Below are 1,153,433 nucleotides of genomic sequence, written 5' to 3'. Positions count from 1 at the left end.
CGGCAGAGCTTGAACCAGGGCCTGGATGTGCTTTAGGAGCTCAACTGCAGTCAAAGGGACCCAAATACAGAAAAATTCCTTTATGGCAGAATGTACATCCATAATATCAACAGAGGGGGATGTGCAAAACTCCCAAACGTTTTGCTTGCAGAGACTTCTGGTACTCATACCACATCTGCGGGTTGTTTGGGATCCACAGGGCTCGAACCTCTAAAAAGGAGGAAAGTCATGCCACGGTTGCCTTGATCAGAAGCATTGACTTGCCTGAGAAAGCACTGCTGTCCTCTTCCCTTTAAAACCAAAGACAAGAGCGATGTTGGGAGAGGCTCATTTTTAAACATCACCTGGAGGTTGGAGAGTTCCTGCAGGAGAGACAAAACCTGGGTTCTGTGCTCCTCTCAACATGCAGATTGGGTTAAACAAACAGCTCTTCCATCTACAAGCTAGGTGGGAACATATTTATCGCAGAACTGCAAGGAAGTGATTATGTAGGACAGGCTGGTTTTGTTGGCTTTTCAGCTTAGTTAGGTAAAGTAATTCAGCTAAAAACATTCTTCTGTCAGGTACATAACCTGTCTTGCTCTCTGGACAGAGGACATGGGCTCTCAGTCCTGGCTGGGCAATAGTTCCTGCACTGCTGGAAAGAGCTGAATTTAGATTCCTCTGGCTCTGGTTAAGATGGCAGTCCTAAATTTATAAATTTGGAGGCAGTCCCTCAGTGAGGATGGTGCATAAGGCCTCCAGAGGACGTTCTAACTGTTTTCTTTTGAAATATAGAAGTTTAAGATACCAAACGAAGACAACAAGGTTGTCCCACTTTTCTGGCAAGGCTCCAATTTGATAATTGCTATTTCACCTATCCATATTGCCTGTGCAATTTTAATTGCAAAAATTACACGTGTGTCCCCTTTGAATTCATGGGGTGCTGCTCAATCATGTTTTATATTTGCCACACTGCCTCCTAAAATACAGTGAATTTTGTCAAATCTGGCAGAGCAAAGGAATGTGTCCTGAGCTTCTTTACCTCTGCAATTCCATACTCAAAAGAAACACTGTGTCCCCACATGCCACTTTCAGAAAAGATCTCTGGTATAGACACCATTTGAGATGACAGAAAAGCCTCATCTACCCTAAACATCTGTGTCAGGATTATAGAATCATAGAATGGTTTGGATTGGAAGTGACCTTAAAGATCATCCAATTCCACACCCTGCCATGGGCAGGGACACCTCCCCCTGGCCCAGGCTGCTCCAAGCCCCATCCAACCTGGCCTGGAACACCTCCAGGGATGGGGCAGCCACCACCACTCTTGGCAGCCTGTTCCAGGGCCTCCCCACCATCACAGGAAAACATTTCTTCCTAAAATCTCATCTCAACCTCCCCTCTCTCAACTTACAACCATTCCACCTCGTCCTGCCACTACAGTCCCTTATAAAGCGCCCCTCTCCAGCTTTCCTGCAGCCCCTTTCAGCACTGGAAGCTGCTCTAAAGTCTCTCCAGAGCCTTCTCTTCCCCAGGCTGAACAACCCCAACTCTCTCACCCCTGTCCTCATAGCAGAGGTGTTCTCGCCCTCAGATCATCTTTGTGGCCTCCTCTGGACTTGCTCCAACAGATCCATGTCCTTCCCATGCTGAGGACTCCAGAACTGAACACGATACTCCAGGTGGGGTCTCACCAGAGGAGAGCAGATGGGCAGAACCCCCTCCCTCCCTGCCATTCCCATGGCCTTTGGTGCAGCCCAGGACACGGTTGGTTTCTGGGCTGTGAGTGCACGTTGCCGGCTCATGTTGAGCTTCTTATGAACAAATAGCCCCAAGTCCTTCTCTTCAGGGCTGCTCTAAATCCATCGATGCAGTAAAAGAGATGGAACTCCTTAAGTTTTCCAGTGTACGATTTTCAGTGCTGATAGTAGCTTTCTGCATGTTTTTCACTTTTCCAACAACCTTTTCTAATGTCTAGAGATCTGAACTCAATAAAGTATTGATCTTTTCAGTGATGTGCTTGGAGACAAAATCACTGCTATTCATTACTAACCATACATTATACACATAAGAACATTATTAATTCTTAACCCTCCTAAATTTTTTTGCTTGCAAATGATGAACCCAATCCTCAAACAAAGCCTTTATGTTTAGAAGTATTTCTTTGTAATTGCTCCTTTTAAACGTGTTGTCATTGAACAAGCATGTTAGAATAAATATTCCAGGTCATTATTTGTGACAACAGCCACATTTTTAACCTCTGAACAATTTACAATGTTCTTTATGATATATCTTTAATTTCTACCCAGGAACTTGCTGGACTCGTGTCTTTAGTTTGTTTACAGAATTGAGAACTTATTGACCTATTTTGTACTTCTGGACTCGCAGCAGGTAGTTAGTCAACTGTAACAGCTCCTAAATCCCAGCTGTGCCTACTAAGCACGTAGAAAGTAGAGAACATTGGATCTGCGGCAGACATTTATCCAAAAAAATCCCATCAGAAATCCCTGTGCTATGTTGTTTCTCTAAAAATTCTGTTGATAGCAGAAGAGTTTTATTCAGAGCCAACTAGTTTTCCTCCGCACTACAAGCTGCCCCTTGATATAAGCAGTTTCTCTCCATCTTTAGCGTTCCCATTTGAGGAATGGTATTGATACCATTATGAAAAATCAAGCGTGGAATCACCCAGACATTTCCGATTTCCTGGAGGGTTTCCAGCAACGCTCTGCTTGTCTGTATCACATTTGACTCCATGGTACCTGAACACCAAGCTGAGTCAGAGGGACTGGAGTCGCTGATGTTTTTTATCTCTGAGAAAATACACTGTAGATGATTTCAGAATTGCCTCAGGGTCTTATTCTTGAGGTTTTAGCGTGTATCGGTTACAAGGGGAAAACAGTATTAACTAGAAACCAAACAGAAAATAACTAAACTGGGTCATTCCACAGACAGTTATTATAAGGGCTTTCTAACCTCTCAAAGGTTTTCCTATTTCTGTCCAGACTCTGGCTTCACAAAGTGCCCCTTTGGACAGACAACTTGCACCTTCATGTTCCAGCCCTGTCTTTCACACTTGTATAAAAACCTTTGCAGTCATTAATCACCAGCTTGCAGCAAAATAAGCAGAACCTCTGAACCTGTCTCACACCAGAGTACCATTAAGAAAAATAATTTATCATTTAACTCAACGTTGTTTGCATGTGAAGTTTATCGCTCCTAATGAGATGTTGTTCTCCGTGGGTACTTTTTCCCTGTTTCATTATTACAGCTCCCTTTAGGCAGGTTTCCCTTGAGTTTTAATTATGAAAACAACACCTGTTTTCGGTGGCACTGTTGGAGTTTTCATCTGTTCCAGGGGAAGCATTTGCTTCTCTGTTATCTTGAATGTCTTCCACTCTCTGCATTGATTCCCCAGAAAATGCTGTATCGATTTTATCTTGACATTTCAGTGACTGCCTCCTCTTCCTCATTCTTCCTTCTTCTGCAGTTTAGAAAGCTGCTCTCACCCTTGTTCTTGCCACTCTTCCAATTAGGGAATACTTGTGATTCTCCTTTTCTGTTTTAAACCCCTGTGTGATCAGACTTTTTGCTGCTGTGCCCTGTGCTTTTTGAACCTGCTTTCTGGGCCACAGGGGAAATAAAAGGATTTTTTTATTGGTCTTTAGTCAAACCTTAAGACCCGCTACAATTTTCCTTCACAAAGATTTCTCTGCTTTTAAGCTCCACTTTAAGAGTTGTTTTCATCTGTCACGTTTGTGTTTGTTTGCATTGAAGAGCCTGGCGTTTTGTCATGTTAGGTACATCCATCATATCATCTAACACTAAATTATGCTTGTGCTGGCTTCAAGACTATGGGCAAAATGTTTCTGCTAAAGTATTCTGGCTATATTTGGAGTCTGTGTTATTGTTATGTTAGTGTTTTATTGCACCAGATATAATAAATAGTGGTGAATAATAAAGTAGTTCTTACCTTCAGTATCATCTGAGCCTTTATCTCATACACAATTTTTCATCACTGCTGTAGGGGAAACAGGGCATCAAACAGCCAAGAAGAATAATTTTCACTATATAATAATAAAGCAGCAGTTTAGCAACTTACATTGAAAGAACAAAGAATGGTAGGCTTAAAGCACTGGGGGTTTAATGGAACACATTTTCATAGAATCACAGAATGCCCTGAGCTGGAAGGGATCCACAAGGACCATCCAGTCCAGCTCCTGTCCCCGCACAGGACAACCCAACATTCACACCGTGTCTCTGACCGCGTTGGCCAAAGGCTTCTGGAATATTGTCAGGCTGTGACTGCTTCCCTGGGAGCTGCTCCAGGGCTCCACCACCCTCTGGGGAAGAGCCTTCTCCTAACATCCAGCCTAACCCTCCCCTGGCACATTTTTATCATCCCTTCTTTCATTTCTCATGTAATGATTGTGTTAACAATCAATTCCCTGTCCTCTCGTCCTCTGAAACTCAACTGTACTGAAACAAACAGCTGAAGCAAACCATGTATGCAGTGTTTACTTCCAGGGTGCTACTGGATGAGAACGTTAAACAATATGCCGTGACTGTTCATTTCTTTCTTCTCTAGTTGTGGTGAGTCAAATCAATTCAACTTTCTCTTTGGATTTTCTGGATCAGTGTTACCTCACTCTTAGATACCTTGAAATAAAATCCATTACCATTTCTCACATTGTTTGCAAATAAAGAAGTGATTGCAATGAATACACATTCTAAAATTTAAATAAATATATAAATAGTGGAAGACCATTAGAAGAAAAATTTACACTAACCTCCCTCCTTCCCTCTTTCTCACCTTCTCATCTTTCTTGTCTCTTGAAACTTGTATAATTTTCTGTGAGGATAGGTCTTTAATTCTGGACTTTATTTGCAGAACCCTCTCTTTGTATGTGTGTACCCATTTGCACATATTCTTATACATATCTCATGATGTGTGGGACAAGCTATAAACATATTTTGGTTTGATTAGATCTCCATGCCATGAAAATTTTCTTCCCCTAAAAATGATTATTTCATTATTTTTTATTTTGTTCTGAGTATTTTGAAGACCTAGAGCAATAAATATGCCCTTAAATAATAGGAATATTCATGAACAAAATAACAGCTACTAAACTATATTTTTTTTAATAAGTGAATGTGGGCATAAATCTAATGGGACAAAGTATATTTAAATGATCTGGAAGATGCGGGACTAGCAGACTTTTCAGTTTATTTGGCAATACTTTGTCCTAAGTTCTCCTTGGCCTCCCAGTGGCAGATGGTCATTTCAGTTTAGAAATGGTCATGAACTGCATTCATGTGTCTTTGCTGCTGCAATGTTCAATATGACAAGTTCCTGACAAAGATTATGAATAGAAATTTGCGCCCACTTTCTGATTTTTTCTCATGGAGGGTTCTCCCAATGTTTTAAATTTAGGTCAGCAAAAGTAAAGGGAGATTTTCCTCAGCCACAGAGCACTTCCTGAGCACCACAGCGCAATTCCTATGCTGATGCTTTTTCAGAATTGTACTAGTTTTCAAAGTCCCATCACAGATCAGCACGTTTCCCCTTCAAGGAGTTTAGCTGGCAGAATTTATTCAGTACCAGAGTTTTCATGAATTGTGTAGTATTTTGCCTTCAGTGTTTTCCAGCAATGATACTTTTGGGCTAAATCTATGGTTTACTAGGATTATCGCTATAAGGTGGAGGTGGCTGAGTATTCCTACTGAAAAAAAAAACCCCAGGCTTTTTAGGATAAAAGAGAAGTCTTAATTGCAGTACAAAATTTCAGATACAGGCGATGAAGATTCCTCAGGGGCATCTATTGCTGTAGATGTAATAGTAGATTATGTGGGGGAGGACTTTGTGGAGCCGGATGATAAAAAGGAGATGAAGGACCTTGCAGCAGACACTTGACTTTTGGGAAGATCTACAAGCTGTGGCATTAGAAGGCTGGTTTTTCCCCCAGGAGGCTCACCATATGTCCGGCAGCCCATGGTTCAGGTTTTCCTTAGACTATGAAAAATGAGGATGTAGAAGAATGAAGTGAAACAGAAGGCAAGACTGGAAGAAGATTTCTTAGCCTTCTAAAACTTTTACAAGCTCTGAGCAACTCACCATAGAATGGATTCACTTACTCTATTGAAATGAATAGTCTATTTTCTTCCAGTGGAACACTCACAGACTGCTATTTAGCATGAATTAGCATAATATGTTACAAATTTGCTTTATATTTTTGTCCTGTTTTTTAATCTGAAAAAAATCCAAACCACTAGCCGGCTTTAGACAAGGAGATTCCAGTGGGTTTGGTTTGCTTTTGTTACATTACATCAGGAAAATGGATGGGATAACTTTTTCAGTTCTCCATACTCCACACAATTCAGATGACTCACGTCCACAGAGTCATCATATTCTTTGAAGCACTGATTTACGGGAAACTTTGCTAAAACAACCACCCATTCATCAAGAGATAATTGCCAGCATTGGATGAACTTCCAGAGCCCAAAGAAAGTGAAGGGACTTTTTATGTTGGTGAAAACTATTACTCATCGGATGGCAGCTGCAGCTTTGGAACCACAGTCGCTGCTGTGCTTTGTTAAATTTGGATAGTCATAAAAAAAAACGTAAAAAAATCCACAAACAACACAAAAGTGAAACAAAAGCCTTGCTAATGTTTAAATTTTATAGTGAGATACAGCCACAAGGCACTAGCACAGAAGAGGATTTCTGATTGGCTACCAGCTGTTGGAGCTGAACAGATGAGCTGGAAAGTAGCAATTTACAAGCTATTTCATATTTAAAACTGTTAGGTCCTGAGCAAAACAATCTTTTCTCTCTGTGAAAAACAACAGGAAAAAGAAATTTAAAAAAAAAGATCCCCAGAAGAAAGGAAACATCGGCTGAGAAGAGGTTCTCTCAGCACAACGGGAAATTTCAGATTTCTCTTTCTTCTTTTAAATACTTTTTGTCTTTCAAACACTTTATGTCTTTTAAACAAATACACTACTCTTTCAAACAAAGCGGTATCATTTAATTATGTTAAAAATCAGATTTATTCCTTGGAAACATTAATTGCTACCCAGCCTCACCTCGGCCATGTTGTAATGTGTCACAGTTTAACCTACAGCTCATTTTTAAGTCATTGCTGCATTGATGGAACTATTTTAATACAAAATCTTCTGGAATTTCTAAGTGCAATTACATAATTGTTATTAATTAAGAAAGATCGGTGTGCTTAAACTAGATTGGAAATGATATATGTTTATTTCAGGAAAAGGTAAAAGATTTGTGCAAAACCATTGCATTCTATATATAGATCTTCATTTAACAGCTCGACAAACCTGCAAAAGTTGGTTCTTGTTGAAAACTGCCAGGCTACATACAATGAAATCTGGAGTAGTAATACCAGAGAGCTGTCAGTCAGCCATCCATCCATCTAATTGGCTTCTTACCATCTTTCCATCATGTTTTTTTTATAGCTGGTCGCCTCTGGCTAAAATGCAAATCATGAGGAAGAGCCGTCTAGAAAAAGCTGCTGCTTTCTTAATTATCTGTCAGAGTATGGACCAGTGGACCCTGGGCCACAGAGTAGAGTTATGCTAAGCAGCAAGGCATCATGGGAATTGGAGTGACAGCTCATTTTCCTCCTGTGTTTTTTCCGCATTCGAATGACAATGCAGAAATACGGGTTTTTCCCACACTTTCTCTGAACACCTGGGCCAATGCTCAGGGGAACACAAAGCCAAAACTGTCACATTTCCAGACACGGTCTTATTGCTGTCACTGTGACAGGATTGTTGACAAATGCCAGCAGTCATCTCGGCATCTTGGGAAATGTCTGCCGTGGTTGTGTCAACAGCCTGACAGAAATTGTTAATGTTTAAACTTCTTCCACTGACAGAATCCTGTCTTGCTGACAGTATTTGTCATATGAAACTCAATCTTTGTCAAACTTGCTTAAAAATTAACACTTCCTCCATTTCTTGTGCAGCTAACTGCCTGTGTGCTTTTTTTTTTTTTTTTTCTCCTTAAGTAATAAGATTTCCACAAGGTAACATTCCACAGTCCACAATGAGTCCGAGAGCACAAGCACATTATGAACTTATGGCCAGCTTGTCCTTTTGACCTCTGCTACAATGATAATTATGCTTTTATTTCTTGCCCAATTTTTTTGCCTTAGGAATCAAAGTTCTGAATTATTCAAGAGCCATAAAAATCCTATTTCTCAGTGTACAATGTGGAAAATCAATTAAACAGAGTTAGCTTAGCACTTATATAAAAATCAAGTTACAAGTTTGTAGACATACATTAACTGAGTCCTTCTCCAACTTTGGTTTTGAAGGTCAGTCCAACTGGACAGAGAAACAGGGTCAGTGACTGGAAATCTTATCCCAGCTCTAAATCTGAAAAATCCTAGGATAAGTGTTGGTTTGTGCAAACGAAAAGTCAAGATACATAATTAATGTCATATCTCTTCCAAAAAAATGGCATCAGGACATCATGGATCATTTACATTCATTTGAGTGAACATGATTGCATCCAAGAAGAGCTGAACCAATCATCAATATCTCATTGGGTGCTAAGAACAAAGTACTTGCGTGGAAGACTTCTGCGTGTTTTTATGCTTAAACAGGAAAACTTGAAGGACAGATGGGCAACCAGAGGTGTGGAGACCTTCAGAAAGGTGTAAGACACAGTCTTGGAGCTCCATTAGGAAGGCTTTTTGTTGTGAATACCTAGTGACCCCAAATCCATGTACCCTGGTGGCATTGTGTGATCAATAGTTATTAGGTTGTCTCTAAGAGAAAAAATCAAATATTGGCTGTTCATAGTGGTTGAACATCTAGCAAGAGCGATGTCCTGAATACATCTTAAAGCTAAATATTTATACCTTTTCCCACTTATTGCCTTCACAGAAAATATTATCTAAATATTCACTTTGAGAAAGTGAATTGATTCCATTAATAATCCTTGCATAGGCCTGATATTGTGTCCCAAATGCTTCATTCAGATCAAATATTATTCTTCATTTAATTTCCTAACCAGATTTCTGTGTATTGTTAAGTGTCTGTTGTTTTCTGGCCACTGAAAAGGACAGAAGCAACCCTTAGGTGGGCAAAGAATTATTCATCTGCAGCGCTGATATAAAGAAGCACTGCAATCCAAGACACCAAACATGGGTCAGAGAGCTAAATCTGCCCTTACCTTCACTTCAGTACTGACTCTGCTTTTCACTGTGATTTTTGTCCAATTGTATAGGACAAGCTATGAAAACTTGGGTCCTTAAAATTAGTTATGAAGCACCATACAGAAGCGATTAAATATGTGACCTGTCTCTAGAGGAGACCACCTGACTCTTCCATTGTAGACAGTAATGGATAAAGGTTCTCGCTATCTCTGTGAAATAGGTTGTTTCTTTAAACACTAGGATCTTCTGGCATTTGGTCTACGGGTTGATTTTGGACTTGGTACTGTCGTATCTCACTCCTGCTGCTGAGCAGGTACACTGAGCTTGGATTCCTATGAATGAGAACAGTGAGGAACCTGTAGAAGTTAACAGCCTGAGCACGGGACTGCCTACAAGATATGTATAAGAGAGGAAGAATGAATCTGTGGCCACAGTCCTTCATTATATGAATATTTATACACTTTGTGTAATCCAGACCTGTTTCAGCGTCCTGGTGGATTGAGTCTGACTGACAAGAGAGGTCAGGCACTGCATTTGCTCTGAAAGGATTTTAGCTGATGAACATTCCAGCATCATGATTTGAGAAATCTATGCTCAGTGAAAGACAAGGAGATGTTCCTGGAGAACAGCCAAGGTGCCAGGGAAATGTGGACTCCTATTAGGAAGTGGCTGAGAAAACATTCTCCATAGGTCATTTACAGATTTAGCAATTCCTACTTAAGCTTAAAAAATTATTTAAGAACAGGGCCTTCTCTTGCCTATATCTTCACTTTCCCACTTACCAAACTGAGATAATGTATTCAGCTACTCTGAAATATCTAAGAAATCGAGAACTAAGAAATAACAGAACGGCCCAGTACAGTTATTTCTTGTTTTGAAGTGATAATTATAAATTTACCACCAAAACATTGCAATCATGCAGATTTGCACTGTTTTTATATCCTAGACATTGAAATCGGTCTGATGTGTTTGAAATTTTGAAATTTTATAAAATTTCTAGCAGAAATTGGAGATGCTGAAGACATAGCCAGGATCTGCTTCCAGGAATGAAATTCAAACACTATTCAATTAGGACGCATGTAATACTGCCAGAGGAACCCAATCTTTCCTGAATTTTTCATTATTTAATCTCACAAAGGTTTGCTTATGCTGCTATATTTGAAGCTGATTATCAGGCAGAATCAATTATCCTTTTCCAGTGCATAGGAATGACGTTGAACATAACAGATGGTAAGATTTGATATTGTCAATGTGATCTGTAATTCTAAGAAAGTTTCAGTTGAGAGATTTAAAACACTTTTATAAAGCAATGTCACCTCTATTTTACAGGTGAAGAAACTCAACAGACAAGTCAGAGCTACAAAGGTCTGCACGTAGACCACTTGTACTGGTGCACAGCCAGATTGCCGGGACTTGGTCAGAGCCATCGGGGGGTTTGACTGCAGATCCAAGTTCAAAACCTCATGTGTCTGGGATCTTACCCTTTGCATAAAGGAAACAATACCAAGGTTTATGTGGAGACTACTTGGAAGCTGTCTAGATATTGAAAACTTAAACTGGCTCTTTGTGTTCCCCGGCCAGCCTCGCAGCCACCCATTCTCCCCCAAACCATGGCACGTCTGTGCACAGCTTCACCGAGCAAAGCTGAAAATCCTTCATTCTCCTTGACACAACTAAGATGATGTAAAGAGAACAGAGTGGAAAAGCCTATGAGAGCAGAGCACAGACTATGCAGCCTGAGTCCTGGGCTAAATAATTATCCCCGGGTATTGTATTATTTGCATAATTAAAAAGTTTGGCTGAATTTCCGACACGCCGTCTCCTACGTTGGGGAGGTGGTGGGGGCGACTTAATCAGCAGGAGGAAAGTGAAGGTTAATGAATTGTTATTCAGATGGTGCAGGCCCTGCGAGATTTGTGGATAATTGATACCATTTGGGAGCTAAAGCAGAGTGGAAGACAAGAGAGGAGCTGCCGCAGCAGCTAGACTGGAAAAGAGCAAGCAAATGATAACTTAGCAATTATCATTTTGATGGGTTTGTTTGTCTTTTTTTTTAACTTCTTTCTCTGTATCTCTCTCCTCTTTTTTTTTTCTCTTTTCTGTTCCCCCATGAGTTGAGTCAAATTAAGATGGATGCAAAAGAATCATTCAAAAAAATTAAATATCTGGCAAAGGCAACGGCCTTTGAAATCTCATCTGGGACACTGTCATATGGAGGGTGAAAAAGATAAATTAGTGTGAGCTGGAAGTGTGGCAGCAGCTTCAGGTTGCAGAGGCTCCTTTGACTTCAGCCTGCAGTTTTTTGAGCAGGTGAAATTCCCCTTCCGCAGAAGCACATCATTAACCTGCTATCGCTTATTATTCATGCTACGAAAATGTCTAGAGGACAAGAACTCAGGCCCCTCTGCGCTCAGCACTGTCCATAAAGCTCATATCCCAGGGACCCTGCCATTTTAATCAATAAATCAGCATGAGAAGAAACCCATGAGGTGATGTGCGATGCCTAAAGTTACAAACAGGTGAGTGGAAGAAACAGCCTCTCCTGATCGGGGACGTTTGTGACCCACGTCGCAGGCGTCCCGCGAGCTGCCTGCGTCTGACAGCCTGGGAAGCTGCGAGAAACACCTCTGGAAGGTTTTTGCCCAGGCACAGCTTTCAGATAGCTGTGACTAAAGATTGGCAAGGCAGAGGTTCCAACATTTATCATTCCATCCAGAGGAAACGATTTCTAATTAAAGCTATTTACATTAAAAATAAAAAGAAAAAACCCTTCTAATTTAATTCAGGTGATAGTCTATTACTGGAATTCTTTAGGGACCCCAAAGCAAACCTCAAGAATCTCCCGGACACTGGGTGCCTGCGAACATCAGTTTGAGACATTTCACAAACCTATTTCCAACGCTTCCTTTTGGCCCATAATCAAAACCAGATCAACAAACGTGTTGATTTTTTATCAGTCTAGAGACAGAACAAAAAAGTAGCTCAGCAGTAGTACTGTTCAAGGGGAAAACTGGAAATTTTTATGTATGGGACATTCCGATATCTGAAAAAATCATTCCTGTGATTACCTGAAGAGGAACCTGTCTGTTCTCTGCTGCTCCCTCAGCATAATCAAAAGGCTGGAGTGCAGTATTTGGCCTTCACTGAACAATCATTTTCGAAGAAAACTGAGGTCTGTGTTGCTGCCAAAAACTTGGAGAGGAAATGCTGCTCAAAGCAGGGTAGGGATAAATTGCTTTTAATTCTTGCCTCTTATTTAGATGGACCCTGAAGCTTAATGGTGAAAATTATTTGGTGAAATAATCTGAAAATTATATTTCTCTACCTCTAAGACACCTAAATGGCTGTCATGATAAAACCATGACAGCTGTAGATACAAAGAGTCCAGGGAGTTGTAATATGATGTCCAGGGTCATACGGAGGTCACATAATGGCACTTCGAAAAGATGATATTTATTCTGATTTCAGGAGAAGCTAATGTTGATGTAATGTATCAGTAAAGCCTGGCCTGTGCATCACCTAAGAGGATGAGACCGGTACAACCACATCTGACTGGGAGGGAAGTGCTGCTTTCATTATGGCATCATTAATTATTGCCTTCGTGGAAAATCTGCATTCGCTACCACTGCAATTCTGCTGCCCCCCTAAGAACCCCGGGGCTCACTGCAGGTTCTGCAGTCAGCTTTGGCCCAAATTCATAGGGTTGACATGATATTTATTTGGACTTTGTTGATATTTTCCATCCTTTCCACTGGTGTTAGTCTAGAACAACTCCTTTTCTCCATTTGCCTGTCATGTCCCACTGAAGTGATCTTTTCCTCTCTACCTTGCCTGGTTGCCTTTGAACTTCTTTTTTCCTTTTCTTTTTTTTTTTTTATTATTTTAGTCTTTTTTTTTTTTTTTTTATATTACAAGATCCTGCACCTTTGAGACCTTAGCAACTTCAGGAAAGTTTTATTTATTTATCGACTAAAAAATTCAGTGGGAAAAGAACATGCACTCACAAGTACCTGGAAAGGGAGGGGGTGCGGAATCTAGGGCACAGCTTGCCGTGATGAAAAAGATGACAGGTGCCCCCCACTGCAAGTGTGGGACTGAGAGACCGTGGATTGAATTTAAGGAGGATGCTGGTGACTTCAGGGAGTACTCCTCTACCTGCATATTTCCTTGTAGTTAAAATACACAGCACACTGCTGCAGCTAGTTATAGAGACAGGCAAGTGTGAAAATTAATTTAAGAGGCAGTTACACAGATTTTGGGTGAAGGTCTGAATAATGAAAATAGCTCTGCTAGGAACATATTTTTGGCTGATTCCAGTGCTGAAATACACCGTAATGTTGGCTGATCTCAGCCTAATACAATCTTGCAAGCAGGTGTCCTTGTTGGTGCTTCAAGACTTCTTGCAAATAACTCCTTATGTTGCCACATTTAAAATATGTGGGCAGCGTTGTTGGACACAACTCACAAAATAAATGGGGGGGGGGGGGGCAAAGAAGACATGGCATTTTGCATCGAGGACTGACGTTAATATAAATTAACTGGGTTATGCTTGAACAATAATAACAGAAAATACAGCTCTGCAAATTTGCAGAGCTGCAAAAAGAGTTAAATTAAAACTTCTTAGCTTGATAAATGTGCTCTGGGTCACATGGATGGCAGTAGCGGGCAGAGTGAAAGACTGGATGGAGACAGAGATATATCCTTGATATCTCCCTGCAGTCTCTCATACAAAAAATATTGCTGCTTTCGCTCTTTCTCTTGTGTTCCCATTTTTTCTGTCAATCTTCTGGTGCTACTGCCTTTGACTCAGGGACATCTTGTCAGCAATTTTGGACACAGTTTAGTTGTACAGAAGAAAGTCTATCGAAGCCCTGTGCTCAGAAACTGAAATCTGAAAAGCATTAATTTAAAAGCAAGGGAACTTTCTATAAGACAGAGATGTTTAAGCATCATTACCAAAAGTCTAGAAGAATCTTCATTGCTCCAGCTCAGTAAATCCGGTCAAACTTGAGTTCTCATACCCATATTTAACCTCCGAAAACTTGTGTGCTCCGTTTCAGCTAATCATCGATATTTCCTCACCTTTAAGAAAATGGGGCAGCTCCAGGGGAATATTCTACACTAGATATTGGGTATTATGGAATGAAGAATAACTCTTTCAATATGGCTTTTTTTCCTCATTGACTAAAGAAATGGCCTACGTATTCAGCTTAGCTTTTAGACCTCCAATGATAAGTGCTTTGAATTAGATAAAACATTCCTGTATATCTGATTTGTAGTCAACTAAAAATATATTATTAATCCTACCACTCTACCATCTTCAGTAACATGTATAATTTCTGCTTGGTTTTTTTTATTGCTTATGATAACAAATGTCTGGTTTTGAAAAGAAGCAGAATTTAATATGATCCTAAGCCTTGATTTCTCCCAGAAAGAATACACTGAGTTTTGCTACAGCAGATGCCATCGCTGACCACTGAGCTAGAAACGTTCTACTTCATGGGTCTAGCACAAAATTTAATCCAATCTGTTTGTTTAGCGAAAACCAAGCAGTTGCAAAGCATACTCATCTGTTCTTGGAGTTATTAAAATAGGATTTTAGCATCTTGGGGAGCTGAGCTTTCCAGAAGCCACCAGGGACATCTGTCCTTCTGACTACAGGAGGGTAGATAATCTTATACCATGGCAATATCTTCTGTCCTCATTGGTGGAAAAGCAGGAATGGAAGAGGTGGAAGTCTTCACAGACGTCTTTGCCCAGCCCAGTCCTTTACCCCAAAGAATATTTCTTCTGCATCGACAGCTGCACAGCAAAAGCCACTCCGTCTGTTAAAATATGCAAATGACCAGCACGCATCTTTTCTCCCTTTCCTACTGAGCAGGGAATTCTGAATCTAAATTTATGGTAGAAAAAAACCAGAGAATCAGACCGAAGCGTATCTCAGACTGAGAGATTGCAGTGCATTTGGTTGGATATTGAATTCAGGAAAGGGAGAAAAATAAACAAGGACATACATGCTGGTTCTGGCAAAGAAATGTTTCAGTTTAGATAGGCAGAATCACTGGGTGAGAGAGAAAGTCACTGAATTAGGGGAAAATTATCAACCAAATCATGACACTGAGGGTTCTCTGAAAGAAAATGTAATTTATGAACAAAAGTGCACTGAGAAAGAATGAAAGTAAACAGTTAAAATAGACAGAGCTGAACAAGAAAATTCAACTTGCCCTAGAAGATAAGTGGTTTGTTTATTTATTTATTAACTCAAAGAAGAAAGCAACGCCTTTTATTTGTCTGATGTCCAGTACTTTTGCCTTTTAGTCTCTTTGGTTATGCTTAATATAGGTAATGAGTTAGGTCATATGAGGGTTCCTGGCCAGAACAATTCAACTCAGCCAGTGCTGGCCTATATTTATGCCCAGTGAGGGCACAAAACAGGTCTCTTTTGAAAGTCTTAGCTATAAATGTTAATATTTTCTGAAAGAAATTAAGATTGAAGATCCGTCTTTGAGATGGATCCAGTACAGAAAAAGGGAAGATTTCTTAGGAAAATGTGTTGGGAAGCACATCAATGGCACGTGAGCACAAGATCACTGGAGTTGAACTGTGCATTTGGAGACTGGGGTACCTGACATGCCCAAATCTGACATGCCCGAATCTCACACTGCATTTTCTAGGTTGTTCTACCTCTTAAGTCAAATGTCTTTTTGTCTGAATGTTATGTTTCTCCCCTTGGAAAAATCCTAAGTTTATTCTGCCTGATTACAACTACGGGGAAGGTTTGGTCTCTCTCTAATTCAGATCGTGGGCATAAAGTAGCATTCCAAGTTCATATCTTTATTCAAAAAATAATAAACGAACAGGCAAGAACATGTTATTAATACATCTGGCCACTCAATGTAAAGTTATATCATATTTGGCTTCACAAGTAAAGTTCATTTTGTACTGTTCCACATTGGGCCTTTCAGAACTGCATCCTAAGTTATCCACTAAATGAATTTACTATTTATATCATCCTCTTTAGTTGCATCTCAGAATCAGCTTCCCACAGTCACCTTTCTCCTGCCAGTCTCTTTCTGCAAAGCTGACCAAGAAAATCCCAACTGTTTTTCTTGAAACCATGTTGCTCCCTCCTTAGTTTCTGTAATTGCCTTTTTCCAGTGTCCTCCAACCCCTTTAAACTTTCCTTCAGTTTAATTTTTATAAGATTTTAATCTTCACAACCTAGGTCTCAGCAAGTGAAGGAGGAAATGCCAAAAGATTCCATTTTTGTGTCCATGGTCATTTAGACATCTTCCCAAATTCGCATGAACAGAGAGAAAGAGAACACTACTACAGAAATATTTGATACTTTCCTAAAATAGTTATCTAAGGCACATATTGCTCCCTGGATATATCACTCCCCGAGAGTGCTTTGTCTCAGCTCCCTAGATGATGGAACAGAGCCTAGACCTGTCTCTGGGGCATTTTCTATCCATGTCTCAGTAGAGACCAGGATCAGAACAAGGGTTGCTGATCCCTATAGTAACATATAAATCAATGCTCGTAGTTTGTACTTTAGTGGATTTGTATAAATGAAAAAGGAATGAAGATAACCTGGCAAAGGCATATTAAAGTTCTTATTCTGAGATATAGGTAATTCTTTTTCTTTTTTATTTTTTCTTTTTTATTTTTGCTTCCTAATGAATTCCCTTTCAACCTCAGTCCAGTCATGAAGTGTTGGATTTGTGGGCCTCTTACAGATGGAACAGCAATGGCACATAAGCTGTACAGCTGTGCATGAAGGATCTGGCAGAGGTCTGGCTAGGTTTCTACTTGCCAGCAAGCCACATTTTTGGCTGGAAGGATCAGAGTTGTTCCAACACTATTGGCCTAGTCACACCAGTACTTCTACACTGTAGCGGCTGATGCCAAAGTCATCCATGCTCATTTCACTCTCTAGCAGTGATACATGATCTAATTTCATTGTCCTTTTAATTTATTGTGTGCATACTGAAAAAAATCTTTGGTGACATACGGCATTTTTCATCAGCAGATCTTGAGGAACTTTGCAAAGGAGGTCAGTATTTTTATGCCCGTTAGCACATGGTGACGCAGACGTAAGCAGGTGAAGTGAGTTTACGAAGGATTTATTTCTTTTTAAAATACAAAAAAAAAACCTAACAAAAGAACAAAACACCATTTCCCAGACTGCATCTGTACAAATAAACAAACCAGCTCCAAGGCATAGACTTGTTCCATCATCTTCCCAAGGTTCCTCAACACAGCTTTGGCTGGTGCCAGGTAGCACTTCATAATGTCATCTCCTTCCAGTGAAAGGTCCATGGCCTGTTTTGTTTGCCAGTATAGAATCAGAATCATAGAATGGTTTGATCTGGAAGGAATCTTAAAGACCATCTAACTCCAACCCCCTGCTATGGGCAGTGACACCTCCCACTGGACCAGGCTGCTCAAGGCCCCGTCCAAACCGTCTTGAACACTTCAACCCTTAACACAAATCCATGCCTCTCCTTATGAGGATGCCTTATTTCTCTCCATAATCAATGCAATCTCTAGCTTGCTGTGCAGTTCACAGGTTCTCTAATTGATAAATATGTTCAACTTTGATAAACATCACTGTGTTTGCCAATGCTGTTACATGTTTTTTCACCCAGATTTTAATCCAGAGTAATGACTCTGAACACAGAAACACTAAAAATAATGAAAATAAAATATAAACCATAAATCTTTTCCATTGTGGGAGGCGAGAATAAAGACATCAGATCTATAAGGCGAGATCCCATATGAATTGTTTCCTGTTTTGCTGAGGAAAAAGGACGCACAGGTGCATGTGTTTTCCATGTGGGAGGCTGGCAGCAGGCAAGTTTAGAAATTAAGATGGAATACCTCAAAACTGGCACTAAATTAACTCCTGAAAAAGCAAAGTGTCCTCTCATTGACTGTGGCAAACCCCAGACTAGGTACAAGCATCATGAAAGAAATCTCCTGGGATCCATACCTTTTCCCTTACCTTTCCTCACAGCTAAGTATTTTTAGTGATGCTCTTCAGGAATTTTACAGCTGAAGGGTTTTATTTTCTTCCTCTTAACAGAATATTAGAATATGCCAATTTTTCAGAAAAAAAAAAAATCTTTCAGCGTGTGAGAAAGCATCATTTTCAAGGATTTTTCTATCTCAAGAGCTTTGCAAACTGTAAGCTAATTTGCCACTTAAGAATGTGTAAAAAAAAAAAAAAACTCTGGATCTGAAACAAAATGTTCTAAAATTATGAAAACATTGATTTTGACCTGATCCAAAGTAGTATGTAATTGGTTCTATTTTGTCTAGTGAAAGTGTTTGCTGTTTCACTCTCTCATCTTGTACCAGAATTGAAAAAAAGTGTGAAAACTTAAAATTATTGTGGTTTAGAGGTTCTTTTCTGCCAGTTCAGATGTTTTTAGTTCATCCACCTCTGCCTCGCTGCCATCAGAGAGAGCATGAAGAAAGTATTTAATTCTCCTGAAGTATTAAATATTCAATAAATTTTATATGGACTTAGGATAACGCAGGCCAGTTCCACCTGCCAGGATGATTGCTCCACAAAGCGTCACATGAAAGAGTAGGGGCAAAGTCCACTGCTGAGGCTTCATTTGTGTCATCATCAAAACATATCCAGAACAAGTGAGACAAGTAATCAGGAAATGATTGGTCAAGTTGTTGGGGACTCTAAAAAGACCAAATGACTGCTTTGAATTTCTCCTTTATTTTTTTTTCTCCTACAGAACAGCGTGAGATGTAAAATTCCTTCTCCACATCTGAAGGGCGCCCTCCAAACTGTAATTCTTCTATGCCTTGGTTTTGTATACATAAAATAGACAGGCTGGTAGTTCCCTGGTCTTATCCAGTGTTTTCACCATTTTCTACGTTAATGAATGCTGATTTGCATAAATCAGTCAGAGATCCTTAAATTTTAAGGCTAGTACCCACTCCTGTTCTTCATCAGAAACATCACCAAATGTTTTATTTTACTGATGTGCAAAATGTGTGTCTAAAGTACAATCACATCATTTCCACTTTCAAAATCATATCAAGGTTCAGATTTTGGGGAATACAATACACTGTGAGGGTTTTTTTAATTACTATTGGGTTTTGTTTAATATAAATTCTTTACGATCGATAGGCACGTTGTCATTGCCTGCCCAGAGCATAGCACCAAACCCTCAACAAACAGCGGTACCTAGTATCCTTTCTGAGATTAACCCAAACCTCCCACTTCAATGGCCTATTAACCACAGGGAAAATAAACAAAAATACAAGTCCCTCCTACAGTTCAAAGAACTCATTAAATAGGGATGTGTGTACGGAATCCCTAAATGCATCATGAGATTAAAAGAAGACCTTGCCAGGGCAACTGCTTAACAGGTATTTCATCCAACTGTGACTCTGCGAACTTTGCTGTAGGTTTGCACACTCCATGGCTTTAAGTATCTCTGAAGTACTGTACGGCAATAATTAGCAGCCAGAGGCAAAATAATCATTGCTAGTTTCATTTAAGGTTAAAGCCAAAACTGGTATATTTTCTGTTGGTTGAAATGTCAGCCCTTATCTGCATTACTCTAAGAACAGATGGAAAAAGTGTGCTTTTAAACATGGTTCTGAATGAGACTCCATCGTTTGTAAAGACATTAATCTGAATGTAAGGTGTGCCTTCTAGTGGATAGAGAGATACATTCGACATAAGCAAGCTGAGCAGAACTGATTTATTAGGAAATGCTAATAAGTAAATCAGAATTAAAATCAACACATTGAAACAGTGTTGAATTAATTTAGGTAAAGATTAATATTTTAGCCCAGCAGTGTTTGAGGGAATTCTTTAGAGGAAAGAGATTGATAATGTTTCTAGGCGAAACCTTCAGAAGAACAAAAACAAATCAGAGAAGGGGTTTTCATAGGGCCCACACCATTATCATAGACTCACAGAAACACAGAATGGTTTGGGTTGGAAGAGGCATTAAAGGCCATCCAGTTCCAATCCCCCTGTGATGGTTAGGGACACCTCCCACCAGATCAGGCTGCCCAAGGCCCCATCCAACCTGTCACTTGAATTTCTGAAACTTAAGCCCTCCTTTTTGCCTCTAGAGAGCCTTAAAAAGTTGTTCTTAACTATTTTATGAACACTTGAAATCTCATCCGTGCACATCAGAGAAGCTACACAGAAGTGCAAATTCTCCCACAAGCGTTTTCAACAATGTGTATGATTTGTTCTCCTCCCCTTCACAACTCAGGAACCATTTGCCATCTTCTGCCTACCAAGAAAGGCCTCATCTAAGTTGCGGTAAATGGACAGTGAAGGATGTCCAACAGCTGACTTCTGCTTTGTTGGATCTGTTTTGTTTTGTTTTGCAGAGCTGGAACATTAGAAACGGCTGAACAAATCAGATTTGTTTTCTTTAAATTTTGAAATAAACCCCAGTTGTTCATCTTAGACCTTATGTGCCAAATTTCAACAAGGAGTGAATTTTTATGGTCAAATTACAAACCCCTGAAAATAGGAGTTTATAATGGAAAAGCTGATACAACCGTAACTATGATATTGCAATTGCATCACTATAAGAAAATTGGTTTAGATAATATACTCTCCTGGAATGACTGCACATCTAAATGATTCTGCATCTCCATAAATCTAAGCTAACTCAGTAATTCAAAATTACTAAGATTTAAGTTTAGTACCAATAAGCAATAAACTTATGGCTATTGCTATAATAACCGCTGGTCTGTGCTCCTTTATTTCACAGCAGGTGGTCTTTGGGCTGCTTTGCAGCCTGAATGAAAATACTTCCAACTCATTCAAAACTAATTCCTGAAGTTGAGCGGAGGCACATTTCCAAACTTTCTCACAATTCCCTTTCACTAACAAAGACCCTGGTTGCTTGGGTACTTTTTTTTTTTCCTTTCCCCTTTTCTCTTTAATCAGTGCCTAAGCATATTGTCCCTTTTTACACTGTTTTATACTAATATATTTTATGATGACAGCTGACTCACTGTATTTCTGCAAACTGTCAAGGGAAATTCACTGAGGAACACATAAGTTCTTCTAAACACACTGTGACTCTTTACATCATCTTACCTTCCCCCTAAAATCCCCTATACACCTAATATTCCAAAAGCTAAAACATTACACCTGATCTCCTGTCAGACTTATCAGCCCTGTGTGGGATTGACTTTACTGACTGATTGAGGCCAGCAGCAAGCAGGAAGAAAATGAGGTTAGTAAAGTCTTATACCACCATTTACCAGCGTCTGAAATCCTTTTCTTTGGGCTGGGACAGAAGCAGCCCCCAACCCGCCTTTTATATAGGGGTGAGGCATGCCCAGTTCTGCCATGGGCTTGATCCTTTTGACAAGATGTCTGGTGGTACCTTGCCCTTGTGTGGGGCAGGGAGCCCCAAGTTTGGCACGGAGTGTAAGCTAGAACCTGGACATGCTTCATGTTCCACAGGTGACTGTCAGAAGGCCACGGTCTGCTTCTCAGCCTGGATTAACACATTGGGAGCCATCTGTATTCTGCCTACATACATCTTTGGCAGTTCTGCTCTAAATTATTCGTCTTGGCCATATTATGCAGATCCGATTTATAGTGTTCTACTGTCCTTGGCTAACAGGATGGCCTTACTGCCACCAGTGTCTCCATCACCTTCCTCCATATCAATGACAAGAAGGCAAGAGCTCTTGCAGTCTTACCCATCCCTCCTTACTCTTTAGAATCCGAATAATAGAATGGTTTGGGATGGACGAAACCTTTAAAGCCCATCTAGTCCAACCCCATCTGCAGTAAGCGGGGACATGTTGAACCAGATCAGGTTGCTCAAAGCCCCATCCAGACTGACCTTGAAGGTTTCCAGGGATGGGGTAGCTACAGCCTCTCTTGACAGCCTGTTCCTTTGCAGATCTGTCAGATGTAAAATGAACAGGTGCTACCTGCAGACTGCGTTTTTCTCTTCTCCTTACTCATGCTGGAATCCAAAAAAAAACCAAAAAAAAACCCAAAAAAAAAAAAAAGGAAACAAGCTCATGGGGTAAGCCAGCATCTGAACTCCATCAGATTGTCTGTCTTGCAAGAGGATCTTTATCTAGAAGCACAAACAGGGGTTGGGGGTAATATTTTCAGCAGAGATGAAACAAACCTACCAACTACAAAGCAATTTTCTACTGCAAATATTCAGTTTTAATTTTAAAGTACTCATGACTCTATAAAATTAGCCATAGAGAGAGGGACAGATAGACAAACTTATAATGTCAAACTGATAGAAACACCTCTATCCTCATCTGCTTTGTTTGAGGTTATGTTTTTCACAAATAGCTGGTAATTAGAAGAGAAAGGAGTGAATGACCATCAGGTTCTCTCGCTCTGCAGGATCTTATTAAAAATCTGCATGTTAATGTTTTCCAAGCTACTATCCACTAATCCTGGGCACCCTTGCATGAGCTAGACATGGTCTGTATCTTTGTCAACAAATATGAGTGGCCGTGTAACCTGGAAAGGCAGAAAAGCTAAGGATCAACACAATTTCCATTTTACTAACACAAGGCCAGCTGCTGATCATCCTACTGTTCATACTAAATCATGAAGTAATGTCTCATTTTTGCTTTAGTGAATTGCAGTTGTTTTGATCTGCTGAGATATATAAAAAGTTGAACTCTCTTAAGTTTCAGTTCTGAGTTTCTCTGAGTACTTCTGCAAATGTTTATTTGATGAAATGGCATGTCATCCTATCACTTGTTTTACAGGAGAACTTGAAAAAAAACTACTGAATTTATGCCAGTCTAAAGGAGGGCTGGGAATGCTCCAGGTAGCAATTTCAAAAGAGAACTTTTAAAGATATACAGTTCACTTGTTATTTATTTGTTTGCTTATTATTGAATAAACTGTTGGGTAGGGGATCCAAATCCAAACATTGGACCACTTTCAGACACTGACACTGCTTTTCAAAGTCTCTGAAGGCTTAGTTCCTGCACCTTTTACCTAAGACTGCCTTTGAGTAGATCTTGTTAGACTCCACGGGAAGAGTTGAAATGGTAACTGTTGGGCATTGAATGGGCAACTCTTTTAAAAGATGGCTCATTCTCTACAACGGTGCTGCTTTCCCTGGTTTCTGAACTATACTAAGACTCTCCTTCTCTTAATGCCTTCTCTTCAGCATAGTGGGATGAAAAATTGTGGAGGGAGGGAGTTTAAACACGGAAAACACTACATAATTTAGAAGATCAATACAGAAAAACAAGTAGGAAATGTGTGTAGAAGCCTAAGTAAGAGAGTGCACAATAGCTGACGTTAATGGTAGAGAAACCCCTAGGCCACGATATGCTCCCATGCATCATCTTCCCATTCTCAATAATGAAGACATTTACAAAGACCAACTGTCAGTGCCCAACTTGTGAGCAAGAGAGTCTGAATTCATCAAAGAAAAAGACAAATTCTCTACTGATGGAAAACTACTCTGTTGACTTCAAGTCATACCGTGCCAACTTGTGAATTTATCCCAAACTGCTAGCTCGGTTCTCTTCGGTAACGACCTTGAATAGATTTAGATTGGTGTGAAATAGATGAAAAATGGTCTGTAGCCTGTTATCAGTGCATTTCCCTACTCCCAGCCTTTATTCCCATGAGAGTAACAGAAGTGAAAAGGTTTCAAACTTCTTATGAAAATATTTTTCCACCATGCCTGTTCCCTAGCCCTGTCTGTTCTCCTTTCTCTCTGCATAAGCAGTTTTAGACTTTATTTAAGTGTCGCATTTCCAAGTGTTCACGACTCTGTACAAAGCTCGTCACACATCACTCATGCCTTATTTCACGGGTTGAGCTGGTAATTAGCATATTTCACAATTAGCCAGTGTATTTGCTTTGCTAATTTCATTCCATGATGAAGGTGCTAACTTGGCGTGAAGCTGTAATGTACTGGTTGATTTATTAAGCTTCCTCTGATGGATGAAAATCACATGCTGTGCCTTTACTGTCGGGGAAAGTTAACAACATCCATTTGTAAGAGATGGTATTTGAAAAGTGATGGTGTGATTGAATGTGTGAATCTGTAATGAAGCCAAGTCAGATAGCTCCTTCCCAATAAAATAGTATTCAACTTCTGTGGTGGCTCCTTCTTGAAACCGGGCTTTTCTTGCCCGGATTCCTCCCCTAAAGCATGCAAGTATCAAATACTCATCAGGTATTTAGCACTCAGGTTTCTGCAGATGCAGCCCAATAGCTGGAGAAGAGTTAAGTGCCTAAACCCTTGGAAAGTCTCCATCTTACATTTTGTGTTGATAGCACAAAGCATTTGCTGTTCTTCTCTTAAGGAAGCTGCACATAAAATGCATAGTTGGCCAGTCAGTCAATTTGTTTGTCAGACCACAGGCCTTCAAGCGGTTCTTTTAAGGAAAGGCTCCCTGGTCCACGGCCACTGGTGGTGAAATCCAACACAGTTATGTCCACATACTCTTCATCTTTCCAAACAAAAAATGTGGTTATGATGTGGTTATGGCCATAACATTAGACTAAGCAGTGGCAGGGCCCATTCTTTGTCCGCAGAGCCCATGGGTTGTCTGCCATGTCCATATTATGACACTCTTTTATTCTCAGAAAATAAAAGGCAGCACGCAACCCATCTGTTGGAAATGGCCCTTGGACACTGGGAACCCAGAACTATACAAGGCCAGTTAATTTGCTAATAGAAATGTACAGCCCAGTTCAGAACAGTCAGTTATCCGAGACCACTGAACCCATGGAATTCCTTTGTAGTTGAAGGAAAGGTGTGGCATTTCTGCAGATCAGATCGAGATGCCCAAGGTATTACCTAAGGCAGCAAAACTTAAAGGCTTAAAACTTGTGGCTATGGTTTATAATTTTATTAAAATTAGCTATATAGGTTCCTAATGATCTTCACTGGGACAGACACAGCTCCAGATAAAATGGAAGGCATAGCACTGGGAAGATTTCTGTGTTTTCAATAACAGTTACATGATGCAGGAACACATGTAGTGCTGGCAGTGATGATGTGAGGCGCAGTTGAAGGCTCTTTTGCCTCTGCTCATTCTGCATTTGTTCATTTAGGATGCAAAGGACTTTTTTCTCCTCTGACCTGTCTGGTTAGCCAGTCTCTCTGTATAAAGTCTTTTTGTCCATTGTTTAAATATCCTTGATACTAGCATATCCCAGAGAGAATCCACGTGCTCCTGCAATGATGTTCCTTGCGGATGTATCCCTGCTCTCCTCACGCTGCAATGCGGCTCGTGATTGGGGTATTTTAAGTCTGTTCTCCTTTTTACCTTCCAATATTTCCCTTGATTTTAACTCCCCTAAAGATTATGTGTTCTCCAGAGGAATGCTTTTGAGACAGTACTTTGAAACTTCTAATGTTTGTACGTCCAGAAAGAACAGATTAAGTTCAATCTCTCTCTAAAGCCATTGCATTTTTATCTTTTGTCTGCATTTTCTCCAGTGCATCAAATATGAACTATTGACAAATCAGCATCAACTTGTCTTGTCAGCACAGTTTAGGATTTCAAAGGCATGAGAAATCAGATTGGTCTATATCAGAACTTGCATGTGTTTCACTAAAATGTGAAAGCAGAAGGGAAAAGGAAAGAAAAATAGATAAAGTGAAGATCCTTGGATCAGATCATCCACAGAAGAAGGATTAAACTCATTTTACTTTAAGTAAATAAAATAATCATACAGAAGAGGTGAGCATGAGCTGGTGGTCTTAATATTTTGTTCTGATTTTTCTGCCTCTGTTCTCTCTATGCTCAGCTCATCTTTGCTTTATGAAGATGTACACACATGTGATGCTACAAGAGTATTAATAAAAACAAAAATTGGAATTCAGGAAAAAAAAGGCCAAATTAAAGCCAAAATTGACTTAAATATGAATGCTTCTAAACTTGTATGTACCTTTCCAATTAAGCATGCGCTTAATTTCTATGAACTTCAGCAACTTAAAGATAAATATAGATTCAGAACAGGTTGTTTTCCTGAATAAAGTGCTTGCTTCTTGTATCTACCCTTGAATTATATCAGCATAATACAACTTGGCATCAAGGGCACTGCTTTCCTGCACAATTGAAAATGATTTAGCCCAGAAACAGCCGATCTTTCCCAAATGAAAAGCAAGGAAAATGTATCATACCAGGAACCATTACTGACCTTACTGACTTTGGACTGCCCTTCCACTCCTGTCACCAAAATGCTTTCTTGTGTCCCTTCCTTTCCTCCTCTATAATCACCCCAACCTTATGCCTTCAGCCTCCTTTTATTCCTTGGCTAAAGCTGATTTTGTAACTCAGCAGAAGGCAGGAGCTGCTGCTTCACACACATTTTGCCTCAGTGTGAGCCCCCAGTTCACACTTCCAGCCGAGCTTAGAGACCACGATCGTTAATCATTGTTACTCGTGTTGTTGTTTATGCTCCAAGAGCTGCTTTTTCACCCCAGAAGAGTAACAAGAAACTTAAGAGATGCCATTTGGCCAACCTTATATCACCAACGAGTACACATAACTCAGTATGTTAAAGGACACCTTGCCCGCTTTTTTTTGATGATTTTTAGACTGCAGCTTACATTTAGCCAGCTGAAACCTAGTTTGAACAGAACAAAACCTACCTACCAGGTATGGAGGATTACAGAAGAATGGAAGGCTTTCCTCTAGGTCAGGGCAAATGCAGCCTCTCAGAAATATATACACAGTAGCTGTTTAATTAACGTAGTCTGTCAAAATATTGTGCATGTATTGTTGTTATTATGTGAAAATGGTATAGGCAGAATTTTTTCTTTAGCAATATTTTTATATTTAGGATTACTCTTAACATTTCTTTTGTACCTGGCAGGCAAGCAAGATATCTTCCTCCTGTATTTCGTGTGGAAAATAAGGACTGTTCTCATCGTCAACATACGAAACTTATTACAATTGATTTCGTTATGACAATTTCAATTCCCATCACCATGCAGGCAGTGACCTGCTGTTGAGGCAGCCAACAAAGAAGAATCAGAGTTCATGGGTCAGCCTGGCAAAGGGGCCTCACTCTCCTTATTAATTCCTCAATAGTAGCTGGGCAGAAAAGAACCAATTTTTCCAGCAGAAGTTCCCTGAACTGGTGGGAGGAGTGATTTCCATGCGATTTTGCCACCTCCTTGCTGAATAAATTCAATGCATGCCACTGAAATGAGATTAACTCCAAACTGTTCCATTTTATCAGCTCAGGTGAGAAAGATTCTTGAGCCACTGCTGGGACAAAAAATGACTAGGACAAAACTGGAATTACCCTGTGGCCAATACCTACAAGAAGATGGACTTCACAATTGCTCTCAATGTAGGACACTGGATCGGAACAGAAGCCCTCTTATTTCTTGTATGCAACATAAGAGTACTTTGAGCTGCATAAGAGAGTAGAGGCTGAAAGAGCACTTAATGAGAATTTGCAAATTTCTTAATGATCCCAATTGCAAGTTCATTATTGATCCCAAAATCCAAAGCTGACCTTTAGTGTTTCAGCCAGCTGAAGCAAGGCTGATGGTTAAAAGTGATAAGGAAAATGCATGACACAATAACATCAGGAAATGGATAACAGCAGGGTGGCAGACGAGTGATGTGGATAGGGGTCCCTGCTTGGTGGGAAAGAGAAATCTTAATACACATGCCTTCAAGCATGACAAAGCAGTATGGAGAAACTTAGGTGTTTAAGGTCTGGGCTCTGGTTCCTGCCCTTCCTCTCCTTCCCCTTCACCAAATGCTCACAGAGCACTCTGCTCCTCTGCACGCCAATTAAGATTGGAAAAGACATCTAAGATCATCAAGTCCAATCATCAATATGACCCTTTTGAACAGATTAATTACCCGTAGCTGGTCCAGTCACCAATAGTGTGGTCTCACCAATCTTCATACATAAGTGAAGAGCCGTATTTGGACTTCCTTGGATTTCCACCAATGCATCAGCTCTCTTCTGCAGGCACTTGTTTAACCCTTAGATGTTAGGCATCCAATTCCTTAGTCTACTAATCAAGAGTTTGGTTCTCACATGCTTCATCTATCATTCCAGTGGTTAATCTCTCAGTGCTCTGGACTTGTACACTGCAGCTTAGAGAGACGGTGTATCTTACACGGCAGAACGGTGGGACACCTTGACAGGACAGATACATGTTTCTGGAAAGTGAGTCTCCAGTAAGACAGGTGAATCCATATTTCTGTCTGGGTAAACGTGAAGGTGTTTGGTCATCGAGGCTACCAGCTGGAGGAGTCAGCCCAGAGCTGGCTGCTGCCACCCGCGGACACAGCTTGGCGTCACCAATAACCTATCCTCTTCCGAAGGCAAATATGAAACGATTGAAGTCCTGAGGGTAAAAGGAACTGGGAAGAACACTTCCTTGGACTTCAAACCCCTCTTGTTGAATTCCCTGCAGCGTCCAAATCCTGCTCTGAAGGATTTGCCAGAAACTGCCGTCTTATTTGTGCACAGCGACGGAGTGGCCCCGGGAACGGGGAGAAGCTGAGCCTGTGACGGGACGGGGTTTGCTCTGGGCAGTCCTTCGCATGTCTGTTACGCGTCCCCCGACGGGATGTCCTGGAGAGGAGCACCAAAGGAAGGCCCTACACCTCCGCTGTCTGCGACTGTTCACGGACTGCAAACGAGCGGGGGCTGCTCTGCCCCTGCAGACCCACCCCGGAGCCACTAGATGGTGCTTTTAACCTCCGGTAGAAGCTGCAGAGCTCGCCCCTTTGATGGTTTCATCACACAGAAACTCTGGAAGTGTGGGGGAAAGGGATCGATTATTTATTTATTTATTTATTTATTTATTTATTTATTTATTTATTTATTTATTTATTTATTTCCATGAGGAAAAGCGACCAGAAACTCAGCTATAGCAGTACAAGAAGACGTTCCTCACCTCCTTCTTTGAGCAGCATCGCTACGCGCGTGATGGCGCAGCACCGCGGGCGCCCAGGCGGGCGGGCAGCTGCCGCCCAGAGGCACAATGTGGTCGGTGACAGCCGCGCCTTTGAGCGCGGCCCTGGCCGGGGCCCACGGGCGCTGCGCGGGCCGCGGAGCCGCCCTGGGAGCGCTGCGCGGATGCGGATTGCTCCCCACGGCCCCGCAGACCATCTGGCTCCCGGCGGCCGCTCCCCCCGCTGAGGCGAGCAACGCGTAAACCACACCGGAGCTTCTCCTCAGCTCTCCCTTTCTCACTTATCTTTTGTTCTGACCCTTCTTCTCTCATAGAATCACCAGGTTGGAGAGGACCCACTGGATCATGGAGTCCAACCACCTCCCCAGTCGCTCTGTGCTAAACAGGAGCTTAAATTGCCAAGTTCCAATCGGAAGGCGGGTGTTCCCTGCAGTGTGAGCCCATCATGTTTGGTTCTCCTCCGTATTTGAAGAAGATATAGCACCTCTTGAGAACCCTTGCTCCGTGGCCTTTGGCGGGAGTCTGGCCCGCGCCACGGCTTGGGAGCGTTTGATGGACCTCATGATGGTGCTGCTGCTTGTTGTAGAAGGACTGAAGCAGATCCTAAAGTTAGGATGACTGGAAATATTGTCTTAATCAGATTAGAGTTTCCTGAGAGATTAAGGAGTTTCTGGTGTAAAGTTATGGGACTGCATTGACTACAGTGGTGCAAGAACAGCTGCTAAAGACTTCATCATCCTCAGGTGACGCTGTGTGGTCTCAAATCACCTCTGTTAGGACCAGCTTGCTTAATACATGTTGCCTAATTTAGCTGTTATTTTGTGAAGATCATTTTAATTTCCAGCCTTAGGAGTAAATACCAAAAAAAAAAAAAGTGTTAACATTCAGAAAAGTACCTGAGTATCTGTTTTATTTCACATAGGGAAACACTTCCTTTCACTGAAGAAATTCAGTGTTGCGCTGATGTTTTGCTCTCTATTCCATGTCACTTTTCTCCTTTTACTAAATCTCCTACACCACCACCCACCCCCCACCAAATACAAAGGAAAATATTATTTGTACAAAAGTACAAAATGAACTGCTGTTTTGGGGGCTTGAGCAGCCTGATCTCGTGGGAGCTGTCGCTGCTCATGGCAGGGGGGCGGAATTAGATGATCCCTTACAAATTAGATGGTCCCTTACAAATCAAACCATTCTAAGATTTAAAGATTTCCTGAGCACAATCCTAGCAAATGAAGACCTTGGCTATTGACTTAATATTCCCTTGGTTTGTAAAGCCGGCTGAGATGTTTATAACTCTTAACAGCTTTTAGAATAAAATAAAGTAATAATGTCCTGTACAGATTAAACTGTATTGTTCTAAAAAACCCCTCAAGCTGCATGAGAACGGATCTTCCAGAAAGACATCCAGTTGTGACTTAGAGGCACCAAGATGAACTACCAGGGATATTCAGCCTTCTTTGTTAAATACATGTGCACCGCTCTCCTGTGTTTTGCATGGCTTCGTCTTACAACCATTACTCATTGTTATTCCTTCCTCATCTGAAAAGGAATTAAATTCCATAAAGAAACACGGTACAGTCATTTGCCAGACCTTGGTTATAGACCTCAGAACGTATTCAAGCCAAGTAGTTAGGACAGCAACAAAGGAAGCCTTAAGGATATATATCTTTTCTTATGTTGGACATTTCCATGATAAGAAGAAACATTTACATGGTAAAGACAAAGCCACCATTGTACATTCCAAATTCAAATAACATTAATAATATTTTCTGGCTCCAGATTTATGTTTCCATCTGGCTGAAGTGACTTGGCAACCGAAAGCATAAGCTTTGTTTCAATTCTTGGTATCAACAAGTACCCTTAAGGCATATTAGGGAGGTATGACAAAAATCTAGTGAATGCCAAAAGCAGTGAAGCTTAGTTATTGGCTTGCCAGCACGAGAGAAATATAATCTGCATTTTGTAAGTATGAATATAGAACAAGCCCTGGCATTGCAAGCTGCTGTCAGTCAGGAGGAACTTCCTACTTCTTTTCAGAGTGTATTTCGTTTTATGCCAATTTATTTTTACAGTATGGTTTAGTGAACAGAGGATTAAGCACAACGGGGTGGCATAAAACGTGTGTGTATACTTTGTATACTCATTTTCTTATTCCACACCATTGCACGTAGCCTAGCCCAGTAACTGAATAATGGATAACTAAGAAAGAGTTCACCTCAGAGCTTTCTTGGCCATTATTCTTAGTGTATAAAGAGTCACTCAAAAGAGTTTAAAAAAAACTTTTCAAGCCCTCCACCCAGGACGTCTGTGTATCAGAGGCCATAGCCTCTACATTTTTCATGAAGAGAGAATCATAGAATCACAGAATGGTTTGGGTTGGAAGGGACCTTAAAGTCAATCCAGTTCCACCCCTGCCCTGGGCAGGGACACCTCCCACTGGCCCAGGCTGCTCCAAGCCCCATCCAACCTGGCCTGGAACCCCTCCAGGGATGGGGCAGCCACAGTTTCCCTGGGCAGCCTGGGCCAGGGCCTCACCGCCCTTCTGCCTTTGGATTTGGGTGTTATTTAAGCTCTTAATTTCAGTTCTGCTCCCACACCTTCATTTTTTAACTTTGGATAGCTGTGTTCTGGTTTCCAGTAGCTGAGAAAGTGTGGCCAGGGTAGAAGGTAGACTGCGACTTGAAGACATCAGTAGATAAATGGAGTTTGAAACATGGGTGTTACAACAGAAATTTTGAGACCTTTTTGAGAGAAGCCCATCAGCTGTCTGGTTTGTCAGAACATTTTCCACATCTTATACTTCGAGGCACAGTAGGAAAAGTTTAACATAACCATCTTTCTCCTTTGTCCGAATGTTTATTGTTGGCAGGATTCACCTCAGAGGACAGTTTACAAGGTTGAGTTCATCTATTCTACCAGGTCAGACCAGGAGCCTGGAGCAATGTTTGTCATCAGTTCCAGGCTGTGACCTTGAACACTCTGAATCTTCATGGAGTAATTTTTTTGCTCTTATGCAATGGATCAAATCCCAGTGAATAACAGCCAAACCATAGTAGATTTTCAAGTTCATCAGGTCTGAGCAGGTTTTCAGCTTCCTGAACTGTTTGGAGGGAGGGATTATGGAGAAAAACAATGGAATTTGAACTCTGAGCCAAATGTCTCCTTCTCTCCTGCATTACAGCAGAGTGACTGCAGATGCGTTTCAATGGATCTTAACATCATTCTTGAGAAGTGGCTTTATAGCTGTCAAAGTAAGGATTTAGCTTGGAAACTGGTCTGCTGGAACAATAAAATAGTTGTATGAGCTTTTTGTGCTAGAGGTTACAAGGCTTGGTTGTTTGAACAAGCTGCATCTGAAATGCTAACCTCTGTCTCCTGGCTGCACAGCTCACACGGTCTTGCTGCTTTTGCCATAGAGATAAATCTGTTCCTGAGTGGTGGACGGAAGTGCGGAAGGGGCAATAGTCCCTCTCAGCACTGCCAGAGTCCCATACCTTCTCCTGCCTCAAGACCAGCTTCCCAGGGCTGTTCCAGGCTGTGCCTACAACCCCTCTCCTCCATTCCATTGCCCTAAGGCAGGACCAGTCATATCCCCTCCTACTTGGCACTGGAGTGATGGGAGCCCGAGTCCCAGGAAAACAGTCATGGCAAATCATCTCTCCTAGGATACATCAGAAGTGTGGCTGGCAGGTTGAGGGAGGCGATTCTTCCCTCTATTCAGCTCTCATGAGATACCACTCACAGTACTGCATCCAGCTCTGGGTCCCCATTATGGGAAAAGACATGGACCTGCTGGACCCGGTCCAGAGGTCCATTTATGTGGGACCTTTTATACAAAAGGAGGAGAGAACTTTTTTAGCAGAGCCTGTAGTGACAGAACAAGGAGCAATGACTTCAAACTGAAGGAAAGCAGAGTTAGATTAGATACAAAAAAAGACAATTTTTACAATGAGGGTGGTGAGACACTGAAGGAGGTTGCTCAGAGAAGTTGTGGATGCACCACTGTTGGAAGTGTTCAAGGCCAGGTTGGATGGGGCTTGGAGCAGCCTGGGCCAGTGGGAAGTGTCCCTGCCTGAGGCAGGGGGATTGGAACTGGGTGGGCTTTAAGATCCTTTCCAGCCTAAACTATTCTGTAATTCCACGATTCCATAAGGGAATAAGTAAAATAGAAGATTCTTTTTGGGAAGAAGGAGATTAGTAGTGGAAGAGCATGTTACAGTCCCACTGCAACCTCACAGTCTGATCAGCTGTCAAGGGCAGGTTAATGGAAGGTGAGAAAGGAGGGAAAGGTGATTTCCTCCCAGGAACAACTTCCCAACTTCCTGAAATAGTTCACTGCTCTTCAAATCTTCATCAAACTTTCTTGGTTTCATCCCTGCCCCCCCCCCCCAAAAACATCCCTGGAGCTTCCTTCAAATCCACATCTTCATCTTCCAGAACCCAACTGATACTTCTTGTCACTCATCATCACATCTATCTCCATAAAAACCTTCACACTTCCTCTGTCACAGTCACAAAATGTAATTTTGCCTAAGATATTTCAAATTAGCTTTGGTACAAGGCATAGGAAATGATTTAAGATGCCCCAACAGACTTTAGAGAAATCACTAACAGTTGCAAACACATATTCCAAGTGAATGCAAGTGCTCATGAACATCTGTATTTGTATGTGTGCATGCACAGTGGGGTGCATGATATAGCCTACGTGGTAGAGACCGATACTGCTGGAAGACTTCTCTTTCCTTTCTAATTATGTATCGAGCAGTAAAAGAATTAACTTAAAATACCTTCTACAGCTGTTTGACATTTCTCTTTATGGCAAAACCCAGATCACTGTGTGTGAACTTATATGTTCACTTTCTCGAAAAAGGGACTGATCTCAGTTTGGAAGATAACGTAGTTGGGCTAAGGATATGCACCAGTGAGGCTACAATGCTGCCTGGTCAGGGTTCAGGAGATCCGAGGTCTTCACTTTAGACAAGGGAAAATCACCATTTTCTCAGTCCCTTTTAGGAGGAACCTGTTGTTTTCAACTTTCTACAGATACACTCTACTGCTGGAAAGAGGAATACAGAGAAAAAAAAATCAGGTGCACCCAAGAAGAGTTCACTTTGTGATCATACTCAGCCAGTCTATAGTATCTCTTTTCTGAACATTGATTGACATAAAATGGAAAGCAAATTTAAGTTGCTGTAAGTAATAATTTGTGCATATGATTAGAGGCAAATGCAGGAAACTAGGAATTTTATCTTCACCCTTCTGCTATATTTCAAATATTGTCTATTTTTGAAGAGATTCAGTCAAGCACAGGCAAGGAACTTGAAATGTTAAAAACCTAAATACAAAACCACCCACCCTTATTCAACTTCTTAGTTATTCTAAAGTTTTTAAGTCCTCAGTGAGCACGGATTGGCCATTCCCTAATTTTTTGTTAGTCACTTAAATATCTGATAATTATGATAATTAGACTGTTCAGCAGCTGAGTATCATCTGCCAAGGCTCCCAGGTTCGCAGTAGGTTAGATTCACTCCAAAAAACATAACTTTGTAGTAGGAAGAGCAATCAGTGGCCCACAGAGTGTGTCATTATAAATACTTAGAATGAGACTGAATTTTTAATTTTTCTGTTGAGGATCTAAAGATACACAATGAAATTATAGATGTATTACCTTTCTGCTAGCTGTTGCTCTCCATTTCTTTCAGGGATAGGCAACATGAGTGCACTTGCCAGATATTGTTGGAAGTTCTTCCTTTCTTCATGGGCTGGATTTGCAGACCGTACTAGTGTCATTTAAACAGCGTTCCACCAGATTTAAAGAAACAATACTGTCCTAGGATATCCAAATATCTTCATCCACAGCCTCACACAGTGGATGCATATTCTTTTATCTATATATGTATTTTCTTTGTATAGTTCTCTGAGATGCAGAAATGGCAGGCATTCAAAGGCCGTGCTAACACCTCCTCAACATCAGGACCTTGCACTAAAGGGTTAAATGCATAAAGGATCTTGCCATTTTGCAGAACCTAATTTAAATTTCCTTCCTTAGAGAAGATTTTCCGGTTTTAAATGAGTTCCCCATGCCCAAATACAATGCAGTTGTCACTTAAGAGTGAGATTCACAGAGTCGTCGTCCATGTAATTCCATGGAAGTTCAATTTTATATTAGCACAATATTTTCACAATTAAACAAAATGTGTGCCCACACCCATTTACTTCATTTAAAACACAGATGGCACTTTGTTATCTGTGTTCCATGTGGACCAAGATGTTATAATGGACCAATCCATTAAACACCTCCTAACAGTAATCATACAATAGCCTGCAGCTGCAGAGGTTTATCCAAACAATTTTCTTAGGTGACTAAGCAAGGACAGACTCCATCTTTCTTACATTGACTTTACAGATACCAAGTTTAGACTTAAAAAGAGACATAATTTGTTTATGCTTCTCTTAGTTGTTGTCAGATCGAAGCTCAAAAGCATGTTCAGTGCTGAGTTCAGCTAAAAGCAATGACCAGAATAAGAAGAAAAGTTGTGAGACTTTTATTTGTTGATTGAAGATTTGAATAGTCTTATTCAGGTAGTAGAGGCCATTAATTTTAAACATTGCTGTTTTGCTTATTTAGTCTTTATTTTCACTATATTTAGATGACTACATAAAATGAAGACATTAAATATCTTTGAAGATCTCCAGCTATCAAGTATATTGATGAGATTTCTGTAAGTATAAAAATAGAAAAAGTGTAATAGAATTATCAACTAAATATTTTTTTTAGGCAGGAGTCATCCCTTATTAATGCCTTATAAAAACCTTAGTATAGTCAAGAACTCCAAGCATGGTTAGAGGTGGGTCAATGACTCATTTTTCTCCTTGAGAAAAATCCTGTTCAGCCCCACAACGAATGCAACGTTCAACTACAGGACTCCGGTCCTCCTTTGAGTCAATGCTTCCACAGTTCATTCATCCAAGCAAGCAAGACGTCAGCCAGGATATTTGATGTTCCTTTTCCACCTCAGTGATTTCATTGCTAATTTAGTCACTGTTTCTACTTTGGACATGTTCCTGTGTTTTAGGAGCAAGACTGACTGGGGTGTCTCCTATAAAATGTCCTTTTACTTGTTTTACATAAACAATTTCACTGGCAGTTATAGAGTACAAATCTCCCCTCCCTTGGTTTAAAACCGTTACTCCTTGTCCTGTCGTAGCAGACCTCGCTAAAGTTTGTCTCCATCTTTGCTGTAGGCCCCCTTTCATCACTGGAAGCTGCTCTAAGGTCTCCCTGAAGCCTTCTCCAGGCTGAACAACCCCAACTCTCTCAGTCTGTCCTCGTACAGCAGGTGCTCCAGCCTTCAGATCATCTCCTCCAGACCTGCTCAAACAGCTCCATGTCTTTCCTGTGCTGAGGGCCACAGAGCTGGACATGGGATTCCAGGTGAGGTCTCACCTGAGCAGAGTAGAGGGGCAGAATTACCTCCCTCAGCCTGCTGGCCATGCTTCTTTTAATGCAGTCCAGGATGCGGTTCTCCACATTAAGTCAATTAAGGATGATGGTCATCCTGGAAGGGAAGAAAGACCTTTTCAATAACACTCTTGAAAATCTGTTTTGGGTATTTTTGTCAACTTTTGTGGTTAAAGTTTGTGAGAAAATTAATCTTTGAAATAAAACATTTCAGCTTAAAAAGAAAAAAATCCACAGTGTCAATAAGGAGGTAAAAGTCAACTGTACACACCTGTACAGAAATATAGATGTATACACAGGTGTATTTCTGGATATATTTCATTTGTATTTATTCACAGACTGGTGTTCAAGGAAATTTCTACCACAGATAAAAAACAACTTGCTCTTTAATCTTTGGTCTTTTCCTAGGTGACAAAGATGTAAGCACAAGAGAACAATTGTTCTTTACTTGGATACTACTCTTCAAGCTATTTGCTTATAAAGAGGACCATTGAAGTAAGCCCTGAATATATAGTTCCTCCAGTTCTGTCAAACAGTGAGGTGAAGTGAAATGAAGTGAAGTGAAAATCCCCTTGGAATCCTACTTGTTACCCTGTTGTGGTCAAAAGAGGAAAGGGATGTTTCCAGATTTCAGTTCATCTCATCCTGCAGCAAATACTAAAGTCTCCAGTGTGTTTCATGTCGTTAAAATGCCACATTCTTTTCCTCATTCAGTTTGAAGAGAAATCAAGTAATTATTTCATACATAGACATCTATATTTACAGGAACGCTGCAATAATAGTTAAGGCATAAGTCCTATTGTCCTGCTCCACTCCAGGTAATTTTATTCCACTCCCTTTATCCATGGTGATGTCTAGGCTTTTGATAAAGACCACACTTCTTACACAGATAAACTGGAAGTAGCAGCCTGTTACCACTGTTGTTTCATCTAGATGTGTAAATTCAAAATCAAAATCAGAAACACATTTCACAGATACGACCACACACAAAAAAAAAAAAAAAAAATTATGAAGCTCAGATTTTATCTGTTTAAGTCATGAGAAAATTTTAAGGTGATCTAACATTATTTTGATGGTAATGCTGTAAAACAATGGGCTATTGCTTCCAGATCACATACCTGGGACTCCACAGAAAGCCTTGTTTATGTGATAAGTTGTGTCAATAGGAGCATCAGTGTCTGGAGACATCAATGATGAATTATGGCCCAGTCATCCTGGGCATGTGGTCAGGATGAAGCAACACCTTCTCCAAAGAGTTCATGAATGGTGTCTTTTGAGTCAATATGTTGGTACAATAAGCAGGAAAACCCAAAGGGGTAAGAAGCTCTGCGTATACATTAAGGATGAACCCTACAGTGCCACTGGTTTAGGTGGCTTAGGTCTTGCAGGATGTTTTATGGTTACTTGATATGATTTATAAAGATATTTATGAATCAAAATAAATCCCTTCAAACTTCACACATAATTTTGGAAACCAGCACCTTATGATGAAACTCATCACAGATGCATTGAGGTTTGTATCTCATGGATTGCCTTGCTTGCATTAAGGTAAGGACATAGCTAAAAAGGAAAAGCAAGCTAAGAACTTGAAATGTGTAGCTGAAAATATGACCTGTGTCCTAATAAAAGTGAGAGGGGTTTTTGACTCTGTGCAAAAAGGAATCAACATTCAAAATACATTTCACAATGGACTTGTTGATAATCTCGATTGGAAAAAAACAACCAAAACAGCAGAGTGAGACTGAACTAAGGCATTTACTTACCTCTGGAAAGGGCAATTCTGGATCTGAAGTGTGTCATAGGGGCCAGAGGTGCTTTAGGTATTGTTATAAGTATTATTTTAGTTAAATTGGTACTTTGAAGCTTCCTCTCTGAAAAAACGATTGACAAACAAGATTCTTCTGCTCCTTGATTTTTGTGAATCAGAACATTTTCTGCTTTAGTTACCATAATGACAAATAAATTTTCACTATCATTTGTATTTATTTTATCTAAATACACCCAATTTCACCTTTAATCATTGAGAGAGATGTTTTTTCTGCTGACTGAAACTGGAGTGCACAGCAGAATAAACCCATCGCAATAATTATTTAATTTAATAATTTAATAACCCAGCAGCCAGTTACAGCTACTGCTTCTCCTCTACACATGCATTGCCATGTTTAGAAGATAAGGAGAGTTTATTAGCTGTCTGACCAAAAGTCTGGTTCCAATCTTTAAACTTCATCAAAGCTTTTAAAAATTATTGGAAGCTTTCCATAAATCTGGTAGTTTTCTATCAGGTCATTTGATGCAAGTTGTGATTAACGGCTTTGTAAACAAACTCGTGAGGTTTGCTAGGACACATTGGGCTTTTTGCTTGCATGGAAAATGCTTAATATCCTAAATCCTGTCTCCAATATAATTTGCTATAATGGAGAGATAATGACTCTAGGGAATGCCAACAGTAGTGATGAATTAGAATCTGCAAATTCAGGGTATACTTATATGCTTCACTTCCTTTTAACTATGGTTAAATCAGTTTTAAATCATTTTCTCATTATCACTGGCTGGAATTAATTAGTATTCTCAAGAAAAGATTATTACAGCTGATGACCGACAGCACATATTGCTTTTTTGGTCCTGAAAATTTCTTATTTTTTAAAGACAAAGAAATTAGGAGGGAGATTTTGCTCAGCCACTAAGTATTGACTACCTTTCAAAAATATAAAAAAGCCTTTTGAATCCATATGCGTTTCTACAGTTTGCTCTATGATGCTTTATCAACTCATTGCTTGATGGTGGATGAACAAGACTGATTCTTTTCTGGGATGTGTTTAAATAATTTTTAAATTAGAAGCATAGAATGGTTTGTATTGGGAGGGACCTTTAAAGATCATGTAGGTCAGGCATCCCTGCCATGGACAGGGATATGTTTCATTAGATCTGGTGACTCAAAGCCTCATCCAGTCTGGCCTCGAAGTTCTTAGGCCCTGGCAGAGGCTGCCTGGGGAGGTGGTGGAGTCCCCATCCTTGGAGGGGTTTAAAAGACAGGTGAGGTGCTCAGGGATGTGGTTTGGTAGTGAACAGGTACGGTTGGACTCCATGATCTCAGCGGTCTTTTCCAACCAAATGATTCTATGATTCTATGAATTCGTCGAACCCATAGCTTGCACCCAGCAATTCTTTCATAGAAATTCAGAACTAAGTAAGAAAAAGTTTAGGGACAGGAATTGTTTGTTTCTGAGCCATAGGAAGGGAATATGAAAAAGTGCAGCAACTCAGAATCAAGTCCTGTTACACCATAACAAGGAGGTTTACCCTGCATGACTTGTGTTCTTCAAAAAGAGCACCGTCAGTTTAAGAGCCTGCTTCTGGGTCTGTTCTGTAAATAGGTCTGGTGCTTTGTTTCTTTATGATCAGTAGCCAAAGAAAAAGATCAAATCAAATCTCACCTAAAAGAGAGAATTCCTGGTTCATATTCAAAACCATGTTGCCTGAAAGATAGGGCTGCTGAATTCAATGAATGATCTGCAAAACAAAGCAAGGATGGTCTTACATACAGCATGGAATGACACGTAATAAAGAATCATCAGACCGGAGCCAACTCGAGGAAGCAGTTTGGTGCTTCCTGGCACACATATGCTAACTTGAGCATTTGTGAAATTTACTTTTAGCACTTTGGGTTCTGGGTTAATTCACACTACACCTGCTGGAGCATGGACATAAGCTGAGAGCATTTTAATCTCTCCCTAAAACAGTCGTGCTTTTCTTAAGTTGCAAATTCCATTACAGAATAAAATATTTCATTGTAAGTCCTCAGACCAAAGATCACTTCCTAAGGCTGTAAGAGCTTTAATGAAGGTTTCTGTTCAGAGCTCCACCTACACAATACACTGCTCCACCTCAGTGGGGGCATTATGTGTTGTACTGTACTCAAAGTGCATTTTGTGTGTAAAGTTAGTGAACGGCTATGGTGATTCCAACAGTGCCAGGGAATGTGGCTTTGCACTGGAATTTGATTTTTCTGTACACTGCTGAGGTGTTAGAAAGGTCCCAAGAGCTGTTGGGCTTGAATCCACATGCAATATCCCATGCAGATCGCAGGGAGGGTTCGAGAGCTTCACCAGATCTGGTCTGGGCACACAGTGAGATGCAGGCTCCTCTTTCAGAGCATGAATGTGGCAGATTGTGGTAGTTTGTCTCACAGCAGAAAAATGGAGCTGACATTTAGCTTCTCCAGGTAGTCTTCCAATAATGAGGGGTCTATGCGTTCAAGATCTGAGGATGCAACAAAATGCACTAGATACTTGCCATGACAAATGCAGGAATGCGATTGAGATGTCTCAGGTATGACCTTCCAGAAGAAGCCATAGTAACCCACTTTTGAATAAACATGTAATGGTATTTGTACCCCAAATGCTACTTATATGACCTCAGGCTAGTGTAATTGAGTCATGCTCACACCAGCTAGTGCACCATTAGCCTACTTAAATGCTATCATGATATCTGGTCACTTTTCATCTGTATGTCTATTTTTGCCAGCAGCTTTTTACCTTAACAACACTTGAACCCATTCGTTAACCTACTGTGTTGGACAGAAGAAAAGGTGGATTTCACTGGCTTTAACTAAACTTAACACTGCGCCTACAGGCACAACTGCACAGATAAGCCATGCCATACTATTACAGTTTTTTAACTTCCAAAACCAGGCAGTCACCTCCAAAGGGTCTATAGGTGATGGTCTTTGGTCCATATTAACTCTCAGACGATGCCCAGGAATTATTTGGCTGAGTGCACGTTGTTCCGGGCCAACAGCAGGCCAGGACCCAGGCAAACACAGCAACCAGGTGCTGCTGCTGGGGATTATTTCCTAGGTTGGCTTGGTGGCATCAAATTCGTTGCAGTTATTAAATTCCTGAAATTACATTAAAATTACCAACTAGATGGAGAACAGAAATGAAACTTTGTGTCCTTAGCAAGAGGAAGGTGACGATAATCCTGGGCTGCATCAAAAGCAGTGTGGCCAGCAGGGCGAGGGAGGGGATTCTGCCCCGCTGCTCCAGTCTTGTGAGACCTTACCTGGAGTCCTGTGTCCAGTTCTGGAATCCCCAACGTAAGAAGGAGTTGGAACTGCTGCAGCAGGTCCAGAGAAGGCCACAAAGATGATCTGAGGACAGGCTGAAATTTGGGGTTGTTCAGCCTGGAGAAGAGAAGGCTCCAAGGAGACCTTATAGAGACCTTCTAGTACCTGAAGGGGCCACAGAAAAGCCCAAAGGGACGTTTTACAAGGTGATAGGATGAGGCGGGGAGGCTTTAGATTGGAAGGGGAAAGATTTAGATGAGACATTAGGAAGAAATTCTTCCCACTGAGGGTGGGAAGGCCCTGGCCCAAGGTTGCCCAGGGAAGCTGTAGCTGCCCCATCCCTGGAGGGGTTCCAGGCCAGGTTGGATGGGGCTTGGAGCAGCCTGGGACAGTGGGAGGGGTCCCTGCCCATGGCAGGGGTGGAACTGGATGGGCTTTGAGGTCCCTTTCAACCCAAACCATTCTATGATTCTATAAGCCTGTGGTTCTATGATTCTATGATTCATTCTATAATCTTGGAGCTCTTCAGACACCTGGTCAACTCAACTGCTGTAGATTTCCCTCTGTTCACTGAGCTCTGTTGACGGCAACGCGATTTGAACACATAGTGCACGCCTACATACAGCCACTTAGATATAAATGTCTTAATCTGCCAGCTAAATGCCATCTGCTGCTTCAGTAGCTCCACTGCTCACCAAACTATTGTTTAGTAGCGAGAGTGCTGCAATATAAAGTTGTGTTAACACATCGGCCAGCCCAGTATCAAATCTCAGTTTTTAGAGATATTAGAAAGGTGAAAAAAACTCTCTTCAGTTGTCAGTAATTATAGTGTTTTCCTGTCCAACCATGCAAACTCCATGCCAAACAGAAACTAGAAAAATCTAGTTCAGCTGTTGCTTCATTCAGCAATAAAGCTGCAATTAATTGCTCTAATTTTTATGGTTAGGATGTAGTTGCAATAATAAGCATAGCAGGATGGGATTATAATTAAGCACATTCAGTTTGCAGGACTCGGGAGCTGTTGGTTAATGAAGCTCAGTGTGACACTGTCAGTACGAAATCTGATAATCGCTTACAGGGAAAAGGCAATTTCAGCAAATGCTTCTTCATTCAGGTGGTTGGGAGAAACCGCTCCCAGTCGATAGCTGCAATTACTTTGGATGAGCGAGACAGGATCCTTTAGCTCATTATAAGCACAAATCCACAATAAATAAGTAAATATTTTGACACAGTGTTGAAACTGATTTCTGTAAAAGCATGTACAATATTTATAAGCATGGAAAAGGTCACTGTATAATCATCATTCAGTGCATTCAGTGCCAGCCAAAGGAAACTCTTCATGAATCACTGGAGTAACATCTCAGTACTGTGAGCAGTCAGGAGTTTTCTGAAATACCCGTGTCTTGTGTTACATCTAAAAAAGGAGGTAGTTAAGCAACAGGAGAACATTGATTATGGGATGAAGTGCATACCAATACATACTGTAGTGGAAAAGCCATATCTATTAATTTTGGAGCGAGATTTTATATCCCTTGGCACCAGAGAGCAGGCTGAATAAAAGTAAGGAAAAATCAAATTGTTTGGTCTTTTAAAGCAACTAAAACTTTGGGGGAAAAAAGAAAAGGACACTCTAGGTACCCAGAAGGGTCATTTGCCATGGGTCAGGCTCAGAGTCTGTCACCCTTGCTTCATCTCTCTCTTCATCCTGAAGGAAATGCAAATACGAGATTACTGCCACCCACTTTCAGGAGAACTGGTTACAAACCAACACTGAGAGGTCACGGAAAGGACTTTTTGTAGGTGAACAAACTGCCACATAGCAACCTTGCAAGCAGAGTATGTGAAGTAATTACTACAGAGGTTAAGGTTATTTATGCAACATCCTAGTTTATTTAATTTCCATGAAAGATTTGTCCTCAAAGCAGGAAGTACAGCATGAAATCCCACAGCATACGTTGAGTAAGGAAACAGACCAGCAAACAACTTGTCTGAGTGTCCCTGTGAAAGGCTCTGTGAAAGGAGTCTTCTGTTAGGTAAACATTGATTTGCAACCTGTAGGTACAATGACTGTGTCTCAAGAAAAAAAACCAAATCAATTACCTACCAATGGATCTGATTATTATATCAGCATGTAAAGTCTCTGGCACTTTAGTCAGATTCCATTTTTAAATAATAATGATCCTATGGCAAAACTCTGCAGATATTTTTATAACTGCAAGTGAATGACTAAACAAGATTATTTTTACTTCTTTTTAGGTATCCATTTCTTGGCCAGAGAGGCTCTGGCTGCCCCATCCCTGGAGGTATTCCAGCCAGGCTGGATGATGCTTGGAGCAGCCTGGGCCAGTGGGAGGTGTCCCTGCCCATGGCAGGGGTGGAATTGGATGATATTGAAGATTGCCTGCAACGCAAACCATCCTATGATTCTAATTAAAGTAAATGTATTTTGAGAACACGGTGCAAAAAAGGTACCTCCACTTTTAAAATATAGAGTAGCCAACCGCTTGCTTTGAAATGGTGTTTCTTTATGCTCTATGTATTACCTCTTTCACTGACAGGCAGATCAATCCCATCCTTCAGCACTGATGCTATAAATGCATAAAGCCATGTGGAGAATTTCTATCTTTACAGTTACTCTGAATATTAAATATCAACACCTCTTCATGAATATAAATATTTACATTATTCCTTTCTTCTGTTAAATTGCAAGATTAAAACTACAAAGCATGCCATTAAAATGCAAAAGGTAAATGCTGAATGCTCATGATTGAATAAATGCAATATAATGACCTTCTGTTTAGACTCTGTGCGCACAATCTTGGACTTATGGTCTCTTTGTTTCTATACCATTTGCTATGAACTTATCACTTCCAAGGAAATACCTTGCATACATTCAAGAGAAAGGGTATATAAAAGATGCTGTTCCTTTGAACTGGAAAAGCAGAGAATATGTGAGCCATCTACAACCCTCCTTGTCTAAGCCTAGAAATTACTGATATTTGGCTAAGATACTGCTGCCTTACTCTAACGTGGCTCTCAGCTTGTGGTCCATGGTATCACAGGGTTTCTTGATTACTTCCACTGGTTCCAAAAATGTGATTAAACAGAGAATAAAAGACTGATTTTATCTATTGTTTTCATATCTAAAACTTTGCCATTTTCCTTCCTGCTTTCCAAGGACAACTTGGAAGAGATGTCTTCCTGGTTGTAGACTCTCAGTGCTTGTATGATGTAAATTGCAATGACTCAGAGATAAAGATAATATGGATTTTCTATGGTGAAAGTTAATTTCTGTTCAGCAGCAAGTTGACTGCAGTTACTGAGGAGTGGTATATTCTGTACTCTGTTTAACACACTTCCTTAGCAACCCAACAGCCACTGTAAATAGTTTGAAGTTCTTGGCCAAAGTTTGGAATCAACCTATTGTGACAAGAAATATAAACTGGATTTAAGAGGACATTTTACGAATTGAAATGAAACTATCCAATCCACTTACCTGAGTATCAGTGGGACGAGATGTAATGCTTCAGAAAATCCCTTCTAGTCCTGCATTATAGACTTCTTCTGACAAGGAGTTGTAAGAAGTGTAGCAAACGTCTGCGCTGTGTTGTGTTTTGAGGACATGAATCAATGTTTGGGTGAACTGCTGGAGAGAGTCCAGCACAGGGCCACAAAGATGATGAGGAGACTGGAGTATCTTTCTTATGAGGAAGGGATGAGTGAGCCCAGTCCGTTTAGTCTGGAGAAAAGAAGACTGAGAGGGAACCTTATCAATGCTTGTAAATGTCTAAGGGGCAGGTATCAAGAGTGTGGGGTCAGACTCTTCTCAGTGGTGCCCAGGACAAGGAGCAACAGGCGCAAACTGGTTCACAGGAAGTTCCAACTCAACACGAGGGAAAACTTTACTGTGAGGGTGACAGAACATTGGAACAGGCTGCTCTGGGAGGTCATGGAGACTCCTCTGGAAATCTTCAAAACCTGTCTGGACACGTTCCTGTGCCACCTGCTGTAGGTGACCCTGCTTTAGCAGAGGAGTTGGATTGGATGATCTCCAAAGGTCTCTTCCAAGCCTAACCATACTGTGACTCTGTGATTCTAAAATCTTTAAATGATCTAACTGATTATTTCCATCATGTAGGTATTTTGCCAGCCTGTTCTTCAGATTATGCCTGACCATGAGTGTTTAAACTCCTGCCAGCTGGCATTTGCAGAACTACATTAAATAGTCCTGAGGCCCAGTATACAACAAATTGCCTGAAACCCTTGTTGAGATTTAAACTCTGGAGAACGGAAGTGAATTCCTCAAAGCTAACTGGGAAAAGTTGTGTGTGAGGGAGTCCTCAGCTGGTAAGGAGTCAACATGGCCAAAACCTGCCCATCCCATAAGATACACATAGTATTGGGAAGAACACGATAGCTGCTGCGCTCCTGAGCTGGCAGAGTGGCTTTTAGTGCATTTTCTGCATTTCCACATGTACCAAAGCGATGCTAATCTGCCACGGTGTTGGGTGAAGCACCAGCACAGAAGGGACCCAGCATCAAGATCTGCATTGTCTCTTCATTCCTCAGTCCTCACATCAGTACTCTAAGGTGGAAGTCATATTTCAAGGACAATGTAAGGCTTCATTTATTTTTAATCCTATTAAAAATATTTTAATCTATTTTTGTTTGCCCATTAAAACAGACATTAAATCTCAGGATTATTTAACTATGACACTCCCTTAGGAGTTGCTGTGAGTCATTCTGTGTTAAGCCAGTTTGGACTGATTGTGAAATGATTGTAACAGTGTATTTGATTTTAAATGATAGATAATTCTTAAGTAAATGGCAGGGGCTAGCTGAAACTTGCAAGAGGTGTGATACAATTAAATAGCCAAAGAGCACCTGCTACAGAGAAAACATTCAGAATATATATATAAGACTCCACAGATCCTGAAACCTGTGGTACTGTGACTGTCTTACTAATTTACTGTAATATCAGCAGGAAAATTAACCCAGAGATAACTTTGTATTCTGACTGTATTGCTCACTTCGCACACTACTGGTGTCTACAATAACAGCCGAGTAAAACCACAAATATTGCCTATACAACTCAGAAACACACACAACAAAGAAACGGTTTCTCAGCTGGGGTGTGATCAGATATTGTTTAAGAAATAAAGTCAAAAAACATTAAAAGGATACAAGTATCTCAAATTACTTCGTATCTTGATACTGTTCATTTCCTTAGTCCTCCTAGTGGGCAGGAAGATGAATTCTCACTCTTTTCACTAAAAGTCCATTGATTTTAATTTTTAAAAGTGGTTGTCATAGAGAAAGGATTGTTTCCTTGCCAAAACAATGCAAGAGGTGCTCAGGGATCTGGTTTAGTAGTGGACAGGTACAGTTGGACTCCGTGATCTCAAAGGTCTTTTCCAACCAAACGCTTTTATAATTCTATGATTCAAGAAATGTTTTTCCTCAATCAGTTCCCAAACAGCCAGTGTGATGAACCTTCCCTCCGCTGCTGCAGTGTGTTTGGTGATAACTTAGTGTCATTAGATTACCTCTTTTATCAATCTATTGTGAATTGTCTGCTTTTCTTCCTGAGATCGTCTGTGCTTATGGATGGCAAAAAAAAAGAAAATAAAGGATTTGCAGGAACTGCAAGAAGTCAAAACCAGGGACTTGTGGGACTGCAACAGATCGATTTATAGTGCTTACAGATTGTGTGCCCAGATAATTTCAAAGCACATGGTATGAAGGGGTCAGATCAGCCTCATGCCAACATTTTTTGCAGCATCAGGCAAGACTGTCACTTAAGACCTAGCCAAAAGATTTACAATGTAAATGGTTAGTGCATATGGGCATGAAATTGCCTAAAGTCCCCAGCTGCCAGCGTAGACAAAGCCTTAATTAGCCAATAATGCTGGAAATTTGTGCTAGTATGGAAGTTTTCTTTATTCAGTAAGCAGTTCCTCAAATAGTACTGAATTGAAATCAGCAACCAGTTTGACAGGTAACTGAGGAACGTGGCTTTAGCTCAGTATTTATTAACTACAAATTCAAACAGTTACCTGAAGGTGAGAGTTTATCATTATATCTCACGGGGCATTTGGTATGCTAAGCAAATGAGAGCGAGTTTCTTTTAAAAGATTAGATATCTTTGTTTGGGGATCTAATTCCTGAGGGAGAAACCTGATTACGTGGCCAGTTTTTATGGATTCACAGAAACACGGTGTCCATGGGAGACGTAAGCAATTTTAAGCACTGTAGACAGCTGAACTACCCGGACACACTGGGCTGAGCGATTCAACAGGTCCGAGGAGTTTTGACTTTAGGTAAAGCCACCAAAGCAGGCAAGCCTCCTTCAGTAGTTTATTTTACCATTTAAATTAACTGTGTTCCTTGATCCATGTTTTCTTAATGTGTGAAATGAAGAAGCTGCGAAGAACATTAAACCTTAGGCAAACAAGTGCACTTCACCTTATAGCTCTAATTATGGAAGAAATGCAAAAGTAAGCCTGTTTCTGTGTTTGTTTGCTTGTTTTCCTCAAGGACTCCCCAGCTGGTCTAAGTTTCTTGGCATTGTTTTGTGTGTAGGGAAATGAGGAGTAGAACTGTAACAAAATTATTTCCAAAAGCACAAGAATTCCAAATTCCTTTTGATACTTAATGGATTTCTATAAGAAAGACAGGAACAGACTTTTTAGCAGGGCCTGTAGCAATAGGACAAGAAGCAATGTTTTTTTAGTTAGAATACAGTACATATGGACTAAGGAAGAAATGTTTTATGGTGAAGGTGGTGAGGCACTGCGGAGGTTGCCCAGAAAGCTGGTAGAAGCCCGATCCCTGGAAACATTCCAGGTCAGGAAGGACAGAGTGAACTGATCTGGTTACATTACTGGGGAGCTGTACTAGATGGCCTTTAAAGATCCCGTCCCATCCAAACTGTTCTGTGATTCTATGATTTGCCTGATGTGCTGGGATAAAGAATGTAAAGCAACAGACAGTTCATCAAGCTGCTCAAATCGACAGTGGGAACATGGAAGGCTATGGAAGTTATGAAGGCTAACAGTCTAATCAGCTGTCATCTAAGGCAGGAATGGGACACTAAGGCAAAGCAAGGGTCAGAAAGCAATTAAGAGAAAACCTTCCTTCAAAAATGAAGTCTGCCAGAGTGGAATCTGGGCATCAATAAAGAGGGTCAGGAAAGGGACAAGGTTTAAACTGTTTCATGCTACAAACTTTACAGGTGAATCAGCTTAAATTATGGTGTCAGATTCTCATATACACAAAAATCTTTGTATATATGAGCATGATTTTAGCGATGTAAGCAGGTGAGGGAGGTAGGATAGCAGCAGTACACTTGCTCACATTTGAAGTTGTCTTTATGTTGTGAAGCAAATCGAAGAAAATCAATGAAAATCAGGTCAGTGTTTCGTGTACATATAGGCATGCACGAATAATCAGCTTAATGTTGCTAAGGATATTTGAGAAGTGTCCAAAATCCTATTTTGAAGCATTTGCCCTGTCTTATTTACATGCCATTCTCTTTGATTATGGCGATGCCTGAATGGGTTCATAACTTTTCCTCAACAAAAGCAAGCAAGCTCACATACTGTGCATTGTCCACATTTTTCCTATGGTTACAATCCCTGTTACGCAAGTGCACACACCTCACAAACATCTTCAATCCAGGACTAGTTTGTTGAAACCTTAATATTCAACGGACCACCAACATCCAGGGCAATGAGGGAAATCATGCCGCGTTAGGAAAACCAACATTTTGCTGTGTATCTCTGCCTATCGCGATTACAATGGCAGCAACGTCTCCCAGAACTGTGCCAGGCTTTTACTTCTCTGCAGCATCTGGGTATTGCTCAGTGCTGCCGGTCACACAAACCCACAGTTACAGAACCCCCTGAATGACACTGCTGTTAAGTTCTCCCTAAATACAGAAGGCTGTGAACATGGGTGACACCAGCATGTCTCTGCCAGTCCTAGAACTTTAAGTTGGAATTCAGTTGTCTGAATATTAAATAAGTACTAAATATTTGTTTATTGCTTTGAGCAGTAGCAGCTGCAGAACCTGGGAGCAATGTTGCTTGTTTTCTTTGGAAGAGATATAAGGAAAAGATCTTGTTCCATTCTACATCATGTAAAAATTTCAGAGGAAATCTAATGAGCTCTGCTTACACTTTATCCCCCCAAAAAAACCCTTCCAAATCTGTCCTCACGTTTGCAACAATAGGCTAAGCACAGTAAGTGAATAAATGACAGTAACTGGTGTCAAGATCTGATGCTTTGGTGATGTTGAGTTGGTTAACGCGTTTCAAATTCAGTCAAGGGTACTTGACTTGCATGTTTGCTTTAAAAAGACATGTTTGTATTACCAAATGCATTCATATCCAGTACATAACGGACTATCTGCTGTGTCAACTGAGATGGGATTAACTGTTATAACCTTTTAAGTTCAAAACAAACATGAGTAAATCACTGTGAGTATTATCTATAACTACTTTATTGTGCATCAAAGATGTCGACAGAGCGTGATATCTGAGTCTCACGAACAGAAGGATAAAAAATCCTACCTCAGTTTTAGGCTGAAGAAGAACATTTGAGTCTAATAGTTACTTTCAGTACACATTAGCAGTGTCTTAGTCTCTTGAATTCAGGTACATTTCTAATTTAGATGCACTCTGTGTCACAAGGGTTATGAGGAGCAGCTGAGGAAAATGGGGTTGTTTAATCTAGAGAAAAAGAGGCTGAAGGGAGACCTTATCTCTTCCAGTGCTTGAAGGGGGCTTTTCTTGTGAAAGCTGCAGAGGGACTTTTTACAAGGACCTGGAGTGATAGGATGAGGGGGGAATGGCTTTATATTAGAAGGGGGAAAGATTTAGATGAGACATTAGGACGAAATTCTTCACACTGAGGGTGGGGAGGCCCTGGCCCAGGCTGCCCAGGGAAGCTGTGGCTGCCCCATCCCTGGAGGGGTTCCAGGCCAGGTTGGATGGGGCTTGGAGCAGCCTGGGCCAGTGGGAGGTGCCCCTGCCCATGGCAGGGGTGGGACTGGATGGGCTTTGAGGTCTGTTCTGACCCAAATCATTCTATGATTCTATGACTCTATTATACTCTGAAGTATGACTGTATTATAATATAGCTGTAGCAGATCTTCTGGATAGACTTTATTTTCTATTAAATCTTGCTAGCTGCTAACTGGGAATATTTCCCCTTTGAGTCTCCCTGCGTGTCAGCCAAATTCCCTACTGAAATAGCTGCACCTTCATAATTTTATTTTAACTCCATATTATTTGCCTTGGCACCACTTAAGAAAATTCCAGGAAGATACTGTTTTTAGTTGTTTCCAACTTCTCGTTACTATGCAATTCTCAGAGAATCTGCAATGTCTTTTTTTCCCCTTCTTTCTAAACCCCTAAAAAAAAAAATCAAGGTATTTTACCTAACTGCGGATTTCTAAAAATTAAGGATCTGATCTAATCTGGTCTGTTATCACAGGATCAAGGGGATCTCTTGTGGAGAATGCTTTCTCCTACTTTTCAGAGACACCTCTGCAAAGCTGTGATGAACAGCCCTATTGCAGCTGTCTGATCTCTCCATCTACGACACAGGAGCCTACGCAGCCTGTCGGATCCTTAGGGTGAGAAGATTAAGTCAGGTTAAATGAATTCTATTCTCTGTCAAACTACCATATAACTGCATTTTCAATGCCGTAATTATAAAAAGGATGGAAACCAGAACAAAGGAATGAGGTCCGATTTCTATTACATTTTCCTTTTTATGTAAGACCCCTTTTTTTAATTCAGGAAGTGCTAAATTGAGGGATTTTGCTGTCATATGGGCAAATGTTAGACAGGAGCACACTTCTAAATTTTGCTCAGGCAAAAATTGAAGGATTTGAAATACAGGGAAAAAAAAAAGCCTGGCATTTAAGCAAACTGACATCTGTTTCATTATCAGACAACCTGGAAAATGTGGGTTTGTGTGGAAGAGGTTTTTATTTGTGATAACTCTGAAAACTGAAGGAGCGGTTTAATCAGGTTCAGCAGAGCATAATCCCTTAACTTTGATATTGTTCCCTCACAGCACTTAGCAATGCAAATAATATTATGAATACCTGGAAACACCGCAGCAGATTGACAGTAGCAACCTGTCAGAGTCTGCTCCGCTGAAATGGTTTCTGAGGCAAAAGGAAATGGAAACTTGCAAAGAGAAAATGGCTTTCGTTTGGGAAATTCGTATTAATTGCCTACAGTCATAGTCAATGTCAACCGACTCAGGATGGAAACACTTAACATTAAGGTTTGAGTAGTCCCCAGAAAATCAACCTCTCTGTTTTAAATCAATCGCAGACTTTAACAACTGGCAGAATATGGTTTTCAGCAAGTCATTTGCTCCATTGGTCCGGAACTGACAAGATTTAGGACATTCATTTACACAGAACAGAGGTGGGGACAACTCGGAAAAGGCAGCAGTGTATGGAAATTTTCAATGTAAACTTGAGGTTTCCATCACAGACCATATGTACGCCAGCAACAGGCACTGCAAAATAGCTCATCTTTTATAACTAAAGCTATTTCAGACTGGCAGCCAGTTAGAAAAATGGAGAGGAGAGAGCGTTGAGGAGACACAGAGGAGTTACTCGAGCAGATATAGCTTCAGAAACAGCAACAAAAAAATCACAAAAGGAAAGCAGAATAAGCAGTAGCTGTCATCCTCCCTGAGCATCTCTAGAGTGCTGGACTGCAAGAGTCGCCCTGCCCCAAGACAGCTGGGGGACAGCGCGGGGAGGGAAAAAAGGCAGAAGAACTCAAATCATCCGTATTAATTCCTGGGATCTCTGTGATTGTCACGGTGGTCTCCTCAGGACACATGACCAATGTATTTCTGCCAGTACTGAACATTTGCCTTCTTATCAGTGTGGGTAACTGCTGTCTTCCTCAGCTCTAATGATGATGAGGCTCTTATTTCTCTTTCTAATAAGTTTCTCACAATATAAGAGTCATGAAATGGGACTTTCTCTTGTCTGCACCTCTTCATCCCACCTTGATTTAGAACCCATACCCATTCCCTTGTGTATTTTTTGCTGTGTATGTTTCAGAAGAAACTGTATCTGTCTTCTCTACAGCTCCTGATGAAGTATAAATTAGATATTCATCGCTGGCCTTCTCCCCCCCAGGCTAACAAACGGAGCTCCCTCAGCCTCTCCACTTACATAAGGGAGACACACACAACTCCAGCCCCCCGTCATTTTCACGGCCTTGTTCTGGACTTCCTGCAGTCTGCAAATATCTTGCTTAGAATGCGTACAGTGAGCCAATGTCACCCATACTAAGAAAATCCAATGGACCAACAGAAATTATTGAGTGGCCTGAATACTGTTTAAATTATAAACCATGAAGCTTTCCTTGTCCAGGTGAGGAACCTGCAGTGTGCAATCAACATGCAACCCCTAATCCATGCTGATTTATAGTAGATTAAGTGATGACTGTTATTCTGTGCTTACTGAAATGAACAGCGGGCTTCACTGGTGCAGGATTAGTAGCAGCAGAAGTGAGAAAGCAGTTATTTTAAATGTTCTGCATTATTTGGGGGCTTTGGGAGGATCTGCTTCTTTTGTTTTAGGAGTTTATTGTCCTGTAATATTGTTCTGTCATTCAAAAACATTCAAATGACACAACAAAGCTTCTATTTAGAAAAAAATAAGATACACAAGAAAAAAAGAGTAGTTTAGAAAACTCTTTACATATCTGTCTGAGCGAATCAGTGTTGTCCTGACTTCTCACTTTCAGAGTTGCCTTGAGAGAATGGATGTGGAATTCATCTTATCTGCCTTTATACAAAGGTGTCTGTGCTCATTAGGTCCTTAGGTGCCACCGCAGCCAGCAGAGATGGAGTCAACAGAGTCAAAATGAATAGCTCCACAGACTCCACTGATGCACTCAGCCCTGTAGCAGGCAGAAGAATATCTATCTAATGCTTCCCAGTTAATGTCCAAGCATGGTTCAAGATTCAGCGTGGGACGAAGACCCTCCCCTATAGACAATTTGAATACAGTCATTCAGTTTGGAGGCTGTGTCACCAACTTGTCTCAGAGCTAGAGAACAGTTAATATATTTACTACACTTACACATATATGTGTATAGAGGGTCTACGTAAGTGTGTGTGTTCATGTAAATATATAAGTGCCCATACAGTAGTTAAAGCCTCACAACATGGACTGATAAGACCTTAACTCCGGCACTTCCATTCAAAAAATTCTGTTTACCTTGTGTTTCATACAAGTAAATGTGTGACAACACAGTACAATTGGCAGCATTTAGGATCATATTTATGTTTCCTGTTTTTCTGTGCTGTGCCATTCTTCTGGGCTTATTGTGCAAATTCAAGATCTGAACATTCCTGTCTGTCTACCAGCTAAAGCATTGGTGTTTTCTACAGACTCTTCTTCCCAAGCTCCATTTGGGGTGTCAGCAAGATCCTTTGTGAGAAATCTGTACACCTGCAGGAACCGAGGGTGCTGGGGGAGTCGTTACAGAACCGATGGCAACTCCTGACAGTTCGCTGGATGTTTAAGAAGTCGCTCATCTGAAGAGGCACAACCCCAAATGATTCCCCTTGATATCCAAACCCATGGAGATTTGTCTTACTGAAAAAAATAAACTATTTCCAAGCAAAGCCATTGCTTCCTAAGATGAAGCACTGACTATTCCATTGCAGCTGAATGACAGCTACCAAAGCTTAGAAGAAAATGTCAAGAACCTCAGAAGAAAATAAAACATTTATCAGTCGTGGCAGTTCATGGGGATGGGTGAAGATAGTGATTAGCTAAATGGTGGAAGTGTAAAATGCCACCTGTAAATAACTATATGAACAGTTGGTGTGAATATTTAATATGGGTTGGGGGTGGGGACTTTTCCTTGTTTCTTTGTGCACAGATTCTTACGTAACCTTGTTAAAGTTTTATTTAAGTACTCAGAGAATTAAAAAAACCAAAAAGTAAAATTGCACCTGGCTTTCAAAAAAAAAAAATAGAAAGAAAAACAAAGATCTTCATTAAAGAGTTGAAATTTCAGAAGAAATGAAGCTCTTTTGCCTTTGTGATCGGTAAGACAGACATGTGTGTCAAAGATCTCTGTAATGAATAGAGCAGTGCAAGCATTTCCAGAAGGCAATGCATCTTGTCTTAAATTGTTCAAGTGGGTTAAAAAAATGCACCATCGATGCCTTTTTCAGTTTAATCACTAGAGGACATCTATTTGATTAGCTTAGACCAGACTTCAGACTTTAACATATGAAAACTTTGTTAAAAAATAATCTCACCATTCGTACCTAAATATGGTTGTGTTATTCTCTGATGTAAAAAAGAAAAATGCCATCTGTTTTGTATAACTCTGATCAATAATAGGCCCTTGTTCTTTTAGAAATGAAGTGAAAGCTAATCCGGAGGAACATTCGCAGTGCCACTGCAACTTATTTCAAGTCAGGTAATTTGGGGCTTCGTGTGCGGATCTAGTGACACAAAGGAGGGATTGAATGGTGAGACAATGGCAACTTCTCGAGATCACAAAAAAAATGATATGGAGAGAGCCCACCTTTGTCTATAATTTAATTCCCAGATGTACTGTCATGTAGTAGCATTAGGGCATAATGAATCTGCTCTGTTATTTGCTTTGCTGTGGGCTTTGAGCCAGGGAGTCATTCTGCCTGAGAGACAAAAGACGCTCTGTCTGCGCAGAGATCCCTGCATCTTCCCGACACGTTTCCTCATACATTTTGTGAACTGTCTTTCCCCTCCCCTCTCCCTCTGTTATGTGAGCTGTGAACTGCAGTGAAAATCTGTCTGTGACAGACACTTTCGGTACTTGGTCAGCTGTCAGACAAGCGTGAGGTGAAAGACTTCAAATATGGCATTGAGCTCACAAACACACATACACATCCACGAAGAGGGAAAAACAGCCATCGCTGGCTACTGCTCGGGTCCAGGCATGAAACCAAACCCAAAACACACACAAAAAAACCAAGGAAGAAAGTATTTCTATAGAAGTCTGAGATTTTGCGAACAAAGAAGTCATATTTTATGACTTCATTAAAATCAAAACACGTAAGATACAAACCCCAACTGCAGGGTTTGTAACTCCTTCTTTCTATACCCAGAACTGGGGGGGTAATTACTGAAGGAGGCGTCCACTTGGAAAGTTAATTTTCATTAATACCAATGCCAAGACAAACGTAAGAGGAAAAGACTTGATGAGAAACCTGTGAACGGATGATTGGGTCAGGTTGACTCTTGGAGTATGAACTAGAAATCATTTCATCACAATCCAGCTTCAAATGGGCACTGATGTTGGCATATATCCAGCATGGTTAGGGCCATGCTTTCAGGATACTTCACCCTTACCACATTAGTCTAAGGTGCATTGCAGTCAAGTCCCGGTGTTTATCCACAGTACTGGTGTTTGAAGTCAAAAATCTTCTTTAGATCTTGCCCCGTAACAAAAGGGTGTTGTCTTCTTCTGCAGCACCGGTAAAGACAGTGCAGTATTCAAGGAAATCAAAGGAAGCATCTCAGCTGGATCCAGCCTGAGATCAAGACTTAAAAAATTTGTTTGTCCAAGAATATTTGACCAAATAAAGCACCTGGATTGTAGTACACAAATGACACAAGAAAATTCTTAGTTTTCTTGTGACCCAGGAGACCTATTTTAGCTCCTCTGGGCTGCATGACTTTTTTAGTTTAAGCTGTAAACCTGAACAAACAGCAAAGCCTTATAAATGTCTCTAATGTTCCAAGGTTTTCGTAATGCCTCTGGATGACTGTAGACAACTGAATCTTACTGCCAGTGATTACAACGAGAGTCAGGACATGGAGGTCAAGTGTAGACACCTGTAATCACGAGTGTGAACTTGAGCCCTGCTGTGGGCTCACCCTTAATCACTGGAGAGATATGGGCACCTGTAGGGAGTGCTTCATCCTATTCTGAGATTGAGAAAAGACATATAAAAGATAAATTATTGGGAGTGCCTGAATTTTATCTTAATTGAGCATGGATTGAGTCCTAAGGTGGAATAAACGCCTAACATTTAGACAACTGAGCCTCCATTTCTTTCCCTGAGTTTGGCCATTCTCGGCTGTGTGAGATGCCCTGGCGTACCCGAGACTGACACCCAGGGCTGTCAAATATGACAGAACATCAACAGGAAGCTCAAACTCTCTGAACATAAAGTTAATGAAGTTGAAGGAACATAATTCAACATCTGAAAAAAATGGCTGCAGCAAACAGTGAACTATATTCACCAGCTCAAACTTTATTATTTAGTGTAATCTTAAAACCCATGCAGATACGACAACTTCTGGGACATCCCCAGGGTTTTGAAGCTTGGTTGAAGCCAGGCAGGATAACTCAGTGATGCCTAAAACAATAGGGATGTAATTCATTCTCCCATATATAGACATTTAGGGCTATTTTAAGTACTGCAGGAATTCCTACCTAACCTCCACCTGACACTCCAGCAGAACAGTCTCTCGCTGGTGCTGTGGAATACCTGTCTGCACCCTCCGTGTGCTTCAAATATGCTACAGCAAAATAAGTCGTGTTTCAGCAACAAAATCCCCTCTTCTATGTCTGCGCTGCAAACTTCCCTGAGCATGTGGAGACGCAGCCCTGCCAGTCACCACACACGTCTCAAGGCAGAGGGCAATACGGTCACCTCCTTGCAGATAACCAGGGCAGATAGCGCTCACCACCAGGCAGTGTTCATCTCTCCAGGAATGGAGACATTTGCTCCTTCTTGCGAATAATCCAAGCTTATTGACCTTTGTCTACACTTCCTACTGAGGACATCTCCTAAGAGGACTCTTAGAACATTTTGGTGGATGTACAGCATATGAGTAAGATCCGCATCATCCACATCTCTCTGAATGGTATTTTTCATAAAAGAAGAAGAGAAGAAGGTCTGGATTTGTGTACAGAAACTCAGTTCCATTCGTGACTGACCTACAAACTTCCCACGTTTGACAAGCAACTGTTTTCCTCTCGTTTCCTCCTATCACATCCTGCAATTAGTATTCTGCTTTTCTGAGACAGCTTGGGTGGCCACATTCATTGATGCTTATCAAGTATGTCCAGAAATATCTTTTCTACCAAAATATTTAGAATTCTCAGGGCTTTTTGCCAGAGAGATAACAATCACAGTTACCTCCTGACAGCAGTGAACTTTTTCACTTCTCTTCAACCCCTTTGGTCCATTCTTCTTTCTGATGAGCACCACAACACTCCCCTTTACCCTTCACAAATTCAGCCTTCTTCTAATGACAAACAGCTCGCTTTCTCTTCCACATTTTGGCATTTGGCATTCTTTTCCCCTTGCCCTGACTCTGACAGGATTCATAGAATCCAGTTGTGAAAAATGCCCACAGAAGCTCTTTTTGGCTCCTGAAGCCCTCTATTTATCCTACACATTCATGAGGACATAATAAAGGGTAAATAAAGTGCTTGCATTCACGTCTGAGTGGACACCCTTGCTTTGGCCATAAGAGGAGATGTGACACTTGAGGTCTCAGGTCTTTTCACGTGATAAGGTGCATAACCACCACAGTGAAACAACAACTGAATTTCCAACCAAGTTATCTTGAGTCACCTTAACAGACCAGAAATCTCTGATTTGCAATGTTTCTCGAACCACAGGTGCTGCAGCAAAATGTGTTTGCACTGTGAGCACAGTGAATTTTCTTTTCTATTCTCAGTCACAGAGAGATAAATAATCACATACATGGAAACAGAGAAACAGAAATATACAGTTTGGCAACAACATTTTTTTTTCTTTCTTTTCTCAGATTCATTGATAGAATTATTTTTTAATCTCAAGTCCCCTTTATTAATGGAATACATTACCAGTCCTAAACACAAGTCTTTGTTATTTCTGTAATACACACTTGCTTTAAACTACCTTGGAGCTTGATCAGGCTAAAGGGTAGACTGTACCTACAAAATTCCTTTGGGAAGAAGAGAAATGAGAGCTCCACTAGCCCAGTGCAGCACCTGGCAAAGATACTGAATTCTGGAACATGCCCATGGACATATTGTTTTCTTAAATTATCCACATTCAACAAAGGGTAAGAAATATATATATAATGTTTATAAAAATCCACATAATGCTCCTTTTCGATCATCTTTTCCAGTCCCCAAATTGTTATCATTGATGCTCCCTTCCACGAAGTTTATGGAATATGTTCTTCTTGATGTTTTTTAATCAGAATTGAAACCAGCAAGTATGCTGGGAGTTGACTGCACTGAAGATCATAGAATAACAGAATCATAGAATGGTTTGAGTTGGAAGGGATTTTATAGTCCATCCAGTTCCAATCCCTCTGCCATGGGCAGGGACACCTCCCCCTGGCCCAGGCTGCTCCAAGCCCCATCCAACCTGGCCTGGAACCCCTCCAGGGATGGAGCAGCCACAGCTTCCCTGGGCAGCCTGGGCCAGGGCCTCCCCACCCTCAGCGGGAAGAATTTCCTCCTTATGTCTAGTCTAAATCTTCCCCTCTCCAGTTTATACCCATTCTCCGTTGTCCCATCCCCACAGGCCTTTGTCAAAAGCCCCTCCCCAGCTTTCCTGCAGCCCCTTTCAGCACTGGAAGCTGCTCTAAGGTCTCCCTGGAGCCTTCTCCTCTCCAGGCTGAACATCCCCAACTCTCTCAGCCTGTCCTCAGAGCAGAGGGGCTCCAGCCCTCGCATCATCTTTGTAGACTCCTCTGAACACATCACAACATTTCCATGTCATCCTTAGAGCTAAAAGATCTAAATGAGGGAACCTTTAGAGAAAAGCTTGGTATGGTATGAGGCTATTGTTATACAGCCTCAACTGCACTGCTGAAATAGCGGCAGGCTACATCTCACCCTAAATATGGAAACAGATAAACAGATAAACTATGGAAATTCACTTTTATTTTTAGTTGATTTTTTCGATGTGACTGCCTAGTAGAGTAGACACTTGAAACACAATCCCTGTAAATCAATGCACTGTTGCTAAATGCATTTGCTATGGCGCATATCTGAGGTTACTAAATAAAGGAGTTGCTTAACCTTCTAAGTCATGCTTGCTTAGAGTTACTGGCTTTAGTGTTCTGGGAAAAGCCACAGAAGAGCCTGGGATTTACATTCTGTGTGCAGAAGTTAGGGATGGTGGAGAAGGAAGAAAGAGCCATTGACTCCTGGAAGAACCAGTATGGTCTCTAGGACAGAAGCGCTGTGCCTCAGCCATCGCCCTTGCATCCGGTGTAGTCCCAGAGATACTGAGTGGAGCCTTCAGGCTGCTGTTTTCTGAAGGTTATATTTGATGGCAAAATATTTCCATCAGTTTAATGGTAAAACCAAGGCCTTGGGAAACACAAAAGTGAGGCAGAAATGAAATCTAAGGCATCAAGTTTCTCTCAGGATTATTAATATAGTTTGGAATCTCAATAATGGACTCAATATATTTATCAAGCATGTGATCTGAGGTTACGCTATTCACGAAGGAATGACATCCCTGAGATAAGTGCAGATGGGACCTAGAAAAGAGCACACTTTTGTTCAGGGTAATAAAAAAATGATATGCTCAAATAATTGAGAACATTTTCATCATATGGTGTATGAGAAAAGAATGTGACCGATTGTGTCTAAAATACCAGCGGGAAAGGTGCCAGAAGGCCTCTTTGGACTTTAAGAGCAACGCATTTATTGACTGTTCCATTTGCATAACAGCCATGAAACCCCAGATGAGCATTTGAGCTTTCAGTTGGTGGTGGGCAGAAAATGAGACAGCTCCACCTCTTTACGATGCAGGACTGCTGAACAGAAGTGATTGTATGGTTGGAAAGATGAAATTTCTCTCTCAAATGTTTTGACATCTCTAATTCAGGTGTCTGTTTTAATCAGTGAACAGGTACAGCAGCCAAGGCTGGTCTCTAAGTCGGATGGACCTGGAGGTAACTCACACTTCAAAGACTAAAAATGAATTTTTAGATTGATAAACTTAGCTGAGATGAATACAAGTCTATGATAAAGATGAATTTTTCCTCTACCAGAAAGAATTTTTCCTCTGCTGGAAAAAAATCTAATGCTTTCTACATCTACTTGTCTCTACATCTAATTCTCATCCATTTCTTTCTACAGCCACAAAGTGGAACAAAACCAGGAACACCTAGAGATTTGGAGCCCCCAACTTACAGGAATGTTTTGGCAGAGTGGAGTTTGGGATGCTTTTGTGGCATCTAAACTAGGTCAGGCTCCTTTTGTAGCCAACAGGAACAATACTTTCAGAAACTAATTTACTTAAGACAAATGTCTAAGAAAAGAGAAAGTTGTTTCTTACTCTCTGATGACTATTGAGAGACCCTAGACATCTATTTTGTGCTCGATATGCATCATCTGGACATCTAAAGACAGATTAGGAAAATCTGAATTATGGTCCTTCATCAAGTTTATTAGTGCTCTTTGTTATTACTGCGATAGCCTCCAGGACCCTGTTCTGGGCTAAGAAACCATTTCAGAAGATGCTGTACAAATGGATGCTTTTCTTCCCAAAGGGTGTATATTTAGCTACCAGCAAGACAAAAGAGAGGTACAGATAAACAAAGAAAATAAATGGAGATAATAAGGAGAAAATAAAATGGCTTTGACCTATTTATAAGACAATATCCACAGACTGGAGCTACCTCGCTGCAGTGAAATATATTGTAGATATCAAAGCACAGAAGAGATTACATGGAAGTTTCAGAGATAGTTCTGCAAATGTTTGCTGACTGCTTTTCGATAACAAAACTAAAGGTGCGCAAAATCTGCTGACTCCAAGGTGGAAGCCAGCACCAGGGGCTGAGAAAGTGCGGGACAGAATCCGAAGGGTGGGTAAAAGATGACTGTCAGGAGACAGAGAGGGGCTCTACAGATCTGAGAAATGGAAACAAGTAGGTTATGGCTGAAGTGGTGGAGTCGGCATGAATATTTTAAGAAAGATAAGAAATTACGTTTATATGAGCAGTGCCGGGTATTCGGACCCATTATAGATGCCTGAGACTTAATGTGATTTACTGTAGAAGTGAGGTTTAGATAATCCTGTTGTCTGTGTGCATGACCACTTTGCTTCCTCAGTGGATGTGATTTATTTCATCAACCTTTAGACATCCTCAGTATAGCAGGCTACCGCTGAGTTAATTGCTCTAGGCTTTATTTAGAGAAAATGAAGTAAAAGAGACATTTGTAGGCTTTTGCGGATATAATCTATTTTAGATAAGTAATACAGGATGAAATTATTCACATCCTGGAAGTGTCCATTTTTCTCCATGTGCTATCGAGGGAGATGAGCCTGATGTGCTTCAATGGCATCAAAGAAGTTAATTTCCCAAATTTAATGAAAATGACCAGCGAAGCATAAGAAGAACATATTTTTTGGGGGGATGGGGAGAGGGAGGGTGGCACAGGGAGGAGGATAGTAGATCAACTTCACTGAATGTTCAAGAATTCACGTCTTTCTTAGATCTTCTTGTAACAGTAGGCTTGATACTGAATTCCCTGATTAGGGATAAGAAAGCATTTCAGTTCAGCATGATTCTAAGATCAATTGTAAGCAGAAAATGGTGTGGAGTAAACTGAGGAAAGGGCATCAAAAACTGCTGTATTCTGTAAAGGATCAGTATTGGGGCTAATAATATGAAATGTCTTTAAAGTACTTGGGTAATGGGGCATAACAAACACTCAGTAACTGAAACAGAGATACAAAACAGAGGAATGGCTCGTGCAGCAGGTGGGTGTGCTGCCATTCACAGTGGCTTCAGCGGGATGGAGAAAGGGACCAACAGCATCCTCATGAAGTTAAACAATGGGAAACATCAAGTTGTGCCCCGGAGGAAGAATAGTCCTGTACGTTAGTATATGCTAAACCTTAGGAACAATTTAGGAAGTCAATCGTGGCAGAATCTATCCACAGAAATGCTATTACAGGGTAGGATTTTGGTTATGAGTCAGTCGCCCAGGTTTATAGACATCCCTTGTGCTTGAACAGGGGGTTAATTCAAAAGGTCTCAGTGTATACTGGACAGAGAGATGAAAGACATAATAGGATACAGTCTTTACCTTAGGATCCATGGTTCACTGAACACCTGAATGCAACCTTTTTCATTAGTATTGCTTATAACAATTATGCTGGTAATGCTTTCTTGCATAACAATTAGTGCTTCCCACTGTAATTAATTAAATTGTCATATCTGTCAACAATTAAAATAAAGATACATCTCATTTGGTATCTTTCCAGTGTAAACAATATAAAAATCACACAGTCTCGGAGCAGATTTTTTTTGTACAGGACCTCTGAAGCTCATCTGGTCTAACACTGTGTTTGAAGCATTGCCCACTTTAAAGTCATATCAGGTTGCTCTGTACATTGTGCACTTCTCAGTATGTCCAAGTACGCCAAATCAGCCACTCCTTAGTCAACTTGCCTCAGTGCTCAGCAAGCCCCACTGTGAAAAAATGGGTTGTAACCCATGGTCCTTATCTCATGTCTGTAAGGGTCCATCTCTGCGTTTGCCCTTGCCAACACATGGGCCCTTTGCTAGGCTGCTCCACCTTGTTAACGTCTTTCTTGTACCGGGGGCTCCAGAACCGGACACAAAGGTCTAGATGCACTTCTAGAAATGCTGAAAAAAGTGGACATAGTCACTGTTCTGAGTACTCTCACTGCATAGTGGCGAATGCAGTACATGGTTAGCCCTCACTGTTGCGCTATTTACTCCTACACAACTTGCCATCCTTAAGCATTTTCTGTTAGAGCTGTTCCCTAGACAGTTGGTGTCTCCCAGTTGTTCACGTTCAGATCATTTCTGTCAGATCACTTCTTCAGTTTTTTTAAGATTCACCCTAACAGCAGCCTTATTATCCAAGATACTGACTCCTCCTTGCAATTTAGTGTCAAACCCAAGTGGCTGACAGCGCGTTCCTTTCCAGACAATTACAAACCAATGAATCACACCACCAACATTTTGTCTGGCAGAGCCCACACACCGATACAGGCTTCTCAGGTAAGGAAAAGCAAAAGTTTCTTCTAAAGGCACACTTCACAAAAAAGTAGGGTAGGAGTTGAGCAGTTATGAGAAAGGAAGACTGGAATTTAAATAGAGAAAGCAAAATTTGTATAAAGGCAGAAAGCAGCAGCTGTTTTGGTCAATAATAATTACTTGAGACTAAATGTGGACAGAAAGTGTCAATGTGCACACAAACGCCCTTCTGATGTGGCAGGGTTTCCACTCATTCTCATCTTACTCCACGTACCTGGAGATGTCACATCAAGATACTATGTGTGTTTTAATGCCAGTGCACATGATAATCCTCTAATCATTATCCCACACTGCGTGAAAGTGTCAATTACAGAAATATATTTGCCTCCGTCTTTGACTTTTAGTCTCTAGGACTGATGGAAAGCAGCCACAGCATGAACGGGAACTTGGCCCAAGAAGTTTTTTACCTCTATGGACAATATCAATAGGCAAGATTGCACCTTGGTTACCACAGTGTTAGTCTGGATGCACCTCAGTAGCCGGCTGAGTTTATTCGCATGGCTGGAGATGGAGATCAAGTCTCACTCGCACCGGATGCATCAATCATTAGCAGGGAGCCTTTGTACCCGGCGCTCACATTGACTGCAAAATATAAGAAGCAAAACCACAGAACTTATTTCAGAGTATTTCAGCTCTTCCAATGCAAGAAGTAAGAGGAAATAAAAATGGAATGTGAGCAACCAACCTCCCTTGTGGAAGAATAGGTGCTTGACAAATGCAGTGAACTATCTGGTCACTCTTTGAATTTTATTATACCTGTGACGCTGAGTCACCTTGGCCTATCAGGAAACAAAAAAGCTATAAAACCCCCTCCAGTGAGCCAGTCCGTCACTTCCACAACCACCTGCAGAAGGACAAAAGAAACTTCCTGTCTTCCTGGAAACAAAAGGTACGATTTAGATTGATTTATTTGTTTAAAGCATTGCAATTATTTTCATGTACTAAAATGCAACCTATTGTCAGAAGACGTCTTGGAAATTTAGGACAGCCACAGGAAGGCAATTTTATTCAGTGAAAAATAAGATTACATAGGAAATAGTGTAAAACAAACTGAAATAAAGGGGGAGAGAATACTCATGAACAATCAAAAACAGATGAAATGCTGTCTGCATGCCAGAAAGCAGGGACTTGGCAGGTTATGTATATGTACATAGAGGAAGAATGAACATATTGTACTGGAAATGTATATTCGGTTCGGTATATTCTATTGCTACATGTAGCTATCGCCACTTATTTTCAGAGTGGGGAAATTGCCACTTTGTGCAACTTACCATTCTTATGCAAAGGTGGTTGTTAACTTGGACTCTGAGCAACAATGCTGTACAAGTGAAACAACAGCTTGCATTATTCCACTTCAGGCCTTTTCAAGGATAATAAAAAACAATGGGGATGTTCTTTTTGTAATAGATAGTCAATTGTATGGATAAGTTAGGATACAGTTTGGGGGTTTTTTCCTAGGAAGAGGGATGGGAAAAACATATTCCCACAAGTTTGCTAAACTCATACAAACTAGGGATGCTAAAGAACCATCTTTCAGCGGCAGATCCCTGCACACAGATGGAGTTGCAGGAAAGTCAGTAAGACTTGGCACGTGTCCTGATTTATGTTTGGTTGAGGGGGAGCAGGGGAGGGGGACAGAGAGACTGATTTTAGGATCAGTGCCTAGAAATTAATGCAGAGCAATTAAATTTACATCTCATAAACCATAAGCATTTGGTTGAAATCAGTGGGATTGCCAAAAGAATGTTAATATCTTGGAGCAGGAAACCCGGTGGGTCTTAAAAAAACATTCCAATGGCTTTTTGAGGCTTGCATCATGTATTACATTACCGATTATATTTAATTGTAGCTAATTCATAGAAAATATTACAGTGAATGAACTTTGTCCATGTCTTTAAGTTAGCTTCTTCACTTCGCTTTGCAAAATAGAAAGCTTCATGATTTCATTGAAGAGTTATTTTTCTGTTAAGGCAGAAAAGTCATTTTCACATATTTCAGGTACAAAAGGGATTGTTTTCTATTTGTATATGATCACATTTTGCACTCAGAATACATATTTTTACTTTTGAGTACAGTTAAAGATAATGCCCACCTCTATTTACTTTCTAGTTGAAGTGAAAAGAATAATTTTTCATGTAATTGGGAATATAATATTTATTGCTAAACATCCAGGTCATACACACTGCAAAGTTTTGCAATGGCTCTGAGAAATAAACAGTAGAAAAGTTAGTAAGAAAAAACTTCTGTGATCCCAAAACCCTTCAAGGAGCCATAATTGATGTCAAAATTAAACATAAATGACATAAGGCAAAATCAAGAACAGGAAATCAGTGAGTTATACTGTTATTTACCAGTTTGTTTTCCCCTCAGATCAACTAGATCTTTCCTCAGCATTAAATGCTTGGAATTAGCCACCCTACTTTGAAGGCAGGGAGAGTTTAGTTGTACAGATGTGGTCAGCCTGGCCAGTTTTTTGGCCTCTGAGCTACAGCTGCCCACAGTCACAGTCCCCTTCAGTGGGTTTTGCTCTTTAGCCGACCTGAAGCGGCTGCTCTGCTTCCAGGCTGGGAACCGTGGTTGCCTCTAGCGTGGTGTAAGAAAGCTGTTGAGGAAAACAAGCCTTGCTGCACCATTTGTAAAAGGGTAGTTTTTCTTACTCACGTGTTCTGCACAAGCTGAAGCACCTTGTGTTTTATATGAACTACTTGCCTCCAGGTAAAAGTAGTATTTTCCTCTTTTGCCAAGTACGGAAAGATCAGCAGAACCTATTGGCCTTTCCCCAAGAACAAATTAAAATTAAAACCAGCAGACCCTCAAAACCAAATAAGAATTTCAGCTAATAATATCTCTGTGGCAACAAGCCCATAAATTCCCTTAGAGTGGGAAGCTGGGAAAAATGCCAAAATAAGTAAATTCCGCTCCAGTCACCTGCTTCCGTGCCCAAGGTGGCTAAGCTGAGTGCAACCCCTATGACTGATTGCAATCACACACCTGAACTTTGAAGTGACCTCTTACCTCCTGGGTCACCCTAGAGGGAAGGTAGGGTGCTTCGAGCTTCCTGAGCCAGGAGCTTATTGGCTCCAGGGTCTGGTGGTTGCTTCTTAAATTAGAGAAGGCTCTCATCTCTGTTGCCATTCCACACTATCTAAAATATAATCAAGAATTTATTTAAAAAAAAAAAAGAAATAAAAAGATATTTCTGAAATGAGTCTTTCCCAGGATGCCAGCACTGGTTTGTTTCTGGTCCAACCAGTTCTGCCCCAGTTCACGTGCAGGGCTTGTAGTGCTGATCCATAAGTAAGGGGTTTGGATCATGACTCGGACACGTAAGCACGGAGATCTGCACGTGGGCTGTGTCTAACGCCCCGCTCAATCAATGCAATCCAGTCGAAGCAGGCACGAGGGAGTAGGGGAAATTCAGACTAACATAGACACAGAAACAAGCTGAAAGCATTGCCCACCTGCTGTCCCACGCTGGGGCCATGAGCAGAAGGCTTCCGATAGGAAGAGAAGTACAAATGTCCTCCTGTACCGTGAATTAGGTGAAGGTGTTCGGCCAGGATTACAGAAAGAAGTATGAGATGTACAAAGCAGTGGATTCATAGAAATCTGGAAATGCAGAGGGTGAATGAATTTTATTTTTATACTACTAAAAATGGGAGCAGGAGGAAATAAAACATAACCTCACTAGTTGAGAAATGCCAGGAAATACCTGGCACCATGCATTCAGAGAAATAAAATCACACTCCATAAAGGAAAAAATAATTAAATCCTCATTCTTCCGTTTTCAGAGATGATTCTGTCAGTGGTGTTCCTGTGTCTCGCAGCTGTGCTGCCTCCATCCACTGGAAAGGTAGGATCCATGCTTTTTATCCAGAAAATGTGGATGGGACCCAAGGCATTCACAGTCTGACTGAGTGTGACTTTTTTCCTATATGCACCAACCAGCTGCAGAAGGAACCTGATTAGATATCTGGGATCTGGAAAGCATTTCTTCTCGCAGTCTGTTTCATTTCAGAGCAGCAGGCTGGTTCCACACTAAGCCATCTATAGTCACAATATTTCTTATGAATTGGGTCAGAGATAACTAGATTTCCCAGAAGCTCACACACGCAGATCCAGTAATCAGGATCTCCCAAAGACCCTGCCCTCTTCCTGTTAATTGCCCACGGTTTTACAGGCAGCCGTTACCTAACTCGTCCTGCAGGTCCTGCGCTATGTGCCTCTGCCTGTGCTCTCAGTCCCTTCTTCTCAACACGTATCACTGATTTCCCTCAAAAACCTAAATGAACAAACGTACTCAACACACACTTAAAATTGTCCCTCCCATCCCATACTTAGTCTGAAGTTTGAAGTTTGCTACTTCTGCTTCAGAAACACTAAAATGACTGAAGGCTTGACTGTATTTCCCCCTTAATTGTTCAATTTCCGCTCCCCATGCTGCAGTCCAGAACACTAGGGAGGAGGATGAGCTCTCCGTGTGGCTGTTTTTTAATGAGAAAACACATGAAAAGTTTGAGAAAAGTTATTGGGTATGGCAGGAATGGAAGAAAATCTGTAACATAAAAAAATTAGCACGCTTTTGTGTTCAGTGGGATGTCCTGATAAAGTACCACAAGAGGTCTAGGGCGACCCTACGACTAAACAGCAAGTTCCTTCAATAAAAAATGCATTGATAGCCATGTTTAATACTGAAGAAGGGGTACACATCATAAGCACAGTAGGTCTCGAGCTGACTTTTACAACCTATTTCCTCAAAACCTCATGAAAGAAATTATATCAATAGCAAAATAAGTCTGATTCAGTTGCTTAAATATAAGAATCTACAGGTTCATGAGGTGTCCCAGGATATGTCAGCCACCCACAGAGTGTTGGCAGATAGGATGTAGGGACCAGTGTTAGTACTGCTAAGCTCTGTGCTGTAGAACCACTGAAAGTGTTACTTCACATGTAAGCACCACTAGAGATACGTAGGAGACAAAGAACATCACAGTACCTCCTCCACAACAAAGAGCATCTCCTTGGCTGATATTAGTATTTGGGTATTTTAATATTTCCTAGATAGGATTCAGGATTTTGTTTCATTCACATAAAAAAAAAAAAGAAATATAATTTGTTCTTTCAATTTAGGAACCTGAAGTTATTGGTACTCTGTCAACTAGCAAAGCAGACCAACAAAATCTAATTGTTGACAAGCATAATGCCCTCAGGAGAGGAGTAAATCCGACTGCCAGCAACATGATGAAGATGGTGAGTTGTGTGTTGTGAACCTATTTTAAGGAAAAATGGATTCTATGAGAGATAGAGGACTGTATGCAAGATCACGTCACTTTATTTAGCCACAAATTCACTCTCCAGACCTTACTTAAGGATTATGCATGGCCATCACCAAGAGAAACATAAAGTCGGGCGTATGAACAGTAATGTCTCTTTCTTTTGGAGGAAAAAAGAGAGGGAAAAGGAGGAGCCCCACCACTGCTCATTTCTTTCTGTTGCATTCTTCATCAGCCCTCAGTTTTGACCCCCCTGGGTGCACAGTAACTTTATTCCTATTCCCTCTACCCCTAAAAAGGGGAAGGAAAGGATTTTGTACATGATTTTTTCTGCAGTGTAATTTCCAAATGTTTTTCCTTCATGAGGGGTTGTTAATTGGTATGTGTGTGAGTTACTAATATTTTCTTCTTTTATTAAGAAATGGTCTCCTCAAGCTGCAAAGAACGCCCAGATGTGGGTCAATAAATGTACTTTAAGTCACAGTCCTGCTAACATGAGGAAAACCAGTAAGTGAAGCATGAGTGTCACGTGTGTTGATGTGAACAGTCTGGGTTTTAATTGGGTTTTGTTTTTTTCTGAGGTGCCATTTATATGCAATGTGATTTTTTTGGTGCAAGGGGCAAAGGCAAAATTCCAGACATAAATCCCTCCAATAAGTGAGGAAAAAGTTCAGTACCATCCTCATCCCAATTCCATCAGTTTTACATAGAATCATAGAATGGTTTGGGTTGGAAGGGATTTTATAGTCCATCCAGTCCCACCCCCTGCCATGGGCAGGGACACCTCCCACTGGCCCAGGCTGCTCCAAGCCCCATCCAACCTGGCCTGGAACCCCTCCAGAGATGGGGCAGCCACCCCTGCTCTGGGCAACCTGGGCCAGGGCCTCCCCACCCTCAGAGTGAAGAATTTCCTCCTTATGTCTAGTATAAATCTTCCCCCCTCCAATATAAAGCCATCCCCCCTCATCATATCACTTTGTAAAAAGTCCCTCCCCAGCTTTTTCTTACACCCCCTTCAGGTACTAGGTTGCTATAAGGTCTCCTTGGAGCCTTCTCTTCTCCAAGCTGAGATAGGTATATCCTATTTTCTTCAGTATGTGGAAAAAAAATCATAGTGAGAAAGCTTATTCTCTAAAAATATCTGTCTGAAAGAAGGGAACCATGTGCAGAATCCGGCTCACGTGTGCTGGCTGAAACTGTCTGGGGAGGAAGGAGCAAAGGATGAAGGTTCAAAAGCTACTGATGGCACTAAGCATAGTTGCTAAGACTCAGTTTTTAATTCCCCTGGCAACTTTAATCATAGAATCATTAGGTTGCAAAAGACCTTTGAGATCATGAATTCCAACCCCACCTGCCCACTTCTAAATCATATCCCTGAGCACCTCATCTACCCGGCTTTTAAACCCTTCCAGGGATGGAGGCTCCACTACCTCTCTGGGCAGCCTATGCCAGGCCCTGAGAACCCTTTCAGTGAAGAAGCTTTTCCTAATGTCCAGTCTAAACTTCCCGTGACGCAGCTTGAGGCCATTCCCTCTTGTCCTACCACCTATCACTTGGGAGAACAGACCAACACCCACCTCTCTGCAACCTAACTGTCTTGGAGGTTCACATATATATAGAAGTCATTGGATACTGAAGTTACAGCTGTGCTGTGTTAAGGATAGGTATAATTAGTGCAGTGTTGCCTGACTTCTGTCTATGCTGCCTGTAAGATGTGGACTGAGCTTCAGTCCCCGTACTCTTTGCCTAAAAAACAAATCATCTTGTACTTACTAAGGCAAACACCTTATGAGAACTAGTGCCAACACAGTAGGGTTGGACCTAAATAGAAGCAGCAGATGAAGACAATGTAGACGGCTTCCTCCTCACCAGAAGTAACCTCTGAATTCTTGGGATTTTCCCAAGGTTACTGAGCTGTGACCTCAATAATGACCAGGTTGCTGACTTTCAAATAACACGATTCCAGTCATGCATCTGTGATGCACCCAGGCAGGTGAATCTACAGACTTGCAGAAGGTCTGTCAACAACACAACTACCAGCCAAACAGGCTGGCCATGCTGCAAACTGGTCAAGTGACAATTTAGTATTGACAAAGAGTGTCATCACTGAACTGGAAAACTAGAAAAACCCTGCTGTCCCTTCTGGATGAGAAGTTCCCTGGAAATCGTACCGCCTTTTGCTGTCTTTTTCTCATACATGGATCTTTTACGCTTTCTCTTCTCAGCTGTACAATGTGGTGAAAACCTCTTCATGTCATCCGCCCCTTTTTCCTGGCCAGACGTTGTTCAGGCCTGGTATGATGAGGAGAAAGATTTTGAATACGGAATTGGAGCAAAAACACCAGGTGCTGTGATTGGCCATTTCACTCAGGTAGATGTAACTTTTTTATACTTTCAGGCTTAGTAAATAAATACCTAAATATTAGCTGAGCAACTTTTACCCTCTCATTATCTCTGAAGAGCGTAAGCACAATGGAGACACGAGAGTTGTGCTGGCAAAACAAGATGGAAACTTTCAAAGTAACAGAATTAAAATGAAAATAATAGGCTTGGTGTCTTTACAGAGTATTTCTAAACATCAGGAGAACCAAAGGGAAGAAAACTCTTTGTTTGTTTAACATCTGAATATTGCACAAACACTGGAAGAACTGGGTTATTAAAGTATCGGGAAGAAAATATAAATAAGTGTATTATAGTCTGCAGAGCTCCATTAACTCAGAGTTTCCAGGGGGAAAATGGCTTGTGAGAACCTCCTTCATTCACCTGCATGAAACACAAGATACAAGATTTCAGATATTGTTTCCTACATCTCCTTTAACAGTTTTAATTGAATGAAAACATATATAAATGATTTATAGAGGTGCATGACAATTATCATTACATGCTAAAAGTTATGTGGTTCAGGGGTGAAAGCGGGGGGAAACAAAGTTTTTCTAGCAAGGCAGGAGTTATATTTTAATATAAAGGGTAAATAAAGTGATTTAACGTGGTTAAAAATGTTTCTTTGATGGATATTGTACTTAAATGATTTTCTAATGTATATTTCTTATCCTGTGCTGATTTTTATTCTTATACCTACAGGTGGTTTGGCACAGTTCTTATGAAGTTGGATGTGCTGTCGCTTTCTGTCCCAACAGCAGATACAAAGTCTTCTATGTTTGCCAGTACTGCCCCGCGTACGTACTCGTTCTGATTCTGGAACTTTTCATTACACTGAGAAAATTAGTTGGGAGATGGTGAAACTTGTAACAGGGCTCACAGGTGAGGAACAGGCTTGAAGAGTGCATTAAGAATATGAAAAGCCAGGAAAAAAAAACCCACTCATCAAAGGAATTAATTAAGACAAAGCATAAAACACATCAAAGTGGCACTGATTTTCAGATTAAATTTCATTTCTGTAAGAATCCTAATTTTCATAACAGTAAATCAAAATAAATATTTTCGACATTTCACTTGAAATCTTGGTTCAGAAGGGCATATTAGCATGGACAACACAGCTAAGACTACAATTAATACCAAAAAATTTAATGGAATTATAAGACAGAACGATGATATTAAAAACTGTCTAAAATTCATTTTCACATTCTCATTGCATTGTGGTGGGTTGACCTTCCCTGGCTTCCAGTGACCCACCAAGGTACTCTACCAATCCCCCTCCTCAACAGGACAGCGGGAGAGAAAGATGTGACAAAAACCTTGTGAGTCAAGGCTCAGCTTTGGGCAGTGGTGTCTCTGACTTGGAGCCAGCTGGAGGTGGTTCTGTCAGACATGGGGGTACCTTCTCACATCTTCTCACAGAAGCCACCCCTGCCAGTCCTCCTGCTGCCAAAACCTTTCCAGATAAACCCAACCCACATATAAAAATTGTTTGGCATACAGCTAAAGACTGAGTGTAAGTTAATGTATGTACACATCCGTGTGATTCAGTTTTATTCTCAGATATGGTATAGTGACTTTATGCTGGTAATTTTGATGTTTCAGGGGAAATATAGTAGGTTCAATTCCTACACCCTACAAAAAAGGAACCCCCTGCGGTGATTGCCCCAGTGCTTGTGACAATGGATTATGCAGTAAGTTCTAAACATTTTAATTGTGACTCGGGAAAAGTTGATGCTTTATAAAAATTCCAGTTAATTTGTGCAAATGGATTTTTTTTTAATGATTTTTTCAAATACCGACTCAAAAGCACCATTTCGGAACCACATTTCAACATGCTAGGTGCTTTACCTAGGTGGGACAACTTGTGGAGTGAAGGCGAAGAAGGAGTCTATGACAAGGGTGGACAGATGTTAGACAGTAGTTGGTGTACATTGGGACATGGGTATCCTCCACTTCACAGATCAAGATATTCATACGGCCTAGGACCTTTTATTAAAGATGGCAATGTCTTGGTCTCCATATGGAAAACCTCAGGAATACTTCCTAGGGGAGGAAGATGCATTGACTGCACTGAGGTCAAAGGTATGTTTATACCAATGGCAGCACAGAAATTTCCGCTCCAGATTTCCAGCTGCAGTTTAAATGCTTTTCCATACCTAGGAGAAGTAATTCTCCTTGAATCTAGGAACAACCAGGAAAGGAGAGGGCTTCTTTATCTATTTTTTCTTCTTCCTCCGTTGAACTATGTGATTGATCAAGTAGCAGCAGCAATACACTTGATAAGAACAAGAATTCTACCAGAAAATAAAAACATATGGACTGAGTCTTATAATGCAAGACTTAATTTCAAGTCTGTTACATAATCTACATGATATTCATCATGAACTTCAGTATAAAGGAAGAAAGCTTCAAAACACCTTGCAAGTTCAGTGAGAAACCTCCCTGAAAGAACTAAGAATTTTGTTTTGTGGTCAAAGGTTTTGGAGTTTACTGTGAAGTAAATGAGAGCAAAGAGGAAAAAATTACAGAGAAAAGAAATATTGAAGAAAAATTATTCTGTAAGGAGGTGCTACCAGTTCTCATTGCTCATTTATCATAGAATCATAGAATGCCAGGTTGGAAGAGACCTCTAGGATCATCTGGTCCAAACTTTTTATGTTATGTATAGTTTAAATGAGATTTATGATTAATTTTATGTTTTGATTCATTTTCAGCTAAGCTTTGAAAGCTTGAAGATGTTTATTCCAACTGCCTTGGCAAAGTCTCGTGAATGTACCCACACCTTCATCAAGTTTACTGCGCTGCTTCCAGCCAATGAAATAAAATAACAGGTTCACTGTTCTCTTCCTTGGACATCTGTCTCCTTAGTGACTTCTTTCACAAAAAAAACCAGTTTCCATCCTGCCTCTCCTAAATATGCAGAAGGACTCTCTTCAGTTCAGTGACTCACATGAGGGAAAAGCTCTAGGAGGATGTATTTACTCTGCTTGTATAATGGTCTAAAGTGGAGACCTTAACTGAGATTTGGCATCTAGGTACCAAATATGTTTAATGGTTAGCTTCTCACATCTTTATTTTCCCAAATTGTTATCTAGCATTGTTTAAAGCTTTACCATTCCATAGGTTCTTCGTATAGGTGGATAATCATTGGTCATGCAACTGATCATAGCTCGACAAACATTTTGAACTGTTCACAGGACCAGAAGACAAACAAGATTACCTGAACTATGTAGTTCCCTAAAAGAATTAAGAGAGCAGAGCGGTGTCCACTAGAACTATTCTGGTTTAGAATCTGTATAATGTATAATGCTCAGTGGTATTTAAACACAAAAAAATGTATTTCATTTAAATTAAGAATCCTGCTTGTAGTATAGTTGCACTTAGCATAAAGCACAGGAAAGCAAATCTTCCCTTTAATGGAAAAGAACTGTCTGAGAGAAGGTCTTGATTCACAGAAATATGTAGCCAAGGGGAAAGATTCTTGCATTTGGAAACTTTGCTTTTAATAACAAGTAAGAATGTCTTCCAAAGCTATTCTTTAATATCTGCTTTTGCTGTATCAATCATTAAATTACTCCTTCCTCACTGACCAATTCATTGTAATTTTCCTCTTTTTTATTACCACGAAATATAATGGCAAGAAGGATCCTTAACCACCTCATCACAGAGCTAACTTCCCCGAAGCCAATGCCTTCTTGGCGTTCGTTGGCGTGTGTCAGGACAGTGCTGCTGAACAGTGTGTTTGTCCATCCAATAACTTTGGAAAAGAAATAAATTTGGGGTCAATGGCAATGCACTCCAAAGGTTGATGAGATCTATTATAGGTTCCAAATTGTGTATCATGTAATCAACAGGAGGAGAAATGTGACTCCATGTTGTCACTTTTCAAGGCTATTTTTTATATGAATTAGGCCTTTTTACTTCATTTTACTTATACCTTTTTGTTCATTTCCAAGTAACATCCAAGCAGTAATCTCCTCATCATTTTAAAAGACAGAGCTAGCAACCGGACAGTCATGTGGGCTCAGTGTAAGAATATCATTGAGAGCAGGCATGACAAGCCAAAGGAATCTCATAAATGACTCTAATCTGTTGAAAAGTGACTTTTGATAATGTAATGTCTTCTGTGAATTTTTTCCCATACTTTCTTGAGATTTGAAGAGGAGCTGTGTTTTTTCTAACGTGCCCGACAGCTTTCAGCAGAGCATGGCCTGGCTTGCATTGCTAAGGCAAAAATGTACTTGCTGCAAGAGACAACAATATTAGACAATACAGTTCACAAATATTAATGCTTTACAATATGCTAATGAAATGTAACACCCTATACACTATTTTTAATCTATCAAGTATTTTTTCCCTTTTCACACTAAACATAAGTTATAAACATTCGAGGAAGCCAAGAAATCCAGGCTCTGCAATCACTATGAGCATCCTGCTGTGAAAGCATACATGAATGCATTGATCAAAATATGGTAAATTCCATAGTATTTAAAGGCATTATTGAAGAAAATATTAAACTTTGAATGGCACATGAGTGATAAAAGGAAGATTAGGGAAAATGTGGGACCTCTCCGGAAGGATAACTCAATATTCACTACCCTGGACTTCAGGAGAGCAGGTTTTGGCTGCTTCAGGGATCTGCATTGTACTGTACCATGGGATAAAGCCCAGAGGGGAGAGGGGCCCAATAAAGCTGTTAACAATCGAGGATCACCTCCTCCAAGCTCAGCAGTGATGGATGTCAACAAAGAAGAGCTCAGGCAAAAACACCAGGAAGTCTGCATGGATGAACGAAGAACTCCTGGATAAACTTATACACAAAAATGAAGCCTACAGAGGGTGGGAAAAAGGGGCAAGTAGCTTGGGAGGAATACAGAGAAATTGTCTGATCAGTCAGGGATCGGGTTAGGAAAGCTAAAGCCTGGATAGAATCAAACCTGGCCAAGGATGTCGATTGCACAAGAAAAGCTTCTTTAGGTATGTTGGCAATGAAAGGAAGACTAGAGAGAATGTGGGCCCCCTCCAGAAGGAAACGAGACCTGGTTAGCCAGGAGATGGAGAAGGCTGAGGTCCTCAATGACTTATTTGCCTCAGTCTTCACTGGCAAGGGCTCGAGTCGCATTTCTCATGACGTCTTATACCCTGGATAAAGGTATTTCTTGGTATAAATAAAGACCTCAGCAAATAAAGGTAGGGAAACCTGTTGCAACAGTGTTGCAGCATCAAGTATTCTGTAATAATTGCCCATTTACATGCTTTTATCCTGTAATAAATATGAGGTGACAAAATCCACAAAGAAAAAGGTATTTCCTTATTTTTTACTGTGCATGTGAAGAAGAGAAGACACTTAAGGAGTCAAAGTGGGTAGCTATTCATTGCCAGCTCTATCTTGTCCTGAAATAACTGGATTCAGATGCTTGTATGCTCAGGACCTAGACTTTTTTGTGGCTTGTTGGGGGTGGGGGCATAACTTAGTCCTTTTGACTTTTCGATAGCTGTGGCTTGTGAAGACCTTCTCATGTCAGCCATGATTCATTCTCACTGGTGACCATTCTTCCCATCGATGAGGCCTTCTACAACCTCTTTACAAGGTCAAAACTCATATATCTATAGGTTTACTTTAAAATGATGACTTTGAAAAGTGATAGCACTTTAAGAAAGCTGCGTCTTACTTGCTTCCACTTCACTAAAGCAATCTTCTTCCCATTTGAAATCAGCTAAGGTGAAGACATGCAGCAGAATGGACTTGTAGCGACTGGCAGCCTGTAATGTTAAATATGCTTTGGAATTCCATCTGTTAAAGGTTTTCTTTCTAATTTTTCACTCTATCTACTTCAGCAAATCCTTTAAAATGTGCAGACAAGTATAAAAATTGTCCTGATTCAAAGAGAGCTCATTACTGCAAGTCAGTTCAGCATCACTATCAGGCTTCCTGTGCACCACCGAAATAAAATAAACAGAGCCATATTCCACAAGGTGCTGTGCCAAAGAAAACACTATTTACATACTGGGGTCTTTAGTCATCCAGCCAGCTTTAGGAGTGGGAGATCAAGCACCAGGCAAGGCACAGGGAACACTATGCTTTTACCTGCAGTGACACCATGGCTCTTTCTGTTTTCCTTTTGCCTCCTGGTCTCTGCAGTTATCTCCACAGCACATCCATGCTTCTGTTATTTTAATGACTGAGGCCCATGCGTCTCTAAATGCTTTTCTTTTAATGTATTTTATCCTGGCCATAGCTCCGGTAATACCAGCAGCTTTCAGGGCTTCGTGGCGTGCAGCTGCCCTGCTACAGACCTGTGACTTCCATGGATTTTGTACCCCGTGCAGGAGCTCTGGGTTACCCTCAGGCGCAGCCCCACGGCGAAGGAGACACTGGGCAGTCACAGAGCCGACTCACACCAGCAGACTGGCCAGTACTAACAAGGAGCTGAATTTCCCTAACCCACCCCTTCTTCTCCTTCGTCATCAAATCCACAATTGGTTGCCCTAAGAATTAACCAAGGTACTTTTAGCTGTCTGATTTAGCTGATCCTGGTGCCTGATCAACCCTCGCTGAGACAAACCAGCACAGTAAGCCAGCAGAAACCTTTTTCTCTAGTTCATTTTCTCTTAGAGGGGATCACTCCTCTAATCACAGCATCAAAGCTGATACAAACAAGGACCTTAAGCAATTAATGTGTTTGGCTCACCTGCATCCTGTACCTGCCCTGTGCTGGCAGCGTTAAACACCCCCATTCACACAAAGACGGAGAACTTGCCAAAGCAGAAGGAACAGATAAACAAGAATTTGTTTCTAGTTAAAATGTGCCTTACGATCTGCGGCTGCAACAGTCTAACAAAACAGAAAACAGGTCAAAAGAAGCACTCGTTAGATGAAACCCCTCTGCTAAGATTTTAGTGCCGGGGGAATACATTGCGGAGCCTGTCATGTATTTATCTCTCAGCTTATCAGAGGATTGTGTCAAAGAAGATGATAAGTAAAAGATAAGTTAGTTCGAGACTGACAAGACCATGTTGTCGATGTTGCTTGAACAGCAACACCGCAACACGTTAACCAGCATCATTAGCAAAATTGTGAATAGGAATTGCATGCCTGATGGCACTTGTGAGGAGCAGCCACCATCTAATGAGTGCCACGGGTCTTTGGTTGGTGCCGTGTACTGCCAGCTACATCTGTGAAACAAGGTGAAGATAAAAGATAAGGAATAATAAGGTAGGATGTCATTAATCAGCTTCTACAAAAGTAGCGTATCAGTAGATAGCATTTAATAATACATCGCCCCAAGCAGCTCAGTGTCTGAGCCTGATCTCATCTTCTACAGAAAGCATTTCCCTTGAGCCCAAGCTGTCTTTGTTCACCTTATAAACTGCAGAATCGGACCTGCTTTGCCTTTAGTAGTTGATAGCAGGAGGCTCATCCTTCCAAGAGGTGATACGCAATGCACAGGTTACATTTTTGCTCCTTTTAAGAAACTAACAACAAATAACAAGGTTGTTCACATTAACCCATCACTTATTGAGGCATAGCACTGGCAGCCAGTCAACCCATTACTAATTAACAAAAAAGAAGGTTGCACAGGTTAGGCACTGAAGACATCTGTTAGCCAAGGGGTAACACACACCTCCTGGGTCAACCAAAGCATATGAGCTTACCCATTAAAGCATCAGGAATATCAGTCCAGGGGGCTGGATCCATCTTGCATTAATTTAGCCATCTATGGCCAGTTGAGTAGTACTGACAGCCTTTAATGGGGAGAAGAGAGACATTAGTGATTTTGTGGAACAAGTCCTGCAAAACTCGAAATTCCTTTTCAGAGACACTATGTGATACTGTGGATTGGCAAAGATCTACACGCAGGGCTGGTGGGTACTCAATAAGATCTACAGAAAAATGAGGGAATAGTTTAAGATTGCTAAAGGCAATTATTATGGGTCTTTGTCTGGCAATCAGTGAAGCTGTTTGTATTGGTTCTAGCTGGGATAGAATTCATTTTCTTCATGGTTGTTTATAAGGTACTATGTTTTGGATTGGTGACCCATGGTGCTTTAGCTGTTGCCAAGCAGTGCTCACACAGCCTCTCTGCTTCTCACGCTGCCCCACCAGCGAGGAGGCTGGGGTGCACGCAAAGCTGAAAAGGGAACACAGCCGGGACAGCGACTCCAATTGAACAAAGGCAAATCCCCCACCGTATGGTGTCATGCTCAGCAATAAAAGCTGTGGGAAAGAAGGAGTGAGGAAGGGACATGCAGAGTTATGGCATCTGTTTTCCTGAGTAACCATTACATGTGACGGAGCCCTGCTTTCATGGATATAGCTGAACATCTGTCAACAGAGGTGAAGTAGCAAATGAATTCCTTATTTTGCTATGTTTGTGTGTGCAGCTTTTTTGTTTTACCTATTAAACTGTCTTTATCTCAACCCATGAGTCTTTCCACTTATACCGTTCTGATTCCAGGGTTGGGGATTGAATGAATGGTTGTATGAGACTTAGAGACTTAGCTCCCTGCTGGGACTAAACCACAAGATTCATAAAAACTTTGCCATACATCATGATGTTCCTGCCCATGGTAAGAAGGTTGGAACTAGATTATCTTTAAAGGCCCCTTCCAACCCAAACCATTCTATGAGATTTATTGTTCTGCATGAAAAAGAGTTTCCAGCAAGTGCGTCATCTAAGTGCTTCGTGCAGGTGAATGAGTGTATGAGCTCAATCCTGTGGAAGCAGCAGGTGTATTTTTAAGACAAAATAGCACTTGTGCAGCATGTATGAACATTCAATGTATGTGGAATTACGAAATACATATGGTATGTGTAGTATTGCACACCCTTGGGAACAGGTGTCGTGTGACTGTGCAACTGGAAAGCCCATAAACACCAGCACTGCACTCTAAAAATAGCAAGATCTAGGGCAGGAATGTGTTGTGTGTGCGCCCACCAGAGCTATGAAGGCAGTTGTGGTTAGCTGAGCACCTGAAGAACTGGAGAAGTGCAATTTTGCATTGCTTCTCACAAAGAAAACACAGTGCATTTTAATCATTCCTACAGACCTTACAGAGACAGCATCAAGCAGACTCCAAAGGTAAAACACTGAAGAGAAGATGAATCAGTTTGGAGTAGGTTTTCCAATAAACATGAGCTAGCTCAGATAGGTCGTCCTTACACATGTCCATTGCAGTCCAACATGTTCCCTGTGTATTTTAGAGGATACTCACACACTGTTGGTCAATTACTCACACACTGTTGGTCAATTACTGCTGGCATTCTACAGTAGGAAGAGTAAATAGCCTCTACATGACATGACCCAAATCTATTCTTGGTATTAGACCTAGATTTTCTTCCAAACCCTTTCCACCCATGCTTTTTCCACAACTTTATCTATATTGATAGGCTAAAGGGAGCCAGAACACAGCCTTGAGCCTGTCCACTGACGTGGTTTTTCAGTGATGTGACCTTTATAAACCTAGTCCTTGACACTGGCTAACCTAGCTCGACATCCCTCTTGCACCAATGCTGAATCTGTCTCCTCCTGAAGCACCACTGCAGATTGTAGGAGATTTTGTATTAGAATCACAGAATGATTTGAGTTGAAAGGGACCTTAAAGATCATCCAGTGATTGGAACGCCTTCCACTACATCCGATTGCTCCCAGCGCCCTCCAGCCTGGCCTTGGACACCTGCAGGGATGGGGCAGCCACAGCTCCCCTGGGCCAGGGCCTCACCACCCTCACAGGAGAACATTTCTTCTTAAGATCTAATCTAAATCTCCCCTCTTTCAGCTTCAAACCGTTCCCCCTCGTCCTCTCCCTGCACCCCCTGACACGGAGCCCCCCAGCTTTCCTGTAGGCCTTGGTACCAACCCTGGAGGTACAGGGCGGCCTCTTTCCTTCTCAGGAGGAAAACACAGATCCCTTGGATCCTGGGTTAAACTGGGCCGTACTCCGGCCGTGTCAGACGCTGTGTATGAACTGATCAGCTGTTTATTTCACATGTGGCAGCCTGACCGAGCCGGCACGCGGAAGAGCTCCTGTGCATGAGCAGCTGGCAGCGGAGGGTGGCGAACGGCGCTCAGTGTTGAGAGATGTGCTCATGTGAGGTGAATCCATGTGTCCGCCTGCCAACTCCCAGCTAGGACACTGCCACACGCTCAAGCTACTCAGACCTGACAGTGCTGCTCAGAAATTTGCTTTCATTAAAAATATAGGAGTGCCCTCTGGTGGAAAACCGAACGTGTGAAGCTGAAGTTTCAATGTCACTAAAAATCACCTTTTTCCTCAACTGCAAGTACATACAATTTGTTACTGGGAAACCAACAGAACCAGACCAGTTTTTAAGTACATCACGGGATGGCTTCCCCTAGAAATAAGAAATTGTCTCTACTTATGCAACCTGTTCCTTTTTTTTTTTCCTTTAATTCTTAAAAAAAACCCCTTGGTTTAGATTCCATCTTCTTTCCAACTTTAATAAAATCCTTGTGACACGAGTCATCTTTGTGGGCTGGAGATTGTATTATCTCCTGAAACTTCAAAAGCCTGTCTATCTTCTCAATGGTTATTGGCCAACATCCCTGGGTCCCTTTCCTCTGGGAAGATTTCCAGCCACTTATCCGCAGGCCTGCAGAGTTGCATGGGGTTGTTGTGGCCCAAGTGCAGGAACCTACACAACCTTGTTGAACTTCATACCATCCAACCTCATTCAGCCTGTCCAGATGCCTCTGTAGAACCTTGCTTGCCACAAGCCGATCCATACTCCCACCCAAACAGTGTTGTCTGTGAACTTAATAAGGGTGCACTTGACCCCACCCCCAAATCATTGATAAAGATGTTAAACAGAAGTAGCCCCAACACTGAGCCCTGGGGACAGCACTTGTGTCCACCACCAACTGGATTGAACCCAACTCACCGCCACTCTGTCCATGTGTGTGATTTGATTTAACGCTGCTTTAAGTCCTGGGTGAACCTCAGCATTCTTGAATTTTTCACAAAGTCACTATTTTGATTGTAACAATTTCCGTTCAATGACTCCGTTAAATTGGCTGACATTAAGTGCTATTAAGAATTGCATAACCTCACTTTGTGATCTATCTCAAAAATATTAATAAATTCTAAATTGCTGCTAAACCAGAGCCACGCAAAATATCATATCTGTGACAATAGTACTGAGTTTAAAGTTTGATTCTATGTTATTTTATTATTTACTCTGAGAGACCAATCTCTTGGGAGGGGTTGGGGGTGCGATTGGCTCCCAGAGCCAATTCAGCAGACACTAAATTCAACAGAGACGAAGCAAATTTATGCAAAGAGCTGTCTGGAATGCTTCGCATCTGTTGCATTCTGCTTTTGGACTTTTCAAAGTTTCTTCCAACTGTATTGTTTATTGAAACAAGTACCCTCAAAGCGATACGTGAGTCACTTTTCATTGCTTACCATTTGTTTATAAGCTTTAAAGGAAAAATGAAGTGCCTCTTCTATAAGGAAAAAATATTAAGCGGGTTGCTTCAAATTAAAATGACAAATCTCCAGGGGCTCCTAGAGATACTGTCATCTCCCTATGAAAAAATAAGGCAGCACAAACAAGACTGTAATTTCACTTGCAGTGACATGAAACGGTTCCATAGTGATGCAGCTGTCCCTGTTGGGAGCGGCTCTGTATTAGTATGATAAATCTCTGTTGGTATAAAGCCATTCTGTCTGCATGTCACTGTGTACAGTGTATAGATTTGAAGCTGCAATCATAAAATGTCCTGAGCACATCTACTGAACTCATTGTCATCATTTTGAGCTCCAGCTGACAACAAAGAGCCACGCAGCCAGCAGCCCCAGCAGGCAATGAAGAGCCACACAGCCTCTCACTCATCCCTCCTCCTTCTGAGTCCTACTTGGCAGAAGAATAGATGAAAACAAAGGTAAAGCTCATGGGTTGAGATAAGGACAGGGGATCATTTATCGATTACCATCACAAGAAAAACAGACCTGACTTGTGGGAAAAAAAATCCATCTAATTTATTACCAATCTAATCAGAACAAGATGCTGAGATATTTCTGTCTCTCACACAACTGCACCAGTGAGGAGGCTTAGAGGGCACAAGAACTTGTGAGGGGGCACAGCTGGGACAGCTGACCCCAGCTGACCAAAGGGATATTTCATACCATAGGGTGTCTTGCTCAGCATGTAAAGATGGGGAAAGAAGGGGGTATGGGTGGACCACACATGTTTGGAGTAATGGTATTTGTCCTCCCAAGTAACTGTCAAGCATGATGGAGCCCTGCTCTTCAGAAGATGCTTGAGCACCTGCTTGCCAATGGGAAGTAGTGAATGAATTCCTTGTTTAGCTTCATTTATGTGTGTGGCTTTTTCTTTACCAATTATACTGTCTTTATCTCAACCCACGAGGTTTCTCAATTTTACTCTTCTAATTTTCTCCTCCATCCCACTGGGGGAAATGGGTGAGCGGTTTTTTTGTGCTTAGTTGCTGACCAGGGTTAAACCATGACAGAAAGCAAAAAGACACCATGCTCATTGGAGAATTACTGTCTGGAACTGTTTCTTAGTGGGAATGCTCAACAGTACATTTGGTAGCCTGCACTCTCTCCATGGTACAAGGCTGAACTTGAGTTTTACCCTGTGGGTTTGGTCATTCCTGTGGGCTGGAGGGAAAGCTGTGCGTACAAAGTGCTTCTCTGTGCCAGCACTGGGTGCCCAGAGGTCCCATCTATGCTATGACATATGGTCTGTGCAAAATCTCAGCTGAGTGGCAATGGTCTCCGTTCTAGGGGATCCACCACATTGAGCTGAGGCATCTATCACAGCTGGCTGTGCTTGGGCAGGGTCCTCCACAGGATGGGCCAGCGAACGATCTCTGATTTGCTGCCCTGTGGTGCCCTGCACAGAAGCCTCTTTCTCCAGATGGAGTTTGGGAAAACTTGACTTGCACAAGAGTAAGATAGAAAAGACACCTTAAACCAGTATTTGGACTGCATAGGTTTACCAGCCTCCTCCTCCATGTGGCTAGAAACTTCAGCTGGCTTAACACAGGTGTCCTTGTACACCTGACTTGATGCACGGCTTTGACAGCCAGCCGAGCATCCCGAACTTCAACCAACAAACCATTCCTGCTGCAAATGCGGATGGGACAGCAAGAACGAACCACTGTAGGAAGCTTCATTCACCTGTCAAAATAAACTCCACTGGCTATCACTGAGTCAAAACTGCTAAGGAGGCTTGTGATAAAATTACACAGACAAATATAGATGTAAAGAGTTTGAGAATTGACTTTTACACTTAGAATGAGTCTACTTGTCTCCCTGCAATCCTGGCTGCAAGCTCCCCCCAGATGCACACCAGGTTCAGCTGCATGTGTGCCCGATGTCCACAGCCCAAGCACATACCCTTGACTCCTACTGCTGGGAAAGAGCAAAGGAAAGGTTTGTAGAAAGACAGCAAAGTAAGAATGGAGAGAGAGAAATGACTGGAGCTCAATGATTCAAAAAAGAAAATATCACCATGTATGAAATCCGAAAAGACAAAGGGAAAAAAAACAGCAGGTCAGGAGCTACTTGGGCATCACCAGGCTTTTGGATGGGCCATCAGTGTCCACAAAGCTGGTGGACATCAGTATCTCAGCACCACTGAGGGTCTACTCTAACAGGCCAGTGAGGCCAACGAGCCCTCTTGGTGCCTGCCCCACCAGCAAAAACCTGTGGGGCCATTAGCCTGAGAGCCTCAAAGCCTGTCAGACCGCAGCCACCGCTGCAGATGGGAAAAATCACAAAGCATAAATGATTGCTTCATGCTTTGCATCTATTGCTTGAATCGATTTTGCCTGACCAAAGAGGCCAGAGCAAATGGACCCAAGAGAGAGGTCTTAATATGAGGGGTGACTGAAGGAAGAACTTAGAAATTGAAGGCATGCACTGAGTCTCCCTCTGATCTGCCTGTCCCTCGCCCTGGCCCACACCATTTGACCAATATTGTTGTCACTATGCATGGTTTTCCTTCTGTTTGCTCAGGCCTTTCACACAGGAGTGAGGGACAAAGAGAGAAAAGGAAGATTTAGAAAAGAAAATCCAGGAAAGCAGTTTTAATTTGCTCTCAAATTCAAGCTTTCAGATGATGTCATTCTTTTAACGTAAATATACATTAAGTTGTTTACTAGATAAGCTGAATAAAGATTGTGATTATTTGCTTGGCACTAGAAGTATTCTCGGAGCAGAAGAAAAATTGTCCTGGTTGTACAACATGGAAAAAAAAAAAAAAGAAAAATTACTTTGACAAACAGAAAGTTTCCTGGTAAACACTGTTCAGCTCTGTGGGAGTGGTACTTCACTGACTCAAAGTGTTTGCTTTCCACAGAGTGAAGGACAAGCAAGACAGAAGTCTGCGAGACCGTAATCTATAAATCTGTCATACGAGAAAGTAATGATATGAAAGCTTTTTTCTATTATATCTCTCCTAAAGCTGCATAGTTATGGGATGTCCCAGGCAGTGAAGTTTAAACACCTAGTGATACACAGGAGAAATGCAAAACATCTCATGTCTAATCTAAATCTGCTCCTCTCCAATTTAATGGCTATAAACCAGAGGGGCGGATTTGGAGTAGACATAAGGAGGAACTTCTTCACACTGAGGGTGGTGAGTCCCTGGCCCAGGCTGCCCAGGGAAGCTGTGGCTGCCCCATCCCTGGAGGGGTTCCAGGCCAGGTTGGATGGGGCTTGGAGCAGCCTGGGCCAGTGGGAGGGGTCCCTGCCCATGGCAGGGGTGGGACTGAATGGGCTTTGAGGTCCCTTCCAACCCAAACCATTCCACACTTCTATGATCTTCATGCAAATTGTCTCCACTATTACAGAAAGCAGGACAAATCCTTCTGCAAGGTTAAAGATAACAGTGAGATGGAAGAGGTGTATTCAAGTCTGATGAAATTCACCACCATATTTAAGTAACTAATAGAGCGAATCTTTGAACCATGAAGAACCAGCATCATGAAGGCAACCACCTAATGGAAGAAGCGATTTAGGGTTTTGGGAAGATGAATATGGAACTTCTGTCTAAAAGCGGATATAAAGGAGCACTTGAATGTTTGTATCTTAGGACCATATTGACCTGGCTTGATTTAAGGAAAAATTCTGGATCATATCATTGATAAATAAATCATTAAGGCTTTGTGGAGAATAAAACATCTAATATTTCAAATTTCCATCAACCAGGCCTGTGAGATGATGAGGCCTTGTGGTAGCTAAGTCCTTAAAAGGGAACATTTTTTATTTCCCTTTACATGCAGAAAAGTAAAAAAATAAAGTTACTTTGCTGCTCTTGTAGGCAAACTACTGGCCCATAAGATAAGAATCTGCTTGTGTTCCATCTGAGCTAGGCAGAAGAATCAAGGCTAAAGCAGAATAATTATGCCAAGTGGCTGCATATGGTAAAGTCAATACAATCATTATGAAATGGAAAATGATGTGTATTTTGAGTTCCAATGGCACTCACACCACAGCAGCAATACCAAACAAGGGCAAAATTGCCCAGGGAATGTTATCAGAAATATTGGGTGTTGGATTACTGGAAGCAAAACTAGGATCAGCTCGGGAAATGCAATTAGGGAAGGCGTGCTTGTTTGAGAGGAGGTTGAGCAGAGGAAATGGTGTGCCATGGCAGTGAAAAAATGGGATTGAACTCAGAAAAATGGTAATTTAAGGAATAAAATAAGAAAAACAATAGTCAGAGAATCCTCTGGCAGCAAGAGCATGGCCACCTACAGACATCAGTGCCGGGGATTAAAATAAGTAGCGTATAGAATGTTAGAATTAATGGCTTAGTCTTAAGCTAAATTGTAATTTGTTTATAGCTTAGCATGAGTGGAGAGCTTGACCTACGTGAACTTCGTTTATTAGCAAAAATGACAAAACAGAAGAGGTACAGAGCATCTTGCCTTGCAAAGACATGAAGGATAACTTGTGACTTAAGGGAGAAGGACTCCAAAGCCAGGAATAGTTTTACAAACCAACCTTGGTACAGACAAGACAAGAGGGTGAGTATTCACAGAAATACACAAGAAAGGGACCCAGCACCAAAGCTGAGCCAGAGGATAGGGATGTTATCCCTATAAACCCCAGAGATAGATAAGAAAAGAAACAGTGTACCTGGAAGCAAGAATGAAAACCAAAGAAGGGGGGGGGGGAGACCGCAGCCTCTGAAATATCGTTGAACCAGCTGCTACATGGGCAGAGTGCGAAGAGTGCAGGGGGTGATTGGATCTCAGGTTGTAAGACTATAATTGCCCTCAGATGCCATTGTTAGGGATGTGCTCCTTCAGAGGCATCCCCCCCTTGATCAAAAGTAAACCATCTCCGTGGCAGAACCTAGGGTCTGAACTCTTCATTACAGTCAGAGGCTAAGATTAGATCCAGCACATCTAGATTCCTCCCTGAGAAGAAGATAGTAAAGTAAGGGAGTCCAGTCTGAACCTTGTGGCTCAGTGAGAGGGTCTTTTGGGACTCTTCTATAACAATCAGCGATGTCAACCTGTGGATTTAAGTCCACCAGGGCACTTGAGGGCCTCCCTTTGGACAGCTCTTTGTATTTTGCATCAGGTCAACATCTGGTGTGGAAGAAATAGCATTCCATTGTAGTTCTTATGGAATGGTAATGCAACGGTTGATCTATGTGTCTAATTATATTTAAGAGCTTTAGTTAACAGTTGCATAGTTGCACATAAACACTTGCATACCTATATCACAGTCAATTAATATTAGTAGCTTTTTATTTTGTTAATTGGATTATGGATTGTTTGGGTTCCTTAGATTACTGATTGAGATTACTGGCTGCTCTGCTTATTACTTCAAAATGTGTTCACTGAGCAACAACTACCTTAATCTGTTTGTATAAGTTACATCTCAAGTGTCTGATCCAAGTGGGGAATATCAACCCTCAGCTGTAACAAATAGATGGATAATGGGCAAAATGAGTAAAGCAAAAGACAAGAAATACTTTGACTTTAATAAGACTTTTGATATCAACTTATATGTCATCATAAAGAAAAAACAAGTGCTGTGGGTCTCTCTGAATGGAGCACACACATAGTTAAAACTCAGAAAAGTTTCAGTTCAGGTCTTTGTTTGACATAGAGAATTGTTACTAGGTAAGGGCTCTAAGAGCTCCTGTGTTGCAAAAGCCAATCATAATTTCATTGTTTACTTGTGCAGCTGAACAGGGAGTTCAGTTCTACAAACAATTTTATAACTGAAACTAGTTGAGGTCCTGTATTGTGTTGGGGATGGGAGTAGAACTGAAGAAAGAGTCTAATAAATTAGAGTTGTTATCTGGGCTAGTAAAAGCTGGGACAACAGAATAATAAGATGTAAGAATGCAAACTGGAGGTGAGCGAGCTAAAACAGAGCATGGCAGAAATTGACCTAAAGGTTTAAAATGTATGAGATGTCAAAAAGGGTGGGCTTTGTTTCGGGGATGCATTAACCATCATCCATAAGCACCAGACCAGGCTGCTCAGGGAGGTGGTGGAGTCTCCTTCCCAGGCCGTGTTCAAAAAATGTCTTGACGTGGCACTTCGGGAGATGGTTTATTGGGCGTGTTGGTGTTGGGCTGACAGTTGGGCTGGATGATCTCAGAGGTCTTTTCCAACCTTAATGATTCCATGATTCTATGATCCTGTTAGCAAGACTTGGAACTGATATTGCAAAGAAATTTAATGTATCGTTATGTAAATATTAGCAGAGAGATTACTCAGTACATAGCTACTACACCACACCTTCTGGAAATTCTTAGCACACTTTCTTGGAAGAGTGAAGTTTGAGTCCAGCTTTATGTTGTTAAGTAATTTGCATGGTAGCTTAAAACATTACATGGCTGCAGTGAGCAAGAAAGTGGCTTCTTTCTTGCAGGTATTTGAAATACACAGAATTTATTTCCCACTACAAGTTTACAGCTTGGATAATCCAAATAGCATCATTTCTCCACCTAGAGCAACACTTTACCTCAGGAAACGGGAATTTTAGTGAGCATACATTTGGCTCACACAATAAATATATCAAGACCTTCCCCAGTTTCTCGAGGTGCTTGTCAGACTGGGAACTTCCAGGGGAAAAAGATAGCAGGAAGCAGTCTGAGCAAGCAGAACAAAGAAATCTATTTATTCTTCTTTTTCAAGGGAGAAAGATGAACCAGAGCCTTAAGTTTTAATCAAAATACTTTAAATGGCAGTGTTAAGTGTTATAATTTTAATTAAACTTGGGCCAAGAAGGCTGAAAAAATCATCGTTCTGAGACTCCCATAGCTGCTAAGTGCTCTTGTGAGACCTCACCTGGAGAACTGCATGCAGTTCTGGAGTCCTCAGCAGGGGAAGAACATGGATTTGTTGTTAGAGCGTGTCCAAAGAAGGCCACAAAGATGATCTGAAGGCCGTAGAACCTCTCATATGAGGACAGGCTGAGCAGTTGGGCTTGTCTAGCCTAGAGAAGAGAAGGCTCTTCAGAGAATTCAGAGCAGCTTCCAGTACTGAAAAGGAGCTTACAGGAAAACTGGGGAGGGGCTTTTTACAAGGGCATAGAGTGATAGGGCAAGTGGGAATGGCTTTAAATTGGAAGGGAATTTAAATTGGCGAGGAAGAAATTCTTCACTGTGAGGGCGGGGAGGCCCTGGCCCAGGTTGCCCAGGGAAGCTGTGGCTGCCCCATCCCTGGAGGGGTTCCAGGCCAGGTTGGATGGGGCTTGGAGCAGCCTGGGCCAGTGGGAGGTGTCCCTGCCCATGGCAGGGGGTGGAACTGGATAGGCTTTGAGGTCCCTTCCAACTGTTCTATGATTCTGTGAATACTTCCATAACGTAGCTGTGCTCCAAAGGATGGGTGCTAGCAGCAGGTTGGCAGCAATGGCCACAGTTAGTGCGTTGTTGCCTCCATTTGCTGAAGGCATTAACCATGTAAATGAGGTTAAGCCCATAAAACCATTTTTATCAATGAGTAAGAAATATCTCCACATCAAAATTATGTTTGAGATACCTGTGACAGTTTGGAGTCTATATTGCTTTGCGTCTTTCACTCTTAGTTAGAACAAAAGGGATGTATTTGCCAGGGCCTTTTTTGAAAACAGCTACAAAATCATTCAATAAATCACCTACAACAGAAGCCAATTTGAAGTGTCAGAAATGTTGTTATTCTTTGCTTGCTTTGTCTCCTGTTGGCAAGTTTTATTTCAAATAATGGATTTGTTCTACAACATCAGCTGAGCAGAACTGTGTTTTGTCTGGCTACATCAGAATTCCCTAGAGGAAGGACTAGCTGATAAAAATTGTTGTTCCATGTGAGGTTTCCATACGGAAGTCTTCTGTGTTCACTTTCTTTGTATCCTTCCATGTCACTGTTAACATTCACTTAAAACAGGAATTGGTTTATTTGTTTTATGGGAGAAATGCAATTGAAGGGATGTAGCTTATCTGTCTCACAGACCTCGTTCTGATAGTTTCTCCTGTTCTAATCTTATATTTTGAATGCATTAGATATATCGCTTCCTAAAGGTGACTTTAAAAGTGATTTTAGCTATTTGCAAGCAATGAAAATGAAAAAAAAAGTAGCTCAAATGCAAGTGCTTTCACTACTGAGTTGTCCCAGGAGTTGGAATAAATTAAACCACCAATTTCTTTTCTGGAGCCAGACCCTTGATGCCCCATAGTAGAGATTTAGAAAATATTTCTAGTTAATGACTAGACGTAGACTGCAGCTAGAGAGACAATATGTATATGGTTAAAAATGAGCAATTCTACAGTTTTACATTGCTCAGCTGAGACACCGAAAAGAGCATAAACACATGCACAGCTCTGTTACGCAATGTGTATGATTTCAGTAATTGAATAATTTCCTAAACCATTTTGGACTTTACACAGCTGACTTTGACTCCCAAAAAAGTTTCATTTTGCAATTTCATACATTAGACTTAAGTGTCTAATTAGACTAAGGAAGGAAGCAAGAAAGGTTGCGTTTATATAGAGCAGAGTTGAGCACTGAGGACCTGTCAAAACCAACTTTGTGACATTGCCCAATAAAAGAGTGGAAGCAAAGCTCCTGCAAAAAGGAAAGGTGAGCTGGGTGATGCTGCACTGGAGGACAAAGAGCAAACACGTGCCACACGGCTCTTCGAACTAAAGGGGGAAGACATGCATGCCTGTAGCCATCCTGCACACACGGGGTGAATTGTGTGCATAACATCTCCTGTCACATCCTCTGGCCTCAGTGAGCCGGTGCAATGTGGATGGTACTTAGCAAACAGAAGTTCAGGAACCATTTGGAAGCAAGTGTCAATCTGTTGCCCAGTGTGCAGGTCATTTCATGCATAGCTACGAAGTGAGGTACTGACTTGTGCCTCTGCCTTGCAATATTTAGTCCACTCTTCTGCCACAGCCAGAAAAGACAATGGCAAAGCAGCCACCCCTAAACTTGAGCTCTTATTTTGGGAACACAACATCACCACTTGGTGGTCAGACAACAGGTATTTTGGCAAAGGAAAAGTCAAAGTGCAGCAAAGGAATGGCCTTTTGCCTTCTTTCCTTCCTTGTCCTGGAAAGAAGGAAAAAAACCAGAACAATGCAATTGGATTGGTTTGGTTTCAGCCATCCGTTCCTTAAGCAAAGTCCTTTCTTCTAAAATGCTCAGCCCCGAAGCTGATGGTGTTTATCAGCAGCAAATATTGACAAGGAAAGAGAAGGGAGTGTGTATATATATACATAAACACACACAAATATATATAACCCTACAGGGAGAAGAATCTCACAATCCTGCCACCCTTCCTAAGATCCAGAAGGATTCCAGCTGGACGAAGGTAATGCATGCAGCATTTAATTTCAGTAGTAAGAGATTTTTATCCATAGAATCACTTGCTCTGCACTGATTGGGCACTGTGCTACAAAGGCTAATGTAGTTAATATCTGAGTTGTGCCAAATGTGATAATTAAATAAACTGCTTATAATATTCTCATTAAAGATAAATAATATCTGCTGCTTATGAAGTGTGAGAAATGGCTTCAGTGAAGTTTAATTTTAGATTTTACCTTTTTAGATTGAAAGGTAACACTTTGACTCACTTTATTCTTCAAATGTGAACATAAATTAATATATTTTGCAGAGAGTGGTTAATCATAGGAAAGGCTTTTCTAATGTAATTTAAATTATTTTTATATTTGATTTATTTCACTTGAGTATTGGGATATGCCAGCACAGCTGACCTCAGAAGTTTGACATCTAGGAATTTTAACAATCTGTCTAAGTTTTTACATGTATACACTATCAAAATGTATGTTATAACCTATAGTATGCATTTTCTTAATGCACTATAGATTGAATTTTCTTAACGAAGAGTGAGTTTCATTTTACAAAATGAAAGTTAAAGATGTAATCTCAGAAAAGGTAGAAAAACTTTTTGTCCAGGGTTGACCTTTAGCTGGAGATTTAGACCCAGACGAGTGTTATAAGTGGATTTGCTTATGCCCAGTCAGAGACCACAATGTGTGGAACTTGCTCCCCACTGCAGATGAAAATATCAGAGCAGCTGCATTATTTCCAGATGAAAGGGCTGCACCAAAGCATCTGAGAAAAAAACAAATACTCTTTCCAGACTACCATCATTATTGTTTTTATTGTTATTACTCTCCTTACAATGAGCAGCAATTTCTGACACCACCCTGTGGGTTCACTCACTCACGCAGGATGACATAGCAAGTAAATCCTCTGACTTCAGCAATGTAAGCCCTACATAAATAAAAAATGAGATCAAAAATCTAGAGGCAGTTTCAGGTGTTAAACAGTGAACAAGATATGAATAACACTATAAATGCCCTCTCTTCCAAGTCATCATTTTAGGAACAAGAAATACTCATTCCATTCAGTGAAAAAGGAATGAAATGCCAGTTGTTTCTCCAGGACCCTGATAACTTATTGTTAAGTTTTTGAGATGTGAATCCATCCTTCAGTGTCTGCCAGGAGGAAAAGCTCCTTGCAGCCTTTCTTAACTCATTCTTCTCACCTAACACCAGCGTGTTTATTTAATCACTTAGCAAAGATTATTTGTGGTTTGTTTATTTTTTTCATTGTACATTTAGAGTTTAGGAGGCATTACGCTAATGGTTTACCTATCAAACAGGAGTTCCTAGATCTCTACTACTCATGCTACCTCAGAAGCCAACCATAAGGTTTATTATATTTGATGGGTTTTATTATATCCCATGAATATGAGTGGGTTTCAGACTGTCTGCATGCTTACGGTGGCATTTGCAGCCAGAGGGCAAGAGGCAACATTATTTCCTGAAGGTTTTGTTCATATGTAGGTGTCAGAGGTAACTTGAAGGTGATCACCACCGTTTGCTTGAAACATTAGGATGCAGATTTAATTAGGAAACAGGGAGCAGGAAAGAAATGGAGGCAAACACTGATGTGTTCAGTAATCAACTCCAAAATACCAGTTTCTGATACGAATGATGCTTGCTTGAGCAAGACACCGACGTGACCCACTTGAGCAAGTTAATGGGTTTTTTTTTCATGCAAAGAGGCAAAGATGAAGGAAATGTTGCAAATTAAAGATATCTTAAATAAAGAAGTCAAGAGGGGATTGATTGATTGAGTCTTCTGTGTTGCAGGCTTGACTTTGCAGCGGTTTTTGTATCTTGCTCCTAAACCACACTCCACCATAAACTTTATGTAACAGAGATTAATGGATTTGGGGTTTTGTTTTTGTTTTTTCTCTGTAGAAATGGGGATAATACGAATCCTTCTCCTGGGTGCTTTGCTACACCAAACGGATGGACAGGTAGGAGCATTCATTTATGCAAAAGACCCATATCTGAGCACACTGTATAGATATCCATAGTCTGGTCTAGTGATCTCTAGAGCTTTACAGTTCAGGGCTGAAACTATTAACATGTTAACATAACACAATAAACGTGTACTTTCAATTTTTTTACTCAGAAGGTTGTATTAAGATATTTCTTCTGCCTATCAAAATATTCTTCTCTTCACAACATTAATTTTAAAAATACATTTTCCCCCCCAAAAAAAATATTAACTTAAGCCATTCTGAAATAGTTTTGCTATGTATTGAAAATCTAGTCTTTACCTCCCCAAAGGTCAAAGGCAGTCTTAAGATTTGGTTCCAGAGCCAAACTTTCTCCATGTCTGATGTAGAGGCATTTAAAGTTAGAATTCCTATCACGTCTCCTAATGAAAAGTGCAGTTCAAATCAATGATGGAAGGAAAAAATCAGCAATCATAAGAATAGAAGAACCAATAAGGGAAATTTAGGAATTTCCAAGAAGCTTTACGTCAACAAGAAGCTCATCATTTATCTTGCTTATTAAATTTCTGATTACTGGAACCTTCTGTGTTATTATTTTCCAGGGTTTATGGAATAACCAAAGGGAATTTTCCTCCTTATCTCAACTCAATGTTGAAAACCAAAGACAGATCCTTGAGCAATTCAATGAAATACGGAGATCTGTAGTTCCCCCAGCCAGGAACATGCTGCAGATGGTAAGATATGCGTTGCAACTACTCTGCTTTCAACATCCTTAGCAGAAGATTGTAGCCTCCTAAGCAACCCCCACTCAGTGAACAGATAGGGCAGGAAAGGTTCTCTGAGATGAAGAAATCAGTATTTTAACCCTTTGTTTCTGCAGGCTTCATGCCCAATTTGGCACACCTTGGTGCTATAAGCCCTTGTAAAATCACTGCAAAAGTCTCAGGATGGGCCACAGGTGCCATCTGAAACCTCTCTCCTAACCAACATGTCTTCATTTCTCCACTTAGAAAAACTTAAATAAGCAACACAGGAACTGCTCCGTGCGCAGCGTTATTTGTCTACATGAAGGATGAATAGAAGTTTACTCCAACCACCTCCTCCATTTATTGCTGTCAAATCTAGGTTAACATAGCCTGCACAGTGAATTACCAGCTTTGCGTTTGCACATTGCAACAGGCAGAAAGTGCGAGTCTTTTCAAGGAAAACATTTAAACTGGGGATAAAAATGTAGTGATGGCTCACAGATTATGGAGAACGCTCTTTGTAGCATAAGCAGTTCCCTCGGAAGAAGAGCAATGCATGCCCTGGATGAAGAAAGGTGCGTCTACAGCAAAGGTGGAGCAGGAGCACCACAAGCAGAATGCTTTGGAATCACAGGCTGCCAGGCAGGAAAAATAGACCTGATATTCCTTATTATCCCCAGCCACCGGGCAGATGATTTATGGTTAAGTCTGCCCTGTAATACCTGCAGACATTCCCCACGCTCAACATCCATCTGGTACGTACCACTACACCTGAGTTGCACATGGGCTGAAAATCAGGTTTACATCATTTAGCACCCTGCACCCTGCAGGTTAACCCACACAGGTGAAAGAAAGCAACAGTATGTTATAAAGGTCCTATTAGTTAAGACTGTCTGGAGATCAAGGCTGTGTGATATTGTGCAGAATAACCTGCCGTGCAACCCCCAATAGCTGAGGAAACGTGGTGACCCTGTCCCAGTAGTGTAAACCAGCACAACTCATCTGCTTTCTGTCAAAGAGCATGGAAGCACTCAGCGCACAAGTCCCAGGTCTCTCCCCATTGTTCATCTTCTCCCAAATATTCTGTGCTAACCTACCGGTGACCTGGATGCTTCTTCCTTTTTGTCTTTTAGGTGTGGAGTGAGAAAGCTGCCAGAAATGCTCAGAAATGGGCAAATATGTGTGAGATGAGAGTCAGTCCAAGAGATCAGAGAGTCCTTGACGGTACGTGGCAAAAATGGAGCCTAAGCTGATGGGTTAATGACAATTTGCTGATGACCCCTGTGCAGGTGAACCAGAAAGAAGGATAAATTTTAATATCTTGTAGAGTGTCTTTTGACGATTATTAAGCACAAAACTATCATCTGCATCGAAGAAATACCCTGAAAGACAAATTGTAGAATCTTGAGAGGAAGGTATGCTATGCATTGCCTATTTTTGCACCTTTCTAAATGTCTGGTTTTGTCTCCTGCTGGAGACAAGAGAGCACAACAGACAACCATGTTGGTACAACTAAGTACAGACATTTGAGTGTAACAGTTTGTAGTCAAGTAAATGTCTATGAGTTAAATCTCACCAAAATCAGAGTAACATTCCCTGCAGCTTTCATGGTCTCAGGTATAGTGTCCTTTCCTTAAAATTGCGGGGCAGGCAAGTTGGCATTTAGAGGGTTTTCTTAGGATGTAGTAACACCTTGAATAGTATGTTGAGTTTGGGGCCTCTCAGTGGAAGAAGGATATTGAGGAGCTGAAGTGTGTCCAGAGGAAAGCAACGAGGCTGGTGAAGGGGCTGGAGAACAAGGGTTATGAGGAGCGGCTGAGGGAACTCAGGCTGTTTAGTCTGGAGAAAAGGAGGCTGAGAGGTGACCATATTGCTCTCCACAACTACCTAAAAGGAGGTTGTAGCGAGGTGAGTGTTGGTCTCATCTCCCAAGTTATAAGCAATAAGATGAGAGGAAATGGCCTCAAGTTGCACCAGGGGATGTTTAGACCAGATATTAGAAAAAATTTCTTTACCAGGGGTGGTGAAACATTGGACCAGGTGGCCCAGGGCAGTGGTGGAGTCTGCATCCCTAGAGGTGCTCAAAAAAGTGTAGACATGGTGCTTTGGGACATGGTGTAGTAAGCATGGTGGTGTGGTGATGATGGTTGGACTTGATTTTAGAGGCCTTTTCCAACCTTAATGATCCTACAATTATACAATTCTATGAACCCCCCTGCCCTACCTCCCACCCTACATCTTGCTTCTGTCTTAAGTAATACATCAGACGTATTTCTACTTCAGGTGTCATCTGTGGTGAGAACATATTGCTGTCTTCTAACCCAAAAACATGGCCTGAAGCAATCCAAGTCTGGAACAGTCAGTCCTCAAACTTCAAGTATGGATATGGAGCAACCACAAAAAATGCCAACATCGAGAGTTATACTCAGGTATGGAGAACTGAAACCAAGTGCCATGATATGCTGGTGCTACAGGAGTGAGTGTAAGGGACCTGGGAGATATTTATCATCAGGAAAAAAATATCACTGTCATCAAACCATTATCTATCATTCACACTCTGATCCAAGATGAATGATAAATTAAAATGCTTTTTCATCTAACTCTGAGGCAATGGAACCAGCATTTTGGAAAACCAGTCCTGAAAAGAAATATTATTCTGTAGGGAAATAAAAAATCAACACATTTAATTCAGAAATAAAGATTTTCTACATAGGGATTGAAATACTTGATCAAGAAACATCAAAGCAAAATATCTGTAATGAAAATATTTGAATTTAAAGTTCCCTGCCAGAAACTGTACTCATAGACATTTGGAAACCAGAGGATGCAGTTAACTCATTTTTTCTATTTATTCTTTTTAACAGCTAAGCTGTAAACTTAAAAGATGACTAAACAAAATAAAAAATTATCTTCTGGTTCTGTTATTTTCTGAGCTCTGGTGAGAATTTGCTATAACATGAGTCTAAAATGTGTTTCTTTCCTTTCCACAGCTGATCTGGTACAACAGCTACGAGGTCGGGTGTGGAGTTGCCTACTGTCCTAAGGACCAGTTCAGCTACTTCTATGTTTGCCAGTACTGCCCTGCGTATGTACAGACTTTTTGCTCATTTAAGATGAGATAATTAGGGATTATAAGCCTCCTTTTGTCCTTTGATCAAGTGTACAATGAAATTATTACAGTTCGTTTTAACTACCGATGCAAAAGGTGAGGTTAAATTCAGGTGACAAGGTAATATTTATTTTATTTCACACTGACAATTCACTAGGGAAGTTTTAGAAGATGAACAAGGAAAGGTCTGTCCATCAGAACTGGGCAGCGGGCGCAAATTGTCCTGTAACTTTCGCTACAAACAAGAAGTCAGGGAAAGCCACCAGCAAATGAATATTCACCACGGTGAACAGCAGCTGAAACAGCTGCATGTCAGGAGTCTGCTGAGGTGGTTTCTTTATAAGCCACAGACACTTGGAAGCCATTGGGAAAGCAGAACTAGGAAACCCATATGGGTTTTCTTAACTGTTAATGCTATACAAACACAAAGAAGCAATTAATGTCCTTTCTTTAGGCCTTCTAGTCACTCTTACTTAGAATCAAAGATCTTGTATTCCTGAATATCTGAAACTACAACAGGGTTGTCTACAAAAATAATTTTATCCAAGTCCTTCTGAATGCTTTCATCACGATAAATTACAAATTCCTCTTAAAGGCTCAGAGCTGCACTTCAAACTTGTTTTATGTTGTGTTTCTTTCCAATTTCAGAGGAAATAATGCAATGCAAATAGCTACACCTTACAAAAGCGGACCGAAATGTGCTGACTGCCCTGGCCACTGTAACAAAGGGCTTTGCAGTAAGTAAATGTATTCTCCTCCTTACAACAAACATCAGATAACATTGTTCCTGGGTAGCATCTCACTTTTGCATAGTTACTTCCTGCTAATCTGGATGAAAAATCCTGGAACTGCCCCTTTCATTTCCACCGAGAAATAGCAGTGGTTAAGTATCCCATCAGAACAGGCACCATCTCAAGCAAGGAGATTGGACCAGATGACCTCCAGAGGTCCCCTCTAACCGTGACCATCCTGTAATAATGGATATATCGTGTTGCTGTTGAGGAATAGCTGCTTCTGATATCGTCAATCTGTTCCTGCCCTCTTCTGCAAAGCTCAAGACAAAGAGTCTTGATGTATGCTGACATCCAAGGGCATGGTCAGATTGTCATGCTTCACAAATCCATACATAGAGATCTGCACAGGCGCCCGGGTTCTGCAGGCTTCGATGCACAGCAAGTCAAAGCCTCCCGATAGATGGGAACTGTAAGACACTGCCTTTCTGCCTGCATTCTCTTTTCTATCATATACAAGCAATTTTAACAGCAGAACAAAAGTACAAAGGCCGTGCAGATGTGAAAATCTGGCAGTTTTGAAAATGCAGAAGTATCAGGCTGGGACTTTTCAATTTTTTATTTGATGTTTCATGGTTGTGTTTCTCTCTCTTGCGTTTTAGCCAATCCCTGCAGGTACATAAATGCCTTCGCAAACTGCAACAACCTGAAAGCCCTTTTTGGCTGTAGACATCCACTGGTGAAGGAAAAGTGTCCTGCAACCTGTAAATGCACCACTCAAATCATATAACATCCTGGTGGATGTCACCACAGCTGCTGCGAGACTCGCCTGTTAGGAAAGTGTAGAACTCACTGTGAAGTGTATTCACTCTCAGTGCAGCAGCTCAGACTGACCTATAAGTAACATTGTTTTTCTGAAATCTCACTATTACTTCAGTCCTAAATAAACCTAGTATCTGCAAATAACCTACAATGCTTTTAGACTTGGTAGAAATCATGCTTAACCCACTAATGTGTTACTCACTGGTTTTCCTTGCACTGGATCTTCAACCAATTCACTTCCTTTTAATAGGAAACACAATTATAAACCACTTTCATTTATTCACAAAATATATTAAATGCCACTTTCTTCTGTTATCTTTTCTTTGATTAAAATGGAATGTATTCCTGCTAAATAAATCCTTGATTTACCACTGTTCACAAGCAGAGTTTTTCATTGAAGTTTTTTATAACTCTTGTTTTTCAATTGGAAAATTCTTTGTGGATGCTTCAAGGCTCTTTGATATTTCATAAGTGGAGATCATAGAATCATAGAATTATAGAATAGCTTGTTTGAAAAAGACCTTTGTATCTCTATGGACTCAGAATTTCACTTAGATTTGTTACGTGAGTGGCATTGGTTACTTGGAGAAACTTTCTGACCCACTACGTGAGGGCCATTATCACAATCCCGTCTATTTAGATACTGACAATATTATTACATCAATAAAGCAATCATTCAAAATATAGAATCATAAAATGGTTTGGGTCAGAACAGACCTCAAAGCCCATCCAGTCCCACCCCCTGCCATGAGCAGGGACACCTCCCACTGGCCCAGGCTGCTCCAAGCCCCATCCAACCTGGCCTGGAACCCCTCCAGGGATGGGGCAGCCACAGCTTCCCTGGGCAGCCTGGGCCAGGGCCTCCCTGCCCTCGGCGTGAAGAATTTCTTCCTAATGTCTAATCTAAATCTTCCCCCTTCCAATTTAAAGCCATTCCCCCTTATCCTACCATTCCATGCCTTTGTTAAAAGTCATCCCCAGCTTTCCTGGAGCCCCTTTCAGCACTGGAAGCTGCTCTAAAGTCTCCTTGGAGCCTTCTCTTCTCCAGGCTGAACAACCCCAACTCTCTTAGCCTGCCCTCCTATGGGATATTCTCCAGCCCTCGGATCACCTCTGTGGCCTCCTCTGGACCCTTTCCAACAGCTCCATCTCCTTCTTATATTGGGAATTCCATAACTGCATACAGGACTCCAGATGAAGTCTCACCAGAGCAGAGCAGAGGGGCAGAACCCCCTCTCTCCCTGCTGGCCGCGCTGCCTTGGATGCAGCCCAGGACACGTTGGCTTCTGGGCTGCAAGAGCATGTTGCTGGCTCCTGTTGACCTTCTCATCAATCAGCTCCCCAACCTTCTCCACAGGGCTGCTCTCTATTTTTTATTTAAATTATACTTTTCACCTCATCTCTATATTTCTAACTTTAATAAACAGATAGGGAACACAGAAACTCTTCATGCTTCTAGTTTATAATCTTTGATAGGTGTTAAAAAATGAACAAATAGCTGGAACAGCATCTTCTCAGGGAAGAGAGAAACTCCTTTCAGCTGATCTCCCTCCTGACATTACTCCCAAGTGATCCCTCCTGGTGACATGCAGGATGCCCTGGGGTGTCCCACTGGACCACCAGCTGCTCCTCAAGAGAGCTCCTGGTCTCCCAGAGGTCCTGAGACATCTATACCAGCCCCAGCAGAACGGATTTCACTTGTCACCTTCCCTCCCTTTTTTAGATCACAAAAATCGTTTTCTCTATAGGACTGCAATTCTGGTTAAAAACACAAGAGGGTGACCCAGACCCAGACTTTCACCTGCATCGGTTTTTCGTTTTGCTGCCTGCTCCCCCTTTTATGAGGAATTAAAGTTCTGAGCCTGCTCTGGCTGGATTTTAACACTTGCCTGAACAGAATGTCTTCGTTAATACTGGAGGAGTAAACGCGCTGTTCCTTCCCTTGTTTCATCCTATCTATTGGCCAAATTGCTCCCGTGTTAAAGCGATTTATACCATGAAATTAAGGCAGTTTATGGTTATCAATGGCTAATTCTCGTAGTCTCCATTTCTGCCATGAAGCTCAGTTTCAACATCATAACTGTGCTGCTGTTCACAGCTATATTTGTAGACTGCGTAATTCAGGGCTGGGTGAAAATTTCCTGAGGAACCTATGTTTTCATCAGAAAATATTAACTTGGAAATCCCCCGATCCCTTGCAGGACGATACATAATTTTGTCAAAACTCTTGGGTGCTTTCTGGGATATTTTCCAAGGTTTAATCTCTGCTCACAGCCAAGGAGGTGGGTGTTAAACCTCCTTCCACGCACACACTTTCTTTTTCCTCCATCTCTCTCTGGGCCGGTGAACGTTTAAAGAGGAATGGGTTTCTTATCAGAGATTTCTGAGAGATGTCTCTTCCCAGACAGTCAGGGTTTGTGCTGTGGATACCCAGCTCTGGTGTCCTCGCAGGGCAGCAGCGGGAAGCTGGAAGAGCTCCTCTGTGTCACCAAGTGCCACCTTGGAGTGTCACGCACGCTGCTGGGCTGCTGTGGGGCAGGCATCAACCTCTGTGCTTTCAGAGCTCATCTCGAACAACTCTGCTTCCCTATCGATGTGGAATAGAAGGAATAGCGGGTACGATGAAATACTAGATGGATAGTCCTGTTTCTCACTACAAACTTCAAGGAGAGCTTGGGTCATTCCACTTCATCATTCACATTCCTGGAAAGGCTGAGTTGTTTCTGAATACATTTCCCTTATGCAATATGACAGTCCCTGAGACCCAGCCTGCCAAGTAACTTTCTTCTCCAATCTCTGACTGTATTTTCACAAACTTGTTTTTAATTCTAATGCCCCGAGAGTACTTTGCAGTACTAACATGTGCTTTTTGGTATGTGGTGAAGTTATGTCCACAGAACTGTGCTACTTTTGAGTAGTGCAGGCAAGGAGAGCAACACCAAGAGCTTCTTATAACTTCTATTCCGGTTCCAGGTACACTCGCAAGAAGCACATATGCTGAGAGTGATAAGAGCAACTACCATGGTACAAGTCTAACTCTTATCTGTGGAGAATGATGTAAGGGCTTTTCAGGAGTTAACTTACATGACAAGGACTTTAGGCACAAAGTTTTGAACCAAGGTTATAAAATAAGTTTAACAGTCTTGTAGCTTGTGAAGAAAGAACATTTTTTGTATTAAAAATGCACCAGCTGCAGTAGTTATGTCATCTAATTTGGCCCTCAATCAGCCTCTGGGCTGAGCAAAACAGAAGGTCTTTCACTTTCTGTATCAAGAAGTCTTGTGAACATCACGGGCCTAGCTCTTCCCTGCTTTTCTCCATCTACTGGAATGATGGAGAGAACACCTCTTCCATAAATATAGCCTCACTCGTGTCCTTAATCTATCACACCTGCAACAGCAACAGATCAGGCAGCTAAAGCCAAGACTTCATACCAAGTGGAAAGCAAGAAACCTTGACATACCCTTAGCAATCTGTGATGTCAGAACATCCAGTTAATGCCCAAGAAACAAAGCCATAGCAAGATGCTTGAGCAAGACCAAACAGCAAAGGGTCATCAGAACCAAGACAGGACATGGATGTTCCCCATCCCTTGGCTGCTCCAAGCTTTTCTAGGCCAGGCTGCCAAAACCTGGATTCCTCTAAATGTAAGAGCCATGGTAAAACACTGAAAAACAGGAGATGGACTTTCTCTTTAAGAAGCTACTTGACGGTTTCTGTCTCTGCTCTGGGCTGCAGGCGAGACATTTAGCCTCCGCTCTTTGGTCTCACTGACTGCAACACAGAGATAAACTGACACAGTCAGGGCAAGGGAGATTAATCAGTAAACGCTGAGAAAGAGCCTATGAAGCTCTAAGACCTGTTAATTACAATATCGCACTCGGCAGCCACACCTCCAGTATAATTATATCTCAGTTTAGCCACAAGTCAAGGGCACAGGGGGCACCAGGAGATACAAGTGAGGAAATGACCCTCCCTCCCATGCCAACCCGCTGGTGGTGTCTGAAGGTTCATGGACTGGTCCCTGGGCTCAGCTGTCTGGCCTTGGATCCATGCGGTGCAGCCAGAGGGCTGTTCCCCAGGGCTAACAAAAGTATGCTGACACCCACGTGAAAAATAAGCCTTGAAGAAAGGTAATTTTTAAGACAGGTTGAGGCAGCAGATTGGCATGAAAAGAACTTTGCATACATTAAAAAAAAATTGCCCAGGTTAACCATCCATTCTGTTAGTGATGAGCACCTCAGTGCACAGAACCTTATAGCAGCTAAAGATGTCCTTCATCAGATATTCTTTTTTAATATTGGGAACTTGTTATCGAAAGAGTTCCTTTACTATCAAAAGCCATGTATCCAGCTAGGAAGCGGCAGGCAGGATGCTCCATTGGTATTTGAATGCAGACTTCTCATTTACAGGTAGACTAATTCGAAGTCAAGTTTTGTTTGCACTGCCTTGATCCCTAAGGCAATGAAAGTCTAACGAGACAGGATTCAAGCCATAAATCCTAGAATCACAGAATCCTAGAATCATAGAACAGTTTGGGTTGGAAGGACCTTAAAGATCACCTAGTTCCAGCACCCCTGCGATAGGCAGGGACACCTCCTACGGGATCATGCTGCCCAGTCTGCCCAATACTTCCAGTAAGTAGAAGAGCCTACTAATTGGTTGTGACAACAGCATAGGTCGGAGCAAGTCAGTTGCTATTTGGCAAGATCCAGATGAAGATCTGGAAACACCTAGTCTGCACACCCTCTAACTCTGCTGCAAGAGTAAGGGCAGTGCTATTGCCGTTGGTTGAAGGCAACCCCTGGGTATCTGAGACAATGGCAGGAAACACCTCATGCCTGGAAAGTTCAGTAAATCTGCACACAGTTTACTCACAAGGCTTTCCAGATCAAAATCAGGTTTTGAAGCTCCTCCCTACTATTTTTTTCTAGAACAGGCACTATTGTTGTGACTCTGGGAGGTTTTCCTGGAATTTCACTATTTCATAACTGTCTGGAGACCTATTGTTGCAGGCTGAAAGGTTTTATTTACCACTTTAGGCAAGAAGAAAAGTAAGATCAACACTTCACCTTTTCTCCTTCCTCAGGCTCTTGTACTGAGTAGATGACTGCATGCAGAAGTGCTGTCGTCTCAGCCACTCCCGGTCCTAGGAGAAATTAAAGCAGTCTGTATTTAAGATATCTATTTATTTTCATTACGTATTTGTATTTAGCCATAAATAATGGGTATGGGATCGTGCGGTCATCTTCAGGATGTGCTACGAGTAGTCATGACTAAAAAGGTTTTTCCAAAGCCCATTAGAGTCAATGGAATGAGTGGGTCTGATTGACACTTTTCGGTGACACAAACGATGGAACATGTTTCATTTGCCAAAAGCATACACCCAACCTTCTCATTGCCATTCACAGCGAATTTTCTGATGTCTCCTTAAGAATGACGCTTGACATTGAGAACACAAATGCAACCTGACCAGATGTCCTGCAGTTCAAAAACAGACTTCTCAAAAGACAGATTGATGCTTTGATCTCTCTTCATATCACTCATACCACCCTCATCTCGGGCAGCTGAGGACAAGGTCTGCAGGTAAGACACTGGAGCTGGAGCATACCAGACAATGGTCCTGGTGCCATAATTCTTGAAAGCCCCTTGGAAAGAATCCTGGAATAAGTCAGCGCCTGACCCTCAGGCTGTGGAGGATTCTTTTCTTCAGTTCCTTATGCCTAAAACAGAAAGCATGTTTTCTCAAATTAATAATCTGCTATACAGCTAAAGTAGTTAAAGTCTGTGAGAATTTCAGGTGAGATTCATCTCACCTAACTTTAGAAACTTCTGGTCTTGGTCTGGGTATGATTTCTCTCTACAAACATCAGAAGTGTTAAAAAAAAAGTAAGAGCTGCTTGAGCTACCAGATATTTTTATCATAAGAACAAGACATATACAGTCTATGAATAAATTTAGTGAAGAAATCAGTTTCGAAGCATTAAAACAATAAGATCAGCAGCAAATGGAAATGGATCACGTCATAAGCTACGTACAATTCCAGGAAGATTCCTCAATAACCTAAAAATTCCCTGTGTTCCTAAACAGACAAATGCTGGGCGACTGAAGTGGTAGAAAATATCAGTGCTAAATAATGTGTTGGAAGCATCCATCGTGCATCTTCCACAGACTGTAGCGGCTGAGTGTTCATGAGGAAATCAGCTCATAAATGGGAAAGGAGAGAGGAGACAGTGCGAAAAAGCAAAATGTATAAAGAATTAGGAGGAAAAAAGTGAAATTAAAGGAAGTAGTATGCGAAGGCAGGAAAAGAAACTATGAGAAAAGGGAGAGGCCATCCAAAAATATAGAAATTTCTGGACAGGTAAAGATCATCAGAAGCATGACTGATCATCCAAGCCTAGTATTTATTACAATAACTGACATCAAGTATGTTTCAGGGCATTGAAGGCGCTCATAGGCTTTAATGACCTTGACAGCCTCCCTTGGAGCCTCTCCCATTGCCTACCCACAGCCCCAGGAGCCCGATTTTAGCTCAGACTCTTGTCACAATGTACCTGTGTCTCATCTTGTTTCTTGCCCTTGCCTCTTAGATGGGCCTTGGACCATCCTTTATGTGATCAATAAATAAAAACATGGGTGATTTTGAAACACAGCAATAATCCAGACTATTTTGACTTCATATTGACCATAATATGTCACAAACTAAGTTTAAATCTTTGAAATTTAGTTTATTCCAGTAGCTTCACACTAACAGTCATTGCAGGTCTAGCTAGACAGACCAGCTGAACAAATCAGTATGGAAGATTTTTATCCAGCTTTTTATGAGTTACTTAATCCTTGTAATCATATGTTTTAATATACCTGGAGAGTTTCTAAGAAGAATGTGGCATCTAACTAGATATCATTTAGAATAGATATTAGGAAGAACATTTTTACACGAAGGGTGGTGAAATTCTGGTCCAGGTTGCCCATAGAGGTGGTGGATGACTCAGTCCCTGGAAACATTCAGGGCCAGGTTGGATGGGGCTCTGAGCAACCTGATGTAGATGAAGATGTCCCTGCTTCTGCGGGAAGGTTGGACTGGATGACCTTCATGGTCCCTTCCAATCCAAATCACCCTATGTTTCTATATGACATGAAACCTTGCATCTTCCACAGGCTGGTATGAGCACTTCAGAGAATGGACTTTTCCACGGAAACTGTTTTCCCTCATGCCTGCATTTACTTGTTCTCAATTCATCGTAGAACCTCCAGTGCTGACTTGTCCCGGAAGGGGTGTTGTATTTTAGATAGTAAGTTGGGTTGCAGTTGTTCATTGAATTTGTGTTTGGCCCATTGCAAGGAAATAATAAATTCATCTTGTCAGTTCAATCGCACAGGAGCACTCCTGGGTGTGCAGTGGTTTAGTACCTACTTCCTGGTACCTAAAAAAAACGTCACGTAAATTAATGATGAAGGTCACAAATCATGTCTTACATTTGGCCACCGTTCAAGTTACAAAGAAGTCCTTACTTGCCTAATATCCAGAGAACTGAAGGAGTTGTGAGTTATATATAGGAAAAATAAACACTATAGGGATTTCTTGTAGGAACTTTTTCATGAACTGATTGTTCCACCCACTCTTGCAACTTGTGCCAAGGTCACACTGATTAGGGTTTGTGGATCAGTGTCAACATGTGAAAAATGCACTGTTTATGTTGGGTTTTTTAAAACTTGTAGCATGGCCGAGAGCTTGCGGTGCTCATTGAGCCACTGAAATCAGATAGTTACTATCTCTCTGTCTTCACAAATCTTTACGTGGGTTGGACCGATTATTTCCTGCATCGCCACTACACGGCACCTTGCTGCTCTGCCACCGAGAGCGTTACAGCTTGACTTCGCAGAGGCTGATGTTTATAGAAACGATGGAAGTGCCACACAGCAGGAGGTCTGGGTTCAGCTCCCCGGAGCCTGATTCCTACAGTCGGAGTCTGCAAGGGCCCTAAGCCACAAGCCAAAGCCAACCTCAGCCGGCACAAAGTGAGGCACAGCAAACTGACGTTCCCCAAAAAGACCAGAGAGCATAAGTAGCCCATGTCCACCCTCTGGATAGAACATCTTTCTCCTCCTGGCATGCAGCGTTGTCAGTCCTTTTTGCTTAAAGTTAGTAATATCTGAAGTTCAGTGTTGAGGCTGATGATGAGGTGACATGTTTTGTTTATTTATAAATACAAATATTGGAGCACATAAGTATTGGAATGTAATTTCTTCAGAGTCCCTCATCTCACCGCCATTTCTCTGTAGCTGCTGCAAATAAACTCACCTCACTGGGAAAATAGTTAAGTTGCTCTTTCTGGCAAAAATAAAAGAGAGGGGAACAAAAGGAGGAGGAACAAAAGAAAGGTGGACATTGGATACTAAGGTTTGCCTAAGGTAACTCTGAAGGACTGCGTATTCCCGTTGCACTGGTACATCAGCTTTCTGACACTGACGTGCTGCAGTACAGCTCGTGTTTGGAGTCTCAGGTAACAGATCCCCATCTCATTCACTGCACAGACCATGTGAATTACCGCAGAGAAAATAAGAGTATACGTGGCAAATCCTTGAAACCTTTGGGTGAAAAGCCTGGTCCGGAGTTTGGATGCTTAAATCTGAATTACTCACCAAAGGCTTGCGTTGTATTCAATGCAGGGAAATGGGAATCTCTAAAAATTTTAACATCTTTTCTTAAGAAAAGTTTTTTAAGAGAGTTGAGAGTAAGCATTTTCTTGAGGCGCACAGAATTTCCCGTTAACTACAAAGGCAGCATAACATGACTGACTTAGACAAGGTCAAACAGGCTTTCAGTACAGATTGCGTTCACAGGTTGTGTCTGTGTGTGTGTGTCTACGTACCTGCATGCAGTTTAAGATATAAAGCAATAACCTCAGAGAAAGTTCTGATTGAACGAGCTCAACTTGACCCATATTTGTAAAATATTTACAATAGTGTAAATATTTATTGAAATTCACTTTTCCCAATAAGATTTCCACAAACCTTTTCTGCACCCCTGAAAGGACTTGAATTAAGAATTGAGCCTATGTCAGGTCAGATATACACTTGGGAACACGGTATGAAATGAATAATACAGTATATTCGTGGCTGGGCTATGGGTAAAAAACAATGAACTGACTTGTGATTTAGTTCTTTTTTAGTCACTTCCTGTACAAAAGAAGGAGCCCACAGGTCCTTACAATCAAGCATTGCCGTCTGCCTTATCCTGTGGTACAGCAAGGATGAGCAATAGCTTTTTAACAAAGCTCTGCTTCCTCTCTTTGAGCTGTTCAAATGAAATATAGTTGCTACAAAGAAAAAAATATGTATATGCACATTTTAGCCTTACAACTTTTTGATTTGTTTGATTCCATAACAGACTGGTACGTTCTGCCTCCTAGAGAATTTGGTTTCCACTCCAAAGCCACAGACTCATCCTACAGGAGAAAAGCCTAAGATCATTTTAAATTGAGTTTGGATAGTGATCTAATTCTACCTTTACACTACAAAACTGAACAGCATCAGCGCTTTTATCCTTCCCCGAGTCACAGCAGCCATCTCAAGCGAGTGTCCTCCAGGAGTTACCGTGAACACAGCAGCATTCCTAGAAGGTGACACTCACCCTGTTTGCCAAGCGAAAGGATGGCAAAGCTGTAAAGTGGCCTCAGGACCAGAGCAAAGGCCATGGCACTGCTTGGTAAACAAGTACAGATGTACCCCAAAAAATGAGTTCTTTAAATTTTAGACTAGATATTAGGTGGAGATTCTTCCTGAGAGGGCGGGGAGGCCCTGGCCCAGGCTGCCCAGGGAAGCTGTGGCTGCGCCATCCCTGGAGGGGTTCCAGGCCAGGTTGGATGGGGCTTGGAGCACCCTGGGCCAGTGGGAGGTGGAATTGGATGGGCTTTGAGGTCCTTCCCAACCCAAACCATTCTATGATTCCATGATCTTATAGCGTGTGAGCTGCTTTCCAACAGTTGTCTCACCAGGGCAGCATCCCAAGGTCACATCACCTCCCAGTGATGCTGATTTTTATACCTCAATACTGACGGGGCCTTTTTATTGCTGTATCCCAACACTGTAACTTTATGAATTAGTCTACTACTGCAATATCATCCCTCTTCATCCCTCTTTTTTTTAACAGATATCACTTCTCATGAAATAGAGGCTCCTACCATACAATTTTGGCCTGTCTTCTGAATACTGGACTAACAGAGGCCAAGTTACTCAGTGTCACATCAATAACATATTTTATCTGCAAACCTTGTAAGAGTCAAGACAAATTTTGACTAGCAATTTGATTCTCAAACACAAATGATAATCAAACACTAATTTGCTTCTTTGTCCATGAGAAAGTTTACAAACTGGGCTGTTTAAAATCATCTAAGAAATCTGGTCTCTGACTTGTTTTCATTGTCTCGTCTAAAGAAAATTCAAAAAAACAATTCTTAAAACTGAAAAAATGATGGTTTTTTTTTCAAATTTTAATTAATAATTTTCATTGTTAATTAAATTATTTATTTATCAATTAGTATAAATTTTATTTTATAATTTATTATTATTTATATTTATTATCTTATTTATTTATATTTATATTTATATAATTTATTTATTTTATAATTTATTTATAAATTAATATAAATTATTTCTAAATTAATAATTTTCATATTTTTAAATATTCTACAGCTTTATTTTCTAGCAACTAAAAATATCCTGTTTTCTTATGAAGAAGTATAATTACTTTGTCTTTGAGTACAAGTTCATAGTGAGAACTTATGCACTATGAGTACTTCATTCTCTGTGAAAAAGGAATAAGTACCTTTTCGGCCTGATAAAAGATTTTTCTTTGGCCTATCGTATCCTATATGAAGAGAGAGATGATTATCCATAAGATGAAAAATTCTTTACCTTTTAAAACAAAGCCAGAACTTGAAGCAATTATTGACTACAGGAGACACAACTGACTGCCACTACGCCCTTTGCTATGCGCAGCAAACCAGGCTGTGTGAGATTTCCTTCTAGGTTGTTTCCTTTCTAAAATACATACAAGACAGTGGTTACATGAGCTGGTTTGTATTACAGACTGAAAAAAAACAGCTAAGCCAGCGTCTCACAAACAGAAATAGCCTGGGAAATAGAAATCACTATACTGGCCCATGCTGTTTCCCTCCCATAGTGGGTGTGACAGTGTGTCCGTCCGTCTCTCTGTTTCTTTTTTTTCGCTCTATCTCCCAGATCCACTGAATTAGGCAGCTTTGCTGAAGGCAAGCGTCCTTTATCAGGCTCGCACAGCCTTCTGCTCTCCTGCAATGCCTTCAGCCCCTGACACCAACATGAGGTTCAAGTTCTCCCTCCTGGCCCTTCTTCTGGAAGTGATCATCATTGTATTATTTGGGATATTTGTGGAATATGACATCACTAATGACTCCATAGACTCATACCCACGTAAGTGTTGCTGTCTAAGACTTATAGAAGTTAGAATGTCTTTAAACTAATCCTAAGCAAGATTTCTGAATGACTTATGAGACCTACCAATATAGGTAGAAGAGAAAAGCATGTTTTGGAGCAAATAAACTCCTTCTGACATGTGAAAGCAGCAGGCTTCAACGGCTAATTTAAGTTAATTAATGTTGAAATTAGTATTCTGGGAGGGAAGAGTCTCGAAAATAGTTCTAGAGTTTTACATAGCAGTCTAAAGCTTGGAGAACTATGAAGTGCTTTGAACAAACCTAGCATTTTCTGGAGGTGAATGGTAGTGCTTCTTGCCAGAACTTCTATCCTGATGATTATATCAAATAATGAAAACAAACAGAACATTTCGCTACTCTCATCCAGTTCTCAAAAGGCTGTCTTAGGAGAACATGACATTGGTCAGTACGTTGAACGCATGCTTGCAGAAAGTGGACTCCACGAAGGGCACAAGGTGGATAACAAGCTGAAAGCCTCCTGCCTTTCAAAACAGTGGCTCTGTTGCGGACAGTAATAGTTCAGCCTGCAAATATTTCTGTTGATTTGTTGTTCTGCAAATGCTCGATGAAATTTGAGGAGAAAACTTTTGTCCTGAGAAGTAGTTGCTGACTTCTCCCACTCCTCATGCAAAGATCAGAGTCTTGTAAATAAATAGAAACACAGGTCTGCAGAGGAGCATCCCGTGTCTTGCTGGCAGCAATGAGCGCTAATTGCTGTTCTGGGTTAATCTGTTGCTGGGGCTCTGATGTCTTAACGACTTGTAGCCCTGCTTGCAGACCTCCTAATGATAAGCACAACGGTACAGAACTCCTTGTCTGGGTGTAATATCCATGTAATTGTGAATGTAACCCTCTTTCTGTCTCATTCCACCTGGGCTGTCAGTGGCTGTCACAGGGGAATGCAGTCTCGGGGGCACTTCACTTCATGGTAGCCCTGTGCTGTGTATTCTCACACAGCAACGTCCAGTTGAGAGAACAGTGAATTTATGGTGTTAATCAGCTCCAGATGCCCATCAGCTGATGAACCTCAGGGGGTAATTACTCACATTTGTGTTAATTCCACTGAGATGCTGCAATGTTCCCAAGAGACAATAAATTAAGCTATGCCAGAGCCTGTTCTCTTTCTGAGACACAGCTTGGTCATGTCCTCAACATAACAAGAGTATGGAATTTCTGGAATGGGTCCAGAGAAGGCTACAAGGATGATTCGAGGGCTGGAGGACCTCCCCTATGAGGACAGGCTGAGAGAGTTGGGGTTATTCAGCCTGGAGAAGAGAAGGCTCCGGGGAGACCTTAAGAGTGACCTTCCAGTACCTGAAGAGGCTACAGGAAAGGTGAGGAGGGGCTGTTCACAAAGGCTTGGAGTGACAGGACAAGCAGAATGGCTTTGAACCGGAGAGGGGCAGATTTAGACTAGACATAAGGAGGAAATTCTTCACAATGAGGGTGGTGAGTCCCTGGCCCAGGCTGCCCAGGGAAGCTGTGGCTGCCCCATCCCTGGAGGGGTTCCAGACCAGGTTGGATGGGGCTTGGAGCAGCCTGGGCCAGGGGGAGGTGTCCCTGCCCATGGCAGGGGACTTGGAATTACATATTCTCTAAGTCCCTTCCAACTCAAACCTTTCTATGATTCTGTGATTCTGTCCTTGATCTTGAACTATCCCAGTTCCTAAATTAGGTGACCTTATCTAGATGGTATATTGGGAATGAACTTTGCTCCACCCTCACCCAGAAGGTGACAGTTGGCCTACACATAAACTATGTCAGAGACTACACTAATAATTTGAAAGCACGGGTAATCCTACTCTGGCATTGTTATTTTATTACCATAGGTATTGCCTAAAATGCATGTCCACCTGCCTCTTCTCTGCCTTTACTCCAAAACAACGTGTCAACAACAAATATAGCCACAAACCAGCAGTGTTTTGGGCATCTTTGTACAATTCAGTAAACCAGAAGGATGCTATCTAGGACATGGGTCCTTCAGATGCCAATTAACGTCTGTCTAACCCAAAAGAACAGAGGAAAATACCTTGTGCAGTCTGGATATCGTACTTACTGGCTCTGCTACTAAATTGACCTGCATTGTCTTGGAGTCCCCCTTTCCAAGGAAGATAAAGAACAATGCGTGGGATCCTTGTGCTCGTGCCAGCAGCTTAAAAGTGTTTAATGGTCCCTTACAGTGATGTTGCGCATTTCTCAGTAAACACTGAGACTTCTGGATGGAGATAGGCTGGGCCGCATGCAGCAATGCAGGTACTGGGCTCCCTGTTGAGCTCCTGGTATAGGCTGTTCTCACACTTCAAACCCTTTCTCAGCCCTTGTTTGGAGCCCTGTTTTGTTTTGGTTTGTTTTAATTTAATATCTCCATTTTAAAAAGGTGTCAGAGAAAGAGTAAGGGCATCATCAACATCACAGACGAAAAGATTCTTCTCCCCAGAAGCTTAGGCTACAATATAGGCTTTGAGGTATAATCTATCCAGTCAGGGGTCACCTATAGCTATTTCTTCCTTAATAGCAGCATCTAATACATGTGGGAGACCTTGCCTGTGGTCTCGCATGCCTTTCTGCATAGCAGTGCGTGACTGCGTGATACCTGCACACCCTCTTCCAGCTGTTGGCACTACTGAACCTCTACCAGGCTGCTGGCATGGTTTCGGCTCATGTAAACCCACATCTTGTCCTCTTCCTGGGTATGGCTTTTAGGCACTGTGTAGATAAGAGGCAACTAACAGCAGACATGCAGGTGGGAGCAGTGTTTTGGGAGAAAGGACCATACCCATGTGAATCAAGCTGTCCCTTTGCTCTTTGGCCAGGCTATTCTGTTTCCCAGGAGAAATAAACATAAGCAAACACTGCAGGTGTAACATTGGAAATTTAGATGCTGACTTAGGATTAGATTAATCTCATTCACAATAAACAAGTGGAATAAAAGCAGGATCTCCTAATACCTGTATTTTCCCTTTTATTGCTACTTCCTCTCAAAGTTCTTTGTCTACAAAATGCACACAAGAGCGCAGTTTGCCCGAAGACCTGGCAGAAAGCTCGTGTTACTGCTATACAGATGTATTAGGGCCTATCCTGGGCCAAGACTTCCCCTCAGTTCAAAAAATGATGAGCTCAAATTGCCTCCCATGATATCCTCAGGGATGTTAACCCATTTGTACCTCATAGGATTTGTTGTTTGATCCAGCAGCCAATTTATATTCTCAGAAGTGTGGTGCAGGACCTGCTTTTATATGCCTTAAATACCTCAGCGCTGTGAACCCAAGGTGTTTGGGGACTTTTGGATCAAAGACAGGTGAAAATAATAATTGACAATTACCAATGTTTTGCACTTAGATGAGGTATCCTAAGCTGAGATCATTCCCAAAGCATTGTATCTATTTAGGGTGGATCTGAATACAGGTACGGGGCATGGGATGGGCAACTTCAGGCCAGCCGTGCCACCAGAAAGGGAGGACAAGGGCTTGTGATGGTTTTGCAAAAGCTCCTAGAGGATTTTTATCCTATATATAATGTCCAGTGATTGATCTGTGGCTTGAAGCTTAGGTAAACCTACATGCCATGCTTGGTTTTCAGGGTTTTACAGTAGCCCAGGCTGCCCAGGGAAGCTGTGGCTGCCCCATCCCTGGAGGGTTCCAGGCCAGGTTGGATGGGGCTTGGAGCCCCTGATCCAGTGGGAGGGGTCCCTGCCCATGGCAGGGGGTGGAATTGGATGATCTTTGAGGTCCCTTCCAAGCCAAACTATTCTATGATTCTATGGTTTTCCTGTCTCACAGAACAGGAGTATGATGTGTTGTTAAAAAATATGTTTTGTTAACACAAATAGTGACTGAAAGAGTTCATTTCAAACTATGCTGTTTTCTCCATAATGTGAAATCGTTCCTGACCTACTCTTCTATAAAAGAATGCCTAAGCAGTAGTTTAAAGCACAAGGTCTAGGCTAGAACGGTTGAGCCCCACTCAGTTCAGGAAATTTGTCCTCAACATCCATGAGTTAACCTAGTTTTAACCAGGATTTTTAATCTTTTGTGCAAATAAATCCAGACAGCTTTAAAACATCAACCAGCTGCTTCTTTCTAATCTTCAGGGCTGGGGTAAAATTTCTCAAACCACCTTTCAAAGGAGAAACCTTATTGATGGTCACTGAGAATTAAACCCCTCAGTCATCAAAGCGCCTTTGAAACCTGTTCTTTGCTCACGGGTAGGGTCAGGTTACTTAAACAGTAAAACATCTTTTTTTTAATCCGGACATGATTTACTGAGATGTTGCACACATGAATGGGATTGTTTGGTGAGAACAATTGACTTGCTTTGTCCGCAATGATTTAACCAGAGGATTGCAAACAAGGTCAAGTACTAAGCTGAAACAAACTATAATCTCCTCTGGGAGACTGGAAAATCTTTCTTACCTGGAGCTGACTACCTTGAATGGACAAACAAAAACTTTATAGGAAAGCCCATGGCGTAGGGGGATTAAATAATAAAAAGAGCAGAAATAGAACTTTTTCAAATGCACCCTTCATATTGTGCATGAAACTGGAGTGTGATACGAACTGAAAACTATCCAAGTCATATATGACTCTGGCTTGTCATGCTAAGAGTTTATTTAATACATTGCTATTTTCTTCTGATGAAGTCCAACAGGAAGGCTATTTTGTAGGCATGTCTGTGCACTTTCTATGGATTTGCCCTCTAGTTCTGTATTTTTTTGGTAACAACAAGCTTTTAATAAAGTAGTTTTACAACAGTCAGACAAAGAACCGGGGCCACAACTCAAATGCGAAGGTGCCGATCCCACAGGTCACTGGGTGAATGGTCACCAGTAGAAAATTATTTCAAAAAGGGGAGGAAAAGCTTTGTTCAGCATTCAGTTTCCACTTCTCAAAAAAAAGTGGGAGAAAAATCTACAGTCAAGCCTTTTTGTTTGAGAACATCTTTCTCATGTGACCTCCAAACATATTTTTGTCCCACTTTAAAGTAAAAGTTGGTGGTATCTATACCTGAGGGCATCACGATGATGCTTAGAGGAAGGCTAGGAAACCTATCTGCTCTCAGTCCCACCAGCACTAACCACTAATACATGTTTTCCAAGACATTTGGAGAAGAGTTTCTCTAGGTGAGCTGTCAGCCACCACAGCCAACTCAGGCACGAAGCCACCGCTCTGCATTCCTGTTGCACAAGGTGCTGGGAGGGGGCACAGACATACGTACCTACTGGTCGTACTTTAATATCCTTTTCCTAAAGACCCTTACTGCTCCTTCTGACACAGAGATATGGGCAAATTAAGCTATATTTTGGGTTCTGGATCCAATAAGCCGCTAAAGGCTTTGCTGCTGGTAGGATCAGGAAGGTTGTGTGAGCGCGGCTTGCATTGTCCCCAGCTGTATCTTTTACATCTCTTGCCAGGTCCTCTGGGGCAAGGGAGTATGGTTAGCAGTTACCAAGGCAGTTATTTTCACACAGCATTGTGATACAAAATATGCAAGTAGATCTAGAATCATACAAGAGTTTAGGTTAGAAGGGACCTTAAAGATCATCTAGTTCCAATCTCCCTGCCGTGGGCAGGGACACCTCCCACTGGCTGCTCCAAGCCCCATCCAACCTGGCCTTGTACACCTGCAGGGATGGGGCAGCCACAGCTCCCCTGGGATGCCCTGGCCCAGTTTTCCAAGAGAAGTTGTGGGTCCCCATCCCTGGAAGTGTCCAAGGCCAGGTTGGATGGGGCTTGGAGCAGCCTGGGCCAGTGGGAGGTGTCCCTGCCCATGGCACGGGTGGCACTGGATGGGCTTTGAGGTCCCTTCCAACCCAAACCATTCCGTGATTCTACGCAGACTGCGGGGTACTCAAAAATCCCATCAATGGCTGTTATTGAAGTCAGGAAATATGTGTGAAAACGTCTGACCTTAAGAGGAAGCCCAAGGGTTGGGGATGGCTGCCAACACCCTGCATTTCTACACTATTTCTTAGATGCGTGTAGCCCACTGTAAAGGGTTTTAGCACAGGCAGGTGTGTCAGGGCTGGTCAGGGCTGGAATTTATTAGGAATCTCTGGGAACTTATTATACTTCTGGGCCCTCTTTTGGCAAAACTTGGTAACGCATACAGGAAACTGTGGGAATGCTGGAAGCACAGAACTGGGAACCGTGAATTCCATACAAATCTTATATTATCTAGGGCAAAGTATAAAGTTTTTTCCTGCGTATTTACACATAAGAGGCAATGAAATAGAAATGGCAAGAAATAGTCTCTCTAAATTGAGGTTCTTAAAAACAATAAAAGCAGAGAAACTTTTAATTACAGGACTCCAATCTTTTTGGTGTAGAGTTCATTAAACCACAGAAAACACTTCAGAGTAACAAAACATTTTGTGATAAACTTAGCTTGTATTAAAAGGCCTGAAAAGGGATCTTTTTTTTTAAGGAAAAAAAAAAAAAAGAATAAGAACTACTAACAAAATTAATACTTGAAAAAAAACCCCATATTTGAAGGAGGCTAAGTATCTTCTGCTTAGCAATATTATTTTGCTAGTTTAGACATTTCCTTAAATGGCTTTTTCTTTCACCCAGGTAAAGAAATCAATCTCTTGTATAGTAATTTTTAGGGATCTCAACCATGCCTTTGCACTGAGACAATCAGCACTCAACCAAACAAAGCCCATGTGTAATTTTTGAGTTAGGCAGAACACACTGGATCTATATTTGAAGGGGAAGAGAACTTCTCTGTAACGACATGAAGCTGTGATATTCCAGGAAGCTTCACAGTCAGGGGACACTCCCAGACACATTCAGTTTGCCACAGACATCTAGAGTTCTTTCCATTATGATATAGCAAGGAATACAATTAATAACCAGGTCTTGCATTTTCTAGACACTCAATCTTCAATTAGTAGCTCATGAAGAGGGGAAGGATGGATCACATCGATAACATGAGTTTGGAAATCTTTTCTATTAAACCCTCAGCTGGCCGTAGCCTTCTCCCCTTCGTAGTCATGTTTCATAGTTACGACACAGACACTGCTTCCCTTCAGTCTTTCAGGATGTCCATGTGATGATATTCATTGGAATCGGTTTCCTGATGACCTTTCTGAAGAAATATGGATTCAGCAGTGTTGGTATGAACATGCTCATTGCTGCCTTCGGTCTCCAGTGGGGAACCCTGATGCAAGGATTTTGGCACATGCAAGAAGGGAAAATTCGCATTCATATTGAAAGGTACATGTGAATTACAGACACTGATGTTTCTACCTATTAAGATATCAGCAGAAGCCATAAATGACAGCGTCTATGGGATGAGACATCTAAGTTCACTGAAATTTGATTGAGCCTTACTGTTCACCTCTAAACAATGATCTGCCCTTTGCCTCTAAAGGAGCAACACCTGGTGCGCTGGGCCAAGGGAACCAAAGGGGCTACTGGTCATGTGGAAGGACTATGTCGAATCTCTAGAGCTGTGGAAGCTGGAAGATGTAGAGTGGCCTTCCAGTACTGAAGGGGCTACAGGAAAGCTGAGGGTGGAGGCGGAATTTTCACAAGGGCATGGAGTGATAGGATGAAGGGGAATGGCTTTAAATTGGAAGGGGGGGAAGATTTAGATATCAGGAAGAAAATCTTCACAATGAGGGTGGTGAGGCACTGGCACAGGTTGCCCAGGGAAGTTGTGGATGTCCCATCCCTGGAGGTGTTCAAAGCCAGATTGGATGCACAGTAGTACAGCACCTCCTGCATCCAGCAGGCGTGAAACAGTTTGTCCTTCCATGACACGTGGGGACACAGAAGAAGGTCTGGAGCAGTGTGTATACCCACTCATGAGATCTTCTACTTAGAGTTATAGAATGATTTCAGTTGGAAGGGACCTCAAAGCCCATCCAGTTCCAATGCCCCCGCCATGGGCAGGGACACCTCCCACTGGATCAGGCTGCTCAAAGCCTCATCCAACCTGACCTTGAACACCTCCAAGGATGGAGCAGACACCACTTCTGTCTCTTCTCCCAAGTAACAGGTGATGGGACAAGAGGACATGGCCTGAGCTGCACCAGGGCAGGTTCAGATTGGACATCAGGAAACATTTAATCACCAAAAGGGTTCTCAGGCCCTGGCAGAGGCTGCCCAGGGAGGCGGTGGAGTCCCCATCCCTGGAGGGGTTTAAAAGCCGGGCAGGTGAGGCGCTCAGGGGTCTGGTTTAGTAGTGGGCAGGGACAGCTGGACTCTATCTCAAAGGTCGTTTCCAACCAAGTATTCTATGATTCTATGAAATTAGTTAAACCATCTGACCAAACCTAAGAGCTCCCTGTCATCTTTGGAGTTCAGGTGACAGAGCTGGAAACATCCCTGCACATCAGCAATATACATCCCATCTGACTTTTTACTATCAGTTGAAACAGCTGAGCACATAAATGGTATATGCAGGGGGGAACTTTCCTATGTGTTTTCTACTTTTTTTTACCTTTTGGGGCAAGATCCCCACAAAACGCAGGTGGAAAGGTTTGAATTAATTTTCATCCACAAAGATCCTGAAGTTAAAGCTCTATCATTTTAATGATATGACAGGTTTGACATTACACCCTTATTTGAGGTCTCTTTAAACTGATTTTCTTTTTTGTATGTGTTTTTGTTTTACCTTGCTTTGTTTTTTCTTTGTTTACAGCATGATAAATGCAGACTTCAGTACAGTAACTGCTTTAATTTCCTTTGGAGCAGTCCTGGGGAAAACAAGTCCTGTTCAGATGCTGATCTTGACAGTTCTGGAGATCACAATCTTTGCCTGCAACGAACATCTAGTTCTAGAAATATTTCAGGTACAATTATTTAGCAATAATTATTTTCTGTTTATAATAAACGTTTTCAGTCCTTAGAACTTCTAGTTTAAATATTCTGGGTTCTAGTTTCTATCACAGAAAATAAACCATTTCAGTCATACAGACTTGTCCTCCATCACACCCTCATCTTTATGCAGTATAAATTTCGTGGCATTATTTTGGGTCCTCATTACAGGCCACAGATCTTGGAGCCTCAATGACCATCCATGCGTTTGGAGCTTATTTTGGTTTGGCCGTAACGCTTGTCTTGTATCGTCCTGGTTTGAAAAACAAACATGAAAACGAAGAATCGACCTACCATTCAGACCTCTTTGCCATGGTTGGTAAGTGAAGCAACAGTGAGCTTAGATCAGGCGTTGGTCCTCACGTTTTTAATGACTGCCTATTCTTACACTACATCTGTTTTCTTAGATATACTCTCCTAGAGTATATTCCTTTTTGTCTGATGTGTGCACAATGTTTTCGCCTTAGTTTAAAAACGGAAAGATCAAATTAAAGAGATATTTTCACTGTGCATAAGTACCCCTTTTTTGGGGTAAATCACCCATTATAAGCAGCATTTCCATAGCATTTGGCCATAATTAAAAATACTGAGCTGTGCTGTGTCCCACTAATGAATGTTTTAGGAACTATACATAGACCTGTTCATAAGATCTACACATATATCAAATTACCAGCTAAAATTATAGTTACAACGATAGATGCTAAATGATTTGCATGTGAACTGCCTCAATAATGCAGCCCAATCTGGTGTGGTCTTTACAGTGGCGATGACCTCTGGCAACAAATGGGGTATAAGAAGGGGTTATAGTGTGTTGAAGCCTTCCAGTAATATTTGACGCGTTATGTATCAACATCTCAGCTGCCAGCGTCAAAAGATTCTGCATAATCTATTACTTCTTTCAGCATTTTGGCTATTTCATATTTCTTACCAATCACTTTACTCATTTCTTGTCGCTAGTCCTGTTGTATCGGATCTGTCACATTGAAACACCCTTTGTGACTGAATAGTCTTTGTTTCGTTTTGTCTTCTATTCAACCAGGTACCCTGATCCTTTGGGTCTTCTGGCCCAGTTTCAACTCTGCCATCGCACCTGCAGCACCTGAACAGATTAAAGCAGCTGCCAACACTTACTATTCCTTGGCTGCGTGTACTGTCGTAACGTTTGCCCTCTCCAGTTTGGTGGATCAAAGAGGCAAATTCAGTATGGTAAGAAGCACATCACAACCTCCGTTAAACTGAAGGACTCCTGTATAATAAGGATGGTTAGTCAGATTCCCGGTGTCTGTGAGCTATCTAGAGCCTTTTCTCACACTGCAGGTGAAATTAGAGGTATTATACTTTTAAAAGCTATAATATAGGATTGGGCCTGAAGGCAACCCACCCTCCTTTAGGCATGTGATGTGATTCCACAATAGGATTGTTGCATCTGGAGAATGAAAAGTTCTCAGCCATTATAATGATAGCCCTTCTCCCTCGTTCTCTCATGTCCGCAGAACCTGCTGGACCATAAAGACCTTAGTCCATCATTCAAGTGGACTTCTGGATCTTATTCCAAAGGTGATCCTACAGGAGTTACCGTACTCTGTAGCCAAAGCAGGTCTCTCAAGGAAATGACCTTTTCCCTGGTAATCTCCCAGTGCAGCTGCACAACAGCCAAAGCCAAGCAAAGCTGGGGCTGCCACGCTGCCAATGTTTCACCTCCATGCCTTAAAATTCTGCCCCGTGTTTTCACCCTCTTCTTTCCAGCAGTGTTTATCTGAGCCCAGCATGAGCAGGCAGAGCTCACCGAGCTGCTGTGGTAGGAAGCAGTTCTCAGTGGCTCAGCCTGGCTTCTCCCGAGGCCGGATGAGTTTTAGTGACTTTGTGAAAGCTGGGTTTCATTAAACTAGATTCAGCTACAATCCCTTAGAGCAGGTTAGAACCTGCACCCTGAACACGCAACAGGGAACCCTGTTTTAAATTTCTGTTCATTCTTCATCAGAAAAATTCTACCCAAAGAATCCCATTTTTGGATGCAAGCAAGCCTTAGAAGTTGTTCAGCCCTAGAACAAGGCCGTGTCCCACGTATATCCTCTCCACCGCTGTACGCTCTTTGCAGGTTCTCATTCAAAATGCCACCCTGGCAGGAGGAGTAGCAGTGGGCACCTGCGCTGGTATGCCGATCCAGCCTCTCACTGCCACGTGCATCGGGAGCATTGCTGGAGTCATCTCTGTCCTTGGGTACCACTTCCTGACTGTAAGTATTGAGGATCCACCTTTGCTCTCACTTTCCTTATTGCTTCATTTTCTTTACCAGAACTCCCTTGTTTTGCTAGAACAGGAGTTTAGGAACTGGCTGATAGACTACAGAGAAGCTCTAGATAACTGTTATTTGAAACCAGTGTGATTTAAATATAAGCTGATGAGAACTTCAGTCCAACATCTAGCTAAAAACAGAGGATCTCATAGATATTAGAGTTCATTAAAGTTCTGATTTCTGTCCAAGGAGCTGCCAGAATTTTGTTCCAAGCCCGTGTTTCAGGGAGATGGGTCTCATCACATTTCAGTCTTTCAAAATTTCTAACTAGATTTGTAAAAAAACTTCTGAAGTAGAAAATGGAACTGTTTCACGTCCAACAAGCAGGAACAAATTATTTGGCTAAAACCATCTAAACTGTCATTTCTTGATGAGAGAACATTCTGGAAGAAAGTACTTGGCTACCAGATTCAGAACAGGTGTTCATGTGTTAGTCACCTCTTTCAACCTTTGCTGCAGTGGGTGAAACAACTGGGAACTGTTCCAGGCCAGGTTGGATGGGGCTTGGAGCAGCCTGGTCCTCTGGGAGGTGTCCCTGCCCACGGCAGGGGGTGGAATTGGGTAGGCTTTGATGTCCCTTCCAACCTAAACCATTCCATGATTCTATGACTCTGTCACTGGAATGTCGTGTGTTTTGTACCATTGCATTTATGATGGTAGCTTGGACGTTTGTACCATCATACTACATACTTAGGTTTCTCTGGAAATAAACAAGTGAAGGAAAAGACAGCAGGTTTTATAGCTAAACTTTGCCTACATGAAATGGGTGAAATTGTTTCTTGCACTACTCTCTTTTGCATATCATTCCAGAGATAATGGAAGACTATAAACTCATTATAAACTTCATCATATGTCCCCTCATTTCAGCCTTTGTTGGCATCCAAGCTGAACATTCAAGACACTTGTGGAGTTCATAATTTACATGGTTTACCTGGAATACTGGGAGGTATTGCTGGCATCGTAGTAACTGCAGTAAATGAGGAAGCTCGGTGAGTTGTAGAGAGAAGAGAGAGTGGAGTCTGTTGATTTATGAAGGTCCGTGCTCATTTTTCCACCTTCCTTTGATCTAATTATGACTTTTGTTTCAGAAAAGCCATCTTTGATTTGATGTCAGTCACTGTGTTGATACCCTGTCTTTAACACAGGATTTATCTGCCAAACTTACTCCAAGCAATAAGACCAAGTAAAAATAAATAAATTAGAAATATCATAAAACCCACCAAACAGAACCACGTGAGTGCAGGAGAATCTTTGTTAGCACTCTACAATTACACTGCTGGCAACTCTAAGATTTACATGAAAACTGGCAACTGGGTGTCTTCCACTACTGTGAAAACCTCCAAGAAGGTGAAATGCTGGTCTCTTTTATAAAGGGGAGCATTTCCTAAAGGCTTACAGTACACTAATAAGGTTTTTGAAGAGCTTGTTTTCATCTCTAGTCTAAACTAAATCCAAAATATAATCAATCCCATATGATCTCTGTCTTGTACAGAGCACCAGGAGGATATTATCCTGTGAGCCGTCTTGTCCAGCAGACAGCAAGTACAGTGTCATAAAACCAATTATCAGTGTCACAAAACAATATTTTGATTTCCAACGGTTTCTTTTCCTCTCCTTTTCAGGCGAGGTGGCCAATACTCTCCTGGCAGGCAGGCTGCTGCCCTGGGCACTTCAGTTGGAATTGCACTGGCGGGGGGAGCACTGACAGGTCAGTGTGATGAACGTACAACCAAAATACCTGTGAATTTCAAGGTTTGTCCACAGAGGAGTTGAATATATCAACAATTCCATGTGAATAACACAAAATAGCAAAGTAGAAATAATGTGTGATGGTACGCTGGTAGGTGTCACATGTTCCCATGTGATTGTGGATACTTTCCAAACAAAAATTCAAGCTGAAATAGAAAAATCCAGTCTGAAATCTGGGGAAGGCTTGAGCAATTAAAGAACAAGCTATTACTCTTGTAATAATTACTCTACTTATTGCTTGTAAGAATTGTAATAATTACTCTAATTGCTCTTGTAACAATCATGAAGAAATTTACTTCACCTCTCAGAATGACTGACCTGATGTCCCAGGATGGTTGGGCCTTTCTGTAGACTAGGAAATGAGTCAGAAAAGTTAGATAGCTCCCCAGGGAACATCTCAGGAGCGTTTATTTGGGTATTTTGTCCATTTTTTAACTTCTGATTTTTTTTTTTCCTTTCTGCAGGTGCTATTCTAAAGTTGCCCTTCTTGGGACAGGCATCTGACCACAACTGTTTTGATGACTCTGTTTATTGGGAGGTAAGATACAACCTCCCTTTATTTTCATTATGTTGGAAGATGTACTGCACACTGCAGTTCTGCTCTCCTGGGGTTTGTGGTTTGCACTCAAAAATGCTGCTCTGCCTCAGGCTGTGAATTTCTCACGGCCACCTTCAAGATCTTTTTTGGATTTGCTAGCTAGTCATGCCATTGACATTGGACTAACCTTGAACAAAAAGCATAAATAGAGCCAACAAATTAAGACCTCAGTGTAACTCCTTATTTCTCTTTTAGGTGCTTAGTCTGTCAGGTCTTACCTCTTGTAATTTAGACACATGATGTTTGCACTGTGGCCTAATTGGTGCTGCTTTTCTAGCATTATCTAAAATTTCATACTGAATGAAACTTCAGTATTTGTAGGGACACTCTCCCCTGGACTGAGCAGAAGCTCTTCTGTTTCCTGGTTGTATAATCTGACCCCTGAGGTTATTGTTCAGAAGAAGATTGGCCTTCTGGCACTATTGTTTTATGCATGAAGACACAAACAACCGGGCTAAGAAACAAGGACATTTGAAATGGCTTTGCTGGGCTCCCCTTATGCTCAAGAAGAGATTGCTCTAGATTATTCATTTGAATAATTCCAGATCTGTGTTAAGGTTATATGAATGAAAACCTTGGAAATCTCTATATTCCCCACAAATAGTGAAAGACCTTTCGTGGCCTCCCTCAAATGCAGAGCTCTATACTCTAGAGATGTAGATTTGATCAGTTCAGTCCTACCTGCAGCTCTGAGTTGGATGCCTATAATGAAGTGCAGAGCAGAAACTCAGACATACCTTTCCTCTTGGCTAACGGTATTGTCTGCAGGCTTTCTGCAGCTCCCTTCTTTAGAGGCTGATAACAGATCCTTAATTTGGGCAGCCTGAATTTTATCCATTATGCCAAAATCATGAGACCAGAAGAAATACATTATATAAATTCCTTGTAAATAAAGTGTTGTAAACCCAAAAGGAGGTTTTATTAGTTTTTTTTTAATGAATTAAACTTCAGCACTAACCATGCAACTTGGCTTTGGGTCAGTTTGCAGCCTAAGGGGAAGTTCTGAGCAAAATGATGAGCTATCTCAAGGACAATCAGGTAAAAAAGCACCAGCTTTTAACAGCAGTTTGGCAAGTCATTCACTGTTTGACCTCAGAAAAGTCAAAGCATTCTTTTTCAGCGAGGCCTGAAACAGGTTGTCATATTTAAATGATATTAAAAAAAATAGAAAAAGGAATGTTTGTAAAGTAAAGTGTGGCTGAAGAATTCTCAGCCAGTGTTAACCACATAGCCCTGCTCAATTGAAGGTCCTGCAGTGTCAGTAGAACCCTTCAGAATAAGGTAAGTGAGCTTGGTCAGGAAATGAGAAGAGACCTTGATACTTGACATACAGTTTGCTCTAAATTTCATTGGAAGTGATCACCTTGGTTTTTTAGTGTTAAGGAATTCTTCTGTTAAGAAAACCCTGAATTCACACCTCGGAATTCAGGACTATTGGTTCATGTCAGGCGGGGTCACTGTTAATAAATAAATAGATAACATATACAAACAGAACAGCATTCTCCTGCACTTCAGTCTCTTTTTGTGGTAAAAGGAAGTCTATATCTCATCAACTGAACTCTTCTCTGATTGTCCTGACAGGTTCCAGAAGAGGAGAAACAGCCTGAAAGTCACTCCAACAACTACGATGAGCACAGCAGATTTGAAGCCACCATGTAGAAAAATAATTCATCACTAGCACCTGTCCTAATTATACTCTTTTCAGTTTCTAATGCTAAAAAACAACACCTGTATATTATCCTAACCACACCAGGGTTTCAAGAAGGGGCTGTAGATACCTATACCTTTGTAATATAAAAAAAAGCTTGATTTTAGAATACATAGTCATTTTGCCAAGCTCTGGTGAAACAATTAGATCCTTTCAGTACATTCGTTTATCTCAAATAAGAAGAGAGAAAAAGAGAAGCCACCACAAACTGCTCTATAAAGTTACTTGTATTTTAGCTTTTAGCGTCACTGAGTCAATACAGCCATGGAAACAACCTTTGTGTCTCAAGCCTGTCCAGGATATCACATTTAACCACAAGATTCCCAAGTTACAGTCACATCCTTCAACCGTGTAGGGGTAATCAAGAAGGTGGCAGTGAAGAAATGGATTGATATTTTTTTAATCTGGATACTAACAAGCTTTTCACCAGAACATCCCAGTTTAAGTTTTTAAGAAAATGTTTGGGAAGGAGGAGAAAACGTGCTGTGATTTGAAAGCTAGTTGTGATGGGCAACAAAGCGTTAAAATCATTTTCATCGCAAAGCACAGAATATAGTGATTGATGAGGTATAATAAGTGGCAATGGAGTATCAAAATTCTTTGTTAATATGCTTATTGAAAGAGAGAGGGAAGTAAAATGGTAAAAAATGTCATTATTGGTACAGATTATTTAGACTGTTTCAAGGACACAACAAGATAACTGAGGGGGAGCTATGAAAAACAGGTAACTACACAATACGTCTTACCAAGTCCACCAGTAATAAGTGGCTGGTAGCACCACTAATGTCGATAGATCTAAACCAAACCAAATGCTACCTCCAAGAAAAAGGGAGAGTTTTTAGGACTGGCTGGGAAGCAACTATGTTCAACCCACAGAAGACTCAATGGAGTCCCTCTCCATGTGGTGAGTCACCACCTTTGATGCCACCGCCTCCTAAAACCAAACAAAGCAGAAAGAAGAGAACTGAAGATAAACTGAGGTCAACGAACTCCACCTCAGAAGTGTTGGTAATGGCTGCTCAATTAAGAGAGACAAAAATTGAAGTATCTGAAGGAACTCTATGAGATGACAGCTGGGAGTAGTGTCACGCATCTGTGCTTACCTACATGGGATAATCCATGGAGAGCCAATGGATGGGAGAAAGAAATCTACCAGAAGGATTACAGTGCCTCTGGGCATTATTCGGACATAGAAAGCTGTCACTAACATCTCAGAAGGACAAGCTACGGTAGATGAACTTTCAGACTTCTTATACTGGCATCTTATTTCAAGCCTTATCAGATTTAAGGGAAAAACTCCTCTCAGGTAAAACACCACAGGTGTTTCTGTTTCTGCTGATGTATTTTCCCTTGGAAAACATTAGACGGGCACTAGACAGGGCTGTCCCATGCGGAATGTCAGCTGTGTGCTGCCAGGTAGCTCACATTTCTATCTACAAATGAAAATACATTTGTCAGAACATACATTATTACAGATATGCTTTTTTTTCAGCTGTGCAAGAAGTGACTCTTTTCTACCTTGCTGGCTAGAAGAAATCTTTTAGCCTTTCAAAGCTTTCATACATTCATATTTGTAAAAAAAAAAAAGAGAAAAAAGTCATTCCTGGGAGAAATCTTCGTAGTTTTTCATATTTTCCAAATTAGGAGCATTCTGGAGGTTAGGTCAGCCATCCCTTATCAGATATTTTCCGCATCCAGTCCTAATCAGAAAGCAGATCACTTTACCTGCAAGGATCAAACTGACAGAAGCCATCAGGACTGGTGATTTTCTAAGTGAAAACTTCAAAATGAATGCTTCTACTGCTGTGTCTCTTTTTTTATATTTCTTATTTTTTTGAAAGAGATTAAATAGTGAAAGATCAGATTTTAATTAAATGAAACAAAGGAGTGAACTTTTTATCTTACTATTATTTCCTTATATTAGCATTTATTTCCTAGTTAAACTAACCAAAGATCAAGCTTATTGGCACTTATTCCTTTTCCATAGCAGCAGAAAATGGTCATAACTTTGATTGTTTTACAGATATTCAGTCCTTTCTCTTTCAGAGAAATATCTTTGTATTTCATTACTGAAAGGTAAATTTATTTTAAAGCCATCTAATGAATATTTGTCTTCAATATTTCTTTTAACATTTATTTTTATATTTGTTGCTAATTAAATGCATGAGTTAAATGATCTGATGGTCCATTGTATTTGCTTGATATTTCTTGAGGGCATAAAGTCTTCTTCGCTCACTGGAACAACCCATTAACAAAGTATGTATAGAATTATAGAATCCTAGAATTGTTTGGTTGGAAAAGACCTTTGGGATCACCAAGTCCAACGGTCCCTGTCCACTACTAAACCACCTCTGAGTATTTCACCCGCCCATCTTTTAAACCCCTCCAGGGATGGGGACTCCACCACCTCCCTGGGCAGCCTCTGGCAGGGCCTGAGAACCCTTTCTGGTAAGAAATGTTTCCTGATGTCCAATCTGAACCTGTCCTGGTGCAACTTGAAGCCATTTCCTCTTGTCCCATCACCTGTCACTTGGGAGAAGAGACCAACACCCACCTCTATAACTTCATTTTGGGCAGCTTGAGAGGGCAATAAGGTCTCCCCTCAGTCTGCTTTTTATCAGGGTAAACAACCCCAGGTCATTCAGCCTCTCCTTGTAAGACTTGTTCTCCAGCCCCTTCACCAGTTTCGTTTCTCTTCTCTGGACACGCTCCAGGACCTCAATGTCTTTCTTATAGGATGGGCCCAAAATTGAACAAACCCGTCTTGAACCAGTTGAGTTGTTTCTAAAGTGTTTATCAAGTTTATGATAGTCAAATACTTTACTGCTGTACGATGTTTTGGAGGACAACTTGGCCAGGCTCTGTTTGGAACAGGAGGAAATCCTTGTGGTGATTGGTCATCTCGGTGAACAAGACTTGGTGGAGCTACAGCCCTTCTCGCCTGTCACTCCAGCCTGTGACTGTGTCACCTTGCCTGCCTCCCTTACTGCCTGCCGGCACTGCAGGAACTGGAGGGAATAAGCAGGACTGAGCAGACGGGGGCAATGGGGTGACAGGCGTTGCTTCCTCCTCCCACGGTATTTCAAGCAGTGCCCCCAGTTCCTTTCAATTGTCCTGGACAATCTGGTCCTACATTGAAGGTCCTACATTGTCCTTCCAATAACCTGGAGAATCTGGAACAGGCAGGTAAGTGTTGTGCTTGTTCTGAAACTGCGCAGACCCAACCCCGGGTCCATCTCCTCGGAGACAACTTGGAATCGCTGCTTCCTTTCATGTCTCGTCAGTATCTGATTCACTTTTGTTAACTGTCAGATATTAACTTCCCAGATATGTGTGGAAGGAATGACACTCTTGGTGACTTTTTACCTCCTTTAGGAAAGTGGAGTAAGAGGCAAACTGGCACACAGCTGACATAGACGCTGAACTTTTTCCAGGACACATTCCAGGTAGGTGAAGGGTCCTGATCTTTCCTCCAGAGACCAGAGGGGACAGCAGCAGACTCTGGGCAAGCTGGTACAGGAGTGAGCTTGTTCTAGCTCCTCTTCCAGGCTCCCAGACAGTGGCCCACGATCTTTTTGTCTCGGTCTCTGCATCCCCAGCCCCTGAGGAGCCGATTCCTCTCCTGGGCATTTGGTCACATCACTTGAAAGACTCCAAGACAAGGGGCTCAGCTTGGGCGCCTCACCTCACCTCACACAGCCTTCACGTTCTCACCTCAAGGGCATGCACAATTTAGTTCTCTACACTTCAGCTAGAAAGCTCTTCCAAACTGTTCTGAAGGATATGCTTATCTTCTCTGGTCAGCCTCAACGAAAGCCCTGGGTGGTTTCTTCTCCATGGCTTGTTCTTGTAACATCTCCATCTCTGCTGCTCACTCTCTTAGATTCTATGACACATGAGTCAGACTGTATCTCAGCCCTCTTTCATTAGAAGAGGCCATCTTTTCTCAGTTTTCCCCCTCCGTTTTGGCTCTCCATTCAGAGAACACCATACAAGCTTTTCTCTCCACCTCTCTTCCTGAAATGGTTACAGGTGGATACCAAAGGCAATTGCCACAGCTGAAGATACAGATCCTACTGTACAACTGCCTCTAGGCTGCCCTGGTTGAGCAGCAGCGTTGAACCAGACGACCTCCAGAGTTCCCTTCTAGCCTTAACCATTGCATGAAAATCAGGAAACATGTAAAGTATGGATAATCTGACCAGTTTCAGCTTCTGAGTGTGGAAGTGAAGGTGCCCCTTGTCCTCTATGTCCTCCAAAGGAAGCTGAGGCTATTGGATCATTACAGATCTCACCGTCTGGCCAAATCAGTCTGACTCTACATTTCACTCTGCTGGAACTCCTGCTAGAACAAAGATGTGTGTGCCGGGACAAATTATTCCGCTAGCTCAGAGGAGCTTGGTACCGAGTTCCTCCTCTCTTGAGCAGTCCTGTTCAATGCAGCTTTGCACCACAGGACCCACAGCACATCAAGGCCATAAACCCACATTCTGGTAACTCAAGAGGACACTTCACAACTGTCTCAGATTCTTAGTCAGCTGAACTTCTGCTCTTGTCAAGATGTGGCACCCCTGACATCTTCCATAAAGAGGTAAGAGAAAGCCTGAGCAATCAGTGGAACCTTTTCCTTCTTTTCGCAACTCCTCCCAGTCTCAAAGTTCAAGGAATTGTTTGAGTCACTGTTTCTAAATTGGACTGATGCCCACAGACATCTGTGCCAAAACACATGACTAGTTTAGACGTTACCCATTAAATAATAACCAGGACAGGGTAAAGCGAGTCCCCATGGTGGTGAGTGCCTAGTGGGGACTCTCCCAGGTTAAAAGCTCAGACATTTCTACTTTTTCTTAGAGGTGAATTTCACATCTCTCTGTGTGTGGAACTGCCATTAATGCTTGAAACTCTTAACTTCTGGCAGGAGATTGCACTCTTTGCCTGAATTTTCATCTTCTCAGCTGAAACTTCGCTAAACACAGTGGGTTGGGTCCATTTGTTCCTGTAGTGTTCTGTTTATACTCACTCTCCTGTTGATTCTGAAATATGTCTGGAAGAGCCGCTCAAGAGAAAACTTCCCCTCAGGACCCAGACCTTTACCCATCACTGCAAATTTGTACATCATGGATCTGAAGAGACCTTACCTGGCAATGCTAGATGCATCTTCTGTTGTTCCTTTTCTTGGAGCGCTCTATCTAAGGCAGTCACCCTCCAAAAGGGGCACAGATTTTTCTCTGACCAGGAAAATGCAAAGGCAGCAAAATTATTTATCTGCAGTAGCTGCACACACCTGGAGCACTATATCCAGTTCGGAGATGGCCAGGACAAAAGAGATACAGATGTACTGTAGAGAGTCCAGCAAAGGGCCACGAAGATGCTGAAGGCACTGGGAAATCTCTGGTATGAGGAAAGGCTGAGAGGGATGGGACTCTTTAGCCTAGAGGTGACAAGGTTCAGAGGGATCATATCATTGTGCACAAACACTTGGAGGAAGGGTGAAAGGTAGACAGAGCCAGGCTCTTTCCAGTGGTGGCCACTGACAGGACAAGGGGCAACAAGGACAAACTGAAACACAGCAGGTTTGCTCTGAATGCTGTGAAGCACCACGAGAGCAACCAAGCACTGGCACAGCTACCAGGCAAGTTGTGGAGTCTCCTACCTTGTAGATACTTAAGAGCCGTCTGGACATAGCCCTGTGAGATCAGCTCTAGGTGGCCCTGCTTGAGCAGGAGGGTGAGACCAGGTGCCCTCCAGAGGTCCTTTCCAACCTTAACTAATCCAGGATTTGAAATTCCTGACGGATTAAATGGAAGCAATGCTATACCAGTTCCTAAGCACTTTAAAAAAAATAAATCCTGGTGTGTTAATCACTCGGACGTTGGCATTCAGTTTTCAGTTCTCAAGGCATCAAGGCTATGCCTGCACTAATGACGAAAACATAGCTAATCAGTAACCTGAAGGGCATGTAGGATTTATGACTTTTAAAGCACGCTGATGATCTGTGTTTCTCCATGTTCTTGGACTTTCTTTCTTGGACAGTGAGCTACACGCTCCACTGGTCCCACACCGGGCTGGCAAACATTTACCTGTCCCCACACCAGGCTGAGGACCCATTAGCAAGCACAGGGGAAGAGAATAAAACCAGCCACCAGTTGCAAGAAGAACTTACTCTTCACTGGGCCAGAGGTTTGTGGACAAGCACAAGCGTCTCTCAAGGGAAATTTCTGCAGGAAGACAAAGCCCACATTTTCTCTTTTTCTCTTTTCTCTTTTATAGCAAATCTTTGGCTGAATAGAGATGGACTGGAGCTGCACTTCCCTTGGCTTAGTGTTCATCCTGTGTTTGCTATCCATTTTAAAGATGGGAGGTTTCTGGAATAACCACCGGAGAAAGAATTTTCCCCCAGGACCGAGAGCATTACCTATCATCGGAAATCTGCATTTGTTTGATTTGAAGAGACCCTACAGGACTTACCTACAGGTAGTCATTATCTTTTCTACTGGTCCCATAACTGCACATATCACCAAGCCCCACAGTCCAAGATGTCAGAGAGCTCCTTCTGTTGCACTCAAGGTGCTGCACCCCCCAATGATCCTTATCAAAGGACAGGAGACTGTTAATTGAACAGGAAACTTGGAATGCAGTGAGATTTGTTCTTCACTGTAATAATTTCCTCCTCCACTGCGACTTCGCACATCTAGGTTTCAGCCTGAAACAACTCTCAAACTAACCACAAGTGTTCACCTCATTTTTGTGGTAATTTTGTGAAACAGGTAGCCGATTAAAGAGGGGCTTTGACATGTGGTGTAGCTCCCTCCACCTTCCCCTGGCTGCTGTGGATGGACTCGCTTACCGGCTGCTCAACATTTTGCGTATTGATGCTAAATGGTTGCCTTCTGTTTCTCTGTGCAAATGCACTAGGAAACAAATGCAGGCAGGAAAATCCCCCTCCTACTGTCAGGGGGGCCAGAAACATTGAGTTATCTGAAGATAAATCTGCCTGTTCAAACTACAGAGGCACCAGCTTGGGCCAAACATCGTCTCTGAGACAGAGCCGTGGTGGGTGCGGTCATACATAAAGAGTGAGAGTTTACCATCCGCCAGATCCTGGCCCAGAAGCACACGGAGAGGGGTGGGGGTGTTTATACAAGAATGGTAACAAAGGTTTGAACCAATTTAGCCTGTAAACAAAAGAAACACAAGTACATAGAGGGCAATGTGAAAACACGAGTCAAAAATTTAATTTCCAGGTGTTCCTGAGGGAAGACAGAGCTGTCAACGCTGTCCTTGACTGACCTGGGGTTTCAGCTGTTAATATTTCTGCTCAGTTTACCACAATGTGGCTCTGCTCCTGACTGTGCCATTGGGTCTTTGGCCATCACATCTGCACATTCATGTTATTTAAATCAATTCTCTTTCTCAATACTTACGAAAATATTTAACATTTTAGTAATGTAAAGGCAGAACAGGAAAATAAGCAGCACTGAACGCATGGTGAATTTCTCTGTAAGCTGTAAAAGCTGTAAAATATTGTCTTCTGACAGCTGTCAAAAATATATGGTCCGGTCTTCAGTGTTCAAATGGGGCTAAGGAACATCGTAGTGATTTCCGGGTACGAGACAGTGAAGGAAGCGCTCGTGAACCAGGCAGAGGCATTTGCAGGGAGACCTAAAATCCCCATTTTTGAAGATTTGACTAAAGGAAACGGTGAGTTGCTTTTCTTTTTCTTCATCAGCTTGATTCAGTCAAAATGCTTGTTTCGTCCAGAAGAAGCAGAGCCTGGCACACCCCTGAGTGTGCCACCTGAGTCATTAGAGAGAAATTGCATCAAATTCAGTGGGTTTCTTCAAATTTGAAACTACTGACAGTGACAAGAGACACAGGGGATGGCAGGAAGATGCCAGGGGAGGATCGGGTTGGACATTAGGAGAAGGTTCTTCCCCCAGAGGGTGGTGGAGCCCTGGAACAGCTCCCAGGGAAGCAGTCATGGTGCCAAGGCTGACAATATTCCAGAAGCGTTTGGACATCACCCTCAGCCCCATGGGGTGAATGTTGGGGTGTCCAGTGCAGGGACAGGAGCCGGACTGGATGGTTCCTGTGGGTCCCTTCCAACTCAGGTCAGTCTGTGATTCCGTGAAAACAAAACAACCAGAACTATAACACAACAACAGATAATGGATTGCGTCACTTTAAGGATCTAGAACAGGGACATACGTGCCAGGGAATGCTCTCATGATACAGCTCCAGACTTCTGTTTTTTTTGGTATTATCATAGAACCTCCTTCTCCTGAAATTATACTGCTGAAATTCCTGACTATTTTACTGCTGCTTCTCATTCCAAGTGGTGAATAGTGCTTTTAAAACTCGGATGTGACTATAGAATGAACACAGACTGATTCGGGGATTTGTTTCAATAAGGGAGATGCTATATACTGAGCTGGGTTTCCAAATGAGAATTTCACACCCAAACTTCATTCTAATTTTGTCTGAGACTTTCATATTTACATCTCCAAAGACCTTTGGACAAATTCAGGAATAAATCCGCAAACATTTTAACAGTTGCTTCTAACATATTTTAGCACGTAAGCTTTCTTTACACCTTAATTTTTCCTTCAAAAGAAACATAACTAAGTAGTTGCTTACACAGTACAACAATTCTGGTGCAAAACTGGTCAAAGAAGTTTTAAGACCCTACCTAAATTTTGAAGATGTTTGTGCCTAGTCAGGTTTCTCCTGCAACCATCCGAGATGAGATCTCGGTTCAATTCCCCTTCCAACAATCAGCAGTTTGAACTAAACCTCCAGTGCTCTCTTTCTTTCAGTGACAAGCACAGAGTCAGAGTTGTAGAATGGTTTGTGTTGGAAGGACCTCAAAGCCCATCCAGTCCCACCCCTGCCATGGGCAGGGACACCTCCCACTGGCCCAGGCTGCTCCAAGCCCCATCCAACCTGGCCTGGAACCCCTCCAGGGATGGGGCAGCCACAGCTTCCCTGGGCAGCCTGGGCCAGGGCCTCACCGCCTTCAGTGTGAAGAATTTCCTCCTAATATCTAACCTAAATCTCCCCCTTTCCAGTTCAAAGCCATTTCCCCTCATCCTATCCCTACATCGCTCAGTGATGCATATTCTTCTTAAGATTTGATGGAATCCGTCTTAAATAGTATATCCTCCCATTTTCTGTGCAATAAACCTGTTGTCGAGGCCTGAAAATGCTTAGGGGAAAGTTGCTTTGTTCCTCACTCAGATGTAATTTATCTTGTTTTAAAAGTGACTGTCACAAAACAGCTACATTTTTTGTCTACAAAAGAGTTATTTAAAATCTTCTGTCACCTTGAAATGTTTTCTTTATGTCAGGGGTTGTTTTTGCTCATGGTGAAAACTGGAAGCTAATGCGAAGATTCACTCTCACAACCTTACGAGACCTTGGCATGGGAAAAAGGGCCATTGAGGACCGCATTGTGGAGGAGTATGGGTACCTGGCAGACACCATCGCATCCCAAGAAGGTGGGTAGGGGATTCATTTTTCCAGACTCGAAGGTTTAGTTCGCGTACCCAGAGGCTTTCCAATGACCTCAGGTTCAGACCTGCTTAGAAAATGCTGTACTTTAGGTTGAAGCAATGGGATACCTTTGGCTTCTCCCGCATTTTTGTGTCATAGAATCATGGAAAGGTTTGGGTTGGAAGGCACCTCAAAGCCCATCCAGTTCCACCCTCTGCCATGGGCAGGGACACCTCCCACTGGCCCAGGGGCTCCAAGCCCCATCCAACCTGGCCTGGAACCCCTCCAGGGATGGGGCAGCCACCACTGCTCTGGGCAACCTGGGCCAGGGCCTCCTCACCCTCACAGCAAAACATTTCTCCCTAAGATCTCACCTCAATCTCCCCTCTTTCAGCTCAAAACTGTTCCCCCTCATCCTGTCCCTGCACTCCCCGATAGAAGCACCCCCCCAGCTTTCCTGCAGGATTTTTAACTACTTGCACAATATTCTAAAATTGAATAATAATCAATATTACTAATCAATAACAACAAAATAAATAAATAGCTCTAATTAGTATTAAGTTTGCACAGTGTAATGTATTCTTCTGGGGTTTTTTTGTGCAGGGAAGCCCTTTGATGCTAGTAAAATAATTAACGCAGCAGTTGCTAACATAATTGTGTCGATATTACTCGGAAAACGGTTTGACTACAAAGACTCCAGATTTGTGAGGCTTCAACATCTGACCAACGAAAGCATGAGACTCGCTGGGAAACCTTTGGTTACGGTAATGATAAATGTTTCTACGCTGCTGTTCCACTAGATGCCCCAGGAACACAGTAGTAATGGCAGTTGATTGTTTCTATTAAACAGAAAAATCTGAGTCTTTGAGAGATACAAGGTTTATAAGCACTTTCTGGGACAAAACAAAGCTTGAGAGACAGTCTGGGAATCTTGAACCCAACAATCAAACCCCTAGTCTCTTAAAACCATAATTAAGCTACGGTTTGACAAGTGCTAAATCTGGATTGAAATAATGAGGCTCTACTTCCCTTCTACTTTGCTCTATTTTCTCCCTTGTGACTCACTTGTATTTGCAGGATTCTGAGGAGAACAGAATGTAGAAAATGATCCAAGTTTATATATATAATATAATATAATATAATATAATATAATATAATATAATATATACAATATAATATATACAATATAATATATACAATATAATATATAATATACAACTTATAATATAATATATAATATATAATATATAATATATAATATATAATATATAATATATAATATATAATACTCCTGCACAAGGAGCTCTGATGCAAAACAGATTTTCCCATGCTTCTGCTATGCTGAAATGTCTCAGTGAATAAGAAATGCTGTCTGACAGCCACATGTAATACTGCCACACATCAGAGTCACTTCTCTTCCCTTAGGCTTTGAAACAGAAAAAAAGTTAGCTGAAGAGCTGGCCAAAACAATAAAAGAAGGTTCTGGATAACATTTCCATCTCCCTGCTCGCAAGATGCAGAAGTTTGGGTCTGACATGATACTATTCCTGCAAAATAGTCTCTTCTCTCAGTAACTCAGGGCTTGCAGGTTTCCGTGGGTTCAGTGGTCTTCGATGGATTTTCTACTATGAATTTGTCCAGTTATGTTTTCATACTCTAAAGATCAAAATAGTAACGTTAAGTCTTCGTATCTGCAAAATGGGCACAATATAATTCCTTTGCTCCTAGAGTGTTTTCAGACCTTTGGCCAATATATTCGAATACCTTTCACTCTTGCAGATGTACAACATCTTCCCGTACCTCGGATTCCTCCTAAGGGCTAACAAGACTATTCTTCGAAACAGAGATGAATTCCATGACTACGTACGAGTTACTTTTGTAGAACATCTCAAAACTCTGGACCAGCATGACCAAAGGAGTCTTATTGACGCTTTCCTCGTTAAACAGCAGGAGGTAACTGATCTTTTCTCATTTATTTGAACTTTTGTGGTTATTTGAAGTTATTTGATGGTTGAGTTGGGTGATCTTAGAGGTCTTTTCCAACCTTAATGATTCTATGAGTTACCATTTCCTTTTTGTCCCTACAGTTATAGACATATTTCTTTATAGGGATCTATCTTTGACAAAACACATCTATGAAACCAGTAGAGCTGAACAGATATTTTATTCCGTTGTAGTTCCAATCTCTTAATTAGCAAAAGTTTATCTCTATTTCTGCTTTTTATTCCAGACTACAACAGTATATCTAGAGAGGTTCCATCTTATCTCTTCTCTCTGTTGTCCTAGCCCTTCTGACTCTTTCAAAAATATAATGACAGAATGAAATCACTACTGGGGCTCTACTAGGACGCTTATTTGGACGCTCTGATACGGCTGGGCTACCTTTTCCAACGATAAGCCCACTGCTGGCCCCATTAAGAGCAGAGATCAGGCAAAAAATAAAACGCTCTTCTCCGGACACAAGTCCCAAGCTCTTCTTTGTCTTTCATACTTCTTTTAAATATGGGATTTATTTCTTAATAAATGTGTAGCTATGTAAACTGCATTTTCATGTAGAAAGCTTTACGTTTTTATTCTTTTATGTCAACCGCTTCTTTCAGGAGAAATCCGCTACCAATGGGTATTTCCATAATGGCAACTTGTTAAGCTTGGTGAGCAATTTGTTTACTGCTGGTGTTGAGACAATTTCCACCACGCTAAACTGGGGCTTTCTGCTGATGCTAAAGTACCCAGAAATTCAGAGTAAGTGACCTTATGACAGCTGCTGTTACAGTCAGTGAATTAGCAACTGAACGGAAACCTTGAGGCTCAACACATCTGCTAATACTCTAAGTTAGAAAATCCCAGATTTCCAGTTAATCATTATCTAGGTACCACTGTGCCGTGGTTTTCAGACCCAGTGGGGCCACACTCATCACCCTACCAGTAGATCACTGAGGTTATACGAGCCAGGTCCTTTCCTCAGTCAAATCTTGGTATTTCAATAGAACAGAGCTGTCCTGTGCTGGGCAATGAAGTTGTTCCAGGTTTCCTTCAGAAATAGGCTGTTGATAAACCAAAGGCCTGTGCAGGTATTAAATTGACCGTACCGAGGACTTAAATACCTGAGAAGATTCACAGAATTGCTCTTTGGCTGACATCTGCGTTCCAGTTTATGGCCCAGGGTTCTAAGGAGTCAAGAAGAATTTCTGAGACGCCTCTTGGTCAGAGCAAGAAACTTCAGGCAGAAGAGAGGGCAGGAAAATACAAGTGTTTAGGTTTCTTATTGATAAAGAAATAATCAAACACTGCAGTTTTGCCCACTTCCTACTACTTCTGGAATGAAAAAAGGGGTTTTGGAGAACTTATGGTTTTCACTGAAGGTCGTCTATACTTTACAGCAGTAAAGCACAGTAGGTCTCGGGGATGAGTGAGTCCTTGTCTCTTTCTTTAACCGATTCTTCCTTCAGGAAAGGTCCAAGAAGAGATAGAGCAAGTGATAGGATCAGCCCCTCCACGGATCGAACATCGAACACAGATGCCATACACGGACGCTGTAATCCATGAAATCCAGAGGTTTGCTAATATCCTGCCACTGGATTTGCCTCATGAGACTGTGGCAGATGTCACTCTCAAAGGCTATTTCATTCCCAAGGTGAGATGCTTACGGGATTATTTCTTTACAGCATTACTTCTTTGTTAAATCTGGTTAATGTGACAAACATGAACCCTCAAATGAAGTCACGTAACAGCAGTCAGAAGAATCTCTTTCTCCAGGCTGACAGTCTTGAAGACTTACTGCCATTACTGCCACCACCGTATGTGTCCACGGATTAATCTCACTGCCTTACTTTGCAGGGAACCTACATCATTCCCTTACTGACCTCTGTCCTGCACGACAAATCACAGTGGGAGAAGCCAGATATGTTCTACCCTGAGCACTTTCTCGATGCCAAAGGAAAATTTGTGAAGAGAGATGCTTTCATGCCTTTTTCAGCAGGTGCCTTCTCGTTTTTATTTACTGCTTTGCAAGTACAGATCTTAGACAAGAACTGCTCATAGCAGGGGCTTTTTTGTCACTGAACCGGCCTCTGCACTGTCTTTTTCATGGGACCACTTCACAGCCCATATTTCACAGGTTTTTCAGGACACGCTTCTGAAAAGAGAGAGCGCTCACAAACATCTGCCAGTTCCTCCAGTTTCTAATGTTCCTTAGATCAGACATTAGGAAGAAATTCTTCCTGATGAGGGTGGTGAGGCTCTGCCCAGGCTGCCCAGAGACGGTGTGGCTGCCCCATGCCCGGCTGCCCCAAAGCCCTTGTTTCCAGCTGTTGAAGGAAGCAGCTCACTCAGACTCTCTTATGGGTGTTCTGCATTTCATTCCAGGACGGAGGATCTGTGCCGGTGAGACTCTTGCCAAAATGGAGCTCTTCCTCTTCTTCACCAGCCTCCTGCAGAGGTTCAGCTTCCACCCTCCCCCTGGAGTTTCCTCCTCAGACCTGGACCTCAGCCCTGCTATTTCATTTAATGTCATCCCCAAGCCCTACAAAATGTGTGCTGTGACACGTTCCTAGAGCTCTAATCAGCAGCAATTAGTTTAAAAAGTGGTTACATTAGTTTTTCATTTTACCTGCCTTCTTAATCCTTTGGCCAAAATAATTCACAGCTTTTCATCGAAATGAAACTTTACAGTACTTCTAAAACAAAGTGGTGTTCTTTTATTTTGCATTTACTGGGAAAGGGCAGAAGTGGACTAGAAGTGAGGACTCATGGATCAGCCTATTACACTAAAGCCATTCCCTCTCCTCCTGTCACTCCATCCCCTGTCAAGAGCCCCTCCCCAGCTTTCCTGGAACCGCTTTCCCTACTGGAAGCTTCTCTAAGGTCTCCTTGGAGCCTTCTCCTCTCCAGGCTGAACAACCCCAACTCTCTCAGCCTGTCCTCAGAGCAGAGGAGCTCCAGCTGATTATCTTCATGGCCTCCTCTGGACCTGTTCCAACTGTTCCCTCTCCTTCTTATGTTTGGGATTCCAGAACTGGACGCAGGGCTCCAGGTGGGGTCTCACAGAGTGGAGCAGAGGGGCAGGATCCCCTCCCTCCCTGCTGCCCACGCTGCTCTGGGTGCAGCCCAGGACACAGTTCGTTTCTGGGCTGCAAACACAGCCCATGAATGTCTGATCATGAATGTGTTGAGCACCACCTCCTCAAGACCTGTAGGAATCCAGCCCTGTATCGCTCTGGTGCTTCCGAAGGTCTATGTACATAAACTATTTACCTATCTCACTAAACTATTTACCTTTCTCATTCCCTGGGGCTGCTGTTAGTTCATCTGTTAGATCAATTGTTAGTGATGCCAAAGGATGCAAGGAAGAAAACTAGGAAGCCAGTCAGTTGGTGTCAGAGACTAATTCTGTGACAGGAATTATACGCACAGCTGGATACTATGTGAAGCTTTGAAACTCCATGAACCCAGAACTTGTGTTATCTGACTTTCTAGCAGCTTAACAGCTGCTGTCCATCGGCTCCCTGGCAGCTGTTTGGCCAGCAGCACGGCACGGCGGTGCTTCCACTGTCTGAATCAAAGGAGATCGAGTGACAGTGCTGCCATAAGCCCAGCCAGCAGCGCGGAGGACAGGCAAATCTTGAAGGAAGCAACAGTCTCTTGAGTATTAACCCATCTACTTTTTCACTTGAATCTCTGTCAAATGCACTTTTTCCTCTCCTGCTTTCTATGAAATGCCTCCTAGGCGTGTGCTCCCTGCATTAAACCTTCACAGTGATAGAGCCAATTACTCACCTTTCATACAGGACTAAGGAACCCCTCGCTGTCAGAACCAGACAAAACAGATAAAAAGCGTAGTGAACAGGCCCACATTTCCTCCGCAGTCCCTTCAGAGCCTTTCTGTAGGCTCGGTTCTCTAAGCTACCTTCCTGAAGCCTGGGGCTCGTTTTCTCAAGCAGACACACCAACTTAACCTTGTTTCTCCCACAGACCAGTCCCTCAACTCTTCTTTCCCTTCCTCCCATGGTTTGCCTTCCTTTCTCTCTTTTGCTTTGCTTCCCATATGAACTCAGGAAGGAATCTGCAGTTTTACAGAGTCCCCTTCCACCACCTGGACTCTGTTCTGCCTTTGTCTGTCCTCCACCTTACTGCTCTCCTTCCTTTGCCAGGCAGAACTGCTACAACTGGTCCTGACTCAGGAATCAGTTCGTCTTGTCAAAAGGAAATCAGACTCCCTTTATTCCAGACCTGACTCCTATGAGGTGTGGCAATCGTGGCCCCTTCCAGCTCCCTCCACAAACACAAGCTTCAGGCTAAACCTTAATAGTCCCCATGAAGTATTTAATGACTGACTCAGGTCAGGCCTGTAAGATCCTTGCTACCAGTGCTGGGTCCACGTTTGCACGTGGATATCCACAAACACCAAAGAAACAGAGCAAATCCACCAAGAAACAGCACCTGCAGCACACATCCCTTCACAGTCACCTCTCATTTCCAGTCACACCCATTCAAATCCAAAAGGTGAAACTGTGGTGCAGAATTGGAATGCCGATAGATTCCCAGGCTCAAAAGACCACAGGGACCGCAGGGGGTCAACGAGTCAGCTGTGAGGTCAGCCCAGACTGCTCAGGCCTTTATCCAGTCCGATTTTGAACCCAGATGAGCTTGGAATCCCTGAAAAACATCCCAATTCACTGAAATCCCACAGGAAAGGACAGGTCAGTGATGTGTTACGTTGAGAGACTCAGGAAAATTCCACCTTTACATTTTCTCCAGCGTCTGCAGCTATGTGCAAAACCGGGTGTGAATGCTTTGAGTTGTTTCTTTTCTTTTTTGATGAATATGAAAATGTAAAAAGCCCCATATATTTGATAATTTTCAATCTCCTGCCACGGAAGGTTTTTAGTATAAAAGGGTAAGAAATCTGAAAAGAGGATTTGCAACTGAGCATTAGATAAACCTGAAACACGTAGTAAATTTAATTTCCAAACAAAAGCCAGTTTGGTAAGAGATGCTGCCCTCATCGGTTTACAGGTTCAAGATAAAAGTCCAAATATAATGAACTAGGTTCTATAAAAGTGCAGAAGGCCAGGATCCATCCTTTCTCCTAAGACAGTCAATATCATCTTCAGAAGTCACCACAGGTTCCAAAAAACCCCAACTGCTTACTTAAATCATAACACAGCTGCAGGTTTACATACCAATATTCACAGAAAATGTTTTTACAAAAAGTCAGCAGTGACAACAGCAAAGGCGTTGGGAAGAAAACAGTTTCCATGGTCAGCATCCTGCTATGCTGCACTAACACAGAGAGCTGGCACAGGTTAACTTGCTTCAAAGCAGACTCCATATACTTTGGATACTCAAAGAAAGTCCACCTTCTCATAGATCTTTTCAATAAGGGTTAACATGTTCTTCAAGTCGGCTGACTGCTGAATAGTGTTCATATCCTTTAGGAGACCCTTCTGATTTTCAGTCTTCACAAGTTCTTCCTACAGAAGGAAAGACAGAACAACAGACAAGACATAAATAACAGCTTTTGTTGAGCTCAACATAAATTTTACTTTCATGCAGCCTGGCTGGACCTAAACACAGCGAAAATAAAAGAGATTCATAAACAAAATGAGATAAGTTTCTTTCCATCAGTTACAGAAAGCTGTTTTCCAGAGGAGGCCATGAAGATGATCCGAGGGCTGGAGCCCCTCTGCTCTGAGGACAGGCTGAGAGAGTTGGGGCTGTTCAGCCTGGAGAAGAGAAGGCTCTGAGGAGACCTTAGAGCATCTTCCAGTGCTGAAAGGGCCTCCAGGAAAGCTGGGGAGGGGCTTCTTACAAGGGCCTGGAGTAGTAGAATGACAGGGAATGACTTTAAATTGGAAGGGGGAAGATTTAGATGAGACATTAGGCAGAAATTCTTCCCGCTGAGGGTGGTGAGTCCCTGGCCCAGGCTGCCCAGGGAAGCTGTGGCTGCCCCATCCCTGGAGGGGTTCCAGGCCAGGTTGGATGGGGCTTGGAGCAGCCTGGGCCAGTGGGAGGGGTCCCTGCCCATGGCAGGGGTGGGACTGGGTGGGCTTTGAGGTCCCTTCCAACCCAAACTATTCTATGATCCAAAAATGATTACAGGTGCCTTAGCACCACAGGGTTCCTACGAAAAGGAACGTGATCCTTTAAACCCCAACTTTCTAGTGTTTTTTTCTATTTTTGAGACGTAAGCATAGCATTCTCAATCAAAAGAAGAAAAACTAGAGAAAAAAGAGAAAACTTTCAGATATTTTAGAATTTTCAAAACTGCCCCCTCTGACAGAGGTTAAGTGACACAAGGAAGTTCTTTTGCCTTTCTTCTCATAGCCAAGGTGTCTCTGAAAATATTTTCCATGCTCACCTGCAAAATGGGTGCCTGTAAACTGCGCTTGGGGAGTTCTGGAAGGTGGAGCGCCCCACTACCATTCTCCTGGTATACCTTGAAAAGGAGAAAAAATATCATCCAAAACCAAGCATCAGGCAAAAGAGTAGGAAAATAAACTGCCTGTCATCACCCAACTTATAAACTTCTTAATTGGCAACTGAAGTTGGCAAGATTGAAAAGAGGCATTCCTGAGGGGAAATAAAGCTTTCTTTTATGACACTCTGTGCAGAAACTGTTTGTACAGACAGCTCGGGAAGGAAGCCACTTGTCACGCTTAGAGGAATGCAGCACCATCTATTGGAAATACCTTTCTGGCCTTTTTTTCATCTTCCTCTAACTCATCCTTGAGCACCTGGATTTTGTACTGCAGCTGCTGTATGGTTTCTTCAGTGCGTTCTGCTGATCTCTCAGCTTCGGTTATTTCTTCCTATGACAAAACAGGCACAAACCAGAACAAAATTAACTCTAGTGATGGCGAGTCTTTCGTGTATAAGATACTGATACTCAGCTAAGGGGTTAGAGTTAGGGTTAAGCAAGATACACAGCTGAGTAGCAAAGGTGGGTGACAACGATGGGACAGTGGACAACTCCTCCACCACAGCACGTGCACAGCCAGCAGTTCATCTACTAAAACGCTGCAGCACATGGAGCAGCAGCAGACGGGGAAGTTATTTCCTACCCTTCCTTGCCCCCTTCATACCTGCAATTTTACCAAAGACTCTTCATTTGTCTCAAGCATTGTTTTCTCTGCCATGTGAAGGCTCAGGAGGTTCTTCAGGTTGCCCAGCTTCCCTGGAGGCACATTTAAAGTCTTGAAAACTCTCAGCACCCTTTATTAGAGAAAAAGGAAAGCAGGGCTTGTTTGGAGTTCTTTGCAAAATAAAAAGAAAACTGACTAATGACTCCTCTGGGGAAAAACTAAACTCAGTTTAACCCAGTGAAGTAAAAGGATTCAGACAGGAAGAAGAACTGCCTTGGACTGTTTTCCAAAATGATGTGTAAGAACAGAACCAGGAACAAGAAATCCCACGATCCAAACCTCTGCTGACCATGTGTGGTTTCTATCCCATTGGCATGTGCGCTCCCTGACTATAAATCGACATTAACTAACAAGTTTGCCAGTTCTGACCTTTCCGCTTTTCAAAGTAAAACTAAACTCTAGAAGCAGCATTTTTAATTTCTTCCAAACAAAGATCATTTTGGTAAAATCTGTGGATGCTTTTGTGAAACAGGACATACAGTTTTATGCTAGAGGAAGAGTTTTAGCTTGCTTTCCCAGGACCTTCCGATTCATAGAATCATAGAATCATTAGGTTGGAAAGACCTTAGACATCACTAACTCCAACCATACGTGTCCACCAATAAATCATGGCCCCAGGCATCACATCTCCCTGTCTTTTAAACCGCTCCAGGGATGGGGACTCCAGCACCGCTCTGGGCAGCTTCTGCCAGGGCCTGAGAACCCCTTCTGGGAAGAAATTTTACATGATGTCCAATCTAAACTTCCCCTGACACAGCTTGAGGCCATTCCCTCTTGTCCTATCACCTATCATCTGGGAGAAGGGACCAACACCCATCTCTCTGCAACCTCCTTTCATGTAGTTGTAGAGAGCAATAAGGTCTCCCCTCAGCCTCCTCTTCTCCAGACTAAACAACTCCAGCTCCCTCTTCTGAGGAAGACTTGAATTTGTCCACATTGTATGTGTCTGTCAGACATCAAACCACACCATGTCCACCACACCTCTCAGATGAGACTGCAGGAGTGTGACGACTCAGAAACTGAACATACCATAAATTAGACATTAAAAAGAAAACCATTTAGGAAAAACTAGCTCATGTTTCAGTCCTGAGATACTGTAAGAACAAAGAAAGCAATGTACAGGGGCTCAGGCTTTATGTTGATAAGAGTCTTGTAAACCAACACACGTGTACTCGAGAATTATCAGACACTCAAGCACACGTAATAGCTCCCACAATGAAACAAAAAGGATACAAGTTATGCCCTTACACAAGATTTCAGCTCTCTCTGAAGTAACTTAAACATTCAAAAAATGAATTAGAAAAAAAATTAGCTATAACTGCTCCAACGACTACCACAAAATGATAACAAAATAAATCATAGAATCCTGGAATGGTTTGGGTTGGAAGGGACCTTAAAGCCCATCCAGTCCCACCCCTGCCATGGGCAGGGACACCTCCCACTGGATCACAGGCTGCTCCAAACCCCATCCAACCTGGCCTGGAATGCCTCCAGGGATGGGGCAGCCACAGCTTCCCTGGGCAGCCTGGGCCAGGGCTTCCCAAAAATGTAAAACCTGTGTAAAGAGCACAAAGCTGATTCAAGGAGCTCTTAAGAACACCTCCTGGGTTCTGTTACTCATATAGAAGTCATTAAAATGGGTCTTTCAGCTCTCCCTTGTCTGCTTCAAACAATGTGCTATCAAGATATTTCACTCCTTGATTTTGCATCAGCTCTCCCTTCCAAGATTTCCTCAATGTGATTGCTCCCAGGACCAATTCTTAAAGCATTACACAAACAACTGGATAAACTAAATGCTCTCTCTCCCTCTTTCTCTTTTAAATTATTATTTCTTACCTCTCTTTCAGCAGATTGAGGTGCTTCTGAATAGCATCTTTTCTCTCATTTTGCTGGCCCAGAATAGATCTGGAAAGAAAAGAAAGGCAGGATTTTAATCATGAAGCCCGCAAGCCCAGCGACCACATCGAGTGAAGGGAACATAGAACTTCTCTAGCTAAAACTTTCCAACTTCAGACAGAAAGTGTTACATTGTATTGGACAAAATATACGCAGCCATCCATATTGCTCAAAAAGGCTTCAAAGCTTTTCCAGTTCAGGCAATGTCATGATTTTTACTTTATTCCTTGTGGAAACAAAGAAGAACCACCAGAATATTTGGCACTTACAGCATTACTGAATCCAATACAGTTTCCAGAAAGTGCCTGCTGCTCTCTGAGAGAGTCTGCCAAGATGCTGTTTTAGCACTGGTGAGCTTTATCTTTTTTGAAGAACCTTTTTGTCCTGTAAATACAAAGGAATAAAGGAAAAGATAGGATTTGTGAAACCTGGATAGACAGCTTTGTGATTCAATTCAGTCAGATCACAGTCAAAGGTGCACCACATAAGACTTTTCCATCTCACAAAGCTATCAAGTCACTTATTGTCTACTTATTATTTGTAGAGTAACAAATTGTTTAAAAAGCACAAAACTGGAAAGGTTGTTTCTTACAGCAGTTTCATTCTAAACAGATCCTTTCGAAAATCACTGTCAATACAAGTGAAAAAAAACGCAGAATGAAATAAAAATAAAAAGAAGAGTGGGAATATAAATAAGTGAGAGCCTCAATGCAGCAGGAGCCTTGTCTCATTTGTATATTCAATACAACACGTGTCAGTCTTCAGACAGAAGGTTAACAGAGAAGACAAAGAAGTGTGAAGAGAAAGTTAAAACCTTCTGGGCGTTTGTGGTGTAATTTTATCAGAGAATTTTACTGCAAACAAAAGCATACGATTAATACGCACATATAGAACACATATGGTCTGAATGCACACTGGCTGAGACTGCAACTACTCACTGTTACTTTCCAGAAAGAAAGCTCTGAAACTTATTTCAGTGACATCTCAGACATCTATGATTTCAAAAGAGCAATTCCTCCATCTGCTCGCAGCGTCTTTTCAAACCACGGAATTTGTGTGAGACAAGTATAAGGAAAGAATACAATCCTACCTGCAGGGGAATAGTCCTCGTGCTCCTTGGCTTTCCTTTTGACTGTCTGAGTGACCTGCTGAAAAGGAAAATTGACAGCAAATAAGACAATTTGGAAACATCCTCAGCTGTGCAACTGTTCATTCCCTACCAGCACCCCACCATAAAAAGGCTGTGAAAGCACTTCAGTGCTTGGCAGGTTCTGCTCCTCTTGACCACAAAAAAGGCTTTTGTGCAGTGAAAGAGTAATTAATCTCAAGCAGGTTAAGGAAAACAATTCACTTTTCCTAACTCCTCCCATTCAAAGAATGAGGTCACAAAATAAGAAATGCATAAGGTGTTTCATTACCCAGCTGCACCTTAAGATCATGCCATGTATAAAAGGCTATGCAGGTCCTCTCCAACAAAAAGCTGCCTCAGTCAGTCCTGAGATATGTTTTCCAGAACCGAATAAACATCACCTGAGCTGCATGAACTCCGATTTCATGTCTCTATTCAAACAGACTCTATGCAGACCTCAAAACTGCGTGGCCACCTTGCCTGTTTCTTAATGATCCAACAAGGATTCCTTCTGCCTGCACACAGCAGCAAGTGACCAGGAATTGGAGAAACCAGCGAGCAGCTGAGGTAGCAGGTCTGAAAAGAGCTCTTCACACTGGACATTTCCTTAAGAGGACTATGTTTCCTGAATGAAATATTTTCTATAAATTCCAATAGAAAACTGGGGGGAAAAAAGCCTTTTATTCCTTCGGTTACTTTGCTAACTTGTTGGATCCAAAATAATGATTACCTTTCTATTTTGATCTTGCTTTCTTCCTTCTTCATTTGTCCCCTTTTTTGTGCTGGAAGGCCCTCGCTGATTTTGTGATTTAAAGGCTTTTTTTGCAGACGCCCCACCAGCGGTCGCCCCCGTTTTACTGCAAGGTGGGCGGTGGCGTTTCATGATCTGTAAACTCAACGGGAGGAAACAAAAGCAAAATTATAATCCTCACAGTACAAACCACAGGGAGCAAATGAACCAACAGAAATGCCCTGTGCTGAATGAGCCCAAATGGCTGCAAATTTTCTTCCATATTTAAGTACACAAACACCAGAAAAGCATTCCCGTTTGCCTTTCAGATGAGTCTTTGCATGCTCAACATTTCTTTCTAAATTCAAATGCCAGTATGTCTGTGTGCCGAAGAGCAGCAATGGACTGGATGAGCTTAGAGGTCTTTTCCAACCTCAATGCCACGATTCCATGATGCCGCGGACTACAACTCCCGGCACGCACCGCGCGCGAGCAGCTGACTGCAACTCCCGGCACGCACCGCGGCCCGAGTGGCGCACTACAGCTCCCAGAATGCATAGCGGCCCGCCCAGTCAGCTGGCAGGGCCGCCGGGCGAAGTGCATGCCGGAAGTTGTAGTTTAATCCAGTCCTCGCCCCCAAACTCCTGCTCCCCGTTGTTGCCAGCAAATGCTGCCGCCTTATGCCTCCCTCCCGCAGACTCACCGCCGCGGAGACTCCTCAGCTCTCCCGCCGGTGCCGCGTTAGACCAAAGCAGTTAACCGAACGGCTTTCCCGCGCAGCCAGGCGCATGCGCAGTGCTCGTCCCCCGCCTTATGGGAGGAGGTGGGGCGAGCCGTGTGGGCGGGGCTATGAGGATTGCACGGGCGGGGCGTCTTTGCGCATGCGCTTTGCTGAGTCCCTACTCCTTTTTGGGAGTGGGAGGGTCGGCGGGCGGGGCTCTACGCGCTGCGCTGCGCGTGGCTGTTCCCCGCCTCCTGCGAGCAAGGCGGGGTTCGCACTGTGGGCGGGGCTCAGGGAGGGAGCTGTGCGCATGCGCAATGGTGGCTTCGGGGCTCGCGGTGTGGGCGGGGTTCTGCAGGCCGCGGGGGGGCGGGGCTCAACGTTCATGCGCAATGCTGGTCCCCCGCGGAAGGTGGGGCTGGCGGGGCGGGCGGGGCCCTGCGCGCGGTGGGCGGGGCTGTGTACGCATGCGCGGCGCGTGGCGAAGGCGTAACAAGAGGTGGCGAGGGGCGGGGGGGGTACCTGGTAGCGGTGGATGTGGGGGGGCGAGGGCGACGGCGACGGGATGGGATGTGGGGCTACCGGGGAGCGCGAGGCTGTGAGGGAAGGGCTCTTCCCCCGTAAGGCGGTGGGGCCTTGTGGGTCCCTTCCCGCTCGGGTCAGTCCCACAAGGCCAAGTGTCTCCTGAGCTGCGTCCGATGTTTTTTGGTTGTTTCCCGTTTTCTGCTGCCGGGATTTTAGTATCAAATTATAATTCCTTTCTTACACAGCTGCTTCCGTTGTTTATATATATAGTGGTCAGCACTATGGGAGGTCTCCTGTGATAAGGACTCTCACGTCTTTCCATGCTCCGAGATAAGTGCAAGGGTGGGTTTTTATCTGAAGTGCTTGTGACAACTCTGAGGAGACCAGGGCTGTCATCAGAAAGCCTCACAAGCTGCCTGCCCTGGATTGAGGCTGTGGGGCGGTGAGAACCTCACGAGGTTCAGCCAGGCCGAGGGCGAGGCCCTGCACCTGGGTTGCAGCAATCCCCGGGTTCAGTCCAGGCTGGGGATGATGTGATTGAGAGCAGCCCTGCGGAGAAGGGCTTGGGGTGCTGGTTGATGAGAAGCTCCACATGAGCCCACAACGTGTGCTCACAGCCCAGAAACCAACTATGTCCTTGGTTGGTGGCCAGCAGGGAGAGGGAGGGGATTCTGCCCCTCTGTTCCTTTCTTGTGAGACCTCATCTGGAGTACCTTGTCCACTTCTGGAATCCTGAGTGTAAGAAGGAGATGGAGATGTTGGAAGAGGTCCAGAGGAGGCTATAAGGATGGTCAGAGGGCTGGAGCACCTCTGCTCTGAGGACAGGCTGAGAGAGCTGTGATTCAACTTAGAGAAAAGAAGACTGAGGAGACTCTATTGCAGCCTTTCAATACTTATAGAGGGCTTATAAAAACTTTTGAGCAGGCCCTGTAGGAATAGCACAAGGAGTACTGGTTCTAAATTAAAAGAGGAGAGGTTTAGTCTGGATATTAGGAAGGAATTTTTTACACTGAGGGTGATGAAATGCTGGCACAGGTTGCCCAGAGAGGTGGTAGGTACCCCAGCCCTGGAAACATTCAAGGCCAGATTGGATGGGGCTCTGAGCAACCTCATCTGGTTGAAGATGTCCCTGCTCACTGCAGGGGAAGGGTGGACTGGATGACTTTCATTGTCCCATCCAACCCAAGCCCTCCCTGGGGGTGTGCAGGGGCAGGTTGGATGGGCCTTGAGTAGCCTGGGCAGTGGGAGGTGTCCCTGCCCATGGCAGGGGATGGAACTGGATGGGCTTTGAGGTCCCTTCCAGCCCAAACCATTCTATAATTCATTCTATGGTTCATTACCTGGTTGAAAGTCAAAGGTAGGGCCTATCTATAGAATCACTAAGGTTGGAAAAGGCACTGTGAAATGTGTAAGTGAATAAATACGCTCACTTTATTCCTGGCCTCTTCATGTTCACTTCTCCCATGGTGGATTTATGTGACAATGCAAAATACATGTTTTTATTTCCTTCAGCTGACCCCGTACTCGCCAGCCCGTGGGACAGACATGCTGAGAGCCAAGGATGCTCTCCTGCACCTGTGGCCTCACCGCTGCACATGCCTGGGACAACTTCCAGCTTGCCGGCTTGCCTGGCGTTCGCTGCACAGGCAGCCGCTGCACCCGGAGTGGGCTGCCCTTGCTGAAAAGCAGCTGAAAGGCAAGAACCCGAAGGATTTAATCTGGCGCACTCCAGAGGGGATTAATATCAAGCCTTTGTACTCCAAAAGGGACACAAAAGACATCCCCGAGGAGCTGCCAGGGGTAAAACCTTTCACTCGAGGACCCTACCCAACCATGTACACGTACAGGCCGTGGACTATCCGCCAGTATGCCGGCTTCAGTACGGTGGAGGAAAGCAACAAGTTCTACAAGGACAACATTAAAGGTAAGACAGCTGATTTGGGAATGGGTTCTAGAAGAAAATGATTCCCTGTGAGAGCAGTTAAACGTTGGTATCATCTCCTGAGGGAAGTGGTGGATTCCTCTGCACTGGAGGCTTTCAGGGCTCAACTTGACAGGGTGCTGGGCCATCTCAGTTAAACTATGTGTCACCTAAAATGTTGGACCAGATGATCCCTGAGGTCCCTTCCATCCTGGCATTCTGTGATTCTGCAAGATGTGGTTATTCCACCTTGAGAGTTTTGACTTCTGACATTTCTCATACTTGGTGCTGTATTTCTTTATTACTGTGAAACTGGATCATTTCTGAAAGTGCTTTCGCTTTGTTTTGCTAATGAGATGGAAAAAGAAATGTGTTAAATGCTGGTTTTAGTTATTCTGCCTTTCGCTGCGTCCCAAGGTCCAACCAACAGAGATCGTGGAGCACTTTCCACTTGTTTTGTGGCTGTGGAAGAAGGTTATAGTGAAAGAATCTGCTGGATGTTGTTACTTAGCTCTTGTGGTGTTGGTGCATTCCAGCATGTTGGGTTACCATCTTCTGTTGTAAATTGTAAATGAAGTCTGGCAAACATGTAGGAATAGTAGTATTCACGGTGTCCTGGTAAACGCAGCTTCCTGAAAGTATTGACACTTTCCTTATTTGAGAGCTGTTTTCCCCATATTTCTGCACAGTGTGATGCTTAGCAGCAGTTTGTTTAGCTACGAGCCAGCATCATAACGTATTACAGAGATAGGTGTTGTAAAACAACTACTAAAAAGCTTTTCTTGATAGGCTGAAGTGTTAGTTTTACACCAGCCATAAATCTTAGCAATTGGTAGGGGCTAATTATAACCTTATCAGTCAAGATAAGACTGCTGAAATTTGCCTTCTGAGTAATACATCTGTGGTGCTTTTCTTCGCCACTTTACAGGCCTGGAAAATAAAATCGATAATTTTAGATCCATTTGTAGTGCAAGTCTGTTCAATGCTTCTGAATCAATCTCCATTTTTCTGTTGGTTTTGTTTTTTCATTTAGCTGGCCAGCAGGGATTATCCGTTGCGTTTGATTTAGCCACCCATCGTGGTTATGATTCAGACAATCCACGAGTTCGAGGAGATGTTGGGATGGCTGGAGTTGCCATTGATACAGTGGAAGACACCAAAATCCTTTTTGATGGAATTCCTTTAGAGAAAATGTCCGTGTCTATGACAATGAACGGGGCAGTCATTCCCGTGCTGGCGACATTCATTGTAACTGGAGAAGAACAGGGAGTGCCTCAGGCCAAGCTGACGGGGACAATCCAAAATGACATCTTGAAGGAGTTCATGGTCCGAAATACATACATTTTCCCACCAGAACCATCCATGCGGGTTATTGCTGACATCTTCCAGTACACTGCAAAGGTATTTGTTGTTTAAACGTATTTGATTCTGTTATATTACCTACTTAACTATTTATGAGGCGCTTTGGGAAACAAAGCAGAAGACGGGAAGACCTGTCATAGTGAAGAATCATGAGGCTGAGTTAGGGGCTGGGAGGAAGAAGTTAAAATCCCAAATCACTTAGGGTATACATTTTAAGACTTTTAAGTCAATCCAAATGAAAATTAGAGTAAGATTAGCCTGAGCCTGAAAGGGCAGCACAAAGTTTGGAGATAAGGAACAGGCAGGCTGTTTGCATAGAAAGTAAGCAGCCACATACTTAAGCGCTACACGGCTGTCAGCAGAAGTAAAGAGGTAAGACTTCTTGAAGGACTTCTGCTGCGAAAATGAGCGTGAGAAGCAGATAAGGAAAGGAGCGAAGTCCCACACTGATGAGTTGAGTACAGTTTTCTTAGCTGTCCTCTCGTTGAAGAGGTGGAACACAGCTTCAAACTGAGAAATTACAAAGTGGGTGGTAGTTTAAGCACAAGGAATAGTGCAGAAAGGTAAAAGCAGGTAAAGCGTACATCTGCAAGCACCCATTAGTAGAGATGGGGTGTATTCATGATCTACAAAGAATGGATTGTTTGTGGATGTTATTGGAACAATTACCTGATCCTCCCTTGTTAGAATTATAGAATGGTTTAGGTTGGAAGGGACCTTAAAGATCATCTTTGGGTCCCTTCCAACCTGAACCATACTATGATTCCATGATCCAGTTCCACCCCCTGCCATGGGCAGGGACACCTCCCACTGGACCAGGCTGCTCAAGGCCCCATCCAGCCTGGCCTTGGACAAGGGATGGGGCAGACACAGCTTCCCTGGTCACCCTCAGCATGAAGAATTACTTCCTAATGTCTAATCTAAATCTTTCCCCTTCCAATGCAAAGCCATTCCCCCCCATTCTATCACTATAGGCCCTTGTGCCCTCCTCTGCTGTCGCAGAGTGGTTTGGGTGGAAAGGGACCATTAAAGGTCATTGAGCCCAAACCCCTTCCAATGTTGTACCCTGTTGTCTTTTATTTTTGCAGTACATGCCAAAATTTAATTCCATTTCAATCAGCGGGTACCACATGCAAGAGGCAGGAGCCGACGCCATTCTGGAATTGGCTTACACTATAGCGGATGGCTTGGAGTACTGCAGAACTGGACTTAAGGCTGGCCTTACCATCGATGAATTTGCACCAAGGTGAGCTAAGGAAGTTTGCAGGTGGCCTCCTCTGGACCCATTCCAGCAGTTCCATATCTTTCTTACGTTGGGAATTCCAGAACTGGACACAGGACTCCTGGTGGGGTCTCACAAGAGAGGAGTAGAGGGGCAGAATCCCCTCCCCTCCCTTTTGGCTGTGCTAGGAGTTAGTTGAATTAACCTGTTTTCGAGATCTGTGGCAAAATTGAAGTGGATTATGTAGAAAGAGATACAGCCTTATTTTTGGACTTTCTAGGAAAGGAGAATCCCTAAGAGCCTTTGGCAAACTGTTCCAGTAGCATATTCATTGTTACAAAAGTGCACCTTCAGTATGATGAGTTTTACTGGCATAGACAATGCATGGTTGCCTTTGGAAATCATTGAAGCTGTGAGTAGGAAAAAGTAGTTCAATAGGTCTGATCCCCAGTATGCTATCCAGTATTGATTTGGATTTTGATTAAAATCATCCAGAGGAGGCCACAAAGATGATCTGAGGGCTGCAGCACCTCTGCTGTAAGGGCAGGCTGAGAGAGTTGGGGTTGTTCAGCCTGGAGAAGGCTCCAGGGAGACCTTAGAGCAGCTTCTAGTATGGAAAGGGGCTGCAGGAAAGCTGGGGAGGAGTTTTTTTAAAAGGCCTGGAGTGATAGAATGAGGGGAAATGGCTTTAAATTGGAGAGGGGAAGATTTAGATTAGACATTCGGAAGAAATTCTTCACCATGAGGGTGGTTGCCCAGGGAAGTTGTGGCTGCCCCATCCCTGGAGGTGTTCCAGGCCAGGTTGGATGGGGCTCTGAGCCCCTGATCCAGTGGGAGGTGTCCCTGACCGTGGCAGGGGGTGGAACTGGATGGGCTTTGAGATCCCTTCCAACCCAAACCATTCTGCAATTCTATGAAAAGGATGAAAGCATGTTTATAACATGCAGTGTCTTCTCATTGTAAGTACTTCGTGAGCATAACCACACGAGTAGCTTGTGTCCAGTAGCGTTCCCATCATATCGAGTCTGGGTTATATCTGTAAAAGTAAATTAATCGGACACCTTGCTGTAGGACTCCTCCTTTAGACCACTGTAATAACTGTTTCAGTAATGCTTTATCCTGCTCATGTGCTCTTGTTACAGGCTCTCCTTTTTCTGGGGCATTGGCATGAACTTCTATATGGAAATAGCAAAGATGAGAGCTGGGAGGCGGCTGTGGGCTCACTTGATAGAGAAAATGTTTAAACCTGAGGATCCCAAATCTCTTCTGCTGAGAGCTCATTGTCAGACTTCAGGCTGGTCACTCACTGAGCAGGTTAGAAACAGTCATCAGCTTCATCATTTAAATATGTTCTCATGGTGTCTTAAAGGGGGGCTTCCGCTTTCCGAAGGAGACAGCCTCTCCTCTTCTGTGACAAACGCACATATGAGCATTGGGTGCATCTTTTTGCTTACATAACACAAAGAGTCTGGATGAGTGCCCAGGTAAAGGGCAGAGACTAGAGCTGGGTCTGTATTCTCAGAGGGATCATGATATGGTGATGGGCAGTCTTGGTGCCTGACTTTTCATCATCTGGCTTCATTTTCATAGAGTCATAGAATCGCTTGGTTGGAAAAGACCTTTGAAATCATCAAGTCCAACCACTGCTAACCCTGGTACGAGGGAGGTGTCCCTGCTCATGGTAGGTGGGTGGAACTGGATGCGCTTTCAGGTCCCTTCCAACCTAAACCATTCCATGATTCTATGATGACTGACTGCTTTGTTTTCCAGCTTTTGTTATGCTTACAGTGTTTCAATGGGGACTATTCATTCATTTCATTGCAGTAGTGTATGTGTGACTGATGTGCCTCAGCCTCGTTGCCGAACTGTTGAGCTTCAAAGCTCTCCTTTTCCTTTCAGGATCCCTTTAACAACGTTATCCGTACCACAATCGAAGCAATGGCTGCGGTGTTTGGAGGCACACAGTCTTTGCATACCAATTCCTTTGACGAAGCCTTGGGTTTGCCTACAGTGAAGAGTGCTCGCATTGCTCGGAACACGCAGATCATCATTCAGGAGGAGTCGGGTATTCCTAAAGTGGCGGACCCCTGGGGGGGGTCTTACCTCATGGAGTGTCTCACCGATGAAGTCTACGAAGCTGCTCTAAAGGTCAGTTTGCATAACCTTCTATATTTTGTGGGAAAATGTTAGGTGTGGAAGTTTTAAGAAATGTCCTTTAGGGACTATTTAAGAAGTTGGTAACTTCTAAAGAGGGAATTATTTTACGCTCATGCTTCAGTGATTTCTTTTGTAAATGAACTTTACAAAAACACAGTGTGTATTTAGAGAGAGATTTTGGCCTTCTAGTAGACTACATTCAAAAGAGAAGTGTATCTGACTGGTGGCAATCCTGCATGGAGATATGTGTTCACATGTCTAGCCTACAGCTAAACCCACTCATTCTCTTGAGCAAATTACTGTTCTTCTGCAAAGTCCTAGATTACTAAGCTAATACAGGCTCAAACACGAGCCTGTCACTGTGCAGACAACTATTAGCTCGCTGTCTGACACATGGTTTTTAGGTCCTTGTCTGGTCAGAGCCAGGCATGGTGTGATGGCCGTCTCAGTAGGCAGTTTGGATACAGTACCCTGCTTTGGAGCTGAGTGGGCTTACGGCATGTGTCAGCTGAACCAGGCCGGGCCACTTGTCCTCGGGATCAGAGAACTCACCCTGGCTTTTGTCAATTTTTTGTATTTGCATACACGGAGCTATAAGAGGAGCACCTCTGCTCTGAGAACAGGCTGAGAGGTGGGGTTGTTCAGCCTGGAGAAGAGACGGCTCCAGGGAGAATTAGAGCAGCTTCCAGTGCTGAAAGGGGCTACAACAAAAATGGGGAGGGGCTTCGTCCAAGGGCCTGGAGTGGTAAGACAAGGGGGAATGGCTTTAAATTGGCAGGGGAAAGACTTAGATTAGACATTAGGAAGAAATTCTTCACACTGAGGGTGGTGAGGCCCTGGCCCAGGTTGCCCAGGGAAGCTGTGGCTGCCCCATCCCTGGAGGGGTTCCAGGCCAGGTTGGATGGTGCCTGGAGCAGCCTGGGCCAGTGGGAGGTGTCCCTGCCCATGGCAGGGATGTAACCAGCTGGGCTTTGAGGCGCCTTCCAAGCCGTGATGAGTGTGATTCTATGATGAGGGCTGGCTGGCAGGCAGGAGACAGTGCAGAGTCAAGGCGTCACGTTTTATGTGATGACTGTTACTGCTTGAACAATATGCCATGGGCTATTATTGGATTCATGGAGTTTTGATAATAAAAATGCTCTTTTGCTTGAGATGCTTCTTAATTTGTACCAAAAGCTGTAGTCAAAGACATGGGGGCAGTAACACACTTCTAGAGCACAGGATTGTGTGTGTATAAATAGATATAATAACAATTTGGATGGTAGTACAAGTGCAAAGCTCATTTCATGAACCTCACTGCTACTCGTTTTCTCAATCTTTTTCGTTCCACAGCTTATTGAAGAGGTTGAAGAAATGGGTGGAATGGCCAAGGCTGTTGCTGAGGGGATTCCCAAACTTCGTATTGAAGAGTGTGCAGCCCGAAGACAAGCCAGGATTGACTCTGGTAGGGAAAACAGATGATAGAATACCTTCTTGTAACGGTTTCTTACACATATTTTGGTTGGTTTTCTGTTCTAAGTTTAATAGTAGGAGATTGTGAGTGATAAAATAGTAATATTTCAGTTGAATGTCAGTGAAGGCTTCTGGAAGGAGAATCACAGACTGACCCGAGTTGGAAGGGATCCACGAGGACCATTGAGTCCGGCTCCTGTCCCTGCACAGGACACCCCAACATTCACACTGTGGGGCTGAGGGTATTGTCCAAACGCTTCTGGAATATTGTCAGGCTTGGCACCATGACTGCTTGCCTGGGAACTGTTCCAGGGCTCCACCACCCTCTGGGGGAAGAACCTTCTCCTAATGTCCAAGTTACCCCTCCCCTGGCATCTTTCTGCCATCCCCTCGGGTCCTGTCCCTGGTCACCAGAGGCAGCAGTTGGTGTGAAATACAGCATCAATATGAAAACATTCTGTCTTGCTTGACATATTTAAGACTAGATTAGGCAAAGCACTAGAAACACTATTTTGAAGGAGTAGTTTGGGTCTTCCACAGTCCATCATTTAATTTCTGATGGGCTCGTTAAACTGCAACTCTTGATTTGAAAAGCCCGACTGTCAGCAGATGGCAATGTCGGTTGTGTCTGGCCAAATACCTGCTGTTGCTTGAGAATGGCTGGTTTATCCTGGGCCAGAAAAAATGCAGTCATCTCAGATTAGGGAGTGATGCAGCGGTTTGTGAGATTTATACATATATATATATATATATGTGTATAAATTGGTACACATCTAGTAAGTATAGGTGGAGATGTAAGACGTGCTTATAGCTCTGTTCATAGAATCACAGAATGGTTTGGATTGGAAGGAACCTCAAAGCCCATCCAGTTCCACCCCCTGCCATGGGCAGGGACACCTCCCACTGGCCCAGGCTGCTCCAAGCTCCATCCAACCTGGCCTTGGGCACCTCCAGGGATGGGGCAGCTACCACTACTCTGGACAATGTCTGCCAGGGCCTCCCTCCCCTTAGCATAAAGAACTTCTTCCTAACGTCCAATCTAAATCTTCCCCTCTCTGATTTAAAGCCATTCTACCTCGCTCTATCACACCAGGCCCCTGTAAAAGATCCCTCCCCAGCGTTCCTGTAGGCCTCCTTCAGGTACCGAAGCCTTCTCCTCTCCAGGCTGAACAACCCCAACTCTCTCAGACTGTCCTCAGAGCAGAGGTGCCCCAGCCGTTGGATCATCTCCGTGGCTTCCTCTGGACCCGTTCCAACTGTTCCATATCCTTCATATGTCTGAGATTCCAGAACAGGATACAGGACTGCAGGTACTATTCAGAGAACAGTGGTCAATGGCTCAAAGTCCAGATGGACATCTGTGACGAATGGTGTCCCACAGGGGTCCGTACGGGGACCGGTGATGTGCAATATCTTTATCAATGATACTGACAGCAAGATTGAGTACACCCTCAGCAAGTTTGCGGGTGACACCAAGCTGAGTGGTGTAGTTGCTACACTGGAAGGACAGGATGTCATCCAGAGGGACCTGGACAGGCTGGAGAAGTGGGGCTATGAGAACCTCATGAGGTTCAACAAGGCCAAGGGCAAGGTCCTGCACCTGGGTTGCAGCAATCCCCGTTTTCAGTACACGATGGGAGATGATGTGATTGAGAGCAGCCCTGCAGAGAAGGACTTGGGGGTGCTGGTCAATGAGAAGCTCGACATGAGCCGACAGTGTGTGCTCACAGCCCAGAAGGCCAACCGTGTCCTGGGCTGCATCAAAAACAGCGTGGCCAGCAGGGAGGGAGGGGATTCTGCCCCCCATTCCTCTCTTGTGAGACCTCATCTGCAATACTGTGTCCAGTTCTGGAATCCTCAACATAAGAAGACAATGGAGCTGTTGGAACAGATCCAGAGGAGGCCACAGGGATGATCCAAGGGCTGGAGCACCTTCCCTATGAGGACAGGCTGAGAGAGTTGGGGTTGTTCAGCCTGGAAAAGAAAAGGCTCAGAGGAGATCTTATAGCGACCTTCCAGTACCTGAAAGGGGCTACAAGAAAGCTGGAGAGGGGCTGCTCATAAAGGCTTATGGGGATAGGACGAGGGGGAATGGGTACAAACTGAAGAGGGGAAGATTTAGACTAGACATTAGCAAGAAATTCTTCACACTGAGGGTAGGGAGGCCCTGGCCCAGGCTGCCCAGGGAAGCTGTGGCTGCCCCATCCCTGGAGGGGTTCGAGGCCAGGATGGATGGGCCTTGGGATGTCCCTGCCCATGGCAGGAGGTGGAACTGGATGATCTTTCAGGTTCCTTACAACCGAAACTATTCTATGATTCTATAAAATACAGAAAATACAGACTTAAGTCCTTTCCTGTAAGAGCAAATTTGAAGTGTTTGAAGTGTCTATAGTTATAAAGCAGAGTACTGCATTGTAATGCTCAAAATTTTCTTGTTGTATCAATATTGCCGTAATTTGCAAATGTGTTCTGAGTTTCTGGTGTTTCCACTGGAAATAGGGGCCGAAGTAATTGTTGGAGTAAACAAGTATCAGCTAGAAAAGGAGGAGACAGTCGAAGTTCTGACCATTGATAACACTTCAGTCCGTAGCAAGCAGATCGAGAAGATTAATAAGGTGGGAACTACCTCCTTACACATGAAAGTTCTTGTAATTGTGATAAACTTAGTGGCTTGCCAGAAACTTGACCGCTGATTTCTGTTCAGCTTCAATGGAGGCTGATGGAAAACCCCAGGAAACACAGTTTTAGAATCCAAACAGAAATGAGCTTGTTAAGTTTCTTTGGTGTTTATCTTTATATTTCAGATAGTCTCGTGAATATATGTCTAACCTCTCAAAACGAAAAACTTCATGTTTTCTGAAAATAAGATAAATATTAGTTATGCAATGTTTTTCTCTGTAAGTGTGTAAGATCGCTTAATTATTCACCAGGTTCAGTGCAGCTTGTCAGTTGTTGTTAAGGGATGGGGCTATGGAATCAGCTGTCAGCATCACAGAATCATGGAATGGTTTGGGTTGGAAGGGACCTTGAAGTCCATCCAGTTCCACCCCTGCCATGGGCAGGGAAACCTCCCACTGGACCAGGGGCTCAGAGCCCCATCCAACCTGGCCTGGAACCCCTCCAGGAATGGGGCAGCCACAGCTTCCCTGGGCAGCCTGGGCCAGGCCCTCACTGTCCTCGGTGTGAAGAATTTCTTCCTAGTGTCTAGTCTAAGTCTTCCCCCCTTCCAATTTAAAGCCATTCCCCTTGTCCTGTCTCTTCATGCCTTTCTATAAAGCCCCTCTCCAGCTTTCCTGGAGCCCCTTTCCATACTGGAAGCTGCTCTAAGGTCTCCCTGGAGCCTCCTCTTCTCCAGGCTGAACAACCCCAACTCTCTCAGCCTGTCACATCCGCTTTCATAACTGGTAGAAATGTAGATAAAATGGGTTTAGAGTTACTTAATGGACTTGTACATGTGTTAGTCTGAAATACCCTTTTACTTCTAATCTTTTTGAAAGATTAGAATAGCATATGTTGACAATCAGCACTTCATGCCTCCAGAATTAATGTTTGAAATGAGAAAGTTTTACACGCTCGACTTCTCAGTTCACTTTGTAGTTGGTTTTAGCTTAGTGTTTTTCCTCCTCTGCTCCAGGTGAAGGCTAGTAGAGATGAAGCCGCAGCCCAGCAATGTCTCGCTGCTCTGACACAGTGTGCCGCTACCGGGGAAGGCAACTTACTGGCGCTTGCAGTGGAAGCAGCTCGAGCAAGGTATGAGGGATGGGGGTCAAGAGCCAACTGCTGTTTAAAAATCCATGGTTCATTTCCACCTTGTGTGGTGTCGGTGAGTCTGGTGTCTCAAACCTCAAACGGTTTTGAGGGGCTTGGATTCCAAGGTAGAAACAAAAGTTAGCTAAAGTTTGCCTATTGTCTTTTACAGTCTCTTAAGGCTGTGATTTAATTTCTTATAAAGAATAGTACAGATACAAAGAATCTCATATGAAATGATGTTGTTCACGCACATTGTGGTATTTACAACTCAAGACTCTTCCCAGTTTCAGGATCTCACTGGGTTTCTCTGCCACTCTGCTGTTTCATAGGTCAGGGAGCTTAAGAAGTGTTTGAGATGTGAAAATGGATATTCACAATCTCATCATGGTCTGTTGCTTCGTCCTGCCTTGCAGCACAGATTGGTGTGAAAACATTTCTTGATTGAAGGATCAACAGGTTACATCTTTTACAAAAATGTAAAAGGCTCTCTTGAACAGAGCAGTGAGAGATCCTTTAGAGTCCAGTGGAACATTAACTTTTTTCACCTAAGGTGCTTTTAAGACTGTTTTCGTTCCTGCTTCCAATTAAGCATCAGTCTCTATGATACATTCTAGCTAATTAAAATGCCCCAGAAGTAAGCAAACCAAATTCACTTTTTAATGGGGCACTGTGCTGTTTTCACTGGGACATCTCAAATTCCTGCATTCCCTTTCCTTGTACGCTTAACAGCCACATTTTGAATACAGTTTTCTCCCACAGGGCTTGTTGGGATGCTGTCAGCAGAATGTCTATCCTGGTGTTTGAACCATAAAGGTCACAGGGTGTCAGTGTTGGGGATTCGTATCTTCTGTACCAACACTGACCAGTTAACTGCTAGTTTCTCTCCTTGGTGACCTTGTTTTTATTATTTGTAGAAGTATTAATGCGCTGTAGATCCACTTTGTAAGCTGCAAACATAAAAATTGACCTCTGCCTTGAAACTCTCTATAGCACGCGACCACAGAAAGAAGTTGTCATGGCATCTGATAAAGAGTGTTTGAAAAAGGATTGTGAGCTCTGTGAGCTTTTTACAGGAGCCTTTCTCTTAGGAGCAACATGGGAAAAGATGTTTAGGTGAACGCGTTCATCCTTGACCAGTAGTAGCCCAGTAGGCCAGTACGACCAGTGAGAACCCTTTCAGTGAAGCCTTTTTTCCTGGTGTCTGATCTGAACCTGCCTTGGCACAACTTGAGGCCATTTCCTCTTGTCCCATCACCTGTCACTTGGGAGAAGAGACCAGCACCCACCTCGCTACAACCTCCTTCCAGGCAGATGTAGAGAGCGATAAGGTCTCCCCTCAGCCTTCTCTTCTTTCTTTCTTACCTTTGACAAATTTTGCAGCAAATTGGATTAGTTTCGTAGTATGCTCAAATCCCCTTGTCTTTTCCTATTCAAACATAAGCTAAAACATTTTCATCAAGATACTTTTGATGAAAGATTTCATCAAGGAGTCAGTAGCATCTCTTCAAAATCTTTACACAGCACTGAATCCCAGTAAATTTCATACCAGCAGTAAGAAGCTTGCTGTTATGGAGACATACTGAACTACTCTTTATCCACAGAGGAGTTTTGTCCCTTCTAAGTAGGTTCTCTTCATCAAGTATTTGGTTGTGTATTTACTCAGCTGTAATTGGAGCACAGCACTGGGTTTTTTATAAGTCTGCACTATAGATTTTACACAAAAAGGTGGAAGCCATTAAGCATGAGATTTTTAAGTGCTTTGGGACGGAGGCTGTTATTTATGGTGTTTATGCAAAAGGGCAGCACAGCCTGGTTTGCTTCCAGCACTTGTGCTGCAGCAGGAAAATGTGGATTATTTCCAACATCCAGTGTCTCCAGCAGCAAAGAAATCTTGTAACTTGCGTGGAAATGGATTTCCCATCTTCTGCGTCTCGGTGGATAGAGGAGCTACATCATGAGTAGAAAAGAAGAAATACTAAAAAGTAAACATCAAAGGAAAGACAAACAAAATTCCAGTGAAAAAATTAGACTTCAGTCCTTGTGATCTTCCTTTTTTTCATTCAAGGTTTTATTGGAACTGGATGATCTTTAAGGTCCCTTCTATCCCAAACCATTCCATTATTTCATGGAAACGAGTGTAAATGGAGTTGTCCTGCAGCAAGGCAGACAGTTGGGCCACTGCCGGTGGTCTTTGTGTTCTGTTTTCACGCAAGCCACCTGACAGCATTAACACTTTGTTTCTGTGTCCCAGATGCACTGTTGGAGAAATAACAGACGCGATGAAGAAGGTGTTTGGGGAGCACAAAGCCAGCGACCGGATGGTGAGCGGAGCTTATCGCCAGGAGTTTGGAGAGAGCGATGAAATCATTCATGCCATCAACAGGTGAGAATAGCTTCCCAGGAAGCCAAACACAGCTTCACATTTAATCCATTAGATACATGTGCTACTCACTGTGCCCTAAAAAAGCGTTCCCCAAACCTGAATGACACTCCTGGAACAAACCAAAGGCCTGCGCAGTCATTCTCATGCCTCTGTGCAAGTGAGCAGAATGAGAGGAAATAAGTGCAATAAGAGAAGGGTTGAAACTTAGTTCAACTTGCATTTGCTTGCAAGCAAAATCAAAGAATCACAGAATGGGTTGGGTTGGAAGGGACCTCAGAGCCCACCCAGTCCCACCCCTGCCATGGGCAGGGACACCTCCCATTGGCTCAGGCTGCTCCAAGCCCCATCCAACCTGGCCTGGAACCCCTCCAGGGATGGGGCAGCCACAGCTTCCCTGGGCAACCTGGGCCAGGGCCTCTCCACCCTCAGCAGGAAGAATTTCTTCCTAATGTCTAATCTAAATCTTCCCCCTTCCAATTCAAAGCCATTCCCCCTTATCACCTCAGGCCCTTTTTAAAGTTCCTCCTCAGCTTTTTTGTAGCCTCTTTAAGTCCAGAAAGGCTCCTGAGCTGATGTTATGATTTGAGGCCATTGTTCAAATAGCCTGGGCAGCCGTAACATTCAGAAGCTGAGAAACGTTGCCTGAAATCCCCATATGTTGAACTGCTTCTCTTGAAGACTGTCATAGTCTTCTCTCTAGATATGTCCAGCAATGTTTACTTGCATAACCCAGTTTGGGTGTGCCTGTAGGGTGTCCTTGCAGCTTCCCTCTTGCTGATACTGAAATTCTAAGGCTAAAATCTGTCTGGGTATGCACACAGCCTCCAGTCTATGGGTGTTACTTCCGTGTACCATGAGGGAGAAGACTTCAGGAGGTGGCAATATGTGTGAAAAGATTGGCCATTTGTGCCTTTTGTCAGCTTCTGCCTTTGCTGCTGTCCTCCTGGGTAAAGAGACTGAATTGGTGCAGCGGCTGCTGATGTAAAACGAATCGATGCTGCTAAGTCCCTAAGTTACAGGATCTCTTAGAAGGGAATCATTCAGTGGCTTCACAAAGCTGATGTTCAGCCTGACTCAAAATTAGTTGTGCCAGGGGCTGTCACCATCGCTTTTTATTTTAACTATTTGATTTCAATGTAAATATTTGTAATTATGCATTTACCATTGGAGTGGTTTTCTTTATTATTATTATGGATAGTAATTAAAATAAATCGGTAGCAATCATATAACATGAATATTAGCATAGTTTGCCGACTACATGGACAAACTGTGACTCAGAGGATCTTTTGATCCCATGTACAGAAATGATGCTGCAGTTGCTGCTCATGCATTTTTTATTTATGATGATTCTCGGTGACTTACAGTGATTTGTGTTTTCCACCAGAGTTAACAAGTTCATGGATCGCGAGGGGCGCAGGCCTCGTATACTCGTTGCAAAGATGGGTCAAGATGGCCATGACAGAGGCGCCAAAGTTATCGCTACAGGATTTGCAGATATTGGCTTTGATGTGGACATCGGTCCCCTCTTCCAGGTATGACTGAGCGGTGTCCAGTGTGTTCCCTGTGTAGCGATTTTTCCCTTCATGCTTGTTCAGCCACCGTGCTGGGGCTGTTGCTTGTCACCTCATCCTCTTTCCATGCAGACACCTCGAGAAGTGGCCCAGCAGGCGGTTGATGCAGACGTGCACTGTGTGGGTGTGAGCACGCTTGCAGCAGGTCATAAGACTCTTGTGCCTGAACTTATCAAAGAACTCAACGCCCTTGGCCGACCAGACATTCTTGTCATGTGTGGAGGTGTCATCCCACCTCAGGTACAAGTCAACATTGTTTCCATCAAGACTAGGAATCATAGAGTCATAGAATGGTTTGGGTTGCCCAGCGAAGCGGTGGCTGTCCCATCCCTGGAGGGGTTCCAGGCCAGGTTGGATGGGGCTTGGAGCAGCCTGGGCCAGTGGGAGGTGTCCCTGCCCATGGCAGGGGGTGGGACTGGATGGGCTTTGAGGTCCCTTCCAACCCAAACCATTCCATGTTTCTTCCATGTTTTTCCAAACAGGATTATGACTTCCTGTATGAAGCTGGTGTTACCAATGTGTTTGGTCCGGGGACTCGTATTCCAAAAGCAGCTGTCCAAGTGTTGGATGAAATTCAGAAGTGCCTGGAGAAGAGGCAGCAATCCCTGTAACCCGGAACCGTCACACAGCGCACCCAGCCTGGCACTAACCGCTATCCGAAGGGAATCATCAGCAAGGGCTGCCCAGCCCCACGCCTCCTTGTTTTGTGCTTTCTGAGAAAGTTGTAATTGTTTGTTGCACTCGAGGATTATTTATACATGTGCCTACAGGAAAACTGCATCTCTAGAACTATGACTTCAGGGAATGAAGGGAATTCAGGAGGTGGGGTTGGAGGTTTTTTCACCTATACTGATAAATAAAAATTCTGCTGCAGCTCTGGGGTTGATCTGTTACGTGCACGTAACTCATCTGCATTTTTTTGGCAGCCATTGTAGAGCTAGAAGTCTTCAAGCAAAATCACTCAGGTTCAGTGGAGATGTGATTGAATCCAGCAGCGCTTGGATGCTAATGTTAACCAAACTTAACTCTTTGGAAACATACAAGTAGATAAATCATCCTGTTTCATAGAATCATAAAATGGTTTGGGCTGGAAGGGACCTTAAAACCCACCCAGTCCCACCCCTGCCATGGGCAGGGACACCTCCCACTGGCCCAGGCTGCTCCAAGCCCCATCCAACCTGGCCTGGAACCCCTCCAGGGATGGGGCAGCCACAGCTTCCCTGGGCACCCTGGGCCAGTGTCTCACCACTCTCATGGTGAAGAAATTCTTCCTAATGTCCCCATGGCAGGGGTGGAACTGGATGATCTTTAAGGTCCCTTCCAACCCAAACCCAATTCTATGATGCTATGAATGGCTGAGGTGTAGCAGCAGGTTCCTGCGTGGCCAAGTCATTTCCCTTAGGAAGCTCCAGAATAGTAGGTAATGCTTCACATGTAAGACATTTCCTGATGTGTGAAGATGCAGGGAGTACATATCATAGAATAGTTTGCTTGGAGGTGTTCCAGGCCAGGTTGGATGGGGCTTGGAGCAGCCTGGTCCAGTGGGAGGTGTCCCTGCCCATGGCAGGGGTGGGACTGGATGTCTGTAAGACATTTTGGTAGCAGCCACCTTATGATCTTCTCCTGGCGTGACTTCTTGCTACCCATAGGGTTTTTTGTCAGTATTGCTGGAAAGCTGCACTCTCAGCTGTGTTTATTTTGTAACACAGAATGCTTTGGGTTGGAAGGGATCTCAAAGCCCATCCATTTCCCCCCCTGGCACCTCCCGCTGGACCAGGCGGCTCAAGGTCTTCAACCTATAGTTTTCTGATGGCTGTTGTACTGATAGAGCCAGGGGCTTGCAGAGACAATGCATGAAGAAGTCAGAAGTACAAGGAAAAAAAACCCACAAAAATAATAAATCCTCTTTTATTTAAAGCTTTTTCCCTGAAAATAAGTTTAGTTTACATGTTTTTGTTTAATACATCAACCTATTTCCTCCAAAGTGGAAACTCTTGAAAAAAAAATAGTGGGTTTTGTTGTTGTTGTGTAGCTTAGAGATAATATTTGAGAGTCACTTAAAAATATGTGCTTAAAATTCTGTACTTGACATAAGATACACAGTGACAACCCGAGGCGCTGCATTCCTACTCATCTGGACCCAAGTTTTGACCTCTGCCGGGTTTGTCAGCGAGCTGCAGCTCCCTGGTTCTCCACCTCAGCCGCTGCAGAGAGACGGACGTTGTCTCTCACACTCCACGTCACAGACACGGGGTTTTCAGCAGAGCTGTCGGCTCTAAAGAAATGAACTCGCCAACCACAGCAGCACTGCAGCTCTTTGATTTCCCGACGGAAGGTTCTGCTGAAGATGTAGTAGATGAAAGGGTTGTAGGCTGTCGAAGACTTGGCGAAGAGGCAGGGCAGCAGCGTAACGATGGGCTGTAGGGAGTCGCTGGAGTTAAACATGGACCAGAAGCTGGCTGCTGCATAGGGCGTCCATGAGCTCAGGAACCCCACCGAGATGAGCACGGCCATCTGAAAGGGAAACGGGGCTTCAGTTCTCAGCTTGCACTGCCTGAGGCTGAGACGTGGGCTGTGAAGGAAACGCCTGAGCCAGCTGGAATACCCACAACTCTGTGCTTGTTCTGTTCTGACACGAGCACAGGTGACACTGGACAGGGCAGACACGCTTTCATTCCCATCTAGAAGATCTACAACTGCGGGTGTCTTAAGAGGCAGTGGTTGCTTTCATCTCCTTCCCTGATTCTGGCTGCAATGTCACAGGGACAGAGCCCAACTGGAAAGTAGAGCCCATCAATAGAGTGGCCTCTGGAATCATAGAATGGTTTGAGTTGGAAGGGACCTTAAAAATCATCTAATTCCAACCCCCTGCCATGGGCAGGGACCCCTCCCACTGGCCCAGGCTGCTCCAAGCCCCATCCAACCTGGCCTGGAACCCCTCCAGGGATGGGGCAGCCACAGCTTCCCTGGGCAGCCTGGGCCAGGGCCTCACCACCCTCAGCGGGAAGAATTTCTTCCTAATGTCCAATCTAAATCTGCCCCCTTCCAATTTAAAGCCATTGGATCAGTGGTTATGGAAAGCTTGGGTCAATTCTGTTTTTCCAGAAGGAAGGAGCTACTGAAGGGCTTATTTAAAAAAAATTATTAGAGTAAAAAAAAACCTGCTTCCCTACAGAATTTCTGTGTAGCTCTCAGAGCAGCCACGCAGTCAGTGAAAAACACCCAGCGTGATCAGACAAGGGGGAATGGCTTTAAATTGGAAGGGGGAAGACACAGATTGGACATTAGGAAGACATTCTTCACAGTGAGGGTGGGGAGGCCCTGGCCCAGGCTGCCCCGGGAAGCTGTGGCTGCCCCATCCCTGGAGGGGTTCCAGGCTGGGTTGGATGGGGCTGTGAGCCCCTGATCCAGTGGGAGGTGTCCCTGCCTATGGCAGAGGTGGGACTGGGTGGGCTTTGAGGTCCTTTCAACTCAAACCATTCCATGATTCCATGACAGAACAAGACTCTTACCCCAGCTGCAGCATGAATGGATTCAACAGCTGTTCCAGCATGAAATTAAGTCTCTGTGTTCATGGAAACCATGTGGGCAACTGCCTAACAAAAGTTTAACAAGCTGTGTTGTACCTACGCTAAACCTGACCAAGCTACTGGAATGACAAGGTTTCCAGGAGGCCCCTCTCCTCAGAGGAGTGCAGAGTATGAGCGAGGCTGGAAACACATCTCCATCCTTGGTCAATACCAGACAAAAGCAATGAAGGGTCATCATGAGCAGAGCCGTTTCTGCACAAGCTCCTGATTGCTGCAGACTCTTCTCGTAGCTGGGATAACTCACCAATGTCAGCTTCTTCTCCAGTTTAGCTGCATGAGGGATCCTGTCGATATTCTGGATTTCTTGGTATGCTTTATGAACCTTCCAGGCAATTCCCAAGTAACAGGCAACAATGGTCAGTGCAGGCAGGACCGTGCACAGGAGGAACATGCTCAGGATGAAGGAAAAGCCGTTGGAGGAGTTGTGGAACTCGCTCCAGGCTATTGTACAAGAGATGCCAAATGGCTCAGGGCCATAGTAGCCCCAGCCTACCAGGGGCAAAATGGCCCAGAGCAAGGAGTAGAGCCAGATGGAAGTAATCAAGATGCAAACGACATTCTTTGTGATTCTGTTACCTGCAAGAAAGTGAAAGAGCAAACATACATGCATCTCAGCTCAGCCATGTCGGTTTTGCCATAACTTCTCCACCAAGAAGGATGGTGGCTGCAAATACACCCAGGCTGCTGCTGCAGTTCCCTAACCTTTGTTCTGCCTGAGAGACCTGACAGACTGTGTCTCGGGGTTGGGTGAGACCTCAATGCAGCCCTTCGTGCCAATCTAAACTTTGGTAAATCAGGGAGCTTTACAAGATCCAGTTCACCCAAAATGTACTGTGCTTCCATCCCAGGAGTGCCACAACACTCTTCCCTCTCAAGTTTCAGTGTCTGCTTGCACACACAGAGGAGCACGGGACAGTTGGGTCCTGCAAAACATCTGGGCTCTGCACCCTCAGGTGGAGAATCACAGAACCATCCAATCACTTGGCTGGAAAAGACCTTTGAGGTCATTGACCCGACTGTACCTGTCCACTACTAAATCATATCTCTAAGCACTTCATCTCCCTGGCTTTTACATGTGAACAGATCCTTCTGGGAACATCAAACAGAGGTCTGATATTGGACTAAAACGTGAGGCTCATTCCTACAGAACTGATACCCCATGCCACGTTCAGCGCAGCACATCCCTCACCATAACAGCCCCAAGGCCCCGCTAAGAAGTCACCAGAGGGGGAATCACTTACGGTTGGATTTGGATGAATCGGTAACGAGGAACCGAATCACTGCCATGGCACACAGGGTCATCATGCTGCAGACCCCGAAAAGGAAACCCATCAGGGCATAATACATACAGGACGCGTCTCCTCCCAGCCAAGCGTGGTTCCAGGCGGATGCGATGGCCAGTGGATACATGCTGATCGCCATTCCAATGTCTGCCACTGCCAAGTTGACTGTAAGCAGCTCTGGTGACTTCAGGAGGGAAGAGCGCTTCAGAGCCGTAGCAAGGACGGCTGCATTTCCAAGGACTGTGAGGATGCCTGAGAGAGGAGAATCAGCACAGACAATAATAGCAGAGTTAGCACATCAACATGGAAGGTGTGAGAAATGCCTGTTGTTAGCCTGGCAGACAGGATGGACTGGGAGACTGTCCAGAATTCATAGAATCGTTTGGTCGGAAAAGACATTTGATATCATCAAGTCCAACCATGCCTGTCCACTACTAAACCAGACACCTGAGCACCTCATCTTCTTCGTCCATTCATTCAGCACCTCCCAGGGCCTCTGTGATCTCAAAGGTCTTTTCCAGCCAAGCAATTCTGTCATTCTGTGATAGTCAACGTGCTGGCTGGGAGCTCGGAGTGCTCTCTGGTCAAGCACCACGATCTCTATGTGCCCAGTTCAGACACCCACACTGATCTGGAGGTCTCTGAGTGTAGTGAGACACACAACAGACATTGGTTTGCCGGAGGGGTGTGACAGCCCAGAGATTGCTTTGCCCAGGGATCTGTCGGACATACATTATTCTGATGTGCCATGGGGCTTCAAACGTTCCTGATAAGAAGGACTCGGAGCAAGCACCTCATTCTCCCTTTTCTCTCAAGGGAACATTGTCCTGGAACTACATTTTGATCAAAGGTTTCCCTGAGAAAGTGTCCTCTAAAGTCAGAATGGAAACAGGGAAAAAGAGTCTGTTGTGTTCCCTAGTCACCGTGCGAGCAGAAAGACTGTGTTTGCAACAGAGAAACTATGTAATGAAGTGCCCACAGAGGAATAAATAAAGGTACAGGCAGTAAAATGGAATAAATACATTGGCATAAATCCAGGAATGGGGAGAGATGCCAAGAAAAAGTCTTAAGTGGAGCAGAGATATAAATTGGAGACCCTGCATCCCTCGTTCATTCACTTTCTCACCACAGATGTTCTCTTGGCACCTCTGGATATCTCTGAGCTCTCAGGACCTGCATGTCCACACCCGGAGATGAGCACGGTGGCTTGGGACGAGACCACTTGCTGACAGAGAGCAACTTGTGGCTTGGTGGGAAGAGCGCTCTCTTGCCGAATGATGGCCACAGGCTGGGACATCCTCCAGCTTCAGGAGGAAAAAGAACCTTCTTCTATGCCCTAAGCACTGCACAAGAAGTGGGAATCATAGAATCATGGAATGGAAGAGCCTGAAAGCCCATCCAGTCCCACCCCTGCCATGGGCAGGGACACGTCCCACTGTCCCAGGCTGCTCCAAGCCCCATCCAACCTGGCCTGGAACGCCTCCAGGGATGGGGCAGCCACAGCTTCCCTGGGCAACCATTCTCATGGTGAAGAATTTCTTCCGAATGTCTAATCTAAATCTTCCCCTCTCCAATTTAAAGCCATTCCCCTTCATCCTATCATTCCAGACGCTTTTTAAAAGTTCACCCCCAGCTTTCCCAGAGCCCCTTTCAGCACTGGAAGCTGCTCTAAGGTCTCCCCACAGCCTTCTCTTCCCCAGGCTGAACAACCCCAGCTCTCTCAGCCTGTCCTCAGAGCAGAGGTGCTCCAGCCCTTGGATCATCTTTGTGTTCTCCTCCAGACTCGTTCCAACAGTTCCATCTCCTTCTTGTTTTGGGGAAGTAGGTCTTTGTCTTACCAACAGGCGTAGACATCCAGGCACTCCCTCTCTTTCACTCTGACAGACGCTGTTTCCCTCCGCCGCACCCCAGCTGGATGGCACGAGACAAAGCTGTCCAAGAGTGGGGGAGCACTCCAATGGCACAGAGGCGTGTGGCGAGTGCTGCAGCCCGTGCCCTGGCTGTGCTGTCTCCTCATGAAAACATCATTTCAGAGCAGAAACAGGCCCTGCTGCAGCCCCCAGAGAGGAGCCGAACTACAGATACAACACAGTTTCCAGTTCAGCTCACTGCTTCATGGATGGGGTGGAGCGAGCCTGGGGGCCACACGGAGCTCTTGTGTGATCCTGGAAGTTGTGCCTGAAGCTTAGGTGAAGGACTGGGAGCTCCAGCCTCCAGCCCTTTCATAGAATCGCTGGGCTGGAAAAGACCTTCGAGATCATCAAGTCCAACCATACCTGCCCACTACTGAACCAGATCCCTGAGCACCTCATCCACCCGGCTTTTAAACCCCTCCAGGGATGCGGACTCCACCACCTCCCTGGGCAGCCTCTGACAGGGCCCGAGAACCCTTTCCGGGAAGACATTTTTCCTGATGTCCAACCTGAAGCTGCCCTGGTGCAACTTGAGGCCATTCCCTCTCGTCCCATCACCTGTCACTTGGGAGGAGAGACCAACACCCACCTCACCACAACCTCCTTTCAGGCATTTGTAGACAGTGGTGAGGTCTCCCCTCAGCCTCCTTCTCTCCAGGCTAAGCAGCCTCATGTTCATCTGTCATCTCTCATAGCCCCTGTTCTCCAGCCCCTTCACCAGCTCTGTTCCTTTCTCTGGACGCGCTCCAGCCCCTCAAGGTCCTTCTTGGAGTGAGGGGCCCAAAACTGAACCCAGGATTCCAGGTGTGGCCAAGTCCAGAGGCACGATCCCCTCCCCATTCCTGCTGGCCACGCTGGTTCTGATCCAGGCCAAGATGCCACTGGCTTTCTTGGCCACCTGGGCCACTGCTGGCTGTCTTCAGCCGCTGTCAACCAACACCCCCAGGTCCTCCTTTTCTTTGCTGCTGCCGCGTCCCATCACCTTAACTGCATCTACACCATCACACGTCTATGAGAAAGGAGCTGGCATCCTGCCTTGGATTAAAAGAAAACCCTGCAGTTGTCTTGCAGGCAGTGATGTTTCTCAGCCCGTGAAGCACAACGGAGGGGACGGCACAGTGCAGGGAACAGCCTGCGGGACCAGGGCTGAGATGTGAAGTGCTGGAGCCCGGCATCGCTGCCCAAAGCTCCTCTATTAAAGCACATAAAAATACGTTTGGCTCAAACCCATCTCAAGCGGGGTTTTCAAATCTGCTGAAGGGGGGAAGGTACTTGCATTGTGGCAAAATTCAATTGGACTGGATGTCCGAGGCACTTGGGGACAGGCAATAAAGACACAAGGAGGAAATCACTCAGCTAAAGCCATGCTGAAGCTCAGCCCCACTTGTCTCTCGAGGTCAATCTGCCTCCAGCAGGGCAAACAGGCCCTTGTGAAAAACCAGAATTGCTATTTGGCAAGTCTTTGCTATTTCAGACCAGTTTCTCCTACCAAGCCGCAGCTGCTCTTCACGCCTCATGACCAGCACCCCCAGGGTCAGCCCAAACCACCCTCCCCTGAGCCGCCCCATCTCCCCTGCACGGCGTCGAGATGCCACGAGAAGAGGTGGACAACTTATTTTGCAGACTTGTAAAGCCGCAGAGGCAAAGTCGTGCTGGCAAGTCTTCAGCTTCGAAACAAAAGACTGCAAATCTGAGGGCAGGGATGAACCCTGGCATCCAGCTGACTCAAAGGCGCTAAAAACAGGGGAACCTGCATGGAAACAGATTTTTGTCTCCCTTCCCTCTCGCTGAGGGCAGCACGAAGGGGCAGCCCCGGTGCCTCTGCTCTAAGCTCGATGCAAACAGGCAGGCAGCGAAGGCAGAACTCACCTATGATCAGAAGAAAGACCCCAGCTCCGTAATCCACTATTGGGTGGAGTTTGGAAATGTACTGCTCCTCCATGGTCCCTCGTGGAAGCAGGTGAAGGTTTTAAATCAGAGGCGAAGCGACTGTAGGGGCAAAGAGACTCTTCCGCATGGCTTGTCTGCTGCCGATGTGCGCTGGGCACTTGGGTGCTGCGGGGTGAAGGGACCCTGCTGCTTTCTCCTCTCTCCCTCCCTCTTATTTGGCAGGGGAGAAGCCTGGAGTGAGAGAAAGGCTCCCTCCCAGGAGAGATGGAATGAAAGCTTGGCAGAGCCACTGCCAGAGCGATCCCGCCTGCCTGGCAGAGCATCTCCACCCACCCCCTCCTCTCACCCTGCTCTGCTCCTTGGCTTCCTTCACAGCGCAAATCCCTTCAGACTGCCATTGCCGAGCAAAAAATCATGGAGTCCCACCAGCAGCAGCCTTGGGAGATAAATCCAGGCTGAGGGATCAGGCAGGGAAGGAAGGCTGGAAGTTTAGTTTTCCAGCTTTAAGATAACCTATGGGAAACTGGAGGTTGGCTCTCTGTGGTGAAGCATTACAGGAAAGCCGTGTGCTGCAGGGCTTCAGAAGGGTCAAAGTCACCCCATGGAAGGCAGGACTTCCCCAGCGGCTCCAGGGCAGAACTGGAGGAGGCTCAGCCCAGTGTGCGTGGCTGCAGAGCCCACCAGCAGAGCCCAGCTCTGAGCTCGCTCCGGCGATGCCCTGGTGTTGTTACTTGGCAAGCACCGAGGTCAATGCCTCACAGCCAGGTTCTCCTTCTCCTTCTAATGTCTCAACTTCAAATCATTGTAACGTTCCTCCAGGAGCAGGGCAACGATTGTGACTCTGGACTCAGCACTGCTGAAACCATACCTTGAATCCAGGGTTCAGTTTTAGGCCCCTCACTCCAAGAAGGACCTTGAGGGGCTGGAGAACAAGGATTATGGGGAGCAGCTAAGGGAGATGGGGCTGTTTAGCCTGGAGAAAAGGAGGCTGAGGGGACACCTCATCACTGCCTGAAAGGAGGTAGTGAGGTGGGTGCTGGTCTCTTCTCCCAAGTGACAGGTGATGGGATAAGAGGGAATGGCCTCAAGTTGCACCAGGGCAGGTTCAGGTTGGACATCAGGAAAAATGCCTTCACAGAAAGGGTTCTGCGGCCCTGTCAGAGGCTGCTCGGGGAGCTGGAGGAGTCCTCATCCCTGGAGGGGTTTTAAAGCCAGGCAGATGAGGTGCTCAGGGATCTGGTTTAGTAGTGGACAAGTACGGTTGAAGTCAGTGGTCTCAAAGGTCTTTTCTAACCAAGCGATTCTATGATTCTGTGATTCCATGAAGAGCTGATCTATTCTAAATTATTTAATTCCAGTACCTGGATATGCTAAGCTGCATTAGCATCACTCTCTGCTTGGCCTATTTCACTCTGCTCAGACATGGAGAATTTTAAGGTCCCGAAGAGTACATAATGTGCAACCTAAGGGGAACTGAGGCACTTCAGTATAGCAGTGCCAGCCTGAATGCTGAAATCCTTAGGAATCTGAGAGACCTGGAAAGCTTTGGGTTTCACCATAATGCAGAAATGGCCCATGCCCAGCTGTGCTGCCACCGCTGCTTTGTGCTGCGTCTCTGTGCTTGTCCCTGCTGCAGGTGTCTGGGATTTCACGCGTCACCGATCCCTGCACTGAAGGCTTGGAGGAGTTTAACTCTGCAACCAAGCACGTGCGACTCAACTCGTGTAGCACAGGGCTCAGGGGCACTCGCAGCCTTCTTGGAGCACGTTTGTCCTAAAAGCATAGTCATCCCTCCTGGAGAAACACATTCTCTCCATTGGTTTCAGAGACACGGATACAGGTTTTTCCTGTAACAGTGTTTGATTCTGCACTTTATCGACACCTTGGGTTGAGGAAAATGCCGTAACAGAAAGATCACGGAATCACAGACTGACCGGAGTTGGAAGGGACCCAGCAAGAACCATCGAGTCCAGCTCCTGTCCCTGCACAGGACACCCCAACATTCACACTGTGGGGCTGAGGGTGATGTCCCAGCACTTCTGGAATATTGTCAGGCTGTGACGGCTTCCCTGGGGAGCCCAGAAATGCCCGCTCGGGGCAGCAAAAGCCACACTGAATCTTGTGAGGAAAAAGTAGAAGATTGCTGCATTTTGTCAATTAACTCAGTATCATGCACACAAAATTATAATCCTGGTAAATCAAACGACACCAGATCACCACAAAGATGCTGGAATTTGACTGTTCACCTCACTGAGTTCACTGAGCCGTCAGAGCATGGGCCGTGCTGGGCCAACCCCTGCTGTCCTGAGCCGCTCCCAGCGCAGGTCGGCGAGGATGGGCCCACGGCCATGCTGGCAGGCAGGAGCCAAGGTTTCAAAATCATTGGTTTCAAAGACAAAGCGATACTGTTTTCTTCCCCATACAGATGTTGCCCAGGGGTTTTGCCCTCGTTCTGCCCGTGCAAACATTTAGCTGAGAATAGATTCTCAAAATGCAGCCATTAGATAAAAAGTGATGGGTTTGCAGGATTTTAGAGCTTATAATTATCACAGAAACACAGAATGGTTTCAGTTAGAAGGGACCTTAAATCCCACCCAGTTCCACCCTCCTGCCATGGGCAGGGACATCTCCCACTGAATGAGATTGCTCCAAGCCCCATCCAACCTGGCCTGGAACCCCTCCAGGGATGGGGCAGCCACAGCTCCCCTGGGCAGCCTGGGCCAGGGCCTCACCACCCTCACAGTAAAAATTTTCTTCCTAATGTCTAATCCAAATCTACTCTATTTCAGTTTAAAGCCATTCCCCCTTGTTCTATCACTACAGATCCTACTAAAAAGTTGGTCCCCATCTCGCTTATATATCCCCTTTCAGCCCTGGAAGCTGCTCTAAGGTCTCCCCGCAGCCTTCTCTTCTCCAGGGTGAACAACTCCAACTCTCTCAGCCTGTCCCCATCCAGGAGGTGCTCCAGCCCTCACATCATCTTTGTGGCCTCCTCTGGACTCTCTCCAACAGGTCCATGTCCCTCCCACCTTGGGGGCCCCAGAGCTGGATGCAGGGCTCCAGGTGGAATCTCAGGAGAGCAGAGGGGCAGGATCCCCTCCCTCCCTGCTGGCCACGCTGCTTTGGATGCAGCCCAGGACATGCATGGGGTTCTGGGCTGCGAGCACACGTTGCCGGCTCAGGTCACCCTTCTCATCCACCAGCACCCCAAGTCCTTCTCTTCAGGGCTGGTCTCAGTCCATTCTCCGGCCCACCTGTAACTGTCGGTGGGATTGCCCTGACCCAGGTGCAGGACCCTGCACTTGGCTTTGTTGAAACTGCTGAGGTTTGCGCAGCCCCACACCTCAAGCCGGTCCAGGTCCCTCTGGATGGCATCCCTTCCCTCCAGCGTGTCAGACTTGGTGTCACTGGCAAACTTGCTGAGGGTGCCCTCTGTCCGGCTGTCCTCGTCTCTGACAAAGATGTTAAAGAGCACCAGCCCCAGTGCTGACCTCTGAGGAACACCCTCTCTTGGCAAAAACATGACTGAGGGCTCCACTCAGGGAGCCTTATGTCACCCGACCCAGGCCAGATCTCCTGCTTTCCCACTTGTTCCGTGGTCCAGCCTCTCACTACTGAAATAAGTTATTGAATTCCTCCAGGCAAGTAAAGAGAAACCAGAGGCAGGTTTAAAGCATTTTGCTGATGCTTTAATTGCTCTCTGGGGACCTCGTTGGCTACATCAGGAGCCCAGTCCTCTTCCAGCTTTTGTGGGCACCTTAGATTACATTGTGGTGATCTTTCATGCTGGTTTAGACGGCATTTCATTTATTGTGAAACCCTGAATTCTCATTCACATGGAGCGGGATTACATCAACCGTTCAGTTACGAAATTGAAGAAAAGGAAATAAATGATTAAAACCAGAAGAGTTGACTGATCCCAAACCCAGTGCATTATTCATGTGTCACTTAACAATAGCAAGTTCTACCCAGCGTCATCTTTCTGCACTTCAGAACAATCTGGATTATCTGTTTACAACCAGAGCACAGTCAAAGTTTATACGTCTTGACAGATCCAATTTGGGGGGATTATATTTTAGACTTGTTTTTCTGCAATTCCCCATCCATTTAAGAAAGCAGTCTTTCAATTAGATGGGTGGAAGAGTAAAGGTGCTGCCTGCTCAGTCCTGAAAGGTGAAGTGAAATGTGAAACAAAACATGAACCATATAGACATATTTGATGTAAATATTTACATCTCTATAGAACAAATTCCTATTGTTAATGTAAAACAGGGTATACGTTGACTAATTGCTTGATGGTACCAGGTTCGAACATCCTACAACCCTCTTCTTACTTCTCACAGGACAAAAAAGAGAATATTCTGAATCCGTAAGAGCAAGGGAATTGTCCTGTTCTGCCAGGACGTGGTAGTTCATTTTGCAGAGATAAAATGTCTCAAGGTTCGGAGCTGCTGGTGCCGAGGATATTGGATTTGGTTTGGTACCATTTACCAATATTGTTAATATTTCCTGATATCACAGAATCACAGACTGACCTGAGTTGGAACAGACCCACAGGGACCATTGAGTCCAACTCCTGTCCCTGCACAGGACACCCCAACATTCACCCCATGGGGCTGAGGGCATTGGCCCAATGCTTCTGGAATACTGTCAGGCTGTGACTGCTTCCCTGAGAGCTGTTCCAGGGCTCCAACAGCTTCTGGGGGAAGAACCTTCTCATAGTGTCCAAGCTAACCCTCCCCTGGCACCTTCCTGCCATCCCCTCAGGTTCTGTCCTTGGTCATCAGAGAGAAGAGCTCAGCACCTGCTCCTCCTCCTCCCCTTGTGAGGAAGCAGTGAACTGCAATGAGCTCTCCCCTCAGCCTCCTCTTTTCTAGGCTGAACAGACCCAGGGACTTCAGCTACTCCTCATACGTTTCCCCTATAGACCCTGCACCACCTTTGTGGTCTCCTATATCTGGCGAGGACTATGAATCTATGATCATATCTACACCGAATTCATGTCTATCAAAACCAACCATTTATCATTTAGAAGAGGCCCATGACTTTGTTATTCCTGTTTATCTCTGGCTGCTCTGTCCAGATCTTCCCTTCTGTGAAGATTCCAAGATTTCTAGCTGAGCAGAGTACCACAAACAGTCTATTTGGACTGTTTCTTTCGGGTGCCTTCTCCTTGCTTCAAAACAAGTCTGCCATGATGCACGCTGAAGCTTTTTCATTAACAAATCTCACCTTTTTCAAACACATTGCAGGAGACAACTTCATTGTATTCTCTGGGAATCCCTACAACTCCCTTCCACTTAACTGTTAGGCATTTCTGCAGTCTTTGTTTTGGAAGGTCATCTTTGAGCTGAGACCGGCATCTTAGCTTCTAGCTTTCACCTCCAATTCTGAAAATTACAATCAGCATTTAAGTTGAAGTTTCAGAGACTGTTCATGAAATTGTATGTTTTCAACAACCAAATCTTGTTTAAGCTGGTATTTGCAACCTCAAGCACAGTCATTTGTAAATTGTTTTCTTCTGGCTGTCTGCACTGACTCGCATGGTATTGCCTAAGGGGTCATTTACAAAGTCTAAATTTGGGCCCACAAGAAAGCTGGGCAGGGATTTTTCCCAAGGGTCTGGAGTGATAGGATGAGGGCAATGGCTTTAAATTGGAAAGGGGATGTTGGACATGCAGGATCATATACAATGGCAAAGACCAGAGGGCCTTTTCAACATAGGCATCAGGACAGCAAAACCCACCCAGTGCTGCCGCTGGGACAGTCCACTGGTCACTCTCTTGCTTGTGTTGGTGTTGCACGCTTCACTGGAGGAGGGAAAGAGGAATTTGCTTTGAGGGAAGCTTGTTAGATTCATTTAAAGGTAGTCAGAAGAAGGGTCACTGGAGTGGGAGATGAGATCAAGGTATTTTTACTGCCTTTGGGGCCAGAGCTGAAGCATACGCTGATACTCTCTACCCAAGTGGTGTAACCTAGTTGTGTTGACACCATGGAGTCTCTGGACGCTGTCCAGGTGTACAAACACTGTCTGCAGGGCTGAAGCTCCAAGATGCACCCATCTCATCCCTTCCAGCCTCTCCACAAAGGCAGGAACGCAGTAGACCAGAGGGGTGATACCAACACAAGCGTGGCCATTTCTCCAGTGCAGATGGACAGCGGGGTGCAGGGTCCAGGGGTGCAGTCACGAGGCACTCCAGATGATTTCTATGGTGCTGCTCTGGCCCTGCTATCGCCTACTGTGTGACACTCAGCAAGTTACCTCCTTCCTCTTTCTGCCTCTGATTTATCCACTGAGATTGCACATTTTTCAAGCCCTGGCTGATCTCCTACTCTTTTTGCTCCGGGTCTGGTAACAATGCCGTGCCGCTATTGGCTTGTGCCTCACAGCCCCATTGTGATACAACAACAATGGTTTTAAGAAGGAGGGTAATTTTCATTCATATTAGGATTTGGCTAATTTTACTCTTAATGTCTAAATGGACCCAGAGGGAATTCAGAAATGCCAGGATTACAACTTGTTATTTAGAGAGACACGGCAGAGAAAAATAGTGGAGAGACTGAATCCTGTAAAAATATAGTGGGGAATATATTGATGGAGGTGCCTCTCTTGGATGGCAATGAAGAGGTTTTCTTGGTCAGCCTGGAACAACGTTTAATGGAGAAAGAAGACATAAAGACTGGGAAAAACAAAGGCGTGACAGACACTTGGTAGTAACGAGTATCTTATTAGGTAGAACAGGGAAGACAAAACTCCTGTTCTGCAATAAGCTTTGGTGGCATCAACAGTACTTTTAAAATGACCCTGTCAAGGACAGCATTCACCACCGTTGCCTGCACAGCAACTACTAATCCAACCACACACTGCTAAGGTAATTTCCCTGGATTGTCCTGGGGAACAACGTGACTGAGGGATCAACATGATTGAGAGCTGCCCTGTGCAGAAGGACTTGGAGCGCTGGTTGATGAGAAGCTCAACATGTCCAGCAATGTGCACTCGCAGCCCAGATACCAACCATGTCCTGGGTGGCATCCAAAGCCATGGGACCTGCAGGGCAAGGGAGGAGGTTCTGCCCCTCTACTCCACTCTGGTGAGTGGACATTCCCTGTATTGGGACAGAGAAACTTTCGTGTTTCCTCCCTGTTCAGAGAGTGCTGAGGTCTGTTAACACTGAGTGACCCCTCTCCTTGCATTCCAAGGGCCACTTGACAGTGAAAATCCATTAAGAAGACAAAAGACCTCAGGAAAGCTACACATCCAGTACCTGAAAGGGCTACAACAAAGCTGGGGAGGGGCTGTTCACAAAGGCTCGTGGTGACAGGACGAGGGGCAATGGGAATAAACTGGACAGGGGAATATTTAGACTAGATGCAAGGAGGAATTTCTTCACGCTGAGGGTGGTGAGGCCCTGGCCCAGGCTGCCCAGGGAAGCTGTGGCTGCCCCATCCCTGGAGGGGTTCCAGGCCAGGTTGGATGGGGCTGGAGCCCCATATCCAGTGGGAGGTGTCCCTGCCCATGGCAGGGGGGTAAGTGGATGGGCTTTGAGGTCCCTTCCAGCCCAAACCATTCTATGATTCTATGATCACTGCAGCCTTCTGCATCTGCAGGTAGGTATGAGACAAATCCTCTGCTGCCCAATCATCTGCTGTGCACTGGAAAAAATATTGTCTCACTTTTAAGACTATTCTGTCACTGATCCTGCTTAAACCCAGCAAGAGCCACTGTGACTGCCTTCTGCACTCAATTACACTCAAAAAACAGAGTTAAACCCAGCCCCACAAACAAACCCAACCAACAGCCCAGTGGTGAGGGCCCTGGGGAACGCTGGGTTCAGCTCCTCGCCTTGCCACAGCCTTCACGTCTGCTTTTTGGCAAGTGATTAAAACTGCTGTGCCTTAATCCCCCCAAATTAAACTATGGATGGACATAAAGCTTTCTTCTTCTTCTTTATATTCTTTAAATCGCCGACACACTTTGTGGTGGAGTTTTGGTCTGGGTAAATCAGCTTTCTGTCAGGCGACATCTGGACACGAGTCAAAGGGCACCATTGTGCCTGGGATCATTCCTGGTGGGCAGCTCTGCGCATGTGCTGGGAGGGAATAAGATTCAGGTGTGTAGATCCCCACCGTGCTCCACCAGCTGCCCTGCTGCTCAGAGCACAGCTGGTGGCTTGGTTTACTCACTTAAGCACAGAGTTTGGGGGCAAAATGAGCTGGCAATGGCCCAGGTGGCCAAGAAGGCCAACGGCATCCTGACTTGTACCAGAAATGGTGTGGCCAGAAGGAGCAGGGAAGGATTCTGCCTCTGGACTCAGCACTGGTGAGACCGCACCTCAAATCTTGGGTTTAGTTTTGGGCCCCTCACTCCAAGAAGGACCTTGAGGGGCTGGAGAGTGTCCAGAGAAGGGAACGGAGCTGGGGAAGGGGCTGGAGAACAGGGGTTATGAGGAGTGGCTGAGGGACCTGGGGTTGTTCAGCCTGGAGAAAAGGAGACTGAGGGGAGACCTCATCACTGTCTACAACTGTCTGAGAGGAGGTTGTAGCGAGGTGGGTGCTGGTCCCTCCTCTCTACTTACAGGTGAAAGGATAAGAGGAAATGGCTTCAAGTTGCACCAGGGCAGGTTCAGACTGGACATCAGGAGAAATGTCTTCCCAGAAAGTGTTCTCCGTCCCTGGTAGAGGCTGCCCAGGGAGCTGGAGGAGTCCCCATCCCTGGAGAGGTTTAAAAGCCGGGCAGACGAGGTGCTCAGGGATCTGGTTTTGTAGTGGACAGAGATGGTTGGACTCGGTGATCTCAAAGGTCTTTTCCAGCCAAGTGATTCTATGGTTCTATAAAGGGGGCTTCTTGCTGGGGGCAAAGGCCCCTTTGGCACACTTTGGCTTATCTGGAAGCGGTGGTGCCTGTCACTTGGGGAATCCCTCCCCAAGAGCATTTTCTATTCAGTCTGTGTTGCCAATGTGGGTTTTTGTTTGTTTGCAAGCTCTGTTTCATCATTAGGAGAGACACTGTTTTCATTCAGAAGGATGAATTTTAAACCATCTTTATTTATTATGGTTATTTAGAAAAACTCTGACAGTATGAACACAAACAAAGCTCACGAGGTAAATAAAGAACCATAATTATAATGCTTTTTTCACTCATTGTTTCTGTGATACTGACTTGTGACCACTTTAATGCATGGAGTTGACAACATAATATTAATCTATTTTTTTCTGCAGCTGAATATATTAAAATATTTGTCTGTCACATGTATTCAAATGGATTGTATAACCCTAACATTAGAAAAAATACTTATTGGCTTGCAACTGAACAGATTAGAATCTGTTTGTGACATGTACTGAAATAGGATTTTATAAACTTAACTCCAGAACAAAATTTATTTCAGCTAAATAAAATCATATATAAGTTTCAGATGTATTTTAAACTGGTTATCCTGACTTCTAGAGCCAGTGGTGAGACAGACACTCTTGGTGCACCTTATCTGAATGAGATCAGTTGCCACTGGGAAGAGGGCACTACCCGGAGCCCAGAGCAGTGTCTTCCACAAGCCAGGTGGTTGGAGGGTGGTGCACTTGGTTGAGCTGAATCCTGCCCGAACAGACTTATTCTAGGCAACACAAGAAACCTAGAGGAAAAGATGACGTGGAACTTAAGAGAAGGACATAGGGGTGTTGGTTGACAGCAGCTGAACACGAGCCAGCAGTGGCCCAGGTGGCCACAAAGGCCAATAGCATCTTGGCCTGGATCAGAGCCAGCGTGGCCAGCAGTAAAGGGAGAGGATTGTGCCCCTGTACTAGCACTCTTTCCCAGAAACTGAAAAGGAACATTGGAGCAGTGGAGTGAGTAAAAGTATAAGTATTGCAAAAGCACCCACAATGCCACAAAAATAAGACAAACCCCTAAGCCCTCCTATTTTCCCTCCACAATCTTCACTCGTCCCAAAAGCTCCCATGTCCCTTTGTGTAGCTTACTGTTGGTGGACGAAGTTTCAAGCTTCGGTAACACAGCTCAGTGATGTATTCCCTCTCATCAGTCCTCCCTCGTGCGGGCAACATCTCTGCTTGTCTGGCAGAGGGGAAGAATATGTAGTTTTATCCCAAGAGTTTTGTCTACCTTGAATCTTATCAAAGGTACTTTCAGTGCACCAGAGGTAGTTTGTTTAACCTACCAGAGCTGCTGCTGAGATGTATCATAGTAACAGTATAGTTTGGGTTGGAAGGGACCTCAAAGATCATTCAGTTCCAACTCCCCTGCCATGGGCAGGGACATCCCGCTAATCAGGCTGCCCAAGGCCCATCCAACCTGGCCTTGAACCCCTCCAGGGATGGGGCAGCCACAGCTTCCCTGGGCAACCTGGGCCTGCGTCTCACCACCCTCAGTGTGAAATTCTTGCTAATGTCCAGTCTAAATCTGCCCCTCTCCAGTTTGTACCCATTCCCCCTGGTCCTATCCCCACAAGTCTTTATGAATAGCCCCTCTCCAGCTTTCCTGTAGCCCCTTTCAGGTACTGGAAGTTCGCTATAAGATCTCCTCCGGGCCTTCTCTTCTCCAGACTGAACAACTCCAACTCTCTCAGCCTGTCCAGCCCTCCAATCATCTTTGTAGCTTCCTCTGGACCCGTTCCAACAGCTCCATCTTCTTCTTATGTTGAGCATTCCAGAATTGGACACAGTATTGCAGATGATGTCCCACAGGAGAGGAACAGAGGGGCAGAATCCCCTCCCTCCCTGCTGGCCACACTGCTTTGGATGCAGCCCAGGACACGGTTGGCCTTCTGGGCTGTGAGCACAAATTGCCGGCTCATGTCGAGCTTCTCATCGACCAGCACCCCTAAGTCCTTCTCTGCAGGGCTGCTCTCAATCACGTTATCCCCCATCGTGTACTGAAAATGGGGATTGCCTCAGGTGCAGGACCTTGCCCTTGGAGTTGTTGAACCTCATGAGGTTCTCATAGCCCCACTTCTCCAGCCTGTCCAGGTCCCTCTGGATGACATCCTGTCCTTCCAGTGTGGCAACTATACCACTCAGCTTGGTGTCACCTGCAAACTTGCTGAGGGTGCACTCAATCTCGTCAGTATCATTGATAAAGATATTGCACATCACCGGTCCCAGTATGGACTCCTGAGGGACACCACTCGTCACAGATCTCCATCTGGACTTTGAGCCATTGACCACTACTCTCTGAATAGTACATCCAACCAGTTTCTTATCCACTTTACATCCACCTACCAAATCCATATCTCTCCAATTTAGAGAGAAGGATGTTTTGGGGAACAGTGTCAAAGGCTTTACAGAAGTCTACATAGATCACATCCATTGGTTTATCCATGTCCACTGCTGCGGTTACCCCATCATAGAAAGCCACTAAGCTGGTCATACAGGACTTGCCCCTGGCGGAGCCATGCTGGCTGCCCTGGTCACCATCTTGCTGTCCCATCACCCAGGAGGGGCGATGAGAGCAGTTATCAGTGAAGACTGAGGCAAAAATGTTGTTGAGTACCTCAGCTTTTTCCTCATCTGTTGATACATGATCCCCATTTCCAGCCATCAGTGGGGGGACGTTCTCTTTGATCTTCCTCTTTTGACTGACATCCCTGTAAAAGCCCTTCTTGTTGGTCTTTACTTCCCTTGCCAAGTTCATCTCCAGCTGTGCCTTGGCCCGTCCTGACCTCATCCCTACACGACCGGGCAGTGTCTCTGTACACGTCCCGGGTTCCCTGTCCCTGCTTGCACTGCCTGGGCAGTTCCTTCTTCTTTTTGAGTTTAACCAGCAGGTCTGGACTCAGCCATGCCAGTCTCTTCCCTTTCCTACCTGATTTTCTACATACAGGCACTGAGCGCTCTTGCACCCTGTGGAAAGCTTCCTTAAATATTTTCCAGCTCTGCTCCGCTCCCTTGTCTTGGAGGACCACGTCCCAGGGGTCCTACTGAGTAATTCCTTGAAGAGCTGGAAGTCTGCTTTCCTGAAATTTAGTGTCCTGACTCTACTCCTCACCTGTCCCATATCCCTCTGGACCTTGAAGTCCACCAGTGCATGATCACTGCAGCTCAGGCTGCCTCCGATCCTAACGTCACTGAGGAGTTCACATGTATTGGTGACCATGTAGCCGTCATGATGGTTAAATTGATACCAAAAATGTTGGTAAATAAGCTCTCTAAGACTTGCTTTGGAGGTTTAGAAAGCGAGCATCCTTTTTCAGGCTTGGGCCAGGAGAGGCAGTGATCTCTATTGATCGTGTGCAGCCAGAGAAGAGCTGAGGACCAAAGAGATTTCCCACTTACATACCTATGGATCATTTTCCCCAGAAATCTTATGCATATTCTATTACTTTCCAAGGACTCGTTTTGTTATGAACATCACAGCAGTCAAAACTCTTGCTAATTTGGAGGTGGCTCCAGCTCTGCCTGAGCTTACGTTTGAGACTGGGAGACTCCAAACAGAGGAGATTCCAGAAGACATATCTGTTCAGCACAGATCGCGCCGAATGCCTTATCATCTCCAAAGACTGAACAGTGTCTGGAAAAACACTGACTGAAAGAAACCATACTGTCAGAGGGACAGCCTGTCTAGCCTTCAAAAAATACAATTACTTAGAGGAAACAACTCTACTTTAGCTTAAATCAAAACTATTCCACTTGTTGTAACAGTAACTACTTCTTGTATCGAAATTATGAAAGGATAGAGACTGTATGTCAGGGAAACAGTTCTTGATGGATTCACGTTGTGGTTACAGTCCTGCAAACACCAGACACCCCTCAGAGCACAGGGACGGGCACTCTCCACGTGAAACATCACCCCACCTGCCCTCAGCTGAAGGGGACCCGTCCTCCACAGATCATTTAGGGAGTGTTAGGAATGGTTGGACTCGATGATCCAATGGGTCCTTTCCAACCTTGTGATTCTGTGATTCTGTGATAACGACAACGGATGTAGTCAGTCCAAACCATCCTCCCTAGCTCAGTCCTCAGCTCGGATGGGGCAGCTGTAAACCAGTCTTTGTAAACCACAGACCAGCAGTCTTGGATGGACAAAGGGATTAAGTATTCATTGCCGTGATAATGAAGATGATGGATAAGGGAACCCGAGGAGCCTCAGGCACAAAGAGAAGGGATTGTTGTGCTAATGCACAGTGCCAGGACAGCCTAACACAGCCTTTCCCACTGAGTGAGCCCCTGCCTTAGGCTGTGACCCCTCTGCTCTGCCAGCTCTGCTGCAGGAGTGTTTTGTGGAATCAAACCCTATGACCCAAAATGAGTGGACATTTGGCAAGGCATTAATAATAACAATAATAATAAAAAAAAAACAAAACAGAAGGAAGATGTTTTCTGAAGTAGCACTAAATTTATTAAACAGCTGCTAAATAGCTGCTAAATTCATATATGCTGAAACACCAGGGTTTGCAAAGCTCACTGAAGCCAGTGGAAAGATTCCCGTTGACCTCAGGGGGCTGCGAATCGTTCTCAAATTGAAATGGAGCTCCAGCTCCAGTGGCTCTTCTCATCTTGGGTGATAGAGCTATTTGCTGTTCATAAGGCAAAGCGTATTCTCACTGTACTCTGAAGAGAGGATGGGATGAGTTAATCTAATCTCATTAGACGACTACATCTAAGCTAAAATCAACCTCTGCTTCCCTGGTATTCAGTGGAGAAGTTAGAATTTCATCTGCAACTCATCACTCCAAAACGGACATCTAAAGTAGGTCAGATGACTCACACTCTAAATGCCGGGTTCTTCCCATTGACAACAAAGGGAGCCTGAGGTGATTTTCTTACATTCAGACACTGACATGTGGTCAGAAGTATTTCACTCCAAGCATCTTCATTAGACAACCTTCCAAAACGTTCTGTTTTTGTAACTGATCGCTAAACCAAACAGATAAATCAACATAAGATTCCAGTGGAGACAGGTTCAGGTAAACCCAGTCGGCTTCAAGTTGTCTCGCATGGAGTTTTGCTCCAGTAGCTTTGCTCCAGTAGGATTTGACATAAACAGCTTACAAATATACCAGTGACAAGATACCCTTTGATGTATGCTGCGCTGGTTACGTGTTCTGGATGATGGGTATATTCCAAAGATAATAATATTAAATGGACAAGAGGCTTCAAATTATTGCCATTACTTTGTTCTCAGAAAGCTCTCATCCCACTGGTGAACAGCATAGGGTGAAATTCATCACCAAATTCAAACCTAGATGTACATGTCCAAAAAAGCCCAGACTCCTGTTGTACTCACTGACTGGACCAGTTGATACTGACAAGAAATTGGAAAGCAATTCACCTGCCTAAAGGAAGGCATCTACTTCAGAGTGACTTGGACTCCTCTCTAGTCACTGCTGGCTGCAGGAAAACCTCAAAATTTGGCCACCAGGTCTGATGTAGTCACTATACAAAGAACACAAAGTAATAGTAGTTCAATTCCATCCACTGGAAACTGCCCACTAGGTTTCCCAGTAACAATATCTTACGTGGACCATATCCTAACAGGCTACAGCACGATGAGATGTGCCGTATCTTGGAGCACTAGAACTCTTAATGTGAGGAGATACTGCACTAAAACAAAGATAAAATGAACCCCAAATCAGCCCTACAGTAGCAATTTCATTTTGAAGTGAAGTTTCCTGTGTACATACACATATATAATTTTTTTTAAAGCAATACTGTTCTAAATAGAATCATGGAATCGTTTGGGTTGGAAGGGACCTCAAAGCCCATCCAGTTCCCCCCCTGCCATGGACAGGGACACCTCCCACTGGCCCAGGCTGCTCCAAGGCCCCATCCAACCTGGCACTGAACACCTCCAGGGATGGGGCAGCCCCAGATTCTCTTGGCAACCTGGGCCAGGGCCTCACCACCCTCAGCGTGAAGAATTTTTTCCTAATGTCCAATCTGAATCTTCCCCCCTCAAATTTAAAACCAATCCCACTCATCCTGTCACTCCATGCTCTTGCAAGAAGTCCCTCCCCAGCTTTCCTGGAGCCCCTTTCCATACTAGAAGCTGCTTTAAGGCCTCCTCACAGCCTTCTCTTCTCCAGGCTGAACAACCCCACCTCTCTCAGCCTGTCCCCATAACAGAGGTTCTCCAGCCCCTGGATCATCCCCACGGCCTCCTCTGGACCCATTCCAACTGTCCCATATCCATCTTCTGTTGGGGATTCCAGAACCGGACACAGGGCACCAGGGGGGCAGGAAAGTTTTTATACTTGTGGTTTTGTTCATATTGAGAATGAAAATCTACTGTGAGACTTTGACATTTGCCATGAAATGGAAATGGTGAGTTTCAGACAGCTCAGGTAAATTCTATAAAGCCCTACAAAGATGCAGTGTACAACATCTTTAGTGCAATGCCAACCACAAACTGGGTCCATAACGGAACATGTAAGAACAGCTGCCAGTCTTTGTTGTATCCATCTGATCCTGTTCCACCAGATCTTTCTCAGATGACAGTTCAAACACACACACATAAAGCTTCTCACAAAATTACCCCAAACATAATAGAGTCCTTGCGTTTTTGCAAAGCTCTATTCAGAATCACAGCTTCTAGCTTGGCACTTATCCTCAAAACATTCATGATTGTCAGCACCTAGTAAACAAGAATAACAAGGGCTGTTTCCATAATAGCTGTATTTTGAAATCTCAGTGCACTTTGTAAACCTAACAGACTTATCTGAGCCGTATAGACTCTCATCATGTAGTAGGGAATGCAGCTCCCTGTGGGGCAAGAACTGGACTGCTGTTCTGAAAAAAATAAAGAAAGAAATACAGATAAGACATCAGCACGAGTTACTGAAAAATGAGCCAAATTTGATTTTCTGGGTAAGCTCACTATGAGTTTTACCCGCAGAAAGCACCTAGAAACTCTACTTATCCTTTGAAAGGGTAGAATGATTTATTTTCTAATGAGCAGCAGTAAGAAGAATAATAGAATCATGGAATGGTTTGGGTTGGAAAGGACCTCAAAGCCCATCCAGTCCCAGCCCTTGCCATGGGCAGGGACACCTCCCCCTGGCCCAGGCTGCTCCAAGCCCCATCCAACCTGGCCTGGAACCCCTCCAGGGATGGGGCAGCCACCTGGGCCAGGGCGTCCCCACCCTCAGCGGGAAGAATTTCCTCCTTATATCCAGTCTAAATCTCCACCCTTCCAATTTAAAGCCATTCCTGCTCACCCTGTCACTCCAGGCCCTTGTAAATAAGGTACATTGAATTCTGACTGACCCAGTGTTATTTTACTTTGGAGCAATCACTTTTCCATATGGCCAGGAAGGCCAACAGCGTCCTGCCTTGTATCAGAGCCAGCGTGGCCAGCAGGAGCCGGGAGGGGATTGTGACCCTGGACTCAGAGCTGGTGATGCTGCACCTCAAATCCTGGGTTCAGTTTTGGGCCCCTCACTCCAAGAAGGACCTTGAGGGCCTGGAGCACGTCCAGAGAAGGGAACAGAGCTGGGGAAGGGGCTGGAGAACAGGGGTTATGAGGAGCGGTTGAGGGACCTGGGGCTGTTTAGCCTGGAGAAAAGGAGGCTGAGGGGAGACTCCATCACTGTCTGTGACTGCCTGAAAGGAGGTTGTTGTAAGGTGGGTGTTGTCTCTTCTCCCAGGTGATGAGAAGAAATGGCCTCAAGCTGCACCAGGTTAAATCAGGCATCAGAAAACCCATCTTCACTGACAGTAGAGGAGCTCCAGGAAGTGGTGGAGTCCCCATCCCTGGAGGCGTTTAAAAGATGAGTAGATGCGGTGCTTCCGGACATGTTCTCGTGGGCACGGCTGTGCGTTGTTCATGGCTGGGCTTGATCTTCGAGGTCTTTCCCAAGTTTTACGCCTCTGTGGTGGTGGAGCCCTGGAACAGTCCCCAGGGAAGCAGCCTGACAATACTCCACCAGCATTTGGCCGGTGACCTCAGAGCCAGCGTGTGCCGGTTGCGGTGCCCTGGGCAGGGACAGGACCTGCACCGTGGGCCCCACGGCCCCTTTGGGTGCCCCCAGCCGCTCCCCTGCGCTGGCTCCCACGGCGGCAGCGAGGCAGCCGAAGCCCGTGCTCTTCCTGTGCCTGGGAAACACTTGTCCCTCCCCAATAGCTGAAGCTGCTTTTAGGAAACTTGTAACTGATGAAAAACTTGAAAATAAGTGGAGGACAGACAGTGCAGCAGCATCTGCGTGTGAGACAGGATGTGCTCCTGACTGAGGACAAAATTGCACGAAGCAGTGTGGCATTACCATGAATCCCACTGCCAGGCAGGTCCCTAAAGAGGATTCCCACACCTTTGGTTACGCACTGCGTATGGGCGAGAGCAACCGGAGAGATTTGGAAAGGAAAAGCAGCCAAGTTAAACACTGCAAGACCAATATTTAACTACTTGGAAGCTGTGAACCACAGAAACAATTTATCATTGAAGATCCAGACTATGGGAATGAAAAGGACTCAGAAACTGTTAACAAGCAGCGTGTCAGGTGCTGTGGAGCATTTTGGAGAAGCCTCATTAATGGTTCACCACATTATTTGTAGAAGAAAATAATTTGCTTCTCTTGAAACATGTAAAGTGTAGTTGATTCGTGTATTTCAATTGTAAAAGTTTGTCTCCGTGGGTTCAAAGCTTTCTCAGTTTAATTTTATATTTCACATTTTATATATTTTTATATTTTTTTTCCATCGTCTAACTAAAAACCATAGAAAAGTTTTAATTGGATTAGGTGGTCAACCACGCTGTCACACATCAATGCAATAATGAAGTACATAACTCGGAATAACTCTATCTGTAAACGCCTCCAGCGCTTTATCACACGCACTGAACGCCGCGGCCCAAAGCCCGCGCGCCCCTCAGGCCACGCCCCCTGCGGAGGGAGTCCGAGCCCCCTTCCGCCTCAGGCCACGCCCCCTCTCCCCTCGCCGTCCAATGAGAGGGCGGAGCCCCCGCCCGGCGAGGTTTACGGCAAAACGCGCGCGCCGGGGGGTGCGGCACCGCCCCTGTGCGTCACGCGCGTGCGCCGCGGCCTGCGGAGGTCTTGGGGCCGTTCGGTGACAGCGGGAGCCCGGCCAGGAGATGCCGGAGGGTCAGGGCAGCGCGGAGCCGGCGGCAGAGAACGGTAGGTTGGCCTGGGAGGGACCCTAGCGCGGCTGCGAGCGGGCGGGGAGGGTGTGTTGGGGAGGGGGGGCGAGACCGTCGTGGAGCGAGCGGGGGACGGGGCCAGCGCGGCCATGTCTGCGGGCGCGGTCTGAGGGCGGGTGGGCGGGGCTTGTGCTGCGGCTGCGCGACCTATTTTGAGGTCAAGTTTCCTGTGTACATACACACACATATATCTATATATCTATATCTATATCTATATATATATATATAGATATAGATATGTTTAAAGCAACACTGTTCTAAATAGAATCATGGAATGGTTTGGGTTGGAAGGGGCCACAAAGCCCATCCAGTCCCACCCCCTGCCATGGGCAGGGACACCTCCCACTGGCCCAGGCTGCTCCAAGCCCCATCCAACCTGGCCTGGAACCCCTCCAGGGATGGGGCAGCCACAGCTTCCCTGGGCAGCCTGGGCCAGGGCCTCCCAACCATCAGTGTGAAGAAATTCTTTCTAATGTCCAATCTAAATCTTCCCCCTTCCAAATTAAAGCCATTCCCCCTTGTCCTGTCACTCCAGGCCCTTGGAAAAAGTTCCTCCCCAGCTTTTCTGGAGCCCCTTTCAGCACTGGAAGCTGCTCTAAGGTCCCCCAGAGCCTTCTCTTCTCCAGGCTGAACAACCCATACTGTCTAAACCTGTCCCCATAACAGAGGGGCTCCAGCCCTCAGATCATCTCCGTGGCCTCCTCTGGGCTCATTCCAACAGTTCCATCTCCTCCTTCTGTTGGGGATTCCAGAACTGGACACAGGGCTCTAGATGGGGTCTCGCCCGAGCGGGGCAGAGGGGCAGAATCCCCTCCCTCCTGGCCGTGCTGCTTCTGATATTGTCTTTCTGTGTCCTCAGAGTCAGACGTGTTCGAAATTGTTCTCCCCATCACTGTCATTGTGCTGAGCGATGATTACTTCATGCATGATGCTGAGGAGCAAGAGGCATCGGTTCCCACTTTGATAGAGGAGGAGAAGGAGGCTGGCTCCAACAGCAGCGGCTTCCCAAAAAATGATGTGACACTTGCGGATGGCAATAACAGTTCAAGTGTTTGGGACGAAAACAAGACTGCTTCAAATAAGGATAGTAGTAGGAAATGCTTTGAAGAAAAATGGGTTGCTGAGAGCGCGTGTGACAAATTGCAGTCACTGTTAAATGATGGGTGTGATGCAGGCACGGATAAATACAGTCAAAATGACGTGTTGCCTGCATTATCTTGCGAAACAGAACTTGCAGAGGTAAACAGAACCAGTGATGGAAAAGAATGTGATGGTGGGTTTCAGAAGATTCCTCCTCTCCTTTCCTCAGTTGGCAATGAGGGTAGAGGTGAGAACATCGAGCCAGGTGGGCAGTTGGCATCAGCAGCGGTATCCAGACTTGAAGAGGAATTTGTCAGTGTCGCAAGCGTTCTTCCTGATGGCAGTCCAGAGAAACAGCCAGAAATCCACATGGAGGTGGAGACAGTTGTTAAAATGGAAGGTAACTCGATAATAAGACTAATGCAAGATTTTAAGGAATCTGGTAAATCCCACGTTATTGAAACAAGTAGGAAAGTTTATAGGAAGAGAGACAAATCCGCTTATCTGAGAACAAAAACTGGGGTTAAAGGTTTTATTGTCAAAATTGGAGATATTAGGGAGAGAAAGCCAACAGGCAGTTACTTTCATCCATTTAAGCAGAGACTGGGAGAGACGTAATTTAGGTGTAAGCTCCACCATTCCTTATAGCAGATGGAAGTCCTTTTGGAAGAATGGCATAGAGAAGTGCTGAGAGTACTTTCCCTTTTAACAGACAAAAAAGAGCAGAAGGAGCATCATACTTGTGAGAATAGAGCCCTGGCAAAGTTTGGTGACAGTCCATTTGTAGGAATTCTAGTGTAAGTGTTTCACTAAAAACCGTAGGGGGTGCAGGGTTGTCCTGTGATATTCAGAGCTTTGAGTGAAAAGACCAGGTGGAAAGAAGGAGGCTCATAACTAGGTTTTCTTTTAAACATTATTTAAATGTTGGGAGGGGGCCAAGAATGGAGAATGACAGTAGGAAGAAGTGGAGATAGGGCAATATTAAGGAATCAAAGGAATAAGAGCAAGAAAGTCATTAGATAATGTGGGATTGTTATTACCAATTAATCATGAAATTTTGATAGCATGAAATGTCATGCATGTGACTTTTTATCTCCCTGTAGATCCCAGTTCTTCAAGCATTAGAGAAGATGAATGTAGTAACAGGAAAACGAAGAGAAGCAAGTTTGAAGATAAAACTCTCAATTCTTTTTTGGAACATGGCTTGAAAGAAGAACCGAAATCTACCTATAACTGTGTTACTCCCCTTCTTAATGGATGTTCTCCAGAAGAGAACTGTACTTCAGAAGGATTGCTAACAGATGTAGAGAAACTGGAGACGAACGCTTCAACTTCTGCTCAATCAAATGCCTCTGGAGAGCATATTTATGCGTTACTAACGCCATTTCCTAAAAGAAGATATCGGCAACGAAAAGATGTTTCCCCTCATGCAAGCCCAAAAGAATTGCCAAGGCAAGAAGAAGATTTAGCCTGGCTAAGTAACAGTATGACCATCAAACCTGTTTCTGAAGCATCTTTTTCTGCACATAAGGATGAAAGATTCAATCTGAAGTGCAGGTTTTGTAGTTCTGTATATAAATGCAGTGCACACTTAAAGAAACATGTTTATTCGGCTCATAAATGTAAGAAAATACATAAGTGCTGCTTTTGCAAAAGAACCTTTTTCTTTCCTGTCAACCTGAAGAATCACCTTAAATTTCATAAGAAAATGTATAGATTGCAAAAGGCAAGAAAAAATAGAATGAATGCGAGAAAAGTTAGGCAGACAAGAGCTGAAGAAAGAAAATCCCAGAAAAAAGAAAGTAAATATGAGGATTTTTTCATCAAAATTGAAAGGGACTTTACGCCTCTGGGGGTGCCGGTTAGTTTTTCTTGCAGAATTTGTTTCTTTGCTTCATCAAATCCTAGGATTTTTATTCGCCATGTGAAGAGACATAAAGAGAGGCCGCCTTACCTGTGTCCTCAGTGTGATTACCCCTGCGTTAGCTTAACCTATCTGTTAAAACACATGTACTGGCATGCTGGTTATAAGCTGTACCAGTGCAGGTTTTGCACCTTTTTATCGCTGTATTTTGCCAGCATGGTGAGGCACAGCTACATGCACACGGGCACCAGGCCGTATTCCTGCCAGTTCTGCCCGGCGGCATTCACAAGCACCACAGCGTTGGAGAGACACAGGAGGTTACACGCAGGCAAAGAAGGGAGCCAAGGGATGCAGCATGGCTTTGTATCTGGAAGAAAAAGAACTCAAAGACCTTTAAAGAATTACAAATGTGGTGAGTGTGATGTGGTGTTTTACTCTAGGGAGCATCTCAGCTTCCATAAGAAGCTTCATGCGCAGGTCGAGGCCACTGCAAACGGGTACACGGATCAGAGCGACAAGTGTCATAAAAACAGAATAGGCAGTGTTGACGGTGATCCTCAGGACCAGGTTTCTCTGTCTCTGTCTGGTAAAGAGAATGGTTGTCTCGGGGGGGCAGTGCTGGCTGCAGAAGTAGACTTAAAATGGGCAGGTGATGTGCGGGACGATAAGAAAACACACCCTGGAAAGAAATTCCCTGAAAATGGCCACGGAAGCAACAGCTTACCTGTTATTGGGAGTAGATCAGAAGTTGCTCTGGAGTCCTTCAAAATGGACAATATCATTTTCAAAGAGGAACCCATCTTCAACTCTGGTGCCTCTTGTTCACAAGCTCAAAGTAATCATGTGTATCATAAATTTGTGGAGAACTTAAAGGATGCATGGCCTTCCAGTTTGTCTACATTCAAAACGTACAAGTGCCAACACTGCAGTTACGCTACCACTGTTCAGAGCAACTTTAAGGTACACCTAAAAATCCATACGTATAAAAGACCATTTGCGTGTAAAGAATGCAATCAGAAGTTTATGACATCAAACGATTTGCAGAAGCACAGCCTTATTCACATAAAGAATGAACACGAGATTGGCCATTGCCTCTGTGTGGATGGCCACTTAGAGAATCTCGAGTTGCACCACGAGCGGTGTGTGGGCGAGTGTCCACAAGGAGATGTGCGTTCTTTGGAAGGTTCAAACAGCATCCATTCCTTACTTGGTTCCAAAGTCTGTGGAGTACAGACGTGTGTCCGGAGGGGCAAAGAAAACGGTGTGCTACCACAAAGCCAGCCGTGGTTCTATCAGTGTGTAGAGTGCGAGTACACTACCTGCCTTCTAAGCAACCTTGAACTCCATGTAAGAACTCACACGGGGGAGAAACCTTACAGCTGCAGCATCTGCCAGAAGAAGTTTCGTACTTCCAGTCACCTGAAAAGACACAGAATCACACACTTCAATATGGAGCATCTCAAGTGTGGGAACTGTGACTATTACACAGACAAATGGCTGTCCATGAAACGGCACCTGGCGTCCCACGTTGGGGAGGCAAGCTCGTTTGTTCGCTGTCTCCACACAGAGCAGCATCTGCCTGTCAAAACGTACACATGTGAAGAGTGTGGCTATTCCACAACCTACAATGGGAACTTGAAGGCACACATGCGAATTCACACAGGCGAGAAGCCTTTCAAGTGCGGTCAGTGCGCGGTCACGTTCCGCACCTCGAGCCACCTCAAGCGCCACTTGCAGACTCACCTGAGGCTGCGCTGCAGGAGGTGCAGGTTCTCCACAGTAGACAAACGTGCTTTCCAAAAGCATGTGAAAACACACAAAAAGAAGTACAAGTGTAGGAGGTGTAATGTGATGCTGCCTACCAAAAAACTGCTAGAAAAGCATAAGCGGCAACATCAGCTTGGAATATAAAGCTTGGGAACTGCAGGCTGGGAGGTTTGCACGCGCTGAATTTGCTTATCAGGTTTTCATTCCCCTTGCTGTCCCTAGAGGGTGGGTGGTGATCCAAGCATCCAGAGGGTGAGACTCGGGATACTGCTTTGCTCCACGTTCTTCTGAGAGCTTCGGTTCCAGCACAGGCTGTGCTGCAGAAGATCTGGAGGCGCGTTTTCCTCCCCAAGTAACTTTTTAATGCCATGAGGTCAGTTATGATTTGGCCCGTGTTTATCAGTTTTTCTGTGCCTCTCAAGTTCTTGTAAAAATTTAATTTAAAATAACTTTTATAACTGAAGGAATGTTAAAGGAAAGGGAGTGCATGTTATATCATGTAGTAATAGCTCCCCTTTTAAAAACTGATAGCGCGTTTGGAGGCTTAATGCTACTTCCCTCCTGCTGAAAGTTGCGTTCCCAGCCCCCAGGTGCTCTTACAAGACTTGCAAGAGGGAAAAAAAGTGTCTCACAAAATTAGAGAGAAAAGATTCATGTTGTCACTGGGTAGTTGGGATACAAAAATGTTTTCTCTAGGTGTGTATATAGGAAATGTTTATTTGGCTTGCCTGTGCTTTTGACAATTCTTTGAACAGTCGGGCAGAAGGGCCTTAAGCAGGTATTTTATGATGCTGAGAATCCTTAAATTAATTTTAGGTAAATGTCTAATGATAATCTGGTATGAAAGGGCTTGTCTTTTCTCAGGCTGACAGTTGCAGTGTTCTTTTTTTCATAAAAGACAATATCCCACTTTTCAAAGAACCCCTCTGTTCATTTAACCACTCGGTGCTTAGTTAAACTGAAGACCTTGAACTGTAACATGTTTTTTGCTAAAGAGCTTTACTGTGCATCTAAAATCCCACGTGTAAGGACCACGCATGACAAGCAGCAGTTGTTACCTGATATGGTGAAGACAGGTGGATGCTTCTTCCACTTTATAGTCAAATCTAGACAAATCTCTGCCTGTTTTGCAGAGCTATTTGGTGCTAGAAACTCTGTGGACGTCGCTGGCTGTAAAATGCGCAGTGGTGTTGGGAGCAGTGATGTTACCCTCTCGTGTGAGGAGACACGACGGGCAAAGAGCTGGGGCTGACTTTGCCCTGATGTTACATTTCAGTCCATGAAACAGCAGAGAAAAGCTGTAGCTTAATTTAGAGAATGTGAACAACAAACCACTGCTGCTTTTGTCCTTCTCTCAGATGTATGCTTTACGGATAATAGCTCACAGAAGCTTTAGAGGTAGTAGCCTCTCTTTGGAGATAACCCCTCCCGGATGTGGTCGTGGGCAGCCAGCTCTGGGTGGCTCTGCTCAAACGGGGGTTGTGACCATGTGGCCTCCAGAGGTCCCACAGCTCTTCTGTGATCCAGAATGTGGTTTTCCAAGAGTGGATTAAAATTTGGTAATAGAGGCATGCATTTAAGGCCAGACCAGCAAAAGTATTTAACATTTTTTTGTAGTTGCAGTAAAATCAGATGAGTAAACGGCTGTGACTGAATCCCAGTGAGTACAGATGATTTTATTCCAAGCTGGGAGGTCACTGTTTGGCAATGAGCAATTCAGATCTCAGGATGATTGAACTAACAGCCTGATACAGTTGTAGGAAAGGCTGGCACTATCCCGATATGAATAAAGAAAAGCATTTCTGGGAGATTAACACTGTGTGGAGCGACTTCTGCCTGTGGTGCCATACAGTTCCAGTCACTTCTGTGAAGAGAAATTCAAAAGAATTGGTACAAAGAGGAAACAAAAATGGTGAAGAGGTTTGTAAGTTTGCATGTATCAGCTGAGACACAGAAAGGTAAATCTGATAGAGGAATCTGATAAAGAATAATTGTTTCCAGGTCTGCTGTACAGTGATGGAGAAGGGACCCCAGTGAAAGGGTATGAATTCTTTGAAGGCAACTTTTGAGAATTTGTGAACACCGGCAAGTTTCTCTTAGTTGTGAGAGCAACAGAAGATACTTTCTAATGGGTTTTGATGAGTTTGTACAAATTATTTTTTCAGATGGTTACCTATAATAGAAATAAATAGTGTTTCATGACTGGTGAGGTGCCCCTCCATTCTTTGCGAAATGCAGTGCACTTTGGGGAGTTGGAGGTGATTCTCAGAGAAACCTAACTGAAGGCATTCTCCGTTTAAAGTAAGGATACAGGCTCTTCTTGATATTCCTTTTTTTGATAGTGTAAAGTGCAATGTTTTTTTTCTGCAGAGCTTTGACAAAAATCGAAGTCTTTCCTAAATTGTACTGGGAAGTTTTTTATTTTTACTAAAATAAATTGTTCGATTGTCTTTATGAACACATCTCAAATTGGCACAAAACGGTGAAATGTGACAGGAAACCACACTACTGAGAGCAACTTGAGCCAACAGGGGTTATTTTCATATAATCGTAGAAATAGAATAGTTTGGGCTGGAAGGGACCTCAAAGCCCATCCAGTCCCACCCCTGCCATGGGTAGGGACACATCCCACTGGATCGGGGGCTGCTCCAGGCTCCATCCAACCTGGCCTGGAACCCCTCCAGGGATGGGGCAGCCACAGCTTCCCTGGGCAACCTGGGCCAGGACCTCACCACCCTCAGTGGGAAGAATTTCTTCCTGATGTCCAGTTTAAATCTGCCCCTCTCCAGTTTATCTCCATTGCCCCTCGTCCTATCCCCACAAGCCTTTGTGAGCAGCCCCTCCGCAGTTTTCCCGGAGCCCCTTTCAGCACTGGAAGCTGCTCTAAGGTCTCCTCAGAGCCTTCTCCTCTCCAGGCTGAACAACCCCAACTCTCTCAGCCTGTCCTCAGAGCAGAGGTGCTCCAGCCCTTGCATCATCTCCGTGACCGCCCCTGGACCCATTCCAGCAGTTCCATCTCCTTCTTACATTGGGCATTCCAGAGCTGGGCGCAGGGCTGCAGCGGAGGTCTCGCAGAGGGGCAGGATCCCCTCTCCCTGCTGCCCGCGCTGCTCTGGGTGCAGCCCAGGACACGGGGGGGGTTCTGGGCTGTGAGCGCACGTTGTGGCTCCTGTCGAGCTCCTCCTCAGGGCTGCTCGCAGCCACACCATCCCCACCCCGTACCGAACGCGGGGGTTGCCCCCGCCCTGGCTGACCCCCAGGCGGCTCTCAGCCCCTCTCCGAGCCGAGGAGCAGCCGCCGCACGGAAGGAGGGCCCGCTCCCTCCCGCCTCCCTGCGCATGCGCACCGTGGGCCCGGGCAGAGGCACTGCATGCCAGGCGCCGCCGCGCAGCCTCCCGGGGGCAGGAGGCGCTGTGACCCCTCCGGCGGCGCCGCTCTGCGCCGCCTCTGCTCTGCGTATGCGCGGTGCGAGCTGCCTGGGCCTCGGGGGCGGTGCAGGGCCTACACTGGTATCGCTGCGGAGTCCCCGCTCTGACACCGCTTCTTTCTCTGCCGGGAACGAGCCCCCATCGCCGCCAAAATGCCGCGGATTATGATTAAAGGAGGGGTGTGGCGGAACACCGAGGTGCGGCTCGGGGCTGCGGCCGGGGGGGGTGTGTGATAACGGGGGGAGGGTGGCGGTGGTTGGGAAGGTGTTGAGGGGGGCTTGCGGGGTGTGTGTGTGTTGGCGGGTGTTAGAGGTGTTGGGTCGGTAATTGTGTGTGTGGAGGTGTTGGGGGGTGAGTTTAGGGGGGTAATTGTGTGTGTGAGAGTGTTGGAAGGTGGTCTTGGGTGTGTGTAGGCGTGGGGGCGTTGTGTTGGTGTTGGAGGGGTGGTTTTTGGGAGGTGTGTGCGGAAGATTCTCAGGCCCTGGCAGAGGCTGCCCGGGGAGGTGGTGGAGTCCCCATCCCTGGAGAGTTTGAAAGCCGGGCAGGTGAGGTGCTTGGGGATCTGCTTTAGCAGTGGGCAGGTACGATTGGACTCAGTCTTTTCCAACCAAGCCATTCTATGATTTTATGAGCCCCTAAAACCTGTGCATTAGAGAGCGTTGAAAATAATAGTTTTCTATAGTCTGTCAGGTCTGTGAAGTTGGCCAAAATAATTGTGTTTCTATTTCAGTTAAACTTTTGTAGAACCATAGAATGGTTTGGGTTGGAAGAGACCTCAAAGCCTGTTCCAGCTCCCCTGCCATGGGCAGGGACACCTCCCACTGGCCCAGGCTGCTCTAAGCCCCATCCAACCTGGCCTGGAGCACCCCCAGGGATGGGGCAGCCACAGCTTCCCTGGGCAACCTGGGCCAGGGCCTCCCCACTCACAGTGTGAAAAAATTCCTCGTTATATTCAGTCTAAATCTGCCCCTCTCCAGTTCATACCCATTGCCTTTCATCCTGTCACTACAAAGCTTTGTAAACAGCGCCTCCCCAGCTTTCTTGTACCTCTTCAGGTACTGGAAGGTCGCTTTAAGGTCTCCTTGGAGCCTTCTCTTCTCCAGGCTGAACAACCCCAACACTCTCAGTCTGTCCTCATATAGGAAGCGCTCAACTTTACTGATTGTCTTTTGAAGTACAAATCCTCATTCACCTTGAGAATAAAATGTGGAAAAGAAGCAGCAGTGCTGTACAGTTTCCACAGGGTCAGCGCTTTAGATGAAATCCACCATGTTCTCTGTTTGAGCTCAGATTTTTTCTTTTGCAAGTTCTTGTGATCCATAATAACCCTTTTTTTTTTTTTTTTTTTAAGGATGAAATTCTGAAAGCAGCTGTGATGAAATATGGCAAAAACCAATGGTCTCGTATTGCTTCTTTATTGCATAGGAAATCAGCAAAGCAATGCAAAGCCAGGTGGTAAGTGAGAAGTTCCATGTCTGGGAAGACAAGACTCATAATTAGTCACCATTCAGCAATTAGCACAGGTTAATTTCTGTACACAGAGGAGTGGTAGGTTTAGAACTGATTTCTGCTATTGCAGATCGTTTGAATTCCTGTTGCTTGAAAGTAATTGAACAAAAGTAGAAAACGTTCCCTTTGCCAGTGGCTGCAGTGTTAGCAAATGCTGGGTCACGTAACAAAATGATAAACGTGATTTTTTTTCCCCCCACATTTACACATTTTTAATCAGTGAATATTATTACCAAGGAAGTGAAATTCTATGACATTAATCTCTTCATTAGAGGTAATTTTTATCATCTTTCATAGTGATCTTGATAGTGCAGAATGGATCTATTTGAGAATCAGTTTCTTGAGTACTGAATGGCACATACTTATTGGAATGCTTCTGTACAAAGGTTCAGTACCAGCACAGTTAAAGATCAGAAAGAGAACTGTTGCAGGATCCAGACCGAACAAATCTACCATTTCTGGTACCTTTGGTTGTTGTGATTTTTACTTCTCCTTTTTTGAATTAGTGACTCCTTACTTTACCAGAATTGAGAGGGGGAAAGAAAAAAAGAGTCAAAATCTGTTTGAGAAATGGTGAATAAGTAATTAATTTTAAAGCTCAAATAAGTTTGTGATAAAAATACTCTGGAGTAATATCCTTTTGTACAGAAAAAGCTTGTATGAAATGTGCCTGACAAGATTTTGGTATCTCGTTGTAAGGCTTTGGATAAACACTGTTCTGAATTAATTCAAGACGCATTAATGGATGCTTGGATCTGTCATCCTTAATTTTTTCACCTTTTGCCAGGTACGAATGGCTGGACCCGAGCATCAAAAAGACAGAGTGGTCGCGGGAGGAGGAGGAAAAACTGTTGCACTTGGCCAAGCTAATGCCAACCCAGTGGAGAACCATCGCCCCGATTATTGGAAGAACCGCTGCACAGTGTTTGGAGCACTACGAGTTTCTGCTGTGAGTTACTGTTCTGCTAGAGGTTCATGACAGGAAAATCTGCAGAGTTTGTTGTAGCAGCGTGCCGTTCCCTTCTCCCGGGGCGCTGAAGTGTGGTGGTCTTGAGGGGACAGAATGTACACTTAGTAAGTTTGTGGATAACGCTAAGCTGGGAGGAAGGGTGGATCTGCTCGAGGGCAGGGAGGCTCTGCAGCGGGATCTGGCCAGGCTGGATCCATGGACTGACACCAACAGGCTGAGGTTCAACAAGGCCAAGTGCCGGCTCCTGCCCTTGGGACACAACAAGCCCGTGCAGCTCCAGGCTTGGGAAGAGCGGCTGGAAAGCTGCCTGGCAGAGAAGGACCTGGGGATGTTGGTTGACAGCAGCTGAACATGAGCCAGCAGTGGCCCAGGTGGCCAAGAAGGCCAATGGCATCTTGGCCTGGATCAGAGCCAGCGTGGCCAGCAGGAGCAGGAAAGGGATTGTGCCGCTGGACTTGGCATTGGTGAGGCTGCACCTCAATTCCTGGGTTCAGTTTTGGACCCCTCACTCCATGAAGGACCTTGAGGGGCTGGAGCGTGTCCAGAGAAGGGAATGGAGCTGGGGAAGGGGCTGGAGAACAGGGGTTATGGGGAGCAGCTGAGGGGTCTGAGGCTGTTTAGCCTGGAGAAAAGGAGGCTGAGGGGAGACCCCATTGCTGTCTACAACTGCCTGAGAGGAGGTTCTGGCAAGGTGGGTGTTGGTCTCTTCTCCCAAGTGACAGGCGACAGCGCAAGGAAATGGCCTCAGTTTGCACCAGGGGAGGTTCAGATTGGACATCAGGAAACATTTCTTCCCAGAAAGGGTTCTCGGGTCCTGGCAGAGGCTGTCCAGGGAGATGGTGGAGTCCCCATCCGTGGAGGGGTTTAAGAGATGGGCAGATGAGGTGCTCAGGGATCTGGTTTAGTAGTGGGCAGGTATGGTTGGACCCGATGATCTCAAAGGTCTTTTCAAACCAAGTGAATCTATGATTCTATGAAAAATCTTTTTGTGCACAAATCCTTAAGGATTGTTTCTCTTCAGTCGACATGTCAAGCTCAAAAGAAGTTTCTGGAACCTGGATATTGGGCCAGAATAGTGATAGGTGTATATTTTTCTGCTTCTTGTTTTGCCTGGAGAGTTTTGAGACGGATGCTTTTTATTTCAGGTTAATTTGTGTATTTTTTGAGTGGCTGATCTGTGTCAGCGAGTGTGTAAGAGGGAAGAAAAAAGAAAGACATAAAATACATGTTGTTGAAATAGCTGACTGTGTAGGTGTCATCTCTGTGTGCTGCAGAAGGTGTCTTTAGGCCGTGAGAAAAGAAGTGCTGGTTTCGCTTGTGAGCTTTCTTAACTCTGGTGTGATTGGTTGAGTATAAAAGCATAAATGATTGTTTTGTCACATGGCGTGAATTCTTGTCCCTACTGTTAGAGGTTACCCAAGGAGAGTGTTCTACTGTTTGCTTTGTCAATATTGTATTTTATATAATATTGTGACAATGTCATACTGTGTTGGGTTCTTGTCTGATTTAAGAGTATGTAACTGAATCTTTTCGGCAGTAATTGTGTAACCAGTGTAATGTCCGGTACCTACTGCAAGATTATTGCTCTGCATTAGCCTTTGGGGGTATTGAAGGGATGATTATGATGAGCCTGGGAAAAAAACAGAGCCAGTTGTGACCTAAATGCAATTTGCTTTTAGGGACAAAGCTGCTCAGAGAGACAACGAGGAAGAAACTGCTGATGATCCTCGGAAACTTAAACCTGGAGAAATTGATCCAAATCCAGAAACCAAACCAGCCAGGCCAGATCCTATTGACATGGATGAAGGTAGGATAGGAGTTGGTGTAGTTTTCTTGGCAGAAATCCGGTCTGTTTGGGTTTTCTTTTTACACAGCCTCTGTACTATGCGTTTCTTTTGTCTTTTTTTTCTCTGCTCCCTGGTAATTTTTTCTTACAGGTTTCATCTTCTATATCTGCCCAGTCTGTTGTACTTTCCCAGTTTTCTTTTCCTTTTCTTGGTGTGTGTTCTGCTTTTTGATCTTTGTCATCTCTTACCGTGACTGACTGATCTTTACTTTGACAACTGATCTGCTTGCTTGCATTCTTATTTCTGTATCTTCATCTTTTCTCATCAGCTCGTGCCTCCTAGATGACTCCATGCTGATGCGTAGGAGGATTACATAACTTTTTTTTCCTTGCATAAAGCAATGTTGTGAACTTAAAAAGCTAATATTCCATGAATGGGCCAGTGGTTTTTTTAAACAGTCATACATTCACAAATATCATGCTCTTGGATCTGTATGTAAATTAATGAGTTCTGTAATACAGTACTCTCAGATGAAGATGTAAATGAAATTATAATTTCGTTAGTGTGGACAGTTTACCTTTTTATGTAGATATTTTGATTTGCTGTAGTTATTGATTGAATTATTTTCAATATTATTCTTCATTTCATCTGGCCAATTACTTAGAAAATATATTGGAGCAGCTTGGAGATAACTAATGTAGAGATCATGCAGAATGCCTGTGAAAACATCGATTCATTCAGCTTTTAAAGATTGCTTTCTGATTTTAATGAATTTTTTTCCTTCTCTCCTGTCTCGAAGTGGAAATTCATAGCTGTGTTTATCTGTAGATGAACTTGAAATGCTGTCTGAAGCTAGAGCTCGTCTGGCTAATACGCAGGGAAAGAAGGCCAAAAGAAAAGCAAGAGAGAAGCAGCTGGAAGAAGCTAGGTAAGCGTGCTTAGTTTCGTGTACTGAGGCTGCTTTTGTTCACACGGGAGCATTTACAGTGCACAAAGTCAGGCACAGCTGTAAGTCATTGCAGAATCTGACTTTTCGATAGTCATTTGTGACAGGAGCTTCGTTCTTGTTTAAACATGTGCAACCCCATCTCAGCAGCAACTCGTTAAAGTAATACCAGATCTTAGGACACAGGAGCCACCTACAGGTTATGCACTCTGAATCATGTAGTGTTACTATTTCTTTAGGCGGCTTGCTGCTCTCCAGAAAAGACGAGAACTTCGGGCTGCTGGAATTGAGATCCAGAAGAAGAGAAAAAAGAAGAGAGGTGTGGATTATAATGCAGAAATTCCATTTGAAAAGAAACCTGCCCCGGGTTTTTATGATACATCAGAGGAAAACTACCAGTCCCTGGATGCAGATTTCAGGAGGCTACGTCAGCAAGACCTGGATGGAGAATTAAGATCGTGAGTGTGTGTTATACTTGGGAGGAAAGAGTATATTTGAATAAAATGCCATATATAAGGTGTTAAGTCCTGGAAATGTCTGAAACATAATGTGGTCAGGGGTTTTATTTTCTGTGGGATGGATACTTCTCCCATGCGACAAGTGTAGGACAAGAGGAAATGGTCTCAGGTTGTGCCAGAGGAGGTTTAGTTTGGATGTTAGGAAAAATTTCTTCACCAAAAGGGTTCTTGGGTAATGGAAAGGGCTACTCGTGGAGTTGGTGGAGTCCTCATCCCTGAAGGGGTTTAAAAGATGGGTAGATGAGGTGCTCAGGGATCTGGCTTAGTAGTGGACAGGGATGGTTGGACTCAGTGGTCTCAAAGGTCTTTTCCAACCAAATGATTCTATGATTTTATAGCGTGGGTTCATTCTTTCTTTCTTTCCAGTCTCCTGTGTTATTAATCTTTGTAAAAGCTGTAGTTGACCCTTTTCCTTGATAATGAAGTGCCTCCTGCACATTCTTGTTTTTTAAATGGTTATCTTAATTTTTTTGAGATTCATTTGCTTTTAGAAGTAGATTTTCTTCTGTATTTGCACTCCTCTCTCCAAGTCATAACATATTTAAGATTGCTTTCAAGAGTAGATTTTACTTGTTGTTAAGATTGCCTTCAAGAGTAGATTTTACTTGTTGTAATATTACTTTTGATGTCATTTTCGTCATTAGACTCTCCTGAAAAGCTTAATTTCTTCCTTTTCCCAAAAAAATCCTCAAATGTGCAGTTGAGAAGTTAAATGCCCATCTTTGTCAGCAGAGTGGTACTTATGTAATTGTGCAATTGCATGTCCCAGTGCTTCTGCCAGCTGTTTTTTTACTGAGAGAGCTGGTCCACTCTGCATACGATTTGTTTTATTAGCTTGGTGTTTGATTAATTCTTTCTGTATGGTCCTTAGTTCAGAATGTCTGACAGCAGCTTCAAACCATTGTGGATTACTAAGTTAGGGTTTCATGGCTGGCTCCATTCCTGCTTGAAGGAAATAGCATTTTGATTAAATGCTGAAGAAAACTTGATTCTCATATCCCACAGAAAAAGTTTGTCTTCCTTTAGCAGCTGCTGGAGGAAAAGGGACTGTTCACATCCTCTGGTGTTTGCTATCTAAATACTGGGCCTGACATTTTTGTCTTGCTCCAGGGACCCTGCAGACGTAGGTGAAGCAGCCACCTGTTGCCTGATTCCATAATATGGAAGCGTCACACTGCTTTGTTGTAGGTTCTGTGCAACATCTACAGGCCATATCTTATCATAGCAACATAGATTTGCTTGGTTGGAGAAGACTTGTGAGATCTTGGAGTCCAACCATACCTGCCCACTGCTAACCCAGATCCCAGAGCACCTCATCCGCCTGGCTTTTAAACCCCTCCAGGGGTGAGGATTCCACCACCTCCCTGGGCAGCCCTTGCCGGGGCCCGAGAACCCTAAACCTCTGCACCATGAGGTGGTTCACTCTTTCTGCAGTGCTTTTTATTTCAGCATATCCAGTTTTTGGTTAGGGATCAAGCTTTTGGCTCTGCACTCGTTTGTTTTACTGTGTAGCTGTTCTGTGCGTTCTAAAATAACTCTCTTACCTGTGATGACAGTGAAAGAGAGGGAAGAGAGCGCAAAAAAGACAAACAACATCTGAAACGTAAAAAGGAGTCAGACTTGCCTTCAGCCATTCTGCAGACCAGTGGAGTGTCAGAATTTACCAAGAAAAGAAGTAAACTCGTGCTTCCAGCTCCTCAGGTAAACGACTTACAGTGCCAATGCCAATCGATGATTTCTCTTTTATCTAGTGAATCTTGTGGCCGTATTTTATCTTGCTGTGCCTTGGAATTTTCTCTTTGCTAGAAGATGTAAGCTGATCCAAACCACTTGGTTTGGATGAAAGATATATCTTGGTGTGATTTTTAAAGTAGACTTGGCAGTAAAGGTCAAGAGAAGTATATTGTATTACTGTATGTTTGAGCCTTCTGCAGGAGGCAAATAGACTGTATATTATGACCATGATACTTTAGAAAATGGGGGTTTTAATTAGCTGTTTTGAGCACACTAAGCAGCATTAATGCAACGCTCCCCTGGGTTGAGAGTAATGGTATGAGGAGACTGTTATGAGGTGTTGTTAAAACAAATGGCAAGTACTTTCTGATAGACAAATAAGGATTTGGGGTTTCCATTTGATCATACGTTGTTTGGTATTGTTTTCCTTTTAAAGATCTCTGATATAGAACTTGAAGAAGTTGTAAAAGTAGGCCAGGCGAGTGAGATTGCACGCCAGACAGCTGAGGAATCTGGAATTACAAACTCGGCTTCCAGCACTCTTCTCTCTGAATATAGTGTGACCAACAACAGCATAGCACTAAGGACTCCCAAAACTCCGGCAGCGCAAGACAGGATTCTACAGGTATGGCACACACCTACAGAACGGGCTTTTAGTTCTAGTGCAGTGGTCAGCTGTGTAGAAAGGGTCAGTACCATAAAAACAGTTCTTAGATGATGTGTGATACTAGGGTTTGAACTTGCATGTGATCTCCAGGGCGCACTAAAAGAAGCGGATCCACTTCAGTCTGATCAATTATCACGATGCTTCAAAACACCGTGATACTTTATTTTGTATTACATATTGCATGCAACTTTTCATGTTAACCATTATCCTGGTTCTTATAGAACTTCCCCTTATCCTAGGTACCTCTCAAAGTTGTATATGGCATACACATCTACAAAACAGTGTCTTTTATGTTGTTTCCTACTTAGTTTTGCTGTTCAGCTTTTATTTCAATTAAGAAGAAGCAGTGAATTGCAACAGTGCAAGAATATTTCCCTAGCACTTCGTTTGTTTAAAAATACTTAAGGATTGTCAAAGCCAGCCCTACTTTGCATCCTGTGAATTATCTTTGTGTTACACTGACTGTGCGAGTGTCTAGGTTCTTTCAAAAGCTGGTAGCGCTGGGAAATGTTTTATGGAGCATGGGGAAATGGCTAAAGGAAATTAGTGTGGCGAGTGTGTAAACCAAACAAGAGTCCACCCCAAAAACCCCACCCCAAAAAACTCTTTATGTTGATAATGAGCTGAATTTCAGCAGTTCCATGGTAGGAGAAAAGAGAAAGTTCCTGGCTTTACAGATCACGATGTAAGTCTGTGCAGTGTTTGCAGCCGTGGTCACGTTCACCATCAGATGGAGTGCTCTGACCTCACATGTGTCGCAGAATTGAGTACAGACAGAATTCTGTACATGGTTTAGTAGCCTTCTTTGAAGGCAGTTGCCATATGCACTAGTTTCATTATCTTAGCTGATTTTCAGAGTGCCTTAATTCTTCATATGAAAAAGTGAACAGAAAATAAAAAGCTGGAGGGTATTTGTAAAAGCCCAGTTGAGTCATGGACCAGAGATATGAATAGTGACAGTCTCTTTTGGAACATTCTCTTTGAAGTTGATGTTGGATTTCAGAGTGCAAGAGAACTGTTCCCTCTGAAAATCGGGACCCTTAGGATGACTTCAGTTACTGATCATAGAACCATAGAATCATTTGGTTGGAAAAGATCATCGAGTCCCAACTGTACCTGCCCACTACTAAACCAGACTCCTGAGCACCTCATCTACCTGTCTTTTAAACCTCTCCAGGGCTGGGAACTCCGCCACCTCCCTGGACAGCCTCTGCCAGGGCCTTGGAACCCTCTTGAGTTTGCAGATCTCTGGAGCCTAGCGAACCGATGGAAGTTGAAGCATTAAGTAACCCACTCATCTTTCCAGTTCTGATTTATAATATATTTGACTGGAAATGAAGATTAAAGTTCCTTTCACTGGGACAGTAGAGTTTGTAAATACCAGTGTATGGGTGTTGAAGTTAAGAAGTCTTAAACATTTTCCACACACTGATATTCCAATAACTCTGCAGCTTTCTTACTGCTGCTGGATCTGTTAAACACCTGTAGTAGAGTGGGACTGTGTAGGAAGCTGGTAGAAGTGAGGAGGTGCCAATGGCTGCTCAAGGTCTTGCCTTCTTGGTGATGTTCTGCGTGTGTTGTCTCATATCCAGGAAGCACAGAATTTGATGGCTCTCACAAACGTGGACACCCCCTTGAAGGGAGGTCTTAACACTCCCTTGCATGAAAGTGACTTTTCGGGAGTGACGCCACAGAAGCAGGTTGTTCAGACTCCAAATACCGTGCTCTCCACACCCTTCAGGTAAGCAAAGTCTTTTCCTAATGAGTAGTTGGCGGGGTCTGTGTCTAGGGAAGGGGGCGGGTTGCACCATGGGAGGCAGGAGCTTGTGATCACTGCTTCAGACCAAATTTGAACTCAATTTTATTTCAAGCCCTTGCTGTACAACTTTCTCCTTCTCTGTATCTTCCATAAGCTCGGTTACATCATCTTCGTCTCTATTTGTACAGTGGAGTTTTGGTCCAAAAATGAGATCTCCTGTGGTCTGGAGCGATGTAAATGATACTGAGGTAAAACAAAGTATATCTAGTAAGGACAGAGTGTCATTCCTTGCATCTGTGGATCCAAGCCTTCCCAAAGTATTACCTCCAAGTTGAACGTGGCGGAGGTCTGGTAGCCAAACCCACATTGAATCTTTGAAAAGCTGGAGTCAATATTTATAAGCTGTATATATCCAAAATAAAATATTTCTTATATTGCCAATCTAAATAGTACGGAATTGCGGGTTTAACTCTTACAGTGGGTGCTGAATAAATACCTGTCCCACAAATGCCAAGTGCCAGACAGCTGAAAAATATCACGCTCAGTACACTTTGTCTGTCAATTTTTTTCAGCTTCAGTTCTAATTTTAGTTGTATCGTGCTAACGGGAAAAGTGGAGAATGAAATAAAAAGGACCTTTATGGCAGCTTTTCAAAAGCAGCTTTATTTTGTTGTTTAAAAGCTGTGTGCAGAAGCCCTGCTCTTTTAATTGGATCTACATAAATAAATCCTTTTCTGGAGATCTGTTGGCGTCAGAGTGGTACAGAATGAATGAATGCAGAGTCTGGCCTGGAGTGATCTGAGTGTTCATTTGGGTTATTTTATATCAAAAAAAATGTCAAGACGTTCTAATTTTCTTGTTTAGTTGGGTTTTTATTTGTTTGTGGTGCTTTTTTTTAGCTTCTGAAGTTCAGATTTGCCCACGCATGGTACCTCTGTATCGGCTTGGCTTGCTTGCAGAAATGCTCGCTCAATGTGAAAATCCAAGACCTTGAGCAGAGTGAAAAATACATCCATTAAGTGGTTAAAAATGAATAGATGGAAGCCATAATTTTTTAGGGAGGTAGAGTAGTGAAACAGAGCCATCATCTTATTATTTAGGGCAAAGGAGCAAATATTTAAGTATGCTATTGTTTCCTGTGATGGTATGACATTTCTAATATTTTAATTCAAGGTTTTTATTGAAGTTGTTGCCGGGCCCAAAGAGCAGTGTAAGTGGAGTTCAGTCCAGTTGGAGGCCAGAGACGAGCAGTGGCATCTTGGCTTGGATCAGAACCAACGTGGCCAGCAGAGAAGGGAAGGGATTGGGCAGGGGATTTGGAACTAGATGATCTTTAAGGTCCCTTCCAACCCTAACTATTATATGGTTCTGTGATTGTACCCCCGGACTCGTCATTGGTGAGGCCACATCTTTAATCCGGGGTTCAGTTTTGGGCCCCTCACTCCAAGAACTACCTTGAGGGGGCTGGAGCGCGTCCAGAGAAGGGAACAGAGCTGGGGAAGGGGCTGGAGAACAGGGGCTGTGAGGAGTAGCTGAGGGACCTGGGGTTGTTTAGCCTGGAGAAAAGGATGCTGAGGGGAGACCTCATCATGTCTGTGACTGCCTGAAAGGATGTTCCAGCCAAGTGATTCTATGATTCTCTTATCATTATCATCACTATGTGAAGCCTTGTGTATGCTGGCAACAGAAAGCTTGTGACCATATCCAGGACATGTCTGCACGCCTTCCGTGCAGTAGGCTATTGTGATAGGAAGCAGTATTTCTTGCCAGTCCATAGGAGAAGCAGCTGAGACCCACAAAATCTGAGACTTAATCCATTTTGCCTAACCTTAGGCGCTTAGAAGTAATTGTTGTAATGTAAATTATGCCTTCAGTAGTCAGTGAAATCAAAGAGGCATCTTCAGAGTGATTAATTCAGTTGTAAGGTGGGACAGCTGATGCTGGATTAATTCCAAGTGAATGACTTGCCCCAGGTAGTGAGAAATCCGAGCTTGCAATGAAATCCTCATTCCTATATCCCAGCATAGTGCCTGGTGACTGGGTAATTTCTTGAAAGTAGCAGTAGGACTTTGAGTTGATGTAGTTCCTGAAACTTTTCTTAATGTAATGAGGTGCCCAGATGCCAGCTGGACAGGTGCTTGGTCACACCTTGGCAGGCTTAAACAGTTTAGTTCTTGGATTCTTATAATTGCATCTTGTGGTTTCACTGCCTTCCAAGAAAAAAATCTAGATTGAATTTATTCATCGTATTTCCATAACTTTTTGCAGCCTTCGGATTTGTGCAAATAGAGATTTTTGGAGCACAAAATTAAATTACCGTATCTACTTTTCCTCTAGAACACCTTCTCATGGACAGGAGGGCTTAACTCCACGGGGAGGACTGACTCCTAAGGCTGTGGTTGGTACAACTCCGGGTAGAACTCCATTGCGTGATAAACTGAACATCAACCCGGAAGAGGGAATGGCAGATTACAGTGACCCATCTTATGCAAAACAAATGGTAAGAAGGACTTAAGGAGTCGAAATAGCTGCTTTATTAACTTTCAGAATTTTAAGTTCTTATCTCCTGAACAGATTTTTATTTTACAGCAAGTGTTATTTCTACCACTTGTCTACAGGCCTGTACTCATCACCTGATGAAATCAAATCTTTATTTGGAAGGACAAAACTCTTACCGCTTAGAACAGCCTTCATTGTGCTTAGGAAAAGCACTCTAAAGCCATTTGTCAAAGACATCGTTAAGTTTCAGTTCTACTTGTACCTTTGAAGCTGAGCAGGAAAAATATCTCGAGGAAAGGTTAATTTTTCTTGCAGCCCTCAAATTCCTTCTCATCTTGGCTTCTGAACTTACCTACAGGATCTTTTAATCAGTCTGTCTTGTTGACAGCATTGAGCTGAAGGAGTTTAATTTTTGCCATTAGAAGCACTTGGAGTTGAGATGTCCAGTAATCTGAGTCCCATCCAGACTCTTTCATCGCCTTTGGCAACAGATGTTTTCATTCGTGGACATTCAGCCAGATGTACCCTGCCAATTAGACATGGTGTAATGGGGCTTAGACCTAATAGGTAGGACCTTGGGAACTCCTTTTAGGTGGCCGATTCTGCAGCCTTAACTGCAGCTGTGGGTATCTCCAACCGGCAGTATGGACATTGGTCTGTTTGGGCTTGCTAAGGATATCCACTTCAATGACTCTTCAATTTCAGAATTTCAGGTTTCCTTTTAGCTTGCAGGACAAGGTTTATTTGTGTTCTTATACTTACTTTGCTTCTGTCTTAGCCTTTCAATAGTAAAAAGGCTTTTTGCTGCTAGAAGGAACCCGGGGCTTCAGTTTCCTGATGGACACTGCTAGTTTCTAGATTTGATGATGTTTGTCTCATTTTTGTATTGTGCCACAGTTGTGAGCAACTGCAAGGCAAAAAAGTTCCAGTTAGGCTTGCAAATAGTACTGTGTCCTGGCTCAGCATGGACACATTTTCACCTATTCTCAGTTCCTTGAAAGGAATTTTTTTGAATCTCTGCTGCTGTACTGAGGCAAAGGTGCTGTGCTGTTGTTTTCCTGGTTTATTTAAGCCCATTTGAAAGTTCCTTTAGGTATCTTTAGGAAAGCTGCGTGTTGGTTTTTAGCATCAGAGGTTTTCCGTGCCTAATAGCCCATAAACTCCAGGGGTGATGATCTGTAGGCCAGCCTAGGTTAGTGGTACTGAAAACGCTGGCAAATAAACTCTCCAAGACTCATTTTGGAGTTTTAGAAAGTGAGCATCCTTTATTGCAGTGCTGGACACGTGAAGGGAGGTTCTCCATCAGTCATGCATCACCAGACAATTGTTGGGGGCAGAAGAGAGTCTCCCATTTATGTGTATATGTATAAATTTTCCCGGGAATCTTATGCATATTGTATTCCTTCCCAAGTACTCATTTTAAGGTTGTTATGAACTTCACAACAACCAAATGTTTGCTCACTGGAGCTTTGGAGCCAGCTTTCTGTTTGACCTTGCATTTTCAGATAGAGAAAGACTGCAAACAGAGGTGATTGTAGGAGACACGTCTGTTCAGCAGAGCTCAGATTGAACACAAGGCGTTATCAGTTCTCAAAGAACAGTGTCTGGAAAAACGCTCGTTGAAAAAAAAACCTGCTATAAAAAAAAAAAATGCTGTCAGAGGGACTTAGCTCTACTTTAGCTTAAATCAAAATATTCTACTTTTTGCAGTAGTAATTACTTCTTGTATCATTAGTAACAGGCTTCTTTTGTCAGACTTCAAACCCTGTGTTTCCGTTGCCTTTATAGCAGATTGAGATTGCCAGATGATGGTAGTTGTGTATTGTTTGTGTCTGTTAATCTGGATGAGTGGGGTGCGATTGTACTGCACCTCGGTGTGTGGATTCAGAAGCATTACAGTTTGCTGGTCTTTCAACAGGAGAGAGAGTCTCGTGAAAACCTGCGCCTTGGACTCATGTCCCTTCCTGCTCCCAAGAACGACTTTGAGATTGTTTTACCTGAAAACGCAGAAAAAGAACTAGAGGAACATGAAGTAGATGAAGCCTTTGTAGAAGATGCTGCTGATATAGATGCCCGCAAGCAGGTAGGGGGTGCGGTGGGGATAGTGCCTCTTGTTTAAAATAAAATGTGTTCCTTGTATGGTTCCCATAGTTTCATGTGTTTAGTGGAAGCAGTACAGCTGCTACAGAATAACAGTCAAACTGTAGATTCATGGAATGATTTGGGCTGGAAGGGGCCTCAAAGCCCATCCAGTCCCACTCTGCCATGGGCAGGAACACCTCCCACTGGCCCAGGCTGCTCCAAGCTCCATCCAGCCTGGCCTGGAACCCCTCCAGGGATGGGGCAGCCACAGCTTCCCTGGGCAACCTGGGCCAGGGCATCCCCACCCTCAGCAGGACGAATTTCTTCTTAATGTCTAATCTAAATCTCTTCAATTTAAAGCCATTCCCCCTCATCCTATCACTCCAGGCCCTTGTCAAAAGTCTCTCCCCAGTGCTCTTGCAGGCCCCCTTCAGGTACTGGAGCCTCTTCTTCTCCAGGCTGAACAACCCCAACTTTTAGCCTGTCCTTATAGCAGAAATACAGGTAATTTATCTGTGAAGAATAGAGAAAAGAATTTAAGTTTTCATGTTACACAAGGCCCTTTCAAGAGAAGCCATGACATGGCTGGGAGTAGAACATGGACCTGAAGTTTTAGACAGCACTGCCTTTTCATGTTATTTGTTGCCTGAAAGTGGAATGTAAGGAGAAATCTCATGTTTTTATGCTTTCACAAGTATTGTTTTAGTGAAATAGTTACTTTATGTCATAGAAGAGGACAAACCCTGTCCTGGCTGCAAATGTAAGAGTGTTTCTTTTCCTGGTGGATTTCCTGTCTGAAGAATTAGAGCAGATGTCAGGCTCGATGTGGAGAAGTTTGTGAAGAACAAAGTCTGTTAGTGCTGAGGCTGAAGGAGAATTTGACAGCTGGAAATGACTTTTTAGGATGTCTCTCCTGTTGGTGTTGGTCTGCTGTGCTCTTCCTGTTTAGTTTAGAGGCAATAAATTATGGTGTCAGCATGTCAGAGTGGCACTGGCTTCATAATATCAAGTCTTTATAGTCTAAGGAATCTTTGCTGCAATAAGGGATTAGGTTTTGTATCAGATACATTTATAGGAGTGTCTGATCGTACCACAGTAGCTGGACTAACACTTGCCTTGTTTGTCTAGGCTCTCCGGGAGGCAGAGCGTGCAAAGGAGCTGAAGAGAATGCACAAAGCTGTTCAGAAGAACCTGCCACGGCCCTCAGACGTGAGTGGAACCAAAAGTCCCTTTTAAGGAAAATTACAATAAAGATGTTAACCGTCATAGGAAGAAATACAGTCTAGGTAGATCATAAGAGAATGAAATCTTTATTTGAGCGTGCTGACTCCGGCACTGCAGGAAACTTTCACAGCAAACTTGTCTTGAGGTATTTCATATGCACAACTGGAAGCACTGTAGGGTGCTTATATCTCTGTGTGTGTCCCACCATTAGGGATTTTGGCACCTGTTCTGCATGGTTTTGCTGATAAATAAAAATTCACACTCAGATGGAGATGTGTGAGTTTAATGGGGTCTTTGTTGTGTATGGTGCTCATAAACTTGTTTGTTTTTCCTGGGCAGGTTAATGAAACAATACTGAGACCCTTAAATGTGGAGCCACCTCTAACAGACTTGCAGAAGAGTGAAGAGCTAATAAAGAAAGAGATGATTACTATGCTTCATTTTGACCTTTTACACCACCCATTTGGCGAACAGCCTAGTGGTAAGAAGGGGAAAGGCCCAGGATTTGGAAGCAACAATGCAGAACATATGGCTTACTTGGAACAAAATCCTTATGAGAAGTTCTCCAAAGAGGATCTCAAGAAGGTGAGAGCTGTGTGGCCTCATTACCAGCGAGCTGGTGTCTTCTAATGTCGTGATCCTGTGACCTTAGGAAAAAAGGTAGTGTCCAGCCTGCATGGAGTTTAGTTTTGGGAGATCTCCAGAGGGTCATATGAAGAGCTGTGGGGATAACTGAAGTGCATATTCTCTTTTCTGTGAGCTAATGTTAATGTGGGCACTCATTTGAATGCTGAGGATGCTGTATTTGAGCCTAATTTCTTCCTAATGTCCAATCTAAATCTTCCCCCTTCCAATTTAAAGACATTCCTTCTCATCTGATCACTCCAGGCCCTTGTAAAAAGTCCCTCCTCAGCCCCGTAAGGTTCTGGAAGCTGCTCTAAGGTCTCTGTGGAGCCTTCTCTTCTCCAGGCTCAACAACCTCGCCTCTCTCAGATTGTCCTCAGAGCAGAGGTGCTCCAGCCCTTGCATCATCTTCATGGCCTCCTCTGGACCTATTCCAACAGTTCCATCTCCTTCTTATGTTGGGGATTCCAGAACTGGACACAGGACTGTGTGGGGGGTCTCATGGGAGAGGAGCAGAGGGGCAGAATTCCCTCCCTCGCCCTGCCGGCCACACTGCTTTGGATGCAGCCCAGGACACAGTTGGCCTTCTGGGCTGTGAGTGCACGTTGCTGGCTCATGTCAAGCTTCTTGTGTTCGTTAAAGTCAGAGTAGTTTTTCCAGCAATGGAGCTTATGCAGCTCACCCGTTAATGTTTAGGGTTGACTTTTGAGGTTGTGTGGAGAGGGGCAAGCGAAAGGAAATGAAAAGTGATTTTTGTTTCTTAGAACAGCTGCTTCTGTCTGTACAGTTTTCTCTCCCCTCAAGGTCTTTGCTTTTATCTGTTTTCTCCTGCAGCAAGATGAAGTATCTCGCTGTGCCACAGCTTTCATTAGCTAGAGCAGAGTGATGTCAGGTTTGGCCAAATTATACAAAATGAGGGATAGTTGCGCTGTGAGTAGCCTTCTAGCCTGGTTTCGTTTATAATCCACAGCATCTGTGTTCGATTTCATAGTTAGCTTAACCTGATGGTGAGATTTTAGTATGAAAAGAGAAACTGCCCTCGTGAATCTCACACTGAAGGACTGAGGAGTGAATTTTCTTGTATCCTGTGTATCGTAACTGCAATTTATTTCTCTTCCTTTCCAACAGGCCCAGGATCTGCTGGCACAAGAGATGGAGGTGGTGAAGCAGGGAATGGGGCACGGGGAGCTCTCGAGTGAAGCTTATAACCAGGTGTGGGAAGAGTGTTACAGCCAAGTCTTATACCTGCCTGGACAGAACCGCTACACAAGAGCTAACTTGGCCAGCAAAAAAGACAGGATAGAGTCGCTTGAGAAGCGGCTTGAGGTCAGTATCACTGTGTTTTGTTTCTATTTTTTTTCTGTGAAGAGTTACAGGTCACTTTGCCACCAAAAGACCTGAATGATGTGTATTCCTCTGAAAGAATTGTTGAGGAATTCTCCTAGGGAGTTCATAGATGTTCTTGAGATGTTTAAATCACCTTTTCTCCTCCTCCTCCTGTTCTCTAAATAGCCCCAGAGTATTCCACAGTTTCTCTCTGCACTATACGGTGTAACACTACTAATCTTACCCTCTTTATTCTCAACTGGAGGGAAGGACAGGTTCCACTCTCTCGTAATTCCATGTGGATTATTGGCTATTTTCTTGGTCTCTGCTGTTAGCGGGTCAGATACCTGATCTTTACAGTTTTGCACTTTGTCGCTGAGAATGGCTGCTTATGAGGTGCTTCAGAGAAAGATGCTTAAAACCAATGTCTCTGTCCCAGAACTCCTCTCAAGGTTTCTTTCCAACGTAAGATTTGGTTTCTGATGGACTGTTACATGAGGGAGGTCCAGATGGTCTTGAATTCTTGCCAGATTGGCATCCTCTGCCATTTCCAGTGATTCCCTCCAAGTAAGAGAACAGTGGATGTTTGTGATCCCCTTCCACCTTGTCAGGAGGCTTCCTTATAAGTGCATTTTAAACTCAAATTTTGAGTTTGCTGTTGCGTATTTGTGTAACTAATACTTACTGCAAGTACAAAACACCAGAGTTCAGGTAGAATCAGAGAATCATTAAGATTAGAAAAGACCTCTAAGCTCATCCAGTCCAACCATCAGCCCAACCCCACTGTTTCTACTAAAGCATGTCATGCAGTGCCATGTCTTCAGGGTTTTTTGAACACCTCCAGGGATGGAGACTCCACCACCTCCCTGGGCACCCTCCGCCAGGGCTTCACCTCTCTTGTCAGTAAAGACATTTTTCCTGATGTCCAGTCAGCTGGTGTATCCCCTGGTGCAGCTTGAGGCTGTTTTCTCTCATCCCATCACCTGTAACTTGGGAGAAGAGACCAACACCCACCTCACTACAACCTCCTTTCAGGCAGTGATGGGGTCTCCCCTCAGTGTCCTTTTCTGCAGGCCGAACAACTCCAGCTCACTCAGCCGCTCCTCATAACCCCTGTTCTCCAGCCCCTTTTCTAGCTCTGTTCCCTTTTCTGGACATGCGGCAGCTCCTCAAGGTCCTTCTTGGAGTGAGGGGCCCAAAACAACCTGGAATTCGAGGTGTGGCCTCAACAGTACTAAGTACAAGGGGAGAATCCCTTCCCTGCTCCTGCTGGCCACTCTGGTTCTGATCCAGGCCAAGATGCCATTGGCCTTCTGGACCACCTGGGCCACTGCTGGCTCATGTTCAGCCGGCAAATATGAGAAATGACAGGAGAGAGAGGGCAGAAAGGGTGAATTTTCACAGGATTCATGCACCTGAAATTCAGCCTGAAAGTGTGTCCTGTAAAGTCAGTCAATCTGTCAAGAATGTCATCCAGGTGTAGTCTCCGCAGTTGTTCCTCACCCACCCGGGCCAGGAGCAGGTCATAGAATCATAGAATCACTAGGTTGGAAAGGACTCACTGGATCATTGAGTCCAACCGGGTCACCTGCGCGTGGCCCCGCGGCCGAGTGGTTTGGCCGTGACGCTGGAGCTCCTGTCGTGCTGCTGCTGTCCCAGCAGAGAGCACCATCGCCCTGCCCAAGGCTCCCTGCTCCGAGCCCTGCTCTGCTCTTCACTGCAACCAGTGAGCGCAGCAGCAGGGGCCGTGCCGGCTCCGTGCCAACGGCTGCACCCAATTGGTGTACAGACAGTTTTTGAAATTTAAATATCTTGGGGCCCAAAACTACATTAGAAGTGCATTGTGAAAGCTGCGATGTCAAAGTCTGCCTGCCTTCATTTGCCTTTGTGTATGCATCCTGAGACAGCCTTTAATTTCATGATTACGGCCTAGTTTTCCACAGACTTTATTCACTGCCCAGGATGGATGGCAGCTGTTTAATGAGGAGCTATTGAATATTTTAAATTGGAAGGAAGGAGATTTAGATTGTACATTAGGAAGAAATTCTTCACACTGAGGGTGGGGAGGCCCTGGCCCAGGTTGCCCAGGGAAGCTGTGGCTGCCCCATCCCTGGAGGGGTTCCAGGCCAGGTTGGATGGGGCTTGGAGCAGCCTGAGCCAGTGGGAGGTGTCCCTGCCCATGGCAGGAGATTGGAATTAGGTGATCTTTAAGTTCCCTTCCAACTCAAACTGTTCTACAATCCTGTGATTCTATAATTTCATTTTCTTGTGGAGCGTGTGGCCCTCTGCCCTTGTGCTGTGCACTGCTTCCAAAATCTGCATTGGTTGCTGGGGTTTGAGGTTGCCTCAGCTTTCCTGCAGACAGATCATCCATTTGTCCAGCTTGTCTTCATTCCATAAGTGCTCAGTGCTCTGTAGTCACAAGGCAGACACCCAGGAAGCAAAATATGAATCGGAGGTCTTGCCAAGAAAAAAAATTGCTTCATTTGCTCCCAGCATTGCATGGGCACTCTGTGGAAGGCAGCCAATAGCATCCAGCTAGCGGTGTCTGTGGTCAGTCGCTGCCATCGTGGGATTCTGTGTCTCGCTAATGTAGTTCCACCTCTTCAGATCAACTGGATGCCTGGAGTGCTGCTGGGCAAAGCTCAGTGCTCGGAGCTCTTAGAGTACAGTCAGAGAGCAACCTTGTGTGTGTTCCAGGTACCACGTGCCCTGGAGGCGGCAGAGCGTGCTGTGCGTGTACCGTGCAGCCTGGCACAGCCCCGGCTGCAGAGTGCCTATGGGCTCTTGGCAAAGTGAAATTGGAGCTGAAAATCTCTCCCCAGTGTGTGCAAAATGCAGGTTAGTGCAGCTCTGTTGCCTGAACAGGGCTCAGTGCTGCGTCCAGTTCTGTTCAGCCTCTTTATGGATGATCTGGATGAGGGGACCAAGTGGTCCCTCAGTCAGTTTGTGGATGACGCTAAGCTGGGAGGAAGGGTGGAGCTGCTCGAGGGCAGGGAGGCTCTGCAGTGGGATTTGGCCAGGCTGGATCCATGGAATGACACCAACAGGCTGAGATTCAACAAGGCCAAGTGCCGGCTCCTGCCCTTGGGACACAACAACCCTGTGCAGCTCCAGGCTTGGGAAGAGCGGCTGGAAAGCTGCCTGGCAGAGAAGGACCTGGGGGTGTTGGTTGGCAGCAGCTGAACATCCCTGGAAGTGTTTAAAAGCTGGGTAGATGAGGTGATCAGGGATCTGGTTTAGTAGTGGACAGGGACAGTCAGACTCTGATCTCAAAGGTCTTTTCCAACAAAGCGCTTCTGTGATTCTATTTCCAAGTTGTTCTGGCTCTGGTTTCTCACTTCTAACACCTAGAGCTCTTTAGATTGTACACTGCTTACTTAGCTCTTGCTTTTCTACTCGGTTCCTTCTCTATCCTGGGTGATCACAGGCCTCGCTGCTGTTAAAAGAAAAAAAAGAAAAGAGGGAAATAAAAAAAACCTCCCAAATATCTAAACCCAGAAATAACAGCCTTTTCTTCCTTCCTCGCTTACACAGAAATGTGAACACTCACCACTTTTCCTCCTCCCTCCCAACTACAAGATTTTAGGACTTACTATGAAAAGGTCAAAAGGAGGTCTGGGCTTTTGTAACAAATAGTATTTATTAAAAATTGCTGACTGCTGCATTAATGCCAACAACTGCATATAATTTTAGTTCAAGCTTCGTAAAATTTTAAGGCTCAGATACCAAGCTAAAAATTCCAAGCAGTTATGAAGAGGTGTGTTTGAACAGGAGCCTGCAGTATTTGCTTAAAGCTAAGAAATAGATTTCAGTAAAATCTGACAACCATTTCCCCCCTGAACCTAACAGAAAATGTAAAGACATTTGAATGATTTCTCCACTTATTTATTTTGTACGGCTTCTTGGCCAGCTTTGATTCTGCTGACTTCTGTACCAGCTGTAGCAAACAAGAACAGCGTAGAACCATAGAATCACAGAATGATTTGCGTTGGAAGGGACCTCAAAGCCCATCCAGTTGCACCCCCTGCCGCTGAATCAGGCTGCTCCAGGGGATCAGCCACAGTGCCAGGAAAGCTGAGGAGTGGCTTTTTACAAAGGTCTGGAGTGATAGGATGAGGGGAATGGCTTTAAATTGGAAGGGGAGATTTAGATCAGACCTTAGGAAGGAATTCTTCACGCTGAGGCTGGTGAGGCCCTGGCCCAGGTTGGCCAGGGAAGCTGTGGCTGCCCCATCCCTGGAGGGGTTCCAGGCCAGGTTGGATGGGGCTTGGAGCAGCCTGGGCCAGGGGGAGGTGTCCCTGCCCATGGCAGGGGGGGAACTGGATGGGCTTTGAGGTCCTTCCCAACCCAAACCACTCTGTGATTCTATCCCTGGACAGGATCTCCGGCCAAACAGGTCTCCGCAACCCCCACTTTGCACCCCTAGCTTCACCAGTAATGGCACAAATCTGTTTGTGATATCAGTGTGAATTTCACAAAGGTAAATGTCATGTCAGCACATGCGAGGCTGCTGCCTCTAAATCACTGTGCAGTGTGAACAGGGCAATTAGTGATAGGCGACTGTTTGTCCGCACCATCGCCCCCAGCAGCACCCGAGCCACAAAGAGAGCACCAGGAAGAGCTTTTTTCGCACAGGCTCTGCAGAGCAATAGCAGTCCCGTACGAAAGCAGTGACTGCTGAAGGTGCAGCTGCCTCCAGCAAACAGCACTGCACTCTCGTGTCTCTTCCCAATGCTCTTGGTGCGATTTGAAGGGGAAGAAGCAGTCCCAAAGCTGACCCGCAGCAGGTTTAGTTGCTGGCAAACTCTGTCTCAGTTTCTGCTCTTCCCTCAAGGGAAGTTAAGAGCACAGGCAAGTATCTCGGGGTTCTGAAAGCCGAGCCGATATCCCTGCTTTTCATTAAGGTTGTCTGATGCTTCCCCATTAAAACATTGATTTCAACTGATATTGCTTTCAGACAATTTTCTGTGGAAAAACATTAAAAGGTAGGTTTCGCCTTTGCTGAGATGGCTTAGGAAAAGAAATGCAGTGCTTTTTTCACTGTATATATTTTTTATTTGTTAAACTGCTGTGGTTTTTATTTATTATTTAAAAAATTATTCAGCTCGCGACCTATGCTTGCAAACTGTACATGTGCATCTTGCTTTTACAGAGGGTGTTTTCATAGAATCATAGAATCTCTTGGTTGGAAAAGACCTTTGAGATCACTGACTCCAACTGTACCTGCCCGCTACTCAATCAGATCCCATCGCCTCACTGCAACCTACTTTCAGGAAGTTGTAGACAGGGATGAGGTCCCCCCTCGGCCTCCTTTTCTCCAGGCTGAACAACCCCGGGTCCGTCAGCTGTACCCCATAGCCCTTGTTCTCCAGCCCCTTCCCCAGCTCTGTTCCCTTCTCTGGATGCGCTCCAGCCCCTCAAGGTCCTTCTTGGAGTGAAGGGCCCAAAACTGAAGCCAGAAATCGAGGTGTGGCCTCGCAAGTGCTGAATCCAGGGACATAATCCCTGCCCTGCTTTTGCTGGCCACGCTGGTTTTTATCCAGGCCAAGATGCCATTGGCCGTCTTGGCCACCTGCGCCCCCAGGTGCTTCTCTGCCAGGCAGCTTTCCAGCCACTAGACCAGGCTCCTCAGGCACTCAGTGTTTTAATATTATATTAGAAAATGTGGTGGTTGACAGATCTTCCCTCACGACAGTGGGGCAGTGGAGCCTGTTCTAGAGGTCACTGCAGTCCTGGTGTGCCCCAAGGGTGTTTGGGGTTGCCTGTAACGCTGTGAGACAGCACGGGATGGCTGCTCTCTGTTGCACTGGACCTCTGTCACAAACAAAATCCTGTTTGCCTGTGCATCCGTCTCTCCATGAGCTCTAAATACTGGTGCTCTCAACACATGTTTTTGGTCCAAAAAACAGTGATTGGAAAAGAGTTCATTCGCCACCCAGCTGCATTTGTTGTTGCAGTAATGGTGTATTATTTACTGGTGGAGGCATGTAAAGCTTTCATACTTTTCCATCAGAGGGTATCCTCACAAATCCCTAACCTATTTATTTAATTTTCTCTCGATTTATATAAATATTGAAAAAGAGGCGCCTTTCTGTATGCTTAAAGCACCTTGGGTATAGCTTGAGTCTACATTGCAGGCAGAAGCTGAAAAGCAGAGCAGTCTCCACCCATCTCCCCAGCAGCAAAGTCGACAGCACAGTCGGATTCCTCTTTCACTCTCCCATTAACAGTTTTTGGTTGGTTGGTGAAACAGCATGACCAGCAGGAGCAGGGAAGGGATTTTGCCCCTCTGCTTGGCATTGATGAGGCCACACCTCGAATCCTGGCTTCAGTTTTGGGCCCCTCACTCCAAGGAGGACCTTGAGGGGCTGGAGTGCGTCAAGAGAAGGGGAAGGGGCTGGAGAACAGGGGTTATGAGGAGCAGCTGAGGGACCTGGGGTTATTTAGCCTGGAGAAAAGGAGGCTGAGGGGAGACCTCATCACTGTCTACAATTGCCTGAGAGGAAGTTGTGGTGAGTTGGGTGTTGGTCTCTTCTCCCAAGTGACAGGTGATGGGATAAGAGGGAATGGCCTCAAGTTGCACCAGGGCAGGTTCAGATTGGACATCAAGAAAAATGCCTTCCCAGAAAGGGTTCTAAGGCCCTGTCAGAGGCTGCCCAGGGAGACGGTGGAGTCCTCATCCCTGGAGGGGCTTAAAAGCTGGGTGGATGAGGTGCTCAGGGATCTGGTTTAGTAGTGGGCAGGTACGGTTGGACTACTTTTCTGACAGATCAGAAAGCACTGGAGTTCAGTTTCATTGGTAAAAGGTGGTGTCCTGGGTCTCTGTAGGCTTCAGAGCAGTGAGAAGCTTCTGCTTTCTGCTTGATCTGTGGCGATTCCTTTGTGTGTAGGGATGTTCACCAGCAAAACTTTGATTTTTAAAGAAATGAGGCATAATTGTCGATTCTCACGAATTCTTCACGCTGAAGGCGGGGAGGCCCTGGCCCAGGTCACCCAGGGAAGCTGTGGCTGCCCCATCCCTGGAGGGGTTCAGGGCCAGGCTGGATGGGGCTTGGAGCAGCCTGGGCCAGTGGGAGGTGTCCCTGCTGGACTTGAGTTTTCTTTCTTGACTTCTGCATCCTGGATAAATAAAAGAATTCTTTGGTTGCTTCTACAGATAAACAGAGGTCACATGACAACTGAGGCGAAGAGAGCTGCCAAGATGGAGAAAAAGCTCAAGATCTTGCTTGGTGGTTATCAGTCTCGAGCGATGGGCCTCATCAAACAACTGAATGATTTGTGGGACCAAATCGAACAGGCGCATCTGGAGCTGCGTACTTTTGAGGAACTGAAGAAACATGAGGATGCAGCAATCCCGCGGAGACTGGAGGTGAGATTCCCGACTGGAATATCTTAGGGCAAATACAGGCACTTTGTGGAAAAGATGTTTTTATGAAGCAGGGGCTCTGCGGTTCACAGCCTGACTTTGGATTGAGTTTTTAATGGTCTTTTTAAATGACACTTTTGGCTGTTGCTAACCTCCTCGGCTGCTTGCTTTAATATCAAAGATCCTGTGTTCTATATATTAGAAGCTGGGACCAATCTGCTAGTGTGTTCTTTAAGTTTGTTTTAATTTTATGTCCTTGTGTGGTTTATTTTATTAATCTTCCACAGCGTGTATCGGCAGAAGTTCCAGATCTCTCTTAATTTGGTTTGTTTTGTTTTTCATTACTGTTAGAACTTAGGGGAGATCTGAAATTTGTGTAAAGACTTTTACTCCCTTAAAAGCCAAAGGACCACGTGCCAGTATAACCTGCAGGAGATCCTCCTTTCTTTTCACACGGCGACTGTGTTACTACCTGGAGCTAATGTTGTTGTCAGACTTGGAGGTGGCTGGACTTGTAGAAAGCCAGTACTGAAAGGGGGTTATTGTACTGATTTACATATGGCTCTCAGTTTTAGAATCATAGAATGGTTTGGGTTGGAAGGGACCTTAAAGCCCATCCAGTCCCACCCCTGCCATGGGCAGGGACACCTCCCACTGGCCCAGGCTGCTCCAAGCCCCATCCAACCTGGCTTGGAACACCCACAGGGATGGGGCAGCCACAGCTTCCCTGGGCAACCTGAGCCAGGGCCTCACCATCTTTATTGTGAAGAATTTCCTCTTTATGTCTAGTGTAAATTTTCCCCCTTCCAATTTAAAGCCATTCCCCCTTGTCCTGTCACTTCATGCTTTTATATTTATAATAAGTAATTCATACAATGTCTTGTCTCAGGTTTGACTCCTTCCTCTGAAGGAAGTAGGAGTGGAGGTGGTGGAGTCCCCATCCCTGGAGGAGTTTAAAAGCCGGGCGGATGAGGTGCTCAGGGATCTGGTTTAGTAGTGGGCAGGGACAGTTGGACTCAGTGATCTCAAAGGTCTTTTCCAACCAAGCGATTCTGTGATAAGCTTTGCTAACGATCTTTATGGGTGCAACTCCTGGAAGAAGTGACTGATTGCTTGTCACAGTTTAGCCCAGGTCTGGCCAATTTCAGCAGCTAAACCTGAGCAGTTGGGCTTCCAATTCCTTCCTTCCCCACCCCCAGGGAAAGGGGAAAGGTAATGAGAAGAAAAAAACTTGTTGGAAACTAAAACCACAGTTGCAGCAGAGCAGACACGAGGGAAAGGGTCCGAGGTCAGGAGGGAGCTGGGCTCAGGAACTGGGTTCTGGAACACACGGATCCAGGGTCAGGGGCAAACGGGCAGACGAGGTTCTTGGCCATTGTGGAAGAGCGATGAGACCCTCGTGATCTCACTTTTATCCTGGATGTGATGTATATGGGATGGACTCCTCTGTTGGTCAGGTTGGGGTCACGTCACGTCTCCGCCCCTCCCTGCAGGTGTGGCCTTTTCCCACCAGCTCGAGGATGTCTTGGCGTCTGTAGGAATAAGAACAGGCATTTGCCTTTCTGCCTTCCAGTGCCCTGCGTGAGCACAGCTGGGGAGGAACTGCCTGACAAACAGGCAGGGCACTGCCAGAAAATGAAATTACTCAGACAAGACTGAGCTGAAGTTAGAAACTGATCCTACTTTAGCTCAAACCACAACATTGCTTAATTATGTTTAATTATGCTCTCCTTTCAGTGTCTGAAGGAAGATGTGCAGCGCCAGCAGGAGAGAGAAAAGGAGCTGCAGCAGAGATTTGCTGACTTCATGTTGGATAAAGAGACTTTTCAAGCAAAGTATTAAAGCACAATACTCACTGCTATAACATTTCCGAGTGCACGGATACTTCTCCAGCAGCTTTTGCCATCAGTTGCAGAAATTGAGTGTAGCCTGCTCTTTGCATCTTGTCAAGTTTTGTTCCTTTAATGGACTGTGCCGAGTGCTCTAGGTAGAAATGGCTTTGGCCAGTGTTAAAAATCAGATTGAGATGTCAAAAAACTGATTAAGAGCAGAACCAATCTGGTATGATTTTAGCCATGTCTTTGTCTGCTAGGATTCTTACCTTATTCCTAGTGTTTTATCAGTCTTGAGATCTGTATGATACCTGCCTGCAGAATGATGTCTTTTGAATAAACCTGGAATGTTCAAGAATACGTAAGAAACAAAATGCCTATCTTGGAACTCAAAAGGAATCCTCCCCAATCCCAGGTGTCTTTGGTGTTTCTGCTCAGTTGCCTTTCTTGCCTTCTCCTGTTGCTGCTTCTCTTTCCCAAGGCTGTACCTTGTATGAGGTGGGACCTGTACAGGCTGACGGTGATCCACGTAGTGCGGCGCTCCTGCTGCTTCTCTGTGTGTGTGACCGGACACTCATTTGTGTGAGTGTGCTCAGGTGGTCGTAGTGGCAGTGCCTGTAGCTTCGGTGGCACCTCGAGTGCTGAGTGCTGTTCTGGGCGCCGCAGCAGAGAAAGGATCTAAAGCTACTGGAGAGCGGCCAGAGGAGGGCACGAAGGTGGTGCAGGGTCTGGAGGAGAAGCTGTGTGAGGAGCGGCTGAAGTCCCTGGGTCTGTTCACCCTGGAGAAGAGGAGACTGAGGGGAGACCTCATTGCAGTTCACTGTTTCCTCCCAAGAGGAGGAGGAGGAGCAGGCGCTGAGCTCTTCTCTCTGGTGACTACAGACAGGACCCGAGGGGATGGCAGGACGATACCAGGGGAGGGTTAGCTTGGACATGAGGAAAAGGTTCTTCCCCCAGAGGGTGGTGGAGCCCTGGAACAGCTCCCCGGGAAGCAGTCACAGCCTGACAATATTCCAGAAGCATTTGGCCAATGCCCTCAGCCCCACAGTATGAATGTTGGGGTCTCCTGTGCAGGGACAGGAGTTGGACTGGATGGTCCCTGTGGGTACGTTCCAACTCAGGGTAAGTTTAAGTTTTATAAAGGCATCCAGCATAGCCTAATCATTCCCGTAGATTTCGGCAGAAAATGTACCCTCAGATTTTCCAAATATTAATGCTTTTAAAATGCTCCCTGCACAGTGCATTTTCCCTCTGTCTGGTTGATGAATCTTTTCCTGCTGGCATTTATACAGTGGGCTGAAGGTCTTTAGTAGCATCACAGTTCTACCTTGGCCTGGACCTCATGGAGGATGGTTGTGGAGGCTGTGCCCACATATCCCATGCATCACAAGCTGGAACTTGCTGCTTCTTTTCAGGTTTTAGATGGTCACATCCACCTGTCTTTTAAACCCCTCCAGGGATGGGGACTCCACAACCTCCCTGGGCAGCCTCTGACAGGGCCTGAGAACCCTTTCAGAGAAGAAATGTTTCCTGATGTCCAATCTGAACCTGCCCTGGTGCAACTTGAGGCCATTCCCTCTTGTCCCATAACCTGTCACTTGGGAGAAGAGACCAGCACCTGCCTCACTACAACCTCTTTTCAGGCAGTTGCAGACAGTGACGAGGTCTCCCCTCAGACTGTTCAACAGGCTAAACACACCCAGGTCCCTCCTCCTTGTACTCACCAGGACATCATTCTTCTGAAGTATTAATGCAATTAGAGACTACATACTTCTAGATATGTGTTAAATATTTAACTAAACCAGAGCACATCTGGAAAGAAGTATTAAGCATCAATCTTGGAGCATATGGGGTACTTTAGCTTGGATGGTTGTACCCAAAAGGAAAAATCATACGAAGGCCCATCATGACATTCTCGTGGTTGTGTGGTAGCTGGAGACATTAACAGAAAACCTGTGTAGGTTTACCAATACCACAACTACAATTATTTCCTTTCTTTTTAGCACTGCAGCAGAGCCTCTTTGTTTCCTGTGTTTTTAGAATGAATTACAGACTCATAGAATGGTTTGGGTTGGAAAGGACCTTAAAGCCCATCCAGTCCCACCCCTGCCATGGGCAGGGACACCTCCCACTGGCCCAGGCTGCTCCAAGCCCCATCCAACCTGGTCTGGAACCCCTCCAGGGATGGGGCAGCCACAGCTTCCCAGGGCAGCCTGGGCCAGGGCCTCACCGCCCTCAGTGTGAAGAATTTGACAGCTTCGGACCTCAACAGGTATTCAAACACTCAACCTTTAGCAAATATATTAAAGGCAAATTCATGACTGAGACATCACAAAAGACTCTTCTTTCCTGAGATGCACACAATTCCCCAATCGTTCTTGGTAGCAGAAGTAGCATCTAAGTATTGGTAGCATCAGATGCAGCAGACAGGAAGTGGTTATAGTGGAAAAGTACCCCCAGGAGCTTTATGTGCTGTTTTTTCGAGTTCAGTTTAGACAACGCTTAAGTAGGTTCACTGTTTACCCTGTCTCTTGTCAGATTTTTTCTACCTGTCTTGATAATGAAACAAACCTTAAGGAAACAGAGTTTCTTGCCCTATTTAAAGCTCACTCGTGCCCTGCTTTGGCTTTTTACCCCCCTGGGCTGCCAGGAAAATCCTACTGTGAGCCAGAGAGAGATGCTTTTCGTTCAGGTGTTCAAGGGCCTGCGCTGCTTCTTGAGCTCAGCTTGCTGGAGAAGGCTTGGTGGCAGACACTGCTGAGGGTCCGAGCTGAGCCCTGCTGGTGCCAGGACTCAAGCCGGTGGAGGACAGAAAGTACCAACGTTTTGTTAAGCTGTAGAGACTCCTTCTCCAACTTGACATTGTCCCAGGTAACTGCTACGAGAGCTTTGGGGCTTTACTCTGCAGACACTGAATATTGGCAGAGGCAGAACTGTGGCACCGCTCCTGCCTCCTTTTCCAGAAGTATCTTAAGGCTGTGGGACAGTAGCTTCTCAGTGGCAGATGCTGAAGACGCTGCCTGAGGCTGTCAGCCCAGGGTACCAGCCGAGGCCTCCGTGCCCGTTCTCACGTGGCTGTAGGCTTAGATCTGCTGAAATCGCCTCTAAAACTTCACTTTGGACACTCTCTGCACGTGTCTGTTGGATCCAGAGATGTGGATGGAGCAGCAGAGCCTGACTAGGACATCACTTGAACAAGGAATTACAGTGTGGTCGCTTAAACTGGAGTGCTTAGGAAATTTGTTCAACCGGATTTGTATACCAGTGCCAGTGCTTCTAACAGCAGCCAGTGATGGAGCTTGGGCTTTTTACATCCCTTTCTTGATCTCAGGCCCAGTTTATGTCCCCAACCACCTCTCCTGAATGTCTTTCTAAAAATGCTCTCTAACGGTGTGCCGGTGTTTGGTGGACAGAAGAGTGACCAGCACATCCTGTCCCCCATTTTTTTATTGTAAACTTCTGAATCCGGCCACTAATTTGCTCTTTGTTTCCAAGAACAATAGCAAGTAGAACCAGGAATGGTGCAAACTAGTTAACAGTTTACTGCAGAGGGTAAACCCTAACCTGACTGAGGGACTGAGGTGGGGCGGGGGTTGCGCTCTGTGTGTTAACAGTTGTTTTGAGAATTATTTAACATCCTCCCTGAGAAATCCTTTCGCTTCCATTCAGCATGCCAAAACATATCTGTGGGTCTTTAAAAGAATTTCAGCTGATGATTTTCCTTCCATCCTGGAATTGAACTTGGCGTTTACACATTGGATCAATCCCGTGGCTGGAGCCTGCTTCAAAGTCCGTGGGGTTGATAAGACTGTCATTTGCTTCAATTGAGTTGGATGCAGGTACCTTGGAAAGCTAATAGGACAGCAGCTTTAAATGATAACAGCTGGATGTCTCATCCATACCCGGTGGATAACAGAACCCAAGTGTGTCCTAGAGGGAAGGGGGGAGACTCTCTAAAGCACAGGAGGTTCCCTGTGAGAAATCCAACAGAGTTGGAGCCAGCTCTTCAAAACATGGCAGAGCTCCAGAGACACTCGCGCTGCTTTAACTTTGTAATTAGTCACTCCAGGCAGCCACGGCCAAGAGACATCCTAGTTCTCTGGCTCCTGTAGGCAAAGACTCACAGTGCCAGCAGAAGGAGCACCTTGTCTTCGCCCGGTGCTGCTTGTTCTGCTTTTGCACCCTTGTCTGCTAGTACAAGCACTGGCGCAGGCGCTGAGTTTGACATGTGTTAACCCAGCTTGGTTGTTCACTCCCCTGCGCGAAAGTGGTTTGAGTTTCACAACATGAGTTTGATTTTCAAGGTATTTTCAAGTGCCAGTGAAGATGGAAGGGAGCGGAAATGCCTTTGTCAGAGCCTTACAATGACTGTGAAGCACGATCTGCAGGGCAAGCAGCTGGCACGAGACAACCACGCACAGCTCAGCACTGTAGGTGACTTAGCTGGATCTTAGCCCTGATGGTGAGCTCTGGAGATGCATTGCTTTCTACAAACATGGCCTGAACATAGATCGCTAAACAAAAGGCATCAAAAAACACGTTTGAACTTTTTATTTTGGCTGCAAACTAGCTAGCGATATCTTCAACTGGTGTGTGAACTTTGGCTTGCCTTCGATATCCCAGGACGGTGATGCTGCTGGAGAAGATGACATTATTGTGGTCTGGATTTAATCTGCCTCACATTCATCTCAGGAATCCAGTTCTCAGTTATCTTCCATGCTGTGGGTTCAAAGCAACACCTGTCTTCCAAGCAGGATTTAAAAGTGAAGTATCAAATAACAATCCCCCCTTTCTCTTAGCTGAGTGAAATGCGTGTTGAAAAATAGCCAGATACTCTTCTAAAAGCAAAGTGTCCTCATAACTGGTTCCAGACTCGTCCTCTCCACCCATCGAGGACTCCAGCTTGTACCTGTGCTTGCTCACAACAGGAGACCTGGTTCTGCTGAGGACTGCCACTCGTGTTGGTTCACATGGGAGACAGATCAGACCCTGATTCAGAAGAGGACTTAAAGGATGTGCTCAACCTATGCGTAAGGCAACCCAGCCCTGTGTCTCTGCTGAAGGACGCAGCTGTCTCATCACTTTGAAAATTCAACATTGTCTTTAAGTGCTTTGTGTAACCTGGGCCTTAATGACTTTGAAGCAAAGGGGATTGGGGGTGGAGGGAAAAGAAGGAGTTTCACTTTTCGGTTGCCACTATGTCTCTCTTCTCCCCTCCAGTGAGACTGTGGCTTTTTCTTTTTTTACTGTATTTAAATCAGGTGGCTTTAACCCATTCCCGTTGCTTCGGGCATGACTGTGGTCCACTCAGTGGGTGAGAAGGTAAAGAAGTGGGTACACGCAGTGCCTTACAGCATCGCTTCTGCTGCCGGTACGATTCCTCACAGTGGGTTTGGTTGCTTGCCAGTTGCTGGGGGGCGTTTTCTGGGCTTCCTTTGCAATTTATTAAGAGATGTCTTACTATCAGGATTAGGCAAATCTGGCTTTCAAGTCAAAGTTAAAGGTTTTTCACATACCAGATTAGACAGAGCCTGCCTCATTAGATCACTTTCAGGTTTCCAAGTTACAGCCGTGGTTCTGATGTATCTGGATTCCTTAAAGATTCCTCAAGGGAAATGCAAGTACCGCTTTTAAGATCATTTATGTACATTGAGAGCATTTATGAATTGTGACACGAGGAAACACAGACTGTTTTATTACTTGTTCAGTTCATATATCAGATCTCTTGCCAAGTACATGCTACAGGTAAGTGCCTCCGAGGATCAGACAAACGTATGTGTTAGGTTCCCCTCTTCTCCTCCCACTCCCTCCCCTCTCCCAGAAAAAGAAATGTGGGGTCTATTTTGTATCATTATCGTGCCAGTAGCATTTTGAAGCATGGGATGCAGCGTAGGTGAGATCATGGCCCCAGTGAAACCAATGGGAGATTTGGCTTCGACTTCAATGAAGCTGAGATTTCCTTCCCTCTCCTCTCCTGTCTGTAGCTGAGGAGCCTTTCTGTCAGGAGAAGAAAGAGAGCCTCCTTTGAAAAATAGTCATAGATGCTTAATAATGCAGAACCAGCCAAGCAGGATTACATTTTTAGCTCCACAGCCAGCAAAATCTATTCCAGAACTAATTCTGATTAAAAGGGCTGAATCCACTGGTTGAACTTCAGACACGGAGGCACCCCAGAAGTAATTCAACTGTATGACTTTTTTTTCTTCAAGCTAATTATCGCACTGATCTTTCTAATATCTGGCCCTTGCGTAAAGCATTGTTTCCCAAGCTGTCTCTTATCTACTGATGCTCATGAATTATCTGAGAGCTTGAGCAGGGCCATGGCTGTAGCTGGATCTTAGCAGAATGAGTGAGTTTACTGGCCATGTTAATTACTCTGCATGGCAGACCATAAATAGCAGTTAAATTATTCTATAGATTGTGTTCCCTGCCTTTTCTTTTTTAATTCAAACTCCATCAAATCAACCTCTACTGCAGAACAGCTTTGCCTCTCCTTGGTTCCTGCTCCTACCCAAAGCACTTACAAGGGGTTGGGGAGATGTAGACTCTTTCCTTACATCAGGGGGAGAACACAGATATTGATGAAGTCCTGAACTCTGAAACTACAACCTCACCTCCCTCTTCCAGCCCATTTATTCAAAGACATTTTCCCTTCAAGCCACAGTTTCTTTTGTTTTCTGTTCTTAGTTCATCCTGGCTACATCACTGACCTCAAAGATTTTCATTCCTTTTTTGTCCTTTTTCGTTGAAGGTTCTCTTGCTTTAAGTTTAGAGAAAATAAAAACAAAACCTAGGAGCAATAAGTGCTTTGTCAGGAGAGGACAGAGTTCCTTAAATACTAATATCCTTTGACTCTCAGACATGGATGGTTCCCATCTGCTCAAACTGCTTATTTTTCATCAGTGGTGATGAGCTGAAAATGGCTTCAAATACTCTGAATGCTCCCATTGCCTCGGGGAGGCCCTGGCCCAGGCTGCCCAGGGAAGCTGTGGCTGCCCCATCCCTGGAGGGGTTCCAGGCCAGGTTGGATGGGGCTTGGAGCAGCCTGGGCCAGGGGGAGGTGTCCCTGCCCATGGCAGGGGTGGGACTGGATGGGCTTTGCAAACCATTCTATGGTTCTGTGACTTGGGAAATGGGAGAGGTGGGTTTGGCAGGTCTCAGCTCTGTGGGCTAAATCCCAAATGTTTTGCTTTGTGGTGCATCCTCACACCTCTAAACCCAGCCCCGGGCTTTCTGTGCTGTTACATGAACCTACCTCATTGCCATCTAACGACTCCATGGGTTCTCTTTTATTTTGGTCACCTCTGACTGGCATCAGAGCAGCATTCAGACCTGCACTGCTTGCGGCCTTGGTCAGGCTGAGTCCTGCAGGGACACCAACTTTTATGGCAGTTACTGGAGAAGGGGCCCAGGTTACTGGGAGGGAAGAGGGAAAGCTTCATCTGCAGGGACGGAGTAAAAATCTTGAAGATGCCCTTGGAGCAGAGCATAAACCCTGCGTTTCTGCAGGCCAAGACAGCCCCAACTCTGGTCCTCTTGGAGCTCTCTCCCTCAGCCCCATGGAGTGTTTTCACCCCACGTATTAAAAGTACCGTCTTTGCTTGAGAGGGCCCTGGCCCATTTCTGTCCCTGTGCCAGCAGATATTTAGCCGCACGAGTCTGTTATTTCTGCAGGAGAAAGTGCCTTTCTGGAGAAGATGCCAAACCTTCAGCCCTGTCAGGAACTGGAAGGTCTAGAGCTCTCTCGACACTTTTGCCACTCCCAGAGATCAGCCACCCAGCATCACTGGAAAAAAATCCGAATTCCAGTGCAGGCAGAACGTTTTGGCTCTCGCCTCCTGCTCGATCTCTAGACAGGAAGGTGAGAGTAGGTGGCCATCCTCCACCTCATAAAAGAATTGTAGAGAAAGGACAAGAGGCTCAAGAGCTGTATTTTTTGTATTTCAGAGAATCATAGAATGGTTTGGGTTGGAAGTGACCTCAAAGCCCATCCAGTCCCACCCCTGCCATGGGCAGGGACACCTCCCACTGGCCCAGGCTGCTCCAAGCCCCATCCAACCTGGCCTGGAACCCCTCCAGGGATGGGGCAGCCACAGCTTCCCTGGGCAACCTGGGCCAGGGCCTCCCCACCCTCAGCGGGAAGAATTTCATCCTGATGTCCAGTCTAAATCTTTGCCTTCCAATCTAAAGCCATCGCCCCTTGTCCTATCACTCTAGGCCCTTCTAAATGTCCCTCCTCTTGCTACAGCCCATCCTCTGGATTTGACTTTGTCATCCTTACTAACGGCAGTGTTACCAAAGCCCAGGCAATAGGCCGGTCCTTGAACCTACCCTCAACATCAAATAACCCACCTACTTCTAACTCCCATTAAACCGGGGGTGAACTTAACCATGAGGGTGAAGATTAAACTGGTGAATCCAATTTCCTAGCAGGTCCCAGAATGTATTGTTAGCAGCAAAACAACCCCTCCAGAACTGCATTTCACTTCCTTTTATTGCAAATGCCTTTTGGTTAACAGCAAGGCTCTGTTTTAATTTTACGGTTACCCAGTGACCGCAGGACGCAGATTGTGCGTCACCAGAGAATGCACAAACGTCTGCCTGCCTTCCCTTGTTCCAGTAGTAATGAGTGAGCACAGGAGCGCGGCCAAGCCAAGGCGGCCACCAAGGGGCGGTTGTGACAGTAATTGAAGAAACTGCTGAATCAGCCAGAAGAACGAGGGATCACAGCAAGAGCTTGAGCCAGGCAGACACGTGTCCTTGAAACACCAAGAAGAAGATAACCGCAAATCATGATGGATACTTGGTCAAGAGATGCCGGTCGGCTGAGAGGCATCTACCCACCTCTGGAGAAGGCCTTTTCAGCAGGACAGCAGTAGACAGCCCTTTGGCGATGTAAGAGACAGATTGTTCTAACGCACTTTGCCTTTAGATGCAGAGATACTGAGTGGTACCTGGGCTGTTTCTAGAATCATAGAATCACTGGCTTGGAAAACATGTTTAAGATCATCAAGCCCAACCATACCTGTCCACTACTATATCAGCTTCCTGATCACTTCATCTGCCCGTCTTTTAAACCCCTCCAGGGATGGGGACTCCACCACCTCCCCGGGCAGCCTCTGACAGGGCCTGAGAACCCTTTCAGTGAAGAAGTTTTTCTAACATCCAGTCTAAACCTTCCCTGGTGCAACTTGAGGCCATTTCCTCTTGTCCCATCACCTGTCACTTGGGAGAAGAGACCACCACCCACCTGGCTACAACCTCCTCTCAGGCAGTTATAAACAGTGATGGGGCCTCCCCTCAGCCTTCTTTTCTCCAGGCTGAACAGCCGCAGGTCCCTGGATGTCCGCTGCCAGGGCACAACACACAGAAGATCCTCTTTTGCCGCATTGACTGAGAGAAGGGAGATTCCCCAAGAAGCCCTTAGAGCCTTCTTGCGTCAATGATGTGGATGACAGTTGGACTGGATGATCTTAGAGGTCTTTGCCAACCCTAATGATTCTATGATACTGTGACCCCAGATTCCTCAGCCCCACCCTGCTGAAATCTTCCTTTAGCTCTCGTGGGACGCGTGGCTTCAGCTTGTCCGCAGAGTCCTTTGCCTGCTGCTGGCAGTGTCCAAAGGCAACTTCCAACTCCATGCTCAGGCAACAGCTTCTGAAGACAGTCAGCATCTCGTTGGTTCAGGGAGCCCGAGCACAGCTGCACGGTGCCTGAGAGCCTCTCCCAGCCCACAGGCGGAAGCAGTTTTCTTGCATCTTCCAAGGCCAGGGCGGGAGGAGAATACTGCAGGGAAGTGGAGTAAAGTAGAAGAAGGGAGGGAGATAAGAAGCTGTGATGAAACGCATGCATGCGTTTGTGTGAAGGATCGACCTGTCACACGAGACGTGTGCCTGCAGAATTAGGAAAAATGTGCTTCGTGATGCTTTTCTGCTCATGTCACCCGTGCGGGGCGGACCTCAAATGCCTCCTGGCTGGCATCGCCACACTCCCAGAGACGAAGTGCCTGGGGACATGGTTTAGGGAGTGTTAGGAATGGTTGGACTCAATGATCCAGTGGGTCCTTTCCAACCTGGTGATTCTGTGATTCTGTGATTTGATCTTTGGCCATCTCTGGCTCGAGCTCCTCAGCAGAGCTGTTGGCCTGGTAAAGAACAAGAGGAGAGACAGCCCCCGCTGGAAGACACTCAGCCCCGTAGCTCTCTGCTGGGGAGCAATGCCTGGGCCAGGAGCTGCTTGGTTTTGTGCTCTAGCAACGAGGCGCTGGGCTCCTCTTCCCCTCTCCCCGCAACAGGCAGGCGGGAGTGCTTCAAGGAAGAGGCCAGGAGACTCTCGTTGTGTTTGTTTGTTATACCCGGTCACTGTTAAATGAAAAACAGAGCATTCCTTGGGCCTAAGTGCAGAGTCCAGAACTGCTCCCTAGGAGGGTACAGGGTCCTCCTCACAGTGTGTTGTCACATCTGTGCCGGGAAACCAAACCGTGCCTACCCCTGTCCCTGAGGTGGGGTATCATCATGCCCTCATTCCATTCATTCTCCCAGATTGAGATCTGCGTTAAAAATGTGCCCTGGCTCTTGCTAACAGCTGAGGAAAGCTTGGGAATTGATAATGCAAGGGGAGCATCCAACCAGCTGCACAGCACAGACGCCTGGCTCAAGTTTAGACTGGACATCAGGAAAAAATTCTTCACGGAAAGGGTTCTCAGGCCCTGTCAGAGGCTGCCCAGGGAGGTGGGGACCATCCCTGCAGGGGTTTAGAAGCCGGGCAGATGAGATGCTCAGGGGTCTGGGTTAGTAGTGGACAGGGACGGTTGGGGTTGATGATCTCAAAGGTCTTTTCCAACCCAACGATTCTATGATTCTATGATCCTAGGACACCCTCCTCCCGAACCACGCCTGTGTGTCACGCAAGGCAGTGCTGGACACCAGCTGCCCTGGCTGTGTAAACACTGCAGAGGGACTAAAGATAGCACTGGATCATCTCTCAAAATCACATCTTTTCCTCTATGCTGAGGCTAGAAAATGGCAAACAGGGCGCAGGATTTGGCTCCACAATATTCACTGTTGTCATGACTCATGAGTTATTTTTATCTTTTTTGTAACAGAACAAATGGCCACAGTAATTAATCTCTGTCTGTTTTGACAATGGGCTGGCCAAAACACACTCTGCTCTTGCATGCGGTCAAAGTAAGGAGAGTGGCACAACAACATCATCATGTGTGTAAGTCAGTATTTTAAACCTTTTCTTTATGTTTGCTTTTTTACATGTCTTTAAAATACGCTCATGCTCTGTTAAAGTCAAAAGCAGGAACAAGCGCTATTGCACAGGTCATAGAATCACAGAATCATAGAATGCTTTGGGTTGGAAGGGACCCTAAAGCCCATCCAGTCCCACCCCTGCCATGGGCAGGGACACCTCCCACTGGATCAGGGGCTCCGAGCCCCATCCAACCTGGCCTGGAACCCCTCCAGGGATGGGGCAGCCACAGCTTCCCTGGGCAACCTGGGCCAGGGCCTCCCCACCCTCACAGCAAAACATTTCTTCCTAAGATCTCATCTCAATCTCCCCTCTTTCTTCTGAAAGCTGTTTCCCCTCATCCTGTGCTCCCTGCTCCAGAGCCCCTCCCCAGCTTTCCTGGAGCCCCTCTCAGCACTGGAAGCTGCTCTAAGGTCTCCCCGCAGCCTTCTGTTCTCCAGGCTGAACAACCCCAACCCTCTCAGCCTGTTCTCAGAGCAGGGGTTCTCCAGCCCATGGATAGTCTTCACAGCCTCCTCTGGATTCGCTCTAACAGCTCCACACCCTTCTTGTGCAGGGGACTGCAGACTGAATTGCTCAAAGGTTGCTGTGCAGTAGGGCATTAGTCTAACACCATCATTTTTAAGATCTTGGTAAACATCCTCCGAGTTTGTTGAAGCAGTAAGTGTGATGCTTCTGCTTCCTTCAGACTTTGCAAAAGTGAGGGGAACAGATATTTTTTTGCATTGTCCAGGCCTTCCATTTTTGTATATCAAAACAAAGAATATATTTTGGTGTTGCCTCTTTTCTCCACCTATGGGGAAAGTTTGCAGAGCACATGTTCCTAGTTCTTCCAGTGCTGGCATGTCTGTACTTCTCTTGAAGAAGAACAGTGACAAATTTCTCTTATTTCCAGTTTACAGAGAATTTAGACCGATGTATTTCCTGGAGTTTCATGGAAATGATGTGTTTGATAGAACTCAGAAGATATTTTTAACCGTGAAAGGAAAATATACAAGTATTTCCTGAATTTGTTTCTTTTCATCCCATAGTTTACATGAACTGTTCAGCAAAGGGAAGCAAAAGCTGAGTTTCAACCAAACCCAGACCAATACAGAGCTTCTGGTGGAAACCATGTTGGGATTAAATAATTTCCTTTGGTTTCCATCCAAAACCAAGCTGAACATGGACTTCTGGGTTGAGTTTCACTTTGAATTTTTGGTTTTATTCAGTTATGAAGAATTAAGTGAAACTTGGGAGGTTCGAACCTTCATTGAATGATCCTGAAAAACGATCTGCAAAACCCCTTGCTACGGAGTCCTGTTTCATACCTTTGATCTCTGTGGATGCTGGGAGCAGCGCTCGCATCTCTTCCAACCCATAAAAAAACAGGCCAGTGAAGCCACTACATTTTTATGTAAAGACCTCTATATCCAGAGACAACATCCAATCCCAGTCGCCACCCTGCAGCCAGCTGGAAAGCAGGAAATCCCAGAGGACACTCTTTTCCAAAACAGGGTCTGTCAAAGCCAGCAGGTACCACCCTGAGGACTCCGTGAGCCTACTGGGAAATACAGAGAGAGGCAGACCACAGACATCCTGCTAAATTCTTCTTCTAGGAAGACGGAAGTATTTACCTTCATCAGCTCCCAGCTTGTATTGAAATCACAGACAGTGCTTTTTGTCTTCCCACCATGGTCAGTGTGATCCATGACGTCTTGGTTACACAGTGTGGCTGTCACTCAGCAGCCCACACCAGCAGAAAGGAGGAACGGGGCCGTCGCTGAGCAGCCTGGCCATCCATTTGTGGGATGTTTCACTTTTGCTTATCTACACACCTACACCGTGGGCTGGAATCCCACACTGTGCCAGCTTTGACAGGAGAGAAGGTGCAAGAACTTCCTGCCCCATCATCTTGGAGCTTCATGGCTTGCTTTTGAACTGGAGTCATTGCCATTATCCAGCTTAAAGTCTGACCCACATGAAGTGCTATGATGGAATTGGGGAGGAGTTAAAGGCATCATAGGTTGAATAGGAATTTCTTCACGCTGAGGGTGGGGAGGCCCTGGCCCAGGTTGTCCAAAGAAGCTGTGGCTGCCCCATCCCTGGAGGGGTTCAAGGCCAGGTTGGATGGGGCTTGGAGCAGCCTGATCTAGTGGGACATGTCCCTCACCTTCGCAAGGGCATTGGAACAGGATGATCTTTAAGGTCTCTTCCAACCCAAACCTTTCTATGATTCTATAATAACTTTGGGTGGATGAAGAGCCTTTGAAACGTCTGCCCCTCCCAAAATACCCTCAGGTAGTCCTGTTGGGCTCTTCTTGTGGATGTGTGACACGTGCCTCAGTTAAGACATCTTTATGGAGCACATATTTCCTGCTCCCTTGTCTTTTTATTTTCTTCTCCCTCTTCAAATACTTCCTGCCTTTGGCTGTTTGTGATTGAATTCCCTGGAGACTTTAATAGTCTTGGAACTCTCCCATGTTTATTGTTTGATTTTACTATTTAAAAGAAAGTTTAATTTCTACCCCTCCCGCCCTCCAAAAAAGACAGAAGGAGGAAAAAAACTCCTATTCACCCACCACAAAGAAGCAAGATACAAAAAGACCAGATTATGCTCATTCAGCTGTTCAGAGCATCGGAGTGCATTTCATTTCAGCATCTGCACAGGCCTTTGTAGCAACCGTCTGATTGAACATTGCTTCTACTGCGTATTATATGCACTAATGAGAAAATGATTCTAAATTGCCCCTAGGGATGGTTATGATTAAACTATTTGCCTTCACTTCCTCTACTAAATTAAAGCGACCCAAAGAAAGAGGGAGAGGGGGGGGAAAAGAGACTCAAGTCTGGAAAGCAGTCAGAATAAGGGTTTGGTAAAGTTCCTGAATTCCTAGGAACAGTTTTCCTCCTAAACCTGGTGACTGGCTGTGTTTTTCGTGCTGCAACTTGAAGCTAAAGCTGTGACAAACATGTGATGCGGGGAAACATTTTGGAAAGCTGCATTGGGCATGAGTTTTTATATCGTCAACCAGTCCAAAGCCCTGATCGGCTTTAATTGCATACGACTGAAGCTGCTAAAGCCCCCTCTGCCACCGAGGAGCTCCTCCGAGGCGTCAGCCGTCTGTCTCTTAAAAAGAGCATTTCAGAGGCTCGCATACATGGAGCCTCATTCAGACTTTTTATTTAAACTCTTAAATCTTTTGAGCTTTGGATGAATAAACAAGTCCCTGAAATGCAATCCATTCTTGCCAGTCAGAGTTTGCAAGAGTTTCTTTTCACAGAGAAGAAACAAAATGTTATTTATGTCTCCTTTGGCCTTTTTAAAGGCAGCAGGATTGGGGAGCAGGGAGCAGCGTTGCATTCACTGGGCGAGCGCTCCTGTGGGCTCACGCACTGGGACTGTAGTGGGAGTTTTATACAGGATTGTCCATGGCTGTTAGATCATGTAATCAATTAATTAAATGTGTGCAAACTCCACGGGGTGAATTGCCAGGTCACACATCTTCTGAAGCACTGGTTAAAATTGTCTCCACTCCACGGTTCTCAGACTGGAGCCCATGTCTCTCTGGTGGTCCCCAAGTCTCTGCGAAGCAGCCCTCATCATCTTCACACTGTCCAGGCTGGATGTTGTCTCAGTTCCATCACCCAACCCAACACCCATGGGCCCAGTGGCAGGGAACCACCTTGAGATGACCTGTCTGCCAACACACCAAAGTGCGGCAGCGTTCCTGCTACAGCCTGAGGCGTGCACCTGCCCAGCACAGAAGCACGCTTTCCCCCGGGCTGTACGAGCTTTTGATTCACCAAGCCCTGCAAGTGCCTCGGTGGCTCCTCAAAAAATAACTGGGCATGGAGTTTAGAGACCCAACAGAACAACTAAAATTTTGAACCATGTGTCCCTTGTTTTCTTCTTTATGTATCTCAGGGTCATGATAATGACCAGAGATCACACGGAGCTCCAATAACTCAGGATGAGAGAAACCTGCTCTTTCTTTCCTTTGGCCCTGAGGGAGGGATAACAGAGTAATTCAGACCCAGCTGTCTGCACCAGAGACATCTGAAGTTGAGGGAGTTTTGTGGGTAACGCTCCATTTTTCTGGGTTAATGGAGGCAACTCAAAAAGTCTCTGAGATGCCAGGAAAGACCTTGTCCACATGCTTGCATTAACACAGATGGACACCAGGGCATATTCCCACTGCTTAATTTGGGGTGGACTCCATCGGGGAGTTGAGGTCTACATACCTGAGGTCCCAACCCATGCCAAGACTATAGGTGTCTAAAGAAGTGATTTCCTTAAAGGAAGACATTCTTCTCTGTGTACAGTCAGTGGTGAGAGAAAAAACATTTGAAGGCTTTGCATAGAGACCAAAACACAAGTATGCAACGTGCCTACCTGCCTGAGGTAGACAGGCTTCTTCTTTAGAGGAGGTTATTACCAGTAACTACCCAAAGAAATGTGGATCTCGGTGACAGAAACATCTACAATTTTACCATTGGCCGGGTGTCTGAATAAGACAGGATTTAGGCAGCCTATCAAGGGATGAAACCCAATGTCATGCTCTTGGTTAACGGAGACAAGGTTAAATTTCATGCCTTCAACTCACGTGTGGGTACGTATACCACCAGGTCCCCCCATGTGTGTTTCTGTGCTCACGTGTACCCAGGTGTGTAAGAAGAAGGAGAGCCTGGGAGGAGGCAGCCTCTTCTGGCCATAGGCTTTACATCTGAGACCCTGTCCCTTCCATCTCCTGGTCTCTTGTGCAGAAGGATGCTGGCTTTGGGGGTAGGAATGCATTTTCTGCTGACCCCATGCTCAAACCCAAAGGCAGAGTCTTCTTTGTTTCCTCCCCACACCACTCCCCCCACTTATAACTGGAAGGTTATGTGTTTCTTAGCTACTGGTCAGACCGGTGGTGCTTGCCAAGAAGCTTTCAGGGAATTTCCTCACTATGTAACAAATTTATGAGTCATATGAAAATCTGGGAAATGATTCAACCAGCTGTCTTTCGTTGACTCAAAGATTTTTACAACACCTCGGTGGCTCATCTTTGATTTGAGCCAGCAGAATGGTTTATTGTAACATCAAATGGCCTTGTGTTCACTTGAAGGATGCTTCCTACTACCAAAAAAAAAACCAAAAAAAGAGCTGTAAAACGTTTGAAAACAGCCTGCCGCTCGGTGAATGATGCACAGAGCTCCCGCATTAATTCACTGTGAGCTGATGAATGTGGTGGGGCTGCCGCTTCCCTCCAGGATGGCTGCAGAGGTGGCTGTCCCTGAGCTCAGCTGCTGCAGGTACAGCCTCTGCGCATGGCAGGGATCAGGCTTGCAGCAGCTTTTGTTCCGTTTCTGGGCACGTTTGGGTTTAACCAGCTGTTTCAAGGGATCTGAGTAAAACCTGATGGAGGAGCAACTCAGTTAAAGCTGGAGAATCATAGCATGGTTTGGGTTGGAAGGGACCTTAAAGATCATCTAATTCCAACTCTCCTGCCCTGGGCAGCGACACTCCCACTGGAGGTTACTCCGAGCCCCATCCAGCCTGGCCTTGGACACCTCCAGGGATGGGGCAGCCACAGCTTCCCTGGGCAACCTGGGCCAGGGCCTCACCACCCTCATAGTGAAGAATTTCCTCCTTATGTCTTGTCAGTCGGTCTTTTCATCCTGCAACATCAAGCACTGCCTTTGAAACCTCAGATTCGGCAACACCGACGGGGATCCCTGCCAAACAACCACTGAGCAGCCTTTGGAGTGAACTTCACTTACAGGTGTCCGGGCAGCAGCGGATCCTGCCCTCCCAACCATGCTCCTAAGATAGTCTCTGTCTCATACCCAAGGAGTGCAATTTGATGTACGCTATTTGCCCAGGGACCACGAGCCTTAGGGTGCCTCAGTCCCAGCTGAGAGTGCAAAACCCTCACTTTTACCTGTTTTCCTCCTGTTCCAAGTTATCCTGCAGTCCTGCCTTTAAAGAGGCGAAGACCTTTCTAAAAAAGTCTTATCCTGTAGCCTGTTCAGGTGGGAGAGAGAGGTTTCATCCTCTCAAACAGAAGCAGGAACTGGACCGGGGCATTCTGCCACCATGGAAAATGCTCACTGTGGGGGACAGTCACCAGGAACCCACCTAAAGAGCCAGAGCACAACGAGGGCATCATTAAATTCAGACTAAATTTAATTGCTTAGGATTCATAGATTTATATTTGTTAATTGGATATACTTAGAAATGTAGAGGAGTCACTGGTACCCTGCTAGGTGAATAAATCCATTTAATAGATGGCACAAGGTCTAACCAGAGTGGGTGAAGCAGAAGCAGAGCACAAATTATTCTTACAGCAAGAGTTAAATTGCTGCAAACACAACAGGAGAGAAACTGGAATTTATTATTACACAACTAAACCGCCTTTCTATATTAAATATCCAAATGAATTTAGTTATTAGAACCATGTTTCCAGCATGAATTTCTGTGTCTATGAAAGCAATCAGACACACCAAGGCTTGCCCGCAGTAGCCTCAAATCCTTTGTTTTAGCCACTCAATGCCAGAATGCTTGTAGCAAACAGCTCTCAGCACAGCTGAAATGAACGCATCTCTCGCAGCACTCACCCAGCACTTTGTGGGTGTGAATTGGCTTAAAATTCTTGACCTGCTTTGTGTCAACATCTGGGGAATCCACTGTACAACGGGGAAGAGGCAAAAACACTTTCAGCAGGACAAGTAAGGGTTCAGAAGAGAGCGCCGTTGTGTCGATTTATTGAGGGTCACAGCCTATATTCAGTGAACCGGATCACCCTTCTCTGTCCAGGGACTGGGAGCAACCGTGCTCTTAATACAACACAAGCAGTATAAATCCTTGTCAAAATTTTTATCTATACCATAAATACTCATATACTACCTGGCATGAAACCCTTTTTTCTATCCATTTCCAAAGGATATAAAGCTTGGAAATGTGGAAGACAAGATAATTAGAAACTCAGGGCAAAGAAAACAGCTCCTAAGAGGTGATACTTTCTCGTGACTGTATTTGGGTGAAAATTCTCCTCTCATCCTTCCCTTCCCACTGAGGGGCATTGTGGCTACCATTGTAAGAGGCAGAGAGCACAAAGGATCTGACTCAGGGGATTTGGCAAAGATTCTGGGCTTGAACCTAGCAGAAGGTACAGAGCACTTGTAACGTTCAAAACAAGCCCTCTCTTTCTTGACCTCTGTGATTTTTATTGCTTATCTGGCTACACATAATCATTTTAAGATGTCTCTCCTTACTTATCATAAAATAACCATGAGTTATTTTCTAATAGGTGGATAGTAAACTTCGAAATAACTCTTAAATGGGGGAATATGAGGTTACTGACATGAAGGGTAGCTTCTGGCAACTGATCTGAGAGAGCTCCTAATGATTTTAATTAGCTTTTGGAAGCACAATCCAACCGCGCTGAAGCCAGTGCCCTGCTGCCAGTGACGATGCTTTGGAAGACTGACAGCATAAAACGCTTTGCGTAATGAGACTTCGTATGACTCCGCACGTCACAGAAGGAGCGATTTGTCTCCCGCAGAACGGCAATAGGAAATCCCTGGTGCCAAGGCTTTCCAGCTGTGGACCTCCAGCCGGTAACGCACGCGCCGCCCCGGGCAGTCGGGGATTAATGACCAGGTGTTGAGACCCGGCGCCAGCAGGTGCAAATCTGAAAATCAGGTTTTCCTCCTGGCAAATCATTTTGCCTCTTTATTTATTTCACCTATTTAGCTTATAGGCTTTGCTGGCTTTTAAAGGGTGGCCAGAGCTGGGAGCAGTCCAGCTGCTGCTGGGCTCAGGGTTAGGGGGAAGAGACAGCTCTCCCTGCCTGTCCCGCTGTCCATCTGACTGCGGAGCCACCCCTCCGACCCGAGAGCTGAGAGGGGGTGAGAAAAGCCTGAGAGAATGACAGGCAGCTGCCCGGCCAAGCGGGACATAACAGCTTCCCAAAAACTGGTCTCCTGCTGAGGTGCCTGAAGCAGAGTGATGAAAAGCAGAGGGATTCAAAACCAATAATATGTTTGGAGGCTTTCAGCGTGTCCCAGCGGGACAGTTAGCAGAGCTTGATGGCCCACAGTACACATAACGGTATGGCTTTGCCATCCTACAGCACCTTCAGCATCTCCGTTACTGGTCACTGGAGAAGAGTCAACCCCCACAACAAACCAGGGGAAAGACACTTGTGAAGGACCTCAGAAACTGCCTGATGTTCCAACCTACTCCATAGCTCAGAGAACTTCAGAACAACCCAGCACAACACCCCTCCAGTTCCACAGCTGCCCTCTAATGCACACGTTTCAGGAGATAGGCTCAAAGCAATGGCTGAGACAGAACAGTTGGTCCTTCAGCATGGGTGGTTGTTTACAGCAGGGCAACACAGGAACAAAAATTTGCAAGGAATGTAGATTACTGGAGGGGAAAGAGACATTTAGAGTAGGAAACATTTAGAGTTAATTAGGTCAAATATTTGGGTTGAATTTTTGACCAGGTAGGATGCCATCGAACAAAGATAGAGATGTCCCTATGTTCAGAAGGCAGCAGCAGAACGGGGACTGGAAGAGCTCCAGAAGAGATGAGGAGGAACCAGCGCACGCAGAGGTGGAGCCACCACCATTTATGACTTTATGCTGGCTGGTGAAATCGAACATGCTTATATTTAAAACCAGTCAGATCAAAGACGAGAGGAATTGACCAGAATTTTCACTGAAAATGGAAATGAAAGCTGGGCTTAGTATTGTCTATGACCAAAAATAGCATAGGTTACTTTTAGACTGTCTATTATAAATCATTGGGCCCAGAGCACATGTTTAAGTAGTTTGCTGAATCAGGGTCATTATGAATAAGAGCCTGGCAATGCTCCCCTGCTAATGAGCTTCCAGGAAATGTACAATTGTTTTTAGAAGAAGTCTAATGAAGACAGATTTGTATAAGATCTCATTTGATGAAGCCAGAAAACCCAAACTCATCAACCGAACAAAAGCAAAGGAGTAATTTTTTTGCAGTGTCTGATTATCCTTCCAGGAGTGCCGGTGTGTAATGCTTTCAAACTCTCATTGAACTTTACTCTCTCACTCCAGGCAATTATTTTTCCTTGATGTCTGATGTTGAATGATATACGTGCACCTGTGTAATAATGCCTCGGTAGATATATCTTTACCGAGCTGGGAAAACCCAGAACGTCACCTCTACACTTAACGATTTTATTTCTTTTATGGCTCTGGTACGGATCCCGTCTCCAAAAGCTACCGGTGGAGCTTACATTTGTCAGAGGAAATGTGGCTATTTTATCATACCAGCTGTTTAAAGTCTCCTACGACTTTGCAAAATGCTTAAAGAGTCCTTACTTTTATCACTGCTCAGACTTCCAAGCAGTCACCAGAACAAAGGAATGAACAGCTGGGAAGTTTTAAAAGCAGCGAAGTTTGCTGTTTCACTCAGGTTTAAGAACAATAATTAATTAAGCTTCCCCTCCTCCTCCATCCCCTCTCAGTGCACAATCACTTTGGAACAAAAATTCTTGCCGGCCCCATCCGCTGGAATTCAGCTGTTACATCCCCCTGTTCCAAACCAGAAATGATTATTTTTGTCATTGTACATCCACATTGTGCTGGTGTCCCAGCGCCAACCTGCTGTGAGGCAGCACATTTGGATAATATTTCATTAAGCATAAATAAATCTTGTGGTATTTCATTTATTCGAAGAAGAAATCCTGAGGAGAAACAGGAATACAACACGTATGGCCATAGGAGGGAAGAGATATCTTGCTTCAGCCATCAAGAATCTAAGTTGGATGGGGCTTGGAGCAGCCTGGGCCAGTGGGAGGTGTCCCTGTCCATGGCAGGGGTGGAACTGCATCGGCTTTGAGGTCCCTTCCAACCCAAACCATTCCATGATTCTGTGATTGTGTCTCACAGAGGCAAATCACACGGGCTCCACCTCCAGCCAATGCAAAGAGAAAGGTCTCTGCAGGGTGATTTATCCCTGCTGCCTCGGACACCTCTCTAAGCACGGGATGAATCATCCCCTGACCCTCTCCGGCTTTCTCCACTGACTAAAGGAGGATATCTGGCGTTAGCCAAGCTTGCTGGCAGTTGCATTTCAGTCAGGCAAATCCCATCTGGGCACCACGGTGGTCTGTCCAGCCTGGCTTTCCATCAGGCTTTCCGTCAGCAGATGATGAAGGATGCTCCGCAAGGATGCGAAACACAGAGCAGCACTGAGATCTGTAACATACGGGCTGTGCAGTAATAAAGTGTGGAGAAAATTGCTTCCTTCCCCTCTATGGTGATTAGTGGATGTGCTGAAGTAGGAGTGCTGGATTGATTGCCGTTGTAATTTTATCCCAACTGAAGCTGCTGGAGTAGATTTGAGAGGTGGAGATAGTGCTGTGGATCCCTGGTAGATGATGCTGGATCTCCTGAAAGGACTCAGAGGCTTGAAATGGTGCTTGTAGGCAGACCAGATGCTGAGATTGTAGACAGAAACAGCAGTGAGCGTGTTTTCACACCATACACGCTTGGGGAAATATCAGCAGGTACAAGTCCGAGTATTTCCTAAAGGCACTCAGGGATCTTAACTCCCACTAAACACAAATGCAGACGTTGAATCATAGAATCATACAACTACCAGGTTGGAAAAGACCTCTTGGATCATTGAGTCCAACCATTCCTATCTGCCACTAAACCATGTCCCTGAGCACCTCGTCTGCCCATCTTTTAAATAAGACCAGGGATGGGAACACAACCACCTCCGTGGGCAGCCTCTGCCAGCGCCCCATGACCCTTTCTGTGAAAAATAAGTGTGAAATGACAGTTGAAATCACTATGTTTCTCTGACAATTAATGCCAGGACTGGTGGCTTTGGCCTTTTCGCTCTGCTCAGAGCACCCACACAGCTGCTGTTCTCCATCCCAGCGGGACAGGCTCCATCTCAGGAACCGGGTCCTGCCTCTGATGGGTGAGATGGGTCTGTTATTCAGATGCCAGCACAGCCCAGCTGTGGTTCCAGCAGGAGTCTTCCAGGGATCAGATGCCATCTCTCAGCAATGCCCTGGGGAGCTCCCCAAGATGCTCAGCTCCCCAGATGCCAGGCTAATGCTCCCCGTGATGACCTCCCACAGCTGCTGGAGGAGGGATGACTGAAGCCAGCCTGAGACCTTGGCTGTCGAGCAGAGCATGGCTTCGTGGTGGCAGCTGAGGCTGCAGAGCCTCACGGCATCACCAGGCGTTGTTGCAAGGAAAAACACTCGAAGCACGGCAAGTAACACAAGGTACCTGTGTTTCCCAGCCCAGACTTTTCCAAGATAGTGTCAGCAACACTTCCGACGGACGGCATTTACAAATCATTATTAGCAAAACAAAGCACTTTAGAAAGAGTCACCTCAGGGCACTCTGGCCTCTGTTAAAACAGACTTTTCAAAAACACTTATGGACTTAAATAAAACTCATTTCAGAACACCAGCAAAATTGCCTCCAGGTTTCACCCTGGCTTTGCTACCAGTCTAGTCCTTAAAATTACTCACCGGGAAAGGGAAAGGGTTTTTTTCCCAGCTCAAGGGTTCCCGTGTGTGCTGCTCGGCTGTGAAATTCCTTCCAGAATGCAGCCGACCAGATGCGGGTGGCTGAGATTTGATGCAGTGCACATACCACGTTGTCATTATCGTTATTACTATTATTATTATTATTGTTGTTGTTACTATTATGATGTGTGTTACAGCTTTGCCCTAAAGTCTGCACAGGCAAAGCACGGCAGTTAGAAAGGACCAAGACACAATGAGATCAAACGATTTGCCCTGGAACACACAGAGTGGCAGAGTTTGGAAATGAGGTCAGCTTCCCCAAGACCCAAACCGGTCTCTTCAAAGCAGGTCCAGCTCTGACATTTTCAAGGTGACCACCACACTGGCATCCAAGCTCCTGTCCCAAGAACCCACCCTGCAGGTAACCCCCCTTGCCCCGGAAGCTGTTCTTCATCTTTCTGCCAGTAAATGTAAAAACCTCATTAATAAGAGTGGGAGAAATGGTTGCAGAAATGCGTTTGCTGGTAACTTTCACTCTCTACCTCATATTGTTAACACACCCGGCTCCAAACGCTGGATGGCAGATGGAAATACTCACTGCCTTGATGGATTTATGGATGTCTGAGTCCTTGTGGCAGTACATACTGCCTTCAGAACAACATTTTCTTCACTGTGAGCCAAGTCCTGGTGCAGTTGAAGTTATTGGAAATTTTGCCACGAACTTTAATGGGATCAGGATTTGGATTTGTGTCTGCAGATGCAAAATATTTGCTATTGCAAATTTGGAAAGCAAGAGATGAATTAAATGGGGTGAGACTGAAGAAAAAGAGAGAGAGAAAAATCAAAGCTCTGGTAAGATTTAGAATCGAGTTTTGTCCCATCATGGTGACTCTTCTTCTGAAAGAGGCAGTGCCACGACCACGCAGATGGTGTAAGCAGATCAGCTTTTTCATCTCCATGCAAGCAGCTGTACCCAGCCTTCACCATTGGTGATCAGAAGCTGTTACTTGTGTAGCGTTTGCCGGGTGCACTCTGTGCAAGCAGGTGTTGCTCTGTGCCTAGTTTCCAACAGGTAATTGTCTACACCATGCAGAAAAAGTCTTAAATCCAAGTACCAGATGGACACATTGCTATGTATACCAGGGGACTGAACTGAGCAGGGGGCTCTGCCCTCAGAGCAGTCCAAATAATACCTTCCTTGAAAGAAACGTGTAGAAGAGGGACTGCACAAGAAAGCTATGGAGGGACTTTTTACAAAGACATGGAATGATAGGGTGAGGGGGAATGGCTTTAAATTAGAAGGGGGAAGATTTACACTACACATAAAGAGGAAATTCTTCACAATAAAGGTGGGGAGTCCCTGGCTCAGGTTGCCCAGGGAAGCTGTGGCTGCCCCATCTCTGGAGGGGTTCCAGGCCAGGTTGGATGGGGCTTGGAGGAGCCTGGGCCAGTGGGAAGGGTCCCTGCCCATGGCAGGGGGTTGGGATTAGATGATCTTTAAAGTCCCTTCCAAACCAAACAATTCTGATTCTATGATTCTAAGAGATAGATTCGGGGACAATCAACTAAAGAGTTTTAGGTAAGCCAAGCCCTGGCTTGAACAGTCATGTGCCACAGACCCCAAGACACCACAGCAGTCCTCTTTTTTTCTGCTGACTCCTCACCTGAAAGAATTGGCGTAGGAGGCATTGCTTTCTGCTGGCATTTCTGGCTGGGCAAATACCACGAAGCACAAGCTATTTCAGAAAATTAACTCTACTGGATAAAAAAGCATACTTAGAAAACTCACGATGACCTAAATTGGTACCCTGATGGCAGACAGAGTCAGAGGACACTGCTTTGGGTGGTGCTTATGCTGCAGTGAACTGCAGCACTAACACACAGCAAGGAGAAGCTGGAGAGGTCTAACAGGTCCCAGAAGTCTGTGCTCAGCTGTGGTAAGTGTCACTGTTTCCAGGATGAGAAGTGAAAGGAGGCAAGTGGTGAATTCGGCTTTTATGACACTCTGTTTGGGCAGTGAAGACACGCTTTGGCTGGTGATGGGTGTTTACATCACAATTTACTGCAGCATATGAAGGTGGTCTTCTTGGTCAGAACAAACCAACAGGAGCTAATAACATCTAGACTTAGCCCCTGACGTTGCCTTGATGATTTGAGGCTGCTTGAAAACACCAGGAAAGCTATAGATGTATAGTTGGAGCAGCAAAGGTGGTGTGTCACCCCTGGCAAATCACCTCCATACTCTCCCAGGTAAGACTAACACGTTACCTAGAAACTATTTCAGAAGGCAAAGCCAAACACCTTCCACCAGGTCTGCTGAGCATCTTCAATCTAGTTACAAAGGAAAAAACAGTCAAATGAAAGTCTTTTCACAGCTCTGCCTTGAAAGTGGAGACGAAATCCTTCCTCCTGAGCTGCTCCTCTCAGCCAGCTCCAGCTGTGAGCTTGCAGCCGCTCTCCTCCCCGAGCAGAGCGAGATAGCAATGCGGAAATAGCCGCCAGTGGCTGATTACATAAGGCAGGTGTGATGCCAAGAACATCGTCACCCTCTTCACTTGCCAAGTACCTGGATGCAGCATGAACAATTGCATCCTGCAGATAGCTCTGCGAGCCAACATTCCCCTTGGAGATAGGATGACTGAACATGCAAACTAATGTGCTCGTGAGCCTTTCATGTGCAGAGCTGTAGCAGATGTTTAAAGATCATCCTCTGGCACTGGGGAAGTGTCTAGGAGGCCCAGGACAGGACTTTTCTTGGCACACTTTTTCTTTCAGACGAGCTGAAGGAGATAAGTTCCTGTTACTGATTATTTTCTTTCTGTGAGCATAAGGCTTACGATGCGTGCCCCAGCTCATGTATCAGGGAATGCCAACCAAATAAATGCAGTTTTCTTTCCCCCATGTGTTCCTATCTCTCAATAAGCTTTACAAAGATCCATAAGACATTGGTTTTGGTGACACCAGCAGTTAAAATCCTGCAGCTGGAAGCACTTCACACTTTCCTGACAGTGCTCCACACAAAAGAGAATGACAGGTGATGTCTACAAGAATCCCAGCCAACGATAATAGGGATTTATGCAGAAATTATGCTGAATATGAGGAAAAAGTGCTGATGTGAATGTGTGCTTCAGGGCTGGTCCCAGACATTAGAGGAAGACACTTCAAACTGCAGTGTTATGGACTCCGTGGCATATAGTGTTCATTCTCTTCAATAAGACTTCTCCAACTAGGCGACTCCTTTCTTCTCCATAACTAAATTATAGCAAATCTGCCTCCGGATGCCTTTATGCAAAGCAAGTTGGCCCTTGTAACAACTAAGCCCTTACCAGCTCCACGCAAGTGTGAAGAATTGCATGGCCCTGTGATTCCTCTGCAGACAGAGCCGTGGGATTTGGGAAAAGGCAACTTAGCACAGCCACAGCCTTTAGGATGTGACTGGAGGATGCAACTCCTGTTTCACTGCTGCATTCAGTAGGATCTGTCCTCAGAGCTCATCAGGAGCTCTGATGTGATCCTGCCCTGACGTGTAAGTGAGGACAGAGCATGTGAGAGCCATCACCACCAGATAGCGGTGGCCAGAGATGGCAACAGCATGTCAGCCACACTCTTGAAAATAAGACTATTTATTTAGGTACCTAGAAAGTAGACCCTACTGATGCTGGGTGAGGAGATCATAGTGAACCTGGCCTGATCTCCCCCTGACTCTGTTCTCCACAAGCAGAAGGTGGGTGTTGGTAGCTCCTTTCTTGTGCATCTCCTTCCATCCTCCCCAGTGTAGGAGCTCTCCCCACCTGGGGTTATATTTGAATTGCAGGTTCCTGAGACTTTATAAGTTCCTAGCTGCCATTTCTACTGAGCAGTCCAAGGCCCAGCACACGCAATCAGGATGACATCTAACTGACGTCTGTATTCCTGCCATGAAACCCTATAGCAACAATCAAAGCCATCTTACTGGGACTGCCCATCCCACCACAAAATAATGCCCTGCAGGGCACCACCATATGCTGCAAAACCAAGGACGGTAAGTTCTGTTTAATCAGGGAGGGTTTTTCTTCGTAGGGCAGCTAAGCTGTCTTTGATTCACTTCATGGGTTTGGCTACCTTATTGCAGAGCTCCCTATGTGTAAACGAGAAGTATTTATCTTCGGGGTCTGATCCAGTGCCACTGCAAAGCACTAGGACCCTTTGGACTGATCACACAGAGCTGGGAATAGACCCCCACTGCCTGCTGCAAAAATACAGACCTTCGTTTTCATCCTGTTGTTGAGTAGAGACAGAGAGGACACAAGCATAGATAAATGGGGCATAGAAGACATTTTTGTAGTATAGATTGGAACACCATGGGGAAAAAACTCACCCAGTCCCCCTTCTTCATTTATCAGCGGTGTGTTTTGAACACCAGCTTTTGGTAAAGGGATATTTTACTGTTAAGATGGAAGTGGAAACCTAGCCTTGAATGGTCAGAGTTAAAGGGAGTTTTGCCCCAGATGTCAAAAGGACAAAGCCTCAAAATCAGCTGGTTACAAATACTGATGAAAACTGGAGGCAGTTGCTCTGAGCTCGTGCTGGGAAAACATTGATTTTTATCCCATTCTTCTGCATTTTTTTTTTTAGCAACGGCACTAGAACATTGTAACTTTGTTTGCAGCTGCTTTGAACCTGGAGTTTCATTCATTAATGTTTATAAATATCTTTAAGATCTGCAGCAGGGTAAGTGTGAAGTACTCTTATTGCTGTAATACAGATGAATTTGCTTATCTCTCATGTAGATCAGCTTAAACCATTACCCTGAACTTAACAGCTCTGGGGTTAACAATGGGCTCAGCACTTATCATACCACAGCATTGCCCTTATTAATTACACACCCTGCTGTGGGGATTGGACTGAAATCAGCCACCCTTCAGACACAGGCAGCCGGACAGTGCCAGGAGGAAAGCGGCTGTAGCTACATGACATGTGTTAATCATGAAATTAAACAGATGGCCCAGTCACTCATCAGTGAAAGTCCACCAGGGGCTGGAAGAAAGAAGGAGATTTCCTATGTAACCTAACAATTTGGACATCAGAAGGTTTTGAGTTACAAGATTTTTCTTTATCCTCCACCTGAAACTTTTAAGGGATAACGTCAGGGAATTCCATCCAGACTGTAAGTACTCATCCAGTCTGATGCTGTTTCGACCTGTCTGTTGAGAGCTGGCAGCCAGCTCCGCCGACTCCACGTAAGCGTACACCATGCAGCAGATGGACTGACCGTTTGCGGCCCCACAGGTAAGTCTGGAGCTTGCAAATCGCCCCTGTCTCCAGAAACCCTCACGCGTGATGAGCTTATAAAAGAAGGAGACCCAGCGCTCGCTGCGCTGTGCTCCGGCAGGGCAGGTTCGGGGGCTGAGACGCAGGGGAGTGGGAGCAGGCATGCACTTCTTACAGAATCATTAAGGTTCAAAAAGACCTCTAAGCTCTTCCAGTCCAACTGCCAGCTCAACACCACCGTGCCTACTAAATCATGTCCCAAAGCGCCACATCTACATGGTTTTTGAACACCTCCAGGAAGGAGACTCCACCAGCCTGTCCTAATGCTTTAAGAAAGATACGCAGGGACTTTCTCCAAAGGCATGAAGTAATAGGATAAGGGGAAATGGCTTTAAATTGAAGAGGGGAAGATTTAGACTTGACGTAAGGAGGAAATTCTTCACACTGAGGGTGGTGAGGTCCTGGCCCAGGCTGCCCAGGGAAGCTGTGGCTGCCCCATCCCTGGAGGGGTTCCAGGCCAGGTTGGATGGGGCTTGGAGCAGCCTGGGCCAGTGGGAGGTGTCCCTGCCCATGGCAGGAAGGTTGGAACTGGATGATCTTTAAGGTCCCTTCTAACTCAAACCATTCTATGATGATTCACCACTCTTTCGGTAAAAAACATTCTTCTAACATCCAGTCTAAACCTCCCCCGTGTAACACCAGGCCATTGTTGCTTCTCTGTGCGTCTCCACTGAAGCCACGAGTGTCAGACCTAACATTAAACCTGGTTTCAGGCTGTGTAACCACTAAACTCACAACAAACGCACTCTGCAAGTTAACTTACTCTGAGCAGTGAGCACCTGTAATACCTGGTGTAAAACCATAAAACCAGGATAATGGGCTCAGTTATGATTAAAGTCAATTTATGTCTGAATTCTGCATGCTTCTTCATTTATAGGCGTGAAAGGGATGATTATCGTAGAATCATTAGGTTGAAAAAGACCTTAGAGATCATTAGCTCCAACTGTATCAATATTTGTAAGTGCATTTCTGGCAAGGGTTAGCTGTTCTAACCAGAGTCAGGGCTCTGATGCACACATGAATGGGAAAGAGCTGTCACAGGAGCATAAGACAGACAATGACATGTTCCAAAAGCCAAATGATTGTCATCAAACATACAAAGGTTGAATCAAGCAAACGTATGTTTTGACAGAAATTGTTTTTACAAACACATCTATGAGTGTGACTTATTTACACGCTCAGGATGTTGGTTAGGAACTATTACTCCACAATGAAAGTCAATTCTAAGCTTAGAATGATGACTCCAAATGCACAATTCACTCATCCAATCAAAGGGAGGGCAGTCAGTCTCAGAAAGTTTCCTTGGATGGTGTCCGAATTCCAAGGGAAGAGTCCCCCATCCGCTGACCTGCTGCCTCAAGGAAGCCTGGCTCAAAGAGGGTCTCCTGGAGGGGTTTCATTTATACTCTAAATCAAACCTGATCTGTGGTCATACTCATTGGCTGAAGTTTCCTGCTTTTTGGGATGTACCTGACTGTCCCTTGATGTCCAAGTCAGTGATCATCATCCCCTTTTCAGCTGCACACATGATTTAAGTCACCATGTGGATGTCACCAAAGCCAACAATTACCACTCCCCTCTTTGGAACACTCCTTGCTAACATTGGGAGCCCTTATGGTTTCCTCAGCTTAGAGGAGGGGAGATGCATCTGCCGCAACAGCCTGCACACAGAATGATTTACAATCCAAGAGGACACCAAAAAAAAGACTACACGAAGGGGAGAAAGGATTGCTATCCTCCGAGCACCTAAAGCCAAGCTGTTGGTAGTATTCAAATGCCTACCAGTGTTTTCAAAACTTGATATCTAATTCCCTTCGAAAACCTGTTCCAGATTTACAGAAGTGGTCAGCTCGCCCAACTAGAGATACATTTTCAAAGCGTTCAGATCCTGATTAGACAACGGGCGGATTTTCAGAAGTGCCCAGTATGGGGCTTTGAGATGTTTTAGAAAAATGGGAAAAAGGATCAAAACGTGCACTGAGGGCATGAAAAAAACAGGTTTACACAGACTTTATCAGTTGCAGCTTGAGATTATACGTTTGGATTTGTTTGGACTTAATAAAAAGACATTCTATGAAGAATTTATTTATTTTCAGCTCAATTAAGCAAGTATCTACCATCTTATTCTGCAACACCGAAAATCATGGATAGCCTTCTCTTCACATCACATCAAGTTTCCTACACAGAACAGTTAGGGGAAATTTTTCTCTCTCTGTTTAATATTCAGAGAAAGGGGATTTTTATTTTATTGTATGTTATTTCTACGTCATCTATCTTTCAGTTTCCTTCTGAATACTGGACCTTTTCATTTACCTTTGTCCCTTTAAACAGCGACTGGGATTTAATGGAAGCCTTAGGGTTTCTCTTTCAAAAATATCAATGGGTGTTAAAAAATGATTATTTTACCTATATTTTCTATGGGCAATGAAATCATTTCACAATGAGCCCCTAAATGAGCTGGGAAATGCAGAAAAAAAGACATCCATGCAAACTTTTCTTACGCACTTAGTAAAGGCCCAATGCTGAATTGAATTTTTGCCATTTTTCTTAGAATTAGAACAAAAGAATTCTGTCTGCTATGGAAACATGAAACATAACCTAGCTATTCTTTCACCAAGAAAGGATGATGCAGTGGATTTGCCCAGTAATAACAGATCAAAAATCATCATTGCCAGAACAATGTTTACTTTTGTGCTCTCTGGGTCCTATGAAGGTGCCCCAGTAAGGGGCCCAAGTCTCCAGATTGGGGTCCTGTGGGCTCTGAAATCCCAGGGGAGAACATTTCACCTTCCTCGAGTGTTGATCTCTGCAGAGCCTTGAGCTTCACTGGGCAGCACTGAGGGCTCTGCTAGGTTACAGCAGAGAAATTAGGGGGTGGTGTGTTCACTGCCAGCCGTGTCTAATGTGGCTCCTGGCAAGTGCAAGGCACTCGGGCTACGTCACTGCTCAGTATCTGGCACCGAGAGCACTCAGGGTGGTGCTACTCCATACAGAGAAATGAAGGATGAAATGAAACGGTGAAACGGTCACGTGTGATACACCTTCTACTCAGCCTCATGTAGCTGGGGAAACATCCCAAAAGCCACATAGAGTTCTCCCTGACTGGGACAAAGCTGTATGTGTCCACAACCAAATATCTGCGAGCCCCACCACCTGCCCATTTGAGTAACAGGGTGTTTTAGGATGGATTGCACTTACCTTTCATCCCAGTTTTGAAAGTGAGATCAGGGATGTGTAGACACATATCAGTCTCTGGGTCCAGGTGAACCTCTCAGGGCAATGAGGTATCTCTGCTCTCTCACGAAGGCAGTGGGGCACAGAGCAGCATCATTATACAAAGCCCAACCCACTTGCCCAAGAAGAAAAGCCACAGTCCATCAAGCAGAGTTGCCTTGATGAGGTATTTCAGTGCTCTCATTGAGGGCCCACCACCTTTTGGCCATAATATGCCACAGATGGAGAGCAGAAAGACCTTCCTGATGTCTAAACAGAAGTGAGATGCTCAACACAAATTTTTCATTGAGATCTGTGCCATAAGAAATGTCCCCTCTTTGGCCACACCAATGCCTGACTGCCAGCAGAGAGGAAGGAATGCATTGAATGAATCACATTGCAGTTCTTGTCAAACACTTTCTTCTATTTTCTTCTCCTCCTCCCCCCCCCCCATTCATTCTCTTAGCTTGCAACATCAAAAAGTGTTGGAATAGAGGCTCCCGGATGTCATCACATTGCAGAGGGTCAAATCTCACTCCTTTATCCTCCAGGTCTGCGATGTGATTCAATTTCCTGGGGATTAATGAACAGGTGGGGTCAATGGTGCTGAGCTGCAAAGTAAGTCCTCAGCTCTTCCGAGCTGATCTGCGTTTATCCCTGCATGGCAGCTATGAGTGCTGCCCCCTGGGTTTAAGAGCCCCCAAAAGCTGTCACGTTTTCTATAGCCATCTATGCACACATCCTCGCCCAGAAAAGCGCCGGGAACAAAGCCCAGAAGCACTCGCCCAGCCCTGGGGGACGAGCACTCTTGCACATGGAGCCTTTAAGTTTTGCCCTGCTAAGCAAGCTGGAAAGCAAACGCTGAAATGCTCTAGTCATGGTCACCTTGCAAATAATTTCTTGTTGTTTAGAGAGGTCTTCAGATGCTGCTTGTTCCTGGGACACACTGTGACAGCAGGTACCGAGCGGCCCTTTGTCAGCACAGGGAACTCTACCTGCTTCTCGCAGTCTGTGGGAGGCAGAGCTTGGCTTTCTCTGCCTGCATGACAGCTGCCGTCACCTTGCCATCAGCACAGCCTGCTGCCAGGATGCTAATAGGGTTTTGAAACCCCTGTCCTGCAGGTCAGTTGCTGGATGGAGATTCAAAGGGTTGTTCTGGCAGAATTGGGATGGGGCACTTGGACAAAACACCCAGGAATCAGCAAGAATCTCACCACAGGGGAAGACGACACTCCTCAGCATAGAATCAATTGTAGAATCATAGAATGGTTTGGGTTGGAAGGGACATCAAAGCCTATCCAGTTCCACCCCTGCCATGGGCAGGGATACCTCCCACTGGATCAGAGGCTCCAAGCCCCATCCAACCTGGCCTGGAACCCCTCCAGGGATGGGGCAGCCACAGCTCCCCTGGGCAGCCTGGGCCAGGGCCTCCTCACCCTCAACGATAAAACATTTCTTCCTAAGAACTCATCTAAATCTGCCCTCTTTCAGTCCACCCAAGCAGAGCAAAGCAGATTTACCATGCCCATTGCCGCTCTTTGCCGGGTTCCCACGGCAGCGGAGTGCCCGCGGCGCCTTTGCCCAGCTCCAGCCCTGCCAAGTGCACCCACCGGTGCTGAAAGGCTTTCCAGCATTCCCCCCGTCCTGCTCCGGAGCTGCTCCCGGCAGGGTTCAGCAGCTGAGCTGGGAAGGGATATTCTTGCAGGAACAGCAGGGCAGGGAAACCAAAGCAAAGCCCCCGGAGAGCCACGGGTACAGTTTCTGGTCTTCATGAAATCAACACTTTGTCTCGGGAAAAGAGACTCTGAAAACTGCCCAGAGGACCTGTTGTGCAAACAACGTGGAGGGGGAGTTTCTTTTCCCTTGTGTACTTAATGAGGAAGATTATTGACCTGCAGTACCTCAGCAGGTTCAAATCTTGAGCTGTGGAGGTCTGGGCTGGTGCCCCATCACCCCGCGTCCAGACACGGGTGAAGGCGCTCCACGGCTCCTGCGAGGCAGGACAGCTGCGAATAAATGTGCAACTCATAAAGCTGAAGGGGTTCTGCAACCTATTAGGTAATTAAGCAAAGTGAGGGCTTGGAGCGCCCGGCTGCTGCTCCCAGCCCGTGGCTGTGCTCTCTTTAGAGTCTGATTGGATAAAGGATTTTTATTAACTTCATATTTTTGCTTCTAATTTTCCTCTCTTTGCCTTTCATATTGCAGACCCTGAGCTCCTCTGGTCTTGTGGTGATGTTTATTGGCACTGGCAGGTTGCAACACCCCTGCAGGCTTCCCACAGACAAACCCCAGAGTGCAGACCACGAACCGAAGCAACTTCATACGCTGCTGCCTTTGCTGTGAAATTGCTCAGGCACTTCCCTCCCAGTTTTCCTCTCACCCTCCCCACCTTCCCAGCTGGAGCCTCCCACCCCCTGCTGTGCCTCTCCTTTTCCAGCAGAAGAGGCAGCAGGCCCAGAAAAGCAGCTGGGTTGCAGGGAATTGCCAAATTCATCTTTTCGCTGCTCCTTGAGGCTGCGGTTTGAGGTAGAGAACAAGCCCCAGCGGGCTGCGGCAGCCACCGCTTCTGCCGAGCGCAGGACGGAATCCAGACAAGGGGAGGCATGGACGGAGAGTGGCTTTGAAGCTGCACCAAAAGGCCTGGGCATCTGCTTTTGTGTCCACCATGGACCTGCTTCCTTTTCAAGGTCATTTAAGTCAACTTTATCCAACCTAGGCACCTGAGAACTTGCACTTCGACCCCTTAACTACACTCCTATCATCTTCAAAGTGTGTGCATAAGAGTTTAAAAATGCAAGGGTACATTTTTGGGGGCCATAATGGCAGTGTTTGGGCACCTACTGTCCACTTCAGGGAGCTCCACAACCTCTCTTTGCAGCAAGGAGCAGAGGGAAGTCCCCAGCACCTTTCTGCACTTGCAGAAGTTGTGCCCTGGGGTTTATTTAACCTCCTGCAGTTGCTCGTTGTGCCCGATTGAACGACGGGCACCGGTTTGCCAGCAGGCTGGATCGCCTAAATCAGCTCGTTCTTTGCGACGCTCCCAGGCCCATCTGGTAGCAGCAACTGGCTGCGAGCCCAGCCTGCCTTTCTTTAATATCTCTTTGGGGTTTTACTGGTAGTGTCTCTGAACAGCAGGAGGCAAAGAAAGAAGCAGCAGCCCACCAGAGTGCCACCAGCGAATCCCAATGGAAGGCGAATGGGAAAGCGCCTGTTTGACCAGTGGCCGTGCCGGTGCTGGTGGCCCTCCAGCTGCTTGTCAGAATAGCAGGGGAGTGGCTGGGTCACTTGATGATTTATTTCAGCCCCTTGTCCTGGTTGGAAGAAAGCACAAAAGATGCTTTGTTTCCATGAACAGGAGACAGTTCCATCCTCCAAACCTCCCGCTTGCCAATGGAGCGGGATGCACTGCCCCATGTGGGATCCATTTGAGTCTGAAAACTTGACAAGAAATGTCATAGCAGCACCAGGATGTTCCCCCATCCAGGCCGACAGCGGCAGCGTGTTTGTTCAGTGCTCAGCTGCTGTGCACAATCAATGCAGCATGGAGCGTGCAAGAGGCTTTAAAGGCGTATGGGCAGCCTCTGGCTGCGCCGAAAAGACGCTCTGTCCACAGGGAGTGCTTTTTGAGCCGCACTCAGCATTGTTTAAGCGGCTCGGCATCTTGCCTGGCTCTTACAAGCCCTCGTCCCTCCAAAGCACTTGTAAAACTTTCGAGCTGAGCCATTTCCACCCTTCTGGGGCTGCTGCCATATTCAGAGTGAATGCCCCAACCCAGACTCAGCAGCCGTCTTAGGTTCCTACCTTCTTAACAAACTGGATCTAGAACCCAAAAAGTGATGTTGGATCTGAACCAACACATGTACGGCTGATTATTCTGATATTATTTTGTTTTAAGTCTCCTACTCTTCATGACTTCTGGAGAGCTCGCAGAGATGGAGCCAAGGCTTTGTGAGTTTGTGAGCAGCCTGGAGCTGTAGTTCAGAGGAGCAACCTTCACTGCCTTCTGCTGCTGCCCGCAGGGGAAGGAGACAGGTTCGTCATTGGAGGAGGGCTTATGCAGGACTCCTTGTAAGGTGTGCAGGGGCACTCACGCCGTGGCACTGGCCCTTCTCCGAGCAGTCATGTGGTGGGTAAACCTGCTTGGTTATCATGAACTCAGTTAGAAGGAGTTTGTCTGTGTGTAGGGCATCTGCCAGGAGAAATTCGGAGTGTTTAGGGGGCTGTTAGAGGACCTGCACCGGTTGCAGTTTCTTTTATTTTAAATTAACAAGTCTAAATTAATTAAATAACTTTAAAGGCAACAGCTTTAATGGAAAAAGAAGAGCGCTGTGTATCAGGATCTGTCTGACTTGGGTTCTACTTCCAGTGTCACTGCTACAGCCTGAAGAGACACTGGGTGTGGCAGGAGATGACTCTGCAAACGGAGATTACCCTAAGGAAGTAATACATCATGATTTAAAAACATTTCCACATGGTCCTTGGCGATCTCTGAACAGTGATCCCCTTCTCTCTGATCTGCAAATTACTTCATGGGGGCATTGTTTGCAGTGGTTGAGGCTGCCTGGCATTATTACCCGTGCTTTACACATGGAAAAACCTGGTCAAAAGGCCTGCCCGAGGCATGAGGATGAAGAGTTCAGAGTTGAAATTCAGTTTCTGGTCATAGATGGAAACCAGAAAATAAGTAAATATATATTGAAAGACTCAGTGATGTGCATATTTCCCCTGACCACTCACCCACTTGTCTCTCCTGTACAAAGAGTCATTGCAATGAGATCTTCCTCTTATCTGCTGGAAGCCACTTTTCTCCTGATAAAAGAGAAAAGGCCTTTTCATGTCACATGGCAGCCCCTAAGGTAATAGTCAAGGGCATAACTTGGCGAGTGAAAAGTTCTTCTCAGAAATGAGTCAGTCCATGCTGGTTAAGCAGGCACTGAGCTTCAGTGCCTTCACTTTGCTGTGCAAGGCCCGTCTGCCGTGGGCTCCCACCTACCAGCCTGGCCTGAGCCCCGAAACATCCAAATCCTCTCAGCAACCTCAGCACCAGACGCTGATGGGAACAACGACCCAAGAGGATCTCAGCCTTCAGGATCTTGCTTTCTAGTGGGAAAAAAGCAGCTGTATTTCCGTAGTTTCAGGATCATCAGCCGCCACAAGTGGCCCAGGCACCTCTGGTGTCTCAAAGGGGCACCACTCCTCAACGTGACTTCCTCAGCAGCCATTCATTTCTTCTCTGGTGACCTCTTTCTCTGTCAAACCTCTGCCATTGTCACTGAGGCTCTTTACCCAAGCAGCGCTTTTCCTTTCCCGGACTCTAGCTAAATCCTTGTTGGTTTTGGCACTCCGTGCAGCTGGAGAGGGCCAGTCCCAAGCTCCTGCTGACCTCACCATGCCCGTAGAGGTCAGCCTGCAGCTCCCTTCCCCATGGATGCTCCTACTTCTGGGAAGCCGCCTGCTACCACCAAACCAGCAGTGACTCAAGCGAGCTTTAATAACAAAGAAAAAAAACCCCCGACTTTTAAAATCTGTCTTTATTCTTGCCGTTTCCTTTAGTGTTTGTATGTTCTTAAACCAGCAGCTCTTGCAGGGCAAGGATGCTGTGTGGCTGCCTGGAAAGTGCTTTGCTCTCTGGAAGCCCTGCCATTAACAACTAATAAATGTCATGATAAACTCCATAATCACCGATTGTTACATCCAGACCTGAAAGCTCCCTGTATCGCTTTACCTTTAAGCAAAACCACTACCTTGCCAGATTGACACATTTTTTTAGGGCCAGAAGGCACTATTAGATTTTGTAACTCAACCTCAAGGGACTGATTGCAGGCAGAGAACATCTAATACCCACAACAGACTTGGTGGAAAGCAGCTGAGCGCGGGGCTCAAACGCGAGTACAACAGTCCCAATGTGTTACTGGGAGCTGCCCATGTTCAGTCATGAGCTGATCACCATCATAAAGTGACCTTGTAATCATGGTCACCTGCTGGTCCAATTAAATTATGGGACATCTGCAAAATATAAACCAAGAGACTCCCCGTGTCCTTGCGGCTCTGGAGTTGTGTTTTATAATGATTCCAAAACAGTTCTAAGTGAAAATAAGCCACCCTGCACAAGAGCTAACGCAGGCAGGGTGCAGAGCTGAAAAAGAACTGGAAAAAATTAACTTCTGGTATATATTTCCTATGGTTCCTTTCAGTTAACTCACTGCAGCGCTTAAAATACTTCCTTGCCATATGAATCTGCTGCGGTATATTTAACACATTACCGATATAAAATTATTCAAGTGTGAGCTTCTTTTATCAGCAAAGTCCAAACTACTTTCCTTCCTCTAAACCAGTGATGGAGCTAAACCAAAACCACAGATCTGATCACGCCCTGAACTTTTGGGCAAGTTTGGATCTTCAACCTAGCATCATGTACAGTCCTAATTCGTTAACAGGCCCCCACCTAAGTCCCTAATCCAAATGTTGTTGGATTTGGAGTTTGTTCCTTATAACAAAAGTCATCCAAAACTCCATTTCCAGGAGACTTAAGCTTTGGGGAAGTTTGTTGCTGACAAAAAGCAACCCCTCATGATCTTTCTCTAAACAGAACAGAAGGGAGAAACTGGAATTTTACTCTTCTTGTATTTGGACAGAAGATTTCATTTTTGTTCCAAAATTCTCCTGGCAAACACCATGGTTCAGGGCAAAACACTGAAAATTTACAGGGTGAGGAAATTATATATGTCTTTCAGGATTTGCCCTAAAGGGATTTGGGATTTGTTTTGGTTGAGGAAATTGTACCAGGTTTTTTTGTTTTATTTTTTTTTTTTTCTTTCTGACATGTAGAACCGTTTCTCATTTTGATATCAGGGTAGTGAGAAGCAATGGGCAGAACGAGCAGTCACAGGACAGTTTGCTCTTTGCCTCAGTCTCTTTAAGAACAACTGGTTCCTCGGACAGACCTCGCTGGTGGCATCTGCTGTCACTTTGCCAGAGTGGTCCTGGCCGGGCTGCCGGGTCTCTCCCAGGCTGCTTCCAGGGATGCTGCAGGAACAGACACGCCCTGGAACCACTTCCAATAGATGGCTGGACGCGGTCACTGTGTTTTAGAGGCTAACAGAGTTTAATAGTGAGAATGTAACCAGACAGTTAGTCTCCAAGGCAAAGAATGACTCCTGGCAATGTTTGTTTTATTACTACAGATGTAGCCATTGAGTTCAATGAGGCAAATGGGAGACGCAGACGCATTAAAGTACTCTGAGAGATGAAGGCTGAAAGAAGATAAGAGTATGGTCTGTACATCCTCTGCTGCTTCACTCGATGGGAATAACACAGGCAGCAGCACTTAGTGCTCTATCAGTAACCCAAAATCACAATTCTGAGCAAGACGTTGACCTCCCCCTCCGAGACCCTCCCAGACCCAGTCATCAGCTCTTTTTGCCAGTGCTGTCAGCAAGATTCATCTGATGCTGTTGAAATCCCCAAACTCTGAAGCAGACCAAATCAAACACGTGCCACAGAGTCTGCCCTGTCACAGTAGTCATCGGCAATAGTTTTAAGATGCTTCCCCTGTTTTGTTGTGCCCTGTCATGAACGCTTTCCCAGCGACAAGAGCAAAGAGGAAACCCTAAGAGCACACTGTCCTTTAAGTGCCATTCTGAGCACGATGTGATCTGAGTGACCCTGTGCCCCAAACGCCCTTGGTCTCCCAGCGTGTGTCACGCAGGGCGGTATCACAGACACAGCATCGCTGCACACTGAAATCACATTCCTGAGCCTCTTCGCAGCGTCCTGGGCTGCGCTTCTACCCCTCAGAGGAACGCCGTGCCAGACCACTCACCGCTCAGGGGACCACTATGGAAGTCAGATGGCTTCACCGTCAGAACATTGCCTGGAAAGCCCAGATATGTCCTTTGTGGGTTGTCTCCTTACTGCTTTTCAGCCCCCTTGCTCCAGCTGTCCCCACACAGCCAGGTGGATTTGTTTGGGAGAGTTTTGTTCAGGTGCTTTCAGACACTCTCACCCTCGTTGTCCCGTACCACAGCGAGGAAGGCAGGGCAAACCCCCTGGTTTGGTTGGGAGTATTCACTGAAATTGCTGAAGATGGTCGGTTTGCATTAACCCACCCCTGTCTGACCTGCCTGAGGAGGACAGGCAGCGGAGAGAGCAATGTTTTAAACCTTCTTGCATAACTCCCCAGAATGAGCTTGTAAGAATCCCAAGTCTTTGAGTTTAAGCTCAGAGGAACTGTTTCACATCAGAGGACCTTCTGCATGTGGCTGCTGGGCTGTGAACCACTGTGGGTTTCGAGCTATAAAGAGCAGCTTTTTTGTTTTCCCCCAGCAGTTTATTTTTCTGCATCCATTTAGCAGAAAGGACACACTCCTCCAAGCAGCCTAACTCGTATTTGGAAATGATGATTTTGTGGACCTTCTGGCTTCAGGTCTATGGGAGATATGTGCACCTACAGCCCACGGGGAGAGGCTTGGTGGTGGATCAGGATATTTCTGGATGCTCTGGGCAGACCTCCAGTGGGTACCCTGACCCACTTTCAGAGCACCTTCTCATCTGCTCAGTCTCAGACTGCAGGAGGAGAAGACACAAACAGGGAGGAGACTTCTAAAACAATCCTGTGCAAGACAGCACGTCTCTGCTTCAGGTTTCTCAGTGTGCTCCTTGGTGGCAAATTCCTCTATGTGTACAAAATGCCACCGGGCTCCCCAGGGCCCGTACAAACAGAGGCGTCTCAATACACGAAGGTCACCAAAGCTTTGCTGCCAATAATTTTGTTGGGTTATATTGTTGTTCTTTTTTTTTTTTTTACTCCAAGTTTTCCTCTGGTTTCAGACTGCTTTCATCTCCCTGTGTCTCTTAAGCACTGTCTCACTGTGCATCTGTTTTCCCTTTGCATGGTCTCCCTTCCCCCTCTGTTTACTTTTGTAAGCAGACTGTTGTTTTTATTCAATTCCCCTTGGTTTTCTCTGGGTTTTTCAGTTCTTCTAATCTTCTCTGCAGCTCTCCCATTCTCTCCCCTTACCTTCCATCCCAGAGTGCCTCTGGGACCCTGTTTCCAATTAAGTCTGTTTTGTCTTTTTTTACTGGACTTTTCCTCTCCCCGATCTTGCACAGCAAACACATTTTTTTTCTGTTTCTTTTTTTTCCTGTCTGATTCCCCTAGCTGGGCAGAAGCTCAGAAACTACTTCTTCACTGCTGTTGCTTATTTTTTTCATTGACATACTTTATTTCCCCAAGAAACAGAGTAGATGAATAAATATATGTAGATTTGATATCAGGAAAAGATATTTACCGAAAGAGTGGTGAAGCCCTGCAGAGGCTGCCCAGGGCCGCGGTGGAGTCCCCGTCCCTGTAGGGATTCGAATAATCTGTAGATGTGGCACTTCATGCCATGCTTTAGTAGGCGCGGTGGGGTTGGTCTCACATTTAGACTCAATTATGTGTTTTCCAACCTTAATGATTCTATGATTTTATGACTGTTTAAAAATGTTTACTCTCTAATAGTGGCCACTGCTGTGGAAATTACTTTCATACATATTAACCTGTAGCAAAGAACTCCATCTTAATATCCTTTCTTTTTCTTTTTTACCTCAAAGCACCCCATCAAAAGTGGACTCAGTACGACTTGCTACCAAATTTCCTTATGGAACGACCCGCAGACCCTTCTCACTGAGCACCCAGGGCCTCATCATGCTCTCTTAAAGACCACCACTGAGAAGAAGTCCGAAGCACCCTTCTGAGTCAGCAGAAGATAACAGGAAATTCCTGTGCAACCTCTTGTTCAGGTCTCCTGCAAGATTGGCCAACACCAAACCACCTCCAAGAAGCACTCAGATAGGAGCAAACCTGTCTTTCTTGGCAGGAAATCGATCTGAGGAGAGAATTTCTCATTGGATCTGGTTCACATTCTGTGTTACCTTGTCCTGGGCAGTACAGCAGGGAAAAGTTAACAACACAAGGGAAGGCAAATTTTATTAACAAGAAAAAAAGCTTAGAGAGCATGTGGGTTTCATCTGCTCATTTCCTTTTCTTAATCTTTTTTTTTTTTTAAGAAAAACAAAACAAAATAAAAATAAAAATTAGCTTCTATGCTTGGCAGTCGTGTGTCCCCTCAAAGCTTCCGGGCTCTTTTCAACCTCTAGGGGAAAAAGTGGGGATGACCAAGATGTGTATGGGTAGCGGAATCAGATTCTGCAGTAATAAAATTTGTGGGGATAATTATCCACCAGCTCTGAGAATTTCAGCAGTGCTCAAAGCCGTAAATGTTTGGCACCACAAGGCATTCAAGAAATCTGAAGTGGTGATACGAGGCTTGGTTCTTTGAAAGCTTTCCTTCTTACTCCTTTTTCTTATCTTTTTTTTTATCATACTTCATTCTTACGAGCAAAAGTGGTTAACCCAGGAGCTTATGAAACAAGAAACTTGGCTGCCATTCCTGGCTCTTCCATTCCCTTTCTGGCTGCTCTTGGAAAAGTCACTTCAAACTAGATCTCTGAGCAGACTCAGGTTGCTTCAGGTGTCAAAGCACTCAGGATCTCCGCGAGCAGATTAGGTGAGTGAACAGGATTGCCCAAAGCCTCTGATGTGACACAGGTGACGGTGTCAAGGCTGGTATAATTTCTTAGCTAAAGACATAAGGCCCATGAGGCTTTGCCAGCTGCAACGTGAGTGTACATAGCTCTGAGCAACAGTAGTTTGAAGGATCTCTTTAAAATAGCGAGTTGGAAGTAACACTTGAGTCTATTTGGAGCTTTAGCTCAGAAGCCCTATTCTGTGATCTGTCTGCACCCACGAGTGCTGCGCTTCTTTATGGAAGACGTGAATATTCCTACAACCCAGTTGTGTTGAGGAGGTGAGCTGGAGTCAGTCAGTTGTGTAGCACGAGTGTGTTGAAGTATTTCCTTAGTAGGATGTTTTGGAAAGCCAAAAAAGAACAGCACAATTTTAATAAATAATCCTATCAAATGTTTATGATGCCAAAGCTGTAATATAAATCAGTATGTTTAGATTTGAGTATGATAAATTTAACTGAAAACAAATGATTCCAAAATAATTTCCTTATTCCCTTACCTGCCAATTTTTCTGTACAAAGGCCTTTGTTTCTCCAGCTACTCCAGATAACATCACAGCCACCTCAAACAGCTCTTGGAGCAAACCTCAAAAGCAATCCAAAACTCATGAATCATGTCGACGCGTGTGCACAGTGAGAATGGGACCTTCAAAACGCACTGACTAGTAAAAATCATCATGGTTTATAACAAGTTAGGGAACGTGTGTTGTCCACGGTTGGGTGATGAGCACAAATCCTGGCACCAAGCAGTGCACGTTTGCTCTTCTTGATGCCCTACAAGGTGACGAGGATAGAAAGAATGGAAGAAGTAAGCGTTTTATAGGAATCGATAAAAGAAATACAGGTTACAGCAAAAATAAACTGGTGTTTTTCCTCAACAGAAAGGACTAGTTGTGGGGCCTGGCATTTGCTTTACTGCTTTCTTAATGCTTAACTTTTGTTTCTGGATACACGGTTACTTGGCATCCAAAGACAAATCTCCCCCCAGGGTCAACCCTGATTGCTCCTGCAGCTACCTGGGGTCCTCTGGGCAGCAGTGGGGAGCCAGGACAAGACACCAACTGCAGACATCTGTTTTGAGGGGAAATCTTCTGTAGTTGCATTTTTGGAGTCTATAACCCAATCCTGTCACAAAATGTCAATGATAGTTTCTGCCAATAATTCTGGTCATATGGTCTTTGGTTGCTTGGACCAGAGAGCTGTTCCTTCTTTCCTGAGGGCAGCCATCCCACCGCTGGACTAGAGCGACTCCTACTTTTCCAGGGTGAGAAGTGGATGAGGTTTGTGTCCTAAAGCTATGATGGCTTTTTTTTTGTTTTGTTTTAAAAACATCCAAAAAGCATTTATTTTTCTTACGGTATATTTTAGATACTGACAAATATTTCTCGCCGTGCTGGGCAGCTGATTATATCCTTCCCAATCTTCCACGCTGGATAAAAGAAGTCTTAGTAACAGTTGCTAGCAAAAACATTCTGGAATGGATTTATTCATAGAGGATGACAGCTGTGCTTTCAGAAGGAAAATTAAACTGAAGAGCAAGTATATTTAAGCATAATTGCTTTAAAAATAGAACACAAGCTATATTATAACCTGTAGTTCACTGGAAAATGGAATAATCCAGAAGGCTGAATTCAGTGCAGTGCACTAGAAGAGTTAATTTGCAATGAGTCCTGCTTGCAGCTTTCTGTCCAACTGTGTGTGAACGGCCTTAGAGCCACTGGGCAACATCTCAGCTTGGAGGCTGGTGGGACAGATGCAATTTTCAGGAAAGTTGTTTTGAAAATCAAGATAATGTTACCAAAATCTGTTCTTTAACCAGGATCCAAACCCCTCTGGTGGTGGGTGACCTCAGTGGGACAGAGCCACGGGGTCCATTTGTGCTCCAGACTCACTCTTTAATGGTCTTTTCTCTGGTGTGACATAACATCTTCCTGTTGGCCCTCATTAACCACGACACACTGTTATTGTGTTGTAATAAATGCTAATAGTTATCCTTCCCTGGTCAAGTTTGTAGTTTCTGTCTGATACGGGATTGTCTTTGAGTCACTACCTATTCTTTTAAATTCTGAAACCCAAAAGGAGGTGATATCAGTGCCCCATCTTCGTTTTGGAAAACTGGAGCTTCCGCGGTTTGTATATGAGATAGAGACAGACTCAGATAAGTCCATTTGTTCTGAAAACCTGAATCCTGAAGCTCTGAATGGTGGTTCAGATATCCATGAGCCTGGATATTATTTCAGAACTCCAGACAATCATTGATTGCATAGCTCAGAAATTATTTCTTTTGGCAAACAAATAAATAAGCCACGTCAAGCCACTCAGCAGTTTTTCACTTGCTTTTTTCACTTACTTTTTTACCCTTTTGCTTTGTATCTGCATCACATGCTTCTTGTGGAGAATGAGGCCACCTCGCAGGAATGGACATTACAGTAACTCTTCTAATCAGAGCTGATGAAGGTCAAAATAAATATTTCTTAACCAGTAAAACCAGATGTAAGGTACGACAGCAACAGCAAATCCCACTATAGACCAGAGTAAATGGACCTGTGTTGGTCAGACTCTGCCACACTGCAGTCCTACTGTGTTAGAAAGTAAGCTTTTTCAATGGAATGTCAAAAGACACCAAATCATGAGCAGCGCCAGCCGCCTTGTAGCTCTGAAGGAAGGAAACAATCCATCTCAAGATGTGTTGAGCCCATTCCTCTAGAATAATATATGTCAAGTTTCTTTGGAGCTTGTAAACCAAGCAAGAATAATAAACAAGTGGAAGCTGAAACGAGTTGAAAGGAACCTGGTGTATATAACAGGAATTCAGCTTTGCTGCCACCAGGATTTCAGCAGACCTTTCTATGACAACTTTACACTGGTCTCTTCTCAGTTCAGTGAGTTTTAGTCGATTTTCCCATATTCTTAAAGACCAGACTTTTGAAAGAAGGTTCAACACAACCTAACACCACACCACACTACCCCTCCCACCCCGATCCCACAAAACAAATCAGGATGCTCCATGAAACCAGTGCTCCAGTTCTCTCTTGAAGGTGAGTCTGCTTGCTGGAGAGTTTGGGGAGCACAAGCTCTGCTGAGGGACAGTGTTGATGAGTTGGCATTAGATGAGGTGACTGGGAACGGTGCTGAGCCATACTCTGGGGGTGGGTTTCCCTCACAGCTCTCCTCAGCGTAAGATGTAGATGTGAGCCATGTATTCATATTGGCCAAAACTCCACCAACGCCTTGGACACACTCAGAGGTGATTTATCCAAGAGCCTAAGATGGTCATTATGAGTACTAGTTTTGTTCTGATGGCCTGCTAAATGCTGTTCAAGGTAATAAGGAAATAAAGGAGCTGAAATGCTTTGACATGTACTGACACATTAGTTAAACCTTTGAAACTGAAACTGGGAAGCTGTATTAGCTGTATGCATTAGCATCACACTAGTGATGGGTAAACTGAGGCACAGGACAGCGACTTTGCTTCCTGGTGCCACTTAAGAGATTGAACCTGCACCCCAATCTGCTTTGTGGTTGCTGCCTGGCCCTACAAGCTGTAGAAGGGAAGATAGGTATTGCCAGCAGTAAATATCCCAAGAGTGATGAGCTTATTAACATCAGACATCTCTCATACTCCCTGTGTATGGAACCACTGTCCAGTGAGACGAAGGATTATTTTGATAAGCAGCTGGTCTCAGGCAATATTAGTTTGTGGGAAAGTTTCTTGGATGTAGCAAATCTTCTCTACAAGGCTCATTAAGTTGGATTTTGCTACATTTACTGCACGTGGGCTGTTTCCCTCACATGGACCCTTTATGCTCTTTTCTCAGCTCTGTTTATTGGTAGTTTCATAGCCGTAATCACAAATGCATAACAACCCTCACCAATATAGAGCATCCACCATATCTAATAACATATGGTCTGACCACTCAATAGTTTAGATGCCACGGTTCATTAATTCTCCACAGAAGTAATAAGCATTCAGTATTGTCTTATGTTTTAAGCCAATTTATTGTTCCAAAGGGATTGAAAAAAGGACCTGATATAATCTGAGTTTAAACAGTCCCTTGTTTAGCATTTCCAGAGCTGAGCTGCCGCGTGACAACAAAATCAAAGCCACAGGACTTTTGTCTTGGTTAAATAAATGTCACTCCCAATTGACTGAAATCTTTCAGAGGCAAAACTCTAGTTCAAATTCGTCTCTGAGGTCATTCTGATGTGCTTTCCCTCAGCCTGTTTTGGAGAACACCCATCCTTAGCATGAGGACACGAAAAAGAATGAATGGTAAATTTAACAACTGAAATTAGAATAAATTAGTAGCTGCATCACACCAAAAGCCTGGGAAATCCCTGCTGATGGAAATAGGAAACTCAGAAAGGAACCTGAACCTCATGAGCCTCATCAGACTCCCAGGAATATGGAAGGGAGTTTTCTAATGAAGAAAAGCAGACCATTGGTGGGAAACACTCATCTGACATTTTCCATTCTACCCTGAGAGTGAATAAAAATCAAAGCAAATAACTTGTGTAGGAAATCCTCTTTGAGGTAAAGGAATTTTCCCAAAGCGAGTTCCTTTTCAGCGCATCCTTTGTAGGAGCTCTGCTGGAGATAGAGCAGAGGAGGCAATTTTCAGTGCTTGAGAGTTGGATGCCTGTGAAATGGATTGGGTTTGGCCTCCATGAATTGAAGCACTCAGATCACCCTTGAAAGCCCTACTGACAGATGGCAGATAACAAGGCATGCCTCCAAGCTTTCTGCAGTTTTCAAATACAATATGAGTTTCCTGGTTAGTGATAACAATTGCCTGGTAATCTGTAACAGGTTGAGAAGGTATTCCACAGAGAAAGAGAGAGAAAAAAGGGAAAACTTATTACCTTGTAACAAAATACTAAAGGAAGTGAAAAAAGTTTGGTTTGAAGCTGTGAGAAAAGAGCTTAATGCTACGAATCCTTACGCACAGTGGTGGAACGGTATGATAGTATCATTGGACCAGTCCAGAACTCGTTGATTCCCAGAATGCATGTTTCCAGATATTAATGTGCTTTGATTTATGATTCTTTTTAATTGGTGCATAGTGAACCAGAGTGTGAAAATGGTTACTTTTCTACCCTAAACCCCCGATTTATGTCTCTCCTTTTCACATGGTGGACATATAGTTTGAATCCCTTTAATAGTTTACCCATCTTCTTGGCCAGTGAGAAAAAGTACATGAGTGTTGCTTGTTCACATAAACATTCAAGCCTTTAAAAATATCTCTCTGACCTTCTTCAACTCCGCCTCAATGATTTCCTGTGGCAGGGAATTCCTTAGGGTGATTATATGCTCTAAACAGAAGCATTTCCTTGCATCCATTTTAACTTTGTTGCCTGTGAAATCAACCCAGCAACCCCCTTTGTTCTTGTTTTACGGAGCTCGATACAGAGAAACTTCCGGATGGTTTTTCTATAAACCAGTCATTATTTTGTATTCTAGCATTATTTATCTATAAATATATATACAAAAAGGAAGCACACAACAACAGAAACTGGCTTGTGTAAACAGGAAAAACATCTAAAAGTTTTTCCTGAATCTTTAGTAATTTACATGCAAGAAAGAAAGAAAACTCAAGAAAATGACCTTGAAAAGTCAGCTGCACTCAGTATACACAGGAAACTGAAAAAAACCCAAAAAACAGGATGGGTTTTCCCTCTTTTTCTTCCCTTCAGACTGAAAAAATATTTGTCTGGGCACCCATCTGTGACACCAAGAGAAGTGGCCTCGTGTCTGTTGTGGGTATCTCCCAGGCAGACCCTGGTACCATCAGGAGTGAGGCTGCTGCTGGAGCAGCAAAGAGCCCCAGGGGTCAGCTCAGCGTGGGACCCTCCGTCCCCGCAGTGGGGACATATGCCAGGAGGAAGGGTGACTTACCCAGACCCATCCCTACTGAAGGGACATGGTTGGACTTGATGATCCAATGGGTCCTTTCCAACCTTGTGATTCTGTGATTCTGTGATTCTGTGACAATGGTTAACGCTGGAGAGCACCAAGACCTACAGCTTCTTGATGATTTTGGATAGCTTTTCCACCCCAGTAGTATTCCTGCTTCCATTTGCACCCAACCACTTACTAGTGGTAGAAAATGATAGATTGGTGGACTATAGACAGATAGAAGTGATAGACTACAGGCCCTGGTGTTTTCATGTCAAGATGTCCAAACAGGTTAATGCATTTGCTCAAGGTTATTGTGATCTCAGCAGCGGTGACACAGGCAGAGCTGAAGACCTCCGCCTCTTGGTCTACTCTTTAACCCTGGTTACTAATTGCCTGCATGATGAATTTTACTTGTACAGGTACTGTATAGGTCAGTAGATGGGTGAGAGAGAGTGGGATAGGTGGGAGATGAGTCAGCAGATGGGTGGGAGAGGACATGTGTGAAACAAGTCCTGCTTTAGCTTTACTAAAGCTTTCAGATTTAGTATAGATCATAGAGTCTCCTTAAAGGAAATAATGGAATCTGCTGAGGAAATAGAAATTATGAAGCAGGAACATCTGACTTCCTCATCAAGAAACATGAAATCACATTCCTCCATGGGACCACTCTGGATGATCCATGAAGTTATGCTGGAGAGGACTGGCCTGGTGCGCCAAACACCAACAGTAAACACCCATTCGTATAATTAGAATGAGCTTTTATGTTGCCTGCCTCTTTGTAAAGGACTTCTATCTCCCAGGTCATCTTTCTTGGAGAAAAACATCTGTCATCTGAAATCAGGGATCTCAAAAGTCTCAGCAACCGGGAAGTCTTTCTTTGCAGCCATTTCCAAGCTAGTCTCTAAGGTTTTGTGTTTGTAAAACAGAGCCTTTGCAGAAAAAAATAGTATTTTGAGTCTCATTTAGTAGCTCAGCCAAACAAGAATCCATCAGTCCTCTGAGGACCTTAGAGCTTCAGGAGCAGCCTTGGGACGTCAACCCTTGGGATGTGGAAGCTTCTCAAAGGCCACCATACCATACTTGCCATCAGTGTGTATGTGTTTAATCAGGCTCTTGACAGGTAAAGACTGTGAAAAGAGGACAGTTTGTTCTCCCAAGCTGTTCAGTCTCTAAGCCCCTGTTTATTTTGGAAGTGAATGAATAGCATTGTGCTGGGAAAGGAAATTAAAAAAGCAGGGTTGTAATTTACAGTAGAGAAAAGAACAGATTTGGGGGCTTTTTTTTTTCCCCCTCTCCTACTCCCTCCTCCTTTCCCTTCTTTTTGCTGCTCTGGTTCCAAACATCCAAACGTGCTACAGCTGAAAAAGAGGACCTCGAGCCTTCCTCACTGCTGGCAACAAGAAGTGAGTTACAATTGCCAGTCTCTGTGTTCTTGCCAAGAGAACAAACTGCTTCAAGGCAAAAGAAAAGAAAAAAAAAATAGGGGTTTATCAAAACCAAATGGCACTGGAAATCCTAACGCTGTGGAACCCAATTCAAGATGCACATTGAAACGTATCCCCAGACATTTAAGGAAAAAGAGAAAAAAAAGATTCTTTAATAGAATATTTAAAATATAACAATTGCTTTGGAGTGAGGAATTCTACTCTCTCTGGTTCTTATAAAAGCTCTATTTCTTTTTTTCTTCATCTCTAAGTAAACTCCCAGCAGTTTTCTTTGAAAGTGGATCCCAGGCAGGCACCTCTTTTCCAAAGCACTCTACATTGTTCTAATGAGATGTGATAGGTGGTTTGGAGTAGGAGCTGGTCCAAGCAATGGAGGTATCGCTTTATTGTGTGTTTGTTTTTCTTTTAAAATTCAGTGATCTGGCTACTCTTCATTTTCACTTTAATGCTTCTTATTACTTTGTTTCTAACCTGTCCCCTGGATCCAAATCAGATCCAGCCTCCTTCCATCTTCCAAACGTTCACAGAATGGAAAAGAGGGAATTCAAGGCTTTTATTTTTAGAGCAGTCACAGTTCTGAAGGCCAGAGGGAAAGAACAAGTTGGACCATCCATCTAGTTTGGTTGTTGGACACCACAGACCATAGAATTTTGGCCTGTGCTTTGTGCATTTTATGCAGGAGCTGGACAACATATTCTAGGAAACCACCCAAACATCACGTCCTGTGGGAGCCATCACGATGTTGGATATACACTTAATGGGTAAGTCTCACTCCTACAAGGTTTGCCAAGGTTTTGTCTTGGATGCTTGCAAGTCCCAGTTCAGGATATTCAAGCTTGCAATAACTTTAGAAGATACTTCATCATGTGCAGTCTTTGTCCTGAGATGTACCTGGGCCATGGGTATGGCTTTGGCTCCCAAGTTTCATATGAGAAAACACGCTGGCCTGGTAACTTAACCATCCACAGTCAAATGTCATCTGAGAGGCAAACAGCATTGACTCATGGTGACGTAGCAACCGTCAGCAAATGCTAGTTTTGAGCTGAGACCAGAGTCTGCAGCCAAACCAGATGACAGAAATATCTCAAAGTTGTGGGCGGATGGAGAAACTGCATGGTCAGGCTTTAGTTTCCTCTGAGAGATGGTGAAGTTCCTGGTCTCCACCTACACAAAAGCCTTTCCCACCTTCCTCCTGCCTGCAGGTGGGAGTGTGTAATCAAAATCAAGCCTCAGCCAAGAGACAGTGCCATTAACCACCGAACTAAAGCTCGGACCTGACCTTGCTCAGTACTGCAGCTGAGAAGAGTCAACTAAAAGAGGCAAAGCCGTCGAGATTAGCTTCCCAAGCAAGCTGTGAACTGGGAAACCATCACCCATGTCACATATCATTGCTCAGGGCAGCAGTGAACCCTGGCTGCTGAGCCGGTCTCGGAGGGGTTCCGTCTGCAGCTCCAGGCACAGAGGTTTGGCAGAGAACACTGCAAGCGATGGATGGAAAAGATCAGGGTGAGATCAGGCAAGCTCCACCATGCGGACTCAGTTTAAATCGCTCCCTAGTTGCCCCATGGATAAACTAAGCAGATTAATTATTAATCAGACATGTTTTCTAGGTCCCAAATCACTTCAGTTCTTTTCTGATCCTTTCCCATTTATCCCACACCTTCCTTGATGTTCATCAGACGTGCAGCAAAGATCTCACTAATGCAAATGCAGATGCCAGGCCATCTGCAGCACGTCATTTTCTTGCTTATTGTTAGCAAGTATCCCTGGTAGATGCAATGATACTCTTCTTCTGGGGCGGTGTTGTTGATTGCACCAGAGGAAGAATCACCATTTCACTGCTTCAAATGATGTCCACCACCCATGTGACCTCATCCATGTGTGACATACTTGCTCTTCTGTTATCTGGTTGAGGTTAATTGAATATGAAACCATCTCTTTCCAAACCTCTTTGACTGGTGCTTAAGTCTTATTTACACCAACCTTTCAGCAGACAAGTGGCCTCTCCAGAGACACTTCTGTTTGTCTCTCCAAACTGCAATACCACAAAGCCATTGCCAGGTTTTCCTCCAGCACTCATCCACGTGGCTGCGATGAAGAGAATGCAGGTTAGACCCAGAGAAGAGACAACAAGAGGAAATAAGAGATTTCGATGCAGTCTTGGGGCCTTGAAGGTTGATGTGAGTTCCAAGTTTTGTTTCCTCCAATAAATGCCTCTGTAATTGTTACCCTGATAGTTGTATTTTCACTTATTAAATCTGTGTCATGTAATAAAATATGCTGTAAATTAAAGGCAGAGTAGGAATTTTTTGCCTGTTCTCTGCTCGCTGCTCCGTGTCAGCCTCAGGATGTTGCATTATGGAGCCTTTCCTGGATCACCAAGCATCCTGCTCCATTCTGTCAAGAGAAACCGGTGAAATATTCCCTTGTTATTAACTGTTAATGTCTGAGGCTGTCAAACTTTATTTTTTTAATTTTATTTATTTTTTCTTTTTTGCACACAATGCTCTGGAACTGGAACCGGAGCTGCAGCACATTAGCAGCTGTTAACACATCCCTGTTAGCTTGTCCACCAGCCGTGGAGCTGGATCCCTTCTGCTCTGCTGCTGAGCTGCCAAGCTCAGCTTCAGATGAATGCACAGCTCAGCTTCAAAGCCCGCATCGAGAGCAAAGCCTCCTCGGCATCAAAGGTGTGGACAGGCCCTCACCGCCATGCACACCAGCCTCGACATCCACATCCCGGTGAGGCTTTCCAAGGAGCTAATCAGGATTTGCACGAAAGCAAGAAATCAAGCAAAAGGCTTCCCAGGGTTTCGATGCTGCATTTGAACTCTGTGTTATCTGGCAGCTAAGCACAGATTCCCACCTCCAGGTCCTGACTGGTTTTCCCCAGAGTTATGGAGATAAATGACCAGCACAAGCATCACCCGTGCCTGTGGTGCCCCTCTCTGTGTTCTTTGTTTGCACCTGAAGAGAGAGGCGCGGCTCTCGCGTGGGTGCGGTGGAGGGGTGGCTGGGTTGGGTGGCACTTTGCGTGGCACTGCTGGCTGTCTCCTCGGCATCACGCAGCTGCAGAGGCAGCGTGTGTTTTCAGCAGCTGGCACACGGAAGGGAATTGTCGCTATTGGAGTGTTCCCGTATCGCCGCTAAAATCTCTACAGTGTTTAAATAGGGCGGCAACAGCAGAATTGCCAGAAATTTCTCTAAGAGTCGAATAAAGTGTTCATCTACCTGTAGGGAATCATGGAAACAAATATTACAATATCTTTGGTGATATCCCAATGAAGATTTTTTTTATATGTTCATACCACACGCCTAGCCTGGATCCAAACTGGGATCCGAGCTCTAATCAGACTGTGAATGTCCTAAGTCCGTGCTGCAACAGCTCCCTACCCAGGCTGTGAACTCCTTGAGCCCTTGAGCCAGAGCTCAGCAGGGTAGGTTGGCTTGCTTCTTGTTTCTGGCTTAAAGAGGAGGTGTAATACAGCTGAAAGGGGCTTGGGAAGCTGTTGTTCGTAATTTCTTGGCTGCTGGCCCTCAGCTGGTATCAAGGTCCAGGAATGATGGGAGGGGACCTCCACTTTGACCTGTTCCCAGGGTCTGGCTTTAGGTGACAGTGACATCAAGACCTAGAAATACAGAAAAGGGTGATGAGGACTTCTCCCCTATTGATCCCCGTATCTCTGAGCTGTGTTCCAGCAGCGCAGCTGATCCCTGGAGCCACGATGTGGGGAGGTACCCACCCTAAGATATGGGTGTGAGCCGGGCAGCTGAGACCTGTGCCTCACTGCCGAGGAGAGATCCCGGTAGCTTAACAGCTTCATGGTGATGTTTAGTGTATGGAGAAGCTATGTCCATTCTGCGTCGTCCCTGAAGAGACACCAATCTATATCTGATAAGTGGAAGGTTTTTTCACCATTGTAACTGCTTAGCAAGTGACTGTCAGGATCAGTCCTCAGAATGACTACAGCAGTCTGGAGGACACTTCAGGAGTTCTCTTTTTTTCAGTTGTCACTAGGCAATTTATATAAGGGGCCCACGATCATCATCTCCTCATTTCATATTTCCAGAGCCCTAACAGGACAATCTAGTCTGCAAAGGTATGGAAAAAAATCCAAACTGTGAATCCAAGGGAGTAAACCGGATCTGTGAATTTAACCCAGCAACCAAGCACCTAAAATATGAGAAGATTTTCAATGCAAAACCAACAAAATCTTTTCATAAAGAGTTTCCTAAGCTCTACATGTGTCATCTTTCATTTTTACTTTGACAATAATAACAACTATATCACAGAGAGGGCAAAACCACTTCACCTGAGATGTCTTGTTACCATCATAAGGTAAAACTGAGATATATTACATTAAACAAGGACATAGTGAGGAATGCAGAAAAAAGCATCCATATTGGCAGGTCCTATGCATACCCTAGGTCTGGGTACCTGTTAATCCTTCTTGCTGCCCTGCTATCGTGTGGTGCAGAGGTGAGACACAGCACTAAAACACGGCAAAGGAGTCTCTAAGGTAGATGGAACATAGCAGTGATTGGTCTTAGAGGAAATTTTCTTCAGCACTATCACTTTATGAGCCCTAACAGGGACACAAACCTTGCTGACAGTTCTGGTCATCTTTGGGAAAGAAAGTTTTTTTTCTGTGGCAGAGCCAATAAACACAGGAAAGCAAGGTTCAAACAAAGAATAGTTCCAGTGAAGGAATTTAATTCAGCAGGTGCCTGTGATAAGACTATAGCATTACGAACTGTTGATGGTAGAAGTGATACATGGGTAAAAAAACGCTGTTTCAGTGATGCCACCAACAATGGGACATTTGGTTCTGATCTGAAAGGCCACATAGCAGCAATGAGATCATGGGACCACGCGTTCATCCAGTTGCAACCTCCTAGCAAGTCTATGCATGCTATGCAGGATGACTTTTCCTTTTCCACCCCTGCAAATGTAGCATTAAATCTGAGATGCAAGGGGTTGTCTCCTTTCCTGTAGCATCAATTTCAACGAAGATCCTAAGGAATAAATTATACCCTAAGTTTCTGTGTAGTTCACAGCCACTGAATGAGGTAGTCAGGATTTGGGGAGGGACTTTTTACAAGGGCTTGGAGTGATAGGACGAGGGGCAATGGGTATAAACTGGAGAGGGGCAGATTTAGATTAGACATAAGGAGGAATTTCTTCCCCATGAGGGTGGGGAGGCCCTGGCACAGGTTGCCCTGAGGAGCTGTGGCTGCCCCATCCCTGGAGGGGTTCCAGGCCAGGTTGGATGGGGCTTGGAGCAGCCTGGGCCAGTGGGAGGTGTGGAAGTGGGTGGAACTGGATGATTTTTAAGGTCTCTTTCATCCCAAACCATTCTGATTCTACGATTCTATGATTCTATGATTCTATGATTCTATGTGTCCAACTCATTAAACTCCACTGGATTTGATTAGAAACAATTGAGGGAAAACAAATAACCTTATTGACTGCACAAATCAGAGGTGGCTGATTTGGCCCTAAATATGCTTGTTCTGAGAGCCCAGGAGCAGTGAAAGCCAGCGGCTGTGACTGCATACAGGAGTAGGCTTACAGGGTAAGGAAACGTTATTTTCCATGAGTTTTTGGTGTAAGAATCACATCAGAGAATAAAAATAGCAGCCTCTGAATCAGCAGAATAAATGCAATTGTAGCTCCGAATGAGTCTGAGCGAGGGGGTGCTGTGAATCCATGATGCAGGGTATGGAGGAAGAACAGGTTGTAAAAGAATTTAGATTAAAGCCACTTAAATAGACGTTACCAGAGCATCAGAGCTCTGCACCTTCCAGTGCCCTGATTCCAGCCAGTAATCGGTAAGGCATGGTTTAAAATCTGTCAAAGAGGATTCAGCAGGTACTCCTATCATCAGTGTCTGAGTTTAAGCATCCGTATGTTTATGCGCAGCAGAATCCTGGTGTTTCCAGGTAAAGCTTAATGATGTATACAAGAACAGGAGACAAAGCTGAGCAAAGTGAGGCAATTAGAGACACTTGCAAAGAAGCAGTGAAGTTAAAGGATTCTTTTCTGTTCTTTTAGGTGCTTTATTCTTCAACAATAAAAAAATAATAGGGAAATTCCTGCTCTCAGGGAATTTTTATGGAGAAAGCTGAACGTAGGCTTGAAAGAAGATCCAAGTTCCAAAAAAAAAAAAAAATATATGGAGAAACCTGAGAAGTTCAAGTGCAGTAAATCAACAGGGGTTGACGATCTTTACCCAAGGGTATGGAAGGAAATGAAGTGCGAAATAGCAGAGATCTGAGTTTATGCAGTAAGTGACCATTCCAAGATCCACTGAATTCAATGGAAAGAGTCTCCATGCTTCTCTGAAAGCTGGATCAGACCTTCCCAAATGAATTCAGAAAAACAATGAGTACTCACAGGAAGGTGTTCATCACCCTTTCGGGTCAGGTGTGGGAAGCAGAGTGGGGTTGAGGAGGGCTGTATCATGTAGGATCAGCCAGATCAGGAGCAACTCAGACCAGACGGAAAGCTCTCTGTTATTCCAGAACTCCATCGCAGCCAGCGCTCTGCAGCTCTGCAGGAGTTGGCCCCGTAATATTGGGAATGACATGTGACACCGTGAGCATCAAGCCAAATGCTGCCACCCACGCGGCGTGGTGAGCGCTCTCAGGATCTGGCCCATCTCAGTGGCACCACTGTGTTTGCACGACTACAGGCTCTCGCAGCTCCCTGGCACGCTGGATGTAGTACATCTGAAAGCTGCTCTTTCTTCCCCGAAATCACTGCTGGCAATCATTTGTCACAGCTAAGGACAACATCTCCTGCTGCTTGGCGATAGGGCTTCTGCACAGACCATGCCTTATGGACAACTTGGAGTTTCCAAAACAGCATGAGTGCAGAGCGCAGGCCAAGCTTCCCTCTTCAGACACAGAGAAGCAAACACTCCCAGCTGCCAAGGATTTTACTTTATTGTCATTTAAGTTGGCTCCTTCGGCACAAATCGCTGGCGGTCTCACAGTAGCAGGAGTTGAGTAATAATAGTATTTCCAGTATGCTCACCTCCGAGCAATGCTTTACAGCAGAGACTGCTGGGAGAACAGGATGAGGGTGATTTGTATTGGCTGTTCTTTCTCTCTTTCTCATCAGACTGTGGTTCAAACTAGCATCAAACTACAAACTCCATCACTCACAGCCCCCCTGCAGTTTTTCCATGTTGGCTCCTCAGCAAGTGGGACTGGACTACCATTCATCAGTCCTCGGAGGTGCTGAGAGGGTCCTCTCATCTTGGAAATTATGAAACAAAGTCCTCCACCAGCTTTTCAACAGTGCCATGGCTTTACTACACAGGGGCTGGGTGTTGATATATTTTTCCCAGAGAAGATTTTCCAGGAAGTTTGCAGTACCCAGGCTCCTCAGGCTTCACCCAGTGAAACACAGGACCCTCCCTGTTCCTGAAACTTTCCTCATGCTAAAAGAAATGCAAAACAAATTGAAGGAAGTGTCTGGAAGCAGGCTAATGTCATGATGCCCCCAAATCACCCCCAAATTCATGAACACACTGCGCAAAGCAACCTGTAAATGCAATGTTAATATAGTGCCCGACTGCAGAGATCCAGTGCTCTTCTCCATTTGCTTCTTCGAGAATGCAAGGATCTCCCTCACTCCCATCTTCTTCCTTACCATTGGCCTCCATATTTCCAAAATACTCCTTTTTCTAACTTGGAGGCAAAGTCATGCTGTTGTGAAGCAGGAAAACCTCTGCTTTTCAGCTATCACAGACAGCAGAGAATGGAGATTGTGAAGTTTATGAGAGATCTGTTGAAGCAAATCCCCACCTGAGCTGCTTCCCTGGCCTTGCTTGCTTAGATTCAAAGGGTCACTAAGGTTTCTTGGCTGCTCTGTCGTCCATCCTGTCAAAAAGATGTACCACCTGGTTCTATTCGCAATGCAAAGTGATACAACAGAGTAAGAAAGGATCAGCCAAGTAAATGAATGCAAGAAATAAAGCCAGAAGGAAAGCAGAGCAGGACAGGAGATGACTGTGTCAATATTTTGCTCACTGAAGGAAATAATGACTAACAATGCTGTCCCACTTGGAAATACTGGGTGTTATGCAGATTATAGAGGCATGTCCGAGAGAGAGACGATGATTTGCAAAAGGCTGATCTCAGATACTCAAAGCTGTAATGTTGCATTCAGTGATGCAATCTGAGAGGTGATAGTGGTGTAATGTTTCCATTTTCCAATGTTCCTGGAGTCTGAGAGACTCTACTTGGAGTTACTGCAAGTTGTCCTGCATTTGATTTCCTAGACTGTTCTAAAAAGTAAAAAGAAAAGGAGGTATATCTTATGGTAAGTAATACTTCAGACAATAACTGGATAGCCCTGACCAGGCTCTAACACTCACAACTTGTTGAAGAGGACTGGGAGAGATGGAAGGACTTCTCATAACTCCTTCAAATTTTTCTTTTGTGGATGAAAATAGTTTTATGAGACAGTGCAACCAATATTGCCTTGTTACTTTGGTGATGGGTTTCTACCTCGTAACAAAAAAGGGCAATGAGAAATTGCACCACTAGACACAGCCTTGGAGATTCCAGGACTTTTTGGACTAAATTGTGTGACGAGACTTCGTGAAACCCATTTGGAATTAGGAAGACTTAAAATTGTTTTCTACAGAAACTCCCAGTCTGAGATCCATAATCCCCAACAGTGCCGCTGCCGAACCTCTTAGGAACCTGGTCTTTTTTTGGGACTTCACAAAGCAAGGATAGGTGCTTACATGTCTTTATGGGAAGATGATGATCAACCAGGCAGGAATGGGTGGCATGCAGCTGAGGTGAGGAGTGGAACTACCAGTCTACAAAATGCTCAAAGGTGGCATGATGAGAAATTATGTCTCCAAAGACTGAGCCCTCAACAGAGCCCTGAATGTGCAGCAATGTGGCACCTGCCTTACTCTGGGTCATAATGGACAGTACGTGGTTGGTAGTTTGACGTACTGTCAAACCTGGGAAGTGGGATACCTGGATTCATTTACCACTTCAGTCTTCCCAGCTTCAAAACCACCCTTCTCAACTCCCAGAACAAAGCCCCCACCAACAGGCTATCATCCACACCATGCTATGGAGATGGACCAGAGACAGAGCAAGAAGGTGTCCTCTGTGCTCTCCTGTGAGATACAACTCAAGATTTCATGCCCTAGCTCTTCATGCACTGAAGAGTTACTGAAATTCATACAGAGAGCTTTCCAGATGGGAAGCTCCCTCATAGACCCACTAAGATCAAATGCATGCAGACAATTTTCCAAGCAGGACAGCCCCTGGATAGACCTACCAAGAAGATTTCCCCAAAGCCAAGGTCTTCAGGATTACAGGGTCTGTAGCTGTAGGACAGGGAGTGATGCCAAAACTTCCAGACAGCCTTTCCTGGAGCCAAGAGCCTGGAAGAGTAGATATAATCTGGGCTCAGCTCCCAGGTCCCCAGCAGGGAGCCTGGAAGCTTGGAGAAGCCCAGCTCAAGCCAGAGCTCTCCAAGCACGCTGGTTCCCTTCCGCAAGGCGGTGACTCAGAGCCTGGTCAAGGGGTATAGTCTCTCAGGGCAGGGAAACCAAGCCCGAAAGTAAGCTGTCCTCTGCTGGACCCAGCTGACCAAGTGGATGAATTAAGGAGTGCCGTGCCAGCAGGGCAATGACTGAGGTAGTGAGTCTTCAAGGGGTCTCTTCTACTGGCACTTGCTGGAACAAGGAAAATGTCTGTGTAAAAAAGACCATGTCTTTTCAGAGCCATCATGTTTTGGGAGAACCGTAAGAAGAAATTTATTAGAAATTCAAAACACTTTTTGGTTTATACACAGCGTAGATGGAAATCAAATTTAAGAGATAAAAAAATAAAAGGCGGAAATGGAAAAGAGAAAAAACCAATCTCTTACATTTTGAGACATTACCTTTTGTCAGAACAGTGTCTGCTCTTGGCATGGATGGAAGGAACTGATGAATTTGAACAAAACACCTTTTCCCATATATGTTTCTAAACAAATCAATATAGTATTTGAAAGACAGAAATGTGGGCTGGGATCCTGACCAGTGCGTGTGTGCTTGGCTCCACTGACTTCTGGCAAGGCTTCCCCAAAGCAAGTTATTCAAGGACGAGTGCAAACTCCATCAATTAAATTATTCACAACTACAGTCGCTGCTTTATTAGGCTGTTTAAAGAAAAAAAAAAAAGAAAGAATAATTTATTTTAACTAATCGCAAATTCAAATCACTTTGCTGGAAAATGATATACAAACAGATCTAGCGAGCCTTAATAAGGTTTGGGAGCACAGCCAGACATCAATTTGGCCCTCAGAGCTCTGACATCCCACCAGCGGCGGTGCAATGGCTATAGGAGGCAGAGGTGCATCTCAGAAGCCTGTGCCAGTGGGCAGGACAGGCGCCTCTTGGACCAGCACCCACTGGACTCTAACACACGCACAGGGGGATGTTTATTCTCTTGTCCACAGCTCTTTTGCTGAGTGGATGTGTTTGCACTCTCTCCGCTTGTTTTATGAAGCCTGACCCATTGTTGTGCAGATGCGGTGCTCCGCCTGCTGCCAGAAGTGGCTTTCAGGTAAGGTGAGTCCTTCCTGTAGAGCTCTACGTGACTTTGGAAACTCTTCCAGTCACTCAGCAGTGGGAATTAACAACACAAGGTGCGACCAGGCGGGCAGCGCAGGCTTCCCTTCCTTTTTTCTGTTTAGAAGTTTTTCCTTCCCACTCTTTGACAGGTCTCAACTGCAATGAAAAATCACATCTTTAATTGAAACACAGGCTCCACGAGCAGAAGAGAAAGGAGATCTTGTGGGACAAAGACAATACGAGGAGGCGAGGGATGTTCGTTCAGCTTCTGGCGCTCCTGCAGAGTGCCTGTACGATGCCTGACAACTCACCTGATACCTCTGTGCTTCTGTTCTCCTGGTAAATGAGAAAAACAAATTGCAGACTTCCTTCCTCTCTTGATTCTGTCCAGCCTGCAGGACTCTCTGGAGCAGCCCATGCCTCTTATTACACAGAGACACCTGGCCTTCTCCAACAGGTTGCAAACTCAGAGAAGACTCCAAAGTGCTACCATGATAATGAGTCATTTATCCCCAAACTCCCTTAACAGGTTATTGTAGACAATAAATAAGTGCAAGGCTGACCTTTACTGAAAGCTGGAAACTTCTTGAGGATTTAAAAATCAGAGCATGCCTAGACAGGAATGTCAATTCATCTCCTTGCAGAAAAAAAACCCCATTATCTCCACTTTAGAGATCAAAAATTGAACAGGAAGAATAAACGATACTTTCCCAGTTCTCAATTCCCCTTGGAGTTTCGGGAAAGTAAACATAAATCTCTGTTACAGAGTTCTTCCTAACTGATCCTTTCTTTGTATTTCAAAACAAAAAGAGCCAAACATTTCTCCCAAGTTCCCAGCAAAGTCAGAATGAGAAAGTGAAGTGTTTCTTCCAGTCCTTTTTGTTTGGGATACAATTCTAAATTCTAAATTCAGTCAATCCAAGGTGATTTTTGGTAAAGAAAATGCTTACGTTCTCTTCTCTTATTAATAAATGAGATTGCAATTAAAAGACGTACAGTTTAAAATCTCTTACCTCTTAGTAGGATATGGGTATATTTCAGTGCTATGTATACATATACTTACATATATATATATATATTCAACTTTGAACTGCAAACATTTGTCAAACACACTAAATATCGTAAATGAGTAAAGCTCTGCCACACTTTCCAAAAACATGAATAACCCTTACAGAATAATATACATGAATCTGGGCTGCGTGTTTAGATTTCTCCTGTATATTAATTTCCTGAATAGGGCATCATCTCTGTCAGAGCCACAAAGCATCTTTTACAGCGCTGGGTTCCACCATGCGCATTACTATAATGCGGTCAGGAACTATGAATTTTTTAGGTACCATTCAGGGGGCATTTTATATGCATATTTCATGAGAGGAGGAGGTGGAAATAATATTTTTGGCAGATACTTTCCAGGATATGGATGGGATTCAGGAGAAGATGGCTTTTCATATAAGTAGTCAACTCCACTCAATTTAAACCATGGCTCTTGGGAAGCATTTAAAACACAGAGCTTAAATGGAGCTGCACTGTAAGCAGTACAGAGCAAACTGTCCAGAGTGCGTGTGTGTATATATACGTATTTATATATAGCTAGATGCTCAAGGTCAAAGGCACAGAGTTAGCCATCGGGGGACGGAAACTATGAAGCAGTGTGCTGAGACAACTCGCTGTTCAGAGCCGCTTACCTCCGAGAGGCTGCTCCGTGCAAAATTTTGCCCTTGGGGTGAAATACAGGATCCGAGACACTGCAACAGTGCCAGGGACAAACCCACCTGAGGAGCTCAGGCAGCAGATGCAGAGAAAATCGTAGCGCGAGTTGCTTGGAGGTTAAAGCGTAAAGCCAGCTGCTCCGCACCTCTCACACTGAGACATCTTCCTTCCAAGGGGCTACAGAGCTCCGATGGTTACAAATAGTGTCCATGGAGCCATGTGCTCAGGCACGAGTGCAATAATCCATCTGTGTCTGGAATCAGCACCTCATGAGCAAAGTCGTGGGGAAAAAACCAGTATGAAACAGGCTCAGCATTAGCATTTAGGGGGACCTGGTGCTTGGGAACGAGTAGTCGGGACTTGGGGATGGCACTGAATGCAGCAAACCAGGAAGGAAACTTGTCTTCTTAAGGCAGCCAGTGGAAACCTGAGAGCCAGAGGCACATTACATCAGAGAGACGGAGGGAATGACTCCTCAGGACACTGCAAGGCTACGGGAATCCTCATAATCAGAACCACCTGAGCTCCATCAGGGTCCTGTCCAGACAACTTCCTATCCTGCCATAAGCACTTGGCTTTTGGCCTGGCTCTGGGTAGACTCATCCTTGATTTTTGACCATTCACTAAGCAGACGAAAGACAGAAAGAAATGAAAGAGTTTGGCAGTCTGAATACACCACTAACAGATTTTGGAAATAAGTGACTGATCTGAATGTGGTTCCAAAGCCGGCATCCATCCTGCCTGACTTTCGGCATACAGTGGAGCCACAAAGATTGGTAACATAATTGCTTTCAGCTCTTCTGTAATCAGTATAAAAAGTCAAGCCCTGTAGTCTCTTAACTGTACTGGAGGTTTGCTCTCTCTTCATTAACTATATTTCAGTCTTTCTCTGATTGCTGCTGATTTCAGCTTTCTTGAACTTGCCCAGTCCTACCAGAAAGTACATCTTGGATGCTCTGGGCTATTTCTTCTGAGATTTTTCTCTCTCAAACACTTGGATTTCTTTTCACCTTTTTCTCCAATGGTCATCTTTACTTCATTAATGGCCTGATCTCAACCCAACGCTTTCTTAACTCCATTTGGCCAAATCTGGTTTAACCAGATTTTGAAATTCAACAATAATTTCTGTGTGGGACAGTAATGGTTTAGCAAATCTACTCTGTCTGGTTGATGTTCCAGAAAGAACTGGGAATTTAACACTCCTTCTTAGTATGAGGCCAAATAAACTGCAGGTCAGCCGCATTTTATTACTTTGTGGGGCATTTTTTCCCAAATTCTCTTTCTAAAGGTGGTAAAGCAAGCTGATGAGCAGAGAACACCTAAGAGTACCATTAAAATGGGCTGCTAAGTTTAGTGCCGTACCACTTCAGCTTGCTGGCAAGCCCTCCCAGCAGCCCCCTCCAGGAACAGTCAGAAACCAGAAAGCATCTGCCTTGGGACCAGTCAGTCATGCCTGCATCCGATCCTGGCGCCTGTCCTGCTGAGAAAGGGGGCTTGTCTTCACTAATTTCATGATGTCACCATTAGAAGACTGGGAAGCGATATTTCTAGGAATAATAATATACTATGAAGGGCAATCAGTGCTCAAGAGCAGCGTCCTTGATCGTCGGCCAGTCAAGAAACCTAAAGATCTCTCCTCCTCATTGCACAGAGAAACGAGTTATTGATTTGCACATTGTTACAGAGGGCAGTTCTTAATCATAATTAGGCCACTGTGAAAAGTCAAAGCATTCAAATCATTTGAGGGCTTTCACCATTGCAATCTGGCATCCATATGTTCAGCAGCAACTCAAGCAGACTGCTTTAATTTTTCCATAGCTTTTTTTTCTCTGAAGACTCAATATCATTTACCCCTTTAAATATGTCAGTTCTATGTTTTTGGATATGCAGCCCCATATTGTCTTTCAGAAGGCTAAGTTAAAACACAACACTCTATTTTGATACAGTGCACAATGAGAAATCCTCCCTTTTAGAAAAATAAGACATGACAATCACCATTGTATTGTGAGATATTCCCACTAAATTACATTTTTTCAGTCTGAATATAGGTTGCCTCAGAACCTGACTGAGTTTCTTAAGTAAATTCTGGAAAAATTCAAAGTGGCAAAAAATACTTTTAGCTGATTGCTAATCTAGGGCACTGAGTACGTACTTCAGACACTTTCAGACATCACTCAAATATATCTAGCTGAAAGGTTTAGTGTTTGTGCTCATCTCGGGTTCAGATAAGAAAACTGGAAAAAAAATCTGTCTAACTAAAGTCTCCTCCTGAAAGGAGTCTGAAAACTATTGGCTTTCAGCAGTCCTTATTCTCCATCATCAATGAAAAGGAGTAATACGAGCGAAAGAGTGGTGGGAGTTCAAGAACAAATGGGCTTTTGTTGGTCTGGACCCTTTGTACTCTAAAATTTTGATGAATTTTTCAAATTTTCAGATGGCCAGAGTCTGAAACCATCTTACAGTGAGAATGATAACAAAATATCTCGGTGGTTTTCAGAAGCAGCGCGCTCCCGCCTTCGTAGACTATGTGAGCGGAGTGACTCCTCCAGTGCACTGGTCCTCAGCCTAAGGTAATGTCTAAAACAAGCTTTAGAAATCACTTCCTAGACATACTCATGTCTTTCCACCGCCTGTAAAGTGAGCCTGGTGTGGCGGGATGGACAGAGCCATGCTGCAGGCATTAGATCATGTGAATCCAGTCAACAGGGTAATATTTAATTTCTTTCAGTCGTACGTATCAGCTTTTTTTTTCCAAATCTAAAGTTTGAAAGCAAAAAAAAATTTGTCTGAGACTTGGAGTAGAAAGGAAAACTGAGGATGACATCATGTAGTAAAGCAGAAGATTTATCTTATCTTACCTGAGAAGCACTGGACTGCACCAAATTCATCAGTTCTGCCCTGAGCTCCTTGAGTTTCCAAATACCTGCCGGGGTGTCCTCAGTGCTTGCCGTGCCAGCCACCTTCTCCTCGGCAGCACATCACTCAGTGAATCCAGTAGGAAGCTGGAAAATAGATGTCATCTTTTGCATACAGTCTGGAATCACATCCCAATGAGGATCTTCTATTACTTCTGTCACAACATGAGCAAGGCTGAGATGAGGTCATTGACAGAGTAAGAAAAGAAAGATTATTAATCTATGTAAGCCTAAGAGCCTCGGCAATATTATCATGTAAAAATCCTAAAATGGAAGAGATCAGGGACATAGACTTTCAATGCAAGAGATTTTTTTAGTTATCCAAAGCCTTAATTAACAATAGAGCCTTAAAACATCTCAGACTCTCCTTGAAATGGCAAAATATTAAAAACTTACAGTGTTCCCAATGAGTTCCTTAGAAACTAAGAGTGAGACGTTTCAGCAATGTGAGAGCTTAGGGCCACTGAAGGATTGAAGGGCCCTGAGTTAATCCTAAAACCCGGTTCCTCTGGTAGGACTCCCGGCAGAGTCAGTATAGAGAGTGACGCCACACGGCTTCTCACTAGAACGTCTTGACTCTTCATGTTGGTGAACTTCATGACTTTATTGCCCTCTCTCTTTGGCCCTGAGAAAAAGATAGTATTTAACATAAACATACACATTTTGATAACTATGGTGATGCCAGCTCGGTTTTACCACCAGAGGCCCTTCACAGCACTGGACTGGCACGGTGGACTGTTTTTTAATACAGACTGGAAGTGTCACCTCTTTCATGAAGCCACAGCCTTGCAGATACTGAAAAGACAAAACTGAACATTCCTCATTCTCCTGAAATCCTGAAGCATACAACATCATGGTCTGCTCCAGCATGGATAACCAAATTGCATTCTTGATTTCCTCAGATGAAGCCCGAGCAACCCATGAAAACAGAAGAGCCCGCCTCGTGTGTTACCATAATGAATTACATCTGCTAAGCCTGCTTTAGCAAATTAATTGATTTGATATGATTTTGAAGGGCAAAATTTTCCACTCTCTTTTAGCATTTTACCTCAATGTTGCCTCATCCAAAAGACCCACAGAGAGCAGAGGAGTTGAAGGACAACAGAACATGCTTCTCCTCTGGCTTCGCATCTCCTGCAAAACCAAGAACCATCCTGCATGGCGGCATCCCCTCTCCTACCCCCAGCCTGAAATACTATGAATAAGGACCACAGTTCTCTGTTCACTCAGGAATGCCAGATATGAAACCACAATCAAGCTTCGATCTCTTCAGCACAGCATGCTCCACATGCCAATCTACATGTTTGTTGAAAAAAATGATTCTGCTGGAATAAGTTTCTATTATAAGCTCTCACTGTATACATTTTTTAGAGTTAGTATATAATTCCTGCACCAGAACCCAATATCTTTTCTGTTTTACAACTGCACATAAATACAACTGCCTTCCATCTAAAAAAAATAAATATTCACAATGTCAGTTCAGTTTGCCTTCTCGCAGCATCTCTCTCCCTCTGCCCAAATATAATCACACTTTCTAAGCCCAATCACTCATGGCGGGGAGAGCCAAACAAATCCCACATTCATAAACTCGGATGACAGCCACCCTGAGCCATAGGAATAGCACTGAATTTATTGGAGCCGTTAGCACAGTACAAAGCAACTGGAGTAAACAGCAGCTTCCAAAAGAGGCAAAGTTATTTGGAGCGGCTCCAGCATGCAAATGGCAGAGACATTGATAGCTGTAGTAATTATTATTTCCTTTCCCCACACCCTTTTCCTTTTCGCAGTTTGGCCAAATAAATCTCCCTGCAGATGTTGGAGGCACTGGAATCTGCTGAAAGTGATGGTGTTCTACTGCAACTCAGGTTTTTCTGTACAAGAATGAAAAAATTTCTAGCTCACCCATCACCATGAATAGTGGGGAATGGGAACAGTGCGGAATGGGAAGAGTGTTTGCCCAGTAACATGTTCGCTGGGTCTTGGTTTCTCCTTGGTGAAGCAGGTTGTCTGACCAAGTGATTTGCGAGCAAATCATCGTGTGAAGCAAAGAGAAAAAGGGTCAATTTGTCTGGAATTAGTTTTTAAAATAACTGAGCTCCCACAAATATGAGCTGAGCCCCGAAAGGTGACTTCAAAGGTAAAGCTCAAAGCTGGAAAATAGGATAATTTTTACTACGGGTAATATAGTTTCTGCTCTTAGCAGCATCACGCTCAAACCAGAAAGCTGCACAACTTGCAAGAATTGTGCAAACACTGGACAGGAAAATAATCCTTACCCCAAATAATGCAGAATCTTATGCAAGAGGCTAAGGGAAAGCAGAGCTTTTTACTGAGCAGTAGCCCGAATGAGATGAAGTGAGAGGGACTCTCGAGTCACCTTCTTTGTCCATCTGCATTGTTTCTTTAGCAGACTTTTGGGTCGGAGTCTCTCTCTTCTTATGCATTTAAACAGCTCCAAACAGCATCTCTGGGCTGATGGAAAATTTGGGGACGCTTTCAGCAAGTTTCTAAGTGAAAGGTGTGCAAACAGATAAGACAGTCAGCCCGGTCTTGTTTGCAACCTTTATTCTTGCGTTAAATTCATGCATATGTGGGATTGTGCCATATGTTTCCAGTCAGCCCTCAGACACGGGATTTTACACGAGCAGGGATGACATTATGCTGAGAGGAGCGGGAGGTTTCAACAGCAAAGGCTGCTGCAGCCGGTGCTTTTGGCTTCACCGCTTCATTCCCCAGGTTTCCTTTGTGCTAGGAAGAGGGAGGAAGCTGGCCCAGCGCAACAGGCGGAAAAAATCTTTGGTGTTTTGGACAGAAATCTGAGTGTAAAATCATGGGCTGAGCAATGAATCAAGCCTGATACTGTTTAGAGTTTCTAGCTCTTGCTGATATCTTTGACAACACGCGTGCACGCTCTCATGGCGTTTTGCTCCTTCTTCTGCCCATCGCTGTGCTCTGTGGTCCTGCTGCAACCAAGACAGCCCTAAACCGAGGTCTGTTGCACAGTTAGATCCTTTCAAGGTTTTCTGAGCCAGATTCAGTTGCTTCATGGATCAAAGAACCAACTAACTGCATTTATTATCCCCTTTGTAATGCATTATTAATTAACATCCTAAAAATCATCTCAGCACCTCGAAACATTGCACACACCATCTAATTCCTAAAACCAGCCTGGAAAATACGTGACATGGCAGGATCCTGTAACAAAGCAACTTAATGCAACATTAACTCACAGGTTACCTTAATGGAGTATATTATGGGCATAATCAGCAGCGCCGCAGTGTGCTTCAGTACCAGCTGTGGCTTGCATCAAAAATTTATAAAGACCAGCCTGTTAGCTTGTTCCGAGATGAAGGGCAGTGTTGGGCAATCCAATACCTAGAGAGGCCGTGCAGTCGATGGAGGCAGAACAGAAGATTTCTACATCAAACAGCTTGTCAGTGCCCGAGCCAGTGTCATCCGCTCAGCTTGTTTTATAATTTTACTGGATTCAATTTTTATATGGGTTATCCGCCAGCGATAGGCATTTCAACAGCAAAATCAAACTGAGGTCTCCTGAAAAGGGCAGCTCATAATCCAGTTCAGCTCACGATCACTCAGTTAATCTTCATTTTAAAACTGATTTAAATGGTTTAACTTCATTTTAAACATATTCTGGCAGGATTTGTGACTTTGAGGGTCTTCTTTCAACCTAGGGAGATGCTGTGTGTAATTCTCAAAGCTATTTATCAGCTAGCTACAGGTCAGAGACTGAACTGTGTAGTATAACCTGGAGAAGTTGCTATCAGCGTATTTGCTGTCTTCTGGCACCGTCCTCATGGGCTGCAGCACCAGTTGAAAGGGAGTCCCCCACAAGATCACCACCTAACAAGGAGAAAGACTCATGGTGGGTAATGACTAACTTCAAATGAGACAACACCTTTCAAGCACCTTTGATTTTCTGTTCCAGAGCTGTAATGGGAACCTGGCTCAGAAGCCAACGTTTACGTGCTGATCTATACGGTGGGATGACATGAATGCCAGGGTCAGGCTGCCTCACTGTTTGCTGGGAGTAACCCTGAGAGGCCTCTGAAGGCTGAGAGGTGGCATCCTCAGACGCACACGTGGGCCTTGATGTTCTACGTGTCCAAAGCAGACCCACATCCTCCAGAGCACACACTCTTTTCTCATCCTTGATTACTTTTCCCATGTATCTGCTCTAGGCAGCCCCAGTCTCCACTCTCAGCAGTTTTTGTCACAGTCACCGGCCATTCCCATCCCACAGTTGTGTTCCCAGATTTCCTCCTTGCAATAACCCCTAAACCTTCTCTAGCGACGAGGCTCAGAATTTCTTCCCACAGCAACTTTACCTGTATGTCTTTTTTTTTTTCCTTTTCCACGTAAATCATCCATTCCTCCCCTGTCTTCACCACAGATCTCCACTGGATTGCACATTCAATGCTTTTTCCATATCTAAGATTTTTTACTAATCCGTTCTTCATGTTTTGATTCAGTTCCAGATTATGTTTTCTTTCCGGTTTGATATGGCAGCCTCTTTGCCAAGCCCAAATTTCACATGCAGAAAACAGCGATTTCCACCTCTCCTTCATCCTCCTTCCCTTTGCCCACCCTCAGCTTTGCTCTCAGAAATACTAGAACTATTTTTGCCAAAGCTTGAAAAAGAGATTCCAAAATTTCATAGAATCACTAAGGTTGGAAAAGACCTCTCACCTCATCCATTCCAACCGTCAGACCAACCGCACCATGTCTACTAAACCATGTCCCAAACTGCCACAGACACACATTTTTTTAACACCTCCAGGGATGGAGACTCCACCACTGCCCTGGGCAGCCTCTGCCAGGGCTTCGCCACTCTTTCGGTAAAGACATTTTTCCTAATGTCCGATCTAAACCTCCCCGGCATAACTCGAGGCCATTTCCTCTCATCCTATCACCTCTAACTTTGGAGAAGAGACCAATATCCACCTCACTACAACCTCCTTTCAGGCAGTTGTAGAGGGCAAAAAGGTCTCTCCTCAGCCTCCTGTTTTCCACATTAAACAGCCCCACTTCTCCTAAGGCTTGTGCTCCTGTGCTCCAGTTCCAGCAGCTGAAGCACGATAGCATTATAAGCACTAAAAACCAAGGCCATAAAGACCAGTCAGATTAGAAGTAGTGGTACGTAGCCTAACTAATGCCTCGACAAACATTGCAAGTACACACGCATACACAGAGCCTGGCTTTGCTAAACAAGCTTAGAAAAGGTGGCTGAAACCAACCTGACTGGCTGTGGACCTGCAGGTGTTCAGGCATTGTTTTAAGGCCACCTTTTACATACTTGCAAGAGGAACTGTTTTAATCAAACCAATACTGCAACAAATAAACACGTCCTTTAACCACTACAAGGTGCCTGCGCAGTTTGTAAAAGTGCCTGCGCACCTTGAAACCATTTGAATTCTGCCCTGATCATGTTTCTCCTTCAGCAAAGTAGTTGATGAGTTAATGGGCAAGACTGCAGTCAGTCTGGGCTAATATGGTAGGAAATACGAGAAGATACTTGAACAACATCGGGCAGGTCTTACAACTATGTCTCAGGCAAGATTTCCACTGAAAATTCCAATCTCCATGTTCATAATACCCACATGCTGTCACTCCAGTCACAAGTATTAAATTCTTCACTCATATTTGAAAATAAATATATTATTGCCTTCACAAACAGCAACATTTTTAACATAACTGTGCACTGGAGAGTACATCTTTTATTACCTACATCCTGTCACTAACATCCGTACACCTCAGAAACCATTAAGATCTGCAAAATGTATCTGTTTGCCTTTCTTCAAAGGAAAACTACTGCTAGTGGGGTAGAAAAAGATGAGCAGCACTTGTATGCAGGTTCATCTTTCCACTGGACTGTTAAACTTTGTTCTGCTGACAACAGACACTGTCATTCCCTCTTCCTTTCTCATTTCCAAAAGCCCATGACTCTCAAGGATAAATGATCCTTGACAATGTTTGGGCTCAGTGCAGGAGTAACCAAGCAATGTCCCGAAGATCCCTTTACACCAGAAGACCATTTAACGTTGAGCTGTTTTCCAGAATTTCCACATGGAAGAGGCACGTGGCACAAACACACTTCCATCCCTCAGCTTCAATATATATTTAAAGCCAAAGTCCCATGAAATAATAAATTCCTGACCATTGTCATAGAGCAGTGTTAGGTTGGAAGGAACACTTGCTGGAAGGACACATCGCTGAATCAAATACAATTTGTTGTCCATCATGTCGAGGTCCTACCGAATGGCATTCCTGCCTTCTGCTATACCAGTCATTTTTCCTAATTTGATATTATCTTGCTGAGGTGCTCTCTGTCCCATCTTCAGTCATAATGACGATGTTCAACAGCATCCTGCTGTTGACCCCTGAAGAAAACTGCTAGCAACTGCTCACCAATTGTACTCCCTGCAGTCAACTGTTGTTCCACGAGCCCAGTGGACCTGCCAGTTTTCCACCTACCTTGCAAACCATCCTTTCAGTCCTCATCTTTCTGAATTTAGAGTCTTCTCATCATAGCTCTCACTGCTTTCTTTCGTTCCCCATCTCTCTGTCCATCTGTCACCTCTTCTTCTGTGTTTAGATAAGCTTCCTGTGGAAGGCTCTGACTTTCTGTTCCATGTTTGTATAGTGCTTAGCACGGCAACACACTGTCATGAAAGAACAGTTCCTGAAGAACAGAACAATAACAAATAATCATAACAATATGTTTGACTTTGGGCTTTTTCGTACTGCTTTAGGAGCACTGGAAAAATGAAGCTTTGAGGTAATACAAGCCAGAGCAGCAACTGTTGATTCAGCTCATATCAAGACTTCTGAAGCATTAGAAGTGATCAGATACCTATAATGTCTGTTGTAAAGACGCTCGGCATCCTAAGGAGGTCAGAAGCTGGCTTTAAATTACTTGGGATGTCTTTACCTCTAGAATTTTCTGTTACAATTCCACATCTGCAACTGATAAGCATTAGCATGTATCTTCATACCAGTCAGTTCCAAGGCCTGACACTGAGTTGTGCCAGAAGAAAGGATGTTCATGCAGTTTTTCCAGGCCAGTGATGGCGAATTCCTTAAAGGCTTCGTAGCTCCTTACTCAGTTCCTGGTAGCCCACGATGGGCAAGTAAATACTCCGGCTAGCTTTGCAGGAAGAAGTCATGCCAGAAGTCCTTTGGCCATTTAAGATGATGCTTCTCTGATGGTCCAGGTCCAACACGCACTTTGGGACAACATCCTTTGCTTAGCCAAACCCAAAGTTCAAAATCTATGGCTAAAATCTGGACCCACTTCACCTCTTGCCAGACTGGTAGCGCTAAGGGTACATCTATATAACCTGAACACTGTCAGGACCCCTGTCTGACCCTGAGATTAACCGGCACACTCGGGTCATACCCATATTATCAACTTCCCTTAGAAGACAAAGTGACTGCATCATCTTGACAGTAGGAAATGGACCACAGATACCAATATTGTGAATCCAGAGAAGTAAAAAGGCGTAAATCCTAGTTTTTGACATGGTGCACATATATGTGTGTGTCTTATATATATATAAAAACACCAAAATCAAGAGTTAAGCCTTTGAATGCACTCAGCATTGCTGATGATGCAGCTGACTTCAGAGAGGGCCATTAACTTAATGCTGTGCACTTTTGCCTCAAATAAAACAGTTCAATACAACTATTTTGGGAGAAAATGCAGGCATGGGACTTGGATACTTTGAAAGCCTATACCAGGCTTCATCTTCCTTCCTGTGAGAAGGAACAGGTCAGATCATTATTTGATAATGCTACTTTTCTACTTAGCAAACACTATTAGGATAATAATCTACTAAAATATATAAAGAACATGAGGTGCAGAAAGCACCGGCAGTGTTATCTGTTGCTGTTGTTTCATTATACAGGTATTAATTTTGGATTTGGTCCTTAAGAGATGGAATTTAGAAGCACGGTCATAATAGGCAAGACAATTTGTCCAGTTCATTCTGGAAAGTTCAAGAGTAGCAAAGTGTGAGACAATAGCTGTTAGGTACCATCTCCAATAACTCCTGAAAAACAGTGGAGTTTACAGACAAATTCAGTGCCCAGCTTTGAAAAAGGGAGAAAGAGGAAGACTTTGACACTTGTGTAGCCGGTGATTAAACATCAACTCTCAGGACAAATTTTGGAATCTTAAGTATTTTTTTCTTCATTAAAATGAAGCCTAAAAGGATTTGTATCTCAATTTGTAAAATTAGAAATTTAAAAAACATGTTTGAAATGAATTTGCCAGAATACATCAAGCCAAACCATTAAATATCAATTTTTAATAGGATAAAAATCCATACATATCTAGAGTTTAAGGTTTTAGGTATTGTCCTATACAAGCTTCTCATGAACAACCTAGAGAAACATAGAACCATGGAATCATAGACTGGTTTGGGTGGTAAGGGACCTCAAAGCCCATCCAGATCCACCCCTGCCATGGGCAGGGACCTCTCCCACTGGATCAGGGGCTCCAAGCCCCATCCAACCTGGCCTGGAACCCCTCCGGGGATGGGGCAGCCACAGATTCCCTGGGCAACCTGGGCCAGGGCCTCCCCACCCTCACAGGAAAACATTTCTTAGTAAGATCTCATCTCAAACTCCCATTTTTCAGCTTACAGCCATTACCCCTCATGCCATCCCTGCACCCCCTGATCCAGAGCCCCTCCCCAGCTTTTCTGTAGCCCCTTTCAGCACCGGAAGCTGCTCTAAGGTCTCCTCGGAGCCTTCTCTTCTCCAGCTGAACAACCCCAACTCTCTCAGCCTGTCCTCATAAGGAAGGTGCTCCAGCCCTCGGATCATGCAACATGAGGTAGACAGGACCATGGTTAACTGGGTTTGCTCCTCTTCACAATCACAAAGCAGTTAGTAACAGTCACAGTCAAAGTGAAAAAATATACCTAGCAAGTTTCCTAAAATATCTGATCTGGCGCTGTTCAATATACTCATTACTGACCTGAATCATGAAACAGGTTTGTTGTTTCTAGAAAGTTTGTAGTCCTGGTTCTAGTTTGATGGTGGACATTGTCATTATTCATCTCTTTCCTTTACTGTATTGTAATTCAACCCAGATGATTATGGCAAGTAAGAGAAAAAATAAAATTAAAAATATTCACGTATTTTAAACAGAAAATGCTCTTCTACCCAAACACAGATCTGGGGGTTATACTGCAAAGTATTTGTACTGTCCATTCATTATATCTTGAATAAATACAACTGGTTTTCTTCGCTGCAATATTTTCCCCCAGAGGTTTCTGAAGCACTCTTCAAACACAACTCACCAGTTATGCGAACCCTTCATAGAGTTTTAAAACTGAAGGGAACCGTTTTAATAATTGAGCCTTATCTCCAGCCTAATACATGAATACACAAAAACAGGTTCAAGGCATCCTGAATTTTTAAGAAAGAGCAGTAATTATCTGGGATTGATGGATTCATCTTCCTCTCAGGCCACCACCCTAGAATCTTCTTCTGCCATTTCCAATTTACCGAGCGGGCCATGGATTTAAGCCATTGCTGACCCTGGAAGAAAACCACAGCTGCACTCCAGACTGGTTTCGATTTAGGCCACGGAGCACAGGCTCCAGCTTGAAACGCAGAGGTCAAACTTCAGTAACCAGAAATAATCTCCAGAGCTTTAAAATGGCAGAGATCCAAAGATCCAGCTTTCTCCTTGGTTTGATAAATGCTGCCCAGAAGTAAATCCTAGAGGATTTGTGTGTTTTTCACGTCTGGAGGCATGCAACGTCTTTGTCAGCTCTGCAAAGCAGAATATTTCTAGCAAAAGCAAACCCTCCCAGGCACTGGTGACCTGAGCTGCCAAGTAGGAGCATCTTTGAAGATGGCAAAGGGGGGGACATAGTGTAATGCAACGGTGATGAGCGGACACAGGAGGTATCGGAGTCCCGCTACCTTGTTTGATTGCCGCAAGAGATTTAAGACAGCTATCACACTACCATGCTTTGTGTGTGCTGGGAAACAAGAAGCTCAGTGGCTTTCAGCTCTTTCTCCCATTTATATTCTCATAATCAAAACGGAGAGATAACAGAAGCGGGGAAAAAAACTTCCTAATGAACCTTTGTAAAGAGCAGCCCACAGAAAGAGAAATCCTCATTCCCCTCCGCTCGTTGTCATCCCTACTGCCTTCCCCTCGGATCTGCCCCTGGTTAAAGTGCTCACTGCAAGGACAGGACCACAGATTTACATCTCATCTGAGCTGTGGCTCTTGCGAGCTCGGTTAACACAATACCATAACACTAGATCAGGTATCACCTGGGAGGGAAAATGTGCCACCTCTGGAGGCCCAAATATTACTTCCTCCGCACCTGGGTGTTCTTGGAGAGCTCTTACTTACTAATTTGGTTTTTAATATATACAGCAATTCAACAATGCGGGGAGGGGGGGACATGCATTGGGTACGAGAAGAAAATGAGAAATCTTAGCTGAGCAGAGACATGGATGTGAAACGGATATCAAGAGTAGCATGTCACACAAGACTCTGAAAACTCATAAGCCTGCTGGGGTTTGTTTTCCTCACTGAGTAAATGATGTGACATGGAGGGAGATTCCTGCTGGAAATCTAAACAGGGGATTCAAACTTTAAGTCAAGGTGACAGCATGGAAAAACAAACCCAGGTATGAGAAACCTCCTCTGTTTTCAACTACAGGTTTGAAGCTCACTTGGATCTCCCTAACTATTAGTTTCACCTCTGGCATGAATTGGTTTACTTTTCTAGCTTCCTGAAAAGCCTGTTATGCAAAGCTCCTATGAGGGACAGTGTCTGTGTCCCAAAGGACGCGGGCAAGCTTGCTCCATCAGGTTACTCTTACCTCTCTCGAGTCTCCATGCTGTGTGTCCGTATGAACCGCAGAGCAACAAAAGCACTGCGGTAACCCCACAGCACCTCCTGGGAACACATTGATTTCTCCTGCTCTCCTTTTCCTTTCCAAACTCAAACAAGGAAATGAAAATACAATGAAAATCCAAAAAGCAGGGAGCCTTGCTGAGGATACTCACTTGGGACTCCCATAGCCCTAAGGAGGATGTGCTTCACTGAAGCCGTAGTAAGATCCTCCAGTTATTGTGACGTGTACCAAAGAGCTTTAGCCCAGAGTCAAATTTGGTTGGAAAATCTCAAGTTATGCAAATCTAAGACTTTTGTTTTTCCTTATTACACAACTCGAAGGCTGCTAGAAGATTTCCAAAGTCTGGAGGTGTTTGAGCCAAGGAGCTGCTCACTTCAATACTGGCAATATGAAAGAAGGAAGGGAGAGACTTATTTTTTAATGCCTCTGAACTTTCCATTTTACCTGTGACTGGAAGCAGAAACGCTGTGCTGTGCCACAAAAACGTTCTTCACATTCAATTCCATCTCCAGGTGGGATATAGCACCCCTCCAACACACAGGCCAAAACTCAACCAAACATTTTCAGCTCCTTAAAGACTTTCAGGTTCAGTTCAAGGCTTTGACAAAGACTATGGGTCACTTCTGATTTTATCCAACTCTATCTGCCCAGCCCTAATTGCAACAGCACATCTGGAAATGCTACAGCTAAGGCCTTGCCAGCACTTTCATTATAAACCCTCCTGTTTTCAGGGTTTTGTAACTTTTGCTGAAAAAAAAATGCAACAGCAGAAGGGCTGAAACTTGATATAAAAAATTCTCAGCTGGGGAGCAATTTTTTGTGTATGTTACAATATTTCAAGGAAATCAAATCAAACCATTTTGAAGATGAGGAAAGAATTTGTAGAAAAGGCTGGGAAGGGAGAATATTTTCTTGAGTTTGCTTTTTCTTTATTTGAAGCACACAGGGAAAAATATTTTAGCCCTAAACTATTTCTCAACTCTAACCTGTGGCTTGACTTGGATTAAAGGTTTTGGGTGAGTCTTTCAAAGGACGGCAAGGATGGCAAAGAAAAACAACCCTTGTCCAGAGCACCTATTTGGAAATGGCTCTGAGAGGCAAGAAGCATCAGTGTGTCCCTGTGCTTTGGTGAAGGCGATAACTGAATGGGTGGAAACTCTGGGGCCACCAGGGACCTCTGTTACTCAATAAAGGATGTTTGCTTACTTGGAAGTATTGCTCAACAAAGGAATCCCTAGAGTAAGCTCTCGCCAGATATGCAGACAAGCACTGAGGTCTCTTCCCACACAATCCTTCCTGAGTTTTACTCCAAAGCCCCTGGTTAAGCGTCAGTTTCAATTGCTCACATAAAAGCAAAGCAAGGCTTGTTTGCGATAGACATTGAGTGTATCCATAGGGTGAGACTAATTCTGAGGTTAAGTACAAACACCTATGAGTAGGTCTCTAAGATCACGTTACAGGTGATGGAGATCTATTTCACAACATGAAACACTTTGTTGAGCCAAGAGAAGCACAAAAGGGCTGCTAGACAAGACTTTGGACCTGCTGGACCGGAACTAGGAGAGACATGAGATGCCACTGCTGCGATACTTAGGATACCTGAGGTGGCACGAGGCAGCTGAATCATATAACATGTATGTATTTAGTATGACCTGAAGTATTCACAGGACTCCATTGGTTACACTAACCACATCAACCTGGTGTCCTTTAACTACAGTAGGAACTCAGACACCTATGTGTTATCAGATAACCTAGAAACATCAGCCTCCAAACAGCACACTGCATCAGTGACCGCATAGTCAAAGAGCTCTTTTCATCACTCGGTCTCCAAAAGAGATAGGAAGCAGTGCAGTATTTTGCCTGTAGCCACTACTAGACAACAGCACGAGTATTAAAAGTACTTGAAGAAGTTATTGCTGCTGCTGACCCTTGATCCATATGTCAGCTTTAGCTCCACCAAAAACACATGGACATCTATCTGAATTATTGCATTGTACCAAGCTACAGGGCAGATTCTAACCTGGGTGTCAGATAAGTGGTATAAGATGTTACCTGCAAACGACCCTCTTTCTCTATTGACTACCAAGACAACCCACCTGACTAACAGGCAAGGGTCCAGCTTCATATGTTGTCTATTCCATCTCTTCATGATTGATCAGACACACATGGACTGTAACAGAAGCTTGGATACACATAAGTCCTAAATTTGAGTGTCTTGGTCTGGAGCTTATTAAAGTTAGTAATTTTGTGGAGATGACTTCCAATCCTCATCCGCAGCATTCAACAGTTTACGCAGCATAGCTTCAACCTCTTTCACTGCGAGCTAAACTGTGTTGCATTAGATCTCATTTGCAACAAATATAGTCGTCTGTGGCAGTTCAGCTGGCACATGGTAGCTTGCAAAAGCATAGTAGCTTGTTTGTGTCCTTGATCCATAACTCTTTAACAGCTCAGATGCAAACATGCAATTTGCATTCTAGCTAAATCAAAGACAAAGACACTTAAATCCTAATGTAGATTGATGAGAGTTTGATGGAAGAGGATAGTTTTTATTACAGTTTTTTAAGCCTGTCTTTCATCTAGATGGAGCTGAAAGTACTGTGGCAACATGCTGGGAATTGTTTTCATTACACAAACCAGTCTGGGTAAAATCAGAGTCTTTTTGACATGTCTTCGCTTGCTTGAACCAAATTGGGAACTGTCGGCTTGGTGACTACAATTGCACAGGTGCAAAACTACTCACTCTGGAATGGTAGTCACAATTCAGGTCACCTGCGATCAGAAAGATGGACAAGAAATAAGGACGGTGCAGGGAAGAGCATTGGGATCATCTAAGGAATGTGCAGCTTCATACACGAGAGGTTTGTTTTAAGTATCAGAACAGAAGCGGAAAGCTGATATGGCTACTTAAACAAAAGGATGATTTTGGCAGAAGGACAAATGGGCATTAACTGACCACGAATAAATTTCAGGTGGACATTAGAAGATAGTTTCAAACTGTCAGAAGAGTGAGGTTTTGAAGCAACCTTCCCACAGGAGTAGTTACGGCAAGAAACCGAACCCCTTTTATGCAGGAGGACACTAAATTTATGAACAGATCATGTTACGTAGGAGGCTGAAGCAGCTTGTGGCTGGGTCTGATGATCCAGAAGTCCCTTTTCAGGCTATTTCAAGGAAAAAAATAGAATTTAATTTTCAACTGTCCTTTATACTTTCTTTATGTAAACCTGATGATAGGAATATTCTCACTTTGCAGCTAAATCTTTTTTATTTGTTATTTCCACCTGGAAAAATTAAACAAGTAATTGGAAACAGGAAAAGCTGACACCACGAACACTTAAATGAACAGATAAAGTAAAAGCAATCAGCCCATTGGAGGCAAGTGCCTGATTTTTTCAACAGCAATACACAGACCAAGCTGACTGAATTTTGGGCTCCATTCTACGCAGGTCTACAGGATAGTGGATTTGAGCTCTTGGCTCTACATAACCAAGCAGCTCTTTCTCCACAGCTGAGCAGCTCAGGGTGTGAACAACTCCTCTCGGTCCCCATGAAAAAAAAAAAAGCTTTCAGGCTACTCGGAGACGTCAGCTCAAAGCAACAGACGGTCTCAGGCTTGAACAACAGGAGTATTTACGCCTGTTAAAAATACAAAGGGCAACTGGCTGACTGAGAAGCATGAATGTACAAAACAGAATGGAGAAGCCCATTCAATCAGTGATTTGATTATTGCTCCCCAATTTTAGTCTGTCAGCTTTGCTAACTAAGCTTTATTCAGAAATCAGATCCAGGAAGCAGCACAGGCAAACTAAGTTGTTCCATAAGCTTTTTCATTCCTTAGTTTTGCCATTTTGGCATCGTCACTGTTTGAGACTTCTGTTTGTTTAATGAAGATGTTCACCATTGTTCAACATATATAGTTATATCCACTGGCTGAGTGTTGTGTTTTAGCCCCAGAAAGCAACTAAGAACTACACTCACCACTACATTCAACTCACTCACGGGTTGAGATAAAGACAGATTAATAAGATAACAAAGGAAGAGAGAGAGATAATAACAATGATAATAAAAGAATACACAAAGCAAGTGATGTGCGGTGCAATTGCTCAACACCCAGTGAACAATGCCCAGCCTGACCCCCAGCAGCGATTGCCAACCCCCAGCCAGCTCTCACTCGCGGGTTGAGATAAAGGCAGTTTAATAAGATGGCAAATGAGGAGGGACAGATAATAATAATGATAATAAAAGAATACACAAAGCAAGTGATGCCCGGTGCAATTGCTCACTACCCACCGAACAATGCCCAGCCTGACCTCAAGCAACGATTGCAATCCCCCAGCCAACTCTCCCCAGTTTATATACAGATCATGACACCATATCCCTTTGGCCAGTTTGGGTCAGCCGTCCTGGCTATGCTTCCTCCCAGCTTGTCATGCACCTGCTGACTAGCAGAGTATGGGAAGCTGAAAAGTCCTTGACTTAGGATAAGCACTATTTAATGACAACTACAGCCATCACTGTGTTACAACATTATTCTTATACTAAATCCAAAACACAGCACTATACCGGCTACTATGAAGAAAAATAATCAATCCCAGATAAACCAGGACAGTAAGATGAAACCAAGACACTGCCAAAGTGCTAAGGATCTTCATGAAATGTGAGACACTCACAACTCACCATATCACCTCTCATCTGCTCTCCATTTTGCTTCCAAAAATTCCAACATGTTTGTCAAACGTGATCTTCTGTTTCAAAATCTATCCCAATTCCTTTATATCAGCTTGTCATTTTCCAGATGTTTTGTGATCTCATCCTCTGCTAATGTCTCCAAGACCCTGCCTACTGTCAAAATCAAGCTTTATTGCAACCCTGTAACTCCCTGATTTCACCTTAGTCTTCTTCATATCAAATGGGCTTACATTTGCATTGGTTTTGTCCCTTAGTACGCTTTCCTGTTACAATAAGCTAGTAAGCATTCTTTAGTTGATCAGTACCCTCTTCCATCATCTCTTTCATGAGGTTCAGGTGTGACCAGTTGAGCTTTACAGCCCTCTCTTCTTTCCAGTGATTTTTTTTCTTAAGGTCCATCCTCAAATTGCTTAGGCTTTCAGAATCTTTTGTTTTAAGTTCTGGCACCGTATTTTGTTTCTTCCTGGAGACCTACTTATCACTAATGGTAGAGGGCTAAGGCTGAAGTAATGATGATACATTAGCTAAGACAATTCGACACTGACCATTGTTTATAGAGCTCTTTATGTCCAGACAAGACTGGTAGTGATAAAAGATAATGAACATCAGGTGTCTCCTGACTACTTTACATGCCAGTGAAAAACTGTACAACTTACTAAAGTTTCTATCTGGAATATCAGATCTGGCAAATTGTTCGGAAGTTCAGTGGTCATGGTGTGATGGAGGAACATGTTCAAACAGATGAGATGCTCACAACTACTGGCTACAGTAGCTGCAAATCAGCTAATTTGACCACCATGAATGTGTCCAGACCCACGGGAAAACATAGCGGAACAGTTTTGAGTTGAGATGTTCCCTCTTTTTACCCCTGAAATGAGAAGCCTTGAGCTAGTCTTAGGGCTAGAAGGGTGATTTGAGTCCACACAGTCCTTTAACATTATTCGTATTAAGATGTGTAGTTGCAGATATAGAAAACTTATACATGTTGGGTTTTTTTCCATAGAGGAATACTTTCTCATTTTAAAGCCAAAAGCTGATGGTCTAATTGCTGGGAACCAGCACAACTGAGATCCTGCACGAAGCTCTTATTTGCTCTATCCCTTTTCTTTGACTAACTACAAGGTTTACTCCCTTGTGGTCTCAGTTTGTTGTCTTTCACGTGGTTCCTAAGAGGAGTAAGCTAAAGGTGGGGACGTGGCCTTACAGTGAGGGAACATAAATGTTTCAGATATTCAGGTGCTCAGTTGACTTGACAAAACCTGAATTTCTCCCTCTAAGCCCTTTGTGACACATGACTGGTTATCACTGTCTTTGCCATTGCTTTGTCCTTTCAAGTAGGAACGAGGTGTTGGGGTCACATCGTCTGACAATGCAGGTTGAGGTCTACTGGGCCATAGACTTGAACAGCCCACACGGACAGAGACCCTGCACCAGCAGACCTAGCGATCACAACTCTTAGAAATGTAGGAATATTCTTGATTCATTGCTGCTCTGTTTTGTAGGAAATTTCCACAAGGACTTGCCCAAGGTGTGTTGGTTCGTTGGTTGTTTTCTTATATTCCTCTTTTCCTCTCCACCCTACCACCATGAGGTTCCTAATAAAGCTTTGGAGTTCCTAATATAGCTTTGAATTTCCTAATATGGCTTTGACTTTCTCAGCTTCATATTCCACCTGAAAAATGCAGATAACAGCACTGCCCTTCTTTAAGGCTTGATTTAAAATAAATGCACTGAGTGCTGTAAGCTGCCTCTTAAGATAATGGGGGATAATGGCAATCCTGTACCAACAGACATAAATAACCAGCGGATGAGACCCCACAGACTTTAAGTTTTTAGTAAATTATTTGGATGGTTTAGATTATTCCACCACTCAAAAAAGTGACAGAGCTTCCTCGGTTGGCAGTGGGATAAGAATTGTGTTGCAGATAAGTGTCCTCGAATAAAAGTCCCATATATCTCCAAGCATTAGCCATTTTTAGCACGTAAGCTATACAGAGCTGAAACTAGCGATATCTTCCTTCCTTGCTGACTTTGTGCGAACATTTCCTGAAGCTTTCAATTTTACCACAATAGAAGCCTTTTAAAGCTTAAATAGGGATAACTTGAATTATTAGCATCGGTCCCCTAGCCCAACCACAAGCATGTCTGAAGCAGCTCTTGCTGATAACACACTGCAATAACTACATTTTCCTCACACATATCCACAAAGTAAGCTGATACTCATGATTACCACCGAGTAGGAAACCACCGGGTTGCTGGAACAATTGCCCCCAAATAACCTTTCCATTTCTTTCCTGCATTTTTTCGCCTGACCATTTAAACATACAACTCAAAACAATTTCTCAGTGAAACCACAGGTCAGACACTTCCTTAACAAATATTGATGGCACCTGACTGAAGTCGGAGGCTCTCTGCGATGACTAACAGCAGCCGGTTTGGTCCTTTGCCACTGAACTTCAGATGTGAGGGTTTCCTCACTGACACTCCTGGCATGCAAGAGTGGCTTTCGAAGCCAACCCATTGGTTTCACCCTCACCTTCAGCACTGCACAGCCAAAGGGACCCCACAAGTACAGGTTGTAAAACAAAGACCTTATTTCCTTCCACACGTTAACAGAGCAGTACACCGTTCCAGCTGAAGCCCAGCAGTATGTTTATGGCTCAGTGAACTTTATATTTCCCTACCTGCTACCGCAAGAGTTTCAGAACACATCTTTAGACCACATCTCCCCTTTATGCTAAAGCAGAGAGGAGTTACAGTTGGTGGTCCTCAGTCACCCCATGAATGGCTAACAGTGTTTGGTATTCCTTCTGCTTCCAACAGAAATTCTGCAATTTCTAGCAGACCTCATGTTAGCAGGTGACCCTGCATTTTGTTCTGTCACCTATTCTCTGCTGATTCTTTGTTCATGTCTTCCTTGATACTGATAACTCTTCTCCAGTTTCTATCCATGCCCAGCTGTGGCATTCTCCTCACACCTGTATATAAGCCATTAGGAAACGTAGACTAGTACTTAAAACACCTCTCTGCCTAAGGCCCTCCTGGCCCAACAGTGCCCTTTCTGGTACTTTCTTTTCTTCACTTTTCTTATTTGAATTTCCATCTTCACCTTATCTTGCATCTGCTCCCATGACATGATATAGAATCATAGAATGGTTTGAGTTGGAAGGGACCTTAAAGATCATCTAATTCCAACCCCCTGCCATAGGCAGGGACACCTCCCACTGGCCCAGGCTGCTCCAAGCCCCATCCGACCTGGCCTTGAAGGCCTCCAGGGATGGGGCAGCCACAGCTTCCCTGGGCAAACTGGGCCTCCCCACTCCTATTGTGAAGAAAATTAAAGATGTCAGTGAAGACTTGGCAGATTTCTTAGTCTAGGCTTAAGCCAAGCACAGATCCCAGCTCAAGGAGCCAGCCCTGGTTTCTTGAAGGCCACTGTAGATTTGCATGCATCCCAGTGTCCAGGCAGCAGAGGACATTGGAGCGATGTTGTAGCTACATATGCCACCCATGATTAGTCATTCCTTTTCCCCAGAAATTTCCACATATCATCCTAGATTTGCCACAAGCTGGACTTCAATAACCCGCACAGCTCTGACCTTGTTGGTCCCACATTTTCACAGCCTCTTCCTTTAGCAGTGTAGTCAACAGAGCAGCAGTTCTTCAGCTCTCTCCGCTCAGTTCTCATCACAGGCTTTATGTTTGCACCTGGCTGCCTCCGGTGGCTCTGTAATGTGTGGGTGAGTGTGTGGTGTGGATGCCCTTTTCATGATGAATGACAAGGAATGAGGCATGGAGCACCCACAGTCCATGTCTGTGCTTTAGCCGGACAGGCACAAACCGAGGAAGGTCCCTACTCTGTAAGTAGTGTGTCAGCTGGCACCTTCCACCCGACCTTCCTCCACCTCCCAAGGTTTCATTTTCTCTGGAGGTTACTTCAATTTCATGCTTGTTTTATATCACGTAATTTCCTCTATGCCTTGCTGCTATGTTGTTTCCATGCAGCTTTACTTTTGAACTGGGAAGACTTACAGACAACTGAAGCTCACTTTTCCAGAAGTTTTCTCCCGTGAGGTCAGGTGGAGCCGGTAGGTGTGATTCTTCAGCATGCTTCACTAAGCTCAGCTCTTGCTGTGGCAATTAGGTCACCACGTTAAACCTTGTGTGGTCACATGCAAAAGAGTAGTTGAAAGGCACTGTGGTAAACTAACTCGTTTCAGCCAGTTCAAGCCTCATTAAATAATTAATTGCTACTCCTGGGGATTCTTAATTAGCCACTTGCATCTTCTTCTAGACCTTTGGAAGGATTTTGACAAGCTACTGCATGCTTGTAAGAATGACTTCTAGAAGGCTGAGCTTTGTCATTTCCAGGCGACATGAGTGGTCCTGACACCCCCAATTCCTTACGTGCTTCGGGACAGGTAAGTGGCACTGACTTTTTGGTGGTTGTAGGACATAATTCAGGCCTTTCTAACTATGGTTTCAAAGGCAGAGTATGTGATCCAATTGCAAAGCCTTATTGTATTCAAGTGCTAAGGAATGGGAAAGCTGTCCTGCATTTCAACCAAGAAGATAAAGAAAGGGTTTTCATGCTTTAATACCTCTTCTTTTTCTCATTCTTCTCCAAAGTTAAAAAAAAAAAAGAATTTTTCAATCAGTTAATTTCTACTAAAAAATGTTGGGTTTTTTTTTTTTAAAGTGAACCCTCTCATATTCATCGCTTTTATGAACATTTCCTTTCTGTCCTAAAGAATGATGGATGATGTTGCAATTAAAAAATTTCTGGACAACCACTATGAAAACAGTGGGTCTATCAGGACAAAATGAATAGTTTTGTTTAAGTCTCAGCAGGACACAGCATCCATAATGCAAAAAAAACCCACAAGGAAAAAGGTACCTATCACTGTCTTATGTAAGAATGGAACTGCTTGAAAATGTGGAGGTCACGGTTTTTTAAGAAATAGGAAGGCACAGATAAAAGGACCAAATAAGTGCAGTTGCTAGGGATAATTTTAAAGACAAAATACGATGATTATTTAAGATATTGAGCAACTAAAATTCTCCCTAAAATATCTCCTGATTTTATCCCCTTTTAAAAGACTGGAAGTTTTTTATAAAGGAAGGAATAAGGGAAGAGCATACTGTGTTAGGTTAAATATGAAACATTAATAAAATAGGCCAAGAAATAATTTGAGGGACCCGATGAGAAAACCATTAAAAAACACCTTAATAAAAACATTTCAAATACATTCCTTTGAAAACCAGGCTGTCAGAGAGTCCAAAGAAGTAGCAGCTGCTTCTAAGAAAAGCCAGTTCGTAGGCAAGATAAGACCGCAGCAGAAAAGCCAAAAAACATTTTTTTTTTGAGAAGCAGTGAGAGTTTCTTGCAACAAAACTTTCCTTCGTGGTGGATTAAGCGCAAGAACTCTGTAAAGATGAAGTGTTACTAGCAGAAATTTTAGAACAAGCCAATAAACCCTAACAGTAAGAAATGGCCAAGATCAGATGCCATTCGCTCCTGAGTTCTGAAGCAATTCACTCACAAAGCAACAAACCTACCAATTGTGGAATGGGACCTATCACTTATATAGGACCCTGTACTAACGATGGTGACTATAAAGTCATCTTTTTCTCTAATGCTCCAAACATCACCTGGAGAATGCCAGAAAATATTCTAACTTCTCTTTTAAAACACATTGGTAGCCATCGTATTAAATAGTAGAATTAGGAGGCAGAGACATATCTGATACAAGGAAGACACCATCGAGTTTCTTAAAAATCAGGAGTCATATATGTATTAGAAATCTTTGAAGGAGTAAAAGGGGGTGTAAAGTATGAGAATCCAGTCAGACTACTTGGATTATTCAAAAACCTGTCAACAAAATCCCACAGTAAAGTATTTTTGAGAAATTAACTTCAAGAGGAAGTATCTTGACATGAATTAATGGTTGAAAGACTGGAAACAATCTAAGGACTGAACTAAAGGGCTGGCTTTAATATTCATATCCAACAGAGAGATGGGTTAAGGCTTCTGCTGTTCAACTTATTTGCAGATGATCTTGGAAAGGATTGAGGTGACCAAGTAATGTTTTATCCAAGGTCACCAAACCAGAAATATATTCATGAAAGAGAATGACCAGATAACGAAGTGACAATTGAAATGCAAATAAAAACAGACTGGGTGCACACAGAAAAATATTATCTGAGTTATATCCAGTAATGAAGTACAAACTAACTTTTGCCACCTAGCAATGACACTGGAGTCCTCGTGGTCAGTTCTCTGCAAGTCACATCTATGCTACGTCATGTCAGATAAAATGTGTACGAGGAATCCTTAGAAAAAGAAATGTCAAGAATAAAAAGCAGAAGGACTATGACACAATTGTATTTAAGTTTGGCAACACCTCAGATGAGCTGACATAGATTTAGTTGCTTCATTTACTTTTTCTTTTTCAGGGAGGGGAGTGGCGATGCATTTTGCCACGTTTGAGGCACAGGAGACACGTCTGACAGGCACACAATCTTTTCCCTATGGACTCCTCTTACTTCGGCAAACCAGGAAATTCCAAGGGATACACCAGATAGGCAGGATGGCAAACTCCTTGAACTCCCAGGTGAGAGGGCAGCTAGGGGGTTAAAATATGCGGTTAATCAAGAAGCCATCTGAATCTCAGTTCCTTGTTTTGCCACCCCCTTAGCTCAGATTTTGCTTAAATTTCTCTGTGTATTCACTTTCAGGGTACGAAGTGAAGAGAACATTTCTCCCCTTTTCCACGGGACTCTTGGGATGCTTATCTAATTGCTCCTTGCAAAGCTGTTGGAAACCTGAATATTAAAAGTGCAAAGAATTAGAGGTCATTAGTATTAGCTAATGCTGCTCTTGCCCTACGTAACAATTTAACTTTGGAAAGCTGAGTCTCCATAAAAGAGAAAAACCTCTTTGTGTTTGGTGGGGCTGGATTATGATCATTCTAAGACTAGCTATGTTTGTTGGCATAAACTTAGAGGAGTTTCAAACAGCCAAAGTAAAAATAAATCTTATTATTGTACATTTATACTAAGCAGGGTTCAGAGTTTCCTCTTTATTTTTTTTAGATTGCTATTTTGATTTTTTTTTTTTCCTCTGAAAAACAAATACTGGACTATAATGTTATTTTAACTTTGAAATTTATGGTCTTCCTGACAACAGGTAGTCACAGTTGCATTCTTGCAAAAGAAAACAAAATTAAAAATATAGACACAGGAAATAAAATTAATTTTAAAATATACGAAAACATTTATTCTGTGCATCAGACCAAGTGAACAGACAAGTCTCTGACTGATACCCACCACAGACTGCAGTTTCTTGAATTGATTGATTAATAGGACAGAAATGAGGAGGTGTGAATTTATTTTGGACTTCAACGGGTTTGAAAAAGGTTTGGCACAGTTCGTCTGGGCTTAATCTGCATTTTAAAGTCTATGAACAGTGACCACCTACTGGCACCCTTCAATGTGTTAGGTCCCATAGAAAGGAAACATTTTGCACTAGACTTCATTTCAGCTAATTTATAAAGGTACTAAAAAGGCAAGAGCAATCTGATTTCAAACTAACAAAATACCGCTTTTCCCCTAGCGGGACTGCGACCGAACAGAAGAGGCGAGGAAGGAGGAGGAGGGTAGGTGGGATTGGAGAAACAATTTCTCATTGTTTGGAGGTAGATTGTTCATGAGGGCGACATTACCTTTAAAATAAAATGAAATTCCTTTGGGGTGTTTTGACCATTAAGAGTCTAGATTTTCATTTAACTGCGTGAAAGGTAGCAAAGAAGTAATAAATAACAGTTCAAATGGGAAAAAGCTGCAGAGGAGAAAAAAAAAAACACACTGAAATGCCGAGAATTTTATCTGAGCTAAAAAAAAAAAATGGAAGCAGAAAGATCTCACTGTATTCTGCAGCAAGGATAATTAAAAACAAAGCTGTCTTTTAAGACAGAGCAAACATTCCCCACCATCTCCTTTTTCTGGCAAAGCCAGGAAACACCCTCTGAAGTAAAATAACCATAACAAGAAAAGACATCTTCTTGAAGAAATTTTGACTCATAGTTTACTGCTTCATAAGCAGTTCAAGAGAAGGATGTTCCACGCCAAGGCAACAAGACAAGAATCCACATATTTAATGCTAGTTCAGTCTCCTATGTGATTATTTTTACAACCTCTGCAATTAAAGACAGATTTTTCAGTTCCCTGATTGTGACCGGATAGAAAAGGGTTTGATGTGCGCACACAGAGAGGGAAGGAGAACGCCACCTCTCCCTGTAATAGTCTTCATTAAAACCAGCTTTGCCCAGCTTCTTTTTTATTTCATTTTGATGACTGAGATTTTCCTCGTGGAGCAGTAGGTGGTGGGGTTTTTTTTTTCTTTCTTACACTTCACTGGTCCAAAGGAAAAAATCCGATAGTCCAAATGTCATTGTTTTCAGTCCTATGGTTAGACAGGGATTGCCGCATTTTCAGAGGAAGGATGGGAAGGGAGGGAGATGGGGAAAACGAAAACTCAGAAATCACTGTTCAAACCCCAGCTCATTAACACGCACACAGTGTTGGAGGAAGTTTAATGCAGCTCCCAGCAGCACCACAGACTCGGGGTGGTAAAAGCAGTCACTCCTTTGCACCTTATTGCACCTGCTGAGGAGTGAATGGCTCAAGGCACAGGTTCACCTTTCCAGCTCGCTTAGCTGCCCACAAGGTTTTTTTATACGCTTTGTCCATGTCTTTTTCTCATCTGTCCATCTTGATTTTAATACAGAAGTATGTCACTGGCCATGAAACTGCCTACTGTGCCCTTCACTGCTTCAACACTTGAGTAACCAGGAGCTGCATCTGCCTTTGCAAACAAACATTGCCCTTATGCAAGGGAAAAAGCAGGGAAAAAAACCCCCAGGAATTATTTTGTCAATTCATTATAGTGTTTTTATAGGTATCGACTTGGGTCAAGGTAAAATATGACTTTACAAGAAATTATCACTAATATTAAACTATGCTCCAGGTCAAACTTTCTGTGAATCCACTGCTTTCAAGGGAGACTCTCGGGAGAGTTTTGTCTCACTATGATTGAAAAGAGAAGGATCTGTAAAAATCATAGAGCGCTGAAGGTAAATGTTCCTTCTTTCACTTTCCTTTCTGGACAAATCTGACTCTGTTCAAGGGATGTGTGTATCCCAGTGCTGAACTCATGCGGACAGGATCCTGGCTTCAATCTGGTTGGAACCATCCCCGGCGTTTCAAGGTGGTTCAAGGTGGGCAAATGTATGGAGGGGCAGTTGGGGCCACCGTGCCCTTTGCTTGCCAGGACGGGAGTACCCCAGAGGTTTGGCAGTGAGGCAGGTGGAAATGAGGACCCGGGGGCTGTACAGGGTTAGGTGAGATAGAAAACCTTCAGTACTGGGCCCCAACATCCCCTGATGACCAAAAGGAGCTCATAAGGACGTTGCATTTTTATCAGCTGCCTGAGGATCCCCCATCACCTTCAACCCTCTGGGGTGGCCTCAGCCCTCAGCCTTCAACAGTTTAGGGTTATTAATGAAAAAACAAACCTGAAACACCAGGTTTCCCTTTTTTTTCTTTGATGCAGAAGACTTGGAGCCATTGGCAGCATGAGTGCCGCGGTGCCCAAACCTTCTTCCTTGGGATGGGGTTTGGTTTTATAACTCGCTGACCTGTGTCCCAGCAGGGAGCTGAGAGGCTGACGGGCATTTGTGTGCCTGTGTCCATGTGTGGATGCTGGGAAGCGCTGGAGCTCCTGGGGCTCTCCGGGAATCTTTGGAGGGAAACATAAACCTGGAGACAAAAAAGAAGGTAGCACTCATGGTCAGGCGCACTGTGGGGTAAAGGTATTTTGTACATGGAAGGTTTGTATTCACATTGTATGGCTGTAGCTGGTGTTTACCCACCGTTGGTCGGATCTTGGTGCTGCCAGAGGCTCAACGATTCAGCCGTGATTGCTTATAAATAGTGCTGACCAGAAGCAGGAACAGCAAAGAATGTTCATTAAAAATAGTTTTATAAAAAGCCTTGAATATTTTTTCTTTTTATTTTAAGGAAAGATTTGGAGATTTACATGCTCTTATTGATATTTCCTTTTTTTTTTCCTCTCTTCTCGCTACATTTTCATATCCTTCTCATTTTGTTATGTTTGGGGCTTTAATTTAAATATATTTATTTTTTTCATTTTTTATTATTTTATTGTTTTAGTATTTTTATTTTAGTATTTTATTTTATTTTTGTATTTTATTTACTTTGCTTCACCACTGGAACAAGTAGCAAGGACAGGAGAAAATAGAAGTAAAAAAAGAAAGAATAAAATGCAGGAAAATCCTAGTATTTGCACATATATTGAAACCCAAGGGTCCCACTTTTTAAATAGTACAGGTTTTAAATGAGGACTCGCATTTTGTTAGAGACAAATTCTTGGTAAAAAAAAAAATGCTTTGAGAACCCCAATAACAGTAATTTATCAGCATTTAGGGCCCACAGGTAGAGATGCAAAAACTATTGCTCTTTCTCGTGGGGAAACGGAGGAACTCAGGAAAGCTAAAATTTGCCAAAATAAGATAGGATAATCCCTCCATGCCTTGAATATTCTCAGCACACCTCCCTTAAGTCTCTCACTCTGCAGGGTAGCCCTGGACCGGGCTAAGAGAAAGGAGAGGGCAGAGATGCCGGGAGGCTGTGCCCGCTGATAGGGGGTTGCATCCTCCCGCCGAACACGGTCCGATCTCTCCTCCGTGTAATTCCGAGCTGAAATTAAATATTGCAAACTCCAGGTCAGGCACTCGCGCTTTTTGAAAGCTAAAGTGATGGTTTCCCCGTGCCCAGGTTTGATTTCCTGAGCATAAAAGTACCGTGTGTTCTCGTCGGCGCTGGCCCACACAGGCTGGGCACGGACCCGCAACGTCTGAAGGGTTCTTTGATGAATCCCACGCAGAAGCCTGGCTTCAGGAACCAGACAAAAGTCTGCCCGAAGTCAGCGGGGGTTTTGCCTGTGCGAGGACTGCAGGATTCAAACACAGAAGAGATTGGTGATTTTTCCCTTTGCTTTTTTTATTTAATTTTTTTTCCAGGACAATAATAGTTTTACACAAATAGTTTTACTCGCAGGACAGCGTGCGCCTCAGAAAGGCAGGGAAAGCCGTACGAGGGGTGCAGAGGCAAAGAGAAAGAAGGGGATCAAAGATGATGTACTTTGAGAATGAGCAGAGAGGAATGTGCGCACTGGTGACGGCCCCTTCCCCGCGTATCCTCAGCCCTTGGACTGGGCTGGGGGCTGTGAGAGGGCCTTCTCCCTCCCAACACACCACTTTTCTTTCTAATTTGTCTCAAAGTACAAGGAATGAAAGGTAGGATTCTCCCCCTCCACACACCCCGAAACGAACAGAGATGATTCCCTTTCCACAAGGTGGCAACATCGCTTCAGAGCTCACAGCATCCTGCAAGGCACAGGGAATTAGAAACTTCACATCTTCCCAGCTATTTCAAACTGGGTCTTTTGGATGATTTAAAATTAAGCAGACATCCCTCCTCGCCTTCTTCTCGTGTTCATCATTTTTATGTTTTCTAAACACGTGATTTAAAATTCTATCTCCCCCCTTCTGTACGTTTTACCGTGTGTGCTGCCTGTACGATTGCCTTTGCTGCAGCTCTTCCCATCCAGCTCTGCGCAGGGGAAGGCTGGTTAAATAGCCAACACTTTAGAATTGAGTGGGTACTCGCATCTAAAACTACAGTGTCCAAAATAAGAAATGAGACCAAAGCTGAGCCTTGATCTTCAGGGGTGTTTAGAAACAAAATTTTAAGCAGAACCTACATTTTAAGTGTCTTTGTAGATGCCAAAGTCTATGCCTCACAATCTGTCCTTTTATGACATTCTTCTCACTGATCCTAACTCCGCTTTCTCTCCTTAAACAACTTTGCAGCCATTCTGCTGTCTTAAACAACGCCTCTGCTTTTCACTAGTGGCTACACGGCTATTTCTTTCACGCAAGGACATAAAACTATGATAGATATGAAAAATAAACCACTTCAGAAAATAATATAGATGTTGTGAAGTCAGTGACAAGAGCCTTCATCTCCCGCTCCAGATCATGCAGGCTCTGACATTATAAAGAAAGTAAGCTGCATCTGTGCTTGATATCCTATTAGCCCCTCTGGATCAGAATGGAAATGCTTCACAGCAGTGCAGGACAGTATCAGTGGACAAAGTGTAGGAGTATCAGTCCAAAGATTCTACCAGCATGACAGACTTCACTGTGTTGTGTCTGCTTGAGCTGTGAATCCAACCGATGTCCCTATAACACACAGCAATAACATGCTACCTACTTCAAGCCTTGTCTTCCATGAGCTCTTTGACTTCATCGAGTATATCTGTATAAGAGCAGCCCGAGGACTGTCCAAAGGCCATGTTACTCTGCTGTGGACACTCACTTCCTGCAGGGCATCTTCATGGCCAGTTTTAGAGCCACGTGACCAGGGAAGCTGTGGCTGCCCCATCCCTGGAGGGGTTCCAGGCCAGGTTGGATGGGGCTTGGAGGTGTCCCTGCCCATGGCAGGGGTGGGACTGGATGGGCTTTGAGGTCCCTTCCAACCCAAACTGTTCTATGACTCTAAGTGAATCTGCAGCTTTGTGCAAGCCGCATTTGTCCCACCTTCCTCGGCCATAATGGTGTCAGGCAGACTTATAAATAACTTTTCCCCAAAATCATGCAATGTCCTGTGCTACAAAGGCAAGCACGATCAATGTGTAAGCAAAACTCAAGTTTCCTTCAGGCTGCCCATGAAAGCAATGCAGTGAGTGGTACTCGCTCTCCAGAGCAATGTGCCAAACGTATGCATAATTCACTTGGAGATGAGGTTTATTATGGATACAGGCATCGTGTCTGGGAACAACCCTTCCAAAGTACAGAGCCAGGCATGTTTCGAAGGTCTGCTGGCAATATCAAGCCTGATGTTGGTGAAGTGTTTCTGCCTCTATGTAGATCAGTGCTGGCTGGAGTAGACTCATTGCCGATACACTGAGCTCTTGCACTGCAAGAGCTGAGTGCAGACAGTGTCTTTCATTAACCCCTCTACAATCACCAAATCTCCTGCTGCTCAGAAATGAACTGTGAGTGGGGACTTTCCTTTGGCTTTGTCTACCTCTGCCCAAGCCAAGTTTCTCCACTCTTTCGTGGGTAAAATCCATCTGTTTGCTTTTAAACGGGCCACAGGGCCCAGAGATGCCTTGATAATGGGTGCTCAACTGATTTCTGTATAAATGAATAACTGGAGAAGGCGACTCAATTCTTGTCTACAGCTGCGGCTCCTCCAATAAAACCTTGGGCATTGCTCTTGGTTAACAGCAGAGCTTCAAGCTAGAAGTGTTGAATATAAAGTCGCTCCAGTGTTAGCAGCTGAGCAGGCTTTAACTTTTCCTTTCTTCCCCTCTTCCTCCCCCCTACTTTTTTTCCATTGTAACTCAGAGTGCATTTTTGTAAGATATCCCTGAAATTACTATTACTACATGGCAATATTAGATCAATGCAGTGGTAACACGCTCCAGATTGTCATGGCATTCACATCTTGATGCCTTCCATACTGTCTTGTGGAATCTAACCTAATACCATGATTAAAATGCCTTTTCCATTTCTCTAAAGCACGCTGCCTGCTGCCATTACATAAACCTCTGCCTATCTAGGGTTTTATACTGGCACCCATCACCGGGGTATTTGAGACTCTAATGAAAAGGACCTCCGCTCATTAAAGGGAGATGAGGGTTCTTGCCAAAGCCTGAGATTAAATTAGAGTCCGTTGGGTCTCTCTTCTCACTGACATCATTACAAATGAGGCAAAACACTCCATTCAAGTGAGTTGCTTTACATCAGTGTAAAGCCAGCATGAGTTCAGAATCAAGCCCTATCATTTTAACACCAGCCTACGTCCGTTTTCTCTGGCAGCTTTCTCTCCCTCTGCAATTCAACTGCTGAAAATAGCAGCCCTCAGTGTAATGTATCTCCTTCTCGCGGGCAAGCACGAAGCTTCAGAGGGAGGAACCTCTCAAATCACCCTTAGGTGGGATGGGAGAGGGGAAAAAAATACCAAAAGAATGAAACAAAAAAGAGAACGAAAGGGCTGAGCTCCCACAGGCTCCGTGTCATGGTCTTTGAAAGTGGCAGAAAGTAGATTGCTGTGAAAAAAAAAAAGATTGGGATTTCAGCTATTTGTCTTTCGTTTCTGAGGACCTGGAAAAGCAACGCAGATACACAGGAAGAGGCATCACCCACACCACTGGGTTTTCAAGGGCTGCACTTGCAGTTAGCTGGGAGCTGTCATCCTTGCCCCGTTGTGAGGCAGAGGCGAGCAGCTAGCAGTGGAGCCTTGATTTTCCAGTGTCCCCAGGGCTGAGAACAACCTCGCCATGAGATTAACTGGCCAGTGAGAGCTGTGCCTCAGTAGTCCAGGCACGGCAGGGACAGACTTGAAAGGGCAGCGTGACACGATCTTGTTTAACAAGCAGGGTGGTTCCCACCAACTTGAGAACCAAAGATGGGAGAAGGAAGCCCTTGATGACAGCCCAGCAGGTCTTAAATCCATTTCCCACAATGTGAAGCTACTGGCTTCAGTGGGATCCCACAACACAGGCATTTAACCGTGATGTCTATGTTGGAGGTAAAATCCCAAGGCTTCCTGCATCATCAGTGAAGAAAAACAAACACTTTCAAGGGGTAATTTGGGTCTTAGGTGGGAAAAATGGGCTGTTTCAGAGGGATGAAATGAATCTAGGCCAAGGAGAACAAGTCACTTGGGGAACAAAACTGAATTTATAAGAACTGCCCATTAGAATACGCCCGTGTTTGTCCACAGATGTTGAGAAAGCCCCTTCTAAGGGCCATACTATAATTCCCCACAGCAGTATAACAGAGGATGTGAAAAGAAATCTTTGCTATGATTGTAACTATTTATTACTATTAACTATAAAGGGAAATTACTGCAACTACATAAAATGAACCTATTTGATGGGACAGGTCATCACAGTCCACATGCAAGCACTATTATGTCTTTCTCTTACAACGAACAAAATGGTTTTATTAGGTAGGAGACTTAACAAAGTGCTCTTACTATCACAGTGATAATAACATCAGTGTTAATAATAATATCAATGATAATAATAATTACTGTTGGTATTATTCTATTGCACCTGAAATGAGGAAAGCCCATAACAAACAATCACCCTAATTGTTGGTAAATACTTCTTGCTAATAACTTGCAAGGAAAGATGACGACTAAATTCTTCGTGGAATTAAATCCTGGTGCTACCTTGAGTTACTATGGGATGTCAACATCTTGTCCTTACCAATTAAGCATAAAAAAGAGAGAAGCTGTTCTTGGCATCACCCACAAGCTCTATGGAAGCACTTGGACACAACAGAAAACCAAATGCAGTGCAAGCCTGATATGTTGTAAATTCATTAGGCAGAGAGGAAACTGAGGCAGAGATGAGCTCTGTGTTCTAATCACACTGCAGATCCACAGAGCTTAGACCTGCGAGTTCTCCAATATCAGCTCTTACAATACAAGCATCAGTCCTCATGCATGAGAGATCAAAAGCAAAAGACAGCCTTTCAGATATTCCATTTCATCCGTAAAAGCAAGTGTAGGAAGATTGAAATGATTACCTTTATTTCTTTTTGCCCATTTGATTAACATATGTTTGTCTGTGTTTCAGTATTTCTCCACATATTCATGTGAAATTCCTCTGCCTGTTTTTTCTTGGCCTCTCACAGGCTTTCGCTCATGCCAGACAACTCTGAGAAACTTGCCCACAGCACAGCACCCTCCTCCACACAACCCCAAACCAGTTCCTACGCCTCCGTCAGGTAGCACCCAAATGCATGCTGGTTCTCTCTAAGAGAAGCAGATGCTCCTACTTTAAACAACCCCCAGATAATCCCCAATCTACTCAACGAGTTCAGCAGTGTTACAAAGCATTTACCACTCAAATCAAAAGTGAACCCAATTACAACCATGTCACTGCCTCTTTTCCCCTTTGGGAAGGTGGGGTGAGTCACAGCAGACAACGCACGGTTTTTCTGGCTAGCTCTCAGGACTGTGGTTTCCAGCGATAAATTCAGCCCCTGGGCAATTTACCGAGGAATTACATAGTCTGGTATCGGCGTCCTTCCACGAGTATTCAAGCCCCAGGATCTGATGAGGTTCATCACAGAGCATTCAGATTTGGTTTCTTTTTAATAACACTTACTGAATGTGAACGGCTTTAATAACACTTACTGAATGTGAACGGCTTTAATAATCCCCAGCAGTCATTAAAAGCTTTTCATCTTCAAAGTGCTCTACATATGCTAATTAATGCTCACAACCATCCTGCGATGGTATTATTATCCCCATGTGGAAGCAAGGGAAATGGAAGCAATGGGGTTAAGTAATTTGCCTGAGGTCAGGGGGAACCGATGACAAAGCCACAAGCAGAACACCTCATCCTCCGCTCCACCATGCATCTTCCTCCTGCAGCACTGTCATCTGGTCCCCAAAGCCCCAGCTCTGTTTTGTCTTATGTGAGCGTGGGGCAGGTACAAAGAAAGGGCCGAAAAATCACATTTGGCCTTGCATCCCCACAAGCTCTGGCTGTGCCACCAAGCCTACGCATGTGCCAACCCACATGCCACGTGACCGATGCACAATACGCAGCAAAGGCCAGTTTGGGGAAAAAAATTCCTGCTGCAGCTCCATATGCCAGCATAAGCCCAAGCCCTCCCTTCATGTCCTCCAGAACTAGCAGCCACAACCTCAGGCATCCCACAGCTCAACCTGCCAGCAAATAACCCAAGGCTGCCTCTTTCTGACCACTCGATGGACATTTTCACTACACCAGTTCTAATATCTAATACCTAATATCTAATATCTAATAAATATCTAATATCTAATATCCTATAACATATTTATTCCTCACTGTTGAGACCAACTGGGATGGCGTGGAAATACCTTTACTCCAAGTCTCAGCTCCTTAAGCCTTCCAAACAGGGTGACCATATCCTATATGCCGATGGGGAGCAGCCCCTGGCCTGACCACAGCTGGAAATTGTTAACAGCACTGTTGGTCCTGGCCAACAGTTTGCCAGGGGTGATTCCAACACTTTAATGGCACAAACCACCAAGCGGTAGTGCTCTGGCCGAGGCTTGATACCATCTCATTTAGCCTCTGTGGCCAAATTACAGCTAGAGCCAGCAATGTGGATACCTTGGCCTCAAGAATGGCAAAGACAAGCATCACTGTCTCACAACAGACATCATACAGAAAAAAAAAAGAAGATTGAGAATCGTGACTTACTCAGGATAATGCATTAAGTCAGTGCCACAAACATGAGCATCGCTTTGGTCCTGTGGCTCAAAAAGCAATGCCTTCTTACTTGGTCAACTTTGCCTTTCCAAAATGCTGATACCTGACCGTTAACTCAAGAACGCTGACTTGTTTCACAGCCAATCCCTCCACGCTGGCTTTGGCTGCCAAGGATTCGCTTTTAGCCAAACATGATTAGGAGCTGATGAACTTCTCCTTCTATTCTCTACCTATTCAAATAAACACCGAGCTGTGCTTTATTTTTAAAATAAACAAAGGCAGGCTGGACTGAAACTGTGCTGGGAATGGCCCTAATTCTGTTCTTGGCTGATCTGCCACTCATGGAAGGTTGTACTACGCTTATAGAGAGAAATGACTTATTACTATTAGAATAATAAACTTCCTTTTATGCTTCAAATCAGACTGCAATCTGGTCTGTGCAGAACACATTTCCCACTCCTCCTCCTCATTCTCTTCTTCCTCTACCATGGGCTTCAAACACAGAATCCAGATGCAAGCTATTTTTCCCCCAGCCGAAGGATCTGACTTTCTGGCAAGCTGTGCAAGCTGTTGTGTGGGTGGCTTAAAACTTCCCTCTGGGTCTGTCATGTGGTTAGGGCTGTCTGGGTTGCTGTGAACTTCTGGACACCATTTTCCTTTGACTCACCTTTTATTCCAGCGGAAGCTGGGACCGAGTGTGCCTGGCAAACGGGACTACGCAGTATTGCACTTTGGAGCCAGGACTTTGACTTTTTTTTTCACTCATTTTAAGTTTTTGGCTGGATTCACTAGACAGTGCTGTCAGAAGACAATTCCTGCAAATAGCCATCTCCCTGACTTTGCTTTGAGCCACCTCCTACTCATTCTCTGGGCAGAAATGCCATGAAAATTCATGCCCTGTCATATGTTACAAGTTAAGTCAGCAGCAATGCCTGTTCCTATCAGGAAGGCTTAATCCCAGCAGTCAGGATTGCAGCGCTGCCTTTGCTCTGCTGCTAGGCTGCCTTTCTTTATATGATGTGCAAGCAGTGTTTCGCTTCTACATCTTGAAGCATATGAAGATATGGCCCCAGAGCACCATAAGCCAGATGAATGTGTGAGAGTTTTCCCATTTTCCTTTATTTTTTCAATTTAAATGACAACAGTGTTTTGCATCTTCCTGGTTAAAAGAAGATGCAACTCTGGTAAAGCAGCCACATCTGCCTGAGTTGGCAAGCAGTGTGCTCCAAGTTGAGTGAACCACCCCATTCCTCTCATCTGGACTCCATTTAGTGTTGGCAAGTCAGGACACTGGGTAGGTCCCCATCAATATTTCATCAAAGACCTCTGAGTGCATATTGTGTTTATGTATTCCTTAGCTGCTGTCTTTGTTATCTCAGCATCACAAAGACAGGTTCTACAAAACAATCTCTCTACACTCAGGGTCATCTCCTCTTTAACTGCTTCTGAAAGTGGAAGAGATTATTTCTGTGTGCGTAACCTTTGCTGTTTCCCAAAGCAAAGCCACCGGATAACCCAGGAATGTAATGATAGGATGAATGGCACTGCTCAGGGAGAGTGCCCTGGAGCTGCGCTTCAGTGCAGGGTTGCAAGTCTCTGCATTACACTATATATTATGGTATATATTATCCATTAGACTATGTATAATGGATCACTGACTCAGCAGCGAGAGTATTACAGGCAGAGGAAGGTAGGCACAGACTGCATTTCACGAAATACCTCTTCCCTACAATGTGCTGCCTCTAGACCTTCAAAACTTCTTCAGAAGCAAGCAAAGGCTCTTTTGAGTGCACTTCAAGCCCTCAGTTATTTTTGGTCCAAAATGATCAGAGCTGGTCCTTGTGGTGCTTCCTATGGTTTAAAACCTCGAAACCAGAACCACAAGTATTCCATACCACCAAGGGAGCGAGATCGACCTGAGCCTGCAAGCAGCTTGTTTGGATAGGGTGTCCAATCCACACATTTGAAATTCATTAAGTACGATCTCGCCTGGCAGCCTCACAAAAGAGCTAAGAGAGTCACCATAAATATGACAATAGTAAAACGCTTAATTCCTTGAAAAGGATTAGTCCCTTCACGTGGAGACAACTACTTTTCCGAGAGGCTGACAACATGCACTGCAAAATAAAAGAAGCAAATTTACCAGATCACACAAATATTATAACATAAAGAAACGTCGTAAATACTGGCAGACGGGCCACGACAAGTTATTCCTGCAACATGCAAGAGCAGGAAATGTTGTTATGCTTTGGAGTATCTCAGAAACCAGGGAGGTCAACTCAGGACATGAAATATAGAAATTAGGAGCTTCAACTCGAGCCATATTCAAGTCAAGTAGATAACTTACCTCAAATCTTTGCCCAGGGCTACGTAACTGGTGCCAAACCTATTTTTTAGAGCTCTGAAAATGTTTTGATTAACTTCTCCTAGTCTCCAGAAAAATAGCCTGATGTCTACTCTCCCTATCCGTGAGCTCTGGGCTTCCAGACGGTTCTCCCCTGGGTACGTGGTTTAGTGGAAGATAGGAGTGGTTGGATTCGATGATCTAAGGGGTCTTTTCTAACCTAGTGATTCTATGATTCTATGCAGTTCAGAACCAAGGTGGGCTTCCAAGGGGATTTTTATTTCACTAAAGAGGCTTGCACGGTTTGGAGAGCATTCAAATATATACCTGCATGTTCGGATTAAACCCTTCAGTGCCCAGTGCTTGTCTGCACTGACTGCGCTGATTCTGCATGAGAGCACCAGCCAAGGTTTTCAGAAAGAAGCAGCTCCGCAGGGAGTCTGGGTTTGAAGAGCACTACGCACACAGCCATTCCTTTCATATCAGCATGACCCAGTAGGCTGTGAATGCTTATTCCAATGCCTTGTTTGGGACTTAGAAGCTTAACTGGAGGCATTCAGGTTTGAAACCTGGCCTCAGCTCCCTCAGTACTTCCATTTCATCACCTATAAAATGGAGGATACCGTTTCCCTACAGGTGTTTTATAAGGCTTAACTCATTCATGCGTGCAAAGTGTTGAGACACTTGAATGAGCAGCACCGTACCAGAACAATGTCTTATTTTGTGAATACAACCTCCAAAACTTTTCACACCCTCTTAGGCCTTCCAATACTTCCTGCTTCCTGCCAGGCTGGGACAACTTCTTTCAGGACACTTTTGTGCCCTACCCTGGCTGTGGAAACAGCAGGTGGTGAAAGGAACAAAAATGAATAGAGGTGGGAGAAAAAGTTATCCAAATAGAGTGGAACCTCAGAAAAAAAATTTCAGGCAGGGGTGGAGCAAGATTGTAGAGGGGTTCTCTATTTTTTTCCTGCTCAAAGCCATTTACAAGTCCCATCGACTGCAGCGGCATCCCATTCCCCGTTGGCTTTGCTATGTGACAGCGCGCCTCGGAGCAAGGTGTGCTGCAGGATTGGTCATCGGGGGCTGTCACTACATCTCAGAGCATGGGGAAACAGGGGCTGCAGTGCTGCAGAGATGATTTTTTTGCCTCTGCTCCCTCCTGGAGGCACCCAGGGGGAAGAGGGAGGTAGCGGCTGAGGCCCTCCTGCCACAAGTCTCTCTGGTGGTTTGAAAGCAGTGTTACCTGGTGGAGCGCTAAAGCAAATGGAGGATGGAAGGGGAATTTGAAAGGCACAAATGTGCTTGCGATTTGGTTTGTCCTTTCTGCTCATCTTGCCCTGAAAGTTTCTAGGGCACAAGAGCAGAATCCCCCTAATCCCTCTCCTCACACAGACGACTTCTGCTCCTTCTTCCCCCTCAACGTAAGAGTAAATCCAGAGCAGAAGACAGTGAGGGAATAGAAGTACTTTCCCTCACCCCCCTTCCCAGCCCTGACATAATAACAAACAGCTCTCCAAAAAGCACTTAAATTTATGAAAAGTTTATAAATTCACAGACGTTGATTTATAGATGTTGGCTTGACCCAATACTAGACACTTTGGTTTCTTTTCTGTTTTCAAAGTGCTGCTGTTATGGCTTGGGTTCTGAGTGCCGTCACACACCAAAACCAGGCTCCAGGTCCTCCCCGTGGGCTTTGCTTCACCCGCAAGGACGAGCTGGGGCTGGGCTTCCTCTCTCTTCAAGGGGTGGCTCTTCCCCTTGCTCGCAGGATGACTTCCAGCTGCTTAGCAAGCCGTGATGACAGGCTTTCTCGGCAGCTTCATTTCAGCTTCCTTGTCTGCAGGAATGGTGGCTGCAACACGGGCATGAGGAGGACCCCGTGCCTGTGTGTGTGGTACTCCCTGCCTACGAGCCCCCAGTGGGAGCGTGGAATTAACCGGAAAAGACAAAATCCAAACAAAAAAAAAAAAAAGAAAAGAAAAGAAAACAACCCCAAATCCTTCCCGGAATGAGTGTTAATTGGCTAAAAGAGATAAAAGTGAGCAAATTTGAACTTGAGAAATGCTGAAATTCCACCCTGAAAAACTACAATGTTGATGTGTCCAGGCTTGTCATTCTGTGGCCAACCAGCACGAACAGAAAGCCCCACGTGTAGTCTATGCCAGCAGGTGAGATGAGGGGAAGGAAAGCCACTTTCCTCCTTGTGGAACCTCATGAACATACCTGGCTTGGAAACTCAAAAATCGTGGTAACATATGGAGCTGTGGGCTTTGACAAGAGCCATTAGAGCCTGACCGGGGGACCACAACATGTTGCAGGACAACTGCAACCAATTTCTCCCCACCCTTTCTACATACACATGCACACCAGCAAAAGATATGTTATCTACTAACCCTTCCATTTCCTCTTTTTCTGCCTCTGTGCAAGTCACACGAGTTTCTCCAGATGTGAAAAAAAGAAGTGATGGTTCAGCTGGCATCCTGATCTCAGAGCTCCTGAGCTAGTTGAGATGATTGTCCTCCTTGAAGAGAAGGCACTGAGCTTGCAGGAAATCCTAATGCTGGATAAACACCCTGCCAGTCAGGAAAAGCAATAGTGCACTACTTTTGGTTCCTCATATAAATAGGCATTTGCAAAACCAAAGTCCCAGTGCTGACTATCTGCTATGAAGCCCTTCATGCCTCACATTGCTGGTGAGCCTCTTTCCTAGAGGCCAGGTTGGATGGGGCTTTTAACAACCTGATCTAATGGGAGCTATCCCTGTTCATAGTAGGACTTCTGAGGTCCTTTCCCACCCAAACCATGCAATGATTCTATGATTCCATGATTCAAGCTGCACCAGAGGCCGGTAGAAGGCCGGTAGAAGTTTTTAGATGGCACTAAAAACTTTGCTACCAGGCTTCGTAGGCTTTTGTTTAAGGTCAGCTATTTTACCCTGCTCTTTACAGCGCCTCCAGCTGCTCACCTTGATAAGCATCCCCTTGTTCACCCACCAACAGATGCTTTGCCATCAAGTGGAAAATCCGGTGAGTCACTTGGAGAGGTCGTGCTGTAGCGTTTCATACCTTTACCTTTGAGTATGGGGTCCATATTACTAAATTTTCATTTTTTTTTCCCCTCATACAGATCTTTTACAAAACACTTTTCACTAATGATAATTATTCTAAACGCATAAAAGCCCGGAGTACCAGTTCTCACCAGGTCTTCTATATCTTAGGAACCAATTTAAAATTAAGAAAAAATATACTGGGGAAACTGAGCATTTAAGAATACTTGATAAGTTGATCCTGTACAGGTATGAGTCCTTTGCAGGCAATTCTGCCTCTGCACAGCCCTTTTCCATCGTTAATCCAGCCCTAGCTGGCTTGTAAAGACAATCGGCCATCATGCTGTGGTTTTGTAACTGTTAAAAACTAAAGGGTAGGCACCAGCCATCCAATGCATCTGAACTCGTAATTCAATACAGGGTCTGAACTCCAGGCTGCAGTTTCCTCAAGAGTCAACAAGCTTGAAGCCTTCATGTTTGTGGGCTTTGCCAACCAGAATTTAGATCAAATAGCTCAAATTTAGCTCACCTCCGGATCTGTGGCCAAGACGATGAACTGGGATCCAAGAGACCTGAAGGTTAAATCCAACTCCTTCAGACTAAATTTTAGACCTACTTGAAGAAATCACCCACTGGTAAATCACCCAGTCCTGCTTTAAAATGTATTCAATATGGGGGAGACAATGGATTTGCTAATGGAGCAGCACCCAGTTCAGCACTCTCTGGAGATCCAGCGAACCCACAGCAAAGAGCCACAGACATCATCGGGCAGAGGCAAAGGGGCTCACCCCAACGCTTATTCAGGTGGTGTGCACCCATGTGCCTTCCAGAAGGGAGAAAAACAAATCCTTGTGAAAAAGTGCACATAAAATAAATTACAGCAGCCCCTACTCCTAATTGAAATAACTCAGCTCTTCTTTTCGTGTGTGCCTGTGTTTAAATAGAAATCTGAAAGGCACAAGTTCACATTATGGACTAATAGCCTGGAAAATTTCAGTTTAAAAAACAAAGCTGGCTTTGAGTTACACAGGAGAGGCCTGAAAAAAAGCATCTGAAACCACTAACTTCTATTTTTTCCTGCACTTTTTACAACATAATATGGCTGAACAGATTTTATTTTATTTTATTTTATTTTAAAAACTTGCTTTAAAAAAATAATCAACACAAAAATCCTCTCTCTGGCCTTCATGTGCCAAGTTTCGGCCCAGGGCAAATTTTTTTACAGCTGAATTACACACCCTGAAAAATAAGGGGCTTATAATGACAACATTGAGAGTCCCCTAACTATAGTGGTATGAATGGGAGGGAGGTATAATAAGAATGGTCCATAGTGTGTAGCCGCAGCAATAAGTGAAGGAGCCCTTACTCAGCGTGAGGAATTCTATATATCTTGGAAGGCTTTCATGAACCTAAACATTATTGCTAAGAAAGGAATAAACAGTTTGAACTGCTCTTGCCATTCATCCAGTGCTCACATACTGAGGAATACACAGAGTTGTTCTCTCAAAGACGGAGTGAAATATTCCAGACATAACTCTTTCTTACTTCGGGGCTGGAGAGGATTTTGAGCTGCTGTTTGAAGGCAAGCTGGAGAAACACTCTTGCTCTAGGAGATGTTTTTTTTATAGCAATGATGATAATTGACTGCGTGCCTACAGCTCTCGGAGCTGAGCTTGCACTCGCTGGTGTGAGTGGTGTTGGCCAAAGACACAAAGGAGCATTATTGGCCGGGGTGGTATCTGTAAGTGAAGTGAAACCAAATTAAGATTAACAAAATGCCTGCTTGCTTGGAGTGATTCAGTCTTGGAGGTGGACCAAATCTGGCTGCCAGTGCCGTATTTAAACCTGCTACTTCTAAAGTAAGATCATCCAGCAAGCTGGAGGCAGAAGTTGGATTTAGGCAGATGTGGGTGTTCATGCCATCAGAACCTGGGCATCTCCTTACAAACTGAGACAAGGAACAAATCCATCCCCTGCACTGCCATTTTCCCATCTGCCTTCTAAATACACCAGGTGAATCAAAACACCGGGCTTCTGTCATTCCACAAATCATAGAATCATGGAGTGGTCTGGGTTGGAAGGGACCTCAAAGCCCATCCAGTCCCACCCCTGCCATGGGCAGGGACACCTCCCACTGGCCCAGGCTGCTCCAAGCCCCATCCAACCTGGCCTGGAACCCCTCCAGGGATGGGGCAGCCACAGCTTCCCCGGAGAACTTGGGCCAGGGTCTCACCGCCCTCAGGATGAAGAATTTCTTCCTAAAGTCTAATCTACATCTGCCCCCTCCCAGTTTCAAACCATTCACCTTCGTCTTATCCCTCCATATCCTTGTAAAATCTTTCATTTTCATTAACAACACATCCATGGATGAAGAGGTACAGATAAGTGCTGTCATAAACAGCTGTACCTACTTATATCCATATATAATGCATCTTTGCACTGTATTTTTATTTATTATTACTTCGTATTTGCTACACGAAGAATTGTGTCAATATCAACAGAAATGTGCTGTTTTCTGAATGGAAAATTCAGCTGAAAAATCTTCAGACAGCTCAGTGAACCTGATCCTACTTGACCCAAGGGCATAACTTCAACATGTGATTCTCAGCTAAAATTGGACATCTAAAACAGGTTGGAGGAATCATGTCTTAATGCACTTTCACTGATACTGGCTTCCCAAGAGCATTTGCATTACTGGTTCAGCTCTATACATCTACTTTGTAGGCACCTCATGGTAAGTAAGAAAATTTCTACTCCAAAATGCCTTACTATAGTGCCCATACCTCAACACTGTCACTTGCTTTTCTCACTCTCTGATTAAAAGCCACAATTATCAGTAATTGTGGGATCCAAGGACTGACCTGGATTTCACAATGTTGTCATATCAGTAGAAAACAGTTGTGGAATTGTCGAGATTACAATACAGTTTAAACTTCTGTCTGTTAGCACAGAAATTGTGATTACATTAATTTTCAATCTCTCTACCATATTTTTTCTATAGTAGTTAATGAAATATTTCTTTTTCTAATTACTTCTGCTGTACATCAAGCCCGTGAGCCTGAACTGAACTTGCAAATGAGAATTTTAACAGAGAAAGTAGTTCATAGTCTTAAATTCACACTACTCAAGTGAACCCAGTCTTTAATCTCTGGAACCCATCTTGGACAAACCTTTCTGGAGTAAGTGTCAAGTTTCTGGCAGTAAATTTGAAATAACAAACAAAAACCTCAGGTGAAGAAACTTTCTAAGTCCCAAAACTGCATGAGTTACAAAGTTAATGTTATTAAGAAGAATTCCTGAGTGTGATATTTTTTCCATACCTGTGAAAGGACTGAAGTCTAATGAGTTTGCAAAAAGGTTGGACATGGAAATTAGTAAAAATTACTCATGTGTTTAATCCTAAAAGTTTGGGCATGGAAATTAGCGAAAATGACATATGTGAGTAATCTTAAAAGTAATTTCCTTGAAAGAGCAGTGGAAGAGGGGCCAAGTATTTCATTCTTAATTTTGAGATTTAACGAGACAGTGGAAACCTGAAAACCAGCACATCTCTCTTGAAAGTTTTGGGGCTTATTTTGTGCCTTGTATCTCCCCACAAGTCTCTTAAAAGAAAACAAGACTGGAGGGAGGGCAGGGAAAATGGCTTTCTATGCACTATCAAAGACTTTTTATTTCATATTAGCAAATACCTTCTGTATCTTTTCATATACATCTTACATTATAGTCCACTATAAAGTTATTTAGGTATGAATTACTTTGTGTTTCTATCTGTGCACTAACCAGAAGATCTATGGTTATAAAATTATGCTATAACACTGAAAGACAGATCAGGTAAAATGATGCTGTACCTCTGATCTTCAAAATATTGGGAAATTTTAGTGGTAGAAATTTTGGGTTGAAATTTATAGTTTTACTAAAAAATATAGGCATTACCCTTCTAAATAAAGTGGAGGGGAACATACCTGCTTTGATAAGATGAACCATTGATAAGGTTATATATAAACCAAAACCATTTTGAAAGCTTTTCATAAGGCAAAAATGTTTTACCTGAATGTCTGAAAAATCTTAGGAACATATTTTGGAGGAGAAGGAAACATTGTGAATAAAACTCTGAAAAATGCTTTGAAAGATGTGGTGAACAATAACCTGTTCATGTAAAGACAGATTTCTTTGTGCAGGTCCAAGTGGAGCTCTCCATCAGCTGCAGGAGCAGTTGGACTGCACGGAGGTCCATGTCTGCAGGGCAAAAGCTTCTCCAAACCTCTCACGGCTTTCTCTGTGTTACTTTGTCTTGTAGTCTAACTTGCTGCAATAATTTCTTAATGCTGGCACCCTAGTCAAACTGTCAGTCTTCCTCAGGCTTCCCTGGGTGATGGATACCCTCTAACCAGGCTTCAGAAAGTGAGCCAGCAGGTCAAACTCGGCTTTCATAGAATTGTAGAACCACAGATTCCCTAGGTTGGAAAAGACCTTTGAGATCATCGAGTCCAACCATACCTGCTCACTACTAAATTATACCCCTAAGCACTTAATCTACCCATCTTTTAAACCACTCCAGGGATGGGAACTCCACCACCTCCCTGGGCAGCCTCTGCCAGGGCCTGAGAACAGTTTTGGTGAAGAAGTTTTTCCTGATGTCCAATTGAACCTCCCCTGGCACAGCTTGAGGCTATTCCCTTTCGGTTATCCGTAGAAACAGAATGGAAAAAGGAGGTTAAATATACATAACTGAGTGTGTCAACAATAAAAATCAGTTGCTAGAAGTCATCCACTCGGCCTTTGTGTCATAAGCACTGGCATTTTGTTTGTCCACCTTGCACTGCTTTTCAGATGGCGCTGAACCTCCAGCCTCTGAAAATCCGGTCTTCTCCAAGCTGCTCCAAGCTAAGCACCCAACACCACTGATCCTTGGCCTCATTTTGTAGCAGTGCTCGCCCATAGTAGCTTACTAAAGTTACTCATTTTCATTCAGCCCCTTTTCCTTTACATAGGAACTTTGGCTAATGTTCTCCCTCTCCTTCACAAGAAAAGTGAATTTCCTAACAACGTAGGCTAGACAGATGACAGATTGTCAGGACACACAGTACATGTTTTCTTTAAGTGAACTTTTATTTGTTATTTTAAGGGTATTTCCAGATCCCTGACAGTTATTCCAAAAACTCAGGTAACCAAGAAGGGGCTCAGAAACTGAAGTTATTCTTAGACTAATCAGCCAGTGATCTAAATCCACAACACTAATCTCATAATTTGGCATCACAAAGCTTAACCAGTCACATCTGGATAATTTACTCTGTGCTAACAGTCATATTCAGTCCTGCTGTTTTCAACCTGTTTACTCTGGGAAGTAAAACAGTCAGACTGATTTATTTTGAGATCACATTAATGAGACATTTGAGTGGACAGGAGGACAATAATGACACTCAATGAGATTGAGCTGAAGTCATAGCTGCCCTAAAACCACACTGTTCCACGCTATTTTGTAGTTCCGTACCATTTGGTAGGATTTTGTGGACTATGCTTTTCTCTCACAAGCTCTTACACCCAGAAACAAGGTGATAAAAGACACAATTGGTAGCCAGCGACCTCCGTTGGGTTCTCAGGTTCAGCAGAACTGTGCATGACAGCGTCAACAATGGGCTCCCATGGAAGAAGAAAAGAAGCTCCTTCCTTTTGATCGCACCCACCAAAGACCCTAAAAGAAAACCCTTTATACCACCCGCTCTGTTCTTTCAACGTATAATCTTGAGGGAAAAACATTATTACTATTATTGTTACCGTTACAGTAGAGCAAGAAGGCTGTGCTGAGACCAGGTCCCCGTCGTGCTAAGTGCTGTGCAAACAAACACCTTGTGTGCTCCTGCTCTAGGCAGCACGAGAGACAAAGGCAATATTATGAGCATGCCCATGAACTGAGGCACACTGAGATTATCCAACTTGCCCAAGGTCACGCAGGAAGTAAGTGGCAGAGCTGGAAATTGAACCCAGATTTCTTGAATTGCAGGCCAGGATTTTAACCACAAGGCCATCTTTCGTCTTTCTTTATTTTTTCCCCTCCGATCTTTCTATTTTAGCACACTTTGGAAAAAAAATTACTCCTCAAAATCCATTCGGCAATACTTTAGGTATGCTGCGGCCTCCACAACCGAATTTAGCACAATTATAGGCTAAAAGGAACTCTTGCAAATTATGTGCAAATAGATATGTCTTTATGTAAATCCAAGCTCTTGGAACATAAATCTACAGCCAAAGAAATATAAAGGTTTAAGCCAGGGAGGAAATAAGCTCCAAATTTTTTCCTTTTCGAAGGCTGGTGACTGAGGTACAACACTCCCCAGCTAAAGAAACAAGAACACAGAGTAGATGCCTGGGGACTAGTTATGCCAGCTCTAATAAACCTATGATTTCACCTATGGAAATGTGAAGGCAACAGACACTTGGTCATTGTTTTAGAGGATTCTGTCACATATATGACTGTTTTTACATACGTCCATATTTTCTAAACCGGTCATGTACCATAAGCGCAACAATACTGAAAGCCAGTCAACTTTGTGATGGTGCACAGCCCCACGGCAGATAGAGGAGCCAGAGCACAGGAGGGTAACTGGTGTTTGGCTAGGGATGCTGTACAAGTTTAACCATCTGAGGAGATTGCCTACTGAAAAAAAAGCATGCAAGCAGAGCAAGGCTGCTCTCTCTAAGTGCACCAAATGCATGGTCGCTCACAGATCAAAATACGGCAGCTTCTTTGCTATTGTACTTCTGGGCACAGACCAGAAGACAAGTTGCCATGTTCCTTGGCACAAATGCAAGAAGCAGAGCCAGATTAAGCTTATTGACCCCTGTACACAAAGTTATCTCTGTTTCCATGAGAAGGACTTGGTAGTTCACGGGAACCAAGAGGTTGGGTTTTGTGCTACAGCTGCCATGGGGAGCGAACTCACTCTCAATGCCACCCTCAATGCACAGTTGTGCCTCAGTCCTGTGTTGGATCTGCAGTTCTCGGTACCACACAAAGTGTTTGTTCACAAAGTTAAATTTAGGCACGATACCCTCGTTTTTATCAAGAGATATCTTACAGAGTTTCTCGTGTAACATTTCTTCTCTTTTCCTCCTCCAGAGTTCTAAATGGAATAAATTCTATGACTATATTGTGCTATTTTACCCAGTATGGTAAGAGGAATATGAATCCATACAATTCTTCTATAAGAATAAAAGCTAGACAACCTATTCTGGAATGTAAGCTCTTTCATTTATTATATAGCTAGAGATCCAAACAGGAAATGGATCTGTTCTCTAGTTCAGAGTCTATCGGGCACTGCGTAGGCACATACATGCTATCCAGCCTTTTCAGTCTCTGAAACAGGACAGCAACATCCAAACTACATAACAGGAACAGTCCCAAGCTTGTTCAGACTTCAGTAGGTGTTAGGTATCACCTACGGGTGCCAGGGACTGCCCCGGGTCTCTGTGCCTGAACCTCTGTCTCAGCAGTATTAGATTTATTAGCTAGAAAGGAAACTTCTCCAAGACTATATATAGATTGAATGTCTTCTACTCAAAATCCTCAAGCTTTGAGTGGAAAGGCTAAGACCCTTACTCCAAATGCTGGCCACCCTCAGCCTCCCAGGATTATTTTGTTCACGCGTCTAAACAGAACTCTGTATGGTTACAGTGGCACCAAGTGCAACCGGGGAGGAGGAAAACCATGAGGTTAAAAGGAGTAACTAGCAGAGAGAAGACAAAGATAGAAGGGCCAATAGCTCATTCCCTGTTCACAGCAGTTTTAAAGCTAGACCTGTACTTGAACATGCATGGAGGAAACTGAATGAAGAGAGGGTAAGGCTGGGTGGGAGCTGAGGGGCAATTTTATTTCAGGATCACTCACTGGGGCAAACAGCCATGGAAGTGCAGGAACAGCATCCGTACATGATATGGAATAGGTACATAGTTACTAGTTTTCTGAGTTACACAGGCAGTTTGACTGAACAGCAGGAACCACGTTATCACTCTGTACAACTACCTAAAAAGGGGCTGTAGCGAGATGGGTGTTGGTCTCTTTTCCCAAGCAGCAAGTGATAGGACGAGAAGAAACAGGCTCAAGTTGCAGCAGGGAAGGTTTAGATTGGATATTAGGAAAAGTTTCTTCACCAAAAGAGTTGTTTAGCATTGGAAAAGGCTTCTGAGGGAAATGCTTGAGCTACCATCCCTGGAGGTATTCAAAAGTTGTGTAGATGTGGCACTTAGGGACATGGTTTAGTGGTGGACTTCACAGTATTAGATTTAGTGTCGGACTTGGTAGTCTTAAAGGTCCAAACTTAGTCCAAACTAAACGAGTCTATGATTCTCTGTCTCTGAAGGGAGAAGCATGTGCTATTCTGTGCATGCTGCAGGTGGCATCTGCAAAAGGAACCAAGCAATATCCACTGTCTTCATCATGGGCATCACTCAGGAGCGGCACCAGTGTCTAGCAGAGCAATCTGATGTTGGAATATGACAGCCATCGGCCTCTGCATAAACACAGATGAACACTACGGAGTTTCATTTCAGATTCAGCCGGCAGCAGGCAGGAGCAACAGCAGTGCTGGCTCAGCACTTCCACCAGGACTGGTGCAACTCGCTATAACTCATTCCTTCTGGGCTCTTTTTTAAAGTGCCGTCTGGGACTGTGCTGCTAAGCTGTCCTCTGAACAACAACACTGTTAATAATAATAACAATATTCAGGTCTTACTTTGTATTTTTCACCTTTAGATCTTGAAATGATTTACTATGGGAGGCTTTGGAGGGCTTTAAGAGCAGGCTGTACAGACATCTGTCAGGAATAAACCAGATTTCCTGACCCCACCACAAAGCAGAGGAATAGACTGATGCTCTTTCGAGCCCAACTTTTCTATGGTTACCCCCATTTTGTACAAAGGGGACTTTAACTCATGGGGTAGCAAGGTGACCTCAGTGAAGCACACAGCTGTTTTTTTCAAGCCCCCAAGCAGACCAAGGCATCATAAATGACAAAAGAATTGAAGCTCTGCCCATTACTGTAACCAGCAATCGTGTGTGGTCTCTGTGGGAATGCACCGGTATGCCTCGGATTGGGTAATAATAACAAGTGTTACATAGATAACATTTTCAATGGTAAGAAACCATGTGTTGCACTGAAGTCTTGAAGAAGTCAATGGCAAAGATAGGGTTTGTCCTTCAAGATGGGGATGAGTAGCCTTTAATCTCCTTCCACTGACAAAGGGGAGCTAAAGCAAGTAACTAGAGTAGCAAGTAACTAGAGTAGACACTTGCCATTTTGGTTGCTGATGTAAGATGAGAGACATTGCAGCCAGTCTGGCAATGGGGGGAAAGAATATTCTTGTGGTTTCTTTGCAGAGAGTTCCCATGAGCACCCACTCGTCTCAAAGGGCTCATTTCAAAGCAAGCTTAAAATGACTCTGAAATGACACTTTGCTGTGGCCTCATAAATTCCAGATGAGACCTCATCTGGAATAGTTTGAGACCTCATCTGCAATACTGTGTCCAGTTCTGGAATCCTGAGTGTAAGAAGGAGATGGAGCTGTTGGAACGGGTCCAGAGGAGGCTACAAAGATGATCAGAGGGCTGGAGCACCTTCCCTATGAGGACAGGCTGAGAGAGTTGGGGTTATTCAGCTGGAGAAGAGAAGGCTCTGAGGAGATATTATAGAGACCTTCCAGTACCTGAAGGGGCTACAGGAAAGCTGGAGAGGGGCTGTTCATAAAGGCTTGTGGGGATAGGACGAGGGGGAATGGGAATAAACTGGAGAGGGGCAGATTTAGAATGGACATTAGGAAGAAATTCCTCACACTGAGGGTGGGGAGGCCCTGGCCCAGGCTGCCCAGGGAAGCTGTGGTTGCCCCATCCCTGGAGGGGTTCCAGGCCAGGTTGGATGGGGCTTGGAGCAGCCTGGGCCAGGGGGAGGTGTCCCTGCCCATGGCAGGGGGTTGGAACTGGATGATCTTTAAGGTCCCTTCCAACCCAAACTATTCTGTGATTCTATGATTCTATGAAATATCAGGACAGACCATAATTATTGTCACATAAATTAATTAGACATTAACTACAAATTAATTAGGAAAGGAGTTTAAAAAAATGCATTTTGGCAATGACAGAGTGCAGAGCGTGACAGCAGCCCATGCACGGCCTGTGATTTTGTCCCAGTCACACCCTGCTGGTCTTCAGCTGCAACTGGAATAAGAGAACCAGACTTCTGTGCATTGCAGAAAACACCTTCCAGGTAAGGGGCAGCTGGGCTTACCTTTAGCTGCCAAGAAAGTGCCCAACGATTGTCTAAATACATAGCAGTGAAGAAGCCAGTGTCACATTTTAAGGGTTATAATATTCTCTTGCAAGTTTTCTTCCTTATTTTTAGCCAAGAACTCTTTTGCTTAACTACAACAAAACTTTGGTTAAAGTTTACCTCGTGTGTAAAGTAGTCCGCAGTACGTGTCATGGACACAGAGCCTCCCAGAAGCAAGAGATCCAAGCGCATCATAGGCTTAAAGCTGTCCCATGGAGACTCTGCAATGTTTAATGGCCCTCGGGGAGTGGAATTTCTTCGCAAACATCAGTCTAACAAGAAAAATCAGCAAATGCCAAGAAAAAGAGGAGCCATCCTCAAGCCAGGCACGACCTCATGTTATTTTGCAAAGGACACAGAAAAGCGAAGAAAAATGAGAACATTCTGAACTGGAGGAATAAACTCCTCATTGTCACAGTTCACGGTTGGAGTTTAGTCATCATAAATTCACTTTCATACCTGTTATTCATAGAGGCGCACCTAAAAGGCCACTGGGAGAGGCAAACAGCAGCACAGATTTCACTAAACGGCTGCTCCATGTAGGTGCTACAATTTTAAGAATCATTGTATGAAATGGAAATTAATATTTTAAATTATTGATTCTTATTAGTATTTTTATTAGCTTTTTTTTTTTTTTAAATTCAAGTTCACTCTGCTTTTTTTTTTCTTATTTTCTCATTAAAGCAAATATAAAACCAAGAAACATGAACCTATTCCTTCCTGCAGACCCTACTAGTCTGGCAAAAGTTTTTGATAAAAACATTCAGTGCTCAGCAAATATTCAGGTTTGGGGTTGTTTTTTTTTCCCTTACAGGAAAAATCTTCATGTTGTGGCTGCCCCATCCCTGGAGGGGTTCCAGGCCAGGTTGGATGGGCCTTGAGCAGCCTGGGCAGTGGGAGGTGTCCCTGCCCATGGCAGGGGTGGGACTGGATGGGCTTTGAGGTCCCTTCCAAGCCAGACCACTCCATGGTTCTATGACTCTAATCTTCATTTGTGTCAAAAGCCCAACTTTTGTGGAAATTATGTTTAGGTGGAAAATTTTGACCACCTGTGGAAGTGAAATCTGTGAACAGCACATGATTTAGGAGACAGATGAAGATAAATGCAATGAACTGATTTTTTCCAGAGTGATGCAGGGACCCAGGTTCCACCACGCCGGCACGGCTGCAAGTCTGGATGCTTACCAAAGAAGTTGTCTAGAGGGCTATCACGAGATCAGGGTTTTACTCAGTGAGAGCTCCATGTCTTTGGATGGAACAGCAAGGAACAGCCTCATTTCGGCATCGACCCTAAGGAAAACCAGGAATACGGAGGGAGAATTTTAAGAAACAGCAAAGACAAAACTAATCACAATGTTCCCCACAGGTACAGGAAAAAAAAATGTTTAGGCATAGCTTAAAGTTTTATATCCAGTTAAAAAAAAATATCCACGTGAACTCGTTCACTCATCACCCTGAACAAAAAAGGGCAAACCCTCCCCATTCCATGAAGCTATTCTTGGCCACTGTGAGCTAAAAAGCAGGGAGGGCAGTTTAAAGGGGGCAAATACAATTAATGTTCCCTCTTTTGCCATATTTCTGGGCCCAGGGGACAAATCAGGAAACTTTATGTCAGCAGGAATGTGAACAATAAAGGCAAAGTGGGCTGCATGTTAGAAAACCGTTTCACTCCCTTTTTATATTTTTTTATTTTAGTTTTTTGCCCAGCAGTATGATGTGTTAACAATTTTGTTGGTTTAACAGTTCACACTTCCAGCACATTTATCCATTGGCACACGGGGGTTTTATGCATTTAACAGTTTTCTTCATTAAAGTGGGTTCTACTGTGTCTTAAAAATTGTTTTCCTTAGACTGCGTGTTTGTTATTTTATATGGTGTGACTGAAAAGCAAGCCAAAATTTTGGCCTTGGAAAATGCACACTGCTGAGAGGAGCCCAGCGCGGGCAGCAGGATTAGCCTCCCTCAAAGCCCAGCACAGATTCTTTTCAGAACTGCTGATTGCACTTCGAAGCTTTCTCCCCTAATTGCCGGGAGAGTCTTAATTTGTCCTGAACGAGGGAAAACCAACTGCAGATGTGCAATCCAAACTCCGCACAGGGTTTCTGCGCTCTGTCGCTGGGATGGCCTTCACCCCCGTCTGCAGCACCCTTCAACCACCTGTTTGTTACGCAAACGGCGCCAGCATTTTATTTTTCATTTTATTTTGAAGGGAGAGTGAGGGCTGAGGGAAGAGAGAGGGCGGCTGTTGTTCCTCCAGAAGCAGAACTGATTCTTAGAGGCGTGAGAGACGCTCAGGTGTTTTCACAGCGAGCCCTGCGCAGGGCCCGCTTGGAGCTCAACTTCAGCCCTGTTTGCCAAACTACATTTTCAGGAGGTGTCATGTATCGGGAACCTGTTTCAAACGCCAAGCCAAGCAACGGAGGGACAAAAAAAAAACAGGGAAGGGAGGAGGGGAAACGGGGAATGCGGGGGGAAAAGGAAAAGGGGAGAATGTTCCTCCTCAAAGAAAAAGATAGCTGTTCCAACTTGGCTGTTTCTTTTTCGAATAATTAGTTGAGCAGTGCATAGAAACAGGTAAGTCTGTTCTGCTTTGCTCATAGCCTTGGCAGGGCCCGTCCTTCCCGCACTGCAGGAATGTCTGTGAACCACCACCGCTCAGGAGAAGGGAGGGGAATTGTATCACCGTGACCTAAGGCAACCCAGCTTGTAAGGTTAACCATAATTTTTTAAACTAACATGACCTCTGTTAACCCCTCCACTCCAACCTTAAAAAGAGAGAAAGGAAGAGAGAGAAACATGTTTACAAAACCACTAGAAGGAGAAAAGGGGGGGCGAGAGGCTTAGCCTTCTTCCTCCGCTCTCCCCTCCATCCCTCCCTTTCTGAGCCTTTGTCCCTGCGTGTCCACACCAGTAACTGGTGTTTACTGGGTCTTGAAGCAGCACATCTAGGGACTTTGCTTTTTTTTCTAATGAGTCACAGAATCATAAAATTAAGTCATTCTGGGAAGCCAGAAAAATTCGGTTCTATGTGTGCATTTGGGGCTTTGCAGGAATTTTCATGTCTGGATGTCTGAGTCACATGCTTTCATGGTAAATGTGATACATCCTCTTTTTAATGACACCATTGGCATGCTTTATATATTTTATTTTCCTCTACTCATCCCTCTCTCCTTATTCTGCAGAAGAACGCAGGCTATTTCCTCCAGACGGAATGCCAGGTAAACCCACCTCATGCATCCTTTGCCCTTTAGTCTTCTATAATTGTCTTAAACCAAGTAACCAAAGCCAATACCAGCACGGCCGTGGAGCAGCCACAGGTGGCGTGGGGCCACGGTATATGGCGTAGTCAGCTTTCCGTCAACATTTGGATGCCCAGTCCATCTTAAACAGCACGTGGCAAACTCAAAGGAATCTGAGTCTGCCTCGGAAAATACCAATGCAACAGGCAGCTTGCATAGAGACCCCACCTCGGGGAGGGGACTTACGTAGGGACGTGGTTCAGTGGTTGATAGGAATGGTTGGACTCAATGATCCTAGAGGTCTTTTCCAACCTACTGATTCTATGATTCTATGACTTCTGGGTCTCAAAATTTTTCTTATGGCTTACTCCCACCTACATTTGTTTCTGATCAGTCGAATACAGACGTGGCATAGGCAAAAAGGATGTGGGTATGATATGTAGAGACCTGACCTCATCCCCCATTGCTTCACAGGATGCAAATAGTGCCTAACTGCTCTTGAAACCCCCCAGTTCCACGCTCCACCAGCTCACGTGGTAGACACAAACTTCTGGTTTTGTGCTGCACCGCAGTTAGGCCATTCCTAAAACATCTTTAACATCTTAAACCACTTCTCCTTATGTATTTATAATTATTAAGCATGGAAAATTGACAAATTAAGTGAAGTTAATATACGAAATAAGGAGCAAGAGGCCAGATTCTCAAGTGGCATGAGCTGGCAGAGGTTCAAGACGTCATTGGGAAAATTAGGCATTCGTCTAATATGTAGCCCCCCCCCCTCCCATCCTCCAATGAGCTCATGTGCAATTAATTGTTTAAATACATACCTGTTTGGGTGCAGTGATCTACCACAGATTGCTCACCAGCAGATGCACTGAGCTCAGCTTTCTCCAGACCCACTGCTTGGGCAGTGTGTGCACAGCACAGTGTACAACGGCCGCTGCAGCTGTCTGTTCTGGGTGCCTGTGCTTCCCAAATGGTCCCTACAGTGCATAAGAAGACAGAAAACCTACTTCACCCAAGGATGAAGCCAAGCATCCAGTTCTAGCATCCCCCCCAAAAGTGCTTTCTGGAAGTAACCCCGGCTCCACTAAATAACAGGGAGACCTGCGTTCTTATGAAAGCCCTTAATCAAACAATAAACCCATTCCCCTCACCTAGCAACTACAGACAGTAATATAAGAGGGAAGGGCACATTTGAGATGTTCCTTTCAGACAAGTGAAAATAGCCTGTAAGTTGTCCTAGAGCTACCTATGATCTCAGAGAAAGAGACTGGCTTTTAGGTGTGATTACAATAACTTGAGCCATGAGGACCCACGGGCTTCAGGGAAGAGAGCTGGATTGTAAAGGCTTTTGTAAATACCATCATTATGCTGCTTCTATGTGTGCCAAGAAGGTCCCGTACTGAATGGCTGAACAATCTGAAAGCAACTGTGGCTGGATGTAGAGCAGCCAGCTGGGAGAGGGGTTTGGACTTTGTCAAGTCTTAAGCTGTATCTTGGGAATTGTCTGGGTGAGTAATAGTTGGCCTAAGCCCTGCTGGGACTCTCCTAGTAATTTAGCAGTATAACCAGGCAAGCCTTAGAGAAAAGGGCCAGCCCTTAATACAAGTAGCGTATCAGGTCACAACTTAAATATCTCAGTAGATCCCACTGGACCACCTTGTAAGATGGTTCCAAGGATGGAGGTCCACACTGCTTGTCTGCTCTTGTATGTCAGCAACTCTTATCATTGACCACGTGCTCATGATTTAGTTGTGTGGTATCTGGAAGAAAAGAAAACAGAACACTGGAGAGTCACTTCCCAAACTAAGCAAGGAGAAGGAAAAACTGCTGATGGAGAACAGCAAACTTGTCTCACACTGAGGACCTTGGTTCCTCTAGAAAGGCACATGTATTTGTGCAAGTCTTTCCATTCCCACGCTTCCTCCACCTGCTTTTTCCTGTGCTAAAGCTGTTTGGAAAATACTGTAATTGTTCCCAAATATTTAGAGTCTCAGACTTTGAATGAACCTCTGCTGCTTTTACAAATTTGCTTGGAGCTGAGGAAAAATAAACAAATCAGTTGCTTTTTCTACCTTATTCCACCAGCTGACATTTAAGATTCATTTACAATATTGATTTAAAGTGGTCTTGTGCAGTAAGGATTTGACATCAGCATCACAACTGATGACGAGCCACGAGGCACCTCGGAGGCATCTATGTTAACACAGAAAAGAGTACTCCAAACCATCTATCATCATGCCTTCTAACTCTCCTAAAACTTCTGCTTGATTCACAGTCCTGTTTCTTGACATCATCTCTTGAGAAGATTCTCTCAGCCAGAACAGAGATCAGTACATGTAAGAGATTCTTTTGGTATGAAAACTATTGCTGTAATGAAAAAAATATCTTTTTTTTTGCCTCCCTGGCTTGGAAGATGTTGATTACATCTTCTCTTACATATTACTCTGATTACATCAGAGTCACAAGGGGAATGAGGAAGATCTGGGTCATCTTTCCTCATTCTCCCTTTTTCTGCTTTACTGGATGGTGAGTTGGAGGCTTGATGATTTAGGTGAATATGTTGGAATTCTCATACTTATTCCTCAGGCTCCGAATTGATGAGCAAAGAGTCCTGTAATTTGTTCCAGGCCCTGATCTGGATTGGTACCGCATGTGCACATTTTGTAATTTCTTTTATTCACTAAAAGGGCATAAAATAAGATTTAGGTGACTTTAAAAGTACCTAAAACGTTAACTATTCAAAACTTTAGGTGATTTTCTGATACTGCTGATATGATTTTAAATTCCTAATACAATTTCAATAAACCTGCTGTAATCCCTGCAGAAGCAGTACACAGGCACCGCAACCGGGCGTCTGAAACGCCGGTCTGCTTTGAGGCAAGTTTTTATTTGCCCCAATTTCTTCCCTGTCTTCACAGGAATATTTTAAAGACCTTAAAGCACTTCAGTGTTAGTGAAATATTTGGGTACTGTTGTGATGGATACCACGGAAGGGACTGCAAAAGTGTGAAGGATCACTCTCTGACCGTGAAATGAGTAAAACCTGATGCTATATAGCTGAGGAAACTAATCAATAGAGGCAGCCGAAGCACACAGAATAACTCAGGGATAATTTTATCTATTATTAAGATTTTTTTTTCGTCTATAACACCAAGCATATAGCCTTCTATCTTCACCCTGGTCTCCTCCACCTTTTCTGGTTCCCACTCCTGCCTCAAAGCCTGAAGCTCCATCCTACCACGTTTCACACAGCTTTTCTCCAAGTCCTGCAAGCCCAGTGCCTTCCTTCATCATGTTGGCAGGAACCTCACCACTGGATTAAGATGAATAGTTGTTAGGCTGCCTCCTTCCCCTGTGCTCTGTACGATACTGGGATAGTGAGTATATAAAGCACAGTAATTACAATCTTTCAGCTCTTTCACTTCTCACCGAAATGGACTCCATATGGGAGGTGTAACGAGCGAGAAAAGCCCAGTCTTCCATTGTAGCTCTGGTCTGGATCACAGTCAAAGCAGAGGCACTGCGGAAAAAGAAAGCACCTCAATCCTAATAAGTTTCTACTAAATAGCTCAGCAGCCCCCAAATGAGATTTTCAGACACGTTTGCCAAATTTGAATGGATTTCCACCAGAACTGTCAAAACCAAGCTCTAACTCCAAGGCATCCCACTCCTCCTGTTCCAAAGCTTTGTTCCACAGACCAAGTCTACTAGAGTTTCAACCAAATAGCTGTTTAGATTATTTATTTTTTCAGGACAGCTTAACAATGTCTTTTTATTCTGACACTACTCTGAGAATAATTTTGGCTAAAATTTTTCAAAACCGTCACGCTATGTATACCACTGAGGACAGGTTATTGTATTAGAGCGTGTCAATTAAACTAAACATCATTGGCCAATAATTCCATTGCAGTTTAGCTCAGTTCATACCTGCTGGATCATGATGTTTAATTTTAAATCTGAAATTTATCCACAGAGAGGTTGAGGTCAGGTCTCACACTGAGACTCGGAAAATGTCCTGTGGGAAGCTGTGTACCAGACTTTCTGGGTGACAGTGGGTTTATCAGCCAATCCAGGTCTCTGTGTCCACCTGTATCAAGAACTACATATTATTTTTCATTATTTCAGATTATTTCATATCTGCCTTTTCTTTTGAAATTCTAATTTCTGAAGCAGCAACTGTTTCTTTCAATGTATCGCATATGAATATAGAAAGTTTCCAATACCATCTGAGGTCCCAAGATGCTGTTGTTAAATAACTGGGAATAATAAAAACTCCCACTGAATAAAGTGATGGCAGATAGAAACACCCCCTACGAAATACTAATAAAAATCAAGTTCTGATTCATCAAAACAGAACTCCCATTTATGAAAAAAATGCAAAGGAAGGACACTGATCCCCCGACACAGGGAATGCAATTGGCAAAACCAAACAATTTCAGCTCACATTCAGCAGCCTCAAAGAAATAAATCTGCATACCCGCTAATGTGATTCCTCTGAATGAACTTGAGCCCAACAGTAGCATATAGGCAGAGGCCTAGATCCAGAAATAGAAACCTCTTGGAATCCACAGCTCATCTGGACAGGATTAGGGAAACGTTCCCTGAACATTTAGTGAGTGACATGTCAGAAAAGAATTGAACCAATTTACAGCAGTCTTGGAACGTCCCAAACACAGTAGCTCTGAAAACAATGGGATAAGAAGGAATTCATTGTCCGCTGCAGAATAAAGCAACTATTTCAGGCAACAATATCAGTGACTGACGTTCATGACTATCTTCGGGTAGCTCTGAAAGCTTGTAACGACTGGGGCTGGCCATGGAGACAGCGCTGAAATTGTACCCAACTGAGATTTTTGTCACTGGTTTCACAGTTTCAGTGGAGATTAGTCAGATTCGCCTCTGACTTGGTTTTTTGGTCACCCTGAAGCAGAACCGTGTAGAACATGTTGACAGTGGAGTTTGCCGTGGGGAAATTAGGGGTTTCTTTCAATGAGGAGGTAGCTGGAGGGGAAAAAGAGAGAATTGCCAATCCAGCTGAGCAGATGGGATCAAATCCCTCCTGAAAAAGTCACTCACTCACTTGGGGGCCAAGATCTGAGCACTGAGATAGACCAAAGCAGCCAGTGCCTGTACAGCATCACAGGACTTGCTCTCCTCCCAAGGCACAGGGCAAGATCACTGGGAAATTGCTTGGAGGAGCAGGACAATGCAACCTGGTGGAGAAATGCTGTTATACGAATGTTATTTTTTCAGAAACTGCTTCCCTTTTGAGCAGACATTACATGAAAAGGGGCTTTTCTGACAAAATAAATATTATTTCAGCAAGGTGTTACTTGGCAGCTGTGTATCAACGTGAAATAATGAACTCCAACCCCTTTGTCTTCCCGTCTCTGTCTCCAGGAGCAAGGCAAGCATCGCAGCCTTGCTTTTGAAGGAAACAAAACAAGCAGGAGCCACACTGGCAGCACTCATGTCACTGCGAATGAATCTGGCATAAATGCTTAGAAAGGAGAGATGTAAATATCTGGGATATATTTGATCCAAATGGTTAAAATAACATTCTAGATCTCATCGAGTGGCCAAGCTGGGGTCTTAAGCCTCCACATCCGCACTACGGGAGAGGTTACTACTACTCCACCCCAATCCCACTTAAAATCTGTCCAGATTTATCTTGGTCTTTGCTATGAAGTCTTCGAAACAGACATTGAACAGAGTTACTCCTGGCTTAAGTCAAAGCAGGGAAGGTTCATCCCCTAAGAGATCCTCTTGTTCTTTTAAGCTTGTTTTGCTGAAGCTCTGGACAAGGAGCCAAATGCAGTGAGATCAAGAGTTTAGCATGATGAAGACACTATCCAGAGTTTTCATAAAGGCGATTAGAAGTAACCAGGCACTTTTAAAGAGGATACAATCAATTTATCCAGTAAAAGGAGAGAGGGCTGCCACATTTCAGACACCAAAAAGAAAACTGAAATGCAAAGTACCACTATGTGTTAGCCTCTACCTCAGAACTGGGGCTTGGCTCTGTATAGCTGCAATTGCAGTAACACCTTCTGTATGTGGACCTGCTAGGCTGACAATGTTACCACTAATGCTATGAGAGTTTTTCCCAGACAAAAAACAATCCTTTCTTAGGGAAAGAGGCTTACTCAGACGTACTGAGTCATTGTCTGTGTTTCCCTACCTGACAATCTGCACATTGAGTTTGTTTAACATTTAAACAAAGCTTTACAGTCACTTAGAGGGTTTGAATGTATTACATTCTTGAATTTTTAAAAATAAAAATAGGTGGCTAAGAGGAGAAGGAAAAGCCTCTTTACTCACCCAATGAAGAAAAGACTGCATTGGAAGCCCAGCTTTTATTTGATAGCTGCAAGTCCTTGTAGGGGATGATAGATGTAGATGTGCCAGCTGCGCAAAAGCTTCAGCCAGCATTCCTGACTTAGAAGGCATCAGAAAACCTATGTCCCACACCACTGGTTTGTTGTAGTATGGATTCTCCGATTTGTTCCTAGGACCTTATTAGAAATTAAAAAAAAGATGATTGAGTGTACAACAGATAGGAATAACATCTTCAAATCAAGCAAGATGCTTTTGAGGAATATGTATTTCAGTTGCTGAACTCAATTATGGAGGTAAATCACAGAATGGTAGGGGTTGGAAAGGACCTCTGGAGATCATCTAGTCTGACTCCCTTGCTAAAACGGGTTCTCTTTGAGCAAATTGCACAGGAATGTGTCTGGGTGGGCTTTGAAGGTCTCCAGAGAAGGATGCTCTACAGCCAGTCTTATGCCTGTTGACCCAAATATCATCTAAATATACAAATATAACTAAAAAGTCAACGTAATTCATCTGAATCACTGTGAGACTCTTAAGATACACATAAGTCTCTGATGAGCTAGACGAAGCACACACAGCAAACAAAAAAGATCATTAGAAACACATCACAGCTTTGAGTAATCATTTCCTCCCTTGCATGAATAAGAGGTCACTAGGCACCCATACAAAAGGTATCAAAAAATGCATCATTTCTCCCACAGAAGAAAGGCAGCCACCTCAGGGCTTAATTATGCATTACATGATTTGACAAATAGTTGAAAAATATTGAAGTATGGTGTTCCTACGCAAAAATTTGAAGAGAGATATTTTTATCTTCTTATTCTTTGTAGTCAGCTTAGAGCTCAGAGTGGGAAAAATACGATCTTCAGCAGAGACTTCAAGTTTGATATAAATTACTGGTGCAATGGATTATTTGTCACAGTTTTGCTCCATGCCCAAAGTCCTTCAATGTTTAGTGGGAAAACCCTCAGATGTACAGCCTATGGTGAAGGTATCCGCCTTGTCAAAAAACCTACTCTGGTATTGATTTTGATAGGGAGATTTAGTTTCCCAATTACTAGTACATCCTTTAGTATCCCAGCCCAGCTCTCCATATGAGACCTACAATTCCTACCTCACCAAATGTGATTTTTGCCTGAAAAACAGCACTCGAGAGACAGTCTCATCTGGGGACTTTCCATGTATCCTCTGCTCTAAGAGTCACTTGAGCAACTGTTTGTTTTATGATGAATCATGTCATGTTTTTATGGTTTCTGACACTTAAAAATATTTTGTTTCCGCCTGGCGGTGAAGTCAACCACTTACTATTATTAAGCGTCATACTGTGTTATTCCCCTGTTTGGGTGATGATGTCAGTGGAACCCTTGCTGCATCCAGCTTTACGCTCTCAGATCTTACACTGGTGCTACTGGTGCATCTCCCATTTATAATATCCCTGGTTACCAGCTGTAGTTGAAAGCCTATGCTAATATGTTGGATTTACTTGTCCTCTCTCTAGCTGATTCCAGCCTTGTGGTTTATGGGTTGCCTTTGTGGTTTGCTAAAGGTCAGGCCCTGCATGGCTCTAAATTTTCTTAAGTGGAATTCAAGCACCACAGATGAGTCTGCGTTCAAAGGAGTTGTCTTGGGTGGTATGGATTCAGCCGCCGCCGCTTGTGCTTGGGATTGGTACCACTCCTCTTCTTTGGGGCAGCATTCAGACGTAGGTGATGCACCGACTCTCTCTCTCCATGCACTGTCCTCTACCACCTTTAGTTCAGATTCCAACTGTCTCAGAAATTTCAGGCTCATTCCAGACCCCCCGTTGCATTTTGACTTGCGCGCTCCCCACCACCACCACCTCCCCGAGCTGATGTGAAGATGCTGATCCTCACCTTTGGCTTCACTCAGTGACTGTAACGCTCACTCTCTTTTTGCAGGCTCGCAGGCAGAGACTGCATCAGCCATAATTCATAATTGTAAACAGATGACTTGATTACTTACTTGAACTGTACTCAATCATGACATCACTCTTGTACTGAAAATCACTGCACTGGCTCCCCATATGATTTTGCATCCACTTTAGGGTTTGGCTCCAGAGCTGCTGGACTTACTCACTTGCCCCCGCTTACCTAAAAGAGCAGCCTGTGCCTCGCAGGCACCCTCAGACTCTGAGATCACTCTGTGCCGATGTATTGATCATTCCAATGGTCTGACTAAAAAATGCTGATGTTGAAGCCTTGGCTCCTCCAAACATATTTTGTGGAAATCCCTGCAACTTTCATCCAAGGATGGGGAAGGAAAGGAGGGGAAAATAAATCTGTTAAACTGTCCAAACACAAAGAGAAAACATTTTCTTTAAGCTGACAACAGCTTGGCCTCAGCAAAGGGAGAGCTCAGAGGTTTTTTTTCTGTTCTCCTCCTTTCATTAAATCCTTTAGGTGTAATCTTTGCATTCAGAAACTTTCCTGACTCAGGCGTTTGTGCTGCTGTCAGACAGGATGCAGATAAGAGCAGGAAGGAGTTGCAGGACCCGGGGAAGCGAGTCAGCGTGCCCAGCCATGGGGAGTGACCCCAAGGAGCCTGCCCGTGAGCCACCCCAAGCTGGGATGCTCGCACCCTCTCAGCAGCTGAGACTCAGAACTGGGCAGTTTTTGCAATGACTAAAACCCTGTCAGAGGTGTTGAACTTTCCCCACAGCACAGCCAGAGACGACTGACTTTATTTCTCCATCTGCAGCTCTTTCACTCACCCTGTGGCTGGCGGAGCACTGGCCATGCTCCGCACCTGCCCTCCTCACCCCCACGATGGTGTTGGAAAGTGGAGCTGTAGCTCCACTGAGCAACACGCTTCCTCTCCCTTGGCAAGAAGCAGCGCAGAACAAGCTCAAAGTCACACAAACCGTGAGTCAGGGAACCCCCATCATCAATGCACGGCCGTCCCTGTCGCAACGACACAGCACTGCTGCCCACTCAGTACCGGCCGAATTAGCCCATGAAACGCTATGAGTTGGCAGCCCGGGTCTCAAGTCAAAAGGAGAAATATCCACACAATGTAATCCAGCATTTATGACTAAGTGGTTCCTTGCCAGCCAGGCTCACCAGCTGGGTCAAGGTCTCCATGCACAGGCGTGGAGAAAGAGGCGGTTTTCATGTCCACAGGTCAGGTCAGGTCAGGTCAGGCCAATGGTCACTGTCTCGTACAGTCATTTCATACTGTTAGAGTCACAAACCATAAATCCTACAGCTTAAGGATCACTAAAATAAAATAAAATAAAATAAAATAAAATAAAATAAAATAAAACAAAACAAAACAGAATAAAATAAAATAAAATAAAATAAAATAAAACAAAATAAAATAAAATAAAACAAAATAAAATAAAATAAAATAAAATAAAACAAAATAAAATAAAATAAAATAAAATAAAATGTAAAATAAAATAAAATATAAAACAAAATAAAACCAAACAAAACAGAATAAAATAAAATAAAATAAAATAAAATAAAATAAAATGTAAAATAAAATAAAATATAAAACAAAATAAAACCAAACAGAATAAAATAAAATAAAACAAAATAAAATAAAATAAAATAAAACAAAACAAAATAAAACAAAATAAAATAAAATAAAATAATATAAAATAAAATAAAATAAAATAAAACAAAACAAAACAAAACAAAACAAAATAACAGGTTGCTTTGGTGGGCAGATCTGAAAACATTCCACAATCTTTTCTTTTCACATTCCCAGCACAAAAGAGGTGTCTTTCAGATTTGTACTTGCAGTCAAGATTCTCTCTTTAGGAAAGATTATGACGAGTACTTCTGTACACCATCAAGCTCAGGACAGGATGCTGATGGGCTGAAGAAGAAAGGCCTCACTGACTGTGTGTAGCAATTCCGGCCAAACTCAGCCATTTCCCTCGCAGTCAAGCGATGCTATCTTTTTCCCTAATATGAAGTCCGACATAAAAAAACCCGGAGACTGTCTGTAACTCTTCTTATTTAACAAATTAAGAAAATCACTATGTTTGCCTTCAAAATAGTTCCCTTCAGAGCTAACACACAGCTGCCAATATTCAAAGCAGTTCCACAGAGCAAAGGCTGTTGAGGATCTCTGTTGGTTTTGCTTTCACATCTTCTGCCAAAATAAAAGGGGTTCCTTTGAGCACCCACTGGATCTTTGGGAAGAGGGATCCCGGTCTGGCAAACAGGGTGGGTGCTCAAGCTCCGTGATGTTGTTATCAGGTAAAAAACGCTTCAGAGACAAAGCGCTGTGGGCTGGAGCGCAAAGACATTTTCTGACTGAAGGTAAGAAAGTGTCTGCATTTGAACATGCGTCCACTCATACTGAGTGAAGTGATTAAGTTGAGCCTTGTCTCATTGTGCCAGGTCAGAACATGTGCTACAACCATCTCTTTGCCTCTCCCCTTCCAGTCCTGCTTCCCAAGCTGTAGGGGTTAGTCTTGGGGTTTTTTTTTGTGTTGGAGCACGTATATTAGATGTAAAAGGAGGAACCAAGCACACCTTCTGAGATGGAAACAGCTTCAAAGGGAAAAACCATTACAGTGATTTTTCCCACGCTAATGCTCACCTGCCATCTTTCCTGATCCAACATGTGTCTGACAGCCATGGCACATACACCCATACATCAGAGAGGGGAGACACTTCTGGCAGCACTTCAGATGGTGGTGGCTTCTTTGCCATCACCCCTCCACCACCTGGAGACAAGACTCAATAAGCCCTTGGTGAGTTCAGCAACAACAGATTCATCAGCTCATTCTTTGCCTTGCTTCTTCTCTGGGGTTTTGGGGCTTGCCAGCAGCCCACACCAGCTTTGGCACAAGCTGCATGTGTCTCTGGACCTGCAGGTTGTCCACCTCACTATTAGCTCTTCCTCCTTCTAAACGCTGCCACATGTATTTTTGTATTCTCCCTTGAAGCTTTTATCATCACAGCAGGGCTACAGCGAAGCCCCGGCAACGGCTTCATCAGCTCAAGATGTCACACAATAAATGCCAAATGTTATTATCAAACACAACTCATCTCCACACACGGGCTTGGCAGAGGTGCCTAACTTTGGGGGGAGCCCCCAAATACTCTCTAGACATGTTTAGCTACAAGGCTCCAGCGCTACTTCACACAATCCTGGCAAAAACTCTGATGCTGCCTCAGCTTGTTCAGGAAAAGGCAGGTTTCGAGTTAGCTGCTCGGGGCTTGCTGTGAGCGTCCATGTGATCCCCATCCCATCCAGATGTAGCTCTGTTCTTTCCTACACTACAGATGGCCAGAGCAATCCTCTCCCTGTCATGTGTAATGAAGGGCAGGAAGGAGAGAGGATTTTTGACGTGTTTAAATATTATCCAAAACAAAGAAATTGCTCAAAAGCCAGGGATGCATTTAAATAAATTAAAGCTGCCAGCAAAATCTCGTATTTGTTACAGTTCATTCCATTTCATCCTCAGAGCCATCGCTCTGCAAAACATGGCAGCTCCAGTAGTTTGGTGTCCAGATGTTCCCCGTCATACACTCTGCACTGCATCATGCCTTTTTTTTTTCCTGATGTGGCTCCTTAAAAACAGTGAACTCAGATTCCAGGACAACCTGAGTACACTTTTCCATAATGAGGGGTGATTGAAAAAACACGGTTGTTGACTTGGCCAGGGAAACATGGGCTTTTTTGTTCTTCTCCTCATCACTCTCTCTCCCTCTCTTTTTTAATTCTCCAGCTGGCTGGTAATCCAGCATCGTCAACATCTTTTTGCATTTTATTCCTTAAGCCATTCATATTATACACATTCCAGTTTTTAAAATACAGATTTCAGGAGTGATTTGATGTGGCTTGGAATAGTGACATGCTTACACATTTATAAAAAATTCATTAACTTGGAGGGAGGAAAAGAAAAGATTGCATCTTTTATTTTCTTTCCTTCCCTTTTCTTCATTTGCAGCATATGAAATTATTTGCTGGTCATTTAGGAACCGCAATGTCAAAATGTGGTTGCCCCACAGGGAGGAAAAAAGGCAGTTCATCCTTGTAGTTTTCAAATCAGTTGTTAAGAAGTAGCTTTGGCAAAGGCCAAAGCCAAAGTGATCTTTGAGCTGAGACGTTTAAAGCCTAAGTTAGCTGTTCTGCTCACTGTTATTGAGAACACCTCTTCCCACAGTCTTTAAATCTGTCAAAACCTAACCAAAAGATGATGTTGTACATCGCCTTTGCTCCAACCTTGTGAAATCCTGGTCTCCGAGTTACAGCTGCCAATTACCCCTGTCTTTAGGCTCAGGCACTCTTGGCCCTCCTGTGAGATCAGTAAAAAAATAATGCCAGCTCCGAACCCTGCTCAGGAACAGGGAAATAGCTGAGTTGTCTGCATTATGAGGTGATAGCTCGGTGTCAGTGCACAGAGAGATTTAAACGGCTAAACTCTCACTGAACTCAGGAGTTTAGTCACCTAAAGGGGAAATCTGTAACACAGAAGAGTTGCAGAGTCCTGTGCCCTTATGTAAAAGTTCTGCCCAATTTTCTTTTGAAGTGTCTTACTCTATCCCTCTACTATCTCCCTCCTTGTGCTAAATTGTGCCTTGTATGCAAATATCACAAAGTAATATTAAAGCTTTTTGGTTCTGGTGCAGGGACACTTTACAAATTGGCCATGATATAACTACAGAGAAACAAAGCAGTTCTGCTTAGAAGCCAAAAACAGCAGTTCTGTCAAAATTGTAATGTATATACACCTCTAGGAAAAGTGTCCCTCAAATGTGGGTCCATTTTCAGTACCAGTGGCAAAAACCCTGTTCCAAGACACTGGTTTCTATGTAGAAGCTTTTAGCAGCTTATCTCATTACCATTACATTAAGGTCTATTCTCTCACCACTACATACAAATAAGAACAAATTACTCCTCTCTGCAGCAGAGGAAATGGCTCTGATCTTGGAAGCAATAAATGATGGGATCTTCTGCTGGTTTCTTGATATGAAAATAAATTTTTGCTTTCCAAGCTAATTCTTTCTTCAGACAAAAAGCCCTAAAGTCCAGATTTTGTCCTCTAAAATTATTGGAATCTGACAAATACTTTTATTCCAGAGTATTTTATTTTGTTATGACATAACTGTATGACAAATCCTACAAGAGATATCTATTTCTATCCAGAGTTATATTGAAAAGATGATCTATCGGACAAAAAAAGAAATGCTATCTGACTTTTCCTGTTATTTGGTGTCTTCTATTGAATCTCCTCTGCTCTCGATTTGTCTCGACAATGGGATTTAAACAGCAGTGAAGTAGAAATTCAGCCTCACCTCATTTTGATACCATGCTGCCTACAAGTCAGGAAGGTGGCTAAACCTGACTGCTTCATCTCTGTGACATGAATTCCATACCAACATCAACTCAGAAGGCCCGCAGACCCTCATATTTAATAAAATACTTAAGCATATGCTTCAGATGAGGCCGCAGGAGCTCTAGAGCTTCCTGGTCTTCAATGAGACTTTAGCACATACTTCAGTTCTTTAGTAAATAATACAGCACTGGTAAAATGTTCCTTTTCCTCCTCCCCTCATAGCAATCCTTTGATTTTTCAAAGGATGAAATAACACACCGTTCTGCAAGAGCTGGATCTTTCCAGATTCAGGCCTGAACCAATGTTTTACATAAAGATCTGATCTTCAACAGTTTGTCTTTAAAATGACAGGGATAGTGCAGGAACTAAAACTTGCATTCAAGCAGTATTAAAGCTGCAAAGAAGAATACAAACCATTCCTAAAGTCTTATAGTTTTCATTCACACACAAGACAGGATTTTCAGCAACCAGTTAGCACTGAAGTGTAAAATTTAATATCCAGCGTATGTAAGGATTTCAGGCTAATCTGAAGTAAGAAAACCTGCCATTCACTAGCTTTGAGCCCTCCAATCTAGTGGGGAAAGTCCATTGATTTGCTTCCAGCCAGGATCTGTGGTTGTCTCACGCCTGTCTTAGTCTGTTCACAAGATGACAGTCTAACACCATAAGATTTTAATCTATGAACTATCAAAAATGTGAGGTCTTCGAATTCTGTTTCTGCCTGAAATTGCCTTTGAGATTTTTGTTTTTTAGTGCATCCAAAGATGACTTTGAAGATCACATGAAAGGGAAACAGAAAGGGCCAACTTTGATCAGGAAAATACAATGAAGCTATTAAGAAGCAGACTGGGTGAATGACTCACATGTCCTGTAATAGCAGTAACTAATAAAAACAATTAATAACGATAAAGTCAGAGAGTCATGCAGCCAGTCAGTGGCTCAGTGACTTCATATACGAACAATCATCTACTGGATTGATATTTTGGGGCTGACTGGAGTATAAAGGCTGAAAGAAGATTATCACTAGATTCTTATAATTGTTTTATGAACCCCCTGGAGAACGCAAACAGGGACTAAATAAGAGCCTGTCTTACATAAGTTGACAATGAAAGACTGGCAGGCCAAACAGTAGCTCCTAGTCTTTCCAGCAATGAAGTTTAATGCTCAAAGCAAATCTCTTTTTTTCCCCCCACTATTTTTTCATGTTTTCTCCCCCTGCTAAACATGAGTCAGGAACAAAGTCTTGGGGAGGGGAGAACCAGCTGCTAAGAAACTAGTTTACTCTCAAATGGGACCCCTCCACACACATAAACTTCAAGGAAAGCTCAGTTCACGTTAGTTGCTGTTACAGCTGGTCCTGGGATGGGATGCAGTCACCATCAGGTGAGCTCTAACAGCAATCAAGTGACTTCCCAAGGAAAACATTTCTCACCTGGTTATCTCAGATGTTTTCAGCTGTTGGCACCTGGAATCCATTGTGGACCACACACCAATAGGAATACTTTCCCACTCCCTTCATATTTCTCACAAATAGGAGCCTGGAATTGCAATGGGATCTGCATACGTTTCCTTCTTCTTCATCTTCCTCCAAGTAAAGCATCTAAAACACTGAGCTTTTCTAATATGAAACCTTGAATAACCTGTTCTTATGTCATGGCTAATCCTGCTTTGAGGAAACCTCTTCCAACTGGGTTTATTCTACGCTCTGATGATATTAATTTGGCCAGGACAGCCTTCTTCTTTTGCTGTCAGACTAGAGAATACAAAACTCGCCATGAACCCCTGACTTACTCTCTTTTTTCTTCCTGTAGCTGTTATACACCTTTCTTAGGACATCACAGGAGAAATGAGTGCTTAGGCAGTATCCGAGAGAGGAGAAACTGACATCTTTGTGATACAGCTTTTCCACTTTAAGAGTCATCTATTTGCCAAACAATAGATCAAATCTTCCTGGGTTCCCAAGGAACAGGCACTTCTGAATATTTCAGAAAAGGAGTTTGGCTTAGGGATGGTCAGAGTTTTCTCTCTCATTAATTGAAGAAGCATTATGGAAAGACCTGTTGGCTGACTTAGGGGACTAAATTTGCAAAGGGTAAGCACCCTACTTGATGAAATGTGCTGAGATCCCTTTGCAAACATCTGCAGGAAAGAAGTACTCAGAGGCAGAAGTGGGAGAAGGAAATGAAAAAAATGTCTGAAGAGGATGGCTGGTGGAAGGAGGCTGTGGGATGAGTGAAAATGCAGGAGATATACAGATAAGAATCAGAGTTATGAGAGAGAAGATGGTGAGGTTTCTTTTTTTTCCTTAAAGAAACTTTAGGACTATATCAAACTTTTACTCTTAGCTGTTCCAGAATCTCGAATGGTGGAGACACATCCTGGAGGAAATTGAATGGTGAAGACACATCCTGGAGGAAATTTCAAGTGAGAGCAGAAACACTGAGACAGCTTGCACTTGCGAAGTTCTCCTAAAGAGGAGATCTGGGGCTCTACATGTCCTCCTCATCTGATAAGTCTCACATTTGTACCACTGTGTCAGAGTGAACACTGACACAGAGTATGGTCAAAAGATCATCTCACCTTTCAGGTCAGCATCTCCAGACAATATCTTGAGACAGGAAGCAAGAGAGGGATGGGGAACAACTGCAGCCTCCTGGGATAAAGAGAGGGAGTAAAACCCAGCCACACTGGGAGAGGAGAGCTGTAACACAGCAGGTTTGACCTTTCCAGAGGGAGAGAAGACCGTCCAGGAGAGGAGCAAGTCCTGCCCCTCATGCAGATACCAGATCTATGAAAACATCTGAGCAAGGAAAAAGAGAGTTTGAAATTCTTGCCTCTTAGGCAGCCCTGCCTCTAAAGGGACAGGTGAGCTTTGTTTCTGTTAATTGAGTGGAGTTGCTCTGCTCTTTTATTGGGTTGAAAATGAGATGGATTAAGAAGCTTTTACCCCAGTGTGCCTGTGGCACTCTTTGTCCTTCTCAGCAGGGGACACAACTCGCTTGCAGGGAATTGGCAGGGAATGACCATCTTTCTTGTCATTAGGTTTGTAAGCAGAACTGGTACAAACTCCCGAAAGAGAGTTTGCTCTGCCTGGAGCAGAGTTACAGGAGGAAGGTGAATGCAGAGACCTATGAGGGAAAATTCCTGTTGTTCATTAATTACAGGAGTTGAAGATGCTGGGTTTTTCTCTTTCTCCGAATGCCGAGTTGCCAAAGCAGACTGAAAAATCATTGTAAGGACTCAGCCTCAAGCAAGTGTTGGGATACGAGCGAAGGAAAGAATCACACAACAGTACTTACACGGAGTGTGTGCACCCACCATTTCATCATGTAACGTTCAAGTGTTAACCATGTACCAAAAATGCCAGTCACTTACAGCCTTTCTCCTGCTCGGATCACTCCAAGAAGCATTCAGTTATGCTGAGCTGAACAAAAACCTTCATTCATTACAACCTGTAGGATGCAAACAACTTCACAACTTGATAATCCCTTTCAGCCCTTATTAAATCACAACGCGCTGCAGGTGGGAAGGCAGCCTGGAAAGGAGAGATGGCCTTTTATGCACTTTGCTATAAAGCATGATTTCAGTCACCAAAAAAGATCTCCAGGGCTTTCCCTGCCTGCCTCTCCTCTGGGAGGCAGATTCCCCAAGTCCTGATTACAAGACCATCGTTTTTTTGCATGATGTGGTGGTGATGATGTGTTTGTTCTTGGCACCGAGGGGCTCTGATTCCGCAGAGCTCAAGCAATGACAGTGGAAATCTTTCAAGCCTTGAGCTGGATTTGCAGCTTCCCCCTCCCTGTTGCAATTGAGGCTCAAAGTGTAGAAGACAAGACTCTTTTGTGGAACAACAGAAAAAAAAAAAATAAAAGAATGAAACCCACTGAGATTTGTTTTCCATCAAAAAAGAATGGATTTACAGCCCTCAGGACACCGCCCTGCTTTTCAAGCAGTGGCTGGACGCTCATATCAGAGGTTAGGCATAGATAGGCTGACTTTATGTCCACGTTCGTGGATTTGATGTTCCATTAATGAGCTCAACATATGGGAAGGTAGGAAGCAAACAGCCCATGGCCAGTTTTATTGACAGTGCAACTTCTGCCTAGTGCGGTGCAGCCCCTGGAGCCACCTACGCAGTATTATCAGCCCCCTCAGATGTGGCCAGATGTTCTACTCTTTGATCAAAAGATAGCAGTTTATTTTTAATTGAAGATATAATAATTTTAACATAAGCTTTTTTCCTTAATTTTCCCCACAAAGGTTTTCTAAGCTGATTCTATTTATCACTTTTTAATCTTTTCTTCCTTCCCAATTAAAACCTCTAAAAAAAAAAAGCAGCTTTTTAAAAAACTGAAGTTTTAAGGGGAAATATTTAATTTGAAAAAATCTCAAAAGAGTTTTAGATCTAAAGCCAGCATTTTTAGTGAGAATGTTTCCATGGTTGGTTTTTCCTTTTTTTTTTCCCTTCCCTAAAATAAACAAAATTTCAGATCGAATTAAAAATTTCCACTCTGGTTGAAAAGCCAGTCCTTTTCTCTTGGAAAAATACTTTGATGCATTTAAAGAAAAAGCCTTTTGAAAAACACCTGCCTTCTATTTAGATGAAAATTACCCAGCTGAAAATCTCAACCCCCCAAAGCATAAGATGCTAAACCTATATGAAGTTTGCATTCACACTGGCAGGCAGCAGTATCTTTTTCTTTCAAAATGCCTTCAGCTTTCTGTCTATTTGCAGGCTTCCGTGCATACGGATTTAAGTTTCAGGGCTCTTAATTTATATACATACATATATACATACATGTGTCTATGTATATATAAAAGTCGCTGTGGCTTCATAGCCTCAGACTGTGCGTAACTGTCTCCTCTCTTGTTCCTGGCCGTGATACTTAGGCCTTCTTTGTAAGAGGACATTGAGAAAAGTAGCTGGAACGAATTTGCCATAAAGCGTCTTGGGGCCTACAAACAACTACATATGTTTAAACTTGAATTATTTGTCATCTTAGGTCCAAAGAGGCAGCTCTGTCTGGAACAGAAGCAACTCTGTTTCTGAGTTGAAAAGGCACATTTGCACACCTTGTCGTTAATGTACCATATTTAGTAAAGTTTATGTTTCATGAGGTAAATCAGGGAACAATGACATTTCAAAGTCTACCGAGATTTAAAGAAGTGCTCGCGTGCCCCAAAGCTCTTTTTTCTCCCGCCCTGCAACTTTATCAGCTGACATCAGCTAATAGAAGACTTTACCCTTTCCTACAAACTTTGCAGTGACTGAGATTTCTAAGGGCATTATGAAAGCGTTTGGCTTTAAAGCAACTGCTTTAGCTTTCTATTACTGTTGTATCATGTTTTCTCCTAACCTTCAGATGTCATAAAAGAGAAGATAAAGCAAAAACGTTACTCTCTTTTAACAGTGACAATGCAAGGTGAAACAATCCTTATGGGAGTCCCACATCAGGGACCTTTCCTTTTTCACACCAACACAGAGAGGATACAGGTGCCATATTCCCAATTTGCCTTCGGCCTCTTCCAACAGAGCATTTTTAACATCATCCTTTCCGTTGTGACCATGATTCACATGTAGACAAGGTCGGAGAGAAGGAATCAAATAGGAAGCTGCTGTAGGTGTTGGCGAGGGACTTGCCTTTCACTTAATGAGACAGAAAAAAACAACATTGATAATACCAAGAATACTAGATGGGAAATCGAAAGTGTTTAGGAATAACTAAAAGTCTGCCAGCAAGTAGAATAGTCACAGGCAGCTGTAGTTGCAAGACTGAGTGTCTTTCTACTGGGTGAAGACCTTTCAGTGGGTTTCTGCCTCTGAGAACCAGGGGTAACGCTCTTGCAGCCACTACCACGGCCCTTCTCAGTGACGGCTACAACACAAAGCGAAACGAGGTACAGCTTCTCTGAAGTTCCAGCACCTGGTGAAGCTCCAGAAACTGCTGAGAGGTTCATACTTTCCTTGATCAGATCTTCCACATTAGTTCTTCATCCTGGAGGAAATAACTGAGGAGCAACTGTTGCGCCATAGAATTTTAGTTTCTCTCCCTCCACCTCTGAACTTCACGGTAAGAAAAATGGAATGAACTTTCCACTGCTGCAACATTGCTGACTGTTGCTGCTGCCGTGGAGGAATTATTCTGCTCAGAGCTTTTAGGGAGGAGCATGTGCTTTGCACTCACACAAAAGTAGGATGCAGAGCATGAAGACTCAATGTCCCCATCTGGTCTGAGCTGTAATGGTCAAACTGTTGCTCAGGCCCCATTTTCATGGGTTGTTTTTAGACTACCGAGGAGATGCTTATAAAATTAATGAATTTAGGTTTGGTATCAGTTTTGTTTGCTTTTTTTCACACTCTCTTGGAAATGGCACCTCCTCTGCTCTCAGGCAGCACCAGGTTTGTGCATCTGCTGCATCTCCCTCTCCCGCCCTTCTGAGCCTCTCCCCAGGGAGTTTAAGGCATTTTGCCCAGGGGGGGTTGAACTTCTTTTGCTGCTGTTGGGAACCTCTCAGATGAGGCTTTTTATTTACAGCACTGACTCAACTTACTAAGAAAATGTGAGGCAGGGCCTGTATTTTTGCTGCATTTTAGATGGAGACCGCCTGATTTTATATCTGTATAAGAGATTCACTCTGCTCCTCAGAAATAAAAGTTTAATTTTGGCAGACGGGTACCTCTGTACGTGCATGCAGCACAAAGGAAGAAACAATGAAGTTCAGCCATTCCACCAGTAACCTGGGGGTTAATTTCTCCCATGCATAACCTTCTTAGCAAATCTGTTTGCAAAATATAGGGTATGATTATGTTCTATGCTCACAGCACCACTGCATGGATCCTGAGCTGGATCCCTCTGGAAATGGGCTGTACAAGGAAGATATACACCACCTGAGGACCTGTCCTGCTTTATTCTCTTTCCTCATAGAGATTTCATCGATATGAGCTAAACTACAGTAATTGGAAAAGGCATTTCCAGTGAGAAGCAGAATGGAAAAATTCAAATTAGGGCCAACCAAGGGAGGAAAAAATCACCTGCCAATAAAATTGACACACAATGGGAATAATTGCAAGTTTGGGGAGAAAAATACATTCTCACTCTGTTCTCCACAACGTAGTATCTTCTTTTAGAGCAGAATGAGTGAATTTATTGAGGTCATTCATCCCTTGGTAATTTGGCTACTGCAACATATTTCACAAGTGAGGAGGAAACAGCCTGAGGAGACAGCATGCAAGAATCCAGAGCACCAGGGAGGAGGTTTATCCAAATTTATAGCTGCCATTATGGTTGTGGCTTTATAATTCACAGTCACTCTTTCTCCCTTTAGCACCAAGAAAACCGTTAATGGCGAGTGCTAAACATCCCAGTGCAAATGCAAATCTCAGTGATGCTGGTGTGAAATCCTCTGACATCTATGGTCTCAGTCTGAACTAAAACTGTGACCTTCTCTGTATTCACGAGCTATTCTGAGTAACCTTCAATTTACACAGGCTGTGAGCTTTCCTGGAAATACCTAGAATATCAATGGCTATGGAGTAATCTAATCTGGATGAGGACTAGGACACATTTGGATGAGTTGCTCCACATAGGGAAGCAGATACGATAGCAGCTTGGGCAATCTTGTGCTTCTGACTCTCTTCCCAGGGCTGCCCCGCACTGTCCACACCAAAGGCTGTCTCTTTTGGCTGTCTTTCCCTTCTGCTTTTCTATAAGTCCTGAGATGGGATTTCTCTTTTTCGTTTAAAACCTGGTATAGATGAATCATTGTCTCCTGTTTCTGGCTCTCGACGCAAGCTGTTCCGCCATTCAGCTTCCATGTGTGACAAAGGGTCTTCTGCTGAAACTCCATTCTCTCTTGATTCCTGGGAGGAGATTTGGTCTCATTGCCACACCAGATATCACGATGCCAGGATATTCTTTTGACTAAGAGGCACCACTGAGTTGGGTTATCTGTGAAAATGTCAAGAGACGATAACATTTATGACAGAGGTATTAATTTTTGCAGTATTCAATGTAGATTGCAAGAGCTCGACAGTGTCAAAACGCAGTATCTTCTTTAGCCTACGCTGAGAATAACAGAAAGATTGAAAAACAGGGAAAAAAAGAAGATGGAAGTCTAAGCCCTGCAGAGCATGCAGTCCTAGGGGTTTAGAGGACAGTTAGTACAGAAAACAAAAATGGAAGCAAATCAAATGCAGACATGTTGGATTTTGCAAAATAAACTGCTCAAAATTTTCTTGTTAAAATTGCAAAAAAAAAAATCACATGGACAACACTTTTCCATTAAATGCACTTTTTTTTTTTTTTTTTTTAGCTGAAAAGGTCTACCTCTGGCATCAATTATACAGGAAGCCAGACAAAATTACTCAGTAATGCTTTGGGGTCTTAAAATTTCGATTTATTAAAGCTTTGGTTTCCAGGCTGCACATCCCTCCTGCATCGCAGCCTCTGTTTGCTAAGACTATAACTATTAATTAAGTCATATTAACAAGGACAGTGAAAAAGGCTTCTCCCATTTCCTCCGCTATATCTCAAGTGCCGCCCGTGTCAGTACTCTCTCCTATCTTCCTCGAGCTCTGCTCTCTGCTGTGTTTCTTCAGTAGGGGGAGGACGATTTAAAGCAGCAAGTCATAAATCGCCAGACATTCTCTTTTTATCAGGATGATCCCTCGTTAGAAGAGGATTTCCCCTCATCTTGTGAGTGGGAGTAATTGTTCTGTGAGTCCTGGTTTCTCTTTGAAGCATGTGGGAGAGTCGCATCTTCTTTTGAATCCCAGCTGTGTTACAGGACCAACGGTAAAGAAGGGAGACGCTCGGTGGTGATGCCTGTGCCGGGGAAACTGCGTGGGAGAGCCCTGGCTGTCTCATCTGTCACTACTCAATGCAAACACCTCATCATAAAACGCGTGCCTCAGTTTCCCCAAAATTTCTAGAGCAGCTGTATAGTCTCACGGGCTGCTCATTGAACCAAAAAAACACAAGGTCTGGCTTCGTCCTATTCCTTCGCTGTGGTAGCAGGTTAACCATTATATTTTTCCGTATTTCTGCTCTGTATTGCTATCCTAAGCCCACCTGTTCAGTTTGGGGTTGAGGCTCCTCGTACCAGGTCTCATCTCCCCTTAGGAAGGTGTGATGCAGCCGCCAGCTCCATCGGGGGCTATAGGCGCTGTCACACTACCAACACGTATAGATAAATTCCCTATTTTTTTGTCTTCTTTTTTTAGTTAGCCTAGTGGTCTGAGGTTTAATTTATGAATAAAAGAAACTTGGATCACGGCAATGGCAGGGCAGCAAGCCCATCCCTGCGGCAGGAAGCAAAGCACACTTTTCCTTTCAAAAACAAACAAGCAAAACTGCGGAGAAAGTTCTCCTCGGCAGTGTCCCCGGGCAGCGGTGGAACATTTGAGCAAGGTCTATGGGGATTGCTGTCTCCAGGTCTGAGGGGTGGAAATGCTCAGAGGGACTTTCTGCTTTATTTTTCCCTGTTCTGGCCAACTTCCTATGTATAGGATAAAAATAAGCCCTGAGTCCTCATCCTTCCGTCGTTTTCATGAGAGACATCCCTCTGTGCAATAACAAAACAGGCCCAGAGGAAGCGACACAGACCGAAATACAAGAACGATAATTTTCCTAACACAAATAAGCAGGCAGAGGAACTCATCTAAGGAAACAAGTGAGTGAAGGCAAAGCCACAGATGAGCCAGCGAGGGAGCCAAGAGCTATGCTTAGGCGATGCGAGCCTGCCTCCAGCACGTCTCCCGAGCCATCCCTGCCTGGGAAACGCTGAGCAGTCACCTCGCCGGCACCTCCCCGCAAGATGCTGCCCCACCTCGAGCCCACACCCCACAAGCACCCAGACCAGGAGGGATCCTTACCCCGCGGCTGGGCAGCACGGGGATGGGAAGAGGCTCTTTTTTCTCACTGGAGACCCGGACTGACCCTTAACCAGCTCTGTGTTTTCCCAGCGCTTCAGATACACTGAGCAGAGCCACTAAACAGAGAAGAACAGGTTAACAGAAAGGATAGCAGAAGCCCTCCAAACCCAGAACGAAATGGCTGGGCTCCATTCACTCTATTATTTGCCATTTGGAGGCACTAAGACTGTGTTCTTCCAAAATAACCTTGGCCCAAGTGTATATTTATCTAGAAATTCATCGTGGATATTTGCTGTCTGTTGTAGTTCTGTTTGAAAAGCTTCAATCATCAAATCAAGGAGAGGGAAAACAAAAGCAGATCTCTCAGCTGGCCGGTACCACACTGCAAAAAGGAAGCAAAGAAAACAAACCATTTGCAAATAGACCGGAGGCTGAATGTTTCTTGCTGTAAATGATCAGTGAATATCTCTGCACACTACCTCAATCCAAGGAAGCCAAGATAGGTTTGTGAATGACTTGTTAAGCTAAAAAGAACCATATTCATAATAAACAGTCTTTGAAACCATTCTTTCATGCACACTCCATTTTCACAAAGTCGTTTTTATAGGTAAACAGCCAAGCCCTCACTAGCCAGGAAGTCAATGGCAGAGATAAGGAGACCCCAGGCGATGTCTGTTTTAGAAAATTAAACCCGGCCTGTACCACTCTTTAGCCCGGAGGCCAACTGGCACAGAAATGCCAGCATCTATTCATTAAGCTCTCCCGCTTTCCAAACCAGAGCAGCTATATCCAAGCTGCCAACTAGGAATTGTCCCTGGTGTGCCTGTTGTCGAACAGAGCCCCGAAACGCTATGTGGGGATGCTAATGCCAAGGCCAAACGTGTACAAAGGACCCATCTGAGGATCAAAAGCAAATTAAAGCACCTGGGAATGCTCCTTCATATTGTGTAATTCTGTAGCGTAGACATTGCTGAAGAGGTTGATGCCATATTTGAAATCAGCGTCACTGGACTCACGTCATTTAGCCAGAAAGCTTTGCTCCTTCATTCCTGTCTTGGCTCTGTATATCTGCTTTGGGGAGATGGGGAGAAACTCGTTAGAGCCTGATGTGCCTGAAGGCTTCAGGGCCTCTTTCACACCTCTATTTCCCTTTACCAGTGTCCCCACTACTGAGAGGGACATCTGGGACATTGGTGTTTGCAGATAGGTGCTCAAACTCCACTGGCACTAGAAAGCACAATTTATGTTGCTTGAAAACAACAAAAATTTAGGCAGAGCTTCTGGGAAGCTAAGGCTGATGTCTCATCCTTGTTAGCAAGCATGTCAACAGGCGACAACATTCATACTTCACTTTAACAGTCCTCGAAGGGACCGTCTCAGTGGCACAACTACCTATTAACAAGGGAAAGAATGGGAAGGGAAACAAAATGCTTAACATGTACACAAGCATTTCCCACAAGGATCATTAAATTAAACCATTGAAAAGCCCCTTTGGGTCTGGCTGGGGCCTCAGCATGGTTTGTGAGATCCTTCGTTTCCTCTGGGCTAATGAATTATGCAAGTCAAGAGGGGCTGGACAGAAAGGTGTGAATAAGAAGCCTATTAATTCCCCACAGTAATCACCTGCAAAAGCGGTTAGGAATAACATCTATCAGGCACTAAAAAGTAAGAAAAAGAGCCTGCAAGAGCTCTTCAGTAAGAGAGAAGGGGAGAGCCAAGCCAGGGAAGTGTCACCTTGACATGAATCTACTCCGGGCACGGAGCACACAGCAGTCATCAAATTGCTCGCTCGCGGTGCCGGGGTTTCTTCTGCTCATATGGCATGCACCTGCGCTTTGCTGGAAACTTGGTTCAATGCATCTGAGAGAGTCCTCGCTTCAAAGTCAGCCTTGTGATTTTTGGTTCCTGTGTGTGAGAAGGGTATTAATGAAAGTTATACTAATAGATCATCCGCTTACACGCTTCCCGTCTTAAATAAAGAAGATATTGGATCAACTCCCTTTTCCCAGTACCTTCGGGCTTCTTGGATGTTTGCAGTGTGAGGCAAAGGCAAGACAGCAAGAGCAGAAATGGTCTTTGTAATCCAAATAAATAGAAACTCAGACCTTAACGTGAGGAGAGTTTAGAGACCTGTTCATAACTGAATTATAGAATGTGGATGGATAATTGCTCTCTAAACTGGCTGAATCCAAGCTCAAAATTGAGTATTCATCCTTGCAGTTTGTGGAAGCTGGGAATCGGAGCCAAGGTCTGTTACTTCTCTAGCCTGAGTTAACTCGCCTTCTAAGCCACTTGAGTAGGGTGGGAAACCTTCCTCCCTTCCTATTTCGATAAACAGATCTCTGTTTTCATCACCCTCCACACGATACCTCCAGAGGACAGGAGATGAGTGTCCCAAAAACTCGATCCATAGATGATGCTCTCTTGTTTCTGTCATCTGCTGAATGGCTACTGACCATCTTTTCCTTCCATATGAAGGTTTTTACAAAGCTTCATATATATATTCATATATATATGAATACATATATATATATTCATATTCATATGAATAGGTTGAACAAAGATGACACTGGGCACTTCAACTTCATTTCATCTTCCAGCCCCTATCTGCAATGCTGAACTCCTTCCGTTGATGCCGTCTTTGCTTAAGACTCCACAGGACATGACTGTGAATCATTTTAGAATAAATACTACAGCTGGCTGGAAATTTTTAAACCATTTTTCATAGGAAAAATCATGATTCCTAGTAACTAAAACAGTACAGGAAAACATTGGCTTCATTTGATCTGACTCAAAAGAAAAAAGAAACTACTGAAATGGCATATTGTGACATAAAAGAAAAATTAAGGTTATTGTTTTGAGGAGATTTAGACCAAGTAAAACTAAACAAAAACTGAAAACTGTTAAAATTAAAGGGTTTATAATTAGTGCATCAAATGAAACATTTAAATAAAAATTAAATAAAACTTTAAAATTTGAATTTTAATTTCTCAGGGTTTGTTTTTATTAAAAAAATCTTGGCTGTTCGTGTCTGCATGCCAGGGTGCTGCACTGCGGGGAATGTCAAATAATGTAACCGAACAGCAAAGGTATTTTCTGCCCAGCTGTACCACAGAGCTCTGGGGCAATGCTACCAATTCTGCTTACAGCTACACCTTACGGGAAAGCACAGAGAAGGCTTCAGCAGAATGAAAAAGTGGTCTCAGAGAAAATAAATCAGTTGCTCTGGCATTTGGCTGTGCAATCAGTGCTGCCTCACATTAAGGAAAACTGCAATTGTCATAACATGCTGACTTTGGGGGGTTGTTTCCATGCCTTGCCAGGAGGTCGGGCATCTTTTGAAGTCAGACAGCTTTCTCTAATGTAGTAAAATTCATCACTAATCGCAGATACGCCCGTCCTGCTGGAATCTTTGATCTTCAACTTTTCTATCCGTTTTGCTCTCTCTGTTTATTGGTCATAATGAGTTATGGCAGCTGTACGCTACATATTGTCCAAATCTCTTTAGTCATCCAGCACATCGTGGAAAGTTCCCAGGAAAGCTCCCTAGCTGAAAAGTAACAACTCTGCAACATAACTCTCAGCGCCATGTGCAGTAATTCATCACTAACACTTCTTCTGTAGAAACCAACGGACAGCTCAGTTACAAGAGCGGAGCTGTAATGTGACCGGCCAGATAGACGGAGATCCCCACAGAGAATTCACTGAGTGCACAAAGGAGAATAGAAACTCCTCTAGTGTTTCTGCAAAGAGGAAGAGTGCAGCGCTTGGATTAGTCTGGGCTGAGGATAAGGGAGTCCCTCTCCACTCCGCACCAGTCTGGTGCGTAACCGGAGTTCCTAGAAACAAATGAGAAACAAAATGAAACAGTACTCCGAAAAAAAAAAGCCTAGCTTTCCTTTAGGAATTGCAGTGACATATTAAAAGAAGTAATTTATGCACGGCTGCTGCATGCCTTAGGACCGTCTGTGCAATTACTCTTAGTGCTGTGCTAAGCAGAGGCTGCTAACAGGGGAGTCTGGCCGGGATGCAGCCCGACATCTGCTCGAGGATCTTTCTGAAACAACACAAAGACCCACCTGTGGTTTTGTTTGTGCATTCTCTGCCCAGTGTGCCTGAATGGCTGAAAAATCACACCAGTCTATTGAGTTACCATCTATTTTTATTACAAATCCTAATTCTAGAGGACTTTTTGACTCATCTTTAATTAACTGGGTTTTTTGTTTGGTTTTTTTTTTTACTTGACACTGTCATATCCTGAATTTTACCAGGTTTAGGCTGTGCCATGGCAGTGGTCATGCATAGGCATACTCCTTAGAATCACAGAATGGTTTGGGAAGGGACCTCCAAGCCCATCCAGTTCCACCCCTGCCATGGGCAGGGACACCTCCCACTGGCCCAGGCTGCTCCAAGCCCCATCCAACCTGGCCTGGAACCCCTCCAGGGATGGGGCAGCCACAGCTTCCCTGGGCAACCTGGGCCAGGACCTCCCCACCCTCGGCGTGAAGAATTTCTTCCTAATGTCTAACCTAAATCTTCCCCCTTCCAATTTAAAGCCATTCCCCCTTGTCCTACCACTCCAGGCCCTTGGAAAAAGTTCCTCCCCAGCTCTCCTCTTTAGGTACTGGAAGGTCGCTATAAGGTCTCCTCAGAGCCTTCTCTTCTCCAGGTTGAACAACCTCAAATCTCCCAGCCATCCTCATAGCAGAGGGGCTCCAGCCCTCAAATTATCCTCGTGGCCTCCTCTGAAGCCATTCCAACAGTTCCATATCCTTGTTATGTTTGGGATTCCAGAACTGGACACAGGAGTCCCCGTGGGGTCTCATGAGAGCAGAGGGGCAGAATCCCCTCCCTCACCCTGCCGGCCACCCTGCTTTGGATGCAGCCTTGCTTGGTAAGGAGACACTTGCACTGATCCTAAAGTCATGAATAGGAAAGAAAGATATGTTGAGAAATGTCAGACTTCTTTCTAACACTTCTTCTCATGATTTCCTAGTCACGGGGCTGAACCCCGATAAGACAGAAAGAAATCATAGCTCACATATCTTGGAGAGCATTTTGAAGGAAACAATGTGATATTAATATAGCTTAATGCGATGCATTTAGATTACAAAGGGCTGAAAAAGAAACTGAGATCTCATCTCTCCCACTGGATAAGTGGCTAAAAGCATGCAGAATTAAGTCAATTTATGTAACAGAGGGAGGTCACATGAAGTTCCACACAGATGAGTGTTGTTCAACACATTCATGAAATCTGGGAAACAGTGACTCATGAAGTAACAGAGTTTACAGACGATAGGATCTTATTAGAATCTCATGATGCTGAGTGATACTCATTGTTGATGAGATCTCATGGCACTGAAAGGAACACACTGTTGATAGATGCAAAGTAATGAACATGGGATAAAAATAACCCTAATTATACAGATGTTAGAACGGACTTAATTAGCTATGACTGTTCACAGAGATACTGGGTTTGTGTACAGTTCTCTGAAAACATTAATGCAGTGCTCAAGAGTCATCAAAAAGGCTGATAAAACACAAGGGATTACTAGGAAAGGAACAGAGAATAAAACAGAAAACCTCATTATCTCATAATAGAAATCTGTATTTATTCCTGCTTGTCTCGACTAAGGCACGTCTGGGCAGACCTTCTTGGAAGAGAGCTGCAAATTGTGCATAGAAAGAAGTGAAGCAAATGCACTCTTTCATTGGCCTCTCTTGTTCTGCTCTGGATTAAGAGGACAACAGGGCTCCCTGGATACAGTTCTGGACTGAAATTAGGCAGAGAAACCAGAAAAAATTCCCATGAAGTTTTAGGATATTAACTCTGATGCCCTCCTCCCACTACACCTTTGTTGTCCGCAGCTTTTGCAGGACACATTCCCATGTCATGCAAATAGCGAGGTCCACCCCAAGTGTAGGTCCCACACTGTCACAACACTGGGATTGAGAAGGTTTGGGGTTTCAGCTGATAACTTATTTGACTTCTTTTCTTACGTTGTGTTAATATTTCTCCTGTGCTGGGACCACAATATGCACCAAAAACTCCATGAGACACAGCAGAAAAAACAACAAAACTTTGTGGCTACTGGATATTATTATTCAGCAGACAGCCTGGCTGGTGGGAGACAGCTAAGAAACCTCCATTCTTTCCCTCAAAGCTGAATATTTTCTTGAGAACACAGAATATTTTATAAAATGAAGAGCAGGTATAGAATAGAATAGGATTTCAGAGCCAGAGGGTAGAGCTGTGTAAAGGGGAAATGTGAGATCTAAAAAGAAAACTGTACATGGGGAAAGTTGCTGATGAACATTTGCCAGATGATGGAACTAGTGGAGAGTAGATAAAGACTTTCATAGAAACAAAAATGTTCATGAAAGTGTGCACTATTTTTTCCAATAGCCTTCACAGAAATCCTTTTTTCCCTCCCCCAAAAAATACCCAGATTTTTCAAATTAGCACATTTCTCCCATTCTGCCCCTTGCCATGATTCTCCTTTATGCTGAATACAGTAGACACTGGAGAGTTGTTAGTATAAAAGTATCTTCAATCAAAAATTTTGCTGATATTTGGTATAGAGATATTTCCTTTTCATCCAGTTAATCACGCAGCTCTTGCGCCCAGACAACGAAGATTGTACACATATATAGAACCTTCTTCCAATGAGTTCTTGCTTCCAACAACTTTTATGCTGGATTTGCTAATTTCCAGGGACTTATAGTAAAGGCATCAGGACTGCATTAAAATCTAGAAGCAAAAGATGCTGCAGAAGAGGCACATTCCTCCAAATCTTTAACATATGGTGTGTGAGAGAGAGTAGGAGAGGGGAAATATATCAGAGCACTCCATGCAATACAGAAAAAAGAGGAAAATGAAAGGGATGCCTTAAACCCTTTGCGGATTAACGTTGAGACAAGAATTAGCACTTGTGAGATCTTCTTTAGCACAGTGCACTTCAAGAAGAGATAGTCCAGTGGTTCTGGCAGGAGTCTGATAATGAGAAGAGTCACCAGGCCATAACATACCCAACATCAGTGAGAGCCCTCCAAGGTCACAAGTAGGCCGTTAGATCTGTGGCCATATGCTACTGATGGACTCGGTGCTACTGTAGGGTCCCAATCAGCGTGACCTCACTGGCAGCACCAGCTCTTGGACACCATTTTCTGCCCTTTGGAGCAACGTGTCCTACCAGTGCAATCCTACAGAAGAACGGGCAGTGTGCTAAGCCACCCACTGCCTCCAGCAGGGTCACGACTGCACTTCCAGAACAGATGCCGCACGTCTCTGCCTGCATCCCACAGCTCAGAGCAAGAGAGGAATATTCAGATTAACAGAAAATTTTGCAGTCAACGTATTTCAACAATCATTTTCCTCTGGGGAAGCGTGTGGTCCAGTTCAGGGAAATGGGAAAGAGAGCGGGTTTTTTTAGATTTTATTTTGTATTTCAAGTAATAACAGCTTTCTGGCTTCTTGTGCAGGTCACTAACAATGCTTCCTAGTGACAAAAGTTAGCAGTTCCCATGTCTCTGACTCACTTGACTGCAATACAACCTGAAGCAAAAGATCTCTAAGACTTGACGTGCATTTGCACTACGGCCTCTTTTTGCTTTTCCAGTAGTAAGAACTACCCTCACTGCAGGCATCAATGACAGCTTGCACATTACAAAGGGGTGTAAAATAAGCCCCAGCTTCATCAGTGTGCATGTCATCACCATGGGAAAGGACAGGAGAATATTGACTTTTGGTAAAAACAGCAAAACCTGTAAGGCAGTAGAGGCCGAGAGGAGAATTGGGAGTAGGCAGAAATAAATCAATGCCAAAGCAGAGCTAGAAGGTGGGTGTTCCTGAGGGCACAGGACTGAAATCCTGATTTAAGATCAGCACAATGCAATATCAGTAGAGCATAAAGAGAATGACTTGGGGACTAAGGGGTCATTAGTGGGGAGTGTTCACTCTAGGGCAGAACACACTGAGGCTCAGTAGGGAGGGCTCCAAGCTTTGGCATATTTTGCTATTTCTGTCAGTGAACGCTGGAAATAAATTCAGCATCACTACTAATAAAGTGTGTGTAAGGATCAGTGGAGGGCTAACTAAGAGAAGAACAAGAGTATAACCAATAACTCACTGGACAAACGAGGTCAGTTCAGGCAAAATGCTAAATAATGAGATAAATATGAAAGTACAGGTAGAGAAATGGAGAATACAGACCACATTTGCAAGTGGGGGTTGTCTCCTGCCCCAGGTAAAGCTTCGTTAAGATACTGCCCCAGGATCTGCAGGTGTTTTGCTCCTGGGCAGGGAGCGCTTGTGAATGCCATCACAGCCTCAGTTCCAAATGTGGTGGGGATGGAAGGAGCTACTGAGCACCTGCAAGGAGCTATCCTGTCTGATTGCCTCTTACCTTGGTCTATGGGTGACATTGGGAATTGAAGCACTTTGCTCTGCTTAAGCCAAGTGCCAAGGCTTTCCCCCTTCAGCACAGACACCCAGGAGGAAAGTTAAGGCACAACTGCTCGGTTTTGCAGTGGGGAAGCAAGAGCAGAACATGCAAAACTCTCAGTGAGAACTGGAGGCCCTTCTCAGTCCAAAGCTTTTAGGAAAGCAATCAAAGATCCTCGTGTGCTTAGTGAGAGGAGGAATGGATAATAAATAGGAGGAAATGGTAGGAATTCTCGATGGGAGGACCGTAACCAGCATGTGCCATAGAGACCTGTAACAGATTCATAAATGATCTTGAAAAGGAAATTAGTAGTAAAGTGATCACATTCAGTGGTGGCACAGTATTTTTGGAAGAGAAAGGCTTGTCTGTGAAGAACTGTAGAAGGAGTTTCCTACACTGAGAAACTTGGCGTTACGCTAGCAGATGACAGGCAGGGATGTATAATGGAGAAAAGCACTCCACGTATAAAATGGGGGGCTCGGAGCTGGCCATTATGACTCAGAAATGAGAACAGAAATTAAACCCATTAGACAGCTCAGATGGCTGCCAAATTATTAGTAATATTAAAAAAAACCCCAAACAAAATGTTAGGAATTATTAGAAGTAGAGGAACAATATTGCCTGAGTGTTTTATAATAGTATTACAAATCCAAGACACATCTGCACCTTGAACAGTGAGAGCGGTTCTCAAACAGATTAGAACAGATTCTCATCAGTGGATGATGGTAAGATGGAACAAAGAGTATTAGGAATCTTCAACCTTTAGCAACTGTGAGAAGATTAGATACAGCTGTATAAAATGAGTGATGGGGAGAAAGTGAGCAGATTTAATTGCTCTCTGTCTATTCCAATTAAAAAAAAAATGGAATATCAAAGTTAGCAGTTGGCAAACCCAAAAGATAGAAGAGAAAGGTTTGTTTGGTTTTTTTTTCAGAGGACACATCACTAACCTGTAGGACTTGCCAACATGATGCTGTGGATGCTGAAAGTTCACATCAAGGAGAGATTGCTCAATTTCACAGATAAGAAATCTCATTTGCACGAGTTAAAACAAAGGCAGCAACTTCTTGAGATGTAAATTCTTGGATTTTGGAAGAGTAATCGGTGGAAGTGTCCGTTTGTGCTTAGCACAGTCTGCTCTGCTTGCTCTCTGCCAAATCATGATCCCCTTGCTAGTCAAAAGAAGACCATTTGTACTTGAGCTCCTCCACAGCCCGACGTTTAGAGATATTCCCAGGAGATGGGAGATCAGGTTTAGTCTCCCCAAGTGGAGCATCCAGGTTTTCCACTGCCAAGGTATGTGCTTTAATCCTTAAACTGTTCTGCCAAAGGTAGACATCGATCTCATGTTTAGCTGTTTTTGACTTCTCCAGCAGAGTGTAGGAATCCTACTGCTTAAACCTGGCGTGGTGCCACATGCCAGAACAGGAACTTCTGAGCTTACGTGTGACTGAAATTTTGAAGAAACTACAAGACAAACACAGAGATACCTTCAATGTTAGACACCAAAGAACCAATCCACTTGGAGTGAATTCCATCCCAAGAGCCCAAGATGTTGAGCTCAGTGACAAGAAGAACAAAAGAGATGATATGGTTGTACAACATTAATACCTCTGAGTGGAGAAATATCAGATATTAAAAGGCTCTGTAGCTGAAAATGGAAAGGTACAACAAGAACTGAAAGCCAGGGAAATTCCAATTAGAAATAAGGTACAAATTTCTAACATTGATTGTGGTTAACCACTGGAACAAACTACCAAAGGGAAATGGTAGATTCTCCACCTCTTAATGTTCTCAAACCGAAAGAGGATGTCTTTCTGGAAGACCTGATTTAGTGAAACACAATATAGTGGGCTCAGTGTAGGAGATCTGGATGTAATGCAACGGCTTCAGGTATTCCAGATCTCAAGTTCAATGACCTTTTTATCCTCTTGGGCCTTTACCTTTACCAGCTTTAACTCCTTAGGAGTCTGTTGTACGCAGAGGGACTACAGAGTGAGCTGAAGGGGCTAAGGTATGAACAGGGATGAGTTAGTAGCCTTTCTCCTCCAGGAAGCTCCTCATAAAAATATCTTAAAGAAAGTTATGCTTTCAAAGACCAACCTATCAAAAAGTAATCGTAATAAAACTCTTTAGAACATTACACTGGCAAATCAGTTCATGGACATACAGACACAGTTCATATTCCTTTAAAGCCCATAGCTCAGAGCCGTTTGTCCCCAGCATTTTTACGGTGAACCAGAGAACTGCAATTTCATGTGAAGTATCAATTTCCAGAGCAAATGGGAAAAATACGGATGGCTCATACATGGATAGGAAACCACTTCCCACCTCTTGTTTTCAGTCCATGAACCAACAGAGCGGCTTCCCTCAAGAGCGTGGTGCCACAACTCGCTGCTTCTCTGTCTCCTCATGTATTTCACAGCAGTGCTCTGCTGGGTTTTTCCATTGCAGATGTCACCACAGAACATGTAGCTCCCGCCTTTCAAACCACACCAGAGCAGACCCACCTATGAGTACCTCTTGTTCTCACCTTAGAGGAGGCTTCACACTCTTCAGGCTAAAAGATTGACTGTAATTATATCTACGGTAGAGATCTGTGATGAATTATGCAATCCTTGTATGTACAGATGAATCACACCAATGGAACAGAAGGATGTGGTGTCAGAGTCAAGCTTGGAAATGGAAAATGCATACTCCAGTATTTTAAAACATTTAAACTTATGCAGCCAAGATCTCAGAATTTCAACTATTTTTTTTTTAATCTTTGTATAAGCCTGGATTTGGGGAGGGGATTGGTTTTGGTATTTAGATTATTATTTTTGCTGTAAGAGGATTATTCTTTTCAGTAACTGTTAAGTCGCCACAAGCTTGTTGCCTCTTCTGTGCAGGAATCACAGATAGGGAAATATTATTACAACCGGTTTACAGTCCATTTTGGCCAAGAATAGGACCCGGAATGCTGACTTTCAGTCACCTGCTTTCACAGCTAAGCTAATAAATGAGGTAGAAAGCTAATAAATGAAGCAACTGTGTACATTAACCCTCATATAATAGTACTTATCGCATGCTTGTGTTATGCGCAGGAGGTCAGAGGAGATGATCAGAGCAGCCCCTTCTGGCCACGAAGCCAATAAGCCTCTTTTTAAGCTCGAGACAACATTCAATAACCTGCATCAGCTTTGGTTAACTGTTCTGCAAGACTGAAAGCAACACAAGCAGAACTAATGTGCACTGTGGGCAAAAGAAGATGTCAAGGCACAGCTCGCAGTGGCAAGGCTTTTAGCGCAGAAATACCGGATGCGAATCTTGGCTGTACAGCTCACGCTGACCCTTTTGGAGCAGTTCCTCATGTCCCCACACCATTTTGGTTATGGATCTCACAGAAGGGCAGTGACAATTGGGCACTGTAGCTTTCTTCAAGCCTTTAGCTAACCCTGGTCTCTGCCTCTTAAATACATAAATACACACATAAATATAATCAGATACTATATATCAGCTGCTATTAAGCAACCAACTTTTTTAAACATGCAAACAAACTTAGCATAAGCTCCATAAAACAGCTCTGCTTTTCCTGGTATTGATTCTGCTTATTTTGAAGTTAAGCGTATCCATAAATATGCTCTATGGTCCCTTGAGGTAAGTCTCATAAGGTATATTAAAATAAAAAAAAAAGGAGGAGGAGGAGGAATTTTTTGGCAGCAATTACCATCTCAGATAACCTGCCTGGGGTTGGGAAAGTGTGCCAGCAATCTGCTCAGAAATAGCTTTCATTTGGGCTGTTTATTTTCATATGCTTTGTCTGACACTTTACTGCTGTGGCTGGGTACTTAACTGTCAGCTTCCATTAAACGCTTTGTCAGCTGTTCCCACTCCAGGCAGAAACCAAAATTATTGTTCCTCTCCCATTATTCATTAAAGTCAACCCACTGGCAGGAAGCAAGCAGGATGACAAAGGAAATCATCCTTGTGCCAAATGGTGAGATTTCATCAGGCTCCTTCACTCCAGTGCTCCTCCAGTTCCTCGTCCCTTCCTTCTCTTGACTGCCTCAGCCATCTGCCTTCCTGGTGTCAAATAAACAGGGACTTAAGGGCAGCTGTTCCACTTTAAAGCAAAGTTGGGGGCACTGAACTCTGCAGCAGCTCCAAAGATTTGGGATGCTCTGAAAGAGATTAATGTGTTTGCTTCATGTTAGTTTGGGCTAAACACAGTGTAATCATACGGGCAAGAATCCCTTCCTATGGCAGGACAGAGTAAATAAATGTAAGAATTGCTTTGAGAGTATCTATTATGGGATTTCTTGGCTTGCTGGTTTAGGGTGTGTGAACAGGCTAGTTTTTAAAATTATTTAAACCAACTTTTCCAAGTTCTGATACATACAGAGAAACAAAAAGAGGTTAAGCAATTCCAGAAAGGGCAAAACATGTCATTTCAGGTCAAGCGAGACGTTTTAAGATGACCCAGACCGTTCCTCCCTCTTTCAAATCTGGTCCTATCCAAACCAATGCCCCCGTCCCCCCAACACTTTAGTTCACCCTTTGAACCAGAGAATCCATTACATGTATTGCTCTAATTATGGTATGGTTTCGTTTAATAAGCAGATGTGGAATCGTATAATCGTAGCCCTGGGCTACTGAAATGGTGGACTCCAGTCTGGATCTGAACCTCACGTAAATTTGCCCCGTGCCTTGCCAAGGGCCCAGACAGATGACATCTCACACATTCCTGAAGGAGATCCCATGGTTTTTTACCGCTCTTTCCGGTTTCGCAGTAAGCAGCAGCTGAGCCCTGCCAGGACTCAGCCACTGAGGTGGTGTTCAGCACAAACCGGCCCAGCACAGGTAGAGCCAGCGCACAGCTCCCTGCCAACCACCCCCTGGTAAGAATTAGCAGACAAAGGTTCCTCAGCAGGAGATCTCTATTGCTGCTCCTCTTCCAGAAGAAAAACATTCATTCTTAACATATTTTTTCCCACTCGTGCTCCTGGGGCTTTCAATGGAAGTCTTGAAGCCGTCCAAGTAGCTCATAAACCAGAGCCCCTTTCTGATTCAAGTGTGCCCTCCTGTTCAGATTTTGGGAAATGGGATGATTAATTGATTTCCATCATCGTTCTCCCCATAAGTCACATAGCCAAGCTATTTCAAGTTTCCATTGACAAAGATTTCATTATAAGAAGCCATAATTTTTAACCGGCACTGTGCAAACTTTTTAGTCTTCAACCTGAATTAGGCCCATATGTTTCAGAAAAATGCGGTGACAGCAGGTTGGGGGGTGGAGTGGGGAGGGGAAGGGAGCGACTGGTCTGTCTCAGTGGCTGAACAAACTTCCACCCACATCACAGCATAAAGGGCCTCTGAATTGGTCGCCTTAACCCTTATCTAAACAAAATAAATCAAAAATACAATTTTCCGATTGATGCTGAAGGATTTGTTTTCTTAGCCAAAAAGCAATTTTAAACTCTGTTGCTGAGTAAGCTCTGCCCAGATACTGAATTCCACCGAGAGCTCCTGGAGTCCAAGGGGGGTATCACTTAATTCTCCTTCCCTGCTCCTGGGACAGAAATGCACCCAAGCAGCACCTGCCACAGGATGTAGTAGAAACCACAGCTAAGTGTTGCGTGTATCCCTGAGGACTGGGAGACCCTTCCTCCAGAGAGCTTGACAAGTCAGTTGAAAAGGCAGGAAAAACAAGGGAAAGACAGGAAAACCAGGAGAAAGGCAGTGTTGCAATCCTTGTTTCACAGGGTCAAACAGACGAGGTGTATTCCAGTAAATAAAACACTGCCAAGCTATGAGCTCAAGAACCTGCCAAGACTGTCTACAGCGATTAAACGTTAGCACAGCCCACGGTCACGAGCGAGGGACTATCAGCAATAACAGGTCCGTCAGTCACCCTGTTGAACCAGCTTCAGCAGGGATGGGATTGACAAGAAGGTGCAAAGCACATCGACCTGAGCTGTTGTACTCAGTCGCACAGAGCAGAGGATTTGTCTGCATTGTGCCTGCAAATCAGGAATCCAGAGACAGGGAGATCTGCTCGAGGACAGGCCGAGAGAATTGGGGTTGTTCAGCCTGGAGAAGAGAAGGCTCCGGGGAGACCTTATAGTGACCTTCCAGTACCTGAAGGGGTGACAGAAAAGCTGGGGGGAGACCAGCAGCCGGGTCCAGTGGGAGGTGTCCCTGCCCATGGCAGCGGTGGGACTGGATGGGCTTTGAGGTCCCTTCTAACCCAAACCATTCTATGATTCTATGAAGTCTGTGTTGTCAAATCTCCAGCTAATCTCATTGTCCAAACAAACTGAGCCCAGAAGGAACTATTTACTTAAAGATGACTCTACTCATCTTGCTATGACTTCAATGCCTTGTGCTCATGTAGGCCAATTCCTTCAGGATGACTCACAGGTCTGATTAAAATGACCAAAGAGATGAAAAATCCCTCACTTGCATTAGCAGTTGTTCCTAGTGATTAATCACCCCACCAGTTAAAGAGGTAGGCCTTGTTCCTTATCAGGATGAGTTCAGGTGCAGCTTTTGTTACCAGCTTTTGTTACATCTCTGTGCACTTGACCAGGAAGATCTTCAGTACCCCTATTTTATCTCTATGAAGATACTTCATCCTGCATAAACAAACTACCTCACATCCTTGCTTTTCACAATTTTAACGACTGTGCTCTTTCAAGTCTTCTACTGCAGCACATTTTCTCTTGCCCTTGAATTATTTTCTGTGTTACTTTTTGCACCTTGTCTACACATCTTAAAATAAAAGACATGGCTGAATGACGATTTTCTGTCTCGGAGTGGTAGCTGCACAGATCCAGGCTCTTGGGACATTCAACTCAGGATGCCAGTTCACATCCCGTCTCGTGGCTAGGATGTGGATCTGTGCTCTCCAGAACATCCTGAGGTAGGGCTTATGCTCAGACTAGTTTCTCCAAATTGGGCTTTTCTCCAAATTTCCTTCAGGTTTCTCTTGAAGTTTAGTTCACGGGTAGTTTCATCTAAATGCACATCTGAGCCCACGGTTCAGCAGCCCAACCTCGGCAGACTCTGCGGTGATGTCTAAGTCTTGGGAATTGCAGTCAGGCAGTAGCAAGAGGTGAACCCAGCCAACTCTTTCAATCCTTGAGGCCGATCTTGCAGGACAAATCTCGACGGAGCTGTTTTTGCATCTCCGGTGCTGGCACACAGACACATAATGTAGTATATGCCCTTCCCTATGGGACACTCCTCCATGAGTTCATTCCTGGCTTAGTTGGAGGAGCTGGATTTTACATTATTAAGTATTGAGTTGCAACATGAAATTACCAAAATGTAAAACATGGGAAAACATACTGTAAATCACTTATTGGCAGGTCTCTCACCTCTTTACAAGTGCACAACTGGATACATTTGAGTCTTTTGGAATTTCCAAATTAGAGCCCACAAGACCTTCCTGAAGAAAGGTATTTTCTACTGGCACCAAAATAATTTTATCTGAGCTAAACAACAGAGTTAAGATTTCAGCATTCACACAGTGTCTGCAAGCTACAAATCAAAATTTAATTTCACCTCCTTGCACTGTAGGTCTATTATTATTACTTTATAAATGAATGTTATTTTTCTTGTAACTCTCCTGCTTTGGCTTTTCAAAAGAAATATACAGAGACCCAAGGGACTGACAGTGAGAATGTAGAACCTTTCACCTTCGGGTGTAAACATTGATACCTTTAAAGAACTTATCAGGAAGTAAATGTACCTAAACAGAATAAACACATGTTCTTAGTGCTGTGACCTTCAGCTCTTCTGCCCCTGCTCCTTGCTGCCCTCAGCTTGTAGTGACAAAGGATGGTCTGATGTGAGGAAGGGGTGATTTTGAGGTTAAGGCACTAAACTGGGAACGAGACTTCTGGTTTTCGTTCCTAGCTCTGCTACCTTTTTCCTATATGAGTTCAGGAAAGTAATTTAATCCTTCTGTGCCTCAGTTTCCTATTTGTAGAATGTAACTTTTTTTCAGTCCCTTGCCATTCTTGTCTCTAGGGCAAGAGAGATCTGACAGCTGAGGCACAGAACAGTTGAGCGTTGGCCGTATCACAGGGTTGTGTTTGAGTGTGCAAGGGTTTGGGTCACGCCTTTGCTTAGCTCAAGATTTCAGATGGGCAGGAAAGAGGCATATTTCTTGTTTCAGAATTTGTCCAAGACACGTTATTGTGCTTTGGCTGCAAAGACAGGGTCACAGACTTAAGGGGAGTTCCTGGCAAAAATGAAAGTTTAGATTTATCTGACTAAATTCAGTAGGATTCAGAAAGTGGAAGTAAATAAATAACCTATACCTATAATATCTTTCAGGTGACTGATCCCAAAATGCATCGACTTGGGGTTCAACCCTGACACCTCTTACATGGAAGGAGTTGAAGGGGACAGCCAGCAGGTTGCATGTGCACAATGAGCAGTCTTGGCCCCTAAACCAGAATAGCCCATCTGCAAGAAGATTACTCACCGAGATGCAGGCTAGGTCACAGCAGGACACATCAGTTTGAGCTACGGAGCGAAGGTGTCTCCAGGAAAGCCTTCCAAACACCACAGCATGGCTTGTCCTTTGATGTGCAAAGGCTGCAGCTCAGAACAGGTAAGACAGAAAAGATTTGTCAAATGCAATACTTTCCATGTGTGGAGACAGGCTCTGAAACTGTCACCTGCACACAGCACTGAGCATGTCCGTGTTGGCAACAGCTCTTCACAGCCCATGGAAATGATAGGGAATTGGAGCCTCCCACATTTTCATTTATTTGGACATCGGTTTAATTTTTCTCTACTTCTTTTACTCCTGGAATTTGTGGTGTTGGTGGCAAGCAACCTGGGCATGAGTTCTTCTTACATTCCTGTTTTCTTTTCTCAATGCCTCAAAGACCCCTCATGAACACACTTTTCCTGTAGGGAGGAACTGGCTTACATAGCATCTAGAGAGAGAGGGGCTGTAAACAACAATGCATCAGCTGCTGGAAAGAGATGGCAAATATCTGCTATCACACTCTGCACCTTTCAGTTCTGATCATCCCCAACAACTGCTAGTTTTAAATTAATATTTTTTTTTAAAGAAAGGTTATTTAAAATAAAAGGAGTTACCGGGTATCTGCACAGAGCTGGCTGCCTTCTTATTGTTGCTACAACCAGTTATTTTCTCCCTGAGCGAGTGAGACGTATCTGCTGCCTTGCAGAGAGCACATCGGATCCCCTGGATTAACAAGTCTTCCAGTGGATAACTTGACGGGAGGCTGGTGTCCCACAGGGAGCACCCAGATCTCGTTACTCGTGATGGAGAACACTGCACTTTAGTGCTCAGCTTGGATGATGCTCCAGGAGATAAAATACAAAGTTATCCATAAAGCATCAAATGTTTCAGACCTTTCAGAACGCTCTTCGCTGAGTCCCTTAGAAATTTATTAGCTCTACCAATATTTTCTTTCTTAGTTTTGTAAGGCAAGCTCCAAGTCTGCTCGTACTGACTATGCAGAGCCCTGAAACCACATGTTTATTTTCCTAAGTTATAAAAAGTTTATAAGGGTAGCTGGTATCCTTATGGGCCACTGTACAGTGATTTGCTACTGCATTCCACACTGATACAGAAGAGCTCTGTGTTTTATACCAGAGGGAAATCCTTGTGATACATCTGTCCAGGAGCCAACAAGAATACAGACACCTTCAAAAATATAACCTTGATAAAAAAAATGAATAGCTGAAAAGGCAGAAATCATCCCTTCTGAGAAAAAAACAGTTTGAAGAGGGCGATGACCTCGGGCATTGCAAGATCTGTATCGCTATACCCCAGTGAACGTTACCAACAAAGTCCTTTCATCCCAGCCACAGTCCTTTTTTTTTTTTAACTAGATCACCATTTCTACCTTAAAATGCTGTAAGTTCACAATAATTTCTAGAAGTACTATGCAATGTCTACTTTTTGCAGCTAATGCCCAGCCTCAGGCTTTTGGTTTTCACGGCTTCATGTTGCTTCATTGACATGGAGAGGCTTTGGTCAATTTACACCAGAGAAAGAAGAGACTGTTATTCATTTATCTCTTAAAATAGTGAGTACACAGCTGCACAACCTGAAGAATTAAGTCACTATGTTGCTATGACTGTCCTGGAAGGAGAAATTCAGAGCAAACAACGTAGATTTCAGGAGACAGCCTGGAATGTGTGAAGAGTTAGCAAAATCGACATAGATGCAATAGCAAAAATAAGTAATTTTGCAAATCCCTAAACCACAATGGTTGGATTAGGGCCCTCATCATACAATTCTTGGGCATGCGAACAATCCCTTTTTCACTTGAGTTCATTTCATTAGCTTCTCTCAGCTACATAAATACTCATACTCTCAATGGGACTACTCATGTCAATAAAGTTCTTCAAGCGAGCAGGGATTGCAACCCAATTTCAGTGGAACAAACCCGATCTCTGACTTTGATTGCACCCCTCACATTTCTAAAAAAACTTTGTTTCCAGCTAGAATGAGTCCATGGTCCCTGCGGAGCTTTCTTTCGCCACTTCCAAGCACAAGCCCAGTTATTTGTCTTGTCAAATACCAAGGCAAACGGGACTCCTCCAATATCCCCACCAACTTCACCTCCCTTCACAGAAACACTGCTGGGCCTTGAGCAGGCCAGCTTGGATGTCTTTTGGAACTTCTGCGTGTTGCTCTGCTCTGATGGATAGATCCCTGGTGGGGTTATCATGCTCGCATCAAATCCTGACATGTTTCAGCCAGCCAGAAACCCTCTGAAGTCAAAATGCTGCTCAGTGTAACATCACGATTAATGACGGTATTATCAAAGCGATAATTACTCTGCTTTATTACTCAGCTGTAAACTGTTTTCTGATCAGGCTTTTAGCCAACAGCCTTTGACACTGATGCACAGCGTTGACTGAGATTAATTCACCTACAGATAATATGAATGTCATGGAAAACTGCCCCACTGCCTATCAGTTCCTCTCATGATTTTGGCAGAGTTCCGATTTGAAGGTCTGCTGCGAGGCAGACGGGATGGGCAGTGCCAGCTGAAAACCACTGAGAGCCACAAAACAGGCAGCAACCACCCCTGGGATCCCCAAATACAAAGGGCAAATAGCGAGGTCGATGTTTCCTGTGTATTTTGCAAGCAGGTTTTCGTTTAGTTCCATTCTGCAGAAAGGATAGGAGGAATGTCACTTTTGCCTCCAGCTCTCGCTGTTCCTCCAAGAATGCACATTAACAGCTGAAAAAAAGCAACAAGCAGGATCTGCATAAAACCAAAACAGCATTAGGGGTCAAAGAGGACTTTTCCAGCAACACACCTCTTACAATTCAATGCTGCTTTGAACTAAGTAAGGCAGCACAGCCTGTGGGTGCTCAGAGGAGCACATCCTGAAAGCAGCTGAGCGACTGGCTGAGCCTTACACATATTTTCCCTGAAACTATCCAACATCTGGTTTTAAGCCATGCTTAGATGTACCAATTTTTCATTGAAAGCCACCCATTTTTGTCCCAAGAAACAGAAAGATCTGGATTTTAGAGTTCTGTCTATCTCTTTTTTTTTTTTTTCAATTGACAAAAATGCATATATTTATTAGATTAATGCATATATATATATTTAGAAACAAATATAAACCCTCTACAAGAGCTGAAACAACTTAGCCTGATTTTCATGACATGGTAACTGTGAACATGCTCATGTCTCACGTAATTAATCTCCTCCCAGCTCACATCCCACTACTGGGAGAAGAAAAGCCTAAGTGACAGTTTTTTTCTCCTTGAGGAGAGGACACTAAAGTTAAATTCAACACAAACCAGCCCTGCCCTGGCCAAACTTTGTCAGTTGCACTAAACACCTTCTGCTTTTCTATGATATATCTTTTCTCAACCCAAAGAGTGGATAATAGTTTGGTTTGTAAAATGCCATCGCAAAGGGCTACACAGAGAAAATTGCAGAGAGGAAGGTTAAGGTAAACTGCTCTGGGAAGGATTAGATCAGAGGACACAGCTATTTCAGCCCAATGTTTCGATTACTGGCTTTTTATGTCAGTTTTTATCATCTTATTCAAAAATATACAATAAAATCAGGACATCTAAACTCAGACATTTCCTGTCAGGCCTCCGGTCTTGAAAACCTTCTGATGTACACGGCTTCCACAAATACCCATTGGATATGGCCCATATCAGATAAAGGCTTCGTAGTGGGAGGTGTGACTCTACATTTAAGTGTCACTTTTCTCCTTCAAGGTGGAAAAAAGGAAGGGGGAAGACAATGAGGAAGAAGTTGAAGCAGAATCAACTCCTTCCCCTCTCCTGTCTATGTTCAAGTACTATAAGAAATACCTGAAGAGCTCTACAAAGACACATGAAGAAAATAAATACAGAAAGCTCTTTCTCTTGCATTGTTATCAGACACAAACCAGTAAAGACAGTCTTAGTCCTACAAAGAGAGATGGAGAGATGTGGTTTATAAGCGCAGCTGGGTCGCAGCAAGTCTGGGTTTCTGCAGGTAAGAGCAGAGTTTGAAAAGTGCAGGAAAATAACACTTGGTAAAGTAAAACAGGCAATTGATTGGGTTTTTCTCCGTTGTATTTTGAAACACAGTGGCAAGAACATGTAAAAATGTATTTATGGAACAAAAGGACAAGGACAGCCGAATACTGAGAACCCTGACTCACTGATTCCTCAACAGGACTCAAGTTCAGCATTGAAGCATTCATTTCAGTGAAAAGGACATATTTTATCCACAGGTGGGAGTCACAGAAACCATCTGCAGGGTAAGAAAATTCTAGTAACATCCAAACCAACTTGCTCCTCTAGATCCTGTGTATGTACAGTCTTGTTGTACACAAGCACTTGAATGTTAAGATTGTGTTTTCTGGGGAAAGGGAGAAACCCTTTACATTGTAATATAAATGTAATGATACGTAATACAATATATATAAATGTGAAACCAGTCTCTGCTGCAGCTTTCTTACACGGAACAGCATCTTACCATTCATACATTCAGATGCATATGCAGTATATATATATTCACATTCATAAGCATGCTGTATTATTTAACTTAAAGCACAAACATGTGCTTAAGAGACGAGTCTGACAGCCCAGAGACCTAATCTTTCCATTAGCAGCCCTCCATCTCTATTACCTTGTCTCCCTGGATTTCCTTCTCTGTCCCACTGAGAACGGCTTTTGCAGCAGAACAAGAAGAAAAACACCGAGATTTACATAAAGACTGTGCTTGATGTTTCAAGATGCAGCGGTGCTCTCAGCCAAAGGATTGTTTTCTCATACAGGAGGAATCTCAGCTGCAATCATCAGCCTTTTCATAAAAGATTGCTAGGAGTCTTTTACTTCCTTCACTTGCAATTTGTCCAGCTCAGAGATTTACATGAAAGGGCTGAATTAAATATTGAACTTCATGTGAAAGTGTGTTGCATGATCTGGAAAATCAAGAAGGATCTCTGGAGTGCAACAATTTTGCACATGGCAAAAGGATAACATCCTTTTCCCCAGCCAAAATGTCATACACAGGGACACTTAAGTAGTTTAGCACCATGATGTCTTGTTCATCCTACATTTATTTCAAATATCTTCATGACAATGATTATAAATCGTAATTAAAGCATTTTAGGAAGTACTGTGCTAACTAATACGGAGTGGATTCTGCCCCACTAAGTTTCATTATCAGGCCTGAAAACTGAATTGTATTGTCAGGACTGAAAGGACTATTCGGAGTCATAGACTGCTTATGAGGAACAGAATGGAATGTCAGTAACTGCAGATTAGTAATCGAGTAAAGCAGGAATAAGGTGAAAACTGGTAGTAAGGCATGGGCCATCTCAAACGACTAATAGGGCAAATAACAAAAATGTTTCTCTTGAGCCACAGGGATGAAAAGAGGAGAGCGATAAATGAAGCAGAGCAAACATGAGCTACACAAAGGCCTGAGAATGACTGAAGAGGTTAGGATTTGCTTTTTGTTTTCAACGATGATGACGATGAAGAACATCCTTGGATCCCACGACAACAGCAGCAGCCCAGGCAAAAGCATATCCATTGCGGGTGAAATCAAAATCCCACCTGGGCCTTGTACCACGCAGCTTGGCTAAAGGGTAGAGATTTTGCCAAGTTTGGGATTCCGCGAGTTTTCATATAGACTTCCAATGTATTTTCAACCTTGACACAAAGGTGAGTCTGTTTGCCAGATGTCAAGCCCTTCCTGCAAAGTACAGGGGGCAAAAAAGCAGCTCACATACGGGTTGTCAGAATTTTTATGCATTTTTCTGATTTTGGCTGACATTTTCTAAAATGATTCAGCCCGAGGCAGATACTCAGCACGGAGAATTTAAATCCAAATGGTTAAAGCTTGGCAAAGCTCTGAGCAACTGAAAACAGAGTCTTGTAATGGGAAGTGTCAGACAACTTCAGTAACAGGCAACCAGCCCCGTCTGTAGCATTCACTGTAAAACACTGGGGATCGATGATATCAGACTCTGAATTTCACAGTTAAATAGCTGCAGTACTGTTAATTCTCCCTTGTGAAGAAGATCCTCATTATAGTCCATCAGGTGTGTACATACAACATAAAATTATGCTCTGCAAGAAACATATGATTATGCCCACCACAAAAAAAAAATAATTAATTAAGAATGGAATTCACTTTACTTTTAAGGCTAAGGAGGAAAATTTGGACATCAGTGATTGAGCTGATGTTGCATACTTTGGTTTAATGACAAGTATAGGGTACGGCAGCTTCCACATATTTATAAAAGTTACTGGGGTTTGGATATTTTTTCATTAAGGGAATATTTATTACAATTTACTTCTTAATTTGGTTCAGCTTCCACCTTGACATTGTTATGACTGAACTTTGCAGGCCTAAATGGGTCAGGCCAGAACATTTCAGGGTTGAACGGAAGAGTGTCAAGAGGAACAGAACTGTAAATGTGTAGACCTGGATATTTGTACTGGAACGGTTGCAGCAATTTTTCAACGAAGTGAGCAGGAATAGCATCGTGTGACTGGCTTGACCAACATGTCTCAAATTGTGTTATTCATGAATAAGCCAGAGGGCAACAAAGTTCAGAATCATATTTGTCCAAGCAAGAACTGTGTAGGAAACTGCGCTCAGCTCAGAGCTATTCCCTTAGCAGGAAAAAAAAAAAAGCTTCATTTGAATAAATGATTTGTGGTGAATTATCCCATTAGTTGTAGTCATCATAATTCTATCCTGATTTTTATGCAGCATGAGAAATACATAAGAAATTTCTCCTTTCTGTATTGTATCTTCACCTAATCTATTGCGGCTGGAAACAACAATTAAATAGTGCTTTTAATGAATCTGATTATCGAACAAACACATATCTCAGCTAATGTTTGCTATAGAGATGCTGTAAGCAAACACAAAGCTCACAGTGAACTTCAATAATAAACAAGATTTTCAGATTTACGCATGAATAGATCTGTGGGCAAACCCAGGAATATTGGGAGTAGCACTATGCCAAGTGAGGCTCATCATTGCTGGAAGAGTTTTGATTTGTTTTTTCACGGAATATAAGGACTTCTTAAATTAACCTCAGCCTGCAGCAGTTTAATTTCTGAGCTCTCTAGAGAATGCCTCTGTGAAAGTTTAGACACAAATGCCTTTGTCTGGTGCTGGCACCAGCAACGTGGAGAGTGTGAGAGCCTTTCCACAGCTTAGGGCTACGTGACCATGTGGGACCAGAATCAAGCTCTCAAGCCTGGAGAAAAGGAGGCTGAGGGGAGATCTTATCACTGCCTACAACTACCTGAAAAGAGGTTGTAGTGAGGTGGGTGTTGGTCTCTTCTCCCAAGTGACAGGTGATGGGATGAGAGGGAATGGCCTCAAGCTGCACCAGGGCAGGTTCAGATTGGACATCAGGAAAAACCAAAAGGGTTCTCAGGTCCTGTCAGAGGCTGCCCAGGGAGGTGGTGGAGTCCCCATCCCTGGAGGGGTTTAAAAGATGGGCAGATGAGTTACTTAAGGATATGATTTAGTGGCAGAGAGATGCTCTGATCGTGATGATCTCCTTGGTCTTTTCCAACCTGGTGATTCTGTAAGTGCTACAAAGATCGGAGAAGAAACATGAGGAGAAAGAAGATGGATAGAAAAATGAAACTCAAAAAGCTACTTCATCTCTGGAGAAGACGGCTGTATTCTTTTATCCTGAAGTCAATGAAACATCAATGTGGGGAAAGTTCCTAAGCACAATCAGGAAAAGAGCCAAGTGGCTCTGCACGGCTGCTGACTCTCAAGCTGCGGGGAGGTGAGGCATGGAGTACCCACCCAGCTGTGCAGGTTCAGTTTGCAGGCACTCATGCACATCATTCCTTTTGCTTCGGTTTGCATGGGCTTCTCCCCTTCTGAGTTCTGGTTTCATACAGACTCCATAACCCAAAGCAAAGGCAGCCTAAGCCAATGTGTTTTGCCCGGTTTCAGGCTGAGAACACTCCATTTCACAGTGTTCATCTGTAACGCCAAACTGGCCCAGCTGCACTCAGATCTACCTCTGCACAAAAACAATTACAGTTTTTTCACCACAGCAGCCCCCGATGCCCAGGATTGCTACAGTCCCCCCCGCCAGATCACAAGGGGTTCATCACCAGAGGAATAATTGGAAACGGCGTGTCCCTTACCTTGGCATCAAGAACGGCTGGCATTGTCTGCGAGAGAGAACAGCACAGCAGGTTTGCTTCACATCAACAGGTGGATGCAGTTGCAGTTTGGAATAATCTACCCCATATTACAGGGTAGAATTACTCCCATTTTCTTCTGCACAAAGCTGGATGGCTAGAAGAGAGAAATCAATCTCGCCCTTGGTTAACGCCAAAGGTTTACTCTTCTCCACAGTCTTAATTTCCTCCATTAGTTATTCTTCTTATGACCATGATGACAAGGCCCCTGGAGCAAAAATCTTGTAAATTAGAAAAAATTTGAGGACATAATATACTTCTGTTTGGTAACATACGGACTTCGATATATTGCCCAGAGAGGTGATGGATGCTCCATGCCTGGAAACATTCAAGGTGGGCTTGGATGGGGCTCTGAGCAACCTGATCTGGTTAGAGATGTGCCTGCTCACTGCAGGGGTGTTCAACTGCATGACATTCATGGTCCTTTCCAACCCAAACCATCCTATGATTCCATGATTCACAATCTCCTCCATGAGTATTGGCTCTGTGAAACAAATCTTATGAAAAGCGGAAGGGGATTTTTATTTTCTCAGATTTTTTTTTATAACATTACCGTTACTACCAAAAGCATACTAGGCCAGGAAAGAACTAAAAAAAGATGTTTGAAAGCCCAGACTTTCTAGTGTGGGTGTCCAGGTAGACTCCTGACTCAATCTTTACACTTACAAAATGAGAAACAACTTGTTTATCCAACTTGCTCAATGCTCGCTTGTCTCAGAGGGGAATTGTGGGACTCTCTGCACCATGAAAAAGTCAGGCGTTCTTTCCTTGGGATGGGTTTAGTTTCAGTGACTTTATAAATGTACATATCAACTGCAGGATTAAATTTTATTCATTCTGGGCTCTCCCATCTAGTCAGCTGCAGTTCAACGAAGCTATTTCAGGTATTTGTCATTATGTGGGATATATTCCACCCCAAAAAGGCCTATTTATTTGCCCTGACTATGAAGAGACTCAAGACACCCAGGTTACACATTGACATTCATCATCTGTCAGATGCATCCCATCATAAATAAGCTTAAATACGGCTTGAAGGGCAGCATTCATCTGATCAAATGCAGACAGCTGCAGAGTTGACAACTACATTTACTCTCCTTTTGTACTCAGTTCAAAGAAACAAATGTCTTTAGGGTGCAATTCATCTAATGTTAAAGCAGACAATTAAAATGGGTCAGATGGATCACCCTCTAAAAACATCTATTTCTCGCCGCTGGCTGGAAGGGGAGCCTGTGACAAGGAGCTGAGGTGTGAATGCCGGGTGGGATGAACTCCACACTAGAAGTTCACCTATGGCTTCGTTTTGGCTGGAGTAAGAAACCAGAAGGAGGCAAAAATCAGAAAGCTCACGATGAGCACTGTGGGACGACCAGACTTTCCAAGATTTCTTGCGAAAACACAGGTGCACATGAACTGGCTCAGCACAAACCCCTCCACTTTAGAAGTAGTATCACCTTACTCGGGGATCAGTATACAACTATTAGCTAAAGCTAATAAAATAAACCACTCTGCTGTTTTGCTAGGTAGGTAAGAATGTGAATCCATCGTGGTTGTAATGAGGAATAAACCAATAAAAACTGATTCTGTATGATACGGATCTGAGGAAATTAATCCAGCTAGAAGGGATTAAAAACATTAAAGCTCCAAACCCTCATATCATAGTCTTAGGCAATTCCTTCGCAGAGTTCAGCTCACCCAAAGCTTATGAAAATATTTTCAGAAAAAGCTACAGGAAATATTACATCATTGAAGACCCAATAGCGAAACAACACAACAAGCCAGAAAGCAGGACTTTCTGCTCGTCTCAGCCTGGTACCTGTGTCCTGCCTGCCTCAAACCAGCTGATTTATTTCCTATTTTTCTTCCACTCTTCGCCCGAGTTGCCTGTCCAGGCCCGTGAGCTCCTCTCTCTCGTTTATCTAGAGCTGAGCCCCTTGTGAAAAATGTGGGACTGCGGATCAATACAGACTCATCGGCTGACATCCTCTGACAAAAAAACCCTGAGCATGCTATTATTCTCTTAGTTGATTAAAAGATATACTAGGGACACACTGAAAGCATTTAATTATTATACGATTTGTGGAATCATAGAATGGTTTGAGTTGGAAGGGACCTCAAAGATCATCTAATTCCACCCCCTGCCATAGGCAGGGACACCTCCCCCTGGCCCAGGCTGCTCCAAGTCCCATCCAACCTGGCCTGGAACCCCTCCAGGGATGGGGCAGCCACAGCTTCCCTGGGCAGCCTGGGCCAGGGCCTCACCACCCTCAGCGTGAAGGACTTCCTCCTTATGTTCAGTCTAAATCTGCCTCTCTCCACTTTATTCCCATTCCCTCTCGTCCTATCCCCACAAGCCTTTTTGAACAGCCCCTCTCCAGCTTTCCTGTAGCCCCTTCAGGCAACGGAAGGTCACTCTAAGTTCTCCTCAGAGCCTTCTCCTCTCCAGGCTGAACAACCCCAACCCTCTCAGCGTGTCAGAGCGGGGCAGTCCAATTCTAAGGTAGTGTAATCAACCACACTGCAGCTGCCAAACCCTTACTGTTTTTTTGCAACCAGACACATCCTCTGCAACACACTGTTAATTATTTTGCCAAATTATTATTTTACATCTTTTTTTTCCCCTGACCCATGTTTCTCCCACGCTGTGTTTGAACACAGGCAATACCATGAGAAACACAGTTGCACCTCCTTGTTGCAGTGTGTAGCCTGTGGCAGAGAGGAAGATGCCAGATTTAAGATTCCCGGGTCAGTTTCTCAAATTTGAGAGTCATTCCAGAGAGTGACACCTTAAGAGAAATCATGGATGGAGGAAGAATCACAAGATTGGGCCTGAAACTAGAGTTATATGGTCGATCAGAGGAGATTCCCATGATGGGGTCTCCCAAACTTAAACCTAATCCACAATAAAGCTTTTACCTACAGGTACGTCATCTTTTTATCCATCTTCCCCACCATTACTCATTATCTTTTAACTGAAAGTGAACAACACACTTCCTCTATCCTTCCTCCTATTGGAATATTTTTGGATAGCACAGGCGTCTCCGCTAAACTCAAACACTAACCATATTTAAAGAATCACCGGTCTTTCTCATTAGGATCCTATAGGATTTGGTTTTCCACAACTACAGCCTCTCCAAAGCCACATTAAAAATAGGCTTGGTAATACTTTTCACATTTGTAGGCTGTCACAAATGGTTAGCGGGGAAGAAGTCATTCAAACGCACATGACTTTATAATTAAGGCACCTAACTCTTATAAACCCCATTTTTCACAGAAGCAGTGACTTTTAATAAAGTGCACTGGAGCTGTGGGGGATTCTGTGGTTTCTGTGTGCAGGCCTTGTGTGAACATTTCGACCCTCAGCCCTGACCACAGAGACCACAGTCATCAGGAGGAATATTTATTTCCACTCCGGCACTTGTCTGGTCCGCTGGACAAGCCCCCGCGCACGGAGCCGCGAGGCCGAGGGCTTGGTGCCTTGCGGGAAATGAATGGGAGTTGTTTCCCTTTCCTTGGCCTCAGTTTCTCCATCTATAAAATTGGGGCGACGATTTCTTCTCCCTTTGCAAGCTGCCGTGAGAGCTAGCGACGCACCCAGCGAGAGGTTATTGTGTTTTCAGATGAGGTGACCGAGGCGTGCGGAGGTGGTGGTAGCACTGATGAAGGTGGAGACAGAGCTGGAAAATCCAGGAGTCAAGAGAGCCATTCCCATACAGTCTCTGAGCGATGAAGCTCCTTTTATTTCACAGCCTCATGAGGAGTAGGATGCAGGAAATTAAAACCTCAAAATTAAACTGATGAAGCGCTTTTATCCAGACCGGTTGGAGGATCAGGAGGATGAGAGCACTCTGGCTCTCCCCACGCACATAGTAACAACACAATCAAAACCAGAAAACCCAGATAAAATTGAAACGCTACTAGATAATCACTAGAAATGGAATAAAAGGTATTCATTTCAGTTCACCTGCTGAGCGAAATCAAGGGAAAATACTTGATTATCGGCATGATGACAACAGGTCATTCACACCGCAAAGCAGAGCAAACGCTGTAACTGCTGCCTGTCAGCATTCACCAGCGTGTCACAGGGCCACCGGTAGGGGTGTGAAGAGACTGGATGGTGAGAGTATGGGACTTAGAAGAGACACAGTCCACCTCTTGCTTGTGATGCCTGTCTGGCTGCAGGTCAGGGTTCCCCTGCCTGGGACCTCAATCCTTCTGCCACCCCATTCACTAACAGGCTGAATAATCCCTTCTTTTTTAACTAATCCTTTGTCTGCTCTTGAGTAGGCAAAGTGTAGACTTTTGGTGGCCATTTGAACCCTTGTTGTGGGATCTCTGTGACAGGTAACAAGCCTTATGGCAAAAGAAAAAGCAATAGATTCATCACCGGCACTTGCAGGCTTCTGACGCTGTCTCATATTCACTTTCCTAATCAGGTGAGGGAAACATGGGTCTGGATAAATCTCCTGGAGAGCAGGGACAAGGCTGTATATATATATGTACCCAGAGAGCAGTTATCAATGGCTCATTGTCAGAACAGAAAGTGGCGCTGGAAATCCAGGAAAACACAGTTTGGGGGCAAGGATTGATTGAGTTACATATATTAGCCAAAAGAGAGAGTCTTGGTGGGATATAACTGCCTTTGAGAACAGAAAAGGACACTCCAAAATGCACTGGTACAATCTGTCCTCACTGGTAGGACAAGAAATGTCTTTACACCACTGCAAAGAAAAGTACAAACCAGACAGGAAAACAATTAATGAGGATCAAGAACATCACTAGATTCAAGACTCTGAAATCTCCATTCTTGGGGGTATTTAAGCACAGTTTGGGTAAACTTCTGCCAGGAAAAAATAGACTCTGCTTAAAATAGGCAATTCTATAGGCTCACTGTGTGCACTTGAATGATGTCCTCAATTTTCATGTGCTTCTGGCCTGCCTTTGTGTATCCGCATCACCCGGGTACAGACCGCTTGGTAGCTCAGTGCAGCGTACAGAGAGAACCTACTCCCAAGACACCTGAAAACCATGAGCTGATATTACGGCAGATGAGACTGGGGCTTTTCTAGGAGAGATTGTGGTTGTGCAATGCTTCTGAGAGGGCAGATGGGAAAAAAGTGGCAGTTAAGCCGAGTACACGCAGTTGGGTCATGCATGGACCTGCGTCTTCTCCCTGAGCTTTCCCTAGGGTAATCTCAAGACAGCTCTGGGGCAAGGACTTGCGTCTAAGCCATGTGGACACAAGGCACCAAATACTGCAACAACAAGTAGGATGGTGTCAGATATCGTAACTCACCTTATGGCTGATGCCACATTCCTGACCGAGTCCATCTGCTGGTGTCACACGGGTGATCGGGAGGATTCAGGTCCAATCTCGGACAGAATGAAGTCATTCCACTGTCTTCATACACAAACAAAATGTATAAGAGACTGAACCTCCTTCTGCTCAGTCTAGCGTGTGACCAGGCACTGGCAGAGGGGAGCTGGTTAGGAGCACAATGAGCCCACGTCTGCTGATCTAAGTGGTGTTCAGGCTTGGTGCTTGCAGGAATAAGCGCTGTCTTGGGATAAACCCATGGGAGCATAAAGGAAACACTATGGACTCATACAGCAGTCCACTAAACAGTGAATTCACTTCTAACACAGGAGTATCAGTGATTTCATATATAACATAATAACTACAATTAATTCTAAATTAAAAATGTGATGGAAAATACAGTTGAATATAAAATGCTTACCAAAATGTAATTTATTTGGTCTTGAGCTCTGCTTCAGTGACTATCTGGTAGCAGAATCCATCTTTGGGGAAGGTGCTTTGCAGGGATTAACAGCCAGGTAGGGGTTAATAGGCCACAGCTGCACTACAATCCCCAACTCCACCCCAAATTAATGATCTTCTGTGGACATGTCCTTAAATTAGAGGAAATGACAGGTTTAAATTGGCATGTGCCACACACAGCGCAGTGGCAAGCCCAACAGTTAGTATAATTTTTAATACGGTCATAGAAAACACCTTTTTATACTAATAGAATAAATCAAGTTCTCAACACCTGGAGTTTACACTAGCCAATCTGTAATACCATATTAATGCATAGCAGTTGCACATCCTGTTACCAAGCGGCAATAAAAAGGTGAGGGACCCAAGGGTAAGGGTATTAGCTCTACCCAGCGAGACTCACTGACGGTTGTAGATCACCACCCTCCAACAGCGCAGTTGATTAACTTCAGCATCACACAACAGATCACTACACTATTTTCCTTCCTAGAGGGCCACAAGCTTTTCTTTTTTTTTCCCTTCTTTCCTGTTAATGTAGACATTATTAGGAAAACATTCCTATATACGGCCTTACTTTAAGAATGTGCTCCCGTTATACCGAATCTCAAGCCGCGTGGGTGGCAGATGCTGCCCTTCCCTTAAGGCCACCATGTGTTTCTGCTCCATGCAAACGCGCCGATGGTGGCAAGACAGCCAATACTTACATCTGCAGCGTAGGGGTACTTCTGAGTAGGGTTCAAGGAGAGTAGGTGATTGTTAATACCTCGTTAAGAAGAACAGATTATTTCTTCCTCTCAGAGGTATTCTTCCAAGCTGCCAATGGCACCAGGAAGACCTCAGTGAGGTGGTTACGTACAGGTCTCATTTCCAAGCAGTGCTCTGAAAGCAGGAGGGCTGCTTTCTGCCTTTCTTAAACGAAACCCTGAATTTCTGATTTCAGCCATGAAGTTGTTGCTTTCATGGGGAGCTTGTTGTAGATTTAGAAATAGCTTCAGTCAAGAAAACTCAAATATTGCCGTATGTATGGTACCTTTACTGTTCCACAGCGAATCATAGATTTGGAGAGGTTACACCGGAGCTTGTTTTGATAACCATGGAGGGTTTAGATTATCATTAAGGTCCCTTTGAACCCAAACCATTCCAAGATTCTACAATTCTATGATCACCTTTTTTGCTTTCTGCCATGTAGAATATAAGAATTGTGTTCAAACTGCATTGTTCTGAGACAATAACTGCCTTTATCAGGACTCAGTGTCTTCCTTAGACACTAAAATACTTGGGGTTTCCAAATCAGAGAGAACAAACACAGCACTTGAAGAAGCAGCTGCTCTGGGTTTGCAGAGCTATGGCAGTCAGTTTTTCAGTCCCAGGGCTATTGTAGCTTCCATATCATCATTTCTTTTGAGTTTTGGGGGCCTATGGGCTTCTTATTATCATCATTATTTTAAAGGGATTGGGTCAGCAAATTCATTTTCGTGATACAGCTATAACAAATTGAGGCACTGAGAGGTCCGGATGGGAGCTCAGGTCTCCAGAAACTCAATCGGTGCCTTCACCTTCAGCACATGTTGGTAAGTGGGGGGCAAAAGCATCTGGTTTCCTTTAGAAAACAAATCAATGAATGACTAGATGTGCCAAATCTGATATGATGCAAAATCGATACAATACCAAACGGAGCAGCAGGCAGTGAGGAAAGGCAGCAAACCTCTTATTTCTAGACTTGGAATGATGTCACCCAGGACGCCTTTGAGAAGGAAGTAAACAGGAAAAGCTGAGTTGGCTGAAAGTCAGTTAAGAAACAGGGAGGGAAAAGTCCACGTTTACCACATGGAAAAGGACAAAGGCAGCACAGAACTGAATGTTATTTTCAATGTTCCCAAAAGAGGATGAGGCAGAAGAGAGGGTAAAGACACAACAACACTTAAAAAGAATTCCCTAAACAAGTAGTAAGTTGCTTTCTGAATGGTTTTAGACTCTGGTTCCCTGTGTCTGCACAAGGGAAGGAGAGAAAGCGTGGCCAGGTCACGGTTATTGCTGCAGTTAGAAACTTTGTCAGGTTTTGTCTGTTTTCCTATCCCTATACCAAACTTTTACCCAGCCTGAGAGAGCTCTGATGCATCTCTGAAGACAAACTTCCAAAGATCCATACTTACAGTCACTGTCCCAACAACGTGACAGCTTGCCTCCTCCTGAAACACTTTAGGGTTACTGTCTCCATAGTTATTCACTGGATTTGGGGAAATGTTCAATCAGGAACTGACAGAAAGAGGGGGATTCACTGGTTCTCTAAGACCCAGTTCTGCAATCAAGATCAACATGAAGTCATAGATAACGTGGTAGTTCACGGAGTACAAGAATCACGGTCCTGCATGGTATCCATGAAAAGCTGTCATTATACAAAATTTAGGCAATTCGGTGCTTCTGAGCGGAACCTGTGCTGCTTCTATTCCAGCCACCTTAGCTACTTGATCAGAGATTTCACATACTGCTTTATCGGCTGCGTGTCATATCAAAACTGGGACTGCAACGTAGACTTAAGTGCCACAGCTTGTACTGCACAGCTGCTGCTCCGGGCACACAGCAAGGCGCCACTGCCTTCTCCCAACTAGAAAGCACTGAAAAGTGTAATCTCAGATTAGATTTCACTGCTCTCACTTGACAAGGGCTTCTCTCTAGCATGACAGCAACGAGATACTGACCTGGGTGAGCAGAAAAACCTACACTTTGAGTTACAAAAGCGTATGACCCATCCCACCAATGTCGAGTGAACTCCTAAGCTCTGCATCTACAGGTTACCAGTTGCTGAGCTGGGAAATGCTTAGCGGGGGTTCACTGGTTTTCCCACCTCTAAGCCTCGAGAGCTATCATTTCATTCCCTGTAAACAAGGCCTGACCTTGGCACAAGCATCATTTTAAACAAAAAAAATCATATCTTCTTGTCTGAGTAAGTCTGCATCACTACAGGATCCAAAACATACGAGATGATCTTAACTTTTTTCGCCTGTATATTGCATGCAAATCAAGAGACTATCTCTGACCTTCCCAGCAAAGTTTATTAGTAATGTTTTTAGTATCCATAAATTTTTGGGTGTCACTTGCTAGTAAAAAGTTGGATAGGAAAAACAGGGGGGAAATAGCCTATCCATATGAAAACAATAATCATGTAATATTTATTGTCTGGGATTGAAATGTTTCAAATATTCAAAGCAATAAAACGTCAGGAAAAGCTAGACTTCCTGATATAAAAAAGGCCATAAATTTCTTCCTCCGTGAGACACAAGGAGGGGGGAAAAAACTGATGTGATATTTTGTGTGAAAGAAACAGAGAAATAAGGAAAAGGAATAAGGAATAAGGGAAGGAAGAAGAGAAGAGAAGAGAAGAGAAGAGAAGAGAAGAGAAGAGAAGAGAAGAGAAGAGAAGAGAAGAGAGAAAAGAAAAGGAAAAGAAAAGAAAAGAAAAGAAAAGAAAAGAAAAGAAAAGAAAAGAAAAGAAAAGAAAAGAAAAGAAAAGAAAAGAAAAGAAAAGAAAAGAAAAGAAAAGAAAAGAGAAGTCCCCCCACCTTAACTCTAAGTTAAAGCAGTAGAGAGCCCCCAGAGGGCACAATCCACTTACCTTTGGGAGTCTGCAGGAAGGAAATGGCAGCCAAGAGCACAACTCATGTATTACAAAACATAAGGAAATTTCAGACTCAATTTTGTGGAGCAATGAGGTATCCCTGCAGCGCCCACCTCTGACAACCCCCTTCAACATTCAAGCACTATAAAAACGTCTACTGCTGCCCTCATGCATAAACCGGGGGCTTATTCTCATCCCTTCGAGAGCTCTTCCTCTCAAACAATATTCTCTTGGATGTAAAAAACCCAACCAAACAGACACCCCAACACCCCCAAACCTCCCGCATCTCCGGATTCAAAAATGCCTTTTTCACACAGGTCAAAGATGACTTTTCACAAACTTCACATCCTAAAGATCCACAATGTGACATTAAACTTTGTGTAAGAGAAAAATGAGTAAAGCAGACAGAAAATGAACCAAAGGTTGCAATCAAATTATTTTCATAAAGTAAAAGTCTTTTCATTAAAAGAATAAATCTACTTTCATTACAGAGAGAGGGAGGTATCAAAATCAGGTCAAGCTGGGGTTTGGATTTGTGAAAGCAGAGCTGGTTTCAGAAATACGGTTTTCTTGAAAAAATATGAATATATATATTCACATTTATTTAATATATATGCATATAAATAAATACTTTTTCTATGCCTCTCCTGCTCACCTCTGAATAAAGTTTTAATAACAGGCTCTTTAAGTGCTGCATTAATTTTGCCCTGCCTTTAGGACCACCAAAGAAACCAACTAAGATGCAAAATCCCTTCAGAGCGTGCACCACAAATACATACCAAAGCGCAAATAAAACAAGCCTCAACAAAATAAAACTGAATCGAGCATCATCTACAAGCCCAACTTCAACACTGTAAAAAAACACATATAAAAACCAGCCATGGCAAAAACTGGGAAGGTTTGGACTTGGGCCATAAATTCAAAAGTTTGGCGGCTTATCCCAAATTTAATCTTCGCTACCATAACACTGGGAAGACTGTAACGTGCAAGCGTGGCCACACCTCCCATCACAGCATTGGAGCATACAGCGTAACAGATATCTAAACTCCAGGGTCCTACAGAATAATCTGCACCCTCCTCCTAAGAACCCACGTGTGGATGGAGCTTTGGGCATTTCTCGGCTGCTTTTGTTGCAGGGACAATGTTCTCACTGTCTTCTGGACACATCAGCAGAGCAGTGAGGACGAGCTTAGATGCCTACACCTGGTACAGGTACCATGAACAAAAGTAAATGACTCAGACGCTCCTCCAAAATAGATTTGCCCTTAAAATGTGAAAGGTTCTTAACCCACTACTGAATAACAACAGCTGCAGAAACAGAGAGCTGTTTACCACTGCATTGACTCTGAAACCTGACCACGTAGGAGAGAGAACTATTCTTAACTATTTCACTGTCAAACATCAGGACAAAGTTCTGATCACCAAAGTGAGGAAATAATAATGAAAGAACTATCAAATAGAAAAATTACGCATTTTCTCCAGTCAGACCAAGGTTACTTCATTTTTCCTTACCTTGGAACATCCAGCATTGTGGTGCTTTATCTTCCAGTGGAAGAACCTGTCATGTTCTTGGGCTTGTGTCTAATTTGCACATTAAGGAGACAAGTGGGATGCATAGGAGTTTGAGGGAGACTTCAAGGTTGACCTTGACCATTGGTTGCACAAGTTCAAGCCCTACAGAAGCCACGTATCAATTTTGCCACCATCCCAGAGAAGATGAACAAGAACACCTTCCATGAAGAAATGGACTTTAAAGACACCCTTTCCCAGACAGTAAAAGCACCCCTTAACAATTGCTTCCATTTGTTTCTGTGCCGTCAACACCAAATTCTGCTGAACAGTAAAAATCTAAGACTAACAAAATGTTATAACATCCCAAACCAGAAGAACAGAAATTCTTTTAAAAATTAAGTAAGGCCAAGGTGGCAAGGAGAACACTAGACAGATCTTGTCATATTTACTGAAATAATTTACTTGAAGCTACAAAAAAAATTGTGCACATGCAGCATATTTCAGCACAAGAATCATCAGATACACAACGATCTGAGCAAGGCATCTCGGGGAGAGAAGCTCAGCAGGATCCTTGCTTCTATAAAGGCCTTTCTCCTCCTTCTGTAGGGATGTTTCAGATTTGTTTTCACCTAGGCTTGACACACAGTTGCTGCCATTTCATTTGCAGATCTGAAGGAAACGTGTCAGTACAAGAAATGCAATAGTTTCTTCAGGTTTGTTTTTTATTTTGCAGATTAATTAAATACTTATGGAAATGAGAGCTAAACAGAACTGGTTGGAGCCAACTTGCTTTATTGACTCTTGACTATCTGAATCCCACTATGGCTTCAGGTATCTTACACCTTCTCCCCTTCCAGGTCTAGCTACGGGCTGAAGATCAGCGACCACAATTCAGCTGCACTTTATTAGATTCAGACCAGGTTCATTTATCAAAAGATATCATTTTAATTTATCTTTGTGAACTCTCATTGCAGCTGTTGCCTCCTTTAAAAGAGGGCATTTATATTTCTTAATTGTGTTTCTGCTTTTATTTCTTGCAGTTCTGATGCACTAAACAAAAGCAGGTTGGGAGGAGATCAAGGTAAGAACACTCTGGCTCTGCCAAAGTAGGATTTTTTTTAATGAGTACATCCCTTATGGTGATTCCTGGTGCAGAAACCCAGCAGAACGTGGAGGAAGGAAAGCGTCCCACCATCCCTGTTTTGGTGGAAAAGTAGCATTTATGTTTCTACACAAGGTCATTAAGCAGCTGTGGCACATTTCAGCTGTAACATTTCAAAGCGTTGAGTCCTGGGTTGGATCCAAACTGAGTGATTGCATTCTTTCTCCCCAAATTCCTCTCACAGATCCCGTTGGATACCACTTTTGCCATTTCCCCCCCTAACCTGCAGGGACGAGTTATGTGCTTTCAGACACAGCGATCATTTTCACTGCAGAGGGAAGATCACTCAGAGTGGAGAACATCGGTATGGATTTAGGAGATCCAGGTTTTCTGATCCACCTCAGGTTTCCCAACATGGGACCACTCTTTTAGCCTTTCCATTCCTCAGAAGAAACGGAGATAACAACAGAGTATTGTTTCAAAGCACTGCTACAGGGATAAATACATGGAAGACAGTGAGGTACTCAGGTATTACAGTAATCAGTCATACAAGTGATTGGCAAATCAAATCTCCACCAAACCAATAAGACAATATGCAAAGTGTCTGGATGAACGCTAGTCCAGAAAAACAGATATTGGTATAAGGCTCCTGCATCAATATGTCAGTCTGACAGGAATTAAGATGAATTCTCAATCACAAATAGAGAAGAGAGCTATAAAAATGTAAAATGAAACTGTATTATTATAACTGTAGTTCTTGATTTTCCTTATTTATCTTTCCAGCTCTCTTCCACTACTAATCCATCTTATTTAGGAAAAATAGTCTGTAAGTATAGTGGAGCTCGATTACCGAGAATGGCTATTAATGTAGTGTCTCAGAGTGCTCTCCAGACAGTTAAAAGGCCTTTAGCAGTAAAATATGAAGGTTTCCTTCAAATTCGCAGTCATCTGCCTTCTAAAAGTTTGTTTCAGTTGCCAAAACTTCAGTGATTTATAGAAGCCAAAGTATCTCATTTTTGTTTCCCCACAATAGATGAGGGCTATTTTTTCTTATTATTTTGTAAAGGCAACATCATTATCTTAAGCAGAAGAAAAAAAGAAGTCAAGAGCTACATTAAAGATACAGCTTTGAAAATCATTTTTTAAGGCATCTGGCCTTATTTAAACCATCAAATTTACATTCAATTCCTTCAGGGATGGCTCCGTTGCTTTGCGCTGGCTCCGTGCCCTCTGAATAAAGCCTTGGATTTAATGCGTGCCACCGCTGCGTTTCCCCAGCCGCACCGCCGCTCGGCGCAGATATATAGCTGAGGTATAAAAAAGCCTAACCTTGGACAAGATGATTCACTCAGGCAAAAACCCCTCCTTTAACTGTGCGAGTTTCAGCTAGAGGTTAGACTTGTGACTAACGTCACTATCTATTTATTCTTAAATTATTAGTAGAAGTGTTTATGTACTATGAAACGTTCTGTGTGAGCTGGACAGGAAGCTATAAAACATTTTATGAGATCTACACACGGCTGATGGCAGAACGTTAACACAACGCGAAGGTTCATCTAAATTCAAGAAGTGCCAGCAAATATTTTCCTCTTTCCCCAGCGAGATCTTCACTTGACAAAGGGAAGCGTAGTCTGGAAACCCAGGGGGGGCGAATTCTGCAAGGGCCTGAGTGGCTCTGGAGAAATACGGAGCACTGTCAGCTTCTTCTCCTGATTTCCAGACAAAGGCAAGAGCCTTGTAAAGGGCTTGGTTTTATCGCAAGAAAACCTGAGGAAGGACAGGTCAGGAAATGAGCTGAAGCCCAATTAGAAATTTGTCTTGTGCCTCCTTCACCTCTGACAATTTTCAAGCTGAATTATTACCCCTGTTTTGTGGATGGCCGGACTAAGAAACTGAAAAACTAAGGAATATAACCACACAGCAAGGCAGGCATTGAATTGGGAAAAAAAAATTCATGCTCCTTGAAATGTTACGCAGTCTTATTGCTACTGAAATCGGTTCCGTTTCCCTTCTTCAGGTAACTCATGTTAAAAAATCAGCATAACCTGATTCAGTTCCTACAGCTCTGTACTAAGAATCAAAATGATTTGCAGGCTGAAATAACACAAAGCTATTTGTACGCAGGCATGAACTGAATCTTATAATCTAATAAAGAAAGAAGTTTTAGCTAGAATGTGCAGTACCGGCTTAAACATACATCTCTGCTCCTGCGACACGGCAAGAGGTGCTGAGGCTCACTCCGTACGCAGCGCGAGTCCTAGCGGTCTCAGTTTTGTTTTAAACAGAGTTAAAGAAAACCCTGAAGATGAGAAAAAAAGCAATTACTTCCCAAAATAAGAATAAACTGGGTTAGTCCAAGATAGGGAGACATAACCTACCTTGTTTTACTCTAAATTCGGCTCACTGCCTTATGTAGAGAAGTGAAAGGTTATTATATGGGTTTACTGGGCAAACCCAGATTTTATAAATAATTGCCTGTCAGACTGTTCAAGATAGACAAACATAGAGCAGACCAACAAAAACATGATCTGTCATATTTTTGAGAGAAATGTATGTTGAGTCTTCATTCTCTGGGACTTTATGTAGACCAGTAAAAAATAAGTGCCAGTATTTTTCCTGCTTATGCATATTTTAAAATGTAAAATCTGGGAGAGAGACAGCTACGGAAGGAATTTTGATTCCAGTACCCAGTGCCTGAAACGGTTTCTTCTGTCTATATCCCTGCAGATCGAAACCAAAGACAATAAATGCTGGTGTCCTTTTAAAAAGTCTGGATGTTTACAGCAAGCATATAATTTTCCGTGATTAAGGACGCCAACAAAAATAAGAGTGATGATAAAAAGAAAAGTTTAATCATATATTTCAAGAAGCACAGATGGAACATCAGAAGGCTTCTCCTCCTCCTGTTTAATACACTGCATCGTACACATTACTTTTAGTTCCTTACAGGCAGATTAATTCCAGAAAAACAGCAGCACGAGCAGGTAAAAGAGTAAAGCAATTTATGAACGGCAGTGATTGGCATACAAAGTTCACTTTTACAATATTTCAACTGCAAAAAGAAGAGATGTTTTTCTGCTTATTTAAAATATATGTATTTCTTTAAAGTTCTTGCAAGCAGGTCCAGGAAAGCAGGGCAACAAAACCACTTAGAACTGACCACAAGAGCATACAGCAGGAGTGAAAATTAAGACCTCACATACTAAGCACAAAAGAGGAGGACGGCTGCACTACATAAAAGTAATATTTTGCTGATCTCCTCTCGATCCCTTGAGTGCTCTGTCTTAATTTGAGGTTTAAGTTGGATTTCCAGCCCGGGCTCAGAGCGGCTGAAGCAGAGCCCTGGGCCCGTGGGGGACCAGAGGGACACGCGCAGCCCGTGCCTGTAGATCCCAACGATGGGCTGGAGCCGGAGCGCTTTTCTCTGGTCACACATCCCCGTGGTTAGCTCTATATTTGTACAGTTTTTATGGGAAGAAATGAATGCGCTTGTGAGGCCAGCAAAGGCTGGAGGAGCAGGGGATGGGAAGAAGCAGAGAGGGAGGGACTGAGATTTGAAAAATAAGCCTGAAAACAAACAACACGAACTAAAATATAAAAAAAAAAAAAGGCAAAAAAGAGCCCGTTTCTTCTTTAACCAAATCCAACAGTAACGCTGCCTTTGCCAACAACAGAGACAACGTCTGCTTCCTGCAGCAAACGCTGAGCAATTACCTGACGGTAAGCCTCTGCCTACAACCACGGAGACAGACACAGCTCTTTAAATCCTTTAGGATATATTTTTCTGCATAGGGGCCCAATCCAGCGGCAGACTACGGCAAAGGCTTTCCTTGATTTCAGAGAGCGATGGTCACGCCTTAGGAGTACTGAGAATTAGGGACTGACCGCTTAGCCTGTCATTGGGTCTGCAAAAAGAGAAGATTCTAACGGGTAAAGCACAGTTTACACGAACATTTTTCCTGAATATCTTTGGATCTCAACAGGCTATCACTCTCATCAAAAAGCCCCTCACTAGATTACACCGGGTTACGCTGCCTGGGCACTTAAAAATTAGTTGAGAGAAATCAGTGGAAAAGAGCAGAGAAAAAGTGGAAAAAGAGGTTTTCTTTTTGTAAAAAATCACAAGAAAAATCTATCTAACCATTACATAACCTATATATAAGCCAGTTTATCTCTGGTCTCTTTCTGCCCCGCCCAGCTTTACAAAAAAGACCCCTCTAGGAGAACACAGAGACCTCCAAACACTTAAATAAAGATGCCATGGCGTTTCAGGAAGAGGCTGACAGCAGCAAGTCCCCTGCTAACTTCAGCATTGTCTGATCTGCATTCTTGTCCACCTACACGCTATCCCAAACATCCTGCCATTAATTAGCTAAATGTTCCAGCTAGCAAACAAGAATAACGATTGAGGGGGCTGGAGAAAGAGACAGAGTCAGCCAGCAGATAGCCACAACAAACCAGCCCACTCACTGCTACACGGAGACATCGGAGCTTGTATTTTTTTCCTTCCTTGGTGGGGAAAAGAAGATCACCTTAATATAACACTGTCTTTCCTGCTCCCGCAGCCACATCCATATTAGCAGGCGAGAAAAGTCATCCCGTTTCTGCGGTAGGCACTCTGTCAAAGAAAAAGAGAAAATCTGTAATGAATTATCACATCAACTGAAACAAGGGAAGAAGGCAGAGAGAAAGGCAAAGCTTCTTCCTGTTTTGTAGACTTTTCTGGCTGCAATCTAATAGTGTGCTTAATCTGAACATTTCTGGTGGGGAAGCTATAAGCAACCACTTTGTCTATTAAAAAATCAGTGTGGTTAACAAGTGGTTAGCGACTCTATTTCAGGAGAGCGAGAGATATGCAAAAATGTTACATTCTATTTTGTTAATTGCCTGCAAAATAGATGAGGCCAAAAATACACTATTAAGCTGAAGCCGTTTGTCCTTTATAAGCATGTGTTCTCTATTCCCTGTGCTCAAGCATCATTTATAACCTATCTTGATAGTCTACAAATTACTGAATAATTAAAGTTTTCTAAACCTGATTTACAGTCTAAAGCTACATAAACAGACACTGGTATAAAACCCAACCCACCCCCCAAAACCAAATTAATCTCAAAGACCCTCTGCTCAGTACTAAATAATTTGATATCCCATCTATTGCAGCCCGGGATCAGGTGTTTCCAATGTTCAAGAAGCATAGAAGTTAAACAACATTTCAGAAAAGAATTTTAAAAGATCAGGCGACACTGTCTTACTAAAATACCTCTCATGAATTTTTAACATCTCTTTCTGAATCAATATAGGAAACTATGCCTTTTTACCCCAGGCACACTGGAAACCCTATATTTTAAGGGGATGGTCTCAGTTTAAAAATGTATTGCTTTTTTTTGTGTAATATTAATGATAGCTTCAAAAAGGAAAGTTGTCTAAATACTTTTGCTTTATTTGGTTCACCTTCAGCAGTTATTCAGTTCTGAAAATGAAAACATAGCCATCTGCCTCATCACCATTAGTGCTCTGTCAGATTTATTTTGTACCTCTTCAATACAGGCACTTAGGAAGTGCCATATATAACTACCACTTTTAGTGGCCCTACCAATTTCCTAATTAATTTCAGCAAGATCAGTTTCTCCTCTCCTAAACCAGAATTTGCAGAGTATCATTAAGAGCAAAAGACAGCCCCAAACAACTTTATAATAGCATTTCCACTGAACTCTAAGGAAATAATTTCAAAAATAACAAGCGTGTATTCAGAGTGACATTCACAGACACTGAATGCTCAAAAGGAAATATGTACAAGATGTTCATTACAGCATCCTTTACATTAACACCATATTCCGGTATAGAGACCTAACAGCATATGGCATTAAAGTCACAGAGCAGACCATTAGCTCTGGGATACGGAGACAGTCATCAGCCACAAGAGCGTCACTGCAGACCAAAATAATCAAAATAGATCAAGGTGAGGGAGAGGATTCTGACCCTCTGCTCCACTCTGGTGAGACCTCACCTGGAGCCCTGTGTCCAGTTCTGGAATCTCAAACATAAGAAGGAGATGGAACTGTTGGAATGGGTCCAGAGGAGACCACGGAGATGATGCGAGAGCTGGAGCTCCTCTGCTCTGAGGAGAGGCTGAGAGAGTTGGGGTTGTTCAGCCTGGAGAGGAGAAGGCTGCAGGGAGACCTTAGAGCAGCTTCCAGGGCTGAAAGGGGCTGCAGGGAAGCTGGGGAGGGACTTTTTTACAAAGACATGGAATGATAGGATGAGGGGGAATGGCTTTAAATTGGAAGAGGGGAGACATAGATTAGGCATTAGGAAGAAATTCTTCACACTGAGGGTGGTGAGGCCCTGGCCCAGGCTGCCCAGGGAAGCTGTGGCTGCCCCATCCCTGGAGGGGTTCCAGGCCAGGTTGGATGGGGCTTGGAGCAGCCTGGGCCAGTGGGAGGGGTCCCTGCCCATGGCAGGGGGTGGGACTGGGTGGGCTTTAAGGTCCCTTCCAACCCAAACCATTCTATGATTCTATGAAATCCAAAGACTCTATACCCAAACATGAAATGCACAAAACCAAATAGCCAATAATTTTGTGAGGATCCAATAAATTCCCACAACCACAAGCAGCAGCTCCAAGGGAGTCTGGATCTGCAGCTTGCCCAAACCATTACGGCTGGCATTTTGAAGCTGATGCAGAAGTAATGATTTAAGCTTGACCCCAATATTTTCACAGAGCTCTATAACCCAAGCGACAACCTTTAACACATAAACAAAATATTCAGGGTTATTGTGCAGTTTGCTTGAAGGTAAATGAACCCAAGTATAAAGTTGGATCCACATGAAAGACACAAAGTTGAATTTTGCGAAAGGAATTTCTGGTTGCAAAGCAAAGTTGGCCTTGGCCAGGCTCACCTGGGAAATAATGAAGTTTAACATTTTCCAATGTGGACAATATTATACAATTAGTTACATCCCTGAAAAGGTCATTTTAGGAGGAACTCCTCAGAGGAGGGAGGATAACACCTTCAGAAAGCTGGACACACCCACCGGTCTATATTTAGCCATATATTATAACTAGTGTGGCTATAGTTAGGATTGAAAACTATTTCCTACTTAACTCCATGTTTCACATATTTTAATCTTTCGGAAACATTTGCCCTTGGGCTGAAATTTCCTCTGCTTTAATCTCTGCCTGAAGTTCAATTTCTTTGGAAAGGAGCAACAAAATTCCTTCAACTATTTTGAAGTTCAGCAAGAATGAAAACAACCCATTTTTTCTTCCCAAGTCAGAGAAACTGATTCTGAAATATGCATATTTTATTACGGAATTTAGCCATAAATCGAAGCGTTTTACCCAGAAACAATCTTTGCCTTCCACCTCACCTGAAAGGTAACCTGTTTGAAAATCAGTATTTCAGAGGAGGAAGCTTGATTCATCCCAGTCCATAACAAGATAACTCATCATTGTTAGTTTGATGCAGTACTAGATAATAAAGGTTAACCTCTAAAATGCTTTTATGCATAGCAAAAGTATTTTGCAGCCATCCCACAGCTCTGAGTTATGCTACATATCCTTAAGACACAAACAGCAGAATTTGTAATAGATACCTTTACATGCTAGGAATTGTGAAGAGAAAGAGCAAGACCTTTTTATAACACTTACATGCGTACGTGCTCTTGCAAGAGAGAATTTAGATGCACGTGGCAGTCATTTAATGTGGTTTGATATAATGTAAAGGGTTTGGATGACACTTTTTGGGTGCTTTATGCAACTTTGGTAGTATCTTTTCCTTTTTTTTTTTTTTTTTTAATAATATGATTATTTGGCTCAGAATTCCAGGTAGAGGATGATGCAGACCTGGGATTAAACCAACAAGCCATAGCTGTATCTATTTTGCAGGACACATTGTACTATGGCCCAATGTCAGGAGACAACATAAGCCCATGGTCTCTCCCGGAGCCCTTTCTGGTAAAGTGTCTACTGTGTCCAAATTTTTGTGTGTGTTCTCTCTCAAAATTTACTGTCTACCAGCCCGTGTTTTGACTTTCCCTGCTGCGGGGTGACCCTTCGCCATGGCTGAGGGTCTGTCAGCCTGTTACCATACACGCTATGCGCACGAGTGTTCAAGAGACCACCTTTAGGATATGGGAAATCACCCAGATTGTTGCAAACCATACAGTTCACCTTCCCAGAACAGATTCCATTCTCTGAGAAGTTGATGTAACCTTATTTGGCCAATTTAGCTCTTACAGCCACCGCTGCTTAGTCCTCCATTTCCCAGTCCTGACCCCAGCCCATCTAGGCACCATGCGAAGAACCTTCTCATATGTTCTCAAGCATCCTTTATCTGCCTACAGTGTCGGAATCTTACCCTGAAAACGTTACACTTCTAAGTTATCAAAGCACATTGCGTTCTGATATAAAGATTTTCTCTGGGAATGTTCTCATTATTTAATGAAGGCATTTTTTTTTCCCAACAGTTGGAAAGAAGGCATGATAAAGCAGAAAAGGTGAGCAGCGCTCATTGCCGTCTGTCACCTAAAAGCAAGATCAAGCTTTGCCCTTTGACGAAAGGAGAGAAAACCAAGAGCTTAAAAAGGTAACCTGGGACAAAGGGCCGTGGTCAAGTAACTCTTCAAATGTCATGAAACATCATTTGTTTTCTACTCTCTGTTTTGGTCCCAGGCCTCTCCCGCAGTGGCAGAATATTAAGAATGACCACAAAGAACTGCTCCATAAGGAGGACAGCAGAACTCCTGTCCCCACAGTGAGTCACATGAAACAAAACAGTTTCTTGGTGAGTTTATAGGGGCAATTTAGGGGCAGGAAATCATCTGTTTATTAACACAAGATACACTGAAGCTGTGATGTACAGAAACAAGTCTCAGCCAAACCTGAAGATGTGAGTAGTCCCCCATTAGGCAACACACCAGCTCAGACCACCACAGCTTCGGAGCAGGCACCTTAGTTGGAAACGGTTTCCAGGTAACAATTTACACTAGTGCCTAGTTTCACAGCTGTAACATGATGAGAAAGAACGCTTTTTGGCGAAAGAAAGAAACAGCTGTGATTTCTGAGTGGGATGATGTTCTTATTTGGGATAAAATTTGAAAAGCCTAGAGTAAAACATCTCCAGCAGGCATCCCAGCCACTAAAGTTTACTGGGCCAAATCCTCCACTGGTTTAAGTCTGCAGTTCTGCTTACGTTAAACTAAGACACAATGTCATACCGCAGGTCTGAAGATGATAAATCCTGAATTATAGGTCCTGTGTAAGCAAGTTTCTATGATTTTAAGTTATAAACCAGCATTTTTAAAACTCAAAGTCTCCCTTTCTTGGTGTCCCCTTGTATGTGTGTGGGCAAGCAGTTTAATTACAATGCATAAAGTGGAATGGCAGACAGAGACATCAAAATCAAAGAGCAAGTCCTGGCTGAACTTCATTAGCAAACATAAATACAAATAGGCGCATCTTGTTCGTGGCATGCCACGGTCCTTTCCTCCTCTGGTAATTTTACTCTATTCTCTGATATTTGCATAAATGAAAATCGAACCATATGACTTGCACATATGCACTTACGATAGATATGTAAAACTTCTTTTCATTAACTAACTCCCTTCATGCAGTCTTACAACGTTACTGTGAAAATCAGGGAGGACCGGATCTCAGACAGTGAAAGCCTTTCTTTAAGAACAGTGGAGGGAGCCCTGCCCTTTAAATAAAAGACATTCTTGGATCAGACACTGGCTGGCAGGATGGAAAAAAACGATGTAGCGTTGACTTTCATTCCATTCCAAATAACCTGGAACCCATAAAACACAAAGATTCTCTAAATTTAAATCTGCTCCTTTTCTCCCTGTGTCTTCTTTCCATTTTGTTTGGAGAATGTTAACTTTGAAATTTCATTACCCGCCACGATATCAAACAAGTCATCCTGAACAGATTCACAGCTCTTTGTGCATAAAAACATCTATGTTACAACCCCTGTGATTAAAAAGTTACCCTTCTAATTTCTCCGAGCCTTCACAGACAAACCACACGCAAAAAGGTGTCATCTTATTTAGAGATCACAATAATAATTAGTTTAGGAGGCACGGTATAAGCAATATTGTTTAAAAAAGAAAAACCATGTGCTGTTTAGAATTAGTTGCTTCTGTTTAAGTTTAAATAAGGTTGTGTGGATATAAATTCCCCTTATTGAAAGTGCATATATGTTGCAAAAGAAATATAATAGATAATTCTCTCCTCGATTCAAAATAATAGCATTGAAGGCTCTAATCCTACAAACTGATCTTTAATCGGTAGCCAAAGCACAGATGTCTGATATTACTCAGAGGGCGAGGGAGTGCTTAACGTAATAATAGTACGTGGCCAATAATGAATAACAAATTCCAAATATATATCTATGAACACCCAAGTTTAGCCGATCACGAACTCCTGTGACACTCCGGATGATCTTCCCTACTCTATTCATGAAAACTCACAATTTCATTTACGGTGGGGCCAGACTAATGTGCTGAAAGCTAGAGCATCCATTCATCCAAACAGTAATGGTCCCTCTGGAAGCACAACCACATTTGTGCTCAAGCTGGCCCCTGAGAAACCGCAGTTAGGTGTAAGAAACACTGACAAAACAACTTTATTCCTCAGGTCTGCTCCCCGAGTCTCCAGCCATCCAGCGAGGCACCAGCGGCTTCCACACTACGAGTACCTGCCCTCCAGCAAGGGGGCTGAGATCAGGAGGCGTCATGTAGGCGACCACAAACATCACACACTGATAAAAGCACGGCTTCAGTAAAGCACCCTTCAACAGCTTGTAACAAAATGTTTTCCAGCATAGTCAGTTCTGGGCTTTAGTTACCTTCTATCTGCCAGCGGTGTAAACTTTTTAAACAGTCACATAAAACTGTGTTGTTGTGCCCAGAAACAGGATATATCCAGGACACATCATCCAAGTCTGTTAAAGAACGTAGTCTAGATCTCAACTACCCAGCGTTTTTATTGTTCCTCTCTCTTACTCGGAATAATGACATTCCCAAGGCTGATGGAAATATAGGATCTCTGAAAAACAAGTACCAAATGTATTTCTCAGACACCTCGTGCAACACCACCAGTCAAAGGAGAAGAAAATGTAGGGCTTATATTGCTGTCCTTCAGCTCATTTGGCCAAATTTACCATGCTGCAGTTAAGCAGCAAACGCTGTTCTCTGGGCTGGACTGGTATTATAAGAAAGAAAAACAAGGCAAAAGGATCATGGCTTCTGCTGCAGCGAGAACTGGGGTGTGGGAGTTGGGGACCAACATCTGCCAAAAGAAAAAAAGAACAAAATTGGTAGGGAGAGAGATCATTTTAAGTTTCTCAGAGGGTAAACACTGGAGAAAGAAGGAAAAAATGGAACTATAAAACAATACTTGGCAGCAAGCTTTGCAAAACAAACATATTTTTGCAAAGTTCTTCCCATCACTGCCACCGACTTTAATATGCTTTGTATGTCTACAGTAAGAAACCCTTTTTAATTGTCAGAGAAAAGGCGACACTGCTTAGCACACTGACAGGAATTCTTCTTCTGAGTCCTACTTCAACCACATGCTACTCACTTTTCACGGTCAGAGGGGAATTCCTTCCCCACGGTGTAAAACCTGCAGCTAGGTTCCATCACCACCCTTCCCTGGCCCAAGGAAGAAAGCTGCTTCTCCTGCGGAGCAATCCAGCCATGGCCATTATTGCCATGGATCTAATGGTCCATGACTGTCTAACCACAATATGTTACTGATAAAGCACAAAGGAGGTCTCCAGGAGGCACCAGACCTTGATAGATACGACCTGTTGGACCCCAGCATAATTGGGAAAGCTTAATCCCCCACTGTAACAGAAACACAGGCGTTCCTAAGTATCCTCAAACTCCTCATGAGAATCGCAATTAGCTCATTAATAATTTTAACACCTTGTGCCAAACTGGTCAAAAACACTTTGAGTTGCTCAGAGGCCAATATCTTCTTTCCGGACGCGCCTCAACTCGCTGCTCTGGCTGTGCAGCAGCAATAACGTATGTGGGCGACTTTATTACGTCTGAGAGCGAAGTCAAAGCTAGAAGCAAGAAAAGACTTTCGATACGGTTAGCTACCAAAAACCTCTGGTTTATGACTCAGGGTACTGTACGATCACAGCGCTCCCATGTGAAAATATACCACCACTAATAAAAATGCCTTCAACCTGAGAGTAATTCAGCATGAAATAACCTGGATGCCTCTCTCTCTCTCTCCAAAGTTAGCTTTTCTTGACTTTTTAAGGCTTCCTTCTACTGCTGTGGAGGCGCGGGGGTTGGGGTTTTTTTCTGTAGGAAGTGACAGAAGAGGTTAAATTCCCCCTCTGTGCCACTGCTGCTCACGAGCTCAGTGAATTCTTTCGGAATTGCTATTGTGTGGTACGGTTGTCTGAGTGCAAGGGCAGGAGCCAGGGCTGGGCTCTGCTCCCAGCTCTGACACTTACTTGCTGTGTGGCCTCAGACAAACCACTTAATGTCTCTGTCTTTCAATTTCCCCTGCCTTTGAAACAGAAATACTACCAGTCACTGAAAAACTTTTTTGAGGACTGCTTGATTACAGAGCTAATACACAGTGTTTTGAAAACACTGGATGCTATTCCATAATTATTATTTTCATTACATTATATCTTTCATTGTAACAGCTAAAATATCAGATGTACAGAAATGGATGCTGAAATTGGTAGTTATTGGATAGGAGGAGTGGGTATTACTTTGAAATAAATTCAATTATTTGGGCAAAACAAGACAGTTCACCTACATTCTTTTCTTAAAACTCTTGGAACTGTAACGAAAGGAGCATCTAATGACATTTCGCAACACACTTCTCTTCCCCCACCCCCTGAAAGCATCCTGTGAATGCTCCCTGCAGAGAGCACAGCATCTCCAGTCTCCTTTTGAGTCAACGAAGCGTTCCACCAGGGAAACGCGAACCCAACCGACAACGCAGAGCAGAGAGTCAGTCTGTAAACACAGAGAATTTCTCGGGCTCCGAGGCCCTTTGCTGGTGGCAGCATTGGGGTGCGGCCACTTCGAGCCGTGCTCCTTCCTGACCGATGCTCTCTGTCTGCCGCGGGGCGCCCGCTCACGGGAGCGGTGGGAGGTAAGAGGAATTAAGGTAATGCATCAGTGGTTGCCAGCGGAGGAGATGGGAAGGAAGGGGGAAAAAAAAAAGGAGAGGAAAAAAAGGCAAAAGAAATATACTATTTCAATCAAAGTCTGAAATTTGTAGAAGTGGTTTTGGTCTCAATATAGAAAAAATATTTATCCAAGAAACTCCTACTCGGGTGCGAACATCCTACTTCTAGTGGGATTTTGTTTGGCAAAGTGCTGTGAAAGAGTGGAAGCTAATACAGAGCATGTCTATAAACAAATATATTTATTTAGTACAGATTGACACATTCACTAGAGTATTTCAGTGATTACACGTGTAAAACTATTTCCTATAGTGGTTTCCTTTTGTGATTCTGCTAATTTATTCAATCCATCCCATTTTCATGCATTGAATGTTATGAGGCATTTCAGCCACCCAGACTGAAATGCGCGTTTGGAGACTACATGCCTGTTTTTTCATTTCATCATCTACACATAATTATTTGGTGATATTAGGAATTTGAGCTCAAATGGAATCCAACCAACATTTTAATAGCTTAAAAGTCATACAAAATGAAGCCTGCCCTGAGGTTAATGAATGAGAGCCAAATCTTGAGGCTCTTGCTCAGCTTTTACTCACTCCTTATTCAGGCAAAAGTTGAATCAATTGTAGTTGGACTGATTAAAAACAGAAGAACACATATTTGGACTTTTCTCTCAGGTAAAACAGAATAAATTACCTTGGATTAGGCTGCAGAATGGCATCCAATGGATCTTTCACCTGTATTTCGGCAACACATTTGAGAAAAAAAATCCAAGTGCTGAGGCAGTTTAACCAGCTAAAACAATACTTTAGCGGCAGAATGAATTATTATATGCTACCAGGTTTTATGACATTTATAGCACAAATAGCCCTGAATAAAATTAAGTTTTTTTTGTCCCTCCTGAACTTCTGAAGATCAGGATGAAATCCAAACTTAGAACTGGTTTGTTAAATGCCCTTATCCTTCAAAAAAAGCTCCATTTCTAATTTGAACTTTATTTCAGGCATATGTTGATACAGTTATTTGATTTTTGATGACAGGAAGCATTTATAATTTGGGCAATTAAAGGTTAGTTTTTAATTACATGCAGGATGTCCTACTCCTTATGCAAAGCATGCAGTGTGCCTGTAAAAATACAGAGCAGAGCAGTTAATTCCTTTGAACAGTTAACACTTCACTTGTAATTCATGATAATAAGAGAAAGACGCTCCTCCCTAAGTAACAACCCTTCTCGGCATTGGCCAGCCATGTCAAAGCAGTGACATGTTTATCCCATTCAAGCCAGATCTAAGCAGGAGGATGTGGAAAAGGAAGTATTATGAAGAACAGATTTCTTCAGTGTATGCAAAGCGAATAAGAGAAGGAAAAAAAAAACCTGATAACAGGAGCGATCTGGTCATCTGTGAACAATACCAGATCCCCTAAACTGGAGTGTGCGATCGTGACCCTGCTCACTGTCTCCTGACAGCCTGCTATGAGGTTCTCAACGCCTAAACATGTTGAACATATGAAGACCTTGATTGTTGGTGGCTTCACTTGTAAACGAGCAAGTGAGGACACGTGGAGAGGGCCATCTCCTCCCAGTCACCACCCATGCTGCAGACCCAGCGCTTTCCAAGCTGCAGGGCCTGGTCCTGCTGCCCCAAACCATCCCCCAGAGGAGAATCGTCCCCAGCAGTTCCTACCAGTGGCTACCTGCAGGACAGAGACTCCTTCAGGCATTCAGACTGGGGTCTGCTGAGCAGTAACAGCACTAATGGCACGTCGGCCAGCACGCAAAGAGGGCTCAAAGCCTTGCAGACTCCGGTGTGAGGCAACCTGTGCTGAAAAGAGACCTTGTTTCACCTTCAAAGACCTTCTGGCAAGTCTTGAGCTGCAAGAACATACCAAGAAACTTGGGATCCCAAGGAAGGCCAGGCTTTTTTTTCTTTTTTCTTTACGTTATACTTTTAAAATTACATTATATCTACAATCATATGTCAGAAAACCTGGTTCTCAAGACAAGATGGAATTCTAGACTTTCTAACACGTGGCCCAAGTTATCTATAACCAAATCTAGACGGTTACTGAGAGTAGCAGAACTGCAAAGCATCCTTCCTAGAATTGACTAAAAACTCCTTTTCAGCTACATCTGAATGTGTAGGGGAGCAATAATAGGAAGAAAAAGAAATAACGAGGCGAATTCTGCATTTTCACAGTGCACTCCCTCTCCACCAACTCACTCACATCCATTAGGTGCTACGACACATCCCACTCAAATGAAACTTATTCTGAAATGCTCGGACAGACCAATGCCATGAACAATATCTTAGTGGTTTCACTCATCGCATCAAACTCTCTCTTCTTCAGTACCATACCTCATTTTTTTTTGCTATCTAGTTTTACAGAAGACATACATTTATACACACATCTATAAAGCCGATACTTGTCTGAAAACAAACTGGCCAGGCTGTGAGATTCTTCTGGCTGATTGCCATTGTTCAGTCATTAAATACAGGTTTACGAAGAGGGAGATGGATTACCCGCCTGTAACTCCATCAAGGGCTTTTCATGATATCACAGACCATATTTTTTTAATAACATCGAGGAATATTTAAATCCTGTATGAAAGTTTTTTTTTTTCTTTTTCTTTCATAAATACTTCTTTGATGTTAGAACATTTTGATTTGTGTGCATGCTGACACCAGAACAGCTCGATTACTCCATGTTCATTTATCAAAGACTGCGGGGTCAATCGCGTTCGGATGTGCAATTATCGCATCAAATATGTAACATGCGCTAATCATGCTGACAGCAACAACCCTGCTTCCGATGGCTGGAAATACAAGAACAGTAAATAATTACTGCAAATGAAAAGTTCGGTCTCATTAAATGTTATTGTTTCTAAAACAAGAGTTTATATACAAAAAAAAAAAGCAGAAAGGTGGTAGAGGAGTTTCTGAGCCCCAAACCCAGAACACGTTGCAGCTCCTGGTCTTAAAGCTAACAGGACCCAGTGGATCGGGACTTCAGCAAAGAGAAAGCGACTTCTCTCAGTCACATTCTTCATGGTAATGAATGGTGTAACTCCCGTTCCCTTAGTTTCTCCCCTTCTCCCCAGCAGAATGGCCGTTGGTTAGACAGGAATGTCAAATCCGGGTTTTCGGGTCTCCAGTAGCTCTGGATTTCCTGGCTTTTGTGGACTAAAACCAGACTCTTAATGCTGCTTACATGCATTCTGTTTTGGGTAATTGACATTAATTTTTAGGTTGCATCACCGACATCAATCAGCACTGTTCTCGAAGGAATAGAGTTAAGGGGCCACAATAAAAGGGCGTAATATTGTTTCTTTTGTTTTATTTCTGGAGCACTTTGACTACTCTATACTTTTCCAGCTGATGTTACATTCTTTTTGTGTGAGACTGTAAAACATCACTTGCCTGTCTTGTTTACAAGAATACTTTGCTATCATGGTAAAGGGCTCTAGAGGCTGGGACAGTCAACCCTGGTAAAAATTCAAGTTGATACCTTCTGTCTATATAACACTTTGAAGAAACTACGAAACAGCAAAGCATTTCTTCACAGAGAGCTATGTTGCCCGTTACAGATGTTTTCCATATGGTAAGTGGAAGGTCAGCCCCTTCCCCCTTCATTCATCAGTGTTCTCACATCGTAGAAGGCATCTACAAAGACAACACGGCTGTAAATGATATTCCTCCATCAGCACGTACTGTGAGTGAACAAGCTGATTTTCATTGTAGAGGGCCAGAATACGCACCATTGTAGACAGTTTATGGTGAGTATGTTGACTCTCTAACTTCCCATTTCACCAGTGTGATGCACAAATACTTTGTAAGGGTTCAAGAGAAGCCTGACTATCCTCAGATACTAAGGTAATGACATGGAAAAAATAGATTAAATGACCATTTATTACTAGATTACTGCAGATTATCCTGCTGCATCACATGGTGGGTTCAGAATCTTCTCCCTCAGATCCTTATGGGCGGGAAGGAGGATTCTCTCCCACGTGAGATCATGATTTTAAGGTGCGAAGAATCTGAGGCACCTCAGTAGGGCTATTTTTTAGAGTGGAACACAGGCACATACAAAGGATCACAGGTCCACGTTTTAACAGGTAGAGTCTGGGTGAAAAACTGATCTGCTGCCCCACGCTTTGTGTTATTCCCAGCCCTAGATAATAACAGCTGAAATTAAAATGGACTTAGAAGCACAGCTTGACTTTCTTTAAAGAGTAGAGTTTTACTTCCAAATTATCAGTATCTGTAATGGGAACCAAGCATCAATTTTGTGATGCTCACAGTCTGGTTCAAAAGAGTCCACCACCCTAGGTGTACACAGGATGCTTCTTCATTTCATAAATGTGATGGGTTTTTTTCAGATACTGGAGCTATCCTAACATTTAAATATCAAATGCAGGTGCGACATCCTAAAAGATCAATTGGCAATGCAAGCATTGCCTTATCTCAGTCACTCCTTTCCCAAAACACATAATTGTCTTATCTCAAAAGCAGTAAACTGCAGAATCAACAAGAAGTCAAACAAACACAAAATCTGTGAAATAAAAAATCCTTTTTGCCCTTTTCCCTGCACTTTTGGCTCTAGACAAGACATGAAACTGTCTTGGTTATATTTAATGTGCAACTGGACCATTATGGTTCTTCAACTCCAACACCTGAAACTTCTACAGATATTAGTTTGCATATCTTACCATTATTTACTATGTATTATTGTACAATAATAATATAATCTCTAACATTTCTACAAAATGAATTGTAATGCTGTGATTTTGCAAGCAAACCAGAGATCTTGGCTATTTCACTCCCAGTCACTGGACCAGGACCTAGGCGGGTAAAAATTTAAGTAGGCTCAGAAACAAACCGTGAATAATATCTACTTAAATTTTTCTTATTTGCTTTTTTGTTCTTATTACCTCCTTCGTTTTCTAAAACATGAACCAGCACTGACTCAGTTCTTAGGATCTACAAGATATTCCCGTATTGCCACAAGCGATCACTCTCACTCACTTTTGCCCAGCATCTCCACTGTTTTTCTTTCCAAGCTTATTTCTGCAGGTACCATGTCTCTTACTGACATCATCTCCTCTGTAAAGAAGTGAAGGGCTTCTCTGTCTTGGTATAAACCCATCCAAAACTTACTTTATCCTCTCCTGACCAGATCTGGCTCTGCAAGTGTATTAGGAGGCTCTCAGAAACTATAGAAAAGTAGATCTATTGTTTATTATAGTTGCAGGACAGAAGAAGAGTTTTGGCAGTTACTAAAGGGGGAACGCAAAAGAATTTCATTGTTTATGTATGGACGCAGGAGGATCATAAATGCCAATGTGGAATAGCCAGCAGTCAGCATCCAGGGCGCAGAGCCCTCAAAAGCTTGAGGGAGGTTCATACTTCCCACAAGCTTAAATTCAATCTTGGACAGCAAATATAAATGAAGCATACAGTTTTCTCATTTTTGGCTTTAATTATGCAGTTTGTTTAAGGAAAAGAAAGCAAAAGGGAAAGGAATAAAGAAGGGCACACACCACCTTCGTGTCAAAGAGAAGCATGGTTGTTTCTAGCCCATCGAAGAAATTGCTCAAAACTACTTTGGCTTTGTGGAAACGTTGCCCTTGCAAAAGGCTGAGGTTTCTGCCCCAGAAACGGTGCCCCTAGGCTTGCCCTGCCCTGAGACCAGATGAACTCACAAGCCATCATTTCTAGCAAACCTCTATTTTTCCTTGATAAATTGGTGTCACTTAATTGCTGTAACGCTTCCTCCCTTTGTCTTTAGCTGGGCATGAGTCAACTGAAAACACCTGACCGAGTCTCCCATAGCTCTTAGCAAATGCAGAGATATTGTGGAGCAGAGTGTGTTTTGGGGTGATACTGGCTCCTTAAGGGATGATGGAGTGAACCATTGATCCTGGCCTTCTGCAGAGGGACAAAATTCATCCATCACAAGGGAAACAACCCTTTTTTTCTATGTTGTATGTAGTGCTTATGACAGTTGTTACAGAAAACAAAACTAGGGACAATGAAGCATAAGCACGTCCACACTGCACAATAAAACATCTTGATCCTGATCTGGAGGGGAATATAGGAAAGACGGCTGCTGATTCAGCTCTGGCTTCTGAAGCGACCGGTCCGGGTGCCAAATGGGTGGCGTTTCTGTCTTGTGGGCAAATTTTAATCAGGCACCAGGCAGAGTCAACCAACTAATTACTCACCGGCCACTTGCCCAGTATGAAAAGGGAACAATTTTCAATCTTTGACAGATTGGATTTGAACAGGCAACAGAAGTGAAAGCATCTATTGTCCATTATCCACTCCAGCCCTGAGATTTCCAATTCCTCAGTTACCATGTAGCCTGTTCAGAAAAGGTTTGTCAAGCAGCAGCCTCTCTAAACAAATTACATCAAAATTCCTTATGCTATGCCACATACCCAACTTGCCTTTCCAAAAAGAGCCACATAATAAGTTTCTAACAAGGACACCGGTTATTAAAGCACTCTAGATTTTCTAGGTCAAAGAGGTGAAAGGCAAAGCCAAAATAACTGAAATAAAATCTTCTATAAATCATGTGTGTTTACTTACAAATACAAAAAAGCGAGATACGAAGAGACCTGCTGCTGTATTCACTAAAATTCAGCTAATTATTTTGAATTACCATGTTCTTGATGAAAGCAAGATTTAAGGCGCCAGAGTTGGCTTTTGGGAATACCCGAATGGTTCAAAACCAAATAGAGCTTAGTAGAAGCAGGATCCTTCTTTCTTTTCCCACTCCTTCCTCTGAAATATACGAGAGAGACATGGCAAAGAAATACACCGTTGTTCCTTTTTGTACAATTAAAGGCAAAGAGGAGATACCATTTTTTCCACACAGGCTCTTGCTTAGGTAACCCAGGGATCTAACCTGACAAGTGTGACATTTCTTAATGCATTTACAAGGAGGAATGTTTTGTTTTTAGAATTGCCATCTATATCTTCTACTTCTTAGAAACATTAAGATCTGAGACTTCTGAAAAGAACAGTGTATCATTTCAGTATACATTGAGACATGATTTTTCACAGTGCTGCATCTTTATATTATTAGATAGGAAAAGAAAAATATTTCTGTTGTAGTTTTCTTCTTTAGGAGACACCCCTTATTTTTCTAATTCTCAGATGTGTTCAAACTGTGAAGATTAGAGCAGGATATCAATGCTTCAAGGAATATTTCTTGTCAAGAATACAGTTAAAAACTTCTCCCATTTCCTAATTTTCCCCAATTTTTATCTGTCATGGTGATTTTGCAGTGGTTGAGTGAAACTCATTGAGAATAGATGTGCACTTAGTTGATTTACAGAAACAAAAGAGTCAGATTGAGGGTCTAAAAGGGGTGCAAAGGAGCCGTAACCTACCTTGTAATATGGGGCACAGATCAGCCCAGTACAAATGAAACAGGGAAGTAAGAAGGAAGTGGCTAAGAATGGCAGTGGATGATGTTGTTCAATGAGGACTCAGAGCAGTCTCTGTTGGTGGGCGCCACGCGCCCCCAGATGCAATCCTGCTCCCATCCCACCCTTCCTGGCAAAAACCAGAAAGCAGTTGGGGTGGGCTGTGGTACCACTTGCCTTCCTCCGGGTGAATCCGGAGGAGGAAGGGATCAGGATAAATTATATGCCCCTGCAAAAGCTCTGTGTGTTTATGATCACACCATCTGGAAACGGTGATAACTGCACTATTAATGGAGGCGTAACTACAGAAGATCTGCCGTGTCTATTAAAACCAGCCATGCTGTGTGCTGGCTCACAATACATGTTTGCTCTAATTTCCTCCCTGACATTTCATTCTTAAAGCTGTCAATAACCCGTTAACCTTCCTAGCACTGAAACTCTGAAACAAAGTCCTATTTCAGCTCTGATTTTGAATTTGAATTGTGATAAGCAATACCAAAAGCTAAGTTCACAATACAGGGTTGCCCTAGTCTAGGTCATGTTCTGGGTGGTGGGCTTTGCTTACTCAAAGCCCTTTGCATCATAAAACAGGATACAACAATGGGATATCCTACAATTAATTTCTTAATTTGATGGCAGAATAGCAAATATTCTTTACTGGTATAACTGACAGTTTTCAATGGCCAGAAGTATTCTATAATCAGGGGAATCGCTCACATTCATACAGTGTAAAGCTAGGAGGAAAAATTACATCATCTAGTCTGACCTCCTGCCTAACACAGACCACAGAATTTCAGCCAGTTGCCCCTATTTTGGGTCAGTTACCAGTTTAACAAAAGCACATTTTCCAGAAATTCATTTGACCTCCATTTGGAGTCATCAAGAACTTGACAATGCAGAACTTCAAAAGGGAGTTTGTTCCACTGTTGATTTATAGAATCATAGAATGGTTTGGGTTGGAAGGGACCTTACAGTCCATCCAGTCCCACCCCTGCCATGGGCAGGGACACCTCCCACTGGCCCAGGCTGCTCCAAGCCCCATCCAACCTGGCCTGGAACCCCTCCAGGGATGGGGCAGCCACAGCTTCCCTGGGCAACCTGGGCCAGGGCCTCACCACCCTCATGGTGAAGAAATTCCTCCTCGAGTCCAGCCTAATTCTGCCCCTCTCCAGTTTATACCTGTTCCCCCTCTGTCCTGTCAACACAAGCCTTTGTGAAGAGCCCCTCTCCAGCTTTCTTGTAGCCCTTCAGGTACTGGAAGGTCGCTATAAGGTCTCCTTGGCGCCTTCTCTTCTCCTAAATTTTTCCTCATGCCTTATTTCTAACTTGAATTTCTCTCATATTATTTTCTACATAAATGTAAGTTATAAGAACAGAAATTATGTCCATCTCCACAATAATCATAACATTAATGTGAAAAGAACACGTCCAGTTACAAAGTTAAGAAGCCACATGCACAGAACTATTTAAGCGCCGGTTGATCCAGATAAGCCCATTACTCAATTTATCGAGACCTCTGAGTCAGGTACAAACCGATACATTTGTAGAAGCATTTTAGTTTGGATCAGGGGTGTGGTTTTGAAACAAACCTCCTATTCATCCCTACTTAACTGCACGTCGATTTGGATCGTGGCATGATTTCTGAGAACGCTAACTGGACTCTTTTCGGATAAAACCAAATCAAAAGATGCACTCCAACCACTAACAGGCATTCAGTCAACGGGGCCAGATTGGACCTAGCCCTAGAGTAAAAGTAAAACCCAGTGAAATACTCCTCCTGCGGATGTCAGGTCAGCACCAACCATTTCTCTTCTACACATCTGCTCCTTTTTGCACTACATGCATACCAGCCACAGCCTAATTCCCTCCGACTTTAAAGAAACTCATGCCAGCAGCAGCAGAGAGTAGAAAAATCAAGATTTAGCAAATCATTTCAGGAGAAGACTAATTAGAGGAATTAATCTAGTCGAACAAGATCTGGGTATTAATCCACAATCTGAAGAACGATGGCAGTGATCAGAAGGTAATGTAGCCAACGGAGTTCCTTTTTTTTTATTGGTATCCTTATGTTTAGGAAAAAACAAATATTGTAAACTAATTCACCTGGCTCATCCTAAAGAAACAATTCAGAAACAAAGGGATTCTAGGAGAACGGCCAGGAAAAGATAACTAAAGAAAGACACTGACATGAAAAAAAAGACAACGAATCAGACCAAATAAATAACAGAATCCAAGATTCAGAAATGGCTCTTCCACAAAATTTTAGGGACAACTGGGACAGTTGTTTTAGATCTTTGTTTTCAGTCAATAACCTTCAATACACTGTCCAAGGGAAGAACAGCAACAGAACTTCAGAACTTGCATCCATTTACGCAGTCCAGATATATAGGTCCACTAAACATTTTATGCTAATTAAAATATGCCTTTAGACTTAAAAGGAGACAGGGGATTTAGACTAGATAATAGGAAGAAATTTTTTTCCTCTGAGGGTGGTGAGGCCCTGGCCCAGGCTGCCCAGGGAAGCTGTGGCTGCCCCATCCCTGGAGGGGTTCCAGGCCAGGTTGGATGGGGCTCTGAGCCCCTGATCCAGTGGGAGGTGTCCCTGCCCATGGCAGGGGTGGGACTGGATGGGCTTTGAGGTCCCTTCCAACCCAAACCATTCCATGATTCTATGAATCTATGCAATTCCACACAAGACCACTTAGGAAAGTTGTTTTGACCAGCAGTGCCGTTCTCAGAATGAAGCGTTTCTGCGTGGGACAGAAACTAGCAAGAAATGAGTAACGAGCAGTGAGAAGACGGCAAGGTCAATGGCAACTTCCAAATATTTTTTATTTCTGTTGAGGAAACTTCCTGGAGAGTATAAAGGTCAATGCATGGGTGACTCTGGCAAACCAAGATTTATTACAGAGATCTTTAGGGAAGTCCTTCTACACAGCAGAAGGACTATTTCAGCCTTAGTTCACCAGTTTTCTCCATCTTTCAATTTGTATTTCCTGTAAGTGTTCATTTCCAGGACTTGAAGGATAGAAAAGCTATCAGATCGGCCAGTATGACCTCTTCTATATCACAACTTCTAATTAGCCCATCTTTTCAGAACACAACAGTAGCATATAACTTTATTATAGAGAGAAAAACACTCACTAAAAATTTCAGCACGCACTTTCAGAAGAGCACAAACCTCTCTTTAGTGTCTTCATTAAAAAAAAATATACCCTCCTCTTTTTGCACTGAGTATTTTCAGCTTCTCAAGGGACTGATTTATTTTTTATTTCTTTTATTTTTGGGATTTCTCCTTTCTGGAATGAAAAACTAAAGTACGGAAATATTACTGCTCTTAGACTCCCAGCAAAGGTCTGTCAATCCAGAAGTCTGAAATAACCTACTGAGAAGAGCAGACAGAGTTCATGGTGATCTAATCAATGACTTTTTGGGATGTTCAAGACTGGAAGTAGTTGCTAATTTAAAATGAGATTTTAGGTTTTGGACTGTTTGGAAATATAACCAATATCTACAAACATGTTTTCAAAAGATAAAATTGGTCTTTGAATTCCAGATACAAAAGAAAGAAAAATGAAATTCCCAACAAAAAGGGAAATCCAAACAAGAATAACAAGGTGATTTTGAAAACCTTGTAAGGTTCCAACAAGTCTCTTTGGTCTTTGACTCTGGCTGGTGACGCTGGATATATGCAGACAGTAACCAGTTCCAGGCCTGCAGTAGCACTGCTCACTCATAATGGAATAAAATTACAGCTTACATAGGAACTCCGAATTGAGAAAATCTCTGTCTATTTGGGAAGGAAAGCATAGGGGTGGAAAGGGAAAGGTTGCAAGGAATAAGAAAAGAAAATTATACTGTTCAGACAATCACACAACACAGGAGAGAAGAGGGGCAGGAGGACAGCAACAGCAGAAGGATCACAAAGCAAGCTCAAGAATAAACGGATATGGCACAAGCCAAAGAACTTGACAACGGGTACATCAAGGAACCCGGTCCATATCGTTATCCATGGAGAAATGTTCTTGCCAGTGCAGTCAGTTTTCTCCAGCGTATCAACACATTCTCTGATGGACTGGCACACGTACATGAGAGTCTTCAAAACGCAACTCAATATCCTCCTGTGCCCACTGGAAACCTCACCTTCTTACCCAGACCCTGCTAATGTAACCAGTTTGGCCTGGAAAGACTCCATGTGTGATCATCCCCTGTATTACAGCTCTCTTTGTCAATGCTGGAAATGAAACCTCAGGCATGATAATACCAAGAGTTAACACACACCAGCACTGCTATGCCAGCTCACAACAGCTACATTTTTTCTGACTCCGTAGTGGTTTTGAGTTTTCCTCCTCTCCTTCCCCCTCCTCTGATCAAGGACACACATGGCTACCCAAAAGCAGCAAAGCCTTTCTACCAAAATTACTCTCCTTTAGTAACAAGACCGCAAAAGACTGAAAACACACAACACTGTCTGCCACCACCCTACTCTGGTTGATTGTCTTTTAATAGCTACAATAAAGTTGTGCAAAGGAATAATATTCCACATCCTTGACTCTCTCAGGCAGTATATGGACAATCCCAAAGGAAAGCGTGCCTTAGCCGAATCTGCTACTTTATGAGTAAAACAGGAAGTTCAGTCCCCTTTTATTGTACCTTTTTATTTTTGAAAGATTGCCCAAACAGTTCCAAGTTGAGTTGAAGCAAAGTTATTGATGTCAAGAAGCCAAGATCTTTCACCATGGCTTGCTGAAGGAGGAAGGAAGAAAACTGTTTGTACTCAGCTGTCCTTTGCTCCTCCAGACCAGCTCTGAGCCAAGGATGCAGGAAGAGGAGAAAGATGAATCAGTGAAGAGGGATAACATTTATCTTTAAAAAAAACACAATGTTCTGCTCTTAGCTCTAGCAGCCAAGACTCGCTGTTACATCTTTAAGACAGATAGTCTCTTCTCTGAGAGACGACAGGCTAATTATAGTGCTCCTGCCAGAGGGAACTCACACATGCAAACCATTATGTAAAATATAATTTTTTTCTTTAAGAATGCTCAAGATCATTAGACATGGTTTTTTCAATGCTAGAAAATCAAGCCAAAAATGAAAATAAACAGTTTCAAGTATTTGCAACATAATTCCCTCATGCATTTATGGAAATATAGTAAAAAGCGCCCTAAAAATGTGGTTTGACATTTCATGCTGCTCTGTTTTTCTGTTTTCCCAGTTCTCAACATTTGCCCTCTTGTCCTGTATCATTTCAGTTCCACTGCAGTTTTCAAGAGATCATGGTGGTGGCCTTTGCAATTTCTGCACTGCTTTCCAGCATTGTTTCAACTGATGAGCGACAGAAAGCATCCCAAGGACTTGCCATAAATGATAGGAATGCCTTATAAATACCATTCCGCATGAAATAGATGTAAACTCATTGTACGCAAACATGATAGAACCATTCACCAAGATAAGTATGTGTACAGCAATCTATCCCTAACAATGTGCTTCGGTAAACTAAGGCTAAAGTGATCATCTACTTCATTTAACACGGTTGCAATAGGACAAGGGGTAATGGTTTTAAACTAAAAGAGAGTATATTCAGGTTAGATATAAGGGAGAATTATTTTACAACCAGGGTGGCGAAGCTCTGGTGCAGGTTGCCCAGAGAGGTGGTCGATGCCCCATCCCTGGAAACATTCAAGGTCGGGTTGGATGGGGCTCTAAGCAACCTGATCTGGTTGAAGATGTTCTGGGTCACTGCAGAGGAACTGGACTGGATGACCTTTAAAGGCCTCTTCCAGCCCGAACTACTCTATGATTCTACGGTTCTATGAAATACCATCCCTTTCCATGCTCACTTTCCTCCAAAAGAAGGGGTTTGTTTGATATGCTATCACCTTCAGGAGCAATCCTCACTTTAGGACAAATATGGAACATATTCACCAAGTTTGGCGATTCACCAAGTGATGATGTGAAATGGCTTCGTCCCTGTTTCATGCAAAGAGAACTGAACTCTCGCCTATCTAAACTAATTGGTATTTTAAAGGTTTGGTTTAGTTTAATAAAGCACAGGACTATTAACAAACCAAACACCATGGGCTAACGGATTAAGTAAGCAACTGCATGCCACAGATTCCTGAGTTTTAATCCAGACTCTCCTGGTGCTCACCTTCTTGTTCCATAAAACTGAGATAATATTTATCCTCTACTTCATGAGGGTGTTGTGAGAGTGAGTAAATGTTTGGACAGCTCTTCAAAAGGTCAAGTCCTAACCAGGCACCTGCGTTTTACTGAAGGAAACCATTTCCTCAGATTCCCATGCTATGATCATGGACCCCTCCTCCAGAGCCTCGCAGATCAGTTCACAATAAACATCCACATTAATAATAATAATCCACATGCATAAAGTTAGGTGCTGATCTGCGGCTTCAGAGTAATTTCACTTGTAAACTGAATATGTACATAAATTATCCCCCTACCAATGGAAAAAAAAAAATCAGAAAGCATGAGTGTAAGAAACTTTTAACTTATCTTAAGGAGAAGCATGACATCTCTTACAGCGTTGGCAAAGCTGTCATTTGACACCTTAATTGGATAAAAACACAAAGTAGAAAAAGAATTTACTTTATAGAAATTGTTTTAAGAATGACTTTTTCTTCTAGATACTTCAGCAATTAATGCCCTATAAAGGTATAAAATAAAAGCTTTAAAATCTCATGCTTTATTAGATGGGCAGTTCCGAGACTCAACACACTGTATAATCCCATCAGCGGTTAGTTCTCAACAAACAAGTCACACAGAAGGAAAAAAGCTCTGGAGCAAGGCAGTCGGCAAAAAGAGGTTAAATAGGTTACAACCAGGTTTTCCCTCAGTTTTAACTCATAAGTGATGACATAAAACCCAGAAAAAACAGCTCCAACTTGAAAATGATTTAAATTTGCCAGCTCCAGCCATTTCTGGAAATGAGCCAGGCTTAATTTGGATTTAAGCTTCTCAAAGTTTGCACAGCTCTAAGTTTAACCTGCTGCAGCCTGAAAAGTGGACCTGGTTAAGAGAGACAGGAATTACTCCACGTAATTCAACACAAGCGACAGTCTGTTCTCTCCGGGTACCTGAGCGCGGGACCAAAATGTTTTAGTTGCTTCGTTCCAGGAGAGGGTGGTGCTGTGTCTTTATAAGCAAAGCTGTTCACCTTAGAAACGCCTTCTGTGCCGATCTAACACTGCCTAAGGATAATGCTCACAAGAGGGAATAGGACTTGTTTTCCAGGAAGGAATATTTTCAGAGTCAAGCTTGTAATTTGTATTTGCAAATCTCCAAATTCAACAATTTCTCAGCCTCTATAAACTTGCAGATGGAAAGATCCTGTATTTGGAGTAAACAATGTCTGTGCTTCACCTTCATTACAGGGCATTTTCTGTCAGAAGAGTGCTATATCCTGACTCCCGAAATACACAGAAGCCCTTTGTAGTAAAGCTATCGCACTGGGCTGTTCCAAGCGTGCAGCTAAGGACGTTAATAGTACTATAGACTGATTGGGGGGGGAATAAAAAAAAGAAAATATCCTGGTAAGCATTGATTAAGAATGCCAATCGCTCTCTCAGGATCCTGCCGAAAAGTCAAGGGTATTTTTTATTTTAATATATAGAAATGAACTTTTGTACTTGTTAAAAAAAAAATCACAACATTGAAACATAAGTACATTTATCTTTTTACTATTTTTCCAGCCCTTTTCCCAAAATCTGCTGGTTATTAAAACACTGCTGTGTAAATAAAAAAGGTTCTGCTTTATAGCTTGCCTTCTCTTTTCCCTGCTTCCACACTCAATGTGAGCATTGTTTGCTAGATTACGCCCATTCTCATAGCAACAGACTTTGATGTCACACCGTAAGCGCACTGACTTCATTATGAGAACACAGAAGGGTTGTGTGAAAACATTTCTAGTCTCCACTACAGATAACCAGTGCCTGAATCAAAACCCAACAGAAGCTTTGGAGCAGGTCTGACCATCAGGAATGCGCATGGCTATGAACTACAGAGGGACAGATTTAAACTAGACATTAGGAGGAAACTCTTCACGCTGAGGGTGGGGAGGCCCTGGCCCAGGCTGCCCAGGGAAGCTGTGGCTGCCCCATCCCTGGAGGGGTTCCAGGCCAGGTTGGATGGGGCTTGGAGCAGCCTGGGCCAGTGGGAGGTGTCCCTGCCCATGGCAGGGGTGGGACTGCATGGGCTTTGAGGTCTCTTCCAACCCAAACCATTCTATGATTCTAAATACACAGCACACAAGCACAGCAGGTACAATGCACAGCGTTTGATCAGAGAACCCTCAAAGCATGATTTGACATCAGTCTTCCCAATAGCATTAAAGAAGATAAAAGATATTCTTACAGGAAAGGAAAATGGAAAAAAAAAAAGTATTTATTTGCATTCTACTTATCAACAGCAAGTTGACATCATCACCATGATCTGCAGTTCACACAACCCTGAGGTGAGCCCCAGTGATACCTGCACGCAGCACGACAGGCTAACCTTAGATAACCCTGAAGGCTACAAAACGGGAGACTATGATATTCTTATCATATTAATTAGCATTATTAATAAGCATCATATGAAGAGTTGCATCACATACTGAATGCTGTTGAGAGGGATCTAACATGACAGTCGTGCATTGAACTTAAAGAAGGCTGCGTTTTCTGTGCTTCACCAGATAAGAACGACATTTACAAAACAGAACCAACCGCGTAAAGGTAATGAGTGGAAGGGACCTTTTTTGTAGCTCAAACAGCGTGTGGTAACACCATCAAGACTGTGCACGTGGCTGCTTTAGAGCAGCAAATGACAATAAGACTTGACCTCATGCTAAAAGAGTCTCAAGGAATATTCCTGGACTCAAAAAAACTCCTTTACACTTAAATTGTTCTGCTAGCACCAGGAATGCTTTTGGCACAGGGCAACTGCTCACCAGTGCCAGGACACCGCTTCAGAGGTATGCAGGGGCCAGAAACCATTCCCAGGAGGCGATTTGGAGACCTCTGCCCTATTCTGAATGAAGAAGAAAATAGAACGTTACGAACGTGAGCCGTTCCGTGCTTGTTAGCTTCAGTGTCAGAGTGCACAGACACAGTTAATCTCCTGCTACAGACACAGCTTTATGCACAGTCAACTCCCCAGGCTCCTCCGAAAACCTCAGCCCAGATAGCTGGAGAAGTGTCCTAATTGAGAAGTCAACAATCGCAGCGCAATCAAGCAGACTTTCCAGCTTAAAAGCTATTATTTCAATATCCACACCAGAAATATGCTTTTGAGGAAGCTGAATAGGAGGCAAAACAGGCATCTTTGTGTTGCCATGCAGGCTGTGTTTATTTGCTGATAAGTTCTTGCTCCACTAACAAAGGGGGGGGGAAAAGCCTTCACTTTCAGAAAACCCAACTGCTTTATCTGTGCAGCCTCCCAGCAAAGCAGCGTCCCTGCCCACCAGAACGGGCAGCCTGCCAGCTCGAGCTAAACTGCCTACAAGGAAGAAGACATAATATTACAGTTAATATCAGAAAACACTGTAATTTGCTTTTTGCTTGCAATTTTATCTGACAGAAACAAGGTGGTTGGGGAAAAAGGAACAACATAAGGCGTGCCTGGCTGCCGGCAACTCCTTAACCCTATCTCCTGGAGAATGCTTTGCTTGATTCAGAGCAAACTATCACAGGGCTGATAAAGACAGGATCAATAAAAACATGAGGCTGAGAAATCTGTTCATTGGGATGAGAGAGAGAACAGTGCAGGACAGCAGCAGTTGTGGATAACAGAAAAAGGCAGAGAGAAGGTAAACAGGGGTCTCCTATTTATTTGCTCATGCCAGAAAAAAAATGGAAAAAAATATATAAGTACATTTAATCCTATCACTAAGAGTTTAATACAGGTATTTATATAAACACGTAGATCAAATATAGTTCTGTCAGATGAAAAATCTCTTCCTGTGAAGCATAACATAGAGAAACACTGCTGATTGCACAAGAGTCATAGTCAGTATTTATTCTTAAATCCATTTCCTCTGTTCAGTCTCAAACACTACATGTGACGTTCTCTACACTTCATTGCTAAGATTATATCCCATCTCTGAGTATTTCAACACATATGGGACACTTCAGGAATCCAACGAGGAGCTCAGACAACCCATTTAGACATGGCAGAGTCACAAAGAGGAACATCCAAAAAGAAGGGCAAAAGCAGAAAGGTCAAAGATGACGATGATGAGATCATTAAATGTAGAAAGAAATAATGGTGCAAACTAGCAAGGACTTTCTGGAGCAGTTCTTGAAGGGCAGGTAAATTCTTTCTTCAGATTGTGAACTTTCCTGTGTCTAGATTTAGGTTTTTTTTTAAATAAACATGTACATCACATTACCTGGTGAAATTGTATATTTGAGGTTTATGTTTTACGGATTGAATATTTTGGTTTAAGCAGTAATTTGCAACAGGCAGTGCATTTCTGGACAATTATAACGTGTCTCTGGTAGTGTTTTAAGGCATGAAGCCAAAAGGCTGGATGGCTTAACTATCCGAGATGTGCAATAATCCCCTGGAAATGCTCTGGATTGTCTTACAGCCATTATACAAAGTGATATTTATATTACGCATATAAATAAGAACAATGATGGCTGTGTCTTCAGTAAGACTTACATCAGTACAGCCTATTAGCAAACCTAAATGTTCAGTTCTGGCAGAGACTTCTTCCAGTTTAACAGCTGTCACCTCTACAAATCTCACCGAGACGCCTAAAGTTGGCTTCATGATCAAAACTAACAGACCCACTTGTACTCAACTTGCCCTGGTTTATATTTAGCTGCTTTGGATACGGTCAATTGAACATCCTTAAAACCACAGCTTCCTTTAGCAGTCACGACTTTATCGTCTTCCTGCTCACCTTCCACTTCTCCATCCCTTTAGAATCTCTCTTTAAGAGATCTGCTTCTTCAGCCCCTTTCTCTGGGGCCTACAGTATTTTGGCTTCTTTCTATTTATCATCTGTGTTATTTTTAGGTAATTTCTGTGCTGGCTTGAGCTAACGACATGCACCAACTCTGCTCATCTTTGGGCTGCTCTCATCTCTTCTGTCTGATCCCATCTCTCATTGTCCTTGGCAGCTCCAACGAAATATTTCTCAATTTAACCCACTTCACACATCTAAACCCAACTAGCATTCACACACTGCTTAGCAAAATGAGGTTTCAAGGTCCGATTAAGAGCCTTGGGGTGTGATTTCAATCAATATGACAAAAAAATAACAGAAATCTACAACGGTATGACGATTTTTCAAACTCCATCAATTGCTTTCAGCCTCTTGGTGCCACTTTTTTCCATATTTGGGTATTTACCTTCCAAGTAAATATCTGTTATTCATATTGAACCCGATTCCTAGTCAGCATTTAAAATGCCGTTCTTCTTCTATCTAATTCTGGATGTAACTTCTTTAAAGGAATAGGATGTAATAACACTGCATAAAATTTCTACTGCTATTAAATAAAACTTTAAAAGAGGCTTTAAAAGCTCACACAATCTACTTAGAAACACAAAACACGCTATTCAGAGTTTTCCAATAGTTACTACTAACATGAGATGGAAAAAGTCAACAGAAAAATTAACTTCTATCTCAAAATATTTCGACTAACTGTTGTTATAAAATTAAGATCTCATATAGCTGCAATTGAAAGAGAGAGAAAAAATATCTTATTGTTTGTTTTATTTTTTTAATAAATCTGAGAATATTTTTGGTATAGTGAATTCCCGTTCTTCCCTTTTTTAACCTGTATTTATATACTTTATTCACTGAAAGCAGGAAGAAAATATATTTATAAAATTAATAAAATGTGATTATAAAACTGGTCATGAAATTCAGAGGCACAACGGATATCAAATCCACATTTAAGAGTGTACTGACATATAAAATAAAAATCTGAAAATTGTACTCTGAATATAAAAATAGCATAAATTATTAATCTTTTAGGCTTAATAAAACAAATAATTTGTCCTGAATCTAACAATCCCATTTAGTCATTACAGTGCTGGCATCACCTTCTGTGTGAATTAAAAGTAAGACAATCCAAAATCTCTTCTGCTTATTTAAAGTGCACGCATCTCAATTAACGCTTTTCATTTTAGTTCGTAGACATCCTTCAGTCTGAGCTGTCCCCTCGACCTCCATTTACAGCCATTGCTGAGCAAGAGGCTGTTTACAAGGACATGAATAGAATCACAGAATGGTTTGGTTTGGAAGGGACCTCAAAGCCCACCCAGTCCCACCCCTGCCATGGGCAGGGACACCTCCCACTGGCCCAGGCTGCTCCAAGCCCCATCCAACCTGGTCTGGAACCCCTCCAGGGATGGGGCAGCCACAGCTTCCCTGGGTGACCTGGGCCAGGGCCTCCCCACCCTCAGTGGGAAGAATTTCTTCTTAATATCTAATCTACATTTCCCCCCCTCCAATTTAAAGTCATTCTGATTCATTTCAGCATCTCTGAAAGTGCCTTCTCCTATACTGCTACAATTGGCAAGGTGAATCCCATTCTCATTGTTTTGGAGAACGGATCTCCTTTACTTTATCCATATAAAAGTCCACTGTTCAACTGATTATTTAAGTTATTGTAACCATGGTAGCTATATGAAGTTGAGCTTTATGCTAAAAAGGAGTGCCTAATCACGACCATTTTGGTCCAATGATAAATTATTACTGCCTTCCTTTAATTACCAAGCCCGCTGTCCACAAATCAGCCTGCTAACTGAAACTCCTTGAGCTGTAGTTCCAACGAGCGCAGAGCTCAGTAAGCAATGCTCTTTAAGAGCGATTTGCCACCCAAGCAATCCCCCCAGCTTACCACACCTTAAAGGCAGCAACTCTCAGTATGAAAACAAGAATGCTCAGATCTCTTTTTTCCAAACAGGAGAAATTAAGTTCTCACTGTGTAACTGCTGTGAACTTACACACCGGGAAGTAGAAACCTTTCTTTCACATGTAGGATGACAAAAGACATTACATTTCCAAAGTCTGAGAGTGTAATGAGAGTGCAGAGAACCATCCTTAAGGTTTTTTTTTTCTTTCCAGCTGAGGCACTGCTCTGCATCCTCGCCAAGAGCATCCTACAACACTCCCCAAACGTTGCTGGTTTTTGAAACGTATGTAATATTGAAATTAGGCTCCTACAACACGAGCCAACCAGTACAGTTCCAACCATCTGGGTCCTTCTTGAGTAAGAACATGCGGGTGGCCCCGCAGTTTGGTCCAGTTCAGCACACCCAACACCACATAGTTTGTGTGGGGCTCTCTGGGGATGAGCTTTCCTGCCTTCTCAGGGTAAGAAACGCACCTTTATAGTTCAGAAAATGCCATTTACAGCATTTTCCTCTGATATTCCTAGGATTACTATTAGTAGAATGTACAGACCTAAACTTAATCTGGCTGCACAGCAGAGAAAAATGACTTTCAGATTGAACCTTGAAATATTATTACTACTCCTCCCGCTTTTATGGGAAGGCAGATAGAGAAAATATATTCTATCAAGGAACCCTGGGCACAGAAACGTATACAACTAAGCGTTAAAACTAGAAGCATGACTTTTAGTTTGGTTTAGAAAGAAGCGACAAACAGATAACCAAATTGGTTCTGAAATATTTAATCCAGGAAAGATAGCTCAAAAAATAACCTTGAAGCCATAAAATAACTGTTTACCAAGTCTTGTTCCACTTTGTTATGACCACTTTGACTCGGTGCTAAATTAAGAAATACGCCTCAACAAGCAGCAGGCCATAAAGATACGTTATCAGGCTGTAAAGAAGCAACAGACACATCTGACCACCAGGAAAAACAACCCCTTATGATACTCACTCAGAAAAACACGTCTCAAGTTTTTATTTTCGTAAAGGCTCACCTTGGACTGCTCTTTTCTGAAGCACAATCTCCTGGCAGAAGGACTGACTAAACTCGTCACTGACCGTGGGTCCCTGGTAATGAAACCATGGTGTGTTTTACGCTGCCTTTGTAGAACTGACTTCATTAATGAGAATTACACCCAGGACAATCCAGTAAGACACCTATTTGCAAAGTTGTAAAAGTAGAAAATAATAGCAAATTCAGCCTTTTGCACATTGGCTCGAATTTCAGACTTCGTAGAAATCTGCAGTTCTGAAAGGGAAGGATCATCTTAAGTACATTTTGAGACCAGATGATGACAGAGTAGCTGAGCTTCCGGTGAAGTCCTACCAATACTTTGGTGGCTGGCAACACAGCTACTGTGATCAATTAGGTTAATTAAAACTATACGGCATGCAGGCTTTAATTCTGAACATGGTTAGAAGGGAGGCAAATGTGTTCCAGCATGTTTTTAACTGTACTATGTACCTCTACAAAGACTTCTGAATGAAGGTCTTGAATCCAGAGAATGGTGAGAAGACAGAAAACTTGAATATAAACACTCCCTGAACACGCTGTCAACACCACTGTCATTCATAGAATCATTGAGGCTGGAATGCATCTCTAGAGCTTGTCCAGTCAAACCTTCTGCTCATAGCAGGGTCACCTAGGGCAGATTGCTCAGGGATGTGTATAGTTGGGCTTGGAATACCTCCAAGGATGGAGGCTCCACAGACACTCGGGGCAGCTTGTTCCTATGCTTGGTTACCCTCACAGCGAAAAAGTTTTTAGTTTTCAAATGCAATTTCAATCTGTGCCCATTGCCTCTTGTTCCATCACAAGGAACCACTAAAAAGAGTCTGGCTCTGTATTTATATGCTGTTGTTATACACATTTTAGATCTGCTAAAGGTCTTTCTGGGCCACAGAATGGTCAGAGGGCTGCAGTACCTCCCATACGAAGACAGGCTGAGAGAGTTGGGCTTGTTTAGCCTGGAGAAGAGAAGGCTCTGGGAAGACCTTAGAGCAGCTTCCAGTACTGAAAGAGGGCCTACAGGAAAGTTGGGGAGAGGCTCTTGATCAGGGAGTGTGGTGATAGGACAACGGGTAATGGTTTTAAGCTGAAAGAGGGTGGACTTAGCTTAGATATTAGGAAGAAATGTTTTGCAGTGAGGGCAGGGAGGCCCTGGCCCAGGTTGCCCAGGGAAGCTGTGGCTGCCCCATCCCTGGAGGGGTTCCAGGCCAGGTTGGATGGGGCTTGGAGCAGCCTGGGCCAGTGGGAGGTGTCCCTGCCCATGGCAGGGGGTGGGACTGGATGGGCTTTAAGGTCCCTTCCAGCCCAAACCAGTCTATGATTCTATGATTCTAATCACTCAGTTTGGGTAAGAGAAGAGTTTGGCAAACCCAGAGTAAAAATACATGTATGTGCTCAGTACAGTCAGCGTTTACATCCTCTCATAAAAAAATAATCCATGATATTAGAAAATACTCCTAAGCCAAAATGTTAATGTCGTCCCTTCCACAAGCCAAGAGCCTGTGTGGGTATAGGCACAAAGAATGTAAATACTCAGAGAGAGACACTAACATCTTGTAATGCCATATGTTTCTGGTATACACACTCCAGACTTCCTAGCAGCTGCATATTTTAATATACATAAACTCATACTTGAAAAATAATAAAATGTATTAGTTTTCCACATTAGGCATTTATGACCTAATTTAGAAGAGTATTACATCTTTATAACTTTTAAAAGACCCATTTTGATAAAACATCCCCATAAACAGACTGAGAAAATCAGGGTAATAAGCATCTGTTGCTGCGTTGTTTTCTTAATGGGGTAATAAAATAATAACACATTTTTATAACTTTTCACAATAATATAAAGTATTAAAATTGAAACCGATATTGAAAAATGTTCCCATGGTCCATTTTATTTTCTTTTTCCACTATGTAAAGTCACAGTACTTACCAGATTAATAATAATATATCTTAATTATGTTTACACAATGGAAATTTGCCAAAGACATTCAAAGAATGGAAATAACTTGTTATTTCCACCACACTAATTAAGATGGTGTATTTAAGTCATTTTATTCACAATACATAAGAGTAATACGAATATTTATAAGAATGTATAGATACTGCATATAGCGATGATGACCGGAATTTTCTGAATGTTTGGAAAAGAGGCTATTCCATTAGCTTTTAAGAACATCGCTGATTTTTTTCCCTAATCCATCTGTTCTAATAATGTATTACCAAAATTCAACTTCTGAAAACAAATGTCACAATTCCATAATCAATAGCTTCTTCTCAAAATCTGATCTTACGTTAGTAGTGATGTTTAATTTTTAGAAAAAAGATCAGACTACATCGCGTAGCACAAAATAATGAATAGGTATGAAAACTGTAGCTTTGAAGCAAAATTGCTACATTTAGAAAGAAAAAATACCACAAATTTTACAAATTATTTCCTCTGAAACTGTGCATTTCAACATCAGGAACTCGGAGTGGGTGAGCTGCTGACCCGCACCCAAGGTGCTTCGGCACATTTACAGTTCATGAAAGCACAAGCAAAGGATGATTCACAGGTCTTGGGGAAAGAAAGGACCATCGACTCTAACTTTGCTGCATGACGCAATCCACACCGTTCTCTTGAATGAGCTCTCCAGCTCCAAAAGCCAAAGGTGAGCTCATCTGGATCTTAAAATTTCCAGTCATGGACAATTTGTCACAATCATTGGTTATTTCAGGAATTGGTTATGTTGTTAGAAATATATTTATGCCTTATTTCTAGTTAGAACTTATCTAGCTTAAAAGTCAAGCTGCTTCCTAGGAGAAGGACTCCTCTACCTAACCTAGAGCTCTGCCATGCCAATATCTACACACATCATGCTGTCAAGGTAGAGGAAAATGCACTTCCACAGCATAGAATCATAGAACAGTTTGGGTTGGAAGGCACCTCAAAGCCCATCCAGTCCCACCCATGGGCAGGGACCTCTCCCACTGGCCCAGGCTGCTCCAAGCCCCATCCAACCTGGCCTGGAACCCCTCCAGGGACGGGGCAGCCACAGCTTCCCTGGGCAACCTGGCCCAGGGCCAATTTCTCCTAGATCTTTGAGCCCTCTCCAATTGTTGAAGTGTTTACTGAAACACAAACACCCAAACCAGAACGATATTTTAGCTGTGCTTGCCTAGTACAGCCCGAAACTCTTCCAGTTCCTATTCCCCTGCCTGACCAAGGACTGCATCAATCCCTTCAGCTACAGCACAGTTATTGGTCCCACCACGTTCAACGGATTCCTCAAGACTCCAGGACACTCTTTCAAAATCACTGCTTTGCAAGATACAGCCCCAGAGCCTGTAAACGTTGCCTATTTTCTTATTTCACAGATGAAATACTTAACATCTGACTCTTAGAATGAAAATAGTTTGCTTACATTTCACTCAGCAAATGGTAACTCAGTAACTCTCCGTCACTGAATTGTCTTCTTCATTCCTTTACAATTCCAATTTAACTTTTTTCCAAAAATATTTGACAAGGAAAATAGACCCTAATTAACTATATTTAGAGAACTGCTAAGAGTCTGCAATGTAAATTTTCCAAACCTGTGACAGTCTCTCTGAATGCAGAGCTCCGGCTGCTCCACCTGTATCTCTATCATAACTACAGCAGCACCAGGGAGTTCTCAGACCAACCACCAATGCTTTACGGTGCATTTGACTCCAGATTTCTCCTGCACCCTGACAGGTGTCCAAAGGTCCTTCCTGTCTGGAGTCAACAACACAAGAAGGATCCAGAATTGTTGGAAGGGGTTCAGAGGAGGCCACAGAGATGATGCGAGGGCTGGAGCACCTCTGCTCTGAGGGGAGGCTTGAGAGAGTTGGGGTTGTTCAGCCTGGAGAGGAGAAGGCTGCGGGGAGACCTTAGAGCAGCTTCCACTGATGAAAGGGGCTCCAGGGAAGCTGGGGAGGGGTTTTTACAAAGGCACAGAGTGACAGGATGAGGGGGAATGGCTTTAAATTGGAAGGAGGAAGATTTAGATGAGACATTAAGAAGAAATTCTTCACGCTGAGGAGTCCCTGGCCCAGGTTGCCCAGGGAAGCTGTGGCTGCCCCATCCCTGGAGGGGTTCCAGGCCAGGTTGGATGGGGCTTGGAGCAGCCTGGGCCAGTGCGAGGTGTCCCTGCCCATGGCAGGGGGGGAACTGGATGGGCTTTGAGGTCCCTTCCAAATCAAACCATTCTCTGATTCTATAAGTCTATGGTTCTACAACAGAATATTATTCTGTGTGTCCACTTCAGCATAAAGTATCTATAACGATGCCAGGGCTGTCTTATCAGAGTCGCATCTTCATAGCATGAAATGGTGGGTATGTCTTGCTTCAATTGATACGTGCCTTAAAAATCCATGACGGCATTTGCACACATGGAGCTTCCTGGCACAGTTTTAAAGAGCTACACAGACGAGGATATCCAAAGCCGAATAGATTGTGTTTGTCCCTCTGAGAAAAGTTTCTCTGATTTGACATTACAATGTCAGTCTCATTTATAATGGTGAAAGTCAGAACTTTCCAGTATCTACGGCTACTTTTGGGGTAGACCAAGGTACTGCTGACTCCAGGCAACCGAACACTGCCACACCAGTTTAAAACAAAATATTACTTTTTTGGAAAAAAAACCCCAATGTTATTAGAAACCTTGAACACACAATGTCTTAAAAATAAAGTTTATGAAGTTGAGAATTAATTCTTTCCATGAAAAAATAAGAAATATAAGGGGTTGCTTCAGGAACCCAAAGGAAATTGTACTTTGATGAATTGGGAAGCGTGTAATAAATTAGAGGAAGCAAACAATGCTACGCATTGTAACCTTTGCTCACAGACGTGGCACTAATGTTTCCTACCTTATAATACAACTGATAAAGATTCTTGGCTGAGTAACTCATGGTGAGTGAGCTTCTCATGCCACTCTGAGAGCTCTCATGTCAAGCAGCCAGTTCAGGCGGAACATGGATGAAGTGGAATTCCTCATCTCGTGCTTATTCCAAATCCTCCATCTCTGTGCAGCAAGAACCTCGTGATCAAGACCACCACCATCAGATATGTGTCATCTCTGATACTGGATGCTCTCTATGTTCACATTGGATTGCAGCTGTAATTTATCTCTTTTCCAAATAACAATCCTAGTGGCACATAGCTGCCTTCCTTACCCTTCCTCCTGATTCTCATCTTCTCACTCAGGAAGTTACAGAAACATTTATGAATCTAGCTTTGAAAAAAAATCAACATTTTCACAGTTTCAGGAAATACCATCACACACCTTTAAAAAAGAAAAACCACAACAAAGCCAGTACTCTCACATATTTCAGGCATTCAAAATATCTGGTCACTTTAGATAATCTGCCATGAGATATAAAATTATGACTCACAATTAATATGCCATGATCACATAAGAATGATTTTCAACATGTTCTGAAGAGTTGCAATTAATAGTTTTTTATCAATTTTTTGAGCCATCCAGTTTCTCTCTTTTGTACCGAGTTATTTCTTCTTTACCACCTAAGTATTACCATAGATAATTAGGGATAAATATGGATCTCATCTACCCGGTAAGCTATTCAACCCCAACTTTCTTAAAGTGGCAACAAGCATACACACTTCTTCAGAAACATATGCTGCTTTGAAAAAAATCTTCCTTGCACAATGGGGAGATTGTTTAAACTTTCCTGTTAACAGATGCAGAAAAAGCTGTATGCTTTTCCTTAGGAGCACCTAATCTACGCTCTCAAACTACACTGTATTTTCTGATGGTAATTTAAGTATCATATCTAAACACCAATTAGAACTGTACTCTTCTTGATAGTAAATATTAATATTCTGTCCTCATTTTTGACAAAAAAAAAAATACCCAAACCCTTTGCTGCCGAGAAAGCTGACCTAGTGAAATTAGTATGTCTCACTTCCAGACCATTTGCAGTAATTCTGCATGGAGACTGCTTGCTTCCAGCAGTTTTATCACCTTCTGCAGTAAAACTAAAACACAGGCATCTCTAGAGAGTCTTATTTTTTTCTTGTTGTCTCAATTCTTTACCATCAAAAATGACAAACCTGTCAGCACATCATCACACTTAAAGACTGACCTGTGCCAGTTCACAGCCTGAAATGTTGCATCCGTACAATTTCCCCAGGCTGGATACCAGCCTCCTCCCCACTTACCAAACCTGCAACATTTTGCAATCCTATGCAAACATCTATTGTGTGAATTTGTCCTTATTTTAATTTATATTGTTTATTTTTATTATTTATTAATTATGAATATTAATATCACCCTAACATTATTTGAATTAAAATTACATGACATTAGAGGTGTACGATCCTTAGGCCATTTGGGAGAAGAGCCCAACTCCCACCTCACCACAACCTCCTCTCAGGCAGTTGCAGACAGTGATGAGGTCTCCCCTCAGCCTCCTTTTCTCCAGGCTAAACAGCCCCAGGTCCCTCAGCCATTCCTCATAACCCCTGTTCTTCCAGCCCCTTCCACAGCTCCGTTCCATTCTCTGGACGCGCTCCAGCCCCTCAAGGTCCTTCTTGGAGTAAGGGGTCCAAAACTGAACCCAGGATTTGAGGTGCAGCCTCACCAATGCCAAGTCCAGCGGCACAATCCCTTCCCTGCTCCTGCTGGCCACGCTGGCTCTGATCCAGGCCAAGATGTCATTGTTCTTTTGGGCCACTGCTGGCCTGAAAGCACTGGTTGAAGCTCAATTGTAACCTGGACACCCGAGTCACAGAGATAACCACAGTAGTAAAAAGCCCTAAAACGTGATTGGTATCTGATTAACTTTTCTCAGTTTCGAGGGTGTTTCAAGATATTCCCTTTCCAGAATTTCCCTTCACTTTGTGATTTTTCTGCTAACAACCTAATACTGACCCAACGCTGTCATCTATTTATATTTAAATCCTTTAAGCATCGTCCAGAACTTTCCGGTAAAGCTAATATTACAAGGTCAGAAGAAGGATCTGATCTTAACTTCACCCTCTGTTATGCTTATCGTTAGTGCTTTTTAAGGACCTCTGCCTATCCTCTCCTATTTTGGCACATACCTTTACAGAACACGCAAACGCATAATTCACACTTCCACAGCTGAGCGGTTTCCATGCTCATTTTCAAAATGAAACACAGAAAAAATAACTGAATCTCAAATTTCAGTCCACCTCTTGCCTAAATTATTCTCTCTCTTCACTAGATATAATTTTGAAACATTCTACCTTTCATCCCAGCAGCAGAAATGCCAGGATCTTGTCTTCTTCATAAAATCTACTACCGGTGCCTTTAAGATTGCCATCATTGACAAAAGAACTACCATAAATTAAATGTCCAGAGAAACCAAACACCAGGAAGAATCACTTTTTCTACAAAAAAAAAATAATAAAAAAATTAAAGTCTTTTACAAAGCAGACTGTTTTCTTAGCTCTGCTTGCTAATATACAATTAGATATAGAAATATTTATAAACTATAAACATCTACTTTTCTGCATCTCTGTTTACATCTCTGCAAGCCCTTTCCTCCTCCAAGCATCCTTTCATCTTTTTCTCCCATGTGCAGAAATTTCACAAAAATAACATTGAAATACCAGAAAAATAAAAATATATATTAGTAATAATACCGAAAGCCTCAATTTAGCACACGCTTTTGTCAGACGGAAGGTATAGTTTATAAATTAAGCAGATGACTGCTTTGCTGAATTGAGGTTTACACGACCTTGAAGTTACAGTCAGAAAGCTGGAAGAAAGCAAAACCTCAAAGGAGGGAAGAAACGCAGAAACCCCACACTGAAATTCATAAAATGTGTTCAGCTGCCTCAAGCCTGATGTTTGCATTTGATTCGGGTGCAGAAATGTTTTCAAGCACTACCAAGTGTGCAGTCAGGCTCCCTCAACCGGGTCTGGTTTGGAGAAAAGGAGAACTTGGGTCTTAAGGAGGTTTCTGAGTAACCACATAGCAGTGTTGCCTTCTGCTGCCTGGAGGACTATCAGAGAGATAAGAGGAGAATGAGCATCACTGTCCTGTGGGATAGAGAGGACACTGGACGCAGACCAGAGGAAATCAAGCACCATTTGTGCCACTGCTCACTACGCAACTATTTTGGCTGTTAGTGGTATCAAAGATTTAAATGAGAACTGACACCTCGCTGTGAGAGGCATGATAAATGGGCAGAAACAAAACACTACATCCCCGCTTCAGCTTCAGAAATATTTTCTCCTCCGTGCAATGCGTCATTCAATGGGTACCCAAGTTTCAGTATTATTATAGGACCTCACAAACAAGAGAACAGGCAACGAGAATGAAATATGACAGATAATAAGAGTTGTAAAAACAGACTGCCATTTGGTTCGGGTGTTACTAAATTATCATCTAGGATGATAATCTTTCTTTCCAGAGTTACCCAGATAAAGATTTTGCATTCTTTAGTTGCAAAGTCACAAATCAGTGACACCAGACATGGCCACAGGTATAGCTTCTGTCCAAGCTCCATACAGGAGGACACGTCTGTCAAGTGTTAGTGGTAGAAATAACATCTAAAATTGAGACCCTGTTCACAAGAAATTAAGTTCCATGTGACTGTCTTCAACCATAGATTAATTACAACTCAAACAGTTCTATTACATGATCCTGAAGTTCCCATAACGTTTCACCCAGACAGCTCACATCCTGTGCTACAACGCGGTGCAGCTTTGCTGCAGGCTCACACAGCTCAGCCCAGCCCAGAGGTGAAGCGATAACTCCGAGCAGAGTTTTAGTTCATAAAGCACTATTAGATCTTTCAGGGAGAAAAATATGAATGGGCACTCATTTTCAAGGGAAATCTGAAAAAAAATGTACAGAGCGCAACTAGAACCACTCATCTTGCATTATCACAGAACCACAGAATCACCAGGTTGGAAAGGACCCACTGGATCATCGAGTCCAACCATTCCTAACACTCCCTAAACCATGTCCCTAAGCACTTCATCCACCCGTTCCTTAAACACCTCCAGGGAAGGCGACTCAACCACCTTCCTGGGCAGCTGTTCCAGTGCCCGATGACTCTTACTGTGAAGAATTTTTTTCTGATATCCAACCTGAACCTCCCCTGGAGGAGCTTCAGGCCATTCCCTCTAGTCCTGTCCCCTGTCACTTGGGAGAAGAGCCCAGCTCCCTCCTCTCCACAACCTCCTTTCAGGCAGTTGTAGAGAGTAATAAGGTCTCCCCTCAGCCTCCTCTTCCCCAGGCTAAACAACCCCAGCTCTCTCAGCCGCTCCTCGTAAGACTTGTTCTCCAGCCCCCTCACCAGCTTTGTTGCTCTTCTCTGGACACGCTCCAGAGCCTCAACATCCTTCTTGTGGTGAGGGGTCCAGAACTAAACACAGTATTCAAGGTGCGGTCTCACCAGTGCTGAGATTATATAAGTACCTGATGTTGTCCAAAATCTAACAGACTCACATGAACATGAAACCCGCAGAGAGCTGCACTGTTATTCTGTTTAATAACAATTAAGAAAATAAACACATTGTTCTTAAGATTCTTCAGTTTTGTTCTTCAGAGTCTTCAATTATTGAGTTTCTATTTATTAACCTTTGTACCAGAATGTACATGCTACATAGATGGAATGCCATTATCTTTACAACAATTAATGTAAATTATTGAAGATGGGCATGCTTATGTATCTTCCCTTTCTGTAATATCCTGGAATGCTTAATTAAGTGACCTTTTTTTCCCATTATCTGCTGTAGAATTGTATTTGCTTACCTTACCCTTGAAATACATATTTTATGTATAACACATTATACTGCCTTGAGCAAAGCACCAGAAGTCAGACTCTCATTTATACTACAGTCTTTTAAGCCTCTCAGGAGGCACATAAGAACATACACTTCATTTAAAAAGTAATGTATTCTTACCCTTGGATCCTTCTACATCGGTACAACTGTGTGTAAAATGTCTCTATTTGAATCCAGCCATACAGTCAGAGAAAAATAATTACATAAGGCTTAAGATCAGGAGTTGCTTTGTTTTATAGGAGTGATTGGAAATGTCACAGCTTGCTTATCTTCTCCCTAACAGAGCCAGTAAATTTATTTGTCGAATTGGATATTTTTTCTTTTTAAATTACTAGATATGAAAAGTAATAAAATCTTACACCGTGAGCTCCTACGCTAAGCAATACCTGCAGCGCAACGTGCTTGAACAGGCACTGACACAACGGAGCAGCAACCCTCCACGCCGCTGTGCAAACTACATCAGCAGAGTCATTTCATGGCAGCATCTCCTACCTCAACAGAACCACAGCTACACGGCCTGAAAGCCTCGCGCGCTGCTTGCAACAATTCATGTACTGTGTTGTGTAGGGAGACACTGATGTATGTGTAATCCAAGAATTTTAAATGTCCCGCAGGATATCAAATACTATCCAGACCGTTTGTAAATACTTTCCCAGCGCTCTGCAGAAAATGAGCCAGTTCTTTTCATATCTACTTTAAATGACATTTTTGTCTTATCTAAAAATCTATGTTCCTGTTCAATAAAATCATCTGGGCAACTTACTGTTTCATCAGGACTGCAAGCTTATGCCTTCATTAATAAATTCTGCTTGAGCATTAAGATTACCCCCAGTAGAGACAGCTGGGAAACTGCAATATAAAGTCAAGCAGCACATTTAATGACCAGTGAACTTCTGGAAACTTAGTCCAAAATGATACATCATCGTGTCAGACGCTCTTAAGCAATATGCAGCTTGGTCTCCCTCTTTAGAAACACGAAACCCCCTGAAACCGCTACCACAAATGGTGAACCTTTTAAATTACTGCCAAGCCACCTGCTTTTCTCTGGGAAACTTCATAAAACTCTCCAAATTAGTAATGTCATTAAGTAAAGCTTACAGACCTGTTGTTATTCCGAAGGAGTATTAGTTATGTAGTTTAAGGAAACCAGTGGGGAGTTTTATCATGGAAAGAACTGTCAGGTATATGTTACAATCTATTCCAAATGAATGCTTTAAAATATTCTTACACATCCTATTCTTTCACATTTTAATCTTTCTGATTAAAAGAAAACTGCATCACCATATTTGAGACCTTATTACTCTCTACAACTGCCTGAAAGGAGGTTGTGGAGAGGAGGGAGCTGGGCTCTTCTCCCAAGTGACAGGGGACAGGACAAGAGGGAATGGCCTGAAGCTCCACCAGGGGAGGGTCAGGTTGGATATCAGAAAAAAATTCTTCACAGTAAGAGTCATTGGGCACTGTAACAGCTGCCCAGGGAGGTGGTCGAGTCGCCTTCCCTGGAGGTGTTTAAGGAACGGGTGGATGAAGTGCTGAGGGACATGGTTTAGGGAGTGTTAGGAATGGTTGGACTCGATGATCCAGTGCGTCATTTCCAACCTTGTGATTCTGTGATATTCTTAGGATTAAACTTATATAATGAAGAAGTTCAGTTCAGGAGAGGGTATACTAAAGATCCGTAATTTAAGCATCTTCAAGACAGCAGTAAGGGCCAGATAAAGCAAACATCCGATTTTGTATTTTTGAATAGCACTGGGAGAAACAGTGCTCAGATGGAAGAGGGAGCCCGACTTCCCCTCTTCGTTCTCTCCTTCTGAATGGTTCTACAGAGCGGGCAAGGATGGATTATAGGAATGCCTTCTGTCGAGGAGTCGGCCAAAACCGTACCATCTCATCTTGGAGTAATTTATCCAATAAGATGATTTAGAGGACAGTTCAGTGGCACCATTTTTGGAAGGCAAAAGCAGAGGGGAAGGAATATAAATCAGAGGTGACTGGCAGGTAAAGGATATATGCAGCAATCAGCCAAACCATGTGCACACTGGCACAAATTCAACAAGATCATTTATAAAAATTTTAAGTCAGGAGTACACAAAAGGGGGTCTGGTGCTAACTAAATCCACAGATAGATTACACACCACCGAAATAAACACTTCCAGATGCTGGCATACAAAAACCTTTTACAGAAAGAAATGTTTTCTTTCATAAATCTGAAAGGAGGAACCTTGGGCTGGGGGTTGGGAGAGAAGGGAACAAGATTTCCAAGCTGAGATTTGACTTCCTACTGGTTTATAGAATAATAACTCATGTTTTTCAAATGCACAGTGTTAACACTGTAGAATAACAAATAACTGCAGACAATAGCTTGAAGTATAGACAAAGAAATCACAAGGATATAACTGTTTAATGAAATAAAATGCTTCTTTTTGTTTTCAAAATGAGAAGAAACTATAAAAATGTCAATTTGACTTCTTTTGTATCAGAAACTGAATGTATAACTAAAGGAAAAGTTTAAAAATGCCTTTTGACATATTACATACATTTCATTTTTCAAAAGTGCTTAAGAATGAAATCCTAACTTCTTCAAAACAGGTATTATTTGATTTTGAACATCAATAGAGGCAGCATATAATATATAGGACTCTAAATATCAGGGATCTTTTATTTGGTTTCTATGTATTTAATTTCTTTCAGAAACGGCACCCAAATTTTTTTATTATTCAAGTGCTTTAGAAAAAATTAGATGCAGTGAATCCACATTATACGCATTGAAGAAATTATCGAAGACTGTTTTCCAGAACTACTTCTTACTACTATTTTGGCCTGAAACATACAGAAAGTTCTTTCCATTAAGACCAAGTGGCAGAGAAAATGTGAAGCTGCATTTTTCTTGACATTTAAGGCACCTAAAATAAACTTGCTTTTTACAGAGTCATCAAGCTCAGCTGTAAATGTAACACTGCCAAGTCCACCACTAACCCATGTCCCCAAGTGCCACATCTACTGCATAAAGTCCAAATAATTTAAGTCTCTGCCAAACAGCATTCTCTGGTGTCGCATGTTCTCTGTGCGGGGAATGTCACAAGCACCGTCATAAACATGGGTTTGTAAATATTCATTGTTTTATGATCCTTAAGCAATTTTATGAGAGTGCAATTTTTAATAAGAGAAGGTTTAGACTAGCAAGTCTTTTCACACTGAAACGACTTGGAGCCCGAAGGAAAAGTCTCCTCAAAAAGTAAATACTCAAACAAAAGTTGGTTTTGCCCTCTGTTCACTCAATATGCCCTATTACACACGTAGACGCTGCTGAACAATGGCCACTGTCTTCCAAGGGTCTGTGAAGGATTACAATTTACTTTTATTAACTCAGTTTCTCTTTCACTAAATAGCTAAAACATTTCATTTCAGAAGTGGCATAAACTAGATGGGACAAAGAACGTGTTTTGGAAACTTATTCTTTTTGTTTGTGGTCTTCGACTGTTGTAGTTGACCATTTTGGGTTTAATTTCACTGTAGATGCTAGCGGTACTTTTTACTAGAAAAAAAATTACTAGTAAAAATTACTAGCAAAAAGTACTTTTTACTGCCCAGGGAGGTGGTGGAGTCCCCGTCCCTGGAAGCGTTTAAAAGACGGTAGATAAAGTAATCAGGGATCTGGTTTAGTAGTGGGCGGGGACAGTTGGACTCCATGATCTCAAAGGTCTTCTCCAACCAAGCAATTCTATGATTCTATGATTTTGATCCCATTCAAATCCTGAATCTTTCTGAAATCAATGACACTGCCATGTTGTAAAGTAAGTAAGAGTCCAGAACCGAAGTTTCATGAAGAAAGAGGGATGTACTCAGATCACGCTGCAGGACAGGGCAATTTGATTTCTCCAAATGATTACCACTGACTTCCCATTGAACTGCAAATAAAAAAATAAATTCTGTACACGTAAGAGAATTAATCCTCTTACCGTCTTCATTCCAGGTCGCACTGCAATGTGTCTAATAGTTAGACCACTCATGCAAATGAACCATGAAATGATCTAATAGTTTGGTTATGATCTCCATATAAAGGGCTGTAGCACCAATACTGTTGCACTTGAGATCTTTGCATAAATTGAGCCGATGTTTAACAACTCAGGATATTCTACTCCTCAACTATCTAAATGAATGACAAGAAAAAGAATGTGTGTAGAAGAGCGCATCTAGAGACAGATGCTATATAAAAACATTAGAATATTCATATATATTAATTTCATAACAAATTATAAATACATATCTCAATACAAAAATTAATCCTATGCAGACAAATTTCCCATTTTCTTTGACCAAGGAAGCAAGATTTAATACACATAAAACTTGTCACTTCCTTAACTTAAAGAGCATAGAGAAATAGATCCTGGTACAGCACATGGAACTGCACTGTCCCATGTGATGGAGCAACCTATTTCCTGCTCCTGTCTTACAAAAGGCAAAACTGAGTACCATCCTATAGTTTTACTAGTGCATATATGGATAAAATATACACGTAGACTACCTTAGACACGATACGATGCAGAAGAATCTAGAGTACACTTGCTGCTTTCCATTGTGGCTTGCACTTGGAGACAAAACCTAAATGCTCTAATTATGTTAGTCGTTTCCACGTAGCTATTAAGGTCAAAATAAATGCACACGGATCATTTTCACTAGTTTTAACGTTAGTTCTTCTTTACTATATGATTATAAAAGTTTCAAAGTACTCTTTCTGTCCAAACCAACATCCATCAAATGCTGCTAAAGAATAAATTAGACAATGCAACTCTTCTTCCAAAACTGCCTAATTAGGAACATTTATCACCAAATCGGATGGAAGAGAGGGTCAATCACAATGAAACAGCAAAAAAAGGGAGAGATGTCAGAAAATATCACTGCTCATGCTTTACAAATACATATTAAGAATCTTAAGAAAACAGTCCCATAAGGATGTGCATTTTTTTTAAAATACTCTCCTATATGTGGTTTTTAATTAGAAATAAGATCTAAATCCTACACACGGGACTGTGTCATTTAGCAGTAAAAGACAATGTCCAAGTTCTCCATTTTAGAAGTAACACTAGTATTTGCAAGTGTTCTATAAAATACAGATTACTCACATGATTTCCTTTGGAAATCATTTTGGAAAGAAAGTATGTTTGCATCTGGCAACTAAAATGAGATTAATCTCAGTTCCATCAAGGTTCAATCAGTCAAATCCAGCAAGATTCTGTGAAACCAAATTAAAATAGGAATCACATCAGTACAAATCAGCAGCAGCAAGGTTCTGACACATATGCCTCGAACTGCAGCAGAATGCAGTTAATTTTGACCATTTTAACACAGGTCGACCTAGGTCAACTCTTTCTCAAAGCTGAAAGAATGAAGTTGGCAGGAGTTCTATCAGGATGAGAAGGGTGAGACATTGGAACAGGCTGTTCAGAGAAACTGTGGATGTCCGTCCCATCATTTCAAGTGTTCAGGTTGTATAAGACTCTGAGCAACCTTATCTAGTGGAAGATGACCCTGCCAATGGCAGGAAGGTTGGATTAGATGACATATGAGGTCCCTACCAACACAACCCTATCTACGATTCCATTATTAATATCCTGCACTGATATGCTGGCAGTGGAGAACCTAGAAACCGTGGAATCCCTATACTGGGCATAACTTCTTAATTCATTTTAATATCCTTAGAAGCCTGAAATGAGAGGATATCCATTACCCCACAGTGTGCTTTTGTTTCCTCACTACCAGACTCAGTCCGCATGACCCTGCCAGCTGGCCTGCAAGTCCCTGTGTTAGCGTTTCCATTAGGAATTCTGTATGGCAAGAGTTTCTCACAGTCAATAAGCACCTGGATTCATATTCAAAGACACTGAGCTTTGGTTCTGCTCTTTCTCTTCCCTTGTCTCATTGTGGTGTCACAGGCTGAGACGCGTTACGCTGCTGTTCTTTCAGAGAAAATCACCAAACACAGTGTGCCAGGTATTATCCCGTTATTATCAAGAGAAATAGTCAATGGATGTTACCAGCAAAAAGTCTATGGTTTGAGTTGCTCATAACACGTGCTACACAAATCCCAGAGTCACAGCAATTACGATGGCTGCTAGCGCTGCTCACCTCTCCAATTGGTTTAACGCTTGAAAATACTCTCTTTTTGTAAAAAACATCCATCTAACAAAACCTATAGATATCTATCTGTCTTGAAACACTTATTTCTTTACCTAGAACAATGTATATCAATTTTTGGATAGTGACATAATTGGTTCTAGGCTAAACAGTCACGGATCCATGAAGACTGCATTTAGGAAACACATCTCAATTCTTCAGAGGAACCTCTTCACACAACTAAGCAAAGCAGGACACTAACGTAAATTCATACTCGGTTAAACACTGGATGCCGAGTGCAGATTCTTGGTTTATTTAGGAATAGCTCCTTCCTGAAGTACTGAGAAGCCATTAGGATCTCCAGTCAAGTGGATCCTTAGATATAATTGGTTATGTTATTTTTTTTTGCATTGGCTAAACTATCGCAAAACTCTTTGCTTCTCTCCCTCTGGGAGTCGGAAAAACTGGAGAAAAGATGGGTAGATGAGAAAATACACAAAAAACTGTATGCCAATCCACTACAGAAAATTAACTTCTCCTTCTTCAAGGGCTTCCCTTCACATATTCACACAGTGCACAACTCCAATGACACAATTCTCTATCCAGACATACAAGCACACTTTTAGTCTAAGAACTGAGAAGTCCTGGCTCACCAGGCGTGAGGAACGATATGAAGGAGAGAAACAAAAGAAGACAAAAAACTATAATGCAGAAAAAAAAAAAAAACCTAATTGATGAAATCCATATTTTAATATCAAGGGCTGTTAGAACATTTTTGTCTGGTCTTGTTTTAAAATGCAATCATCTGCCTGGAAATTTTCATACTGAGAATATAGATTTTATAGCATCTCACAGTTTTAAATGGGGAAACAGTAACAGATACTGTCCGGGTCCAGACTTCCATTCATTTCTCCAGATGTACTACTGATTTAAACTCAATCCGTTTGTACAGAGGATTGTGTTGTTCAAAACCCAATGTTGTCAAATCATAGACATTAAAAAAGATAGACAGTGAATTTCAGGGTGATACCAAATGCCTCACACTAGGCAGCATGGCAAAGCGCCAAAAACCAGCTCCAGTTAAATTAAAAATAATCTCTCAAACGAAAAAGAAAATGTTTGCTCTGTGTCTCAAAATGATTGGCTGGAATGAGACGGAAATTACTTAAAATGAAAAAGTAGCTCAGAGCTGTCCATTATTTCTTACTAATATACAGCAAGGGTAAAATTCCCCTGTAAATCCTTCTTACTGCTCAGCAGTCACGTACCTAAGAAAATTTCAGAATAGCCTACAAATTAAAATAATTTATTAAATCCCAATAACTGTACTCCACTAAAGTTCATGTACCATTACTTTAGAAGACAGGAACGTGTTTACAGTGATTCCTTTTTCTTTCCCCAATCTTTTCAAGTGTCAGCACTCAAGAGCAGTCACATGCTCTTGTTTTCAAAAAACAGTTGTTGAATACTTTAGATGATTTATTTTGCCTATTTTTGCTTGCATATTTCCTGTGTGTTCCTAACACGTGTCATGGTATTTGAGACAGATAAGTACACAATTAGGTTTGTAGGACTGATTCTATGTCCTGTAGAAGTATCATAAACTTAGACTGGAGTAAGACAGTGTTCTGGCATTGGCAGACTTAACACCTGTTTCTTCTTACTGTTGTAAGAATGTGGAACTGTCTTTCACTTAGAGTTCTGTCTAAGAGACTGGACACATTATGCCTCACAAAAATGTTTGTTTCGTCATTCCTTTCTCTACTTTTGTAGTAGAACTACGAACACAGTCTAGTTCCATCAAAAAAAGTCCATGTAAAACATCTGGGCATGCAGAAAATTCTTTTCTCCTCACCTCCAGCACTTTGTCAGGTCACCTATTGACTGTAAAATCAGATCTGATGTGGAAGAATGATCAACAGGTTTAAGGGAAATGGAAAAAGACGATACGCAAATGTTTATTTCCTAACTTCTCTACCATGACCTTCAGGTCAGTTTTAAGGGTGGAAACAGATGAAAGCATCATTTGGCTGAATCTAATGACAGATACCTGTTCAATGTTTCTCTCTGTGCAGTTTTTAATGTGTCACTGCAGAACCACAAGAAACACACCAAATAACCTTTTCCCTTGGCTTTGTCATCCAGTCTAGGAGGCCATGCAGACACACAAAGAAACTATCGTGACGGTGGTGGCAACAGGAGAAAGCAGAAATTACTCAAAAGAAATATTGCTGCAGCAGTGTTCAAAGCACCTACACACACTGTTCTTAATACAACAGTTTGAGAGTCTGGCAATATGAAAAGGTAAGGTCAAAGGAAGCATCAAGCTACCTTCATGCTTTCTGCACCTGTGAGGAACTTGGTTGGGGTACTTTCATGTTGGACAACTGCAATAGCAACGTTCATCTCCAATGCTGCCAATGTGGGCACTGACAAGAAAAGTGAGCAGATTGGCAGACCTAAAGGTATGCTCTGTGACATCTCTCAAAACGCTTTTCCTGAACTCTCTCATTAAAAAAGGAATCGTATTGCAGCTCCACAACATCTGTATGCGCCCAGAAGATGAGCCTCGTCTCGTCCTTGCTTGTTCAGAGGGAACAGATCTGCTCATCTCATCAACCACGTTGACAGTAGGTAATGTCAACAATTAAACTGTTCACTTTGTTGCACTGCTCAGGAAGTTCACATGTTGAGGGCATTAAAAAATCAAACCCCAAACAGAATATTTTGTTATATCTTGAAGTCGCAAAGAATTTTCAAACTTTGCTTAATAATTAATCAAACCACTTTTAGAGGGTCTGGGAATGAAGATACCTCTCTGCAATTGTTTTCGTGAGCTCTTTACTTCTTTATAATAAAACGCAACACATTCTCTACTTTCAGGAGCTATTGCCATCTTATTGGCTACATCTCTTAGCAAACTTCTGCTAAACACATTCCTTTGTTTTGGACTAGAAATTCTGCCCTAGGATTTACATGATGTTACTCTAACATTTGTGAGTGGCAAAAGAGAGAGACAATATTATGTAAAGATAATTCATTGCAAATACATATTAAATGTAATTAATAAACAAAACATTTATAGCCATTTATAAAAGCATTCACCAGTTCCGACACTAGGAAAAAGCAGACACTTCACATACTCATTTGTTCTTATCTCTTCATTTTCTCACTGAGGTCAAGTCCCACTATTTCCTTGATATTTATGGCCTTCAGATACTTCTGTATAATTTTTATGTAGACAAATTTTCTCCAAATTCAGAATAATTTTCCTTTCCTAAGTCGCACCCCCCTCTAAAATGCACCATTTCTTCCTGAGTTTTAAGAGTTCAGATCTAGTTTGGTGTTCTTTGTTCTCCCCGCTCGCCCCTAATGATTTGTTTGGCTTTCATTCTTTCCAAAATGCAGATATTCTGAGGTAGGCAAGGATATCTGCCACATAAAACAGCAGATCAGAAGAAAATGACCCCGGTTTGTGACACTGGAGACAAACTACTTTCACATTTTTATCAGCTGAGAAAATTAAATAAAGAATTTGTTTGGTTACTCTGAACAATGGATTTGGAATTTGCATAGAAAAAATGATGGTAAAACCTCATAAACCATCAGCGTTTTACCACAAGCTCAGTTCTATTACATTTTATTGGAGGTTCAAAGTTGTCTAAAGAAACCATTCTCTTCTTTCTCCAACCATAAATGTGTCACTTGAGAGTTCAACTTCCAATAGCAGCAGTATCTGACACGTGGATAATTTTAGAATATAAAGTGCTCCTCACCATATTGGAATACATATAATTTAAAATAACTGTAAACCTAAACTTTGCAAAAACAGAAAATTCAAACACTAACAAAAAAGCATAATTTGTAATTGAAAGAAAATAATATTTTAAAGGAAAAAAAAAACTTTTTTGTCCTTCCAAAAAGAGACAGAAATTACTAAGTTTTATTTCCCGAGAGAATTACGCCACTTTTATAAAGAAAATTACAGTCACCACAAATTGCTCTCAACAATTCCAAAGCTTCTTCATTTGACCACTTGAAAATCAAAGTTCTTTAAGATTATAAATATAACTTTTTTAACTCTGTTATTACGTACTGTGAATGGGGAAAGGGGGCCAATCTTGTGGCCGTAGCGTCGAATGGCCTCTCTGATGTGGCTGGGCTGGATGGCATCGCTTTGAGCCTCTACACCACAGGCTGCAGTGCTCTGCAACAGAAAAACACATAAATTGTTGCTAAATCAAAAACACACAACAGACCTACAGTACATAAAGTATGAAAATAAACCTTTATTAAATGGACCAATTTTTTTTTTTTTCCCGAGGATACACATCATTGCTGCCACACACTAAATTGGAGAAAAAAAGCTATTAACAAATCAAAGAAGACTTTTACATGAACTTTGCTTAAGAGTCCCAAAGAACACCATATTTGTCCTCTTAAATCTTTCACCTAGTGCTACTGTATGTTGCAATTGAAAAGAGCAGAAAATGTTCAAAATGAAACGACAAGGTCATATAAGTCGTACTGCAACAACCACAGAAACTATTTTTAAACCATTTCAGGCTCTCATTATGATGTCAAGGGGTGGGGAAAATATTGGACGAGTACCCAAAGTGGAAAGCAATCTGACACCAAAATCACCATTGAGTAATTTGAAATTTGAAAATGAAACATGTGACATAATAGTGTTAGAGTGAAGCAAAAAAATATTTTAATTACCTCAAACTGGAATGTTTTTGAATTTCTAATGACTTTTTGGCTTAAGGACGCTAAATAGGAAAAATAAGAGTCCATTGTTGCTGGTCAATTGATTTTACAAAAATATTCCCAGGATTTTAAATGAAAGTTACTCTTTTCTCCTTGCTCATCAAACTGAAATGTTGGGTTAGGTCCCACCTGGACACAGCTCCTTGCCAGAAATCAGATGACTTATCCGAACGGTGGCTTCTTGGTAACCAAATTCATGAAAATAATATTAGCGAATGCACTAAGAATGACAAAACCTTGAGGTACGCACTGATGTGTAATGTACACGCAGATATGGTCCCCTCCTACAGTATAGTTTGGGTTGGAAGGGACCTTAAAGATCATCCAGTTCCACCTCCTGCCATGGGCAGGGACACCTCCCACTGGCCCAGGCTGCTCCAAGCCCCATCCAACCTGGCCTGGAACCCCTCCAGGGATGGGGCAGCCACAGCCTCCCTGGGCAGCCTGGGCCAGGGCCTCCCCACCCTCATAGTGAAGAAATTCTTGCTAATGTCCAGTCTAAATCTGCCCCTCTCCAGTTTGTACCCATTCCCCCTGGTCCTATCCCCACAAGCCTTTATGAATAGCCCCTCTCCAACTTTCCTGTAGCCCCTTTCAGGTACTGGAAGGTCGCTATAAGATCTTCTCTGAGCCTTCTCCTCTCCAGGCTGAACAACCCCAACTCTCTCAGCCTGTCCTTGTGGGGAAGGTGCTCCAGCCCTCTGATCATCTTTGTAGCCTCCTCTGGACCCGTTCCAACAGCTCCATCTCCTTCTTACATTGAGGATTCCAGAATTGGACACAGTATTGCAGATGAGGTCTCCCAGGAGAGGAGCAGGAGGGCAGAATCCCCTCCCTCCCTGCTGGCCACGCTGCTTTTGATGCAGCCCAGGACACAGTTGGCCTTCTGGGCTGTGAGCACACACTGCCGGCTCCCGTCGATCTTCTCATCGACCAGCACCCCATGTCTCTCTCTGCAGGGCTGCTCTCAATCACGTCATCCCCCATTCACACTATATATTAATGCCTTCAAACTTGGGATAGTTTTCACAAAACATTTTATTTTCAAGAGTGCCAGGTCCACTGGAGCCAGTGCGCGCATACACAGAATTGTTCATAATACGATTCTTCCCTTGCTGATTGACATTCCAAAAGGGAATATGAAACTCAAATATTTTCTGCTGGACTGGGCCTTCATGAACTAAGAATAACATTCTTCACCAAGTGAACTCGTTTGTCTCAATGCCTCAGTTATATATCCAGTATATGCCCAATCAAATTGGATAAGTCATGGGAACATTTCATTAAAACTGTTTAGAATTCACTTTTTAGAATATATTAACTTTTCAGAATATAATTACTTTTAAAGGCATTAAGTCAAACACTAAGAATTTAAAATAAACTCACGACACCAGTGATATACAAGGTGTCAATAACCCTCATCTCCAGCTAAATTCTCGTTCCTAGGAATTATAATGGTTATCAGCCACAGAAATAAAACATAAACAGGCATAATATACCAAAAGGAAAAGGAAAAAGCAAAAGTCTTCAGAGAGGTTTTTAGATTCTTTAAAGGCCTCCTAAACAGAACATAATGAGGGCAGAGAGAAAGTGGAAGGTACTGCGAGTAACTACAACACTGATGACACTAGCAGGAAAAAAATAATTTTTTCCTATTTGCCCTTGTGAAAATCACTGGTTTAACTCTGAAAATTGAGTATTTGTTTGGAGAATAATAACACAGATGAAAAAATCCCAAGTCACTCCATAGCTTTGCATCAAAATGAGAACTGCCATCATATTTTATTTTATTTTACTTCAAAAAAAGCCCCAAGTGTCTAACACGGTGCTTCCTATCTAGTTTATTTAATCAAATCTCTTTCCCTTGTGGTTTTAAGGTACATCTATCCCTCTCAGATAGAATACCAAGGCTCTACAACAGAAGACAGGAACTGTTATATTTACATTTCACACTCTGAATAGGAGACGACCATATTTTATGCAGAGTAAATAAATATTTAGATTGAATGCAATCAGCTGGCATAAAAATAAAGCAGGTCAGGCAAAGTTGTTATAGGCAAAGGCAGCAGTGGCCTGAGGCTGCCGGGAGCAGGAAAATCACCACGACCTCTTTGCTGGCTTTGTTTACGCTTTGACACTCAAAACCTACCCTTGCTGCTACTGTTAGCAAAGAGGATGATTCTTTGGGGAGGTGTTTTTGGGCTGCAGAGGAGCAGTTGTTATCTCAACATATTCAGTTTGCAGGCATTACTGAGAAACTTTAGCCTAATTCTGATAGAAAATACAACCAAACCACATATTTGGCTTTACAAAACCACTGGTAGTTAACTTTTGATATAGGTTAAAATATTCAATAGGTTATAGAGATTCATTATTATATTTAATATATTAATATTATATTAATTCATTCTATTTAATAGATTTAATATTATATTTTTAATAAAATATGTACTATTTTATAGTTTGTAATATTTTAAATGACACACATTATTTCCTGAAGATGTTTCAGTCTCTTTTTCTTTCCCCCCCCACCCCCCCAGGCTTGTCCACTAAATACCTTTTTTCTTTTCCTTTGTTTGGATTTCGTAGAGTCCTGTCCAATTCCACCATTCCCCAGGGCGCCGGATGGGGTTTTCCCAAGATGTTGCTGTCCTGCTGATGCCGGAGGTGTGGGGGTAGGAGGTGGTGTGTTTTCAGGAGAGTCAAGATTGGTCTTGACACTTGTAGATTGCCCTAAGAGGTGTGGCTATAAAAGCAAGATGTCAAACACCCATTATACAGTCAAATTGCAAAAAAAAAAAATAATTATCACCTTCTTAGAGTTACTGTTAGAAGAGATGCGATAGAGAATTCAATTCACTGATTCTAGAGGTTACTTTAATTATAGCGATGCGTGCAATACAGTACTTGCTGCATTTGCCACTGTTGACAACTTTAACCCCCAAATCTGCAGCAGAGCCTTCAACAGAGAAGGAACTTCCACCCCAGAAAAGAGGATTTACCTTTAAATATAAAGATGCTAGTAAGAATTTAACATTTGGAACTCTAATTTGACATCAATCCTTCTAAATTCATAACACCAATGCTCAGAAGCTCCATAACATAAGCCTGTATCAATAGCAGATTCAGTAACATCAACTTCGAAAGTAACAAACTAGGAAATACATGTAAAAATAACGCTTTAATATGTGAAAAAGCAACATTTACCTCAGTAGTGTTGTGATACTGTATGAAGGTGGCAGATATGGCATGACTGAACGGGTCACCAGCTTTGGGAACCATGTCCTGCTTAACCAAAAGGGCCAAGTCCACCAACTGGAGGGGCAAAACCAGATGATAAACAGATAGGTTTACTGACATGGTGCTTATTCTGAATGTCATCACAACAATGACAAAAGAGAGGAGTTGTGGGTTGAGGCAGATCCTTCTTGGTGTTTCTCAGCTGAAAACAAAATTATTCAGCGACATTTCAGCCTAAGGAACCTTTCTTTTCTACTTCTGTAAATGTATGGAGTAATCTATCCACCCAAGAGGGCTTAGCTTGGCACTAAGGGAATGTTTTGTTTTCCAGGAAATCCTGCTTTTTAGTCCAATTGTGCAATGGGGTTGCGTGAGCCTCAGCGCGCTGCCAAAGGTCACATAGCGAGGTATGTGGTTTCAGTCTGGACTTGAATAAAGTTCGTGCTGGACACCACTCTCCTCTGTAACCATTATAAAACATTTCTATTTGTGTATCAGATGGATGAATACGGCACAGGACACATCTGTCACAGTAAACTGAAAGACAGACAGGAATCCAGTTTGCTTCAGTAGCCAAAGCAGTGACTGCCCGCTTCCGAAGGGGCCCACAACACAGACATCTGAGCCTGAAGTATATCCAAGGGCAACGACTTGATTTTATTAAACTAGAGCTCAATCAGTGCACTCCCTTACCTGTGCCACAGTCTCATACGCTAAATATGCCAATATCTCCATCGCAACTGCATTTGGCTTTATTTCCATACTGCTACAATCCAGCCAGTCACGAAACTTGGATGCTTTCTTTGCTGTCAGTCCAAAAAATCACAAGGGGAAAAGAAAAGGTTAACAACAGGTAGGCTAAAACTATGCACCTTTCTCGGCTGTAGAGAGTACTGCAAATGTGAAACAAGGAGTGTGAATGCGATTTGATTGGCCAGGGAAGGAATTATCAAAATGGAATTAGTGGGGCAAAGAGTTATTCCATACACAACATTTTGGAGATCCAGAAGCAGCAAGAAGTAAAGAGAAAACCACACAGTTAAGCAATCACATGGGAGATTTTAGATCAAGGAAGGGTCTACCTCAGAGGAAAATAGATGGGAAAATGTCAGTGGCTATAAACGAGAGAGGGGCAGATTTAGATGAGCCATAAGGAGGAATTTCTTCACGCTGAGGGTGGGGAGGTCCTGGCCCAGGCTGCCCCATCCCTGGAGGTGTTCCAGGCCAGGTTGGATGGGGCTTGGAGCAGCCTGGGCCGGTGGGAGGTGTCCCTGCCCATGGCAGGGGGTAGGACTGGATGACCTTTAAGGTCCCTTCCAACCCAAACTCTTCTATGGATTTTGAAAATATTATTGTAAAAGAAACACTATGATTGCATCACATCTTTGATGTATGAGAGAAAGCACTGGAAGAAATCAACACAAATCTGAGTTCAGATAAAATGATATAGTTGTATGAACAACAGCGAAGACAAATGAAGGACAGAGGAAGCAGGAAGTCCTCGTGTCAACCATGCAGGGGTCAGGTGCTGACAAACTGGCCAAAATGATTTGTAGGGCAGTGTTTTTCAAATATATTTTGGATATAAAGAAATAAGGATAGATGTAGATCTGTAAATGATCAGCATTCACGTGAGAACTTTACACTGTGAATGCTTGAGATCACTTAAGAGAAAAATATGGGACAAAGAAACATGATATTAGCTGAGAGGGTAAAGGGAGGGGAAAAAAAGGATGATCTTACTTAGGTCACTGGTGGACAAGCTGACCACAGAAACCATGGAGACTTGGACAGAAGGAAGCTAGTGACATGGAGGTCTTAATGAGGGCTGTTTGTGAAGACAGGACAATGAAAATGAAGTAAATGGAAAGCGGGAGAAACATTTGAAACAGCTCTATCAAAGAGTGTCTTCAACGTGGAGTAAAAAGCTAAAGAGAAGTTAAGTATCAAACAGAAAACAGGTGTAAATAATTGTTATTTTTCAGGAGGGAGTGAAAGAGCTACATAGGACTGAGAGAAAAAGTGTGAAGGTGACAGCAGGAGCACAAAAAGTTCCTTAGAATTTAACTTTGTAACCCTGTAGGACTTAATGTTTTGATAGGCCTTTTCTTTTGCCTGTCCTTAAAACTGCACAGAAATATGTGAAGCTGTAATTATGAATACACATGGTTAGAATGGGCTTCTTCAAGTCCCTTCCTGGTTTATTCTCTTGTGATACAGTTTTCACTGGTTTATACTACAGCAGAAAGGGTTTACTTCGTCAAACACAGCGATACATTCAATTTTTACTAAAATATAGGAAAAGAAGTGAAAAAAAAACCCACCAAAAAACCCAGCCTTTCCATTAGTTTTGAAGAAACATTCTCCACGACCTTTATAATCTTCTGTCTAGTTGAATTCATATGATGCAACTGAATTCATGCACGAGTGTCTCGTGCCACTATTTTCCAAGCACTGTACTTCTCTTATTCTTTAATGACATTAAATATCAGTGAAAAAGAACAGTACAGACGTTCATTTAAAAACATTGTGAAAATACCCCTGTGATACTTTTATAGATCACAGTTCCCTGGTCAGCAGCATCCAATTTTATTTCACAAATTTAAGATTTCTATTTGTTCTGTCTCCAGATGATAATTTAGGGGTTTTCAAACTGAGTTTATCACAAACCTCTCATTTGCTGAAGTCACTCTAATCTGAAGTTTCGTTCATCTAATGGCTCACAGATGTGTGATGCCAAATTATAACTAAGCTTACGAAAAATATTGAAATAGGAAAAGAAATGCTTACAAAACATGTTTTCCTACATTCGCTGACATTTGCTGATACAGAAGAGTATTTCAAATGTGTCATTTATTTGCCATAAATGAGTCACTCTTTCTTCGAATTTAAAAGGAAGAACTAGATAAGGTCTCTTGTTTAAAGACATCATTGTGCTCAAGGCTGTGTTGTAGGATCATGTGCTGTTTTGTCATGATTTTTACTGGCTCCTTCACCTTATTTTCTCTGACATTTGACCTAAAACCTTAGTCATCACTTAACCGCTTCTGTAATGATGTTTTGCTACATGATCAAGCCCATTAATTTACAGCTCATTATAGTTGTGGCCCACAAGTACTTCTAGTAAGTTGGTTTTCAGTGCTAGTAAAGCCCTAATTCTGTCATCATGTTATTAGTGTTGGAATGGCGTATCCTGATGAATTTGGCTAATGTTGAATAACTTCCACAGCAGGAGCTTACAGCTTAAAATAGAAAAGAGGCTTCAGTGAGTTCTTTGTGTCTCTGCGGACAGGGAAATAAAAGCAAAACTTGCTGCTCTTCTCTAATTTTAGATGCATTCCAAAAAACCTACAACCACGGAACTTTACTAATATGCTGACTATGACACCACCATGACAGACTTCAGACAAGAATGGGTGTTAATTCATTAACTCTTGAACAATTCTATCTTTGCAGTCATCCTCACCAACACAGTATTTGAGAACAGAGAAAGATTGGTAAATATTCAAGTAAAATATGCTGCCTGACAGCCTGAAACTATTCTACATTAACTGTTCCCAGGAGTTACGTGGACAAAGAATTTAAAGTTTTATTATACAGAGGATGAAACAAATGTGCTTTTTTAAAAAAATGAGGTTCTGCATGAAATAATAATCAAACATCTTAACACAATGCAGCCATTATAATACTTACAAAAACTCAATTGCCGACTTTCACAAAATTCTGCATACTGGACCGAGTCCATCATTCGTGTTTGTCTTTCTGCTCTCTGACAAAAGAGTAGAAGTTCGTGATGTACCTTATTCCAAGAAGAACTGCATTCCACAACAGAAATTACAGCACCAAAGCGTCTCTGCCACAACCTTGAAGTAACCTACCCAAATGAAACATGTGCTGAATACGTTCAGATGCAGAAATATAAGCCACAGATCAGTTATTATTCTCGAGAGTCAAATTACCCAGAGGAGCGTGTCAATTCTTATTTCAAAAACCTGCTTGCACACCGCTCACGTACGACAGTGAGGAGGGCTGAGTTAGGAAAGGTGCTGAGAACTCTGGCCTGGATGAAGGCGCACGTTTAAACTGAAGCATACGAGTAGTCTGCCTACGTGTTTACAGATGACCAAAGAAGTGAAACGTTCTCCTGGACCAAGACCAGTGTGTTCTGCACTGAGCAGAACAAATCTGTATGCTTTTAAAACGCATTAGCGCAAGTGAACTGAATACACCAAGGCTGCAGCAGACAGAGGGGAGCACTGAAGTGCTCCTTCCCACACAGACACTTAAGATACTGTAATAATTAAGTGGCAAATATGCCCATTTCTTTGGTTTCTTTCACTGTTAATCCACGCTTCATTTTTTTATACCTCTGAACACCTACAGGAGAAGAAAAGAAATTAGACTGGATTAGAGTCCATTTAGGATAAATGGCTTAAAATGTTCACTAGCGGAGTTAAGAATGCATTTCACACAGGATCCACCATCACCCAAAAGATGGTCTCTCCAAACAGTCCTAACCATGAGCATTAGGCCCTCCCTCCACTGTGCCATAACTGAACTGTGGCTGAAGCAGCACTGACGTTCAGAGTGAGGTTTGAGCACACGCTTGAGTTTCATTTCTTTCATCAGAGCAGGGCTGATTTTCACAAAGTAAGGACCTGTACTCTAGGAGAGAAGAAATCACGAAACTGAGCAGGAAGCGGTAGTCAGATTAAAGAGAACGATTATCCTCTTTGCAAGCACAGCTTACCCAAGTCTCTCAATAAAGACAGATTGTCTTAAACATCAAGGAAAGGAGTATCACTCTCTTCCAAACAATAACTCAATGAACAAATCATTAGACTTCGTAAGAACAGAACTTGGAGGATACAAAGAGGCATTTGGAGTGGCTGATGAGACACCAAGGCTTCACTTCTGCAGTGAGTCCACACAGCTCAAGAAACCAAGCACAAAGGAGTTAAAGTACAGGTGTGTTCACATTAAAGATGAAAACAAAGAAAGAAAACACACAGTTACAGGCACACAACTTGCTCTGACTCTCTAAGCTCTTTTACATCTGATTAAACCAAAACTGTGGACTTTAATCATATGTAATGGAAAACAAACCGGGTGTTGATCAAAGTATCTGTAGACAGGCTGTGCAACCAGCAGTTGATCTTAGCAGATTCTCAAATCAGAAACAAAACAAACAAAAAAGAATCAGTACTTCAAATACAGTTCCTTCCTCTTTTCCCTGTCTTTCACATAATTCTTCCATGACAGTCCAATTCATCAATTAAGGAGGTCTCGTTAACAGCCAACATGTTCAGTTTACCTGTGAACCCAACCACCAGCTGTCCAGGAGCAACAACAAGGAAAGCAGAGGAAAGCACAATGAGATGAAATTCTACCATGAGGAGCTCTGCTTCAAAGCCCTACCTGAGCCGACAAAGGTAAAAAGACATCTGGAAATTTGACCGGGATATTTTCACTTTTATATCATCTCATACTGTAGTGTGGAAATTGCAGAACCAGATTATTCCTAAAAGCAGGTATGATCAATGAAATGATTTAGCAATGGGTGCCCTCGGCAAACACACTATTAAAGCCCCTGCAAATATGTGCTGTCAAAGGTTAGCCAACGTGCCCCACAGCGTGCTCACTATAAAACCACTGCAAGTTTCTTTATAATAAGTTAAACAAAAAAAAAAATACTAATTGAATGTTTCTTAAGAAGTATATAGGGTTTTTGCAATAGGGATGTCATTTTCTCTACAAATTGTCTATCATAGTCATCTAAACACTGCACTTTATTTTGATTTTATATACCAAATGTAAACTTACAATTTTTTTCTCTGCATGTGCATTTTTTAAGCAGTAAAATAACCTACATAACTGTGAAATAAGATTGCTTTCTCCCTTCTATTCTCCTCTTTACAAGACGTAGTTCTTAAAAGTGGATTCTAGAGTGATACTCTAAGCCACCACCAAATAAAATAGCTTTTATCATAAATAAAGGGTCTATATTTTCTTCCCCAATACACTTTAACAAAAACCACACACCATGGCATGGAAACTCAAAGTTCAAGGGACAGGGATAGCCAGTCCATCAGTCCAAACCGTTTTAGAATATTCTATAAATAACCAGCAAATGAAGGATAAATAAACAGATGGATAGCATAAGCACATCATCACTAAGGAAACAGCAAAGCAGAAGACAAGAGCGGATCATTTTTCCTCTTCTCTTCTCAAGGTTATAAACAGTAATCATTTCCCCTTACATCATCCCTGCTTTGGGAAAAAAGTAATGTTATCTTTGCATTTCTAAGGTATATTTTATAAACTTTAATTGAATCAATAACATGGGATAAAAAGGGAGAAGAAAGAGTGAGCGCATTACTGTGGAACACAGCGTTACTCCAGGCTTAAAGAGTTTAAAGGAAACAGAATTCAGTGTTGGGAAAGTCATAGGAAGCTCCTGAAAATTCTAAAACCTATAAGCAATGCTTTCTTTTATGCTTTCTACAGAATACGTACTTGCTCTTTTTCACAGATTTTTTTTTTTACATTACTTATTCTTGAAAACAAGAAATGAGACCGGACATTTTAACTAAGGAACAGCTTCAATTTTATAGTTAGGGGAATTTTCCAAATTCTGTTCTTGAAAGGAGCAACAATTTGCACCAACAGGACCGAAGTCCTCTTTCATCAATATAAAACAAGTTTGCTGGGAATATTCCCCACATGAAGAAACCACCTTGGAGTAACCTCAGCTTGAATGAAACCAGACAAAATAGATGACATCAATGACAGTGCCCCACTGGTTTACCAAAATAATTAAAAATACATAGTTTTCATAGAATCATGGAATTGCTTGGTTGGAAAAGACCTTTGAGATCATCGAGTGCAATCATACCTGTCCACTACTAAACCAGATCCCTGAGCACTTCATCTACCCAATCCAGCTTTTAAACCCCTCCAGGGACGGGGACTCCACCACCTCCCTGGGCAGCCTCTGCCAGGGCCTGAGAACCCTTTCTGTGAGGAAAGTTTTCCTGATGTCTAATCTGAACCTTCCCTGATGCAATTTGAGGCCATTTCCTCTCATCCCATCGCTGCCACTTGGGAGAAGAGAACAACATCCACCTCGCTACAACCTCCTTCCAGGCAGTTGCAGACAGGGTTGAGGTCTCCCCTCAGCCTCCTTTTCTCCAGGCTAAACAACCCCAGGTCCCTCAGCTGCTAGTCACAACCCTTGTTCTCCAGCCCTGTCGCCGTTCTCTGGACGCGCTCCAGCCCCTCAAGCTCTTTCTTGTAGTGACCCCCTCTATAATAGTATTCGTCACCCTAAGCAGTTAAGAAGTTGAATTATGTGGTGAACAGGAGAGTTAAAATACTTTGCACGCTTTCCCTGGAACACGCTGAAGGACGCAGTAGATAGGACCTGGCACACCAAATGTATGCTTAGTCTTCCAAAAATGCCTTGCATTATATCTTTCTTTCAGCATGAAGAACTAAAAAGGAAGATTAAGAAAGGAAAGGAAAGAAACAGTAAAGAGTTGCATGTTGTCACCTATCATCCATGGTAAAAAATAATCTCTTTTTGATTGCATTTTAATGCTTTCGCTCTCGACCTATAAAGCTGTTTGTGTGGGGGGAGGGCAAGAGGCCAAATGTTAAGTTGCTTACCAACTATTTTGTGTCTGAAGGAAATGTGCTGAGCAGCTGCTAAGCTGGAACACTGGGAAAATGTAGGCAGCGTGGCTGGACATCCGTGTCTGGCAACAACATTAATGATGAAAACGTTGGCTTCCCAAACTGCTTGCCTGTTCACACTGATTTCCTTTGCTAAAGACCCCTCCACTGTGTACCTATCATGGCTTCAAAGGAGGTAGGTGACCATTCTAGGGAAAACACTATGTTGCCCTGCAATGGCTGATATTACTTAAAGGAGTAGGCTAAAGAAATTGTTTTATTTAGACAAGAGAATAACAGAGTGCTGCTGTACCTGCCAGCGCTCAGGCTGCACGTCAAAAATCACCTAGATTAAAAAAAAAACTCATTAAAGAAATAAAGCACAAAGTAGCTTCACATTGAAGAGCTTCTGAAATATGCTGAAAACACATTTTTAGTCGTCCGTATCTTGAAATTATCTGAGGATTGTCACTATCTGCAGATTTTTGTTATAAAAAGGAAAAATATATTTACTCTTCTGAGAATCACTTGAATTGGCAAGCAAACTCAGAAAGGGTTTTAAAAGTAAGCATTTTCAAAGATTAAGCTTACTCAGAGTTTATAGAGAAAATAAAAATGCCGCTTGGGGAAAGACCATTAGCTTTTGAAATGTAATACTTGATTTGGCTATAAAGTACAGACATACAGGGAACTTTTATCATTTTTACCCACCTCTTATAGAACATACCATACATTCTGTCGTAATCATTGATCTGAACAAGTCTGCATAGCAAACTTGAGGCCTTTGATGTAATACTGGTGTTGAGTGCTCATGTGTTTAGTACAAAGTTCCCGATATTGGAAGAAAACATGAGGTTTTTTACTGGTGAACAAAATGATCTCAATCTTCACGTATTTCACAGTTATAAACAATAAAAATTGTTTTGCTTTTTTTCCTACAATATTATTTACCCTACTCCCCCCCAATAAACAGGGCTTAAGACCTTAAAAACTTTAAAAAAATTAGGATCCGCAACTGTAAATGACACGGAAAGAGGCCGTGGATGATGATAAACAGAAATTAAAATAGACTTTAACAATAATATAAAATATTATATATATTAATATATATAATAGATATTTATGGATATATATTAATATAATAATATATTAATATATATAATAGATATTTATGGACGGGGCCTTGGGCAGCCTGCTTTAGTGGGATGTCCCTGACTATGGCAGAGGGGTTGGGACTGGATGATCTTTAAGGTCCCTTCCCACCCAAACTATTCTATGATTCTATATATTAAGGTTTTGTTATAGAAAATTGGTGATTTTCTGTCCAATGACAAAACATGGGACTCAACCGAACAAGCTGCAGTATCCTAATTAGTGATTCAAATTTCCTTTATAGTAAAAAAAAAGATAGCAGGCACTTTTGGAGAGCAAATTTATCCTAAACTAGATGTTCAAAACGAACATGAATGAATCACAACTATGAACTTGTCTGAAGTTCATCAGCTATGGGTACCAGCAACGGAGCCCTGGAGACACTGGCTTAGGTCTAAATGTCCACAGTACAGACATCCTCAGAAAAGCAAGATTAATGCTGCTCTGATGAGTGAAGAACACCATCACCAATACAGCAACTTCCATTTTAGGGCTAAGCAAAAGCCAAGACTAAAGAACAACTCAGTAAATTTGGTTCCTGCTCTGATCTCAAAGCCATACAAAGTGCCTACAAAGGCAGCTTCGTACCCCAGGTGTGTGTCAACTCCATTCATCTTCCTCAAAGCAGGGAAAATACAATCTAAGAAGGTACGTGCAGAAAGGGAGCTGGCACAACTATTCCAGACTATGTAAAAATTTAAAGGGAATTCTGAAGAAAGAAAGCTAACGGAATTGCACAGACAATAACAACATGAATGGATTCATTCCCAGCAGTCATGATCTCATTGCTTAAGGAATAAATAAAACCGATCTCCTGACAGGGACTCGCTGCCCTGTAATAATTTGTCCTCAAACATATGCAAAATCTACACATACTGTATTTATTTGAACCGGCTCCGTATCATATCCAAATTCCTTGTCTAAATTTATTACTGCTACTCTGAACACGGAGTTGGAATCTGGAAAAGAAACACTACCATTCCATGGAATAACTTGGATTTCTACATGAAAACAGGGTTTTTTTCTGCTGTAATAAGTTTCATCGTGAATTTTGTAAAACTATGTCTTAAATTTATGGCTATCTTGTGCTAGTGCTGTCCAAAAATCATAATTTCAGATAAACTACGCTCCTAAACTTTAAACGTTATGTGGGATTTATTAAGACAAACGGCCTCGCCTCACTTTTCTGGTTGAGGACACTGTAACACCTTTCTGTGGCTTCCACCTGGCTGTACATCAAAAACTTTACAGAGCAGCTTAATATTAGGATACCTTTATGCCTTCTGGGTAGAATTCTTCTGAACACTTCTCCTGCCTCTGTATCAATTCACAGAAGAGGTTTGTATAAAGAGCTTTAACATCTCACACGTAAAGCTCACAGTCATCAGAACAGGTACCACTGCACGCTGAGGGAGATACAAAGAGCAAAGCCCCTTTTGCATAATAAGATTTAATTATCTGTTATATTATACATATAATATTTATACTATATTACTATTTCTCTTATTTGCAGTCAAAATCAGCCATCACACTCTCTTTAACAGTAAGACAATAATCACAGAGGCTCATTTCTAAGCAAAAAGAAAATATTGTAAGCTTTATGATGAGATACGGATAGAAGGATAAATAAAAGGACGGACAGCTTAGAAATGTTTATTTACTTAATATTTATATTGGATTCTACGTAAATTTCTTTTAGTTATTATATTATCTCAAAAAAACCTCAAATATCTCTCACCCTCGTAATATTTGCCCCTGTTGTTTTTACAAAGGCTTTTAGTGATAGGATGAGGGGCAATGGGGATAAACTGGAGAGGGGCAGAGTCAGACTGGACATTAGGAAGAAATTCATCAGGCTGAGGGTGGTGAGTCCCTGGCCCAGGTCACCCAGGGAAGCTGTGCTGCCCCATCCCTGGAGGGGTTCCAGGCCAGGTTGGATGGGGCTTGGAGCAGCCTGGGCCAGTGGGAGGTGTCCCTGACCATGGCAGGGGGGGAACTGGATGGGCTTTGAGGTCCCTTCCAACCCAAACCATTCCATGATTCTATCTCACCAGAGAGGAACAGAGGGGCTGAATCCCCTCCCTCACCCTGTTGGCCACGCTCCTTTTGAGGCAACCTGGATACTGTTGGCTTTCTCGGCTGCAATCCAGATTCCACCTGGAGTATTGTGTCCAGTTCTGGTTTTTGAAAGGAAGGCCTCTAATTCATTAATTCACATAACCTATTAGCTATGCAAATGAGTAAAACAATTTAGCTTAGCAGTTTTCCATGACAAATCAAAATCTGGCAACTTTTATGATGAATTTGCCCAAGACGTGTATTCATAAATGTCTACAAGGAAAGCATTAAATTAATTAATTAAAAATAATTAAAATTAAAATACACGATACTAATACGTAGATACGCTTTCCTTGGCACCTCTGGTGACTGGAGAATTCACAGTTACTTGAATTTACTTTTTCTGTTAGAGTCCACTGTAATTAAAGAAGGATAGAGTGGTATCCAAAAATGTATTCTTGCTTCCTTAACACCAGAAGTGTGCATACAGATATTTCATATTCAACTTGTGGCATTTACGCCACTGAGTCTAATTCTGTGGTTAGATTTTTATTCTTTTGGAAAAGCCTTTCCAATGTGATAATTGGAAGACATGGAATTCCAGATAAAAATCATATCCTGAAATTCACGGAACAAGCGAGTCACGCATTGCGTTAAAAAGGAAATGCTTCCTTCAGAAAAACAGTGACCAGTATACATTACATATAATCTGGAGGTGTTTTTATGAAGACAGAGTATATTTCTCTTTAAGGTCAAAAAAAATGATGAGAGACGTCTCTTGGCCTCCCAGGGTGAGTTGGGCTGCTTGCTGCCTCTGGAATATCCCGAGCATCCAGATCAGATAAATAATACGACATCAATATTCAAAATTCCTACTTGGAATTTGCCATCCGAGCATGACCAAGTACAAACAAAAGCTGAAGTAATTATATTTTAAGGCTCATTTCACAATCGTTCCAAAGCTCATGGGGTCATGACCAGGGAAGCGATTCTGCCCCTGTATTTGGCACTGGTGAGGCCACAGCTCAAATCCGGGGTTCAGTTCTGGGCCCCTCAATACAGGAAAGACCTTGAGGGGCTGGAGAGTGTCCAGAGAAGGGAATGGAGCTGGAGAAGGGGCTGGAGAACAGGGGTTATGGGGAGCAGCTGAGGGACCTGGGGTTGTTCAGCCTGGAGAAAAGGACGCTGAGGGGAGACCTCATCACTGTCTACAACTGCCTGAAAGGAGGTTGTAGCGAGGTGGGTGTTGGGCTCTTCTCCCAAGTGACAGTGATGGGATGAGAGGAAATGGCCTTAAGTTACCCCAGGGCAGGTTTAGATTGGACATCAGGAAAACTTTCCTCACGGAAAGGGTTCTGCGGCCCTGTCAGAGGCTGCCCAGGGAGGTGGTGGAGTCCCCATCCCTGGAGGGGTTTAAAAGCCGGGTAGATGAGGTGCTCAGGGATCTGGTTTAGCAGTGGGCAGGTACTGTTGGACTTGGTGATCTCAAAGGTCTTTTCCAACCAAGTATTCTATGATTAGCACTGACACTAAAACGGTGCAAAGTCTGGGCACGGTGATGCCGTGAGGCACGCTCGCCATGTGTACCCGGCTCGCACAGGCTGGGGGAGGAAAAAACCAAAATCAACCCCCCGCAGTGTGCCCACGCGTGATGAATAAGGGGACTCTGAAAACCACTGTCTGAATTGAAAGGCTTTGAACCGAAGCACTAAGATTATGTATTACTGGGACTTCATTCATGACACAGAATTTGGCCCAGTGTGATTGCTTCATTAGCCAAATGCTAAATGACTGTGTGGCACTCACTCTTTATTTAACCATGCAAAAGTTTCTATGCTGCTATTCATTGTTTTCTTTAAATTTCTTTAAATAGGAGCAAATTTATCTTTATAGTAGCCTTATAAGCATTATATCCCCACTATATATACCAGAAACAGACTCATAAAAAGATTATTTTTCTAAAGACAGTTTGTTTAATCAACAAATATTTCTCTTTTTTTTCTTCCACTTTCTCTTTTCTCTTTCTAATGTCAGAGATGAAAATGTGAAGTTTCCAGAACTTAAAAAAATGATTCAGCATTTGGAATTAAGTTAATTTGAACCATGAGCTAATTTGGAACAATCTATTTAATCAGTCCCTTACACTATTCCTATTGATAAGTATACCACAGAATTATTAAACATTTACATAAAACCAAAGAAACATATGCTGTCATTAATTCAAAACAATCACCACCATCCAAAGCCACCACAGGAGTTCTCTTATTAAACATCTCCATTTCCTTCTCCAGGGAAAAAAAGGGAAATCTCAAAAAGCACATCCGTAAATTGCACAAAACTTCCACAATAATACTTAAAGCAGTTAATTTTGCAGAAGAAGCAGAACAGAAACTTTCAGATGAAACTTTACTGCTATATCATTTAAAAGCAGAAAATTCAAACTTAAATTTGTGAACACAATTTGCCAGATTTTGTTGGTTTGGTTAAAATTGGAGGAAATCTCCAAGACTTTCAAGGCTGGAAATCGAAGTGAAACTTAGTAAGTTGGGAAAAGCTATTCAAGCACACGCTGGCAGCTCTCAGTATCTGAAAGGTGGGTTTCCTGTACTAGTGAACCACAATTTCTTAACAGCGACCTTCCAATAAATTGTATCTTAAATAATCTCAGCTATTTCTCAGCAAAACAATAAACAAAGTTGTTTTGGAGAGGCCCGTTGAGTCATCACAGCTTACCTTTAACAGAAGAAACGGGTCCAACACATCCTGGTCTGTTGCTCCACAGTTCTGGTTGCCTCCCAACACCCGTTACTCCCACAGACCCTTCACGCATTTACAAAACACGAGGTACCGTGATAATAGATTTGAAGGGATCTGGGTTTTTTCTTGATCTCGAGATGAGAGGAAGGAGAGCAAAGAGCACCTACTGTACATGGACTCATTACCATGAGCATTACTGATAGTTTATCCTGTTACTAATGAAAGCAAAAAAAAACCCACCGTGTCTCTATTAAAAAGCAATCAGATTTGGTATCCTGGTGACACTTTAAAGAGCACACTATGTGGGAAAACAAAATAAACATTTACCCTGGCAAATGAAACTGAATTTGGGTTTTGACATACTTGGCAGGAAGGTAGAATTATATTCACGTCAAGTATGCAGAAAAGCTAATATAATATTTAAATATTTGCTTAAGTCATACAGAACTTAAAACAACACATGAGAAGCAACATTTTTGCAAAATATTTCTAAGGTTTTAGCAGAGGACTCGCCACGACAGTAACGAGTTCAGTTGCCATTTCAGACTCTTGCAGCCTTTGTTACACACTCCCTTCACTTGGAAAGTGGTAGAGTCTTCACCTTCTGCTGACAAGTTTTTATTTATACTTCCAAGACACAGGCAGTTCTTATGCTGATGGTTTAAACCGATAATGAATATATGCAACCTTTGAGAATCTGAATCCTACAAATATTGATGGACTGAGCTAATATAAATACTATCTCGGCTAAATCCTACAGTGGTCTTCTGCTGTTCAATATTACACACAGACAATTGTTTAAAAACTCTTCCAGTTTGCAACAAGACATAATTGTTGGAATGGGTCCAGAGGAGGCCACGGAGATGATCTGAGGGCTGGAGCACCTCTGCTATGAGGACAGGCTGAGAGAGTTGGGGTTTTTCAGCCTGGAGAAGAGAAGGCTCCAGGGAGACCTTAGAGCAGCTTCCAGAACGTGAAGGGGCTCCAGGAAAGCTGGGGAGGGACTTTTTCCAAGGGCCTGGAGTGATAGAATGAGGGGAAATGGCTTTAAATTGGAAGGGGGAAGATTTAGATTAGACATTAGGCAGAAATTCTTCACACTGAGGGTGGGGAGGCCCTGGCCCAGGTTGCCCAGGGAAGCTGTGGCTGCCCCATCCCTGGAGGGGTTCCAGGCCAGGTTGGATGGGGCTTGGAGCAGCCCCTGATCCAGTGGGAGGTGTCCCTGCCCATGGCAGGGGGTTGGAACTGGATGAGCTTTAAGTTTCCTTCCAACTCAAACCATTCCATGATTCTACGATAAATCAGTGAATTCAGACCTTTACATTGCTCAGAAGGGATCTAAATGATGTATGTCAAAGACCTCAGAAATTCTGAACTGTATTTAACAACATAGCACTAATTCACAAATTGAGCTGAACACTGGGTGCTGCTTCCAGTTCCAGTAGGAATTTTGATGCACTGTCTCAATATGCAAACACTAGACTTCTCGACTATAAATCTAAATTAACATTAGTCCCATGTACCCACAAAAAACAAATTTACCAGTGAATGACAATTATAAATGACTGGGAACTTCGAAGCACAATTTTATGAATTAGTAAAAGTATTTTAAAACATTTAACAAAAAGCTTTGCTTAACTCTGTCTCATTGAGAGAGATATACATAATTGGAAAATAGTTTGAAACATGTCTACATTGCCATAACAAAACCATAATAACTAAACACAACACCACCGCTCTTTGTTGCAGAAACGTGTCATTTTAAAATCACTTGAAAATAATGCATTTAAACCTGACCTGATTTGTAAATGTAATTATGAACCATTATTTAACTGCTTGGATTTTGAGTCCTTCCAAATCAGCACAGCTCTGCTGAGCTCTATCATAAGAGACAATCACAGAATGGTTCAGGTTGGAAGGGACCTCAAAGCCCATCCAGTCCCACCCCCTGCCATGGGCAGGGACACCTCCCACTGGCCCAGGCTGCTCCAAGCCCCATCCAACCTGGCCTGGAACCCCTCCAGGGATGGGGCAGCCACAGCTTCCCTGGGTGACCTGGGCCAGGGCCTCACCACCCTCAGTGGGAAGAATTTCTTCCTAATGTCTCATTTAACTCTTCTCCCTTCCAATTTAAGCCTTGTCCTATCACTCCGTGACCTTATAAAAAGTCCCTCCCCAGGCTATAAAGACATTCAATATATGCTGTAGTTCAGGTTGATATTCCCATCACCAGGCATTCACAGCTTTGTAAATTTAACCTGAAAATGCAAATAATTTAATTTGGGAAATGCCAAAACCTCTTCACATTTCCAAGGACACCTCTCAATCCATTTAGATTTTTCTGGAGGTTCAGAATGACTGAAATGGAAGGATTAGGGCTTCCTTGGGAGGTGGAGGGGTGGCAAGGTGAATCAAATTAAGAAATCACACAGCCCTACTCACAGAATAATGGTAAAACAACTCAAGTTCAAAATATTATAATTAGCAATTAAACATAATTGAGATGCAAAGAACAATACCTCTAACATTAAGATTTTGATACCCAGCTTTGAAGGCAGAAGTCTATTTAGTACTAAAGGTGCTTTAGTGTAGCAACGGTAACTACCACAGTTTGGCATCAATTACTTCACTGCGCTGTTAGAAGTTACTGTAAATTCTCATGCCATCATGTATGCTTGTTGGAGAAAATTTACTCTTCATTGGTGGCTGCTTGGCTTCCTCGGGGCTTCTGAATTTTTCTGAGATTTTTAATGTCAGATCTAGCATTTCTCAAAGCCCCTTCAATGTTTTTGTGTCTTTCTTTAAAATACAACTCAGGATAAAAACATTAGCAGGAACAACAGTCAGCTCACCAATCCATTTCTTTAACTACTAGAACTAGAAATAAGATTTCTAGCCTTGGCGTACATCAAGAGTTAACTCTCCTTTTACGCAGGGTGTGATTAGTAGCTGGAAATCTGCCTGAGTTTAGTACATCTGAGGATGCCATTACAATTTTCAGATATAAAATAATTAGCTGATGATATGAGCTGACAGCTAATACATCTAGAATAAACATAAAACCCCCTATTTCCAAGCGGATGTAGAGTATGTGTTCCATTTCCAAGCTGTTTGATATGGTCTGTGTAAGGAGCTAGGGCTCGATACCAGATGCCGTATGTTCTACAAGCTTTTTCTGCAGATGTCTGCAGCCTGAGAAAATCAACAGTGCTTTGAATAACACTCCCAGTAAAAGCATCTTCTTGTCAGAGTCTCTGTATGATATAGGATATGTATCCCACACAAGTGGATGAACTGATTTTAAATAATACCATCTGACAACGGTAGAAAAAAAGTCTTCATAGGTCTGACAAAGTCCTGGAAATGGCTGTTAGCCTTGGGAAATAAAATCCAGCCCTCTGACAGACACTACCCGTCCTTCTTTCGCTTGATCAAATGGAACCCCAAATTTAATGATTGCTTCCAAAGTTCCAGAGGCAAAGTATCAACAAGACTGAAGGCTGCTACCAGGGAGTCCAGATCTTTGCCCCTTACATGTGTCACTCAAAAGAGAAGTCTGCAAAAAACTGATTAAGAATTATCTAAGAATAAACTACGGGCAATAATGTGCATTTGCTATTACCACTTCATATTACTTTATACACATATACTCCCCTGGTCCAGCGGAGGTGTCCCTGCCCATGGCAGGGGGTGGGACTGGATGGACTTCAAGGTCTCTTCCAACCCAAACCATTCCATGATTCTGTGATTCTTTTAGAACACCAAAAGAAAATCCATGTAAGACTCAAGTATAGTGTAGAGATACCAATATACCAAGGAAATTCTAAAAGCCTACCACTACCTGCATATCAAAGCTACATCTTAAGTCATAAATCCAGACATTCAAATAAGAAGAATATTATTTTTGCTCAAAATTAAACCCGTGGCCCCTCATTAGATAAAATCTCACTGAATTCACATAAAACAATTTATCAAGATTATACTCCATGCAAAATCAGTATTTTTTTCTGTGATAACATTATAGTTTTGTCTTCCTTGAAAATTTAGGTCTAGTCGTGGATGTACCTTCTCATGGCAAAGCTGTAGCAATGCCTGGTTTTCGTCATGTTAAGCCTGACAACGAGTAGACCCCAGATTATTAAATGAGTCAAATGCTGATCTCAACACTGAACACCAGTAAGATTAAACTCTTTGGTTGACTCCATGAGGACTTAAGCACGGCAGCCATCTGAAAATTAGAACTGTTATTGTGCTTGCTGAGTACTCAAATTAAAATAAATGTTTCTGATTCATTTAATCAAAGTATATAACTGTCTAGGTATCCCCAAATCTTAATGTAAAGCTTGACGACTAAAACATACAAATAGAGACGTGCCACCTTCCAGCTTTTTAGCCAGGCTGTTCTGTTAGGAACAACGTGGGTCTGTTTTCTAGTGGATTCGTTAAGGATGCATCTCTCGTTTTACGACACATAGACCTTAATTATGTTACTTTACCATTTCAACAGACACTTAAGATGCTTAAATCGTCCTGCTTCTGATTCCATAGCCGCAGCACATGTGTGAAGCTATCACTGAGAGCAATTTCACACAGCAGCCAGACCATATTCTTACAGAAGAATACAGCAAGCGCTATTATAGATAAAATAAACCACAACGACTGAGACAAAATGAAAGACAGAAAACCCTGTTCCTTGTATACATAACACATCTATTCCAGGAAATACCAGCAGCTACAGATTACAGAAAGTGCAGAAGCTGGAAAGTCCAATTATACGCTACCTAGATTTTTAAACAGTTTTTAGAAATTTGAGATGGTTCATCATTTATGTGTTTTACAAAAGTTCTTCTATTTCTGCCCCACCTGCCATTTTAATATCCAAAATGGGAAGCTTCAGGACAGAATCGTACAACTGTAGAATACTTTACACAAAAAAACGTTTGGGACCTTTCCAGAGATCTCTAGCTCAACTCTCCGCTTAGAAGAGGTCCAGTTAGATCCAGCAGCTTGGGGCCTTGACCAGACAGGTCTGGAGCATCTCCAAAGTTAGGGGCTTCCTCAATCTCTCTGGACAACCAGTTCCAAACTCTTGCTAACAAGGCCCAGCAAGCGGCTGGTCCACAGGCTGTAGTGCCGCATGGGGTTATTACATCCCACATTTGTTTTAGTTGAACTTTGTGAGGTTTCCATCAGCTCATTTCTCTTGTCTTTCAACACAGGCCTTTTGAATGACAGACCTGCTTTCCAGAGATTTGACTGCTCTGGTATCATGACTCAGTACGCATTTGCCACGCCATGAATGACTGCTTTTATTTAGTTTATAAGATTCAATAGCTAATCATTACTGAGTTTCATCAAGAGAAAGAAATGCAGTACAAAGAGAGGCAGCTACCCTGGTTAAGAAATGTTCTACGATCCCTTTATTCCTTGCATGTTCATTTACATGAACTAAAATCACATTAAAAGCATTTACTTTGTATTCTTCATTAGAGTCGTGTTCTTATTCCTACTCTCAGTACTAAAATGATCTAGCCTAGATAAAAAAAATCTAGTCTAGGACCCTAATTTAGGGAAAGCCTGAGTGTCAGGTTCCAAGTGTGGTCCTATCAGAATGAGCTTTGAAACCAAAACCGCTATTTCTAACATACTTCTTAATTCAATAGGAAGCAATGTGTTTACTATTAGATTGTCTTACTGACCTTCACCTTAGGCAACCGATCTTTTGGCTTTCCTCATGACATCTGAACTCTAGTGTGAATATAGGTGGGAATTCTTGGTTCCTGGGGGTTTTGCAAATGGAAATGAAAAATGACAAGACTTGTACTTAGCAACTGGGTAATATTGTAATTGAATCTTGTGACGTGCTAGCTTTTAGACTGCAACTTACTAAAATGAAGATATATAGATAGTGGCTATCGAGTGAATCAAGCGATTCTTGATTTTTCTTAAGTGCCCGAGACAAATGTTCACAAAATCCTATCTGAATTCAATCAAATACCATAGGCAATACAAGAACAGAAGGTAGTAAAATGACCTCTTCACTTCCGAGGAGAAAAATTGTATGAGTCCAGGCTAACCCTGTGGTCAGAGGGAAATGAAAAACCACAAACCAACTCAAATTCAAAAGGAGAAAAAACAGATTAAATGTACCTGAGGTGGGACAAAGCAAATCTCCATTTATCACAGGCTCCAACAGCATTTAGCCACAAAGGCTGGGGAATAGTATAACTACAAGACAAGCCTAGAATAATACTTCCACTGAATAGTTGTACAGCACTTGGTGATCTGTGGCTTAAGGATTTCCTCAATTAAATGCAGTGTCTTTGTATTCAATAGGATTTTTTTTTTACCCCATAAAGTCGTGCAATTCAATAGATCTGAGCTCATTTTGGCTATATTTAGCTGGAGTGCAGCCTGCAAATCACTTTCAGTTCTCCTCTGTATTGTCTGTATGGTAGAAGCTGTTCATGGGGAGGCTCTGATGACACAGAGCTTGCTCACTCTGCTATCAGAGGGCAAACACCCATTGAAAAGGAAGGGATTCTTAGTAATTTGGTAGAAGGTATTTGCAGGGCTGACCCACGAGCATCATTAAAATTAGGTTTTGGTTCCTGGCTGGAGCGCAACACTGGGAAAGGCATTGACGTTCCTGTTGTGAATATATGGAGGAAAAAAGGGGCTTCTTAACTATATCAGTCTAGAAATAGCAGACAAATGAGCCTTCGGATAAAGTAAGTTGGCACTACATTAGGCTGAAGCGTGCACCAGCCTCCTATGGATGATGCAGGAGAAAAATGCTTTCCTTAGTACTGGTTTGTGGATGTGGTCATCTATCTGCTAAATCCAGCACCTTGCCTGTGGAATCTCAGAACCCTCTCTTCTCCAGTAGGTGAAACAGAACACTATCACACCCCCCCCCCCTTCTATTTCACACTATAGGGAACCTTCCTCTACTGTCTTCATTCGTGAGAAAACCTCATTTGCTTCCACAGAAGGCTTTTTCTGATGTGAATCCTTCAGTGGAAGGACAGAGAAATTCAGGAGTGCACGCTGAAGCTTGATCAAACAGTGGCTGATGCCCCAAGGTGCTCCTGCTCCATGGAGCCTTGGGGGTGGAAGCAAGGGAAGTGGGTGGGTTTGAAGCTTTCTGCCAAAACAATGGGATCTCTGTGCTGAGGTTTCAGTCTCGCTTTTCACAATGGTGTCAGAAAATCTCAGGTGAGAAGTGGGAACGTCATTGAGTAATGCTGTTTGAAATTATTATACAATTTTCATTCATGTTACAACTCCACGGATTTATCTTTTGAGTTTAGGGAACTCTGTGCTAAACAGTCTTCAATACGGTTTCATGCAACAGAACAATTCTTTCAGGAAAGCTGGAGATGATAAAACTGTTCTCAGTGTGGGCCTGGTTAACACCTTACCTTCAGAAATAAACTGTTGCCAGTTTTAATTAATTCAAGAAGAATTTAAATATTAAACTCCGTAGTTGTACAAAGGACATATGTAGGTATAAAAGATTAGTAATTTGCTACAGAAGGGCTCAAAAACCTGGAAAAAAAAAAATCACTGAAATGCTCTAAACCCAACAACAGTTTACTATGACTGAAGAACCAATCAAATAGCACACTTTATGTAATCATAGCAGTCAGCCCCAATGTGAGAAAACCCTAATAATCTTAGATTTGTAGCAGCGCCTATTAATATTATTGGCTATAACAAGAAACGTCTTCCACTTGATAGCTTTTCCCATTCTGACGAAAATGACATAATATTTACAGACATAGAGAGAACAACGAAAAACTGTTGCTGTAAATTTGTTTACTTTTAGATAATTCAACCATTACCCATGAGAAGTAGTGTTTTCCCAGTATCTCAAACATTCCTAAGCAATGTGTAAAAACAAGAGAAACCATTAATACCAGCAAACTTATTTTTATGCCAAATAATAGTTACAAACACTTTGATGCCCAGAGCACTAATTCACAGTTGAGACGCTACTAGTTGTGCTATCTTCGCACTCATCTGGAAACACTGAACTGATACACTGAAATGAATTCCCTCTATATTTGAATTTGTAACCTTGGTAAGGTGTGTTTTGCAATACTGGAAAAAAATATTGGCTAAAGAATATAGGGTTTTTTCCTTGACTGATGTTCCACCTACGTTCTTTTTATCTTTGCACCTAGAAATAGTCTATTAGACATCATCATTATATTCTTTCTTCATATCACCAAGGTCTCACTGAACTTCATGCTCCAAAGAGAACCAGCTGAAGGCACCAGAAGTACTTTTCTAACATGTGATGAATCCCACTTCAATACAATTTAAATTCTAAAAAAAATCCAACCAAAACCAATATCCAACAAAAAAATCAAAAGGCAACCAAAATCATTTGCCTGTCTTACCTAAGAAATGAACTCCCCCCAGGACTGTTTCTCTCTGGTTTCTGAACAGAGCTGGTGTAAGCTACTAAGATGTTTAAACTTCTAGGCAGGTACAGTCAAGCCCAAGTTGTGGTAGTGATGCACCGAGCTCTCAAAGCAGCTCAAAGAGGTGGGAGAAGATGATCCTGGGGTTTCTTCATCACCGTCCCAGGAATCTGGTGCCCTTGGCCAGGAACTTCCTCACTCCTATCTGAATACTTTACGCTGTCATTAGAAATCCCTTCTTAAATCTGAGACAATGTCTCTTGCTTGGCCTCACACGTGAGGATGATGCTGGTTTACAATTAAAGTTGCAGTTATTCAGTCCATACGTAAATGAATCATAAAAATAGACTTTTCAATGCTACTGCTTGTCCTTCTGTGTCCAAACACTGCAATCTCTTAGCCCATTTTTGACGACGTTGGATAAAGAATAAAGAACATCATTTCTCTCCCTTTTTTTTCCTAAAACTTAATGACTTCAAATTTATAACTCGAGTTGCTGGTGGAAATAGCATAATATTAGAAAGCTGCATTTCTAGATAGAGCTCAGCACAAGGTACGGATTTGTGAGAGCATTTTTAAATTCAGCACAAAAACGCAACAGGGATTATACTCCTATTCTCAGATGAATTTGAGCAATCATATGTATTTGTAGGCAAACACACTCCATGCCTTAACCAGTTCCCCAAAACTGAAGGCTTTTCCACTTCTAATACTTTTTGCTGTAGTCTTTCAGCCTCCACTCCGCACATATGGCCAGGATAGAAGCCGAGTGGTCACAACACAGAGAAATTCCATGAAAGATAAATACATGCACAGGACTCGACGGAACTGTATAGCTGACTGTAAAGAAGACACAAACATTTGCCCGGCTGAATAGCTCTACAAATGCCACTATTTAAACCACATGGGTCTCCAGTAACTACGGTGGGAGACGAGACACAACGAAATCCCTAAAGAAATTTAACATTTTCATCTGTAGCCAAACCTCACCCCAAGAAGTATTCACTACAAGAAAGACATTGAGGTCCTAGAGCACGTCCAGAGAAGGGCAACGGAGCTCGTGAAGGGGATGGAGAACAAGTCTTACGAGGACCAGCTGAGCGACCTGGGGTGGTTTAGCCTGGAGAAAAGGAGGCTGAGAGGAGACCTCATCCCTGTCTACAACTGCCTGAGAGGAGGTCATAGGCAGGCGAGTGCTGGCCTCTTCTTTCAAGTGACAGTGATGGAATGAGAGGAAATGGCCTTAAGTTGCACCAGGGCAGGTTCAGATTGGACATCAGGAAAACTTTCCTCACGGAAAATGTTCTCAGGCCCTGGCAGAGGCTGCTCTGGGAGATGGTGGAGTCCCCATCCCTGGAGGGGTTTAAAAGCTGGGCAGATGAGGTGCTCAGGGATCTGGTTTAGTAGTGGACATGTATGGTTGGACTCAGTGATCTCAAAGGTCTCTTCTAACCAAGCGATTCTATGATTCTTTCATAAGGTGTAGCTGTTAAAATCTAAGAAGGGTTAACACCTATAAACGGTGATCTTAAAAATAATAAATTATTAGATATGGGCACAACATCACCAGATAACAGAAGTGACCACTCAACTAAAAGCAAAGATTTTGTCCCAAAATACACCTTCTGTTGATAGGAATCAACAGTGAGATCAGTGAGAAAGACAAAAATAACTCTTTCTGAAAAAGAAAAATAATTTTATCATAAAAATTATATAGCAAAAGAGACATGTTTGGAAAAACAATGCCCTCACGCTTAGTAACATAAAACTTTTTAGTTTGTCTTCTGGCAAGCAGTTCCTATTAAGTGTTGTCTGTACTACAGTGCTAATATTTCCATAGGCGCTTTAAATCAAATTCCAGTTTGTTATTGATACACCCTACATGAACAGATACTCCTGAAAGAGTAATGACCCCACACAGCACTTACACTGGCATCATTTTGCCTGTGAAATGAGCAAAGTGGTCCCAAAAGGTGTCAGACCTGTTTCAAACTCACTTCATGGCATCTTCTTGGTCACTAATGTAATACTATAGATGCAACTCAATGATAGATCTATGTTATCTACATGACTGAAACAGAGTGGGCTTCCAGAACACGATTCCTTGTACCCCCAATGTGCATTTAGGTGTGTTTAGGTGTCTTGTCCAGACACAAATTAATCATATCTGAAAAAAAGGCAAAATTAATTTGGAGTAATCAAACCTCATGTGAAAAAAAGGATCTAGTCCAAACACAGCTACACCTTATTGCACTCTACGGCACGTTGCACAGGGCCCACTTCATTTCTGTGAGCTTGGTACACGTTTCCCGCTAGCAGCGGCTTACTAATGAGCAGCACAGGAAAAATCACATCCAAAATGAACTTCCTAGAACTATAACACGTATCAATAGATTTTAAATATGTAGTAATTAATCAGACAACGCGCCTTCAACAACCTCAAGCTTCTGCCAATCCCTTTCTCTAGGGATGTGACTTAGTTTTAACATTCCGCTGGCATCTAGCCTGTTTTCAAGGCAGTGTATTCTCAGAATCATAGACTAGTTCGGGTTGGAAGGGACCTTAAATCCCATCCAGTTCCAATCCCTACGCGATGGGCAGGGACCCCTCCCCCTGGCCCAGGCTGCTCCAAGCCCCATCCAACCTGGCCTGGAACCCCTCCAGGGATGGGGCAGCCACAGCTTCCCTGGGCAGCCTGGGCCAGGGCCTCACCGCCCTCATGGTGAAGAAATTCCTCATGTCCAGTCTAACTCTGCCCCTCTCCAGTTTATCTCCATTGCCCCTCGTCCTATCCCCACAAGCCTTTTTGAACAGCTCCTCCCCAGCTTTCCTGTAGCCCCTTCAGGCACTGGATAGCTGCTGTAAAGTCTCCTCGAAGCCATCTCTTCTCCAGGCTGAACAACCCCAACTCTCTCAGCCTGTCCTCATTCCAACAGCTCCATCTCCTTCCTGTGCTGAGGACTCCAGAATTGGACACAATCCCCGAGATGAGGTCTCACAGGAGAGGAACAGAGGGGCAGAGTCCTCTCCCTCCCTGCCGCCCACGCTGCTTTGGGTGCAGCCCAGGACATGGGTGGTTTCTGGGCTGCGAGTGCACGTTGCCGGCTCATGTTGAGCTTCTCATCCCCAGCACCCCAGATCCTTCTCTGCAGGGCTGCTCTCCATCACATCATCCTCCATCCTGTACTGAAACTGCTTAACTTCTTCTAGGGAATTTATTTTTCCTCCACTGTTTATTCAAACTTGCAATGTGCTATGAAAGCATTATGGTAGCTGCTGCAACTGAACTACTGCCATGTAACGTCTGAGTGTTGGAAATATATTCCTAAACCAGCAGTCAGATTGACAGATGAATGTGTTTCTCTTAATCCAAGGGGAACAAAAGTGAAACAGAGCATTCACAGCACAACGCTCCAGGCATTCCTTTGTCTGTCAGTTCACATTTCTGATAGGAAGACTTTTTCCTGGTGGGGGAGGTATTGGAAGTATAAAACAAATTATTTAAAAAAATGGATATTTACAGAATGAGTGAGAAGTCAGCCTTTCAAAGACGTTGACTGAAGTTTTAAAATAGATATGTTTGGTTTTAATATTAAGACACGGAGAATTTGATGGTGGTTCTCCTATGAAAATTCAGCAGAACTGGAGTCATCATTCACAACAACCACAGCCAAACCTGCAGCTCGTTCCACCGTGGATGGGCCACCTGAGAGGTGCAGAGCAGCAACATAAGGATACATGCACCCAAATCTATCTCTCTTCCCAAACCGCAATATAAGAAAAAATGCAAGGATTTTAAACGCATGCGCTCCTGGTTCCCACAGCAATTCAGCAATACCCAAATAAATCCCTTCTAAATGACTTTTAAGAGAGAGAAGAAGGCTCATTGACTTTCTCATACAAGAGGCAACCAAAAGGAAAGTGAGTTCTCAAGCACCATCAGCTCCGGTTGTTCCACAGCCCAACACGTACAATCCAAAAGGGCTGTTGGCTACATCCCTGATAGGTTTTATTCTCCAGTCACTGGTTATGAAAACAAGTTCTACGATCCGGATAGCTCTTTTTCAGGTGCAAAATTAAATTACATCTATGAACTACAATAGCTTATTCCACCTGTAACTGTTCTTGCAGAATCTCACTGGTGCTTTCCCACTATCTTACGAAGGCAAAACACTGTTGTGAAGTGAGGTGCTATTCTAGTTTTTATTTTGCTTTGGTTCTGTCAACACAACTGGCTGGTATGCTGCCATTTATTGCCATTATTTAAGTTTTTTAACTAATCACAATGTCTCTATAACATAATCATGTATTAAGACAAAGTAATGTCAATTTGTTCTTAATTCCTGCCCTGCCTTTTACGAGTGTTTCACTTTCCTTCTCACATTGCTATTACTGTTTCAGACAGTCCTTTGGCTTCAAATTAAAACCACAGGTACATCAATTAGTCCTATCTATAACCCTAGAATAACGTCCTTTCTTTTTAATATGACAGCATTAGCGGGTGTTTTTCAGTCAAAAGGGTAGAATTGTTTGCTCTCCTTTAGTAAGGTTTGGAAGTGGCTTAGAGCTCTGCTTCCTCCTCCGTGGTACAACTACAGAGTAGATCTCAGAGATCAGCAAGCGATCTCATGAAGTCTTAGCTCTGATTTTATAAAATGTTTTAAAAGAAATGAGTATAAACAATACTTGCTTTTTGTATCATAACTGAAACCATACTGCTAAACAATCATATCCTGTTTAGCCCATAATGACATCAGAAATATATGTTTATCATCTGCTCTGGACAACTTAGCATGATTTTGGCCCACGGCAAAGCAGAATTGAAATCATTTACAGTTGTCCAAACCAAGATAACCACACATTTCTGAAGTAAGTGATACCTAAAAGGATCTGCCTTTAGATCGCAGCTCGTGATTTAAGTATACTAATTCCTCAAAGAACGCTGTTAGAACTTTTAAAGTCTCTATTGGATTTCCTCTAAAATTTAGCATGGATTAAACAATCTACTGCACAAAGGAAATGTGATACACGAGATTAGCCCATCACTAACAACTCTTCCTTTATGAATAGATCACATTTCCTAGTATCTTTGATGCCTTTTCATCCACCTCAAAGTGACAACAAAATCCCAAACAAAACAAAGCCCAAGATATGTTAACCATTTTGAACAGCATGTCCGAGGCAATCTTTCATGTCTTGTCATCAGCCTAACAATGACGAAAATACGTAATACGGATTTTATACCTATACATAATTCATGGATCTATACTAAAATAAGTAGATCTTGATTTTTATCTTTTTTTTTTTAACATGGAATCAGATCAAGTTCACAAAATGTAATAAAGTAGAGCAACAGAGAGAAGAATTACTTTATATATATATATATATATACACACACACACACACACACCCCAGTTCATGAATTATAGTCCAGTGAGAAAAAAACAAAACATGTACTCAGATGAAAGTTAAATATTTGATTACAGGAACACATTCCTTGACAGAATAACAGCAGATTTGTCCTTGCCTAGGAAAGGGAACTTCCTACTTCGAGTAAGTTGTGTAGTGTTTTAGAACAAAAACATATTATTCTGGAATGACAGAAGAGAACGTAAAGTCAAGCACATAAACCATTCATTCAGAACAGTGTTACAATATATTTTTGTGCACACAAGCTCAAAGGACTTGCCTGCCTTTATGCAAAATGCAACATTTGGCATAATTAAATAAGTAAGAAAGCAAAGGAAAGAAAAGAAACCATCAGTTTCCAAAACACAAGCAGTGGTTGGGAACAACTGTTCTACGACACTAATTCTCAGCTGGGGAAAAATGGAATTTGTTCCTAGCCAAACGCTTAGAGAGGAGGAATTCTTGACAGGTTTTGATTTCGCCCCACGACAGGGGAGAAAGAAGGGTAAACACATTTGGGAAAGTCCCAGCTGTAAAAAGGGGTTCTATTAAGAAAGAAAAAAAGAGAATTATAACCAGGGTTGGATAAAAATTTGTTATTTCTTAGAATTTTCCATGAAATCCCAAAAGTGAAATGAGGCCTTAATAGTGAAATATTAAATACATAAATATTACTGAAGATGTGAGCCACCTTGGCATAGAAAAGAAAAACAAACCAAAGCACCAAGCTTCTAGCACTGAGAGGGTGTAAAAATCACAGCTAAACATCAGTGAAACTGAGTAAAACTGGTATCAAGTGCAATTGGTATCAAAACCATCGTTTCATAGACTTTCATGCTAACAGAGCTAAAGAGTATCTAATTATTCCTTGATCCCACCTACCTTTCTGAGAGAGATATGGTACTGCATTCTGTAATATAGCCATAATCTTTCATAAGCACATAGATCAGAAAATAAGACTTGAAAGAGAAAAGAGCATATGCTGAAGCACGTTTGCACAGCATACTTCATCTGGAAGATGTATTACATTAGAAGAGTTCTCAAATGCTATTAAAACAATTTTCTAATGACAGGAATTATGAAAAATTAAAGAAAATACTGTGAAAAATGTGTGAAATGTTTGTAAATAGAATCTGCTTTCTACAGGACGGAAATACACATATGTGGCAGTCGGAAAGAAATCCATAACTACCTTTTCATCATCTTCCTTCACAGCATGTGTGTTTAGATATTAGAATACATTTGAGGGAATAGGAAGAATATGGATATAGGATTCCTTTAGACCATCTGGGCAAAACGAAAAAGCATGTAATGATGATACAATAAGCAGCATGAAAAAGGCATCAGACCAGCATGATGTATGAAACATTTCATAGTTTTCTCTGCTGGAGCTGGGTAACAGTAAAAGAAAAGAATTACCTCCATTCGCTCTTGCTTGACATCATCAATCTCATCATCTTCAAACATGGCTAAGAGCTCTCCAGTCTGGTCAATGGAGTTGAGAAAGTCCTGAGCAAGCTTCTGCCGTTTGTTGGCATTATTACTGTTGAATTTGTCTTCGCAAAGGGAAGCAAAGAACAACAAACTGAAGTTATTTGACTTCTCCAAACATCAACTGCTGTCCCCCTAGGAGGGACAAGTTTTAGAAGCACGCACGATGCAGAAAAGGCCTCCTGTTCTCCTCACAGAAGCTGTGTGACCTGAACAAAGTGATGTCTCTGCTTTGCTGCAGTAAAGAATCACTGTTAGTGTCTTCTCCTATAGCCTAGTGGTTTTTAGTAACCTAGAGAAACCTAGTCTACTGGTCACACAGCATTATTTCTCACTGAAGGACGCCCAGTGGACATAGATGTAGAAGAAACCATCTTTTGGTTGTAAAAAACCTCACTTGTGCAACAAAAAATACAGAGGAAATACTCTTTCCTGAAAGCACACAGAACATTCTCATCACCCACTGCCTAAAGAAACCATCCCAAACAGTAAGATGCAGCTCCACAGGTGATGGACCATTGCTCTACTCTAAAACCTGAAGAACCCTGGCAAGGTGATCTCTGCCATTCTAAGCAGAATAGCAGATATAAAGACATTATCTTCACAAACCAAAAACAATCACTTTAATTAGCAAAGCCTGCCAGAAAATACAGGCTTTAATGCCCAGAAGAATCACGCTTAGGATGAATTTAATGAGCACCTAACTGGCTTATGAAAATTGTTTTAAACAGTGACACAGACTTAAATATTAAGAAAAACCACAAAATTGTCAGGATGGAATTTATGCTGTCAGATTGCTTATATGGAATAATACTTCCACGTGTGGTGAAAATAAAATGCCACAGGCAAATTAAATCTCAAATGACTTGACAAAAACTTATCCACAGATTGACTAAGTCAAAGCAACAAGTACAGTGTTTACCCAACGTCAATGTGGATGCTCAGAGGAATCAAACATAAGGAATTCATTGTAAGGTGAGGGGGGAGGCTCTGAGAAAGGAAATAAGTTAAATACAAAAAGTTGTGTATGGACATAGCTAAATCTTACAAAAGTATGGCAAAGTTTAGATTTGCTATGATCCTTTTTAACTTCACTTTTTAGGAAGAGAATGCTAATTCTTATACTACTATAAATCAACCAAACTTATATCAGCAAATTATATGGCATAAATTCATATACGGTTGCTTCAAAGAGCTTTTCTTTTAAATGCAATGGTTATAAAATCTGTGATTTCCTCATAGACCGGTGAAACAAAAGTGTTCCCCACTCTTTAAATCACAGATTCATAGTCTTAAAAACATAAATCGCACTGAACACAAACCCAGGTCATACACCAGGATTCAATGACTTCATGTCAAAATCCTTCGATAATAATTTAACAACTGTCCATTCAAGCGCACGTGGTAGCTGCCACATTTAATTACACAGGCTGAAATCAATTAGCCCTTGAACCAGCATCGGTTTCTTCGTTCAACAGAGTTCTGACATTAGGCAGTCTTACTTAGCATTTGCATGGGAGATGCAAATACTTACTTTTGAAGTGGTTCAAATGGCAAAGCAGAGATTTTAAACCAAATCAGCCAGAAGACAATATTTTCGTGTCTTTAACTATTAAGCAAAACATTAATACTTTGCATTGAGCTGTTCAGTACATTATAAAATATCAAGCCTCCCCCAAATCAAGTAGTTTGTTTATTTCTACCTTCAAGGAGGTCATCATCTTCTATTCCTTTGACAATTTTAGATTTGTAGTCTCGGAAAAACATGTACTTGAGTAGTCTTCTAAGCTTCTTCTAAAAGAAAAGAATAAATTTACATTTATTACTATAATATAAAGGGTTTTCTATCTGGAATAACTGCAACACAAATGTGCTATCCATTACTCAGTAAATATAATTTTTAAAACATTCCATAAGTTTTGATTCTGCAGAAAATCCACCGGCAGGAAGCACACCGAGATCATTAGCAATTCCACATTAAATAGTATCTATTATTATTGAGCTCCTCGGTACTTTGCCTGCGAACTGTGAAACAGAAAAGCATTTGAGTTTCCAAAAGCAGAAATTCAGAAATCAGGCTTCTTTTTTTCTTTCTTAACTTGAAAATCTTTGCTTAGTTTGGAAATTCAAACGTACAAACGCGTATTTCCAAGAAGTATGACACCCCTGTTAACCACTGCTCTCAGTACAGCCTCATGGATCACATCACACAAAGAAACTGCAATTGGTTTTCCCATTTTAGAGGGCTTTTTTATGGCTTTGGTCATTAGGTTTCACCTATCGAACAAGGAAAGAAAAAAAAAAAATGGGAGAGGAAAGGGTAAGGGGAAAGGGGGGACTAAGAAAGGAAGGACGTAAAGGAAAACCAAATAATATTGATTAAAATAGTTGACATTTTTTTTTCATAATTGTGGAAAGTGAAGAAAAATAATTAATTTAATCTTCACATAGAAAACAGTTTTTTATTTTTTACATGATTGACCTCCTCTCACTATTAACCAGCAAAGGAAAGACCATCTCTGAACATGGAGATTTTAGAAAGATAAAATACAGGAAAAATATTATAAAGGAAAATTAGGACCGGATTTACTGACAACCCAGCTGATAAAAATGTAATGGTCACACTATCAAACGTCTCATCTACACCTTGCATAGCTGGAGGAAAGCAGAACAATTGATTTTTAATAAAATGGATATAAAGGATAAAGATCAATATTTACATCTTTATTAAGAAATCGTTTTGAGCTCTAAAGTACATCATCCACCCTAAAGCTAGTGAAAACATCTATTCATCACTGAAGTTCCCATGGAAAAAAAAAGATAATTAATCGAAACGTTATGCAATTACTGTACCGTGCACAATACAAACCGACTGTACAGCAGCTATCTCTTTAAATAAAGCCATTAATGATGACTGACTCCTCTCACATGGGCCAAGCGAGCACTTTAAAACATGACACGCAGCTTACTGGGTATCTCACTACCGTACCTTATCTTTGCGCATCAAGAACAGGAGATCTTCAGCAGAGATGACTCGAGCTCCTCTCAGCTGAGAAACTTCAGCTGCTTGCTGCAACTAAAATAAAGTTATAAATTACGATGGCTGCTTCTGTGTCAAAAAAATTATTCACGAGGGTTTGTTTTAAATAAGTTCAGATAATATTTTGCACGGCAGAGCAGAGCAGAGCAGAATACAAGGTATGCACTAAAACACAAGCTGGGACTCTCAAAGGTGTCACTCACTCCGCTCTCGTTAGCCACAAAGTGAATAACAATTTCACAAAAAGGATGAAAGAATTTTGACAAATCTCAAGCAAAAGCTTTTGTGTTTATATATAAAAGGATTGCTTTTAGAAAGCACTACATCCACCCTCCCCCCCCCCCCCCCCCCCCCCCTTTTTTTTCCTCCTTTCCTTGCACCACGTTAGCCCAGAAAATGAACATAAAATTCTCTCAGGCAATGTAAAAATACCAAATTCTTGCTGTAGCACTTTATCTGCAACTGTGGAAGGGTGCCTGAGCCCTCTCACTACTTTTTAGAATAACAAATATTAATTTTAAACAGCTTACCTAAGTATTTTTTGAGAGAAACTCTACTCCTGCTTGACTTATCATTACCAAACTCACACGAAGGCTTTTTTTTTTTAGGCATACTATTTTTTCACTTGAAAGGAAGAAAATGAATTGATAGGAAACACTGTCTCTATAAATAAAGTAATTGGGAAAACCTTATTAAGCAGACCAGGCCACCCAGATATGGAAGAAATAAAGATGGGATTGAGAAATGAATGCTACAAAAATTGATAAGAGAGAGCCAAAGGAGTGTGAAGAAAAGAACTATCCTCAATTCCATCACGGCAGTGCCTCTAAAGGCCCCAAACTTCTCAAATTGTGCTGTAAAGAGAGAAAATCTCTTCTTAAGGGAGCAAGTACGTCAACCTGGGATTCACCACCAGAAGGTGCAGGAAATTGGGCCAGTTTAGACACATATGGATCAGATCAAAACCACTGCAAGATTAGAAACCAAACCTGCACAAACACTGCTTATCAAACCGCTGGGCAAAGGAGGTCCACTAAAACGCAGAAGAGAAGTCTATGGGATTTGCTCCTTTTATCTCGCGAGCCTTTGTTTTTGGTGTAAGATGATGTGGAGTAGACGGGATGGAAAGGATGCTTCACAGCATGGAATACGCTGCATCCTCTACATTCAAAAACATTGTCCAAAAGGCAAGATTTAATCATAATCTTTTGGCTGTTCTCTTTGTGGATGAACTGACATGGAGCAGAGTGCAAAAGTTATTGAAAGGAGACATGGTAAAAAATTATTGGTATTAACACTCATACACACCTGTAACACGATCAATAAACAGAAATCCCACTTACTTTCAAATACCTCGATATTCTTCTTTGAGAAATGCATTAATGCACCTGAAAATGATTTAAAGAAATCCTATCCTTCACATTCACACGAGCAATGGTTTCACTCAGTATCACTGCCTGAATAAGTATATTATTAATCTGAGCTCCCATGCTGCTATGACTTGAAATAGGCCTATTCAGAAGTTAAAAAGATCAACAAAAACAGTAGCTGTTTCTAATATCCAAAGGAGGAGAGGGGGATGGGGGGAAGGGGGGAAGATTTTCATTTTGGCAAGTGTTCAGTGGGCAAAAGATTCAGTCCATAAATCATAATACTGGACTGCATTAATTTTTTTCCACACTAATCACATGCATACAAAACGTTAACTGTATCTCGTGTGCGCAACACAAAACATACTGCGTGAAGAGTTTCAGATTTTCCCCTTGGAACCCCGTCTTGGCCCTTGCAGTCGCAGAGACCAGAGAGATTTCAGGAATTCAGAAGTCACAGTAATATCATCTTACTCAAAAAATGTAAGAATGTGAAAAACGATAGTTCTATTTTTTGGCATAACTAAAACTGTTTCTTATTCTGATTAGTTTGAGGGCACACAAGCTACTTCTATTTCTAACATAAAATATAAAGGGCTTGATAAAAATACATTTAGCAAGCACGAGCCAATGTTCATCTCTGGTGTAAATCTACTGCAGTTAATGGATTTGTGCCAAGGCTGACTTTGGCCCCACCAAGCCCCAAAGCGCTACAAACCCCGACCCTCAGCACGGTGATAACACAACACAGTATTTCCAAATATCAGAATAAACAGCAGCAGCAATGTCCAATGCGCAGTGTGCTCCGGGCCCCCAACACACACAGGGCCGTAACTATAATCTTTAGGGTCCCTTCTATTCCAAACCATTCTATGATTCCATAAGATATTGACTTACTTACCATAAAACTCAGATATATTAATTTCTGCATGTAGCTGAAATACCTTTTTTTTTCCCCCAAGTGATAAACACGTGACAAGGTCATTTAAAGCCAAGATTGTGTGAAAGCTGCTTGCAAAAACCTTCCAGTGAAGTAAGGGAGGGTACAGAGGAGGCCAAATTCACGTCCCATTTGCATCTAAGTAAATCCTGAATAACACTGTTTACTTTAATGGAGTCATTCTGAGCTAAATACAAGATCAAAATCTGGAATAATATTCTCAGTTTTCACCAAAACAATGAAAACTTTATTCTCGTATTGCCTCGACTTTTGCATCTATTTTATTTTAAGGAATGAACAGACAGCATTTAATTTCTTTGGCTTAAAGAAAGCAAAATACAAAAATAATTACTTCCTGTACAGTTATAAAATATGGATTATTTATCCAAACAGAGCATAATGAGTTCTGCATTGGTACACATATTTACCTGGGAAACCAGGATATGCTCAGGTAAATATGTATCCAAGCAATTAAAAATAAATTACATACCACACAGCTGAGGATGGAGGGAAGATGTATTTATAGTTTTAACACACACCTAATTGACTCATTCAAACCACAACATGAGTGCTTTGCTATAATTAGTATTATAACAAACTGTCTTATTTGACTGTCCCAGAGTTGCCATTAATATGCAATAAGCCCCGATTCCTTCATTTCTGGAGCTGGAGGTCTTGTTGAGTCATTACCGTGGCCGAGTTACACGAGGAATGGGGATTTCAGGAAGCCATACCAAAGAAACGATCCATCTCCGAGCACCCCAGCATTTTTCATTCCAGAAAAGCAATTTTCAGCTATGCAACCTTGAAGCCAGGAGGTCTTTTTACTTTGCAATAACTTTTCCTCTATGAGGTTACTATACAGTGGCAGTGGAGGTACGGCAAGAACCTCCCACCACCTCCCTTCGGCAAAGCCTCGGCTACATGATGTGCCAGATGGAATCTGGGGCAGCAGAATTTCTGGAGTCCCCACCCTAAGAAGGACACGGAACTCCTGGAAGGGGTCCAGAGGAGGCCACGGAGATGATCCGAGGGCTGGAGCACCTCTGCTATGGGAACAGGCTGAGAGTTGGGGTTGTTCAGCCTGGAGAAGAGAAGGCTCCGAGGAGACCTTAGAGCAGCTTCCAGAACCTGAAGGGGCTCCAGGAAAGCTGCAGAAGGGCTTTTTCCAAAGGCACAGAGTGATAGGATGAGGGGAATGGCTTTAAATTGCAAGGAGGGAGATTTAGATCAAACATCGGGAAGAAATTCTTTATGATGAGGCCCTGGCCCAGGCTGCCCAGGGAAGCTGTGGCTGCCCCATCCCTGGAGGGGTTCCAGGCCAGGTTGGATGGGGCTCTGAGCCCCTGATCCAGCGGGAGGTGTCCCTGCCCATGGCAGGGGTGGGACTGGATGAGCTTTGAGGTCCCTTCCAACCCAAACCATTCTAAGTTCCAACTTACTCACTTTCTTTTCCTAATTTTGTTAATGGTTACAATTATGTAGTCCACGTTACAAAATATTTTCGTTTAGATTATCTTTAGGAACAGCAAACAATTAAAATCACTAAACTTCTTAAAAAAAACAAACCTACAAGCAGACTAAATTTCCAAATAGCAGCAAAAATTGAGACTTCGGCATCTGAATATATATTTTACTACAGCAAAATTATGAAGTTTAAATAATGGAAGCGTTGAAATGACTTTAACTACAGGAGCGCAAATAGCTCTGTTAATAATTAGGAGTTCATGAAAAATAAGTGTATTTTACAATTTTTCACATTTCAAAGAAGGCAGTATATACAGTAACTATATTTTGAAGTCTAAGAAGAAATGGCTGGGGAATAATATTTTAAAATGTAATCACTGGTTTAATGACTTTACGAAGTTAACTTTCTTGGCAGGATGAACTGAAGTATGTTAACAGTCACCTTACGGCTATTTTCTTTTTGCAACTTCTGCAAATTATAGATTTGTTGAAAGGAGTATTCATTCTCCTACGACAGAAGCACAGTTACTTCAATGGTACTGTCTGCTTTTTTCTTTATTTTCATAATTATTTTTTCTTCCACCACCTCCAAAGTCAACAATCATTGATACTTCTACAAAAATGTCTTGATGGACAAACAGACAAAAAGCTGGAAAACAAACACACTGTGTTGTGACATAATCCTTCCAGTTAAACTGCAGGACTGAGTCGAAATGGCAATGTTTGCACGCCTTGGAACTGCTAGGAGCCAAGAATAATGCTCCAGGAGCTGTGATTTTGTTTTCATTATAGGAAAATTAGATCACAGTTCACCTGGCTGAATTTTTTTCTGAGGCAGGAAAGTTGTTTTGTTATTAAATATGCATTAAAATATCCTAATTTTTAATCTTTTCTAGATCAAAAGCATGGAAATATAAAAATATCAATACAGCATAGTGTGTTTATATATAGTGCTAACAATGTGTTCTAAACAGAGCACTCCAATACTTTTTTGAAAGCAATTAAACTTTGATTTTCCCTTAAATCTTTCTGTATAATACCTCTCATACGACTAACGCTGAAAGCTGAGCTTCTAATCCTAACATACAGAGGAAAAATACAGATTTTTTTTTTTCTCCACTAGTCAGCATAGAAACATATATTACACAGTTAGCACATCCTGGGAGGATAATTACATTATGGAGTCCGTTACAGTAATATATAATGATTTAGGATGACCACACAAGGGTGAAACAGTGTGACTGGATAGCCACAAGCTGTCTAAAACATAAAACTTTCATTTGCAGATTAAAAGACAATCAATTGTCTTGTTACTAGGTGCCTGTTTTCAAATCTAAGTGTTTTCTTACTGAAGACCATTTAATTTAGCATCAGGTGACTGTGTGCGACCTTGAGAAGATAACCCTCTGTGTCCCATTTGGAGGCTTTAGAGAAGCACTTTCCTTTCTGTCTCGCCTTCTAGCGGGTGCAATGGCTTTCAGTTCAGCCAGCCCGAAGACCTGGATCTGGACACCGAGTCTGCAGCCAGTTACCGGTACGTGGACAAGAATTATACCAGAAGTATCTCCAGCAATAAGCAGGTTACACAAGATTTGGTGTCGTGTTGGAAACTGCCAATGCTCTCTCCCACTGTTGGTGGTGATACCAGCAGGCAAGAAAACAAACTTGGAAAGTTCTACTCCAGTTATTACAATTAAAAGGGAGAAAAAAGAAGCTTAAAAATATCATTGAAGGGGCAACGATGGAGATGCATTCTCCAGAACAAACAAAGGACTATGGAAAAAAACTTTGTGAAGTGTAACCTTTGTAGATACGAAAGATTCATTAGTCAATATGAAACTGAGAAATTCTCACAGTCAACAGGACCCCAACCTCAGCAAACATATCTCTCTTTCTGAAGAAGGTGAATTTAAAGGTCCTCTATTGACTGACCATGTTCAAGGACTTTCTGAATATTCTAGATGATGAGGAAAACGGCGACATCACACTGTAAATCATTGGTAGTAAGTTTTCCCTGTATGTAAACTAAATAAATGCTGGTGTTTTGGAGAAAATTATAATTAAACTAACTACATTTGGATTCAAACTTTTTACAGTGAGCTGTTCCACTTTTACATCAGTATCACTATAGTTATTCCAAGTTGAAAGCCTCAACAATAGCTATTAATTCCACCTAAGTTACACCTTCAAATGTTCTTTTGGTACTAAATGTTACTTTGAAAAAACAAGAACATGTAAACTTCTCAGCAATAAATGCATTCGCCTTTCCTTTAGTAAAACAAACAAAAAAACCAACTAGAATTTACCCTTCTCAAGAATTGAAGATGATATTTGTTTTGAATATTTAGTCTATTAACACAGATTATTTCCTCTCTATCAATTATTTCTATTTCTTTTCCTTCTCCACTGTTACTACGCCAGGCAAAGCGGCAGAGGTTTACATTGTACCACAACATTGGTTTCAAATCTCAGAAGAAACCACCATTCAGCATGATTGTTAAGCAGTTTCCAACTCATCGTGCAGGGAAAAACCCTGTTCTCTGTTGAATGAAGGTCCACCTAATATAAACAGATTTCCTTCTCCCATTGCTATAGAGAATAACATTTCTTAAATCGTGCACCCTTACATTGCTCACAGAGGAAATAATCATTGCCTTATATTAGTTTCACCACAAATACCCTTCCTTTACATACAACAGCAAATTGGAATCAGCCTTCGGCATTCGCAATAGGGAAAGCAAGATATATATTTACCTGTTTCAAGCCCAGAAATAAAGTGCTTTTAGAGCAAATGTTGGACCACTCAAAGAACTACAAAGCAAATACCACTATGAAGAGCAGACAACCATCACCACACTGAACCTAAAGAAGACAAGATCTTGATCCACTGGCTGAACTGGTTCCAAAGTTATTTAAAAAGCCTCTTCAAATACCTCAAAATGAAGGACAAAAAACATCCTTTGAAAGATTAAAACCTGCAAAGGATACAAGCACGACTTGGGTTTGAAAATTTAGACTAGGAGACAGAAGAAGGAGAAAAAAAAAGGATTCAGGTTTAATCAAAACCCACAAAATGGCAATCTTTTCCATGAGAAATCTCTAAAACTATTCACAACGAGACATGCTATTACATTTATACTTAGAAATACAGAGCTAGTAGTAGAAGACTTTGTAAGTTAGAATACTTTACCTACAATGATTCACACTGGTCCTTCTCCTTACGTTCTATTCTCATCTGCTCAAACGTACGTGTCCACCAAGTGGGAGCTTCTCAGCAAAATGCTACAGGATCACTCAGATTAAACACTGAGATACAGAATACATGTAAATGACTACTGGTTTAAGTGGTTTTGGATGGCAGACAGGCCATATGGGAATCTGGGCTTGAGGTAAATTATACTGCCTGCAGAATTTTGACAGACATATAAGTGCAATCTCGCAAGATGCATCCAAATTATAAATACAAAAAGAAAATAGTAATAGGAAAAAAAAACAGTGAAAAGCATTTAAATTTAATGCTTTTTCACCAACAATATATGCGTGGAGCGCACATTATGATACCAGAGAAAGTCTTAAGCCTAATCCATAATCCTAGGGAGATCACTCATCAATGGAGACAAAATACAATCAGACTGTCTAATAAAACAGGAAGTTGTAGGACTTTTTTCTCTTCTGTTAGGAAATCTCTCTCCAGTTCATTTCAAAACAGCTTCAAAATCCTAAGTCTACAGAATCTTTCTTCCAAGAATCTTCTAATTCAAGATAATTTATGAAAACAATAGCCCCAGGCAGAGGTAGACCCACCTCCACGTAGAAATAGGAGCAAAGGAAGTCCACATCATTGCGGTTATGTGCTGGTTTGCTGTATTTTCTTTTTTTATCTATATGGATTATAATTGTCAGAGCTTCAGAAAATACAAGGGAAATTGTACAGATGATAGCGTGAACACGACAGATTTTCTCTTGGGAACATAAAAGAAAGAAAAAAAAGGAGGGAGCTCTTGCTCAGAGAAAGAAAAGAAAGCAACACAAAGGAACATAAGTGTAAAATGTGAACAACAGATATTTATGTCTGATAAATGGCACCGTTTTCCTAACTTATCTGATGTTCATTCTTCAATTAACATTTAATTTCCAAGGACATAAGTTGGAAAAGGCTGTTTCACATTACTTTCGCACAAAGAGAAAGAGTCACTTTTAAGCCATGAAAAGGCTGGGGAAAAAAATAAACATGCCTTCTGAACATAATTTCCTCTTTATTGTTACTGCAAAGTTATGAAATGAAATCTATTATTTAATTACATGGGATCAAGCAACAGGAAGAGAAGGGAGTGTTTAAGTCACAACATCCCTGTAAGGATAGATTACTACACTTCCTCTTGCTAAAAGACAGTTTTAATGGACTGAAACTGTGCAAATGGTTAAAATTAAACTACTGGGAGATAGGAAGACCTCCTTGCTAACACAAAAAACCCTATAAAATGCACTCTGGAATTCTTAACAGAAATATCTGTAACAATAGGTAGCAAAAAATCCTATAAAATGCACTCTGGAATTCTTAACAGAAATATCTGTAACAATAGGTAGCAACATTTCTGCCAGAACATCAAGAGTTTGAAAATTATTACATCTATTCAAATTCTCTCTAGAATTTGAAGACAGTTTAAAAACTATGCAATAGCTTCTGGGCCTACTTTGTTTTATGCTTTGCATTGGAGATGTTTAGATAATCTATTATGAAAACTTCAAAATTTATCTGCTATTACTACCGAAATTTTATTGGCCATAAGGGATTTCCCTTAGCTGCGCTTCAGTAATGTTTATTAGATCCTTCAAATTGAATGCAACTGTTGGAAAAGTTAAAGCATTTTATTTCTTAAGTATTTTCTTGGCATAAAAAAATGGGAGAGCTTTAAACTATAATGAAAAGATAAGCTGAGTTCTAAAATGTTGGAACAGATAACTTGGCAACTGGTATAGAGTCCACAACTGGGATATGATGTGCAAATGCTGTGATCTTTTATATAATTTAAATTCATATTGACTTTCGTGGAGATGCCCTGAAATAACCTTTCACCCAAATACTATCTACCCTCAAAACCAGAATACACTAAAACATGAGGGTATTTCACAGATAGGTTGAAAAATAATGAAAAAAGCCTTTGAAGTTGTTCAGAAAAGCTCCTCCCAAGCCTGAGGGTTCTATGGGAGAAAGCATTTCTTTGAAAGAGCCATCCTGTAAGCGGTAGAGACTGACAGAGAACCCGGATTTTACCTGCCGAATGTAGGAACCCAAGAAAATATGGCATAGATTTTACCATACGTAGCTGATTTCCTATTCTTTTGGAACTAGGTGAACCCGAAAGTCCCTTTCAACCCAAACCATTCTATGATTCTGTAAAACTCAAGTTACTTGCTACTGTCAGATTTCAACTGGCTCTGGAGATATTTGCTCAAATTCAATGACTTTTATATATATATATATATTCTCTACCCATGCTTCACAACTACAACTTTTACATTGTGCAACTTCTCAAGACGGTTATGAACCAGAAAGGCTTTGGCAGACAGTCAGTCGAGAGTCAGGCCAATAAACTATCCACTGAACAAGCAAGAAGTCTGATAAAATACAAGGAACAAGATTCATGTCAAGGGAAAGAAGTACTTGATCTTTTGCAAAAACCTCTGGAAGCAGGCAACAGGTCCAAGCTGTGGACTCATCGACATTTATTACGAGAGGACAAAAAATTTCCCCTGCCCTAAGGAGACCTCTGCTTTGGAAATTCAGCTGTACAATCTTATAATTAAATGCAGCTCCACTAAAAGTGCTCATGTGTTAAGTTACTAAGGCTGAGCACAAAGCCAGGGTATCCATTACCCGTACCAGAGGAGTCAGAAAAAGATAATGGTAACGGTGCCAGTGGCGAGGAGGAAAACTAGCGTTTTCAGCATTTATCTTTGTCCTTTGGGAGCCACATAGGAAAGTGTCAGCACTACTGAAACATCACCAAAACCTTTGAGAGAAAGGGCTCGGGTCAAAAAAGCAAGGTTATAAAGAAAAAACTTGATTTTCCTCAGGAAAACCATGCTTTAGACTGGCACGAGAGCTCAGTGATTGTCACTATGGTCAAGGCTGAGCCTTGGCACAATCATTATAGAATCATAGAATAGTTTGGGTTGGAAGATCATCCAGTTCCAGCCCCCAATCACCAGGATTGAGATTGTTCAGCTACAGCACAGATTTCTTCAAGAGGACACCCTCATATTTCTGCAAGACCACACAGTCTAAAGGGTCTGCAAAAGGGTACCTGGTTCCTTAATTATTAATTAGAGATATTCTCTGTAGTGTTTATGGAAACGGAGGGAAGACTATCTAAGACTGAAGTGCAATCACTAAAGAGGGATTGATGAATTCCTAACAAAAAACCCACCCCAAAGCCACAACAAAGAATATCAAAAAGTAAATGGAAAAGTACTTTCATTCCTAAAAAACAATGGATTACTTGAATTTTTATCATGTATTTATAAGAAATAAACTACTACCCCTTAATGAATGGATTTATCAGGTCAGGAAAGTAAGGGATAAGATTACTAAAACATAATACGTAAAATATTCTCCATTACTACAGGTCACTCCCTTTTTGAGTTACTTTTAAGGTTGATTTCTTTATTAGGGAAAAGTTAGGTTACCTACACGAATTCTACCTTTCAGTTCATAAGGCAGCGATATCTGTCTACATTCACTTTAAAAATAGGCAAAACAAAGCATGGAAGAAGTCACTGCACATGAGCAAAGATAGGACCAGGAGAAACAAATCCTCTCTTCGCCTCCCTCAGCAGCCAATTAGCAGCACTCCCTCACTGCTAACAATTCTTCTCTAATGCAATAGGAAACATCTGCGAAGTAATGCAGAAATATATATTAAAAAAAAAACCAAACCAGCAACCAAACCCCTTCTGAGCTTTAACCTGGGGTTTCTGTATCTAAACTTGCATGCATTCCTATGCAAAAACTATAAATATTTCCCAGCACCTAAAGCTGTGAAATGCAGAGGTGATTTAGCAGACATGCAAACCATAAAAACTCTGCCCGATATATTTCTCTTCTAATTTAGAGTAAGTGAGCCAGCCTTATATCATATATAATCATAATGCCCAGAGACATTTAAACCAAAACCCAAGTAAACGTTTAAGCTAAAAACCTGCAAACCTCTATAAAGCTTTTAAAATAGTATCAGTCATTTTAATATAAAGCTAAGAGGCAGTAGCATAAACAACGTCCACAGAATCACCAGTTTGCTGTTTAGAACCTTGACCTGCAGGATTATAAAAGCAAATCCTTACATTCCCAAAAAACCCCTTTTCAGTCAGTGGCTTTCTGAGGAGGAATAGGATCTGCAGCCCACAGTAAAGCCGTATCATTAGAGGTCAAGAAGTACTGGGATAAAGAACTGCCAAAAGTAAAGCTTAATTGGCTTTGCAAGTCAAATTAAGCAGCAAAGCAAAGGAGGCTTCAGACATAAAGCAGTATGAAGGAAGATCATCTGTGCAGAATGAAACGGAGATGGAAAATCTAAAGGTGGTTCCAAAAAAGGAGAATATTTTCACTCTGCATTGAGAAGAACTGAGATTTTGAGCACGGGAGCAAAGATACAACTGATAAAATATGTGTATGGAAAGAAATTATTTCTGAGGCATGAATGGAAGTAAAACTCAAAGATTTTAATGCACTCCAGTCATCACCACTGGATATCTCAGATGAGAATGAACTGTAAACACGACTGAGTGTCTGCTAGCATTAATATTCAAATAAATTAGCTAAAGTTTAGGAAGCTAAAGAGATCAAATAATTACAGGCTGCTGCCTACGAATACTTGAAGAGCAATTAGAAAGATGACAGGTCCAAATTCTTTTGGTAGTGTCAGATGATATAATGAGGGGTGACAGTCAGCAACTGCAGTTTGGAAGGATCAAGGAGGATGTTAGGAAAACCTTTCTCACGAGGAGGACTGAGCAGCTCTGCAGCAGTTAAGCAGGAGAAACTCTGAATAATCTCTCCATGGAGCTTCCAAAGCCTGAGTTGGACAAATTCCACTGCTGACCAGAGTTAGCACTGGTGACAGTCCTCCTTTGAGTGGGCTGGACTAGATGTCTCAGGGGGTTTAACCATTTCCTTCCCCTCTGTATCTTGTTTACTTTTAGAGAGTTTCTCAGTAAAACAAATGCTTTATTCCTGTTTGTCCAGGTTCCAGCACAAATCACCCCTCCCCTCGTTTTGGAATACGGACTCCTATCTGCTGCTACCTCAAAATTAAAATGCTTATCAAAACCAGTGTGTTAAAAAAGTGGAAGTGCAGAAAGCCAGTCGTGAGGACCCTGCCAAAGAGAGAACACAGGTGGAGGCGAGACAAACCTCATCACATCTTTGAGCTTCTGCTACAACCACCAACTCAGAGCGCCAGCTGTGGTGTGCTCCCCAGCACCCGTCAACCACGAAGGAAAGGCTGCAGCAGCACTGCTAATAAAGAGTAAAAAAAATAAGGTCTTCTCCTTCACAGGAGCAGTTCTACTGTGCACTGAACAAGACGAGATTTGCTGACTCCTTCGGTAAGAAAGAAAAAACACATAAAAATAAGGGGTTCCTTTGCAGCAAGCCATCCAGGCTGAGGAACGGCAGTTGTGCGTGAAATGAGTTGAGCAAGGTACTGGGGTTTCCTTTGGCAACGGGTCTGGGACAACTCTCCACAACCAAATCTCTGTGGCAGACAATTATCCGCGGTAACACCTCTACGTGAGGAGTTTTAGGGTTAGGCTTAGGGGCTCCCTGCATAGAGTTGTCCCCACAGAGAGTTGGTCGTGTAGAGTTGTCCCAGACCCATTTCTTTTGAGTCAACTTGAATGAAAACCAGCTTCTATGATGATTTCAGTATTCCCAGAGTAGATTCCTTAACTATCTGCATCCTCGGTTCATTCAGATAAATAAGCAGTCTTTACAGAATAGTTCCAGAATTGAGGCCTTTTCAATGGATTCATGTAAACAGTGATTTATAGCCCAGCGTTACTATCGATAATAAAACTTAAGGCTGTTGGGGTTTTCAGATTCTCTTTATATACATTGCCCTTTATACTTTACAAATGTAATAAACTGTAATGTATCAGCTAATAAATGAAAGAGGACAGAGGTCTCACGAGAAGGCAGCGCCACATAGATTGTTACTGCTCTTAAAGACACTTGCAGTGAAACTGATGGCAAAGATGAGGAAACCAAGACCGAGGTCCCCTGTGCCAGGACAGATTTTAAGTTGTAAACAGACAGAGAACACCACAAAACACATATGCCATAGTGCCCCTTTCCAGTAGCCGCAGAGTACTTTCCAAGGAAACTCAGTAACGGTATCTTCATTTTTCTAATTTAATACCCGAGGCACAGAAATGAAAATTAATTCACCTAAGGTTACTTTAAATTTTACTGATTCTGAGTCATCATTTCAGTACCTGACCTTGTCCTGAATATGACCCACCAGAAGATACTTACAACTTTTATCTGCCATATGTCTTCAGAGACAAACTACATTTCAGAAGTTCAGGCTCAAACAGTCAATGCAAACAGAGAGTGATCAACAGAATTCACAAGTCCTGTGTCTCTAGGAAATGCATCATCCACCACGATATTGGTTTTAGAAAGTACATAAGGTTCCTTAGCAAATCTGTATTTATTCCATAAGACTATATTAAATAAAATCAAAGCAAAGCTTTGACCCAATCACACAAGCGTTGTAGCAACAGCAGGAAATTCTTTTGACACACATTATATCCAGACATAGGATGAAATAGTTCAAAAATCCAGCATAATTTCAGTGGATCTTTATACTTAAAAGATCAATGTTCTTCTGCTAATAGCTTCTTATAATGAAAGGGGTATTTACTTAAGTAGAAATGGCATTATTATCTATCAACTGCAGACCAAAGAAGTGGATCTGATCATATTCATAATATTATCTTAGATGTAAGGAAACAAATTCCTCATCTAAATATTAATAACCTACTAACAGTGTGCATTATCCAGTCAGTACATACAATGGCATTTCTGGCTTCCAAACAGTCACGCATATACAAGTTCGAGAAATTAAATGTATTCATTCTCAAAATTTCCTTTCGCTCCTATTCCCAGTACGTAAATGCCAAGTATTAAAGCAAGTCCATAAATATCACTTCTGTTTTCAGGCTTTATAGTTATGTCAGAAGGAGTTTCCTGAAATCCAGCAATGCACTTGGACTCACACTTACCTAGCAGAAAGTGTATCACCTTGGTCAAGGCAAAGCTAAACTCCAAAATTATTTCCTCTCCTCGTCTTCCATTTTGCATTTATTTTCTGCATCATAATTCTATGCAGGTGTTATTTCTGACAAATTGTGTTCTTGTGCAACTTTGCTTTTTGTCATAGCGGTGTAGCCAGTGTAAGTGCTGGAACAGCTACTTCATAATTATATGTTGTAATTTCAAGCGTGCTGTTCTCTCCATCCATCTAAACCAGAATAATGTGCTACAGTTTACATCTCTGTCAAGGAAAATAGCCTCAACGGTGTTCACTTTGATGGTGAACAAAATGTTGCCCTTGTAAAAAGGGTTTTGCAATACCTGAGAAAAATCAGGCACCAGATGTGACTGATTGGCCTTATCAAAAAACTGTATTTGCACAGGGCAGTGGATAATTGTTTGGAATTCAGAATCAAAATCTACAATGTTTCCATCCACAGCAGCCGGAATGCTGGAAATGGAACAGAAGTTCTGCGATTTCATCTCCTAAAAGCTCTCCCTGACAGCTCTACGGAGCACTGGGCCCAAAAAATGGAAAGGGAATGAGGTTATTTTCTTACATTCTCAACATCTTCCCTTCTGTCCCCAGGAAGCCATCCCAGTAGCAATATACAAAAAGATTGGTGGGAGAGATTAGCTCTCTTCTCCTATATGGGTGCTTAATGACAGCACTTGTATACATTTTATTTATGGTTTTAAAGACAGAAACACTCTTCTCTACAGACGGAGGAATGCAGCTCAGAGGCGGTGGGTACTTTGCGTGCACTTACACAATCAATAAATAACAAAGCCCAGGCCGAAACTCAGGAAATCAGTTCTACCTCCATCCAAATGGAGACAGCACCACCTTGGCAGCAGTGGAACAAAAATCAGAACGTCTTTTCTTGTGATTTGTCATCCTTTCCTGGGTGTCCTGAGGGACTATCAGACCAGGCAGGGGAAGGTCAACAACAGAATTGTTCAAGAACTCAGCTAATTAATGGAAGGGAAAACCATGGTCAGTTGACAAGGGAAAAGAACCAGCTATTGTTCTGATGATGAAAGACACTTCAATAGGCAGGCAAGTTGTCTCCACCCTCCTATTACAGATCAAATAGTTTTATTGGTGGATCTTTTATAAGAATTCAAAGTTAAAAAGATATATCTCTTCCACGGACAAATAAAGCAATATAACCCTACCTTAAGAATTTAAAATCTGAGAATTTTATCTTTTCCCGCAGCATTTTGAGACAAAAAACTCAATACATTTTTATTAGCTGACACTCAGTCAGGTACCTTGAGAGATCGGACTGTCAAGGAAACCAGAAACAATGAACAGGGATAATGGGAACAAGGGAGAATATAGTGGGAAAGTTCACAACAGAGATAAAAAAGGTACAAAAGCCTAACTTACAGTGGTGATGAAGCCTGGCATATGTGTAATAACTTGACCTTGTTGGGGCCTCACAGATTTTATTTTTAACTAGAAGTATTATTCTTTTTAATTAGCAGTCATGACTTGTAGTGATGTTTTCTTTGAAAAACACATTGAGCAACAATTCTGGACTGTTCAGTCAAATTTATCTTTGGTGTAGGTAGCACCAGAAACAAACAGATAAAAATGCTCTGTAAATAAAGAACTAAGACAACACCCACAAGTATGATATGAAAGTCACATACACAAACAAGACATGAATATTTTAACATTACTTTCAGCATGACAATGAGAACAGTCATTTTCAAACCATCATGGAATGTATCCCGGCCCAGTTCTAAAGGAAACGATAAACAAAATTTGTGCTTAAATTAATTCAGCTTGAACAGGTTTGTATCCATGGCATCTTTGGGGGGGGAGGGAAATAATCCACTGACCCATGCTGTTAAATCCAGGGTTATAATCCAAAATCAATTGTGCCTGAGCCAGCTTTCTATCAGCCGAGTCTTTTGTTTGGCAAAGACTCAACTCAAAATGAAGGGAATTCATTGGGGTGATAATTTGCCGTACGAGCACCTATAGGGTTGTTAAAATGAAGGTGCTGTGCCATATGCAGGTGTTCCAACATTCTTAAACAGTTCGTCCAGTATCCCCAATGCACTTGCAATTACAACGTAAGCAAACTCAGAAACGGCAATTCTTCATCTAGCATTTGGTTTGGAGCCCCGTCTGGCAAACGCCACCGACTCCTGCTTTAAAGCACTTCTGTTCAAATGATGATGATGTACTGTAAGGAGCTGCATTAAGGTCTCGGTCAAGTAAATTACTCTGGCTTCAAACTGTCAAGTAAACTTTGCAGCTTTGCACTTCATATAGTACAGTTTGCGATAAAGACACAGGAGCACAGGCTGGGTCTGGCCGTGAACCCACCCACTGAAGTAACCATCTACTTCAGCGTGTGACGGGGGAATATCATTTACACAGCACAGACACGCAGTAGGTGAACTGGAATAGTTCCAAACGTACTGAAAATTGCTTTCCCCTACCTACCCCCCAAAATCCTTACTTTTAAACCTTCACGGTACAGGAATCTGGGACAGTTTTGGCCCTAAAATGCAATAACTACCCGATCACAACTTTGCCAGTTGTTTTTACATTCCTGTTCGTGTTTCGGTAATCTTCCAAAATTATCAGACCACGTAAGCCAAGCTGCTGTAGGGTTTGTAACATTTATACTTATATAAAGATTTAAATAGAATCACGGAATAGTTTTTGTTGGAAGGGACCCTAAAGATCATCCAGTTCCAACCCCCTGCCATGGGCAGGGATACCTCCCACTGGATCAGGGGCTCCAAGTCCCATCCATCCTGGTCTTGAACACCCCCAGGGATGGGGCAGCCACCGCTGCTCTGGGCAACCTGGGCCAGGGACTCACCACCCTCCTGGTGAAGAAATTAATCCTTATGTCCAGTCTAAATCTGCCCCTCTCCAGTTTATAGCAGTTGCCCCTCGTCCTATCGCTACAAACTCTCCAGCTTTCCTGTAGCCCCTTCAGGTACTGGAAGATCGCTACAAGATCTCCTCAGAGCCGTCTCTTCTCCAGGCTGAACAACCCCAACTCTCTCAGCCTGTCCTCGACGGAAGGTGCTCCACCCTCCCATAGATAGTTACGTATTTCTATGCGTATTTATAAATTTGTATGCATATTTATATGTTTTCCACTCACACCCTTTCAACCCGATCAGCCAAAGAGGGGAACAGGACGAGTGGATATTAGAAAAGATGTCTTCCCAGAAAGGGTTCTGCGGCCCTGTCAGAGGCTGCCCAGGGAGGTGGTGGAGTCCCAGGGAGGTGGTGGAGTCCCCATCCCTGGAGGGGTTTGAAAGATGTGCAGATGTGGCACATTGTGAGACAGTTTAGCAGGCACAGTGATGCTGGGCTGACGGTTGGACTGGAGGAGCTTAAAGGTCTTTTCCAACCTTAATGATTCTAGGAATCGGCGCTCAGCCTCGGCACAGGCTGGACCCAGGGACGCGCAGCTGCAGCCGCCTCACTTCTCTCAGCCTAAGCAATCAGGTAACTCCAAACACCACATACAACAACACAGGCAGAAATTAAGGTCTCGGTGAACAAAATAAATGATCATAAGACATTTCATCGTAAGATACGGTTAAAAAAAAACAACATTATTTGTTCTCATTTAATGAACTATGTTATCGCTGCTGAAACACACATACACAAGCCAGAAAAAAAAGATTAATGCTGTAAACCGCACTTAGCATGGTACAGCACGTCTTTTTATTTTTCAAATGATAAAACACCTCATTTCCCTTTTTTGCACACAAATAAGATACCAGATGTTTCTAAGTATGGATAAGGCCATAAAATGATGAAATGGAAACTGTTCACGTTACGCTCTTCTTAAAAATGTTTTTGTGCTGATCCAGTCTCCTTGACTGAAAATAACTGTATACATACCACACTGTTTGCTCCACTTGCAGGTTTTATGAACTTTGGTAAAAACATAATAAAACCAAGTACTCAAACAGGATGAAACTGCCTTGGGTAGGAGTCTGAACGTTAGGGATGAGAACTGCCCTTGGCCATTCAGCCTGCGCGGTATTTATGAGCAACACTTCATTTTCACAATCTTAGAACACTTACAATAAACAATAACGATAATCGTTTTCAAAACACTTGTTGAATTTCAAAATATTTTCCCGGAGAATAGTGTTTGCCTCTCTTGTTTTGATACGTGCTCCTGAGTCAGTACGCCGTACATAACTCTGGAGAGGTAAGAAGCTTCTCGTGTTGAACAGTAAATCTTCAACATCAGCCTCTTCAATCTTTATAATGCTTACTATTGTAAAACACATGGTTTTATAAGCTACTTTAGAAATTAACTTCGAATACAAAGGAAAATAGATAAGCTTTCCCAGCTCAGCTGTGAAATTACACTTGCATTCTCACTCTAACTACATAAATAACACCTTTCTCTGTCAGTTCTGGGATGCTCAAAATCCTCCCTCTCCACAGAATTTACCAACCTAATAAATAGTGACTTAGAATCGGGAGTTTTAGTATTTACTAGGGAGTCTAAGTGATTTCGTAAATCAACATAATAGTGGGCAGCTCTACAATCATTTTATATATTCTATATAACTGCTTCACATAATATATTTAATGGTCAGAAACATTACATATTTAGCTGGCAAGTCTCTCTTTAGCATTTAATAAATGCCACACTTTTACATAAGAAATTGTATTTCAATCTAATGTTTATATTTTGACTGCACCTAAAATGTGCTTATTGTAGCACACTACATCAATAAATGAACAATTATTTCTCAGTGGTATGTAAAATACATAGTGATGTCAGCAGCATTAAATTCTAGTGCCAAGTAGGGAAACAGTTAAATGTAGTTTAACTATAAAATTAATATTATACTAATTTTAATAAAAGGAAAAGATTTACCTTATTATTTTTAGTTCAGACATGCAGTCATGTGCAAGGAAATTCAATACCCACTGTATAAAATACAAACTATGAAAATGTTCTACAGATGTTTTCAATCAGCTTCCTTTGTTTAACATTAGACACTAACCTCCAGAAGATACATACAAGCTGCACATCCTACAGGTAATGTTCTCCAGATGGGATGTTTTCCCTGAACATCACGCTTAATAACATAAGGAATAAGGAATAACATAAGGAATATACTGTGAAGAAAAAGCACCTTGGCCAAAAAATTTCTAATGTCATTTTGGATTCAGTGGCACGACACGTCTGTTCCAGCTTGTGGAAAACTCCCAAAACATACAGCATAAAAACATCTTAACTTCAGACAGCGTTATGTTGACTGCTCGGCTCCAGCAAGTACCAAGTACAGTAGTGATATCACCTTAATTATTAGCTCCTTCCTTTGGTGCAATTATACAACCCGTTAGATCTCTGTGTTATCCTGCAGACTTATCCCAGACCAAATTTTCTCAGTCCACAGCAATTTCATCAGAAGAAGCTGTTGCAACGAGTGAAGCAAGTAAATCTTTCTTGGCAACACAAAACCAGCTTCCCTTGCCTAGATGTTGGTTGGCAGGGAGGAATAATGCCAAGCTGCTTAAAATAATTATTAGGTCACAAGCAAACACTAAGACTTGTTTAGAGAAGAGGTAACGAGCTAAGGCATCGCACCTACGTGCTGAAAAAATTTCCTTTGTGTCACACCACTAGATGCATTTGCTGAACATCATTATCTCAATATCTCACGCAAGCACTACCTACTGAGATAGGGAAAAGCCTCCAAACACCCAGATATCTCCAGTGTTTCTTGAAGAAATGCACCCTTTGCCCTGATGGCTTGAGCAAAGGAGGAAACAAAATCTTCCTTTAACCGCTCCAGAGAGAGAGAAATCAAGGCAAATAGTATAATCTGTCCAGTGTCAGGGCTTAGTCTATAGCCATAAACTTCTCGTTGTTCCTCAAGTAAAACACTGGAGGAATTTAAGCCCTTGTATTCTTGCCAGGGATGCCCACTGTATTTTGAGTTTCCCTAAAATTGTGTGCCGGTGACACCATTTTAGTAAGACTGAGATGTTTGGGGTCTGATCTGCCACCTAACAACTCTGACTGGGAGGATTTACCCCTCTAGATAACCTTGATAAACACTGGGAGCACTGAGGTCTGCACAAAACTCAAGAGCAGGGTCACCTCAATAAAAAGAAAATAAAATATGCAGACAAAGACACTTCCTAAAGTGAGTCCCGTAGGGGTCATAACTAAGGATCACGGCCGCTGCAAAGAGATGAGTTCGATTCCTTGCTCCAGTCAGCGATGATCCAAATCGGACTCAGCCCACGGGGTAGTGCTTGAGCCAGGAACCACGAGAAAGGCTGTGGAGGGAGTTCTGCGTCCCTGTCCTCACACTACATTGGCTCTGGTGGATTTGATATTTGCTGGATCTGCAGGGAAGTAAGAGGGAGAATGACCCCACACACTAGTGCCGAAGGGACTCAGTGAAGACAGGGGACCTCAAGGTTAATACAGCTACAGCCAGAACTGCCTGCGCATGTCACTTTATGGCTGGGTACCTGAAACTACAGGAACAAGGCTGAAATTAGAGCTGAAATTACAGAGAAAACAGTGAAATCTACAGGTTGAACTTAATGGCTGTAACTCATTATTATTCATTATTTTTTCTCTCTGAAATACCTGAGCTCATATGTTAAAGTGATCAGAAATACACTCCTTTGTGGAAAAAAATGTTAGGTATTTACTTTAAGATTTCCATCTCACTGAGAATAGGGTGAGTGTAAACAACTATCTCGGATACAGGGGTCTAACTGCATGTCCCATCAACTCAGCCCTACACCTACAAAGCAGCATTGAGTTCTGTCACCTACTCGTAAACACAGTGCAACGGTACCTGCTCGTTTCTCAGGTCTAAAAGAAGGCTTTGCTCAATAATGAAAGCAGCAACGCATACAAAAAAGGAACAAAACCAAGAATGAGGATACCACAATTCCATGTATACTTCACCTACTGTGTTCAGCCCTGGGGTCCCCAGCATAAGACAAACATGGACCTGCTCAAGGGGCTGGAGCACCTCCCATATAAGCCCAGGCTGAGAGAGTTGGGGTTGTTCAGCCTGGAGAAGAGAAAGCTGCGGGGAGACCCACACAGACCTGAATTCAGGTATCTTCATCATGAAATTATGTGAGCCCTTTCTCCTGTCAACCAAGACGTAAAGTGCCTCAGTCCAATGACATTTCCAACAGCTCATCCACCAAACACAGGTTGTAACCCTCAGTCCGTGCAAAAAAAAAAACCAAAAAAGAACCTGGGGTCACAGGAAAAGCCCCCAGACACAAACGTATTTTCAAAGAAAATGCATGTAAGAAACAGATGGAAGAAACTACAATTTCTACTAAGGAACTAGATCTTCTCAGAAAGACTCTTGACATTGCTATGGGAGCAGAGGTGTTCAGGAATTCTGCAAAAAGGCACGAGTATCTACAACAAGTACACTAGAGATGATTTTCTGGAGTGCATGCAATTGCTAGTGGGCAAAACAGAGAGAATGATCCGCAAGGCAGTGCTCCTGAGTCGACTCAAGTCTACTTTATGGGGTTTGCATCCCTTTGCAGAGTCTGGCTAGGGGTTTCAGCACACCTAACTACTAAATACTGATAAACACTACTTAAAATGCTTCCTTCACCTGAGAACGGTAGCAGCTCTTGCACAAGAACACAGTTGTGTCTACCAGATTTACACTGCTGAAGCATTTGGAAGTTTAATAAAAACTGAGATTTAAAATGGGTTGCGACAGGCTAAGATTAACATCCCCCTGCTGCAATCGCTTAGAAGTGGGGAACTAGTAAGGCACAGGCTATTTTTCAACCAGATGGGCATATTTCTACTGACAGTGACAGAAACATTGCCACAAAATAGCCTCCCGCTGTCTCCAGCGCTAACGAAACGCACTGCACACAGCGGTGTGACGGCACTCCATTTCCCTCCCAACATGAGCTGTAGACTGTGATAACCATCCTCTAGAACTGTGCAGTACCTATAACGCTCATATAGCATAAAGTCTTTGTGAGATTAACTGCTGAAGAGCCTAACTGCTCATAAAATAAAACACCCTCCCAGCCCAAACTATGTGATAAAGAAAGATTTGATATGGAAACCCAAAGAGACATACCTCTTACCCATCGATTCCGTGTAAGGGTGAAAAGGTCTGCAGGAGCTGCAGTGAGCAGATAAGAGCAAAATAAATAATAAAAGCTGCAGACAAGGAATATCCCATTTCTGCTCCCGAAAACAGGTGTATCAACATTTTCATAGCTGCAAATACATGTATTATTATATATTACATACATAGAATACATAACGGCGAGATGCAAACCTTGCACTACTGGGATTTTGAGAAGCTGTTTCAATCACGCATAGTCCTGCATGAAAGGGTCTTAAGTAGCTTAGATATCTTAGTTGTATCAGACCAAAGTCATAGAATCATAGAATAGTTTGGGTTGGAAGGGACCTTAAAAATCATCCAGTCCCACCCCCTGCCATGGGCAGGGAGACCTCCCACTGGCCCAGGCTGCTCCAAGCCCCATCCAACCTGGCCTGGAACCCCTCCAGGGATGGGGCAGCCACAGCTTCCCTGGGCAACCCGGGCCAGGGCCTCCCCACCCTCAGTGGGAAGAAATTCTTCCTAATGTCCAGTCTGAATCTTCCCCTCTCCAGTTTATTCCCATTCTCCCTCGTCCTATCCCCACAAGCCTTTATGAATAGTCCCCCTCCAGCTTTCTTGTAGCCCCTTCAGGTACTGGAAGGTCGCTATAAGGTCTCCTCTGAGTCTTCTCCAGACTGAACAACTCCAACTCTCTCAGCCTGTCCTCGTAGCAGAGGTGCTCCAGCCCTCAGATCATCTTTGTAGCCTCTCCTGGACCCATTCCAATAGCTCCATCTACTTCTTCCGTTGAGGATTCCAGAACGGGACACAGGACTTCAGATGAGGTCTCACAACAGAGGGATAGAAAGGCAAAATCACCTCCTGTTGTCATACCAACAGGTCACAATGAGGGCCTGCTTGATGTCATTTGAAGTCCTTAACTTGAAATTCTTACATCTTCAAAGATGTTAAATTAAATAATAAATCCCTTTATAATTTATTTATTGATTGGCGTTATATCTTTATTCTGTTGTTTATACCATTGCAGCACACAACAACATCCAACAGCTGCAGGACACACTGCAACACCGGCCACCGCAACAAGTCCACTGATTTGGGGGGAAAAGAAAGAACGCTGTCAGGCCCAGAATTAAATAGCTAAGAATAAATTTTTTCTGCAACCTTTTCAAAAAATGTTGTAATATAAAACTATAGAGAACAAATGGAGCGGGAAGAAAGCTCTCCTTAAATGTGGAAACTTTTTTTTATCTATAGGCAATATTAGAGGATCGCATAAGCCAAGACAAAAAAAAATCCATCACTAGATGGGACTGCCAATGGATACATGCAACGCTGGGTCATATAATCTGTCCGAACAACACTCTCCTGCATTTGCGACCTCCCAGTACCTGAAAGGGCTACAGGAAAGCTGGAGAGGGACTTTTAACAAAGGCTCATGGTGATAGGACGAGGGGCAATGGGGATAAACTGGAGAGGGGCAGACTTAGGCTAGACATCAGGATTAATTTCTTCATGATGAGGGTGGTGAGGCCCTGGCCCAGGCTGCCCAGGGAAGCTGTGGCTGCCCCATCCCTGGAGGGGTTCCAGGCCAGGTTGGATGGGGCTTGGAGCAGCCTGGGCCAGTGGGAGGTGTCCCTGCCCATGGCAGGGGTGGGACTGGGTGGGCTTTAAGGTCCCTTCCAATTCTAACTATATTATTATTCTATGAAAAGATTTATAAAAATTAAGCTAAATTTTTAAACTACAAATAATCACTATTAAGTATTATTTTGGATTGAATGCACACGTGCCATAAACCAATCATTTAATCATGAGCACTGGTCAGTACCTTAAAATGAAATATTTTTCCATTGGAAAAAATCTTACTCCTTGAAACAAACCATTTTGTATCCAGGCACTGAGCAGTATTTCACAGGCCTAGGGCTAAGATCATAGAGAAAAATAATGACATCAGAAGATGTACCCAAGAGCCTTGTATTACGGCACGCACCCAGCACACGGGACACTCAGTTTCAAGTTTGTGTTCTTCCAGCAAGCAGAGATTTGACCATCAGTCTTTCCTCTCCAGTGCTGCTGTCCTGCCCTCTGGGCTACCGGCTACGTTAGGGTCCTCACCATCTCACTAGATTTTTTTTACAATTTTTCTTTTTTAAAAAAAAAGCTTTTAGTTTTATTCTACTGAAAAAGTAAAGCAAATGTCAAACCCTCTGCGTTTCTCAGGAAATGGAATTCTTGTTTTCCAGCCAGACACAGCAATTATAGAGACCTCTGAGCAGGACACAAACTCTGTAATGCCTGAGCATGAGCCTGAATTTTAGGCTTGCAGAGTTTTACCGAGTTCAAAATGAGGCATGAATTGAATCAACCCTAACAGCAATACAACAGAAACGCCACCACCTCCTATTGTAACTGCTCCCATACGTAGAGATTTGAAGGCGTTTCAAATGTATGGATAAATATTGGAAAAGGACCAAAACGAACACAAAGAAAACTCAAGTCCTAAACGCTACACTGAAGCAATCTGAAAGGCTTCCTTTAAACCTGTTAAACGAAGGAAATTTACAGTTAAGACTGAAAATCCTGGCTGAAACTCCAGCCTTCAAACACATACACACTGCTTTGCCGAAACAAGAAAGCGTAGGCAAACCATACAAATCAAGACCTCAGTGTCAGACTGGATTTCCAGTTTTAGCTATGATTTGTGAGATATTAGAGAACACTTTATTTCTTTCTGTTTCCATCAAGTTGTAACTTTCAGGTGGACAGGCCAAGAACAGTCAAACTAGCTGAGGGATTAGTATAGAAGCAAAATCACTACCTTACTTGAGGCAGCGATTTCTTGCTACAGGGCCCTAAAAAAAAAGAAATAAAAAGAAGCAATACTTCCAGAAATCCCAACACAAGATTTAGGAGCATTGCCTTTCCCAATATAAATTTCTTCGTAGCACCGGTACTACTCACTGCAATATCAATCATGACATTCGGTGCAGGTCTTTTGAAGCACTTGCTGGTAGCCTACATCAAACTTGGATTGGGACTTACCCACAATTCTTCAGAAAAATGGGACTTGATTCAATAAATAGTTGCATATATAGAAATATACACACATATATGCACATAGTTACCCATTCATATGTATATATTTAAAAGCTTTCCTGAACAAAGGCCAAAACTACTTCAGGATCAGAGACATGGCTCAGATGACCTCTTGAGGTTCCTTCCAGCATAGTTGTTCTACAAGGTTCAGCACTGAAATTCCAGAGCAATCAGGGTAAAGATGTGTCATTAACCAAAAGGAAATGCTCAATTTATAACTGGCACGCCACAAACTCAGCGTGTAGAGAGACCAGAGGATCGGCCCGGGTAGCGCAGACACGGAACAGGCAGACTAAGCCCTCGTACAGGTGTCAAAACCATTACACAATTTTAAGCAAGTCATCAAGCTCACTTTTCACACACGAACAGGAATGACAGTGAAATTCAGGACTAGTGCGAGGATTAACTAGTTATTACTGCAAAGTGCTTTCAGGACAACAGGTGCCGAGTAAAAACAGAGTATTAGCGGGATGACTCATAAAAATCATTAGTTACAAGGAGAAAGAATCGAAGGTGAAGGGGGGTACCGCAGAAATCCAAGACATCTGGGGAGGAGAATCAATGCAATAAAATGAAAACAAACCAGAAACGTGTTATTTGGCAATTCTACATACAAACCACTTGAACCCTACACTTCTGGCACTTATGTCATCATTGAACCACCACCTTCCCACTTTGAGAAAGCTGTAGTTTAGAGAAGTATTACTTTAAAGCATAGCATAAAGCTGTCACGGAGCCGTTATTCAAGCAAAGAAATCTACCAGATTAAGTTGAGTCACTAATCAGGACACTGTGAGAGTCATCCTTCCTCGGCAATTAATACACGTCCTCCCAGCATCGAGAGGACGGGATGGAGGAAATCACAAACGCTCCTCGAGATATCAAGAACCTCTGGCATACTGAGAAAACTCAAGCATATTGTGTATTAAATAAAGAAATGATACACAATTTTAAAACATCATCTATAGCCCTCCGTAAGTCCTGCAAACCCTCTCATTAACGGTTAAGGTATGATTAATGTTTGTATTGGGCCATTTTAATTAGTTAAACAATTCAGAGTTCTACCTTAAAAAGCAGCTTTGTGAAACTGCAGTAGTTGCAGAATATTTTACTCCTGGGCTTGATAAAACACTAAACCAGAAACTGCTTTAAAATAACTGCCTGCCACAGCAGTTTTAGCCAACTTTTGCACCTGGTGCTGAGAGAAAAAGCCAAGTGAACTTTCACTCACTTGTTGCATGTCAGCTTCAATGCGATGTCTTTCTTCTGTTGTGTTTTGGTTTCTAACTGGAAGAGACAAGTAAGCTAAACTAGCAGCCAATCAATCCCTAAATTCTAAGAATGCAATAAAATTTGATACCAATAAATCTTTTCTTTTAACAGCCAGCAGAGATTAACAAAGTTATTTGAAATTTTATCCTCTTCTGTTCTTCCAATAGGACGATTACCTGACAATCCCGTTGAATCAAATAGCAAAATTAAAAGAGACACAATTAAGCTTGTATATACATAGGAACAGGATACGCATTTATGCATATCCCTAGTAGGTCCTCCATTATTTATTAGCCTTGATGTATTTTTCTTCCTTTTACAATAAAACTTATTACACCTTTGGATTGTCAAATGAAAAGTCAATTGGCTGAGACACCGACCATCAATATAAAGTGGCTTTGCACAGTTTCCCCCTCAACTACAGCTAGTCGACTTTTGTCAGCTCTGCCACTCATTCATTTCACAACACAGGGAAAATCCACCACATCATCTTCATACATTAATTTCTCATCAGTAAAGGGATCCATTTTTTCCCCCCAGTTTGGGATGATGATGGCAAAATACAAGACAGAAATGGCAAAGAATGTAAAAGCATAGTAAAGAACTAGTTTCTACATAAAACTGTAGTTACTGAGCATTGTGAGAGGGGCTGCTAGGTTGTCTTGTGAGTGTACCGAAGCTGATACGCTGGCAGCAGGCTGCACGCCACGACACAGGTACTCATTATTAATACACATATACGCTTGCATGTAAGTGATGGTGCAAAGATGCACGCATTCATACCTCCATGTACATGGTGATGTTCACAGAAGAAGCATTTGTCACAAGACATTTTAACATAAATTCTTCACTAAAACGCTGAACACCCCTCTCTCCCTTTCTTCTTAGTCCTGTGCTCTCCTTCGCAGTGGCCAAGTTCCACCTGTTTACTCATTATCCGCCTACTTTATCTGGCCTCATCCAAGATTCAATTTGGGACCAAGAGACTGCATTTGCTACTTCTTGATGGCTTCCCTATCATCAGCACTTAATGTTTGTAAAGCCATTTCTCAAACTCTTTCTCCAGACCACACCTGCTGCAAGGTCCAGTGCACCAGGCAGTCTCACTGCAACTAGTCCCATTCTCTTGCTACTGATCACTTCGAGAGAAGGTCATGGGATCCTCTTCCAAATTCCTTTCACTACAAGGTGGGTTTTTTTTTTCCATCTTCCTTTACTCCACTTCTTCAAACTACTCTTTGCTGAATCTCAGCCTTCCCGTTCCTTGGTTGCAGCCTGAGTTCCATAATTTTTCTGCTACAATACACATACATGTTCCCACAAAGCTGCACCTAGTTTTCATTCATGAGCACCTTGTCACAAATCTTTGGCCTTTTCCCCCAACTCTGACACACCTGATCCTATTCTTCCCACTCACTCTTCCATTCTTCTATTTAATCTTTAATTTTCCTTTGCTCTCTAGCACTTCTGCTCATGGTGTACAGATATCCTATACACTCTTTTAAAGAAACCATATCTCAATCCAGCCTCTCTCTCCAAATCTCTTCACATTTATTTCTTTCTCTTCACCTCTAAAAAAACATATAACATGCAGTTTTCAGCTAACGCACAGACTTCCCCTCTTCTAACTCTGTCTTGAATCAGCTCCAACTTGACTTTTCTTAAATCCCCTCCCTTAAAACCATCCGTACATGGACACTATGTGCCTCTTCCTGGCCAGAAATCCAGGCCTCCAGTTATGTCTTTATTTTCTCTGACTTTTCTGCTGGTTTCAATACTGTTATCGTCTCCTTTTGCCATCAGAGCTGTTCCAATTATCCTTTTATTTTTTGATTCCTTCAAGGCTTTTGTCATGGGGAAGTTCTCTGTGAAGCGGGAGTCACCTGACTAAACACGGGTGTCGACAGCTAAGCTGACACTCAGGGCACGTACAGCCACTAGAAAGGAATCACCATTCTGGGTCCAAATTCACCTCACATTGAAAAGCATAAAATAAATTACATCCTTCCAGTACCATTTCTCTCTCGTCTCTGTGTATTTCTTTGCCAAGAACACCATGACTGCAATATAACTATCGATAGGTGATAACACAGTATTGTATCCGACACACCGTGCGCACGCAAAGAAGTACAACGCATTTAGCCAAGTTGTAAGAAAACAGGCAGTCTAATCTGGCAGGTTAGATGTCGGAATTTCAAGTAAGACTGGATGAACACAGAGGTATGCGACTTTGGGACTCTTTATGTAAATCACAGATACAACCACTGCACAGAGTCCACTGTAACGGCTGTGCCGAAAACAATTCGGCTGAATCAGACCGGCTGTAAAGCACATACTTGTTTGAGAACATCACCCCTGTGTCAATTAGTACAGAGCTCCTGACGTTTTCTCAAATTTATTTCCTTTATACCTTTCTCCAACCAAGCCACCAATTCCATAACCTCACACACAAAAAAAAGTCTTGTGCCAGGCACACAGCTCTTTTACATAGATATTTCTCCTTTAATTTTGGGTCTTAACAGCACAGGAATCTGCAGCCTGTGCAGCCGATGGGTCTGTAAGGGAAAAAAAGAAGTGCCTGGAGGGACAGCTTCAGCCCAAAGCAGAAGAATTAAAGAGTGGGATCCGGCTAATAAAGTTTACGTGAAGAAATTGGTTTCACAGCCGCATCCTGGCCTTTTAGGAAATTAGGTAAGAATCAAGGGCTTCCTCGAGAAGTGACCAACATCCAGGTGAGCACTCGGCGAATCGCCACTGCTGCCTAAAGCCATACAAACACAGCTACACAAAACCCTTAATATATTGATCTTCTATGATGAAATATCTTCAGTTAACATACAAAAAATCCTCAGGTATGACGAATGTTAAGAGTAACTTCTACCCTGACAGTTGCAGTCTTTGTCAGGATTACAGTCCATGCTCGGATCACTCCATTTCCAAGTCTGAGATAAAAGGCTGCTTGTGCTAATTTTTGTCTACAAGTTATTTTCAGTCTACTCAAGGACTGTGCTGCCAACTCCTCTATCAGGTAGAACTTGTGGCTTGAAGATAAAAGAACACAGAAATAAAAAGCGTTGACATCCCCCACAACTAAATAAATACTGATCTAAAGGCTTCTGCTGTTATCACTGTTTTTGTTGGCCAGTGACACTTCGAGACACAAAAGAGCTGTATTTGCCAAAAAGAAAGCACTTTAATATTAAGAAAACAAATTTTTCAGAGCTTCAAGAAGTAAAAGAGCTTTTGCCAAGTTTTCCAGTAGTGGTGCTCTATTCCTATTTCCAAAGTAAAATTTTTTTGAATTATGGTAACACCTACGTGTTGAGTTTTTGCTTTCTTTTGAAGAACAGAAACGGAAGCTGCTGACAAAGGCGAAGACCTTCGGTATTGACAGTTATCTATTAGCAATAAAGTGCAGTATTAGAAAATCGAGACCTCTGAACACTAGGTGTCAGTGTAAGAAATAGAAAAATATCAAAAACCTGTTGTTTCCAATCAGGTGGATTAGCTAAGAAACCAGAACCAGCTGTAACCACATTTCCTTGTAACTGCGTAACACTGTTAACAAGCCAATCTTCCTAAAATAGTTATTCTGAAACTATCAGGTTTGCTTGAAATCAGATAAGGTGATTTAAAAACTATGATGAATTTGCTCTGTTAAACACTCCAAGATGACCTTTAGGGTTTATGAGTCAAAGCTCATGCAGGATTTAACACTACTCTTCTTTCGCCACAGATATCCATAAATCAGTTTGTGTCTTTGACAGGCTTGTTTGGCACAACCAATGAAAAATGAAACAAAATATACAGCTATTACCAAAGGTCATAGAGGTGAGATACTGTTCGCTTCACTTGGGAAGTCCAGATTTTACATGGACAGCCAGATATTAAATAACTACTTTAGGAGATGAAGGTTAACACCCCAGAAGTACCCATTTATGTCTCCTGACACAAAACCTGACCCGGCATCATTATTTTGGGCAGAGAAATAAGTTTGATTGTCTTTATATTTGGATCAGATGAATCCGCTCAAGGTTTCAGACAAAAAGTAGAAAGAATATTACCCTCCACCAGGCACTGACAGTTAACGTATTTGGACAAGAATTTGATAGAAAGAAAAAAAGCAAGTAAGACAAAAACAATTAAACCCCCATTGTTGAATGGATTTTAGAGCCAATTTCAAAGATAACAGAGATGCTTTTTAAAGTAAATTGAGGGCCATCTTCCTAAATAAATACCCACATAGTGAACACCAGTGATTAAATATCAGATTCTTTTAATTTATTTTACTAATTTCTGCCAGAATGAGACCACTAGATGAGTCTTTGCTCGCAGATACAGACTTTATACGCTGATTCATGCACTTATAATGTTCAACGTACATCATACAAACAAGTCAAATAAAGAAATCCTTAATATCAGGTTTTCATTTGACTTTTGAAGCTTGGGATGTAATTATGATTTCTCACAGATAGAAAGATTCTTCATTTCAGTCCAGCTAAATGATTTGAGTTTTAGCCTATGTCAAAAATAGTCTTGGCAAAATACTCTTCAGTCAAAAACACTTTTAATAAAGGGGACTAGAGCATAAAATCATTCACAAAATACCGATTTACTGGACTGCATCATACTATGCAACAAAAATCTAATGATTATCCTTCAATTTTTTAACTTTTTCATTTGTTCTTTCCTTAAGAGCTAATCAGTGAAAATCTCAAAGGTCTCCAGAATAATATGTGAGACCAACATAAGCAGTCAACACACCCTAGACACCGCGCATCTGTACTCTGAATGTCTCAGCTCATCAAGATTTCAAGAGCTATTAATCTATGCTGCACTCCTAACAGCACACAGAAAAGTTCAATAGAGGATGTTTAGTCTGGAGAAGAGGAGGCTGAGGCTTTATCACCCTCTATACAACTACCTGAGAGGAGGTTGAGGTTGTACTGAGGTGAGGGATGGTCTCCTCTCCCAAGTTATAAGTGACAGGACAACAGGAAACGGCCTCAAGCTGCATCAGGGGCGGTTTACAGTGGATAGTAGGATAAATGTCTTTACTGACAGAGCTGTGAAGCCCTGGCAGAGGCTGCCCAAGGAAGCAGTAGAGTCACCATCTCTGGAGGGGTTCAAATAATGTGTAGATGTCACCTTTGGGAACATGGTTTAGTAGGCACGGTGGTGTTGGGCTGACAGCTGGACGGGATGAGTTTGTGCGTCTTTTCCAACCTTAATGAGTGTATGATCCTATGTATTTGTAGTTTGGAAACTCAGGCTAGGATCAGCTTATCAGTTTATTCACAAAAGACCCAGAAGCCAAGATAACTGAGTACAGACATATTTAAGAATGACAGATTCCAAAGCCCCCATGAGTGAAATTTAATAGATATTTAATTCCTCTTACTCAACAGCCTAAACAGGAATCTGATGTGTTAAGGGTGGAGAAAAATCAGACCTGTACCTATAGACACATACATACGCACACGTGCGAACCAGACATAACTCCATGTCACTGCTATTAAAGGCCAAAAGATGAAACAGAAAATGAGGAGCTCTTGGGATTATAGCTGCCTGCAGTACCATCATTCCTTACATTTTATAGGTACTACAAGAAAACCTTTAATCCTTGATCACATTGCTTTTTCCATTCAATCCAGTAAATAGTTCAGATATTTTTCTTAACTATTGAACACACTGCTACTATTATGTGGGCATAATTATTCTTGTTTTTTTTAAGAGTTCTTAATAACAGTATCACATCTTCCCGCTTTTTACACCAGTGAAGCCCATCAACACTGGATGCTGAGCAGCATCTCTGCTTCCCCAGGTGAAAACCAGCAGCTCTGTCTCATAGCATGTGCTGACTCTGCAGAAAGATCCGTGCGAAAGAAAACTTCTGACCGAGTCAGTCCTTTCTCCTCTTAAGGGGAAGCACAAAGGAAGCCCAGAATCCCTGATTAGGACTCCTGAACGATCTCCTGCAGTAGATTCTATCCTTTAGAATAAATATGTCTGAATGCGGTGAACAAGCAGCAGGTAACATTAGAGCAGAAAACTCAGGACAAAAGTTTTCATATAAATTACCGGTGAAGAAAAAGTAAGACTTCATTAAAAGTCAAACAAAAGGCTTCATTGTTTGTAATTTAAAATTTCCATTAGATGTCTCCTTAAAATACATTTTCATACTGATATATTAAAGATGAAATGCTGACCATTTGCCTAAGTCATATAAAGTCAAGGGCTTGCCAATCAAGAAATATTAGAAAAGAAAAAAAAAAGATATTTTTAACAAGAAATTGAGAAAATAGTTTCTTGTGTCTGACGTGGACCTTTCTAAACCTTCTCTCCACCTGTAAATGGCAGAGACATCGTCACTGAGCTCCTTTGCTACACGAGACACAGCATCTGATCTCCACAGAACAGCAGTGAATGAGTTCAGTCAATTCAATTTTTTTTTCATTGTATTAGGAAAAGAAAATGCACTTAGAATGACAAAACCTACTTTATGATAAGATCAGAGAATCATTAAGGTTGGAAAAGGCTCATGACTATCAAGTCCAAGTACACTGTAAACTGAACAAAAAAGCTTTTCAAAACAACAACCTTCCCTTTCAGAATTGCATAAACATCTTTCAAAAGACCCAAACGCTACAAACTGCCAAAATTAATATTGAAGATGCAATTTCAATTAAAGAAAAATTTTACTGCTACCAGTGCAACGGCATAATCTAAACGGTGACCACAGTTCGATTGTATAAATACACAGGGAAAAAGTGAAAAGCACTTGCTAGAGAGAAAGCCTCTCCTCTCCCATCCCAGAGAAGCGACACTAACAAACACATTGCTGCTACCCAGAAAGGTTTGCTGCCATAGACTTATTTTTCTAGTTTGATTTCTGCAGGGCAGGTGTGCCCCGTGTTCGTGTTGGGTAAGTTTCATTTACCCAACAGTCGGAAGAGAATGACTAGTGGAAGGATTTTTCCCAGATGGTTTTTGTGAACTCCTTTATCCCATTCATGTAAACACAGCGCGTGTTCCGGTTTGCTGGGCTCTATATACACCCCGCGACTCGGTACAAAGTCTGAATGTTTAGTTAGCCAGAAGATTGTTTCCATCCTGTGATTCATTAGGTCCCTGCGGTACCCTCAACTTCCTTTATTTTGTACAATCACAAATTATATTAGTTTGTCTTATTTTGATAACCCCACTAATTAATGTCCCGCACAGGAAACTTTATTACTGTTTTAAAACAAGAGTCGTAAAACAAGGGCTTTTCCTGTTACTAAGGTGGCATAAGCGACAGTTGTGTATAACTTTGGGATCAAGAGAGAACTGCGCTTCACACTGTTTATATCAGTGGGCAATTTTTATTTACAAACGAGCTGGTTTCCATTCTTTCTCTTTTAAAAGTAATATCCGAAATTCTAGAGTCAGGTATATAAAGGTTTCAGGTCAAACAGTTGAAAAAGGCAGGGAACGACCCTGGAACTGCACAACTTCAGAACAGCTCAGAGGTTACACATATTGAAATGCCTAATGTGGTTTGGGAATGAATAACGAACGGGATTTGGATCAAAAAAAGAAACCCCTGTAGAAGCAGGCTGTAAAGAACCCAGTACTGAAGGGGTACAAGAAAGCTGCGGAGGGACTGCTCGCAAAGGCTTGTGGTGATAGGACAGGGGGCAGTGGGGATAAACCGGAGAGGGGCAGAATTCGGGCTAGATTTAAGGAGGATTTCTTCACACTGAGGGTGGGGAGTCCCTGGCCCAGGCTGCCCAGGGAAGCTGTGGCTGCCCCATCCCTGGAGGGGTTCCAGGCCAGGTTGGATGGGGCTTGGAGCAGCCTGGGCCAGTGGGAGGTGTCCCTGCCCATGGCAGGGGTGGAACTGGATGGGCTTTGGGGTCTCTTCCAAACCAAACTGTTCTATGATTCTAAGAAAGTTCTGTCCTTGTTTGTTTCAATCCCATTTTTCCTGCTTCCCTCTCCCATCATCGTCTTTTTCCATGGATGGGCAAGTGAAAGTGAGTTTTCCTTCCTCCTCGCATTTTAAACTGCAATAAACCGGTTAGCAGCTGCAGGAATAATGCTAGGAAGCAAAGAAAGCACACCATGTTGATCCAGAAAACATACAGACCTTTAAAAACATAAAACTCATGCTGATCAGGATTAAATACTTAGCATTTTATATCAGTAAACCTATTCTTATGCTCATCTTGGTATTTTCATCATTCCTTCTCCCAGTTGTGGCAAATGACCAGCCAATCCTTAAATAAAGTTCCTACTATAAAAAGCAATTTACTCCACAGGACGGATTTACTATAGACTTTCTCAGGACTTGACATACTGCTGAATCTCAGCATCTCGCTCCAAGTGTTCTACCTATGAATTACTGCTGCAGTTTAAAGTGATCTACATATTCCAGAACACATTTTTCACTTCCTGAGCTGTGTTCTGTGCTTCAGTTGAGATCAAAGGACTAATTATATTATCCGTGTAAGAGACGATTTATTTCCAATGGATAATTCTGTTTTCCTGTTTGTTCCTATGTGTGTACACAAAGTGCTCATGTATGGATAGGGGTAACACGAGACCCAAATCATGCTCTTAGAATGGAATGTTAATAAGTATTAGGTAGCAGCATAAATCGTATGAAATTAGACTCTCCCATAGGCAGATAAAAGTGATAAAAAAATCCCAACAGATAGCATGTACAACATGATTTTGGGCAACTAAAGTTCCTTTAAGTTGACACCAGCCAAAAAAAGCCATCTGAGTGGGTTTGACTTTGACATCAACTGAAGAGATCAGAGTTCATCATCTAACAGACAGACAGACATCAGCTGACAGGGAGCACACCACAACTCCAATAACGTGAATTCTATCTTTCATGACACTCTCCACCATGACTTATCACACTTAATTAAGAATTCTAGCAGATAAAACTTCTAAAGGACACAGCAGAAAGCAGTTGTGATGGGCTGCGACCTTCCCTCTGAGCAGCCAGTCCTTCACTGAGAGATAAGGCTACTGACCAGCAACGAAGGGGCTTTGGGGCTCCGCTGTTCACAAGCAGATTTTGGTGTGTAATTTTTCATATTCCCTTTCTAGATCCTCTGTGCTACTGCTAAAACGTCTTTCACTCTGTAAAAATAAATCTAATCTTCCCAAATGCCATTTGATATCCTTACGTTTACAAAATGTAAAGGACTGAAGTTCAGATCAATTAATTAATTATTAATTAGTGCTGAACTGAATAACCAGATTCTGTGAAAGCAGGTGTCAGTAAGACCACTACCATATTCAGGATTCCTAGAGAGTGCTGGTAGCTCATCCCGATAATAAATCCCCAGTTATTATCAGAATTATTATTACCATTATTCCTAGCACAAGGGAATTTCAATTTACTTAGTACATCATGATCATATTGTCTATTAGCCTTTGAAGATGACGTCTGAAGCATCAACACGGGGTCCTATTAAGAGAAGATACAATGTGATCTTTAGTTTTTAATATCTGTCTAATAATACTAGGCTTTCCTAAGATCCAGCTTAACACAACAAATTCTGCACAGAGATGGTCAAGAGAGACTTTCCCTTTCTTTAATATTGCATGAAACAATTTCTAGATTCTTTTACATCCCTGTAGGTGCAAGACTTGAGGTATTTTGATGCCAAACCTCTCAACGGTAGTTTAATTACCAAGATAAATTCCTATTCTATTTCTCTTTGTTATAACCATATTAATACACTATTATAAAACCTCGTATTGGATATGATGAAAGAACAAACTAAAAGAGGCCTCATTCCACTTCATATGGTAAGTAATTTAAAAGCTTGCCATGTTTTGTGTATTCCCTACTGAGCCTCTTTTGTAGGCACTCTTTCTTGTAGTAGACATCTACTACTTGTAAATAACCACAGGGAACAATAAAGCCTCAAACGGAACCTCTAGTCTGAGCACACACAAATAAATACAGTTTTAGGGCAACACTAATGCACCTATAAATACATATAGAATAGTTTGTGTTGGAAGGGGCCTTAAAGATCATCGAGTTCACCTAGTTAGGTGAGTCACTAAGCAAATACTCTCAGTCAATAGTGAATATGATTTCAAATTACAACTTCAGTGCATTGTGCTCTTCAAATTCATTTCTGAATACCTCTTCCCTGCAGGTGATGAAAAAGCTTGGAGATATGACACTTTGGGATACGGTTCAGTAGGCATGGTGGCTGGGCTGACAGACTGGATGATCTTGGAGATCTTCTCCAACCTTAATGATTCTATGATTAGTCTCAAAAAATGTACTGAACGTCCTCATTCTAGGGTGGGGGGTTGTGGTTTTATATTGCTCAATGTGTAAATAAAATATTTATTATCATTAAAATATACGCAAATAAAATCCAAACTCATGCTAGCATTCCAAAAAAAATGGATGGAATTTCTCTCTCAACTTGTATGCTTATCTCCTAGATATTCAAACTCCAGCAAGCTGCCAAAAGATCCCTTTATTAGTCAGCTGAGGAAATAAATTCCTCAAGAGACTGACCTCATCTATCTCAGAAACTAATTGTAGGATGATGTGAATCATCCTCTGGAGATGCTCGTTTCCTTCTGCACACTGGTAGAGGCTTTTAGCAGAACTGAACTTAATATAAAGCAGTGTACACATTGTTAAAAACACACACACACGAAAATCAATTATTAAATGCGATGCAGACTTTAAAAAGTCTGCTTTTCAAGAATTTGACTTGTTAGCGCAGTCATCTGCTCTGGCAGCTGGTCCTCATGAAGTATATAGTGGTTCGAAGCACTGATCGTATAAATCTGTCCAAGCCAAGCCCTGATTTAATAGAGTTCAGATCAACTTTGAAATAGGAAGCTGGAACTATAAACCTCTGAGATATCAAAAGTAATCGCACTGGAACCTTATTTTTTAATTCAGAAGCTCAAACCTGGACTTCATCAACAAGTATAAGGTCTTCTTACAAACGTTTACTATGAAAGATATACGCAATGTGCCAGTTTTACTGCAGGCATAAAATTAACGTCTAACAGTTTAGCCTCATACATGTATTATGGATGGCAAAATGGACATGAATTTTGAGAAATCATTAAATAATGAGAACTGTGTAGTCCATTAACATGAGTAATATGAGAAAAATCCAGGTAGTAAGCCATAAATTTACATCTACAGTCAGCTTCAATTAAAAATATAGCTTTTTTTTTCCTAGTACTGGATGCACACCCACATGAACCCCTACATCTAAAGTGAACATTTAATAGAACGTAGAGCTCAACAAGCATGTGCACTTCTAAGATGACAAATGTGCAAAGCCCCCTATCAGAAGTCCGGAGCATGTAAAAAGCTCCCTGATTTAGGATTTCCGGCATCCGAATGTCAGAGGTCAAAGCAATGAGCTATTAAAGATACTTTCACTTCCTCAGAAATAAAGTGCTGTCTTGGGCTCTGAGGGGAAAGGTTAGAAAAGCTGTTTATCTGCCGCTCCGTTCCCATTCTTCCTTTTGTCAGGAAATCATCCATGCTCCTACGCCCCACGCAGGGTTAACCCCGGGTCACGGTCATTCCCCAAGTAAGTGCCCCGCTTTGATTTAAGTGCAAAGACCACAGGGCTGCAGGTTGCATCTGCTCAAAATGTGTGTTTTGACCTAAAGCTCGACTCGGCCTCGGTGGGATGGAAAAGCACAGACTCTTCACCACCTTATCGGTAAAGGAAGAGCAAAGCTGCAGCCATCAGTTTGCATAAATTAAGGGGGTCTTTAACAAAGAGAAAATGTTTTTATGTAGTAGTTCGAGCTAGAATAAGAATTACAACTCTCCGTCCAGAGCAGCATGTTTAAACAGTAGGAAACCTGTGGAGAGAAGGTCGTCCCCTCCCCAGGAGCCACCGGGCATGTTTGGGACAGACCGAGAAGCATAACAAGCAAAGAAATCCCAGCACAAAGATGCCAGGAGAGCGCAGAGACAGGGATACACTGCCAGGCTTTGGAGACAGGAGCAGAGAGAAACTCCCGGAGCTGGAAGGGACCCCAAAGCGTTTGCTGTGATCCAGGAAGCCACCGAACAGTTGCTGGATTAAGTGCAAAGCTGAAGGAAAGCACCTGCCTGCAGGCAAGCAGCAGAGCTTTATTTATATGACAGTTGAAAATACTTTATACATATAATATACTAGTACTGTGTATATATGTATAAATATATATAAAATATAAATATATTATACACACACACATAAATATATGCGGTCTGCCCTACTCTGGATTTTCTCAGTTTACAGACGTTTTTTATTCTACCCAATGTAGTCTTAAGTTTCAAGAACTTCACTTGAAACTTAAAAAACCCTCCCGATTGCTGAAAGGGCTCATTATAGAGAAAGACCTAGGAACTTGCAGCTTAAAGCTCCAGCGGATCCCGGGACTCATCACATGTAAATAGCAGTTATAACGTGTATTAATTGTTGCCATACATTAGTTTCATACAATTTCAAACCATTCTGTGATCAGCTTTATTCCCAAGATTAGGTGGGATCACAGATCTCACACAAACACAGTATAAGCCATAAGCAAAGCGCGCACACTAACTGCAAACCTCACAGTAGCTTCTACAGATCACTGCGGACAGAACGTCCCCCTCACCTTACGTTTTATTTGCTTCTAAAACCAGAACAATCCGTTATTAGTCATTTGATCGTGAAAATTTCATGCTGTTTCAAGGAGGTTTTGAATGAAGATTATTTGGTCAGCTTTTTTCTTACCAGATTTATCAGCTGGGTGTGAACGATGTCTTCCACCAGGACTGCAGTTTCATGGAGTGGCCTGCGAGCATCTCCTAAGGAAAACCTGAAAGAAAGAAATTGAATACAAGGTTATGAAAATGAGTTTAAAAGATACAAAGTAGGTGGTCTCCAGAAAAATAAAAATAAATATTAAGGACAACAAGCTTAATACACCTGTCTGCACAGAAATGGACCACTCAGTGCAGTGCAAAGAGAATAATCCAAAGGAATCTGGTTAAAGGAATAAAAGATCTGCAAGAATGTCTTCTAAAGCACACGGTGAGAAACAGTGCAAAACTGAGGAAACAGAGGAAAATCCAGTTTGTAGGCTCATTTGAAAAAAAAAAAAGAAAGAGTACATAAAGCCATAGCATGTGCACTACTCTAAGTAAATCTGTATTTGTGCCCTCTTGCCTTACAAAATCACCGCAGAATTATTTGAGAATGTGAAATGCTAACAGGTATTTAATCTCAAATCTAAGTGCTAGTAGATAGCTTAACATGGAAAAAAATGCTATGGATTACAGGTAAATATTTTTATACACGAGAGGCTCCTTAAAGTCTATACTGCAAGATTAAATGATGAGAAATCATAGCGTTCATATAATATCACAAACAAAAGGCAAAGCCACTCCAACAGGTGTCATTAGACGGGAAATTGTGACGATGCTTTGGCAAGGCTTTATCTTCTCTAAGAAATACCAGAAGCTGCTCTCTAGACTGGTCCTAACTGCCACTCGGCAGAGCCTGGGATTGCTCCTTTCATCTGCGATGGACCACAGCCACCACCAGCCTACCAAAAGAGATGGAGATGCTAGACCTTCAGTTTGTAGCACCCTCGACCCCCTTCAGAGCCTGAGCCTTTTCCTTACAGCGCTCAAAAGCCCTCTGAAATGATTCATCTGGAACTGGGATGGCAGCTCCAGCTCCAGGCAGAGTACAGGGACACTGAATCTGGAACAGCTCAGAGACCCAGGACGGTCTCTGACACATTTTTGTCACTTGTTGGTAGCTGCACTTTTTCAGAGAAAGAGTTTCAGACACAGTGAAGGTCTTCAAGGGCTCAAAAGGACTGCAGGTTGCAACCAAAGTTGACCCATAACCAGTCCAGCTCAGTGAGTCTGGAGAGCTTAAGCCCTTCCTAAGCCCTGCCTTCATCCAGGCAACTGAACTGCAGGTGAGAGAAAGGGAAAGGGCTCTCCTCTATGCGCTGCCCTTCAGTGTACACAGTACAAAAAGATGCTGTTTGTTTCAGTTGACTACTGCCTGTTCTTTGCTTCTACAAGCTACATTTTCAGCTCAGAGGCACATTGCAGAGATGGGATAGTCAAGGATTCCAGCTATGTATCCTGGTTTATTTCTATATATATTTATATACACACATTAACATCCCCATCACAACCTCCTCTGTGCTATATGGAATTCTGAAACTATTTCTTAATGTATCAACCATTATACCTATCCAAGAAGTATGCTATAAATAAGTAACACTGGTTTTGACTATTTACTTCATCAGTTGTTTAAGTGATACAGGATTAAAGAATATCAAAATTCTTCACTTTCTCTCACCTCCGTACTTGTATGGTGCCCTTTTTTCCATCTTGTGATTAACAGGATCAAGAACTGACCTCAAGAAATTGGCTCAACTGACTTCCCACACTACCTAGGTGTAGCGTAAACCTGGTGGAAAGCTATGGTCCACAGTTGTTCGGACACCTGCACATCACAGCTTTCATGGAACCTAAATCTCTCAGCCAGAAGAACTCCGCTCAGGTCTAGTATTTGGTATTTGCACCCCAGCGTCCTCAAACAGGCACAGCATTTTTGAAACACAGTCATCCATCAACGGAAATCTCATGAAAAAAATGTCATTAAACATTCTAAAGGTTTACTCGTTGCTCTACTTTTGGTGCCTTTGGACCTGAATCTTGGCCACGTTATTTTTAAAAATTAAAGCTGTTAATTCCAAAACGGACTCACTGTGGCCCAACACTGACTCACTGAAAACACCTTACCCTTACACGTGTATTAAAATAAGAAAATGCTATTTTGGTCTGACATCGTTACAGTGAAAGACAAATCGTGATGTGTTCAAATATTTCCTTAGGGTATTTCTAAAAATCCAGTTCTCTCTCCTACTAAACCTGAAGTTTTTTTAAATAAAAAAATTCACTTTAAATGAAGTAGCACAGGTTAAAAATAACGTTACAGTGTCTCATAAAAATAGTGAAATTTCATTTACTAGCAAGATTCAAATCCTCATCAGTGACTGAATATAGAATCATAGAATGGTTTGGGTTGGAAGGGACCTCAAAGCCCACCCAGTCCCACCCCTGCCATGGGCAGGGACACCTCCCATTGGCCCAGGCTGCTCCAGGCACCATCCAACCTGGCCTGGAACCCCTCCAGGGATGGGGCAGCCACAGCTTCCCTGGGCAGCCTGGGCCAGGGCCTCCCCACCCACACAAGAAAAAAAAATCTCCGATTTCTACTCTCCTCTTTCAGTTTAAAACCATTACCCCTGGTCCTACCACTACACTCTCTGATGAAGAGTCCCTCCCCATCGCATTGATGTGCGAGGAGACAGGCAGCAAGTTTTCTTGCTCCAATTTGATGCAAAAGAAAATGTCAAATTTGATGCTGAAACACGAAGATGACAGATGCAAAATCAGCTGCACTTCTTGATTCCAGGGAAAATCAAGTTCCAGATGCACCGACTTTCTTCCTCCCTCCTTGTACTCCTTCTACCTCCAAAAGCTATTTCTATCTCAGTTTGCCTCTCTCTTTTCCCACGTAAGTTGTGCCAGCTTCTCTCCCACACACAGAAAACGAGATACTGGCATGGTGGTTTCAGCAAAAAGTAAAAACCACCACGCCTACCCACAGCCGCTTCCTTTCTCTTTGCAACGGATACAGGATTTTTTCTGCAGGAGAAAAAAAAAAATTAGAATAATTTGGGTTGGAAGGGACATTAAGATCACCTCATTCCACCGCCACTGCCATGGGCAGGGACCCCTCCCACTGGAGCAGGGTGCCTATCACAGGGAAAAAGCTTTGATACTTGTTAATTGTACTTGGATAGCGTTTGTTATGTTTCTTGACACCCCCTCTGGATTTTAAGAATACTACAGGAAAATCCTTAAGATACTAAACACAAACTTTTTTACCCCTTCCTGCTATATTATTATATTATTAAAGTAATAATTACAAATAAACAAGCAGTTAAAGTCTTCCATTTTCTTCTTCACTTTTTTTTGCCACTGCACTTCTCCACGACAGAATAAACACTTAACTAAAAGTCCAAGAGCTTAGATTTTTGCCAAGTTGCAGCATATGAGGTACGTTAGGAACCAAAAGAAAACTCTAAAAACAAGAGGAACCCCAAATTTGGTGCTGTTGCTTCTGGGAACTGAAGCCGAGCTTGCTGTTTCAATAGAACTTACAAATTTCATTTCACGTGCGCTTTGCTTTTAACAGTTCATTAGAGAGTCTTTTAAAGAACCTTCTATCCCTTACAAGTACAAATAAGTCTTCCTACGAAACACATAAAAATTCTGCTGAAAATGCAATAGAAAAGAACTGTTTCCCTGCAGGTAAATGCAGAAGAGAAAATGCATCACAATAGAAGATTAACAGTGCATCAAAACAGTAAAATGACACGGAGGACTGTCCTTCTAATAGAAGCATCTACCCATTAGACACGTCATACAACAATAAAGCCTTCTCAGAAGATCCAATTTCAAAGTTTTGTCTGTTTTACAGAACCATTTTCATAAGGGGGTGATCAGCTTTACACAGATTTTCACAAGAGGATTAAAATAGTAGCACGGAGAAAGAAAAGACTGCTGCAGTTCTTATTGTTTACTTTTAGCTTCTATTTCTGATTTATTTCAGTTCCTGTCACGATGTTTCGACTCATCACAAGGGGTAAATGTCCAGGCCACTAAACGCCGACGTGAAGTATCACAGCATCCTATACGCCACGGTAAGACAGCCACGCGTCGCGCAGGGTCCTACGTTTGTAAAGGACCTCAAAATCTTGGGATGCTACAATAGAACATTTTCTTTGTGGGTTTTTTGGGGTGCTAAATGCCTGTGAAAGGTACTGGGCCAGGCAGAGCACAGGCTTGTTTCAAAAACCCCGACGCAGAGCTTTCCAGGTGGCCGGACCACCAGGAGAGCAGCTGCACCCTCCCATCCTCCCCAGCCCTGCAGAGCTGTCCTGGCCAGAAAGGAACTATAGCCAGGAGGGCTGGAGTGCACGAAGCTGGAATAGTTTCCCTTACTGGGGCTTTTCTTGAGTTCGTACCATAACAAAGCTGCCCCAACTCACGTGGAATTTACCACCTTGAATAAATTTGATGAATCAGCCTAGGCAAAGTATAAAAGCAGTGAGGTAGACTGGGGGGAAATATGACTTCCCCCCCCTTTTCCTAAAAATCCCTAATAACTTCCCCTGTTCTGCATGAGGGATTTGCAGCAGCAGAGGTGGGATGTCGGGATTGAGGGGGGTTATGCATCTGAAAGATCTCACACAGGGCAAGCAGATACTCCTGCCCTCGGCACAGAGGTATTTATTTGCTCCTGGACTGGAACGATGGGGCAGAGGGACACGTGCCTGCAGTGCAGCAACAGGAGAGACCCGAGTGGGTGCCCACTGTGTACCTGGGAGTGCAGCTGGTGGGCAGGATAAGAGGTTTGGGATCCACTGATCAAGGTGGCCACAAATCGGGGCTGGACAGCAGAGAGACCAGAGGGTCTGTGAACCAGCTACTGGAAGGAAGAGGAGGTCCACGCCATGTGCTGTGGGGTCCAGGGCTTGTTCAAGAGCCCTGTTTGCATCCGTATCTCTGTATGACACCACTGAGGCTCTCCAGCATCGAATGACTGAGCTTGAGGCTACCAGATTGGGCAATTCCTAACCGCAGATAAGTTTTAATCAGACTCAGACGAGGCGTGTCTGTGAAGGTGAGTATTTGCACAAGAGAGAAACACACAAAAACATACTGTGGAGATTCAAAAGCAATCAAAGGAGCTTGCAAGGTGTTCAGGGCACCTAGTGACTAGACTTAACTCACACAGACAACTACTTGCTGACACCCGAGCCTGGAGTCTGCATCGACAAACTGATTCCCAGCAACATTTTTAACTAACCAAGGAGAACGTGATCAAGAGAAAACTGTTCACCACATACAGAACCAGTTCATTCACGGTTACGAACCTAAAACCAGGCAAGGATGCTGTACAATCGCAGAGGACAAACCAACTACGAGATATATTTGGATTGCTTAATATCTGGGCTCACATCTCCTCAGTACTGTAAGAATGTACAACGAATTTCTGTCCTGTCAGCTGTTCATCAGGAATGCATTTGGAATATGCAGCATATTAATTCTCAGAGAGGTTTTCATGCTATATGTAAGTGTACTCTTAAATGTCAATTATTAGATACCTGACAGCCAGGTGGTGACAAGGAGAATCAGTTTTGCAGCACTAATTACAAGAACATCCAGAAAAGTTCCAGCAATTCAAACAGCAGAAGGACAAGCACTGCAGGTCACTGAAAATCAATAAAAACTTTGAAAAATGAGTAATACATTACTGTATAACAGTAATACTGTTAAAATAATTAAGCTTGGTGCCATAAGATGCTGACTATGAAGACTAAGATAAAAATACAGAAATCTATTCCATTAGATAACAGAAAATTGGGAAACTACAGGTTTCTTTCTGACGAGCCTGGGAATGACCCTGCCATTGCAAGAGACATCTCAGGAAAAATATGTACCTTTTTTGAAGCCTCAAAGCTAAAGCTAGCATTTCTCTATCCATTTTGTTTACAACGGCTGTTGCTGAACCAATTAGGAAGAAATAGAGGCTGATAGGAAAGAGGTGACTGGTGCCAAACCAGAAAATTAATTAGGCACGCACAGGAAAATAAATGGTGTGGACAGTGGAAGAGGAAAGAAAGAACAAAAACCAGGAGGAAGACATTGCCCAGAGGAAAAGGATGACTGCAATAGTGGAAAGAGGTATTAAAAAAACAAGGTCTCAAAATTGCTTCTATTTTATATTAAGATACATTATATCAGAGAGATGATGTGATAGATTGTTGTTTTGTAGATATTGTTCCTCCCCAATACCATCAGTGCACTTTGTAAAGGAATATTAATGGAAAAACTTAATGGTCCTTCCTTGCTTTTTACCTCAGTTTAATGAAAAAGGGTACAATTTACAGCACTGAGTTGCATGTTCTACCAGCGCTACCTCAAAAAGCACCGGAATTTACATTGCTACTTGTATGGTTTTTTGCTCATCAGGTAACTTCCACCAAAACTGATTTAAAAAGAAAAGGTAATCTTAATTCCAGTCAGAGTTCATAGACAATATATCTCTCTGCTTGGATTAATGAAGCCAAATTTACGTAGGTTTCATATGTCACACTGAACACCATTTTTACCAGGATTCAATGCAAACAGGAGAGAGATAAAAATCTAACTTGTAGCTGTGTTAGCTTTTTCTTTAATGTTTAGAAAAATCATGTTTAATGTTATAATAAAAACGAGCATTCAAAACCTACAGCAATTTTAATACAGAAATTACCAAAATTGGGGTTATGTTCCAATAATTTTTTTTTCAGTCAAGACCTTCAAGGCTAAACTTGGAAGAAAATACTGGTATTATGCAAGAAGCAATTCTTGGAAGTTCAGATTGTCTTGGGCTGTTTGGTACAACCGTCAGCATCCAACAGAGGTTTTAAAAAGCTTGTGTGGCATTGCTAAATAACCTGCCTGCACTTTAGAGCATCAGAGCTCCCTCACTCCGATTGCCGTGCACAGATCACAGCCCCACCGAGCAGATCTCCGTACCAAGGTGTGTTTGGGAGAACGAGACAATGCAGTCCCTTCGTCCGTCAGGAGAAAGGGAGCAAATAAGAACTCATTTCTCTGATTTTCTACTTGTTGGGAGTGTTTACCACCATCCTGACTGAATCTGCTCTCAGCACGGAGGAGAGAAGTCCTGAAAGTGAAGAGGAAACCAGAAATGCCGATTTAAGTGCTATCATAGAATGGTTTAGGTTGGAAGGGACCTCAAAGCAAAATCCTCAGGCAATTCATTTTAGAAATGCTGAATTCTCCCAACTCCATGGGAGGTCACTATGTCTTAATTCAATCAAGTGTTTTGTTTAAGCATGAACCATCTAAACTATGTTCTTAAACAGAGATTTAAATTGTTTTAATAACTTATGGAAACCAAAAAAAAAAAATCTTTTTCTCTCTTTTTTAAAAAGGGACAAATATTGTTAATAGTTCTTTAAATACAATATAATAAATGCAGTAAGAAATTTGTATCTAATCTTTGCCTTAATAAATTCATACTCATACCTGGAAAGTGACTGTGTTGCAGGATGGAAGGTGAAAAAGGGGGGCGGGAAGAGGACCACCAGCTTGTGTAAGGGTGGTACAGGAGATCCTGTCAAAAGCATTGCTAAAGTCAAGCTAAACAACACTCATGGCTCTTCCTCCTTCACACACTGCACCAGTTATTTCAAAGCCTATCGGGCTGCTCACACGCAATTTTCCCTTCATTATGAATCTTTGCTGACAACTCCAAATCACCTTCTCCTTAGCAGGCTCAGAACTGGTTTCTAGGATGATCTGCTCCAGGATCAAGGTGAGGATGACTGGTCTGTCACTCCCCCGGATCCTCCCCCTTGTCCTTTTGGAGACAGAAAAGGCATTTGCTTTCTTCCACTTCTCAGGAGCTTCCCCCATTTGCCTCAACTTTTCTTCATAAGCAATATCATACATGAAATTAAAGCAGAATGTTGCCTATTATGTTACTGGAAGAATAAACACGTAAATCGAACTCCGATTTCAAGGAGGAAGTGGTGTAAGAGTACGCATACTTAAACTTCCACTACAGTCAAGACATGAAAAATGAATTCCTGCATTTAAGATCATAACTTAGAAAAATCATTTGAGTACACCGTTTTAAAAATATTTTTCCTCTCCCCTAGTCTGTTCATTAGGAACCATCAATACCAAAGCATTGATTTTGATGCAAGATATTACACAGGTCTACTCCTAACAAACTACTCATATCTTTTTCCGGTTGAATATGTCCAAATTCCATCAAAACCTAACTTTCTAAGTTTTGCTAAAAGCTCTGCAAAACAATCTTTCATGGTTTTAAAGTAAGTTACTCTTACTTACTCTTCACAAACTGTTGGAAATGCAGTATCCATGAACTGAGAATGAGTGCTATTATGCTAAACAAGTGGCTGCTGGAACATGAGCAGCTGTGTTATACAGGTGCTTAAAATCCTGCTTATTAAAGAAAACAATAGACTTCAATCTGGTTCATTTGGGTTTTTTTCTTATACTATTGTAGATACTTTCTAACCACTGAAAATCAGCGCATTTATCCCAACAGAAAGCTGTGGCAAAAACTCTTTCCAGTACCATTGTATAACAATCGGAATACACCAAATTCTAAAGTTAAATGTCTTAACATAAATTAATTTCACAAATCCTTATGACTGGTAAAGAAAAAGATATAATTTATTCCAGTTGTATAACCTAATGTGTTCCATTTGCTTATTCACAAAGGGGTTTAGTTTTTCAGGAAATAAATGAGACAACTGTCTTTTAGGCTTTGCAGACTGGATTACGATCAGTCTTTGCTGCTCTAGGAAAAGTTCATCTCGACAACATACCCAAACAAACAGAATTAAACAAGGAAGAGAGAAAGGAAATTTTCAGTCTGCTCTCATGAGGACAAGATGAAAAAGTGATGAGGAGAGGAGGAAGTCAAAACACCATTTCATGGTGTATATATACATTGGAAGTGTTAACCAAATGTGGAAATCCCTGGGTATTTTAAATCTGGATGGAAACCACAAGACAATTTAAACTAATCCACAAGATACAAAGTACAAGCGAGGATGAATGCTTTATGCTAATTTTTAAAGAGATAATATTATTCTTTTTTATACACTCCGAACCACCACGACAATTTTTCATTGTTTTACAAATTCAGATCTCCAGGAGCTAAATGATGATCATTATAGCCAATTCTCAAATAATGCTCTTCTTTATCAGACATTAACAATTTTATAACATCAAGTATTTTTACTTCACAACCCTTTTTGAAGTCAATCCCTGGAGAACACAAGTAACTTGTCCACAGTTGATCTGCGGCAGAAAAAGCAAGAGTTACCCTCTCTACCTCCCATTGCTGGGTGGTAACAAGAGCTCTACTGAAACAGTGGGCTTTGCAAATTAGGCTTCAATAATAAACTAGCAAATTAGCTTTAATTTTAATAGTAGAACAAAACAATATGAAAATTCCACCTACGCATGTGGAAAGCCTCTATTTTCATTATTCATGTCACTATCTCGTGTCAGATAGATGTTACAGTATTTGCTGAAATAATGGGGAGAAACAAAGTTGTCAAAAAACATGACCTTTCTCAAAAATATGGAAGTATTTGAGACCAAGAGTTATAAACCTCAGCACTTCTCACCGACATTATAAAACCCAACTATGAAATGAATATTTGCAGCATTCCTAAATTATTTTTTCTTAAGCTATTTATATATATATATATATATATATATATATATATATAAACAAAACTGTTGTAAAAGAGAGATGATCCATTTGACTTTTGGATCATCAGTGGTCCACAGATCACAGTCCGGAAATTTGTAGTTTAAAATACAGTTAACAACTTCGAAGGCAAGAACTGCCGTGCCCCTACAACAAATGAAGCACCAGCACTGCCCAGTTACCAAAATCCAAATCCACGCCGAGCTGTTACAGTTGTCACTCCGTGTCATCGCTGACTTGGTCAGTGAAAAACAAATTACTTCGTCAGTAGACATAGACGAAACATATCCACTAAGAAGAAAAGATGCACAACACTTGAAATACAGAATAAGTCTTCTGAAGAGTTGGTTTTAATTTAACATCAGAATGCACTGAACACACTGATATTCTCACTTTTTTCTAAAAGCTCAGCTCTGCCGTAAGATACATCCATTTCATTGCAAAAGGCAATGCTTTAACAACATATTTCAGTTCAGAAATCAAACTACGCAACCTTCTAGAAAGAAATTGGAAGTTCAGTGATAAAATCTTTTCTGGAAAGCCACTGCAATTTCATATCAATGGTGCACTCTTTTTCCTGCTTTCAAATGGATTACTTAAATGTTTTAAAATGTTATAACCCACAATAATCTGTTCCAGGCACCAGTGAAAAGGAAGAAAAAAATTACAGAAGTCAAGATGTCGCCTGGAAGCACTTTATGGCAAACATTATAAAGATAACACAGAGCAGAGAAGCTCTGGTTCAATCCATTATAAATACCCCATTCTTCCTAAAATCACAAAAACGTATTTATAGTAAAGAACTCTTAGAGGCTTTTTCCTCAGAAGACTTCATTTAAGTACAATTTGACAAAATTTTTGGAACAAGAAAAGAGTTTTGTAAAATACTGATGTTTTACAGTCACCCTAGTCTTGATCTTGCTACAAAAACAAAAGCAAGGACTTTGGAAGATGACCACAGCCGCGTCTACTAATTATGCTTTAGTTTCTCCCTTTGTCCAAAACGTGCTCTTCTAGCCAATATCGTGAGCATAGACGCTGTTATTTATACATATAATTAATGCCTCACTATAAACTCAAGTAAATTTTCTCATTTTATTACTGACAACATTGTTTAAGGAAGTCTGTGGGGCTTAAACACCAATCAGACTCCAAAACTCCAAGGGTGAAAATACTGGCAGAGGATATTCCTGTACACACAATCTGTAGATCAAACCTCTTCTCCCACACGTCCAAATGACAACACAAGTATTTGCCCTCTCTCATTTTCCCCTCAGGTCCCTCCTAAGACACAGGGATGGGGGGAGCACCCAGAAGCGGTGGCTACGCTGAACCAATTGTGCACTGAAATGATTAAAGAATCCCTTTGAGTGCAGAGATGATCACAACAGGAAACAGCTTTTTTACATTTCTCAAAATATTTTTTTTTCCCCTTTTCCAACGAAAAGCAGGAAAAAGAAGATATGAATATCTGGACTTGAGAAAGTTTCTCTGGTAAGTGAATTTGAGATTATATAAGAACACTTAGAAAACTTCTTTTGACAATTTAATTTTCAAAAATATGAAAAATATTTCATTTCCCAGGTAAAGAAGCAAATTCACAAGTACCAAATTTAATAATAACACTAAAAAGAAGGGTGTGAAGTTATAATGCATTACATATAAGCTATAAGACAAGAATAAAAGGCAAAAAGGGGGGCCAAGTATCGCTCTTACGGGGCTCAACAGAACATCACATGAAAGAAATGCATAGTTAATTATTTCAGTTTATTGATGGTAGTTTGAAGGCAGTCAGTGTAAATGACAAGCTGGCATCCGTTCCAATTCACCTCTAAAAAATTTACTGTATTTTGTGACCTTTCTCAATAAAAAAAACCAGATAAACATGAAGCGTCCTCGTTCAGGTGAAATGTGCCCGAGTGCCACTTATTGGCAAGCATTTTGATTTGAATAAACGACAATTTGGAGAGAATTTACTACAAGATGTTAGTTGGATTGAATTAATATCTTAATATGAAACTATAACTTCAACTTACTAATGTCAGACTGGTGAAGTAGGGGCAAAGCCTGTAATGGCATACAAGCATTTAGAAAGGCATTCTTTTTAAACACAATCCACCCAGGATCATACCCAGTACATGAGTTAAAAAAAATAAATAAATCATTATCATGGATATTGTACTTTGCTTTCTTATATGTTTCTGCAGAACCTAATGTGAAATGTTATCAGGAAATATCCTAATTCCATTCTTCATCAAAACAGATAATCTAGACAAATTAAACAAGCATACCAGAGAGTCCAAAAGTTATTCCAGTGAACACTCCCAATTATTTATAGCACATTTCTACAAATGCAGAAGGAAAAATTGTTGAAGAAATTAGGTCCGTGTGCAGCATCCTAACCGACACCGATAGGTGCCCAGCGGCAGAACCATACTTCCAAAATAAGAATTAATCTCTATACAGACCAAAGTCAGGGATTGCGGTGCTTGAGGGACCGGTATTCAGCATCCCATCTTTCCCTTTCTCTTAGGAGCCAAGGAAGCAACGGTTGGAGTCAGGGAAAGAGCGAATTCTCCTAAGAAAAGCTGCGGTTTCACTGAAATACACAACAGAGGCAAAAGCAAATGTAGGCTTTGGTATCAGAATGATCTGTTACAGGAAAATAAGTAATGTCTCCCTTCATGCTGCAGTTATTGAACACTTCTCATTTCCTTCCTTTCAGTTTTGAAGCCGGAGAGGGGAGCGAGAGCTGTGCCGTACCGCACCCCGGGCAGCCACAAAACACCCAGGTATCCTCTTTTTTTTTTTTTCCCAAACCATCCCGACTGTGCTTCTCTATGCAGCCACAGTCATCGCTTCTTAGAGCTCCAGCTTGGCATCCCTCGACACGCCAGCGATGCTGCTCGTGGCTGGGATTTGTGTGGTCTACGGTAAGCTCCGCTTCCTTGAAAATGTGTGGCATCATACAGAGTTTATTTAGAACCTAAGTCTCTCGGGCACGCTATGTAAGTTTATTGTTTATCATTTGCCGGGGAAGTCTTCTGAGGTCAAGGTAAAAAGCAGGAGGTGATATTTGATATAAATGTTCCAAAGCACGTTATGTGGTTGCATGGTTGCAGTGGCCCCCGGAGCACTTTGCTGGTGGTCCGTGGAGATCTGGCTGGTGGACCGTGCTGGCTTTCCCCGTTTCCAGCAGCTATATCATATTTAATGTATTTTTAGCTTCACTTAATGTTTTCCTAATATTCCTTTTCCATGTAAGCAATTAGTGTGGTTACCAGGGATGGCAACAGAAGTGATATTCAGCAGTCAGTGGGAGAAGAGGTGGTCTATACAGACGGGAACGGGAGAGGATCCACAAGACAATCTCCTCACTAAGAGGTGGGGGAAGCCCACCCAAGAGACAGTCTTAACATCTCTATTTCCCCATTCACTTAAACGAAAGGTTTTCCCCCTCCCAAGAAGATTCTGACACATTCTCTATTACCCCTGAAGACGAACAAATAAACAAGTTGCGGGTTTTGGCCCTTTGCTATAAAGTAAAAGCAGGAAGAAAACAAACCCGTGAAGTCACGTTCACTTTCCCTATGACGCTATCAAAAGAAGGCAGACAAGCTACAAATGGGATTAAAAAGGTATGTGAAATCACAAATTGATTTTTGCAGGTTAATATATTAATTCAAAATCTTAGTTTTATAAAGCAACTGAAGATGATCGGGTGGAGTCTGCAGAGTTAATTCACCAATGTAAAAAGCAGAAAAAAAAGTCTTGGCCATGACCCACTAGAATTATAATATTTTAACATTTATTTTTGAAAAACATGAGAACTTTCTCAGATTCAAATCAATCTCCCAGGCAGCCTCCACTGCCTTCACTCATATTTACTTACTTTCATCTTGACTTTGACTAATCAAAAGAGACCCATCAATTGGATACAAATCAATTGGAGACAACTTAAAAAAAATATTATATGGAAAAAATATAAAATGAGGAACATTTGCCGAACAAAGAAAGTCTCTTTTTATAATTTTCTCATTTTCATTCTTATTTAATTATCCATGAAACTGCACTGACTGCAATTTGCTTGTGAAGGTACAGCTGAGAGAAGTCAGTTCCTACCCATGCGAGCATGTATTGAATTACCCTTAAGAAAAATACACTAAATATTACAGAGGTTAAAATATTCAGCTTCTGAATTCTGCCACCCACTCCAACAACGATGCTTATGTACGAGTCGGTCTTATTTAGGAAGACGGTCCCGGGAGACAGCGATTCTATGTGGTAGAGGGAGTCCTTGCGGCTCCGGCGGCTCCCTCCTCCTCCTCCAGGTGAGAGGGGGATTGCTTTACAATTCTCAAGAGCTTTTGCCCGACCAGAAAACACCAAATCCCTTCTTGGCTTTAGATGTCAGTAAGATTTCAGTAGAGCAGTCTCGCCGAATCACTTCCCGAGACTTTGCAACTGAGGGCCTTCCTAAACCTCAGTTTAAGAAGGATTTAAGGAGACTAAATTTGCTCATCAAGGGCTGACAGAGTAAAACACAAAATTGCACAAAGCTGGATAGAAAAATCACTTCCATGTATGAGGGTTTTCCTCCTTTTTTTTTTTTCCCCCTAGAAGCCTAATCATCATCAACATCAGTTGCTGTTCTTCCATCACTTTGATGGGGAGCAGCAGGTAACGCTCAAAAATTAAGCAACAAAATATTTAGAATGTGGGGTGGGGTTTTTTTGTTTGGGTTTTTTTTTTTTTTTAAGATAACTAAAAAAAAAAATAACCCCACAGACTGTATATCCCAACAGTTAAAGAAAAGTAGTACAGAAAAATACATCTTCAGGACTCCATGAACAATTTTTCCCTTTTCCCCCCTCTCTTTTTCCACAAAAGCGTTACCTACAAAGGCAGGTATCGCGATAACACTGGTGTTGAAACCCCAGTCCAACAAGACAGAGGGAAACACAAGCTGCAGGGCAAGCTGTTTCCAGTGACACACTGTGCAATCCTGAGCCCGCTTTGTGCGTTCAGGAAATTCTCATGAGTTTTCTTAATGAGAAAAAAAAAAAAAAAGAATCAAAAGAATCACTAAAAAAAGATTTGCTCTAAATATCTCGCTAGCCATGACAAAGTACCTTATAAAATATAAATATTCATCAACAGTCTAGCCTCTGGAATTATAACACTGACACTTTCTATTAAAAGGTGCTTAGTCACAGTTCACTAAATATTTACAACGAATCATTTATTCTCTAATTTCATTGACTTTACTGTCGTTAGCAAAAGTCAAGAAAACTTCCTGCATGTGTGTGAATGGCTTGTGTATATAAACCGCAGCTCGCAAAGTCAGTTTTATGGAGGCAGAAAGATTTTCACATTATACAGATAGGTCCTCTTCTTCCGTAGGAAACTATTTGCTTAAGCTTCAATTGGATGTGAGCGTTCAAAGGAATCGGAATCAGAAGGTGCAAGAGTAAATTGAGATCATGCCTTACAGGATAAAAAGAGAAAATTAATAAGAAATACAGTTTCCCACATTCCCAAAGTCCTCATTTCTATCAGTAAGTTTTACAGACAAATCGCAGCATCCGTTCTGCATCTTTCTCTCTTAACCCAGCCATGGGAATAAAAGCCCAGGCAAGGAGGGGATGAATGAGAAGCACATTATGCAACACTACAGAACCCGTGTTATCAGAAAAGTGTCAAGATTTGAGTTACTGGTGTCGACTGGCATCTCATCACCAAATAAGAACAGAAGTTTTTCTGCTGTTGTTTGGGTGGCAAGGGAACGCGAGGTTTGGGGTTTCTCTTTTAAGAGCCTGCCTGAGATACTGTCCAAGCAAGGAAAGCTCAATCAGCTTCATAGGGAAATGAGGTGTTTATAAAAACAAACAAGTCTCTGCCAAAAATGCAGGCTTTAAAACTATCAAAAGAGAGACAACCTACCACACTCTGCACTGACAACACCATCACGCTTCTACGGGCAAGTTAAAGACAGAATACTGTAAAATGCTGTGGTTTTATGACACACAAACAACTTTCCAACGAGATTTAAATTAAAACCACCTAATGGATTTACATCAATACCTATATCTGAATGCAGTCTCTATACAGAAGAGTGTTTTCTTGTAGCCCTTGCCATGGTTTGATATCATTCATCTGTAGGATACTAGCACAGTCATTGCTATCCTCTTGTTGACAACATTTCCACCCATTTTTCCTGTTTCGACTCTCGGTGCCCACTATTGTTGCTTTAAATTTCCCAATGCACTTAAAAGACAAAAATAAGTTTTGGGTACACAACAAGATGACCGCACTTCCACAGACAGCATACTTGGATCACGAGCTAACTGGCCTCAGACTCGAACAAGAATTTTCTCTGTCCACAGTTCCTTTACCAGCACCGACAGCGAAGTGGCCATAGAATTACCAAGGAAAATATTGTAGGACAACAGCACATCAACAACAAATCTCGAAGCACTGAAACAGAAAAATAGCCAAAAATAGATCCCTTATTTCTTCAGTGGTAATTTTGTCCTAGAGGTATCACCTCAGAGAAAGGGCTTGATGTTTATTAATTCATCTGCTTTTTCAGAAAACTGAATTGGGTTCATGTCTATCCTTTTTGAAGCACCTGAGAATAACTACTATATTACATGAACCCGTATTTATAAGAATAAAAACCTCAACTCAAAGAATCCACATCAACAAAACTCAAGAAAACGCTTGAATTCTCCAATCCCTTACCAATAATTCCAGGAGTTCCCTGCTTTATTTTCCAATCAGTAGTGACCAGCATGTGGGATTCAACGCTCAACATCACCAAGAGATTCAGTCCACATGGTTAAAGGAATCTGAGAGCAACTCAGTTGATCAAATGCGGGGTCGTTACCGTGCTATGCCGGGATCTCTAGACTACACCGGCCATTAAAGGATTTTAGATTTCTACTGTACATAAAATGGACAATGTCTTGGACCACTTCTTCTGTGGGATTACCAACCTTAACTTTCCATGTTGGCAGTGACCAAGCGCCTTTTGGCATTTTCTTTCATAAAGTACACAGTGAGAGAATAAAAGAAACCGCATATGATTTGGAATCATTCCTGCCACTGTTTTCACAACACGCCTCTACTCCCAAAAGCCAGACAGGAATATTTGGATTAAAAGCCATGGAGTTCACATGAGTCAACCCACCAAGTGATCAAGATCTGATACTGTTCCTATCATTACCTTTGATTCAAAATAAATCTCACAATTAGTCTAATAGACTTCTGAACAAAAAAAACCTACATAAAAAGCCAAAAACTAATAGCATATTAAAACATTAAATACTTGAAAGATATTTCAAATAACGTGACCTAATTAATGCTACAGATTGTTAAGCATTTGCATTTTGCAAGCCATTTTTACCAATATGAATGATAAATATTGTGTAAAGTCTCGTGAATACATAAGAAGTCATAGATTTTTCATTTACTGTAAAGAAAAATAATACACTTTATATCTCAAACTGCTCAGGCAATTAGCATATAATGATTTTGGAAATACAAAACTCCTTGTTCTAAATCGCTGACAAATAGCTTACTATGAAAGGGAATTAGGTAACAGTGAGAGACATAAAAATAAGATGCCAAATATCTGTTAATACAAGCTATCAAACTTTAAACAACACATCCTACCTTATCCATAGTTTTATGGAAATAACATTTTCATCATTTCTTCCAAAACCATAAGCAGGGCACATTAAACATCTAGTCTTTACTGTCCTTACATGATTATAATTCTGAATTACTTTGTATAATAAAATAAACAGAGGTACTTTGCGCTTGGGAAAAGACTACGAAGGAAATAAGGTTAAATGACATCAGAGGCCTTTTCACTAACTGAAAAATGACAAGAGCGCTGCTGCCGAGAGCGATGATACAAGCACAATTAATACACAAATCACCCCCCTCATATTTCTATCACAATCCCCTGTTCCAATTAATGGAACAGCAACACAGGTAAGGGCTGAAAACCCAAAGAAAAGACTGACAGGGTTTACCATGTTGAACGTGGAGAACCCATGGCATCTCAGTGTACATTTAAATAAAGAAACAACGTTTTGAATCGCCAGCTGAAGCTTTCATAACTAAGTTTAGGAAAAAAAATCATCACGGATTATGTTTCTGGTAAATAACGAAGCTGATTATGCTGGGGTTTAGCTGGCATAGTAATAATTCTAACGTTATTCGTGTACTTCCTATTTCTTCTGAACACAGCCTTATATTTGTAAGCTCCCTTTCCTAAATTACATCACCTATTCTAAACACTGACAGTATCCTGCAATGTGCCACTTCAGATACAACCGATCTTACTGCTTGCAGCCCAAGATGGATATCTTTCCACAACTAGAAAAATACACCATCTTTGGAAATACGCCAACTCTATAACTTTAGCCCACACAAATGTAAAGTCAAGAGATCCTGAAAAATGCATTAAAAGCTAAGTAGTCATGCCTAGATATTCATACACATCTTGGAGAAACTGGAAGAGTGGCATTAATTAGATTTTTTTCAAACATTTTTAAAAGAAAACGCAGAATCACAAAACTCATAATTAGTTTGTTAAAAATACAATTTACTAAACTGAACACAGGGGAGAAGGAAAAAAATTATCTCCATTAATGAACTTTGGTAATTACTGTTGTGGTTTCTCATGCTTATCAGAAGCAAAGCTAGCATCACAAAGACCTTTACAACCTGCATAAAGACATCAGGTTAGATGAGGATACAAGGAGACTGTTTAGTTCCCCCCTTGACTTGGTTTTCTTCCAACTTGTATACTCCAAAGGCCTTTAATCTCTTAACTACTGTTTCATTAGTATCTCCGCAGAGATTCAGGGTGTTTAGAGTATCTGGAAGGCTTTCACGTGCCAGAGTTGAAAAGCTTCATGTGAGAAACCAACAAGCCCCGGGCAAAGTAAGCCTTGGCACAAAATATTGTATCATTTTAAGTTCATAAGATATGGGCACCTTGTTCCCATGCCCAGCGCTGCAAAAAGTTCTGAAGGAACTATTCCACGTTGGTGACCAAAGCCTAAAGGAGCAGATATTCAATACAGAGTGTAAATGCCTATAATTCCCAGAGGAAACACACAACACACAGGCCCGAGTTCTGCCCGAGCTCCAGGGAGGAACAGGCACCATCATAGAGCTTTACAGCAACTGAGATTCAGGGGAGGTGTTGAAGCGCTTTGAGAGGTTTCACAAGTCCCCCAGTGAAGAGCTCACTGAGCAAATATGGCCCTGAGGACTGCTGGTGTGTGCTTGGTCCTTGCTCAGCATAGGAAGCTCCCCCTGTTCCTTCCAGATTTCTGAAGGCTCTTACGATTATGAAAAAAAATTTATATCACTTCACAACACAACACTCACAAAGGAAAACCCACATGGAGTCACTTCGGTTCATCTGCAGAATTCCTGTCACTAAACCAGATGAGTTTTAAGATTTTCAGGTAATGATACAACGAGGCAGAAGAACACCAGAGCCTGTGCCGCACTCGGAGGAAGCGGAGCAGAAAGTTTAGTTTGGAAAAGAAAGTGGGAAACACCATTGGAAAGCCCTTTGTGTCCCAGCCAGAGCTACAGGCTGCGACCCCATCACCAAATTACCCCCTCGCAACGCCGGGACTCGGGCATCGTTCTCGGAAGGCAGACGGCAGTCCTTGCATTGCCTCTGGTGATGGAACTCTTCAAATATCAGCTCTCGGGTAAAGAACACCCCACCCCATCCCTTCCCCCTTATTCCTTTCCTATTTCAACCCTCTTCATTTCACTTTAAACAACATTCAGAAACCGAACCGTTACGGTCAGCAGCGATAGAATAGAATATCGCTATAGAAACAAATTACACAGCAGAAAGTGAAAAAAAAAATTGAAAACATCACTACAAATGCTCAAAAACTTTTTACAATCATTAAGGGGATACACCCAGGAACGGCAAAAGAGCAGCTTTTCTTTTACTACATTTAAATTCTTTCACTTCAAAACACTTAAGCAAAGAGTAACCACTCAGGCATAGAGGAACCAGAACAAAACTGCCACCAAACAGACTGCTGAAATGGCAAGTGACCACGACATCAACTAAAAATTTGCCCTATAACGTCCTATAGTCTGGAAAAAAAAATCAGCAAAAAAATCACACTAAAATTTTAGGCAAAGTTGTTTGAAGATATCCAACGCGCATGTTCTCTTCATAATATAGCAGTTACTACTGACGAAACACAATACTCAATATGAGACTGTCAAGAGATAATTACCTTACACATGAAAGAAAATAAAAAGCCCATCAAACAATTAATAAGTTGTACTCATAAGACAAGAGCTTAGGAAAAGACCTTCTGAAACACTTCGAAGCCAAGACTTTAACCTTTCTCTCATAACCAGGTCTAGAGGATTCCGTTTTGGCCATTAACATTACTGATAGAGACTGAAAATATTGAGTTTCGTGTCACAAGAGGAGAAGCCACAGAGGTCACGCATCCAAAACGTATGTAAGATAGTAGTGCACGTACAGGCAGCTCCAAACCACCGGCCATTTTGCATACCCTGCCCGCTTCCCCTGCTTCTGGATGTAGCCAGCCCAAAGAAACCCACATCCTAAGCCGCAAGCCAGCAGGCACCTGGGCTAACTCCTCACACAGGATGACAAAGTGCTTTCAATTAACCAATGTCAGGTGGACATCCTCAAAATTTGTATAGTGTTTTTAAATAACAAAATTACTACATCCTTCCTGCCCTTTCCTACAATGCAGGTAATGCAAAAAAAAAATTAGTGGCTCTTTCCCTAACCCTTAGCATCGCATTTCAAAAAGGGGACTGTCAAGTGGGTAAAGCCCAAGATTACCCACTGTTCTTCAGCATAGATTTAGGGAAGAGAAATGACCACCTCATGATGCCGCTTCTCCATACACTACAGGTACTTAGCACTCAATGACACTCATCTTTATCGTCATCACGCAACCCTGGTCACGCAGGTGGTGAGTATCCAGGCATATGAAGAATAAGAAGATATTCATCCCTAGAGGTGTTCAAGACCAGGTTGGATGGGCCTTGGGCAGCCTGATCCAGTGGGAGGTGTCCCTGCCCATGGCAGGGCGGTTGGAATTGGACGACCTTTAAGGTCCCTTCCAACCCAAACTGTTCCACGATTCTACAATTCTATGATATTTGAAAGAGGAAATATCCATGAAATCTCCTGCCATCCATCAGCAAAATATAGAACTACAAGCTCTAATGAATGATTATAAATTATTCTTCACACCCAGCTTGGAAAATGACACAAAGTTATCTTCTCGTCTGAAAAACTGAAAACGTCTCCTACCGTCCGATCTTTAACCATTCTTTACATTCTGAATTTACTGGCTTGGAGACAAAAAATTAAAATCATAGAATGGTTTCAGTTGGAAAGGGACCTTAAAAATCATCTAGTTCCACCCCTCCTGCCATGGGCAGGGACACCTCCCCCTAGACCAGGCTGCTCCAAGCCCCATCCAACCTGGCCTTGAACCACACCTGGAGGTGTTCAAGGCCAGCTGATATAAACACATGGCACATGCAATTACACTGTAAAAAAATCTGCTTTTCATTGGCTTGATTGAAGAACTTCTGTAAATAAAGTATGCCATTAGTCCTTCCTTGAGAGGCTATAAACAGAAGTTGCCAAAACCAGTTTTCATGGTGGCAAACTCCAACAAGCCCTCACACATTTTACTGAAAAATATATACTATTTCGTTAACTTTCTAGAAAAAACAAAACACAGCAAAGTGTTATGTTTTATTACACAGTCAAAGAAACAGATTCAAAACCATTCAGGAAATCAAAGAGAAGCTGAACTCAGTTTTACTTCAAACCCTTTGGGTCAGAGAGCAAATAATAATTTAGCAGTAACAATTACTACAGGCACTGATTTTTTTCCATGTTATCAAGTAACTCTTAATTGGCTTACAGAGGGCCCCGATTTTTAAATCTGCCTTCAAAGAAGTTAGAAAAAAATTTCAAGAATAAGACTTCTGCCTGGCAGCAGCAGATGCTGTGAACGGTAGCTCTTGCTTCCTATCCAAACTAATTTTTTTTAAAAAATAACTAAAATGAAGGGCTTGGAGCACCTTAAGTTGAACTCAAAAATCAGAATTTACTAGGAACTACAAATATTTGTAGGAATAAATTTGAACACTGCACTTTAAAAAAAAAATAATCTATTTGATGCTAAAGAACCTTTAGTTAAATCTAAATAAAAAAAGAAAACTTGGGTTTTATAGAAACAACAACCAGTACCATCCTCTTAGTGGGGAATGAATAAATCTGATTGGAGAAGATTATCACAGAATCATGGAAGGGACCTGAGAGCCCATCCAGTTCCACCCCCTGCCACGGGCAGGGACACCTCCCATAGTTCAGGTTGCTCAAAGCCTCATCCAACCTGACCTCGACATTGCAGAGGAATAACCTACAGCGAACCTTCCAGCCCACTAACCCTCAACGTTAATTCCCTTGGCCCTCCCAGGAAGAGCATCCTCCCCAAAGGGCGATGCTGGCCAACTCGCACATTGCAGATTTAAGCAGTATTCTATTTCCCTATGAACTTTTTTTCACAAATAAAACTGAAAGGTGTTAAACTTTCTCCCAGTCCCCAAACACAACTCTCTGAGAAGGGGCAGAATTTGTTTATTTTACACTGGTAAGCTAAAAACTCTAAGATCTTACTTATTCATAGGTTTCAGGTAGCAAGAGGTATTTTTAAGCAAGAACACCAAATCCAAATACTCAAACTTCCTTCTGTCTGTGCAAGTTCAGAATTATGCCTGAATAGAGAGATATAATTCACAGCGCAGATGAATCTTTTACAGGTAGGTAATTTTGTATCTTCCAACTCTTCTAACACAATCCAGAGCCTCTAAATAGTAAAGTAAAAAAAAAAAATTCCTTCAGTTAAAGTATTTTCATAGTATATTTAGCACCTAATCTTAATTAATTGACTATTAATTTTTCCCTCAACATCAATTTTTCCTTGAAGTCCACAAGGAGATTTTTCTTTTTTCCTGAATATGAAGATGAAATTTAAAGAAAAAAAAAAAACACCCATCTTCCATGTTAATAACCCTGTGCCAAGTTTTGCCTCCCTCACCAGGAATGACATGCTCTAGCATAAGCTCAGTTCTTACAATAGTAGTGATTTAATTCATTTTCTATTGTGGCATAGACCAAATGTTGTGAGGCAAGGAAAAAAAAAAAGATGATCACAAACTCATCAAATACGCACTTCAATTTAGTCTAAAATCAGATTTCTAGAAACAAAAGTCTTGACATAAAGCACTTCTACAAAAATGGATGAGAACAACATTGGTGGCTTTTGCTGAGCACAGCAGAACTGGAAACTGAAAATATTGTTTTAGGTGGTGAAAACAAAACTTTTTGCATATGCAAGTGAAAGATGGTGGGTTTTCCTGTTGTCTGTAATCCACCTTCGTAATGAACAGCTTTCTGGGGCTTTTGGTGTTGCACTTTTTTTTTCTGGGGGGGGTGGGAGGGGGTAGGTAGCATTTCTTAAGAATTCAACTAAGGGGAATGACATCTGAAAAAGATAAAAACAACTACTGATAAAATAATTGAGGCTATGGAAACGCTGTTTTAGAATACCAAGGGCAGACATGTTTCAATTCTAATTCCTAACCCTCCATTTCATTGTTTAGTTTCCACATCCTTCATAAGTTTAAAGTAAACTGCATGGAATTTTCAAAGTTAATTCACTCAAAAGAGCTTAAGATTGCTTCCAACAATTTCTAAAGGATGCTACAAATCCATATTTCTCCATCCTATGTTTGTCAGTACAGAGGGATTGTTTTTTAACTCAAACAACTACGCAACTACTGCATTTCAGTAGAAAGGTTATCTACTTAAAATAATTCATCTCCTGCCTTTTTTGTTTTCCACAAAGTAGTAAATAGTAATAACCATATCTAACATTTCAATCATGTTTTGTAAATCAGGAAATCACTTACTAAAGGTGGGCAGTCATGTGAAGTATGGGAACCGTACTGTGAAAGTAAATTAAATTATGTTTTCAACATCACTTAATAATGAGTAAAAAAAAAAAATAATCAATTGCAAATAATATTCATTTCCCAAAACATTTTCCCTTTGCAAAATACGTGCCTTTTGTTTGTTTCTTTGTTTTACACTTGTAATTTCAGCAAAACTTCCAGGAAGGTGAGTAGAGTTTTGCTTGAAGCAATGACGAGGGACTGGGTGCACAGAAACACCTCAGGTGGGGATAACAGTTTCAAGGGAGGCTTCAAGGACTTCGGATTCACAGCAAATACAAGCTTGTGCCTAAATCAGAGTTTGGGATGGAAAATTTACCAAGGGAATAGAGTAACTCACAGCTCTATCTCCGTAGATCAAACAATAGCTAGCAACAACCCCACAAGGATTTTCTTACCTCCTCACGAGAAGCGCACCAGCAGAACAGCACAGGGAACCTCCCCCTTCTACCACAGTTGCATCTTATAAACTCCCTAATTGCAAATCTCCTCCAGGTGTTAAACGACACCCAAAGTATCACAGGTTCAATAAATCAAAGCAAGAAGTTCTACATTACCTGCAAGGTTTAAGCACCTGTGCTGGAAAAGTTTACATAGGAAGAACAACAAAAAGGTTGATTGAAAGTCAGAATTCAATTTCCTTTTCCGACGAGATACTATTTTACAGCACATGGAGAGCCATTAAGGTCCTCTAAAGCAATCAATAATCAATGTACCTTTTTGTAAATAGAGGAAATAAAAATAAATCATAATGGTCAGCAGTGCCTTTCAGGAGGCATATCAAAGGCCTGATTTACCAAAGAGATGATATTTTTGTATACATTAAAATACGTTGTCTCTACCAGCTTCAAGAGTTGGTATTTTTTAAAAAGAACTTGACATTTCCAGCAATTGTCTCATTTTTAGATCCATCATCCCGGACCATTTTCATCTCACAGTATATTGTTGACATTTGCCCAAACGTATGTAAGTGTTCTGTGTAAAGTGACACTTTCTTTCAAAGAAAGCTGTTCCATCAAGAACACTGTCACCATCCACAGCAAACCCCATCCTTCCAGAGGTGCGCTGCTTGTGCTCGCGGTGGTACACGGGTTGGGGTGCACAGGTTAAAGAATTATAGAATGACAAAACAGTTTGAGTTGGAAGGGACCTCAAAGATCATCTACTTCCAACCCACTGCCATGGGCAGGGACACCTCCCCCTGGCCCAGGCTGCTCCAAGCCCCATCCAACCTGGCCTGGAACCCCTCCAGGGATGGGGCAGCCACAGCTTCCCTGGGTGACCGGGATCTGTTCATCCCCAACAGTGGGTGACCTTTCCAAATTTCCAAGCGGCAATGGTTTTGTACTAAACTCTACAAATAGAGAGCAGCAAAACTCTTACAAAACTTAAACCATTAACTGCTCACAGGTTAGAGCTCATCTCCCTTTTCTGTGCTGATGTATTTTATGGCAACAGTTATTCAGGCTGGTGATTTTAGTGCAGAGGAGCAGGTATTTCCCCGGCTTATTTCAGAAGATTCTGGTTTTGAAGGGCATCTTCCTAAAATCTCACAGTTAGTAGGAAGTATTAATTTCCATTTTCAGAAGAGTAGTAGTATAGTCAGAAAAAAAAAAATCAGAAGATAAAATAATGCTTAAGAGACCTTATCCTGACTGAATAGCCCATATTCATCAAAATGGAAAGCTTCCCAGCTTATCCATGACTGTCCTTATGGATTCTGATTGGCAACAAATGACTTTGTTATAGGTCTTACGCACCGGCTGCTTCACAACCATTTCTGCAGCAAATCATTGCTGTAAAAGCAAAACACAGAGAGCAGTGAGAGCAGCACAAAGTGGCCGAGTAGGAAGTAAAGCTATGATCTTAGGGGAGGGTCATAAAGAAAGTGCTATTGAGCTGTTACAGGCGCGCGGCGGCGGGCAGGGCGGCGCGAGACGCAGCTCTGCAGCCGCTCACTACCGTGTGACGAACCCGTGAGGTTCAGAAGCTCATAGATGTCGGATCAGAGGAATCTCTCATAGTTTTTTATGGTGACACTTGATTGTGACACATTGGTGTTTTAAATTCACATCTGTAACGCTTGCTGCAGAATGAAAAATGTCAGAGCATCAAAATCCACGGAGCGGGAAAGGGAGGAAGGAGGGATAGAAATCCCTTGCTCGCATGCCTGATCCCAAACCGATGACAAACCCAGGAGGGATCTCTTCAAGGAGATCTTTATGCTCAGCCCACAATCTGCATCCCTCATCAGACAGAGAACAGCGTGATGTCCACAAAGAGTCTGAGCACTCAAAAGCTTCTCACTTGTACCCAGCTGCCTCAGTTTATGGAATAAATCACCTCTCCCTACAAATCCCACTTCACTTAAATCAATCTCTATAAGTACTCAAAGATCACCTAAGTCACCTAATTTATTTTAATCAGTGTTTTGGAAAGAGGCCATGATTATGACTAATTATTAAGGCTATTCGGGGATGGCAAAAAGACCGAACTCAGTATAAAATCACAAACAATTCCAATGACTCCTTTTACATTACTGCTAATGTAGCCATTCTTTTTTTGGGTTTTCTCCATCCCCGACAATGTTCCAGTTAAATCCATCCGTGCAACAAAGCAATGGGAAGGGAATCCCGGCTTGTCATCCGCGGTGCCCTGCTCTTGCACACACCACAGCGGCGCTGCCTGAGAGGAGATCTCCTCAGAGGAGACCCTCACCAAGACATGCTTGTTGAACAATGGGCAACATTCCGTCACCAAGGTCATGATTTAGACATAGGTAAGCTCCAAGAATTTTGTAACTGCTCCAAAAGCAATGATTCCACACCCAGGAAATTCACACGCAAGAAATCACGGCATTTTTGTTTGGTCTGTTTTATTTCCCCAGGTCCTTTTTTTCCCCTCTTCTGGCCTGAAATTTTTACTTCTGTCTGTAATGGAGGAGGGGAGAGGTGGGTGGGGAGATCGGGTCACCTGTTGTTTTTTTTTTCTGAGGAAGATGTGATCATATCTCACCTAATCTGATCACAACTCACACGACAGTTTGGTTTCAAACATTACAACGAGGCTCAGACAGAACTACACAAACAGCGCCGTATTTGAAGCCATCTCTCATTTTGCTGTTGTCATACCAGGCACTAATTTAAGTGAAAAATCACTCACTACTGAAAACAATCCTAAAGCTCTGATCTAAGACCAAGTAGCTGGCTAAACTATAAAGTAATTACAAAGACGGGAAAGGAAAAGGATGTCTGTAGTTGCTGTTTCTATGAAAAAAAAGTAAAGGGCGAGGCCTTTTTTTCTTTTTTTTTTTCCCCAAACCCTCAGGCATCGGACCACACAAAGACATTTTAACTGGTCAAAGCTCAGAAATTTAAAGAGGAAGTCCTCTGGACCAAAGCAAACAGCACTCTTTCCAGAAGAAACTACAGTTGGTCTCTAGCTGAGGTCCTTAAAGCTGAGACCCTTTCTGACATATAAGAATCAATTCTTAAATACCTTTCTGAAATTAGAAAGAAGAGCTTTATTGACAATAAACAATGCTTTATATTTAGTGAGTAGGGACCGACATAATGCCCTGAAAAATCCCCCCCAAAATGTGGTTAACTGTCCCACAGATTAGAATTCATTGGACTGTGCTGAGGATAAGCGTATTTCTGAACTCCATCTGTTTGACTAAGACAAAAATCATACCATAAATCACAGAACTTATGCACAAACGAGGTCCACTTGGAGATCTTTATGATGTTTCAAGATTTGCTAGATGCAGATTTAAGTTTATTTTAAAATTAAACAATTAACTAGAAGCCTTAATATAGAGACCAGTGCTTGAGATATGATTTGTTTCAATATTTTAAAGAATTTGAACACCACTGGGAAGAACATACCCAATTTTCAACCACTGCAACAATTCTTATCTTTATAGAGAAGGTAGAGGGAAGCAGTGGTCCACTTGGTGCTTAAACTCACAGTAGTCCCAGACCACAGTAGAGCAGCTGAACTGTAGGATCGGAATATCTCAGTGGCAATCACAGGCAGTTAAACGTTTTAACACTGAGTCCTAGTGGAGGGTCACCGACAGGACCAAACATCTGGGAAACTGCTCCACGTCTGCCTTATCTGCAACAGTGGGATGAAGCCCATTTATTATAAGCATTACCTCGAACAATAATCGATTAGTCTAAAATAAACACACCCTATTAACTTACCAGTTCTCAGTATCAGAAATTTAAACACCGGCTATGTAACTCATTGGTAATTATAATCAAGAGTACAGAAAATACTATGCAAAGAGTACTTTAGAGTCTATGGAGTTAGTGCAAGATGTTCTTTTGCAGCAATGACATGACCAAACAATCAGATTTTCATAGCTTACAAGACCATCTAAACCTTGTCAAATAAAGTGGAGCAAAACAGGAATGCCCTAACAACTAAAAAAAGTTACATTGATTGTATTTCTCTCCTAAGTGCATTCAATTTTTCATTTTTTTCTAAACTGAGTCATATACCAATTTCCTGAAAAATCCCATTAGGATGATTTTTTTTAACAATATCAATCCGCAGCTATTCTTCTCCTAGGGAAGGAACAGCATCATTTTCAAATGACATGCTTTTAACCCAAGATCCTTAGTTGGCCCACAGAATTCCAGAAGGTCTGGATTCTGGAATTGAAGTCTGAGTACAAATTAACGTAACACAAACAGTAAGCAAACCCCGCTGTTCTGAAAGTAAAGTCCCCAAAACTTCTTTTCTTTAATTTTTCTATTTGACCTGAAAGGTCATAAAAATTGTATTAACACAACTTCTTGAAAGTGCAGCAAAATGCTTTGTCAAAAAAAAAAAAAGCTGTAAAGCTGACAGACCAAATCTCTCACTGATACTAAACAGAGCTTCCATTTTTATTGAAAAAAAAATCCATTATTTGCATTAATTACTATCAAGAGAGTTTTCTGGAGTCTTTTTATTATTTAATTTCCACCTGTTAATAATTTATCTTATAATAAAAAACATTCCTTATGTTTCATTTCCAAGTCATTGTTATAATACTTTTTCACCTGAAGCTACTAACAGCTCAATTACATACACAAACACCTATTTGTATGTGTATACACACATATACGTCTCTATACACTTATCAAGTAGGCTTTAAATCTTGTGACAGATAATACATTCTTTAAATTCTCAGGGATTTTTCTATTTTTAACATTTTGGGGACAACAATAAGGACGCAATGAACCAGAGTCAGGGGGTTCGTTGACAAAGAAGGTTTAGCACAAAACTGTCAAGTTTATTTCTACAATCTTATTTTTGACAGCTGAGTTCTTTGATAGGCAGAAGACGTCAAGAATCACAAGCAGAATCATGGAATGGTTTGGGCTGGAAGGGACCTCAAAGATCATTTAATTCCAACCCCCTGCCATGGGCAGGGAAACCTCCCACTGGATCAGGGGCTCCAAGCTCCATCCAACCTGGCCTGGAACACCTCCAGGGATGGGGCAGCCACAGCTTCCCTGGGCAACCTGGAGTGCCTCACCACCCTCAGCATGGAGAATTCCTTCCTAATGTCTCATAATAACTCTCCCATCTTCCAAATTAAAGCCATTCCCCCTCATCCTATCCAGGCTTAGCAGTGATGTGGGTTATAAGGAGACCCTGACAGCGTTGTGCCACTACCTGACCCTACTCACAGCTTCACACAACCATCCCTTTCCAGATAAAACACTGCCATACTGACACTTAGTTTTCCAAAAAAGAAAAAGCACTCACTGAAACTTCTCAAACAAGTAACTTCGATGAAGTGCCCTAACTCTCCTAAGAACACGCTATCTTTTTCCTCTGTTTCTTAAAAATAAGAAAATTGCCACAGATCCTATCATATTGTACTGAGAGCAGAAACACCGCACACACAGTGGAGTTCTTGGAACTGAGATAAACTGCCATTCATTGTCAGAATTTAAAGCTAATGTTAAATTGACCTCAACTTTTAAAAACTAAAAGAGCATATAGTTTTAAAAAAAAAATCTGGTATTTTGTTACAGTAAGGTAATTCACAACCTCAGAGTCACTGTCAGTCGCACGCTTTATTTTTACTTTGCTAAGTGTAATCATCCACACAACCATTTCAACACCATTGCTACTCACTATTTGTATAATTAAATATAGAGACACTGTAAAAAACTACCATAGACAACGTTTACTGGTGGATCATAGGATCATGGAATGGTTTGGGTTGGAAGGGACCTTAAAGCCCATCCAGCAGTTCCAACCCCTGCCACGGGCAGGGACACCTCCCACTGGACCTGACCCAAAAGTACAACAGGATCCCAAAGTACACAAACAGATCATGTGTTTGGATCAATTATTTAAGTCAACACTGCATCCCAATGCAAGGATTGTCACCAGAAATCAATACTTGATCCAAAAGCCAATAACTCAGCACAACTCAGGAGTACAAGGCGAAAGTAAACTAGGTTTGAGGATAGGGGCACAAAGAGCTCCACGCAGCCAGCACAGCCCCACAGCAAGAAGAGAACTCAACGGCGTTGCTGAGAGTGGAAGTATAACTGTATTTCTTCAGGACACCGGAAAACGAATTTTGCAAAATTGGGAACGGTTCTTCAGTTGTAACTCGAGTTGTAGAAGGCACTGAAATTTAAAAACTTGTTATAAATCAGAATTCATTTGATTTTCAATTTAGATTAAGCAATTACAGCCAACACCCGAGGAAGCACAGGTCACAGGGCCTTGATCAAAACCAGGCTACAACCAACATCAAAGGCAGCAAACAGTTAACCCACTGAAGGACTGCAATGATTATAGAATCATTGAACCACTAGGTTCGAAAAGATCTCTCGGATCATCGAGTCCAACCATTCCTATCTGCCACTAAACCACGTCTCTGAGCATCTCGTCCACCCGCCCTTTAAATATGTTTTACTTACATAATTCATCACCCTTGACAAAGGAGCTGACACATTATAATGACAAGCTGATACAGAGGGTTAAGCCGTGTCGTTATTTGGGACTCTTTGCAGGCTTATAATCTAAACTGATTATCTAATTTAATTAATTACTACGGTTGAGTAAAAGAAAAACTTATGCTTGCTATTTCTGAAACCTTATGAGATAAAAATTATTAAGAGACCTTTATTTTTTAGAAAGAAAAGAAAATTGGAAATAGTTGTTTTCAAAGCAGTCTATCCAAAACACAGTATGGTATTATCTGTGGCAGGACTACATTCACCATTTAAATGGCAAAGAAATTAAACATATTATTTCGAGTATTAAATGCTGCTCTATCTGGAGAAAATGAAGTGTTCCAGGCCAGGTTGGACGGGGCTTGGAGCAGCCTGGGCCAGTGGGAGGTGTCCCTGCCCGCGGCAGGGGTGGGACTGGATGGGCATTGAGGTCCCTTCCAACCCTTCCATGATTTTATGAAATAATTTACTCTACAGGACAACTTTCAGTGACCAAATGGACCCGCCCTGCCGAAACAAGCCAGAATCAAAACACAGACCTTCAGACCTCCTACAACCTTTTATTATCTCCATAAATAAGAACATGGCTAATTATCTCGTATGACATTTATAAGGAATAGTTATTCTAGAGAGAACTGGATATACAGAATCTGATCTAAGAGGTGTTTAAAGTAATTCAAACATCCATAGAGACAACATGAAAACAGAGAGTGAGGGAATTTCTTCCAGTAGCTCTTTTTGTCCCAGAGTCTGACAACCCCAGACAATACAGATAAAGGTGTGAAGACAACACAATTCTGATTTCGAAAACCCATCTGCAGCATTCCTGTCCAGAGAGACACAGTCATGAGTCTGTCTTCAGAAGGACTCCTACCATTCTAAAAATACTGTCCCACAGCTGTTTAAAATTTATTTTTTTAGACCATAGCACCACTGTTTGGTTGTTTCCAATTTCTGAAACCACAAATAGTAAAAGTGTACTCAGTCTACTGCAAACATAAATAGCAAATGCACGCTTCAGCACTTTTAAAAGGATATGGAAATTGGCAACAAAAATGCAGTTCACGTTGAAAATTTACGAGGGCCCTGCCATATTTCTTCAGAAATACAATCAGGTAAAAATTAGGAAGATCTCTACCAGCTGGGTGGCATTTTTGTGTTTTCTTTACTTATATTTTTTTTCACTGAAAGACTTTCATTATGCAACTCCTGGCACTTGATAAAATAGAGCATGGTACCTTAGCTAAAACCACAGTTTCTTTGGTTATGTTTAGCATTACACAAACATCTTTCACCTTAGATATCCTCTTGCATTAGTGCGTTTAATTTCAAATACTCTAAGGCACATTACTTTTTGACAAAATCATTTGAACGGTGACCAGTAGAGGAGATGTACAAATTATTCTTTCCCTCCCTCAGTTTCACAGGTCACCTAAAAATAATTCAACCCCCTCACCATTCCGCTTTCGTATATTTAGAACTATAAGTATTTCTATTAAAAGCTGAAGTAGTCCAATAATATCATATTTTTATATGGATTTATTTCAAGAAACACAGCATATAATGGCAAAGTATCTCCTAGGTGAAGGTAACAGTAGACACGTTACCGAATGTGATTACATTCTTTTGATGAACATCAAAAGTCTGAAAAGCTGAAAGAAATGTCAATATTTTTTTGTCTTAAGTACACCTCTTGAAAGAAGTCCGGATCCCAAGGAAGTCGATGGGAGTTGAAAGTCAACGAGGCTGAGACTGCAGCCCCAGTATGTGTGAATTCAAGTGAGCTCACTAAGGAAAATATCTATTTACAGTGCTATTTGTGAACTATTTTAACCGGTAATAAATGCAACTAAAAGGAGAAACAGGTAATATTCCTTTCGATCAAAAGCAGCAGTTTGGTGGTTTCTATAGCAATAGACTGTTTCTATCAATGATGTACCACAAGAAACCTGAACAGTCAGGATGGAGCAGTCCTAAAAAAAAAAAATAAAATTAAAAAAATACAGAAATCCATGAGTTCACACTGAAAAAAAATCTTTTAAAGTGTATCTACTTTATAAAAGATAAAGAGAAGTTTGTTTGCTTTTTTTTTCCTGATCCCTTGCAGCCAAAAAGGTAACCTAAAAATGCATACAATTTGTTATAATTTGGGAGGAATTTCTTTTGGTACAAGGATTGGTTACTACAAACTTTACTAACCACGTGGTTTGTAGGTGGCACGAGCATATATTTATGTTCTTTAAAACAATTCCATACACTTCTGAAATTTTGCCTGAGTAGACATTTCGTATATTCACAGAAACCAATTTCCTGGTAGCCTTGAGCAAATCGCAGACATAGATGCACCATTTCACTATGTACATTATATAAAACAAATAAACTGCCGATAAGACCATCACAGACTATGAAACAAAAATTTGTCCAACAGGCCACAACACACTGGATGAAAGCCACATGTGTTAAATATTCCGTTAGGTATATTTTTGCTGTTGATAATTTTCTTTCTTTCCAATTTACTGAATCTGAAATACTTTGTGATTCTAACAGATACTGCGATTAAAACAGCCCCAGTATAAATTATTTGGGTTTTTTACCCCCCAGAATATTGGAAATGGATAAAATGCTCTTGTACTGAATTTCCCACTGGTACTTGACACTAAAAACAAATCTCAGGTTTGGATTTGATGAGGAGACACGAGTCTAGAAATAACAATGGAATTGGTATCACGAGCCTGCAAATGATCGTGGCTGCACAAGTGGGAGCCGGTCATGACCTCAGGCTGGCAATCCCTGCCGGGGAAGGTGGCAGCGTGACTGAATTTCCTTCTTGTTTTTATATGTAGGCTAAGATTTATTTTAAGAACGTGCCACAGACATTCTGTGCTCTCAGATTAGTTTATAACACGTGAAAGAAAAAAAACTCAATTGAAAATGAAAACACTAATTAGCACTTATTTGTGTTATTTAGCCTTACTTGGAGATATTTTATATTGAGAGAGCCTTACATTTTTAATTTTGCTTTTTAAGGTTGCTATATATAGCCCGGCATATTTTATTAAAGCTATCGTTAATATTTTAGAATTAAAATTATGTCCCGCTTAAGAGAAAATACAAAATGTTCTCTTAATAAGTAAGAATAAAAGTGATATGCACATAGCACTGCATTACTACAGAAGTACCAGTAGGAGTGGGAATTCTGGTTCTGAGGAGCAGAGGGGGACAGTCGGTAACTGCTTGGCTTCAGAACCCTTGTGTTACACAGGTATTTTTCACTGGATATTATGCTTTGTGATGGAAAAACTTTCCCAACTGCTCATTAGAAGAAAAATATTAGTTTAAAATTTAAACTGTTTGCGAAGCATAATTTTAACTAGGAAAATTCCCGTTGTAAATATAGAACCGAAGGACTGTGATGTGGTTAACTGCACCTGCCACCCAAAAGGGTTTTGCAATATTATGCATAGACTTTAAAGGAAAAATGATTTCAGAGAAGCAAATAATGGCAGGAGTACTATTAAATGTTTGATTCAATTTATTTAAAGGAATCATTTCATTCCTTTAAAAAAAAAAATACTCCACCAGTTTACTAATATCTACACATTCAGGATTTAAGTACCTACTTTTGCACTTACATTAAGAATAATATTTAAACACATGATTTTCTTGAAGGTCGTCTTCAGGCCTAAGGCACACAAAAAAATAAGTTTAACATAGAATCAATGGTGTTTGCCCATCTGTTAATATGGGCTTAAAGGGTGAAGTACCTTTGTAAACCACAACCTAATCTGCTATGAAAAAAACCCTAAATCTTTAAGACAGTTAAAAATTCAACTAAGCCCACTGAACGCAGAGAAAGGAAAACTGGATGCTTCCAACCATAATGTACTGCACTCTTACACAAGGAAATGATTTATTCTACAAGCTGCAATTAAATAAATTATACACTCAATATGCAAAGGGCAAAAATGTATACACCTCACACAAAGCAACACTGAGAGAAGCAAAATGTAGCAAGAGTCAAATCTTTATCTTAACCGCAAAAATATCCTTTGGAAGAAATAACACAGCAGAAGAGTTCAGAACTAGAATGCCACTGGGACTATAATAGAAAAAAAATAAAGACTAATATTTAGGTCTGCCTTATTTCTTACTGGGAAGCAAAGGAAGGGATACGGTATAGAACCAGTAGAATAGGTGGATGAATGTAGGTGCTGGTACAAGGAGACAGAAGACAGGACAGGCAGAGGAGACAGAGCAAAGTCGTTGGCTTTTCCAGTCCACTTTCCAGGGACATTTCTCAATGGAAAATCTACATTATTTGAACTTAAGTCACGGAGATTTTTTTTTTCTTTAAAGGCAAAAAGTATTTAATCCAATAACTTCATTCAAATCAACGAACTTTTTTTTTTCTGAAAACAGAACAAAACAAACAAACAAAAAAAAAACCGAAAGAAACCAAACAAAAAAAACCACATGAAATCTTCATTCTTTTAGGAAAAGATAGACATTTGGCTTCTAGAAATATGCCTGGTTAAAGCAAGCAGGAATCAACAGAAATTGGTCCTTTCCCTGGATACATGAAATATCTGTCAGCAAAATATTTACAATTTAAGAAAATACGTTCTACAGTTTTTCTTGACTACTTTTCCAAATTTCCTAAGCAGATTCTTGAGATGCAGCAGGATAGGCCTGCAGCCAAATCTGAAAAAGCAGAATACATGTAATTTATCCGTTGCACTGAAAAGCTCTTTGGTGCTGAACATCAGAGCAACTTCTGCATAATAAAATGTTTCTTTAATTTGGTGCACTTGAACGTGCAACCCAACACTGGCGATGTTCTAACCTCAGAAATGAAAGTAAATAGCATCACCATTCTAACAACGGGCAGCAGAAAAATCTTTCCTAATTTTAGCACGAGCCTATCCTAAAAAGTAAAAAAAAAAAAAGTCATCATCATTAGAAAACTCAAACATGGAAGAATTTGGCCTCCAGTCCTTCAAAGACACATATGAGTCTGTAGCAGCAAATAATCTGTTAGAATCTGCTGGAAGAGGTGCCAGTGTTGCAGTTTGTCTTGCTCTTAAGGGTCAAACCTTGCTAACACGTCTGAGCTTGCACAGCTCGAATGGTGCGAGCGCACCCACCGTCTTCAAGAGGAACTGCTCTTGTGCACAGCATCTGGCACACGCCGAACCTTCTGGTACAAATGCGCTGGAACAAGGTCTGTCTTCCTATCTGCATAAAGAAGCCATAATCATGACTGGGCTCTTTCAGCACTACCACAACACAAACAACTAAAATTACCAAAAAAAAAAAAGCATTAAACGGCATTTAGAGTTGCGAAAGCCTGCATTCATAAATTGGGAAATGCTAGTCTTACGATGGACAGCTTGTCTTAAATTGATGTACATTTTTTCCCCCGTTTCAACTGGAAGAACGTCTGTCTCTGCCCCAGCCCTGGTGCCGTGCCAGCTTCTCATCTCAGTTTCAATCCCCTCATCCAGCAAAGTGTGGTCTCCTCGCCTCACCAATCGATGCCTCACCCTCTCCAGGAATTCTCCAGCTTTCACAAATAATTGCTTAGGGCAAAGAAATGATGGGAATCCAGGGTTAAGTCACAATCCGAGCTTCTTCCCCCACATCACGGAGGAAAGCACGTTCGGCTGCAAACAATTTATTTTGGTCTGGTAACATATATAATCTTTGCTTAATTGCGGTCCCGTTCCTCACACAGCAGAGTCCTGCTCTCATTTTCTTTTAATATCCTCTCCATTTTAATCAACCTATTTTAATCTCCCTCCCCGGTCCTGCGGCACCAAGAGAAGGTGTTACTTATCACCTTGCCAAGCAGAGAGAGCATCTGCAACATCACTGGGCTCAAGAATGCTCCACAGGGACACAGCACTGAGCATCTCGCCACCCAACTGTCAACCTTCCATGAGAAGGCGCGGCCGTCCTCTCTTGGGGACACTCCTCTGAAGAGGAAATCTCAATTCATGTGGTTAAACTGTGGCAAAGCCACTGAAAGGCAGGAACTAGAGCAGGTCAAGGAGCCTTAATACGTGCCACAGCACTGATTTGAGCCACAGAACCATAGAATCACCAGGTTGGAAAAGACCTCTTGGATCACCGAGTCCAACCATGCTGACACACTATTTATACGAACACATTTATGTATTTCTGTTGTGAGAATTACTGCTCTTTCAGATCCTTCAATCATAAACGTGACAACTATCCTTCAGAAGGTTGAATCCCATATTTTACAGTTCAGTAAGAGCGTGCTGGATCCTCCAATGCGAATGACACGAAATATTTCACAGGATGAAGCAAAACTAATTTTCTTATTTTTAAATCATACGCAACTTCCCAGCAGGCAGAGAAGCCTCCTGACAGGAGGGCCACAGAGAGGCCACATAAATGCAATAGCAGAAGTACTCTCAAATAAGTATCTTGTTAGAATGCTAGTAAGGTCAGCAAACCGAGTTTCGGTTCCGATATTTTGCTTTATCGAGGATGGTAGAAATTACGGAGCATATTAAATGCCAAATGCAATCTGCAAGCAAAGATCAGTTCTAACCACGTAGATATTAGCACTAAAAATATAAGAAGAGTGACAAACATAATCAGCCAACTATTCTATTCCTGACTATTTTCAAGAAACATCTTAAAATAGAAATGTCTAAATAAGGTATGCACGATATTTTATATTTATTAAAAGTTACAGCTTTAATGTAGCACGTTAAGTAAAATTTACTTTGGTTAAATACAAAAAATAAAAATTCTATACTAAAATCTGTGCTCTTAACTAATCCTCTCACACATTTAGTCATTTCTGATTTCTTCTCAGCTGTTCTTTCAAAAATGAAGTATGTAACACATCTCCCATTTCCCTTTCCCTAGATGTCCTTTAAAATTCTATAAATAAAATACTTCTACCTATTAGGCACATAAGGCTCATATAAATCAGAAATTCTGCAGAACAGAGCTTTTGAACTCGTATTTTCAAAGACAGTTAGGAAATATGTTGCTCTAAGACCAGAGCCTTATTTATACGAGCTTGTGGCTTAACTGACAAGTATTTTTCTGTGACAAGTAAGGGCAGACAGTTTGTATCTTAAATACCATAATCCAGATTTCAACCCATGTAGACGTCTGGAAGGGAATCAGTCAGTAAAGTAAATTACATTATATCCCACTGACAGTCCAAATACAATCCATGAGATTCATAACTTCTACCAAAGACAAAAGAAAAATATGGGAGAGGTGTGGGAGGGTCAAAAATATTTGCAGCTCACAGGATTGCTTAATCAAAGTAAACAGACTTCTATTTTTAAAAATAGAAATAACAGTTAGCTCTTGGTGTAAATGCAAAGGTGGGATATAAGCAACAGCTTGCTACGGTTTTATGCGAGGCCACAGGTTAACTGTTTCTGGTTTACAAGCTGCCAGGAGTTTGACCTCTTTAATTTGCTGGGAGACATGGAAACAGCACCTCAAAAATTATATTTCTTAGCTAGTATGAATATTTTCTCTCTGCATTTCTTTTACATGAGTTTCTGCAGCATTTATTCATAAGAGATTTTCCAATTCTTAGATCCCGGTCTCTCCCCCGTGACAGACTCCATTGATCTAGAAGCCAGGGTGTACAGATCATTGCAGTCAAAGCTGCAATTTGGCCTTTTTAATTCAAAAGTAACATCCGAGAAGGAGCATTTCGGCATCAATTAGAATCTGAAGCTAAACAGTACTTTCTTTTCTTTCAGAAACCTCTTCAGCTAACAGCAAAAACTGGACATTTACAAACTGCATTTCACCTTTACCTTATGTGGTTCCATGTGAATGAAGACAAATTCAGATTTTTTTCTTTTGTGATAGGGATAGTCAATATATTATAACTCAATCATTGTTCATAATATATCTTTTTTTCCAAATCAATCTCATTTAAGCCTTATGTATACAATGCATTATTTACACTGTATAGATGCAGACAGTTCCTTTTCTCATTTCCAAATGAGACGCTGAACAAATGCCATTTTTAATTATCATAGTAGACAATGTCCACAGGAAGGTCTCATCATGTTCTGCAGAACAAGAAATTGGAAATGAGGCACTTTATATGCAGAATTGATTTTTTTTTGTCTTAATTGTACTGTGATTCTAGTCATAGAATCACAGAATCACAGAATAGTTTGGGTTGAAAGGAACCTTAGAATCTTAGTCTAACTTAGCCTAGCAGTATTGCACTGAAAGTTACTCATGCTGTTGCATTTTACCAAAATTCCTAATAATTGAAAGTTTCTAGGAATAGGTAATTTTTCACTGAGCTCTCTTCTCCCCTGACAATGCCCACACTGCCGTCATTTCAGTTTGGGAAGATTCATATGCCTGCATCAATGGGAAAAAAATTCCTTTGTTTTGCTTGAAACTGGAAAGTGAAGAACTGGGGACAACTTTGGAACGAGCGGCTCCTCGGGAGACGCTGCATCCATCGCAGCCCTGAGAGCCGTTCCATTCCAATTTATTTCCATAACGCACAAAAATGTTCCATTTTTGTGAAAATAGGAGAAACCTCTGTGTAAACTCAGGAGCTACAACTGTAAAAATATTTTAAGTTGATGCATAGGGGATCATGTTTTTATTCCGCAGGTCTGCATTATGGGATGCTTAAATACAGATTATCTCGTTCAGTAACTCCCCACTTTACAGCAGCAGCAATTCTTTCTAATTGCTTGGGTAGCACACTCGGGAAAAAAAGAGTATTTTTCCTTTTCACTGAATAACGTTTCATGTTCAGTTAAATGCAGGAAGTTACACCACCGTTGGAATGCGATTGTCTGCAACTGCAGGGTTATTTCGTATTCATAGGTTTGTGCTTAGCTAAATATTAAAATGTAAGCCATTCAGCATTACTTCTCCAAATATCTCCGGCTTCTAACTAGCTAAACTGAAAAGGAATCTATCCGCTATAATCAAAATAATTTTGAACCATGTATAATCATTTTTCACAGAATTTTTATCCTCCTGTATGGAGCAGATTAGAGTAAATGTAATTCACACATGCTGTTTCTTATTCAGAGGAAAACACAGAGTAAGGATGTGGAGAGTTTCTAGCCAAATCTTCATTCAGCTCCAAGATCCACGGACGCCACTGTAATTGAGAGACATTCACAACCAGATAGCTGCAGACTTCATTTTCGTTTAAAATAATACCTCTTCTACATGAGTTCCAACTAAAACATTAATGTTATTTAAGTTCTAGCAAGCTGCCTTGAGCTGAACGTACAACGGATTGCCGTTTCTTGTTTTAATTTCCTCGAGAAAAGGACACTGCTCAGAGCCCTACGCTTCTATGCGCGTGTAGATTATGTAAACACGCCGCTTCTTTTTGGACCGCTATAAAATTATGTGTAACTAACAAGATTCTTCTTTCGGAATTTGACCTGCCTGGCAGATGACAATGGAAAATGAGCTATTTCTCCCGTACCTCCATACATACACTTTATTAGGCAAGTTATTTGAGTTCATCGTGCACAGCCTAAAAATGCCTACTCATAACGCTTGGCCTCGCAGGAACCTGCAATGGTTAATTAACTGTCCAAGACGCAACTCTATTGCTTTCAGATTTCAAATAAGCTGTGAGTTAGTTCCACTGTCGTGACGCGCTGCTTTGAATCAGAAAGAATGATTTCAAAAGCCATATTTAAAATGTTCTAATAAGAGTAATAATAAGATAATAAGAGGCAGTGTTTGAATTATTAAAATGCACAAAGTAAATACAACCCAAGAAATTAAAAGCCGCACGGTGTGTTTTACCGGGGCTCCTCATCCACAGAAGAGATGCTTATTTTCATTTAAAAATGAGTTCATATCGTTTACACTACCAGCCGGCAAAGAAGAAAACCCAATTAAAGCAACAAAATCTGATTTCCAAGGTGATCTGATTTTAAAATTAACTCTAAAATAACAAAAAGCTGCTCCCTCGGCTGTTCCATACACACTGACGTGCTGCTCCTCAGCTTCACCAAAGGACACTCCCCCAAAGCTCTGCAGCTGACGGCAGTCACTTCAGTCCTTTGACTTCCAAGATGAAACATTTAGACGTGGATTTACTCAGGTCAGTAACCTCACACCTTAAACAGACTTTCATTGCTAACCTGTGACCAGGTAACACCCATAAAATCACATTTTAAAATCATTTCATCCGTTTATCCCATTTCTGATTTTCCACACATGGAATCTTTACACTTTATAAATTTGTTTTTCATTTCATATAACCATTTTTTTTATTTTTTTTAATAATTTTTAAGCAACATAACACCCTTGAAACTGATGTTCAGATGCCAAAAGGAAGGAGCACCCTACGCGCAAATACTTCAGTCCAGTTTCATCTGGCATAACAGAAGGGATGTCGCCTCTCAGAATCCATAATAAAAACAGCCTGATCACCAAACTCAGTGCTTCAGCTTCACACAATAATATTTAGAATAAATATACTCATTTTAGAAAGAGAATTAACAGCTTTTGACACAAGGCATGCACACAACAGCATTTCACGCTTGGAAGTTTGTAAGAAGAAGCTAAGGTGGCATTGATTCCCATCACCGGCAGGTTGAGACCTGGTGAATTTTGGAAGGCTCAGCGAGCTCACGTCTCTCTCTCATGACAACACTTGGAGAAAATGAAAAATAGGCTGCTTAAGTATTTTTTCCCCAAATATATGTTCTTAATGAAATAAAAAAATATATAAATATTCTTTGCAGAATTTTAGCTTTCTTTCTCAGGCAGCAGAAGTTGTTCCTGCACCATAATCTTGACAAATGTTCCAGCAAATACTTGAATTTGATTTATTAAAAAATTATTTCACAGACGTGTGCTGAGATAAGGTAAATGAAGTCAAATCACTGACAATTCTATGCTGCTGAAACACTGAGATCCCAAAATGTTATTCCGAAGGAGAAACATTTTTTTTCAATAATTTTAAGCTTCAACCACTTCCCTAAAATTTTCTAAATTATCACATTTTTAAATATATAAATTCACAGTTCAATAACACCTTAGAAAGCCACGTTATATCTTAAATTTGCTTTTCTATCTTGCAGTCATCACTAAATAACATTTTTCTCCTCAGTGAGCTACAAAGAGTAAATTGCAACTATGATACTTTTTGATTTGGATCAATAAGGACTCTGTTTCCGATCCACAGTAAGTTTTGATTATGAGACAAAAAAAAAAATCTGTTTTGGTTATGAAGTCTTGTTTGAATGCATTTAAAATAAAAATGCAAGAAAGTCAGAAGCAGCATTTCTGAGCAAAACATTACGATTTAAATGAATATCAAAGAATAAAATAGTACTTGAAAGCAAAGACTAAAACAGTACTCAAAAAAATCAGTTTCTCCCTTTGCCTCTTAAGAGAGTTAAGCTGTAAAAATACCTATAGATATAATAAAATAGCTAAAAATGTATTTAAAGTTATTTTCCACTGCGATCAGCGATTTTAAAAGCGAAAATAAATGATATTATCACGTGACAGGCCAGCATGAAACACGTAGCTATAATATTGATTTGAAATAGCCATTTTCAAGGAACAGTTGAAATAACAGGGGCTAAACGTTCAATGTTTGAAGTAAGTACTGCTAGAAATGGCAAAAAAGTGTCAATGGAAATTCAGTCACCACACAGACTCTTCATTTTCCAACATCAATATTCTGAAGAGAAGGTCTCTACTTCAATACTCACATTGAAAAACTACGTTAGCAGCACAGAAACCCATGCATCTGATATTTCTGTATTTGTTAAATTTGTTTTACTTTCTCTTTTTTTTTTCACATTGCCCAGGCAGGAAAATAAAATCGGTAACTTCTCAGTACTTTAATTTATGATGCCACAATCTGAATCATAGCAAGTAAGATTTCACACAGTCAGCACTGAAGTAAGATCCGTAGATGCTAAATGAAGCATGTATTTAAAGAGGAAAAGAGAGATACCGTGCACAAGGTAAACTTTAAATGAAAAATACGGGCCATTATAAATGATAGAATCATAGCATGGTTTGGGTTGGAAGAGAACTTCCCAGATCACTTCCCAGTTCCAGATCCTACTGTGGGCAGGGACACCTCCCACTGGCCCAGGCTGCCCAAAGCCCCATCCAACCTGGCCTTGGACACCTCCAGGGATGGGGCAGCCACAGCTCACCACCCTCATCGGGAAGAATTTCTTCCTAATGTCTCATCTAAATCCTCCTCCTTCCAATTTAAAGCCATTCTCCCTCGTCCTATCACTAAAGGCCCTTGGAAAAAGTCCCTTGACAGCTTTCCTGGAGTCCCCTTCAGGTACTGGAAGGTGCTATAAGGTCTCCCCAGAGCCTTCTCTTCTCCAGGCTGAACAAAAATTTGTCTAAAAGTACTAATTACAATACGTTAGACTACGAAACACACTACCTTATAATTTTTAAATTGTAGGATCTCAGAAGAAATTTGAGTTAACAATAACAGAATAAATTTTACAAGGAGCTGCCACTCAGTGGAGAATTCATCAACAAAAAACTCTTCACTCTTCCCAGTAGCCTCTTGCACTTTAGTGTCACACCTGCTCATTAAATGTATTCTACTTTTTCCTCTAATAATTTTCTGTCCTCTAGTGATTCCGCTCCAGTAAGATAAAACTGTTCCTAACCCACACCACTGTAGATGTGGAGGATCTTCAGTTGAGAAAGGGTACAAGCTGGTTCCAAACCACGTCCCTAACAAATATAAACGTATTCACTTTAAAACCCCATTGGATAAAAACAGCTCTACGAATAGATATCACAACTCCAGCTTTCCATAATTTCTCCATAAATATACATATCATGAAGGGTCAGGCTCTCGATTTGGTACCTTTGACTTCTGTCCCTGGTGGCACCTTTGTCCATCTCAATAGGATCAAGACACAGAGTGACTATTAAGACCCTCTGGGGCCGGATACCCGCACTGTGGGTGCAAGGCAGACCTCACAGATGCAAGAACAATCCAAATGGCCGCAGTCCAAGCTACAATTCCTTCCAGATGCCATGAGGGCACTATGAAAAAAAAAATGGGCATCATTAACAATATAGTCCATACTATATTTAACTTTTATCTGGAATATTAGAGCAGAATTCCAGGGTCTGTCATCCTAAACCTGTTTGTAGGTAATAGACAGATGGGAGACAGATGCCCACATCCCCAGAACAAGCATTTTTGAGCATATGTTGAGGAAGTAAAGCCAAGTATGCTGTAAACTATCATGCTAAGTACAATTACAGAGTAACTGGGTTGGAAGGGACCTCTGATCATCATTCAGTTTAAATTCCCATAGAGGGTGGAAAACTATATAAGTTATATAAAAGACTAGATAGTCTTCAAAATCTTACAGTGCTGTCTGAGCCTTAGGCAGATTTCAGCATCCAAATCTCAACTGAGGCAGACTAAATTCTGCCTAATATTGAGGTTAATTTCTCATTAATGCAATCCGTAAGGTCACATATATTGAAATTTCCATATTTCTGCCTCAAGCACTCTTTCTGAATGCCATTAATGGAAACCGACCCACTCGCACAAGCATCCAACATCTTGCCATTGCAAATAAACCCCAACCATAAAGCCAGCTGCAATTTGAAAAGTCCTATCTTCATTTCCAATAGAGCATAGAGACAATCTGTATATTCCAGACTCCATCTGTCTTTATCCCTACTAGCAAACTATATGCAATTTATTTTCCATCGAAACTCCTTGAACTTTGCTTCTAGACTGTTCTCTTACTCCAGGTTTTCCAAGTGCTGATGAAGCCACTGTGCATCGCTATCACTTCAAGGCATCACTGGTACTTCAAACTGCCATCAAGAGATCTTCCAATGATTTACCCTCACCTTCACATTGAGTTTTCCTTTACTTAACGCTCATGTTGTAACTGTGCTCCTGCAAAACCTTACAACTCGTTTCCTCCTGCTCAACAACTTCTTTCCCCAGTATTAAACTCACTGCTTCCATCTCCCTGGCCACTCTGCATCCAACATTTCCAGGAAGATTCCTACACAATACCCTTGTTTGCTCACAAAAATACACTTTACTTTTATTTTGGAAGTTCATGTACAGATGATCCAATAAGACTAAGAAATCACTGTCTCCCACCCACGGAGCATTGCACTTCCCGTGAGTGACAGACTTCCCAGGTCCTTTCTCTTTGACACGTGACTGGATTTTTTGCCTGTTACATCAGCCTGGACAGGAAAATTTCCTCATGAAGTATATCTTATTTTTTCTGAAAATGCCATAGGCTGTAAAGATACAATACAAAAATTACCTTAAATGATTAGGTCTTTGATACAACAGGTAATGAAAGTGAGAAGAGCCCAGCTTCAATGGACAGTGTTTCGCTGGCAAACACTGAATGGGAAGAGAACAGTGAAAATCATCCAAGACTTTGCACCACTGAAAGATACTGTTACTCACAGAGAACAAAAGAGACAGACTCAGCTGTCTATCGGGATGTATACTTTTACCATGCTGGAAAATCAAACATCAAGTTTATCACCTGGTTTGGATAATTTTTACTAATTAACTTTAAAATGGCTAAAAAAAATAATACCAACAAATAATACAAAAGCTGTAAGACAAGAAGCTTTGCCAAAATGACAACGGGATATAGAGACTTCTTAGTATGTTTCCTTTTCATTTCTTTTTCCTGTGGCTCCAAACTAGTACACTAAAAGTAATCTGCACCTTAGCAAAGAGGTTTAAATATAAAAACACCTCAACAGAGATTTTTATATCCCATAAAGAACACCCTACCATAAGTTCAGAAGTGTTTGTAAAAGCCATTACGTGCGTCCTCCTTTGGAAAGCAGGTAAGTCAGGTCCCAAAAAGGCAAGGTGCCCCAGACCATCCACATCCACCCCTAGCAGAGCATGCCGACAAGCCCATGTCTTTTCAGCTCAGTTTTCACTTTACAGATACACAGGTAGAGAAAAACAAACCAGATTGAGAATACCGATCTGATCTACTGCTACATGAAACGACAGTACAATATTTTTCACTGGTAAAGTATGGCTGATGAAAAGATGCTGCAGAAAGATAATTGGAAAACATTCCCGAACACCCAACAGAATTTAAGTTAGATTTTGCAGTATCAAAATAAATCAAAGCAAACCAACAGCACACTGCCAAAAGCTTTATAAACCTGAAAATTAAACCTTTATAAACCGTGAAAACTGTCACTATAATGTCAGCAGTTAACTGCAGGAAGAGATTTTAAATAGTAAAGGTTTGTACAAATGAGCAGCATGGCTCATAGTGACAGTATCTGCCACTCGATGACCACCCAAGTAGAGAGAAGGTTAGAAGCAAGTAATGCATTTCCTACAAGTCAAAACTTTCTGACCACGCACAAGCTGGATGGCAAAAAAAGAAAAAACATTAAGGAAAGTATTCTAACAATTTAAACAAACAGAGATTTATAAATGTGTTTTATTAAAAAGAAATTCTAATTGATAACATCCAAGAGCCTGAAATATGAGTGGAAAAAACACAGCCATGAAAAAGTTCCAGCAACACGAGGGGATATGAGCCATGACTCACTATTTAACGCAATTGTCACTGAAAAGATTGAACTGTTATTATGGAATCTGATTACAAGTAAAATTCAAATCTATAGTTATTATAAAAATAGCAGCTCCAAGTATGATTTTTTTTTTTTTTTTGGCATTACAGCAACAACGTGAGGACCTAAAGGGATCACAGAACAGTTTGAGTCAGAAGGGACCTTTAAAGATCATCTATTTCCAGCTCCCCTGCCATGGGCAGGCACACTTTCCGCTGGACCAGCCTGCTCAAAGCACCGTCCAACCTGATCCTCAACATTTCCAACGATGGGGCAGCTACAGCATCTCTGGGCAACCTGTGCCAGTGTCTCATTGCCCTCATCATAAAAAATTCCTTCCTTATGTCCAAGCTAAATTTATCCCCTCTCAGTTTAAAGCCACTACTGCTCGCCCTGTCACTACAGGCCCTGCTAAAAAGTCTGTCCTCATCTTTCTTATCAGCCTCCTTTCAGCACTGGAAGCTGCTCCGAGGTCTCCCCACAGCCTTCTCCTCTCCAGGCTGAACAACCCCAACTCTCTCAGCCTGTCCTCATAGCAGAGGTGCTCCAGCCTTTGGATCAAAACTAACTATAGTAAGCAAAGCATTTAATATGCATTTTAAGCACTGAAAAACTGTCTTTCTCATTTATAATTGTTTTTCTAATACATGGAAATGCCTTGTATTACCTTTAGTGCACATTAAAATACATCAGTAACTACTACAGATCATATATATATATATTCTGCTACTACAGATCATATATAATTTTCTTGATTGCCCAAGTCCCTTAGAGCATATGTGATACCTCTTTTCTGTTAGCAATGTCTCTGTGTTTGTAGTGTTAAAAGAATTAAGCCACAATGAAACAACACTCTATTTTCTGTAATAAGAGAATGCCCTTAATAAAAGTGCAGGTGTTACAAAAAAAATCTCCAAATCTTGAAAAATAGAATAAGCACTTAGCTTTCAGCCATGAAAGCGCATGAATGTATTGAAAATAACCAGCATTTTGTTACTAATGTTTTATAGAACTGAACTTTCCATTAATCATTTCTTACTTGTAATTTCCACAAGTCTCGTGATGCTGACACATTTCTACGTGGCTACTAAAAGCAACAGATCGAGAGTAGTAATTAATTATTTTCACTCCAAGCAGGTGTTTATACTCATCTACACTTTGTGGTACACTTGCTGAAAATAAAAACTATTAATTCAGATCACTGAAATGAAATGTTTTCTTAATTATAGATATTTCATCATAACATTCTCCAGTCATCCTGAGTTGACCATAGAACTTGTAAGTCCTATATAACACTCTCGCGTCCAAACCATTTCTGTCATGGACAGTTCGTGTTCAAAAAGGAAGAACAACACATAATACATCAAAAAGATTCACTTAATGACTTAAGGAGGAGGCCTGTTAGGAAAGAAAAATCTCTTGCTTTGGGATATCTTCTGTGTCTTAAATTTCACCACATACACAACTTGATCAGAGGGATATTTCCATCAGCAATTGACCAACATATTCAACTGCTGAACATCATAAGGGGAAAAACTAACAAACTTTGGTGTACTATTATCGCATAAAATAAATTCCAGCCTTGAAACATGCAACAGCATCATAAAAATAAAAGCAGGACTCTTTATTACCTCAAACTACCAAAACGAACAGAAAGCTTGAAAGCCCTTACAGGGTGGTTTCCAAATATCCTGATGGAGACTATTTACAGGTTAGTTAAGACATTATTGAACATCAAAACGTAAGGAATAGGAAAATTTAAATAACTGAAATTTAGCAATGGTTTTCCAGGTAATGATCCAAGAATGGAAATTCTGAATAAGCCTTTAAATACCAACATGCTGATTGGTATAAAATATAATGGTCTCTAACAACCAGTACAAAAAGAATGGAAAAACATAATCAAGCTATGCCAAATAAAGCCTCCTGAGTTACAAAAACAGATTTTACATAGTCTTCAAAGTGAAGCACTGCAAGAAAGGATCTTTTATTTAATTGCTTTCAAATAAACTATGTCTGGTTAGAAAACAAAACCAATTAAGCTTAAAATAAAGTGTAACCATTGACGACATAACAACACACCCAGAGGATATGATCAAGCATTGAAGGACTGAAGGGACCTAGTTTACATCAATGTCAATTCTGCATCTTCACTTGTGCTTCTCACCCAATACAGAGCATCCTACTCAGTAATGGGATAAAGATTTAGCAACCATTATTTCGTTCCTAGTTTTCCCCATCAGAAAGAATTAGGATTATGAATTCCAGCTACTAGAGCATTTGAGAAAGGACTTGCCAAACCAGTTTGTCTTTGCAAGTCAAGGAGTCTGCTGCTTTAGAAGAATTTGGCGTAACCTTACTTGCTGACTACCTAGAGTCCATTGACAAGAAGAGAACTAAGCACTACCAAAACTGGAATGGGAACTTGGAAAACCAGTACCTTCAACATCTGGGACTGAAAGAGTGTAACAGACAGTGGTAGATCTATCTGCACAAGTAGATTTACCAAAATTACCGGTAGTTTTCTGAAGTTGGAAAATGGGAGAGATGCACCCACAGTCAGATGCACAAAGGATAGCATTGTTTCTTAAAAAAAATCCTATTCCCATTGTTACTTTTGGTATTTGTTTCTTCCAAAAGTTCAGTTTGGAGAAATAGAATCAATCATAGAATCATTAAGGTTGGAAAAGACCTCTAAGTTCATCCAGTCCAATTGTCCCATCCAGTCCTATCTCTTGCCTACAGGCCCAAAATTGATCGCTCACAGCCCAGTTTTTACCCTTATCCATACCTCTATCTCTCTCTACCTTATCTCTTTTCATTGCTCAATTGCCATCACATTATCCTATTTTAAGTTCCTTTCCTCCTTAAATACCTTCCTAGCGTTTATTCATAACATCTACCCTAGCATTCAGTCTCTCCACACATCACGTTGCACAAACACTCATCACATTGCACCATATCCAACGCCAAGATCCGTCTGCCTTTGACTCCAGTGCCCTTCTTAGGCATCACAACTCGCTTCTATATGCTCTCCCTTCCATGGTTCAGCAGTACAGCACTGAGAAGGAATGTGCACAGAGAATAGAGCATCATAGAACAGTTTGGGTTGGAAGGGACCTCGAAGATCATCTAGTTCCAACCCCCCTGCGATAGGCAAGGACACCTCTCACATATGTAGATATTTACTGTGATGATCCATCTATCACCATATACTTTAGTCACCATGACTACTGTCCAAGAATAGTGACTGAAATCCATAAAAGCTTACAAAGCTTCGAAACTTACTGCTCATAACAGTACAAAGGTCTGGAGATCATGCGATGGGCAGCATGCTGTTCCTTTGTGGTGCCTTTTCTGTGCCCATTCCTGCTAAATAAAAATCCATTTCAAATTCTGTTTTCTTGTGAGCTTTCCTGGCCTCCAAACTTAATACTATTATTTCATAGAATGGTTTGAGTTGGAAGGGACCTTAAAAATCATCTAGTTCCAACACCTCCCATCGGCCCAGGCTGCTCCAAGCCCCATCCAACCTGGACTGGAACACCCCCAGGGATGGGGCAGCCACAGCTTCCCTGGGCAACCTGGGCCAGGGCCTCACCACCCTCACAGGGAAAAATTTCTTCCTAACATCTGATTTAAATCTCCCCCGTTAGCTTAAAAGCATTACATCTCATCCTATCGCTGTACTCCCCAATAAGGAGTCCTTCTCCAGCTTTCCTGTAGCCCCTTTCAGCACTGGAAGCTGCTCCAAGGTCTCCCTGGTGGCTTCTCTTCTCCAGGCTGAAGAACCCCAACTCTCTCAGCCTGTTGTTGTAGTATTTCGCTGGCAAACTAAAGTAATCCATCAGAGGGCAGGTGATAAATGAAGGAAATTACTTTTCAGAATTTTTAAAATAAAATTTAGAGCTTACATTGAGTGAATGAAGTTCACAAGGGGCCCTATTTCATTTTCTTATAAATAAAAATCGGACAAACCAGATTACTTTATGCATTACGAGAAACTTCTGCTGAGAAAAATCAAGCTTTTATCCAAAAGCTTCTACTCATTGCATATACAAAACCCTTAATCCAGTCAATCAGAAAATCACTTGATTTCACTGTCTTCTAAATTAAAATAAATGGAATTTTGTGCCATAGAAGTGATAGCGTTAACTTAACTTACTCAAAATACAGCCAAATTCCCTAAAGCCAACCAGCGATAAGACAGAATCTTGAGTTACATTTAGGGGGGTAGATGGGCACTGAACAACTTTACAAGGCACTGGTCAAAGGTTTTACTGTGTGGTTACAGCTGTACTTTTTTGTATGCACACGGAGTTCAAGGAAAAGGTTACAAAAGGTAAATTTCCTTATGCTAATTGCATTCTGAAAATAAACATTGAGCTTTAGAGCATTACGGATATTTATACAACAAGAAGGTAAGAAGAACATATTCCAGAGTGTAAAGTATTAAGTCTTTTATACTCGGCTTACTGGCAGTGTCATCCAATTTTACAAATATGAGTCTTAAGTGCTGATGTGACTTGTAAAATTAAATATATCTACAGGACAACCGGCAGACCAAGTCATACTGTATTTCTTAACATGGTCCATTAAGACTAAGTAGCCCTCAGAGCACTTTCATGCACAGTTGTCAGAGTATATTAGCATATGTTTAGCATACTACATGTGAGGTTTATGACCATTTTAACTTTATAAAAGGAGACAAAGTCATGCCTACATTAACAAGTGTAGGAAGTTTTGCACTTACTCGGCTCAAAGCCAGCTGGACACGGATCAGTCCTGGTTCAGAAAACACTCACCTGCATTAATACCACTAAGAGACAGAATCAGAATGGTTTGAGTTGGAAGGGAGCTCTAAGATCAACTAATTCCAACCCCCCTGCCATGGGCAGGGACACCTCCCCCTGGCCCAGGCTGCTCCAAGCCCCATCCAACCTGGCTTGGAACCCCTCCAGGGATGGGGCAGCCACAGCTTCCCTGGACAACCTATTCCAGGGCCTCCCCAACCTCAGCATGAAGAAATTCCTCCTTCTGTCTAGTCTAAATCCGCCCCTTTCCAACTTATAGCGCTTCCTCCTCATCCTATGGCTCCGTGCCTCGATCAGGATTGTACAGCTCATCAGCCACTGACAGAGGACACAAAAGCACTCAGGTTTATTAGACCCACTCTGAATCTCCAGTTGCTCTATTTGTCACACACCAAACAGACCAACTCTTGTGACTAGACCGTCTTACAGAAATAACAGATAAAAACCATTAACTTTTCCAACCAGTCTTTTTACCCAAAGGTCAGGGAATTTTCATAACCATTAGAAGTCATGCGGTACAAGCAGGAAGAGGAGACTTAAGGAAGTAAAGGACTTGCTGCAAGCTACTACTAAAAGTTTAGATAGGTTCAGGCAGCAGCTGGATAAACTCATGGAAGAAACATTCATCGAGAGCTACTGAAAACAGACGCCTCTAGCTCAGGAAGTCGGAACTACACATAGTTAGAGGTTAGGAAAGCATCCTGTGGAAGTATCCCTATATATTTCCACTTTTTACATTTTTCTTCCTTAAAATCCACTCTTGGCCAGCACTGGAGATGCTATAGCAGGTTAAATTAATCTTTGGTCTGATCCCACTACAAAGTTCAACAGTCTTAGTCTGGATACCTTGGGAACAAAGCTCTAAATTTCTAATCCTACCTCTTACGGTAGGATTAAAACCTATTATTAAACTATAATTTTTCTTACAAGTTATTCTTAACATAATGTAGTCTATAGGCTGCCCCATTCTTGTGTAATTTGTCACTGATGGTTTGTGCTATTTAGTGGTATTTCTAAACAGGATTAATTCAGTCTTTTATCTAGTTTAGTGTACTTAAGCTCATGTATCCCTTCGTTTTGTTGTTTTATTTGGTGTTTCTCTTGTATTTATCACATTTTTTAAAACTTTTAAGTTCAGGTTTGGAATTCATCTTCTTCCAAGAAATACTGCGTCTCTCAGTTTACTCCAAAAAAACAGGCAAGGAAACTGCAACCCCAGTTAAGGTTCTCCTCCTGAATGTCCTAAACCACCGAGAGCTTTAAATTACTGCAGCACACATTACGACCAAACAACGTGTTTAAATCAGTGCACAATTTTAAATCAGAAACAGAGACTTCCCTTCCCCAAACAAAATTTTCATTTTATATTCATTACTTTAGCTAAATGCTTTACTGAGCATTCGAATGAAGAATCCAGTATGCTATACGAAGAAGAAAAATTGTTGAAGGTGTTTTGGAAGTAGGTACAAAACTAATCAAATGTTATAAAACAGCAACAAAAAAAACTTTTGTACTGTAATCCTGTTTCACAGAATGGTTTGAGTTGGAAGGGACCTTAAAGGTCATCCAGTTCCAACCCCCCTTCGATGGGCAGAACCTCCCACTGGACCAGGCTGTTTGTTCACTGGAACAGAGTTGGGGTTAGGACACCCATACACTGACAACGCGTGTATCTGAAAATCAAGAAAGGAGTGTGGTGCGATACCAATGATAGGAAGAGGTACCAAACTGCTACCTTTCCTTCCATGGCCAATCCATCAGCCTGGGGCCGAGGGAGAAGCAATAGCACTGTTGTATGCAAATGTCCAAGATGTGGGGCCCAGCCCGGCAGGGATGAGAGTTAAAGGTAGGCTGAACGAGCATCGCATTGAGAGTGTGTCACTTCACAGTCTCAAAACTGTTAACAGTATTAAACAAAGTGAATGAATTCCAATGCCAACAGCTCACAGTATTTGCAGTCCAGTTTTGGGAAAAAGCGCTTAAACGGACTTCTTCATATTAAATGCAAGAATCCCTCCAGATACAAGAAACGAATTGATCATAAATGACAGGTTAGCCCCTTATTGTATCAATATGAGTTCTAGAAGTTAAAAATTGAAAAATAAATCCCAATTTACATTGAATCTATCTTAAATTATTTCTTCTTACACTTCATACTTGTGAAGCAGGTTATGCCAACTACAGCAGGAACTTGACTTGATGTGATTGACCTCGTTTAGCCTTCCACTTGTGCTTACATGAACCTGCAAAAGAGCAGTCTCTCTTCTCACACGGCATCAACATGTCTACAATCTTAAAATTACTTTTGAAATAAGAAAAAACAAAATGAGCCATGAGAAAGTGGCTGTTATTTCTGAGAGCACTATTCTCTCCAAACGTTAAATTGAATTAACTCCTAGAAAAAATAACTAACGATATGTATAAAGCTGATGAGAAAACACCACTAAGGGCAAAGAAAAACATTTTAAGCTTCAACACGTACTTGTGATCTGCCACTCCAGAATACTTTCTTTCAAAGCACCATGTTTGGAGACAAATCACAAACCAAAGCTCCAGAGCTCACGTATCAGTTAAATATTCATGTGTAACTGAGATTTTCACTTTACTTTTAAAACACTGAATAGTATAACACCACAAAAAAGAGGATTAAGACGACTGTTATTTGTCACTACATTTCTTTTCACAAGAACACCACTTTCAGTTTATTAGCTGTTGTCTTCCCTTCCTGCTTATCTGCAAATCTCTTTTTTGCATCTCAGTTTCCCCTCCTCAAATCCTCTTCAGAAACACAGGGAATTCCCTTACCAAAGAGAAAGTCTGTAACAATAAAAGGAATACACATGAAATGCTTTACAGGAATTCGTAAATAAAGGCCCCTCTATTGCTCTTGGTAGGACTACAGACACAGACTGCCTTGGAAAAACCAAATGCTTGAAAAAAAAAAGAAAGTACTGTTTTCCATGAGTCTAAAATTATTCCAGAATTAAGCTGACTTCTAAACTATTGAAGCTGCCCGTGGTGGAGTTTCCAACCCTGGAGGTGTTCAAAAGGCATGTAGACAGGGTCTGGTAGGCATGGTGGTGCTGAGCTGGTGGTTGGACTTGATCTTAGAGGTCTTTCCTAACCTTAATGATTCTATGAGCACTTACCTGTGCTCCTCTCAGTCTTAACCACAGTTCTTACCCATAAGTCACCATAGAATGATTTTCAGATCTGATTTTACATCTAGTGCCACATTTGCTGATGGTCTTTTGGATTCAAGTATTCTCCCCGTTACCCCGAGTCTCTAAGGGAGCTTGCATGGACAATCCTAGCCATCAGAATACTTTTCGCCCAAAAATTTCTGCGTCGCTCCTTTCAATATCAAACTCTGCAGTGAAGTGGGAAAGCACCCAACATCCTTTGAATATCTTACAGCAACATAATCAGACGCTGGGCACTGCTCAAGCACAGTAGGACACACATCACCACGATCAAGGCACCTACAGCAATAAGATCCACTGGTGTTTGCCATTTGCCCTGAAGAAACTAAATAAAGGCAAGAAAGCTGAAAATTGAATAAACAGGGGAACCAAACTGAAAGGAAAGATAAGCACATAAATGCTACTTGGTTTTGCTCCAAAGGTTTCTCTCAATTTATGTGGTCCAGGCGACAGTTTACGAGCATCCCAAGATTTTGGGCTTGTATTAATACAGATTCATTTCTTTTCCTTCTCTCTCTGATAACCTACTCTTCTTCCCTAACCCAAATATTTAATAACCCTTACTTCAATCAGAAAGGTATTTTAACCTTGATTTTATCACTAGCGCTTCCACTCTGGAAATGCTCTTTCTCCCACGACCACAATCAGCTGTGAGTGTCACCTGCTTAGTCAGTAAAGACAATACTAACAGTGATTTAAACATACGATTTACATGGAAATAAATATTGTCTTCCAAAAGATCATTTCCCCTGTCATAGCAATCACCTTGTCTTACATCTCATGAAAGAAGTACATAAAAATGAAACTTACCCGGCAGAAACTTCAATGAAAATTGATCCGTTATAGAATCATAGAATGAATCATAGAATGGTTCAGGTTGGAAGGGACCTCAAAGCCCATCCAGTCCCACCCCTGCCATGGGCAGGGACACCTCCACTGGCCCAGGCTGCTCCAAGCCCCATCCAACCTGGCCTGGAACCCCTCCAGGGATGGGGCAGCCACAGCTTCCCTGGGTGACCTGGGCCAGGGCCTTCCCACTCTCATGGTGAAGAAATTCTTCCTAATGTCTGATCTAAATCTCCCCCTCAGCAATTTAAAGTCATTCCTCCATGCCCTTGGAAAACATCCCTCTCAGCTTTCTTGTACCCCTTCAGGTACTGGAAGGTTGCTATAAGGTCTCCCCATCTCTTCTCCAGGCTGAACAACTCCAACTCTCTCAGCCTGTCCTCAGAGCAGAGGTGCTCCAGCCCTCACATCATCTTCGTGGCCTCCTTTGGACCCGTTCCAACAGTTCCATCTCCTTCTTATGTTGGAGGCTCCAGAACTGGACACAGGACTCCAGCCGGAGTCTCATGAGAGCCGAGTAGAGGGGGAGAATCCCTTCCAGCTCCCTGCAGGTAATGTATTATATATTACATCCCAACAGATTTCCTAAGTACTACTAGTCCTACTTCCAGGTACTGTTAATTTCCCATATTCTCTGAGTTTCTGAGTGCAAGGGAAACCTCAAAATTTAAACTTTCCAGGCATGTGTTTGTGATAGATCATTGCACAGAGTCTCAGCTGGGGAGGAGGGGAACACTGAATGCAAACAAGCACCTATTTTAAGCTTCCAAAGTCACATTCTGTCTGAGGGATGGGTGAAAAACTTGGGTCGCTTCTTAAACATAAGAAGAAGCATTCAACAATATAAGGGTATAATGTTCATATAATTACAGATTCTCTTCCTGAGAGTTTATTAATCAGAATGAACTTCCAATTGTAACTGCACTTGATTTATATGCGTTAGTATTTCGAGAAGGGGTGGGAAAGGATTTCTTCCAAATTGACAATACAATTGTATGAAGCTCCATTCACATTATCTTCTTTCCAGAAACTAGGACAGCATCCAGGAGTTTTCACCTTGCAGGATTTATTGTCAATTAAATCTCATCACCCCTGCACAACCACAGGGAACAGAACTGCCAGTCAGGAGCGATACTTACAAGCACTGCAGCAATTTTCTGTTTTATTTTGTATTTCAACCGCTCCACATCTAGGTACTAGACAGTGCCTGACCACAAACCAGCCAACTGGCGCAATTATTCATGCTATTGCTAATAATCACGTCTGCATAGTTGCAGCATAAACCTGTAATTACACAGGCAGGATATCCCCAAGGCTTGGGAAACAGCATCAGTTTTACAATACGAATTTAACAAGCCGAAACTTATCCATGACTGAAAAAAACTCAAGGAAAGCTTAAAACTTGCCAATTATAACTGAAAAAAACTAAAAAATACCTGGGGGCGGGGGGAACGAAACAAAACAAAACACAAAACAGAATGGGAGGAAAAGGCTACAGAGGCATCTCATGGGATACAGACCTGGAGAGAAGAGGGATCCTGGAGATCTGGCTTCCTTCCCTCTCCAGAGGTGTTCCAGGCCAGGTTGGATGGGGCTTGGAGCAGCCTGGGCCAGTGGGAGGTGTCCCTGCCCATGGCAGAGGGTGGGACTGGATGGGCTTTGAGGTCCCTTCCAACCCAAACCATTCTATGATTCTATGGCTTTCGTGGATCATGTCCTCCAAATCTCAAGAATAGTGACCACGATGAGCAGGAAATGAAGCAAAGCAGGCAGGAAACTTATTTGGATGAGTAAGGAACGCCCATCTCAATTCAAAATAAAAAAGGAGCACAGAAGAGGGAGCAGCAGGGGCAGGTGACCCAGGAGGAACAGAGACATTGTCGAAGCAATAGCGTTAGGAGAGTCAAAGACCTTCTGGAGCCACCTGGTGACACAGTGGGCATGGACTGAAATACAGCAAATTTTACTTAAACAAAAGGTTGAGGGCGGGGGGGGGGGAACTATGAGGGTGGTCAACCAGTGGAACAGGTTGCTAAGAGATATTTGTGTTCTCCATCCTTGCAGATCTCAAAAACATGACTAGATACAGTTCTGAGCAACCTTCTGAAGCTGACCCTACTTTGAAAAGACTGGTGGGACTAAATGACCTCCAGAGGTTCCTTCCAACTTCAATTTTTCTGAATCTCATTTAGAAACTATGACATTAAAAAAAAAGACAACAAAATCATAAAATTCCATGGAAAATATAATGAAGTTAAAGTAAACTCACAATATGTATTTGGTTCCTGATACATACACACACAGCCCAATTTTGCAATTGCTGCCTAGAGCTCCGGTATCCGGGCTACTATAAAACAGATGGCAAGGAAACCAACACACTTGAACGCGACTGAGCTGTGTGTGATAATGCAGACGCTTATATATTCCAGTCTGCAGCTCCTTTAAAGCACAGCTCCTGCTCAAGTCCTACCCCAAGATGTGTGGTTTGATTAGTGGTGTAGCAGGACCAGGATCAGTTAACTTCTTATATCAGGATATAAATTAAACGCTGACAAATCCTATAGACAGGCTCTCTGAATTTCCAGGGAGACACTGCCATACTTCACTACGCAGATAAATTCACACGGAGGATTTGGAACAGGATCCGTGCGATACTTCAAAATCAAAAGCTTTCTGAAACTTTCAGGAGTGTGTTTCAACCCCACACATGGTGCGTTTATACTTAACACCATTTATAAAACCAGATCAAAAACATTTCTAAAGGAAACCAACTTCTATAAAACGCATTTTACAAGAATTTCATTCTTGCAAAATTACATGTGTAATGTACAAAATTCCTCCAAAAGAACAAATTGGTCTTAACCAGTGCATTTTTGTTACATTTTTAAAACCACTATACTGATACATGAGCAGCTTCTCTCCTTAGCCTGATGTTCTCCTACACACTACAAAGCAAACACAAAAGTTCTGAAGAAGAAACAACACTTAACATAGAATCATAGAATAGAATTATAGAATCACAGAATAGTTTAGGTTGGAAAGGACCTCAAAGCCCATCCAGTCCCACCCCTGCCATGGGCAGGGACACCTCCCACTGGCCCAGGCTGCTCCAAGCCCCATCCAACCTGGCCTGGAACCCCTCCAGGGATGGGGCAGCCACAGCTTCCCTGGGCAACCTGGGCCAGGGCCTCCCAACCATCAGTGTGAAGAAATTCCTCCTTATGTCCATTCTAAAACTGTCCCTCTCCAGTTTACACCCATTGCCCTTCGTTCCATCACTACAAGCCTTTTTGAACTGCCCCTCTCCAGCTTTCTTGTAGCCCCTTCGCTATAAAATCTCCTCAAAGCCTTTTCTTTTCCAGGCTGAACAAGCCCAACTCTCTCAGCCTGTCCCTGTATGGGAGGTGCTCCAGCCCTCGGATCATCCTTGTAGCCTCCTCTGGACCCATTCCAGCAGCTCCATCTCCTTTTTCTGTTGAGGATTCCAAAACTGGACACAGTACTACAGATGAGGTCTCACAGGAGAGAAATAGAGGGGCAGTGTCCCCTCCCTCCCTGCTGGCCACACTGCTTCGGATGCAGCCCAGGACATGGGTGGTTTCTGGGCTGCGAGTGCACGTTGCCGGCTCGTGTCGAGCTTCTCATCAACCAGTCCTTCTCCGCAGGGCTGCTCTCCGTCACATCAGCCCCTGTCACATCTAGTTTTTTACATTACCCCTCTACTTTCTATCGGCAATCCCAACCACCTCAGAAATCTTTAGAGAGTATCGAGAGAGAAATAACTGTTTAATTATATGAGCTGACCATGTCTTGAGTATTGCTAGATGTCAAGCGCAGGGCAATCCTTATAACGTTAGGAGGTATCTATGCTACTGAGTTTAATTTTTCAAGCACTGAAGGGTTTTGAGACGTGACAGGTGCCAAAGGAAGAACTGAGCTACTGAATTCTATCTGACTACCGCTTCCCATCACTGCAACAGCATCACAAAAACGTTCGTTATCACTTTAAATCACTGTGGAAACAGTCAGGAAAAAAAAGATTATAAACATAAGAAAGTATAAAATGACAACTGCAACCTACAGAAAAAGAAAACATTAAGCCTACAAATAGAAGTTTCAAGTTACTATGCTTAAAGCAACAATTTACACTAAATTCAAATACATTTCAAAGCATTTCAGTAATGATACACAAAATATTAAAGCAATTCACAGTTCCAAGTGGGGTAGGTGATTTTTTCCTTATCTTCTCATTCTGTGAGATGCCTCACAGAGCATCTCACAGAATGCGACTGTGAACATCAAAAATACTCCAGGTAAATCACATAAACAAACCTAACCAATTGCGGGGGTGGGGGGTGGTGACTTCTGAGAAAATCTATTTTTTCTTGAGGTTTTTATACTCAATTTTTAACCTCTTTTACAAATGACTACAGGCTGCTTCACGTAGCTGATCTGCAGAAATGCTGCTGCTATGGTACAATGGCTTTTTATGGAACCGGGCACTGCCCAATTCCATAAAAACGTAGAAATAGTGTTTGAGTAGACATAAAGCCCTTCTTATTAAGATGGAAATAGTCAAACATAGTAGGCGTCTTGCAAAACTCTGTCCTAAACTCCAGAATGTGAAAATTTCTCTCCTGGGAATTTTCAAGATTTAGGCACAAGGACAAAGAAATACTTTTTGATTAAAAGGAAAAAAAAATCCCACTATAATTAACCCAATGAAAAAAAATAAAAAACCTCAGAGCAGATTCGAGAACACCAAGGACTTTAAATAACACTGCAAATAAAGTGCTGATCCACACCTTTTAAATATTTGTGAATATGAACTTTAACCATTAAAAACTTGAAGAAAATAAAATAAAAGATTTCAAAGCGGATTTTCAGAGGGCCTTAGGGTCAATATTGAGTTTTTATGGGGCCACCAAGCTCTGCCTTTGCATGTATGTGTGTGGCATGGAGAAGGGTAATATAAAGGAATCTGTGGAACTAAATCGATTTAAGATATCTTTAAATACTTATTTATGATCTCCAACTTCTAAGAAGCTGGGACTGTTGATACAGACGGGAGAAAAATGCTGGCTTCTGGGATGGAGTAGGATGGAGCTATGATCAAAAGCTTCAGGATAAAGATAAATATTTAATACCGCCTTGCTTAAATCAGCGGTGACTACCGCCATAAACTTTCTGAAAGTCTTAGGGCAACAGTTAACCCAAAAATTTCACCTATGAATTCAGAAAACCAAAAGGAAAAATATTAGCACCAATGAGCAGTCCCACGTAGGGACAAAATGCAAAGATACACTTGCTCTAAAGGGCAAAGCGTACTCCTTTTTCTTAGCCTGGTGGTCTTAAAACATCAAAGTTAAAAAGTATTTCTTGGTATGTACATGGAAGTCAAATATAAATCACAGCAGCTCCTACTGTTTATTACATAAATCATGATTTTTTTTGCTTGTCAAGTTGTGCATTTGAAGCCAATAGCTGTACCTATTCTACAATCCCTCTGCTCCATTGGTCCAAGGGCACAGACACCACATGCAGAAGCTCGGGCATTTTTACTGTGGAATTAGTAGAGTTAATATTTTAGCAACATCCTAACAGATGACACTGCTGATCCCTGGAGCAGATGAAGATGATTCTCTGTCTCCTCCTCCAAACTCTGAGAATTTCTTCAGCCTGGAGAAGAGAACGCTTTGAAGAGACCTTATAGTGGCCTTCCAGTACCTGAAGGGGCTCCAGGAAAGCTGGGGGGGTACTTTTTTCCAAGCACATAGAGCGATAGCATGAGAGGGAATAGATTTAAATTGGAAGGGGAAAGGTTCAGATTGGACAAATTCTTCCCGCTGAGGCTGGTGAGGCCCTGGCCCAGGTTGCCCAGGGAAGCTGTGGCTGCCCCATCCCTGGAGGGCTTCCAGGCCAGGTTGGATGGGGCTTGGAGCAGCCTGGGCCAGTGGGAGGTGTCTCCGTCCATGGCAGGGAGTGGGACTGGATGGGCTTTGAGGTCCCTTCCAACCCAAACCACTCCATGATTCTATGATTCTATGAATTTCTGACTGCTCATTTCGCTTTTGTTTCCAAAACTTTAGTGGTCTACAATTTGCTCCCATATTCAGACTCAAGATTAGCATTGATGTAGACCATTAACATCTTAGCCTAGTTTTCCAAGAAAACAGATGATAAAGATGTTTATATTATTAGATGGTCTCTCTGTCAGCCTCTCCTTAACAACTTGTGAACCACAACTTCATTAAGATCTTATTAAAGAGGTAAAAGGCCAAAATGAAATGGAGTCCTTCTATAGTTTAAGTTAAACAAAACAACCAGCAGCCAGACAGAAGAGAGAGATCCAATAGCAGAATTTGCAACACTAAAGGGAGGGACAGGCATTGTTATTTATTTATTTATTTAAATGTTTTGGTGGCGTTGCCCGAAGTTGGGCAGATAAATGTTAAGAGAAAAATAAGCAAGTAAAGAGACTCACTTTGTCCTGAGAATGATGTAGTAGCACATTCCTCCTCTCTCTGTCATCGATCAGAGAGCAAAACGCAGAGGTATGCATCATTTGTATTTCAGTTCAAACGTAGCATCAGAACACATCCTCTCAGTTTTACAACGTACAAATGGAGTGATTTCAATTAATTCTATGCCATACCCTATCTCAAGCCTACCTTCTGGTCACCAAGCAATGCATTTATTCACATGAATGAAAAAAATAAAGATTTGTTGACCTTCTCCAGCAATCAGAAATCTGAAAATGTTTTCTTTTCCTGAAAGTAGTCTGACATTAAGGCAGGTGGCCAGATGAACCTATAGCATTAGCAAACACAGCTGTGATCCACACTAAGTGTTAAGGAACTTTAGAAGAGTTGAGTGGAGTTCTAACAGTAAATTTCATAGCTACTTTAGTCACACTCTCTTTCTGATGCATTCTTTTGCTTGCCCTAGGTTGAAGCATGTGATGATCCCTATAAAAGCAATATTACTTAGCTTTAACTACATAAAATGGATCCAGAGAATGTAAACAAAGTTCCCTTTATTGTAACCACAATTTGAGTCCATTAAGCCCAGAAGCAATATGTATGGGCATCCACCAGTGTAATTTATTTCGTCTCTGGAATTTCTGCACCACCTTGACCCTAAGGATCTCCCATGCAGTTCTACATCTGAGAGAATTTAACCTACTTAACAAAAAAAGGTGGGTTTTTTCTTTTTCTAAGTGTCTCTGTTCACGTATGAGCAGAGGAGTGCTGCAACTGAGACCTCTTCATCACGTTCTGTTCTTTTTTTGCTGAGGAATAAGGCACCTTTGGCTGTTCTCAGAGCTCCCTTTTCCATTCTTACCTTCTCCTTTTCCCTTCACATTTTATTCACTTCCCTTCCATCCAGCCATCCTTTCCATTCCTCAATTCTTCCATAAGCTTCTCCCACCCTCTATCCTCTCTCCCACCCTGTTTCGCCCACACAAGTCTATGCAATCTGCTTCAACCTTTGTCAAGGGTTATAAGTTGTTGAGGCTTATAAGTCCATAAGTCCTCACCTTCCCCCAGCGCACGCCGTCCCCCCAACGGGACACCATCCCAGCGCCATCCACTACAAGACAGTGAACACATTTAATATGATGTGGATTACTGAGCAAACAGGAGTCCATTCAAGCAAAATACAGTTTGATATTGATGTCAAAGTAAAGCTATGTATTTCAAAGAAAAACAGACGCCATACCTGCACAATGGACAACACTCTAGAAGACAAGACTGAAAAGAAGTTAAGATTTAGAGGAGATGTTTAATTTAATAGGAGTACCCAGTACGGTAAGTCAAAAACATTTAATGAAATCACCAGGCACAAGAGCGGGAAGTTAATTCACCTCTCTATGCCTCACTTGTGATACAGTGATTAACACTGTGTGCTCAGTCCCAGGACCCAGTTGTAAAAGAGAAGAAAAAAGTTACTGACTAGAAGATATATTTATGGCAAAAGACAAGAGAGAATCCAAGTCGTCTAGCTTAGAAAAAAAACCCATCACGAGCTGACTTGATATCCTAATGAAAGTACATTTCCTGGAGGAAGATGCACGGAAAAGCAGGAAAAGCTATACTGACTGGAAATCAACATCAGACACACTCAAATTTGCTTCAATAGCACTATTTCTTAATTAAGTGATATATTGATTGATTACTTAAACAGAACACCAAAACGTGGGGTAGATTCACTACCTTTTCATGTTTTTAATTACAGTTTGGAAGAAAAAGTTTTAGTCAAACATTCATTAACGTTTTCAGCACAAGTACTTTTCAACTGATACAATAGGTTAGACCAGATAAGCTAAAATACCCTTCTGGTCTTCAAATGCATAAACTGAAGACACGTCCGTTGGCTCAGTTAGAGCGTAAGGAAGCTGGAGAGGTTCACGGATTAACTAGAATTAGGACAGAATTAACGTAGTACTGGAAGTTCAAGGATGTGAAATATTGGATTACTTGGGGAAATATGTATTGAGTTACTCAGAACATGCAAAGGAGACTGAGAGGAAGCACTTAATAAATTCAGCAACTCAATGAAAACGTGGTGGCAACGTCTGTATTCCGTGGAGAAATTAAAAAAGATGATGCAGACTGACAACGGAGAGAAGCAGACACTTCACAAGGGATAAGAACCGCTGATGTGTAATGGTACTCTTTGACTTGTGGGCACTGGACCGGAAACGCAAAGTATTTGCAAATTAGAAATTGCTTAGAAATCATTAAAAAATTCGTGACTAACTTAATATCTCTACTATTACATTATACATTCGATAATTTTGGCTTATGTAATAATCATAGAATCACAGAATTAATTACTCATAGAATGGTTTGGGTTGGAAGGGATCTCAAAGCCCATCCAGTTCCCCCCCTGCCATGGGCAGGGACACCTCCCACTGGCCCAGGCTGCTCCAAGCCCCATCCAACCTGGCCTGGAACCCCTCCAGGGATGGGGCAGCCACAGCTTCCCTGGGCAGCCTGGGCCAGGGCCTCCCCATGCTCAGCGTGAAGAATTTCTTCCTAATGTCTAATCTAAACCTTCTCCCTTCTAATTCAAAGCCATTCTCCCTCACCCCATCACGCCAGGTCCTTCTCAAAAGTCCCTCCCCATCTTTCCTGGAGCGCCTTCAGGTACTGGAAGGCTGCTGTAAGGTCTTCTTGGAGCCTTCTCTTCTCCAGGCTGAGTAGCTCCAACTCTCTCAGCCTGTCCTCAGAGCAGAGATGCTCCAGCCCTCACACCATCATCACAGCCCTCCTCTGAACCCAATTCTATAATTTTTATTGATTCTTTTTTCTTCAAAGAACAAGATTAAAGGGTATATTCATATAAATCTAAGTAAGAAACTGTTTAGTTATTTTCAGTGTCAAGCAAAATAACAGGCAAATTTAGTCAGAAAACATTTTAGTGATAAACATATGAATAAGGGTTTCAATGTTCCCACTAATTTTATTAGGAAGTGGATCAGGCTCAAACTAAATCTAGCAAGAATTAAATCTAACAAATTAAATTAAACTATCTAAAAAACCCACCAGCATTTATTCTTCAGAAAGCAGCTATTCTCATTCGTGTAACTCTTCTCGTCTTGAAATCTTTCTCATTTTTCAAATATTAGTGTCCCTGTTTAGAAAACTAAACGGATTTGGGCTCATTTGCAAAAGTGCTGAGGATTTGCAATCTGCCTTGAAAACAACGCAAAGTGCCAGAGCTCCGCACCTATGGAAGTCTTACTGTGTTTCTGTAGATTCAAATATGGATTTATCTATGGAACTTCAGGCACCCACAACTGAAAACAATGTGGCTTTCTTTTCTAATTCTATTATTGCTTATTATTTTTTATTACTTTGATACTGTAATTGCAGTTATTCACATCTCTCCTACACACTACGCTATCCTAGGACGATCACTGGTTTAAATGCCAGTGGATCAAACTGTTTTCATTCATTCCAATATTTCTTTCACATGTTAATACTTTTTAAATTAAATCATTCCCCCTACGCTGACATCACAGATTTAACAGTTACTTCCTGATTAGAGAGGGGAGGAAGATGAATAACTCAGACTTTTCAGATATGTATGAGAAATCTTTCAAAGCATACCTCGCGAACCCCCAAATCCCAACAGTTAAATAATTATAAACCAGATAGGTCTTTACACAGAAGTTTTATCATATAATTATAATGCCGATCATTTAGAACTATCCAAAACGTCTCCAGCATTTTTAAACAGCTAAGCAAAGTTATTTTTAAAATCAAACATATGTGCTTTTTTCTGTTTATGTCTTCGGAAAGAACATTCTGTATAATGAAAAACATGACCAAATTTTTCACAGTACATCACTATAAAACCCTATAATTGACTTTTTGGGTTGGTTTACTCTATATCTATTTTTGTCCATGTAGAAAACAGCAATGATGTGGCGAAAAGACCAAAATGTAGGTCCCATTGCAGGATAAGGCTCCATCCTGATTAGTGAAGAAGTATCATGTTTTCCCTGGGAAACATGCCCATTTTGTAAAAGGGAATTCAGTCCACATGAACCTCTTCTTTAGGGAAAAAAAGGGAGAAAGAAAACAACAAAAAAAAAATCAGTTCTTTTAAGCTACAGAGACTCTTGTGATTATTCTCAGCCTTGGCTGTGAATGACTCAACAGAGCCTTTCCTCTAAAGAGGATGCAACTCGATTGATTAAGCTTATTATTGGTTGCCCCAACACGAATTTCCTATTTTTCAACAATATTAATCAAAACCTAGAGCTTAAGATTGCCTTCTATTATTGTTTTAGTTCAACCTGAAATGACAAAAGCATTTAACATCAACTATTTTCTTTTACCCCAGAAGAAATAAACTTTCTAAAACAAAAAAAAATACAAGTCAGGTGGCAAGAATATATTCAATGTTTCTGTCACTATTGAGATGACTATGGACATCACCAAACGCAAATGAAAGTCAACTTGAAATAGTAAGAAAAACCAAACACCTGCACTAAAAAATTTCCCATTTTAAGTACTACCCAGCCACAAAATTAATTTAGATTACACATTTTATTTTATATACTACCCTCGTTCCTCTTTGAATGACCTTTAAGCTCTATTATCACAGATCACTTATGTGCCCCAATCAATGACAGAAACTGTGCAGACACATTTCCAAAGGAGTTCTCATGCCAAAGGGAAAAAAAAACCCACTGGCTTCTTTCAGAGTTAATGAAAATAAATCACATGGCATTAAACTTTAAGTCAAAAGTTTGAAGAAAATACTGTTATCTTGCAAATTGTTTAACAGCAAGATATGCCATAATTGCTGTGAGGTATATCTTGAGAAATTGAAGATGACATCTAAATCACAAGCTTGCAAAACAGGGAGCATACAGTCCGCGGTCCAAAAGAGAGGACAGGTTTAAGGGGAAAGTTAAGTTATTTCCTTTAGCTCGGAGACCAGCTCCAGCTGCAGCCACTAATATTGTTACTACTATTAGATTCTCCCAAGGTTTCCAAGAATCTAGTGTCCGGCCCCATAATGAAGAGTTCCAATAAACCAGTTTATAGTGCTAGAAGTCAGGTGTAGTTTCTCTACTGGAGCGAGAGTCTCTCCAATACCTTCAGGCATTACCCTCCCCCAGCCAAGCCGCCCCCAGTTGTTCCCACAAGCAAAGATGCTGATTAACAAAAGTAAAGGATTAACAGAAAAAGGATCCATTTCAAATACGAAACATGATGAATGTCATATAAGAGCTTAGGATTGACTGACAGGTTGTTTTTGTTTCTTTGGGGTTTTAATTACTGAAAGAAAAAGAAAGATGCCAAAGCTTGCCCTAACAAAATTTAAAATTCTGAGCTATCTTCACTCGAGAAGTTCTAATGATACAAACGTCAGACAGAAATGTAACAGAAGGACACAATCAATTTTAACTAAAATATAAATTCGTGGCCCAGGTCACCCAGGGAAGCTGTGGCTCCTCATCTCTGGAGGGGTTCCAGGCCAGGTTGGATGGGGCTTGAAGCAGCCTGGGCCAGGGGGAGGTGTCCCTGCCCATGGCAGGGGGTGGAATTAGATGATCTTTGAGGTCCCTTCCAACCCAAACCATTCTATGATTCTATGGAAAAAGTTTTTTGGGGTGGGAGCCATTCACGGGCAGGCAGGGGAGGAAGTGAAGGGTACAGTTCAGCATCTCATCCTACAGATACTCCACTTAAAATCTAGGAAATAGAGACCGGAAAGGCAGCTCCGTTACCTCGTTATCACCCTGATACAGGCATAGGTTTATAAAGAATCACGTGGTGATGCTGAAATCAACAGTCAGGCCACAAAACTGCTACCTCACAAAACTCTTTAATGGATAAAAAAAAGGAAGAAAAAGTTAGAAATGTTTACCTACTACCTCTGGAAATAATCAGGATTCAGGGAAAACAGAAACGGAGTTTAATGCAACCATTAAAGAACCACTTACAATATGTGTGGTCCTTCCGTAATCCAAAAACATGGTATCAACGCTTTTGAATCGAGTTCTGAATAGTCTTCGGATGTGATTAGATACATTTACACCAATCAATCTTTCAAAAGGAAGTTTTGATTTACTAGTCTACTGTGTTGAAATGTTTGAAAAAAGAAAACATTAAGTGTTTGAATATAATCATCATAAATCTGCAACAATATAAGGATAAATCAGTCCAGATGGCAGTGTGATAACATTCTGTGTTTCTAATCTATAAAAAGATGTATAAAGTTCACCCTCAGGCCCGTATAAAAGTGTAGTTGAAATTTAAGATGATAAACGCTGGATTCAAAACTGAAATGAAAAAAAAAACTCTCAAGTGTTTAATAGCAGATACAAACATTCTGGTTTCAGTATATTTTGCCTGTCTATTATGTTAAGAGTTATTATAAATTATCAACTACAAAGTTATATTTTGAAACTTTGCTGGAGATTTTTTATTATTAAAGATTCAGGCTTAATTTTGCTCACACCTGAGGATGAAATGGAACCAAATTTATGCCCATAAGGTTTCATCAAAGCATACTTTTAGGAAATAAGGTAGGACAATAATAAATACACAAGTGAATCCCTCCCAAAAGTCAGTCATTTTAGATAAAATAATAGAATTTTAGTAGTCTTAAAAACATGGGAATTTGCTAGCTTTCAATGGGACTATTTCCTTCAGAAATGCACTACAAAATTAAGGTGCACGTTGCCCAGGGGAGCTGTGGCTGCCCCATCCCTGGAGGGGTTCCAGGCCAGGTTGGATGGGGCTTGGAGCAGCCTGGGCCAGTGGGAGGGGTCCCTGCCCATGGCAGGGGTGGGACTGGATGGGCTTTGAGGTCCCTTCCAACCCAAACCATTCTATGATTCCTTGATTATTAAAACCAGCTTTTCCAGACTTTTTAAAGAGGTAATCACTTTCCCGTTTGAAGCCTCAGTTTTATGATACGTACAGGTATTGCGGTTGTCACAGAGCTTTCAATAAGCCGGTTCATCCAGAAAGATGAGGCAAAATCATTAAGATCATCAATAACTGGAGGAGAAAATATCATAATTCAAAGAGCCAAGCTTAAAAGTGTTAACAAAATAAAGATGAGATTTCAGTCGGGGGGTTATGAAAAAACTCAGACTGATTACCCTGAAAAAACAGAAGTGGAAAATACCTCGTTGTTTTAAAGCTTCACAGTGAAATATTCCTGTCTGGATGGCAAATAAATTACAAATCAAATCAGTACTAATGCTTTTTAAATTACTTCTCCAAAAGTAAAGACTGTTTACTTCTATAAGCACAAGGAATTGAAGTTCTTAAGTTTCTGCATGCTGATTTTACACCAGTTATTCACTTACACACTAACATCTTTGAAAATTCACTGACTTCCCTACCCCACGGTAATACCCGGTTACATAGTACGCAGCGCTATAATCTAGATAACTGTTATCAGTCTATCTGTACACAAAGCCTTCGGAACAGGGATCTGTACAAAGATCAAGGACTCTCTGTAAAGGCCATCCCTGAATTCTTAGGGAAAGCCCCTTCTTGGTTTTCTCTCCAACAGACCTAACGTTTAGCCCAAGGTTATGACGAGACAACTGTGTTTTATAGCTATAGATAAACCTCACCTCCAGGATCCCCTTTTATGCCTTTTTAAGCTACTAGGTATAATGTTTGGCTTCTACACTACCTTGTGGCAACAAATCTATGAATTAAACACTGTTAAAAAACTACTTCCTTGTATTAATTTTCAAACTGTCATCTGATAATTTAATTAGGTGCCCCTTGTTTTTGTTATGAAAAAAGGGAAATAATTGTTCCCATTCACTTCTCCACATTGCTCATAATTTTAGATTTCTATCATATTCCCCTCCCAGCTGTCTCCTTCCAGGCTTTAGCACTCTGCCAGTTCAGTTTCTCCTTGTACAGAATTCATTCAATTCTTTTCTAGCTCTAGAATATTGTTTTTATAGTAGAGAGAGCACAACAGCAGAACTACTAGTTACACTGTTTTCCTACACACGCTCAATCACTTTAAAATCTAATCACTTTTTGACAGCTACTAAGCCCCAACTACCAAGTTTTGAGAGGTATCCACTGTACATCTCGGCTCTCTTTTCTATTAAGATAAACAGTACAGAGCTCATGCATGAAACTTTGGGTTTATCAGCAAAGGATTTCACCTATTTTCTCACTCACTCAGTCCTCCAAAATCCTTGGGTGGCTCTACACAATCAGCATTTCATTTCAGTACTCTGTGCAACTTTGCCATTAGCAAGTTTTCTTGCTTCCCAGGATCCTTGGTAGACCTCACAAGCAACTTTCGAAGAATCATGGAATCAGGAGAGACCTTTAAGAGCACCAAGTCCATCCGTCCCTGCCCACTCCTAAACCAGATCCCTGAGCACCTCATCTGCCTGTCTTCTAAACCCCTCCAGGGATGGGGACACCTCCACCTCCCTGGGCAGCCTCTGACAGGGCCTGAGAACCCTTTTGGTGAAGGAATTTTTCCTGATGTCCAATCTGAACCTGCCCTGGTGCAACTTGAGGCTATTCTCTCTCATCCCATCGTCTGTCACTTGGGAGAAGAGACCAACACCCACCTCGCTACAACCTCCTCTCAGGCAGTTGCAGACAGGGATGAGGTCTCCCCTCAGCCTCCTTTTCTCCAGGTTAAACAACCCCAGGTCCTTCGGCTGTCTCTCATACCCCTTGTTCTTCAGCCCCTTCCCCAGCTCTGTTCCCTCCTCTGGACACGGTCCAGCACCTTAATGTCCTTCTTGGAGTGAGGGATCCAAAACTGAACCCCGGATTCAAGGTGTGGCCTCAAGCGTGCTGTAGTGTGAAAATAAACTGTTCCTACCCTTAATCTTTTATTCATCGTCTTGTAAAAGGATCTCTTCTTTATCTCCCACAACATTTTGCAAAGCTACTGAGACATTAAAGCTGCTAAAAAGCCACTAAGCAATCCACTAAAAAGATTAAAACTACTGGTGTTCCACCAAATTCCATGCTACTGTTGCAATAACTTACTGCTTAGCAATAAGACAGAACCTGGAACCACACAGTTTTGCAGTTCCCTTACAGACAAGATGCCCAACAGAACTTAGGAAACATTTTGTGTTGAAACAATGTGCAGTATGGACATTTAATTGATAATCACTGATTTTAGACACTGGTTCGTTCTTCCAAGAAATGTGATTTATAATCAATAGCTCTAGTCATTAAATCCTTATTTTGTTCTATATGCAGAATAAGTAACAAAAAACTACACTGAATACTGCTCGAATATGGCTTTCAAGTAGCCATACTTGAAAATAATAAACATTTCTGGTCTTGACATTTTTGTATTCAAAGCACACAAAAAGGAGCTAAATATCACAAATAGAGGATACAAAGAAAGGGTAATCAACTCTCACATGACAACTGAACTTTGTGTTAAGCCATGAATGATCTAAATTGAAGTTACATAAACAGAAAACTAATGCCACTGGCAAACAGCCCCGCTCTGTAACATTCTATTTGAGAACCACTGGTTAAAGAAAGAGACGCTGAGCTTTGACAAAGAACGATATGGGAGATGACATCAACTTCTTTCGGCAAATGAGCTCAGCGTGCCAGCTAGCTGACAAATTAGCTTCTAAAAACCACTAACAGTAGCTTACAAAGTCACAGCTGTTATCCTGTTTTGAACAACAAAATGTTGATCTCGATTGAAATGTCTAGTTTAACAGAAGATTTGTAAGCAGCCTGGTGGTTTCTTTTTTTAACAAGTAATAAGTTCTATTGAGGAAAGCACAAGGGGCAGGCAATGACTGCACCCGGATGACTCCAGGAGATGTTCAAGAGACAGGATTAAGTGCAACACTGGCTTATGTTCCGCACCTTAAATTAATAAAAAAACAACCCTAGAGTTACAGGCTCAGCAGCAACATAAATCTACGAATAATAAAGTACCGGCATCACTAACAATTTCTTCAGCTAACTCAAGCAGTTCCCCGCATATTAACTTTGATAGTGGGAAGGAACGCATCAGAAAACCTGATTAAGGGAGTTAAATCAACTGCAAGACGTTAATACTCTTCTAAACAAATACTCTACAACACTGACTGGTGGATGAAGTAAAAAAAACAAATAAACATAATATTACTTAGCGCTTTGACTATTTAAGTAGTGTATATCTTCACTTCATGGTAAAATATCAGACAGTGTTCTCCATTTCTCAGTTATAAGGGACCAAAAAATATTAAACACAACAGAGACAAACTCAGTCTTTGTGTTGGTGCTCCTATGACCTTCATCACTGCTATCTGAACACCCCTCAAGCCTGTGGTTCATCTCCATAGCTACACACACCTCTCAAGCATCGGGCTACAGCCCTTTGCCATGATAGCGTTCTCTCTTCTTCTTACAGCTCTTTTACCTCCACGACAGTGCAATAACTTCAGTGTAATCACTCCTGACTTATAGTAAATAAAAAGAATAATCAAATCAAGACAGATGTATGCCACGTTCAAGTGACGAACCCACAGCCATCAAAAACAACACTGGTCAAACCTTGGATTGTCCCTTCTAAGATCCTACATTCAGACATCTAATAAAGATCTTGATTTAATAATGCTGCATAAGGCCTGTTTCTATCAGCACATTTTCATATTTTTTCATCTTTAATGTACAGACAGTTTAATAATGAACAAAGTAAGACTGCAGGCATGTTAGGAGCTGAACACAACCACTTATTCTCAACAGCAAGTCTGGTACTTATTTTGGAGCGAGTACTACCAACTGCCAGATTCAAACCCAGAATCGGTCTGTCTCGTTGAGGGATTTGTAAAACAGAAAATAACTTGTTTACCTCCTAAACAAGCAGGAAGGACACAAGAAGCTAGCACCTCTAAGCTGATAACCAATACCTCTAAGCAAATAACCTCTAAGATCATCCAGTGCAATCGTGCATACTAAACCATGTCCTGAAGTGCCACATGTACATGTTTTTTGAACACCCCCAGGGATGGTGACTCCACCACTTCCCTGGGCAGCTTGTTCCAATATGCTTGACCACCCTTTTGGTAAAGATTTTTTTTCTAATATCCAACCTAAATCTCCCCTAGTGCAACTTGAAGGCATCTCCTCTTGTCCTATCACTTTTTACTTGGGAGAAGAGACCAACCTCACTAGAACCACCTTTCAGGGAGTTGTAGAAAGCAGTGAGGGTTCCCCTCAGCCTCTCAGTCAACCCTCATTACCATTGTTCTCCAGTTCTTCACCAGCTTTGTTTGCCCTTCTCCAGACATGCTCCAGCCCCTCAATGTCCTTCTCGGAGTGAGGGGCCCAAAACTGAACCCAGGATTCAAGGTGCATTTCTGATGGCAGGATGCTGTTGGCTTTGGCCTTCTTGGCCACCTGGGCCACTGCTGGCTCATGTTCAGCCGCTGTCAATCAACACTCCCAGGTCCTTCTCTGCCAGGCAGCTTTCCAGCCACCCTTCCCCAAGGCTGGAGCTGCACGGGGTTGTTGTGACAAAAGAGCAGGACCTTGACCTTTTTGAATTATATACAATTGAACTCATTAATCCAGAATGTTCAGATCCCTCTTCAGAGCCTTCCTGCCCTCAAACAGAATGATGATCCCACACAGTCTGGTGTCACCTTGCCCTGTTTTCCACTAATGCAGACCATGGTAACACTGTCATCTCCTACCTGTAAACCACCCACAAATTATCCAACAACATAAACCGCCAACATGTCAGTACTTAGGTCACATGAAGATTCTGGTGTTCAGAAGAAGGAGACTTGTAGCCTCAATTATTTCCAGTATTGTGATGAAACTATTGGGTCTCCAAGAAGATACACACTGGAACTTATAAGAAGTTGCATATGTTCTCAATCATAAAAGTGGATGTGCTGAGTTCCAAATTGTTAATTTAATGTTTGGAAAACACATACAACGAAGCTCATCTATGTAGAGGAATAAAGAACATCATACTACACCAGAACAACATTCCATCTAACCATGCCCCCTTTTAGGAAGTGATCGATACTTACCCCTTCCTTGTTTAAACCATGTATTTGATTTACAGAAAGTCATACATCCATCACTAGAAAATCAGCTGTTTAAAGTTGTATAGATAAAGCTAAGCATTTTCACAAAAAGCACACCCTCGTTGTGTACCACAGGCTGATAGAAGTTTGTGGGTTAATTTTTTAAGGTTTTTAATTTTATTCTCTCTGTACTTCCACCAGACTACATCTGATATAGAGAAGAACATGTTTCTCCCAAGAGTACTGTAAAGGAAAAGAAATAATTAATACTTTTTACTCTCACAGTGTGACATGTGCCACAAAAGAGCACATGAAAGTTAGTAATTCTTCTTCATAGCAGAGTTTGAATACTGTGCACGAAAGATGGCAAAGAGCCATGGAATGAGCAATAAGTGATAAAAAGAAAATCACTGAATAACGAACTCTGAAGTGAGCAGTATTCGTTCCATGCAAAGCATGAGTCAGGAGTTCTAGGGACGAGAGAAAAACCAATCAATTAACACTATTATAGTGTACTGCGTACAATGAGACTGTACCAAGGATCACTGGAAACCTTATTTCTAGCATTTCTGTTCTACTTTCACCAACTTATTTTTCTTTCAGTGTAGAGTTGAGCTAAACTAACTTTTTCAGCAAAAGAACACAGATCTAAGGAAAAAAAAAAAAAGCAAAAAAAAAAACCCCAACAACAATAACCTTATCAGTTGGGAACAGTTCTATTTGCAAATTGTTCAGATTTTACCTCTAAATTAATAGACAATCTTGCAGAAAATCTTTACTATTTCATCTCCCTATCTGTCATATGTCCAGTCTAGGAATAGTTACTAACAAGAGTTGAAAAGGAAAGCACTTGAAGAATTAGTGTTCTGGTAAATTCACGAATTCTAAAAATGTGTCTGGGCACAATAATGTCATGTAATGGATGTCTGACCCTGTAAGTTTATTTCAGTTATTCAAAAGGAAAAATAAGCTTGAATTGCTGTAGCTCCTATGCAGAGATAAAACAGCTATTTTCTACCCACATCAGAAAATGAAAAGATTGAATTGCACTCAGTTATGAATTGGATTTGTTCTTCAATTAAAAGAGAAGAAAAATAAATCAAATTGAAGCTAAATGACAAACTAAATACTATTCCATTGTAATTTGGTCCAAAAGACAACTGAATTTGTTATTTCTTCAATTCTTTGATCATTATGTTTAGCTTGTAAAGATGCCACTTACTACTGCAAATACTCTATTTCTGAACTGACTGGTATCATTTTCCCCAAAACTGAAATATAAACATTCTGCTGCAGAGCTGCTTCAAACCCACACTGGGCAAAAATGGACTTAAAAAGCAAGAAAACATTTAGATTTTCATCAAAAATAAAAATAATTTTAAAAGACTTTGAAGAAGTGACAATAATTGCAGATTTTACAAAATGAGAAGGATGAAGATGGCAAAATAAAATTGCTTATTCTGCCTTATTCCCAAATCCCAAAGTTACTGAACTTTCTTTTTAAACTAAGAAAATATATTCTCCATCTATCCACAAACAAAATATGAAAGATGAAGATAGCCTCGTTTCACACTGTACAGAGAACACAGTTATTTCTGAGAGCCACAACATCAAAGCCTGTGCAATGGAAGGAACTCTGGCTCATGGAAAGCCACACTTCCTTTAGCACCGGGTTTTTGGCAAAGCAGCAAACTGCCCAGAGCACCGCTGGCTTTTACCAAACGGTCTGGTGGCATCGATCTGTACATGCCCACGGGTTCTCCAAATATAAGACGTGAAGGAGCCTGGCTACAAGGACCTGCGCTGCAGCACGATTACAGAGTCTGAAATCCAAAGGAGATGAATATCACGGAAGATGTAACTCTCCCAACCAACCTCACCTAATGGATTTCAGTACAAACTAAGTGGTACAGGAATTAATCTATAATGTAGATTCCACACCCTGAAAACGCAGCTTTCTGTAAATCACCATGCTTAGAAAGTCCAAAGGATTTTTAATGTTCCACACAAATCTTAACCCACTGACATGCTCAGTATCAACGTGCTGGTCCATGAAACCGTGATTTGTTTGATTCTTGAACTAATTTTCAAACAGACTGATAACCTTGAGTCCAACGTCTTTTCAGGCCTAGAACAGTCCAAAAATACCACCTGAGTTGTAGAATGCTCTCAGATAATTCCATAGAATCCTTTGATTGGAAAAGACCTTTGAGATCATTGATTCCAGCCATATCTGTCCACTACTAAACCAGACCCCACAGCACCTCATCTCAGCCTTGCCTAATTTGTGACTACACTGCTGAATTTCCCAACAAGACTGGTGTTTAGAGCTCCTGGTCCAACATACTCCTATTCCAATCACCAACAAGGACTTTGGCTGTACAGTTCCAGGAGCGATTCAGGTCTTAAGTGCCCATCCATTGCCGTGGCCTATCCTCACACACACCATAACCAGAAGGCAATCAATGCCAATAGTCTCTGGGCTGTCCACCACCATCTTTTTATGTAAAAAATGCCGAATTTCACCCTCCTTAGAACTTCTGACTCCTCACAGACTCCTCACCAGGCAAGCAGGAGACCTAGAACCTGTGTTTGGTTTTGAAAAGGAAACATAATGATAAACTTTGATTATAGAACCATAGAATGGTTTGTGTTGGAAGGGACCTTAAAACCCACCCAGTTCTACCCCCTGCCATGGGCAGGGACACCTCCCACTGGCCCAGGCTGCTCCAAGCCCCATCCAACCTGGCCTGGAACCCCTCCAGGGATGGGGCAGCCACAGCTTCCCTGGGCAACCTGGGCCAGGGACTCTCCACCCTCAGTGTGAAGAATCTCCTCCCAATGTCTCATCTAAATCTGCCCCTCTCCATTTTATAGACATACCCCTTTGTCCTATTACTCCATGCCTTTGTAAAAAAGTCTCTTCCTAGCTTTCCTGGAGCCCTTCCAGGTACTGGAAGGTCACTATAAAGATTCCCCAGAGGAGCCTTCTCTTTCCAAGGCTGAACATCCTCAACTCTCTCAGACCATCCTCAGAGCAGAGGTGCTCCAGTTGATCATCTTCATGGCCTCCTCTGGCCCTGTTCCAACAGTTCCATATCCTTTCTATGTTGAAGATTCCAGAACTGGACACAGGACTCCAGGTGGGTCTCACAGAGCGGAACAGAGGGGCAGCATCACTTCCCTTGCCCTGCTGGCCATGCTGCTTTGGATGCAGCCTGCTTCCTCCTCCAGACCTGAAAAAGCAGCCAACCAATCCTCCTCCTGCGAGGAAGATACCACGTGTTGGAAATGCAATCGAAACAGCTCCCATGGTCCTCCCATCCTCACTTCAGTTTGATTCTCTCCTATTCTTCTTTAGGCATACGGGCCAGGTTTTAAGCACTACGCAGAGCCAACCCGACGCGCTCTAAAGTAGCTCCACACCTCACTGAACACAGCTGCGCTGCTTCCAGGATCCAAATGGGCTATTTCAGAACAAACCAGGTTTCACACTGCCTAGGAAACTGGAGAGCGATTTTCTCCTAGGTAAGCTGTCATGGGACGTTTTGCAAAGCCAGGTAGTGATGGGATGAGGGGGAACGGCTTTAAATTGGAAGGGGAAGATTTAGATTCGGCATTAGGAAGAAATTCTTCACACTGAGGGTGGGGAGGCCCTGGCCCAGGCTGCCCAGGGAAGCTGTGGCTGCCCCATCCCTGGAGGGGTTCCAGGCCAGGTTGGATGGGGCTTGGAGCAGCCTGGGCCAGTGGGAGGGGTCCCTGCCCATAACAGGGGGTGGAACTGGATGATCTTTAAGGTCCCTTCCAATTCAAACCATTCCATGATTCTATGAAAGTGGCGCAGGTCGTTCATCCTGTTGCTGTATCATCACTTCTCCTCACCTTCAGTATTCCTACTCTACAAAATGAGAGCCATACTGTTAAAGAAACTCATTAAAACCCAGTTTTGCTTTTTAAATCTCCTCCACCTTCCAATTTTATTCCTTCTTTTCCCATTCCATTGTCTTTCTAACAGTCCCTCTCTCGAATGATCTTCAGACCTCTCCTCCAACAAAACAAACACAATACATTTTTAATTACAAGGGAAAGCTTAGACTGTTGAAAGCTGTGGAAAAGAAGTAGATCCAAGTACTAAATACTTTATAAAAAAAGAGAACAGAAAAAGACGTGGAGAGATAGATGAGAGAGAGGATGAAACCATCTTATTTCACTATTTTTTTTCCCTAAAAATACTATTTGAAGGATTTGGGATCTCAAACTTAGCTAAACTTCATAAGCAGCACAGAAATATTTCAATGTGCCCTCATCACATGAGGAAACATTACAGAGTTGGGTTATTTTTCCCAAAACTCTGGAGAAGGTTTGTTACGCCCAGGCATCGCGCTCAGGTTCAAGCAGATAACAAGATCAACCACTTGCACGCAAATAGCTAACACTCCTCATACTGGAATATGCGGAGAAAGTTAATAAAATTAAAACTACCTACTCTCCCTTCTCCATGAAGTTCTTCAAATCGCTGATTTTTATTAGAGTTCATTATATGGGTTTTTCCCCTCCCGCTTTTTCATACTTTTCTTAAATGGCTACCTGCTTATATTTAATTGTACACTCCTCAGGGCAGTGACTATTTCCTTAATTGTCTGTAAAGTCCACTGCTATAAACAACGCTACTATGCAATGTTAAGTAATAAAAAAATGAGTAATGTTTTGTTGAGAAGCAGTCATGCATTAATTATGCAAGATAATCTGGAAAAAACAGAAATATGGAAAAAAACCCCCATGCAATTAGGAATCTAAAACTTTAAAGCATCACTACCCAATGAGTGGTTTATGATATTGCCTTTCAGTATTATATTTAATTTCTCTTGGGGTATTTAAAAAACATCTGTTCTAAAAGTTACCGGATGGGTATTGTTTACTCGGAAAGTGCAGCCCCCTTGCGCACTGTCAGTTAAACATACAATATTTTCAATACACATTATGAAGGCTACTGGTGAAGCAGGCACTTAGAATGCAAAGAATATTCTACACATTAAAACACACGTGAAAAATACTGTCCAAGAGTTACAACGTAAATCAAATACAGATTCTAAATTCAGTATTTAATAATGACGCAATTTAAGATTAAAAAAAAAAATTTCATTTTTATTACTTACTGAACTAATTTCATGCCTTAAATATACATTGCTGCAGACTTACACAAGCACAGAAGCTACTGAAACTGGTATAATTTTAAAACCAGAAGCAAACTTTTATTGCTGAACTATGCCCCTGAAAATGGGGTTTAATGTGAAAACACCGACACCAAATCTGAAAAGCGCAAATACTCTGCTTTAATATTTCTAAACTTCTGTTCTCTAATCTTGACGGAGGTTTGAAGGCAGCAAGTCGGTATTTTTCCAGTGTAAATGTTGTGCAAAAGCTTTACAAACATAGATCTAAATCTGCAATTGCCATTACTAAAATAAATGAAAAATCTATAAGCAGCAGTGGAACTGGCATGCAAATAAAAGAACTGTCAAGACATATACTGCCTAAAAATAAGCTTACAATAACTATTTTAAAGACTGTGTGTGGTCTTACCCATATATTTTGGCAAGATGCACTTTCTCCAACCACAGCTAGATTCATCCAGAAGCAGTGGCACTGGAGAGTCTCTGTCTCACCTGTCAAACTTGAAGAACGTTGTTCAGCAGACCACCATGAGTCCATGGACAGGATCCACAGCGCTACGGCAGCTGTTCTTGATAAGTGTTCTCTAACTATAGAGGCAAAGGCTCCAAAAATGTTCTGTGAGAGGTTCACCCTTAATATACGTGCATTTAAAAACAAACAGAACTCTATCTAGAACGAGACTTTCGGGACACTTATGGCAGGGCAGCACTGGTGACTTCATACGTATCTCTGGCTGATACTTGGGAATAAGATCACAGAAGATCCAAGTCTGTTTAATATACCTTAGAATTCAATTAATTTATTTACTTCTCAGAAACTATGACACCCTTCAAAATGCAGGCAATCAAATGAAACAACTAGAACCCTTAAATCTTCATATAATCTAGGAAGATGAGCCTTCCTCTTCTCAGTTTCTTTCCCACATATGACACGGAAAATACTTTCACACCAATCTACAAAGAGATGAAGGAAGAAGGAGAGGTAAAAGGCTGCTTGGCTACAGCAAAGGTAAGAGTCAGTGAAAAATCTGATGAAGCAAGAAAAGCTGACGGTTTTAAAAGCACAGGAGAGGGTATGTTGATGACCAGCAAAATCTAAGGAGAGAGCTTCTCTGAATCCTGTCTATATAAAAAACTTCAACTGTTATTTAAAAGCATATAATCCTTAATTTCCAGAGCAACGCGAATATTTTCTAAAAATAGGTCACTGCTTTTAACTACCGAGATTTGCTCTGGTTTAACTCCTGGTAGCATTGTACCCTAGAAGACAGAAAGGCTCTAGAGAGATTACTTTCACTTTTCCCTAGATATATTTAGTGTACTAACTAGCATAGTTAGGATATTATTTTTCTTTGGTTTTGTCAGTAGCATGTTTGAAATAAATTTTATTAAGTGGCAGTGTATGTAACATTGCATTGTGGGTAGCAGTTTCCTGCCCTAACCTAGCCACATCCTCAGCTGTTATATGAGACAAGTTTCCCATATTTTCTGCAAGCTGACTTTAAAAAAAAAAAAATGAAAAAAGGGAAAAAAAAAAAACCAAAAAAAAAAAAAACCAGACAGGAGAAAATAGCTCAAAGGTTAGGGTGATCTTAAACACCATGTATTGAGTGTTTAGAGTGTGTGTGTCTAATCAAAAGGGGTTTTTTCTCACTTAATGTGCAGCCTACACAATGTGTATTTGAGGAACGCAAGGAAAGGAAAGCAATGCTTGTCAGAAAAAATATCTGAGCAGCAAGAATAATCCAGATGAGACACGTTTGACCATTAAGATGCAGCCGCTTATTTGGAGCCCGATCAGGGGTTAGATTATTTCATCTTTTATATTGTATGAATAAGCGAGAGAGTTGGCAACTCAGCATGAATGAGAACAACTTACTCCTGCTCACTGTTATATGATGTAACCGCTGGTTAACAGAAGATGACCATCCTTTTAATTTAAATAACAGTTCGGTTTATGGTTTAATTTGATCTTCAGTAGCCTGATCCCACTGTACAGAAAACAGACAACATTTATTTATGCTAGAAATCTAACAGCATTTTTCCCCCTCTACATGTTTAGCGGTTCCAGGCACCATCTGCTTCAAACCAAATCTTTTTTAGAAGGTTAGAAGGCAAAGAACAGAAAATTATCATTAAAAGGCAGCAGTAAAACTCAGATGTTCAATGTTACTCCTCGCAGACACCAATAAGCAGCAGCATTTTAAACTAAAGGACTGCTAAAATAACCGTGCTGTTACAGGTTTGTTTTTTTAATTAACAGGCAGTTTTAGCTTTTGCTGTAACAAATCAGTGTATATGCAATATCAGCACACTCGGAGCTGCTGCAGATGCTGGAAATGAGAATTCTACAAGATACCCATACCTAGCAACAAAAGTTCCATAAAACATGCGACTATTTTAAATTAAAGGCTATGTTAAATATATTAACTGAACCATCAGAAAACACGATACTATCCCTCTAAAAATTATAATTACTTTTAAGTCATGAAAAATAGAGCCAAGGAGAGAGCTCCTTAAAAAAAAACCAAACCAAATAGAAAATATTGCTCTAGCAGAATATGTTAATAACACCTATAATTAATACCTGCATCAGAGGAAACCGCATGAGGACTTTCTGTATTATAAAAATCAGCATCTTGTTATAGTATATATTGCAAAACCTGTCAGTAAGTGCAATTTAACAAGTTTGTCATCGAAGTGCTTTAAGCAGAATATTTATCTCTCTCCAGCTGTAGCGCAGAAACGAACATTAAGTACAAATAAACTTTCAGCGGGGTCTCCCCCTGTTTATACGCTGAACGAGCTTTGAGTGACATAAGGCAAAATGTTTGGAAATAAAGCATGGCTTAAAAGTTTCAAAACACATTTCCAAACAAGTGAAAGACGTAATTATGTCTTAGCGTTGCGTTACAATCGACTTTAAATAAGATTTCATTTGTCGACAGAGATCAGGCTCATAGTTTACCAGAGGAATTCCTTAGCATAATAACCTCCTTTGTAAGTGCAATTGTGAGTTAAAGCATCCCCTACGGAAGACGCGAGTTAACGTCGATTTTTGTATATCTACCTTTTAAACAAAAGACTGTCAAGTCTGCAACGGAGACCCCGGTTTATGCAGCAGCTTTTCAGGATTCACGCCTCTGCTTCGTTAGAAGCACAAATGATACTGAAAGGAACCACCAGTTTCACAGGTACTAGGTCTGCATAAAGTTTAGCCTTATAATGCCTCTGATAAAAAAACTAGCATTTTTTTTCAGTGAGTTTCTGCAAACTGCATCTAGATTGCTCAGTTAAATTATTTGGGTTCCTGCTTTTAATGGATTTTGCCTCTCTAGATAAAGACTTCCCAGCAGCGGTCTCCCAGCACAGGTGAAAAGTTACATACAGTTAAAGAAGAAAATCTTATAAGGGTATTTTATCAAAACACATTAAAAAAGTTAGAGAATAACTTTGCTTACATAAGTAAAAGCATTAAAAAGTCGTTCCAGGGAAAGCCGGAGCACAGTATTTCAGTGCAATAAGTTTTAAAATTCAGGCTTCTGCAGGAAATTCAATATTCTAACATTAAAGATGTGACTAAGAATAAAATCTGGAATTTTTAAAAATCAAACAACTGCGTTCATGCGAATAAAAATAAGTGTTTAGGACCAAGATGTGACTTTCTGTTATAGAGAAGTACTGAATTCACCTAGCAATCAAATAAAAGTTGACAATTACCTTCAGCGCATAGCTGTAGTGGAAAAACATCATGCTTACAATTAAGAGTTCCGCAAATAACGGAGGCAGCAACCTCCAAAAGCTTTTGCTGCATTGAAAGTTGATTGAAACTGTAATGCACACAAACATATTTTATGTGAACATTACCATTCTTGCCATCATTTTTATACAGTTAAACTTTTTTCCACTGATATTCTTAACCATACTGTGAAAATATAAAGAAATAAAAGTAATTTGTCTTTGGAACAATTAAATAACACCGTTACTTTTATATGAGATGAGTGATTTCCAGAATATCCCTTTTTCATTTTAAGGTAGAATTCTTATAAATTAGGTAAACTCTAGTAAGTATTGAATAAATAGCATTTATCTTACAATAAATATTATGAAAGCAGTTTTTTATGAACAGGGGTTTATGTTGTTTTAAGAAATATATCATGAAAATCAAAACACACAATCTGTAATTGTTACTGAAATTTCCTTTCCCATTTTCTCTCCATCCCTGCAAAACAGAGAACCTGCTCTGCACCCACAGCTCCAGCTATTCATCTCACAGCCTTCCTGGCCAATTTCTTCCTGGGAAAGCTGAGGACAGAGAGGAAAATAAAAAAGGAGGGATGGCAGCTTCCAAGAGATGTGTTTTATTTTACAAATAAAAGCTCAAAAACATCTAGAAAATCTTTGACACTAATTCTTCTGCTCCCAAAAATATGAATGACAACAAAAAAACTTTTTAAATCACTCAGCTAAAACCAGAAAATACAGAGCATCTGTGATACAATCAGACTAATAAGAAAAGTTCTAGACGTAATGTCCAAAGAGGCAAAAAATAAGATACTTTCTCAAAGATGTTTCCAATTTTGTTCTGAATCTGAGTGAGCAAATCAAGACTACTAATACACACTGTCTGTGCACATTATTCCTCACTACACACAGCATTTTGCAATTTATTTCAAAGCCTCTATTATAAACAAAAAAAAAAAAAATACTGCTTTTGTTAACCCGCTCCGTACTGGTACAGTAAAGGCTTATATTACACAATCAAAGTCAAAGTTACAATATGTTAAGTATATAAAAAATATTACCCACACATGCAGGCATAGGACGGTAAGGATTTCAATCTTACATGTGCATCACATTTATGTTTCGTTTGAAAACCAAGTGTTAACATTAGCCGATGAATAAAGTTATTTATAGTCTCCCCAAAAAGTCTAAGGCTGTTCTATTTCTCTTAATCGCCGAAAGTATAATAAGCAATTAACGTAAGCGCAATCAAAGCCTCCCAGCTCTCAGGGTTCATTCTGTCAGGTCTACGTTAAATTCGAGGGACACGGGTGCTCCAAAGCATCGCGCAGCCTGCAGTGCTGCCTAGGTATGATAGCCAAAGGACACGTTTTGCCCCAAACAGAGCTGAAACAGAATTGCCCTTAATTTGCATTACATAAAACTGCCAAGTAGTTTTGGCGGCACGTAAAGCGAGGCAGAGATGATTTAAGATTTGCAAAGGAATCCCCAGACTAACACTCCTGTGACAGCCAATTACAGGAAAAAAACACCAGCCCAACAAGCAGCCGGCTCCCAGCCCTTCGGAAAGGTACAGTTTCGTACAATGAGTTACAGATCCACAAGCAGAGGAAGACAAGGAGAAAAAGTAAAACAGAAGGAATCCAGCCACCCAGCAAATATGAAGCAGACCCAAGCCCGTGATACAATCCAAAGATGTAAATTATTGTAAATCATCACTGTTGTTCAGAATTTCACACAGCCACTTCTGCCAATTTTGCTCACTTTTCCACAGACACAATAATGCAGCCGGGAGAGGGAAGGGGGGAGGACAAAAAAAAACAGCAAAGGAGGGGGGAAGAAGAGTGGGGGGAACCTGAACTGAGAGCACAGATAAAGTTCTGCTGTCCATATGCTTTGACTGTACAGAGGTTTGGGCTCTTACAGCATTCTGTACTCTCTGCAAATCCTCGTGAGTCACAAAAATCAAAAAGCTCTATCCTTCGAGCCTTTGGTCAAAATGGAAAAAAAAATAAAAAAATAAAAAGAGAAAAAAAAAGGAGAAAATAAAAAAGAAAAGGACTAAGGAAAAAAAAAAAAAAAAAGAAGAGGGGGAGAGAGAAAGAACCAGCCAGAGTGTAGGCAGTCCTCCCGGAGTCCTCTGATGTCACAGCCACATGACTCGCTCGCTCCAGTAACAGTGCTTGCAAAAAAAAGGAGTTTTTAAAGCTTTTGCTTTTTTGGATTGTGTGAATGCTTCATTCGCCTCACAAACAACCACAGAACCACAAGTGCGGTGCAAACTTTCTCCAGGAGGACAGCGAAGGAGGCTCTGGTTTTTAAATGGTTAATCTCCGCAGGTCACTACCAGCCACTGAGACCAACAGAGTCAGTAAGTGCTCTCTAACCACAGTCTATGCAGTAATAGCAGGTCCTTCAAATATTTGCTCATTCTCTTTTTTTGTTGTCTCGTTCCCTTGCTTTTCACACGTTACCGGTGCTACACGAGATTTTGACAGGGAAAAAACCAACTATAGAGTCTATGCGATCCAAGAACGCTGTAAAACTAAAACGAGGTTTGGCTATGGTTTGTGTTTGCAGTTTGAGGATCCAAGAAGCATTTACACCAGAAGGTGAAAGCTCTGCGTGAACCGAGCGGGACTATGGCATCAAACAGCCTGTTCAGCTCAGTGACACCATGTCAGCAGAACTTCTTTTGGGGTAAGTACTGCAATCTCTCAGCTGCCGGTTTCCGTTGTCGGGAGTTTTCTGGCTTTTAACGATGCTGGTTACAGTTATCTGAGCAGAAAGCGGCTGCATGGGATGTTGGGGTGCTCCACTGGCACACCTGGGGTGGGGAGGGGGGAGTCGCTGTAAAGAGCTGCTGCAGCTTTAGGAGAGGATTTGGTAGCTGACAAGCTGAGCAACGTGCAGTGGGTGGCTCAGTGCTTGGCGTTTGACAGCAGGTGTGCTCAGCTGTCACGGGGTCAAGGTGTAGCTGCACACGGCTGGAAGAGCCCGATGGAATCTAGTGTCGTGTTCCATACCAGCTTAGGGGAGAAGATTAAGTATTTAGTGAGTTAATCAGCATAGGATCTCTCATTAAGAACTCTGGTGTAAAGCGTAGTGCTTTCAGATGTATCCACCGTCACCGGTTAACAAAAGATATCGCAAGATACTTTAATTATAAGACTTAAGACTGCTTGTTCTCTAAAGCTGTTGAAAATGAGTAGCCCGTAGCATATAGCAGCCTCTCCTCCACATCACTGCCCTATCCTTCCAGACATCTTATTTTTAAACACATCTCTCTGATGTTATCAGTGCATATCTGCAGCTCTCCGGTCTTTTGTTGCCCTCCCTTCACAGCAAAGCATGCTCGATAATAGATTCATTTGTAAAAGCAAATTCTTCTCATTACACTTACGAACAAGGCAAAACATTCAGGCATAGAAATATTAAGCTATAAAATAAAAAGTACATGATTTAACATGCTGATGAATTTCAGCTTTAATTGAACGTGGGATTTAAAACGCTCTGTAGAAGAGCACTGCCAAATATTTACTTCAATATTCTGAAACTTGCTTTAAGAAGTCATATATGTATACTGAGGTATTTATTTATATGCACTGCATACATAAATGCCCATAAAAATCATAAATATGCTATAGAATTGCATCTCTATCATTGCTTACTTTGTATCTGAGAGGAAGAAGCTTTACAGTCTTAAAATCAGGACAGAGCCCCTCACTTACAAAATATTAAATAAAACTGAATATGAGGTGAAGTGATTTATCTGCAAGAAAAATAAAGTTGTATTTTACAGCCTGTCAGAAAATGCTGTATTCTAGTCACCCCGAACAAGTAGTCAGAAGTATATTTAGGGTTTTTTTCAAAGCATCTTTTACTGAGACAGATCAGGAAAACTGAAAGTTCTGAAAGACTGAGGAAAACAAAAATTCTGAAAACTTACAAGATTTTCTTAATGGTGTCCATCATGTTGAAGCTATGTTGGGACGGTAGCTAAATCTATTTCTTTTCCTCCCCCGCCTCCCCCCCTCCTTTTAAGAAAAACAACAATGCCAAAACCATTTTCGGGATATAGATCCCGATTAAGCTTGGGTGGTAATAAGCTGATGACTGGAGTTCTTTTTACCCCTCCTACTTCATAGGCTTTGACTGGTTCCAGTTAAGCACATGAATGAGCTATAAGATCCGTAAGAAAGGAAATGAAGAATAGTTTCTTCCAGGAAAGAAACCAGTTTAATTTATGACCCATAGATACCACAAGAGAGAGCGGAACTTGGGGCTGCTCAGGGAACCCCGAACCCCGAGCTGAAATGCTAAGGCAAGACCGGTGAGCAGCTTTGCTACCGAAACTGCTGTCGTAATGAAGCAGAGCAGAAGCGTAGCCAGACCACATTATCCCAGTGTTTACAACAGGAAACACAGTTTACATGTATAGGGACTTTCTTTTGCTTTTACTTCCAAAAGAGATTAGATGAAATTTAGTTGGCTAAAATTATCAAAACATGGAGTGCTGACTGCTTAATTCATCTACTTTTGATCACTCCTAAAGCAAGCGAGGAGGGCTGTAGCGTGAATAATGCTTCGTTCCAGACATCACTAAATAGGGTTGAGCACACAAATTTCACGTTGGACACAAAAAACGGATGGAAGGAACATTAAAATTTCACCAACTCTACCAATACAAAATAAATTTCTTAAGTTAAAAACAAAACTAAAAAAAAAATCCAAACTCACAACTATCTAAAAAGGAGACAGAGCATATATTTAAAAGGACAAACTCCAGAAGACCCAACCTACTCCTGAATTTGCCGTTTCCTACCAACAGTGCAGCAGCACGTTAGAACACATATACATTCTTCCTTTCTGTACTGTCTCTATCTCCTCCTGCTCCCGTGTCCACCTTATTCTTTTCAGGGCTGCTGAATTTAATTATATTCCTCTTCAAGAATTAGCTGATGAAACATAATGACGAGTAATAATAAGGAAGGAGAACAGCGCTGTGATGACTAACTCGCAGGGTGGCTCATCTGTGCCAGTAACCGTACTGCTGAAAATTCTCATTTCACTTCTTTGGTCTATCTGTTTCGGACTTCATATGAAAGGGAAAACAAGAGTAGTGAAGTGGAAGGACCCCTTCCTCATTAACCTGAATGTACACATTCCTTTACAGTTTAGTATATTACAATTAACTGCAGAAATTTCATACCCAGAGCACTTCTAACTTAGGCTACTTATACACAGGTTTCAACTGCATGATGTCTATGTAAATCTTATTAAGCTTTTAGATGTAATTGCATTTATTCAATCAGCAAAGGATATTATATTCACATCCATATTCTTTGACGAAAAAAATGCTCAAAAAAATGCAAAAAAAAAGTATATTTATTAGAAGATTTGATAAACATTGTTCACACGAACTATTGCAGAGAATGAAACACTTCTGAAATGCCTCCCATAACAGTCACAGGGTTTGGTTTGTTGGCTTTTTTTTTTGTCCTAAAAAAGGCTTTTTCAAATATGGTCTGTGCATCTCCGTAGGAGGATTTCACCAAAGAAAGTAAAGCAGATCAAAATTTGGCTGATAATTTAATCAGTTATTTCCCATGTCACTTCAGGAAGCTGATCCCAATAGACGGACAGGGTAAATAAATGAAAGTCTTCAAGTTAAGAACAAAAAATATACTCTGCTTATATTAAAATACTCCTCAGTATCGTCTCATTTATTCTTCAAAAAAACACAATACTTTTGTAGATTTCAGTTCTCAACTGCTTTACTACTTAGTAAGGAGTCTTAGGTTTTTATTTTAATTAAGATATTGATAAGAAAGAAGCAGATCCTTTTTTATTATCTATGTGTATAAAGCAGAAATTTCCCCTATGTTCCAGCTCTGTTTAACATATTTGTGTAATTGTGAATGTTAAGCAAAATCTCAGGCATCGATATCCATTGCATAAAATATAATTAAAAATACTAATATTAAAAAAATAAAATGCTGAAAACTATGCAAGAATGGCTATTCTCGTGTGCCCTAAGAAAGCCACAAGCTTCTCACTAAGGCTGTCGGGATAGGAAGCCCCTAAACCACGCAGAATTGCACTACACTACTTATAGGATTCTTCGGCAGCAAAATGCACTGATCTGTTTAATTATCTGCCTCAACCCAAATATTAATAGCCAATATTGTTTAAATCAACTACACCGATGTAGAATTCGCCAAGATTGAAATGTTCCAGTTTGTTAGAAAACATTCAAATATCTGATGGTTAAATAAACTGGGGAGAGAAAAACAAACCCCTGCCTCATCACGGGCACGGAGATTTTATCAAACATAGAGGATTAATCTCTATTGAATAGAACTATTCACAAATCAAAACTTAGTCCACTTCAATACTTTCATGCAGTGCTAATCAATTACAACCTTTTCTAGTTATTCAAAATCCATGTGCTTTCAATTTTATTCACTGGTGGTCTAAAATATAATATTCAGGCCAAGCTAAGTCATTCTGTATTGCAACTTTGCTTTTTTTCAATAAATATTCATCTAGAGGTTTTCTTAGAAAGAACTGCTCATATGAAGACTGTGGTAATATTTTTATACTGTACCTCCTTGTTGAAGCAGAAGGTTAGGGGTTACCTAAATACCTCAACTGTATATACAAAAAAAGGAAAAGGTAAGTATTCACATGAAAAATCCAAAGGGACTATATTATTTATTTTTGCATTTCCTATGATTAATGATGCACCAGTGCATACTTGAAAACTGAAGTCAAAATAGGGTAACACCTCAAATTCCTTTACAAACTGTACAAATATCAAACTTCCATGCTGTATTAACTCCTCTACCAGAAATATTTAAAGGCTGCGCCACCCCACATTAAGCGCAGAACAATAATACTGACATTCCTCAGGAGCAGTGCGATTTCTTGGTCCCAGTCAGACTAATATTAATCTTGAAATTGCACCTTATCCCTTTATTTTTCCTGATTGCTTTTCAGGAGGCAGTTGTAGTTTTATAATAACACGGAGCTCGGAGCAGCCTTAAGTAAATAATGAACATTTAATAGGATATCCATTTAGGTATAAAGGGAAAAATACAGCAGTAAATCATTCTTGCAAGGGACTCGGTGAGGACAGTCAAAGGAGCAAAGAGAAGCTAGACAAGACCCGTGTTTAAGGACACGTCACACCTTGGGGCGCACAGTCACCAGCGAAAGAGAAACACAAACTCTAAGGTGACACAAGAAGCTGAAAATACCAGCACGATCTGGCATTCTTTTATTGAAAAGTCCAGCGGGCTCTGCTGGAAATGAAAGGGGAAAGGCAGAGGAGGAATGATCCTGTGCCTGCCGCAGAGGTGCTGAGCACCCGGCGCTCCCGCTGGGCTGCGACGCGAGCCACGGCAGCCGCCAGCGCTGGGCACCCCCGAACATCACACCCTGTGGATGTTCTACTCCACGTACCTCATAAAAATCAACATCGTGTGTTGTAGGTGATGGAGTCCGTTCTGAAAACTCATTAAATACACTCCATTAATAAGAATTACAATAAATTGCCATGTTTAATATGCCCTAGAGTGTATAATATTTTAATTAAGGCAGCCTCAAGATAAATAGTGAGCTTAAGATGGTAAAACGTGAAGCATTTTAACTTCAGCACTGAGAGAATCCCAAGTTTTATACAGCCGGTTAAGAAACTGCAATATTCAACTGTTATTTTAAACCTTAAAAAGTTAACTTTGTCTAAAAGGTATAAACACAACACTTATTCTGATAAGTGAACTCAGAAATAAATTAGCAAACTGTGCGCAGCGAGATTTTCCTTGTAAATTTTGCCAGACTTATGAATTAACCACAGATTTTCATCCAGAGACAGCAGACACCCACAAAACGCAGGAAACATCTCCCCCTCCACCACAGAACCCCCACAAGAAACTACTGTTATCGACAAAACTAATTTATGCTCACACTACATATAATAGCTTTAATTTCTGGTGTACACGTTTATTTCAAACTGCCTTCTCAAGTCCTAAGGGGAACGGACTAAGGAGGTCTATCTTCTGCTCTCAGGTGTTTTTGTTTTTAAGTTAATAAAGCTTAAATCTAAGAGCAGGTTTCCTTACATAAACAGGCTCTCTTCTACAAATAAATACAAGACCTGCCACTTAACACACCGAACAGCGCACCCGAAAGAGAATATTTTAAAGATGAGCACAAAGATAGAATAAATACCGGTTACTACATCGTAAAACAGTTTAACACTTCCAATAAAAAAAAAAAATCCATTATTCATGCATCTGTTTCCTGTATACATACATATATATATTATTTTCCTTGTTAGCATACTGTGTCCTGTTCTAGCCTTCCTCACGTAGCTATAAGTTTCCTATTTCATGTATGAACTTGCCCCTGGAGGGAAAAAATCCTAAGTTTTCTACTGACTCACTTTAGTCCTTTTAATCAGAGCAATTAAATCATTCTGTGCAACCTACTCCTTATTTAACATTTTCATTTATCAAAATTAACTTTAGCACAGCAAAAGATAAAAGGGAAAAAGGCTACATTTTCCTTTAAATACATATGGCTCCTTAAAAATTATTTTCATATTTACTGTGTCCTTAACAGCTTTCTTTAAGAATATTTCTTCGTCTCTAATATACTGCCTTTATTTATACAGCAAAGTTTAAAAACCATGTCTTCTGCTGTCAGTCTCTGAAAAATGCCACATTCATTAAGGTCAGGCAGTTCCGGAATTAACAATAGTTTTAAGCTTTAATATATTATAGCTCAAAACCCCATGGCAAAAATATTTCGGCTGGAATTAATTCAAATATGGTTCCTCTCTTTCTGATAGACACTCGCTTATTTCACATATTTCATCAGAATTGCTAGCATTTCATGACGACTTAAAACCCATTATCATCACTCATTTTCCTGAATAAGGAAAGTTATAAAGCTGATGATCTTACATAAATTCTCCAGAAAATAAATGTATTTGAACAGTAAGGGCGTCAAACCATTGTTTACTTATCCTTCATGGTCAGATATCTGACATCTAAATCTTCTCTGTGGTTTACTAGAACAGAAAGATAGAGCCGCTGCCAGTTACATCGTATTTTATTGTTCAGAGGATGAGGACCTGGCCCCAATCACAATGAAATAGAACTGTAACACTAATAAGATGCATTTGCCTCTATACACACACACGACTACGCACTGGGAGCAGTTCTTCTGGTAGGACAAATCAGAGTATGGTGACACCAAATCATTATTAATTATTGTGTTGAATCTATTCATCAAACACTTTAAATATACCTGACTCTACAACACTGAAGAAAAAAAGAGTTTGGGTTTTTTTTTTCCAGGAAAAACAATACAGACCAATAACGATGCGCAAGTACATTCACTTCCAGATAGCGTTAATCCCCTAAAATATCTGTAATTCACATAACTGCAAATCAGAAGAGACAGAGTTAAAAAAGCATGATATTTTAATGTCTCCATGTGTGGTACTAGAACAGGGTATTCTTTCTTTTAAGAAATGTTAATGAGCTGTGTATGTGCAAACACGCACGTGTACATAGTTCAAACCTCTAATTCCTACTAATCCATACTTCCAAAATTTTGGAATTCTTTAAGCAAACCACCACAGTAATAGTGTAAATTTAGAAAACTTCTGCATGGGTACAATATTTTCCACCCTAACGCTGAAGTTGTAAAAGAGAATGTGCTCTTGCATTCAGTTTTGCCAGCAGCACAAACACCCAGGGTTGCCCCTTTACAACCCTTCACTTATCTCTCCAAGGTAGGAACCAGCAGCAAGGATCTCAGCTTCAGGAACAGAAATATCAACATCCATTAATTCTGCTGTAGCGTTCTACATAAACGGCAAACGTTAGTGCTAATAGTGAAATAATAGATGGCAGAAGTTCTCGTTTTAGACTACCTGGGTGATATTTCTGAGAAAATAGATGCTTTGAAGCAAGTTTCTTGGGATCTTCTTCCCATAGTCCCATGAAGAAAGAAACTGCTTTTGTGGACATCAGACCGGCCAACCTTATCTCACCTCAGCTTTCAAAGTGAAACGGTATATTTTAGCCAGAGTAGTGTTATTTGTAGGTTGGCTCCTGCTTTTGACACAGAGTTAATATATTTCTTCCAAAAGTCATGAAAAAGGCACATTGTTCTTATTTTTAAAAAAATTCTTATGTGAAATGCAGAGCTGTTCAGATAAGAATTGGTATTACTTCACAACATTATTTTTATATTAATATTTCAATATATTAAGGTATCAGTAGATATATCAATAATTTACTATAGATACCAACCTTCATGCAGAATCAGCAGGAGTCATTTTTACACTGATGAAATAGTTTGAATTGGACAGAACTTAAAAAAGCATTTTTAAGAAGTGATGAACAAAAATCCTAATTGTGAATTTGCCGTTTTAGTTTAGTTTGCCACATCTCAAAAAGCCTTTTAGGTGAACCATAATACCGAACTGCGGCAGGTTCTGTGTCCTTGCTGCATTTTCGGTATAAATTCTACGAGCAACTGCTTTAATGCAAATGCATCAGCTTCTCAACTAGGAATCTTCCACCTTTACATAGAAAACTTTTAGGGGAAAAAGTGCCACATTCGCTCTTTAAGACTGAAGGGACACATCGAGTGCAGCTCAGTGACTCTTGATTAACAAGTGCTTGATTAATTAATGCTACCAGCTATTGTTTAATACTCAAGCACAGGAGCAGCTCTGTAACAGCATTTCAAGCTGGCAGCGTATTTACTTCCTACCACAATCTGCAAAACTTTTTTTCCTCCAAGCGAAGACCACCAATATAAATTCACATTGACGGAGTTCATCATCTGCCTTTTTGCAGTCAGTGGTATCAAAGTTAATTCCGCTGTGTTGGGTTACTCGTGGAAATAACCAAGCCATAACAATGAATGGTTTATTTAAAACTGACAGGACCAGAAAGCAGCAACTATTTACTCAGGCACCGTTACCTTAGCGTACACCAGTAAAAATGTTCTTTTCCCAAAAGGATTTTCTGCATAAAGGGCATTCACTTTGCTTCCTTCCCACCCCTCTTACATCCAACGCTGTGCATTCAAAAACTAAGTGCTACATTTTTCTGGCTATTCAGTATAATTTTATTTCCCCCTTTCTGATTAAAAGATTTAAACAGAAACACCAAAACAAATTCAGAGGGCACACTCTTTATACTGATGTTTTATTAAAAAAAAAAAAAAAAAAGACAAAAAAAATAACACGCAGAAAAAGTCCAGGCATTCGTGGATAATAAAATAACAGTGTCCAGGTAGCAAAAAAAAAATAAAAAAAAAAAAAAATAAAAAAAATGGCAATTGGGAGAAAAAAATCTTGCACAGCACAAATCATTTTCCTACTGTAGCAAGAACAGTTTGGTTCTAATGCAACACTGTGTACCCAATATGCAAACACTCCAACGACTTTTAACTTTACAGCATGTCAGGAAGAGGACCTACAATCTTGCTCTGTTATTCTGTATAGCCATTAATTCAGTCATAATCCTGTAATAATTTGGGGTCCTAAACTCATTAAAGTAACATTTGAATACTATCTTTAAAAGCAAAACAATCTTAATTACAGCTGAGCTACCCAAGTGCATCTTAAGACATCTTAAAATAAATGAAGACTTGAGTTTGTCCAGATATAAAGATAAATTATTGTGATACCCATTAGGTACAAGACAAAGGCTTGAAAAAGAATAATTTTGTTACTTTAAATTATGATATTAATTTACTAACTAATTTCAAGGCACATGTGTAGTGCACATGTGTAAAAATCTGCTTGATGGAGCCAGCTTACATATACACACACACGGGCTGGAATGTTCCAATTCTGATCAAAGATGTGTGTAGCCGGATGTGCGGTTAATTCACTGATCGAATTTTCACAACTGAAAAACATCTTGAGACACGCAGTCCCAGTTACCAGCAGCGTGTGCTTCTTGCTTCAGAGTCAGAATTACTCCTCATCATTTTACATTTTATCTTAAAATTAAAAGAACAACTTGCTCACACTTGGAGGAAAAGGGAGAAACAAAGAAAAAGATAAACAGGCACTGCTTTTCAGCTCCAGAATTCTTAAAGGGGACAGTGAGACCGAGTGAAATAAAGCTAAAACACCCATGCAGTTGGAACTCTCATCTCGGTGACATGTTCTTAACAGCAACTTGTGCTCCATAAAACCTATATAAAAACGTCGGGAGCGTAGACGCACAGCACACGCACGCGATGTAAGACACAAATCTGCCCTTTAACAATAACATACGGTAGGTCCTCAACCTGCCTGAAAGATTTTTAAACGCACTAAATCTCTAAAAATCGGCTGCTGTCAGACTTCACTGCCGGCTGCATCGACCAGATGTATTGAATAAACAGTACTTAACGGCTACTACATTTTATCAGCTTTGAATAAAGTTAGAAGAACTGAACTAACAATTGTTTGAGGTCTTCTGCTATCACAGCTGACAATCTTACTTGCCTACTGAACTGCCCAGAAACAGTAAAAACACAGAATATAATGGCTATCCCACTTGATATGCATAAAATAAGAATAATCTAAACAAACTGATAAAAATACTGAGCCGGGCAACAATTTTACTAGCCTCGACACTGCTTTAAAAGTCATCTTTTTTTCCTTCTTTACATACCTGGTTGTTATCAATTACTGATGTCTCTTCACCCCTTCTTGTTGCAAAACTTCCTTTAAAACTTAGAGCACACACAGCACCACATTTCAGACCTATACACATAAAAATACTCTTTGTTTTTCTCTCAGTAGCCCAGAAAATTCTGAAGGTTTTTTTAGGCTGACGATATCTTCACATAGAAACACAGAACGTCTGCAGACAGTAAGAAGCCTTTAGTAAAGTCTTTTTGCTGCACCATAATAATCTGATCCAGAAATTCAAGGGTACCTTAAACAACGGGCTACCTGTTCTAGCCATGCTTAGGAATGTGGCCAAATCATTTTTATTGATTTAACCTTTATAGGAATGCTACATATCCTCAGAGCAAAACATTTCTAATGCATTTATAATATGATATACCTCTGAGAAGTTATGAAGAAAGAAAAATCTAATGCCAGATAGGCGAGCCCCCCTCCACTATTATGTTTTTTTCTGATTTAGTGATCGATACACATTTGAGCATTAGAATATTTTCTCAGTTTGTATGTGTTTGTATTCATAGGATGAAGTTTGAAACTGTAACGCTCAGAGAGGACAAGACTAATATCTGACCTGTCTTTGTTTAAGGAATAAGAACTGGTGAACTGATAGCCAAGGCTCTAAATACTCCTTTCATTCTAGAGTTACACATCAATCATGTTACCTGCAAACACATCAAGTTAAAACTTCCAGAATTTACAGTCCTTTTTGAATAAACTGAGCAGCATGCTATGTTCAGAGAGCTTACAGAAGGCGGTTTGTGTATCTCACACGGATTCTTAAAGAAATACTTCTCTAATTCTCTCTTCATCAGAGATTTCTCGCATACATATTTCAAATCAGTATTTCTTCACATCAGATTCATATTCCATTATTTTGAGGCTCAGGTTTGGAAAAAAATAGTATATTTTACTATTTGTTGTTTTTTGGAATGTTACAAACCACACTTGAGTATTACCAGGAGTCACTTGTTTTTCAGAAAGTAAACTGTTCCGAATTGCTCATTATGGCAAACTTCTTAACAGCGTAAACCAGGAGTGAACACAGTGGCTGAAGAGTCAGTGAAACAAAAGCAAATGCACTTGTGTTAGGAATTATATTAGTTATAAATAAAATCAGGGGATGGGAGGGATGTCTGGGTTCTTTTGGTTTTTTATATAAAAAGAACATAAATGGAGAAAACTTTAAAATTATAAAAATTATCCTTACTCCTAATAACTACTAGGATGAAGTTCTGTTATGTTATTTGAGACTACAGAAAACAGCACAGCCAAGCACAGTTTAGATGGACATGATGTTTTACGAGGGCCTGGAGTGATAGGAGGAGGGGGAATGGTTGAAACTGGAAGGGAGAAGATATAGAGTGTATATTAGGAAGAAATTCTTCCTGCTGAGGGTGGTGAGGCCCTGGCCCAGGTTGCCCAGGGAAGCTGTGGCTGCCCCATCCCTGGAGGTGTTCCAGGCCAGGTTGGATGGGGCTTGGAGCAGCCTGGGCCAGTGGGAGGGGTCCCTGCCCATGGCAGGGGGAAAACTGGATGGGCTTTAAGGTCCCTTCCAACCCAAACCATTCTATGTTTCTAATAGACTGTAACACATATCACCTCTTCTAGTAAGATTTATACCTGCATTTTTTCTGAAGACAATAACATCTACAAACCACTGATATTACGTTCTCTCTCATCTACAAAGAAACATACAGCAATCCTACAAAGAACAGAGAATGTTAAAACAATTTGTTAGTGAGATAAATGCCTACCTACAGGTGTAAGGCAGACAAGGTAGGATATCAGAGCAATGAATATGATCCGAATGGATGGCAAATTAAAAAATATAGATATCTGCAAAGTATCAAAGATTATTTTTTTTTTTTAATAAGCTTGATTTGTGTTTCGGAAAACACATCCCTAGTTTTGTTTCTTTTTCCTGTTTTTCTAAGAAATATTATAAGATGAATCCATACCCAAATATACAACATCCACGTATAAAATATTCCTTACAGTTTGCTAAACCAGATGAAACCAAGACCCTAATATTACACGCAGCAGCGATTTTTCTAAGGACAGCCCTGTTCCACCTTCATTCATCAAGGATCTGACCAAATGAGTGCTGGCCTCCACACAAACCCAGTCTGCCTTTGCCTACTGTAGACTGAGAGCATTCAATCAGTTTTCACACGCAGACCAGAGACAATAGCTATGCAGAAATAGCAAGTAACTCTCAACAAGATCCTAGAAAGATCATGGAAGCATCAGACCGTGCTTACTTGATTTCAACTTTAGTACTTGTAGAATAAAAGTTAATGAGCAGGAGGAAAACAAAATAACCTATAGATCTTAGGGAAAAAAAATCCTTTGGATGACACACATTTGGAAATGTCTGTGCCGAGAGCCGTCCCTCTCTTCCACTGGTGGGTTACAGAACAGAACCTCTGTTGTCACTTGCTGTTACAGTGCACCTTAAGGAAGGACCTGGGTAATACTGAAAAACAGTGGAATATGTTCAAAATGCAGATTTTTACAGACAGATATGATGGAAAAAAGCCTAGCTTGACTGCAGTTACACTAATAAAACTATTTATAGTAGCACACATTATTTTTACAACATAATAGATACATTTGCACAAGAGGATTTATTAACATAGTTATCCCGGTAAACAATAACATCTTTTGATGCTGCAGAAAAGCTGCTCTGTGCTGGCGTGTGAGAAAGGTCAGATGGTGGAAAACTAGCTTCATGCTCTTAACCTGTAAACTCTCTCCTTTCCTGGCTACTAACAAACATCCTAGTAGGGGAGATCCACTGCCTTTCCAAGAACGCACGTAGGGAACCTTTTGCTCTGTTCCAATGGAACACAACATGTGCACGTTCACCTTGGAGAACACTGGCCTCCGTGGCAGCTCTCAGAGTAAGCCTGTCAAACACAGCTTTGCCACAGAGAAATTCCCTCCTGATTTTCAGTTTGTAAAGGTTTCATATACACGTGCACATATAACCATACCTATACATCTGTTAAAAGCAACATACTTGACTATTCAAATCTGTAAAATATTAGAGGAGCAACTGTGATACTTCAGGAACCCTAAAACCTGATCACAGTGTTTTGATTAGAGAAAACCAAGTAAGAAGACAGCAAACTGAGGAAACATATTTTGCAAGGCTCTTTTATAGGGACTCATGCAGGAAAACCATAGAGATAAGAAAAAAACTCTCCTTCTGAACATATGACTGGTGGTATACAACAGAGAGAGGAGCACCAAAACCATGTGTCTTTGATGACAAGAGAGGCTTTGGGTGACATTTGGGGTTGCATTAAGGGGTAGGCAATGCACACGTGTTGGCAATGTGTAATTTGAGTAACACAGCTTGTTTTCATGATAACGCTGATAAAGCTTCCAAATTCAGGCCAGGGTGGATGCAGCTCTGAGCCTGGTCCAGTGGGAGGTGTCCCTGCTCACGGCAGGGAGTTGGAACTGGATGATCTTTAAGGTCCCTTCAACCTAAACCACTCTATGATTCTGTGAAATTTCCCAGCGGAATAATGTTTTGACTTAATGATTTTCTGCATGTTTTCTAACAGTGAAAGTAGTAGGAGGATGCCATTTCACAACCAAATATTTTGATTCCCGCAAACTTGTCTCTTAGTACATCACTACCCACCTCTCAGGCTCTGATCTTCTCAATCTCAGGTCTCGAAAGTAAGGAGTATAGGTCTGGCTCTGTTTTCAAATGTCAGTTCTTGGCCATTGGTCTTCTCTTACAGAAGTGTTTCTAAGCATCTTTGCACTCATCTACTATCTCCACTATTTTCTGAATAGAACAGGGCATGGCTCCCACAAGAAGTTGATTCCAAACTTACTTGAATGTATTGTGATCATAAATCACATTCTACTTTTGAAATGTAGATTTCAAGAAGTAGAAATCTTCTACTTCTACTGCAAGAAGATTCTGACCACCTGACTAAAGGTTTTCCGACTGTTTTATTTTCACATGGCAGTGCTTATCTGGTACGTCTTTTAGAGGTCCTGGTCCCATGCAGGAGTCAGAGCCACATGGAAATTCTAGACATCTTAACACAAAAAACAAGCCTGTATTTTTCATTTCTTTAGCAGGAGTTTTGAAGATTACCATTTTTTGTTATACACGTTCAATGCCCAGCATCATAAAAATACTGACTCATAGGTATGACCTTTATCTGACCTAATAAATCAATAAAAAGTAGCAGACCTTTACTAACAGCATATATTCAACATCGCCGAGCATCTGTTTGTTTTAGCCTGCAGTAACGCTGTCTGCTTCAAGGTTAACTTATTTTGACATATATTTAAGAAGTCTGTTCTAAAAAATAAAAAAAAAAAAACTAAAAAGGCAGAGTGATGACTCAGATCATCAGCACTTGGTAATTTTGGTTCTTGGTGGAAAAATGCTTAGCAAATATTGTCAGCAAAATGCTTCCATTTTCTTTGCATAAGCATAATTTAAACCTGAAAATAGCAGTGCTAACAGTTGTGCCACCACCAAACATAGCCGTTCGCTACTTTCGTAAGATCCTGAAGGTATTTTCAACTAAAAAACTGGTTTGGGCTGCAACTAAAAATTCAAAATTATTCAAAGCATTTAAAAACCTCATTGACTGACTTGGTTGTGTCAACAGCAGCATACGGGAATCTGATTAAAGAGAGTCGATTATTGCACGCTTCCTCAACCACATTCCCAAAAGCACGGTTTGCACTGCTTCCAAAGTATTGTCCTCGCACACCAACCCTCTTCGGTGAAACCACTGCCACACCTGAGCTTCTGAATAGACTGAAACAGCCAACCCATGAGACCTCACAGAGCAGCAAAGCGAAAAGGCAACGGAAACGAACTAATTAAGGAAGGTCAGGCTGGATGGGGCTCTGAGCAGCCTGGCCCAGTGGGAGGTGTCCAACTAATCATGGGCAATTAGATGATCTTTAAGGTCCCTTCCAACTCAAACCATTCTATGATTGTATGAAACAATTACAAATCAACCTAAATGATTAATTTCACAGAAAAACTGACTTTATTAGTAAACATGAAGCAGCAGAATCAAAGCAACTTGGCTTCAGGAAAAGCAGTGATGCTGCCTTTATGTTATCCAAGGGAACTTGTAAACTGAGGAGACGGAAAGTGTTGCAGTACCGAGTGCTGTGAACTGTAGTTGATAACGACTCCCTATAAAAACAGAAGATATTTTAAGATCCCATAGAGATAGCCTGTGCTCCGTCTCGTTTAGGTTAATATATTCAGCCTAGATGAGAGAACAAACACTGCATTTACTGCAATTTACTATGTCATCAAGCTAGAGGATGCTCAAAAGCTTTGAAAAGAACATGATAGTTTTGATCAACTAGAGAAAGCCTCAAACCAACAGGATTAAGTTAAACGGACAAGCATAGAAATGCAGAGAATCAGCTGTGTAAATAAAGGTGAGAAGAAAATCTGTAAATTAAAAAGGCTCAAACTAAACTGGTGGCTGGTGTTCAGCTCATTCTCACAGATGCTAACAGAGCTGCCATACACAGAAAAAGCAGGAGATGGCTTCTGCCTAGCTGATGAGAAGAGCTCACCAAGAAAAATCTTTTTTTGTTCTTTTCTTTTTTTTCCTTTTGGAAGAGAGGAGGGGAAAACATCCTGAAACACTGGTGGAAAACCTAGCAAAAATTCATACCAGAAAGTAGCATGAGTCTCAATATGTCTGCATTTCAGAGAAAGGCTTTACTTGTAAATAAATATGCCTTATTCAGTAAAACACTTAAGTACGTGCACAAATATTTCTATCTCATTCCCAAAGTCAATACTAATATCCTGCTCCAAATCCAAAATCATCCAGATAATCTGCACACAGTCTCTCCCCGATACATAAAATGTTTCCATTTCCCACTATTGAATTTGATAAGTGACTCACAACTCATTTTCCACTTGCAATTTAAATAAAAAGGTTAAATCAGTATAGGAATTGCTTCCATAACACTTTTTTTCCTGTGGAGAGTAATATTTAAAATTCCTGCAAGATAACTTCAGTCCAGCTTTAACACACCTGAGTGCTGACTCGGAAAAAAAAAAAGAATGGGTGGATTAAAATAAAAATAAAAATAAAGTGTGCATGGAGTGGTTTGGACTCGAAGGGACCTCAAAGACCATCCAGTTCCAATCCCCTGCCATGGGCAGGGACACCTCCCACTGGCCCAGGCTGCTCCAAGCCCCATCCAACCTGGCCTGGAACCCCTCCAGGGATGGGGCAGCCACAGCTTCCCTGGGCAACCTGGGCCAGGGACTCACCGCCCTCACAATGAAGAATTTCTTCCTAATGTCCAATCTATATCTTCCCCCTTCCAATTTACAGCCATCCCTCCTTGTCCCATCATTCCATGCCCTTGGAAAAAGTCCCTTCCCAGCTTTCCTGGAGCCCCTTCTGTTACTGGAAGGTCTCCCCAGAGCCTTCTCTTCCCCAGGCACATCTAAATGTTAAGAATATACTAAACAGTGGATTATTTTTCATCATGCATTACTAAAAGAGAAAACTCAAAAACTCAAGGCTTTGTCTTCCTTTAATAACAACTAACAGCTGAGCTATCAGCTGAACCAGGTAGTTAAGTCATGTTTACAGCTGCAATTTTTACAGGCAGATGGTAGAAATAGCCAGAGGCCTCGACTAATGGACTTCACTGCCAAGTGGTGCTGTTCTGGTTCAGATAAATTTTAAAACTGAATAAATAAGTGTGTTGGTAAAGGACTATCCCTTGTAAATTTTAATGAAGTAGCACAGATTTCTGAAAACTGATAGCTTTAAATTACTTTCTAGCCTTTCAACTCTAAGTAGATTTGAATTTAGCTCACCTTAATCTGGACTTCTAAATCACAGAATGACAGACTGACCCGAGTTAGAAGGGACCCACAAGGCTCACCAGTCCAACTCCTGTCCCTGCACAGGACACCCCAACATTCACACTGTGGGACTCAGGGCATTGGCCAAACGCTTCTGGAATATTGTCAGGCTGCGATTGCTTCCCTGGGAGCTGTTCCAGCGCTCCACCACCCTCTGGGGGAAGAACCTTCTCCTAGTGTTCAGCCTAACCCTCCCCTGGCATCTTCCTGCCATCCCCTCGGATCCTGTCTGTGGTCACCAGAGAGAAGAGCTCAGCGCCTGCTCCTCCTCCCCTTGGGAGGAAGCAGTGACCTGCGATGAGGTCTCACAGAGAAACATTAAATAACCTGAGCTGGAAGGGACCCACAAGCAAAGTGAATTAGTTTAAGATAGAGGTCCTCACCAAGACTTAGAAGATGTCACTCCAATTCTTAATCCAAGACTGATCATAACCATCCCCAAGGTTAAGAAGATAAGACAATCATGCAGATCCCTCTACCGATAGTCTCAAAAGACCAGAACTGAGACATACTGCAAGGTGGAAGGAAAGGCTGCATCAAATCATCATTACCTGTATGATAAAAAATACTTGGCTTTTCCATGTGGCAAAACATAAAGATGACTTCCACATGTTGTTGCATGAATTATAAGCAAATATATCAGAAAAACTTCAGTAACAAACTGTAACTACACTGGTATGCACAAAAACTAAACTGTAGAGTTTTAAAGAGTGCTGCCCTTCATTCCTTCAGTCCAAAAAACATCACTTATTTGGGGTTTTTTAAGTTTAAAACTCCCTGCAATATGTTTTTCTCAAGTTTTGGCTGCAATAGATGGACCACTCTTCTAATTTCTCCACTGCATGAGTGATAGCTGCGTTCTTACAATCAGCACTAAAATAGTCCCAATATCTTTGCTTTCATCCGCAACAAGAAAGAAATTTCTCTGATCACAAAAACAAACACAAGAATATTACCTCTCTAGTAGTATTAAAACAGCAACAGCTATTCTTCATGCTTTTATGACCTCACATTTAAAGCAACAAAAGACTACCAAACTAGCAATGACAGCCACCATCAGCTGGAGAAGATGTTCGCTTTCCAGTTTAGTGCATGTAAAGCGTTAGCGACACCAGCTACCAACACTTATCTTTAATAGTAGATGCTTTATACAAGAAACATGTGGCATGCATGGAAAGCCACATGGCAAGCTCACACGGAGCAAATGACACAAAAAACAAGTCTAATACCTATTTTATTTGTATTGAATAAGACAACCATCTTCCTTTGTGTGAATGGAGAAAATACCATTGCCAACAGAAAAGTCAGTACCTATATCGAACACATTTCTCTGTATCGCCTACATCTGTCACACCAGAGAAGGATTTAATAAAACGGATACAGAGAAGACAAAAGCCTCTGTTAAAAATAAATGGTATCCAGGAGATTTTGCCCAGGGCCTCTATTTTCAATTGATTAAATAGTGTTATAACTTCCCTTTTCCAAAAAGATCTTAATGATAAATCAATTAATATCTTTCCCTAAAGCCCTATGTTGCTACACAGAGAAGTCTTTTTTAAGAAAGAAATAAATGCCCCGTATATAGATCCTCAATTCATGCTTAAATAAGCAATTTTCCAAATTTTGGTCTATTTTTCTGGATTAATCTAAACATTAAAAAAATAGCTGGTGGTTTGGGTTTTTGATTTTTATCTGTTTTAAAAATTCAAAGATAAATATTGCCAACCTAAACCCAGGTCCAGAAATATACTTGACTTTGATTATTCAAACACTGCAGTGCTTTTTCAAACATTAATTCCACAATTCGTTAGAAAGAACCCCTAGAGTTTCATCTCTCCTTCTATAAATTCATCGCTTATCTTTTCAGTCATCTGAACCACAGCAGGGCCCAAAAGACACCAAGCTGTCACTTTAAAGCCAGCACTGGGGGTGAAACTAGAGCAGCACGGGAAGGGTCCTACCTGGGCGGGCAGAGTGGAAGATCCTGGCAGTGCAAACTCACAAGCAAAGATTGTTTTAGTGTAATTCATTCAAAAAGAGAGTCTCATTCTTGAAGGAATAAAACTGGCATTTAATAAAGAAACAGAGAATATAGAGGTTTGCCAACTAGCTACAGAACCTATCTCTTGCAAGTCACCAGGTATGCATCTGGCCCTAAACTGCTTCCGTTACTTACTTGCTATTTCAGTTCAGTGGACCAAAACAGACCTAGAAGTGCACAGTCCAGGATTAACAGCATTTCTGTAACTCGTCTAATACATCTCATTCAAAGAAAATCAGCATTTATAATTCTACAGCTTTTAAAGTTAATTTGCACACAGCTAAATTTAATTACATTATTTATATTACATGTTTCAGAGTTACATAAAATGTTATTTCCACAACTGATCCGCCCGATATCAAAGGCAAAACCGGGATTACTGGGCCATCAGCAGAGGCTCAGGAAGTTAAACAGATTAAGCCCAATATTTTTGTGCATCTAAAGCAAAGCAAATGACTATGACCATCTTTAAAACCTTTACATTCCCTCCTAGTAGGTAACACAGAGAAAAATGGTTTTTCTTACATTAATGTTTGTAATATGAAGTAATGCTCAAATCTATGTTTCTCACAGTCAAACTTAACGATGATGTATTAAAGTCTTAGACAATAATCATACAATAGTTTGGGTTGGAAGGGGCCTCAAAGCCCATCCAGTTCCACCCCTGCCATGGGCAGGGACACCTCCCACTGGCCCAGGCTGCTCCAAGCCCCATCCAACCTGGCCTGGAACCCCTCCAGGGATGGGGCAGCCACAGCTTCCCTGGGCAACCTGTTCCTCATTGTGAAGAATTTCTTCCTAATGTCTAATCTAAATCTTCCCCTTTCCAATTTAAAGCCATTCCCCCTCATCCTGTCACTCTGTACCTCTTTAGAAGAGACATTTGGCTGTAGTGAATCTGCCACCTATACAGTTACACAGTCAAATTAATGTTACTTAGACAGGAACAAAAAATAACTTGCTTAGGTAGCTTTTTTTCAGCAGTAGAGGGATGCTAAGAAAATGCATCCTCGCAGATCAGCCTCTTTCTGTATGCTAACATTTTTATTCCCATGTTTCTTCCTAGGCAAATAGATTTATATCAGGTGGAAGTCAGCAAAATATTATGGTTATATATAGACATGCACAGAAACATATAGACAAAATTTATTCCAATTAAAAGATAAAGGGGGTGTGTGCTAAAAATAGAAGAGTATTTCTTCATCCTTTCCAATACTATTGCAATTCTCCAGGTTTGCTCAAACTCCTTACCTTTAAAACAAAAAATGTCTATCAGAGCAACCCTCAGCACTGTAAGGGCCATATAGAATAAACTCTGTGTTTAACATTAACGCAAAAAGTTTTATCAGAGCTGAGAAGCAGGTCTGTAAAATAATAACTATTTATTTTTTGTGCAAGTTCTCCAAAAATTAGAAACAGATAATAGACGGTGTTTGGGCTTGGAGGGGGTGAGGAATGTTAACTCTAAATCATGCTTTTTCAGGAAAATATGCAGAATTACTCCAATGCCTTATTTTAAAAATATAGATTTGCAGCAGATCTGCGGTCTAGCAGGAAAAGTAGTCATAGGTACGGAGTCACATATTAAACCACATCGATACATACCTTCCATAAGGACTATATATTATCTCTTCTTAACTTGGCTACTGAAAGGGCCTTTCCAGAAAAATCAAAGTTAAATATTATTTAGTAATTTTAGACGCTCCTTAATATTACGGTCTAGTACACATTTAAAAGTTTTTCCAGAGTAATTACACTAGCTTAGCTATATTGGAAAAAGCAGTTTACTACCGTAGGCCACAGAAGTTAAACAAAGCAGACTAGCGTATAAAAAACACATTTTTCTCATAGAGTTGTGGAGCAGTTTGATCTAAAGTCTGAAGGAGGTAGGTTGGACCAAATGACATCCAGCACTCCTTTCCAAACTATTTTTTTTCTACAATTCCATTCTATGGTTTTATTAATTAACTGGTGCAGAAATAAGGTCAAACTGGTGAGAAGGAGCGTGTGCGTGCACGTGTGTGTACCCATCGAAATGAAAACCCATACACTCTGAGCATACAAGAAAAGCACAGCCCTACCCCACAGGTTCTTGTTCTCCCGTGAAAAACTCAGAATATAAAAACTACACAACAACCAGAGGATCGGAGGTTACAAAGGCATGAAGCGACAGGATGAGGGGGAATGGCTTTAAATTGCAAGGGTGAAAATTTAGATTAGACATTAGGAAGGAATTCTTCACGCTGAGGGTGGTGAGGCCCTGGCCCAGGTTGCCCAGGGAAGCTGTGGCTGCCCCATCCCTGGAGGGGTTCCAGGCCAGGTTGGATGGGGCCAGTGGGAGGTGGAATTGGATGGGCTTTGAGGTCCCTTCCAACCCAAACCATTATGATTCTATGAACTAAAAACTACGAGCTTGGTTTAGAGGGGAGCTACCTTATTTAGAGAATTAACAAGAACCTTTTCTAACACAAAAATATTCATATTTTTAACAGGAAATAAAATAGTTTACTAAGAAATTAATTATTTGGGTTTTTTCTCCCACTTAAAATGGCCTGTTCCATTTATTTATAGTTTGTGGAATTAAAATTTATTCCCGTAAAGCTTTTTTGACCTGTTTTTTTCCGATCAGTGCGTACACATCAGGTGTTTATGCCATCTTGTTGTACTTCACCAAAGGCACCAGTAACAGTACTTAGCCTTGTACTCCATTTACTGAAGGCTCTACACACAAACAAGGAGTCAAATATAGACTGATTCATGAAGCATTACTATAGTTTCAAAATAGATAGTCATGCTTTATTTCAGGACCAAAATATACTCCTTCAAGATACTTCATCCAAATGACTCTGAATCATAGTTAAAGGCAAACAAGAGGACATCTGCTAGCAATACAACATTGGCAGAATATTAAATGGGCACATAACACATTGTCCTTTCCACAATGCAGTCTACTAAGGGTCTGTCGTATTGCTTCATCCTTTTTCAGGGGGTGAGGCTGCCATGGCTGTTACCTTTTAAAGTACAAAAAGGACCAGCTCACAAGCAAGTCAGTGCTTCTTGAGAAACACTCATTCAGTCTAGAAATGGAGGATGATTCAAAACCACAACTACTCAATTTTCTAAAAGTTGTACAAATCATGTTGAGGAAAAGAGGAGAAAAACAATCTGAGCTAAAAATAAGTAACAAAGAAACATTATCGTTGGGAGAAGGGCACATGAGGTCAGAAGCTGCTGATTTTGAACACCATAAAGTGTTTATAGCTTTCTGTTCAGATACTGAAGAAACAGTTGCCAAATCAGGAGAGAAAATAAGTTGTTTGCTCAGCATTTTCTGTAAAAAAAAAAAAAAAGCTTTAGACAAACTACATGTTCTGAGTTGTCTTTTTTTAAGGCCAGAAAAGCTCATCATTGGTAACACACTAACAAGCCAGCAGTAATCATCTGCACAATAAACTAACACGTGCCATTAAACTATTCTCCTTCTTGTCTTCTCTCCACCCATCTCCCACCCTGCACTTCGGGACACGGTGTAGTAGGCACCGTGGTGGTGGGCTGATGGTTTGGCCTTGTGATCCTAGAACTCTTTTCCAACCTTACTCACTCTATGATATTTCTGCCACCCAGTTATATCACGAATGCTAAATTATTCCTTAGCGTGTCTACAGCCAAGCTAAACGAAACAGCATTCACTTATTTCACAGCCCCAGGAGGCGTGGAGGGGAGGGTGGGTTTCCTTGCAATCACTGCATCGCTTTAGTGTATCATTATAGAAGGTACTACAGAAATACATAGAGAGATCAAACGCTGGTCTATGGGATTCAAAATCAACTTAATAAAAAGATAGTGAGATTTAAAATATACTATACTATATATGTTATCTATGTCTATTCTGTATATATAGTATAAATAAAGCCAAATGGAAGATGATTAATCTGTTGGAAATTAAGAGGACTATAAAACCATTTATACACTTAGTTATGTTAAAAAAATACTAATAGTGTTACTTATTTATGAAGTGCTAGAAACTATGCAAGAGGAGAAGTTATTCCAACTATCATTTAGTTGGTTCATTGTAAGTCCCAGAGCCACTATAGGATTTGAAGATAAACTACTCACCTTACAGACCAGTTTAGGGAGAACGTCACGTCTAAATTACTATGTTGAACTCGCAATGAGAGAAAAAAAACACATAAACACATTTCTTTAACCGCTAAGGGCTATCTTGTTCCTCCGAAGAGGCAGCTGTCTATCAGGGGAGGCAGAGGTCAGCATCAGTCCAGCAAAACCTGGGAAGGATTACAGAGCCTTTGCGCCTTAGGAACAACAGAAAAAAAAGAGTATTGCTCTCCAAAGCCACAGAGCAGAAAGCTGAATGAGCCAGAAACAGCACCTAGACGAGAAAGGCACTCTGAGTTAGTTACCTAGGACACAGTGCAATCTGCATTTTCCTTCTTGTCCTTCTAACTTGGGTCATATGTACGTATACTCATGTATGTATACTCATGTACATATACTCATGTACATGCTAACTGTAAATTTTTAATAAATTATGTGATGCAACTGGAAACAATTCCATGGGGTGGAATGACTTCAGAAGAATGAAAAAAAGCCAATAGTAATTACAGCGTCTATCTCCCTTCTGTTCCACACGGATGAATACTGTTGTATAGCAACACTAGATACTGACACTTAGAATCTGCACTGTCAAATCAAACATGACTAAAACAAACTCAGAGTGCAAGGTCTGCAGGCAGCAGCAGTTTAAAGACTTCAGTAGTCAAGAAGGAACACATCTGCCAGTTATGGTCATAGCTGGAGTTAAACTGGATTTTCAGGTTCAGCCTGCTAGAACTCGTGTATTACAACTCATTACACTGGAGGGAAAAGTAGAAAAAGCTGAACTTGATTAGCATATTAGTTTACAGCTTAATCAGTATTTTGTTACAATATATGTTTGTCTTCCCTTCAGTAGGACAGATCATTTCCAAATGTTAAAATCTTTTACTTAGGTATTAGATGATACCTTAAAGCAACTTGTCAAAACATGAAACCTGAAAGTTTCAGGGATCGAAGCACGGAATCCTGGAACCATATATCTTAAAAATACTTCAATTCAAAACAAAATTTCAAACACAGGATCTATTTGAGAAGTTGTATGCAATTCAGAATAAATTGAGTAGAACTTTATGCATTTTAACCTTACTTAGAGGAACTCTTCTCATACCAATCAAAACTGATTTCACAAATTAACTGCAAACCCGACATTAACTCCGAATTGGCAAGAGAAAAACATAGCACTAGTGGAGAAAAAAACACAAGATACAAACAACCTAGACTGATGCTGAACTTCAGTTAGTTTTGTTTACAGTAAAACCTGTTATCCTGATTAAGCTATCCAGTCCTTCCTCATAAGCACATCCTCCATGTGTTTCTTTCGCAAGTTTTCCAAGTACGAATGTAATTTTTAAATGAGTTACGAGAATATTGCTTTAGAAGCCTGTAAAGAGACTCAGCTATTTCTTTGCTCAATGTAAAAGACTGCCCAGGCACCACTCCACAGGTTAGTTAGCAACCTCCCTCGCCTCTTGCTCCTTTCATACCCAACAACAAAAAAACAAAGCAAAAGCAATACAAGAGAGAGATGCAAGAGATAACTCCTGTTGCGCTGGGCACGGTACACAGAAGAGACTCTGCCTCGCAAAGCTTAAAAATCTCACATCGCATCAGCAGCAGAAAGAGCTGCATTAATTTCTCTCTCTCTAATGAATGTCCTTCGTGTACTCCATCCTACCTACAACAGGAAAACTTAGTTTTGCTCCTAGTTTTCTACTTCACATCACTCTTGCCTGAAGTATTTAAGGAGGTAGATGAAAAAAAGCAACACACAACCTGATAAACAACTGCCACATCTCCTGCCACTGCCCCTCTGCTGCCTCTCTACCAAAGGGGGGCGGGAAAGTCTTCTGTGCATGTCTGCAGAGCAGGATTTCAGCTCAGTAGGCTAAACTGGTTATTTTTGAACAATGCAATCTCAGCACAATTCTGGGTTCAAATATGGTAAACAACTATGGGACAGAATAGAGAAATTCTTTACAATCCCAAATTACGGTTTGGTTAACCAAAGTGCTCCCTCAGCCAGGTCATTACTGCTGTTTTCTTCCACTATCATTCCAAACGAACTATCCAAAGTCAGATGATTTTGCTGATCAACTTCAAAGAAGAGAGGGATAAGCACAAGATGAACTGAAGCCATAAGGTAGCAGTCACAATGGGGTTATGTGAGCAGTACCATACCCCAGCAAGATAAAATCTATTATCGTTACCATTCAGCTCAGGCATGTGCTCAGTGTGTGCCGCGTGCTAGATAAATTCTGGACCATTTTATCAAAAACAACCATCGAGACTGTCTATTCAGCATAACTTTCTAGTCACTATAATAATTTACTTTTTTGAAGTAGAATCAGGGTCTGCGTGCACTCAGCATTCCAAAAAACCCAACACATACAAAAGCCAACATTAAAAACCCCTTCTTCCCAGGGCAAAACTGCATCTGATACAAGGGGAAACCTCATGAGGAACCTTGGCATGAGGAGAGCAGCAGCTCTCTTAAGCTTGTATCTGCCTCACAAGGGCGAGTTGAGTTTCTAGGCTGGATATAAGGAAAAGGTTCTTCCCCCAGAGGGTGGTGGAGCGCTGGAACAGCTCCCAGGGAAGCAGTCACAGCCTGATAATATTCCAGAAGCATTTGGCCAAGGCCCTCAGCCCCACGGGGTGAATGTTGGGGTGGCCTGTGCAGGGACAGGAGTTGGACTGAGTGAGCCTTGTAGGTCCCTTCCAGCTCAGGTCAGTCTGTCATTCTACATTTGGGCATAACAGAAAAAAAAATAAAATAAAAGCACTAAACAACCAAGGCTGCGGTTTAACAACTGTGAACTGGACTTACCAGCAACAACCTCATTGTCAGAGAGATGTAAAAACCCCCATTTGTGTTCCAAAGACTAGGATAACAAAACTAGATGGGTATAAAAAACAAGTGGCAGCGTAACTGTAAACAGCTCAGAGGCGTGATTTCCAATTCTTGTCCAAAATCTTTGTCAGACCAAGAATGACTTTTAAAATTTATCTTAGTAAAACATAGAATAAAATACTTTAGGTAAAATATGCACCGGTAAATAACGTCTTGCAGACAGCACAAAATGCATATTGTGTACGAGCACTGGGGCTTGGAGCAGCCTGGGCCAGTGGGAAGTGTCCCTGCCCATGGCAGGGGTGGGACTGGATGGGCTTTGAGGTCCCTTCCAACCCAAACCAGTCTATGATTCTATTTTTTTAAGTTATCCACGCAATTGCAATGACTCAAATTACTTAGATTATAATTATTCTGATATTCAAAACTGGATTAATGTACAAACACAATCTGCCAAAGCACAGCTGTAGGAATCGTTTCTTTAATGTTACATATGGTCTGCATTTCTTCAGCAGTGAGCAACAAGTTCCCTGAACTTCCTAACTGATAACAATACGCTGGTTTAGCACACATAAGCATTGGTATTATCAAACAGAATTTGCATTTCTGTATTTGAAAATAAATTTAATATGCGATACTAGAAGAAATCAGTGAGATCTTCCAGGCCTTCAATGCTGAACACATTGCAATCCCACTCAAGTCAGCAGGGGTTATCCAAATATCTCAGTTGGAGAAGAGATTAGTTCAGAGATAAAACTTTTGATAATTTCATTTCACATTCAAAAATTTACAATGTTATTCCTTGAGATATTGCCATCTGAGAACAGATGAGAAATCCTAAATAAGTAGAACAGAGTTCTAGGAATACTAATCCTTAAAAGTAATTTATTTGATTGATAAGGTTGCAACAGACAATAAAAAGAGTGGATTTTGCAAGATCACATTATATATAGGAAATAAAAAATAAACATTCATATCATGCAATGTCTGAGAGTCTAAAATCAAGGCATACTCAACCTAGATGCCCTGTGAGTGACCAGAGCTCTAAAACCACTCTCTGCTGTTCACTTTAAACTGGCAAATATCATCGAAAATATTACTATGGGAGCGATGCTGAAAGTTGGCTCCATTACACAGCAAAGCCTCAGTGCATACGAAATAATTACTGAAAAGAGTACTCCAGTGGAAAGCTTTCAGGGTCAGCAACATAGAGATTATTCTGCATAGTGTTCCATTTTATATACCCAGAAGTAATCTGATTAAAAAGAACAGAAGACGCATATCATTGTATTGAGCTCAACAGGGAAATCTTCCATTTGTTTTAGTTTCTTATGCTCTATGCACACACACACACACACACACACACACACAAATCCCTTTCCTGGGGGCAATTTCTGCAGCACAATCAGTAGCATTCAGAAGATCCAAAATACCACACTAATCTTAGTAAGATTAATAACACCAGCAACGCAAAGGCAAAGACTAACTCACCTTCTCACGTTTTTCTGGGGTACAGTGAAATACACACGATGCCCCAGTAGAACCAGCAGTCACTAGTTATCAGTTTTACATATTTCTAGAGGTATTTCAAGTTAGTTTTTGTGCTTCATTAGTGTGTTTGCACAAGTGGACAGAAAGAAAATGAAAGAAAAGGGAAAAAGCAAAGAGATAGAAGCTATGAGCTCTGTATCCTCTATAGCTTCTGAAAAGCTACCTGCAACAGCAATGATTGTAAGCTGAAAATTAACAGAGACAAAAACAGAATCATAGAATGGTTTGAGTTGGAAGGGACCTTAAAGATCATCCAGTTCCACCTGCTGTCGTGGGCGGGGACACCTCCCACTGACCCAGGCTGCTCCAAGCCCCATCCAACCTGGCCTGGAACCCCTCCAGGGATGGAGCAGCACAGCTTCCCTGGGCAACCTGGGCCAGGGCCTCCCCACCCTCACAGCAAAACATTTCTTCTTAATATCTAATCTAAATCTTCCCTTTTTCATCTTAAATGGAACCATGATTTCGAGTTTTCCTTAAAGCACTGCAACTTCTCTACTAACAGCAGTGCCATAGATCAGAGTCACTCAAAACAAGTTTCTAATTTTACTTTTCAGTTGTTTTAGTAGGCATTTATAAAAAGAACATAAGCAAATGCAAGTGGTTTTCCACACTCTGATAACTCTGAACTGAAACAAAAACCTTGCTCAAATTTGCCCTTTAGTATAAACTACTGAAACTTTTTCATCACAGAACTACCTTAGAGAGTTATAAGCAACTGAAAAAGAAACTTAAAAATGTAATTCAAGTTACTCTTAAATCTATTACCTACCCATACCCTACCACACAGAAATGTTTAAGATATTGCTAGTCAGCTACAGCATCCACTGTCCTTAGAGCTATAAACGCACCTCCAAACATACACACACATATATACAGAAAAACATGACTGAATCATGACTTCCTCACCTAATGTAGCATTCATTAAATCTAGGAAAGAACTCTCCGAGTTGTTTTACACACTGAAAGCATTAGGAAAATGTAATATGACTATTAGGAAAAAGTTCTTCACTGATAAAGCCTGTCACCTGGGAGAAGAGCTCAGAACCCACATCACCACAACCTCCTCTCAGGCAGCTGTAGACAGTGATGAGGACTCCCCTCAGCCTCCTTTTCTCCAGGCTGAACAACCCCAGGTCCCTCAGCTGCTCCCCATAACCCCTGTTCTCCAGCCCCTTCCCCAGCTCCACTGCCTTCTCTCTATGTTCTCCAGCACAGCAGTGCTTATACTACAAAATAGATGATCTCAACCACATGATGTATTTTAACTGCTACTGTGAAATCATCACGGTTGTGAATCTAAGGGGCAGAGCTATAATTTAAGCACAGCTGACCTAAGGTTAGCAGCTAGTTTGGAAACAGGTTGTAGATCATCCTAATAAAGCTTTGTAAAACAAACCCCAACAAAATGCACTCTCTGACCCACTGAAAACTTTTAAAATGATTTACACCTGTAAGTTCTATGGTAACATAATAAAATATTCAAATACAAATTACGGATGTGGGAGTGAAAGGAATCGTAGAATCATTTGGTTGGAAAAGACCTTTGAGATCATCAAGTCCAACCGTACCGTTCCACTACTAAAACAGATCCCTGAGCATTTCACCTACCCGGCTTTATACCCATCCAGGGACAGGGACTGCAGCACCTCTCAGGGAACCCCATTCCTTTATTAGGAATAACCCCATTGGCGACGATACTGCCACTGTGCAAAGGAAAACTGACGAAGCGTTATGTTTCTTTAAAGGTTAGAAGATAAACATCAAATAATTACAATGTTCCAATTAAAAGCTAAACATACCCATGCAAAAGGTAAATTGTAAATTTACATGTTCTTGGGTGGTCTGGGACAGTCTGATGCTTTTAATTAAATCTACATTCCTCTTACGGTAATCAGCATATTAAGTACTATCGCCAGTTATACTGAAACTATCTGCAAGGAGAACAGACATCATACACAACATTTTTTTCTGACAAACAAGATTTTCTTCATATTCAAATAAAGTTTTTAAATAACTACAGAATCATTTTATTTGTTACAAAAAAATACATATATTTCACTTTTACATATTAAAGACAGCTTTTCTGCAGTATTTTGAGGTTCCATTTCAGGGCTCCTATACATTTCCCTCCTTCTCAATTAGGATGGATGACAATCCATAGGAAGGGGATGATCCTACCTGACTTCACAAAAACAAACTATGCAGAGAGAGAGCCTCTATTTTCTTTTCTTTAAGAAAGTTGTTACCTTTTCTGCACTCTAATGCTCCAGCCTTTACTATTTCCCAGGACCTTAGGAAGTCAGCATGGATTTGTTATAAATCATCTAAATAAGAGAATCTGCAACTTCCTAAATTATGTAGTTTATAAAAAATGTCAGCTTCTGTCAGAGCCTGGAAAGTTCTTTTAAAGTGGTAACTTCATTTTGCGGCCTCGGCCAAAAGAAACAGCTGTCATTTTTTCTCCACGTGGTTCATCCCTAGCACTGTATCGTGTCCAAAGTCTCTTCTTTTACCAGCAAACAATAAAAATGTAACTTTCAATGAGCTCATTACATTCAAGGAATTTCTTCAGCTCCTACCAGTTTAATGAAAGCGTGAAAACTGTTCCTCTAAAGCAGAGAGGATCTGTTTGCATAGCTTTCGAAGTGTAACTGCACCAGTTCTGAAGCAAAAGGAATACGTCTATTTCTTCCATGTATATGGCCAACAATAACTCCTACATTCTGACAGAATCATGTGCATATTGGCGGGGACGGGAGTTCCAAAATCCTTTATCAGGAAGTCCACAATTAAATAAAACGCAGGCTCCCCAGATACTGAACTGAATCGATGCACAAGCTTCTTCAACTCCAGTCTTCACCACTGCTTTTTGTTTTTTAAACACAGTTACAGTTATTTTCTCCAGCAAGAACACCACTATTTTCCACTGTAGATGACTATAATAGACGTGAACAGTAACTAAACCGAATTCTCTTGGACGGGGAGAACTAATACTTTTCTACCTAAAACGAACTCAGTGAAGCAAACCACTGGGTTATTAATGCAGAACTCATCTACTCATTTACATTACACTGAAAAATATGCTAGTGGAATGTATCCCATGCTCCACTTAGCAACAATCTTGTAGTCTCTCAAGGACATTTAACTGGAAATAAATTGTATCTTTGACTTTCGGACAGGGAACTCTTTGTAGAATTTAACAGAAAGAAGTAATTCCTTTTATATCTCCTGCCCATATAGCAATTCAAATCACAGAACATCACACGATAGTGAAGGTAAATCTACAACATATGAGGGAGCAAGCATGACAACAATCTTCTTACCATCATTTAACCTGCATAAAATCCTGTATCCCCTAAAAGTAGCAGTGAGTGGTGTTGAGAACAGGCTGAGCATGAGTGAGCTGCGAAAGCAGGGGGACTTGCATTACATCCACAAGTGACCAAAACAAAACCAAAAAAGCAGTTCAAATGTAGTCTAAAGTGACTTAAAATACCTTTTCACTCCTAAATGAGCTCATTTACATATACAAAATAAGTAAAAACAAAAAGTGTATCAAGTGTGACACAGCAATACTAAAATGTTAAATATTCCCATTATGTTAAAAAGCCAAATTCAGTTTTCACGTAGGTAAATAATTATGATCTGTGGAGGTTTGAATTACTTTAACTTCTTTATGGTTATGGAAGGCAACTGGCAAGAAAAAAATATTTATATATACATTTGGACGTGTTTATAAACATATAAATAAAAATAAAGATCTAACATGCTTTATATCCTAATCTTCAGCTCTACACAATGGAAAGGGGAAGGAGGGAAGGAAGAGAGTAGAACATTTCAAACGAGACTATCTAAAAATTTTAACTCACACCACATAATATTCAAAGTCACTTGCAAAGACACTAATTGATATTCAGCAAAGAATGACCTAAAGTAAAACGATCGAAAGGACAGCATCATTGCAACACTCAGGCTTCATCTATAATTTTAATTAACAAAATTTCCCTATCATTAAAACATAGTTACCCACCTACAGGTCAGAAGGTGGATGCTGTAACTACTTCGATTTTTATATAGCTGATTAAAAATTACTTAAGAAAATATGAAGCAACACTGTATAAAAAGCAGCTCTCAAATATCAGGCATTGTCAATGATCTTTCCAGAGTAAAGATCAGCAGCCCAAAATTAATTCCCTGTTAAGTTCATCCCTCCTTATCTCATCCTATCTTAAACAACATCCTGGACGGTCAGAGCTAAGACCAGCGAAAGGAGCCAATGATTACCACTATCTTTTGAAACCATGGATTTATCTCTCAGTACCGTGGGACGACCTTTCTTCATTTCAACTCTGACAAATGAATGTAGGGAAAAACCCTGTAGGACATTTTTGCAAGATTTCATAAAGCAAAGCTCCCTTTCATGTGGAGCTGAGCTCAGCAACTGGCAAACACGCATCCTCTCCCCTCCCCATACCTAACATTTGTAATTATATATTTCTTAAAAAATGTACAATTTAGACATAAGGCACTATAGCCAAGCTCTGAGCAGCCGCAGAGGTTAGAGGCCTTTCAGCTCGAGGCTGAAATATTTTTTAAAGTGCTTGATAAATCAAGAGGAGCAGAAATCCACATGGAAACAAGCCCCTGTCCCCACCCTGACAGCACAGTGTCTAGGATACACATAAAAAGAGGAAAAAATACCATATAGTGTCAGGTGAAACTGTGATGAATGAAGATTCGCAGTCATCCCAGTGTAGCAGGTTACCAGTCAAGATAAAGATGACTTCTACAGAAGAAATCCTTCTGATTATGCAAATATCTTTAGGACTAACAAGACCCATCTGGTCAAATAACATTTAAGATTTTAGAAGCTGTAAACTACAAACTCATATAAAGTTGCAGCTTGGAGCTAGGTTTCTAAGAGCCCACTGTTAATTTACAACAGCAAGTAACTTTCACTTAATTTCACTTACTTTCTGACAAAACCCAGTTATTCACAACTGTTCCACATCTTAATTTCACCAGCAATATCATGATCTCAGCAGTCTGCATCTCTGTATTAGTACTGAAAGATGGCAATATAAAATATTTATTTAAATAGAGTCATAGAATCTTGAGGCCATTTCCCCTCATCCTATCCTTTGTTACTTGGGAGAAGAGACCAGCACTCACCTCACTACAACCTCCCTTCAGGCAATTGCAAACAGGAATAAGGTCTCTCCTCAGCCTCCTTTTCTCCCGCTGAAATAACCCCAGGTCCCCCAGCTGCTCCTCATAACCCTCGTTCTCCAGCCCCTTCTCATTGGTCAGAGACAATAGGAATATAGGAATATGACAACAGGAAGCTTAGCTTCCTTTCATGAAGGACTGAGAAATACAGGTCTTCAATGCTTTCTAAAGTAATATTAAAAATTCATTTGTTTACTCAGCAGGACTTTCAGTACAATGTGTGCTTTTCATTGCTCTAACTTACCTCTGAATGCTTTACAGATCAGAAATACTAACAGTTCCATCACTAACACCTGCTTTTCTTTCCCTCCCACCCCTCTTATCCCTGCATTTTAAGAAACCAGCTAAAAGATGCATACAAAGTGTAGATGTTCCCAGATACTCTGACTGATTACTTACATCATACTTTGCAATTCGGGCGTAAAGCTGGTCGATTTTCTTCCACCGCTTGAAGAGGCAACCGTCGACATTGGGCTAGCCACAGTGCTGCTCATCTGAGTAAACAAAGAAATAACAGCACTTAAAATACTTGCATTTTATTTTACAGAAAGCATATATATACACTTCTAACTAGATAGTTAAAAGGGAGGAAAAGCTTTTTGGGGTAGGCTTGAATGCAAAGAATCTGCATGCAAAGAGAAGTTTATGTGACACTGCAGCAAACACGACAGTTGGTGTTCATGGTACTCAAAGTATTGGATTGTCTGCTGTTTTGAAAATTACCATCTCAGCAACCCATTGAGGGATCTCCTCAGAACACCAGCAGAAAAGAGTTAAGATAAAAACACTGCTGTTCCGGAATAAATGGTATTTTTTTAGAGACCACTATCTTGCTACCCAAAACATCCTTTTATATTCCTGCAGTATCCTAAACACTAGTAAACCACACCCATGCTGTCTCCAGCGAGACCAAGAGGAGGAAAACAAAATCTCAGAAAAAGCCAGAAAAACCTCAATGAGCACCACGATCGCAAGCTCCCTTTCTAGAACAGCAGCTTTAGGCACACACATTTTTAAGTCTTCAAAACAGAAATGCATTAGAAAGAGTGGGATCATATGGAACTGTTGGAATGGGTCCAGAGGAGGCTATGAAGATGATGCGAGGGCTGCAGCACCTCTGCTCTGAGGAGAGGCTGAGAGAGTTGGGGTTGTTCAGCCTGGAGAGGAGAAGGCTGCAGGGAGACCTTAGAGCAGCTTCCAGTGCTGAAAGGGGCTCCAGGAAAGCTGAGGAAGGGCTCTTTTCAAGGGCCTGGAGTGATGGGACGAGGGGAATGGCTTTAAATTAGAAGGGGTAAGATTTAGATTAGACACTAGGAAGACACTTTTCGCGCTGAGGGTGGTGAGTCCCTGGCCCAGGGTGCCCAGGGAAGCTGTGGCTGCCCCATCCCTGGAGGGGTTCCAGGCCAGGTTGGATGGGGCTTGGAGCAGCCTGAGCCAGTGGGAGGGGTCCCTGCCCATGGCAGGGGAGGAACTGGGCGGGCTTTGAGGTCTCTTCCAACCCAAACCATTATATGATTCTGTGATAATATTTATATGACTAAGGGTACTATCTTTATACAAAATGTTTTACAGCCTTTCAATGCAAATTTCCCTTTAAATACACAAGACAGTCCTACTCTTGTTCCATAAATTAACCAACGCATCTGCATTTTCCTCTTTAATCAAAACAAGTCAAATGCCTGTAGGTAATTTCATTTTTAAAAATAACTTCATCTACTAAAACACTGTCAAATCAAAATTTATTTAATTATAGAAAACTCTATAAATGCAGTACAGGGAGTTTCATTTTTCCCTTCAAGATTTCTTTTTAACAAAGCGCTGCACACACTACGTAAGGCTCCTGATAAACAGAACATATTCCTACCACGTTTCTTGCTCTTGTAGCTTGCTGCACACTAGTAACAGTTGAGTTGCACTGCTTATTTCTTGTACCATTACTAGTAGCAGTAGTAATGACAATGAAAAGCATATGTGAATATAGTTTGCTTTGCTATAGGACCTCTAAAGAGATCCTACCTTTCTCCACTTCTGAATTTTACAGTTAAGATAATTTCTTTTCTAAAAAATAATTTGAAAGTGCACAAACAGATTTATATTAAATGCTATTAAAAGCACTGAAAGCAATCACGTTACTTGCATTACTCTAAATACCAAAATCATAAGTTTACGCTATTGGATATGTGTTTATTAAGGCTTTCACGTAGATTTTCACAGACTTCTGTTCATCTTCAAGCAGATTCAAGTTCAGACCCCCATCCTGCAAGCACTTAGGCACACATGTAACTTTAATCACAAGTTTACTCCCATTGGAGTCTGATTTTAATCATATGAGTAGTTACAACCAGGCTTAAGCGCTAGCAGGATCCTGCCATAATCAGCAGTTACCAGAGTCTTAGAATCTAAACAGTCACACGAGTGAGTTAAAGATAAAAGAAAGTGAAACCCACCAAGAACATGAAGGAAGGTGGGAGTATCTCTAGGAAAGCTCTGTGGAGCCATGGAAGGGAGTGAAGAGGAGGCTGCAAAGGTACCCAGCAACAGCCCAAAGAGTTTGAAATTTATACGTGTTTTACTGTTTATTATTTGATTGGAATTGATTATCATTCATTTTAGTAGCTCTATATCCACCGTCACAGCATCAATATTCTTAAATCTAAATGAATGCATTGTAAATTCTGTATCCTCCTCAGACTCTGGAGACAGTAGTGAGAGGAAAGACTCAATAAGTTCTTTCTAAAACAGCTGTAGAAAAAAATCCTAACACATACCAATCCTATGTGCCTTAAAGCTCAAAGACTGACTTACATGTAAAGACTTCAGGGTTTTTTAATTTTTGGGTTTTTTTCATAAAATCAAAGAATCATAGAATCCCTAGGTTGGAAAAGACCTCTGAGATCATTGAGTCTAACCACACCTGTCCACTACCCATCACGAGGTTCTGTTCTGCTAGTTTATGAAGTATTCTCCCAAAATTCTCCCAAAACATGGAACATAATTCCATAGTTACCGCTTCAGAGCATAAGACTTGTGATTCAAGCATATCCTATTTTAGAGTGAATACTTTCTACAGTTCCTGCCCTACAGGTGTACAAGAACAGTTTAATTAAAAAAACTGGCTGAAGCTCCTCTGCTCTGAGTAGAGGCTGAAAGAGTTGGGATTGTTCAGCCTGGAGAAGAGAAGGCTCCAGGAGACGTTAGAGCAGCTTCCAGTGATGAAAGGGGCTCCAGGAAAGCTGGGGAGGAGCTCTTTCCAAGGGCATGGAGTGACAGGATGAGGGGAAATGGCTGCAAATTGGAAGGGGAAAGGTTTAGATTAGACATTAGGAAGAACATCTTCATGTTGAGGGTGGGGAGGCCCTGGCCCAGGTTGCCCAGGGAAGCTGTGGCTGCCCCATCCCTGGAGGGGTTCCAGGCCAGTTTGGATGGGGCTTGGAGCAGCCTGGGCCCGTGGGAGGTGTCCCTGCCCATGGCAGGGGTGGGACTGGATGGGCTTTGAGGTCCCTTCCAACCCAAACCATCTACGGTTCATTCTATGAACTCGGAGGCCTGTACATCTGTATAAGTATCAGTGGGTTTGAGAGCTGAAAGTTTATCAGCTACTGCGTCACTAAAAACTTGGTCTCCCTATTGCAACCAAATGATTTAACTTTCAAATCAAGCAGGTGTACAGCATTTTCTTGACACAAAAAAACAACAGCTTGTCAGGCTTCATCAGACCCTTCACAATAATTACTTCCACAGCCCACATTTTGTTTGATGGTTTAGATAATTAAGTTCTTTACACATCAAAGTCCCACCATCCGTATGTTCTATTTCCTTTCTTCCGGACATTAAAAAAAATAAATCATTCAAAAGCAGAAGTACTCAAATCAATTTTCTTCAATAAGTTCAGCTAACATGGAACTGAAAAGCCTACTGTAATCTTCAACGGGTCAATATACTGTATTTGTTTTAGCTCTGAACTGAAATGCAGCTGTTTGCCATATTCTACAAAATGAATTCAGATGTTCAGATTAGGCCACAGATTATTTCAACATGCTGTATTTTAATCACGAACTCCAGTCAGGAGAAGATAACGTCTGATAAACACTATTTGGACTAATCATAAGTTCCTACCCAAACAGATCCAAGTTTTACAAACTCTTTTGCCATAAGTAACAATATTGCAATTAAATGTGTAATAACACACTATGTTTACACTAAGAGGTATACATAATCGAGACTTTAAAGCATATACAGTAATCTCGAAGTCATTTATAGAATCATAGAGTCATTACGGTTGGAAGAGACCTCTTAGCTTGTCCAGTCCAACCATCAGCCCAACCCCACCATGCCTGCTAAACCATGTCCTCAAGTACCAAATCTAAACCTGGTCAGTTTAAAACAAAAGTGGAGTCTCATGGATTTTATCCATCTCCATTACAGGCAAAAGAAGGTGCAGAATTACTCAAAAAGCAGTGTCCCTCCATAAACTTTTACATGAAATAACAAATTAGGGTAGAATTTACTGTTATGATAACTCAGTTCATCAAACATACATCTAGCATGGTTACCGCACCAGCCCTCTTTTCTTGCCTTTCACAAATACGTTTTGCATACAACTCAAAATCATGCAAAAATTTAAAGACTGTCACATTTTCATTTCTAGAAACCCAAACAAAACAGGAAGGAAATAAGAGCTGAGATGACTATGAATTAACACAAAATTAAAATTACGCTTTGGTTTTCCCACTCTCTACTGCAAAGTACTTAGATTTAGTCTGCTACCACTGAGGATTTCACTGCCACACAACCATAAACTCAGCTGATCACATGCAAGACTGGCTTTCTCAGTGTGTGCTCAAAAGTACTAAAAAAGGAAAATAAAAAGAAAGTAAGTTAAAAATCCCCATATCATACAGAGTAGATATATGTGTGTGTGTGTGCGTATGGCACTGGCAGAGGCTGCTCAGGGAAGTGGTGGAGTCCCCATCCCTGGAGGGGTTTAGAAGATGGTTAGATGAGGTGCTCAGGGATCTGGTTTAGTTGTGGACAGGTATGGTTGGACTCAATCTCACAGGTCTTTTCCAACCAAGCGATTCCATGATTCTGTCATTATATTGTTTTGCTGATTTCACTCTCCCAGCAGCATGGAATAACTGGATACTAAAGCACTAGAGTATTAAGTCTTTAAGTTCACCCAAGCTGTCCAAGCAGGCTGGAACCACATTCTACAAGGTCTCCGATAAGTACAATGCAGGGATGACCTAGATTTTTCTACAAATTAATGATTCGAAACATATAATGAAACACCTTTATCCTCTAACCTGTTGAGGTCCAAAAAAATCAGCTTCTTGTGTAACAATTAAGAAATGGCTTTGCTAATAGGCAGTAAGACAGCTTCCACATTCTCTAAATATGGCCTCTTAAAAGCCAAGCAGATGAAGAAAAGGCACAAACTTCCAAGGAACAGCCAGACCAAATCCAGGATTCATAGCAGTCTGTGGGCAGGCAGTGACACATCTGCATCAGGTCTGCACACAATAACATTGTTCAAAGCTAGGGATGCAATTTCAGCTTTCTTTCATTTTTTAATTAATTAACAGAGTATCACAAAGCGGAGTGCATGCACTGTTCATGCTAAGGGTAACACACTACATCTGCTACTGCTGCTTCCATTTAGCACCTGATAGACTGGAGGCTTATGATGATTCTGTTCTAAAGCAAATACCAGAAAGAAATATTCATCTAGCGGTCAATGCACAGCCCAGCTTTCACCACCCAGACAAATAAGTATCTCCTCTTCAACTGTGAACTCTTCTTTAAGAGTGAAATATGCTGGGAAAGCCCCCACAAATATAAGGACCACAACTGAACATCATTCCCCCCTCTCCTTTTATAGGGCAACTCAGTCGTTCTTTTCCCATTACAGAAGTTACACATTGTCTGATAGCAAAGGGTAAAATACATGTCCAAATACACCTAAGCACAGATTTTGGTCCAAAGAATAAAATGTATCTTCCTGATTTTAACATTAAAACTGACCTGTTCCACATCCTGGAGATAAAACAATCTTTAATGTTTATTTCTGCAACTCATAAGAAAGTATCTGTGCATTAATTTTATACATAGACCTTCAATGAAAGCAGAAAACAAGCACAACTTTCTCTCACTGACTTCCCGGGGCGGGGGGGGGGAAGTCAATAACCAACTACAGACTATAGCAAAACCTTCTGACTCCATTCTGAGCAAAACACACCGTATTCTACTCAAAATTACTCATATTCTAAGCTATTATTTGTCCATCCGCAAGTTCAACATGACAGTTATTTAAGACTCTTCTGAAACAGACCACAGAATGGTCTGGACTACTGAAAGAATACTAATACACAGATGTAACTATTTTATTTGAGACTGAGAAACATACAGCATAATCTTACATGAGAGGTATGCCTCTACATCTGGAGATGTTTACCAACACTTCTCATAGTTTCTAACTCCAGTCTAATCAGAGCTCTGTCTTTCCCCAGAGCAATTTACTTGCTTTTAACCACGAAAGGAGGAAAAATTAATCTAACGTATATGCCCACCTCCCGCTGAACTGAATGTGCAGCACTTTCTGCAGAACTCCATGTCACATCTGACAGTTCATCACAGAATTACAGAATTGCTTGGTTGGAAAAGACCTTTGAGATCACCGAGACCAACCGTCCCTGCCCACTACTAAACCAGATCCCTGAGCACCTCATCTGCCCGGCTTTTAAACCCCTCCAGGGATGGGGACTCCGCCACCTCCCTGGGCAGCCCCTGAGAATCCTTTCCATGAAGAAATGTTGCCTGACATCCAGTCTGAACCTGCCCTGGTGCAACTTGAGGCCATTTCCTCTCTTCCCCGGGAGACCAACACCCACCTCCTACAACCTCCTTTCAGACAGTTACAGACAGGGATGAGGTCTCCCCTCAGCCTCCTTTTCTCCGGGCTAAATAACTGCAGGTCTCCAACCCCTTCCCCATCTCCATTCCCTTCTCTGGACACTCTCCAGCCCCTTAATGTCCTTCTTGGAGGGAGGAGTCCAAAACTGAACACAGTATTTGAGGTAGCACAGCAAATGAAGCTCCGATGACTATTTTTCTTTCTTCCTAAAAATGCCTTAGCAGTGTAAAGACCAGGCATCTAATAACAAACTTCCTGTAGCTTCCAGAATCTGGCTCCTGTAACCATAACACTATTTGGACTAGCAATTTTTTTTTTTCCAAAATGCATTATTTCACTAATATATCAAATATTCCATAGTAATTATTTAATAATTGCATAGGCGTACAATTTAGTGACCACGACCTTCCCACGGCAGCCATGGACAATTTTCAGCAAAAGAAATACAAGGTGTGCTTGCCAGCCTTGTGATAAAAACCATTAATCATCGAGAACTTACATATTTGACTCCAGCACACAAAAAATGAAGACTCCAATCTGTAACCTACTCACTACTTTGCTTTTTCTGAAGCCTAACAGTTTTATGTGACTATGCAGATTACTTAAGTTAAGTTTGTTCTGCCAGTACGCTCTACTCCTCACTTGCCAGCAAGCAAAGCCATTAGTCATCATGGTCACCATCTACCTTTTGTTCCATTTATAGTAACTTAAAATTTAAGGTTGCGCTAATGCAGCTGCTTTCTCCTTTAAAACACAACTAAATTTAGCCCCTTCTTGCTGTTAGCTTTAAACTATACTTTCAGGAATATCATTTCTCTCTCTGGACCTTCACCTGTCTTCATCTGTTCAACTCCTTTCAAGATGCCATTTTCTTCCTACCCTATCACACCGATTAGGTGTATTGATCCTCCTCCTTCCACACCATCCTTAGCTGTGTTTAGTTCACTATCTGAAATAGAACTGAAATAATCTCATAACGTAGTTTCACCTGACCTTAACAGAACATTCTGGTGTATCAGGAATTTCATACTTCGCCCCACTGCTGCCCTCAAGTTAGGACATCAATGTCTGCATCAAAAATTCCTAGTCAAGAATGAGTAGTCAAATACAGACCTGAGATAAGAGCTTTCTCCAGTTCTTACTGCTGAACTGTTCCTCCTCTTTCTGAAATCACTGCTTGCAACCATAAATCTAAAATATCTAAAGCAGAAACTGTCTGCCTCCATCGTTACTTATTTGCACACCACGTAGCACAAGGAAAACTACAGGAACAACAGCCACAGCTTTACTATAAACTACAGTCATGAAAATTAGTTTGTAAGAAGTAGGTCTAACACTTAAGTCAGCAACCTTCACAGCACTAACCCCTTACAATAATCTAATTCACAGATGATGTCCAATAGGTATTCTTGTTTACTCAAAAACACAGGTTTTTCTTCGCTACTTAAACACATGATTTTTAAAGGCACTTAACGCTGGAGAGCTGTATTAATAATTCTTAAGATTTACCTGAGAGGTGTTAGCAAGAGTTAGGCCAATATCCAGCTGCTTCAAATCACCTCTTCCATACAAGCTCCTGGCCTCTTTTCACCACAACTGTTAGTTCTGTGATAGTTTCAGGCATTATGTCAACCAGAAACTTTGCAGTCGACTCAAACACATGTAAAATACAGCACCGAAGATTGTTAAAAAGCAGAAATCTGTTCTGCCTTAGCTTGCAAATGAACACATACTAAGATGACTTTAAATTAATAATGATTACATGTAGCACTAGGAATGCCAAGTATCTGAAACACAGATCACAGATCTCATTAATATCTATTTCAGTCCCTTTGACGTGCAGTTTATCTGACCAGCTCCAGAGAAGCTCCTAACCGAGTCGTTACTGCCCAGTTCCACGAGAACATAGGCCTAACTAGTTTCCTTTTCTTAACATACTTTGTATACCTACACATTTGGATATTTCACAATTTTAGCAAGAGCATCAATTAGTTTCTCCACCGTTTGGGTTTGGCCTCATGCCTTAAAACACACTTGCAATAATGACCTAGAAAGACACCGTCTAGCTGGTCTCACTTGAGGGCATCACAACAGGATGGCAATACTGACATGTCCAACGTTCAGCATTACTCTACAGACTACTGTACGTATCTAATTCTTAAAACACTTGTAGTTTACTAAATTACAGCTTGCTTATACTGAAAAGTCACTAACTGACTAATCAAATTTCAGACAGCTCCATTGTACGTTATTCAAAATTGAGCCCAAGAGAGTAATTCAGATGGGTATGATCCTCCAAGGCTTAGCAAATAATCTAAAGGCTACTGAATCTTGTTAAACCTTAAGCAATGTTTCCAAATGCATATATTTGAAAATCACAAGTAAAATGCCAGAAAAGCAGAGAAGGATTTCTTATTTACATATCAGAGATGTGACTGAGTTTCTCCTTCTGCCTTTCCAGCATATGCTGGTTGGACCTCAAGATTTTGTTCAGGTTCATCGCAGCTGAGAATTTCTTTACCTAAATGAAACCTAACATTTGCACACTTCCCCAGACTCACAGAGACAAGACTTTCAGAAAACCATAAATAAATACTGTAGCAGTTTGAAAAGCTACTTTTAACATCAGCATTCCCATCTACACACAACAAAAAGGAACCAAAATAAAATAAAAGCTGATTTGCCTGTTAGTAACATGCAAATATTGGCCTTTACAAAGTCCACCGAAGTTAACAGACTGCCACTGCCTTCCATGCCACTGGGATCTGGCCAACAACGAAGACAGATATGCAAAAAGGGAGCAAGGGAGGGTGCACTGCATCCTGCCAAGTCAGTGAGAGTCGCACGGGGTGCTGTGCCTTAAGCCAAGGGGAAAGAGAGGCCTGGACCGAGAAAGAGAACGATGTAGGAGTTGCATCAAAGACATCAAAACAAAATTAAAGTGTATCACCAACACCACTGCAAACCCTGAAACAGATTTGACTCTTAGGAAATCATATGCCTCATAATAAATCATTGATACTAATGCCGTACAGCCCACTTGGTTGTTCACAATGTCAGGCTCTTTCCTCCCCTTCAAATACACAGCAACAAATATTTTGCATCTATAGTATGTGCTTTATATTCACCGACTGCAAAGCGTTCATTTGATTAATTTCTAGGAGCTCACGTGCAGTTGATCTGTACATAGAATGTATATAGTTAGTAAGCAGCAAAACTCCGAAAGCCTGCACAAAGGAGTATTCTTATGGAATATCTGTTATTGCTAGGTTTTTAGCATTTACCAGTAATTTCTGTGAAGATCAATCATTTCTGTAAGGATTCCTATCAACAAACCACCACACCTGTTTGTACAAAATAAATAAAATCCAATCCCTCCAGAGTAAAATTACAAACTACTGACATTTCATAGAATCATACAAGCATTAAGGCTGGAGAAGACCTCTAGCAGCACCCAACAGCACATGGCACAATGAACAGGACAGTGTCCAACATGTCTAACTCCGTAGACCATGAAAAAATTGACACCAAGAGCGAAACATAGCAAAAGTTGATCATCGCAACCTGCCAGCAGCGAGTAACCCCAGGTGTAAGCAGCAAGTAACCCCAGAGTAACCCCCAAAATCGCAAGGTGCACAGGCTGCAGAGCTGGCCGCTAGGTACCAGGTGGCATCGCTGGAGGCAGGGCCACTGCTCAGCATCTTAGCTTGGCAGAAGCTGCTCGCCACGACCTCCCAGCAACGGGTGAGCCCAGGCACAGTGCTCCCCCTGAAATCACGGGGTGCAGAGGCCACAGAGCCGGCAGGCAGGTACCAGGTGGCATCGGGGCTTCTCAGTGTCTTGGCTTGGCAGAAGCTGCTCGCTGTGACCTCCCAGCACCAAGCAACCCCAGGCAGGAGCACTTCCCCCCGAAATCGCAGGGTGCAGAGGCCGCAGAGCTGGGAGCGAGCTGGCAGCCAGTACCAGGGCTGCTCCTCAGCATCTTGGCTTGGCCACCAGAGCAGCCCCCTTCATGCAAGGAGCCCCCGCTCTCGGCCACAGAGCCCCCAGGGGTGACGCCTGGCACACGGCTGCTGCTCACGTGTCCTGTGCAGCCCACAAACCCACCACCATGGATGGAGTTAAGCAGGGACCCCCTCCTCCCAAGCAGACCTAACTGGAACCCGTGGGGTTAATATTCCTGGAATAAGGCCCCCCCAAAACTGAGCAGCCCTGCGAAGTTAGTCAACAGCCACACACCAATTGTGTGCCCTCGCTGGTGACTCGCTCAAAGGCTCACCCTGAGGATGGATGGATGAGGAGGAGGAGGAGGTGGATGAGATGTGCAGGGGAGGAAGGAAGAGAAGGAAGTGACGGGGGAAGGAAAGAAGCAAAGGAGGAAGGGAAGAAGCAAGGGAGGAAGGAAAGAAGCAAGGGAGAAAGGAAAGAAGCGAAGGAGAAAGGAAATAAGCGAAGGAGAAAGGAAAGAAGTGAGGCAGGAAGGAAAGAAGCGAGGGAGGAAGGAAAGAAGCGAAGGAAAAAGGAAATAAGCGAGGGAGGAAGGAAAGAAGTGAGGCAGGAAGGAAAGAAGCAGGGAAGAAAGAAAAGAAGCGAGGGAGAAAGGAAAGAAGCAAAGGAGAAAGGAAATAAGCGAGGGAGGGAGGAAGGAAGGAGCAAAGGAGGAAGAAAGGAGCAAGGAAGAGAAAGAAGCGAGGGAGGAAGGGAAGGAGGGAGGAAGGAGGGAGGAAGGAGGGAGGAAGGAGGGAGGAAGGAGGGAGGAAGGAGGGAAGGAGGAAGGAAGAAGAAAACGATGGAGGAAGGAGGAAACGATGGAGGAAGGAGGAAACGATGGAGGAAGGAGGAGAGGCGGGCGGGAGCCGAGGCAGCGCCGCCCGTGTCGCGGTGCTCAGCCCCGTCCGCGCTCTCCAGGGAAGGCGCGGGGCAGGAGTTGAACCTCGTCCCTTCCCTCCTGGCGGGCGGGGGTCGGGCTGGGGCTCGGGGCTCGGGGCTGGGTCCCGCCCCGCCGCGGCTCCGGCGCTCGGGGGAAGATGGCGCGGGGGGAGGAGCCGCCCGGCACGCGGCAGCGCCTCCATCGGCCGCGCCGGCACGAACCGGCCCCGGGCAGCCCGCAGCCCGCAGCCCGCAGCCCGCCTCTCCCTGCAGCCCCGCAGCCCTCCTCTCCCTACATCCCACATCTCCCTGTATCCCGCCTCTCCCTGCATCCCGCACCTCCCCGCCTCCCACCTCTCCCTGCATCCTGCCTTTTCCTGCATCCCGCATCCAGACTCTTGCCGCATACTGTTTCTCCCGGTGTCACGCATCTCCCTGCATCCCCGCATTCCTCCTCTCCCCGCATCCCACCTCTCCTTGCATCCCCCATCCCGCATCCCACCTCTTCCTACATCCCCCATCCCGCATCCCGCCTCTTCCCGCATCCCGCATACCCCTGCATCCCACCTCTCCCTGCATCCCACGTACCCCTGCATCCCGCCTCTTCCCGCATCCCACATACCCCTGCATCCCGCCTCTTCCCACATCCCACATACCCCTGCATCCCGCCTCTTCCCACATCCCACATACCCCTGCATCCCGCCTCTTCCCACATCCCACATACCCCTGCATCCCGCCTCTTCCCACATCCCACATGCCCCTGCATCCCGCCTCTTCCCATATCCCACATACCCCTGCATCCCACATGCCCCTGCATCCCGCCTCTTCCCGCATCCCACGTACCCCTGCATCCCGCTTCTTCTCCCATCCCACATCCCCCTGCATCCCGCCTCTCCCTGCAGCCCACATCCCACCTCTCCCCACCCCGCCTCTCCCCACCCCGCATCCCCCCGCACCCCAGCATCCCCCCCAGCTCTCTGTATCCGCTACCCCCATCTCTGCCAGCGACAAGAGGCTGCGGGGCTGCCCCAAGGGCTTAAAAATGGGAAAAGTTTGGGAAAAGTAGCTGGATCCCCTGTAGTGGGGTGATTCTCACTCCAAGGAGGACCTTGAGGGGCTGGAGTGCATCCAGAGATGGGAACGGAGCTGGGGAAGGGGCCGGAGAACAACGGTTATGGGGAGCAGCTGAGGGACCTGGGGCTGTTTAGCCTGGAGAAAAGGAGGCTGAGGGGAGACCTCATCCCTATCTGAAGGAAGGTTGTAGTGAGGTGGGCAATGGTCTCTTCTCCCAAGTAACAAGCGATAGGATGAGAAGAAATGGCCTCAAGTTGCAACAGGGGAGGTTTAGATTGGATATTAGAAAGAACTTATTTACTGGAAGAGTGGTAAAGCCCTGTCAGAGGCTGTCCAGGGACATGTGGAGTCTCCACCCCTGGAGGGGTTCAAAAACATGTAGATGTGGCACTTCGGGATGTGGTTTACTAGGCATGGTGCTGTTTGGCTGATGGTTGGACTTGCTGATCTTGGAAGTCTTTTCCAGCCTTAATGATTCCATGATTCTGTGATGAGGCAGGTGTCCGGCCTCAGTGCAGGTGCCAGCGCACTCCCATCTTCGCAGCTCCACCACTGTAGAGGTGTTTGGAAATAGTACCCTGTCTTCTCCTCAGTGCCTAAAATAGTTGTCTGTGTACATTGTCCATGGACATCACAGTGGATCCTACGGCAACAAAGCAAGTTGTACAGCTTCAATGATACTGAGGTGGTTAAATGTGTTAAGGTGATTAAATATCTTCCGTCTGTAAGCAGGGGCAATGTTTTCCCTCTGATTCCTGGCAATAGCGGCTTTCCACTTCCTGCATCTTGTCAGCTCAACATGTCCAAGGGAAGGGCACGACTAGGTGAGATGGAGCATTTACCTCACCTTTCCTTTCTTCTTTTATCCTTTCCTTTCCTCATCGCCTCCCAGGATTTGCGAGTTTGTTTGTCCATCCACCCACCTGCCAGTACACATGCAGCTTTGGTAGGAAACGGGCTGATTTTTACCATGGTATAAACCGGAGACAAGTGACTGATAGAGCTGAATGGAGAAACTGTTAGTGCTTTCTTCACCATGTATGCAAAAATCTTGCTTTTCTTGAAGGTTTGCACCGGTGTATAACTTCCAAAGTTATGCTCTGTTTTATGCTTCGCCCCTGTCTGTCCATCTTTAATTCAAATCCCTGCCTGCATTCGGAACAGGATCCATATTATTTCTCTTACAATTCCTTTTAAGAAACTGACAGCTTAGAGACTTCATAATTTTACATACATCATAGCATTCTCTTTTCCTGAGGGGCAAGAAAAGGGGGAAGCTTTGGCTACCACTGCGATGTTCTTGATGCTCTAGGACCATCAGCTCATTTGAAAGCCATCTAATTTACTGCCTTTTCCCCTTAGCTTCCTTCCTCTTCCCTTATTTCTTTCTTTCCTTTACCACTGGCTCCCCGTCTTTCCGCTACCTCATGCAAACACTCTGCTCATCCCCTCCGCACTGCTTCCTTCCCATTCCCACCTACCTCAGCTTCCGAAAGAAGCGAAATCTAGTCATTGCTGCAAGGAGGAGGGCCGGATCTGTTCCTTCCTCTTACATCTTTTAAAACCCCTCAGCAAGCCTAGCCAAAGCAGGGATATTGATAAGCTTTTCCCTGGCCAAAAGGAGAAATAAAGCATTCTGCCAAGTTACAAAAGGTACTTCCTTGAGGCAACTCAGTGTTCGCCGCATTCCGTCATCTGCCTCGACCTTGTGTTAAACTGAGGAAGGCAAGGCAGAATATTGCTGACGTTTCGATGGTGTGTACATGTCCTTTTACGTATCTCAGAACTGGTACGACAGACCAATAGGAAAACAGAAACTACAGACAGTATGAAGCCAATTCGGTACGGTAATTTTAATAAGGGAACTACTGGGGTAATACGTTTAAGCGTGTCGAATGTGAATTACATAATTTCCAGGAGCTTGAATAGAGGCAGTGTGATTTGGTGAGGTGCCTGAAAAAGCACTGACTGAACATTTTCTGGCGATTTTCGTTGCTGTGCAAAACCCCGTTGCCCGCAGTGAGAGGTTACCGGTTCAGAAGCGATTGAAATTAGTGCCTGGTGATGAGCTGGGATGATGAAAGAACATTTTCTGTGTTGCTGCTTCTACAGATGATGACTGCTGGCAGAATAATTGATCAAGAAAGATACTTAGTGGCAATGGAATCTTAAAATCTATTAAAAAAAAATTGCTAGAAGGCAGGAGGAAAGAGGACAGGAGCACAACGTCCCATCTAAGTGCTGTGCGTTATTGTTGGTAGACGTGCAGTGGCTGCTCCCTGCTCGAGTCTGAGTTCTTACTATACTTCACAGACAGGAAAAAAGAGAGCAAATTTTCGTTATGTGCTATATAGAACCAAAAAAAGGGCACATACGGAATTCTTTTCTCTTTTCAGGTCACCTTTCAGATCATAAGGTCATTATAAACTGTCTCAGCACTTTTTCAAACTAGAGTCTGCTCAAACCATAATGCTTACAAAGTTTCACTTCAAATAAGCCTGATTTTCTCTGTCATTTGTTTTCACTTTTTATTTCACTGCAGAACATAAAAAGCCAGAAAACGATTTTATTTTCCTCTACATAGCATATAATTTACATCAATCATCCCAGGAGGTCAGTACCACTGGGGTGTCATTTAAATACAATGAATATAAAGTAATGAAGCTCTTGCTGGAGTGGATAGCCACAATTCTTGGAGAAAAAGAGGGAGAGAGAGAGAGTTTCCAAAGCATGTGGAGAAAACACAACGGGAGACTGAGTGAATTCATCACACCACAAAAATGTCTCCATCCTGTCGACAAAGTCATTAAAGGAAAATGAACCATTGTTACTCTAGATGCTTGCATTCCTTTGGCAAAATAACCTCAGTGTAGAAGCATTGGTGCAAAGAGAATTTGCACACACAAGAGAAAAAAAAAAAAAAAAGATGTATTTTAAAAAAAAAAAAAAAGGAAAGTATCTTGATTATGTAATGAAAGAAATCTTCCATGCTCCAAAGAAGAGACGGAGCCTCTGCAGAAGCCACAACTAATAAGGAACTGTATGCAGTGGTACAGGGCGGTTTCTTTCCCTCCTGACAACAAGTAAATGCCAACATGGACATTTCTTTTCAGATAATCCACAAATTATATTCTTTAATTACATGAATGTTTCTACCCTTTGCTGATCCATAGCCATCCTGGGGTTTAAGATCCCTTGTTGGGATTTCCCCAGTATTCTTTCCTTTTTCATATTCATTTACTTTCAATATTTTTTTTCAGTCCCCATTAAAGCAATCTGTGAGGAATGCAGGGATTAGAAAGGTTTGCTGTGTTCAATTTTACTTAATTCTTTGGCACAGGGTCTCCAAATCAGAGAAAGTGTCACATGCCTACAGTAAATCATAGCTTATACCAGTTTCAGAAAATAGATTGTACTTAGAATCATAGAATCATGGAATGGTTTGGGTTGGAAGGGACCTCAAAGCCCATCCAGTCCCACCCCTGCCATGGGCAGGGACACCTCCCACTGGCCCAGGCTGCTCCAAGCCCCATCCAACCTGGCCTGGAACCCCTCCAGGGATGGGGCAGCCACAGCTTCCCTGGGCAGCCTGGGCCAGGGACTCCCCACCCTCGGCGTGAAGAATTTCTTCCTAATGCCTAATCTATGTCTCCCCGCTTCCAATTTAAAGCCATTCCCCCTCATCCTGTCATTCCATGTCTTTGTAAAAAAGTCCCTCCCCAGCTTCCCTGTAGCTCCTTCAAGTACTGGAAGCTGCTCTAAGGTCTCCCCGCAGCCTTCTCCTCTCCAGGCTGAACAACCCCAACTCTCTCAGCCTGTCCTCATAGCAGAGGTGCTTCACCCCTCGGATCATCTTCGTGGCCTCCTCTGGACCCATTCCAACAGTTCCATCTCCTTCTTTTGTTGGGGATTCCAGAAACGGACACAGGGCTCCAGGTGGGGTCTCACAAAAGTGGAATAGAGAGGGAAAATCACTTCCTACAACCTGCTTGAAAATACCACCAAAACCTACACCCACCTCAAGGAAATACCACCTAAAAGCAACCCCTGGCAAAACCAGATAGCATTAAACAGCTGCAGCAGAAATCCATCCTTTTATTACAAATTATTCCATATTTGCAAAGTCCTGTTTGCTATACAAATTGCAACAGAATCACTGTAATGAAATTATCACCTTCATTGTCAAAATGATATAGGAATGTAATACAAAGAAATACATAGATGACACGAATTATTTTTAATACAAAAGCACAGAATTGATTTAAGAAAATATGGAAAGGGAAATCCGTCCTTTATCCATTTTTTAGCAACTGCCCTGGCACAGGGAGCTGCAAATGAGCAGAGAGCTACAGAGGAAACACTGTCAAACTCCAAGTCATACCTGTTAATTACAACAAATACATTCACAGACCACAGCAAGCGTGCGACTTATCCATCATTTACAGGCACTGGAGTGTAGGAAAGTGAATTGGTTTCCTGGCAAATGTCCCAATTAATTTGGCGAGCTATTTATTAGGGTGCTGATTAAAGCATAGTCTGCAATATACTAGTCAAGTATGAAGTTGCCAGCTCTTAGTCACTCCTGGCTCATATGGATGAAAGCAGCAGAGCAGACTAGCACAATACGAAAATAATGATGTATCCTGTGCCAAAATGGATCTAAGGAAATTCCAGTGCCTGGAAATTAAAGACCTGGAGAAACAGAATAAGGTAGCACCGTGATCTTGTAAGATAGAAGTTTGCATTGTGCAATCCACTTGTGACCAAGAGCTTCAATTTGCAACAGTCATTTTGCGCATGTATTAACACTCCCCTCGGAAGCCAATGCCGTAAGCACACCCTTAAGTAGAATATAAGAGAAAAGCAGATTTTGTTCCTGATGGATTGGAGGCAATTCACTTGAAGAAAAACTGCTTTGAGGGGTCCTTTTCCCAGCCATTGCCTCCTCCAGCCCCTCCAGTTAACTGCCCTAACCGGGACGATAGCTTACAGAGGACTATTTTGTGGTACGCTATTCAAAACCATGGTTTCCACAAATGAGGCTGAGAGTTTCCACACACAATCAAGGAAACGTACGCTAATAATTGCATATATTATCTCATGTAATGCTTGAGGTTTGATCCCAACCAAGATAACCACCAGAGCAAACCGAAACCATGATTTGTACCAGCAAAGTAATTCTTGGTCCGGGATCTTTCTTAACTTACCTTGCTAGCACTGATGCAAGACCTGCGTAGAAAGCCCGGCTGGCCATGATAATTAATGACCTTACAAACCTGCATATGCTTTTCTTCATATCTTCTTCCTACATTGGTCATAGCATTTTGGCAACATCCTGCATTGTGCCTCTAGAAGCTGAGATATTCAAGGATGACTTCCACGATTAGAGAGCTCCAGCGAAAAGGCTCTAATAACAGAAATTAAGTCTTGGTGCAGAGTCTTTCTTACAAAGCTGACTCAGCCCAAAAAGCACGCAGCTCTGAAAAGAACACCGTGGCAGTATGCTAGATGTTCTGGTCACTTAAAAAATTAGAGCAATAAAGAGGAGGCAAAGATGCAACTCTCCCAAGCAAGGGAAAAAGCCAACCCCAGTAGCCAAGGACACCTCTAGCTAAGGAGAAGGTTGCAGCTTTAGCTAAACATCATCCACATGGATCTTCGGGAACTCAATGAAGCAAAACATCAAGACAGATTCAGCAGCCGTGTAATCACACCTACTCATTACTCTTGCTGTCGTGCAAAAAATGCACGACCGACGTAGCTTAACCTTGGCTGAACTAAAGGCACAGCGATTACTCTTAATAACAGTATATATTCTGGCAACTACGATATCAGGAGGAGGTTTCAATTTCAGGTGCAGTCACCTAAAGTGAGGTGTCTCCATGTGGGCGGTGTTTAGGTTCCCATAACAGTGAATGGAAATCTGGTCAACATGGTCAGTGCAGGCTAAAAGGCCAATTCAGTCCATTAGGAAATGCACACCTACATTTGGTTGTTAGACTTTCTCTCTAGAAGCCACTCACTGCCTTTCCTAGGGCTGAGTTTAGTTATCGATGTCAGGCACTCTGGGCTGTGCTGTCTGGCCTCCATCTGCCTTTCCAAAGAGTGAAGAGTTTCATATAGGAACCAGCCCCTGTGTGCCAGCCCCATGGCTGTTTCTTAGGGAGCGCAAGGCACCTGTAATGGCACTAGACACTTAATTTTATGCAAGTGAGTATAATGAGAGCTTCAACAGCTCGCTTAAATGTAAATATTTACATTGCAGACAAACAAATTTAGGTGTCTGAACCCGGAACTCAACTCTCCTCCAGCTGTCATTTGTCCAAGGAAAATAACGTGGACAAATAGTTATTGTTTCCTTATATTGGATATACAAAGTGGAGTATTACATTGCTTGCAGAAAATCTGCAGGTTTCTGAATCCTTTGTACCCTTAACAAAAATACATCTGGGGTCATTTTGCCATGGAGAGGAGGTGGGATCCTTGCGTCAACCGTTTCCGAATGACAGGTTGTTACGGACTCTTTGAAAGATAAAGGAGAATTAGCCAGAACACTGAGCTGTGTTATAGACAGAAGCCATTAGTTTTCTTTCGATTGCATACTAATAGAATGAAAGTTTCGAGAATCAGTACATACAAAACTGTCATTTCTTGAAATATAGGAATAATGCCAGGAATTTGCATCAAATTACTCCTGGACTGCAGAATAAATAACATCAGCCACAGGTTGCTGAAGATTCAATTTCCTCAATGTCCTGAAACAACTACATGTTATTTGACTGTGCGGAGCAGGTAGAATGCTGAGTTTATGGTCCCACAGAACTCTGTCCCCTCACGCGGGCGCCCAGCGGCGGTAACCCTGTGTACCTTAGATAGGAGATACAAACGGATCACAGAAGCCGCTTTTTTATTTTTTCCTCTGAATAAATGTTTAAATATTTAGGGCCAAATTCCATTGCTAAACATATGAACACAGCTCTCTTTGAGTTTATTGGAGTTGTGTGTGTGTATCTAAGAGCAGAACTTGGCCCTTATGTTTTAGGTTTTAGCACTAAGCTTCCAGTGTAAAATAATGTGTGATCTGTAGCACACACGCGAAAGTGGTAAGACCTAGTTTTAAAGGAAGGGTACAATTACACGTTTCTGTCTTTCTTTTGGATAAGAAGCACTGCCTTCAGCAGAATGCCTGAGCGAATTGCTGCCTCTTCTCCAGACAGTCTTCCTTTTGTATAAGGTGCTCCTCTGGCAGCTTCGATCCTCTCTGGGAAACAGAGTAGGATCCCGTTTTATTTCCCTGCTGCGTCTCTCCAGCTTCCATTCCGCTGGCTTCAACTTAGCATCACGATGGAAATACAGAAGTATTTAGACATACTCTTACACTAACGAATTAGATACATTTTTTTTTTAATTATGAAAAAGTGAAGATGTTGAGTTTAAACTATAGGCGATGTGTTCAGATCAGTCAGAGGACATATCCACCCACCTTTTCCAATGAAACAATATTACAACTGGGATCAGCTAAACCATTTCTACTGGGAACTGCTACGGAGTACAAACCCAGAACTATGGAATCAGAAAAGGTTCTTTCCCTATCATTCCTATCTTTTTTATCCATCTGTTACAAAGTAAAGTACGTAGATTCTTGGGTGTCCCTTTCATTTGTAAGACTGGCATTCACCTAACATCCAGGATGAGGAAAGACAAAGAATGACCGCATGGTACTTGTGCCATCGTGCGTGAATGCAAATAATATAATAATAAAATTATAAAAGGGACGAGAAAAAAAAACACATAAGAAAACAAAAAAAGCCACCCCCTGAGCACTAGGGCAGTGATCGACCACTCTGAAATTTCTCCAGGGTTTCAGAATTCCTCAAAAAATTACTTTTTCCCATCTACTCTAGATCTGGACTTTCTCATTATCAAAAAATACTCTGACTGTTATCAACTATGTGAGCGTACGGAACAGTTCGTATATTTTAGTGGGTTTTGTGAAAGTCAGGTTCTTGTTGGGGATTAAAGTTTTTGAAGAATGGAAGGCTTTTGGAAGATTTCTTATTGAAGTCCTCTATGTGCTTTAGATTCTTTTTTCTGTGGTAATATACTAATGCTGATGGCATCCAGCACGGCAGAGGAAGATCTTGCACAGTTTTAAAGTTTTACAGATGCAACTTTAAGTGAGAGTGAGCTGCTAGCTTCCTTCAGTCTCTTTAAAATCCTGCACAGATGGACAGACAGACAGGCAGATTAATCATTAATCCTTCAAAAAATGTTGTTCCATTTGTGGCCAAAATAGTATTTTATGGCATTCATTGCAAAGGTCAAATAGAAGTTCTTCCATAGAAAATAGCATCTTCTTTTGTCAGTTTTAAAATAACTTCTGCTTCGGCTTCCTTCCTCGTAGAGCAGCTTATTCTTTGCACAAATGCAAAAATAAATACCATAAGGAAAGAAAGCATCCATTGCAACCTACTTCTTTCATGATGCTTCCATGGAGCTGCTCAATTATTAAACAAACATCTAAAAAGCAGAGATACCAGCAGAGGTCCAGCCTGGTTTGGCAAAATAGTTTCCTGTCCTTTATTCACATAAAAGCCCAGAAAAGCACGTAGCATCCAAAGGGGCTGTCGGATTCAGTGTTACGCATTCTGTCGCCACCTTCATGTGATGTGAGTATTGATCAAGTGCTTATAGGATGGGTGTTTTCTTCTACAAACTCTTCTATCAAAGTCAACTTTTCTTTTAATTAGACTGTGTAATATTGAATATCATCCAGCTGTGATGATTGGCTTGTGGCCTTGCATACAGTTATTTGTGTATTCGTGGTTTAGTGGAAGATAGGAGTGGTTGGACTCAATGATCTAAGAGGTCTTTTCTAGCCTAGTGATTCTATGATTCTATGTAGATGATAAGTGACAACGTATTAAACATCCTGTTTATCCTGCAATATCCTGCAAGTGTACATCAGCACAGGAAGGCACAGCGCATGCTGATGTTGCAGACTTTGCACCGTCCCAGGTTTACTGGATTAGGCCTCTTATAGCATCGATATTTCAGTAGGTGTGCGCCTACCCCAGACAAACAACATGATTTTGACAACTGTTGTCAAAACTCTTGCCCGCTCTCCACACAAACAAACGCTTTGAAAACAAATGCTCTTCCAGTGCAAACAAAGTCAGTTGAGTTCAACACCAATTGTAACAAATTCTTCTATACACTCCAAGACAAATCCTGTGCAGACAAGTTGTCCCACGAGCTCTTGATTTGCTGCAGTAAGCAATGAACTTACCTGACCTTGTCCGCGCCAGTAAAGCAACCATTTCTACTCCTACTTGAGGGGATCTGAGGGTGGAAAACTATTTTTGACACTCCTCGTAAAAAACAGATCGTTTTTCTAGAGAAGGCGAACTCCCTGTGCCTTTACATAGCGTACGTGCTGAAGTACAATGGGGTGAATTGAGGACACAGGATCAGCACTCAGAAAGGCACTCATTTGTTTTAAATTCTGAATACTGTCAGAGGTAGAATAGTATTTACTAAAGGTTGTATCGATAATTTCCCATATGATAGACTAAAGAAAATAAGCCCACGTATCGCATGCATCTATTAAATTATGTAGACTTCATAAGTACTAACAGCCTGGTTCTCCTCTCACACCACTGTAAATCAGGACGGGCACCGCTGGAGCTGCCAACTTACTTGTGCACAAGAAACACTTTACTATTTCTGGAAACATGGTATACACACACTTAATAAAGCTCCTTCTCCCCACTTAATTTTCATGATTGCCGCAATCAGTTATGTCTCTATTGGATCCAGAACATAAAACGGAGAGAGGAAGGGGAGCGGGGAAGGAGCTTGATAATAGGAATACTGGATGGGCAGTCAGGGGAAGAAAATTGCCGTCCTATTCTCATTTGCTCTGAGATACAAAGCAAACAGCTTTCAGACTCACTAAACATTTGGAACATACTGAGAGCTCTCTGTTTATTTCAGATGTGTAAAACATCATAACTTGCCAGTAAATGCAGTTAGGCATGCAAGTGTGTGCATGAAGAGCACACATTAGTTACAAGAGCTATAATTGCCCTTTTATTATCTTTTCTTTCTTTCCTGAATCAGACTGAATGTGCCTTAATCTAGCAAGAATCTCATGATAAGTAATGTCAGAAATGGCTTTTTTTTCCCCAAGAACTGCCGACAGTCTATTTTAGACATAACATCACCCTTTACTGTAGCCTTCCACATAAAAGCAACGCGAACAGTAAGGTCTCTAAGCAGGCATGAATGATTGGCTTGCAGATTCTTTACCAAAAAGGGAGTTTATTTACTCCACACAGGTCATAAATTTCCTTAGAAAAACTATCAGTGGTAATCTACATGTGGTGTTTAGTAAACAGAGCTTTCCTCTGATTCCCTCAGTCCGTGTTCTTCAATTGTCGAAAATACTGGAAGATGGTTTTCTCATGTCTAAAAATACAAAATATTCCAGCTCTTTAATATGGAGTGGAAACAAGGAGCTGAAAGACTTCCATGTTCTTCAGCAAGATGGGCACTTAGACGTGGAAATGTGAAAGGATAAGGACAGTAACCTGAAGAAGCAAGTTACCTAATGGTTTGCCTCTGCCTCTCTAATAAGCAATACCTTTTTCCGTGAAGGCTCCCATTGAAATGAATGGAGCTGCACACAGAATGAGGCTTTCCTTTCTTACCAAGGGAGGGGGGGGGAAAGAAAAAGGATGGGATCTGTCTTTTCATGCAACAGGCTTTTATCTGCTCAAAAATCACGCTAACCTCAGGGTGCCAAGCACAGTATGTTTGAAAGCATTCCAAGGATGGAAAGAGCTGCTCTATCTTCTCCACTACAAAGGGAAACTTGGTAGTAATGAGAGCTGCTGTGGTCTTCCAGGAAGGTTTTGTATCTGCATGGTCCCCTTTTGAGGACCTATTACTCGCTCCTCCTGAATCCTTCCAGGTTACATCTTTCTTCTTCATCATTTTACTACAAGAAGACAGAATGATTTCTCCCTTCCTTTTCAATATGTATACATTTAATAAATTACATAAATATTTAAAAGATGAACTAGAATAACAGGTTTTTGGTACTTCATGACATAAGCTCCTAATATCATAAAACTCCAAATATCCTGAGGTCAGATAATATTAATCACATTTGAATGTCTAGTGTTAATGTTGAAGACTTTAATTACTTGCGTTCTTTCTTGGGCCTGACCAGCGTTTGACACAAATAGCTTAAAACCGATCGTACTTATTATAACTGAACCATGAAGTGCGTTATGAAAGAAATGCCCAGAATTTGTACAAGACTATTTTTTTCTATCACTTCAAAACAGACTATTTAAAAAAAAAAAAATCCGTAGAGATTTTTGACTTCTGTACCGAGAGTATAAGCCAGATTTCAGCCTGGAAGGAATTTTTATGGTTGAATTATAGACTTCTAAAAGACACAATTTAAAACTTAACTGCTGACAGTCATTCTGATCATATTTTATAAGCTACTATTAACTAGGATGAGACCTTAAAGGAGGAATAGATCCGATATCTATCTGCTGAGTCTAGGCTTTCTAATCCTTTCCTCTCACGTGCCTGCTGTCAGACTAGACTGACTACAGATCCAATCCCGTCTAGCAAGCCCGGTGCTGCCAGGGAGGCTTTGCAAAACTTAGCTGCCAGCTACTCGCACTGAGCACGCGCAAGAAAAACCTCAACAATTTTCACCAGCGTCTAACTCGGCCAAGTTTGGGCGGATCCTTTTGGTCAGGGGCAACAAAAGGACCTTATCTGATTTTTCCTCTTTATTCCTCTCCTACTTATTAAAACTTCACATTCCGGCTCTGAAGCAGATACTGCGATGAGTCTAAGAAGTTGTAAACTGTTGTGAAACAATGTGTTTTCTCTTAATGTTGATCTCAGAAGCAGCAGAAGTATTTCTGCTGGATGGTTCCAAAAATACTCAGCTTGAGGCAGACTGAGGATTGAGAAGCTCATCCTGAACAGTTAAAAATTGGCAACGTTGTGTGAGTGAAAACAAGGTTTTATACTGGAAAGTGGTAGACAAGCGTAAGTGCAGATACTGCTGGCAACGTCACCTATAATACATTTTTTTGCCAGGTCTTTGTCTTTTATTACCAGAGAAAATCAGCCCTGTGATGTCTGACTTTTTGTCTTCTGCTCTTATGGCTTGTTTCTGAACTGACGTTGTCTCCTGTCACTTGGCTGCCAATTCCACAAAAAACAGACTGAGGGATTGACCCTGTGTTATGCCTCACGCACCCAAGGGCTTAAGATTACACCTCGTTTGGGGCACACATGCATTACCTTAACATGTGACCAGGACGCTCAGCGTTTTCAGGATTACATTATGTCATACCGCGCTTACGATTAAGTTCCTGATCCTTTGGACTGGCCCGACTGTGCTTAGCTCATCACTTGAACGCATTTTTAGGAAAGACAGGGCAAAAACGGAATAATTTTCACTGTTCCTCAAAGAGTGAGTTTGCTACGTCCGTTGTGTTTACTCTCCGTTTGCCATTACTGTAAGCTTTCTCCTCTTACGCTCCAGCAGATCGCACCTCCTCCTTCTGCGTTGTGTGTTTCCATTCTTCTTAGAACAAATCTTGTACTCTTTCTTCACCATGAGGGTGGTGAGGCCCTGGCCCAGGTTGCCCAGGGAAGCTGTGGCTGCCCCATCCCTGGAGGGGTTCCAGGCCAGGTTGGATGGGGCTTGGAGCAGCCTGGGCCAGTGGGAGGGGTCCCTGCCCATGGCAGGGGGTGGGACTAGTTGATCTTTAAGGTCCATTCCAACCCAAACCATTTTATGATTGATTCTATTTGGTGTTTTTCTATTGCTTCAGCTTCAAGGCTCATGCTATTAACAAAGAATTCTCCCAAAAAAAATTGTTCCTGCCATTCACGCTATTGAGAATAGATTTACAATGGGAATCCTCACCATTGCCACACTGAGAGAGGAAGGATCTGGTGGCGTGCTTGTGGCCGGGACCATTAAAAACAACCTCTCCCACTCGAGACTGCCTCACATCTTGTAGGATCTTCTGTGTGAGCTTTATGGAGCTTGGATCTGGCCATTGTGCACTTCATTAGTCTCTTAAAAACCAGCATGCAAAATTCAGGGACTCTGCAAGGTTCCAAATGTATAAAGCCTTTTTAATTACAAACAGTTATACCACCCACTTTCCCCACAGTTAGGCAAAGGAACGAGTTTCATTGAGGTCAACAGAAAAAATAACCGTGAAGTTTCTGGCTCGTGCTGCTTTTATATATGTTGAGAGCAGGGAAAGAGAAAAAAAGAAAAAGTAAGATCTCATTTTCTATCCTTTTTATCTCTAAAACCATGTGATGACTTGGTCTGAAATCTTGCAAGGAAGATAATTATTTCTTCCTCATTCTGATATTACTTACATGGAAGTCAATAGAAAGCGACAAAGTCAATCCTGCCATGAAAACCCAGTTTGTCCCTAACTACAAGGACCCTAACAAGCTAAGGTTAATTTTTAGTTTGCATGTTGCAAGCAAAAATAACAGAATATAACTTACTTTAAAAAAAAAAAAAGGCCAAATATTTTTCTAATGGTACTACACATTCAGGTTTTTACTGCCCAGAAACACAGGCCATACTTTCAAACACGAATAGAAGATGACAAGGAGGCCCACATTGCTCTCCGTCACGATGATGACACGGTTGCTTTAAACCTCACTGAAATACACGCAGTTCCAATGGGGCAGGAGGCTGCAGGGAGGGGGGGAAAGGAGACAACCCTACAGTCGGACCGAGCCCCAGGCTCGCAGCCCGTCCTTATTACAGAAGCAGAAAATAAATAATTCAGAAAAATTAAAAAAATCAGAAGCAGTTAGTATTTATTTTATTGCCTGTACAAAGTGTGTTTCCCTGCGTGCCATGGAAATTCCGGCAATTTTCAGTAGGGACGTGGCAGGTTTCTTCCGAGCTCTTAGTATCCTCTCCCGGTACCATTGGTGTGTTTTACAGATGCTCATTTTTGGACTTGTGAGAACTTAACCTCTATTTTTAGATCTGAAAAGGTACATGGTAATAACCTCACTTTATACTGAAGGGAAACTCGCTTCGCCGAAGTCACAGAGCAAGTCAGCATCAAACCCTGAGACAGAACACAAAAGCCTCAGCGCTCAGTCCTTCCTTCCTACTGAAAATATTGTGGGGAAATCTAAAGTTTGATTTGTTTATGTTAATCATTTTTTAGCTTGTCTGTCAAAACTTTATGTTTGCATCGGGCACTATAAATGCTAAAAGCCAATGCACGGTGCTAAAATATTAAATGCTGATTTTGGGACACAAAGAATCTTCTTTTATCTGGGCTGTAAATCAGTGGGGCAGGGACGGAGCAGTTAAACAAACCATAGCAGCCCAGAGCCTGACTATGAATGCTGTAGTTACAGAACTCATTACCACACGCCTGCTTAACAGACCAAATAACGTGCGAATCTAGAGTTACTATTTGTCATACTTAGAAAAAGCAAAGAATGGCTGTGCAAACAGTCAATTTGCAACCAAAGCGAAAGTAAAGCGCTGCCAAGAGACACTGGAGCTTATCTTGCCCCTGCTGAAACGAATGGAAATTTGGGCAAAGCACTAAGCCCACTTAAGTTCACACATTTTGGCTTGATGCACGCCTTCACGAGTGAATAAAAATCTTTGGGAAGGTAGATGTTGGAAAGAGAATATTGGCAAGTCCTTAACTGTAGTAATAATTGCTGACATTGCTGTAGTCGCTCTGACTAAAAATATCCAATACAATAACAAACCCAACGAACCCATTCATTTATTCCCTTTTCACAAAGGCTATTTACATATATAGAGAAGCTTAAAATAAATTGTGTATTCATCGTATTTACAGCACATTCCAGGCCAACAAGCTGGCATAAAACCTGTTTATTTAGGGAACAGCATCCAGGTTAGAATCTTTCAAATTCGACAATTCTTTTTCATCCTGAGCATTCGATGCTCACAGCAGGGATGGTGCTGGGCCCGCGTTTTAGAAATGTAACGGTAAACAAACTCGGTGCTCTTTATAACATTCCTTTTGCGTCCAAAAGCAACCTAATTATGGCTGTACTCATAACATAGCTTAAAGTAAAAAAGCTAAAAGACAATCAAAATTGCAGCAAACGTAGCCGTGCTAATGAAAATCTTATTTTAGAAAGTGGATCCGAAGGTGTTTGTTAAGACATAATTTGCAGTGCATGCACATTTTTTCACTAACCTCCCACAATTCTCTAACATCTTAAAATACGCCCCGTTTTGCAACCGGTGCTAAAATTCCGAGAAGTTCTGAACTAAAACCCAAGGAAAGCCGAGCAGCAGGGTTGCTCTCCATTTCAGCCAAATCCAACCCAACCTTCCAGATTTTATATATATATATATATCATAACATAAATCACCATTTCTTAAAAATCCCGTCCAGCTTTTACGCAGGTCCATAAACATTACTGGTACTTTTATTAATTTGTCCATAACCATTGAAATAAAACTCTAGTGCTCTGAGCTGTGTTCCAGGCTGTAGTGAGCTCCTGTTAAATGTGTAAATGTTCAGCAGAAAGATATTTTTGCACGGAGACTGAAAATCAGCTGTGCCAGATACCTGAAACTTTGTCAGGGCGTTCAGTGGAAAATTCTATTTCGACATTATAAATAACCATGGACTATTTTAAGTGACCTCTAAACTGGTAGCTTCCAATAACTTTAGCTTATCCCCACTAACTTTTTTGTTTAATTTAGTACGAAGAGCGTAGACTGTAAAACTTTTAGGGTGACTAATTAAAAGTAGAAATGTATCTTCTTGTTTGAAGGGAAATAAATCGTGTTGTCAGGCTTATATAGTATTTGGATATAAGACAACCTCTCGCACCTTTGGAATGGCTCTAATGGAATATTTTTCCCCTCCAGCCAAATAGATTATTATAGAATGGAATATATATACATTATTATTACGAATACATTTCCTCTCCAGAAAAGCCAAAATAACTTATGGCTCGAAACATTTTACCAAAATAATGATGAAAAAAATATGTTTTCTATATTGCAACTACATCAAATGAGAGCTTCTGAGTATAGCAGCTCTTAGAGGTGAGGAGTAATTCTCCTTTGGAAATGCCTGTGTCCGCTTTTGGGGAAAAGGAGGTCCCTGTGGTAGTTGGAGAAGTGAGGCGAGCTCCAGGGGCTTGCGGCGTTATCCGCAGCCATGGTGTTTTCACAACACGATGCAAAACTCCCACAGTCCTTGTAACACCGGACCAGGGAAAGAGAAATAAAAATGTGGGGAAATAAGAGGAGGGAAGGGAAAAATAAGAGGGGGAAAGGAAAAAAAAAAAAGAGGGGAAAGGCAGAAAAGAGAAGGGGAAAGGGAGAAAAGAGAAGGGGAAAAGGGGAAAAGGAGGAAAAGGGAAAAAAGAGAAGGAAAAAGGAAAAAGGAGGAAAGGGTAAAAAAAAAGAGGAAAAGGGAATAAGAGGGGAAAGGGGAAAAAGAAGGTGAAAGGGTAAAAAGAAGGAGGGGAAGAGGAAAAATGGGGTGGTAAGGGTGAAAAAGAAGAGGAAAGGGGAAAAAAGAGGAGGAAAGGGTAAAAAGAAGAAGGGGGAAGGAGGAGAAAACGAGGAAGAAAGAGGCAAAAAGAGGGGGAAGTGGGGAAAAAAGAGAAAAGGGTAAAAATGGGAAAGGAGAAAAAATGAGGGGGAAAAGGGGAAAAGAGAAGAAGGTAAAAAGAAGAGGAAGGAAGAAAAAACGAGGGGGAAGGAGGAAGAAAAAGAGGAGGAAAAAAGAAGGGTAAGGGAGGAAAAAGCGAGGGGGAAGAGGAAGAAAAAGAGGAGGAAAAAGGGGGGAAGAGGAAGAAAAAGAGGAGGAAAAGGGGGAAAAGGGAAAAGAGGGAAAACGGTAAAAAAGGAGGAAAAGGGGAAAAAGGAAAGGGGGAAGAAGGGAAAGAAGAAAAAAGGGGTAAGGGGAAAAAGAGGGGGAAGGAGAAAGAAAGAAAAGCAGAAGGCGAAAGGGGGGAAGAAAGAGGGGGAAAGGGTAAGAAAAGCAGGAGGTCAGGGGCTGCTGCTCGTCGTTTGGAGCGTGGGAACGAGGAGGGGATGCGGTGCGGGCCGAGCGCGGCGCGGAGGCGGCTCCGCGGAGCGAGAGCTCTCCCCTGTGACCGAAGGGCGGCTCTGGCCGCGCCGCCCCGGCAGCGAACCGCGCACCGCGAAACAGCCCCGCGGAGCGAAGCGGCGCCCCGGAGGGATGCGGGGCTCAGCCCGGCTCCGGGGGGACCTCAGAGCAGCTCCCGGGGCCGAAAGGGGCTCCAGGAAGGCTGGGGAGGGGCTGTTTCCGAGGGCAGGGAGCGATGGGATAAGGGAGAACGGCTTTACATTGGAAGGGGAAAAGATTTTAATTAGACATTAGGAAGAAATTCTTCACGCTGAGGGTGGTGAAGCCCTGGCTGAGGTTGACCCCATCCCTGGAGGGGTTCCAGGCCAGGTTGGATGGGGTTTGGAGCCCCGGGGCCGGTGGGGGGTGTCCCTGCCCATGGCAGGGGGGAACTGATGGGCTTTGAGGTCCCTTCCAACCCAAACCATTCCATGAAACCAGGCTTTGCTGCTGGGTCAGAGTGGCCGGAATGAGGGTTTGCAAAGGCTGCGTGAAAAGGACACATCTACCCCCCCCCCCCCCCCCCCCCAGCCGGACAGACAGACAGACAGACAGACAGCGCCCCGAGTCACACACAGGCGGCGAGCGAGGAGCACACACCGCGCCGGGTCCGTACGGGAAGGTGGAAGCAGCCGAGCCGAAAGGGAAGCCTTAGAAATTAGAGGGAGGGCTGTGATAGGTTGTTATCTGCTCTGGGAGGCGTTGACACTTTTTTACCATTGGATATGTAAATTGTTTTTAATATGAGCTGCCCTTTTTTTTTTTTTTTAAGGGAGAAAACAAACCAGACTCCCTTTACCTTAATAGTCTGAGGGGGGGTTTATAGCTTCATTCATTCAAGGAAATGGTTTAGGCTTTAGACTACCGGAGACTTAGAAAAAAAAAAAAGCAAAAAAAAACCAAACCTTTGGCACCAGATTATTCTTACTATTATTTTTTTTTTTGCAAGCAAGATTTTTCATACTTTTTTTTTTTTTCCTTTAAACAAACAAGCCCCAAAGTGTTAATGGAAAAAACCCGGAGAGAAGCGGAGCTCGGAGAGCGGCTCCTGCTCCCCCCTTTGCCGTCCCCCCCCTCCGAGGGGGAGAGCGACTTAAAGCGGAGTTTCTCCTCCTGTGGGGGATGCACATTGTTGTATTTATTTTGAAGGCTGCGCAAGTCTGAGGGCTGGAGCACCACGTGCTGCTGACTCTCATCAGCATAATGATCGCCTTAACCAGAGAGTCCTGTCTATATAAACCACAAAACCCTAATCATTAGAAATCCCAGCCTCCAAAAACCACACTCAGGACAAAAAAACTGTGGCGTTATTACTTTTTTTTTTTCTTTCCCCTCGGCTCCTTCATCTTCCCCGACCTCAACTTCTTGGGACCCAAAAGAAGTTTGTTGGGTTTTGTTGCCTTTTTGTTTTTCTTTCTTTTTTTTTTTTTTAAACACGATTTTTCAGAAAGAAAAAAAAAATTACTCAAAGCGACATTTTAATGATTTTTTTTTGCTGCTGTTGTTTATCAAGGACTGGGGCAAAAAAAGGCAAGGTTTCTGTTGGCGTGTTCCACTCGCCGGACTCGGACCCAGCGGCGACTTAATTAAAAGGACCGGACTGTACCCAGGCTGCCTTTTCCTAGAATTTCCTTGCTCATATTTTGGAAATCAGCCTAACGAGGGGTGTTTTGGGGTGCCTTTTCTTTTTTCCAGCTACGCTCGCCGCTTTTTTTTTTCTTTTTTAATTCCCTGGGAATCCCGAAGTTGAACTTTTCTCTAAGTCCCGCTCCTCTCCAAGGAACCGGCTGAAGTCTCTCCTAACATCATTACTCCTGTGACTTCCCTCCTCATCCCAACAACCCCAGAAACTTCTTTTTCTCGCCGAAATCGCTTCGGGAGCGTCTTTTTTTTTTTTTCGTCTCTTTTTTGGAAGAGCCACTTTTCCCAAGCCCCTTCTTCCCTCTTCCTGAAGCCAAAGGCAATAAGCGGGGGAGCCCGGCGGCTCCATCCCACCGAGGCTTTTTGTTTGCTCCTTTTTCTCCTTTATTTTTTTTTTTTAAATCCCTATCCGGAGGAGGAAGATTTCTTCGGAGGAGCCCGGGACGTCCCCTGAGCACCCTTCTCTCCGGCTTCGGGAGTTGCGCCTCTCTTCAAGTGGCCGCCGAGGAAGCCGAACCAGCACCGAGTTTTCCTTCTCCCAAGAAAACCTCCCGAAAATCCGCGAAGGGAAAAAGGACGAGGAGGGAGGGGAAGGAAAGGAAGGAAAGAAATCCAAGCGCTCGAGGGAAGAAGCGGAGGCTAGAAGGAGGGAAAAAGAGCAGAGCGAGAGACTGTGCGAGAAGGAAGGAAGGAGGAGGAGGAGGAGAAGCAGCAGCTCTGCAGCTGGGCAGGAGCCGGGAGCATGCAGCTCGCAGCCGGGCTGTGCCTCCCCTCCCGCCGCCTCCAGCTTGCTTTTTAAAAACCCAAACCAAAACAGACTGTTGTTGTTTGGTGGTTTTGTTTTTTTTTTTCCTTTAATCCACTCCTCTTGGCTTTTTTTCTTTCTTTTTGATTTTTTTTTTTAAATTTTTTTTTTTGGCCATTATCCTCACCCTTCCACTTTTTTCACTCACCCCTTTTTTTCGCTAGAGAGATATATTTTCACACCCCCCCACCTCCCGCTACACGCCTCCTCCAGCGATTCCCCCCCACCCCCCCCCGCCCCCCAATTCGCTAACTTGTGGCTGTTGTGATGCGTATTCCCGTAGATCCCAGCACCAGCCGGAGGTTCAGCCCCCCCTCCAGCAGCCTGCAGCCCGGCAAGATGAGCGAGGTCAGCCCGGTGGTGGTAGCCCAGCAGCAGCAGCAGCAGCAGCAGCAGCAGCAGCAAGAAGCCGCCGCCGTGCCCAGGCTGCGCCCCCACGACAACCGCACCATGGTGGAGATCATCGCGGACCACCCCGCCGAGCTGGTCCGCACCGACAGCCCCAACTTCCTCTGCTCCGTGCTGCCCTCGCACTGGCGCTGCAACAAGACCCTCCCGGTGGCATTCAAGGTGAGCCCCCCCCTACCCCCCCCTTCCCCGCTGCTGCCCGGGATTGCTTCTGCACAGCTGCCTCTGCACCCCCTGTCCTGCAGGGGCTTCTCTGCCCCCCCATCCCCTTTGCAATGCCTCCTCTGCACCCCCAGTCCTGCAGGGACTTCTCTGACCCCCCCCCCGTTTGCAATGCCTCCTCTGCACCCCCCCCCCGTTTGCAATGCCTCCTCTGCACCCCCAGTCCTGCAGGGGCTCCCCTGCCCCCCCCCCCCCCCCCCCCCGCGTTTGCAATGCCTCCTCTGCACCCCCAGTCCTGCAGGGGCTCCTCTGACCCCCCGTTTGCAATGCCTCCTCTGCACCCCCAGTCCTGCAGGGGCTCCTCTGCCCCCCCCGTTTGCAATGCCACCTCTGCACCCCCAGTCCTGCAGGGGCTCCTTTGCCCCCCTGTCTTGCAGGGGCATCTCTGTACACACCCCCCCCCGCCCCCTCCTGTCCTGTAGGGGCATCTCTGTGTGTCGTGTCCCCCCCTTTCCCCAGTCCTGCAGGAGCTCCTTTGCCCCCACCCAGTCCTGCAGGGGCTCCTCTGTCCCCCCCGGGACTCCTGTGTGCCCCAGGCCTGCAGGGGCTTCTGTGCCTCCCTGTCCTGCAATGCCTCCTCTGCACCCCTGTCTTGCAGTGCCGCCCCCCAAGTCCTGCAGGGGCTCCTCTGCCCCCCGGCTCTTGCAATGCCTCCCGTGCCCCCCCAGCCCTGCAGGGGCTGCACTGTGCCCCCTCCCAGCCCTGCAATGCCTCTTCTGCCCTCCTGGCCCGCAGGGGCTCCTGTGCCCCCCCCAGCCCTGCAGGGACCTCTCTGCACCCCCAGCCCTGTAGGGGCTCCTCTGCCCCCCTGCTCTTGCAATGCCTCCTGTGCCCCCTCCTCACGTTCTGCAGTGCCTCCTGTGCCCCATATGTCCTTCAGTGCCTCCTGTGTCGCGTGTCCCCCGTCCCCCCCCCAGCCCCGCAATGCCTCCTGTGTCTTCCCCCGCTCCTGGGCCTGCTGGAGCCCCTGTGTCCCCCCATCCTGCCATGCCTCCTGCGTGCCCTTGGCCTGCAGGGGCTCCTGTGTCCCCCCCAGCCCTGCAGTGTCTCCGGTGCTCCCTCACCCTGCAGGGGCCTCTCTGCTTGTACCCCCACCCAGTCCTGTAGGAACTTCGGTACCCATCTCCCCTCCTTCCAAGTCTTGCAGTGGCGTCTGTATCCCATCCCTGTCCTGCTGCGTCTCCTGCACTCCCAGCCTTGTAATATCTCCTGCACCCCCCATCCCTGCAGTGTCTCAGTGCACCCCCTGTCGCGCTGCATCTCCTGCACCCCCCGTCCCGCTGCATCTCCTGCACCCCTGGCCCAGCAGTGCCTCAGTGCCCCCCCTGCCCACATCCTGCAGCAGCCCCTGTGCCGCGGGTCCTGCTGTGCCTCCTGCGCTCGCCTCTGTGCTGCTCCGTGCTCATCCCCTGCCTCACTCCTGTGCCCCCCATGTCTCCCCCCAACCTTCCTGCAGTGTCTCCTGTCCCCTGTCCTGCAAAGCGTCGGTGCTCCCCCATCCCACGCTGCCTCCTGCCCCTCCGTAATGCCTGCTCTGCCCCCCCTCACCCTTGCAGCGGCTCCTGTGCGCCCCACTTTTCCCCTCTCTCCAGCCCAGCACGCCCCCCAGGAGCTGCCCCATCACCCCACGGGGCTCCTGTGTCCCCTCAGCAGCACCCCTGTCACCCCCTTGTCCCCCCAGACCCTGCAGCCCAGGAAACCCACATTCACCCCCTGGCCGGAGCTCCGTTTGGGAGTGCAAAGTGTGTGCCCCCCGCATTGAGGAGCCCCCCCGCATTGAGGAACCCCACGCCTCACCTTTGGGGGTGCCCCTGCCTCCCTCCCCATCCCTGGGGGATTTGGGGTGCCTTGAAGCATGCTGGGGTGGGAGAGGGAGGACTGTGGCTTTGCCCTGGACACAGGGCTGTGATGGGACTGGGAAGGGAGGGATGGGGCTCCTGGTGGGACCCCGGCTTTCTGGTGGGACCCCATCACTTCTCCTGGTGGACAAGCGAGGGAGTGACTGTCCAGAGGACCTCTCGCAGGTTTAAATAAGGAATAACCACCCCGATCTACACCGAGGATGCTGCTTCTCATTTTCTGTCTGCATCCCTGTGGTGCGTTAATGAGGGGAAAGGAGTTATTTGAAAAGTGGGATAATAACAACAATAAGTGCATGCTTTAAAGCAAAGCCCTTTTCCTTCCCTAGCAATATTGGAAAGCGTTCCCTCTGGATTTTTCTCCCTGTGGTCTTAGGGAGGGGTGAAGGTGATGGCTGGGGTGTCCCAGAGCAAGTGCTGGAGTGGGATGCGGGGTCGGAGCTGGGATGGGGTGTCCCGGCAAGAGTCTCGGTGCTCTTCCCCCTTCTATGTGAGAAATAACCCGCTTGGAAATCGCTCGGGAGTTTGAAGAGTTTGGAAACGGTCTCACCCAGTGCCTTCCCAGAACGTTGCCTCGTTCTTGCGTTTCCCGCTGTGTTATCACGACTGTTTTATCAGGGAAATATTAGCAGAGGTGGTGAAATGAGCTGGATTTAAGGTGACTGGTGATAAAGATGAAGCTTTGCTTCGGAAATGTAATAAGGGCGCGGGTTCGAGTTGAGTCAAGCGCTCTTCCGTGGGGGAAGCAGCCTGGACTCGTAGAGGAGCTCTTTGCATAGGGCCTATTTCTGTGGGTCGCAGTGGTCGGGCAGCGTGGAAATAGCAGCGAAACAGGGCGTCTTCTGTTTTTTGTGACTCGGTGTAGCACTGAAAGGCTCTCCAGGTGTGGATCACAGCAGCTCTGATTCACAGGGGCTTCGGAGTAGGGAGGAGGAGCTTTTGGAGAATTGGGATTGTAATTTAATTAAGCCTTAGATTAAGTTGGTATTATGGTTACTCTTTGCAGAAGGGACACGAGAGCTCCAACGTTATTGTCCTCGCACTGGGGTTTTCATTTGAAATGTCTGAGCCTTCTTACCTTTCAGCAATTCAAAGGATGCGGTCGCAGTTCATTAGAATAAGGGAAAGATCTAAGCTAAATATTAAAGTCTTTAGAATATTATTACCATAGGAATCCTCACACGTGATAAATGGATAGAAAAAGGATTAGTGAATTTCCCGATCTTTTTGTGTTCATACGTATATGTCTTATATCTGAGCCCTATATTTAATTGCTGGCAGGGAGGTATAGAGCTGAGCAATTTATACATCAGGAGTACGTGTTGCCCCTTTCACCCCTCTGCTGGTACTGCTGTTTTCACAAGCAGTATGTGATTAAGCAGTTTCTGAAATACACCCCTATTTACCAATAAATTAATTTAAAACTCAATTGAAGAAGTTTTGACCATTTCTACAAATCGATTTTCAAAATGTGACTTTCGTGCAGCTGTCCAATACTTTTAGACCAAAGAAGCTGCAAATATCAAACTGTGAAACACTTGGCTGTGATAGAACAGAATGGGAATAATCTCTGGAAAAAAAAAGACAGATTTAGACTAGAGAAATCTTGGCCAAACAGTAACTTGAAAGTAAAACAGCTCGCAGACAACACACTTTTTGAAGTTTCGTGGGCAATAAATAATAAGTCGATGATAATGTTTTGAGTGGTGCGTTAAGTGTGTCATAACTCTCTCGCAGAGCGCTCTAGTTAAAAAGCACTCTGGATATAGCACTGTTTTAATATAAGAAAACAGATATAAATCATAAGCAGGAGAGGAAGTCTGTTATAAACGGTGCTGGGTTTGATTGTAGTTTTTTGAAATAATGCTGGCTTAGCATTCGGTTTGAATTGTAAGTATTAATATTTACACACCGTGGGGTGGGAGTCCGTGTTGAGTGCATTAATAAGAAGATTGTGAATGCAAACTGGTTTTGTGGGGAAGAGTATTAGACACGTTTCTATTAATATAACTCTGTCAAGTGATATTTCAGCATAGAAAAAATAGATCTGGCCCATCTGGGTCCAAATTGTATTCCTTTCTTAATAGCCAGCGGCTCTTGGTTTGAGGAGAGTTGTCAGAATTTGGCCCTCTGTTTGTGGGACTTGCTGGGCGTTCACTGAAAGTCACCGAGACCCACATTGCCACGTTCCCTGTTCCGAGTGGCTTCTGCCTGATGCGGATAGTAGCAAAGAGCCATGGTGGACTTCAAGGCAGGGGAAAAAAAAGGGATGCGAAGTCTAAAGCCTCTCCCCGGTAGCACCACAGTAGTTAAGGGTCTGTCAGCATTTCCACTCCAAACCCCAATTTTCAGAGTTTATAACTCAGCTGTTTTAAATAGCTTCAAGCTGAAACCTGCTGTATAAATTGTCAGCCCAGATGTATATTTTGAAACAAAAAGTAGTGCAAATCAGTTATTCTGTTTTAAGTTACAGAACATTAAAATATTTTTAATAGTATCAGATGCTCTTTTGGCAATCTCTGGAAAAGGCATTCTCAATACGGAAGATTTTACATTCGGAGGCTGTTTCAATTCAGAGTTCTGCAAGAAAAGTTGTTGAAGTGTAGATAGCAATGTTCGAGAGGAACAATTTAGCGTGTACACTTGTGGGTTTTTTTTTTTTGCAAAACAAGCATTTTACTCTGCAGAAAGTCTTAGTACCTAGTGTTGTACAGGAGTTTTGCTTCGTGCTTGTAACTTCCGTCTTCAGGGTACATGCTTTGGCCAGTTCAAATCCCACTGGACCGAAACTGGGCAAACAGGTTGCCTAACCAGACGAGAATTGTGTTATGCAAAAAAAAATACTTAGTTATTTTCAACTTGTAAGAATTGCTTTGGTTTTATTTTGTGACTTCATCTACCTTTTTGAGCTTCAGTTTAAAAAAAAAAAATTACAAAAAAGCAAGAGTGAAACCTACTTTTAAACACCCAAATGTGTAGGTGATTTAATAGGAAAAACAAAGATTTTGAAACAGTAGAGAAATTTATGATTGAGTTATAGGTAAGGAGCATGCACTGGGGCTATTTTTAATCTTTATTTTTTTATGCAGCCCTTATTCATTTCATAGCGCACTTACAATCCTGTTTCTAAGAACATAGAAATAATTTTTGATCGATAATGGCTTAAAATCACCAAATCAAGGTTTATGCCAACAGTTTTCCAGCATGTAAAGATACTTCGTCAGATTCTCAAAATGATGTATATTTCTTCAGGTTTCAAACTTGTTTTGCAAAGCTTTTTTTCTAACCAGTGCTGTTATGCGTGTGCGCAACAGTTTTCTGATATTTTGGGGCAAAAAAGAAAGTAGGTAAAGAATGAGCACTTTAGTCCTGTTGCGTAGCGGGGACCGGACTCTATCAGCCAAGGGTTTTATTTTCACCTCTGATTTTGGCTGCCTTTCCCTTGGGTGTCCTAAGGCGACGAGCAGCCCTGTGGCATCGGCGAGCGCCCGTGCATTTGGGTGACGATGCCGTTCTTGGCGAGGCGCAATCAGCCCCGCGACTCTGGCAGCGGCACGTGCGGTTTCGGGCTGATGCCTAAACCCACTAATTGAACTGACATCGTCGCTGGAGAGGGTACGGAGGCGAGCTCGGAAAAGCAGCCGGGAGGCTGGGAAACCTTCCCAGAGGTTTTGCTCCCTCCTGCCTAGGTGTTGGAGGCTGTCCCCGTGCTCGGGGACCAGGTTGGGATGGGGTTGGGATGCCACTGCCTGCTCCATGCTCTGCTTACCTGGAGAGCAGGAGGTGAGCTGAGGCTGCCGTCGTTTTGCTCCCTCTTTCGAGGCCCCTGGCAGGCTACTCTGGTCTCAGCTTCTTTACATTTCTGGAGTTAATGTGTTTTTTGTTGTTTCGTGAGATATAAAAAGCACAGGTTGCAACTCCCCTGGATAAAGGACTGTCCGGAGAGAACGTGGTCCATCACAAGTATGGGGAGTGCTTTATGAGCAGTCTGGAACCCCGTGCCAATATCGATTTATTAGGGGTTAGAGTCGGCTCTATAATCCGTTCAGCAGATTGTTATTTGATTATTGTTTGTCATTCCTTCCATCTGGCTTTGAAGCTGTCAGCCCCGGTTGGTGTCAGACCCAAGGCAGCGAGGCAGGGGGACCTCAGATCTTATCCCCAACCGTGGTTCCTGTGTTTTTATATTCGGGGGGTGTTCATATCGCTTTAAAGTGAAATCTTTGCTTGATAGACAGAAACCTCACAGCAGTTTGTAGCAAAACTCCCTTTTTGCTTTTGGGTGGTATTACCTGGTGTTTTATGGAAAAAACAGAAAAGCATCAGGGTGGATCCTTTTTATTCAGCATTTCAGCTCTGCTTTCTTCTTTCTTGTCAATGTTTCTTTTAAATAAGACGAGCTGTAATTTTCAGTAATACAGTCTATTTTAAATGTTTTCAGATTTTTTTTTATACCTTTGTCATTAGTTTTTATTGTTTTAGAGAAACATTATGCAGTGCTCCGGGCCACATAATGCTCTCCCCGTATATGCAGAACTCCTCATTCTTTCCACTTAACTAATATTGCAGTGCAACCTGCAATTATTAGTTTCAGCCAGGATCATTTATGGGAAAGACGTTTCAAGCAGGGCTTATGACAAAATGTAATATATATTTCAGGAGACAGAATACATTATTCTGATTAATAGAAAAAGTCGTATCTGAGCATGTAAACTGGTAGGAACTGCAAGGGCCAGACTTCGTATATCAAGGTGGGGTGTTTTTTGTTCAAGCTCAGTCATGCAGTGTTTCTGAATCTCTTTTTGTTATAAGTTTATTCACCATTAGCTAACTGGGCAAAAGAAAATTATTTTCTTGATACTTTTGTGGACTTTTTTTTGCCCCATGTGGAGAAACGTGTGTATTTTCTTCCTTGTAATGTAGTACTCCTGTTTATTTTCACTTTGAAAAGTCAGTGTGCAGTAACACTGTAGGTGTCCCTGGGTGGCTTTAGGTTGAAGACAGTAGCTGCCCGCTCTGTGGGGTCTACCTAATCAGGTGTCGGAGCGCTGCACAACCACTGCAGCATGAAAATGTGACTGTCAGCTAGCTGAAACGTAAGGAGAAATGCTTTGATATCTTCTGTTCACCTGTCCTGGAATTCGAGGGAGGTATCGGCGCTAACCACATGCGACTCTTGCAAGCGCTATGAAGATTTACATGCCTGCAAGGAAATACAGCCTTTGTTTTATGTTGCGTCTGAAGAGTTTGAATTCCAGCCATGAAGGGCTCCGTTGCAGCAGCGAGTTGGGTGGAGAGCTTTGTCTCCTAATGCCCCCGTGCCACCCCTGGGGTTGGGTAGATGGGGATTTCACTCTAGCTTGAAGTCTGAGGAGCTTTGGGGTTGGAGCGATGGGTGTAACCAGAAGAGAAGTAGAACGAAAGCTGGGTGATATGGCTGCTAATAGTAATTTCCAACTTTCCATTTCAAATGCACTCCCGCATATAATTTGTGGATATGAGCCATGCCTCATGTTTTCTCGCTGTTTGCTGGTTGCCAAGAACAAAGTTGGCCTTCAGGACGCATTAAACCATGCACTCTACATAAGGACGTTGAATGTTTCTGAAGAAATGTAACAAAGAAGAAACTCCCTATTAGGCTCTGAGAAAGGGAGACAATGCAAGATGTTTCTTTGTTTGATGTGGCATTTTGTTCTGTGTGCAGCTAATACATGACTCTTCACCACAGCCGGCTGGTGAAGCTGCCACAGAGCTTCGTAATGAGCATGGCAGCCCGTGAAGCTGGTGTGGAGACACGCGTTTTCCAAGTGTTACTTCATGAGTTGTGGTTGTCTTCCCCTTTCCACAGGTGGTGGCCTTAGGAGAAGTGCCTGATGGGACGGTGGTCACCGTCATGGCTGGAAATGATGAGAACTACTCTGCAGAGCTGCGAAATGCTTCTGCCGTGATGAAGAACCAGGTGGCCAGATTTAATGACTTACGATTTGTGGGCAGAAGTGGAAGAGGTAGGCCATTGCGTTGCATGTGTCCCTAACGAAGTAAAACAGTGTCTAGATGTCCCTTGCTTTGGAATGAAATACTGATTAATCTCTAAATAACTCCTTGTTGGCCTTTCCTTTGAAGACATGAATTAATGGGTGGGTTTTTTTCAGCCTCCAGCATTTGTTCGAACCAAATTAAGAGATTCTCTTAAGGTTTTCTCTTAGGGTTTTCTGGCTCCCCACATCTCTGTACATTTTTATGACACACGGGTTTTGAAAAATGATTTACAGAATACCCGCTTTCATATTTTAGTTTCACAGCAAAGGTAAAAGAAAATGGTCATATTTCTGATCTGGGTTTTGGAGTCTCTGACTCTACTTTCTGGGGTGAAATAGTGCATCTCGCACCACAGCACTCAGAGGTGGAGGATTCCCTTCAGCTGCAGAGCTGCTTCTGAAGCTGTTGTAGAAGCCCTGTAATTAAGGGGATTTTGCATGTCACATGTGCTATAGGTTGTATTCTTTAAGGGCTTACAGCTGTGGGTGGAGAGCTTTCTAGTGACTTCCCTGCCCTTTACAATCAAACTGCATATGACCTGCAAAAATAAGTTGTCCTTTTCTTCTTAGTAAACTGGTTGGCTTTTTTTATGAATTGCTGGTTGGGCTTGAACTAGATTTAATCTTTACTTTAAATGGCAATTGTTGTTTTGAAGATGCAGAGTGCTGTCATTGTCTTCCAGCTGTTTAGGAGCTTCCTATAACCTGGAAGCTGCACTGCACTCGTAGAAAGCCTTTGTAATCATTGCATGTTTGCAAGAATTCCTCTTTAAGAGTCTGGTAGCTGCTTTCACATTTCAGGTAATGATTGAAAGAATAGCTTGAAGTAAGCTGGCACTTCAGTTTTTGCTGCAGGAATCTTCAGAGAGATTAGTTATATCAGTTGTTGATTCAACCTTTTTTCTTTTTCTATATTTGAAGTAATTATCTGGGTTTTTTTAAGCTAACCCTGCATGGAGCAAAACAAACCATCAGAAGCTGAACAGTTGTGCTAGGAAATTAGCAATAAAGCTAATTTTACAGTAATATTCTTTAGAAAGCAGTTGTGATTCATCTTAAGGAAGGAAACTGTATTTAAAAAAAAAAAATTAGACGTATGACAGAGGCCTAAAGAGCCTGAGTCAGCCAACACACTTTCAGAAGTGCTTTGTGAAGGTGAGCCCATCAGTGTGGCTTACGAGGGCTTTTTTTTTCAGTTTAGTGGCCTGGCCAACAATTCTCTAACATTTTACAACCGAAAAAGTATCAATAATAAAAAATAACTTGAAAGACAGGATAACTGTTGCAACAGTAATGCAGTATGAATATGGAATTCATTGCCTTTTTGGATAAGGTGTTACCTATCTCTTCCATTTGTCTTGCTTTCTCTAAAGTGAGTCAGTCTCCTTTGTTATTCTGCTGATGGATTAGGTTTGAAATACTCTGACTCCGTCACTACTACTGCCTTACAGTAAAAGTTCAGCAGTGTATCAGTCTTTCAGTAGCACTGAAAAAGAGCTGAAATGTGATGTACTACCTCTGATCCGTGAATTTCATTTGAAACCTATGATATATACTTTTTATTAAAGGGTAGGAAATGAAACAGAGGGACCAAAGCCTCAGTAGGTACAGCTACAGACAAACACAAACCTCCTAAAATTCAATTCCAGCAGTTTGATGTACATTTGTGTCTATCAGACTTGGAATAGACTTTTTCTCTGATCAATCTGGGTAGAATCTATGGAAAAGCGATAGTGTACTTTTCAAACCCTCAACGTATTTATTTAAGAGACTTCAAAGAAAAACAAAGGGTGTGCACTGTTTTACTATATTGGCTTTCTGAGTTTTGGCTAGTTTCCCAAATAGCAATTTTTATATTTAAAAAAAAAAAAAAAAAGGAAGAAAAAAGACAGACTTAACTGCTTGCAGACTTTTCACGCATGGAAGATGAAGAAAGCTTCTTTTGATGAAGTGTAATTATGTCCAAACAGAGCTGACCCCCTCCCCCTATATTTCTTATGATCTTAACGGAAGAAAGTAGGGCTTTTCCTTTGAAGCAGCCGGGACTCGGTGGAGGATCTGAAATGCTGCATTCTGCTGCCAGAGGCAGGATGGAGAAATTGGTCCAGACTTGTCTTCCAGACTTGAGAGAGGAGGGGAGAGAGAGAGAGAGAGAGATTGGAAGAGAAGGAGAAAGAGTTATCATTAACGATAGCTTTTTAGAACTGTGCTTAGAATTAGCAAGACAAGAAAGCAGTAGTTGCAAACAGAAGTGAAAAAGCTCCTGTTGTAGACAAGTATCGGTAGATACAGGGCTCGAAGTAGAAGAGGAAAAATAAAGTAATAAAGAAATCATTTTTTCAGTGGCGAGGAACTAATCCACACCTGTTCCTTACTTTAGATTTACATCTTTCTAAGCAGCTCGCTCTTTGATCTCTGTATCTCTAAATTTGATTGTGAGTCAACTGAATCATCAACTTACCACTTCACCTCCTCTCCCACGTTTTTTCTGGCTTCCCATGGCTCAATGGAGAAACTTGATTTTTATACATATTAATGTTGCTCGCCTGACAGAAGCTTCACGTTTCTGTTTGTATAATTTCTCTTAAACACCTTTTCTGGGTTTATTCATAAGAATAAGTAACTGGGGAACTTTATGTGAATGCAGAAGTTGTTTGTATGTGGTTTTGAGGCAGTAGCTCACTTTTACAAGCCTGATCCGCAGGGCAGAGAAGAAAGAATTCCTATCTTAATAAGCAAAGGATCATAACCTTAATTTTGTTGTGTCCTGACACTATAGTCACATCAGCATCTAACTGAAAAAAAAACAAGCGACGCGCACAAGCTGCTGAGTGTCCTTTCAAAGCCGATTTCTGGGCTTTGCCTGGTGCTTCAGCCTGTGTCTGTCTCATCCTCCCCTGTGTCAGCTCTGCTCACATGTGTGAATAACAAAGAATGCACAGTTTAGACACACCGAAACAGCGGTGCCAGATGACTGCTTGGATGGGGATTTAATAACAGAGAACTACAATTAGTCTTTAGCCCCTAAAAGGGGGTAGTTGAAATGACTAAGGGCAATAAAGAAAGGCGATAAAAAGTGCATTAAAGGATTTCGTGGCTGAGGAGGGATATCTTTGAAATATCTGTGGACGGCATAAGCATCAGTGAACCAGGGGACCTTAAAAATTTATTTTGATCTTAATCCCGTAATATGTAAATCATCTCTTGAAAGCTCCGGAACCCGAGGGCACTGGCAGGGCTGCGCAGCTCCCCGCCATGAAGCGATGTATTGGTTACGGAGTGCGAGGGGCTTCATCACTGTTGCTTCATTAATGCTTTGGCTGATTAGAAAATCAGTTAAGGGCCAACGGCAGCTTCCCTTTCGCATTAGATGCTTACCTGTTCTGCTTAGGGCAGCTGAAAGGTGATAAATAATTCAGAAGGGCTCACAGGAGAGGTCAAAATGTAGCTCTTAGATATGAAGGAATGCACGGTTTTTGGCCACTGTATCCTGCTGAGGTGTTTTTAGTGTAGAAAATGTTGCAGACGTGATTTTACGGGGTCTTAGAAACAGCATATTTTGTAAGGTTCGTTTTTGATCGTGATTGATCCTTTTACATGCATTTGGCATATCAATAGAACGGTAACATTAGAGAGCCAAATTCTTCGTTCAAAGGTGCGTGGAAAATCCCTTCAGTGTCTTTTTTAGTAATAGTTTGCTGATTTTTATATGGGTATCCATGATCTGAATGTTATCATGATACACTTTAATAGTCAGAACTTTTTGACATGATAAGGTGGCACCGAAGGGGTCCTTAAGCCTGTCCTGGTGGACTGTATTTATATATATCCCAGAGACAGGCTGAATTCCTATTTGGAGAGGGATAAAAGGCACAGACCCTGTTGAGCCCTAAGCGAGTTGGAAGCCCTGTGTGCTCCCACAGGGCTGTTGCTGCGTGTCCGGAGGCTGTTGAAGCACACGCTGTGGGCTGGAAGGGCACACCGTTACCTCGAGGAATCACGGATGGGCAGGGCTGGACAAAGACTGCCGTGCCCTACAGACATCCCGCTCTCCTCCTGTGGTGATTGCTCTCCAAAGATTTGAGAAATAATCCTATTCCCAGTGAAACTGGGGAAAGCCACCGTCAGCAGTGCATCTCCACTGAGGCCTTCAGAGACTTTTTTGTACCTTTGTCGGGGTCTTGACCTGCCCTCTAAGCTGCATCTCTCAGAGAGGTGGGCACAGCTGGAGCAGCTACACCTGGAAAATCATTTTGCTGTAAATGACAGTTTTATTTCCTTAAAAAAAAAAAAGAAAAAAAAAAAGAAAAAAAATAGAAAGTCACATTCTAGTGCATGAGAAATATAGTCAAGACAGCCTGAAGTTGCACTCCTGATAATAAATGATGCGTGTCTCGGGCAGGTTTGTGGGATATATGACTTGGACCAGAAAGAAAGACCAATTACTAGATTTGACAGCCAAAGCTCTGTTCTGTATTATGCTTTATATCTAAGCTGTTCTATATTAGGCTGGAAAAAAAAAAACTTGCATCAAGTTTGCCCTGTTACATATCGTTTAAGATTTGTGCCTTGATTGAATGGCTTCAGAGTTCAGCAAGAGGAAAAGCCCTGGTAACAAAAATGCACGTATACGCACAGGGAGGAGGGGGAAAAAAAGAGTTCTAAGAGTCTGGAAAAGTAGCAGCTTAAATGAGCACGAAGGCCGAAGATTGCTGACTGTTTTATTGAGTCACTGTTGTACGCCCACCTTTTCCTGTCTTGAAACAGTTTTCAGTTTTGACTATCTGACGTGACTAACGGTTGCATATCTAACAGATTACAACTGTCAGTGAGTCTCCCGAACGGGGGCCAGCGCCTTGTGAGAATGTGCGCTCAGACGCAGGCAGCTCCCTTTATTTATTTCTTTTCAACATTTTCATTCAGCTCAAGGCTCCGGACGATCTTGTGCAATCGCTGCATGAATTCGAGCTTTGAAAGATAAATAAATAAAGGAATGCAGCCTTACGATAGCAGCGTACGTGTACAAAGCAGTTTCTCACCCTCACGAGAAAGTTGAGGGCTTTCTTACTATTTCGCAGATGGAATATACGTCGGGGGAAAAAAGCCTGTTCCAGTAATAATGATATCATCATACTACCCTTGGCATATGAAGGACAGGAGACACTGATTCCCTGTTAAAATGACTCCCAGGAGGAAGATATATTCTTTCCTCATCTTATTGTAGTCAAGTCAAACAAATGAAATGATAGAACTGTGTGGAGTAAATAACATGTGGCCACATCCTGCTCTCTGTCACACAGCTGCAAAACTGGAGTAAGATTTTAAGTGATCCGACTTGTTTTGGATTTACACCACTTTCAATGCAGCAAAGAATTTGGCTTGTCCTCAGCAGTGAATCACTTTTGTTCTGTCATTGTGTGATGACCCGTTATTAAATAAGGAACATTTAGATTGTCAACACATGGACATATTCTTGATGTAGGGTAAAACTGAAGAGGAGGAAAACTCCTATGGTCAGCTGTGTTTTTAATTTTCACGATTGTGGTAACGACAGGGAATAATTTTAAACGTCTCTGAATCTTCACTGAACACGCATGTGACTGTTTTCATGTTGTAATCACTCATTCCTTGTTGTTTTTTTTTCCCTTTGTAGGGAAGAGCTTTACTTTGACAATAACTGTCCTGACAAATCCCCCCCAAGTCGCTACATACCACAGAGCTATAAAGGTTACAGTGGATGGGCCAAGGGAGCCAAGAAGTAAGTATTATATTCTTTTTTTTGCACTTAGGTCTGCTTAATTTTGTTTAACAGAAACCCATAAATGAAATATATATCTTTGTCAAACATTGGTTCTTGCTCAGCAAAATATGTAAGTGCATGCTTAATTTGGAGCCTATTGGACCACACACATACTTGCATTAAACACGCACTGAAGTGCTTTGGCTGCATTTGGGCAATCGTGATCCTGATTCTCATTCACATCAAGGTCTTGATATATTATCTGCCAGTGTAAATGAGAACTAAACCCCACTATACTTATATATAATCTAATTTAGGCATAATAGATACTATCCTGCAACAGGCTGAACTCCCTAAACTCCTGTAATCTTCCAACTAAAGATGTATAGAACAAAATACGGGACTGATCTTTCAGGATCAGTCTTAGTGCAGAAAGAAAATGTATAATATAGTGCCTTTTTGTTTGCCCTTAAATTCTTTTGCCATTAGATAATTAATGCACCTGGTTAATCTCATCATACCTGAAATCGGTTTTCAGCTATGGACTCATCACAGACCCCTGGGGGCCAAAGAGAGATAAAAAAACAGTATATCAACAGCGTGGTCTTTGTTTCTTATTTGTGCACAGAAAGTGTATTTAATTTAAACGTAGACCAGCAGGTTTTCACTCAGCACGTTTATCTCATAGCAGTGCACTTCCTGACTTACGAAGAATCTATTTGCAATGATCCCTGGCTATATTTTTATGTCAATTGTGTTTTGTCATGTTCTTGCAGTTTTATGAGCAGCGCTTATTTTTAGATGCAGTCAAGTCTGGTTAATCCATCATGATTTATCCGGCTGTCTCTCTGTCTAGCACATCGAGCCAGTCTCACATCATATGGGTATCACTGATGAGCCAGTTCTGGAGGTTTTTTTTCTTAATCTAACTAGAACAACATTTTCTAAATTGATTGGATTAACCAGGAATAGCTGTATTTAAATTACATTTAGAGATTAAGAATTATTTGGTGAATAACCACACTAAAAAAAATCCCTATAATGGAAGCATCTCAAATAATTATTTTGCCTTTGATCTACACATACAAATGAGAGCTTTAAGGAGCTTTCATGGAGTTCTGATTAAAATAACACAAAGACAGAAGGAGTAGAAAGGCGTAGATGGAATTCATGCAGTTAAGTATTTCTCATGCTAATACACGCTGCGGTGTCACCTCCTCTTACACTGCGAGACGGGGAACTGAAATGCCTTCTGCAAGAATTGTCCAGGCTGTAGAGTTTCTCCTTGAATAACAGATAAGAAAAAGCAAGTAGCTGTGGTTGTATTTGTTCTGTAGATACTTGCATTGCTACCCGCTCATAGCTGACGTGTCCGCCTGTCACAGCGAGGGGATTTTTGTCCTCTCTTCGCTCCTGAGCTGAATCAGTCCCCAGGTTTAATTCTCACCTGCGGCTGACACTCCGTGTAGCTTCTATGGAGACACTGGGCAAACTGCTTTCGTGGAGTAAAATCTAGGAACTAAGTTACACAACATTTAGCCATTCCCACTTGGAGGCTGCTTCCACGTGTTGAGGTATCCGCAAAATAAGGAAATCTCCCAGGGGAGGATACAGATGCTGTGAAGGAGCTGAGGGAGTTGAAAATGGTGCAGAGAATAGTGTGGACTACCCTGTGTAGCACAGGAAGGGAAACTGCTTGCACTGGGACTAAGCAGTTTGGTGGGCAGTGGATTTAAAGTGAGGCTGTGTTCGTGTAGCTTTATAAGGTTGCCAAACTCTGCTGAAGGTTTTTAGTGCAGACCTGTAAAGCAGTCGTCTGTTACACCTATCTGCTATTATTGAGCAGCTGAACCTGGGAATGCTCAGTATCTTAGTTCTTATAGTCCAGATGAAGTAATTGTCTTTTTTAATCTTTTTTTTTATTATTATTATTATTTAATTTTTTAAAAGAAAGACAAATGTGAGCTCATGCATCCAATTCTAGTATTTTGGCTAACTGCTTAGGGAAGCTCTACTTTGGGATCAGTTTGGTCCTATAACCGCAGTCTGATGCTTTTGAGTCTAGGACACCTCTAGAATGGCTGATTAAATTTGAGTTTTCAGGGAAAAAGTAGCTGCAGAAGAAGTACTGTGAGAGTTTCAAGAAGTGCTGTGAGAATTTCATTGCTTCCTTCTGCGAGCCCTTGCGCTCGTGTAGATTTATTACTGTTTGGCAATAATCGTTCGAGAAGCTTATCTGGCATTTACGTTGCATAAGGAAAATTAGGTGGTTGGGGGCAGTAAGGAATTCAAGTCAACGAGTGGCTCTGATAGCAAATGTGTTTTTCTTAACAAATTATGTATCAGCAAATAGTGCCCCTCTCTGCCAGCATCTGTAATTCACTTCGACATCTCAAGCATGTTATCCTAGTTTTCCTCTCTCTGGCAGCTCAACTAGAGCTGTCACATCACAAACAACTTTTTTCTTAATACACACATCTGGCGTTGGCAGTTGGACCAACTTCATAAGAGCACATGATCATCATTCATTACAAGATTAAAAAGTACCCCATGGCATCATTGATGTTTTTTAACTTTGATCTTTTGCAGTTGTGATTCATCTCAGTTATAAAACTTCCCTTTAAAGGAACACAACCGATGACTTATTAGAACCTTCACTCTAAGTAGCGTAAACATAAAATCATGCACATCTTTACAAAATGTCATTTACTTTGTTGCCAGCTTATCATTTTAAGACATGACATCATGCTTCAGATCGGGAATTTGTAAGGCTTGTTTATAGGCAAGGCACTCTGACCTTCTGCTGGCAAGTTGAGTCGAGCGAACGAGCGCTGCGTGCTTTCCAGCAGCAGCGGGAGCAGCAGCAATGCCATGACAGATATCACAATCATTTAGAGCCTGACTTTTAAGAGTGCCGAATAGTCGTGGCATGCAGTGTCTCCGGTTGGTGTTTTGGATGCTCAGCACTTCAAAAAGTCAGACTCTTTAAATGTAAGTGCCATTTAGTCACATTAAACGTATGCTTGTAGAAGCTTGCTGCCTTGCCTCTCTGTTATTATTTTAAAATATTTTAATGGAGACAGTGATGTCAGGTTGCTTCATTAGGAAAACCTGCCCATTTCTGTATGAGAAAAGGCCTTCTGATGGTCTGTCCTTGGAAAAGCTGTATTTATTTTTAATTATCTATTTCACTCTATGTGGATTACCGTCCAGGGACATCTGCTGTGCTGGACAGTCTTTGCGCTGGATTGAGACAGCACATTGCACTCTGATGGAGTCTGGAGGCAGGGTTGTATGAGATCTTTGGGAGTCGTTGGGAAATCCTGCAGATATTCTTCTCTCCTCATATCCAGCAGAAAACCTCTGCCATATGCACATCATAGCCAGCAGAGCTGCCTTCCAGCTGGGAGGACTGAAGGAAGTTTTTCTGGAGAAATGAGTTGACATGAGGTCAAAACTGACCGACAGATAGCAAGATATCACTGTAAAGGAATTGAAAGAAGAAAAAAACAGAAGAAAAAAAAACCCCAAACCTTTGCCTAAGTCCCCCTTTAATGCCATTTCCTTGTCTCATTACAAATACAGAACTAATGATTTGCCCTTCTGTAGCAGTACCTGTAGAACAGGAGATGTCCTCCTTTCTGGCTACTTTTGGTGGAAACCCAGCCAGGAGGGACATCATCAGGAAGGGGGAAGAAGTCTGAGTATTTTTATATTTTGCCTGCCTTTCAAAGACTTTAGTTCATCTCCAAAGGCAGTCTCAGAAGTCACTGACCAGGGTTTTCTTTATCAGCTTGAATGGAAAAGTGGTTCTGAGCTTTGAATCAAAGCGTTTCGGTAGGAGCAAACTGCTGTGCTTCATTCAACTCCCGAATACTTCTCTGCCTCCGCAGCTCGCAAGGTGCACGTGTGATGAAAGGTATGAGCAAACAGCACCTTTTTGTCTGTGCACGCTGCCGAAGCCAGCGAAAGCCGGCGAGAGGTTCTGCTCTGCCCTTACATTAACTGTTTGGCCGACTCGGCTTATAAAACGCAGATAAGTGATTGAGATTTTTGAGATTCCTCGACTTAAAGTCATAAGAGTGTTTAGGAAGTTCTCCCTCTTTTCTTTCAGAGGCGGAGGGTGGAGGGATAAGTCTGGGGTAGTGGAATGTGCTATGGAGTAGAACAGCTTTAAATCTTTCAGGGTTTTTTTTTTTTATTTTATTTAATTTTTTCTTCTCTTTTTTTGGTATTTTTTTTTTCTTTTTTTTTTTGTTGACTGCCTGTCAGGAGCTGGGCTGGTGGCCAAGCAGGAAATGACACATCGAGAGGCATTTGTGTTGTGCAATATTTTGTGGAACTGATGCAAGGATACATTGTCTGTTTACGCATTCCTCTGCTAACAGCCTGCATGGCAGTAATTTTATTCAGGGACACATGGCATGCTACAGCAAGGAGCCGGATCCTTAACATCTCTTCATGCAGAATTATCACAGCAGTTAAAACACGCTGTGTGTCCCCCGTTTAGAGTATTCTCTGGCTTGCCTTCAAAAACCACTCTCCCGGCCCCCCTTCCTTCCCAAGAATATATTGATTGGACTGTGGGTTTTTGTACTGTGGTAAATTGGGGCGACGCAGACCGAGAGTTTGCAGAAGAAGAGGAAATTTTACAGACAGGTCCTACTTTGTGCATCTCCCTCCGGCTGTAAGTGTAGCATCGCAGTTTTTTCAAGCGATGCGTTGCAGGCACTGAACGCGGAAGTTTGCGTCTGCGTGCGTTTTGGCACGGCGAGGACGTCTGTAATTAAAGTCAGTGCTAAATACACTGAGATATGATGAACGAGTCCTGGGGTTTCATCCAAACTGAAGTCAGAAAATCTGTGACTCGCGCTGGTATCTCTCAGAGTGACAGATCTCTACTGAGATCAGCTGGGTTATTCCGGATTTCTCCCAGCGTCAGCGGGAGCAGAGGGAGGCAGAGTGGGTGGTGTGACCGTTTGAAAGTTGCTCTAAATGACTTTGGAAAGCTCAACGTTTCTGTTATAATGCCCCTTTGTGAGAAACGAGGCGAAGTGTGATTGTGCAGCCAAAGAAGTGTTCAGCATGGCTGTGCTTCGGGGTGTAGGTTCTTTTCTGCGACTCTCGGTAGCACATGACCACAGTCCACGTACTGCACTCGGGTCCCCTGTAAGGAGCCGCAGTGTTTCTGATGTCAGTAGTACAACACCGGTGTCAAAGGCAAGACATCAGAGTTTCACTTACTGTCATCTGCCACTGGTTTATTCTTTTGCAAATATGTTATTTCACGAAAACCTATTAGTTGGGGACTGGAGCTTCTGAGCATTCCCAGAGGCTGAAAGAAGCTGGTGGGATGATTCAAGTGTTCCTCGTCAAAGGTGGCAGACGTTCCGTGTGCCCGTGGTTTAGGTGTATGTTTGAGATGGGAGTGTAGCTCACAGAGCGGGGTTCTTATGGTCCCCTCCACCGCGATGTGTGCTCCTGGAGCAAGGTGGCCAGGGGGCTGTCGGGGTGGTAGCTGCATCCCAAAGACCAGTCAGTTCTTTTTTCCATTGTGGCTAGAGAGCAAGAAACCTCAACCTCTGAGTAATAGACTAGGAAAGTAAAAATACTGTATTTTCCAGCGATCATACCTTTTTTTATCTGCTGGCGTAGTGCATAGTGTGAGATGAAAGTGAAACCTGCTTGGTTCAGTCATGGCTTGAACTCATACGCCACAGTTCTGAAATCTCAGTGATCTACATGACACAATCTGACTCTCTCCGTAGGAGGACATTACTGCTCAGGGAGGTGACCATGCAATTCACTGTTACAGTGGGAGGGAAAAGGCCCTGAGAAGATTATGTAAAACAAATAGGCAAATCTGAGCATAAAACCATTCTTTAAGATGTCCTCACCAATAGTAAAGCAGCCTTGGTTTGTATTTGTCAACAGAACAGAGTGTTCCCATCTCATTGTAGAGGGAATGCTGCTTCCAGACAGTCTATTCCTGGTACGTTTGGCATGTGAGGTGACCATCACGGTGCTTTTTTGATACTGCCAAGCCTCGCTGTTTGTATTCAGAAGGTCTCTCTAAGTTACAAATAAAATGATGGCCTCGCTGTGCTATAGTCAGGCTGTGTGTACGATAAGAGAGTTTTGCCCTGAATAGCTTACAATCGCCATTAAAAATACGGGTGGGAAAAGAGGTTATAACTAAACACACTAAGTCAACAGCATAAGTGGGTTCTCTCTCTACGCTCTCTATGTCTATACAGCATGACTATGAGGAAAGAAAAAGGAAAAGCCATTTCTATAAGTACCTTTCTATAAGGTACTTTCTATAAGTACCTGCATCTACTCCATGCAGGTACTGTGAAGAAGATGCTACAAAAAAGGCTTTCCTCAGACCATTTTGTTCCATGCTTTTTCCTTCAAGTGCACTTAATCTTCACTTTTGTGATGCTTTTAGCTCCTTGCTAATTATATAAGCAGAGGGTTTTTTTTTCTCACATTTCAATGTAGCCCCTCTTATACCTCTCCCTCCGCTTTCTGAATCAGGTTTGGAAGTAGGGAACAGGGCAAATGTGTGGTGGGGACACTGCATCAGAGTAGCGTAAGTGGATTACTTACGTAGTTCTTCCACTCACGCTGCTGGCAATCTCAAATTTCTTTATAAATTTTGAATGAAATTTACCTTTTTTCTCCATATAAACTTCATTCTCCACTGAAACACAGTCATCCCAGACATGAAACACAGATGCTGATTTAACCAGACAAGGAATGCAGAAGAGGAAATGAGGAAGAATATCATACTTAATTGAAACTTCAGGGGAAGAAACATAGTAATGATCTCATGCTGCAGTATGCTTGGGACACCGGAAACCTTACTCTTACGAAGAACTGAGTCCCTTAATGCATGCGTCTGCTCAGATCCCCTGTTGCATCTCCAGCAGACCAGCTTACTCAGCACATCAGTGCTTTGTTGTTGACTGAGGGTGCCTTTCAGCTCTCCAAAAATTAAACATGCAGGGTAGGTTTCCCCTGAAGTGAAGGAGAAGACACAGGCACTTGCAGAGGGTGGTTGCCCCACCTATTTTAATGCCCATCTAGAAGGACAGTGAATTGTGCTTTAGAGCACATCCCTTTCTGTTCTTTATTAACGGAGGACAGGTGACTTGCCTAGACTGGGCACCCGTGTCTGAGGTGCCTGAAATCAGATGAGATTGGGATACCGACCTAAGGTGTTCCTAATGACTGCTGTGAAATTCGGACAAGCTGGGTTAGCTTTAAGGCAGGTAGCTCGGATAGTGACAGCAGGACAGTCACACGTACGTGGAGTTCACCGTGGGTTAACCCACCGTTTGCCAGACTTCCTGGGTGAATGCTGTGTCTTCAGTTGCATTATGAACAGTCCATGCTACTTTTCTGACGTCGTCAGGAATTGTTTAAAGCTAACTTTGAAGTGTCTGTACAGCTGCTGTAATGAGTGCGGTAGAGACGTGCCTTAAAAACGAATGCTGTCTACCAGGGCATCGTTATCACCTCTTGCATGATTTCAGCAGTCAAGTACAGCTCAGGTCCTGCTCAGCTCAGCTTGTGTGAACTGCTGAGATAAAAACTCAGGTTATTTAGCTGTAGGCGTAGTATTCAATAAGATTCTCACCCTAACTGAAACATTGTGGCTGCATAAGAAAGAATCTAAAGGTGCTGATACGCTTTAGAGGTGTTGCCTAAAGGTAAAGAATATTGGGGAACACGCTTAAAGATTCTTTTAACATCGGGAAATACTCTGTGTTTCTGGTATTCCTTCTTCACATCAGAACATATTAATTGTTCCTTCCTTATCCAGACTTAACATGCTGCCCATTCTCCTTTGGTTCTGAGATGTAATCTCTCCAGCAGCGTGGGCAGGCAAACCCTTTTACCTGATTATTACCAGCATGAATGGTTTTTGCTTCCATCGCTCTTCAAACTCTGGTACGTGCATTTTGTGAACTTTACTCGCACTTTATAATACTCTGCTTCTTCAGCAGCCCTGCTAATTTAAACTCAGGATGCCAAACAGGTATTAATCAGGGTGCTTACAAGTGTAGAATCTGCTTCCTGCCTGTCTGTAATCCATGTGAGTAATGCCAATTAGTTGTCTGCTTCCTTAAGTCTTTGTACACTTTCTCGCTCTCACATTCCTGCAGTAGTAGACACAGTCTTAAATATCAGTCAGAGGCACTTGATGGGGTTTTGTTTCATTGCTCTTAGAGCTCAACAGGAAAATCATCACCTCCACAAGCACCACAGATGTGCACTGTGGGAGGAATGGATGAGTCCAGCTCACATTTGTAGTTAAATTTGCTAGATACAGGATTTCTAGCTCGTTATATTCCACAGCATTGTTTCACACATTGTGAATCGGGTAGATAATTATATACAGCAGTTTCATATTGGTGCAGCATCTTCGTGGAAAGGAGTAGGCGCTTGCAGGCACTGTAGAACCAGGTATGTGTTTGTTTACAGATGGTAAATCATAAATTAAATTTGCAAAAGAAACCAAGTTTTAATGACCGTGCTAAAAAGAATCAGAAATCCAATGGTTACCCATCAAAAATGAGTGGTGATCATAATCTGATGTATTTTGAAAATCCAGACTTATGTTTCTCAGTAGAATAGAAGCTGGAAAAGAATGGAGACCTAGAAATAAAGTACTCAGTCGCTGTGTGATACGGACCACTTTTTAGGAGTACAGAATGTATTAGACATGGAATACATTTCTTCTTTTTCCATGTGTACATACATAATCAGGGACCCAGGTTCAGATTCTTAGATAAGGATACACTTAATTAATTCCATTTATCTAATGTATTTATCAAATGCTGTAGACATATGAGGTGTGACAGAGTTTGTTCCAGGTTTCTAGGATACCAATTAAATTAAGAATAATTTATTTTTTTAGTCCTCGTGTCTCATATCACCATAAACTCTTGATTCATGAAATATACCCTTTGCATTCATACTGGACACTCTTTGGCTTTGATGATCTGGGCTATGGGTCCAGTCCCACTTGTGGTCTTTTCTGATGTCTTTGGGCAATTGTGTATAAACCAGCGCTATAATAAAACTGCCACCGCTGTAGACAGAAGTGTTGACTATAGAAGAGGGCTCAGTGATGGAGCTGTGAATGTGAATTATTCAGTGTTTTAATTCATCAGCTGAGCAGTCAAAATGAAAATCCTTTTTGTAAAGGAACATATGGGCAAAATTTTCAGAGAGGGATGCAGGGTGGATTGACTCTCCTTAATTCTAGTTGTCTAAAAGCTAAATATGGTGTCTCAGTGGGTCACCTCTGGCCCATTGTGGTCAAGCAAGAGATGTACAAATGTGTTACAAGCTGGGTTATCCCACTCTGTCTGTGTCTACAAGTGCCTGTGTGCACATCTCTGAGGTGTGTGATGGTGAACGCTGACTGCAGAGGGAATGTCGAGCAGCTCGGAGCACAGGGCAGGCTCTCGGTGCCGTGCAGGTACCTGCAGCAGCTTTACCCAAAGTACCTGGCTTACTGGCAACTGCAGTAGCACACAGCTTTGAAATGCTTCTTTATACTCCTTTTGTCGTTCTATAAACCTTTTAAAGGGGGCTTTAGTGCCTGCTTTTTCGAAAGCCACATTAAAGGGCTGCTTGCTGAAGTTTGTCGCAATTTAGGATGTTGGTGAACTCCTCCTCGTTAAATATAGATAGCCAGCGTGTGATCTTTTATGTTTTCCTCTTCTTGGTTGAAACTCTCCGGCACTCAGTGCAGAAATGTCCATCCTGGTTCACAATGTCTTTCCCCGTGCCGATGTGCTTGTTGCTGCTCCTCTCCCAAAGGCTGTGGCCCCTACAGCTCAGCGGTAGCTTGGCTTTGATGAGTGCTTCTCATCAGCTTCATGGCAAAGTCAGACACTTTAATTAGCCTTTATCTTTTTCTTTGGAAGAGTGAGCCCAGGGCATGCCCGTTAGCGCCGTGAAGAGCTCTCACACAGCAGCAGTCATCACCTGCGGTGTGACACGCGCAGCCGTGAGCATCCCTGGGATTCGGGGCAGCAGCATTACAGCACATGAAGGGTACTCGCATTCGGTATTTAGGTAGGGTTTACACTTTGCATACGTGCAGACTTCCCGATCTGTGGAAATAGTTTCACTCTTCTTGAAGAGTTTTACTCTTCTATTCATGGAAGACGGCAGCAAAAGAGAAAGCTGATAGCAGCTGGCTTGTAGAGATAGTTTTTATTATAGGCAGGTAGGAGAGAGTAGTAAGGATTTCATGCTCGTGAAAGCTAGATAACAGTGACTGCCCTTTCCACTTAGCTCAAGAAGGAAAGAGGCTTTCGGGAGGGCGTATTTACTAGTGTGTGGGATGCAACTGTATTTATGTGATGCAGCGTTAAGAATCAAAATGAGAAACTGTTTACCTCTGCTGACTTGGTGTAAAAGGGAACAAACAGTAGATGTAAAGTATGTAACAAGGGGATACTTACACATCAGGTAAATAATAACGTGTTGACAAAAGAAATAGATCTTTTTCGATTGAAGGGCAGATACCTCTAGTTCTGAGTCCCACTTTATGCATATGTACTAAAAAATTACAGTTAGGAAAAGTCCATGTGTGTGCACTCATGTGGGGCACGCCAAGATTATGGTTATCAGTGAAGCTTTTATTCATGCCTGTGCTGGTTTATCTGTAGGACAGCAGTGTCCTGTGCGATGGAGCTCACTCACTCGTGTTTTTTAGAGATCTTAACACATAGGGCTTCAATATGTTCAAAATGCTGCTCATGGGCTGAGATAGTGGTGAATGGTCAGTGCTTCTGAAAAGCAGATCTGATGGTCTCATACCAGGGACTGGGAGAAGTATGGACACACAGTGTGTATGATCTGTGAACGCTTTGTTTTAAGCAACTTAACTATTGTCACAACAAAAAATCACGTGGCAGGAGCATAAAATCTGTGGGCCAGCAGTCGGTTACCATTGCCAAGCTGTAATCAAAACTTTTAGCTGATAAAATCTAAGGAATTTCCATTTTATGAAGTTCTATTTTTCAAGAGTTTATAATTTTACCAAACCTGACTAGATTGCCATAGAGATCCTGAGAAAAAAAAAAAGACACAAAGTGCTGGGCCGAGTTTCAAATCTCCGCTCCAAAATACAGTGACAAAAAAGCTCCTTCAAGAAAAGATTGCCAAAACATTTTTTCGAGATGCTACGTTTCCCCTGAGCTAACTCATTTCTAGGAATGTCTGAGCCATTTTGATCGAAATTGAAGAAACGTGTTCCTTACTCATGCAAGAAAAAATGGAATGCAAACAGTCAAAGCTCGGTAAAGTTGCAAGCAACTGAAAATAGGGTTTATAATGGGAAACAGAATCACACAGAATGACAGAATGGTGGGGAGTGGAAGGCACCTCTGGAGATCATCCAGTCCCCTCCACTCTGCTAAAGCAGGGTCACCTACAGCAGGTGGCACAGGAACACATCCAGGTGGGTTTTAAATATCTCCAGAGAAGGAGATTCCACAACCTCTCTGGGCAGCCTGTTCCGGTGCTCTGTCCCCGTCACAGTAGATGTGTTTTTCCTCATGTTCAGGTAGAACTTCCTTTGCTGCAGTTTGTCCCTGTTGCCCCGTGTCCTGGGCACCATTGAGAAGAGTCTGGCCCCATCCTCTTGACACCCACCCTGTAGATCTTGATAAGCATAGACATAAGGATGAATTTCTTCGCTGTGAGGGTGGTGAGGCCCTGGCCCAGGCTGCCCAGGGAAGCTGTGGCTGCCCCATCCCTGGAGGGGTTCCAGGCCAGGTTGGATGGGCCTTGGAGCAGCCTGGGCCAGTGGGAAATGTCCCCACCCATGGCAGGGGTGGGACTGGAGGGGTTTTGAGGTCCCTTCCAACCCAAACTATTCTATGATTCTAAACAGACACAGGTCTTTCAGCCTTTCCTCGTACGAGGAAATGTTGGGCAACTTCAACAATAGGCAGTCCTGCCAGCCCCGCCTCTTACATATTTAAACTACCATGGTATTAATTTGCACTGAAAATAAAACCAGTCCATTATCTTCAGTGGAAATCCTGTGTAGCAAATGAGCCCGGCAGCTGGCAGGGTCTCCTCGTGGGCTGCAGGAGCTCTGGCGGCAACTTCCATGGGGTCAGGTCTTTGGCTGGTGATGAGCAAGTGGCAGGAGAGCATGATGTGACTCCTGCCTGTGTGCCAGGGACGTGTTGGAGAAGGCAACAACCTTTGTAGAAGATGAAGCAAGGGCCAGCTCGGCCTGCGGGGCCTCTGGAGGCGTTGCAGGTTAGAAGGCAGCATGCCTCCAGGTGCCGGTGTTTGGCAGGACTTTCGTTCCCCACCCTTAGCCTCTTGAAAGGGGTAATTCGGTGTGCATACACCTCAACTGAATTGGCACAGTCCGCCGCAGACGTTGCAGGCTGTAACACACACGGAGTGCGAGCCAGGAGAGGTTTGGGCTGCAGACCATGACTCTCCAGCGTGCCTGGGGTGTGGAGCCAGGCAGCCTCGTGGTGTGCTGAGACAGCCGGTATGGCCAAGGGTGCTTGGAGTATTTGGGGGCAAAAAAGCCCTTGTATTTAAGAACAACAACCACAGGAAATGAACATTGAAAAAAAAACCTCTCCAGAGTCTGCCCTGAGTAGCTCCCCGTGCAGCTGTGCACTGCCAAGTCCCCTTCAGCTCAGGTGAGATGCAACCACAACCTGTGTCCAGGCCCCATCCAGACCTCAGGGTGCGTGAAAGCTGGACCCAGTCTCATGGCAGAGGTCCAGCTGGAGTCAGTGAACGTGGAGAAAGATACTTCGTGCTTCCAAGAGACGTGTAAAATCCAGGCGAAATGACCACCCTTCTGCAAAAGTAAGCCAGGAGTACCTGGGTGATGGGCGCGTGTAGGGACATGCTCTGCACTGGTGGGGATGCTCCGTGTCAGCCAGTGAAAAAACGCTTGCTCGTTGCTACTTTCTCCTCCTTTACCTGACTCAGACCTGCTGAAGATATTGGGCCCATTGAAAACCGGCGATGAGAGTTGTTTTACCAGGTTTGTGGACAAGGAGCTGATGGGGAGCAGACAGCCTGGCAAGTTGTACTTGAAATCTGCTCCTGGATGGAAATCCTGCCCTCCTTCTGCGTGAAACACGCACTCTTTTACTGGGAGCTGCCTCGAGAAACGGTGCTCCTTGGCTGCTCCATGGCCGTTTGCTGCAACGAGCAGCCTCCTGTGTGGGTTTTTTTTATTTTAAGGTAAACCAACCATTTTCTGAGACAGAAGTCAGTGCTGGGCAAGCGGCACCTTCACCGGCAGCTGTTTTCCCCTCCCTGCTACAACTTTGTTTACGCTTTTCTCCACGTCTTCTCCTATCACGGTGTTCCCATCTTTGGGAGCCAAGCGGCTTGAGAGCGGAAGGAGAAGTGTTGTCAGGAGGGTGATTAAAATAGGGATTGATGCAGCTGGGAGCCAGGGTTCAGTCACCTCTCTGGGCCTCTGCTTTAGCGTTCTGTCAGACACAGTAGCTTTACCACGCAAAGTGAGTTTATGCCTTTTTTATTGTCTGGCGCTGCCAGAAATTGTTGACCCCGGAGTAGCCGCGCTGTGTAAGCAGTCAGCGGTGGAGGGCAGCATGCTCTGAAAACCGTTTATGTTCCCCCTTTAATTTGTCACTTATGGGTCGTATCTTTTTACATTTACGTTTTTAAATTAGTTCAGTGTGCCCTGAGCTTTGGTTTCCAGAATCCACGCTGAAAACTTCCCAACTTTATGAGTTATTAAAAAAAAATTCCAGCCCCCCTCACTTAATTTACGTTCAGGATGCAGAACAGCTCAGTTATGAGAAGGCTTCGCGTTTGTCTGAGGATGAGTTTGGGGAGAGATTAGATTTTAGGGCTCATACGCAACATGGAACAGTTGCATCTGCTTGGTCAGCTCTTCAAAGAGGATACTGTCAAGTAAGATCTGGCCCAAAATTTAACAAAAAACCCCCCGTTTTGGCATATAAAGCAATCAGATCAAAATAAAATATTTTTTTCCAACATAAATTCCTATAAAAGTAAAGCCAGACTCAGCAAATGCTTGAGAACTCCCATATGGACTGAAAAATTATTTTACATTGGAGCACAATGCAGGTTTTTGGAGTGCATTTGGGACTGCTCCTGTTTTGGAAGCCTGCTCGTGTCTTGTTTGAATGAAGAGTTAGACTGTATATAACAAAAAGCAGTGTTAACATATCTGGAACATCAGCATGGAGGTTGTCTGTTAGAAGAAATGTTTCTTTTTAGAGAAAGCAAAAACACTCCTACCCAGTGCCATTTTTTTGTTTCCTTTCTTTAATTCTCACATCAGGAAATTTTGAAGACCGTCTCTCTGCGGCCACATGGATAATGCAGGGATATAGGAGGCAGGAATGTAGGGTGGTTCGGTGGCTGATGTGGGTCCTCCAGGTCTGTCATCTGCCTGTGATGCCTTTATGATGTTTGTGCATTTGAAAATCTCTCTAAGCAAATGTCCACCCTTAATGATATCAGTGGAAATTGGGTACCTCTTTCTCTCAGCCTTAGTTCGCCTTGTGTGAAGCGTGAATAGTGGCATTATACTACCCCAGGGATGACGTGAGTGTGGGAAGATCGAGGTGTTCATTTACTCAGGCTGTGTTTTTAGGTCATATTTCCATCCAAAGTATATCACAACATGAGTCAGAAAGCTTCAGATTCCCTTGATAAATGGAAATATCTTTATATATTTTTTTAATTTCATATTTGTCCGTCCTCAAAATGGGAAGAAATGGACTTTTTTTTTTACCTATCCTGTTAGCTTTGAGCTCCCACCATGCATCACTGCTCCGTACTGCAGTGTCAGAACAGTGTAGTTGTCTTAGGCTCCAGATCCCGATTCCTTCAGCTCCTTGAAGGCATTGCAGGAGATAAAAGTGGCTTGTAGGAATGAGCCACTCTCATTGTAGGAACGAGCCACTCTCTCTCGTTATATCAGCCCTTAATGAGGGTTAAATACCTGATGCTGCTTTCAGAGAGTAGCGAGTACCAGTCTCTTCTGGTTCCTGTTTAGGAGCTTTACACTTGTACAGGCTGGAGAGATGAAAACCAGACAAGATAGAAAGCCTGAAAAGATGAAACTCCTGGATGGATAGATGTTCTTTCCATATTTCTTTTATACCACTGAGTGCTGAATGATTGTGGTGCATATGCTTTCTCAATCGTCTGTTTTCTGATTTTGAGGAGCGAATCGGCCACTTTTGTGCAGCCGAGGGGAGGATGGGTTACAGCCGTTGCCGTTGCCTCCATGAACTTGTGTGTCTTGAGGGATGGGGAAGGCAGGCATCCTTAACCAGTCAATAGCAGGCTGCTCGTGTAGCCCCAATAGGGAAACCAGCTTGACAAGAATGAACATTCAGGGGAGGTTGGTGGGATGTTAAGCAAATCTCCTGGAGGAAGCATGAAAACGAGCTATTTAGCGCTCATTAATGTCTCAGGTTAAACTCTTGAATAATTTGTCATGGTTAGGCTCTTTTGGTTTCATTGGTGTTTTTCTAGTGACTAATGAGATGACAGCTACACATGCTCCTCGGAATGCTGCTGCTCACAATAGGGCTTAAAGTTGTGTATTTGTTATTGATGTCATTAAAGTGATGGATTTGAGCTTGGTTACTGAGGCAGCCGACTGGGTGGTTAGGACTAATTTCTAGCAATGGTTTGGAGGTTGAAACCAAAGTGTGTATAAAAGGAAATGTTTCTTCTTTTAAGCAAATAATTTGAACCCAGATGAATGAAATTTAAGCAAGTGGGCATCAACTCTGAGTTAATTTTGACATAGTTGTCTGGAAATCATCACCAATTAAAATATTTTTATGAGCTCAAATGTAGTATTGTCTTTCGGTGCTTATGTAAGAGAGGAACAAACTGCTTGTTTAACCCCAGCCTTGAGTCTACTGGCCAGAATATATGACTGAAGTCATCGCCATCTGGAGCTGCAGGGAGGGCACGGGCCTTGGCAAACCTCGCTTTGTGGGAGCAAGGCAGTTGCCCTATCTGAGCTGAAATAATACACGAATTCAAATAGATCGCTTGTGCCTGTTAGGATTTCGTAGAATCACCAGGTTGGAAAGGACCCACCGGATCATCGAGTCCAACCATAATGATTTGCTGGTCATTTGAAAAATTTATCTCATTAAATACGTTTTTAGACCACAGTTGCTAATAGAAAAGATAAGCATAGCTATTCGTGTCAGTCTCTGTAGTAAGGGAACATTTCTCTGGCACAGGGATTCCTGCAGAAGTCGGTGTGGATCTTGAATATGCAAAGAGGACAGGAGAAGCTCTGGAGCCTGGGAATCCTAATTCAGAGTAAAAATGAATCCCTTGGGTTGTTATAGTCAGGTTCTTTCATGTGCTCTTCCAGCCTGAATAGTTAGCGAGATAGCCTTAATTTGTGCACACACCTTTCACATCTGCACATAAAGGAAACCTTTGATGCCAAGTGCTTGATGGAACAACAAGATGAATATGTGCAGAATTAAAAGGATGCACACCACACAGAAGTATTTTTATAGCTTCTTAGACTCCGCACATTTAAAATAAGAATGAATACCCTGCCTGATGGGGAGGAGCAGTCTCTGCGTTGTGAATTTGGCCTTTCCATCAGAATGCCATTGTTTTCATTGTTTTTACATTGCAAAGAGAGTTGAAATGTCGCAGGCTTGACTATAAATGTATGTTGCCGTGTTTCCAGCCACAGTATCAGTTATTCAATGAGGTAGACTTTTAACATTTAAATGTTTCTTATTGGTGTTTATTGAGTTTTTTGCATTTTCTTTTATTGTGCCGTATGCCTACATGTGCATATAGATACCCATAATAGTTCTGCATGCTTATGAAACAGCCTACTACAAGGCTTTGTTTTCCATTCTGTAATTATCCTCATTTGATTCTTGTGCAGTAGAGTAGTTCTATTAATCAGGCTCCCAACACTGTAGACAGATGTTCAAATATTTCAACACAAACAAAACTGTTTATATTTAACTTACGGAATCATTATAGCTTTGGTATGCATGCGTGGAATTTGCCCTACTGTGAAGTGTTAACCTGTGCACCACTTCAGTCTGGAAGAAGGTGGACCTGAAACTTAACTTAATTTCAGCCTCTAGTTGACTCCATACCGAGAAGATTTCAGGGCTTAGACTCTTGATCAAGTTTCAGGGCATGTCTGTGTTTCCACATGTCAGCTGAGCCACACCAGCCGCCCGGTAGGTGTTGGGCCCCAATAAATGTAAGTTGATTTGATTTAGCGTAGCCCTCAATAAAGAGCCTTAAGATAAGTAGAATCGCTGCAGACTTGCCACAAGTGGAGGGCACGCGCGCAGATGCTTACCATCCAGGTTTGGGACACGGTAACCGTTCCACCCCAGGAACTTGGCTGTGTATCTGTACGATCCTGTACTGGCAATAGTCAAGCCAATTTTTAGATTGGCGTTTACACTCTCTTTGAAAAATTAATTGTTGAATCTCATAACATAGCTGTGTTTGTTGGCTTGCGTAAAAACAGTTGCCAGTTCTCCTCTCTAAGCCCCGCAAGCACCGTTGCTGACAGGGGAAATTGCATTTTGAGGGGCTCATTCAAAGCAGAAATGGTTTCATTTCTCAGCCTGGCTGGGGAGAGACTTTTTCAGAAAGACTTTGATGGGTATTGTAGGCCCTAATTTTTACCAGTCTTGACTTCTCAGATATTCTGGATGTGGAAAAACACCTTGCATTTGTTTAACTGGAACTCTATAATTCCCACAGTCTATAATATTTAGTGCATAGCAACCAAAAGCTGATTTAAGAACTGTGCTTTTGAAATCCCCTGTGGCCTCCTTTGCTTACTGAGTAGGGCGGAGTTGCAACACTTCTCTAGGACACAGGGAATGAGCACGATCGTGAGCTCCGTGCAAGAAAGTGAGACTGCGGCGCGAGTGCGGGCAGACCACACGCTCGGCTCAGTAAGGAGCAGCTTAGCATTGCTTTTGGCTTTCGGTGTGAATGATAACTCTTTCAGTCATGTCAGCTCAGAGTTATCTAAACTTGTACCTTGGGATTTATAACAACATGTCCTTAATCTGCTCTTCCTCAGCATGTTATGATCCTCCTTAGACAAGGGATTTGAGAAAGTGGTGAGTTTGCTTTTTCCACTTTCTTCAGCCCTTTTGAACAGGCAGGATTTCTAGTGCCTTAACTCGCAATCCTCTGGGTCGTTGCTCTACTCTGTGTTCGCAATGGTCAGTCAAGCAGTGTCTGTCTCTGTGCTAACCTTTTGGTGTCACTAATGCCATTTGATTCTTATTCTGTGCAAATATGGGCAGTCCGTGGATGTTCATGGACGTGCATGTCCTTTGGGAAGCTCCCAGCTTTTCCCTTTGGATTAAGACAAGATTTTTGTAAGGAAGGAAAAGAGAAGAAAGTGGGGCATTGCCCTGAGCTCCTTCCTGAGCACAGGTGAACTTTGCATTCAGCATTTCTCAAGGCCACATCAAGTGGAGAAAGATGATAACAGAACCCACTGTAAATAGGAAAAGGCTGAGGTGTCAGAAGGAAGGCAGCTGCACAAGCGCTTTAGCCTCCCTGCCGGTCTCCGTGTAAATGGGGAAACTCGTAAGCCCTATAGACTGGCACGACACTGTTTAGGAAGGGAGTATTGCTTTGCCTTGCATATCCTCTGTCCGGAGGAATCGCAGGGGCTGGGGGACCTGAGGGCTCCTTGGGTGTCCTCTTCCAGCCACAGCTGTGCCGTCTGGGGAGGACACCACTCCCCAGCACCCTTCTAATCAGCGTCAATCAAAATGAGTTGGCTTAGTAGAGTCCTGCTCCAAATGAGCAGTAGCTGTGGTCAAAGATGAGTGATCAACAGCAGGGAGAAGCCAGATGTGATAGCTTTGTCAGCTTTTGTCAGGCTGCAAAGTGGACAGTGACTAGGTTTCAATTAAACATCTCGCTGAGATCGGCTGCTTCTGGGAGTGGAAAGCGAGCTCCAAGAAAGTCAGTTCCCATTAGCTGAGAACCTAAGCAAGGTTTAGTTTTTTAAAACGTTATTAAAAAATTTATGGAGTTCGTTAGGCAAAAAAAAAAAAAATAATGTTAGCCTGAGTGAGCTCTGCAACAGTGTCGGAAACCCTGGCGAAGTGTCAGAAAGCCTGCAAACACAGGCGGCTGCTGGAAATGTTGACAGCGTACCAGCCATAAAGCTGCTGCTGCAAGACCTACTTGGTCATTTCTTCCCTAAGGGGGAAAAAATAATTAAGATCTCTTAGAGGGGAGAAAGCCTCCAGGCTGTTTTCATCTGGAATTCTGCAGCCTGACATTAATGAGAAAAACTTTCTTTTTTTTTGCCAGTTTTTGGTCAATTCATTTCTACATTACAGAGAGTAATTGTCAAATTGTTTGTGAGAAGTTTAGCTCGATGCATTTCTAAATGCAAGGTAGCAGAGCAGTCACTGCGCAATCCCATTTCACTTGGACTCACAATATTGCAATGACCTTTTTTGTTGTCATTTGTAATTAATAACCTTTATTTTTCCGTCACTCCTCGATGCTGCCCATGTAAATATTTCTGAAATGGAGCCTCTCGTGTTTGTTAACTTCGTCTTTCGTTAGCAACGATGAACACGTGAGAGTAATTTGGGCTGCCAGGTGTGCTCCTCTGTGTGTTCATGTCCAGCACGTCTCTCCTGCTCGTTAAAGCACTGGTGTAGGAAAGCACAGGTAGAAAAGAAAAGTTATGGAAATGATGCTCTCTGTCCTGCTGCTCCACACGTGTTAGCCAGGGTGCAGCTGTAGAGTAAAGCGTACCTGGCATGGCCATGGAAGAACTAAGTTCTTCCGTAGCATAGCCATCTCCAAAGGCTTACAGCTCGCAGAGAAGCAGAGCAGATTACTGCAATCGGGATTTTTGAGAAAGTAGGCTTAAATATCTAGTGCTGTATGCCTAAAGCAATCAAAGGTTGGTGAATGGGAGGAGATAAAATCACCCCAAAATACACGTACAGCAAATGCTAAGGGAAGAAGAGAAAAATAAAACGAATGGAAGACATGATAGAAGAAATGTTTGCTGGTGGCTGTTGGTTTGTTTTCTGAAGGAAGCCACCAGAAAATGTAAGAGAGGAAGACCAAAGAAATGGGTTAGGTTTGTAAGGGAACAAACAAGGGAAAATGCAGGGAAAGAAATGAGTGAATACTATTTATTTGTGCTGCTAGCTGTAAAGTTGATTCCTTTGTAGTTGTTCTACAAAAAACCAAGGATTCATCATGTTTTGAGTGATCATATTAATCCCACTGATTTAAGTTCTGTGATTTCTAAAGCATTGGAGAGAGCACAGCCTAGAGTGCTCTAGAACCTGCTAATAACCCTGTGCAGTGCTTTTGGGAATGTAACAATGTCTAACAAGCCCATAATTTCAAAATTAATTAATGAAATGTCCCATTAAATTGTTATTTTCGGTACTGGCGATTTCCTGTAGGCTTTAGTACAGGACATATGGACTCCTTTCACTCCTTGAGAAGATTTTTGGCTCCCAAAAAGTATTACCCGTTAATTTTGGAGTTTTATGAGTCATGTATTTAACACAGTTTCTCCCTAGCCTGACATGGACAAGACAGTCCAAACCTGCACAGATTCAGGTAAACGGTCTGCCAGTATGTTCAAATACAGGGTAAAAAGCTTTACAGGTTCCATCTTAAAGAGCTAAAATGAGTGAAAATCCCCATCAAGATAAGGAACCAACAGTCTGGGCCATTTCTGCAATGACCGAGGAAACAGTGGTGGTGTCCAAAATTTTGCCTCCAGAGCATGGCGTAAAACTAAGGTTGTTCTCATTTGTGGCCAGAGATTGCATTGTATTTTCTCCGGCACATTAATGTTGGCCCACGAATGCCAGCAATTATAACCATGCGTGTAGGAGTTTTCACTGCTGCTTCATTTGATTTGCACACTTCTATATGATTGCTAGCTTTTATGCAAAGTCCCCAAATCACCTGATCTTATTCATGGACAAGGACAACAGTTGTTTCTGTTACTAAGGTACATACATAGTCCAGGTCTTGCCTGTTGAGCAGGTCTCTCTGTAGGTTTGGTCTCATTTGTCCGTGTCGGAGCGGGAAGTTAAGTGTGTAGAATTACAGAATCATGGAATCATAGAATGGTTTGAGTTGAAGGGACCTTAAAGATCATCCAATTCCACCCTCTCCTGCCATGGGCGGGGACACCTCCCACTGGATCAGGTTGCTCATATGACTTGTAATACTTCAAAATTAATGAGTAATTCATTTGAGGAGCCAAAATCTTCTCGATGGAGAAGGTGATATTTTTGCTAGATGCTTTCAAAGCAGGGCCACGTCTTGATAAGCCAGGTTGCCTCTTTTAACTTTCAGTGCAACTGTCGAGAAAGTTAAATTGGTTTATAGAGTGAATCAGTGCTCGAGTGCAGTTTTGCTGTCTTTTTTTTTCTTTTAGTTCTTATTTAAAACCTCAAAACCACTATGGGTAATTTCCCCAAGATCCACTTTAGACGTTTGTGGCATGTAGCATGAGGAGTAGGTGAAGCTGGCCAAACCCTGGCACTCTTATCCTTTTCAGCATTTTTCTCCTGTTTCGGTGAATAACATAAGAAAAGCTGTCACCCTTCACCCTACAAACCCAAATGCTAACTGGAATAGCTGTATCAGCCCAAAACTTGCTTTTCTTTATGCAAGTGGGAGTTTTGCCGTGAACTCAGAGGAGAACTGGCCATTTCTGCTGGGTTTAACCTCTGTCTCCATTTGCCCCACCTCAGTAGTCAAGCAATTCTGCTGATGAAAGACCTTATCAAGCGTGCAAAACTCACAAGTATTTTTTAACCACAGTGATCACCACAGGAAATGTTGGCCTGAAATTTGGGTTTAGTTTTGAAAAGAGAAAGTTTGAGGGAAGAGAGAGCATTGTTCAATCCAGCTTGGACAAAAATATGATTGTAGCTTTTTTTAGTGTCACAGAAAGACAATGCCATTGCTAACGTCTGCAGTATTTCTTCACTGTGTTGAAAGGCCTGTTCAGGGCATGTCGTTTGGGTATGGGACCGCGAAAATATGATTGACTTAAGGAACAACCTTATTTGGTTGTATTAGTGAGGGCAGCTTTGATAACGGTCAATACACAATAAGAGTTTTATCTGAGGTGCAATTGCTTTCATAGGATCATAGAATGGTTTGGGTGGGAAGGGACCTCAAAGCCCATCCAGTTCCTTCCAGTTCCTCCCACTGGCCCAGGCTGCTCCAAGGCCCATCCAAACTGGCCTGGAACCCCTCCAGAGATGGAGCAGCCACAGCTTCCCTGGGCAGCCTGGGCCAGGGCCTCCCCACCCTCAGCGGGAAGAATTTACTCCTAATGTCTCGTATAAATCTTCCTCTGCCAATTTAAAGCCATTCCGCCTTGTCCTGTCGCTTGTAGTAAGACGTATGGATGCCATAGCTAGGAGAGAGATTTTTCGGACCACATTCCCCGGACTTGAAATGAGTGAAAATTCCTCAGAGCTTAACAATACAAAGGGATAAAATGTGGGAGGGAGGGCAGAGAGGAGACTGCCTTGCATATGGCATGATCAGGAGCTGAGCATAAAACCCCACAGCAGAGCATCCTATGGCCATGCCACATGCAGAAACCAAAGGTGGTGGCAGATGCAGAGCCAAAGAACCGAGAGATGGATTTTACTATTTACATTACCATAATTTATCTGTAGCATAACGTTGAAATTGCCACTAGAAAAAGATTAGAAACATGTTCCCTGCTCGGTTTCCTCACCGCTTGGGCCACACACATGCAGAGTGTGCCTTTAACCGTTGCAGAGCTCCCGTGCCTGGCGAACGAAGGTGCTCGTTCAGTAGCCTCAAGCTGCACCAGGATTTGCAAACCATCAAGAAAACAACCCCGTGCACCATTCAGTTGTTCTTTGCGGTTTGCTACTGGTACATACTTGGTTTCTGATCTGATCTCATAGTCCCGGTCACTGTTTTCTTTGAATGTACTTTCTTGATCTGAAGAAATGAGTGTTTTACACTATGAAAATACCCTCAGTCCGATGGCAAACCGTCTTCCCCTTGCCTCACCCCCTGGCTACTGGGAATTCTGTCTTTCTAACGCCATAGGCAGATTGGCACACTGGAAGTACGTGTATGCTTTCTTCTGATTTAATTGGATTTGCTAGCCTGAAATGTAGTATGTTTGCTAATTCCATAAACCAGCTACTGTAACTAAAATCAGACACAGTTGCTGAATAAAAAAAAAAAGCAAGATCTATTCTAGTCCAAAAGGGATATTTCCATGCTTTAAGGGTGGTCTTTTAATCATTGTGTTTCTTGGTTAACATCCCTGTTTTTACTGGGTTCCAGTAGTTCACATTCAGGGTTGGATAGGTGATGTTTTAGTACACGTTTTATCGTTTCGAGTCAAAGCGGTTTCGTTTTGCCTGTATTTCTGCCCTTTGTTGATTGAAAGATTGGATGTTTTATACTGCGACCTGTCTGGTTGAGGGGAAATATTGGGTGGCTCTGAGAGGAGTTCTCAGCAAAGTCTCTGCATTGTGCTCGGAACGTAACCCAACACTGAAATGTGAGGCTATGTTTCAATTTCCTTGTGCTTAGTGTGGGGCACCCATTTGTACTTAAATCCTCTGCTATTTCAGGGTCCAGTGTGGGAGGTGAAATAATTGCGCAGGAAACTTCAGCAAGGGGAGAAGTTTCCCTCTGCAGAGATATGGTCGGTGCTTCACTGCTCCGTATTCTGGAGGCTTCAGTCACAGTTTTGCTGTCCCTCAGCCAAAGGGAATTAATACAGGAGTCAGAGGCAAGATTCATGCAATGAGACAGGTGCTAATCTTCCAGGAAATTCATCCTACCTCCCACCCATTAAGGGAATTCTATGTAAAAATGGCTTAATGTCTCTTTAAAGGTGTCAGCGAGCATGTGAGGACCACACAGCTTGGGTTCCGCTGAAAGTAATGGAGTGAAATTGTCTGCATAATTATTTTAGTTGGATTGAGAATCTGCAGTCCTCTCTTGCTTCAGGAAATAAACCTCTGTTAAAACCATATGGCAGTATTCTCAGAAGAGACGTGGTTACAGGGCCACTTCTCTTTCACATCTCCAGGCAGAGTTCGAGAAAGTTGTTATGTTTATGCATAATTAATCCTGCTTTTTCCTCGGGATCAGGCAAAAAAATGTCATTTTTTAGCATGCGCAAGGGTACTGGTGTGTTTGTTTGCATACGCACGTAAGCTTGCTTTTCAGTGTACTGACACGGCAATAAATGACGCTGCCTCTGAACAAAATCAGAGGCACGGGTGGACTGTACCGTCGTGTGCGCACACCAGAACTGCATCACAGAGAAACTGCATCAGAATGAGTTATGCTTGAATGTAGGAGAGGCAACTTTGGGAAACTACAGCCAGTGGAAATGCTGTTATCTTACTTTAAATGAGGTGTATTACCTCACTTTAAACTTAACTCGCATGCTCATGCAAGGCATGTCTCATCCTTGTCCCTGGCGTGTCATCTGCCACTTTTTCAGGTGGCGATGGGGTTACCCTGGTTGTGATACCGCCTTTTGTCCGTGCAGTGGTAGCTCTGACCCTGCCGTGCTATGGGGCTGTGGTCCCACTCCTGGGTTGGCATGAGCAGAGCACAGCTCCGTGAGCTCAGGATGCTCCCGTTGGGAGATGGTACCCGACCCTGCCTGGCATAGGTGGGGGAGCTGATACTCGTGGGAGGAGCCCTTTGACCAGTTTTTCGTCTCGCTGTTTTTGAGAAAGCAAAGGAAACGTCCAAACACTAAGTACAAAGGTGTGAAAACCACAGAGCTTGGTAGAGGTACATTTATCTTAACTCGTGAGTGAGCCTTGGCTTTTACTTTACATTCTCCTATCCACGATTCTGCTCTTAATATCAGTTTTATACCGGTGTGCGTCCATTTATTTTAATGAAGGGTTATGCCAGAATCAACAAGAAAGCAAGAAACATTATAAAACCAGTAGCAACCAGTGATATCAGCCATTCTCAAACACCATCAAGAAATTCATCAAAGAAAAGCAAAACCGGAAAAAACACGTTTCACTGTCAAATCTGAATGATGTGCAGGAAGTAAATTACCACCACACCTGGTGACAAGGGGGAGTGTCGGCACTCAGTGTTCTCTTCTAATGACACAGTGAAACAGTAGTATCATGGAGAAGGGAGCACATTTTCCCTGCTGTATATCTGATTTTAAACCAATACCTTGTTGGAAATGCTGCCACATGCTGAGGGGTAGACTTGGCCTCTTGACAGCAGTAGTGTGGCCATCTAAATCCATCAGGATTTAGAAATAGAGTTCAATCGTAGTCTAACGTTGGTGCTTTGATGACGGGGAATGGTTAGCACACAGAGTCTTTGTAAAGGGAGGAATAACTTGTGCATCAAAACTGGTCAGTGATGGGGACACTGACAACCAGAATCCTTTGCTGCTGCCAAAAGGAGAGTAATCCCATGGGCCTTGTGGGAAGCTGGAGTGAAAGGACAACGAATGATCTGTCCTACCTGGAGAAAAATTAAACCCCAAATTTCTTGCTTTGCCATAGTGCTGAGATCTCTGTAGACTTCCACTGAAAAAAAAAAAAAATCACTTTCTTTTTTTAAGCCTTGACTTCCTCCAGTTTGTGTTGAAGCTAGAAAAAGTTTTTCATCCCTCTTTTTTGTCATTGCCTTTTTACTTCATTTAAATTGGTTGAGACATGATTTTTACTTGTAAACAAAAACCCAAGGCAATGCACCACTAAAGATATTAAATTTCTTCAGCATCACCAGTGTTGCTTGTTTTACTTTTCTTGGACAAAGCGGGAAGAGCACTTGGTGTTCTATTTTCCATCGTTCTTTGATAGAATTAAATCAGGGTTGTGCTTAAAAAATAGGAAGCTCCTCATATGCACGTGTTAGGCTGTGATAAACGGTGCCGAAGGCTGGAGGGTGCACCTTATTTTCTCCATGGAAAGAAAGCGAGACGGTGGGCTGAAAGGTAGACTACACAGCTTGTATCTAAAATTCCATAAGTGAGGGATCAAGTTTTGACCTCACAGGGACATAACTGTAACCATTACAGTGTAAGCAGCTATAGTATTCCTTAAAATTAATCACTTGAGATTAAAAACAAAGCAAATAATACAATTCAAATCTGTGCAAGCTGTAAAGACTTCAAGGCCAGGCTGTCTCCCAGTGAAGACGGTGGCAAAGCATCTATTCGTGGTTCTGGCGAATGGCTTGGGCTCCATACAATCCCATTTTTCCAATTGTAGGTTCATACTTTTTTATCCCATGAATTAAATGAGGATTTGCCACCCGCAAAATAAAACCCAAAGAAAGAGGCTCGCTTTAAATAGAATGAGCTATTGAGACTGTATTAATAGTACCGGGATGATGAGTATTTCCAGAATTTAAGTACTTTAGTGTTATTTCTGCTTGTTTTAAAAGAGCGGAATAAACTATCCTTGCCGCTCTCGCATTGCAGAGATGTTTTCCACTGGTGCACTGTAGTAGGCATCCAAACTTGATGACTCACCAACATAATAATAAAATAGTTATAGATTATTTGAAGCACATGCCAGTGATGATCCAACACATTCTAATGTCATTATAAGCTTGAAGCGTATATATAGGTAGGGCTGTACGTGCTTGTGTACATCTTTGAAAGCTGTTAACTTCACAGCTCCCCATTTGAACTACTTGCGATTTTTCTAACTTGGCTTCTACAGCTGCTATTTCTTTGATTTTCCTTTTTTGCAGTGGATTGCACCCACAATGGGATGCCCAGTGAACTTCTGTTTAGCAGTGAAATAATGGAGTTGTTACAGTGGGGTGAAAGCAAAGCCTGCGAGCTGTAATCTTTAAAAAATGAACTTGGAGGAGGATTGTGTAGTTCAGGAAACTGGTGATAAGACTGAGGTTTCCCTGTCTCATCTGCTGTGTAATGACCAGTGACCAAAACTTAATGAGCTCTGAGCTCTCCCGGTGTATGGGTGAAGGAGAATGATGAATTCGGAAATAAAAATCAAGTCCTGTTTGGACTGATCTTCTCCACCATGCCTTGAGGAGAAGCCCACTTTCTGCTAAATTGGATACAGCCGGAACCAGTAGAAGAGGTATTTGGAGTTTCTTTGGGATGAGCTCCTGAAGAGCTCTGTGCAGAAGCAGCTGGAGCTGCCGTAGGGGACATCTCGGCTGCGGTAGCTCCAGCCTTTCCCAGGCTCTCCCCAGGTGTTCCCCACTGCAGTTCACTGCACCGCGACTGGCATCGCCCACTGCTTGTGTTGGCCACCCTCCAGCTCCGTCTCGCAGGCGCGTTCCCTCCCCGCCGCCCGCATTCCTGGGGATTTGTTACCTTCTGGTAGTCAAACACACAGGCAGCCGGGGCAGGGGGCGAGAGTTATTCTCCAGGACACTGTTTTCCTATTGTTTTTAAGTTCACAGGAGGCTCTCTGCTACTAAACAAACTCTATAACTGTCAGCAGAAGGGTCAGCCTCAAGAAAATATGACAGTCCTTGCAGCCAAATGCAGTTGTGTCACTCACCTCCCTCTCCTCTGTCTTCCTTGAGGCTTTCAGGATGAGACATCGCCCCTGAGCAGGTCAAACACCTGACTGAGGCACTGAATTAGCGACCTGCAAAGCCTGTAAAGATGGGCTTGACTTGGGCCACCAACACGTGTCTCCAGCGCTTGCTGGCTGAGCCTGGGGTGTGGTGTTATTAAACAGCCACAGGGCTCGGGGGGGTTAATGTCAAATGAATGGATGTAGGGCTAGAGTTTCTGTAGGAAGGATGGGATTTGTGTTTGTGTAGCTCCCACCAGAATGTAGCTTTGCTTTGCTTTTCTGGCAGAGGGGAAAAAAAAAAAAAGAAATCCAGTAGAGATAGTTATGAATGAAGAACTTCCAGGAGCACATAATGAAGGTGTCTGTTGGAAAAATCTGGGATTATATAGTCTCTCACTGCATTGAGGAGTTCCTTACGCTCTTGTAGAAGATAGAGGTTGTCCAAAACATTTGCTTCTAGGCTCATTGGGGTTTTTTTTCCCCCCAAGGATTTTGTCATTTTGATGTCCCTGGATCTTCATGCTGGCAGGGAGAGGAGCACATACATTTTAGCGAAAGGGGATGGCCAGGACTACTCTGTGTGGGACCATCTCTCTTCAAGTAACCAGCAGATACGCAAATATGAAAGCAACAAATAAAACCAACCCAGACTAGAAACATGTTAATGGTCTTCTGGACCTTCAGCTGGGGTTACAGGAACACTGACACACGCCTGAATGCTGACCAGGAAATTCTAGCTTTATTTCATTGTATCTCCCCCAAAACCGAGTGGAAACTCAGAGGTCATGCTTGCTAAGTTCATGGTGAAATCCATATTGAATTGTCAACTGTGAGGCAAAGAGGTGTCGAAGTTGTTCCAAAGTTAGAGCTGGAGGAACCTCTGGCACAGAGGGGTTAATACCAGTGTTTCCAAACTCTGGTTCCTTCTGGTCTGGAATACCTAAGCCTGCATTTCTGTGCCCTTTCATGGGAGCAGGAGATGCCGAGTGCTTTGCAGCATCGGGGCCACAGTTAGCATGAGCTGCCTGACGATGTACTCATGTTAAAAATATTGTGTACGTGACTTAACCAAGCACAATCACTCAGTCCTAGAACAGCAGGGCTAAAAGAAACCTCAGGCGACCTAGTCCATTTTGCCTCGGAGAAAGCATTATGTATACTTAGATCATTTCTGACATCTGTCCAAATTCCTAAATCCTCCAGTACTGTGACTTCCACTTACTTACCAAGTCTGGGTTTCGTGGTTTTTTTGTTTTATACTTAAAAAGGAGTTTGCTAATATCATACATTAATCTCTTAAATCTCCTCTACCTCAAATGAAGCCAGGTCTTTCTTGTTCTGTTCTCAGCTGACACACAGATCAATTGATTACCATTTTCTTTAGAAAACATTTCGCTCTTATCGCGTTCTTTCCTGCTCTTCTCTTTTCTAGACTAAACAAATGTATTTCCTTCAACTTTTCCATGTAGGTCATGCTTTCTAAATCTCTTATCACTCCTGTTGCTCTTCTCTGGATTCTCTCTCATATGTCTGTGTCTTAGAGGGTGGTGTCCCAAACTGGATTAAGCAGCCCAGCTGATGTCTCACCCCTTCTCTGTAATAGTTACGGTCTATGTCTTCTATGCAGCATAACCATTAATCTTTCCCAGAACTGCATTTACTTCATTTTTTTTTTTTTAAGACAGAACCCTTTTATTGACCCACATTCAGCTCTCAACTCCCTGCTACCCCCAAATCTTCCTCCCCAGTGCTGCTAGCTAATCGCTTTGCTGTTGTGGTGCTTTTCAGCTTTGATTTCTTGCCCCAAAGGGTAGTACAGTGCACTTAACTTTTAGTGCATGCTGTTTTACTAATGACATGGAAGAATATAATTTCTCCAATTTGATAAGATTGCTTTGAATTCTGACCCCTTTCTCTGTAGTCTGGAGGACTCCTCTCTACTAGAAGTCATTTCAGGATTTTATATTTGGGCTTTGTATTGCATCATCCAAGTTACTGAAGAGAGCAGTTGTGGCTGCCCCATCGCTGGAGGTGTTCAAGGCCAGGTTGGATGGGGCTTGGAGCAGCTTCATCTGGTGGGAGGTGGATTGGAACTGGATGATCTTTAAGATCCCTTCCAACCCAGAGTATTCTATGATTCTATGATATTAGTTGGCCAAGGACACAGAAAATACCTTCCCTTTCAGTATCACTAGTGGTGGTCAGTTGGCAACCTCTTAACACCAAACTCTCTTCCATGCATACCCTGTAGCTGCGTTTCAGCCTTGAAATGCCACTTCCTTTCCCTCAAAGACTTGAAAGCGGAGGTTAATCCATCCCAGACAGAAATGCTGGGACAGAAATGCTCTGCTGGTATTGGCAGATAGAGGTGGAGCATAATAAGGGGATAAAAACTGCTGCTCACCTCCAGGGTTGTTGGCAGGATCTTCAGGCCAACGTTTCTTCTTTTAAGCCTGGTTCCATCGTTTATGTTCTGTTTAAGGCTGTCCATCTTCAAATCTTGTGTGTGGTGCAGGTGCCTGTGCAAGTGCTCTGAGTACACAGAAAGGCAAATATCTTCTGCAGTGTGAAAGTTGCTCCGATAAACCCACTCACTGTCAGCAGCACAGGACTTTTTTACACCCTTGAGTGTATAAATAAGAACAGAGAACGGTGTTGAGCATAATTTTTACCGAGGGAACCACCAATACTTTATTCCTTTCGGGAGGAAGAAAGGGAGACATCCATCAAACTGTCATTACAGATTTGATGCCACAAATATAAGCTCGTGGAGCCACCAGGAATCTGTAAACCTTTTAAAGGATACGCCTGGTTTTGACATTTAAAATAAAAAAAAAGCTTTATAGATATTTGTGGCAAACACTGACGGGCCAGCAGCTGAAATGACATTTCTCAACAGTCAGAGAGACTCCACGCAAAGTGAGTGAATGTCCAGTTTTAGAAGGACAGGTTGATTACTTTCTGTGCTATGCCCAGGAGCAAATAACACTTGGCTTGTTTCACTTACTGAGTAGAAAAAGATGTTTGAGGGTGGATTTTTCTTTTTTTTTGTTACGGCTGCGGCATCCTGGCTTCTGCCTCCCTACAGCTCAAGTGTAGGTGCCCTTCATATAACAATAACTTGATACTACTCAAAATACTTGGCGCTGCGAGCAGGGGAGTGGAATGCAGTAAGAACACTTTAGCAGGTCTGAGGGTGAGTAAACTCCAGTAGTTTTGGATGGAGAGGGTAGGGTTTTGTGTACGTCTCTCCCTTACTTGGCATTGGCATTCGCAGACAATAAGAAGACAAGGATTAGCATAGTAGACTCCGTTTATTACACTTGGGTGGATAAAGCAATTATCTGTCTATCATGGCTGTAGTAAATTGTGCAACAGCATTAACATGGGTGGATACGTGGATAAATGCTACTCTGCCACAGAGGGTGCTGATACACAAGATAATCCTTCGTCAAGCTTGTGAAGACTGTTTTCTTTTGGAGTTTATATCATGTTACCCCTGCCAGTGTAGATTGAAATGCCATCTTTTTTATTTTTAACCACATTTTCAGGTTTCTTTAGCCATCTGAATTTTATTAGGAAGATTGTTTTAGAAATAGCCCGCTTTAATCAAGTTTAAACAGTCTGCTTAAAACCTGCTGCATGGATATAAACACAGTAGTCTTCTAATGCAGCAAAACAATCTGTTGAAAGATAGAGTGCAAATGCACACACATCCATCTATTATTGCTTTACTGTTGTTTCTTCCACGCCTGAATTCCCGTTGTAACTGCAGCGTTTATCCTGTCTTACGCTCCTGGTTTTGGAGGTACAAATCAAAACCAGAAATGAAAATGCACCTTCTTGATGTCTAGAGAGCAGAGCAGCGCAGCATCGCAGAGCTCTTAGATGAGATTTAAACTAAGCGCCTTAAATCTGGTTTAACCGCCTCCCACCCCCCCACTTTTCGCTCGTTTAAAGTAATCAGGTTTCGCAAGCATTAAGAAAACCATCCCCTCCTGCCAGCTGGAGGGAGGCCAGTTCAAGGAGATATTTTTTTTCTCTCCTCCTTTGCTGTGATCTTCAGCGCCGGTCGCTGCAGCAAGGAGCGCAAGCTGGCGGGCGCCGTACAGGAGAGCTGCCTTTGGCGGTGGGAACCTTATTCCTCAAAGATACTGCAGGGTTAGGATGAGGATGATAAAATCAGATTGAGGAGCTCTTGCTTTTTTTGTGGGACAGCCCTTGCACTCCTTCTTTCCCCTTCTGCCTGAAAAAAGGGGGAGGAGAAGGCGTAACAGATACCAGCATGCAAAGGGAATTAAGGCAGGGACCGAGACTTGCGTGACAGTCTCTGTTTGTATGAGTTGCCTTTAATGTCTGCGAGCGGCGATGCCAGCGATGTTTAGCCAGTTTCCTGGCACACATGCACAGATTCCTTTACGTTCGTGAAGGATGGATAAAGGTGAAGGCAGAGCATCGTGGTGCAAGAGGCTCCCACCTGCTCCCTCTCTGACCCGGCCGGTTTGTGCTGATGTTCATACAGGGCGTTGCTCAGAACGAGCTTCAAGATCCAAGTCAGAATTCAAAAGCTTTTCAAGGAAAAAAAAAACAAGAAAGAAAAGAAAAATCCACAACAGCAAGGGGAGACCTTGCTCATTTACTGGCGAGCAGAGGCCGTGTCGCAGCAGAGGGGCAGAGCAGAATGCAGCACGGATTGTGCAACGCTGGGATGAGTTGAAGGGTGGGAGAGAACTAATGCAAAAGCAATCCTACTCGAGCCCTTTCCTGCTCTGCTTGTTCTTTTTCTCAAAGCACATTTTTGGTTGCCTTTGTTAGATGTTCCCGTTTTGCTGTTTTAACACAACTTTCCCTGTGCAGTCGTCCTGGGCAGCTCAGCCCCTGCCCCACGCCCCGCTCAGTCCCTGCTCTGCTGCAGGCGCAGCCGGGAGCGCTGCTCTGAGCGGGCATTTTTCACCTCTACATAGAGAAATGTTGGGAGCAGGAGACTCCTTCACAGCTGTTGCTGTTTGCTGAAAACTCCTGACGTCTTTGTCTGTCTTTCAGCTGCGTGCATGCTTTTCACACACCTCTAAAAAGCATTGGTAGCCCTTTATATCCTCGAAAACTTTTCAGCGGTTGCGCTAAAGTCATTCCTGCCCCTTCCTCCCTCTGATCTGCTGGAAGTTCTGATTCCATCCCGTGTTGGGCGGGCTGCCTGCAAGATAAGCTGAGTCGACGTTTGCTTTTACTCCCAGTAAGTCAGTGGGGAGATGACCATCAACACCAACGATGCTCCGTGGGCTTGACCTCTACGCTGAGGTTTAAACCTGACCCTGCCTCTGCTCACCCTGGGTTGGAGCCATAGCTCTGGGAAGACAGTGGTGTAACTGGTTCCTCTGGGAGCTGGATCTGGCCCTTTGGAGCTGCACCAGTAGCCTGCAGACCTTTGGGAGAGCAGGGGTTGGGGAGGAGGAGCTCAGTGGGATTTTGGCAATGGGCCACATTAGATCCGTTGTAGAGGAACTAAGCCTATTCACAACATACGTTCCTCTGACTTTATTTCTTTCCTTTTCTTTTACTGTAGTTTCAGGTACAGGCACTACCTGCTTTGAGTAAAAAAATATGGGTTTTTTTTAAGAACAAAAAGAGACAGGATCTTGGTTTCTGCCTGCATCTCAGTGGCTCTGTTGACACTAATAGGGCTCTGTGTGCAGTCGGGAGAATAAGCTCTCCAGTTTAATGCAAGCTGGTGCCCTCAGCTATTTAAAAACAAACATCTTCTTTTTTCTCCATTGAGTGGATTAACTGCAGTTACTGCACCTATGTAGCTCCTTGTTTTATGAACTATAAGAACCTTTCCTATGCACAGCCTATGGCCTAATTATGTAATTATGTCTCTTGGGTGGATTATATTTTTCTTCTCATAATTGTGTCTTTACTCAAGAGACTGGAAAGATTCCAAGCTTTTCCCTTTCCTGCGTAAAAATTGTTTGGCTTCTTTGTGTTTTTTGGGTTTTTTGTCTCGAACTTTAGTTTGGGTGCATTTGGTAGGACTGTGGGGCGAAGCCAGCCCAGGGATGATAGTTTGTCACAAGACAAGTGACACAAGAGGGACACTTGTGACTTGCTTCAGGGATTGTTTTTCCTTGCAAAGAGGTGATATACATCTTCTGGGCTTTTTCTGATTTATGGCTCTCTTATTCTTACCTCCGGTGCATAGATTGACACTACTTTGGAGTGACATCTTGCTGCAATGTTGTATTGTTTGAAATTTGTAACAGAACAATGAATATTTTTGCTTCACACTGAATGCTCAGCATTATTCAGTCCCTGCACAACCACTGTTAAGAAGCCTTAGGCTCAGGTCTCAACTCCTTTACCGTGGCATAAATGTGGCTCCCTTGATTTCAGCTTTATCAGCTTTACCAGCCTGTAGCTGAATTCACAGCCAGGGCTGTATCAGTATCTCCCAGTTAATACCTGATCCATAGGACCAAATGGGATGAAATGCAGGAAGATGTCCAACGAGAATTCAAGGAGGATTTGTGATGAAATTCAGAGGATGTCAGCTATCTTTTTTGGTGGTGTGAAACTATCTTTTACATTGTGTACACAGCAATGCGTCACTAGTGTGGTAGTGTTAAAAGACGTAATCAGAGCACTTATCTCAAAGACATACAATGTTAGTAGGAAAAAATGTGCCCATTCTTTACCTTTTTTAAAGCACTTCACCTTTGGAGAATGGTAGCAATATTCAGAACTTGGGTTCTTGGGCTCTCATGTGCTTCTCGTGAAGTCGGGGAAATCCTGGGCTGTATGGGCTATAAATTCACAGTTTGTAAGCTAGGCAATTCTTCTTTCTGCCACTCCTTAGCCTGAAGGAAAATCCCTTTTCCATTAAAATCTGCCTCTTTTTCAATGTCAGCACTGAATCCAGGGCCACAGAAAGCCTTGGTTTCTGGCTCTGACGTTCAAAGGGGTTTCATTTGGTTTGCCCGTGCCAGTGGTAGTCTCTCCATGGAGTGACTCTCCAAACTTCACCAGCACACTCATGACATACAGCAAACGCCAACCATAATGGTATTTCATGGCGGGTCATCACCTTCCATTCTGCTCCAGCGTCTCAGCAAATGTGTCCCGAGCAGGTGGGAGCCCAGACTCTTGCTTTCATGAACTTTTTGCCTTCCTTTGGCTCTTTTACAGAGACACCTGACTCCCACGATACTTGTTGTTGAGACAAAAGCCAAATGATAGAACTGGGCGATGACTGAAAATAGCTCACCCACTTGAGAGTGATAAAAGCATCTGTTGAAAATCTGGTAACCAGATCTCCTTGGTACCAGAAAAAAACACACACACACAAAAAAACTGGTGGGTGGTGTACACGGTACAAAGAAAGGGAGTCCCTGAGTGTCAGCATCTGGCGAGGCCACGTGTACCATAATCTGATTAGTTTTCAGTTCCACACCCACAAACTGAAAGATAAAAATGCACACCCCTCCTCCCCAAGGAGGTAAAAGTCTTCAGGCATCAACGCCACATTTACATTCTGCAAGTCAGCCTCTTCCGTGGCCCAATTTACATCTTGACTTCTCCAGCAGAGCAGTGGAAGTTCACTGATGAGAGACAAGCTCACGTCCCCTTCCAGTTACCACATCCAGCAGGCTCAAGATTGCCTGGCTTTGATCTCGAAGACATTCCTTCGTTTAGTTTAAACTGAAATGATTAAGCTGGAGAAGAAGCCTCCTCACAGCTTCCGCCACAGCTGCGATGTGATAATTGAACTTTAGCTCCTGGGGGCCATTTAACACGTTCTGAGGTTGTCCTGGGCTGGCGAGCTGAGGCACACTGCAGGCACGGTCTGGGTGAACACAGTTTGCACTGACTTTATTGCTCTCTCTCAGTACTATTTTCTAGTTCGGTTCATGTAAAATGTCCAAAAGTGGTACTGGGGAGGTTTAATGGCAATGCTTTCTGCCTCCTGAAACTAATACCCAGGCTGGTGTTTGGCTGAGTAGCGGTGAGACACCAGAATATTGTGTGTCATTTTGGAGCAAACCATGGATTTCTAATGCCTCACACGTTTTCTATTGTGACAACGGGCAAAGCAGAGCAGCTTGTATAGCTTTTGTCTATTAACGTTCAATTTTTCTCATCTCTGTCCCATTTCCTTGCCTGCAACCTGACCCATCCCAATGGCTGCTGGATCCCATCCTTATTCAATTCATCGTGGCACAGCCTCAGTCTTTGCGGCTGCATTTCATATCCAAGACTGCCTGTGTCCATAACCTTTTATCCGCCTCCAAGCCCAATCCATTCCACAAAATCATCTTTGTAACAGAGCAGCCGGCACTAAATGCAGTGTTGCAGGCATTGGAATAGCTGCGATGTTATTTTATTCTACTCTTTATGTGGCTTTTATATTGCATTTTAATGCACTGACTGCTACAGCAGATCACAGATTCTCCCTGAGCTATCCACACTTGCTACCCTAATCTTTTTTCCTGATATAAAATTATGCCTTCTGACTGAGACCAAGGAATACAGCTTTTCTTAGCACAGTCCCCTGGGATCAGGAATTTCTGTGTCAGCAGACACATATATCAATGAGAGATGAAAAGCAGCTTGTGGAATGAGTTTTAAACATGTATCACATATTTCACTGCTGCTGCTTATGTGCTACTCAGAAGGCCTTTCTAGAGTCTTTTTACCCCATACCTCATGGCTCCTCTGTACTTAATAGGATTTTTTTCCTGCACAGGAATCAGAGCAAAGAGTTATTTAAGTTGCCTACAGTGCTCTGTGAGCACCTCCCGAATATGAAGGTTTTGTTGAGTTTCCTGCTTACTTTCAGTGTGAAGCACGTCTGAGCTTTTATCAAAGCACAGTAACCCATAACGTGCGAAGCTGTAATGTAATCTCATCTCGCTGGGACATTGCGCTGGGGGAGAGTGGCTCCTTCTGTGGATCTTTTTGTCACAACATGACTCTGTGTTACATCTCTAAATTTTAAATGTCCAGAAGGGGAAGGCAAGTCTGCCTTTGGCCCCTTGCTGGTTTCTGGGGACTTGCAGTTCCATTGATGCCTGGGGTCTTCCAGATGTGCACAGAGCTCTCATTCCCTACAGTATTTTTCTGAGGGGGGAGGAGGTGGCAACACCCAAACCCATACATCTCTAGGTCATTTCAATTCAACCACATGTGGGAATCTTTCTTCTTATTTCTTCCCCCTCCCCTTTTTTTTTTCTTTTTCTTTTTCCTCCTTCTCCCGCCCTATGTAGACTTAAGCACTGCTATCCCGCTCGATTTTGTCTCTGTGGGATAGACCTAGTTCAGTGTAATAATCGTGCAGAGAGTCACAGAATGGTTTGGTTGGAAGGGACCTCAGAGCCCACTCAGTCCCACCCCTGCCATGGGCAGGGACACCTCCCACTGGCCCAGGCTGCTCCAAGCCCCATCCAACCTGGCCTGGAACCCCTCCAGGGATGGGGCAGCCACAGCTTCCCTGGGCAACCTGGGCCAGGGCCTCACCACCCTCAGCGGGAAGAATGTCTTCCGAATGTCCAATCTAAATCTTCCCCCTCTCAATTTAGAGCCATTCCCCTTCGTCCTGTCACTCAATGCCCTTGGAAAAAGTCCCTCCCCAGCTTCCCTGGAGCCCCTTCAGGTACTGGAAGCTGCTCTAAGGTCTCCTCAGAGCCTTCTCTTCTCCAGGCTGAACAACCCCAACTCTCTCAGCCTGTCCTCAGAGCAGAGGTGCTTCAGCCCTCGGATCATCTCCGTGGCCTCCTCTGGACCCGTTCCAACAGTTCCATCTCCTTCTTATGTTGGGGATTCCAGAACTGGACACAAGACTCCAGATGGGGTCTCCCAGAGCGGAGCAGAGGGACAGAATCCCCTCCCTCCCTGCTGCCCACACTGCTTTGGATGAGGAGAGCAAAGCTGGAGCTGTCGGGCACAGGTTGTTGCAGAAGCGGTGGCTTAAATAACAAGTGTTCATTGAGTTATCTGAAGACAGTTAAAATAGCTAGTGCACCTTTTTTTTAGTGATTCTTTAGCAAAAAAAAGAAATTGTATAAACATAGCATAGCGTTTTTCTCTGAAAATTCAAAATTAAATTCACTTTGGAGATGGATTCATTCTCAGATAAAGTCAGCCCCGACGCATGAGACCAGAGATAAGCTAATCATGTTTGCTCTGGTTTGAGCCCTCTTGATCTTGCTGAAATGTTACAAGAGGAGAGGAGAGGAGAGGAGAGGAGAGGAGAGGAGGAGGAGATGCCTTTAAAAAACAGTGGAAAATACGACTGGCAAAGGGAAAAGTGAATACATAAAATTTGTGGAGGAAAAGAAGGTGGAGAAGGAGAAATCCTAAGAAACTACTGAGTGCGCATGTGTGTGCGTGTGAAAGCAGTTCCTTCAGATTTAGCAGCACCCAGCTTGTACATGTCGTAATTTAAATAGATTGAAAAGATAGTAAAGACAACAGGTTAGATTTTATCCTGTTAATTAAGCTGCCATTAGAGAGTTGTTACAAGCCCTCCAAAAATTGTTCCCCATTTAAAGTGATTGATACCTCCTGAAGAGAGGAGTAGCCACCCATGTCAGTGCTAACACAGAGCAGCACCTTCCCCTTAAGGAGAGGGAGAGCTCCCACCAACCCCGTGCTTTTATATTGAGTCATCCTAGGGGAGGAAAATCATACTTTAAAGTTAATTTTTTAAATTGCTAGAGAAGTTTCTCCATCCAAAATCTTCTCCTCTCCCCACCTGAATCTTTCACTTCTCTATTTAGAGCCATGGTTCCTCTGAACCTCGTTTGGATTTAGCAGTCTCATACTGACAATGCTTTCCGGACAGTCACATTTGGGCACCATGGTCCAGTTAGATGATGTGAACCCATGTATTTCAGTACTGTGGTGGTAGACACCATTAGAGGTAGTCTCACAGTTCAACCTCAGGACTCAGTAGCCTCATTTCTGCTTTTAAAATAAATTAACCAGTGCCTGAATTAGTTCTCTGGCCCTAAGACCAATGGGAGAATCTAACCGTGTCTGCAAAGCTGAATTCTCATAGCCTCCAGGCAGCTGAGGAACAATGTGGATTATCTCAGGCCACTGGGGATCACCTGGAAGGATTCAAGTCCAGACCCTAACAAGGACTCTTCTTATTTTTAAAGGCATAAAAATACCCTACCGAGTTATTGCTCCTGCCTGTGCCCTAGCACTGCTGGGAGGGGTGGAGGCAAATGTGGTTCTGGATAGCGATCAGGGGGTTTGGGCCCCCATTTCAGTTCTGCCAGGGCTTTTTCTGTGACCTTGGTCAGTAACTTGGGTTAAGATTCATTCCATTTAATATTGACTAATGGTGAGAGTGTCTAATTAAACTAGTCATGTGTGCTCCCTCTCTGATCGGAGAGGAAACAAAAGGAAATTCAGGAGGTGAATCATCCTGTTTTAAGACTGGTGTCAGAGACAAATGAGATGAATTGCCCTCTGGAAGCAGCTATTTCTTTCCATTAACTGTAGAGGAAGTCTACATTAGAAGAGTTTAGACTAGATGCCTGATTTATGAATGGCTAAAGTTAAGTAAAATTAGTCCCAACCTTAATCTCTGTGCAAGTCAAATTAGTCCTAACCTTAATCTCTATGTGTGTCTATTGACAGAATTAACACCTTCTGTGCCTCCCGTTCAAAGGCACCGTTGGGTGAAGAGCATCCTGTAACTACTTTGGAAAGAAATTAAACCTAGGAGCAAAAAATACAACAATTAGGGAAGTAAAGCCTCTACTCTTGAGGCATCTCAGTGACAGTATGAGCAGTCCGAGTTAGGGCATCCTCTTGCTTTTAGTTTTTCTCCCCTTTACATATTGACAAACACCTATAAATGGGCATTCCCGATGTGGGCATGTGGCATGAGGGTCGTTACGTTGTTTAAGGGGGAAGAAGTAGGAGCACTGAGGTAGGTTGACCATGCAAGAAAGCATAGGACACAGTCTTGTTTTGAAGATCTTCCTTGAGATACTCCTCTTAGAATCATAGAATGGTTTGGGTTGGAAGGGACCTTAAAGTTCCACCTCCTGCCATGGGCAGGGACACCTCCCACTGGCCCAGGCTTCTCCAAGCCCCATCCAACCTGGCCTTGAACTCCTCCCAGGATGGGGCAGCCACCGCTTCCCTGGCCTCTTCTCAAATGACAGTGACTTTTTATGTTTTGGAAAACCTCTCAGAGGGAAGAAAACTAATGACTAACTGTGACAGTGTTAAAGAAAAAAAAAAAAAAGAAGGAAAGCTTGCATTTTCTTAGCAAAAATCCACAACCGGGCATGGAGTAACTGTCCCACTTGATAACTTGTACTTAAATATGAACCTTGCTTCATATTTAACTACTTTGTGTAGTTAAAGCAGCAAAAAAAAGAAACAAAGACAAAAAAGACCTTGTGTGGGTGTCCTCCTAAGTGCTTATTTTGATCGAGATTGCTACATGTTACACATCTGCATGGGCACCGTTGTGCTTCCTAAGGCTTTCACCAGCACAACCATGTCCAAAACACAAATCTTCCCATCAATGTCACTCTTGTTATTGGGGGTAGCTGAGATACCTATAAGTCCATTAAATCTTAACAACAGGTCCTTAGAGGCTATTTTGGGGTGTTTTGGGGGTGTGTTACATTAATAAATCTTGTTATTAACGCTTTTATTTTATGATTTGCTGTTTCCAGGGCACAGACAGAAGCTTGATGACTCTAAACCTAGTTTGTTCTCTGAACGCCTCAGTGATTTAGGGCGCATTCCTCATCCCAGTATGAGAGTAGGGGTCCCGACCCAGAGCCCACGGCCCTCTCTGAACTCTGCACCAAGTCCTTTTAATCCACAAGGACAGAGTCAGATTACAGGTAAGAGACAGAACCGTAGGTTTGGCTTGCACAGGCAATGGTAGTAATTGCTTATGGATATTTGTGTCTCAACTGCAGTAAAAGAGGCTGTTACAGAGCGAGAGATGTGTTCCAAGCTAAGCTAGGTGGGAAGTGGATTTTTCTATAGCGCTTGAACGTGAAAATGTCTTTTTTTTTAAAAAATAGCTTTTTGCCGTAAGTCTAAAATAGTCCAAAATCCTCACTCTGGGTAAACTGAGTAGGAATCTGGTGAAGATCTAACTGCTGTGTTGCTCTGCCTTCTCCTCTGTATGTGCAGTAGTACATATTAGTGTAAATTAAAATGAGCATTTTTATCCAGCCTTTTTATTTTGCACTGGTGTTGAGGGAAGCGGCCAACATTTAATGTTCTTTATATCGGAATAAAAATAATATAATCTTCTCACATGGTGGTTTCCTTGTAGCACCATTGCTGACCATGGTTAACAATGAACGAACCGGGTTATGGAGAAATCACCGATGGTTGCTTGTGAGGGTTGTATGCAACATTTATGATTGCATGCTGAGAGGCAGATTTCATCGTGCTGAAAGAAATCACAAAGTACCGTGTGTCACAGATTATAAGAGCGAAATAAGTCATTTAACTGCAGCTGTGCCAGAAGTTTGCAGCAAAATTGTGAGGCCTACAAAATAAACCGATTTGGTAATTTTTTCTAAATTCATAGTTGATCAAATTTTTCAAAAGATATTCTGAACAACCTGTACCTAATTTTTTGTAGTTCTATACTCAAAGCTTGTGCTGATGCATTTGTGTCTATCTGGGGTTTGAAGAGGTGTTGCTCTTGACCAGTTCACTTGTGAGAGCTGTTGGAGAAGTTCATTTAGATGCAAGTCCATCTAAAAAGCCCTTGGCTCAATTTGCTAGACTGGTTTAAAACTCAGTTTTGCTGCTATAGTCGCATCTATACCAGGAGACCTTTGCCAATGTTGTACACCAACCAGTATTCCTTCACTGGTAAAGCACTCCTAGTGTAGATATAATCTGAGTCAACCTAGGAAGATTTCTGGTTTCATGTTTCAAGTGGTTTTGACATGATACCAGCTGAAACTTAGTGGTTTTAACAAAGTGTTGTGGCTTTCTTCTTTCTTTTTCTTCTTTTTTTTTTTTTTTTTACGTTCAACTGGTTTATTAATTTGCAGTCAGAAAGAAAAGTAAGTGGGTTAATTTGAACTCAAAGACCTCAGAGAATTGAAACAAAAAAATTGTTCCCATGAGCTGTGGCAAAGCTCTCCCAGATCTAGAACTCTACCTTTAATTAGTGTATAATCTTTATAAGATATTAAATATGTCACTAGAACTACGGAAGGGAAGACTCTGGGAAGACCTTATAGTGGCCTTCCAGTACTTAAAGGGGCTACAGAAGAGCTGGGAAGGGATTTTTTCCAGGGGCATTGAGTAACAGGATGGGGGAGAATGGCTTTAAATTGGAAGGGGGAAATTTTAGATTGGACATTAGGAAGAAATTCTTCCCGCTGAGGGTGGGGAGGCCCTGGCCCAGGCTGCCCAGGGAAGCTGTGGCTGCCCCATCCCTGGAGGGGTTCCAGGCCAGGTTGGATGGGGCTTGGAGCAGCCTGGGCCAGTGGGAGGTGTCCCTGCCCATGGCAGGGGTGGGACTGGATGGGCCTTGAGGTCCCTTCCAACCCAAACCATTCCATGATTCTATGATTCTATGACTCTGTTACACAGACCCTGCTGCCCACCAGCTTCCCAGAACAGGTTTTCGGCTGGGCTTAGAGTTTCATTCGTTGGACACATGAAGTCAGGGCGCTTGTAAATACCATTTTCTGGGTACGAACTGCCAAACTAAAATGCAATATTTTTTCTGATCTACTGTCTTCTCTCTGGTGATGTTTGGGAACATAGTTCCTGAGAAAGCAGAGGGATATGCAGGGCTATAATCAGGGTTTTTTTTCATTCTTCCTTGTGCTTCCAAAGTTTACCTATTGTGCAACACTATATCTAGAAATGAAGGAGGGTAAAGTTCTTCCTGACCCCATCTGGTGATCAGCTTATGCCCTGAAGCACGAGAACTGAGATCCCCTTGTAATTTTCTTCCTAGCTAAGTGTAACCTCATATGCTGCTCTCATTCACATAAATGCCTCCTGTAGAAAATGTTCTCCTGGGTTTGATTAATAAAGTACTTCTCTGCCTCGTCATGAATCAACAGCAGCGTTTACAAATCTGAGAGGTGAAAACTTCAGATGAGCTTTAAATAAGCCTGACTGGAAACAAAGCTGTGTGGCATTTACTGTCTTCTCTGCAAATTTAAGAGTCAGCAGTTCAAAGTTCTAGCCGAGACTTCATCGGGAAAAGGGAGGATGCGGTGCTGGTAGGGCTGAGGGAGGTGAGCCGGGCTGAGCAAGACAGGCTGACTTTCCCATTTATTGTGGATTATGTGCTTTTCTTGCCAGATAAATTCGCGGTCATGAGATACTTCAGAATCCCAAATTGCTCTAATTTCCCTCAAACCAGTGAGGACTTGGCTATTACAGTTTACAGTGAAAGAGGGGCTTTAGAGTAGTCTGCTACAATATTTGCCATGTTGTTCCCCAACCTTGTCTCCTCCTCAGTTTAGAAAAGCCAGACATCCATCTCTCGAAGTGTACTCATTAGCTTTCTGGTAGTCCTCCTGTTTAATTACATATTTAGCGTGAGCATGTGCCATTGGTATGAGCTCTGTGAATTGTGCTGGCTTCCCTACAAGGCTTTTTGGTGCTCTTCAAGATGTTGATTTTAATCTGTAAAGCTCTACGTGCTTTGATGTTCCACCAAAGTACTGGGATGCTCTTTGCAGACAGCCCCCCGAGTTCTTCTGGGATGAATGGGTGCTCATTGCCACACAAACCATGCCAACGAGAGACAAAGCTGACGAGGCGCCTCTTTGATCGGGTGTTACGTGACCATAGGAAGTTGCTAAACGTCCACCTGTTTGGTGCGGCAGTAGGGAGCGAGCCGTTTGGGCTCTACATCTCCACCAGTCTCCTTGTTGTGGTGCGATATTCGGTGGGAGTTACCCTCCTGTTCACTGGGCTGGTGTGGCTTGGGTGTGTATTAAAAGGAACGTAGACCCTTGTTCAAAACTAAGGATTATTTAATGACCTTTATTGGAATTAACCAAGAATTCCTTTAGAAAGACCTTTACTTTTTAACCCTTTTACCTAGTAATTTAGGGAAAATAATTAGTTCCTAATTACTTTAACAGTAAATACTGGTTTCCTACGACAAAATCCTTATTATTGGCTAGTCAGCACATAAACTGTTTTTGTTTCGTGCCTCTTGAGGTCTTGCATAGCTATTGCATGGTTAAACGGAAATAATATTTAAAGCCTGGCTGGCCCACACCTGATTCTGAAAGAACTCAGCACTTTGGGGTTCACTCTTCTATTTCTTCTCTCTGTCTGGGTTGTGTTTATTTTCCTGGAGTGTCAGAGCACAGGTTTTACAAATCACGGCGCAGTCCTAGAGCTGCCGCGGGGCCGGGCTGTGGCAGCACAAGGCACAGAGTTGCCCTTATTCAACATGGCATTTTAACTACGATTCCGTGAAAGCAGCATGGAAGGGTCATTAAAAAACAAATCGTCCAATAAGCAGAGGCCTTTGCTGAGGCAACGCAGATTCAATTTGAACCCCGCTTGCTGCCCGTAAATCAGGAATCCTGTCTGTTCACATTTGGATACTGGTATATTTGCTTTTTTATGTTTTTTGCCCTCTCCCTAACGGCGCTCGCACAACTTTCTCCTGTATCCGATTACGTTCTCGTTCAGGCATAGAGCTGTTGCGGCAGTGGTTCAGTGTGAGACGAGGAAAGCTGTTGTTTTTCTGAAACGCAGCCGGTGAGGATTGGCTTCTGCCAGCCGGGAAAAGCCATGGCGTAATGGCAGGAGTGTGGTCAGCGTGAGGATCTTGGCAGCTGGGCTGTGGGGACGGCAGAGTGGGAGTTAAGTGAGGTTTCATGCTCCATCACCACCGTGGCACCGTCTGATCTATAGGCAACCCGTGACATCCAGCACTGAAATAGCAGCACTCAAAAGCACATCCCGTGAAATCTTTTTTTTTCCCTTTTCCTTTTCATGTCTTTCCCCACTCTCCAGACCCCATGGACTTCAGCAATGTTAGGCGTTGGTTTCTCATAATTTTTAGGCTTGGAGGAAGCAGATGTAAAGACTTAAGAGCTGGCTTACCTGGAAATTAGTGGGGGGATCCATCTCCTCTGGAAGGCAGGGGCTGGTCTCAGGGGCAGCCTGCACTGAGGCTGCTGGGAAGAGCATTCGCACAAAGCACCTTCGATTCTCAGGCAGAGGATGAGGATGGCACCAGCTGAGCCCTCCTTAATTCCCCCATCCAGGACTGGCAGGCGGTGGGTTGGGAGAAGGCAGAAAGCTGTGCTCATGGCACGGTTATCCTGAGCTCTGGATGTGAAGCTCTGCAGCATCTGCCCCAAAGACCAGTCTCTGTTCTCCAAGACCATCAGCTGCAGGACTGGTTTGTAACAGCAGCTGTTGCTGTTACTAAGGTGGCACTGTGCAGGTGCCCTGCCAGGGGCTGGCCGTGTTTTACCTGGAAGCAGCAGCAGCACTCTAAAGAACTCCCCAGTTTGTAGTTGCTGCACATCAGTCTCAGAGCGCATCAGGCAAAGCACACAGTTGCCTGGAACAGACAATTTAATGGCCCGAGTAATAGGCTTATAGAGTGAATTATGCCTTCAGCCCTCTGTGATGTGGAGTAAAAGCTGCAAGACTCAGCGGATGAAGCGGTGGTGTTGGGATTTCTGCTGCTGTGAGCACAAGGATGGCTGCAGTCTGCTGTGTTTTGTACAAATTGATTGCATCCTTCAGGCAGCTGGCGAGTTGCCTTCGTGAACCTCCACTTGGTAAAGCTTGTGTCCTTCCTATTAAAGTATTCTTTTAACTTCCCCTGCCCCCCCCCCTCCCTTTTTCAAATTAGTTGTCCCGCTGGCATGACTTGTTCAGGTTTTTTTTTTCTTTTGCAAATGTGACTCTTGGGGGGTGGGAGGAGAAGTGGTTTTAGAGGTTCTTCAGGCCAAAGTCTGGTCTCAATTACACTTGTGTCCGTTGGGTTTGACTTCATAGGTGGAACTGAGCAATCCGAATCAAGCGCTGGGCTCAAAAATAGGAAGTATTCAAAGACGAGAAGGAGTTTGCATTTTGGATGTTGTTTTCCTGGGGTGGGGTGGTGCTACAATAGTTGGGTTGCTCATGCAGAAAATCATCTTGGCTTGGTTAAGATCAGAAGTGAGGATATTGTTTTCTTTAAGTGTTTACCAAAGATAGCTCCAGGCAGCTTCTTGTTTGGTGTCAGCAGCAGCACGAAGACCAGCAGCAGCAGCCAGTGCTGGGGCTCATTGCTGGGTTGAAGTAAGAGTGGTTTTGCAAAGCATCAGCACACATGGGACGTTGGGGTGTTACAGACAGCACAGCGAGGAGCTGCGAGCCTGTAATCATGCTCTGATCCCGTAATGCATCTTGGAAAATGGGAAATCGATATTTTTTTCTCTATAGTAGATCAGAACTCTTCATACTGCAGTGCCAAAGCAGTGGAAAAGCGTATTTTTCAGGGGTATTTACAGTTTTTTTTTTCTTCTCTCCATTGACACTTCAGAACATTTCTGTTGAAGGAATAGAAGTCATATTCCTGGAAAGCTGATGTAGTTGGTGGAAGTTGGACAGGGTTTTTTCTGTTCTTTCTTGTTGTTTTTTAGTTTTATACAATCAGTTTTGGACTGATTTTTAAAACCGCCTGTTGTCGGTTAAGCATCAATGTCCATTTTCCATTGATGCAGACCAAAAGGATCAAGAATTGTGTGCATCTCCTGATGATTATAAATGTGGCAGTAAAACCTAGACACAAAATAATTTACAATACTCATAATTTCCTGCTTCGACGAGGCTTATCTGGCAGAGCAAACAGGATGGAGCTGTTTGTGCATTAGTTTAGACCTTGCCCTGCTGAGTTGTTTCAGCCGAGCTGTGCCCAGGGTTTCTTAGCGTGCACGCGATATGCCCCGTTGTAAACGAATATGCTGAGAGCTGCACTTTTCTTCACACCCACGCAGGCGTAGCAGAAATGTTTACAAAAGGAGGACTGCTCTTAGTAATCACTCCAAAATTTTCTAGTGCAAATGCCAACTCCAAAGTGGCCCTCTGTCTGTTTTGCTGTCATTGAACACTCTGCTGGCCCTGCCCCATGTTTGCTGTACAGGAACATGGGGGGCTCTCTCCTGAGCTATTCACTGTGTTTCTATATTAGTGTTTTCCCTTGTTTTGGAAGGATTAATTTTGGAAGGATTCCACATTCACTCTGCATCAAAACTCTTAAGATTTCTCATCTGTTCTGGGCTTTTCATGGCTGGGCAGATGTACTGTGCCTGCAGAGCACACAGTGCTTCAAGTGATGGCACAAAGCCCCCGTGGCCCACAGGGCGCTGGTGGACGCGCATGAACCCACCAGCTGGAACAAATGGGGAAGCTGATCTCTGGTGTAGGAGTCCAAGGAAGACCTCTTCCAAATCAGCTTGTAGCTTCCTCCCTGCTGGTATGTGCTAAGCAGCCGCTTTACCCCTCCTCTGCCTGAGCACCCTCCTAAAGACATCATTGGGTCTTCCTCAGAAGCATCATGGTAAATCTGCCCTGGAAGTGCTGTTCTGGCAGCTGACACCTGCCCGTGGTGTTTCCAACACCCTCCTTCCCCCTAAGAGGTTTGGGTTGGTGATGTGGGACTAGAAGAGATGAGCTGTTTGAGTCTCAGTGGCCAAAGTCGCTGCTCCACCAGTGTTGCAAGGAACATCTGCTGGTGGAACCAAAGGCTGCCACGTGAGTCCCAGCTGCACATCCACTCTTGAGGACTAGACGGGGCGGCTTTGGACTCTGCCTGGCAACATTTTACTCTAGAGATTGGGCAACATTGGTGAGCAGTGACATTTACCCTGCAGGCTAGCAGATCACTTTTGACTTGGCAAGGCAAGGGCTTTTCGCTGCTCTTTCTTCTCACGTCCACGCAAACCTTGGCCGCTATCAGTCAGCAGAGGCTGATTTTAGGGCATTTACTCTAGGATCTGGTGAAACTTGTATGTTCACTTTCCAGTTTCCTAACGGGCCAAAGATAACTCTTGAAGCCAGTCAACCCCAAGGCAAAATTCCCCACGCTGCCTCAACCATGACCTCAGCCATGTCTTGGTGTGGAAGAATCGCAGTAACCCTCCAGCCTGGGGTATTGTGACCTTCTCATCAGTCACTGAACTCTGATGCATCATCTGATGTTTGATTTGGTTGAAGATTTTCCTCTTTATTTCCTGTTCCTTGAGAGGGTGTGATCTCATTTCCCTGGAGCTAAGTCACTTGTATTCTAGTTTCAGGGCAGCTGTAGTTGGCACTTGAATGTTGGGTCTGGAAGCTTCCATCCAAGATAAGCACCCCATTTTGTGAGTGGGGTACTCAGGCAGTGCCTGCACTTTAAAGAAATGGCCAACTAAATATGCAATATATCGTTACAGTCTTGAAATTTGGGTAGATATTGCATCAAATGGCTGTTGGACAAGTTATCCAAATCCATCAGGAGATGTGCTTCAGGGCCAGAAGCAGTTAAGTCACAGCTCAGCGTATTGACTGGCAGTCCATTCTCTTTTTTTTGCTTCCTCTAAAATTCTTTGTATTTTAAAATCTCATGGAATTGGACTCATGGAGACCTGCAATTAAATATATATCTATGAAAGAAATGTGGGTAATGCCACTCTGAGGTTGGGATGAGCTATAGAAGCCATGTATAAATTTAAATTAGATGTCATAAGAATATGTGATATGTTTTTGGTTAAGCTGATGGTCCATCCAGCCCTATATTCTGGCAGTGCAGCGTGAGATATTGCTTTGAAAGACGACATGAGCCTTTGAAAGACCATTTTTTTTTTCCATCTGTCCTTCTTGTGTCCAGGTGGGCATTCACAGTTGTTGAATTAAGGCCGTAAGGTGTGAAACCAAGTGTAGCATGGGGCTCCAAAGTGATGAGGGTGGCAGAGATGCTCGAGATCTTTTCATGCCACAGGGATTGCACTACTACAAGTGGCACGAACCTCCAGAAGGCAGCTCCTTTCCTTAGGAAGAAGCCTATCTTAGACCAAAATCCTGTGATAACATCCTCTGCCGTGATTTTCTTTTCAGCCTTTACTTGCTATATAATTTCCTTCCAGCGTTGGGACCTAAAATCAAAACTTTAAGGGACTCTGTTTTGGATTCGGAAGCAGAGATTGAAAAGCTCTTGGAATTTGAAGGGGATTGGATTTGAGATTGTGCTCCTGACACATCATTAATTTTAAGATTGTTTTCCCAGCAAGCCTAGGCTTTCCGTTCCCAGTTGAAGATCATTTACCATTGACTGAATGGTGAATTATAGTAGTGGAATGAGGCAGAGAAATATGTCGATATCGGATATAACAACGAGCAGTCAGTCAGGTTTGAACCAGCGCCAATCTATACAACCCTAGCCTTGAAATTGTTAAAACAAAGAAATTCATTACATTTAATGATCAAGTGTCTTTTGGATTTCTGAGGAGTTTTTGTTAACGATTTATGTTACTCAGCTCTAATATAAATGGCAAACTCCAGGAAAATCCTCTTAAAACTAAATTGGAAAGTTGTTTTTCTTATATATATCTATATAGTTGTTTTGCTTCAAGGAAATATCTGCTTTCCAGACATCTCTTCAAACAAATCATGTCTGAACAGAAAAAATAAACATGGAATAGCTGAAACTACAAGGTTTATGGTAGAGCAGGGAAAGGAGTTTAAAAAGGGAGTAAGAATAAGGGAGTAAGAATTTAATTCCTTGAAAAGTGCCTTTGTTTATGCCATGTGGCTGTCACATTGCTGCCTACAAAGCGTGGTCTTAGCACAGTGCGCTAATGCAGCAGGTTCTCCAAATTAAGTGGACGTGATGTGCGGAACTGAAAATACTGGGGAGGATTTGGAGGAATGTACCACAATTTCTATGAGTCAGTTCAGAGACAGTTTTGTGTTTATCATGCACTGCCCAAAAAAAACTTTGGGGTGGAAAGTGCTTTGTTTTTATCAATGTAAAGTCATAAAAATAATAATTTACGAGGCATTCAGTGATCTTTATCACCAGTTATTAACTGAGAGCAAATGGTTTATAAATCCAAACACCAGTGGGTAAAACTAGGTCTCCCACTCTCTCACACAGTGCAATCCTCCAGTGCTTCAGCAAAAAATAAACCGTGTTTATCCTTAAAATCATTTCCTCTGTAGTGAGCTGTCACAAGTACATCAAAAGGCATCATTAGCTTCCGATAGTTATCCCAAACCGCTGGGTTTCATATTGTTGTAATTGAGGTGACTGTAGGTAATTGGGCCAGCATCCAAATGTGACATTTTTGGATGGATGCTGATAAGATTAATTACATTTTCCTTCTTGGACTTCCACTGAAAACACTACTGTGTAATGTTTGAACTGGATAACAACTTGGCAGGCATGCCAAGTGCTGGCTGTGGAGTCTCCCCACCTCTGAGTCTGCTTCTTACACTCAGAGCTGGGTCTTGGACTTGCTGTCTGCTTGTCTGTCTGAATCCTTGAGGACTGGCAAGTCCGGGTAGAACACGTTGTTAGAGCTGGATGAGAGTCAGCAGGAATTTGCAGCACAGCTGCTAGATCTTTTAAAACTCTGCTCACTGCTCCGTTCATTTCCCTCAAAAATTGTGATGGGGAGGGAAGAGCAGGGAGCGAGGCTTGAAGGGGTTGAGACTGGAGGAGCAGGTCATGTTTCATTGCATTTTCATTCCTTACAGCACTGATGTGTATATGTTCAGTAATCCCACCTCTTTCAGTTAGGCTTGCTGATGCCCTAAAATTATTCTTCCTTTTAAAAAAATTATCTTTTTTTTGTTGTTTTTTTTCCCCCTAGACCCCAGGCAGGCGCAGTCATCCCCGCCGTGGTCCTATGACCAGTCTTACCCATCCTACTTGAGCCAGATGACTTCACCGTCCATTCACTCCACAACTCCCCTGTCCTCCACTCGAGGCACGGGACTTCCAGCCATCACGGATGTGCCCAGACGCCTCTCAGGTAAAGACTGTGTTTTGCCTAAAGCAGTTATGCAGATGGGGACAGGACTGGCAGAGGCTGCCTCGGTGGCCTCAGACAAATCTTAACCAGAAGAGCGAAGCTCTGTTGGTGATTATAGGGCTGCTGCATGGCGGGTGGGGGTCAAAGTCCCTTTTTTTTCGAAGTGGAAGAGCTGCTGTGTTGCTCTCAGTAGTTACCATTTGAATGTCTCTAGGTCCTTTTCAGATTAGACTATTTTTTGTGAACCTGATCCTATGAACAAATTCTCTTTTTTTTTCCCCCGCAAGAGAATATTTATTCGCATGTTTTTAAGTAATTGTGATATTATCTCTTTTTTTGGTGCTTTACTTTTGCGGTGTGTGATGTTAGGCGTCCTGACAGATAGATGCCTTTATTTCTTTAGTAGTTAAGGCTAAGGTTCATTCTCCTGCGTTTCAATCCAGTAGCTCGGGAAAGCCTATCTCCTTAGTTAATGTGTATTTAAGATGCTTATCAAAAACTAGCTGAGTCACTTTAGGGTAAAGATTGGACAAATTGTGCTTTGGAATGATGCAGGAGAGAGGAAATACATTTAGGAACACAGACAAGAGAGCAGCGAGGAACTGAGACTTTTTTTTTTATCAAATAAATGTACATTTACATACTGTGCAAATCATTTCTAATGGTCTCGGTGATAAAACCATCTGTGTGAAGCAATCTGATTGCCCCAAAGTGAGGTAGAGCCTGTCATGGCGCACAGTCACCTTGTGTATCTTGCCAAAAATGAGGAACCTTAGGGGAGGGAGGCTCAGTATTAAAACTCCAACCTTGAAAGTGTGGAAATATTAGCAGCGTATGCCAAAAAAGCATGTGTAATGTGAAGAAAGTCTTTATGATTCATTAATGAAAACCAAAGAATCAGCCTTATTACATCTATTTTTGCATGTTTGCAAGATATTATTATAATCTTGGATGCTGTTGCCATACACCTGTTTGACTCGCAGCCAGGTGAATTTCTTGCTGTCGTGTTTTCCTCTTCCACCGAGCTCATAGCGCTGGAAATGTTGATCACTCCAGCGAGCTGCATCACTGACAAGCTGAACTTCAGCCAGCAGGCGTGTAGGATTTGATTAGCATAGACTCCTTGATTTCTTTCATCTTGGAGGAGGGAAGCTTGGTTTCTCAAACAAACAGCTGCAAAATCTCTGTGGTCCTAGCGCGCTCTGCCTTCTCAGAGATGCCAAACGAACATCTCTGTGTGGGCTGAGGATTGGAGGGTAGTGGAGCAGGTTCCTGTGGGCTCTCCGTGCAGCACACCAACTTGGTTCAAAAAGCTTGATTGCCGTGATGCTTAGGAAGTGCTTTGTTTGGCCTGAAACATCTGAGTCGGAGCCTCCTGATGGTCTGTGTTGTCGAGTGGGTTATTTTTGCAATTGTGCCCCCAGCAATACCTCCAGGAGAGGCTCGGCTGGGACTGCGGCAGCTGTACCGCGCGTACTTGCCCTGCAGCCTTTGCTTGTCTGTGTGTATTCAGACGTGAGCGCCTGGCATGTGGGCGCAGGCAAAATGACTAAAAGACCTGGCTGTGTATGCGGTGTGGCCGCGGACTGAACTTTTCTGCTGTGTTCTATAGTCACTTGCCTTCGTGCTTTTTGCTCTTCATCTTTTGGGGGCTCAACTGACGCCTCCGCAAAGCTCTCACCTTTTCCCAGCATGGGGATCTTGCTTCCAGTTATATTCAAGACTGAAAAAGGGGACTTTGATCTTCCACGAGTGCCAGAGGTTGTCTGCAGTGTTTGCTGACGTTCAGAAATGCGGAGCGGCATTCCAGGGTGGAGGACGAGCTCCGACTCTCAGGCTGCAGGGAGGCACATTGCAGCCCCAGCTGCAAACCCTGTGGTTCCTCTTAAGGGTTTTTACCTAGAAGTGCTACAGGGAGGAAGGCAGGATCCGACCCCCTTTTGTGTATAGAGAGAAAAATGCAAGTTTTGAGCTGCCTGTTACAGCAGCCAGTTCACCCCTCACACACGGAGAAACACGAATCTCCACCCAGTTAGAGGGGAGGAGAGCTTTGGAGCTTTGTTAGGGGGAAAATGACTGCTAAGAAACACTAAAAATGTTAGAAAACTTCAGGCACCTTCTGTGCATGCGGGACAAATTAGAGTTTTACAAGGCCTTGAATGAAAACAAACTTTGCTTCCCGATACAGTGGCAGAAAACTGATTATCAAGGCTGTTAAAAGTATACAAGGTAATTTTAATGAATTCCATATTTACTGCCTGTTGCTCAACATCATGCAGGAGGAAGAGTGGGTAGAACTTCCCCCTTAGGCTTTGGATGTCATACCTGTAGCCCTTCCTATCACCCAGCCTTTCCACAGGCTGCCATGGCTCTGCGTCCGCCACTGTCCAAGTTGTGCTCTCCGGGACGTTAACAATATATTGTCTAAGAAAGCACTGTGTCCTTCAGAAGAGTGGTTCCTGGTTGTATCGTCAGCGGCAGCTCACAAGAGCTGGTTTTGATGCTAATCCCGTGACCAGAAACACATCCATGGCCAGAACAATGGTGTTCCTCCCCATCCTGGGATGGGTGCAGCTCCTGGTGACGAGGATGCCAGTGTTTCCATCACAGATTAGGCTGAGCAGCAGAAGAGGTTTGGGGCTGATAGCAGGAGGTGATGGGGGACTGCTGCAGCAGTTCATGCAGTTCTCAAGCCCATGGGAGAGGCAAAAAGGGCAGCAGGCTGCAACCCTGAGGAGTTATTTGGTCGGGCTGGTGTGATGTGGCCGAACCGTTTGTGCCAGTACGTAGACTGATTTCTTTTCACAACTGTGCATGCATGCTGTAAGCATGTGCAAATGAGTGCCCACAGCGGTCGTATTTCAAATATTCATCTTTTATTCTCCAGCTGGGGACCAGTGCTGTATTTCCAGTGTCATACAACTAATTAATGATATGTCACACATATTTGAGCAGTATTCAACAGCAATAGCTGAAAAGGAAAGCAAAAAAAAAGATTATCTGGTCATCACTCATGCAACTTTTGAGTCAGTGATCACTGTGGTGCATAAGTCTCCTGTTCATATCAAGGATAAATAAAAAATAAGCTTATGAAGCCGTGCAACGACTTACCATTTTGCACCAACTCAGTCATAAAAGGAGCAGGATTCCCCTATTTTATTAAAATAGCTGTCTTCTCAGACTTCCCCAGAAGACAGTGAAAGTTGGTGGCCTGGCAGATTAATATTGTTAATTAAATAATATTGTACTGGAAACCATGGGAATATATGAACATGGTCATTTTAGAGAGAGTTTTGCCTGAGGGAAGTAGTCTTATTACATGATTCATAGTGAATGCGCTCAGTCTTTGTGTCCTCTGCATAACCAAAGTGCATGTGGGATGGGGAGCATGAGTGGCTATTATGTAATTAATGTATATGATTCATATAAATGCACATCACAGTCATTTTACATAAACTTTGGGGCTGATCCAGCGAGTCCTCAGCGCATGCAAGGTTCAGAGCAGGGAGTACAGGTTGGGTTGTTCCTGCAGTCACAAGAGGGCTGCTCCACAGCAGGTGAAGGAGGTTTGGGTATAGATATCCCCAGGGCAGACATCTGTGTCTGAGACAGTCACCCTCAGCTCCCTTTTGACTCATTGGGGACAAACTGGCATTTGCAGGACTTGACCAGCCTGGAGATGATCTGTGCTGGTCCTTAGCAGTGCCTCGGAAGAGCCTGTTTGTCTCCGTAGGCTCTAAAGTGAGCCTAGATGAGTAGTTCAGGTATAGGCACGTCTGATGTGATAGTCTTCCTTTGGTGAGGTGATTTAACTGTCCCATAAACATATCCCTATCACAGCGTTGTTACTTTCCAGTCCTGGTGTAACCTTGCTGTTGTCTGCCTCACCCTGACCTCCACCTGCTCTGTGATTGCAGCCTTTGAGCTTGCATCTAATTTTGTTGAGAAACTGAGCTGGGAGGTGGAGAGACTTCTTCCCCTACACTTTTCCTGAACCTCCTCACCCTTCTGCCTAAACGCTAGTGTCTTGCTTTTGCTTTTTCCTTGACCTTTGAGAGAAACTTGGGGGGAGATCAAGGCCTTAAGGTGTTGGAGGACCTGCCCTGCAAGTGTAATATGAACACATTCAGTGCTGGCTGTGGAAGAGCTTGTCCTACACAACTGTGTTCGACAGGTGCCCATAGGACAAAGAAGAAACTCAAAGTGAAGCTAAATAGCAGGACAAATCACCAAGCCTACCTTTTCCAGCCCCAAGCTCATGCTCTTTGCAGGTGGTTGTCAGTTGGGCATATTCTTGTGTCCCGCGTGCTGCAGTTGCTACAGCGTGCAGGGTGGATTTGGCTGTCTTTGTATTTACTGTGTTATTGAACAGGGACACGTTGAGACAGATGAGGGACACGCTGAGACACATAAAGGATATGCTGAGATAGATGAGGGACGTGCTGGGCCGGAGCTAAACTGAACTAAAATGGCCAGAAAGTAATATCTTTACCAATAAATTACACAGTGGTGGTGCCTGTGCTGTTAAACACCAGTATTGGCAATTTGTCAGCAAGGCTGGTTTTGCGCAGGGTTGGCCAGCACGCTCCCCAGCAGGTCCCAGCCGTCATTTGGAAATCAGCAGAGTCCGGAACCCGTTCCAGTGGGCAGCTTGGAGGCAGCCACCTCGTTGTGGAGGCTAAAAGGATTTAATATCACAGCTATGGCCAGGCCATCCTGGCTGGATTTAGAGCCAGAGACTGAGCTGTTTGCTAGTTCAAGTATAGCCAACATTTCCTATTAATTTGTCTCACTTTTTTATCACCACATCATTTTGGACCATCCTGGACCTTCCTCGTATATTGAATTTAAGAGCCGGTCCTGGTCTGCCAGCTCACTGAGGGCTGGCAAGTATAGATGCAACTCTGCGAATGCCAGCCATGCCCTACTCAGTGACAGTGTTGCTCCTTTACCAACTTCAATTTTCATTCTTGTAATCCTGCAAATCTTAAAATAAAAGAACACATCTAATGGAAGCAGCTCCAGCTGAACCGCTGGATTTACTGTTTGTATGTTAATAAGAAAGTGGCTCACTGCTATGGGCTGGTTTTTCTTGAGGTACTACCCTGGTTGTCATCTTGGGTTCCTGACCCTGAATGGGAATTACTGTAAATTTTGCTTAATGTCATGTACATGCATCATCTTTATAATAAGGATTTTCCCATTTGAGGGGGATTTGGTCTTTGAAAAATATTAACTTTAAGAATGAAAAGTTGTTAATCTTCTTCTAAGGAGTTCAGAAAACTTTAACGCCATAAAGTAAAACCCTTGGTCATGTGAAGTAACAATTCTTGCATCCCTTAGTTCTTAGTGGCTTCATTAAATGTTGTGGGAAATAAGCACATTTCAGGACAAGGTCCGTAGTAAGAGAAGGCGTTAATGCTGTCTCCAAAATACAATTCTTTTCCTGTTTCCATGCTCTGGGAAGGAGAGAAACAGTTAATACTGGCTATTGCCAGCACTGGCCTTGGTGTTAGCAGCTCCTGAAATGAATGAGCAGTTCACGCTTCAGCAATATTGTCTCAGGCTCTTGGCAAACCCAAGAAGCCAGCTCTGTTTCTGGTACGCTCGCTACGCTGTGATGTTTTTCTTGGTGACTATAACAATTTTCACTCTGTCTTCTTTTTTTTTTTCCAAATGGAAGCTGAAAGGCTCAAGGTTGTCTCTGTCTCCATTTCTCCGAGCTAATTTCAATGCTTTCCCTGCGAGGTGACACTGAGTTAAGGCAAAGTAAAGAACTTGGGAGAGCTTGGGTCTTCGGGAACAACCCGCTCATTTTGCTCCCCTCCCTAAACTTGTAGCTTGTCCTCTTTTTTTTCATTATTTTTCAGTGGTGCTATTTATTTTGTTTACCGCAGGTTTTCCATTTTTAGTTTCCTGCCCACTTGGTGCCACCTGGGAATCTCAGCACCTTGGCACTCGTCTGTTGGGTTTCAATAGCAGCCTCTCTGCCGGGTAGGATCTCTCATTGGAGTAATTGTCTAGAAGATGTGCTGCATGAGCCCTACCTCAAGGAAGAAGGCCAAATTTTTCTAGCGTGGGTGGCCTCAAATTAGGCACCTATACCCATATTTAGGCGGTAAAACAAGCGGGCTGATTTTCAGACGCTTGAATATTATAATGCGTGTCTTTAAGCCCTTTTCATTTACTTAAAACGGCTGTTGGGAGAGGAAATAAACAGGAAAAATGAAGGCAGAGGGAAAGAGTTTTATTCCTGAAATAAATTTGAAAAAAAAATACTGAAAAGAAACAAGTGGAATGTTTTTAAATGGATTGAATTTGTTGCTGATACAGGCAGGAAATAGCACACTCAAATATATGGGAATATATAGATATATTTTTATCTGAGCTCTTTTTTTGCAATGTGTTTTATATTTAGGACACATATCAAGATTTGCATCTGTTTCCAGAACTTGCTGCTAACAGTTAGTAATGATGCCAAAACATACTTTAGTTCCAGCTTGAGACCAAATGATATTCAGGGCTTTTTTTTATTACTAATTTAATGTCTGATATTAATTAAGGAAATTTTCCATAAGTGCCAGGCCTTTTCTGAAGAACTCATTAAAATTATATTAACTTAAACCGGAATCACAGTCTGAGCATGTTTTGTAACGATTATTCTTACTGACTCTGCTGGGTTTTGTAAACAGAATGCTAATTGTTAATGGGGCAACCGGGCGCTCGATTCCAGACTTTCGAAGGGCCAGATCCTGAGCCATTACCTAGATGTGTGCTCCCAATAAAGTCAATAAGCTCCTAACAGAAAGGCTGCAGGACCGAGCTCTTTGTTTCATCCTTGTGCGAAGGCATATGATGATCTCTCCGTTCCCTCAGTGGAATCACTATTGATTTTCTACCTAAGACGGCGCCAGCAGTGGTGGCTGATGCAGGACCACGTATCCTGGTACAGAGAGGGACTCTTAACTCCATATATGAAGCTCTCTGGTACATATAGGGTGATCAGGATGACTTATTTTGCCTTTAACTCTCTGTGGCCTTGAGTCTTTGTTGTCCTGAGTTTGGTTTGATTAGGCACAAATAGGATTTAGGAGATGTCCCCATCCCTGGAGGGGTTCCAGGCCAGGTTGGATGGGGCTTGGAGCAGCCTGGGCCAGTGGGAGGTGTCTCTGCCCATGGCAGGGGGTGGGACTGGATGGGCTTTAAGGTCCCCTCCAACCTGAACCATTCTGTGATTCTACAAAATGGTTCTGTAAATACAGGAGAATTTGGTCCTTGTGAAACCATGACTGTGTTTGGTACAAGACAGGCAGTAACATATCTTCTGCCCTCCAGACGTTGGATAGTTTAAAAGGCCCACTTTTGTGAACCTTGCACTAAAAAATACAACTCGAGAGGGACAAACTGCTCCTGGTAGAAGTAGCTGGAGCTGCCTTGACTCTTGGTGAAATTTCCTCGCATTACTGGCCGTGCAGAATTTGGCCATGAAGGGAGCATTAGAGAGTAGCAGAGCTTCTCAACGCCTTTTTGAAGTGGTTTAGTAATAGTTGTTGGTCCGATTTTACTGGTGCCCCAATCTTCTCCCATCTCAATGGGTGTTTTAGCATAGGGGGATCCGATGTGTTGCCAGTTCGGTTGTCAGATTTGAAAGAGCATTGATATTGGTGATACTGGGCTGGTATTGGCCACTGAAGGAGAAGGTAAGAGCTGTGCAAGTTCTTCAGGCTTTCTCTGGTTGTACTAAAGGAAACAGTGTAGGCAGCAAACAAGACAGAGATGAATGAGATAAAATGACGGCGCACACTTTCACATGGCTCATAAAGGATGTTGTTAAGAGTGAAGGAGCTATTTCGTATGCATAAAGGGAGGGTATTTGGGGATGCTAATCTGCAAATCTCTTAATATTTGCTTTCAGACTGACTCAGAGAGAGGGAGGGAGGGGATCAAAGCAGGCGATACCTTCCTGAGCTTGGGACAGGTTCTCCACATCCACAAGAGCAGTATGCGGGCGGTACAGGGTCCCCTCAGGGAGGAATCTGACCCTTCAGCCACGTGATGCTTGATGGTCCTTCTGTGCCCAAGGAGTTTTTGTGGAGAGCAAGGATTTTTCAGAATGGTGAAGCTTCATTTATGAAGCTCTTATAATTTGATTTAAGGAACTTTCCCCAGATATATGGATTCATAGGTTATTAATACAGTGAAGCTCATGTGAATCTCTGCTTTGAATCCAGCTGTAAGGTTTCCCCACATTAGCTCTCATTTGAACCTGAGGATAACCTTTCAGAAAAAAACCCAACAAACCAACAAAAACTCAGTTGATCTTAATTCAAAAATTTCCGGGGTAGCAAAATTCACCACAGCCTTTGGTTACAGATATGAACAGAGGTCGCTATGGAAATGTGGGTCTTATTACTAGTCTGAATTTGTCTAACTTTAGCCTCCACTTATTTGAACTTGCTGTAACGTCGTCTGCCAGATTGCAGCACCGATTTTTATTTCTGAGGTTCCAGTGGGTTCCTGTGGCAGTGACAGATGCTCCGAGGAGGTGGGTACCAAAGGAGGTTGCGGTGCTGGGTCGTGGGGAGATGGCAGAAGCCACAGGGAACTGGACGCTGTGAGACGCAGCACTGGTTTGTCTCGTGAGGAGGCTGGAGGGGCATTGTCTGAAAATATTTTAATCATGTAAGTTTGCTATGACTTCACTATGACCGATCAAATAGTGGAAGTTCCCTTCCCTAATCAGACGAATTCCTATGGAATCTGCTGAAAAGGAGTTATTTTTTGGTTGAATCACTAGTGGGACTCTACTTTTCCAACCCACCTGAAAAGACTCACAGAGAAAGCATTTTTCACTGGCATTCTGGGCTTCTGCAGTTCCTTTAGGAGTTTTTCAGCTTTTGTATTTGCCCAAGTGTAAAGTCCTTCCTGTTTGGTTTTTTTCTTTAATGAAATGAATTTAATTCCTCACCCACTTCCATAGATGGAGATACAAGAATAGGAGACACACGTTCTCCCCTGGTTTTCATACACTGTTTAACCTTTTGTTTTCGGAAACACAACTATTGTCAGGGGGGCTTTTTCCTCCAGGTTTACTTAACGTTTGCTCTGTCAAAAGCAAAGAGAAGCCTTCAGCCCGGAGCTCCGGGTGGCCCTAGGCAGCAGACGCACAGCTTCTCTGCTCTCCACGTTTGTAATTATTCCATGGGCTAATTTGCAAATAGAATTGAAGTCCCTGGGATTACTTCAACCAGTGAATGCTCTCAATGTGTGAAGAAGTTTAGTTCTGGCAAAAGAGGCATCACATGCTTAAAGCAGGGGGGGTTGTGGTGTTTCAAAGGTGCATATGGAGGAGGAGAGGAGTCAGTGTGTGGTGTCTTCAGCTCTGTCTGGCCCACGTCACCTCCAGGCTTCCCAGTCATTTTTCCCAACGGTCTCTCTAACCACACACTTGACCTTTCATCCTGTGGTAGCCATGAATGTTTGCCATAATACGTTGTTTTGTAATATAGAAGTGTTGAGTGTCGGCAGCTGGAGAAAGCCTACTTGGGCTCGTATGAGAAGGAAGAGCAACCATGCTGAGGGAAGGGGAGCACCACTGGAGAAAAATAGCCTCGGGGAATTTAAGATGAAGGTCAATTCTGAAAGCAAAATGTAGAGGTAGTTCCTCTCACATTGATCTTTCTCCCTCTCAACATCACATTTCTCGGGTGGTGAGAAGTGGATGTTGGTGTTCTTGGATTAGGAGCAGTATCCACAAAGCCTCTTTCATTTAGCTGAGATGAGAAGTCCCTACACCAGCCTTAGCCATTCCACCTGCGTGGTTTCCACTCGTTATTTTTAATGGTTAATCGGGCTATCATCTGACCCATATGCATTAGTGCTTTTTTATGCCCTTTTCTATTAAACAAACACTGTCTAGAACTGACGGAATATTATGAAGCTGGAAGCTAAAGGTATGTCCACCTTGGTTTAGTTCATATAATTAGGCTGCACAATGGACTTGCTTAGAAAACAGGATGGCAGCACATGTACATGACCAAATGTATAAGGCACATCATTTTTAGGTGATAGATGTCTGTAAAAACACAGCTTGCTGTATTTAATTTTGTGCTGAAGTTATGTTCTGAATTGTGTTGAAAGCTGAACGTGGGATTGAAAGATTTCCACAAACTGGAGATCCCTTGCCTTTGCCAGTCCCGTTGACAAGGCTTTGCGTGAAGTTTTGGCTTTCGCTGGAGCACCCAGGTTTGGCTGCTGTGCTTCAGTGATCAAAGTGATGGCTGTATTTGTGAATAGTTACTGGGTCTTTGCCGGAGTCACTGCTGACCACGCGATAGGCAGCAGCTGCTAATATCGTTTGTATTGCGGTAGAGTCTGGAGGTCTGATCCCTTCATGCTAAGAACTGTACAGTTAAAGAAGAGGAGAAAAAGCGGAGGAGAAAAGAGGAGGGGAAAAAAAAAGGGAGGAGAAAAGAGGAGAAAAAAATTTAAGTCCTGTCCTTTATGAACTTGCACTCTCAAATACAGCACAACAAGTTAGAATATGTGCAACAGAATACAAGAGGGAACTGAGAAAACACAGAGAGAGACAGTGATGTGATTGCAGTGGCTACGGCCTCACTAGAGTTGGGTGGTAGTGAGCATGGGGCAGAATGGGGTGCAAGGACAATGTTTGAAGGAAGGTACTGAGATAACTCTGTGGCTCTTCACCTCCTTCCATGCTTCAGGGACAGCAGGAATGAAAGCCCAAAACTACTCGTTACAGCTTGTAATAAGAGCCAAGCAGTGCTGGTCATCATTCTATGATTCTGTGATTGTCATTGTTGAAAAATCTGAGTGGAGGAGACACAGCCCCACTGGGTAACACCAAGGGTCCATCTCAGAACCCATCACTTCTCAGCATGGCCAAGAGTGGTTGCTTGGTTCCCCTGAAAAGCAAATCCAAAATATATATATGTGTGTGTGTGTGTGTGTGTGTGTGTGTGTATTCCCAACTTGCAGGGATTTCCAAAGCTGGAGGTTTACAAGTGGATCAATATATTTTATAGCTGTTGATAGACCTCTGTGAACCTGCTTACCCTTAGGTAGGTGGCAACAACCCCAGAGGAACCCCTAGATGAGTTCCTCTATTTCCTACAAGTCTGTAGTGTTGCAGTCATAGAGGAGTGACAGGGAGCTCATGAGATCATATGATCTGTGCCCCTCTATGCGGAAATAGGACCAAACATCTGCAGGTCATTCCTGTTAAGTGCAGCCAACTAGTTATGTGTATTGCTGCCATTGAAAACAAAAATAAAACCATGTCCCAAAAAAGGAGAAATCCCAGCCAAAAAGCTTCATTAGGGTTGAAATAGATCATTTCAGTACAGTTAAAAGGTTTTTAGAAAATAAACTTAAAAACAAAGGAAATCAAAGCTTACATTATAAAAGAATGTTTGAATAAATGCTTGAGAAGTGATGGGGGCTTTATGAATACATTCAGAATATTCCGAGCGAGACTGCTGGCCATGAAGTGGGAGTCGTCGCTGCAGTATGGTGAATAGATCTCGAGCTGCGTAGTTTGTCAGCACCGACAGAGGGAAGGTAGAGAATAGAAAGCTCTGTGAGAAAGAGCATAAACATTTAAAGAGCCTCTAGGACATGGATTGCAAAGGTTGGGATCTGGATTAGGGACCGAGGACTTGAAAATTAGACCTTTTGCAAAGGTGACTGGTTTACCAAATAGGAAGGGAAGCAAGTGCCTCAAAAACACCCAGAGGGCTGCTGACCCAAAATCTCTGCAACATAAGCCAGAGATGAAATGGCTCATTGGAAGAGGCGTCTCGCAGAAGCTGCACGGAGGAAGTCCCTGGGAACTGTGATGTGGATGCTGGCATGACCAGAGGAGCCACAGAGAAATCCTGGCAGTGGGAAAAAGGCGCCTGTCTTTCCCCTTTCTTCCTTCTTCCTCTCTCAAATATCTCCCTCTAAAGGGATTTTTTGTTTTTGTTTTCGATTCCTGCTAAAAGCTAACCCATGTTATTTTTTTTATGGGTGAAAAGAAGCACAAGGGAGGATCTAAGTACCACCAGAGCCTAATTAGGAGCCATCGTATTAGATTCCAAAATTAGATAGGAAGCTGGGTTACAGGGTAGTCCAAACCCAACCAGTTCCTAGTTTGGCCTGGCCCACGTAGGTGGGCCAGACTGGTTTGGAGCTGTTTTGAGGATAGGCTGCTTGCCCATGGAGGAAACCGTTCCAGCCGCAGAGGAGCTGGAGCACGGCGCCTGGTCCTCAGCCGGGCCCTTCGAGTCTCACGGGGCTGCTCTGCAGATGAGCTGGAGGGGTGTTTGGTTTAAAGTAGTTCTAGCTGTTCCTTTCTCATGATGTCAGATGAAGACAACTGAATGTGATAATTAAGGCTGCCTTTATACTCCTCGTTTTTATTTTAGATATCAGGACTGTCTGTGAAAGTTTATTTTAAGCCAAGTTCTCTTTACTCTGTCTTTTCCACCTTTTCTGTGTCTTCACCTGTTGAAGGGCTTATAAAAAATGTCTGATGAGTTTTGCCTTTAATCTTCATACCTTTACAGTATCTTCCAACGAAGGATTTGGTAGTATTTTCTAAACTCTGCTACTGACCTTTGTCTCTTGGCTAATAGGAGGTAATAAAATATCCATCTTATAGCAAGCAAAATTCAGCCAGGAAAATCAAATTATATGCTCAAAGTCACAAAACAAAACAGTAGCAAGAGCCAGAAAGCAATGCATCACATTTCCCCTTTTAACAGCTTAATGGATAAGTGAACTTTCTAAAATTCTGTATAACATATGCACTTTGTTGCTGAAATGCTGTTATCCTGTGCAATATCTCCATGATACATTTATTTTTCACTAGCCTGTTTAGAAGTTTTCCAGCCTGTCTTTTGAAATAAAGCAAATTCAGAGACTAGTCAGGTTATCCTGGTTTAAGTACAGGCTGGGCTTGAGTTAGACTTCGGTAGGATTGTGCGTTTCTACAGCCTGTGGCAAAGTAGTTGGTCTTAACTTAATCCTCTGTTACAGGGCTGTAGTATCTCATATTTGCCATGAGCCGTGGCCATTGAAGTGACTGTTACTGTGGTTTATCTGAGACGTGGTAGCTTGGATTTTGAGTTTAGAGCATCGATAGTGATTTGAGCTACTAGCGGCGTAGCCTAAGTTGCCATACAGCAAACAGCCTAAAGCATGTTTATGATGTGAGCTATTACAGTCCAAAGTCTGTTTCTCTTTCTCATCACCAGTTTCCCGGGAGGATAAAAACCATATTCAGACTTTACACTATGGAGAAGAAGCATTTATTTAGAGGTGGCTGGCATAAGCTTCAGCTCAGCTGGTGAATGGAGATGCTGTGTGGACAAGCTTATAATGGATTAAAATTAAGCTTACAGTAGTTTGCCTTAACATAGTAACAAACTGGGCTTGAGATGAATGAAAAAAAAATATACAGAGCGCTTTATGGTGCTTGTATTAAAGGAGATTGAAATAATATATTGTTAAAATGGAATGATGCTGAATGTAAAGAGGGATACAGTGCCTCTAGCCCTGCCGTGCAACCGTGTTTCGCAGTCTGCGTCCTCCTGAATGTGGTGGCAGTTTGGTGTCTCATTGGGCATGGAGAGCCTCCATGCCTGGGTTGAAACCTCCGTAGGTCTTTGCACTGGGCGGTATTTGTGACCCTTAGAGAGAAGGGCAGCAGCTGTAGCGAAAAGAGCCCACGGCTGCGTGCATACACCTCCCTTGTCTCCCCAAAGCTCGTGGTGACTCAGGGCAGTCAGCACTGCACAGCGGCGAGTCCTGCTCTGCGGCTTCCTGAGAGCGATGGCGTTGCTCCTGCGATGCTGAGGGTCCTGACATTCCCGGGCTGCTCTCACTCTGCCCCGTTCGGCTCGGTGTTTGCCCACGCATCTGCCCACAGGGCTCCTTCACACCCTGAGCCTCTGGGAATTCCTTTGACTGGTGGGTCAAAACGCTGAGATGTTTGACAATTCTGTCAAGGCCTGACATTACCTCTGTTCGTGTTACTTGGGGAGAAATGTTATGTTCTCGCTGCAAGGGAAAGAACTCTGGCCGGCGCTGGGTGAGTTATTTTCCACTGTTTTCACTCCAACGGCGTTACTTCGCCTGCTGCTAAAATCCTTAACCTAAGATGGGAATGCCTCCCTGGTATCTGCCCTCGCCTTTCCCCAGTACCCAGCAGGTCTCCGTGGGCTCGGTGCCGTCGTCGCCTTCGGAGCAGCTGCATTTGCAGGCTCCCGCGCAGCTCGCGCTCCGGCACAAGCAGCCGCTTTCAGCTGCCTCCCCGCAGGACAAGGTGGGGCTGTTTACCCTCCGGGGACACAAGACTTCATGCTGGGTGTAGAAAAAACCTCAACGTCGTGGTCCTGGACATGGACAAGGACCGAGGCTGAATTTTCAGTTAAAGAAAGAAGTTGTTTTGCAGGGGAAAACGTGTGTTTTTAATTCTTTAAAGAGGGAGTTCCGTGTTTTATGGATGTCTGGGGGCTGGGGAGGTGCCTTTTCTTCCTCCATGTATGATATTGTTCAGACAAAAGAAATATTGGACTTTCTACCTTTGTGAATTTAAGGGGTTTTTGGCCAGAAGTGTAACAATTCATAGGTTTTTTCTATGGAAAAAAAAAAAAAAAGTGTTTTCAGAACAAGGCCAGAGTAACCAAAATATGTTTGGTTTTGTTTAAATCGCTCAGTAGAAAAATCGTCTCTTGTCTGTTGTTAAGAGAGAGGTTTAAATCAAAGGCAAATTCTACATATTCTAAAATATACAGAAAACTCTTTGAAAGCAAAGCCAAGTAAAACTTTCAAAGAGACCTTCTCCTTGATGCAGAGGTTTTGAGTTAGTTTACAGTGCCGAAGCTTGAGTGGAAATAAACAGCCTAAGAAACAAATCGCAAATCCCCCTTTTGGATGCGGAAATCGGGGCAAGCATCGTATTAATAGCACAGGAGACTTTTCCATAGCGCTTCTTGTCCAGGGCTTTTCCAGCAGCAGCGAGGAAAAGCCTTTGCAGTTCGTGGGGATTTTTGTGTTCGGATTTGGCTGTGGAAGGTTTAAGCGAGCTGCGGAGCGAGGGAGCAGAGGGCCTGATCCTCTCGTGTTGGGTGGTCCCTCCTCTAGCAAATAACCCTATTGAAAACAGAGGCACTATTTGTGGAGTCATTTGTCAGGAAAAGTAGGGTTTGTAGGATACGGCCCCAATTAGCAGCCAGATTCTGGTTCTTTTCTCGTGATAAAAACACAGCCCGCTGCACGTCGCATCTCGTCGGTTCCCATTTGAACTCCTTCCACTTGCTTCGTGCTTCTTCCCGCTTCCTCGGACATCCAAAAAAAAAAATCCCAGCACCACGCTAGCTGGGATGAGCTGGCTGCTTCCCTCCTGCTCAGGACTGACGTGGCCTCTGGCCCTTTGCTGTGCCATTTGGGATCCGCAGGGCTCGGGCTGTGCTGGAACCCAGCGGTGAGGGCACCAGGTGGTTGCTAGTGACCTCCAGCTCCTGCCCGCTGGAGCACATCAGGCAGGTGACATCCGACCCTGCGTGGCATCACTGACCCAACGCATCATCCCCACCATAAATCCCGCTTTAAATGCAACCCAGGTGCAGTCAACCGCACCCAGGGGACATCCTTCCTCTATCCAAGCCTTTCTTGGAAGATTAATTTAGGGAACAGATTATCACCAAGCTGCCGGGTTTGAAGCGCTCCTAATTGCCTGCACACGCTATCCCGCGGCGGGCGCGCTGCCCGAGCCACGCGTGCTGGAGCAGGCAGGGCGACTGCTCCGCTGGCCCCGCTCGAGCTCGGCACGCCCGGGAATGCCGGGATGGTTTTCTGGGAGCTGTGGGAGCGCTGATAGCAGCATCGTTACTTTAAGGAGGGAGCGGGGCTCTCATTATTGGGGTTTTTTTTTTTTTGGCTCCCTAAGTAGCTATACATCATTGGTACGTTTTAAATTTTTTTTCCTTTCTTCCTCCTTGAAAATGAAATAAGGGCTGAAAGGGTAGATTTGTCCTTCGTTTTCTCTCTCTTTTTTTTTTTCCTCTATTTTTTTTTCTTTTTTTTTTTTTCCTTTTTTTTTTTGGCTAATCTGAGGCACGCTGCCACATCTGAAGCCACTTGGCTCATTATGGATTTCATGGAAACTGATTCCCTGAAAGTGTTTCCATATGTGTGTTCCCAATATATCCCATCCTTTTTCTAAATGGGAGTACAAACTCGCACACGAGCTGGAAATGGCTTCAGGATGTGACAGAGAAGTCATATGACTGGAGTGGCACTGTGTGTGGCCCTCTCTGAAAGACACGGTGTCCTGTGTGCTGGCTCCCATCCTACAGTAGATCCAGTTTCAAAGAATATCTTCCTTCCCGGCTTCTTAAAAACTCTTAATCAAGAACCAGCAAGGAATCCTCTGCCCTTCTTCCTCAGGAGGGATGCGTTTGTTAACAAGATTGGAAAGGAAAATTTGGATAGAGAGGAAAAAAGAGGGGTTTAAAGGGTGAAATTACAGAGCAATGCCAAGGGCTTCCCCCCTGAACCCCCCCTCGCCCATGCAAAACATAGTTTCTTTGTGTCTGCTTGGGAATCAGATGGTATTTCTGAGTTGCTAGCATGCAGTGGAAAAGTACAATTCATGACAACATTGGAAACAAATATTTATACTGGATAGTTAAGGCACATTTTTCTGAAAAAAAAAAGAAAAAAGAAAAATAATAAAGTGGACTGGTAGCCCCAATGTATATTATCTTCCCGTTCACTGGATTTATACAGGATTCTTCTACTGGCGCTCACCATCACCGTGCATGCATTGCAGCTCTCAGCCCTGCGGTTTCACCCTCTTGCTGTGTACAACGCCGCTGAGGTTGCTATCCAAGAAAAGCTTCAAATGTTCCTTCTGATGTGTTTCGGCTGGGGAAAAGCAGCAGCGGCTGAAATTCAGGCAGGAAACATTGGGGAAAACTGAAGTGAGAGCTGTGACATGTCTGTGTGCGTGTGTGTGCCGTGTAGCGTTGCAGAGCTGCTGGGCTTATTTTCAGGAAATGATATTTACATTTTGCTTCCAGTGTAGCACATAGATGGCCTGAGACTTTAAACAAGCAGGAGGCTTCTGATACACCACCAGTTCCTTTCCTCCTGAATCGCTTGTGACAGCTCAAGGCCGAAGTCACTGAGATGAGATAGCAAAGACCGAGAAGTTCAGGGGCTCCACATCACTCCAGGTCGATGGGTATCCTCGGGTGGCAGGTCAAAACCACCAGCTGAGGATGGATTTCTGTAATATGACCGTTTGTCCCCCTCCTGTGGTTCTCGTTAGAAAGGTTTATGAGTCCTGTATAAGTGAAGCTTCACAAGAGGCAGGGAACATCCATATATCAGACCGTGATGGCTGATACATTCATAGCTCCATTTCTGCTTCAAACAGTCCATCTACAAGGGGTTTGTTGTTGCTTTTTTTCCACATGCAAGGGGAATTTCTACCTGTCGGTGTTTCTGAATGTAAGATGAGCTGCGTCCTGAGGTGTAGCCAGTAGCTACCTGTGTTTAGATGCATAGCATCACCCAGCAAGACAGGTAGCTAAAGAAAACCACCTTCTTCCAGCACAGTTCATCCAACAGAAAAGTCGTGTTGAGGCGGCAGAGGAGGTTAATGATGGAGCCTGAGCTGGAGAAGAGCAAAGAGACCCTGCTTTGCCGTTTAAGCAGTGTAACAGCTCTGCTTGGGAAACACCTCTGCGTGCACGAGTGGTACTTTAATGGTTGCTGCTAATTATGTTATTTATGGGGTGTTTGTCCCAGCAAAGGGCTTAGGTGCTGCACCATAAATTCAGCGAAAATATCTATCTGCAAATTAATCCCTGGTATTTTAGGTGTCAAAGTCCTTTTACCTAAATTCCAGAAGGTGCAAGTGTTCAGTTTACCGTGAGAACTGGGGTACCGAGGGATGGCGAGAAGAGATGCACTAGAATTGGGTTCTCGTGTTTTGTGCGGGAGGCTCTGAAGGGGTTAAAATGTTCCTTCCTCCCTCTGACTTTTGTGAGACTGCTGTGCTTAATAATGTTGGTTTAAATGGTCCCAACTAGGCCTTGAAGTTAACACCTTGTTGAGGTGAAGGAAAAAGGAGGGAGGAGGGCAGCTCACACCTTTTCTCTGGCTATTGTTTGCCAGGAGACCCGCTTGCTGATATTCAAGGGTGACATGGGAAAAAAAAATACGCCAAAAAAGATGTAAAATGCTTTTTCTCTTCCCCAGCCCCGCGGTGGTTTTGTTCTGAATTAAAGGGAGGGAGAGGGCGATTGAAAACTGACCGTTCCCTATGATAAATGGTTGCATGCGTTGAGATAAAGCACACTCATCCCAAAAGTGAACCGGGCAGGGAGAAGCCCTGTGCGTTATTTCAGCCGCACTGCAGGACTCTTCGCCCTCGCAGAATGTAGACACGTACTTGGTGGGAGATGTGTGGGAGGAACATCCCTGAGCTCCAGCACCGAGCTGGGCACCGGCTTCAATAGATTTGTGGGATCGGGACCTAGGAGCTACAACAAGGAATAGGTACACAAGGAGGTGGGAATTGCAGTCCCAGGCTCCATCCTGTAGTGGCATCCACAGGGAAGGTGTCTTTGGAGAATCCAGATCTTGTCTGGAAGGAGGCAGAAGGAGGGTTATGCTGTGTTTGATTCACTCAGCATTACGGGATGCAGGTGATAGGAATTCAACCAAATGAAAAGCACAGTGATACTCTTGGCCGGATACAGAAGGATGCTTGGGGAAAACAGGGTTCAGCTAGCAAATAATCACTGCCTCCCATCCAAACACATTGCAAAGAATCCTTAAGACTGCAAAATAAGTGCTCAGAAATTGGGAAATCTCAGTACTTAACGTTGCCTCTGCAACTTTAAATTAGCCTCATTCTGCTTATGCATTACATTACAGATTTTAATTACAGGATCACATGGTACTTTTCCCACGGGATTCCTGCCTCATTCAGTGCACAGGATGGACAGTGCTACTTTAATGAGCAGCTCTTCAATATTTTGTTTTCTTCTTGTTCTTTGCAGTTCCTCAGGCTTTGCTTATTGCAAAGCATTAAATAATGCTCTGATGTAGGAATCTTTAATTTCTTGATTGGCTTTGCTCTAATATTTTGGCCATGGCATTTGTATACAGTTCATTGCAGCGCAATATTCCCAAGAAAGAAAGAACCCACTTTAAAAAGAGTACTGAGACTGACTCCAAGGTCTCGTGCAATTCAGTGCACCTTCTTTGTGTTATTATCAGCATGGTTTTTAAATGTTTTTAGCTTTGTGTTCAGACCTGTGATCCTGTCGGCTTCAGCTGCAGCTATGAATATTTAGTGCACGTGCAAATCAGAAGTCAGTGTCTTTGCTGGGCACAGAAAATAAGAGAAACAAAAACGTGATTTGGGGAGATTTCATCTGAGTTACAAAGAAGCCGTGTGGCGGAAACGTGTAAAATCCAGCTTGCTGAGGACAATAATCACATCTCCCTGACCTTGTTCACTTCATCCCTCTGATTTCTTCCAGCAGTGGGTTTGGGGGATATGTAGACAAGAGTCTTCTCTGTTCCTCGGCTCTACTGCGTGTGCATAGGTCAGCTTGTGTGCCGGCCACGGGAGGGTTTGTGTAACAGGAATAGCATCTTCTCCTCCAATTGAACACTGTACCATAGCGCGTATGGAGGAGTAACTTGAATGCTGGCATTTCCCAACTTTCTCACTCTTCACATGGAAACCTTAATAATATCCTTTTGTTTGTCTCTAGCTGGGTTTAGAGTTTCTCAGATTTCCAAAACAAGCAAACCCCAAGTAACCCCGCCTACCCCGATTTTTCTTTGCACTATCGTACAAACATCCACATGGAGCATTATTTCGCTCCTTTTACACAGGCTTCTGCCATTCCAGTGAATGGAGCTGCCAAGAGACCCGTGCTCGGTCAGGACCAGCACGGGGATGGGTGAGAACATCCTCCCGTGTCAGCAATATTCGCAGAAAAAATGCTGGGACTTGGGACTCCTGGATTTCATTCCAGGCTCTGGACAAGTGCCTTTGTAGGGGCACAGACTCTTCTGCCCATTTTTAGGCAGAATGCTTATGATTTGTTCATATTTGGCTGGATTTTCATGGCAACGTCTCTCACACAAAAGCCACTCCTATTCCAAAGTTCAAGTCCTTACTTCAAAGCATGGAACTGGTACAGCTTTTCAAAGGAAGGCTCCTCAGTGTTTAACATTAGTGAAACAATATATTTTTCCCAGCAGAAGAGTTTCAGCTGAAATTTTAAAAACAAGTAAATACATAAATCACAATTGAGCCTGAGACAGACGCCCAGCATGGACAACTTCAGTCAGAACATTTAAAGTTTGGCAGAGCTGTAAGAGACTGAAAATTGTCTCATCATGTGAAGTGTGTGGCATACTTCATACGAGGCGATATTATCAGCTGCAAGTACTCTAAGCTGCACATACAGTTCATAGATGGAGATGTTAGCAAAGGAAAAAATAGTTTTAATAGATCAATTAATGCTATGTCCCGGCCTGAATTGAACTGTTGAACAAAAACCCACAAAATCCAATATCCGCTTCAGCGAATGTCTTAATACTGAGTTGTCCAAAACATAAGTGAATCATTTAGCTACCGGTAAATAGATTTAACTATATGTAGCTGAATTTCCTTGAGACAGGCTATTCAGTGACTTTCGAATACAACACCGCTCTGTTTTCTTGCATCCAGTGATTATACGTTGACTTGATGTGCTAGAAATTTCCCTCTCAGATGTGCATTAAAGCAGGGTGACGTGGGGGTTTTTTTGGTAGTGACCTTATGGCATAAAATGACAAAACAAATTGCAGTATTTGTAAGTTATAAAACTATCCTATAACCCTTTAAGGTAGATATCGGCTTGCTGTACCCACAAGGAGTTAATCTATCCACGGTAGATTATGATCTTAATAATTGGAAGCGATTGGCCAAAGTGCTGTAAACCTGGCAGAAATTTGTTGCCTTGTTTTCTGCAAACCACAAGCACAGCTTATTAATTGAGAAATGAACGTTAACTGGCATGAGCTGGCATCTGTAAACTGAAAAAGAGAAATGGCCACAGTACGCATTCAGCCGTAAACGGTAGAGCTGCAAAACTGCAACAGGTAAAATTGTTTTTTGAGCGTGAATGCAACCCCATTTTAGTCGGCTGCTGGCAAATGCCCAAGTCTAGCGTTTTTAATGAGGCTTCTGCATCAAAATAAGTGAAACCACATGGAATTTTAATTGTTCTTCTAAATATGAAGCACACTAGAGCAGTATTCTTCAATCTAGGATGTTAGCATATATATTGGCGTGGTAACATTACCACTTTCCTGATCTAGACGTATAGGTCTCAGAAAACTTGAATACCAGGTGACATTTGAGAGGAATCAGCTTGGAATGTTTAAAAACAGTTTCCTTTGGGCTTCTCAAGGTGTCAAGGGATTTTTTTTTAAAAATACACTTCTTTTTTGTCTGTATTGTCAAGCACGGTGACCTGATCAGTCTGTAGAGGGAAAGAAGATCACTTGCTGTGCTTGTTGCCATGATTCACTTTCTGGCAGCACGGAATAAAATCTCTTCCCTTTATAGAAGTGTGGTTTCACAGTCTTTCAGCCGTGATGTAGGGCAGAGGATCTCTGCTTCACCCGTTTAATGAAAGCTATCACGAGAGTGGGAATTCAGAGATGCAAATTGTTTTCTTGCTCTGATGGAGGAAAGATTAGCATAAATCTTTAATCCTGCTGGGGAGAGGAATAAATAAATTATTTACTTGCACTGTCATGTTGCTATATTGCTGATTGACATCGCTGTTTGTGTGCAACTAGATATACAAAGATGAGCACCGTACCCAGAAGAGTGGTTTATCTTCCCAGTCCAGCAAAGAACTAAACATTTATAAATGAATATGCATCTGGTGTTTGCAAGTTAGAACTAAAACCAACCTTTACACGAGGAGGTAGCACAGAGAGAGGAAGAGGAGGAGGGTGGAAATGCATCAGTGAGATGGCAGAGCAGTGAGGACAGCAAGAAGCTGAGTTTTGAGGACACTACTCTGAAAGTTTCTAGGCTCACTTAGAAAGAAAGCTTTAGAACAGACATCACAGAAAACCTTTTCTGATCTCCAAAGATATCTTTAAACAATGGAGATACTGAAGGCTGGGAACAGATTGCAACCTACTGCAATTATGAGGGCAGCAAAAGGCATTGGGGCAAAAGAGACGTCGGAGATGTGTGTGCAGGAGCCATGCAGACACAGCCACGAGAGAGATAAGAGAGGGTTATGGTTATTTGGCCTTTGGGAAAATAGGATTGTGCTTTACAAGGAACAGTAAAAAACAAACAAGTGTGGACTTACAGGGCATGTAAGGAGGTCTGTTGCCCCACGTTAGAAATGCCTATGTGTGGTGTACCTCATTTGACACATACGTGTTCTCTTAACAGTGCAGATAATATTTGGACCTAGCCCTGAAAGGGAGATCGCTCTTTAATGTGTAGAACTGTGGATAGTTTGTTATTTGAAGAAAAAAAACATAGGTTGCAAAGAAACCAAAAAGTACTGATGTTCTACACCCCAGCGCTCATACCAGTTCTACCTTTGATTATAAAAGCCTTGTTTAGCCTCTGTCAGGGTAAACTAAGAGCAACTCTGTTCATGTTGGGAGAGTTGCAATAACAATAAAAAAAAAAAGGAGTATAAGCAGTAGCAGATTGAAACCCAGTATTTGGAGCAGCTGGGGAAATTATGTTCTAACCTTATATTTCCAGATACATATCAGACCTGTTCACAATATAAAGGATAGTGTTCCAAAATTACAGCTTTGAATCTGGGTGGTATCGCCTCTGGCTATTGTTTGCAGTTGGGAACGAACAAAGTTGCATCAAGCAGTAGAGTGTTTGCTGTAAAGGTACAAGTTATATTACATTCCACAGGGCTGTGATTGGAGGGGCAGATGATGGAGACAGACCCATTCACCCGTAGGTCACTGATTCGGTTCCAGATAAAGATAACATTGTCATCAGAGTTAAAAATCAGCTTTTACTCCCCATTTAAATCTCTGTCCTCAATATCTTTTGGGACGACGGATTAGAGTCCCCTAGTTTCCGGCTGCGTGAGCTGGATGCTTGGCTGGCTGTGGCCCACCTCGTCTAACCTGAACCCAAACTGTGCCCGAGCTTTGCCTCCCTGCCATTTTTAGGTATCGTTGAAAGAGTGGGTTAAATGAGCTGGTAGAACAGGAGACAACAGTGATCTAAGTCACAACATGTTCCACGCAATGTGTCAGGGTCTTTTGAGCTTGTGGCTTATGGTGGCAGTCACCATAGCGTGTGCTACAGGAGGGGAAGGACAGAAGGGTGGGGAGACTTTCTTTCTACACAACAGTGTCAGCAGGTCGGATCTGAAGCCTGTTTGCCAGGAAATGTACTGCTTCATCTTATATTGAAAATACACGGAGTGTTTTCTGTGTTTAGCACGTCAGTTTGGCATCTGGAAGATGCCGTATTTTCCTTTTAGTTAAATCAGATTGGCAAAGAGATGGGTGAATCCTTGGATCCAGAGGACTGTAAAGCTGTAGAAGTGTCAGCTGAGGTTTGCAGAGAGAGTCCATTTGATGTAATGATTTTTCCCCTTGATTGACACCCCACCCTCCCCAGCTCTCGATAGATATGTATATATGTATCTACTGCATATTTGCAAATTCATTTGCCTCGTCCTGTACTCTACTTCTTCATCAGTTTTTTGTCTATTCTGCCGTCCCTCTCTCACACCCTTTTTGTTTTTTCACTCTTCTGGCTTTCAGCATGAGCTTTCACCATCTTTTTCTTCTCCTCCTGTCCATCCCACAGTCTCCTAAGCAGATCACCAAGCTACTAACGTTTGCTTTCCAGTTCTGCTCCAAAACTTTGGGTGTTTGATGTGGGATTAGAAATTAGGCAAAATGAGTTTACCCGTCCCTGTTTTGCGTTAGACTCCAATTCACAGGGCTAACCATCCAGACGTTCACAGTAGCCATAAACTCTGTGGTCTTTTGTGAACCAGACTGCACAGACTACATATGAAAACAGCTTTTTTTTCAATGGCAAGAAGAGAGTTGGGCTTGTAATTTTCCATTGACTTCACTGAAAAGTAAAATTTGCATCTTTGCTATCAGCTCGGTGGCTTTGCACTGTCCCTCAGATGCAGCAAATAACATTTTTCAGCCCTAGGAAGCAGCTGAGCAGATCCTCACCTAAATAAACTGATTTCAGGCAAGAAGTGGGGCTTAGTCACCCCCAGTGTAACTCCTCTGGTGTCAGTGGTGCAACTAACTTGGTGTTGCCAACTGTTGTAGTTTTATTACAAGCTGCACAGTAATTTCTGCATTTCTCGAAACCCCAGTTCCCGACGGCGTGCGCTGAGGTGGGAATCTCAGCTTTCATGTGCAACCAGATCTGAGTTTCTCAAGAGGCTCTAGCAAAATCCCAGAGACACGTAACCATCAAAGCTCAGAACCAGAAGGCAAATCAACTCCAAATCCACTTTTTTTTTTTTTTTTTTTGACTTTTGGCTCTTTTTCAGTCTTTGATTTTTGAGATTTCTTTCTTTTTTTTCCCCTGGCCTGACTTGCGATCTTTGAAGGCTTCAGATTGGCAATGCTGCTCCCTCCATTGGCATCGGTGGAGTTAGACCAGGGATGAGTTTGGCCCAGCCCTTGTAGAAGACAGATGTATGACTCTGTTCCTTGCAATGTTTTATTTGATATGATCTGCTGTTACTCTTGGGGGCCAAAAGAAGTGGGTTTTCTTAGAAAAATAAAATTCTATCATCGATTGATACAAAAAAATGGTATTTACAGAATTGTTTTCCCCCGTCTTCTGTTATAATTTTTTAGGTGCTTCAGAGCTGGGCCCATTTTCAGATCCCAGGCAGTTCACAAGCATTTCATCCCTCACTGAGAGCCGCTTCTCCAACCCACGAATGCACTATCCAGCCACCTTTACCTATACACCGCCAGTCACCTCAGGCATGTCACTGGGTATGTCCGCAACCACTCACTACCACACCTACCTACCACCACCCTACCCTGGCTCTTCCCAAAACCAAAGTGGACCTTTCCAGACCAGCAGCACTCCATATCTCTACTATGGCACTTCGTCAGGATCATACCAGTTCCCCATGGTGCCGGGAGGGGACCGCTCCCCCTCCAGGATGCTTCCTCCGTGCACCACCACGTCCAACGGCAGCACGCTGTTAAACCCTAACTTGCCCAACCAGAGTGATGGGGTGGAGGCGGATGGCAGCCACAGCAGCTCCCCAACCGTCTTGAATTCTAGTGGCAGAATGGATGAGTCCGTTTGGAGGCCGTACTGAGATTTCTCCTGTAGCCGGCCCGACCTCCGTGAGCCAAAAAAAACCAAACCAAACAAACGGTTGACTACGAAGTGCCTGTTTTTTGTGCTTTTTTTTTTTTCCTTTAAAAGAGAATAAATAGATTTTACCAATATGTGCAACTGTGTAGATGGGATGATAACGGCCATGAGTAACACAAGAGTTACCAACACACCCCAACCTATATTTCGGATTATGTGGATGAAAGCACATATTTTTATCTTTTTTTTTTCCTTGGAACAATTTTACCTTGGTTTATATTTAAAATGTACTTTTTACACACACACAAAAAATCACCCCCACCTTTATTTTTCCTTTTTTTGGTCTAAAGTGTTATAATAATTAGCGAGTACTTTTGCCAATGAGGAGAACGGACTCCCTGGCTGTCAGGAGAAACACGGTGATGCAAGGCAAAGGCTGCATTCCCTTTCATTAGTTCGTTTTCTTTTAAATAACCTAACCATGAACTCCAGATACAGTTGCAGTCATACAACGTATGGGACCCTCTTCACACCCTTAGTGCAATTCAACTGGCTTGTATTGGTGCACATAAAAAGGAAAGCAAAGATCGAGTTGCTTCCATTTTGCCATGATACATTCAGATGAAAATAGCTGTCCAAAAAACACTCTGTCCGAGCCTTGCTGCAGATAACGGTTGGAACTTCTGTGTGTTCATTGCTTTTTTGGCTTGTTTTTGGGTATTAAATGAGAACAAGTCTTCAAGTTAGGCTAGACGACCCTGGGGTTTCCTTTTTGCTTTTGTATCCATTCATTTTGCCTTCAGTTAGCCAAAAACCAAAAATAGCAACCAAAACCTTTTAAGAAAAACAAAAAGTAAAATGTTATTACTTATGCAAAATATGAAAATGGCAATATATATTACTAGAGCCAAAATTATATACATAGTATTTGTGTTTGGCTATGTTCTTTTTTATTTTTCTTTAAATTATAAATGTGTAAAATTTGAGGTTGTTTGCTAACGTGAATCATGGTATAACTTTAAAAGAATATTTATAATTATTTAATGACATTTGGACCCTTTAAACGTTTCTTAATGTAATGATATATTGACTTCGGTCTCTAAAAGTGGTTTGTTTTGTTTTGTTTTGTTTTTTTTACTTATTACATTTCTGCAGTGGTGTAAACCTCAAACCTTTACCCAACTCTGAAAAGCAGTTCCAGTGTGGACCAGTTTACAATGCGACTTAAAAACGACAAACCCAACCCAAATGCATCCACATCAAATGATTTTGGATGTAGGATCTTTTTATATAACTTATGAAGGAAATATTGTGTTTAAAATATTTTTATTAGCTGTCTGGTTGCCTTCAACACAGTCTTGCCTTTTAATCAGTCGTTGTGGAGACACTGGAAAACTGGTAGGAAGGATGAAATATTTTCCACCCTTCCCCTAATTTCTTCTTCTCCCAGGATTTTTCTCAGAACTTCAAAATTTGAAAATATTCATAGTTAAAATGTTCTGGTTTGACAACATGATTTGAATTTCGACAGTTTGGGGTTTTTTTTTCTGAAAGAAAAATCAAAAAGAGTTTCAAAGCCCGTATTTTACAAATAATGACTTGTTAAATATCTCAGAAATGGGGTTAAGGGAGAATTGGTGAAACCTTTTCTCCTCCCTTTGCAATTTCAGCCCACTTGATGGAATAAACAAAGTTCAAAACTTAAGACAGAAGCTGCCTGGTAGCGAATCACCGCCCGTTAGCATTAAATGCTGGAGCCGTAAGGATGCTGTGTTGACTTGGAAGCCGATGTGGCTGTTGCCGTATTAGAGACAAGCACGAGGGCAGCAATCCTCACCTCTGCAAATCCTTGAAGAGAAAAAGTCACCTTAAAAGCCACCCTAGGGCTCCCACGTGCAATACGGGGAGAGCGAATTGCACCCAGAATCCTTAACCAACCTGTCTGCCGCCCAATTATCCAGCGGAGGGGCCCAAAGTTTGTGGTGGGAGCTGAATTGCCCCTCCCGTGCTGTCCCCAAGCTTGATTTAGCAGGGTGTTCGGCACGTGCTGGTGGGGTTTGCCCACGCTCCATCCTTCCCTGCCTTATCCACGGCCAACGGCAGCCTCCTCAGGAGCTGCCGGCCACCACGCCTCTCCTTGGCTGTACTTTGGCTGCCCCCAAAGTATCGCAATAAGTCAACGGTGGGCATAGCCGTACCGAGCTGGACAACACCATCATCGCTCGTTAATAGTGAAGCTGTTAAACGAGTTGATGTTAGCATGGTCCATCCCCTCCAATTTGTGTGATGACGTGCTCTGAAAAAAAAACTTAAAAGTCTTTGCCTTCTAAAGGTTGTATACCAAGTATGCTTAAAGTATAAATAAGACACTTTTTTTCTTCTAATACTTAGTTTTCCTTCAAAGATGGAAGCTGTAATTGATTCTATTTATTGTTGGTTTGTGGTAGCTTGAAGCATACCACTGTCCACTTATTTGTAACTGTAAAATACGTTTGTTAGTCTCAGCAGCACTTAAAAAGCCAGTGTCTGGTTACACATTTCAGTTTTGTTTTTTGTTTAGTAAGCAAGAGAAAAAGATGTACTGCCAGTGCAAGCTGTTTCCTATTTAATAAAAGGTACTATATTTGTACATTATTTGTTATTGCTGAGAAGGGCTTTTTAAGGTTTACTGTATGCATATTAAGTAATTTTTAGGGCGCTTTTGTGTTGAAATGTTGTTAAGAGTGGCTGCAGGCAGCAACCCAGATTTGTTGTTTCTTTTTTAAGACTTTGTTGTAAAATTCAAGCACTTGGTTTTTGTTTCTGGATAAATCCAGCACAGAACAGACTTTTGTTTTGCTCAGTACCGACAAGACTCTGTTTATGTCCCCGTGGTTTTTCAGCTGCACCATTAGGGACAGACGTTGAAAACGTTTTCTCTGCCCGGTTGAGGTGTGCGTGCCTGACCCGTGCCCCGGCTGCGCGGGCGGGCGTCGTGCTCTGCCTGCTTGAGGTAGGAAGGAAAGGATTTTCTAAGTACCTACGGATGGAGGAGCTCCAGCCCGTTGACTTTCAGTAGACCACCGTGCTCCTGAATCCTTCTGGTGCCTTCAAAAATCTCTCCAGGTACATCAGGCTGGCCACGGAGGGAGTTGCACAGGCTGAGGCAGAGATGCTCATCAAAGCTTTTGGGAAATGCTTCCCAGTTCACTTAGAAATGCTCTTGAATCAGGTTTTTCAGACCAAAAAAAACCTCAACCGGTGCTATGTAGTTAATCATATCAGAAGATTTGACGTTTTGCGAGGTGCTTAGTATGGACAGAAAGGAGTTTATTCAAAGGTACGACAGAAAGGAGTTTACTCAAAGGTACGACAGCCCTTCCCTTCGGTGAGTGGCGATCTTTGGCACCGGTCATAGATTTAAAGATTAAAAAAAAAAATGGCCTTTTTTTTACTTTCCACCTCTCTTATCCTACCAAAGATTTACTTCCAGCACAACAGGCACGATGTCCCTTTTGCTGAACAAAGGATTAAGTCTTCCTCTCCCTCCTCCTAAGGGTAGCCAGATCAGGGTCAGTGGGTTGGGATGGATGAGGAAAGCAAATTGTTTAACCCACAGCATCATTCGCGTGGCGTTCATCATTCCTTTTAAAAGCCCAGCTGCTGGCTCTTTCTTAGCATTGAACTTTTTTTTGCCAGCAGTTGCCCGAGCAAAGATTTATCCGTTTCCACAGGTAACCATCTCAAGTGGGGCAAGTTTTGCACTTTGACACTCAGCAGAGCCAAGCTGAGCTCCCGCCGGGCTGTACACAGCCAGCAAGCCATGAGCAAAAGCAATAATTCAAACCTGGATCAGCCATGAGCTCAAAGAAGCCCCGTTCTCTGAACCCCTGAATTTATCGTTGTTTTTAAATAGAGTGCATTTCATTTTAACATTTTCTGAGAACTTTTTTAGATGTTTGTTTACTTCCATGTTTACAGATAACTCTTTGCTTTTTTTTTTTAATGCAGTACTTTTAAGTATAGCAGCCAAAACCATACTTTTACAGTAACTTTTGTTTTAGGTAATATGAGTGACATTCCAATTTTTTTGTTGTTGTTGTTGTTAAATAATGCTTTACCAGTCTTGAATTTCTGCTGGAACAAAATATTTGTAGCATTTTGTGTAAATACAAGCTTTAATTTTTTTATTTTTTCAAACGCTGTCACCCAAGATTTGCTTTTCATGCACATATTGTACAAACACACTCTGCTTTATGCCACAGATGATGATTGTGGACCAGTTTACTTCAACTTCAAAGGGACTATTTGTATTGTATGTTGCAACTGTAAATTGAATTGTTTGGCATTTTCTCATGATTGTAATATTAATTTGAAGTTTGAATTTCATTTTCAATAAAATGGCTTTTTTGTTAGTGTTCTTTTATGCTTCTTTTTCTTCTCCTGCCCCCTCTTAGCACCAGGCAGGGCGAAGTGAGCACAGTGTAGGTCACAGTATTGGCCCTTTTGTGGTGGCCCCATCGTTTTTCACAGTGCTTAAGTTTTCAATTAAGTACAAAGAAGCAGGTTTCCGGGCCTTTGGGTGGTAAAGGACACCGTCTAAATCTGATCTCAAACCTTGCCTCTTTTCCTGAGTCTGTAAACTATCAAAATCTCTTATTTCTGAGAATGTATCTCTCATTCATCTTGCTAGATCGTTAACTCTGAAACCTAACGACTGATGTTGGGGAGGACATTCTGGTGCTGTGAGCAGTGCTTGAGATATAGGAAAGGCTGGGATAAGAGTTCCAAACCAGAGGAGAAGGGGTTGAGGTCTGTGGTGCTTTTCCAGGGTGGGGGTTGTGCAATCTCCACCTTTTGCCTGGTCAAACCTGAGGAACAGAACACAGTTGCAGATAATCTGTGATTTGCATGGCCTGAGGCAAGAGTAGTTTCCAAGCAGCAAAAGATGTGTGGATAGGGAGGAGACTGGGGGAGGAGCCCAGTGTCAGGGGTAGAGGAGATGCAGCTGATGAAGGTGAGGTTAAGTTCACCTGAGGCTGTCTGCAAGAGGAGAGGAGAGGAGAGGACAGGAGTGGTTTGCAAGCTTGTGTCTGGTTTCATAGTAAGTTCTTACCCTTTTTAGCTCTTTCTTGAGTCTGAAAAAGAGAAATAGTAGCACAGAGATAGGTGAGGTTCTGATCATTTCAAGAAACCTTTAACTCTGAAGTTTAAATGTCACTAATGCTGGTTTTGTGAGTTCCGTTGGCTTTACCATGGACCCACACATTTCTTGCGTGGTGGGTGAAGATTAAGATAATGTTTGGGGGTTTTCAAGCGTGCTTTAGTTCCAGCCCATAATCTAAGTCCTGATTTTAGGGAAGCCTTATCCAAGAGTGAGGAACCAAGCAAAACCATCGGTGCTGTGTGGTGTAATTGCCATATGAATTGTTTTGGGGGATTTATGGTACAAACATTAGACTTTCTGCTGCCCTATGGAATATGGGTTAACCCATCTCAGGTGGTCAGAGCACAGCAGGATGTTCATTATATTCTTGCTTTCATGGTCATTTAGTCCAGATGCTCATAAAGGAAAATAAATTTTCACTTTTTTTATGGTCAGTGGAGGAACAGGGGCCTAGGGGGGTTGTGCCACCTCTGTTCTTGGAGGTTTACAGGACCCAATAGGGTAAAAAAGCATGGAGCAACTTAGTTTGACCCTGGAGGTGAGACTGCTTGAGCAGAAGGTTGAGCTGGAGGTCTCCCACGATTCCCTCCAGGTTATCCCATGGCCCTGTGAGTCAGGCAAGGAGTTATCTGTTGCAGAGTGTTGTCTGAGCTAATAAATGCTTGTGTGACTGTACTAATAACATACATTCAGCTATAACCTGTCTGAATAAAGAAGTTCGACAGGATGAAATTCTCACGTAGGTGGGTTGTTGAGGACTTATTGTCATCCCTCTATTTTTTGTTTGTTTCTGGCAATTTATTTGGGATATCTGTGGCAGACGTGGTCAGCACGAGGGCTGCCAGAGCCAGACCATCGCTCTGATCCAGCAGTTCCCATTGTACACTGTGTTGGGTGTGTTGCTTTTGACTTTTTGATTCATTTACCCCTTTGCTCCTTGAGAAGGTGACTCTCATTCTCTTGCCTTAGCCAGAAACCAACCACTCTTGAGGCAAAATGACCACCATGGGTCAGCGGAGGGGACTGCCTGATACAGAGGCGTTTGGAGTGGTGGGGAGAGATGAACCTAAAAGTACTTTTAGGAGATAAGATTGAAAGATGCTTCCTGCAAGGGGTGGTGTCCGTTGTCTTTGCCGTCTTTTGCTGTCAGTAAGTAGCTTCTTGCTTTTGGGTTCTGGAGGTTGAATGTCGACTCTGGATGGCTGGAGTCAGACCTTTGTCAGTCCCGTGCAGTGTGCACGTGGTGGGCAGCATCTCGCGTTGCCTCTCCCTCTCGGCCTTGGGCTTAACTTTTTGATTTCCTGTGTTTGTGAGCAGCACTGGAGGGGCTCAGAGAAGCCGCGTGTCAGCAGCTACAGGCCTAAAGCAGCCTTTTTTGTGGCTAAAACAAGCTTTTAGGGAGAGGTGGGAGAGAGAGCGAGCAGGGTCTGATTTTATGGTTCAGCACCAAGCCCCGTGCTGGCACCAAATAAAAAATTCATCAAGCTGTTTACTGGGCAAGAGGAGGAAATAACCTCAGTTGTATATCCAAGGGTTGGCATGTACCATCTAGTTACCTTCTGTGTGGTCAGGAGGAAATGAATCGGTGTTTTGGGGTGAAATCCCTCCCCGGTGTTTTGGGGTGAAATCCCTCCCCTGGGCCAATGTTCATGGATGGCCAATGTTCATGGATGGCCAATGTTCTACCTAAGTCATGGCAGTGATGGGCAGTGCTTGGGGGGGGGTCAGGCTAGGTTGTATTTTCAGGTAGAGAGGGCATGGTGTGACGTAGGCAACTGGCTTTGCAGCTCTGGCACTCGCTGTGTGGCGGAATGCTCGCAGCAAACAGCCCAAGAGCTTTATTTGCCAGAAGTACTTGTTGGATGGGTGAAATCTATAAGCAAATCCACTAGAAACCCATCATCTTTGGACAGGCAGTGGTGGTGACTGTAGGAGAGAAAACACTGGGAGCAGGTTGAGCGTTTCTACTCAACGTCTTGAAGGAAAGTTTTATCGTGAGCTTAAAGCAAAAAAACTAAATATTTAGCATTCAAAAGGACTACCTTTTGGCTTTCTGTGATTATAATCTTTCCCCTGTAGATCTGCTGGTACGACATTAGTCTGGGATGTATGAAGCTGTTCCCATGGAGTCTCTACGATACTTGAATGGCCTTGGAGAGGGGGATATCAGCATCGACCCCTCTGGGGACAGGAAGCTGTTGGCCTCGTGAACAGATAAGGCTGTGACCTACAAAGAGAACAAAGCCCATACTTTTAAAACTATCTGGTGATCTGATGCAGTGCAAGCAAAATAACTTGGGACCTACGATGTGATTTAAAATTGAAATTCTCAGCCCTGCCCTGTGACTTTCATGCAGATTATTTGTGTATATTACATGGGAAAGATGCAACCTCTGTTGCTGGTGTTGGCTGTTACCTAATAACAAGTGGACTTGCATTTCCTGGCTGCAGTTCGGATGAGAGAATAAAATCAAATCTCTATAGTTATATTTGTAAGACCTTGTAAAGATGAGATAAATTAGCTTTTGTTCTGTAGCTGGGAAATTTCAGCATCATCTGTGGTTCTCCAGGCAGGTTTGGACTCCTCATTTTGTGCCTCAGTTTCCCTAAACATAGAACAGGAATTTACGATCTCCCTATTTTGTCAGGGTGTCCCATGGACTCAGTGTTTATACAGAGCTTTGAACTTTTGTTGTTGTTGTTGTTTAGCTCTTTTTACTACAAATCCAATATTTGGTGTCACACCGTTGGATGGTGTCCTTTGAAACGGCACATTTCTAAACCACATGTTTAGAAAAATTTACTCACTTTCCAGACTGCTGATCTGGTCAAAAAACAATGCGGAGTTAAGGCCAAGTTGTGCTGCCTCAACAGATTTACTTGGGATGTGCGGAGGGGCAGGAAGAGAAGCAGAGGCGGCTGCGATGTGTGGAGGCAGCCCTTGGCCACCCCCTCCCAGCAGCTCGCTTGGGGTGAGCAGCTGGAGCTCGCGGGATGTCCCAGCACTTAGAGAAAAGCAAACAACCCATGTTGAAGTCAATGTGCTGCAGCAACTTGCCAGTGATAAATGTTCACTGCAAGGCCAAAATCAGATGGTGATTACACCAGGAGAGATTGGCTGAAGTCCCTCTGTTAACTGCCCTGCCTTTTTTTTTGGACACCAGAATTTTTCAGCCCATAAATGTGGGTGTTGTCAATGAAGGATCAGAGAAATACTAATTGGAAGGGGTCCCTGTGGGTTCCTTGATCCAAGGGATGCTTGATGCAAGACCAGTCTGCTCAGTATGGCTGTGTCCTCCGAGTCTTGATAGCTCCCAACCGTGGCACCGGAACTAGGGATTCAGCAAGGCATCCCATCCCCACACTTCTAATGTCCACCACAAACCTCCCAAAGTACAATTTATGACTTTTTCCCCAGCCTCTGGGTTTGAGCTGGGGTTTGAACTTGACTTGGGGTTTGAGCTGGAGTTTGAGCTTGGCTTGGGGTTTGAGCTGGGGTTTGAACTTGGCTTGGGGTTTGAGTTTGGGTTTGAGCTTGGGCTTTGGTTTGAGTTTGGGTTTGGGCTTTGGTTTGGGTTTGGGAGTGGATTTTTCTCTGCCTCTGGGTTTGGGCACACAGGGTGCAGTAAGGGTATAAAACCTTGTCACACCTCTATAGGTATCCAGTGCTTAGTGCCCTCTCCTTTCCACCCCTTCATTTGTATTCCTCCAGGCTGGGACTTTAGAGCACTGTTAAAAACAAAGTTGGAGCCTAAACACCGAGACAGCCTCTTGCCACCACCCCCCCAGCTTGTTTACTTTTTCATTTCTGCTGTTGGGGGGAAAAAAAAGAAGTGCTTAGTAGCTGAAAATGATACTTTTACAGCTAGATACTGTGAGAGAGCTTCTCCCAGGAAAGCACAATTTTTATCCCTGCTCTGGGCAGTGCAAAGCCGGTTAGCAGACATCAGAAAATAGGAAGGAAAGGCTGTGGCAGAAGGGGAAAAACATCCAAATAATCCAGACAGATCTCAGGGAAACCTAGATGTCAAAGATCTTTGTCGTTTTATTGCCAGTAGTGGTGTTCTCCTAACAGAGCAGGATGTTCTCATCTCATAATAATAGCCAGGCCAGATGCTGAAGTGTCTTCTGCATAAGTGAGAAGGGGAACAGCTGATATCTGTTAAGATGAACACACCAGGAGAATAAGCCAAAAAAAGTATGAGAACTCTCCAGAGGTCTGTCTTTGCAATGCCATTTGGCACTAGATCTCAAAGTCGGGCCTGAAAGCCCAGTCTGTGCTTCTGGCCCTTTGCTGGTGGGTTGCCGAGCGGTGATTCCTGCGCCGCTCGGGGCTTTGGAGCAGCGCTGGCAGGGATTGTCCTCTATACTTTAGAAAGCTGGGAAATCCCCTGCCTTTGGCTTTCATGGAGCTGTAGAAAGTACCAGTCAATAAGGAATTTGCTTGACGCTCTCCTTGCCCTAGACAACAGTTAGATGCCGAGTTGTGGCCAATGATTTAAAATGGCATCTTTGTTCCACCTTTTTGCGTACTTTCTCTTCCACCCTATTTTCTTTCCTTAGTCTGTTTTATTTCTCTGGATGAGATTAATCCATGCTACTAGAAAAAGACAAAATTGTTGTTTTATAAGGCATTGTATTGGGCATTAAGAAGATGCCTCTTGCTCTCCTCACGCTACTCCTTCAATCATCTTTTTCTTATGTTCAGCACAGAAACTGCAATTCCCTCCAGACGGGGATCTTTGAAATCACAGGAAAATCACTCCTGCTTGTAATGTGCTTATAGGTACTGGATGGAAAATGTTAGCGAAAAGTAAGGTGCATGGTGACATGGTAGTTTGTGTTTCTGTAGCGGGGCAACGTCCAAGAGGAAGAAGAATGGACTGTGTGTCATGTTAACACGTTTTTCTCATGTGCTGAATGGCAGTCCTCAAAACCAGTTCTTAGAAACCAGAAAAAAAGCCCATTGTAAAACGATGGGGAGGACTCATTCACTGTTTAGCGGTGCCAGCTAATGACTGCGGAGAAAGATGGTTATGGAGAACTTGTGCCACCATTTTCCGTGCCAGTGAGAGAAGGTTTTGTTTAAAACCTCCCCATCCCTGCGTCACCACCATGATCGCCCCAATTGCTGTTTTCATAAGTTTCTAATTAGGAACTCATTTTCATTGCTTCACTTAATGGTGTGCAAGGACATATTTTTTCTCTGCACTGCATTTATGAGTAAAAGACACTTTTGGGGAGCGGGTGTGTTAAGGCTGGTGTTTTATTTATTGTGGGCATCTGCCCTGGAAGAGCTCGCCAGCCCCTCCTGATGGAAAATATCAACAAATAACGTGCTGATTAAGTGCAGCATGACCTGGTTGTCATCTCTTGGATTTTCTGATCCAGGTGTGTGTGGCACAGAGGGACAGCCCCAGCATCCTGCGCCCGCTCTGTGATGAAGGATGGAAGGAGGATCCTCTGCTCGTGGCTGAAGGCACATGCCCTGCGCTGGGGCTGTTGGCTGCTCACACACACCTGCCTGTAGCAGACTTCACCATCTGGAGAACAGAAAAAACAGAGAGAGATAATTTAGGTCATCTGCAGCATGGCAAACTAGAGACAGGAAAATGCAAACCACTGATACTTGAACAGACCGTGGTTCAAAGGAGGTGACACTTCCTTGAGTCTATTTAGTGAAGCTGGTGGGGGATTGCACCTATGCTGCTGGGGCTGAGGGGCAAAACCCTGATAAAGATTGATAAATGAATGTACACCGTGAATAAAAGTCCTCTCAGAGACAAATTTCATTGTTGAGGTCTTGGCTTTCCTCTGGAAATAGTAGGGTCCTGAATGCACCCCCTGCTCCAGCTTCCCCAGAAGGTTTTAGACGTCAAGGTTCAGTGTTCAGATCTTATATTTGGTTTCTTTTTTTTCTATCAAAAAGCAAAGCTAAAACAGGATCCAGTTTGTGCTTTGGGGAAGTGTAGACTCAGCAAAGTCTTTGTGAGATTTAATGTCATTATTGGCCCTCTGCGTTTCAGTTACTGCTGTGTTAAAGTATTTTAATTATCATTTTTTCCACATCCATGAGAGCTGGTATGAGCTACATGAAGGGATCCGTCCCTTCATTAGGTGTGTAGCATGAGCCCATCACCAGGGTGCACACAGAGCTTCTCCCATCCTATTGTGTCCTTTCAGCCCCACATTGGTGTTGTCAACCAAAACAAGGGAAAATTGTAGCAGTTGGCTGGTGCCCCTTGGTCCTCAAGACCCGTGAAAATGTGAACCTCATAGAGAAAGGGATAATACTGAAATTGCAAAGGTCTTCTTCTAGAGATGAGAATGACCACAGACCTCAGGCCTTGCAAATGAAATTTCAAAGTTGTTTCTTCACTGTTTCTTTGCCACAACAACTGCAAATATGAAATCGAACCTCAGAGATGGAAGACATGAAGCTTAGAAACACACTCACACGCGATACAAGAAAGGGGGAAATCAAATATTCAGCTGCCTCCCAGAATGAGAAGCTTTTGAAAATATTTTCTTGAACTCATTCTCAAGTGCCCAGGAATGATGGGCGCTTAATAATAAGTTGTGTAATGCTTTAGACTGGCATTGCTGAATATAGTGAATATGAATAGGAACGTGATTATGGATGTGGGTTGGGCTCTGTATTTATCACCTTGCTCAGTCAAGGGTGGCTTTTGAAATGGGTGAAAATATATATGGGACAGGGGAGCTGATCTTACTATAAAACCTGCAGTTTCTGGTTTGTTTTAGCAAAGTGATTGTTCTTTAGTTCCTTTTAGTTTCAAATGCAGTTATTGTTTTTATTCCAAGGGCCTTGGGCTGCTTGGCAGATGGTGTCAAAAAAACAGTATTGCTTAGTAAAATATGTACCTATTTGTTAATTTTTGCAACAAGGCAAATTTCAAAGAATTGAAAGGCTGTGATGTCATATTTCTGGAGAAGGCCAATACTTCGCCAGGAAGCACATTTCTCCTTAACAGGTCAACACCAATCCCAGGTAAAAAGCAAAAGGGGAGTGCAGTTTGGGGAGCTTTTTCTGCCAGAGATGCTAAAGTTGTTCACTCTACTTTGCCTTCACAACAGAGATTTAAAAACATTATTAGCAAGATACACAAAGGAATGATTTGCTTCAGGTAATAAATAGTAGAATTGAATGCTGCTGTTTTTCCTTTTGTAGCCAGTGAAAGCCATCTGAACGTTTGCTTAAAAGTAAGAGTGGAAAGCAGAACCTTGAATGTCATTGCCTCCTAGCTCATGACTTCTCACCTGCCAGATGATCCCTCACAGCTACCAGCAAGCTCAGGCTGGGGACAGTGACTGACTCCTCCCTAAAGTGCGAGCTTAATCCTTAAATTGCCCTGAAAAGATTTCACAGATTATATAAGAAGCGTTATACAGGCTGTTAGTTCAGAAACTGAAGCTGGTTGTGAGAATGGATATCCTTTACCGTGCAGATGACCAAGAGAAAAGAATTTGGCACAGGATATGAGCAGAGGTGATGTGCTTAAATCAAGTGCTTATCTGCTGAGATATAGGAATTTAGTTTAGAGATTTTTTTTTTCCCCTCTATGTATTTATTGTACTATTTACATGGTACTCCAATATTTAAAAAATGGAACATATGAAAATTCCTTGCTGCGAGAAGCACCCTAAAATGCGCCTTTATGCTTCAGAGATGTTTACTTTCTGCACACGTGAGTGGATCAGCACCCTGTGCTCAGGTGTGTTTGTGGCTCTGTATGTGTGAGCCGCGGCAAATTGGCGCTCCTGAGGGGAAGCAGAAGGTGGGAGAGTTCTGTGTTGATGCGGGATTTGCCTCTGGTTCTTTTTGCGGAAAAGATTTCTGTTTCTTGGGGAAAGAAAAATGTTGGCCTCTAAATACACAGGTCTGAAGGTCATCTGGATAATTAGGTAGTGGTGATGCTAATAGTTGTTAATCATTGCTGCAGCTCTTGGGGATGCCCCTGTGCGTGCTAGAACATGCACCCTGAGCCCAGAATCTCATGTGTGACTGAACTGAAGGTTTCCAGACGGTTTTGAAGACTCTGGAAGATGGGAGAAGACTTCTCCTTTGGTCAATGGTTTGGTCATTTGAGCTGTAATGTACCCCAATACCCCTCTGTAAACTCCAGTGTCTGATACTGCTGGTGTTGGAGATCAATTCACTGAATACCAGTGAGACAAAGGAGGAGCTTTGGAAGACCAACCACTACAGCTGGAAAAAATGACATTTTCTTGGCTAAGTCGTTTTTAGACTGAATTTAAAAAAAAAAAAAAAAAAAAAAAAGGAGAATCTAGGAAAAATTGCTCAGAGTTTACTGTAATTTTATAAATTATCTGAGACATAAAAGTAGAGCAGAGAGGGACCTTGCAGTGGAGAGATGGGGGAAAAGATTAAGTGTCATAAAAGCAGTATTTCTATCGTATTCATAATGGTTACTGTCTTGCACAATTATGAGTTCTTGGGTTCCTCTTGCACTGGTCTTATTCTTACAGGACTTAGAGGCCACACATAGTTAATCTTTTTTTTTTTTGCCCCTGTAGCCTTTAGCGGTTGCTTTTGGGAGCTCACAGTTTATCAGTTGGTCTAATCAGCTGCTTCAAAAAGTCTTTCCTCCCCGAGCCTGATTGTTTCTCTTTCAATAGCTTTACTTCCTTAGACTCTAGCAGCTTGAATTTGAAGTCTGTCACCTTATACTCGTTTCTCAGTACAAAGCCTGAGCACTGAGTCTTGTAACAGCAGTAACACAGCAAACTGCGTGGTCAGTGGGTTGCTTGTAGAGGTGCCAGATCTTTCGCAGAGGTCTTTTGCACTCGCAACGGATAAGTCAGGGGTAACCGATGCATTGACCATTATTGATGAGTTCCCTGGAGTGGGAGAAATGGTATATAGGCTTTTCCTCAATGCAGAAAAGCAGGGCATCCTGGAAAAATCAGATGTCTCAGGCTTTGAATCGTGCTAATGAATAGGATATGTTATTGTATAGATGCTTCCCCCTTGCAACCAGCACCTCTCAGTCCCACTTGAGGAAAGTTTAGCCAACCCCTGGGTTGGGCTAAGCCTTGAGAAAGCTGGGAGATGTTGCTCTTCATCTTCGTTGCAAAGGAAAAAATGTGTGTTCTTGACACATTGATCCCCTGTTTTCTTATCAGCCACCTTCGCAGTGTCACAAAGATGCTGAAGATAGGAGGGGTAAAGGGCTGAAACCACATGAATCTGGTTTCATTATTTGCATTTTATTTGCTCTAATTTCGTCTTTGCCGTCACATCCTGACTGCCTTGTTTGACTCGCATGTAACTTCTATGAACAGCCACTGCCACTTTGAGTTGTTCCATGAATAAGAAGGGAGCTCTGTGAACACAAAGTGAGTGATTCTGTAAGGAAACACATTCCCCCTTCAGCTTAAATGTTTAACTTAGAGTTTTGGGGGTGTTCAACTTCAATTTTCAGCCCCCTTTGGAAGGAGACAGAACACTTGGATTGTCCTGTGCATGGGCGCAAAGGCGATGTCTGTCTGTCCCTCTGCCTCTTCAATCCTAGCCAATCCCAGTTCAATGAAACTCAGCAGTTTCAGAAATGCTGAATTTAAGCGCATTTCACAATAACGTCTCCCCAGAAAGGAGAGTTGTTTCTCTTCAAGCATAGGTTTGGATGCAACCTTTATCGTGCAGCAAAGAAGACAACCAAGACAGTCTGTACTATGGAAAAGGAAGCTCCTGTACTCCTCAACGAGGCTGGTTTGCTCTTCCTGCAACGACTTATCTTTGAACTTCTGGGATTATTTTAATTATTTTCATAGTTGTACAAATCCTAAGTTTTAGGTCTAGACTAAGGCAATAGAAGACTCGGAGGCATCCTGACAAGTTGATCTCACCCATTCTCTTGAAATATCTCATTGCTTCAGACTGAACCACTGCCTACAACCGCCACTTAATTACTTGTTACGGTGATAGGAAAGGATTTAATCATCTCTACAGAACAACTTCATCCCCAGATGCAAGTGTACAATGTCTTTTTCAGTGTATGTTGTCCTAAAGTCTGCATCATTTTCGAATGGCTCATTGGCTGCTGAAGGGTCGCATAGCCATAGCACCTGGGCGTGCCTGTGTCTACTCATATGTGTATGTGTTTCTGCTGAAAACCGTTTCAGGAGCCTTCTGACCTCATTTCCTGGTGGTTATGTAAACAGAGGACTGGGGCATCTCTTCAGTGTTCACAGGACAAGATTATTTCACATCTGGAATACAGCACAGTCTTTGCTTTGAAGAGGCAATGGAAGTGCTCCATAATGTCCTTGTCCTCTCCAGTCATCAAAATATTTGTGGCTTGGGTGCAATCTTGCCATATCCCAACTCTATTGCTGGGAGAAAACTGGACCTTGAACCATTTCCCTCTACTGGGACTACTTTGTCCAGTTCTGGAAGCCCCAACCTTCTCATGAAGGATATGGAACTAGAACATGTCCAGAGGAGTCTATGAAGATGACCTGAGGGCTGGAGCACCTCTGCTATGAGGACAGGCTGAGAGAGTTGTGGTTGTGCATCCTGGAGAAGACAAGACTCTGTGAGACCTTAGAGCAGCTTCCACTGTCTGAAGGGGCTCCAGAAAAGCTGTGGAGACACATTTTACCAGGGCATGGAGTGATAGGATGAGGGTGAATGGCTTTAAATCGGAAGGGGAAAGTTTAGATTAGACATTGGGAAGAAATTCTTCACGCTGAGGGTGGGGAGGCCCTGGCCCAGGTTGCCCAGGGAAGCTGTGGCTGCCCCATCCCTGGAGGGGTTCCAGGCCAGGTTGGATGGGGCTTGGAGCAGCCTGGGCCAGTGGGAGGTGTCCCTGCCCATGGCAGGGGGTGAGACTGGATGGGCTTTGAGGTCCTTTCCAACCCAAACCATTCTATGATTCTGTGAAATCCAGGCCGGGCAGCCGTGCTCTGCACCAGAGGGCCCCAAACAGCACAAGGGGCAGACCGGCACTGCTCAGCTCTGGTTTATAGGCGCAGCTCCAGGTGTGCTGTGCTTCCTGGTTCCTTCTTCTAAACGCTGCAGAACATTCTCTTGCATAGAAAAACAAGAGCTCGTGAAAAGGCTTTGGGCTCACAAGCATTCAAATAATGCAACTCAAATGGTGACTGTCAGTGAATGTGAGATAAAATGCATTTGCTGAAAGCCCAGTAAAAGAGGTTTTTATGGCTCAGCATGCGTGGCCTGTTGGTGCGGTGAAGCTGACATGGTGTCACTCGTTGAGCTGCAGTGACATTTTCATTTGTCTGAGCCCCTCCGATTCTGCAGAACACAGGATAAAATGTTTATCAGATTGACCTAGATTTGGCCTTGATTTTTAAAGGCAAGCTCGTTGCTCTATGAATAAACTCAGGATGTTGAACATAAACATCTAAAAAAATAGGAGAGGATGACTCTTCTCACTCAATCCCTAGAAAATAGAAAATGAGAGAATTAAGATTTTAAAAGGAAAGTCGCGGCGGTGTAGAAGCAAGATGGAAAGATGCTCCATTTAAAACAATGTGTGTTCCCACTTTCCATATCCTTGGAAACATGATTCTCCTGGACCAGTGACAGCTGTGTTGTGCATCCGTGCACACCCTGTGCTATCCTTGGGGTTATTCTTCAGATCTTCTGCTGACTGTAGCTGAAACTGGAGTCATAAACCAGCCTGAGCCCTCGATAAGAGGCAGCCACTGCAGCAACCAGAGACTTCAGCCTCTTCCAGGAACCCTGGGTGGAGTGTTTTCAGAGAAAAGGTCAAGCGCTTTCTTTCCATCCACAAAAAACAACGAACTGTTAAAGTAGGTTTGGCTACTTTCTGAAGGTTTTTGCTGTAGCCCAGACTTCTAGATAGGGAAATAATACACGGTGAGAGTACATCTTTCTTCCTGGCTCTGCTAGTTTGTAGAATGCCTTTCCTTTGTTAGGATTGCTTCTCTGGGTGCTACATGTTTGCACATTTGGGGCTTATTTTGACCTGTCCGTTGCACTCTTGATATCTGCCTTGACCCCCACCCTGGAGCACTTCTAACACACAGAGTTCATTTGCCTTAGGAAAGCTGAGCTTGTGGAAATCTGGCTTTTCCCTTCTTGCTGAGCAAACAGGAGCATTCACATCTCCTGGCGCTGGGCTGCAGTGTGGAAAGGAAAGTGAGATTTATGGAGCCTGAGAGAAACTAGAGTGGAAAGAGAGCAGGTGAACCAATGGTGGTGCTACCTTGGGAGGAGGCAGGAGTGCATTTCCGTAGTGGTTTTGTCCAATGTGAACCTTTCCAGGACCTGTATCCCTGCCTAACTAATGCTTACATGTTGCAACTGTCCCCCTAAATTCCAGGCCAAGTTGTGAATGAGATGTTTGGGGACAACTGCTGCAAATGGACCAGTGCTGGAGCCCAAAGAGGCAAGACAGGGATTATCTCACCTCAATCAGGACAGACTTCCACATCTGGGCTGGTTACCCTATGTTTGCTCTGCTTATAGTCAATGGAGGGAAAGTGGTGTTTTGATCTGAGCCAGTTTAGTTACGCACTTTAGGATGAGATGCTCTAGAAGCGTATTTCTGTCCTCTGACTGCAAAGAAAGCCCAGAAGCATCTGCCCTGGGATCCAAGTCTTGAGGATGTCTTCTAGTGACAAACAGAAAACTGCTCCAGGAATCAAATTAGAAAAAGGGGGAAGGGCAGTTTCTCCTGCATTTGGGATGGATGGTAATCTTGCTTCTCTGGAACATAAATCAGATGCAAATTCGCTAACATTAAGCAAGTGCACGAATGGTGACTGAGCTGGGGAGACAACCCGACCTCAATAAAACTTCAAGGCTCCTTCAGACAAACAGCCATAGACTTGGATGCTTTCCCAAAGTGTAGCTAAACATTTTGCATTTGAACAAGAGATCACTCGCAGCTGGTGCTGTGTCCAGGCTGCCCTTGCATTTGCTCCTGCCTCCAGATGCTGCAGCCACTGACCGTCAGGCAGTCCTCAGCAAAGATTGGTTTTATTTCACTTGCACCATTTTTTGGAAGGTTTCTCTGGGCTAAGAACTCAGCAGTGGATCCACAGGCACTGGCTCTCCTCTCCAATCACACTTCCTCCATGGAAGCAGGTTGGCCCCTGAGGATTAGGTTGCTCCAAACCCCTCACTGTGGGCTGCTGGGGCTTCACCGGGCATCCCTTTGCCCAATAAAAGCATCATCAAAGTGACCCACGCAGCATTTGGTCTCTATTGTGATCACAGAGATCAGATGGCAGGTAGGAGAATGATGTCCTCAGGATGTCTTTGCCCATGGCTGCAGTAGGCTGATCACTGCGGTTGTGTGAACCAAACGGTGCCTGGGCTCAGGCTCTGGTCCTGAAACTACTTGGCTTTTTTCTCATCAGAAAAGCACCTAGAAAGGAACAGTCACATCCAAAATGCCTGTTCAGAGTTGTCCTTGGATTTGCTAACAAGTGGTCTGTGCCTGAAAATGACTTGGGAGATTGCTACTTGACTGTGCCCATGCTATAAATTTTGCAGTAGAGATGTGTTTGTGTGCCCATTCTTGCATGCCAAGACCATTTAAATTACTATATATAGTCATAGCATATGTATACTTGAATATATTTTCTCTACAGCCTGGTTCAGTGTAGAGGTTTCATGTAGCATACACTATAAAAAGTTTCTTTTTCAGATTTTCATCTTGACATGAAAGTGCATTACAACATTTGCCATCAATAAAACACAATTCCTTCCATGTGAAAAGCATTACAGCCACAGTATGGTTATTGAGTGATGATACCTGGATGACGGAAATACATGAACAGGAAAGTGTACGTAGGGAAACTTTAGAAAGTATGCCAAGTTTTAAAATAAAACAACGTCTGATAGCGCAGATGGGTTTGGAGAATTTAGTTCATTTGTGCTCAAAAAGAAAAAAAAAAAAAGGAGAAAGGCTGAGCTGAAAGAGAAATGAAAAACATGGCAGGGAATAGCTTCACAAAGGAGTAACCGGGGAGGTTGGCAACATAGTGAAGACATGTGTGAAGAACAGATTGCTTGCCTTTTGCTCTGTGATTCAGTCTTGGGCCAAGCCAGTCGTGACCAGGCATCAGGGTTTTCAAGATCTCCTTCTGCTTTCAGCCTGTCCCCATGTGCAGCACTGCGATGCCAGGGACTGAAGGTACCATTTATCCTTCACTTGGATTCTGAGAAGGAGGTTCTGCGTGTCAGGCTTGAGGACACTGGGGACCCCAAGTGGGAGATTGCCCTCTCTCATGGAGTTTACACCTAGACTGAGCAGCTGACTTGCTGAAATAGAGGGAGAAACTCGCATGAGTTTATAAAGAGCTTTGGATAAAGCCCTTCTCCTGAAAATATGCCGAGCCAGGTTCCTCTTACTGGTTTGAAAGTTGGTTTTTATGAAAATGCTCCCATTAGCACCAAAATAAATGCTAGCTGTGTTTTGATTTTAGCAGAAGTTTAGCTTTGAGAAAAGACCATGCTAATTAACTCATTAACTGAACCCATTAAATATACATCTCCGAATCTTCCTGAAAGTAACATAAATTGCCGGTGCTGGGTTCCCAAGAGGCAAGGCAAGTTGCTCATCATTGGAATGCATAAACATTTAGTGGAAGAAATTGTGACTTCAGAGAAAGTACAAACAAAGCGGCCTGTTTGTTTGTGCGACTGCTTTCTCACAGGAGAACAACCAAGAAGCATGGAAAGCCTTGAGTGTCCTCCATGGTTCGTGTTTGTAGCCGTGATCCAAAGAGGACAGAACAAAGACTTTCCTATTTATAGCTGAGTGACCGAAAGCAAAAGCGCCCAAGTGATGAAAAGGCACAGCCTACCATTGTTGAGGCTTCTGAAAAGAACACAAACCATGGGTTATCAAAGAGCAGTAACAAAAAGGGGTTTGCAGTGTTGAAAATAAATGATATTTTTCTACTGAAGCCACCATCCCACATAATCATTTTTTCTGGATTGGTCAGACTTCATCAGAGCAGTGGTTATAGACGAGAGGGAGGTAGGAAGAGAAACACTACGTATGTGTGGAGGAAGTGCTCAGCAAACCCCACTGTCTTATTCTTTCCATTTTGCAGGAAATGCCGATACTATGTGTCAGAGTCAAACTGTTATATGACATCACCAAAAGGGTAGGCTTTGCTCTAAGGAATAAGATAAGCTCTGCTGTTTCTGCTAACAGCTGCTTTTGATGTTTATTTTTTAAAATAAATTATATGCAATCAATAAATATGCTGTTTCATCTACTATACCAGGTCTTATTTGACATCTTCAAGGCCAGTTTGGATGGGGCTTTGGGCAGCCTGGTCTAGTGGGATGTGTCCCTGCCCGTGGCAAGAGGGTGGAATTAGAATATCTTTAAGGTCCTTTCCAACCCAAACTATTCTATGATTCTGTGATCTTGCCACATTATCAAATGACTCCTTCTCTCTTCTGTGTTCTATTTACACTACTACCAAGGTGTTGGGAAATCAGGCTTACCTAAATACATTGTAAAGAAAGGGAAGTTGTCGTGTCACACACGTCTTTTTTTTTTTTTTTTTCCTTCTGAAACAGCGTTTTTCTGAAAAAAAAATTATTTTGTCAAAGTGTCTTTTTTCATTAAAGTCTTTTTAAAGCTACATGTAGGGAGGAGGGAGTGAAAGTTTATTTGACTCATGGTTTCTGACAGGAAACTTTTTTTCCCTAATTTTAACTTTGCTTCTTCCTTGGGGCTTTCTGGTACTACGACAAAACTGCTGAGCAACGCAGCCTCATCCCAGGAGCCAAGTCATAATGCTTCAAAACCCAGTGTTTATGCCAGAAGAAGTTAAGCCTGACCAGGACTTAGCTTACAGGGGCTCAATTTATATGCAGCAGCGTTACAATCTGCTATGAGAGCGCATCTGCTCTACCTCACCCCCACCTCCTTAACGCAACATCTCTGTTAAACTGGCCTGCATTGGTGTCTGGCATCATGTAAGGGTTGTCTTGGACTTGTTACTGGGATGAGTTGCTGGGAGCTAGGAGTGCTAGAGGAGCCAGAGCGACCAAAGGCTGGGACTTGGTTGTGAGGAGGGGTCCTGTCCAATATGGGAGCAAAAGGGCCTTGCAATTGATGGGACTTGGGCAGGGAAGAGCTGAAGAGTTGGAAATGTCCTATTAATTGATCACCTACCTCAACAGAGCTAGGCCCACCTAGTCCATTTGCGAATCTGACTTTTCAGCTGAAAGACCGAGGGTGGTGAGTCCCTGACCCAGGCTGCCCAGAGAAGCTGTGGCTGCCCCATCCCTGGAGGGGTTCCAGGCCAGGTTGGATGGGGCTTGGAGCAGCCTGGGCCAGTGGGAGGTGTCCCTGCCTGTGCCAGGGGTGGAACTGGATGGGCTTTGAGGTCCATTCCAACCCAAACCATTCTATGATTCTATCATTCTCAGATGGGACCTGCCACAGTCCCTAAAGATACCTGCGTGTTGTCATTGCCAACTTAGGGAGAAGAGTCAAGGATCTGATAGGATGGGACCTTTAGGAAAATGTCAGCCAGACATCTCCGGGTGGACAATTTGAGCTGAGATTGTCATAAGAGCGAGTTTATATTTGTCTATTTGAATATAAAAGAAAGGTAAACGCCTTTCAGGGAGAGAGGGAGGAGCTGTATAAATATATGTAAATTCATTTGAAAGAGAGGCCCACACTGGGGCATAGAACGTGCATAGTGGCCAACACTCCCTGCACTTGCACAGCTCCCACAGCACTCTTGCAAAAGCCAGATTTCAGAGGCAATAGGATTATGTGTGAGGCTCAGATGGAGGCAAGGTGAGATAAAAGAAGACTGTAGTCTTAAACGGCACGACTATCCGGACATGTCTCCTCTCAACCCAACCATATGACAAAGCAAGAGGCGACACTGAGAAAGCAGAGGAGCCCAATCCAGGGACAGATGGTACTGAGTAAAGGTTTTGCTAAGATGAAAAAAAGCCCTTGAGTGCAGGGCACGTTAAAGGAACTCTATGCGCTTATATCCCACGAGTGAACCAATTTAAGGGAAAAATGAAAACAGAATTCAAGCTCTCAACCTGATTTATTCTTCCTGCAACTGGAGCAAACAAGGTTAAAATTTACCTTGTCCCTCCCTAAGCCACTTCCACATCTGGTGTTTGTGAGAATGATGTGGATGGGGCAGGTGTGAAGGATTTGGGTTGGTCTTGATCGAGACTGTCAGCTTGCTCAGTGCTACGACTCTCAAAATCAGATGGTTAAGCTCAGAACCACTACTAAGGGCTGCAGCGGCTGGCACTTCAAAAAATACTTGCTAATTCCCTCAAAGATGACATCAGTACTTCTGGTTTTGCACCATTGATTGTTTGTTATTAGCCTGGACTTGCCCTGGCAGAATTGTTAGGAGAGGCCTGAGCTAGCTGTTGGCACAGCTGAGGAGCCGGCACATGCCAGGGACCATTCCCAGTGGGCAGTTTGGATCTGACCACCCTAATCAGGAGGCTAAAGTAAATACCAGGGACATGGTCAAGCCATGCCTGTTACCTTCTGTCCAAAGAATGGATCCTGGTCCTTTTCTTTTAATGCGGCCAGGCTTATTTGTTTTGTTGTCTATCCAAAGCATTTAGCTGCACTCTCTCATCAGTGCCTGTGTGCTTCCCAATCCACGAAGTATTTATCTTTGCAACCCATCTGGTAGGTAGGAGAGAGCTATTAACCTTATTGAAGTGAGGGGGATGAAGGCAGAGGAAAGTCTTTCTGTATACCAACGCACGGCAGCACAGTTGGATGAAACTGATTCTGAGCAAGTTAATGAGGTTAAACATCTTAAAGACATAGTGTGGACATTGAAAATGTAGTTAGCATATGCCCGTTTCTTGAATCAGCTTGTCGTTTCCCAGCGTGGAAGCTGTGGTGTTATGTCTTCACTGGGGTTTTGACCCATACTAAACAGTGGAGATGCACCTACCAGTGCCACAACCGCACCGATGCTGGGCTGGGAGTGTGGGCACACAAACAAGTTGCTGCAGGGTAAACAAGGGTGTGAGCTTTCTCTTCTCTTTCTCTGCTGTACCTGTGTGTGCTTGTTACCCCGAGGTAGTGACGGCAAGTATCGGGTATCGGGTACCCACCCCCTCTACTATGGCAGAGCAACCTTCTCCCAGGCTATCAGGGGGTGAAGAAACAACACTTCAGTGGTGGAGGTGACTCAGCTGGAGCCATAGCTCACCCTGTAGGAACTTGTTTATATGCTCGTACAAAGTGACTTGCCCCAAGATCACCCAAGAGCTCTGTGGCGAAGGCAAGGGTGTAACCGGTCTCTACTGAACCACCCACCTTAACCACCAAGCTGCCCTTTCACATCATGTTATTAACGAGCGTATTTCTTAAGCACCAGCAGTGTGTTCATAGCTAGGAAAAATATAAAGGAGCTATAAGCTTTGACTTGCCCTCTGTTCCACCCGTGTCAGATGGCCACTGAAATGAAGAGGTGTTTATTTTCCTGGAAGTGTGGAGTCTTATGTCAGCTCGCACCATAGGAAGTAATTTTGCTGGGGGTCTGATCCTGCCATGGGAGAAAGGGATGGTGCTTTTGTTTCTGTTTTACTCTGAGTGTGGTGCCGGCACTCTCGGCATACCTGGGAAATTATCCCACTTCGCAGCCAGCACTGGTTCCTGGCCACCCCTGCTACACGCCAGGCTAAATTGGGAAACTAAACTCCTTTTTTATTTCCCGGTGTACGGTTGGCCTCCCCACCTTGCTGCTCATGAATGCCTTGCTGAGTTAGCTGTGATTTGGAAAATTAATTGACTCAGAGCCTACTGCTGAAGCAGCCTCAAACGCAGAACACCCAAGACGCGGTGGTAGCAAGGTCAGAGGAGGTGGGAAGTTTTGCAAGAGAGGTAGCAAGCAATAAGCAGAGCAGAATACGGCCACTGGTGGGGAAATGTAAAAGGAAACTATTCAGATCAGACGCAGCCATGGGAGACAAGGCAATGGGACCTTGGGAGGCTTTGGTATTTATTGGGGAAGCTGGCAGTGCCTGCGGCAGAGAACGCCCCCGGCTCACCGTGGGAGGTGAGGGTCTCCAGAGACCCCTTGCCTCTAGCCAGGATGTGCAGAGAGCACCCTGAGGACCATCTCCTGTGAGTGCAGAGAGCAGCATCTTTGCCGTGCAAAGAAATCTTAAATTATGTAGTTCATCTCAGGCATGCCATCTGCTTGGGAGTCAGCCCCTCAAGAGAAAAACGGAACAAGGGCCAGGTACAGCTCCGGGAGGGCTTTCCTCTTGTGGCTTCAGTGCTTTTGCTTTTAGTTCATGAATCTTCACAGAAAAAAAAGAGCTCCCGAATCACACCTGTTGTCCATGGTGCAGAGTATGCCAAAACTTCTGCCTGCCCTGATTTACCGAGGTTCTGCTCTTCAGAAGTAGCCAGGGAGCGAAATCCCTTTGTTACTGAAACGCCTTTGCAAAGCCCCTCTTCAAGGTCCGTTGCTGTGTAACCCTGAGCAGGTCATGCAAGTGGGACGGTTCAGACACGCAGTGGAGTGCTGGCAGAGTAATCCCTTCCCATTCTCGGCTGGCTGATGGGCAGGGATGATCTGCAAGCTTTCATTCACCTCGGCTTGTGAGGCAAGGCGACACATCCTAAACCGCCGGTGAACGTGTGCTCAGCTAAATCCCATTAATTCCCATTTGAGGTGGCCCAAGGGCACATGCACAGACAGTTACGGAGGCTCAGCTGATAGAGAGATGATTTATTAAGCCGCTGTCACTCCTGCTTTTGAACTTTCCCCGTGTGCACAATGAGGAGGATGCTGACATTTCCGAGCAGCTTGGCGTGGAGGAAAGGCATTTCTGGAGGCTGAGTAGCTGATATTTGTGAACGCCTATGCTCGTCTTGACCGTGCTGCAGGCACGAGGGGAAGCAGGGAAGCATATGATATGCAAAAGCTGGTGTCTCATCCTCAATTTCTTTGGGACCAGGAGCTGGAGGTGCTATCTCAGGAGCTGCCAAGTGGGATGGTGTAGGCTAATGTTGGGGCTGGGGAGTGGATGCTTGCCCAATGGCGGAAAAAGCTTCCAATTGATCTGATTTAATTGCAGTTTTGCACGGCTTTGTCGCCAAACAAGCATCAACTGGCTTGTCCTTCAGAACACTTTGCCACAGTGAATGACACAGATCTCCCTCCAGGAAAGTAATATGGAACGAACCTGCTTTGGGATAACCCTGGGAATATGCAGCAAAGATGGAAAAAGCCCTTTGCTCTCCTCAGGTCATAGAGGCTGAGCCAGAAGGTCAGCTGGGGTGGGAGAAATGAGGAAAATCAACATTTCCTCCCCTCATCAATTGGTCTGGATCAAGTCTTCTCATTTCTCAGGTGCAGGGCAAACTGAGGCATGGGACACATCGGCAATTTCTGCTGATGTTCAGCTTGCTGCTGCCTGCAAGCTTTGCGGCATGTTTTAAAGCTAAATTGTGCAAATGAGTTTGTTTGTTTATCATGTGAAAAGGGACCCTTTGTATACAGCTACCAGCTTGCTGTGGCACAAGGTCGCAGAGCAAGCCTGTGACAATGCTGGCAACCCAGCTCCTGGACTCCCCTCCTAGTGTCTATTCATTGCTTGTTTAGGGTAATGAAGAGCAGACTAAAGGAATTGGGGTTGTTTGCTTCAAGAAGCTGTTATAAAAAAAACCCTACTGCAATCTAATTCTGGCCTGTGCAGTGGAGAGCAAGTTTCCTGAGCATCTTTGCTTTACAGACTTCCCCAGATCCAAATGTTATACAGGTTCCTATTTAGGTCTAACTTTTAAAGCAGTTGATATCAAGCAAATAACGATTTGTTACGTCTTTCCTCACTGTTGTGCCAGTGATACCCGCTGCAGATCGTTCCCTGGTGTATGGGAAAGGGCAGGCTGGGACAAACAGCCCCTCAAACGCTCAGGAGCATCGTCCTCTTTGCTTTCCCAATTGATTTCATCATAAACGGGCTAAGCCAAAGCCTTTATGAAATTCAAGTCTGGCTTCATATTTCACTGAAAAACCTTTAAGAAAAGCCATTTTTCATACTTAAGACTTTTTCAAATCTCCTCTAACCAGTTACATTCTGCATTGTATCTTTTGAATCTGGCCATTGTCCAACGACAATCCTTAAAATCCCTTTACAGTTTTGAAGGAAAATACAAGCCCTCATTTACCACTGGATCCAGCCTGAAAATAAAAGCTTAATGCCTTGACAGGCCTGGATATTTTTTTGGGTCCTAAGTCTGATTTATGGTGGTAGCCAGCAAACCAGGCTGGTGAAATATTTGCTGCTGCTCGCAGGGATCTGGAAAAATGAAGTGTGAAGTTCTGAAGAGAGCAGGCAACAGTTCTCCAGTCACTAAACACTTCCAACGAGTTGGCAGCGGAACAGAGCTGTGGTCTGAAAGATGAACCTCAAAGGAATAGGGGAGGGGAGCAGTGCTGCACACAGTGTCAGAATATTACTGCAGCCTAAAGCTTTCCATACATTCCTGACATCGAGAGGGAAAGAGAAACATTTCCTTCATTATTTATTTATTCTCTTTTTCTTTCTTTTTTTTTTTTTCCTTTCCCCTGCAGGGGTTTCACCCCAAGTAGGGAAAAAAAATTAGAAGTAACTACAGGAGCATAGGAAGCTGCTTAAGCCCACCGTAAAAATGTGCCGATTAAAAAAAATACATATGATCTGGTTAGGGGAAAACAATTGCTTGGGCTCTGCTCGTCACAGAGCAGTCTCAATGAGCAAGGCTGTGGCGAAGCATCTCTAGCAGTTCGAAGTGCCAAAGCCCTGCAATCTGTGGGCGTGGGAGCTGCGATTTTCATTCCCATGAAAAGGGAATTTCCTAGAGGTAAAAGTGAGGTGGGGATTTTCAGAGCGTTCTTGGAATGAATCACCCCAGCATACGTTTGCCAGGTTAAGCATGTGGCTGCTTCGCTTTATTTTCTTCAAAGGGAGTTAATATTCATCCCTATCATGTAGATCATACGGAGACAGAGATAGGCTGATAAGCGAGGTGTATTTCAGTACTCAGCGTTGCAGTGATCGGTTTAGCCCCTATGAATTAACTTGGTTTCCAGTGTTCACACTGGATAAAAGAACCAGCACTGGGAAAGCTTTCTGGGGCAGTGAAATGAGGATGAGCAAGCTGTGAGAGGCTTTCTTTGCCCACTTGCACCTCAGAGGAGTTGTCCCTCTCCTTCTTATCCAGGTCCATCCCATCCCAGCTGCTGGGGACGCTGTGAAATTAAAGATCCTATCCCATCCCCGCTCGCCTAGCAAAGCCCACAGAGGTTTTATTGCCCCCAGGCCCAGGAGAGGTGAGGTTGACTTCGCCCATCAGTCATGCTGGTGCACGTCCAAAGTAACCCTTTTGGCTTGGACAGGTCCTTTGAAATGACAGTGGCAAAACTGGGGAAAATTTACTCTTCTTCACATTCACGGAAATGAGGACGGGATTTATTTTGGGGTTTGGTGGGGATTTTTTTTCTTTAAAAAACATGAAAAAAGGGGTACTTACCGTTTTAGTTTAAAGCTATCTGAGGTCAGGAGCTAGGGTGATACAACAAAGCCCTGCTTGTTTCCAAACACAAGTTTTTGGTTTAGGGAGGAACAACTGCACGTTTTGGCTGCCTTTATAGCAGGGGAATGTTCTGCCTCTGCCATGGCATGGACCGGGCTGGAGAACCAGCCAGCAGCCTCCTAACCCAACAGACAAGGTGTAGTATTACTATTATCATTATTTTCTTGTTATGAAATGGTTCCCTTTAACAGTAGAAGCATTTACGAGACATGCTCGCAGGCAAACTCGTCTGTACCACAGCCACGCAGCCCCAAACCCACACCGTCTGTCACACACAAGCACTCTGTGCCACCCACGCTCCTGCACAGCCGCTACGCAAGCAGGGCTTGATGCTCACACAGACTCAAACAAACCGAAACCGATGGTCGCTGCTGTACGCCCACGTGGATGTAGCCAAAACAGGGCCTTTTAGTCTCGCACGTCCTTCCTCCTGCTGCGACCTGCAGCATCCCGGCATCAAAGTGCAGAAAAACCCAGCCTGAGCTGCTCTGGGGTTTGCAGTGCTCGTCTCATCCAGGGGAGAGGACAGCCGTCACGGCCGTGTGTGGAGACAGGCTGAGAGAGTTGGGGTTGTGCAGAAGAGACCTTAGAGCAACCTTCCAGTGCCTGAAGGGGCTCCAGGAAAGCTGGGGAGGGACATTTTCCAAGGGCATGGAGTGATAGGACAAGGGGGTGTGGCTTTAAACTGGAAGGGGGAAGATATAGATTAGACATTAGGAAGAAATTCTTCCCGCTGAGGGTGGGGAGGCCCTGGCTCAGGTTGCCCAGGGAAGCTGTGGCTGCCCCATCCCTGGAGGGGTTCCAGGCCAGGTTGGATGGGGCTTGGAGCAGCCTGGGCCAGTGGGAGGTGTCCCTGCCCATGGCAGGGGGTTGGAAATGGGGATGGATGCCTCAGGAGTATCCCTGGACTGTGGGATGACCCATCCCACCAGCACTGACTGCTGGAGGTTTCTCTCAGAGGAGCTACTCACTTACCTATACCCAACACATGTTGGGTTTCTCTTCCAGTTTTGCTTTTCTCTCCTCTCCCTGCTTCCCTGGGCTTTGAGGCCCATTTCAACCCTGGATTTACAGCTTCTGAGCTTTTCTGTAGTGGTTCCTGGCTCTAGGAGAGCTCCAGCAGACAGTTTACCTCGTGGCTGGTGAGTTCCCTGCAGCACCAGGGGCAGGAACCCTCATCCCTCGGGGTGGCCTCAGGACCTGGCATGGATAGATGCAAGGCATCAAGTGGTATCAAGAGGAGACAGGTGGCTTTTTGTGCTAGACAACGTCAGCAGGCACCTAAACACCTCCTAAAGTGTGGTCCTGGGTTTCAGTAAAGCAGTAATAAGAGCTGAAATGGTGCTGTGAGCAGCCAGGAGGCTGCACAGTGCCTCCATGTGTAGGGACCAGGGGCACGTCCATCACTGAACCAGAGGGGTTAAGGCCTGAGCCATCCAGTTCCCATGCTGTCACGTTCTGGCAAAGCATTCCTGGGCGGCTTTATGGGCTCAGAGAAGTTGTGAATGCCCCACCATCACAACTGTTAAATGTCAGATTGGATGTGGCTTTGAGCAACCTGATCTAGAGGAATTTGTCAACTGCCCATGGCAAGTGAGGTGGAACTGGATGATCTTTACGGTCCCTTCCAACCAGAACGATTCTATGATGCTCTTGTTCGATGTTGGCTCATACTGTGCCTGGGTGACACCAAGAGCAATCCTCTTGCATTTTTAGCAAAATCACTCTACTTGTGATTAATGATAAAAGTATCAGCAGGGTTGGAAGAATTACTTTGCTATGCATTCACCCAACACACAGTCACCACATGCGTGATAACCCTGGTAAACTGCTCAGCTTTGTACGTGTAGGAACACCAAATGACATTTTTCTCATGGAGTCCTTGAAGCCGGCACGTGTACCTTGACTACCTGGCTCTGAGTAGGTAGGAAATCAAATCCTGTGCTTGGGTTTGAAGTTTCTCGAGATGTTTGAAAGGCAGTCTTTCCTATGAAGAAGTTGAGAAAGGTCTCTTTCCTATAAGCAATTTCCAGAGGAAATAGTCCTGGCCTCACTTCATTGGGACGTCCATCCTGAGCCTCACCCCAAAGAAAGACCCTTTTGTTGAGCAGAACAATGCATCCTGGTAGGGAAGTGGGATCAGCTCCCTCTTGCAGGGTAGGGTTTCTCTCACCTACCTTTAGCTGTCTAAAACCTAGGTGTCTGGTCTAAACCCGTCATTCAGCCTTCCGCTAATGACCCTAGGGAGATGGAGGCACCTTTTCAAGGCTGTTCGCTCCGTCTTCAGGCAAAACAAATTGCTCTCGGGAGGTGGCTGGCTCTCCCATGGCTGAGGGGAGCCCTCGAGATGGGCTCTGTGCAGACCGCTGGCGTGGCAAGAGCTAATTAGGTGAGATGGATCCCACCCTGAGGAAATCGAGGTAGCTAATGAGTTGCTAGAGTATGTGTTTGTGGAGAGCTTGCCCGCACAAAGTGTGACCAGGCTGGAGGCTCTTTGGGTAGCTGGAAAAGATGAGGACTGAAAAGCTGAGTGTTACAAGCAAGTCTTTTTTTTTCATTCTGATAGCCATACCGTGCAGCTTTGCTGATGATCATCCACTGACTCGGCTTGTTGCATCTCATTTCACACCTCAACGGCAAGATACTGGGGAACTTCAAGATACGTGAGAAATCAGCTCATGCTTTAAGCTGGATTTTTAGGCATAATAAAAATTAAGCAAGAACCCTGTTTTCTTCTGAATTCCTACAGAGCAGGAATTCAATACCTAATCCCAAATAAACCCCTTTAAGTTTTGCCAATAGCATATATAGGATAAAAAAACTCATTGCGAGTACAAAATGACTTGATTAGGGGCTTTTTTAAAAGATTTCCCTCTAAAAGTCACATAATCCCACTACTTCTTGTTGAAAGAGGATTAAGCACTCTCTTTTTTTTCCCCTCCACAAGTGTGTGTTAATCTAACCTAATCGGACACCCTGGCCTGGGACGGATGTGTCTGCTTTCAGCACTTCAGCAGCCCTGTCTTTGGAGGCTGGGAGCGCGGAGGATTTAACAAGCAGCTTGTCGGGCGTTTGTTAGTTCTTCTAAAAGGTGATTATTGCCAAATGCATATTCTTGGTGGCTCATTAAATGCTTTCACGTGACAAATCCATGCAGTATTTTCTGTGTATGAACCTGGGGCTGTCACCGTTTAGAACAAAATACTAAATATTTACTGGCAAGGCAAGCTACAAGTATAAATATTTATACCAGGGTACAATAAAAAAGTACCATAAAACTTGTATGTTATAAAGAATTTATGTGTCGAAACGGTCGAGGCCATTACAAAAGATGTGCTATTTCATGGTTATATTATGTGCAGAGATCGCAGTGTTTAGGTGTTTAATTTACTGCTATTTGGCCTTCGCCGTTTGACTCATTAATCTGTCAGGTGAAGGAGTCCTAATTATATTTCTTGTAACCTGGTAAACTACAGAGAATCGTGCTCATATGGGGAATAGATCTTGAAGATTTACTGATCTGTTGCTAATGGTCCCACAGGGCTTGAAAATAAAAAAAAGTAAATACAAGAGCAGAAAATGTATGTAAAGAGGTTCTGTCTTCCTAATTATTGTGCTAAATGTATCTTATTGTGCCGAGATAAGAGGAGCACAATCAACAGTTTATGTGAAACTACTCACAGGATGCTTTTGAGGCAGTAATTGATTTGGCTTTGTGCAGTGAGGCTGCCTGCATCCTGAAATCAACCCCACTCTTGAGGTGACCAAGGAACCTGTGTCACCTTGCTGCTGGCTGCTGATCCACCGCTCTCCTCGCTCACCTTCTGCTGGGTACCAGCCAGCACCTTCAGTGGGATGAGTTCAAGGTTGTGTAGCAATGATCCCTTTTTTCTGACTTTGACAACTATTTTACGTTGCCACAAAGCTCATGGTTGATGGGGAGGTCTGAAAAATGCTCCCTTTACAAGTGAGTTGGTGGATACGTTAGAGTGGCCTCCCAGTACCTGAAAGGGCTCCAGAAAAGCTGGGAAGGGACATTTTATAACGGCATGGAGGGATGGGATGAGGGGGAATGGCTTTAAATTGGAAGGGAGGGGATTTAGATGATACACTATGAAGAAATTCTTCCCGCTGAGGGTGGTGAGGCCCTGGCCCAGGTTGCCCAGCGAAGCTGTGGCTGCCCCATCCCTGGAGGTGTTCAAGGCCAGGTTGGATGGGGCTTGGAGCAGCCTGGGCCAGTGGGAGGGGTCCCTCCCCATGGCAGGGGGTGGGACTGGATGGGCTTTAAGTCTCTTCCAACCCAAACCATCCTATGATGCTGTGATTATATGGGTCTGCGAGAGAAGAAGCGGTTAGCTCAGTGTTAAATAGTAACCTGGCATTAAAGGGTGCAGTCTAAATTTTGCTTTTCCTGGCTTATGTGGATTTTCATGGTCTGCATCTGCCCTTACGGTAATATGTCCCAGCCCACCAGCTCTGAGCTGCAGTATCTTGGGGAAATAGCACTGCTATTGCCTTTTCTTATGCTGGGCACCCACTGCTGGCCGCTGCCACAGGCAAGATATTGGACCAGACGGATCTTAAACCTGACCCAGCTATTTATATATAAGTTCTATATATAAAAGTCAGCTCCCCAGCTGAGGTACTCATGGGTAGTGTCTGCTGCGAGTCCAGTAGCAAGACACAGGGCAAAAGGCAAAGAGAATAAAGGGAAAGAAGTGAGGATAAGGAGGAACTCTGGACTTCTGGATTGTCACTTGTGATCTTGGACCATAAAGATGTCCTGTCCCTAGTTTTTTCTTTTTTTCTTTTCAATATACTTCTTGACACTGCAGACACATGGGGCCCGTCTGTGGGAGGATCATGGGTTTATCGATAACAGGCGGAGCAGGGATGTTGATGTCCTGTTGATGAGGTGCCATGAAAGTGAGCACAACGGTAAAAATCAGTCCTACCTGTTGTAGGTACCTTGAACTCCTCATATCTCTTATTCTTTTCTTGTTGCATTGCTCTTGTGGTTTTCATTCTATATTTTAGGCTTTGGGAAACGCATTGTGACCTAGGACACCCAGGGGTGGTGGGAACAGCTGCTGGGTGAACACGGGTGCTTGTGAGCTGGGGAGATTGGCAAGAGTTCAGGTGATCCTAGAAGTAAACCACGCCACTTACCACAAAAGAATAGAAAAAAAAAAACAACCCAACATTGCGACCTGTGGGAAATTCCTCCGTGGCCGCAGCTCTGACACGCAGTTTCGCTCTGAGGAGCTCAGAGTCGTGTTTTTACGGTCAGCGATGAGCACATCACGCAGAAAGCGCAATGGAAAACAGGTGTGGGGACTCATGTCTTCAGCAAGAGTGACCCTTTTAGGGGCACGAAAAACTATTTCTCACCCAGTATGTGGAAGTTATATATTCACACACAGCCCTTTGTAGACAGCTGTGGAAATCCCTGCCACAAAGAAGTCACTGTCTAAATCTTTTACTGTAAAGTGAATAAGAAAGTGAAAATGCGTAGTGCCTAATACATAGATTTTTTCAAAAGACCTGTCGATGTAAAGCCTGTGGACTACACACTCAGTATAAACTAAGGTAGAGATGCTGAATTATTCTGTTTTACACCAGTGAAGGGGCTGGCCCTATTATCCTCTATAAGAGTTTGATCGATGTTTTCCTCTGGCTCAGCATTTGATTAATACCATGGACTAGCCCATAAAGCAGGCTTTGGAAACTGCAGGATGTGATCCATTTAATCAGTTTGTCAGTTTTATTTTGGGGACTTAACGGAAAAACAAAACCCTCTGCATAGCTATTGATTTAATATGCTTTGCCTTATATTCCCATGAAGGCAAATGAATAAATATTTCTGATGCATAAAGTGCTGGAAGAGCTTTATCGCTATGTTCGGGAACAATTCATGTGGGAGGACTGTAACAGGCGCTATCAGTGTATTGTTAAGTCCTTTTGAATGCTAGCAATGAAATAGATACTAAAATAACATTAATATGAAAACAAATGCAGAAACATATGCTTACATTTACATAAACATACCTCTGGGAGCCTTTTGCATCATGTTCGTTTTCAGAGCTATTTAAAGATAGCAGTGTTCCTCCCAAACCCATTTTTCTATCTTAGGCTGATATGAAACTGGAAATGTTAGGTTGTGACTTATCTGAAGAACTGTCTAGTTGGGGCCAGGTGCTTCCAATGGTTGTAAAGAAGCGAGTGAACCTGCCAGGCAGCAGAGAAAAGCTCTGTTGGTCCAATTCAGGAGGAGATGCAGCGTTCCCATGAAATGGGAAGGTTTTAAACACACCGATGTATGGAACAACTATATTAATTTCAAGGCTGAGCTGGACTCCAGTCTGGTTGCCTCTGGAGGGGTTCACCTCACTCGCTTCATACGGTGCAGATATCTCACTCTCTGAGATAGTCTTTGCTGAGAAACTGGGGCTGAGGGCTTGAATCAAGTGCTGTTTCTTCAGGTGAGATGAATTACACTGTTGAAATGTCTGTTCCTCTCCTGGGGCAGGGTGGAGAACCCAGGAAGGTGCCTGGCTCAAGTTTAATGTTTACTTTTCATCGGAGAGTGTTCTTCCTTCTAGAGGGAAGGGTATAAAGAAATATATCAAAGGGAGAAAATGAATGAATTCGGTTGGCAAGGCAGAACAGTACCAACCCTAAACATACTACTTTTTGAAAAGTCAAGCTGTGGACATTACTTAATAGTTTATTCTACCTTAATTTAAGATGCTTGGCGATAAATTTTTGCATTTACATTACAAAAACTGATTTATGTATATACTTTTGACATAATCCTATTAGCCTAGCTAAACATAAATGAGAGTTTCCATTTGGGTTCATGCTGGTTTAATTAAGTCACTAGAAGAATGCAACTTCTGATGGAAATTCCTTATGCAAGATTATTGCACAAGAGCAAAATTTTTGTTGATTACTGATGGTAAATCCAGCAAGTTCTGCTTAAATATTGGTTTCCTTTTGCTCTGTAGCTTAATTTATTGCCTGTGCTGTTTCTGAGCTGTGTTTCAGTAGCAGGTCCTCCAGACCTCCCCCATGGGACTTGTCTTAATTTACAGGCACCTACCAAAGCCCAGGGCAGCGCTACTGAGAGTGAGGACGGCAGGAGTGAACAGACTGCATGGCAAAACATGCTCTGCGAAGTTTAGCTCTCTGCCAGGCGGGCACAGCTAAGCTGGTGATCCCAGGCTGCCTGTATACACCGTGGAAAAAAAGCAATCCATTCTGGAAAGATTTAATTTAGATCTAATTTAGGTAGATGCTTTGGGATAAGGTAGATTGAGCATTGCCATTTTCTCACCACTTTCCAATGCACTAGGATGACTGGGGCTAAAGATCGCAGTGTAATGAGATAACGTTACCACTCCCATTTGTTACTATGGACTTAATAATATTGCTACTCTTCAGGCTCATATGGAATCATAGAATGGTTTGAGTTGGACAGGACCTTATATATCATCTAATTCCAAACCCCTCACACAACCAGGCTGCTCCAAGGCCCATCCAACCTGACCTGGAACCCCTCCAGGGATGGGGCAGCCACAGCTTCCCTGGGCAACCTGGGCCAGGGCCTCACCATCCTCAGCGGGAAGAATTTCTTCCTAATGTCTCATCTAAATCTTTCCCTCTCCTGTTTGTAGCCATTCCCCCTTGTCCTATCACTCCGTGCCTTTGTAAAAGTCCCTCTCCAGCTTTCTTGTAGCCCCTTTCAGGTACTTGAAGGCCATTACGTTGTCTCCCCAGAGCCTTTTCTTCTCCGGGCTGAACAGCCTCAACTCTCTCAACCTCATAGCAGAGGTGCTCCAGCCATTGGATCATTTTTGTGGCCTCCTCTGGACTCATTCCAACAGTTCCATCTCCTTCTTATTTGGGGGATTCCAGAACTGGACACAGGACTCACAGGAGCAGAGGGGCACAATCCCCTCCCTTGACCTGCTGGCCACGCTGCTTCTGTTGCAGCCCGGGATTCGGGTGGCGTGATTTGTGCTAGATTGCTGAGGGGTCTTAAAAGCATGTTTTCATCACAGTCACTGATTCAGCAACAAGCTGACATGTGTGTGAACCTCAGGGGTGTGATGAAATATAAAGGTAGATGCAAGCTGGAAATCCTTCCCCCATGTATTCAGTGAAAGGCAACCACCCCTCAACACCAAGAGCTCTTAACCCCGTGGGGAAGGGATGCTGCAGCAAGTGATCGCTGTCTGCTGTTGATAAATGCTTCATGCTGGGTATTTGGTGCTCTGGAAATGGAAATGAAATTATTTAAAGCGGTCACTTGCTCTTGTTATCGATTATAAGATGGATAAGATGTGCGTTCAAGAAATACGGCTGCTGTGAGCTACCTCTCCAGAGGAATTCTCTGTCAGTGTGCAGAGCTGAGAGTGGTACAAGCCAGGAGTTCTTGCTTTTCATAATGAAAACATATGATCGTTTCTGCTCTGGGCCCTCATTAGTGGTAGAACTGGTTATACACTTGGCCCGCAGCATTATTCCTCATGGAAAGGTTGTCTTCTCACACTGGAGCCCATCTGGGTTGCTTCCAACCATCCAGCAATCTAAGGCTTAAGGAAAGTGAGAGGTGGGATCCGTGAGCTCTTATGCAGACACCTCTCAGACACTGTAGTAGCTCAGAAATTTTTGTTTTATTTTGTTTTGCTTTACTTTTAAATGCTGATTGTTAAGCAAGCTGCAAGGATAAGAGGAAGGGTACATTTCCTTTACAAAGAGATCTCATATTTTTAAGCTGAAAGAGGAGAGAAGGAAGAAATTCTTCATGCTGAGGATGGGGAGGCCCTAGAACAGGTTAGCTAGGGAAGTCGTGGCTGCCCCATCCCTGGAGGGGTTCCAGGCCAGGTTGGATGGGGCTTGGAGCAGCCTGGGCCAGTGGGAGGTGTCCCTGCCCATGGCAGGGGTGGGACTGGGTGGGCTTTGAGGCCCCTTCCAGACAAAACCTGATTCCCTCATCAAACTTCTCATCTGAAAAAGCAGAAGGGTAAGGAAGAATTAGGAAAATATCCTATTTAGCTAAACAGAACCCAAGTCTCTTTTGACCTGTAGGAGAGAAACAGAAGGGCCACGCTGCTACGTATACATATTTATATACGAGATTATAAGTTTTTACTAAGTCAAGAAACAAGTCCTTCACCTCCTGAGAGCCACTTACTCTCCCATACTTTACGGTGCTACCACTGCAGGCTGCGGAATTGCTACAGCATTATAATAAAAATAAACCCATCTAGCCCTGGGTATGTACTGTTCGCTTAGTCACAGAGTGGAAATGCAGCTACCTCTAGGGTGGAACAGAGGAACCACCCAGGTGAGCTTCGCTGCAATATTACCTCTCCAGGCTGGAGTTTTTCAATGCTCCGCTCACAAACCCATTATTAAAAATATTAACTTGTAGAGACCTGTGTTAGTGTTAGAGTACAACTGCCCATATAGGAAGATCTTTGTTAGAATATTTTCCTTCGGTCAAATCTCATTATTCCTAGAACTTCTCTGATACAGATAGTAAACTCTTTCAGTGCTGTTTGTAGTAACATAATAATTTGAGGCAAGAAAATTATGGCTACTGTAAGATACACTGGGGTATATCGTGTTACTCCCTTTGATTAACCATTTCAGTCCGTTGTAAACAAGAAGGCCAGTTCGAAGCAAGCAATGTAAGCGGTGCAGTATTGGAGCACAGTTGTTAAAATAATCCCCCAGCCGGTTATCCCTTTCTGATCTTTCAGAAAGGAAAAATATTCCAGTTGAGAATGTGAAATCTAAGAGGAAAGTGAGAAGGACCTTGTATTATTCTCCTGGCATGAGTAGGGAGGATGAAGTGATTGACAGGACTGTGTTTATAGCTCCAACATGGGAACCACTAATCCCTGTTAAATCTCCTGAGAACCAACCGATCCTCGCCGCATCGCACAGGTCAGGGGAAACCAGGAAGCTGCAGGGTACGAAAATCCTGAACCACGTGTCCTGTTAACCAATAAAATCTGGATTTGGGCATTCTCCCCCTGCAGAACTCCATTTTCGCTACTGAAAATCCCCGGATATATCTGAGGTGCATCTCTGTGGTGGGGGTCCAGCGCCAGTCAGACCCAGGAATGCAGGTCCCTTCCTGCATGGGGAAACCATCCATGCCTCTCAGAGGGTGCTGCCCCGCTGCCGCCCATGGGAACTGGGGCAGCCCGTACCCAAGTTCTCGGAGCGCAGTAGGAGGACTGTTAAGTGCATATAATTACTCATGTAAGCATGTATTTTCAGGATCAAGGCCTAACCTTTTAGCTACTGGGCATGCCTCCTTATTCTTATTAAAAACAACGATTTTATTAAAGTAGCGTTCTGGCACCTGTTGTAGCAGACATCTACAATTAACTGACCACGGCACAATCCCCTATGGGGAAAGACCCCGGTGTGCATCAGCTGCCTCCCTGTCCAGCTCAGCCCAGAATGCAGCTGGGACTGCCCTGGGAGGTCCTCGGAACAGCAACACAGGGGATCAGTATGGCACAGAGCACTCATTTTTCAGAATAAAAGCAGCCTAGAAGGGGAAAAAAGAGAAAATCTCATCCCCAAGGTTTTGAACAGAGTTTAGAAGGTCAAGCTGAGGAGTTAATGCTTCATACAAGACATGAAAACTACACAAAACCAGAGTTATTTTAGCTATTTCTTTAAGAAAAGGTGAGCTGTACCCTGAATGGTCCTATTTCTCCCTGCTGACTTTCAACCTAGAGTAGGTTCCTAGGTGTGGGCAGCTACACTGCAAATCTCTGCTTTTCGTTGCACGAGGCTCTCTGGCTGTTGAGAGCAGCACCTGAAGCATCATGAATGGACAGCAAAGCCCTCAGGGCAGCAAACAGTGGGCCATGCCAGGACCTGAAGGTACTGTCAGAGGTCTCAGGGGTGGGCTGAGAATATTGACTCAGCTCCTCTAAGATCTGCTAAAGCAAGCCACAAACTGTCCATGCTGTGCTGGTGTTTATGGAAAGCTGCCTCTCGCTCATTAGCAAAAGAGATGGAGAAGGGCAGAAAAGGGAGAAATCGTGCGGTTTCTACTGCTGGAGACCTGAAGATTGGAAGTGACTTCCAGACCCCCTGCAGATGGATCTAGCTGGACTGTGATTAGGAGCTCCACAGCGTCTGAGCTGGTGGCCAAACCACCATCACAAGGCGCTGCAGCCACAGGGCTCATCTCATCTCTCTGCAGGTTCATGGGGCCTTGGGCAGCCTGATCTAGTGGGAGAGGTCCCTGCCCATGACAGAGGGGCTGGAACTGGATGATCTTTACTGTCCTTTCCAACCCAAACTATTCTATGATTCTATGTCTATTCTATTGTCTTCCCGTTTCTGCCTACAGTCTGCCTCCTGCCTGTGTCCAAAGCAAACCTCTTTCCCCGACCGTGGGACTTGGTTGAAAATTCAGCAGCTCTATCTAAACTAAGTGTACTCATTGCTTGAAAATGGGAAAATTCTGGTCAAAATAAATGGCATTTGCTAAATCATACTGCAATTCAAGAGCAGGTTTTGGCCCTGGTCAGGAGCACAATAGTCCATATCTCAAGGATGACCAAAATACCCATTTCTCAAGACAGGACCTCTGTTTTCCCTATATTCCCGGACATGCCAGTGCCTTGCAAATCTCTTTGGCATCAGGGCACATATATGGTCCTCACCCAGGTCATATAGGTTACATAAATCCAGGATTGATTGTCTACTGCCCCCAACAGCTGCAGGGAAAAATAACATCTGCATCGACAGCTCCAAGCACAACCCCCCAGGAGACCGAGGCTGTGCTTCCCAAGAGTTTCCCACATCATTGAGTTTGAAAGGGACCCGAGAGTAAGAGCCACTGTTCTGAACACAGAGAAAATAAAAGCTGAGTGCAACATTTACAATTGTAAACTTGCATGTTCTTGTTCTAAAATTTCTCTTCCACTACTCGATTTGATACACGAGTGCAGAGGAGTCTCCTCGTGCTTCCGGAAGAGATGACTGTGTAGGGAGAGATCTTTGTAGCTTGCCATCAAAGCGGCAGGCAGACAGCTGGGGAACATCCACATCTGGGTGTGCTGGTGTTCTATTGCGTGATGCATTCCATATAAATTCCATATGGAGTCAAAATCATTTTGGATTTGGTACCTCCTCCAAGCCAATAGCTTAATTAGGGGTGTTTTGTTTTGTTGTTTTCCTAAAGGAGAGCTGCAGTCCAAGTGAATTATTCTGGGTTTACACATTGCTGTGCTCTTAATATCAAAGCTTTTGTTTGGCTGGAGGCTTCCTTCCCTGTGGGGAAAGGGTTGCTGTGCGAGTGCTGTAGGTTACACAATATTTTCCCAACAGAAAAGCAAAGAGTGTGAATTGGAGTCTGTTGTGATAAAACACGAGAGGAAGTCCAAAGCAAGTCTGTGTGGTAAAGGGAGACTACAAATAGATAACATGCGGAGTCTCATGTCACATAACTATTTCAGACTGAGCCCGGTGGCAAATTCCTGTATGCCTATTAGAGCAAGAAATGGGAAATCAGATTAAAGAGAAATATTCACAAGATGTCCATTTACAGTTACAAAATAGCCACTTTGATGATAGAAATGTTCTTGGCTAGATTCAAATGGCCATCTCTTTGGATTAATTATGTCCCTGAGTAGTGATCTGAACTGGGTGTTATACTTTCATGTAGTCAGAAGAAGTCTCTGCCTAAAAAACAATGGCAACCTGAATAAACAAGACTGATAAAAAATGGAGAAACAATCAATTTTTTTGTTGTCCAGGTCGGAGATGGCAAAGATAGACTGCGTGGCTCTGCCTTGGTTACATAAAGCTGGGAAATAAATCCAAGCTGTCCCATCCTCAGCCCACTTTATTATCCTTCTTCTCCAGAAACTGAAGGTAACTACCAAGAGAAGGTTCCTGACAGTGGGTTTTAATTAGCTGGTAGAACGGTTTCTCAAAGGAAGTAACAATTCCTTTGCGGGGACTTCTCTTGCTATTAACTCAAAACATTGGTTTTTCCTGAACAAATGCAATTAGGCTGAGACCAACTTGCTCCCCATTTTTGATCTAATGTTACATAAGCTAAATGGGGATATAGTACATATTGTTAGGAAGGATTGTTTGCATGAAGCAGTCATAGCAATCGTAATAATGTTATGAGTGACAGAGGAAATTATTCCCTTTTCTCTTACTCTCTGATTGCTGCCGTAGGAATCCTGTACCTGTGTCCATCTCTGCCTTTGTTCTACAGGGCAGAAATGGGGTGCAAAAAAGTTTTGCAAAATAAGCAGACTTCCTCCACCAAAAAAATAGCTGAGCTATTAATTTCCTTCTCATTTCAGTATGCCATGCACGCTTTCTGCACCACACATTTACTTAGAACCATCTTCATCGGAGTGGAAAATCTGACATGTAATTTTCTGTGGGATCATAAAAATGCAGGATGGAAGCCTCTGAGCAGCGTGGTCTTTAAGGAGCAGTCATCCATTGAGCGAAAGTTATACCTAATGTTACAGCATCTTGCTGATAGATGGCATAAAACAAATTTGTTACTTCGAGAGTCACGCTGATTGGCTTCACACTGTGTGCGCATGGAGAAAGACATCTAGACTCTCTTTTACCCAGATGAAATTCCTAAGTCAATCAAATAAACATAGTAATAATAAGGTTAATCTGGTCTTTACTCATTCAAGAGAGAAAAGCAGAGATGTGGATCTAATTACATAAATATTGTAAAATCAGTTTGCATTTATCTCTTTCCACATTTCCTTGGTACAGCCCTGGTTCAGCGTGCTTAACACAGTCCTTTTGGTCTGAATGATTTAATTTTGATGCTAAAACCATTCAAGATTTGTTTGAACAAGAAAATCTTGTTTTCTTTGGAGCATTTTGAAGTCGGCATAATTACAGTGTTGCAAATGTGATGCTCTGCTTAAGGAGCTGTCAGCATTTCCATGTTAAACCTCTGTTTTCAGGGGTTAACAGAATTGCCAGAAAGAAGAAAAAAAAAAAAAAGAAAAAGAGGGCTTTTGGAAAAGAGGGGTCCATTATAGCCTCAAACTTGGTCTTTAGGTTTTTAATCCAGGAGGGAGGTTTCGAAATCAAATTGTGCAAAATTAATTTATGCTGCATGCTTGCAAAACTGCTCGTCACTCTTTTTACGCTTCTCTTTTAGAAAAAATATATCAGCCCACAATAAAGTCCACTTATTTTCCTTGCTTCTACTGTACACTGCTCTTTAAAGCTAATGCCATTTCCATACAATACCCCCAATGTAATATGCCTTAGAGGCAGCATAGATTGAATAAGTGACTTGGAGCCAGGGACTCCCAAGTTTATAATTTAGCCTCTGACTCACTGTGTGGCCTCAGGCAAACCACGTAACTTTTATGTCCTCATCTATGGTATGGTCTCAATTTTCCATTGTGTTGCACAACTTGTAAGGAGCTTAACCCGATGGTGAGTGGGTTACAGGATCCTGGTAGAAGATATGAGACTCTCACAGCTTCCATTTGTGGGGTTTTATCTGTTCAGTTCAATCTGCAGATCAGTCTTCACCGAGCTGGTCCTGGTGGGCATTTGGAGGAGGTGTCTCCATCTGTGATTTCCAAGTTGTTGATCACCAAGACAGAGAACAGTCTGTCTTGGTGCTAGTACTGAATTAATCATAGAATCATAGAATAGTTTGGGTTGGAAGGGACCTTAAAGATCATCTGGTTCCAACCCCTCACCATGGGCAGGGACATCCCACTGGATCAGGCTGCCCAAGGCCCCATCCAACCTAACCTTGAGCACCTCCAGGGATGGGGCAGCCACACCTTCCCTTGGCAACCTATTAATTAATGCTCTTCACAAATTTAAGTAGAATAACTGGGAGGTTGCTTGGCTGAATGTATAGACTGGTTTGCACCGGACTTGCAGGCGGCTCAGCTGATGTTGACCCTTTCTGTGCTTCTTCAGCTCTCCTCAGCTCTTTAGGTGTTTCTGTACTGTCCCTTCACATGTGAGATTTTCCTCTATCATAAAACCATTTGCATACAGTGAAGAGTCAAACTCCTGTGACATATTATTCTAGTCACGTGGATAGGAGAATATAAACAGTGGATGGGGGATGGAGAGACTTTTTCTTGAAGAACAGGAACCCCTAGGAAGCAGGTCCTTCAGCATTTAGCGAGGCCTGGCAAGGACCCCTTTGCAGCAAGTCCTGCCTTGACGTAAACTTGTGAATGATATCGCATATGTGGGATCACGTGAGTAGGCATATCATTTAGAAGGGTCCATTTTGGTCATTATTTCCAGTCCTCTGTATTGCAGGCAAATGTACAGTGGCATTAAATTCAGATGTGTCTGTAGAGCATTTGCTGTGCAGGTCTCTACGCATACCTTCTCCTAGACCCCTGTAGACATCTAAAGATCTGCAATGAAAGACCAAGCATTGCAGAAGGAGAACAAGACTCAGTAGGCTGCTAGTGGTCTCAGTCAAGAACAGGGCAAACACACTGAGACTGGGCAGATTTAAAGAGACAGTGGGTCACAGACAGCCTTCTCCTCTCCGAAGGGACCTTTATTCAGCTAAAAAAGGATCATGAACACTCCGGCTTCAAAAAAACATCCTCCCTTCTTAATCCCCTGTCTATTCACTCTGCCAATATCTGATCACTTTTCGACCTCAGGCAAACGTTTGTCTTGTACAACATCTAGCAGCACAAGCCCCGAGGATTCACCACACATTTTGAGCAGAACCACGTTTTTGCTTTTTTTTTCTTTTTGAATCTGCCACTTCATAGTTTCATGTGGTGCCTTTGTGGTCTTGTCCTGGAAGACAACTTACCTCAAATGGACTCTCTAATGTCCTCGCCCTGTTCTGCATATTGCCCTTGTAGCAATGCTCATGTAGTCCTCGTATTCTATCTGTGGAGTGGGAATAGAATCATAGAATCACAGAATCATAGAATCAGAGAATCAGGGAATCAGAGAATCATAGACTGGTTTGAGTTGGAAAGGACCTTTGGGTTGTAAAGGCTCGTGGGAATAGGACCAGGGGGAATGGGTATAAACTGGAGAGAGGCAGATTTAGACTAAACATTAGGAAGAATTTCTTCACCATGAGAGTGGTGAGACACTGGCCCAGGTTGCCCAGGGAGGTTGTGGCTGCCCCATCCCTGGAGGGGTTCAGGGCCAGATTGGATGGGCCTTGAGCAGCCTGATCCAGTGGCATGTTCCTGCCCATGGCAGGGAGTGGAACTGGTTGATCTTTAAGGTCCCTTCCAACCCTAACTATACTGTGACCTTAAAGCCCCTCCAGTTCCCCCCCTGCCATGGGCAGGGACACCTCCCACCGGCCCAGGCTGCTCCAAGCCCCATCCAACCTGGCCTGGAACCCCTCCAGGGATGGGGCAGCCACAGCTTCCCTGGGCAGCCTGGGCCAGGGCCTCACCATTCTCATGGTGAAAAAATTCCTTCTTATGTCCAGTCTAAATATAACAGTGTACAGTACCACCTAATGTATACGGTATTATGAAACAAAGGAAATCCCACCGTGATCCAGCATTCCCTGCCAGTTATCAAGATAGCAGACATGTCACTAAACGAGGATGTGGATTTGTGTCCTGCCTTTAAACATTCATTTTCACCTTTAATTTCGGTCCCACACTGATCTGTTGGAAACTTTTTTTTTTTCACATAATACTTGTAGAAAAATCTTTTCTTGTGAATATGGGAACTACTGTGAAATATTTTGTTTATTAGGGCTGTTTCAACACCAGACTCTGTTTGCAGTTGCTCTTCATTCACCTTTTGGAAGTTGTGTTCCTCTCGGTGTTTTCTTGCTGGCTAAGCTTCCTTGTTGGAGGGAATCTCCATTGCTTCACAACAGATATGCAGCTCTCAACATGTATGTGTAACTCCAGCTAAAGCAGTCACCTGTCAGGCTGGTTTGACCTACAATAGTTTTAATTCACTTAGACCTGACCTGAACAATTTTCAGATCACATAGACCCCAAGCTTAATGCTTTCCTTCAGCTCTCCTGAAGGAAAATGGAAACATTACAGGAAAAACAAGATTTTTCCTAGGAGTAGTACTGTCTTCATAGAAAATTGGGTTTAAAAAAGGGAAGAGAAAAATGGGAAGGTTATGAGGCACTCTACTTAGCCATTCTCTTGAGTTAATGTGAATGCTGTGGAGCTACACTGCTATAGCAAAAAGGAAACCCTTACAATCCACAGGAAACAGTAAGGTTTTAATTCAGCATTACACTAATGAAGAGGTTTTTCTTCTGCCGTCTAGTCAATACCAGCCAGCCTACCAACTCGCCCGACAGAATGTGAGATAAGCCTCATAAAATTAGAGTACTTTACCAAAATCAGAGTGGATGATAACCTTCTAAAATAATACCTACAAGGCACTGTACAGATGGGAAGCTGGTGGAAAGAAAAGTCATACTCCTTTCTACTGGAGAACAGGCAAAATTGACACCGTGCACTGGATTTTATAGTGGTTTGTAGGATTTACAAGACATACTGGAAGTAGCACTTACTAAAGCTGTGCAGCCCAAGACCTCTGGAGAGAAAATATCTGCAGGAATGGGGAAGAGCAGTGTCAGCTGTTTGGGAGTGGCTCTCTGGGAGGCAATCCTGGGGTGAATAAATGGTGCTGTGGTTCAGTTGTCAAAGGCAATGCCAGAGGCAGAAGGTTGGGATAGTTGATAAATTAATTCATCTTTGGCTTGGAGGAGAAAGACTTTACTCTTACACTTAATGCGTGGATATAATGTTTAGAGGAGATGAATGTCTATAAAGCTCAGCTATTGACATTCTGAAGTATCAGCTGATCTAAAGCTGTCAAAAGTGACTGTGCATTTGTGTAAGGCTGAGTTGGTTTCGCTGAGGACCTCTGCAATGTCACTAGAGCCAGATAGACTTGTCAAACATGGTATTTCTTGCCTATTCCTTTTGCCAAAGGCATTTCAAAATAGGATCCTGGACCTTTACGTAAAGTAATTCTTACACATAGTGAGATCAAGCTTCCTCTCCTCTGGAAAGATGGGGACACCGATGTTGCAGTGCTGCCGCGTCCTTGGGCGCTAGCTGGCAGACAGTGACAGTACTGAAAGAAATTATATTTCACCACCACTGCTCCATGGTTCTACCTTTGCATTATGTACGAATCCCACCAACCCAAAAGCACGAAAGGACCAGAAACGCTGCTGGACCACAACTTCACTCACGGTCTCATGGGTGTCTCTAAGCCACCTGGCCCGACAGCGAAAAAGACGACTTTCTCTTTAATAACAGATGGTGGTAGTGAGACATGAAAATTAGGACATATTTTCATTTGATATTGGAATATCATGAGCATCAGTTATTTTGGGAAGGAGTCCAAAAAATACTTGGAGAGAGTCTAAAATTGCAGATGAATCCGCAGGTTTATTTTATTGGGTGATTTCAGTTCTGCCAAATATTTGTAGTGTAAAGAAATCATAAAAATTGCTGGTGGTCCTCGCCTGGCGGGTACTTCTCACATATTTGAGACAGTTGTACGAACTGTGACAAGAATGTTTGATCTATTAACTTGAAAACAAATTAGAGTCTTCAAGAGAAATAAATGAAGGATAGATGGTAGAAATACATTTCTCTTATCTTAGAGAGACCAGGAATTTTTGCCCCCAGGGTTTATTTGCATTTAATTATCGCAGTTTGGATTTCCTCTACTGCATGCATGGAGGTTTAGTCTGTCTCATTCTCTCCTCTGTTCTGAAATAACATTAGTACCTGTTAATGATTATCATTGTCAATTATGTATTCTGGTTACAGCACATTATAAGAAATATCTGTTTATTTTAATAAATCTTCAAAAGGCAGCCTAAACCTGTGCCTTATCTCTTTTCTGCTTTGTAATTTATTTATTTTTATGGTTATACGAAAGACACTGCATGCTCCCGGGGACCGTGAATGGGCATCTGCTTGGCACTTCAGTTCTGAGATGACAGACAGAAAAGGTTCTATTTAACATTACTTTCCAAATGAACCAAGACTCATGTATCTCAAAGACATACAGGGAAATAAGTGAAGAATACGGGTCTAGAAATCCTGAAGGTTCAGTGTTGTGCATAAAGAACAGAAAGCCTAGATGTATAGTGAACCCATAGATTATAATTCAATGCATACAGCATTGCAGAGTAGCCAATGCCCACCATGCAGTGATTATCCTTTCCCTAACTTAAATTATTTTTTGATAGGATAATAATTTCACTGTAGTCCTGTCCTGGCAAAGGACTGACTGTTTCACTTCCCATGTAGAGAACAAGAATAGCCCCATAAAAAAAAGGTTTTCACTGTGTTTTTAAGGCAAATTTTGTTTTGAGTTGGGCAGACTTGCTGTTTATGCCCTTTGCCCACGCAGATTTTCAGTATAATATTTATTCACTGGACTAGTAATGAAATGTCCACTCCAAAAGGAACACTTTAACCAAGCATTCTTTCTGTGGTCTTCAATTAATAAGCAGGAATATGCCTTTCTAACCCTGTGGGTAATGATTTTTCTGTTTGCTGCTACTGTATGTAACCTAAATGAATGGGGCATTTATATACTGTCCTTTCATCTGGGATATCAAAGCACTTTATAAATACAGACCAATTTTCTGATGTGCAGCCGCTGAATTGTGGCCTTCTCGGAGGTGGCATGCGGTTGACATTTTGCCTGGCAAAGCACATTTGAACATCAGAAACATCAGTTTCTGTGAAGCACCACGGAAACTGTTGGTTTTCCACGGTAAGCTTAGAGGTGGGGGGGTATGAAGTTATCTGAATTCATCTTTCATACATACCTGCCTCAACACTGAGAAGCAACACCACTACCTACTTTCCAGCTACGTAAAGTACGGACTTAGCTAAGAGCGTGACTAAAGCATCTTCCATCACTGGATCACTACTTTTAATCCAGCTCAAGAAAGCAGCTGTCAAAAATTATTGCCATATGGTAACTGGTAAATTGCCACAAGAAAATGAGCTTGGTGGTCCCAGATTAGTTTCTTATGGACAGGTGTCTACACCACAAAACCACCGTCATTAGTGCTTCTAGCTGATGTGTTTCAGAAGGGAGGTCCAGGGCTGAACAGGCAGTGGTAACACAAGCGATGCTTCTAGATGTGGGATCTCCAGACCAGAGAGATGAAGCAGTTTGTGTCTGTTGAGATGGTTTTTGACCTGTGTGACCACTTCTCCTCAGCTCTCTGCTAGCTTGTAGAAGGCTCTCCATTGCTGCTGTAGCGAGGGCTTCCTCCTACCTTTACACAGAGGCCCAATCCCTCCCCTGCTTCTACGTTGCTAAATGGATCCCACAAAACTGTGTATTCAAGGTATTAAGTTCAGACCACACAAGTAGTCTTTAACATCTTCGGTATGACTTGGAAAAGCCTCCAGAAACAGGACTGGAAGGACCTTCTGGGTCCCTGATCTCAACCTCCTGCTATTGCAGGCTTTCACTTTGCATAATCCTTTTGAAAAGCTGACTAACCTCCAAAAATGTCGACAATCAGAGGAAACCTCAAAAGCCCTTTATATATAATAGGTGTCAAATCTGTTTTACACTTCTCTGACACCTTTCCTCCAAAGCTTGTAATGAGTTTTGCAAACAAGAAGTTAAGAATCGTCATGCCAGTGTGAGGGAAGAATTATCCTTACTGTATTTGGGAGGGGGAATTTGGGAGATGGAAAAATTATGAGGCAAATGGCAATTCTCGTTTAGACAAAGCTCTTTGTGCCTTGAGGACCCTGGCTCTGATGGAGATACCGAAGCCCATACAAACAAATCAATTAGAGAGCCGGGAATTAAAATCAAAGTTCCTGATTCTCTTTTTACCTAAGGTATTCTTCTTTAACGACTGAAGCATACAACAGCTCAAGATTTTCCACCTGTCAGCCTCACTATTTTTTCTAGAAGTAAAAGATACTACATCCCATGTCTTGTGTGAAATCAAATCAGCATCATAGAATCATAGAATCAGCAGGTTGGAAAGGATCTACTGGATCATCGAGTCCAACCATTCCTAACAATCCCTAAACCGTACCCCTCAGCACCTCATCCACACCTCCAGGGAAGGTGACTCAACCCCCTCCCTGGGCAGCCTGCTCCAGTGCCCAATAACCCTTTCCGTGAAAATTTTTTTCCTGAGGAAAAATCAGCATCATCATATATTATAGTTAAGTAGACTCCAGGTGGACAGGAGATTCTGTTATAATGAGGGAAGACTATCCTTGTCAGATCGTAGGGGTTTTCTCTATCTATAGAAGATTCAGCTGAACTATCAAAGAGAGATAAGCTTCCTGCATTTCCACATCATGAGAAAAATGTAGGTGAATTCATCCTCAAACCCATGAAAAAACACATTCCTTCTCCAGAAGAACGAATCCTTGGAAATATACTGTGTTGGATGTGTCAGGGAAATGTTTTGCTTACAACTCGAAGCCAAATTCTACTCTCTGTCCCACTGACTCGTGACTGAGTTTGACCTTTCTGATTTGCTGGCACATATTTTAAGCTTGTAAGTGTAATTGATGGCAGCGTATGGCCCTGGGGCTCTATATCTATCAGCAGATCATGGTAGGGTTGTAAGGAATATCAACAGCATTAGAAACTGGAGAAACTGGTCCCTACAACCTTGAAACAGCGCTGTTTCAGGTTAGTGGTGCTCAGATAAGAGTACAAGTCCACCTTTGATCAACATATAGGGTTTTATTAAAATTTGTTACTTTAAGACCTGACCCCATTCCTACTGCACAGTGGATAAATATCTTTCCATAGATTTTACCGGACATATAGGTTGAATTGCAAGTTTATTAAATTGGTCTAACTCCGCATTGGAAGAGGGCATGCGTGCACTCCTCATCTCTTGTGCAGATGCTATGTTGTCAAAAGTTAGTAAATTTGTGCTTGCAATTTGTCTGCAAAACATTTAGAGTTGAGGGTTCCTGGGAGGAAGTGAAATCCAGGATAAAGAAATGCAAGGGCCGAACGCTGATGATCAGCCCCAAAGATCTGCACTACCTGGAAAAAGCAACTGGGGGGTCTGAAGGACTTTAATTGCCTCTATGGATAAAGGAAGGCAGAATAAGAATGCAGCTGGCTGTACACAATGTTTCTTGGGCCTTGGTTTTTAGAATGGCTCATTTCATATTGTAAGGAAAAAAAAAAAAAGTGAATTCAAGCAAAAGTCAAGAGCGTTCTCAGCTGTTCAGGGGAATTAATGGAACAGCTTCTTGGCAAATAGCGAGTAAGACTTTCTTGTTTTCTGAAAGTGACTGCCCTCACAATGCGTCAGGAAGTGTGGGGGTGAAAAAACATGATCTGCAAAGAGAGTACAAGAATCATAGAGACTCATAGAATGGTTTGAGTTGGAAGGGACCTTAAAGATCATCTAATTCCAACCCCCTGCCATGGGCAGGGACACCTCCCACTGGCCCAGGCTGCTCCAAGCCCCATCCAACCTGGCCTGGAACCCCTCCAGGGATGGGGCAGCCACAGCTTCCCTGGGCAACCTGGGCCAGGGACTCACCACCTTCAGTGGGAAGAATTCCTCCTTATGTCCAGTCTAACTCTGCCCCTCTCCAGTTTATCCCCATTGCCCCTCATCCTGTCACTCCATGCCTTAGTAAGAAGTCCCTCCCCAGCTTTCCTGTAGCCCCTTTCAGGTATTGGAAGGTTGCTGCCATGTCTCCTTGGAGCCTTCTCTTCTCCAGGCTGAACAAGCCCACCTCTCTCATTCTGTCCTCCTTTGGGAAGTGCTCCAGCCCCGTAATTACAAAAGCCTCTGAATTTTTGTGATGGACTGCCTGGGCTCTGTATAGACACTTGGCATTGCAGTGCACCTCTGGTTTCCCAAAGCACCTTTCCATGAGTTGAGTGTTCAGAACTGCATTGACTACTAATGCTCCCTTGGCCAGGAAGAGGGGATCTACAGCTTCCTTCTCCTCTGCAGCTGGCAGACTGATGTTCCACCATAATCCTCTAAGATCAGGTGCATTTGCTTTGTGGTGTTCCCCAGTCATTTTGGTTACAAAAATACCTTCTGTGCTGACATACAGTGCATCAGCAAAGAAGTTCATGTGAACCAGGACATTTCAGCTGACCGTTCACATCTTGTCAGTAGGTCAAGCGGCCTCAGAAGGGGACCTGTACCACACGGTGTGCTCAGCAGGACTGGTAAATTGTGCCCTAAAACGCTGTGTTCCACTCGCGTGATTACGTATTTTAAAATACATATTTTAAAATCACTTTAATCAATTTCTTCTTTGAGATTTTAGTTTGCTGTTTTTTAATCTGAGATAGATTAATTTTCTTCTCTCATCACAACCATATTTGAGATAGACATGGAACTCCTAAATTAATTTTTCCTTAAGGTCAAGTTAGGGGTGTGTGGACTGTGGATGTGTGCTAAGGTCTGTCTGAAAAACTGAGGTCTGTTTCTAGTCTGCAAAGCTCAGCTTCAGGCAGCTTTTTCACAGATGCAGCTCCCAAAATCCCATAGTCTCCCAGCAATGTCTTTAAACACTTTCCTGACTTGGAGAACAGGGATTTGGGGTTGTCTCTCAACCCAGATTTTGACCATTCTGCAGATTACAGAGTTTGGATTTCATTATAAATGACAAAATTCAGGATAATGACAATGTTGGTGCACGTGTTTCGGCTGACTCACAGCACTGCCGTGCATTTGGATGTTTCATTCAAGCCCCATCTCTAATTATAGCGTCTCAGGGACTGGCCAAGCGCAGTCCCTCGGTCTGACATTGCGCACAGTGTATTGGGCTGCGTATTTTGTTCCAGAGCTCGGCTGCTATTACGTTGAAAGCATTAGCTGTAGTGTGAGCTGTTCAGGCATCACTGGGGGTTCTTGTAGTTATTTCCAAAACTGTATCCACATTCACAGAGAGACTGAGCGGCAGTGTTGTTGTGAAATGGGCTCCTGTCTCTGTGGCAATATCATCAACATTGATGGAGCAGATGTATAGATGGATGCAGGTTTTTTTGTTGAGAGTTAGGGTTTTTTTCACTTGGAAGGCTTAATTCTTTCCCTCCGAAAGGATGCTGTGTGAGTTTGCTGACTGAGTCACTTATGGATTTTGGCGGCTGCACCTCAGCTCTTCCACATCAGGGCTTTGCCAGCCTGTCTCCCCTCACATTTCTGGTGGCGTCCTGACTCCTTCTGACCTTGGTGTCCTCATCGTCCTGGGTTAGCACAGACTACCCAACTGGCTGCGTTCCCAACTCACAGGCCTTGTTAAAGGCCAAATACTGGGTTTTTTACAGCTCAGTTTCTTTCCATAAAGTTAATCAAGCAGCCTTCCTTTTACAAGGCAGCCGACTCTTTGGTCTTTCTTCCTCTTGGCTTGCTGAAGATTCCTGATGCTGCCAGAATCCCCCTTCCTCCCCTTTTTAAGGCAGTTCTGTATGTAAAGCAAGCAGCTCCCCAGGAAAGAAAGAAGCTCCTTGCCACAGGGAGAAGCCTTTCTTGATAAGGTGCATGTGTTCTGTCCTTAGAAAACCTCCTCTTTCCATTTAAGTGCATTATTAGAGATATCTGTGTATTTCTAGTAGAGAATTGTCCAAGCCATAATGCTGGATCCAAACTTAGTCTAACTGTGAGGCTGCGTGAAGCTGGGAGTGCAATCTCAATGTGTGCTTTTTGGCTTGAGCTGCTCTCCTGTTTGCACAACGTAACACAAAAAGCACCACTACGCTGCTCGGAAAGCTGCTGACACGACCTAGAAACCGAGTGGTAAAGGCTTGTCATCAAAATCAACAAACCTGAAGGCAAACGGGAACCTGGTGGTGCGAGTAATTGTGACCCCCTGCCCAACCACACAGAGAAAAAATTCTCTTCTGAATAATCACCAGGTTTTATGAAAGAAAAAAATCAAATGCGGATGAAACACAAACCAAAATTTCCATGCATTCGTCTCACTGGAGAAAAAGAAACGTATCTCCTTCTTTGGACTTAGTCTGTGTACGCCTTTGCGAACGGTGGCCTCTCATTTCATTAATTGACAAACGCCATCCCCTAAACATTTCCAGGCACAGTCATTTTCTTTTCTCAGGTTTACTCAGTGGTTCTTAGTGAGGTTTACAGTTTTCTACACATGTGCTGAGAATAAACTTGCCTCTACGATCTTATCTCTTGTTCTATGAGAAGTTTTGATAATGTAATTCATAAGCAGCTTCATTTTCTGGGTCTTTCTCTTTTTGCAGCAATCCTGGCTTTGGCTGTTTAGTCCTCCCTTTGCAGAGAACTGTCCTGTTTCCCAAACAGCACAGGACTTTCTGAACTGCAGCATTTCATTTCATTCCTCTCTCTTTTTAAGTGGCTGATCTGTCTTAAAGAAGTTTTTCTCATTTAAAAATAATTTTGCTGTGGTTTTATAGTCAGCATGGTTCCCCCCCCGAAAAAGGAAAAAAAAACCCCACCCTGCAGACCTATTTCTTCTCCTTCTGCCATCATTACACTGGCATAATGTCACTGATGCCAATGATATTCCTGATTTACACCACTATATTTGAGACCAAAGTCTTTAGGATGGGACTTACTGAACACACTCACAAAATCGCGTCGGGGACTGGGACGGAAAGGTATCTCCATCTATTTAAAGGGATCTCAAAGTGGTCTTTCATCTTCAGTCTTCAAACGGGGGAACATAATCATCCACCAGCGGGATGCAACTACCCCCGGGATGAAATCTAGCAATGCATTTAACGTGGAGAACAAAGCAAAAGCAGCACAACACGGCCCTTTAGGAATGTAAGCAAGGAATACAGCATCCAGCTGAAATTAGGGTTACTATTTGCCTCGTGGAAATGCTTGGGAAGCCCAGCCAAATCCAAAGGCTCCAGTCTACTAGAGCAGCCGCAGTGAGGGCAGTCTCTGTTCCTCAGCGCTTGCAGCCCCAGTGACAAATACCAGTCAGACCGCAGGCCAGCATGAAGTTGAGCCAGGCAGAACTAAAATATCCCTGTTGGAGCGCAGTCCCATGAGGCCAGTGTTATGTCTTACCAGAAACAAAGAGAAGAACACATTTCCAGTCTCAAAGACTTCTCTGTCCCGCTAAGGAAAACTCCAGACTACAATTAGAAAAAAAAAAACTAGAAAAAGAGACGCAACCGCAGCGCACTACTTTGCATCTAAAATGTAGCCTGAGAAACAGAAGGCATGGTCCCAGGAGAAGGCTGCTAGCACCCTTGTTGGCTGGTGGCTCTGGCTACCTTGCTCAGGAGGGTGGGACAGTGACTCTGGAGAGACACCATCCCTCCCCCAAACCCAGAGCCACTGGGTAAACATTGACTCAGAGCGAGAAGTGGCTGAATCACTCCTTCCTGCCCTGCTGAGGTGTCTCCCTCCATGCAGTGAGTGTCCAAGCCCACCTGTGCAGCCCAAAATATCAGAGGGGAGTTGGTAGTCGTGGTGATCAAAAGACATAGACTCAGACAGAGAGACAAAGAGTGACTGTGCAGCGCTGATGTTTTTGTTTGCTTTCCTAGTGGGCAAATGTCTCCTCCACCTAGTTATTCAGGAGAACATGCAGTGGGAAGAGTGGGTAGGTGGAGGGATGAGGGATTGGGGACCTCCTAGTGCAGGTCTTCTATCCTTGTCATGTGCATCCCATCCCAAATTCTCTTGAGTACTGGAACACCTCTGTTATGCCATACACACTTAATGGTAAAGCAAGGGGCTGGGTTCATGAAATCTCTGCTCCAAGATGCATTGTCGCAACAATGAATTTCTGAGAAGGGGTAGGAGATATCCAACTGTCTCAGTTGTCCAACTGTTGCCAGATCTGGGTTCAACTGTAAGGTGAAAAGATCTGGATCCCAAGTCTAGATCTATTCAGTTTATAATCTAGGGGGATTCCGGTAATGCAATGGGAAGACTTTGGAGCCAAGCAGTGGTGACCACTGGCTGCAGTGTGGGTGTGTGTCACGAACATTTGGGTGGCCACTAGCTTGTGCAGTTGAACTGGATGTAGGAGAAGACTGAGTTCACTGCAGCAAGCACAGGTCTGGGTTCCATTTCAAGTCTGCTACAGATTTCCTAACTGCATCACCATGCCAGCCTGTAACATAGAAATGACATATTCCTCCTTCACCAAGCTGTCACAAGGCTCAAGGCTTGAAGGCTTCAAAACCAGCTGAAGATCTCCGAGAAAAGGGGCTGTGTAAGAAAGAGCGTATGCTATGGATCTCTTCCTATAGGCTACATTACCAAAAGTGCTATATTTATGTATTTCAAAACTGGGTACTGGGTTACATTTTCATTCTCCAGTACAAAGGCAAATACATTCCAAACAAAGCAATGTTGTTTCAACAAAGCAAGGGTTGAAATCTCTCCAGGGCTTCATTCTGTCTCATTTAGATCGGGCATAAGATCTTAAAGCAGAGTTTAGTGGTCAGCCGATCGTGTTCCTCTGGGAAATGACAGAGTGGTAATTCGAAAAGGGTAGTGAAGTACAGCATTGTCTTGGTCTGCAGGACTGTTCTTCAATAAAACCAGCGGCTCACACGGCTTACAGGAGAACATTTTGTTCCAAAGGATCTGTGGCTCTTTATTAAACAAAAGAATTCACCTCCGGCTAGACTTGGGTGTAAAAAGAAAATGTTATTAGAGACAAAATGTCTTTGTGAAGACACCATTTCCATGATGCCTGTCATGATTGCCTGGGCATATCTAGCGGATGAAATGAAAGTTGGTATGAAAGGTACATCTCCAGCACATCGACTTCACATGTGTTAAAATCTTTGTTCAGGCTTGGGAGGTGGTTTCAATACAGGCCAGGAGCCTCGAGGAGGGGAATAAGCAGTCTGGATCCTGTCTGGCCAAGACCTGGCACTCACCCACTCTTCCGTGAGGACCAGATTCGATCATGAGTGAGTTGAATCTTTCAGGACTTTCCCGAAAGCCTTTCCTTGGAGTAAACAAGTTCTCCCACATCTGACACAAGAGATTGGGAAACAATAACAAAAAGTTATGAGATATCTCTCCTCCCCTCCGACTCTTCCAACAGACTCGGGAAAGTTCACAATCAATAAAGACCCAGTACAGTGTTTGGAACATTAACTCATGTCCAGACTGGCGTAACTCAGGTGTTCAGATAGGGCTGTCTCCCATCCGGATTAATGCTGGAAGAAAGGTACAGCCTAAGAGGTTCCTCAGTGTATAAAGATGAGGAAAAGTACCTCAGGCTGTGCAGTTTCAGGGGATTTTTGTTGCAAGATAATTTTCCTAAAAATGGCACCATCTCTCTTGAGATGAAACATACTGGGAAATACATGAAAATTGAATGAGTTCCATGAGTTAATTTCTACTTTTCTTGCATATTTAAGGCAAGATCATTCCCTTGTCATCGTCAGATCACCGAGGGGCCCTTTACTGTGCAGGAAAAGTGTCCACCTTTAGCTTGATTGTTAAGTAGGTTTTGGCCTGCAGACTCAAGCAGCACAACAGCCAAACTAATCCTGCAGAGACACTCTCTTATGCTATGTCTGGTCATGGCCTCCTACTCAGCCTCTCCTTCACCTAAACGTGACTCATCGAGGAGGACCAACAGCCTTGGTTCTCAAGATGGGACAACAGACTTCCCATAGTCTTTTTCATCATCTCTTGCATTTAAGCAGTGACTTTCCAAAGCTTGAGAGATGGTAGAAGATAAGGACTTCTGGACCATTGGTCTGCTATGTTTCACAATTTTTAAGTAGACTCTAATGCTTAGCAGAAGCTTTGTGGTGGCACAGTTGGATGGTAAATACCCACGGAAAGAGATAGACGCTGTGTCTCAGCAGGAAATACTGCTGTGACGAGCCTTTGCGAGGGACCGTTCTATTTAAAGCATAACATGGCAGAAGTTCAGGGTAACCCAGTCTGGATGAGAGGAAACGAATCAAGTTGCACCAGAGGAGGTTTAGATTGGATAGTTGAAAAAATTTTTTTACAGAAAGAGCGATCAAGCATTAGAACAGGCTGCCTGGGGAACTGGAGGAATCACCATCCCTGCAGGTGTTCAAAGCATGTGGGACATGGTTTAGTGGGCACAGTGGTGTTGGGCTGACACTTGGACTTGACGATCTTAGAGGTCTTTTTCTTAATGATTCTGTGATCCTTAATGATTCCGTGATGTAGGCAACAGAAGCCTCTCCACTGCTGGCTGAGCAACATCCTTGCTGGATGCTCTGCAGGACCCTGAAATCTGATTGACTCATGTGTACTGAATTTCCAGACTTGACTCACTGGCTCCTAAAACCATAGGATTGCATGGTGTGTCTCATATTTTTCCTGGAGAAAAAAGAGCAGATTAATCAAACTACATTTGGCTAATTAACATCTGAATCTATTTTGAAATCTCCAGAGCGCATATATATATATATATATATATATGTGTGTGTGTGTGTATAAAGAAATTAAACTAATATCACGCCAGCAAAGAAAACTCCCTAAATATCTGAAACTTCAGGATTTGTTTCTATCATGTTCCTGTTTGCATCATCCTTTGGGCTAAAGTCAAAAGATACGTATTATGTCTCTTCTCTTTTGTATCGCTTAGTACCTGTTGGATTTCACGTGATCATGGGCTTATTCTAGGGCTCTGTGTGGCAGGAAGTGCTACTGAGAAAGGTACAAAAGGAGTAGGTACACAGGTGGGTTTAGAGAAAATGCTATGAGCATCAAGAATCTGCTGTGTAACTGGAAAAACCTCCTCACACAATGCAAAACTAACGTGAGAGACTCATTGCTATAGGAGTAGAAAGAGACAAAAACCTTGTCAAACAACAAGAAAAAAAAAGAGAAAAAAAAAAGGAGACAGGAAAAAGAAAAATAATTAAAAAATGGAAAAAAGAAAAACAATAAAAAAACAGATGGGTTGTTTACAAGGCTAATAAGGACATTTAGAAACACAATAGTACTTATTAAGGAAAGAAACTGAGACTCTCAGAAGAATTAAACATTGGAAAGACTATCTGCTTCAAGACAGGAAAACCTTTTGGTGTAATTAATGGCCAAATTCAAAGAGGTAATTAAGCATCACCTCTACTTCGAGTTGTAGTCCAAACAGTTGCAGTCCATTTTGAGCCTGGTCTTAAATCAAATTTGCTGGCCTATGTTGTATAAAAGGTGATCATCAACTGTGTAAACATCTGTCCTGGACTAAAAACTTGATCCATTAGTGGAACATCAGGAAAATTTCCTGCAAGATATTATGGGATAACTGTTACTGAAGACTCTTTGATAGCTCCCTTTGAGGCAGCATTTACTGACCACTGACAGAGGCAAACCATACGACAAAACTGACAAAGTGGTCTAATCGATTATAAAAATGCTTTCTTGTTGTTTCTTTTGGATCTCTAGAAGTAGCTGTCGATATTATTTTAGTTTCAGAGGACCTAAACACTCTCTCCAACCACTTCCCCATCTTCAGTTAGTTTCTAGGAGGGGCCATACATGTTGATGGAGGAGAGAAGATGTCCTTGCATGGCTACAGAGGGCACTGGGCTGGCAGCATCCTTAAACACAATAGATTTTTCTGCTGTGCCTTATTTCTGTGCTACGAAAGCTTCTCCAAATTTTAGAGCCGCATTAATATTGCGATAGGATAAAGGAGCCATCAGAGATCTGCATTGGCAATGTCACTTGATGGGGAAGATGAAAGTAGCCTTTTCTCCGGGCTCCATTGTGGATTCTGTCAAGGCATTTCATTTTTCGTGTGTTTCAGTCTGGCCCTCATAAAGTGTGAGACTCGTCTGTGCAGTGCTTTGAGCACAGCGGGAAAAATGTGTTAGGCAATGAATATTGTCATGAGGAATTGCCTGCTGCCCAACAATATTACCTTTCCAACCAGCCCACCTCCTCTTTTCCTGTTCCTTCTCCGTGCTGAGATGTCAGGGCATCCGCAGGGACTCCTCTTTTGTAGGAAATAACAGGAGCTGCAAAGCTCTTCAAAAAGTCTTTGTCCCTAGGTGTCAAAGAAGTACTTCAGGTTCTTGGAAAATCTGGTCCCAAATGAGTGTAAAAATGCACATTTTGTCAGGAAGTGAATAAAATCTCACTGAAATTAAGCCAGGGACAAAGATGAAAAAGCAGATGGCCCATGACAAACTGTGAGAACGAATTTGTTCACATGACATGGGAATAAGTATGTACTCATAACAGACTATTACTCAAGAAATTTTGAAAGAGCACAAATCCACAGGAGTCATAATGTGATTAGTCACATGAAGCCCAGTCCAGCTAGGCCTGGTGTATTGTACCTGAAAGAAGAGAAACAGACCCTGAAACAGACCACAATTGAAGAAAAAAAAAAAAAAAAATCAAATTCCAAAGAGATGCACAAATTTGTGAAGTCAGAAAAACGCGTAAGCAAATTAAAATCTGTAGAATAGCTCGTGGATTGTTATTAGGCTGCTTAAAAAGTGAGAGGCAGGAGCCTTGCTGAAGGGACTCAACCAGTAGGTTTTTAATTTGAGAGCACAGAGACAGTTGGGGTATTTTTTGGTGAATCATCTTGGACTCTAGGACAGGCTTTGCCGTGTGCTCCATTACAGCATGTTTCTGGGAACCTACCGTTACTTACAAAACCCATTTAACAATCATTTTATTGAGGGAGCAATGGGTGAGATTGAGTTTGAACACTAGAGGAACAGCGCTGATTTGGAACACTGTGACCCGTTAATACGTTTTTTTTTCAAATTAATCTTTCATACAAAACTCCTGAGCTTGAGTGGACTTGTTTATTTACATGAAACCACTTTTGTCACTAAAGATTGCAGCATCGTGATGTTTTGGGGTATATCCATGTATGCAGAGAGGAGTGGACTCCTTGGATATAAACGTGATTTGCTTATCTAAAAAAAAAGTAAAAGTAAAAAAAAGTAAGTAAGCTTCCTAATGCTTTTGTGATTTTTCTATGCATTTCTAAGCTGCTCACCTAAAACCAAGTGAGCTTTCAGAGCTAATTTGTGTTCATATAAAGAAAAAAATGATGCTAAACACAAATCATAGAATCATAGAGTCATAGAACCATAAAATAGTTTGCATTGGAAGGGATCTTAAATTTCATCCAGTCCCACCCCTGCCATGGGCAGGGACACCTCCCAGTGGCCCAGGCTGCTCCAAGCCCCATCCAACCTGGCCTGGAACCCCTCCAGGGATGGGGCAGCCACAGCTTCCCTGGGCAGCCTGGGCCAGGGACTCCCCACCCTCAGTGTGAAGAAGTTCCTCCTAATGTCCAGTCTAAATCTGCCCCTCCCCAGTTTATCCCCATTACCCCTTGTCCTATCACTCCAAGCCTTTGTGAGCAGCCCCTCCCCAGCTTTCCTGGAGCCCCTTTTAGTACTGGAAGCTGCTATATGGTCTCCTCGGAACCTTCTCTTCTCCAGGCTGAACAACTCCAACTCTCTCCGCCTGTCCTGGTAACATCTAGGGCAATATCTAGAACAAAATTGAGTTTCTGAAATCACACATATGCAAACCCTGACTCTGGAGTGCACCCACTGATGCTTTTGTTCAGACCTATTTTAACATAATGTCCAGTAGTCTCTTTGCCCAGTGCAGTAATTAATCCTTTCTAAAGCTGATTTGCAGCTCGAAGCCCTTCTAAGGTTGACTACAGAGCAGTAGTGGGAAGCGATGCCACTCTGTATCCAAACTGAACCTCAGCATCACAGGAGGGAAGGCTTCAGATTCAGATCCCAAAGATCAACTTTGTCCGTGCAAAAGGAGTGCCACCCTTGCTTATGCAGATGTTGCTATTGGATTTTCTTTTAGCACAAGCTGTTAGAACTTCAGTTTCACTTCTTGCCTGAAAGAGGAGGCAGGCGTATATTTAGACTTTCTTGGGAAGCAGCTGCAAAACGAAGTGGGAGTGCATGCACGCACTTGGTCTGAAAGGCACACAAGCACACTGCTAGCTTTAGAGCAACTTCATAAACCCAAGCAGAAAGGACAGTGCACAGAGGGCTCCTGCAGGTTGCTGTGTAGTTGAAAGGACTGCGTGACTCATTTCAGCATCTTAATATCCTTCCTTATCATTGAAAGAGGTTGTTTGTTCAATGCTGACTCACTTGAAAGATTAGCACCCTCTGAAACACCAGCTCCTTTCTTGAAGCACTCTAGAGGCCTATGTCTCCACTGTTTTGTACCTTCAACCTTATCTGCATGGCTTTGTGCCTTGCACAGCAACACAGAGGCAGCACTACCCATCTACTGTTCTGATTTCATAGGCAATTACTTGGTACAACTATAAACCGAGGAGTCCTTCTCGCCCAGCCTCAGCTGTTTAGGAGCCAGCCAGCCCATCCAAGACAGTTGAGCTAGTCCCGTAAGAAGTGCTGGAAAGGGAGGGATTCTCCAGAGCATGATCCTCCCGCTGTTCTTCGGGACCTGATAGATTGGGATGGCTTGTCCCTCGAGGTGCTTCTTTCTCTGCTGGAGCCAAGATGACTGCCGTGCACTGGATGTCAGCTAAACAGCTAAAGTCAGATGAGCTGAATCCCACGTAGTGTGCTCGCTAGTGGAAAGTCATGCTCCTCTTTTTCCCTCAAGGTTTCTCCTTCGCGGACCTTTCCTTGTTAGCTGACAGAAGACTAAGGAATCAGAGTTTGTAGCAATTTGGCTGCAAGGCAGATAAAATCAGTAGTTAGACAAAAGCAGCTAAGATAGCCAAGACTGCCTGAAAAGTTAAATGCATGCTCTTCTCGTACAGATGAATGCATTTAAAATAACTTAAGTTTCCCCATTCTCACAGGGCAGTCCATTAATCTTTTGGTAACATCCATCATCGTGGACAGAACGAGTACCAAGAAATCCTCTCCTGGAGGTGCTCCTCTGCCTTCTGTCATTACCGTATCGTCTGGCCTATTTACAGTCCTGTGAGTTTTTAGGACGCCAGGGTCCTCTCAGAGGTGGCAGCGCAGAAGGATTCCTTATTACTTGAAAATAGGTAACACAAAGATGTGCAACTGCTTTCTCTTTGCAAGATCTATAGTAGAGCAGGACAGTAGTGAGTGTCAAGCACCCACTGGTTCTAAGCTGGGCACTTATCGTACTTTTATGCACCTGGTGTAGGAGTTCTCTTTTGAAAAGTAGGCATTTTCAGTGCATGGTATCCACATTCAAGTTAGTTATCTTACATTATGTCCAGTTCTGGAATCCCCAACAGAAGAAGGATATGGAACTGTTGGAACAGGTCCAGAGGAGGCTAACAAGGATGATCTGAGGGCTGGAGAACCTCTGCTGTGAGGACAGGCTGAGAAAGTTGTCATTTTTCAGCCTGGAGAAGAGAAGGCTCTGGGGACACTTTAGAGCAGCTTCTGGTGCCTGAAGGGGCTCCAGGAAAGCTGGGAAGGGTGTTTTTTATGAGGGCATGAAGTGATAGGACAAGGGGGAATGGCTCTAAATTGGCAGGGGGAGGATTTAGATGAGACATTAGGAAGAAATTCTTCACGCTGAGGGTGGGGAGGCCCTGGCCCAGGTTGCCCAGGGAAGCTGTGTCTGCCCCATCCCTGGAGGGATTCCAGGCCAGGTTGGATGGGGCTTGGAGCAGCCTGGGCCAGTGGGAGGTGGCCCTGCCCATGTAACCAGAATATCTTTAAGGTCCCTTCCAAACCATTCAATGGTTCTATAATTATTCCCAAGAGAGAGATGAGGACAAAAATTTCTCATTCTAGGAATAAAGAGGTGGTGGTAGTTGTGTTTAATCCATTGCCTGTGGAGAAAGGGTAGGGAATTAGATGAGATGTAGGCATCTACGCTGTAGACTGCTAAACCTAAACATGACCTGGATCCCGTGCCAGTAAACTAGTTTTGCTGAAGGATGAAGCCAAGCTCCCTATACATTTAACAGAAAGAAGTAAGTGTCTCTGAGTCTGTTCAGAAATACAGCCGGTGTGCCTGAGTCTTCTCTTTGGGGGCTTTCCCTGCATGTACAACATAGAAAATGCAGGTGCTTTCAGGGAAATTCTTCACTCGGCACTTAACTGCTCTGTTGTTCAGATGAGGTGGTTCCTGAATCAGGTTTTGTTTTGAAAAAACAAACCCCAATCAATAACACTTTGGAAACCCAACATCCAGCATCCTCAGCCCAGCTCGAGTGAGCAGGGATCAAGCGCCTGTGTAGGCAGGGACTTTGTGTTGGGAACAAAGCCAATGCACAAAGGAAGGAAACTTTCCAAAGAACTTGCAGTAACTTGCCATAAAAATCTCAGGGACATAAGGACATGCTAAATTTTGTGTCATAATCCCCTCCAACCAACATGTGTGTTTGGTTAGGGAAAACATGGTGGTCCCATGTGGAACAAAGATAGACTTTTGCTGGCTCCATGTCCAGCTGGTTTAGTGTTAGAGAAGACAGGCAAATACCTTCATTTGCTTTTGACTTGCAGTTTCAGTTTGTTATCTAGAATACCAAACCAACCAGTAATGAAAATGGATTTCTGGCATCGGATTTTTAGATGCCAGAAATAATAATAGTATGGTTTTGACACCTCAGTATTTGGCTTTCTGTAGGTTGTCTTAACCTAGATAAATCCATTATTTTGTCTCTTTGTATCCGTAGCAGTGCCTTAAAATTTGCACTTAATTGCAGCAAAAGTAGTTTTAAAATCCATCTGTCTTCCACTGACCACTCCTGTAGCATCTCACCACCTTCTATACAATATGTTCCCAATGCTAAAGATCTATGGTGCGGTATAGTACTTCCACTAATGTAGATCTTTGAGGCTGTTGAAAGGATTACGTTTATTATTATATTTCTGGCTTTCAGAATTATTGTTAAAATAGAATCTTCCTTACCATACAATATTTACCAACTGGGCACAGCAGGCAGAGTGCCTACGACCATAGCGTGACTCTCCAAGTCTTTGCATATTCCCCAGAGGCTGCTCTATCATCCAACACTGGATGTTGGGCTCAACCCAAGCAGGCGATGTTTCTAATGACTTCAGTGGGCATTGGATGAGGTCCACTGAACTGCTTGCAAGATGGCATGGGTGTCAAGCCAGGATGCCTGGTGTCAACAATTTCTTTCTGTCTCTTCTTTGCTGCTTTTCTTAGCTGAAGCTGCTAAATATCTACAGGCAGGGTCTACATCTAAGTTTAATTGCATGGACTCTGTAGTGGTTCCATATAAAAAGTCAAATTATTGAAGGACTTAAGTCACCAACTAGCTCTTACTGTTTCTGGTGTTGTCCTGTCCATTCAAACCAGAATGCTGAAAACTGGGACCCTTTATGAAGCAGCAATTAACTTTGGCTCTGGCAGCAGCCGACCAGCCCTCACATCTCCATGGGAGATCCGAGTCAGTTAGCACATTACTATCGTTCCGTGGCTGGCCAGGAAAACACAGTAGGTAATTCACCAGCTAATACATACCTATGAGACGCCAACCAGAAAAATGTTAAAGCCTGTCCACAGGCTTTATGAAGAATGGGAGTGGAAGAATAATTTAGATTTATAATGTTAAGTCACATGTTTTCCTACAGTAGGCTCTTGTCTTCGAGTATATCTGTTCTGTTCTAAGTGGCCTACAGAGAGTGATGCTACCAGCTGATGAAATTCCCCCTTTCATCAAAAAGGCCTAGTCCCGCTGAGGTGACAGCACACAGCAGTCCGCATATGTGAGTACATGTGTGATCAAGGCTCATGTTGTGTTTTCCTTGCAGACTCAAACCCTTGCACACCTGATGCTCCACCTGCTGCCACTTCACCACCAACGTCTGAAGAACCTGGACCTTTCACAGCTCCAGCATCACCCTCCTCCTCTTCTGACACTGGTACTGCATTATTTTCACCGTCGTTACCTGCCTGTGTTGCAGCCTTACATCCCAAACTGCCTCCTGTTCCACCATCAACATCAGCTTCTGCTGCCACTGTTCACCCTGGACTCCCTTCTCTTCCTGCACCACCCACCTCTACTCCATCCTTGCATCCCGGCCTATATTTGCCGGTAGTCCCACCTGGCTGTGCTACCCACCTCATCAACTGGCTGCCCTTCCTTGCTTCTGCAACACTCGCCACCATTCGAGGGAAGGAAGAAGACCAGTCACCTGTAAGGACGGGCTCCCTGGAAGGCATGAAGAGCTGCAGCAGCACATCCCCACACCCCTCCCTTGATGGAAATCCCCAGGTGACACCCATGGGAGACAGGGCTCCGGGGGCTGCTTCCTCACCACCAGCCGCCCACACTATGCCCCCAAGCTCTGAGCAGGCATCGACAAATGTGAGCGACATCCTGGCAGAGCTGAGGACAATGAACAGCCATCTCTCCGTCATCGCCCGAGCCCTGGTGCAGCTGGCATCGTCACTGGCACCGCAGCAGGACACGCGTGGCACCCCGCCTCCTTAGTGCAGGGCTCTGCACCAGCCCACCCTGCTTTTAGGGCCTGGCGTTGGCCAGGGACAGCCCGTGGCAGAGGTGGGTTGGAGGAAAGGGACCCTACCCAAGCCTGCCCACACCATCTCTGCCAGTTCGCTGTGCTCTGACACCGACCGTGTCTCCCCGGTGGGTATTTCTGTTTTTGTTTATATTTCCTCCTTGTAAATGGCTGCATATATTAAAAATGGGTTTGTGGTCTTGTTAATAAAATTGTTTCTATTTCTCACATTCCTCTCAGATGTGCTCGCTCCTTTCTTCTCACCTATTACCACACAAGTGCTGGTAGGAATCAACGAGGTCTCACGCAGAGAAAGTGGAGAATCTGAAGTGGTGAGAAATTACCACAATCAAACACAGAGAGGTGACAAAACCCCTCGGAGCAAAGTACTGGGATGCAGATAGGAAAGAACACAATAGAGCTCTAAAAAAATTCCTGTTTCTCTCCGTGCACGCTGCGTGGCATGGCTCTGTTGGAGTTGGAGCCCTTCCCGGTGCATTAGATCTCATGGGTAATTGTAATTACTGGCGCAGGTAAAGGTTATGATAAATTGTTAGTGCAGGTTAGTTGTCTAAGCAGTACTTGGTCTGAACAGCTACTAAACAGCCACATTAACCTCTTGTCCTCTGAGAGAGCACGAACCCTATCATAGAATCATAGAGCCATAGAATCCCTAGGTTGGAAAAGACCTTTGAGATCATGGAGTCCAACCATACCTGTCCACTATTAAATCATATCCCCAAGCACTTCATCTCCCCACCTTTTAAACACCTCCAAGGACAGTGACTCAACCACCTCCCTGGGCAGCCTGGTCCAGAGCTCCATAACGCTTTCAGTGAAGAAGTTTTTCCTCATGTCCAATCTGAACCTCCCCTGGTGCAGCTTGAGGCTTTTTCCTCTCATCCTATCACCTGTCACTTGGGAGAAGAGACCACAACATCCACCTCTCTACAACCTCCTTTCAGGCAGTTGTAGACGGTGATAAAGGTGATAAAGCACAGCCCGTAGCTGGAGTGTATCGTGCCAGTGGTTCCTGGGCTTCTTCGAGGGCATACGTGAGCCAGGATAATTTAGGGCGATCAGTCAGGCACATGCAGGTAGATCCTGACATTTCAGCGTCTTTTCCCCACTGCCAAGCTGGAGGGACTTGCCTAAAGGCGGTGTTGAAGGCATGAAGCCGCAAACAATCCTCTTTGTGGATGGGGAAGGAGCTCTTGGGTGTGAATGCAGGACTCACCCTTCTGAGAAGTGTGCCCTGAAGAGCAGCGGATGAGGTACCCTTGGGTGCTGCCCAGCCTGGCAGAGGCTCCACACTTGGGAAATGAAGGTTGGGATATGCTCAGCACTCTGGAAGAGCCCAGGAAAGAGGAGTCACAGCTTTTGTGGAGCCATTTTGTGCATCTCAGCCACAGTCTGCCCATAAAGCAAATAACCATCAGTCAAAATAAGATGTTTTCCCAAAGTTGGGCCAAGCACGGGGCCAGCGGAGGCTGAGCCAGGCTGTGTAGCTGTGCTGTCTTTCATCCCAATACACTAAAACGAAAGAAATGCTCACGGAAAACAGGAGGGAAGAAAGGTCTCTGTGAAGTTTGGTATGATCTCGCCTCAATTTAGCTGTGCAGCCCTCAGATATCAGGATCTGAGGCCATCTCTAGGAAAAACCCAGACAAACAGACAGATTGCTAGATAAGATTAAAGAGGAAGTATTCTGTCTATTTGCAAATATTTCTGTTACAGATGAGCTTAAGCCGCAAAGACTGAATGAATATACAAACTTCCCCAAAGCTCAGGTGTATTTGAATTTGAGGTTTTGGTTACTGTATATATATTTATACATAAACTGATCCATATTTTTGAGCCTGTGCCTGAAAGACAAAGCAACTGCCCTGTTAGATCGTGTTTGGGATTTTTTTTTTTTTTCTAGAGCTGATCAGGCTTTGAAATGTTAAGCAAAAAAGGTGAAATGAAAGAAATTTCATAGATGGCCTTCACTACCGTTTAGGTTTTTGTGTTTCAACAGAAGGAGATAAAAGCAGTGTCTTAAAAACATTCTGGCTTTTGATTTGGCTGTTGTAGTTTCCATAGACTAAAAAAGAAGTGTAAGGCAAAATTTATTGCTTATCCCTTCTTCATTAGGAAAACAGGACAGGAAAGAAAGGGGAAAGCTCTATGGTTAAGAATAATAAAAGGAATATTTTTCATTTTTACCAATCTTATAGAATCACAGAATGGTTTGGGTTGGAAGGGACCTCAAGGCCCATCCAGTCCCACCCCTGCCATGGGCAGGGACACCTCCCACTGGATCAGGGGCTCCAAGCCCCATCCAACCTGACCTGGAACCCCTCCAGGGATGGGGCAGCCACAGCTTCCCTGGGTGACCTGGGCCAGGGGCTCCCCACCCTCAGCGGGAAGAATTTCTTCCTAATGTCTAATCTTCCTCTCTTTCAATTTATCATGGTATTAGATAAACAGTGTATTCTCCCACTCTTGATAGTTCTATTTAATTTGTCCTGTTGTTTTTGAATAGTAACCTTTCATGGCTGAATATTGATGAAAATCTCAGTGGAGTTGAGAAAAACACACAACCATATTCCTTTCTACAGATAAATTCAGAAAATCCTGTGGAGCTGCTGATGCTTTATTAACCAAAGTTAGAGCTGGCTTCATCCAGGTGTCTAAGGGATTTGAGAGCAGGTTGCATGGCCTGCAAAGCCAGAAAAAGCCTGAAAAAGTTTCCTATAGCATTAGGTATTCAGCTGTGAAGGCAATGCTCTTCTTTCTCAAAAGAACTGCAAGTGTGATCCAGCTGGCAGGGAGGGAAAGATGCTATCCCTGAGAATCAGAGAACAGAATCATAGAATGCTTTGGGTTTGAAGGGACCTTTACAGGTTATCCAGTCCAACCCCCTGCAGTGAGCAGGGACGTCTCTAACCAGATCAGGTTGCTCAGTGCCCCATCCAACCTGACCCTGGATGTTTTCAGGGGTGGCTTCTCCACCACCTCCCTGGGCAACCTGTGCCAGCGTTTCACCATCCTCTCTGTAAAAATCCTAAAGGAATGAGATTTCTGTGGTGCCACCACCAAAGATATTAGCTGGTGGGCCCCAGCAGTCTAGACTTCAAGCTGGCACCCTGACAGCAAAACAAGACCAGAGCCTACAGCCAGGACCAAGCAACTTTCAGGTTTTCTTGGTAATCACTGGAAAGTGATTGCCCATTACGGGCTCCGCTGCTGACCAGACAGAGAGGGGCTGTGTGTGGGTAGGGTCCAGCTGGAGCGAGCACGCCAGTCCCAACCTGCCCGAGCCAGCGTAAGCGCGACCGTGGCTCTGCTGATGCTACAGCCACAGCACCCACTTCTGCAAATTCACACGCAGGCTCTGTGCGCAGCACGCGCTGAGGTCTGTCGGCAGCGCCTGAGCCAGCTGGTTAAAACCCAGCTCAGGTATGTCTGGGCAGCCTTATCGTGGCACAAAAGGGCTTCACTGCTGTGCCAAGAGAGATCCTGCCCGTGGGCGTCTCAGTCGATAGCATGCATTATTCTCTACTCAGTGCATTTAGTAGACTCATGTTCCTTATTAACATTTTACTCCTTCAATTTAATCGAACCACTTAAGGCCTGCGAGAAACAAGTGGCTGCTCAGACTGCGTTACGTGGATGGCAAGAAGGCTGCCTCTGTCTGAGGTTCTGTTTGCTCTCCTTGGCTTTCATCTGCAACCATCCAAATTCGCCTTGGCGCTGCCAGCCCCGCCGCCTCTTCTGATTGCTCACATTGCTGAGCTGCTGCTGCACACATGGCACTCGGCTGGTCAAAAGCTGGACCGCAGCTCACAAACAAGTCTCCTAAAGCATCTAAGGTTGGCAGCAGAGCCGCTGAAGGAGGACAGAAACCCCTGTGCAGCTGGCACCATCTCCGCAGTGTGTCCCCGCAGCCTCCCACCACCTGCAGAGATGACACGTCCGGGCTCCTCCAGTACTACAGACCCCCAAAACCCATGGCAGACAGTTCACTAAACTTTCTTCTCTAAAGCATTCATTTTTTATTCAGCTCAGAGAGCGAGGGGCTGAAAGTTGTAATGTCTTGGGGTGTGTTCAAAGCCCTGTGTAGAAATAACCTCATGGGCTCATATTCGAGTGACTGTTAAATTATTAAAAATCCCCTGCTGGCCTTCTCTCTCTCGGGGCATCTTCAGTCTGTCCTTCTTCCTCCTCTTCTACAGCCTCGTTATTTGCCAAGGCAGCAATTTAAAGGGCAAGATTCATTTTATAATTGACAGATGCTTCTTTGGGTTTCAACTATAAAACCCCTGAAGCCCTCCTGGCTAGAGGCCAGGTCGTTATTCTTGGAGTCACCATGGGTGATCATCACACCCTTTCACAGCTGCTTTATAAACAAATATTGAGGGTGGGTTTCAAGTGACCCCACCTTCATTATCTACAATTTGGTTTCGTATGTTCTGTTAGAGCCACGGGGAGGGAAGGGCTTTAGCGTGTGATTCATCCTAGTCCAAGAAAGGTATTTAAAATAAGTAGGAAGGCATTGGATTTGGCAGTGTCCATCTCTCTCCCCTGACTACAGACAGCTAGTTCAAGCCAGACGCTTGACTTCTAGATGGCTGGAGGTAAATGAAAAGAAGACTCTGTTTGGTAATTGCAATTCATTTCAAACTGGTGAAGCATCGATATATCACATTTATTTGAGCCCTGATGGATGTGTGAGGAGCTGGAAGAGGCAAATGGGAGCTCAGGAGAATAAGCCTGACAGTAAAATTGGAAACTCTTGCAAAATATCCAGCTCCAGCCCCAGGCCAGGAGTTCTCCTGCGCCAGGAGAGCACCCAGAGGGACAGCCAGGTCATTGCCTTCTCCCAGAGATTTAACTTCTCAGGATGTGGAACTGGAAGCTAAACAATTTCATGGGATTTGAGTGATGTACTCAGTGTCTGCTCCTCCAGCAGGAATTATTTAAGGAGGCAGCAGGCTGTACAGCATTGTATTAGACTGCAACTCAAGAAGGTGGGAGAAATCACAGGTTTACCCAGGAGGAATAGGAAGCTGAGTGGTTTTTCTTTTTTTTATTTTTTTTCTCTAGTGCACATTGTTCTTCCAGTATTTGTACACACATTCACTGTAACAACACTTAAATTCCCCAGTAAAAATAATTTATAAAGAAGCATTGCAAGGGAGTGCATTCCTTCGCGTTAGCCCAGCTGCAAGCTGGCAGCACGCAGAGCCTGGGAGCGAACTCCCTCCTGCAGACAAGATGGTTATTCAGCACAGCTCTGTCTGGGAAGCATAATGCAGGTACCCTCTGCCAGATGTCCCCGTGGACACCCATCTCTGCCCACAAAGCCGTACGGGCTGTGTGCCTCCAGCTTCCTCCCAGACCTTTCACTACAGCATTTTGCAAAGTTCCTTGGGTTTCTGTTCTTTTTATTTCAGTCCATGAGCAACTAGCCAGGACACCTGTGTCAGGACATTAGTTGCATCCAGAGCCACAAGGCTGCAGCCTTCGTCCTCAGCCGCCAGCTTGGTGAGGATGTCATGGGCAGGGCATATCCCTCCTGCAGTGTGGGCAAGGATAGACCATCCTGTGCTTGGGAGGGAGTAGCCCTGAGTAACCTGCCATTGCCTGAAGCCACATACTTCATACCCATCCCATGGGCTGGGAAACCTTCTGCTTACCCACGGGACGCAACAGAAATGTGGACTTTGCCCGGCACCAGCTGGGTTTGGAGACCACTGTGGCAGAGAACCACTGAGGCAGGCAGTGCTGCAGAATGCACAGGAGTGGAATGAGGCAGAACACAGAGCCTTTCCCAGCCTTCAGCTGAGCCGCGGGACTTGGATTTTGCACAGCTCCAAGTTAAAATGCACAACATGTTATGCTTGCTTGAGTGCTTCTGGTCATCTCCCACGTGGGCTTTTCTTTCCCCATGACAGACACTGAAGTCCTTTTCTCGGCTTAACCACGAAGAGATAAGCTGTAAGACGCAGGGTAGTTAGTACTGCTCTTAAAGGAAGTAAAGGCAATGTACTCTGTGCCGGGTTTTGAGATTGTGTGAGTGGATGAGGCTTCATACGCTCTCCTATGCCAGGAACGCTGCACTGAGTGACACCGTCCATCTGCTCCTCCTTAATCCTAATCGCTCTCTGCTGCTCTTTGTTTTACACCTAAACTGCACATCTTCAGAGCAAGGACTATGCTTTTGTTCTGCCATCACGCAAAGTTTAGCATGGAAGGGGAATTTAAACACCGTAACGTCACATGTAATTATTAATAGGAACCAATATCATGAAACTGAAATCTTCCTCCCAACAAAGAGGAATTCAGTAATGTAGAAGTTGAAGACAGAAAACTTTACCACAGCCTTTTGCTGGGTTTAGCTGCAGACTTTCTCTCTAAAATAAGCTGAGCAGAAACAGTAACTTCTCACTACTCCTTTTGCTTGTGGAAGTGGTTCCCAGACACTTGCTTTACATCGTATAATGTTGACATCTGATTTGATCCACATCGTTCCCATCTACCATTCAGTCTGTTTTTCCCATTTATCGTGAACTTTGGCTGAAATCTCATTTTATTCAGAGACGGATCTTATTGGAACAGCCCTCACGAAGAGCTTTACTGCTTATAACTGTCATTCAAAACATATTTTCAACAGAAAAATGTGGATTTGCGCCAGCTGACGCATGTGTTGATTTATGGTGATGGCACCAAATTGTTTTTGTCACAGAACAAAAACATGAGGCCCCTAAAAACATCTGAAAAATGACAAAGACTCTTTCTATTTCCTAATATTTATTTTATTAAAGTTACTAAAACCATACCAGTAGTCAAGAATTAATTGAAGCATTTTGTTTCCTCAGCATTACTACTCTATCTATTTCCTCAAATTCTTTTGACAGCATTTATTTTGGGTCAATAGAAAAGTGACATTTCTTCTCCCTGTCAGCAGACTCAGAACACCAGATACTTGTGTGCCTTTGCTACAAGAATACTCCAAATCCTTAGGTTAACTTGGCTCTCTGTGAGCCGACATCCAGACCTCACAGTTTCTTCCAGACTCTCCGTAGTAGCAAAGCTGGTGGTGAGACCAGTCCGGTGTCCCACAGTCCATGATATATGTCACCAGTAAAGTGGTACATGGCTCTATTCCCTACCCTCGATTAGAAAGTGAACTCACGGGCCTCTAGGTGATATAAATTTCCAGGGAACTTGGAGCTTTGATTGACCAGCCAGAGCAATTTGATCTGTTCCAGATGGGCCCTGACTCCAGGTGTTTTCATAAATGGTGGTAGATGTTGGACTTTTCAAGCTATGCCAACCAACATGTGATAAAAGCTTCCAAGGACTTATTCATTTCTTCCATATAAAATAAGGCAATTTGCACATTTTATGTTAATTCTATATTGACTATCACTGTTAGGAGGTAAGGATGTCATTATTTTTTAAACACACAGGGCTTTACTCAATCAGACTCATTTGTTTCCTCTGATGGAAGAAAAAGGCCTGAGGTGGAGAGAAGTTAAGAGCTGACTAGGAGGTTTTAACTGAAATAGTGGGATGAATGTGAGCCAAGGAAAATTTAGGCTGCACATCAGGAAAATTTTCCTAACAACGAGGTCTATTACTATGTGGAATAGTCCCCCCTAGGGAAAAGGGGGAAGCTGACTAGACAAAGCAATGAAGAACACATTGTAGGGAGCAACCTTTAAACAGTTGAGGAATGGACCAAGTGACCTAAGTGCATTTTCCGTCTCTAATTTCTCTGACTCAACTGTTACAAGGCTACACTGTAGAGTATCTGACTCCTGTGCTCTGCCACATCAGTACTGCTTTGGGAAGACTTCCCACAAAGCCAGTCCTTAGGATGCAAAAGACACCAGTGCTCTGACCTCCAGGCGTCTTCACTGGGGTCTACCAGGTGTAGGCTGCTCTTGGCTACCTCTGGCACTCAGGTCATTTTTGACTGGACCTTTTTCATTCTTCAGCTTTGCTTTCCTTTGCATTTTCTTCCTTGTCTTCTTCCTCTCATTTAACAAGGCTTTTTGTGCTCAGAAAGCACTAAGTTTCTATCACGCTCTTCTCCGAGAGAATCAGTTTAGGTTTGCCTGGCTAAAGCTTTAGTGGCAAACTCAAGATACACCGAAACCTGACATAGGAGTGGATTTTTCTCAGCACCCGGTGATGCCCACATGGCAGCTACCACATTAGCAGATGCCCAGGGTTGAACCAGAAGACTTTAGAAACAAAAGCGGAGCTTAAGATGCTAAGACAACTCACAATGCAGCTCTCGCGTACTCATTTTCCCTATTAAATTTGACTAGATAAGCCAAGGAACAAATGCACGCTGTTGATGGCTTTACTTCAGTAAAAACAAATATAACTCCCTAGTAGCGAGGACACAGTGTTGTTCTGATTCTTAAAGCCTGTATATTTAAAAATCAGGGGCCTTCTAATAGCTTTCTTCAACAGTTTTCTTATAAATCTCATTTTAAAAAAGGTGATTCACTAACAGCCAAAAATTTCTGCCGAACGGGCCAGTTTCATCACATTTCTCAAGGCAAGTCTACCCGAAATGTTGAAGCAATTCTTACTCCAAATGCATCTTCTGGCATTTTTTAAAAAGAAACATCATGGATTTGTTTTGTTTTGATTAAAAGCGGGTTTTCTTTTCGAATTTTAACTAATGAGAGTAAAATTAAAGGCACTTCTGCTACAACTTAGAGAACTGAACTTTTGTTTTCTTTTTTTCCCCTCTTCTCAGAAAAACAGTTTAGCGTGCCCAACTACAGTGAAATTTATGTCTGAGTATTTTTATCACCTTTTAAGAAAAGAAAATATCAAACGTATCCGTAGAAGAGAAAAAAAAACCTCCCTCTTGGCTTACTCATTGTCTGAGCAGGAACTGCTTGAAAATATAGACGCAGTTCTGAAGGGCTTTTTCTGTTGTGCCTATGCCTTAAAAACTGTATTTATTCTTAGTTTGAAGGTGGCCCTGAGAAGACATGTTTTGAAATAGTAATAGGTATGTTATAGGGCAAATTCAGTGTACCATGAACAAGGCCAGAGGAGCTGTGTAACTTTCTGACATGGATTTCATTTCACAGAATCACAGAAACACCAGGTTGGAAAGGACCCATTGGATCATCGAGTCCAACCATTCCTAACACTCCCTTAAACCATGTCCCTCAGCACTTCATCCACCCGTTCCTTAAACACCTCCAGGGAAGGCGACTCGACCCCCTCCCTGGGCAGCTGTTCCAGTGCCCGATGACTCTTTCTGTGAAGAATTTTTTTCTGATATCCAACCTGAACCTCCCCTGGCGGAGCTTCAGGCCATTCCCTCTTGTCCTGTCCTCTGTCACTTGGGAGAAGAGCCCAGCTCCCTCCTCTCCACAACCTCCTTTCAGGTAATTGTAGAGAGCAATAAGGTCTCCCCTCAGCCTCCTCTTCTCCAGGCTAAACACCCCCAGCTCCCTCAGCCGCTCCTTGTAAGACTTGTTCTCCAGCCCCTCACCAGCTTTGTTGCTCTTCTCTGGACACGCTCCAGAGCCTCAACATCCTTCTTGTGGTGAGGGGCCCAGAACTGAACACAGTATTCGAGGTGCGGTCTCACCAGTGCCGAGTACAGAGGGAGAATCACCTCCCTGGACCTGCTGGTGACCCCATTTCTGATACAAGCCAAGATGCCGTTGGCCTTCTTGGCCACCTGGGCACACTGCTGGCTCATGGTCAGTCGGCTGTCAACCAATTTGTGCAAGTTGGATTCAGTTTTTCTTTTTCTCAGCCTCCAGCGGTGTTTAGCTCGGTCGTCTCATCTCTTCTGAGGTGCATGCGTGAATGCACTGACATCTAACAACGAAAGAGGAGCTTCATGGAAGAGAGACAGCAGGCCAGCTCTCGCCTCAGTGAAAGCTGACTGCAGACCATAAAAAATAGATCTGTGACTGAGAAGAAGAAGTGGCTGAAAAAGACTTCTAGAAAAAGTGATTACTTCTACATGTTAAAGGGAAAAAAAAAAAGCCAACCGAGCAATTAATAAGTAATGACTTCAGAAAACTCACTGGGACAAGACAGGATGAATACCACTTAGAAGGGAAAAAAAGGTCTATGTCAGTAACACCTCTATCAACACCACTTTTGTTTTATCAGTTCCTGTCTAGCCAGGAACTAATTTCTTTACAGTTACTGAAGCAGAGTAACCACAAATCAAACAGTAGGAAAATGATAACCTGCTGAACTCCACAGAGGCCTCTTGAGTGGGTTTGGTGACATCTGAACTATGCTTAGACAGTTGCGAAATGTCTAATGTGGGTCACTCAATCAGGCTTTGCCCCTGAACTTGTCATTTTGTGAGACAAAGTGGGAATAAGGAAATAAAAAAGGCAAATATTCAGAAAAGTCAAAACAGTTAAAAATTATTTATGAGCATACGTTGGGTATTTTTTGGAAGGTGACATTAGAAGCCTTTAATATATTATGAGGACATAAAGTATGAGAGGAATTATAAAGTGCATGGAGACACACCGTTTGCAGGAGCTTTTCAAAGTTATATTCCGTTGGCTCTGGCTGCACCTTCCTAAAATGAAATGTAACAAACCAATAAATATAGCACTGCTGAGACAAAAGAAGGAAAAATCATACTAAACTCTGATTATGCTGACATCAGCTGGCCTGCAAATTATCGCCTAATAAAAACTATCAAGATGCGAACAAAAATATCCCAGATCTCCAATCGGGAAGGAAAAAAAAAACTTCTTGGAGCTGTTCCTGTGTAATAATTCTTACATTTTTTTATTGTGATCATGTAAAGGTCTGTCCATTTGGCCAGCTTCACCTCTCGGCTTCTTTTACACTCACTGATCTCTAGAAGAAAATATCTATTTTTAGGAAATTCTTTCTCGAGCATCCATAATAAAAGATTTGGCCCGTAGTCTTTGCCAATATAAATAATTGCATTTGTGCCAGAGTCAAGATATCCAATCTAATATCAGTTAGCTAAATATATTGCCCTGAGTTTCTTTGACTGCTTCATTCATTGCTATAGATCGCTGTGGTGTAGATCTGTCACTGTTGTACTGATTTCCAGGAAGCTATGAACATTTGTGCTGGCTGAAAATTTGGTCTGTTGTTTTACAACAGAGAAAATGATCTGGGAGATTTTTGGTATATCCTGGAAATCCCAGGGAATCCCTGTCTCCATTGCTTGTTTCTTTATTTACATTGCTTTCAAGTGGAGTTTTCAGTGAACGCTGAGGATTTGTCTCAACAGCAGCAATTACAGGATCACAGAATGGTTTGTGTTTGAAGGCAGCTTTAAAGCCCATCTAGGTGAACCTGGTTTAGCAGGAGGGCTGGACTAGATGATCTCCAGAGGTGCCTTCCAGCCCTGACCATTCTGTGCTTCTAAAACCTGAAAGTCTTTGTTTAATTGGTACTTTAGCTTTGCACATACCTTCTGTTACATTTCAAAATGACTCTCAAGACTACTTCTGCCCATGTCCAAATTGCCGGTCATAGAATCATCAAATCCCTCAGCTGGAAAAGACCTTTGAGATCACCAAGTCCAACTGTACCTGTCCACTATTAAATCATCTCCCTGAGCACCTCATCTGCCCGTCTTTTAAACCCCCCCAGGGATGGGGACTCCACCACCTCCCTGGGCAGCCTCTGCCAGTGCTGAGAACTCTTTCAGTGAAGAAGTTTTTCCTAATGTCCAACCTGAACTGCCCTGGCGCAGTCTCAGGCCATTGCCTCTGAGCAAATTGGTGCTTAACTCACACCTCAGCCCAGATGACACGTTCCTGCATGGACCGATGCTCGCAGGTGCTCCTAGAGCAAAACCAACGTGTAGTCATGAATTTTCACAGTACAGGGTGGCAGAGATGGCTTTTGATCTGTATAAGAGGTTGGTGACTAAAGTGCTTTTCTGGAAAGAACAACTAAGATTTCATCCAGGCTCAGCCAGAGAGATCCCTTCTACTGGAGCTTCCAGTGGCTTTAGAGTGTTGGAGCACAAATGCTCTCTATGCAATGTGTTGAAGGGAAAAAGGGAAACGTTACCTGGCTTTTGTTTAACACAGTGGACTTGGCATTCATCTGAGAAATATGTTAGAGAGGTCTTGAATAACCAGGGATACCTTAATAGTGCAGAGCAGCAGATTTCTTTGGTTAAACTCACCAGGTTTTCGTCAGTCAATTGGTAATTCTAAGAACTACCAGTTCTAAAAATTAATAGTAAAAAATATGAAAAATCATAATTAGAGGAAAATGGATCATGAGAATCCAGGCTATGTTCTGCTTTCCCTTGTCTGCAAGATGCTGTCTCTGTACCACCCAAACCCCCCTACCATCAGCTGGGGTGATAACTGGGAGCAGACTGAGAGTGTGCCACCCACTGAGTCACTGGGGCTGTTTCCTGTTGGCACGGTCCTCCTTTGGTAGGAGCTATTCTTCTTCTGAACCTCCCTCACTTCTTCTTACAAGCAGAAAGCAGAAGTGATATGAGTCACCTCACAAGACCACCCGCTAAATTCTTCTCTTGTGGTCTTGACCCAGCTGCCACCTGCTAATAATGAGCGTAGATTCCTGTCTTCAGGATATTGTGCAGAAGGAGAGACTCTTTCTTCAGGATTAATTTGCTAAGGAGAAACAATAAACACCAAAAATATTCGTGTCCACTTCCCAGGAGCCCCTAGAATTCTGAAAATTTTTCTCTTTATGGAAGCCTGACCACGGCTGTCACTCCTTTGTAGTGAAATAAAACCCATTTTAAGGAAGTAGAACTCATATTAATTTGTCTTTAACAACGTAAGTTCAGACCCATTTTTTGTCTTATACAGGACTCTCCCAAACGTGAAAGACTAAAGAGGCTTGTACTCTGGCTTCCATTTCCAATGCTGCTCTAAGCCCTGTCTTCATATCATGAATTGCTTGCAGAAATAAGGACTGAAGCCTTGCAATGATGCAGTCTTCACACTGGGGAAAGATGGACAGCACTGGAATCTGATAGTGTGTATTTCTCCACCACCTCATATTTGTAACATTTAACCAAGAATTCAGAAGGAAAACACTCACCTATTCCACATGTTCACAGTAATATGAGTCTGTCGAGCTGATGTGTCCCCACATCTCTGGGACTTACAAGTGAACATGGAATTTTTGTGGGAATAGTAAGAGAGGAAGCAGAAGAAAAGTAGCTTTCACCTTTTATACTCGTCAAGTGTGGGACAGTTTCCAAATCAATGAGTCCATGTTATTCCCTGCCCTCAGTTTTGTCTTGCTTTCTGAGTTACTACCATGAAATAACCAACTGAGACCCATATATTTTAACAAACCAATGCAAAACATAATGTGGTCTTTGAAATCACTTTTGGATCTATCTGTGGGTTAAACACCAGGAGTTTTTTGCCTTTGAAAGTCCTTAAGCAAAGACGTCTTTGCCTCTAAGGAATGACATTTTATTAATGTGCGTGCTTATGCATGTTAACGTGTGCATGAATATATGAATAAAAGTATAGATCACTATTGTATAAATATTTCTTATGAAGACATAGAGTTATGGATTAAAAACAGTAGCTGCAGTGTGGTATCTGTGAACATGTAGGGTATGTCAGTATTTAGTTGATGTGTACCATTCAATAACACATTTATCACTCAAAAACATTCCTTATTTTACACTCTTCCTTCCTGTACGTTATTTCAGGCAATCGTAATTCCACAAGCATTTATTTTTATTTTTTTGTTTAAGTGGTAGAAGAGAGATCAAAACAGAGATATATTGACTGGTCAAACTCTGATGTCTTTACTTAGACCTTAGTCAGATAAAACTGCTCAGGACTTCTACCTGCAGAAAGACCACAGGAATTAGCCCTACAAATGCTTTCCTCATTTCCCAGAGGTAAATATATATCTTTGTTCTTTTATCTATTTATTGCCAGGGTGACAGGCTTATATAGTTTGAAAGTAGAACAGCAAGGCCTTAGGTGTCACTTTAAGATAACCACACACTTGTGTTTGGCTTCAATATTCTATTTTTAGTTTATCCATAACAATGTGCTACTGAAAAATGCCTATTGTCAGCTCCAGGTGTGTTTGCCAACGTTAAAGAGTGTAATCACGATAAAAGAAAAGCCAGGAGCTATTCCACCTCCCACATGCCAAAATTAGCAAACCGTAGTAAAAATTAAAATCAACAATACTTTATTTCCCTCCCTCCCTTCTTCTCTCCACCCTTTGTTCTCTCCCTCCTATCAGGCTTTCTTGCAATAAAGCAGGATGAATGGATAACCTGCGGTGTGGATGTTCAATTTATACTACGAAAACATAATTTTGGCCCTGTTTTCAAATCATTAGCTCATTCCTGACAGTGTCTCCTCGGTAGATCTCCTTTTTCAAGGTTATGGAGCAGAGGGAATTCCAAGCCCTCACTCTTCCATAGCTTTTGGAGACATGGAAATCTCTGCAATTGTCTCTAAATTCTGTAGTACCTCTTGAGTTTTTACTCCTCTTTGTAATTTAGATCCGTATTTGACAGAGGGATTTTTCAAGGGGAAAAAAACTCAAATAGTCAGATTTTCCAGTGAAGATGCTCTATCACAGATTTAAAAAGTTAATTGACCCCATATTTTGCTTTCGTACTCTATTTTATCTAACTTTTATAGCCTCTGCTCCCAGGCATTGTTTATTGCTGGTTACACTGATGATTTCTCTGCTTTCAAACTCCCCTTCTCCACATGGGCATCACTCAACTGTTGTAAAACAACCCATAATCTTGTCCTTCATGGGTACTGCACTGTGAGGGGTCCTCATCCTTTAACTATTCTTCTGATCTGGTCCTTAAAAAAATCCTCATGGTTCTTTCTTTTAATTTCTGCATCTTTTTCTACTTCACTGGGGAAGACTGGAGACCAGACACAGACACAAACGTCCAAGACAACCCACAATGTTTCTACTGCAGCACGTACCACAGCAAGAACACTTTCAAGCCTTATTCACAATTTACTTATTTAAATCCAAACTCTGAATCTATTAGTTGTGTTGCACCTTGGTTAGCTCACAATCAGGTGATTCTCTGTGGTTTCTAGATCTTCCCTGGAAGCAACGCCTGCTAAAGCCAAATCAGTGCGTGTGTATGATACTTGTATTTTTTGGACAGGATTTGGTCAGCTTAAATTCCACTGCAGTAGGGTTTAAATAACTAAAATCCACTTTCAGAACATGCCAGTATCCAATGTGCTGGTGTTTCATGTTTGCCCTGTACTGTCCTCACCTAGATTCACTCAAAATCTCCCTTTTTATTTCTTTAGATTCTTAACTGTAGCTGCTTAGATGTGTATGTCCCCAAGATCTGTCTCTGACTGGATGTCAGTGAAGACTCAGACCTTTGACCTCTGCCTAAACCTCCAGGAAGGCTTTCAAATTTGGTTTTCTTTAAATACTGAGGTAATCTTTCACCTTTTCCCTTGCAGAAAATAATGGCCTGGCTTTCACCCCTAGCCCCATCAACCGATGGTGCGCGTAGACGATCTATGGGAAGTAAGTTGGGACAGTGAGTTGAGCTGTCAGCAGTGAATCTGGGATAGTCCCATAGTTATTGCAGTTGCTTTGACATCCTAAAAAAAGCCTACAGATTCATCACACACCTAAAAGTTTCTATTTGGCTTCCTCTTTTCTGCAGAGAGCTGCTGTGAGCCTGTTGGATGTGGGCAGAGGAGCGTTCAAAAGCCACTGAAGCGAGCATGGGAGTCCTGTGCTAGCTCTAAATGGCAGAGGAAACAGAAATGTTGTTAACCTATGCTGGGCTGCACACAGTTCTAGTCCTACGGAAAATGTGATATTTAAGCATGATTGAACTAAACTTCCTGCAGGGTCCACACGTCAACACAAACAACTGGATTTGGAATAACAGCAAATGTGGGAAAGCAGCTGCTATGCCCACAGCTTTCTCCTCTCAGCGAAGTGGACGGTTCAAGTGTATTTAAGTCACCTGAAGTATAGTCCCCTGTGGTAAAAGGTAGTTTGGCCCTGGCGGTGTTAGGACATGTCGATTCAGTGCATTTTCTCGGCAGCCTATTATCATCGGACCGCCCAGAGGGCTCAGATGCTAAACTCAGCTGCTGTGCACTGAAAGGAAGAGCAGTCCAGACTTTGTTTGGATTCCCTTCCACTCTGCAAACTGTCGGGCTGGAGCATGAAGTTATGAACAAAATTCAGTAAAGCTGGACAAATCCCGTGAGGCCCCAAATATGTCTTTATCTGAAAAGGCCGCGAGCTTTGCCATCTTCCACTGGCGTTCAGCCACATGTGGTGAGCCAAGACAGGTGGTCCACTGGGCTGGAAGACGCACTAAGACAGTCTGGTCTGCCGGACGCATTGGCACGAGCGATTCACTGAATGGTACTCTTCTCCTTGCACACGAACGAGTCCAGCGCAATACAATGGGGTACTGTGCTGCTGGAGAAGTTGTTCTTTGGGTGAGACATTACACTCATAAAACTCAGCGGAGGTCCTGACCACTTTGTGGGCATTAAAGATCCCATGACTTCTACCGATGACTTTGGTGTCCTGGCCACAGTCCAAGTTGGAATGCTTTGTCTTGTTGAACGCCCTATACAGCTCCTATTCAGAGATGTTGCCGTTGCATAGTCTACATTTTGATGAGCTCCTGTTCAGCTGCCTTTTCAAAGTTGATGCCAAAATGGAAAAAGAATTGTAAAAACAATTAGTGATGATTGCTGATAATTACCTACACATGGTTGACCTATCAGACTCAGAACACTACGTCAGAATGAAAAATGTCATGTAAATACAGGGTACTACTAGATCTCCGGCTGGGGGTTTGAAACACTCAGAACTGCCTATACGGAACCACACACACTCGATATCAGAACAAGAAGTGCTATTGTGGCGCTTAAGATCTAAAATTCAGATTGTGCACCGGGTTACCAATTGTGCTTGCAAGGATAAGAGAACCCTGTGGAAAAGTCTGCCTAACAAATCTGAATGTGACACTTGAAGCAGCTCATTTTGACAAATGGAGCATTGAATCACATTCCTCACTGCAGGAGGAGATGCCCACCACACTTCCCGTCACCATTTGGAAGGAAAGGTCAGACCCTGGTGAAACTCGGCCACTAAGTTCTGCTAAAGGCAATTTAAACACGTCAAGATAACATTTGCTTTAAGCTTTTCATTTTCACAGACTTACACGGTGAGGGTGGCTTATGAGGTCTCCCATTTAAAACCTGATTTGTGATTTATAGTGATTTATAACAACACTAAAACCTCCCACAAAAGACAAATTAATACACAGATGCTTTTTTCAGCACCTCCTTTGAGAAAAAATGTTTTGAGCCAGTGCCAAGGAGTGGGAGGCAAGTATTTCTACTGAAACACAAATGGGTGGCAAAATCTGGAATAATATTTTGGCATGAAATACACACTACATCTTTGGAGATTTTTCTCTTTAAAGAGTCTAAGCATTTCAATTTAACAAATCAAACATTCCCTAATACAATGAGGTGGTCAAGGCTGGGGGGGGAAGTATTTAAGTTCAGGTTAAGTCTCCTTAAATATTTTCTTGGCACACTTGTGTTTGAAGCCCAATCCCTGATTTGACTCTCAGTTCACAGTAGTTCCAAAATACTGAGTACTTTTTTTGGCTCTAGGTTTAATATTATATTGCCATTAAAATTCCAAATAAATCCTCCAGGTTTGTAATTAGAAATATGGAGAGAACCAGGAGTTGAACGCGAAGGATGCTGAACTTCAGCAGAGGAAATTACTACACAATTCAGTGTGAGAACTGTTGGATGAAATTTAGTGGAACAAATCAGTGGAGCAGATGGGGAAGGAGACTGTGCAAAGAGCAATTATTGCATGCCCGAGCATTATAAGCACTTCCAAACAGCAGCACATTTAGATTAAATTGCGACTCTAGCAGGTACAAAAGGAAGTCCAAAAAAATGCATGAAGGACAAAGCAAAATTTGTGGATCCGTTCTGCAGAAGACCAGTGAGTCAAATACTCTGGATGGAATAATAAAAAAAGTAGGATTATTTGATGACCAGTTAGAGGAGAACAGTAATCAGATTTCATGCTTCAAGGTATAAGCTGGTAACCACAGGGTTCAGTAAATAAGTTTTTCCTTCTCTGGAAAATTGCAAAATTGGATGACGGTGTCTTTACAAGGTCTGTTCTCCCTCTCTCTTAGTCTCCTGGCTTTAATTGAAATTGAGTGTGTGCCAATTTCAGACTGAGACACGAGCTGATACTCAAATGGTCAAGCAAGTTTTATTTTCGGGCAAAAGGGGTGAAAACCAAAACACAAGAAAAAATGAGCCTGGGCAAAGTAAAAGCCCATTTCTACCTTCCTTATTCTCTAGGGTTTCATAGTGCCTTGGACGGGAATTCTGTCTCAGTGTGGACTGCAGGATTGACTTTGTACTGATAACAGATGAGTTTTTCCGTATATGTAACCAGGCTACCCAGGTGGTGTTGGCAGTAGTGAAGGTCAGACTGAGTATCTAAATTTTTTTCTTAAAATTACAAGATAAAATTGCTAAGAAAAAATAGGCCAGAAACCTTCAGAAATCAGATACTTCCCAAACTTCAGCCAATATTTCCCATTCATGAACGGTGAATCTAGTAATTAATTGGCCTTAATTCAGGAAAAAAAAAGACTAGTGGTGAGTTGGCAGCACTTTCATAATAAAGAAAACACTGTATGCCCTTGCATCTTGGCCAGGAGCCCTCAGAATGGTTTCCAGGCATTTCTAGTGGACAAAAGTCTCCATAGGATGTCTCTTGTCCCCTTTCTTTACTTCCCCACATCGTGGTTTATTGTATCACACATTTTGCTGCTTCCACTCTACATCTAAGCCAGGCATAATGGTAGCAATAATCCGTATGACCACGTGCATGTAGCTCCACCGGTGTTAACTGTCTAGATGAGCTGTCAGCAGAGAGTAGCGCAGGTACTTCCAGAGCACAGTTGACTTAATCTTAAAGCAAATGTTGAAAGCAGTTCATATTATTTGTGCTGTAGCAAGTACCTGATTCCTTCTCTTGACTGTAGAAAGCTCTAAGGCAGAAACGTGTGCACTGCAGACATCAAAAGCTTGGTGAGATGAGTGGCGTTCACGTTGCTTTGTCATTAATGAGTACAGCACTTGGGATATCTTTGCAACTTAACCATGCAGTCTCACACTTTCTTCAAGACAGATGGGGATGTCTGGGGGCTCTGGGGATTTTCCTCCATCCACAGGGACTTCAGACTTGGTGGCAGGAGGCAGGAGCTGGAGACACAAAAGGAGACCATTCTCCTCACCCTTGCGAGCTACTTATTGCACACACAATCCACAGAGGAGGATCCTTCATAGCTGAGTTGAGGCCCACAAGTATCCCACCCTCTCCTACTGTTGCGAACAAATGAATGTGGATGTAAGGCTAGGACAAGAGGCTAGGACCATGTTAGTACTTCTTGAAGAGCCAAGGAAGGGACAAAAGTCCTGCCATTGGACTTCCAGACTGATAAATTGTTAATGTATAATCCAGAATTACTTTTGTCCAGGCCAACTGCATTGTGCCAGGTAGTGTTTAGGTCTGCTTCTTGGTGCGTGTCAAGGGTCTTTCCCATCAGACTGTTTGGATGTGGTTACCCTGTGCTGGAGGCATTGACCTGTGCCATTGTGGGATGTTTCCCGGTCACTGGACATGAGTTTTGGCCTGTTTTATTTATTCATGCAACAGCTAGAGACTTGACTTAATAGTTTTAAATCCTTTTCTGCTTCTTTTTGATCACAGAAAGTGTAAAATAATATCTCGCTGATGCACACAAAATCAATGTTAGTTACAAACAAAAATATTCATATGAACACAGTGTGTAGTACGTGGGAATGGAGCTTGCTCATTTTATATTTTCACTTCACCAAGAGGTGCTGCAGAGGCCATGTGGTTCCCAGATCCACAGACTGCACTTTCGTCCAGGAAAAGCACAATTCAAGTAAGAGAAGATGAATGGTGAAGCAAAGCCACATATTATGATATGATGAGGTATCTTTTGATGATGTCTAAGCAACATCAGTAAAAATTATACTGCTGACATGCAATGTAGTGTATTCAGCTTGAGGTGAAGCTCGTGGAAGCATCTACAACTGGTTCGGAGTCAGGTCCATGTCATGATTTTAAAGCTCTTTTTTTTATTATTGACAAGAGGAAAATGATGGAAGTGGTAAATAATCCCTACAAAGGTCTTTCCTTAATGCTCACAAAGGAGCAGGATGAGTATTATGGAAATAAGCAATAAGAGGATTTGCCAGAATATTCAACAAAAACTAAAACCCCCATACCTGAAAAACCTTCAGGACAAAGTGACATTTATCTCCCAATTCAGCCAGAAATAGGCATAAAGAGAAGAGGCTATTTTCCTTTGACATTCAAAGTCCTTTACAAAACAGGTTACAGTGCTGGACTGGCGATAGGAAGAAAGGGACAGGCTGCACACTTCAGGCAGCAACAAGGATGCTGGCAGAAACCTCAGCTAACCTGTATGTCCCAAGAATTTTTACCATTACTGCCCTACATTATTCATAAAATGAGTGTGCACTGACAGCTGAGTTTGATTTCATATTTAAGAAAGGACTTGGGAAAGACTAGCAAATTTTATGCTCACGACCATTGTTTCAGGAGCGGGTAATATAACTGGAAGACAGCCACACACATAGTAGAGGGATAACCACAACATCATCATTGTTGAAAGGGTGGCTTGATAAAAGGAAGCTGCAGACATCATCATCATCAATTAAACACTGAAACTGGAGAGAGGAGGGTTTTGTGGTTAAAGCGTTGGACTCAAACTCAAGAGATCTGGGTTCCATTGCTGGCAGAATAAATGTGGACAAGTACCTTAGCATCTCTTTTTACCAGCTCTCCATCTGTACAACGGGAGCAAACCATGCTCCTTTCCTTCGTCCAGTGAGAGCGATTTTCCCCTGCGTCAGCCTGCAGAACCAGCAACGCAAAAGCCTCATGGTGGATGGAGGTTCCAGGTGCTAAAGCCATACAAACCAATAGTAAGAAATAATGGTACTGCTGATAGAAAGCTTCTCTACCTTGAAAATTAGTTTTCAATTCACTTCTCCTAGGGAAGAAATTCTATATCCTTACAGGCCAAAGACCTGTGGGTATTTTTTTCTTTCCTATTCCAATGTTCACAATGTGGGAGGTGAAAATAGAGTTCATAATGAGAACTTGATTTTGTGGGCTTCCAGTGGGAGCACATATGTTGCAGGGTAAGTGTCCTGCCTTATAACAATTTTTCCTTCTACCATAGTTATAATTAAAATGATAGAGCTCAAAAAAAGAACAGGCACAATAGGAAACAAGGCTGTGCTTTACCTTTTTTCTTTAAGGCCATCAAATGGATGAGAAAACATGGAGTTGCATGAGTCATATCTGTTAAATTAGCATGAATACTATGAATTTCATGGAAAAGCTTTATTCCACGTATTTTCTTGAAATTCTAAATTAAAGATTATTTTTCCCCCAGTGCGCTACCTTTGCAGTAATTTCATCCCTTTCTCAAACACCTCAAGCACCGGGAGACTAATTTTTGCCATCCTAGGAAGCACATTTCCCCCAGACCTTCTCTCTTTTCACCACTGAGCTGGCTGCTAAAACAGAGCGAGCTTTGGTTTTTTGTGACCTTGCTTCATTTTGTTAACCCTAAATATCTGAGGACAGTTCCTCAGCTGAAGAACCACGTCTGTGTAATACCTCCCTCTACTGGATTTATGCGGATGGCTAAGACGGCTAATAAATGGTTGTGGGTCACTGAGCATTGGGAAAAGATGCATTTCTGCACACAGTCAAAAATGATAGCTGGTTTGCCTTGATTTTACAAGGATTAAAAGAATGTCGTGCATGCAGCTTGGCTAAACAATGGCTAAAGGGGATGTGATAACCATCTACAGAAAGCTGTGAACATGCTGGAGTTTGCAGTTAAGCAGGGTTTACGTGATTAAATTAGGAAGGGCTGAACTTTGCGGAGTCTGGGGCAAGCGAACCGCTTGAACATTTTTGTGAGGGAGTGGGGATTTGGGAGAGCGGTTTGTTGGAGTCACAGAACTGGCCTCGCTTTGCAAACTCCTTTTTTTTTCCACTTGTAACTTAAACCTTTGCTGGTTCCTTCTCCACTTTAAATTCAATTAAAAGAACATGTGTTTTTGGCTATAGACAAATCCATGATGTACAGTGAGGAGGGAAGAGCCATTTAAAAGCTATGTAGTCGCTTCACCGTGGTATTGACTCTTCTGCTCACTGCAAGTGGTAAAAATCCTGCCAAAACCCACAGACCATTGCAGGCAGGAGGTCAGAACTAACAACGTGCTTGTAGTCCACCTGTGTGCAGTAACATGAATTTCTGATTCTTACTTAAACTGTGCCACACCACGGTATAGGCATAACATCTCATCTCCCCTTTCCCTTTCTTTTTAATTGCAACACAATGACAATTCTGTTTCAGTTTTGCAAAATTCCTTTTCCTTTGGAGCATCTCTCGGTGTGTCTAAAGTTCTCCACCCTTGCCTCGTCAATGGGATGGAGTTCCTCAAGCCATGCTGCTACCAGGGAGGATTTTGCAGCCAGCTCTCACCAGCATCGGCTGTGCCTGCCCAAAGGGAACAGGGAATGTTATCATTGTCATCAAAATCAGGGCAGGGTATCTATTGTGTATTAAAATGGAGTCATTTTTGTGAATGGTGACCTTTCAAAGCAGAACTGTTCTTCACGAATGCGGAGATGTGATTTGGTCCTGTTTTAATCATTGAATGATGTTGAGCTGTATAAAAACATAGAGATCACAGGGAAATGGCACTTCCCATGAAGCCAAATTATCCAACACGCATCTGGCTGCGCTAACGATGAAAAATGAGACCGTATTGCAAAAGAAATGTGAGGGTGAAGAAAGAATACCATTCTGTGAGAGAGCTCAATAAAGGTTACACTTAATCAAGAAACTACTTCTGTATGTGATGATGCCCACAAACGTGAGACGACTCCTATGCAATAGGCATTTGTCAGTGTCCTTTAGAAACAGCTTTCAGAAATTTGGGGCGGGCTGGGATTTCAACAAGCAGGAAAACAAACTAGTGGGGGCTCCTGCATTGGATCGGTAAAACAGAGCATCGACTGCCTGCAGCCACAACTCCCCCACGGCCCACAACCTGCAGAGACCAAAGGGTTGCAGAAGTCGAAACTGGGGTAGCTTTAGGATCTTGATCCTGTTTTTCTCTTTGCTGGGTCTGAACGGTGCACTTGGACAAAAGAGACTCAGCACTTTAAGGAAGCCTCGTCTGCAGCCTGGCCAGCCCAGCTTGGCTTCTCACCTGTGGAATTTTACAGGTCACTTTGAAATGCTGGTTGGGCACTTTATGACGACGTGTAAATAGTTTGAGCTAAAAGCAAGAAAAAAAAAATGCGAGTGGATTGAAAGAGGATAAAAATCAGGTTTTATAAATGTTTCTCAAATCATCTACAAAGATGTCTTCCCTTGATTGCTGTCTCCAGTGATTTCAGGGAATAGCCAGGGAGCCTGGGAGGGTATCATCTATCCAACATTGCGTAATGCCTTTGCTTCAGTTCCTTTGAAACACGTTCACACCCTCACTGGATCTATTCTTCAGGCTGCAGAAGGAAATACCTCTGAAGGACTGATGTCTTCTAAATATCTTCAGGGCTCATCTTCCATTTTTTAGACCGAGGATCTAGGAAATGAAAATTACATCAACAAAAGCAGCATTATCTGCTGGCTCCTATTTAGGCGGGGGAAGGCACTGCTCTCTGTGTCTTGTGGTCAGATAGATGCTATTAGATGCATTGAGCATCACTGAGCATGGGGATGGTCTGCTGGGATGGAGCTGGAGCAGGAAGCAAGGTGGGGATGTGGAGGAGAAAGGTGAAGGGAACAAAATGAGAGTCCATTCCTGTGTTTGAGAGAGGTGGCTTTGCTAGTTCAACATTATAAAATAATTACTTTGTACAGACTTATGAGCAAATAGCATCCCAATAAAAGTCACAGCTGAAGGAATCATGTTGATTCTTTTAGGGTCAGGTCTTTGGATTTTTCTCTGGAAGTAACCTCCTCCTCATGCCGCCAAAGCAGCTGCAGATGACAGCAACATCCAGGTTCTCATTGATGCTGTTTCCCAGGCTACCTCTCTTCTCTGACAGTATTCCCAGTCCTGCTGTGTCCAGCCACCTACTCTGCACAGCTGAAGGTCTCCTAAAATCTCAGAAAAGGCCTCCTTCCCCTAACCCAGACATACAAAAAACCCTTAAATTCCAGCCTCTTAATGAAAAGATTCATGGACACCTTGGAAAGTACTTTTCACTGTCCCTTTTCCTTTTACACCATCAGTAATCCACAATCATGGAGGGCATCCTTCTTTGGATCGTCAGTTCTTTGGGAAAAGGATTGCATTTTTATTTATTTCTACGAAGTACCTGTCACATAGTAGCATGGCATTTACTCTCAATCACAAATCACTGGCAACTCAAATCCGTGTGCTCGGTGCATCTGAGATGTTCCGATCTCTCTTTTAGCTGCCTTTAATGTCTAATGTGATGTGAACCAACTGAGAATACAGGTGGTTCAGATGAACTGGAATATTAAAGCAGGATTCAGGAAGCCAACGCAGAGCGGAGGCGTGGGCTTCCATAGGTATGTCACGCTGATTATTAGTGTCATGGTTCCACATAAAGAAATCTAGAATAAGGTGTGTAGGCATGGAGACAAAGCTGGTTTTAGCACTGGGAGTTTTGGAATGAACTTTCAGTGAGCTCAAAGTGCTTTTAAATTGTTACGGATTCATGGATAACCCAAAGACTCCCATAATTCCAAAAAAAACCCATTCTGTCTGAAAACAAAGGTAGGGTGGAAAATGTCTTTTTGCACAATAAACTTGCTTCAAAAGGATTGTTTAATGCCCAGCATGCAAATGAGATAAAAAGACAGATAGCGATGTGCTTTTGGGGTATGTGTGTTTGTTTTATTTCTAACTTTCTGGCATCGAGACCTGAGCAAATAACAGAGTCAGTAGAGAGCATTGCAGGGTTTTTCTTTGTGCAAATATCGTTTACTGGCAGTGTCTGGTGTTTTATCTCATGTTTCCTGAAGTGGGTGAAACCAAGAGGAAAATTGCTGTTGCTGGGAGAGCTTTGTTAGTGTTCCCTCATGCCCTTACGCACAGGCATCCCGGCTGTATCCAGATACCACTGCAGCTTTCTCCTACACAGGAGGTACGAATGTCATTTCTCCAGTTTAGGAATGTACATTTTGATGCATTAAAGCACAAGGTAGAATTGACCCCAGTTCAGTCTCCTGAGGAAATGTTGATTCTGTAACACATGCATCGATAAAGCTTCTTTTATCAATACAGCTTAAGTGGGTATGACTTCCCAGGTAGATACGGACAGAGCTGGCACAACGGCTGGCCCGAGAGGTGCCACCTTGCCATAAAAGTTGCTGCAAAGTGGAGTTGGAAAGCACCTTCCCATTGACTCCAGGACTGCAGGAACCCAATCTACCATCCCTTTTCTGATTGCAGACACCCTTCAGTCTACCTTTGCTTGATTTGGCAGTGATTTGCAATGTGATTATAATGTCTATTTACACACCCACCCTCTTAGCATTAGCTGCCCGACCAAGCTAGGAAAGGCTGCTGGAATAATAACAACAGTCAATCCCCTTCCTGCTTGAAGGTTAATACTGTTTGGTGAGTGAAAGACTTCTTAAAATTGTTTTATGAAGGCAATAAATGGGAAACAGGAAGTGTTTTAGTGTCAGTGATTTCACAAGAAACATAGCATTTTTTCCTCTATAGTTTTTGCTTTAAAACAAAATCCCTGTTAAGAACAGTACATATTTTTGTGAAGAGAAATAAATCGTCCGCTATCAGTGCTCAGACAGGAGCTGATTTGGACTCAAGAACTGAGAATTTCTGATGGACTTCAATCAGGAAAGATGAAGAACAATAAAAAAGAAAAGAAAAAAACCACAATAAAACAAATTAAAAGAAGCAGCCAGGTGCTGTGGGACGTGGCTGGGTATTTCTGGGGTGCATGAGTTTTGGAAACCCTTTGGTGCCTGCTTTGGAGAACATCTTCCCCTTTGATGATAAGAAGGCATATGTGTTAGTGGGGAAATGGACACCCAGAGCTTTCCCAACATTACTGCTCCTTGGGTGAGTTGGCAGCAGTTTGAATCCTTGGCAGGACAGCTTCAGCACTGAGACCTGCAGTGAAGAGGGCACCAAAACCAATGAGGTGCCAGGCTGGCTCAGCAGCAGCAATGTGAATTTTTGCACCCCAGAGAAAATTCTGGACCCAGTGGCAGGAGCCCCTGCCTGGCTTTTGTGTTCATGCAAGGACAGATCGCTGGTGAGGGTGACATCCAGGGACCACCATTCAGCTTCCCAATATGCCGAGGACAACTCCATGGCAGAGCTGGGTGATGTGGGCATAGTTCAAAAGTAAAGAAACAGGCACTGGAATTTTTAAAGTCGCCTATTTAAGTTTAACTCATTTCCTCAGCGTTCAGTGGGAATTAGGCACTTAACTTTTCCCTAAGAAATGTTTTCCACTGCACCTGTTTTCTGGACTAGAATCCCAGAATGGTTTGGGTTGGAAGGGACCTCAAAGCCCATCCAGTCCCACCCCCTGCCATGGGCAGGGACACCTCCCACTGGCCCAGGCTGCTCCAAGCCCCATCCAACCTGGCCTGGAACCCCTCCAGGGATGGGGCAGCCACAGCTTCCCTGGGTGACCTGGGCCAGGGCCTAGAGTTAGACCATCTAAATTAAAGCACATAAATAAATATAGTAAATCTTGATCACTCCTAGAAAACAGCTGAGGACTTGATGACCTCCTTTCTACACTGACTGGAGGGGATTGATCTCGTCTGTCATCCAAGCTGGTGTGCAAAGCTAAGCAGGAAGAACTTGGGCCTCTTTTCCCGTAAAATAACATCACTCCACCTTCCAAAGGCACAGCAATGTTCTACAGGATGAAGTGCTGAGGTCCTAGGGTGATGGAGACTCCAAAAGCACATAAGATGAAATTGCTGCTTAGCACGGAGATGGCTGAACCCACTTTTCCTCATCTCCTAAGATGCATGGCACACTGTTGTGTGTGCATCCTCAACCCTTCTTGAGGCAGACAGTGTCCTCGATGTTTTTTGACACCAGGCGGTTGTTTTGTGGCACTTTGCAGCATCCAGCTGCTGAGTTTCTGGCCTCTGTGGGGACATGGATTATGGATTTAATACACCCTCATGCTTACCCCCGTGTAAATCAGAAGCAACTCCACTGATTTCTTTGGCATCGAGCCAATCCAGATCCTAATGGAGCCATTCATAAGAATCCAACTAACTTTCCATGGGGAAGTGTGGATACAGCCATTGCCTTGGGAGGTCGCAGCCAGCCCAGTGGGGTTATCCTGTGAACAGGAGGGAAGAATCAGCCCTCAGGCCTTTCCTTTCTAATTCTGAGCATGCTGCCAGCGCTTAACTGTGTTAATAATTAACCCACAAGCCTGGAATTCCCTTCTCAGTCTGCATGGCAGCCACCACTGACCAAAAACTGCTGCAAAATCATAGGAGACTCGCGCTGGCTGCCCATGGGTTTGTCTGAGCGCACGGTGCAATCTGTGGGATCTAAACAAAGGGGGAGGTTAATTTCCTGAAGAAAGCTGCAGGAAATCATCTCCTCAGCACAAAATTTTCTGTTGCAGGTGAGAAAAGGGGAAGTTTTCAAAGCAACTGCATATTTGGATTTTATATTCTGCACGCAAATTAACCTCTTTGAATAGGGTCACTCCGCTGTTATTATTATTTTTTCTTTTTTAGATACATAGTTAAAGTTATGATTAGCTTTATCCCCTCCTGTGTTATTGTTGTTGTACCACATATTAATGTAGTGCTTCTGTAGCTGGGGTAAGTATGGTTGAATTACAGTAACACGCTTCAAGCAGGAGGAAAGTGCTGTGGTTTGGCTGGTCCACTACTAGATATACACCAGCACATCTGGACAGGAGATCATGTGACAAGTAGGAAAGCCAGAAACATATCCTGGATACTATAAAAAATGGGTTCTGTTAAATTAAAAAGGCTTTAAATATTGGCTCAGCTGGTTTCTGTATAATGTTTTTAGTAGTTTTGGAATGTGTTGCAAGATTTGTGATCATCAAGAACTTGATTAAATATTGCAAATCCATTGTGTTGCTGGTTTGTTCTCATGGGCTCGTGCGTCTTGCCAGTTCTCCTGTACTCTTGTAACACAAGCCATAACTTCTGGTTCTGGATGAGAACTTTGTGTCCTCAGAAAAACTTCTGTGCAGGAGAAAAAAAAAAAAAAAAAGAAACCAAACACACACAGAGCACCAACAACAAATCTCTGCTTTTGCATAACATTTTGGACACTTCCAAGGCTATAGCAGATTTTCAACTGCTGCAGGATGCTAGACATGACTCCCTCTGGTTAAAAGCCAGTCTGTTGACTCACAGAAATTTTAATCCTCAGCCAGACCAGTTGCTAAATTTCACTCATGTCTATTCATGACCTGCTATGAAACGCTGATCTGCAAACACAGCTTAGTGGCTGTAGAGGCCATCCGACTTTCTTCCTGAATGACCTGAATATCCTGCATAGTCTTCTGTTCAGGTCTGGACACAGATCATGTTCTTCTTCCTTTCTTGCACATGTAAGCAACAGTCTAACTGGAACAGATGGTGATTCTCTAAGGAGCAATGTACCAGCGTTATTAATAAATTATTGCTGTGACTGCACAGAGAAAATCATCATAGTATCATGTAAAGGGGGGTAGCAGGAAGGGGTCTGAAGTCATCATTGCTGAAGCATGAGCTCTTGGTAGACCTCAAGCACAAGAAGCTTACAGGGAGTGGCATGAGGGTAGATTACGAGGATGAGTATAGGAGAAGAAATATATTAGGAATAGAGTCAGAGAGGCCAAAACACAAAACAGGATTAAAGTATCAGTAAACACACGGTGTATCAAGAAATCATTCTATAGCTACTTCAACAGTAAAAAGAGAACAAAGCAAAGTTGGCCTATTACCCAAAAGAGAGGAAGAACTATTGTCAAATGATGCTGACAACAAGGATATACTTAACCCCTTTTCAATAAGTTTTCATTTAAAGGTCTAAGATGATCAATATCATGAATAATGAGCAGTCCCATGATTTATTTATTCTCAGATTGGTTGAGACTAACCAGCTCCTTTTTAGGATGCTGAGAGTGCAGCTCCACTTCCCCTGAGTTTGGAGGGGGAATGTACTTTATTACAGAATATCTCACACAGTCCAGGAGACACAGTCCAGGTGAAATTAGTTTAGGTGTAAAACTCACCAAATTGTTATATCTGTTAAGTAGGTAAGAAGCTGCCAAATACAGATGTAACTTGTCCAGAGAATTCCACAGAGGTTAGTCCAGCCTATGAAATGAATAGTAGCCACATTAAATTTTCAGAGAACATAAGGCTGGAAGAGATTGCAAAGGACTTCTAGGAAGAACATTCAGCACTACCGTGATATTGTTCTTCTTGTCATCTGCTGTGAATAACCACCCCAGAAAACACCTGGGGAGGACTTCTCTACCTGCCCCCCCTCCATCTCGTTTAGTACAGTCTAGGATCCTCATTTTCCTTCAACTTGGGGATGTTACCCAGAGAAGACCTCATAGTCCACAGATAGCTCCCCAGAGAAAGAGTCGTGCCTAAATCATCTTGAAACCTGTGCTCCTTCCACAAGAATACTTATGAAGTCCTGAGTTAATAAGCTTACACCATCCGTTTCTGGTTCACAGAGAATTCAGTCCTGTTCTCGTTAAACCAACAGCAGAGCTCCTGAGGGCTGTGAATGACCAAGGGGACAGTGACTGGCAGGGCTCTGTCCCATTCCTTGGTGGGCTTGCTTGAAATGCAACGAATGTGGCACCGAAGAACGTCTGAACAACGCAACTGTCTGTCAAGTGACTCCTACCTAGAGAACATCTGAGACATCGCTGTTACAGACCCCGGGAACTGTCTCACTCAGTGTGAACGCTATGATTTCTCTTAGAGAAGCTTATGGGAATCTCTGAACTCTATGTATTCATCACTGAAATGATTAATAAGGACCTAAAGTTTCACATGCACATACTTCCATGTTAATGAAGCCCTCATGCTTTATGCATGAAGCAGAACACAAAGCTCCGGAAATAGTTCTCAATGTTCTTTCCAATGCTCCTATTCTTACACTGTAATAGACAATGATTTATTTGAAATCAGCATAAAATATGTACCAGCTCTATAAACCCCAAAGAGGTTCTCAGACTTTCTTGAGTGTCCTCATCAGGCAATAAATCACTGAAGCAATAAAGTATGTTAAATAGCTTAACCAATCATGAAGTGTAGAGCCATTAAATGATTCATTTAAATACTTGTAGGACATTAACCAAATAAGAGATACCGGAGTCTTCAAATAGATATTTCTTTCTCACACTTAGTAAATATGGAGACAGGACAGTGGAATTGTGGGCCATGCATAAAATAATTATGCTAAAAAATCTTTTTCTTATCTTTATAAACGAGAACTGCTATACGCTATATTTGCTTAGCATTTATCTACTTCATGTATTTGAAAGCTTAAAAACCTTTACTATATTTATCTTGACTGTATCCCACAGAGAAAAGTGAGCAACCTTGTCAATTTTGTAAAATAGGGGAATTACAGCACAGAGAATCATAGAATCACGGAATGCTTTGTGTTGGAAGGGACCTCATAGCCTATCTAGTTCACCCCCCTGCCATGTGAGACCCCTCTTGGCTCAGGTCACCTAGCACTCTACAAACTAATCTGTTCCCAGCATCATTTGGAAGCTCATTTAGGATCACATGGGTTGGAAGGGACCTTAAAGATCAACCAGTTCCACCCCTGCCATGGCAGGGACACCTCCCGCTGGCCCAGGCTGCTCCAAGCCCCATCCAACCTGGCCTGGAACCCCTCCAGGGATGGGGCAGCCACAGCTTCCCTGGGCAGCCTGGGCCAGGGCCTCACCACCCTCACAGTGAAGAATTCCTTCCTAATGTCTCATCTAAATCTTCCCCCTTCCAATTTAAAGCCACTCCCCCTCATCCCTTCATTACATAAATAAGTGTTAGAACAATGAAGGAGCCACCAGAAGCAGTTTTCAGGGTCTATAGACAAAATTGAGATCCTGGGGAGCCTCAGTGTTACACTAATGTTAGAAAGACATGTATGCCTTTCAGGAATACAGTAGTAGGTTCCTAATTTTCAGCTACTGGAAGCCAGGATGTCCAGAACTATGACCTTCTTGCGCCTGTATGAGGGACTTTTGAAGGTTGAGTCAAGTCAGCATGGAAGAAAGAAGGCGTAATTTCTGCTTCTCAGTCTGGCTGTTTAGGTTCTAGTCTCATTTTACACAGTCTAAAATTGGAATCCAAAGCTGAAACATGACATTTTGCTGCAGAAAAGTTCTACAGGATATTCAGCTTCTCACTGTTGGTCCCCTTCAGGTTTGTTACTCTCATTGTTAGATATGTAATATACTTAAGATGTGATATTAGCACAAATGCTTCTCCTGTGTATATTACATGTGTATTATAGGAAAATAAACCATGTATATTCATGTGTATATATATATGAGGCTAGAACTGGCAAGTTGGTGTTTGGAGCGCCTGCGTTAACCATCGGATGAGATTGTCTTCCACCAATCTTCCTGCTCCTGGATTCCTGAATTTCCTCTGCCTGGAGAGTCAGTTAGCTCATTGCAGACATGAGTCAGAGAACGAGCCTAGCACTGGCACAGGTGATCAGAGAGTTCAGAGCTGAGCATAAATTTGAGGCATGAGCTAACACGACAGTGTAGATGTACTCAGGGAGGAGTACGGTCTGCAGATACACAACACTGCTGGAAAACAAAAACCGAAACAAGAGTCTGAGCTGAAAACCAAACAGACAATTCAGACGTGGGTTTTTCCTCACTAAACCTGAGTGCATCAACCCTGGAGTTATATTAAAGTTATATTAAAGGGGACCCTCCCCCATCATTTCTGCAACAGAGCAACAGTAAAATTCATAATAAACAGGTGAAAATAGAGGGATTTTTACAACCATACCCACTCATTGTCCCGCAGACTGTTTGGCAGGGATTTTCCTGAGTTAGTGGCTACAGCCTGTTCACTAGTACACCTATGATTTTTAGAAATTTTGAGCTCTTCATTAGCCCATCACCACCTCCAACTTCTATATAAGCCTGCAACAAGTTCCCTGCTTGATAATATTTTTGATGAAAAAACTACTGCTTTTTGTTTGAAATCCGCAGGCTGATTTCTTATGGCGTTTTCTACTTTCTACCTTCTACAAAGTGGAAAGCAATTGTCTCCTATTTAGTTTCTACACAGCATTCACATTTCTACAACCCTCTGTCAGCTGTCTCTTTTCCAGTTTCACTCACCTTTCTCCTGCCCTTCCAACCGTCCCTGAAGTTGTCAGCTAAAGAACTACTTTTTTTCGATATACAGTTTTCTCTCCGCCTGAACGGGTGTGCGTGCCTGTGTGTGTAGGGAGCAGCCTGAGGTATTGCACTTGAACTCGGCCAGATTACCAGCTCCGCTTGTGCAATCATCGTACAGGTTTTCACAGGATTATACAACACACTGGACATTCCAACTTCAGCTGCATAATTTGGCAAGTTGGCAGTTGACTCCTCCTCCTCCCCGACCCTCCCAGAGGTTGGCTTCTCTCCATTGAAGTCAGTGGAATTGCAATACAGTAAAATCTGTGTTGTGGAACAAAAGAATCAAGTCCATCTGACAAAAGTGCTTTAACAACCCACTCACTTGGTACAGCTCAGGTTGTGGCAAGTGGCATCCCATAGATGGACTCATCACTACCATGATGTGACAAACCAATATCCACTTCTGTCACGTTCTTGGTGGGAGCAGCAGGACTTGAAGTCTCTCTGGTTTTATTTTTTACCTGATGTATCTGGTTTAGCATGATAACAAGCACGGAGGAAAAGAAAAATACACAGTTAACATAAATATTATTTGGGCTTCAGGGTTTCTGTCAAGATGGTCTTTATTGCTTTTTACCTATCATTTTCATGGTCCAGGTTTTTATAACAGTTTGTACAGTTGAGGTTGTTGCAGAATTCACCATAAAAACAATCACAAAACAATTTCAAACGTAGAGACTTAGTAAAATTGCAAGGCTTCCTGGTACAGTTGGCAGATTCAGAAGGAATTATTCCTTTGGATGGTAGCCATGCGGGGGACCGGAGACTAAATGTCCCTGTTAAAAGCTAATAGTTGTTTGCTATAGTTACATATAATGATTGTTGTAGTTGTGTGACACACTGAGCTGGAAGAACTGTAGACCCAACGTTTCCTGTGCCGGGTGCTGGTGCCAGTATGGTGCCTGGTGGGACACTGGTCAGGTTGGGCTGTACCTGTGGTGGTGGAGAGGCTGGCACGGTAAGTCTTTGTTGGGGTTGACTAGTAGTAACTCTCTGGGAAGCTGGGCTGGTTGGTTTGGGCTCCACATGTTCCACAGTCTGTGTCGGCGCTGTGGGAACAGACATCATCATTGGGGTGACATTCACCATCCCTGGCTTCTCCTCTTGGAGGGGCTGTGTATTCGTACTGGGGGTTTGACTGGCTAATTGGGTTGAACTATGGGCTGTTGCGGCAGCAACAAGCCTGACATAGTGGACCTTGCTTTCATGTACTTGAATCTGCCGAACACGGGGTGCAGGTGCCAAGGCAATAATGGTCTTAAAGCGAGATGTACCCCCTCCTCCTACTGCAATGGTCTGCAGTGCTGATTTCACAGCCTGGGCAGTTGTGTGGTTGACTACAGGCTTCCCAGGGCAGAAGGGTGCTGACTGCTATCCTGTGAGGACCTGTTGTCCTAATGCTACATATAGCATCATATGATTCTATAAACATTATATTAACTGAGCAAAATACTTTTATGCACACACTTGTGAGCAGATATGCACAAAAAATATCCCAAACCCTATCGTTTACAAAGGCTTGTAGTGATAGGACGAGGGGCAACAGCTATAAACTGGGGAGGCGCAGACTTAGACTGGACATAAGGAGGATTTTCATCACTATGAGGGTGGTAAATCCCTGGCCCAGGCTGCCCAGGGAAGCTGTGGCTGCCCCATCCCTGGAGGGGTTCCAGGCCAGGTTGGATGGGGCTTGGAGCAGCCTGGACCAGTGGGAGGTGTCCCTGCCCACGGCAGGGAGTGGGACTGGATGGGCTTTAAGGTCCCTTCCAACCTAAACTATGCTATGATTCTATTCAAACCACTGTGTTGCTGCAACAGATGAGATTTACCACCCACTCAAACCTCTGGGCATGAAAAAGAACACAGGAGAGCCCATCCCAAGCCAGGAGAGCGCAGCCTCCTGTCTCCTCTCCATGCAGCCTTCGTCTGTCGGCAAGAAAATTAATGTAATAGTGCTGAGGGGGTTTAGCTGAGCAAACAGCCAGCACTTCAGCTTGGCTGGTTTGTTGTATTTCCCAGGGCAATTTTCAAAAGGACAAAAACAATAGGATGAGCCTCTGGTCAATGCAGCTGATTCCTGATAGATATTTTTTTTTCTCTCCCCTTTCCAGGAGAGGAACCACAGAGGGAGCCAGTGACAAAGGGCCAAGGTCTGTAAGGTTTCCCCAAGAGCATGTAACAAATGTAGGAAACTGTGAAGGAGAAGACTATAAATCAGGACCCAAAAGGATGCACTGTCTGCAGCAGCAGCTCTGAACCTTCAACGAGACATATTTTGAGCAAGTTTTTGGAATTTTGGTGGGCTCTGACCTGCAGTTTTCACTTCCAAAATAACTTGACTTTTCTAAAGTGGTAATTTCATTTTCATGATAATGCTAAACTCAAGCCACATGTGCTTTAATTTAAAGCAGGACCCGGGCAGTGGACCCTGCCAAGAAACGGTAGAGAAACATGCTTATTCTACTAGTTTGCTTGAGGCATTCAGCATTTTTGAATGCCTAGGCAGAAATATAGTTTTTAAATAAGCCAATCCCAGAGAGAGAGAGAGAGAGAGAGAGAGGAAGAGGGAGAACAGAAGAGGGAGGGGTACAGAATGTTGCAGCACATTTTTGCATTAAGCTTTTGTTGCACTGGCTGGTTAAATAGGAACAGATGAACTGGCAACAGAGCAAATATTATTTATTGCCTTCACTGGTTATTTTTTCTTGACGGCGAAGGTGTTGTCCAGACCCTTCTCTTTTTCAGACACAAACTGGCATGTTAGACTTCATTGTGGCAAAGGCTATTAAACTGCTTTAAATATACACTTGATTGCACAGCTCTGTCTACTAATTAAATCCCAGGGAGAGATAGGTTTACAGTCTTTTTGGAGGCATTTTTGAGGATTATCCTAAACTCTCCTGGAAGGCCCAGGAAAACAACCTTGTCTTTCTGTTTAGTGAGAGGAAAGAAAGATAGAGAAAAGGAGGAGAGAAGAGACAGGAATGAGTGGACAGAAAGGAAGACTTTTTTTCTCTCTCTCTTCTCCCACAGGAAACCAGAGGACAATGCTCCTGGATTCTTGGGCACTTTGTATCAAGAGAGAAGCCAGCTTCTTCCCTGTGATAAAGTGCTTTCTGACTGCTTGTGTCTGTCAGTAGAAAATCAAATATGAGCACAGTTCTCAAGCTGCATCACTAAGCCAGGAAACTGTTATCTTCCTTGTGGAGCAAATTTTACAGCAATAAATGGTAGAAGTCAAATGTTACAGGGTCAAACCTTGATTTTTCAGTGACATTTTAGATGTTCACAAAGCAGATGTAGGTGTTCGACAGGATGTACTGGCCTTCAAAAAACAAAGTAAACCATTGATTTCCGACTAGCAATAATATCTTTCATTTACATTGGCTTCCAGCTACTTACATTGGAGGTGATCTTGACTTATGCTTCTTGGGAATTTCCTTGTCTAAATGTGCACATTTAATTACAAGTGGGAACAGTAATATCCATTTCTTTCTTGCAACTCTAAAACTGCGTCAACCCCAACTGAATGTTTCTACCCCCATAATGTCTTACATGTCTACGATCCAGGGCAAATAGTAGCTAGATATTCATGTTATTAGATATTGGCCAAATTATCTCATAGTTGGGCTGATGGTTGGACTTGATGATCTTAGAGGCTGTTTCCAACTTTAATGATTTCGTGGTTTCAAGCTATCCCGCTCTGGTCACTTGTGTCTGACCCTTTCTCTCCCATGACACGTGTATGGGACAGTAATGTTTCAGTCAGGGTTTCCTCCTCTACTTGCTTCAGCCCTGTCCCCAAGTGTCCCTGACAGTTAATTCCTGAGCTTTGTGTTCAGTGTCAGAGCCCCTACAAGTTTTCCCAAACTGGGACCCGGCTGTTTCCAGGCAGGAAATCTTCCCCTTGTGCCAACTTCATGTTGGAGCACTGATTTTCTGTTTCCATAGTGTCAGACCCTGTCTGAAGCTGGAAGAGGGATCAGCTTGAAGGATGCAGCTGGGTTCAGGCAAAAGCCCTGAAAGGCTCCAGGTGCCTGTTGTCATAATTAAAAAAACACCCTTATAGGTAAAAACCCAATGATCCACATCGGTCTATTCAGAACAAGGTTTTTAAATCCCTTGAAATAATAACCTGTGTTCTCAACCAAGGTTTGGGGTTTGATCTTAAAGAAAATAGAGGGTGTTTTAATAAAGAATTTCTAATTTTGAAAGGCTGAGAGTTGCCTTTCAAACAATTCTTCCCCAGCCTGGAACGGGCAATCCTGAGACTGGCTGTTTTACGGTGAAATATTTTCAGTGAGAAGTATTTAGAAAAGGAACCACAATGCCTCAAGACAGACATGATTCAATGATTTCCCAAAACAAGGATTTTAAATAAATATTGCATTACATCTTTCTGGTTTTGTTTTGTTTTTATAAGCCATCAGTAACATACATGTAGCAGCTTCCAGGAAGGATGTGCAGGTAGTGAATTATCCATAAGAAATGACCAGGGGCTGAAAGCTCAAAGCTTCCTTCTTTCCCTGAATTACCTGGCTGGCAGACTATAACAAACATACATGCCACCCACACACTGTTTTAAAGGAACATTATTAAGGCTGCAAATCAATTCTTAACTCAAAAATGAACCTTAAATTATTTCACTTGTGTATATGATTTATATAAGTTTTTAATTAAATGAACAACTAGTGTATTTTCCACCACCTCTCTCAGAATGGATGATGCTCTCCTAATTCAATATTTTGTTCTCTGCTTATTATCTGAAGTGTGACCCCGGGCCTTATTTACAGTACAAATCTCATTCTGAAGACACAATTATTAATTTCCTTGTGGCTTCTCCTGTGGGGTTCACCACTGCAGGATCTGAGGGCTTCACAAGCATTCACTCATTAGTTTTCCCAAAGCAGGGAGGAGGGGATTGCTGTCATCCTTGTTGGTCTGTCAGAGAAGCAAGGCACAGGGAAACTGATGAAAATCGAGATCTAAGGGGGCACAGGATGAGGCACGGGATCGGATCTCACACCTTGAGTCGGGCCGCAGTTGGGAGCGATAGCTGTTTCTGCAAGTCAGAATCCATGATCTTATCAGATACCTAGAAGATGAGAATTGCACAGCTAATGACTTGTGGGGAAAGATAGGTTTTGGTGCCCAAACATGGGCTCAACAGACACCAGGATAAAAGTGATCCAACTCATCTAATTTAGTTACGAGGCCATCTTTTCCTGCAGTCTTCATTTTCTATTCCTTTCTTACCCTTTCCAGGCTTTGAAAGCACCGAGACAGCAGTACTGAAAATAAGTCTCCTTCCCTCAAAATGTCAGTTCCCAAAGCAGAACCTCGTTGTACTCAATGAGGCAAAGGTCAGCGGGAAATGTAGGAAGTCATCAGGTCATCAAAATCTGCATCAACACCATTTAGATGCAAGAAATTAAACTGGAGTGGCACAAGCACTCTTAAATGTGGAGATTCCTAACCTTTACATCTTTCTGTAGTTCATTCTTTAGTCATTTTTTTTTTTTCCAGGCTTTTAAGAGGGCAGCCTGAAAAAGTCAACTTTCCCACAGGAGTTGTGGTCCTGACACCCACATGGGTCATCAGGTGGGCTGGAGCGTCTGTATCACTCTCTTAGACTTCTGCTGCTTGAGGTAAGAGAATCATCAGGCAAAGGAAAGCTTTGGGGAGGTTGCCCAAGATCTTAAAACTGTGTGAATTGTGGTTTTTCAAAAGGCTGAAATTTTGCCAGTTCTGGGCAGATTCTCACGGGGAATGCAAAAGACTCATCCCATCCGTGGCAGCCGGCCAGCTGTAAAAGTTGAGGTTCCCTTTAGAAATCAAAGGATATGTCCCCAAAATTTAACACCAAAAATTACTTTATCCTTCTTCTTGGAAACAGTAAACCATTCTACCCTTAATGTACACCTCCCCACCCTCCACCCCAGAAAAAAAGGGGGCAAAAAGTCAGTTACAAACTTGCAACAAAGTGGAAAATTTCAGTCCAACACAGAATCTTGGGAAAGTCACAATCAACTGAAAATTAGAGTGGTTTAATAGTATTTGTTGGGCAATCTTAAAAGTTATTGTGACAAAGGATGTTTATATGGTTTTCTTTCCCTTGGAGCCAGGACACAATCTTGGAGATGGTACATCACAAGAAGCTACTTTTTGCCTGTGTTTTCTTATCAATAACTTGCAGCAATGCAGGTGGATCAGAAAATGTGATCCATTTCTCAGGTGACTCAGTATCTCTGCTTGACTTCGTAGTACTTTGGTTAAAATACTGAGAGGAACATGTGCAATGAAAACCTCAGATCATTACTCCATCTATTCCCACTCCTGGATGAGACCTTGAGTCAGCCAATTCCTTCATGGTATCTGGATAATTGGCCTAATTTTCAGGGGTGTGAAAATATGAATCCCTTATGTTTGACAAGCACAACTGGAAAAACGCAGATCTTTGCTGCCAAAATAGAAACTGAGTTACTGATCTGGAAACCCTTTGACTGAAAGTGTCTGACATTGCTCTTGAAGCGTTCAAGGCATTATCTTGTCGAAGCTTTACAAAAGCCAATGAGAAATTTGAGTGCTCTTTGATGTACACAGCTCCACGCTTGCAGACTGAGCTGTCACTTGGACAGATAGGTCTGTGGTAGGTCAGGAGCTAATTTATTGCTGATTGTTGACTCTAGGATTCCCTCTAAAGAGCGAACGTCACCCGCGTAGGACACAGAGAAGGGATCACTCCATGCACACCCGGGCATTGCCCCTCCCAGACCCTGCGAGCTCCTTGCCAAAACCACCACACAAATGAGACCTTCCCTACGCAAAGCAGATACCGAAGGGATCAGAGGAGTGCTGGGAGGCACTCACAGGTGGAAAAGGTGAACATCTCCCTGTGGGGTCCTATTACTCATTCCTGCACAGGGTGCTCAGTCCTAGCGCAGGCTGGGATGCCCACGCTGGATGGCTTCTTCAGCAGCTAGAGGGGTGGCTTTCCCAGCAGGTCCCGGCTGATGGGCAGTGCCAGCGCGGGATTCACGCACAAACAGCTTTGGAGCAAACAGCTGGAGAGAGCCCCAAGTTCACTATTCCGATATTATTTTTATTTACATTCTTATATGCCAGCAAATTATTATCTGTACTGTGTAAAGCACGGTGCTGCCTGCAGCTTTTATAACTCAAAATCCGGTGGGGTTGAGACAGTTTTTCAGTGAACTAGTTTGGTATTTTATTTTACAGAATTGACGATTTGTCACAAAATATGTTTTTGAATCTCGGTGAAAAATAAGGAGCTCTCAAATCCACATTAAACACATAAAGTGTTCTTAATCTTTTCCCCAAGATGCAGTTTGCCAAAGTGTTTGAATTTTGAACAGTAATTATCCCCCCCCAATTTCAAATTTTCAGCAAAACAAAAAAAAAAATTATTGATTTTGCCCAATATTATCTGGAAGATCATTTAGACAGATGCTCTGTTGTCACCATTCATAGAATTTAGCCCCTAGAGGGTTATATCTGTGTTTCTAAAGTTGTACTCTATCATAGCTTGTCATATCCTTTGGAAAAACTGTAGGTAGACCGTTGAATTAATCAGGTTAACTTGATTTTTGCCCACTGGAACTGGAATAAACAGATGCTAATGTCTAAACCAGAACAACTGCATGTCTCTGATGAATTAGGAAAGCCAAGAAGTATGTATTTTTTTTGAAGCAAGAACAATGGAGAGCTGACATTGCAAAAGGCCTGATAAATGATACTATACTGTTTTCTTTTCAGTGCTTTCCATTTTTGCCCACTTGTTTCAAGCTCAAAAGACCAGGTCTAGAGAAGGAAATCTTGATTTTAGTGGATGCAACTCTACCTGGTCAAGCTTGATAATATATTTTTGCACTCTATCGTTTAAAAACCCTCAATCTGGATACCATGTTCTGTGAAGAGCCTTACCAGACGTGTTAGGTTATTTGCAAGGAGACTCATTCATATTAGTCAAAAGAAAACTTGTGCTAGCAGTGGGATATTGAAGTCGTCTGGGCACCCAACAATTTGTTTCCCCTTCTTCTGAATGGGGTCTACCAGGATATACTCTTGCAACATGATGGAATAAAAAAGAGACCACTCCTTTGATACATGGTTCTAAGCAACCAATAAAATAGTGCATTTTCCCTCCCTCTGAAACACTTTCAAGTTTAGCTCTGGAAAGGTTAAATAATTGGTTTAACCTGATCCCTCTATGACTCTCCTCTACCTTGTGGGAAAACTCCTGTAAGCTTATTGTAAACATAATTATGCTGTGTGGGCTTTTCATTAATCTAGCAAGAAACCACAAGATGACATGCATCAGACTATTTTTTCCCTTTCTGGAACTTGCCTCTACTTGCAGTTGCTGCAAGATGCTTATTTGAATAGTCTGAGGTTTTTTGCAAATGTAGTGTGGACTAAATCTTCTCTGGTTTTCACATTCTGAGAATTAAACAGGAGATGTCCCAGGGTTAATAACAAGGAATTTAAAGCAGACCCACTTCTTTAGCCATGACATGACAGAAATCTCTCACCCTCCTGTTCCTGGGCTTTGTGGCGAAGTCAAGCAGCAGTATATTACTTGAAAATGTGAAATACAAAGACTGGAAGTTACTTTCAGTGGTGATGCTGAGCCAAAGGACACGTTGTACGTTGTCTCGGTGGCAGTGGAGCCTCCTGAATTACACGCAGTTTTCAAGCTGCCCAGGTGTGACTGCTGCACCTCAGCTGTGGCAGGCAGCTGCTTGCTCCTCTGATGCCTGAAGGACAAAGTTATTGAGAGAGAGAGAAGCAGATGAGCTAAAGTCAACTCTGCTGGGCTACCCCAGAGCCAGCTGAGCTCCCAGTTGAGGTTATTCTGCAGGGAAGCAATGGGACATCTGGGAGACATTGGCTTCTCCTCCTCCTCCGGACTTTGAGAGAGTACTTTCTATTTTCTAAAGTACGTGATAAGTATCTGGTGGCTCACTTGGGGTTTGAGATCAAGAGGTTTGGAAAGCAGTGCCTTATTGTGCTGGGTTTGTGGTGGGTAACGTGAACTTTTAGGGCCTGTTCATTAAAAAAGGTCAGATCCAAGGGTATCCCCGTTTGCACGTATCTGCAGGCTAGTTGAGCTGTCTTCCTCTGCTTTCTCATTCTCCTTGGAATCACATAGGAGTATGCCAATAGCTGAATCTGCCCCACAATCCAGCAGCTGGATATTGTAGGGCCACCGACTGAGGCTGGAGCTGGAAACCACCCCGCAATAGAAGACCCATTTCCCCTCACGGTCTTCATCTACTAGGAGAAAAACAACCAAATGAAAACAGATAGGAAGGCTTGGCTGGCTGCCTAAAAGGACATTTAGGGACAGGAAAGAAAAACATTTATAGAGTGTTTTAAATAGTCCTGCTAAATATACTGAAATAATGGATATAGATCCTTCTTCTTCTCTCCCTAAAGGAAGGTGCAGCCAGTGCTTCAACACACATTCCAAGGTGAATTTTTTACCACGGCCTTTCACAGACAGCAGATCTGCATTTGTATCATCTGGAAGACAGTAGGGCTGCGGATGAAGCAGCTCACTGAGAGCATCCCAGCACTTTCAGCAGGAATTATGGATCTGTTTAGGCACAGCACTGCGCTAACGAAGCTGCTGCAGCTTTCAAATCAGAGCTGGCCCGCGTCCAGCTGAGCAACCGCCAATCTGGCTGCAGGGGCTGGTGCAGAAAGCCCCACAGCTGGTGCTCCTGGGGGGGAACAGGGACAGAAACCCCCCTGTTAGCAGCACCCAGCGTGATGCACAATCCAGATCACCCGCTGGGGTGACAGCGGCACTGCTGCTGCTTCCACCCCTTCACAGCTGAGGTCTAACTGAAAGGCAAAATAACTGTAAAGATACTTATATACTTTAATCCTACTTTGGGATCAGGTTGGGCTGCAGTTGGTATTGAAACAACGTGTGTAACACAATTTCAGCCTGTGTACACTGTTACAGTCGAGGCAGATAGTTTGAGGGGCAAGAAGCAAAGAAATTCTGTGCTTCAGGAACTTGTTCCACCAAACGAGCTGTTGAGATCTCATATCAAAACCCTGAAGCCAGGTGAGTCCACGGTCCGGAGTTGGTGAGTGAGAATTACTGTGCCTGCCAAACAGCACGAGAGGGAAATTTGCTGTTGTGGATATTTTTTAGAGGAAATCTTTCCAAACCAAACTAACCTTGTTTTCTGGCACAGCAACAGATCTTTTGGATAAGGGAGAAGTGTAGATGTTTTATCTTGCCTCAAATAAGCTTTTGACAGTTTTTAAACAGCATTCTCAGGAGCAAGTCAAAGTAATCATAAATGGAAGGAAAAAAAATGCTGAGGAACTGATGGTTGCCAATACTAAACCATTGTACCAGGAAATACGTCATGAGCAGAGCTTTGTAATAGTCTTCTTCAGGAAAACAATCTTCACTGAATGAGTTCCCAGGCCCTGGCAGAGGCTGACCAGGGAGGCGGTGGAGTCCCCATCCCTGGAGGGGTTTAGAAGACAATAAATGAGGTGCTCATGGATCTGGTTTAGTACTGGAGAGGTACGGTTGGACTCAATGATCTCAAAGGTCTTTTGCAACCAAGTGATTCTATGGTAACATTCAATGCCTTCATGAGAAGTGAGATTAAATACGCAGATCATGAATCATGAATTATGCAGGCATCCAAGAGTGAATTCTGAAAGCTTATTCAGGGACCAGAGTAGAAGTATACTAATTTTCACAAAATTAAGTAATGACAAAATAGAGAATGCTGTTTGAAAATAACAATAGGGAATATTATTAATAAAACATGTGATATAATCTTCCTGCTCTACTTGGTTTGGCTAAATTTAAATTGAATTACTGCATTCAGTTCAAGAAAGATGTAGGCCAGTGGCAAAGGACACATGGAAGTTCAACAAGACTGGTAAGAAGTCTAGAAAATATGACCTGCAAGTTGAAGGGATTAGGACTATTTAGTCTCTGGTTTTTTAGACAAGGTTGCAAGGAGATTTAATAATGGTCTTCACATATGTGAAATTAGAAGTAAAGGGAAAGAGAGTAAAGTGTCTTCATCTGTAGTGCGGGTAGAACAAGAAGTAATAGATCTAAATTGCAACAAGAAAGATTTAGGATAGCCTGTGGGGAAAAATGTAAACATAAATGTAATTAAGTACCGAGATGTATTGCTTTGCACGGCTGTGGAGTCTCCAGCACAGGAGGTGATTAAGAACAGGTAAAACAAGCATCTGTTGGGAATAATTTAGTTATCACTTACCTAAGCCTGGCTTCCCACAATAGACCAGATGACCTTTCAAAGCTCCTTCCACCTTTTTCTTTAAAATTCTGAGTGGGGAAGAGGGTGAAACATCTTAACTAGAGCAGTATATACATGGAGCAGAGCTGCAAGAACATTCTTATTTCTAATACTGTTATGTGACTTTGATAAAAGTGCTCAATTTTCCACAATAATCTTCCTTAATTTTCAGTTGTATGTATTTTGAGCTATTGTATTGTTCTTCTAAGTATCTTTGATTCAAAGATTTCTTCTCTGCAGGCATTCATATAGCTAGTTATGTAGCCTCTTATTTGTGGAACGATAAGACATCAGGCAAGATATCATAAGGAGAATATCACAGAATCATAGAATGGTTTGGGTTGGAAGGGAAAGATCACCAAGTTCCAAAACCCTGCCATGGGCAGGGACCCCTCCCACTGGCCCAGGCTGCTCCAAGCCCCATCCAACCTGGCCTGGAACCCCTCCAGAGATAGGGCAGCCACAGCTTCCCTGGGCAGCCTGGGCCAGGGCCTCCCCACCCTCAAAGTGAAACATTTCTTCCTAATATCTAATCTAAATAATCTCCCTTCCAATTTAAAGCCATTGCCCCTCGTCCTATCACTACTTGCCTTCATAAAAAGTCCCTCCCCAGCTTTCTTGTACCCCCTTCACGTACTAGAAAGTCACCCTAAGGTCTCTCAGCAGCCTTCTCTTCTTCAAGCTGAACAACCCCAACTCTCTCAGCCCGTCCTCGTATGGGAGAATCTCCAGCTCTCAGATCATCTTTGTGACCTCCTCTGGACTCACTCTAAGAGATTCATGTCCTTCCTTTATTGAGGGCACCAGAGCTGGACAAAATACTCCAGGTGGAGCCCCCCATGGGCAGAGTAGAGGGTCAGAATCGCCTACCTCAACCTACTGTCACACTACTTTTGATGCAGCCCAGGATACAGTTGGCTTTCCGTGCAGATGCACATTGCTGTCTCATGTTGAGCTTCTCACCCACCAGCACCCCCAAGTCCTTCTCCTCAGGGCTGCTCTCAATACCTCCTGTGCCCAGCCTGTATTTCTGCTTGGGATTGCCTTGACTCAGGTGCAGGACCTTGTACTTGGCCTTGTTGAACTTTACGAAGTTAGCACAGGCCCACCTCTCAAGCCTTGCAAGGTCCCTCTGAATAGCAACACTCCCCTCCGGCAAATTGACAGTGCCACACAGCTCAGTGCCATCAGCAAACTTGCTAAAGATGCTGTCAATCCCACTGTCCATGCCTTCTACATAGATGTTAAACAACGCCAGTCCCAATACTGAGGCCTGAGGGATGCTACTCATTACCAGTCTCCACCTGGACGTTGAGACGTTGACCACAACTCATTGTGTAGGACAACCCAGCCAACTCCTTATCCACCAAGTGATGCATCCATCAAATCCACATCTCTCCAAATTAGAGTCAAGAATGTCATGCAAGACAGTGTTGAATGTTTTGCACAACAAGGTAGATGACGTCAGTTACTCTTCCCCTATCTACCAACGCTGTAGCTCAATCATAGCAGGCCACCAGTTTTGACAGGCACAATTTGCCCTTCGTGAAGCTACACTGGCTGTCACCAGTTGCCTCCTTATTTTCTGCCTCAGCAGAGTTTCCAGGAGGATTTGCTTCATGATCTTGCCAGGCACAGAGGTGAGATTGACCAGCCTGTGGTCAGAAGACAATCCTTATCAGAAGATAATCCTTATTCCTTGAAATCCTCACTATCTTGAAGAATAGTTTTTCATGAGAACTAAAGGCTTCTGTATTTCCAAAGATAGTTTTTCCATCAAAAAATTCCAGTTGCAGAAGAATGGATTAGCTTATCTCCTCGACAATACCGTTCATGTTTTAGGCTACATGACAACTCTTCAGTTTCCCTTCTTGCAAATGGAAACTGACAGTATTACAATAGAAAATTTTGTAATGTTTCATTGTACTGTGGCAACAAAGTCAATAAACAAGTACGAAGACAGACAATGCGGGCCACCACCCAGGACAGACCCATAGGCTGTCTGTGGGCATAGTGCCCTAGGATTTTAGTAGACGTTGGCAGAAGTAGAGAATGCATTTTTATAATGTTAAACAGGATGTGACTTTAGAATTAGAGAGAGAGATAAATCCACACGTATGCCTCAGCTTAACATTGGTATCTAACCGTGTTCCTTAGACGAACCAAATGTAGTCCTTCTCCATGCGATCCGGAGTTCATAGCATAAATTAAATTCCTCTTTTCTTGAGGATTGATTGCATATTTGAGTGACTGATTACTGTGCAAACAAAAAGAGATGTCATAGAAAATCCTGCCCTGAACAGTTATGAAGAGTGACTCCAAGAAGCAGAGTGGATGCCAAACACATTTCTTTGCAGACCTTTTCTGTGGTTTCTTTTCATTTTGGATGAAATACTGGTAGATTATACTCAGCATTTACTTTGAAACTAATGAAGTTTGACTGTTTATTATGTATCTAAAAAGGCAAATGTCTAATTCCACTTTTTAATATTCTGATTTCATATTTTCCTTAGAAGATTGCTAGTGAAAGCATTTTAACTAGAAAGACTATGACACATCACCTCAAAAAATAAAGCCGAGAGTGACTTTTTTCCCCACACTTGCAGAACTTTTTTCCATACACTGTTTTGGATTGAAAAACCTCATTTTTGGGGCACATACCACAAGACAGCAGGATAAACCAAAATCTTCCTTGGCTGTTCTCAAGGCATGTTGCAGGAATCCCCTATATCCTTCAGGACAGAGCAGAAAACACTGAAACAACATTTCAAAAGGAATAAATCCTTCAGAACATGCTACCCCAAAGTGAGCCTCTCCTAGAGTATCTCCCTAGACAGTGGAGATGATCAGTCTCAGTTTTTCATAACCGCGGCTTTAATGCCCCTTTTTTTAGCCTGGGTATCAGCCGTAGGTACTGCTGCTTTTTGATTCTTCTTCCAAGTCAACGTAAGTATTTTTCGCTGACTTCACTGGTCACTAGATCAGGCTCTATAACTAGAGATACAACTTTATAAGAGCTTCATTAAGCCAATGCACTTGGGTTGAGACCATCTCAGCAGACTCGAAGGCCCACAAAGGTAAGGTGTATAGATAGTTAGGTTAGACTTCCTAATGCCATTAACAGATTGTCTCTTATTGATGACATCAGAAGCGCTGAAGGACAATATATGTTTGCAACACCTCACTTAGGCAGAATAAATCAATTTATATAATACTCGTGCAGCTGAAACTCCAACGAGAGTCTTAGAGACATGGTTTACGACACCAATTGCTGCTTATGCTGCTGTCTCTCCCAAGCAGTCTAGGGTGAATGCTCTGGAGGAACTTAAGGTTCCTCTGTGATGCTTTTGCTAGTCCTGCAATATTTTATCATAGAAATAAATTTTCCCCTAGTGCTGATTCCCTTTAAGATATTGTGGGTCCTCTGATTTATTAATATTTACTATTTTGATTAGTTTAATGCTTTAACAAATACAAGAAGGACTGAGGACAATGGCATCCAACTATGGTCAGAGGTGAAAGATGCTGTAATTTAAAATAAGAAATATCATCTCAGACCTGTTGCATTTAGCTTCTGTATTGCCTCTTAAGGCTTAACCTTTTATGAGACCTTTGCAGTAAATTAAATACATTCACCACCAACTGTAAGAAGCAAAAGATGATTTTGAAAGCTCTTCTCCACTGTAAGTCATACAGAAGGTGTGTACTCAAGCTGGACACAAGGCTGTTCAGGAGCAGAATGAAGAGGTAGGTGCTTCAGGCTTGCAATATATATGGATGCTGATCCTATCATCTCTATAATAGTCAATACTTCAAACATTTTACACTAGACAATGGCAACCTGCTTTTTTGAAATGCTTAAAAAATTAACTGTCATTTATAATACTTGATCCAGCAGAGCTTTCTGTTTAATAAAAAAGTCCTGTCTCCCACTAACATATTAATTGCTCTCAAGAGTAAAGCTGTTGAATGCCCCCTTATCATCAAAAGGAGTTATTTAAATTTTTCTTAAGGATGTTCATGGTATTTGCCTCCAGCTCCTTAGAACCAAAATCCTTTCTGGCTAGTTATTCTTTCCCTAAAACAATGCCTCCTTCAATTTTTATGCTGACATAATCTGAGGAATTCAGGCTGTGTTTACACAAATTGATGGATTGATCGTCACAATGACCCTAAAAAAAAAATTATTATATTTCTGATTTGGTAAAGTGGGGAATTAAGGTATTGCAAAAAAATCTTTGTACCCAAAACACAGATCCATACAGACTTAGCAGTGCAAAGCCTTAGCAAATAGAATAGTGATTTGTTTTCTGGACTTTAAGTCCATGTTCTAACAGTAATACAATGCTTTCCCTCCCATATGTAATACATTCCCTCAAACATCTGTCCTTGAAACTCCTGCTTACTGTAAATGTTTTATAATCCTTAGTTTCAATATTTCATTCAAGTCACCCCATAAACAGACACTTTCAAGAGTAAATAATTCCATTTTGAATCAACCCCTTTTGTATGTGAGTCATTCTTCCCATGTATCGTATTTCCAGTCAGATGCTTTGGGCTTTCCAGTTGAAACATACCTCTTGCCTCAGTAATTATTTAGGAATCAGTATCTACTTTCTATATATTAGTGAGGGAAAAGCTTCCAAATATTCTCAAAAGCTTTCTTGCATTTTCATCACAGCCAGTTCAATGGCAAATCTGATTCTTATTCACATCGGATAAGCATGTCAAGTCTCTAATCCCAGTACAGTCTTTACTGCAGGCCTGTGTTATTTATTCAGTTTATCCTGTGTTTCCATTGTCTTCAAAAAGCACTAAATCAAGACAGGAATGGAGCTGAGATTTTTGGAACAGGTTTTCATTGGCATGCGTAGCAGTCAGGTGCCTAACTCTGAGGCAGCTCGAATGGGCGAGTAATAGGGTTGTTCAAAGCCTTTGGGGATTTGAAAATCACTTCCCAATGCCCCAAAGTGCAGGAAAACAACCTACTTCACCCTTACTTGTGGAAAATTATCTGGATGAGATGGCAGTGCAAATGAAAGGGTGTGCTGTTAACTCACACCTGAATTTACTTCATAGCCTTGGTTTCCTCTGTAGACAAATCTCTATAGAGAAGTCAAATAAATTCAGCATATTCACCAGTCTGCTATTTGTTGTGATCACATTAGAGATTTGAATTCAAAATTAAGTTTTTGCCATGCTGTTGGCAAAGTCTGGGTGTCAATATGATGATTTTGGAGCCCACGTGAAATAGCCCATCATAGTTCTTGTAATATTTTGTGAAATGTTTGCTCCATGTCACATCTGTGCCCGGCTTTCTGCTCTGCTTCGTTTTAAAACCTGAGAAAGACAATTTACTTCAAGCTTGGAGTTTTGGAAAAAGCCTGAAGAAGGGTGATCAAATTCAGTGGAGTAACAGGATCCGTTTCCTGCAACCTGACTGTTTAGATGGGATTCTGACAGCTAGGAGGAAAGTTATTTTTCTTTTCTTTTAAGCTTGATGTCAGACTCATTGAAGCTTTGAGCACTTCAGGCAGGCTGATGGTGTCACAGGCTTTTGCAGGAACACTCTGCAGTGAGGGAAAGGACACTTGGCACAGTTGTGTCTCCTTCCCCTTCGATGTGAATGGAATATCCTCAGCTCAGGATATCCTCAGTGGCACAGCCCCACAAAATCCCTTTCCCTATTGCCACCTGAGGGCAGGATCAGCTCCCTGGGGAAGTCAAGGTCAAACAACTCTTAGATGTCCTTTGCCAGGTGCTTTTGGAACCAATGAAAAAGAAAGAAGCCTCCAAGTTTTCCTGAATTAAGAGCAGCAGAGTGCAGTATTTAGTACTCATTTGGAAGGAGTGGAAAGTGAAACAAGATAGCAGATAGGCAAAAAGTAGCCTTTGGCATCAGTGTCTTGATAATGAAATGTAGCTCAGAAGACGAGTGGGCAGAGGGAATTCACATAAGCTTATATCTGAGGTTAATCCGTGTTGTTGTAGTGTTTGTAGATCTGAGTCCCCTTGACAACAGTCTATGTCTTTCTGCACCTCAGCTGTAACTACACAGTGCCAGGTAGACCTGAAGGTCTAAGGAAGGTTATAGTGGTCCAGCTGAGCGTTGCTGGAGCCTGGTGTTGGTATCTTACGTGTTTGGCACCTGGAGTTTGTACAACCTTAATCCAGGTGTAGGCTGAATTAAGCGCAGTGTAGGCTGAATATAGGATTCACTCCTCGCCCCACAGGCAAGCAGAGGTTACATCAAGGTTTTGATTGATCCCTCTCCCATAAGTATTTTTTCCATCAGTAAATCCTGTCTCTTTAAAACAGAATTGCTTTGCAAATGTGTGTTCCTTTTGCCAATGAACAGGTGAGACCCACTTATGCCTGTCCAGTGCTCACAGATACTGCTTGAGTTGTGCAAAAGTCATGTTGAAGTCCATCCTCTGCCCCGTTAATAGCCGAGATTTGAACCTGCACTTTGCTATTCCTCTGGCAATTTTCCTGTTTGCTTGCATTTTTTGCGAAGCAGCACCTTCAGGATTTTTTTCCCAAGAGAGCTGTATCTGTCCAACTCAAGCTTCTAGGGCCTGGGGTGCTCTGTTCTTCAAGAACCTGTGTGGAAGGTGGTTCTTCTACAACCCAATGACTCCTGACATGAGCAGCTAGAAAGCCAAAAAATCCAACCCTTTAGCAAGAGGGAAAAGGATCCTAGGATTTCATAAAAGTGACCAAATGAAATGCATGAAATCTGGACAAGTTTTAGTCCCTTGTTCAGGATCTGGAGGGGAACTGAAATTTGCAGACGAATCACTAGCATGACAGCTGGGATATTCCTGCAGACGGAGCATATAGGTGCAGGGTATGGATCTCATCAAAGACAGATGCGATCGTGAGCCTCTTTAGTCTGTGTTCATTCATGCCTTGCCAGTTCTGCTCATTTTGATGATAACATTACTCCTCACCGTAATTTCAAGGAAATGGAGAGAAAACACATGAAACTGTTTGGAAAGTTTCACTAAGGCTTATGGAACAACTTTCTGTTAAGGACTGAGCGCTTTGTCTCTAATGGGGATTTGCAGTGTTTCAACCAACACTAATTAGGAATCTAAACCAACCTGTCACTAGAAGCACAATGTTGACTCATGTTGACATTTGAGCCCAAACTCATAATAAGCCTTTGGAAGAACAGCTAAGATCTCTTGCATCTGCTTCCTATCCGGAGGTAAAGGATATTACCATTTCCTCTACTTTTGACTAAGAAAAAACAAGAAAGAAGAATTAACACCACAAAGATAACCTTGAATTAAAAATAACAAGTATCTTCATATTTATTGTATCTCTCACAGAGAAGTAAAGTCACTGGAAGACTATCAATATCTCCACAGAATCACAATGCTCATTCTTAAAACCTTTATTAATCCCATTTGTAAGAAATCAAAGTATTCACAGTGTTAAGAGTGGTGAACGGGGTGTATTCTGTCCCAGTAGTATTCCCAATTTGCAACAGTTAAAATGACAATACCCAACTCCTGGGTAAATCCGATATGGAGACATATTTCCTGGCCCTACAACTGATGATGCAAAGGACTGTAACCTCTGATAGTTGTAGATGATACAGTGAACCTGTGTTGAGGAGTTAACCTGGTAAAAGTAAAGACTAAAATATAAATGACAAGAGACAAGCTGTTCACTCTTCCATAAAGCCCAACACACCTCTCCAAGTAAGACTTTCAGCCTTTTAGAAAGACGTCCCTCTAACACATCTGGCAGAGAAAAAAACAACCAACCAATCAACCATCAAAGCAGCTATTTCCTCCAGATCTTGAAGATCAGGAAATACAATACATCTACTAAATCCTGGAATACATGATGATCCAATGGCAATAAACTGTCAGCCTCTGCACCTTAGTTTCCCAAACTCTGTTAAAGTTGACTGAGGCTCAGACTCATTTTGAAAGCTTTCAGTTCGGATGTTTTATTTAATAAGTTTTGCTGTGTGGGAACTGATTAAGACCAATGTTATGATAAGGTCTGCCACTTAATTGGGAAATGGTTTGACTTAATAAATGTGAGCTCAACCACTGCCAAGTGCTATTAGAGGGTGAAATCAATGCAGCAAAAAAATCCCCCCTCCTCCCCCCCCAAATCTTATGCTATGGAAATGGGTGGTGGGATCTGTCTGCATCAGAGTCCGGTGGACCTAACGTGAGAATCACAGGGGGAGGTTTTGTGGTTGGCATTATGCAGAGAGTCAGTCTAGGTGATCTGAATTGTGCCTCCTGGTCTCAGAGGTTATTAAACTGAGCTATGTTTTGATGTCTTTTCTGAGTATATTGTTTAAAATGGCATTTCTTGTGTCCGCTTTCACACCGTGAGTGCAAGGCATTCACTTGCACTCTTATTAGTGAGATTTTAGCTGCTCTAATCAGAATTCTGTAAATGTTGTCTTTGGGAATGGGGCTGAATATCTTCATAAGCTTTTGCAGGAGCAGGCATTAAACAGAGCAGCCCTTTTTAAAAGTGCTGCATTTAATTAAATTAATTAAGTTTCTTTGTATTTAATTAATTCCATGCTTCAGGGTTTCCACTGGATACCTAGAGAGGCCAGGAAGACTTTTTTTCCCACCTTTGATGAATAACTTGGCTGCTGATTTTTGATGGTTGTTTTTCCCTGTTTTTCTCAGGTTCATCAGAGATTGGCGGCAGTCTGAAGGGGGACATGAAGTCAGGTGCACTCTTGCTTCCCTCTTGATTTCTTTTTGCTCCTGTGCTCAGGTTTAAACCACTCTTCAATTACAGGGCCAGGAAAATATTCTCCATATCAGATTTGCAATAATTCTGTGCAGGGGCTAGATTCCTTGGACATTCTCACCTGGCCAATGTCCTGCAGTTGAAGGTGCCCAGATGACTTGAGCCTCTCCTGAGCTCATCCTGTGCAATACCTGGTTTTGAGGTTGTTTTGGCTTCTTGAACAATAGACCTGATTTATTATTTTTGCTGCATGTTGAGGAATATAGAAAATGATGTGCAGATTTGGACATAGAAAAGGCGCTTGGGGGAACTCCAAGGCTTAGCATTTGTTATATCTTTACTGACAAGGGAGTAGATTAGGTTATCCAGGTGATATCCTCCAGTCTGACATCCCTGAGACATCTCAGCGTTCAGTAAGAGCTTGAAATTACTTCATGCTTGTAACTCTCAGCAATGTGCACGTAAGAAAAGAGACACTTCACAAAGAACTAGTCACAAGGTTTCAGCAGATCCTAATGCAGACCTCAATAAAGATACGTGGTATATTTAGGCAGTTACAGGCTCCTATTATGGTTTCTAGCAGCCTGTTAATAACTTAAACACTGATGCAGGGACAGCTTTGGGCAGAGGCCAACTCCAGGACTAAGACTGGAGTCAGGGATAGAAGGTGGGACCTCCTCATGGCTGGCAGGAAAACAAACTGGAGACCAATGCTCGTTGTCCCTCCAGGTGACAGGGCTGCAGTTAAGTGCTCACCTTGAGAGGAGAACTTGTGATGATAACTGGAATAACGGTTCCTGGCCATGAATAGGCATTTGTGGTCATCATAATTAATTAGGACCATGATAAACTACTTTGTTCAGAAGGTACCCAAAATCCAGTTTTGCAGTGGATCTAATATACATACCATAAAATGCAGCTTTATTTTATTTTAACAACCTTATTTTATTTTGTTGACCTGAGGGTTCAAGTGTGGGCTAAATGTGGGGTGCTACATTATGGGGCTTGAGATGAAAAGCTGTGCCTCCTTTCTGCCAGAAATATTGGCCTGGAAAGGAAGGAAAGTGGTTGCCGTTAGTGCACTGTGTCGGGCGTGGACTGCTTCAGCGCAGGTCTTTGGTGTTTCTGGGGTTCCCTGTCCTAAAAAAAATTTCTGGGATGAAGATCATAACCAAAAAAAATCAGTTTTCTGTCTCAAGTGAATTTTCTACTGTAAAGGTGGGGACAAAGATTTCTCAATGCTGAGTGTAGAATTAAATTCCCCAGGAATTAATAAATATTGCAAACCTCACGGTCTTCTGCTGAAATGCAAGACGTCTGCCTGCGAGCTGCCTCCTCTGATAGGGGACAAAGAGTAAGCACTTACAAATACTCCGTGAGGAAGGAAAATCCCCTGTTGCACACACTTGTCTGCTGGGGAAAGCGTGATGAAGAGCAGAGAGTGAAAGACAGACTCCAGTGGTGTCTCTGAGTGGGCTACTGGAAGGGGGTCAGGCGTTCCGGTGGGAGCCTTGAGTACAAACATAGGAACATTCAACCATACCAGAGTACCATCTGTCAGCCTATACTCAGACAAACCTCATACCAAAGCCGTGGAGGGATTGTGCCTCACAGTGCCTCTTACTCACAGCTTCAGCGTTTGGTACTTTAAAACTGTAGCAGTTTTTTTGTTCAGTTGTCATTTTTAACTTTTTCCAGTAAGTTTAAAGAGAAAAAAAATATACAGAAATTACTTCTTTTTAACAATGCTGTCTCCTTCTTTAGATTTCCTGCCGAGGAAGGGTGTGTTTGAGGAAAAGAATGCCAGTTTCTTAGGAAAGCTTTCCCTGAACAAGAAAAAGAAACAAAAACAAACAAACAAAAACCAAAAACCCCCCAAAACAAACCTCAAGCCACAGGAAAACAGTTCAACACAACAAATCAGAAACTAAACAATAATGGCCATCAAACCAAAGAAAAGATCATCAGATGCTTAAGTAAAGACTCCAGACAGAGTGAGCCAGATGCCAAACTGATTTTATTATGCCTCCGCTTTAGCATAAACAGGCAGCTGTCAAAACACAGCACCCTGTCATTCAAAAAAAGTGAAATTCTACTAAATCGAATCAAGTTGAACAGAGAGACAACTGTAGCTTAGACAGGCTCTCCCTCCCCGTCTGCCATCGTGGGCCCGCTTGGCAGAGCACTCAGGTTTCAAATGAAAGAAACATGTTGGAATAGAGCAAGTGATGAAAAAATTGTCCTTAACAGGAACTTCATTAATTAAAACCTAAGAGGCTGACAAGCCTTGAGCTAATATCTTGCAGTGTTGGGGTGAGGGGTATATATTACTCGGAGCTACAAGCCAGGTTTATCCCCTACCCCTATCATCAGGACTGGTTGAAGTCTCTCTTGTAATTTAAACAGCATTCACTCTTGGAAACGAACAGAAAAGAAACACAACATCAATAAAACTGAGCACATCGCACTTCTGCTAACCTTAGGGCAGTGCGCAGCTCTCATCATTTATAAAAATCGAGGCTATCAATTTTAGGGTGTTACACTGGTGCCCATCACCACCGTATCTCTCACAGCACCTTAAGTAGATTAGACCCAGACCGGCTGCGAAGCAGTATTCATGGAATTAATGACTTCTTTTGGCATTTGAAAATCCACCTTGGATAGGATAGTGTCTTGGTTTGTTTATGACTTTTGAGTTTTTCTTAGCTTCTTGCATCTAGATTTGACTTCAGGCTGGCCAAGAAGGCAAGTAGAGGCCGGGGGGCTTGTGAGCATCTTGCTTTCAATAGTAGAGGAGACAGTAAAGAAGATGTTGCTCAGCATTTCCTGGAGATCAGACCTACCTTATCTCCTGTAGGACCTATAAGGCAGATTTTAATTTCAGATTCCCCGAGTTGTTCTGCCTGCCTTAATGCTGCATGATATTTTCATCACAGCACTCCCTTCAAGCTGAATTTCTCTTAAAGTGTCATCAAAATTATTCAGCCCTTTGTAAGTATAGAGGCCAGAAAAAAAAATCTTCTTTCTGTCATACAAGATACGAGGAGAGTAAGTTGAGGGGAGCTAAGATCAGACAATGAGCTGGAGGTGTGGTGAAAAAGAAAAACAAGAGTAACTGAAATAGGAGCTCTGGAGTGAAATGGTTCCGATCGTACCCTGATGGATCCTGAAAGCAAGGAGACAGAAGAGAGATTGGTGGAAAGTCATGTTCCTGGGCATTATGTAGCAGCATGAACCAGGCCACGCGTCTCTTTCTGCAGCCTTCATCATTTTCTATCTAATTTCAGCATCTTATATGGGATATGTTTTAGTAGTGGACAGGTGTGGTTGGACATGATGATCTCAGAGGTCTTTTCCAACCCAGGGATTCCATGATAATGAAGTTTTGTGATAGTGAATCAAGAACAACCATATTATTCTTCAGGGAGTATTTTTTGACCCCAGTGAATGCCTGTCCTGTATGCTGACAGAAGCAATGATCCAAAAGCACTGAAATACCACATCTGATTGAGAAATAGGAAATGGAGGTCTTTCCCTGAGGATAATGGAATAGAGAGGGCAGGAATTAGGGTTACCACCTAGCTCACTGTGCCCTGCTTTGCTGCAAAGCAAAAGAAAGGATCAATAGACCTTGCTGTGACTCTCCCAATCTCCTGAGCATCTGCAGGAGTAACGTGGGGCAGAGAAAGGAGAAAAGAAAGTAAAAATGGCGACATTGAAAAAGAGATAATAAAAGAAACTGGTCTGTTATCTTTCTGGTTTTGCTTTGGTTTTAAGGTAAGGTATTTCTCTTATAGAAGGGAGCATATTTTCAAACTGAACCCTCAACATCTGGAAATTTCCTCTTTTCATCCTGAACTGGACAGATTTTCCTCCCTTTCTTTCTGCTGGTCAGCCCCAGTCAAAAGCCAGAGTCCAACTTTCATGCTCAATAAACTATATGGAATAAAACATTACACAACTGTTCTACCAAAGAACTAGTAGTAACCAGATTATTAAAATTGGGAGAATAAAAGAACTGGAGTTTGACCCACTTGCCAATGCAACAGGAAAATGTAACCAAGTTTGTAAAAAAAAAAAAAAGGAAGAAAAGAATATAATGAGAAACATTTATTTTGCTAAACAGAAATTACCTACTAATATCAAGCTCAATTCAGGCCAGAGGAAATAGCCAGATGTCTCACTCAGGATAACAGCACTTTTGCAGACATATTTATCTCCTAGACATTCACCTTCAGTTCTACAGCAGTTCAAGAAGTCTTAATGCAAGTGGATTGGCCATCAAATGTCTCCAAGTAACTTTTCCATCCATTAGTTCAGGCCATATGAAGGTTTGCAACCAAATCTGGATACCAGCTTATAGGCTATGCTTATCTCTATTTAAAACTTTCCTTTCCAGCAGAGAGCAGAATAGATTTTATTTTTTCATTATTAGAAACCAGATAAGTCTCTGATTTTGTCTGACAGGTGAAGTGAACGGCTTCTGCGTGGGATTAGGTCAACAAAATTCTCATTCAAGCAGTCCCTCTTTTTTCCACAGCACACACCAAGATTGACTTAATGCCTCAAATGTAATATATATGAAGGCAAAAATGCCTCCCAACAATCAAAGCTCTGACCTAGGATCAGAGTCAGACACTTTCTTCCTGAAAGTAATGCCTCAAAAAGGAGGTACTTCACAGCGACTCCCAAGAAGACACTATTGGATAAAGACCAACTTGAAAGAGAAAAAAGGTGGCAAGCAGGAGAGCAATTTTATGTAAGTATCACTGAGAAAAATTCTGTAATATTTCTTAAATACATTCTGAGTGACTCCATATTTAAAGAAATTTTGGAACATTGAAAGTCAAAACTCAAATTACTGTAAATGGCTCTCAATGAGAGACTCAATCTGAGTCAATCATTCAGTTAATTGAATTTATCAGGAAGATATTTGAGCAGTGATGCAATTAGAGTCTGTGAAAAAGTTCTCAAGGAGGAAAGACCCAGCATACAATGGCTCTTTAATCAATCAATCAGAGAAAGTGATAATGGCCCTAAAAGTTATAAATAGAAATATGTCAATGGAAATGATTCATCATTACCACAAACTACAAGGAAAGCAATGAAACATTCACCTGTTCAATAGACTATGAAAATGTCAAAGGTATATTTTAGCCAATAAAAAAAATATGATTTAGTCAAATCAAAGTTATTGGAGCCTATAGCCAGGATACTGTAGATAATATGATAGGTGGACCACCACTTTAAATGTCTTTTCATTGCTTTTCTGGACTTAAATGCACTGAATTTGTTAATCTGCCATAGTGTCCCAATCGCAGCCTTAAGCATCTATGAATCCACTGATAAATCTTTGCACAATCAGCACATGGCTGCAGTGCTTTGGCACAGCCAAAGGATTATGGTATTAATATTGGAAATGAGTTGCCTGGATCTAGTTTAAAAGCTGATGCAGACTGTATATGGCTTGTGAACGTGGTGCCCTAAATGAGCTAAAACGGGGTTTGACTACCCCAGAAGGAGACTGCTAAGGCTGTCAGCCTGTGCAGATCTTCTCTGCTAACGGAAAAATGCAGAGCAAACTGCTATTTATCAGCAGAAGAGTGCTGCCAAGGGAGAAACGGAGCTCACATGGAGCCTTTGAGTTCAGGCTGTCTTCACGGAAGTAATATTAGGCAATATGAGGAGACTGCCTCCTAGTCGTTCCCAGGCTGCTTTGTGGAGTAGCTGGCAGAGAAGAGGGCAGGGAGACAATAGAGAAAGGTGAAAGATAAAAGAAAAAGTTTGAAGGTAAACGTTCCACTTATTTAGCTGACTGAAGTTCACCAGCTGCGTCGAGCTGTGTCGAGAGCCAAGGAATTTGCATGTTACAGTGAACCATTTATGAAATACACAAATATGTATATAAATATATTATCTAGATTTTCTTATAGCTGTTTTTTTTTTTCCACTAGTAAAAGACCCTAATTACACCGATGCTCATAACTTGCCATAAAGAATCAATAGATTTCTAAAAAGGTCAGAGATTCCACAGAAGGTTTTTCAGGGTTACATGTAATTTACTCCTCAACATTTACTTGAAGCTTTCATTTCACTTCCAAACTGGAGCTGCTTTTTTCTTTTTGCTCCAAATGCTCCCATCATCATTTTTACCAGGCTGATTTTAATTATTTTTTTATTGGACTGTACAATATATCAGCCCAGAAAGAATATCACAGATGAAAACTTTCCTGTTTCTTATGGAAAAAGATATTTTTAATCCAGCTAGGAAGGTTTATTCCTAACACAAAAAGAATAAAATCCTCCCAAGTGCCAGGGCACATTGACACCTCTGGGTTTTAGTGAAGAATTTCACTTTCCAGCTGAACTTTGTATATGTGAAAGGTTTTGAATTTGCAGCTCTGGAGACAAGAAGCTAGAGGCTCGGCTGCTCTAGTCGAGTAGAGATTTGAACAAGATGCAGTTCTGGACCCTTCTGGTCACTTAACGGCAGTCTTTGTAGCTGGAGAGAGACACAAGAGGAGTTGCCATGCCCTGTCTCGCTCATGTGCCTTCTTTTGCAGTGGTTGTGAGTCTATCAGCATGTACAGTTGTAAGTTATTCTGTACTCTGAACACCCACTCCAATCCTCAGCTAAACTTTCTGCATTTCTTTAAGGACAACATGATGGTCGTTCAACGCTATTGAACTCAGAAGTTTTTCTACCTCTTCCTGGAATATCTAGCTCAGGTTTTGGTAAATAAAATACATGGAAGGGTCTGCCCTTCACAAAAAAGTCATGGGAGAGGCTACATGGAAGAAAGGGTTGGGATCAGGATGAGGGAACAAAGTCAAGAAATGCTCTGAAAGAACAAGGTGTAACCCAATAACAGCACATGTGAAAGTAGAGATTGGAACAAGAATAATCAACTGCACAAACACAAGATGAAGGCAGATATCAGTTATGTTGAAAAAGGTCAGGACATTACAGTGAATCAGAAATTGAGGGAATGTACATCAACACCCTCAGGCTGTTTGGAAAGAAAGGCAAACACAACAAAGAGCAGAGTAGTCTTCAAGACTGTGAGACACTCCTGCTGATCTCTTCGGTATCAGTATGTCCTCAGTGAGACAGAGCATCCAGTCAGCAGCTCTCTTAAGGAAGGGTATGGCCCGGTAAGAAAGGAGCCAAAGGACAGCAGTGAAACTCTCTTGGGGATGGGAGAATAGCTAGAAAATCTGGCCTGACAGGGAAAACTGAAAGAAAAATATTTAAGAAGACAATAAACCTGCAACATCTCCTGAAGCTATCTTCTATATATCGCTGTTTGCAAGCAGTGTCCAAGAAACGTGTTCACTTCTTTTGTTTAGCAAACACATGTAAGTAGGTTTCCCTGCGCCCCTGTCAGGGATGACTTCCAGGCATCCATGAAGACTCCTGTGTCTCCTCACTTTGACCTCTCCAAACTGGGTATAGAACTCCTCATCCTGGCCTTTCGACAGCTCCAAACCTGCCAGCCAGCAGGCTGGGGCTCTCCACATCCAGCTGCCCTACAGCTTCTGCATGGGGACTTGGCTGGTACCTGGTTGCTGTGTACAAAATAATCTGGGTTTAGGCACCAACTTGTAAATTATTCCTTCCCTTTGTGGAGCAGTGTCTTCTGAGCTAAATTACAAGAGCTCTTCCTTGCCTTTAACTGAGATCGCAGTAAAATAGTCAACTATGAGCTGGAAGTGCAGATCCGTTGCTTATTTTGCTTCTGGAAACAGGAACTGCTCACCTTTTGGTCCATAAAATCAATCAGAATAAGCCATGTTCTTTCTTAAAAGGGTCTGTGTAGGTAGCAGAGCTGAATACATGAAAGCACAGGTACTGGAATGCAGGAGTGCCATTTGAACTAGATCAGTCATTGAAGTTAGTGGTTGGGATTAGTATCCGTGACCTACAGAATTGCCTCTGCACGGTGCATTGCAATTGGTGTAGTTCAAAGTGAGCCATTGTGTAAACTGCCCACACTAAAACCTGAAGTTTGTGCAGGGTACAATAGATAAAAGCTGAAGGACCACCTGCCCTTCCATTGCATCACTTATAGTTGTACTTGAGGGGCACTTTCATGGCAGAATATTTGATGTAGCCAAAAGTTAGCCGCTGAAGCCTCAGTCAGATCTCTGACAAAGCAGAAATGTCATGGGCTCTAAAAATACTTGATTGACGCATTCATTAGAGACACACACAAAAACACACCCGCCCACACAGAGGAATGCACATTGTGTATGAATAAGACTTGAGCAAGCAGAATTCATATTCTGAGAACATTCATGCCTGTTCACAATTCAGCTACAGATGAAAATCTTGTTTGCTTGTGCTCTGTTTCTTTTCTATTAATCCAAAACATTTTAGGAAAAAAAAAAACCCAACAAATTCATTGCTGGGGATTTTCTCCAGTGCCATGAATTGCAAGAATTTGCCTAAGAGATTTCAAAGACAGTAACATGTACCATAATTTCTGAGTATTCATAGCTGTGTCCATTGTGTAAATGACTTCACTTAAAGCAGTGAGTGTACAAATATCTCATGTGAGAAGATGCTCTGAGCTGTTGTGGATGCTCCCATTTTAACGCTTGGCCATGGCTGATTACGGAGTTCAGAATCATTTGCAAAAAATATTTCATAAATAATCATGAATATGGAATTGGAATAAATTCAGGGGAATCATGAAATTAAAAAATGAGATAGGACTGATTGGGTTTTTTTTTTTTTGTGAATTATTAGCCTGCAGTCTGCACATAGCGCATACATCTTATAAAATAAACTCATTTACCTAGAGAAGAAGTCTCGGGATAGGCTTGAACTACAATGTATCTTCCACCAGTTCAAACTGATTATGTTTCCATGAGAACAATTCAAGCCTCTGTTTCTCTCACACAGCACTGGTGAGGCTGAACCTTGAATCCAGGGTTCAGTTTTGGGGTCCTCACTACATGAAAGACATTGAGGTCTTGAAGTGCATCCAGAGAAGAGAAAGGAATCTGGGGAAAGGGCTGGAGAACAAGTTATCAGGAGCGGCTGAGGGACCTGGGGTCGTTTAGCCTGGAGAAAAGGAGGCTGAGGGGAGACCTTATTGCTCTCTGCAGCTGCATGAAAGGAGGTTGTAGAGGTGGATGTTGGTCTCTTCTTCCAAGGGACAGGTGATAGGACAAGAAGGAATGGCCTTAAGCTGCATCAGGGGAAGTTTCGGTTGGACATCAGGAAAACTTCTTCACCAAAAGGGTTCTGAGGCCCTGGCAGAGGCTGCCCAGGGAGGTGGTGGAGTCTCCATCCCTGGAGATGTTTAAAAGGTGAGTAGATGAGGTGCTTGGGGACATGATTTATTAGTGGACAGGCATGGTTTGAGTTGGTGATCTCAAAGGTCTTTTCCAACCTAATGATTCTATGATTGTATGATCCTTTGTATTTTCCCCTATACTCAGTTACTGCTGAAAGAGCCATGACTCCGGGTTTCCTATATGTATTCCCATTTAACAATCAGATTATTGACATTCCAGTCCCCTTAGCCTTTAGGCAGTATCTCCAATGGAAAACTTCTCTGTGATTTGACTGCATATTAGATCAGACCTTCAAATTGTTGTGTTCATCATCAGTCCACGCAATGAAGCCAAACCCAAAGGAATAATATTTAAGTGTGTTGAATGAATCATCTGAGGGCATTGCAAAAACTGAATAACAGTGAAATTTGGAGAAGAAAATACATTGTGTTGTCTCAACTATACCAAGCATATTCATGGATCCACTTTATTGGTAGATGTGTGCATCTACACACAGACAGGCAGGTACAGAGATACAAGCACACACACACCTACTTGCATATAAATATTTTCATGGCAGGTGTCTCCAAATGGCAGCGTTTCCACAGAATCTCCAGTTCTGTTTCTTGGCACACAAGCAGGTATTTCTGCCATGTAAAGACATGCAGCTGCGCTGTTATGAGTTTTAATTTTCTGGCTAATTGTTGATAGAAGATCACGAAACCTCAGGGCACCGTGTCAGCCCGGAGACTGCAAGGGAAAATGAAAAGCCTAGATACAGTTAGGAGTTCTTAATAACTTCTTGAATCTGAACTTCTGTCAGCTCTGGCCTTTCTGCTCTCCCTAAATCTGTGATCTGAGCTGTTTTCTTTGTTGAACCTTCTTGGGAGCCAAGAGCCAGAAGGAAAGGAAGGATTGCTCTGCCCATCCTTGTAATCCCCTCTCTACGGGAGAGGTGCAGACTTCTAAATAAAGCAAATTGCACTTTGTATGTCACCAGACTCCTCATCCATCACGCTGCTCAGTCAAAAAGTGTGTGTACATATGCCTCCAGTGAGCTCTCTCTGGTGGAATACATATAAGAGAGCGGGAAGGATTGCAAAGTCTGTCTGGTTTCTAAGAAAGTAATGGACTTCCAGCCTAGCAAAAGAAAGCATTCAGATTAGAACACCATCAGCCCTTTCTGATTCATTGCCTTGGAGAAATAAGAGCAGCTTTGGCATTCACCCCTGTTGTTGTGTGCCAGCTCCGAGAGAAGCCACACGGAGAAGCCTGGGGCCTTACACCGTAAGCAAAAAAATAAACTCCACCGCAGTAATTGCTTCTTCTTAGTGCAGCTGAAACCCACAGACTGCAAAAGGTTAAGCTTTTGGTATAAAACCTAAATAGAGTTTGTCATGTTGGTCCCACATAAACACAGTAGTTCACTGTTCAGCTTGTTGTTCAAATCTTCCTCTTGCCAGTGTCTGGGCCTTCTGCAGATGTCTGAACATGGGAGAAGCCTTCCAGTGCCAAATTCAGTTTGAGACTGGACATTTATTTTGCTTCGGAGTTTTTTTTTTGGTTCTTGTTTTGCTCCTAATTTGTTAGGGTGCTTTTAATTCTTATCCTGTTCACAAGAGCCATCCTTCTACCTTTGCCATGCAGAAGCACATGCAGACACACGCTCACGAAAGAACATCATGGCCCCTTCCCAAGGAGAAGGTCAGGCCCTCAGGAGATTTGCCGGTGGGTTTGCATAAATGCACTTGTCTGCGATGAGAACACTTTCACTGCGGGACCACACTCAAAAGCGTTATAAGAGGGCTCTGGGCGCTCACCAGGGCCCATAAATAAGGCACAACCCCAGCATCGCCCGGGCTTTGAAACCATCTCTCAAGCATTGCTTACACCTTCTCAAAAGCCTTTATGCACAACTGACTTAGGGAACTCATCACCACCAGACAGAATTGAAACCAGGGTTATGCTAATATTCAAAATACGAATGCTGAAGTACACCACAGAAAAATCCAGAAACACCTTAGCTAGCAAAAAAACCATACCTGCGTAGGGAAAGCAGAGTTGACATTTTCGACAAGCAAATTCCCTTAAAAGGCAGTGAAGCAGTTAACCCAGGCTACAGCTCCCTGCAGAAACTGTGCATAAAAATGTAAAAATGTTGTTTTCTTTCTCTGTATCAGCTCGTGTCCCAATGAACTGCTATAAATTATCCCGCAATACAGATTCTGAGTAGTACAGTTAAGCTCATCTCAGATAAGAAAGGTTTGTTGTTTGCAAAGATGTCATGGTTATACCCACAGTAATAATGTATCCCCAGACACAGGAATCTCAGCCTGCTCGTGTGAATCCTCGTGACTTGCTACAGTGGGAAAATATCGGAGTTAAAGATGGGTCAGAAGACGTTGTGTTAGTGATCAGCAATGCAGTCTCCTGAACTAACCTCTGCAAACCATCGTACCAAACCCAGAGGTGAAACAAGAGTTCAGCCCGAGCCATTTCAGCGTGACCGTTCAATCTGCACAGACAGAGGGAAAGCATTTCATAGCGACTTCTGTAATTAAAAGGTATTTTTATGTAACAGGTTTTAAACATATTCCTTTTCCCAAAGACAATTAATTTTTGTGAAGTACTTCATTTAAACACTTATCAGTATGACAATGAGGATATAAAACAAGCTTGGGAGTGAATGAGATCTTTAAAAGCAATTATTTTGCTAATGGTTAAAACAAGGATTTCCCTAATCATTTTAATTAAAAGTACATTGTAAAAAAGTGAAATAAAACTAATAATATTGGCAATGGTGAACCCACAAAAATGTAGCAGACAATTTGCCCTTCTTTAAAGTAAGCAATTTAAAGAAATTTGTTCCCCTGCTCTGTTCTTTTGCTTGAAGCTATTAAACATTTGGTTACACTGATCTGAGATTGTGATTGTGTCTTGCATGATGAAAGAAGAAAGTGTGTTAGATTAGATTTACTCTGGCTGTGCAGCCTGGATCACGGCTGCTCTCTATTTGCTCTAGAATGAATCTGAAACAATTCCATTAAAAAACCTTTATTGAGCCTTAAACCTAGTTCAAGTCTCATTTATAGTGCTTTCTAGAAAGGTGTATTTCCGTACCTACCTGCTGTCCTGACAACCCTTCTCAGATTTGTGCCGTTCCACCTTTCTCGCTCTACCAGCTGGCTGCCCCTTAGACCTGGTTTTATCAAGCATGGCCTCTACACACCCTCTAGCACCTCTGTTGTTGGTCTCAGCTTTGGTCTCTGCCTCTACCTCCTCACTCCTTCTCTTCCCTTTTGTGTTTCCTTTCTCTTGCCAGGGCTGCTCTGCCTCCCGTGTACAGGGCTCACCCCTAGCTGCTTCTCACTCACCTCCCGTTGGATGCATGGACACTTTTGGTCAGTCCAAGACTTTACTGATTACCCAGCACTTCTTCCTGTGACTTTGCTGATCTTACAGTTAAGTATTTTTCAGCTGTTTCCAGATAACTCTATGTTCTAATATTACCAAAGCCTTCAGTCCACTTTTCCCCTGCCTCACACTTGACTCATAGTCATCCCTCTCGCCTCCCTTTCTTCTTGAACTTTCTCCAAGTCAGACCTCACCAGTGCTTTCAAAGATGCAATGCAGCCTTCCTCATTTCTTTGTTGCATTTTTCTTGCTTGCTTCCTACCTCACAGCACTCTCCTTGCTTCCTCCCAATGCAAAGAGGGACATTTGTGTTCCTCCTTTAACATTTGTGGCCCTACTCCACAGGATGTCTTTACAGATCCTTTCCATCATTCCTCTGAATTTTTCAGTTTCTTCTCATTCTTACTGTGTTTTCCTCTTTCAAACCCCTCTTTAAAATCTTGTTCTCCCGCTGCACCTCCAAAGATACTGGTGAGGATTTGGGGTGCTGGAATACTTCGTGCCAGACTACTGACTATCACGTGGAGCAGCAGTTATCTCCTTCCCTCTCCATGGCTATCCACAGCCATCTGTTGTTTCTTGCCTCATGCCTGCCGCCGCGGTACGTGATCTCATCACCACCACTTGGACAGCCAGTGGGACCAGTGGAGTCACCAGGACGGCCCTTGTGTAAGCCATTAGCCATCAGCCAACACAATGTAAGACAGCTTAGGTGGTAACTTCATTAAGACAGGATCTGTATTTATACAGCTCCTCGTTGGGGACCTGACCCTAGAGTTCAGGTCTCCCAGGGGATAAGATACCATGACTAATAATAATACTAATCCCACAAATATCAGCAAGGGAATGTTTTTTATTACAGTATATATGCTGATGTTTGAACACAGGGTTTCAAAATCTGCTTGCGTTGTAATTTAAAAGAAACGGTTATGCTGTGGAAGGCCCTTTGACCTGTCTATACTTGCTCCCAAAGTGATGCGAAATTCGTCCCCTGCAGAAAGGGAGTACAATGAGCCAATTAGACCCCCAAGACCCACAAAGAGTGAGTTATGCCCAAAGAGCACCTTCATGTTATGAAAGTATAGTGCTGTAAAAAAGTACCTTAACTCTGTAACAGTCTCTTTGAACACAATATAAATGCTACTGTGGACCACGGGGGTTAATCCATTACAACAAGGCAATTAGATTTAGTGACTGTTTGGAAGATAAAAGCAGCAAGTCATAATCAATCCTGAGAATTCAGACATGATAAATTTCTATAATTTCCTCTTACTTCATAGATCTGAGCATGACAAAGCGAGTTAGGGTGGAGTGGTTACAGTCCCATGTCAGAAATGCAAGAGGAATTTTATTTTTATTAAACAAGTTACTTGTGAAAAAGGAGTCTTTCTCTCCCTCTCTTTCTGGCAATCCCATTCCAGATGGTGATACATTTAGCCCTCAAACATTTTGTATATGACTCTTGCTAAGCTTTGAATGTTGGCTTCTGGAAGGAGATGGAAACAAAGGGCATTTTGCCTGATTCTGCCAAAACTGTGTGACTTCAAATTGAAGGCCCCATTCCCCATCTTCTGGCTAAATCCTGCTCAGGATAACTATGTTTTCCTTACATTTTGTTTCACTCACAGTGACTGGTGGGAAAACATATTTTCAGTGTTGTCTAGAGGTGGTATGTAGCGTTATGACAGCCAATTTTCAGTAGTGGATTAAACGATTTCTGCAGCAGAGAGTGGCGAGACTCTGGTCATTAGCTGCTAGGCTGTCCACCAAGCCAAAACCCCAAACCAGTACGATAGACTTGCAAAAAGAAAGCCACCACAGTAGCTTGAACTGTGTGTGTGTTGGTCCACTCTGCAACACAAGCCATGCAACCTGGCTGGAGAAGGCTCCTGGCTCTCTGGCGATGTCCTCCAGGAACCTGTGCATTGGCATAAATTAGATACATGAGGTTGGATGCCTGCTTGGCACAACTCCACCGATCTCACTGTATTGTGATATGCCTACAAAGCAAAAGATCTTGTTCTCACAGGATATGAGTATCAACGCGATGCCCTTGAAATGTTGATCTCGGTGTAGAGTCACTGCTCAAGCTTTCCCTAGAGACTCAAGTTAGAGAAAAGGAATGCAAGTGCAAGGTACTTCCACCCCGCACAGCACAGAAACTCTTGGCCCGTGCCAGCAGGAGCCTGATAGCAGCTGGCGGGGCTGAGATCAGTCACAGATAGTGAGGCTGATCTCACCTACTTCTGGCTCTCCAGAACCGGTGATCTAACCCAGGCTTGTCATTGAGATTCCCTCTGCACTCAGGAGGAAAAGGTCAGGGAGGGATAAAAGTCAGAAGTGGGGGGAGATTACTGAGGGCTAAAATATAGAGGGGAAATAATGCCCTCTGAAGGTGCCAACCATACAGAGAAACTGAACAATTTCTTTAGGAAAAATGTTTGGGTTTTAGAGAGCTAAAGTTAGGTGAGATTAACCTGACTCTTTAAATCTGCACAAAGCTGGAGGTTAAAAACAAGTCCTGACTGATCAGCTATTAATTAGCCTCATGCTCCCCTTTTTCCCCTTTTCCAAGAAAAGGCCTCGAAGGAAGCAGGTTGGTCACCACCCATTGTCCTGGCCCTTTTCAGAGAAGTTTGGAAACACCACATGGGAATTCTCAGGAAGAAAAACTGTCCCCTGGGAGGGTGACGTTTCCTTTTCCTAGAAGAATACTGGGTCAACTACAAAAGATAACACAACTCTTAAGAGTAGATAAGCTGAAGCTCACTCCGCTCCCCACTCACCCATCCATTGCACCCGGTGGTGTGTTTGCTGGTAGCATTTGGGTCAGGAGAACTGAGCCTGAGCCACCTCACTGGCTGAGCTGTTATCCAGTGCACGAAGTGACACATAATCCCCTTTGACAAGCGGCCCGCATATCTGTGGTGATGTGACCAGCTGACTGCAGTTCAAGCATTTCTCTTCTGTGTTCAGTTTATTAGGGCTTTCAGCATTTTTTCTTGTTAATCCGTGAGGAAGAGGAACAGAGCAGCAATTAAGTGCAGGCATGAATTTTATGAACAGTTTGCTGGAAACCACATTACTGACTTCATCAAGGCTAAGTGCACCCATCAGCCCAGCAACATTTACTTTTACAAATAAATTCAGTGCTCGGTAAAGATGCCCAGCTGACCGCCCCCAAGGACCAAAGCCTTCTCCTAGACACAGAAAAGATAGAGTGAAAGCAGGAGTGGGATATACCTCACCACATCGCCACGCTCACGTGAGCCTCAAGCCTGTTTCAACAGGGTCACCTCTAGACTTGCAGAATAATTCAATTTAACATCCTTTGCTGCTTATCAGTATTTGGAAGAGGTTCCCGTTTACGCCAGCAGTAATAGTATCTCTAGTGCTACAATAGCTGGAGCCTGGACTCCATTCCAAACTGCAGCCGAAGAAATCAAATTACAGCTCTCCGAGAGTCAGCATCATTTTTGTGTATCTCTTTGCCGAGGAGGAGCTAAAGTCTGTCAGCTGCCTGTGAAGCTAACCTTTGTGATCTATTCTCTATTATTTTCTGAGATGTATCTTCATTGCCTTTTTCCAGCCTGGCTCTGAGTTTAGAAGATATTTCCCATAGATATCTATAAATCTAATCTATTTTCATTGCTTTGAATTACTTCTTAAACATCTTCTTTGCCATATTGTTTAAAGATGACCAGTCTGGAGAAAAAAAAACACTTTTCCCCACTCCTCATCATACTGACCAGCAATAGGTCAATGGCTTTTATTTCAGGAATATCTGTTGGCTTATTCTTGCCCAACTGGTGGCTCATGGTCGGCTCTGTCCCGATGGATGATTTATTCCAGTCCCCAGACACGTCCCGCTGTACTGGCACACCTAAAATACAGACAGTCTCAGACTACTCTGATGAATGGTTGGGTTTTGAATGCAGAAAAGTTTGATATTTTTAGACTGTTGGCTTTTTAATGGAAGAAGACACTTTTAATGGAGTTTGTGCAGAAAACATCACTGTGAGCTCCTGATCTCCTGCAACAACAACAAAAAGTATTTCAGCCAAGTCCAACCACAAAATTCATATCCAATTCAGGATTTGAACACCAATAAATTTTGTTCCTGGTTATGAAATTCAACCCAGCTTTTCATTACAAATGATTTCTAAGGCCAGTGTCATAACTGGACCCAGGTCATTCTCTGCTAGGAACTGAACTGCTACATGTGGGAAATTCTCAGGTGAAAATTAAAATATAGCAAAAAAAATTAGTAGATAACACTTGCAGGAAAAAGCTGTTACATGGTTATACCATTCATAGTGCTTAAGGCTGCTTACCACTAATTTTTCACACTGTTATTCTAATGCCAAAAAAATTCAGCACGTGCTGCTTTTGCACAGCTACTATGCCATGCAAAGAGATTTGAGATTAAGGACAAAACACGTTTTCTTATTTCTCCTCCTTATAGTGTAAGAATTAAAAGAACAGAGAAAATGGAAAGGGAACTTTTTCAAACACAAGAGGAACAAACTTTTTAACACGCTGGATAGTGAGCTTGTGTAATTCATTGCTCTTAGATAAGATTACCAAATATACCTAAGGACCTAAATGAGCTAATTGATTTGAAAGCAACCATAAGTATGAGCAGAATTACTTTAATTTCTGGAAAAAAAGGTCATAATTTAATTTCTCTAAACACCATCGTGTTTTTTCATGAAGTTAAGCAAATGAGGACAGAGCAGATGGATCCAAATAATTGTGTTTTGCAATAAAATTGCAAAATCATAGAACTGCTGAGTGGAAGGCACCCCTGGAGATCGGCTGATCAGAGCCTCCCCTCTGATCAGGGTCACCTACATCAAGTTGCTTAGGACTGTGTTCAGTTTGCTTTTAAGTATGTGCAAACGCAGAGACTCCACAATCTTCCTGGACAATCTGTTCCTGTGTCTGACCCCTTGCCATGTGTAAAAGCTTTTTCTTATATTTAAGTGGAATTTACTGCATATCATATATGCATATTTACATATATTTACTGCATATTTACTGCATAACATATGTTTGTGCCTAATGCCTTTTCTTCTTTTCCTGGCCTGCACTGGGAAGAGCATGGCTCCAACTTCTTTCCCCCTGCCCCCTCCAACCAAGTACTTATACACAGTGGTGAGAACCCCTTGAGCCTTCTCTTCATTATGCTGAACAACCTCAGGTCTCTCAGCGTCTCCTTCTGTGACAGATGCTGCAGTGTGTCCATGCCCAGCGCTGGGAACAGCACTCCAAGCACGGCCTCACCGCTGCAGAGGGGAAGGATTACCTCCCTCTACCTGCTGGCAATGCTTTTCCTAATGCAGCCCAGGGTGCTTCTGAATGCAAATTAGCGTTTCTGACTCATGTTCAACTCGGTGACCACCAGGACCCCGGATCTCCATAGCTTTCCACTTGGGTGACCCCAGCCTGCACTGGTGCACGGGGCTGTTCCTCACCAGCGGCAGGACCTGGTATTTCCCTTTGCTGAACTTCATGACACCCCTGTTGGCCCATTTCTCCAGCCTGCTGAGGTCCCTCTGGATAGCAGCACACCTTGGTCTGACAGCCACTCATCCTGGTTTTGTATCACCTGCAGACTTGCTGAGGATCCACTCTGTTCCGTCAACCAGGACATTAACAAAGATGATAAACACAGTAGGTCCCAGTGTCAACCCTTGGTGAAAACCACTAGTGACTGGCTTCAAGATGTGTTCATGCTGTTGGTCACAACCCTTTAAGCCTGACATATTACTGGTTTTCTCATCTAGTTTCTGCACCACATGATCCTCCAAACACTCTTAGGTACACATATATATAGACATATATATGAACACGTGGCTGGCTTCACAACTTCAGAGCCCTCATCACTTCAGAGCTACTCTTGTGTGCAGGGCAGTACAGGACCACAACTTTTCAAATAACCTGTTTGTGTTCAAACAAGAAATATGCATCTGACCTCAGAATGCTGGGCATCTCACAAACATAGCCGAGAGTTGTGCATGTCAGGAAACTTATGGGGAGAACGATTAGAAGTGGAAACTCTGAATATTTAAGTGTCTCCTTGGTTTTTTTTAATATAAATTTCACTGAGGTCAATCTCTTCAGTCCGTGTTTGTTTTAAACATTTCCATACCTCTCAAAGTAGCTAAGGTATGTTAATAGCCAGCTTTTATGCAACACAAGCAAAATTAGAGTGTTTCAAGTTATCAGAGTTCCTGCTTTGAAAAAAGCGTTACTTTCCAAAGGATTTGCACCTGTTTATGTTAAGAAGCAAGGTTTATTTCTGCCTTTTTTTCTGAATTAAAAAAGGGAGAGGAAATGTGGGTGATGAAATGTACTGAGAAACATAGTTATATGTGAAGAACCATGCATGTAATATGTATTTTCATAACTTTTCCAGCAGTGGCTGAACTTCCACTTCAGAAGAGCTAGCCTTTCATATTTTTTTTTTCTATGGGAGGGAAGATTTCCAGCACTTCTGTGTTTAGTTTCCATACCATGCTTTTGCTGGAAATGTCCTCTTTCCCTACCTCTGAGTCATGGCTCAATGGGAGAGCTGGCTATAATCTCATCTTGACATGAAGACATTGCTGAGATACAGGAGGATATTTCAAGCAGTGGAATTCATGTTCAGCCACATGTTTGGGCTGACAACCAGTTAAACCTTGCTAGAGCAATATTTTTCTGTGCCATTAGTTTTTATACCAAACAAAGTCTGTAGTAACTGGATGCCCCAATTGAGCAAAAGTATTTACAAGAAATAAATCACTCCTGGCATTAAGAAAACACAAAGTCCATGGCTTGCAAGCACAGCATCATTCAGATATTTATTTCTCATAAACCTAACCCCCAAACATGTGTATTCTCATACACTGCGACTTGTGCTTTGAGATGTGGTCAGTGCATTTCCTTAATCCTGTATTACCACGCTTACTTCATCTTGCAGCCATGTTTAGCTGCAAATGCACAAAACACCATTTCACTGCTCAAAAAGAAAATAAAATCACGCAGCTGAAGACCTGACACAAAGTGGGCATTTTGTTTGCTTAACACCAAACCTTAATTCTAATGTAAAACTCCAGGTGATGCCTGAGGACCAAAATCTGGCCCTGCATATAGTGTGTGGCTCATGCAAGCCACTGATGCACCTGAGTTTCAGGTCCTCATTCTACCCACCCGCAGCGGATATGAGTTATTACAACTTCTATCTTGGCTTTCCGGTCTGGAGGTTCCTGAGTTGCACCATGACGTGTCAGGTAAGCAGGACTCGTCTATCACTTGTGAGGCTGTCAGACCTCGACGCTGCAGATGAACTTCCTCTCTAGTGGAAGAGGAGTGCAAACCCCCAGCGGCTCGGAGCTCAAGCTCTCAGACAAATTTCAGAGTGGAAGGTGGTTCTTCCTTTTAGTTTATGGAGCAGCACCCTTCATTTCAGAGGACCCAGAGGGCAGAAACTGAGAGCGTAGATCCCTGAGCAACCAGTTTGGAAGGACAAAAGGAGATAAAGCCCAGCACCTTGCTTGCTTCCCTCACCAAAATATGCAAGTAGAGTGCTGAACCAGAACTGGCTGTAGATGTCAAAGCCACAAGGTGACATCCCTACCAGTGTCCACTTCTGCATCAAACTGTCACAGAATCACAGAATCACAGAATCACCAGGTTGGAAAGGACCCACTGGATCATCGAGTCCAACCATTCCTAACACTCCCTAAACCATGTCCCTCAGCACTTCATCCACCCGTTCCTTAAACACCTCCAGGGAAGGCGACTCCACCCCCTCCCTGGGCAGCTGTTCCAGTGCCCAATGACTCTTACTGTGAAGAATTTTTTTCTGATATCCAACCTGAACCTCCCCTGGAGGAGCTTCAGGCCATTCCCTCTTGTCCTGTCCCCTGTCACCTGGGAGAAGAGCCCAGCTCCCTCCTCTCCACAACCTCCTTTTAGGTAGTTGTAGTCCAAGCTACAGTGGCCAGATAAAAATGTAAGGCCCTCTAGACCTTGCAATGCAAGATCAGACCCTGCTGGGGAGGCTACAGAGACTGATATTCTTTGAAACAGAGTTTTTTTCCAAGCTGCAAGTTTCTCATCTCAGCTGAAACTGACATTCACTCCTCTGCGTGATGCGCGTGGTTGCTAGTTCCTCTTCTATAACATAAGGAAAATAGCACTTGCATTCTAATGCCCGTAATCTCATATCTCCAGACAGTTATCTTTTAGCACCAGAGCCCGCTTCTTCCTCTCTTTCTGCACAACATGTAGTGTAGGAAGATCTTGATTTTTGACTGAGATGTCTCATTTCCTCACCATAGAAAAGAAAAAAACAATGAGTTATTTCAAGATTCTAATTAAGTTCCCACGCTACAGAACTTCACATTTATTTTTTCTCATTTAGGTATTAAAATGGTAGCAAAAGCAGATAATTACTGCAAAGTGTTTTACTTAAATAATATGTGTTACTTGGTCATTGGTTTATGTGCATAGTCCCTGTTTTGAAATCTTTTGTCAAATGTGCTGATGGTTCTCAGCCCATTTCACTAACCCTGTGGATACCCACTGAAATCAGCAAAAAATTTTGTTTTCTTAGCTTTTAATAGAAATAATTACAAAAACTCTCACTTCTGCAGACAAATTAACAGAAACTTGTGTCAGTCACTCTCAAGACTGAGCAGAAATTGTGGTTACTATAGGGAAGATGATTGTCTAGATTATATCTGTGATACTTCTGGCTCTAAAAGCATGACTTACATCCATGAGAGATAATTTTCTGGATCATTTTCGGTTATTTCATTAATTTTAAACTACTTGCGAACTTTCTTATCCTGGAAATGGCTTTTTAAAGATGTACGTTACCAGAGAGGCCAAAGGATGCTGCTGAGAACAGCTACATTTATACATTTAGTCCCATTTCTCTGGTCCTAAGGGCAAATGGCACAGCATAGATCATGTTCATGCCTTCTTCTCCCTCACTCTCCAAAACCCCAATGTGTCATTGTTTGCACTGCTTGCCAGGAATATGTAATTGCCGGTCACCACAGACCAGGAGAGTGCTTATTAGAATCCATCAGAAAGCTATTGGAGAGTTTTTTTGATCATAAAATCCTGATAGGGCAGAGTTTAAATCAGCCCCATGATATTAGTGACCTTTTTTTCTCATCTCATTAATTTTTTGAATGGATGGAGTTTTAAGGAAGAGTTGCTCTATCACAATTCCATAGGCTGTGTGTATTTTTTATTTAAAAAATTCCTGTTCTGATCTAGTATTTGCAGTAGCTAACACCTGACACAGGCTGAGTTTGAGTGTAGAAGTTCAGCAGAGGTTACTTTTCCAGCTTTTGGAGAATTGTACTTGGTGATATTATTGAATAAAACACAACCCTAGAGAGATAATCCAAAGAAATTCCTTTTTTATACTTTGGCTGTGGGTGATGCCCTGTCCAATTCTGCACAGACCCCACAAAAATTCATTTTTGAGACAATTAGTGGAAGCAAAGGTGAATATTGCTGTCCCAGGCTCAACCCCATAAATGCACGAGCTGGGATCCCTGTGTGGGCACAGGTCTCAGCTTGGTGGGCAGATTCCCGGGCTGAGTAGCGAATGCAGCGGGTAGATCTTGTGAGACTCATGATAGGAAATTCTACAGCTATCAAGTGCTTTAAGATGTCTTTGAAGTCTCAGCTGTGAATAATCATAACATTTCCACCAAATTGACATAAATTCTATGGTGATTATATTATATTCGCCTTAACTGTGGAGTCAGAGGTATAAAGCTGTGGCACCGAATGGCAAGTGTGCTCACGAAACTGGATAACCCACACTGTAATTTGTAAAACCAGAGCATGTATTTGGCCATTGAATAAAATTGGAACAGCTTAACTTTGTGTCATCAGTCTTAATAATATTAATAACACTTTTTTTCCTAGATGGTCATTTTTACTAATAATCCTCAAAATGTTTCACGAAGCTGACAAGTATAATTAAATCCAGTTATAGGATAATAATTTGAGGCATAGAGAAGTGAAATCTCTGGTATTAGGACTTGTAGTCTGAGTTTTGCACACGCTGCACATTGGAATGTTTTCTTGGTGGTGTTAGATCTGTATTTTGCACCAGCAGATTCTGAAGGCACGTATTTTTCTACCCTTTTCAATATTATATGTATGATATCTGCATATAAAGGTCTTTGGCTAGTTGTTAAAAAACCCAATTTTTTGTTATTAGAATACTGCTTTCCCTCCCTGCGATAAAACGAAGCAGGTGAAAAGAAAGCAAGGTAGCTTTTTGAATGCAGAAACATCACCTGTGGGGTGAATTCGCCTTTCCTAAACTGTCCAGCTGTCCATAGAACTGTTTTTCTTTAGAGATAGTGAAATAGGAAAACATAACACATCACTGGCATCCCTTAGACAGAGACCAATTAACACTCAACCAGCTCTACTTTTCCTCTAAGCTCAAGCGTAGCCTTCACCCTCTCACATTGCAGTAAGCAGGAACACAGCCAGATGTACTGGGTTTAAAGGTTCAAAACGCTTCCTCCTCCCCTGCCCAACAAAGAAGAGAGACATCCAACATATTTCCAAAGCAAATTATAATGGAGCCAACCGCAAGAATGTCCTGCCAGGTCGCAGTGGCTTGTACCAAGTTGGTCCAGCTGTTTCCCCAGTGGAGCAGAGCAGAAGAGTCACAGCGTGCTGCACTTCAACCTCAGCCCCGTCAGCCCTTTCCAACCTCAGGAATCTCAGGGTAATTTGTGACCCTCTGGCCTCCACCTCTGTGGTCATCTAAGTAATTACCAGTGTACCGGAGGGGACCTGCTAGAGGGTGAAGTGCACTTTGTATCACCCTCCATCTAGGATGCACGGATCTCTTGGAGGCCTTGGGGACGAGTTTGTGGGTGGACGTGTCATTTGTGTAGCACTGCTCCATCTTTGAAATGCGTCGCTAGAAATCCAGGAGGACTGGGCCAGTGTTTGTTATTCCTTTCTGACAGCTTGGCTTTCTCTAGTGTTTTTCAAGACCTTTCCCCTGGCTTTGTTAAAAGTGGTTTCCCGTTCAAACATCCCATTTTTAACAATATCCTTCATTGCACAGCTGTTGGGGGATTATTGGGGATCAGGCAGGAAGGGCAAGAGCCACAAAAGGTCTTCAGTGTTTAACTTGTCCTCACTATCCCCATAAGCTCCTACAAAACCCAAATCCCTGCCTTACCTCCCACGTAACCTTGGAGATGCCTCCAAGGCACCACCAGCCGCATGCCCTAGGTTTGCCACAAATCCTTGCTCCTGATACTGCTAAGGAGGAAAGAGCCTCAACAGTGCTGCATCTCTAAATCCTTCCAAACCTCTTCTGAGTGTATGCCTGTATCTGCCAGGAATATACTCACCAGCAGGGAGGAGAGGAGATTAAGGAAAATCTAGCCCTCCTTTACCACTGCTTGGCATGGCACTCCCCCTTTGTGACATGCATGGGGAAGAAGCTGGAAGGAGCACAGATCCTCACCTGCAGAAGAAATGTGTGAACCCTTAACTCTATACCGTTATTTATAGGACATCGTCCTATGGCATATATATGTCTTTCACGTCCTGCCCTGTAGGAAGCCTGTACTTCCTCCCACTATGACATTCTATAGCTCTTCCTATAGCTCTGTAAATTTAACCGTTTGGGCTGAAATTCTACAAATGTCGTTCACCAGTTTCCAAAATGGAGCCCAAGGAAAAAAGGAATCCATTGATTTACAGTATAAAACGAAACGAAACCCAAACAGGTGTTTCATTAAAAAATTCTACTATCCCTCTTCTCTAAAGTGGAGATTTGAAGTTCAGCAAGGGGCTTACTCTACTGTCAGAGACATGTCTTTTCCTGTGAAAACCTTCTCTGGTGAAATTACTCAGTGAAATTATCCTACGAAATGAGCCTTTGGGAACTCTGACGTCGCGCACACTCCACAGAGACTTTTTTTTCAAGTTTAACAGCTTTGGAGTTTCCTCCAGCCCTGAGCCAAATATGAGTCTCCAGATAATTTGCTGCTCTTGGCTGTGGAAGGGGTGCTGGTAATTCTGGGGGAGATGGGGGACGCCTCTCCTGTGCTCCCATTGCTCCTCCTGCTGGAGTTGAGCAGCATGAAGGAGACTCCTGGGGAGGGAGAGCGGTAACGTGGCAGTCGTGGGAGATGGGTATAGGAAGGGCAAGGGAAAATGCAGGCGTTCAAATACGTGGTTTGACCCATTCGTTGGGATTGTCTGTTAAGACTTTTCCCACAATTACTGCAGTTGCCAATTTATATAGTTTTGAAATTAAGAATGAACTTTCTGCTCAAGTTTTATGTGCTGTCAGCTGGAAGAACAGAAGTAAGTCTCGTTACCAGGGGAGATATAAACACAAGTGTTCGCAGACCCAAGAGCAGGAAACACAGCAAGAAAGCAGATGGGGCCTCTTACACCCCTCTTTTCTCCCCCTGTAGTCCCTCCGTTTTCCCACACCCTCACTTGAGGTACAGTACTGCCATATGGCAGCTCCTGGGTCTCTATGTTCCTTGCTCACCCCTGAGACTCCTGATCCTGAGCACTGGATGAGATCAAGATAATTTGGAAGATATGGGATGTGATCATTTCATTCGGGGCATTATCATGGACCTTCTGCACGTGGAATGAAAACTGAGGTCGAAAAAACTACCTGAGCTGTGGCTTTTCCTAGTTTCTTGTTTGCCTTTGTGACCCAGAGCTCCTGAAGCACAGAGGGATGTGTGCACACATAAGTATGTAATATACGTATTTTCCCAGCTAACTTGTGTCTAAATTAACACAAACATCAGATTGTCTAGTGTGAAAATATGCAATACGCTAAGTAAAAGTGCAGTCAGAAACTGCCATTTTGCTATGGGTTGTAAAGCTGATAGACTCCACAAATAGGATAACAAGGAGAGTTTCATCCATGCAGTTGCCTAATAACCTAATGCAGCTTTTTCAAAGCCTCAGTGGTGGATTCCTGTCTCCGGCATCTCTTGTGGTCAAGGAAGTGTGAGGAACCACAAATGACAGCATGTTCTTGGCGGCAGATGCTGGTTTTGCAAGTCTTGTAGGGCCCTGTTACTTCAGGCTCTTCAGTTTTCATTCACTGCAGAAGTAAAAAGGCATGTGGCTGAATTTTCTGGGTTTTTTTTTTGTCTCCTGCATTTAGTGCACACCCTCTAGTTTGTAGATGTGCAAATCTGAGAATGAAAGAGGAAACTGCCAGATTTATCTATTTCACATCACTTTTCAGTAATGCTATTAGGTGGAAAATAAAAAAAAAAAAGAAAACCCATTGAGCACTGGAAAACTATTTTTAGAAATGGAGACAGCAGACAGAACTGAAAATTGCTGTGAGGGTGTCCAATCTGATATGGACACATTTGAAATTTCTTATTGAATATGGATGGGAATAAACACAATTATTACATATAGTTGTGACAGAAGGTGGTAGGTTGGAAATTCACTTTGAGTTTCTCTACGGTACTTCCCTAGTCAAGCATCTCTCACTACATGAAGTGGTCAATATGTGAAATCTTTTGTAATTGTAAAGACAGAAGGTTTTATTGAGATCGTTATGGAAAGAATGGTAAAGAGAAAGGACTAAAGCACCTTTCCCTCACCACAAGAGCAACTCTTTGCTGTGTCTTGGGTGGCTGCTTTTTCAGATGCCAGGGAGATCAAGCTCCTCTAGAGCAGGAGAAGACCAGAGCTCTTGCTAGCACTGGCTAAAACCAAGAAAACCAGCTTAAAAAAAATTCTCAAACTGAAAAATCTATTCTTTTAACTGTGCCTTCCTAGGCTGTAATACATAACTGGATTTAAAACTTCCCTTGGAGGCAAAGGGAGTCAAAACACTGCTTTGGACAGTTTGCAACTATTATGGGCTTAGATACACAAGGTGTGCACAAAGAGCAAGGGAAGATAAACAAAACAGTAATGATCTTAAAATTCAACAAGAACAAATTAGGTTTGACAAAAAGACAAACTTTTTAAATCTAAGACAACATGTCGCTTGGGGATTGGAGTTTGTTATGACAGGACGTTTTTTAGAACAGACAGATGTGTCAAGAACAACATGGATAACTTTCAGCATTGTCTTCAATGTCTTCTTGAAGTCTATTCCAGGCTTCCAGACCTATACTCCTCTAATTCTCAGATGTTACACGCAGACATGTAAAACTCCATCAGAAAGACATCAGTAAGATCACAAAGCAAGCTTCAAAATGTTAGTAAAAATTAGATTTTACACTTCTCTGTTCTTCTCTGTGCAGTTTTCCCATCTTTAACCCCTGTACACATGCATGATGAGATAGCCAGCAGTACTATTATTGCCTGTCTGCCATTTTCAGTAGAAGCAGTGGTGTCTGGGATTGTTCATACCCAGATGTTTTACTCTTAAGTCTTTTTCCTGTCCTTTATTAATCGGATGGACAAGGATGGACTTAGCTTGTCCTCAATGTCCAATGTCTGGCCTCAGACACCCTTCTGCAGCAAGCAGGCCTGCTCAGACACCGCAGCATCACCCGTCCCAGCAGTGTGTCCAAAGCTGAGGAGAACTGATCAGGATGATTTCAGAGCTGGGGAGGCTGCTATGGGATACAAATTGAGCTTTACTATACAGAACTACAAATTCACACCCAGAATCTGGCGCAGGTAACAGTGGTGGGAACTGTTTGTCTTTGATAATATGTGGGTGTTTGAAATTCAGATCCACAAAGGGAGAGGAGGAACTACTATTGCAAGGTGTACAGACCTGGGTCTAAATATCAGGGCTCTTTCTACTCCAAACTTAAGTAATAATCAAAAAATAACCAAAACAGATTAATTTGTCTATCAGTGTCAGGCTTGTTCTGGTAGGGTGGAATTAAGACCAGTTTTGGAGTAGATACAAACATAATCATGCTTCACTTCCTTTCTTCTACTGCTGAGACTAAAGGTTCTTGATTGACACAAAGAGACTGAAGTCTCCTACTGCAGAACTTGGACAAAGACCATCAGTTCTATCATGAATGAGCTTGCCTTGTGACAGCTCAAGAAGACTGTATACGTTCATGACTTGCATGTGTAAGCACACAGCTTTGCTTGATTGTCTGTATCAAAAATGCCCTCTGAAACAGAAGAACTTTAAATTGCCTTTTCTACCAGCAAGAGAGGAATAAGGTTACAGAAACTAGAAGGACTTCTCAGTTTGCTGGGCAAAATCTTTGAAAGATTCAATCATATATCAACACAGTTTCCATCAAAACAGTAAAGGTGCTCTGGCAATTCTCGTATATCTCTATAAATGTTCTAAATGTAAATGCATGTGAAGATCATATCTATGGTTTCATAACCAGTTAGAATCTGCAGTGCCTCAGAGGAAGCACTTTGACAAAGTGAAGACTGCTTAGGTGATTGCTTATAGTCTGAATTAACACTTCCCAGATACAGAGATGAAGAAGATGCTACAATAGTTGTCAAAACTTTATACTCTCAGAATTGGTGCTTTAACTCCATTTTGCAGCTACTTTTTTTTTTTTGCAGCTCGATTTCCACCCTCAGCTCTGCACCATGTGATACAAACTTAAAAGACAACCCTTTCATTTCTTTTTCTGCTCCTCCTTGTTTCACGTGTGTTAATAGGCAGCAACCTTGAGGAAAAAAGCTGTATGTAATGAGGTAACTAAAGACTGTATCATAATTTACAATGCCAGAAGGCGATGTTTTGAAGTTGATTGACAACCTTAATCCTGGCATTTATCAGCTTTTAAGTGCTTGATTCTACAATTATAAAAATGTGCTTTCAGGTAGGTTGGATTATTTATTTATTTATTTTTAAATGGAATATCGCAGCTCTCAAGAAAACCTCACTCTCCCTTCCCCCTGCATAGTACATCAGGTACCGTCCTGCTGACACTCGCCTCAGTCAGGAGGAGGACTGTGCTCTGTTCATGCAGACTACAGACTATTAAAGCAAAAGGAGAGTGCAGCAGTGGGAATAAACTGTCATCTTCAGCTGGAGCTAGGTAAAGGTGAGAAAACTTCACAGGTAATTTTCACAGACATTTATTGACTTCAAAGGAATAATGAGGAATAGAAATGTTGGGAGCCATCCAGACTGTAATGGGCACAAACCCAGGGCTCATTCCTTCTTCCCCTTCCTCTGACTTCTCCCAGTCTCTTTCCCACTTCTGACACTTTACCTAATCCCTGCCTTCTCCCCAAAACAGTCTCAAATATAGCTGCTCAACACACGATAGAAAAATATCTGGCATCAAATTATGCTTGTGGACATTTAATGATTCTCTGTGTGGACACACTGCAGAACAGCAAACCAGGTAAAAGCTCCTAAAAACAGGTAGACCGGCACAAGAAGAGGTACGCTTTCCTTCGGCCTGCTAAATATCTGATACTACTTTTCATATTCTCAATGTGTTCAACGACTGCATAAAAAATATTTAGGGACACGTTATACTAAATTTACAGAATCTGGAGTCAGCACTTGTTCACACACATCAAAGCCCCAAATAAACATGGACACATTTGACTCCGTAGGACAGATGCTAATGAGTTTTTTTCTGTAGAGGTTTTCTTTTTGGTCACTTATGTGGTGGAGAAGATAGTTTTCAAGAAGCACAGTAAGTACATTCAGTAAGGCCCAAGGAAGTGGGTATTGTCGTCTGTTAACTACCACGTTGAGCTTTGAAGCTAGGAGAAGCCACAAGTGCTCACCACACCACCATGGTCAATTTTTGAGTGGTAATGTCTTCCTCCAGATGTCATTATGTCAACCACTGTAATAATGCCCTCTCTCTCTAGCTTTGAAGGTTTTTTTCCGATCAGTGCCTAGGATTTTATCGGAAGAGTCACGGACCTTAGGGGAACAACTGCCAAAAACTCATTGTGAAATTTTGCAGGATCGAATTACTGTGATGGAGAGAGAGTGAGAGTCCGAGACAACTTCAGACAATTCTGTCAAACTCAGTTTATTTGATACGGGTTGTCTGACTGCACAAAGCCTTATTTGTCTGTCAAAAAGAAAATACTGCTGCTTAATAGCAAGATGACTATATGATTGTATTCCAGCTCAGTGGAACGGACTCCATAGGGTAATCATTTTGTCCCCTTAAGATAGAAATTTTCTATGAGTATGAAGGCAGAGTGTAAAAAAATCTTTGCAAGAATGATAACTTTATGAATGACTATGAATGTTCTTCAACTATTTATTACTCAGATATCATGTACTGAGAAGACATCATGGCTTGTGCTCCAATGCTTTTTATCCTTCAACTCTTCAACCCTTTTTTCCTTTGAGCGACTCCCTTTCCATGGAAAGAAAGACTCTTTCGGGAATATGGTTGTGAAGTGAGAGTTAGGTCACTAAGATCCTCATTGTCTCACTTAAAATATGACCCACAGCTAGCCAAAATCCCCGGGTAGCATCCACTAGTACATTACCCTTACAGTGCTACTTACTGTTGGTCAAACAGAAGGACCATGAGAGGACCAGAAACTGAGTTTATGTATCCTATACCCAACACTAGCTCTTTGACCGCAACACCATACATCTCTTAAATCAGTCGCATTTGGGTTCGCTTATCGAAAAATCTCATCGATGAGGTTTTTCATAAGCAGAAAAGCAGAAGCATTGGGCTAAAAGTCGCGATTAGCTGGACTATCCTAATCGTGGTGGCTTCTGTGGCTGAACAGTTTTTAATTTGGGGGGGTGGGGGGGTTGTCCTGCTGTTATTTGGCCTACAAAAGGATTTCAGCATGCAATGCTTGAGAGGTATGGATATGGGCAGAAAGATGGTCAAAGTATGGATTTGTGCACGTCAGCTACTTCATCTTTCTGATGAGGATTTTTCATGGTCATTGCCCGAAAATGTTGCCCTTGCCTCAATAAGGATGCAGTCAGTCAAGGCTTGTATGAAACCCATGCAAAGAAGATTTCCTTGAACTTAGGTGACAGTGGTCTGACGAGAGTTTGGCTTTCAGCCTAACTGCCTTGAAGAAACATGCACTGGAAATCTATGAGGAATGATTTATTTAATTCAATAATTCTTGGTAATTTGCACCTAAGAACTAACTGAAAGAGATTTTGGTGACTTGACACCTATTTTTAATAACTATAAAAGCTGGGGACACTTCCAGAAGTAAGATTAGAACTGAAGTACAAATTCAAACTGAAGTACAAAGATGCAGATAGCTAGCCAGATAGCTAGGGTTGATATGATTTCAGTTCAGCAAAACTAAAGGAGTAAAAAAAAAAGTCATCCAATAAGTAAAGAATTTAGAAATAAGGTGTAATTGGGGCCAGTCAGTAAGTTCAAATTAATCTGATTCTTTTTTTGAAACAACACATTTGATCTAGAATAACATATTTTGATATATATGAGGTATATAGGTTTTTGTAAGGTCAGTTGACTGTGCTGCCATTCTCCTTCAACCGTGAGCACTGCACAGTCTCAACAGCACATATGTTAAATGGATTAAGAAATTATTAGCTAGCGGATCTCAGAAGCAGGAATGTCAACAGGAAATTAGTTTTGAATATGGTGCATCCACTGGGCTCCTACAGGGATTGGTGTAATGTGTCATGTCATTCAGTGCTTTGATCATTGTTATGAAAACAGGTATAAAAATTGCTGCTCATAAAATTTTCAGATTACACAAAGTTTTCCAGGTGGCTAAATAATAAATGAAGACAGAGCCTCAATACCAAGTGATTTGGATCATTCAATAACCTCATACCACTCAAACGAAGGATGGTTTAGCCAATCCAGATGTGAATATACCTCTAGAAATAAGTAGTGCAGACCGTGCACAATGTCTTCAGACAAGCAACAGACGCATTTTTGCAAAATAAGGATAGTCACGTGAAAGTTGTGCTTTGACCAGGCAAGGTGTGACCCAGCACAGGGATAATGAAGTCAACTGTAATAAGCTGTGACATACAGTAGGTAAGATCACATTATTTCACTGTTTAGAGTTTTCAACCACAAGGACCAAGTTCACCTGAACACAGATAGACACTTAAAGCATAGACCTCCTCATAGAACTGTCACTCTGGACTCCCTTTATAGCCATAGAATCATAGAACTGTTTGGGTTAGAAAGGCCTTTTGAAGACCATCTAGTCCAACCCACCTGCCATAGACAGGAACATTTTTCACTAGATCAGGTTCTCAGACCCCCATCCAGCCTGATCTTGAAGACTTCCAATTCTATGTACCCACAACTTTTCTCCTGGCGAGCTGTTCCAGTGTACCAGCACCCTTATCACAAAAAAATTCTTCCTTAAGTCCATTCTAAATCTGCCCTCTTTTCAGTCTGAAACAATTGACCCTTTTCCTGTCACTACTGGCTCTGGTAAAACCTCTCTCTCTGAGGTCTGAGACCCCTTCAAGTACTGAAAGGCTGCAACAAGCTTGCCCTAGAGCCTTCTCGTCTCCATGCTGAACAACCCCAACTCTCCCAATAAACTCATGACACATCTCTTCCAGATATAAGTAATAAAAATAAGCTACTTGAAGCAACCACCAAGAGATACTATTTCTTTCCTTTTCTTATAGAAGATGCCTGGGGTGACTCTCCGAGATGTAGATGTCCTCACTATAGCTTTCTAAAGCTACAAAAGATGAATCAAGTGGCAACAAAGTCAACAAATTCCCTTTAAGTCAGGAGACGCTGACATATCTCTTACTAAATAATACCTTCAGAAGAGTGTACATCAGGAATAACTCAAACCATTGTTAAAGAATCTTAAATTCAACCAATAACTTATTTTGGAAGATAATCTGAGAAATTATGAAAGGGACTAATTTTCAGAAACAGTTTGTCCCCAGTTCACAGTGCACTTTTTGAATCACAGACTGTGTGCCCCTCAGGGGAGGTTTACTTAATCAGTAGCCATCTTCAAAATCTCATGTTTCATTTATATAATGATATTGCAAATTGAGTGAAATGGTGTTTTCATGGTATCAGTGTCATTAGTTTTCTCTGAAAATCCATTCTTCAAAGTGAAATTCAACAATAACTTCAATCCATTCTGATTGGTGGAGACTTCAGGGTGTCTTTAACACAAACAACTGCATCTGTCCTTCGGGCAAGTTAACTGCCATTTCCAATGATGAGGAAGCGAGAATGGCAGGGCTATTCACCCCTACGTGTCTGGCTTGCCTTCCTGACGTGACATCATTGCTCATGCCTTACTCCAGCATAATCGAGCAGGTCAGTGGTTATTCCAGGCTTCACCCATTCCAGATTCCACCCTTAACCCTCCAAAATGAGTCTTTTATAGTTAAATGATTCACTTATTAGGTAAAATAAACATGAAAATAATGTCAAATTAAAATAAAGCAAAGTAGCGTGAAGTTAAATTCAGACTGACACTGAGCAAACAGTCTGGGTGGAATCGTTATACCCTTTTGGAAACAGGCACGGATATCGGAGCATGGATCCAATTAGTTTCAACTGGGAGGACCCTTCCTGTTGCTGGCTCGCTAAGCTTAAATCTCACAGTTTAGATGTTAATTTAGAGTTAGGGACAACTCTCCTGCAGTTGCTGTCCACAGGAACTCAAGAAACCTGCAAGCTGTGATCTGAGGCCAAGACAACAACAGAAAAGTATTGAAAAGAATGTAATATATCATTTGCAAGGATCTTTAAGACCTTGGACATGTAAATGCTCAACTGGCCTTGAAAGCTTGGAGGGAGAGCCAAACCTAAGCCAGGTTTACCAAGGCCAAGCACTGGTCTTCATATCCGGAGCCAACAGAAAGGCCAACATACACAGAAGAAAAACGAGTGGAATGGGATGTGCAAGGACTGCTCTGTAGCTGCTTCATAGAACTGCGAGTCCATTCTCTTGGTCTTGCTGGTTAATATTAATCGGGCTCCACAAGTGATTTAGTTGAAACATGACATGAAACAATATGCAAGGTGGCACCAGGCAGCAGGTAAGCAGTATGGAGTAAACTTTTGGCCATAGGCAACTTTCTGCCTTCCAGACAAAAATTCCTGTGTTTAAGTTGTGGTATCACTTAAAGAAAAGAGAAAAACACAACATTAACTCAGTGCTGCTGCTTCAGGATCCATGTGGACATGGGATCTGTCACTGGGCACAGCTACCATTGGTACCAACCAAATATGAACCCCAGAAGAGGAGGGAAAATGTGTTTTACAGCTTGGCTGAACTCAGTGAGGAGAAGACAAGTTTCAGGCTTACTTGAAAGAACAATTCTCAGCAAATATTGTAGATTTTTAAAGCACTATTTCAACGATATCCAAGGTCTGTATAATATGAGGTGCATCCCCACTTGTCTGCAAACATACCACCGTCCTGAGAAGCAGCAGTGCTCCTCAGGTGTGTGACAAAAGGTGACATTTTACTATCCTGACCCAAGAGAACTCGGCATCATCTCTACAGCTACTTGTCATGAGGCAACCACGAGCACCACAGGTGAGGATTGTGTAGTTCTTGATTTCGCACTCAGTAGGAATCAAGAAGAGTGTCAGGATATTATTTCAAATCTTTTATAATTTGGGGGTGAAATACAGACTTTAAACAGTTTTCCTTTAAATATCTTTGAAAAAGCAAATTTATTTGTAGCATTTCTGCTGGTACACCCACAATGCTCTTCTGGAATCTGTCTATTTGGTGGCAAGGAGTTATTAGTTTGCTCTCTCTGCTACACCGTAGGTCACCAATGTGCATAAGGGTATTATGCACACACTTAAATTCCCTTTCAGCTCAATGAAAATCATACATATATTTTTAATTATCAAACTGTTGACTTTGAAAATTGGGCAACAATGGTTTAAAAAAAAAATCAAAGCTGATACTACCACCTCTGCCAAATGAGAACGATCCAATGAAAACTTGGCACAATCAAGTGGTATGAACTCTTCCAAGCATTCATTGCAATCTTTAAAGTAATCCTTCATCCAAAAGGCTGATACAGCACCAGTCATCACTCCAAGGAAGCAATAACAAAATAGGTAAGGAAAAAGAAAAGGCAAAAGCAAAAAAACTCTTGTGAAAAAGCATGCAGATCCGTAAAGGAACTTCTAAACTTTGGGTTTATTACACTGACTTCTCAAATATGACAGCTCGTGTTGTCTGCTTTTGCATGTCATTTGTATAGGCTGAGTTTTCTCTGGATGGGGACATCGACTTTGCTACAGAACACTTCACATCCTAGCAGTGTGTCACAGGGCTATGGCCATACAAAAAAAACCAGACCATGCTTACGTTATTCTTGAGAAAATAAATCCAGCACAATGGCATCTCTGAAAACTTCTCCCTTACATGTCCCCGGAAGAAGGAAATGTCTGCCAGCATCTGGTAGCTCTAGGCCAAAACCACAAACATGAAGAAAGAAAAGGTGGAAGTTATCCTTGGCTGGGGACAGCCTCTGCAGCCTTCACCAGTAGGAGGGAAAGACATCCTCGGTGCCAACCTCACCCTCCCAACATGCCTTTCTGCAAGGCCAGCCATCTTCCCAGCATGGTCTGTGGCAGCAGCCTGACCCTGTGGCTAATATGGACACAATGTGACAAAAAAGTGAGCCTCAAGCCGAAGCAAAGCCAGTAGGATGGTCTTCTCCCACCATCCTCTTTGTTTTCTCCAATACATCTTCTTCCCCACAAGTCTTCCATGATGGTCCACCCATGGCACGATGCCCTGTGAGACCCCTGTCCTTTCTCTGTAGTTTTCAAGGACCAAAACACCCATTATCAAGAAGACATTATAACAACACAGTCAGAATGTTGGAATATTTCTGTTTTGGAAGGGTTGTCAGTAAACTGACAGGAAATGCCCACTTACGTACTGAAAGAAAAGTTTCTGTAGGTTTATGCATAGAAACACTTGGTTTATTTTACTAGGCAAGAGGGGTGGTTGGAGTGAACTAAGGGCCCTGGAACCATCACCGTTGATGACTACAGCCCAATGCATTACATCCAAGACTGCCCTCTGTCTCCAGTTTGATCCACTCATATCTTCAAAACCAAAAAGTGAGGCAAGTAACCAGAGGCCAACTGCTTCTTTAGGATGTCTTATTTTCAATTTATTTTCCACGACATCTGAATGAAACCTACAGCAACTGATCTCTTAAGGCTTCAAAGGATTAACTACTTTTTCTCCTACATGAGCCATAACTTGCAATCAAGTCCACAGATTGCAAGAACAACTGGGAAAAATGACCTATGTCCCTCACTAGCCTGGACCAAGGGGAGAAAGTACAGTCCTTCACCACTGTTTGTTCTCTGCAGAACAGCAAATCTTATTGTGCTTCTCTTATTTTTACCCTTAAAAATACAGAAGAGAGGCTGCAAAAGCTGCTCAACTTTTACTAATAAAAAAGCATGCAGAGTTGCTTATGAATTGATCGGCTCAGGGAAGATAAGTAATGTAGATGGTAGTGTAGATGAAGTATCATAGAGCAGTAGTAGCTAGCGCAGCGCTGGCTCCCAAATCTGTCTCCTAGCTGCTTTCAGACAGACCTTTGAACCCAGCAGGTGTGAAGTGTGACATAATAAGTCCTTGGAGAAATGTTGAAAAACTAAGACAAAGTATTTGCTGATCTCTGGGCTAATGCCACCATTTTATTACATTTCAGACCAGAAACCTGAAAATATTGTGTGGGGCTGAAGATACAGCATCTCAGCACGAGACTGGTAAATAGAAGGTATTTAGCAGGGAAATGATTGTTGATTGAAGGCATTGCCTTCATGGTCCCTTAATACTCAATAGTCTAAGGAGATTTGTCCCAGGAGCTGACAGCAAAGAAAGTCTGTGTCCTATCAACCCAGATGAGTGCATTTATTTAAGCACACCAATATGCCTCTGAATGGTTTCTCCATTTTTATCTCACAGCAACATTGGGGCAAGTCCAGATTCAGCTTTATTGTTTTTTGACCACAAATATTGCCAGTCTCCATTTTATAGAATATAGCATTTCATCTATTTTAATACTAAGAAATGTCTTAGAATTAAATATATAAGACCTGTTTTCAGTGTCAAGACATCGAAAGTTAGTTGAGCAGGTGCTGTAGAAGTAGATGGTAACGCTCTCATTGACTTCAGAGAAATCAGAGTTGATAGGAAACATTCTGGAAACACCAACATGAAGGGACTCAAAAAGAAAAACTTGCTCATCTTGATCTCAGCCGTGCATTCGCACAGCTTGCCCTCTTGCAAGGCAAAAAGCACAAATCACAGCACCTCCTGACGTTTGCTTTACAACAAGAGATTGTGGCCACTCTGGCTCCTGGAATGTTATAAACAATGCAGTCCCAGTGCACTGGCTACTGTTTTGTACATTAAATTGTTGGGGGATGGTATCAATAAACAGCTGCACAGTCAAATTAGTACTGTTTACTGTCAAATTAACAAGGAAAGTGATACTTTCTGCTCTTTGTTTATAGCTCTGCACAGTTGGCCCTGGAAATAGAAATACTAAATGAAAATGGGCAGCTCCTGATGGTAGATGCTCTCCTAGATCAAATAGAAGGGAAATTTTGTTTGTCTTATAAAATAAACAGTATCTTTTCAGGTTCATGTGCTCAGAATAACAGCTATTCAGTTACACCAGCTGTTCTTTATTTCACTGCTAATTGTATGTCTCATTTCTCAACTGACTTGCAGATCATTGTTTGCCTGCTGATGTTCACTCAGGGAAAGGGAAATGGGGTCCAGTGCACATGTGGGGACACAAGGTAGAAGAGTGGGAAGGTATTTAAATGCCTGGATGGAAGTTACGCACATTTGCAGGCCTGTGATGTACTGAGCTTTAGAAGACAAAACCTGGCCTCCTTGAATGCTCATAGAATAGCAGAACGACCTGAGTTGGAAGGGACCCACAAGGACCATCAAGTCCAAGTCCTGTCCCAGCATAGGACAAAGGCTCCCTGAGCTTTGCTCTTGGAGAGATGGTATGGAAGGGATGCCAAACACTTGCAACAGTTATATGAAACCGAGTCCACACTGAGGGCACTTATTCCCCCCTCAAATTCCTACGAAATCTCCAAACAGTCCTCAAAGAAATATTCTCTCATTGACCAAAAGCCAGTTCTTCTCTGTCTCCAGGTAAAAGGCTTTTCTGGTCATATCATGTTGATAAGAACTATGAAATGTTGTAAGTAGGTTGATATGATCTCTAAAGAATCTGTTTGAGGTCATTCTAACTCATCTATTTCAAGGAAAAGCTCACTGCAGGCAGCTTTGGAGGTTATATAAAGTTTTGTAGACAGCTGTAACAGTGGGAGTCTGGTCTTTCTCCAGAATGACTTGGTAGCTTAGAGAACAATGTTACAGTTGGGAGTCTTCACCTAAATGCTTTATTTATATGTTAGACGTGAAGGGTGGGATGGATCACGCCCAAAGTAATTTCACTAATTGTACCAATAAAATTTTAACTATAATGGGAATCACAACAACTAGTTCACTGGTAGATATCTCTGTCTATAACCACCTGAAGCTATGAATGTAGATGACATCTCAGTTACTTGCCTAGTATCCCTGCATAAATGGTGGACAGGAGTGGAAACCCTTCCAATGTTCCTTATTTCATCATAAGAGCCAACTGTAAAATACTGGGTGGGATGTCTTACTCCATTAGCTTCTGAGGAACCCTAGATGAGGAATGAGCTACCTACACAGCTGTAGAAGACAGAAATTCAATGAGATGAGAGAAAAAGAAAGAGAGAGAAAGCAAAATGGAAGAAGGGTAGAGGGAAGAGAGAGAAAGAAAAAGGTAGGAAAAATGGAAAGAACAAAGGAAAAAAGAAAAGAAGAAAGAACCCTGATTTCTCCTTTTTTCTGTCAGAAAATGGAATCATATATTAAGAAATCATATAGTTTATATATAAGCTTATATATACATTTACTGGCAATTTTAAAGAACAAATCCTAACTTACTATAAAGCAAAACATCAAATCAGGACCCTACCAACTGAAATTTTCCCTGTGCTTTCATCTCGATGTTTAATGATATACTTCCGATCCCAGAGTCTCTGTAATATTATTCCTTCACTATGACACTTTGCAAATGACTACACTTCAAAGATAAGTGAATCTATTTCTAAACCTTCTCAACGTTTACTAGTTGAGGAAAATTACAACAGAATACCACAACAATGAAAGGTGCCCAAGTAGCATTCGACATGGCTCTGCTAAACCCTAAATGTTGCTCTAACAGCATTTCTGTTGTGTGGTGCCAGTTAATGCAGAGCAACTCTAAAGCCACAAAGGGTAAAGGAAATCAGTTTTTGCAGATCTGTGCCAGACCCTTTCAAAAGACAACTAGTAATGTAGCAAGAGTGATCAAAGGCAAAAAAAAAAAGCCTGCCAGTCTTTATTTACTCTCTTCTCCCTGTCCGTTGGGGATTGACATTTTTTATATTTGTATTTCTTTTTTAAAAACAATAGTTTAGACAAATGTGTCTAGACTGATGGTAGAGCAAATGTGACATTAATTATGGATTCCTACGCAGCGGCTGAGTGTACGTGGGCAGTTGCCAGTTCCCAGGGAAACAAAAATTGCCAGGCTGCCAAAATGGAAATAGCTGCTCATCTTACCACGGTCACGTCTCTGAACGTGACTGGTATCAGATGCTTCAGAAGAGTTTACTGGCAGATCGAAGTGGATAAGTGGAGGGTAGCAGCCCTGGAAAGGCGCTGCTGCATTTACAGCAAGAGATGTTAATGGGGAGGAGCCTACGAGGAGATTTGTTTGCACTGCTCAGCAGGAGGCACTTCAGATCCAGTCACAAGCAAGGCGAAAGCTCGTTTGGCTTGAAAAGGTTTTCTGCAAATGTGGTGGTGCTGTGTCTGCGCCCCAACATGGTCCCTTTGGTGGTACCCTGTAGTCTGCTTTCACGGGGTCCATTTGCTCAGGCTTGCCCCTGCAACAGTGGGTACCCAGAAAGCACACAATGTTGTAGATCTTTTACAACCACGTTAAAACATTTTCCTTGCTGGGAACATCTTCCATCCTGGGAATACTCTTATATTATTTCGGTTCCATTACATTAGCAGGTCTGAATTAATGTGTTATCAGCAAATAAACTAATGTCTTTCCCATTTTAATTACTTCCAGTTCGTGGTTCTGATGTTCCAGCAAAATACCCATTAGTAATTCTAATGTGAAATCCTTGAACTTCGCTCTACTGAATATCAACCTGTTTCTGGGTTTCTCATCCTCAGGACATCAGCTCTGCCTGCATGACACCACAGTCCTTCTCTTGGTATTATCAACATCTCAACAGCCTTTTGTCCTGCAGTAACTAATGACCATATTACATATGCTTATTCTTAAGAAAGGGTTAATGACAAGCATAATTCTTATTAAAATCTCCTTTAGTAACCTCCTTCCAGCCAAATACATCATTTCTTTGGTCACGTGCATTTTTGCTTTCTGTTGAGATGATACCTTACAGAAAGTCCAGTTAATACATGTTTGTACACTGGTTTGAAGCTGATGATCTCTAAGGTCTTTTCCAACCTAATGATTCTGTGATTCTGTATGTTCTGATATCTTATGGGGCTTTTTTTAGGGCAGAGCAAGATATAAATACACAATAATCACAGGGCAATGTTACTTAGTGTAGAACACACTGCTGACCATTGCCTTCTCAATTTATATATGTGAGTCTGTATTGTGCCACTGCCCCAGGCCGAATTGTCAGCTTCTGCACAAGTTTATAGGTCATGTCTTTAACAAGAAAAGTTATTTTTAGTATTTGTGCCCATGGCTGAACTGAAAAAAAGAATTTTAAAATCATAGAATCATAGAATGGTTTTGTTTGGAAGAGATGTTAGGGATCATCCAGTTTCACCCGCTGCCATGGGCAGGGACATCTTCCACTGGCCCAGGCTGCTCCAAGCCCCATCCAACCTGACCTTCAGCACCTCCAGGGATGGGGCAGCCACAGCTTCCCTGGGCAGCCTGGGCTATTCACCCTCACAGAAAAGCATTTCTTCCTAATATCTAATCTAAATTTATCCTCTTTCAGCTTAAGAAAGTAGGTAAAATGTTTTTTAATGGTTTTTAATAAAGACCCAGTGGTATAATTTGTAGAACTTGCCAGTGACCCAACCTGTTACTAGTTCGTCCATATTAAAAACTTCCTTTATTTTTCTTTTTTTTAATTAAAAATAGCTCTGAATGGCAGAAGTGCTGAAGGCTGTAACCTTCTGGTTATCCACAAAACTAGAATAACCAGGGCAATAGGGCAACCTCTGCTCACCCTGCCTCTTCACGCTGTCTCTGTTCTCCCAGAGGGTCTAACTCTTCCTACTCAGCCTAAGGCTGTTTTGCTGAGTCTAACACCAAAACTGTGGAGCTGAATTTCCTGTAGGGATGCCAGGGACAAAACCAGAGTCAAGTCTAGCCACAAAAAAATCTCTTTAAACTTAAGGCTCAGAAAATGACTCAGACTGGCCGAAGAAGCCAGTTCACACAGATAACTACTCTCTACAGCGTTCAGGCTAGGGTGAAAGAGGTGGGTGAAAACTCCTGCCCTGTTATTAAAAAGGCAATTTCCCTGAATTCTCCCTGAACCAAATTCACCATTGCCTTGAGTGATCCACTGGTGAAAGCGCGGCAGTCAGCTCCGCTGGTGCCAGAACCACAGGCGCTGGGCATCGCTTGAGCATCACACTTTCTCTCTGGAGGCAACGCACCTCTCTAAGTTTTAGTTCCCCATTTTTTTGAGGGGTGTGAATATGGAGCCACTGAAAGGAGAGTGGGTGGAGGCAGACTGTACGTGTCTCTGCTGCTCCTGATCCAAGGATGTGAGCTAGATTGTTACGACATGTTCGTAGCTAACTTCAATGCCTCCTTTAACAGCTGAGAGGCAATCAGCATGCTTACATGTAGTGTGGCTTCAACCTGAATGAACGATTTGAGCATGTTTTGACTGTTTTCACCAGTGCAAGGGGGCAAGGCAGGTAGAAAGAGGTAGAACAAATAGGCCTCCAAGAGACATGTCAGTGGGAATGCCATGTCCTGTGGTCTATACCACTTCCAACCCAGCCTTCCCATCACAGCTTGTGTGCAATGAACTTTCTGCCTTCTCAGCTCTATTGCATCCTCATGCAAGAGCTGATGCTGCTAGAGGGAGTTGTTTTGTGTGAAGACACCAGACCATGGACAAAAGCAAGGAGGTGACCCCCCAACAGAGAGGCAGGGGTGGGAACCTAGGAACAATTGCACCTGGACCAACACTGCCAATCCCACCAGTGCTCTTTATCAAACTTCTGCCTCCTCACGCTGCTCTCTTTCACAGGTGGTTCAGTTTTCAAGGCAGTGTGTTTATTCTGATCAATTCCCCAATACCAGCCAGATGAAAAAAGCATTCCTTTTAACTTAGATCTTGCCAATAAAATGTTTTCCTTTCTACAAAAAGAAAGCAGTCAGTGAAAGAACTGCTCCTATCAAAGACATATCCTGAAGAGACACTTTTACAGCTAGAACACACAGAAGAAATAGGAAAGCCCTTGAAAGTGCATATTAAGAAGAGATTTCTAAGAGGCAATTCAAAACGAGGGTTTATTTTACTTAAAACAGTCCAAGGAGCATTGCCATACCTGCCAAAATGACCATACTTGAGAAGAGCAGCAGGAGAGGGGAAGATGAAGCAGTATATGGGGCCAGGGTGTTTGTTCCCAGCATGAACATCAATTTATAGTTTCTGTTTCCCTCAAAACACACAGAGAAAATCAAGATGCACACATTTCTTCTGAGGATCCATGGTGTAAAGGCACTACATCCATTAAAAAGCATTTATTTCATAAAAATCAGATAAACAAGCCTGGTGTGGTAGAAACTATCAAACTGGGGAAACTACCAGAATAGGGCAGAGTAAGATTTACCAAGTGGCAGTGAAAGACTGAACGACATTTTGGGTTTCCTAAACCACCGAGTCCCGCTAAGCTGTTTCTCCACATCCGGACTGGCTGACAGCTCTGACGTCCTGCACATTTCAAATTTTGAAAAATAATTCTGGAAGAATATTCGTTTTCCATTAAATCTGGGACAAAGCAAAATAACTCTTTTTCCACTGAATCCATAAGTGATGACAATGTATAGATTGTGGAAACAAAAGCACTGCTTTGCTGTACCTGCTGTGCACAGTTGTACTGGTTTATTTAAACTTGGTCAGCTTCTGCCAGTAGCCAAATCCTTAACAGCAGAGCACAACAGGACACCAGTGACTTTTGACCTACTTCCAGTTGCATGATGTATCTTCAAACCCAGTCTAAATTTAAGTAGGCGGAATCATCCTGTAGATAACTCATTAGTAATGAAGTTGCAGGTATCCTCTAGGTGTTCTGTACTCCAATATCTGCCTTATTAATGTCTCCCTGTGCACCAGATCCTTTACTCTTAAATGACCATTAATATATCCTGAAGTACTGTGGGTACAAAGTAGAACAGTAAAACTAACCAGTCATGGTTTTTTAGGAAATTCTGAAACACAAGCAATTTATAATACAATAGTAGTAAATATGCATATAAGTCTAATTTTCCTTTTCAAGGATGTCCCGAAAGAGTAAACTTCTACAACATCATTGACTGGGGGTTGCTCAAAAAGGAATCAAAACTATTTTCTTCTTCTCCCTTTGATCTTTAACCATCTTTTCCCAGTCACTCCTGGTTGATCAGCTCCAGGCTCTTCTCCTTTAAGGAGCCACAGAGGTCCTCCCGATGCTTCTGCCAGCTTGATGTCAAACACCAAGAAGGCGCTGGCCAGCTGAGTACCACAACAAGCCCATGACTCGGCTGAAGAGGCAGCTGAAGGACACCAGCTTCAACTCAGGTGAGGCTGGACACTTGAGGTTTGATGTCCAATCTGAACCAAGACCTTGGTTTCTCTCTGCCTCGAGAGCATGTGGTCATGTGCCGCATTTGAGTGACTGAGCAGATGCTTAAAATAAGGAGAAAATGCTTTGAAAATGTCATCTCCTCCACTGCTTCAGTGCCCGCAACTATGTTTGCGCAAATATATCGGAGGTATCAAGAATTTTATAATGATACTCCCTCACCGTGGTTCCAGTTAAAACCACTGCAATAAACAAAACATACAGAGCACATCACTGGCACCAGAGGCTGTAATTTTCTCTGTGCAGAAATGTTACCCCCCCAAAAAAAAGGAAAAAAAAAAGAAAAAAAGACAGGATTTCATCCAATTTAGGAAGAAATCTATGCAGATCTTTCCTTTCATTAAACTTCTCAACTATTATTAAAGGGAAGTCTGTAGCCAAAAATTCTTTGATGATGACATTGAATCATTTGATGATGGAGTGTTTTGGGAAAGGCTACAGATGCAGATCTCTGGTAAAAACCTTGAGCCTCAGGAAAAATAATCTTTCAAATGTCACAACACTTTCCTTTTTTCAGGGGATCGCATTTAACCCTCTTCTACAAGTGAGCTCCACAATTTCTCTTAAATACTTTGGGTTTGCAGCGATAAGGAAAATAATATACAATGCCTTTTCTGCTGGAGCTGCAGAAGATCTTGACTGAGAAAGCAAGTACCAAGAAATCCTGATTCGGCAGAATATGAAACAAGCAATGTGCAAGCGTACTGGTAGCCAAAGTGGTTATTTTCTGATTTTCCTGCTTAAGACACTTCATAACCCCATAAGGAAAACAAGGGCTACACAGTGAATAATCCATCAGTGTGGAAGTCCTCCAAAATCTATTGTCTACACATCTTTATGTTCCAAATGTCACTAACGATTTAAGTTTGACTAGTTTTTAGTTCCCACTTGTGGACACTTTAACAAACACCTGACTTTTAAAGGTGCTATCAATGCTGTTGAGAGGCTGTCGCCCTCTGAAGGTGCTTCTCTTGCTGTGTCACCCCCACCCAGTGACACTGACCTTCTCCTTTATCTTGGTTTTATTTCCCAATCAATCACTCTGCCTTTAAACTGGTTCGAAATGGTCCCATTCAGTAAATCAAATGAGCATATTTTCAAGCACATGTTAAACTCTATCCCAGATCAACAGACCGTATAATCCCCTTGAATTCAAACCTGGATTTAAGCATAAGTGTATGACTATGCATTTTTTTCCAAGTGGGAGTCAAAAAACCACAATATCTCATCCAAGCTGCATCTGGGCAGCCTTGAGCACCCACAAAAACAATCACAGAATCATAGAATCACTTAGTTGGAAAAGACCTTTGAGATCATCAAGTCCAGCCATACCTGCCCACTACTAAACAAGATCCTTGAGCACCTCATCTGCTGTCTTTCAAACACCTCCAGGGACAGGGACTCAACCACCTCCCTGGGCAGCCTCTGCCCGTGTTTGATAAAAGAAGCTGGGGTTTACCTGCACCTATGGCTGAGATAGAGGCAGAAATTGTTTATTCCTCCTCTCCATTTGCATTTCTTTAGTAGTAAATGGTGGGTCCCTCTGTTATGCGCCACAGTACAAAAAAATGAAAATGCTCGCCCAAACCATGTGTTGGAGGACAGCAAATGAGTAAATCTGGCAGAAGTAACAGAAGATGACAATCACTGTTGGCCAAAAATTGCCTACTTTTGTGCACTGGAAGGAACAATCCTGTTCAAGCTACTACTGTACTTTCATTTCTAAATGCTGACGTTAGATGAGGTATTTAACTCTGGTATCTTGGTTAGTAAATGAAGATTAATTGTTTTGGTGGGATTTTGAATGTGTGTCCAAACCAGTAATTTTATATGGAAAATTTTGACTAGATTACATTCGCTAATGAGAATTTCCTTTGGCTGAAAAATGTTTTTCATCTCGGACAGACATTGCTCAAAAGACCTCCTAGCTGAGGAGTCACATGCAGCAGATCTACGAGCTGTGCATTCAAATTTTCCAAAACACAATAAAAATGAGCTGTGCCTCTGGGACCCCAAGTTTCCAACACAGCAAGAGGTTCCTGGCCAGGTCCCTGCAGGTCATGAGCCACTCTCACGGCTCTCAGGATGCTCCTGGGAGACATCAGGTTTTCACCACTCTCACTAAGAAGTGGATAAAGGCTGAAGAAGAGCAGATCTGTGATGTCTATTCCTTTATCTGCCACAGTAGTGGTGGCACTGAGGAGATAAGGGATTGTTGGTCAGTATTATGTGATTATCAATCACATTACTTAGCCCCAATACTGAGCGTGGTGAACCTGAACACTCTACATTATATGAGAGGTCAAGAGCTAATATGGGGCATGGGACAGATTGATAGGGCAAAAAGAGCAGGGAGGAAGAAATAGCACAGAGATTGTTATGGTTATTCAGTCCCACATGGTCCCAGAAGCACATGAACACCAAGAAACCTTGGAACTCAGAGAGGAGCTTTTCAGAGCATGGTCTGATTGTACTTCTTGGTAGACACAGCAGATGGCAAAAAATCCCTAAGGAAACACCATTCATTGGTTTTGTCTTTCTCTCCCCAGCCTACTGTCTCTAAGTTTACCTTGCAACTCACCTCCACTCTAACTGTCTGTCCTTCCTTTCCACAGAGGAGAAAAGCCTCCTGCAAATCCCTATATTTATGCCAGGAATGGGAAGGCACTGGTGATCCTATGCTTCATACATTATTGTCCTGGACACAAGAGCGGAACCATTGATAAGCAACTATCTTTGATCAGTCCTCTCTCTGCAAGTGAAGACTCCAGTAAGACTTCACCCCATTTGGATTTCAGATTTGTGGGAGCAGCACAGTCACTTCAAGCACTTATCGTAGTATTGACAGAGATTTTATTGTATCACTACATTACTATAACAGGATGCCAGACCGTGTGGAAACCCTCTTTCAAACCTTCCTGTGCCAAACGATGCCGGTGTTACCCGTTCACTATTTGTCACCATCCCTTATGCTTTGATAAGAAAACACCTGACAAGATGTCCTTGTCCCAGGGGTTTGCTACAAGCACCATCACTGAGCACTCAAACTACCCCAACCGCTCACCCTCATCAGCTGAGGGAGTGCTCAGGCAACCCCGGGCCTGTGGGCACCATTGTGGAGGTTGTGGCAAACATCTGGGACAAGGACATCTTCTCCAGTATTTGCTTATCAAATAGCCACGGTGTTAATTCCAGCGCCCAGGTTCTATGTAGATAGATCAAGTCTGGTGCACTGGGCAGAGAAAAGAGGATGTGTGAAAGGGGATGTCAGCTCTCTGCTCTGCCAGGCATGGTGGTGGCATGGTGGACGCTGCAGGCCTTCCTCTGCCACTTGAAATCAGGTTGTGTCTCTCCCCAAAAAGTGAACAGTAAAAGCAGGCTAAAATGTGATTTGTTGAATGGCAACCAAAAGAAAAAATCCCCAGACAACTGTTTTTCCTAAGCGTACCCTTTGGGACACGCAGCTGACACGGATACAGCGGGAATCGCCCCTACTTCTTCAGAGACCACGGCGGGAGGGGTGCCAGAAAGCAGCCTTTGTCCCACCTGCTGGGCACAGGAGTCTCACGAAAAGCAGATTTTTGAGTGGAACCGGTGCAGGGATGCAAAGAAATGTCCCTCTGCATCTTCCCAGCCCCAGTCCTGCTGGTGACTCCTGTTGGCCTCTGGTGTGGGGAAGCAGCAGAGCCCCAGGTTGTCCCTCGCTTCACGGCAGAGATGCTCAGCACCAGCCAGAGGTTTGGCTGCCAGAGGAGCCTCAGAATCAGGCTGATCTCCTTAGGAAACAATGGCATTGTTGCCACTGGAATAAACATCCTGATGGCCCATTTGTGTTTATCTGGTATTTCCATTCTCTGCTGATTAACCCAGCCAAGCGAGGTCTTCATGTGGTAATTACAGCACAGCTCATTTGTGTGTGTTTTACAATGGTGTTGATATAATCCCACTAGAGCACCCCAAGCATGTGCAAGGAGTTCCCACCAGAAATCTAAATAACGCCCCAGCGCTGCTGACAGCTTAATAACATGACAAAGTTCAGTCTCGCTGGATGTCAGGGACAGGAATGCAGCTCAGGCTGCTCTGACCTGGAGCTTTCAAAATGCCGTACAGTTGAGGCTGAGTGTTTGACAAATAACCTTTTCTTTGCCTGCTCGAATCCATCAGACGTTACCAGGTGCCATGGAGAGGCCACATGCCACTGTTAAAATGTTAAATTGAGTGGCACGGCCATCGAAAGCTCTGGGGAGGGACATTTATCTTTATTATTATTGTTATTAATAATGCAGATATTGCTGTGCGTTGCATTCCAAGGTATTTTTTCTGCACTAAATCATCCAAACGCCCATCGACGGCCCTGATAAATCACACAATAAACCAAAATTCAATACAGCTGTCAGCCCGGACCCCAAGAAAATCTCAGTGAGCTTAATTATAAAGTTCAGGCAGGGCCTGAGCTTATTTGCAAGGGGATGAGCAGCAGCTTGGCACTGCCATTTCAAGCACTCAGGAAAGCCCTCTTGTCCCAATCCTCAGTATCTCAGCACTGCCATAAGCAGTAGGATGAGGACAGCTGCTCTGAACAATATTTCTCATTGTTTTTTCCCTTTCTGCTTTTTTTCACTCTACTTCTTTATTTCTTCCTATTTATTTGAACTTATTTTTCTTTGTATTACTTCTCCCTTTCCTTTTGCTCTTCTCTTTTCCTCCCATTCTTTCCCTTTCCCCTTGCCTTCTCTTTCCACACTTGCCTTCTCTCTCACTATCTCTTTTTTGCTCCTTCCCTCTTCTTCCCCTCCCGATTCCACCCATCAAAGCAAGGAAAACGTTACCCAAAGGAAGAACGGGAATTGAACCTGTGCCAGCGCAATGGGCCAAGAGGCTACATATGGAACCAGCAAATCACAGAGCCGTGAAGGATGTTAGTGATTTAAAGTTATGTATATTGAAGTCTGGATCTTAAAATGAATTCATAATGGTAGAGGTAACTAGTGGAGAGACTTAACTGACAGCAAGCAGAGTTCTTTCTCTAACACTGTTGTGTTCCCACAAACTCCTCTTTTCCGGTCCCCACCCTTCCCCTGCTCCACTTTCTGATTATTTCAACATCCACATTGACAATGAAAAGCTAAAGCTGCTGCTTTATGAATAAAGATTTAAGCCCATACACCATAAATACGAATGCTACTCTGGCTGGATGCATCCCGCTGGCTCTGACAGCTGTGGGGCTCTCCAGAGGGAATCATGTCCCATGGCAAGGAGTCGTGAATTTTCCCAGCCAAATGGGCATGGCAGCGTGACTCCTGCTACAGAATGATAAATAACCTCCCTACCACTCGGGCTTTAGTGGAGACAGAGTACAAAAGCCAGCCAGTCCCCTGTGGTGGCCCCAAAACCAGCTGTGCCAATTTTCTGTGATCATTACAGATACTCAGAATTAAACTGTTGCTTAAACTGTTGCTCATAGGGAAGGATGCCACCATACGTATATACCTACACATGTATAAATAAATGCATGTATGTGTATATACCTACATATACAGATATAAAACATTATACAACACTAAAATATTACTGCACTTGCAAAGTCAAACACTCCAAACTTAGGAAAGACTGAATATTGTTCACCTGAGCTAAATTTGTTACTTTTTATGATGGCATTGAGATCTGAGGTGGCAACACCTGAGGACCAGAAGCTCTGAGTACTCCCAGCCTCAAATGAAATCAGTGGGAATGGGGCTCCAAATACCCACCTTTACTACTTCGTGTATATATATGTATGTACATATCATATATGTATGTATGTATGTATGTCTAGACTGTGAGATCCCTCTTGGCTCAGGCTATCTAGCACTCTCCAAACTAATCTGTCCCCAGCATCATTTGGAAGTTTATTTAGGATCATAGAATCATGGGTTGGAAAGGATCTTAAAGCCCATCCAGTTCCACCCCTGCCATGGGCAGGGACACCTCCCACTGGCCCAGGCTGCTCCAAGCCCCATCTAACCTGGCCTGGAACCCCTCCAGGGATGGGGCAGCCACAGCTTCCCTGGGCAGCCTGGGCCAGGGCTTCACCACCCTCAGCATGAAGAATTTCTTCCTAATGTCTAATCTAACTCTTCCCCCTTACAATTTAAAGACATTCACCCTCATCCTGTCACTCCAGGCCCTTGGAAAAAGTCCCTCCCCAGCTTTTCTGGAGCCTCTTCAGGTCCTGACACCCTCTTAAGGTCCTGTTTCTAATAAGCAGTTTGCAGAGAGCCATTCAGTTTAGGAGGGTAAAACCAGTATGGACAAGGGTCGTTTTGTGCCAGTTCATGGCAGGGGTGGGGAGCTTTTCCTGAACATTGAATCTACTGGTGGAGCAGTACCCTGGGATCACTGCACAGTGCAGTGTCATGAATAGGTGAGACAACATCCAAAGTGAAGTGAGAACTCATAGCTGAAGTTCTTGAAGTTCTCAGTTCCCACGCTGAGAAACATCATCCTTCCCCCTTAGGGATATATGAAGTGATGTAACGAATGTTTGGGAGGCAGTTACAAACAATAGTGCTGCAGAAAGCACATGATATTGCCACTGTTTTAAAGAGCTTCCTAGCAGGCTGAGTAATGAGGAATAAAGAAGGCCAAGCACCACACATTACTGAGAAAACAAATTGCATCACCCATCCAGGGTGCCAAATAGAGCAGGACCTGCGCAGGATGTGGTACATGAGCAGATGAAAGCCGGTACCACGACCCATCTGCACATGGGGGTGAATGAGGATTGCACGGCTGACCCGGACTCCCGCAGGTTCTTATAAATCCTTCCCTTGGCACCTGTAATGTTCTTCCATATCTTTTTAACAAAGGGTTAAAGGAAGGAGGAAATTTTGCAATAAATTCTCTCTCACGCTTCTCCATGAATAAGTTTCTATCCAGCTTTTCCAAAACCTGTGGCTTTCCTGTGCAAGGAAACTAAAACAAGCCACCACTGTTATCTCTGCTCTAGAAATCAGGAGCGTTAGAGTTACCGAAACACTAAAGAAAACACCTTTGCTTTTTCTTTTTTTGCTATTCAGGCTTTCCTGCACGGCCAGCAGGGCCAGGGAGGGGATTGTGCCCCTGTAGCGGCACTGCTGAGGCCACACCTGGGATTCTGTGTTCAGTTCTGGGCCCCTCACTTCAAGAAGGATGTTGAGGCTCTGGAGCGTGTCCAGAGAAGAGCAACGAAGCTGGTGAGGGGCTGGAGAAGAAGTCTTATGAGGAGCAGCTGAGGGAACTGGGGTTGTTTAGCCTGGAGAAGAGGAGGCTGAGGGGAGACCTTATTGCTCTCTACAATTACTGGAAAGTAGGTTGCAGAGGAGGGTGCTGGGCTCTTCTCCCAACAGGGGACAGGACAAGGGGGAATGGCCTCAAGCTGAGCCAGGGGGAGTTTAGATTGGACATTAGGAAAAGAATTTCACTGAAAGGGTTCTCAGGCCCTGGCAGAGGCTGCCCAGGAAGGTAGTGGAGTCCCCATCCCTGGAGGGGGTTAAAAGATGGGTAGATGTGGTACTTAAGGATATGGTTTAATGGCAGACAGGTACAGTTGGACTTCATGATCTCAGAGGTTTTTTTCCGAACTGGTGATTCTATGATTCTACGTTTCTATGACTCTATGATTCTAACTTCTACCCTATGGCATGAGATTCTGCATTGATGATTTAAAGAGAAACTTAAACAGATTAAAGGCCCTGGAGTGCACACACAATGAGCAACAGCTCCTGGCATTGCCACAGTCATCCCTGGGACGATGGTGCTGGAGGAGCCAGTTGCAGTCCTGCTGTGGAGTGACTAAGCTGCGGGTTTTTCCTTTTCCTCCCGTCTTCACCAGAGAAAGGCTAGATACTGTTAACAGTGGCTGAATATAGGCCAGATTATGGGGCATGTGGGTATAGCCCGTATTTATTTCTTTTAAATATATATTTGTTTGATGTTTTGCAAGCATCTGCTTAAGATTTCTGTGCTTATCTAACGGGAGGAAAGAGCCTGTTCTTCCCAAAGCCAATTCAGTGCGAGAAAATGTCATAACACCGCTGGGCCCCTTTGTTTCATCCTTTGCCAGAGGGACTCCATAGTTCCTCTGCTAGTTCTTGGCAAGCCAAGAGCAGTGGCTGGCAATTAAAGGCATCTGCTGGCTCACGAGAGGGGAGGCATGCATGAGATATGAAGGATGGATGACACCTGAAATGTCTAAACTCTTGCCTGCTGCAGCCTGGCTTGTTTGCAGCGTGTCTAGCAGGATGTGGAGTGTTACAGCAAGTATAGAGATAAGACAGAAAAACTGAACTAAACCCTCCTTGACAAAGCTTCCCCCTACACCATGCCTGAAGGAAGAGGTGCCAGCATCTCCGTGGCGCCCACAAAGGACTTGATTATTCACGTGGCAAGCAGGGAGCGACAGCAGTACAAATCCTGTCAGATAGAGTGATTAGCTGGATGGAAGAGACCCTTCAGAGACCAAATGACCAAAAAAATGACCAGCAGCATAAAGACGTGGCTGTGGAAAAGGAATGATGAAATAAAGATAGGAAAAATAAGTGATCCGGGTTGTTACTCACCTCATTTTTCATCATTCAGGTCTGCAATCACAATCACTCAGGCACAGAAACTTGTTATTTTACACAGTGCCTCTTGGATCTGATGCACTGACTGCTGTAAAAGATCCCCTAGACCAGTGTCTGGTGAGCCTGAGACCAGCGTCAGGTTTGTTTGTATAAGGAGAGGAGCTAGAGCTATACGTAACTATTTTCAATTAAATAAACACTGAAAATCCCACCACCAGTAGGAAATATTTTTTTTTTTTTATCTGATCAGGGTTAAACTCCAAGAGCTGGGGCTTCTGGCACCATCCTTTCGAGCTTTCTGTACTGGCTTCTCTCAGAGATGCTCCTCTGGATGGGGCAGTCTCATGCATGTGGGTCTGGCAATGCAGTGATTTGATGGAGCTGTGCAAGTCACGGGTTTCTACAAGAAGGTGCTTGGCAGTGTTAGCGGTCACCCAGAGCAGTGCTGGCCACGGTCGCTTCTCACGCAGTTGAGTGAATGGTGCTTTTCACTGAGCAGTGAAGCTGTACTTCCGTTCAGGACTGGTTCCAGATTAGGCACAAAAAAGATTGCACTATGTTTTTTATTCGTTCTTTGATATGGTTGAAGGTGAGTTTTGTGAATGCCTTGGTTTCCATCTGCGCTGCCAAGATCAGAGAGAAAGGGAAAGACCACGTCTGCTACGAAGGTGCACCTGGGTACTGACACATGGAAGGCTTAATCCAAAAGCAACGAGACAAAGCCCTGGACTTCTACAGTTCTTCTACAGCATAACCAAAGAGCTGTTTCAGCCCTAGTCAAAGCCGAAAAATCAGATTGTCACTTAGCAGCCTGGGCTTGAAGACTTTGAAACAAATCCTCAAGAGAGATGTGGTATTAGACAGATGTGGTATTAGACAGATGTGACCTAGAGGTACGATCTTTGTCGACCAGAAGAAAAGTTGAAATGTTATCCAGGAGAAATCCTATTTGTTCCTCTCCAGTTGCAACTGGAGGATGGAGAATTCTTGTTATTTCATACGGATGGTGATTCCCTGTCATTTGCTGCGGCAGGGACTCAGAGCCTCTGTCTCTAATGCCTCTCTGGAAGCAGTTTGTTTTGGGGAAGTTAAATACAAAGTTTCATGTTGCAATAATATTTATAGTACTTCACATTTGTGTATGGTAATACACATTTGTGTATGGCAGCCAAGTCACCTAGCCCTACCTGAGCTGTGCCTGGCTGCTCACAGCAGAAGCAATGTAAGAAATAAGGCAAGTGAAACCTGCTTCTCCATGGATTCTGTCCCAGCCTTGGCATTTAGGGACTTCTTGTCCTGGACATCATTGCATCCAAACTTTCATGTTTAACAGCATTAATGTTCTTCACAAAGTTATCATATCCACGTTTGAAGCTCACATTCATTTTGATGTGCATAGTATCCTCCGGTAAATATCTCCAAAGTTTAATTACACACTGAGTAAAAATGCTCTTCTTTCTGATTGCTTTCAAGTTGCTGCTTGATTATTTAATTAGGAACCTGTGATATGAGACGTACTGAATAATCATCGCCCGTTTCACTATTTTATAGAGCTGCATGGTGACCCCACCCGTTCATACATCCTGTGTGATGTGTTTGGACAGTGCCACCAGCTACACTAACTATGTGGCACCAGCACCTGGCGACCAGTACAGGAGTTATACCCCAGCCATTTTTCCTCTTCTTTCAGCACAATTGTCCTTGTTACCTTTCCCTTTATTTCTATTAAGTTGATGGGTATAGTTGTATTCAAGCTGAGAGCGTATGGTTTGATTCTTGCAGCCAAGAGAATGTTGCTGCTTAAAAACCTATTAAAAATTAAACAAAAGATCAGGAAAAAAACCCAATGAGAAAATAAACCACTTTTATTCAAATGATCAGGTGTTAATCACTCTTGGAATACAAGATTATAAACAGCTCCAGTTCAGGAAGGTGGATTTCTTCATTTAACACATACTCCTTTGGAGGATACAAAAGAAATGTTTGTTCATTTACCCAAAAGCTTAAAATGAAACAATGACCAGATACTTTTTTGTTTTTCAAAATTAAATTTAACTGTTTCTTCAATAATAAAATATACTACCTATTATACAAAAAAAGACATCTATTTTATTCACAGTTGACAGAGTACAGCCGCAAAATCATAATAATAAAGGTAAACTGCAATGATATTTTAATTATATCTTTTCTATTATTATATTACAAGGGTTAGAGCAGCACACGAAGGCTCTAATCAGGCTCCTATTGCGTTAGGAGCTGCACATACAGGAAAGAAATATATATTTCCTACCGAAAAAGCTACAATCTAATCTAAAATTACCCGTGCGCCTCAACTTGAAGTCACAAATATGTGAAGGATTTTATCCTGTCTTTCTTACCCAATGGAGACTCTGAAATGCACAATTAATTTTCGCTGCCAACCACTATAAAATAGTTGTTTACAAATAAATGACTTCTCTTTGAAGCTTACCAGATCCAAGTCTAAACTTCATTCCTGCTTTCCTGAGTTACTGATTTGACATTTCCCTCAGCAGATCAGGCGGTGGCAATCCCAACAGCCCTTAGGTATTTCCCAGATAAATTGCATTTTGGTGGAGAAAACCCAGCCCTGTACCTGCGTCTGGGCCAGGACCTAAAAATGTGAGTGTCCTTTCAAATGAGATATATTTTGCCTACATCATGTCCTGAAGAGGTGCTGTGCCTGATTGTGTCATTGTTCATATCACACATTTTCCTTCGTAACGTCATTCCAATTTTTAAGCAACAGTTTAGGGCCATTCAGGTCTCTGAATAAGTTGCTTGTACGCTGAAAATGGAAAACTTTTCCACGTACTTAGGACTACCAGAGTGGTTCCTGCTCCACTCTCTCAGTGGAAGGAGAGCAGCACACACAGTGGGCTCCCCTTCCTCTCTTTGACCCCCCTCTAAGTAACCAGGATTGCACCCTAAATGAGTCAGGATTTGAAAATGAGTGGGTTTGGAGGAAAAAAACATTTCCATTCACACCCAAATTTCACTATGCAGCTTGGTTTTGACTTTCAGGATTTAGAACTGAAACCAGTCACACTGCAAAAATAAATTAATTGATTACCAGATCATAACTTTTCCAGGCAAAAAAAAGAGGGGGTGTCCTCATGACTACAAGGATTTGTAGAGGTTCACCTATTGGGAATTGATTCACAGCCTCAGAAAATACAGTTGCATGTGTGAGCAGTCAGTTTTGCACTAGGAAAGAGGATTGAATTGGGGTTTGGGTTTTTTTCACCCCAGTTTCTTATGCTTAATAACGCCTAATAATTTCCAGCACTAAACAACACAAACATTCCTGGTTTATTTGAAAGCTAAGGCTTAGACACAAAATGGCATTGGAAATGAGGAGCGAGGCAGCGTGACAGCTCAGCACACTTAAGGGCACATTTTTAAGCCATTTAGCAGGAGTTTATTGCTTCAGCGCAGGAGCCTTTGAGCATTCAAGCACGACAGGGTGTGCATTGTTGTGCCAGAATTGCCCACCCTGGGTGTGTGTGGTGTGCGGCAAGGGGCCAAAGGCTGGGCTTAAACGCACCCGCACGAGAAATGCGATTTAGGCAGAACAAAGCCCACTCCTGTTTTGCCTCCCCGTGATTATAAAATAGATCTGTGTCATTATAAATAGAAAATGACTGGTGACAAAGATGCCGCTTTGACTCCCTTTGGAGGACACGCTCTCACCCCGCGGTTCCTGATGTCAGACCAATTTAGCAGCCGCGCTGCAGGCAAATGTGTCTGGTTCAGGGTTGGCCAGTCCACATCTCATGATGGCTTAATCTCATTTTATAACAGCAGGGGACTCACTGCGGTCCTTCACAAGCAAAGCTATCCATTCGTCAGGATGGTCCTGGACGCCTTCCGAAACGCACTGTGCAAGACTCAGATTGCTAAACAGCAAATTACTCCATCCTCTGCAGGGACTGCCAAACTATCTGGATCTATGAAGCTGAGATCCTGCTTCCACACAACTAAATGGTGCGTCTCTTGTTTATTCCAATGGGGACAAAATCAAAGACTCTGTAATAATAGTGCTGTTTCCAGGGTGTGAGTTTTCCTCTTTATGCCACCTATCTCCCAACACACTTCACAGCACTATTGAATTAAATAATACAGCTAAATACAGTCGATATATATTTTTTCTATAATGTCCAATCAATAATAAAAAACACGAAAGAACAGAGAACGTAACTGAATCCTAAATCTCTATTGTAACTTCTGGAGTATTTTGTTCATTTAGTCATTTTTTAAGCATGCTCCTTAACTGCAATTATCTTGCTTAAATTATTTAATAAGAATCACACTTCCTCATGTATTTTATACCACAGTTTATTCCCAAAGCTGGGAACAACCGCTCATTTCCTGGAAGCTCTTAAAAACTTCCTTAATGAAAAAGCAGAGAAATTTGCTGTTCGCAAATTCTATTTACTTAGCGCTTGCTTCCAAACTAAAGTAGTTAATTTAATGAAGGGGGGGGGCAGTGAAAAAGAAAAAGATTAATGTGGTGCTTGTAATCGTTTCCCAAATTCTTCAGAGTTTATAGACCTAGGGAGACAGAGAAAGAGCAACTTCTCAGCAGTACAGCAGAACACGCTGAAATGACCCCATGAAACCCAAGCAATTCTGGGAATTAAAGGATGTTCACTCCCGCTATAGTTTTACACTGCAAAGTGCTTTTAGGGCTCCCAGTAGTACCCATTAGCAATAGCCAAGCTTTTCTGTTTTAATTTAATTTAATTTAATTTAATTTAATTTCAAGCAACAAATTCCACCCTATGGTGAGAATTGACAATATCATGTTGAGAACCATTAAAGCATATTTGGATTGTTTTTACTCCATGTATATACATATAAAAAAAAAAATAAATTCCCCACCCTTAGTTTTCTTTCAACAAAGCCGCTTCATAATAAGAGTGAGGCAGACAGAACGGAGGCACGGTTTAATCTGTGGGATACGACCATAAGGAGTGAGGTGGGAGGTACAGCAGAACACGCCTCGGTGCTAAACTGCCAGCGCGCTCTGGTCCCGGCTCTGCCCTAAATCTCTCGGTGATAAAGCAGAACAGAACCTGACGGCGCTGGTAGTGCTCCGGTTCCCACTGGGACAGGGCTGGCTCTCTGTCCTGCTTCAGTAGGAAGACTCCATATAACACTGCTTTCTTTTCTCCTTGAGTGTTTGCACTTCTCTAAGGACATCTTCACGCTTGATACCTCTTTGTGCTTATGTAGCCCTGGGCTCTACTGGGAATTCCTACTGGGAATTCCCCCACTGGGAATTCTACCACTGGCTTTCAAAGGAAGGAGAATAATAATGCTCTTCATTAGTATAGGCTTTTCTGTCATGACTTTTAGGCCCTCATCCAGGCAAGCAGGCAAGCACATGTTTAACATTAAACACATGAGTAGTCTCTATTCACATGCTGCAAGCTAGAAATGCTCATTAGCGCTGGGCCATGGCCCCAGCAGAGCTGCTAACACACTTCAGAGAGAGAGCCGGGCTGGAGAAAAGGTGGCACCGAAATCTTTCATCTTGGTTGCACCATCCCCAGCTGAGCAGCTTCAGCCACCCAAGCGCTGCCGCTCCAACGGGTAATGGGTTGTCCCTTCGGCAACCGAGGCGCGACCTGCTGAGCTGCGGCAGTGTCAGCATTCAGAGCGGGTCAGTTGATGAGCACAGGTCAAAATACACCACATTCAAACGCATCCTCTGGAGTATTTTCAGCTTTAGCATCTCACCAATAAATGGTGAAAGGGGAACGATTAGGGGCAACAGGGGAATAAATGATTGCTGCCGTCTCCGAGCTGCTGCTGAGCTCTCTAATGCTCCGTGGTGAGAGCCTGAGGAGTCACACAGGACTCTTTAGACCTTTATGTCACAGGTTAAAACATGGACTGATTAGGCTTTGAAAACCAGTGTTGGATGAGGTTTCTGTGCTGTCCCAGGGCTGGAGTGGTGCTTCAGGCGTGGGACAGGGAAATAAAACAGATTAATGCTTTCTGCTTTCCTTGGATGTGAGCTACAAGGGAGGAGAAGGGAACAGGACCCCTTTTTTCACTGCCTAGCACTTAGTGGCTTGTCATAGTTCAGTACCAGCACAAACCACCAGATCCCTTCTGTTCAAGAAAATGGGAAATTTTGTGAGTCAGAGGGAACATCTCTTGTTATCCTGGGGAAATCCCTAGGCAAAGCCACCTTAACTGTGGTGGCTTGCTCAGGTCTGTGCTGCAAATCGCAGTCCAGACTGAACAGTCTATCAGTCTTGGTTAAAGGATCCCAGATGAAAAAGACACATTTTTTAAAATAAAATACTTTTGTACTATTTCCTCCAAAAAAATCATTACCTCCTTCAGCTTCTCAGCACGTACAAGCCTCACAGCTTTCCTGCCTTCTCTGGAATTATTAGGTCATTGCAGACATCAAAATTAATGAAGAGATGAAAGATTCAGCAGAAAAGCAAAATCTTACTGGAAAAATTATTTCGTAATATCAAAAGCTATTCAAGAATAATGAATGTATCTGGTAGAATAATAAACAAAAGCAATTTTTCTGTGTTTAAAAGAATAAACATGAAGGTGGACACAAGGCTTTAGTTATTTTTTTCTTGGAAACACTAATTAGTTCCAAAAAGGGAATGTTCCCTTGTGCTTCTGGGCCATAAGTAGGATTTCCACGGCCTAAATTTTTGCTAATTATCTCACCTTAAACTGAGATAATTAGCAAAACTCAGTCAATGCAGAAAGTGAGCTCTCTTGCTTCTCCCCTTTGCAGCTGGCACAGTGGTGGGAGCAGCGCTGCAAGCAGTGGCCTTGGGACTTCATCCCACAAGATCAATAAAACCCTCTTCCCTATGTGGCCATAGGAGCAACCTGGGGCTCTGTATTCCACATTAGACCTGATAAATTGATATAATTAGATGATCCTTTCTATTGGAAAAACAGTGTTTATCAGAAGTCCTCATTTAAATAATCCTGAGACTGATGCTTCTTTAGTCCTACCTGTACAGCAAGATGACCTCCTGGGGATTCAAACAGCCTAAGAGAAAATAAGAGTAACAAATAAATGGGATCCTCTAGCACTGCCATTCCACTGCTAATAGCAGAAAAATCAATATTAGTTCCAATATGAATGGAGTGTTGGATTGACAGAACAGGGAGCTTTGAAATAAATATCTAAGAAATGTTTGGATGAAATGGACATCTTTACAGACATTTGGTCTGCATTTCTGAAATGCAGATGATTAAATCCACATTGTTGGCTTCTTCCCCTTCTCCGCTATGCCTTTCTTTACATCTTGCAAACAATTTTCGAACAAAGTTATTGTAAATCTGCAAAGTCTGTCTTGTCCCTTAGATTCTTTTCAGAAGCGCTGCCTTGCCAGCGTAGGTATACAATCCTGTGTGATTAATATTTATTACTTATAATACTAAATACGATGGGAGGTCACCCAAAACACCCTGCTTAAAGAAGTCTGGAGCCCTTTAAAATGTCACTGGTGATGGATCCTGATTCTTGAGAACTGAGGTCAAAAAAATCTTAGCAGAACACTATTCTATGTAGGATTTCCAGTATTTCCTGCTTCTGACTCTGGCTAAAGCCAAAAAATACAAAGGTGAGGGAAAGTTAGAGATCTGAAACCATGAGTTTGGATTTCAAACCCAAACAAAGGTCAGGGAATGCCTGAACCTGTCCATAATCTTAGATCAGTCTATAATAGAGCTATGAGTAAAATGCTAACTTAGAAAGCAGAGTGACACTTGAAGTCAGACAGAACAGACAAAATACTTTAGTTTTCCTCTTATTCTTTCTCATATACATCAATACATTTTAGTGAGATATTTTAGGAGTGTTGTTAGAAAAATAGAGATATTTACAGAGCAGCATTGTTAATTCAAAGGAAGGTAACTTGGGGATTTTCAGATTTTATAATGGAATCCTGAAAAGATTTTAATAAAAGCAGTGCAAATCACCTTAGGAAAAGTTTGTTGCTCTAAGAGCTTATTTTCTTTTTGGTATAAGCCTAACCAGTTTTAAACATAATTTCTGAGAAATAGATGCGATTTGAAGTCACTGAGATCAACTGTGTTTTGGCCTTTTTCTAGGAAAACTAATGTAAGACCTATAAGAACATTTCAGGACCCTGGGATTCAGAAAATTTACAGAGATGAAAATTTACAGAGATGGAAGATGTCTTAAACCGGTTCATTCGCCCAGATGTCTTAAACTGGTTCACTGAGATCAGCTGTAGGTTTGGACAATCTTGTTTAAGGAGCTAAATATAATAAGCACAGAGTGAGAATCTGCATCTGCATCTTCAGTCAAAGATTCACTGCAAGTGTGATTAAAAGCAGCGCGGCCAGCAGGCGCGGGAGGGCATTCTGCCCTCTGCTCTGCTCTTGTGAGACCCCACCTGGAATCCCGTGTCCAGTTTTGGAACCCCCAACATAAGGAGGATATGGAGATGTTGGAACAGGTTCAGAGGGGGCCATGGAGATGATTTGTGGGCTGGAGAACCTCTGATATGAGGACAGGCTGAGAGAGTTGGGGTTGTTCAAGAGAAGGCTCCAAGGAGACCTTAGAGCAGCTTCCAGTACTGAGAGGCTCCCAGAAAGCTGAGGGTCTTTTGATCATGGAGTGCAGGGAGAGGACGAGGGGGAATGGCTTTAAATTGGGAGGGGGGTAGATTGACATTAGACATTAGGAAGGAATTATTCACGCTGAGGGTGGTGAGGCCCTGGCCCAGGTTGCCCAGCGAAGCTGTGGCTGCCCCATCCCTGGAGGGGTTCCAGGCCAGGTTGGATGGGGCTTGGAGCAGCCTGGGCCAGTGGGAGGTGTCCCTGCCCATGGCAGGGGCGGGACTGGATGGGCTTTGAGGTCCCTTCCAACCTGAATCATTCTGTGATTCTATGATTCCATGATTCTATGATTAAGCAAAGCTGTTAATTGAAGTACAAACCTGGAAAGAGGCAACTGAGAAAAATGTAGGTTCTGTTGATCAGCACACCCCTAGCCAAATCACACCGAAAGCAATGAAAATGCCAGTGACAATTAACCAGACAGGAGAGTTTTCACTAGAAATGGATTTGCTGAACATTGCTAACAACACTTTTCTAAACAGACAGAGCCATCTTCACCAGCGTGCTGAGTGAAAACAAAATCAGAAAGAAAGATAGAAAGGACTGAGTCAATTAAAATAAATAAATAAATAAATAGATGCCTTAATTTAAAAAAAAAAAAAGAAAAGAAATTCACAAATAACTCCAATCTCATGAAGAAATGTTTTTAACAAGCCACATGTTCTTGCACAGACATTTCTAATCTCATTAGATTTTTCTGGCTGCTATTAGTGTTCTCTGAGCCAGCTGATTTCTCAGTAATATATTAGAGACTGCGAGCCTTTACCCTCCAGTCTAGCCATTGTTAAAACAGCCCATCCTAGGGGAAGATTTGGGAGTTCATGGATTTGCTTCCAAGGTTTTGGAAAGTTCAGAACAAATTGCCCATCGCATGTGAAACAATAGTCAACCACAAACTATCTTCACAGTCGACAAGCAACATTCTGTTCCCAGCTGGTTTAACGTGAAAAGTGGAATAATCCCACCAAAGTGGTGGGTTGGCTTCAGATTGTCATCGGCATGAGATGGCAGAAGCTGGCTTTCAATGCTGTCTCCTGTCCTCCAGCTCTGTGGCAGCAAACAAGCCTGCTGCAAGCTTCCCCTTGGTCACAGCTCACCAGGTTGGGGTTCCCCTCAAACCAGTGCAGCTCTGAGCAGAAGGGGAGCCACATGGAGTTTCTGCTCAGCTTTATTTTACTTTTGAAAACAATGACAAATCCCTCCAAACTGAAAATCAAGAGTCATGTGCACCGTTGTAAATATCAGGACACATGTTCCACGCAAAAGAGCTGTCATTCTGAATTTGCTAAAGTAACGTGCAAATAATCACTAGCATAAAGCAGATCGTGTCAGGCAGATGCTATAGATAGAACAAAATAATCAGTTTTAGAAAACAATCTTAATTCAGAATCGCATAGCCTGGATTAGTAAACACTGGAGAAGCGGGACTAAGGCATTACACATGGATTTCTGCTAACATCCTTGTGAATTTTTGGCTGGAAGTGTGCCTTTCTCTGTTTTAGCCTGCCCTCTTTGAGGCTTTCAGAGCAAACTTCTCCTGGGGTGAGATGATGAGTGCTTGAAAGTGACCCATCTGGAGCCCAAGGCAAAGAAAGCGCTTCCCCTGCCTGGAATTCATGTGCAGTGACAGCTTTCTCCTGCCTATCCAAGGTTCCCAAGATAGCAATTATAAAGGAACTGGCAACCATACAGTCAGGATGAAACTACCCTATGTGGTTTGGTTAGCTGTGCCAGCTCTCTCCATAGTCGCTGGAGTCAATATGCTGCCCCGTTACTGCGACGTCTGTGTCCCTACCAACTAGCAGATCCACTGGGCATTTTGGCACGAGCCTCCCTCTTCCAAGCGCTGCCTGCTCAATTGTTCATTCACTCTTTAGCTTTAAACATTCAAATCCAACAGCATCATGCAAATTTTATGCAAAGGAGCATCTGCAAGTCTGACATATTCACTCAGGCTTTCCCTCTCGCGTCAAGTTAAAAATAAATACCCGATCAGCTCTTGGGCCTGCTCAGACAGAACATGCATTCAGAGAGGGTTGTGGTTTTTTTACAATAAAACTGTTAAGATCACTTCTACTTTAGGGTCAAACTCCTTTTTTTCGCCTCTCTCTCTCTCTCATGTTTCTCCTGCCTGAAGGAAAGGACAAGGGGGAAAAGCATCCTTGAAATAACCTGTAGAAAAAATGGTTTTATTTGTCCCTAATGTTCTTACTTGAAATTTCGGATAATTTCCTATTTTTAAAACTCAAAAAAACACAGGAGGTGATAGACTCCCAACATAAAACAAGAAACTAGCAAAGCAGACTCGTTTCAATACAGATTGCGAATAACACTAGCTGAGCCAGATCTTAGATTCAGATTCCAAAGGGTCTCCACCCCCCACGCAAGAGCTGCCTTCTGGTTTCTCCAGGGAGAAGTAGATTTGTCCCTGACCAATACACTGGAACTGGTGAAGTCATAGGGATGCCAACCAAATAGCGTAATGATAAAGTATATCTTAAGGCAACAAGGAGAAGAGTCTGTGAAAGGGGATGCTAAGCCACCGCTGAGTTTAGTTAGGACTTGCTGAGCCGCTTGGCCACGTCTGCGTAGGCTTGCTCGATTTCTTTGTCTGCCGCACAGGTGTTGGTGAACTCATCCCTGGCGTACGCGTTCTTCAGATACCGCCACAGCCCTGTCATCTCTGTTGGGAACTCAAAGTTGCGGTATTTCTTCGTGACAATCTAAATCAAAGATAAAAGAAGGGGAAAAATAGCGTCTTGCTGGTGATATATCTCCAGATTCCTTTTCAGAGAGCTTCGTACCCCTTCTTGTCACATAATTAATAGCAAAGGAGAGAAATGCTTGGAGACTCAGTGGCTTGTGATAGAAAAGCCTGAAAAATGACTGCTGGTTTTCCCGCATCCAGCAAGGATGCTACTTGGCCTAAGGACACTCTAAGTCAACAGCCTGGCTACTGTCACCAAATTATGACTTTTATGGTCACTGAATATCATTAATATGCCCTTATTGGTTTTGGTGGTTTTTACCACTCTTCTGTCCACTACTTAAAGCTGAGACGCTGCACAAGAAACAGGTAATTAGCTGAATCATAAAAAGCAAGATAAGTTTAAGGGAAAGTCATTAGTTACAATTACGCATATCATATTTTCATATTAACTATTACATTTATAATTAACAATATATTGTATTTCATATGTACTGTATTTATTTGTATAATATATGTAATATATTTTGCCTGGCCAGCGGTGTCACGGGACGTAACTGTCTGCAGCTGGTGAGAGGCTGTGTCCGTGTTCACGCAAAGGAAAAATTCAGGGTGGTACGGGCACCATGATTGAGAAACCAAGATGATTTAGCAGACATTAGAAACAGGAGTATTAGGATAAATTGAGGTAGAAAATGGTTATTTCAAGACTTGTTAGACTAGGAAATTGTCTATCAAGGGAAATTTTCGATTTCTGAAAACTCAGGCCCTTATTCAGGAAAATAGTTAAGTGCGTATTTAATTTTAAGCACCTGTATAGCCCCATTGAAGTCAATGGGACTAATCTGTGCTTAGAGCTGGTTGGTTGGTTAAGTAGCTTGCTGGGTTGGGATATTTCAGTTTTCCTGTAGGAATATAGCCTATATAATAATCCTGTGGTGACAGAACGAACTAGCTGATAGGAAGGGATGGATTAGCTGATTTCATGACTGCTTCCAATCTCTATTTTTTCTGACAGTATGAAATTGTTCCTGGGCATAAATTACATACATATGTGCCACAGAGTTCCCTTTTATTTTTAAAGCACACAGTAGAGTTGTTTTCCATCTCAGATTTCTTAGGACAGTCATGTTCTCAGAAATGACTGTGATTTGGTTTCATTACCAGGATCCACTTAGTTTTTGCAAGTCCAGATCCTGTCTTAAACAACTTTTAATTACACCTTATTGCCTTCAGTGATGCTTCACAAACACACAGTGAAGATAAAACCCGTTGGGCAATTTAGGTCAAGATTTTCACAATTTCCAGTGCGTATCACCCATCAAATTAGAAATTATTTACCCTTTCCTATTATCTGTAAAATGCTTTTCAGGCAATATCCTATGGCTATGCTTGTCTGAGAAAGATTTTAATTCTCTTTTGGCATCTTTCATTTCATCGCAAGGAGACAGGAACGAGTAAGGGGCCACACATTCATTTTACATGGCCTGACTCTAACATCACTAATGAAGACAAGTCAAAAGAAGAGCTAAACTTGGTGTGTATGCAGTCAGCTCCTGGGCTCAGTTTGTGTTTTGGCTCCTAGAGCCAAATTATATGCATGACTTGGCTTTAATTCCTAGCTTTCTTGCTTGCAAAGGTCTGCCAGGTACCTGCTTTATTCTGAAGAAACACGTAATCTGATAAATTAAATATATGCAACATTTAGAATCAAGATGATGGATGCTGTTTGAACTACACCAGCAACTGTTGTACGTCTTAAACCCCGGACCTCAGCAGTGACTTTGATTTCTTAACTTCTCTGTGTGAAATGCCAGATGGAACAAATATTCTCCCAAAAGATGGGCTGTGGCTCCTAATTTACAAATGAGTAGGAACTGACTAAAGTTTTGACATCTCTCTTAAGAGTAAAGGGAACTAATTAATGACAAATACGCTGTTACTTGCAGCAGGGTGGAAATGAAGAGGCAGGATACCTAGATTTTAATATTGCCTTTGCCACTAACTAGTGACAGGACAATTTTCCCACGTCCAAAGTACAAAGCTGGTTAAGTTAACCTTTAGGAAATAGTGAGGAGTGAAAGTGTGTTTCAAACTGCTCTTCTAGGACTTGAGATACTCCTGCTTAAAAGCGTGCTGGCTTTATCACTCGGCTATTGGAGCAAGGCACTTCACTGTCAGATCAGACTCCTTTGAACACTCTACGACATTTTTTACCTTGACAACATGGAGTTTGGGCAGAAGGTTGCAGTCAGCAAGAGTCAGGTCATCTCCATCCAGAAACTTGCGTTTAGACACTTTCTCTTCTTCAGTGCTGTCTGCATCAATCTCCTCTGGCAAAGGAGTCCTCAGATAGTCATCCAGCTTCTTCAGAGCTTTCACCAAGCCTCTTTCCAGGGCTTTGCCAAAAAGGAATGAATAAGTGATTAGGGCAGAGTAAGAATTATCTAGAAACACTCATTGTCAATTGGTAGTATCTAGAAAACCAGCCAAGAACTATTTCTATTTTTCGTTTGTTGTTAATTTGTGCTCCAGTGCCTAAACAAGCTGATGTCAAAGTAGCCCAGAAAGGTCTGCCTGAGGGTGAAGCTCACCTGGAATTGAAGGAGTGGACACAGGAAACTGTTGTGCTGTGTCTCCTATGGACTAGCAAAAAAGATGAGTGAAAGAGATCACGGAAAGGAAAAACAACTTTTTATTATGACAGTCCAATAAAATGCATACACCTTATGATATTTTTCATGTCTGTTGAGGCCATCACACAGTAAATTGGAGCTCTGTATGCTACTATGTTATTTTTTTAGGCAGATAGGTAGGAAAGAAATGAAGGGGAATTTTCTAATGCTACTAAAATGATGTTGCACTTGAGGACATGGCTTAGTGATGGAGTTGGCAGTGTCAGGTTTATGGTTGGACTCAACGATGGTAAAGGTCTTTTCCAACCTAAATGATTCCATGATTCTATGATTCTAATCCCCTTTAGACATTATCATAGAATCATAGAATAATTTGTGTTGGAAGGGACCTTACAGATCGTCCAGCTCCAACCCCCATGCGATGGGCAGGGACACCTCCCCCTGGCCCAGGCTGCTCCAAGCCCCATCCAACCTGGCCTGGAACCCCTCCAGGGATGGGGCAGCCACAGCTTCCAGCAGAGACCAAATTCTTTACTTAAAAATACTGATGCAGGTGCAGAATTTTTGTTCTTATCCTTTACTGGCAAGATAATAGAAAAACTTGATTATAATAATGCACTTACAGAAAGCTGAATGACTGTTTGCAGGTTTGCATTTTATTTAAAGTGCAAACACTTTGGGGCAAGAAAGATCTTTTACATCTCTGTATGAAGGGTGGCAAGCGCGATGGGGTCTCGGCCCCTGACATGTGCCCCAAAGTGCTAAAGCAATATAAATAAGAAACAGCAAGAATTTACAATGTGAAAAAATAACAACACGGCTCATGGGCTTAGGGCCAGAATTTCAGCTGGTGAAAATTACCTGCGGTGATTTATACCTGCTGCAGATCTGGCCCGGAGTCAGTATTTAAGACCTAATCCTGTAAAATCTTATATCTCTGAGTAACTTACGGCCATTTAACTTAGGGGAGACTACTCAATGCATCAAGTTATGCAGGCGGTGTAACACTACAAGGCTTATGGAGATAAATATATTTATGGAGCACAACCAAAGCTTCAAAAGGCTGCAGCGATCCTCCTGCACAGAGCAGCCTGCTGGCACAGGTAGCTCCGCTGGCGCTGCTGTCAGCCCCCACTGTGGTTTTGGCACCGAGAGAAAGGCGGCGCGTACGGGGCCACGGAGAGAGCAGGAGCCGAACACCACAGAACATGATTTCTCTGCCACCCCAACATCCATTAAACCCTGCGCCAGTGGTGGAAGTGAGATTAAGCTGCCTGATGTCTTGCTCCCACCGAAGCCTCTTGGCCCAGTACCAGGGAAGCATACCAGCTCTTTTGTGGCTGACTCTTAGACACAGTGGCAAATCCTGGCTTAATTGATTGACTGGAGAAATGACTGCAATCCAACTGAAAACACCCCAACAAACATAGCAGGGAGGGAAAGAATTTTATTTCTGAAAGCAGAGCATCTAAAGCGACTGAAGTATTGCCATCCATAAAACAAAAGTGTTGCCATCCCTTATTTAATCAATTCAAATTGAATTTTGTCACTGACATTCTGCTGTCAGATCCTGGCAGTGGTGTCTTTAATCGCCTGCAGCTGTGCTCCACCGCACAACTTCCACTAAGAGTAATAACTGCACAGCGTGTAATGTACCCTCATGTGGCAACACTCAGAAGATTTAGCAATCTCTTTTTGGTTTGACCCATAACACCTGTTGAATAGATAGTTCTTCTTTTGGTCAGTCTCAGACTATGTCCTCTCACAATGAATTCATTTAGAGGCCATGGAATTTAATTAATGTGCTTTAATTCAATTTTGCTCATTCAGATTTCAGAGAACTGAGTCGAAGCTGAGCATTTTCCACTATCTCCTTCACCCAGTAGGACCATTGCTCTGAGTGATCCGTGTGATACTCACAGTGTCAGTTCTACATTAGATGCTTTGTGTTGGCCCATGGGGTCAGTCAAGTGTCTCTAAGAAGACAGGAGCATCAGGTGAGATGTGTTTATGTAACTTTTCTGGAACTTATTAGAGTTGGTTTTTTATTTTTCTCTTATTGATACAGCAAAGTGCGTCATGGCTCTCTCAAAAACAATGCCTGGAGTGGAGCCTATTTGTGACACTGGGAAAAACATCTATCTGAATTCATACTTGGCACTTGCGTATGACAGCTTTCGGCCAGAAATAAGCATATGTTCAGGGTTCAATGCATCTGTGACCTAATTCACAGGCTCTGATGGAACCCACAGGATCCGGAGATCTTCCAGCACCTGAAGGGGCTATGAGAAAGCTGGGGAGGGACATTTTACAAAGGCTTGTAGTGATAGGATGAGGGACAATGAGCGTAAACTGGAGAGGGGCAGATTTAGACCGGACATAAGGAGGAATTTCTTCATGCTTCATGCTCCCTCTTCCCTGGGGAGGCCCTGGCCCAGGTTGCCCAGGGAAGCTGTGGCTGCCCCATCCCTGGAGGGGTTCCAGGCCAGGTTGGATGGGGCTTGGAGCAGCCTGGGCCAGTGGGAGGGGTCCCTGCCCATGGCAGGGGGTGGAACTGGATGATCTTTGAGGTCCCTTCAAACCCACACTATTCTATCATTCTATGCTCTTCCAGTGAAATTGTGACACGGTCAGGACCATCTATAGCGAAGAACTGGACCACTACTTGTGACTCCAGTCACCCTGCTTAATTAATTAAACTTCTTCTAATCCTAGAAAATCTCTCAGAACAGTAATGAAAACAGGAAAGTGTTGGACAAGGGAGAACTGCCATTCTTCCAACTGAATAGTGACAGTTTTGAAAAGCTAAGAGAATTAAAATCCTACAACTGCCATTTCAAAGGTCAGGGTGTTTTAAGCCTGTTGATGGTTTTCAAGGTATCTTTTTAAATCCATATGCAAATATCCATGTTGTAAATCCTAATTTCTAGGTGCCCTGCAACATTCAGGTGTATCTATATGATAGGAAGCCTTAGGTTCCTTGAGAAGGCTCTCGGAGGAAGTAGGAGGATATGTAAATATGTAAATATTAATATGTGTAAATATTCTCAAAAATAGTGAAGCCAGAGGCTTCTAAGCCCCACTCCTCAGAGTCAGCCAAGTGTCAAATCCCTGAACCCACCTTAATTTTGAATTCATCAGTGATCCCCCAGAAGAGAGAGGTATAAAACCTAGGTTGTTTTCTCCTTTCTTACAAAAACTGTTGAAGGAAATGCAGTGATTTTACCAGTGGTATAGGGAAAGTATCTCCTGGAAAGTGGAAGACTGGGTTTCAAATGTCTTTTCAATGTGATGTCAGCCCAGATATGCCAGATGAGCCCCCATGAGTGGAGTATCAGGTCTTCTGTACAGCTCTCCTGTTGAACTGCATCACTTTCCAGAAATCACTCATCATTCAGAGGGTAATGACCAAAAGCTGACACCGCAGGTGAAAGCCAGAAAGATCACCTCTCTCATTTTCTCTCTTATCTGATCAATATATAAGCAGAGACCAAGAAATAACCTCCTCAGAATATCCTACAGCTTCTGAAGGTTTCAGGACTCTTGCTGAGTAAACAGTTGTCATATTTCATATGACGAAGCAAACCCAGTAAGTGAAAGAAAGATTTCATTCTAAACCTCCCATACTACGACTATATTGGGAAAATCTGGATGGCTCTGTATGTTGTCTCCACTGAGAACATAGGGGACAGTAGACATGCATCAGGGCAGCGGTCTTGTGAATACCAGTCACAGCACTAAACAGAATAAAGGCATTTAAAGTGTCATGACTAACTAAAAAGTGACTAATTCCCCATTTTTGAACATACTATCCACACTGAATTTCACAAGGGGCGAAACAGCAAATTCCCTTGGCAATTTATCTTCTTGGTAACATCACTAAATAACTAAACAGGTTTGCTGGTAACAGCCGAGGCTCAACTGCAAATCTGCCCGTGGGGTTAATCTTCCCTGGAGTGAATAAAGAAAATGAATAGGTTTGGATTAAACACCCTGAGCTTCTCCTGTTGTAAGTGGACTCTTCTACGCTCGGTCTAAATGACCCCTAAATCAGCTGCATGGAGAACTTTTCCTAAAGTGTCTAATCTCAGCCTTGCATTGTCTTGGTAATGTCAGGGAAGAGGATTCAACATTACAAGACCAAGTGGAGCTACACTTTAGAGTGTGACTCTGTGCTGCTTTTGAAATTTCTACCCCCGATTCCTTCCCCACCGAGCAGACTGAATGAACTTAAACATCCCAAATGGGACCAGATCTGAGAGAGGAACCTTGTCATCAGGTTACTCTTGCAAAAACTGCAACATTTAAACTCTCGTAAACCATCTTTCTGGTGAAATAGCCAAGCACAAAGGCACCAGCACTGTATTGCCTCCGCGGTGATGTAATGAACATAAATTCAAAATCTGAGAAGTTCTACCTGTATATATACAAACTCCATGGTGGAATCACCTCTCTCATCCTCCACTACTCTGCTCAGGGTTACTTATGCAGTAAAAGACAACCTAGAGCAATCGCAGTCCTGCCATGTCATCCTCACAATAGTAAACAACAATATTAATGTTATAAAAAACCTCATGAGCTCCTTGTGATTTTCCTTCTCCCTTCAAAACTATGCTTTTATACGACTTTACTGAAGGATCCTGAGTTAGAAGCCAGAAAAATAGCACTTTCCAACCTCAAAGCAACCACAGAACACTTAATGAATGCATTACCATCTGTCAAATGCAGAGGGTGAGGTTCAATTTAGCTGATGATACCTAATTCACAATGACGCTCTGTTTTCAGCAAAAGGTTACTTGATGTTAAATATTGAGATTAACAAATCCTGACATGCACAGAAATACAAATAATGTAACAAAAGTTAATAATTGGCAAAATTGTGCTCTCAGTTACACTGACATAAAAGACGAGTGACTCCGCATTGTCAACAAGCTGTTCCATATTTACTCCAGTTCACCCAAGAACAGACTTTGGCTCTGTTACTCAACTCTTCAAGCAAAAACTTCCTTAAACTATTAGCCTTTGAAACTATTTCCAGGAGACAAAGAGAAATCTTTGCGTCTTGAAGCGTTTCTACCACAAGTGAAGAAAATGTTGGACAATGAAATGCATGGAGCAATCCTGCAAGTCAAGGGGAGGGCGAAGGACACAGGCTCATTCTTAGGTGCTCAGGGTGAAGTTTGGGCCATATTGAAGCTGCAGAAGTTTTGCTGTTGATTTGAGTGGAATTAGGATTTCTCCAGTCGATTTGAAAGCCAAAAGGGACTGTTATAATCCGTTCATCTGAATTCCTAAATAATAGCGGCCATAAAACTTCCAAGATCATCAGTTGTTTCTCTCTCCTTTTTTCTGTGGGTCAAATAAGGCTGAAGCAAAATGGAAAGTAACTAGAAAGTACTAAAAGAAAAGTGGTTCGGAAAAAATAAGACTGATTCAGACTGCCCACACCCACAGCACTTGCAGAGGTCAGACAAAGACTCTTCTTCCTTCCTTGAACTCTAAATATTTCTTTCCTTTATTTAATGCCGGTACAAGAAGAAATAGCAAAGCAGACAATGCACATAAATGCCAGTCTCTGTGGCCTAAAGGAACCACTGGAAGGCAAATTATTCCATCCTAAAAGAGTAGCCTAGGAAAAGCTGAATTACCACCAGAGGAGCCTCTCCTTTGAGAAGAGGCAGGCTGGCTACCTGCATTCCAAACAGCTGAAACTAGGAGAGATCACTCCTATTTTATGTGCCTGCGTGGAACCATTAGCAGGATGAGGATTTTGCTTGATACATATTGTGGAAAGAGATATAAAATAGTGAGGACCCAATAAGAGCAATAAGAAGAATTGATTCTTCAGCTAAATTGAACATAAAACCTATTAGATTTATTTACATTAAAAGTGAGCAAAACTAGTTCATTTTTTTAAACAAACATAAAGCAAAATAACACAAGATTTCCAGTCAAACACGAAAACAAGGAGAAAGCCTTGATTTGGGACGGCTGGTTAAGTAAGTCAGGGCTAGATAATCATTTTCACATCACTTTTAAAATGTTGATAATCTTCAAAATTTAAATGCCTTTTCTCAGTTAAAATGATAATAACCTTTTGTTTCAAAAACTTCAAGAGAAAACACTTTTATTTTTCAGAACAAATCATTATTCACCAAATTCAACCCACATTTGTCACTAATTCAGGCTACTCACATTTTTCATGGCATTTTTTTTCAAATAAACATATTTTCACAAAATATTTAGACAAGACACAAGGAGGAATTTCTTCCCGCTGAGGGTAGGAAGTCCCTGGCCCAGGTTGCCCAGGGAAGCTTTGGCTGCCCCATCCCTGGAGGGGTTCCAGACCAGGTTGGATGGGGCTTGGAGCAGCCTGGGCCAGTGGGAGGTGTCCCTGCCCATGGCAGGGGGTGAGACTGGATGGGCTTTGAGGTCCCTTCCCACCTGAACTATTCTATGACTATGATTTTCTCCAAGATGAAGTAAAATATAAGTAACCCTCTTCCTAAGAGAATACCACTGAGAGCACAAAGACAGAAAAGCTTCAAACTCACTGAAGTCCAGCAACATAATGGCTTTTGTAGCCACCATCCGCAACCACCTGAGAGTGACCTTGGCAGAACTGTAAGTTTCTTAATTGTCAAGCCCAGGCAAGTCCAACAAACAGCGATCCATGTTCAAAAATGAACAACAGTTCCTGCTCCTACTCTGGATCACTGATTGATGCCTTTCCTTTTTTCTGCTTTCTTCCACTTCCCTCCAGTAAGATTTATCCCGTTACACACGCAAATGAACTTGGTGAAATATGCAATGAGGGAAAATGGGAACAGTACATAAATATTCACAGTCTCACACAAACAATCGGAGGTTTATTTTTCCTTTATAAAAACAAACCACCTTTCCTGATCACTTCCAGATTCACGAAGTTTGATAGTATATGAGACCCAATACTGTTTCCTGGTAGGAGAGAGAAACCAGCTAAAAACCAGCAATTTAAGGTAAGAAAATAATATCATTCTACTTCTATGACAGTCCGGTTAAAGACTAAGGATTAATATTTTCACTTTTTCTTTCTCCATCCTTCTCATTTTTTTCAGGCAGACTCTACAGACTATCGTGACTTTAATCTGTATAGATTAATCCTTCTTACACGGAGGAGCTGTGACTGCAATATGCACACCACTGCTTTACATATTGAACAGTTTATCTTCCCCCTCTACAATTTCAATATAACCCTGGAGATTTGAGTGCTTCCTTGATTTCTTCTGTTTGGCTGTTTCAGGGTCAGGTGTCCTGTCTAAGCTGGTTATGAAGGTTCCCTCTCTGTTCACAGATACTGAGCGTCTCCAGAGGGTAACTCCTTCCAACTGCCCAAGACACCTGATTTCAGCTCGGTGTGACTCACTCCACACGTGCCCTTCTTGCTGTGTGAATTACTGGTGAAGCCTAAAGGACTGGCTCAGACTACACACCTAACTTTCAGGGAGGTGAAGTTAGGCGAGTTGAATCCTACCGTTTGAATACAATTTTACAGTTCACCGAAGTGATGTAGGATAACACCTCCCATTCTTTTTTTTTAAAAATACTTTTAAATACTTAAATATTGGGGTTTATTCCCCAAAGGGCAAGTACATCATCAATCTGAGCATTGCAACATCCTTCGCAGGCGTGTTTGCGCCAATCCCCAGCTCTGTGCAACGTCTCCATTGAGAGGCAAATGAGGGAGCAGTCTTTGGAAATGTAGAGAAGGATGGAGATTGTATGCTTCCATGCATCCAAGGTATTTAGATGCCTTAACTCTGGGCCAAAGGGAGTTTCTGGAGTGAGTCATCTCTCCTATTAAAGATGTTCCACTCTAGATAAATAATTCAATACTCAGTGGAACAGAGTCTTGAGCATGTTCCCACAGTGAAGGTAAATGCCCACACAGACATGCTGAAAAGCTGTGCTCTGTCTGTTTCTACTCACTTAACGAATCAACAAATACCTGGCTGTGCGTATAGAAGAGAAATAGAATAGTGCCTCTTATTCCTTAGCTCCGCTTTCCTGCCTTAGGGGTTTCTCTTAGGGAATGGGGATTCATAATCATCTCCAGATCAGTCAGAGCTGGGACTTGAAAAGGAATGAGCACACACCAGGACAGGGAGAAGTCACACAGACACAGACACACACATGTGAAGAGCCACACAATTTCAGTCACAGCCTGCCTTTCAGACATGGTCTAAACTAGGATAAACGGGCTGTGCACACGATTGTGGATGTCCAGTGAGAGAAACAGAGATGCTAAAACCCAGGGGCACTTCAGTCAGGACTCAGAAGAACATGGAGGTGAAATACAGACATTAAACACCCAAAGCAATCTTAGAAACCCAGACCCATCAAATAATCTAGTGATTTACTTAGGGATAAAATTCATCTTGTTTAATTTTAGCCACCTAAGTTTTAGGTAACTAGTTCAACCTAGTTGTCTGAGTCTCCTCTATAGATAGCAATGAAAACCAAGTACTTCTAGAGGAAGTTCTGCCAGCTTTAAATCCATATTTTAAGGTAATTCAAACTGCCCTTTAGAAATGGATTAATGCCCCTCTCTTCTGATGACAAAAGAAGCCAGGATGGTTGAATGACTAATGTGTGACAGACAGACAGACTCAGGGAAGATGATCCCTTCCTTATCACCCCTCTTCCTCTCCTCTCCCATCCCACCTACAAACCCTAGTTAACATGGAATGATCAATTAGAGCATCATCCCAAAGTCTGGGATATTTTGACAAATGTGTCTCAGAAACCCCACAGAAGTTATGTTTTAGAAAGACTGAGACTTTGATTCCCCAGATACGCTTTCCTAAGCCAGAGCACGATGATCCAAGGCCTAAGAGGTTACCTGGATTTAGAAGACCCGAGTCTCTTCTTCCCAAGCTTTTCTACATGACATTGTAGATTTCTACAATGATTCTACACTTAAATGGTTTAAATCCTCTGCCTTCCAATTTGCTGTATAGAAAATAAGGTTAACAAACAAAAGCAGCGATGCACCAGCCATGGATGTATGTTCCTGGCTGAGGGGAATAAACAGTAGATATAACAAGCAAAAAGAGACACCATCCTACTTTTGTGCTACCACCCATCCTGTGCCCTAATTAAACGCAGTGAAACAGGTGAATAAATGTCTTTAATTTTCAAGCATCTAGGAAATTTGTTTTGACTTCTTTCTAGTTTAGATCTAAAACTCAGGTTTCTTCCTTCCTTTTGTAATTTGGCTTTACAGTGGAGGCAAGAAGTGAACATAATACTTGTAAAATTATCATGAAGAATGTGATTGGAGCACCTTCAGGTGCCTGCGTTTAAGAAGAAACCCCAGGTGTTCAAATGACACCAAAAGACGGGTTCATTTCCACATCCCTAGGGAGTCCAAGTGACCCTGTGGGCAGGAAGCAAGTGAATGTAAAACTACTGGCCTACAAGTGCCCCAGGAAGAACAGTACCTAACTTGCATTTTACAAATCATTGTAACTCTGTGGCAACACGTAAGCATCATTTCTAGAGCACATCCTTGAGGGCATAATCCTGCCCACCTGCTGGTCTTGTGCAGGTGTCCCTAAACCAACTGCAGACAAGAGGCAGCGGATTTGCCTCCAAAAGCTGACCAAAAAACCATCACGCTCTGGAGATCATGAAACCATAGAGTCGTCGTATGAGACTGTTACTCCCATATCTTGATTTTTAAGATGCTGTGTGTTTACTCAGAGTGTAAAGTTTTGTTTTACTAGTAACAACTAGAACAAACAAGATGATTCTGGGACTAACAAAAGAAAACTGACTACATGTTTCTGCATTAAAAGTAAGAGTAAGGTTAGCTTCTGGTAGAGTGCATCTGGGCTTTAGCGACAGTGCTCTGGGGACCCCTTGTGTTCTAATATTTGAAGAGAGATTGTTCCTCTACAGGCTATGGGTGCTTGCATTTTTGACATCAATTTCTTTCGATCCCAGGCACACAGAGGAATAAAGTTTGCCTTCCTTTACACCAGAATAATCCCGGTTGCAGCCCACCAATTTCAATTACATTATTTAACTTCAGCAGCAGTGAACTGAACGCACACAAGAGGGAAACAGCACTGTTTAGACAGCAGCACCTAAGGATGAAGTTTTAAAGCCTATTCATTTCCCAAATCCCCCAGTTCCCTTAGAAAAGCTCAGTCTCAAATTGTTATATTTTAATACTTCCAGTATTTTCTGCCATTTGTGTGCAAAAATTGTTACTGAGATACAAAAAAAACCCCCATGAGATAATGAGATTTACAAATGACTCACGTCTTAATTCTTTTCCATTGTTTCTTTGCTTTTGAGAATTTCTGTTTCAAGCTTCATGAAATGACTTAGACATCATCATGATTATGCCTCAACTTAGCTTCTCTAAAAGGAGCAGAAGCAAAAGGAATTATAATTATGTCTGGAGGTACAAAAAGTTTTGAAGTATTAATACAAAGGTCATATTCCCTCTGTTGCAACTGCACTGTCGCAAGAAGTATTAAGAACTTTTTTTTTCAGTTCTGGTTAAAAAAGGCTTTGAAAATTCGAACAAGAGGTCAAATAATAACAAGATGATTCTCCAGAACTGGGAATAAGCCTTAAAATGATAGGTTTGATGAGTTTATTTGTACAGTTTATCAGAGAGAAAGCTGAGAGGCCAACAGGCACAGATTCTCACTCATGGACAAAACACGTGGGAAGTGAGAAGGAGCTCTTCAGCCTTGTAGGCAAAAATGTGAAAAAGATAATGGTTACAAGTTAGACAAATTCACTTTTCACATTGCCAAAGCAATAAAGAGTTTAAGGAATAAATAAAGAGAGAGGAATAGTGGACTTACTTCTTAGGTGTTTATAATGAGACTAAGAAAAGGCGGGCGTTGATTCGGTTCTGACAGAAATGGGAGAAACTGGGTTGGAGGAGGATAGAACTGCATGGGCAGGTTGTGGCACTTTAAAATCCCTAATATTACCTTACAGGTCTTGGAACAAGGACTAAGGCAGGTTGACTTACCACCATAATGTCACAGAGAATGTACTTCTCAACATTGAGACAATGACTGTAATTAAATCTCATGCTTTTGAGACTTAAGATGCTTGCAAAGATCACAGTATCTTTTCTCCCAGTATGCAATTAATGCCATGGGGCTTGTCCATGGCCGTCTGGCCATTGGCTGCTAGACGTGGGGATGGTTACACCATTGCCTTGGAGTGGTGCAGAAAGCCTTGCTGACTAGATACCTCCCTCACATGTTAAGAGTGATCTTGATTCCAGGTTAAGCTCCAGGAATAAGTTTTTCAGCTTTGACTGCCCGAATCGCCATGATCCACATTCCACTGCAGTGCACAATATGTGTTAGCTATTGTCATCAGCTGGGCATCTATCGTGCAGTAAATTCTGTCCCCTCTCCACCCCCACTTAGAAGAGCATTGTGCTTTGAAGACCCTTCATTTTTTCCTGTTCTCTGCTCTGATGCAAAATAACTTGTACTTTAAAGGCTGAAATAATGTTTTCTTCAATGGGCAAAACTGACCGAGATATGATTTGCAGAAGATCAAAGCAAATAAGCTAAAGATCTTCCTAGCCTCAAACTCTGTGAAATTCTGATTTTTTTTTTCTGAAATCAGAAGAATCAGGATATTTAGAAAAGAATCATGTCTCCAATTCCAATTTAGTCATCTTATTCCCAGCACTGTTTTCAAGCTAAAGGTCAACTATTTAAGATCTGATCTAATAAAGAAAATTAGCAACACTGATTTTCAGTTATGTCTCATTCTTCTCTTCCCTGTTATTTTATGAAGAACATTTGCATGCATAAAACAAAAAAATCTGTTTTCGGAAAAACAGAATCTGGGCCAACTCTTCTCCCTTTGAAGTCACCAAGTTTTGCAAACTGACTTCCAGGAGCCAGTCACTGGGCTCTCTATCATGTGATAGCTTGCTCTACGATTGCTAAATATAAGCCTGTGAGCAATCCTCCCGGGACAATAAGATCAGTCGGGTGCTTAAATCTGGACCTTTGCTTGTATAAGGTTTGGATACCTCACTGAGCGAAGCCCTGACTTCATCTAAGTCCTTGCTGTGGGGAACATACTGAAGATGCACTGAGTAGAGTGCAGTGAGGGAAGTTACCCACCAGTGCGAAACCATAGAGCAATGAAGTTAAAACTCAATTCTAAATAATAATGTGATTTAGGCCTCCCATTCCAGCAGCGAGACGCTTAATTCCTCCCAGGACTGCTGCCGCCAGCTTGCTCTAATCCACTTCCAGCTGTGCTACTGCTCCTGTGTGCGAGCATGGGAGCTCAGCTGGGAAACAGAACAAAGCATCCCAGTAAAGCCAGCAGCACTTGGAGGAATATTCAAACACACAGGGGAAATAATTCCCTCTTAAAGAAGAGTATCTGCCAACTACTGTTTCCATCACAAGCGTTTTAGTCTGGGCCTTGCCTGTGCATATAGGCCCTGATTCAGCAAAGGCTTAAGAATGTGCTTTAATTTGGGCAAATCATTAACCTCATTGAGTGCAGTACATATTGCCAACTGTTTTTGGGGGGTTTTGCATATTATCAGTCCTGAACTTATATAAATACATAGTTTTTTATTATTTCTTCTCTCCCTCCCTATGATGTGTTATGATTTCGAAGTTACTTCAGAACAGATACGTGAGAAAACTCTATCTGCTGGTACCTTAATCATAAACATTTACTGTTCCCAGAATGGCTGTATCTAAGAGTGCTAATCAGGCATATCAAGTCCCTGCCTTGGAAGGTTTGCAGTCCAATTGCATTTCAACTTACACAGATTTTTAGGTTTAATTTTTATTATTTTCAAGTAGTATTTTTCATATTTCTACCAGGAAATCTTCGTACCTTAACTAGCAAGGTCTTAGGAGAAGGAAAGAAACTAAATGACAAGGAAGTTCAGAAACTTTCCCTAGTCAGGCAGGTAATTCCAAGGTTAAGGTGATGGTTTGTTATTATTTTAGAAAACCAAAAAACCTCTTCCTTCCAATGGCATAAAATTTCAGTTCTTACTTTTGACAGGTCAAAAGATATTGGTCCTTAAAGCTGTCACTGGTACCAGACAGAATATTGATGGCTCTGGGCCTCCAGCCAGCGGGAGTTTGAGAAGTTTCAAAAAGTTATTTCTCAAGCAAATTTATTTTGCAAACTGCTGTTTCTGAGCGTTTTAGAAGCAGTCTTTGATTACTGGGCAGAAAACAGATAAAGCAATTTAGGACAGATGATAAATGCAGCGTGTGGCACTACTTAAGAAGTTAGCACCCAGCTATCACCACTGTTTTAGTGGTCTTTATATCTGTGTTTTTATAAAGAGACAGAGTGGAGAACAGTTTTATTAACATATCATGAGTGAGTTATATGGGTCATCCCAAATGAGTGGCAATAAAAGCTTTACATCACACTCACAACATGTATTTCGTACTTTATGTGCCACAAATGTTGCAGAAAAGATATTTTACATATGTTTTAAAGACTGGGTATTTTTTATGTTAGGGCTGGTTTTGTAAAGCTGCCAGGCACTTCAGCTACCGCGAGCCCAACAGTACTCAGCTCAGAGGGAGCCATAAAAAACGTGTTTAAAATGTTCTGAAATAGCTTTTTTTTTGTGCTTCAAAATGCCAAAGTTAAAGATCTGCCACCCTGATGTGTTCCATCACAAAGCAAGTTCTTTTCTCTAGAACGATTTTAAAAGTTATTTCTGGTCCTTCTTGGTTGCATGACAAAGAAAACTTAATATTGCTATGGCCTAGAACAAACTGTGGCTCGTGCTGGTCCTTGGGCAGGTGTGGGATTCTGTAGTGGAAAAGGGAAGTGCTGTAACTGAAGAGGAAACAGAAAAAATTTAACGGCAAGTTGATACACAGACATCGCCTACACACGTGTATATATGTACACCCATATATTTATATGGCACTTTGAAAATCTATGTAAAAAGCATAAAGCGTTGATATTGGTCCTGAACTAGAGCCTGATCCAATCTCCATTGGATTCTCTCCAATGGAGAGATCCAAAAAACTCTCCATTGATTCAAAAGCATCCAAACTCACTCCGTTAAAGTCAAGAGGAACCCTGCCAGGAACTCTGCTGAGCAGAGGATGAAGCCTTCAGGCACAGAAGAGGCCAGGAGGACCAGAGTCAGGACAAGCTGTGCCACTTCTACTGCTATAATCTGATCCCCTTTGGATGTGAGAAGCCAGGCTGGAAGGAACGAAGAGGAGTGACCTCCAGCTCTTCTCCACCAAGCATGGAGATGCTTTGGGGACAGATGTTTTGCTCTCCGGCACCAACCAGCTGCTGCAGACTGGACCAGACCATGTTTGTCAGGATGACCCAGGCTGACCCACAAAGGAGCTCCCACCCCAGCTATGTGCATCAGCTCAGGTGCCGCCACAGGTCTGCACTGCAGAGCTGCTGTTAGTGAAAATATTCCATGCAGGGGTTTGGAGTGGACAGATTTTTTTAAAGAGGTACATGATGATTTCTAGAAAGGATCAGTACGTGCCTTCCAGCCTGTGCGTGTGCTGATGCTGTAGATCTGACTCTCTTCTCAGCAGGAGCATCTCCAGAGCCATAGCTGCCTACAACTGATGTCGGCCAGGTTTAATTCCAGTTCTATATGTGTCTGTGCATCTCTCCTGTATACATACATACACAGCACATGAAGAGAGACATTTTCCACCTCACGCAGTCAGCCACGAAGTGTGATGTAGCTACTGAAATAGGTGAACAGCATTTAATCACATGTAAGTTAATGATTTAAATGCGCTTATATTTTTGGCCTCTTGATGTAAATCCAAACCAGACAAGCAGAGTCCTCTGGTCAGACGGCTGGAAATTCCTCTGCGTGAAATCATGTTGGTGGTCTCCCAACTCAGCGCCTTCTGAAGAGCTGTACAGTGAAATATCCTTCCGTACCACTAATGAATGCGCCCACCCACACTGGAGCTGGTGCCCCCTAAGAACTCAATTCAAGAACAACTTTTTTTTAACTCATAAATGAAATCAAAGGGCTCATTCTATGAGCTAAAGAACTTGGAGTTTTAGGTGGAATGGTTAATGGGTTGTTACTATAGGTTGTTCCCAGAGTTTGCAATATACAGTCTCGCAAGAAAACGTAAGAAGCAGGATGCTGAATATGCACCCAGCATTCCAATGAATTACACTTCACCCTCCTCCAGTGAACACATAAATTGTTGCTACCCTGATTACTGTACAGAGCTCGAGGACTCGCTCAGCATCAACCAAAGGAACCAGAGTAATCTCACAGGATCTTGGTTTACTTTCCTGTGCTCAGATGAGATCTCCTTCTAGATATTAAACTATCACTGAGTTAAAAACTCTCAAATTGACCATGAAAACTTGAATAAGAGCACCCAGGAAATAATTCTTAAGACTAACGCCACTCAGTTCTTCCAAGGACTCCTCTTCTTGCGCGAATGAGCACTCATCATTTCACGTGCAAGCGATAAAGTCCGGTGGCAACAGCCAGAAGACTGAATAAGTTGCTTCTGCTTTGGAAGTCACTGAATAAGTGACTGAATAAGTCGCTTCTGCTATGGAAGCGAGGCCCAGATCTGATCCTGTAATGAGGAGATGACTCCTTCAGAGAGCCTGTTATAAAATTATCAAGTGACACAGGGGGGTGGAAGGAATCAAGCCCATTGTAATTGAACTGACTTGAAATAATAAATGCACACACTTTCTTTAAACACAGCTTGCCACATCCTGAGAATCTGGAATCAATTCCCTCTCTTTCAAGAAGCTTGAAAGTGGTGGGACTTTGATATGGCATAAGCATGTTTGCTTCTGGGCTTACAGCCCTCGCTAGCCTGTTCCAAACCTTTCAGTGTTTTTGTATTATAAGACAGAAAAGTTAGGAAAACAAAGATGGAAAGAAAGAATCAGAAATTCAGGGAACTATTAAATCAGGGCAGCTTAGCTGCCAAATACCTTTGGTAAGTAAATGAATCATGATCAATAACATATTGCCATACAGACTTGCAGAAGAATATCACCTGCTTCTGTGCCAGGCACAAAACATAACAGTGTGTGGTTAATGAAGTACTGCATGAATCCAGCAAAAAAAAGGTACTATTTTTCTCTGTAATATTAAAGCATTTTACTTCAAAGTAATTCTAACTCATCCAGAAAAAACATGATTTTTTTCCATGAAAACTTTATCAAAACCCATAGGTTACTACGAAACATTTTTTTGATGATGCTGCATTTGTAAGAGGAAACTGCCTTGACAGAAGGAAGCCTCTTTTGTTAAGGGGAGGTTTCAGCCCTGACTGTAAAGCTGCTTGTTTTATATATTCACATATTTGCCAGCAGAGGGTATCACAATCTTAGAAACAAACAGACATATGTATCATTGTGTCATTCATTTACATGCAAGATTCAGACACACACTAAATGAAGAAATTAGAAATTTCGCTTTCTACAGTAACTTTTCCACTGATAGAAAAGAAAAAAAAAGATGCTCCTTAAAGGCTACAGACACTGTTATCTGCGTCATCTCAACGCCTCTCTCAGCATAGGAAATATTGCAACAACATGGCTTTAAATTTAATGGTTTTGGATGGGGAAGGATTTAAGTTAGACATTAGGAAGAAATTCTTCCCGCTGAGGGTGGGGAGGCCCTGGCCCAGGCTGCCCAGGGAAGCTGTGGCTGCCCCATCCCTGGAGGGGTTCCAGGCCAGGTTGGATGGGGCTTGGAGCAGCCTGGGCCAGTGGGAGGTGTCCCTGCCCATGGCAGGGGTGGGACTGGATGGGCTTTGAGGTCCCTTCTAACTCCAATTATTCCATGATTCCATGATTCTATGAAAGCTCCCATTAATCACACTGTAGCTAGGAAAAACGTGGAGCACTTTGTAGGGTCATCTTTGTTATTTCACAGTAGCAGATATCTGACCCTGAGTTCCAGCTCTGGTTATGGCCAGATGCCTCCAGAACAACCATTAATGACCAGCTAGAGTTGCCAGCTCTTATGAAACCAGCGATCTGCATGTTGCAGGGTCACTGAGAAGTGACACGTTGGAATTATGCATGTGGACAGATACCCCTGGCTGGTTTAGAATCCAAAGGGCAGCACAGCTGAATTTATGATTTACAGTTGTGGAGCAGACCATAAAAATACTTTGTAAATGGCCAAGATATTTTATTTTCACTATAACATCTATTTAGTCTAACTCTTAATTTATCTTATTTTTACAACTTCCTGCAGAGGTTAACTGAGCATCCCATTACCATTAGAAAAAAAAAACCATTTTTTTTTGTATCCATAAGAAATGAAGCACTGTAATTATTTCCTTCTGTTAACAATGTAAAAATATTACAGAGCAGATTCTTATCCGCCATAAATCATCGTGTACCCATTTTCATCTCCTGGGTCAGCCTCAGGCAATGAAATAGAATTGCACAGATGAAATCTGTGGCAGAGCTGGAACCTGAAAAAAAATCTAGTCTTCTCTGAATGATATGATATAAGCCCATGGTGTTTAACGTGTCTTAGGTCTCCGTCTGTGAAACCAGAACTAGAAGGTAAGGTGTACATCACTGAGTGGCTGCAAATATTCTACTAGATCATCTCAAGGGATGTGGCCGTGTAAATCCATTAGCTTTGGTGGAGCAACAGGAGCTTAGACTTACTGAAGCCTTGCCTCTCTGAGGGGAAAGCAACGCGGAGAAGAAAAGCAATTTCATTATAGAAACAGTATAGGATGCATGTAAATATTCGTGGCATCCAACTTAGAATAGAATCATAGAATGGTCTGGGTTGGAAGGGATTGTAAAGATCATCTAATTCCAACCCCTCTGCCATGGGCAGAGACACCTCCCACTGGCCCAGGCTGCTCCAAGCCCCATCCAACCTGGCCTGGAACCCCTCCAGGGATGGGGCAGCCACAGCTTCTCTGGGCAACCTGGGCCAGGGCCTCCCCACCCTCATCATGGAGAAATTCTTCCTAATGTCTCGTCTAAGTCTTCGCCTCTCAAATTTACAGCCATTAACTTAACTTCTGTGGTGGGTATTTCTTTTGACACATAAACGTGAGGAAAAGCCTGGAGCTTACAGAGTGCAATTACATTTCTTAAAGGAACTTCTTTTATTTAATTATTTTACATTTAGTGTCTTGATATAACTCAGTTCATACGAGCAAAGTAGTTACAACAGAGTAACATAATCATGAGATAAACAGACCCAGAGTCTGATGGCTACACCTAATAAATTATGAAGGGTCGGGGCATGGGTTGCTCTCACCCAGTCATTCACTACTAAATTTTTAGTGCTAGCATGGGTTTGGGTCCAGGCGACACTCACTTCCCCAGAACGCATGTAAATATTCGTGGCATCCAACTTAGAATAGAATCATAGAATGGTCTGGGTTGGAAGGGAATGTAAAGATAGAGGTGGTAACAGGGGCCACCAGCCCTTCTTGCAAGCAGTATGGGATCCTGTTCTGGTGAGGAAGCTGAGCTATGTGGACAGGAGCCACATGAAGGCAATTGGTAAAAGTGCTACGGAATGCCCTGCAGCCTGTTTTATTTAGTTGCATAAACATAGTCACTTCAACTGTGCACACATGGATTGAGTCCACTGGACCTGCCATCTCGAGTTGAGCAGCAGCAGAACCTGATGCCAATTGAACAGAGTTTGCAATGAAATGTTGGAAGAAGGGCAAAATTATTCCCGTTCTAAGCATACAACCTTCAGCAATGATCCAACTCACCTGCGTTGTCCTGCTGCTTGGTATTTTTGATGTACGCAGAAAATTTGGAGAAGATATCAATCCCAGCAGTGTTTGATTCCCGATGCTTAGCAGCCAGCTTGGGGTACCTGTAAAAGGAGGAGCAACAGGAAGAGTAGCATCTTTTTACCAGCAACATAATGGCGTTTACAGATACAATTTACAAGAAGGAAAAAAAAAGGTCCTGTAGACAGAAATGCAATTAACGCTGTCATTTATCTCAAAACAACAGCTTGGCAAGTGCCTGTTCATAATATCTGTATCTATCAAGACAGGTGTTTGGATAGTTACACAAGGGTGGCTTCATGACAAAGGTAATTGCACTGGTGCTTTATGAGACCGCGATCCAAGATACGGTGGCCTCAAATCAGAAGGAAGCATAAATTTCCAGGAAGGTGTATGGAGTTTGGCAGCCGGCTCGCTCTGTTATGAATGGCAGTCGTATCTAATTCCCTGTGCTGAAAATGTACTCCAGGATGTAACAGGGAGGCACGTTAGTACGACCCAGGAGAAGGAACATCAAGTTTTCAGTCTCTGAATTGTTTTTTATCGACATCTGGTGCAGAGGGATATAACGATTTGAAAGACCAACACAAACTAACGGCTCCTACTGATTTCAGTGGTCTTGGACTGGGGTATAAGAAGTTTAAATAGCTGATCTCTTGCCTCAAGACGGGCCGATAGCTGCTGATTCAGTTGGAGGTAAAACACTCCATAAGGAACCAAGCCAATTTTCATTGATTCATAGATTTTAAAGTCCAAAACACAGGCCAACAATTGTTTCCCCATTATCCTTGTATTAAGTCCAAAATGTTTGACTAACTAAGGCATATCTAGTGCATATGAACTTTTCCTTGGTAGCTTGTTCCAATGGTTAATCGTCCTTACTGAAAAAAATCCATGCTTTGTTTCTAATCTGAATTAGTTTGGTTATAACTTCCAGTTATGGGCTCTTGTCATTTCTTGACCGGGATAATGATCACTTTTCTGCCTCCGGAGCCTCTTGTACTCTATAATCAGTTCTCTTTCCAACCTTTCTAATACACCATACAGCTCAGAAACCTCCATTTTTTTGCTGTTAAATGCTTTTCCTGGCACAGCTATTTTGTGTGGCAATTCTCGACGTTTATTTGAAGATATTTTTAGCTTTGCAAAATGTGGACTCCAGACCCCTACAAAATTTTTCTACTATTGGTCTCCTTAATTCTGCATACAAGGGCATCCTGAAATGTGTACAGAGAAAACATTCTGTAGTTATTAGTCATACAAGTAACCTTCACACATGGAAGTCATCTCACTGAAGCCAGCAAGTTTCATAAATAAATATTACTCCTGTAAGTAAAGATTGTAGGAGGGAATGCTTTTTAGGAACTCCTCTTAGGACATCTTTCATTCCTAGGAAATGGAATATTGACTGCAAAAAAAATCCTAGGTTCTTACTTTGGAGGTGCAAGGGTCTCTTCCAAGAATTCCTCAATCTTGTTAACATCTGTCTTGACTTCTCCATTAAAAGTCAGGAAAGGTGGGTGTGTTCCTGGAGCCAGATTGTGTAGGTCAGCTGGCTTTCTGCAGAAAGAGATAACGGTCATGAAATCACTAATCCTTATAGTCAGGTAGTTGCACAGATATTTATAGTTCCTACAAAATCAGTTTGCTTTTCTTTTTTTTTTTTTCTATAATTTGTGGTTAGAAGACTTTGAAACTACCCCAACCGCCCTGTTTAATATAAAAACATTCCATAAGTAAAAAAAAAACCCAAACCTGAATTCCAACTATTTTGTTGTGCACCACAGACTCTCTAAGCTCGAAACAACTGTGATGGAACTTGGTGGGACCATTCTATAGGACGGACACTGGATCATGTTACTATTTTCAACTAAACTGAATAATCTTTACCTTTTCAGGTCAACAGTGGTTACGTTGAACACAACTCCTTTGAGCCACAGGATCATGAAGAGACGCTGAGAGAACGGGCAGTTCCCAATGCTTTCTCCATCTATACCAGCCTGAGGGATGGAAAGAGAGGAAAAATAAGATTTTAGCCTGGTAAGTCACTTACCTCCCTCAGGATGGAAAACTGGGTGTTGAAAGACAAATAACCAGTTTAAAAATAACTGACAGTGCATATTATTTAACCCAGTTTATGTACGCTAGAGTAGAGTTATTCCAGGATTCAGCCTTTGTTAAGAAGCTTAAAAAAGCAATCTGGTGCGTATCCTGAGGGCAATTCTGGGTGAAGGAGATGTGTCCCTCCTGATGGCAAGCGACATCCAGAGGACCACATATTTTTTGCAATTACTCCCTACAGGACTGCCTGGTTCATGGGCATGCTGTAAAACTCAGGATAGCTCTTCTGCTCTATTTAACTCTAGAGACTGCAGCTCAAGATCTCCTTCACTGTTTTTACTACCCAAAACGTGGAATTCAGATCTAATTTTAAACCCATTTTAAACCCAAACTCCAGACATTCACTCATTCTTGTTCACATCCAGTAAAGAAGCAGCCTTAGGCACAAACAACCAGATACGGATGGAAATCTCCATTTGAACCTTTCCAAAGTTCAAGGCAGGTTTCGGTCACCGCATTCTGTCCCTTCCTATCTCTAGTACCTAATGAGTTGCCTACAAACCACTACAAAATAATAAAAAACTGCTAGTGTTAGCATTGAGGAAACAGCCTGTTTTTTCCTCTAAATATTTATGGTCCTTAGCCATGCAAATTCTGACTTTGAGCCATAGAGGGATACAAATAACACCAGCTGAACTGAGCCAAAGCTGCGTCCAAGGACAACATCTTTCTACAATAATTATGCTTGTGGCCAAAGCTTTCAGGACGATAATGGTTTTGATAGATTCTCATTTTAATTTGTGGTACCATTGTGTTTAAAATATTCTTATAATCCTGGTGAAGCAACCAACCTTCCATTGTTGACCCAAATGGGTTGCATAACTGTATTTTATGCACACAGTGTGTGTCTGAAAACGGCTGATGAAAGAGCTAAGCAAATACAAGCCCTTTCCCTTTGGAGAAGATTTTATATTACTCTGTTTTCGTCCATAATTTTTATCATATTAACATTCAGGATGTGAGGTAGCATTTCTCTGTCTTAGAGAAGGAACCAGTTCTAATTTTTGCAGTTCTATGAAACACTCAGAGCACAACCAGAAATGTTTTGAGATGTGTCCAGCTGCCATTCACTCAGGCCTATCATATGAAATGTTTAGCTGGAAGATTTTCTGGTAGGTGTTATGAATCTTTCTCATGTCTTGAACCCAGCTTTTGATTATTTTGGATTTAAAGACAAATCCCAGATTTCCCATCCACCAAAATATGGAGAAGGTGTGGATTCAAGGCTTGGAGACATCCCGTCATAAAGGTTAGGACTATGTAAAGAGTTTTTCCTCTAAGTTCAGGTTTCTCTAGGCTCAGACTCAAGAGGTATTTTGATATATTATTTTGGCAGTTTGGCTGCACTTTCACCTGAAGTTATGGCCCTGCAATATGCCTGGCACAGGGCGCGTGCAAGAACCAGAAACAATATGGGTGCAAGAGTTGTATGGCATGAGGATGAGCAAGAGAAGAGGCATTTTCCTACCTGCCTGAGGTGTGAGTAGCCTAGTTTTGCAAAATTTTATCAATTAAATACTTGGCGCTGGTATGGAAATTTCATGGCTGAAGAACGACAATGCTACCGTGGGAATACCGGGCACCACCATATTGCATACAATAATTACTGCAAAGTCACTCGTGTTGTTTTGGCTTGTTAATCCACTGCCAGGAACTTTTAACTTCTGACTTTCTTGAAAAAAAGGAAAATTCTAAAGGAGAAAACAGCAACACGACACCAAATTTCCCCGTAGGTTTTTCACCACCTCGATCATAATCCTATACTTCATAACGGAGTTGGCTAACCGAGTCTACAAACAGCATATCACAAGCTGAAAATCTCAAGAGAAACCAGATCAACAATTGAATCAGAGGGCAAAAGAGTGCAGGCAGAAGGGCTGATTCTCATCTTACCTTCTCTGGATTTACTTTGGCTTATAACTCCATTGGGTCTGATTCACGCTTCACCTGGCTGCTTTCAAAGTGTGGTAAATCCCTTTTTTGCCAAGTCCTGCAAACACCTTCCAAGCAAAGGGGTCTTGTCTCCCAACAACGTGCAAAGCTCCAAGCCTCCTGCAGGTCTCCATCCTGCATTCAGGCAACCTCCTGCCTGTCCTCATCACCCATCTCTTGTGCCTCAAGTAACAATTTCACCATTTCCAGGAAAGAGGCTCGGGGAGACCATTTCCCTGCTCTCTCCAATTATATATTCACATATGAAGGTTAAGGGTTAACCACATCTGCATCTTCTTACAAGACCAGAGAGGATTATTACTGGGGGAACAAAGCAGATGAATAGCAACGAAGACACAGAAATGATGGGTCGTGTGAGGTTAAGGGATGCAGAAGTCATTGCGGATGGGAGAAAGATGAGGAGTCTGGAAGAAATAAGATTCACTTAGACATCAAAAATGAAATTAATTGTGGAGGTCAAATGAGGCCTCCAACTGCCCCAAATGGTCAAAATATTTTCCCAACACTTTCAAAAGAGTGGGAAACATTAATTGCTAGAGACACACTGGGAATAGACAGAGGAAATTCCAGAAATGAAAGATAAACTAAAGAAAAAGTATGGTATGATCTCTGTTCAAAGCTCCTGGATCTGGAAGCCAGGCTCATGATTTGGGTGGAGTTTGACTCATGGGTTTTGATCTCATGTGACTGGCATAACAGAGAACGCTACCACAAATCACAAGGCAAACTGGTGACAGAGGAGGGAACAGAATCAAAATCTCCCCGGCAACACAATTTATCCATTAAATTCAGCTCTTTTCCTGCAGAAATTATAGGCAAGGCTCTGTTTGATTTTGTGAGTCCTTTCTCATTTCTTCTAGCAGCAGTCAGTAATTCAATGTTCAGCACTCAGAAAGAGCAAAACCTTAGTAGGAAATAACTTCAAAGGTTTATCAGAGTGTCTTGAGATCCCTTGTGAAGTCTTTAACTACTAGGAGGAGATGAGGAAGGACAGAGCTTAGTCACTCTTAGCTTCAAAGACAAACAGCTTGCTTAAAGCAACCCAGGAGTGCCAAAGTACAAACCTATTATGTATCTGTCCAAGGTTAAGGGCTCAGAAATTCAGAATTAAATAATACCTTCATCAAGATCTCAAACAGTGAATGGAAAGAAAAGAACAAATAATTGACAGGCTGGAGAAACACCATTTATCCCTGCTGTTATTCACAAGTGAGCACAAAAGCTTTCTCACGTAGCCTCCCCGAAGCACAGCAAAAGTGATCAACCACTTATAAAAAGAGCAAGTTGATGATATATGCACTTTCCCTGCCAGGAACATTGGATATTTCTGATCTAATGATAGCACCTAGGGGTAGGCTTGAGGCTTTGTAGGACTAGGATCAAGGAAAATAGGTTCTTAAAGTGCACTCTAACTCCCAAAGTTGTGAAAGGGTTTCAGAGCCACCTTCTCCCTGAGGGTGGACAGTCCCTCCAATTCCGTATGGAGTAGGACCTGACCTGAAAAGGCAGATTCCTGGGTGACTGTGGCTGAGTAAAATGGATTTGAGGATTTGCTGGGTGAAACTCTTCAGCCAATGCTCATCCCACTGAAGTTTAACTGAGATGCCTAAGGGAAGGTCTCCTGTGCGGGAAGGCTGGGATGCACATCCAAAAGATTAATCTGGCACATTTTACTCTGACTAACTTTAATGAGTGTCTGGATTCAGGTGGGATGAATGTGGACCCCAGTAACAGATAAACCTGGAACCCACGGAGGCCACCGATTGCTGCAGTACTAATTTGCTTCATGTTGGAAACATCCCTTTCTGCTCCAGTTGCTTCATCCAAACTTATACTTATTAGTTTAGCTACTAAAAAAGATGCTTTTCTACTTAACCTCCAGCCGTGTAAGTACTTCACACCGACTGATGTGAGGTCCTGCCCTGGAACTTGGTACAATCACATCAGGAAAACTGCACCACCATCCCAGCTGCTTGCCTCTATCTAAGTAATGACAAGAACGAACAAGATGTTCTCCGTTGTCATTTAGAAGGCCTTCCTCCTTAAATACTTCAGCTATTTTTAATGAATTAATTAAACCTTAAAGATATTTACATTCTCAAGTGGGGGATGTACTGCCACACTAACAAGGAACAAAATTAAGAGGCGCGGGGGAGACAAAAGAAGTCTCAGTGATTTTATGAGCTTGTGCCAAATATTTTGCAACGTAGCAGTAGTATCAAGAGGCTTCAACCACTGCACAGCGCGGCTGAATGACACAAACAGAGGGCTCTTCTCAAGTTCAAGCTACTACTTTGCTATAAATGAAATAACTGGAATAAAGTTCTTCACATGTTCCAAAACTACTCCAACTGGTACACGTACGGTGACTTCAATGCACACAGAAAACTGTATATTATGTTAACTAATGTTAAGAGGGACGAAAAGCCGATTTCATTTCCAGTTATTCTCAAAATACAGAGGCTTTAAAGAAATATACTGTCATTAATAATGACTAAGCATCTAGCTTAAAAATGGCAGTGCTGGAAAGAATTGCGTATCAGAAAGCACCGTGATTTTTCCTGGAAAATAATACAGTTGGTTTCCTCTATTCTCCTTCTCTTTTCATTGAGGCTGTGCTGCACACTGGTCCAGTCCTGTCCTGGACTTTGGGGTAAGGTAGGCAGATACTTTTGATGACATTAAAATACATTTCTTTTTTCAAAAGGATTTTAACTGGTAAGCCAAAGCAGGCAGGCCAATTCACCTCAATGTTTCCCAGTAAGGATTAAGGAGAGATTTGATTTCATCATCCCTACAATCAAAATCTAGGCTTACATTACACATGGTTACACCCTCTCTGTTTTAAAATTGGGAAAGCGCCTGCCTTTTGACACTTACTCTCCTTACTCTCAAAACCCAAAGGGGAAGTGAAAATCCTATTGGAAACGCAGAGCAGGCCAGGAAATATCCTATTTATTGTGCCATTAAAAGAAAAAAATCTGTCTTAGTAATTATACCACACACACAATAGCACAAATCGCCATTGTAGGGAAAAATCACTGGCTGCAACGTGAGATCAAGACATGCCAAGGTATTGCTTTAGTAAGGATCATTTTTTTTTTCCAGTTTCTCGTCTCTTTTCTTTCACAACTTCTCGTCCAAATGTAAAAGCCAGTAAGCTATTTGGAGTGCCACCAACGAAGAAGCAAGCTAAGGAGTGTATATCCAGAGAGCAGCACCAGCTGGTCTCAAGCAAGAAGTAAATCTTGTAGCATAAGTCCTGTGCATCGCAGGACACTCTTGTTGACTGTGGCTCCGGTTCAGGAAAGCATTTAAGCATGTGCTGAAATACATCCCAATTCAGAGGAAGTGTATGCTTGACATTAAGCATGTTCTTAAGTCCTGACTATTTCAATGGGACTTAAGCACATACTTAAGTACTTTCCTGAATGGGGGCCTAGAACAACACTAATAAATTTGCTGAGCAGCATTTTAACTTCATTGGATCTTTTCCGAGATTTCATTTTGCTAGGAGAAACTCTTAGCAGCAGCTTTCCAAGGGAAGGCAAAATAGAGCAGGAATATCGTCCTAAGCACACACACATGGAAATGGACCATGTGCATATATGTCAAATAAAAATAGAGCATTTGCTAGAAAGACTGTCAAGGTAGTAACAAAACAAAAAGGAAGTGGTGAAATGCTTCAGCCAGCTCTCCAGAAGCCAGCCAAAATGTTGTCCAAGCTTGGCATACATACAGACATATATTATAGATGTACATAAGCTTGACTCGGTCTGCGCTGTCGGCCAACTTGAACGGAGCTGCCTCGTTACACTGGGTTCAAACCAGCTGAGCAGCACATCAGGAGTGTTGAGGATCTCCAAGGAGCTGCTGTTGCACTTCTCTGGAGTTTTGGGAGAGATGCATTTGTACTCTTGCGACATCCAGGATTTTCAGGAGGTGGAGTTGAAGGTCGGAGACGCCGCGGGCATCAGTAGTTAAGACAAAACAAGTATTTTCTTTGGCTTTGGTAAATCATTATTTTCCACCTTTTATATTCATACGAATGGCAGCACGGGCAGGAAGGGATCACTCATACAGGTCATCTTCTTCCTACGGATCCTTTCACGATGGCTTAGGGTAGTCAAAAATCAGTTCACTCAAACTGGTCCACGCGTCTAGTGCAGAGTAAAGTCATCTGCCACACCAGCTGAGGTCCTGGTGGCAAAACAGCTACATGCACAGTGATCAACTTGTACAAATTCATCTCAGTTTTCCTAAAAGGCTTTGCTAGAGTCACTGGCCACTCTATATGTTCTGCAAGAAATATGTTTTGCTTTCAAATAAACTTTGTGATGCCTGAGAAATCCAATCAGTCATGCACAGCTTGGTTTTAGGAAATTACAGTAGATAGACTCAGCACATGAAAATGATTCATGCTATTCCATCTCCCCTTCGGCTTTCTTTAAAGAACTAAAGGCCCAAGACTTAAATGTCAAGACAGTAGAAAAGCACAGACTGGTCTGGCACACTGGACCAAGAAATTATTTTGTCCTCATTTATACTTGCATTTCCCTTAATTATCATTCCATGCATTCAACTTAATGAGATATAGATAGTTAATAATCAAAAAAAGTAGGAACTATAATGCAACTTCCTACACCAAAATACACAGAGAAATTCCTGAATTAAGAATGAGACCAAGATTTTTTTTTTCTAGGAGATCACGTTCCATCTTGCTTTGCTGTAAGGAATTTTTGCACACCAAATCTGACTTTCGTAGGGTGCTGTACAAGAAAAAAGGCCCCAGAAAAGTGAGAGTCATTGAGTAACATCAGCACTATCATAGACACAAATCACATATAACATGTCTTTCATTTATAAAGATGTTTTCAATGTCAGAAAAATACCAGCTAAAGGATAGGCGATAAATGCATTTGACCTTTTCAAAGTGGCTAGTAGTTTTAGATGCTATGAGACAACTGAAGGTGGCTGGTTGACTCGTAAGTATCAACTCTCCACACTCAGAAAGTCATGCCAGGAGCCACCCAGTAGAAACAGTAATTTTTAAGTCTTAATAAGAGATTTTATATTTGCTTTGGGAATATTCCTGTCTGTGAACTTCTTGAGCAACGAGGTAAAACATTAATCTAAGAGTGTTGAAAAAAGTCTCCATTAGAAGAATATTCTTTTTGAGGAGCACACTTGGAATTTCACAAATACCTGGTGGAGATGTGCAATGGCTATGGCCATGCCACCTTGGAATTATGCCTGCGGTCCTGGTCTTTGGTCACTTCAGTCCAGCTGGAGGATGGGCAGGGTGCTGGGACAACGCAAAGCCTTGAGAGCACGGAGTTCCAACGTGCAGCTCAGCCAGGGCTCACAAGGCTCCTGGCTGCCCCACGGCCCACCCACAGCCAAAATTTCCTTTCAAAATCATTGAGACCATTTCAGTTTCCCTCCTCACAGAAAACCCACAGCTTCTGTTCAATAACACTGTGAACGTTTTAAAATGTGTGTTTTAGACTTAGAGCAATCTTGAAATTCTTCAAAACCCCAAATTGCCATTCTCATCACAGTCCTCGTTAGCAGATTACACACAGAGTTTATGTGTTTCTAGACATAGAGGAGTAGAAATATATATGTTTCTTTCTTGGCTTGATGAACAAATAACAATCACCCTTTACACGTCTTCCTGAGTCTTTTCCAACCTAAGAAAGCAACTGTGCTCCTACCACTTACTGGTATCGTGACACGGGATCCTACGTACTCGTTTTAGTCACAGGACATAACCGTAGCAAACAGCCTTTGAAAGCTTTGCTTCTTGGGATCCATCTTTAACAATTCAATACAAATGAGACTCCATAGAAACAAGAAAAGAACTCAAGAAATCACATATAACCTTAAGGTATAGAAAGATACTGGAACAAATGATTAAACAGTAAGCTCCCCTGTGGAGACGTAAAGTTGATAAGAAAAGACAATAAGGACTTATCAGGAGCAAATGACATTAAGTCAGTTAGATTTTGTTCTCTCACGGGGCATCCAGCCCAGCAGGGGCGAAGGAAGCCTCTGGTATCTAGAAGATGATTTCTGTAAGGTTTCCAACATAAGTTGCAGCTCATATTTTCATAAACAAAGAAGAGAAATAGGACCTGTATCAAATCTCTGCAAAGTGCTAGTAGGAGTGGTTGAAAAAAATTACATCTGGAGTGGTAGTAATCAAGATTTCTGCTAGTCCAGAAACACACAACAAATAAAGGTACCATAAGGGCCTACGACAAGATGAGTCATATTTAATGTTTCCATTAGTGAAATGGAAGAAGGAATAAACAGAATGCTACAATGCTTCCTGACAGCAACAACCATGGAGGGGTTATTGGTATTTCCCATGAGAGCAGTAGACTCATAAGTGATACTAAGAAGTTGGAACAAAGTGTCTGAAATCACTTAAAAGGGTTTTAGGTAAGTAAATCTCAAGGCATAAGATGTAAGAAGAACAAAATCAAATGTACAGATGCAGGATGGGGAATAGCTGGTGAAGCTGTGAGGGTGAAGCGAGAGAGGTTTTACGTAAATCACAACCGCTATGAACCGTCAGCGCGTGCACCTACAAGGAACAGCAGCAAGATAATGTGATGAACAGCTGATGTTCTATCACTACCTAACAGTCCTTAAGCCTGCAGAGGACTGTTTTACAAAGAGAATGATGATCCATTGTTGCTCATGCCCGCAGAGGAGAAGATTAAGTATTTTGCTTCATTTGCAACAATAAAGTTTCAGAGGAATAAAATCCAGCGCAATTATAGGACTAAGAAACACAAAGCAGGCTTTCTAAGGAGGTTGTGTAATCTGCATTAGTGGAGGCTTTGGAGAAATCGAAAGGAAAAGAAACGTTGGTAAAGTTGATCTTGCTTTATTTCATCCTGTTGCAGAGTGGAGAGGGTGCATAGGATGGTTTAAAAATCCTTTCTAACAGTATATAACAGTGACTCTGACAATAAACGTGTTCTTGCTGAAAGTGTTAGACGCTTGGTGGCACAGACTTTTGTTTTCCTCTGACCTGCACAGGATGAATTCTGGCTCCGATATAGTCAACAGGAATTATGCCTGTGACTTTGACGGGACCAGAATTTCACTTATAGGTTTAATGGCCAGAAGGGACAATTATAGTAATCTTTCCTGACCTTTTGACTAATACAAACCATAGATTTCACTCAGCCTGTAGCCAACATCTTGTGATTGAACTAGGAACACATGTTTTAAAAGGATTTTCAGGATAGACAGATGTTAGACATAGAGTGGTAGTGAAATCCCCTCTAGTGGTGTGTGTTTGCAGTGCAGGGAGAAGTTCTTACTCCCACCAAGTCCACCACAAACTTCCCATTTGTAGGATTTTGCTACCAGTAGTTAACTTACCTCTGTACTTATATGTGTTTGGGGGTTTCTTTTCTATAAGTTGCACAGCTGTATGCCAGTTAAACTGGTGGAAGGAACCACAGTCACGGGATTTGGGGAGCCGGGAGCCAGCAGCGCTCAGAAAAGCATCACTTCTTTTGCTTTAGATGAGTCAGATTTGGCTGTTGTTTGTGCATCCGCCTTTAGGCTCTTATTGTCATTGCAGATATTTACAATTACAAACTCAGAACTTGCTCTGTGTTTCTTGGTTAATGAAACCTTCAGAGTGAGCCGCGTTCCCATTCTTTGTAGATGGCTGTCAGGAAAGACAGGACTCGGGAAAAGTCAGTTGAGATGCTCAAGAAGCAGCTACTGCTTGGCTATCTCGGCAACATCGTTGTATCTCAGAGGAAAAGGTAAGGATGTTGAACAAGAAAACCACAAAACCTTTTTTAAGACAAATAAACTTGTCCCACAACATATGCATATTGCATATGCTACATATTCATGCTTTGCACACGCGGAATGCAGCTGCTACATTTTGGAAGCCTATGTCTATAGGGTCATATTCTGGTTTTGGCCTTCTGGTGCCACTTTTATTAATAGATTCTACTCTAATACTCTAATACTCTAATAGATGGGATCTAATCCCATAAAAGTCAATATTCTTATAAAATATTCCCACTAACAGCAAATATTCCACCCACTTCAGTGAGACATATTTTCATTCATTAGTACTTTCTAATAAGTAATTAAAACCACAAGTGGTTTTAAGGGCTCTGGAGAAAGAATCTGGGAATGAATCTGTCGTAGCTATTCACAAAGCACCGATTATAATAGTTTCAAATATTGATGACTGTGTCTCCTCAGAGCTGATTAGATATGTAAAAAATTCATTCCCCTTGGAATGCTGTAGAAAATAAAATGAGAGATAGATCGTTGTCACAGGCAATGCAAATTATAGTCAAATTATTCCTGTTTCTAGAAGAGATCAGGTGCAAATAAATGAGTTGTTTCTTCAAAGCAAGCAGCTCCCATTACAGTACCAGAATTATGCATGCAGTTTTTCTTCTATGAATTAAATCTGTGCACATCTGGAATTGGAACTCCTGTTAAAAATCCCTGAGCCAGGGACAGTAATCTGGTCATATCGTATATTCTGCAAATGTTGATGAATTGCAGCCAAATTTCCATGCCTCTGAGCAGCATTTCAGACTAACAAATAATAACAGCAGCCAGGTGCTGAAAGTTAATGCTGAACCTGAAATCAGATCCGGGGCTGAATTATTTATTGAAATTCCATGACTTTTTCTCAGTATTAGAAGAGAGAGCCACTTGCAGGCACTGCAAATAAAGGCCGAATGTTGGGATGTCACTGATAAGGGTATCTACCAGCGCATCAGCTGACTCCAGTGCAGGCCATAATCTGCCCTCGACGGCCTTCTTTTGCATCTTTTTAATATCATACAGACACCATCAATCAGTGACTTCTATCGATTTAAGGTGGAGAAGCAATCGGGAACTCTCAGGAGCCGCCCTGCAGTAGGCAGGACTTGGTCTTTCTATCTCCTTTTGCATCTCCAAAGTCAACAGCACTGCAGAGAGTAGGAGAGAAGCTTCATCCTGAGATGCAATGAATGCTTACGACTTTTACTGATGGCAGATCAAGTTGCATTGCAAAGCAGCAGCGCTGCAGGCTCAAACGAGCCTTTGGTTTGATGTTAATAGGTTGCTCAGAGAAGCTGTGGCTGCCCCATCCCTGGAGGGGTTCCAGGCCAGGTTGGATGGGGCTTGGAGCAGCCTGGGCCAGTGGGAGGTGTCCCTGCCCATGGCAGGGGGTGGAACGGGATGGGCTTTAAAGTCCCTTCCAACCCAAACCATTCTATGATTCTGTGTTTGCATCTTGGCACAAAGCAACCCACAATATCTTTAGTAAACTCATGATTGATCAATACGACGTTACCAGCATTTGGGCCAAGACTTACTGCCATGAGAATACAAATGCGATACAAACAAACGTTCTGGTTCCAAGCTACTCACAGAGAGAACACCACAGAGCTTCGTGCTTAGGGGTATTGGTTCACCTTTAATATTTCCTTACCTGCCCAAAGTGCTGCATTTGATGATCGGATCATTTACAGAGACATACAGTCAAATTTAGCTGTTAAATGGTGTGTTACAAGGTAGTCTTTCCTGACAGCAGCCTACAAAGAACGGGAATGCAACTCACTCCGCATATTTCATTAAACAAGAAACACAGAGCAAGTTCTTACTTTGTAAACATAAATGCCTGCAACAAAAATAAAAGTCTACAGACACACAAAGAGCAAGCAAATCTGAACCATCTAAAAACAAATAAAATCACATTTTCAATATCAAATGCTCAAGAAAAGACCCAGTGATGTTTTCTGATATGCTTTGGGAAAAAGCGTTTATGTACTTGTAATATATTTGATGTACAGTACAAGTACAATTTACAAGTATTTTACAGTACAGACATCTGAAACTAATGCATGATAAATGCTCTAAATAGTAAAAAAAATAGCTGGATCTGTGGATAGAGTTTGGATCACATTTCTTGTCTACTTCCTGTCTGAGTGCAGGACGATGTCTTAAATCTCCGTGTCTGCACAGCTTGGCTCAGTTTGAAATGCTCCAGAGATGTTGCTTCACAAACTTCCCTTAGGAAAGGCTTTTGACAATTTTCTCAAAACACATTTTGACTTGATGCTCAGACTGAATTTCCTCTCATTTCATTTTATCCTATTATCCAACATTTAAAAGCCTTAATAAAGTTGAATTCAATGCTACTTGTTAAAATCATTCTTACTTTTCTTTCCTTTATAGAAAAACTTAATTATGCCAATGCAATTTCCCTAGCACCTCTTCTGCTTTTACTGTGCTTTTGCTTCTGGGATTCTTGACCAAGTGCCTACTCCAAATATCATCCTTTTTTTTACTATTCTCACTGCCCCTGAGTCCCTCTCCCACCCAGGCCCCCCACGCTCCAACTGAACCATTCCCCAAGAAGACCAGCAGTGACCCCAGCATGGTTGTGTAGCAAAACAATTCTCCAGTCTGTCCTTTCCTATCATGCCTGTCTCAGAAACAATCAGGAACTCATTCTCCTCCTCAAATCTCTCTTGCTTACTCTCTTCCCCCCCAAAAAATCAAGTTGTAATGGATTTCTTTCATTTTACTCCCAGCACCTTCCAACCATGAACTCTGTTCACTGGCTTTACCCACCAAGCCGGTGACAGCAACACTAAAATCTGCCCCCCTCTCCTGTCCCTTCTCCCTGCCTGTCCCCTCTATTTCTCTGACATTGTCACCCAGCTGCTGCATTCATATAAAACAAATCCCATTTGATATGGTGGAACTGCAATATGACAGGGGATTGTGCCATACGCATCCCCTCGCTCATTACCATTAAGTTCATGAGAAGGTGCCACCTCCTCCTCCTGTGAAGAGTCTCCAACCGTACATGGAGCAGGTCAAGGGAGGGGATTCTGCCCCCCTATTCCTCTTTTGTGAGACCTCACCTGGAGTATCATGTCCAGTTCTGGAATCCTCAATATAAGAAGGAGATGGAGCTGCAGGAACAGGTCCAAAGGAGGGCTACAAGGATGATCAGAGGGCTGGAGCACCTCCCATACGAGGACAGGCTGAGAGATTTTAAATAAATAGATAAATAAATGCATTTCTTGGTGCCCAGTGGGGAAGAGTTGCCTGGTGCCTGATTATGGAACAGCCCTTTTGCCCATGGGAGCTGCACCAAGCTGCTGCCACACGTGCAGATGAGGCTGGGACCAGTAGCCAAGGCCAAAGAGGAGAAGCTTTTCCTTCCCCTGGAGAAAAAAAAATCATCATTTCAAGGTTTGTTTCTTTGTCAGAGGTGTGGGACAGCACTTCCTCTGAGTTCCCCTCCTGGTCACGTCCTTTCCAGGCTCTCCAAGGTTGAACTTCAGTAGTGGTCCTACAATCAGCACATTTTAAAATTACTATTATTATTATTACTGTTATTGTTGTTATTATTATTATTGCAGAATCACCACTTTGGAGATAAACACTGAACCACCAGGACTTCAGGCAGAGGTCCTGCTCAGCCCACTAAGACGAAGGTGTCCCCGCATAGGCACAAATCATAGGGCTGTTGGTTTCAGCATACCGGGATGTACAGGTAGATACTTCCCAATCTGAAACAACTCTTCCAACCTGCATGGACAACCGCCTTTATTAGAGACTGAATAGTGAGAAGTGAGACCTACAGTATTTTTAGAGAAATATATACTTGGAGATGAACTAAACCCCAAAAGATGACATTCATTCAGTCCCTCATGGCTCCACCTCGGCAAGAGTGAGCGCTTAATGCAGAGGAAGCAATAGATCACTTTTGAACCTCTAAAAAGACTCAGAGCTTACGTGGGAGACTCAGATATGTTACTCTAAAAAGAAAACAAAACAAAATTACAAAGCTAGAGCACCTCAGTGAAAGAAAGGGCAACTCTGTAAATCAAGGCAAAAATACTACTCCTTGTCAAATTGCATGTGTGAGTGAAGAAAAGAGAATTATACAGATTCTACTGAAAAAAAGAAAAAAAATAGGAGGTTGGAGCACTGAATCCCCTTGGCACATCCTGGACATTTAAAACAATTGGGCACAGAGACTGTCATGCTGAGAGTTCCTGTAACCTGCAAGAATATTCTATGATTCACCCCCTCTTCATCCAGGAACAGCTTTTTAAAAGAACACTATGAATAAAATAAACAAACGAAACAGGTCTCCAGTTGCACACTGAATCAGCAGCGATGGCTCATCACAAAACGCAGGGCGGTGAAAGAAAATAATTTCCTCCCATGATATGCGTTTGTATCTGTTCGAAGCTGCCCATTCAGCAGCTAAAAGCAAAAGGAAAGCAGTAACACAGCAGGCCTGTTGACCCACACAAATTGAATCACAATCTAGAAAAACACCGGCAACAATAGCGATGATCCATCGGGGCCGGTTTCTCTGAATTCCACTTGTTTCTGACAATACACAGGTACAGACACGCACCACTACCCAAACCAACAATAGCTATATAGGGTGGGTGGCAAGGTTTGGGGTGTTGATTTGGCTGTGAAAATGTCACAGGGAAGACAATGACACGGATCTGTTAGAGTGAGCCCAGAAGAGGCCATGGAGATGATTTGAGGGCTGGAGAACCTCTGCTCTGAGGACAGGCTGAGAGAGATGGGGATGTTCAGCCTGGAGAGGAGAAGGCTCAGGGGAGACCTTAGAGCAGCTTCCAGTACCTGAAGGGACTCAAGGAAAGCTGGGGAGGGGCTTTTTGCAGGGGCCTGGAGAGACAGGATGAGGGGCAATGACTTTAAATTGGAAGAGGAAAGATTTAGATTAGACATTAGGAAGAAATCCTTCACACTGAGGGCGGTGAGGCCCTGGCCCAGGTTGCCCAGGGGAGCTGTGGCTGCCTCATCCCTGGAGGTGTCCAAGGCCAGGTTGGATGGGGCTTGGAGACCCCTGATCCAGTGGGAAATGTCCCCACCCATGGCAGAAGAAGAAAGGACATGACATCTTTGGTGGTTCATTGCAATGGTTAATCAGCTTTGCAGTTACTATTAAACTTATTCTTAACTTGAATATATCTGCCCTTAACTACCTGTTAATATTTCTCGTTATACTTCTTACCACCATATCATAAAGCTCTCTACGGATACATTTAATATTGCACTCAAGTGATATTTGGTCTTTTACTGAAATAAGAAAGACTGCCTTAAGGATGCTAATCTTAAGCATTTTTTTAAACCTGGGAATTATTCTTCTCTACATCTTTCCAAATGTCTCAACACACATTAGCTCTGTGTGCACTTGAAATAAGCAGCCAAAAGATAACCGAAGCCTTGAACCCTCCCTGCTAATAGCAACGGGGAAAAAATGTAAAGGCATAGTTGTGACCAGTATTGTTTGTGTATTTATTATTGGAATATTTACTGCAAATTACTAAGCAGGTGTGGCACATGAGCACTGACTCAGCTGTGCTAAGTGCTGTACAAAGAAACAAAGACAGAAGAGCTACACCAAGAGGATGGAGCCCAGGACCAGAGCAGTGCCCTTGCTGGACATCCTCGTACAAGGCCACCGCTTCTCAGCTTTCTGCACCTGTAAAACGCTGCCTGTGGCTGTAAAATGCTTCCAAATGGCTCTAAAAAGGTCTCTGTAACTCTTATCTCTGTAATTTTTCTCTTTGCAAAGAGATTCATGGTCAGAGAGAGTCGCCAAAGCCTGGAGCAGCCTGCACAGCCTCCTTTGCAGGACTGGGGTCTGAGGCAGGCTTAAGAAGCAACAGCATCCAGGAAGGCTTTATCTTCTCTTTTCACCCTGCATTTTACTATTAATTATTTTCTCTTTTAAAAAGCAACATTTAAGACCTTTGCTGAAATGTATCTTTTCTGAATGGCAGGCAGTTGAGCTGGAGCATCTCCCTGGATTCATTCGTTTTGCTTTGAACCCACTGCCAGCCTGCAGCAGCACACGCTCCTCAGAGGCCACCAGCCCTGTCCCAAACAGTAGGACATTAAGCTCAGATGTCTTTATTAGCAGCAGAAGTTAGAAAATTTGACATCTACTTTGGCACCTTCATGGTTAACAGAAAGAGAAACTAAAGCAATACATAAATCAAGCAAACTTCCTCTGCGTGTAAACCCCATTCCCAGCATCCTGAACAGATATTAACACCTGAAGTTTTGGTGAATGGAGAATTCAGTCATGGTATTTTTTCTTAGTCCAGAGGAAACCAACAAATGCAAGAGGAGCAACAAAAATAGTCAAGAAATGGCTCTTATACAGCCTGATTTACATAAAAAGGGGGGGGGGAGGATTTACTAATTCTATATATAATCTTTGCAAGTTTAAAATGTGTAAAATTTAAGTTTTACACAGTTTGAAGCAAATGAAAATCAGTTTTGGCCTTGAATATCAGCCTTTGAACATTTTTACTATGTTTTACAACGAGCACATATGGGTGACTATCATGAACATGTTTGTCTGCTCCGCACACACAGTCAGTGGCTATCAAGAACGAAGACCCAGAAGAGCAAACTCTCACTACCTGGGCAACTTCACCCTTAATAAAATGTTATTTATACCAAAATAGGCACAGAAGGAATAGGTTCAACTCCTACTGTCCTACAGGTGCATTAATAAGTTATTAGAACACAACTCTAGTGAAATGTCTTACAATTAGTGCTTTATCTCAGGTTTGTGCAGCCTTGCCAGAAATACATATAAAAGAGCTATTTCAACTTCTTTTGGCAAACAGGTGCATGGAAAAATAATTTGAGAAGCATGTGAGCTCCACATATACAATGCTCGTGTGCAGACACTTAATATAAGCACCCAAACACCCATCTGTGCCTGAGAGCAGGTAAATGTCCGGTTTCCTCTAGTTTGATATCTTTTATGTCCAGTAAATCAAGATTTTCAATACATCTTGTCGGGGGACAGTTCTGCGTCAGAGACCTGATCCCATTATCATGAATCATGGAATCATAGAATCATAGAATGGTTTGGGTCCGACGGTACCTCAAAGCCCATCCAGTCCCACCCCCTGCCATGGGCAGGGACACCTCCCAATACTCCAAACCCCATCCAACCTGGCCTTGAACACCTCCAGGGATGAGGGCATCAGCTTCTCTGGGCAACCTGGGCCAGGGCCTCACCACCCTCACAAGAAAACATTTCCTTCTAAAATTAAATCTCAATCTCCCCTCTTTCAGTTTAAGCCCCTTCCCCCTCATCCTGTTCCCGCACTCCCTGATCCAGAGCCCCTCCCCAGCCTTCCTGGAGCCCCTTTCAGTACTGGAAGCTGATCTAAGGTCGCCTCAGTGCCTTTTCTAGGCTAAACAACCCCATCTCTCTCAGTCTGTCCATATTACACATTTTTCTTCTGTTTTAAGTGATGTTCAGGATGCTGTGCTGATGATGAGAGTGAAGAATGTTCCCTGCTCCCACAACGTGTCCACGTCTGGTGGAGAAGTACTACTCTCAGCATTTTATCAAGGTGAGGAGAGCCTAAATAACTTGCCTAAGGTCACTGAGGGAGGCAGAGGAGCAGAAAAAGTAAATAAAGCCTCCCAAGTACTTGCGTGGTAACAGCAATATTACTGGCTCAACGTGTTGCAGAATTTGCATGGCAGGACCTTCTCGTATTTTAATAAGAGCTGGACAAAGAAAATAAATAATCAGAGTTTCTACCTGGTGGGAGCTGTGACTGTTGCTCTGTATTAAGATAAAACTCTGAAACACTGAGTGGGAAGAGTGAAAAATATGTTGATTTGGATTTTGGCAACACTTGGGGTTATTTTAGCATGGCAAAACTTTGCTATGGAGTGTTACAGAACTGTATCTCAGGTGCTTTGTGTCCCAGTTCCTTCTGAGCACATTGTCCCTTGTGCCACGACAGCCACACAATCTCTGCGGTGCACCAGGGTCACTAAATTAAAGAGGAATCTGTGTTATATCATGAAAGATCTATTCCTGCCGGTAAACACTGACCTTAAAAAAGGATACATATAGAAAACTAAAATAATAAAGACTCTAAAAGACAGGTTATTAAATTATTATTAAGAAAGACAGAATTATACTCATTTACAAAGAATAATTTGATTTAACATAGTCAGATAAAACTGTCCTACATTAATGTGCGAACTTTGCAATCAAGTTGTGCAGCAAACATCAACGACAAGCCAGAAGTGAGATCAGTTACAGAAAGTTCTGCCCATAGGTATCATGAGATAAAATTACGGGGTTTGGATCTTCAAAACAAAACCGAACACATTTCAAAAGACTTGTGCTCCACTGTAATAATTTCCAGCTCTTAAGTGTGATATAAAAAATCATGCCAGGAATATATGAAGTTTATTAAATAAATCAGACATAAAAATCAAGGATTTTTTTAACTCTTAGCTCCACTAGTATATAATCTATCACGGTTATCACATCTGGATGAGTTTTACTGCATGTCACCAGTACGGAAGAAGTGAAAACAAATGGGGAGAGCAAGGGATAAGGAAGGAAAGGGAACAAGGATCTACTTTGGACGTTGTCAGCGTTAACCTTTACTGTGTCAAACAGACCACTTTGAGCTATTTTCAAAGTACCTACTACAGTACTTCAGGCACCTGCTGATTTTCTGGCTCAAATAAGATGTGCAGATTTGAGTGCAATATGAATCCAGCTCTAAACCAAAATCTCCCTAACATCAACTGATTCTCTCTATCACTTTGACTCAGCCTTTGCTGGAAAATAATAGTAAAAAAATATCATTGAAACATTCATTTATTCATGTATAAAACTAAACACAAACTCACAGCCCTTCAACATAAGAGTAATTTGAAAACTCTTCTACCACAGCTCCTAGCAGCAACATGGAAATGCTGGTGTTTATGTTCCCTCTTCTCAGCATTGCTGGGATTAATTTGTTGATAACTGCCACATTTTAAAGAATTATGTATCATATAAGAACTAAGTAATATCGTTGCTGTAACGATCAATGGATTATCCTAAACAATCCTTACACAGCCTTCCGTCAAAATATATTCATCATTGCCAGGTGAACTGATACTAACATTAAACTGGAGCAGAGGGAGACGCGCTTCCTTCTGGCTCTCTTGGAAAGGATCCCTATATATTTTTGGGATGTTATGTCAGATGATCTCAGTGACATTTGCTGGAATAGCTGCAGCAGAGCCATGCGTTGCCGATAAAAGTTTCCTGGGGACACTCACTGGAGCTTCGCTGTCATTGCTGAGCCGTGACACAGCCCCCATGAGCACTCTGGTGGCTGTGCCCAAGCACTAACAACTATGCCCCATCCCTGGAGGGGTTCCAGGCCAGGTTGGATGGGGCTTGGAGCAGCCTGGGCCAGTGGGAGGTGTCCCTGCCCATGGCAGGGGTGGGACTGGGTGGATGGGCTTTGAGGTCCCTTCCAACCCAAACCGTTCTATGATTTTATGATTATATGATTCTATGAATATCACCAGTTCTTTATGGTAGAATTAGAAGACAGTATTTACCTGATTTGGCGAGGCAGCTCAGAAATGCTTCAGTAAAGGAATGAGTTAGAAAGTGGAGTTTAAACAAGACCTCAAACATAGTTAAGCTGGCCTAACTCTGCTGCCACTCAACTCTGCAGTACAAACTTCACTGGCTTTTATGGCCATCACACATAACTCATCCTGAATGTTTCTGCAGTCTTATCCATTCAAATCTTGGATGAAATTTTTAAAGGCATTTAAAGAAATAGTAAAGTCTATGCATATTCAACAAAGCATTTGAATAGGTTTTGTTTTGGTCAGAATTAGCAGATATATTGATGCCATGAACTTGAATAAAAACTTCAGCCATAAACACATTGTTAGATTGTGAAATTAGGCTGAAGGAGATGTAGCAGAAATCCCTCCTTAACTTGAGATTCAGTTTCCCAATCAATCCTAAAAGCATTCCAGACAACGTTCAAGGTGGCAGGGATAGTGATTATACCCCTGCTATGTCCTTTTATAAACTTGGAATGTTAAACTCTTCATTGCCCATCTCTAATATTCCCACTGAGGAGGCACTTGTCTTGATGCCAAACAAAATCTGTGAACGCTCAGAGAGAAAACAGACCCACAGACCTGCAGTCTCTGGGTTGTATAACGCAGGCTAAAGCTTCTTTCAAGTAAAAACAAACAACTCGTCATTTTAAAACATTTGCTAATATTGAATTATTTTCTTTTAACAATATAAGATTAAAGCAAAGCCAGATCTTGCCACGATTGACGTTTTCCCCTTGACTTTTCTTTTGATTATTTTACTGAAAATGCTTAACATAAAGACAAGAGAAGTAGCTGGCAGTCCAGGCAGCATTTCCCCAATTCAACCGGTCCTGCAGTGGGTTTCTATGAAGTTGTTTGTTTAAACATTATAATTCAAATTTTCAAGGCCTGACTCTCTTCTTGCGCCCATTTTGTGCCCATATAAACTCCACGGGCTTCAACAGAGTCGCTCCTGATTTGAAAAGATCTGAGCAAGACAGGACCGAGCCAGAATTACACTAAAACCCCTGAGTCCCCCCACAAGAAGCTTACAAAACAGGTTTATAGATAGTTAAACTGTGTTAAACTACTGTCCTTCCAGTATATGTGCTGGTGTCTGGACTACTCGTAAAGCTTTTAAGTTTGATAACCTTAATACCCATGCAGAAGGCCAGGAGACTCAAAGGAGAGACTTAGGCTGCTGATCATGCCATGCTTCACCAAAAGAAGTTAGGAAGTGACATGAACTGTGGTGCTCACCGTCTGCTTCACAGCTCCCAGTGGATGAAAAACGCAGGATCCGTAATAAACCCCCACGTTCATGCTACTTCATGCACTGTATGTGTCTGCTTTGTAGGGTGGGTACGTCTCTCTTGGAACGTGAAAGGCTGACCACATGACCAAGGATCCAAAATAATGTTGGTGGTGGTCTTGGAGTACCAGAGAGGTTGAATGAGATGTTTTGGTATCATTATTCCAACCTTACTCTGTTCTTTCTTTATAATTTCCTCTTTACCTAGAAGTTTTTTCTGAACTTAGGAATGATTTTGTATGGAAGCCAATAGCTGAGCTTGCAATACCCAGTAAAATACCTACACTTCTCAAGAAACAGAAATGACCTCTCTCCCTTCCAGATCTGATTGTGATTTCTACTCATCATCAAAAAAGTTCTCGAGGGCAGTCTATGAATCAGATAAATTACAGCGCCTATATTGTTGTTATGGGTTAAAGGTTGCTGTCAAGTTCTCTCTCCCAGTGAGTAAAACCATTATGGGTTTTGATAAGCCTGAAATTCTGAAACTGAAATCAGTTTTCTTATCAGAGCAACTCTCTTACCATAAAAACACAAAAGCCTTTATAGGGGGAATAACTGTTTGTACCACAGTTTTATTTACATCTTCTTTGAAGGCTACGTTTCAACAGCTCACCAAACTCCAGACCAGGGTTAGTTTGAAATCACCCTTCGGCAGAGAAAACTGCTAAAAACAAAAAATCAGAAAATGCACAAAAAGAAATCTCACTCTGCATGAAAATCCTGTACCTCCCTGGGATAATTTCTGGGATAATTCAGTCCAAAGAAGAGAAGAGTAGCTATATCTTCCCGAGAGCAGAACCTCCTGGACTTTTGACGGAGCAGACCAAATCTGCAAGATGACTGCATTGTCCTGGAGATCCAGGCTTTTGATCAACTGTTCAGGGACAGTAAGTAGTTCAGGGATAGTAAGTTTGGTGCCAAATCTTGTCATTGCTTTTAAACGTACTCCTAACAGACACCTAAAACGCCCCAAAATAAAACTGTTGGAGATGAGAAAAGGCTCCCAGGTTCCTTCTGTTTGCTGCACCAGGAGACCAGGAGTACACCAGGACTAACCTCTCTGTGATAATCTTCTAACAGGAAATTACCAGGTTACTCTGATGCTGCTTGTCATTGAACCCTACCTTGGCTGGTATCGTATCCCTGAGACACTGCAAATACAGCATCACTGTGCCTGATGAGGCACAATGCTCAGCTCCTCATGGGACAAACAGGCTGGGAGCGCTCAGGGAGTTTATCCCCTTTTGCCTTCAGCCGGCAGCTGGAAATATGTTCAACACCTGAACGAGTGACTGTGGAAACCACTGTCTTCAAGATGCTTTCCTTGCTTCTTGCACTTACCTTCACGTTTTCTCTAGATGGGTGCTCTTTGCCAGCACTTTGTGAAGGAAAGCCTTACACCTTTTAAGCAAAAGCTCTTGCACAGCTGAGCTGATGAACATATCCCAGATGTTAATTACTCAATATAAGACTCATTGCAGAAATGCAGGCTCACAGCTCATTCTCCTGCTACCATGATGATCTTTTGATTGTCAGAAATGTGGTTTAACACATATCTTCTTATAAATCGTGTCTAAAGCAGGAAGATTTATAGAAAGCAATGTACTTTGGACCACTCCTGTGGTGTGTTTGCCCTCTAGACTGTGCTCATCCTGACCAATGCAAGCAAACAGTTGTACTCTCAAGTCTTATTTGTATCATGCTTTGTTTTCCACGCTTACAACATATCTCCCTTCAAATTAACTTTCTTGATATCAGGCACTACTTTAATTCTGAAATGCAGGGTATAAACACCCAAATACCAGTTTCTACTGCAAACAAAAAGAAACCATAAGAGTTCTGTGATCCTCCCATATGTATTTTAATAGCCTGTATGTAAAAAGAACGTTATTTCGGTTTAGGCTTTTTGTCTAACTATAGAGGTTCAAGACTGCGAGAAAAAGCTATAAATACCTTCCACCAGGGTGTCATTCATACAGAAGCAGTTTGCTTCTCCAGCACACAAAAAATTAAAACGAACCTGCTGTACAACAAGCTGGGTTAAGCACCAAGCAAGAGCCACCTCCCAGGGCTCGCTTCCCCACAACTGCTGCCAGCGTCTCGTGCTATCGCATACTAAACCTTTTTCTCTGGCAGCCTCCTCCAACTCCTTGTCAAACAAGTTTGGAGAGGGAATTGCTGCTGGAGGGTTTCAGCGCCCACAAAAGGCCTGCTTACACAAACCACAGGTGGGATTGAGGTGCCACCATCTCCCTAGCGGACCTCGCTGGTCCCCAGCTCTGCCCCGGCTCATCGGCAGTCTGCTCCTCTCCTGCCCAAGCCCTGGGGATCTACTCTCAATGAAGCATCTTGCAAGTACACTTATGCACAAAAAACCCCATCTCTCAGATCCAGATTTGGGCACTGTAGAAAGAGGGTAAAAACCATGGGGATGATAATAAATAGGCGTGATAACAGCGTAACCTGCCTCAGCTACGGGCAGTTTGGCGAGCTTGGTGCCCAGCCGATCTGCATCGCTCAGGAGACAGCTACCCTGCATTAGGTTACAGTGCAGCTCTTTTGTTTACAACCATCACTCTACTTGGCTTTCTAAGGCTCCTGCTCTCCTGGATGTTAAACAGAAAAAAAAGAAATAGAGCAATTGTGTAACACCTTTCTTTTTTTAACCTGAGACAGAAACTGCTTTTATTAGAGACTCAGTGACTGACAAGAAACAGCCCTTTCTGGTTTAGTTGTTCTTGTGGAAGATACAGTTTTCTCCAGGCCACATCTACTGCCCTGCATTTTTCTCAGTGACCTCTGCCTTTTCTGGCTGCGTGTTCAGTCAAGGATGCAGGACTGAACTCTTTTCTTTGCATGAAGTATTAGCTCCACAAAAATCAAATTATGACCTGGTCACTGCCCCCAACACCCCCTGTTACTGGAACTTGCCTTAAGCGTGGTCCAGTATACTTAGATGTGCTACTTGTCCCAGCATCTCGTACTCATCCAGAAGTTGCCACCTATCTGTTCTTCTTTCCATCTCTAAAACAGAGAGAGGAGTCCCTTCTCCTTTGCATATTCTCTCCTGGATCAGCCTTCCTGTTTATCTCCCCTTACTAATATGCTATTCTTTTAAATGTCATGCTCCAGCAAAGTTTTCACCTGTTCGTATTTCTCCTATCTGCTTCTATTTTTCAACTTCCAGCTCATCTCTTGTTTGGATGTTTTTCTCTTTTTTATTTTTAACTTCTGAGCTGTATAATTTAATACTCTGGTTATACGCCTGACTATACAACTTTCTAGACTTTTAATTATATTAATGGCACCTTTCTAAAACATCAGGAACTGCAGTTTTTCAACCTAGATGGAAAGTCTCCAGGAAGATACTAATTAATTACTCCATTTCTGCGAATAATGAGTTTTATCTGAGAGTCTCTACGCAATTCTGCAACATGCATTATGCAGGAGGTCACATTACTAAAAATGTTCTTTCTGGAGTTATAAATCTTCAGGTGATGGCACGGCTCTACTAAACAGACTGCATTGTTTTTTCCAGTAACTTATGGATCCAGAACTTCACACAATGAATCTTGGCGATGACCTTCACTTTAACAGCCAATGCAGTCAAAGAGCTGTACATCACAAACATCCGTATCAGCCTCAATAAAACATTGTGGGCACTAAACCAAAACACTTGTTAAAGGTTTGCATTCCAGAATACATTCATGATGACAGAGCATCAAAAAATCCCACTAATCTATGTTTTAGCCCACAAACAGCTCCATTAAATTCACTTTGCTAGCAAAATGAGGAAAGGTATGAGGATGTATGGACCCGTGCAGGTACATTTTAATACATTAAGCTCTGTTGGGCAGTTATGAACCAGGAATTCTTGTAAAATCACTTTGCTAAGGAAAAGACCTCAGTGCTGTCTTGGTTGGAAAAGCTGCACCTGAACTGACTGGTTTTGGAAGATGCATGAAAAGGCCACGTATACACATCACGGATGCAGTTGACATTTCAACTTGCAGCCCAAAATATCCATCAGGGAGTACAAAGCAATTATATACCCTCAGCTTGACAGAAAGGAGGGGCTGGAATCTGCTTTCCCAATCATTCAGTGCTCTGTTTGCAAAGGGTCTGATATAACTCCCACATATTAATTATATCCGTATCGATTTACAATCAATGGTGTTTAGGTTCAGGGATTTTCTACGGCCATAGTGGATTTCAGCCTTGTTGTATGCAGAGGCTTTGAATTGTTCTCTGAACATCAAAAACTCTGAGCTCCTCACCAGGACAGAGTTTGCATGAAGTTTGCTATTAATAAGGTTATATGTGTAAGGGAGTTGATTTGTCACAGAATCACAGAATGGTTTGGGTTGGAAGGGACCTCAAAGCCCATCCAGTCCCACCCCTGCCATGGGCAGGGACACCTCCCACTGGCCCAGGCTGCTCCAAGCCCCATCCAACCTGGCCTGGAACCCCTCCAGGGATGGGGCAGCCAGTGCCTCATCACTCTCACAGTAAAAAAGTTCTACCTAAGATCTCATCTCAATCTCCCCTCTTTCAGCTTAAAACCCTTTCCTATCCCTGCACTCCTTGATAAAGAACCCCTCCCCAGCTTTCCTCTAGGCACTCCTTAAGTACTTTTTTTTACTCTTTAAGATTTGTGCCACTGATTTTAATGGTAACGTGATCAAGATCACAGCCCAAGACCAACAGATGCACCCAATTTGAAACGTTCTGAAATCCTACCATACAACAGGTGCATTTATTTTTTCTGTATTTCCATTAAATCAGTTTCTGTTCTCTATTACCCGTATAAAAAATCAGAATGAGCTTCAGGAGGTGGAAACTGAGAGTAAAAACTGATTTAGTTTTTATTTATTTTAGAGAGGGAAAAAAAGTATTGCGGGAAATAAACAGAAGACTGCCAGCTTATCTCATTCTTTCTTTGTTTTATAGTCTGCTAGTGTTTCAGACCTGACAGCCTCTGCCGAGGTATTAAATCACGCGACCCCTCAGCTCTTCACACGCTGTTCCCAAAAATGGAGAAGGAAGTCAGGATTCTTAGTGAAAAACCTGGCAGTCTAAAGTTAGGACACAGCACATCGCAGGCAGCAGGCTAAGAATAACAGGACAAACTCACGAGGCGAGGAATAACAACAAAATACAGGAACTCTGACTCTCCCTCCACAATATTACCTAATTCTAACGTCACGTAGAAGAAAGCAGCGTGAACGTGTGTGCAAGAGATAAGAGGCTGTCAGAGCACCACCGCCACTCAGCGCTAGAGAATTAAAGTTTGATTATTCGGTAGAAGCTGAGCTGATCCAAGAGTCACACCAGTGTCCAACTTACCTTCACAAAGAGCTCGATTTCAGGGTCCTTCCCTTCCCCGTTAGCAGGAGCAGAGTCTGTCATTTTTCACCCCCGAGGCTACCTGCCGATCTCCCACTATTAAGTGGCAAAAGGAGGTTTCAACTGCACAGCGGGGAGGTTTCCCTTCCGAACTGCTCCCACAAAGGTTTTAAAACATCATTTGCAATGATAAAGCTCAAAACCAGCAGAGAAAACTTGTTTACAGCTTAATAAATAAATAATAATGATAGAAAGAAGGCAGGCAGCAGAGCAGCGGTCCCCGATACGGCCGTGGTGTTCTTCAGAGCAACAAGTGCTGCTGTGCTCTGGTACAGTATCCTCATCTGGCAGAGCTGCAGTTCTCACTGCCTGCCCAAAATAGCCCTGAGCATAAAAAAAGAGGGTGGGGTTAACTCACAGGGGAGGAGACAAGCTCCTGGTACCTAGGGCAGGATCAGTCTCTGAGCAAATAGTTCTGCTCTTCCCCGTTTTCAGTGTTTCTGCTGCTCCCTTCCTTACCCTACGGCTGGGAGCATCAGTGACCAGGGAAGAGGGAAGGTCTGCAGCAGGCTGGTTACATTGCTTTAAACAACAGTGATGTTTTCTCCTTCTATTCTGAAGGGTGTTTGTCCTGCTTCTAGCTGTTTGAAATCCTAATATCGTTATAGCAAAGCATGATAAGGAAAAAAGAACCTAATTTCTTCCCCCTATGCACTGGCTGTTGCATCTGTGCAAGGAGTGCGAGGAGCAGAAAAGCAGAGCTCCGCCTCAGTAAAAAAACCCATGTGTGTGGTACAGAAGCCAAAACTGAATACATTGAGGTGACAAAAGCACTCGTGGTGACCCCAGTCCTGGTATAGTTCAGGAACGGGGTTACACAGGAGAACGAAGAGCTACGGGACTCTGGGAAAATAAGACATTGGGTCCCATAACTGAGCAGGTCCCTTGGGTGCTGGTTGTAGAGGAGGGACGGGAGAGTGATGAAATGCTGGGGTAGAGTGTGGAAGAAAGCTTTCAGCCTGCTGTTGACGTACTGTCCTCATCTGTAGTCCCTTCCTGCACCCTGCATTCCTCGGGTGGCTCAGAGGCCACCATGCAGCAACTCTAAGCGAGAGGAGGCACAGCTAAAAGGTGTGGAGGAAGGGAGTGCTGGCACGGGAGAGGGGAGCGGACTGAGGCAAAGGGTCAGGTGGGTCCTCCTCCACTTTGCCATCGTTGCCTGGAGGTACTGGCTACCTTTACGCCCTCCTGCCCTTGGAAAGCCCCTTCCTTCACCCCTACCATCTTCTCCCATTTCAGGACTACCACAGCTCTGGCTTGCAGGCGGCGGGCAGCTCGTACTGCCGGACACGAGCGCTTTTCCCTTCCCCTTCTGACACGGAGAGGCTTTTGGGGGATGGCTTTGACATGATTGAACATTCATCTTTCCTGAAAACACTTTTAGATATGTGTTATCATGACGATCTTGAATCCCCCCCCGTGACCCCCAGGCATCTGACACGGGTCCAGAGCAGCGGCAGCCAACACCTCCGCGGCTCTTCAGGGAAGCTCCGCGGGAATTTCCCACATCAGCTGCTTCGTGCGCGCACTCCGTGAAATGGTTAACAAGTAAATCTCGTTGTGCTGTTGCAACGGTAATTACAACATTATCAACATTATAATTAGAGTAAAAGTGTGCTTATGGTTTTTAGATCTAATTAGCGCTCATTCAAAGAACTGGAAGGTTAACTATAAGAGAATTAAGTGTTATTACTCCTTTGATATCAGATTTTTGAACCAGGTACGTTAATTACCAAACATTTATAGTATAATTATTCTTAGGCCTACAGGCAAATTTCCAAGGGCATGGGCTGAGTGTATTTACAGGCAGTAAAAAGAATCAGTGCATTGTAATCGTATATTACAGTTACAAAAGTCTGCCGAAAACACAAGGATACTCACTGTATCTCTAAAAAGCATCCCTAAACAACATATTATCAACTGCACGCCTGTTTTGTTGAAAAAAAATGTTTTGCTTTAGCACCTTATCTGAGGCTGCAATTTCCCTTTAATGAGGGCTCCTGGAAACAACGGGAAGTGGGTCATCTCGCCTGAGGTTACCTGTAGCTCCAAGCCTCATTCAAAACATTGTTTTGGTACAGACAAGTGCTTTAAACTATTTATATCATGAGAGCGTATATATCAGCTCTGGAAGAGAAAATACTGCCAGCTATAAGGGCAGCGAGGAGGTAACACTGCTAACGCCAAACCAAAATGTTTAAATAAAACCATCATTCAGGATAGCAACATATATAAGCTGTGAAGCATGCGACCTATTTAGATGTCTATTTTAGAATGAAAATTATGCCCTGGAAATGCCTACTTTTTTCCACTGGTAATAAAGGGAGCCCAGGGTAACAAGCTCAGATATAGACATTATAAAAGTCAGACAAATCCAGCTGTAATTATTAAGAAGAAGAAATCTGTGTCTTTAGTGCCTGATTTCTATGCATGCGTCATCGCCCAGTTCGGAAGTTGTGCATGCCTTGCGCTTCTGGAAGTTAAACTCCAGATGTAGCAATTTCAGTAGAGACTCAGCGTGTCAAAACATTTAAATCCTTCCTTCCTAATTACTATCTGGGCTCACTGGTTTCATTATTACAATTAGTTTGTAAGACAAAGATTATTGTGCTGGGTCTCAGCAAAGCAGAAGGGAAACTGTGGAATACAGAGAAAGAGAGCTAAGAGGGAGGGGATTCTCCCCCTTTGCTCTGCTCTCCTGGGACCCCACCTGGAGTCCTGTGTCCAGTTCTGGAATCCTCAAAATAAGAATGATATGGAACTGTTGGATTGGGTCTGGAGCACCTCCCGTGCGAGGACAGGCTGAGAGAGATGGGGTTGTTCAGCCTGGAGAACAGAAGTCTCCAGGGAGACCTTAGGGCAGCTTCCAGTACGGAAAGGGGCTCCAGGAAAGCTGGGGAGGGGTTTTTACAAAGGCATGGAGTGATAGGATGAGCGGCAATGGATATAAACTGGAGAGGGGCAGATTTAGACTAGACATAAGGAGGAATTTCTTCACACTGAGGGTGGTGAGGCCCTGGAACAGGTTGCCCAGGGAAGCTGTGGCTGCCCCATCCCTGGAGGGGTTCCAGGCCAGGTTGGATGGGGCTTGGAGCAGCCTGGGCCAGTGGGAGGTGACCCTGCACATGAAAGGGGGATTGGAATTAAATGGTCTTTAAGGTCCCTTCCAACCCAAACCATTCCATGATTCCAAGATGTCCTGGAGCCACTTCCATTCTGACCTAGATATAAACTGCGGCAGGAACGGGCCAGACTCCTTCTGGTTCAAGATGTTTCTGGGCATCAGTGCCCCTGGAAGGTCCCTTCTCTATCCACTGTCACTCATGGGGCACCACCTTGCACTCATCCTCTGCCCCAGGACCTGATATGGAGCACTCAGAGGCTGCAGAAGCTGTGTGTGGTGTGAATACCGCACATCTGGTACTCCAGCTGTGCTTGGAGGTATCCAAGAGAGACTAGCTTCAAAACAACTCTGATTTTCAAATATCTCCCTATGGAACCCCTAGAAGAGACCAAGAAAAACAGATCCTTGTTGATATAAATGCTGTGTTTTTTAAAATAGATTCTGAAAGCAGGATTTAAGATAAACATTGTGGGAGGTAGTGAGTAGGAGGAAAAATACACCTATATATGCACTAATTCAGGAATCTATTCATGCATTTAATGTTTTGCTGTCATATAAAACTGACTTATCACTTACATCTGAGTGGAACTTTTTTGACTATAATGGTTATTGTTGCCTTTATAGCTCTGTTTTGTGTTACAAAAACAGCTCTTTCTTCAGCCAAATTAAGGGTAAGACACTGATAAATAATTAGTACACTCTCAGTTTACTGCAAAGAATGAGTCGCTGGGTTTAGCCTATCATTTTCTCACAAGTTAGAAGTAATAGAGGCTTTGAGTTACGTACAAGAACATTAGATACTAAATTATGAACTCTTCATAAGCCAAGTCATTATAGTTTGAGGTGTATGAAATATATAAATAAATCTGAGTACGTCATCCCATTAATAAAAGAAGAGGAGAGCTTCAGAAAAGGAACCGCCACGTCTCCACATAAGACTGCTATTGTAGGTGAACTCTGATGCACTATCAGCTTTCACAGGCCTGATCCAAGCTTCACTTCCAGCAAAGATTTGTCCTGAGGGGGTGAATCAGAGGCCAAGCATCCCGAATGTAATTCTATCGTAGAGTTCTCCAGCGGAACACTAAGTTACCAAGAAGGATCAGAGCACAGAGTGCATTCATCCCCCAGTGCTGGCACCCAGCTCCTTCTGTGCGAGGAAGGCATTTATCTGACACAGGTAACATTTTTCATGTTGTGAATAAACTGCCATTATGGATGAAAAGAAGTAGTAAAACCTTGGTGCAGTAAATGGTATTTGGGGCTATGTTTTTTACCCGGGAATTATTAAACAGCTTAGTTACCTAATAAAAAACACAACTAAACAGCAACCAGGTACTAAATAAGCATGTCTGAACGGGTTATGAAAATATATCTTGCATGGACAGTTCTGAATTATTGGTAGTTTGCAGCTGCATTTATTGCATGCCGGTAGCTTCAACATGCTACTTACTTAACAAGTTTAAAAATACAAGGCATCAATCCAATGATTTTAATTTCCTTTTGAATTACAATGTGTCGCTATCAAGTTCTTGTTTGATCCTCAAAAAAAATGAAAGGGGAATTGTCTCAGATATTGGGGTCAGAATTCATGTTCCTCTCCCCATATGTACAAAACTTGTACAAAGCTCTTCTTATCAGCCTTATGCCAAGCTTGGGTGAGCAGATATTTTCCCTCAACTCCAGAGATGTACAGCACCTCAAAATATGTTGGTTGCTTAGGGGGCTTATAAGAAAGATGGGGAAAATCATTTTAACAGGGCTTGTAGCAATAGAACAAGGGATAATGGTTTTAAGCAAAAAGAAGAGAAGTTTAGACTAGATATCAGGAAGAAATTTTTCACACTGAGGTTGGTGAAACACAGGTTGCCTGGAGAGGTGGTGGATGCCCCATCCCTGGAAACATTCAAGGTCAGGTTGGATGGGGCAACTTGATCTGGTTGAAGATGTCCCTGCTTCTTCAGGAGGGTTGGACTAGCTGACCTGTAAGGGTCCTCCTCAACTCAACCCATTCCATGATTCTGTGAACAAGAAGGAACTGTGATGTTGTTCCCTCTGACACATTTTCCCACACGCAGAGGCATGGAACAAAAGACATGAAGTAATACAAAGGATTACAGCCTGAATGTCCCAAGAAATGGGGTGGGATGGCAAAACCTAGGCCAGAACCCTTTGCACTCCACTAACTGGCAAATTTGAGATGGCCCATTCTTTATCCACCCAACAGACACCATGAATCCATCAATGCTACAAGCTGCTCCAGCTCTCCTTTGCCTTACTATGAGAATATCTTATTTTAGCTCCACAGGTCTCTGGATGAAGCTCAGTTATTTAACAGAATGGTAGATCACAAGAAGCAGCTCAGACAGGAGTTTTGCAAAGTAAGTTCTAAACCAAAAGCATGAGATTATTTATATATATAATTATGTTTCCACATGCATGCAGTATCAAACTTTGCTGTAACTTTAATAAGCATTAACGACTTCAAGAGAAAAAAAACCACTGCTGTTCAGTCTAAAGAGGGATTTCATTATAGATAATTATCTCAGCATTCGCATCGAGACAGCAACAGCTAATCATTTGCAGGAAAGTGGCACTTAGAAGGTACAAAATAATCTCCTAATGCTGCATTGAGCAGAGAAACTTCTACAGGGCAGCAGCATATTCCTTTATTTCTTTATTTTAGTATCATTCCAAAACTGTCATTTCAATTAAAAACAAAAGTCCCTTCCAAATGGGACTGAGACTGCTCTGGAAAGCGGTATTGTAGGGAATACAATGGAGAGCATTACAGATTGTCCTGAACTGTGGGCTGTATGGATAATGTAGCTGATGAATGGAAGAATGTAGATATCCTCAGCCCTTGCTTTTCAAACCAAATCCTTCATATTCCCTCTCTACTCCACTCAAGTGAGACCCCACCTGGAGTCCTTTGTCCAGTTCTGGAATCCCCAACATAAGAAGGATATGAAACTGTTGGAATGCATCCAGAGGAGGCTACAAAGATGGTCCGAGGGCAGGAGATAATACTCTGCTGTGAGGACAGGCTGAGAGAGTTGGGGTTGTTCAGCCTGGAGAGGAGAAAGCTGTGGGGAGACCTTAAGAGAAGCTTCCAGTACCTGAAGAGGCTCCAAGAAGGCTGGGGAGGGGCTTTTTCCAAGGGCCTGGAATGATAGGACTAGGGGGAATGGCTTTAAATTGTGAGGCAGAAGATTTAGATGAGACATGAGGAAGAAATGCTTCCCGATGAGAGTGGGGAGGCCCTGGCCCAGGTTGCCCAGGGAAGCTGTGGCTGCCCCATCCCTGGAGGGGTTCCAGGCCAGGTTGGATGGGGCTTGGAGCAGCCTGGGCCAGTGGGAGGTGTCCCTGCCCATGGCAGGGGGTTGGAATGAGATGGGCTTTAAGCTCTCTTCCAACCCAAACCATTCCATGATTCAATTGTTAAGCATGATGAAGAAAAACACCACCAGATAAGTGTGATGTACCCATTATTGTTGACCCACTATCACAGAACTAAAACTACATGAGTTTAAAGTCTGCAACAGAGTAAGTAGTGTATATACCTGTCTTCATTTACAAGAATTCTTAGTGTAAACCCCTACCTAAGACTATTTCTGTTCATTTCTTGGTATGCTTCTTGTCATAAATAAAGTCTAAATTAATTAGAATTTGAAGCGTGTGCATGCAAACTAGGATTAAATTCCCTCCAAAGCAAAAGACCAGCAAAAAGATACTCCTCCAAACCCAATTTATGAATTATTACTTATAGAAAATGTTCAAAATAAGACATATAACCGATGGAGATCTCAAGCTAGGTTTCAGTTCCCCCAGTAAATAAGGCCCAAAGAATGCACAACAGCTGCTAATTTTGTTGGATGCATTTGTGTTCCACTCTGTTGTTTAGCAAACAGTTTGGCTGAAAGCAGAAATTACTTTCTCTGTTCTGACGCACATTATTTGTAAAAGATGAAGCCTTCAGCAACTCAGTTTGAAATTACTCGTGACTCAGACTGGTTCCCATGGGTTCGGATGTTGGCATCAGTGGCATTTGCTGTGCCGGATGAAGCCAGGTTGCATGCATGGATTTGCACAGATTCTACTTGGCTTAAAAAAAGCGTCTTTGGCTTTTGGCTCCCCAACAAATCCACGCTTTGTGCAGCATGAAATAGTAGGGATCGACATCTTTACATCTCTCTCCATGACAGCATAGCTTAACTTCTGCATCCACTGTGGTCCACCTCAGCAACGGCAGTGCTGTACACCTGGGTTAATGCAGCTTTCTGACCTTGAGCCTGACAGTGAACTGTGGAACTCTCCCTTTCTCCTTAGAAAATTGTCCTCATTCATTTTTCATTTCACCTTTTGGTCCTTCTGTGATAAAGTTTCCACAAAGTTTGCCAGTGAACAAGCTCATTTTCCTCAGAGCATCACCTCAAGCTCTTATTAAATGAACAGTGCGACCTTTCGGTTTTCTCCGCTTCTTTCAACATAAAGAGTTAAACATCTTGAAGCACCTGATGCTGACTTAGTGATAACTCCTTTTAGATCTTCTTTGCTTGAGGACACTTTTCACTGAAAAGTTAATGCAGAGAACTAGGATGAATCGGAGCAATGTGGTTAATTGAGCACAGATGTGAACCTCACTGCTGCAACTACACTTTCAAGTTAGATTTTCCATGTTGGCCACCGTGTGCAGGTTGTTAGGACTTCAGAGACCACATCTCGCATCCTTAATGGAAAGATGGTGGTGGCAATTCTTAAAGAGGAGCTGAGCTTAAGACTGAAAGTCTGGATGGTGATGGCGTCTCGTTTAAGTCTATCAGAACTGGAAATACCAGGTAGTCTAGCTAGAAAGATGTTAATTTTTTTCCTCTTAAGTGAAAGATTTTCCACACATTTTTCATCTTATCCCAAAAATCACAACATTTTCACAGAGCATGTAACAAGAATCACTTTTGTAAGGAAGGAGCGGGCTCTTGGTCACCGGCTGCAATACTTGGAAACAACCTCATAGATCACCAAAATGTCTTTGCAGTCTCATTGCTCTGACCTTGGTGACAACTACAATACAATCCTGTAGAAAATGGACTAAGTTTTCCTGGGAGATCTGCACCAGCTAGAAAAGTGCTGGTGAGATATGGAGCCCTTTACTCATTATTAGCAATTTCTGCCCATTCCTAGCCAAGCAGCAACAAACAGTCGATGCCAGACTAATTTGTAGATATATGTAAAGGTATCTAAGATGCTGATCTGGAACTGGGCTTTAAGGTCCCTTCCAACCAAAAACATTCTATGATTCTATGAAAATAAATCAAAAAAATGGAATAAATACATGTCAGCAGAGGTCATAAGAGATGCTGAGAGAAAACTTAAATTCTCCTGTGGAGGACGGCACCAATAAGAGGCTCTCAGGTTATCCCCTGACTACACATCAACACAGCAAGTTGTCATTTAGAGGGGAAATGTCAAGAGCTCAGAAGGGTGCAATTAGGTGTGTTGTCAGGATTGGCCCCTCTCAGCTCTGTATCTCGACCAGGTAGAAGCCACTGTAAGGGAGTTTCTACCGTTTCTGTTCATACTGGGTCTCTTGACCAGAAAAAGAAGACTTTAGTCTACAGAACTACCAAACCAACAACTTCTGCAGTTACTTCATTTGCCATGAGTGATCTCCTGATTAAAACAATAAATTAAAATGTTCTTATGAAAAGGAGAATGGCCAGGCAGTTATAAGTGACCTTTTCAGAAAATTAAGTATAATAGATCAAAACTGAAAGCAAATCAGCCAGGATGTTATAAACTTTGCAGTGTATTATTATAAACCAGGAAAGAAAGTAAAATACTACAACTAAGATGAAAGGGGTTCCATCCATACAAACGTAATCTGCAAAGCTTCATAAAATCAAAGAGAAGGACAGAGCAACTGGATTTAATACATGAGGGAATAGTAAACTATTGATAGTAACTATTGACAGGGCTGATACTGCCACCTATTTTTAAGACTTCCCAATGCTTTCTCCGATTACATCCTGTTTTCAATGCAGTGTAACTTTTGCCAGACTTCAAAAGAGGGGCTCTTCAACACAGGCCTCTCTGCCTTCTTTATTCATCCAAAGCACTTCAGACACCAAAGGTTTGCTTTCCTGTACCATCAGCCACTGAAGTCACTGTCACCCCAAAGTGTACAGTTCAAAAGAGAAGACAGAGCTTGAAAGAAAAGGAGAAATGCGAGGAAGTGACCCAATTTCCCCAGAATCAACAACAAGAGTAAGATAGATCCCTCAACTCCTTGACGGCAGCAAACCATTCTCAAACAAAACCACATTTGCTTTCTCAACTGTTCAGAATTCCACTGTCGTGGAGTGTGTTCCCCATACAGGTGATTATGTGAGTATAGCTCCAACATTCCTGTACCAAACCCACAGATATTCTGCAGGCACCCTTCCAAAGATATTCCATCACCCCACCTGCCACGCTGAGATCAGAAAACCTGCTTGGAATATCTGGCCTTTAGTTTGTGTCTTCTTTTGTTCTAAAGTAGAACTTGGTTACTGCCCTCGTGAGTCACAGAGTCCAGTGTGTGTCTTTATTTGACAAGTTAATTGTTAAGTGGAAATAAGCAGCAGAATGTTCTTTGGCTGCATATTTGCAGGGACTCGGAGAACACGGTCTCCTCCCTCGTTGGCAGTCAAGGAGGGAATGCCAGGGCAGCTGTGCTCCTCGCTGGGCTTTTATACCAGTGCTATTTTTAGCTGTTATCAGCCACGGTGCACAGGGCCAATCAGCACCCGATGCCTGGAAGAAACTCTGCTCCGGTCTAAACTTCATTCTGTGCAATCTCAAAGGGCGGAGCCACATGCCTGTGAGTTTGCTGCTCTAAACTTCTGCTGTTCGTTAGACGGGCTCATTAACACACGGCAAGGCACCAGCACCCCGCAGGATGCGAGTAGTTAGAACCACAATGAAGTTATTGACTCAACAGCACCCTGGCTACTTGTGGTGAAAATAAGGAAATTTCAAGTGCCTCATAAAGTGAGTTAACGTGTGCAATCCTGCAGTATGGTACATACATGAAAAGCAATCTGTGTGTTTCTTCAAAGGCATTCTTTTTTATGTGATACCATGGAATCATAAAATGGTTTGGGTCTGAAGGGACCATAAAGATCATCCAGTCCCACCCCTGCCATGGGCTGGGACACCTCCCACTGGCCCAGGCTGCTCCAAGCCCCATCCAACCTGGCCTGGAACACCTCCAGGGATGGAGACACCACCACTTCTCTGGGCAGCCTGGGCCAGGGCTTCACCAAGCTCACTGGAAAAAAATTCTTCCCAATATCTAACCTGAATCTTCCCTCTTTCAGCTTAAAGTCATTCCCCCTCATCCTATCCTGTACTCCTTAATAAAGATCCCTGCCCAGCTTTTCTGGAGCCCCTTTCAGCACTGGAAGCTGCTCTAAGGTCTCCCTGGAGCCTTCTCTTTTCTAGTCTGAACAACCCCAACTCTCTCAGCCTGTCCTCAGAGCAGAGGGGCTCCAGCCCTCGGATCATCTCTGATGCCTCCTCCGGGTTCTCTCTAGCAGATGTGTCCTTCCTGTGCTGAGGGCTGCAGAACTAGAGACAGGACTCCAGATGAGGTGTCACAAGAGCAGAGTAGAGGGGCAGAATCCCCTCCCTCGCCCTGCTGGCCGCGCTTCTTTGGATGCAACCCAGGGTACAGTTGGCTTTCTGGTCTGCAAGTGCATGCTGCTGGCTCATGTTGAGCTTCTCATCCACCAGCACCCTCAAGTCCTTCTCTTCAGGGCTGCCCTCAATCTGTTCTCCACCCAGCCTGTCATGTCACCTTGGAACTACGCACTACATAAACAGAAACTTCTTATTGCTTATTATTTACAAATCAATGTGGTCACCAAGGAAAGGGAGGAAAGACTGGTGCCTCTTCAAAATAGACCGTATGTTGCAAAATAATGTTCAATTCCGGAGACTTCTCAAGTGTATTTGTTTAGTATCTTTTCACAGAAATATGACCTTGTAGCAATTTTGGATATTCTTGCTTAAACAACTGGGATATGAGTGCAGCCTTCATTGCCTGTGAAAACACCCATATTATGTACGAGAAAGATCACCTTCCACACCTGAATCACTGTGTGGTAAAACCACACACACACAGGTAAGAACCAAACCCCAAAGCAGAAAAAAAGGCTCCTAGAACAACAAGTCTACTCTATGAAATTCAGGATTCCTAAATTATTTTCTTCAGTATTTATTTGGAAATTTTCTAGCTAATAGACATTAAAATTAGGAAAAAAAATGTAGGGACATTAAGAAATAAAATTTTATATGTTCAAATTATTTCTCCTGGTATTCCGATGAGAATTTGCCAGATTATTTAGGCACCTCACTGACTGATCACATGACATTTCTGGCTATCACAGGTCCTCTTGGAATGAGGAGGCAGCAAAGTATCAAAGCTACAGATAAGGATGCAGATATTTATAGAGCAAGTATAAATCATCCATTTTATGGGGTAAGTAAAACACACGTCTGCTGGCCAGGTTTTTAATCCAATACATTCTAAATTAAATTTTAAATTATGGAGAGAAGTCGTCAATGCCTCAGCCCTGGAGGTGTTCAGGCCAGGTTGGATGAGCAGCCTGGGCCAGTGGGAGGTGTCCCTACCCATGGCAGCGGGGTGGAACTGGGCTTTAAGGTCCCTTCCAACCAAAAACAGTCTATGATTCTATGAAAATAAATTAAAAAAATGGAACAAATACATGTCAGCAGAGGTCAGAAGAGATATTAAATAGTTGTATATTAAGATGCAAAGCTCTACTTCTTCCATTTACTTAAGTCCTTGGCTACAGGTGTACAGCGTTGAGCTTTGGATGCTGAGATTTCCCGAAGAGCAGTAGGAGAGGCAGGGAACAACCCCATCTAAATGCCAACTAAGGATCCAGAGAGAAGTCCTTTGAGCTTAAGATTCACAACAGGTACCTGTAAGCAATATTAACACCAATAGAGATTAAGGAACCTTACAGTGATGTTAGGAGAAACTGTTGTTGCTGAAAGGAAAACAGGTGTCTGTGTAAGTGAAAGGCACGAAGAAATGAACGCAGCTTTTTCTGACTGACTCTAACGTGTTTGTATCGGGACACTGCAGCTCAAAGAGAATGCTGTGTTTATTTAAACAATCATAGGGATCTTAAACCAGGAGGCTATTAAAAGGATTTTTTTCTGCTTATTTAGTCTAGTTATAAAAGTAGAAGCAGCCTGAGCCAGGATGCTTTACAAAAAGAAGCACCTTTTTGTAAAGATAAAAGAGGTATAACTGACAGCTGGAAGAAACAGAGACAAAAAAGGGTTGGTTGGTTTAGTGCAACAAACCTCTGAGGATGCCTAAGCCTAAACTGATTTTTAAAAACTGCTAAATGAAAGAATTAATGCTAATGGAAAATGCTGGCGGAAGAGCAAGGATGGATCAGCTGCCCATGAATAAAAGTCATTTGGAACTCAGAGTACAGTGTCAAACCATCAGACAGTGACACTCTGAAAGAGATTACCAAAATGAATAATAACAGACACTTCATATTTAGATCGACCTTGATCAACTGATGAATTATGTATCACATGATGAGGATGTCTGTGACAGAAAAAGACTCTATTTCATGTCCCCAAAAGTCACCTCCACTCCCATAATTTTTTTTCAGGTTATCAGGAACCCAAAACCTAAAAATCATCTTGATGCGTGTGCAAAGATTTTTACCTTTCTTTGCTTCATTTGTTATAAACACATAAGCAGAAAAATATTGGTTTTCTCTCAGAACATACGTTCCCAGAAGATATGTTTTATTTCATTAAGACTTATAAACAGCTCAGAGGCTGCAATAGAAAATCATTTATCTTGCAAATAAAAATACTGGTTTTGAACACTGCACACCCATACTGAAACCAGCCCCACGCACTCATCAGTTCACTTCTAGTTTGTTCCTGATTGTTTCACTATAACTTCATGGTCACTGACATCTTAGCACATCAGAGATGGACCAGCAGTAAAAAGTCAAACATACTCGTATCATTAATTAATACAAAAAGGACTAAAGGATTCAATCCAAAAACCATGTCTGCCGATAACAAATCAATGACTCATTTCGGAACAACAGGCTGCCTTCTTCTGCTTTCCTACAGAAAGCAGTTCCATACAGGTTCCTAATATTTGCCATTAAGCAGTTGTAAGTACCTAAAAGTTAACACTGATAAAGCAAAATAGACAGGTGTTGCTTTTCAGCCATGATCACAGTATGAGAGAGGACATTGAAAATATTTCTAAATGGATCCGCAAACACAGATGCAGAGCAGTGGGCCTCACAAGCCAAAGAAACAAAGCAAATCTTCTTTTCACTATCAAAATCTTAAGCTGTGTTTGAACGGGTACCGAGAAATTCAAATCCAGTGTACTTACAGGAGTGGTTTGGGTTGGAAGAGACCTCAAAGCCCACTCAGTCCCACCCCTGCCATGGGCAGGGACACCTCCCACTGGCCCAGGCTGCTCCAAGCCCCATCCAACCTGGCCTGGAACCCCTCCAGGGATGGGGCAGCCACAGCTTCCCTGGACAACCTGGGCCAGAGCCTCACCGCCCTCAGCGGGAAGGATTTCTTCCTCATGTCCCATCTAAATCCTCCCTCTTCCAAATTAAAGCCATTCCCCCTCATCATATCACTCCATGTCCTTGGAAAAAGTTCCTTCCCAGCTTTCCTGGAGACCCTTTCAGTGCTGGAAGCTACTCTAAGGTCTCCCTGGAGCCTTCTCTTCTCCAGGCTGAAAAATCCCAACTCCCTCAGCCTGTCCTCAGAGCAGAGGTGCTCCAGCCCTTGGATCATCTTCATAGTCTTCTCTGGACCCATTCCAACAGTTCCATATCCATGGTGTCCAGAATAAAAACTAACTACAAAACAAGTACAGTTGAGAGAAACACATCTGGGGTTTGCTGTTAAAGAGAGAGCTCTGGTTCTCGGTCCTGGAAAGATGCTAAGATGCATCAGCTGATTTTATCTGATTAAGTTAGACTTCCCAGTGAACAGATGAACTGTTCAATATTGTGATGTTAGTTCACTGTTACACTTCAACTTTTGCTGAGCGTGGACATTGATAGGAAAAGATAAATTTAGTTCGTGGATTGGTTCAGTTGCCAAAACCAAGGTGTCCAGCAGCATTTGAGAGGCCTTAGGATAACTGAGGAAATCAGTAAACTCGTATGAGAAATAATATTTGGGAGACCTGCGGCCTTCTGCAAAGGCAGCTGGAGGCCAGGAGGGAAATCTTGAGGCATCTAAAATGGCACTGGGTGCCTATAGTTGGAAAAATGAACTAGGCCGCTACTTGATACAACCAATGGAGTCTACAGAACAACTAACCTCACGCTACAGCTGATGCCTACACTTGGCCACATAAATGAACATCCCATTGTGCTGCAGCGTCTACGAGAAAGCTGGGGAGGGGCTTTTTACAAAGGCTTGTAGTGATAGGATGAGGGGCAACGGATATAAACTGCAGAGGGGCAGATTTAGAATGGACATAAGGAGGAATTTCATCACGCAGAGGGCTGGTGAGGCCCTGGCCCAGGTCACCCAGGGAAGCTGTGGCTGCCCCATCCCTGGAGGGGTTCCAGGCCAGGTTGGATGGGGCTTGGAGCAGCCTGGGCCAGTGGGAGGTGTCCCTGCCCATGGCAGGGGTGGAACTGGATGGGCTTTGAGGTCCCATCCAATCCAAACCACTCTATGATTCTACTTCAGGTACTTTTTTGTTGCAAAAGAAGCCTGGACGTCCTGCAGAGATGTGGTCAATAACTTAGTTCACAGACACACCTTGCATCAGATGAACCGAATCCAACCCTTGATATCTAAAGAAAACAAAGAGCAGAGCAGAAAAGCAGCTTTCCCCTTGCAATTATAAAATAATTTACATATATCATTAAGAGGTGCTTTGTAGGGACTATCTATTAGTTTGTGTTCGTAGAACAGCAGTCCCAGCAGAGCTGTTCTTCAAGTACTTCTGCAATAAACAATTAAAAATAAGGCAAATCCCTCTATATTGGACAGAAACCATTTAACTGCTGCAAGTACTGCTACCCAGAGAAGTTGTCAGGGACAGCAAAAAAGTAATCAATCCACAAATCCAAATATTTTCCTCTCCAGAAATGTAACAACAGGAACTGAGATGGTTCAAAAGAGAAGAACAAACTAGGCTGGGATGGCAGTCTTATTTTCAGGACATCAAAGTGGGAGTCACAAAAAGGAAATAACAAGAAAAGGAAATGAGTAAATCAATCCATTTCAATTTTCTCTCGGTGTGACCTACATATTTACATTGTATTTGCAATTGGTGCAATCACTGTGCAGTAACAATTTCCTAGACAATACGGGTCTGTATTTTGAAGCTGTTGCTACGCTACTGTGCTCTACTGAGCCACGGTCGCTGCTGGAGCCAAAAGCTTGAGGTAGCACGGGAGCGTCAGCTGAAAATCAATTCGCAGACCTTTCTGGGGACAGAAAAGGTGCATGAAAAAGGCACAGATTCAGCAAAGGTCTGAAGCAAGACCTTTTACCCTTTGTGTTCAAAAGATTAAGCAAACTGCTATGCTCTGCTGCTAAAGCACCCGCTCTGTTTGTGACTGAGAGTCGGGGAACCGGACGTTATCTCTAACGGAACTGCCAGTCACTAATCTTCTCACACACAGACACAGAGTCATTCAGATAAGCATAAATCAGGCTACAGACAGACCCAGAACATGGTTGTCCTCCTCAGAAATAACGGCTACACAGCTACGAGGTTTATAAATTAAGATGGTGAAGGGGCTGGAGAACAAGTCTTACAAGGAGCAGCTGAGGGACCTGGAGTTGTTTTGCCTGGAGAAAAGGAGGCTGAGGGGAGACCTCATCACTGTCTGCAACTGCCTGAAAGGAGGTTGTAGACAGGTGGGTGCTGGGCTCTTTGCCCAAGTGACAGGTAATGGGACAAAAGGAAATGGCCTTAAAACTGCACCAGGGCAGGTTCGGATTGGACATCAGGAAAAGTGTCTTCGCTGAGAGGGTTCTCGGGCCCTGCCAGAGCTGGAGTCCCCATCCCTGCAAGGGCTTAAAAGACAGGCAGATGAAGTGCTGAGAGATATGATTTACTAGTGGACAGGTAGAGTTGGTCTTATGATTTCTGAGGTCTTTTCCAACCAAGTGATTCTATGATTTAAGAGATAACCAGTGTGCTATCCACGACAGGGTGTAGGAAGCAACCATAAAGCGGTGTTGTGTCTGCGTGGTTGGTACAGAGATATTACAGGTATATCACTGTTTTCTGAATCTGTAAGCAAAAGCATTGGTGAAAGCGTGCTCCACATTGGATTTATTCCAGAGCAGTTCTCTGACTCCAAAGCTGTACTGTTTTCATCTGATCAGAATCTGATCACATCACTCGGAGAAACCTAATGCTCTCAAAGTCAAATGGCAGGTGCAAACTGTACTGCATGGCAGCTGCTTGTAAACAGGAGAGGCATACGTTGCTGAAGTCCTTACAGGAGCATTTATCGGGAAAATATGCGGGCTAGAAGAATCACCTGGGCCAGTGATTCACCACTCTCAGTGTGAAGAATTTCTTCCTCATGTCTCATCTAAATCTCCCCGCTTCCGATTTAAAGCCATTCCCCCTCATCCCATCACTCCAGGCCCTTGGAAAAAGCCCCTCCCCAGCTTTGCTGAAGCCCCCTCAGGTACTGGAAGCTGCTCAAAGTTTTTCCTGTAGCCTTCTCTTCCAGACTGAACAACCCCATCTCTCTCAGCCTTTCCTCAGAGCAGAGGTACTCCAGCCCACGGATCATCTCCATGGCCTCCTCTGGACCTGTTCCAGCACTTCCATGTCCTTCTTATGTTGGGGATGATGTCCAGATGATCTCCAGAGGCACCTTCCAGCATTCATAACTCTGTCACCCAGTGCAGCGATCTAAGGTGCACGTTCATGATGTAAACCACAGTATTAAACTCATCCTGTTTGCATAACACAAAATGTTTATTGCTCAGGGTGAAGAATTACCTTCCTTCTTTTAGGAACTGTGCTCCTATGGCACAAATGGGTACAGAGAGGGTATAATCGGTAACCAGTCTCTATAAACCAGAAAGGCAATAATTTTCTTGTCAAAAGGAAATAGAAGGACTATTCTTTAAAAAACAACTCAAGCTTCGGGAAAATAGTAAGTTAATATTATCAAAGAAACCCAGCCTTTAGAAAAAACAAGCAGCTCAACGGGGAAATACAGCACACAGGCGAAAAGGTTGGACCTCTGAGCGAGAGCTGCAATTAGCTCAAGCTGTCCTACGCACTTGGTAACACAGCCTGTACATTGCCCGTTTTTCTGTTCAAATTTCAAAGGCTTTTGTTCGAAGAAATTACAACGTTATTGAGAGGTGGCCGTGACAAGCCTGGACACGCTGAATTCACACAAACACCTCTGTGATGGTACACACTACATTCTGCTATTGAAAGTACAGAGAATTCCTTGATGAAAACCAAAGGTTTTCATCTTATGGCACATCCTGAAATAATGCCTTGATGAGGATGTAGTTGCAGAGTACTAAGATTCAGTGAAAGACGAGTTCAAGCGATTTAAACATTTTCTTGGTGCCCAGTAACACAGAACAGACTACGGAAAAACTATCCAGTTTGACACCGTGGTCCTAATACATCAGCACTTACAGGATGCTGATAAAGATAAATGTCTGTTCCAGGCAGGGCACTGCCCCTAAGCCAGCCGGAGTGTAAGTCAGACACCATTTAGGGCTCTCACTTTCTCTGGTTTTCAGTCAGCAGCGACCTCTGTCTCGTGCTCATGTTTCCAGCCACTCGCAGAGATCTTTAGTGATATAAAGGAAGGAGTAAACAGTGGCAGGATAGTCACCACTATTGCCCCACAGCAAAAGGTCCTCCTGTCACTGTTAATGTCTGCAGAAAAGAGCAAATCCAGAAGACAAACCCAATTTCAGAGTAACACTGGCCTCAAGCGGACTAGAGACCATGTGAGAAAGGCATTGTCTGTGAACAACAGCCACTGACACAACCGAGGGATTTCTTTCCCCCACACAAGAAGCGACAGCCCTCTGGTATTTCACAATTCTCGTTATACATTACTCTATCACCTTCCATTTTATAGGCTGACTTTTGCTATCTAGCTAATTAAAGATAGCGAAGCTGGCTCTGCACTCTGTGGAGCAAGTGCTTTATTACCTCAATACCAGAAAGAAAGGAAAACAAAAAATCCAAAAATGAAATGTCATCAGTTTCACAGAGAGCAAAATGCTGTCGCAGGAGTTCAGTTCAGCCACTCCCACAGAGGTACCCCGTGCCCTGCCCGTCGGGATCACAGCACGGACCACCTGAAAGCCTCATGTCTCATCTTCCAGCCAGGTGGGGATGTCCTGGGGCTCAAGGTCATCTCCAAGGCATTGGGCACTTACAATTTGGCAAGTGAATAGAATCCGAAGTTTGTGTGTCTCTCCAGACTAGCTGATAAGCCCCTTTATGGGACACTCAGCTGCTCTGCACAACAGAAACAAGGAAAAGGGCTTCCTCAGTCCTTCTCTTTGACAGTTCTTTCCAAAATGCCCCTCTTCTCGCTTTTCAGAAATTCAGATTAACCCCCTCCTCTCTGCTGGAGCATCTGCATGCATTTTCTTTTTCCATGCATGGAAAGAGATGACATCATCATTTTGAAGCAAGAGGAACATGAAAAAATAAGGAATAGAGATGATTTTAAAGCCAAAACACAACACTCAAGTTTCTAACAATATGCACTCAGTTGCTGCTACTTTTAAACATATATGCAGGATTACAAGCAGAGATATGAACTGGAACCACAACCGGAGATCTTACTTTATCCATATAATTAATGTATTTTTAGCAACAACCATGATCCAGTGACTGAAATCAGACAGCTGCCGCTTCAGTCATACCCTGTAAGTACTATGAGGGTAACACAAATGCCAAGTGCCCTCACACATGGCTCTCATAGCCCACTTAGTCTGAAATCAGTGGGAAAAAAACCCTTGTGGCAGTATGCACGGATCCAGAACAATTAACTCTGCAATTAGTAGGTACTCCCTCCCCTGAAGGATCCCATCTTTTCAGAAGAGTAGGATCATAGAATGGGTTGGACTGGAAGGGTCCTTAAAGCCCATCCAATTCTACTCCCTGCCATGGGCAGAGACCCCTCCCACTGGCCCAGGCTGCTCCAAGCCCCATCCAACCTGACCTTGAACCCTTCCAGGGATGGGGCAGCCACAGCTTCCCTGGGCAACCTGGGCCAGGGCCTCACCGCCCTCAACGTGAAGAGTAGCTGCAGTTATATTGACACTCAAGAGAAATGGCTGAAGTTTTGTGATTTGTCTCCTGCAGCATAAGACTAAGTAACCTGATAGACATTTCTGGTCTGTTTGTTTCATTGGGTTTTGTTTGATTTACCAATAATTTAAATGATCTTCCTTTATGCAAAAATTACAAAAGCAAATCGCAATGGATTGTCACATAGCGAAGGGAGCCATGAAGGGGGAATGACAACAACTTAGTGTCTACGGGAAGACATCACACAAAGGGAAAACATTTAAATCGTAACACAATTCTTAATGCATCGAAAAGAATCTCAAGAGTCTGTTGGTACATTATGGGAGTGCTCTCCTTTATCCTGCAAGTAAGTGTAGGATAACTTGTTAACCAACTCAAATTCAAGATTTACAATAGAAAGCAAAAGAAGTTTCAGAAGAATTCACGCGGCCGTTTGATCTCCCCCTACCTCATATGAGATAACCAGCAACCAAAACAAAAGTGTGTTCTTTCTTAAATTAACCAAATTAACCAAATACAGACATTGTTGAAAGCGCTTCTCGCTATCTGCAGTAACAAAAGTTCTTATTCTGCTTCTGAGGAACAGATCCTCATATCCTTATTTATGTGGAAAGGAGACAAACTTCACAAGACTTCTATTGAAATAACAGAGTGTTGGACTGATGGTGTATGGTCCTGTTCAAGGGAAAGATGAACTTGAAAATTCCTTCTCTTCTGCAGTTAAAAAGGAGAAACCATCAGGTTGTGTTACTGCCTAATATTGAGAATGGTCGAATAGAACAGGTTTTATGAATGGAATAATAGTGTTTATTTAATAACACAGGCGTTTATGGTTTAGAAGTTTACTTTACGAAGTTAGAAAAATATGTAATTTATACCTAACTTGAAATTAAGGAAAAATACATGTTAAAATAGTCACATTAATCTGACTATTGAAAGAAATAAAAGAAAGATCTTTTTCAGAGAGGAGTATTTGTGGAAATTTTATTGCCATTATTTGAAACATATCTTTAGTGTTCTTCATAGCATTAATAACTATTACTTTTGAGCTATTATCTACTACATAGATAGTGAAACACAGGGATAGCTGACCTGGCTTAACTAAACCTATACAACTAGTAGTAAGCTACTGTAACAGCAGGCAGATTGCACAGAATTGTAGCAGCAAGCAGAAAGAATATTTTCACCCTACTCATACTTCCACTTGAAGTGAAGAAATCCCAGACATCTCTACACCACACAAATGTTCTATTTCTGTGCCTTAAGAAGTAAGAGGTAAGTGAATGGCTTGGCCCCTGCATCACACAGGCAGCGGAGCTGGGAACAAAGCAGTGGGTAGCTGTATTTTACCGATTTGGAGGACACATATATTGATTTGGTGTTTAAAACTAGTATTTTCTTAGGAACACCCAAGCTCTTACCTTTACAAACATGAAAATCTCATAATCTTCTTGAAAGTTGTCAGTTTCTCCAAAGTTATTGTTGATGGGAAACTTGAGGGAATTTGAAGAGTTGGAAGAAGTGCTCTGGCTCCGACGCAACTGCAACTCTGGAGGAAAATTCATGTTGCTTTCAAACATCATGCCGTCTGCATGTTTATCTTGAAGAGTTGGGCTCATCGGATCTACCTCCTGATATGAGTTGTCTTTTCCAGAACCATTGTGAGATGAAGAAGAACCCTCCTCCCCATCAGCCCCCTGCTGAGAGGCTTCAGAATTGCTACAGCTGTCTTCTGAGCTCTCTTGACTCAGAAGATCCATGCTCTCTGGGGTAGTAATGACAGAAGAAGGAGATACTGAATCTTCATAGACATGATCATAAAGATTATCCCTTTTGTCTTCCTCAGAGTCTGGAATCTGATAGGTTTTTGTGTCTTCAACATTTTGATAAACGTTGGTAAAGACCTGATCTTCCATGACCGCTGGCTGATGACTTTCGCCTGTCTTCTGGCACCTTAAAAGACTACAGCTGAAGTGAGATGTTGACAGACAAATGCTCTTTTAGGAGGAAGCAGAGACTGTGGTGTGTTTTCTGAATGCTCTGCTACACATGGCAGATCTCCAACAATCATTTACTGAGAGCTTTAAATCAACAGCTACACTTCCACTGAAGAAAAAGATAGGGCTGTCTTACTTTTAACCCCTTTGTTGATGTAACTGCTGGTAACTGTATCTTAGGAGCTCTAATCAGTTTTTGTTCCTCCAGATAGAGCCTGGCCAAGTATAGAGAAAAACAGCTGAAGGACCTAACAGTACTAGAAAGCTATGGTAAAAAATATATATTCTTTCAGGAGAAGTCAAAAATAGGAAATCTTATGTGCATTAGGAAGTCAAAAAATAGAAATCTTATTTGCATTTTTTGTAAATAGGAAGGAATACAGGCTTCACCCATTTACTCATGTTTTCAACACACAAAAGACAATCATCTTCAAGGAAAAGCAAGGCAAAATTGGCTCTACAGTACAAGCAATCTGCAGTGTTCCAGTGGTTACTTACATCACCACCAACTAACTATCATTTAGAAAAAAAATGTAAATAACAAAGAGTGATAAAATGGTATATCCACGGGGTAAAAGAGCATCAGACTTGAACTCTTTCCTGTTTTGCCACTGGTCCACTTTAGGACCTTGAACTGGTCAACTTCACCTTTGTTGACTCCATGCTCTCATCTATAAACAGGGGCCAAAATTCTAAGTCTTGTGAGGTGCCTTGGAATCTAGGAAAAGAAAGCATTGAATAAATGTTAACCATTATGACATATACTTAATGTATCTGTTACTTTTAATCACTTTAAGGTTATATATTTCCAAGTCATAAGACATAGTCCCAAGTTTCCAAAGTTGTGTTTATCTCCCTCGACTTTAGCAATCTAGTCAGCCACCTCGTCTATAGAGTTCTCTTTCTCTAAAGAACGGAGAGACCCACAAACCTCCACAGAATCTAAAGTGGACAAATACTTCCAGCTTTAGCAGAAAATGTACTGCCCTCTTAAAGACAGACACACATTTGAGAGCACCTGAAACAGAGACACGGAAATTCATCCAAAGCTGAATTTATTGGTTATGTGACCTTCAGACGTTATAACTGAAGACTTTTTTATCTCTGTGATTACTTCATCTAGATTATGTAGGATTTTTATGAGAATACTTGAAATATAATTATATTTAACCTTTGTGGTTTGAGATAAAAGGAAAAATAAAAGGTGTTTCCTTTCTGACCCATGGGCCCCTCGCTATAAGAAAGAAGTTGAGGTCCTGGAGCATGTCCAGAGATGAGTGACAATACTAGTGAAGGGGCTGGAAAACAAGTCTTATGAGGAGCGGCTGAGGGACGTGGGGTTGTTTAGTCTGGAGAAGAGGAGGCTGAGGGGAGACCTTATTGCTCTCTACAACTACATAAAAGGAGGTTGCAGAGAGGTGGGTGTTGGGCTCTTCTCCCAGGTGATAGGACAATAGGGAATGGCTTTAAGCTGCATCTTGGGAAGTTTAGATTGGACATCGGGAAAAGTTTCTTCACAGAAAGGGTTCTGCGGCCCTGGCAGAGGCTGCCCAGGGAGGTGGTGGAGTCCCCATCCCTGGAGGGGTTTAAAAGGTGGGTAGATGATGTGCTCGGGGAACATGATTTAACAGTGGACGGGTACGGTTCGAGCTGATGATCTCTAAGGTCTTTTAAAACCTAATGATTCTATGATTCTATACGTGGAACTTCATGAGAGGTGACAGCCTCAGACAGGTTGGATTTCTGAAAGGAACATAGAAGAGAGGTTAGAGTGAAAGATTGTAGTACCATCCACCTTCAAACAGAATGACCAAGGGAACACACGCCGTTTCACATGGCAGAGCAGCAGGTGCTGCCCGTCTGAGATGTATGATTGCAGTTTACTGCCTTTATTGTTCTACTGAACATCTTAGAGTACTAATAAAGTTAAACATCAAAAGCAAATCAATACTTGCACTTATTCAAGTTGGATTCACCTTCTGAGGCCCTTAGATAACCCCAGAAGTACCCAAATCATAGTCACAATGAAGTTGAATCACAGCACCAGCAGAATTTCAATTCCCTGCATGGACTCAGCAATACAGTACAAAGACATAGGTAAGTATCAGAGATCAATGGGACCTCTTTTCTCACGGATGCACTTCTAGCCTGATGTAACTCAAGGACTTCAAGGATATTTAACCTATATCAAGGCCTAATTTCAGCTGTCACTACCCACACGTTCCTGCCTGGCGCATGTGATCCATCAGCAAACAGAACCAAGACCATCTCTTTACATTTTCTGCATATAACTCAGCCGCAATTCTTCACGTGTAAATCCTAAATAAGAGACTCTGAAACTGCGCTGTGTGATCTGCATTGCGAACTTCTGGCATTCAGGACCAGCTGTGAGGCTAATGATAAGACTGACTGAAGATTACCAAAACTTCAGAAACCTGGGAAAACAAATAAGCCAATCAGAAACTTTTGTAACTAACTTTTTTTAATGAATATGTTTTGCTTTCAAGAAAACACTTGCATTTCTTCACATTTTGTAGAAATACAACTCTCTATCTGTTCAGCTTCCTCTGAGCATGGCCTTGATAAGCCACTCCTGCTGATTTAAACCCCTTCTACAAAGAGCATTTGCAGGATTAAATATGCTGGGCTCATAGAAATTCCCTCCTTAGACACTGCTGTCAAATAACTTGAAGAAGAAAAGAGAACATGGACACATTTGTGACTCAAAGAGCAAAGTCCAGCTGCACAGTATTAAATCAAATGACTGATGTTTTTTTCCTTCTCCATGGAGAAGAGATTAGCAGGATGCAGCAGCACCTGCTGGAGGGTATAAAATATCACAGGTAAAACAAGAAATAAGATCATAACGTATAAGTATTATTCTAAAATAAATAAATAAATAGAGTTGATGTGGATTTTGTCAGAAACTCTAGTACTTAAGTTCTCCTTTTCTCTGCCCCACTCCAAAAGCAAAAAGTACCATTCAGCTCCAAGATCCAGATTTCACTCTTGTGACAGAGTGGTAAAGCCTCAGAGTAAACTTGACCACACTTCAGAATTTATCCACGGGAAAATGAGGGACATTTCAAATCACACTATATGAACCCACTGCTGGTTTACAGCCATTACATTTCGTTTTCAGGGAAGACAGAAACAATTTTAGGACCACAATTCAAAGCTGTGTGATAACAAATGAGATCAAAACCGAGGTGTCCACCTTGTGATCTACGACAGCGGTGTCCTGGCCCGCTCCCCTGTGTCCTGTGCTGCTCCCTCTCTAATCCCCAGCCAAAAATACTCTGCTCTGGCAAAGAAACAGGACGGAGCAGCTGTGTGCACAGGCAACCAGAGAAATGGGACTTCTCCCCTGCAGAGAGGCGAGAGGAAAGAAGTTGCATGAGGCAGGAGAGCAGAAAAAGGTCTCGGCACCACTTTGCACTCCATTCTCCTTTGGAAAATGAAGGCCTCCAAGCAACAGTCCAAGCCTCCCAGGCACAAGAGTGGAAGATTACACAAAAGAGAGATGGCCAGTTTAATCCATTCCTCTGCTCTCAAACTGAGGTGTTGAATTAGTGTGGTAAGTAGTGATAGCAATAGTTTCCGCTGTTCATTCTGCGATTCAGTTTCTGTCACTTAGCGTGGCATGTACTATCTGCACCCCTGTGAGCCACCCGGTAACACTGGTCACTGCCTTTCCAGAAATGCAACTAACCACATACACCATAATCAGCAAAATTCACATAAGGACAAGGAACAAAAGTGATGGAAGCCTTCATTTTCAAGTTTCATTTTTTACTTCCTGACTCAATTTCCTTTTTCACTCTAACCTTACTCTTTTTCAAGCAAGAAATATCAGAATTAACATGACCCTAACTCCAGTTAGTATACATAACACACAAGTTACAGTCAACCAGTAAGACCTCTTCAGTCTTGTTTTCAGAGACCTTGTTTATATAGAGTTCAGCTGTCTATAGTTGAGTGTTTAGGTGAAGCTAATCACTGATTCCTTCTACAGCCCAGCCGACAGCAATGGGCATTGTGGAGTACACAGTAAGAAGAGATGGAAAGAATTCCGTCAGAAAGAGTTAAGGTATATTCTGGAGATTGGTCTCTATTACTGCGAAATTCAGTTATCTGAGCTCCCTAAACCAGATGTCTTTTTTAGACAGCAACGTTGCAACTCACTGATGTTTAGAAGCCTACAAACAGACATCAAAATTCACACTAGATAATGCCTGGTTCAGTCTACGGAGACACACAGAGCTCAGTTCACTAACACAAACATACACAGACACTTATTGTATTTATTTATTGTGTTTAAATTGTTTGCTTAGACCAACTTGATTTCAGCTGAAGGACAACAAATAGAGCAAGGGCCCTGGCTGACTTCAAACAGTATTTTAAAATCAGACCACTGAAGCTACTACTGAAACTTTTACCTGGGTATCCTTTTATCAATGTAAATAACTTGCATGTCTTCTAGACATTCCACAGTTTTGGGAACGTCACAAGATGCCCCATCCACCCGTGCCATGAGTAACTTCAGTAGTTAACAGCCTTGTTTAGAAATAGCAACTTGTTTCTGTTGGAATTTCTCAGGACGTCATTTCCAGTTGGTTATTGGTATGATTTCAGTGCTTTATTTAAGAGAGTCCTTCAGTTTTATTTGTACTCCATGAAGACACTTGCATGCTCTAAGCAAGGAGCTCATAAATCTTTCTTCATAACATAAACAAATTGAGACTCTTCAGTTGCTTGCTCTAAAGTATCCTTTTCTAGTTATAAGAGAAGCAAGGAAATCGAACAGTTAAAATTGGAGATCTTGGAAACGGTTGAACCTAAAGCTGAATGATGTTAAGTAATGCGTTTTCCTGTCAGTAGAAACGGAGAGATCTTAGCATTGCACAGGGTCAGGCCCTTTGTTTGCACTTGAGAGCACTCACTGCAAAAATCATGAATATTCCTGTCAGCTCAGAACACTGGTTTTACGAAAATCACTTCTTTTCCTTGTCAAGCTCAAACATTTCCACAGCTTTGTAGCATGCAGTTCAAGTACATTATCAAAACTACAGCGTAGGCTCTAGGAGAAAGACTGTTTCTGCTTTACAGACATATTACAAGAGAGTTGCAATAAAATTATACCACTTCATTTTCATTCCTGACTGCACTAAATAGCCAGAAGAAATCAACAGCAAACAAAATTTCTTGCATCATTTCCAGTCTCAGCTTTTAATTATACAGCTAAAAATGCCCCATCTCTTCACAGTCCATAAACAGCAACAGAATCATAGGATTGTTTACATTGTCAGAAAAGACCTTTAAGACCATTGAGTACACCATTAGCATAACAATTGCCACCTCCACCACTAAACCATGTCCCTAAGCACCCCATCCTCATCTTCACGAGGTATTTAAAAATACCTCCAGGGATGGTGACTCCACCACTTCCCTTGGGCAGCCTCTGCGAGGGCTTGGTAATCCTTTTGGTGGAGAAGATTTTCCTAACAGCCAGTCTAATGCTATATTCTCTCCTCATCGCACACTAAACAAGATGAGGAAGAGTCCTTCATCCCACGTTCAGATCTTTTAGGAAGTGTCCGTGTATAGCACTTTTCTATTTAGGCTCTGTGCTCTCCACGAGAGTGAGACTCAAGTTCCTTTACACAGTTACTCTATACAGCCATAAACACTCACAGACCTGCGCAGCAGGAACAGACTGTGAAGAACAGCACTTTTCAGAGGTCTGAGCATCTACAGCTCCCCACAGTTATTCAAAATGAGAATGAGTTGGTTCAGAAGGAGGAACAAGACTGTTCACTACAACCGGCATTTGGATGACCGCCTTTGGACATCTGAGATCATCAGAACCACACTACTACAAACTGCTACCCTATGAAGGACAAGAAGCTGCATAGGTGTACTGAACATTTTATCTGTATTGTACGTGTGCATATAGAGTTATTCCATCTTGTGAAACGTGCCACAGCTCAGTTTGATATTAACGGCTGCCACACAACGCTACAGTGGTTTCTATATTCTGTTTAAGATGCTTTAAGGAAAACAAGGATATAGAAAAACAATTTCAGCAGAGAGCAGTTTGGTACGAGCTTTTCATCATCCATCGTTTCACAAGAGTGAGCACACCCTTGAAGCAGGCCTGCAGAAACCTATTTGTTGCTCAGCTAACACTAACTTGGATTCTGCAGCCTTGAAGGGCTGACTCAAGAACTCAGGAATCCACTCAAAACCAGTGATTCACCTTCATGCACATTTTGCTTTGCTAAGGATACTGCATAAAAGACATATTTAAACGGTAACAGAGCAGTAAATTTCACTCTGCAAAAGGTAGACTCTTCTCCACTGGGAACTAGACAAACAAGAGAAAATTATTTTCCACAGAACACTCAACTATCATGTTCTCAACAGCTTTTAATTGTTAAAAACATCAGCAGTAGTCACTGTCAACAGACATTTGAAAACCTACTTTACCTGTCCTAGGGCCTAAACAATTATTCCTGATTCAGATGTTTCAAAGCCCTTTATTTGTGGTCTTCCTGTTCCATCTGTAGCATTTTGTTAGGTTTTCTCTCCAACTCCGTGGTTGGAAACGCCATTAGAATACCTGAGAGCCTAAGATATATTGACTTTTTGTTTGCCCAACTGCTCAAAGGAAAACATTTTTTGTTTGCCTTTAAAATTTTGGCATCATCTCAACATCCTTGTTTATCTCTGAAACCAAGGGCACTTAGATAGCTCAGCAACCCGGCTTTAAGCTTGTTGCAGGCTCTAGTAACCGAAACAGAGAAGGCAGAGGCACCACACCACTCTACCACCCTGTCCTGCAGCCTTAGGGATACTGCTCCAAAGACAGTTGAGAAACAGCATGGTTAAACACCCTATTTTGTTCATAGCCTCCATCTATGTTCAACCTAGGGTCCAGAGGAGGCCACGAAGATGACACGAGGGCTGGAGGACCTCTGCTATGAGGAAAGGCTGAGAAAGTTGGAGTTGTTCAGCCTGGAGAAGAGAAGGCTCCAGGGAGAACTTAGAGCAGCTTCAAGGACCTGAAGGGGCTCCAGGAAAGCTGGGGAGGTATTTCTTACAAGGGCGTGGAGTGACAGGACAGGGGTGAGGAATGGCTTTAAATTGGAAGGGGAAAGATTTAGATTAGACATTAGGAAGAAATTCTTCACTCTGAGGGTGGTGAGGCCCTGGCCCAGGTTGCCCAGGGAAGCTGTGGCTGCCCCATCCCTGGAGGGGTTCCAGGCCAGGTTGGATGGGGCTTGGAGCAGCCTGGGCCAGTGGGAGGTGTCCCTGCCCATGGCAGGGGTGGAACTGGATGGGCTTTGAGGTCCCTTCCAACCCAAACCACTCTGTGATTCTCTGATTCAGATTAAATGGGCACTAAAAGCTTAAAGTCTACTCCATTTTCACAGCTGTTAGCTAAACCTTCTATGGTTTTATGAAATATTTTCCTATTTTTCTTCAACTCAACTATATAAATATGCATCAAAACACAGTAAATGACAGATTAAAGAATTATTCAGCATAAATTATCAGAGATCTGTTATGTCGATAAACTGAGAAAAATGTTTCGCTTTCGATATCCAGTTATTTTAACTGTAAGTAACGAAAATGCTTTGCTTTTTCTTAAGTACTTAAGTTTTTGAACCTATTCACGTGCAACATGCAGTTTTCACACAAATAAATAAGGAATTGCTTTCCCTCCACAGCACTGCCAACAGAAGGGTATAGTTTCCCATCTAGAAATTAAGTGTTTTTCTAAACCTACCCAAACACAGAATATTTTGAGGTTGCCTTCCTGGCATTCACTAAATTGCACTGACACAGATGCCTGAAATGGTTTTCGAGCTGCAAACACTCAATTCTACCTCAGCACCAAATCTGTACAGCTTCTGGCAGGATTTAGTGCAGTCTAGCGCTTACGAGAACTGAAGTCTAGACAGATAATTCTGGGTTGAAATACTACACAGAAATTAAGGTAAGGAAAGGTAAACATCTTGGTAGCTCCCGTTTTTACTTTTCTTAATGTAACTCACCCATTTCTCATAAACCTACACTGTTAATGGAACCATGAGCTGTACTAAAGATGTGAAACAGAGTTTGCCAGCCCAGCGCAAAGTTCAGAGCTGGTATTGTAAGGCTGCCTTTACACCGTGTCAAACGACACATTATAATAGGTTGGGCTCGTGAATAGGGGAATAATGCGAATAAATTTCAAAGGACACGGGTAAGGGTAAACAGGAGATTACTCACACCTTTTAGGACTGAATAACTGAGTAAGTATGCTGCCAAACTAGGTTAGCTAAAGAGCCTCGATGCTTAAAATTTGTCTGTACCTCTGCATAAAGTTTGTAACGAGACTGCAGTGGTAATTTGAGGAAATTGGCAAAAAGATTGCACCTTGGCCCGTAATTCAATGTGTAATAAACATTTTTAAGTAAACACAATAAAGTAATTTCTAAAAGAGACTTCCCTCCTCCACGTGATCAACTCTCATGCGCATGTTGACAAAGCTGAATTAGTGTAACCAAGGAAAAAAGACAAAAAGACCTTTACTTGAACTTGACATGTAACTTGCAAATAGCTGCAAGAGGTCTAATCTAGCTCACCTGGAATTATCTTTGTTCCCTTTTTTACGATTCTGGACTTTGCCACGCCTTCCACATTCCATAAATCAAGGTGAATCAGAAGCATGTCATTTACTCAGCTTATCACACCACATCTTTAGAGCCACTCCACAGTCAGAATGCACAGGTGGTACCACCTGCCAAACTCATACATATGGGAAAGCCGTTAGAAAGAAAAAAAGCTCATATTGAATCCGCAACATAGGGATATGGAACTGTTGGAACGGGTCCAGAGGAGGCCACGAAGATGATCCGAGGGCTGGAGCACCTCTGCTATGGGGACAGGCTGAGAGAGTTGGGGTTGTTCAGCCTGGAGAAGAGAAGGCTGCGAGGAGAACAGAGCATCTTCCAGAACCTGAAGAGGCTCCTGGAAAGCTGGGGAGGGACTTTTTCCAAGGGCATGGAGTGATACGACGAGAGGGAATGGCTTTGAATTAGAAGGAGGAAGATTTAGATTAGACATTAGGAAGGAATTCTTCCCGCTGAGGGTGGTGAGGCCCTGGCCCAGGCTGCCCAGGGAAGCTGTGGCTGCCCCATCCCTGGAGGGGTTCCAGGCCAGGTTGGATGGGGCTTGGAGCAGCCTGGGCCAGTGGGAGGTGTCCCTGCCCATGGCAGGGGGTTGGAATTGGATGCACTTTAAGGTCCTTCCAACCCAAACAATTCTATGATTCTATGTGGCATTCAGAATAAACACACTAGCAGGATAAAGAGAATGAAATTCAGATCCTCTACCTAAGTCAATCGTGAAACTACAGACATACCTTTTTCTTAGTTTTTATGATGAAATTTAAAACAGAGTGATGATTTCTGCTCTGTGCTGTTAAAGGATACATTTTCTCTATTTACACAGAGCTGATTTCATCATTATTCAGCATCAGTAACTTAACAGGTTTTGCAGTATTACTAATCCCTTCCCGTAACAAAACGTAAACTCAAGGGAATGTAAAATATTTGCCTTAATCTACAAAGAAAACGTAGGACATAAATTAGCCCTCAACCCATCACACCACACACTGCTTTCCTAAAAGCAGCACTGGCATTAGAAGCATTCGCACTCAACAACAATTTTCTGCACGTATTCAAAATTTTAGGGTAAATCAGTGCTGGCACGAGAAAGAACACAAGAGGTCACCCACAAGAAAGAATAAGTACAATCAAATTTCAGAGCTGTGTGGTCAAAAGGGAGCAGGAGTCATGGACGACAGGGCATTACCAGTCCCGCTCACAACCATGCGAAGGCCACTGCTGCGACACCTGCCAAGCGGGCTGGTTAGGGGCAGGTTAGGGGGCAGGTTAGGGGGGCAGGTTAGGGGGGCAGGTTACGGGGCAGGTTACGGGGGCAGGTTAGGGGGGCAGGTTAGGGGGGCAGGTTAGGGGGGCAGGTTACGGGGCAGGTTACGGGGCAGGTTATGGGGCAGGTTATGGGGCAGGTTAGGGGGCAGGTTAGGGGGCAGGTTAGGGGGCAGGTTACGGGGCAGGTTACGGGCAGGTTGGGGGCATCCTGCGGAGGCACAGGACAACTCCCAGTAATGCCCCCTGTCACGGTTCCCCTCGCCCCACGGAATCCTGCAGCCACGGGGCACTGCAGCAACCCCAGCACAGACCCTGCACCCCAAGTGTGCTCTGACCCCCCCATCAGCTCTCACCATCCCACCTGGGACCTGCAACCTAGCCCTGGGGATCCAACACACCTCTCCTAAAAACCTGTGCTCCCCTGCAACCTGCCACATCCCCTTGCTTGTTGCAGCCGCCTCGCACAGGTGCCGCTCTCCTCAGCCCCCCCGGCCCCCTACAGTTCCCCCCCAGCACCCCTCACCTCAGCTCTCTTCAGCCTCACCTCGGCTTCCCACAGCCGCCCTCAACTCACCTTCCCCCCAGCTCTGCTCCCCCCAATCCCCCCAGGGCTCTCCCAGCTCTGCTCTCCGCAATGCCCCCCTGGCTCTCTCCCAGCTCTGCTCCCCCCCAATCCCCCCAGGGCTCTCCCAGCTCTGCTCCCCCCAATCCCCCCCAGCTCTCTCCCAGCTCTGCTCCCCCCAATCCCCCCAGGGCTCCCCCAGCTCTGCTCTCCCCAATCCCCCCAGGGCTCTCCCAGCTCTGCTCCCCCCAATCCCCCCCAGGGCTCTCTCCCAGCTCTGCTCCCCCCAATCCCCCCAGGGCTCCCCCAGCTCTGCTCTCCCCAATCCCCCCAGGGCTCTCCCAGCTCTGCTCCCCCCAATCCCCCCCAGGGCTCTCTCCCAGCTCTGCTCCCCCCAATCCCCCCGGGCTCTCTCCCAGCTCTGCTCCCCCCAGTCCCCCAGGGCTCTCCCAGCTCTGCTCTCCCCAATCCCCCCCAGGGCTCTCTCCCAGCTCTGCTCCCCCCAATCCCCCCCATGGCTCTCTCCCAGCTCTGCTACCCCCAGGGCTCCCCCAGCTCTGCTCCCCCCAATCCCCCCCCAGGGCTCTCTCCCAGCTCTGCTCCCCCCAATCCCCCCCAGGGCTTCCCCAGCTCTGCTCCCCCCAATCTCCCCGGGCTCTCTCCCAGCTCTGCTCCCCCCAATCCCCCCCAGGGCTCTCTCCCAGCTCTGCTCCCTCCAATCCCCCCTGTCTCCCCATTATCCCTTGCCCCCCCCAGCTTTGCTCCCTTTCTGCCCCTTTAAGCCCCGCCCCCTTCGCCCCGTCCCCCGCTCGGGAGCCAATGGGAGCCTCTCCCCCCCCCCCCCACTCCCCCCGCTAACGGCCGCGGGGCCGCGCACGCGCTGTTCACCACACCCCCCCCCCGGCGGTCTCGGCCGCGGTGGCCGCGCGCGGAGGGCGAGGGGTGGCGAAGGGCCGGCTCTGAGGTGAGCGGGGGGGGGGCGCTCCGTGCGGGGGGCAGCGGGCAGCGGGCAGCGGAGCCCCCGGACGAGCGGGGCAGAGTGCGGGGGGACGCGCTTGGAGCGGCTGGTGCCGGATCCGTGCACGGAGCAGCCGATGGCGGAGCCTCCTGGGTCCGTGCTTGGAGCAACCGGTGCCGGAGTGCCCGTGCCCAGCGGAGCTACCGGGTCTGGGCAAGCGGGGCAGCCGGTCTCGGAACCCCGGGCAGGTGCTTGGAGCAGCCGGTGCCGCTGGGCGAGCGGGGCAGCCGGTTTGGAGCCCCCCGGGGCTGTGCTAGCGGTCTCATAGCCCCGGGCGAGCGGGGCAACCGCTTTGGAGCGTTCCGGGCCCGTGCTTGGAGCAGCCGGTGCCGGAGCCCTTCTGGGTCCGGGCGAGCGGGGCAACCGGTGCCGGAGCCGCCGTGGCCAGCGGAACAACCGGTCTTGGAGCCTCCCGGTCCTGGAGTCCCTCGGCGAGCAGAGTGACCGTTTCGGAGCCCCTCAGCTCTGTGCTGGGAGCCCCTGGGCGAGCGGAACAACCGGTGCTGGAGCCCCCCCGGGTCTGGGCGAGCGGGACAGCCGCTGCTGGAGCCCCCCCCCCGGTCTGCAAGGCGGCCGGTCCCGGAGCCCCCCGGTCCCGGAGCCCCCGGGCGAGCAGAGCGAGCCGTGCCAGAGCCCCCCAGGTGCGGGCGAGCAGAGTGGGACGCTGGCGGTTCCGTAGCCGGTGCTGCGGGAGCTTTGGAGTCAGGGAGATGTCGGTTGTCACCGCCCAGCGCAGCTGGAGGCTGTAACATCTGGCTGGGAGGTGGAAGGTTTGGGCAGACGGCAGCGATGCCGGGGGCTGTTTTGTGATAGAGTGGGTGAAAACGCAGGTGTTTGACATCCTGGGAGTGTTTTGAAGCTGATGTTGTGGTTTGGGATCTTCCTGCACTGTGGAAAACTCCGGTTCTGCTTTTTAAAGCACCTGGCAGCGAGAAACGGGTGATCCCCTTCTGCATGGCTCATCTCAGTTCCCTCACCCTTTAAAGGAGCTGTGTCGGAAGTCCTCTGTTAGGAGATACCTCAGCGCTGGTTTCTGTCTTGCAGATGTGAGGACTTTAAAGGCCACTGGAACTGCAAAGACTTGTCAAACTGTAGCATTGTGTTAGAAACAACTTTGTGTCTGAGCAGCACAAAGTGAGTAATGTGGGGCAACTCCTCACGGTTGCTTGGTTGGAAAAGACCTCCGAGATCATCAAGTCCAACCATACCTGTTCACAATTAAACCAGATCCCAGAGCACCTCATCTCTGCATTTTTTAAACCCCTCCAGGGATGGGGACTCCACCACCTCCCTGGGCAGCCTTTGGCAGGGCCCGAGAACCCTTTCAGTGAAGACATTTTTCCTGATGTCCAGTCTGAACCTGCCCTGACACAACTTGAGGCCATTTCCTCTTGTCCCATCATCTGTCACTTGGAGAAGAGACCAACACCCACCTCCCTAGAGCCTCCTTTCAGGCAGCTCTAGACAGTGGTAATGTCTCCCCTCAGCCTCCTTTTCTCCAGGCTAAACTTTGTTAGAAAGGGCTGGGAATGAGGCTTCTCGTTGATAATACTAGAAAGCCGCTTGCATTTCCCTTCCTTGATCTAACTTAAACTCCTGCAGCTTTTTAGGTTCTGGGAGCAGTCTCTAAGTTGGAGTAGAGTAAACCCTCATTTCCATTGCCATTTCCATATGTAAATCTGGGCGATAATGAAGCAGACTTACAGGAAATATTTTTAAGCTCATGATGGTGAAACACTGGCACAAGTTGCCCAGGGAGGTGGTGGATATACCATCTTTGGAAACGTTCAAGGCCAGGTTTGATGGGACTCTGAGCAACCTGGTCTAGTTGAAGATGTCCCTGTTTACTGCAGGGGGTTGGACTAGCTGACCTTCATGGTCCCTTCTATCCCACACCATTTTATGATTCTATGATAGGTATCTGAAGAACCCCAGTATAAAGTGTTTTTCGTTGACTAGCTGTTTCAGACCTTATCTATGGTCTCAGAAATTCGGTGCTGATGATCGGAAGGCTCGACAGCAGGAGAGCCAACTCATCTTCTCTGTTCTAAAATAGGGAAAAACATATCAGCAGCCTGCAAGCTTTGTGCTTGTCTCTTGAAAGACGTTGTTATAGTCCTCGAATGGATAGAAGGGATGCAGAGCAAGGCTGTGATGTTGCCTTCAAATCCGTCATCATTTACAGAATCACAGAATCACAAGGTTGGAAAGGACCCATTGGATCATCGAGTCCAACCATTCCTAACACTCCCTAAACCATGTCCCTAAGCACTTCATCCACCCGTTCCTTAAACACCTCCAGGGAAGGCGACTCGACCACCTCCCTGGGCAGCTGTTCCAGTACCCAATGACTCTTACTGTGAAGAATTTTTTTCTGATATCCAACCTGAACCTCCCCTGACGGAGGAGTCAGTCCCTCTAGTCCTGTCCCCTGTCACTTGGGAGAAGAGCCCAGCTCCCTCCTCTCCACAACCTCCTTTCAGGTAGTTGTAGAGAGTAATAAGGTCTCCCCTCAGCCTCCTCTTCTCCAGGCTAAACAACCCCAGCTCCTCAGCCGCTCCTCATAAGACTTGTTCTCCAGCCCCTTCACCAGCTTTGTTGCTCTTCTCTGGACACGCTCCAGAGCCTCAACATCCTTCTTGTGGTGAGGGGTCCAGAACTGAACTTACTTCCCAGAAGACACTCTTCCTGTCTTCTAATGTTGGTAGCAGTGATCTAAACATTTTTAGTAGGCATAGGGGTGTTGGGCTGATGGTTGGACTGGACTGGATGACCTCAGAGGTCTTTTCCAACCCTAATGATTCTATGATTCTTCCAACCTCTGTATCTTCTAAACCCATTTTAACTGTTGGTGGCAGAGGAGAGGATAACTTCTCGTGCTTTGAATTCCTCTCACTGCTAACGCTTAGCTACCATTAAAGCTATTGATGTTTTTACAATAATACCTGCTGTTTTAAAGAGTTTGGGGGAAAGGGTTGAGATCAGCCTGACGGCATTGTGACAGTTTGGAAGATACCCCCTGTTCCTCCTAGGTTCCCCCTCCTTTGTGCAAATGAGATAAAGGAGAAGTTTGCTGGCAAGGGGCTGCTCTTGAGAAATAAATACACTCTTTAACAACGTTGCAGAAGTTTTTGTGAAACCTGGAGTGTCCCTTCCTCTTTCTTAAAGGCTCCTAGAATAATTCTGGACCTTCCTGAACAAAGCATTCATGTCACAAGTAATAAGTTTAAGAAGAACAAAAAAAGCTTGCAGATCATACCTTGCATTCATAATAGTCATGAATACCTTGTTGAGAACCCCTTGCCTCATAGCTGAGTTTATTAATGATTTGTAATTTGTAAGCTTTGTTAATTTATTTTAGAGAGAGAGAAATATAGAATCATAGAATGATTTGGGTTGGAAGGGACCTCAAAGCCCATCCAGTTCCACCCCCTGCCATGGTCAGGGACACCTCCCACTGGCCCAGGCTGCTCCAAGCCCCATCCAACCTGGCCTGGAACCCCTCCAGGGATGGGGCAGCCACCGCTTCGCTAGTAGGTAAAGAACAGGTTTAAATACTGTTGTGGTAGATGTACGACAGCTTAGTAAGAAAGCAGAAGTTATTCTTGGCAGTTCCATGTATAGAGTAAGCGATGACCAAATAGGAATGTTGAAATGCTCAAGTGTCTTCCAGCAACTCAAGAGGATGGAAACTAGAAAAGGAAAGCTGGGATTAAAAAGAAAAATGATAATTACAGTAGAAATCAAACTTCTAAACAGGGATGTGTAAGCAGGATTTGGAGATGCACAAAACTTTTAAACGTGGAGCCAGAAATGTTCAGGTGTGGGGCTTAAACACGAGAAAAAAGTACTGATTATCTGTCTTGGAATTTAGAGTTGCAATAAGAGACAGAATGATGGAATAATGGCTTAAAATAGAGAAAACAATTCTTCCTTTCATTAGCCTGGAATGAAAAAAATCTCATTGCTCATCTGTTTTAAAACATGAAAAACTATGACAATGTGTGAGAAACTTCTGAAGCCAGTAGGCAAATGCATTGTTGACTTCAGTGGTTGTTTAGACCAGTTATTTTGCAATGACCCTCTATAAGGAATATGTACATAATGTATAGCTCATTAAACTGGTTCCTGTACCATTATTTTGAGTTACATGCCTTATCGTTTTAAATTTTTCAGGTGCATCCGGTTATCTGCTGGAAATACTTTGAAGCATCAATGATGAACTCCATGTTAATGTTATTTTTTTCTGGAATAGTTGCCTGTTGTGGGGACTCTGCTGGTGATTCAGCATCCAGGTTACTGCTCGTGTCCTTTGATGGCTTCAGGGCTGATTACTTGGAAACCTATAAACTTCCTCATCTTCAGGAGTTCATCAAGGGTGGCGTGCTTGTAAAACAAGTTACAAATGCTTTTATCACCAAGACTTTTCCAAACCATTATAGCATAGTGACAGGTTTATATGAAGAAAGCCATGGCATCGTCGCTAATGACATGTACGATGCGGATGCCAAGAAAAAGTTTTCACAGTTCAATGATTCAGATCCCTTCTGGTGGAATGAAGCAATTCCAATTTGGGTAACAAATCAGCAGCAGGGAAATGGAGCAAGTGCTGCTGCTATGTGGCCTGGTACCGATGTGAAAATCAACAATACGACCCCTCACTTCTTCATGAAGTATAACTTTTCAGTAACGTTTCAAGAGAGAGTGGAGAAAATCGTCGCGTGGCTCAACAGCTCTAATCCAGTGGTCAGTTTTGCTACATTATACTGGGAAGAACCAGATGCAAGTGGGCACAAGTATGGACCAGATGACACTGAGAACATGCGCAAAGTGTTAGAAGAAGTGGATAACCACGTCGGCTTCCTTACTAATAAACTGAAGGCATTCGGTTTGTGGGACACTATTAATGTCATAATAACAAGTGACCATGGAATGGCCTCGTGTTCTGAAAAGAAGCTGATTATCTTGGATAGCTGCATTGGTCGCAATAACTATACCCTGATAGACAAGACACCGGTTGCTGCAGTGCTGCCAAGGCAGAGTATGTTTTGGCCTTTTTTAAGAGTCATGTATTGAGAATTAAATCTTATCTTACTACCAAAAACTACACACTATGGTAAACTGTTCACACCTTTTGCAAAACCAGTGTAGTTCATATTACACAACTTTGGCATAATGTAATGAATAAGCTAAAGAATGCTTGTTTATTTAGAAATTACTTTGTTTTGGTAGTGGAGGGGCATTTCTGGTCAGGTTGCTGTGGGTGGTAAAGGCAGTCCTTGAGAAAGCAGATAGGCAGTTAGCATGCCTGCTCTCTTGTGGCTCACGTAGTCTATACGGCTGTAATTCATAGTAAGCATGAAACGAACCTTCATGTTTATGCAGAATAAAAAGTGTTGTCTAAACTTACAAGTAAAAATCTAATCCCAGCTTTGATTGCTTTACTACTTCTGTTTCTGTGAATGAAACTTTGGTTTGAATACTGTGTTTTCATTTTTTGTGTCTTGGAGTAGCTGCTAGCAGACGTGTCTTAAATGGGGACACTGCTGGTCTCAGTTTCCACGAGGTGGCCAGACTGAAGCAATTGTAACAAACAAAATTATTTATACAGTAACAAAATTTAATACTGACTACTTTGGATAAAATATTGACTGCTTTTGTTTGAGACTGCTTTCTCTCTTTGCTTGAATTTTGCCCTCCTTCCCTGCAAGCCCAGCAGGAATGTTGAATTGTTGTAGGTCCAAAACCATAGCCATAAGGTGTCTCATTTAGAATAAGAGCGATTTGTGAAATCCCCTTTGATACATTTGGCATTTTATTAGGGATAGGAAAAAGATCCTTTTCTATCTGCCTTTTAAAGAATAATTGTTTTGAAAACTGTATGTTAGAATCATAGAATGGTTTGGGTGGGAAGGGACCTCAAAGCCCATCCTGTCCCACCCCTGCCATGGGCAGGGACACCTCCCACTGGCCCAGGCTGCTCCAAGCCCCATCCAACCTGGCCTGGAACCCCTCCAGGGATGGGGCAGCCACAGCTTCCCTGGGCAGCCTGGGCCAGGACCTCACCACCCTCAGTGTGAAGAATTTCTTCCTAATGTCTAATCTTAATCTTCCCCCTTCCAATTTAACGCCATTCCCCCTCATCCTATCACTCCAGGGCCTTGGAAAAAGTCTCTCCCCAGCTTTCTTGTAGGCCCCTTTTAAGTACTGGAAGGCTTTAATGACAGATAATTGCATTAAACAAGAAATAATTTCCAGTTGCTTCACATGCTGTTTTTCTTTTGGCAGACAAAAGAGATGTGTATAACTTACTGAAAAATTGCAACAGTCATATGAAAGTCTATCTCAAAGAAGAAATTCCAGAGAGATTTCATTATCGTCATAATAAGAGAATCCAACCCATAATTCTGGTGGCAGACGAAGGCTGGACGATTGTGCAAAACGAGTCGCTTTCAAAGTGTAAGTGTTTTTTTTCTCACTTGTGCTTCTGTTGGTAAACTGTTGTCTTATCATTCCAGCCATCTGTGGCTCTAGTTTAAAGAGCAGAGAACTGGCACTGTGCATCTTTAGGAACATCTTGGCCTTTTCTAGAGCAGTTTCAGCCTGAGCCTGGAGTGTTTTAATGGGTGAGAGAGAGGTGAGGGATATTCCATTGGCTAAAACACTTGGTTGTGTTCCATTTAAAAGCCTGAGGTACATTTTTAAGAGTTCTCTTAGGCAGTGTGTCTCAAGCTTACACCAGAGTGCGGTTTAACTTTTGTATATAAATAAAGGGAAACATAAATTGACCAGTGTGTTTAATGTTACAGTGCATACTAAGAAACAAAAATAAATGGGAGTAAATACTAAAAATAATAGGAACACCACAATAATGGTCAAACAAGCCAGAGCTCTTCCTGTTAGGGGCATCGATATCATGTTTTAAACAGAAAAAAAATAGATGTTACTTCATACAGTGCACTGCTAAGGTACCTGCTTTCTTGCTGCTGGATGCTATGAATATCAAATATGTACATACATATATATACGTATATATGAGTGTGTATGTATGTGGATATATGCTTCCAGGTGTTTCACATGCAGGGAGTTTTCTTTGGCAGACAAAAGAGCTCTGTATAACTAACTGAACAAATGCAACAGTTCCATGAAAGTCTATCTCAAAGAAGAAATTCCAGATAGATTTAATTATTGTCATAATAAAAGAATTCAACCCATAATTCTGGTTGCAGATGAAGGCTATGCACACGTGTGTGCACACACACACACGTATATATCTGTGTGTTCAGAAAGTAATTGGTCAAATTGTTGGAAGAAAAGTCCATTAATTAAATAGAGAGGTACCGGCTTCTTCTGAGCAGCCGCATCTCTAGGCTGACTGGTATTTTAGGGTTAACCCTGTTGGAGGCTTCCCAGATGAACCAGTATGACTGCTGCCGGAGTCTGGGTGCTGTAAACGCCCGCTTTCACTCAGTTTGGCTGTTCACTGTCTGGTCTTTGTGCATTTAAGTTCAGATTTCCTCATTATTTGTACAGAAGTGCTGCTTGTGATGTAAGATATGCTTTAATTTTAATAACCCCACAGATTTATCACGGTCGTCTTCAACTTGACAACCCTTAGCACACATGGTGTTTCTTATTTATGGTTTGATTCAATTACATGTACCTAAAAATAGTCAATATGTGTATATTTAGAAGTAACAGCATTTTATCAGGTGAAGTGAGTCACTTCTCAAAACAATATTGCTCACCAAGGCTTCCCAGAAGCAGGCAGGGGAGGTTTTAGCCCAAGAGGCTACCTCAGTGTTTATTGAGCTTGTCTTCGTGGACAAAGTAGCTGTGTAATGGTCAGTAAAAGGAACCAATGCCCAGACCATTCCTAGGAATGTCAGGACACACCAGCCCTCCTTCTTCAGAGGTGAAAGATGGGAAACGTCATTGGAGGGGGGACTTGGAACAGCTTGGTTCAAAACAAGCAAGTAGGAGAAGGGGAAAAATGTAATCATGGACCAAACAAGCAAGAAGCGGCACAGCAGTGTCTTTGTGGTAACAGAAATAATGATTGAAAACATAAAAAAGGAATATTTGAAGTACACTGAAGTGGTGAGCGTGACATAATCAATAGGGATCTTGACATTTCACATCAGCAATGTAAATATAACTGCCAAGGAGACAGTTCTCGGGGAGAGTCATTAAGCTGTTCTGAAGAAACGAAAGCAAAACTTAAATGCAGTTGCTTGGATCCTGTGCTGTGTGCGCTATGAGAAATTTTTGCCATCTTGGACAGATTTTGCAGGCATGTTATTAGGAAGTTTGACTATGTCTGCTTTCTAGCTGTTTATATTCCAGAGTGAGGGGAGACCTCATCCCTGTCTACAACTGCCTGAGATGAGGTTGTCGTGAGGGGGGTGTTGGTCTCTTCAACCAAGTGACAGACGATAGGTCAAGAGGAAATGGCCTCAGGTTGCACCAGGGCAGGTTCAGATTGGACATCAGGGAAAGTATCTTCACCAAAAGGGTTCTCGGGTCCTGTCAGAGGCTGCCCAGGGAGGTGGTGGAGTCCCCGTCCCTGGAGGGATTTAAAAGCCAGGCAGACGAGGTGCTCAGGGATCTGGTTTAGTAGTGGGCAGGTATGGTTGGACTTAATGACCTCAAAGGTGTTTTCCAAACAACTTTTTCTATGAAAAATCAGTGTTTCTTAAAAACCTACCGAAAGTCCCAGTACTGGTAAACCTGTAGGCACAGTTTTGTTGTACGCCTGTCAAAGGCATCATGATCCTTTGACTGTGTTTTGATTTTGACTATTTGGGCATCTCTTCACCTGAAGTACTCAGTTTGATAAGCGTGATTTGAGGGCACTTAACGTGTTTGAACTGAACTGTACCAAGGGGAAAGTCCTTGGCTTTGAAGAAGTAATTAAAGCGTCTGCTTTGCAAGAGAGCGATGTCTTTCCAAAATCTGAGAAGTACAACATTCCAGCTATTGACTCTTTATGGAGTGGCAACATCCTTTTCAGCTTTGGCATGAGAGGTGGGAAGGGGAAAATGGGACTTGTTGAAATGTTGATGACTGAATGGAAGAGACTTACTGGGGTGGAACCATGGCTGAAGACCAGTACAGGGAAAGACTCCAGGGGACTGGGAAGGAGGGAAGGAATTCTGTGTTCCTTCAGTGTTTGATTCAACAGCTGGTTTTAAGTTCTTCCTTAGTTTTTGGTTAAAACATATGCATTTTGGGGGTGGGGAAGAGATAGAGAGGGTTATACTCCATATGGAAACAGAAATTATGATGTTAACTCTTAGCTTTGTGTTTCTCCAGTAGGTGACCATGGCTATGACAACGCTCTCCCAAGCATGCATCCGTTCCTGGCTGCTCGCGGGCCTGCTTTTCATCGTGGTTACAAGCAGAGCACGATGAACAACGTTGACATTTACCCAATGATGTGCCACATCCTAGGACTGACACCACAGCCACACAACGGCACTTTGAGTAACGCCAAGTGCCTGCTCACCGACCAGTGGTGCCTCAGTCTCGCCGAAGCGATTGGGATAGTTATAGGGGCTTTTATGATACTGATTACCTTCACCTGCATTATAATAATCACCAAGAATAGAGTAGCTTCCCCCCGGCCATTTTCCAGACTCCAGCTACAATCTGATGATGATGATCCTTTAATTGGATAGCAGGTAGGAAGCCTCCCTTACTTGCTAAGTAGGGATTTCAGGAGAGTCCGGACTTGCACTGGATGGCATTCTTTGATGCACTTTAACGGTATCTGTGTAAAACACTGTACAGCCAGATCTTGCTGAATCGTTTGTGTGTGCTACCTGCAAAAATATGTTCTGAACAGAGTGGTGAACGGGGTGGCTTTCAGCTGGAAGAGCTGCTTAACTAAATAAAGACGCTTAGTTTTTTATTCAAGCCTGTGAGTGCTTTCAAAATGAAATTCCAGAGTATGAACTTGCCAGGATAGACAAAGTGAATTTTAACATTTGTAAATGATAAGTGTTTTTTTAAATTAAATTAATGTTGACTTCTTTTAGTGTTCTTGGAAAGATTTTTTTTCTTTTGTGAGAGTTAGTTAGTTCTGTTTGGACAGTGCATTCTCTTTTGTTCTTAAATTTGGGAGTAGTGAGTGTAGCAAAGATCCAGTGCTTGTTTCCACCCCAAGCCAGCAAGGTGTCAATAAGATGGTGAGAAGGAGAACAGGAATCAGTGAGGGAAGAATCGGTGCTTGTCACCATCTATTCTGAGCAGTAAAGTATGCAGTTTGGCAGTTGCAAACTGGGCAGATGGTGCTGACATTTCTAGACGTGTGCCCGTGGATGACTTGGTTCCGCAGTTCCTGCACTCAAGAGAGTTAGGGTGGTACTACTTGGTTATCTCAGGGATGTTGATTTAATCTGAGAACCCTTGGATTACTCAGTTTAATGGGCTGTGGTAGGAGAATTACTGCTTCTAAACCCTGTAAATAGTTTTTCAGGTGTAAACTCTGAAGATGGTTTTGTAATAAAGGTTGTTCTGCCGTGGGTACCTGCTGATCATTATCTTTTGAAGGCTGTCATGCTAAAAAGCAAGAACTGGAAGTCTGACATTCAGTCATCAAGCAAGAATTCCAAGCTCTTATCTTAAAGCCTGGCAATTCAGAAGGGAAAAAATAACATATCTAAAGTAAGAAATTATCCATACTGTTTAATTTGTATAGATGTCAAGTTCTAGCAAATACCAGTGCTAATAGTTCTTTTAATTGAAATTCTTGATTCCTTGCTAATGGTCACGTCTATAACTTGATATATAAAAAAATAATCCTATTTTGAAAGACTTAGTGGTATCTTATCTTTTACTAGGTAAAGAATGTGAGGTTAAACAGGTAATCATAGAATTGTTTGGTTGGAAAACAAACAGGCCAAACAACCCCAGGTCTTTCTGCTGCTCCCCATAACCCTTGTTCTCCCTCCCCTTCCCCAGCTCCATTCCCTTCTCTGGACACGCTCCAGCCCCTCAATATCCTTCTTGGAGTGAAAGGCCCAAAACTGAACCTGGGATTTGAGGTGTGGCCTCATCAGTGCTGACTTCAGGGGAAGGATGACTTCCCTGCTCCCGCTGGCTGCGCTGTTTCTGATACAAGCCAAGATGCCATTGGCCTTTGGCCACCTGGGCCACTGCTGGCTCATGTTCAGCCGCTGTCAACCCACCAGGTGGAAACCAACCCAAAAAGAGAACTAGTTACCAAGTCCTTTTGCTACAAGTTTGATGGTTTTAAGATCTGATAATTCAAAATGGGAGGGCTGAGGTTCCTGGTAGCATACAGTGTCGTTTCTTGTTCAGCCACAGACTATGTTTTGATCCAGCTGGGAAGATGCGCTTTAGAGGAACAGGCTATGTTTATTTGTCCACTGAAATACATTCGAGTTTTAAAAATGTCATGTGGAAGTGTTACTAAATAATATCTTCCTCTCTGGTTGTACTGATTAAGAACAGAACACAAAACCTAACCTACTCTGCTTACCCCCCTGCTTCTTAAATTCTAGTTTCTGCTACCAATTAATGCTTTACTGTGGATTAATCTGAACTTGAAAGAGGCTCAGGCTCTTTGAAAAATCTATGCTGTTACTGACAATGTACTTGATTTCAGACTTAATATAATAGTGATAACTGGAGCAAACACCAAAGTCATGCTTTCATCCTGCTGGGAGACCTAAATTAATTATATAAAATAAGAGGTCATGTTAATGAGTAACTACAAAGTGAACATTTTGCAGGGTAGAACGTAGGCTTGAGATGCTGTAAGAAGGAGGATGCTTGAATTCCTGTTAGGTTCTTGTTGTTTTGCTAACAGAAGCTGCTGTGCTTTGAAGGTGGCAGACTTGCTGGGAGGTGCTCAGCATCATCTATAAATGGAAAGGCCTGACTCAGCTGCGTTATCTTTATCTTCCTGGCAGACTTGGTAAGACCAAACTGTACTGTCCTCTGCTTGTGAGGGGAGTTCTTCTGGCTGCTAAAACTGAATAGCACAGTGTATGCTCCACTCTATTCTTGCCTTCCTCCAAACGGTTGTCAGGCAGTGTGTGATTGATGTACTTTCAGTTCCTCTGTGCACCACCAGGCCGGGCGTCAAGGTTACCACCACGATTTTAATTACCAGAAATGTAAATGTTGACTGAAGTGCAGTAGCAACACTCTAATCGGAAATAGGAATATTGCTACAGATGGGGAAATCCAGGTCTAAATGCATTTCTCCTTCTAGCTCTAGGGAGCCCCTTCTGCTTAGAGCTTCTACAGCCTCTCTGAAACCAGGAAGCGAGGGGTAGTATCTGTCAGGAATCCCTGTTACCCTCTACTCCTCTTCCCTTTAGTCCTGAGGCTGAACAGTGCTATTGTGGGAAGGGGTTGAACAGAAAATTTAAGTATTAATAAATTAAAAAAAAAAGGATAAACTATATTCCAGTTGCATTGCTAATTATTTTCAATTCCAAAAATGCGATAAGGTCTGTTAAGAGTGCCGAGTATTCTCCCTGGCACAGTTCTTTGATGCTGGCGGGCAGGGATTCAAAGTAGCTCTGGTACATCCGGGATTTCGTACAGATCACATCCAAATCAAGAGAATCTAGAAAAACACCTCTTTCTCCTGAGAGATGAAGTTGATATATTTAAAGATAATTATTTTTTTAAAGTGTGAGTGCCTTAAACGTGCTGAAGTGTTTCCATTAACTAATTAGGGCTTGCAGGAATTACTGCTTGTGAAAGCCATTTCCTTTAGAATGGCTAATATGAAACAAGAAGTTGAGAAGCTGTGGCTTCCCCCTCCCTCCAACTGTGATAAAGGAGATATCAGCCTATGGCACCACTTAATGACTTGCTATATATAGGTGACTATGCAGCGTTCATGTAGGGCACATTGATTTAGGGAAGTTCTTAGCAGTTAAACTAGTGCTGAAATTCAGAAGGGAATAGGGGAAGGCTGCCGCAGTGCTTCCCAGCAGTAAAGCCTGATGGGTCATTACATCGTCTGCCTCCATAAGGGAGGGAGCTCTTCACATTGAGAAGCCTCAAAACATCCACACCGCTGGGTTTCTGTGCTTTCTGTCCCTTAGCGCCACAGAAACAGTTCCAGAATTGAACTGATTTTTAACTACAGTCCAAAACACTTCTTTAGGGGTAAGTTTAACTTGCTATAAATTGAAAAGAAAGTACTGCCTATGAAAAGAAATCAACAGCGTTGTGTACCTCCAAGGATCAGCCCGCCGGGACAGAGGTTTGCTTTAGTAGGTATGGTACCACCTTTTATTGCAAAAAAAATTGCTGACTTAATACAATTCAGATTGGGATTTCAACATGGAAGAGCCATCTGTTTGCAATGCTGAGGAGGGGGAATGGCTTTACATTGGAAGGGGGACGATTTAGGTTAGATATTAGGAAGAAATTCTTCCGCTAAGGGTGGGGAGGCCCTGGCCCAGGTTGCCCAGGGAAGCTGTGGCTGCCCCATCCCTGGAGGGGTTCCAGGCCAGGTTGGATGGGGCTTGGAGCAGCCTGGGCCAGTGGGAGGGGTCCCTGCCCATGGCAGGGGTGGGACTGGATGGGCTTTAAGGTCCCTTCCCACCCAAACAATTCCATGATTTCCATGTGCTTGCAACAGTTTTTATAGTCTAGCATCTAATAAATGCTTACCTTAGCTTTACTGTAGTACAGACACGCTGTTTCTTGAGAGGTATGCACAGTAGCAGTACTCAGGACAGCCTCCATGGCTATTACTTTAACAGGGAAAATCCAGAAGCGCACGCCTTCTTTATTTGCATTTTGCAAAACAGCAGGACCCTGCAGCTGCACGTTCGTCATCCTTCCCACACACAGCTCAAGACTGTTTTGTTCCACACTTCTGAAAATTCACGCTGCACAACCCTTCATCTTATAACACGTATTTCTGTTTTTTCACTTATTATTTGTTGAAACCGCATTTATTGTAAACAGCGTTTCTGCATCTCTTCACCAAGAAAGCCTGGACGATGTTTTTGATAACAGAAACTGCACTGTGGGTAACAGCTGTTATTTCCATATCCACTAGCAAGGCAGGAAACAAGAGGTCTTTTATAAAACTAAAATTCTGATGTTCTCTTACCCCATTTCCAGTAAGTTTTTAAGCCATGCACTATGCAGAGTACAAGAAATACTTTGTAGGAGTTAAGATCATTGTGTCCTGTCCCACCCCCCTCCCCTTCAAGTTTTGTTCCAGAAGGGGTTTTAAATGAAGCAAGCCCTCAGTGCTGCGTAGCATAATAGCAAAGATATATTTCAGCTTCAATGTTTCCAAACAGGAAGAAACAAAGAAAACATCTGACATCACAAAGTGTGCTTCACAGGTCAATAATGAAAGACAAGATCATGCAAGCTTCTCAGTTGCGAAGCTCAAGTTACAAGTATTACACAGTGTTCTCAAATCCACTTTCCAATAAACTTGTTTGTACATCACAAAAAGTACCATACACACAGAAACCAAATCCCACATCCTCCCCAGCCAAAAAAGTGAAAAAAAAATCTCCTATCACAAGAGAAAAAGTTGATATTTTTCTCCAGTGGAAGCATATGTGCTTTCAATTCCACTAAGCACCCACCTAACCTTAAAGCAGTGCTTAACACTGGTGAGGCAAATAGCCCGTCAAAGTTACTACCCCAGAGGTACCTGCAAACACACCTAAACAATAAAAGAAACATGTTAAAACCTGAACTGAAATACCCAAATGCTGAAAGATCCCCTTCAGTTTTCTACCAAGTTTCATTTCACCCTCCTGAAAGAAGGGCCTTGCAGCGCAATGGCACTGACAACAATTCTCAGGTTCTTGTTCCCAGTCTATTTTGAATATTATTGTTACCAAACCCTCAGTTAGGGGAACCTCCTGCTCTTTCCTTGTTGCGTGTTTGGGCAGGTGAGCCCAAGCCCCAGAGTGGCTGAACAACCTTGACCGGCTTTGTCCCCTCCTCGAAATCAAGGGTCACTTTGGTTGATGATACACCATCTGTCACAACTGACAAAGTGGGAGCTAAGCAAATGCTTCTGCAATTGCAATCCAGTTATCTGCTTACAATGGTTTGGGTTGATAGGGACCTTCAAGTTCATCTAATTCCAACCCTCTGCCATAGGCAGGGACACTTCCCACTGGCCCAGGCTGCTCCAAGCCCCATCCAACCTGGCCTGGAACCCCTCCAGGGATGGGGCAGCCACAGCTTCCCTGGGCAGCCTGGGCCAGAACTGCAATAAGATCTTTCCACCTGCAATAAGCACTGCTATGAAATTACTGCTATAAGAATTTCTATTAAAGCAGCATGCTCTAAAGTGAGAAAGTGTGTAAACAAAGTAGCTACAGATGAAGATTATGAAAGCTACAATTTCCCTTAACTGTAGATCTTGTTTTAAACAGCTTAAGTTTGGGCTACAATTTATTTTTAAGTTGCAAATAAGAAAAGGTGAACTCAATGCATTAATCTGTCAGCCACTTGTTGGGAGGTATCTAGTGAAGTGATTAGTAACAGCTTTAGAGGTTTTTGTTTGCTACTGCGTCTTCCCTGGCCTCTCTAGAAACTACCCTGAACATCATTACTGCCTTCATCTGTCAGTTTGATAAGCCCCTGCAGCGTTGTTTTACCTGCCATCAGCAAATTAAACATAAGACACAGCTAACGGCCAGCTCCACCGAGAATCAGCTCTGCGGCACCAGGCACACCTATCCCAGAAGCTTTCCTTCAGTGTTTTCTTATGAAAAGGACAACACAGGACAACAAAGCAGCACATAGAATAAGAGAAGAATTGCAGTGATGAGTCAGATTAAGCAAGACTTCATCCACGACGCTCTGAGCAACCTGGTCCAGTGGGAGGTGTCCCTGCCCATGGCGGGGGTTGGAACTGGATGGGCTTTAAGGTCTGTTCCAAACCAAACCATTCCATGATTCCATGATATGTCCCAAATTAAGGGCCTGTCCTCGAACAGATCTGCTCATTTCCTGTCTTCCTACAGCTATTATTACAGCTAGATTTTCAGCATGTACCTGCAACTGGAATATTCCATTGCCTTCCCTCTCAGGCTGTGGTCTTGGGAAGCCTTCCACACCTGTTTGCAAGACAACTTAATGGTAAGCAAGCGCCCCAGCCACCACGGAGGATTCCAACAGATGACTCCCAATGCAGTAAGGACCAGACAGTTCATAACACGGCTCTGCACAGTCACCACTGAGGCAGCGGGAAGTAAGCTCACCTCTGAACTCACCCAGATGCCATTCATTAAGTCTGGAGCTTAGTTTAGCAAAGTGAGTTTTGAACTTCAGTTAGTCAGGGCACAGTCAAGGCCAAGGCGTTCCCATTTTTGCCCTCTTTTGAGTGCTGTGGATAAAGCAATAAATTGCACTTACAGAAATAGCAGAATGAGAATATGAGTGAATTTTGAAAGCACTCACTTCTTCTTCAGGCACTGTAGTGGGAAGCAAAGCACAAAGAAACACTAAGACACAGAGAAGGCAAAAAAAATACAGCTTTTAAACAAGTCTGACAACTTCTCTCACTTCATACCATGTTTCAGTATGGTATGAACCTTAGTCAGCAGCTTCTCACCTACAATTTAAGTGATCTCATCAAAAAAAGAACCCACAATAGCAAGATCTATTGCCCCACACAGAAGAATAACACATAGCTTTGTTGACTCAAAATTAATAATTTTCCCTGACAGAGACTTTCCTCCGGAAGAACAAACTCAATTCGTAAACTTTTTTTCCCATTAGAGTGTGCTTTTTCAGATTTAAGAGTGCATATGGCTTAAGATTTACACGGCTGATCCTTAAATTGCGTGTCTAATCCTACTCAACAAATTCTAAAGGTCCACTCGGACACAGCAGATAGAACACGAGACAGCAAGCCACGCTCATGCCTGAGGAGTGTCCAGTAACACATCTGATGTTTCGCCTGGCAACAAGCTTGACAGCACTCTGAAACCAGCTTGTAAACATATGATCCTTAACTGATTCATCAGCCTTATTGGCAAAGAACCCTCTCATAACAGAAATATAGAAGACTCCATTTGAATACACAGGTGTTGTGTTTCTACGTGTCTTTAAACTGCCAGCCTCGTGGAAAGCCTAGAAAATTTAGTCCAGTGTACAGGAAACAACAGAAAAAAGTAAAGACCTATATTTAACTAAAATCATAAAGACTTACATTTATCTAAGTTTTAAAAAATTAAAAATCAAGTGCTTTAGTGTTGATAGCTCAAGGCAATACCACTTAGATTCACATTTTGGGGCTACAATTAGCACAGTAGTTAAATGAAATATACCTAACTCTAAATTTAAACACTTAGCACTGCATGACCTAGTTTAATAATAATGCTGTTTTCTGCAGAATTTAATCACCCAAGAAATCTGTGATGGTGAATCCAAGCAAAAGCTTCCTTGGGCAGGCAGGCAAAACCCCCTAAATAGCCTAGTCATATGCAGTGATTTCTTAGAATCTAAGAGGCTTAAACCTCTCAAAGAAAAAAAAAGTGGGGTGAGAAATTAAATCACAATGTTAACAGTTTGTGAAGTGCACCTCAGTTGATTCATTGCCCTAAAAGTAGCTCAGAATGAGGTATTTGAGGTCTCTCGTCACTTCCTGTCTCCATACAAATACAGCTTTCCAGGTTTACCTAGAACATGGCACGCGTGAAAGGAACGTAAGAAGCCCTGGCAGAGGCAGTGGTGGAATCTCCATCCCTGGAGGTGTTCAAAAAGCATGTAGACGGGGTACTTCAGGACGTGGTTTAGTAGACACGGTGGTGTTGGGCTGACGGTTGGACTTGACGATCTTAGAAGTCTTTTCCAGCCTTAATGATGCTATGATACTATGCGTTTTATACAGTCGGAACCCTGAAAGATTAAGTGGTTGTGAGCTGAAACAGGAACATGCTCTTTCTCTGCATACCTGGTATGTCCATACTCAAGTGTTCCGATGGATCTGCATCGATTCCCTTTTACTTCTCATATTTCTGCTGATCCACCTCTATTAATTTTTTTATATAAGCTTATTTTAAGCATCAAACAGGAAATATTATAGTACCAAGTGTTATTAATCTTGCAGCAGTGGCTGGGCAGCTTCAGTATGGTGCATTTGCATGGTATTTGCTTGGGCGAGGATAAAATGCTTAGCGAAAATTGCAATGAAAACTGTAACAAGAATGGTGCCCAGAAAGACTCCTACAACAGTAGCATAGATGTCTGCTCCAAAGGCTGCAGGAACTTCTTCGGCAAGCATATCTTTCACAGCGTTGAATGAACCATTGTTTGGCAGTGCGTTAATACCAAGGAGATGGCACAATAAGGGATACAAGTCTGTAGAGTTCATGGCTTCTTTGGTGACATTCTTCCTGAAAGCAGGCCCAACGGCCAGGAAAATCGGATGCATTTCTGGTACGATGTTGTCATATCCATGATTACCAACTAGAAATCAAAGATAGATAAAGGTCAATACTCTGAAGCTGCAAAATAAGCACTGAACAGTTTCCGAGAAACAGCATGATGAAGAAAAGGAACAGCCAACATTTGTTCTTGCAGAGGTTTAGAAGGATCATTTTGATCAACAGCACAAATGTGTCCTAGCAAATACCAAGTCACAGAAGGACAAGAAGAAGGTGCCTTAAAAAAGGAATGGAGAGCGCTATTTGAAAGAAAAAAGAAAAGGAAGGAAAAAGAAACGTAAGCAACAACTGTCAACGGTGTGCTATGCTACAGCCAAGTTTCCTTGATTTTCCTCAAGAAAACACTTTCAACTTCACAACGGGACCAGATATCTTAGGAAAACAAAAACCCAGGTAGACAGACTGACTGACTCTGAGTAGCCAACAGACCATAAGCTCTGACTGCTTTGACACCTTGTCCAATTTTGTGCACTACTGACTTATCAACAAGGAAAATGTTTACAGGTCTCGCTTGCAGCACCGCAATGCCCCTTCCTTACAGGGGCACGAAAAATTCAAGTATATGAACATGCAGGCACTAGAGCTGCTCTCATCAGCTATCAACAACTGAAAAACTTGTTAAGTCTTGCAAGTAATGCTCTTGGGCTTCATAATCAGCAGCAAAGGTTAAAAGGCTTTCAATTAAGAAACTTAAGAACTTACAGAATCATAGAATGCTTTGGGTTGGAAGAGACATTTACAGGTTTTCCAGTCCAACTCCCACCCCTGCAGAAGCAGGGACATCTTTAACGACACCAAGTTGCTCAGAGCCCCATCAAACCTGACCTTAAATGTTTCTGGGGATGGGGCCTCCACTACCACCCTGGACAACCTGTGCCAGTGTTTCACTACCCACATTGTAAAAAATTTCTTCCTTATATCCAGCCTAAATCTACCCTCCCCTAGTTTAAAACAAAAACGTATGTACAAAACTATACCCACTCCTACACAGTTTGACTCCTGTATGACTCCTACAGTTTCCCTCCTACCTAGCCAAAAGTTACTTCACTGTCTCTGTTCTACCTGTAATAAATCTCAAAACCCCAAGGTGAGGAACTTAAAAGTGTGGGGTTTTTCCCCCCACATCACCTAGAACACATCTTATCCTGCAAGACAAATGAAAAACACTGGTGTACAGTAACACGATATTCAAAGACTCTTTCTGGCAATAGAACAAGTCGACTCAAAGTGTAGGAATCCACAGATGATGAAGATTTTCAGAAACTGTGGCTGCCCCATCCCTGGAGGTGTTCCAGGCCAGGTTGGATGGGGCCTGGGGCAGCCTGGGCCAGTGGGAGGTGTCCCTGCCCACACAGTGGAACTGGATGATCTTTAAGGTCCCTTCCAACCCAAACCATTCTATGATTCTATGACTCCAACCCAACACTTCTCCAGTAAATGAACAGGAGATGATATAGCAACGCTATTCATCCTCTGCTCAACAAGTTCAGTTACAACTCTTTTTGGTTTGATTTCTCAAGAAGTGCTTGTTGGTTTGCTAGATCATGCAAGTAGACCTCAAGTATGTGGCTACTAAAACATGTGAAAGATCTTGTCTCAGTAAGTTTCATTTTTAGAAGCAGTATGTCCAGTTCCCCCTCCCCTAACAGCAGAGTGCTTGCCATCCCATTAGGAAAAGAGACAGCAATTCTACACACTCAGCTTCAGAGTTTCCCCCTTCCAGTCTTAAAAACAAATAAAATAAAATTTAACATTGAGTAAGATTGGAGGAGAAAATACCATGTAAGGTCTCTGACTAGGAAGACACGGCAAAACACTGTAAAGACAATACTTACGTAGAAAATCGTCGGACTTATTATATACAATATACCATCCTTTATCAGCTATTGCCAGGATTGGCTGAATTCTGCTGTTGTGTTTGTAATGTAATCTATCAGGAATCTGCTCCTTTTTATACACGGTCATGTTGGGATGAGCATTGGCCAGGGCTTTGTATACTTCTTCCAGCTTGCCTTCAAACAAACAAACAAACAAACAGAACTTAAACACATGAATATCTTTACTGAACCCATCAGTAGTTTAACTACAACTGAAAGCAGAGGGTAAAATGCACTTCCTCAAAGCTGATAACAGCTGGATGAGCCAGCAGCACATTACAATGTGCACAGAAGTTACTGGGAGAAATCCAGAGCATCATTCACAGTACCATCACATCTGGCATTGGACCTCACAGGCTACTCCTAAGCAGTAAATGCCTTGCTAATTTTAGGAAAAACCCTCATTTCAGAGCTATCTGAATGCAAACTCTCACAAGAACAAGTGAGGAGGCATTGGGTTAAGCCTTGTGGAAAAGAAACCTAGATCAATGTAAAGCTTGAAATCAAGATAGTTCCTAAACCTTTTCATGTGGAAATGTGTGCATTAAGGCCATATTCTGTCTTTCCAACAGCTGTCTATGATGACAAGTGACACTTTCTTTTCAAGCAGTTTGTTAGTTGCTTTCCTTTAAAAGCCCGAGGAGAGGAGCCTCGTCTCTGCAAACATATTTCTAAGTGACCCCCTCGACAAGACGCTGCCACCAACAGCTACATCTTTGACCTCATTTGATTCCCAGTTTTGATCTCCTACCACTCTGATGACAAGTTTAGCCAAGTTAGAAAGAGTAGCTTGTTGCCATGCACCATGCAACACAGCGCGAGCAATGAACCGCCTAGGGATAAGCCAAACCAGCTCACGGCTGGTCTTTCAGCAGAAGCCCCCAGGGCACAGCCCAGATGCCACCAACACACTGGGAGCTGTGCAAAGACTTCAAAGGCCTCAACAGCAAACACAGGACAAACATACAGAGGGACTGGTTGAACTGGAAGAGGAAGGTGGCACTTCTGGTCTAGAAGCCACTCTGCTAACAGCACTGCCCACTCCTTTCTCTACTCTTCTACTGCACAGAGAGCAAAACTCCTCAGGAGCTTTACTAATACTACCAAATAAACAGGCATTTCCCACCCACATTTTTTGATTTGCTTATTTCTAGTTTCTGAGCTTTTCTTTCCAGTCAAAGTGACTGAACAGCCAGAAAGCAGCTGGACAAGCTGGAACCCCAGCACACAGAAGGGAGGAACCAGGACACACGGACAGAAACATAAAAGCAAGTTCAGGAATCTACATCTGAGCACGTTCCTTCAACTTCCCCCTGCCCTCAAGTACAGATTCCTGTTGAGGGCTGTGTAGTGTACGTAAAGGACTTCTCACTGCAACCAAACAGGAGGCTTCAGCCCCAGAAGTGATTTCAGTACTTGGTGCTATGAGCACGCACAATTCAGTCCAACAGCTGAGTTCACAACTCGTCTCTGCAGGCCAGTTTCAGTGCTACAAGGTCTTAAGCTCAGGTGGAGGATGTCTGTATTTTCTTTACAGCTAATACTGCCGTTTTCAGCAGATGAGTGGGGTTTAAGTACATCCTGTCATTTTGACTTGTCATTTCTGGCTAGCGCTACCTTCCCAGCTAGCTAAAGTTTACTTTTACAACTCCTCTATGTGGTAATAAGAACGTCCTGCTCAACAATGTTTGTCTCGATTAGGATGGAGCTCCCAAAGTCAGCTCTTCTATCACCACTGAGAAACAGCACCCAAATATGAGCACCAGAATGTGCTCAGGCAGCAAACAATCTCACTTCAGACATACTGACATTTTAGTCTGGAGTATGCTTCAAACTAAATATAACAAGAGACATTTGTTTACACATTTAAAGGCCAATTCAGTCTGCAAAATACTCTCCCAGATGAGGCGTTAAATAGAGTGCTACTCATGAGTGATGCAAATGTTGCAGCAATCTTAAAAGACACCTTTTCAGAAGGTCACCTTAAAACCTAACTTCCAAATCAGCAGCCCTACCCACACAAAAAAATGCCACATTTCAGGTTAACACATTTGTACCAAGTAAGTCATAGCTTTTGATGAGCAAAATAAAGAGCTGCATCACTGACACTAAACACAGACGCAACAATTAAGCAGCCCTCCAACGACTGCAACCAGACATCAGATTTCAATTGCCACAGTATTCTTGCTCATCATTTTCACAATAAAAATGTTATGAACATTACTGGCTGGCTGTTCAGTGTGATGGGGCAAGAAAACTCAAGTGAAGTACAATAGTTGGCAGCTAATCAAATAGCCAACACAGGCTTTCCTTTTATCAAAGATCCCCATCTGGTTTCAGTTTACTGTTTGAGTTGGAAATCTAATTCTTCCACTGTGGCTTTAGCACCTTGATGAAAGGCAAGATATGTGACATTAAGTTGTTATCTATCTAGAACACCACTCATCATTGATCACGCCATTAGATTATCTTAATTCTCATAAGGACTAAAGGATATTTGGCAATATTAGTCAACAACTGGCAGATCTGCTCACTTTTCGTTTCAGAAAGTTGATCCAGGCTTTTGACAGAGCTAGCAAAAAGAACAAAGAAGAGATCCTGCAAGTATTCCTTGTTCAGGGCTGATGTCCCATCACTTCAGTTAAGCAGATATCTATAAAGTTTCGATACTCAACCATTTCCTTCAGAGAATTTTACTGTTATAGCTCCTACCTTCTTTCGGCAAAATAGTTACTGCAGGAGAATGCTCGATGATTGTATAGAGCTCTCTATTCACATATCGATCAAGCTCAATGAGCCTTTCCTTGGAGCACTGTGACATTCCGTGATCGCTTGTGATTATGACATTTATCACATCCCACAGCTTCGCTTTCTTCAGTTCAGACATAAGGTATCCCAGCTTTTTGTCAACATCATCAATTATCGGACCCATCAGTGGGTTTTCTGGGCCCAGAAGGTGACCCATCTCATCAGGCTGTTCCCAATAGAGGAGACCAAAGTTTATGGGTTCTTCTGACGTAAACCACTTAATAAGCCTAGCGACTCTATCTTCAAAAGAAACAGATTCATTGTAGGGCATGTAATACGTAGGAAAGACTCCATGTATTTTCACATCTGTTCCAGGCCACATTGCTGCTCCAGTTTTATGTCCTTCCCTCTGGTTCGTTATCCATATTGGGGTGGCTTCTTCCCAGAACTTGGAGTTATAAATATCCATGGTGCTCATAGAGAAAGTTTCATTCAGAATAGGATCATACATCTCATTAGCAACTATGCCATGGCTTTCTGCATAAAGACCAGTCACCATCGTATAATGATTAGGATACGTTACTGTTAGGAACACATTAGTGACTTGTTTGACATGAACACCATTCTCCATAGCATGGTGAAAATTGGGAGTTGGGACTCTATAGATGTAATCCCACCGGAATCCATCAAAAGATACCAGCAACACTTGGGACTGAGCTGGCTGGAGAGACAGTGCACTGGGGAGAAATGGTAAGAGAATTGCCAGGACACTCCAGTAACAGTTCATGGCTGTTCTGGCAGGTATTCTTCCCCTCTTCTGAGGCAACATGGCACCTGTTGAGCAGAGACAGAAGATTTGTTTGTGTTAATCTCTTTATCAAAGACATAACTTAGTTTTAAGAATGAGAAGCTAAAAGATTCCTTAAGTGCTTAAACAGCTCACGTTACTAACGCTGAGCACTCCCAGCATGAGAACAAAACCTTTTACCTATCGGTAATATGGATACCCCAATTTCAGAGATGGGAAGCGATACACCACAATTTGATGAATGAAACACAGATCGCAAAGCAATGTCTTTAGCAACACCATTGCCTATCTTTTTTTCTTCGTGCTCCCAACACACAGGAACTCCTGCTCTTGCAATCGGGAAGGTTTTCAGGTGTTTTGTGTACTGTAGGAAAATGTCCTATGGAAAAACTTCTGTTTGGTAAGATGTAAGCAACAGCAGATCTCACCTCAAGAATAATGAGGTCCATCTCCACCAGAACTTTAAAATGCTCGTTAAAACCTCTAAAGTGTTACTCCTCTCTGCGCAAGCCTGGCAGCAGACACGCGAGCACCACAAAGCAGTGCAGCAGGTGGGAGAAGGTCGTACGCACAGGAACCAGAGGAATCTGTGCCCGCACAGTTCCCACCAGAGAGGGGGGACCAGCTGGAAGCCATCGCAGCTTCTCAGCTCCCACACTCCGTACGGGATTAGCAGATGTGCTTACGGAAAATTCTGCTGTAGAAACCAGCAAATAAGCTTTGAATTTCAGATACAGCAGCGCATCCATTAAAAGGTTTTGCTGCTTCAAAGGTGTCAGATTGAGAGTTGGAGAAACAAACAGCGTGAACATCAGTTTCCCAACTCTTCATCTCATCTCTAATCTGATCACAGCTTCCCTACATACGGGAGTTCTTACTGATTAACTAATTCTGAGGCTTACTACCAAAGGTCACTTCTAGTGCACAGGCAGCTTTACAAACAATAATAAATACAAGTTAGAGCTTAAATTAAGTTCTTCTAGCTAAACACTTGGGTCTCTGAATGGATTTGAAAGAGGCAGTTGAAAAATTCAGTGATATTTCCAGCGGTTCATAAGCGTGCACACACGCAAACCGCACTATTTGTCCTTTCCAGCCAAATACCACTGCTGCCTGAGTGCAATCAGCATAAAGTATGCCAAAACCAAGAAACAGGATGCAAACCCTGTCCCTGAGCTGCATGAGATGGTGACCCACTAGACTCTGTACCCTAAAGCATTTGAATGATAGAGTTGCTAGGTTGGAAAAGGCCTTCGAGGTCACTGAGTCCAACTGTACCTGTCCACTACTAAACCAGATCCCTGAGCACCTCATCCGTCTGGCTTTTAAACACCTCCAGGGATGGGGACACCACCACCTCCCTGTTCACTAGATAAAAACTCAGCACCGAATCTGATTACGTGAGTCAAGGATCTTGATTATTCCCAGCTACAACTGGCATTCCTTGTCTATAGCATGAGATGACACAGAACTTTGTATTGTATCAGGCTGCATTCCCCTGCCCTAATTCCCCTCTGTCCTTCCCAAACACTTCCTTGCTCAAAACTCAGTTACCCAACCCAAGATAAGTTCACTGTAAGAACATTCACATGAGATTTCCCTGTAACTGACCTAAAATTCCAAGCTATTATTGCCTACTTCTTGCTCAACAGCATCATTTGAGCACCAGCAGAGACGCTGTTCAATCCAGCCCTCCAAGTGGACTGCACCGACACTCAGCACAATTCCCTTTAGGGCCCCGCTCTCCCCACACACTCAGCCCCACACTCAATTTCTCCTTTAACTGTGTATTTTTAACAAATAAAGGGTTTGGCAAATCTCTCCTGTACTGGTCTTCACTGGACATGGTCTGAGCACACATCCACAGACCAGGCTCTCTCCAGACACTCTGTGCACACCCCCTGACCTGGGTCTCCACAGCCACTCAAACACCACACCCAATTACTCCTCTAATTGCATATTTTAACAAATAAAGGCTTTTTCCAAGGCTCTTCTGTATTGCTCTCACCGGACACCTCTTGTGCACACCCCCTGACCTGGTTCTGCCCAAAAACTCAGCCCCACACTCAATTTCTCCTTTAACTGCGTATCTTTAACAAGTAAATGGGTTTCCAAGGCTCTCCTGTTCTGGTTTCACGGGACATACTGTGAGCTCACATTCACGGACCAGGGTCTCTCCAAATACTCCAGACACACTCTGCGCACACCCACTGGCCTGGGTCTCCACAGCCACTCAAACACCACACCCAATTACTCCTCTAACTGTATATTTTTAAGAAATAGATAGTTTTTCCAAGGCTCTCCTGTACTGCTCTCACCGGACACCTCTTGCGCACACCCCCTGACCTGGTTCTGCCCAGACATTCAGCCCCACACTCTATTTCTCCATTAACCGTATATTTTTGAAAAATAAATGGTTTTCCAAGTTTCTCCTGGTCTGCTCCTCACTGGATGTACTCTGAGCACACATTCACTGACCAGCGTCTCCCACACACTCAGCCCCACACTCAATTTCTCCTTTAACCGTGTATTTTTAACAAATAAAGGGTTTTCCCAAGTCTTTCCCATACTGGTCTTCACTGGACATGGTCTGAGCACACACCCACAGACCAGGCTCTCTCCAGACACTCTGCGCACACCCCCTGACCTGGGTCTCCTCAGCCACTCAACCACCACACCCAATTACTCCTTTAATTGCAGATTTTTAACAAATAAAGGCTTTTTCCAAGGCTCTCCTGTACTGGACTTCACTGGACTCCCTCTGTGGACACCCAGACACTCAACATCACATGCAATTTCTCCATTAATTGCGTATTTTTAACAAATAAAGGGGTTTCCCAAGGCTCTCCTGTTCTGGTTTCACGGGACATACTGTGAGCTCACACTCAGGGTCTCGTACACACTCGGCCTCACACTCAATTTCTCCTTTAACTGCATGTTTTTAACATGTTTATAAATGTAAATATAGCATTTAAATGTTATATTTACATGTTCACATGTAAATAAAGGGGTTTCCCAGAGCTTTTCTGTACTGGTTTCATAGGACATACTGTGAGCTCCCGTTCCGGGTCCTGCCTCTCCCCACACACTCAGCCCCACACGGAATTTCTCCTTTAATTGCATATTTTTAACAAATAAAGGCTTTTCCCAAGGCTCTCCTGTATTGGTTTCCCAGGACACAGCCTGAGGACACCCTCACAGACCAGGCTCTCAGCACACACTCTGTGCACACCCACCCACCTGGGTCAAAGCATCACATCTAATTACTCCTCTAATTGCAGCTTTTTAACAAATATAGGTTTTTCCCAAGGCTCTCCTGTACCGGTTTCACGGGAGCTCCCGTTCCGGGTCCTGCCTCTCCCCACACGCTCAGCCCCACACGCAATTTCCCCCATAACAGCCTATTTTTAACAAATAAAGGGTTTTCCCAAGGCTCTCCCGTACCGGTTTCAAGGGACACGCTCCGAGCACACCCTCACGGAGCAGCTCTCCCCACAAGCTCAGCCCCACACGCAATTTCCCCCATAACAGTCTATTTTTAACAAATAAAGCGTCTCCCCAGGCTCTCCTGTACCGGCCTCCCCGCACACCCCTCGCGCACACCCCTGACCCGGCTCTCCGCACGCACAATTTCTCTTTCAATGGCGTATTTTTAACAAATAAAGGTTCTTCCCACACACACAACCCCCCACCCCCCGTTACCGGCGGCGGCGGCGCGGGCGGAGCGGACACAGCGCGAGGGGCGGAGCGGCGCCGGCACTGACTGCGCGAAGGGCCGCGGGGATTGGCCGGAGGGGCTGTCAATCACCACAGGGTAACGCCCACCCACACAGCCACGCCCACAGCGCAGCCACGCCCACCTCATCTGGCCACGCCCCCCAGCGCGCAGAGTTCCCCTGCGGATTGGCTGAACAAGGTGTCAATCAGCTCTGGGGCTGACCCATCCGCCCCCGCCCTCCGCATGAGACCACGCCCGCCGCACAAAAGCCACGCCCATGCCCCAGACGGCCCCCTCCCACCGCACCCTAGCCCCGCCCTTCCCGCCCAGCCATGCCCCCATCTCACCCAGCCCCTCCCCACCCAGCACCCTTAACAAGTGCTTGGGTAACGCCCACCTCTCTTAGCCCCGCCCACAAAGGGCGCCCCGCCCTCTTTTGCGTCCACCCAGCTCCGCCCCCTCCGCAGTGATTGGCTGGAGGCGCCGTCAATCAGGGCTGGGTACCGCCTACTTGCCCTGCCCACCCGCCTCAGCCCCGCCCACACCACGAAGCCCCTCACACCCGATCCAAGCCCCGCCCCCCTCCACCCAGCCCCGCGGGGATTGGCCAGAGGAGCTGTCAATCAGCGAGCGGGTACAGCCCACACGCTTGGCCCCGCCCACCGCCTGCCCCTTGGGGAGAGCTCCGGGAGCCTCGCTCGGGGCGGGGTGGGGGGCGGAGGGGGGGAGCGGGTGAGGGGTGTGGAGGGGAAAGCGTGCGAGGAGGGTGAAGTCTCTGGGTCTGTTCAGCCTGGAGAAGAGGAGGCTGAGGGGAGACCTCATCGCAGGTCACTGCTTCCTCCCAAGGGGAGGAGGAGGAGCAGGCGCTGAGCTCTTCTCTCTGGTGACCACAGACAGGACCCGAGGGGATGGCAGGAAGATGCCAGGGGAGGGTTAGGATGGACATTAGGAGAAGGTTCTTCCCCCAGAGGGTGGTGGAGCCCTGGAACAGCTCCCAGGGAAGCAGTCACAGCCTGACAATATCCCAGAAGCATTTGGACATCATCCTCAGCCCCATGGGGTGAATGTTGGGGTGTCCTGTGCAGGGACAGGAGTTGGACTGGGTGAGCCTTGTGGGTCCCTTCCAACTCGGGTCATGCTGTCATTCTGCCTCCCACAGCATTTCCCTGGAGCAGATGGCAGCCCGTGGCCTGGACTGGTGTGGTCTCTGCAGGGTAAAAACTTGCTGGATGCCTGTGCTCAAAGAGTTAGTCTGGATGGAGCTCAGTCCAGTTGCCAACCAGATCCCTGGAGGTGTTCCAGGCCAGGTTGGATGGGGCTTGGAGCAGCCTGCACCAGTGGGAGGTGTCCCTGCCCATGGCAGGGGTGGAACTGGATGGGCTTTGAGATCCCTTCCAACCCAACCCGTTGTGTGACACCATACTCCCCTTCCCCCCAGCTCCAAGAACTGTCGTAGGGGACAAGGCTCTCCAAATTCTTTCCTTAATGTGTCTTATTTTCTCCTTCAGTTCTGCAGTTCTGTTAGAGACAGGAGTCCAAGACTAGCACAAAACTGCAAATACATATTACTGCTTTGATCAGTTGGAACTGTATGGATGTGGCTTTTGTACAAAGCAAACCGAACTCACCTGCAGCGTGAAGTCCATCATCTGATTCCTCACACGGACCAACACCAGAAAATTTGGAGAAAGAAATAAAAAGAAACAAGATGGTATCGAGTCACACCTGTGTGTGCTGAAATCTCTGCTTGGGTGCCCTTCAACTTATGCTAATAGTTATTCTCATCGACTAGGAAAAACAGTACTCACATTTGCTGTTTCTTCAGCTTGAATGTTGGCCTTTCGTCAGCTCCCGAGGTTTGGGGAACTGCACACTCCTGCAGTGGCTGGAATGAGTCACGAGAAGGTACGGGTGTATTTGGATTTAAGGCACTGTTCTGAATAGCTAGAATAGATGTAGAATAGATAATATTTGTCTTGGGTGTCAGAAATGGCCCAGCTGCTTAAAACTGTTAGAAACTGAAGGACACTGAGGTGCTGGAGCACGTGCGGAGAAGGGCAGTGAAGCTGGGGAAGAGTCTGGATCAAAAGTCTTACGAGGAGCGGCTGAGGGACCTGCGGTTGTTTATCCTGGAGAAAAGAAGGCTGAGGAGGAGCCCTCATCACTGTCTACAACTGCCTGGAAAGGAGGTTGTAGCGAGGTGGGTGCTGGGCTCCTCAACCAAGTGACAGCGATGGGGATGGCCTGTGACAAGAGGGAATGGCCTCAAGTTGCACCAGGGCAGGTTCGTTTTGGACATCAGGAAAAATGTCTTCACCAAAAGGCTTCTCAGGCCCTGTCAGAGGCTGCCCAGGGAGGTGGAGGAGTCCCCATCCCTGGAAGGGTTTAAAAGACAGGTGGATGAGGTGCTCCAAAATATAGTTTAGTAGAGGACAGGTATGGTTGGATTCAATGATCTCCAAGATCTTTTCCAACCAAACTCTTCTATGATTCCATGATTTAGTAGGCATGGTAGTGTTGGGCTGAAGGTTGGACTTGATGATCTGAGAGGTCTTTTCCAACCTAAATGATCCTATGAAAACAAAGCATGGACAAGGGGTTTGCTAATTCCACCAAAATGTTTAATACCATAATAGATTTTCACTGAAGTACAGAGCTAATGTGAATATTTGTACAAAATATGTGGTTAAAAATAGTATTGATTTATAATATATACAGATATGTCACATCTGTGTCAGAAATGCAGACACTCGACTGAAAACATGAGTAATGTTTTTAGATCTACAACAACATACATGAAATATTTCTGCAGCTACCCACAGCAGGACAACTTTGCCAAACTGACACCGAAGGATCCATCAGTCATTACAGGTGATGTTCTTTTCAGAAGTTTCTGAACAAGAACTCTGCTCTAAAATGGATTCAAAACATTTACCTTCATTAACCGAATGGCGAAGAGAACACATCTGTGTGACACTAACGTAGACACAACTTTCTCATAAGAGATTAGTGATCCATTACAATAATCGGTTAAAACAAGGCTGACTTACTGGTGTATGGTAATAGAGAAGTTTAATCCTTTCTCCTGGATACTCTTACTGAGGTGGGTGAGGAAGCCCCTGACTAGGGGACAGCAAACGAGCATCACTTAATCAGCTTTCAGTTACAGGGATTTAAATCCTGAAGTCTGTCTTAAGGTCCTGAATGTCTTCATTTTTCATTAACCTTGAGGCTGCTCAGCACTTCACAGCTTTCCCAGCTTTACTCCAGCAAGATTCTCACTAACAAACACGCCAGGTTCTAAGCTTTGTAGCCACTGCAGCAGTACAGGGTCTACATGATCTTTAAGGTCCCTCCCAACCCAAACCATCATATGATTCGAGATTCTATGGTTCAGAGACTCCACAGACGACTCTCACTGTGGCCTCAGAGTCTCTGCGTAGCAACTGAACAAATGGAGAAAAGGGGAGACGAATTAAGGCTATTTGTTAATGCTTTCCAAGCATTCGGAGCTCCTGCCCTTCCATCGGGAGTGCTGCTGCTCTTCTGCCTCGAACAGTGCAAGCTCCCCTCCCCTCCAAGACAAAAGCAAATATACTCGACACTTCCAATAGACACGTGGGAAAGAGCTTTTACAACACTTCCTCCCTTGAAATTTTACCCCCAAATGCCACAGTCTTCATGTATTTAAAGAAAAAGCACAGCTCACGCTAGAAAAAAACCTCTTTGAAGAGGAGCCTGGAATACCTGAAAGGTGCTGGGCTCCCCCAGAAGATGTGCTGAAACAGGAAAAGAAGCGTTTGGGGGTCCTTTTTAGCAATATGGTTATTCAAGAGAATTGCAGGAGGATGAGTCTAAGCAAAGGTCTGCCTGGGACTTTAATCCACAGCTGGCTTTGCTTTTTGGTAAAACAGAACTAAATATGATTTCGTGGGCAGAGGGAATCAGAGAAATGCAAAGGTCTGAAATTCACATTGTGAGAGGGAGCTGCAAGTGGTGGAAGGTAAATTGTTTACCACTAAAGAAGGAACAAATATAATTTAGTAACAGTTCGTGAGAGGATGCAATTGGAAAGCACTGTGCCTTTAGTTAGGATACCACAATCACCTACTTCATCCCCTCTCCCATGGAAAGCTTGTTCCAGCTCCCCAGATGCTTCACTTCAAGCGAGCTGTTCCCAGTTGTCTGTAACACCACCATGGCTACAGACTTCATCACCGGGCAGTGAAACACCGAGGGACCCAAGCCCTGTGAGGTGGGCCGAGCAACAGTCAGTTGGTAATTACAGACCCAACTGGAGCTGGAGCCTGCTCTGCACTTCCCAGCGCTTCCTCCTTAAATCTCCATCTTTCTCACTTTGACCGTAACTCCTTAAGAAAAAAGAAAGCAAGGCAGCACCAGGAGCAGCCACAGCCGGACTGTAAGTGATGAAGTACAGAGAGCCTTGGCTGGAAGTAGGCAGGGCAGGAGCCTGGACCCCGCTGCAGCTGGGAGAAGCGCGTTTAACTCCTGTTACTGAGTACCATGCAAGGTCAGGTAGCACACCATCCCCTGCATGCACAAATACCTACTCTAAATAAGTATTGCCTAGTTGTCTGTACAAGTTAAGTGCACGCCGAGGTTATATACGCATACAGACAGCAGTGTCCTCAACCAAAGAGCAGTTTGAGACCCTTTGGGACATAGACCTCTCTGCCCTTCCCCACTGAGGCTGTACAGCTGATTTCCAAGTGCCCAGTGCCAAGCCAGATGGAAGAGCCACCATCTCTTCCATGATGTAATGGAAGATACCTCATGCGACATTTCAATTGGATCAGGCGGAGAACCTGACTGTAGTTGGGGAAAGCTCATTTGCTGCTCAACGGTGAAAAATAAGGCAGGCCTCCTACGGTGCATGTCACCTCTAAAAGATGACTATTGCTGCTTTTTCTAATCAGAACACAGAGGTTAAGGCCTGTCTTTTGAAAAGGGATCAGTGAACTCTAGGGCTTACATTTCCAACGAGACTTCTTAAGCGGATCTCATTTTCAGAATCACAAAAAATCTCCCTCTGAGAAACCTAAGCCTTCTATGCCATGCACCCAGCAAAAAAAAAAAAGTCATTTTTCAGGTGCAAGTGATCGAAGAGAAGAATTTCACATGACAGCAAACTCATCTCCTGGTCTCCAGTCCTTTGCAAGATCCCGTACAAACCGACGCAAGAGACTACAAACAATTAGTTTCAAATTTTGTAATAATTCATGTTAATAGAATGTTTTCCCCAGCCTGTATGGGAGCTGGATGTGCTCACGGCCACTGTATTTACCCTTTGTTACAAAGGCAGAGTCAGAACTACTGTCAGGGAGGTGCTTTTGCTCACCGGGGACTGCCCTGTACACCCTTTTCACGCACACCTCACCAAACCCACAGCAAACCAAGTTCTCCTGGCCCCGTGAAACTACAGCAGTTCACAATGGAACACGGAATACACTGCCAAGAAGAGGGCTGCCTTCTCCCTGCGAATTCCTATGATAACGGAGCGGGACCTAGGTCACACATTTACGCATTTTCAGTTCTACCAGTGGCGTACACCACACTGGTCAGTTTATTAATCCGGTTTAACTTTTTAAATGCTGCTTTTCCCAATGCCGACGCAAGCAGAACATATTTATGTTTGCCATATTTACTTTTTAAACTAAGCTCTGAATTACACAAGTGTCAAAGTGAGGAATTAGCCAATAGCCTTTTAATGCTCCTATAAAATCTAAGTAGAATATCTCAAAAGTACATACAAGACAATGGCAATGCTAAGGAGATCTGTCACAGTGCTCAGACTGGAATCAAGTCTGGCATTCAGTCTCTTACTCAGCACAAGGAACAGCCTCCCGTCTTGCAGAAAAGCTTTTCCACTGTTGCTGGATGGGAGGGAGGGGGGGAAAAAAAAGACCAAAATAAAACTCACCAATCCCTCCCACTCAATTTGGGGTCAAATACATGATAAACAATTTATCCATGGGGCATGTTTTTATAGAATCATGGACTGGTTTGTGTTGGAAGGGACCTCGAAGCCCATCCAGTCCCACACCCTGCCATGGGCAGGGACACCTCCCACTGGATCAGGCTGCTCCAAGCCCCATAATATAAAGCACTTCACAGTAACTGCCTGTAGTCTTTGTTACAGTTGAAGAAAAGATGCTCTTGCCATGTTTTCTTGCTGAAAACAGTGTATTTGAGCACACACGTCTAAGCTGGGAAGGGAGGACTTTGTACAATCTTGTCTTGAATACAAAGATCAGGGCCATAGAATTATTTTTGTTCTTTTCTTCCAAAATACTCTTTCTCTGTGCACTATCAATGTTTTCATGCTTTTAGCTGCACTTCGGAAGTCGTTAACGTTTGGATTTTGTATCTGAAGGGGTCAGAAAGGACAAGTAGGCAGCGGGAACAGAAGCAGTGACTGTACTCCCCTGATCTCCTCCCTTCACTTCCAAGCAGCGGCAGGAGCAAGGTCCACTCAGCAGAGGGCTCCAGGGCATTGCTGCTCGCAGCCTGCTGCTTTGCAAAGGAAATTAAAGGACGTTTTCTCTGTCACTGTGCATCAGAAGCTGCCATGTAACACAAAGATTTCATTCCTATTTATAGTAGTACTACAAGAGAGAATCTACTTTAACGCTGCGGACACCCTGGGAAAAGAGCAAGCCAGAGGGATGGAGCTCAAAAAAGAAAACTCCATGGAAGTAGGCAGGGCTCTGTCATTTATCACCGAGTTAAACAGGACAGTGGCGCTTCCAGAGGGGCGTTTTATGAGAGACGCCTTTCTTCCGTGCCAGGGAAGAACCAGCCCTTAGCAAAACATCAGGTTCTTTGAAGAGTCACAAATGCTTTTATGAGAGGGACATCATTCCATAACACCTGAAACATTTTTTCTGTTGACCCTGTTTTGTCCTATAAAGGTGATACAGAAGCTTTGGCCATGGTTACAAGGGGCTTCTCTTGTGTTTTCAGGCTTGTAGCTGTTCCCATTTCTGTGCTTGAACCGGTGTGCCACATCCCACTCCCTCCTGGGTGCACTACGTAGTTTTATAAAGACAAAGGGTATTGAATGGGGCCTGTTTTTAAATGGGCCTGAAAACGTACTTTGAGGAAAGAGCATTTAAGACCCAATGCTTTAATTTGCAGTATAGTTTTACAACATTTGAGGCCAAAGTCCATAGTTCAGAACCAAGTCTCTCTGAAGTTTGAGTCCACGGCTACAAGGACTAGATTTGGCCTCCAACACTGCTGCATGTAAAAAAGTCAAGAGGATCCACTTGGACTGGAGATCATCTCTGGTGGGTTATATCAGCTAAGGACGTGGCTGGTAATTTCTTCCATACAGCACATATCAATAAAAGATCTTACTCTCCCTATTTATATATTGGTCTAAAACCCATGGACCTTAGCGTTCTCCATGTTCTCAGACAGTGCTGTTACTCCCAAAACACTGTAGGTGGCCCCTGGTGGTGTTTCCAATGGGAACATCAGCTTGGTGAGGCCCTGGCCCAGGTTGCCCAGGGAAGCTGTGGCTGCCCCATCTCTGGAGGGGTTCCAGGCCAGGTTGGATGGGGCTTGGAGCAGCCTGGGCCAGTGGGAGGTGTCCCTGCCCATGGCAGGGGGTTGGAATTGGATAGGCTTTAAGGTACTTTTGGCCCAACCCAAACCATTCTAGGATTCTAGGATCCTTATAGACCCAGGGCAATGAGTGACTTGTTCTCTATTTATTTAAACCGATTCTAAATGCATCACTGAAGAAACCTCTAAGGAGCTACTTTAAGACAACTTCACAGAGATATCATGAGGACACTAAAGCCCCATTTTTTGATCAGTCTCTGCCATATTTAACATGCTTCTATTAGTGTCGCCCACGCACGATGACATCCATAATGAAGTAACAAGTATCACCTTATAGATAGATGCTAAGTAAAGCACTACATCTCAAGAGAAATATTATGGGGCTGTGGTGGTCAGAGAATGAACTACGCGAGAATGGTAAAGCCCTCATTCTCAGAACATCCTCACCATGAATATCGAGAATGGCAGCTCTGTCTTCACCGACAACTCAAAACGCTTTTTCTCCTTGAAGCTCTGCAGAGCCAAGACACCAGCAGGCTTTGCTGGAGCTCACAGCCTCACTGCTAACCAAGGGCAGGATGGAACCTTCTCTCAGGAACCACATCGTTAGGTTTTATGACAAAAAGTCTTGATTACAGAACCTAAGTTGACTTCTCGGATCCTAGAATGAGTTTCCAAGATGTATTTACTTATTTTAACTCACAAAGGATTTTATGAGTTGTGGAATCTCACTGTGCCACTTTATAGTCACTTTGGGGAGTCCAGCTGCAGCCAATTCGCTTCAAAATCCCACCGCATCTTATACACACGCTCAGTTTTCTGCGGTATTAATTTCAATGGAACTACTCATGTGCATAAATTAAGCGCATGCTTAAATATATGCAAAATCTGAGCTCAGATGTCTAGAAAACATGTTCTCAAAATGACAAGTACGCATAGAAAAACTGTCATCATGGAAGGTCTGCCAGACGGGGAATCCCAAATCTGTCTGCTCTCAGCCATGACGACAACACAGAACAAGTTTTGTAACCCAGTATACATTGCAAGTGAAAGAAACATGCAGGACAGAGTGAAAAAAGGGGATTCAATTGCATGCAGTCTAATTTCACGTGTGTAGTTATGGTCCTGTTTTCTTTGGCCTAAAAAAAAAAAACAAAAAAAGAAAACCAACAAAAGAACACCAACTAACCTCTCCTCGCCTCCACAAACCCCAACTGCATACAGCTCAAGAAGGGCTTCAAACACAGGATATGAGGAGGGAAAAGGTCTGACTATTTGGGATGTACAGTAATGACTATCATTTTCAGGGCTATTCAACACACCACTAGGAAAGCATTCAGTCAGTCCTTCACAGAACTTACAGCTATGACAGAAAGCAACAAATCCTGTCTTAAATGAGCAGTCAGCTCCTCTTTCTTCCTTACACTCAGAGAGAAGTACCACTCTTACCTTTATGAGAGATAAAATGACAATCGCGGTTGATATTCTGGCTCCCTTCTCCTTCAGAGAGACAGAAAGACCCCAGACCCTCCAGCAAGCGGCTGCCTTCTCCCCACAGCCCAGAGAGCTCGGTCTCACATCCCTGCCACCACCAAGGCCCAGCAGACTCTACAGCTCTTGGTGGAACAGGGTGGTTTTCTACTATTCCTAAAAATACCGCAAAGATAGTTTTCCTTACAGAAAATTCCAAGGGGATGGAAAGGCCACCAAGCTGCCAGCAGATTAAAAACAACACGCAACCCCCCTTAAAAAAAGAAAAGAGGAGGAGACCGAGGTCTGCTGGGGAACTGAGGAGGGCAGAGGAGCAGGCTGCTTGATGAAGGGCACTAGCAAGTATTTGGGGAGTTTGAATATCAAGCTTGATATCAGCCTAATTACCCATCCTGAACAATCTCTCTGGTAGGGGTGTTTCAGCATGCAAATTATAGCTGTCAAAACATCCTCAGACTGAAACCTTCCGTTGTTTCTTTAGCCTTGATTTGTCCTTTCCAGAAAAATCTATTAGTTGGTGTGTGATATGGTTACATATGCAAAGATCTTTTTCCTAGCCCTTTTATTACATAGATTGATTACTGTGAAGGGATTGCAATGAGTTTAAATGTCCTGGTGCTCAAAAGGCAATGGCTGCCTTCAACAAAACAAAGCAAACAAAACCCAAGAGCTGTGCCGGAGGAGAGAAGCGCTGCTTCTGCCGGAGAGAGGCTCAGTTAGATACAGGAGGTGGCAGACCTGGACGCCGAGTTTGAATGATTTTGGGCTTTGGAGAATTCTTTGGGTCCTCATCGTCTTCCATGTCGCTGTCGCAGACGTGCACTACCACGCTGGGAGTGGACTCTGTTCCTGCGTGCAGCTCGTATTTCTCTCCTGGAAGCAAAGGAAAAATAGTTTGATCAAAACTGTGTCCAGTTCTGGAATTGCCAATCTAAGAAGGATACAGAAGTGTTGGACCAAGTCCAGAAGAGACCATGAAGATAATGCGAGGGCTGGAGCACCTCTGCTATGAGGACAGGCTGAGAGAGTAGGGGTTGTTCAGACTGGAGAAGAGAAGGCTCCAGGGAGACCTTAGAGAAGCCTTTCAGTACCTTAAGGGGCTCCAGGAAAGCTGGGGAGGGGCTGTTTACAAGGGCATGGAGTGATGGGACGAGAGGGAATGGCTTTAAATTGGAAGGAGGAAGATTTAGATTAGACAGTAGGAATAAAATCTTCATGCTGTAGATGGTGAAGCCCTGGCCCAGGCTGCCCAGGGAAGCTGTGGCTGCCCCATCCCTGGAGGGGTTCCAGGCCAGGTTGGATGGGGCTTGGAGCAGCCTGGGCCAGTGGAAGGTGTGGGGTGGGACTGGATGGGCTTTGAGGTCCCTTCTAACCCAAACCATTCCATGATTCCACGAAATACTGGTCAGCGAGGAACTTGGGACTTCATCTTCCTCACTCTGAGGCAACATACAGTGGTTCTGGAATAACCTTATGAAAAATAATCCAAGCTACAACATGTACGCATGGTCACTATAAACCTATTTTAATTTCACTGTGGCCTGTGGGTCTTGAGGATGAGTGATGACAAATAGTCTAAAGGGGTCACTGTGTCATCCAGAACGGTTTCTAGTTTTTAGTGCTGCAAATGGGTGTTGGTCACTTCTGAAAGACTAAGTTGTCCTGTCAGAAATATCACCTTGTCTCATCTAATTCTTCTGCCTTCCAATTTAAAGCCATTCCCCCTCATTCTATTACTCCATGCCCTTGTAAAAAGTCCCTTCCCAGCTTTCCTGTAGCCCCTTCCGGTACTGGAAGGCAGCTATCAGGTCTCCCTGGAGCCTTCTCCAGGCTGAGGTGGTGGATGGCTCACTCCAAACACCTGCATCCCAGGCAGAACCGGGCAGTGCCGAGTGTCACACGATGAAGTGAAATGGCAGTCCCTACCTCAAAACATTTGTCATTTGCTCTGCTACTAATTTGGATTTTTCTTTATTAGCGACCTTGTGGCAGAAGAATTCATGTGAGGAAGGGGCTGCAGGTTTGGCCCTGCACTGGCACACGCAGACTGGGACTGTGTTCAAGTGCTGTTTGTGCTGGCAAATCCTGGGTCCAAGCACAACTGGGTGGCTTGTGACTAGAGGACAGGCTGCATTTTTGCCTAAAAAACAGGAGGCAACTAGTGAATAATAGCTGTAAGTCAGGCATCTCGCTGTGAGAAATGTTTTACTGCTGTGATACCATTAATGTTGACATTTAACTGCTCTATTTTAGGCAACCTGTCCTCTGAATCCAAATTGAGCAAAGCGTTACAGGTCTTGCTGAGAGGCTAAAATATAAAAAGAGAAATAGCTTGCTTTGCACTGCATTGAGAAATTATATGGTTTTTCTTTGCCTTTTTTCCCTGTGGGCTCCAGCTAATTTCTCAGCTCTGGGCTGACGTCAATGCTGCCAGCCGGCACCGAAGGCTGCATTGGTCACTGTCAGCTCTGAGCAGCTCCGCAGCGCCGCACACACGCAGCGCTGAGCCCTTTCCCCCCGCACCAGCACCACGAAGTAAATCAGATTTACTGCCCTCTTTAAAGGTAATAATCCCAGTTCAAATGCCACATTCTTTTACCGCTCAAATCCTTCCCAGAAGGACTCTTTCCCCTGAAAAAGGACAGTGGAAATAGGTATAGACACAAGGAAAAATATTCAGGTGCCTCTGGCATCAGTAAGTGCAACAGCAATTAATGTCACTTTGCAAATCACCATGCGATGCACTCATAAATTGGGTTTTTAAGGCTTGTGGTTATTTCTGAGAAGAATCATCAAATCATAGAATGTTTTTGATTAGAAGGGACCTTAAAGATCACCTAATTCCACCCTCCCTGCCATGGGCAGGGACACCTCCCACTGGCCCAGGCTGCTCCAAGCCCCATCCAACCTGGCCTGGAACCCCTCCAGGGATGGGGCAGCCACAGCTTCCCTGGGCAGCCTGGGCCACGGTCTCCTCGCCCTCAGCGGGAAGAATTTCTTCCTAATGTCTAATTTAAATCTTCCCCCTTCCAATTTAAAGCCATTTCCCCTCGTCCTGTCACTCCATGTCCTTGGAAAAAATCCCTCCCCAACTTTCCTGGAGCCTCTTTCACTACTGGAAGCTGCTCTAAGGTCTCTGCTGCTGCCTCCGTGCATTCTCTGCCTCTACACTGCCCCACCACTCCTGCTTCACCCTCTTGCCTGGAGAACACTTACACGTTAAGCCAAAGGATCCTTGGGAGGAGGTGCCGTTTTCCTCCATCAGCTTTTGGACTATCTAATAAGTTGTTTAAATGTTCACTTAAGCTGAGATAACAATGGAAACTTGCATAAATTCACTCCGAAAAATATCACAAAATGTATCGAATATGCTCAAACTTCTCAACTCAGCCTTCAGGTGACCTAGGGGAGTGGTGGCTGCCCCATCCCTGGAGGGGTTCTAGGCCAGGTTGGATGGGGCTTGGAAGAGCCTGGGCCAGTGGGAGGTGTCCCTGCCCACGGCAGGGGATGGAACTGGATGGACTTTAAGGTCTCTTCCAACCCAACCCATTCTATGATACAATGCAGGGAAGAATTCAGCTGTGGCACCTCCACCATCTAGATCTGCCAGAGAATTTTCCTAACAAATCCCTGAAAACAGCAGCTATTCCTCTATTCATTCACTTTGCATAAGGAAAAGGAGTTTGAAGTTTCGCCATTGAACAAAGGGCCTGGATGCTTTCATATCCCTTGGCCCTACTTTTTGTGACCACACAAACCACAAGCAAACCCACAGCCTCAGGTGACACAAGAAAGACGACCACAAGGAGAGCACAGCAGCAAATGATGATATTTCAGAATTAAGAATAGCATGTGACTTTGTGAAGCGATGGTATGACCTTTCAGCGATGCTGCGTCTTTTGTCTAATGAGGCTCTTTTGCCCAGCAAAGAGGATGCTCATCTATTTAATTAATAATGAAGAAATAGTAATGACACTGTGCAGCTACCTCATCCCTGGTTCCAATTCATGATCCAAGGTTAACTGGTTCAGAGCTGTCCATTCATGTTAAACGTGTCATTAGCATCGTAAAAATACCTTCCACTTACAGTCCCTTCATCCAAGTGCTTTATAAATAACGTGCTGCAGGTAACAAGCGGTCCTTCGCACGGGTGCGTGTTTATGCCGGAAGGGATGCAACAATCCATCCCATATGGTACCTCTACCACCTGGATCTGCCGTAGTACGTGGGGTGGAAGAGCTCTTGGCAGCCCATTACTGATGTTGCAGGAGAAGGGCACTCTCCTCTCCTGTCCCGCAGGACAAGGCAGAGGGAAAGCTTTCTGCAGCCAGCGACTCTCCTGTACCCTGCCCCTGGCAAGGGCAGCGAAGGGCAGAAGCAGCCACAGAACTGAGTGGAAAGGAAGGACAGAGATGGAAAATTTTATCTATCAGCCATCTGCGTGCCCCTCCGCCCCCTTTTAATCCTCTCTGGAAATCATACGAGGTATTTAGCATTTCTTTTAAGTCAGTGAGAACAAACATGAGAAAATCTTGGGCATAGAAAACTTGCAGCGTGAGACCTGGTCTGAAATCCCTGTGTGCGGTGTTTACGGGGCAGGTCCTGCAAGGGTGAGCCAAACCCGGGGGAAAAACAGGAGCCACTCATCCTTCTCAAGAAGAAACAGGAACACCATAATTGGTTCCATAATTGTAGCAGGAACAGCTATACCAGAATTGCTCAGAGACAAAACTGAACCCTCATCCAACCCCTCCTCGGACCATATTCATTGGCAGCCCCGGCAGCCAAGTGGCACCGAGTGCCGCAGGGACTCCGTTGTGTCTGGAGAGGTCCCACTGTGGGCCACCACAAGTTGTATTTCAGAATGGTGCTTCTCTAATGTGAAAAATGTATTTTATATGACCTGGAGTGTAGCTTGAGGGTGCGTCAGATGTGCAAAGCCTGCTGGAATGGATGAGGGACTGAGAAACAAGGAAAGAACTGAAACTGGTAGAAATTTGCCTATATGGGCCACCGGAGATGGTGACCAGCCTGCACTGCTTTCCAAACAGCATCTGAAATTGTGAAGACAAGCGCTGGCAGAGGGCAAAATCCCACTGGGAAGAACTCGGAGCAGGCAAGAGCTCAGGACCCCAACCTAAATTGTGTGTTATCGTAGAGCATCAGTGGAGCCATGACCTGGGAATCAAAGCCTTGGAGAAAGGCAATTTGTCGGGACAACTGCAAGGGCGGGTGGCAGGCAGCGGCTGGCGGCGGCAGGTGGAGGCCAGGGTGGCCACCTGGGCTGTGAGCAAACCGGGGTATTTAATATAGCAAAGACCCCTCACAAGTTAATGACATAGAAGTCAGGCTCTAACGTTCAGGCTTCTGTAAACAACGGTGTCAGTGAGGATTTTTTGGGAGCTGATAAGCCATAGTTAATTCTTTTTGTGTTTCTGACTGCAACAGCCCTAGCTCAGCCGAGGCGAACGGCGCGATTTGATGGAGAGCAGCATGTTTTACCAACGCAATACAGAAATGAGGTTTGGTAGGATTTGTTTTTCAATGAAATGCTAAACATAGGAAATGCACCACTGAGAATGGCAACACTATTTTAAACCCGCTGCTGCAGTTCACTAAAATTGATCTCTCGAACCAGTGCTAAAAATAGAAAGCAGAGAGCACACAATGGCTTTTCATATCGCTCCCTGCAGGCTCCTTAAATACAGGGGAATATGACCTTCACACAAAGCTGTCCCAGAGCGCAGGACAATGAGTGATGTTTCACATTCCACTGCTCCAGAACAGGAATTGATTTATTACCCAGCTAGCTCAGGAATTTGTTTACATGTTTCCATTTAAATTATTGCTGCATCAAAGGAAAAAAAAAAAAAAAAAAAGAAAAGGAGCTTTTTGTTTTTCTTTTGTTCAGCAAAGCATCAATTCTGGAAATAATAATATGCATTATAGTACTAAGTGTCACACCTGACAGCCCTTTTCTGTGGGCTTTTCTCATGAAGCAGAGTGAAACACAGGAATCCCTGATGTTCTCCTGATAAGCATTTCGCCCTGTGAGAGATCCCATGTGGAAAAGATATGAGATGATCCTGCAAACCTTTTGAATTACGAAACATCTCTCAGCGCACCCCACATGCTTCACCTCTGGGTTACTGTGGTGCGGTTCCACAAAAGCCCCAGTGATAAGAGGTCTGCAACTGGGAGCTGCACTCGGAACAGGAAAACAGCATCGCCAGTACAGCTGGGGAGAAAACGATTCTCTCAGCCCATAACAATTTTGAAATGCAACTCTGAGAAATGTTCATGAGCTTAACCCCCAACTGTTAGCAGACTGGATCTGGAGTGTCTTGTTTCAATAGGAAAATAATTTAACAAGCTATTTTTGCCTATGGTTTACTAATGCAAATTAGACTTAATTTCTAAATCATAGAATCATGGAATCACAGCATGACCTGAGTTGGAAGGGACCCACAAGGCTCACCCAGTCCAACTCCTGTCCCCACACAGGACACCCCAACATTCACACCACAGGGCTGAGGGTGATGCCCAAATCCTTCTGGAATATTGTCAGGCTCAGTGCCATGACGGCTTCCCTGGGAGCTATTCCAGGACTCCACCACCCTCTGGGCCAAGAACCTTCTCCTAATGTCCATCCTAACCCTCCCCTGGCATCTTCCTGCCATCCCCTCGGATCCTGTCTGTGGTCACCAGAGAGAAGAGCTCAGTGCCTGCTCCTCCTCCTCCCCTTGGGAGGAAGCAGTGACCTGCGATGAGGTCTCCCCTCAGCCTCCTCTTCTCCAGGCTGAACAGATCCAGTGACTTCAGCTGCTCCTGGTATGCTTTGCCCTCTAGACCCTCCAGGAGCTTTGTGGCTTCCTCTGGACACTCTGCAGTAGCTTTAGATCCTTTTTATACCGCAGCACCCAAAACTGCACCCAGCACTCGAGATGGGGCTGCTGAGAACTGAAGTTACTGCTTAGACCTGAAACTGGAACCTTCTCCCTTTAGAGAACTTTTAAGAGACTATGCTTCAACAGCTTTGAAAGCAAATGATTTGTAAAGATCACTGAAATAAATCCATAGAAATCCTCTCCTGTAAAAAGTTTTGTTTCATCAGATGAGTGTTTTCTAAGAGAAAGCACTGTTTTGAAGATCCCAGCTATCTTTAATTCCTGGGGTCAACTGAAGATGGGAAGACAGAAGGAAGTCTATCAGCATTATCCATAGACATCTATCCTACATTAGCAGAGGCTACATCTCGTCCCATTCCTGCTGCCTACAGTTTTCAGCGGAAAATGAGTAGTCCCAATCCTGCCAGGACTGGGGAAGTGTAGCTCTCTCAACAAACTTGTTAACAGGAGATTCTCCACTCTGGTGGAGCTGCAGTAATGCCTAAATATTGAGGAGGCAGTCCACCTCCTGGAATGCAGTACCGAGCAGATGTGATTTAAAGCAAAAACTCCTCAAGTTCATGGACAATCCCCACCCAAGCCATCAGTTGTCTCATGAGTACAAATCTAAGCACAATAAATGGTGTAAACAAGCTTTGGTCTGCTATCCAATCCAACAGCGCTCATGAGCTGCAGGTAACATATAATTTGGTACATGCATATGGTAAAACTCATCCTTAAGCAAAGAACCAGCTGACGTGCATCAACTTAAACCCAAAGCTTTAATGCAACTTAAAGGCTTTACACCACTTTCTTTTACAATTATTATCTACGCTGTGACTTCTCATCTGCTCTTTCTGACACATTCTCTTACGAGGACCGCAAGCTTACCTGGTCCTAGCTTCGAAACTGCATAAAGGAGGTCGTAGTTGATGACAGGTGTTGCATCATCTATTGGTTGCCACCCTACGGGTGGGGAGGCTGGAGGCGAGATGAGAAACTGTTTTGCAGGCTGTGGTGGTGCCAAATGAAGCTTGTCTCCATCTGTCTCAGAGGTCTGAATCTTTAAAGCATAACAAATATATTGTTTAGTATAGGGTGGGTAAATGGAATGATTGCTCAAGTCATACGCTTCTGACACCAAATGCCACGCAGGCATTTCATCGTCAGTCTCAGCAGAGAAGGCCTGGAGATGCAATTCATCTCAACCTTACAGATGGCTCCTCTACAGTAAATACACCGTGGGGGGCTGTTACACAAGCAAAGCGACAATATTTGTGCCTATTCTATATGTTCTGAGGATAAAGGCAAAGTTTTGATGCCCACAGCTGCCAGTTCAGAGACTTTTGAGGCTGAAAAGATATTGTTGCGATCTGATGGTCTAAACTCCTAAATAAAAGCAGACATTAGACAAGAAACCAGTCACTCCTGCACCACAGCCTGAGCAGTAATGTCTGAATGGTTTCTAAAGATTTGTGTCCTTTAGAATCATAGAATCATGAGGTTGGAAAAGCCCTTTAAGATCATTAACTCCAACCATACCTGTCCACTACTAAACTAAGCACTTAATCTACTGGTCTTCTAAACCCCTCCATGGATGGAGGCTCCACCACCTACTTGGGCAGCCTCTGCCAGGGCCTGAGAACCCTTTCCTGATGTCCAATCTAAACTTCCCCTGCTGCAGCTTAAGGCCATTCCCTCTTGTCCTACCACTTATCACATGGGAGAAGAAATCAGCACCCACCGCACCACAACCACCTTTCAGGTCTCCCCTCAGCCTCCTTTTCTCCAGGCTAAACAACCCCAGGTCCCTCAGCTGCTCCTCATAACCCCCTGTTCTCCAGCCCCTTTCCCAGCTCTGTTCCCTTCTCTGGACACGCTCCAGGCCCTCAATGTCCTTGTACTGAGGGGCCCAAAACTGAACCCAGGATTTGAGATGTGGCCTCACCAGTGCTGAGTCCAGGGGCACAATTCCTTCCCTGCTCCTGCTGGCACCTCCATTTCTGATAACAGCTAAGATGCTATTGGCTTTCTTGGCCACCTGGGCACACTGCTGGCTCAAGCCAGCTTTAGCTTAAGTGATAAAGGAATCTATGATGTTCCTTAGTGTTGCAACTAATTGTTTTCATTTTATTTCTATCTTAAATTATCTAGTTTAAGTCCTGCTTTTTTTTTTTTTTCTGCTACATTTAAGAAGCATCAACATAAATTACTTAAACTACAGCCATAGCTGAGCAAGTTCACAACCAGCTGGGGCCCACAAGCACAGCAGTCCTGAGAAAGCCCTCTGCTATACTGGCCTGGGTTTGCAAAGAGCCCGTTTGAGTCTCTCAACACCGTGTTGCCCAGAACTTCTAGTTCTGGACGTGCTTACTCAGTCCAGCTCAGGTCCATACACTGCTCCACACACTGTGCTGCTTCCACGTATTCATTCTCTGGACACAACTAAGAAGTTCTTTTAAGACTGCATGTGCTGGAGAGTATAGGGAGATATCTAAATGTCTTTGCAGGAAATCAGCTTAGATATGGAGACTAATGGCTATTATACACATTTTTCTTATTCTCGTGTTATCCCAAGTTTCTAATCAACCTCTTGATTGTGCAGTTCAAGTGAAATGATTCTCAGATCTGCTTAAGAGCAGGTTTGAAACCTTTCAGAAGAAAGTCAGAGCCAGATCCAGGAGGTTAAGGCATTTAAAACAGGACTGAGGTAGACTGTCAATACCTAAATCCACCTGTAAGGTCTTCTGAACTCATCTAACTCATTAAGCATACTGGATTTTTCACAACTGTAGTTTCCCAACTTCCTGAGCTTCTGCATCGGCCTGGGCTCAAAGCAGCTCCTAGTCTGACCATGCTCAAACTTTAACTGCCGCTTAGGTTTGACTGATGCCTGCAAATGAGCCTGCCCTTATCCCAAGACCTCTGAGGGATCAATCTGCAGCTCAAAGCACACTTATATTGCATATAAGCACCAGCGAGTGTCCCATAAGCCACAGCGGCCACAGCAGTTTCTTAAAATACATTTAGAAGAGGTGATCATGTTCACAGAATCAGACTGACCTGAGTTGGAAGGGACCCAGAAGTACCATCCAGTCCAACTCCTGTCCCTGCACAGGACATCCCAACATTCACCCCGTGGGGCTTTGTCCAAATGCTTTTGGAATATTGTCAGGCTCAGCACTGTGACTGCTTCCCTGGGAGCTGTTCCAGGGCTCCACCACCCTCGGGACGGAGAACCTTCTCCCAACGTCCAGCCTAACGTACTCCTGCCATTCCCTGGGGTCCTGTCCCAGGTCACCAGAGAGAAGAGCTCAGCACCTGCTCCTCCTCCTCCCCTTGGGAGGAAGCAGTGAACTGCAATGAGGTCCCCCCTCAGTCTCCTCCAGGCTGAACAGACCAAGTGACTTCAGCAGCTCCTCATATGGCTTCCCCTCTAGACCCTTCACCACCTTTGTGGCCTCCTCTGGACACTCCCCAGTAGCTTCAGATCCTTTTTATACTGTGGTGCCCAGAAGTGCACCCAGACTCGAGGTGGGGCCCCATCACTGCAGAACAGAATGGGACAATCCCCTCCCTCGCCCAGCTCGATGCATGTTCTCAACCTCCCTCACCTTTCTATATCCTGGCTGGGGCCTAGAACCCACCCAGGCTGGGGGAGATCTGGCTTCTCTCTCCCTTGTCCAAGAAAAACCTAACCTCCATCTGACACTTAAAACAGAGGGATATAAATCACCTACGTCCCCAGGCTGGGGGTGTTGTTCTCCCCCTCCCTTCTTCCTTTTATTTGAACTTCATAAATTCCTTGTAGAAAATTCACAGCTCTACCCAGTAAGGAGGAAAAATCGTCAGGAGGAAGCCTGGCTGTGGCTCAGGGTTGCAGTCAAATAAGTAATTCAGCCCTACTTTTATTATCAACTTATGATACTTTGCATTACTGCTTTGTTATGGTTAGTTTAGAGTCACCCACAGGAAACACCCAATGCTGTAAATCACTTCTAAGCTACGTGACTTCTGTGTGTTGCATAAGCAACTTGGGTCCTAAGAGCTCCTTTAAATCTACTGCAGAGCCCCCGGGCAGGGACAGCTCGGGCAACACAAGGATGTTTGAGTAATCTTTTAGCAGAGATTATAAAGGGGAAACCTTTATTGCTTTTATTCAGTGTTATATTCAGTGCAATATTTCTATATAGACATATCTATATTTCTATATAGATATCAGATTGCGTTACCTGTGCAAAATACAACTTTAGCTTCTTCTCTCTGAACTGTGTTTCATGCAGTTCTATTCTGGCCCGAGCAGCTGATTTAGGACTACTAAAATTTATCCGCACACGCCTGAAGCTTTTAAAGAGCTGGAATGTCACGCAGTCATCATAGGCACGGAACAAGCCTTCGAATTTTTCCTGTAAATGAAAAAGAAATAATGCTGAAGATTAACTTTGTGCTCTGTCACATCAGTCTGTGTCAAAGGATGATCAGAAACTTGATGGCAACTCTTTAATCAAGAGGTTTCAACCTTTGGGGTGGGTGCCCATAGACGAAAAAAGGCTCTGTGAAAAGACACCAAGGAAAGCACTGGTCTGGAAGTGCTGAACTCTGCAAAACGTATGGGGGAAGGAGTCTCTAAGCTGAGAACCCAGCGGCTCTTGAACTTCTTCAAGCTGAGCAAAATTGCAATAATGAGTTATGAAACAAAGCTGAAAAGGGCACGACTGAAAATACCAGACAGCTGTGGTGTCGTTTGTGTGAAAGCAAACATTGTGCTGAATGACAATGGAGTCAGCAGACAACGCCAGGCCCGCTGGAACGGAGCATTACGTTCACATCTACCCTGTGGGGTTACTTTGGATCGCACGGTATGTTTTTCTGGCTGTTTTGTCATTTCAGTACTTGTTCCTTGAGAGCTGGACCTAGAGATGAACAGAAATCTGCGGTGCGGTAGCAGCCCTGAAGGATCAGACGCTCTCTGCAGTCTCTTCGGAAACTCTGTACACACGAAGGACGGGTTCCACACCATCAAATAAACCCAAAGTCCTTACATCACTTCTGACATACTTGCTCAGGGCTTTTCACTCCCCACCAGCACAGACTCAAAATGTTGAGGCTGAAAGGGAGCAGCTACCATTGCACCCAATCTTTGTGTTTACTCAGATTTTAGGCTGCCACCCAGTGAGTCCCACACTTGAACTGCTGCAACCGGGACCCAAAGCCTTAGAAGATGGAGAATCAACCAGAGCAAAGTCTTTTCTTTTAAGAGGTCTTTATCCTGAAAAAAAACAGTGTTTTAAACGATTTGCCGCACCATTTCATACACTGAGAGCTATTCTATCAGGTGAAGTTTGTATCATTACAATAACCTGAAGTTTTCTTTGATACATCTGCAATTATGTCTGGTTTTGGATGCTTTGAATCGTAACTTCTTATCCTCTCATCCAGCTAAACAATTTCTTATCCCTTAGGGTGGTAGAGGCTGCAAGATGAAATGGAAAATGGAATTTATATGATCTCATCAATAGAATCACAGAATGGTTTGTGTTGGAAGGGACCTCAAAGCCCATCCAGTTCCACCCCTGCCATGGGCAGGGACACCTCCCACTGGCCCAGGCTGCTCCAAGCCCCATCCAACCTGGCCTGGAACCCCTCCAGGGATGGGGCAGCCACAGCTTCCCTGGGTGACCTGGGCCAGGGACTCAGTACTTAAAAAAATAGTTACAAGCAAGACAAAGAATCCATAACTTTTATGAAAAACGTATCCTGAAGCCCAGCGAAGCTGCACCAGGGAGCACTAACAGTACCGTGGGAGTGCCTACACTCAGCACGATACACGTATTAAAGAGTTAACTAGGAAAACAGACCTGCTCTGTGGCAAGGGGCGTGAAACACTGATGTGGATGTACCAGATCTCCTTTCTTTCACTGCCAACTCTGTGGTCTTGTTCCCCGTAAGTGATATTCCACCTCTGGCACCCTTTCAAAGGAACCTCCCTGTGGTCTATTAAGCTTTCATGATTTCCATTTCATTTCGCCTGACCTCACTCACCTCTTCCTCTCACCACAGGAGATACTTCAGAGGAGAAAGAAAAAAGAGAGATGAGAGCGCTCAGTGGTTTGGGTGAGGGTGACTAGAGGCACGCAGGCATCCCACAAACAGCGTGATGTTGACAGGTTGGTACAAGCAGGTCTAACATTTGAACTGTCAACATTTCACACCTCAGTTATGTTTTTTATCTGCTTTGCTTACGTTTTCGCAAAATTCCATTTTCCTGAGTCGAAATCTACATCAAGTGGCATTTGGGTAAAGGTCAGCCAGAAGCAGCAGTCATCTCAGTCCTGTCCTGCTTCGAATGTTGATGCTACAACCCTCACCATGACTGGTGGAAGAGGGCTAGGGGAAGGGACAGAGAGGGACAGGGGACCAGCACGCATGTAAAGTAGGACTGACTCAATGTTCAAAAATATGTGGTACATGTGTATAATTGAAAAAAAAAGATAATAGTAACTGGAGAGTGTCCAGAGGAGGCCACAAAGGCCAGCGGGCACAGGGAAGCAATTGTGCCCCAGGACTCAGTGCTGGTGAGGTCGCATCTCAAATCCTGGGTTCAGTTTTGGGCCCCTCACACCAAGAAGGACCTTGAAGGGCTGGAGCACGTCCAGAGAAGGGAATGGAGCTGGGGAAGAGTCTGGAGAACAAGGGTTCTGGGGAGCAGCTGAGGGACCTGGCGCTGCTTAGCCTGGAGAAAAGGAGGCTGAGGGGAGACCTGAAAGGAGGTTGTAGTGAGATGGGTGCTGATTTCTTCTCCCACGTGGTAAGTGATAGGACAAGACAGCCTTAAGCTGCAGCAGGGGAAGTTTAGATTGGACATCAGGATAGGGTTCTCCGGCCCTGGCAAAGGCTGCCCAGGGAGACGGTGGAGTGTCCATCCCTAGAGGGGTTTAAAAGCCAGGCATAGGAGGTGCTCAGGGATCTGGTTTAGTTGCGGGCAGGTACGGTTAGACTTCATGATCTCAAAGGTCTTTTCCAACCAAGCGTTTCTATGATTCTATGAAATCATGGATGGACTCCTCTGGACGCTGGGAACTATCTATTTATGACGCAACTATTTCTTAGGAAACAGATTCTCCCTGTAAGGACACAGCAGTATGTTCGTGTCTTGACCAGTCCTGTGTGCCCATCCTTTGTGCACAGCGCACACGACACCACGGAACCTGGTTCTTGGTTAGGGACACCATGTGAAAGAAGGGAGGACAGGATTTCAGATGTGGGTCCAGAACAGCAAGCACTAGGAACATTCTGGACAATATTGAGATGGACTTTCATCAGGCACCACAAGGGACAGATGGGAGCATCGCTAAATAAAGCTGATTAAGTCCTGGACGCCAAATATAATGCTGGGAGAACATTAAAGCGCTACGGCCTTTATTCTGTTTACTTTTCAATTTGATACTGGCACAGCTTTAGAGATTCAGCTTTGATTAACCTCCTAAAACTGCCATGGGGAGGAGGGAAATCGAGCCCTCTATTTGATATTAATGCGGGGCAGCCTGCCCACCGTGGGGACACATCTACTGCACCACCTGAAACTGCTTCTCTCACTAAAAGGAATCATAGAATCTTTGAGTTGGAAAAGACTTCTGAGATCATCGAGTCCAACCTGGCTAAACAGCCCCAGGTCCCTCAGCTGCTCCCCATAACCCCTGTTCTCCAGCCCCTTTCCCAGCTCCGTTCCTTCCTCTGGATGCGCTCCAGGCCCTCAATGTCCTTCTTGGACTGAGGGGCTCAAAACTGAACACAGTTCAAGGTGTGGCCTCACCAATACCGAGTCCAGGAGCACATTTTCTTATAGATTTAATGACTCTGAACGAATTTTATCCAGATTAGGACAGTCAGCAGATACCAGGAGTCACAGGCAAGAGCAATGAAAGCATAAGTGTTTCCTGGGAATTAATATCAAGATGGGAGGAGTTAGGATGGCTCTGGATGCAGCTGAGGGCCATCAACTGTAGTTGGTGATTTATGACCACTGCTGGGTGTTATTATTATCAGAATATCTATATATAATTACATATAATATATATGTTATATCAGATACAATGATTATGATTATTATATCAGAAAGTGCAGAAAAAATCAGCTGTATTAAGTGATTTTGCCCCTGTACTTGGTGCATAAAACACGTTGAAACGATTGGCATAAATATAAGTTAAAGAAGGTTTCAAACATCAGAGTAACGATCCAGAAACAACCTCCCCATTAAAGCAGCAGTGGAAAGAGATTTTAAGATTGAATCTGGTTGGTTCGCGCGAGGGACTATGACAAAATATCGACACAACAAGCATTGTAAAATGCGGCTGGTGGAATTAGCAAGTGAATTGGGCTCTGTCACTGTACGGTCCTTCCAGTTCTGTGCTCCTGTGATTTATTTCCAAACATTTCTCTCGTGAATAGCTCCGCTGCTATTGTGTTCGGGCAGGACTAAAGCCAAGGCCTAATTCCAATCAATGCAAGTCTTTCCACAGACAGTAGCGAGCTTTGGACGGGAGCCCCAGAGCTCCAACACAAATCAACATGTTATTATTCAGTGTGTTTGCGCTCATTATCACCCCTGGTACACATTTGATTTAGGAGATGGCTGTGATTGAAAACTTCAGTCTGATCCTTTTTCCTAGAGTTTTGTAAGCAAACAAAGCAACATTTTTCCCATTTCCATTTTTCCTGTTTGTTTATAGAAAAGAAACCAAGTCGCTAATTGTGTACAATAGGGAATCTGAGGCATAATTTACAATTATGAAATACGTTTCTTCCTAAAATGAGTTCTGTACCTGACAGAAATTTTCATATGAGGAAAACTTAAGTCTCAGAATCCAAAGTTTTCTGTTTCCACACAGCCACGCTGCTTGCAACACTGCAGATCTCATGCGGCAGAAGCAGAAAGATGGAATTTGATAGAACACATAGAGGCTGTGCACTGAAGAGTCTAGGAACAACATCATCCAACCACCAGATTCATTCCCTGTTTCCAGCAAAGAGGATGGGCAAACTGGTTAATTCTAGAGGGGATAAAGAATCATACAATAACTTGGCTGGAAAAGACTTTTGAGATCATTAAGTCCAACCATATTTGCCCACTACTAAACCAGAGCCCTGAGCACCTCGTCTGCCCAGCTTTTAAACTCCTCCAGGGATGGGGACTCCACCACCTCCCTGGGCAGCCTCTGCCAGGGCCTGAGAACCCTTTCCGTGAAGAAATGTTTCTTGATGTCCAATCTGAACCTGCCCTGGTGCAACTTGAGGCCATTTCCCTCGTCCTATCGCCTGTCAGTAGGGAGAAGAGACCGGCGCCCACCTCACTATAACCTCCTTTCAGTGTCTTATTCCAGAGAGAGACTTTGAGACACTACACAGTGCTGTAAAGGCATTTGTAATTCATCATCTCACAAAAATGATGACAAAAATAGGTAAGAAACTGGGAGAAGCTTGATGATTGCACCTTCCACTGGGACTGAAAGAATAACAGCTGTCCCTCACTCCTAGTCCTCCTGCATGAGGAGAGTCCACCAAGGCATGATAGCACTGCAATAGCGCTGCAAACCTCCTGGAGCACAAAACACGACAGATTTGCCTCTTGAAAAATCAACTGAACTCAATACATTTATGGTCAGCTTCCAACTCATCAGCACAACAAAAAAGTACAGAGATAATATCTGCCCCAAAGCTTAATGGAAACGGCATTCACATTTCAGAAAAGGCTGACAAATGTCAGGGGCACAGAATTTTGCTGCGTTGCCTTTCTGTTTTTAACCAGCTCACATCCCTGTTTACCTCAATGTGACGCACATTCCTCCTGCTTAGCTCCACTGATCTGGAAACCAAAGGCTCCTTCAAGATGAAATAAATTGTTCCTGTGGCAATGCCAAAGGGGTGATTTAATATAGTTTGGAGAATTCTCAATTCAATTTCACACCCGACGATTGAGCTAAAAGAAAAATCCACACCTGATGTTTCTTTTTCGTATGAGCACTGCTCTTTTACCCTATCACCAGCAAGAGCTGAAAGCTCCGTATTTGAAGTGCTCCAGTTCCAGATGCCGTACAAGCTCCCTGAAATACTGGAAGTGTTCTTTCAAACCTGCTGGCCAAGTGTGCATTGTATGGTTTGGTCTATTAGTTTCATAGAATCATAGAATTGCTTGGTTGGAAAAGACCTTTGAGATCATCAAGTCCAGCCGTACCTGCCCACTACTAAACCAGATCCCTGAGCTACGGAGCGTTCTGTACGCATCAACTTTGTTCTCTGAGAAGTTACTTTTGAGTCCTGTCCTGGCTACCATTTTATGCATCACTATAGTTTTTGATCTTGCATCTTATTTGGGACAAAAAAAAAAGCAGAGCAGGTCTGTGGAGGATTTAATGCAATTTGTGTTTTCCAAAGAGCAGCCTTACGTTTTGGCCTTAGAATGGTAAAGTAATGCTAATAACAGAGACATAGAGAAAAGATTCAGAGATTTTAAGAAGTCAAACAATAACGGGGTAGATAATGTATGTAGGGAAGTCCTAGGAACTTGCTGCATTGGATTTAAGGATGTACATGCTACATTTTCTCCATGACTATGATCGCAGGGCGGGAGCACCTCTGCTCTGAAGACAGGTTGAGAGAGTTGGGGTTGCTCAGCCTGGAGAGGAGAAGGCTCCGAGGAGAACTTAGAGCAGCTTCCAGCACCTGGAGGGGCTCCAGGAAAGCTGTGGAGGGACTTTTTCCAAGGGCCTGGAGTGATAGGATGAGGGGGAATGGCTTTAAATTGGAAGAGGAAGATTTAAGTTAGACATTAGGAAAGAATTCTTCACGCTGAGGGTGGTGAGGCCCTGGCCCAGGTTGTCCAGGGAAGCTGTGCTGCCCCATCCCTGGAGGGGTTCCAGGCCAGGTTGGATGGGGCTTGGAGCAGCCTGGGCCAGTGGGAGGTGTCCCTGCCCATGGCAGGGGTGGAACTGGATGGGCTTTAAGGACCCTTCCAACCAAAAGCATTCTAGGATTCTTGCTGGTAGCACAAGGCACAAATTGCTGTGTGCATGCTTAGCCCGCTTCAATAATTCCTAAAGTTTCTATTATCTTAATTAAGCAACGAAAGCTGAGGAGGAAAAACATCCTTAATTAGTTTTTACCAATAGCTGCTATGTTTGCATCAATAGTGTTCCAATAGGAACAGATCCCTACAGCAAAACAGTTGGTGCTGAGGACTTTCTGATCAGGTGCCACGGACTGAATGCCCACCAGCAGCTGAAGCGTATCAGCCACGCTCCTGGAATGCATTTTCTATACTAATTTCATCTGAAAGGTATCCAGTTCATGAACTCCTCTTGATGCGAACGAAAAGCACAGTTTATCAAGATCAACGCTAATGTTACCTCACGAGAATCCCCAGCTCAGACTAAAGAAGCTCATGTAGCCACAGGGTAGCGTCTCTCATAAAGATAGTGAGCTGGCACTCCTGGAAAAGCTACAAAAAACCCCAAAAATGCAGTGCTAGGGACAATAATAAATAAGGGACTGGTAGTCCAACTTGTGCAAGAAGCTAGGATTAAAGTTCTTGGGCACTTTGATCCAGTGGGACGTCCCTTCCCGTGGCAGGGGGGTTGGAACTGGATGATCTTTAAGGTCCCTTCCGACCCAAACTATTCTATGATCCTATGATTCTGCATTATGAGAAGCTGCATTAGGAATATTCATACCAACTATATAAACATCAGGACTCTAACAAAAGCTACGTAAATATCCATCTTATTACACTGCTTTTTGTTGATCTTTGACAATTCAAGTTTCATCTCCTCAGGTCTGGGGTATGACCCTCTCCTCTTCTGTGCGGAGACACTGAGGCAAGGATGGGAGTCACAATGCCCACTTATGGGCAACCACGGGAGTAAAACCACCGTTTCCATCACACATTCAGGCTTCTACAAATCCCAGTCGGAGTATCTAGAAAGATCACTCTCTTAAAAATCTGTCACCGAGCCTGTTGAAGCATCAGGGGACATCTCAGTGACACAGAATAAGGACCTCACTGAACAGAATGCTAAACCCAAGAATGAAATAGAATAAAGAGAACCCTAAGAGCTGACAAACTTTGTTTTACTTATACCCTTGGAGATGTAATGCTGTAAAACAACCATAAAATACATACTGTGCATTCCCTGTCTCTGTCAACCGAGTTAAACTAGAAAAATAAACAAGAAAAAGCCACGGGACCATTGAAACAAATTAAATGCTTGCCTCCCCTATTCCAGATTTACTATTTTGCCTACAGTGACCAACATTTATAGCATTTCAGCTGTTTCTCACCATCATCGGGAATGATTTCTCCCCTCCCTCTCCCCCAGCTGCACTAAATTGACTAAAAATATAGTTTCAGCTTGTCTGGATTTAGAAAGGACACGGACAACTTTGAAAATGACTATTAAGAAAATAACACGCAAAAGAGTGGAAGAGAATCTAATCTCATGCTCTTCCATAAATGTTATTTATGGAAAAAGGTACAAGGGGAAACTACTGACCCACCAAAGCATGTCCTCAGAAGTTTAGCAGAAAAATCTCTGCTAAAATGTACCTTCAAACACAAAGGAAAACAGTCACAGAATCACTTGGTTGGAAAAAGCCTTTGAGATCATCAAGTCCAACCATACCTGCCCATTACTAAACCAGAACCCTGAGCACCTCATATCCCTATCTTTTAAACTCCTCCAGCTCCCGCTGGCCACAAAGCAATGCCATACAGTGGTCTACCTGCCTAATGAAAAAGGCTCAATAATCTATTTTCATTTTCAAGATATACCACAGTCCTTAATTAATCCCTAGAACTTTATGGTGTTGTAGTACCTAATGAAAATGAGAATTTAGCACATTTCAGAACACTGTGTAGACCAGCAGAGAGGTTTTGGGTGGACCTGGTAAGCAGCTTCCCAGCACCCAAGGTGGAGTTATGGAGATGACAGACCCGGACTCTTTATCAAGTACATGAGGACAGAACAAGAAGCAATGGTTTCCATCTGCCTCAACAGCCGCCAGCGCTGTCTGCTTCATGACAGGAAACAACATGGGAATTTCAGTCTTACAGTGATATAATTGTTTTATTAGGCAGATGGAAGAAACCCCAGGGTGAAAAAGCAAATATTCCTGACCAAACTGCTCCCATGCCATTTTTCAACCAACTGGATAATTTCCAGTTGGCACAGGTTTTGTTTAGAAACAAGAATCGGAAAGTAGACTAATCCTATCTTACAGCTAAAACCAGCACTGCTCTTCGTCAAAATCATTTTCATTTCCTGATGTGAAAGTTGTATCAGTGACAACGTGATACTAAAAGGACACTGGACTGGCGTGATGAAACTGAAACTGCTCTTCATACAAGATTCTGTCCCGAGCGATTGGGACTGGTAAGGAGAGTGATAACCAAATGTAGATTTTATTCTCTTTATGAACCAAATTCTTAAAAATAAATAGGACATAACAAAATAATTAGGACCCCACTGAGTCCAGTTGCCTGCCCTGTGTCACAGTTCCACGCTGTCTCTGTGCCAAAGACAGGTACGTGCTTCGCAAATGCCATTGTGCACGTCCAGAACGTTTCTCTCTCCACATTGGAAACAAACGCGTAGGCTCAAGGACTCTGGGTTTGAGGTCAATGGGATTTGCAAAGCACTGAAGTTTGGTGCAAAGAGATTAAGTGACATGAGAAGATGTGGGACTACCAGTTTTGGAGGAAATAGGCAGGCAAAATACAGGAGGTTACATCTTCAGACATCAGAGGGTCTCCCGTACTCAGCCTGATGTACAGACAATACCTGCATCGGGCTGCACATCACTGCATGGCAGAAGCAGTGTCAGATGTGGCCACAAGAACACAGTTCACACTTTTCTATTGCAAATTGTTTACTTACTCAGCATGGGACACTAATAGTTAATTAACAATTATCAACTAGACAAATAAGGACAAATTATCAACTAGAATGGAACAAATTAGAATGGTTTGGGTTGGAAGGGACCTTAAAGCCCATCCAGTCCCACCCCTGCCATGGGCAGGGACACCTCCCACTGGCCCAGGCTGCTCCAAGCTCCATCCAACCTGGCCTGGAACCCCTCCAGGGATGGGGCAGCCACAGCTTCCCTGGGTGACCTGGGCCAGGGCCTCCCCACCCTCAGCGTGAAGAATTTCTTCCTAATGTCTAATCTAAATCTTCCCCCTTCCAATTTAAAGCCATTCCCCCTCGTCCTGTCACTCCAGGCCCTTGGAAAAAGCCCCTCCCCAGCTTCCCTGGAGCCCCTTTCAGCACTGGAAGCTGCTCTAAGGTCTCCCCGCAGCCTTCTCTTCTCCAGGCTGAACAACCCCAACTCTCTCAGCCTGTCCTCAGAGCAGAGGGGCTCCAGCCTTCAGATCACCTCTGTGGCCTCCTCTGGACCCATCCTAACAGTTCCATACCCCTCTTCTGTTGAGGATTCCAGAACTGGACACAGGACTCCAGGTGGGGTCTCACGAGAGAGGAATAAAGGGGCAGAATCCCCTCCGTCCCTGCTGGCCACGCTGCTTTGGACGCAGCGCAGGACACGGTGAGTTTCTGGGCTGCGAGTGCACACTGCCGGCTCACACTGAGTTTCTCATCATCCTACGAATCTCTCAGTGCAGTCCACAGACTCTTTCTAAGGAGTGTTTAAATCAGAAGTACAGAAGATCTAGATTTGCTACATAAAAGCCTCCAGTTTGATGGAAAACACTTAGAGGAAAATAAATCAGAAGAGGTTGAAAGCAAGGGTGCCCTCCTACAGATAAGTGGTCTAAAAATAGGCTAGTTCAATATCTACCAACCTGCAGCTATTATCAACCACATACTTTATTTTACATAGATTTATACACTCTTATTATCATTTTACCATACCTGTACCAATTACTTATTCCCTCAGTATCCAAGACATTTTAAGCCTTTTCTTAAAGTCCATCTGCTCTGCTTCTGTTTCACCATAAAACCATATAAACTATAGAACTGTACCAATGTTAAAGCTTAAGCAGCAATTTCAGCAAACACCAAGTCAATGGCATTCAAACCCATTCTGTATTGTTTTCTTGGACACAGTATGCAGTGAGTAACCTCCTGCTTCGCGATGGCTACTGCAAGGCAAGCAGCTGTTTTTATTCGGCAATACTTAATGACAGCAAGCTCCCTCTCCTACCCCAAGAAATACCATTGCTCTGGGAGTTAACGTTGTGGGCAGGTAGCATAAATCACTACAGTTTTCCCAACAGTTTCAGTCCACTTCTCTGCTACAAAATCAAGAAATAGATATTAGAAGGCTCTGGGAACACCTTACAGCTGCCTTCCAGTACCTGAAGGGGTTCCAGGAAAGCTGGGGAGGGACTTTTTCCAAGGGCCTGGAGTGATGGGATGAGGGGGAATGGCTTTAAATTAGAAGGGGAAGATTTAGATGAGACATTAGGAAGAAATTCTTCCCGCTGAGGGTGGTGAGGCCCTGGCCCAGGTTGCCCAGAGAAGCTGTGGCTGCCCCATCCCTGGAGGTGTTCAAGGCCAGGTTGGATGGGGCTTGGAGCAGCCTGGGCCACTGGGAGGTGTCCCTGCCCATGGCAGGGGGTGGAACTGGATGGTCTTTAAGGTCCCTTCCAACACAAACCATTTTATTATTCTATAATATCTAAACATCTTTCCTCTTTTTTCATTTATTTTACAGAATCAGACAAAAATGCATGCACTTCCCAAACGTCTAAAAGTTTACGCGTGCCAATGATTTACTTCTGTCTAGCATAAGCAGCAGACTTATCGCTGTTGTGCCCAGCATTTGGCTTCGCTCCCAGCTGTCGTGATTAATAAGGTTTTTTTTTAGTTCAGTGATTCTCCGATTATGGTTCCAGGCCTGGCAGTCACCTGCGGAAAGCTGGCTGGTCACAGACTGCTGGAATTGCTCTGATATAATCAGCTGTTTCTAAAGATAAAAGTACTACCTTTCACACTTCAGTCGTTTTCTTGTTAGGATCTCTAAACAAGATAGCAACATGAAATCACATTTTTAGGCAAAAAAAAAGGTGCATCTGAAAAGCCTGACCAGCCCAAAGAGACAAAAGGCACAGTGGTAATAGCGAGCTCCAACTGACCAATGGCCACATTGGCACAGAACCCGAGATAATAAACCCCTCAACAGAATTAACGAGCACAACAATATCCACAACTTGAGTCAGCCTGACAACAAAGGCAGAAAGTACCTCCTTCTGTCAAACAAACACCATGTGGGAATAGACTTTTATTCCACAAACCCAGGCTCTGTAACTGTTTCAAGAAGTAGAATAAACCCTCCACCACCACTAACTAGCTATAACCAAAGAGCCAATCCGGCCTCTTTGCTGAGCTTCTAATGTTCTTGCAGCTTCACCATGTTCTTTCCAGTTGTCCGCATTTCCTTTAGAGCACAGTGAAAAGCAGCTGTGGTATCCCGGCACCTGTGTGCCAAGGAGGGAGATAAGTGACCTGCACTGTCTTCTGTACGTCCAGAAATTACATGCAAGGAATCATACCCTGGACTACACCAAAAGAAGTGTGACCAGCAGGGTGAGGGAGGGGATTCTCCCCCTCTACTCTGCTCTGGTGAGACCCCCACCAGGAGTCCTGTATCCAGCTCTGGAGTCCTCAGCACTGGAAGGATATGGACCTTTCGGAGCGAGTCCAGAGGAGGCCACAAAGATGATGGAGGACTGGAGCACCTCCCATATGAGGACAGGCTGAGAGTTGGGGTTGTTCACCCTGGAGAAGTGAAGGCTCCAGGGAGACCATATCATGGCCTTTAAGTACTTAAAGGGGACTTATGAGAAAGACAGACAGAGAGACTTTTTACCAGGGCCAGCAGTGAAAGGATAAGGGGGAACGGTTTTAAGCTGAAAGAGGGGAGATTTAGGCTAGATATTAGGAAGAAAGTCTTCATGGTGAGGGTGGGGAGGCCCTGGCTCAGGTTGCCCAGAGCAGAGGTGTCTGCCCCATCCCTGGAGGTGTTCAAGACCAGGTTGGATGGAGCTTGGAGCACCCTGGGCCATTGGGAGGTGTCCCTGCCCGTGGCAGGGGATGGAACTGGATGGGCTTTAGGGTCCCTTCCAACACAAACCATTCTGTGATTCTTCACTAGTTTCGATTACGAAAATATGACGCTGCTGACTATTACTTGTCATAATTCACTAAACCTTAGGAGATCTGCATCACACAGCTGTTTAGACACATGAACTGCTTTATAAAGCTGCAATTTTCATTTCTTTTCAAATGTACTCCTTTGCTGTGCTCTTCACTAAATACCATCCTGTTGCCTAATTTAAGGTTGTTCCAGCACAATGTCATCCACCCATTTCATTTAAGGTTCTCCTCTGTTGACTGGTGTCATTAACGTCAACCTGCTTCCAGGAAGAAGCATGTGAGCGTGGCTACAGAATCATAGAGTTGATTGGTTGGAAAAGACCTTCGAGGTCATCGAGTCCAACTGTACCTGCCCACAACCAAAGCAGATCCCTGAGCACCTCATCTTTTAAACGCCTCCAGGGTATATAAACACGTTCACTCTTTTGAGAATGAACAACTGTTTTAGAACTTGGAAACAACTACGCGTGGAAATTATATTTAGACTGTAGATTACTTATGAAAATGACTTGTTGAACAGTATGAAAGCTTTAGTCAAAATATCCGCCTTCCACAACTCCTTTATCCAGTTGCCGCGTCAAACAAGGAACTCATATTGATTTGACATGATTTACTCTAGACAACCCCAGACTAATTAATCCTGAAGTTCTTACAAACTTATTTCCCAGAATTCAAGTTCAATAAAACGATCTGTAATTATCCAGGCCTTTCTACCCTCCTCCTTTCAAAGGCAAATACTCTTTCTTCCCAACTCCCACCCTCAGCAGTCTCTCCGTAACTCTCAAAGATACTTTCATATATGGGAAAGATTATTTCAACTCTATCCTAAAGCATTCTTTGGTAGATTTTTATTGGTTCCTGCACACTTCAGTAATGTCATCTTACCTCTGTATTTTTAGCTCTTTTTCTCTGCTCTGGCCACCACCAGGGGTTTGTTTGTCTGTTTCTATTAATTTACCAGATTATCGGTCAATCGCTTTATAGATTAAGGCACAAAATCAGTCCTACCTGAACCTTTCCTGCATTGTTTGTAGTCTTCTTGCTGTTAATGGATTTGCACGTCATTTTCCTTCTACTTTTTATGCGTTGCAGGAATTTCCTGGTTCTTCTTTAAATCCTCTGCTAATTGAAATCCATTTTGTGATTTTGCACACTTGGTTTTCTCTTTATATATAAATCCTTAAACTGCTGTAGAGCAAAAGGAGTATCTGATCTAGCCCTAACAGTCTCTTAATGTATGTCCCATCTGTCCTTCGCATCAGGACTGATAATCTCCATTATGCATTGAAAAGTGCCTCCTTAACTGCTAATTCTCATGCATTTCTCAGTCTATCAGATAATCTTCTTAGGAGACACATTTACCAGCTCCATGAGGTTGCTGCAAATGACTTTGCCCCCAAAATAATTTTCCTTGTTCATCTAAGCTCAGAATTTCTTTACTTCAAAAGCTTTCTTCAAAATACAATTTGACCAGGAGTACTTATCATTATTAATTGCAAGGATCAAAGCCCAAAACGAAACACAAATCACCTCTCTCCATTTGCTGAAAGAAGCATGCCCAGAACATTCTCATCTGCATGGCCAGGAGGAGCAGGGAAGGGACTGTGCCCCGGACTCAGCACTGGTACTCAAATCCTGGGTTTAGTATTGAGTCCCTCACTCCAAGAAGGACATTGAGGGGCTGGAGTGCGTCCAGAGAAGGGAACGGAGCTGGGGAAGGGGCTGGAGAACAAGGGTTATGAGGAGCAGCTGAGGGACCTGGGGTTGGTTAGCCTGGAGAAAAGGAGGCTGAGGGGAGACCTCATCACTGTCCGCAACTGCCTGACAGGTTGTGTGAGAAGAGACCAGCACCCACCGCTCCAAGTGACAGGTGACAGGAAGAGAGGAAATAACCTCAAACTGCACCAGGGCAGGTTCACACTGGACATCAGGAAAAATGTCTTCACAGAAAGGGTTCTCCGTCCCTGTCAGAGGCTGCCCAGGGAGGTGGTGGAGTCCCCATCCCTGGAGGGGTTTAAAAGTCAGGCAGATGAGGTACTCAGGGATCTGGTTTAGTAGTGGACAGGGACGGTTGGACTCGATGATCTCAAAGGTCTTTTCCTACCAAGCAATTCTATGATTCTACTATGATTTGCTTTATCGTTACTTACTGCATCACCTCCTGTTTGGATACTTTCAACAATTTAGAAAGTATTGTTATTCATTTCTAGTATCATTTACCACACCAGACAACAACAACGAGGGAAAACACAAAGTTCCGTCTTACATTCCAGAAGGGTAAAGCAGAGAGAAAGACTGAGAAAGTGCGGATAAAATATATGAAAAGAGAATAGATTTTTTTCAGGGTTTACAGAAGTACATTATCTGCCACGCATGCACGTGTAGCTTAGTCTGGCCACATTCAATCACTTAATTTCTTGTAAGACATATAATGCTAAAACGTTCTAAGGAGAGAGTTGAAAGGAGGGAGGCGGCAGCCCAGAGTAACCGCAAAGGGATTTGATCACCTGGAGGCAGAATGGAAGCCTTTGGAAGGTGCTTTCAGGGAAGGAGATGAACTTTCAAAATTAATTTATAAGGATGCTGACTTGTTTGGTAAAAGCTTTGCAATGGTTTTGACCATCAGCTGGTTTCATCTGATATCTTGTGTCAACTGCTGCTCTCAAAGTCCCTAATTCACTACACTATGGGCAGCCTGATCCAGGGGGAGGTGTCCCTGCCCATGGCAGGGGGTGTAACTGGGTGGGCTTTAAGGTCCCTTCCAACCCAAACTATGATTCTATGAATGCCTCCACCTTTCACAGCCGAGATATGAAGATTACTTACTGCAATATATGAAGCAGACAGATACTTGCGTGAGTGACAAATTAAGCTGAAGGAATTACAGCGTGCAGCTGCCTGCTGATACTGCTCTGAGCACAATAGGTTCATTGTGTTTCTCAGCTCAGCGACTTACATCAATGGATGGAGGATTATCTGGTGCTGCAGCACTAGAGGTTCTTCCATGCTGCAGTACACTTTTCCTGCTAAACATGAAGCCATACTGCAAGATAAAGTCCATCTCTCCATCCAAACGCTCCCATAACCTAAGGCACATTCTGAAAGTAGCAAGTTTGGGCTAACTCCAAAAAAAACCCCAATCCATCTACTAAATAAGTGAAGCTCAATGCTCTCTGGAAAACATCTACAGCTCAAACTGCATCTGAGATTCAACATGTACAGAACTCAGTTATTAAAAACATAGAATGATGTGAGTTATAAAGGACCTTAAAGATCATCTAATTCCAATCCCTCTGCCATGGGCAGGGACACCTCCCACTGGCCCAGGCTGCTCCAAGCCCCATCCAACCTGGCCTGGAACCCCTCCAGGGAGGGGACAGCCACCTCTGCTCTGGGCAGCCTGGGCCAGGGCCTCACCACCCTCAGCGGGAAGAATTTCTTTCTAATGTCTCATCTAAATCTTCCTCCTTCCAATTTAAAGCCATTCCCCCCTCATCCTATCACTCAATGCCCCTGGAAAAAGTCCCTCCCCAGCTTTCCTGGAGCCCCTTCAGGTACCAGAATGCCGCTGTTAATCAAGGGCTATTAATTTTACCAGGTCTGCTACATTCCAAGCCAGCTTCCTAATCAGAAGACTTATTTCCTGGTTCCTTCGTTCTCCATCTGCAAATGAAAATACTCGGAGCTTTTTATCTATAACGAGACTTTGAAGTTTTTCAGCAACTCCAGGAGTACAGAGCAGACACGCTGCCATGGAGATGCTGCTGCAGCATCCAGCTCTGCACCAGCCCATCCAGCTGGTCTCCTATCACACGGTTCGCTCTGCGGACATCCTGCAAGGACAGTGGAGCTGTTTATTCCACCAGAGCTGCTACAGCCAAAAGCTCCTCCTTGATTCAGCACCAACAGAAATACCCAGTGGGAGCAGGTAAATGCATCACAGAACGCCGATGTTACAAGAAGGTGATCTGTGCTTTCAGGAATTACCATGAACAAAGCAGAAATCAACCTTTATTCTAGATGGAAAGCACAGCCTGGAGCCAAAGTTGATGGCTGAATGGGAATTTTAAAAGCACTGTCAATGAGAAAAAAGGGTGAGAATTTTACTTTTTGGCCAGAAAAAAATTAAATGTATAACATCCTTTACTGCTGTTGGTGCAGAAGGGTGGCCAAGCTGTTGTGCCTCAAGCCAGCAGCGACTGAAGCTCATCTGTGTGATCTACACCAAACAGAAGAGTCAAGACTCAACAGTAGGAAGACAATAAATACAGTTACTTCTACGAGGGTTACAATCTTTGCTGAGCACTGACCGGAGGTTTAGCTCGGCCAGCTTCTAGACCTTGGCAGCTGATGTGTTAGCCAAGTGCTCGATAAACGGTAGTACTCCTGTTCAGCGTCTCTTCACCAAGGAACAATTGACTGCTCAAGACCACTGTGTTATGGTTGTTTGCACGCTAGCATATGATTAGATGATGTCTCCCAAAGTAAATACAGTGTTTAGCACACAAATGATCAAAACAAAGCAGCGTGGCCAGCAGGACGAGGGAGGGGATTCTCCCTCTCTACTCGGCTCTCATGAGACCTCATCTGGAGTCCTGTGTCCAGTTCTCGAGTCCCCAACATAAGAAAGATATGGAACTGTTGAAACAGGTCCAGAGGAAGGAAATGAAGATGGGCTGGAGCACCTCTGCTCTGAGGACAGGCTGAGAGAGTAGGGGTTGTTCAGCCTGGAGAAGAGAAGGCTCCAGGGAGACCTTAGATCAGCTTCCAGTGCTGAAAGGGGCTCCAGGAAAGCTGGAGAGGGACTTTTTCCAAAGGCCTGGAGTGATAGGATGAGGGGGAATGGCTTTAAATTGGAAGGGGGAAGATTTAGATTAGATATTAGGAAGAAATTTTTCACACTGGGGGTGGTGAGGCCCAGATTGCTCAGGGAAGCTGTGGCTGCCCCATCCCTGGAGGGGTTCAAGGCCAGGTTGGATGGGGCTTGGAGCCCCTGATCCAGTGGGAGGTGTCCCTGCTCATGGCAGGGGTTGGACTGGGTGGGCTTTAAGATCCCCTCCAACCCAAACAATTCTATGATTCTATGACCCTTGTGGGTCCCCTCCAACTCAGATCATTCTGTGATTCTGTGATCAAAAGACGTGTATCTATCTGTCCGGCAGAACTATTGGATCTTGAAGATTTCACAGATGCAACATTATTTGCAAACGGAAAGAACTATCAGGTACAGAAAATACTGACAGAAGTTGTAAAGCAGCCCTTTCAAGCCATCAGGGTATTTTTGGCAGTCATGCTGTTGTTTGGTTTCCTCCTTACAGCCTCAGTCTGCGGAGTCTTGTGACTGTGCAACAGTCTCTTCCCACAAATGAGGCTCATGTGGCTAAGAACTTAAAAAAGAAACCCAGAAACTGTCCCAACAAGTCACGATTTCTGCCACTCAGCAGCTGGCTGCATCCAGAGGAGCAGCAACGCTCCGCCCTTTTTCTACAGCATTCTTCACTTGACTCGAATCATAGAGCACTTAAACTTTAAATGTCAGAACATCTCTGTGAATGAGCTGCTTGTGCAAATGCAGAATTTAAGTGGAAAGCAAGAAATACAAGGACCCAGCATGCTTTGGCCTTCTAGAACCCAGAAGATCTGATACAGTATTCATAGAATCATAGCTTGGGTTGGAAGGGACTTTAAAGATCATCCATTTCCAGCCCCACTTCCACTGGATGAGGTTTCTCAAAGTCCCGTTCAACCTGGCCTTGAACACCTCCAGGGGTGGAGCATCCACAGCTTCTCTGGGCAACCTGGGCGAACGCCTCCTCACCCTCACCCTCATTCCTTCCTAACAACCCCAACTCTCTCAGCCTGTCATTTTAGACTGCTGCCCCTCTCAAGGACAACTGCAGGGCAATGACCTGTCTCCAAACCATCCATCCCAAATAACTACTACTAGCAGTGTGCTCACTGCGGCATTTGAACCATATAATGAATTTGCAGATGACAGAGATCCTTCTCCAATGGGGATTAATCTCAAAGCAAAACAGTCAAAACAGTGGAACTATTTCTACTGTTTCTCTCTGCTGAATGCCTCAAGGTACATTGTTTTTTCCTCACATTAAGATAAAGGTCCAATCCATATTACTTTGCATTACTGTCTTCAGATACAAATTCAATCAATCTGGATCATTAGTACTTCCACTCTGCTACAGTAGTGCCTCGTGGTCTCAATCATAACTTGTTGCCAAGAGGAATAAGTTGTGGAAACAAATGAATCATAGAATCATTTCATTGGAGAAGACCTTTGAGATCATCAAGTCCAACCGTAAGTGTCCTCTACTAAATGATGTCCCCAAGAACCTCATCCACTTGTCTTTTAAACACCTCCAGGGATGGGGACTCCACCACCTCCCTGGGCAGCAGCTGCCAAGGCCCAAGAACACTTTCTGTGAAGACACTTTTCCTGATGTCCAATGTGAACCTGCCCTGGGGCAGCTTGAGGCCATTCCATCTCATCCCATCACCTGTCTCTTGGGAGAACAGACCAGCACCCACCTCTCCACAACCTCCTCTCAGGCAGTTGCAGACAGTGATGGGGTCTCCCCTCAGCCTCCTTTTCTCCAGGATAAACAATCCCAGGTCCCTCAGCTGCTCCTCATAACCCTTGTTCTCCAGCCCTTCCCCAGCTCTGTTCCCTTCTCTGGACACACTCCAGCCCCTCAGTGTCCTTGTAGTGAGGGGCCCAAAACTGAACCCAGGAATTGAGGTGCAGCCTCACCAGTGCTGAGTCCAGGGACACAATCCCCTCCCCGTTCCTGCTCTCCACGCTGGTTCTGATCCAGGCCAAGATGCCATTGGCCTTCTTGGCCACCTGGGCCACTGCTGGCCCATGTTCAGCCGCTGTCAGCCAACACCCCCAGGTCCTTCTCTGCTGGGCACTTTTCCAGCCGCTCTTCCCCAAGCCTGGAGCTGCACGGGGTTGTTGCGTCCCAAGTGCAGGAATCGGCACTTGGCCTTGTTGAACCTCATTCCATTGATGTCAGCCCATGGATCCAACCTATCCAGGTCCCTCTGGAGACCCTCCCTGCCCTCCAGCAGATCAACCCTGCCACCCAGCTTAGTGTCATCCACAAACTTACTAAGGGTTCACTCAATCCCCTCATCTAGATCATCAATAAAGATATTGAACAGAACTGAAGAGCAAACATGAAGAATTATTAATACAAGAACATCTTGCTTAGAGTATTTAAATTGTCCTCAACTGTTTCAGGGATGTCTGGAATTTCTCTGTCACAAACAAATAAGACATTCATTAGCTAATTGCTTATGTAACAAACATCATTATATAAAACAATCGTCGAGAGGCACTGCAAGAGGAATTTTATTCATCCAGGTGAACTTCAAAGCAGAACCGCGCTTCGTGATTTCTATGGTTGCCTTCTCAACTTTACTATTAATAGCTCCTGATGCACAGGCTCTGCACAGTCACTTGCATGTTGATGAGCCTGACCCAATTTCTGGATTGGAAAGCAGCAGCTGATCAAAACTGAAAGGCCTGGCGGATGGGTTCAAGGATGGCAAACCAAGAGTGTCCGTGCTGTGGGCCAGCTGCCAGATTCAGGGCAGCCTCGGGGTCACACAAGCCTCTGTTGAAAGGATGAACCACTCCAAATGCTGAAACTAAAAAGCTTCACCTTCAGTGCTAAGTAATCGTTCTCCAGTGGAAAAAAAGAGTATTTCCAAGCCGGTCTGCCAGACGCTAAGAGCACAATGCCTGCAGAATAAGGTCACTTCTGCAGGTGCAAAAGCAGCAATGAGCTAAGCAGCTTGCTCCACCCCAAGCCCTGGGCCCAGAAGCAGCCGTTACCTCTCTGTAAGAACACCCCAGCCGTTGCTCTGGAAGAGCGATGACTTCAGGAGGCATCACTGTCACCTGCTGTGTGAGCTCCTGCCCTACAGCCCAAACCCATACCGAGCTCTTCCACTGCAGGGCTGGCAAACAGGGCAGCTCCTGCCCACCCCACCTTCAACCTGCAGTCAGCATCCCAGGCGCGAGAGCCCCAGGATGCAGGAGGACAACGAAGGCTCAAGCACTGGCAGAGGCTGCCCAGGGAGGTGGTGGAGTCCCCACCCCTGCAGGGGTTTAAAAGGCTGGTGGATGAAGTGCTCAGGGATCTGGTTTAGAAGTGGGCAGGGACAGTTGGACCCGATGATCTCAAAGGTCTTTTCCAACCAAGTGATTCTACGCTTCAATACAGCCAGCATCCTTCTCCAAAGCCTCACTTCAGTTCTAAATTCAAATGAAGTGACACCCACTGCAAGCACACCCCAACCCTAAATTGCAAAGCACACCCCAACCCTAAATCGCAACCCTTGCTGACACTGGAAAACCACTTCTACAGGACTAATATCTCATTTCAATAAACCTCATCATGCACCATATGTCATGAAGTCTTTCATGTGTCTTTTCTACCACCAAAAGAACATTCCCTTCATGCAGCCACAAGGTCCACTACAAAAAAACCTTGCCGCTCCATGAAAAGCTCTGTAGCAGAAGCAAATGGAAGGGGCACAGCCTAGACTTCAGTTTTCAATCCTACTCACTCCCTCCAGTGGACCTGCGGAAGGGCTGGGCACACCCAGGAGAACAGGGGATGAGGAGAAGGCAGGAATTCTGTGCTTGCTTTTGTTCTTTTACTTCAACTTCACACTCATTTCTTCTCAGAAATGGCCTCCAGTCTTCTTAACCTTAAAGCCTGATGATCCCATCACCCTATCAAAGTCAATATAAACATTTTTACCCTGACTGTGACCACGCTGCCAACAAAAAAAAAATCCCAACACCTTGAAGTGAAGCCTTTTCGCAAAGAACCACATTCTTTTATCTTTGCTGCAGTTCTTCTGGGAGCGAGTGAAGAGCAGTCGGTGTCTCCACCTTTAAAACATCAGTGGTGCCAAAAGTTTGACAAAGAGGATGCCTGCGCCGCAGCCTGCTGCGTCGAGGACGAGCGGGGACCAGGCTTGGTACACAGCCTCCAACATCCCACTTCGTGGACAAGCAAGTGAAAATGAGTCTGCAGCGAGCCATGGTCGCTGAGGACAGGCTGCTCCTAGCATCTAAGCCAGACAACTTCAAAGCAGACTTGCCGTTCCTAAGCTGCACTGCAGTCTGCAGTGCAGTCTCCACTGTAAATACACCCAAAGTCTTTCCCCTCAACGTTTGGATTCAGACATCAGAAGGAAAGAAAGAAAGAGAAGAAAAAAGGCAGTTTTAACCGAAGCAAAGTACAGAAAAGTCCAAGTAACGGGAAAGGGATCACAGTTCCTGCAATGACTCTGTAACCCTTTTGTTCTCTTTTATCTCGTGTTCCCGGGCCACGCTTTCCAGATGCTGCAGCTTCAGCCAGGCTAATCTCACTCTCTCCGAAGTCAAAGGAAAGCTTTCTGCTGATCTAATGGAAGCCACATTTTTGCTTTTTCATCGCTTCTGTCATAGGAATGAGGATACAAGCAGATCTCTACAGGTTTAATGTCTTGCATAGTCTTATGTTGAACATGGACCAGACGCTGGAAGGCAGTCGCTCCAGGTCCAAGTCCACGTCAACACAGGTGTAATACTTAAATATTTAAAACATATGTTCTTAAGTGAAAAGGAAGGAAAACAAAGTATTAGGAGGTGAACATTTCACTACAGCACACATGTCCCAATGCAGGCATGACTGCCCACCTGAACCATTCCTCTGAATTATTCCCTTTTTCACCTTTAATCCAGTATTAAACTGCTAGCAAAAAGCTTCTTAAATTAAGAAGAATCTCTTGCCAGCAACACAAAAGCATCTGTACAAAATATACATGATATCATCTGGTAACAAACTAACAGGGAAATAAAAGTCATCATAACCTCCTGCAAATGAAAGGGGATTTATTTCCAGATATTTCCACTGCCTTCAATGTTTGACTCTGAATTAAACAGAAAGGGCTTCAAAATTTGACCTCCAGTTTGTAAATTCTTTTTTCCCTGTTCTATTCTTTTAATACTAAGAACGGAACAAGCAGATTAGAAACTAATGTGGTCTGTATCTTTGTCCTTTAAATAAACTGCTGAGTATCACTGTATTACCTCTGAGCTCTTTCAGACGATCTGTGAAAAGCATACTCAAAATTCCTCCTTCAAACTTAATTTGCAGTGGTTTTCTTGCAGTAATATGAGAATAAATGAAAAAGATAATTGATTTCAACAGTAAGCAATTACACACAATGGCTTTTCTACAGCAGTTGTCTAATTAAGAGACTCTGAGCTCAATCAAGCTTTGATTTAAGCACTGTTTTTTATGTACTCATATGATATGCAAGATGCACAACTTTTCGTATTCTGTTTTATTGCAGATGCACCAAAATACTTGCTGCAAACTTTTAATCCTTCACAAAAAATTTCACACTTGTAAACACGATTTGGATAGGGAGAAAAGAAACAGCTACTGCTCAACTGAGTAAAAATATCTGAAGATTATCAACACCGATAAATAACATTTACAGCAAGACTGAATAAAAAAGTGACAAGGAAATAAAACTATCTCGGCAAAATGCACAAGGAATGGCTTGTTATGAATACGAAATATGCACAGATGTCAGTTATATAACCAATTTCTTGTATCATTAAAGAGAAAACACCAGTCTATTCTTTCAGCTTATCAAAGCACGGTAAAAAGCAGGCACGTTTCTCTCCCCTATTTCTCTCCTCTAATTAACAGACCTTTTTAACTGCGTGTGTTTTAACTCCTGCAGCACAATCTCCTCTGTCTCTGAATTGTACAAACGCCTGCTGCTCCCCAAAGGCTTTTCTGTAACAAAAGAATTGTAGGTGCATACCTTAACCTCTTGGTTGGCAAAAATCTCCACATCCACCCCACAGGCAACCAGAGTGGAGACATCACAGTCCATGCTACGGGCTGGCATCCCCCCCTGTGGCACACAGAGTTAGGCAACCTCGCAGTAACAACGGGCGGAAGGAAAAAAAATATCTTCAGGATTGCAGCTGAACAGTCCAAAATTGTGTTTCAATGCTGACAATGACACGAGCTCTTTGCACTGAACTGAGGTGCTCCTCGCCTCTCCTCTGTCCACCCACCAACTGAGCAGGCACCGCAGAGTAACGGCGCTATTCCATCTCTCACGGCAATGACATCACTGCAAAGACTGACATAAGCTAAATCTATTTTTTTTTTTTTTTCCAACCCTTTTATCTCTAGGCAGCACAGTGGATCAAATTGAACATGATTATGTGCTAAATCTGAACGCGGACTAAATCAATTCGAGCAGCATTCGCTGGCAACTGAGTCATAGCTGTTGTTTCAGCTGAGTGCTTATGTTGGCAAAAAAGATCGCCTGACACTGAAAGCTCCGCTCCGAGTGTAAATTAACCCAGCATTTAAAGCCACCGAGCTCAGGGTAACATTCATTACTTTATTATACCTTAAAATCTACAGCAGAGCACCGATGAGAAACAAAACACACGCCGAGCACCTCCGCATTCTGATTTTAATACCTCTAAGTCTTTTTTAATAAAGGGCGCTCTGTAACCCCACACATGAGATTAGAGAACATCAAGTCCTGTCATCAGGAGTGATCAACACACTGCAAATTCAACCCCAGCACTCAGATATACAAGTTGCACTATGACTCATCTTCAGGAAGATCAGAGGGACGGCTGTGCGGGATCGGGAAGTCAATCCCCCTTCAAAGAGTGCAACATGGACATTTCCCTTGAAACAAGGACTTTGCACTAGGCAATCATTATACCGCCTGTCCTTCGGGCAGCCCTGCACAAACGTAACTGGATCCAACTGAAAGAAACAGATTTAAGTCAAGTGAGGATGTTTTACACCTGCCGACTCAGTTGTCTGCAAATGCTTTGCAAGTTTATTTTTCCATGATACAATTAAAATACAAGTTTGGGACTTCTAAAGTTGCTCTTTATCCCACACTTACATCATTATTTTTCCTCTAATGTTTCATTCTCGTGATCCATAAATTACTTTTAATTGTTGCAGGCCTAGAAATGATATTTATGGGTAAATCAGATTAATAGGCAGAATTAAAATATCTAACCATTGACCAAAGAAGCATAGAATCATAGAATCACTTGGTTGGAAAAGACCTTTGAGATCATCAAGTCCAACTGTACTTGCCCACTACTAAACCAGATCCCTGAGCACCTCAACTACTCAGCTTTTAAGCATCTCCAAGGGATGGGGACTCTACCACCTGAGAACCCTTTCCGTGAAGACATTTTTCCTGATGTCCAATCTGAACCTGCCCTGGTACAGTTTTAAGGCCATTTCCTCTCATCCCATCACTGTCACTTGGGAGAAGAGACCAACACCCACCTCGCTACAACCTCCTCTCAGGTAGTTGCAGACAGGGACGAGGTCTCCCCTCAGCCTCCTTTTCTCCAGGCTAAACAACTACAGGTCCCTCAGACGCTCCTCATAACCCCTGTTCTCCAGCACCTTCCCCAGTTCCGTTCCATTCTCTGGACATGCTCCAGCCCCTCAAAGTCCTTCTCGGAGTGAGGGGCCCAAAACTGAACCCAGGATTCAAGGTGCAGCCTCACCAGTGCCAAGTCCAGCGGCACAATCACTTCCTACAGCTCAATTTTTCTACACTATCAGCTGATATTTAAGATCTCATCCAACCGAAACCATTCTATGTGATAACAGAAAAAAAGTCATAAAGCTACCTGACTGAAGTTCCAAGTAGGCACCAACGGAAAAACCTATCATCAGCAAACTGAGAAGATAGAAGTGGTTATGAAAGAGCTAGAGGGAATCACTGAAAGCAAAGACGAGTCATGTACAGCTGAGCCTAATGAAAGAGATTTGAAAAAGGAAAAGGCTGAGAATCAGCCGATGCTGGTCCCTAAGGTCTAGAAACGTTTCTGAAGTGAAAGCGATGCCCGGCCTGCATGTGGTTTCATAGCAGTGATGGCAAAAAAAAAGATCTTCAATACAGAGCTACGCTGGGTAGTTCATAAGAACAGATTCCTTTTTCATTTTTAAAGCTGCCACCCGTCCATCTCAACAGCCCATCTCCCTCAAGTCACGGAACCTGGGACACAGTGTGCAAACTGACCCGTTCCACTGCACAATTATTCTTGCACTTCTACAATCCATCACCTTTCAAACCAGAATCATTGCAATTTCCCCACTCCACCTGAGTAAGAAAACCTTACTCAGATCACAATCACTTTCATTTCTTGTTTCTTCTTGCCTATTCCTAAGCACAATCTATTCTTTCCCCTTTAAAACCACTCTAGTTCACTACAGTATTTTAGTGAGCTCTTCAGAGGGACAACCTAGTAGTTTTTGCTTCTCAAAACCAAAGATTACCTAACAGAAGAACTCTACAGAGCGTCTGAGTACTTCAACTTACGTCTTTCAATATACGTCATGTTCTGTTTGTTTCCACTCACTTCTCCTTTGAAATCAAGGCAATACTTGAGAGCTTTTTCAGGGCACTCTACAATTCCTTATAGTCTCGATAATGTTAATAAAATTTATTATGGACAATTTAAAATTGATTAATATTGACTGCTTTCTCCAGACCAGGAGACTTGTTTTGCAATCAAATTTAAAGAAAAATTCTTTCAATTTCTTTAAAAAAAAATTCTTACCTCTGAATTAGACGTTTGTGCTAAATTCAATTCACCAAATTACCAAGAAAAAATAAAGCCATATTTAATAAAGTATCATATCTAATCAACACAAACTGATTTAGACACATATGTAGTTCAGCATGCTCAAAGAACCTACTCTTTCAGGAGGTTCTCCAGATCACCGACTGCTACTCATCACAGCTTTCGTACTGATATGTGAGCAGGAAAGCCGCTCTCTCGCTGGTGGGTGTTAAGCCAGAGGATTTGAGCATCACGCATACACAGAATCATAGAACGGTTTGGGTTGGAAGGGACTTTAAAGACATAAAGACTACTCTGTGATGTAAGCCGAAAGTGGAGGAAGTGGAAGACCCTTTCAGAAGAAAATGACTTGAACTAATATAAATGCATCCACAAGTATGTAAATCCATTGCCGTTTCCCACCGATTTTACACTGGGTTTAAGACCACAACTGCTAATTCTAAGAATGGAAAACACAAGAGTTTTGAAGGGTCATTCAGAAGGTTCTCAATTCGTTTCAGGGTTTGTCCACAGTAACAGCTGCGCACGAAATTAAATGGGCACCATTCACTATGTGTGAATATTTCAGGACACTGAAGTTAAGAGCAATCAAGACCCACTTGAATATCCAGGCTGGGAAAGGACAAACCGAATTTGTATGTGCATAGCCATCGAAAAGGTTCTGGAACTCATAATATTGATTAAATGTAACTCTGGGTGGTACTGTTCCTTCACAAGAGCCAAAGTAATCCCGTAGCATCACTAGAATCTCTGGTGATTAACATTTGATGACCATGTTGGTCTTTTACTTGAAGCAGCAGTCCCCTTCAAGAAGACAAAACATTTCTAAAGCGAGAAGGAAAGTCAGTTCTGTTGTTCCAGCCTGGGACAAACCTGCATTCTGGATTTGTTGAGTGCTGGGATAATGCTGTCCTAGTCTACAGCCTTTACTCTTGTGCATAGTTTTTGGTTTTCGGCAGTGTTCCTACAGTCACAGCAATGCCTCTGCTTCATACATATCACAGAATCACAGAATGACCTGAGTGGGAAGGGACCCACAAGGCTCATCCAGTCCAACTCCTGTCCCTGCACAGGACACTCCAACACTCACACCGTGGGGCTGAGGGCGATGCCCAAATCCTTCTGGAATATCGTCAGGCTTGGTGCCATGATGGCTTCCCTGGGAGCTGTTCCAGGGCTCCACCACCCTCTGGGGGAAGAACCTTCTCCTAACGTGCGACCTGACCCTACCCTGGCATCTTCCTGCCATTCCTCAGGTCCTGCCCTTGGTCACCAGAGAGAAGATCTCAACACCTGCTCCTCCTCCTCCGATTGTGAGGAAGCAGAGAACTGTGATGACAGAACTCCCCTCAGACTCCTCTTCTCCAGGCTGAACAAACCAAGTGATTTCAGTCGCTCCTCATACATGTTGTTCTTCTCTAGACCTTTCCCCACCTTTGTGGCTTCCTCTGGACACTCTCCAGTAGCTCTAGATTCTTCCAATACTGCGGTGCCCAGAACTGCACCCAGCACTCGAGGTGGGGCCGCACCAGTGTGGAGAAGAGTGGGACAATGCCCTCCCTCGACTGGGTGGCAGTGCCATAGCGCATGCCCCCCAGGACATGGTTGGCCCTCTTGGCTGCCAGGGCACCGCTGGCTCATTTAAATAGTGCCACAGGTTAAAGACTTTTCAAACTCACCTGTCAAATCAATAAAATAATTTATGCCAAATCCTGACCCCCCCGTTCTGCAAAAACACTACTGCTGACTTAGCCTTCGGGAAAGTCGCTGTATCTGGACCTCACGGAGACATCAGACACATTGCAATCAAAAATACCAGCTACATTCAGAAGCAAGCGTGACCTTTTCTGATCACTGGATGAAGCTTGTGTTCATTACTACTGGCAATAAAGGGATTATTTCTGTAGCAGCTCCACTTGCAGATGCAAACCATATTGTTTAAGGCGTACAAGTCCAGAGAAATAAAAAGAAACCCTACATCAATGACCCTTTGATGCTACGAGGGAGCACTGTAAATAGATTCAGTTTATGTCTGATTGAAATGGTTTTAATGCTGTGCATCTTTATCAATCGCATTCAGCCTACTACGCAAATATTTAAACCAAACTCCCTTCCACTCTGTGGCTACGAACATACAAATATAATCCTGTTTTTCACCAGAATTACACAAGATAAGTAATTTTAAAACCTCATAAAATTTAGTAACAGAAGAGGGCGCTCTGAAATAAAGCCCAGAAAAAAGACCATTCTTCCAGTTTCTCTATCTGCAGCAGAAGATAAGAAAGGCCAACCAGAAACATTCATCGGGAGCAAAGTTAGCTCCTTCAAAGAGGTCTTTCACAATGACAACAAACAGAAGTGGAATACTGAAGACTCAGTAGGGCTCAGCTCAGCCAGAGAAGAAAAAAGAACATGCATAATGATTTTTTTTCTTATGACAGCAAGCATTGACTCATGCTAAAGTAGGTTAGATCCAAAAGGTTGGACATAACAGCCACAGGAACACACCAGTAAGACAACGGACAAAGGGAATCAACGGTTTGGATTGGAAGGGACTTTAAAGCCCATCCAGTTCTATCTCCTGCCATGGGCAGGGACACCTCCCACCGGATCAGGGGCTCCAAAGCCCCATCCAACCTGACCTGGAACACCTCCAGGGATGGGGCAGCCACAGCTTCCCTGGGCAACCTGGGCCTCACCACCCCCAGTGTGAAAAATTTCTTCCTAATATCCAATCTAAATCTTCCCCCTTCCAATTTAAAGCCATTCCCCATCTTCCTATCACTCCAGGCCCTTGGAAAAAGCCGCTCCCCAACTTTCCTATAGCCCCTTTCAGCACTGGAAGCTGCTCAAGGTCTCCCCAGAGCCTTCTCTTCTCCAGGCTGAACAACCCCAACTCTCTCAGCCTGTCCTCAGAGCAGAGGTGCTCCAGCCCTCGGATCATCTTCGTGGCCTCCTCTGGACCCATTCCAACAGATCCATCTCCTTCTTATGCTGGGGATTTCAGAACTGGACGCAGGATTCAAGGTGGGTCTCACCAGAGAGGAACAGAGGGGCAGAATCCCCTCCCTCGTCCTGCTGGCCGCGCTCCTTTGGATGCAGCCCAGGACACGGGTGGTTTCTGGGCTGTGAGAGCACGCTGCTGGCTCACGTTGAGCTTCTCATCAGCCAGTGAGAATCTGGACCAAGAACTGGGAATGGAGGAGTTATCAGAACTGAATCCTATAGGACGTTACCACTATGCCTCAGTTTCTTCAACAACGAGATAGGAATGGTGTTATTTACCTGCTGTGTAGATGTATGGCAGTGTTAACGAGCAAGTGTAAAACAGATTGCCCAGGCAAATCTCTAATTGATAGGATTTCTTTATCTTTAACTTTATAAAAATGATAGAACGAGCAAAGACCGCAAAGCGGGTGAAGCGTTTACACGTATTTACTCTTGCCGTACTGGGAAACAGAATTAAAACCAGGCCACGTGTGGATTCCATAAGAGTCTGACACACACTCAGGGTGCCTCGCTGCGAGAGCTGCAAGAAACTCCCACATCTCAGGCACCTTCTCAGCTCACACTGGGAAGATGGAAGTGCCTCCAGGCACAGGAGTGAGATGCTGAAGAGAGGGATTCCGTTCTGAGAGAAGCACCTACGTGACCTTGGACAAAACCCATGGGAACACACACTCCGAAGGGCTCAGAGCCCTTGTGATTTATTTGGATTTTAAGTGTGAGCTGGGCAGGACAGGCATTCTCCTTATTAGACATAATTTAATGGATAATGCTGGCTGGGATAGGCCTATAATATCCCTGCCTACAAACATGATTTCTAGTTATCCACGAGCTCTGTTAACAGCTTCAAAATGTATTTTTAAATCATTTCTATTTACCTTTCCTTGTCTCAGCCTAGCGAAGGTATTTAACATGCCTGTAAGTTTTCCCTTGTCATTTGAGACGCTTCATCACAGCAAAATGCCCTTGAAAGAAGAGCCTGGAATACCAATGCTCACTGCTGTGAGAGAGACCGACCTTATCTCGGCGCTGCAGCTCCACGCGGGGCACGCAGGTGAGAGATTTAATGGCTGTGCCGAGAGAAAACGGCGCTTCTGCCAAGCCAGCAAAAGCAGTCCAGCTCGAAGGGGAAAAAAAAAAGAGTCAACTGCCAAAGAGCAAACAGTCAGACAGCAAATAATGAAGCAATGAAAAACAGATTCCTTATTTTTGCTGTTTTATCACAATATTATAGCGTGGGTATGTATTTCGTCGCAACGCTCAAAACCAGGTAGCTCTTTTCCTGTTAATGCCCTGATCCAACTGCAGGCAAAAAATAAGTGATGATACCTCAAATTTGCCACATACATATACCCATCCGTGCCTTTATTACAGACCTTCATTGGTTTTCCATTCCAATAAATTCGCTGCTATTATTTCTGTATTTATTTTAAGAGAGATTAAATAATACAGGGCCCAAAAGTCACCTCTAAATGTTCTCCAGTGGCTCCCAAGTGACATCTGAAATGTAAGGAAGCAGTGGTTTTACCCCTGGAGCTGATGATCAGAAACAAAAGAAAGAAATCCAAATAATTCTAAAATATTAGTGAATTAATGTATTTATAAAATGGCTTTATCCAAGTCCCTCCCCAAAGGCTGATTTCACGATTTCACAAACAGAAGAAAGAGACCATGATGGCTCATTTTAAAGCCTGTATCTTACATTAAGATTCAAGATTTATTATAGTTTCCTCTTTTTCCTCTCCCTAAAAACCAGACTTATTTGCCCAAGGAGAACTTGAGAAATAGCCTTCCACCCTGCTGTTTCACACTCTCAGTTTACTCAGTAATTCAAGTAGTTTCTATCAAGTGTGATACAGCTCTAAACAGATATTAATAAAAATGGAATTAAAAAGCAATAAACCAGAGCTGGTTCCCATCCAGTCACCTCATTCATGAAGTACCAGGACAGTGGTTTCAGCAGATGTGTATCTAATACAGTTCTAAATCATCTAACCTCGTATACACTGGCTCACTCTAATAAAAGGGCATTACCATGCATTGTCAATAATAAATTGACAGCAATTAAATAGCAGACACATTAAAAACACAAGTGAGTGATGGCAAATAGATCTTATTTCAAAGCAACTTATCTGTATCAAAACAATCAGCTTCCTCGGGAAACATGGAACTGCCAACAATGAACCCAAGTGTGCGCTGTTACACAAACCAAAACATTCTCTACTAGAACATTTCCACATAAAAATTCTAACTCTTTCCAGCTGGGGAAGGGTCTGGAGCACAAGGGTTATGAGGGGCAGCTGAGGGACCTGAGGCTGTTTATCCTGCAGAAAAGGAGGATGAGGGGAGACCTCATCACTGCCTGAAAGGAGGTGGTAGCGAGGTGGGTGTTGGTCTCTTCTCCCAAGTGACAGGCCATAGGATGAGAAGAAATGGCCTCAAGTTGCACCAGGGCAGGTTCAGATTGGACATCAGGAAAAATGTCTTCATTGAAAGGGTTCTGCGGTCCTGTCAGAGGCTGTCCAGGGAGGTGGTGGAGTCCTCATCCCTGGAGGGGTTTAAAAGCCGGGCAGATGAGGTGCTCAGGGATCTGGTTTAATGGGTACAGTTGGACTCGATGATCTCAAAGGTCTTTTCCAACCAAGTGATTCTATTATTCTACAATTCAAAGTTGATGAAACCGTTGCCATGGAATAAAAAGTAGTTCCAAATACTCCTTTGAAAGTAAGTGGTACTCTTAAGATGCCTCTTGCTACGTGTTGTGATATTCGAGCCTCTTTATCTCGGTGGCCTGAGGAAACTGTAATACGAATGGTCATATCTACTGGAACAGGCTGTCCAGGGAGGTGGTCGAGTCGCCTTCCCTGGAGGTGTTTAAGGAACGGGTGGATGAAGTGCTTAGGGACATGGTTTAGGAAGTGTTAGGAATGGTTGGACTCGATGATCCAATGGGTCCTTTCCAACCTTGTGATTCTGTGATTCTGTGATCTAAAGTGAACTGAAGTACAATTTTGCTTGTCCAGTTACTTAAGTTAAGGCGAGTAAGTTCTGACTGTAAAAGCTCAGCTTATGACTAAAGCTTCTAGATACTACTTTAAAGTTGCACATCAAATTACAAATCAATGCTTGTACTTTTTGTTTTCTCACCAATGAGGAAACAACCACCTTTCTGCAGTTAAACCCTACTTGCTTTGTGCTGCAAGGAAAGAAAATCCTTTACTAAGGAAGGCTGCAGAACAAATAGTGGTCTCCAAACTAATGAAATCTTAAATTCATATTTTATGATACACGTTGGTACAGAGCGCCTGACATTAAAGGGTGGAGAGGAGAGGGGTTTTTTAGTGAGACTATTTTTCCCTCCTAAGCTGGGATCCTGTGTGCGATACAAAAATTGACGCTGCTGGATTAACTTTTAATAATTATTACTATTATTGGGTGCTTGAGTGCTGGCATTCTCTCTCTTCATAGCTTATTTGCACTGTTCTCATTTAACTGACCGTCACAGTTTAGTGCCAGCCTGGCCAATTGCAGCAGCTAAAACCGAGCAGTTGGGCTCCCAATTCCCTTTCCCCCACCTCCAGGGAAAGGTAAATGAGAGGAAAAAGACTTGCAGCATGGAAACTAAAACTACAGCTTTAATGAAATAATAGTAATAATAATGATGAATAATAATAATTTCCTCCTACTTGAACAAGAGGAGATTCATGTTCCAAAATGTGCACGACAGAGGAAGGTCAAAACTCTTTAAATCAGCTCTTAAAAGACTGCCTAAAAGTATTGTAACACCAGATATCAAGCGATAGCAACTACTTCTCATGGAAAGGATAATACAGATTTATTCCCCACTCTAAATTACCAAGCGTATATCTCAAGCATGTTTATGTTTCTATGACACAAGGAAGTAGCTGAAGGCAGCCAAAACCCAAAAAAACATTCCTTGAAGATAACCGAGTTAGAACTTGAACAAAAAATAATTTCTTATCTTTTGGACAGAGCAACCAAGAGAGTTTTATATTTCCTGTTCCATCAATGTTCTTTTAGCGTCTTAAAATATTATTCTAATGTCTCGCTGCTACTTAAAGAATATTTGACTTACACTGAAGAATGCAGTGACATTTCTGAAGGAACCTGTACCAGACCATAAACAGTAAAGGTATTTTATGAAGAACAAATTCCCAAGCAAAACAACTCCTCTATCAAGCTCCAGACTAGTGCACGGCAGACGTCTGCCCCATGTTAGGCTGTACGAAGAGGTGACCATTGAAGTTTCCAATGCACCACATTCACTGTAGTGATGACCACAGTACAAAAAACTGGCAAATAAGAGACTGAAAGAGCAGTGGGTATAAACTGGAGAGGGGCAGATTCAGACTGGACATAAGAAGAAATTCTTCACGCTGAGGGCGGGGAGGCCCTGGCCCAGGTTGCCCAGGGAAGCTGTGGCTGCCCCATCCCTGGAGGGGTTCCAGGCCAGGTTGGATGGGGCTTGGAGCAGCCTGGGCCACTGGGAGGTGTCCCTGCCCATGGCAGGGGGTGGGACTGGAGAGGCTTTGAGGTCCCTTCCAAACCAAACTATTCTAAGACTCTATGATCTTGCTAACCACCAAAAGTGACAGTCCCATTAGCCTACATCCCTTGAAGTCCCATCTTTTCATCTGGCTATGAGCCTGGAAGCACAGTGGCCATGAAACAGGACCAAGGTACAGTCACTGAGTCTTACACTGATCCCCCCATCAACATAAACCAACACGGACTAACAGATGTTCATTCATAAAGATACACATTCTGACATCCATAAAGACAGTCCAGCTCGCCACCTCGTTTCTGTAAAGATACAAACAAGAAGGTGGATGACAGACACAAAAGGCTGGACAGTAACATCTGCTTATATGTGGGCCAAGCTACAAAACTGTAAAATAAATGTTCAAAAGCTACTAAATACCACGGAATCACAAAAAGATTGGAAGAGACCTTTAAAGGTCATAGAATCATAGAACAGTTTAGGCTGGAAGAGATCTCAAAGCCCATCCAGTCCCACCCCTGCCATGGGCAGGGACCCCTCCCACTGGCCCAGGCTGCTCCAAACCCCATCCAACCTGGCCTGGAACCCCTCCAGGGATGGGGCAGCCACAGCTTCCCTGGGCAACCTGGGCCAGGGCCTCCCCACCCTCAGCGAGAAGAATTCCTTCCTAATGTCTAATCTAAACCTTCCATCTTCCAATTTAAAGCCATTGCCCCTTATCCTATCACTCCAGGCCCTTGTAAAAACTCCCTCCCCAGCTTTCCTGGAGTCCCTTCAGGTTCTGGAAGCTCCTCTAAGTTCTCCCTGGAGCCTTCTCTTCTCCAGGCTGAACAACCCCACCTCTCTCAGCCTCTCCTCAGAGCAGAGGTGTCTTCAAAGCACAGGAATATCAAGATTGTGACTACAAGTTTACCACAGAGCAGCAGCACAGGTGAAGTAACATAACAAGCATTTGGCAAAAGCCAACACAATCCTAAGTTTCAACAGCAGAATACTTTCAGGTAAAGGGAGACAAAGTGTCGTGTCACTTCAGTTCAATACCGAGCAGAGTTTAAAGAAGAGACAGATAAAAGATGATGGCAGAGCAAACAAATGCACCCTTGTCATTTAACGACAAGCTCCAAGATGCCTGTGCGAACACTAACAGGACAGCATGATTTGCATCGCTGCGGGAAAGAAAAAGGCAAAAGGGATTTTAAAAGATGTTTAAATTAAGTATGGGAGGGAAGAAATGCAAAGCAAAGAAGGTAATGAATTTGAAATGGAAATGTAAAATAGCGGTGTGAATACGCAAGAGTGTTGGAGTTGGAGAGAGAAAAAGAAGCCTGAGCACACTCCTATTTCATATCGTTTTGCATCATCAGATACATCAGAATCGTGGTCATGATGACTCATAAGGAAGACGCTTAACAGCAACGTTGAATAATGAAATAGCATGAGAGAATGTGTGGGAGTAATGAAATCCAAGCACATGGCCAGCTCAGCTAAGAGATTATTGTGGCCAATACATTCCTTCAGCCATGGAAGCAGGAGGAAAAAGCAGTTCTTAACACTGAAGTTTGCTGAGCACAGATAAAATTAGATGGATGGTCTGGGTCTTGCTCTGATTCCAGGTGACAAGGTATTGCGGCATACGCAGAATAAAAGAACAAAAAAGACGTCAGAAAATGAACAGTAGTTTGGTTTCAGTCATTCAAGTTTTTACCTCGTCAGCAAAGGACACGTAAGTGTCCATTCAAACAGGCCAGCTGGATTTAAGGAGCCAGATAAGAACGGAGAAGCTGAATCAACTCCAGGTTTTACGCTGATGGCTGAAGCCAGGTAAAAAAAAAGGAATGATCCAGGGCAACTTAAAGAGGGCTCCTACCAACAGAGACAACGGAGCACAGAGCAACAATGGGTTATGTCTCATCAGTAAACAGAGAACACGGCACCAAAACCAAGTCTAACAGGAGCTCATTAATAACCAAAGCTAAGACCACACTGGAAATTATTTTACTTTCACAGAGCCTGATTTTAATTTATGTAAAAACTTCAAGAAGTGCCAGTCAAAGCAGTGCCCAAATTAGTGCAATAAAATTACTTTAATGACTGTTAAATTGGCACAAGCAATCGGTCACCTTAAATTAAGTGATTAATTTAAGCCCAGGCAAACAGGAACCAGAAGCCTGATACCAGCACACCAACACTGCCAAACCTACCGAGAACATTCTACTGCACACAGAGCTTCGATAGGAATGTTTCAGAAGAAGAGTCTCAATTTGTGACTTCTTATATAAGAAAAGAAAGACAAATAAGGATCCGGGAACAGCTGAGATGGAAGGCAGGTTTGGAGACCTGGAGTGCAAAAGGTAGTGAAGGGGCTGGAGAACAAGAGTTATGATAAGTGGCTGAGGGACCTGGAGTTGTTTAGCCTGGAGAAAGGTGTCAGAGGGGAGACCACATCACTGTCTACAATTGCCTGAAAGGAGGTTGTAGCGAGGTGGGTGCTGGTCCCATTCTCCCAAATGACAGGCGATGGGACAAGAGGAAATGACCTCAAGTTGCACCAGGGCAGTTTCAGACTGGACATCAGGAAAAATGTCTTCATGGAAAGGTTTCTCAGGCCCTGCCAGAGGCTGCCCAGGGAGGTGGTGGAGTCCCCATCCCTGGAGGTGATTAAAAGGCAGGGAGATGAGGTGCTCAGGGATCTGGTTTAGTAGTGGGCAGGTGTGGTTGGACTCAATGATCTCAAAGTTCTTTTCCAAACAAGTGATTCTATGATTCTATAAATTTCAGAAGCATGCTCAGTCTAGAGGACTTGAACAAGATTAAAAAATAGTCTTAAATACCACATCCCCACAGATAACACAAACAACTACTTTCCTCTACGCCTCTGCTTTTCTATCCTGCTAATGCAGACACAGCCAAGAAATACCTTCAAGATCTCAGGCCAGAGACAGCTTTGTTTAGCAGAGGTTGTCAGAGAGTAAAAACACAGGCAGTACTTAGCCACTATCACGGAAAAAACAAAACGCTATCAACAATGCAAAAAAGATTAGGCTGGTGTCAGAATCATAGAGTGGTTTGGGTTGGAAGGGACCTCAAAGCCTCTCCAGTCCCACCCCTGCCATGGGCAGGGACACCTCCCGCTGGACCAGGCTGCTCCAAGCCCCATCCAACCTGGCCTGGAACCCCTCCAGGGATGGGGCAGCCACAGCTTCCCTGGGCAACCTGGGCCAGGGCCTCCCCACCCTCGGAGTGAAGAATTTCTTTGTAGCATCTAATCTAAATTTCCCCCTTCCAATTCAAAGCCATTTCTCCTCGTCCCATCACTCCATGCCCCTGGAATGATGCTACTCATTTTCCATCTCTTCGTTCACGCAGGAAGGAAGGAATGCAAAGAATGAGATGTTCTGATCTGATCTGTAATAGCAGCAATGCAGAGATGGGCCAGGAAGCAGTCCAAATAAAAGCTTGATTTTAAAAGGCCTGCAACCAACCATGCTCCATCTACGGCAGCTTATACGTGAGAGAGTTCTACAGGCGCCAATTAGACAACAAAAAGGCTGATATCGGACATAGCCGGTGAATCAGTTCCCTTCAGCAGTCTGGCCACCGTGTTCACATGGGAATGCTTTACGAAGCCAATGCTAAGAGAACCACAGCACAAAGAAATTAATGACTTTGCTGAACGATCTTCAGGAGTCAAAGAGTAGAAGACTACCCATGTACATAAAACCACGTTACTTTCCATACACCAAGAAAGTGTTGCCTAAACGTATGGCCTTACAGGACAGTTGAAAAACCTCAGGTTGAAAGGACCTCTGCAGGTCATCTAGCGTAACCTCCTACTCAAGTCAGGGAGAGCATCAAAGTTAAACTAGATTGCTCAGGGTCTTGTTCAGTCAAGTTCCAAAAATATCTTAAAGGATGGCGGTTTCTCAGCCTCCTTCAGCAGCTTGATTCAGCGATTACCAACTGTGAAAAGCGTTTTTCCTCATATCCAGTTGGAATTTCCCACATCACAACTCACATTTGCTGTCTTCCACCCTTTCCTTGTACACCTGTATGAATCACGCTATCTTCCCGACAGACAGCCTCTCCGCATGGTATGTGCTCTTTCGGTGCCCCTCTCCAGCTTGTTGACATCTTTTTCTCGTTTAGGAGAGCCCAAAACAGGACAAACTAGTCAACATAACAAATCACCCCTCCAGCCTGCTCTTGCTGACGCAGCACACGATGCAGTTAACTGTGACTGAAGACTAGAATTTGAACTTTTGAAGAAACAGAAGTCTCAAAGTGAGACAATAGAAATGAAGCACAGCTGGAGGTAAATTTATCCATCTACTGTGTCCTAACAGATAGCATTCAAGTGGCTTTCCATCCAGCAATAAAGTGGCTTCCTGCACTGTAGGAAAACGAGTATGTTGCCCCTTGGCTCCTGGGAAGTCTCATTCCAATATCCCTGCAGCTTGTCCTGCTCCCAGCTCTTCCCAAAACTGTGTTGCGCTGCAGGTTTCTTCCTCTCTTAGCCTTTCTACCGTCCAACTTTGCATTCTGGAAGCCTGGCTTTCCTAGGGCTCAGTTGCCTTCAAAGAAGAAATCTCTGAGCACCCAGCAGCTCAGGTTTCGAGGTTCAGTAGCTCACAGAAAGCAAACCGAGCTTTTTCTGAAGGCCAAGCCCTGCCATGAAAAAAAAACCAAAACAAACTCCCACATACAACAAATAAGATGCTAATACTTAGCGTTTGAATATAATGCAAATATCACCAGTTTCATAAGCGCTTTAAAATGCTTTGACTAAGACTGACATCCAAATCCTCACCCAAGGACCTCATTCGCAAGCCGAGAAAGCACCGTCTGCATGAAGAAACTGTTAAAATGGGTTGAAAACTGGCTGAACTGACAGGCTGAAGGGCTAATAATCAAGTGCTCAACACACATTTAGCAACGCGTAATAAGGATCAGCATCAAGGCAGGTATTGTTCGGTGTCTTCCTAAGCATTCTGGACAAGACACATTGTAAACTTACTGAAAACGCAATTGATAGTAAAACATAGGAAAATAAAGGGTAAAACCTTGCTGACTGTTGAGAAGCTCGATGTGCGCTGACAACGTGTGCTCACAGCCCAGGTGGCCAACCATGTCCTGGGCTGCATCAAAAGCTGCGTGGCCAGCAGGGTGAGGGAGGCGACTCTCCTTCTCTACTCCACTCTTTCGAGATCTCACCCGCAGTGTTGTGTCCAGTTGTGGAATCTCCAACATAAGAAGGATATGGAACTGTTGAAACAGGTCCAGAGGAGGCCACGGAGATGATCCAAGGGCTGGAGCACCTCTGCTATGAGGACAGGCTGAGAGAATTGACAGCATCGTATGCTGTGTGTCAGCTCAGAAAGGACCTATTTTGAAGGTGAACATAGATGATTCTCTTCATTTGTTAAATAAAAAGAGTTACAGGCACAAACTCTGGGGTTTTTTTTGCATCAGAAGTCATCTGTCACGCAGCACTAGAGTTATAAATGAGCATGCAGCACAAAGAAGTTCCTATCTTCTGATACAGACAAGTAAAATTCAATAATCACGTCATCGGTGAGAGAACAGTCTGTTGGCAAGGCTTGAAAAAATACTTTACATTCAATGCATTTAAAACTACTGATGTATTCAAATATTTCAGGAAACATTTCCTTCAGTCCATTCATTTACTTAACTATCTTTATGCGTCAAATAGTGACTGCATCCACTAGTTACCAATTAGCTCTGCTAAGTATTCCTGTGTTTATCTAGAGGACATCTCCCCTGCCCCATAAAGATCAAGGATCTGAAGCTACTGGAGAGCTACTCTCAGAGGAGGCCACAAAAGTGGGGAAGGGTCTAGAGGGCAAATCATACAAGGAGCAGCTGAAGTCACTGAGTCTGTTCACCCTGGAGAAGAGGAGGCTGAGGGGAGAGCTCATCGCAGGTCACTGCTTCCTCCCAAGGGGAGGAGGAGGAGCAGGCACTGAGCTCTTCTCTCTGGTGACCACAGACAGGACCCGAGGGGATGGCAGGAAGATGCCAGGGGAGGGTTAGGATGGACATTAGGAGAAGGTTCTTCCCCCAGAAGCTGTTGGAGCCCTGGAGCAGCTCCCCGGGAAGCAGTCACAGCCTGACAATATTCCAGAAGCGTTTGGCCAATGCCTGCAGCCCCACGGTATGAATGTTGGGGTGTCCTGTGCAGGGACAGGAGTTGGACCGGTGAGCCTTGTGGGTTCCTTCCAGCTCAGGTCATTCTGTGATTCTGCAATCAGAATACAAAAGATTTCTCCCCACCCTCCTAAGCATTGTGTCCAATGAAGAGGACACAAACACTATATTCTTAAATTAGAAGATACAAAGATGAAACTAGAGTGTTTTATCACGTTATTATTAACAAAAACAGCCTCCTTACCAAGGCTGGGCTAGGAACAGCACAAGTACTCGATCTTCCCATTTTGTTCAAAACATACTGTAAATTTATTTAAATAATTTACTACTGTATATTTTAGCTGATCCCATTCATCGAAGCCAGGCTGAAATTCTACCCATCTTATGCATTACCCTGCTTTCAAAGTAACCTTACATACTTCAGTAGGACTTTGCCAAACAAGACAACAGATGTGCATAATCGTGGGTCAGATTTTAATCATCTTAATGCATCACTATGTTCCTTCCCCTCCTTCTCATTAGAAAAAAAAAAAGACATGGTCAAGTGTTCCCTATAACAGCAAGGCATGCCGAGTACCTTAAATAATTCTCACAATACATTTATCCTAACTTCCCTGCTTCAGGAGGTGGGACAGTACTGGAGCCCTGTGATACGCAGATAAAGCAGCCTGGTCAGCACAGAAAGATAAACCTGGTCCCAAGTCCCAAACAGGTCTGCAATCATTCAGTTATGCTTCCTCTCCATATTGAGGATACCAAGCTATCCACTAAGGAATCTCCACTAGGTTTCTACCTCGGATCATTTCTTTTGTAGGTAGAGGTACAAATGTCCTTGTGTCAGCCGGTATGAAGAATGGTACTTGTACAATCCACAGCTCAAGAGGTTGATGGCAAACATCAACAGGGTTAAAAAAAAAACAAACAATGAGCCAAGAGCTAGAAGGAGATATTTGAAGACTGTTTTACCTACGTAGTCTTGTTTGCTTGGTCTTTTATAATTCATCTTGAGGGTAGTAGAGAGAGGAAATGGAATGATACCCAAATACAACATCATTATTTGAATTACTGGCATAAATCAAGGGGAGAATTTAAAGAACCACAAGAAACAGAAGCATAAATAAAAAGTTCCCATGCTTCCTTTCCAAGCCTTTCAGAAGGTCCTTATCCCCATCTTCTGGCGAGTCTATTTAGACCAATGAGAGATTCCAACTGTAAATTGTTCGATAAAAGCTCGCATTTACAGAACAAATGTCGAGAAGCAGAGAGCAGCTTATTTTTGTGAGGGAAGCGATCTTTTTCTGAGGCTGCAGAGAACCTTCTGCTTCCCCGCGCACATGAGGTAAGCAGCAGCCTGAAGCTACTGCAAACACAGCAGTGTAGCCACAGTCCTGGAGCAAGAAAGGAAAAGACATTTAAGCTTCCAGTTTCAAGAAGAGTGGAGGGGTGACCTTTTTTGTTGTAAATAACATACCCATCAGTGACCTTTTAGAAGTACAGGAAGACTGCAAAATTAAATCTCCAGGAACAGGATTTGCATTTGTCCCAAATGCTTCTTTCTGTGCCTCAGGCTTCTTTTTGTGTAATCCAAGTCTTCATGCACTGATTTCCACCATCACTCCCCAGAGGCCAGGTTATAAACCCTTCCACCTCATTCTAGACAACTTTTTTTCCAGGCATTGTCCCACCTGCTTAAAAGGAATTGGCTACAAATACTGACCATCCATCTCATATTAGAAGAACGAGATCTTTTCCAAGCACTGAAAAATTGTTAACTCCATAAACTTCAAATATGAATCCCAACCTTAAGTGTTTGTCTAGAAACTCGTACACCCCGAGGTTCATTTTAACTGTTATCAGTATAGCTGTGAAACTTTTTCATCAAGAGCTCGCTAACAGAGCAGGACACCCATAAAATCTGGAACAAATGTGAAAGTGCAAGGTGCATGCCTATAAATACACACACAGAGAAGATGATCCGAGAGCTGGAGCACCTCTGCTCTGACGACAGGCTGAGAGAGCTGGGGTTGTTCAACCTGGAGAAGAAAAGGCTCCAAGGAGACCTTAGAGCAGCTTCCAGTATGGACAGGGGCTCCAGGAAAGCTGGGGAGGGACTGTTTCCAAGGGTCTGGAGTGACAAGATGAGGGGGAATGGATTTAAATAGGATGGGGGAAAATTAAGATTAGACATTAGGAAGAAATTCTTCCCACTGAGGGTGGGGACGCCCTGGCCCAGGTGGCTGCCCCATCCCTGGAGGGGTTCCAGGCCAGGTTGGATGGGGCTTGGAGCAGCCTGGGCCAGTGGGAGGTGTCCCTGCCCATCGCAGGGGTGGAACTGGATGGGCTCTGAGGTCCCTTCCAGCCCAAACCATCCTATGATTCTGGTTACTGTTGTTCATATTGCATAAAACCAGCAAGGATTTAAAAATATATTTCATATTTAACATTCAAGTTGCAAAGTATTTAAAACTGCATTCCTTAACATACATCATCTTTCCTTCTTCCCACAACTGAAGAGCTGTGGTACATGAAGGAGTCAGCAGATGGCACCCATGGCACTTGATACCACCCCAGTACACACGTTCTGATGTCCTTTATTTCACCAGAAGGGGAGGGGGGAGATTCTCTACCAGCCTGGATTTTCCTTTATACAGTGTAAACAAACAATTTATACCCACTTAGACGATCTTCACTATCAAAGTGACTTGATACGTGATCAGAAAAAAGTATAACAGGGCTCTTTCACAATTTTCATCTGAAGTTCCACAATATGAGGTTTCTTACCCAGTTTTCAGACGTGATGCATCTGTGCAAGAACCCAAGTTTCAAACACCCTCCTTCACCCCAGCCTACAAACACCTAAGGTACGATCTCACGGGAAAAGAAAAGAAAACCTACATACAGATGGTGATTCAAGTTATACCAGAAAGCTCAAAGACACAAAAGAGAATTATTAGAGAGAGAATGAGAATCTAAATTAATCTAAATTAATGAGAATCTAAAGTTTTCCTAAAAAACAGTATCATGGAATACTGATTCAACCCATATTTTATAGGTGTGGGGTTAATAGCAGCCCATATGCTACACAAAAGCGGATAAAGGATAGCTGAAAGTCCTTCAAAAGCAAACTAAAGTTGGGAGGGCATGAACTTCCAATGCAGAAGTAGAAGGAAAAGCAAGACAGTCAGCAAATATTTCAAGGAGATCAACCCATCCAGAAATTGTGCACCACATATTTGCAGTACATAAGACATAAATCCCTAAAGCAGTCGCTGTTCTCACAGGACTTTCAGTTCACGAAGATTATTTTGATAATCCAATGCCTCTTAACGCTTGCATTCAGACTCCACTCCTCCCTCCTTCAGGTATTCCAGTAGAAAGTTCTTGGCTATCCTTTTTTTTTTTCCATGTTGGAATAATTCTCGTTCAAAGTGCAGATCTGTGCAAGAGCTTCTAACAGGAAAAAAAAAAAACAAAACCAAAAACAAAAGAGAAAGAACGGGCAGGAAAAATACAGGATTGTACCAGGAATGGAAGATAGGAGTGTCAGAAAAATCTCAACTTATTTCATAATGTATTCAATAAAGGTACTGATAAGGCACACATCCATCTCTTTCTGGTTTAAAACTCTGACAAGTATCAGATAAGAATTTAATTTTTAGACTTAGAGTAAATAAATGTAATGCTGACAACGCGGTTTGGACAAAACTGTCTGTTTTCACTGTCACTAAGGGTCCAGAGGAGGCTACAAAGATGGTCCGAGGGCTGCAGCCCCTCTGCTCTGAGGACAGGCTGAGAGTTGGGGTTGTTCAGCCTGGAGAAGAGTCTCCAGGGAGACCTTAGAGTAGCTTCCAGTGCCTGAAGGGGCTCCAGGAAAGCTGGGGAGGGACTTTTTCCAAGGGAATTGAGTGATGGGATGAGAGGGAATGGCTTTAAATTGGAAGATTTAGATGAGACATAAGGAAGAAATTCCTCACGCTGAGGGTGAGGAGGCCCTGGCCCAGGTTGCCCAGGGAAGCTGTGGCTGCCCCATCCCTGGAGGGGTTCCAGGCCAGGTTGGATGGGGCTTGGAGCAGCCTGGGCCAGTGGGAGGTGTCCCTGCCCATGGCAGGGGTGGGACTGAATGGGCTTTGAGATCCCTTCCAACCCAAACCATTCTGTGATTCCATGATTCTACATAACATCAAACTGATGATACATTTCAGATCAACAGAAACACTGCAGTGCAAGAGGGTTTCGAATAGATAATCTGAACTCCGCTTCCATAAGTGGCAGTTACCTCCACAAAGATGTCTCTCAATCTAAATACATACACAGGACACATCACATCCTCTGTTATGTAGGTCATAAATCAGCAGGGGGTAGGAAAAACTTCAGTTTCAAAACTGTAAGGGTGACAGATTAAAGACAATCAATAATGAATAAACTTATTTATTTGGAAAATACTTATTAGAAGGTCTAATAAGAAGGTCTAATAAGACCTTCTAATAATTAGAAGGCTTTATTAAATAATGCATGGCAGGAGGTGGAACCGGATGGGCTTTGAGGTCTCTTCCAACCCAAATCATTCTACGACTCTATGATTCTACATTAAATACGTTTGATACGGCATAGGAGGCATTCTCTGGAGCAGGGTCTGTGCTGTGCCAGCGCTCTCAGTCTGTTTGTGGCCCTGTCCCAGGAAATGAAAAAAAAAATGAAATAAAAAAGAACTCTAGTTTCCCAAGTGGGAGAAAGCTGATTTAGACAGCCCTGGGGATTGATGTAACAGTCTCAGCCATGTGGAATACCCATTCCCACCACTGCAGCACTGGTGGTATTTCAGCCTGAGTGAACTGACTATATTTTCGGGGATACTACAGACTCCAGTTGCTAAACACAGGAAAAAAAAAAAAACAACAAAAACAAACCACAGCTTTCAACAAGAAATATCTTGAGAAATAGATAAACAAGCAGCATTCAGAAGAGTCATAAAGAATAAAAACAGACTTGAGTTTATCATGGCTTTTAGAAGTCAGTCCCATGGTGCACCCCAGTCTGTTATTGTAGCCTTAAATCAGGGGCCAACTCCCACCCCGTGAGGGGCTGGTACCTCATTTCATAGAATCGTTTGGTTGTAAAACACCTTTGAGATCATCGAGTCCAACCACACCTACCCACTGCTAAACCAGATCCTTGAGCTGGTCATCTACCCAGCTTTTAAACCCCTCCAGGGATGGGGACTCCACCACCTCCCTGGGCAGCTTCTGACAGAACCTGGGAACCCTTTCCATGAAGAAATGTTTCTTGATGTCCGATCTGAACCTGCTCTGGTGCAACTTGAGGCCATTCCCTCTCGTCCCATCATCTGTCACTTGGGAGAAGAGACCAACACCCACCTCACTACAACCTCCTTTCAGGCAGTTGCAGACAGGGATGAGGTCTCCCCTCAGCCTCCTTTTCTCCAGGATAAACAGCCCCAGGTCCCTCAGCTGCTCCTCATAACCCCTGTTCTCCAGCCCCTTCCCCAGCTCCGTTCCCCTCTCTGGATGTTCTCCAGCCCCTCAATGTCTTAACACAGAATCATAGAATGGAAGGGACCTCACTGCCCATCCAGTTCCACCCCCTCCCACCGGAGCAGGCTGCTTCTTAAGTTTTCAGTTTTGTTCTTTCCTTGCAAGATAGACACACCAGGATGAAACTACCGCATTTCTCCCCAATACCTCTTCCAGTAACTCTAAATGCCAGTTTTGCAAATGATGGCATGCAGCAGCCTTACAATGTTTTTTACGCTTTTTAGACTAACTGCAAAGCTAATTAAAGGCAACAACCTGCTGCAGTGTAATAGATGCCTGCATTATTCTCTTGCCAGGGATACTCCAATTTCTTTTTCCCATCCGACCGTCATCTTAACGTCCATCTCATTAGCATCTACCACATGGAAAAGGTTTCTCTTATCCCTCTGAGACATACTCATTACACGCATAGTTGCAATGCTTCTGCTCTGTATTCAGTTTCAAAGCCCAGTATGAAAGTCAAAGAATTTAAGCAGGGTAAAGGGTCCATAAAATGCAATCTAATTAGAGATAAAGAACTAGAGTTAAAATAACTACATTAAAGCACGATAATAAAAACATGCAAGATATATTAGTTTTTTAAAACCCTTTGTACTACAGAGGAAACCAAGAAGTTGAACAAACTCGTTAGCTGACAAAATGATTGTTTATCAGCAGATCTGTGCCCAAGGCTTGGATCAGAGAACACAGCCCTAAAGAAATCCTTGCGCTACTGCAGCCGGTGCTGAAACTTCCATCAACCACAAAGCAGCGTCAATTTAGGACCATGTTTTTAAATGCACAGAAATAACTGATAATTCATTTCACCTTGATTCAACTCTGATGATCCAAACTATTGCAGAATTTGCCTTTACCAATCCCACAGCCTCAAAGCTGCCATTCTCTCTCTTCTCCACTCTGTATTACCTCAAGTCACTCTCCAGGATCCCTGATTTTCTAAGACTACATTCTTTTTCACGCATTTTTTCCCACCTCTATTAAAGATCATTTCATTTATTAATTACATTAAACTCTGGTGCAGTGCTCTTAATAAATGCTTTGTATGAAACACTTGAAAAATTCCTTTAAATAACTGGCAACTGACGTGGTAAATTTACTGTTTAGAATGGGATTAAGTCGGAATGTAGCTTCTTTAAATGCACTGTCTTTATGCATTGGGAATCAAGGCTGACTTTCATTTAGAAGCCTTTTCCGTGGGTCAGAAAACTGATATCAGAACTTGTGGATGGATTAGGACCTCTAATGGTATTAAAATAAGGAACAGCTGCTGCCTTAACCACATTAGAAGGGCTTTACTGCACTTTGATTATTATCAGCTAGAAAAACAGTATATTTGTTGACTCAAAATGATAGCTTGCTGGAGGGAGAAGAGCAAACCTGGGTTTGATTATTAGCAGATATTAGCTGATAAGAACTACTGAGTGGAAGAAACCAAAACCTTTTCTTTAAACTGCAAAAAGACATTTTTTTTTCCTTTGAAAGACATGGCTCTTGCTTGTGTCAGCAGATATCAGAATGGTTGTCCAGAGAAGATGTGGCTGCCCCATCCCTGGAGGGGTTCCACACCAGGTTGGATGGGGCTTGGAGCAGCCTGGGCCAGTGGGAGGTGTCCCTGCCCATGGCAGGGGTGGGACTGGGTGGGCTTTGAGGTCCCTTCCAACCCAAACCATTCTATGATTCTATGATTCATTCTATGATTCTAATACATGCTTTGCCAACATAAAAGTTTCAGTTATCCTTGCATCCAATCCAATGATTTCTGTGGTTTATTCCACATGTGACCTGGTGTCTGCCTTCTTGACTTCATACTGCTGTACAAAAACATGCTACACCTTTGACTGCCAGACAAGAAAAACAGGAACCTTACTCCAGGAGTACCATCACTCAAGAACAGCAAGTATTCCCAGTTATAATAAATCAAACTTGATAAGTAGGAAATGGCATAAAATTGCATGGAGAGATTGCTGCTAAGTTCTCTTGCTTATCATCCAAGAAAACAACATATCCTGCTGTCATCCGGGAAAACAAAGGCTCAGTGTTCCATGTACATGCAGTCAGATTCTCAAATATTTTCAAGCAGGATAATCAGAAGGAAAATCTACCACCAGAACTTCTCTGTCAGCAGAAGTCCTTGGTTGAACTCCACGTCCCAGCCAACGCCAGTAGCAAGTTCAGACAAAAGGCAGAGTAGCTTCAGTGTTCCAGGCCAGACCTCGACTTCCTCAAAGATCCAAAGGCCTTTGAGTCCAGGCATTTAGTTCAACCTTTTACAGGAGACAGACAACTACAAAGTGGAATCTTCATCTAAATTTGTACAGCGTTCAGGACTGTCTGAATCAGCCCTACCCACAGTTTATCCTCCTATGTCCACTGTGAGAATAGTAATGAACAGAATAATTCTTTACTGGCCTACAGATATGACCTTGCAATTCCCTCTGTCTCCCCACGCCTGTGTTTCCTGATGCTACAACAGAAGATCCTCATAAACCTTGGCATGGATTTACCAACACCTTTGTTAAAATGTCTCGTTAATCACAACTCTGTACGTTTTAGCAGAACTGATAGGAAAGTGATATCCCTGTACAAGAACATTGAGCTACCTACCCTGAATAGTCCTTTCCCAGGACACATTTCCCACCCCCTCGGTTCCTTGAGATAACACATTCCCTCTAGACTGCAGAGTAGAGCATGACCACAGAAAGCCAATACTAGAAGAATTTTTCCATAGCTACTCTCAAAGAGAAAAGTACGTTCCCAAACTTAAAAAGCAGACAGTAACTGCTGTCTCGTGTGTTCTGGAAAGAACATTAATCAGTTTATTTTTGTAATTTACAAACAACTAGTAGAGCTCGATGCTTTGAAGCACTACTCCAAATGTCAGCCGCAACGAATACAAGCCTACCTTTAACCCAGTTGGTCTTCTGCCAGGCACGTTCTCCCATGGAAACAAGGGTATTCGTGCTACCAAGCACCTCACGCATTGATGGGAAAATAAACCCAAGTACTATACAAATTACTCGACAGCAGCCACGTTACAGAAAGTGGCGTTTCAGGCCCAGAAATACTTGTTATTTCTTTTGTTGTTTGAAAAAAGCCCAACACATTTTCAGAGCAGACATTGAACGTTGATCGAATTGAGGAATATTTGGAGCTCGGTGATGCTGAGAGGCCAAGAGGATAATCGTGGGCACATATACTTTCTGCTTGCGTGGCATGAAGTGGGCATACTTAGGGGTATGGTTTAGTAGTAGACAGGTATGGTTGGACCTGATGATCTCAAGGGTCTTTTCCAATCTAGGGATTCTACAATTCTATACTCATAGATTCAACTTGACCATAATGCTACAACTGCACAATCCCGGTACGCCCTTCATAGTTCTTCGATGGCTAAAAAATCATAAACATTAGGCATTTTTCCAGAAAGAGAGGAGAAACACCAAAGCCTTTCAGTAACAGCCAGAACGACCTAAGAGGGAAGACAGAAGGAAGGTCCAAACCAGAGCAGACTAACAACTCCATTAGAAAACCTGCGGGTCACCTCACACACCCCAAAGACACACCTATATACATGAGCTGCCTTTGGTACCCTCAGCAAGTTGTCTTGTTAATAGCAACAAGAGCAACCTTAAATACACGAAATAGAATTCTGAATCTTCAAACCACACCAATCAAAACAAATTCACTTTCTTCCCCTGAACCAGAATGAATACTAAATCCATCTTAAGGGCAATAGTCTTTAGTATCTTCATAAATGACCTGAATACAGGACTTGAAGGCTTACTAACCATGTTTGCTGATGATATAAAACTGTGGGGAGCTGTTGACTCTCTTGAAGGCAAAAAAGGCCCTGACAAGAGGTCTGGACAAATTGGAGAGCTGGGCAATCACCAACCACATGAAGTTTAACAAGGGCAAGCGCTGGGTTTTGCACCTGAGACGCAGCAACCCTGGACATAGAAACAGACTGGGGAGCAAGAGGCTGGAAAGCAGCCCTGTGGAAAGGGGTATGGGGGTTCTGGTTGAACATCAGCCAACAGTTAGCCCTGGAAGCCACGAGGGCCAATCGTGTCCTGTGGTGCATCAAAGACAGCATCACCACCCAGTCGAGGGAGGGATTGTCCCGCTCTGCTCCACACTGGTGCAGCCCCACCTCAAGCACTGGGTGCAGTTCTGGGCACCACAGCGTGAAGAGGATCTAAAGCTACTGGAGAGTGATCAGAGGAGGCCACAAAGGTGGGGAAGGGTCTGGAGGGGAAGTCATACAAGGAGCAGCTGAAGTCACTCTGTTCAGCCTGGAGAAGAGGAGGCTCATCGCAGGTCACTGCTTCCTCCTAACGGGAGAAGGAGGAGCAGGTGCTGAGCACTTCTCTCTGGTGACCACAGACAGGACTCGAGGGGATGGCAGGAAGATGCCAGGGGAGGGTTGGGTTGGACATGCAGAAAAGGTTCTTTCCCCAGAGGGTGGTGGAGCGCTGGAACAGCTCCCAGGGAAGCAGTCACAGGCTGACAATATTCCAGAAGCATTTGGCCAACACTCTGAGCCCCACAGTGTGAATGTTGGGGTGTCCTGTGCAGGGACAGGAGTTGGACTCGATGATCCTTGCAGGTTCCTTCCAGCTCTGGTCATCCTGTGATCCTATGATTCTACGAATAGATCCCAAACATTGATGAAGGTTAACTTCACCACTGCCCTTTCTCTAGTAAAGCCCAGGCACCTTCCTGTTGTTCTTCAGCCCCAGGCAGGTTCACTCATACACTTTTGACTTCCACTGCCAGTCATACACTACGTCCAACTTCACAAAGTGTCTGGTTTTGTTACCAGAGCTCCTCAACATAACTGACAAGTGACCCACAAGTAAAGCGCGGGAACGACGGTTACAGAGGCGCTGTCAGACCAGCATCGCATTCCGCCTGTCAACACGTGGCTGACTCACAAGGTCCAGCAGCTACACCACAGAAAGAAAACCAAGCTAAGTTTATGAATGACAAATATCAAAAGCTCTTTCAGGTGGTTGAGAGGATTTATATAACGGGGCTGAAAATGTTAGGATTACGACTCCAGCAGTCAGATGGGATGAAAGCATGAAAGTTCATGGGTGTTTTCAGCTGCAATACTGTATTGCACTGATCCAGTTCACACAGAAGGCGTTTGAAATGAGTTAAAGAATAAATGCCATGGAAAAAAATGTTTCTTTTAGACTGCATACTCCTCGGAGCAAGAACAGCCTCCTATAGCTACATTTTAGTGTCTCTATGATCATATTTAAAAAAAAGTAGTTTTTCGATGTCTGCAAAGCACTGCCCAGAGAAGGTAGGATTCTCAAAGGACAGCTATGATTCATGAAGCGCTAAAGGACACTGCTCCTGCAGCCTTTATTCTGCATCTAATAAAATAAAATACAAGTAGGGAGTACAGTAAGGAAACACTTCAATTGTTAGAGAATGGCAGGGACTAACATTCATCCCATCCCCAAAGCAGAACAAAACAAAGTAGGTAGAGATTCCACAGGACAAGGCACAGCCTGCTTCAAGTGGCAGTTTCAGATAACGCTATCGGATCGGCGGATGACAACCTTAAAAGGTAGAAAAACTGAAAGTAAAACAAAGCAACAGCAAGTGTACCAGGAAGGCTGAATGAAGCCTGCATTCCTTTCCAGCCTTGGAGCAGTGACTTCATCTTTTCTAGGGTGACCTTCCATTGAGTCCAGACTTCATTACTAATATTAGACTAAAAAGAAGTGTGCCACCCTCTAAATATAATGATGACTCAACACCTAGAGGCTTCAGTGATGTAATATCACCAAAGAGGTTCAGACTTCACAATCTAGATTTTTAAATACTAAGTCAAAGGGAACAGACCTTCCCCTACAGAAGCAAAGCCTGCTTCCTAGAGCATCTTCTTGAATAAGCCTGTAGGAAAAGGGAACCAAAAAACCACTTCACGTGTGGCAGCAGACACCCCGGCTCCACTTTGTTTAAAAGGGGCACCGAACAGACACACTTGAATGATACGCTTGAGAGTCAGTAGAAAGCTCCAGTTCCAGAATTATCGTATAAAAGTTTAAGACAACACAGTGAATCACTGAACAGTCCAGTGTCTTTTACTGCACCTTAAAAATAAAAATAGCAGCACGAAGATGTGCTTTGTTGAGAAAGCTGAATGCAAATACAAAAGGAAAAAGTCTTTTATAAGCAAGGCTACGGAGTTCTCTTAAAGCATCATCCTTGGACAAATATTTCAGGACTTGAGGTAGCGTTAAATCTTTTTCAAGGCCCAAACTCAATAATTTATCTTAGAATCATAGAACCCTAAAGAAAAAAAAGTCAAAGGAAGTGTAACATAGGCTTCTATAGCAAAAGCAAGTACTCATCCAATATCAGTAAAGTTGTAATATGAAAGATTTCCTCATGAAAACACTAACTGTTTTCATAACAAAGTCCTTCCATGCAAAGTAGGATTATCTTTTCCATTGGCTTGTTAGTTCAACTTCATTTGTCCTCTCTTCCCCACCCCACCTCCATCAAACTCACAGTTCAGGGAATACATCGTTAACCACCCTCATTCTCCAATCTTGCACTCACGCACTGACCCTCCCCATCAGAATGCGGTTATACTTCAATATATGTTCACAGAATCATGGGCTGGTTGAGGTTGGAAGGGACGTCTGGAGGTCATCTCGTCTACACTGCCCTGCTCAGGTAGGGTCACCTACATCAGCTGCCCAGCACCATGTCCAGACAGGTTTTGAATATCTCCATGGAGGACACTGCATCACCTCAACCCATGGCAGTGCTCAGTCACTCTCACAGTAAAAAAATGTTTCCTGATATTCAGAGGAAACTTTTGTGGGCTTGTGCCCACGTCCTCTGGTCCTGGCGCTGGACACCACTGGAAGGAGCCTGGCTTTGTCTTCTTTGCACCCTCCCTTCGGTGACAAGAACCCCTGAGCCTTGTCCTCTCCAAAGTGAACAGCCCCAGCCCTCTCAGCTTTTCTTCACAGGAGAGATACTCCAGTCCCTTCACCATCTTAGTGGCCCTTTGCTGGATTCTCTCCAGTACGCCCATTCCCTCCGGGTACTGGGAAGTCCAGATTTGGCCATGTATTTTGTCACTGTACTTTCTCCTTCAGAAACAGTAATATCTCCTATTGGTTTGAATTACATTGGAAGAAAAAGCACTTAATGGACTTTGGCTATCATTTCCTAGGCAGTTCCACCATAAATAAAATGCTCAGAAACTGTTTAATCATTCTTTAACTGAAATAAAACTCTTAAGGTTAATAGGTGCTCCTTTCAACTTGAGCCAAAATAGCAAAAAAAAAACCCCAAAACCAGCACACAGCCTCTAAACAGCTCGAGTAAACACATCCTTCCCTCACGGAATATTCTAACAGTAACGGGTTTGTGTAAGCACCTCCTGAGGCACTGCAGCATCTGAAGAAACCATCTTAAGAGACAAAGATGCTTCACTTTGACAGCGAGTTTACCAGTTTCAGCCTGAAGGAAATTACACAGCGGACACAGAAAGGATGATTTTAGGAAACAGCAATAGATGCATAATAAAAGCACAACAAAAGGGTTCCTATCCAGGGAGCCTGAGGGCTACGTGTAGCAATTAACTGTTAAAACACACGCATATCCACCCCTAGGAGTAATCAGAGTCATGCCCTTTGCCTCGCCACAATTGCTTTATCAGGAAAGATAAAAAGAGCAGCACCTCCCATTCAGTCACACCACCAGCCAAAAATAACAGCCTCAATTTTGCTGTATCTCCTCACATAAGTGCTCCCATCAGTTTTTCCAAGAGACACGTGGCAAATCCCAGGGTTTAGGAGTAATTATATTTTTAGCTTCTTTACAGTAAGACTTCCATGACCCAACCAAGCCAGTCCCATACATTCCAAACCCCAAAGAAATCCACCCCTACCACGTACAGGTTATACGCCAAAGTGATCAGAACACAGGATGGCGATGGGGACACTGCTGAACGACCCCAGCTTTGCAAAATGCCTGTTGGACCATCTCCTTCTCCATGCCTTTGCTCTTCCTTAAAAACTAAAGAGGTCAATACTTTCTGGCCACATTGATAAAAAAACTTCACAATCACATAGAAGTGATTCTACCCCTCCATTCCTCTCTTGTGAGATCTCACCTGGAGTATTGTGTTGAGTACTGGAATCCTCAACATAAGGAGATGGAGCTGTTAGAATGGGTCCAAAGGGGACTACAAGGATGATCTGAGGGCTGCAGCACCTCCCATAGGAGACTGCTGAGCCCCTACTCAAGCCCACAGTGGCATTTACCCTATGTCTGGTACAAACTAATCAAATGCCTTCAAATTAAAACAACAATATTTAAGGCATTTGGGTTTAAAACGTATCTTTAGTGAGTATATTGCTCAGATATTCGTGTGTTAAAGTTTGAACTTGACAGTTCAGCCTCTTTGACGCTTCGGGTAAGGTAACTCTAATGATGTCAGTGTGACTTCTTTACATTAACACTGCTGCATGCTAGAACCACTCAGAAGTTTATATGTTTTAATATTATTTATGCACTGAGTTCACACATCAAATCAAATGAATCATTTACAGAGACAGGTTTCTCTGGCTTTCTTCACTACCTACCTTGTAACTTCCAAACCAATCATACCTCCACTTTCCTCCTAAAAGTCTAAGCCAGGAGTAAAAGACACACTGCAAAACTTTTATTTTCTTTAGAATGGATCGATATATAATAGAAGATATGATCATTAACAGCATTCATTAATTGTGAGTGTGTGAGATTTGATACTTCAGCTCAGTAACTTGACAATACTTTACACTGAATTCATGTGTGCTCTTATCCTGCAGCAACAGTTAATAATAGAAAGGATTATGGGTATTAATCAACCGGGAACACAAATACATGTTCTACAGGAATAACAAAAATCATAATCAGCTCCCCAGGTCCTTGGATTTAATGAGAAATCTGAAGGTAATCCCATCTAGTTAAATATAGATTTAGAGGAATAACTCCTTACCTGCAAAGAGCCATTCAATTCATGTCATTGACAGTTTACAGACATGCATAGAGAACACAATATCCACCTCCAGAACGCAGCTGCTATTCTTAAGACACATCCTTAAATCCTGCAAGTCTTTGAGGATTGCTTTCCCACATCCTTACATAACCACCCATTCCAGCTTCTAACTAAGCCACCAGCTAAATACTAGAATGCAGCTCTCAAAAGGCAAAGCACGGGAGCAAGTGGGGATAGAATTTCTGCAGGAAGAAGAGAGATCCTCAAGTTCTAGGCACGGTTTTGTTTTCTACCTTTAAAAGTAGACTTTCAGACTCCTTCAACTTTAGTGAAGTTTATTACCAGATGTTTATCAAATTCAACAAAACAGCACGATACTTATTAGCAAAAGGACTTAAATACAATAAAGTGGAGCATCATTCCTCAAGAATCCAATTTAGAGTGTGGAATTTTTTATTTATATATCATATAGATAATATATCTATATAATATAAGGTCTCTGGGAAAACCTTGCAGCAGCCTTCGAGTACTTAACGGGGGCCTACAGGAAAGCTGGAGAGGGAATTTTTACAAGGGCATGGAGTGACAGAACAAGAGCGAATGGCTTTAAACTGAAAGAGGGGAGATTTAGATTAGATAGAAGGAATAAATTCTTCATGCTGAGGGTGGTGAGGCCCTGGCCCAGGTTGCCCAGGGAAGCTGTGGCTGCCCCATCCCTGGAGGGGTTCCAGGCCAGGTTGGATGGGGCTTGGAGCAGCCTGGGCCAGTGGGAGGTGTCCCTGCCCATGGCAGGGGTGGGACTGGATGGGCTTCAAGGTTCCTTCTAACCCAAACCATCCTGTGATTCTATGGTTCTATCATCATTTTGTTTAGTGCTGTGGTATAACTTGTATTTTCTTTTAATCTGTACTACTCGAGCATACACAGAACATCATTACAAAAGACAAAGACCTCCAAAATATTAAACCAAAACAACTCCCCTTCTGCAGCCTCAACAGATATCACTTTCAGTACCTTTAAGAGGAAGCCTGTATCCTTAGAAGTCTTGTTTTATTTCCTTTTCATCTGGTAATTTCCCCACTAAAGCCCCTTTTCATCCATCCTGGCCAGCTTCGGTCCCAGTGAATCTAATCTGTAGTTTTATTTAGATAATTCAGCCAGTTCCAGCCAAAACCCACTTTGCCAGCTTGTTTGTGAATTGAAGATTCCGGATGAAACACTCAAGTAGCCTCAGATGTGCCTGTAACAATTAGCCTCGACTAATTGCATCAGACAATAAAGCCCCAAGCTATCAGCTTTATATTCCTGACGTCTCCATCAGGAGGAATACCAAGCTAAGAAACAGGAACCGAATGCTTCCTGCAGAAATTCATTCTTTCGCTTTTAAGAGGATGCTGTTTTCAGCCATTTTCTTCCAGACGAATTGCAGAGTTAAAAACACTCTCACGCAGTTCCTCTTCCCTTTGTTCTTACTAGCATTCATTTTATATTCTCCAGATAAAATAGAATTTCAGATAACTTAAAACGTTTGAGGAAATCCAAGAAAGGCACCTTCCCATCGCAATGGTAGGTGATCAGCAAGTGGGAGAAACTTCCACGCATTTAACTTCGCCACCTGCATCAGGACTGAAACTATGGTTGCTATGAAGACATGTACCCACATTTAATCATTCGGCAAATCTGAACAAAAGAAAAACAGTTTTGTTCACCGTAGTTGATAAAAACACTTTTAAGCTCTTGAAATAAGCTCACGGCAGACGGCCAACTGAGAAAACTCATATTTATGATCCAGTTTCTTTGTATGAGACAGAAACTGTTTCATCGAAACAGCAATAAACACAAACATAAGGTATTTGTTTCTCTTACGTTTAAAATACAAAAGCTGACACTGTACCTTGCTGTCCTCATCTTCAAACACAGACTGGTGAACGTTACAGGCAAAGAGAGAATTCGGGAGGTCATTGAAGTCAATTATTTCATGAAAATCTTCCTCTGCAAAACATCTCTTTAAATCGTTGTCTCCATTTATAGAGTAGAGGAAGAACTGTCCTCCGTCCTCTGGGATGCAGTCATAGTGACCGAGGCCTCGCATTCCAAAGAAGTACGAGTCTCCCCTCATCCCTGGCAGCAAGGAGAAGAGAGACACAGTTACACCACACTTTTACAAATATCACACTCACAAGTTAACGTAGAAATTCTTAGTTTGACAGCTTAGCTTGTAAAGAGTCCATTACACATTATTTTAAGGCAAAAAAATGACCTCTGAAATAAAACACTACTACTTTCACCCAGGCTCAAACAGGGAGACTTTGCCTACAAACCACTACTACAAAGTTGATTTTTGCTACAGTTTAAGGACAGTTTAAGGTTTTCCATTCCCATTAGCAAATTTGCTTGCATCTTGATCACACTGGGAAGCAAAAAAAATTAAAGGAAGAGTGGACTCAAGAGATCATACAATCCCTAGGTTGGAAAAGACCTTTGAGATCATCAGCTCCAACCGTACCTGTCCATTTATAAGCCATATCCCTGAGAACCTCATCTACTCGCGTCTTAAACCCCTCCAGGGACAGGGACTCCACCACCTCCCTGGGCAGCCTCTGCCAGGGCCTGAGAACCCTTTCAGTGAAGAAGTTTTTCCTGAGATGATTCTCACTACCTTTTAGGAGCATCCTGGTGGCTATAGAGCCTTTGCAAAGCCACCAGAGTAGAAAGATAATTTGAAGACACACTGAAGGACACAGAAGTTACAAGCCCACACATCAAACTGCATCCCCACTGCTGATGGAAGAAGAAACTTCATACCAGACAAGGAGTGTAAGTGAAGTACCAATTAGCGTGTTCGTTAGTATAAATTCAAGTATTTACCATGGCCATAGTAGACAGTCCTTAGCTCAGGTGTATTGGACATTGACCTACAGCCTCCTCAGAGCTCATGACTAGAAACTATGCAGAGAAATAATTAGTTGTCTTATATTTTCGTTTCTTTCAATAACAACGTGCAATCATTGGCTGATTTTTCTCCTCCTAACATAAGGAGTTAGAGTTACATAAACAGTGTGCTCATCTGTTTCAGATTTGCCCTTGCTCTATTGCGTACTCGCTATTCCCTATAAATAGATGTAAATATTACTCCGAATACACTATTTAGGACTAGTGTCCAAAATTAAACCCTATAGGCTTATTTAGACTTAATCTCAGTAAAGCAAAGCTAAATTATAGAGCTAATTTGCCATGCCTGTGCCTTTCATATAACCTCAATCCTGCTGCAGCTCTGAAATGACGTTCGGCTGATGACAGAGCACGTCGTTCTGCAACCTTCTGTTACAGAAATGTCAGTAACCGTTACTGCTGAAGTCTCAGGGCAAATAGAGCCTTCAAGAAAACCAACTCAAGTCATGCTCAAAAGCATCCGTTCGCAGCACTGAGTCCACACTTAACACATTCCCAAATCATGAAATAGAAACAAACTATTAGCCCGTATTAGTCAGAACAACTAAGTTTGGAAGAGCCTGCAGAGGTCATCTAGTCTGACACAATGTCAGGTCAGGAGAATTCAGGACCTTGTCCAGAGGTTAAATGGACATTTTTAAGATTCAGGTGGACAGGCCTTCTTGTCTAGATTGTGTTTTTGCCAAGCAAGGTTGGACCAGATGATCCTTGAGGGCCCTTCCAAGCTGGTATTCTATGATTCCATGAAATGTTGTACAGCAAAATAACTCATAATGTCTATAATTAGGAAGACGTTACGAAGAAATTCCTCACGCTGAGGGTGGTGAGGCACAGGCCCAGGTTGCCCAGGGACGTTGTGGCTGCCCCACCCCTGGAGATAGGAAAGGGGGGTCTTAAGTTAAGAATTAAGTCGAACCACTACGACAAGGAACAAAACAGAGCAGGATTTTAAGTTACAACCATGACGTTCAGGTTTTTAACTATCGTAGTTTGCAATAAGGAAATGAGCAAACGCTACAGCAGGTGGTTCTAAAATACACAGGCTTCAACAGTCGGACATTAGGAATCAATACATATATTACGTGCAGGAGTTTTGCTCTGCGAGAGCTCTTTAACAAGAAAGCCCGTTTCTTTTTGCAGTCAATTCTTCAGACAGATTTGCTCAGTGGGACTTGGGTATTGGCCACATCTTCTTAAAGTCACAGTCTTCCATGTCTTTTGACCTGGCCAGCAGGTCAAGGGAGGGGATTCTCTCCCTCTACTTGGCTCTTGACACCCCAACCTAGAGTACTAGTTCTGGAATCCCGAACGTCACGTGATTCTATCTTTAGACATGGTTCACCTCTAATTAAAGTCAACAGAAACGAGCAGAAAATGATATTAAGTGGCAAATAGCAACAGAATCGTAGAATGGTTTGGGTTAGAATGGACCTCAAAGCCCATCCAGTTCCACCCCTGCCATGGGCAGGGACACCTCCCACTGGCCCAGGCTGCTCCAAGCCCCATCCAACCTGGCCTGGAACCCCTCCAGGGATGGGGCAGCCACAGCTTCCCTGGGTGACCTGGGCCAGGGCCTCCCCACCCTCAGCGTGATGAAATTCCTCCTTATGTCCAGTCTAAATCTGCCCCTCTCCAGTTTAGACCCATCACCCCTCGTCCTATCACTACCGCCTCTGTAAACAGCAGCTCCCTGAAGCTTCTATCTAAACAACTGTTATCAAAAAGAATTGCTTTTCTAGCTTAAAACTGAAAGGGCAAATCCTTGCAGCTTGTTATGACGTTCGACCCTTCCAGAGCAAAGAACTTCAGCTGGAATTTTGCTGATTGATGACAATCTGAACACCCAAAGGGTTTGAACGGTCCAATGCCTTACATATCACCAAGCACATATAGAATTACCCACTGCTTTTATGGAAACTAATAAAGAATTTCCTTGGTGCCCATTTTCCTGCCTTAAAGGTTTTTAAAGAGACTCCCTGAGGGACACCAAGAAACAGGCACAAATCTCCTGAAATTGCTAGGAAACTCTGCTTTTTTTTTCATTAAACAGCGCTTGCCATGACAAACAACAGGACTAAAAATAGAATAAAGCAAACAAAATGTCACAAATAGAAGTTTTAAATATGATTGCCATAAACTAAAAAATATTATTGAGCCCTGAGTGCAAACCTGGAAACCGTGACCTACAGCAATTAAGAAAATTTGGGTGAAAAACAAAGCAAGAAATGTTGTTTTTCTCGAAGGGTCTGGAAAAAAGTACAGGGGTTCCACCTCTCCTCCTACTGAAAAAAAAGCCCAACAACCCCAACCTAGCAAGTTTGACCGTAATTCAAACCCACCAAGTAAGATTTTATCGAAACAATGAGTTTTTACTTAAAATAGCCACTGACTTCATGAAAGCAGAGTCACCAACTTCTGTAGCCTAAGGATGCAGCTCCTGCCGAAGTCAACTGAACCCACCCTCGAGACTTTGGCAGAAGGCACGAGCATAAGAGGGAAGTTCAGATCATAGCAACCTCCTGAAATTTCATTCCATTCTGCAAGATGAACACCGGAGATCAGTACTACTTTTATATGGTGCTAATTCTTCACTACGGGAAGCTCCCACGGATTGAAATGAAGACATTTTACTTAATTAGAAGGGGCAGAGCAGGACCTCACGCGACAGGATTAATAAATTGATTGTTGCAGCCTCAAAAGCAATGTAGGGTACAGTCATTCCTTCCCTTAACCCTCACTCCGGCGTCTCTCCCTCCCACCTGGGCAACCACTCTTCCCCTGACAGTAATAAAAATTACTCGTCCAGTTACAAAGACAATGCGAGGGCTGAAGCACCTCTGTAAGAGGAGAGGCTGAGAGTTGGGGATGTTCAGCCTGGAGAAGAGAAGGCTCTGAGGAGACCTTAGAGCAGCTTCCAGTGCTGAAAGGGGCTCCAGGAAAGCCAAGGAGGGATGTTTTACAAAGGCCAGGAGCGATAGGATGAGGGAGAACGGCTTTAAATTGGAAGGGAGAAGATTTAGATGAGACATTAGGAAGAAATTCTTCCCGCTGAGGGTGGTGAGGCTCTGGCCCAGGTTGCCCAGGGAAGCTGTGGCTGCCCCATCCCTGGAGGGGTTCCAGGCCAGGTTGGATGGGGCTTGGAGCCCCTGACCCAGTAGGAGGTGTCCCTGCCCATGGCAGGAGATAGAACTGGATGGGTTTTGAGGTCCCTTCCAACCCAAACCATTCTAGGATTCCATGATTTTTAACTCCAGTTTGGTTAGCACCGCACAAAAACAGTGTCTCCACTATTCCTGTGGCAGATAGGAGAAAGAGGATTTTTTTTTTTTTTTAGTGCTAACTGGTACAAATCCCCTTTCATCGACATTTTAGCGGTATTAAATTTAGCTGAGCCTTTGTAACTATTTTTGGAAGCTTTTAACATCCAAAGGGACTATTTGCTCTTATTCATCTAAAGCAGGGCTGGCCTGCTCAAGCTGTTCAAGACACGCGTATTGCTTAGAAGGCTCAGCTGTGCCTCCCATGCCAGGGACGTATTCTATGACCAGTAAAGGAACATTCAGCTGGCGTTGGATTGCTAAGCAATCTGCATCTCCAGCCCTGGAGCAAATGAGCCAGCAGACACTGGTGCTCAACCCTACAAAGCCAAGACCGCAGCCCTGTTCCACGATAGGAAGATGATATCTTGAGCAACCAAAGCCAGGCATGCCTCCCACCCCTGGAGGGGTTCCAGGCCAGGTTGGATGGGGCTCTGAGCCGCCTGGTCCACTGGGAGGTATCCCTGCCCATATCAGGGGAGTGGAACTGGATGATCTTTAAGGTCCCTTCCAACCCAAACTATTCTACGATTCTATGAAGGTTTTCTGTGCTACTCTTAAGGTCAAAGAGTTGGGCTATGATTAATCAACCACTAGAGTTACCATGGTAACATTAAGGTATTTAAAGAACAAGAAAAAAAACCCAGAACAAGCTTTCCAATTACCTTCACTTGGCCTCTTTGCTACTCTATTTAAAGCTGGCCAGTTTTATAAGGGACACGCAGCATCACGACGTTGCTGGCCCTCAGCCAGACCTGCCACCTCACGCAGGGGTCAGTGGAACGCTCGTCTAATAGCCCTGTAGCTTATCACATAAAATTCATAATGGCACCTCAATTCTTACCAAGTCTACTTTCCCTTTCCTTGCTGGGAGGGGAAAAAAAAGGGAAGAAACCACACGTTAGAACCACATGGGAGCTGTTCACAGTGTTCACCACCCAGAAGACATTCAAACACCATGGTGATGTGGAATAAAACCTCCAAGTTTTCTTGAAAAGCATTTTCTTCTGGTACACACAAGTAATTTATAACTTAGAAAAACATTTGGGACATCAAAGCAATGACAAACGTTTTCAGTACAAGCAGTGACACATCAGGCTGCTGAATCTGAATACGCACAACACCACTTGGAAAAGGACAAATAGATCACATAGCTGACAGCTCCTCAGAAGGTTTAAGAGAAAGGGACAGTGACCGACATTAAAAATGAAAGGTAGCAGTTACCAGATAACAAAGCTGATCAGCTCCACATGAACCGGCAACGTGCGCTCGCAGCCCAGAAGGACAACCGTGCCCTGGGCTGCATCCAAAGCAGCACGGCCAGCAGGGAGGGAGGGGATTCTGCCCTTCTGCTCTGCGAGACCCCACCTGGAGCCCTGTGTGCAGTTCTGGAATCCTCAACAAAAGAAGGAGATGGAACTGTTGGGACAGGTCCAGAGGAGGACACAGAGATGATCTGAGGGCTGGAGCACCTCTGCTGTGAGGATAGGCTGAGAGAGTTGGGGTTGACCCTGGAGAAGAGAAGGCTCCAAGGAGACCTTAGAGCAGCTTCCAGAACCTGAGGGGGCTCCAGGGAAGCGGGGGAGGGGGTTTTTAAAGGGGCATGGAGTGATAGGACAAGGGGCAATGGGTCTAAACTGGAAGGGGGAAGATTTAGATGAGGCATTAGGAAGAAATTCTTCACGCTGAGGGTGGGGAGGCCCTGGCCCAGGTTGCCCAGGGAAGCTGTGGCTGCCCCATCCCTGGAGGGGTTCCAGGCCAGGCTGGATGGGGCTTGGAGCCCCTGAGCCAGTGGGAGGTGTCCCTGCCCATGGCAGGGGGCTGGAATTAGGTGATCTTTAAGGTCTCTTCCAGACTAAACCATTCTATGATTCTATCTACATAAAATTGTCTTCTGTCCCTGTTTACTGTGATACATTTGTAATTTTCCTGATTGTTTTATTGTTTTATATCTTCACAGTACTCAATACTTCCATCTGTTCAGGAATGATGTGTAACCAGACAATTTAGCTTTACCACTAGAATAAACGTAGTAGAGTTTCTTTACAGTAATTCTGCATTTCCACAGAAAAGGTGTTTTCCTTTCGTTCAGAGCAGATATTCTTACTGTGTGAACAACACAAAGAGCAAACCAATTTCTAAGTTCAGATCCTGAAAGCCTAACACAGAAGTTCATGTAAAGCATAAATCCCAATTAAGCTTAAACAGCAGAAAGAAATCATACATTTTCCTTTTAGGAAACTCCAAGCTCAAGTAGAAATGAGACTAAAAATATTTTTAAGGGGATACAAGAGAAACTGAGAGATGGGGTAAAAACCAAACCAACAACTTTGAGGAGCTACCTGCTGTACAAGCACCAAGTAACAGCGGAGTGGGATGCTGCAGCTCACTTTAAAGCAGCCCAAGAAGTCTCCCTCGGGGATGCGGGCTTCACCGCCCTCCTGCCCGCCAGCCTTAAGGTGTGAGGGCAGCTGGGACAGGTCCGCAAGTGATACATAGACCTCACCTCAAGGCTGCAAAAGCCCTTTCCCACCTCCTCATCCTGCCACATCCCTGGGGATGCTCCCTCATCCCCTCCACCTGCGTTGGAAACCTCCCTCGCCTCCTCCCCTGCCCCACAGACAGGGATGCTCCTCATCTCCTCCTCTGCCCCACAGCCGGGGATGCTCCTCATCTCCTCTGCCCCACAGCCGGGGATGCTTCTCATCTCCTCTGCCCCACAGCCGGGGATGCTTCTCATCTCCTCTGCCCCACAGCCGGGGATGCTCCTCACCTCCTCCTCTGCCCCACAGCCGGGGATGCTCCTCATCTCCTCCTCTGCCCCACAGCCGGGGATGCTCCTCATCTCCTCCTCTGCCCCACAGCCAGGGATGCTTCTCATCTCCTCCTCTGCCCCACAGCCAGGGATGCTTCTCATCTCCTCCCCTGCCCCACAGCCGGGGATGCTCCTCATCTCCTCCTCTGCCCCACAGCCGGGGAGGCTCCTCATCTCCTCCCCTGCCCCACAGCCGGGGAGGCTCCTCATCTCCTCCCCTGCCCCACAGCCGGGGATGCTCCTCATCTCCTCTGCCCCACAGCCGGGGATGCTCCTCATCTCCTCCCTGCCCCACAGCCGGGGAGGCTCCTCATCTCCTCCCCTGCCCCACAGCCGGGGATGCTCCTCATCTCCTCTGCCCCACAGCCAGGGATGCTCCTCATCTCCTCCCTGCCCCACAGCCGGGGATGCTCCTCATCTCCTCCCTGCCCCACAGCCGGGGATGCTCCTCATCTCCTCCTCTCCCCCCTCCCCAGGAGGTGCCCAGGACGGGGTTGAGGAGCAGTGAGACGGGGGCGAGGAGGGACTGGATGGGGTGAAGAAGGGCAGAATGGGGTCGAGGAGAGATGGATGAGGCAAAGAAGGATGGGATGGGGGTGAGAGGATGGGATGCCGTGCAGGTGAAGAGCGGTGGGATGGGGTCAAGGAAAGATGTGAGGGGTCGAGGAAGGATGGGACGGGGTCGAGGAAAGATAAAATGGGATTGGGTCGGGGAGAGATAGGATGGGGGCGTGGAGGGATGCGAGGGGGGCAGGGAGGACGGGATGGATGGAGTAAGAAAGGACGGGACGGGGACGAGGAAGGATGAGATGGGATGGAGGGGAGGAGGGATGGGACAGGGTGCGGAACGATGCGGTGGGGTCGAGGAAGGATGGGGTGCGGGCGAGGAGAGGAGGGATGGAGGAGAGGAAAGATAAATGGGATGGGAGCGAGGAGAGATGGGATGGGATGGAGGCGAGGAAGGAACGGACGGGATGGAATGGGACGGGGGTCGAAAGAAAGGATGAGATGGAGGCGAGAAGAGACGGGAGCAAGGAAGGGTGGGATGGGATGGGGGAGAGGAAGGATGCGAGGCGGAACGAGGAAAGATAGGACGGGGTCGAGGAGGATGCGGTGGGGTGGAGAAAGGACGGGACGGGGCGAGGAAGGCTGAGATGCCCCAGCGCAGCCCCGCACCCAGGCGGTGGCGGAGCTCGGGGAGGGTGCTGGGGCGCGGTGTCCGCGCTGGCCCCGCGGGAAGGAGCCCGAGCCCGCCCGTACCTGCAGCCGCGCCGCTCCGCCGCTCGCCCCGCGCCGCGCGCGCTCGCCCTGCGGCCGGGAGGGGGGGCGGGGCCGGCGGGAGCGCGGGCCAATCAGCGCGGAGCCCGCACCGGGGGCGGTGCGGCGGCCAATGGGAGGCGGAGGAGCCGTCTGGTCACGCCCCTTGCGTCTCAGATCACGCCCCTTTGCCTCCCAGGCCACGCCCCTTGTGTCCCAGGCCACGCCCCCCGCCTCGAGCCTGGTATCCGCTACGGAGAAGGGGAGTAAGGACGGGGAAGGATGGGGTGGGATGAGGAAGGATGGGATGAGGTTGAGGAGAGGGGGGAACGGGGGAGATGGGGTGGGGAGGGGTGGGAGGGGGTCGAAGAAGGATAGGGTGGGGTCGAGAAGGTGTGGGATGGGGGTGAGGAGAGGTGGGATGGGGTGAGGAACGATGGGATGGGGGTGAGAAAGGATGGGATGTGGTCCGTGAGGGGTGGGATGGAGTGAGGAGGAGTGGGATGAGGTCTAGGAACAATGGGATGGGGTGAGGAGGAGTGGGATGGGGTCTAGGAACGATGGGGTGGGGTGAGGAGGAGTGGGGTGGGGTCTAGGAACGATGGGATGGGGTGAGGAGGAGTGGGATGGAGTCTAGGAACGATGGGGTGGGGTGAGGAGGAGTGGGATGGGGTCTAGGAACGATGGGATGGGGTGAGGAGGAGTGGAATGGGGTCTAGGAACGATGGGGTGGGGTGAGGAGGAGTGGGATAGGGTCGAGGAGAGGTGGGATGGGGTTGAGGAGGGATGGAATGTGGTTGAGGAGAAGTGGGATGAAAGTAAGGAGGAGTGATATGAGATCAAGTGATATGAGTGATATGAGATATATGAGTGATATGAGTGATATGAGTGATATGAGATCAAGGAATATGGGATGGGGTCAAGGAGAGATGCAGTGGGGTCAAGGAAGGATGGGATTCAGTAAGGAACGATGGGATGGGTCAAGGAGGGGTGGGATGGAGTGAGGAGGAGTGGGATGGGGATAAGGAAGGTGATATGGGATCAAGAAAGCATGGGATAGGGTCAACGAGAGATGCGGTGTGGTATGGGATGGGGTTAAGGAGGGGTGGGATAGGGTGAGGAATGACGGGATGGGGTCGAGGAGGGGTGGAATGAAGTCTAGGAAAGATGAGGTGGGGTTGAGGAGAGGTAGGATGGGGTGAGGAATGATGTGATGGAGATG

General features: G+C 43.0%; 15 protein-coding genes and 2 long non-coding RNA genes across 50 annotated transcripts; 9 read left to right on the top strand and 8 right to left on the bottom strand.

The window, feature by feature from the left end:
• Positions 1 to 31,963: 31,963 nt before the first annotated feature.
• On the bottom strand, positions 31,964 to 42,917 carry LOC128851905 (uncharacterized). Its single transcript, XR_008449438.1, has 3 exons — positions 42,696 to 42,917; positions 39,989 to 40,064; positions 31,964 to 36,651 (listed from the first exon to the last, which is right to left on the bottom strand). It is a non-coding gene; the product is annotated as an uncharacterized LOC128851905 (long non-coding RNA).
• A 21,380-nt stretch (positions 42,918 to 64,297) lies between these two features.
• LOC104067657 (cysteine-rich venom protein piscivorin) lies at positions 64,298 to 76,394 on the top strand. Its single transcript, XM_054061609.1, has 8 exons — positions 64,298 to 64,601; positions 67,504 to 67,565; positions 68,843 to 68,962; positions 69,405 to 69,492; positions 71,211 to 71,356; positions 72,067 to 72,161; positions 72,967 to 73,055; positions 74,079 to 76,394. Exons 2-8 carry the CDS (start codon positions 67,506 to 67,508, stop codon positions 74,087 to 74,089), a joined length of 609 nt encoding a protein of 202 aa, XP_053917584.1. The 5' UTR covers positions 64,298 to 64,601; positions 67,504 to 67,505; the 3' UTR covers positions 74,090 to 76,394.
• Positions 76,395 to 94,107: 17,713 nt separating this feature from the next.
• LOC128851700 (cysteine-rich venom protein TEL1-like) lies at positions 94,108 to 99,654 on the top strand. Its single transcript, XM_054062367.1, has 7 exons — positions 94,108 to 94,164; positions 94,752 to 94,883; positions 96,029 to 96,119; positions 97,179 to 97,324; positions 97,886 to 97,980; positions 98,653 to 98,741; positions 99,398 to 99,654. Exons 1-7 carry the CDS (start codon positions 94,108 to 94,110, stop codon positions 99,523 to 99,525), a joined length of 738 nt encoding a protein of 245 aa, XP_053918342.1. The 3' UTR covers positions 99,526 to 99,654.
• An 11,143-nt stretch (positions 99,655 to 110,797) lies between these two features.
• On the top strand, positions 110,798 to 128,735 carry RHAG (Rh associated glycoprotein). Its single transcript, XM_009570428.2, has 10 exons — positions 110,798 to 111,014; positions 118,068 to 118,251; positions 119,684 to 119,834; positions 120,031 to 120,178; positions 120,899 to 121,065; positions 121,958 to 122,095; positions 123,023 to 123,144; positions 123,778 to 123,863; positions 124,369 to 124,442; positions 126,084 to 128,735. The coding sequence occupies exons 1-10, from the start codon at positions 110,879 to 110,881 to the stop codon at positions 126,159 to 126,161; spliced, it is 1,284 nt and encodes a 427-aa protein (XP_009568723.2). The 5' UTR covers positions 110,798 to 110,878; the 3' UTR covers positions 126,162 to 128,735.
• A 3,489-nt stretch (positions 128,736 to 132,224) lies between these two features.
• On the top strand, positions 132,225 to 140,269 carry LOC104067656 (cytochrome P450 2K1). Its single transcript, XM_054061603.1, has 10 exons — positions 132,225 to 132,390; positions 132,481 to 132,684; positions 133,749 to 133,911; positions 135,558 to 135,707; positions 136,306 to 136,466; positions 137,482 to 137,655; positions 138,303 to 138,444; positions 139,152 to 139,336; positions 139,540 to 139,681; positions 140,068 to 140,269. Exons 2-10 carry the CDS (start codon positions 132,502 to 132,504, stop codon positions 140,253 to 140,255), a joined length of 1,488 nt encoding a protein of 495 aa, XP_053917578.1. The 5' UTR covers positions 132,225 to 132,390; positions 132,481 to 132,501; the 3' UTR covers positions 140,256 to 140,269.
• Positions 140,270 to 140,774: 505 nt separating this feature from the next.
• CENPQ (centromere protein Q) lies at positions 140,775 to 149,448 on the bottom strand. 5 transcript variants are annotated; one of them, XM_054061606.1, is made up of 9 exons: positions 149,304 to 149,448; positions 148,601 to 148,756; positions 147,832 to 147,889; positions 147,011 to 147,125; positions 146,682 to 146,750; positions 144,786 to 144,915; positions 144,393 to 144,512; positions 144,062 to 144,139; positions 140,775 to 143,174 (listed from the first exon to the last, which is right to left on the bottom strand). In XM_054061606.1, exons 2-9 carry the CDS (start codon positions 148,751 to 148,753, stop codon positions 143,046 to 143,048), a joined length of 852 nt encoding a protein of 283 aa, XP_053917581.1. In that variant the 5' UTR covers positions 148,754 to 148,756; positions 149,304 to 149,448; the 3' UTR covers positions 140,775 to 143,045. The 5 variants fall into 5 exon arrangements, with proteins under 5 accessions (XP_053917581.1, XP_053917582.1, XP_053917580.1 ...); XM_054061607.1 differs by having other exon boundaries at positions 148,601 to 148,763; positions 149,304 to 149,412; XM_054061605.1 differs by lacking the exon at positions 149,304 to 149,448 and adding an exon at positions 148,973 to 149,089 and having other exon boundaries at positions 147,832 to 147,886.
• Positions 149,449 to 149,741: 293 nt separating this feature from the next.
• MMUT (methylmalonyl-CoA mutase) lies at positions 149,742 to 166,677 on the top strand. The gene is made up of 13 exons (XM_054063774.1): positions 149,742 to 149,820; positions 151,359 to 151,770; positions 152,801 to 153,168; positions 154,218 to 154,375; positions 155,494 to 155,665; positions 156,251 to 156,499; positions 157,841 to 157,952; positions 160,460 to 160,575; positions 161,595 to 161,710; positions 163,962 to 164,093; positions 165,478 to 165,625; positions 165,737 to 165,904; positions 166,147 to 166,677. The coding sequence occupies exons 2-13, from the start codon at positions 151,392 to 151,394 to the stop codon at positions 166,273 to 166,275; spliced, it is 2,247 nt and encodes a 748-aa protein (XP_053919749.1). The 5' UTR covers positions 149,742 to 149,820; positions 151,359 to 151,391; the 3' UTR covers positions 166,276 to 166,677.
• Positions 166,678 to 167,253: 576 nt separating this feature from the next.
• Positions 167,254 to 174,655, bottom strand: LOC104067652 (opsin-5). Of its 2 annotated transcripts, none has more exons than XM_009570426.2 (4): positions 174,320 to 174,655; positions 170,496 to 170,789; positions 169,499 to 169,830; positions 167,254 to 168,178 (listed from the first exon to the last, which is right to left on the bottom strand). In XM_009570426.2, the coding sequence occupies exons 1-4, from the start codon at positions 174,390 to 174,392 to the stop codon at positions 167,831 to 167,833; spliced, it is 1,047 nt and encodes a 348-aa protein (XP_009568721.1). In that variant the 5' UTR covers positions 174,393 to 174,655; the 3' UTR covers positions 167,254 to 167,830. The 2 variants fall into 2 exon arrangements, with proteins under 2 accessions (XP_009568721.1, XP_053919750.1); XM_054063775.1 differs by having other exon boundaries at positions 170,604 to 170,789.
• A 17,633-nt stretch (positions 174,656 to 192,288) lies between these two features.
• LOC104067660 (zinc finger protein 845-like) lies at positions 192,289 to 199,534 on the top strand. The gene is made up of 3 exons (XM_054063837.1): positions 192,289 to 192,414; positions 193,297 to 193,917; positions 194,621 to 199,534. The coding sequence occupies exons 1-3, from the start codon at positions 192,372 to 192,374 to the stop codon at positions 197,290 to 197,292; spliced, it is 3,336 nt and encodes a 1,111-aa protein (XP_053919812.1). The 5' UTR covers positions 192,289 to 192,371; the 3' UTR covers positions 197,293 to 199,534.
• Positions 199,535 to 200,609: 1,075 nt separating this feature from the next.
• Positions 200,610 to 227,786, top strand: CDC5L (cell division cycle 5 like). The gene is made up of 16 exons (XM_054063056.1): positions 200,610 to 200,773; positions 201,928 to 202,031; positions 202,873 to 203,034; positions 204,735 to 204,862; positions 205,671 to 205,770; positions 206,028 to 206,246; positions 207,863 to 208,007; positions 208,477 to 208,665; positions 210,300 to 210,448; positions 212,804 to 212,966; positions 214,884 to 215,048; positions 216,176 to 216,256; positions 216,611 to 216,856; positions 218,024 to 218,221; positions 225,381 to 225,593; positions 227,328 to 227,786. The coding sequence occupies exons 1-16, from the start codon at positions 200,729 to 200,731 to the stop codon at positions 227,430 to 227,432; spliced, it is 2,412 nt and encodes an 803-aa protein (XP_053919031.1). The 5' UTR covers positions 200,610 to 200,728; the 3' UTR covers positions 227,433 to 227,786.
• A 113,925-nt stretch (positions 227,787 to 341,711) lies between these two features.
• Positions 341,712 to 348,968, bottom strand: LOC128851766 (uncharacterized). The gene is made up of 6 exons (XR_008449199.1): positions 348,852 to 348,968; positions 347,699 to 347,858; positions 347,201 to 347,291; positions 345,428 to 345,531; positions 344,593 to 344,748; positions 341,712 to 341,816 (listed from the first exon to the last, which is right to left on the bottom strand). It is a non-coding gene; the product is annotated as an uncharacterized LOC128851766 (long non-coding RNA).
• A 12,936-nt stretch (positions 348,969 to 361,904) lies between these two features.
• On the bottom strand, positions 361,905 to 664,208 carry SUPT3H (SPT3 homolog, SAGA and STAGA complex component). 15 transcript variants are annotated; one of them, XM_054061055.1, is made up of 17 exons: positions 664,117 to 664,208; positions 652,670 to 652,764; positions 534,232 to 534,316; positions 494,842 to 494,928; positions 493,556 to 493,646; positions 491,781 to 491,917; positions 466,573 to 466,648; positions 463,573 to 463,685; positions 462,847 to 462,954; positions 462,197 to 462,385; positions 458,966 to 459,076; positions 408,981 to 409,088; positions 384,220 to 384,332; positions 369,034 to 369,204; positions 368,224 to 368,367; positions 367,300 to 367,681; positions 361,905 to 365,374 (listed from the first exon to the last, which is right to left on the bottom strand). In XM_054061055.1, exons 2-13 carry the CDS (start codon positions 652,762 to 652,764, stop codon positions 384,261 to 384,263), a joined length of 1,272 nt encoding a protein of 423 aa, XP_053917030.1. In that variant the 5' UTR covers positions 664,117 to 664,208; the 3' UTR covers positions 361,905 to 365,374; positions 367,300 to 367,681; positions 368,224 to 368,367; positions 369,034 to 369,204; positions 384,220 to 384,260. The 15 variants fall into 15 exon arrangements, with proteins under 15 accessions (XP_053917030.1, XP_053917029.1, XP_053917028.1 ...); XM_054061054.1 differs by lacking the exon at positions 664,117 to 664,208 and adding an exon at positions 663,423 to 663,628; XM_054061053.1 differs by lacking the exon at positions 664,117 to 664,208 and adding an exon at positions 663,463 to 663,628.
• Positions 619,101 to 840,499, top strand: RUNX2 (RUNX family transcription factor 2). Of its 10 annotated transcripts, none has more exons than XM_054061034.1 (8): positions 619,101 to 619,225; positions 619,435 to 619,554; positions 685,051 to 685,337; positions 693,105 to 693,261; positions 698,948 to 699,052; positions 739,377 to 739,550; positions 749,520 to 749,681; positions 839,564 to 840,490. In XM_054061034.1, the coding sequence occupies exons 2-8, from the start codon at positions 619,497 to 619,499 to the stop codon at positions 840,244 to 840,246; spliced, it is 1,626 nt and encodes a 541-aa protein (XP_053917009.1). In that variant the 5' UTR covers positions 619,101 to 619,225; positions 619,435 to 619,496; the 3' UTR covers positions 840,247 to 840,490. The 10 variants fall into 10 exon arrangements, 9 of the variants coding, with proteins under 9 accessions (XP_053917009.1, XP_053917013.1, XP_053917015.1 ...); XR_008448936.1 differs by lacking the exon at positions 619,101 to 619,225 and adding an exon at positions 815,652 to 815,769 and having other exon boundaries at positions 619,482 to 619,554; positions 839,564 to 839,689; XM_054061038.1 differs by lacking the exon at positions 739,377 to 739,550 and having other exon boundaries at positions 839,564 to 840,499.
• A 106,476-nt stretch (positions 840,500 to 946,975) lies between these two features.
• On the bottom strand, positions 946,976 to 1,027,903 carry CLIC5 (chloride intracellular channel 5). Of its 3 annotated transcripts, none has more exons than XM_009558429.2 (6): positions 1,027,102 to 1,027,903; positions 979,826 to 979,935; positions 979,370 to 979,495; positions 977,912 to 978,018; positions 958,714 to 958,895; positions 946,976 to 956,512 (listed from the first exon to the last, which is right to left on the bottom strand). In XM_009558429.2, the coding sequence occupies exons 1-6, from the start codon at positions 1,027,594 to 1,027,596 to the stop codon at positions 956,345 to 956,347; spliced, it is 1,188 nt and encodes a 395-aa protein (XP_009556724.2). In that variant the 5' UTR covers positions 1,027,597 to 1,027,903; the 3' UTR covers positions 946,976 to 956,344. The 3 variants fall into 3 exon arrangements, with proteins under 3 accessions (XP_009556724.2, XP_009556725.2, XP_053919129.1); XM_009558430.2 differs by lacking the exon at positions 1,027,102 to 1,027,903 and adding an exon at positions 1,006,125 to 1,006,476; XM_054063154.1 differs by lacking the exon at positions 1,027,102 to 1,027,903 and adding an exon at positions 992,932 to 993,070.
• An 11,138-nt stretch (positions 1,027,904 to 1,039,041) lies between these two features.
• ENPP4 (ectonucleotide pyrophosphatase/phosphodiesterase 4) lies at positions 1,039,042 to 1,051,641 on the top strand. Its single transcript, XM_054062293.1, has 4 exons — positions 1,039,042 to 1,039,147; positions 1,043,378 to 1,044,242; positions 1,045,490 to 1,045,660; positions 1,048,517 to 1,051,641. The coding sequence occupies exons 2-4, from the start codon at positions 1,043,417 to 1,043,419 to the stop codon at positions 1,048,879 to 1,048,881; spliced, it is 1,362 nt and encodes a 453-aa protein (XP_053918268.1). The 5' UTR covers positions 1,039,042 to 1,039,147; positions 1,043,378 to 1,043,416; the 3' UTR covers positions 1,048,882 to 1,051,641.
• Positions 1,051,642 to 1,055,518: 3,877 nt separating this feature from the next.
• Positions 1,055,519 to 1,066,817, bottom strand: ENPP5 (ectonucleotide pyrophosphatase/phosphodiesterase family member 5). Of its 3 annotated transcripts, none has more exons than XM_054062289.1 (4): positions 1,066,768 to 1,066,817; positions 1,062,222 to 1,063,091; positions 1,059,468 to 1,059,644; positions 1,055,519 to 1,057,654 (listed from the first exon to the last, which is right to left on the bottom strand). In XM_054062289.1, the coding sequence occupies exons 2-4, from the start codon at positions 1,063,084 to 1,063,086 to the stop codon at positions 1,057,284 to 1,057,286; spliced, it is 1,413 nt and encodes a 470-aa protein (XP_053918264.1). In that variant the 5' UTR covers positions 1,063,087 to 1,063,091; positions 1,066,768 to 1,066,817; the 3' UTR covers positions 1,055,519 to 1,057,283. The 3 variants fall into 3 exon arrangements, with proteins under 3 accessions (XP_053918264.1, XP_053918265.1, XP_053918266.1); XM_054062290.1 differs by having other exon boundaries at positions 1,066,669 to 1,066,780; XM_054062291.1 differs by lacking the exon at positions 1,066,768 to 1,066,817 and adding an exon at positions 1,063,246 to 1,063,439.
• Positions 1,066,818 to 1,072,580: 5,763 nt separating this feature from the next.
• On the bottom strand, positions 1,072,581 to 1,152,267 carry RCAN2 (regulator of calcineurin 2). Of its 2 annotated transcripts, XM_054063276.1 has the most exons (5): positions 1,152,215 to 1,152,267; positions 1,143,765 to 1,143,991; positions 1,086,984 to 1,087,157; positions 1,083,643 to 1,083,814; positions 1,072,581 to 1,076,737 (listed from the first exon to the last, which is right to left on the bottom strand). In XM_054063276.1, the coding sequence occupies exons 2-5, from the start codon at positions 1,143,987 to 1,143,989 to the stop codon at positions 1,076,577 to 1,076,579; spliced, it is 732 nt and encodes a 243-aa protein (XP_053919251.1). In that variant the 5' UTR covers positions 1,143,990 to 1,143,991; positions 1,152,215 to 1,152,267; the 3' UTR covers positions 1,072,581 to 1,076,576. The 2 variants fall into 2 exon arrangements, with proteins under 2 accessions (XP_053919251.1, XP_009556729.1); XM_009558434.2 differs by lacking the exons at positions 1,143,765 to 1,143,991; positions 1,152,215 to 1,152,267 and adding an exon at positions 1,110,780 to 1,111,090.
• Between the last annotated feature and the right edge of the window lie 1,166 nt (positions 1,152,268 to 1,153,433).

This window comes from Cuculus canorus, chromosome 3 (assembly GCF_017976375.1).
Source record: "Cuculus canorus isolate bCucCan1 chromosome 3, bCucCan1.pri, whole genome shotgun sequence".
NCBI lineage: Eukaryota > Metazoa > Chordata > Aves > Cuculiformes > Cuculidae > Cuculus > Cuculus canorus.
The sequence above is the reverse complement of the archived record's forward strand: the minus strand, read 5'-3'. Positions and strand labels throughout refer to the sequence as shown.

Bases quoted from the DNA above. Each gene is read 5' to 3' on its own strand.
- LOC104067657 (XM_054061609.1), top strand. From the start codon at position 67,506: ATGATTCTGTCAGTGGTGTTCCTGTGTCTCGCAGCTGTGCTGCCTCCA. The intron at 67,566-68,842 runs GTAGGATCCATG...CTTTCAATTTAG, and splicing joins TGCCTCCATCCACTGGAAAG to GAACCTGAAGTTATTGGTAC. The intron at 72,162-72,966 runs GTACGTACTCGT...TTGATGTTTCAG, and splicing joins GTTTGCCAGTACTGCCCCGC to GGGAAATATAGTAGGTTCAA.
- LOC128851700 (XM_054062367.1), top strand. From the start codon at position 94,108: ATGGGGATAATACGAATCCTTCTCCTGGGTGCTTTGCTACACCAAACG. The intron at 96,120-97,178 runs GTACGTGGCAAA...TTTCTACTTCAG, and splicing joins AGATCAGAGAGTCCTTGACG to GTGTCATCTGTGGTGAGAAC. The intron at 97,325-97,885 runs GTATGGAGAACT...TCCTTTCCACAG, and splicing joins ACATCGAGAGTTATACTCAG to CTGATCTGGTACAACAGCTA.
- RHAG (XM_009570428.2), top strand. From the start codon at position 110,879: ATGCCTTCAGCCCCTGACACCAACATGAGGTTCAAGTTCTCCCTCCTG. The intron at 111,015-118,067 runs GTAAGTGTTGCT...GCTTCCCTTCAG, and splicing joins CTCCATAGACTCATACCCAC to TCTTTCAGGATGTCCATGTG. The intron at 124,443-126,083 runs GTAAGATACAAC...TTGTCCTGACAG, and splicing joins ATGACTCTGTTTATTGGGAG to GTTCCAGAAGAGGAGAAACA.
- LOC104067656 (XM_054061603.1), top strand. From the start codon at position 132,502: ATGGACTGGAGCTGCACTTCCCTTGGCTTAGTGTTCATCCTGTGTTTG. The intron at 132,685-133,748 runs GTAGTCATTATC...GTCTTCTGACAG, and splicing joins CCTACAGGACTTACCTACAG to CTGTCAAAAATATATGGTCC. The intron at 137,656-138,302 runs GTAACTGATCTT...CGCTTCTTTCAG, and splicing joins TCCTCGTTAAACAGCAGGAG to GAGAAATCCGCTACCAATGG.
- CENPQ (XM_054061606.1), bottom strand. From the start codon at position 148,753: ATGAAACGCCACCGCCCACCTTGCAGTAAAACGGGGGCGACCGCTGGT. The intron at 147,890-148,600 runs GTAATCATTATT...TTTCCTTTTCAG, and splicing joins AGCAAGATCAAAATAGAAAG to CAGGTCACTCAGACAGTCAA. The intron at 143,175-144,061 runs GTGAGCATGGAA...TTCCTTCTGTAG, and splicing joins TACAGGCACCCATTTTGCAG to GAAGAACTTGTGAAGACTGA.
- MMUT (XM_054063774.1), top strand. From the start codon at position 151,392: ATGCTGAGAGCCAAGGATGCTCTCCTGCACCTGTGGCCTCACCGCTGC. The intron at 164,094-165,477 runs GTGAGAATAGCT...GTTTTCCACCAG, and splicing joins ATCATTCATGCCATCAACAG to AGTTAACAAGTTCATGGATC. The intron at 165,905-166,146 runs GTACAAGTCAAC...TTTTCCAAACAG, and splicing joins GAGGTGTCATCCCACCTCAG to GATTATGACTTCCTGTATGA.
- LOC104067652 (XM_009570426.2), bottom strand. From the start codon at position 174,392: ATGGAGGAGCAGTACATTTCCAAACTCCACCCAATAGTGGATTACGGA. The intron at 170,790-174,319 runs GTGAGTTCTGCC...CTCCTCTCTCAG, and splicing joins GGTCTTTCTTCTGATCATAG to GCATCCTCACAGTCCTTGGA. The intron at 169,831-170,495 runs GTAAGTGATTCC...ACTTTCTTGCAG, and splicing joins CGATTCATCCAAATCCAACC to GTAACAGAATCACAAAGAAT.
- LOC104067660 (XM_054063837.1), top strand. From the start codon at position 192,372: ATGCCGGAGGGTCAGGGCAGCGCGGAGCCGGCGGCAGAGAACG. The intron at 192,415-193,296 runs GTAGGTTGGCCT...CTGTGTCCTCAG, and splicing joins GGAGCCGGCGGCAGAGAACG to AGTCAGACGTGTTCGAAATT. The intron at 193,918-194,620 runs GTAACTCGATAA...ATCTCCCTGTAG, and splicing joins GACAGTTGTTAAAATGGAAG to ATCCCAGTTCTTCAAGCATT.
- CDC5L (XM_054063056.1), top strand. From the start codon at position 200,729: ATGCCGCGGATTATGATTAAAGGAGGGGTGTGGCGGAACACCGAG. The intron at 200,774-201,927 runs GTGCGGCTCGGG...TTTTTTTTTAAG, and splicing joins GGGTGTGGCGGAACACCGAG to GATGAAATTCTGAAAGCAGC. The intron at 216,857-218,023 runs GTGAGAGCTGTG...CCTTTCCAACAG, and splicing joins CCAAAGAGGATCTCAAGAAG to GCCCAGGATCTGCTGGCACA.
- RUNX2 (XM_054061034.1), top strand. From the start codon at position 619,497: ATGGCATCAAACAGCCTGTTCAGCTCAGTGACACCATGTCAGCAGAAC. The intron at 699,053-739,376 runs GTAAGTATTATA...TGCTGTTTCCAG, and splicing joins TGGGCCAAGGGAGCCAAGAA to GGCACAGACAGAAGCTTGAT. The intron at 739,551-749,519 runs GTAAGAGACAGA...TTTTCCCCCTAG, and splicing joins AGGACAGAGTCAGATTACAG to ACCCCAGGCAGGCGCAGTCA.
- SUPT3H (XM_054061055.1), bottom strand. From the start codon at position 652,764: ATGAGCAGCACTGTGGCTAGCCCAATGTCGACGGTTGCCTCTTCAAGC. The intron at 463,686-466,572 runs GTAAGTATTATA...TTGGACTGACAG, and splicing joins AAGTCGGCAATTGAGTTTTT to CAAAGAAAGCATCCAAGTTT. The intron at 462,386-462,846 runs GTAAATGTTGCT...TTGCTTTTATAG, and splicing joins AGTATCACAACACTACTGAG to CCACACCTCTTAGGGCAATC.
- CLIC5 (XM_009558429.2), bottom strand. From the start codon at position 1,027,596: ATGGAAGATCAGGTCTTTACCAACGTTTATCAAAATGTTGAAGACACA. The intron at 979,496-979,825 runs GTAAAGATTATT...CTCTTTCTGCAG, and splicing joins ACCACTGTTGACCTGAAAAG to AAAGCCAGCTGACCTACACA. The intron at 956,513-958,713 runs GTAAAAAATGTC...TCTTTGATTTAG, and splicing joins CCAAACTCCATGTTGTCAAG to ATTGTCACGAAGAAATACCG.
- ENPP4 (XM_054062293.1), top strand. From the start codon at position 1,043,417: ATGATGAACTCCATGTTAATGTTATTTTTTTCTGGAATAGTTGCCTGT. The intron at 1,044,243-1,045,489 runs GTATGTTTTGGC...TTCTTTTGGCAG, and splicing joins TGCAGTGCTGCCAAGGCAGA to ACAAAAGAGATGTGTATAAC. The intron at 1,045,661-1,048,516 runs GTAAGTGTTTTT...GTGTTTCTCCAG, and splicing joins AAACGAGTCGCTTTCAAAGT to TAGGTGACCATGGCTATGAC.
- ENPP5 (XM_054062289.1), bottom strand. From the start codon at position 1,063,086: ATGTTGCCTCAGAAGAGGGGAAGAATACCTGCCAGAACAGCCATGAAC. The intron at 1,059,645-1,062,221 runs GTAGGAGCTATA...GTTTGTTTGAAG, and splicing joins AACTATTTTGCCGAAAGAAG to GCAAGCTGGAAGAAGTATAC. The intron at 1,057,655-1,059,467 runs GTAAGTATTGTC...TTTGATTTCTAG, and splicing joins TAAGTCCGACGATTTTCTAC to TTGGTAATCATGGATATGAC.
- RCAN2 (XM_054063276.1), bottom strand. From the start codon at position 1,143,989: ATGAGGGGAGACTCGTACTTCTTTGGAATGCGAGGCCTCGGTCACTAT. The intron at 1,087,158-1,143,764 runs GTACAGTGTCAG...TTTCATTTACAG, and splicing joins TTGAAGATGAGGACAGCAAG to GAAAAATTCGAAGGCTTGTT. The intron at 1,076,738-1,083,642 runs GTAAGCTTGCGG...CTTTGCTTCCAG, and splicing joins AGTTTCGAAGCTAGGACCAG to GAGAGAAATACGAGCTGCAC.